Genomic DNA, 1,153,433 nt, shown 5'->3' with positions numbered 1-1,153,433 from the left:
CAGGGGTAAGTTGGAATAGGTCACCAAAGACAATTCAACTTTTTCCTCCAAATAGTACATCATAGTTTGTTCTTAAAACTGGCTGCTTCCTTAAGTGCATAAAAGCAAGCATTATGTTTGATACCATGCTCACTTCATCATTGATGAGAGGAGTCATCTTTTTAAAAACTCTTGAAACTTCATGGCAAGCGTCACCAGATAACTTCTGATATGCCAGTTTATTGTCACGTAAAACAGGTAGCATTAGTTGTCGATGCACAGTAATTCCTTTAATGCTATGAGCAATTAATTCTGTTGGTGCTGTTATCACACATGACAAATTTGTGTCAGTAGTCTTCTGCAGGTAACTAGTGAAAACTTTAATTAGGAAGTGTTTGCCAGTACCAGCTTGGCCACTGATATTATAATATTGATATATATGTAGGACATTACCATTCTTTTTTTCGTGGAGAAATCCGTTGACTATTTTAGTTTTAACTTCACTGTAAATTTCTCTCTGCTCATTGGTCAGTTGTTCCACTAACGTTTCTAAATGCACATTTTCCTCTCATGCCTGTTGCATGGCAATCTCCACTTCATTCATTGCTATAGCCACTTCATTTTGAACTACTGGTTCTCCAAGAGGATCTTGACTTACTGGTGCAGAACTGTGGTTGCTTTGTGAACTCTCCCTGGCTATTTCAGCAACCTGATATTTCAACATCTGTAAGCATGTTGGAAAGACAGAACACTGAATAGTGTATTTTGCAACATAGAATGAATCTTCATAATAGTCACAGTGTTCAAGTAGATGTGATTCACCTCACCATGGTTTGAAAAGTTGCAAAGTGCCAAATAGAAAAGCTCTCTTCTGTCTGGAGTTTGGCAACTAAGGCCCTCATTACAACCCTGGCGGTCCAAGACCGCCAGGGCTGTTGTGGCTGAAGCACCGCCAACAGGCTGGCGGTGCTTCAGAGGGGATTACCCGTGGTCGCACTGCCGGGGCCGGCGGTTTCCCGTCACATTTGCCCCGGCGGTGATAATCTGCCAGGGCAGTGCTGCTTGCAGTGCTGCCCAGGGGATTACGAGTCCCCCTACCGCCAGCTTCCTGGCGATTCAAGCTGGCGGTACGTGGAGTCGCTGGGCCCCTGGGGGCCCCTGCACTGTCCATGCCACTGGCATGGGCAGTGCAGGGGCCCCCTGAAAGGGGCCCCGTGCAGCTTTTCACTGTCTGCATAGCAGACAGTGAAAAGCGTGACAGGTGCAACTGCACCCGTCGCACGCCGCAACACCGCCGGCTCCATTTGGAGCCGGCTCCCATGTTGCGGCCCACATCCCCGCTGGGCCGGCGGGCGGAAACTCTGTTTCCGCCTGCCAGCCCAGCGGGGATGTCATTATGGGCACCGCTGGAGTGCGGCCGCATTGGCGGCCGCACGGTGGTTACAACTTGGCGGGCGGCAACCGCCGGCCAATGTTGTAATGACCCCCTAAGCTTCCTGTGATTAATTGCATTTCCTTTGTTGTGTCTTACCAAACAACCATCACATCCAGTAGCTGCAAATCTTCCTTCTTCAGTGTTTTCAGTGACATTAGTTCTATATGTGTAATGCTGAAGCACTGCACACAAACACGTTTTCAAGATGGCCACTTCATCTGGGTAGTATGTATCCAGGATGTTAGTCTTTAGGATATCTGTATTCTAGGAATCAACTTTTGCAAGATACTCCAGTTCTGGAAAATACTTTAGTGCTCTATTATGACTGTTTGCTCATACGACCCTCTAGCCTTGGAGAACAAACTTACAGAGCTCAACCTATCTGTGCATTCATAAGATACAATTTCCCTGTGTGAAAGCATTTTCAAATTAACTTCAAACTTCAAACTTTCAAACTGTGCAATTTTTTCGTGAGGCTCTTTTCTGCTGAAATCTCTTTGCTCATCTCTTTCATCTCCGTCTTTTCTGCCTTTGTTATGTAACAAGTGGCGTAGGAAGAAACAGCAATGGAATTATCTGCAATAAACCATATATCCATATTTGCATTCCACATCATTAGAATAACAGGGTTGTATTTGTTTACATATTGTTATAGTTCTTTTCTTCTGATGTTATATTTTTTGGTCATTTCTGTGTCAAGGCGTGCCTTACGTTAGACAGAAAGCTATTCAATCTTCCTTCTGAGATAACAGGACATGGAAATCCAACGCGACATTGTGTAAACAATTTTGCTTTTGATCTATATTTTTGATGACCGTATTTACCACACCTGTAAGTTTGAAATCTAAGCACTTGTTGTCTCAATCCCTTGTCAGCAGTATCTTTTGGGATAGCACATGTCACATACTGTTCTATGAAAGACAAGACAGATACATCACTGTCTGTCCCAAACTTTGGTGCGTCTTTTACCCATAACATCATGTGAATATGTGGACCACCTCTAGCTTGGTACTCTTCCAGCAAATAAATCAGTGACTTCTCCAAGAGGAGCATGTGTTTTGTTACAGATGAAGGCCATCATTGCTTGAAATCAGTGGTTAAAATATATGCAAACCTTTGTAGGGGCAAATGATCAGAGTTCTCCTGGTATTTGGAAATAAATATCTTTTATATTAGAGTTTGCTTGTCAAAAAAAATCAAGGCGATCATCCCATGTATACTCGGCACAACTTTTATGAACCAAGTAGGTGAATCTAGATTCCTTAACATGCATTTCAGCTCACCATGACGATGATAAAATATTGATTTATACCACGTTGACATGTCATCAAAGTGATTAAGTTGTATTGTAGTTGTTTGTCTTTTCCATGAACGGTGTCAACAAATCCCCTTGCTGTCAGGTTCAGGAGATTTACTGCTGTTTTACTCCATATGATAACCCTGACAAGTCGCTCTCAAATAGTAAATTAAATAAATAGGGAATACACTGTTGAAATCTAGGGTCCACTGAATATAGTCTAGTCGATCTGTACTCAGCTGCTGGTATTTGTACAGGCCTGTCACCATACCTACCACCTACTCCAGTAGGAAACAGATGTGGAAAACAACAAGCATCTAAGCTTTTTTCCCAATAATCCCTTTAGAATGTAGAGGATGACCCAACTTTTCAATCTGGCCTCTTGATGATCATCATCTCTCTGTGAAATGTCTTGAAAATCATCTACATTTGTATAGTAAATATTATTTTGTGCCAGATATAATATAGCATTCTTAACTTTACTAACATCTACTAACTCTTGCCATATCATTTGACTCTCAGTTGGCACTCCATTAACTAGCATCATAAGTGATTTTTCAATATTTCTTTCCACACCTACAGACTCAAAATTCTGCTTACAATCTAATGGAAAGTACATAACTCTACATTCTAGACCCTCCTGGAGCTCAGTTGGAGGTAGCTTTCCTGTTTTTTGCTCCATACAGACAATCGCTTAAAATAGGTGTATACATTGTATAGGCTCATAAATATCTAAGTCTTGCAGTTCTTGTGGAATAGAAATTAGTTCTAACTTGTTATACACTGCTCTTGCTGGCATTTTAGTATCCTCTAATTTATTATAACAATACTTACATATAATTTATTGTGTACAACAATCACTCTGTATCTCTACAAACACATAAGCTTCACATTCTCCCCACTTATCTCTATTGTCTTTTTCAGTTTTTGAAGACATATTAGCATAACAAGATTGATTTTTGTAAGCAACATATGCAAACACAGTCTGGTTTCTCTGAACAGACTGTTTTAAACTTTCTCATCTCTTTATTAACGTTATCAACAGTAATAGCTATCTCATGTTGTGGTACAGTTTCAAATTCCAACTGTTCATTTACTCTACTCTCCTCTTCTAGTCCAAAAAAGTGAAACTACACATCATCACAAACCATTTCTACCTCTGCAAGTGTTCCATGCAAAAGAACTATATTCAATTCTGGTAAAGATTTTGCAGGAGTTTTGACAAGGCAAAGCCTCCTAACTAAAGTTCACATTTGAGACTGGTGTACAGATAACATTCTAAAATGATGAAAGGTGCTTTGACAGATTTCCTTTGATAAATATGCTAGTGAATGTACCTATAGATTGGTATGTTTTAAAAAAAAATGTTTACTGTGCATGTATCTAATCCTTGCAAACTGGCAAGTTTCTATTTAAGACTTTTGCATGGAAATATATGTAGGTTATTTCTGAGTATGTCAATTAATTTTTGGCCAACACTACAAATACTACTACAGTTCCTCTTAGATACAGAAGCCTGCCTACGCTTTCTCTTCAGCTATGTCTTCCTCCATATTTCTAGGTACCATCACTTCTTCTTCAACCAGAGAACCATCTTTCATCTCATAACACCATCCATATTGATCAACTACATGTACTAGCATGTTCTCTTGTAAATAGCTTTCTTCATTAAAGAAAGGCTCAGTACTAGAAGTATGTCACCATTCCCCACTAAAAACCGTATTAGATCCATTTATAAGTCTTTTCTTTTAGCTTTTCCTCCTCATACTCAGCACTATTTTATCAAGTGTCTTTGTGAGAAAGGCTTCTTCCGACATGGTAGCCCCCCACGTTTTGCCTGGAAAATGATGTGGTTTCAAACTGTAAGTGCCCTGGGCTGCTGCTAAACAGGTTCCCAGTACCAGATCTCTTTCCTCAAAACTGTACTATGTTTGGCACTTCAGATACCCTTGTAGGTCCCTAGTAAATGGAATCCCTGGTACCTAGGCCATGGGTACTGAAGAGGGCCCACCAGCCCTGCAGCATCAATTGTGTCACTATGAGAGGCCCCATACCAGCCTCATGCAGAGTGCAATTACAAGTGCGTGACAAGGTGTATTTTAAAGTTGCAGACTCAACATGGCACTCACCAAGAAAGCCATGTCCACTAACACTGCATGCACATTAGATAAGTCACCCCTCTGGCCGGCCTTACCGCCCTAAGGCAGGATGCACTATCATGCATATAAGGGCATGTGTGTGCACGAGCAAATATGCCCCTGCTGTGTAAAACATTATGACATGGTAAGTGTACTGGGAAGCCATAGCAAGTCCATGTGCTGGACACTGGTTATTACGATTTCCCCAGCTACATGATGGCTTCTCTGAATACTGGGGTATTTGGTATCAAACAAATCAGAATAATAACCCCACATTGATGCCAGTGGTGGGTTTATTATAAAATGCACTCTGAGGGCACTTTAAAAGTGCCCCCTCCAAAACTTAACCCTGCCATGGTTGCTGACAGGTTTCTACCAGTCTGCCACCACCAGACAGAAGTTTGGACTCCTGGGATGAGAGCCTCTGATCTCAGGAGCCAGAACACAAAGGGGCATATTTATGAAAAGTGGTGCTGCGCCTAATGCAGTGCCCCTTTTCTTACACCACTTTACCCCCACCTAACACTACTATGTGTGCACCATTTTTAATATACGGCATACTATTGTGGCAGTTAGGGAACTAGCATCAAAATGTTTGACACTTTGCAGGATTAACACCCAAAAATGTTGACGCTAATCCTGCAAAGCACCCAGAGGTCCATTATAACCAATGGGACCCTCCTTTCAACGCCTGTTCAGAGCAAGAGATTAAAGTGCCAAAACAATTATGTGAAAAAATCTCTTAGATTTCTTTGCACTGTTTCTTTGCCCCTTCTCCCTAACGGGGGAATGCCCCATTGCATGGCACAGGCATAATGTAGCACAAAGGGTTACAAAGTGGCACAATGCATGCATTTCATCACTTTTCAAATGTGGTATGTTTGGCCATCTAACGACACTTTAGCTCCAAGACTTTCAGCTGCTGCCCCCACTTGAACCGGGAACCACCCAAACGTCTCTAGCTGGCCCAAAGGACATCTCAACAACTTCGACCTAGAAGTAGAAGGTGACACATGTGAGATGATTGCCTGATTTTATATACATTTTTAATTTTTTTGCCATTCTTTCCAATGGTTAGCAATTATGCACAAAAAGCCAATGGGCCAGATGTAGCATTCATCACAATAGCGATTACCTAATTGCGATTTTTAGTGAATTGCAATTGAGTAATCGCTATTGGAAGGTATGAAACTCCAGGAGTTTCATACTGAGATTCGCAAGGGGTCGCAAATGGACCTACCTCATTAATATTCATGAGGTAGGTTGCAATTTGTGAGCCATTGCGAATGGCTACAATCACAGGGATGGTGGCCTGCTGTGCTCAGCAGATCACCATGCCTGTGATTGCTTTTTTTTAAATGCAGCCTTTTTCCTAAAAGGAAAACTGGATGTGTTTAAAAATGAAAAATGAAAAGTGGGACCACTGGCTGCTCTTAAAAAACATGTTCGCATGCATTCACAAAGGGGAAGGAGTCTCTTGGGGACCTCTTCCTCTTTGCTAAAGGGTTGCCACCAATTTGAAATTGGTGGTAACTGTGATTGTTTTGCGACCGCATTCACGGTCACAAAACAATCATACATACCTCTGCGATTTGGTATTAGGAAGGGACGCCCTTGACACGCCCCTTCCTAATGCTGAATCAGAATATAGTTGCAAATCCAATTTGCTATTCGGTAACAAGTGACTTGTTACATACCAAAATGCATTTTTGCACAAAAAGTTTTGATACATCTGACACAATATTTCCTAAAATTTGAAAAATCACAACTTTAAAAGTAATTACCCTGGGTTCTTTGGTATGAAACAACTCCGGACGATAAATCCAAACTGGTATTCGATTTATTGCAAAATTTACCCAGGGGCCACCTTAGATGTAACCCCTGCAAATCTAACTAACCCTGGCATAGCTGTTGGCTGGTCACAACCAGCTTGCCTCTACCAGACAAGATTCTGGTACCTTGGGGTGAGAGATCCTGCTCTCTGGGTCCAAGAACAAATCCCTTCCTGGGTGGAGGTGTAACATCTCCCTCCTAAGGAATGTGCACTCCCCAGGTACTGTTCTCTCAAAGTCTAACACCCAGGAGAGTCCCTCCAGACTGAGAATGGACTAGGAGGAAGCTCCAGTCGAAGGACTTCAGGAAACACCAGCATCTCCCTCTAGAGTGCCCCTGCTCACCTGCAAGCGATCTTCAAAGTGAACTTCCTTCTGCTTCCAAGGGCACCTTTGCAAACAGCTCAAGGCTCACTGATTCTCTCTGCACCTTGCCGCCCTGTGACCTGCACCAAAGACCCAGCAGTGTTCTAAGGGTCCCCTACCCCTTGTGACCTCAACACTCCAAGAGGACCCACCGGACTCACCTTGAAGTCCACCTGTGCAGTGCTTTTCCAAGTGGTCCACCACAGTGGCCAAGGACCAGCTTCAATGACGTTCTGCAGCTGTTCCCAGCGAAACTGGGAGCTGTCGAAACCTCTCCAGCTGGTCCACAGGGCGCACTGACAACAGCTTTCCACTTCTCAAAGATTAGCCTAACTGCTCGAACAAGCTACCATAAAAATTAGAGCATTAGGTAGTCTAGTTTTTACCTCTGTAAACCAAAGTGTGGTTGCCCACACACTCTACACAGTATGACTGGTTTTGCACACTACATAGAGGAGCCAGTCCCTTCCAAATACTACCACACACAACCACAAAAACAGTGCATTAGGTGGTCTGCTTTTTACCTCTGGAAACCAAGGAGGGGTTGCTTTGATTCTTTACACAGTTCACATTATTTTGTACACTATATAGAGAGCCAGCCTACTACAGTCTTTATTCTGTTTACAATGCAAATAAATAGCTTCCTTATCAGTGCAAAGGAATTATTAACAATACCTTCAAAACTTTCCTTTTGTCTGACAGTTTTTTTTCCTTCTTTTATACTTCTTCATTGTTTTTATTGGATTATGAATTACTCTGCTACCGAACATTCTAATTCCTATTTCCTTAAATGGGAGCTGTCTTCTGGTAAAAGCCTGTGCTTCATTGAATTTCTTTCTTGTAATGTCATGTGGATTTGCTCCTTTTTTAGCTGGTCTTAAAATTTGTTTTTAGTGTCCTTTATTTTGCTGTCCTTCAAGTTGACCACATAATATTTTAAGGAAAGTCTTTGTTCTCTTACCAGCAGCTCTTTTTTCCTTCAGTACTTTATCTTCAATTTGCCCCTTGTTTCTCAGTTCTGATGACATAATATTGCTGTTTCTGTTTCTCTCTTCTTTGACTTTTTGATGGCATTGCAATTATGTGTAGCCAAGACATATCTTGTACCTGACAGTGAATACAAAACTGTTGGTTTCCAATGTTATTGTTTATTTTCATAATAATTCTTTCAAATACTGAGGGAGAGATATAAACTGTATTATTATTTTCATTCATAGAATACATATAGCATATATTACATATGAGTTATTTGTACTACATGTGTTTGTAACAGTCCTCAGAGCAGTTTAGAGAGTAGCTTGCAACACTAGTGAGACACAACACACAATCCCCACACTAGTAGGCCTCACTCATGCTTAAAAATTATTTATTAAGATAAATGAGAATATCAACACAATACTTGTCTACATATCTAAGAGAATGTAGGACTCCATCTGTACTACTGACATAAAATGGCATATCTACAGCATATCAAAGATGTCAGATATTTACACTAAATTTGGGCTATAAGACTTGAGAAATGGGTTTTACAGACCAAACTAAGGAGTTTGTAACAGAGGACACACAGGTTCTCTGCTCTGCACTAATAGGCCTTACCCAGAGCATGTATATACTCTGTCACTGGCCACTGAAAGTGGCCTTCAGAACCACTTTGTAAGTCTCAAATTCAGGTTTTGGTGCAAATATGTCACCTGTGATATACTTAAGCTATGCAATCAAGCATGATGACATGCCTTCAGCATATCATACAGCATATCACACAGGAAACTTACTTATAAAATTTAAAGTTAAGGCAGCTTACATTTTTTTCTAGCAATTACAGCATGTAATAAAATAACACATTTCGAATTTGTAGTTTGCATGACAACACATTGTAAACCAACTTCTCACACAGCTACTGTGCACTCCAGATAAATGGTGTCTTAGTTTCCTATTAAAACATATATAAAAGTACTACCACAACAACTCATACAGGAACTCAGATAATTTCAATACTTGTTCTAACAATATCACTCCAAAATATATATTTTAAATATATTTTTCCTCAAAACTAAATGTAATTCACATTTCTGAAAAGTACATTTGTTTGTGTATTATTTATTTTTCTTTCTGCTCTTATCAGATAGTGTCAATACTCTCAGGAATTGTTAAAACTAACCATAAGAATGGGTGAGCACTCTTACATATAGCAACCATAAATGGCAAACTTGTCAACTATGATTCTGCACATGTAAGCACATAGGAACATTTATTTCATTTTTTAAAAAAAATTGTAAGCACATTTCTGAATGGTTACTATGTGTTAACCTTTTCATAAAATTTTCTGAAGAAGCTCAATATGGTAGGCTTTTTATCCTTAATCGCAGGATAATTGCAATTATCATGATGAATTTGTGAAAATAATCGGGTGTCCAAGAACATATCTAGCTTGGTAGTTTTATTACATAAAGAGTATACCATACATTATTAGCAGTGCCTCTCTAAGAATATAAACCCTTATCATTCAATAATAAGTACAAACCCTTTCAAGTTTTACAAAGACAGAACTCTCTCTTTAAGACCCTTTAAGACCCTTCCCTTTATAGTCTTAACAGTGTGCATGGCAACCCACTAAAACCAGTAGGTCACAAGTTTGCAGCAGATTCTAGAAGGGACATACTAGCTACAAAACGAGCTGCAGCAGGTGTGGTTTACTGTACAGAATAAACACCATAAATAAGTCTGCACCACAAATTTTATTTTTGCTGCAGCCAATCAAAGAACAACTTACTTATCCTTTCAAGATACCACCTTATTTCACTCACCTGCATATGCACAACACACCCAATCACAAGTATTTTTTTTTTATTTTTTTTTATCCAGGACCACACCTTCATTTTAACTCCATCCCATTTTCAAAACAACCTCATTCATATCCAACCTCCGTCTGACTGCTACTGCTGCTCGATAGAGTGGCATTGACAAAGACTTTGGTTTGGCTAATGTGGACATTAATTGTAATGGCTGGAGAGGGTTAAAGTGGAATCAATTGCTCCCAATGGTTGAAAGTATTAGAGATTTCCAACCCCCGACCTCATGATTGTGCACTGTGGGGGGTAATACCTTTGCACAATTGATGACACCTTTCCCATACATTGCCTTGAATTACTCCAACATATGTTAAAGGCAGAGATGGAAGTGGTCTACTCAAGTCTTTCCACAGATTGACAAAACAGGAAACATGTTATTAAAACAGTTTCTGCACTCCTCAGAGACCATAACATGGGTTGTATATAGAATAACAATCTGTGCTATGAGTTTCCAAGTTTCCAAGTTTATTTATTTCCTGAATTGGAACTCCTAAGAGGTCAACATGCATAGCCCATACATAAAATAACATAGAACATTAACAGTAAAGTTCCTAAATAGGATTAAAATAGTATCAATTATACAATCACAGTAATACCCCTCAAACATTACATATCTAAATGTATCACAAGAACAACCTAAAATTGTTCAAGTATAGCAGGTTAAAAGAGAAAAAAATAACTTCCTATGTGCAACACATTAAGACTCAAGTAAGACCATAAAGTGCATCAAACAGTGCAAAACGGTACCCTAAAGGAAACTACTCATGTTAAAAACCCTAGCGCACCGTAATATTTTATTCAATAAGGACTGTTGTGCAGCTTAAACTTCCAGTCCGAAATAAAACGTGATCAATAAAATCCAAAACAGCCAACCCACAGCACATCAAGGAAGCATTATAGAACAACAATGGGCACTGCCCATACAGTAAGGGGAATAAGAGAGAAACCCCTCTCCTTTAACACATGTAGATAGAAAATCTAATAATAATCCTCAAAGCTGCCTTCAATCATTTTCTTACAATCATCTTGATTACCACCAATACCAGAAGACTCGGAAAAGATTAAAAAATGTCTGAAAAAAATTAAAAATCCTAAAACAAAATAATTAATTGGGAGGATTATAAAAATCTTCCAATGCCTCTCTGTCAGAACGAATATTAAAATATAAATAGAGGGGTTTCAACCATTTATTCCTAACAGTGGCTAGAGCCGGACAGACGAATAATACATGCTTAATGTTCTGTATACCTAATTGAGAAAGATCACAATTATTATCAGAGCCATCCCATTTGGAGGTTAGTTCTCTAAGTGTCAGTCTATCTAATCTCAACAAAATGAACAGATGCCTCACCCCATGCAGGAGATTCCAGGCGAGGTACGGCTGAGACTGTTTAAAAAGTACTGATTTTGTTAGCGAGGCTGATCTCCTCTTCAGACTACAAGACTCTGAGTCTGAAGAGAAGCTTTTGGACCAAGTCGCCTCTTGCAAGATTTTTTTAAAAGTAGTAGGCAGAAACAATTGAATCAGATCTTGATTTATCTCATGCAATTGCATAACTAGATTATAGTTTCTAAAAAACTTACATTTTTCTTTTAATCTGCTAAAAATTTATATATGAGCTAAGTATCTTAGAGTGGGTGTCCTACTATGAGCTAAGCTATAAGCCCTCTGGACCACTGCCGCTAGACCCTCTACAAAAGTGTTCTTAATACCAACTTCCAGCCTTAAAGCTGCCACTGAGGCCGAGTTGTTACAACTGGCTGGTGTCTTATAATCTGCCCTTCCATCCTATCAAGAAAAATTCCATTTAGAGATCTCTATGCACTCCAAAGTGTACAAGAGAGTGGCCTGGATCCTTGTTTGATAAGCAGTAAGTAAATGATGGAAATGATGCCGGCCAACTGTTTTAAAAAAGGCTATTAAACCTTGTGCTTGAGATAGAGGCTCAGTAGCATTATGACACATGTGATCTTGATCATTGAGTGAAGACGATAAAGTTTTCCCCAGGAAGCAATAAGAATTTACCCGCTCTAAATTGTGTTGACCCAGGGACCAAGAAAAGTTAATTTTCTTACCCAGTTTTTTCAGAAGAAAACATACTACTTGCGACTTCAATAGATTAATCTGCAAATGGTGCTGTATGGAGTAGAGTTTTAATACCGCCAAACACTGATTCAGACCTTTCGGAGTAAGGTCAATCAGAACTATATCATCTGCATAAAAGGGCAGGAGAATGAATGTCCTCCAATTTCGGGTACAAGGCCAACAGCATTCTGCAGAGAACGGGGCAGGTCATAGATGTATAGAGAAAATAATAGTGGTGCCAATAAGCAGTCTTGCTTCAAACCAATTTTTGTGGTGAATTTGGATGACAGGCCCTGTTCTCCTCCTACCAAAATTTGCACCAGGTTGAAGAGTGCAAAGCTATTACCAAATGTAACAAGTTTGGAGGTACACCTACCTCATATAATTTTTTCCACACATTTTTCCCATCCACCCTCTCAAAGGCCATAGAGAAGTCTACAAATGTGGCATATACTATTCCACCCCTGATCTGAACATAATTTTCATTTATAATGTGCATCAATATGATATTATCCAATGTACTATGTTCCTTTCTGAAACCTGCTTGTTCCAGAGAGAGTAACTAATTTTCCTCAACCCAGGAAGTTAAATGCATTAATATACTTTTCGCAAATATCTTGCCAGTTGCGTCCAGTAGTGCAATTTGGTGATAATTAATGGGCAGAGATGTATCTTCCTTTTTATATAGTGGGCCGATGACACTCCCGGTCTAGGAGTCAGGAACTATACTTTTTGAATAACAGGAGCAAAAGACCGGATGGAGAATTCTTGCCCAGAGCAACGGTTCCTGTTTAATTAATGACATTGGGACCTCATCAGGACCCATTGCTCCGAGTGTCCTCATTGACCTAATAAACCCCTCAATCTGAGTCACAGAAGGGGGACCCCAACAGTCCACTTCAGTTTGTTGCTTATGTTCAATTTCCGATGGCTCTTTCTCCCCATTTTCAGAGTAAAGGGTATGTACTTTCTCCAATCAGCCTTCGCTATTGGAGGAGCGCTGCAACCCACATCTGCTCAGCCTCTTCTCTACTTTGCTTAGCTTCACATGTGCTCTTCTTCTTTTTAGTAATGATATTCTTCTACTCCTCTCCTTGGTCTCCCATTCATACTGTCTCCTTACCAATTTATTAATTTCTCTGTTCAAAATAGAATGGATTGCCTTACTTTCTTTTGAGGAGGCTTACAGCATTGATACGGATCACTTTGGGTTATGTGTTGAATACATTTGGTAAAGTAATTTAATGGATCCACATTCCATTCATCAATATCTCTCACTGAGCATTTGAGTACCCTTTTAACAGAAGACATTTTGGGAGGGGTCCAAAAAATTCTACCTGTTTTCCCAGAGAAACTAATGAAATTGTCAAAAACATTCCAAGATTCAATGGAGGAGAGCTAGATTTTTTAATCAAAGGATCAGAATCTTATGGTCACTAAAATATGTATCCTTGACTATTACATCCTTCACAGATTGGGCAATAACGTAGGAAGCCAACATGTAATCAATAATGGAACTGCTCTGTGAAGATTTAGGTGTAAAGGCTGCAGGAGAGTCTGAGCGAAAGTGTCCATTTAGGGTAATGCAACGAAGGTCCCTCAGACCTTTCAATAGGATATGGCCCCTTTTGTCCGACCTGATTCTAGGCGGTAATAAAATGGGAGGAATATTTAAAACGGATTCCCTTTCTAAATCACAAAAAAATGGAAAGAGATAAATTAGAAATTTTACATTCTAAATCCCCCATTATCAGTACCTCATCTACACTTTCATGTGGATAAGAGCATTTTGTAGAAATTGAATTAAACATGTGCAATAGAACTCTATCATATTCCTTATCTGGAGGAATATACACATTTACTATTAGCAAGGAGTTTTTTTGCTGCCATTCTCCAATATTGGGTACACTCTCACTATCTGAAAAAGATTTGAGGAGACAGGCAGACTAACATATCCCCATTTGTATTTGTTGCTTAATAGCATGGCAATACTCCCTTTTGCGTGCCATTTCTTGGAGGGCTCTGCCTTTGTACTTAAGACCAAATTCCCAGGACAGGTGAAATCCGATATGCTCCAGGTCTCCTGGATGCAAATTAAATCTACCTATAGAGAACAAATAAGATCAAATTTTTCAGAGTAGTTCCCTATTCCTGCTGCATTCCAGGAGACCATGAAGAGACTCTGGATACAGGCCAGATTGTGAGGACATTCCCTTCGCCCGAGTCCTGTTTAGAATGCTGTTTAGGGTACCTGCCAACCAACTCCAATTTTCCTCATTGGGACCTGATAGATATGTGGGGACATCCTCCACAATCTTCACCACTCTGTCACCATGGGAAAGTGAAACTTTTATGTTTTCCAAGGGGGAAGCAATATATTCGGGCATATTATAAGAGTTGATCCCATTTACACATAGAGCAGGGGGGGCTGCTGCCAATTAAAAGAAACGTCCTTACCCCATACAGGGACCACATCTATACCTCTACACAGTAACTACTCACTATTAACTAGAATCAGGTTTAAAACAGTTTTAGAAAAAAAAAAAGTTTGTCTTTATCGCTCCTATACTCTGTTTGAGATAAAACCCAGAAATATTGCAACTGTCGATAAATTTTAACTCATCAATACCTGTAAAGCAAGAGATTGATAGAGAACGGTCTAAAATTAAATTCAAGTCAAATAAAGCAGAAAACTCCAAACATTCAGGAGTCTCTATATAACCTTGAAGGACTTCCTCCTTACTATGAACATCCCCACCTTTATAAAGAGTTGAAGTATAGTTTGATGCCACTACATTAGCATTCAAATTGCAAGTAGAGATATCATGAGGATTTAAAACAGATAGCATGCTCAGAGAGACTGGTGGAAAAGTATTTTGCACACCCAGAGGAGGTATTGATTCTTGTTCTCCCTGTGGGATAGGTGATCCAACCGATCTCACAAACTTTGGCCTCGTCCTCCTCAGCACCAGTTCATGTTCTTCCTCCTGAGAGGGAGTTCCACTGGGGCTCTTGTCCTCGAATTTAACCCTTCTTGAATTCTTTTTAGAAATTCTCAGTTTTCTCCGTGTATCCCCATTTTTCATTTTTTCCCTATTTTCTGCTCTTTTATAGATTTTAAAGCCAAAATTCCCTTATGCTCTGCTGTTAAAGAGTCATGGTGAACTATGGGCAGAAAAATGGGAAAGGGAGCCACTGGATGGTTTAACTCATTTTTTGGCATTGTAAGTTCAAGAACAATTGGGGCTACATTGCTCTTAGAGGGTGGGCTGGAGAAAGGATTTTCCAAGGAATAGACAGCACTCTCTTGAATAAAAGAATCCTGTGTATTTGATGGATTCCAATGAACTTGTGGCTTTCCCACCTGAATGCCCTGATCAGAATGAGGAGGCAGAGAAAATAGAACCACGGATGCACAGGAGTCTGATGAGAGCAAGAATGGGCAGGAACCGTGAAGCCCCAATTTTAAGGAAGCTACCTTTGATGCCTTAGAAATTTTCCCATCACTGCCTAGTTTAACAGCTTTCATTATGGATAGTAATAAGTCTTGAGCATGATCAGAATTGTTAATTGATTTTTATAGAAGAACCATGATCGAAGATAGAATTCTCTCAAGACATTTAAAGGACTCAGAAAATACTAAATTTTTATCTTGGGGCCCAGTCAGAAGATTCGGAGACCACATATGTTCTTGTGTCAAGGAAGATATTGAGGGGGAAGGAGAGTGGTCTGAAGGCATACTACTAAACAACCTTAGACTTACTTTATATATCCAGTTCAAGTAAATATTGGGAAGGTAAAATCCTCGACTACAACCCCAATTTCCAAGATACCTTCCTCATTTGCCAAGGGACGTATTTGGTTCACCAGATCTCCCCTCGCTGGTGTTAAATCAGCCTTACTCCCCCCCTCAATAACACTACAAGCTACTCCATCAATGGCATCATTGGGAGCTAGTTCTTCAGGTGGCTCCTTTGGAATAAAAGGAAGAATGGAATTTATACTTTTTATGTTCAGGTGGGGGATGCCCCTGTTTCTTATTGGATTGGACTTGGGTGGTCATTATGAACATGGCGGGAAAGACTGCACTGCCAGCAGTGGCGTTAACCACTGCCAACAGGCTGGCGGTCCGGACCGCCAAATAATGAAGCACATGAGTAACAGCCAGCTTGAAAACCACTCACCGCCAGCAGGGGAGTGCCGACATCAACGGAAGAGGCAGCCCACAGGCCGACGGAAAGGCCCTCCACCCAACAAATAATGAAGCACAAGACCGCCGTCAGTGTGTGCCGGGAACCACCGCCACACAAAGCCTGGTGGAAATGAACCAAATAAAAGGAAACACTCACCGTAGGCAGATACTACACGCAAAATGGGGAGATTATTGGAAATCGTGCCAGTGCTGCTCCTTGCCATATGCCTCCACTACCGTAACTTTCGACGAAGACGACAATGGTAAGTACCACAACCTACTAAACAAGGGAAGAAAGGGCACAGTTACACACCCACCAACCCCAACCACTCTGCAACATACCCCCAACCCCTCACACCATCACAAGCCATACACACCAGAACAAGAGGAACTTACCCGACACAAAGGGCAATACAACCTGCCCAAAGCACACACATGTGCACACCACACCCACACAATGAAACGATGAACCACATCTCCAGAGTGTGCCAACAGCAACACTGGACACACAAACTTTAATAAATAAATGAAAAAAGCAATGTCCAAATAAGGCCATTGGCCAGTCCAATTGTAACAGGCTGAAAGGCCCAAATGGCCCGAACTTGACTCCCACATGTGCACATGGTACTCCACCATAAAGGGACACCAATGGGGCAGCCCTGCACCTCAGGGAACAGGGGCAGGGGATGGTGGGGACTTACATCTGGGAGGGGGCTAGGGCTTACATTTGGGAGGTGGAGGGGCTTGGGTTTGCTCTCGGAAAGTGGGGGAGGGGGCTTGGAATGGTGGGTGGCTGATGGACCTTGGCCAGCATGGGTCTTCTTGCTCACTGCGGAAGAGAGATGGGAATGGTAAGGGCGGACTGGGGCGGACGTCGATGTGGAAGGAGTGGACAGGGCAAGGAGGTGGGCAAGTTTAGGGATGAGGCGGGGTGGGCCAGTGGGTTTGAACAGGTCAACACAGGACAGGAAAAGGTTTTTAGGGGCAGTTGGGGTGGATATGGAGGAAGGTGTGGGAGTGGAGGTAGAGGGAGTTCTTGTAACTGGTGTAGGTGTGCTGGATGTGGATGCAGGTGCCTGTACAGTATGCTGAGGTGTGGTGGATGTGTGTTGGGTGCATGTCTGGGAACGTTTGAGTGTTTTGGGAGGAGGGGGGTGGACACAGTGGGACAAGATAGGCTGCCAGTGTACATGGATGTTGTCTGGGTGTCTGCAGGTCTGGTGAGTGTGCTGCATGTGTCAGTCAATGTAGTTGTGATGATTGCAGGTCTGGTGTCTGGGGTGGTTGACTGGATGTCAGCTGTTGTGGTGACTGTAAGAATGGGGCCAGCAGCAGTGACTGAGGGTGTAGTGCTTGTGGGTGTGCATGTTGTAGTAACATACAGGGAGGCGTGAGAGGTTGACACACTAGAAGAAGTGGATGTTGTTGTGTGTACCTTTGTATGTTCGGTATGTGTATGCCTGTGGTGGGAAGTGTGGTGCTTGTGTTTCTCTGTGTGCTTCTTGTGTGTTGAGGTGTGTGCATGGCTCTCTGAATGTGTGCTTTGGATGGGTGAAGGGAGTGGGGTGCTGGAAGGAGTAGAGGTGGTTGTGGTGGGACGGGAAGACCAGGGACAACGGCTGCCGTCAAAGAGGAGGCAGGAGCCTGAAAATATCTCTGTAGGCCAGACATGGCACAGTGAATGCCTTCCAGGTATGCATTGCATTGCTGCATCTGGGATGCTAGCCCCTGGATGGCATGCACAATGGTTGTCTGCCCTACAATGGTGGTCCTCAGGAGGTCAATAGCCTTCTCCGTGAGGGCAGCAGGGCTGACTGGGGCAGGCAATGAGGTGCTTGGGGCGAAGGAGACGCCCACCCTCCTGGGTGAGCGGGCACAGGCAATTGGGTGGGGAGCAACTGGGAGGGTGGAGATGGCATAGGGAGTGGCTGAACATGACAAAGAATGGGTGGGCCCACAAGGGTCCGCCATTACCAGGGAGCTGCCATCAGAGGAGTTATCAGAGTCACTACTGCCAGTGGTAGTTGCCTCCTCCATGGTACTCCCTGTGCCCTCCAACCCACTGGTTCCCTTGTCCTTTGACGACTCTGCCTCCTATCACCATGGGCCGCTTCATCCCCACTTGCCGGTGCCACTGCTCCCTCACTAGATGATGCTGATGTACACAGACAACACAAGAGTACAGGGGTGGGGAGACAAAACATGAGAGACATATGTAAATACCTGAATGGATGTACAAACGTGGTGCACACACACTCAGCTTGCACACCTCCACACAGCACCTACAACAATAGTCATGAGTATGCCCCTGACTAGTGGCCACTACCCCAGCATACAACTCATCTCCCACATGAAACATGGGCCAGATGAACTCTGTAGACTGCACACATGGGGGACCATGCCCAGCAAATCCACCCACTAGTCCATGGGCCCACAAAGCATCCAGAAGTACATGATGATCAACCCCCATGGGCCTATTTGGACCTTTGACACTTGCCGTATCTATGAGGGGCAGGACTGTAGGAACACACCTGTCAGAATGCCTGGCACTAGACAGCATATATACCACAGCACCCAAACATATCCATCAAAGTAGTATCACAACAGCGTTGGTACTCACCCCCTTGTGGCTGCTATGCTGTCTTCAAACGCCCATCCAAATCCGGATAGGCTACCTCCAGAAAGCAGGCCATTAGGGCGGTCAGGGTCCGGCGGGCACCCCTTCCTCATTGGGAGGACTTCCCCAGCTAGGCCTCGCAGGTCTTCCTGGCCCAGCGCCTCAGGCCCACCTACCGCTTCCTGCAGTGGGTGCTCCACCGGTTGTAGACCCCCAGGGTCTGCACTTCCTTGGCGATGGCTTGCCACAGCCCTTTCTTTTGATGGGCGCTGAACTGTATGGGACACAGAGAGAAGAAAAACTGACGTCAGGATATGGGCATCTGATACAGCTGACATGTCATCCCTTATGGGACGGAACTTCACAGAATCATTTTACCTACTCACAAACAGTACATGCCACAGAATCTATGCCTGTGCAGTTACATATTGAGCACACATGCATGCAGGCATCCGCCACCATCACACACATCCAAGCAAGACAACGGGCAACTCACCTGCTCCTCTGGTCGTCCATATAACTTGGCATACAGGGGTAGGACCCCGTCCACCAGCTTCTCGAGCTCCTCCATGGTGAAGGCCGGGTTCTGTTCCCCTGTGACTCGTGCCATTGGACTAACCAGAGTCAGGACACAGTAGCACACTCAGTGGAGTACTTGCATGCACGGGAATCGGGAAGTCAAGTGTAATGGGTCTGACGACATGGCGTACAGTCCGCGAATGCATGCACTGCTACCGCCGGCGGCGATCATGATAGGCCCAGTTTCCCCACTGACAACCATGTAAACCAATGAATGAGTGCACAGCAGTGAACACCGCATTCTGCCATGACAACTACTGCCAGCGGAATGATGTCACTTCCACTTCCTCAGACCGGGATGTCAGGAGGCTGCCATTTTGCTAGCACCATGTACATATATCCTGGTCAGGGGCCCCATTCAATGCCTACAAATCCCAGGCCTTAGTCGCTTGCTCACATGAGTGACTGATCCTCACATGCACCCATCTCATGAAATATATCCACACTGGCATGCCATTAGAACAGAGGTATCTCTGCATACATGTGCCTAACATTGTACATAATACATAACTTGTGTGTGTAACCTACATATTGCACACCAGTTGTTCATTTAAAACCTGTTTTGCGCTTGTATGTGTGCCCCTCATATGTGTTCTTTCCTTCCCCATAGGTTCAGACCCATGTGGCAAGGGAGGGCTCCATCAGTGTACAGACCTCTTGTTGATTTAGAAACCCTGGATGAACATCACATCATTGTGGCCTACAGACTCAGTCATGCAACAATCCATGAGCTATGTGCCTTACTGGATCCTGTACTGAGACGGGCTAATCGGAATGGGCATGCCATTCCTACTGAAGTGCAAGTACTATCTGTACTCCATGTTTTGTCTATGGGCTCATTTCAGGCGACAGTGGGCATGGGTGCAGGGTTCTCACAGCCAATGTTTAGCCTCATCCTGTCCAAAATCCTGCATGCAATTGACCAACACATACAGATACATGTCCAGTTTTCCCAAAGGGCTAAATTCCCTGCCATCAAGTCTGGATTTTATGTCTTCTAACATCGCCCATGTGATAGGTGCCATTGATGGAACCCATATAGCTCTCATCCCCCCATTAGTGAATGAACGGGTGTACAAGAACAGAAAGAACTTCCACTCAATGAATATAAATTGGTGTGTACTGCTGACCAGTACATATCACATGTCAGTGCCAGCTTTCCAGGATCAGTCCATGATTCCTTTGTCCTGAGGAACAGCAGTGTACCACACTTGATGGGACAACTACAAGGGGACAGAGGATGGCTCATAGGTGAGTGTGTATGACACTGGATCTGTACATAGCTGACAACCAACCTGTATGCAAGTTATGTCATTATGTTAAGGTCCACTTTCGCTCATTACTGCAGGTGATTCTGGGTACCCCAACTTGCAATGGCTCCTGACATCTGTGAGAAATCCCAGGACAGATGCAGAGAGGAATTATAATGAGGACCATGGATGTACTAGGAGGGTGATTGAGAGCACTATAGGTCTCCTGAAGGATAGATTATGTTGCCTTCATCTCTCTGGGGGATCCCTATGCTATGGCCCTGAGAAGGTGTGTACATTAGGGGTGGCCTGCTGCATGCTGCACAACTCAGCTGTGAGGAGAACCATTCCCCTTCTAGAGGAGGAGGGTCCTGTACATCCAGACCTGCAAACTCTGAGAGGGAGTGAGAGTAATTTTGAGGATGAAGAGGGGGAAGATGTCAACTTCAGAAATCAGCTGATCCGACTATACTTCCCGTGACTATGAGGTAGTGTTCACTGATGCTGTTGTCTGCACTGCATAATGTTAATCTGACTCATTTGCTTGGGGATGTGCTGTCTGTAGTCATTGACACTGTTACCTGAAGTGGCATGTGCCAGGGAAATTGAAATGGTGTACATTTTGACTTACTTCTGACCTTGTTGTGCATGGGGTACCATTCCTGCAATTAAGGTATGATTATGGAATTGACTGGCTAATGCATACACACTCACAATTTTATACTCATAATGACAGGGGACATACAATTTGGTGTAGATGTGTTTTATTACGTGTCACAAATTCATAGGTGTGCTCTACAGTGATAGGGAGTGGGCTCACCAGCGATTGGTGGCAGTGGGAATTGGTCTATATGTCCCTTGCTAGTTGGTATGTTGGTATTTGTGGGTCAACATAGTAGCACAGTGGCACACTTGGGAGACAGTTCAGGGCAGAGTCACTTCATAGCGGGGGCTTGGTCTTGGCAGGTATTCCTGTGCTATATCTGGGTCTGAGGACACGTTTGAGTGACTGTTGTAGGGCTGCAGCACTAGGGGTGATGGTCTTCTGTGTGTCCTCTGCCAGTGCCACCAGTCCAGTAGCTGCTGCAGATGTGGATGGCAGGTCTGTGTCCTGGGCAGTGGTAGGGGCTTCCATGTGGGTCGAGGTCTCAGGGTGGCTAGAGTAGTGGTGCTGCAGCACCCCTGCAATGGTAGCCATGGTGGCATTGAGCTGCTTCCATTGCTCCATGGCCTCTTGGTGTTGTGCTATCTACATCCTTTAATTCTTCTCCAGGGTGTCCAAGATCTGGCCCATCCTGTCTTGGGTATGGTGGTATGCACCCAGAACTTCAGATATCACCTCCTGGGCTGCAACATCCATCCTTTGGCCTACCCCCTGGGCCACTATTGCCCTCCCACTGGCCTTTGCCCCCTCTGCCTGTGTCCCCTGCACAGATCTGGCAGTCCCACTTGCACTGGGGCCATCATCATCCTGCCTGTTAGTTGGTGGAGACTCTGGCCTCTGTACATGTGGCCCGCCAGTCTGTGGCCTAGAGACACTGGTGTGGGATCATTTGGCCAGAGCTGATGGTGGTGGCTGGGTGGTAGGGATATCAGTGGTATCCTGGGTGGGGCTGCTGGAGGGTGACAGTCCAGGACTGTGTGACGGGCCAGGGTATTCCTCACTGTCCATACATCCCTCTTCTGTCTCCATGTGGGGCACTGGCACTCCTTGTTCATTCCGTCCGGATGGCAAGGTGGTGGTGCCTGTGGGGGGAATGGACATGACTGTTACATGTACTGAATCAAAAATGGATGCACAGCTCTGCCCTATTTTGTGCTGTTTGTTCACTGTCGGGCCATGCAGGGTCATTTTGCGTGGGATATGGAGGTGCATTTTGGGTGCAGTAGTGCCACTGTGAATCCTTGCAGGGGTAGGTGACTGTGCACAGGGGATGGGATGTGGCCCTGTTAGGGGGTTTGTGAGCATGCAGGTTGACTGGATGTGGATGTTGTGGCCTGGGTGGGGATGTGGTCCTGGTGGTAGTTGGAGGGGTGGGGTGGTACATGCATTACAGGTGTGGTGGATATGAAATAATTGTAGTTGACTTACCCAAGTCCAGTCCTCCTGTGAGTCCAGTGAGGCCCTCCGGGTGCAGGATACCCAGTAACTTCTCCTCCCAGTCGGTGTAGTCGGGGGTGTAGGTGGGGGTCCTCTCCCAGTCTTCTGTACTGCAATGTTGTATGTGGTTGCCATAGACCTCACCTTCCCGCTCAGGTCATTCCATGTCTTGCGAATGTCTTCCCTTGTGCGTGGATGGTTTCCCACTGCATTGACCTTGTTGGCAATCATCTGCCATAACTCCATCTTTCTGGCGATAGTTGTCTGCTGCACCTGTGCCCCGAAAAGTTGTGGCTCGACCATCAGTATTTCATCCACCAGGATCCTTAGCTCCCTAACTGTGAAGCGTGGGTGCTTAGGAGGTGCCATGGTGTGTGTTCTGGGGGTGGTGTTTTGGGGGTATCTGTGAGGGTGCTTTTGTGTATATGTGTATGTCACTTTTGTGTGTTATGTGTATGTGTGTATTGTTGTCAGTCTCATTTGTGCTATTGGCGTTGCAAAGGATTGTTGGGGTGTGTATGTGAGTGTTTTATAGTGTTGTGGATGTGTGTCAGGTGTGTGTGTTTCAAATTTGCCAATGTGTGCATTTCTTTCTGTTGGGTCCCATTGCTGTCTGTGGCAGTACGTACCGCCAATGGTCGATCAACATCCACTAACCACCATGCTGGTTTGTGCATCATTATTTGGTGGGTGGAGGATTTGTCTGCTTGGCAGTGGCGGGTGAGATGTACAGCCTTTCTGCCATTGTGCCCCCGGCGGGGCCTGGAGGTTGCAGGATTTTTGGAGGTTTTTGATTTTGGCATCATTAAACGCCACTGGTGGTCTTCTGCTCACAGTTGCCACGACGGTCGGCGGTGATTGCCACCATGTTCATAATGAGGGCCATAATGTGTGCTTCAGGGTCTGTGTAAATCTGTGAATGGGTGTGTGAAGATGTGAGTGGGTCTCCGAATGGGTGCAGCTGAGCGTGAGTGGATCTGTGAATGGGTGCATAAGGGTGTGAATGGATGTACGAGTGGGTGTGAAAGACTGTGAGTGGATCTGTGAATAGGTGTGCCAGGGTGTCAGTGGATCTGTACATGGGTGCATGAGGGTGTGAATGGTTCTGTGAATGGGTGCATCTGGGTGTCAATGGGTCTGTGAATGGGTACATGAGAGTGTGATTGGGTCTGTGAAAACATGCTTGAGGGTGTGACTGGATCTGTGAATGGGCACATTAGTCTGTGAGAGGATCTGTGAATGGGTAGGTGAGAGTATGACTGGGACTCCGAATGGGTGCATCAAGGTATCAATGGGCCTGTAAATGGGTGCTTGATGATGTCACTAGGTCTGTGAATGGGTTTGTCATCATGTGACTGGATCTTGAATAGGTGCATCAGAGCGTGATTGGATCTGCAAATGGGTACGTGAGAGTGTGACTGGGTCTGCGATTGGGTGCATCAGTGTGTGAACAGATACATAAATTGGTGTGTCACGGTCTGAGCGAATCTATGAATGGATGAACATGAGTGTGTCAGTGGGTCTGCAACTGGGTGCGTGATATTCTGAGTGCAACTGAGAATGGGTGCACAAGGTTGTGACTGAGTCTGTGAATATGTCTATGAGTTTCTGAGTTCATCTATAAGTAAATGAATTCCACTATTATTAACTCTGTCAATAGTTTTTCTATTGTTGCTGATATTCACTGATTCGTCACAACATTATACAGTGTCTGAATTTAGTCACACATATTTGAAGTCTTTTAAAAAAAAAAAAAAAAGGTAATATCTTGACCCTCAAACTCACATACATGTCACCCTTGGGGTCAGGATACCTCCACCCTGAACCCTTATATCAACTTTCTTTACAATTATCAGCCCCAGGGACTGTCAAATCTAACATATAGTGGCCGCCTCAACTTTCTACTCAGGTTGCAGCAAGCCAATAACAGCATTCCTGTTGTCATGCGCATTCGCGTATACACTTCAACAAATTTGCAGCCAGAAATATTCAAATTTAAGCAAAAACATAATCTGCATACCGAATGATAACTTTCTGCCAAATTTGGTGTAATTCCGTCTAGTGGTTCAAGTTGTATTCGCGTTCAAATGTCCTATGTGGCGTAAAATAGGAAAATGCTACTTTTTGGACCCTGCCTCCCTTTTTTCTTGGCCCCTGCATGACGGATCACCCTAATTATTTCCGTGTGCACCAAGAATCGCTGCACACTTTTATTGGGAAACTTTCGTAAAGATTCGTCAAACGGTGCTAAAGATATAGGTAAGTAAAAAAATGCTTTTTCTATGGCAAAAATGGTCCCAACTATAACTACCTAGTGGCGACTGCAAGGGTTTTATATTTGTCATGAGTAATGTAATATTTGAGGTCATAATCAGTGAATTACTGGGACGAATTTCACTCATTTTGTACGTGTCAAATGTGAGCCTTATTATAATGTCCTTGTGACGTTTATTTTTTTTCATTGAATTTCTATGTTATTTTAATGTAAAGGAATTTTCATTACTATACATTAATCCATCCACCACCGTGCACGTCATTTGGCCGTTCCGGTAGCAGTTGGTCGCAGGGCCTGGCCAGAGAAAAAGCCCTGCGTCTAACCACTATAACCACCACCCCTGCGTCACGGATGGCCTTCAGCAGTGCACACTGGTGGTTGGCCGCAGAGCCTGGCCTGCACCCACGTCCTGCAGTTAAACCCTATAACCACCCAGCTCCGTGTTGCACACAGCCTTTGGCCATGTGCGGTAGGGGTTGGCCACAGAGCCTCCAGCCAACCCTTATATTCACCCAACACCATGCTGAACATGACTGTCCCCACAACACCTGGCCTGAGGCCAACCCCTATAGCAACCCAACTCAATGCTGCTCATGGCCTTCGGCGGTGCATAGCAGGGGTTGGCCACAAGGCCTGGCCTGAGGCCAGGCCCTGGTACGAACCCCTATTACCACTCATCCCCATGCTGTCCACAGCCTATGGGTGCACAGTGGGGGTTGGATGCCATGCCCGGCCTGTAGCCTTCCTCCCAAACCAATCTCAGCCCAGGGACCCCATTGCCTCTTTCTATCCAAGACAGCCCCATGGAGGTGGTGGCAATTCAAATGGCAGAAAAATGTTCAGATTCTGATTCGTAGATTTTCCCGACGCTTAAAAAAAATGCTTTTAAGCCTTGCTGGGGTCCATCTGTACCACAACTATGGGGTCAGTGTTTCCCTACCTTGGCCCCTTTTCTTTTTTTTACTTTTTTTCTGTGACTCACCTGAAGCCATGTCCCAAGATGGCTGCCAACACTTCCTGCTTGAAGTGTTGGCAGTCAACAAGATATCTGCACAAAGACTGTCGGATCGGCATCCCTATAGTTCTAGGTTTTTCAACTCTAATTTCTCCAAAACTCCTGAACAGATTTACATCAAAAAATTACTTTTGTGACCCGATCTAGCTTTCTGCCAAATTTGTTGCAATTCTGTTCAGCAGTTGGGACTGTAGTTATGTTCAACATTTTGAAAAATCCCATTGATATAGAATGGGAAAAAAGTGTTTTGGGACCCTCCTTTTTCTCAGCCCCGCTTGATGGATTAGCCCAAAACCTTTAAAATAACAGCTGAACTGACCAAAGCATTTGTTTTGTAAATTTCGTGAAGATTCGTCAAATGGTAATAAAGTTATTGGCAAAGCAAGAATTTTCTGTCTATGGTAAAAAAAAAGGTCCTAACCATAACTCTATAGCTATATATATATATCATTGTTTCATTGAAAAAAACAGATGATACAGGGATGCTCACATTTCACTCGTACAAGACCAGTGAAATGCAGCAGCTATACTTATCTTAGCTCTCAATAAATTACGCTCATCAGTGATGACATCGCACATGACATCATTGATGACATCACTGATGACATCATCCATAGAAGCACTCTCACACCCACTCACACCCCATATAACCTATATAACCCATATAACCTCTCATCCACCACTCATGCACTCACACAACCACTCACTCACTCACTCAAACATCTACTCATACAATCAGTCACTTACCCATTCAGCCACTCACAGAGTTACACACTCACCCATACAGCTACATACATACCCACCCAGTGAAATGTGAGCCTAACTATTACATCCCTGTTACCTTTGTTATTTTCGGTCAATTTCTAAGACTTTTTTTAATTCTATCTCCTAACTATAACATCCCCGGAACTTTAGTTTTCTTTCAGTGAATTTTTAAGTTTTTTTCAATGTTCTTTCCAGTCTATAAGATCCCTGTAATCTTTGTTTTTTTAAAGTGAATTGTGAAGTTTTTTTAAATTGTATTTACTAACTTTAACCACTATCCTTTTATAGTGAGTGTGTGAGTGATTGCATAAGTGATTGCATAAGTGTCTCAGTAGGTCTGTGAGTGGGTGTGAGAGTGTCTGAGTGAGTCTGTCATTGGGTGTGTGAGTGTCTGAGTAGGTCTGTGAGTAGTTCCATGAGTTCTAAGTAGAGTGGGTGGGTGAACATGAGTGGGTCTCTCAGTGGGTACGTGAATGTCTGTGAGGGTCTGTCAGTGTGTGCAATAAAGTCTGAGTAAGTCCATGAGTCGATGCATGAGTGCCTGCGTGCATCTGTGATTGGGTGTGTGAGTGTCTGTGTAAGTGTGTCAGTAGCTGTGTGAGGGACTCAGCCACATAGAAACCGTACCTACCCATTTTTCCAATAGGAGTCCACTGTTTTGCACAAAAGTCTATCCAACTGAAGTACTTTCTGCTGGTTAGTTAGTAAGTGTTCCCTCGTTAAGTAATTGCCCATTGTGTATTCTATACTAGAGCTGCATAATGGACCATGATTTGCCAATGTGATTGTTCCAAGTGCGTTCTTCTCCAGAATTCTATGATAACATGAGTCTTCCTATAAGGAGGCCAATGAGACTACAAAGAAGTCAATCTCCAGTAAAGAAAGGTTTTTCCGCTTATCTTAATGACGTAAGTGCTTCTTTGTTTTGTGGAGATGCCCTCATCTTCCTCAGTATCATGAAAGTGCCACTAAAATCACAGTGAAATGCACTGGGGCATCTTAACAAGCTGTACATCATCCTGGCAACAGGCAGTAAGACATATGTATACTACTAGGGTAGGCAGGGTAGCCTTCCCAATTATTAGAAGGGAAGGGGGCAGAGTGGGCCCTCTCACTTGGCCAATTTTGGCCCCAGGGAAGCCATCCACCAGGCCCCAGTCATGATTCCCTGGGCGCCCTCAATCATTCAATCAATCAATCAGGATTTATAAAGTGCGGTTAATCACCTGATAGGGTATCCAGGCACTTGCAGGCCTCAGAGGATTATTCAAACAGCCAGGTCTTGAGGGCCATTCGGGATTCCGGAAGTGAGATGATGGTCCGGATGTGCTTGGGGAGACTGTTCCATGTTTTTGCTGTGATGTGATAGAAGAAGCATCCTCCACTTCTGTTTTGGTAGATGCAGGGAGTATGGGCAAGTGAAAGGGAGGCAGAGCATAGACAGTTAATGGAAGTTAAGACAGAGGTTAATGTACGGGGGTCCTTGGTTGTTTAGAGCCTTGTGTGCACCGGTCAGCAGACTGCTTGCTTGCAGCATTTGAATTGGCATCTCTTCTGTATGGGGAGCCAGTGGAGTAGCCTGAGGTGGGGTATAATATGGGTTTGTCAGGAAGGCCAAGCGTGAGCCTGTCTGTGGCATTCTGTATGGTCTGAGTCTCTCTAGGAGGTGTGTTGTAATTCCTACATAGAGGAGTCCAGTCCGCTAATGATGAGGGCGTGTGCATCTCATGAGTATGGGAGGCCACTTTACGATCTTACAGTGCATGCGCAAAGTGCAGAAACAGGTGGAGGAGATGGTGTTGATCTGGGATTTCATGGTAAGCTTGTTGTCAATGGTGACTCTGAGGTTTCTGGCATGGTCGGAGGGAGTGGGTGCAGGTCCTAGGTCTGATGGCCACCAGGACTCATTCCGTGTGTTGCTGCTGTTGCCAAAGATCACTTGTCTGTGTTCAGCTGCAGGCAGTTGTTTTACATCCAGTCATTGACGCATGTCATGCATCTGCGGAAGCTGGTTCTGGTGGTGGATGGGTTGTCGGTGAGTGAGAGAATGAGTTATGTTGAGACTAGGAGCTGATGATGCTGAACCCAGGTGATCTCCTTGGGGTACGAGGTGAAAGGTCGGAGATCGATCCTCTGGGTTCTTCATGTGAGGAAGGAGGTGATCTATCAAAGCATGTCACCTTGGATGCCAATGTGGTGGCATATCTGTTGAGGAAGTTCAAAGGTGTGGGCTGGGGTTTGAAGATTCTATATATCATTATGAGCATGTTGAGGAAGAAGTGTGTGAGGTTGTCCCACAGCTCCTGCGGAGGTGTGATGTTGTTTTCACTGGCAGCTGGGTTGGAGAATTCCTTAATGATATTGAAATGTTAATTGGTGTTGTTGGTGCTGGTTTTATTGTGTGTTGCAAGGGCTGCTTCTTTGTTGTCCTTAGCAGGTAATGATAGAGGTTAAGGGAGGTCTTGAAAGCTGCTCTGTCGGAGGTGTCCTTTCTGGCGCGCCATCTCCTCTCCAGATGTTCTGAGTTCTTGAGTGTACCTCCTGGCCTTTTTTGAGGATTTTCTCTGGATGTTGCTTTTGATGAGGATGATGTTGTTGGCACAATTGGTGATCCAGGCCAGGGCACCCAGTGTAATATAGGACTGTAGGGGGAACCTCAGGCCCATGTGGTCCCAGCCAGCTTCCTGACTCCTGCAGGAGCCAACATTGCTATTGCACACAAGAAGCTGTTAAACATGCGGCTTTATATGTGAAAAAGCAATGGTTCATGTCTTTACCAGGTAGATGAAACCTCCACTTCAGCAACTAGCATTGTCCCATAGGTGGGCACCATGGGACATAGCTGGAGGTGGCCCGGGGGGTTAGTGGTTCCCATGGCCATGTATCACTCCAGGAGGGGGACCTTTAGTGTAATTTTGGCTAGCGTTTCGGACTGTTCAAAACTCCTATGAGAATTAACTTGGGAAAAGTACTTTTTTGAACCCCTATTTTTCTCAGCCCCCGCTTGGCAGATCACCCTCAAATTGTTCAGGTGCAACAAGAATTACTGGCACACTTGTTTTTGCAAATTTTTATGAAGATATGATAAAACGATGGCAAAATATAGGCAATATATATTTCCTACAGAGACATGGTCCTAACTATGACTACCTATATATATGTGTGTGTGTGTGTTTGCAGCCATGCAGGGACTTGGCTTCAGTCGAGTCCCAGAAAAAAAAGGGGCCAGGGTAGGGATACTCTGTCCCCTCAGACCTGGTGCTGGGGTCCCAGTTGGAACTCCAGAACAAAAAAACATATTTTTAAACTTTTCAGCTGGAGATGCTGGGGATACACCGAAAATGTAAAAAAAAAAAAAGAAGTACAGACTCCCACTCTTGCTTCAGTGAAGCCCCCGGTTTGGTCAGGTCCTGGGGCCATTTAAATTTTGAATACAGCCAAGGGAACTGCCACTGCCCTAGGACTTCAAAGTAAATGAATGAAGTGGGTTGCCCAGTCCCCCTGCAGCCCCAGGGACCATCACCACCCCAGGGCCTTTATCAAAGTAAAGGTGGGGATCCTTCCAGCTCCGTGCACCCCAGTGAACTTCCACCTCCTCAGGACTTTAAACAAACTGAATATGGAGGGGCTGCATGCCCCCCCCGCCCTCAGAACTGCCACCTCCATGGGCTCTGGTCAAATGCGATGCAGTGGGTCACCAGGCCCCTCCCACAGCCCTGGAAACCACCACCTCCTCATGACTCTGATCAAATGTGATGTGGGCAGGTTGGACACCCCAACCACACCCCCAGGGATCACCAGCTCCCCAGAGCTATTTTACATTGGAGAGGCCGTGAGAAGCTATAGATAGCCGTGGGGCGCCAGAACTAGCTCCTGCTCTTTCCCGGGGTGCCCACTCACGGGAGCTAGCTGTTTGATCTGACGTGGCAGGAGCTTTGACAGCTTACGCCAAGTCAGAGCAAACACCTTACTTTCTGTAAGTGAGAGCTGTCAAACAGCTCTCACTTGCAGAAAGTGAAGTTTCATCTATTTCTCTGCATGCAAATATGCGTGCAGGGAAACTAATGAAAATTTGCTCCCACAAGTAGGGAGCTGCTATTTAAAGCAGCTCCCTGCTTATGGGAGCAATTCTGACTCTCGCAGAACATGGGGAGTCAGCTAGGGGCGCTGTGGTCTTCAGGCTCCACCGTGATCTTGTCACATCCTCTCTCTCTTCCATCCTATAAACGGGGGGAAGCGAGAGAGAGAGATTATTATTGCAATGGTCTCTCTATACAATGACTTCAAAGAATCAGACTAGCAAGATGTTTGGTAAGAATATTTTAGTAATATTTGGATGCAGAGCAGAACAGACTCTATTCTGGCCTAATGGTTAATGTCTTGGTTTGTCACTCAGTAGGCTGAATGTTCAAATCTTTGTTTCCGTATGTCTGTTTATTTTCTAGTGTTTTCACTGTAAAACATTCCTAGTGATAGGTTGAATGTCATAGCTAAGTCTGGACACTGCCCAATAAGGACTCACCTCTGGCCTAGTGGTTAAGGTATCAAACAAGCACACTAAACATTAAGGGTTCCAGTCTAGGTGAGCCTGTGGTCATTTCTTGTTTTAGTTTCATTTCAACTTTAAATATTTAAGTTACATACTGCAAGGTGATCTCCCTCTTTGTAATTGACAAAAACTATTTTCTTTTCAATTTGTCCAGAAATACCTAATTTTACGTACATAATTTATCAAAGCCTGAATGTTTCACTCTCTCAATCTCTCACTTTCTCTCTCTGTGTCTCTCTCAGGGTTGGGTGATAAGGAGAGTTGGTCGCAGGTTGGGTGGTAATAGGGGGTAGGCCACAGGGCCTGGCTATGGACAATCACTGCTGTGCATGGCCAAAGGCCAATGCCAGCGGTGATTGTATTAATGTATAGTAATGAAAATTACTTTGTGTTAAAAAAACAGAAATTTGTTTTGTAAAAAACAAAGGCTACAGGTACGTTATTATTAGTAAGTAAAATTTAAAAAAACATAAAAATGCACTTAAAAAATCAAAATTTGCAGGGACATTATAGTCAGGGTTACATTTTAAATGTGCAAAACCCTGCAAATTTACCTGTTACAGTTAAAGCTGTCTCAAGTAACCATAACACGTGTCCTAAGGTAACTATAACTATCACCCTCACCATGCTCTGCAAATTACCCCACAAATTATGACACTCATGCCATTTTTCATAGCATAATTGATAATATCAATGTAATGTTTGCAGCAAAATGAAGTAAAATGTTTAATGAAAAAACTGTGATAGGCGGGGGCTTGAGTTATAGTTACCTTCCTTAGGGCGCAAGTCATAGTTACTTATGATAACTCTAAAAATAACAGGTGAAATTCTATGGTTTTGTACATTTTAAATGTGAGCTTGACTATAGCGTCCCTATAAGCTTTGTTTTTATTAGTTGAATATATATATATATATGTATATATATATATATATATATATATATAAATATATATATATATATATCGATACACAAACACTTATTTCAGCATGGCCTCTCCGCACCTTACCGCCGGCGGTGCGAAACAAATGACACATGCCACCACATCTTTAATATCCACACTCTCTTCCTTCTATACGGAAGAACGGCACTCCACACGCGAGAAAAAATTTGAATAGTATTTTATTGATTAGATGGAACAGGAATGCGTTTCAGCATTGCTGCCTTTGTCAAGCCGATCGGCGCCATATTTTCTTTTCTTTTTACCCCATCACATGATCGCTTTAGCAAAATAACACACATAGAAAAAACATCTATTTCCAACTGCAAGATACAACATTGGATTATATACCATATCTTAAATAGTTTGAATAAAAAGCTAATATTATTTACAATCTTTACTTCATTTGTGGAAAATTATTAGTTGGAGAATATATGAATTTTCTAGGCTTAAATCAAAAAAAACTTTATGTCATTATCTTCACGAATGTGGTTTACAACTGTGAATTATTGAAACATAGTAAAATCCAGAAACAACAGGGTCAATTTTGTAACTATTACCATCATTATGTTTTTTGGCATTTTCACGAACTATAATTTTCCACAAATGAAGTAAAGTTTAATGTTACATTATTTCATTCGTGCAGCAAAAAGTCTGTCCACACCTTGCTTACAGACAACACAAAAAAAAAAGTATATATGTCTCTGTGTGTGTATATATATATATAGTAAATACACATAGTTTTTAAGAAATGAAGGGTAAAAAAATTACTTTATATTTTGGCAGTTGGGCTCGGGAGACTCCTGCGAACCTTCCAGAATAGCACAAAATTAAAAATGGGGCTCTTTAATTGTTTGAGAGGCCCATTTGTCCTGTGAGCCTTTATGCTCTTGCAGGAGTAAGAGGTTCTGATGAGTTGCGTGGGAATGAGCGCTCTAATTTGCTGGCTTCTGAAATGTTAGAAATTAAATGCCCACCATTACTGTTTCCCCCTAGATTTCGAGAATAGGGGCCAGATGTAGGAAACGGTTTGCGAGTCGCAAACGGTGAAAGTCGCAAACCTGAGTTTGCTATGCAGAACTGCATTTTGCGAGTCGGACTGACTCGCAAAATGCATTTCAGAGTCCCAAATAGGAAGGGGTGTTCCCTTCCTATTTGCGAGTCGCAGTGGTATGCAACTCCATTTGCGACCGCGTAGTTACCATCCACTTGAAGTGGATGGTAACCCACTCGCAAACGGGAAGGGGTCCCTATGGGACCCCTTCCCCTTTGTGACTGGACCCCAAATTATTTTTTCAGGGCAGGTAGTGGTCCAAGAGACCACTACCTGCCCTGAAAAAATTCCGAAACAAAAGGTTTCGTTTTTTTTTTAAGTGCAGCTCGTTTTCCTTTAAGGAAAACGGGCTACACTTGAAAAAAAAAAAACTGCTTTATTTAAAAGCAGTCACGGACATGGAGGTCTGCTGACTACAGCAGGCCTCCATATCCGTGAGTGCCCATAGTCGCTATGAGACCGTAATGTGCGACCCACCTCATTAATATTAATGAGGTGGGTCTTTGCGACCCCATAGCGTACTTTTTGAGAGGAAGTATGTAGGAGATAAGTACCGTGATGACTAGATGGTTAATTCCTATATAAGAAAAACTGTTACAATCTCACAAGACTCTTATGGAATCATAAAAAGTAGATGATCTTTGAATAATCTCTGGGATGCAGGGAAGGAGTTTTACTGGAGATGGGGTTTATCAAAATCATCTCTTTATGCCCATCAGCTTAATAAGAGTTATGAGTAGAGTACTGTTCACATCCCCTACTGTGCACACCCTTTATCAGAGATAGAGGTGGGAGCAGGGAGGACAGTCCCTGGACAGAGCATACTAAGCACACCAGTCATATAACAAAGAGGTCTCAGCAGGAAGGCCAATCTCTCTCCACACAGCTTACTACGTACACCTGTCATCTGAGAGAGAGGTGTCAGTGGAGAGGCTAGTCTCTCTGTACATCCTAGTATGCACACCTGTCATCTGAAGGAAAGGTCTCAAAGGAAAGGCAAGTCCATGTACACACCCCCATATGCACACCCACCATCTGAGAGAGAGGACTCAGAAGAAAGGGCAGTCCCTCTATAGTCACTACTGTGGATCCCCATCATCTGAGAGAGATATCTCAACGGAGAGGCCAGACTCTTCTTTCACACCCAACTACTCACACCCATCATCTCAGACAGAGGTCTCAGTGGAGACACCAGTCTCTCACCACACACCTTACTATGCACATCCATCATCTGAGGGAGAGGTCTCTGAGGGGAGGCCAGTTGATGAACACACCATACTACAAACCCCTATCATCTGAGAAAGAAGTTTGTCAGAAAAGGCCATTCCATCTAGACATGCTACTATATGACCACATCAGCTGAGAGAGAGGCCTCAGGAAAGGGTAGTCCCTCTCTACTCACTACTGTGCACACCCATCATCTGAGAGAGATACCTCAACAGAGAGAGCAGTCTCTAATACACAACCACATAATCTGAGAGGTCTCAGAGAAAAGGGTAGTCCCTCTCTACACACACAGAAATCATCTGAGAGAGATGTATCAACAGAGAGGCCAGTCTCCCTTCTAGACCCTATGACTCACACCCATCATCTGAGTAAGAGGTCTCAGTGTAGATGCCAGTCTCGCTCCATACAACCTTTAAAACACATGCATCATCTGAGAGAGAGATCTGAGAGGAGAGGCCAGTTGATATACATACCCTAATGCACACACGTGTCATCCCAGAGAGAGGTCTGAGAGGAAAGGATAGTCCATTTCCACTCACTACGACACACACCCATCACATGAGAGAGAGATCTGAGTAGAGAGGCCTGTCTCTCTCCACATACCCTATGATGCACAGCCATCATCTGAGAGAGAAGTCTAACAGTAGAGGACAGTCCATGTATGCATCCTAATATGCACACCTGCCTTCTGAGAGAGAGGCGTCAGAGGAAGGACAGTCCCTTTCCACTCACTACCACACAGAGCTGTCATTTGAGAGAGATATCTCAGTGGATAGGTCTGTCTCTCTCCACATACCCTACGATGCACAGCCATCATTTGAGAGAGGTCTAACAGTAGAAGACAGACCATGTACAAACCCTAATATGCACACCTGGCTTCTGAGAGAGAGATGTCGGAGGAAAGGACACCCTAATATGTACACTTATCATCTCAGACACAGATCTGGATGGAAAGGCTAGTCTATGTACACACCATAAAAAGCAAACCCATCTGGATGAGAGGTCTGAGAGGAAAGGGCTGTCCCTCTCCACTCACTACTATGCACATCCATCATCTGAGAAAGAGGTTTCAGCAGAGAGGCCGGTCTTTCTTCCCACACCCTACTATGCACACCTGGAATCTGAGACAAAGGCCTCAGTGGAGATACCAGTCTCTCTCCACACACCATACTATGCACACCTATCATCTGAGAGAGATGTCTCAGTGGAGAGGCCAGTCTCTCTTTTCACACCCTACTATGCACACCCATCATCTGGAAGAGAGGTCTCATTGGTGACACCAGGCACCACACACCCTACCATGCACACTAATCATCTGACAGAGAGGTCTGGCAGGAGAGGCTAGTTCATGTACACACTTTATTACACCCACCTGTCTTCTGAGAGAGGTCTGACAGTGGAGGCCAACCCATGTGCACACCCTTATATGCACATCCGTCATCTGAGAGAGAGGTCTCAGAGGAAAGAGCAGTCCCTCTCCACTCACTACAAGGCATACATTTCATCAGGGATGCCAGTATCTCTTTCATACCATTCTACACACACCCATCATCTGAGACAGAGGCCTCAGTGGAGAGGTCAGTCTTTCTCCACACATACTAGACTATGCATACCCATTACCTGAGAGAGTGGTCTGACAGGAGAGACGAGTCCATAAACACACCATAGAATGCTCACCTGTTATCTAAGAGACAGGTCTGACATCAAAGGCCAGTCCTTGTACACACTCAAATATACACGCCCATCATCTCAAAGAGATCTGAGAAGAAATGGCACTGCCTCTCCACTCACTACTAAATGCACCTGTCTCTGCACAGAGGCCATTCTCTCTTCCCATATCTTACTATGTATACCTGTCATCTGAGACAGAGGTCTCATTGGAGAGGCCAGTCTCTCTCCAGCCACTCTACTATGCACACCCTGCATCTGAGAGATATGTCTGGCAGAAGAGGACAGTCTATGTACACACTCTTACACACAAATACCCATCATCTGAGAGAGGTCTGGGAGGAAAGGGCAGTCCCTTTCCACTCACTACTATGCACACATCATCTGAGAGAAATGTCTCAGTGAAGACGCCACATTCTCTTCCAACCCCTAAAACACAAACCCATTATCTGAGAGAGAGGTCTCAGTGGAGAGGCCAGTATCTCTTCACATACCCTAATACGCACACCCATCATCTAAGAGAGATATCTCAGTGAAAAGGCCAATCTCTCTTTTCACACTGTACTATGTAACGCCAATCATCTGAGACAGAGATCTGAGTGGAGAGGCCAGTCTTTCTCCCCACACCATATTAAGCACACCCATCATCTGATAGTGGAAGGAGAGGTTAATCCATGAACACACTGCTGCACACACCCATCATTTGAGAGAGAGAGATCAGACAAAAGAGGCCAGTCTATTTACACACCCTATTATGTACATCCACCATCTGAGAGAGAGGCCTCTGAGGAAAGGGCAGTCCCCCTTCACTCACTACTATGCACACCTTCCATCTGAGAGAGATGTTCAGCAGAGAGGCTATTCTCCTTTTCAACATCCTACTACACACACCGGTCATCTGAGACAGATGTCTCAGTGGAGAGGTCAATGTCTCTCCACACACTCTACTATGCATACATGCTTATCATCTGAGAGAGAGAGAGGTCTGGCAGGAGAGGACTATCTATGTACAGACTATAATATGCACACCTGCTATTTGAGAGACACTTCTGACAGCAGAGGCCATTTCATGTACACACTATAATACACACATCCATTATCTCAGGGAAAGATCTGAGAAGAAAAGGCAGTCCCTATCCACTCACTACTATGTACACCTGTCATCTGATGGAGATGTCTCAGCAGAGAGGCCAGACTCTCTTCCCATACCCTACTATGCACACATGTCATCTAGATAGAGGTCTCAATGGAGAGGCCAGTCCCTCTCCATCCAACCTACTATGCATACCCAACATCTGAATGAAAAGGTCAGGCCATATGCACACCTTAATACACTCACCCCTCATCTGAGAGGTAGGTCTGAGCAGAAGGGCAAGTCCCTTTCCACTAACTAGTATGCAAATTCATCATCTGAGAGAGGTGCCTCAATTGAGAGGCCACTCTCTCTTCCCACACCCTACTGCACACATCGATCATCTGAGACAGAGGTCTCAGTGGACAGGCCAGTCTAAGCACACAATGTTCTAAGCACATCTGTCAACTGAGAGAGCAGTCTAAAAGGAGAAGCCAGTCGATGCACATACCCTACTATGCACACTTGCCATTTGAAACGAGAGGTCTCAAAGAAGAAGCCAGTTGTTCCCCATACACCCTTCGACATACACCCATCATCTCTGAGAGAGGTCTCAAAGGAGAGGCCAGGCCATCCACACTCCCTACTTTGCTTACCTGTCATCTGAGAGGGAGCTGTGAAAGGAGAGGCAGTCCCTCCTCACACAGCAGTATGCACAAACTGGAGAGACCAGGTCATCATTCATTGTTCTACAATTGTGTTGCAATCACACGAGAGACTTATAAGAGTAGAGTGCAAGCTTCAGGGATTAAAGCTTGAGGAATGGTGGTCAAATGATCTCTCAAGCATCTTGCAAGACTCTCATGGAAAATGACTGAGCCAGCCATGAGGTGTTTAACAATCCTGTGAGCCTCTAGTGAGACCTACATGGAAAATTACTGGGCCTGCCAGGAGGTGATTTACGATCCCTCAAGAGTCTTATGAAATTGTATGGGGAGAAGTAAAAAAAGGCCAACAGTCAGCCAATAGTTACCATTCATATTTAATGGTTGAACAAATGCTGTAGTTTCGGAACCAGAGACAGCTTAGATGGTTCTTGGTGCTTTGGAGGAGAAGGACGACTGTTTGAGTTGTGCTCAGCAAGAGTTAATTTATTTGGAGCTGAAAGAGACTAGTGTCTTTATCTAAATATAAGGCAGAACTCCTAGCTCAGTTATTTAACAATATATTTTAGAAAATTTGTTGTGAAGTTTCAGTCAGTGTACTAACATTGGTAAACTTGCTCTACATCATGTTTATAGAGTGAAAAAATGTGTGTTGAAGTGTAGATCTGTTAATATAGCTTTTGAGAGGTATGCATTAGAATGTAGAGAGATGTGAGAAAGATTTGCAGATTGTGTCAAAAACTGAAGTATTTAAACTGTAATGCACGCACACACTTATCCCTGGCATTACTCATGCCTGGAGGTGTGCGCAGTGTAACTGGATGGCGCCTATACCATTAATGGTGGGTAAGCAGAAAATTAAGGGAGCTCGGGGAGCAGGAGGCAACAATTCAGAATACGCTCTGGGTGGAAGCATAAGGGACCTTAGAGCTGTGGGCTCTTTTGCCCTTATTAATGCCAGATCCCCCTCAAACACAAATTTGAAATCAATGAACTTATTTCCACCCTTAATATAGATTGTCTCTTCCTAACAGAAACTTGGGCAAGGCCAGATTCGGACCCTGATTTTATTGAGGCAGCCCCCACCGGCTTCTCTTTTTATAGGGTAGACAGGAATACAGGGAGAGGAGGAGGCCTGGCTATTATCTGCAGGTCTGAGTTCACCTGCATTTGGAATTGCACTAGCCACACGCCAGAGGTCTGTGAAACTATGGCCTTTAAACTTTTCCTTGGCAAATCCCTGGTCTTTGAAGGCTTGCTAATTTACCGGCCCCCTGGCCCCCTCTCTAAATTCCTTTCGATATGGACCTCGCTATTGGAACCCTTACCTAAAGCAATTATCTTAGGAGATTTTAACATTCACTTCGATGATACGAGTGATTCGCTGGTCGTGGATTTCTCAATCTTATAGCGGCTCTGGACTGGGTCCTAAAGGATGAGCTGGCCACTCATAGAGCAGGCCATACCCTTGATGGGATTTTTACCCACCCCGAGGAAGAACTTAGGGGGTCATTCTGACCTCGGCGGTAAAAGGCTCTTACCGCCGGTCAGAAGACCGCCATTCTACCGCCGCGGCCACGGTAAACCGCCACGGTCATTCTGAATCACAACTGCCAAGCCGCCAAAAACCCGACATCCACGGAAGGCCGCCTCATCAGCGGGCAGCGATAAACTGGAGATGACCAAACCTCCACCGCCACGCCAACACAAACACGCCCATGCCATTACGACCCACGAATCCACGCGGCGGTCATTCAACCGCGGTATTCCATTGGCGGTACACACCGCCGCGGTCAAAATACACACCCAGCTCCAAAACACAGCCACATTGGACAATTTGAAATACACACACCTGATACACATACAAACACCACCCCCACACATCCAAGCAACTATAAAACACACACCCACATCACCCACAAACCCCCACTAGTTGGAAATCGAAGAGAAGGCGATAGAGACAGAGAGAGAGAGAGCACAGCAATCGAAAACCCCAACACACACAGGAACCCAACATCATCAACCACACCACATCTACGCACACATCACCACACACCACCACTCACATCACCACAAACACCACCCCACACCTCATCCACACCACCCCATGGCACCCCAAAGACACCCCAGGTTTTCGGACCAAGAACTCAGGGTCATGGTGGAGGAAATTATAAGGGTAGAGCCCCAGCTCTTCGGCACACAGGTGCAACACACCACAATAGCCAGGAAGGCGGAGCTATGGCAGAGGATCGTCGACAGGGTCAACGCTGTGGGACAGCATCCCAGAAACCGGTAAGACATCCGAAAGCGCTGGAACGACCTACGGGGGAAGGTACGGTCGATGGTCTCAAGACACAACATCGCTGTGCAGAAGACTGGCGGCGGACCACCACCCACTCCTCCCGAATTCACAGCATGGGAGCAAGAGGTCTTGAACATCCTGCATCCTGCGGGCCTCGCTGGAGTAGGCGGAGGAATGGACTCTGGTAAGTCTAGTCTCAACTACTCCCCCCCAACCACCAGCATGCCAACCCACACCCCCACCCTCACCCCCAACCCCCCAGCACACATCCTCCCTGCCAATGTCTCACCAGCACAACCCATCCAACCCAAAACCAAACCCTGAATGCCAACACAAACCATGGACACCCATCACCTATGCATGACCACTGCACATACCCATCCCCCCCCACAAACCACCCTCACAACTCCTGCCACAAGGGAATGCCAGCACTGGGGGACAAGGGCACCCACAAATTGCACGCCATGGAACACACAGAAGCAATAACCATACTCTTTCACCCCTGCAGGGCCCGAACGCCAACACACCGGCCAGGAGGGTCCAGATATGTCCATCCCACCCCCAGAACAGGCCCCCAGTGAGGACAGCAGCTCTGTCGACCTAGAACCTGATGACCAGCCCGGACCATCGGGGACCTCTGGACAGTCGGTTCCCCACACACAGACACAGGCCACAGCAGACCTAACCCCCTCTGGGAATATCAGCACAGCTCCCACCCAGCGGGCCCATGCCTCTGTCTCCAGGACAGGTCAATCAGCGGTGTGTCCGCCACTACAGGGCACCCAGGCTGACCCAACACCCCAACAACAACAGGGACCTGGGGGCAGTGGTAGTGGGCACACCGTCCAGGGGACAGAGGCCCGGGGAAACAGGGCAACTGGGAGGGCTGCAGTGCGACAGGGGGGGGAGGACAGGCCCAGGGAACCGACTCTCCAAGAGGCCCTCACCACCATCATGGGAGCATACCACCGCTCCCAGGAGACGATGGCGACGGTACTGGCCAGGTTCCAGGAGATCCAGGCACAGCAGGAGGAACGGTACATGGGGTACAGAGAGGAGCTCAGGAACATCGTCCTGGCCCTGAACCTAATAGTCACCACATTGCGGGACCATGTGGCACCCCAAAGGGCCCCTGTCACCAGCCCGGACCAGGAACAGCCTACCACCTCTGCCGGCGCTAGTGGACAGGAGGCCCCCACACAACGACGGGCCACCAGAACCCCACCTCCTGCTGAAGATCAACCACCCCGCAAGAGGAACCTGAGATCACAAAGGAAGACAGAGTAGGATGCCAAGACCCCCGCCAGCCTAAGATCCCCCCGGATGTCATTCCACTGTCCCACATCGTCACCCTGTCCAACCTTGAACTGCCCCTGCTCCATCCTTCCACAGGCAAATGGACAATGCACCTGTGCGACCGAGAACTGGACTCTGCCATGGACATCACTCCACCCCCACCCATCACCGTTTTACTATCATGGACCTATATGTAGCACTGTAAATAAATCACTAATTGCACTTAACACACTCAGGAGTCTGCTTGTATTCATAACAAATGTATTACACATAACGGTTCAAAAATGTTCAGTTACATTGTGATGACAACATACCAATGTCAATGTGCTTTACTCCATGGGCGAACAAACCAGAAGTCACGCAGTGGGTCATACAGCTCTGAAAAGCCAAGGGAAAGTCACAATTCAGTTGAAAGGAACTGGGGGGAAACACAGAAAGTAGAGATGAAGGAGGCCAGAAGTAAATGTAAAATGGCGTGGGGATTCTTACCTGGGTGCTACTGAAAATACTGTTGTATGACTGTGTCCCTGTTGTCCGTGTCGTCCCCGTCGTCTTCCTCCTCTTCACTCTCCACAGGCTCCACAGCTGCTACAACACCACCATCTGGACCATCCTCCTGCAGAAAAGGCACCTGGCGTCGCAATGCAAGATTGTGAAGCATACAGCAGGCCACGATGATCTGGCACACCTTCTTGGGTGAGTGCATTAGGGATCCCCCTGTCATATGCAGGCACCTAAACCTGGCCTTCAGGAGGCCGAAGGTCCTTTCTATGATCCTCCTAGATCGCCCATGGGCCTCATTGTACCGTTCCTCTGCCCTGGTCCAGGGATTCCTCACTGGGGTCAGTAGCCACGGCAGGTTGGGGTAACCAGAGTCACCTAGTAGCCACACACGGTGTCTCTGTAGCTGTTCCATCACATAAGGGATGCTGCTATTTCGCATAACATACGCGTCATGCACTGACCCAGGGAACTTGGCATTTACATGGGAGATGTACTGGTCAGCCAAACAGACCACCTGGACATTCATCGAATGGTAACTTTTCCTGTTTCTGTACACCTGCTCATCGTCTTTTGGGGGTACTAAGGCCACATGGGTCCCATCAATGGCACCAATGATGTTGGGGATATGTCCAAGGGCATAGAAGTCACCCTTCACAGTGGCCAAATCACCCTCCTCAGGGAAAATAAGGTAGCTCCGCATGTATTTCGTCAGGGCATACAACACTCTGGACAAAATCTTAGAAAACATAGGCTGAGACATCCCTGATGACATGGCCACTGTTGTCTGAAAAGACCCACTTGCCAAAAAATGGAGGACTGACAGAACCTGCACCAGAGGGGGAATTCCTGTGGGTTGGCGGATGGGGGACATCAGTGCTGGCTCCAGCTGGGCACACAGTTCATGTATAGTGGCTCGGTCAAGTCGGTATCGAAGTATTATATGACGTTCCTCCATTGTCGACAGGTCCACCAGCGGTCGGTACACGGGAGGATTCATCCTTCTCCTCGCAAGTCCCAGCGGACGGTGCCTAGGAAGGACAACATGGAGCACAGAGTCAAGCAACCCACAGGTACGTAACTACAGCTTACACAGTACACGATTCTCAATGCATTGAATGGCTTGTATGAGTGGCAATGCAAGGCCTAGGCCTGTGTGACGCAGTAGAAATCAGGCCATGTGGGCCCTTGAAATGGCGGCTGCCTGACCTGAGAAGTGTGACAGTGGGATATGAGGTCAATGCGCTGGCGTGACACACCGTGGCGGTAGGCGGTCGAAGACCACGGCGCCAAGCCGCATTGGTTAACATCGAACCCTATGGGTTTCACAAGCCAATGACTAGGTGCGCCGGCGGTCGCGGAACTCACCGCGGCGGTACGCACCGCCGCGGGCGTGACCGCCATTTTCTATCTGGTTAATCACTCGAGACCTGATCATCCACAGGAGAGGACCTATACTGCAAGTGCTGCTGTGACCTCGGTCTGGGAGATACAATGGCTGCTGCGACTGGGGAAAGGGCCCCTGCCTTCACTACAGAAGAGTTGGAGAAACTTGTGGATGGGGTCCTGCCCCAGTATGCGCGACTCTACGATCCTCCAGACCAACAGGTAAGTACACTGTGTGCACGTTGAATGGGCTATGCCTGGGTTGTGTATGGTGGATGTAAGATGGTGGGGTGGGGAGATAATGACGAGTGCAAGGCACGACAGATGAGAGCATGTGCCACATGGCAAGGTTGGGGAGGGGGGCCAATCGCATCTATCATGCGGAAAATTTATGATATTTCAATTTCCACCCTGTACATGTCAAATAGGTCAGCGCACATCAGAAAGTCGACATTTGGCGTGCCATCGCCAAGGAAGTCCGGAACCTGGGGGTCCACAACAGACGGGGCACCCACTGCCGCAAGAGGTGGGAGGACATCCGCCGCGGGACCAGGAAGACCGCAGAGTCACTGCTGGGGATGGCCTCCCAACCTAGGAGGGGTGCCAGTCGTACCCTGACCCCCCTGATGTCCCGGATCCTGGCAGTGGCCTACCCCGATTTGGATGGGCGCGTGAGGACATCACAGCAGACACAAGGGGGTGAGTACCAGCACATTCAGCTATCTTTACGCGCAGTGGAGGTGCCTGGGTGGGGGAAGAGGGCTGTGGGTGACATTAGGCCAGGGCGCTTTCTGTAGTGTAGTCCTCTCCTTTAGCCATGTCCCTGTGCCCCGTCCCCCCACCTCTGTAGGGTGACAAGTACAGCTATCCATGGTCCTGCATCACCCATGTGCGCGTTTGTTGTCCCTAGACCTGTTGGCCTAGTCACAAGTACTGAGTAGTGTACACCGATTGCGCGGCTTAGTGCATGAGGCTCCTGTGTCTGTCCTCTTCGCCAACGGTGTTGACAATGCATGCACTCAACCTGTTTTTATGTCTCCCCCCACCCTTTTTCTTTATCTTCTTGTGCATGTGTGCATTAGCATCATCAGGCGGAGGAGAATTGGCACCAGAGCACGAGGGAGCTGCAACTCACGAGGCCCCGGTGGGCCATGGCACAGACACCGAGGCCACCAGTGATACGGAGGGCGAGGGGAGCTTCACAACGGGGAGCCGTGGTGACACCAGCGACACCGACACGTCCTCGGATGGGAGCTCCCTAGCGGTGGCGGCAACATCCGTGCCCCCCGCCTCTACAGGTACAGCCGCCACCCAGCGCACCAGCTCCGCCCTCCCAGCAGCCCCTCAGCCTTCGCTCCGTGCCCGCTCGCCCAAGAAGGCGGGCGTCTCCTTCGCCCCAGGCACCTCAGGCCCTGCCCCTGTTACCCCTGCTGCCCTCAGTGAGGAGGTCATTGACCTCCTACAGACCATCATTGTTGGGCAGTCTACCCTTTTGAATGCCATCCAGGGGGTAGAGAGGGAGGTGCATCGTAGCAATGCATACCTGGAGGGCATTCATTCGGGTCAGGCTGCCCATAAACGATCGTTCAATGCTCTGGCCTCAGCACTGACGGCAGCCATTGTCCCTGTTTCCAGCCTCCCTCTTCTAACTGCCTCCAGCCTGTCTCTGTCTCCTGTTCCTCTGCCTATCCCACCCACACCATCAGACCTGCCTGCACACACCTCAACACCCAAGGGCAGCTCATCCAGACATAAGCACCACAGATCACACAAACATACACCCAAGCAACACCCAGATGCAGACATGCCAACAGCCACTACCACCTCTGTGTCCCCCACCTCCTCGTCTCCCTCCTCCCTCCCTGTGACGTCTCTACTCACACCTGCATGCACACCACAAACAGCCAGTACTTCCATCACCAGCACACCCTCCAGTACAGTCCGCACACGTGCAGTCACCACCCCCACTGCCATTTACATGTCCCCTGTGTCCTCTCCCACTGTGTCTGTCACCCCCTCTTCCAAGACACACAAACGCAGGCAGCCACCCACCCAACAGCCAACCACCTCACGACAGCCTCCAGCCCATGCACCTTCACCCAAGGACAACACACCTGACTCTCCTACAACCACCTCCTCTTCCTCCACTCCCATAACCACTACACCTACCCTTTACCCTGGTCCTAAAAAACTTTACCTCTCCACTCTTGACCTCTTTCCCTCACCTGACCCCCCCCTCCATCTGCTAAGAGTCCCAAGAGCGCCTCAGCCACCACCAGCCCGGCTTCAAGGGTCACCGTAGTGCATGGATTTTGGAGTCCCCCCTTTGCCAGCAGTGATACATCGGTCAGCAGCAAGGGGACAGCCAGCCCCCCCCCTGGAAAGAGGACCCGTAAAGTAAGGGGCCGCCGCAGGACGACTGACACGGCTGCCCCCAAGGACCAAAGTTCTGCCACTTCACCTGCCACAACATCCAGGGGAGGCAAGGGCCAGAGAGCCACATCGAAGGAGGGCAAGGGCAGCAGGGCGGAGAAGTCAGCCAGCAGGAGCGCGGACCAGGAGGGCCCCACAAGCCCCATCCCGGGTGTGAGGGAGGACACCCAAGGGCCCAGGACACCGTCACCGAAGGGTCCAGCAACTGCACGGTCGGAGGGTGACTGAGCAGGGAGTCGTGGCCAGGTCTGACTCCCTTGACTTACAGAACAAGCACCGCTGAACAGGGCCCCGCCGTCCAGAAAGGCACCGCTGAACAGGGCCCCGCTGTGCAGAAAGGCACCGCTGAACAGGGCCCCGCCGTCCAGAAAGGCACCGCTGAACAGGGCCCCGCCGTCCAGAAAGGCACCGCTGAACAGGGCCCCGCCGTGCAGAAAGGCACCGCTGAACAGGGCCCCGCCGTGCAGAAAGGCACCGCTGAACAGGGCCCGCCGTCCAGAAAGGCACCGCTGAACAGGGCCCCGCCGTGCAGAAAGGCACCGCTGAACAGGGCCCCGCCGTGCAGAAAGGCACCGCTGAACAGGGCCCCGCCGGGAGGAGCACCGCTGAACAGGGCACCGCCGGGAGGAGCACCGCTGAACAGGGGCCCTTCATCTCAAGCACCGCTCCGCTGGACCCCGCCGTCTCAAGCACCGCTCCGCTGGGCCCCGCCGTCTCAAGCACCGCTCCGCTGGGCCCTTCATCTCAAGCACCGCTCCGCTGGGCCCCGCCGTCTCAAGCACCGCTCCGCTGGGCCCTTCATCTCAAGCACCGCTCCGCTGGGCCCCGCCATCTCAAGCTCCGCTGGGCCCTTCATCTCAAGCACCGCTCCGCTGGGCCCCGCCGTCTCAAGCACCGCTCCGCTGGGCCCTTCCTGTCAAGCACCGCTCCGCTGGGCCTTTCATCTTAAGCACCGCTCCGCTGGGCCCCGCCGTCTCAAGCACCGCTCCGCTGGGCCCTTCATCTCAAGCACCGCTCCGCTGGGCCCCGCCGTCTCAAGCACCGCTCCGCTGGGCCCTTCATCTCAAGCACCGCTCTGCTGGGCCCCGCCGTCTCAAGCACCGCTCCGCTGGGCCCTTCCTGTCAAGCACCGCTCCGCTGGGCCCCGCCGTCTCAAGCACTGCTCCGCTGGGCCCTTCATCTCAAGCACCGCTCCGCTGGGCCCCGCCGTCTCAAGCACCGCTCCGCTGGGCCCCTTCCTGTCAAGCACCGCTCCGCTGGGCCCCGCCGTCTCAAGCACCGCTCCGCTGGGCCCCGCCGTCTCAAGCACCGCTGGCCCAATGACAGTGCTGGTTCTGTTTCGTGCTACTGTTCACGCTGCACTCGGGCCACCCTGCCTCCTCCATTGCCTGTGGAGACTGTTATCCACTTGATGGACTGTGGCTTTGCACTCACCAGGATATGACAGTGGGCAAGCCACCCACTGTAGAGACTTGAGAGACTGTGGCTTTGCACTCCCCAGGATATGACAGTGGGAAAGCCACCCACTTGTGAGACTTGAGAGACTGTGGCTTTGCACTCCCCAGGATATGACAGTGGGCAAGCCACCCACTTGTGATACTTGAGAGACTGTGGCTTTGCACTCCCCAGGATATGACAGTGGCAAGCCACCCACTTGTGAGACTTGAGAGACTGTGGCTTTGCACTCCCCAGGATATGACAGTGGGCAAGCCACCCACTGTAGAGACTTGAGAGACTGAGGCTTTGCACTCCCCAGGATTGAACAGTGGGCATGGTGGCCCCTTCTTGGATCTGGCGTCGTGGACTCATGTGGCTGTGGTGCCCCCCCTTCCCTTCCCCCTGAGGTGCCTGTAGTTTTATCATCTGATGCCCCTGCAGTGTTCTCTCCAACGGACTCAGGTCTCCTGTGTGGGCTTTGCCCATGTGTTGATACACTTTGGCCCACGGACAGTTGAAATTTCAGTGACTGTGCTGGACTTATTGCCTCTATTTATCGGTTACGCAATGTTTACACTTGGATTTTTTTGATTCATTTTCCTATTTTACCATGACTTCAATGAACCTATTTTATACATAAATTTAGTTTCTCACTTTAATTATATCTTTTCGTTATTCCGGGGGGTTTGGGTGGGGTCACTTTGACTTGGTGCTCTGCATTGGTGTGTAGATAGTTGGGGGGTGGGTGTAATGCGTATGTGTGTGCCCGTAACCCCTCCTCCTCCCCCCCTCCCCTGTGTCGTAGGTGCGGTACTCACCGTTGTCATCTGCGCCGGAGTTCGTACTTGTGGTAGATGAGCAGGTAGACGAGAGCAGGTAGGATGTTCAATTCGGGCTCCATGCTGTCCTCCGTCCTCGTGGAGTGTATAGAGGTGAGCGTTTTCCCGTTCGTAGTCTGTTTCCGCCGTGTTTTTATCAGCGGTGCTCCCGCCCCGGAAAAGGTGGCGGGTTGGTGAGTTGTGATAGGGTGGGCGGTACATTGTCTGCAGCCTGCCTGTTGGCGGTGACCGCCGTGCTGTTTGTGTGTCCCGCCGTGGCGGTCGGAGTGTTAAAGTGGCGGGCTCTGTTGGCGGTTCCTGCCAGGGTCGGAATTCCATTTTTTGGACCGCCAGCCTGTTGGCGGGTTGGCCGCCGCTGTATCACCGACCGCCAGGGTCAGAATGACCCCCTTAATCTTTTAACGATCCCGTTAGAGTGGACGGACCACGCGCTCCTGACATTTAAATTTCTGGTCAAGCAACAGCCTTTGACACCCATTCCCCCGAAAAAACTGCTAAGACCCTGGAAAAACATCAAAGCAGAACCGTTGGAAATAGCATTAATACATAACTGGAATGATCTGAAGGCGTCCTCTCTGTCACCGCTTGCCAGGTTCAATCAGGGCATTACGCAGGCAATGGACCCACTAGCACCAGCGAGGGTCTCTGTCCCTCGCATCAGGAAAAAAACCAACCAACCATGGTTCTCTCAAGACCTCAAAATTTTACAGAGGAAATACCGGCAGAAGGAGCGCTGCTGGAAACTAAGTCCCCGGGAAGATGAGAGAGCGGAGCTAAAACTAGCCCTAAACACTTACAAAGAAGCCTGTCTGGTAGCCAAATCGGACTATTTCACACTTAAAATTAGCGAGGCAGCCAACTCTTCTAGAGAGCTATTTAGAACTATTAATGTTCTCACCACTCCCTTAGGTACTCCTAAAGTAGAAAACTCCCAAGACTTTTGCAATAAAATAGCCAAATTCTTTGAATGTAAAATTCTTAACATCTACTCTAGCTTCATGTCGGACAAGGAACAAGTAACCTCCCCTCCCTGGATAGCTGTGCCACTGCGCCCTGTGCTGACACCCAATGGGTTGCCAGATAAGCCATTTTTACTCTCTAGGTTTAAAATGCCATCTCAAGAGGTCATGTACAAGCTGCTTCTGGAATGTAAATCGAGTTCCCCTATGGATCCCTGCCCCCCTGCCATCCTTCAATTAGTACCAGAGCTAGCGGCATCTATGCTGGCCCCTATTGTTCAGGAAGTCCTTATAACCGGTTTGTATCCTAAGGTATGGAAAGAAACCACTATTATTCCCTTAAAAAAGAAGGAAACAGGCAAACCTGATGATCTGACTAATCTACGCCCAATAGCCCTTCTTCCCTATGCGGCCAAAATTCTGGAAAAACACCTTAGTAAAGAATTGGTTGATTTCCTGTCAGCCTCAAAGGGCCTAGACAGCTCGCAACATGGTTTTCGGAAATCCCAATGCACTGAATCAGCTCTCATTGCATCATCCGATACCATATGCAGGTTGGTTGATGAGGGGCAGGGGGGCTTTCTGGTCCTACTGGACCTGTTGGCAGCATTTGACACCATTGCCCCTCACATTCTGCTAGACCGTCTACATCAGGTAGGCATTAGAGATCAGGCTCTCAAGCTGATTGAATCCTTTCTATCAGATAGGTGGGCCACAGTCAGCAGCGGTGATTTTAGATCCCCGGCCTACCTCTTGCCGCGTGGGGTCCCTCAGGGTTCTTCCCTCAGCCCTACGCTATTCAATGTGTACGTGGCACCGCTGGCAGATCTAATCCGCTCTTTCGGCTTTATCCCAACTTCTTAAGCAGACGACACTCAGATTCTCATCCCGATTAACAAAGATATGGAGGAAGTGGCCACCCGCTTCAACGCCTGCATGACAGCAGTGAACAACTGGATGAAGGCCAATTGGCTAAAACTTAACTGCGAAAAAACTGAGATTCTGTGCTTTGGGATCAAGAGGAAACACTGGTCTTCCATCTGGTGGCCTAAAGAGTGTGGCACTCTCCCTGTGCCAGGGTCTACCTCGAGGAATTTAGGATTACTGTTTGACGATCAATTGTCGTTCAAACCTCAGGTCAATCAGATAATCAAGACTTGCATGTGGACTCTGAAGAAATTAAAGAAAGTATTTCCTTTTATTCCACAATCTTGCAGAACTACTGCTACTCTGGCTCTAGTCATTTCCAGATTGGATTACGGGAATGCGCTTCTGCTCAACTTGGATAAAGGATCGCTGAATAAGCTACAGTTGATGCAGAACACTGCTGCTAGGCTTTTACTGAAACTGCCCCACGGGGCCTCTGCTAAGAGGTGCCTCAGAAATTTACACTGGCTTCTGGTAGCCCAGCGGATCTCTTTTAAGGCTCTCTGCATTACTCACAAGGCCGTCCATGGGGTTGGGACTAAGGCACTAACCACCAAGCTGCAATGGTATAGACCTAATAGGCTGTTGCGATTTACCTCTGCCTATCGAATCCAAACTTCCCGCACCAAGAAGGCGAAGTGGGGAGATAGAGCGTTCACCATTGCGGATGCTAAAATTTTGAACTCACTCCCATTGGATCTAAGGCAAGAACACAATCATCTAACATTTAGGAGACTGGTCAAGACTTGGTTCTTCCCGCAATAAGATTTGGAGTCTCCTTGTTAGTAGACCCTGCCTCACCCAGTTAGCACTTCGATGCCCTCGGGCCGAAATGCGCTTTATAAATACCCAATACATACATACATATGTTTGTGACTAAAGGATGCACTGCTCTTAAATCATAAAACAAATAAAACCACAAGCTCTACTGTTGTTATGAACCTCATTTTACACATATGTTTAGCTCTATAAAGTCTATTGTGATTGCTATTTCTAGATGAAACACTGTGGTGAGTGTTAGCAAACGTCTGTCAAGATGATTGTTTTACTTTATAAAGTGTTATGAAAGCAGAGGTCATGGAATTATATAATTTAACTGCAAAAAATTTAAATAGACTGGATGAGGGTGTGAAATTTATCAGGAGAAAGGAATAGCAAGTTACTGCACTAGTTAATGCACTAGATATAAATATCTGATTGTGGGTGACAAATGTAGTTAAGCTCAGACAATATAGTCATGTATCACTGTTATCAATTATTGATTAGTATGGAACTTTTATCTTTTTGGTTATTGTATATTTTTAGGGGGAAAATGCAATTCATCATAGTGCTGCTTAGCAATAACTGCCTCTTCAGGGACAATGTATTCAGCTTGGAGGGACGTGGAAGTAACTCAACAAGTGACATCTGTACAACCTAAGCTTTGTGAACTGTAATCTATAGATATGCTGCTTTGCTGAGACATTATTGCCATCTAGCCTCTATGATATAGCAGGAAACTGAAGACTCTAACTCTTTGGTAGACTAAGGTGGCTAAAAGACTGGAAAAGAAGTGCTATCTATATCAAATTCCAATAGGCAAATAAAGCCAAAACGATGGAGACATTAGCATCTGCTGATGAGCAACACAGAAAATGTGATATATTGCTATATTTGTTTGTTTAACAGGTGTTCATATAGTGTGTTTATATAGCTGTTTTATTTTGCATTGTTAACTTGCTGTAATAAAAAAGTTCAAAGTTACCTTTTATTTCTTTGCTTAATACTTATTTTGCATTTCAATTTTATTACAGTATTGCAATATTCACTTAAACTGGCAGTTCCATCTCAGAGACAGTAAATATTCTGCTGCATATATATGTATCTCTATGGTACTATGCACATCTTTTATCCTACAGAGGCTTGTTAATGGAGAAGCTAATTATTTTGCTATGCAGCTAGGGTGACTCGTTGTGCAACAGTGAGGTGTCAGAAGAGAGATTAGTCTTTGTCTATGCTGTAGTATAGGGACCTCTGATACAAAAGAGGGGTCTTTGCACAGAGGGCAGTGCATCCTCATACTCTAATACATACCCCTATCAGGCGCTGTGCACAGCAAGTTATGTATGGCAGTTGCCATCGGAAGAAATCTGAAAGTGAGGTGACTTTAGGCCAGATGTATGAAAACTGGGGTCTGCGAATCGCAAAATGCGATTTTTAAGAAATCGCTATTTCCGAGTCGCAATTGGCCATGTAACAAAATTGCGATTCGGAATTAGCGATTTCTTATAAATCGCAATTTGTGGTTTGCGAGGCCCATTTACCGAATCGCAATTTGCATTCTCACAATTTGCGATTGTTTTGCGATTCGGTAAAAAATCGCAAAATGCGAGAAAGTTCGAGAATGCACACCTAGAGGAGCCTGATGACATCACCAGCAGGAAATGAGTCATCCAAGCCAGTTACAGGTGCCACACCCAAACCAGCAACCTGAGTGAGAGCAGCCCAGCCACATTGAGCAGCACTCTGAAGGAGCAGCATCACCTGAGCCACAATGGAGCCCCAAGGTCCAGGACTTGAGAAGCAGGAGAGGAAGCGCAAACTGAAGTTCAGTGAGCAGGACCTGGAGGTCTTAACAGAAGAGGTGGTGAGGAGCCATGACCGCCTGTTTGGCAAATCATCCCTCTAGGTGCAAGAGAGTGAGAAGAGAAGACTTTGGCTTGAGATCCAAAGTAAAATCTGCGCAATTGGAGTGGCACAGCGCTCCATTGAGGAAATCAAGAAACGCTGGTATGACCTGCGGTCCCGGGCAAAGGAGAGGGTGGCAAGGCGACTTGCAGAGGCCAGGAGCACAGGAGGAGGACCACCAACCGAGCCACCTGCGACACCACTGGAGGACCTGGTGGAATCGACACTCCTACCGGAAGCAGTGACAGGGTTCACAGATATCGACACCTCCACATAACCAAGTACCAGCCAAGGTAAGTGCAATGTTGTCGTGTGAACCCAATATGTGCATGCATAAAAGCCCCTTAGGAATTAGCATGTAATGTGAAGTAGTGTGTGAAGTAGTCCACTCCACATCTTAGTAGCAGCACAACAATGCATTATGGGAGTCGTGGTCCACAAACTAGTACAGACAGTGGCATGACAATGTAAGCAAGCATAGTGACACCCAAGGTAACACAACACACACTACACCATGTAGAGCAGTACCTATAGCTTTATTGCCATTTCTGGACAGAGAATGTAACATACTGAACTGACATGCTGCATATTGTTGTTGCAGGTGGGCCTAGCACAGCAGCCACAGAAATAGCGTGTGTAGGGGAGACGGACACACAGCTGCCCTCTGACACCGACACCAGTGGGTCCATCAATGTCTCAACTGTGCGCCGCAGGTCCAGGCCATTGCCACTTCCAGACCTCAGTGGTGACTCCGATGTGCAGCAGGAGGGACCAGGCCCACCATCTGCACCCGATAGGCGCAGCCAGATACCAGAGGACAGGGGTCATTCAGCACATCGTAGAAGTGCCACAGTGTCCCAGCAGCAACTGCATGAGGCAGCTGAGGGTACATCCTTGTTTGGTGGACTTGAGGCTGTTATGTTGCAGCAACAGCACCTGCAAAACAGGAGAATACTGAGTCTGGACAGGAACCTTAGAGTCCACAACAGACATATGGTTGGCCTGCATTGGAGAATTGACACCCTGAACAAAAATATCAACCAGCTGCGTGAGGGACAGGTGCAGGCCTCTCAGGACACCAGGGAGCTGACCACTGCAGTGCGTGACCTGTGTGAGGAGCTGCGGCACGAAAGAGTGAGTAGACGCAGACATGATCACCGTTTCCAAACCATGTTTGCGAACTACTGCAGGTCCTCAAATCCAATGGCCAACTCCACCGCCCTCATCGCCCGTCGTGCTGTGGCGGCCCAGGTTGAAGCTGCACACACCAGCAGGGATGTGGTCCAGGGCCTTGTCCAAATCACCAATGTGATTGAACTAGTAATGGGACAGAGGTTGGCCACTCCCAGTGAGGTTGCCTTGGGGGACACGGAGGACAGTTCGAGCCTCAGTAGTGTGCAAGTACCTGCTTCAGACACCAGACGGCGCAGTGCCAGGTGCAGCACTCCCACTGAGGGTGACATTCAGGGTGCCAGTGAGTCAACTGGACACCCCAGTGGTGTGCGAAGGAGGAGGAAGTGACTCTTGCCGCATTGACACTGGTGTCCCCACTATGAAGTAATAGTGTGGGACTCAATTCATTTGTTTATTTTTGTTTCTCTCATTCACCTTTTCACTTCTTTCATCACAATTAATAACCTGACGTAAGGTAATAAATATTTCTGTCACTACAGCTACAGTTGTCAGTGGAGTTTAGTTATACATACTCACGTCTGAAATGGTTGTGTGTGATGTCAGCACGCCTTTGCCATCCCTCTGCTGCACTGGTCCTGTCTGCTGGCTGTAGAGGTGGTATGGGATCTTCATCCTCATCTGATTCTGTGTCACTGATTTCTATAGGTATGCCCCTGGTTGTAGCTATTTTGTGCAAGATTGCACAAGTAGCCACTATTCAACATGTGGTTTCTGGACTGTACTGTAGTGCCCCTCCACTCTTGTGGAGGCAACGGAAGCGACTCTTCAGGAGGCCAAATGTGCGCTCCACCACGTTGCGGGTTGCCCTGTGTGCTGCAATGTATCTCCGTTCTGCCGGTGTGGTGGGATTGAGGTCATCATGTAGGTGCACACTGCATAGGCACTGTCTCCTGGAAGGGACAGAAGGTTTGATGAGTACCTCAGCCATCTGACAAGGGTTTGTTATCTATGCGCCAGTGTAAAGAGTGACATTACCTAGTAGATATCCTTCACCAAACTCCCCAGCTAGCAGTCTTTTGTGAATGCCGCTGTGGTTCTCCCTGAGTACCTGGCCACAAGATCAGTTATGATGTAGGAGGCATTGCATATCACCTGTATATTCATGGAATGATGGTGTTTACGGTTTCGGTACACATACTCTGTGACAGAAGCTGGACATATTGCCACATGTGTGCCATCTATGGCACCTAGGTCTTGGGGAAACTGTGCTATCTGATAAAACTCAATTTTTGTCTGCTGTATTTCCTGTGGGGTGTGGGGGAATCTGATGTACTGTTGGAGTTTGCTTAGCATGGCGTAGATAAATGCATTGAAGAATCTGGAGAGGGTGCTCTGTGACACCCCCCCAGCCGCTGCTATGACCCCTTGATAGCTCCCTGAGGAGAGTAGGTGTAAGGAGCATAATACCTGAACATGGGTGGGGATACTATGGGGGTCATTCTGACCCCGGCGGGCGGCGGGAGCCGCCCGCCTGGAGGGAACCGCCAGAATACCCCTGCGAGGTCAAAAGACCGCCGCGGTTATTCTGGGTTTCCCACTGGGCTGGCGGGCGACCGCCAAAAGGCCGCCCGCCAGCCCAGTGGGAAACACCCCTCCATGAGGATGCCGGCTCCGAATGGAGCCGGCGGAGTGGAGGATGTGCGACGGGTGCAGTAGCACCCGTCGCGAATTTCAGTGTCTGCTGAGCAGACACTGAAATTCAAAGTGGGGCCCTCTTACGGGGGCCCCTGCAGTGCCCATGCCATTGGCATGGGCACTGCAGGGGCCCCCAGGGTCCCCACGACACCCCTCACCGCCATCCTGTTCCTGGCGGGCGGAACCGCCAGGAACAGGATGGCGGTGAGGGGGTCGGAATCCCCATGGCGGCGCAGCAAGCTGCGCCGCCATGGCGGATTCCCATGGGCAGTGGAAAGTCGGCGGTACACCGCCGACTTTCCGTTTCTGGCCGCGGCTGTACCGCCGCGGTCAGAATGCCCGGCGGAGCACCGCCAGCCTGTTGGCGGTGCTACCGCCGACCCCGGCCCCGGCGGTCCTTGACCGCCGGGGTCAGAATGACCCCCTATGTGTCCTTAGTGTTCTGCGCTGCAGTAGGGGTTGTAGCTCAGCTATCAGGTCAAGTATCATGGCTGAGTTCAACCTATACCTCTCAAATATTTCCTCCTCTGTCAGGTCAAAAAGTGTAATGCACACTCTGAAAATGCGCTTCTGTCTCCTCCTCCCTCTCCTCAAACCTGCCAGGATCCTCATCCTCCTTGCCATGACGTAGAGTGCAGCCATTGTGGTAGAGAGTCTGAGGCCTTCTGGGCCTCTTTATATAGGTTACACCTGGTTACCACCTGCTTTCACTTAGTGGTATTTTGCATGTGCAAAATGCCATTCTGCGAAAAATCGCTAATTGCGATTTTTTGATGCATCTCTTTGCGATTTGGATTTTGCGAATCGCATTTTGCACCTCGCAATTTCCTACTGGAAATACTGAATCGCAAAATGCGACTTGCAAAACCCGGTCGCACCGCAAAAAATCGCAATTTTTGCGATTTCTTATTTTTGGTCTGCGAATGCCTTTCATGCATGGCAGACCACGTTTTTGCACTCGCAATCCGCCGATTTTTGCGATTCGCACCGTTTGCGAGTGCAAAAACTTTTCATACATCTGGCCCTATGTTCCCAGATTCAAAAAATATAAACATCATTCCTCCAAGACAGTTCTCAACAGAGAGATTTTATACTCTGGACATTCATGGATATGAAGAGAGCTATGTGCAGAGAGAGCAGTCTATACCCACAGACTAATTTGCACATATATTACTCTGGGGAGATGTCTGACCTAACAGGGCAGTACATTTACACAACACACTCTATAGTTGCTATGTAAGACAGACTTCTCAGCATAGAGGTCATTTCATTCCTGCACCTCACCTGTGTATCTGTTATCCTGAGGAAAGCTGTGACCAGAGAAGCAAGTTCTATATCACAGCCAAATGTGCACAACCATAATGACACCTGAGACAGGTCACTGGAGAGGGGCCAGTCTATGTTGACACTATAATAGGCAGACATATTATACAAGAGAAACAGGTTACATCCTCCCACAGTCTACTCTGCACAACTCTCAGCATACCTCTCAGCATGGGAAGAAGTATGAGCACAGAGATACATTTTTCTCACACCCTAATACAGACACCGCTCACTCTGGTAAGATGTGTTAGTGGACATGTCACTCCCTTTCCAGATCGCAGCAGATCATTGTTGCTTTAGGAAGGGGTGTCAGCACAGAGGGCTCTTCTTCCCCCACCATACTGCACATCCATATTGTCATGGAGAAAAGTGTTAGCGAAGAGAACAATGTTTCCCAACACACTACTGTATATATCTGTCATGATGGATGAGCTGTAACTAGACAAGCAAATCAATTCCAAAACCCAAATATATATGGATATTTCCATAATCCACCCTTTTATGCACACTACTGAGCCAGGGGAAAAGTGTGAGTAGAGAGGCAGTGTCCTTTTACACCCTACTCTACATAATGAATACCTTCATGTAAAATCTCACTAAAGAGGCCAGTATTTCCCCATAGTGTACTATATGCAGATGTTAGGGTTTGGAGAGGTGTCAGTGAGACCCCAGAGTCCCACTACTGTGCACCAATGTTAAACTGTGAAAATGTCTCATTTGAGAGACTACTTTTTCTCCACTCACTACTATTGGGGAGTGTAAGGCATAAGCACTGTGATTAAGGAAAGTCTAAATTGTTCCTCTCAAAAAGGTTTATGATCTCACAAGACCCAGAGGAATCATAAAAACGTAGTGGGGTACACAAAATCTTAATGCAAGTTTTTTCACTGCAGAAACTTAGGCCCTCATTACGACCTTGGCGGCCGGCCCAGCGGGCATCTCGCCCGCAGCACAGGAGCCGGCATTATTGCGGCCGTACGACGGGTGCAGTTGCACCTGTCATGCTTTTCACTGTCTGCATTGCAGACAGTGAAAAGCTGCACGGGGCCCTGTCAGGGGGCCCCGCGACTCCCCGTACCGCCAAGTAAAAGCTGGCGGTAGGGGGACTCGTAATCCCCTGGGCAGCGCTGCAAGCCGCGGTCGTAATGACCTGTGAAGCACCGCCAGCCTGTTGGCGGTGCTTCTGTCAAAACAGCCCTGGTGGTCTTGGACTGCCAGGGTTGTAGTGACCCTCTTTGTCTCCCCGCACCCTACTACACAACCTTATAACCCTGAGGAGAAGTATAAGTGAAGAACTTTGGGCCTGATTTAGATATTTGTGGGTGGGTAACTCCGTCACAATGGTGACAGATATGCCGTCCACCCAAATTTCAATCCCATTATTTCCTATGGGATGTAGATTTCAGTGGATGGGATACCCTTCTCTGTTGTGTCGGAGTAACCAATTTGCCAATACCTAAATCGGGCCCTTAGTCTCTCCTCACACCCTACTATGCATTTCTGTTATACTGTAAAACAGTTCCAGGCGAGAGGTCACTTTCTCCCCTCACACTATTAGTAGAGACTATAAGGCATACGTTCTGTAATAAAGGAAACCATAAATTCTTCCCTAAAAAATATCATGATCTCGCAAGACTGCCACAGGGTTGTATAACAAAAAAATACAAAAAACGTAGTGGAGTATACAAAATCTTCCTCCAGAGGACAGTTAGAGTACAGATGCTTGAGTGTTTGCACAGTCTAATACTCACACCCTATTGTAAAGGAGTATAGTAGTATTATATATTAAATATAGTTTGGATATTTGAACCTGCAAGAGTCTTGCAACAGTTGGAAAAATACACGGGTGGAGGCAGACGTTTGGGTGCTCCTGCTCTCGGTAGACTCTTGTAAGTGTCAGTACACAAAAAAACAAGAAATGTATCCTATGAAACAATCAGATAATGTAGGAATAGGGTGGTTCTGACAAGAGCCTTTGTGTTTATAGTGTGTACTCAGTTACACATAGAACTGGATGCATTACTTGATGTTATTAAGGAAGATCCTGCACCCTCTGCAGTGGACTACACTCAACTCTGTCTATGGACACCTATCATATAACATCTGGGTACTCACAATCCAAAATGCTCTTAACTATTGCTAACTGTTGATATTGATAAAAAACAATGTCAATGTATGCCATGATATGTGCGTGCACAACAACAAACTCACATCACTGTTGTCGATTGTAGCCGATGTGAACTCCTGGTCATCCCTGAGCCACAAATGCATGGTCAAGTAAGTCCTGTGACCTAGGCCTGAAAAAACGTATTGACAGATCACAGATGGGGGTCACACAGCCCACAGATGAACGTGCAAACTAGAAAAACCCTGATCTATCCCTCTGATTGGTAGCAACACCAAAATAGTTGTAGGAGATTGGCCTCAATAAGACACATTTGGTCCTTGAGGGGTGCGCGTTCCCAAAACACCATAAAAATTAGATGCCACATGAAGTTAGCAACACTCACCCAATCAGAACACACACAAAATGCTGTGATCACTTGCTCCCACGCTGGACATGGTACTGTCCCATAACATGTCCACACAAAGTCAAGACCAACCTGAGCACTTAATCAGATTGCCAAAATTACAACTCAGTGGCTAGGACCAGATTCCTTTCTCCAAATAATGCAAAGAATTGTTTTATGATCTTTCAAGAATTGTATATAATGGTGCTCAGAACTCTGCAACTTGAGAGACAGCCATCAGACTTCGACTCTGTACTGTTCTCTTGGCCTCTGCATTTAATTAAACCAACTGTTCTTGTTTTGCCAAATACCTCTTGTCTTTCATTTCTTAAATCCACATTCGAGCAAAATTAAAACTGATGACACTCCTCCATCGCCAATTCTAGTTATGTCTAAGCTTGTAAATCCAAGATTCTTGTCAATACCACAACTAGTGGTATACTCTTTTGCCCACTGGATAAAGCTGTGTCGCAAAATCCAGAGGTGAACCATGGTGGAGAATGGAAATGTCAGTCACAAGAGGTGTGCTCAGCAGAATGAGTAAGTTCCAAGAGTTATTTGACAAGAGAAGAAAATAGGAGGGTGACCAAATTATAAATGTATTTGGTAGATTTCTTGCAAGGCTTGACCAACTGCTGTTTGTATGATGCACAGTTACTTATTCAACAGTATGAGCTTTTCTATTGGCTGATTTTTAAATTTAGGTACAATCCCATGAGAGTCTTGAAAGAATCATTACAAGCTTCTACAGGTGAAGATTGATGATGGGGTTCTCCTACAATCCTGCAAGATTCATGCGAGAGCCACGTGGAAGTTGACTGACTGGCCATGGCATGAGGTCTTTCTTTTGACCTTGCGAGAGTCTCACGAGTAGGGTTGTACAGGGAGAGAAAATATTGCTTATTTTCACAGTACAAGTGCCATTACACGGTTAAAACAACCATAAAGCACTTTAGGTAGAGCACAGGCAGTTAAGATGAATTATAAAGCAAAAATAAAAAGTTACAAAAGCCACTACAGGGGATTATGACACATGTAGTACATGTACTGTGAAACAGATACATTTCTGCTGTGTAGAAACTAAATCTGAGGTTGTATTAGGGTCAACCAATAGTGTCTTTCCCTTTATAAAATTGAAAAACAACTTTGAAGTGACTGGCTGTTAAGCTTGAGGGTTCAGGTAATTATATGTGTTATATAACCTCAGTCACCTAAGAATGTCCTTGGTGGTTTGGAGGAGAAGCAAGTATAATCTTATTGTCTTATGCTGAGCAGAGGTCATTTGACGTTCAATTAAAATTGATCAATGCATTCAGCTACCCTCTAAACACAGGTTCATTTTCAAGTAATTAACACTCTAATGTAATGTAATTATAATGTCCCTGAATAAATATTACATTTTTAAAAAAAATATTAAAATAACATAACACATCTAGAAACAGCTTTTTCTTATAGAGTGGTATACTGTATACCCAGGGCATGTAAATTAAATGCTGCCAGTGAGACTGCGGCATGTATTGTGCCACCTACGTAAGTAGTACTTCTAAAACATGTTCCAGACCTGCCATTGCAGCCTGAATACAGTGTTTAACTGCCATGTGGGCTTGGCATTTACAACCCTTTGCCAAGCCTCAAACTCAACTTTTATTGTATATATGTCACCCTAAGGCAAAACCTATGTAGTCTATGGGGCAGGGTGCTATGCAATTATAAGGTATGACATATGCCTTTAGGATTTACATGCCCTGATAGTGACAGACTCCCAAGTTCATTTTTCACTACTATCAGGCCTACCCCTCTCCTAGAATAATGTTGGAGATTCCATTTTACATTTGAAAATCTGTTCCTTCCTCATTGAAATTCCGAATGGAAATGAGGTAGTTTTGTCATTTTTAGAACCTATGGAATTGTGATAATAAAGTCTCTTTAATGGTAAGGTCAGATTTTCTGATACAGTTTAAGAAATGCCACTTTTAAAAAGTTGTCATTTTCCTTTTCTTTGCCCTGTGTGCCTGCAGTCTCACTGTGATTGCATGTCTGGGTTGGGTGACAGCTGGACTTTGAGTATTCCCTCTAGAAAGCCACACACAATGGGAGTTTAAGTGTGACCTGATGGACCATCCTAGGAGGATGAGAGTGTGGAGCTGGGCACAGATCCATACCTATACCTGAATAGAATGTGTCCTGTCACCACACAAAGGTCTGCATACCCCTTGTAGTGGGTCTGGAGCCAGGATAGGAAGGAAGGGCCTCTGTGCACTTCAAAGACCCTTTTTCAAAGTCTCCCCCTGTTGGAAAATGGGTTATTGGTTAGGGCAGGTAGGTACCTACACTTAGCAATAGGCGACTAACCTCCACTAAGGTCCAGTGAGGTCTCAGTAAATTAAACCCAGCTCAACCCTTGGTAGCTTGGCAATGAGCGTCAAGGCTTAACTTAGGAGACAGAGTGTAAAGCATTCAAATATCACAAAACAGTAATTAAATAAAACACAGGAAACAGTTTAAAAATCCAAAACTAATTTATAAACATAGATTATATTTTTATCTTTAAAATGACACGAAAACGAATAAAATCAGATAAGGGGAACCGGAGATATGAATTTTTAAAGAATCTTTTTTTTTTTAGCGCCTAGAAACAAAAAGCGCCAATCGGGTCATCTGGTTGCACCTCGACCGGGGCAATGTCAAAGTTTCAGGCCGACCTCGATGGAGCCCTGCTCGGCTACAGGCCACGGGAGGCCTCGGTTAAAAGTTTACCTTCACACTTAGGCCCTCATTCTAACCCTGGCGGTGTAACACCGCCAGGGCAGAGGGCAGAGGAAGCACCGGCAACAGGCTGGCGGTGCTTCCAGGGCCGCCGCGGTCAGAAAAGGGGAACCGGCGGTTTCCCGCTGGTTTTCCCCTGGCCCAGGGAATCCCCATGGCGGCGCTGCAAGCAGCGCCGCCATGGGGATTCCGACCCCCTTACCGCCAGCCTGTTCCTGGCGGTTTTCACCGCCAGGAATAGGCTGGCGGTAACGGGTGTCGTGGGGTCCCTGGGGGCCCCTGCACTGCCCATGCTAACAGGGCCCCACCATGATTTTCACTGCCCATGCCACAGGCATGGGAAGTGCAGGGGCCCCCTAACAGGGCCCCACCATGATGAGCAGACAGTGAAAATCGCGACGGGTGCCACTGCACCCGTCGCACCCCTGCAACTCCGCCGGCTCCATTCGGAGCCGGCATCCTCGTTGCAGGGGCATTTCCGCTGGGCCAGCGGGCGCTCTTTTGGAGAGCGCCCGCCGGCCCAGTGGAAATGTAAGAATGGCCGCCGCGGTCTTTTGACCGCGGTGCGGTCATTTGTCGGCGGGACTTTGGCGGGCGGCCTCGGCCGCCCGCCCAAGTCAGAATCAGGCCCTTAGTCTCTTTTTCGAAGATTTTCTTCAGCGGGACAAACCTGCCAGTCCAATCCGACCACCTGGATCCCTTCTCCGGATACGCGATGCTGGAATCCTCGGTGGAGATTTTTACCTTCGGACTTAGTCGTTTTTTCAAGGTGAAAATCCTTCGACCGGGGCAAACCTGGATCTTGATCCGATGTCCATGGAGCCCTCCTCGGATACGCTGGCTGGGAGGTCCCGGTCAACTTTTTACCTTCGAACTTAGTCTCTTTTTTGGAAATTTTCTTTACCGGGACGAACCAGCAAATCAAGCCGGGTCGCGGTTGAGGCTAGCCGGCTAGAGTTGCCGCGGCGAGTCGGTCCCTCTATGGAGTTTTTTTCCAAAAGTTGTCCAAACGGCTCTAAACTTCTGGAGCTTCTCCCAGATGTCCTTTTAAGGTTCTTTTGGGGTCCACAGCTCACCCCAAGGGTCCAGAAGTTCTGAGATGGTCCTTGGGGGGTGCGGACTACAACTCCCAGAATGCACCTGGCGCAAACTCCTTTTTGGCCACTGGACAGTGGTCAGCTGGTCGCTTTCTTCAGGAGTTGGTGCAGGGGACTCTGGTTAGCAATTTTTCACCTGTAGCAAACAGGGAGTCCCTCCTTGAACCAGTTGCAGCCAGGCAAAGTCCTTCTTGTGGTGAAGCCCAGGTGTGCAGCTGGTGCAGTCCTTCTGAGTGCAGCTTCCAGGTGCAGGCCAGGGGTCCAGCAGGGCAGTCCTTATTCTTCTGTAGTTCTTCCTTGTTGGATGTGGTAGGGAACTGAGGTGTGGGTGCAGGTCTGCCAGTTTTATCCTTGCTCCTGGGTGAAAAGCAGGGGGTTCCTGGTTTTCCAATCAGGTGCAGGGTCCTTCCCCCTGTGATGACCACTTCCTGGGAAGTGTGGCAAAAATCAATCCCAGGAGGCAACATCCTCCAAAAATCCATCATGGCCGAATCTGATTTTTGGATGTTACATCAGGCTGAGCCCACCCACTGGTATGTCTAAAAATCATAAACACACCCCTTTCCTGCCCTCTCCTAATCTAATCAAGGGGGTACCTAGTTGTCTGGGGTTGCAGGATGTGGGGGTGTTGCTGGTTGCTCCAAATTTCCTTCTCTGCCTTTGAAGACCAGTTTGGCAGCCCTTCCTGCCTCACCAGCTGCTGAGGGGAGATTCCCTCCCGCAGGCACATTCCTTTGTTTGAAGCCAGGCCACTTCACACCTCATCAAGGTAGCTTGGCCAAGCTGCTAGAGGCTGGCCAATCAGAGCACAACAGCAAAAACAATGCAGGGCTGAAATTGGCAACTTTTCAGGTAAAGTTTAAAACTCTTTACCTGAACAAGTTATATCAAATCCAACAACTGGATATTGTGGGATTTATTACAACAATTAATTTGATACCAAACTCTTGTTATGCATCATTTAAGGAGACTTTAAAAATTAAAATAAAATCTCCCCATTCTAGCCTATGAAGGCCATTTACTACAATGAGGGAAAAACGAATTTGGCTGTTTTTACCTCACCAGGGCTTATAAAACTATTTTTATAAAGTCTCTGCTTATAGTTACATAGCACCCAGCCCTGGGGACACATAGGGCACACCTTAGGGGTGACTTATATGTAAAAATAAGGTAGTTTAAGACCTCGGAACTACTTTTAATTCCAAAGTCGAATTTGCATATAACTTTAATTTAAAAGCAGCCAGCAAGGCAGGCCTGCCTTTAAAATGACACTGGGTACCTCAGCAGTGCCCCTATGGGTGCACCACCTATGCTGTGGTCCCTAAACCTACATGCCCTACCATATACTAGGGACTTATCGGTAGGTTAACTTAGCCAATTATAATTAGCCTAATTTGCATATCCATTTTACACAGAGCACAGGCCCTGGGACTGGTTAGCAGTACCCAGGGCACCACCAGAGTCAGGAAAACACCAGCAAAAAGTGGAAAATGGGGGCAAAAAGTTAGGGGGCCTCTGCAATCAGCCCTGTTTTCTCACACCCCCACTTCTAAGGCACAACTGAGTATAAGAACTTGACCTTAGACCCCACCACTTCTGTACACTTCTGGATCTGTGTTTACCCTGCCAGAAAGAAGGACTGTTGTGCTGCTACAAGGACTGCTACTCTGCTGGACTCATATTTTTCTGTGCTAACCTGCTTCCCTCTTACATGTGAGTGAGAATGACTAAGCCTGCATCTCTCCAATGCAGAACCCTGTGTGACTCCAAGGGCCAGCTGACTGGTCTCCTGATCTGAAGTCTCAGGGATATAAAAGACTTCCTACCAACCTACTTCTGCACCTGCCAGGTGTGATTCTGCCCTGCCAAGTGGTGCTACCCCACTCTTTGACCCTTGGAAGTGGGTGCAAGGTGCTTACTTCAGCACAACCGATGCATCTTCTGTCAACCCAATGCAACACCATCTCTGCACGGATCAGAACTTGCGCATCAACCCTGTTGGGTAGATGTGACCAAGCACATCACCTCTGTAGCATTGATCAATCGAGACTCATTGACGCTATTGCAGAAACAGAATTGACGCATTGCATACAATAGTGTATTCTTTTAAATTCATAACTCAACTTCTACTTATTGGATTTTTGTCATTTTGGTCTGGTTTTACTTATTACATTAAGTTCTAGTTTTCTAACCAGGTATGTTTTTGTGCAGTGTTTACATTGCTTTAATATACGAAATGCTGCATACATACTTTACATATTGCCTCTAAGTTAACACTGAGTACTCTGTGCCAAGCTACCAGAGGGTGAACACCTGTTAATTTAGGGTTTGCCTGACACTTACCATGACTGGCGTTGTGGTTCCTGCTTGGTTAGGGTGTATACCTCTGCCAACCACAAATCCAAATTTTAAAAGTTACTAAACTGTTCAACACTGAGGTTTCACACTGTACAAAGGTGTTTTGTAGAGAGTGTATGTTGAAATTAACCTGATACATTTATTGTCTATGAAGTCTTTATAAAGGGACAGCTTTCTGCCAAAAGTGTTTTACTCCTGATATGTAATATGTGGAGGGGTCTCAGGAGAGAGACCATTTTGTAAGTAATATGTATGACTGGTATTGTTTAACTTGTACAGGAATGTCAGGACAGATGGTGTACTTTACAAAACTGAACCACTCACTCTGTAAGGACTTGTAAAAGAAGGAGCTATTCTTCCATAAAATACTACCACAACCTAAGTGTACCCTGCCTAAATCTGGTAAGATAGGGTCTTGCGCTTGTCTAAAACCTTGCACATTAATACTTTACTCCCTTTAGAAGAATCAGTAAAGATCTTGTGTCTGTAAACCTATCATACACCATATTCTGTCAGTAGAGATGCCTTTGTACGGGGTGAATTACTTACTGAAGTTTTTTTTTGGTCAAATTTTGAGGTTTGCAATAGATTTTGGGTAACAGAGCCTGGTGAGAGCCACACAAGTCACCCCATTGTGGATTCCCCGAGGTGTCTAGTTTTAAAAAAGATGCAGGTTTCCCTAGGTGCCGGGTGAGCTAGAGGACAAAATCCACAGCTAGGCACTTTGCAAAAAACAGGTATGTTTTCTTTGGAAAAATTTGATGCATCCACATTGTGTTTTGGGGCATTTCCTGTAGCGGGCGCTAGGCCTACCCACACAAGTGAGGTGCCATTTTTATCAGGAGACTTCGGGGAACACTGGGTGGAAGGAAATTTGTGGCTCCTCTCAGATTACAGAACTTTCTGTCACCAAAATGTAAGGAAAAAAGTGGGTTTTTTTGGCCAAATTATGAGGTTTGCATAGGATTCTGTGTAACAGAACCAGGTGACAGCCCCACAAGTCACCGCATCTTGGATTCTCCTAGGTGTCTAGTTTTAAAAAATTTGACGGTTTGCTAGGTTTCCCTAGGTGCCAGCTGAGCCAGAGGCTGGAATCCACAGCTAGGCACTTTGCAAAAAACAGCTCTGTTTTGTTATGGAAAATGTGATGTGCCCACGTTGTGTTTTGGGGGCATTTCCTGTGGCGGGTGCTAAGCCTACCCACACAAGTGAGGTACCATTTTTATCGGGAGACTTGGGGAATGCTGGTTGGAAGGAAATTTGTGGCTCCTTTCAGATTCTGGAACTTTCTGTCACCAAAATGTGAGGGGAAAGTATTTTTTTGGCAAACTTTTGAGATATGCTAAGGATTCTGGGTAACAGAACCTGGTGAGAGCACCACAAGTCACCCCATCATGGATTCCCCTAGATGTCTAGTTTTCAAAAATGTGCAGGTTTGCTAGGTTTCCCCAGGTGCCGGCTGAGCTAGAGGTCAAAATCCTCAGCTAGGCACTTTGCAAAAAAAAGCTCTATTTTCTTTGGGAAAATGAGATGTGTCCATGTTGTGTTTTGGGGCATTTCCTGTTGCGGGTGCTAGGTCTACCCACACAAGTGAGGTACCATTTTCATAATGAGACTTTGAGGAACAATGGGTGGAAGGAAATGTGTGGCTCCTCTCAGATTCCGGAACTTTCTGTCACTGAAATGAGAGGAAAAAGTATTTTTTTGGACACATTTTGAGGTTTGGAAAGGATTCTGGGTAACAAAACTCGGTGAGAGCACCACAAGTCACCCCATCTTGGATTCCCCTAGATGTCTAGTATTTAGAAATGTGCAGCTTTGGTAGGTTTCCATGGTGCCAGCTGAGCTAGAGGCCAAAATCCCCACCTAGGCACTTTTCAAAAAACAGTTCTGTTTTTTGGGGGAAAATGTGATGTGTTCATGTTGTGTTTTAGGGCATTTCCTGTCACAGTTGCTAGGCCTACCCACACAAGTGAGGTACCATTAGTATCAGGAGACTTGGGGAAATGCTGGGTGGAAGGAAATTTGTGGTTCCCATCAGATTCGAGAACTTTCTGTCACCAAAATGTGATGGAAAAGTGTTTTTTGGAGAAACTTTTGAGGTTTGCAATGGTTTCTGGGTAACAGAACCTGGTGAAAGCCCCACAAGTCACCCCATCTTGGATTCCCCTAGATTTCTAGTTTTAAAAAATGTGCAGCTTTTCTTGGTTTCCCTAGGTGCCAAATGAGCTAGAGGCCAAAATCCACATCTAGGCACTTTACAAAAAACAGGTCTGTTTTCTTTGGGAAAATTTGATTTGTCACCGTTTTGTTTTGGGGGCATTTCCTTTGGCGGGTGCTAGGCCTACCCACACAAGTGAGGTACCATTTTTATCTGGAGACTTGGGGAATGGTGGGTGGAAGGAAATTTGTGTCTCCTTTCAGATTCTGGAACTTTCTGTCACCAAAATGTGAAGAAAAAGTATTTTTTTGGCCAGATTTTGATATATGCTAAGAATTCTGGGTAATAGAACCTGGTGAGAGCACCACAAGGCACCCCATCATGGATTCCTCTAGGTGTCTATTTTTCAAAAATGTGCAGGTTTGCTAGGTTTCCCCAGGTGCCGGCTGAGCTAGAGGTCAAAATCCTCAGCTAGGCACTTTGCAAAAAACAGCTATGTTTTCTTTGGGAAAATGAGATGTGTCTATGTTTTGTTTTGGGGCATTTCCTGTTGTAGGCGCTAGGTCTACCCACACAAGTGAGATACCATTTTTATAATGAGACTTTGGGGAACAATGGGTGGAAGGAAATGTGTGGCTCCTCTCAGATTCCAGAACTTTCTGTCACAGAAATCAGAGGAAAAAGTGTTTGTTTGGACACATTTTGAGGTTTGGAAAGGATTCTGGGTAACAGAACCTGGTGAGAGCACCTCAAGTCACCCCATCTTGGATTCCCCTAGGAGTCTAGTATTTAAAAGTGTGCAGGTTTGGTAGGTATCCCTAGGTGCCAGCTTAGCTAGAGGCCAAAATCCACACCTAGGCACTTTGCAAAAAACAGTTCTGTTTTTTGGGGGGAAAATGTGATGTGCTCATGTTGTGTTTTGGGGCATGTCCTGTCACAGTTGCTAGGCCTACCCACACAAGTGAGGTACCATTGGTATCAGGAGACTTGGGGAAATGCTGGGTGGAAGGAAATTTGTGGTTCCTATCAGATTCCAGAACTTTCTGTCACCGAAATGTGAGGGAAAAGTGTTTTTTTTTTTTAATTTGAGGTTTGCAACAGATTCTGGGTAACAGAGCCTGGTGAAAGCCCTACAAGTCACCACATCTTGGATTCCCCTAGATTTCTAGTTTTAAAAAATGTGCAGGTTTTCTTGGTTTCCCTAGGTGCCGGCTGAGCTAGAGGCCAAAATCCACAGCTAGGCACTTTACAAAAAACAGGTCTGTTTTCTTTGGGAAAATTTGATTTTTCGCCTTTGTGTTTTGGGGTATTTCCTGTTGCGGGCGCTAGGTCTACCAACACAAGTGAGGTACCATTTTTATAATGAGACATCCGGGAACACTGGGTGGAAGGACATTTATGGCTCTTTTCAGATTCTGGAACTTTCTATCACCAAAATGTGAGGAAAAAGTATTTTTTTGGCCAAATTTTGAGATATGCTAAGGATTCTGGGTAACAGAACCTGTTGAGAGCACCACAAGTCACCCTGTCATGGATTCCCCTAGGTGTCTAGTTTTCAAAAATGTGCAGGTTTGCTAGGTTTCCCCAGCTCACGGCTGAGCTAGAGGTCAAAATCCTCAGCTACTCACTTTGCAAAAATCAGCTCTCTTTTCTTTGGGAAAATGAGATGTGTCCACGTTGTATTTTGGGGCATTTCCTGTTACGGGCGCTAGGTCTACCCACACAAGTGAGGTACCATTTTTATAATGAGACTTTGGGGAACAATGGGTGGAAGGAAATGTGTGACTCCTCTCAGATTCCAGAATTTTCTTTCACCGAAATGAGAGGAAAAAGTGTTTTTTGGACACATTTTGAGGTTTGGAAAGGTTTCTGGGTAACAGAACCTGGTGAGAGCCCCACAAGTCACCCCATCATGGATTCCCCTAGGTGTTTAGTTTTCAAAAATGTGCAGGTTCGGTAGATTTCCCCAGGTGCTGGCTGAGCTAGAGGTCAAAATCCTCAGCTAGGCTCTTTTAAAAAAAACAGCTCTGTTTTCTTTGGGAAAATGAGATGTGTCCCCATTGTGTTTTGGAGCATTTCCTGTTGCGGGCGCTAGGTCTACCCACACAAGTGAGGTACCATTTTTATAATGAGACTTCGGGAAACACTGGGTAAAAGGAAATGTGTGGCTCCTCTCAGATTCCAGAACTTTCTGTCACCGAAATGAGAGGAAAAAGTGTTTTTTTGGACACATTTTGAGGTTTGGAAAGGATTCTGGGTAACAGAACCCAGTGAGAGCCCAAAAGTCATCCCATCTTGGATTCCCCTAGGTGTCTAGTATTTAAAAATGTGCAGGTTTGGTAGGTTTCCCTAGGTACCAGCTGAGCTAGAGGCCAAAATCCCCACCTAGGCACTTTGCAAAAAACAGTTCTGTTTTTTTGGGGAAAATGTGATATGTTCATGTTGTGTTTTAGGGCATTTCCTGTCACAGTTGCTAGGCCTACCCACACAAGGGAGGTACCATTGGTATCAGGAGACTTGGGGAAATGCTGGGTGGAAGGAAATTTGTGGTTCGTATCAGATTCCAGAACTTTCTTTCACCGAAATGTGAGAAAAAGTTTTTTTGGGACAAATGTTTGAGGTTTGCAATGGTTTCTGGGTAACAGAACCTGGTGAAAGCCCCACAAGTCATCCCATCTTGGATTCCCCTAGATTTGTAGTTTTAAAAAATGTGCAGGTTTTCTTGGTTTCCCTAGGTGCCGGCTGAGCCAGAGGCCAAAATCCACAGCTGGGCACTTTGCAAAAAACAGGTCTGTTTTCTTTGGGAAAATTTGATTTGTCGCTGTTGTGTTTTGGGATATTTCCTGTTGCGGGCGCTAGGTCTACCCACACAAGTGAGGTACCATTTTTATAATGAGACGTCGGGGAACACTGGGTGGAAGGAAATTTGTGGCTCCTCTCAGATTCCAGAACTTTTGGACACCAAAATGAGACGAAAAAGTGTTTTTATGGCCAAAGTTTGAGTTTTGAAAAGGATTCTGGGTTACAGAACCTGGTGTGAGTCCCACAAGGCACCCCATCTTGGATTCCCAAAGGTGTCTAGTTTTAAAAAAGTTCTGGTTTACTAGGTTTCCACAGGTGCCGGCTGAGCTAGAGGCCAAAATCAACAGCTAGGCACTTTGCAAAAAACAGGTCTGTTTTCAATGGGAAAATGTGATATCTCCACGTTGTGTTTTGGGGCATTTCCTGTTGTGGGGCCTAGGCCTACCCACACAAGTGAGGTACCATTTGTATCAGGAGACTTTGGGGAAATGCTGGGTGGAAGGAAATTTGTGGCTCCTCTCAGATTCTAAAACTTTCTGTCACTGAAATGAGATGAAAAATGATTTTTTGGGGCCAAATTCTGAGGTTTGCAAAGGATTCTGGGTAACAGAACCTGTTGAGAGCCCCACAATTCACCCCATCTATGATTCCCCTAGATGTCTAGTTTTGAAAAATGTGCAGGTTTGCTAGGTTTCCCTAGGTGCCAGCTGAGCTAGAGGCCGAAATCCACAGCTAGGCACTTTGCAAAAAACAGGTCTGTTTTCTTTTGGAAAATTTGATGTGTCTATGTTGTGTTTTGGGCATTTCCTGTCGCGGGCGATTGGTCTACCCACACAAGTGAGGTACCATTTTTATAAGGAGACTTCGTGGAACACTGGGTGGAAGGAAATTTGTGGCTGCTCTCAGATTCCAGAACTTTCTGTCACCGAAATGAAGGAAAAGGTATTTTTTTTGGCCACATTTTGAGGATGGCTAAGGATTCTGGGTAACAAAACCTGGTGAGAGCCCCACCTGTCACCCCATCTTGGATTCCCCTATGGGTCTAGTTTTAAAAAATGTGAAGGTTTCTAATTCACAGCTAGGCACTTTACAAAAAAAAGGTCTCTTTTCTTTGGGAAAATGTGATGTGTCCACGTTGTGTTTTGGGGCATTTCCTGTTGTGGGCGCTAGGCTTAGCGACACAACTGAGGCACAATTTTTATTGGGATACTTGGGGTAACGCAGGGTGGGAGGAAATTTGAGGCTCCTCTCAGATTCTGGAGCTTTCTGTCACCAAAATATGAGGAAAAAGTGGTTTTTGGGCAGAATTTTGAAGTTTGCTAAGGATTCTGGCTAAGAGAACCTGGTGAGAGCCCCACTAGTCAACCTATCAAGGATTCCCCTAGGTGTCTAGTTTTCAAAAATGTTCAGATTTGCTAGGTTTTCCCAGGTGCCGGCTAAGCTAGAGGCCAAAATCCTCAGCTAGGCACTTTGCAAAAAACAGGTCTGTTTTCTGTGGGAAAATTTGATTTGTCGCCGTTGTGTTTTGGGGTATCTCTTGTTGCAGGCGCTAGGTCTACCCACACAAGTGAGGTACCATTTTTATAATGAGACGTCGGGGAACACTAGGTGGAAGGAAATTTGTGGCTCCTTTCAGATTACAGAACTTTCTGTCACCAAAATGTGAGGAAAAAGTTTTTTTTTGGCCACATTTTGAGATATGCTAAGGATTCTGGGTAACAGAACCTGGTGAGAGCCCCACAAGTCACATCATCCTGGATTCCGCTAGGTGTCTAGTTTTCAAAAATGTGCAGGTTTGCTAGGTTTCCCTAGGTGCCGGCTGAGCTAGAGGTCAAAATCCTCAGCCAGGCACTTTGCAAAAAACAGCTCTGTTTTCTTTGGGAAAATGAGATGTGTCCATGTTGTGTTTTGGGGCATTTCCTGTAGCGGGCGCTAGGTCTACCCAAACAAGTGAGGTACAATTTTTATAATGAGACTTTGGGGAACAATGGGTGGAAGGAAATGTGTGGCTCCTCTCAGATTCCAAAACTTTCTGTCACCAAAATGAGAGGAAAATGTGTTTTTTTGGACACATTTTGAGGTTTGGAAAGGATTCTGGGTAACAGAACCTGGTGAGAGCACCACAAGTCACCCCATCTTGGATTCCCCTAGGTGTCTAGTATTTAAAAATGTGCAGGTTTGGTTGGTTTCCCTAGGTGCCAGCTGAGCTACAGGCCAAAATCCACACCTAGGCACTTTGCAAAAAACAGTTCTGTTTTTTGGGGAAAATGTGATGTGTTCATGTTTTGTTTTGGGGCATTTCCTGTCACAGTTGCTAGGCCTACCCACACAAGTGAGGAACCATTGCTATCAGGAGACTTGTGGAAATGCTGGGTGGAAGGACATTTGTAGTTCCTATCAGATTCCAGGACTTCCTGTCACCGAAATGTGACGGAAAAGTGTTTTTTGGACAACATTTTTAGGTTTGCACTGCATTCTGGGTAATAGAACCTGGTGAAAGCCCCACAAGTCACCCCATCTTGGAATCCCCTAGATTTCTAGTTTTAAAATATTTGCAGGTTTTGTTGGTTTCCCTAGGTGCCGGCTGAGCTAGAGGCCAAAATCCACAGCTAGGCACTTTCCAAAAAACAGGTCTGTTTTCTTTGGGAAAATTTGATTTGTCGCAGTTGTGTTTTGGGGTATCTCCTGTTGCGGGCGCTAGGTCTCCCACACAAGTGAGGTACCATTTTTATAATGAGATATCGTGGAAAACTAGGTGGAAGGAAATGTGTGGCTCCTTTTAGATTCCGGAACTTTCTGTCACCGAAATGAGAGGAAAAAGTGGTTTTTTGGACACATTTTGAGGTTTGGAAAGGAATCTGGGTAACAGAACCTGGTGAGAGACCCACAAGTCACCCCATCTTGGATTCCCCTAGGTGTCTACTATTTAAGAATGTGCAAGCTCTGTAGCTTTCCCTAGGTGCCAGCTGAGCTAGAGGCCAAAATCCACAGCTAGGCACTTTGCAAAAAACAGGTCTGTTTTCTTTGGGAAAATTTGATTTGTCGCAGTTGTGTTTTGGGGTATCTCCTGTTGCAGGCGCTAGGTCTACCCACACAAGTGAGGTACCATTTTTATAATGAGACGTCGGGGAACACTAGGTGGAAGGGAATTTGTGGCTCCTCTCAGATTCCAGAACTTTCTGTCACCGAAATGAGAGGAAAAAGTGTTTTCTTTGGACACATTTCGAGGTTTGGAAAGGATTCTGGGTAACAGAACCTGGTGAGAGCCCTACAAGTCACCGCATCTTGGATTCCCCTAAGTTTGCTAGGTTTCCCTAGGTGCCGGCTGAGCTAGAGGCTAAAATCCACAGCTCGGAACTTTGCAAAAAAAACAGATCTGCTTTCTTTGGGAAGATTTGATGTGTCCACGTTGTGTTTGGGGGCATTTCCTGTCATGAGCGCTGGGCCTACCCACACAAGTGAGGTACCATTTTTATTGGGAGACTTAGGGAACGATTGGGGGAAGGAAATGTGTGGCTGATTTTAGATGGCAGAACTTTTGGACACCGAAATGAGAGGAAAAAGTGTTTTTATGGCCAAAGTTTGAGGTTTGAAAAGGATTCTGGGCAACAGAACTTGGTGTGAGCCCCACAAGTCACCCCATCTTGGATTTCCCTAGGTGTCTAGTTTTAAAAAATGTTCAGGTTTACTAGGTTTCCCCAGGTGCCGGCTGAGCTAGAGGCCAAAATCAACAGCTAGGCACTTTGCAAAAAACAGGTCTGTTTTCTATGGGAACATTTGATGCCTCCACGTTGTGTTTTGGGGCATTTCCTGTTGTCGGGGCTAGGCCGACCCACACAAGTGAGGTTCCATTTATATCAGAAGACTTTGGGGAACACTGGGTGGGAGGAAATTTGTGGCTCCTCTCAGATTCTAAATCTTTCTGTCACCAAAATGAGAGGAAAAAAGTTTTTGGGCCAAATTCTGAGGTTTGCAAAGGATTCTGGGTAACAGAACTGAGTGAGACACCCCACAAGTCACCTCATCCTGGATTCCGCTAGGTGTCTAGTTTTAAAAAATGTGCAGGTTTGCTAGCTTTCCCTAGGTGCCTGCTGAGCTAGAGGTCAAAATCCACAGCTAGGCACTTTGCAAAAAAACAGGTCTGTTTTCTATGGGAAAATTTGATTTGTCCACATTGTGTTTTGAGGGCATTTCCTGTGGGGGTGCTAGGCATACCCACACAAGTGAGGTACCATTTCTATCGGGAGACTTGGTGAAATGCTGGGTGGAAGGACATTTGTGGCTCCTCTCAGATTCTGGAGCTTTCTGTCACCAAAATGTGAGGAAAAAGTGTTTTTTTTTAACACATTTTGAGGTTTGCAAAGGATTTTGGGTAACAGAACCTGGTGAGAGCCCCACAACTCACCCCATCTATGATTCCCCTAGATGTCTAGTTTTGAAAAATGTGTAGGTTTGCTAAGTTTCCCTAGGTGCAGGCTGAGCTAGAGGCCGAAATCCACAGCTAGGCACTTTGCAAAAAACAGGTCTGTTTTCTTTGGGAAAATTTGATGTGTCCACGTTGTGTTTTGGGCATTTCCTGTCGCGGGCGATTGGTCTACCCACACAAGTGAGGTACCACTTTTATAAGGAGACTTCGGGGAACACTGGGTGGAAGGAAATTTGTGGCTGCTCTCAGATTCCAGAGCTTTCTGTCACCGAAATGAAGGAAAAGGTGTCCTTTTGGCCACATTTTGAGGTTGGCTAAGGATTCTGGGTAACAAAACCTGGTGAGAGCGCCACCTGTCACCACATCTTGGATTCCCCTAAGTATCTAGTTTTAAAAAATGTGCAGATTTGCTAGGTTTCCCTAGGTGCCGGCTGAGCTAGAGGCTAAAATACACAGCTCGGCACTTTGGAAAAAACAGAACTGGTTTCTTTGGGAAGATTTGATGTGTCCACGTTGTGTTTGGGGGCATTTCCTGTAATGGGCGCTGGGCCTACCCACACAAGTGAGGTACCATTTTTATCGGGAGACTTGGGGAAATGCTGGGTGGAAGGAAATGTGTGGCTCCTCTCAGATTCTGGAGCTTTCTGTCACCAAAATGTGAGGAAGAAATGTTTGTTTGGACACATTTTGAGGTTTGCAAAGGATTCTGGGTAACAGAACCTGGTGAGAGCCCCACAATTCACCCCATCTATGATTCCCCTAGATGTATAGTTTTGAAAAATGTGCAGGTTTGCTAGGTTTCCCTAGGTGCCGGCTGAGCTAGAGGCTGAAATCCACAGCTAGGCACTTTGCAAAAAACAGGCCTGTTTTCTTTGGGAAAATTTGATGTGTACACATTGTGTTTTGAGGGCATTTCCTGTGGGGGTGCTAGGCATACCCACACAAGTGAGGTACCATTTCTATCGGGAGACTTGGTGAAATGGTGGGTAGAAGGACATTTGTGGCTCCTCACAGATTCTGGAGCTTTCTGTCACCAAAATGTGAGGAAAAAGTGTTTTTTTTAACACATTTTGAGGTTTGCAAAGGATTTTGGGTAACAGAACCTGGTGAGAGCCCCACAATTCACCCCATCTATGATTCCCCTAGATGTCTAGTTTTGAAAAATGTGTAGGTTTGCTAAGTTTCCCTAGGTGCAGGCTGAGCTAGAGGCCGAAATCCACAGCTAGGCACTTTGCAAAAAACAGGTCTGTTTTCTTTGGGAAAATTTGATGTGTCCACGTTGTGTTTTGGGCATTTCCTGTCGCGGGCGATTGGTCTACCCACACAAGTGAGGTACCATTTTTATAAGGAGACTTCGAGGAACACTGGGTGGAAGGAAATTTGTGGCTGCTCTCAGATTCCAGAGCTTTCTGTCACCGAAATGAAGGAAAAGGTGTCCTTTTGGCCACATTTTGAGGTTGGCTAAGGATTCTGGGTAACAAAACCTGGTGAGAGCGCCACCTGTCACCCCATCTACGATTCCCCTATGGGTCTAGTTTTAATAAATGTGAAGGTTTCTAGGTTTCCCTAGGTGCCAGCTGAGCTAGAGGCCAAAATCAACAGCTAGGTACTTTGCAAAAAACAGCTGTGTTTTCTTTGGGAAAATTAGATGTGTCCACGTTGTGTTTTGGGGCTTTTCCTGTTGTGGTTGTTAGGCCTACCCACACAATTGATGTACCATTTTTATCTGGAGACTTGGGGGAACGCTGGGTGGAAGGAAATTTGTGGCTCCTCTCAGATTCCAGAACTTACTGTCACCGAAATGAGAGGATAAAGTTGTTTTTTGGACACATTTTGAGGTTTGGAAAGGATTCTGGGTAACAGAACCTGGTGAGAGCCCCACAAATCACCCCATCTTGGATTCCTCTAGATGTCTAGTTTTAAAAAATGTGAAGGTTTGCTAGGTTTCCCTAGGTGCCGGCTGAGTGAGAGGCCGAAATCCACAGCTAGGCACTTTGCAAAAAACAGCTCTTTTTTCTCTGGGAAAATGTGATGTGTCCACGTTGTGTTTTGGGGCATTTCCTGTGGCGGGTGCTAGGCCTAACAACACACGTGAGTTACCATTTTTATCAGGAGAATTGGGGTAAACACTAGGTGGAAGGAAATTTGTGGCTCCTCTCAGATTCTGGAGCTTTCTGTCACCAAAATGTGAAGGAAAAGTGTTTTTTTAACATATTTTGACGTTTGCAAAGTATTCTGGGTAACAGAACCTGGTGAGAGCCCCACAATTCAACCCATCCATGATTCCCCTAGATGTCTAGTTTTGAAAAATGTGCAGGTTTGCTAGGTTTCCCTAGGTGCCGGCTGAGGTAGAGGCCGAAATCCACAGCTAGGCACTTTGCAAAAAACAGGTCTGTTTTCATTGGGAAAATGTGATGTGTCCACGTTGTGTTTTGGGCATTTCCTTTCGCGGGCGATTGGTCTACCCACACAAGTGAGGTACCATTTTTATAAGGAGACTTCGAGGAACACTGGGTGGAAGGAAATTTGTGGCTGCTCTCAGATTCCAGAAATTTCTGTCACCGAAATGAAGGAAAAGGTGTTTTTTTGGCCACATTTTGAGGTTGGCTAAGGATTCTGTGTAACAAAACCTGGTGAGAGCGCCACCTGTCACCCCATCTACGATTCCCCTATGGGTCTAGTTTTAATAAATGTGAAGGTTTCTAGGTTTCCCTAGGTGCCAGCTGAGCTAGAGGCCAAAATCCACAGCTAGGCACTTTGCAAAAACAGGTCTCTTTTCTTTGGGAAAATGTGATGTGTCCACGTTGTGTTTTGGGGCATTTCCTGTCGTGGTCGCTAGGCCTAGCGACACAACTGAGGCACAATTTTTATTGGGATACTTGGGGTAACGCAGGGTGGGAGGAAATTTGAGGCTCCTCTCAGATTCTGGAGCTTTCTGTCACCAAAATATGAGGAAAAAATGGTTTTTGGGCAGAATTTTGAAGTTTGCTAAGGATTCTGGGTAACAGAACCTGGAGAGAGCCCCACAAGTCACCCCATCATGGATTCCCCTAGGTGTCTAGTTTTAAAAAATGTGCAGGTTTGCTAGGTTTCCCCAGGTGCCGGCTAAGCTAGAGGCCAAAATGCACAGCTAGGCACTTTGCAAAAAACAGCTCTGTTTTCTTTGGGAAAATTAGATGTGTCCACGTTGTGTTTTGGAGCTTTTCCTGTTGTGGTTGTTAGGCCTACCCACACAATTGATGTACCATTTTTATCTGGAGACTTGGGGGAACGCTGGGTGGAAGGAAATTTGTGGCTCCTTTCAGATTCCAGAACTTACTGTCACCGAAATGAGAGTATAAAGTGTTTTTTTTGGACACATTTTGAGGTTTGGAAAGGATTCTGGGTAACAGAACCTGGTGAGAGCCCCACAAATCATCCCATCTTGGATTCCTTTAGATGTCTAGTTTTAAAAAATGTGAAGGTTTGCTAGGTTTCCCGAGGTGCCGGCTGAGTGAGAGGCCGAAATCCACAGCTATGCACTTTGCAATAAACAGCTCTTTTTTCACTGGGAAAATGTGACGTGTCCACGTTGTGTTTTGGGGCATTTCCTGTGGCGGGTGCTAGGCCTAACAACACAAGTGAGTTACCATTTTTATCAAGAGACTTGGGGAAACACTAGGTGGAAGGAAATTTGTGGCTCCTCTCAGATTACAGAACTTTCTGTCACCGTAATGTGAGGAAAAAATGTTTTTTTCGCCAATACTTGAGGTTTGTGAAGGATTCTGAGTAACAGAACCTGGTGAGAGCCCCACAAGTCATCTCATCTTGGATTCCCCTAGGTGTCTAGTTTTAAGAAATGTGCATGTTTGCTAGGTTTCCCTAGGTGCTGGCTGAGATAGAGGCCAGAATCCACAGCTAGGTACTTTGCAAAAAACAGCTCTGTTTTCTTGCGGAAAATGTGGTGTGTCCACGTTGTGCTTTGGGGCATTTCCTGTTGTGGGTGCTAGGCCTAACAACACAAGTGAGTTACCATTTTTATCGGGAGACTTGGGGAAACACTAGGTGGAAGGAAATTTGTGGCTTCTTTCAGATTACAGAACTTTCTGTCAGCGAGATGTGAGGAAAAAAATTTTTGGGGGCCAAATTTTGAGGTTTGCAAAGGATTCGGGGTAACAGAACCTGGTGAGAGCCCCACAAGTCACGCCATCTTGGATTCCCCTAGGTGTCTAGTTTTAAAAAATGTGCATGTTTGCTAAGTTTCCCTAGGTACCAGCTGAGCTAGAGGCCAGAATCCACAGCTAGGCACTTTGCAAGAAACAGCTCTGTTTTCTTAGGGAAAATGTGATGTGTCCACATTGTGTTTTAGGGGCAGTTCCTGTGGCGGGTGCTAGGCCTACCCACACAAGTGAGGTACCATTTGTATCGGGAGACTTAGAGAACGCTGGGTGGAAGGAAATTTGTGGCTCCTCTTAGATTCTGGAGCTTTCTGTCACCAAAATTGGAGGAAAAAGTGTTTTTTGGGATTTTTTTTGAGATATGCTAAGGATTCTGGGTAACAGAACCTAGTGAGAGCCCCACAAGTCACCCCATAATGGATTGTCCTAGGTGTCTAGTTTTCAAAAATGTGCAGGTTTGCTAGGTTTCCCCAGGTGCCGGCTAAGCTAGAGGCCAAAATCCTCAGCTAGGCACTTTGCAAAAAACAGATCTGTTTTCTTTGGGAAAATTAGATGTGTCCACGTTGTGTTTTGGGGCTTTTCCTGTTGCGGTTGTTAGGCCTACCCACACAATTGATGTACCATTTTTATCTGGAGACTTGGGGGAACGAATGGTGGAAGGAAATTTGTGGCTCCTCTCAGATTCCAGAACTTACTGTCACCAAAATGAGAGGATACAGTGTTTTTTTGGACACATTTTGAGGTTTGGAAAGGATTCTGGGTAACAGAACCTGGTGAGAGCCCCACAAATCACCCCATCTTGGATTCCTCTAGATGACTAGATTTAAAAAATGTGAAGGTTTGCTAGGTTTCCCTAGGTGCCGGCTGAGTGAGAGGCCGAAATCCACAGCGAGACACTTTGCAAAAAACAGCTCTTTTTTCTCTGGGAAAATGTCATGTGTCCACGTTGTGTTTTGGGTCATTTCCTGTGGCAGGTGCTAGGCCTAACAACACAAGTGAGTAACCATTTTTATCAGGAGATTTGGGGAAACACTAGGTGGAAGGAAATTTGTGGCTCCTCTCAGATTACAGAACTTTCTGTCACCGTAATGTGAGGAAAAAGTGTTTTATTCGCCAATATTTGAGGTTTGCGAAGGATTCTGGGTAACAGAACCTGGTGAGAGCCCCACAAGTCACCTCATCTTGGATTCCCCTAGGTGTCTAGTTTTAAGAAATGTGCATTTTTGCTAGGTTTCCCTAGGTGCTGGCTGAGCTAGAGGCCAGAATCCACAGCTAGGCACTTTGCAAAAAACAGCTCTGTTTTCTTAGGGAAAATATGGTGTGTCCACGTTGTGCTTTGGGGCATTTCCTGTGGTGGGTGCTAGGCCTAACAACACAAGTGACTTACCATTTTTATTGGGAGACTTGGGGAAACACTAGGTGGAAGGACATTTGTGGCTTCTTTCAGATTACATAACTTTCTGTCACCGAGATGTGAGGAAAAACTGTTTTTTGGCCAAATTGTGAGGTTTGCGAAGGATTCTGGGTAACAGATCCTGGTGAGAGCCCCACAAGTCACGCCATCTTGGATTCCCCTAGGTGTCTAGTTTTAAAAAAATGTGCAGGTTTGCTTGGTTTCCCTAGGTACCAGCTGAGCTAGAGGCCAGAATCCACAGCTAGGCACTTTGCAAAAAACAGATCTGTTTTCTTAGGGAAAATGTTATGTGTCCACGTTGTGTTTTGGGGCATTTCCTGTGGCAGGTGCTAGGCATAACAACACAAGTGAGTAACCATTTTTATCAGGCGATTTGGGGAAACACTGGGTGGAAGGAAATTTGTGGTTCCTCTCAGATTACAGAACTTTCTGTCACCGTAATGTGAGGAAAAAGTGTTTTTTTCGCCAATATTTGAGGTTTGCGAAGGATTCTGGGTAACAGAACCTGGTGAGAACCCCACAAGTCACCTCATCTTGGATTCCCCTAGCTGTCTAGTTTTAAGAAATGTGCATGTTTGCTAGGTTTCCCTAGGTGCTGGCTGAGCTAGAGGCCAGAATCCACAGCTAGGCACATTGCAAAAAATAGCTCTGTTTTCTTAGGGAAAATGTGGTGTGTCCACGTTGTGTTTTGGGGCATTTCCTGTGGCGGGTGCTAGGCCTAACAACACAAGTGAGTTACCATTTTTATCGGGAGACTTGGGGAAACACTAGGTGGAAGGAAATGTGTGGCTTCTTTCAGATTACATAACTTTCTGTCAACGAGATGTGAGGAAAAACTGTTTTTTTGGCCAAATTTTGAGGTTTGCGAAGGATTCTGGGTAACAGAACCTGGTGAGAGCCCCACAAGTCACGCCATCTTGGATTCCCCTAGGTGTCTAGTTTTAAAAAATGTGCAGGTTTGCTAGGTTTCCCTAGGTACCAGCTGAGCTAGAGGCCAGAATCCACAGCTAGGCACTTTGCAAAAAACAGCTCTGTTTTCTTAGGGAAAATGTGATGTGTCCACATTGTGTTTTAGGGGCATTTCCAGTGGCGGGTGCTAGGCCTACCCACACAAGTGAGGTACCATTTTTATCGGGAGACTTAGTGAACGCTGGGTGGAAGGAAATTTGTGGCTCCTTTTAGATTCTGGAGCTTTCTGTCACCAAAATGTGAGGAAAAAGTGTTTTTTTTGGCCAAATCTTGAGGTATGCTAGGGATTCTGGGTAACAGAACCTAGTGAGAGCCCCACAAGTCACCCCATCATGGATTCCCCTAGGTGTCTAGTTTTCAAAAATGTGCAGGTTTGCTAAGTTTCCCCAGGTGCCGGCTAAGCTAGAGGCCAAAATCCTCAACTAGGCACTTTGCAAAAAACAGCTCTGTTTTCTTTGGGAAAATTAGATGTGTCCACGTTGTGTTTTTGGGGCATTTCCTGTGGCGGGTGCTAGGCCTAACAACACACGTGAGTTACCATTTTTATCAGGAGAATTGGGGTAAACACTAGGTGGAAGGAAATTTGTGGCTCCTCTCAGATTCTGGAGCTTTCTGTCACCAAAATGTGAAGGAAAAGTTTTTTTTTAACACATTTTGAGGTTTGCAAAGGATTCTGGGTAACAGAACCTGGTGAGAGCCCCACAATTCAACCCATCCATGATTCCCCTAGATGTCTAGTTTTGAAAAATGTGCAGGTTTGCTAGGTTTCCCTAGGTGCCAGCTGAGGTAGAGGCCGAAATCCACAGCTAGGCACTTTGCAAAAAACAGGTCTGTTTTCTTTGGGAAAATGTGATGTCTCCACGTTGTGTTTTGGGCATTTCCTTTCGCGGGCGATTGGTCTACCCACACAAGTGAGGTACCATTTTTATAAGGAGACTTCGGGGAACACTGGGTGGAAGGAAATTTGTGGCTGCTCTCAGATTCCAGAAATTTCTGTCACCGAAATGAAGGAAAAGGTGTTTTTTTGGCCACATTTTGAGGTTGGCTAAGGATTCTGGGTAACAAAACCTGGTGAGAGCGCAACCTGTCACCCCATCTACGATTCCCCTATGGGTCTAGTTTTAATAAATGTGAAGGTTTCTAGGTTTCCCTAGGTGCCAGCTGAGCTAGAGGCCAAAATCCACAGCTAGGCACTTTGCAAAAACAGGTCTCTTTTCTTTGGGAAAATGTGATGTGTCCACGTTTTGTTTTGGGGCATTTCCTGTTGTGGTCGCTAGGCCTAGCGACACAACTGAGGCACAATTTTTATAGGTATACTTGGGGTAACGCAGGGTGGGAGGAAATTTGAGGCTCCTCTCAGATTCTGGAGCTTTCTGTCACCAAAATGTGAGGAAAAAGTGGTTTTTGGGCAGAATTTTGAAGTTTGCTAAGGATTCTGGGTAACAGAACCTGGTGAGAGCCCCACAAGTCACCCCATCATGGATTCCCCTAGGTGTCTAGTTTCCAAAATGTGCAGGTTTGCTAGGTTTCCCCAGGTGCCGGCTAAGCTAGAGGCCAAAATGCACAGCTAGGCACTTTGCAAAAAACAGCTCTGTTTTCTTTGGGAAAATTAGATGTGTCCACGTTGTGTTTTGGGGCTTTTCCTGTTGTGGTTGTTAGGCCTACCCACACAATTGATGTACCATTTTTATCTGGAGACTTGGGGGAACGCTGGGTGGAAGGAAATTTGTAGCTCCTTTCAGATTCCAGAATTTACTGTCACCGAAATGAGAGTATAAAGTGTTTTTTTGGACACATTTTGAGGTTTGGAAAGGATTCAGGGTAACAGAACCTGGTGAGAGCCCCACAAATCACCCCATCTTGGATTCCTTTAGATGTCTAGTTTTAAAAAATGTGAAGGTTTGCTAGGTTTCCCTAGGTGCCGGCTGAGTGAGAGGCCGAAATCCACAGCTATGCACTTTGCAAAAAACAGCTCTTTTTTCTCTGGGAAAATGTGACGTGTCCACATTGTGTTTTGGGGCATTTCCTGTGGCGGGTGCTAGGCCTAACAACACAAGTGAGTTACCATTTTTATCAGGAGATTTGGGGAAACACTAGGTGGAAGGAAATTTGTGGCTCCTCTCAGATTACAGAACTTTCTGTCACCGTAATGTGAGGAAAAAATGTTTTTTTCGCCAATATTTGAGGTTTGTGAAGGATTCTGAGTAACAGAACCTGGTGAGAGCCCCACAAGTCATCTCATCTTGGATTCCCCTAGGTGTCTAGTTTTAAGAAATGTGCATGTTTGCTAGGTTTCCCTAGGTGCTGGCTGAGCTAGAGGCCTCAATCCACAGCTAGGCACTGTGCAAAAAACAGCTCTGTTTTCTTGCGGATAATGTGGTGTGTCCACGTTGTGCTTTGGGGCATTTCCTGTGGCGGGTGCTAGGCCTAACAACACAAGTGAGTTACCATTTTTATCGGGAGACTTGGGGAAACACTAGGTGGAAGGAAATTTGTGGCTTCTTTCAGATTACAGAACTTTCTGTAACCGAGATGTGAGGAAAAAAATTTTTTTGGGCCAAAATTTGAGGTTTGCAAAGGATTCTGGGTAACAGAACCTGGTGAGAGCCCCACAAGTCACACCATCTTGGATTCCCCTAGGTGTCTAGTTTTAAAAAATGTGCATGTTTGCTAGGTTTCCCTAGGTACCAGCTGAGCTAGAGGCCAGAATCCACAGCTAGGCACTTTGCATGAAACAGCTCTGTTTTCTTAGGGAAAATGTGATGTGTCCACATTGTGTTTTAGGGGCATTTTCTGTGGCGGGTGCTAGGCCTACCCACACAAGTGAGGTACCATTTTTATCGGGAGACTTAGTGAACGCTGGGTGGAAGGAAATTTGTGGCTCCTCTTAGATTCTGGAGCTTTCTGTCACCAAAATTTGAGGAAAAAGTGTTTTTTTTGAAAAAAAATTGAGGTATGCTAAGGATTCTGGGTAACAGAACCTAGTGAGAGCCCCACAAGTCACCCCATCATGGATTCCCTTAGGTGTCTAGTTTTCAAAAATGTGCAGGTTTGCTAGGTTTCCCCAGGTGCCGGCTAAGCTAGAGGCCAAAATCCTCAGCTAGGCACTTTGCAAAAAACAGCTCTGTTTTCTTTGGGAAAATTAGATGTGTCCACGTTGTGTTTTGGGGCTTTTCCTGTTGCGGTTTTTGGGCCTACCCACACAATTGATGTACCATTTTTATCTGGAGACTTGGGGGAACGAATGGTGGAAGGAAATTTGTGGCTCCTCTCAGATTCCAGAACTTACTGTCACCGAAATGAGAGGATACAGTGTTTTTTTGGACACATTTTGAGGTTTGGAAAGGATTCTGGGTAACAGAACCTGGTGAGAGCCCCACAAATCACCCCATCTTGGATTCCTCTAGATGTCTAGATTTAAAAAATGTGAAGGTTTGCTAGGTTTCCCTAGGTGCCGGCTGAGTGAGAGGCCTAAATCCACAGCGAGACAGTTTGCAAAAAACAGCTCTTTTTTCTCTGGGAAAATGTCATGTGTCCACGTTGTGTTTTGGGGCATTTCCTGTGGCAGGTGCTAGGCCTAACAACACAAGTGAGTAACCATTTTTATCAGGAGATTTGGGGAAACACTAGGTGGAAGGAAATTTGTGGCTCCTCTCAGATTACAGAACTTTCTGTCACCGTAATGTGAGGAAAAAGTGTTTTTTTCGCCAATATTTGAGGTTTGTGAAGGATTCTGGGTAACAGAACCTGGTGAGAGCCTCACAAGTCACGCCATCTTGGATTCCCCTAGGTGTCTAGTGTAAAAAAATGTGCAGGTTTGCTAGGTTTCCCTAGGTACCAGCTGAGCTAGAGGCCAGAATCCACAGCTAGGCACTTTGCAAAAAACAGATCTGATTTCTTAGGGAAAATGTTATGTGTCCACATTGTGTTTTGGGGCATTTCCTGTGGCAGGTGCTAGGCCTAACAACACAAGTGAGTAACCATTTTTATCAGGAGATTTGGGGAAACACTAGGTGGAAGGAAATTTGTGGTTCCTCTCAGATTACAGAACTTTCTGTCACCGTAATGTGAGGAAAAAGTGTTTTTTTTGCCAATATTTGAGGTTTGCGAAGGATTCTGGGTAACAGAACCTGGTGAGAGCCCCACAAGTCACCTCATCTTGGATTCCCCTAGGTGTCTAGTTTTAAGAAATGTGCAGGTTTGCTAGGTTTCCCTAGGTGCTGGCTGAGGTAGAGGCCGAAATCCACAGCTAGGCACTTTGCAAAAAACAGGTCTGTTTTCTTTGGGAAAATGTGATGTGTCAACGTTGTGTTTTGGGCATTTCCTGTCGCGGGCGATTGGTCTACCCACACAAGTGAGGTACCATTTTTATAAGGAGACTTCGGGGAACACTGGGTGGAAGGAAATTTGTGGCTGCTCTCAGATTCCAGAAGTTTCTGTCACCGAAATGAAGGAAAAGGTGTTTTTTTGGCCACATTTTGAGGTTGGCTAAGGATTCTGGGTAACAAAACCTGGTGAGAGCGCCACCTGTCACCCCATCTATGATTCCCCTATGGGTCTAGTTTTAATAAATGTGAAGGTTTCTAGGTTTCCCTAGGTGCTAGCTGAGCTAGAGGCTAAAATCCACAGCTAGGCACTTTGCAAAAACAGGTCTCTTTTCTTTGGGAAAATGTGATGTGTCCACGTTGTGTTTTGGGGCATTTCCTGTCGTGGTCGCTAGGCCTAGCGACACAACTTAGGCACAATTTTTATTGGGATACTTGGGGTAACGCAGGGTGGGAGGAAATTTGAGGCTCCTCTCAGATTCTGGAGCTTTCTGTCACCAAAATGTGAGGAAAAAGTGGTTTTTGGGCAGAATTTTGAAGTTTGTTAAGGATTCTGGGTAACAGAACCTGGTGAGAGTCCCACAAGTCACCCCATCATGGATTCTCCTAGGTGTCTAGTTTTCAAAAATGTGCAGGTTTGCTAGGTTTCCCCAGGTGCCGGCTAAGCTAGAGGCCAAAATGCACAGCTAGGCACTTTGCAAAAAACAGCTCTGTTTTCTTTGGGAAAATTAGATGTGTCCATGTTGTGTTTTGGGGCTTTTTCTGTTGTGGTTGTTAGGCCTACCCACACAATTGATGTACCATTTTTATCTGGAGACTTGGGGGAACGCTGGGTGGAAGGAAATTTGTGGCTCCTTTAAGATTCCAGAACTTACTGTCACCGAAATGAGAGTATAAAGTGTTTTTTTGGACACATTTTGAGGTTTGGAAAGGATTCTGGGTAACAGAACCTGGTGAGAGCCCCACAAATCACCCCATCTTGGATTCCTTTAGATGTCTAGTTTTAAAAAATGTGAAGGTTTGCTAGGTTTCCCTAGGTTCCGGCTGTGTGAGAGGCCGAAATCCACAGCTATGCACTTTGCAAAAAACAGCTCTTTTTTCTCTGGGAAAATGTGACGTGTCCACGTTGTATTTTGGGGCATTTCCTGTGGCGGGTGCTAGGCCTAACAACACAAGTGAGTTACCATTTTTATCAGGAGATTTGGGATAACACTAGGTGGAAGGAAATTTGTGGCTCCTCTCAGATTACAGAACTTTCTGTCACCGTAATGTGAGTTAAAAAATGTTTTTTTCGCCAATATTTGAGGTTTGTGAAGGATTCTGAGTAACAGAACCTGGTGAGAGCCCCACAAGTCATCTCATCTTGGATTCCCCTAGGTGTCTAGTTTTAAGAAATGTGCATGTTTGCTAGGTTTCCCTAGGTGCTGGCTGAGCTAGAGGCCAGAATCCACAGCTAGGCACTTTGCAAAAAACAGCTCTGTTTTCTTGCGAAAAATGTGGTGTGTCCACGTTGTGCTTTGGGGCATTTCCTGTGGCGGGTGCTAGGCCTAACAACACAAGTGAGTTACCATTTTTATCGGGAGACTTGGGGAAACACTAGGTGGAAGGAAATTTGGGGCTTCTTTCAGATTACAGAACTTTCTGTCACCGAGATGTGAGGAAAAAATGTTTTTGGGGCCAAATTTTGAGGTTTGCAAAGGATTCTGGGTAACAGAACCTGGTGAGAGCCCCACAAGTCACCCCATCTTGGATTCCCCTAGGTGTCTAGTTTTAAAAAATGTGCATGTTTGCTAAGTTTCCCTAGGTACCAGCTGAGCTAGAGGCCAGAATCCACAGCTAGGCACTTTGCAAGAAACAGCTCTGTTTTCTTAGGGAAAATTTGATGTGTCCACATTGTGTTTTAGGGGCATTTCCTGTGGCGGGTGCTAGGCCTACCCACACAAGTGAGGTACCATTTTTATCGGGAGACTTAGTGAACGCTGGGTGGAAGGAAATTTGTGGCTCCTCTTAGATTCTGGAGCTTTCTGTCACCAAAATTTGAGGAAAAAGTGTTTTTTTGGAAATTATTTGAGGTATGCTAAGGATTCTGGGTAACAGAACCTAGTGAGAGCCCCACAAGTCACCCCATCATGGATTCCCCTAGGTGTCTAGTTTTCAAAAATGTGCAGGTTTGCTAGGTTTCCCCAGGTGCCGGCTAAGCTAGAGGCCAAAATCCTCAGCTAGGCACTTTGCAAAAAACAGCTCTGTTTTCTTTGGGAAAATTAGATGTGTCCACGTTGTGTTTTGAGGCTTTTCCTGTTGCGGTTGTTAGGCCTACCCACACAATTGATGTACCATTTTTATCTGGAGACTTGGGGGAACGAATGGTGGAAGGAAATTTGTGGCTCCTCTCAGATTCCAGAACTTACTGTCACCGAAATGAGAGGATACAGTGTTTTTTTAGACACATTTTGAGGTTTGGAAAGGATTCTGGGTAACAGAACCTGGTGAGAGCCCCACAAATCACCCCATCTTGGATTCCTCTAGATGTCTAGATTTAAAAAATGTGAAGGTTTGCTAGGTTTCCCTAGGTGCCGGCTGAGTGAGAGGCCGAAATCCACAGCGAGGCACTTTGCAAAAAACAGCTCTTTTTTCTCTGGGGAAATGTGATGTGTCCACGTTGTGTTTTGGGGCATTTCCTGTGGCAGGTGCTAGGCCTAACAACACAAGTGAGTAACCATTTTTATCAGGAGATTTGGGGAAACACTAGGTGGAAGGAAATTTGGCTCCTCTCAGATTACAGAACTTTCTGTCACCGTAATGTGAGGAAAAAGTGTTTTTTTCGCCAATATTTGAGGTTTGCGAAGGATTCTGGGTAACAGAACCTGGTGAGAGCCCCACAAGTCACCTCATCTTGGATTCCCCTAGGTGTCTAGTTTTAAGAAATGTGCATGTTTGCTAGGTTTCCCTAGGTGCTGGCTGAGCTAGAGGCCAGAATCCACAGCTAGGCACTTTGCAAAAAACAGCTCTGTTTTCTTAGGGAAAATGTGGTGTGTCCACGTTGTGCTTTGGGGCATTTCCTGTGGCGGGTGCTAGGCCTAACAACACAAGTGAGTTACAATTTTTATTGGGAGACTTGGGGAAACACTAGGTGGAAGGAAATTTGTGGCTTCTTTCAGATTACATAACTTTCTGTCACCGAGATGTGAGGAAAAACTGTTTTTTTGGCCAAATTTTGAGGTTTGCGAAGGATTCTGGGTAACAGAACCTGATGAGAGCCCCATAAGTCACCTCATCTTGGATTCCCCTAGGTGTCTAGTTTTAAGAAATGTGCATGTTTGCTAGGTTTCCCTAGGTGCTGGCTGAGCTAGAGGCCAGAATCCACAGCTAGGCACTTTGCAAAAAACAGCTCTGTTTTCTTAGGGAAAATGTGGTGTGTCCACGTTGTGCTTTGGGGCATTTCCTGTGGCGAGTACTAGGCCTAACAACACAAGTGAGTTACCATTTTTATTGGGAGACTTGGGGAAACACTAGGTGGAAGGAAATTTGTGGCTTCTTTCAGATTACATAACTTTCTGTCACCGAGATGTGAGGAAAAACTGTTTTTTTGGCCAAATTTTGAGGTTTGCAAAGGATTCTGGGTAACAGAACCTGGTGAGAGCCCCACAAGTCACGCCATCTTGGATTCCCCTAGGTGTCTAGTTTAAAAAAATGTGCAGGTTTGCTAGGTTTCCCTAGATACCAGCTGAGCTAGAGGCCAGAATCCACAGCTAGGCACTTTGCAAAAAACAGATCTGTTTTCTTAGGGAAAATGTTATGTGTCCACATTGTGTTTTGGGGCATTTCCTGTGGCAGGTGCTAGGCCTAACAACACAAGTGAGTAACCATTTTTATCAGGAGATTTGGGGAAACACTAGGTGGAAGGAAATTTTTGGTTCCTCTCAGATTACAGAACTTTCTGTCACCGTAATGTGAGGAAAAAGTGTTTTTTTTGCCAATATTTGAGGTTTGCGAAGGATTCTGGGTAACAGAACCTCGTGATAGCCCCACAAGTCACCTCATCTTGGATTCCCCTAGGTGTCTAGTTTTAAGAAATGTGCATGTTTGCTACGTTTCCCCATGTGCTGGCTGAGCTAGAGGCCAGAATCCACAGCTAGGCACTTTGCAAAAAACAGCTCTGTTTTCTTAGGGAAAATGTGGTGTGTCCACGTTGTGTTTTGGGGCATTTCCTGTGGCGGGTGCTAGGCCTAACAACACAAGTGAGTTACCATTTTTATCGGGAGACTTGGGGAAACACTAGGTGGAAGGAAATGTGTGGCTTCTTTCAGATTACATAACTTTCTGTCAACGAGATGTGAGGAAAAACTGTTTTTTTGGCCAAATTTTGAGGTTTGCGAAGGATTCTGGGTAACAGAACCTGGTGAGAGCCCCACAAGTCACGCCATCTTGGATTCCCCTAGATGTCTAGTTTTAAAAAATGTGCAGGTTTGCTAGGTTTCCCTAGGTACCAGCTGAGCTAGAGGCCAGAATCCACAGCTAGGCACTTTGCAAAAAACAGCTCTGTTTTCTTAGGGAAAATGTGATGTGTCCACATTGTGTTTTAGGGGCATTTCCTGTGGCGGGTGCTAGGCCTACCCACACAAATGAGGTACCATTTTTATCGGGAGACTTAGTGAACGCTGGGTGGAAGGAAATGTGTGGCTCCTTTTAGATTCTGGAGCTTTCTGTCACCAAAATGTGAGGAAAAAGTGTTTTTTTCGCCAAATTTTGAGGTATGCTAAGGATTCTGGGTAACAGAACCTAGTGAGAGCCCCACAAGTCACCCCATCATGGATTCCCCTAGGTGTCTAGTTTTAAAAAATGTGCAGGTTTGCTAGGTTTCCCCAGGTGCCGGCTAAGCTAGAGGCCAAAATCCTCAGCTAGGCACTTTGCAAAAAACAGCTCTGTTTTCTTTGGGAAAATTAGATGTGTCCACGTTGTGTTTTTGGGCTTTTCCTGTTGCGGTTGTTAGGCCTACCCACACAATTGATGTACCATTTTTATCTGGAGACTTGGGGGAACGCTGGGTGGAAGGAAATTTGTGGCTCCTCTCAGATTCCAGAACTTACTGTCACCGAAATGAGAGGATATAGTGTTTTTTTGGACACATTTTGAGGTTTGGAAAGGATTCTGGGTAACAGAACCTGGTGAGAGCCCCACAAATCACCCCATCTTGGATTCCTCTAGATGTCTAGTTTTAAAAAATATGAAGGTTTGCTAGGTTTCCCTAGCTGCCGGCTGAGTGAGAGGCCGAAATCCACAGCGAGGCACTTTGCAAAAAACAGATCTTTTTTCTCTGGGGAAATGTGATGTGTTCACGTTGTGTTTTGGGGCATTTCCTGTGGCAGGTGCTAGGCCTAACAACACAAGTGAGTAACCATTTTTATCAGGAGATTTGGGGAAACACTAGGTGGAAGGAAATTTGTGGCTCCTCTCAGATTACAGAACTTTCTGTCACCGTAATGTGAGGAAAAAGTGTTTTTTTCGCCAATATTTGAGGTTTGCGAAGGATTCTGGGTAACAGAACCTGGTGAGAGCCCCACAAGTCACCTCATCGTGGATTCCCCTAGGTGTCTAGTTTTAAGAAATGTGCATGTTTGCTAGGTTTCCCTAGGTGCTGGCTGAGCTAGAGGCCAGAATCCACAGCTAGGCACTTTGCAAAAAACAGCTCTGTTTTCTTAGGGAAAATGTGGTGTGTCCACGTTGTGCTTTGGGGCATTTCCTGTGGTGGGTGCTAGGCCTAACAACACAAGTGAGTTACCATTTTTATCGGGAGACTTGGGGAAACACTAGGTGGAAGGAAATTTGTGGCTTCTTTCAGATTACATAACTTTCTGTCACCGAGATGTGAGGAAAAACTGTTTTTTTGGCCAAATTTTGAGGTTTGCGAAGGATTCTGGGTAACAGAACCTGATGAGAGCCCCACAAGTCACCTCATCTTGGATTCCCCTAGGTGTCTAGTTTAAAGAAATGTGCATGTTTGCTAGGTTTCCCTAGGTGCTGGCTGAGCTAGAGGCCAGAATCCACAGCTAGGCACTTTGCAAAAAACAGCTCTGTTTTCTTAGGGAAAATGTGGTGTGTCCACGTTGTGCTTTGGGGCATTTCCTGTGGCGGGTGCTAGGCCTAACAACACAAGTGAGTTACCATTTTTATTGGGAGACTTGGGGAAACACTAGGTGGAAGGAAATTTGTGGCTTCTTTCAGATTACATAACTTTCTGTCACCGAGATGTGAGGAAAAACTGTTTTTTTGGCCAAATTTTGAGGTTTGCAAAGGATTCTGGGTAACAGAACCTGGTGAGAGCCCCACAAGTCACGCCATCTTGGATTCCCCTAGGTGTCTAGTTTAAAAAAATGTGCAGGTTTGCTAGGTTTCCCTAGATACCAGCTGAGCTAGAGGCCAGAATCCACAGCTAGGCACTTTGCAAAAAACAGATCTGTTTTCTTAGGGAAAATGTTATGTGTCCACATTGTGTTTTGGGGCATTTCCTGTGGCAGGTGCTAGGCCTAACAACACAAGTGAGTAACCATTTTTATCAGGAGATTTGGGGAAACACTAGGTGGAAGGAAATGTTTGGTTCCTCTCAGATTACAGAACTTTCCGTCACCGTAATGTGAGGAAAAAGTGTTTTTTTCGCCAATATTTGAGGTTTGCGAAGGATTCTGGGTAACAGAACCTGGTGAGAGCCCCACAAGTCACCTCATCTTGGATTCCCCTAGGTGTCTAGTTTTAAGAAATGTGCATGTTTGCTAGGTTTCCCCAGGTGCTGGCTGAGCTAGAGGCCAGAATCCACAGCTAGGCACTTTGCAAAAAACAGCTCTGTTTTCTTAGGGAAAATGTGGTGTGTCCACGTTGTGTTTTGGGGCATTTCCTGTGGCGGGTGCTAGGCCTAACAACACAAGTGAGTTACCATTTTTATTGGGAGACTTGGGGAAACACTAGGTGGAAGGAAATTTGTGGCTTCTTTCAGATTACATAACTTTCTGTCACCGAGATGTGAGGAAAAACTGTTTTTTTGGCCAAATTTTGAGGTTTGCGAAGGATTCTGGGTAACAGAACCTCATGAGAGCCCCACAAGTCACCTCATCTTGGATTCCCCTAGGTGTCTAGTTTTAAGAAATGTGCATGTTTGCTAGGTTTCCCTAGGTGCTGGCTGAGCTAGAGGCCAGAATCCACAGCTAGGCACTTTGCAAAAAACAGCTCTGTTTTCTTAGGGAAAATGTGGTGTGTCTACGTTGGGCTTTGGGGCATTTCCTGTGGTGGGTGCTAGGCCTAACAACACAAGTGAGTTACCATTTTTATTGGGAGACTTGGTGAAACACTAGGTGGAAGGAAATTTGTGGCTTCTTTCAGATTACATAACTTTCTGTCACCGAGATGTGAGGAAAAACTGTTTTTTTGGCCAAATTTTGAGGTTTGCAAAGGATTCTGGATAACAGAACCTGGTGAGAGCCCCACAAGTCACGCCATCTTGGATTCCCCTAGGTGTCTAGTTTAAAAAAATGTGCAGGTTTGCTAGGTTTCCCTAGATACCAGCTGAGCTAGAGGCCAGAATCCACAGCTAGGCACTTTGCAAAAAACAGATCTGTTTTCTTAGGGAAAATGTTATGTGTCCACATTGTGTTTTGGGGCATTTCCTGTGGCAGGTGCTAGGCCTAACAACACAAGTGAGTAACCATTTTTATCAGGAGATTTGGGGAAACACTAGGTGGAAGGAAATTTATGGTTCCTCTCAGATTACAGAACTTTCTGTCACCGTAATGTGAGGAAAAAGTGTTTTTTTCGCCAATATTTGAGGTTTGCGAAGGATTCTGGGTAACAGAACCTGGTGAGAGCCCCACAAGTCACCTCATCTTGGATTCCCCTAGGTGTCTAGTTTTAAGAAATGTGCATGTTTGCTAGGTTTCCCCAGGTGCTGGCTGAGCTAGAGGCCAGAATCCACAGCTAGGCACTTTGCAAAAAACAGCTCTGTTTTCTTAGGGAAAATGTGGTGTGTCCACGTTGTGTTTTGGGGCATTTCCTGTGGCGGGTGCTAGGCCTAACAACACAAGTGAGTTACCATTTTTATCGGGAGACTTGGGGAAACACTAGGTGGAAGGAAATGTGTGGCTTCTTTCAGATTACATAACTTTCTGTCAACGAGATGTGAGGATAAACTGTTTTTTTGGCCAAATTTTGAGGTTTGCGAAGGATTCTGGGTAACAGAACCTGGTGAGAGCCCCACAAATCATGCCATCTTGGATTCCCCTAGATGTCTAGTTTTAAAAAATGTGCAGGTTTGCTAGGTTTCCCTAGGTACCAGCTGAGCTAGAGGCCAGAATCCACAGCTAGGCACTTTGCAAAAAACAGCTCTGTTTTCTTAGGGAAAATGTGATGTGTCCACATTGTGTTTTAGGGGCATTTCCTGTGGCGTGTGCTAGGCCTACCCACACAAGTGAGGTACCATTTTTATCGGGAGACTTGGTGAACGCTGGGTGGAAGGAAATTTGTGGCTCCTTTTAGATTCTGGAGCTTTCTGTCACCAAAATGTGAGGAAAAAGTGTTTTTTTGGCCAAATTTTGAGGTATGCTAAGGATTCTGGGTAACAGAACCTAGTGAGAGCCCTACAAGTCACCCCATCATGGATTCCCCTAGGTGTCTAGTTTTAAAAAATGTGCAGGTTTGCTAGGTTTCCCCAGGTGCCGGCTAAGCTAGAGGCCAAAATCCTCAGCTAGGCACTTTGCAAAAAACAGCTCTGTTTTCTTTGGGAAAATTAGATGTGTCCACGTTGTGTTTTTGGGCTTTTCCTGTTGCGGTTGTTAGGCCTACCCACACAATTGATGTACCATTTTTATCTGCAGACTTGGGGGAACGCTGGGTGGAAGGAAATTTGTGGCTCCTCTCAGATTCCAGAACTTACTGTCACCGAAATGAGAGGATACAGTGTTTTTTTGGACACATTTTGAGGTTTGGAAACGATTCTGGGTAACAGAACCTGGTGAGAGCCCCACAAATCACCCCATCTTGGATTCCTCTAGATGTCTAGTTTTAAAAAATATGAAGGTTTGCTAGGTTTCCCTAGGTGCCGGCTGAGTGAGAGGCCGAAATCCACAGCGAGGCACTTTGCAAAAAACTGATTTTTTTTCTCTGGGAAAATGTGATGTGTCCACGTTGTGTTTTGGGGCATTTCCTGTGGCAGGTGCTAGGCCTAACAACACAAGTGAGTAACCATTTTTATCAGGAGATTTGGGGAAACACTAGGTGGAAGGAAAGTTGTGGCTCCTCTCAGATTACAGAACTTTCTGTCACCGTAATGTGATGAAAAAGTGTTTTTTTCGCCAATATTTGAGGTTTGCGAAGGATTCTGGGTAACAGAACCTGGAGAGAGCCCCACAAGTCACCTCATCTTGGATTCCCCTATGTGTCTAGTTTTAAGAAATGTGCATGTTTGCTAGGTTTCCCTAGGTGCTGGCTGAGCTAGAGGCCAGAATCCACAGCTAGGCACTTTTCAAAAAACAGCTCTGTTTTCTTAGGGAAAATGTGGTGTGTCCACGTTGTGCTTTGGGGCATTTCCTGTGGCGGGTGCTAGGCCTAACAACACAAGTGAGTTACCATTTTTATTGGGAGACTTGGGGAAACACTAGGTGGAAGGAAATTGTGGCTTTTTTCAGATTACATAACTTTCTGTCACCGAGATGTGAGGAAAAACTGTTTTTTTGGCCAAATTTTGAGGTTTGTGAAGGATTCTGGGTGACAGAACCTGGTGAGAGCCCCACAAGTCACGCCATCTTGGATTCCCCTAGGTGTCTAGTTTAACAAAATGTGCAGGTTTGCTAGGTTTCCATAGGTACCAGCTGAGCTAGAGGCCAGAATCCACAGCTAGGCACTTTGCAAAAAACAGATCTGTTTTCTTAGGGAAAATTTTATGTGTCCACATTGTGTTTTGGGGCATTTCCTGTGGCAGGTGCTAGGCCTAACAACACAAGTGAGTAACCATTTTTATCAGGAGATTTGGGGAAACACTAGGTGGAAGGAAATTTGTGGTTCCTCTCAGATTACAGAACTTTCTGTCACCGTAATGTGAGGAAAAAGTGTTTTTTTCGCCAATATTTGAGGTTTGAGAAGGATTCTGGGTAACAGAACCTAGTGAGAGCCCCACAAGTCACCTCATCTTGGATTCCCCTAGGTGTCTAGTTTTAAGAAATGTGCATGTTTGCCAGGTTTCCCTAGGTGCTGGCTGAGCTAGAGGCCAGAATCCACAGCTAGGCACTTTGCAAAAAACAGCTCTGTTTTCTTAGGGAAAATGTGGTGTGTCCACGTTGTGCTTTGGGGTATTTCCTGTGGCGGGTGCTGGGCCTAACAACAAAAGTGAGTTACCATTTTTATCGGAAGACGTGGGGAAACACTAGGTGGAAGGAAATTTGTGGCTTCTTTCAGATTACATAACTTTCTGTCACGAGATGTGAGGAAAAACTGTTTTTTTGGCCAAATTTTGAGGTTTGCAAAGGATTCTGGGTAACAGAACCTGGTGAGAGCCCCACAAGTCACGCCATCTTGGATTCCCCTAGGTGTCTAGTTTAAAAAAATCTGCAGGTTTGCTAGGTTTCCCTAGGTATCAGCTGAGCTAGAGGCCAGAATCCACAGCTAGGCACTTTGCAAAAAACAGATCTGTTTTCTTACGGAAAATGTGATGTGTCCACATTGTGTTTTAGGGGCATATCCTGTGGCGGGTGCTAGGCCTACCTACACAAGTGAGGTACCATTTTTATCTGGAGACATAGTGAACGCTGGGTGGAAGGAAATTTGTGGCTCCTCTCAGATTCTGGAGCTTTCTGTCACCAAAATGTCAGGAAAAAAGTGTTTTTATGGCCAAATTTTGAGGTATGCTAAGGATTCTGGCTAACAGAACTTGGTGAGAGCCCTACAAGTCACCCCATCATGGATTTCCCTAGGTGTCTAGTTTTAAAAAATGTGCAGGTTTGCTAGGTTTCCCCAGGTGCCGGCTGAGCTAGATGCCAAAATCCTCAGGTTGGCACTTTGCAAAAAACAGCTCTGTTTTCTTTGGGAAAATGAGATGTGTCCACATGTTCTGGGGCATTTCCTGTTGCGGGCGCTAGTTCTACTCACACAAGTGAGGTACCATTTTTATAATGAGACTTCGGGGAACACTGGGTGGAAGGAAATTTGTGGCTCCTCTCAGATGCCAGAACTTTTTGTCACCGAAAGGAGAGGAAAAAGTATTTTTTTGGACACATTTTGAGGTTTGCAAAGGATTCTGGGTAACAGAACTTGGTGAGAGCCCCACAAACCACCCCATCTATAATTCCCCTAGGTGGCTAGTTTTTAAAAATGTACAGGTTTAGTAGGTTTCCCTAGGTGCCGGCTGAGCTAGAGGCCGGAATCCACAGCTCTGCACTTTACAAAAAAAAGGTCTGTTTTCGTTGGGAAAATTTAATGTGTCCACGTTGTGTTTTGGGGCATTTCCTGTCGTGGACGATAGGTCTACCCACACAAGTGAGGTACCATTTTTATAAGGAGACTTTGGGGAACACTGGGTGGGAGGAAATTTGTGGCTGCTCTCAGATTCCAGAACTTTCTGTCACCGAAATGAAGGAAAAGGTGTTTTTTGGCCACATTTTGAGGTTGGTTAAGCATTCTGGGTAACAAAACGTGGTGAGAGCCCCACCTGTCACCCCATCTTGGATTCCCCAATGGGTCTAGTTTAAAAAAATGTGCAGGTTTCCCTAGGTTCCAGCTGAGCTAGAGGCCAAAATCCACAGCTAGGCACTTTGCAAAAAACAGGTCTCTTTTCATTGGGAAAATGTAATGTGTCCACGTTGTGTTTTGGGGCATTTCCTGTCGTGGCCGATAGACCTAGCAACACAAGTGAGGTACCATTTTTATCGGGATACTTGGGGGAACGGTGGGTGGAATGAAATCTGTGGCTCCTCTCAGATTCCAGAACTTACTGTCACCGAAATGAGACGAAAAAGTGTTTTTTTGGACACATTTTGAGGTTTGAAAAGGATTCTGGGTAACAGAACCTGGTGAGAGCCTCACAAGTCACCCCATCTTGGATTCCCCTAGATGTCTAGTTTTAAAAAATTTGAAGGTTTGCTAGGTTTCCCTAAGTGCTGACTGAGCTAGAGGCCTAAATCAGCAGCTAGGCACTTTGCAAAAAACAGATCTGTTTTCTTTGGGAAAATGTGATGTGTCCATATTATGTTTTGGGGAATTTCCTGTGGCGAGTTCTAGGCCTAACAACACAAGTGAGTTACCATTTTTATCGAGAGACTTGGGGAAACACTAGGTGGAAGGAAATGTGTGGCTCCTGTCAGATTACAGAACTTTCTGTCACCAAAATCTGAGGAAAAAGTGTTTTTTTGGCCAAATTTGGAGGATTGCGAAGGATTCTGGGTAACAGAACCTGATGAGAGCCCCACAAGTCACCTCATCTTGGATTCCCCTAGGTGTCTAGTTTTAAAAAATGTGAAGGTTTGCTAGGTTTCCCTAGGTGCCGGCTGAGCTAGAGGTCAGATTCCACAGCTAGGCACTTTGCAAAAAACAACTCTGTTTTCCTAGGGAAAATGTGACGTGTCCACATTGTGTTTTAGCTGCATTTCCTGTGGCGGGTGCTAGGCCTACCCAGACAAGTGAGGTACCATTTTTATCATGCGACTTGGGGAACGCTGGGTGGAAGAAATTTGTGGCTCCTCTCAGATTCTGGAGCTTTCTGTCACCAAAATGTGACGAAAAAGTATTTTTTTGGCCACATTTTGAGGTATGCTAAGGATTCTGGTTAACAGAACTTGGTGAGAGCCCCACAAGTCACCCCATCATGGATTCCCCTAGGTGTCTAGTTTTAAAAAATTTGCAGGTTTGCTAGGTTTCCCCAGGTGCCGGCTGAGATAGGCCAAAATCCTCAGGTTGGCACTTTTGCAAAAAACAGCTCTGTTTTCTTAGGGAAAATGAGTTGTGTCGCAGTTGTGTTTTGGGGCATTTCCTGTTGCGGCCGTTAGGTCTACCCACACAAGTGAAGTACCATTTTTATGATGAGACTTGGGGAAACACTAGTTGGAACAAAATTTGTGGCTTCTCTCAAATTACAGAACTTTCCGTCACCGAAATGGAAGGAAAAAGTGTTTGTTTGACCAAAGTTTGAGGATTGCAAAGGATTCTGGGTAACAGAACCTGGTGAGAGCCCCACATGTCACCCTCCCTGGATTCCCCTGCGTGTCTAGTATTTAAAAATGTGCAGGTTTGATAGGTTTCCCTAGGTGCCACCTGAGCTAGAGGCCAAAATCCACAGCTAGGCACTTTGCAAAAAAACAGTTCTGTTTTCTTTGTGAAAATGTGATGTGTCCATGTTGTGTTTTGGGGCATTTCGTGTCGCGCTTGCTGGGCCTACCCACACAAGTGAGGCACCATTAGTATCAGGACACTTGGGGAAATGCTGGGTGGAAGGAAATTTGTGGTTCCTATCAGATTCTAGAACTTTGTGTCACCGAAATTTCAGGAAAAAGTATTTTTTGGCATAACTTTGAGGTTTGCAAAGGATTCTGGGTAACAGAACGTGGTGAGAGCCACAAAAGTCACCCCATCTTGGATTCCCCTAGATTTCTAGTTTTAAAAATGTTACAGGTTTTCTTGGTTTCCCTAGGTGTCGGCTGAGCTAGAGGCCAAAATCCACAGATAGGCACTTTGCAAAAAAACAGGTCTGTTTTCTTTGGGAAAATTTGATGTGTTGCCGTTGTGTTTTGGGGCATTTCTAGTTGCAGGTGCTAGGTCTACCCACACAAGTGAGGTATCATTTTTATAATGAGACTTTGGGGAACACTGGGTGGAAGGAAATTCGTGGCTCCTCTCAGATTCCAGAACTTTCTGTCACTGAAATGAGAGGTAAGAGTGTTTTTTGGACACATTTTGAGGTTTGGAAAGGATTCTGGGTAACAGAACCTGGTGAGAGCCCCACAAGTCACCTCATCTTGGATTCCCCTAGGTATCTAGTTTTATAAAATGCAAGGATTTGGTAGGTTTCCCTAGGTGCCAGCTGAGCTAAAGGCCAAAAGCCACAGCTAGGCACTTTGCAAAAAACAGCTCTGTTTTCTTTGGGAATATGTGATGTGTCCACGTTGTGTTTTGGGGCATTTCTTGTCGCGGTTTCTAGGCCTACCCACATAAGTGATGTACCATTTGTATTGGGAGACTTGCGGAAATGCTGGGTGGAATAGAATGTGTGGCTCCTATCAGATTCCAGAACTTTCTGTCACCGAAATGTGAGTAAAAAGTATTTTTTGGGCAAAATGTTGAGGTTTGCAAAGGATTCTGGGAACAGAACCTGATGAGAGCCCCACAAGTCACCCCATCCTGGATTCCCCTACATGTCGAGTTTTATAAAATGTGCAGGTTTTCTAGGTTTCCCTAGGTGCCGGGTGAGCTAGAGGCCAAAATCCTCAGCTAGGCACTTTGCAAAAAACAGGTCTGATTTCTTTGGGAAAAGTTCATGTGTCCACGTTTTGTTTTGGGGCATTTCCTGTTGTGGGCGCTAGGTCTGCCCACACAAGTGAGGTACCATTTTTATAATAAGACTTCGGGGAACACTGGGTGGAACGAAATTCGTGGCTCCTCTCAGATTCCAGAACGTTTTGTCACCGAAATGAGAGGAAAAAGTATTTTTGGGGACACATTTTGAGGTTTGCAAAGGATTCTGGGTAACAGAACTTGGTGAGAGCCCCACAAGTCACCCCATCTATGATTCCCCGAGGTGTCTAGTTTTTAAAAATGTGCAGGTTTGATAGGTTTCCCTAGGTGCCGGGTGAGCTAGAGGCCGGAATCCACAGGTAGGCACTTTGCATAAAACAGGTCTGTTTTCTTTGGGAAAAGTTGATGTGTCCACGTTGTGTTTTGGGGCATTTCCTGTTGCGGGCGCTAGGTCTACCCACACAAGTGAGGTACCATTTTTATAATGAGACTTCGGGGAACACTGGGTGGAACGAAATTCGTGGCTCCTCTCAGATTCCAGAACTTTTTGTCACCGAAATGAGAGGAAAAAGTATTTTTTGGACACTTTATGAGGTTTGCAAAGGATTCTGGGTAACAGAACTTGGTGAGAGCCCCACAAGTCACCCCATCTATGATTCCCCGAGGTGTCTAGTTTTTAAAAATGTGCAGGTTTGGTAGGTTTCCTTAGGTGCCGGCTGAGCTAGAGGCCGAAATCCACAGCTAGGCACTTTGCAAAAAACAGGTCTGTTTTCTTTGGGAAAATTTGATGTGTCCACGTTGTGTTTTGGGGCATTTCCTGTTGAGGGCGATAGGTCTACCCATACAATTGAGGTACTATTTTTATAAGGAGACTTTGGGGAACACTGGGTGGAAGGAAATTTATGGCTGCTCTCAGATTCCAGAACTTTCTGTCACGGAAATGAAGGAAAAGGTGTTTTTTTGGCCAACTTTTGAGGTTGGCTAAGGATTCTGGGTAACAAAACCTGGTGAGAGCCCCGCCTGTCACCCATCTTTGATTCTCCTGTGAATCTAGTTCTAAAAAATTTGCAGGTTTCTAGGTTTCCCTAGGTGCCAGCTGAGCTAGAGGCCAAAATACACAGGTAGGCACTTTGCAAGAAACAGGTCTCTTTTCATTGGGAAAATGTTATGTGTCCACATTGTGTTTTGGGGCATTTCCTGTTGTGGGCGCTAGACCTAGCGACACCAGTGAGCTACCATTTTTATCGGTATACTTGGGGGAACGCTGGGTGGAATTAAATTCATGGCTCCTTTCAGATTCCAGAACTTTCTGTCACCGAAATATGAGGAAAAAGTGTTTTTTTGGCCAAATTGTGAGGATTGTGAAGGATTCTGGGTAGAGAACCTGGTGAGAGCACCCACAAGTCACCCCATCATGGATTCCCTTAGGTGGCTAGTTTTAAAAAATGTGCAGGTTTGCTAGGTTTCCCAAGGTGCCGGCTGAGCTAGAGGCCAAAATCCTTAGGTTGGCACTTTGCAAAAAACAGCTCTGTTTTCTTTGGGAAAATTAGATGTGTTGCCGTTGTGTTTTGGGGCATTTCCTGTTGCGGGCGCTAGGTCTACCCACACAAGTGAGGTCCCATTTTTATAATGAGACTTCAGGGAACACTGGGTGGAAGGAAATTTGTGGCTCCTCTCAGATTCCAGAACTTTCTGTCACTGAAATGAGAGGAAAAAGTGTTTTTTTGGTTATTCTGTTGTTTGAAAGGATTCTGGGTAGCAGAACCTGGTGAGAGCCCCACAAGTCACCCCATCTTGGATTCCCCTAGGTGTCTAGTATTTAAAATTGTGAAGGTTTGGTAGGTTTCCCTAGGTGCCAGCTGAGCTAGAGGCCAGAATCCACAGCTAGGCACTTTGCAAAAAACAGCTATGTTTTCCTAGGGAAAATGTGATGTGTCCACATTGTGTTTTAGGGGCATTTCCTGTGGCGGGTGCTAGGCCTACCCACACAAGTGAGGTACCATTTTTATCAGGAGACTAAGGGGAACGATGGGTGGAAGGAAATTTGTGGCTCCTCTCATATTCTGGAGCTTTCTGTCACCAAAATGTGAGGAAAAACTGTTTTATGACCAAATTTTGAGATATGCTAAGGATTCTGTCTAACAGAACCTGGTGAGAGCCCCACAGGTCACCCCATCATGAATTCCCCTAGGTGTCTAGTTTTAAAAAATGTACAGGTTTGCTAGGTTTCCCCAGGTACCGGCTGAGCTGGAGGCCAAAATCCTCAGGTTGGCACTTTGCAAAAAACAGGTCTGTTTTCTTTGGGAAAATGAGATGTGTCGCCGTTGTGTTTTGGGGCATTTCCTGTTGCGGGCACTAGGTCTACCCACACAAGTGAGGTCCCATTTTTCTAATGAGACTTCAGGGAACACTGGGTGGAAGGAAATTTGTGGCTCCTCTCAGATTCCAGAACTTTCTGTCACTGAAATGAGAGGAAAAAGTGTTTTTTTGGACACATTTTGTTGTTTGAAAGGATTCTGGGTAGCAGAACCTGGTGAGAGCCCCACAAGTCACCCCATCTTGGATTCCCCTAGGTGTCTAGTATTTAAAATTGTGAAGGTTTGGTAGGTTTCCCTAGGTGCCAGCTGAGCTAGAGGCCAAAATCCACAGCTAGGCACTTTGAAAAAAACAGTTCTGTTTTCTTTGGGAAAATGTGATGTGTCCACGTTGTGTTTTGGGGCATTTCCTTTGGCGGGTGCTAGGCCAAGTGAGGTACCATTTTTATCAGGTGACTTGGGGAAACACTAGGTGGAACGGAATGTGTGGCTCCTCTCAGATTACAGAACTTTCCGTCACCAAAATGGAAGGAAAAAGTGTTTTTTTGATCAGATTTTGAGGTTTGCAAAGGATTCTGGGTAACAGAACCTGGTGAGAGCCCCACAAGTCACCCCATCTTAGATTCCCCTAGGTGTCTAGTATTTAAAAATGTGCAGGTTTGGTAGGTTTCCCTGGGTGCCAGCTGAGCTAGAGGCCAAAATCCACAGCTAGGCACTTTGGAAAAAAACAGTTCTGTTTCCTTTGGAAAAATTAGATGTGTCCACGTTGTGTTTTGGGGCATTTCGTGTTGCGGTTGCTAGGCCTACCCACACAAGTGAGGCACCATTGGTATCTGGAGACTTGGGAAAATGCTGGGTGGAATGAAATTTGTGGTTCCTATCAGATTCCAGAACTTTCTGTCACCGAAATGTGAAGAAAAAGTATTTTTGGGCAAAATCTTTAGGTTTGCAAAGGATTCTGAGTAACAGAACCTGGTGAGAGCCCCACAAGTCACCCCATCTTGGATTTCCCTAGGTATCTAGTTTTTAAAAATGCAAGGATTTGGTAGGTTTCCCTGGGTGCCAGCTGAGCTAGAGGACAAAATCCACAGCTAGGCACTTTGCAAAAAACAGCTCTGTTTTCTTTGGGAATATGTGATGTGTCCACGTTGTGTTTTGGTGCATTTCCTTTTATGGTTGCTAGGCCTATCCACACAAGTGAGGTATCATTTTTATTGGGAGACTTGGGGAAATGCTGGGTGGAAGGAAGTTTGTGGCTCCTGTCATATTCCAGAACTTTCTGTCACCAAAATTTGAGGAAAAAGTATTGTTTGGGTAAGATTTTGAGGTTTGCAAAGGATTCTGGGTAACAGAACCATGTGAGAGCCCCACAGGTCACCCCATCTTGGATTCCCCTAGGTGTCTAGTTTTCAAAAATGAACAGATTTGGTAGGTTTCCCTAGGTGCCGGCTGAGCTAGAGGCCAACATCAACACCTAGTCACTTTGCAAAAAGCAACTATGTTTTCTTTGGGAATATGCGATGTGTCCAGGTTGTGTTTTGGGGCATTTCCTGTCGCGCAAGTGAGGAACCATTTTTATCAGGAGACTTGGTGTATGCCAAAATATTTCACCACATGAATTGCTGTATAACTGGTATAGAATGAAAACCCATTACAAGGTGAAGCTCATTTATTGGCTCTGGGTACCTAGGGTTCTTGATGAACCTACAAGCCCTATATATCCCTGCAACCAGAAGAGTCCAGCAGACGTAACGGTATATTGCTTTAAAAAATCTGACATTGCAGGAAAAAGTTACATATTAAAACGTGGAGTAAAATGTCTGTTTTCTTACATCAATTTCAATATTTTTTTTTCATTTCAGGTGTTATTTTCTGTAGGAAACTCTTGTAGGAGCTGCACAAATTACCCCTTGCTGAATTCAGAATGTTGTCTACTTTTCTGAAATGGTTATCTTTCATCGATCCAGCATTGGTATCACACCCATTTCTGTCACTACCTGGACGGAGGTTGAAAGCTCAAAAAATAGTAAAAATGGGGTATGTCCCAATAAAATGCCACAATTGTGATGAAAAATTGAGTTTTCTGATTCAAGTCTGCCTGTTCCTGAAAGCTGGGAAATGGTGATTTTAGCACCAATTTTCAGGGAAAAAAACACAAGCCTTCTTCTGCAAATTTGGCGTGGGTAGCTTATGTGGACAAAATGTTATGAGGGCCTAAGCGTGAACTGCCCCAAATAGCCAAAAAGAAGGCATGGCACCTGAGGGGGAAAAGGCCTGTCAGTGAAGAGGTTAATGAGATATGCAAAAATAAGTCTCATTAATCATTATACATTGAGCTGTTAAATGGGTGAGAAAAGAGAATTATTTTATCTGGCTCTGTTGCAACTTTTTAAACCTTGATGTTCAGAAGCTGAACTGCTAGGTGATTATGACTGCTATGAAGATGCTCTCAATGCAGTCAAGGATAGCATTCAATGTGAAGTGTTTCTCACATGCCAGAAAATTATAAATGATGAAATCCAACATGAGGAAACAATTGCTACAGAAGTTGCAGAAGACACCTCACAAGACAGCTGGAGCTCACAGGCTAATAGTCAAGAGCCCCTTGGCCAGCCTATCATTGAAATTGAGGCATAAATAGCTATGAAAGATGAAGAAAATGATGTTGGTATTCTGAAAGAAATAGAAAATGTTATTGGTCAAGTGAGGAGTGAGAGCATTTATTTAGAATATTTGATGTCACAACTAAATGGAGAACAGCTCATTGTATTTCAACTAATAACAAAATCTGTAGGGCATGGGATGCTACTCGATAAGTCTGAATGTACGTGTAAAACATTCAAGCCCGCACTACTCTATCTTGGTGGCAATGCAAGTACAGGGAAAAGTTTTCTGATTAAAGTGCTCACTGCATTTGTTGCTAGAAAAATCAGCTGCGATCTTATATGCGTTGTGACTGCTCCTTCTGGACTAGCTCCTCACCACATTGAAGGAATCATGTCTGTGGAACATGACAACAAACTAAAATGCCTAAAGGTATCTGGTGGAGCTTTTCATGCAGTGCCTGGGTTTCTCAAGACTCAAGAAATTGAACATTCTGATTATTGATGAGGTTAGCATGGTATCAAATGTTATGCTAGCTTTCATTCAACTGAAGATGCAAGAGGTCCTCAGAACTGACAGTGATGTTTTGTTTGGAGGTAAACACATCATAGTTTTTAGAGACTTTCTGCATTTGACTTCGGTCATAAATCCACACGTTTTTAAAAAAACACGTGCATGAAGAATCTAAAAAGTCATTAGGGAGCATTGGAAATGTTAACATATTTTTAAATATCCAATAGGCTGAGTTGACAGAAAATATGGGACAGCAACATAATTGGATTATAGGAATTTATTAAAAGATATGAGAATAAAAATAATTAGCAAATAAGCTAAAACAAGCTGTTGCTTTTCTCTATTCCCACACAAGAAGTCACCAGATTCCATATTGCACTTATGGAAACTCAGAAACAGATTATGGGGGTTATTCCAACTTTGGAGGAGGTGGTAATCTGTCCCAAATGTGACGGATTTACCACCAGCCGTATTACGAGTTCCATAGGATATAATGGACTCGTAATACGGCTGGTGGTATATCCGTCACTTTACCGTCACTTTTGGGACGGATTACCACTTCCTCCAAAGTTGGAATAACCCCCTATGTACCTAATGCCAACATAGGAAGAGTGCGCAACATTTAACTTAGAAATGTTTTATTTGGAGAAACAGGAAATCATTATTCTTAATAGTAAAGACAAAATTAAACATCAAGGTTTAAAATTACCACTATGTCAATCAGTGGTATAGAAACTAGAATCTTTAGAGAAAACAGTTTCACATGCTACTGATTTAGAGAAGACTCTAATCATCTGTAAAACATTTGCAGAATAAGTGTGTGACAAAATCTGAAAGTGGACAAGGGATTAGTAAATATTGCAATGGGGAATGTGATATACTTCATTGCATATCATAACAGAAAAGAATATGAATATATTCTGATTAAATTTGATCACACTGAGTAAGGAAAAACATAGAAAGATGCATTGCCAGATTTCTCTTGCGAAAAGGTATGCATGTGAAAAGACAACAGTTTCCTTTTTGTTTGGGCTATGCAGTAAACATTCATAATCTGAAGCATTACGTTTAGATGCAGCTATAATAGGTCGCACAGTCATCATCATCATCGATTTCCTTTATTCGGTACAAAAAAGACCATAAAAGACATCCAATAAATAAATAAAACATACAGATTTCTTAATCATAAAATTACTAAAAGCATTATTAATACATGTTTCGAATTCCATAAGCAGCGTACATAAAATTTAACACATCCTGGATTATATCCACATTTCCCAGATTGTGTATATATAAATAAGCAAGCTGATTAGTTCTAATACTTTTAGATAAAAATAGCGGACGTAAAAACCTTTTTCTCGGAACAACATAGAGAGTGCAAAAGAGCATAAAGTGCAATGTACTCTGAGATGTCTTACCATCACAACATCATGGGGGAAGATTCTTGAACCAAGTTCCACGTACTGGGAATGCTACCAAATAATGTAATGTATTTAATCGTAACCTCGTAAGTAGGAACCTTTGTTGCTCAAGATTAATAGTAGTCAGATATAACTTTGGATGCAATAGCTGTGTCTAATTCCTCGCCAATGTTCTATTTGTGCCCGTGGTTGACTCCATGTCCTTGCTTTTCTGCCAATATATTACCTTTTTAATATCGGTCGCACAGTCTTTAGAGAAAGAAAGTCTACTGTTACTTTATGGGTGAGGACATTGTCAGAGTTCTACCTTCCTGATTTTGATGAGAACAGAGTAAACTCACTTATGAGTGATCTATACTCCTCATTTGAGCTAATATCCCATTGTTGACAAGCATTTAACTTACAGAAAGAGAGAAGGTTATGAGATTGTAGATTTTTGGTAGGTTTCAAAATGGAGTAAAGAATATACAAAGACTTCATAAAAGCTAAAAATTAATTAAGTCAGCAATGTAATAGGTTTTCCATTTTCCAGCACTTCTGAAGGTTCATGTTATTGTAATGTAGTAGGTAACATTCTATTCCACCTACAGGCAATTGTTGAAAACATTGTTCAACACAAAAAGAAACCTTTATGTTAAGCGTTGACAAAACTTTTCAATCAGTACATACTGAAAAAGAAAAGTTAAATGTGCCTGCATATATATGTAATATGGATGATCACTGTCATGGTGGTAAACAGTTAACTTGCAACAAGATTCACAGGAAGCTTTAATGGTATTACTAAAAGTGTTAGGAAACAAGTGAATGTCAATTGATTTCTTTCTAACAAACAATTCTTTGAACCATGAATGTTTAAATTGTCACAATTCAGGAAGAACAGAAATAAGAGTGATTTGTGCACCTCACAATACCAGATTGCAAGTCAGTGTCATTTGAAAGATTTATGGACCTCACTACGAGTGTGGCAGTCTTGAAACCACCACACTCGCCGTGGCGGTCTAACCACCTAGGACCTGGCGCTAAAGACAGCCACATTACGAGTCTTGCAGTTTGGCCAAAGCCACACCGCCACAATGCCGCCAGTACGCCCGTCCAGTTTGACTGCTACGACCGGCGGTGAGCTCCCCCAGGCAGGCAGCAGTATTAGGAGGCAGCAAACCGCCACAAGAACCCTGGTGGTAATGCACCCAGCAACAGGAATCCTCATAACGTACCCCTACACGTCCACACATTTGCAAACAGCCCCCACCTGTCCAAACAGTTGCAGACATATACCCCCACCTGACCTCATGCACACATACAAACACCCCCACACGCTCTCACACTAACATACAAACACCCCCACTTGCTCTCACACTGACATACAAACTCCCCCATTTGCTCTCACATATATGCACATCCCTCCGAATTCATGCACACCCCAACCCCCTCCACTTTCATTCACACACTCCCCTCCACACACTCATACATGCACACACTTCCCCTTCATGCATGCATACATGCACACACTACACCTACACACATTCATACATGCACACACCACCCTTCATGCAGAAATACATGCACACACTCCCCCTTCATGCACGCATAGATGCACACACTCTCCCTTCATACACGCATACATGCACACACTCCCCCTTCACGCATGCATATAGTCACACATACATGCACAACCATTCTGACACACACACACATGTTCGTACACATACACGCACACACCAAACACATGCACCTGCCACATACACTCCCTCCCACTTTCGGTAGCTGCACCTACCTGTCTGGGCCACACAGCAGCCCACATCGAGGTGGTCGTCCGGGAGGGGTGGATGTTGGTGCTTCCACCACCATGCAAGGACCGCCGTGCCACATTACTGCTCGTCTTATGGTGGGCGGAGTCCTTGTGGTGTGGTGGTGCAGGGGTGGAACCGTTTCTCTCCAGCCCTGGGCCAGCCTGGTGGTGTAGGGTTTGTGGCTGTAACCTGACGGTCTTCGGTCTCTGATTCGTAATACAGCAGTCGTGAGACAGCCAACACTGACGGTCTTTTGGCAGCCACCAGCATGGCAGTCTTCCAAAAAGACTGGCAGTGTCACAATGAGGAGCTATGTGTGCACGCTGTACAGAACAACTCCTGTTCAGACTGCACATCCTGTTGTCTATATCAGTTGAAAGACACAGTTCAAAATATTTAATTCTTATGCTACAAAGATGTAGAGCTGATGGTAACAAAATCAATACTGATATCAATAACGTTAAAGCTGGTCAGATACCAATTCATAAGAAAACATACAATACTGTTCTCCATCATGGACACTCAATCCACTCTTGTCGCTACACAGTCTACCTTGAAAAGTCATCTGGCTAGACTGAATGTGATGATGTTTCTCTTACAGGAAAGCAGAGGTTTCCCTGGAAACCTCCAAATTTCTATCCTATATTTCTACAACTAAATTTCAAGAAGAAACACAATTTAGAAATATGTATGTCAATATAAATATGCACAAATAAATTAAAGTTCATTTTCATTGTCGTTATGTGGCCTAATATGGATAATGATTATATCATTCTTGAACTTTTTCTAACAATAATAACCAGAATTAAAACAACTACATGAGTGTCAATGTGTTGTATTTACCAATGTCGGTCTCATACATAAAAAGTGTGGGGTTTTTCATAAATATAAGTGATTTTTTCCCACATTTATGTAATGGATTGCATTTCATTAAACTAAACACACTGTTGGTATTCTAGTATACATATATTGCACAAAGTATGATCTTGTGAGAGGCTTGCAAGAGAAAACCAAGAAGCACTGCCCCTTCAGACTAAACACAAGGGATTGAATCCCTGCCTCTTGTGAGTTTGTGCTGTTGAATATGGTAGGCTTTTCCTGTTCTTGTGAATGTCTTGGGAGAGATATTACAAAGGGAAACATAGTGTAACAAACATTTATCATGAAAGTAGAGGCAAGCTCCAAAAAGAGCCATTTTAGCAGTTTTCAACAACTGTGTTTTCAAATATTTTAAATATTTTATTGTGTATTTTATGATTAAACAAACACCAACAGCATCTCCTTAGAATCAAAAGGGAGACAAATTTATAAAAAAAAAAACTATTGAAAAAATACTGCCTAGCATGGCATTTGTGGTTTTGGTCAAGCTTGTCCTGGGCATACCTCCTTGTCTCTGATGAAAAAATGATCTGCCTGCGGAAGAAGAAAAATAGCACTTTACTGAGGTAAGCAGGATTATTGTCCACCTGTGCACTTAGAACATGTGCAGGCACAGTATCTATTGGAGCAAATGATGTTGAAGCTCCTGTGGAGTTGCCTAGCTCTGCAGCACAAGCCAACTCTGCTTGTGCAAGCATTTGTGGGTGCATAGACCTGAGGCGTCTCCACATGTCTGTTGTACTCATGCATATTTTTTATTTTTGCTCCAATGGCTAAACTCTTTGCTTCCAAGTTTACCGGTAATGTGCTTCACACAAACTGTATTGTCACCTGGCCTTATTTCAAAGAATTGCCACACCAAGGATTCCTTAGGTGGATGAGAAACCTGAGTTGGTGCAGAATCCCCTGGCTATTCATCTGAATCTGAATCTGATATCTTTCTACTGAAAGGGAAACAGGATAGGATCAAGCCAAATTTGTCTACCCTCACCAAAGTCCAATACTGAAAAATAGCAACAGGGATGGAATCTTCATCTTCTAAATAAAGACATCCATTTGAATCAATCAGAATTCATTTTTAGGCTGTACCTCCTCTCCTTGACCTCTTGCAAGTGTCTCATGGGCATCTTGAAAGACCATAAAAGAGACACCCTTTTTATCATCTGTAGAATAACACATAATTCATTTTTGTACCTTAAACAACATGTCTAATGTTCTATTGGGTTCAGGTATATTTTAAAACACTGATATTAACCAATTTCAAAATGTATAATCTCGTGAAGGATTCATGAGAACCAAGCAAGAAGTACAGCCCCTTGGAGTTCATGCAGGGAATTGTGCATTCGGCTCCCGCAAGTGTCTCATGAGATCCAGCACTTTAAAAAAAAAAAATATATATATATATATATATATATATATATATATATATATATATATATACAACTATCTTTTATTCAATACTCTATTATAAATTAACATTAAATAATAACATAAAATATGATAAAGAACCATGTAAAATAGATGACAATGACATTTATAATATTATAAATTTGCTAGTGCCTCACGAGCGTCTCACATGTAGCTCTCCAAAGAGTAATGACACCTCAAAAATGATTGCAGATGACATGTCTCAATGTCTGAGTTACAATAACAGAGCAAATCAACAATTTCTATTGAATATGTATCTGTTTAATACACATTTATATTTTAGAAAGAGTTTGCACACTGTGAATTATATCCTGCTATTACAATAAAAATAAATATTTTTCTAAAGTAATGATTGAACATACCATGTATTATAAAGTCATTCTACCATACCTAAACTCACAAAATGTACTGATTTATTTTAAATAAACACTGGAATTTCACTAGCAAAATGAAGGTTAAAGTAACGTTATAGTTATGTGTAATACAAATATCTGTTTTAATTAAAAACAATCCTAGAAATTCAGTGAAAAATACAATGGTTAAATTACCATTACAGTTATGTGAATTTATCTATGACAATGTTAACATTTTTAACTAAACAAACAAAGAAATTCTGCAGTTATAGTTAGCAGCACTAACTATAACTTTTGTCCCCGACATGCACTGCTATGATATCAATCATGATATGTTCTATGACATCCTTTATGACATCCTTGATGAAATCTCAAATGTCATCATTGTTGACATCACTGATGACATCATCCAATATTCACTTTCACACATATTGTTCTATAAATTAGTATGACATTACTGCTGCCACCACACCTACAGCTCACTTAGGTGTTCAATATAAGCATTTTATGCAACAGTCAGCCTATAGCATACACAATACAGGTACTTCAAATCAAATTAATAATTGATCACAGATGTATGAGAAACACTCATTGACTGCAGTGTTGACTATATATACAATTGTTGAAAGAAAGTCAAAACAGTAATTTTTCATGCTAGTTGAAAATGAAATAGCCTACTACATTAAACTTTAATCTGTATCAAACCTGTGACATTCACTGAACCTAAATTTAGAAGTAAACCTAATATGAGTAGCGAAGTGGCTACAGTAAACAGTATTCACCAATCAGAGAGAGTTTTCTCTGTACCACAATGTTTCAAACTAGTAAAACTCTCATGATAAAAACACCACAGAGTATTTAAAAGAATCTGCTAAGAACAGTGGACACTCTATGCAGCAGTAGCCAAAATAAAACACTAGTTGCCAAAAAAAACAAGATCTGGAGGTGCTGAAGATCGTATCATACTACTTGCATCCTTCATACTGTGGTGAAAACTTTACAGATATGTCTTATGAAGATAAACATGGATACATACATAGGTTAGTACCTGGTGAACACAGTCTCTTTTGTTAAGTTTAATTATCGTACTAACATAAATCTCTCCAAAAATTCAAGGCTGCTTACAAAAGTTAACATCTACTTTTGAGGAGCACAATGAATACACCTCAATGGCTGCTTGCAGAAAGAGTTACTGTTGAATGCAAATATTTAAATCATGTTCAACACCTCCACAAAAATATGGTACATTAGGAACACATTAGCTGGACCTAGCCTGTGCAAAATTAGGTAGAAAAGTATTATGGAAGTTACTTGCCATAGTGTAGGCTATATAAAATACTAGCTAACTCATTGTTGATATCATGAGTGATGTCTTCAGTGATGTCATCAGTGATATAATTAATGATGTCATCAGTGATGCCATAAATTATGTCTAAGAACATGTGGAGTGATGCCATATGTGAAGTCGTAAGCAGTGCATGGCAGGGGCCCAAGTCATATTTATTGGTGATACCTATAACTTTTGAATTGATGTGCTTTTTCAGTTCAAAACACTCACATTGTCACTGAGAAATTCATCTAACTATAATGCTACGTTAACTTTTGGTAATTTCAGTGAATTAAATAAACTTTAGAAATTCATTAAAAAACAAAGGTTACAGAGACATTATAGTTAGGTTCAGATTTTAATTACACAAAATCATGTGAATTCAGCTGTTATAGTTAGAGTTCTTGAAGTAACCGTAACTTGTGCCCTCACCATGCACTGCTAGTTACACCAGTTATTGCATTACTCATGACATCTTCTTAGACATTATTTTTAATACCACTGTAACATTTGTAGTAAAATTATTGAGGAGAAAACTGTGCATGGAGAGGGTGCAAGGTATAGTTACCTTAAGACACAAGGGTCAGCCCCTGCTACCTCCCGATGTGCTCATCCTCTAGAGGTAGCTGTCTGCTTTTGCTTTGCAGGAGCTCTGAAAGCTCCAACCAAGCAAAGTCAAACATAACTCCGCTCCAAGCAAGAAAGAGTGTTAAATCTGCTCCCACTTGCTGAGAACAAAGTTAAAATCTCTTTTCCTGCCCGCTGTGATGCCGGCAGGAAAAGAGATGAAAGGGAGCTGCATTCTGAGAAGTTCCCTATGCGCAGAAGCAATGCTGGCTCCTGCCAGAGGAGGGGAGCTGGCTGGGACCAAGGGGCCTTAAAGCCCCCCACAGTCCCCATCAAACAATACTGGGTGACTTGGGTGGGCCAAGGCACCCAGGAGGAGATGGCTTGGTCCTTGACCTAAGGGAGGGATCCACGTGGCCCTCCTTCCATTTTAAAATGTAAAGATAGGCCCAGGAAAGTGGTGGTCCCTGAGGCCTGAGGGGGTCTGCATGCCCCCCTAACTATTTTAAATGTGTTGCCCCAGGGAGGTGGTGGTCCCCAGGGCTGGGTGGAGGGTCGTTGTTGCCTACACAAATGTTTAGTAGGTCCACATGACCCCCATATATTTATTAAATGTAGCCCTGGGGAAGTGGTGGTCTACGGGTGGTCTGTGTGGCCCCCCAAAAAGTTTTAGTAGGTAGTCCCAGGGAGGTGCCGGTCCCTTAGGCCCATGGTATTTTGCTTGGCCTGCCCAAAACATTTTAATAGTTAGCCCCAAAGATATGGGCCCTCGGGGGTCCGCACAGCCCCCCTAACTATTTTTAATTTGTTGCCTCAGGGAGGTGGTGGTCCCTAGGGCAGTCCATGTGTTCCCTCAACAATTGTTTTTAGGTATCCCTGGTAGGTGTGCAGCCTAGGGGAATGGGCTGCACACTGTCATTTAGGGATGGGATCGCCTGGTCCTCTATGAGGCTTGGGAAGGAGGGCGACTCAACTTTTTCATGTAACCCTCAGGGGAATGAATCCCAGGGACCTTTTTAAGCTCAGGAAGGAGGGACATATGCTCCCTTCCCTTTATGAAACCATTGCCCCAGGGGATGTGGTCCCGCAGCATCTTAGAGGCTTGGAGAGGGGGTCCATATGTCTTCTCCCAATAAACAAGGAATGTGTCACCCCCCATTCTGCCACCCCCCCTTGCATAGGGTGTCAGGGTATCACTGATGATATATCCAGTATTTGTTGCTTTTCCTTTCACTGGAGGGTGCATCAAAGTATTTCACCCATTTTCTATACTACTTGGCAGATGACAGATAATGGGATCCATCACTTTATCTCAAATGAAAAAAGACACAAGAGCTGGATGTTTAGGACCATGGTAAGAACATGGCCTGCATCTATTGTCACTTCTGAAGTAGGGCCAGATTTAGATTTTGAGGGATAAGTTACTCTGTCACAACAGTGACAGATATCCCTTCAGCCAAAATCTAAATCCCATAGGCTATAATGGAGTTTAGAAATCTGTCACCGTTGTGATGGAGTAACTTGCCTGCCAATATCTAAATCAGGCCCTAAGTCATGTAACTTTTGAAAGTGCATGATATAGGTGACTCCCCTCATGAAAGACTGATATAAGAAAAGTGATGAGTTTTATTGAATTATAGCACATCAAATCAGCATGCTCAAACAGGAAGTAATTAGGAAAAGATGAGTAATCTTCAGAACAAGCCACCACCAGGGGAAAAAACTGCACTCCTCAGCTATTCACTGAACTTTTTTTTGCAAGAAAGCAGAAGAAAATGTGTTCAAGGTCTTTCCACCTGAATGACACTTTAACCATACAAAAAAATACTAAGGCCATTATTTAGTTATAAGCGGATGGGCTAACTGTGTCAAACCATGGCAAATACCATGTCCAGCTTAACAATGTTACAAAACATGTTGGGGAGAAAACAGTGGACCATGGGATCACTACCTACTCTCACACAAACCCTTACAACGTGTAAGCCTTTTCCTTAAACTCAACCCCGTTTACTGAAAAGAAAATGGCATGCAAAAAAAAGTTGATGACATTTTAAAAGATTGACTCCTCCCCACAAACTCCCATTATCCCTCAGTACCCACGGCTTAACTTTTGCTGCGGGCACCTTTTTCCATACTTATGTTCTTGGTGCACTTGGTGTCCTGATACCTCTGTTTTCAGATGATTGTTGTTAAACAGAAAAATCTAATTAGCAGGATGCAAGCTTCGATTTTGTGCAATGCTAAATTTATAAATAATACATTGCTGTATACTGTGCTTCTTGTCTTGACAGATTTATACTGCGTTCTTTGCAGAGTTTGGCTAAAGCTTAAGAAGGATGAATAAATTATTAGTGTTGTTTGATAAAGACATGTGCAGATAGTTGTAAATCTATTCCCAAGTGAATTAAAGGTGGTTGTTTTATTGAATCTACCTCCATTTGTTTACTGTGCTCTTGAAATTGGTTTGTGGAACTGACATTATTTCCCAATGTTAATGGTCATTTCACTCACATTGAAAGGATCTCTGAAGGCATAAATAATTGATGGCAAGGAGGCATTGTCCTCAGTGCAGAGTAGAATAGACAATTCTGATTTCTTCATATGGCGGCATTTCAAACGTGCTAAAACTCTTTCATTTTCAAGGAAGGGGATTGAAAAAATCAAACATCAGACCTCATTGACAAATAATCAGTCAAACTACATTCAAAACCTAAGAATCATTAATTTGTGTTTATAGATTTGTTATCCTGGTTCACAGAATAAAGATCACAGTTAATCAATTGAAACATTTGCCAATATGGCAAATTTGGAGTGGTGGCAAGCTTAGAATGGGTGAGACAATGGGTATGTCCAGGAAAGGGGAAGGAGGGTGGACATCAAGAAATTATGGAAATCCAAGAAATATAAACATTATGGCCCTCATTTTACATTGGCGGTAAAAAACACCTACTGCCGCCGTGACGGCCACCAACATACCGCCACGGTGGCTACCATCCGTCTGCCAGATTATGAGCACTGCCAGACTTCTGCCACAATAAGGGTGGAAATCCGGCAGTGCTCATGGTGGTGGATGGTGGTAATCTGGCACTGCTACCACCTGCACCGCCCTGCCAGAAGGACTACTCCAGCCGTATTTTACCATTAGTACGTCCTGGCGGTATCCTGCTGGCGGGATGCTGCTGGCAGCAGCAGCGCCCCTTCCCTGCCAGACGACCGTCTTCGCTGGACAAGGTAAGTCAGGCATCTGACTCGGGAGGGGGTTGGGAGAGTGGGGGGGTGTTATGTGTGTGTGTCTGAGTGAGTGAGTGCATCTGTTTGTGTTGTGTCTTTGCGTGGTTGTATGCGTGTGAGTGAATGCATGTAAGAATAGTGAAGTGAGTGCATGTCTGCATGTCAGTGTGAATGTGTAGAAAGAATGTGTGTGAGTATGTCTGGAAGTATGTGTGTTTGAATGCATGTATGGCAGTGTGTCCATGAATGCATGTATGGCAGTGTTAGTGAATGGGTGTATGTGTGGTGTGTGTGGGTGTCTGTGTGCATGTATGCAGAGAGGTTGTGGTGAGGGGAGCTGTGACTGTAGTGGGGGTGATGTGTGCGTGTGTGGCTGTGAGGGGTGGGGGCAGTTGTGTGGTGGGTGCGTGTCTTCGGGTGTGTGCGTGTATGAGGCGAGGGGTTGTATGAATGTATCGGAGGGGGTGGGGGTGTTAGTTTGTGTATCGCAGTGGGTGTTAGTGTGTGTATGAGGGGTTGGTGGGGGGTAAGTTTATTTAATGTCGGGTGGGGGTGTTTGGATGGAGGGGGTAGAGGGTGTCAGGTGAGTGTTGGGGGGTGGGGGAGTCCCTACCAGTGGCAGGGAAGGAATTCCCTGTCACCAGAAGGGCATAGAGCCATTTTTTTGTGGCGTTGTTAACGCCATGGAAAACATGGCAGTAGGCTGGCTCATAATGCCAGGGGCTGTACTCTGTTGGCCGCGGGTCTGAGATTCACATCTCTGGCCCGGCAGCTCATACCACCCTGGCGGTATGAGTGGAGAAGTGGCACGTTGGCTGCAGCCAACCCGCCAATCTCATAATGTAGCTGTATATACTGCCAGCCTGTTAGCAGTACTACTGACACATTCACTCTGGCGGTCAAAGACCACCAGAGTCATGATGAGGGCATATGAGTATTCAAAAGATTTTCGAATTTTTTTGCACTCAATTGAGGCACTTAATAATGGGCACTCAATAATGGTTCAGACAGCATAATTAGTTAAAGTGAACATTGGATGTAAAACATTCATATATTTACAGTGTGCATGGGAGAAAGGAACAATGCTATGGGCATATTTATACTCTGTTTGCACCAAATTAGCGTCTTTTATTTTATTCTAATTTGGTGCAAAACTAACTCCATATTTATACTTTGGTGCTAGACCCGTCTAGCGCCAAATTTATGGAGTTAAAGTAATTTTTTGGAAGTGGAGACCTACCTTACCTTAATGAGATACAAGGTATGCGTTCCCATGCAAAAAATGACTCTATGGCCTTAACGCCATATTTAGGGGCATATTTATACTCTGTTTGCACTGAATTAGCGTCATTTTTTTTTACTCTAATTCGGTGCAAAACCAACTCCATATTTATACTTTGATGCTAGACCCATCTAGCACCAAGGCCCTGATTTATACTTTTTTTGCGCTGCATTAACATCATTTTTTGACCCAAAAGTGGCGCAAACTTACAAAATATCGGCCCTTATATATACTTTTTGGTGCAAAACTGCACTAACTCAGGGGCATATATATACTCCATCTGCGCCGAATGTGCGTCACAAATTTTGACGCACATTCGGCGCAAACCTTGCCCCATATTTATACTTTGATGCCCGAGGCCGCGGACGTCAAAATCCTGCCGTGTGCGTCATTTTCTGGATGCGGGAAACCGCCTTGCATTAATGACATGCAAGGTAGGCGTTCCCGTCCAAAAAATGACACAAACACCCATGCGCCGTATTTATGCTACCGCGCAAAAATTCCGCACGGCTGGGAGGCGGAGTCGAAAATTGACGCACAGGCCGATTTGTGTCAAAAATTAACGCCTGGGTCAGGGCAGGTGTTAAAATGGGGCAAACACACCTGTATTTAATGAAACCACACAGAAGCAACAGCAGAGCAGCAAAAGGAAGACATGGAGGTGCTTCTCATCCAGCATGCACGCAGACGCAGAGCACAGGAACAACAACAGCAGCTTCCACAACACCAGCAGGGACCCCAAAGGCAACGCAGAAGGCAGGAGAGGATATTCCGCACCAGGACAACCCTTCATGGCCTCAGGGAACATGACATCATCCAGAGGTACAGGTTGAACTGGCAAGGCATTCAGCAGCTTCTGTGCAACATTGAGACACAGTTGGCACCCAGCTTGCAGACACCCCGCACCATCCCACCAGAAACCAAGCTGCTAGCTGTACTACACATGTTGGCAAGTGGCTCCTTTCAAACCACTGGCGCCCTGGTTGCTGGGATCTCACAGCAATCATTCTCTGCCTTCCTGCCCAAGGTACTGGATGCCATCATCAGACCCACACCCGCCACATCTGCTTCCCAAACACACAGCAGAAGCAGCAGGAGACTAAACAGGGGTTTTACCTTATTAATGGATTTCCACACGTCCTTGGTGCCATTGACTGCACACATGTACGCCTTGTGCCACCTGCTGCAACTGAAAATCTATACCACAACAGGAAGCACACACACTCTATCAATGTGCAGGCCATTGTGGATCACCAGGGATTGATCACCAACATCGTGGCAAAGTATCCTGGGAGTGTACATGATTCATTCATCTTCCGTCACTGTACCATCAATCAACCCTTCCAGGATGGACGATATGGAAATGGACTACTTGTTGGTAAGTACAGAAACCTACTTATATACACACTGCACAGCAACCCTCTAGGACAAACAACACATACACCATGACAGTGACATGTGAACAGGAACACAATGAGGTTGTGACACCGCTAGGCATGTTTGATATCCTCACCCAATGGGAGACACACCTAAGGACAAAGTACTGTTCCGAATAAAAACTGATGCCACTCCACAGACACAAGGGGAAAATGTAAGACAACACAATGACAAACACATGGTGCTAACTGGCATGACATCTGTGAATAAAAAACTCCAATAACACATCAATAACACCCAAACAAACACCGTTCCAGCCAATACGTACTGTGTAAGGGGTGTGGAATGTAATTTGCTGCAGTTCCAACACCGTGACTCACATAGCATTATGATGACTACAATAAAGGTCACATGCAATCATTGAGGCCATTCCAATATCTCACATCACTCCTGCTCTCACATTGCCCACTACCAAGAGGCAAGTGGACTGTGTGAAGAACATATCTTGATGCTACTATATGGAAGGTGCACATTCCTCTACACCAAGTTAGCCAGCTGTACTAGACCATTGCGCAGTAGTCTAGGTAGACGTTACAACCTGAGTCAACTTGCCAAGGGCAGGGAAATAGGTCTGCAGTGAACTTGTCACACATGTGAAATTAGTATACAGTCAAATGTTAAGACATCAATGATCACAACGTATGGAGAAGTTTGGCTAATTGTCACCTTGCAAAATGTAAGCGTCTCACTGATGTTTAAATTAATTAATTGCATATGTCTAAAGATATGGGATGTCCAGGGTACATAGATGCAAACATGTTACCACCACTGTCAAATTGAATCTGTGTATGGAACTATTATCTCACCCCCAGTTAAGACACGGTATCACAAGTCACAATGCTAGGGAGTACACACTGTACTGCAACTCCCAAAATATACTGCTGACAACCGGTCAGCAGCCAAACACTCGTTCAGCCAAGGAAACAACCCAATGCTGATGGTACATCCTAGAAGCCTAGGAATCAACACAATAACACAAAAGAGTCACAGACAACACAAGGCAACTACTGCCATGCAAGGTGATTTTAATGGGGCAAGCTACATCAACATTATCGCAATCATTTTCTCTTTCAGCTGATCAGGGGTATTTGATCCAGTCATGGTTTATGACACCATTTGGCAACCCAAGCACTGCAGCAGACCGTGCATACAATGAGGCACATAGGATGACATGCACCATAGTCGAGAGGACCTTTGGCATCCTGAAGTCGAGATTCAGGTGCCTCGACATCACTGGTGGCAGCCTCCTATACTCACCAGAAATGGTCTACAAGATCATTTTAACATGTGCCATCCTGCACAACATTTGTGTACGAAGGAACATTCCCCTATTAGAACCAGAGCTACAAATGCCTGAAGAGGAGGATGCTGGCCATCAACATGAGGGGGACCAACCAAACACAGCTGCAAGATTGTCTAGGAGCCAACATATTGTCAACAATTTCTTTTGAATAAACTCACCATCACCACTGTATTAACATATGTAAATAAACACCTATAATAATCACCATATCATGGTCTGGGTAATCATTTTTGCTCACCTTTATCTCTAACTATCAGAATAAGAGTGTAGCCTCATGGAGCATTGCTGATATACCGATCAGGACACAGAAATTTCCAAAGCAATTGCGATGCATATTATTCAACAGTCACAGTCACACACACTGTAAATGACATATATCCTGTACATTTCACCTTTGAAGGGCAATAGCAGAGGACCACACCTATTTCCCACATATTAGTTGGCAACATGATTCATTGCAGCATATGGCACACAACTAAGACACCATCAGTCAATGATGGAACAAAATGCATCATACATGAGGCAGGGGATGTGCAATTGCAAGAGTAACATTAATGTATGGCCACACCCTTGACAGCAGTAACTGTTACATCACCTATCTTTGCAAGGACCATGTGTGACTAGAATTCCATATAAGCAGAACATAGAGAGCACAAGTGCCACACCTATGACAAGCATTGCACACGTGACATTCCATGTACATGTCAGCCCATGTCCTAAGTCCTGACACACCCATGTTCCTGGTCTCACCCCACCCGTCTTAAGAGGTCCCTGGAATGGTAATATGTGTGCCCAGATATTCCCTCCTCTACACACAGACTAACAATATTAATCCAGTGTGCTTCACCCTTTAGTATGGTATGCCATAGTCATTGAACATCTGTCTGCATGGACGTCAGGTTAAATAATGCACTGGCTTGAAGTCTCTAAGCCCTGTTCTCACCTGTAGTTTGCTTCCCATGTGAAAGGTACTGTTGGCCATTTGAACTAAAATCTCACCTACAGGACTTCTGAGAAACTGATGCAGCACACACCTGTGAGCACCTTCATGCAGACCAGCCATTTGAGCATGCACTGCCCTTGCAGATGCTTGGAACAGCATAGAAGCTGCCATTTTTTCGAGTACACTGTTATGCATTGCCAGAAAAATAAGCTGTATAACGCAGCCCTTGGGTTTATGTGTCACCTTCCAAAACACAGGACAAACACAGTTTTCTATGTCAACTGTCTTGTTCTTCCTCCAACCAGTCTTAGTCAGACCACTGAGTATGTACCTTGTGAAATTGCTGGATCCTGATTGACCTTGCATCCTGTCAGCCTGACTGGCACCTGTCTGTGCGTTACCCTAAAGGTTCCTTGTGGCTACATATGTATCATACTTTCTTTCCCAACCCTCACATTCCTCTGGGGGTATTTTGTCAGGTGGTTCTTCAAAGTATACTCAAATAAGTTATTTAGCATAATCTGCTTATTTATCGTAACATAATTGGGAACTTGTCTCCAAATACCCAAATTATGGCCTATCCCTTGTCTGGGTCTCATATATGTATGAGCGACAAAGTGTGACAGTGTACCATGGCCGTATGCAGGGATTGAGTATGGTGCCTCCAGCAGAACCAGCAACGTCAGATAATGTGCATGAAAAGTCCACACATGTTAGGACCCTGACAGTTCACACGCTTTTGCTCACAACATATTGATTGGTCGTGCGTGGTACATAGCTGTGAGATTAATCAACACAGAGGCTATGATGTTCCCAGATGCAGTGGGAACTTTACATGCCAACCTGTGTACAAATGTTGTAATGACACCTGCCGGTACAAGACTCCTGAGATATGATCTTACTCAGCACACCAAGGTTGCCCTGTTGACAGTCTCATAACACGTCTGTAGTGACAGGGTGGGACCATCCCCATGTGGGTTCTCAAATCCTCATTGGCTTTACTTCCATTGATCTCAGAAGGATACTCAGTAGATACAGGAATAGCCGCCACTGACTCATGACTAGACCTGGACGTAACTGTGACAACATAGACCCCTAAAAATATACAGGATGAACATTGGCCCAAACACATGAACCAGACACCTCTGTACAATTGATCACTGGAAATATGTGGCCACGTGCTGCTTGGTCTGCTGTTCCACCATTGCCACAGGAGAGTTGTGGCTCTGTCATATGACCACAACTGTGGCGTGCTATTACAAATGTGGTTCACCTTTGGCTCTCTGTGTCAATAACACAGTACCCACTTAGTCTGTACATGTGTCTGACTCATGGTGGGTTCACCAACAAGTGCCTAGGAAGCAGTATCCAAAACTCCAGGACATGTGATGGGCAGGTTTTGGACCACTGACATGAACAAGAGTCTGCTATCTATCCGGTGCATGCTTTGTCATTTTTGGTATTTACGTTACCCAAAAAACTAGAAAGTGCACACAGCAGTTGCTGCTACATGTATGACTAACACATGTCCTCTCTCATTTCCACACTGACTTTCATCTGAGGGTTTGACACATTGAATCCACATTCATACAAGCATATTTGCAATAATGCATCTTGTGATGCTCACACAGGGGGTCAACAACAATATTAGTAGCCAATGCACACACATTGAGCCATAGGCATTGAGGTATTGTACTTATGTGCGTCACCTTGTTATCCTCTCCTGATGCCAAACATGACCAATTTGTGCAATACATATATGTAGGCCACACGTTTGGCCAGCTATTGTCTCAGTGAAGAGTGAAAATCCTGTACATGAAGTAGCAGATCATGGTCCGCAGTAGTATGATGTGTCACATGTGCCCATACACCGTCATGACCAAAGTGGGTGCAATCAGCCTATCTCAGTATTGTCACAACTGTAATATTACATTAAAATGGTAAAATGACCCAAACCCAAAAAAATGACGCGCAGACTGTATGCGTCAAAATATTTTGACGCATGATGATAAAAATTCCTGCCATTTTAGGCAGGAAGTGATGTAATAGGATATCCTGTTTACAGGATATGTACAGTGGGTGTACTTTCACTTTCACTTTGCAGTTTGTGATAGTTCCTGACTGTGTGGCTGTGTCTCAATTTATCTCTGTATATTTAGTGAATTTGTCTCCTGTGTGGTCTTTTTATTGTCTTTTTGTGATTAAAAACTTGTTGTAGTATCCTGTCTGAGTGGTTTTTGTGCTCATTTGTGTTGTAAAGTATTGTCTTTGTTTTGTTGGGAGTCTGTTGTGGGTAGTGTTAGTTTGGGTATAGTTGGGCTGTGTTAGGTGTTTATTTGAATTTTTCCTGTTCTACTTTCCCCCTATTTTCCTTTGTTCCCCTTTATTCCCTATTTCTCTTGTGCTACGAATATGTTGGGTAGGCCTCGTCTTGGCAGGATGGGAGAGGAGGAGATGGGTGGATTCATATGGCTGGTGTGCCATTTCCTACCCCTAATGATTGAGGCAGGTGGGCGTGTGATACAGTGGTATCACACTGAGGCACGGAGGCTCCGGTGGGCAAAGGTGTTGCATCATCTGCAACGGATTTATAAGACACCCAGAAACGAGCACCAGCTGAAGCACCGCTGGGCTGACCTTGTCTCCAGGGAGCAAGATCTGCTGGACCACCTGGGGACTGTGATTGGTGGCCCTGTTGGTGAGTACAAATCATGTTAATGTGCACGTTTAAATGCTCTGTAGTGACATCAGCTGATTTTTACAATATCTGCCGGCAATGTTGTTGAGTGTGTGGAATGCTACTGAAACATACAGGGTCATGTATCTACTTTGTTAAGGACCACAATTGATAGCTGTTAGGAAGCAAGAGCTCTGCAAACTTACTGAATACATTTGCATTATGTAAGTTAGTGCCGCCTTTGTGTCAAACAGCAACACAAATCAGGAGCCAATTATGTATAGATATGGGTCACAGTTGCCTGTGAGGTATAGAAATTTCCAAATCATTACCATCATTTTTTGACGCAACAGCTAGACTGACTTTCTAAACACAACATGAGGCTGAAAATGAGTGCAGGCTTCACGTCAATTGATGATAGCAATGTGGCCCAAACATATGTCTCATGTGTGTCTGGTGAGTGTGTAAGGAAACCGATCATGGAAATTCCCAAAATCTTAGGAATTATTGTGCCACTCCTTCATTTCGGATACATGTCTGATCTGGATTTGGACACATAGGGAACAAGTTCTAGCTGCGCTCAGCTAACATCTTAGACTGATATTTGGAGTTTGTAGTGCCACATTTCGATTAGGGATGGCTGGCCAAAGGTATGCAAATGGGTTCATATGGTTGGTTCAACTCATCATAGCTGGGCCACATCAAATGAAGAAACTGTAACAACATGAGGGCTAACAACTGTCCCTGCCCCTCTGTACATTGTACCTATGTGTCATAAATTTGTCATGGTCACAATGGCTGGTTGACAGGTAAGCCAGTCCTCACGGAAAGTGGCTTTGGAAGTCTCTCATGGATACACATGATGAGACAAATACACTCCATGATTATGTCTGCTCACTAATGAAGGAGCATGTTTGCCAACACATGATAGTTAGGGCCACTGCATGTGTGCAGATATGTGTGTATCACTCACTGGAGACCCAGGGTATGTACATGTTAGCCGTGCTATATAGGATGCAGTATCATCATGCCTGAGAGGCTTTACTTTCTGATGTAATCTTACACATAGTATTTGTCTTTGGAATTGTTGTACAGTGCACAGACAATGAGCACATTTCTCCCTTCCATGACTTACAGGTGGACCGGCACCCTACACTGTTGGCGAGGTGGCTTGATTCGAGGACCCAGACAACTCCAGTAAGTGTTGATGTGTCTGTTATGTGTTGTGTTTGCTGGTGATGTGTGATGGACTCCTGTGTGTTGGACATATAGCAAGGTGTGATGCGCTGGCCAATCATTTGTTTTGTTCCATGAGTGGAATATCATTTTATCACCATCTGTGAGTTGGCCAATCCTTTTCCTATTGTCTTATTTAGGTAGTCTAGGTCAGTCCTGTAGGCACGGCAATGTGAATAGGGATGACTCATGTGGATAAAACTTGAATCCGAAAGAGTCGCACTGGACCAAATTAGTGAATTAGTCAGCCAGTCAGATCCAAATTCTCCCAGAATGGGGATGCCAAATGCTTACCCACAGATGTCTGCTTCCCTATTCACTAATGTACTTATTAAACTGTAGGTTATACTTCCTAGCAGCATGTAGCTCCACATGTAGTGCTACGAGTATGTGGCACTTGAGTGCAATTGCCTAGGTGTGCATGCAACCCATAGCCAGGAGTGTTCTTGCATCTCTGTGTTTGTTGTAAGTCATGGCTTACTGGTAGTAAATGATGTGGACAAAGGTCTGCATTTCCAAACATGAGTGGCGATGGGATTGGTCAAGGGTTAGCTGTCTCCTATTTGGAGATCCTCCTTACCTGTGGTGTGTGTGCTGAGCCAAACACATGTCTAGCTTTCCTAAGCTTCCTGGGTGTCCTCGTTGTTAGAAATGATTAGTTGTTAGTCCACCCCCCCCAGACACAGGCATCGTTTTTTGAATAGTGTACCTAGGACTGATGATACAAGTTTGGTACACAGACATGTAAATCAGTGAATCACTTGTCTGAACCTAATATACACACACATGTTTAGCACATGCTTACAATACTAGCAAGTCCATTTACAAATCACAGATAATGTGGCCCTAGATTTCCATCCCGCACAATGACATTTGTAGCCCTGGCAGTGGTGGAGGATGTGCAGCATGATTGTTAGCTGACAACTGGCAGAACAATGATGCCAAAATCATGGCTGTTGTTAACCATCTTGTAGGGTTCGGATGTGCTATGTGTGATAGGACCTTTGTAGGCTGGCTTGCCATGTACTTCCTCAGGGACAATCAATGATCTGTATGATGATATGAGCTGTTACAAGTACAATAGATGTATTGTCTGATTTACTTCTTGTGCCATTTCACACAATGCATTACTTCAAGTCGAGTCTGGGTACCGCAACATGGCCCGCAGATTACGCCATGAACGAGCCTCTGGAGCCTGGAGGGCATTTGTACAAGGCGGCCCTTCTTTGCCTACCACAACTACCACCAGCACCACCACCACTACCACCCAGGTGGCACCACCAGCAGCTGGGACCGTTGTGGGACCATCCACAGCAACTGCTCCTGGCCCAAGCACAGCTCCACCTGCAGGGCAGCCCACAGCTATGGACACAACAGGGGCCCATACTTCCTCGGCTGGCACCCAGACCACCCCTGCTGCAGCCATTGACCCTGCTGCTTTTGGACAAATGGAACGGAAATTGGACCGTGTCCTTAGGAAGATGAGCAGACTGCGGCAGGAGGAGCGACAGGTCAAACGGCGGGTGCGTTCCATCAAGAGGACCCTCCGGAGGGCCAACCTGTAGACTATGAGACGGACATGATTCCCTCCCCTCCCTCATCTTTCCTGTTTCTTATACTTTGTGGGTTTAGGGGGCTTAGTGTTAGGTTAGTATAGGCTGTTTGTTTAGTTAGTGTTGTGGGTGGGGGCTGGGGGGTCCTGAATATTTCTCCTGTTCTTTTTAAGTGTGTGGGTGGGTGGGTGGCTGGGCAATGTTGGGGTTCTTGTGTTTTTATTTAAAAAAAAAAATATATATATATATATTTACTAGAGCTGCTCTCCACCTAAACTTGGGAACTACCCAGAGTTCTCTATTCTCTTTTTTTGCATAAATTATGCGGCACTCTAACCCTGAAAGGGATTTGTTTTGACTTATACTGGGTGCTCCCTTGTGTCTGGACAAAGCTAAATCTCTCTGATGAGCTCTAATGAGAGCGAAACACGTGTTAGGGGTTGATTTTACTCATTCCAGGTTGGCTTGGATGGTATTTTACCAGTCCAAAGCTGTAATACTGTGCCTGGAATGGTAAATGGCTTTTGTCATTTTACAGCTTGGCAAGGTTGACACTGTGTCAAACCTATGCTTAAAGACTTTGTCACTATCTAGCTCGGCGTGGATAGCACTGTGCTGATCCAATGCTTAAAAACTTTGCTAGATAAACAGACATTTGAGGTGAGCAAATCTAGAGTGTCGCTGGTGTTGCAGGGTGCTCCTTACTAGAGCTGCTCTCCACCTAAACTTGGGAACTTCCCAGAGTTCTCTATTCTCTTTTTTTGCATAAATTATGCGGCACTTTAACCCTGAAAGGGATTTGTTTTGATATATATATATATATATATATATATATTTGTTTAGTAAATGGATAGTATGTGTTTAGGTTAGTATCTGTCGTCCTCCATGTGTCCTGTCTCACAAGTGGTGGTGGGGGGTTGATGTTTAGAACGTTTTGTTAAATGTGATAAGTAAGTTTAGCTTAGGTTAGTTATGGACAGTTGTGGGTAATGAGTAGTTAGAGTAGATTAGGGTAGGTAAGGCTTTTCCCTGAGTTTTCACTTCTATTTTTACTGTTTAATAAATATGCATGTAACCCTTTACAGTATGTGTCACATGCTTGTAGATCAGGGCCTTGGCATGAGTGTACAGTGTTTCTTTTGTATTACATTTTGTGTCCTATGCTGCAAACAGATCACAACTGAGTTGTAACATTGGCAGCTACCCCAAAGCTACTTAGGTAAGATTCGGCCATTCATTGCAACCAACAATCACAGTTACTATGGATCCCAAAGTGATTTTTTTTCGTAATGTATGTTTTCAATATCACATACTGTGCTTCCAGATTTAGGATTGGGGACACTGTGTTATGTTTGACTGCAGTCTCATGTACAAGGAAACCCTTATAACGTGAGTGGTAGTAAGCTCTTGTAGTATAGTGTACATAACTCACATAGATCACTTGTTACACTGTTCAGCATGATTACTTATTTGAATGTAAACTAATACACCTCTATTTATGCAGTTTGGTGAGTGTTCGCTTATATTTGTGGGCAATGTTACATATGTTAGTTTTGCATTGAAGCAACATTTTGAAGGCACTATTTTCTGGTTTTGACATCCCTTGAGCAAGCATTAATCTGTCCAACACAGCATTATGGTGTATAGTCTCTCTTTTCCTCAGAAATTACCCTCAGGAAGGGCAGAGTATGGTAGAATCCAGGCCACTGTGCATAGTTATCAGCCCACATTATTTCAGGACAGTTGTATTGACAATCTATGATATTTGACAGGAGGCAAAATTCAGTGATCTACTGCACGGTTGATATGTCACCTTACACAAAGAAAAAGTGGTTGTGTAAGTGCTATTTATTGAAAAGTGCTGTAGTGCTATATGTACATTGTCCATGATTGTGAGTCCATTATAATGGCATCTTCCATTGTGATCCTACAAAAGTGCAAAAGTACATGTCATTGGACATGCTGGGGTGAAGTGTCAGATAGTGCAGAGGGACAGGACTTGCCAATGAGTTAGTGAGAGACAATCACAGGGCAGGCTGACAAGATAAACAGTGGATTGCAGAACAGTGCTTGAGTGCAGTTGTTGCAAGACTGGCATGTTATAATGCACAGGACCTTGGTAATAGGTGGCCATGTGGCAGGGACTAGTGCTTCCGGGTACTTTTACGTGTGAAGGTGATCTGTTCCTGGTCTTCATCTTCTGATGTGTGTGTTGCCTCCTCTGCCCTTGGTGGTGGTGGTTGTGAAGGGGCAACACACACTTCAGTGTGTGTGAAGACGTAGAGTCAGACATCCCGGTAGCTGCTACCTGTGGGGGTCTTAAGGGCAGTACTGCTGCAAGGAGGATCTGCTGGTTCTTAAGAATAACAGCCACATCACGATGGTAGGCAGCCAGGTCAGCCCTGAGGAGTTCAATGTTGCATTCGTGCATGCGTTGACAGGATTGCTGTTGTAGGTGTTGGGTCAACTGTATTACAGCTGTGCTGATTTCCTTCAGCCTTTTTTCTACTTCCTGCAAGATAGTTGTTCGCCCTTGCATAGCTGCTGCCTGTTCTTCAGTTGACATCATGCACGAACGCACCCCCTCTAGGCTGACTGCCATAGTTTGCATCCCCACCCGCAACTCCTTGGCCAGCGCCCGCTGTACTATGACTACAGTTCTCTCAAAGCTGGTGCCAGTGTCGTCAGAGTCCTCAGCTGTGTTGGAGCTGGCCGGTCATACAATTGGGGTGGTGGGTGGATCCTCTGCAATGGCTGCTGTATCTGTGCTCCTCCTTGTGACTGAATATGGGGTCTGGAGGGTTCCAAGGACCTCTTGGAGGGTCTGGTGGCTGATGTTTGTCAGCTCGTCATCCATGTCATCAGTGTAGTCCTGGACAGGCATATCCGCAGGATACATTTAGTGTGTCTGTGTTGTGGCATTTGTGATGTGACATGCCTGCCTTGTGATGCTTTTCACATTGTGATCTTGGTTCCTGTTCATTGCTCCAGTCTTTCAGATGGGCATTCTCCCAGGCCTATGCCCCACCTGCACGTCACATGTATTGTGGTCAGTTTGTGGACTTGTCGGTATAATCTCCTCTAGGTGTTGGTTCTGGCCAAATAGTGAATTGCCACCTTCTTGTCCTACTCAACCGTCCCCCTACTTCCATTCTCATGGTGAGGCCTTTCACTGGCTGTGGGTGCTCTGATGGCACTAGCAGCACACTTAACAATCTGGACCTGCCCCAGTCTCTGATCTTTCACATCCACCTATATGTAGTTGAAATGTAGCGTATACTATGTATAGCATTGTTATGGCACGATATGGATGTCAGCATTGGTAATGTGTACTGTTGATGTTGGGGAATGTGTGGTACATTGGATTGCCCTGATAGTCGCAGCAGTGTCCTATTTCCTCCTCTGACTGTGCAGGTGTATTTCAGTGACCAGTTAATTGTGTCCTCCCCCTCAATGCTGTTGTTTGAGCTGTATGACATTTGGGATGTTGCATTGTAACACAGGCACAGGATGGACCCTGACATATGCAGCATGGGTGTGACATTGGTGCTGTGTACCTCCTAATGTTGATGACATTGGATGATGTTTGCGGCAACTATGGGCATTCACATTTGACAGGACTGGAACATTTGTCTTGTTTCAGGGCATTGTTAACATGTCATCCTAAACCCTATAATTTGGGTGTGTATGATCCATGGGGACGTTACTGCCATTGGCTACTTGACCAGCACACACAGCAGAGGTGGTAGTGGCAACTATTGTCAATGTTACATTCCAGTTGTTGGTATGGCTAGAGGTTGTTAATTGGGTCCTAGTTAATGTAGGGAGTATAGTGGCTGACGTGTGACGGGATGTCAGTTTGAAGTTGTGCCCTTCCATCCTGGCGTGGCTTTACCTTTGCAACATCGTTGGCATGGCAGCATACCCCCATGGAAAGGTTGTTGGTGTTGTGTAATGGTGTGCCCCAGGTTTTCTCAGAACGGGCCATGCCCCCGTGCCGTGCCCCTTTACCCATGCCACTCCATGTACATGATGACTTACATGCATTGTGTAGTAGGTATTACCCCCTGGTTGCAGTTAACATTAGTGCATTTTAATTCCCCATGCGACTTACCCTGGATGTGCGTTGTCTCCAGGTAGTCTGCGCTGTCCTGTCCTTGAATCCCTGTGACGATCTCCTCAGGGATGACGACTGTCACCATCTCCTCCATGTGGTCCAGGGCCTCCTGCGGTGCTGGTCTCCCACCTCCAGACTGCAGTGCTGCCTTCCTATTCCTGGCCATCTTTTCCTTGGTCCTGCGCTTGCAGTCATGCCAGCGTTTCTTGCACTTGATGACTGTTCTGCATACTTCTGCCACACTGTTAATCTTGTCAACAATTTGTTGCCATATTGCCTCTCTCCTACTGATTGGCAACTTTGCGGCGACAAACAGTTGGTGTTGGTGTTCCGTCACCTCTTTAACCAGGATTTCCTGATCCTCTGCACTGAAGCAACACTTTATTTTCTTCTTCTCCCTGTCGTGGGTCTTGTGTGGGTCCTCCTGGCTGGTTCCTGCTCTGTTGTCATCTCCCTGGGGTCTGTACAGACATCTGGGATCCATTTTGGCTCTCCTCTGCACAAATGGCTGTGTTTGCGCTGAGTTTTGACGCTATTGTGTCAAAAAACGCCACATATCTGGTATGCGGTGTCGTAAATCGGCTAACAGTCATTTCCACCGCGTTAACGTCGTTTTCCTTTACGACGTGACGCTGTGGTGTGTGTCAAAGAAAATGACTCACACCTGTGGTTTGCGCCGCCATGCGTCAAAGTATAAATTTGACGCCCGCATGACGCACAGAAATGGCATTAGCTGGCGGTAATATTTTTGACACAAAACTGCGTTGACGCAGTTTTGCGTCAAAAAGTATAATTATGGGCCTCAGTTTTGCACCAAAAAGTTTAGCATCGGCTTGCACCATTTTTGTGCACCAGCCGGGCACCATATTTATGGAATGGTGCAAGCCGGTGCAAAGAGTAGGCTAGAGTAAAAAAAAAAAAATGACTATAGTCGGGTGGGGCTGCCGGTATAGAAGAAGGGGGTTTAGCACCAAAAAAAGTGACTTTAGTCGGGTTAGAGTAAAACAAATTACTCTAACCAGCTTAGTGTCATTTTATGGTGCTAAACCTACCATGCCACATGACTCCTGCCTTAGGAAAAGCAGGAGTCATGCCCACCACCCCAGTGGCCAGCACAGGGGACAAGGGTCCCGTGGGCATGGCCATTGAACCCTGTGCCATGTATTGGGGGCCATTTCAGGGCCCCCTATGGCACTTTAAAAAATAAAATACAATACTTACATGTACTTATCTGTACCTACCTGGGATGGGGTCCCCCATCCTCCGCAGTTCCTCTGGTGTGGATAGGGGTGCCCCTGGGGCCTGGGGAGGGCACCAGTGGGTTTATTCCGTGGTGTTCCACCATGGAAATAGGCCCACAGGTCCCCTAACGCCTGCCCTGACCCAGGAGTTAAAAAACAGGGCAAAGCAATCCTTGCACCATTTTTTGACCCCTCCTCCCTCCCGTGCACCATTTTTGCACTGGAGTATAAATATGGCGTTAAGACCATAGAGTCATTTTTTGCACAGGAACGCCTACCTTGCATCTCATTAAGGCAAGGTAGGTTTCCACTTCCAAAAGATGACTTTAACTCCATAAATTTGGCATTAGATGGGTCTAGCACCAAAGTATAAATATGGAGTTAGTTTTGCACCGAATTAGAGTTTTAAAAAAAAAACGCTAATTCGGTGCAAACAGAGTATAAATGTGCCCCTTAGCGTAAAAAAATGACCCTAATCTGGTTCAAGTAATTTATTTTGACTCTAACTTTTGGTGCAAAACCCCCTTCTTCTATACCGCCAGCCCCACCCAGATAACGTCATTTTTTTTTACGCTAGCCTGCCCTTTGCACCGGCTTGCATCATTCCATAAATATGGTGCCCAGTTGGTGCTAAAAAATGGTGCAAGCCGGTGCTAAACTTTTTGGTGCAGAACTGAGTTAGTGCAGTTTTGCACCAAAAAGTATAAATAAGGGCCTTAGTCTTTGGACAATCACCATGAACAAGCATGTGCAGCAGTGATACTGGAGGAAATTTCTTATCTAGTTCCATGAGCACACACTGGAATTTTTGTGAATTCCGAAAAAGTTGTAAATCAACTCCAATCAGAGGAGAAAATCTGCAATATATTTTCAATCTTCAAAAAAAGTTTGCAAATTGGATATTGCTTCATTAAGATCCTAAGCCACCACAGTCTCATCATAGGCAAATGGAGACTTGTCTCAAATCCCAGAATGCTGACAACACCAAGGTAGTAATTAAACCGTCACCTAACCCTTTTCCTCAACTCGTCCAACATAGTTACTCCTTGAAAGCCAACTGCATGTAAAATTGTCTAGGACAAAAATGCAAAGGGACAAAACATTGATGCCTTAACGTCCGTCACCAAAATATTGGGAAGGTAAGAGCATAAATGTAAGTATAGATTTATGGCTCTTAACTCCACACCTACATACCTTGAAAATATATATGCTGCCTAGTCACACACTTAAGAAGTTAAGAATAGTAAGGGGCATATTTATACTCCGTTTGCGCCGGAATTGCGTCTTTTTTTTTGACGCAATTTCGACGCAAAACTAACTCCATATTTATACTTTGGCGTTAGACGCGTCTAGCGCCAAAGTCCATGGAGTTTGCGTCATTTTTTAGCGTGGACACCTACTTTGCGTTAATGAGATGCAAGGTAGGCGTTCCCGTCGACTCCGAGGCATGTGCGTCGGATTTATACTCCCGGGCAAAATTCACGCCCGGGAGTGGGCGGGTCAAAAAAAATGACGTACGGCCGCTTTTGTGCCGTTTTTTAGCGCCTGCAAAAGGCAGGCGTTAAGGGACCTGTGGGCTCTGAAGGAGCCCAGAGGTGCCCTCCCATGCCCCCGGGGACACCCCCTGTCACCCTTGCCCACCCCAGGAGGACACCCAAGGCTGGAGGGACCCATCCCAGGGACATTAAGGTAAGTTTAGGTAAGTCATTTAAAAAAAAAGAAATTGTGGCATAGGGGGGCCTGATTTGTGCCCCCCTACATGCCACTATGCCCAATGACCATGCCCAGGGGACATAAGTCCCCTGGGCATTGCCATTGGGCAAGGGGGCATGACTCCTGTCTTTGCTAAGACAGGAGTCATTTCTATGGGGGTTGGGAGTCGAAGAAAATGGCGCAAATCGGGTTGAGGTGAAAAAATTGCCTCAACCTGACTTGCCCCATTTCTTGACGCCCAAGCCCCATATCCCCCTACGCCGGCGCTGCCTGGTGTACGTCGTTTTTTTACACGCACACCAGGCAGCGCCGGCGGCTAACGCCGGCTAACGTCATTGATTAAATACGGCGCCCGCATGGCGCTTCAGAATGGTGTTAGCCGGCGCTAATTTTTTTGACGCAAAACTGCGTTAGCGCAGTTTTGCGTCAAAAAGTATAAATATGGCCCTAAGTCTATTCTTACATATATATGTACTTTCATGCTATTTTGGGGTTAATATCACCCTGTATCAAGGACTACTTTTCTCAATGATCCAGTAAAGAATCAGTGCTTTTAGAGTGCAAGATCTGGTATGCCAGTGTGTTAAGTCAGAGACTTTTTGTGTGCTATGCAGTCGGCACACTAATATTATAGAACAACCCTCCCGTCCTGTGACCTCTCCCTCCCCAAACATTCATACACCCTTCCCTTTAGCAATAACTCGCTATGCTGCACATTTCCTGAGTTGCGGTGGCTATCCAATGTCCTCCGGTGGCATCCGCCATTCATCACTCCAATGTTGAGCGGCTTCGTCCGGGCCGCCAGCTTCGCCTGATATGTTGGTTTCACAGTATGGTTTCTCTCTGGATCACACCTTGCTTTCTGCATCTTCATACGTCCCGGTTTCCTCCACGCTGCCTTTTTATCCTTTTGTGGAATCCGTTTCTCCTCCAACTCTCCCATATAATTGGTCTTGATTGCTGGAAGCTCCTCCCTGCTGCCTGTAAACATGGTAGTCCTTTGTTAGTTGTGTTGGTCTCTGTGTTTTTCCTGTATTAATCCTTCCTGTCTTTCCATTATAGTTGTTCCTGTGGCATCTGAAGTCCGCAATACAGGCTTGGGGATTGGTGTACAGTAGGAAGGGGGGTTTGGGCCTGTTTCCTCACTTCCCTCTTCCCTTTCTTTCTTACTAGTAAGAAATAATGCCTGGGGATATCTAGACAAAATGTCTGCATATGCTTGTTTAGTTCCTTTCCTATGTAAGGTCTGAAAGCAGAATGGCTATACCGGAGTACACGTTCGTTATTGACTTAGTTGCAGGCCATCCACTCAAGGGGGTCATGATCAGTAAAGAGGGTAAGTTCTCATCCTTCTAGATGGTAACATAGTGTTTTTATGGCCCATTTAATTGCTAATGCTTTTTTTTCCACCACTGCATAGTTTTCCTCCCTGGAGAACAGTTTCCTAAAGATACTTACTATAGGAGGTTCCTCTCCCTGCTCGTCAGCCTGTGACAAGATGAGCTTCTATACCTATCCCTTTTATGACCAGGGTCATACTCTCTGCACCAATGGTGCTCTAGTCATTTACACTTTTTTTTAGAGCTAGCAGGTCCTCATTAAACCCCTTAGCAGAGGGCTGTTGTCTGGAAAGGCCTGGTCTCCACAAGGAACGATCTGATCTAATACTCTGTTAATCTAGTTCTCTACTTATACATCAGCTGTGTTGGTGCAATTATCCAATCTAGGCCGGCTGCCTGCCAGAGCACCACAAAACACCAAAGGGGTGATTTTGGCCCAGAGCCTGGAGCCACCAAGTTTGCTGGGAGATTTTAGGTGCTTTATTGAACGGGATCAGAAACCAGATGGAGAGTGGTCAGACCATACCAGTGTCATGGGCTGCTTGACCATTATGTCAACTATGTTGAAAAGACAGCATCCAAAGTGTGCCCAGACTATTTGTAGGAGAAATTACATGTTGAGAAAGCTGAAGGCCTTCCATATCTGCTGCCACAGTCCTAGCTGCAGTACAAGACACATCATCAAAGTGTAAATTTATAGGAGCTTTTTTGCACCCTTGAGAAAACTCATCTTCAGAAGTAACCCAGAAATGGGATCTGGACAGAGGCTTGTTAAAAGGTGTCTGACTCTGTGAAGGAGGAGCTGTGTACAGCACCAGTCTCAAGACACCCAAATTCAACAAGAAATTTGTGTTGCACCAGATGATTCAGAACATAGCACTGTTGCAGTTCTTTCACAGCTCAATGAAGAGGGCTTGCAACAACCTGTAGCATTCAAAAACAGAAGGCTACATTCAGGGAGCATAGGTAGAGTGCTATTGAAAGAAAGGCATTTGAGTGGTCTTTGTCTCTGAAAAAACTAGCGCCTTAGCTGTTTGGTACTCATTTCCGGGTTCAGGAAGACTACTGAACCATTTGGTGTAAAAGCAGGAAGAGAACCCTAAACTGTTGAGGTGGTCTGTTTTTGTGCAGGGTATGGATTTTACAGTGGAGCACTGCCCTGAGACTGACCACACCAATGCTGATGGTCTTCCTAGGTGTTCTCTGCCATAGTAATGAGAACTCCCAGGGAGATGTGTAGTTCTTCCTGCCTTCTGCTTGGAGGTACTTGTGAACAAAAATTCCATGTTCTGATTGAGGTCCTTCCCCCCTCCAATTTTGCCCTATCAGTTTGCTGGCATTAGACCTCTGCACACTTTACTCCTACTAAACTGAAGAAAAGTGTCTGTTCTTTCCATTTAAACATGACAAAAATAGATTAAACCTGCAGTAAACATCTCTATAAAGTCATAATATATGGTGCAGAAGCACACCTCTGGAATACAAAATGTGTTGCCACTTCTAAGCTGCAGCACTTGTTATACCACTGCTACAGTGGCAGTGAAACATAGCTTCAGACCTATCCTGTGTAGCCTGACAGTGCAAAAACCTGAGTGGCTCTGCTGGATTAGTTAAGAGCATTACACACCTTCAGTAGGAGGTTTCATAACAATCACCCCCTAGTTACATTAATCATACAAAAGAGCCCAAACACATATGTCACAGGAGTTGTTCAATGTACAGAGCATATATTGTTTTACAACTGTCCATATCACTTTATAAATAATATATCTCAATCAAGGTGCTTCACACACAGTGAAGATGTGCTTGGACAATATGTGTATGCACATGAAAAGGGCATGACAAAACTTTGCAGGCAATCAATCTTAAATACGTTAGGCCTGGCAAAAGAGTCTTATATATACATTTCAGTTGGATAGGAACCCCGAACCATCAGTTTCTTTCCAACTCAGTTATGTAGTATAAGCCAGTTCTTATATTCTGTTCAGTTTTGACCCATAAAAGTCATGTGTGATACTAAATCATCAATTCGGCTCTTCCTCAGAGTAGCTTAAAAGAGGCCCTGTTTGAGAAATTGGATTGTTGGTTGACTGGGGTGAAAGCCCTGGTCAAGCGGCAACCACATTTCTTGTGATGGTAAGGCACAAGCAAACTCCAAATTAACCTGTGCTCACCCTCTGGTTTGGCACTGAGCAATCAGGCTTAACTTGAATGCAATGTGAAACGCATTTGTGCAACACTTCAAGATATAAAACAGTCAAAGCACCACACTAAAAAGATCCCACACCATGTTAGAAGAATAGAACTTAGAATGTAATTTAATTTAAAAAAAAGACCAAAACTAAAAAATTCCAATAAGCAGAACTAATCTTAAAAGCCAAAAGCACCAACCCAGTGATATCTGGTCACGCCAGAGCTGGACAAATAAAAAAGTTCAGGCCAACAGTGATGGGGCATAGGCCGGCTACAAGACTACTAACGCGGTCAATGCAATAATATGCATTGACCACGCAGCTGTTACCACGCATATGCGTTTACCACGCTTATGCGTGGTAACAGTAGAGAGAGCAGTCGGGCAGAAGGATGGAAGCAAGCAGAAATGAGCAGCTACCAGAGGAGAGAGGTAAGTGGGGCCTGGGTTGGGGAGTTGAGGGTTGTGGTGGTTTTTAGGACAGGGTGGGGATCGGGTAGGTCTTAGGATAGTGCAGGGTACGGTTTAGGGTAGGGTGGTGGGTTGGGGTAGATTTTAGGACAGGGTGGGGTAGGTTTTAGGACCGGAGTAGGGCAGGTTTTAGGGTGAAGGCGGGTGTCGGGTAGTTTTTAGGACAGGGTGGGGTGGGTTTTAGGACAGGGTAGGTTTTAGGGTTTAGAGCGGGGTTTGGGTAGTTTTTAGGACAGGGCGGGTAGGTTTTAGGACAGGGGAAGGGTAGGTTTTAGAGTTTAGGGTAAAGGCTGGGTAGTTTTTAGAACAGGCTGGGGTAGGTTTTAGGATTCATGGTTGGTCGGGGGGATGAGGTAATTATTAGGACAGGGTGAGGTAGGTTTTAGGACAGGGTAGGTTTTAGGGTTTAGGGTGGGGTCAGTAGTTTTTAGGACAGGGTGGGGTGGGTTTTAGGACAGGGTAGGTTTTAGGGTTTAGAGTGGGGTTGAGTAGTTTTTAGGACAGAGCGGGGTAGGTTTTAGGACAAGGAAAGGGTAGGTTTTAGAGTTTAGGGTGAAGGCGGGGTTCGGGTTAATTTTTAGGACAGGTTGGGGTAGGTTTTAGGATTCAGGGTGGGGTGGGGGATGGGGTAGTTTTAGGACAGGGTGGGGTAGGTTTCAGGACAGTGTAGGTGTAGAGCGGGGTCGGGTAGTTTTTAGGACAGAGAAGGGTAGGTTTTAGGACAGGGCAGGGTAGGTTTTAGGGTGTGGTGTGGGTTGTGTTAGTTTTTAGGGCAGGACAGTGTAGGCTTTAGGGTTTAGGGAAGGGGTCAGTAATTTTTAGGACAGGACGGGGTAGGTTTTAGGACCTGGTAGGTTTTAGGGTTTATGGTGGGGGTCAGGTTTTTTTTAGGACAGAGCAGGGTAGGTTTTAGGACAGGAGTAGGGTAGGTTTAGGATGAAGGTGGGGTCTGGGTAGTTTTTAGGAGAGGGTGGGGTGGGTTTCAGGACAGAGGAGGTTTTAGGGTTTAGAGCAGGGGTCAGGTAGTTTTTAAGACAGTTTGGAGTAGGTGTTAGGACAGGGAAAGGGTAGGTTTTAGGGTTTAGGGTGAAGGTGGGGGGCTGGTAGTTTTTAGGACAGGGTGGGGTAGGTTTTAGGATTCAGGGTGCGGAGGGGGGACAGGGTCGTTTTTAGAACAGGGTGCGGTGGGTTTTAGGACAGGGTAGGTTTTAGGGTTTAGAGCTGGGTTGGGTAGTTTTTAGGACAGAGCGGGGTTGGTTTTAGGACAGGGCAGGGTAGTTTGTATGGTTTAGGGTGGGGGTTGGGGTAGTTTTTAGGACAGGACAGTGTAGGTTTTGGGGTTTAGGGCATGGGGTCGGGTGGTTTTTAGGACAGGGTGGAGTAGGTTTTGGGACAGGGCAAGATAGATTTAGGGCATAGGGCGAGGGCAGGGGATTGGGGTAGTTTTTAGGATAGGGCAGGGTAGGCTTTTGGGTTCAGGATGAGAGCTTGGTTAGTTTTTGGGAAAGGGTGGGGTAGTTTTAGGACAGGGTAGGTTTTAGGGCTTAGGGTGGGAGTCGGATAGTTTTTAGGAATGGGCGGGGTAGGTTTTGGAACAGGTCAAGGTAGCTTTTAGGATTTAGGGCGAAGGCAGGGGATAGGGCTAGTTTTTAGGACAGGGCAGGGTAGTTTTTAGGCTTCAGGATGGAGGCTTGGGTAGTTTTTAGGAAAGAGTGGGGTAGATTTTAGGACAGGGTATGTTTTAGGCCTTAGGGCGGGGGCGGGTAGTTTTTAGGACAGGACAGGGTAGATTTTAGGGTTTAACGCAGGGGGTCAGGGTACTTTTTAGGACAGGGCGGTGTAGGTTTTAGGTTTTGGGGGCGAGGGCAGGATTAGTTTTTAGGGCAGGCAAGGATCGTTTTTAGGCCTGGGTAGGTTTTACGGTTTAGAGCGGGGGTCGGAGCACTTTTTAGGACAGATAGGGTATTTTTTAGTCCAGGGTAGGTTTTAGAGTTTTGGGCAGGGTTGGAGGTCTGGGTAGACAGGGCAGGGTAGGCCAGGAAGGTTAGGGCTCTGGGAAGGGGTTGGAAGGGACAGTTTTAAGGGCTTGGGCAGGTGGAGTATGATGTCAGGTTTAGGGGGCAGGGCGGGGGAGAACTTACCATGCATGTTGTTTTACCAAACATGCTTTTACAGCTAAATTCGTTGTAAAGGTGTGCGTGGTAAAGGCATGCATGGGAAAGACGCGGTCGTTGTAAAGACTGCATTGTAAAGGCGTGTGTTGTAAATACATTCATTGTTCCATCATACATCCCCCACTTACGCCTGGTACCCAGACCCAGACCTTAAATCTCAGATGCGTAGCATTACTTGGTTCCTAAACAAAGATGTGTAGCACATCTGAGGTGATGCATCAGTTGTGAGATGCAGCAAGGCTGAGGAGCAAGAGACTGCTGTGTCTAAGTTGAGGAGCCTGTCGAAGAGGAGTACGAATCAAAGACCTGTGTTGAAGGATGCAGGGTGCAGTCAAGGTGATGTCTTGGTTCCTATCCACACAGTAGATTCAATGCAGAAGTTCAGCATCATCATTGAGGCTGCCATTGATGGGAGATGCATGGTCCTTGCCCTGGAGAAGCATCACGCAGTGACGGTTTGGAAGGTGATGCAAGCTTCTTGTGACTGTTTCAACCCACGCAGTAGATGATGTTGGGTTCTGCTTTGTGCAACAGCAGCGATGTGTCAGTTCTGTGCCCACAGCAGAGGATGCATCGGTTCCTCTGGAGTATACACCTTAGACCCGCTCCCAGGGGTCCAAGACTGTAGTGGCACCAATTGGCAGGACAGACACACAGATAGGAGATTTCAGGTGCAAAAGCAGGGTGGTTGAAAGTCATTTATGTCCCTGAGACTTCAGATCAGGAGGCCAGCCAACTAGCCCTTGGAGTCACGCTGGGTTCTGGGCTAGAGAGATGCAGGTCCAGTCTTTCTCACACTGAAGCAAGAGGGAAGAAGGCACAGGTCAGTACAGCAACGCAGGAGTGAATATCCCCAGGTGCAGATGTGTACTGAAATGGTAGTGTCAGAGGTCTAATACCTAGTTGGGCCTTTTGAAGTAAGGGAGACTTTAAAGATATGTCTTTGAAGTGCACAAAGTCCCTGTCCTTCCTGCCCTGGCTCTAGACTCACTAAAGCGGGTTATGCAACCCTATGTGTGTGGACAGGATACAGCCTATTCAGGAATAAGTGAGGCTATGCCCAGCTCCTCCCTCCCAATCTGCCCAGGACGGCCAATCAAATCTTACCATCAGGTCACACCTAAGCTTGTATTCTGTGTGGCTGTCTAGGAGAAATACACAAAGACCAGCTGTCACCCCATCACAGACATGTGAGCAGAGACAGACAGCAGGCACTAAATAGCTAAAATAGGAAAATGTCAACTTTCTAGAAGCCTGCATTTTCAGAACTGCAATTTAAAATCCAACTTCACTATAAGTTGTGATTTTAAATTGTGACTCCAGAGGAAACAAACTTGGAGGGGGTATCTCTGCCCATTTGGAAATTACACTCATAAAGTATAATAAGGTAACTATAATCTTTACATATGAGAGAGATAGGCCTTGAAGTGGTGAGAAACAAATTTAATTTTTGTTGTGTCACCATGACAAGTAAATGCCCAACTTGTTAAGTACACTGCACCCTGGCCTTGTATCTGCCTAAGTCCTACCCTAGGGATTCTGTATATCTATTAAAAAGGAAGGTTTGGGCCTGGCAAAAGATTTAGGCCCTCATTATGACATTGGCGGTAAATCCCACTTACCTCCACAGTGACAGCCGCAAACATACCGCCGTGGTGGCGAATATCCGTTTGCCATATTATGACACACACACACCAATCCAACAGAATACAACCACATACACAAATCTGCCAGCCCAAAGGTCAGTGGTAAAGTGGTGGTACCAACACCCATACCGTTACACCAACAAAACAATGTCCACCACATTATGACCCACGAATCACCACGGCGGACATTCAATGGCAGTAAAACATTGGTGGTAGATACAGCCCCCTCAGAATGGACACCCACATACAAAACAAAACTACATTGGCCAATACGAAAAACACACACCTGACACTCATACACACACCAAACCCACCCACAGCACTATAAAAACATACACCCACATTACGCACAACCCTTTACAAACAACAATTACTGCCAGGAGATTGACACGAGCAGCACAGAGACAACTAGACACACACACTACCTACACCCATACATCCCTCACGCACCCCACATCACACACCCCACCACATTACTCAACACACTCTCACCAACACACACCACACAACATCCATGTCCCCACAAAGGCACCCCGATTTCACTGATGAGGAGTTAAGGGTCACGGTGGAGGAAATTGTCAGGTTAGAGCCACAGCTGTTTGGAGCACAGGTACAGCAGATATCCATTGCCAGGAAGATGGATCTATGGCGGAGAATCATGGACAGGGTGAATGCCGTGGGACAGCACCCAAGAACAAGGGAGTACATCAGGAAGTGGTGGAACAACCTACGTGGAAGGTATGTTCCGTGGCAGCAAGGCACCAGCTCGCCATACAGAGGACTGGCGGTTGACCCCCACCTCCTCTGCCACAGCTCACAGCATGGAAGGAGCAAGTCTTGGCATTACTGCATCCTGAGGGACTTGCTGGAGTAGCCAGATGACTGGACATTGGTAAGTCAACATTTATCACTTATCACCCCCGATATCTGCATGCCATCACACCCCCTCACCCTCACTCCCATCACTCCACTCCACCCTACACACTGCACCAACGCAGATGAATAACCCCAATGCCAAGCCCTGCATGCCATACCAATGCATGGACAGCCCTCCTAGCCCTGCATGAACACCCATCACCAAAGCATGCACAGAATAGGGAAACTAACAATCACACAATACATCTCCATATATAAACCAAGGTGGCAGGGCGACAGCAATGATAGAGAGGAAGCCAGGGTTGTACAATATATCACAGACATGAAGCATAATATACCACTTACATTTATTTTACATAAAATTAATTACCTGTAACTGGCTGTTGTGATCAAACCAGGAGAATTTGTCAAATCACCAACATCTACAAAGGAATATCCAGAGGAAACAGTAAGTGGGCAAAGAAGTGAGAAATGCAAGCACGCCAATGCCTCACAAAATACAACCAAAATCATAGAAATGTAAAGTTGCACTGTCTCACCTGTGTGACATTGGAAGTACTGACGTATCACCAATGTTCTGTTGTCCACATCCTCATCCTCTGCCTCCTCATCCTCACTGTCCTCAGGGTCCTCTGCTGTCCTCTGCTGCCAAAGGGGCATCTCCAGTCTCCTCCTCCTGCAGAAAAGGTACATGGCATCTGAGGGCCCACTTGAGCAAAATGCAGCATGCCACTACTATATGACAGACCTTCTTGGGTGAGTATCACAGGGATCCACCTGCCAGATGGAGGCACCTGAACCTGGCCTTCAGGAGCCCGAAGGTCCTCTCAGTCATCCTTCTGGTTTGCCCATGTGCCTCATTATGATATTCCTCCGCCCCTGTCCTGGCATTCCTCACAGGGGTCAGCAGCCACGATAGGTTTGGGTAGCTAGAGTCACCTGCAAATATTGAGGGACAACATTTATCCTCACAGAATGATTTGGGGATAACACCTGAAGGCATACACTAACATACAGTGGGTAGGGACCATGGCTCAGCTATTAGCCACACCATGTGCCTCTGTAGTTGAGCCAGCACATTTGGGATGGTGCTATTCCTCAGAACAAAGGCATGATGCACCGACCCAGGATAGTTAGCATTGACATGGGAGATGTACCGGTCCGCCAAGCAAAACATTTGCACATTCATGGAGTGGAAACTCTGGCGGGGGCTAACAAAATATGTGTCCTGTCAATGGCCCCAACAATATTGGGTTTATGTCCCTTTGCATAAAATCTGACCTTCTCAGTGGCCAGATCTTCCACCTGGGGGAAAGATATGTAGCTGCACATGTGTTTCGCCAGGGCAGACAAAACTCTTGCCACCACGATTGAGAACATTGTCTGTGACATTCCTGCTGCCAAACCACTGTCACTTGGAAAGATCCAGTTACCAGGAAATGGAGCACTGATAGCACTTGCACAAGAGGGGGGATCCCAGTCAGATGATGGATAGCAGATATCAGGTCAGGCTCCAATTGGGCAAACAGCTCTGTGATTGTGGCACTGTCCAGTCTATAGGTGAGTATAAAATGCCTGTCCTCCAGTGTAGCCAAGTCTGCAAGGGGTAAGTACTTGGGGGTATTTCTCCTCCTCCTATTTATCCGCAGTGGTATGTATCTAAAGGACATAAGAGTATGTAGCCTGTCACAATTTGAACAATGGGACCCCCAACCTCAGTGTACATAGCTCATTTATGTGATGGGACAGTGGGAATGGGGAGGTATGTGCTAATCTAGGCTGTGACACAGTTAAGGTTGATATGACCGTTGTCTGCCACCATGAAATGGTGACCGCCTGTCCTGTATGTAGGGACAGGTGGAAGTGAGGTAATTCTGCTGACGTTGGGCAATATGGGGCTCCATGGAGTACAGTGGCCAGTGGGGATTTGCGCCAGTGGTGACGGTGTACACTGCCGTGGACTTGAGCGCCATTTGACTTTCAGCAGGAGAAAACCTACACTGCGTGTGTTGCTGTGACCTGTGTCTGGAATCTACCATGGCCCGTGTGACCGGGGAAAGGGTCCCTGCCTTCGCTTCAGAGGAGTTGGAGCGTTTGGTGGATGGGGGTCCTACTCCTGTTTGGACTACTGTATGGGCCACCAGACCAACAGGTGACCAACAGGTGATAGTAAGCAAAACAGATCACAGCACACAATATGCGATAGTAGAACAGAAAAAGTCATAACATTTTAAATGTTTAAGTAAAGGTAGATGAAGAAATCAGGCACATCGGTATTCAGATCTTGTTTTGAGAAGTGAGTTCCCTTATTGTGAGCGAAGTAGTATTCAATAAGCAAAAAGCATCATTCCAAACACAGCCAACACATGTTTCGTCACGCTGGTGACTTTTTCAAGGCCAATCTGACGTATTGGTGACAACAAGGTAAGTCTGAAAGATCTCAGAAATAGTAGTAAGTCCAAAAAACTCTGAGTTGTCTGTAGCTATTAATGCCGGTATAAATGTGCCGTATAGGAAAAGGGTGTCCAAATTGCGTGAGGAATAGCCCATCAGAAGGACCATGGTAAGTCAATTTGTAAATTTCTGACGAGTGCACGTGAGATCACAGCTAGTGAGTACACCTCAGGCACGATGCGTGTGGGAAGGATGGACTGAGATGTGTGTGCAAGCATTGTGTCATTGGGGAATGTCTTATTGTGGTGTACATGGTGTGCGCCAGCTGAAGTGTGTGCCAATGGTGACAGAAATGGGATTGGTGGGCTATATGTGTGACAGGCTGGATTGTATGTGTAATGGTGTCCTCCTGACTGTATTAACTCTGCAAGTCAGCACCCATCAAAAGAAGGGATTATGACGTGCCATCGCCAAGGATGTGTGGACCCTTGGGGTCTATGGCAGGCGGAGCACCCAAAGGAAACGCAGGGAGTACCTGAGACGCTGGGCATGGAAGACCACGGAGGCCCAGCTAAGGATGGCCTCCAAACAAGGAAGGGGTGCCCGTCGGAACCTGACCACCCTGATGGTCCACATACTGGCGGTGGCCTACCCAAAGCTGAAAAGGCGCTTGAGGGCACAACAGCAGCTACAAGGGAGTGAGTACAGTGGGCATTACTACAATAATTGGCAGGTGGCACGGGATCTGGGTGATGAATGTTACTTAGTGGATGTCCCTGAGGCCAGGCCAAACATTTCAGCGTGATCAACCTCAAGGCTAATGGGTGTATGGCAAATGCAGGTAATCTAGCTTGTTAGCATTCCATGTCAGGGCTCTGTGGGTACCAGGAGGTGTGTAGTTGGTGGTGTGTGGCCCTCATCTTACCGTGGCATCTTGCCAAATCACTGGCAGTGCAATGCATAGTGCTCAAGCCTGATCCCTGTGTGTGATGGTGCTGTGTATGCCAACTGTGGTGTTGGTGCAGTAAATGACCCAGTGTCTCCTTTCTCTCCCCCCCACTTTATGCTTCTGTCGTTCTATCCATGTGTGCATTAGCATCATCTGGCAGAGGAGCAGGGGTACCAGCGACAGAGGGAGCTGCATCCCACAGGACCCAGGAGGCAGAGTCCACCGACACCGAGGGAACCAGTGGGATGGAGGGCGAGGGGAGCACCACGGCAAAGACAGAAGGTGACAACACCAACTCAGATACCTCCTCCGGAGGAAGCTCCCTCGTGGTGGCAGATACCTCGGGGACCACCCCAGCTGCAGGTACAGCCACCACCCCCGTACCAGCACCGCCCACGCAGTAGCTTCTCATCGAGTTGCTCGTGCCCGCTCACCAAGGAGGGTGGGCATCTTCTTTACCCCAGGCACCTCAGGCCCTGACCTAATGAGCCCTGCTGCCCTGAATGAGGAGGCTATTGACCTTGTGAGATCCATCTCTGTAGGGCAGTCAACCATAGTGAATGCCATCAAGGGCTGGCTTCCCAGATGCAACAATGCAATGTATTCCAGGAGGGCATTCATCGTGGATTGGCGGCCCAACAGAGATCGATTCAGGCTCTGGCCTCCTTTCTGATGGCAGCCATTGTCCCTGTCCCTTCCGTCCCCCCTCCAACTATCACTTCCCAGTCCCAGTCTCCTCAACCCCAACCCATCCCATGCACACATACAGACGCGCATGCACACAAGACAACACACAAGAGTGGCACAATCAAACAGAGACACCACACTTCATCCCACAAGCACTCACGCAAACGCCAGACAGTTGCAGACACAACCACATCCACTGCCTCCACTGTCTCCCCCTCCTCCTCCTCCACCACCTCCCTCACAATCTCGTCCACACTCACACCAGCATGCACTGCATCAACATCCACCACCAGTATCAACACACTAAACAGAACACACCTCACTAGCAGACACCTCCACAATATCCATGCACGCGTCCCCTGTGACCTCTCCCACCCTGTCTGTCCCCCCTCCTAAAGGACACAAACACAAGCACTCACACACCCAACAGTCACCCACCTCACATCAGCACATTGCTAATGCACCTGCACCCAGATCCAGCAGACATACACCTCCAACAACCACTCCCTCAACCTCCACTCCCATCCTTCCTCCCTCATCCCCCCTCACCGTCCTTAAGAAGCTTTTCCTTGCCCAACTTGACCTCGTCCCTCCCCCTCCTCCTCCAGTCTGTAAGAGCAGGGGCCCAACGACCCAGTCCAGTACCTCAGCCAAACAGTCCACGCGGACAGTGGTGGCAAGTCAGTAAAGGATCCCACTCCACCAGCCAGGTAGGTTAAGGACCCCACACTTGTCATGAAGGGGAAGGAGCCCGCACCACCTGCCATGAAGGGGAAGAAGCCCTCAACTCCTGCCCAGAAGGCTAAGAAACCTGCACATCCTACCATGAAGGGGAAGAAGCCCTCAACCCCTGCCAGGAAGGGTAAGGATCCAACGCCTCCTGCCATGAAGGGGAAGAAGCCCTGGACTCCAGCGGAGGCTGTCAGGGTGACACCACCACCATCAGTGGTCACAGGGCCCCCACCGCCAGCTGAGGAAGTGCATCCTTCACCTCCAGCAGAGGCTGCCTAGGAGGCACCTCCACCTGCCAACATGGTGCATCCCTCACCTCCAGCAGAGGCTGCCTAGGAGGCACCTCCACCTGCCAACAAGATGCATCCCTCACCTCCCGGGAGGCACCTTCACATGCCACAGTTCAGCCCTGTAGGAGGCTGGCCTGGTTTGTAATGGGTACCTTGGGTACTAATACCAGGTCCAGTTATCCCTTATTAGTGAAATGTAGTGTTCTAGCAGCTTAGGCTGATAGAGGTAGCGATAGCAGAGCAGCTTAGGCTGAAATAGGAGACATGCAAAGCTCCTGCAATACCACTTATAGTTACACAGTACTTATACACAAGTAAAGACAATACTCAGTGTTACCAAAAATAAAGGTTTTTATTTGGGTGACACAGTACCAAAAATATCTTAGAGACAATACTCCTTCTGGAGGTAAGTATTATACACAATATATACACTAGACACCAAAATTAGACAAGTAAATAGTCATAGAACAATGCAAACAGTAGGAAATCCTATAGAATGCAATGGGAGAAAATAGGTCTAGGGGCAACACAAACTATATACTAAGAAAGTGGAATGCGAATCACGAATTCCCCCCTAGACAAGTGTAGTGTGTGCAGAATCGCTGGGAGAGTAAGAATACAGTAAAGATAAGTAAATGTCCCCTCCCCAGAGCCCTGAAAAGCAGGAATAAAGTATTGCAAGTTTCCTTAGGAAACACCACACCCGTGATATGGAATATTGCAGTAACCAACCAAGTCTGCAAACAACAACTGCTGGATTCCTGGACCTGAAGACCTGCAAAGAATGGGGACCTAGTCCTGAAGTTGAAAGACGTTCCTGGAAATACAGGAGCCCCTGCCAAGCCAGAAGAGGGTGCAAAAGAAGAGTCCCCGGTTAGTCGAGGACTGCAGGAATGCACCCTAGGAAGATGCCAGTGGGTTCCTGCATGAGACAAAGGATGTCCCACGAGGTGAAGATGGATGTAGATGTGATTTTGTGTTGGAAGTCATCAACAAGCCTTGGTTACGACAAAAGTGTGTTTTGCATCAAAATGTCACTGGCTGGACCTAGGAGGGACCTGGGGGCCTCGACTCTGTGTGAGGAAGAAGAAGGGGCTCTCAGCACTTTATAGAGCCCTCAGGATGACAGACAGCACCCATAGGAGTCCCAGGACACAGGGACAAAGGAGGTGTAAAACGCAGTTGATGCAGCACAACAAAGGAAGGTCCCACGCCGCTGGAGAACAACTCAGCAAGTTGAGCGTCACAGAATGGAGTGCTGGGGACCTGGGCCAGGCTGTGCACAAAGGAATTTTGCAAATAGTGCACAGAGGCCTCAGGAGGTGAAGAAGACGCAGTACACAGGGGTACTATAGCTCTCAGGGAAGGCACGGTCTTACCTCCTGCAAGTTGTGTCAGCAGGACCTCAGTATACTCTTTGTCAATAGGGTCCAACCTCTGTGTCCTTAGGAGCATGCTCATCACTGTGAGAGGAGTCCAAAGGTACTGGTCATCATCTTGGAAGGTGCCTGCTTGAGCAGGGGAGTGACTTCATCACCCCACGGGAGATTTATTTGGTCCTTCTGGTACAGGATGAAGACAGGGAGTCCCCAGAGTGTGCACACCATGGAAACTGTTGCAATTGCTGGCTGGAGCTGAAGTTGCAGAGGAAAAGTATCCATTGTGGATACTTTGTTGCTGCTATAGCGGTTCCTGGAGCAGGCTGCGGTTGATCCGAGGTCAGATGATGAAGTAGTAGTTGCAGAGGATTGCTGAAGGAAACTTGCATGCAGAATCTGAAGAGAACCCACAGGAGAGATGCTAAATATCCCTCTGAGGGGGATTGGCTACCTTATCAGGTATGTGTAGGAGGCTGGCCTGGTTTATAGTGGGTACCTGATGGTACTTACACCTTGTGCCAGGTCCAGTTATCCCTTATTAGTAGAATAGTGGTGTTCTAGCAGTTTAGGCTGATAGAGGTAACTATAGCAGAGCAGATTAGGCTGAACTAGGAGACAGGCAAAGCTCCTACTGTACCACTTATACCATGTAGCACTATATCGTAAGAAACACAATACTCAGAGTTACTAAAAATAAAGGTACTTTATTTTAGTGACAATATGCCAAAAGTATCTCAGAGGATATACTCCCTTAGGAGGTAAGTAATATACAGAAAATATACACACAAACCAAAATCAGGTAAGTAAACAGTTAGAAAAGTAGTGCAAACACTGTAGAATACAATAGGATGCAATAGGCCTAGGGGCAACACAAACCATATACTCCAAAAGTGGAATGCGAACCACAAATGGATCCCAGGCCTAGTGTAGTGTGTAGAGGGTTGCTGGGAGTGTAAGAAAACATTAAGGGGTTCAAGATACCCCACCCTAAGACCCTGAAAAAGTAGGAGTAAAGTTACCCTACTACCCTAGAAAGACAGTAAAGTCGCGATTGGGGATTCTGCAAAGGCAACAACTGTCTGCAAAGCACTGAAGATGGATTCCTGTACCTGAGGACCTGTAAAGGAAGGGGACCAAGTCCAAGAGTCACGCAAGTGTCCACGGGGGCAAGAGCCCACTAAACCCCAGATGAAGGTGCAAAAGGGCTGCCTCTGGGTGGAAGAAGATTCTGCAACAAAGGAAGGTGCCAGGAACTTCTCCATTGGTCAGAAGATGTCCCACGACATACTGGAGGATGCAGAGTTGTTTCCACGCAGAAAGACCGGAAACAAGCCTTGCTATCTGCAAGAGTCGCAGATGAAGATAATGGGTGCTGCCCGGATCCAGGAATGACCAGGAGGTCGTCCCTTGGAGGAGGAGACGGAGGGGTGCTCAGCAACAGAGAGAGCCCATGCAGAAGCAGGCAGCACCCACAGAAGCACTTGAACAGGCGTTCAAGAAATCTGAGCATGGCGGTTGTCTCAACACAACAAAAGAGGGTCCCACGAAGCCGGTGGTCAACTCAGCGAGTTGAGCAATGCAGGACAGAATGCTGGGGACCTGGGCTAGGCTGTGCATGAAGGACTCCTTGCAAAATTGCATAGAACCCCTAGTAGCTGCAGATCATGCATTACACAGGATTACTGTCTGGAGTGGGGAGGCAAGGACTTACCTCCACCAAATTTGAACAGAAGGACCACTGGATTGTCTGGGTCACTTGGATCCAGCTCCTGTGTTCCAGGGACCATGCTTGTCAAGATGAGAGGTGACCCAGGGGAACGGTGATGCAGAAGTTTGGTGCCTGCTTTAGCAGGGGGAAGATTCCGTCGACCCATGGAAGATTTCTTCTTGGCTTCCAGTGCAGGATGAAGGCTGACAGCCCTCAGAGCATGCACCACCAGGAAATAGTCAAGAAAGCCGGCAGAATTAGGTGCTACAATGTTGCTGGTAGTCTTCTTGCTACTTTGTTGTGGTTTTGCAGGTGTCCTGGAGCAGTCAGCAGTCGATCCTTGGCAGAAGTCAAAGAGGGAGATGCAGAGGAACTCTGGTGAGCTCTTGCATTCGTTATCTGATGAGAAACCCACAGGAGAGAGCCTAAATAGCCCTCAGAGGAGGATTGGCTACCTAACCAGGTAAGAGCCTATCAGGAGGGGTCTCTGACATCACCTCCTGGCACTGGCCACTCAGAGGCCTCCATTGTGCCCTCACACCTCTGCATTCAAGATGGCAGAGGTCTGGGGCACACTGGAGGAGCTCTGGGAACCACCCCTGGGGTGGTAATGGAGAGGGGAGTGGTCACTCCCCTTTCCTTTGTCCAGTTTCGCGCGAGAGCAGGGGCTGGGGGATCCCTGAACTGGTGTAGACTGAATTTTGCAAGGAGGGCACCATTCAAAGCGGACACCCCTCCCATGCCTGTAACACCTATTTACAAAGGGAGAGAGTGTAACACCCCTGTCCCAAAGGAAATGCTTTGTCCTGCCTTCCTGGTATTTGGCTGCCTAAGCCCCAGAAGGGCAGAAGCCTGTCTGTGAGGTGGCAGCAGTTGGGGCTGCAATGGAAACCTCAGAGATCTGGTTTGGCAGTACTGGGGGCCCATGTTGGCGTCCCCAGGGTGCATGGAATTGGCCCCCCAATACCAGAATCGTATTGGGGGTATAATTTCTCAATCCTAGACACCTTAAATGGCCATATTCGGGGTTACCATTGTGAAGCTACATATGTGTATTGACCTACATGTAGTGCACACTTAGAATGGTGTCCCTGCACTCATGAAGTCTGGGAAATTGGTCCTGGACAACGTTGGGCAATGCAAGGGTGCCCTCACACTCAGTAACTTTTCATTTAGCCTTCAGGAAATGAAGGTTAGACATACAGGTGACTTATAAGTTACCTGGTGCAGTGAAAAGGGCTGTGAAATAGTGTTCACACTTTTTCACTCAGGCTGCAATGGCAGTCCTGAAGAAGTGTTTTGTATGAGCTACTTATGGGAGGCAAAAGAAATGCTGCAGCCCATAAGGATCTCCTGAAACCCCAAAGCCCTGGGTACCGAGGTACCATATACTAGGGACTTATAAGAGGGTTCCAGTATGCCAATCTGGAATGGAATATGGAATCACTAGACTATAGTGACATGAGCACTGGAGTTCTGATTAGTAGGACTCCAGTGACACAGTCAAGCATACAGACAACACAGTAAAACATACTGACATATAAGCCACAAACTATGAGCACTGGGGCCCTGACTAGAAATATCCCAGTGAAACAGTGAAAACACACTGGCAAACAGGCAGAGATTGGGCGTAACATGCCAAGAAAGATGGTACTTTCCTACAATGCATTAATCATATATGCTACTTTGAGTCAAAACTGGGACTAGACAAAACACAGATCTTTCCAGCAAATGCATTAACCATATGTTAGACTTGGCATCCTTGGTGTGGTCTCCCCTATCTTTTTGCCTCTGCTTCCTATGTTGCTGATGTGTGCTGGATTCTGTTTTTGCTGTTTTTGATACGCTAGGCACTTTCCCACTTCTAACCAGTGCTAGAGTGCAAGTGCTCCTATCTAAAATGTATGTGTAATTGGCTATCAATAATTGGCATATTTGATTTACTAGGACGTCCCTAGTAGAGTGCACTAGAGGTGCCCCTGGGCTTGTAAGTCAAATGCCACTAGTGAGCCTGTAGACCTGGTTGTGCCACCCATATAAGTAGCCCTGTAAACATGGCTCAGACCTGCCACTGCAGTGTCTCTGTGTGCAGTTTTAACCTGCCAGTTTGACTTTGCAAGTGTACCCACTTGCCAAGCCTAAACCTTCCCTTTTCATACCTGTAAGGCACCCCTAAGTTAAGCCCTAGGTACACTCATCAGCATAGTGCAGTGTATGTTAAAGGTGGGACATGTACTGATGTGTGTTACATGTCCTAACAGTGAAATACTGCTAAATCCAGTCTTCACTGTTGCAAGGCCTACCTCTTTCATATGTTAACATGGGGCTGCCTTTAAATTTTATTAAAGTACAGATTTCCTTTGAGAGCAGAAAGAAATATGGAGTTTGGGGGTCTCTGAACTCACAATTTAAAAATACATCTTTTAGTGAAGATGGTTTTTAGATTGTTAGTTTGAAAATGCCACTTTTAGAAAGTAGGCATTTTCTTGCTTAAACCATTCTGTGACTCTGCCTGATTGTGGATTCACTGTCTGGGTCAGTTTAACAGTTGGGCTGTTTGTGAATCCCCTCTAGACAGTGAGTCAAAGGGAGCTGGGGTGTAGCCTGCATATCCTGATGTGTCATCTGTGATAGAGCGGAGGGAGGAGTGGTCACTTACACCTGAATGGGCTCTGCCTGCCTCCTCACAATACAGTCTCCAACCCCCTGGTGTGTGTCTGAGGCCTAGCCTGGGCAAGGCAGGATCTTGTGAACAACAGAGACATTCCTTTGAAGTATGCCTACTTCAAAAGCAGAAAGGGGTGTAAGTATTGGACCCAAAACCCCTGAAAATTAGATCACTTCTGGAACCAAGAGGAACCTCTGTCAAGGAGAAAAGCTAAAGAGCTGCCCCTGCCAGTGACTGTGCTTTGTTGGTATATCCTGCAGTTACTGCTTCTCGCTGTGGAAGGGGACCAAGTCTGGACTTTGTGGTAAATTCCAGCTTGTGAAGAAACTCCAAGGGCTTGAACTGAGCTTGCCTCCTGTTTCGAATTCTCAGGGCCATCACAGACTTCCTCGGCCAGCAACTGGACTCTCTGCTAAGACTCCTGCCCTGCCAAGTGGTGCCCTATCCAGTCCCTGGCCCCTTGAAAGGTGATGTTGACAGAAAAAGAGCTGAAAATCCATGCACAGGCGGGGAGATCCAAGCATCGCGGCTGGAGAAACTACATGCAACACCTGCTTGCGGCTGCTTATAATGATGCAAACCCACACAGTGTGGTTTTCTAACACCATGAGACCGAATTTTCAACGTATTTTCTCTAGACATCAAAGTCATCCTGACTTTGGTCGGATCCGAGGTGCCCCGTCCGGAAATCATATCATTGCTCTCTTGCGAGGGAACAAAACGATGCATTGCTGACCCGACCGGAGAAGAAACAGTGCAGGGCCTTCTTTGTGAGGAAGGAATCGATGCATCGCTGACTTTTCCGATACAACCCTGCGGCTTTATTTTTGATGCTAACCAGGTACTTTGTGAAAAACCATTGTTTTCTATGGAGTAAGACTCTTATGTTTTTTGAAGGTTAATATCTTGACTTGACTATGTTGGATGTTTGTGGTTTTGGTCTTGTTTGATTTAAATAAATATTACCTATGTTTCTAAACTGGTGTGATGTCCATTTATTTTGTAGTGTTTTCACTGCATTACTATGTGTGTTGGTACATATACTTTACACATTGCTGCTGAGTTAAGCCGGCCTGCTCATGCCAAGCTACCAAGAGAGTGAGTGGGGGTTAACTTAGAATGATTCTCCTGTACCCTGACTAGAGTGAGGGATCTTGCTCGGACAGCGGGCAACCTGACTGCCAACCAAACACCCCATTTCTAATATCACCAGAGTTATCTTACATTGTTACTATTCCTTCAGGTTTATTGGGAACACAAAGATCTCTGCAGCTGGTGCCTTACCCCAAAAGATATTTTAAAATTAAGACTTTGCAACCAATTACGTAGAACAGGTTTACTGTCATGTTAGTCCTTGTTGCCTTTTTGTTCATGACAAAGTGTAAAAAATAAATGTACAATGTAAGGCCCAGATTTTGTGTGGAAGTTGCGTAACATTTCTGGCACACGCCTGACACAAAATCTATTTTCAGAGCTACAGTGCTACACAAATCCTGTGTGTGGGCTTGGTTAAAAAAAATAAAAAATCTAACACAAGGCAGCACATTGCCTGGCCTTGCATTACCTTGCATCAGGTTTGTGCTATATAGGTGGTGCTTGAGTGTTCCTGTGCACCCCCACCTCAAAAGTATTTTGACACAAAACCCATATAAACAAAGACTTGAAAACAAAGCTTTACACCATATTGGTGAGTCTACCTGATGCTGGCACAACAAGGAGAAATATATTTTTTTCTCCTTTTTCTATCTGCTTTGCATGTATGCTGAATTCTGCAGCACACATACAAAGAGGAAATACTCTTATAGGATAGTTTTTGCTTGACTTTGGAAAAATAAACTAAATCAAGGCAGCTTGCTGCACTGCCTTGCATTACCATGTGTCAGGTAGGCATTACGTGGATGGTGCATTGGCGTTCCCATACATCACCACTTTTCTTTTGTGTACAAGAAATATGCACAGTCTTCTTAAGGTAGGCACACTTACTTTCCCTGTGTCAGCTCTCAAGTTCCACTTACCTGTCAAAGGATAGTGTTTATTACCCATTTATGTGAGGCAACATTCCAGCTGGGCTCCACTAGTGAGTTCAAGTCTTAGAAACAAGGGCCCTGATTTAAGAAAAGTGATGCTGCACCCTGTGCAGCACCACTTTTCTTGCAATCCTTAGTGCCCCCCTAACACCACCAGGTGTGTGCCATATCTAATGGCAGTAGTTAGGGGAACTAGCGTCAACATTTTTTACGTTAGTTTGGAGCTGTGCAGCATTAGCATAAAAAATGTTGATGATAATCCTACAAAACCCATTGAAAACGATGGCATGCCTCATTTTACCACCTGCTATGAGGGGAACTCCTCCTTTGTACAACTCATGCCTGGTGCATGCATAATGTAGCACAAAGGGTTACAAAATGCATGCATTGTGGCACTTTGTAAATTTTGGTGTGGCGATTTTGGCCTCGGTGTGGCCTCGGTGGGCCACATTAGCACAAAAAAAATGACACTTATGTGGCACAAGGAGGTGTTAGGGGTTCTTGAATCAGCCCCAAAATGTCTTTGAAAGTCAAAGTGCCTCTGCGCCATAGCTTGTCAGTCGGAGCAAGTTTTCCCTAAGGCATGGTGGCCCAGTATTTAGTCTTACCTACACTTGCTCGAGTGGAAGTTCAGAGTGCCCTGACACGCATGTATGGCCCAGCAGTGAGCAAATGTCTGGATGCAACAGTAGAGGCACTCCTCTGCCTATGACTTATCCCTCCCTGAATCCGGTGGCAGGACTCTGGTTCTCCTGGATTGTTGGGTAATTGAATCATTGCTCTTCTTCCATGGGTAATGGCTTGCTTCTCCTTCACAGCTGCACGCTGCTCCAGGGCAACAACCTTCTCACTTCACCATGGACTCCTCAATGCATTTTGAGGTTTATAACAGCTCACACAGGGATGCAGCCCCTTCAGGTCACAGGATAGCCCAGGGCAATGGCCCTCTTGTCGATAGAGCAATGTATCTGGGCAACAGCCCTCAATCATCACCGCAGTTCCACACTATGCATAGGGGGCTCATGGGCAGCACACAGGTTTTCTACATTCACTTTGTGCAATTCAGCCACGAAATGGACATTTCTTTATTTCTCCTATTTCACATTAAAGGTTAATTGTTTTTTTGTAAACACATTTTATTGGATTTCACAGTTACATGACATATATCCCAACAGTCCCTATAGTATCCCCCACCTATAATACTAATCATGGCAGTCATGACAGTTGTTTACATGTCAATCATTCAGTTGATTCAATTTGAAAACCAAGTAAAATGTAGCAGGTATGACTCGTTAATCCCAAAACAACAAAAGAACATATCCCTCTTCCGTAGCCCCATCTGGCATCGAAAGTACCTTCAAAGTGACATTATAGGTGCTCGGTTAGAGTCTCTGGATAGAAACCATGTCTAATCTGGGAAAGCTGTGTAGCAGCTGCCTTCTAAGGGAGGTCGGGTGTTCAGGCCTGATGACACAAAAGAATTGGAAGTGGATGTCAGGCCAAGGCCCGATATGATACATGGTCCTCATGTCTCTTCCTCTTCATCAAGGGCCTGAAGGTCGATATCCAATGCCTCCTAAGCCTGGCCCATCTTCAATGTGCCAATCCCCCTCTGGGCCTCACATAGCAGCACTCGGCACTCACAGGCCACCCACTTTTCAAGCTCTTTTAAACATTTCTGTACAGAGGCCCCCTCATGGATTTCCAGTTTATCATTATTTCCCTCTTTGCCTTGAGGAACGCCAGGTCATGAAATCTACTGTTCAGGAGGCAGTGCCCCGGCATGCATGGAACTTCTTTACATATAACGGCTTCTAGTATCTCCATGAATTCCTCCCAAAAAGGACGCAGATGGGGACACGACCACAACAAGTGAAGGACGTCCACCCCCACTTCACCGCATCCGCGACAGGCTGCATCCACTACCTGTAAGTAGCACTGGATGCATTCTAGGGTCAAATAGGCCCTATGCAGGATGTAAACGTTGATCAATTGAAAGCCAGCATTCCTGGACATGCATGAAATTCTATCTAGAATAGAAGCCCAGGCCGCTTTCGGAATCGGTGTCCCCAGGTCACTCTCCCAACTGTTCTGCAGCCATTCCAGAGGGCATCACAAGTCCATCCAAGTGCTCAATATAGGTAGGTTACGATCTTAATGGTGCAGTGGAAAGAGCTATGTAATGGCAGCTCCCATGAGCTGAGGGTTCTGTGGCACCCATTCACCAACATTTTCCCGGCACCTTAAAGCTGGCTCAGAGTAGTGGCTCCAGATGTCACCCACTGCTCCAGTCTCCCCAGTCCTCACCATGAGGTACTTCTTGTAACATGGTAATCGGTAAGTCCAGGGAGAAAGCATTGATTCCAGCACTTAATCAATATCTGGAATTTCCTAGTGTGCAGGGACAGTACGTGCCTCACCTTCAGCAACGTCTGCACGTGGGCCGAGAGACTGGCACAAACAGCTTAAGAGTTCTGCCAGGTCTTTGGCGGCCCGCCAGCCACTGGATTAACCATTGGAGTTGAGCCACCAGGTAATACATTTCAAATTCTAGCATCGCTAATCCACCCTGCAAGACAGGGTGCTGTAGTGTACTCAATGCCACAAACCAGCGGGCTGACCCCCAAATAAAGGTCACAAGTAGGGAATCAAGCTCTCTAAACACCCCACCGTAAGGGTCTCTAAAAAGTATAGTAAGAGAGGAAGTGCAGTCATCTTCAGAAATGCTATTCTTCCCATCACCAAGAGAGGTAGCATTTTCCCAATTTCCAGGATCGATTTAAGGGACTTGATGGCTTTCCCTATATTTTCTTTTAACAGGTCGTCATGGTCATGGTATATTCTGACCCCTAGGTAAGGTAAACATCTGGGGGCCCACTGCAGGGGATCTAGTGTCTCTGGCGGATCAGTATTTGTGTCAGCTGGAAACAGGCAAGACTTCTGCAAGCTGACCTTGAGACCCAATAAGTCCTCAAAGCCCTCCAACATGGTCTTTGCCCCCACTAAGTCATTGCGTGTATCTCTCAGGAAGATCAATAGGTCATCTGCATACAGGGCAATTCTGTGCCAATGCCCTTCTATTTGCCGGCCCTGATAGTCCACCCCTCATCTTACCCCAACAGCCAGGGGTTCTTTGGCCAGGTCAAGAGTAATTGTGATAGGGGATAGCCCTGCCACATTCCTTGTCCAGCTAAGTAACTTCTCGATATCATTCTACCCATCCAAACTCTTGCGGTTGAGTTGATGTAAATGAATCCCGTCCATTCCAAAAACCCTTCTCCCAACTGCATATTCATCATAACCTCATACAAGTACCCCTATTCCGGTCCATCAAAGGCCTTCCCGTTATCAACAGCAAGAACGGCTGCATCAGCTCGGTGGAGGTCTATATGTTATAAGATCGACAGGAGGCATCTAATATTTGTCTGTATGGACAAGCTAAGTCATGAAGGGGAGCAGTCGCATCACTAGTATCCTACTGACAATCTTGTAATCTATGTTGAGCATTGAGAGAGGCCTATACGACTTGTAGTTACCGGGGAGTTTCCCCTGACTTCAGCAAGGGGACAGTCACTGCTTCCTGAGTGGAAGTAGGTAAACTGTGTAGGAAAGTACCATCTTGCTGGCATGTTACCTCCATATTTCACTGTATATATGTTGTTTTAGTCTATGTGTCACTGGGACCCTGCCAAGCATTGGCCCCAGTGCTCATAAGTATGTGCCCTGTATGTGTTCCCTGTGTAATGCCTAACTGTCTCACTGAGGCTCTGCTAACCAGAACCTCAGTGGTTATGCTCTCTCTGCTTTCCAAATTTGTCACTAAGAGGCTAGTGACTAAATTTACCAATTCACATTGGCATACTGGTACACCCATATCATTCCCTAGTATTGGGTACCCAGGGTATTGGGGTTCCAGGAGATCCCTATGGGCTGCAGCATTTCTTTTGCCACCCATAGGGAGCTCTGACAATTCTTACACAGGCCTGCCAGTGCAGCCTGAGTGAAATAACATCCACGTTATTTCACAGCCATTTACCACTGCACTTAAGTAACTTATAATTCACCTATATGTCTAACCTTCACCTGGTGAAGGTTGGGTGCAAAGTTACTTAGTGTGTGGGCACCCTGGCACTAGCCAAGGTGCCCCCACATCGTTCAGGGCAAATGCCCCGGACTTTGTGAGTGTGGGGACACCATTACACGCGTGCACTACACATAGGTCACTACCTATGTGTAGCATCACAATGGTAACTCCGAACACGGCCATGTAACATGTCTAAGATCATGGAATTGTCACCCCAATACCATTCTGGTATTGGGGGGACAATTCCATGATTCCCCAGGTCTCTAGCACAGTACCCGGATACTGCCAAACTGCCTTTCTGGGGTCTCCACTGCAGCTGCTGCCAACCCCTCAGACAGACTTCTGCCCTCCTGGGGTCCATGCAGCCCTGGGCCAGGAAGGCACCCTCTCTCTTTGGAAATAGGTGTGAAGAGCTGGGGAGGAGTAGCCTCCCCCAGCCTCTGGAAATGCTCTGATGGGCACAGATGGTGCCCATCTCTGCATAAGCCAATCTACACCGGTTCAGGGATCCCCTAGCCCTACTCTGGCGCGAAACTGGACAAAGGAAAGGGGAGTGACCACTCCCCTGACCAGTACCTCCCAGGGGAGGTACCCAGAGCTCCTCCAGTGTGTCCCAGACCTCTGCCATCTTGGAAACAGAGGTGTTGGGGGCACACTGGACTTCTCTGAGTGGCCAGTTCCAGCAGGTGACGTCAGAGGCTCCTTCTGATAGGCTCTTACCTCTCTTGGTAGCCAATCCTCCTAACCTGGTTGCCAAACCTCCTTTTCTGGCTATTTAGGGTCTCTGCTTTGGGGAATGCTTCAGATAACGAATGCAAGAGCTCACCAGAGTTCCACTGCATCTCCCTCTTCACCTTCTACCAAAGGATTGACCGCTGACTGCTCAGGATGCATGCAAAACTGCAACAAAGTAGCCAGACGACTACCAGCAACATTGTAGCGCCTAATCCTGTCAGCTTTTGTTAGGATTCAATATCCACAGAGTCAAGATTTGTATGTCAAGATCCTTATTTATTCAGCATCCACGTCTGTGCCAACTCTTCACTCCTGCTTCCTGCCACCTTCCTCGCAACTCCTTCAGAACCCCCACAGTCCTCTCATTCCGTTCTCTGACATCACTAGCTCCAATGATGTCAGAGACCAGGAAAGCCCACAACACATTTCTCGACTGTTTCCAGGTGGTGCATGCTCTGGGGGTAGCCTGCCTTCACCCTGCACCAGAAGCTCCGATGAAATCTCCTGTGGGTCAGCGGAATCTTCCTCCTGCTAACGCAGGCACCAAAAGACTGCAACACTGGTCCTCTGGGTCCCCTCTCATCCTGACGAGCGTGGTCCCTGGAACTCAGCAACTCTGCCTAAGTGACTCCCAAAGTCCAGTGACTCTTCAGTCCAAGTTTGGTGGAGGTAAGTCCTTGCCTCCCCATGCTAGACTGCATTGCTGGGTACCATGTGATTTGCAGCTGCTCCGGCTCCTGTGCACTTTTCCAGGATTTCCTTTCTGCACAGCCAAGCCTGGGTCCCCGGCACTTCTTCCTGCAGTGCACAACCTTCTGAGTTGTCCTCCTGCGTCGTGGAACTCCCTTTTGTGACTTTGCATGGACTCCCATTCACTTTCCTTCCAAGTGCCTGTTCAGGTACTTTTGTGGGTGCTGCCTGCTTCTGTGAGGGCTCTCTCAGTTGCTGGGCGCCTCTTCTGTCTCCTCCTCCAAGTGGTGACATTCTGGTCCCTCCTGGACTACAGCAGCACCCAAATACCTCTACAGCAACCCTGGCAGCTAGCAAGGCTTGTTTGCAGTCTTTCTGCATGGGAACACCTCTGCAAGCTTCATCGCGACGTGGGAAATCCAGCTTCCAAATGAGAAGTTCCTAGTCCTCTTCTTTCTTGCAGAACTCCAAGCTTCTTCCAACTGGTGGCAGCTTCCTTGCTCCTTCAGCTGGCATTTCCCAGGTTCCTGCCCACTCTCGACACTGTCGCGACTATTGGACTTGGTCCCCTTGTCTTACAGGTACTCAGGTCCGGAAATCCACTGTTGTTGCATTGCTGGTGTTAGTTCTTCCTGCAGAATCCCCCCATCACAACTTCTGTTCTCTCTGGGGGTAGTAGGTGCACTTTACACCTACTTTTCAGGGTCTTGGGGTGAGCTATTTTTCTAACCCTCACTGTTTTCTTACAGTCCCAGCGACCTTCTACAAGTTCACATATGTTTGGGGTCCATTCGTGTTTCGCATTCCACTTTTGGAGTATATGGTTTGTGTTTCCCCTATACCTATGTGCTCCTATTGCAATCTATTGTAATTCTACACTGTTTGCATTACTTTTCTTGCTATTACTTACCTAATTTTTGTTTCTGTACATATATCTTGTGTATATAACTTATCCTCATACTGAGGGTACTCACTGAGATACTTTTGGCATATTGTCATAAAAATAAAGTACCTTTATTTTTAGTAACTCTGTGTATTGTGTTTTCTTATGATATTGTGCATATGACACCAGTGGTATAGTAGGAGCTTTACATGTCTCCTAGTTCAGCCTAAGCTGCTTTGCCATAGCTACCTTCTATCAGTCTAAGCTGCTAGAAACACCTCTTCTACACTAATAAGGTATAACTGGACCTGGCACAAGGTGTAAGTACCTCTGGTACCCACTACAAGCCAGGCCAGCCTCCTACAAGCTGTCTGTCGACTGGGCTTCCTTATACAACTTCTCTAGTTTAAGTGTGAGCTGCTCCAAATAAGTGACATATGGCTCAATTGGGAAACCATCAGTCGCCGGTGTTTGGACCCAAGCCATGGCCTTGATTGCCACCTTTATTTCCCGCTGAGTAATATCACCTCCAATTGAATCAGCTTCTTCCCTGGTGAGTTGGGGAGGTTCAGTGGGGCTATGTAGGCCCTTGCCCTCTTCACATCATAGGAGACTGTACTCTTGTAAAGCTTCATGTAAAAGCGGAAAAGCACTTGTTACTCCCCTTCTGGCTATACTTGTGATTCCCCTTTCCAACTTGATGTCCAAAATAGGGGAGCCCATCTTTGCTACATTAGCCAGTCAGGCCAACAGGTTACCTGCTCGGTCCCTCTCTATGTGAGTATGTTCCATGTTAGAAATGGGGTCTCTAGTTGGCAGAGGTATACACCTTTGTCAAAACAGGGATTTAATATTATTATATTATTAGTCCTAGTCAGGGTAAGTCACAACACAATCCAAGTTATCCCATGGCCACACTCTGGTAGCTTGGCATTGAGCAATCAGGCTGAAATTAGAAGGCAATGTGTAAAGTATTTCTGCAATAAACCATACAGTAACACAGTGAAAACACCACAAAAATAAACCACACTGGTTTAGAAAAATAAATAATATTTATCTGAATAAAATAGGATCAGAACGACAAAGATCCAATAAGCACAAGTTAAAATATAAAGTTTAAAAGGTTTAAAAGAGTCTCCATCCTTAGAAATCAGCAGTTGTTTTTGTGTTTCACACAGTATCGGAGATGCATCAAAAATAACGAGGCACGGGGACCGCAGAGGAGATGTGTGGGAAAATACAGTGCTGCTTTGGATTTTTCAGCACAGCACAGACAATGCATTGTTTCTTTCAGTGCTGCAAGGGGTTTCCTCATTTTTCAGGCCCTGCGATGCGGGGATATTTTTATGCCCAGAGGTGATGCATTGAAAATCCTTGATGTTCTGGTAGAAAGAGCATATGCCCCATCGATCCGGTAGGCGATGTTTTGAATTTTCTGTCGCAACGCAGGAGCTGCATCAAATTCTCCAATGGGAAATCGGAGCTGTGTTGTTCCAGTTGGTGGTGCAGTGATTTCCCAGCCATGATGCAGCCTTTGCGTTGATTTCTGCAGGCGTTGCATAAATTTTTCGCACACAAGGAGTTTCTCTGAAGAGGTTAAGTCTGTCTTGGGCCTAAGACTTCAGAAGCAGGAGGCAAACTCAATACAAGACCTTGGAGAGCACTTCAAGAGTAAGGGAAAGTCATTCCAGCAGGGTCAGAGGCCAGAAGGACAACAAGCAAGACAGCAGTCCTTTTAATCAAAGCAGTCCAGATGAGACCTTTGGGAAACTTTAGCAACACAAAAGGATGATAGACGGAGTGCTAAACAAAGCAAACACTCACCCGCAGTCACAGATCTGGGTTTAATCCATTGTTCTTTTGCTCACCATGCCACCCCCGTTTGGACCCAGCCATATGCACATCAGCCTTGACCCTGCTCCCCATAGGAACAGTCCAGCCTGAACTGCCAGGCTAGGTCCTCCCTGCAACGGAAACAAGCATCCTTGGACTGAATTCAGGGTATCACCCTTCAACAACCAGGCTAGCTTGAATCCAGGGGCACAGTGAGCAAGGGGCCCACGTCTGGGCATACCCTTCCCACTTAGGGCAACTTTAGCAACACAAAAGGATGATGGACGGAGTGTTGAACAATACAAACATGCACCCCCAGTCACAGACTTGGCTTGGCAGTTGGGCTTGACTGTTCCCATGGGGAACAGGGTCAAGAATGATTTGCTTATGGCTGGGTCCAAACTGGGGTGGCATGGTAAGCAAAAGAACGATGGATTAAACCCAGATCTGTCAATGGGGGTGAGTGTTTGAAAAGTTTCAACACTCTGTCCATCATCCTTTTGTGTTGTTAAAGTTGCCCTAAGTGAGAAGGGTATGCCCAGACGTGGGTCCCTTGCTCAGTGTGCCACTGGATTCAAGCTAGCCTGGCTGATGAAGGGTGATACCCTGAAACTGGTCCCAGGATGCTTGTTTCTGGTCCAGGGAGGACCTGGTCTGGCAGTTCGGACTGGACTGTTCCCATGGGGCACACGGTCAAGACTGATTTACATATGGCTGGGTCTGAACTGGGGTGGCATGGTGAGAAAATGACCGCTGGATTAAACCCAGATCCGTCCATCATCCTTTTGTGTTGCTAACGTTGCGCTAAGTGGGAAGGATATTCCCATATGTGGGTCCCTTACTCACTGTGAACCTGGATTCAAGCTAGCCTAGATGATGAAGGTTATAACCTGAAATCAGTCCTAGGATGCTTGTTTCCGGTCCAGGGAGGACTTGGCTTGGAAGTTTGGGCTGGACTGTTCCCATGGGGAACAGGGTCAAGACTGATTTGCATATGACTGGGTCCAAACTGGGGTGGCATGGTGAGCAAAAGAACAATGGATTAAACTCAGATTTATGACTGGGGGTGAGTATTTGAAAAGTTTCAACACTCCGTTCATCATCTTTTTGTGTTGCTAACGTTGCACTAAGTGGGAAGGGTATTCCCATACGTTAGGGGTGACTTATATGTAGAAAAAAGGGAGTCAAGGCTTGGCAAGTAATTTTAAATGTCAAGTCAAAAAGCAGTGAAACTGCACATGCAGTCCTTGCAATGGTGTGCCTGAAACATGGATAGTGGGCTACTTATGTGGGTGGCACAATCAGTGCTGGGGCCCCACTAGTAGCATTTAATTTAAAGGGCCTGGGCACATGTAATGCACTTTACTAGGGACTTATAGGTAAATAAAACATGCCAATTGCGTAAGAACCAATGTTACCAAGTTTAAGGGAGAGAGCACATGCACTTTCGCACTCAACAGCAGTGGTAAAGTGTAGAGAGTCCTAAAACCAGCAATATCGGGGTCAGAAAAATGGAGGGAGGCAGGCAAAAATTTGGGGAATGACCAAGCTAAGGTTGTCAGGTGTAACACTCCATATATCCTTGTAGTCAAAGCAGCAAAGCCGCTCAACTTTAACTGCCACCTCAGAGTCTGCTGAAGTGTCTTGCCTCTTTAGCGTAATAGTTCCAATTGGCAGAGTTCATCTTCCGCTTCTAGGACCTCCCTCAAAGAGTTGTCTTTCAAATCCACTGAAGCGGCTAAGCAGTGCCCTCTCATCACTGCTTTAAAGAAGTCCAACTCCACCTGGAGGCTAACTCTGTCCCCTCATTTGCTGCAAGATATTGCTCTATTTTAAGCATAATTTCTTTGTGGAATACCTGGTCCTTTAAGGATTCCAGTTTCAGGCGCCACGTAGAGATTGAGATCTTGAGACTTGCCCAGTCTAAAGGAAGGAGCAGAGGATTATCATCAGATATTTTCTGGGTCAGGTATTCTGAGTCATAGACCCGGCTGTTTATGTCAGGGAAAAGAGAAATGTGTCAAGGCATACATGAAAGGCATGCAAGCTAGAAAAAAGGTAATAGTCCAGATTATGGGGTGACTGACCCTCCAAGGGTCCACCAATCCCAAGTTCTGTTGCCATTTGGAGAAGGCCCTAGCTGCTCTATGTGAATTTGACTCCGGCAAAGAGGGGTATGATCTGTCTGCAGCGGGGTTGGCTACACAATTAAAATCTCTCCCTATTACAGTAGAGTGGGTAAGGAACTGTGCTAGGGGCCCTGAACGCTGTGATAAGAAGGGGCCTTTATTGATTTATAAATCAATGTTATGTCCCGGCCCTCAAGTCTTCCCCTCACTGCCACATATCGGCCTTCAGGGGCAATTAGATAGGTGACATATCAGAATGACCCCCATAATTTCCCTAGGTCCATACTTGGCTCACTGAGCCACTACTTCCCTAAAAGTACCTGGTTTCCTGTAGAAGAGGCACTCCCTGTGCCTAGAAAGGGGAACATAGGGGGCCCCCCATCGCTCCTGTGCGCTCAACGGGGGGCACGTGGTGCTCCTGGGGGAGAGGGGCTGTTGGCACCTTCTCCTTGTAGTGAACGGGCCCCTCTGGGAGCCCGCGATTTTGATGGGGGCCTGCCTCGGACTCCACACCCTCTCCTTGGGGTGGGGGCCAGGCGAGGCCCAACAAACAGGTATTGGGGTGCGAAGGAAGGGACCTCTGTCGAGGTCTCCCTTCACAGTTTTCTCAAGGGAGAGAAGTGCCCACTTTAAGGAAAAGAAAGGAGTGTCCTGCTCCTAGGGCAGAGATCAGGGCAGAGGGCAATCCCTGCACCTCCCCCCTAGTCCTGCTGGTGCGGCTCTGAAGCTCGGACCCCTCCTGGGGCCCGAGTAGACACTCGCCCGCACCCAATGCAGTGCGCGAGTGTTCTCAAGCAGCTTCCCGGGCCGTGCAGTGAAGTTTTGCTGACAAGTTGGAGGCGGCGGGTGCCTCGGGGGCACCGATAGGAGCAAGCTGGCTCCGCTTGACTTCTGCTTGTGCCCCGGGGGCACTGGAAACAGCGCCGTCCTAATGCAAGAGGCAATTAAAACGCCAGGTTTGCGGCGGTGATTTGGGGCGATTTAAGAGAGTGCTGTTGACAGCACTATGGCTCAAATCTGCAGCCCGGGCTGCGGCGGTGATTTTCTTCTGGCAGTAAAGCGCGCTTCTGGAAAAGCGCTTTAACGGTCACAAAGGAGCGCTCCCAAAGCGCTAGGCAGCAATAGCAGCACTCCTCATGCTGGAAGAAATGTACAGAGGTCAGGGGCCACAGCACCCTGCCTCTGGAGACAACTGATGAGGAAGGGGGCGCAGGGCTGGGGAACCCAGCATCAGGTCAGCACAACAAGGGGGTGCAAGCAGTGGCAGTTCCTCCTTGTGACCAGGCAGGTCACAGGTCAGCACAGCAGCAGCAGTCCAAGGTGGTCCTGGTGAGTCCTGTCAACAGCCTCCTGTCCAGCTCCAGGTAAGGTTCCTGGAGTTCCAAGAATGTCCAAAGATGTCTAAATTGTGGGGAAAATTCCCCTGTACTTTTACTAGGTTTACAGTGTGTTTTACAATGGGCAGGAGAGGGGTTCCAACCAGTTACAACTGGTTCTGGGAGTGCCCTTTCTTTCCTCCAGCACAGGCTCCAACCATCAGTGGGGGGTAAACGACCCTATTGTGTGAGGCGAGGGCACAGCCTTTACAAATGCAGGTGTGCCCCGCCTTTCCCTTCACTCAGCCCAGGGAGGCTTTACAATATGTTTATGCACCTCTGTGGCACCTCCACCCTCCCTCTGTTCAGGCTGTCTGAGAAGTGTGCACGAAGCCCCAACTGTCAGTCTGCCCAGACGTGGATTGGAGGCAAGCTGCAAAACACCAAAGTCATAAGCACAGATAAATGCGCACTTTCTAGAAGTGGCGTTTCTGTGATAGCAATAAAAAATACACCTACACCAGTAAGCAGCATTTATCACCACTATCACAACCATACCAAACATGCCTACGCTACCCCTCATAAATCAGACAATACCCCTTAAACAGAAGGCAGGGCATTTCCAATGCAATCCTACGAGAAGGCAACACTCACAGCAGTGAGACACCAAGTTAGGCTGTTTGTCACTACCAGGACAGGCCACCCAACATGGGACATGTCATGCCTTCTACATACATGGCACCCTGCCCATAGGGCTAGCTGGGGCGTACCTTAGGGGTGAATTGCATGTAGTAAAAGTGGAGTTCTGGGCCTGGCAAGTAAATTTAGATGCCAGGTCCCTGTGGCAGAACATTGCACACACAGGCCCTACGCTAGCAGGCCTGCGATAGGTTTGACAGGCTACTTCAGTGGGTGGCGCAAGCAGCGCTACAGGCCCACTAGTAGCATTTAATTTACAGGCCCTGGGTATAGGGATACAACTTTACAAGGGACTTATAGGACAATTAAATATGTCAAATTTTTTAAGGGAGAGCACATGCACTTTAGCACTGGTTATCAGTGAAAAAGTTCTCAGAGTCAAAACGTATGCCAACAAAGGTCCGAAAAATAGGGAGTCAAAAAGCAAAAAGTCCGGGAAATGACCCTGTAAAAGGGCCAGGTCAAACAACATAGTACAGAATTCAGACGTATTCAATTAAATGGAAAACGGATTTGCCTAGGATCACAAGATTTCGTCAAGCTGGAAAACCAGGATCACACAGGTTTTCTGTTTTCACATTTTTCGTTTCATTATGTGGTCATCTCTTTTTCTCTCCTGTTTTACTTCAAAGGTTAATGCTTTGTATTTTATTCTTGGCACATGAGGTTGGAGCGTGAGATGGCAGGCAGATTCAGCAACTGCATTTTTCACTTCAAATAAGGAATGCCTTGCATTATCCTGATTGCTCCTCCAGAAGTATCTAAATCCATCACACCATAACAAAAAGTGATTCCCAAGCATTTGAAATCAGGAGCTTTATTTACCAGTTCCAATCACTAATGTTGAAGAGCTGTTTTCTTTGTAAGGAAGGCAATTTTGTTGTAGCTCTGGAAATTAAGCAGGACTGGATGTTACATTTTGCCAAGTTGTTACCCTCCCTGGGTATGAGTGTTCTTGTTTATTGCCCTTCTCACTCCTAACTACTGCAGACATGCTGCAAAGTTTGTGATGTGCTAAACTATAACACAATAACACAGGGTAGCTTTGTTCTTATGATGATCTTAATTCTGGGAACCTGATGTAATTGAGAGTTCTGCATAAAATTAAAGATCATGTGTGCTCAATTAGGGCTGGCACTTGTAGGGGAAGTTTACAGTAAATATGCGAGCCCACAGGTCAGTGTTATTGTAAACAAGTAGCTCAAGTCCCGGGGTGTCTAAAATGCACCGTTTGGCAGTATACTATATCTAGGCTATGCCAAATTCTTATTATCAAATGTAGTCTACTGTAGATTCTGATTATTGGTCACAGTTTATGGTGTCCCTCTCTGTTCCTACATTCCTCTCTTGGGTAGTTTTTCTATGCAAAATAGCAATTTCCTTCTGAAGACAAATATTTTCATGAAAGTGTTAGGACTGGAATTGTATGTACCTTTTTGAGTTACCTTTGTCACCAGGTCCTTGATCTGATGTCTCTTCTTGTGATGTCACTTCCTGTAAAGTCATGGTTTGTGATATCCCTTCCTCTGATGTCCCTTCCTGTGATGTCACTTGCATTGTCATGCGTCTGGATGGCACGTGCCGTGATGTCACTTGCATAATCCCTAGCTTGGTTATTCCCCATTTCTTTTTTTTAGGACTTTTGCCCTGTCTGCACATGTATTTGTGAGAAACTGGATTGTTGATTGACTGGGGCATGAGCCCTTGTCAACCAACAGCCACAATCCCTTGCAGGGTGTTCCACAAAAAGTCACTAATTTAACCTGTACTTTACCCTTGGTAGCTTGTCACAAAAATCAGTCTAGCTAAACTTAGAGGGAATATGTTAAGTGTTTGGGCAATACACAATCAGCAACACAGTGAAAACACCACACAATAAAAATCCCAAAACAATTTAGAAGAATCGACAATATCTTAATACATTATTTGACACAAAAAACATCAAAAGCCAAATAGCAGGACCAGAGTTATGATTTTTTTAAAGTTTTAAGTGTAAAATATAACTTAAAAACAAAAAGCACCGACCTGGGACATCTGGTCTGCTAGACTGGGCCAAAGTCAAAAGTTAAGGACGACCGCAATGGTGCACAGGTCCGATACAAAAGTGTATTGGTCCCAGTCAGCGCTTACTTTCGGACTTTGAAAGTTTTATGAAGAAAATGTCTCTGGGAAGGTAGATGTTCAGTGGAGCTGGATGCGGCTGCAGGAGTGTGCAAAGAGGGAGCAAAGTCGTTGGATAGCCATGGAGCAAAACCGCAGTGAGGATTTTTACCTTTGGACTTAGCCGTCGAGATGGAAGTCGAAAATCTCCAGCGGGACGAGGCAGAAGTCTGTAACTCAGGGCAGTTCCACTGGATCAGATACTGTCCTAGGTGAGACTGCTGGTTTAGGGATATCCTACACCAAGTCGCAATTGTCTGTCCAACCCTCTTGGTTCACAAGCAGTACCTCACCAAAAACCCAAACAGTAAAAGATGATTTCTGTCAGCCTTTGCGCATGGCCTCTACAATGGGACATCTCAGGGGAGTCGTGGTAGAACGGAGGTTACCCTTTTCTCACGTTAGTACCAAGGGCCAGATGTACAAAGCATTTTTCTAATCGCAAACGGGCCGATTCTGCTAATCATCCCGTTTGCGACTAGAAAAATGCTCTTGGGATTCACAAAGCCCAATCTGTGAGTCGGTAACTTAAAACCAAATCGCAATTTGGGTTTTGCGATTCGGTATTAGGAAGGGGCGTGTCCAGGGCATCCCTTCCTAATACAAAATCTAAATAGTATGTATGATTGTTTTGTGACCCTGAATGCGGTTGCAAAACAATCTCAGTTAACACCAATTTCAAATTGGTGCTAACCCATTCGCAAAGAGGAAGGGGTCCCCAAGAAACCCCTTACCCTTTGTGAATGCATGCGAAAATGATTTTTAAGAGCAGGCAGTGGCCCCGTGGACTGAAATGTTTCATTTTTTTCTTTTTAAACCCATCCTGTTTTCCTTTAAGGAAAATGGGCTGCATTTAAAAAAAAAAGATTGCTTTATTTAAAAGCAATCACAGACTATAGTGTTCTGCTGACACCAGCAGGCCACCATCCCTCTGACTGTTGCGATTCCTGGTGCATCGCAAATTGTGACCTACCTCATTAATATTAATGATGCAGGTCTATTTGCGACCCACCGGGAATCGCAAAAGAAACTCAATGAAGTTTCTTACATTTGGAATTGGGATTCGCATAGAATTGCAATTAGGGAATCGCAATTCCAAATATTTGTACATGTGGCCCTAAGTCTCAGTCACACACAGGCAATGAAGGAGATGCAGGAAAGTTTTCAATGGGTTTATTAAAAAGACTGCAATCTACGATAAAATGCATGAGGTGCAATGATTAGGATAATGAACAATGCAAGAAGCAGAATGGTAAAGATGAGAGTCATGAATACAAAGATTCCCATCATCTTGTAATAAACATGAAATGTAAAATATCCCTAAAACCCTAGCATGGAGAACCTAATCTTTAACCTAACAAGAGCTAGGTGTGATAAACCTAATCTGGCAGTACCAAGTCCGTGAGAAGCACCCTCCAACCCTTGTTACCTTGGAATGAGGTCTTTAGACAAGACTCCGTGGTGACACTAAGGCTGGATCTGCATCAAGACGACGTACAGCATAGATGGCGTTGGTAGTATCTAGTAGGAATCCCTCTAATAACCTTTTCTGCATAAGAAGTATTTATACAGATCTTGTAGGACCCCTGTCATGAGTATGTTCCCAAACAATGGATAAGGGGGCATGCTTGGGGTGGCAATTATACCCTCCAAAAGTACATTATGTTCCTGTCGTCACATGTCAGACGTAAGTGGGAAAGGGACATGATATGAATACCTATGTATCTGACTTAACTTTGCTGCTGGTAGTGGCGCCTTCACAGATTGGCACTGTGTAGGAAACTGGCTCTATATATATATGCTAGATCAAAGTGAGATGTGGTGTGCACAGAGTCCAGGAGTTCCCCAGAGGCTTAACGGAGGCTAAAGTAGATAATTCTAATGCTCTCTTTTGTGTAGAGTGGTTGAGCTGAGAGGCTTATCAGAGGATAGTGCAAAGCATTTGTTGTACGCACACAAACAAATAGAAGAAGCACACACTCAATGACTGAACTCCAGACCAATTTTTTTATATAGCAAAAATATATGTTCTTAATTTATCTATATAACCACAGGTTTCTAGTTTCAGGTAAGTACTTCAAAAGATTTGTATTTCACACATGTATCAATAGTACTTTGAAATCGATAAGTTACATAGTTTTTCAAATGTTGGCAATAATCTGTTTTAAAAATGGATAATTAGGGCCTGATTACAACTTTGGAGGAGGTGTTAACCTGTCCCAAATGTGACGGATATACCACCACCCATATTACGAGTTCCATAGGATATAATGGACTCGTAATATGGCTGGTGGTAAATCCGTCACTTTACCGTCACTTTTGGGACGGAATAACACCTCCTCCAAAGTTGTAATCAGGCCCTTAGTGTAATGATCGGAAACAGTTCCTGGGGGAAGAAATGTTAGATCGTTTTACAGGTAAGTACAACACTTACAGATTCAGTCTCTGGGTTTTAGGGAGTCCACCGGTTGGGGTTCAAGTTAACCCCAAACACCCACCACCAGCAACACAGGGCACGTCATGTGCAGAGGTCAAAGATGAGCAATTTTAACTTGGGCTCCTATGGAGACAGGGGGTCCTCGGAATCAGGCCTGCCTGCAGGTAAGTACCCACGGCTCGGAGGGCATACCAGGGGAATTACAAGCGCACTGAAAGGGCCACAAGTAGGCACCAAACACACACCCTCATCGGCACAGGGTCAGCCAGGTTCAGGGTGCAAAAAGAGTGTCTGATTATCAATGCTGGTCTAAGAGGAGACCCCGGGGGTCACTCAGAGGCTGCAGGCGAGGTCCGGGGGTGTCTCGGGCACACCACTGGTCAGACAGGGAAGAGGGCCACCTGCTGAACATAAAGGCACCGCGGGTTGGGTTCTCCAAGGCCTGGGGGCTGCGGGTGCAGTGTGTTTTTAGGCGTCGGATATCTTTGTCTGGAGCTCTGCGGTCAGGGGGGCCCTCAGGATTCCCTCTGCTGGTGTCGTCATGGAGGGGTGGAGGGGTCAACCCAGGGTGGGCACTTGCTCACAATCACCTGGGGACCCTCTCTTGCTGGGTGGACCACCTGGACATTGGCCGTGTGTGTCCAGTGCACAGGGGTCAAGACTCACGCATCCTGAGTGAGGTGGGAACCCTTAGTTTTAAGGTTTCTTAGACAGAGCTGTTGTTCTTGGGAGTTTGTGGTCCTTTTGGGTGTAGAGTCTTTTGCAGGTTCTTTGAAGCATAAGACAGGCCGGTAGGGCTGGGGCCAAAGCAGTTGTTGTCTTCTTTCTTCTCTGCTGGGGGTTTCAGCTGAGCAATCCTTCTTCTTCTTGTTAGGTCGCTAAGAATCCGGTGGGCTGGATTCAGAGAGGCCCTTAAATCTTAGATTTAGGGCAGTTTAAGGGGTCAGAGGGCAATAGCCAATGGCTACTGTCCCTGAGGGTGGCCCCACCCTCCTTGTGCCCACTCCCTTTGGAGAGGGGGTACAAATCTAATCCTATTGGTCCCTGTCCTCCAAATCAAGATGGAGGATTCTGCAGGGAGGGGGTCACCTCAGCTCTGGACACCTTACGGGTTGTCCTGGCTGGGGTGGTCACTCCCCCCTGTTATCCCTAATTTTCCCACCGGACTTGTCATCAAAAAAGGGGCTTTGTCCGGAGGGGCGGGCATCTCCACTTGCTGGAGTGCCCTGGGTCACTGTCATCCGAGGCTTGAGCCTTTGAGGCTCACCGCCAGGTGTTACAGTTCCTGTAGGAGGGAGGTGTGAAGAACCTCCACCCAGGACAGGCTTTGTCTCTGACCACAGAGTGCACAAAGGCACTCACCACAGGTGGTCAGAAACTTGTCTGAAAGTGGCAGGCTGGCACGGACCGGTCAGTGCTACACTAGCAGTATGGCTAACATACAGGGGGCATCTAAAAGATGCCCTCTATGTACTTTTGTCAATAAAGCCCACACTGGCATCAGCATTGATTTATTGTGCTGAGAAGTTTGAAACCAAACTTTCCAGTATTCAGTGAGGCTATTACAGAGCTGTGGAGTTCGTAATGAGAAACTCCCAGACCATGTACTCAGTATGGCTACACTGCACTTACAGTGTTTAAGAATGGACTTATACACTGTAGGGGCATATTGCTTATGCAGCTATGCCCGCACCTGTGGTATAGTGCACCCTGGCTTAGGGCTGTAATGTCTGCTAGAGGGGTGACTTACCCGTTCCACAGGAAGTGATTTGTGAGCATGGCATCCTGAGAGGGGTGCCATGTCAACTTTGTCTTTTTCTCCTCACTAGCACACACAAGCTGCAAGGCAGTGTGTATGTGCTTGGTGAGGAGTCCCCTAGTGTGGCATAATACATGCTACAGCTCTTAGAGACCTTCCCTGGCCATAGGTTCCTTGGTACCATGGGTACCTTTTACAAGGTACTTAACTGTGTGTCAGGTTTGTGCCAATTGTGGAAACAAATGTACAGTTTTAGGGAAAGAACACTGGGGCTGGGGCCTGGTTAGCAGGATCCCAGCCCACTTTCACTCAAAGTTGGCATCAACACAAGGCAAAAAGTGGGGGGGATAAGCATGCTAACAGTGGCACTTTCCTACACACTGGTAATGTAAAATCAAAACATTTCATCAACTATAAACATAGCAGCAGTTTTGAAAGAAATAATTAAATAAATAGGCTTAGAAAGAGCAAGCTAAGTAGGTTTAAATTCACTAAGTGACTGGGGCACGGGCCTGCAAGCCAGAAGGCTAAGTTCAACTCTGATTACCATTAAAACTAAATAGAACCCACTCCACCTTCTCCATTGCTGGAACGATATGAGGATAACACCATAGTGACGATGCCATAGAAGGTGTATGAGTCCAAGCTAAAATGCTCTTAGCTAAAAACAAGCTAAAATCTTATAAAAACTAGTTAAAAACAACTAAAAACATACAAAGAAATAAAATGTCAACCATGACAAGCACAGCACGCCAAATGGTGATCAATTCATTAGGACAATTTAGCCTAAACGTTTCAAATGTTGTAATAAAGCCAATGGTCAAATCAGTTAACGATAATCATGATCTTCAAGTATGTCTCCGAAGTCATTGAATGGGAGCGCATCCAGGAACAGCTCCACATCATCAGATGTCAGCTCGATGACAGGGTTGACAGATGAATCCACAGAGTAGAAGTGCGCAGAAGCCTCAAGCACAGGATCACCTGCGAAGGCAGCACCATCCAAAGTTCCTGAAGAAGCCAGATAGTTGACAAGGGGTGGCTCAAAGGTGGCCTTGCGAATCAGCCTCAGTCTCATGGGGGACAACTGTAAATGATCCCTGATCTGGAATACTAGCAGCTCTTGGTCCACAGGATGCACTGGTAGAACAGAAAGGCACACCCAAAGAGGCACCAGGTGCAATGGAAGACTGGTTGCATGCACCATAGGACTGGTCGGAATGACAGTGATCAATCATGCTCCAATTCTTCCAGCAACAGATCACCAAAGTACTGCAACATGAGATCACCGCACAGCTAGGCTGGTGGTAGTAGCTCCATCTCTCTGCTTAGCTGAGAAGGCACAACCACTGTGTATTAGGAACAGCAGCAGCAGTATCCTGACAATCAGTAGCAAAGTCACAGGAAATCCGCCAAACATACTTGAAAAGTGTGACTGGATAGCTGATGGAATGACTCTGAAGACAGTCTGGAAGATGGAAACTAATTCAGAACCAACAGCCTTAAATAAGTGCACAATCCCTGTAGAGCTCGAAGTGTTTAATATTCTGGAAACCAGCTCTTCAAAGTGCTTCAGGAAGTTAGAATTTAAAAGAGATTGTATCTCGGCTGAAGATCTTGCTATCTGGAGAGCATATGTCTCTCTGGCTCATGTCAATGCCACTTGTTTTTGGAACAGTAGCACCTTTAGTCTGCTCAGCTTGTCATAATTTACACTAGTAGTATCAATGTGAAGCCACATTTCTTCTACTCTTATCTCTTGTATGAGGGGGAATAGAACATGTCCACAACAAGTTACAAACTTAGAGACTGAAATTCATGAGGTACTGCTGAAGAGGATTTGCTGCTGCAGAGAAGAATATACTAGTAGAAGCTGCAAAGTCATTCCTCCAAGCTAAGCGCCTCAGGAGGTTAGGCAAGCAGGTTGGTCTTGGTCTCCTCCTAGTTCTCATATGACATTTGAGCCAAAAATGTTTTAAGTACTAACTTTTGAGAATGAGTCATCTGGGTACCATTAACACCACAACCAAGGGTCCAGGAGTGGGTGCATATCCTTTGGGGGGTCAAGACTCACACAGCCTGGGTCCAGGTCCAGGTTTAAGGTGGTGGGAGCCTGTTTTATCCCTGTGGAGCAGAACAGGAGACCACCTGAACTAGCCATTGGAGCCACTTCTGAAGTCCTGGGTGAAGCTGATGATGCAGGGCTCTACAGCAGGGTTAGCCTCTGAAGGTTCCAAGTAGGCTCTATGCAGCAACGCATCCTTCCAGGTACAGCCGCAATCTGGCAGAGTGCACATACAGTCCCAACAACAGGCAGTCCTCTGAGAGTCCTTCTGCAGATCCAGTAGTGAACTGAGGAGCAGGTATGAGAGCCCTATTTTTTACCCTGGTGCCCTACTCCTAGAAGTTGGGAGAAGTTTCCAGAAGACTTTTTGGGATTTCCATGAATTTCCTGCCTCTCCTGCCCTGGCTCCTAGCTGGCTGCACTGACAAAGCAGGGTTGTTAGGCCTAATGTGTGGTAGCAGAGATCAGCCCATTCTGGTGGGAGTGGGACTGTGCTCAGCTCCGCCCCCCCTTCCTGCCAGTGGAAGGGCCTTTCATGCCTTGCTAATCCAACTATTGTGTAACTGGGGTGAATCTACAAAGTCCCAACTGTCAGTTACACCCAGCAATGTGACCTAGGCAAGCTGTAGGCACAGAGGGCTAAGGGCAGGAAAGTGCCAACTTTCTAAAAGTTGCATTTTCAAACTTGTAAAAATAAATCAGAATTTACGATTAAACAGTGCTTATTATTACAAGGTTGTAGATACCAAACATGATATACACACCACTTCTGGTTTAGAAATTACAACTTATTAATTTTTTTATAAGGAATCACCAATGTTACCCTACAGAAGGGGTAGGTATCAAGGCAGTGAGAAAACCTATTTAGGAGTTTTTCACTACTACAACATGTAAAACTAAAAAGTACATGTCCTACCTTTTAATTACACAGCACCTTACCCTATGGGGTACCTAAGGCCTACCTTAGGGGTGATTTATATGTTGTAAAAGGGGAGTTTAAGGCTTGACAATGGGTTTTAAAGGCCAAGTCGGCATGGCAGTGGGACACGTCCTTCAGGCTGCAATGGCAGGGCTAGGACAAGTTTTAAGGTGCTACTTAAGTGGGTGGCACAATGAATATTGCAGGCTCACTGGTAGCATTTAGTTTACAGACCCTGGGTACATGGTATGCCACTCTACAAGGGGCATGCATGCAAATTAAATATGCAAATCATGTATATGTCAAATAAACCATGTTTAGAGGAGTGAGCACATGCACTTTAGCACTGGTTAGCAGTGATAAAGTGCACAGAGTTCTAAGGCCAATGGAGCCAACAGAGACAAAATACAGACAAGATGGAGGCAAACAGACAAAGGGTTTGGGGGAAGATTGCCCTAAGGCTGACAGGTCTAATAATAGTGCACTTTACAAAGGACTTAAACGAAATTAAATATGCCATTTGGGTGTATGACAATCTAATCATGTTTTAAGGAGCGAGTGCAAGCACTGTAATACTGGTTAACTGTGGAAAAGTGCACAGAGTACTAAAGCCAACAAAAATGAGTTCAGCAAAAAAAGAGGAGGAAGAAGACAAAATGTCTGGGGGTTAGCCTGCAAAAAGGGCCATGCCAAACATACTGCATGATAATTATATAATATATCAACCAACCTCATATATTTTTTCTAGAAATGCTCTTATATCCTATCTAATTATTTGTGAGTGTACCTTGTCAGAAAATCATGTGTGTGTGTGTGAGTGTGGACGCACACACATATGGTATGCGTTGTAAGGACTAACATTATATGATATGAGTCTCCTGGATGATATTTATTGAAAGTAATTGTTCCTAAACGTAAAGTTAGAAACTTTCACAAACATGTGGGTGCCCAGACATAAGTTCGATGAGTCACCAAGAAACATGTTGGTTTGATATGTGTACTAAATAAATGGATCAGAATGTTGACTATGTGAAGCAGCATGAGTGACTCTTAACGATACAGTATTGATGTTTGGGCACAGTACGCATCCTGCTGAACTGGACTGCTTCTCGGTGTTCTCATATTAGTTCCTCAAGAAAAATGAGGCACTGTGAAGTAAAAAAAATGCACATGGTCACAAAATGTCGTCATGTGAGGAAAATTATATCTGAGCCCGGGTTCTGTGATTACGCATTTTGCAAACCAGCCTCTGGGTGGATCTCTCCTTCAATCTCCCCTTTAAGTGGCCAGTTGTACCATGTGCTAAATGAGTACAGTGTGTTCACTAAATAGCAGATAAAGCATTACATTGATTTGTATCAAAAAAAGTTTAGATTTTGTTTCTACCGTAAATTGAAATGTGAAGGCAGTGTACGTTATTTTTATGTTAACATTATTGTCTCTCGCTGACTTAGCCTCATCAGACCTACTTCAGATGGGGCTCAAAAATCTCAATGGCGGCCTTTGAAAGATGTATGAAAACAAAGAGACCTCCGGCAAGCCACAAAGGGTGGTCTGCGCTACAGGTCTCCGTGAGACACAAATGAAGTGCGATTGGCTAAGAACAAGTGTTGATTTACATGTTCTACTTTCAGCTCAAACAGAAATGCAGCTTGTATAAATGCTCTCTGCTGCCTTGCGTTTTTAAAAAACTGAATTAGAGAAATAATGTGATAGTGCACGAGGTGCTTGTCCTAGCGCTATTTGACCTGCTGAGCTTTATTTCCACTTCGACATGTGATGTAATACGGCCCTCCTGGGTAAGGTTCTTGTTTTCATTTGCGTGCAAATAGTGTGGAACGGTGATGCTGCTTTGCATGTGTACTTAGGCATTATGGCCCATATTTATACTTTTTGACGCAAAACTGCGCCAGCGCAGTTTTGCGTCAAAAAATTAGCGCCGGCTAACGCCATTCTGAAGCACCATGCGGGCGCCGTATTTATTGAATGACGTTAGCCGGCGTTAGCCGCCGGCACTGTCTGGTGTGCGTTAAAAAAAACGACGTACACCAGGCAGCGCCGGCGTAGGGGGAAAATGGCGTATGGGCGTCCAGAAATGGTGCAAGTCAGGCTGAGGCAGAAAAATCGACACAACCCGATTTGCGCCATTTTTTTACAACGCCCATCCCCCATTGAAATGACTCCTGTCTTAGCAAAGACAGGAGTCATGCCCCCTTGCCCAATGGCCATGCCCAGGGGACTTCTGTCCCCTGGGCATGGTCATTGGGCATAGTGGCATGTAGGGGGGCACAAATCAGGCCCCCCTATGCCACAAAAAAAAAATATATATATACTTACCTGGACTTACCTTAATGTCCCTGGGGTGGGTCCCTCCATCCTTGGGTGTCCTCCTGGGGTGGGCAAGGGTGGCAGGGGGTGTCCCTGGGGGCAGGGGAGGGCACCTCTGGGCTCATTCTGAGCCCACAGGTCCCTTAACGCCTACCCTGACCCAGGCGCTAAAATCCGGCGCAAATGCGGGTTTTTTAGACCCGCCCACTCCCGGGCGTCATTTTTGCCCAGGAGTATAAATCCGACGCAATAGCATCAGAGTCATTTTTTAAGACGGGAACGCCTACCTTGCATATCATTAACGCAAGGAAGGTATTCACGCAAAAAAATGACGCTAACTCCATGAACTTTGGCGCTAGACACGTCTAACGCCAAAGTATAAATTCGGCGCAAACGGAGTATAAATATGCCCCTTGGTTTCATATTATTGTGTGTCTTTCTTCTCAGGGAAAGTTGCACGAGTTGAGCATGAAGGCTCGTTTCTGTTTGTCGGGGCTATTTGAATACATAAGAACCTTCGCGGGCAGTGTTGTTCCTGGTTAAGAGGAAGCCAGTGGTTTCCGTATTTAGGCCCATATTTATACTTTTTGACGCTAAACTGCGCTAACGCAGTTTAGCGGCAAAAAATTTAGCGCCGTCTAACGCCATTCTGAAGCGCCATGCGGGCGCCGTATTTATGGAATGGCGTTAGCCGGCGCTAGCAGAGCGGCGCTGCCTGGTGTGCGTGGAAAAAAACCACGTAGACCAGGCAGCGCCGGCGTAGGGGGAAAATGGCGTTAGGGCGTCTTAAAATGGGGCAAGTCAGGTTGAGGCAAAAAAATCGCCTCAACCCGATTTGCGCCATTTTTTTCGACGCCCAGACGCCATTTAAATGACTCCTGTCTTAGTAAAGACAGGAGTCATGCCCCCTTGCCCAATGGCCATGCCCAGGGGACTTATGTCCCCTGGGCATGGTCATTGGGCATAGTGGCATGTAGGGGGGCACAAATAAGGCCCCCCTATGCCACCAAAAAAAATTAAAAAATATAAAAAATTATACTTACCTGAACTTACCTGAATATCCCTGGGGTGGGTCCCTCCATCCTTGGGTGTCCTCCTGGGGTGGGCAGGGGTGGCAGGGGGGGTCCCTGGGGGCAGGGGAGGGCACCTGTGGGCTCATTTTAAGCCCACAGGCCCCTTAACGCCTACCCTGACCCAGGCGTTAAAAAGTGGCGCAAATGCGGGGTTTTTTGACCCGCCAACTCCCGGGCGTGATTTTTGCCCGGGAGTATAAATACGACGCATTCGGCGCAAACGGAGTATAAATATGCCCCTTGGTTTCATATTATTGTGTGTCTTTCTTCTCAGGGAAAGTTGCACGAGTTGAGCATGAAGGCTCGTTTATGTTTGTCGGGGCTATTTGAATACATAAGAACCTTCGCGGGCAGTGTTGTTCCTGGTTAAGAGGAAGCCAGTGGTTTCCGTATTTAAACTCTAGGGTTTTACTTTCCACCAACAAGGCTGCTCTTGCGATTAATAATTCAACTATTTCAGTCTGCGCTTTAACCACAGAAGGTTGTTAATGCAGTGAGAGATGAAGGCCAGCTTGTGCGAGTATACCAGCAAATTGTTAAGGAAGAGTGATTTGAAAGTCCCCTCCTAGCAGTCCTTTTGCTTCACAAACATAAACAATATGTAGGTAGCACAAACGTGTTACCTGCCCATTCCTCTGAAGGGATGAAAGGTCAACGGAAATAGCAGCGTACCCCGCCAGTTCGTTAGTATGTCCCTAGGTGGAGCTCTTGAGTTACATTTCCCGCTTCCAGCATCCAGTTTCTGCTTGCTTCCGATGAACGAGTTAGATTTATTGTATTTAACCTTGCAGTACAGCGGGACAGTTATTAAAGTGACTATTTTTTATTACAGCCAAGGTGGCTACATTGTTCTCGTAGTCAGAACACACACCACTCTCATGTTTGTCTTTATTGGTCGCCTATGCTAGCAGATCACCGGCATCTCTGTTGTGTGAGAGTGCACTCATTCTACAAAAGCAGGTATTAATCGCCGATTAAATACATCGTTTAACCCGACAGTGTGTGTTCCTCTGCTAGGTTGTTCGGCTTTTGTCTGTAGTCCAAGTGAAGGGTGTCACGGAGGCTTCAAGTTACCATGCGCCGGTGACTGGTGTGAACTGCAGCCTCACCCCTGCTGAATGAAGACTTGACATCTCCAGCAAGGGAGGGTCAAGCATCCATCGACTGCCACGAGTACTTCCATGATGGATAGTTGAAGCCACTCGACACCTCCTCTCTGCCCCAGCCTTTTCTCACAACTGCTTATTCTGTTTCTTCGCTTCCTTTCATTTCTGCCTCCCAATGCCTTGTCTCCCCTGCTCTACCACCTTTGTTCTTGCTTCGTTTCCTCGCATCACAGCTCTGTACTTTCTGTGCTCTCCGTCGGTAGCGTCCCTTGCCTCTCAGTCTGTGCTCTGTACTCGCTCCCTTCAGTGCCCCTTCCCACTCCGACTATGCTCTGTACTCTCTGCCAGTACTATCCATTATCTCTCAGTCGGTGCTCTGTACTCTCTTCCGGTGCTTTCCCTTCTCTCTCAGTCTGTGCTCTGTACTCTCTGCCAGTACTATCCCTTCTCTCTCAGTCTGTGCTCTGAAATCTCTGCCAGTACTATCCTTTCTGTCTCAGTCTGTGCTCTGTACTCTCTGCCAGTACTATCACTCCTCTTTCAGTGTGTGCTCTGTACTCTCTTTCAGTACTATCCCTTCCCTCTTAGTCTGTACTCTGCACTCCCTGCCGGTACTATCACTTCTCTCGCAGCCCGTGCTCTATACCTCCCCCTTCTCTCTCAATCTGATCTCTGTACTCGCTGCCAGTACTATCCCTTCTCTCTCAGTCTGTGCTCTGTACTCGCTGCCAGTACTATCCCTTCTCTCTCAGTCTGTGCTCTGTACTCGCTCCCTTTAGTGCCCCTGCCCTCTCAGTCTATGCTCCGCACTCTCCCCCGGCAGTGCCCCTTCGCTCTCAGTCTGTGCTCTGTACTCTCCCTTCTCTCTCAGCCTGTGCGCTGTACTCTCTTCCGGTACTATCCCTTCTCTCTCAGTCTGTGCTCTGTACTCTCTTCCGGTACTATCCCTTCTCTCTCCGCCTGCAGTCTGTAGTCGATCCCTTCAGTGCGTCTTCCTTCTTAGTCTGTGCTCTGTACTCTCTTCCTGTATTGTCCCTTCTCTTTCAGTCTCTGTCTGTGTTCTGTACTCAGTCCCTGCAGTGTCCCTTCCCTCTCTGCCTTTGGTCTGTACTCTCTCCCGGCAGTGCCCCTTCCCTCTCAATCTGTGTTCTGTACTCTCACACTGCAGTGCCGCTGCCCTCTCGGACTGGGTTCTTGCTTCCTTCAGTGTCCCTTCTCTTTCGGTCTGTGCTCTGTACTCTCCCTTGTCTCTCCGTCTGTGCTCTGTACTCGCTCTCTTCAGTGTCTCTTCCCTTTCGGTCTGTGCTCTGTACTCTCCCTTGTCTCTCAGTCTGTGCTCTGTAGTCGCTCTATTCAGTGTCTCTTCCCTTTAGGTCTGTGCTCTGTACTCTCCCTTGTCTCTCTGTCTGTGCTCTGTAGTCGCTCTATTCAGTGTCTCTTCCCTTTCGGTCTGTGCTCTGTACTCTCTCCGTGCAGTCTGTGTTCTGTACTCTGTCCCCGCAGCCCTCCTTCCCCCTAAGTCTGTGCTCTGTACTGTCTGTCTTCGTTGTCCCTTTTCTCTCCACCTATGTTCTTTACTTTCTCTCTTCAGTGTCACTTCCCTCTCCGCCTACAGTCTGTATTTTCTCCCTGCAGTGCCCCTTCCCTCTGAGTCTGTGCTCTGTACTCTCTCTCTGCAGTGCATTTTCCCTCTCAGTCTGTACTCTCTTCCTGTAGTGTCCCTTCCCTCTCAGACTGTACTCTCCTCCTGTAGTGTCCCTTCCCTCTCAGTCTCTACTCTCTTCCGGTAGTGCCACTTCCCTCTCAGTCTGTACTCTCTTCCTGTATTGTCCCTTCCCTCTCAGTCTGTACTCTCTTCCGGTAGTGTTCTTTTCCTCTCAGTCTGTCCTCTCTTCCAGTAGTGTCCCTTCCCTCTCAGTCTGACTCTCTTCCGGTAGTGTTCTTTTCCTCTCAGTCTGTCCTCTCTTCCAGTAGTGTCCCTTCCCTCTCAGTCTGACTCTCTTCCTGTAGTGTTCTTTTCCTCTCAGTCTGTGCTCTGTGTACTCTGCCTGCAGTGCCCATTCCCTCTGTGTGCGTGCTCTGTACTCTCTCACTGCCCTTTTCTTCTCTGTGCTCTGTACTCTTTTCCGATAGTGCCCCTTCCCTCTCAGTCTGTACTCTCTTCCGGTAGTGTCCCATTCCTCTCAGTCGGTACTGTCTGTACTCTATGCCTGAATTGTTCATTTTCTCTCCGCTTATGGTCTATACCTCTCCCTACTGTGTCACTTCCCCCTCCGACTATGGTCTGTACTCAGCCTATAGTCAGTACTCTCTCCCTGCTGTGTCCTTTCCTTCTCAGTCTATGTTTTGTACTATTTACCTCCAGTGTTTCTTCCCTGTCGGTCCTCGCTCTGTTCTCTCTCCCCTGCAGCTGCTTTCCCCCCTGTCTGTCCCTGCTCCCCCTCGGCCCCCAAACCCCTCTTCTCCTCCGACCGTGGCTGGCGGGAGCTCCTCGAACACACATTGACTCTCGTCCCATCGGGATGCGCCTCACGTCCGTACCATTCCCACGGTCGCCGTGGAGAGGAGAGAGGAACCATCCTCTGTGAAGGGCGGACTCGGATCCGGGAAGACACCGCTCGCGCTTACACGAACAGCAGCAGACCTGCCGCTGCGAGGGCGGTGTTTGTGTGCGAGATAGGGGTGGGGGCTCGCAGACAACACGTCAAGGTGGCAGCGAGTGGACACGTGTCCAGATAGTGACAGGACGGGGACTAGAGGGGGATTAGAGTTGTAGATGGGTGGAGGTTGAATAAGCGTTGCATATGGGTGAGGTCTGCGTGATAAATTGATGGGGAATGGCCGTTTTGAGGGGATGGCGGATGAATTTGGGTTATACATTGGCGGGGGAACTCACCGTAGTAAAAGGGTGGAGGTTGGAAACTGATTAGAAGACAGATAAGGGTTTCCACATGTGCATACGTCTTGGGATGTGTTATTGAAATCAACGTGTGGTGCATAAGAGTGCTGTACTCGTGACAGTCCCCTCCGTCCTTTGCAGCAGACTGCAGCCAGTGGTGCAGGTCTGCTGCCCTCGTGTAGGGGGTGCATTTTGTAAGCTCTGATTATATCAGTGCCCTGCAGGCAGCTTCACCTCCTGTAGGACGTGACAGAATTCTAAGCAATTGGTGTTCTTTAGAAAAAAAATACATAATGGGGATTTTTCTATTAATTCCGTTTAACCCTCTGCCACCGGTGAGTGCATGAGCCCCGCCTCCGCCCGCTTCCTGTACTGCGGTTGTGGGCACTGAGCATGCGCGGCTTAAAGCAGCAGATGCTGCAGATATAAACCACGCGCTTTATCCTCGCGCCGGCACAGTAAGGGGAAAACCGGTGGTGCCGGGCGATAGGCGCGAGCTGGAGCGCGCAGGGCCTTCCCCCTGGCCAGCTGTGGCGAGGTGTGTAGAGCGCCCACACTCCTCACTCTACCCAGTATGTGCAATTGTCAGCAACCTACTCCCCTATCCCTGTAATGAGGTGATAAGGAAGTGAGGGGTGCAACACATCTGTGGAATACACAACATTAGCCTTTTATGTCCAACAGTTGCTTTACATGCTGTCATATTTTGAACTAAAGCGCCTATCTGCAGAGCACGGTCGATTTTAAGGCTTGATGTCCCCCTGGGTGACGCGTACCTCTCCCCTCCCACACACTGACATACCAACACTGCCAAAAGGGCACATCCTGCACCATGCCCCCTTCTTTTTCCCCCGTCTTGCCTAGTCGGGTGCTGTACTGCGCATGCAGTGATGCCCATGTGGCTCCCGCAGTACCTGCTGAACTGGGATGACAAAAGGATATGCAAGTTATGCAGTGAGGGGAAGCCACATGGAGAATGGGACAGCGGCGCTCCTTGTCTGCGGGCAAACTTTGCATCAGCACAGCTGTGAAAGGTTGAGGAGCTAGGGAGAGGGCAGTGGTTCACCTGGCCCATCGCAAAGGATCTTCCCCACACTCCTCGCATCCCGCCACGATCATGTCTCGGTCTGAAATAATAAACAATTCGCCTCGCCCGAGAATATTGTCACGGGCACATTGTAATAGCGAAGCACAGATCGCATGTTGATAAACAGAAATAAAACGCCGCGTTTCCACCGCAAATCAATCGCGTGCAGTGCGTAGTTGTGAAGTGCGCCGCAGCACTCGTGGCAGTGTGGTGCGGCATGCACGGCACGCTTCCTTGGTTTACATCAACAGCTCAGTGAATGAAGCACACCGTAGCAGCCCAGAACCTCCGGAGGAAGAAAATCAATGTTGGGAATGAAATGAAGATGAGACTGGTGTAAGACGGGTCTCGAATAAAATGTTTTGTTTTTTTTATCCTTCACTGTTCATTGAAAATTCAGTGTGTGGTGGGGTGAGGTGCGCTCAAAGCAGAACCTGGGAATTGGGGAAGCACTAGCGAAGCGCCGCCTGCGGGGAGGGGCGCCGAGGAGCCCCCCTGCAGTATGGAGGGCTGGGGAGCCGCTGATGTTTTCAGACTGAGCTCAGCTCTATCCCGCTTCCAGCAGCAGAAAGAGAGTGCGCGCAGGCTGGGAGGAGGGCTCCTGAAGTGAAACGGCTCCCCCACCCCCTGGCAGCTAGTGCAGCGCCAGCAGCAGCACAGCCAGCCTCTGCTGCGTCAGGAAGCGCACGGAGGCAGCAGAACCAGCACAGCCACTTTAGAGGAAACTTGCAGCTCACCGGGCTCCGAGATCGAGGGAAGGCAGTCACAGGGCCCCCACTGTCCCCACAAGAAGCAGCTGCGCTCCTGACACAGGCATGACATCTGTCTGGTGAGGTGTGCTGCAACCTGAGCACTTGACACCACGCCGGAACGGGGGCGTCTTCTTTACGCATCTTGGCAATTCCCCTCGCTTGCTCTTTCTCTGCCCCTGTCGCATGCGGATGTTTGCTGGATGAGTCCTTTCACGTCGGATCCTGTTGCAGCTTGCTCCCCGCTGCCGGAGGTTACATTAACCGGCAGGATAATCACCTAAGACAGCCAGGGGAGCTCCCATCTGCACTGACTGACAGAGCTCGGCGTCAGGGCTCCGGTTACCTACCTGCAGCGTGGGACAGGCTCGGGAGGAGCCGAGCTCAGAGACTGCAATATCAGCTGAGGATCGCTCGCTGTACTGCAGACAGATTACTAACATGCAGTACGAATGCAGGTAGCCGGCACAAACTGCGGTCTGCAGGAAAAACTTGGGAATGCACTGCTCCTCCACTCTGGCCACACGCACACTTCCCCGGGCTTTTCTTATTTGATCCTGGAGTGATTGCACTAAGAGCCATCGCCGAGAAATATCTGAAATGTTTTCCTCGTTTCTCGAGGATGGATTTGGTTACATTGTTCTGAGAACGGAATTAAATCCAAGAGCGGTTTTATGATCCGAAGGGACCTGTACAGATTTGGATTTTGCTTTAATATCACTTTTTGCAAAGCATGATTTTCAGCTGACATTGCTTTTCACGTGAGCCATTGGATGCACGCAAACACCCCGTTTGTGCCTGTGCACAGCCAGAGAGAGCTGCCTTCCGCTTCCACATTATTGAACATGCAGCAGTGAGTGGCTGGTAACCCCAGTGGCGCGCACAAGGCGACCTGTGGTCCAGCTTCATTTTATTGCACACCCCTTAGTGAAGTGCCTAGAGCCCCTGAAAGAAGTGGGGCTTTTAACCAGCGTGACTGGGTGCATCACTGACCGTAGGGCTGTCCCGTGAACTGAGTCCCCGAGGAAAGGAGCCGCCACGCACTGCTTCCCCTGCCCAGAGGATGAAATAAGTTTCCAGACGGCCGCAGAGGAGGTCAGCGGTTCCCGGTCTTCAGCCTTCCCCCGTAAGCACGGGCACTGGGGAAGATGCGGGCTTTCGTGGGCTTTTACACGCTGCTCCTTCGGGTCTCGCTCACCCTGGCCGCCGCCAAGCAGCTGCTGCGCTACCGGCTGGCCGAGGAGGGCCCGTCCGACGTGCGTGTGGGGAACGTGGCCTCGGACCTGGGCATAGTTACGGGGTCCGGGGAGGTGACCTTCAGCTTGGAGTCGGGCTCTGAGTACTTCAAGATCGACAACATGACGGGCGAGCTGAGCACCACGGAGCGCCGCATCGACCGCGAGAAGCTGCCGCAGTGCCAGATGATCTTCGACGAGAACGAGTGTTTCCTGGACTTCGAGGTGTCGGTCATCGGGCCGCTGCAGAGCTGGGTGGACCTCTTCGAGGGCCGGGTGGTGGTGCTGGACATCAACGACAACACACCCACATTCCCCTCGCCCGTGCTGACCCTGACCGTGGAGGAAAGCCGCCCGGTGGGCACCCTCTACCTGCTGCCCACCGCCACCGACCGCGACTTCGGCCGCAACGGCATCGAGCGCTACGAGCTGATCCAGGAACCCAACGAGGGCTCCTTCCTGGCCGGCCGCCGGGGGGTGTCGGAAAGCGGGGGCAAAAGGCGCATGGAGGTCGACCCCGGCCGGAGCAGTGTCTTCGAGCTGCAGGTGGCCGACACTCCTGATGGGGAAAAGCAGCCGCAGTTGATCGTCAAGGGCGCCCTGGACCGGGAGCTGCGGGACTCCTATGAGCTGACCCTGCGGGTGCGGGACGGAGGGGACCCGCCGCGCTCCTCGCAGTCCATCCTCCGAGTGCTCATCACCGACGTGAATGACAACAGTCCGCGCTTCGAGCGCAGCGTCTACGAGGCCGACCTGGCCGAGAACAGCGTGCCAGGGACCCCCATTCTCCAGCTGCGCGCCACCGACTTCGACGTGGGGGTGAATGGGCAGATCGAGTATGTATTCGGGGCTGCAACTGAGTCTGTTCGGCGCCTGCTGCGGCTAGACGAGACCTCGGGATGGCTGAGCGTGCTGCACCGCATCGACCGGGAGGAGGTGAACCAACTGCGCTTCACTGTCACGGCCCGGGACCGGGGCCAGCCCCCCAAGAGCGACAAGGCCACCGTAGTGCTCAACATCAAGGACGAGAACGACAACGTGCCCCTCATCGACATCCGAAAGATCGGCCGAATCCCCGTCAAGGACGGCATGGCCACCGTTGCCGAAGACGTGCTGGTGGACACCCCCATCGCCCTAGTGCAGGTGTCCGACCGGGACCAGGGCGAGAACGGGGTGGTGACCTGCACCGTAGTGGGCGACGTGCCCTTCCAGCTGAAGCCTGCCAGTGAGACCGAGGGCGAGCAGAACAAGAAAAAGTACTTCCTGCACACCTCGGCGCCGCTGGACTACGAGACCACCAAGGAGTACAATGTCATCATCGTGGCCGTGGACTCGGGCAGCCCCAGCCTGTCCAGCAACAACTCTCTGATCGTCAAAGTGGGCGACACCAATGACAACCCACCCATCTTCGGCCAGGCTGTGGTGGAGGTGCCCTTTCCCGAAAACAACGTGCCGGGGGAGAGGGTGGCCACTGTGCTGGCCAGTGATGCGGACAGTGGTAAGAATGCGGAGATCGCCTACTCCTTGGACTCGTCCGTGTCCGGGGTCTTCTCAATAGACCAAGACTCGGGGGACATCACCGTCAACATCGTCCTGGACAGAGAGCAGACTGACAGGTACGAGTTTAAAGTTGTGGCGAAAGATAAAGGGGTGCCTGTGCTGCAGGGGACCGCCTCGGTGGTGGTGCAGGTGGCCGACAAGAACGACAACGAACCAAAGTTCATGCAGGACGTATTCACGTTCTACGTGAAGGAGAACCTGCAGCCCAACAGCGCCGTGGGTATGGTCACCGTGATGGACGCAGACAAGGGTCGCAACGCGGAAATGAGCCTCTTCATTGAGGAAGAAAGCGACATCTTCTCCATCGAGAACGACACCGGCACCATATACTCCACTATGTCCTTCGACCGGGAGCACCAAACCACCTACACCTTCAAAGTGAAGGCCGTGGATGGAGGCGAGCCCCCCAGGTCAGCCACCGCCACGGTGTCCCTGACGGTGATGGACGATAACGACAACGCGCCCACCGTCACCTTCCCTAACAACAACTCCTACACCGTTCTGCCGCCGACCAGCAACATACGCACGGTGGTGGCCACAGTCATAGCCAGCGACAGCGACACCGGCATCAACGCCGACCTCAACTTCAGCATCGTGGGGGGTAACCCCTTCAAACTTTTCGAGATTGACCCCACCAGCGGTGTGGTGTCCCTGGTGGGCAAGCTGGCACAGAATCACTACGGCTTGCACCGGGTGGTGGTGCAAGTGAACGACAGCGGGCAGCCCTCGCAGTCCACCACAGCCCTGGTGCACGTGTTTGTCAACGAGAGTGTGTCCAACGCCACGGTGGTGGAGGCTCAGATCTCCCGAAGCCTGCACACCCCGCTGTCCCAGGACATAGCTGGGGACCCCAGTTATGAGACCATCAAGCAGAGGCTCAGTATTGTCATCGGGGTCGTGGCCGGCATCATGACCGTCATTTTCGTCATCCTCGTCGTGGTAGTGGCCAGGTACTGCCGGTCCAAGAACAAGAACGGGTACGAGGCGGGGAAGAAGGACCACGAGGACTTCTTCACCCCGCAGCAGCACGACAAGTCGAAAAAGCCCAAAAAGGACAAGAAAAACAAAAAGTCCAAACAGCCTCTCTATAGTAGCATTGTGACTGTGGAAGCTTCTAAACCAAACGGGCAGCGGTACGACAGTGTGAACGAGAAGCTGTCGGACAGTCCAAGCATGGGCAGGTACCGGTCAGTGAATGGCGGCCCTGGGAGCCCGGACCTGGCCAGGCACTACAAATCCAGCTCCCCGCTGCCCACGGTCCAGCTGCACCCCCAGTCGCCCACTGCGGGCAAGAAACACCAGGCCGTGCAGGAACTGCCTCCGGCCAACACTTTTGTGGGAGCAGGAGACAATATTTCAATCGGATCAGACCACTGTTCCGAGTATAGTTGTCAAACTAATAACAAGTACAGCAAACAGGTAAGCACGGCTATCTGAATATTACCCCAGCCCCTGCATAAGGTTCTGTTGTCGAAATATGTTTTACTGAGATACTGATTTAGAACAATTCTCACATTGTTCATGTTAATCTCCAGCAGCAAACTAACAGATAACGTCACATTGAGTTGAGAACAATTGTGAGTTTTCAGGCCTGCGAAATAAAAGTTAATGTCATTTGAACAATTTGGTTCTTCTAGCGATACCAGCCGGAACTTGGAAGTTCGCGCCAAAGTGGTGGTGTCCCACAGTCCCCACATCTCCAAAATGTGATTGACGTTTTATGTCGTGCATAGATAGTTATGTGTTGGCTAGCAGACCAACAGAGCACTATACACAGTTAACACCTATGCAGACCCCTTGACTGTTGCTCACAGTATATTTTCATCATCACAGGTGCTCTTTGCACAAGATTCAATTATCCAGTTTGAGTACATAGTTGGAGTTACGATAGCATGTTCGAATCGTTTTTAAGTACATAAAAATGTCAACTTCAGTCCTAAAAGTGCTGCCCTGACAACACTATGTGATTTTCAGTCTATTGGTGAGTTGTAGCAGCACAGCCTTTAACAGTAAACACCCTGCCCCAAAGCATAAGTACATAAGTTACTTTTCAAGGTACATGTTTAAGGAAAGGCCACAGAGTGAGGGCAATTCTAGTTTGAGGTGCACAGAGCTCCCTTTTGTTGCCTGAATGGTAGATATTTTGGTTAAAGTTGCTGGGTGTTTATTCCAGACGTGTCTTCAGGCATGGGCATAGTGGATGATTGCGGCACACATTATTGCCAAGGGCTTCCGATTTCTACCACATGGACAGTGCTTGAAATGGAAAAATAAAAGTGCAAAGAATGGGTATTTAATGCTTGCAAATGCTTATTTAATGCTTGCAAATGCTTAGGCAAAAAAAAAACCTCAATTTTATTCTGAATTTTATTCTGAGGTTCACCATTTTTTAAATGTCATCATTGATCAGTCTCAATGAGCTCCATTTCCTTGGGGCTAACAGGACAGTTGATCTGTTTGGAGAAGTTGGTAATCGTAAATGGGGACATCTTCCTCACTCTGTTGCTTGGATGGTACTTGAATACACCTTAAACCCTTCAAACGTCAAACACTTGTTTGTGAGAAGTACCGCTACTCTCCAATTAAAAGTATTACGTTTTTCTTAAAAGTGCAGGTACTGTCCTTCTCTAAATAAAAAAAGTGCCGGTAAACAGGATCGGACAGTACCGGCCCATTTAAAGCACTGCACCTGGATTAACTTAATCTTCAGTGTGTTCCTGTATCTTAACCTTTAATGTGTAATCAATATTGTTCCATAACAAAGGGCTTGAATTAATAGAAATGGGTGATGAAATTCCAAATTGTTCCAAACAGGAGCCCACAAAAAATTCTGTTACTGGGTTAGCGAAATCCTTAATATGACACTGGCTAAGAATTGTTAGCGCTCAGAACCACAACACAAGCTGTCATGTTTTCGGGGATGTGAGATCCCATGTTCAAAACATCCGCTTGTTAAACCTCTTTTTTAAACACTTATTTTCCTTCGAACCTACTATTATAACACACTACATTTTGTGTGACTTATTCGAAACTTTTCGTAGTATTGTGAATCGCTCCTGCTCACACATTATATCATTTGTGTTTATTTAACACAATCCCGCAGTATCCACTCTGGACTGGACTCTGGTACGCAGGAAGTTAGCAACCAACATGAAAGGCACCTGATCTCAGTTAGGACTGGGCTTTATAAAGTAATAGTGTTCTACTTTGGGTGAGTGTGTCTACAATATGTGTGTGTAGACAGATGGATGGCTGGACAATAAAGGGGGCGTGGTTTAAGTGAAATAATGAATGAATGAATGAATGAATGGATGGACGAATGCACGGATGGATGGCCAGCTGATAGGAGGACGAACCTACAGATAGACTGAAGAATCGATCAGTGGGTTGATGGACTGGGAAGGTGAATATATTGGAGGAGGAGTGGATAGTTCGGTGGAAGCAAGAAAGGTAGCCAGATGGACACTAGAAAAACAATTGTGTAGGGGGTTAATAACCACAGTAGGAAACAATGAAATGTTTCTAGACAGCTCAGTCGTGCACATTGATTTTGTGACTAAGATACAGTAAAGGATAGATGGAGGAATGAGTGGATGAATTAATCAATCATAGAGAGATACATGGCTGATTGGTTGAATGGAGATATGGTCGATGTACAAATGTAAAGATGGCTCCAAGGATATATGTGTGTGTATTAATTAGTGCCTGGTTTATAAGAGATGGGTGGCTGATTGGACTGATGAATAGGTGGATGGTGAGTTAATGGATGTGCGGGTGATCTTGTGTCTGGGTTGGCACATTGAAGGACAGATAGAACAGATGGATAGCCAGGTAGATAAGTAGCTTTACAGACATACAGCCATCATTGTGGCCTGAAACTCAACCACAGGCAAAGCAATCGGACTCGCTCTCTAAGCTTCTGGTCACAGGGTTAGTAGTATGATCTGCTCGCGTATTAATGCTTCCCCACCCAGCTAACGAGTGCGCAAGCCAGATTATTTTACACGTATGGGGTATTTAATGCTTGCAAATGCTTAGTCAAAACACGAAACTCAATTTTATTGTGAGCTTGACCATCTTTTAAATGCCATCATTTATCAGTCCCAATGAGCTCCATTTCCTTGGGGCTAACAGGACAGTTGATCTGTTTGGAGAAGTTGGCAATACTAAATAGAGGCATCTCCCTCTCTCCGTTGCTTGCATGGTTCTTGAAGTACACTTGAAGCACAATGCAGGTGAATTGACCCCTCTCTCGGACTGTAAACGTCTCAGCCTCTCTTAGCAGGGTGTTCTTGGACTGGGCCACAATGGTGGTCACATCGGGCAGTATTCACAATCTTGCCTTAGCTTCATACTTTACACTTCGAAGAAGAGGCCTCTTGAGTCACATGCGTCTTAGTCAGCAGTCTGATCCCACATGAGTCCAAAAGTCCTCATACATGACTTTTGCAACTCAGAGCTGCAACATATGTGAGTCACAGATCTTTATCGCCATAAATTGATTCATGAGAACCAAAGAGAGTGGTTTGATTCATTGATAATTTCTTGATTGGCTGGTCTGCTTAATTATCTATAGGTGCTGTGCAAAACGCTGGAATTGAAGAGAACATACATGCAAAACGTGATAAAATCACATCTGCACTCTCTCTTCCAAATACATACTTCTGTTTAGCGATTTTTTTCTCACTCGGCTTTTGTAATTTGTTCTCAATCTAAGAAATCATTGTCCCATACTGTAAGAGTCAAGACATGGTGTTCATTTCTTATTGCCTCTATGTGGATATAAAATCTCAACAAATGCTAGACGACCACATCACAATTAAAACTATACACATTATAATGTAGCTTGCAATAGTTAAACGTGAACTCAAGACAAACATATTCTTCTTTTAAAAACGTGCACACCTTGCTGCTTGTGAAGGTGCCCTCAGCATTTTTAATGTATGGAATTATGTTACATTGTAACAGTAGTCGAACCAGTAAGATGTTCTTGGGCTAACGACATATAATGCTGACCACTACCAATCCCCCAAGCCATATAAGGCCCAGCCAGAGTGATCTTCTATATGGAAATAACTTTTATTTGCACCTTTGATGGAACATTGGAAGCTGGTAAACCAATGAGAATTCTGCCTATGCAGCCAATAACTACCAAGAAAAACACACTCGGCAAGAAATTTGTAGCTGCACAGCTCTTTATCCCTGGTACTGGTTGTACTGTTTGATTTAAATCAACCACTGCTGCTTTGGAGGGTTTCTCTTTACTCTCTGCCTCTTCAACATTGATCTACTTTAGAACCATTGGCAAAGGGAGGCCGCCTCTAGGACACCATGACTGGAAAGGCAGTCCAGGTTCTATGCATTGCTGTATAACTGCTCTCTCTTTTTGGTTGTGCTGGTAACCATGTAATGGTTTTTCTGTGACTTGCACACTCAGGGAGAGAGAGGACCAGAACTTTGTTGTGGTAGAGAAGACATATTTTCAGTACTGACCATGGTGTGTTGGATTCAACACACTCTTTGGTCCAAGAAGACAGACCACCTCTTCCCACTTTCCACCTTTTTTGGGTCAGAGGTGATAATAGTAGTTTGTATCTACTTACTGAGCTACAGAAAAAGTTAATTACTCCTGCTCCCTACTTAGGGGTTCTCCCCTGCGGCTTGGTGGAAGTGAATTAAAAGCAATTAATGCCGGCAAGTTAGGGCAATGCTTCCTACAAAGTGAGCTGCTCTGTTGAAAGTTTCATCTGCATCACACTCTTTTCCCCCTTTCCTTGCTAGGATTGCCTTTGTGGGCAGGTGGCACTGTAAAAACCAAGGCCGATATTTATCAATATTTTACGCAAAGCAATGCAGCAAGTCATCATGCTGCACTGCGCTGCGTGAAAGGGAGAGGGCAGGAATGCACAGGATTTAACATTATACCGCATATTCCTGCTTTGTGCCTGCATGGGCACACAAACTGCTGCCTAGCCCTAATGCAGGCACTCTTCCACCATGGTGCAAGGATGCCTGGTTGTAGGCAGGATTGTTTTTCTGCAGAAAGTTGCACCTTCCTGCACAAAACCAAGCCTCAGATGCATTATTCTCTGTCTAGAAAGAGGAAACAATGAAGGGAAATAACAATATTTCTCCTTCTTGCACCTCTAATGTGCATTCCTCCGGACCTACCAATCTTGCAAAATCTAGGAATGTGTCAGAATCCATGGGTAGATGTATTGAACACCCACACTCCACCCTTGGCACCCTTCCCTGCCACACAGTAACGCAAGGCAGCGATTTGCACTGCCTTGAGTTATTCTACATTTATCAAGCCACTCGGCCACACAAGGTGGCCTTGCATGGCTTGATGAATCTAATTTGGATTTTGCATCAGCCTTGCATCCGCTTGCATGGGCCTAATAAATTAAAAACATATTCCTGAAATTCAGCTAAATAACTGCATTTTCCTGTAGTCAAATGTAAGAAACTCAGTGAGATCTGTTAAATTAAAGCCTATAAGATAACTTCTTACAGCAAAGGGATACACTCAAACAAAACTATTTACATAATAACCAATGAGTAAATGGTATTCATTCCTCAGCATTTTCACTTAGAATAATATAATCATCAACGTCCTCACAAATCACACAAAGATCAAAATCACAATTGAAGAACACACAGTGTGGGAAACAAGTCAATGTCAAAACATAGAGAACAAAAAAATTGTGCTACAAAAATATCTTATTCAGAATATCGACTACCTGAATGTCATGAAGATAATTGTATATAGACAAGTATATATTTATACTATTCTTAACTCAACATCTATGTAGCTTGAGTTATGTATATCACAAAGATACATGTAGGTGGGGTTAAGAATAGGAAATATAGACTTACCTATATCTACATACCTTAACAATATTTTAGCAGTTGATACTGTGGTTAGGATATTTTTGTACCACAGTATTCAAAACTCAATATTCTGGTACAATACCATGACAAACAAAAGAAATGCTAGAGTTACATATGCTGAGATAACATCTGGAACACTTTAAAACTTCTAATATCAGATCGTCTATCACCACTCAAGGGATGGTCTTACCCTGTTACAAATAGTCTTTACCTCATTATGCACAGTCAATAAACATTTGATTACAAGTTATAGAGGAGGAGAGTACGAAAGCTGCAGGGCTCAGTATAAAAACAAACAAAATGATGGTTTACATGCTTTAACTAATATCAGCCACCGGCAAATACTCAGGGCTGCATGGTTATGTTGTTCTTTTTGTACTAGACTGAGACCTTCTGTATGCAATGTAGCTTTGAATTTGTTCAAGAAGGGATATCCTAACCCCAAATGACAGACCATGTCAATTCCAAATGAGACACAAATAACCTCATACTAGTTTCAGTCGTAGTGGGCTTCATAAGTCAGATGCACTTGAGTCTCACAGTGAGCACTGCATTGCATTTAGTTTTTTTTAATGACATTAACAAAAAAGTGATAGATGTGAGCCATAATACAGCTCATCTTTTTTGCTCAATGCACAATTTCACCATATTGTGAGTATGACTTTTAATGGCCCGGGCCCTGAAATGCTGAGCCACCACCACTGCTTGCAATCCTCAGGAGATGCTTGAATTAAAGAACAAGAAAAATATTAGCAGTGGTGAAAAGCGAAGGACAATCGAGTCAAATTAGATTAAACACTTTTATGCAAATAACAGAAATCAGACCACAAAGATGCCACAATGTGTAGCTTTCAGATTTACAGATTCTTTTAATTAAAAAGATGAGACGATTAAATGCTGCCTTAATGATAAAGTTGTTTCATGTACAAACATCTTTCAGATGAAAAAACAATCTGAGAAGCTGAACTATAAATGAACATTAGCTTAAAGTTAGGGTCTTGTCTCACACCGTATAATACAGAAAAGGACACATCGGGTATGTTGTGACCCAAAATAAGAAAAGAGAGTCTTGTAAACTGTAGGCTGAATAAAAAAAAACACAGGAGTGGGTTCACAATTTCACCCTTCTAAAAAATTAATGTTCTGTATCTGACAGACATTTCAAATGAATATTTTGGTCATGTGGTATAAATCAAACCTTCTACAATAATCTGAATGCATTCTAAAATAGTGTTTCTTCTTATTAATTGTCTGTAACCTAAAGGACTATACTGGGTGGGCAGAGACCCATGTACATATTTCAAATGCAAACTTAAATGAAAATTGAACAAGCATAGTATAGATTAACCAAAAATACTGTAAGTGATGTAGGGCTGCATCTAGCTATTTAACACTCTCTAGTTGCAAGAAATTAAATTATTAGTTGGGATGGATGGTAGTCCACCACAAGGTGGGTTGGATTATAGTCCACTACAACTAATGAAGCCATTGACCTGTTGGGTCTAGTCAAATTGTTTCAATAATTTAAACCAAAGTTCAACCCCTGGTAGCTGTGGCACATAGCAAGCAGGCTTAATTTAGAGTAAATGTGCACATTATTTTGAAGTACCAAAACAATTAAACAAAAATCCAATAAAAATTTAAGTGGAAAAAGCACCAACAAATATGAAGCACCAAATGTAAGTCAATGATAGTGGTAGATTTGGACCAAGGTGTGATTTCGATTTCAGGCTAACCTTGATAGAGTCCAAGTTGGAGACACCAAGTAGACTGGTGTTGGTGAGAGTCTGGAGAATTGAAAACATTTCTAGATCTCACTTCAGAAAGGGACTTTGTTGCTTTAAAAAAAAAAAAAATGGAATTTCTTCTAAGTACAAACTGAGCCGAAAACTGGTTCACTTTTTGAGAAAAACAATCCTCCCAGCACTCGTGCCACTGCAATAGTAGCTGCTGCTATACTACTGAAACCTGGACACCAGAAGCAGATTAGTCCCACTGGAGCTCTAGCGCCTCTTGTAACTTGTTGTGTGCCTTTCGACACAGAAGAGGTCCCTAACTGAAACTTTAAGTCCACTTCTTAGTTCCCGGTACAAGTGGCAGCAGTCCAGCCATTCAGGTCTCCTCACAGGCCTGAAACAGCAGGTGCAGTCCTTCTTATGTTCTTCGACCGGTCCAGAGGGTGTTCTAAAGAGGATGCCTCACGATGCTACATTTATGGTTGACACTAGTTAGTGGGTGGGGGTGACCTTTGGGCACTCCCTAACCAATGTGTATCCAGCAAATTCCCAGGGGGCAACCCTATCAACTTCTCAGTAGTTTCTGTTTGCCTTACTGCAAACAGGCCCAAACTGTCATGTACCAGGGCAATGCCAAGATGGCTGAAGTTTTAAGCTTCAATCTGACCCCAAATGTGTCATAGCCTGTCAATAAACTGAACTTCCCTGTATTATTGAAAGTTCTATCAACTATGGTACTCTACCTCCATCTTCTCATTTCCACAAATATCTACAAAGGCTGGCCGTAGGGGCACATTTTGATTCCTTCACTGCATTTGATAATTGTCTCTGCTCTACATTGATACTCACCATACCTCCAGAATTTATAGCAGCCTACATTCCCCCAAGTTGTATGTCTTGGATATACTTATATATTTATATGTGCTTTCTAAAACTAGCATGCCATGTATGCATTCACAAGCTACACAAACACACATCAACCTTATTAAGCAGCACAGTCCTTTTCTACGTGCCTCACTACTGCTATCATGAGATCCAAAGCACACTAGTGTCAAGAGTTAAGGCCATCGCTGTACCCAGAATGTCTTGCATACTACAAACTAAGTCCACCCTCTTTGGCACACTGTAACATTCTTTTACCTCTCCGAGACCTTTCCATATAAATACATTGTCAAATTTAACAGTATTAGGAAAACAAATATTTTCACTGTCTTAATTACCCCTTCTCAAACTCCCCACACTCCTGGTTAATATTTTAGGGGTACAGACGCTGGGCCTCTGAATTACTGCCTGTACACTTGAGACCACCAGACACATTTCCCATAGGGAAAGATGTCCCACAAAGCTTGCCCTTTGCAAATATGTTGCCGTTCAAACTCAGGAGTTGTAACTAATCAGTGATTTGGAACCACAATTGCAGCCACAAACGATTCAGACATACATTTATGACAAACAGTAAAGGAAACCTCTTGCATGCCAATTTGCATTTGTGATTCTGACAGGATCACGAAAGTCATTTTTCAAGATGCAAGGTTTTTTTACACTATAAACTTGCTATTGTAGATTGTAAGAAAGAACTTTTACTGATCCAGATTCTGTTACTTTGTGAATCGCACAGTTTGCAATCTCAGAAGGACTTTGTATATTAGTCCCTTAGTTTCCTCCCAGGATATCCTTCTAGATGATCCAAGATCCACTCCATACTCACCAGAATTAAAATAGATTTTTAATCACATCTCCTCTAACCAGAAACATGTTTAGTCTGTCACTTGTCATTTCTTAACCCACTACCAATCATGCCCTAAATTATACCACTATGAAGCCCCGCAATACCATAGGAATGTTCTGTGTAATTCATTTAAACTATGTAAAGTTCTAAAATCTGTTGCATTTTAAATTTCTCTTATCACCTCTCAACTTAGTATATAATTTTTACACTCAACAAACTTTAATATTCTTCCTAGTAAACCTGAATTGCTATTATGCACAATGTTTATGGTCAAAATACTCCCATTGTTTTCCAGAGAATTACATAATTAATTTTACAAATGCATTTAGTAACGCACAATTGACTGCATTTTGTACTGCTCCTTATGCCCACTGAAGGTATATTGAGACATCATTACAAGTCAATACCTTACCTGTAATTACATGATAAATGTTCCACCACTTTCCCAGATCTGCTGTGCCCCTTTTCTGCAGAAGAAATAAAAGATTGCACAGAGCTTGTGCATTCAATAGGTTCCAGAAAGGAGTTTTGTCATATTTGTAAAGACACCAATGCTTCTTGTCTTACTGTACAACACAGGCAGTCTTATATATTTTTCAAATCAGAGGTGACAAGAACACAATTGTTCATATTTTATGTAAGACTGGGTTTAGTATATTAATTCTGCCATTTTACAAAAGAAGCTGTGAAGTTCATTTCTCAGTCATCCTTGAAAATACTTGATAATAAACGAGATTTGAATCCTTACATGATACCGCTTAATGTCCAAAGGAGAAGACTGTGTGAATGCAGATGCTTAAAATAGTGACCTAATGTTATCATTTTGCAATCATGAGGATTTTAGTAGTTTTGTTATCCCACTTAGTTTTCCTGAACATTTTCTGTGAATAAGTATTTTGAATTGCATCGTTAACATTGTTCTACTCACTGATAGCATAGCTCACATTCCCAGGTAATTTTTGAAAGATATTTTATTTAGGAGACTTTGAACCAAAGGGTATGTTTTGCTCCTGGAATAAAAAAATATATATAATTTGGATTCCAGGTACTCCGTGATCTAGCTGAGAGGAATTCAAATCACAACAGCTCTGGCCAATATATAGTGTGCTATATGTGTATAAACATGCTTTTTATTTGCAATTCCTATTGCTCAAGTTACACATCTAGGCAGATCTCATAAGTGCTGCTATTATTAGGAACCTTTAAACTGTTTGAGATAGAAACAGATATTGCTTCAAATTATGGAGCAGATGTTTATTTATGTAGAAGTGCCTACTTATACAGAGCACACAGCGGCTTCGATGTTGCTTCATTTCAGTGACCCTGGCTATAGGCTGAACTACCTGTGTGGTTTTGTAAAAGCATATGCTATAATACCATTGGATTATTCCAAAAATTGCTGGGAAAATGTTATACTTAAATAGGAAACGATAGAAGTTACACTTTAGAGTATAGTTGCAGAGAAGTTATACCAGCTATTGTGATTTGTCTGCAGCTTCATTGTCCACAGTGGGCTTTCAACTTTCTAGTCTATAAATCTTTGCTGTAACTTACATATTTCTCATTAATTAGCTATGGTATATAACTGGAAACATCAATATTCACTTATCATAAGGCTATATTTGTTTTCAAGGACTTATTACTGACTAGAGAGTCGTCGTCATGCTAATAAAGCTCAGACTAGTGATCATTAACCTAAAACATTTCCATAGCAGATTACATTATCTATTCATTCATTAGTGTTATGGAGTTTAAATTTTTGATTGTTGCTTGTCCATTTAAAGAAAAATACCACTTTATTCCTAAGAACCCTAGGCATAGAGAAGTAATATTGTGTAGCATTGACGGGACACAACCCCACCTACAAGTTGGATAGCATTAATTGGAGCCATCATCCTATTAAGTTATTCTCTTCTTTATGAAACACATGGGATAATGCAGAAAAATATTTGGAGCATGGCCTACCTGTACTGGGGGCATTGACATTCTCGTTGGGGAAGTAGGCATGTGTGTCTTCGAGCTCTTTGAACAGGCATACAATGCATTAATTAGTTTTCAGGGTTATCCAATGTCGTCTCCTGAAGAAGAGCATAGTTCAATATTCACTGGAAATGTGATGAAATGAAACGGCAATAATCAATTCTTCACTGCAAACAGAATAAGAGCCAGATGTACAAGATTGCGAGTTAGCATTTTCCTAATAGTGAATTCTTGTGATTCACTATTAGGAAATTGCACAATGCGATGTACAACAGTGTGTTTAACAATGTTAGTGATTCGCAGTGGGTCGCAAATGGACCTGCCTCATCAATATTCATGAGGAAGGTCGCACTTTGCGATTTACTATGAATGGCTACAATCACAGGGATGGTGGCCTGCTGCAGTCAGCAGACAACCATGTCTTTGATTGCTTTTAATAAAACAAACTTTTTTTTTTAAATGTAGACTGTTTTTCTTAACGGAAAATGGGCTGTATTTCAAAACAAAAAAATGAAATGTTAAAGTTTCATTTTTTAAGAGTAGGCTGTGGTCCGTGAAACCACTGCCTGTTCTTAAAAAATATTTCCCCCAAAATTCTCAAACTTTGTATTGGTGGTAAACGGTGAATGATTTGCTACCGCATTTTGGTCGCAAACATTCATACATAAATTTACCATTCGGTACTAGGATGGGCGCCCCCAACACACTCCTTCCTCATACAGAATGGCAAAACCCAAACTTGGGCTTTGAAGATCCCAAAAAGCATTTTTCTAGTCGCAAACGGGACAATTCTGCAAATCAGCCATTTGCAACTAGCAAAATGTTTTGTACATGTGGCTCTAAATGATAAAATAAAATATCATTAATAGTAAATAGTATCTTTAAAGATTCTTTAATAAAAGTGGAGTTGGTCTTCAACTACAGATGACCTGATTCTAAGTTTATGTTTGTTTTGGGATTCACAAAACAGCATTTTAATAGTAAGTTTAGGAGCACAGAGACTCCGCAGTCGGGGCAGGGATCTCCATGCATAAAAAGATAGTCGTGTTAAATAATTTTATGGGAAGAGTTATCCACATGACTGTGGAGTCGCTGCACTCATAAACATACTATTAAAATGCTGTTTTGAAAATTCCAAAACAAATGTAAGCTTACACAAAAGTGTAAATTTTGGTTTGTGAATCAGACCCTGTGTGTGTGCAACTCTACTAAGGAAACACCTTAGACTTTGGAGTAGATTGTTTAAAGCCACTGGAATTGTATGGCATTAGTGGTAGCACATGAAAAATATTAAGTAGTGCAAATGCTGATTGCATGTATAAAATAGATGCCCAGTGAGTCCACTTTTGAGCTGCTGCCACATTTAGACGGTGGCAGTTTGAGATATTCTCGATAGTGGAGCTACCGCCAGCTTTGCAACTGGGGACACACTTTCGGTGGCAAGCAGCAGTAATGGTGGCACACCATTTGGATCAGCAGGCCCCGTCTCTTTGACTGATGTTGAAACTATGACAGCGTTAGATAGTAAGTATTCTAAATATCCACAGCGTGCAGTAAAAATGAAACCAGCATGTCTGGGACATTTATTATGTGGTTCCTAGACATGGATCTCCATTTTGGGAGTTCAAAGAACCACATAAGCAACAAAAGTTCCACCATGTGATGATGGCATGCAGACATGCCACCAGAGTCCCTTTTCTCCCTAATGAAGCTGGCACCCTGATTGCAGCCGATATGACGGTGACATTGCCTCCAGAACAATGACAGCTTGGCAACCTGACTGGCGATTTAATGACATGCAACATTGTAAACTGTGTCGCCTTTCGAAGGATGCTGCAAATGATAACCGCTAATCTAAAGTGGGTAAATACAATTTTGATGGAAGAAAAAGCTTGAGCCATCTTCACAGAAACACTGAAAATATACAGTGGACATTTCTCTGGGCAGGATTCCACACCTCACACAGAAGTAGAAATGATCTCCAGATTAATTTCCCCTACTTTGTCCTTATTGGGGAGGCGCACTTTGAGTCCCTAGGCACAGGTATTAAGGGTTTTATGCTTGGACAAGCTCCTTCCACTTAGGTATGCTCAGAAAGATATCAAAAAGATGCTGCAAAGTCATGAGCTCACACGTGTTAACTTCTGAAAATTCCTTTGAGTTAGCACTCATTATATCGTTTTATAGTTCTACCGAGCAGTCACAGAAAGAGCCCTACCACAGGCAAATCAATATTAATTTAGTTTGGGAAATAGAATGTATTTTTAAATATAACCTAAATTGCAAAGTGTTCAGTTTTTCCCCAGTGGCATGTGTGGTTGCCATGATGTTATCCACCTAGTTGATGCTTTTCAGTCATGTTCAAACTGCATTCTGTTTAGTAAGACTGTCATCAAGCTGTGTCGAAGTTGTTGTAAGGACTCCCTTCTAATCAAAATGGTTTGGTTAAAGATTACAATAATATAGCCCTGCTTTATAACATGGTAACGGCTCTTTGTTCTCCTTAGCTGTAAAAGAGAGAGTAAAGTGAGTATTTACGATTAAAGAGAACATGCAGGGGGCACTTGGGTAGTCATCTTCTATCTGTATTGACAGGTGGTTTTGTTGTGGAAGGTAATAGAATATGTTCATGCTGTTTAAATGACAAGCAAATATGCAACTATGAGGTTTCCTGACCTGCAATTCGGCTTCTGAAAGTAATAACATTCACCATTAATATAATTAGACTAGGTAATTGAAATGTCTCAGTTGCCTCGATATGCCAGTCTAGGGATATAGTTTCATCTCACCAGTGGGCGCTGGTCACTTTAGCTCTTTAAATCTCCGCGTTTAAAGGTATTTCATTCCTCAAGTCATTCTTTTCCTTTTTCTGTATATTTCAAATGCAAACAACAAAGGAATATTTATTTAGTGATGTGATTCCTGAGTGCGTGCTTGTCTACCGTGAGGCCTTCTTTGTGTTTAATCATTTTAATGAGCATATTGACGCACTGAAATTGATTTAGAATTTATCTTCAGCTCACAAAAAGACAGTGCTATTTTTCTGGCTTATGCTGCTGCACGAACAATTTGAAAGGCAAGTGTCCCGCTGTACGCAGTAAAGTAAACCATGCTGAGCTTTCATATGTATACCATATTTTGGTCAGTTCATTGCAGGATAAAATTAATTGCCTTTCTGTAAATAAATAACTCTTATTTAACTATAAAAACATTTTGAATGGAAAATATACACAATTCCATTCTCCCAGAATTAATGTTCTGAAATACATTATGATACTAATTCATCGTGTGCCTTTGTTACATTTAGAACAAAGAAGAACATGCCCCGAATTTGATATTGTGTTCATGAGATTTATTAGTTTTTTACTATTTTGGTTTGAGCTTTTTCCAGCCTTCTTAATTCCATTGAATCATAAACTATTTTTGCACCCTTTCCAATTGCTGTATCAGTGCGACTGGAAAATAGTAACGAGAAATAGTAGCATTTCCTCTCGTAGCGCCTATATAATTTTTCAAATTTAACTCCTTCGAGGATTTCAGAGAAATTACAATCATTCATTAACATTCACTTTCAGTAACATTCATATTACCGTTTTTAACAGTTATTAACACTTGAATGTCTATGCATGCTGGGTCGTTTAGAGTTTTACAGTATGTGGACACGAGCTGTAGCAATATTATTCGAACGTATTAAAAAATGAACTTTTAATTGAATTGAAAATAAGGTGCACCGTTTTTCTGCAAGCATTTTAGTGTGTAACATTGCTGCCTTCAAACTCATGTCTAAGATGGCCAATTCATAATCAATAATGTCTCTCATGTCTTCTTTATTGTTAGGTCTGGCATTACCCACGACCTTTTGATTTTACTAAAATTATATGTACAAAATAGTTGATTTTGCTAAATTATATGTATAATATACCTACTAACAGTGGATTTTAGCCAGAACACATCATTAATTGGTCTGTTGTTATGTAAATCACATTTATCTTCTGCCCATTGAGCATGAGTAATGGGTCAGTCAAATTCAGCCATTGGCTAACTTCACTTTAAATACCAGGATGCTACTCTTTCATAAGGAGCACATCCACAATGAAAGTAGTTCCCTTAAGCACTTGGGGTTACTGTGGTAATGTGTGATTTTTGAGACCAATTTTTCTTTGCTTCTAGTCCCTTTAGTTTTAGATTGAAGAGGGTCTTCAACAATAATAAAGTTTTGCAAAAACCATGGCAAACAAAAATAAGCCATGACAAAGCCATAAGACCGTCAGCCAATGGCAGGCACATTGGCTTTGCCAATGCTTGTTTCAGCTTCAGAAAGACTTGCATGCAGAAAGTCACTTCAGGGCTACACCTGGATGCATACATCATATGGTCCCTGTGTTGGAGCTAAATGAGCAAGGTATTTTTCCCTCCTGTAATTAATGTTTAAAATCTGCAGTATGCAGGATCGCCCTCACAGTTGAGGCTCTCTGGTCCTCAAGTATATTATTCCTTATCATTTAATCTGAAAATGTATAAAGTTAAGGGGACATCTGTCTTGTAAGCTCACATAATTTGTTTTAAATATTTTGTATGCACCTTGAAGCGTGAAGCATTCACTGTCTTGCCTTTTTTTGGCCTGCAGTGGACCAGGTAACCTAAAACTTGCCGTGGTTGGCTGGAGCTGGAAAACTCTGCCCACATTTTGTGAAGGAAACATGTTGTGTACTTAAGCCGCTTCACGGGTGAAGTTTAAAAGGTTCCTATGCCTTATTTCACGAATAAGAACTTAAATGCCTATCTAACTCTCACTTTGTGGTAAGAATATATATGCATTGCCACAGCATGAATCTAGGAGGAAATGTAACACTGACCAAGGGCAAGAATCCCACGAGTGATAAAGCTGGAAGGTAGGTAATGGGTTAAAACTAGTGTGCTAGGTGGCAATGATCATTAAAGAGATCTGTCTTTAGCTTCTTCCTGTATTGGGGCTGCTGTTCCATATGTGTGCATAGATGGTGAAGGCCTGCGCCTGGTATTTATTGTCCTTATTGCATCATTTAGTCACTAATCTGAGATGTTGTTTTCTCAAAGTGGTTAACTTCTTTGCCAGATATGTTAGGATATTATTCCTGATGACCTTGTTGGGGATGCAGCTAGTCTTGAAGACGAAACAGGCCAGGAAGGGGGGGGATCCTTCTTTCTTGAAGTGTTATGGTTTCATTCTTGTAGACATTTAATGAGACCAGTCCATGTGCATATAGTGCCTTTCAAGGACTCTGGCATAGAATCTGAACATCTCACCATCAAGCAGTGCTTTGTCTCCACGCAGGTGGGAAAGGGCCAACACCTACCAGCCATTCTCAAGTCATTTTCTTGGATAAGAGGTCTCACTTCCTTGAAGAGAGAGATTTGGGACCAGGCAGTCTTAGTCATCCTGGATGTATTTTCTTTGAGTGTGAGGTGAATTTTACCAGTGCATTAAAGTTATTGTTCCTTTGTCTCTCAGTTGGCAAGTGAAGCTTTCCATGTTCAGGGAGCCAATGCCCACATTACCTAGGCAAAAGTGACAGAACACATGATGGTCAGCAGTAGTGAGCTGTCTTTCAGAATTCACCAATACCTTGAATCCACTGAACTTTGCCACAAGTTACAACACCAAAAGTGTAAGCTGAGTTAATACTCAACAAATGTACACTGGCTGTAAGTCAAGTAGCCGAAAAGTGGAGATTGCGACCCATTAGGGCAAGTCAGAGTATTTGTTCATGGGTGTGTACCAATGACCATCTACCCAGACCATGAAAGAGTATGGATTCCACTGAAATGTTTGATCAAGCCAGAAGAAAGGAAAACATTAGTACCTGTTTCACATACTAAATAAATATGGCAAGTTATCATATCACTTACTAAAGAGTTATGTAAGTAGATAGAATCAGATCAGGACTGTTGAATACAAATATCATATATGCCCACTGGTACAATGGGGGCTCAGATCTTCTGCTATATGTCTTGCTGTGGAGACTGCCCTTTCACCTTGGCTGAACAATTTGTAGCTTAAAGGAACCCCATGAATGTTGTATTTAAATGCACAGAAATTGTTACAACGATTCCTGTAGGAGGGCAAGAAACCAGTAGGCAGCACTTCAACTAGAGTTATAATATTTTCACACAGAAACAGCATGCATCACCCAATGTAACTGACTTCACCCCATCTCACCAACATCTTTAAGCTCTGCTGGTACTCCTGAGACCAAGTATTGCATATTCTTGTGAATGCTCACCTTCCAGTAGATACTATTTTCATCCAAATATGTTTTCCATACTCAATTTGTCTATCCTTCCATTCAAAGAGTAAGTAAATGTTTGTTGGGTTTGTCCATAAATAGATTCTTCCTGTTGTGGCTTCTGAGAATATTTGTTGTATATTAACATTTTTGTGACGAAGTAGATTACACACTCATAAGCCTTTTAGAAACTATTTTCATTATTTTGTCAATTATTACTTTTTTGTGGCATTGCATATTAAATACTTTAATACAGCTTAGTTTGCACATTGAATCCTAACCTTTGTTGCTTTGCTTGCATCAGTACACCACATGACTAACAGAAATACCATACCGTGGATGTTTGTCTTGCTACATATGAGTACTTGCATGAAAGATTAAGCTTATTACATATCAGCAGGATTTTGTACATTTCAAAACCCTTATAAAATTGTTTTGTGTTATAGAAAATCTGATAACGGGTGTTGTTATATCTATGGATGTAAAGGTGAAACCCTACGTTTAACAGCCATATTAAGTTTAGTAAGCTTCTCCTGTATGATATCAAGTATGAAAGCATTCAACATAAGCCCACCTCTGTGTGGGTGTAAGCTCTATTATGCATACCAGCAGATGAGGGTGTGGTCAAGCACAGTTGCAAAATTAATTAATAATTCATACTTTGCAAGCTTAAATTTGAATGAGTCCCCAGATCAAAAGTGCACAGGAGGCAGCACAAATCAGTTAACAATATCAGAAAAACAATATACATTTTCCACAGTCTTCTACTTGATAAAGTTATTATAAATTGTGCTAATGAATATGAATGTCTGGTATCATAGGTCATAGTGAATATTCATCAATGCACCTTATTTATATGGCAACAAAAATGTAATTTATCTAGTCGTTCATCTAGCATGATGTAGATGCAACATTGTGTAGGAATGACCTAGTCTTGGACGAAAGGGATATAAGGCCACCTCAGTTGCCTTTAGGATGAAGTAGCAAATGATCAGACATGTAGAAGTAAAATGTTAATCAGGAGTGTTAGAGTTGTACTGCATTTATAAAATATCTGTTTTTATGATCACCCACATGCAATCTTCATAGCCTAACAAGTATGTGTACATCAGAGTAGCCTTGATCAAAGACATCAATGTCTCATTACATCTGAAATGTTCTTTACTGTCCTTAATGCTGTAAACATCTGATTTACCATGTTATTGTATGCTATTGCATGAACAAAGGATACACTGTATTCATTTTTACACTATGTATACAATTGTATGCCTCTCTCCTAGTCAGCAGAGTAGTTTAATGATACATGAAGGTTTGTCTTTCAAGACTTCAGCTTTAAAGATAGTAATTTACCATTTGTTTTTTGTGTCTTCTTGGTAGTTTGATGTAAGTTACCAATGTTTTGTGCTTCTGCCTTTTATTTTAATGAATAAAGTGTTGATTTATGGCTCTAAAGTTGCTGGGAAAAATGTATTTCTCCACTGGGTTTTGATTATGGTGTGTATGTCTGGCTTGGAGAATATCCACAGCTTAAGCATCCCTCTGTCTGTTTGCATTCAGTGTAATGCAGCACACGTTCTAGCCAGTATGTCATTAATGCCACATTGAATACTCTATTCCAACTAGAGTATGCAACAGTATGTTCTTGGTCCAGCGTGCACTTGTTGAGTAATATTTTGCATGAACAGTTTTTTTGCATGAACAGTGTGGATGGAGAGCAAAGCTCTCTATGTGCCTTTACTCACGTCACATCTTTACTGACAGAGCATATTAAGTATTCTTGGTTGCTTTTTATGCATTTTGACTTGCCATGTTGACCTAATGGTTTTGCTTCATTGAATCCAATGTACAAAACTTCAATAGGCATGGTATTAGGTGTCATTGAAGGAGGTGTGCCATTTCTAACTTGGATATAATGCCAAGTCACCAAAAAAATCACATCTGGAATAGTGCATTTCAGAAACCAATATCACTATTACATGTTATGTTTTTTTGTTCTGCTGTTTTGTTAGGCACTTGAACATCTACAACCATTTAAGGATACAAGTGTTGGGTCATTTTCTTCAGTGACATCTTTGTATTTTATTATGACATGCTGCGTTAAGCCAATTGTAATTCATACAGGCTGTATAATAAATCCGTTTTTATGCTTGACACTCTTGCACCCACAAAAAACAAGGCGACTACATGGCATGTCCACTACCCAGTACTTTACCAGCCAACAGCAGCAAACTACCTATTACCAGCTAAATAGGCATGGAATAACTAAAGAGATTTGGCACATGCCGCTGGCTATCGAAGGACTTTAATTTATTCCACAACTTCAGGGCCCAAAAAGCTGCATATTATGACTGCTTCTCGACATCTCACAATGACAGTTGGATCAGGGATGATTGTAACAGTCCATCCCAGCAGATTTATCTGCCATTTTCCCTTTCCAAACTTTGCTTGCTCAGGACCATAAACATTAAACAAAATATTTAAGAATGGACAACCCACTGCAGTAATGGTTGCAAATGCTGAGTTGCAGCATATGCAATTGTCAAACTGCTTAGTACATCTGGACCTGAGTAACACCACACAGAGGAAAACAGAGGGGCAACGTTAGCCCTTTCGATAAATGTTTCAGCTCATATTTGTACACATAGAAAAGAAGAGAAAAACCTTCTTAACATCTTTTCATTCTTTTCTGCCTTGGATTACTGTGCAGTTTGTACCGTCATAGATAGAAGAGAGGAAAGAGACCCATCATCATCTTTTCATTAATTTCATCCTTGGTTTACTGCACAAATTATATCATCATCTATAGACATCTTATTTATATTGTGAATACAATTGTGCCGCAATTTATTCTAATTTGATAAGTCTTAGAATAACACCCTAAAAGCACACAAATTGGAACCTGTCTGAGTCAGCATTGCTATGCTCCAACATATCAATTTAGGACAGTGCTGGAATAATTTTCTGGCTCTCAATGTCACTGTACTAAAGACACAGGCAGTATGGCAAATGCAATTGCTGCTTAAAAAACAAGTGTACTAAATGTTCTAAACACATTTAGTGCTAATGAGATCACAGTGCAAGGTCATGTTGTACATCATAAATGCAATTTTCCCAAATAAATAGCTAAATGTGGTGTGAAAATGCAATATAATTTACACAGACATCATTCTTATTCAAATTGGCCTCTTTGTGCAATTAACGTAATCAGAAGCAACCACAGGACTGGGAACTTAGGGCCTCATTTATTAGGAAATGGCACAGCGCAGTGCAGCATATTGGTGCACCGAGCTGTGTCATTTCCAAAATGCAGGAATGCACCGTATTTTCAAGAATACGGTGCACACCTGTGTTTACCCCTGCACAGGTGCTAAATCAGCTGCCTAGTGCCAATGTACCATGGTGCAATGATGCCTGTAGCAAACAGGGAGGCCCTCCTTGAACCAGCTGAAGCCAGACAAAGGCTTTCTTTAAAATGACCCTGTGCATCACAGCAGTGCACCTACGGGGGCACCACCGATGCTGGGGTCCCTAAACCTACATGCCCTACCATATACTAGGGACTTATAGGTAGGTTGACATAGCCAATTATAATTAGCCTAATTTGCATAATCATTTTACATCGAGCACAGGCCCTGGGACTGGTTAGCAGTACACAGGACACCATCAGAGTCAGGAAAACACCAGCAAAAAGTAAAAAAGGGGGACAAAAAGTTTTGGGGCCTCTGCAATATGCCCTGTTTTCTCACAGCATGGCACTATCTTTCTAGTGGTTTTCTTTTTCAAATCATTCTTCTCAGGTGTGGTAACTCAAATCACTTGCAATTGTGAATATGTTACAAAGAGTACAGTGTCTTGATAAATGAAAGTAAAGAATTACAAACATGGTACCTGGTTCACAAAAGTAACTTACACTTTTGAGTATGTTTACACTGTAGAATATGTTAGCTACTTTTGTATTCACAAAATCTGCATGTTAACATACTACATAAGTGTAAGTTCCATGTCTCCTTCCCCAGAGTAAAACAAATGGTTTGCTCTTGTATGGATGGGTGACATCTCTTGCTAAACCTTCACATCCCTAACCCCCTCTTTCTACTCCCTAATCCCATCCCTTAAGGATTAAGTCTGCCCCTTTCCTGTCCACTCTCTTGTGCCCTTTCCACATTCACTACTAAAACCTATACTTTATGTATGGGGAGACTCTGCAGTCAGGTTGGTGAACTCTGCACACATATGTCCAGGTAAAACATACTATAAAGTGCAGCTTGTGAATCGGGCCCATGATGTCTTGTCCATGAGAACTGATCTGGCAACCCCATCTTTAAAACAGCCAAATATGGTGAAAGCAGTCTCAGGGTAACATTTTTGCAGGATATCACTGACGGTGAAAAGCACAATTGTTTCTGCTAATGAGAGATGGCACCTTCAAATGTTGGTGTGAGTATATATGGAAGTGCTGATTTGTATGCTTCTAAAGTGAGCTAAACCCAGCCTCATATGTACCAGCTACAGGAAACTGGGTTATGAGTTCCAAAGGATGTGAGTCCTTTACATGTAATTTTAGTCATTTTCTCTTTACTGGAAACTGTGAGAAAATGCCCCTTTTTGCCTGGTCACCCCATTTTGTGCTGAATTTTGCTGTAGGATTTTAGACTTTGCACACTGGGTGTGCTCTGACGCCTAAAGAATATGAAATTGGCTAATCACTATTTTGAGACTTTGCATTTTGGGCCTGTTTGCAATAAGGCTAAAAGGATCTACTGCAAAAGTCGGTAGGTCAGAGCCTGGGAACCTTTACTTCATTGGCAGAGAAGAACTCGAACCCTCACCCAACTTTCCTCATAGCACTGCTGGACTTTTGAAAGGATATCAGATGGACTGAACCTGCTGCACTTAGTATATGTGACCGTGAGAAGGACTTGAGGAGGCTGAACCCCCTTCCACTTGAAATCTGAGGACAGAAAGACCTCCAAAGATCATAACGCTGATCCTTGGGTGAGTCCACGAACATAAAAAAAAAGCTGAAGAAGACATTCCTGTGGCCCTGGAGGCCTAGTAAGTGTACTCATATGATTGGTTGTGACCCAAAAGACGTTTGGGAAGTTTTTCAAAAGTTCAGCTCCAGTTCTTCAAAGAGACTGATGATAAAAAGTATCCAACTGGCAGTTCCATGGTGTCAGACTGAATTTCAGGCTTGTCCCATATGGAGCAGAGGTTTTCTTCAGAAAAACAACAAAGTCCCTTCCCAGACTCGGACATGTTTAACTTCCCTACTTCTAAGCCCTATGGGGCCAAACTACTTGGTATATCTGACTTGTGCTCCATCACAGTCAACCTCAAATCATGTCTAGGTCCCAGTATACAGCAACCATTGACTACCACTGCCACTTTGTTGCACTACTTCCTTGCAGCACCTCCCACAAACTTACTACCAGCTGCACCGGTGGAGCCCACTCACATCCAAAAATGAACAAATCCTAATAACGGCACAGACTACTAACCATAAAGCCCTCAGAGTTACAGACACATTAAGGCATGGGTCAAGGGTATACTATCAAACTAACAACAGATATGTCAGCTACATAAGAATAGAACCTAATGGCTAAGTTAAACCCTAGTTGAAATGTTATGATAACTAACAAGCAAGTCCTGAAAAATAGATGATTGGAACTAAAACTCTGTCTTGGTTGAGAGACAATGTTGTGCACAGAGTGATCAGGCAAGTAGACATAAATGTGATGGAGAGAATCCATAGACATGAATGGGAACCAACCAATGATTGCATCATCATGGGATGTGGTTCCTCAAACCCGCATGCATTCCTTCAGTGACATTTAGTTCTGGGTAGAAAGGACTCCAGCCCTAAACTCAGTCTTAACATGTGTAATGCCCCAACTTCCTATCTCTCTTTAAGTCTAGATGGACAAACTAAAATAATAATGTTTTTCTGATATTTTACAAAAAGCTGCTTCACAAGGAATGACAAGCCTTTATTGCAACCCTTATTTGCCCTGTCTTTCAGCTGTTTTTGTTCATTACTTTTCCCTTTCTGTTTCTTTTTCTCACATTATGTACTTTTTTAATATTATACTCTCTGGCTGTTTATACAATTTATATGTATTTATGAAAGGCTGCAATGCCAACAGTGTCAATAAATTTGAATCCTATAAAGATTCACGGCAAGTAATCAATTCAATACCTTCATATGTAGGTTAATCATTTTAATACTCTCAGAAGGAGACATGAATGCCATGTCAGTTTTTCTCTGTGTCTCTTCAATGCAACCTTATTTATAGTAACTCATGTAAATGAACAACTACAGCTTATAATACAATTAAAGCGCTTGTTTATTCCTAACCTAATTGTCCAAATAGCTCAAGATTTACGTATTATTTTTACTCAGTAAAAGTTTATTTTATGAACTGAAAAATAAGATCCAGCTATACAAAGTTATCATCTGCATAACTTCCAGCACAACAGTGTTTCATATGATAGTGAACCTTCTGAAAATTGTGCTGATTTTTAGCAATCATGATTGACACCAGCAGTCAGGAATTTGGTACAATTTGCAACACCTTTCTTATACCTGTTTTCACTTTCAAGCTTATACGAAATGAATAGTGGCACGTGGTACAACAAATGCAAGGAAATGAATGCGTTATCTACATATTTCCAAGGGACACAGGAAAATGGACATGATCAGTAAATGAGTGTGTAGTTTGCAGGAGAGTTGTCTAAACACATGTATTTATGGGCAAATTATGTGATAAAATATAGCTTTTGGAGATTTTTTTCTCTTCTTTTTTAGAAAATGATGGCAACTTTGTGATGTTCATGAATTCGGCAGTAGGGAAGTACAATTTGAAAAGATACATTAGTTTCATAAAAATATTTTACGTGAAGAAAAACAAAAAAAGATTGTGAATTTTCACATTACCTTAACACTCCACAGAAATAGATTATCAGCAAAATTCTATACTAGGAAAAGAAACATTGTGATTTCCCTTTGCATTGCCTGGGAGGTTTGTGCATTTGGTAAATATGGGCATTTTTCATTTTATTATATTCTTGCAATTCATGTTCATGTTACCTGCAAGATGTTTTTAGAGTAAGCATATAAAAAGTAATTGCTTATTAGTCATACATTAAACTGCTTATGAGATTCCATATTGGTTCTACATTTTACATTAATTGTATCTTGTTTTAATAGAATATGTTTTGTAAAATGTAACCAATTTATATATGGATAGTTTCTACAGCATCTTTTAAATGGGATGCAGAATGTAACCTTGAGTATTAAAAATTGATTGTAATGACCAGAGAACAGTTGAAACGTTTTGATACACCTATCACATGTTCAGTGGATTCAAGAGTTTATCAGGAGTGCACCATAATAAGTAAGGCTGGAAATACTTTGGGCCAGATTTACAAGCACCTCTTTGCACCATATTAGCATTGTTTTTTTATGGTAATGTGGCATTAAGGAGGCCATTCTTCTTTGACATATTTACAATGTAGCGCAATGCTAGCATCGCACCATTTTGTAACCCCTTGTGCCTCATTATACCTGTGCCATGTATAATGTATGCAAAAGGGAGTTCCCATGGATGGAGGGCACAAAAAATGGCACAGTGAAATCTACAAGATTTTGAATGTATGCTCGGGCCAGGCATTAAAGTGAAGGGCTCAGAGTAGCCTATGGGCCTCCCTAGTGCTTTACTGCATGAGCGCCATCATTTATGGGGTAATCCAGCAAAGCGCCACAAATTATGACGCTTCTATGGAAATGAGGGCTATTGTGCGCTGTATTGTAAATACGGTGCAACAATAGTGTCATTAGGAGGGGCGGTGCAAGAAAAGTGGCGTATCAAGACCGTTGCTCCACTTTCTTGTACACTTGTATTTAGTTTAAAATTTACAGAATTTCTTCAAGAGACCTCCTATTAGTGGCTTCGTACAGGCTCATGTAAGTTCCATACACATGAACCTATACCTGGTCTTAGAGTGCTGGATCGCTTAAAATATGTCTTTTGGGTATGATGAAGTTAAAGCTTTCACTTTGTTATCCCATGCATCACTTTATGTAATTGATTGAAGGCCTGATTTATAAGAGCCTCCTCAGTCGGGGAGGAGGCTACGCAGTCATGCAGATTCTCTGCAGTGAGAATCTGCAGTGCTGAGATTATTCCATGAATGCGGAGCCTTTACCACAACTGAGTGGGCTCTGTGTGAATCAGGCCCTGGTTGCATAATACCTAGCATGTAATGGTGTTATTAAAAGAAGAAAAATTATTTGCAACTCATTTTCACTTTAACCTTTCAATCTCATGTCAAACAGTGCTGACAAAAATATCAGTATACAATGTTAACAAAATAATATTAAATTCTTTACTGCCTTTGCTGTAATAAATGCAAATGCATGAAATGTGCTTGTGTGTGTGTGAAAGTATGGTGAGGCAGGAAAGGTACATATCATTAATTTGAATTTGACCTAAAATCCTTGCTTACATTGTGGGGACAAACATATGCTAGGGTAAGTTGATAGTGATAATTTCACTCTCTTTCCTTGCCCAGGATTGTATTCTAAACATTTAGTTCCCTTAAATGGAATACAGGATATGTGGCTGACAACTTTGGTGAATCCTGCAAAAGGGAAACAATGAAACCCTATAACAACATCATATATATTTCATCTGATTACATAAATCATCACAGAGTATACTGTGCAAAGATGACAGAAGTAACTGGTTTCTGTGAGCTAGTTTTAGCAATTCCTTAATGTTTATCCTAATCTTGTTCTCATTTGACTGAGAAACACTTTGCCCCTCCCCAATTGTAAAACAAACTCCCATTCATGATTATAGCTTAGTATCAAGATCAAAGTTACTACCCATCTGTGGTGCTAAGTTTTAAACATATTCCATACAACTTGCAAACCTCAAGGTCTGTAGGCACATGTCTAGTTGCCTTTTTCAGAAGTTGATTTGGCATTTCTCATGTATACATTCATTAGTTTAATTTCCATAACGTCATTGTTATTGGGCATGGTATACCCTACGTTCAGTTCCAATGCATTTCTTGGTTCCTATGGGCCGTATGAAAGCTTTTTCCCATAGACACAGAATCGGAAAAAAATCCTTGCGTACATCTGGCCCTATGTTCCTTACTCAACAAAACACCACATAACTGATTCAATTAATTAGTATTCCAAATATTAACCTTTTACAGAGTAACAAAAACAATTTACTAATACAGGAGCACATGGGAGTACCAAAATGTGGAAGTTGCAGGCAATATGGTGGTGTGTTTGCATTTTATGAGTTCTTTGAGGAATCATGGAACAACATGTCAGATGCTTTTGCTGCTGTTAATCAGATGGGAGATCATCAAGGCTTACAAAGTAGTTCTGAAATCTGCTTTCTGTAAGTTGTGTTCTTTTTTAAGGATAGGTCAGAGTCAAAGACATAACTTTGAGAGTTTTTTGTTTAAGCTTAAACATAAAGAGAAGCCAACAATTTGAGTGTTATTGAATCATTATTTGAATTGGTTGAATTGATGTTTTTTTGTGCAAAATGGCTAAATTCAGAATGTGTTGGTCACAATAGTAGATAGGTAGGACTTTTGAAATGCTCTCTGTATTGGGAAAACCGTATATGCATTTAAGTATCATCATCATATTGGTGAACTTTGATTCCATTGCTGGTAAGGAGAATTTTGAGGCTTTCAATGTACAATGTGCAGGTGACTTTCCAGGGCCTTGGTAAACTATAAGAGAGGGATGTGTTCTTCCAAATCTAAAAGGATCAATCAGTGTGATAGGGTCAGAATAACTGGAGTGCTTCTCAAGAGAATTCAATGGACGATTGATAGTAACCTCTTTTTAAAAATGCCCCAACTTAGTTTTTACCTTGATCCTGACAGAAGTCTTAACCCCCCCAGTGGTATTAAGACTTGCATTTGTTTTCACTTGTGTAGGTTACTGTAAAAACATGCCTTAGCACTTATGCTGTTGGCTATTATCAATACAATTTCTCCCATCCACAAACGTGTAGCCTCTTACTCTACTTAGTTTAATTCAGAAGATGTTCTGTATGGAATGTTATTTCCACTTTAATAAAACCTTTATTCCTTTTCATTTATGATATTAGTTAAAAATGAATGCACTTGCTTAGTAAATGTTTCATTTGGTAACTGGGTGAATTGTGTCAATCTCCTATCAAAATATAAACGCTTACTGTAAAACAAAATTTTCTCTTTTTGAAAAAATGCCTGATTTTATTTGACAGTGTGATTAGGGTCCCTGCATGCTCTTGCTTTTCCTTTCTCAGGATTCAGATAAATAAAATATTTACATAGACTACAAGCAATATGATTCTTCTATAGTTATGAGTATTTGTAGCACTTGCTGTATTAGCTCCTAAATCTATCATTGAGCTCCTTACCGTGTTGAAGGGAAAGACTAAAGTACAAAACATGAGAATTACTTGCATTAAGTAGGGATAATGGTATTGCTGTTGTAAGAGGCTAATAACTTTAAATACTTATGTTTCAAATCCTTCTATTTATCTCACTTATACCTATCTGTAAACTTTAGATTCAGAGAGATGAAGCATCATGTGCACATTTTGAGAGATATATACCATCAATGGCGTACTTGCCTGATCATCTAAAACACTGTTTCAGTGTGCAATCCTCATTGTCTCATGGAGATAACAGTATTTCCATGAACAATGAGCTATCATTTATATGTGGAGTATACATATATTGTCAGCATTTCAGCTATTTAACTCTTCTACATGTATGAAGTATTTCTAAGGAGTGTTCATGTGGTGCCTATATACTGGCAGGAATTGTATTTATTATAATTAAAATAATGTTTTTCCTGTAGGAGTTTTCTTCAAATTAGTGTTGGCCGTCTTTGACTGGCTGATCAATTACTGTTGAATGTGGATCTGTGCAAGTGTTCTTTATTTTTTAGGCTTTCTAGGCATTTTCTCTTGAACCTCAAGGTTCAGTGCCATATCAATCATTGGTTTTAGTTGGTTTGTATTTGAAAGACCTTTCTCAAAGGACTATCTTTTCTTTCTGAATTCTTAACAATGAGTGTAACTGATTATTAACAAATCATAATCTGTCAGTGGGCGTCATGTGTTTCGTGGTGTATTTCTGAATTTTGATTTGTATATAATATTGATCACCTTTATATAGAGGGCTATTGTAACATTGCTTGATGTATATTGCAAAATGTCATGAAATGTTTGACTTCAGTTCATCAAACCATATCTCACCTGGAATAAAGGTTACACATTGCTGAACATAGTAGTACTATGATGCTTAAGTTACTAGCAGTGCATAAACTCACATTTGAAATCTAGGTGTTTTACAAATACTTAAGGCTTATTTTGTTTCTAAAATCATGTTGATATGGATTTTTAGTACTTGGCAGATTCGATTCTTGATTTCATCACTTTGAGAGTGTTTGTGTTAAACCATGTTTCTAAACAATCCCTTGTTAGGGTGAATAACCTGATTGATCAGTGATTTATCTGTAAATGGATGCACTGATTATTGGACTTGACAGATTATTTGGATGTCTTTAATGCCTTGTAATGAAGCATTTTGACACAGGGTTGGAAAATTGGCTTACTGGATTAATTCTGCCTCTCAAACGTTGTTGAAATTCTATGGGGTTGGGAGACTACATCAATTATTAGTCCGGATCTTTGGGTCACAAAAGCCTCCACCAAGTACTGTTCAATCCCTGATGCATACAGAGATTATGGTTCAGGCTCCTGTTAAAGGAGAGGTGTTTTGTAGTAGCATATTGTATTGCAATTAAGAGACATGTTTTTGATAAAATGCAACCATTTTAAAACCAAAAGTAATCAGATTTTTGCTAACTATGCCACCAAGATAAACTAACTATTTCTATCCATGAAGGTGTCATGAACTCAATACTGTGAGGCACAGGAAATCGCTGGAATTTGGAAATAAGTGTGTGATTTGCATAGTGTAGATTTTGTGGAACATGAAAAGTATGTGGATTATGTATGAATTTGACATCCCATCTACAGAAAAGGATGCTCTAGTTGATTTATCTGAGCTTATAAGAGTAACGCCAGAATCATGTATATTATTTATCTTTGCCATATATCCCCCAAAAAACTATATTGCCTTATCTCTGATGAAATTGAATTGTTAAATGATCAATAGGCAAACACAACCATCTCTTTTAAACTCACTACTACTCTCTGCCGCTGCCAGTTGAGCACCAAGCTAAATTAATTTTGATTGTCCTTTCTACATTATGATGATCCTAACATCTGTTTACAGTTCTTATACTAAGTGCAGACTTCTGAAACGTCTTAATATCTTGCACTGTTGCTCTACCCCCTTTCAGACAACTTTGAATCCACTATTTCTCTAAAGATTGCCACATTCTTGTACTTGAGCCATATTGTAGACTCAATTGGATGAACTGTGACAAAACATTTAAACTTGGCTTATAAAACTATCTTAAAGTCACTAATAGATTTGTAAAATATGATCTGGTGCCATTATGTTTTGCTTTTGGTGTTTGCTGTTGTTGCTCCCTGCTGAAAGTAATGATAAAGTAAATTGATATCTGTTCTTTTAGCCATGAAGCAGAGTAAATGTGACCTTGTCTGTCCACCCACAATATCTGGGTCACTTCTTCATTCAACTCTGAACAATTCCACTAGCGACTTAGAGGCAACATTTTGTTTTATTTTTAACTGACATGAAGTGTTTTGATTCATTTTTAAAAAATGTTGTTCTTACTAAAAGGTTTGCATCTTGGAATGCAGATTACATTAATGACAGTGATACAAAATGGAATATCTAAATATGTGAAAAAAGATGCCAAAGGAATTTGAGATGAACAACAAGTTTCTCACAAAAAAACCTATTGATAGGCATAAAAAAATGCTTATCCATGGAGATATTGTGGTTATTCAGACCTGTGCCCTTTTTCTATTTGATAGAATTCTCAAAGACAAGTTTATATTTTTACCTGAAAACAATTCAAAATGTTTGGCCAAATTCTCAAGCACTTGGGTTGATAGAGGGCTAATCATATTATAACACAATCCTTTTACTCATTCTCATTTCTATACCAAAGGGACTCCCAAATCCAGGCTATGGTATCAATGTATTTTCTACCTCAGTGGGGATGTTACTAATGTGTGTCATTTTGCGAAAAGTGTCAACTGTTTGCATCACCTTGCATACTAACAGAATATATAGCAATTACAAAAAGGGCTTTGAGGCCTCTACTGTAATATTGAATGTGGAAGTAGAAAACAGCCACCGGGGAATGGCATTTTCATCATGCAAGATTTAAGGCTCCCAGCATATGTATGAATACTCAATGTGTCCCCAGGAGATGGTTGACACAAACTCTAATTTATACTTTGAAAATGGGTCTAAAGACTTCACATGTCATTATGATTGTCATTGATGGTAGTTCTAATCCCCAGACAAAAGCAGATCTGTTTGCCCTATCAAACAACCAGCATTGTGCTTGCTCTCTTTTGTAGCCATAGACCAGTGCATACTGGCATAAAAGCAGCTGAAACTCCCCATGAGGTTCATAGGAAGAGGCACACACTTAACCATTGTAGAAATTAGTGGAAATTACAAAGGCATGATATGTAAAGGGGCAACTCAGTGGGTCTATTTAAACCCAAAGCAGATGTCGGAGAGACTATCCAGTGCTATTTAAATAATGGATTCCTAAATATTTAAAATGTATATTTCAATGGTTAACCAGAATCAGTTTTCTCCCTTACAAGTGATACTGGTCTCAATGTCGTTTTTGGCTTTGTTGAATGAACAAATCTGTGCGATTTAAAGTGAAGCTCCAATTTGATTATTGTAACCAATTGTATACCTTAACCTGCTGGATGTGCTTCCTGAAAAGAAGATTCATGATTAATGAGCCTCTTAGACACAACTTGATGGAGACACACAAAATAAAGTCCTTGTAAAGACAAAATACTTTTTAATAGTCACACTACCTACATTTGCATTGTTTATTTAAATAAAATTAATACCAGGTATAGCACTGTCTGCAAAATCTAAAGGTAATTAAGATTATCTCTTTCTCTGTACACAGTAAACTGGTTGGTCCTCTGTAACACTATGGTGTACAAAAATGTCCTCTTGCCTCTTTAATCCTGGCTGATTTAATGTTTATTGAAGAGCGCATGAGCCATGTATAAAGCATCATGAGGAACGTGTCTTCTATGTTACAAATAAATGAGGAAGCTATTAATTTAGTGGTTCATAATAACATGTCATTTGTTTTATGAAAGTCCTATTAAGTAAGATGAACAATATTCATGACCAATAAGAATTTGTTAAATATTGGGCACCTGTGGATTCATACAAATAACACAATAACAATTGGTTACTAATTATCTCAGTTCAATCTTATGAAAGCCAGTAGGCCCAATTAATGTAGAATCTGAAGTGCCACATTTCCACCTGAAAGCTTTCAGTAAAATACTTGTCTACAATTTTTTAACAAAAACAATTAAAAGGAATCATTAATGCAGTTTTTCTCTAAATTGTTATCTGTTGTCTTCAATATGTACACCATATGTAAAACCACAGTGCAACAGTACTAAATTAGGACTGAAATCTACACAATAGTCCTATGTTTTTCCAAGAAATGTGTCCGTCTCATGTCAGTATTTGAAGGTGGAAGCAAGTGACTCTAGATCCTAGCAGGTCAGAAAAAAACACAGTGCAGTAGAACTTGTGAAATACAATTACTATTTAAAGATTACTCATTACTGTCCCTCTGATTTTGTCCACTTTTATATTTTATAGTCTCCGATATATGGAAGTGCTCTCCTGGTACAACAAAACCTGTAGATTTAAATATTCATAACATTTGTTTGGTGGCTGATCAAGGTGTTTCAGCTAGTGCATATCAAGGTAAAGAAAACAATCTGTAACTCCTTCCAACAAATGCACACCATTCTACAAGGTCTCTTTGAGGTGAAAGGTCGAGCTAATGTTCTCTGAAGAACCTTGCAGCCAATTACATTACTAGCTAAACTACATTTAGTATTAAGTGAAATATGCACTAGGATTTAACCATGCAGCCAGCTCTGGAGCATGTGTTTGCCATATCCACAAACTATATCTATTTTCACTAGAAATGTGAAATGTTTACTTTCATTAGAATTTTGTGTGACCTATAGGAACACCTACTTTTTCAAAGAAACTTCCCTTCAATGTCTAACGTAATGCCTATTTATTTTTTGCTTAAATTACACTTACGTTATTTTTTTCCGATTGTATCAATTTTATGTACATAATATTTTAAATGTTTTGTGGGCTACCTAGTCCCCTACTGGTATCTTGCAAGACTTTCTAATTTAGGATGTCCTTTTGGGTGAAATAAATGACAAAAAATTCCATAAAGCACTATGGGGGTCATTCTGACCCTGGCGGTAATTACCGCCATGGCGGAGGTCGGCGGTAGCACCGCCAACAAGCTGGCGCTGCACTGCTGGGCATTCTGACCGCGGCGGTTCAGCCGCGGCCAGAAACGGAAAGTCGGCGGTGTACCGCCGACTTCCCGCTGCCCTTGAGAATCCTCCATGGCGGCGGAGCACGCTCCGCCGCCATGGGGATTCTGACACCCCCTACCGCCATCCTGTTCCTGGCGGGTCTCCCGCCAGGAACAGGATGGCGGTAGGGGGTGCCGCGGGGCCCCTGGGGGCCCCGCAGTGCCCATGCCAATGGCATGGGCACTGCGGGGCCCCCGTAAGAGGGCCCCACAAAGAATTTCAGTGTCTGCTTTGCAGACACTGAAATTCGCGACGGGTGCAACTGCACCCGTCGCACCTTCCCACTCCGCCGGCTCCATTCTGAGCCGGCGTCCTCGTGGGAAGGGTGTTTCCCGCTGGGCTGCCTGGCAGACTTTCGGCGGTCGCCCGCCAGCCCAGTGCGAAACCCAGAATGACCGCCGCGGTCTTCTGACCGCGGTACGGTCTTCTGGCGGTTCCCGCTTAGCTTAGAATCACCCCCTATATTTTTATAAATTCACACCATTAAATTTGGGAATTTCACATATTGTTAAGGCTTAATTAAAATGTCTCTTAGCCTCCTAGACATACATAACACATAATCACGGTATAGTATTTCTAAATACTTTAAGTTTTATGTAAATTATTGTAGTTCTTGAGCCCATTTAGCGATGCATAAATATGTTCATAACATTTGGCCTAATTGGAAAATGTGAGTTATAAATTAAGGTAAAGTGCATCTAATCCTAGTCTTTAATAAATATGTATGAGTGAATTAATTGTAATTTAAAAACCTTAAAGAAGGTATAAGACTAAGCAAAAAAAATGTGCAAATCTTGTCATTTTAAAATGCCTTTTTCTTATGATTATCATGTGAATTTAATGTATGTTTTACAGTCCATAATAATGCACCCATCTCTCTTCTTGCTTGTCCAATATTGAATAAAAAAATTCCTCAATCAGACAGCTATCAAACTGATCAACATATCCCCCCCACTTCATTCTTACATTCGGGTGACACTCTTTAAGAATGTGAAGTGGTCTATACACAAAGCATTTGCCATGTTTTCTCTGGAGGCCCCCCAGTCCACATATCTTATAATTAATTGGTTGTAATGTTCTTATTTAGAAAGCCTAAATTCTCAAGCTACCAAGTTTGGACAATTAATGGGTGCCATATCATATGAATTACATCACCCTTATGATTTAGCATACTGTAGCTTCTTGCGAGAGAACAGGGCTGATTGCAGAGGCCCCTAACTTTTTGTCCCCATTTTCCACAGTTTGCTGGTGTTTTCCTGATTCTGATGGTGCCCTGGGTACTGCTAACCAGTCCCAGGGCCTGTGCTTTGTGTAAAATCAGTATGCAAATTACGCTAATTATAATTGGCTAAGTCAAGCTATCTATAAGTCCCTAGTATATAGTAGGGCATTGAGGGTTAGGGGGCCCCGCATAGGTAGTGCCCCCATAGGTGCACTGCTGAGGTGCCCAGTGTCATTTTAAAGGCAGGCCTGGCTTGCTGGGTGCTTTTAAATTAAAGTTACATGCAAATTTGACTTTGGAATTAAAAGTAGTTCCAAAGTCTTAAACGTCCTTATTTTTACATATAAGTCACCCCTAAGGTGTACCCTATGTGCCCCTAGGGCTGGGTGCCATGTAACTATAAACAGGGACCTTATAAAAATAGTTTTAAAAGCCCTGGTGAGGTAAAACAGCCAAATTTGTCTTTCGCTCATTGTACTGAACGGCCTCCACAGGCTAGAATGGGGAGACTTTATTTTAATTTTAAAAATCCCCTTAAGTAACAGATACTACAAGTATCAAATTAATTGTTATAATAATTCCCACAACTTCCAGTTGTTAGATTTAATGTAACTTGTTCAGGTAAAGAGTTTTAAACTTTATCTGAAAAGTTGCCATCTTCAGCCGTGTAGTGTTTTTGCTGCTGTGCTCTAATTGGCCAGCCTCTGGCAGCCTGGCCAGGCTGCCTTGATGAGGTGTGAAGTGGCCTGGCTCAGCACAAAGAGATGTGCCTGGGGGAGGAGATCTCCCCACAGCAGATGGTGAAGCTGGAAGGGGGAGGGCTGCCAAACTGGTCTTCAAAGGCAGAGAAGGACATTTGGAGTAACCCAGCAACAACCTCACATCCTGCAAACCCAGACAATTAGGTGCCCCCAGGATTAGATTAGGAGAGGGCAGGAGAGGGGTGTGTTTAGGATTTTTAGCCACACCAGTGGGTGGGCTCAGCCAGATGTAACCTCCAAAAATCACTTTCGGCCATGATGGATTTTTGAGGAATGTTGCTCCCTGGGATTGATTTTTGCCACACTTCCCAGGAAGTGGTCATCACAGGGGGAAGGACCCTGACCCTGATTGGAGAACCAGGACCCCCCTGTTTTTCACCCAAGAGCAAGTCAAAACTGGCAGACCTGCACCCACACCTGAGTTCCCTACAAGATCCCCATCAGATTCCAGCAAGGAAGAACTACAGGAGAAGAAGGACTGCCCTGCTGGACCCCTGGCCTGCACCTGGACCCTGCACTCTGGAGGACTGCACCAGCTGCACACTTGGGCCTCACCACAAGAAGGATTTTGCCTGGCTTCAACTGGATCAAGGAGAGACTCTCTGTTTGCTACAAGTACAAAGGAGCTGCCCAGATTCCCCTGCATCAAGTCCTGCAAGCAGAGCCCAGCTGACTAGCATCCAGTGGCCATTTGAGGATTCTGACCAGGTGCATTCTGGGAATTGTAGTTCCAACTCCCAAGGAGCATCTCAGAGCTTCTGGAACCTTGGATCAAGTTGTGGACACTTCGAAGACACAAAAAGGACCTCTGGAAGAAGATTCAGAAGTTTGGAGACGTTTGGAGCAACTCGATAAGTTGAAGAGGTGCATTGTCGGAGTTGTAGTCCCAAACCCCAAGAGGCAAACCAGAGCCTCTGAACCCTTGGCTGGTGCTGTGGACTACTTTCCTGAATCAAACACTTCTGAAAGTAAGTGTGACAGTGTTACCTTGTGGGTGGCCTGAACTCTGGACTTTGTTCCTTTCCAGTGTGACCTTTTTTAACCCTTTGAGCGCTAGTTGCTTCTATGAGCTAGAAAGCATTAATTCTTTAAAAATTCATATCTCCGGTTCCCTTTATCCGATTTTATTCATTTTGGTGTCATTTTAAAGATAAAAATATAATCTATTTTTATAAATTGATTTCGGATTTTTAAACTGTTTCCTGTGTTTATTTAATTACTGTTTTGTGATATTTGAATGCTTTACGCTTTGTCTCCTAAGTTAAGCATTGTCGCTCGTTGCCAAGCTACCAAGGGTTGAGCTAGGTTTCATTTACTGAGACCTAACTGGACCTAAGTGGAGGTCGGTGGCCTATTGCTAAGTGTAGGTACTTACCTGCCCTTACCAATAACCCATTTTCCAACACTTCTCAAGTCCAATTGTGTTCCACAGTCTCAGGCCATATACTCATTCGCTCAGTGCATAAGCCATTTTCTAGTATGAGGTTGGCAGATATTTTTCATGCCTGAATATGGCAGACCAAAAACACCAGTTTACTGGTCTTCAATAATAGGGAACCCCAGAACATCCTTTGCTTTGAGGAACTCTTTGAAGAAAGAGGTTGAATTTGTACCGGACCACCATACAGGGTGATAGGTTTTTAATTACCAAACAAAAAACGTAATAAATATTGTGCATTCTTCATTTTTTCTGATTATATCTGAAGATATCCATTCTATTTCCAATTTTACAAGCATAGCCAACTAAACCAACACATATGTTGATTTTGCAAATGTTCTTCTCTTACAACCACAAAATTATTTGAATTTGAATGATCTGAACTGATTTCAAAATCTTTTGTGTAAAATCCTTCCTTTCTGCTCCCAATGTTTTGGTAGTGCTTCTTGAAATTTGTTTGTCTCATTTGGCAGGACTTTCAATTTATTTTGCTTGAATTGTCATCTCTGGTCATGTTGACTGCACACTCTGGCCCTCATTACGAACCTGGTGGTCGAAAGATCACCAGGGCCATGGATCGGTCTCACTGCTGATGGGTCAGTGATGAAGACCAGCAAATTATGAGTTTGGCAGTTTGGCCAAAGCCAAATCGCCGAGACTCCGCCTGTCCCTCTGCTTTTCTGCGGTCTGCTGGGCTGGAGGAGAGCACCTCCAGCACAGTGGATGCTGTAATACCTCTAGTGGTATTACAATGCGGTAAACCACCAGAAGTTTTCTGACAGTGCCAGTAGTGGATCTGCCTCTTCCCCTACAGACTGCCAGCACGACTGTTGTTGGATTTCTGGCAGTCGTAATGCAGCTGTCTTAAGACGGACAGCACGGGCAGTCTTTCTGCACCCGAGGCTTTGGCGGTCTTATAAAAAGACTGTCAAAGTCGTAATGAGGGCCTCATTGTAATATAGTAAAGAGATGCTCAATGATGATTCATTCCTCAGCATTTAACAAGCTAAAGTGATGATATGGCATTGAATTTTTAATGCAGTGTGTCAGTGACATTGTGTCAGGTAGTAGCAAGGCTTCAGTATATATTCTGAGGAGATACTGATACCAAAAATGTGAAGACAATATCAGAAAACAAAAGTCAATTTTGTATTTGTTTGAGTTGTGAGACTAAAGTAGTAACTCCAAAAATTTAATTGAGCAGATGGAAAATTAGGTTTTCGGGTCAGTTGGATTTTTAAACATTCTTGTTTTTGGGAGTACATGATAATAACTGTAGTGCATGCTGGAAATCAAGAGGTACGCGTTATATAAAATAAAAGTGAAAGATCACTGAAAAGGTGAGGGAAAGACATTGTTGACATTTGTACTGTCCGGTACTGTGAGAATTTTCAATTGCAGTAGTTTGAACTCTAGTTGGAGATTGGATTTGTTTAATTTCTTTGCATACAAATGTTTTACAGTATACATAACAACCATAATTATAAGCCAGCATTAATCCTTTGTCAAACTATAGCTTTTATTTTAGTTTCAAAGGTATAAAATATGAACAAAAAAATAAGATGTGGGGCTGTGAACATAGTACTCAGAGCCTCATTTTGCCAAACTCTTTAGGACAGAAAACATCCACTCCGGTTTTCTGTCCTCAGGCCCTATTGTGAATTTTGCGCTGGGCAAGCGGGCGTAAACAGCGTTTCCACCCGCTGACCCAGTGGAAAACTCACCACAACATTGACGCTGGCTCGTAATCAAGCTGGTGGCAATGTTACGGTGCATCGGTTGCAACAGCACCCGTTGTGCTTTTCACTACCCATAATTTGGGGAGTAAAAAACGTGATGGGGATGTCCATGGGAGCCCCTGCACTGCTCATGCCAAGTGCATGGGCAGTGCAGGGTCCTCCATGGTGCCCCTGGCACCCCATCTCCACCAGCCTTTGCATGGGGGTGGGACCGCCATGCAAAAGCCAGCATAGAGGGTACTTGTAATCCCCAGGGATGTTGACTGCGGCAAACTAGCGGTGCCGGCAGTCGGACCTTGTCAGCTCCACCGCTGTTGTAATGTGGAGGCTGCACCACTGCTTTGGCAGCGGTCTGACCTCCACAGTGAGTCTGGTGGTCTCAGGACCACCAGACTTGTAATGAGGGCCTCAGTGTTGATAAAAGTACATCACAGCAGTTTCAACTTTGAGCTTATGCTTTTAGTAAACTTAAGCATTTTCAAACATTTGAAGAAAAAAACATACTTCTTCTTTAACTGGCACCCCAGCATGGTTGTCATGAATGTTCAATTTGATAATCAATACAGCATTCATATCCCTGAAGGCAAAAACATAAAAAAACTGCCTACATTTTTGTAGGGGTGTGCACAATGTTTTATTCTGTCTGCTACATTGGCGTAATTAACAAAAGTAACATTGAGTTCCGGCCCAATTCCACCAATGGATGTGTGGCGGAATAGTTCCCCTTAGGGGTCCAGAAATATGAGCGTGAGCGAGATTTGGCATCCCCTAGTGCCATTTTTTAATGCCGGCAGTTACCGGCCATTATGAGTTATCGCAGTGAGAGGGCTGCTTCTTGAGTAGATTTGCTGCTGCTCAAGTAGATTTTCTATTTGAGCTGTAGAAAAATGAACTAGAATGGCAGCGCGTTCTTGGCACCACATGGTGCAATTCACACGTATTTTTCAGCATTTCTCAAACTACTGGCATTAAACTGCAGTGCGAGAAGAATGACATGCATATTTCCACCCATTAGCCATACTCTGCAGAATCTTGCAGAGTTTTTATATAACACTGCAGAATTTAGTGGAGTAACACTCCACAAGTTCTGCCAACTGCTACATTTTTGTCATATCAGAAAAATCTGAAATTTTGCTTTCCCACCACCTGATGCAAAATAGCTTGTTACAATGTTGACATGGTAACACTGGATAATTCACATTATTTCAAACTGACAGTTATATTTAGGCCCCAAATCCTTTATCATCTAGCAGTACTCATTGCTGCTGACAAACAACAATCTGTATATTATGTATAATTTTAAATTATGGCTATTTAAAGCCTCATTCCCACATCATTTTGAAAAGTCAGTTTCTGACTTGCCCTATCGCAAATTATCTTTTTTTGATCTTTTTTCAACCTACACTAAACTATAAGAACACCGTTCCTTCTCTGGTTATGCAAACTCAGTTGAAGTAGTATATTTTCCTGGTTACCCTCTGTTTTGCTCTAACATATGTGCCATTACCCTTTTAGATGTGTGGCCTCCAAAACGGGAAAAATATTAATTGTGTAGCCTCACCAATATTCCATATTCTGGTTGCCACAGATTACTTTTCTCTTTTTGTGCCCTCTCCAAATACTGCCTTTCCTCAGCTTCTTATGGTAGTTTGACAAACTGGAAATGTTGTGGTGATTTGAAACAATAACATTGTTTTGGATATGCCATATTCGTCAATACCTTTACTTTGCAGCATTTGTCTTACCACAGTAGTGTCTTTGTAACAATCATGCTTGCTTGTTGACCTTGTTTGAGTTTGTTTAAATTCCTTTAATGATACAGTGACACTAGTACAATATTGACTTACAGTCCAATGATACCATCATATCTGATATTCTCTGTATTTTTTTATTTTTTTCTTAATGCCTCAATTCATAATATACTTAAACGTAAGTATTTGTCAATGTTAGTGGAATTTAGTGCTGTGTATTAGACCTTCTGTCAAAATTAAAATGAGTTGGTATCACCTACCAATAAGCTGATTCATAAACGAGGTAAGCACTCTCTTCACACCCATGTTGTTTTGTAAAAATTGTGTTGGTAAAAGTAACTAGGCACCAATTAATTTGTTTTCCTGGATAGGTTATATGTCAGACTTTGCTAAATTCTGCTGTGATTATCCTGCACCTCTTTTACATTAAAATAGCTCTTCAGAAAATAACTTTGCACTTCATATGTATTATGTGTGCATGCCAATGGGACATTATTTGAGATTCAAGACGTGGGCCCATAAAAAGAGATGCAACGTACAAAGTCTGAAGTCTGAGTGCTCTGCAGAAGTAACTGAAGCTATAAGAACAATGGGCCTCATTACGACTTCAGTAGTGTTTTTTTCAGACCGCCGAAGCCGCTGCAGGCAACAGACCACCAGTGCTGCCGGTCTTTTGCCCGCCATATTAGGAGTCATTGGAGGACTTCTGCCCATTTATGGCAGAAGTCTGACGCCGAAGAGGCGGTTGCATCACCAGCACCGCCATGCCATGCCAGCAAGACTCCACTGGCTGTATTACAAGTTGTAAAATGGCTTGGCAGAGTCCTGCTGACATGGTGGTGCTGGTGGTGCAAGCCCACCAGGACCCACCCCCTCCCGGACGATCTCCTCGACAGAGAGTGTGAGTGGTAATCTGAAAGGGGGAAGGTGCGGTGTCTTTGTGTGTTGGTGTGTGTGTGTATGTAGAGGGGGGTGTAGTGTGAGTGCGTGTATGTAGAGGGTGGTGGTGTATGCATGCGTGTATGTGATTGAATATGAATGTTTGTGCGTGTGTATGAGGTGTCTGAGTGTGTGTGAGTGAGTGGGGGTGTGTCTGCATGTTTGCGAGTGAGTGGGAGTGTCTGTGTGGAAGTATGCCGAGGGGTGTGTATGTGAATGCATGCATGCATGAAAGGGTGAGGGGGTGTTTGTAAGTGTGTGGACAGGTGGGGGTGTGTGCGCATGTGTGTGGACATGTGAGTGTGCATGTGCCAGTGACAGGAATGGGGATTCCTGTTGCCGGGTGCATGACCGCCCAGGTTTTCGTGGCAGGGTGACCGCCACAGAAAGCCTGGCAGTCTGTAGCCGCATAATCCATCCAGCAGACTGAGGCCTGCCGTTGGTTTGTAGGGGCTCACAGCCAGCTGCGTCAGTGCGACCGCACCGGCAGGCCAGGTGGCATTGTGGAAGTTTGTCATCTGCCAAACCCCACAACTTGTGATGTGGTGGTCTTCACTGCCAGATCCGCGGTGGTAATACCGCCACATCAAGGCTGGCGGTCTGATGACCGCCAGCTTCTTAATGAGGTCAATGTATGTGTTATGAAAATTAATTTGTGAAAATGGAGGAATTAGGAGATGCTTGATAAAGAATGAATCTTTCTGTTGACCCTGTTTAAATTACATTTAAGTTATTTAAGATCTGTGTTTCCTACTGCAGACAAAAGCCTCTCCAACAGTCCAGCAAATGGAAATATTTGTATTATCAGGGCATACTGGCTTAAATTGATAATTACGTCAATCAACAGCTGAAAGTGATTAGTTAACTTTTGTTAAGTCAGACTTTCATGATGTATGTAGCAGTTTCCAGGTACTAGGGAGCAACGTTAGTAATGTTTGATCCATGGTAAAAAAATGTGGGTAAAATCTGCCAATTATGCTGCATGTAATGGAGCATGTGGTCAGTGCAGCAAATTAATATGTAGTCTGGAAAAAACAGTTGCACAATCATGTTTCCTGGTTATAATCCAACTTTCATGTCATGTTTGTGCCATCCATGTTATTTATATTAATTGTTGATATGTTGAGTTGACCACACAGGGTTAAAGTAATGTGTTGCATTGTTCACCTGAGACATTGAACTTACTGTTCAAATAAAAATTCAAAAAAAGCCTGATATGCATTTTGCAACAATAATAAGCTTTATTTAAAATATCCCAGTTGCATAATAAGCTGCAAAAAGTTGATGGTGAAGGATGAGGGTGTTTGTAAGGAACACAAATGATTATTAATAGTGTAATCTTTGTTTCAATGTTTACACTGATATAGATTGTAGGATTTAGACAGTTGTTAGTATAGGTACAAATACATTTGAAATGGTGTAGGATTCTACTTTTCTACCTCTGACATATGATAGATTTAAATTTTAAATTACCTGTCTGTTAAAAGAAACACTTGCTTTGGCTGATGTGCTCTCCCCAAGAAACCAACTAACGCATTTAACCATGACAGTGATATTTAACGTTTGACTAAGAACTTGCTAGACTAATTGAAGCTAGATCAAGGCTTATCTTTATGACAAATTATATATTTGATAATCTCTTTTGTAGTGAAAATGGACACACGTCACTATGCTTTACCCTATGTATTTTAATTATTAGGTGTTGTTGGCTAGTGCTGTGTTTCTCAAATTGGGCTATTTCCACTAATACAGCAGGCATAACATAGGCAATTAAGAATTTTGAGCAACATAGGACACAAAGTAATAGAAATTATGATTATATAAAGAAAATCTTATGTCTCTAAAAAAAATACATCTTAATAAAATCGCATTTTTTACCTGCTCACAACTTAGCAGGATACTGTATTGTCTGTTAAATTATTCAAGTTAGAATATACTACAGACACAAATGTGCAATCATTCAAAGTAAGAACGAATCAGATTAAGCAAACAAATATTTTGCCATTTTTATGTTTTTCTTAAAAAGTTCAGCAAGCAGCACCGATTTTCTGTTGCCTCAAGGTCCACCTATCTTTTAGTGAGAAATATTAAGGTCCACCTATATTTTAGTGAGAAATGTAAAGATCAGCTATATAACCTACAATAAAGGAAGAAATGTTTTGGCGTTTCAATATCCATGTCACACAGACACACTCTTGTAGCTTTTATTGAATTTAGGTTGGTAAATGCTACTCTTTCTTTTTTAATATATTTGTTTGCATATACGTGTAAAACTGTGATTCTAAAATGATTTTCCATGACTAATTTGAAGATTTGCAAGAATGTCACTTATAGTTAACATTTTACCTTTTACGTTTCACAATTTTAACTCTGATAATTAATTAAATAAACATGGGCACTGTTTAAAGCTGCATTCAGATTGTACAGTGCTTTACTTAATTCAATTAATACAAAGGGCCATACATTTTCAGAGATACTTTAAATGAGATAATATTTACTATTCATTTCCTGACAGGTACGCTACTCACCACTGTTTATGAAACTTTATCTGTCACCAATTGCAAAGTTGGCTCTGCAAATACTGGCCATTGCATCATCACCAAAAATACAGATTTAATATTTACATCATTCTGCTTGAGCTAAATAACAGCATTCAGCATTCATGGCTTAAGAGTATTTTTGCAAATGTAATACTGACGGTCAGAAATGGCAATAATTGATTACGTGACATGTTATAATTCTTATATCAAAATGTGAATCCTCATTTGTTGAGGATGATTACGCTTGAAACTGAAAGACCTCTATTTATTCACAGGTCACTGCACACTCAACCTTTCAACCTCAGCCGTGATCGTGAACGATATCATTCTCACTGAAATAAAAAGTGTACTTTTCGGACAATTTTGCATATGGAGTGACGATAAAATATGGTAGTAGTCGTACACTACTGTCTAAAACTCAGACGAAATCAACAAGTCATTTTCATCTGGAACTCTGGGAAGCCTTGACACCATTCATTTAATAAAACAAAATTTAATAACTTTTGCACAGTGAGATACTTAACAATCACGAGCTGATTAACAGGACTGTGAAGTGGAAGTCAGACCTGGAAAATCAAAAGAAGCAGAAAGACGCTAAAATGTGGTAACACACTATATTCTGTATTTATTACTTATGGGTCTTATTAGATCTACATTCTATGTTAATGTTTGTAAGTGCTATTGCTACTGAACACTTTACTGTATGTTAATGGCAATGTGATTTATTACATATGCCCTCTTGCATACCGGACTTTAAAGGCCACATATTGGAGAGCTTGACTATTTCTCCAGAAATAAGATATATTTTTTACCAAAAGTGCTTGAAAATTTGCAAATCTTTACAAATATATTTACTATATATGTATATTTACTTAACAGAATGGGGCAATTACTGTTTTTGCTTTACTTGGATAAATTACAATAGAAAAGATGTGATCTGAAGACATGCATGTTAAAAGAAATGCATTACTGTCCTTATGAAATGTACTGTATTGCGAAATAGATAATTACTGGTATAGAATAAAAGACAATGGGTTCTGCTGTATTTCCATTGCTGTCCAGAATTTTATTAATAAAGTGGTAATTTATTGCCTAAGTTTCCCATATTGTTTTGAATTTTACAGATACAAAAAGTTTTTTAGGATTTATGATGCCCAAACGAGTTGTATTAAAGACCACTTTGTATTGTAACCATAAATTTAATAATATTGTCGCACATGCATTTTATTCTTTATGTCACTAAACTATGTTCCACATAGTTATTTGTTTAACTTTTTACATTTGTGAAATTGGATGGTCCTCGTTTGGTGCAAAATCTCAAGGACAGATTATAATTTTTCTATTACAATATTAAGGATTTAAAAGCCTTAATGATGTATTCATAGTAACTTCAAATTCATGTTTTGCAAATTGTTTATTGCACAACATTAGAAAGGAGTTCCCTTTGGCTTTCACAATAATGTAGTATCAATCATTAAGGGCCTGATTTAGATCTCAGTGGAGGGGAAATCTCCATCACAAATGTGAAGGATATCCTGCCCACCCTATTATGATCCCGTTATATCCTATATAGACCATAATATGTAGACGAGATATCAGTCACATTTGTGACGGAGTATTCCCTCCGCTGAGATCTAAACCAGGCCCTAAAAGTTATTACAACAATGATAATTTATGATAGGCTCACAGTTTACATCCATACGATCAGCAGTAAATCACATCTAAGTTGATAGTAAATCACAATTAGGAAAACAGGTATGTGATTAGTGAACCAGACTGATAGATTTCTACATTCTAAACACTTTCTTAAAAATGCTTACTTAAGAGGATGTACGCAAACCCTGATAACACAGCTCAGGCAATAGACACAATTTCACCTTTTGCAAAACGAATGCAAAAACTAATGATTAAAAACTATTTGATTTCTTCAGTACACATTATTAGCCTTGAGATCTAACCATAAACATATTCAGTTTTATGAAATTTATCATTCCAAACAAATAAATACAAAACCTATAAAACATTAATTCCACTATGTTACTGCTTCAGTCACATACACATTAATCAAACAAACATGCATTCATGTGTCTATATTTATTTCTCAGATTGAGAACGTCATTTGACAATCCATAAACACTGCCAAAGCTTGCAAAAGAGGGATTATTTTTCAGAAGCATGTCCACTATTAGAAGCATGCAAGAACTTTAGAAAAATGGAGACAAACTTTTCTGCATTTAAGTGAAATTAACATTTTTCTATTAAAAATGATTGCAAATCCTTAAGATATTTGCCAACATGAGACTTAAGAATCTGCTAAAAAGGGAAAAGGAATATGGTGATTTATTGACAATCTATGTTTTGTGATGTATTTTCAACAGGAGCAAACATCATTTTTTTGGATTTAAATTTATTTGGAAAGACATCGAAAATGATGTCACAATATTAAGCAGTTTTGAATTTAACATCCACCAGAGTGGCAAGATTGTTTAAATTTGTTGTCTTGCCACTGAGGTATTGATTAATCTGGATCTTGCCTCTGAAAGACTTCAACAAGTATGGATGCTAATGTTTCAGTAATGTAACATGCACCATACATGCTTTTAGGAAAGTTGTGTTTAGCCTACCTATTACTTGTTTTTTGAACATGAGATAGACCTATTTCTGATGAAATTATAGGTTTTGGTTGTAGGGCTAACACTTTAAATTCAGTTTGGGATTTTTCTTACTTTGATTGGACTGTACTTTGAATTTATGTTGAATGGTAAATTTTTTGTAGAAAATGTATTGAATACTTTTTAAAGGTTTGAAAATGGACCCTTGTGCACCTTAATAAACGCTGCATGACCATCTTGTGTATTGATATTCTTGTAAATGTCTGCATCACCAGAATCTAGTGCTAATAGAGCAAGTATGTTGCTGAAATCCAATGCCATCATGGCGATACCTAAGCTGCTGACACTGTTATGAATTTCCACTTGTCAGCAAGTATGGACCCAACCCTCTAGCATGAACTATATCATTGAACATTCCATCCTGGAGCAAAACACACTGTTCTTCATCTAGTGGTATATCCTCTGTGTTTAGTTTTCCAGCAGCAAACCATGGCTAATTGATCTGATCATGTCATAAATACAATATTTCAATCCATAAAAGGCTTCACAGAATATGGTAGAGACCTTAATCCAACTATGGTTTTCAATTATATTGATATTGGTTTCAGTACCATTTTGTTTAAAAACAACCCCTTTATCAATCCTAAAAGAGTCACCAGATAGGCTCAACATGATGTAATTTCAATAATGAGTGTCACCATCCTAGGTGTGAAAGAAAATACATGGGGCCTCATTACGAGGCTGGCGGTCTTGAGTCCATATGTAGACAGTGAGCATTGCGAGGGTGCTGGTGCACCCTGAGGGTGGCAGCATTGTCACCGGCTCTATTACAAGCAGGCAATAATGCTGCTGCCAGTTTCCTGCTGAGGTGGCAGGTGCAAACCTCAGTTTCTACCCGCCAGCCCAGCGGGAAACTCATAATGGATCCAGCAGGGAGGTAGCCAGTATGACTGACTTAACATCTAATGATGTATTCAATGCACACTCTATTTCGTTCTTAAATTAAAATAGCCTACCATTGGAGGGTTGGTGACAATTAAGAGATTGTTATATCGGCATACATTATAAAAGTAGTTTATAATGCTACTTTTTTAATACCTTATCCTGCAGAGTACTAAAATGCCAAATAATTGTCCTTTCTAAATGTATGCCTCTGAAGTCACAAATATTACAAATCTGAAAACGTATCTGTATCTTAATCTATAATTTAGTGTCATATGTCTTTTGTATCAATTATTGCCACACACCATTTCAAAGGGAAATAGTACCAAAAACTGGATAACCTGTCACAAACCAGAATTGCTGCATTTCTAATGGAAAAATGTGTTCATGCATGCATTTGTTCAATCTTGTGTAAAATATATATTTTTTATCATATCCTCTCATGGTGAAAAATAAGACCAGGAAATTTCAAACAGCATAGCATGTTATCACTCAAAGTAAATGATCTCTTGTTGGAAAGTTTATATATTTATTACAGAAGATAGCATGGTTCTATATTCTATTACTTATGCATTCATTTCATTTGAGTGAACAATAAATTGACTGAACAAAGCAAAATAATTGATCGAACAATTTAAATGTTCATATTTGAGACCACTCTGGCACATGACTAAGTATGAACAGAAACAACATCCCTAAGTTCACTCAAAGTAAATGATCTTTGCTGGAAAGTTTATATATTTATTAAAGAAGATAACATGGTTCTATATTCTACTACTTATGCATTCATTTTACTTGAGTGAACAATAAATTGAGTGAAAAAAGCAAAATAATTGGTAAAACAGTTTATATGTTCATATTTGAAACCACACTGACACATGACTAAATATGAAGAAGAACAACATCCCTAACTTCATTCAGGTAATGGGGGGTTATTCTAACTTTGGAGGAGGTGTTAATCCATCCCAAAAGTGACGGAAAAGTGACGGATTTACCACCAGCCGTATTACGAGTTCATTATATCCTATGGAACTCGTAATACGGCTGGTGGTATATCCGTCCCTTTACCGTCACTTTTGGGACGGATTAACACTCCTCCAAAGTTAGAATAACCCCCATAATCTACATTGTGTCTAGCCCCTCCCCGCCACACACTCCATCCATTATCCACTAACTAGAATTCCACAAAGAATATTGAATTTTAAAGGAATCAGAGAAAGGATGTGAATTAGAGTTCAGTGGACTCCATCACAAACATGATTGTTTTCCTGTTCACAATATTACAAGTACATTACATCCAATAGCACCACTAAAAGTTTTCTGTGAGTATGTTTACTCTTAATTAATTCCCCCTTTATGCTTCAATATTCAAGGTATTATAGAGATGATAAATTGGAAATAATCTTTGCAATTAGCATGATTGTTACATTAAAAATTGTAACCGTGCAACAAAACAAGGAAACCTATCATTGGCCTACAATGGAACAATTTAACTTTTCACCACTGGCACATAAAATAAAATGCCCACATATGTGTAACACATTTAATTGACATTTCTGTTTATAAAACACAATGCTTTTTAAATTAAATATCATAAAAAATGCACAGAAAATGTATTTATAAAACACATAATTTTTTGATAGTTGCAATGATTTTATTGGAGCATTTCCAACATTTATTTGCTTGAAAATATTTTTTCATTGGTCATAAAACTTTGCACCTTAAACATTCACAACATCAATTAGTTTGACCACTTTGGAATCACCTTTTTATTGTTTCGTAACAGGATGAGGTTTGTCACAAATGTGTACAAATACACATGCTATGAAAATCAATCTACAGTTTATAAACTACTATTATCTATTTTTCAGAAAATTAAATGATGAATGTTATAGGTTTCCATTTATGTAGGTGCATTGGCTGAACATTAGGCGAAACTTTGTTTGGTTAATAGAATGCCAAATAAAATATGAAAGATATCCAGCAAATTTATATGTGCATTTTCTTCAAACAGACTTGTGTATTTCCTCAAAATAATACTATATTGTACTCTTTGAGGTTGATTAGTCCTGTTCTAGAAAGAATAAACAACTTTTAATAGTTTGCTTTTTACTGCACACAATACAATACAATCCATCAAATAGCCAACAAGTCAGCAAGTCAATTATGGTTCATTATAATTAAGAAATGAAATACATATATCAAGATCGGGGTCAAATTACATTCCTTTACTGTCAGTATGAAAGATCTCTAAATAGACATGAGTGAAGTGAAAAACTCATACGCCTTAGAATATTTGAAATGTACTCATTATCTGTGCTTTACATTGCAAAATGTATTATGTGCAACAGTGACAGTTGCCTTCAATGTGAAGAAGCTGGCCCACAAGAAAATAACGGATAGGTCAGAGTCTTGAAGATGGCTGCTTCAAAAATAATATGAACTTTAAGTAGCCATCAGAGTCACTTGGCCCAATCCACACAGAAAGTAGTATATATAGATTTTCTCACCTTTGAGATTCCCAAACTCATGCTCACAACATTTACAAATCATCAAATCTTACAGTTTTCACATATATTATGCATGGACATGATCCTTCCTCCCTGGTGTCTTTAGTTTAAAGATTCTGCAGGTGTATGTTAAATTACTTTACATGGAACTTATTTTTTATCATTTGCTTAAATCCCATTCTGTCTAAAAACGTGTTTTGGGCACAATTCTCTTCTAATTGCATACTTATTCCAACACTGAGGTTAGTTTTATGTGGATTTTGTAGATACTCTAATATGTTTTACTTTTTTTATATGTTTCAATCTCTTTCCTATTTTAATTGTGGTGGAAAATGTACCCACTCAGTGACTTTCTACACGTACTTGTGCTATGTGCATCCTTAATTATTTGCAAATTCTATTAATCAAGATGTGTCAAATTGGAACTTTGAGTTTACTATTAATTCAATTAGCTAAGATCACCCTCCCCTTTATCAACACATCTCAATACTTATTTGTTCCCTCAATGACTTTACTCATACCCTCCTACATGCGCCATTCAGCTTTGTAGCGTGCAGAGATGAATGCAATGGTGATAGTCCTGCCGGCTATACAGCAAATGGTGTAGTGTGTTTTTTTCCTTTTTTGAAGCATGTGAAAGTTTTGCATCACTGTTGGAATGTGGTCCTTATTACTGAGTCCCTGATTGGTACCAACCAATGATTCTGGATGGTCGGTGTTATTGAGTCCTAATACATATTTGACCAGTGGTTCTAAGTCCTTTTGGGGCTATGTATTTGTTAGTGAGAGTTCCATCAAGAATACATTAAAAAAATAAGTTGTATTTTAATTTACATAACATCAAAGCATTGTAGAATGTTCATCAATGCGATCTGTGTTCAAGTAGACTCAGGGCCTGATTACAACTTTGGAGGAGGTGTTAATCTGTCCCAAAAGTGACGGTAAAGTGACGGATATACCACCAGCCGTATTACGAGTCCATTATATCCTATGGAACTCGTAATACGGCTGGTGGTATATCCGTCACATTTGGGACGGATTAACACCTCCTCCAAAGTTGTAATCAGGCCCTCTGTCTGCTGAACATTTGTTTGCATTGGCTAGTAAATCTGAAATTGCAAAGGGGCAGTAATTGGTCTATTTTCTGAAATAAAGATTATTCAGATTGAGGATAATTTCTTCCTTCCCAACTTTGATGTCACGTAGGACCCTGTGGATGATTAGCAGCATAAAAGCTGATGAAAGCTTTTTCTCAAAAAATAAGTGTTTGGAAAGTATTCTACTTATAGCTACTTATAGAACTACTCAGACATTTGGGGCCAGCTTGTAATCACCCACTCTGCTATTACAATTCTGCCTATCCTGCACAGCGGTAATGATTCATATAAAATATGGAAAGGCATTTTCACATCTGGAACACTACCATTTGATACAACATTTGGATCAAGAAATACTAATTTCCACAATATTGATACAATGACCTATTAATGGTAAAAGTGGGGCTCCAGTTAAATGGAATGTAGACTTTTTAGGAAGCAATGTAAGGCCTCTTCTACATTTGTATTTGAGAAAAAAAACATGTTTTAGAAAGGGCATTATATAAAAAGCTGGAGTTTTGAAAAAGCTTGAAACACATTTGATTAAAACTTGTGTTAATAAATATTAAATTCAATTTAGGCATTGCAGCTAAATCAGTATCAAGTGAGCGAAAATCATATATATTTTTCTGCTGGTCTCATGAGTTGTACCCAATATCTCTGTGCATTCTGTAATTGAATAATTAACATTTGCAGTTAAAATTTGTATAAAAGGATAATTCAGTTTTAGGATTCAGCACATTCTGAGATAATTATCTGAATTCCAACATACCTTTGGATGTTCGCTACTAAAAATGGAAAAATATATTTTTCATACTCAGCTTTCTTTTGCCTAATATTGTGGGACAAGGAGAGGAACCAAGCACTCTAGCTGAAATTACTTCACTGACGGTACTAGTGACTGTCTATGATAGATAAACAGACAGGCCAAAAGATAGATAGATAGATAGATAGATAGATAGATAGATAGATAGATAGATAGATAGATAGATAGATAGATAGACAGACAGAGTTTGGATAGTACAAAAACTTGTGTGTCCCTTATATATTCATTCATTCTTGTATTTAAGGTATTTATGGATTGAACAGGCAAGGAGATTCATCATTTACTTGTTGAAAATTATTTTGTGAAATATCTTTTACCATTCAGAAAAATATTAAAAAAATTATAAGCAATGCAGCTCTCACCAAACTGTACATCATGCATTGTTTCAGAAAACATGCATATGAAAGTTTGATGATGATTAGATTTACTGTTTTGTCACAGTGCCACTTTGGGGGAGCTAAGTGTGATGTCTTGTAGCGATTGTTAAAGTCCGATGACTGGCATAGACTATGTTCAGGTTTTGTGGTACAAGACACTTGTAAGTCTTGTCTGGGCAGCACTATGCATGACCTAGTTTAAAAGCCATTCACAAACCTTAGTTCAACTTAGATGCACGTGAGACGATTTACAAGTGTCAGTCCAAGGTAGATAGTCCCAAAGCATGGCTCTGCTTGTTGTATGAGTTCATCTGTTCCTGGGGCATGAGAGGGTGTTCCATGTTTGGAATGCCCTGGTACGTTTGCACACATCTACATCATAACATATTTGTTGGTATTTACAAACTCTGCATTGGCTTATTACTATCTTGGACAAGGTCAAATATTTAAGCCCATATTTATACTTTTTGCTGCAAAACTGTGCAATTGCAGTTTTGTGGCAAAAAGTATAGCACCGGCTTGTGCCGTTCCACAGGGCCAGCCGGGCTCCATATTAAAGGAATGGCGCAAGCCAGCACTAAACTTAGACTAGCATCTATAAAAAAAAAACACTAGCCGGGTGATGTTGGCGGTATGGAAGAAGGGGGGTGTGCGTCAAAAAATGATGCTAGCCTGCTTAAAGGCAAAAAAAATACCTCTAATCAGATTAACACCAAAAACATGACTCCTATCTTAGGAAAGACAGGAGTCATGCCCACCAACTCAATAGCCAGCACAGGGGACAAATGTCCCCTGGGCATGGCCATTGCACTGTGTGCAAGTTAGGACCCCTGCATGGCACTTTAAAAATGTTTTCAAACATACTTACCTATACATACCCTACTCACCTTTGGTGTCCCTCTGGTATGGGTGGGGGTGTTCCTAGGGCTTGGGGAGGCACCTGTGGACACATTCCATGGTGTTTAACCTTGGAGATGGATCCACAGGTCCCCTAATGCCTGGTCTGACCCAGGTGTTAAATAATGGTGCAAAGCAAGCTTAGCACAATTATTTAGCCCCTTCTCCCACCAGTGCATCATTTTAGCACAGGGGGGTGATAAATATGGGCTATAGTGATAGCACCATTTTTTAGATGGGAACGCCTCCCTTGCATCTCTTCGACGCAAGGTAGGCACACGCTTCCAAGAAATGGTGCAAATTCCTATATTTTGATGCTAGATGTGTCTGACGTCAAAATATAAATATGGAGTTAGGTTTGCTCTGTATTTGCATAAAAACTATGGTGCACATTCGGTGCAATTGAAGTATAAATATGGGCCTTACTTCGACCAAGGGCACGCCAGACTGGAAACCAAAATTAGCACAGACAAAAGTGTTCTAACCAACTCCAAGCTGTTGGAGACCATGAACAGAATGGGCCCTAGGGACATGGTTGTATCACAGCAGCCCATTCTGCTCTTTAGCCAGCCCCCTAGTATGTAGCATAGTAAAAATGCCAGATTGTCAATATTATCACTGCAGTCCAGTTCCAAGGCAGAAGTAAATCTCTGTTTAGGGTCAAAATGGAAAATTAACATTTGTGAATTTGGTAGGGCATTACACAAACGGTGTCTCCATAGTGAAAAACATTCTCCATGGAAAAAACAAAAAGTGCACTCGGTGTAAAGCACTGCATTTTACACATGAATAAATGTACACTACACTACATAAAGTTCTGCATGCAAAAAAGTGGGAAAAAATGCAGTTCACAAAAAATATCCAAGGATCATATTATGTTATATGGGGCACTGTCCAGGTTTTTTCCAGGCACAATCACATTAGGTATGCCAGGACCATGCACCATCTTTAGAAAAAAGTGTTCTTCACAACTTGTGCATGCACTATAGTGAGCACACCAGTAAAACATGAACTAGAGGTTTCAAACAACTGGTTTGCCTTTCACTTCAAGATGCCCAGCACAAATGTGAGGTTTGAGATATGCCTTCAGTCAGTTGCAGTGGCTGACTTCACCTGCCTACATGGAAGGCATGGGATATCAATGGTAAACCTGGTGTGCCTCTCCAGAGATGACTGCACCTGTACTACTCTGCAAATACATTCCCTCATTCACATGGGACCATGCCCCTAGTTAAAGGATGTAAGGCCTACTTGTCTTCACCTAAGAACACAATGTGCACCTGCATGAATGGTATCACTGCTGGGACCTGACAGGACTCCGCAGATCATTTCTAATGCAGACGTCCTGCAGATGCACTAAATACATAGGCAGTGATGTAATCTTGGAAACACATGCCTGATCCCATTTTCAAGGCATATTTCTGCATCTTTTTTAATGTTAAAAATGTCAGAAGTGTACTAAAAATGTAAGGGGAGTTTTCTTGTGAGTTATGATCAATGTTTAACCAGGTTACCATAGCAATTATATTTGCTCTAACTAAATGTTTATTGTTTATTTTTAGCACCTGTGTTCTCTTGCTTCATGATAGGCACTTACGAGCTAAGGCAAAAAGCAAATGATTAAAGAAAGTATTGAGAAACAGATAAAATACATTGAATACATAAATGTATAATTACACAAAATATAGAATTATATTTTAAAGTAATCACTTTGCACATAGTCTCACGTAAAGAAATCAAAATTCATCAAACTAATACACTAGCCATGCAGGGGGTAGGAAGCAAAGTGTTGTCATCCCAGCAAAGGTTCCCCATTGCATTCTGGTGCATGCAATGCATAATAACATCAGTAACTCACATGTAATAAAGTGTTCACCATCAGTTGGTGATTGCCATTCTTTAGTGGAAATCAGCAGGTCTCTTTAGATGAAGTAAATATTTTAGCCAGGCTTCCTTTACAACTGCACTTACTGCAACTTAATATACATACTTTATTTTCAGGGGTTGTCTACCAGATAGCTTTTGGCTATCTGTAGCAATAACCTTTTATGCATCATATAGAAAACCTACAGTGGCCTTAGAGGGCTGCCTATTGCTTGCCATTGAGTGACTTTATTGTAAAACCCATTTGCCTGGTGCATATTCTAAAGCATGACTTCCTCTCCTGTACTTATTTACCACTGAAGCATAGCTTATTTAATATCCCTTAGATTGGCTGACATATATCCCCCCACTTCTCACATTTAGGGAACTACTTGTTTTGTTTTCTTTCAATACTCAAGTGTGCATCTGACTTTTAGCTCTCTACCTCATGTGCTGCGTCCATTCCCCAAATATCTGCCCCTGGAATCTGTATTGCTCTCTTTCACCAAGCTCATCCCTCGCCCTTAGCTTTTTTATTAGATTTTTGTGGGCCTGCCTCAAGCATCTCCATTGCTCTCTTGCCTACTCCCTGCTCCCCATTGCCCCACCCACCTATTCCTCCATTGCTTCCAGAACCCCACACAGTCTGTAATATATATTTACTACTTTTTTTTTGGAGTGCCAAATCACTGCCATGTGCTGCTGAACTGCTCCTCAGAGCAAAAACTGCTTTTTGTGCTACAAAAAGTAATTTTTTGTTATTTATAGACCCAATGGTGACTGCCAATTCGGATTGTTAAATAAGATATGCCCTAATCTCTTTTCCTAGATATGGGAATGTCTGGTAACACCATCAACAGTAGCAAGATCACTGCATCTTTTTTCCTTGTTTTGCATTATGCTTTTTACACATGCTGCATGGCCTTTGCAAAAATAATAAGTCACACAGGTGAGACCTATTGGCTTTACAAATACTTGTTAGTTCGTGTGTTCCTCATGCTTGGAGACCTCCACTTTTGAGCTGACAAAAAATGCAAATGATGAAAGATCCCATCTGTGGACAGGTAGGACAGGTAGCAAGTGCTGACTAAAGTACATACAATACCGAATTGTATTAGAAACAAATTAACTCATACAAAGATTCAGTGAAGGAAAAAAAATGTTCAACAAATGAGCCAATTAGCTATGATGCTACATATCAAAGAGCAGTCTTGTGTTCCAAGAGGACGTGATTTAAAGGGAAAATAAAAATATTTTGACCATTGGAGTGAATCAGGAATTTCACTGAGCATAAATTGTGACATATCATATAATTACTATACACCTTGCACAATGTCATCTGAAATACTTGCAAATGTCTTCAATGTCAACGCCCTTCATATTAATGAACATAGGATAGGCTTAAGATCTGCTGCCATCTTTACACTTTGCAAGGTTTTATTTGACAGTGATCCTAATTGGCATGTGATGAATGATGTATAGCTCAATGGTCACATGCTTTGTAATAGATGAAGCTGGTATATAAGTGTCCCTCATTCTTGAGGGAGTTCTAAGTATCTGAATTGTGTTTCTTTTAAATTGATGTATTGAAATATCTTGACTTTAATCCTTAATATGAAAGAAAGGCACATACACTGCAAAAAAACAATAATTCAAAAAGATAAATTGTGTCAAGCTCAAGGTATTTTTGTAACTATAAAAAGGAAGGTCAGACAGTAAAACATTACTCAGAAATATGCACAATACTGAAAAAGATTGATAGTTTTGGATATCAGAGGCACCTTTCCAGAAATCGTGTTTATCTAGTGACAATTTCCAATAAATATTTACAGTTATTCTTGCCAAAAACGTATTCATATTTTGCTACGGCTCCCGAAGATTTTTGTGCCCTTACATTTACATGCTTACATTTTGTTTTATGTTTGCCTTCTATTTGACAGGAGAAATTATGCACATTTTTGAATGGCAGAGTATAACATACAGTTGGTTTAGGTCATTGTCTTGGATACAGTTTGAAATGTTCCATATTTAAAGAACAATTTATTTTATTAGTTTGCTAGATTACATAATAAGTTATCATTTGAAGGAAACAAAGTATTAAAGTCTCCCAGCGTAATCATGCCCTCATTGATATACAGCAACCTTCCCCAGTTCTGTTATCACATTATTATTTTTCACTTCAATATAATTATTTATTTGCAGTTTCAAATAGTGAACATTTTCCTGGGGCATCAAAGCTATATAGTATGTACTACATTAACATGTAAATATGCTTAAATATGCTTATTTTGGATGTAGAGCAAAATAAAAAATGCAATACTATTAACATAATTTTGAAATAAATGTAATTTAATTTAAATATATTACATTATTTTAACATCATCTTTCTAAAGATTTAATAAAAAAAATCACACCTAAAGTAGAATGTTTACATTTATTTGTATGCATTATAATGAAATTAATGAATGAATCATGCATGCAATAACTTTCAATTAATTTATCTTATTAAAAAAAGTATTACTTTTTTAATTTACAAATTATATCTAAATATGTCATAATAATATAATAATAATTTTTCATTATCTTTATTTTTTAATAATGTTTAATGGCGGTTGTTTGATGTCCCTGCCTATTGTTTTGTATTGAATGGTATTGCAGTATCAGTAGTTGGCCATGGGTGGTGCTGGACCTTCTAATGCTTCTTTTTTGCTGTAAGAACTAGTGCTAGTACATTTGGTAAAAGCCTCTGTTTCCGGGAGTAGAAACATGTAACTTTACACTTTTGAGTGACAAATGGTAAATATCCAAAAAGTAATAAAGTTCCTCTTCAAACATGTAAGACTAAAGTTACAGATGTAAGTTACCTTTGTGAATAGCCATGTCTGTGTTGATATTTGTGGGGGATTTGTGTGCTTAATATTGATTTCTATAAAAAGTATTTGAATATGTTCTTCAAGAGAAAAATTAATGAGAAAAGATATGTTAGTCTCAAGTGCCCCTAAAATTCAGCATCTTTTATCTGCAACAGGAATTTTCCCAATATATTGATGTCACAGAGGAAAGCATCTTTCCTGTTTGGTTTCGTGATGGTTTAATGTAATTACTGAAATCTAGATGGGAGAGAGATAGCAAGGTAATAATGTAAAAAAATAAGAAAACTCAACTTTTAGAATGCATATCACTAAAAAGGAAATTGGGTGCTGAATAAAATAACTATATGCCATCTGTAGTTTTCTATGTCTTAAGCAGAATTATCCAACTTAAATTCCTTCTTTCGTAAGGTATGTTTAACTGGGCAGGTGAGCCTTAACTGAGTAAAAATAATTATGGTGATTCAACAAAAAAATTTCCTATTAATAAAAAGAAAAACATATATATTTAAAACTACACTTTACAGGCAAAAGAGATTCACACTCTCACACAGAACGTAACTGCAGGAGCAGCAGCAAAAAGTGAAGTTGTATGTTAATTACAATAATTTGCCTTCCTAGGTCACAATGTTTGAATAGCAACATAGTATTCCATAGTGGGCTATATCGTCCATTAAAATTGCTCTCACTTGTTAATGGCATACACACAGGACATGTGCCATAACCACTCAAGTGGGAAATTGATGACAAGACCATTCAACTGTATGTATGTGTGAAATACATTGACAAAGTAACATCTAAATCTACATACAGCCTTCACATTCCTAAGCAATTTCAGAAGACACTATATAGAGTGATTTGTGAAATGTGCTTGATTTCACAAGCTTCTCCCTTCTCTCTTTAAAGGTCCTGCATTCCATATTTCTCAGTTACTTCTGCATGCACTGCCCCAGCAGTAAATGGCAATTATGGACAACAGAAGCGAGGAAAGTGGCAGGAGACATTTTGTCAACTCCAATTCCTCCCACAGCTCTGCCAAAATGCTTTGTTTCATTTAAAAAGGCACTGAGCAAGAATAAAGGGTTGTGCAGGTTTCCCTGGTCTCCCTCCTCTTGCTCTGGCTATTACTTCTTAATTGTAATTATCTTGATGTAGAGCTGTGAGGAGATCTGTCGCTTTGCATCGGCTCTGCCCACAGGATCACAGGTGGGATGGCTGGTAGAGCACCTTCAGGCTCATTTTCAAGGGTCCAGGACTTGGGCGGTACCAGATGCGGGGGGGAGTCTCACAGCAGACATAGTCCAGGTGCTGGGTTTACATAGGAGCCTTTGTTTCCCTTTGAGGCTTCTGATCAATAGACCAGGCAAATAGGCAACTAGCCCTTGGAGTCACACCAGTGGTCCAGAGATCAAGATGCAGGTCCAGTCCTTTCACTCGGGCAGCACAGCAACAGGGCAAACAAGTATCAGTCCTTCTTGCAGAGCAGCACAGTAGTCCTTCTGAGTTTTCCACTGGCCCAGAGGTGTACTGAAGAGTTGGGTCTGAAGGTCCACTATTTATACCTGTTGCTTTCTTTGAGGTGGGAGAAGTTTCTGGAGAATCCCCTTTGAAGTTCTTGAACTTTCCTGCCTTCCGTGCTCTGACTCAAGCTGGCTGCATGGACAATGCAGTGGTGGCAAGTCCTTTGAGTGAAGGCAGGGTACAACCTATTCACTTGCAAGTGGAGCTGTGCCCATACCATCCTCATCCAGTCAGTTGATGGTCCATCCTGCTGCACCTAATCCCTCTATTGTATGGATGACTATTGGGAATAAACAAAGTGCAGCTACCAACTACATCCAGTCATGTGACATAGGAACAGGCACATAATGGTTAGGATAAGAAAATGCCAACTTTCTAAAAGTGGTATTTTCAGAATTGTGCCTTAAAATCTGACTTTATCATTAAGGATGCATTTGAATAAAATTTCTTTAGACACCAAACTCAACCTCTCTAACTGTCCCAATTTAAAGATAGCACTTATTAAATGTAATAAGGCAACTCAATTTTATCCTCTCAGAGAGGTAATTCTTGCAGTAGCAAAAAATAAATGTAAGGTTTTTTCACTACCAGGACATGTAAAGGTGAATTGTACATGTCCAACAATTTAAACTCACTGCATCTTGCCCTATAGGTTGTTTAGAGCCTACACTAGGTAGGACTAAGATGTGTTAAAAGAAAGGTTATAGGTATGGCAGAAGGTTTATTTTGCCTGGCCAAAATGGCAGTTTAAAACTTCACACACAGGCTAATATGACAGGCCTGAGACATGTTTTAAAAAGCTACTTAAGTGGATGGCACAATCTGTGCTTTAGGCCCAGTAGTAGCATTTAATTTATATGCCCTGGGTACATGTAGAACCAATTTACTAGGGACCTACAATTAAATTAAATGTGCCAATTGGGTGTGAGACAATTTCACCATGTTTAATACTTAGAGCACGAGAACTTTAGCACTGGTGGTTAAGTGCACAGACTCTTGAACAGCGAATAGAAACAGGTGTAGAACACAAGAAGTTGAAGGCAAAATGTTTGGCAATAACCCTGTAAGGAAGGCCAAGTCCAACACGACCCCCTTCCAGTCTGATGTCAGGATAGACTAATCAGTACCTTGATGGGCTTCCCTGCTTAGTTGATAGAACATGTATGAAGGCCTTGTTATGCATAGGCACTTGTCAGTTCTACACCCCTTTGAACTCAGATAAATTCCTCTGTCTACACTCTCCTGACCCAAAGGACTAACCCATGGGGAACCCTTCTCTTTACCCCTTCTATGAAGCACTATACCTTATCTTGCTCACAGATGCATCTCAGTAGACAGTGAGTACCACCATGGCCAACAAAGTGATGTGACCCTTTCCATCAGACATCTGTCCTCAACCCAAGGAAAAGTCTGTCCATAAGGACAGAACCCAACACAGATTACTGACATCTGTCAGTGTCAGTAGAAAAGGACAGGACCCTGCAGAAGGAGAAAAAAAACAGGCCCAGGGCCATCTAGGGTCCTCAGAGTAAGGGTGGTAGACCCAGGTGATAGGCAGACCACTTCCACACTACATTCTGTCAGTTAAAAAGGTGGTATCCTGAGACTGGCCTTTCAGCCCAGGGTCTGTACCCTGGGGCTGAACGAGTGACGGAGGTAAGTCCTTCCCCCCAGCCCTCCATCTGGGCCTCTTTACTCTCTGCTTTGAAGTGGTACCCTCATAAAACAGAGCTTTCAGGATGCCCCACCCTGCTCTCCTGACACTGTGGTGCCCCTACCAGTTGATGATCTCCTGATACAGATCAGTACCCCTTGCTTATGCCCTACCCGGGAGCAATTAATGCACCAGGGTTAGAATTGGAATCCTCTGAGCCTCACCCACCAGAACCTCCCATTCTTAAAAGGGGCATGGTAACACTTTCCCCACACTGCAATATGTCCTCTCTGGGTCACTGTGTACCTTCTCCTCACTCTTTGGGGGGAACATAAACCACCCTCCTCAGGATCACCCCTGGGTACCCTCCTGGACACTCTGGTACTGACTAATAGGTCTGTCTTCTTTCAAGATCTCTGGGGTAAGTAGGCTTGCAGTCAATCAGGTGTTGACACACTCTGTGAAACAGTTACTGAGCACCTGCCCTTTCAAAATTAGATCATACAGACCTTCATAACTACTGATTTGGTTGCTCTTCACCCAACCATTCAGTGCCTTACTGGAAAAGCTACCCAAGACTGTCTAGTAAGTCTGTGATTGTCCCTAAGCACACACCACCACAATATTGTACACGCACTCATATCAGTCACACACACACATTCTCTCTCTCTCCCTCCCTTACATACACACACTCGCACACTCACACACACAAACACACACATCTATTACATATATTCCAAACACTGCTTCCATAATAAACTTCGTACTTGTATAGTGCACTACTCACCCGTTAGGGTCTCAAGGCGCTGTACGCATACCGCTGTGGAACCCCTCCTGGCTTTTCCCTGTGAGGTGCCCACTCCTGGGCAACCTCCAAGGTGAAGCCAGGCATCCCAGCGCTTTATACTTTATACTTTATACGCTTTATCCCAACATCTTAATACTATATATATATATATATATATATATATATATATATATATATATATATATACACATATATGTATATATTTATATATATATATATATATATAAAATATATACATGTATGTGTATATATATATATATATATCATAATCAATATACATATATATGTATATATATATATATATATATAGAGAGAGAGAGAGAGAGAGAGAGAGGAGAGTGCTACACTAAATCATATGGAAATATCTCAAAATAAATGCACAGTATAACACTTATTATCAAACATCTTATCCACAAACTCACATACACACACCAATTGTATGTAGAAAATGGCTGTTTCCTAACAATTGCACACAGAAATCAACAGGAAATCATCAATTCATAGCCAATGCAACTAGTAGTGACATGTAAACCACAGTACACATACATTACAGCGTAGGCATTCAACATAGGTCCATGTCTGCAATATATCACATAAGAAAGTTGCATAGTGAATGTAATTAAATAATGACGCTCACTTTGTCACCCTTTTCATAGAAATTGTTTCATAGATCGATCATATTTGTACCTACATTAGATGCCCTACTTAAAACTTAAAAACATCAACAATGTAATGAATACTGTTAATTCATCGACTGCACATAAAATAGACATAACATAGCAAACACTTAGGGCCTGATTACGAGTTTGGCGAGCAGACTGATGGCCTACCAAACCCATGGGGAGGAGACTGGTGAGGAGCTTGTGGCCCCCCCGGCTCAATTAATATGGGCCAAATTAAGGGTTCGGCAGATGGGAAAGCCAAACTCCTGACCGGTTGGCCACCGCATTTGTGGTGACCACCCCGTCAGAGTTATTAAGAGTTACCCACCAGATCGGTGGCTGAAAACCTCAGTTTCTGCCCGCCAACCTAGTGGTAAACAGGCTACTGCATTGTCTCCTGCTTGTAATCGAGCCGGTAGCAATGCTGTACCCCACCTGCAAAACAGACAGTGAATATTGCGACAGTGCTGGGCAGGGGGACCTTTGCACTGCCCATGCCAGTTGCATGGGCAGGGCAAGGGCCCCCCATGTGCACCCCTTCACCTGTTCTCCTCCAGTCTTTTCATGGAGGTGTTACTGCCATAAAAAGGATGGTGGAGAACAAAATCTTCACCACCGCCAGACCTCTGGGATCATGGATCCTGGCGATGCCGGCGGTCTGACCACCAGGGTTTTAATGTGGCCATCCTGACTGCCACTGCAAGTGTGGTGGTCTGATGACCGCCACACTTGTAATGAAGCCCTATGTTTCCACTGGACTAACTGGTGGAAACCTCTGAATTAGAAGGTTTACACTGGTCAGCCCAGTGTAAACAGTATGGTGACATTGGCCTCAGCTCCTCCGGAGGAAGAGGCCAGTGCGGTCACACAGAGGGTGCCCCAGCATCCTCGGAATGCGCACTGTTTACCATAGCAGACAGTGTGCGTTCTGACGGTGCTGGGCAGGGGGACCCCTGCACTGTCCACAACATGGTCGTGGGAAGTGCAGGGGCCACCCTGTGGCACCAGAACTGCCTTTCTGACAGCCTTTTCATGGCGGGTTCCTGCCATGAAAAGGCTGGTGAAAAGTGAAGTTGTGATCTGCCTGACAGTGCTGAACTTAGTGCTGTAGTTGCTGACAGGACTCCAATCACCATCAACCCCTCAGAATCCATGATCCTGGCTGTGGTCCCATGGTGGTCCAAACACCAGGGTTGTAACCTAGCAGTCTGACCATCAGGAGTGCAGCAGTCCAGCCACCAACGTGAGTTTGATGGTCGCAAGACCACAAAACTCGTAATTAGGCCCTTAGCGACCACATAGGCAACATGATCGATACATATACCTCTATCCCTGTATTCCTGATAGAAAGATGAATTAATCTATACACATCAATCATTCACTTTGTAAGTAAATACCAACACACTGCAAACACAACTATATACACACATAGGCACATATGGCAACTTAACTATAGCACACAATCCAACCAAACCATAGTACATCCATCTCAGAAAGAGGACAATTACACTTTAAAGTGCATCACACTGCTCATAGTGCAAACTAACAATACATTACACAAAACAAGTGCCCTGTGCATAGAAAGATCTACATGTGAGGATTAAAATATAAATAAACTAAGTCAAACACATTAAAGAACACACCCACTGCACACATGATGCACACAATGGCATTTCCTCAAAATATACTATACTCTAACTACAATTTGCATTGTCAGTGACTCAGATGATGTGGAACAAAGCTAGCAAAGCACACTAAACACACTAGAAACCTCTCACTCCACATAATCACACACTAGACCAATCTCCACAAGGGGACTTCCAATTGATGAAATAAATATGAATACATGCTAAATATAACAGCAACTTATAACCAAACACGGTCATTTGGATGGAAGTATTGGTATAAAAATGTCTTTAGACCAGTGGCGGCTCCTCCCTGTGTGTGGAGGAGAGTTGCCTCCCTCCTTCAGCGGCAGCTGCAAAACCTTTTAAAGAAGATGAAAATAAACTATGTTTATTATCATTTTCTTTGAAAGGGGCAGGGCCGCAGGGGTGACGTGCACTGAGGGGGAGTGCTCAACACTCTTCCTTCACAGCGCATGTGTGTTTGTCCGGCCATCTCTGACCGGCCAAATACACAAGCCCTGTAGGCTCTCTCCAGCCCAGCCCAACACAGTTGCTGGGTTGGAGAGAGCCTGCACAGGCTCCCACTCTGCCTGGGAGCGCCCTGAGCAGGGTCAGGATTGGTGCAGGGCAAGCTGGGAGCCTGTGTCTGCAGAGGCAGAGGAGCATCGAGGGGCAAGGAGCAGCAGAGGAGGTAAATGTGCACTCTGCCTTCTGCATTGCCTGCAATAGTCAATTCTATTTGAAGGTGTAAATGTTCGCAGATCTTGATTTTATGAGACTGGTTATTGACATTTATGGAATGCAAACTGGACCCACACCACAGTGCTTAAGATGTTTAACTGAAAAAATAGAAATCATATAATGACACAAAATAATTCAGAGTCACAAGTGAAAAAGCTCTTCTGAGCCAGAAATTTCCCACGTCTGGCATTTGAAGGGCATATAGTTGTAGTCAAATATTATTCCTTTTTAAAAAAATGCATTTAGCAGGTAAATTTACAGGCACAACAAGACAGTATTCTTTTTCTTGAAGGGTTGTTCTTCTAGCTTCCATATCGTATTTAATGTTTGCAATTCAAAATTATTGATGAAAAGAGATGCCTAAACAGTAAAAAAAAAGAAATTCAAGGACGGAATTTTGTCCAGGTAAAAAACTCAAACCACCTTAAAACTCTACTTCATTATTGCTCCTTCTGCCTCTATGGGGAGAGTGGGTTTCTAGACCACAGTACTTGATGTAAAACAAATTTGTACCCTGGGACCTAAGCCAAAGCTAATAAAAGCGTTTTGGACACTAAAATATCTGCAAGGATGTCACTGTTGACACATTTATAGTCACAGTGATTTGTCATTTACTGTTTTTGTTTATGGCATAAGATCAGACCACATACTGCATCCCTATGATTTTATTGATTCTGAAGTTTAGTTTGTCTAAATCTTTATATATCTTATGATCCTGTTTACTAGAAATGTTTCAAAGTGTAAGGCCAGATGCTAACTGTTTAAAGGTACTTCGGATTTTTGAAAATACATGCACACCTACCATTTCCACTGCAAAATAATGTGCATTGTGCATGGTTATATGACATAACCATCAATGCCATTACCATGCATGCCTTTACAATGCTTCCATTACAAGCACATATGCCTTTACCACGCATGCCTTTACCACACACATTTTTACCATGTATATAACTTTGCCATGCATGCTTTTACAATGAAAATGTAAGTATTTCACAGATGGGTATAAACCCTTCCATTCATATTTATATATACACACCCACACACAGACATATATATATATACATAAATGTATATGTGTGTATATTTATCTCTCTCTATCTCTCTCTCTCTCTCTATCTATATATGTGTGTATGTATATATAAATATATAGTTATATATAGATATATTACCTTATCTACTCCAACCCTTAGAATCACCACCCCTAATAGCTGAAAATACCCTTGCCATACATGTATATATGTATATGTGTATGTCTCTCCTTCTCTCTCTCCCTATCTCTCTCTCTCTCTCTGTTTCTCTCTGTTTCTCTCTCTCTCTCTCTTTCTCTCTCTCTCTCTCTCTCTCTCTCTCTCTATATATATATATATAGTTAACTGCAAAATGTTTATATTTTTGTTATAAAGGCTTGTGTGGATAAGGTATTTGTGTGGTAGAGACATGAGTAGTAAAGACATGTGGATTACAATAGATGCAATATAAAGGTAATATGTGGTAAAGTCAGCGTTTTTAATGCTGTTTCTCATTGTTAATATATATTAAAAAACAAATGAGTTTCATCAGCTATTAGATGTCCTACATTCCCTTGGATATTACAGATAGTACACCCATCTAATAGCCTCAGACCCTAAGTGAGGAACATAGATATATATATATATATCTCATGTGTAGATATCTGAACTTTGAAATGTTCAAGCGTTTTGCTCATTTTAATCTAATATAAATTGGTGGCTCCAGCCTGCCTAGAATGTTGTAGAATGTCAATAGCATATCCATATTGCCATATGGGCAAGAAGTTAGTGAATGGCTTAAATGAAGGAACAAAGAAAAAATAAATCTATATAGAATGCGAAGAAAAGAAGGGAGATAACATCAAGTGAGTCCGGAACGGTAAACACAGATGGAATTGGTACCAGCATTTCCAAGACCAGCATAATTACTAGCTTCCTGAGATTTAGTGCAGTATTGAATGAGTGGGGTCAGAAGATGCTGCCTGAACAGAGAAGATTCCTCAGGTATGGGGAGTGACTGCAGAGAGGAGTGGTGATGTTGATATTGATACGATCCAGAAGGGGAGAAAAAATATGGATCCCCAACATGGATCAGGAAAGTGGTGACATTTCATGAAATTGAAAGGTATAAATGTAACACCCGACCATTACTGGTGAGTGACGGAAACACTAGAACGATATTTTATATCTTTTCAGAGTATCAGTAATATCGGACACTTTGTTGTAAGTCAATATGGAGGCCAGAACACCGAGGCACATGCAGAAGGCAGATATATTATTTAACAAAGAAAACACAAAAGTAGACAGTGAGAAAAGTATTTCCAGTACTGATCTGAACAGAGGGGAAGCACATTTAAAGCAATTATATATCCAACATTAACCGTTATTAAAGAAAGAAATAACCGAGCTGAGAGATTATCACACTGGAGAAATATATATAAGTTGGGAGACTCCCTAGAGGACTAAGGATCTTTACATTACCTAATCCAGACACAAAATCAGAAATGCTGGAAGAATAGGGGACCAACAGCTTGGAGTGCTACAAAAATATGATGTTCATTATTATCAAATATGCTAAAAAAGACATTGAAGAGACTCATGAATGCTTTAGGAAGTTAGAGGTGAAGATCTTGTCCCTAAAACAAGAAGAGGAAAGTAACAAATTAAGGATAGAAATGGAGGCAAATTTGGATAAACATGAAAAGCAAATGGAAGAACAAGAATAAAGGAAGTTTCAAAGAGATAAAATAGACTATGGAATAGGAAGAATTCTCACATTTGCAAAGAGATTTGTTATATTGAAACAACAACTACAGAGGGTCAAGTTGTCATGGATAAGTCCCTTAATCAAACTTTGAGTGGATCAGATACAGATGTGAGTGAAGGGGAAGGAACAACAGTACCAACTAGAATTATTTTTATTTTTAAACAAAATAAAACTGCTTTACATGCATCAAAGGACATCAAGAGGAAGAGTCAGAGGACAAGGATGGGGACATGGAAGAGGCCGTATACCCAACTGAAAAGATGCCAAAAACAAGAAGGGGGTCTGGAAAGAATGAGAGGCAACCTGTTACGCAACAGACAAAAGAAATAATGGAGCCAGTGGATAGGAGATAGGATGAAAATGTAATCATCAATCTTTCAAAACATCAACTAACTGAAAATGAAAAAGCCTTTTGAACAAGGGCTTAGAATTTTGGTGAGAAACCCCTCAACAATGTCAAACCATGGATTGACCTATATGAACTTACACATAAGATGAAATTAGTTAAATTATTTTCCAGACAAGATTGCAAAGAAAATACACAGGGTAATACCAACCACAGAATTGACTATGGAGCAAAAATCGGACATTAAAGTTGCATTTACTTTGATGCACAATTTGGAAGGTGATGAGTTGTCTGAAACACAGATTCTTGGAGAACTGGAGATAAATACAGAGGTACATAGATACACAGACTTAAAGCCCAGATCCAAATTCTGTCCTTATCTTACTCCTGGAAACAGGATATATATCTTTCATGGTCTAGTAATGATGGACTTTCAAAAATTGGAGAATATCAAACAAAGGAACAAAAAGGAGAATCTTTCACTAAAGGAACCACAGGCTCTCAAAGATTTGATGGTCAAACCTAGTTTGGAGATCAAACTGGCGGACAAGGGGGGAACATAGTTATCATGGAAAAATGGGAGTATTTGGAGGAAGCACTTCGACAATTCAATGTTGCCACTAACTTTCAAATATTTAAAATTAATACCATTAGTGATCGAACTGTGGAGCTCTGTGAAAAACTTAAATAATGGCACACTGAAGGATCATTGAATGCTGATGAGATTTTATACCTAAAGAATGAGAGCCTAATGATTCCCACTGTATGCTTTCTGCTGAAAGCCATAAACCTCTAAAAATGCCCTTAAAAGACGCATAGGGGCTCATTCCGAGTCCGGCGGGTCAAATGACCGCGGGGGTCATTTTGTCTTTCCCGCTGGGCCGGCGGGTGATCTCCAGAAGATCGCCCGCCGGCCCAGCGGGAAAGCCCCTGCAACGAGGAAGCTCTGAATGGAGCCGGTGGAGTTGCAGGGGTGCGACGGGTGCAGTAGCACCCGTCGTAATTCTCACTGTCTGCATAGCAGACAGTGAAAATCATGGTGGGGCCCTGTTAGGGGGCCCCTGCACTGCCCATGCCAGTGGCATGGGCAGTGCAGGGGCCCCCAGGGGCCCCACGACACCCGTTCCCGCCATCCTGTTCCTGGTGGGTTTTACCGCCAGGAACAGGCTGGCGGGAAGGGGGTCGGAATCCCCATGGCGGTGCTGCAAGCAGCGCCGCCATGGAGGATTCCCTGGGCCAGGGGAAAACCGGCGGGAAACCGCCGGTTCCCCTTTTCTGACCGCGGCTTTACCGCCGCGGTCAGAATAGCTCTGGAAGTACCGCCAGCCTGTTGGCGGTGCTTCCGTTGCCCTCCACCCTGGCAGTTTCAAACCGCCAGGGTCGGAATGAGGGCCATAATATCTATCTGTGGTTCCCTATATGAAAACATATCAACAAATGTAGACCGTTTTCTGTCTCTAATTGTAGTTACTCTGAGCTCACATGTGAAGGATATGGTGACTTCCTCAGGATACTAGCAGAGATGGGGAGGCAGTAAGGATTACTGTGAGTCACCATAGAGGTAGTTTCATTAGTCATGAATTGGGCTTAAAAGCTGTCAAATACTATTTGCAACAGAGAAATATCCTAGAACTGAGACACTCGGAAATGTTATCGCAGATGATTGATTTGTGTTTGAAAAACATTTTTCTCTTAAACATCAAATGTATTCTCAGGTATGTGGGACAGCTATGGGAGTTTCCTTCTCTCCAAGCTATACCAATCTTACAATGGATTGATGAGAAAAGCATATAGCTTGGAGAAAAGGGAATGAGGAACAGATGGAGAAAATAGGAATTTTGTTTGGACAACTTGTTTCTCATCTGGAACGGAATGGTAATATAATTCCAAGAATATTTTGAAAAACTGAACAACAATGAGGTTGGATTACAATTAACCTGCAACATAAGTACCACTCAAATCCAGTTTCTGGATGCAACAGTGTATGTAGAGGATAATAAGACACAAGCCACATTACATCGAAAATCAACATCAACAAATAGCATTTTGCATGGATCCAGTTTCCATCCCAATTCATTAAAATGGAGTCCTCCATATGGGGAATTCATCAGGATGAAACAAAATTGCTCAACTAGACAGGAAATGGAGGCAAAATTTGCTGAACCAAAACAGAGATTCCTGCAAAGGTGATATAGATACAGAGACATTGAATGAGGTGAGAAAAGAGCAAGATCTCTGACAAGGGCTCAAATATTGATCAACATTGATCAACACATCAAATCACTGAGATAAAAATGATAATGAACAAAGCAGTATAAGAATGTTAATGACATCTAGTAAGGAGAACCATCTAATTTCCAAATATTTTATGGCTTCATTATGAGGCTGGTGGTCCTAGGACTGCCAGCCCAGCGTTCATGGTCTGACTGACATGAGCAGCGCAAGGGCCCCCCTGCTTTTCAGACAGTGTGCATTCCGAGGGTGCTGGAGTGTTAGTATATTAGCCTTGGCTCACTTAAGGGAGCTCAGGCCAATATCCTAGCACTGTTCCAGATGGTCAGTCCAGCTGGAATGTGTATTGAAATGTCCCAGCTGGTCATCCATGTGAGAACATTGTGATACACTCAGGGGGGAACATCACCACCATGACGGTGGCACCCTCCCATGAGTTTGGCAGTACTGTGGGGGAACCACAAAACGCATAATAAGGCCCTCAGTCTGAAAACTTAGTTGTAACTCTTAACTGAGTTTAAAAACCCAGCACATCAACCCAAATTTTTGCTTAGTTTTTTGTTTTTTCATTTCAGAGGAGATTCCTTTGGGCTGCACACACATAGGCCTGGGGAAGGGTGTGTTCATCCTGCCCTCAAAGTTTGAATTTTAATAATTTTTTCTGAACACAGGGATTGTACCTCATGTCCTATACTGGGAGCCACAAGAGAAATTTCTCTGTTTCCTCCAAGCAATCTGTTCTTTCAATCATACATGTTTTTTGATGTGGTTCTATGACCAGTCCTTTAATCCAGTTTTGTGAATTATTCATAGATTAGTGATCAAGATAACTCCATATTTAAATCTTTCCAAGTCGACCCACCAAATGCTTGTAATGCTAATCTCTCAAACACTACAGATCAGATTGACTCAAAACTAAGCAATGGCACTCTTCTGAATAAAGGTGTAGTTAATTCCATGTTAGCATTTCTTCAGTGGCAAAAACATTTTCCTATTGGAAATAATATTGGAAGAACCATTTTTTACATCACTGTTTTGTTTCCACACTCCCTGGATAAATCTGAACAAAACGTAACATGCTGAAACATGTTAAATCTTGTCATTTAATTGAAATGATTAGTGCAAATCTATCAAATATCGCCAAAGTTACAGGCAACGTCTAGTTGCCTGGATTTGGTAGCTGTAGCACTGCTAAACAATATTGAGGTGCCTATGTTTTTCCTCTAAAGCATGTGCTGTACTATGGAACTTTATTATGATATTTTTTACTTCCATTTACATCAATTTTAAATAGTGCCTTAAGTGCACCTATGGCATGTGACCTTAAACATCACCACCCACATACATGGCAAAAATATATGTCTGCCATGATTCCCTTTGTGCTTTGTTTGGGCTGCAGTTTAAATGCACTTTAGTTACACATGGCAGATAAAAATCCTTTTTGCTGTGTAGGGAAATAGTGTTTTATATTTACATAAGTCATCCTTAAAATGTTCCCTGTGAGCCCACGGGGCACGGCACTAATATATTAAACTAATGCACTACACATCGAGGTTACAGTGCTCTCCAGTGAAATGAAATTTAAAAAAGCTTGTGGAATTTTCCCTAAGTAAGCTAAGAGGAGAGTAAATCTTAATTCCCTATCTCTGTTTAGGAAGATGCTATAAAAGTGTATCATAGCTAATTCCTCCTTAGATATCAATATGGGCTTTAATGATGAAATTCACTTTTTTATATTTTAAGAAGGAAAGTAGCAAAGGGCAACTTTAGCTCTACCTCTTTTGACTAGTGCACAGGATAAATCTTGCACCTCCACCACCAACTCGTCAGAACATTTTTGGATCTGGGAAGACTCCATATGAAGAAGGTGGCCCAGTTGGACTAAGATTCATGACTCCTACTGGAATAAGGGAACTTACACAGTGACTCAAGGGCACCTAGCTCCTGGTAGGACAAGAGAACTGGGACTACTTGCAAAGGACAGGTAGTTGGTATCCTGTTTTCCTGCTTCAGTGACATAAAACGCAAAAGGACTCCCCAAAATGGTTCAGTAGACCACTGAGGACTGAATCCTTAGGAAGACCTGGCTGGAGAAATCTGTCACCTAGAAGATTTCTTTGATGAGCAGTGGGGCTGCAGGAGTGGCTAGGAGAAACTTTACCAGGACTTCAAAAAAGGAGGGACTTACGGACAAGGTTTGAATGTTTTCCCAGGGGAGTTGCACCCAAGGTGGACAAAAAAAAATCAGGATGTCCAACTCAGAGTTTTTTGCCTTACTGCAAACTTGTTCAGTGGAACCTTACAGTTAAATTATATGACCTTTTGAAGCTCTGCCCACCATTGCTTTATTGCCTGAAGGAAGATTTTGACTTCTAAAAGTGACTACGTAGCTTGTCACATAGATGCCAGATATCACATTTTCCTTTTCCCAAGTGCTTAATATTCCAAATCTCTTGCAATAAAGCTGACATAATATCCATTGTGTTTGTGAAGGACTACCCATCTGCCAAAATCTAAATTAAGGCCTCAGTTTGAAGGTTCAGATTGAGGCAGAAAAACCATCTGACCTGTAAAGCAACATCTTTGGCAAGAAAATCCAGGACTATTACACAGAACTTATGGCACCAAAACCAATAGTTTCAGCAGCAGCTTGATGAGCATGAATCTGACGTTGAGGGATTTTCTTAGGCTACGGCATTGGATATTGTCCCACTAGATATTAGTTTCCATAAAGTAAGACTAATTTAAAAGTTCAAACCTTTAACTGGGATGACCAGCTTAGTGTTTTCAAACTGTACTCCATGAGGACGGGCCTGAAATCGTGCCTAGGTCCTGGTCAACCACACACATAGACATTTGACTGGCACTTTACATTTACTAAGCACTGTTTGGCCTAATTCTTTTTTAAAACATCATATTTTGATGTCCCCTTAAATTAATTTGATAATCTTGGTGATCCTGGTGTTTTTTTGCTCTTTAAGATATGATTTGTTATTTTGAAGTTACTTGTGAATTTTATTGCATTGTGATATTTACTTTAAAATTGTTTATACAGCTTGAACTTAGCAAACACTTATCTGGTGACTGCATGATACTTGTGCCATAGCTACAAGGGGATAAGCAGAGATCATCTCAGAACTGTGTTTTGATCTAGCCAGTGTGAGTTTATTGACTGGGTAGACGTACCCTTTGCCATATTAATAATTTTGTTTCTGACAAGTTGAAACTTATACCTAACCATTGACAACTGTGTAAGTTATTGAGCCATTGATGCTATTGCTGACTGTGTAAGTTTTTGAGTCTTATCCTCGCCTCCGATTAAACATCTATCTCTGCGTCACATTTAGTTTAATCCATACCTTTTAGAATTTTGGGAATATGACTGTGTGCTAAAGATGTGTCTTATGAGGCATGACATTACTTCTGCTATAACCCCAGCCATGAAATCTTATTCAGTCACTTTCTAATCATATGAAAAGTTAGTTCACAAAATTTAGAGTGAGATCACATTTGATTTCTAAAGCATGTTTCTTGACTTCCTCTCCCTTTGAAGTGCATCAAAAATCTGAATATCATCTGCACTTTGATCCTCCAGACAACCATTCCCTCTAAGGATCCTATATGAACACATTGGAAATGATGAACCAAGAACTGAATCCTGTGGTGCTTCATTTTATCTTTTTTAATATTTTTAACAAGTTGACCACTGCCTAATCAGACTCACGTTGATTTGTCACAATTTTGACATGGCCTTGTCTAAGTAGGGAGCATAATCCTAGTCAGGGATCAGTCACACACAATCCGAAGTATCCTGTGCCCACTGTCTGTTAGCTTTGCACTGTTGAGTCAGGCTTAACTTAGAAGGCAATGTGTAAAGTATTTGCGCAATACATTATACAGTAACACAGTGAAAACACCACAAAAATACACCACACAGGTTTAGAAAAATAGATAAAATTATAATAAAAGGTAAAAACTAGAAAGATCTAATAAGCACAAGTTGAAATATCACTTTTAAAAGGTTCAAAAGAGTCTTCATGCTTGGAAATAAACAGTTGTCTTTTTGTTACACACAGTACCTGGTATGCATCAATACTAATGACATGCATGGCCCACGGAGGCGGAGATGCATGGAAAAATAGGGTGTGCGTCAGATTTTCCGGTGCGACACAGACGATGAGTCATTTTTTACCATGCTGTGGGGGGCTTGTGTCGTTTTCCGGCATACAATCTTGGTTCCCCACTGTGATGCAGGAATATTTTGATGCCCAGGGAGGATGTGCGAAAAATCCATGAGGCGCAGTAAGAAAGCACCAGCCCTGCGTCGATATGGTAGGTGATTAGTCAAATTTTCCATCACAAGGCAAGAGCTGCATCGAGTTTCCACTCAGGAAGTTGGGCTGTGTCATTGCAGTCAGCTGTGTGGCAATTTCTAGGTCGCATGGCAGTCTTCGTGTCAATTTCAGCAGGCGGTGCATTGATTTTCGATGCACAAGGTTTTTCCTGAAGAGATGAAGTCTTTTTGGCCCAGAGACTTCAGTAAACAGGAGACAAGCTTAATCCCAACCCTTGGAGAACTCTTTTGGGAAAGGCAGATTCCTTCTCAGCAAAGTCAGAGACCAGCAGGGCAGCAGGGCAACAGCAGGGCAGCAGTCTGTCTCATCAAAGCAGTCGAGATGGGTCCTTTGGGCAGCCAGGAAGTTCCTCTTGACAGGATGCAGGTGTAGATCCAGAAGTGTCTGGTTTGGTTGGGTTAGAGACCCAGTTTATATACCCCAAATGCCCTTGAAGTGGGGTAGACTTCAAAGATTGGTTTTGAAGTGCACAAGTTCCCCTTTCAGTTCAATCCTGTCTGCCAGGGTCTCAGTAGGGGGTTTGACAGTCCATGGTGTCAGAGAAGGCCACTGGTCTTTGAAATGTAACTGTCAGGCCCTCTACCGTTCCTGCCCAGGAAGACCCATTCAATATGCAGATGATTGCAGGTGTGACTGAGTGTCCTGTCTTTGTGGTTGTCTGGATGAAATGCACAAGGGAGCTGTCAACCCATCCAGCCCAGACATTGATTGGAGACAGGCTGTAAGGCACAGATGGTTGTTATGTGCAAGGAAATGCTCACTTTCTAAAAGTGGCATTTCTAAAAAAGTAATATAAAATCAAACCTCTCCAATAAGCAGGATTTTCTGTTACCATTCCCAGCCATACTAGATAAGACTTGATTACCCCTTTCAATTCAGAATCTACCTCTCAAAAAGTATAAGAGGGCAGTCCTAATGCTAGTCTATGAACGGAGCAGTCCTCACAGTAGTGGAAAACACATTTAGGAGTTTTTCACTATCAGGACATATAAGACACATAGGTACATGTTCTGCCTTTTACCTACATAGCACCATGCCCTATGGGTTACATAGTGCCTACCGTAGGGGTGACTTAAAGGTAGAAAAAGGGGAATTTAAGGCTTGGCAAGTACTTTTAAATGCCAAGTCGAGTGGCAGTGAAACTGCACACACAGGCCTTGCAATGGCAGGCCTGAGACATGGTTGAGTGGCTACTTATGTGGGTGGCAGCCCCACTAGTTATATTTAATTTACAGGCCCTGGGCACATGTAGTGCACCTTACTAGGGATTTAAAAGGAAATCAAATATGCCAATTGGGGATGAATCAATGTTACCATGTTTAAGGGAGAGAGCATATGCACTTTAGCACTGGTTAGCAGTGGTAAAGTGTGCAGAGCCCTAAAAGCAGCAAAAACAGTGTCCGAAACGTAGAGGGAGGAAGGCAGGCAAAAGCTGCCACCCTAAGGCTGTCAAGTCTAACATTTATGTTGCATCAACAGTCCTTTTTAATGTTTGCAGCAATCTTTATGACATACTGTTGGGAATGGTGACACAAGATCCTGAGCCGGTGTTAGTTATTTGCATTTCATAAACTTTGATTTCTTTCTCTTCAATATATATATATAAATATATATATATATTTTTATGAGATAGCTTCCCCAGTTAACTTTCTCCTTTGGCAGTGTTGTTTAAAAAATTAATTGAGTCTGTTTACCATTTTACAGAACCAATCTGCCTGTGTTCACTCAGAAATGCTTTCACTGTTCACACTGGCTTCATGTGTTATATAATATGGCTGTAGCAGCTGTCTGCTGCTCAGACACTTACTGTTGTAAGAGTTTCGGTGTTATCTGCTACTGTTTTCAGCTTGCTGGTGATTAGCTGCTCCTTTAAGTGGAAGCCTAACTAACTGTTCTTATAGGGTCCTTAGCACAAGGACGAGCGTAGAGTTCACAAAATGTACATTGTTTCCTTGGAGATCAGCATAGTCCACAACACAGGTGATGTTTTGACGGATCCCATGTTCTCCAATGGTGGCTTGGTATTTGTTTTTACAATTTTTGTAAGATCTAAATGCAGTAATTGGGTAGAGAAGTCTTCCTAACATTACTTGAGCAGTAATCCTTTTGTAACATGAGCAAATATATTGATTAGAAGCATTGCATATTTGTAATCCTTGCACAGAAGTTGCACTTTCTTTGACCTCAATAAAAATTATAAATTATAAATTATTTAACATTACAAGTTGAAGGACTTCCTTGTTCCCCAGGAGACTGCCCTATTGCTTGAGACTAGTCGTGTTCTTCTGAGGACTGCCTTACTGCTTGAGTCCTGCCTTAATCTTTCAGAAGGAAAAGTGGACCAGCTTCCTTCATCCCAGCCATCCCAGACTACCCACGTGACTCCAAGTGTCAGTTGGCTGACCTCCTGTTGTGAGCAATAGGGACACAACAAGCTCCAAAGGCTTCCCTTCAACAGCCCAACTGACTTCCTGCATTGGACCTTGCTAGACCTGCAAATAGACCTGGTTGTGACCTGCTGCAGTCTGCTAGAATGAGTCCCTGGTCCCCAAAAGGTGCCTCCCAGGAACCCTTGGCTGGCACCAGAGTGCACTCCTCTACAGAAAAGGTGAAGTTCTGAATTTCTGGACTATTGTGACTACAAATTGGCCTGTTTGCAATGAGACTGTGCCACTCCTGATGACTGCCAATGTGAATCTCTGGTCACCTGGCTCTTCACACTACAGTGACCACTAGCTATGGCATGTGATGCAAGATCTGCACTTAGCACTATAGCAACAACAGCTTGTGGTGACCACCAACGTGAAGCAACAACTGTTTGTGATGCCCGACCTGATCTTTGTGCTACAGCAATGATTGTTTGTAATGCCAGGCATGCTCTTCTCGCTGCAGCAACAATCATCTGCGCTCTCCCTGCTCCTCACGGCCTCCTCCACCACAAACTGGACTTTTTGCACCAGACTTTAAGAAGGTAACCTTTCCAGCAGGGCTAAACTGGTCCATGTATCAGGCCCATGCTCCATCTTGAGGTGCCTAACCTTGTCAGTTTCCCATGTTCTAGCACAACCAGGTGACTGTGAGTGGCGCTTTGTGCTATAAGTCACTATATCTACTGAAAGATGACAAATTGAATATCCCTTGTTCTATTGATTGGATTTTTGTCTTTCTGACATAATTTAATTTATTAAGATTTAATCTATATTTCTAAATTGCTTTGGGATTTTTCTTTTGTTGTGTCTTCACTTTATTACTGGTTGTGTGCTGCATAAATACTTAAAAAATGGATCCTAACTTAAGCCTGACTGCTTTGGTGCCAAGCTACCAGAGGGTTAAACACAGATTAATATAGTGACTTTTGTGGTCTACCCTGACAAGGATTATGGTTGTTGCCTGAGAGGGCTTTTCATCCCCCATCCCCCTTCAACCAATGGTTTCTTAAAATATTGCTCCTTAGCATACATGACATACTTCGCTATTGCCCATCTGAATAAGTTACACAGCAGTACAGAGCTGTCATCTCATTACGCTGCTCAATATCAGATAAAGGTGCAACACTATAAGTCAAAAGAAGGAACTTTCAAGCTTATTCTTACATCATCCAAAAACATTTATCACATAATGATGGTGACGATGAGCCCCTAAGTATTCTGTATCTCTCAAATATCCATAGGCCTTGGGATGAATGCGGGGGCACCCTCAGGGTCTGAGGGACCCTGAAGGGTTTGAGATCTCCGGCTTTGCAGTGTCTGCAGGGGCTTGAGTTGTACCCTGCATTTAAGTGTGGTGATAGTTTATATCTGAGAGCTTTAAACATAATCATAATGTGCTAATAGATATGTCATTTTTGGCCATTGTTTTAAAAGCCTAAAAAACAGTAAGTAATTTATAATTCATGCAATGATGCTTGAAAGGAGGACAAATAATCTTTCACTTCTAAGCCATCCGTTTATATCTAGTCTGTGAAATAAAATAAAAAATCAATATCACCTTTGAGCTGTTCAATTGACTTGTTTAGGTTTCTTAGTCTACTTCCATGCTGACAACTGACCATGTTTCTTAAAATCTCTATAATTAATTAAATTGTCGCACACTCTTAACAGAGACAAGTGTTTCAAAGTGCATAAAAGAAGATTTAGCATCTTATCTTGGACTGTCATTGTATGATCTGTGAATCGGAAGACATCAATACATATTTATCTCTGGCAAACAGGGTAACCGTGATCAATGAAGTCCCAAGTTATGCTAATGTTCTGTGGAACTATAAATTTGTTTATTAAAATATGTCTGGCATTACTACATATGGAGAAATGTTCTGCAAACCATAACTAGTTAGAGGTGTAATGTCTCTTCTGTTTTTATTTAGATTATTGTTAGTTTTTTTAATAAGAATATAATTGATCAATTTGAACAAGAAGGTAATGAATAGCTGCTCGATTAAAACATTTTGACTTTGCATAAAGAGGTAGGAGAAACTGTTAAGGGCGGAATACAATATGGCAAACAATTCTTCGTTTAATGAGTTTAATTGGTGTCTTGCCCATCCAAAAAGAACATCACTATTTTTAAGGATGTAAGTCCTTGCATACATTTGAGCCACCGGACTAGGTTTATTCTATATGGTGATATTTAGCTTAGCTTTGCTATTGTTGATAAGGACAACCAAACCTAAGTCAGTATTTGCAATCCCAAAAATGAAGATTCTGCTCTGACTGCTAACAGCCCGCTTCCCTTCAGAAAGAAAGGATCACAACTTTGAGTGCATTTTGATTTTACTGGGCCTTATACGGGACCTCTGGTCCTATGTCTGGTGACAAGCATCTCTTAGGTTAAATCAGTAAGAAAAAGCACAAAGTTGATGGATTAAAATGTTTGAATTAGACATAAAAGCAGAAGAAGAATATTTGTGCTGTTATTGTCTATAAAGTTAAATATTAATACACACGTTCTCCAAATAATATGACAATTTATTTGTTTTAGGAAGTGAGAAGGCTAGCTGAGGGGATTTAAAAGGCTCTCAGAAAGAAATATACATGTCTCAACTATAATGACATTTGTTTCAAAGATAGTTCCATTATAGAAGCAAAACCAAACTATGTATTGAACTGAACAGACGTATACAGTAAAAGGAGTGAATGCATCTCAAGGAAGAAGGCATTTTTACACTTATTGTAAAATGATAACCATGCATATAATCAGTAAGGTCCTGATGAGTCACTGGAAGGCCACTTTGCATGGAATCGTGGGTGGCATTATTCCCAAATGTTTAAAAAAGCTTCCTAATCATGAAGTGAGAAAGGAGGTTGTTCAGAACAGACACTCACAGGTGGGGGCAGAGGTGTTCTACCTCCGAAACCTTTTAGAAAATTATAAAAATATATTTTCTGAATCACTATATTTCCTTGCAACACCGCTGGAAAGAACCAAAAACGTAACCAACCCCCTGAAAATATAATCATGGGGAACAAAATTATAAACACACTTTGCCACTGTTTCAATAGATCCCTATAAAGAGCAGCAGTACCAATGCAATAGTTAAAAGAAGCTCTGACCTACATCGAAAGAACCATTTTTAAGTGCTGGTGGCTAGATAATATATGCATGTCATAAAGACTGCACACATTCAGCAGACGGTTCTTTAATAAACTATAATAATTAACAATAAATAACAAACAGGAACATATATTGGACATAATGCCCAAAAAGCGTTCACCCTTATGGATGAGAAGGGCATAGGGCTTTTCTTCCCACAGAGAACTGCTTTCCCCATTATTGCTATGTAGGTGATATGCCTGCTAATGATTCAACCTGCCTATGATTCCAAATCTCACATGTTGTCACCCTTAGGAAATCAAGAGCCCCACAATGTCATCATCTGTGCCACGCCCTCATGGACCATACATTTGTGTTCATTGATCATTAAGGTTTTTGCCCTGTAGACTTCTGAAAGTATTGTCTGTCAGTACCTCAACCTTGTGTTCGCCCATGAAAGTCTCAGGCCAGTTAAATTGCAACATTCCCCTAAGCCTGACATCCTGTACCCCAACTGGGCAAGGGAGACGTTAATCCTCTCAGGCAATGTCCCAGTCGGAGTTCATGCCTCTGACATGTGTGTCTTCATTCTGTGTTCATCTGACATGGTAGTTGCTTATGAAGCCAACCGCCCGATATTTTCACAGGCTTGACATTATGAGCCATGGGAAAGGATTAAAATGTATGAATCACTGAGGTGCCTATGTACATCAATGATGGATTGTAGTCATCACGGACCTGCCCTGAAATGGTGAATGCTAGTACCTAACACTTTGATCCAGTAAGATGTTGGTGGAGGGAAAATTGAAAATACATTTATTAAAGCTAACGTGAATGCACTTTGATCATGTCATTCGTACAATGGGTAGGGTGGTGAAATGAAAGGATGTGACGTCACCTTAAGGTTATTCTGATATGCATTCTGGGGGTTGTGATCCTGTATTGACATAAGCAGCTTTTTCTCAATTCTCGTCAATGTGTCCAAGTGAAGTTACAGAGTCATAGTCAGAGGAAGGGATATCAGGAAGGAGCGGATAAGAGGGTAAATTATATTTAGACTGAAGTCTGTGTTTTTAGTGTAGGTGAAGCAGAGCCTTAGGTGCTATATGGGATACCGAGGGCATGCAAATTAAGGCTTATTGATTTTCCAAAAAAAAGACCAAGAAAAAACAACGCGCAGGCGAACACGACAGAATATAGGTTACTACAGGGCACCTTACTGTAAATAAGAGCAAATGAGGCAGGTTCTGAGACAACATTCCGAAAATGTTTAGAGGACGTTATAGAGGGTTTAACATGGAACAAAGATTAGATGGTATGGGGTGTATGAGGAGAGGAGATGCCTTTATTTCCAGACACAGTCTGACCACCAGACATATTTTGAAGTTTGTCCTGAAGACAGAAAATTTAATGAACTAACTATGACAGAACATTTTGAAATGGACATAATGGAAGGAGTTCCTATAAGAGACTTTTTCCGGTGGAAAAGAAAACTAGAAAATTGGTTGAAATGCAATATTGCAACCAAAAGCCTGGCAGAGAGCATTCGTTTCTCTAACATAATTATAAAAGTACATTTGCCTACATTTCCGTGATGGTTTTTAGTGACTTGGAAAATGTTTCTGAATACGGCACACTAATGAATTTTTGGGTGTGCACCACCTTTTGCATTCACAGCCCCAGGCTAATGCCCACCCTGCCACCACAGCCCTTACAGTTATGATTGAAGCCATTTGCTCTACTGGCAACATTTCCATATCAGTCAGTCTGATCAAATGTGCATTGATTCTACTTCTGTGACTAAGGATCAATTTTGCTGTCACGTGGGCATTAAGCATTTAAATTAATGCTTAGATTCCCTTATGTTTAACAAACACATTCATATAACAATGTGGGTGTTCTCATTTGAACAATATATGTTCTAGTTTCATGACACATAAATTGTAATTAATTATTTTTATTAATAATCAAGCACATTGTATATATTCCTTTTGGCTAGTGTACATATTAAACTTTGGTCATATATTTATCATCCAAAAGAGTTTTCAGAAAGCATATGGAATCCATTCTATTTTTTGTCCTTTCTTTCCACCCAAATCCCTTTTGGGCTATTACTGTGGGACTGTTAGACGGATGATCTGCAATCCTTCCAGAATGATGCTGGCAACCAAGGTAGTATTCTACCTGTTTCAGGCAGGTCCTCATTGCTTCCTGCGCAAAGGGACGTAAGCTAATCATTTTCTAGATGATGCATTTTGGCTGTTAGCAAATGACTGTAAACACTGTCAAATAGTCGATGGAAAATCCCACAGTTTTCTGTGCAAAACACATTGTGAGGAAAATGTTTGGAAATTAAGAGAACAATTAACTGATTTGCAGAAGACTTGTGTTTGGGTAGATTCGATGTTTCAGACTGAATAAAAACTGAGAGAAATATTGCTTCCTGGCAAGCAACAATTCAATAATGTGTAACATTCAGATGCAGCTTGCAATGCGGTGTATGATCTTGTATTTTAATCCCCCTGGCATTGGTTATGTTTTAGCGAATCTTTTTAAGAATGTTGCTTACTATGAGTGAAATAATTGATTGAAAGTTATCGGTGGAATAGTTTAACTATTAGGGGCAGTAAATCTGCTAGTAGTCCTCCTATAGTTCATTGTCTGCAAATGCCTTTTAAATTCAGCCGTGCGTAGAGTTTTTATTCTGTACTTTTTTAAACAAGTTATTTCCAATCTTGTGAAACTGCAGCCCAATATCAGTGAGACATTAAATTACAGTTTGCACAGCTGATTGTATACTTGCTGCACCAGAAAGCAAGTGCTGCACTTTACTGTCATTCCTGTCATGCTCCAGTTTCTGTATAGCAATTGTTTCTGGTAGCCTTGAGGCAACCCTCACCTTTCTATTCCTTTATGACGTCTGCAGTTTATGATTAATTATTTATTGGAAAATGCAATAAATTCGAGAGCAGAGGTGTTTCATTTACTCAGTGAAACTCTCCTGCTCCCACGTGTTTTGTTTTTAAATAGGTTTGAGAGTAGCCATCTTAAGCTTATTCGTTTGTGTCAGTATCCTGACAATGCGATATGACGTGGCCTGAGATGTACCACTGATTAATACTCTACATTATATTTTCTTTGATAATTAAAAAACGTTTGTGTATAACATATAGTGTGAGCAGTGCTGGTGATTTAGAAAAATGTTAACACTCTCCAAAACAATCTGCAAGTAAGTGTCTATACACGTCCGCGTTCGTGTTTCTTACGTTATTTAGTTACTGATTACCCCGATTAAATGCATTTTTTTTTTCACCTTTGGGTGAGGTAAAAATGTGAGAAAAGTATGTATCTGATTGTAATGACAATGAGGGTGCTTTGATCTGCTTTTCGTTTTTTTCACTTTGAGAGCATTTTCATTTTCCTCACAGGAACAAACAGGGTTAGACACGTGGATTGCTTGGTGGTGATTTATCTGTAAATCACACACAATGGATATAAGTGACTTGTTACTTGAGCCCTTAACAGTGTTAGATGAGAGTAAATTATGAGGAGAATACAGCCTTACTGAGCTCGCCCAGAACTTCAAGGTGTAGCAGAACGTGGCAATGATATGAACTGGTGTGTGATAGAAAGAAGGTGGCTTATCAGAAACAGCCCACCCTCCCCCCCCATAAATTGAGCAACAAGTTGGACTCTCAGGGTTTCATGTAACCTCAAATGGCACTATTTCTTTAACACAACATCCTGTCTTTGGATATCCCTTACCTATTGACTCCTTTCTTCTGACACATGATGTGATATCCTCCTGTTCGACTATTGTTGTGAGAGTGCTCTTGCAACTTGTGGATTTTATCTGAAGTACTGTTTTTTTTTTTTACATTGCCGGTTAACCAAGAAAGACAAAAAAGAATTGAAAAATATGTTTTTTTAAATTAATGTACGAGAGAATAGAGTTCACTGGGGTAGCAAGGGGGAAAGAGCTATTTTGTACACCTGGCACTGCCCTTTCTACTTTTTTTTTTCAATCAAGGACGGTGGGGGAATGGAAGGTGACTAGGCTCAAAGAGATCTTATTGTCATTTTCTTATCCTCACAGCAACAGGATAGGAGTTTATTGAGGGGATAACTGTGGGACGATTCAACCCAGTGATGTTATTAGGGGTCAAATGGTGTGTAATATCACTTCTGCTACCCAAAAGTGAGCAGATGGCAAGAGTCCACCTATATTTTCTCCACCATAAGCAGGGCTGGCTCTAGAGTTTGTGGCACCCTGTGCGACAATCTCTGTTGGCGCCCCACCCCAACAAACACTGGGACATATTTAAGAGCCCCTAGCGCCACCTTAGCACCGCCATAGTATTTTTTTAATGCTAAGGTGGCGTTAAAGTGTCATTTTCCCCACACAATATTTACAAACTGGAGCAATGCATGCATTGTGGCACTTTGTAAACCTTTGCATCACATTATGCCTGCGCTAGGCACAATGTATGCAAGGGGTGTTCCCCCTTTGGGGGGAGTAAAAAAAAATGGTGCAAGGAAATCTAAGAGATTTCCTTGCACCATTTATTTTGGCACTTTTAACGCCTGCTTAGAGCAGGTGTTAAAAGGGGGCATACCATTATTTATAATGGGCCTATGTGTACTCTGCAGGAATAGTGCCAAAATGTTGGAACTACTCCTGCAGAGTACATCAATAGCGTAAACAAAAATGATGCTATTTCCCCCTACCCTGCGCTGTATTTTAAATACGGCTCACACATGGTGGTGGTAGGAGAGCGCTAAGGGATGCAAGGAAAGTGTTGCTGCACTTTCCTTGTATGCTCACTCAGAGTATATACAATGTATGCTCAAATATCATGTGAATGTGATAACGGTTTTATAGGAAAAAAATATTTAGACATCATGAGTCAAATATAACTTTTTATTGTATAGCCTAAAATAATATGCATATCTTGTTTATGTAATTATTAACATTTTCTAACTGTGTTTATTTCATAAAATACAATTAGCAAAATTCAAGTAAATTTAACTTTAAAGGCTTTTGTTTGAACAAATGTCAAGATAGATGTGGATAAGTCCAGCTGTTGTGCAATATCATTTTCAATGGATAGGATTGCCAAAGATGATAGCCTTTCATCTGTCATTGTGGATCATAAATTTGTTTTAATTAATGTTAGCTTAGAAAAACTTCTCTCTCCACTAGCCACTGTCAGTGAAAGAGTTAAACGTATGCGCAAAGCCACCCAAATATTATGAAAGATATCTTGCATACTCATGTCATGTAGAAACTGCAATGCTTCACGAGGAGTATTTTTACCATCAAGGAGAATACATTGAAAGTGCTATAATTCTTCATTTAGGTCTGACCTGTTAATATCAGAAGATCATCAGTAAGGGCTACATGTAAATCCCTGCAACAAGCAGAAAGACCTTCAGGTAGAGATTTCAAATTATACAAGAATCCCCACAACTTTGTATAATCACATAGTTGCTGGAAACTTTTTTTTAAAGACGTTAGGGCTGCATCGACTGTGATGACAAAGAATTCTTGCTTAAATGTTTCCTCTCGGTTTATAGTCATTTAATCAAAACCTTCATACTCAGACATCCTCTTTTTTATGTCTGCGTGTATCTTTGAAAGTAGTGTTGGCTTCAAGATCTTTGCTTCTTCATATCTATTCTCTCTGTATGAGGATAAAAAGTTTAGAGTGCCCTCTATCAACACTGTTGCAGTTGTAACATCTACTTTTTCACTCTGCAATTGTTTGCTGACAATATTGATTTGATATAAAATGTCATACCAAGCAGAAGGGGCTATCAGAACTTTGAAGTCAATAGGTTGCTCAGTCAGGCAATATACTTTGTGTCAGATACTTGCATCTACTGCATTTGAATTATGTATTTCTTTTAAGGCATCATAAATTTCTTTTATTTGGGTACACAGCGCTTTTACGATTTCGATGCGGCTTTCCCAATGAGTTACACCTAATGGCTTTAGAGTTAGAGTAGGTACATAATTTAGTAACATCCTCCATTGTTGAGTTGAAGCAGAAAACAGAGTGTAAGTTCTTTGCAGTACTCCAAAAAGCTTCTATTGATGCTGCAGCTGCACCCAATATCACTAAATACACAGAATGACAACCGCAGTGAAGAAAAAGCGCTTTTGAATTAATTCGGAGAATGCTGGCCTGGACACCTTTATTTAGACCTTTCATGTTGGCACTGTTATCATAGCCTTGACTTCGTAGATTTTGAAAAGTCAAGTCACGCTCTTTCAGCACTCCTAATAAAAGTTCTGTTAGTCCTTCACCTGTGGAGTCATTCACCTCTTTAAAATCTATAAAATGCTCCTTTACAGAGATGTTCTTTTTTGTGATATTAGTAAAACCATATGATCAATGATAGCTTTTCAGAATAACTTATGTCAGGTGTGCAGTCTAATATAACAGAAAAACATTGTGCTGTCTTTGCTCGAAGTAGAATATCATTAAGCATTGGTTTGCTAAAAGATTGATTAGTTCATTCAGTATGTTTTTTCCAAGATAATGATCGTTTTTCTCCTTAGCACAAACACTTCTCAAATGTTCTCTGGTCCCCACATCAAACCTGTCAAGAAATTGTACTAATCCCAATATATTGCCATTATTTGGAGTAAATAGCTTATCAGACAATCCCCTAAATGCTAGGTTATGATCAGATAAAAAAAAAATTACAGACATAAGCCTTTCTAGAACACCTCTCAAATGAATAGTTTCTTGGTTTATCATTTGCTGATGTGATGCATCCACACCTTTATTTAACCAAAGTCTTACCTCTGTGTCCATCCAAACACAATAGGATGTCATGTGATCCTGTGATTTTTCATGCTCCTTCAAACGAATACTAATGTGTCTCCAGTCACGAAAACCTGTACTTCCTAGAGAAGTTTGTGACTTTACAGATGGAAACAGTTTGCAGGAAAAACAATATGCACAGCCTAGTTTTTTAATAAACCAGCCATCTGTGCTTTATTATTTCACCATTGTCAAGTTTCCTCATCTGAAAGATTTCAGAAAAATGAAGTTTATTTTTAGCTGAAGGGAATGTTATATTGTCTATTTCGGGTTGACCAGAAGTTACAATATTATCCACAAATGTAGAATTTAATTTGTCTGGACCAGCTGTGTCATATATGGAAGTTGACGAGGTGTTGTGCCCATTTGACAGTGTACTAGTTTGATTATTTAGAGCATCAGCTGAGTTATCGTCAATTTCTTTTTCACCTGAAGCCAGAGATGACTCTTATTCAAAATTTGTAGAATCTCAACACTGAAATGATGACCCCGCTTCTTCATCACATTATTTTTCAGATGGTCCACCAAGTCGTAAAAAATTCATAAAGCCTTTTAGCAGATTTCTCTTTTTGTGCTTCACTTTCTGCTTTCCTCTTCCGACTTTGTGCTCCTGATTACTTTTTTAGTCTCATTCTGTCAAATTACAGTTCCTGATGTTAGCCTGAAAAATGTGCAACATTTCTGTGTCAGTTTAATGCGCTAATTGTCATGTGATAGGCTGGGATTGGGGTCTCAGAACTTGAATTTCATTATAACTGCACCAGGCATTGCATCCATATTTGTATTATCCAATCTGCTTTCTGGTTTAGTTGTAGAAGGGTACCTGGTTGAGAAGGGGCACTACAGACTGAGATCATGCAAATGGAGAGAATAATTTCATAATAAAATGTGCTACGTGCGCAAACAGTGCATATTAATTATTGAATAGATAACACATAACTTGTCCCTCTTTATATTCCCACTTACATACTACTTTCAACATACTAACTGCAACAGAGTGAATGGAATAATAGTACAATGTTGACTTATCATCAGTAACACATTGAAATTATTAGGACTATGGGAAGGTTAAAAGTGGCACACTTTTGTTGCAATGAAATAGAATCTCTGTACACACACACATGGCTATAGGCATCTTACAGATCCTCCTGCTTTCTAAATCTCCTGTTTATCCCTTTCCTTTTTAGGTCCAGAGTACATAGATTTCATGGGCTCAGTGCAAATGTATGGCAAGATTTCTAAATTATATGTTTACACTAACATTTTGTAACTGACTTTTGAGTTCAAGCTAGGGTTATCACTGAGGAAATATGACATCACCTCCATTCTGTTGGATCACAATCATCTTCAACACCAGCTGCATCATTTACATAGACATTGAGAACACCATCCACTCTTATCTTGCAGACAAGCAATCTCTGGTGACTTAGCATACCCACAGCCATGACACCATCAAACTGGCACCTAAAAGGACTATAGAAAGAAAAAACAGAGCAGCTAACTTTTCCATCCACTCACGCACAGGATTAGGCACAACATATTATCACATATCCATTAGGACTGCCCACAAATGCTGCTCCAATTGTGGAAAGCATTCAAGACACACGTCTTTAAAGAATCCTACATAACAGCACAATAATAGTACACTTTTGCACCAAGAGCCAAGCTATCCCTACTATCATGTGTTTCCTGTATCAATGTGACTGATCTTGTACAATGTCTTGCAGATGATTTGCAAGGTATGTACTACTCAAATACCACACATACCCAGATACCAACCTTAAAATGCCTATGACTAGAAGGCAAAAGTGGAGGAGTCACTATGAAGCTGAAGGAGTGATAGAGTACATAAGAAAAAAAAGCCCTCTCACCAGGGCTCTTGCTACCTCAAGAAATTAAATGGGTGCATCTTTGTAATCAATACATTAAAGCCTATATTGGCTCCCTATCAGTCTTTAGATTTGCTGAGTCATTTGAAGCTTCATGCTGACAAAGTTCTTCTTTTTGAGAGGTAGAGTAAGGGTTTTACCAGCTGAGTTCTGAAGTGTGTCCTTTTAATGGACAGATACAAAATATTTGTATTAGGTAGAGTCCAATTGTGCATTACTAAAATATACATTTTGGAAGTGCTTATTTCTTATTAAACACTAATTCTGAGATTTACTTGTGTTACTGGGTCCCGGAAGGTAACACTTGGCAACGCAAGGGCTTACGTCAGATTTACCAAGCCACACAAAGCCATCTTGCGTGGTCCTGCATGGCTTGGTAATTCCAGAGAAACGCAAGGCAGCATTTAGTCACTACCTTGTGTTACTCTGTGTTAGGAAGACATTTCATAGGTGGAATGTGGGCTTTCTCACACATCCATCCATGGATTTTGGAGCATTCCCCGTTTTACTGGGAATGCATAATAATGCTATGCCATCCCAATAGATGCGTAACAAGGAGAAATATGTTTATTTCACCTCATTATATTCTCTTTATAAATGTGCTACATTATGCACCACACGTAGAAGAGGAAAATGTCTTTGATGATTGTTTTCACAAAAACAATCCTGTCTGTAACACAGGCACCCTTACACCATGGCGCAAAGGTGCATGCATTGGCGCTAGGTAGGACACAATCCGCCTGCACAGAGATACAGCAGAAATGCACCATATATCAGTAAATATTGTGCATTCTTCCTCTCCCCATTCAACACAGTGCAACAAGGTGTCTTGCTGCATTGAATCAATTGATTTTAAGTCTGGCCCTGAACATTTTTGAACATTTTGCGACAGTCTATTTTATGCTGTGTGTATTACAATTTTGAAATACTTACTTTTTCACAGTGATTTCTGTCACAGACTTGGCTCTCGAAGCACTATAAATACCTAAGTCACTATTCCTTACTGCAGTAACTGCAATTCAGTTTTGTGAGACACTTTAGTTACACACAGAGACTTCACAGTAATCACATTAACCAACTGAGGTTTCATAATGTAAAAGAGTGTATTTTCCACTGATTTGTTTAACTTGCCTTTATTTTTATTTAACCTGCGTGAAATATTTTATATGCAGTTACTTGAAGGTGAATGACCAATAAAACAGTTGCATAATATTTTGTTTTTAGTTATGCCTTTGACCGATCCCCCGCACTCACTATCTGCATACCTATTACACTCAGAATTAGGGACACTCTGATGCTTCTTTTTATGCACTATAACCCTGCTTTATCGCTTGGCTAAGTTAGCCAACCTATTACTCTAATCCTTTGCTTTACCCCTTTCGAGCGGACCCGTTCTCTAATGCTGCTTCCCATTTCTTGGGTCATGGGTCAGAAAATGGAAGCCCCTTATAGAACTGATGAAAATAAGGCAAATAGAGATTGATAGGAATGAATATGTTTTAGTTTGTTGAAAAGAATTGTATGAACACATTCAATGAGCTCAACAATAAAGTAGTTTGTACAGGGAACTATTAAACAGCTCAGTCTTAGAGTTTATCTACTCTCAAATTACAAAACAATCTTGCATTCATGGACTTTATAATATATATGCACCACTTACTCTCACCAGTCTGTAAGTGTACATTATCGAGGTCAGATTACTACTTCATTCATCAAAATACAATATAGAACATGATTGGCATCAGGATTCAACACTCATCTACATTATATTTGTATTAAAACAATGTCCCCCTGGAGTTATACATCATGTGCTCACCACACTGATACAGCCACGGTTTGTGCAGTTTTTTCTACTTGATGGTACCCTCTTCTTATTGCTTTCTTATCCAAGTATTCAAAAATTAACTTATTTAAATCGCCATTCAATCGGTAGTGTAGATAGTGTGTCACAGGCCCGAGAACAAAAAACATATGGGCTACCTGGCCTCCGCTTGAGTGACATAATATAGCAATATTGAGGGTTCAATAGGCCTCTAAGGCCCCTGGGCCCTGGCACCACTGCACCTGTTGCACCAATGGAAGATGCATTCATTTTCCTTAACAAAATCCCAAAGCAGGGGTTAAAGTTGAAAAACAGAAATATAGGAACTAAGGTTGCCAGTTAAAAAAGAGAAAAATTACATTCATTTGTTCACGTTTAAAAAGTTTGCAAAGGCCTGAGCACATATTTTAGATAGAAAGTACTACATTATCATTTGCATTATTTTTTAACAGGCCATTCAGTGTTTGTTTGAAATAAATTGTTGAATCAGCCTGCTCTTTGATATGCTGCAGAAGAGCAGGGCTCGACTTTCTGTATCAAGATCAATTAAATGAAATCACCAAACATTGCAAGACCTTTTCTGCTATTTTCTGACTCTTGATGCCCCATAAGCAAACATTTCACTGAGGCGCGTGCCTGGAAGAATTGTCTCTGTAATGTGCTCCTCATGACCGCTTAAACCTGTTATTGCTCTTCTATTTCTACGAAGACCAATCTCGTAGAAATTAAAGAGGGACAACTGTGATTACGTAGACTTTTGAGTGATGCGACCGGTGCCGATTTCAGAGCAGAAATGGCACCTCCTGACCTTGGCACCCAGTATGGTGGCACCGCTCGCATCGCCCAAAAGCAAGCCCTGACCATAAGAATAGCATTGTGGAAGATAATATAATTGCTCTGAATTGAAGCTTTCTCTAGAAATCGGAGGATTTTGAGTTCAGTCCAAAAGAATGAGGCCATAAGTAATTTGTGCAGAATCACAAGATTTTTGGCCCTGTGCGTAAACCAAGTTTTAATCCCATTTTCATCTCCGCAGAGAAGCAGAAATGGTGCTTGCAGTTGTTTTCCCTAAACTGTTAGTGCGTTAACTTGGAAAATCTCAGAGTTAGTCTATGAGTTATAGCCAACAAAACTTGGAATAAAAAAAGCTACAACTGCCTCTCCTGCTTCCTGGTTGTGCTGTTTTCAGTTCACGCATTAACTTGCAGATTTTCCTAAATTCATGTGTGAGCAATTTCAGAAAAAAAACATGGTCCGTTCTGAGTCTTCCTACCACTAAAAACAGGATTGGGATGTAGCCCCAAATCCAAGATCAGCATTAAATCAACTAAATCACATATCTTTCCTAATTGCATGGTCTTTGATTCAGTGTGGATTTTGATGTATAAATATACCATTCAATTAAGACACACACATAAAAAAGTAGGTTAGTTTCTTGTGAAAGTTAGATCAAGAGGTAGATTGCAATATGACTACTGCTGTGAAAACAAAGTGCATCGTATTTGCTACATATTTACATAATATAAATAGAATGGTTCTGATTCACAAAGTTTCTCCTGCGTGAAAGTCAGGCTTAGTGACGAAAAAGTAGGAATCCATTTCTAAAGCACAACACCAAATTGAAAAGCGGAGTTGTAACTTTGCATGTGAAAATATTCGTTGCCTGTGGGAATCTGCATTTAAAAGATGACACCTGAAGTAATTGATGTAGGCATTCCCAGGGGAGTGTCAAACGGGTGGTAGAGAACATGCAATGCAAATGGGGTGAGCACACATAGAGTTATGACTTTATAGTTATTCACAAACATTTTTAATGAGTTACCACCCTCATCTGCACTACCGAACCTCCATCTGAATGACCGTGTAAATGTGTGAGTATGCATGCGAAACTGCACCGCTGTTCCCCAGTATCCTAAATGTTAAAGAGAAGGAAACACATTTCCTGGAACATCATTTTTCATAAAATGTAAACAAATATTTAGAAAAGGTATTTTTTAAAGTTCTCTAATTTCCTCATCCTCTCAAGTTACAGCCTTGCAAAAAGGTTTGGAAAAAGACACTTATAAGTATGTATATAACAAACATTAATTTCAGCATGTTAATTATGAATAATATTGGGAATTTAATAGCATGAACAGTTCAATAATCTGTGAATCAGAATAACAGTACCCACTTTTCAATTAGGACAATGTTAATTGGTAGATTATATTTTCCTTTTTAAAGAATTAGCAAGACAAATACTGATTCACTTGACTAAGGCATGCAAACCGGTTCTTGTGTAGTGTTATGTTAGGTTTGTGGTCCTTGAGTGAAAACAGAAACGGTAAACATTGATGTGGAATGTGGAATGATGATGGTAAACATCTTGTTCCTGACCTTCAGAGTGGACATGTTTTACTTTCAATATTTAATGTCCTTCTTAAGGTGAAAATATATATTTGGTAATCCGATTATTTTGAAAAATGAGTGATGTCATTATGTCGGGCTGTATCTCTGGAAAAAAGATTTATGGATTACGACCAATCTGTTATAGAAAGCTTTTAATTTATTTCTGCATGTTCTTGCTACTTAGAGTTTATCCTGCGAAATCCTGTGGACCCCACAGTTTAAGAATGCATTTTACTGAATATGTGAGTTCGACTTTCTGACAAAATAACTACTTTATTTAAGGAGCTTTTCTGGGAAGTGACAACCTTAAAAGATTGGATGCAGGGATATCTTGAAGCCTTCCAGTGATCGTCAGACAAAACGAAAATGAAATAGTAATTGTTTAAGAGATAATATATTGCTAAAAATGTATTTTGACTCTTAAATGTAACATGTTATTAAGTCTTTAATTGTTAATTCGCAATTATATAGCGGAAGCTAAAGGGTTATGCAGATTTAGTCCGAAATAAGTAGCATCATTAAAGAGAATCGAAAAAAAAAACATTTTCTGTTGACAACATTGACAAAAAGATCTTTGAAATATATACCGCCTGTTGGACTTTTGCTTATGCAGGGTCATCCCCAGACTTTTTTGCCTCCTGCCTCCTTTATTTTTCTGACATGTTGCTGTTGGCTTTTCAACTCTGAGCACTTTACCACTGCTAACCAGTGCTAAAGTGCATATGCTCTCCTGTTTAAATTGTATGTAAGTGGTTTACCCATGATTGGCATATTTGATTTACTAGTAAGTCCCTAGTAAGGGGCACTAGAGGTGCCAGGGCCTGTAAATCAAATGCTACTAGTGGGCCTGCAGCACTGGTTGTGCCACCCACATAAGTAGCTCTGTAATCATGTCTCAGACCTGCCACTGCAGTGTCTGTGTGTGTATTCTTACACTGTACATTCGACTTGGCAAGTGTACCCACTTGCCAGGCCTAAACCTTCCCTTTTCTTACATGTAAGGCACCCCTAAGGTAGGCCCTAGGTAGCCCCAAGGGCAGGGTGCAGTGTATGGATAAGGTAGGACATATAGTAATGTGGTTTATATGTCCTGACAGTGAAATACTGCCAATTTCGTTTTCACTGTTGCAAGGTCTGTCTCTCTCTCATAGGATAATATGGGGGCTACCTTTAAATATGATTAAAGTGTAGATTCCCCTAGAGAGTAGATGGACAGGTGGAGTTTGGGATCCCTGAACTCACAATTTAAAAATACATCTTTTAGTAAAGTTGATTTTGAGATTGTGAGTTTGGAAATGCCACTTTTAGAAAGTGAGCATTTTCTTGCTTAAACCATTCTGTGACTCTGCCTTGTTTGTGGATTCCCTGTCTGGGTCAGTTTGACAGTTGGGTTGTTTTTCACCTCACACCAGACAGTGACACAAAGGGAGCTGGGGTGTGATCTGCATTTCCTGATTAGCCATCTCTGCTAGGAGGGAGGGGTGGAGTGGTCACTCTCATCTGAAAGGACTGTGCCTGCCTCTGACAATGCTGTCTCCAACCCCCTGGTGTGTGTCTGAGGCCTTGCCTGGGCAAGGCAGGATTTCACAAGAAGGTGTGAGTCCCCTTTGAAGAAAGGTGACTTCAAAGACTAAAATGGGTATAAGAAGGGCACCCAAACTTACAAACTTTAGAAACACTTCTGGAATCAAGGGGAACCTCTGCCTGGAGAAGAGCTGATCGCTGAGGAACAAGTGCTGCCCTGCCTGTGACTGTGCTTTGTGGAGCTTTCCTGCAGTGCTGCTTCTGCCAGAGTAAGAGGGCAAAGACTGGACTTTGTGTGCCTTCCATCTTGAAGAAGAAATCTCCAAGGGCTTGATGTAGAGCTTGCCTCCTGTTGTTGAAGTCTCAGGGATAGCAAAGACTTCTTCCTGCCAGCACCTGGAGTCTCTGGAGAGACCCCTACTCTGCTCTGTGGTGCCCTTCCAGTTCCTGGGACCCTGAAAGGAGAGGCTGGCAGCCTAAGGACAAAAATACACGCACCGAGCACCGTGCGGAGAAAAGATCGACGCGAATCCGATCGCGGCTGAGAAAACGACGCGACGCCGGCTCCGCAGCTGAGAAACGACGCCGCAGGAAACGCGACCGGAGAATCGACGCCCGGAGCAGGAGAAACGACACGCAGCATCGCTGACGAAGGCTGAGAGATCGCAACCAGCGCCGCGGGACTTCGGACCGTCGCGTGGCTGGCTTTTTCGACGCGCCTCGCCGAGCCGAGCTGTTTTCGACGCATATACCCGTGCAGGGTTATTTTCGACGCACACCGCCCGTGCGGGGTTATTTTTGCCGCAAACCAGGTACATTTTCACACTAGCAGCGCTAGTGTGGTGTTACAACTACCTAAAGACTCTTTTTATTTTAAACCTTTAAAAAATCATAACTTGACTTGTGTATGTTGGATTTTTGTCGTTTTGGTCTTGTTTTGTCTAGATAAATATTTCCTATTTTTCTAAACTGGTGTTGTGTCATTTTGTAGTGTTTTCATTAAGTTACTGTGTGTGTTGGTACAAATACTTTACGCCCAGCACTCTGAGGTTAAGCCTACTGCTCTGCCAAGCTACCAAGGGGGTAAGCAGGGGTTAGCTGAGGGTGATTCTCTTTTATCCTAACTAGAGTGAGGGTCCTTGCTTGAACAGGGGGTAACCTGACTGTCAACCAAAGACCCCATTTCTAACATTGGTGACCAGCGGTCGGGATTGGACTTGTATTTGTACTTGACATACAGTAATTAAGTGTACACTACTGTTTTGATCTCAGACCACTACGTGACCACATACTACTTGTCTTGTGATTCTGCTTTTTGTTCTCTGATGTCCTCCTGGAAGTATTGATGATATTTTTGGACTTTGTTTTTTGGTTGTGAAGCCTTTGCAGAAATGGAAGTCAATTTCTGGCACCTATCTATGTATAAAAAGTGGCAGCTTAAAGCATTCTGCATGGAAAGGGGACTGGCTGTGAACAAGGAATCCAGAAGGGAGGATCTTGAGTCAGCCCTGCTTCAGGATGAATTGAAACGTTGTCAGGCAACACCACCAAATGAGTCTGAGGAGGATAACTACTCTGAGGAGGAGGATTACTCCAAAGAGGAGGGCAGTGGCCCTGAGGAGGGAACAGAAAGAGATGATAGGCTCCTAGCTCGAATCCGGAGTCTGGAAGAGTTTAAGAGGGCCGAGGAGAAGAGAGCCTTAGCCCTGGCAGAAAGGAGGAGGGACTTAGAGATTAAAAAAATGATTTATGCTTACGAGCTTAAATTGAAAGAGCTGGAAGTCATGAGGGCTGAGTCCAGCTGGAATGGTGGCAGCAACAATTGTATATCCAGTGATGCTGCAGAAGTACACATGCCCAGAGAGGTGGTGCCCTACTTGAAGGAGGGAGTTAACACACGCCAGGAGGTTCAGGGGTATGAGGTAGCTCCAGTGATGCACAGGGTCCCTGAGGTGGATTGGGGAACTGGCATGGGGAGTCATATTCCTACTGGTGGGAGGGACACTCTACTGACTCTAGTTGAGAGTGACAGGGAGAGGGGTTCCCCCCAGGTAGAAGTCCTGGTTATGGAGTGTGAAAACATCCCAGAAGAGTGTGGGTTGAGTGTCAGGGACAGTCAGGTACTGTCTCACCAGTCTCAGGAGGGTGATGTGGGGTGCTTTGTCAAGGCAGAGTCACTGGATGGTTGGGTGAAGGGTACTTTGGTTAATTCATGTGAGGGGCTGAGTGATGTAATTGCTGGAGAGCATATGTCTAGTCCTTATTTTCCAGAGCTATGCCAACACCAGGTGGAGTGTGAGTTCTCTGACCCCAGGGAGCTTACAATGGAGGCAGACTTCTGGGTGAGTACCAGAGAGTCTGAAGAGGCATTTGGGGGTGCTCCTGAGAGGAGTGGTCTAGGTAGTTCCCAACCAGGTGAGGTAGGGAAGGATTGTAGTGTCCCAGGTAGGTCCCAGTGTAGTGGGATGGGTGAGGGACCCCATGTCCAGTCTCAGAGGAGAGGGAATGGGGATGGGTTGAGGCCCAAGGTGCCCGAGATCCGGTCCCAGGTCCTGGAGGGTTCCCTGCGGGAACCCCAGGAGGGGAGCCTAGCCTGTACCATAGGGCCATCTGTTGAGGGAGACCCCACAGTGTCAGGAGAACTTGGGGGGGCGGCTGTAGCCAGCGTCCCACCAGTTCTGGTGTCTGGCAGTACCACTCCTAGTGAGGGGTTGCAGAAGTCCAGACAGAGGGTTGAGAGGGGGTTGCGGGCCCCAGTGGAGAACCTGGAGGGTCAGGGGTCAGCTCTGAGTGCAGAGCCCCCCAGGAATGACCTTGGTGAGACCATTTCTGGGCTGGGGGGAATCCAGACTCTGTCAGATGGGCAGAGGTCAGGAGACCTGCGCCAGCCAGACTCTTGTATGGCCCTTGGGGAAAGTGTTTCCCTTGTGGGGGGTAGGTGTGCCCCCCAGGAAGTCCTGGTGCGCCAGGCAATGGTTCAACCGCAGGGTGGTGACTCTGGGTTGAATGATCAGGTTCAGGGGGTAAACTCTGACCTGATGGGGAGTACGTGTGCTCCCAAGGAAGTCCTGGTGCGCCAGGCAATGGTTCAACCGCAGGGTGGTGACTCTGGGTTGAATGATCAGGTTCAGGGGGTAAACTCTGACCTGATGGGGAGTACGTGTGCTCCCAAGGAAGTCCTGGTGTGCCAGGCAATGGTTCAACCGCAGGGTGGTGACTCTGGGTTGAATGATCAGGTTCAGGGGGTAAACTCTGACCTGATGGGGAGTACGTGTGCTCCCAAGGAAGTCCTGGTGTGCCAGGCAATGGTTCAACCGCAGGGTGGTGACTCTGGGTTGAATGATCAGGTTCAGGGGGTAAACTCTGACCTGATGGGGGGTAAGTGTGCTCCCAAGGAAGTCCTGGTGTGCCAGGCAGTGGTTCAACCGCAGGGTGGTGACCCTGGGTTGGATGACCAGGTTCAGAGGGTAAACTCTGACCTGGTAGGGGGTAGGTATGCCCCCCAGGAAGTCCTGGGTTGCCAGGCAGTGATCCAGTCTGTGGGTACAGACCCTGGATTGGGAGGCCAGGTTAAGGGTGTCCCCCCTGACCTGGAGGAAGGGGCTACTGCTAACAGTGCCCCTACCATGTTGTCTTCTGGGGGGGCCGCTCCTAGTTGGGTGGTTCAGGACCCCAGAAGAGAGGGCAGGGGGAGGGAAGCCTCACCCCTGGCCCTGGTCCAACCTGAAGGTACAGACCCCAGGTTGGAGGATCAGTTGCAAGTTAACATCCCTGCACTGATGGAAGAATTGTGCAGGACTGCTTCTACAAGCACCCTGACAGTTTTGGACTCTGGGGGTGCCGCTTCTGCAGGGAGGGTACAGAGCCCCAGAGGGGAGGACCAGGGTCAGGTTGTCATCCCTGACCTGGTGGAAGAGAGAGTGGTCAAAGGGTGCCAGGCACCTGGGGCTACCACCCCCCACTCTCCACAGTCACAGTGGTTAGAGAGGCCTGAGGTCGGGCTCTCATCCCTGACAGTTGTCTGGGGCCACTGTGGCTTGCTGTCCTGGTGGACAGAGTTGCCCCTGGGGGGGGGAGGACGAGAGTCACACCCCGGGGGTGGAGTGGGCAACACCACTGTGTTGGCCCTGGTGGTACTATCTGCCCATTGCAATACATCTGTGAGCAAAGTAAAGTTAGGTGTTGCACAGATGGTGTCTGTAGATGTGGAGAAGGGTTCCCCATGGGTTAGCTTAGTGGGCCCTGAGAGTATGGACAGAGGGATCCAACTGGAGTCAGGAAGGCGTAGAACTGGAACATGCCCCTGCTGTTGTGGGCCTGGGTCCCTGTTCTATCGCCCCAATCAGGGAAGTACATCAAGGTATTGATTGTTCTCCCCTGGCTTTAGGCTGGTAGGGGGTCGTGTTGGACTTTTGCTTATGCAGGGTCATCCCCAGACTTTTTTGCCTCCTGCCTCCTATATTTTTCTGACATGTTGCTGTTGGCTTTTCAACTCTGAGCACTTTACCACTGCTAACCAGTGCTAAAGTGCATATGCTCTCCTGTTTAAATTGTATGTAAGTGGTTTACCCATGATTGGCATATTTGATTTACTAGTAAGTCCCTAGTAAGGGGCACTAGAGGTGCCAGGGCCTGTAAATCAAATGCTACTAGTGGGCCTGCAGCACTGGTTGTGCCACCCACATAAGTAGCTCTGTAATCATGTCTCAGACCTGCCACTGCAGTGTCTGTGTGTGTATTCTTACACTGTACATTCGACTTGGCAAGTGTACCCACTTGCCAGGCCTAAACCTTCCCTTTTCTTACATGTAAGGCACCCCTAAGGTAGGCCCTAGGTAGCCCCAAGGGCAGGGTGCAGTGTATGGATAAGGTAGGACATATAGTAATGTGGTTTATATGTCCTGACAGTGAAATACTGCCAATTTCGTTTTCACTGTTGCAAGGTCTGTCTCTCTCTCATAGGATAATATGGGGGCTACCTTTAAATATGATTAAAGTGTAGATTCCCCTAGAGAGTAGATGGACAGGTGGAGTTTGGGATCCCTGAACTCACAATTTAAAAATACATCTTTTAGTAAAGTTGATTTTGAGATTGTGAGTTTGGAAATGCCACTTTTAGAAAGTGAGCATTTTCTTGCTTAAACCATTCTGTGACTCTGCCTTGTTTGTGGATTCCCTGTCTGGGTCAGTTTGACAGTTGGGTTGTTTTTCACCTCACACCAGACAGTGACACAAAGGGAGCTGGGGTGTGATCTGCATTTCCTGATTAGCCATCTCTGCTAGGAGGGAGGGGTGGAGTGGTCACTCTCATCTGAAAGGACTGTGCCTGCCTCTGACAATGCTGTCTCCAACCCCCTGGTGTGTGTCTGAGGCCTTGCCTGGGCAAGGCAGGATTTCACAAGAAGGTGTGAGTCCCCTTTGAAGAAAGGTGACTTCAAAGACTAAAATGGGTATAAGAAGGGCACCCAAACTTACAAACTTTAGAAACACTTCTGGAATCAAGGGGAACCTCTGCCTGGAGAAGAGCTGATCGCTGAGGAACAAGTGCTGCCCTGCCTGTGACTGTGCTTTGTGGAGCTTTCCTGCAGTGCTGCTTCTGCCAGAGTAAGAGGGCAAAGACTGGACTTTGTGTGCCTTCCATCTTGAAGAAGAAATCTCCAAGGGCTTGATGTAGAGCTTGCCTCCTGTTGTTGAAGTCTCAGGGATAGCAAAGACTTCTTCCTGCCAGCACCTGGAGTCTCTGGAGAGACCCCTACTCTGCTCTGTGGTGCCCTTCCAGTTCCTGGGACCCTGAAAGGAGAGGCTGGCAGCCTAAGGACAAAAATACACGCACCGAGCACCGTGCGGAGAAAAGATCGACGCGAATCCGATCGCGGCTGAGAAAACGACGCGACGCCGGCTCCGCAGCTGAGAAACGACGCCGCAGGAAACGCGACCGGAGAATCGACGCCCGGAGCAGGAGAAACGACGCGCAGCATCGCTGACGAAGGCTGAGAGATCGCAACCAGCGCCGCGGGACTTCGGACCGTCGCGTGGCTGGCTTTTTCGACGCGCCTCGCCGAGCCGAGCTGTTTTCGACGCATATACCCGTGCAGGGTTATTTTCGACGCACACCGCCCGTGCGGGGTTATTTTTGCCGCAAACCAGGTACATTTTCACACTAGCAGCGCTAGTGTGGTGTTACAACTACCTAAAGACTCTTTTTATTTTAAACCTTTAAAAAATCATAACTTGACTTGTGTATGTTGGATTTTTGTCGTTTTGGTCTTGTTTTGTCTAGATAAATATTTCCTATTTTTCTAAACTGGTGTTGTGTCATTTTGTAGTGTTTTCATTAAGTTACTGTGTGTGTTGGTACAAATACTTTACGCCCAGCACTCTGAGGTTAAGCCTACTGCTCTGCCAAGCTACCAAGGGGGTAAGCAGGGGTTAGCTGAGGGTGATTCTCTTTTATCCTAACTAGAGTGAGGGTCCTTGCTTGAACAGGGGGTAACCTGACTGTCAACCAAAGACCCCATTTCTAACACCGCCATTTAAATCCTATGTGTTTTTTCTGTTTATTTGTATTCTCTGTAGCACATTCCAATCCCCGCTGATTTCTTTTTTTTATGTATTTGGAGCGTCACTATAACAGAAAAATACGAAGAAATCAAAAGATAATTTCAACTTTACAGTGAAGATTTAGGGCCTGATTTAGATTTTGGTGGAGGAGTTACTCCATCACAACAGTGAGGGATATCCCGTCTACCGAAATCTAAATCCCATTGTTTGCTAGATTTTGACAGACAGGATATATGTCACAGTTGTGATGGAGTAACCCTGCCGCCAAAATCTAAATCAGTCAAAAAAGAACTCGAAGGGGGTGGATCTATAGCAAAAGGTGTCACAAGTACAGAGGGGTGAAACATAAAGTGTACCAAATAACACATGGAGCCAAACATCCCTTGTCGATAATGTTGACATGATATTACCATAGGTGTGACACCAAGGCTATCATAACTGACCAGGTGGTTGGAACTGTTTTTGTTTCTAATGTACGTCGTAGCTATTATTACATTTAGAAAGCTAAAACAGAAGTGAAAATTGCATATAGAGCCACTATGATAAGGAGTCATTCATTGTGCAATTTTACATAAGCTACAAAGACGACAGTGCAGAAAACAAACGATTGCTTGGTGAGCAGATCTACTAAGGTGTCCGGAGCACCTGTAATAAGAAGAACTAGTGATATTATTTTTCATACAGAAGTAGAAATAGATGGCATACTGTTAGAAATTTGGTGTCTGTTTGTCAGAGTATGCACCCTGTGCAAGCAGAAACCACAGTCCTAGTCAGGGTTAGTCTGATATATACTTAGAGATTACCTGTGATCACCCTCAGGTAGCTTGGCACTCAGCAGTCAGGCTCATTTAAAGAGTCAAGTGTGTAAAGTATTTCTGGAAAACACACACACAGTACCACAGTGAAAACACCACAAAAGAATCCAGACAGGTTTTGAAAAATATGTTATTATATTCTGAACAAAACAAGGCCTCACTACACTCGGCCTAAAACAACTCGTCAACATCCGCACTCACAGAGCTGGACAGATGCTCGACCCTGTTTTTTCAGCAGGGGACAACATCACCGTCTCCCGAACCCCCGAACACCATTGGACCAACCACAAGTGCATCCACTTACCTACACGAAGAACATCGCACAACATTATGCCCCCCGTCCTTCCAGCAAACACTGGGGCAAAGTCGTGGAAGCACGACTCACCAACGCTCTCAGCCACTCCCTTCCACTGGATGCAGCAGATGCAAATGAAGCTGCACTCAACCTACATCACTGGCTATTGAACTGCACCATCAACGTAGCCCCCAAAGGAAAACAGCAGGGAAGTGTAAGAGCAAAACACCCAAATGGTTTACGGCAGACCTACAGGAATCCAAGCTCTCCTACAGATGACTGGAGTGAAAATGGAGGATTAGCAAATCAACCAAAGACCACACAGTCTACAAAACTGCATTCACTACGCAACACCAGAACATCATAGCCGCCAAGAAAGCCGCCTTTTAAAGCGTTCCTCAACACCAGCACTCACAACAGCAAAGAGGTCTTCACCATCGTCAAAGAGTTCACTAACCCCAGGTCAGGCACCTCATCCCTCCCTCCCTCCCAAGACCTCTACAATGACCTTGCTACCTTCTTTCACCGTAAAATCCAGGTCATCTACAAAGGCTTCAAGAACCATAACCCACCAGCATCACTCACCACCACGGACCTAGCACCTCACAAGATGCTGAACTCCTGGACACCGAAATACTGATGATCTCCATCCACTCTGGAGCATCCTCAGATCCATGCCCTCATCATATCCTCAACCTGGCCAGTGCCAACATAGCACCGGACCTCTGCTGAACCATCAACTGATCATTTGAGACCGCCACATTCTCCTCAAACTGGAAGCACGCTGAAATCAACCCACTACTGAATAAACCCACTCTTGACCCTAGGGAGCTGAAGAACTACAAACCCATCTCTCTGCTCCCTTTAACAGCCAAGTTAATGGAGAAGGCTGACAACCAGCAACTCACAGAATTCCTTGAGAGACACCATATCCTAGACCCATCCCAGTCTGGATTTAGAAGCAACCACAGCACTGAAACAGAACTTCTAGCAGCCACCGATGACATACGCACCATACTGGACCACAGAGGCATGGCAGCACTGATCCTCCTTGACCTTTCCAATGCATTTGACACCGTTTCCCATTCCACCCTCTGCGACAGATTTTACGATGCCTGCATCCGAGATAAAGCTCTGGAGTGGATCAGGTCCTTCTTCACCAGAAGAACACAGAGTGTCAGACTATCGCCATTCAAGTCAGAACCTCACCCAACGCTTTTCAACATCCACATGGCCCCGCTTGTCAAGATCACCAAACAACACGGAATAAACGTCTCCTATTCAGATGACACCCAACTGATCTTCTCCCTGTCCAAGGACTCTGCTGAAGCCAAGAGGAATTTCCACAACTGGATGAGAGCAGTAGCCACATGGATGGTGATGATTTTCAAGTGGATTCCCTCCAACATGAGGAAGACAGGCACCCATCACTAGCAAACTGGACTATGGCAACACATTCTATGCCGGCATCACTAAGAAACTTCAATCGAGACTTCAGAGTCCAGAATGCAGCGACCAGACACATCCTGGACATCCCCCAACACAGCTGCTTCTAATCCCTCCTCAGAGAACTACACTGGCTCCCAGTCAACAAGAGCACCGCATACAAACTCCTGATCCACACCTACAAGGCACTGCACAACATAGGACCAGCATACCTCAACTACCACCTCATCTTCTATGTATTCAACAGATGTCTCAGTTCTTCCCAGCTTGCCCTTGCAGCCGTCCCCAATATCCAGAAAGCACAGCAGGAGGAAAAGCCTTCTCCTACCAGCAGCCCAGACGTGGAACACACTACCTCTCAAGCTCAGACAGACTGCATCACTGAAGCAATTCAGGAGGGACCTCAAGACCTGGCTCTTTGACTGAGCAGCACACCCACAACAGGGTCTTGAGATCCTAAGGGTGATTAGTGGTGCTCTACAAAGTCTTGATTGATGGAATCCAATAAGTACAATTTGAAATATGAATTTTAGAAGAACAAGTGCAACAATAGTGCTTAGAAGCAAATAGAACTTTAAGAGTTTCTAGAGGGCATGCTAGACCGGGGCAAAGTCAACAGTTCAAGCCGACCGCAATGAAGCACAGGCTGAGTACAACAGCCCCACAGGGCTGGAGAACAGAGTACCTTGATTGTGGTCGTAAACACAAGATGCGGGGTTAATGCATTAGAAGATGCACCTATGTCACTCCCGCAGTTGAGGGATGCGTTGATTTTTTACATGTGTTGATGACGATGCGTTGGTTTTCAAAGATGAGCATCGAAGCTGCGGTGCAGTGAGCCTGCAGCTGATAAGCCAGCTTTCTCCATGCTGTCGGAGGAATGTGTCGATCCTCCTTCAGCGATGGCGGCGATACTCTGGTTTCAGTGCTGCATCGATGCCCATGCATTAAGTGCCACTTCTAGCAGTCAGGGGATTCGTTGGTTGATGCAGTGTTTTGGAGTTGGTGCTCGAGCCCCAAGTGTGATGCACTCATTTTATTCCTGCAAAGGGTTGATGCATCTGTGCTGCTTCCAGCAGGCAGAAGATGCATTCAATTCACTTGTGCAAGTATCTGTGTGCACGTCCAGTGAGCAAGGCATAGGAGCAGTGGCACAAATTTTGATTTTCCTGGGTCTCAGCTACATGAGGCAAGCCAACAAGCCCTTGGAGATCATGTTAGGTTGCAAGAAGGGACAGATGGTAGCAGGCTGCAGACAGCAGAGCAGAAAAGCAGTCCTTCCAAGTCAGCAGTTCAGCAGAGTAACAGTCATTGATGCAGCACAGAAGATCTTCTGACAGAGTCCAGAAGTGTCTTATTTGGTGGGTCAGAGACCCAGTACTTATACCCAGTTGTGCCTGGGGGTGACATCAAAGAGGGTTCTTTAAAGTGCACAGAGGCCCATTCTTCTTAGCCCTGGCTCCAGACTATCAGTACAGGGTAATCAGCCCTTTGTGTGGGGATAGGCACTGCCCATTCACATGTCAACCCCTCCCTCTCTTCCTCTCCACGAAGAGCCATCAGACCAGTGTTTGTGGCTGTCTAGAGGGAATACACAAAGTGTAGTTGTCAACCACACAAGGCGTATATTGGAGAAAGGCTGCAGGTACACCAACTGTACTAGCAATTTAAATGTTCCCTATTTGGTTAATAATGCAATCAATTGGAATAGGGTTCTCCTAAATTGGTAAGTGTTAGCGATGGGGTCTTCGGTTGGCAGTCAGGTTACCCCCTGTTCAAGCAAGGACCCTCACTACAGTCAGGGTAAAAGAGAATCAACCTCAGCTAACCCCTGCTTACCCCCTTGGTAGCTTGGCAGAGCAGTAGGCTTAACTTCGGAGTGCTAGGTGTAAAGTATTTGTACCAACACACATAGTAATTTATTGAAAACACTACAAAATGACAGAACACCAGTTTAAAAAAGTAGGAAATATTTATCCAAACAAAACAAGACCAAAACGACAAAAATCCAATAACAATACAATACACAAGTCAAGTTATCTATAAAAATGCAAAAATAGTTTTTAAGTAGTTTTAAACACACACTAATGCTGTCAGCGTGTAAAAGTACCTTGGGCACGTCAAAAATAACCCCACACGGGTGAAAGCGTGTCAAAAAGGGCTTGCGATGTGTTGATTCCACTCACAAGTGGGACCGTGCGTCGTTTCTCCTTTCACCGGGTCGGGGTGCGTCGTTACTTCTCTCCGCAGGAGAGCGCTGCATCGTTCCGATCAGCACTCTCGGTCTGGGCGGGCCTTGCTTTGCTTTTCCACACACAACGGTACTTGAGTCGGAAATCCAGCTGCACAATGATCCGAAAACCATATAGCGTGGGTGGCGACCTCCAGCCTCCATCAGCGATGCTGCACGTTGTTTCTCCTGCTCCGTGTGTCAATTCTCCATTCACGTTTCCTGCCAGCATCGTTTCTCAGCTGAGGATCCGGCGGAGCATCGTTTCTTCAGCCGCAGATCGGAGTTGCGTCGATATTTTCCCTGCACAGCGCTGTGTGCATGGATTTCCTTGTCTTTAGGCTGCCAGCTTCTCTTTTCAGGGTCCCAGGAATTGGATGGGCACCACAGGGCAGAGTAGGAGTCTCTCCAGAGACTCCAGGTGCTGGCAGAGAGAAGTCTTTGCTGTCCCTGAGACTTCAAACAACGGGAGGCAAGCTCTAAATCAAACCCTTGGAGATTTCTTCTCAAGATGGAAGGCACACAAAGTCCAGTCTTTGCCGTCTTACTCTGGCAGAAGCAGCAACTGCAGGGTAGCTCCACAAAGCACAGTCACAGGCAGGGCAGCTCTCCTTCCTCAGCTCTTCAGCTCTTCTCCAGGCAGAGGTTCCTCTTGTTCCAGAAGGGTTTCTAAAGTCTGTGGTTTTGGGTGCCCTTCTTATACCCAATTTCTCCTTTGAAGTAGGCCTACTTCAAAGTAAAGTCTCTTTTGAATGTGAAATCCTGCCTTGTCCAGGCCAGGCCCCAGACACTCACTAGGGGGTTGGAGACTACATTGTGTGAGGGCAGGCACAGCCCTTTCAGGTGTGAGTGACCACTCCTCCTGTCCCTCCTAGCACAGATGGCTCATCAGGATATGCAAGCTACACCCCAGCTCCCTTTGTGTCACTGTCTAGTGTGAGGTGCAACCAGCCCAACTGTCAAACTGGCCCGGACAGGGAATCCACAAACAGGCAGAGTCACTGAAATGGTATAAGCAAGAAAATGCTCACTTTCTAAAAGTGGCATTTTCAAACACACAATCTTAAAATCAACTTTACTTAAAAAATCTATTTTTAAATTGTGATCTCAGAGACCCCAAACTCCAAATGGCCATCGACTCCCAAAGGGAACCTACACTTTAATCAGATTTAAAGGTAGCCACCATGTTAACCTATGAGAGGGACAGGCCTTGCAACAGTGAAAAAACGAATTTAGCAATATTTCACTGTCAGGACATATAAAACACATTACTATATGTCCTTCCTAAACCATAAACTGCACCCTGCCCTTGGGGCTACCCAGGGCCTACCTTAGGGGTGTCTGACATGTAAGGAAAGGGAAAGTTTAGGCTTGGCACGTGGGTACACTTGCCAAGTAGAATGTACAGTTAAAACTGCACACACAGACACTGCAGTGGCAGGTCTGAGACATGATTACAGAGCTACTTATGTGGGTGGCACAATCAGTGCTGCAGGCCCACTAGCAGCATTTGATTTACAGGTCCTGGGCACCTCTAGTGCACTGTACTAGGAACTTACTAATAAATCAAATATGCCAATCGTGAATAAGCTAATTACATACACATTTTGTACAGGAGCACTTGCACTTTAGCACTGGTTAGCAGTGGTAAAGTGCCCAGAGTAACAAAAACAGTAAAATCAGAGTCCAGCACACATCAACAACCTGTGGAACAGAGGCAAAAAGTTAAGGGAAACCACGCCAAGGATGAAAAGTCTAACAGTAAGATACAAGGGCTCCTCTTCTTATCATACTTTTGTTGGTTTCCTAAATACAGTAGCTGCTATAACATATATTGGTTACTAGCTTGTGTCTGGACTAGCTACACAAGTCAAACACGCAACGGAAAACCTTGTGTGAGGCACTACAGTATCCCAGCAAGGCATGCCTGTGGTTTTTACTAGTCACAATATTGAACATATTTTTCTGGAATAGTGTTTCAGGATAGGCTTTTTTAATTGATTGCTTAAAACCTAGCCCAAAAGCACATCATACCACTTGCAATGCAGTTTGTAAGGTCTACATGTATTTTACATATGTCTCAAGTTACCCAGGTCACTGCGAGAGTAGCTTATGCATTCCACGCTATAGAATTCAGGGATTGTATTCTTGTTGTTGTGATGGGATTAAACATTACTAAAAGACCCCATTATGCTAGGCAAAAACCTGGACCAAATTAACTACTGACAGGTTAACCTTGGAAATTTGAGTGCTTTGAATTAGAAACATTCTAGACTGGCAATGCAGATACATGTTTGCCAACAGTTAGCTTTTGATGACAGTGTATGCACATCATTCTTTGAGTGCTAAAAACATTTATCATGATTCTGTTATTAGTTAACGCTCCACAGCCATGTGGACATTAAGACATCTGACAAGAGACTACACAATATTAGGTATGTATTCCTCGCCTTCACCTGCCAGTTTTGCAATACATGTCTTATCCAAATGTCTTGTTTTAGTTTATGAAAATACATCTTGATCCTTTTCAGTTGACATTTTTTGCTCATATATAAGCCGCGGGGATGATCACAAATTTTATAGACAGACACAATCATCCAACTTGCCTTTGTTCAGAAGCTCTCATGAGAAGCGACATACGAGTTACGAGTAAGCAATGTTGCAAATGTGGTGAAGGATCTGTGCCTCAGGGACACTCAGCTAATCCTGAGATTTTTAGCTCAGTTATTCTCTTTTTCCTCAGATTCCCTTTATTGTTCATACTCACGTCACATTTTATTTAGTTTGACAAGAGCTTTGTTCACCTGCATGTGAACTACCAGTTTTCTTGCATTTTATTTTTCCTTGGAGGCATCTCATATCCTTTACGGAACTTTCTTCTATTACTTCATGTTTTTTTATCTGGCAGCTGAAATATCTTAACGTCGATGACTGAAGTGGCAGTGTTCCTTAAGGACGATGCTTGTTTTTATTTTGTTTTTTTTAACCAGCATGTCAGCATTTAATATTCCCTATGTATCCACTTTACGCCACTCTGTGTGATGGCAATTTAAAGGAGAATGAACAACTGCAGTGAATGCCACACAAAACAGAAAGTGGTATTGTACAGCAGAGTAATTATATACGTTATGAGAGGAGTTATAGTAAATCAGAATTTACCAAATTGTTCATGAACAATAAGAAGGTAAGATTTAGGTGATTACGTGTTTTGTCTGTGCATTAATAGCTGTGTAACGAAAGCCCTTGTTCATTCTCACCTGCCCTGTTCTACCCCTGTCTCTCTCTTTGTCAGCGTCTGAAAAACTTTTATTTGGACTGTGGACTATTTTGCCCATACATTGTTTTGTGCTGTAGCGTAATTGCATTCATATAGCACTTACTTCCCTTGGTGAGGCTTTGAAGCAAGTCATGCTGGGTATCAGGCTTCCTGACCTCAGGGTTAGTGTTTTTTCAGTGTTTATTGTTGCTTACTGGGATAGTCTAAACCTCGTCAGGAAACGATTCCCTACATTTACTCCAGTTTCTAAGAGATAAATACAATTAACAGGAGGTAGCTGAGACGTTTAGTGGGGAGAAGGGTATGTTAATTCACACAAGCGATTTTAGGTAATAATAGAGGAGATCCAGGCGATTGGGTATCGGGAGGTGGCAGGGGTATGACTTTTAAACAAGAGATTGTGATCTTTAAAATGAGTTGTGGGCAATTTGCAGAAACTCAGTAATAGGGATTAAGGCGATCATGCCGTATGGATATCTTATACACCTAACTTTTCTTCTCTAATGGTGTCATACAGACTTCAACCAGCAGTCCAAATCCACATGCTCTTAATTAACTAAAAACGTCTTGCACATGTATGTTGCTTGCACACACGATCGATACTCCTTTGAATGTGTTGCTCTTGTAGCCACTCTCTGCGGAGAGTATCATGGAAGTTGTGCACTGTATCAAAATAATGAAGGAAAATCATTTTACTTCATTTTGCCTCCATTTACAACCTTTTGACACTACCGTTGTCTAGCCAAAACTTTGTGAACTTCACCGTATTACTTAAACATTAAAAGCAATGCAGAAAGTTTAAAATCTGGTTCACAGTATTTCAGTAGTAGCATAAGCCAGCTATACCTTATTCTACTAGGTGGAGAAGTGTAGCTCAGTGGACAAGTGTAGCTCAATGGTTAGAGCGGCAGACCCTGAAGCAGAGATCTGGCTCAAGACCAGGGTTCAAGTCCCGCTTTGGCAGGTCTTGGGCTCAATTCCCCTTGACCAGATAATTCTCACCTCGGTGCCTAATCTAATTCATGGGTCCCACTCTGCAACTCTGGGCAATAGCTTGCTTAATCTCCACAACGGCCCCAACAGCGCTTGGATGCCTGGCTTCACCCTGGGGGTGCTCAGGAGTGGGCGCCTCACAGGGTAAAGCCAGGAGGGGATCCATAGCGGTATGAGTACAGTGCCTTGAGACCCTAACGGGTGAGTAGTGCGCTATACAAGTGCTAATTTACATTTTACTACGTGTTGTTGCATCAACAAGAAAAGTGGCACAAAAGGTTAATTGCTAGATTTCTGCTCCATTCCAATCTTAGTTGTCAGCTGCACTCCTGCACGTCTGGCGCGCTTAACACAACAAGCAGCCAGTGTAATGAGGATTCCTCGGTCTCCCTCAAGGCCATGCATACATAAATAGGAAGATCACATACCTTTTATGAACTCGATGTTCACACACCTCAAGCCTTTTGCAGTAAAAAGCCTTTGTAATGTGAACCAATTCAATTGGCAGATACAGATAACGACAGAGGTTTTGTGATAAAAAAAACGCTCCTATTGCTTCGCCGTTCACAACGACAATGCTGTCATCATGATTAACCATCGTTTTCACATTGCCTTGCTTTCAGTTTACTTATTAGCACAAAGAACTAAAATCTCGCACTTTGGGAACACCTTAAGATAGATAGACTGAAGCTGTTGAAGCAGTCCTAATCAGCTACCAAAAAACGAATATTATCAGGTCAGCTTGAAAATATTACTTTCCGGTTCAGATGGCTTGGCTTAATCCTGTGCAATTTTCCTTTCTACAAAACTTCTCCCACACAAGCATAGATTTGTCCAGGTCTGTTCTGAACAAGCAAACACCCACGTTGCACAAGCGCTTTACAAAATATTAAAAGCAGTTGTCGTGCTGAAATGCTTCAGCACTTGTCATCCTGGAATTCAACGTGTTGTTATGCAATCTTTCAAGAGAAACAGGATCCCTTGTTTTTTGTCTCCTGCTGCTACGACCTTGCTTTTCAAAATGGCAACAAAAAGTAGCGAAAGCTCCTTCATCTGATGTAATGTGTTCTCACATCGAGTGGAGTTGTACACCTTTATGACTTCCAGTGGTGGCCACTGCCAGGAACAGCCAGAGGAGCAGCGCGCAGAGCAGAGGGTGGCGGGGTGGGGGGTAGGTGTTGGGGGATGATAAAGAATTTTTTTTTTTTTTACCTGCATTGATGGATGCCCCCTGGGTGCTTCTGCCACCTCAGTGCTTCTCTGCTCCCCTCCCCACAGAATCTAGATGCGTCTCTCATGCTATTACACAGCACGAGACAAGGGCAGGGATTGGCCTGAGTGGGCTGAAATGCCACTCAGGGAGAGAGTGGGAGCCTGCACTTGATCTCCACTCGGTTGTGAAATACAACTCAGGTGGACAGTTCTAAGTGCACATGCCGGTTTGGATAGTCTCAGACGGACGACCAAACTGACATGCGCACTTAGAGCGCATCTAGCACTTTTCCTCAATGGTGATTCCGCAGAAAAATTAAATGATGATAAAAAACTTTTATTATCATTTTATTTTTCTACTTTTTTCTGCCTTTAGCAGTGGGGCAATCAATCAATCAATCAGGAATTTGTAAAGTGCACTACTCGCCCGTGAGGGTCTCAAGGTGCTGAGGGGGGGGAGAAGAGGGGAGGTGCTGCTACTGCTCGAACAGCCAGGTCGTGAGAAGTTTCCTGAAGGTAAGGAGGTCTTTGGTCTCGCGCAGGTGGGTGGGAAGAGTGTTCCACGTTTTGGTGGTGAGGTGAATGATCTACTGCCGGTTGTAGTTATGCAGATGCATGAGACAGTTGCGAGGGTGAGGTCGGCGGAGCGGAGATGCGGGGTCGGGGTGTACAAGGAGAGCCATCTGTTGGGGTATTCTTGTCCGGTGTTGTGCAGTGCTTTGTGAGCGTGGGTGAGGAGTTTGAAGGTGATTCTCTTGTTGACTGGGAGCCAGTGCAGGTATCTCAGGTGGTCTTTGATGTGGCAGTGGTGGGGGATGTCCAGGATGAGGTATGCGGAGGCATTATGGATGCATTACAGCCTCTTCTGGAGTTTGGCTGTGGTTCCTGCGTAAAGGGCATTGCCGTAGTCCAGTTTGCTGCTAACAAGGGCTTGGGTGACTGTTCTTTTGGTTTCAGTGGGTATCCATTTGTAAATCTTTCAGAGCATGCGGAGGAGATGGCGTTGACTTGCTGGGTCATGGACAATGAGGAGTCCAAGATGAATCCTAGGTTGTGTACGTGGTCGTGGGAGTTGGAGCGGCTCCGAGAGTGGCAGTCCACCAAGAGTCATCCCATGCGGAGGGATTGGAGCTGAAGATGAGGACTTCCATCTTGTTGGAATTGAGTTTATGGCAGCTGCTCTTCATCCATTCAGCAATGGCCTTCATTCCTTCATGGAGGTTGGTCTTGGCGGAGTCCTTGGTGAGGGAAAGGATCATCTGGGTGTCGTTGGCATATGAGATGAAGTTGAGGTATGGGATCGGGCAATTTTAGCAAGCGGGGCCATGAAGATATTGGAGAGGGTCGGGCAGAGTGACGAACCTTGGGGTACGCCGCAGATGATTTTGGTGGCCTCCGAGCGGAATGGGAGGAGACAGACTCTCTGGGTTGTGCCGGAGAGATAGGAAGTGACCCAGTCCATGGCTCTTTTGCGGATTCCTGCATTTCTAAGGCTTGAGCGTAGGGTGTGGTGGCAGACGTGTTGAACGCGGCCGAGAGGTCCAGGAGGATGAGGGACGTGGTTTTGCCATTGTCCAGTATGGTTCAGATGTCGTCCGTGGCAGCGATGAGGGCGGTTTCGGTACTGTGGTTGCTGCGGAATCCAGACTGGGGAGGGTCCAGAGTGCAGTTCTCCTCGAGGAAGTGGGTTAGTTGACTGTTGACAGCCTTCTCAATGAATTTGCCGGGAAGGGGAGCAGGGGGATGGGCTGAAAGTTCTTGAGGTCCTTTGGGTCCGCCTTGAGTTTTTTAAGTAGGTCGTTGATCTTGCCGTGTTTCCAGCTCTCCGGGAAGGTGGCAGACTCAAAGGAGCTGTTGATGATCTTCCGTAGTTGGGGTGCGATGACAGAGCTTGTTTTATTGAGGATGTGGTGAGGGCAGGGGTCAGATGGAAAGCCGGAGTGGATGGTGTTCATGATTTCAATGGTGTTGTTGTCGTTGACGGGGGTCCAGGAGAGCAGGAGGTTGGTCGGAGGTGAATCTGTACTGTTGGTGGTTGCCGGGGGGGTCTGGGTGCTGAAGCTGTCATGGATGTCTGCAATCTTGCGGTGGAAGTAGGAGGCTAGGGAGTGACAGAGGTCTTGGGATGGCGGGATGTTGTTGGAGTTGGAGCTGGTTTTGGAGAGTTCCTTCAAGACGAAGAGCTCCTTGTGGCTGTGTGCGATGCTGTTGATTCGGTCTTTGAAGGCAGTTCTCTTGGTGGCTCGGATGAGTTGGTGGTGTTTGCGGATGGCATTTTTGAAGGCAGTGTGGTTGTATAGAGTCTGATCGTGGCACCACTTTCTTTAAAGTCTTCGGCAGGTTTGCTTAGATTCGTGGAGGTCTGCGGTAAACCAGAAGGCCTTTCAGTCAGTGCGTCTGTTGGAGGAATTATTGATTGGGGCGAGAGTATTGGCACAAGTGTCGACCCATTGCCTGAAGTTGCGGGCAGCTGCATCAATGTCGGTGGTGTTGATGGGTGGGTTCTGGGAGAGGGTCGCAATAAGTTGGTCTTCGGTGACCTTGTTCCAGCTGCGGTAGGGGATCCGTTGTGGGTGGTGGTGTGTTGTGGGTTTCTTGAAGGAGAAGTGGATGCAGCGGTGATGTGTCCAGTGGAGTTCAGTGGTATGGCTGAAGGAGACGTGTTTGCTGGCAGAGAAAATAGGGTCGAGTATGTGTCCTGCCATAGCGGAGGGGCCATCTCGACGACTTCTCTTTTCCTCTCTCGTCAAGTAAACCTCCAGAGGAAAACAAATCACATTCTGAAGCAGAAAATGTGAACTTAGGGAATGACATCTCGGTATATAACATATTATAGCACTCTTACTCACATCAAGTTGCACATGCGGTGAATTTCCTAGAAGATACTATAAATGACGCATTCTGTCATGGAGAAAAAGCATATCATATGAGCATTTTATATTTCTGAAGCATATATTTTAGCGATGAAGGCCTAGCTGTATCTTGGCCTAAAATATCACTGTAAATAGTTGTCTCCTTTACATGTTAAACGCACTTTACCAATCCTAAAATCGAGATGGCTCATTGAATGTGATCATCATCTGGATAGGCACCACTAAGTAGGCTCTCTGCTGGTGAAGTGGTTCATGGGATGACAACAGTGTACAATCACCATGTTCCAACTACGAGAGGTTAGCAAAATACAAATAAAACAAAAAGTATTAGAAATGGAGTTCAGATTAGACTTACATATGTCTCCTGCGGTGGCCCTGATTAAATGAGTATTGGAGAGCTAGCAATTGATAGAGTGCCTGACTCTAACATGACAACTAAAAAGTCACTGACCTTTCAAATGCTGCAGGAATGATGGAGCCTGTCTGCAGTATGCTAATGATGCAGCCCCCAAACCTCGCACATCAGCACGCTGCTCACATTTCCTAGCCAAACGTCAGTGAGAATGTAAAGAAAAAGACATTCCTTTGTCATTCCTGAGCTCTTCTTGTGTATTCCCATTACAGTGATACAAGCCTCATAATAAATAACTGTGTATCCGTTTTGCTAGACTTAAACATGTCCAAAAAGCAGATGCAGTCCTTATAGCTGGCAACGAATACACACAGAAATTGCATATTGTATAAAGACGTCTTTGTGGGCATTTGTATTCGCATGAGACAGTTACTGGCAAAGTACGCAACACAATTATGCAAATGAACTGATTACATCGAAACGTGCAACCTTCACACATCGTTAACAGTCCTCTCAATGTTTGTATAAGATGTTTTACATGAGGTGATAACATCTGTTTCAGAGTCCCTAAGTAAGTGCCTGCAGCACTGCAGCACTTCGTGTCCTACGATCATTTTATGAAGTCCACTAATTCTGACACCACTAATTAAAAGGAGAAAGCCAGGACGGCCATCTCTAAGAGGATAGACTTGCAGTGCAACGCTTCCACGTGCAATACAAGAGGAGCCTATTTTTCACCTCACCAATCAAAGTAATGCGTAATTATTTGCATAGTGAAACATGCCCCCTCTTCCAAAAGGGATTAGGAATTATCTCGCAAAGGCGTGATTAGAGAGCAATTGGGTAGCACATGCAGCAGCAGTGATGTGATAGCCATATGGCTTCTATAATTTGAGGGGAAGGTGGAAATCCTTAGGATCAAGTCTAGCAGGAGGGGTTTAGGATTTATACTGTTTTTACCCAATTATAAAATAGTTGCAGCCATGCAGAGAATCTGAGCTTAATCTCTGCTCATGAGGTAGAAATTGCTCTAGTTTTATGAGCGTTTTTTTCTCAAAAAATGCTTTCAGTTTACAGTTATTGCAAACACCAATCTATTTCTGGCTACCAGATTAAAGTGGATTCCAGTTGGTGCGTACCCTTACACTGGGATGCACACACGTTCATAATCTACATTTTTTAATTCTGGACAATCTCGTGTATTTTATGATTTTGTTTCACTTGCTGTTCTTCTAGACTAACAACTGGCTTTCAGCAGCACGCTTATTTGTCTAAAATTCATGAGAATTAGTAAGAAAGGTGATGAAGATGTCTGACATACTTGAATTTTGTTGACTGTACATTTTCATCAGTAAAATTAATACGAGCACTCATTCCCTGCCATTGCATAAACTGTAAAAGTATTCCTTTTTAAGCCATTTTGGATATTAACAATAACTTTGTGCACTTTCCACCATTATGGGCTGATTTAGCTTCTGTGCATGTATAACATACTCGGTGCAATCTGTTCTGTTGAGACGGCGGAGCAAAACTACTGAATTAAAGTTGCACTTTTACACTACAGCTCTTGCTTACGATGCCAATGAGAACTGCTCTGTCATGTGGGTGTAGTTAATGGTATAGTTATTCTTATTTGGGATTTATATACTACACTCTCATGCCCCCCGTTTGGGTGTTGTGAGAGGAAGATTAATTTCGAAACTATGGGGTGCGGTTCCCAATGTGCTCACGTCCACCTCACGCTGAGAAAGCAGCAGGAGTGAGAAATTCATCTGATCCACGACGCAGACGCCACAAGGAATTTGCTCCCAAAACCTGCCACGTCATTATTGTCCTCCGAGGCTCATTCATAGCTTGATGCAAAACGTTTGTGATTGTGCATTTCAGCATACTTACTGAAGTTGGTCTAGTGATACCATTGCAAATAAAAATTGAAAAATGATTACTAACATGACCCTTTTTTTTTTTTTTTTTTACTGTCACTGATTTAACATGGCTTTTATTTTACCAAATTGAAATCCTGATAACGAGTGATAATGAAACACGTCTGAGGAGAGAGGGACAATATGTTGGGGGCACGAGTTTGTCCTGACATCAGTTCAATACACAATTTACTTTCAGTGCAGTTTCAGGTAATTCATATAAAGACTGATTAGGAACCATCCAACTTAGTAAGCTACCTCTGTTTCCAGAAAAAGTCAAGAACAAGATTCACTTTCAGACTGTATAGGCGTTCACTGATAAAAAATAAAAACACAAGACAGTCTTCAATATAAACCTAAAAAATAACAATCTTGTGTAGCAAAAAAAAGCAGCATAAGAATACAATTAGGCCAGATGTGGGTAGAAAACAATTTGCGAGTTGCAAATTGCGAGTCTTTCCGACTCGCAATTTGCAGCTCGCAAATTAGTATGCAGAAAGGTGTCTCAGACACCTTCTGCGACTCGCTATGAGGTCGCAAAGACCCACCTCATAAATATTTATGAGGTGGGTCGCAGTTTGCGACCCCATAGCGAGTCTAGGCACTCACGGGGATGGTGGCCTGCTGGAGACAGCAGACCACCATGTCCGTGACTGCTTTTAAATAAAGCAGTTTTTTTTTCTCTTTGCAGCACGTTGTCCTTAAAGGAAAACGAGCTGCAAATAGAAAAAAATACCGAAACCTTTTTGTTTCGGTTTTTTTCAGAGAAGGCAGTGGTCCATAGGACCACTGCCTGCTCTGAAAAAACATTATTGTGAGCATTCACAAAGGGGAAGAGGTCCCATGGGGACCCCTTCCCGTTTGCGAATGAGTTACCATCCACTTCAAGTGGATGGTAACTGCGGGTTGATTTGCGACCGCTTTCGTGGTCACAAATCAACCCTACATCACGGTGCGACTCGCAAATAGGTAGGGAACGCCCCTTCCTATTTGCGAGTCTGAAACACATTTTGCGAGTCGGTACCGACTCACAATATGTGTTTCAGCATCACGTGAGGGCACTAGCGCCTCGCAAACGGCGTTTTTCGCTGTTTGCGAGGCGCTAATGCCTTCCTACATCTGGCCCTTAGTCACTAAAATACTCTAAATAACCTAACAATAAACTAATCTTGATGCGGTAATAAAAAAATGATTGACAGGATATATAGTACCACCCTAGCAGAAGGTATAAAGCTAAACAGACGACCCTGTCTATAACTGGAGAATGTGCCTGAAATTCTTGAATCCCAGGATTAGAGTAAGAAACACCCTTAAGGGAAGCCTTAACAGACAAAGGCTCGCTGACTGAATGTCTGTACCTTCTGCTGCTAACTACCTTATATTAACAGGTGGTTAGCACTCTCAAGAATACCTAGATATGAACATATCAATATGACACTGCTATTTGCTTCTCTTTTTGGACCTCATGCAAGATATCAATATGGTGCAAACAAGGTGTAGATCACATTTCTGATCCACCTGCGACTGAAAGGCAGACCCTGCTCTGCCCATAAAAATAGAAATTGTTAAAACTGGGAATACAGGAATGGATGAGCAAGCCCACTCTTTAATCATTGCTTGTTATGTTATTCTCGTTTTTTTAGCTTTAGCCACCTCCGTTACGGAATGTCTCACTTCTGTGCAAATTTGGTAAGCTCTTAATTTGAAAAGGAGGAACCACCATTTGATCATGCCTATTGTTTTGCAGATGTTCCACTTTTTCGATTTCTTTGCTGATACTAGCCAATTAAATATTGAGGGGCATATTTATACTCTGTTTGCGCCGGAATTGCGTCGTTTTTTTTGACGCAATTCCGACGCAAAACTAACTCCATATTTATACTTTGGCGTTAGACGCGTCTAGCGCCAAAGTCCATGGAGTTTGCGTCATTTTTTAGCGTGGACACCTATTTTGCGTTAATGAGATGCAAGGTAGGCGTTCCCGTCTAAAAAATTGACTCCGAGGCATGTGTGCCGTATTTACACTCCCGGGCAAAATTCACGCCCGGGAGTGGGCGGGTCAAAAAAAATGACGTACGGCCGCTTTTGCGCCGTTTTTTAGCGCCTGGAAAAGGCAGGCGTTAAGGGACCTGTGGGCTCGGAAGGAGCCCAGAGGTGCCCTCCCATGCCCCCAGGGACACCCCCTGTCACCCTTGCCCACCCCAGAAGGACACCCAAGGCTGGAGGGACCCATCCCTGGAAACTTGAGGTAAGTTCAGGTAGGTATTTTTTATTTTTTTTGGGTGGCATAGGGGGGCCTGATTTGTGCCCCCCTACATGCCACTATGCCCAATGACCATGCCCAGGGGACATAAGTCCCCTGGGCATGGCCATTGGGCAAGGGGGCATGACTCCTGTCTTTGCTAAGACAGGAGTCATTTCAATGGGGGTTGGGAGTGAAAAAAAAGGACGCAAATCGGGTTGAGGCGAAAAATTTGCCTCAGCCTGACTTGCCCCATTTTTTGGCGCCCAAGCTCCATATCCCCCTACGCCGGCGCTGCCTGGTGTACGTCGTTTTTTTCCACGCACACCAGGCAGCGCCGGCGGCTAACGCCAGCTAACGTCATTGATTAAATACGGCGCCCGCATGGCGCTTCAGAATGGCGTTAGCCGGCGCTAATTTTTTCGACGCAAAACTGCGTTAGAGCAGTTTTGCGTCAAAAAGTATAAATATGGCCCTGATTTTACTAAAGGACGAAAATGGAATAAGCAGGGTGGAACAGGCAGGAAGGTGATTCATGGTGTGCAAATACTAACAATCATAAAGTCAAATGTACAAAGTCATATCTTACAAAGATGCAATATGGAACATTGTCAAATGCTAAAAATATAAAAATAAAGTAGTAGCCCCGCATTCCAGGCACCCCATCCCTGGCACTAAAATGCACTCCTTTTTATGTGGCTATGTGGATGTGATTGAGCAAAATGCCGTCAGTCACAGGACAAAGAGCCAAAGGATGACGTCCCATTGCCACATTCTGTAGAATGTGGTGGGAGGAAGCAAAATGTAAATGTAACTGGAACAGACCTGTAGATGAATAGGGCTGCATTTTTTAGAACACATGAGGTTAACGAGAGAGCTGTGGCTGTCCGTCCGTGGAGCACACTTAAAAGGAAGAAGCCCAGAGGGTGCTTGGCAGTGACCCACTCTATATCCAGTTGAACCACTGACATTTTGAAAATTATACAGACATTTAGGGACAGATTTAAGAGCCCCTCCCGCCGTCTTGCGCCACATTAGCGTCATTGTTTTTTGCGCTACTGTGGACCTACGAGGCCAAAATCGCCATGCCAAATTTACAAAGTGGCGCAATGCATGCATTGTGCCACTTTGTAATCCTTGGCATACATTATGCCTGGGCCAGACATAATGTATGCAAAGGGGGTCATTCCCCCATTAGGTGGAAAAATGGCACAAAGAAATCTGAGAGATTTCTTTGTGTCATGTTTTCCGGTGTTTTTAACGCCTGCTTAGAGTAGGCGTCAAAAGGAGGGTCCCTTTGATTTCAATGGGCCTCTAGGCGCTGTGAGGAGTAGTGTCAAAGTTTTTGACGCTAATCTTGCAAAGCGTTGAACTAGCATCAAAAACTTTGATGCTAGTTCCCTAGCTACAGCCATGGTGTGCCGTATATTAAATATGGCACACACACGGTGGTGTTAGGGGGTGCTAAGGGGCTCAAGAAAAGTGGCGCTGCACTAAGTGCAGCCCCACTTTTCACAAATCTGCCCCTTAAATTTTAGCAGGAAGCACACTCTTCAAATACTCTTTGGATGTAGCTCTACTACCACTTATATTTTCTTTTGAGAAAGTTCATGTGAACAGAAGTATAATTGTATTTAGTGTTACTCCTTGGTCAGTTCTATTAGGTAGAACGTTCTCATTGTGTGTCCCATATGCAGATGTTTTCATTTCTCCTCCAAATACAGTAGCACAGTGTGTCTATTTTAGCCACCAGCACATGCAATTTCTGTGCCAGTGAAGAACAGAAATTAGTTTTCATTACGCCATATTTTTTTCCTAATTTGTGTCACACTCTCCTGCTCTGTACCAGCGTGTCCGAGGGGTTAATGTATGCATACCATTAGGAACTTGCGTAGTATGATTATGTAGTACAGAGATGCTTTTTCATTCGTGGCATTGTGCATTCATTACTTTCTATACTCTATTATGAAACGCACAATGGTGGGTATCTGTGTAACTCTTATGTTCTGCCAAGTTCCTAGCCAGCCAGTGCAAAGAGCACATATGTGAGATCTGCGAGGCTGAGCTTTCTTTAACTTGTCTGTTTCAATATTTAGTATATGGAAAAAAAAGAATAATTAATCTTCAACCATTGATCATACACATTTACATAATATTTTAGTTGTTTTCAATGTCGACTAAAAAAACTTACTTTTGAAAGGCAGGTAGCTTCATAAAGAAGGTCTAACAGAACAGCTGATTATTTATGAGACTGTCAAAAGCCAAACCAAGGGCAGCTAAAATCGATCCAGTGTCATTACAAAACCCATCGTATTGATCGGAAAGGGTGCTTTATGTACAGTATTGCAGGTCTGGCCATTTTTGTCAGCTCATTCATATTTTTTCTTAAGAAACAGTTTTATGTTGTTTCAATAGAAGGCAGATTCTAGAATATGAATTACCGTATATACAACAACATTGAGCGACAGACACAGTACACAGTTTCGCATTGGTCCCTCAGTATGTTTCACATATTCACAGACCCACATATTAAAAGCCTCCTATCAAGTCACACGCATTCTTTACATTTAAATTACTCAGAGGACAAGCAATTCAATCATGTCCAAGATCATCAAATTGCTAGATAAATAATTTTGTTATTCAAAACACTCGTTCTTGAAGTCAAACAGTTGGGATAACCTAAACATTTTAAACATTTGACTTAAGAAACCACGTCATGTTGAGCATTACCACTTGGACAGCATTGAAACTATAAGTATCGCGATTGTTTCATAGCTCCATTGAGTAGGACACCACATATTTGTTACTACAGTTAACTTCTTGTTCTCAATTTAATCAAATCCTGTTCTATCTGTTGTCTTTGCTCACCCTTCTTATCTCAAATTAAAGTCTGCTCGCAGCCAAACAGAGATTAATCGTAAGTGAGCAAATCTCAAAAATATTTTGGGCTTTAGCCTGGAACGAAGTTTTAATGCATGCAGATGTCGAGCTTTCAGAATTTATAAAGGTTTCCAGAAGTATTGAATCTTAGAACAGACGCAGGTATTCAGCCAGGGTTTTGGAAAAAAACATTTATGAATTACATGTTGCATGAGCAAATACAAACAGGTACATTTAACCATGCAGAAATCTGCTTAGTAATTGCCAGTGCAGTCTAACGTTCTGCTTCGTTTTCCCTCTACAAGGAAAACTATTATTCAAGTAGAAACTCCCCTTTGCTATATGCCCAACATTTGTGGAACGGCCCACTCTGAAATGGGTTTCCCTTCTGTCCCTGTCCGGAGTAAATGTCGACACTTTAACCAAGGTCAGAGAGGAATTTGTAAATACCCTCAGTTGTGTGCGTTTGTGAGTTGTCACAAACTTTCCTTGGAGCTAATATGTTTACAACCCATCCCTACGAAATTCTTCATGTGCGTAAATTATTTCCCTGTACAAACGCAGCTTTTCTGCATTACAAAAAATAATAATTTTGCACTCCTAAGTCAATCTCTATATATCTGTATGTAAGTCAAATTTATAACTATATCTCTGTGAGTCGGTCTAATTTAGTCAATAGAAATGCTCTCGTAGGAGTTCTACTTGAAACCTTATTGGTCGTTTATTTTAGATCAAAGGCAAAGCCTAAACCCATATTTTTTCTTAGCAACGAAGCAATCAAAGGATACATGGAGGCAGAGAGCTGCACCCATTATTAATGTGTACTCAATTCTGAAGTGAAGAGGATGGACAAGTGTTGCCACTGTCAAGTTACCGTAGAGTTCTTACTAATGTGGAGTCATTTCTCAGGATTCGATGGCGAAGTTAGCTTTCAAATGACATGAAGCCTTTACTGGGGTAGATAGATACTGGAGCTCTCAGATGTAGAATGGACCTTGGGTCTATTTCTTCATGAAACTGCCATGCATTACATGTGTTGTTGCTGCGAGCCCAGCACAATGGGACAAATATAAGGGAGGTGTGTGTGTCTTTTTCAAGAAGTGGCTGCACTTCTGCAGCAATATTTCTTGAAGGAAAGGCCACACACACGTTTCTTCTATGTGTGTTTCTACACTATATGAAACCTGACTGCCTACCACTAACATGTCAAAAATAGGAGATTACTGACAATGTATGAGTCAGATACCAAATAATTGATCATCAATGACAAATAACGTGACAGCCAATTTCCCAAAGTGAATTACATATAGCACCAAGGTCAAAGTGTCAAGTTGATCGCAAAAGTGACATATGATGACTAGAATTTATCTTTGTTCAGCACACCCAACATGTACCATTACTTTGCATCTATGGTGATTTTCATTCCACCTGACAGCTTTACAGAAGATGGGAGAATGATCAACATTTTTCAACTTGCATATGTCAACTTTCATTAGAGAACTCCCGGTCTGCAAGAGCACTTTAGCAAGATTCATATTCAGACAAAAATCCCCATGCTCATTCTCCCACACCATGAAATCACTCCACTGACCTCTAACCAGTGACCAAATCTTCAAAAGATTTTTTTTTCCAAAGACTGTTATTCCATTTACAGGAAAACTCTGCAATTACCCCAAGAACAAAATGCAACATTTTGCCATTGTAATAAGCAAAGAAAACCTGATCCAGTAAATATGCTGTAATCAATCTAAAGGGGGATATTTTAAAATCCAACAACCCCAGTAAGGTATGCACTCTCTATAATTATGTACACTAAGGCCAAACAGCCATTTATGCATTCATTCATTCAACAATTCACACATTTTATTCATTTTTTATTTGTATGTGAAACATTAAAGACTTCATCCAGCCAGTCTACCATTTTAGGAACCCAGCAAGGCGAGTGAAGGTGAGACTGTCATAGTGATACTCTCACACTTTAACCAGGGATTTTTGCTATTAATTGGCTCTTTTTTTATTTGTCAGAGTTAGTGGGTTACGGGGATGCACTGAAGGGGGCTGTGATTCGAAGGGGCAGTTAGAGTCTGCTTTTCATCTTGTGGTGGCCATTTTAGGCACGCCAATTTTCTCAGGTAGATAGTATTCTAGTTGCCTGTCAGCCGTCAGATAGGCTGCAACAGCAGAGTTAAGCGTGCCAATGTACCACTGATGTTTCTATGCAGGGACACACTGCTGGTGCATCAAAGGCTAGCCCGTCTGCACCTGGATGGCACCTGGATGGCACCAGGGGCCAGAGATGTTCATCTGGATTTAGGTAAAGAGCAGCTGGTTTATGCCAGGCACACCCTACTTAAGCTAGATGTGAAAACCAACATTGACGGGTGTGATGTGATGGACCCCTGGATGATTCAAAGATTGTGCTGCTCTCACTGTGACTGGTGTATCAGGAGTGAGGATTCAACTAGAGAGTCTAGTCCTGAGGTCAGGGAAAAAAGCAAAGAGAGAAGATATTGCAAAGAAGGTTAGGTTAAGAGGCACTTTGAATAATGCTCACTGTTGTACCTGGCTTTTTGACAGGGTCATCCCCAAACTTTTTGCCTCCTTCCTCCTATTTTTTCTGACCTGCTGTTGTTAGCTTTTGACCTCTGGGCACTTTACCACTGCTAACCAGTGCTAAAGTGCATATGCTCTCTGTGTAAATTGTACTATTGATTGGTTTATACATGATTGGCTATTTAATTTACTTATAAGTCCCTAGTAGAGTGCACTATATGTGCCTAGGGCCTGTAGATTAAATGCTGCTAGTGGGCCTGCAGCACTGGTTGTGCCACCCACTTCAGTAGCCCCTTAACCCTGTCTCAGGCCTGCCATTGCAAGGCCTGTGTGTGCAGTTTCACTGCCACTTCGACTTGGCATTTAAAAGTACTTGCCAAGCCTAGAACTCCCCTGTTTCTACATATAAGTCACCCCTAATGTGTGCCCTAGGTAACCCCTAGAGCAGGGTGCTGTGTGGGTAAAAGGCAGGACATGTACCTGTGTAGTTATATGTCTTGGTAGTGCAAAACTCCTAAATTCGTTTTTACACTACTGTGAGGCCTGCTCCCTTCATAGGCTAACATTGGGGCTGCCCTCATACATTGTTGAAGTGGCAGCTGCTGAGCTGAACGGAGCAGGAAGGTCATATTTAGTATGGCCAGAATGGTAATAGAAAATCCTGCTGACTGGTGAAGTCGGATTTAATATTACTATTCTAGAAATGTCACTTTTAGAAAGTGAGCATTTCTTTGCACTTAAATCTTTCTGTGCCCTTCAATCCACGTCTGGCTAGGTTTAGTTGACAGCTCCTTGTGCATTCACTCAGACACACCCCAAACACAGGGTACTCAGCCTCACTTGCATACATCTGCATTTTGAAAGGGTCTTCCTGGGCTGGGAGGGTGGTGGGCCTGCCCTCACACCAAGGACTGCCACACCCCCTACTGGGACTCTGGCAGACAGGATTGAACTGAAAGGGGGCTTGGTGCATTTCTTAGACACTCTTTGAAGTCACCCCCACTTCAAAGGCACAACTTAGTGTAAAACAGGGCCTCTGCCCTACCTCATCAGACACTTGCTGGAGAAGAAACCTGAACCAGAAACTACATCCTGCCAAGAAGAACTGCCTACCTGCTCAAAGGACTCACCTGTCTGCTTTTCTACAAAGGACTGCTGCCTTGCTGTTGGCCTGCTGCCTTGCTGAACTCTTGTCTGGCTGTAAAAGTGCTCTCCAAGGGCTTGGATAGAGCTTGCCTCCTGTTCCCTGAAGTCTCAGGACCAAAAAGACTTCTCTCTTTCACTTGGACGCTTCGTGCGCCGAAATTTTCGACGCACAGCTTGTTCCGCGGCGAGAAAAACGCCGCACACTGACGCTGATCGACGCAACGCCTTCGGGACGACAAGAACTTCGACGCACGGCCTCGCAAGGACAATGCCGCCCGACTTCCAAGGAGAAATCGACATGACGCCTGCCGTGAGAGCGAAATTTCGACGCACAGCCCCGCAGAATGACGCGCAGCCGGAAAACAAGCAGGAGAATCCACGCACAGACCCGGGACATCTGGTAATCCCCGCGAACCATAGAAGGAGACGGTCCGCGTGCCGGAAAACGACGCACGTCTTCCCCGAGTGAAAAATAACGACGCAAGTCCGTGTGTGAAGGGGCGCAACTGACGCACACACCATTTTTCCTCCCGTAGAACGATGCACGTCTCCCCGCGTGAAAAATAATGACGCAAGTCCGTGTGTGAAGGGGCGTAACCGACGCACACACCATTTTTCCACACATCTCCTCTTCTGCGGCCCTCTGCGGAGATTTTCCACCAGAAACCAGGTACTTTGTGCTTGAAAGAGACTTTGTTTGCTTTTTAAAGACTTAAGACACTTTATATCACTTTTCAGTGATATCTTTACAAACATTTCAACAGGATAACATTATCAGGGTCAGAAATTAGAGTAAAATCTCAGGAAGGGAGTTAACCGAGATCTTGATTAAATCTCAAGTTAGTGGTCTCTCTGGCCCTGGATTTCCAGCAGAGAACTTTAATGAGTGGGTGTTGTCAGCTATGGATGATCTAGCCCTGGGTAGATCTAACAACGTGGGAAGGAAGAAAATCTCTGCCCTGTGGTTCTCATCATATCTTAAAGAGATTCAAGGAAAGTGCCAGAGTCAGGAACAGAGGAGGAGAATGGCTCTAAATTTAGAAGAGAAGAAGAAGCATAGGGAGTTAATAAGAAAATATAAAAGGTTCATGAGGCTAAGTCATCTTTTTTCTCACAGAAGATAAAATTAGCTATTAATACTTCCAAAGAATTATTCAAGACTGTTAACCATCTTGCCTCTCCCCTGGCTCAATAGGTGCTGGAGAATCCCCAAGAATTTTGTGATGGGGTGGCCCTGTTCTTCAGGGATAAAATCCTGATAAGTTTTTCATAATTTCAAGAAGTTGAGAACCAGTCTGCCACCACTCCTAGGGAAGGAAACGTTCTCAGGCAGGCCTCCAATGTGGATTTAGTAAAGTTCTCCCCTCCTCCACGGGCCAAGAATAAAACCCTTTTGGCCAAACCACCTCAGGATCGCCAAATGACCCTGGCCCTCCTAGGGTGCTTACACTGGTCCCAGATGTTATTGCAGCTCAGGAAAAAGTCTACTCCCAGGTTCTGGAGTCTAGAGTGTGCCCTCAGTGTTGGAAGGAAGCAATAGTCATTCCCTTGAAGAAAAAGCTTAACGGGGATCCGGTAGACCTAAAGAAAATCTTCAATCTATTTCTTTGGTACCTGCTCCAGCTGAATTTCCAGAGAAGCACATCAATCAGGAACTATCTCAGTTCCTCAGTGAGTACGAACTCCTGGACCCCTCTCAAAATGGGTTTAGGAGTAACTATTACCCCGAATCTGCTTTGCTTATAGCAACTTATTAAGTTCGCCTGCAAGTACATCAAGGTGGAGTGGCTATTCTGGCTATGCTTGACCTATCCGCAGCCTTTGATTCCATTTCTCCATCTCTTTTAGTTCAGAGGCTGCAACAGGCTAGTCTGAGAGATGTAGATTTAAACCTACAGGAGTCCTTCCTAGGGAACAGGATGCATACATTCAACTGTGAGGATTTTAGAGCTAATCCATTTCAGCTTCCCTGTGGAGTGCCTCCGGGTTCCTTCGTCAGTCCTACTTTATTCAACCTGTATGCCACCCCATTTGCACAATTGGTATGCTCCCTGGGTTTTCAAGTCTGTTCTTATGCTGATGATACCCATATACCCATATCATCATCTCAATGTCTGATGACTGGGAAGAGGTGGCAGAAAAAATTACATCCTGTATGGTAGAGGTCAGTGTTTGGATGAGGCAGAACTGGTTGAAAAGGAAGGGGAAGAAGACCAAAATTGTGGTCTTTGATGCAGAGAATTCTATTTGGAATGGATGCTGGTGTTTGAATATTTGTGGCCCGCCCTGGTTAATGCAAAAAATAAATCTGGGGATAATTTTTGATAACGCTCTGATCTTTTAGAGACAGGTGAATAGAACGTTGAGCTCATGTTTTTGTATTATTACGTCTTTGAAGAAAATACTATCTTTCATACCGCAGTAGTTAAGGTAGTCAGTGGTCAATGCGTTTATTACATCTTGCCTTGATTACTGTAATGCCCTTTATTTAAATCTCAAACAGTTTTTATTAAATAATCTCCGAATTATCCCAAATGGAAGCTGTGTTACTTAGATTTGTGTTGCTTTTGATGCAATTAATGAAACAAAAAGTGATTACCCCACGTTTTCCCCAAACTGTGAGGCATCCACATCTTCAGCTATTTTACACAAGGTACTTGTTTATTTTAAATATTGTTTTTTAGCATCCCTTTTACAGTGACCAGTGAGAGTTCCTTTCGTTTTCCTCAAATAAATGTTTGTCTTTCTGTGTATTTAATAGACTCGCAGAGAACTTGATAATCTCTTTGACATCGTTTGAATCCTCGTAACTGCGTTAGAAAATCTTGAAAATAAAAAGGTACTAGTGAGTAATATTCTTCTCAAGTCTCCAATACACTAGTTGAAGTTAGATGCCTATTATCTATTTCTGAGTGGCAAAATAATTTGGTTTTGCACTACGTGGAAGCATTGTACTTATTTTTATAATTAGCATGCGCATAACAGAGGGCCTTCGAAGTTTCTTTAACATCAATAATGGTTCAGTATTATATTTCTTGTGTGAGTGTATTAATAACGCTTTGAACATGATTTATACATAGAAATGGGCAATTTGCTCAGAAGCAGGTTAGAGTGACTCTAAAGACAATACCTTAATCGTGGTAAAAGAGGCTACAGTTTCAGTTTTCTGAATAGATCAAATGACAGTGAGCACTATATGTACAGAGGACAAAAGCGGAACCTCACCTGAATGACGCAAAAACAAGAAAGGTAAATAGGAAATTGGAGAAGCCACATTGGGAGGTAAGAGCCTGATGGCGAGCAGAAGAATCACTCGAATAACACCTTTCATTCACAATTGAATGCATAACAAAAACCTAATCCTCCGCTCCCAATCGCCAGCATTAGGTCTGGAACTTCGACAGCTGAGGACGAGCACTGGACGTGCAAACGTTCTGAAAGAAAGTGCAGGGTTTTTGCAGCCTCATTATTTCTCAGAGCTCAATCGAGAGACATTCTTTCCACACAATGACAAACCCATTTTTAGTTTCTCTTCTGAAAATTACACTACATGTGGATATGACTATTGAGGATTGTAGCTAACACACTGGTTCCCAACCTGTGGTCCAGGGACCCATGGGGGTCTGCAAAGCCTCCTCAGGGCATCAGTGACTGCTTAGAAAATTAAATAATATTAACAGATTAGGTCCCCAGCTTTCAGTAATGACTCAGTGGGGGGGGGTCGCAGAATTTCAATAATGATTCAGTGGGGGTTCCCGGGTTCCAGTAATGATAAAGTGGGGGTCCACAGAAGTCAAAAAGTTGTGAACCACTTAAACACATTCACATTCATTAGATGGAATTCTCTCTATATTAAGCAGTTGTTTTGTTTCCTCATTGAAGTATTAAGCTATATGTATACTATGTCATAAAGTTCACACTCCATTCTTAGCAAGGATAACCACTTACGTATTTAAATAAACTGCACAATAACTACAACCTATACAAATAATTAAAATCATTTCTTAACCTATAAAATATATTTTGCATGCAACAAAACAATGTAAAATCTAACACATGATTGACACAGCTTCTGAAAAACATATCAGCTTGCCTAGGAGTGTTGGTTAGACTTAGAGGCAGATTTAAGAGCCCCTGCGCCACTGGAGTGTCACTTCTTGTGAAACTGGTTGTGCTAACCACTGCTCCATATTTACAAGGAGACGTTAAGCCACTTTTTGTGGTGTTACTCCTCCTTGTAAATATGAGCCCCTCCAACACAGTTTTCTGCATCATAGGGGCGTGCAGTGGGTGTTGCAGTGGGTATTTCAAGTAGAAATGTACAATACAAACATTATCTCATATCATAATGTGTCTGGCAATTACAGTATACAAACCTTACATACCTTTTAGTTATGTGTATTAGTACTTAGCACACCCATCATTGCTACCTGTTGTGTGTAGTATTTTCCTATGTATTGTATGTTTGCACTAACCATGAGTGGCGAATGTACCTAATAAAACATAAAGAGAATAAGGAAACAATGTAACTGATAACAATGAAAGGTGCTCTCAGGCGCGCACGTGTGAGAGGGTGCTTGTATCCTAGTCTACAGGTATCACATTTCTCTGTTTCTTGGGCGAAGGGGGTTGGGGCAGCATTACTTGCGTGCGGGCTCCTGCGTCCTATATCTGTCTAGGTCTACTACTTGTTCAAAGTTTGTTCAACTCCTTCTAGGACTTTTGCCCAATTGGGGGGGTTGGGTGGGAGGTCGCTGTGTGCGCGTGCCGCTTGTATTAGCTGTTGCTCTGAAAGTATTCCTATGCGTTGCAATGTTAGCCAGCCCGTGACTGGTGGTATTGCGCTGGACTTCCAGCACATTGCTATACGATATTTTGCGAGGATCAGAGGTAGGTCTAAGACCTTGTTAGTGGCCCTACGCTGTGAGGATCTCTTTGTTACTTCCAGTATGTAGTGTCACCCATCGAGACATGTTTCCCATCCCGAAATGGCAGTCAGTATCTCGGTTATAGAATCCCAGAACTTGGCTATGTGGGTGCATATCCACACCATGTGGAGGAAGTTGGCGTCCTAGGATTGGCATCTCAGGCACATATCCTCCACTCCCGAATACATTTTCACCAATCTTGCAGGAGTAAGGTAAGTATGATGCAGGTAGTTAAATTGTGTATATTTGTAGGGGGCGTATGTGGAGATAATCTTCGCTAATAGGAGGGCTTGTTCCCATTGTATATCTGTGTATGATGTTTGGAATGCTGCTTCCCAGGGTGCCCTAAGCACCCTAAGAGGCAGTTTGCTATCTAAGCTCAACGTGCTGTATATATTCATTACAGCTTTTTTCTCTCCCCCCTGGATAATAGTGTCTGCAGCAGTGCTGCCATTTTTGGTTCCCCATGTATGGTGTCCCAGTATTGCGAGATGTGACAAGTTAGTGAAGCATATGTGAGGAAAGTGCCCGGTGAGATACCGTAACTGGCGACCAGTCTGTTAAAGGGAATGAGCATGCTGTCTTCAAATATGTCTCCCCATTGCATTATACCTGCACTTTCCCACTTGGATGCTATTGCCTCGTGATGCTTATTCGTGCACCCCGGTAGGACCCAGAGTGATAATTGGGGGGCATATGGGTATTTTTGATTTGTGGTGTGTGTATATTTGGTCCAGCATTTCTTGGCAGTTGTTATTAATGTATTACCCTCATCCGCTGGGGTATCTGGGGCAGACTTTATGATCCAGCTCAGTAGCTTAGTCGGAGTCCCCTACCCATGGGTGGTGCTCAGCTCCTGTAGGTTGTGTGCAGCTAGCCAGTGCATTGGCCATTGGAGCTGGGCAGCTGCATAATAATGCTCGTAATTTGCCGGCCCTAGACCACCACTCGACATGGCTATGTATAACTTATCCATAGAAACCTGACATCTTCCTTTGCCCAATATCAGTGCTACCAGTAAGGACCGCATATCATTGAACCATTTACATAGGAGAAATACCATGCAAAGAAATATAATAATTTGGGAAGCATCAGCATCTTGGATATGGCCAGTCTACTCCATTGGGGAAAGGGAAAGGGATGTCCAGAACTGTGGGGAGGACCTCGCGTCCGACAACGCCCTTCCAATATAAGCGTCTATAAGATCTTTTTCCTCGTGATATATTTTGACCCCCAGATACTTGTTAGTGTTGCAGGACCATGTCAATGGGGTGGAGGGCAGCTGTTCTCACTGAGCTGCAGACAAGGATGTAAGGGAGGATAGACAGGATTTCTCCCAGTTCACTCTGAGGCCTGAAGCCCTACCAAATTGTTGCAGCAGTGCCATTAGATGGGGTAGCACCCCAGTATCGTATACCAGAGCATCGTCCACGTACAGTGAGATACTGTGCCAAGCACCTCCCATATAGGGTCCCCCTTCAGGTGCATGCACCCGAAGGGCGTGCGTCAGGGGTTCCAACGCCAGTGCGAAAAGAAGTGGCGACAGAAGGCATCCCTGTCAGGTCCCATGCTCTATAACAAAAGGGTCGGAGATTAGTTTGCCCGTCCTCACCTGCGCTAACAGCGCTTGATGGAGAAGGGTGATCCATCTAAGGAAATTAGGGCCTAGGCCCATTTTTTTTTACACCGTCATCAAGTAGTCCCACCCCAATGTGTTGAATGCTTTTTCTATGTTGAGTGATTCCACCCACGCTCCCACTCCCCCAGTGTACGCCCAGTACAATATTGAGAACAAAGGCCAGAGGTTCAGAAACGTGCTTCTGCCCGAGATGAATCCATTCTGGTCTGAATGTATTAGCCCTGTAATTATAGGTGAGAGCCTATTCGCCAGTATACGACTGAGTATTTTGTATTCCAAGTTACATAATGACAGAGGTCTGTACGACCCCATCATTAGTGGATCCCTGGCCAGTTTGGGTACGACCACCAATGTCACTTCCCGCATAGAAGTAGTAGGATCCCCTTAGCATATGCAGCATTATAAGTCATTAACAGTCTAGGGGCTAATACTGTCTGGTGGCATAAAGTTTGATTGACCAACCGTCTGTGCCAAGAGTTTTGCCCCACACCGCTTGTTTGATTGCCTCTTCTATTTCCGATAATTCCAGTGGAGTCTGTAGCAGCTCGCTAACTTCTGGAGCCACGCGTGGCATGCACATGGCACCCAGGAAAGTTTCCAGTTCTTCATTCTCAATACCGACTCCGGATTGGTGTCTAATGTGGAGTAATATGCATGGAATGCTACGTTAATATCCACCTGCATGTTCAGCAGCTGCATGTCCCTATCTCTTGTAGCGGTAATCAGCATTTGGGCAGCCTCTAATATTAAAAGCCAGGCCAAGAGCCTGCCCGCTTTGTCCCCTCTGCATGTTTTTGGACCTGGTATTCCCTGTAATTCAGCTGGTCAAGCCTATCCAGTGCTCTTGTATGTGTAATGTATATTCTCGCCAGTGACGCAGCCGCAGTGTCTTCTGTGGGCACGAGTTGCTCATAATATCGCATTTTGGATTCAAGCTCCTGGATCTCCCTGCACAGGACCAGCCTGGCACCGAAATTCGCCTTTATTGCATGTCCACTGAGTACCACCTTAAAGGCGTCTCATTCAATTCTCACATCTAATGCCGTGCCCTCATTTTTCTTAAAATAAGTGTTGATATGCCCTCTGAGGCAATCTCTGAATGCAGCCTCCTGCAAGGCTAATACAGGCATCCTCCATGTGGGTATAGTCGGAGGGGTGCGGTTTCACTGTAACCAGATCCGTTGGTGTGAATGGTCTAAAAATGTGCGACCTAGATACTCTGTGTTAGTAATTTTCAATAGGGCCACCGAATGACAGTATATGAAGTCAATCCTAGTGTGCAGATCATGCAACCGTCAGTAATAGGAGTATCCACGTTCAGTGGGGTGGAGGCCCCGCCATGTATCATGTTATTGGTTGTTTGTTATCCATTGCTGTAAATATTGTGCTATTGTTATAGATTGGGCACCTGGCACCGGGGGTGGGATCGATCAAGCTCTATGTCCGGGATGCTATTATAGTCTCCCCCCCAGTAGCATGGCGCTGCTGGGTTGTGAAGTAAATTTGTAGTGATTGATTACAGGAATGTGGCTTGATTTGCATTGGGGGCGTAGATGGAAATGATGTGCCCCATCCAGATTCCCTTCTAGTGTTACATATCATCCCTCAGGGTCTACTCTGGTATGTAGCACCTCCATAGGCACCACTGGTGTCACACAGATAAGTGTCCCCCTGGCGTACCTAGAGTATGTGGTACCTACTAATGTGCCCGCCAACGTTTGCGTACCCTTTGCAGGTCTAGTGTGGTAAGGTGCGTTTTCCTGCAACAACGCTACATGTATTTTGCACCGTCGTAGAAACTTGTATACCTTATATCTTTTAACATAGCCCGCCAACCCCCTAACATTCCATGTCATAAAAGAATACTGTGCCATATATCCAGTTAGATATCAGTTCACCTATGACCTGTGTGCCGTGAGGCAGACCCACTGGGAAGTCCAATCTCACCTCGACCGCCCCCACCATCTACTGCTCCACCTCCCTCCCATCATGCACCCCGATATGCACAACCATTTGAACCTATTTATAACCAATAAAACAAAACCTCTAGCATAACATAGGTATGAGAGTAAACTCCCCATCCTAGGCTTTGACGCCAACTGGCGATCAGACAATAGCACTAAAATGCTTATATGTAAGAAAACTAACTACTTTTCAACATTGAATACACCGTGGTGTATGTGTGGGGGTTGCGTGGTTGGCCAGACAACGATGAGTGTCATAGTAATGTGTGCAATAGTAATGCTCAGCCCTTGCGATAAAGATAACAACCCTGCCTCTCAAAATGGACAGAATACCACTTGTGTAAATAAATAAAAACAGTGGTTAATGCCTAATATTTGCACATCTGTACATAAGATAAATGATTAGCAAGTCCAAACAACGTTAGAGTTCTCGTGGGTGCAGAGCCCGGTAGTAATACCCAACCACCACGGGTATTCAGTGCACTGATCAAAAATAATTTTTTGAACTGTGCTGGAAAGTATTTTGGAAAATGGTACCGGGGCACTCCAAAAAACAGTCCAAACAAAATGATCCAAAGTGAAAAAAGGAAGAAGTCCAAAGTTCAATGAAGGTTGTTTTCCAAACTGGGTAAGCTTTAATTCCTTGTGGGTAAACATTCCACAAACAGTCATGAGTGTGTGCAGTCCACATACAGCCAACACGTGTTTCGTCCAAAGGACTTTTTCAAGGCTGCAAAATAGAAATCAAACATTGCATGTAGTGGTGCAGAATAGAACGGAGTGATGAATAGTAAGAGATACTCCACAAGTAGAAGAATGAAGCCGTGAGTATTAAAGAAAAATAGTAAGAAAAAGGGAGTGATATGGAAAGGATAATTAAAAAAGAAAAAAAGTGACCAGGGGCAGGTAGAAAAATATCATCTTAGATTCCGTCAGGGGAGCAGAATGTTGAATATTGTGGAAAAAATAGAGAAGTGATGGGAGAACCCTGTAGTTAAAAAAGTGTTCAGAGAAAATTTCCTATATTTACAACAGGTCAGAGTAAGATCACAACCTTGATAAGAAAACTAAAAGAATTGTGAATGCTTAATTAAAAAGTTATTGAGACGGTAAATTAGTGCATACCAGTGTATCAAAGACAAGTTGAAAAAATGAGAGGGGTACTAAGCAAGGCTGCACCCTTTCACCACTTCTATTTGATCTGCATATAGAACCATTTGCTCAACAGGTTAGGTTGGACACCACCATCATTCCATTTAGTGCTCCCGGTCTTTTGGACTTTTTTGGCACTAAAGGCAGATGACATCTTGCTATATACTAGTAACCCAACCCATTCAGTATCTACGGTAGTTGAGTATGTGGGAGGAGTTTGGTAAGATCTTGAGGTACCAAATAAGTAAGGAGGCTATTAAATGAGTTGTGAGATTAAATCAGTCAGAGGAGGGGTAACATACTATTAAGCACATTCAGTTAAAAAAAAACAAGCATGAGACAACATTTAGTTAAGCTCTTAAATACGGATTGAATATACTAGAAATTTCTACTTTCATTACCATTATGGTCAGGTAAGATAATGCCATTTTAATCAATGCCATGAGAGTGACCACAAACGCAATGTCAGTGAAGGCTCCAGCCTTAGGAGCAACTTCTACATGTTCACTTCTAATAAGTCATTTGAACACTGATGCGGGCAGATGGTATATCAGCTAATTTCAGAAAGATGTTGCATTATTGTCCAGCTCTAAATAACGCTCTATTTATTAAGACAGTAGCCTAATACCTTCCACAAATTAATCACAAAAGAGAGCATAGCTATGGTTATAGACCACTTAGATTTATGATACAGTTGACGTGTTTCAGCTGTATATGAAGTGTTTTCCAGATATACACACATACTCATACACATATGCAGTGAGAAAGCAGAGTGTTATTGTTAAAGAAATACAAAGCCACCAAGCAGGGGGCCATATTGCCATATTGCTATTGTTGGGAAGAGAATGGCAGCTGCACAGTGCACAGGTGTGTTAACCCATTCAGATCTGGTATCCTAACTTTTACTTTAGCCCTGGCACCGCACTAACCTAGCATGTGTTCAAAGGCCTACGTATGTCATTGACAATGCAAGGTTCAGGATCTGTTCTATGACATGAAAGGGTGCACCAACTACGCCCCTGTAGTAGGCAGATGAATAGATTCCTTGTCCTGGGTTTGGCATATACAGCAGTGGTGGCAGCATATGTTATTTTTACAATCCTTAGTATGACCCTACCTTTTTATCTGCATCAGTAGAACTGTGGTCTACCGATCACTCTTGTGTAAAGTTCCTCTATTCTGTGCACCCCACACCCTATCCTGGCATATCATGTGTATGTCATGTGAGTGTAATTGTATAGCATGGTAGTAGAACTTGTAGAATATATGTGCTCATGTGAAACCCACTGGTTTTGCTTGACACAAGATGGAGGATGAGGACAGCTTCGACAGACAGTGGCTGTATATCTGTGGCTGGAGAACGGAGAAAGATCCAGACATTGAAGTGAGGAGGATGGAGACAGTGCTACCTTTAGAAATTCCAAAAAGAGTTTGTTCACAAGGGACGTCTCATCAATTCTTCCCTAGCACTGTAATTTGGTAGACAGTAAGGATAAGGGTTGGGACCACATTTTAATTTATTGAAAGCGAAGTCTGGAATGTCCTTTTTTTTGTCCCTGATTACTGCTTTAGAAAGGCTGATGAGAGCCAATGCAAAGAACTCAGTCTAAAGTGTGTCCATGTGGTAGATGCTCCTGTTTAGAGACCTCTGAACCTGACACTGATACATGCTGTGGAAACCATCACTTTACACAAAGGCTTAGTTTAGAGAACAGCTCAAGAAAGACACTTAAAAGAACAGTTGAGATTTCCTGTCCAAAGTACCCTATGGGTAAGGACAAGTGATTGAGTATAGTGTAGGGCCCATGGAGGAAACAGAGATAATCGGCACTTATACCTACATACCTCCCCAGCAGATACAGGAGACTCTAGTCCTAGGATTACGTGGGTGTGTAGAATATGGTAGAGGTACAGGGAGTTGCTCCTTTTATCAAGTTCAATCGGGGTACAACCTGGTATTCGAATACTATTAACTGAACTGTGTAGTATTTATTTCTGTATTGTGATTAAAGTACTTATTTTTTTCTAAATATCAAGCACTGGGTAGGACATTATGGGGGTATTACGAGTCTAGTGGTCACTAGACCGCCATACTTGTGGATGCCAGTAAGACCACCACCAGTGCGGTGGTCCAAGCACCACATTAAAACCCTGGCGATCGGGCTGCCAGGGAACCGCCAGCTCCGGTGGAGGTGGTGGAGGTCCTAATCCAACCCCCTTCTCGCCAGCGGTTTCATGGCGGTACCACTGCCATGAAAATATTGGCAGAGAATGGGTGCGGGCAGTGCTGTGGCCCCCTTGGCCAGCACCCTTGCAATGTTCACTTTGCAGACAGTGAACGTTGCGAGGGTGCTGGTGCACCCTGTAGGCTATAGCCAGAGACAATGCTGTTGCTTGTTTCCCACTAGGCCAGCAGGTGGTAACTGAGGTTTCCGCCCACTGAGCTAATGGGAAACTCTTAATAGGGCCGGCAGAGAGGTAACCTGTGTGGCGGCAACCTCCCTGTCAGAAGTTTGCAGATGGTAAAAACTGTCCCACTAAATCATAATGACCCCCTATGTGTTTCTATCTGTTGGTTAATTGCTGAATTCTGATCTCTTGCATCCATCTTTTCCTTCCTTAGAAGCCTATCAGTGTTCCCACACTTGGAAGTCAAGTGCAGAAAGAGTGGTACTTGGCCCAGTTTGCATTTCGAGACACAGTACTACGATCCGCAACCAGATGAGGTTATTGGGGTCAGAAGCCCCTGTCTGCATTGTGGCCGCCCAAACATGTTCTGACAGCAATGCATCACCCATCCTCGCAAACACTTAATGAAATACATATTTGGCATAATTAAATGAGCTGTACTCCATTTCTGTTTGCAAAGTGTCCTTTAATTAGAACATTACAACAAGGACAGAGAGATAACGTGTCCCATATGTATGCACAACATGTCAAAGCAACGGCTTAATTATGGCACAAAATGCTAGCTGTTTGAAAACAGTACATAATTAGCGATAGGAAATATTGGGCAGCATCACACACATATTTAACGCACTTCTGACGTGAGACGTTGTACAAAACTCATTCTGCTAATCGTGAGTTATATCAGTATAATCAGTTTTGGATTGAGGCGGCAAAATGAAAGTTCAGGCATCATGCAAGTCAGAGAGAAATCCCGACCTAACAGATTAATGGACGTTTTTTTCTCTTAAGGAGTTTGCTTGAAAAGAACTGGAGGGCAACTGAATGAGAACGGTTATCTTACTAGTTGGCATTATGGAGGCAATGTGGGCAGATTGCAGTCTGATTCCCCGTCATGTTCTTTTCTCAATCTCCTCAAAAAGCCCTGCTCTAAAAAGAAACCTTTGCATTTCCATGGTGAAGTTTTGGCTATTTTAATGAACAATTTGCAGCATCCCATTTAAGCATAAATAAAGATTGCGTGTGTGTGCGCGTTTCTTCGTTCCTTGTGTCTGTATGTGGACATCTCGTTCATACTCCACAGGAGAGCCCGGCTCTGAAAGAGTCTGAAATGATTTGTTTTGTTCCGTCCTAATTATGTGACCTGAATAACAAGAAGAAGCCTGGATTGGAAGGTCATTTTGCATTTGTTTTCTGTTTTTCACCATCCCAAGTACTATGTGGGTTATTGATGTGTTTTTTGGACTCACCCTCACTTTGAATGATTTGTAAAGGTCCATTATTAATCCAGAGAAAAATATCAGTATTTATTAGGAAACTGCAATTTCGTACGAAAAAGATACAAGCATTTGCAATGCAATGGGTCTAGCATTTGCTCGAGTTAGAGCGTTGTAAACTCCTAAGCGGACTTTTCTTGCCACATAAATTGAAAATGAAAAGGAATACAGTTTCACATAAGCGAGCCGATTTAAAGTGCCACGGCTTCAGCGTAAAGCAGCACACAAAAGGAAAAAGAAATTTGCTGCATTCAAACGCGTTGCAAAAGTGCAATTAGCCATGGAACAGGGGCAATGTCCAAGGTGGTGACTAAATCACCCCAAGGAGGGACAAACATAAAGCATTTACCAACGAAAACAAAGCATTTTTGAAAGGTAAGCCCATGAACCAGTGATAGTGATGGGTGTGAAGTGGGCGTGGTTAAAAGCCCAAATACATACCAACTCCTCGGAAAAGCAGCGTTTGCACGCTGCTGTGCTCAACCTAATAACCCTGCAAAGAGACAATTCCAATCCCTACCCTTAGGCTACTGAAAGAAGAGAAGTGTGAAAGTAATCTATATTTTACTTTAACCAATTATGGTTAACTTTTTTACAATGTATCATCAATTATTTTATACTCAAATTTATGTGCAGGAATATGTTGGCAGTTTACTGTTGAATAGATTCTCTTGAGGAACGAACTATCCATTGAAGGGTAGATAGGCAGTCACGTTTATGTGTATAGCTGAACATTTACTATAACTTAAAAATGCTACATTATTTTAAACTAGTATAAGATTTTGGGGGTCATTACAACCTCAGCGGTCTTTTTACAAGACCGCCGAGGGACCGCCGTGCTGAAGACCGCCAGTGCAGGCGGTTTTCCGCTCGGCGCATTATGACTGCTGGCAGCCCTGTGTCCTTATCTGGACGGAGAGCCGCCAGCAGCCATACTGGCGGTCGGCGGGGGAGTGGAGGTTGCTCCACCTCCACCGCCCGTCAACAGAACACCGCCCACCGAATCACGTTCCGTGATTCGGCGTGGTGGTGTTCTGATGACGGGGAGCTGGCGGCGGAGCAGCCCCCATGGATCCTGTCCCCTCCCGGAGGATCACCAGAACAGGTAAGGTGATCGTCCAATAGGGGAGGGGGGTGGGGGACGGTGTGTTGTGTGCGTGCATGGGTGTGTGCGTGTGTTGAGGGGGTGTTGAGGGGGTGTTGAGGGGGTGTGTGAGTGCGTGTATGAATGCGGGGGGGTGTTGTGTGGCTGAATATGTGCGCGTGTCTGCCTGTTTGTATGTCTGTGAGTATGTGTGCATGTATGACTGTGTGTGTGTATGTTGGTATGTACGTTGGCATGTGTGCGGGTATGTGTATCAGGTGTGTCTGTATGCGTGTAGGGTGGGGGTGTTGTAATGTTGGGGGGGTGTGAGTGGTGGGGTGCGTGAATGAATGTTGGGTGTGTGTGCGTGTTGGGGTGCGTGAATGGATGTTGGGGGTGGGGGTGGGGAGGGGGTTCCTGCCACCTTTGGGGGTGGGGGGTGTAGGGGGATGACTCGGCGGTGGGGGAGACCCCTAACAGTGCCAGGGAAGGAATTCCCTGGCACTGATAGTGCTTACCGCCATGGATTACATGGCGGTTCCCAACCCCATGAAATCCATGGTGGTCAGCCGGGTCATGATACCGCCGGCGGTCATGTGACGGCTGCCGGGTGGGAGACCCACGTCTCCAGCCCAGCGGTCGTTTCCACCCTGCCGGTCGGATCGGATAAGTGGCGGATGACAATGGCGGTAACCGCCATGGTCATAATTGCAATTTTTTTACCGCCAGCCTTTTGGCGGTAAGACCGCCACTTCTCCGCCAACCGCCAGGGTCGTAATGATGGTCTTTGTGTCCTTTTAATTTCTGAGCAAGTTTCGTCTCCGGAAATTAGTTCCTTTCAGTACCTGGGACTATTATGGCAATGTATGCTTGTTGGGACCAAAACATATTTTTGCTTTTAGCCACCATTTATTTTTGGATTGAAGAGGGTCAGGAAGCTTCCCCAGCATAAAAGGTTTGCAAACAAATCATGAAAAAACAAATCAAGCATTGACAAAGCCAAACGCCTAACAGCCTATACCAGACCTTTTGGCTTTGCAATGCCTATTTTTTTTAAAACAAGTAGTGTATTTTGTACAAGCAATGGCTTGTCTCTGGAAATCCAATGTAACCGTAAATGCCTATGAATAATCAGCGCTGCTACTGCCAAGAAATTCCTCGTCATTAGAGAGGTTTAGTAGAAATCATCCATATCCTTAACAGGGACCTTCCGATGTTGACCACAGTTGTTTTTTCTTGATGGAAAGGCAGCAAGGAGATTTCAGTTCCTCTTCCCTGTGTTCCTTTTCTCTAACAGATCCATGCACAGTTCAAGCCTGGAGTACAGTACCCTATTTTGACAAATTTTCTTGCAGTTAATTTGTAAGTATAGTGGTCCTTTTCCTTGTGAGCCTTTGTGAGGCTTTGTGGATGGCACAAAATGTCTTGGGCATTGCTTTTCTAGCTACAGGTAGTCAGGGACTTGTGTCATGCATTCTCTAAAGAGGGGTGGAGAAGGAATTAGTTGCATTTTGCTTATGATGAATCTGGGGGTGTTGGAGTTACAGTCTGTTTGTATAGTTTACTTTTGAGATTATCAGTATTCGAATAGATTGTATGGCAGGTTACGAATCATGTGGAGTGGAATTACCTCAATGAATTTCTCTCTACCTGAGTTGAAGTGAGTCAGATTTTCCAAACCCAATTCTTCTGTGTGTAGTAGAAACTGACCTTATTTTTTTCCAGCCTGCCCTGAAAAATTATATGAGGTTTTAATTGAAGCTGCAGCCTTGTTAATGTTAGTGGTGGAGTAAGTAATACAACCCTACTACTATTGATGTCTTCCCTTTCCTCCTCTACAGAAGTCACTAAAGGCTTGTCATATTAATGTTTCTGTGTTGTTGCTGTCAGGACTGCGGGTGTAAAATCAGATCCAGTGTGCCCCCTTGCACTTTGCACTTAACTGTAAGTCCATTGGGGCACAGAGGGCACTTTTCAAACAATCTTCCAGCACTAGGCTGATGAGTACAGTCCCGAGACTGGAGAAGAGAGCACTATTTTCTGTCCTGCCACTTTCCAAGTCATTCCCCTTTTCACTCCACCTTTCTGTTCTTACCATTTTATGGGGCAGGGCCAAATGTCTTGCTGATAACACTCCAATGTCTGACCAAGGGAAATGTTTCATTACTGCAGTAATCCTCCATCCTAGATGAGGAGTAGTCTTTACCCTGTATGACAAAGAAGCTTACAGGATATTCCTCCAGTGAAGCATATGCATTCCCTCCTCTTCTTCACCTGGTTCAATGCTTGGTAAGAGTCCACATACCAGAAGAATTTGACAGAATTTGATCTGCTTCACATTGGGTAACATTAAGGAGATAGTACAGGTGCACGGCCCTCTCTGTGCCATCAGGTGGTTCTGATTATACCTTTGGTGCATATTGCTTGTGTAGCATCTGCTCCGTTATTTTCCCTCTAGACACTGAACACAGGCATAGCTCTAGTCTTGCACTAAAGTGGGAATTGAACCAGCAGGACGGAGACCAGCAGCAGGAAACAAAATCATAGGGTCATAAGCGCTGCACTGACAATACTAATAATTGGGCTTGGATTTTTCTAAATTCTCTAATCTTCAAAAAATGGTAGGGGGTCCAATTACACATTTAGAGTAGTGCATCCTCACCAAGTAAATTTTATGAGATAGTCATATATATATTTCACTTATCCAACTTCGTCACATCTTAGACAAATTGTTGCATCTTCTATTTCTTATTTTTGTCTCATCTCATGTTGTAAGAATTAATGTTCATCTTTTTGATCATGCCTTTGATCCTGAGTCCCACATATGGCTATAAAAACTGGTGGGTTGATAAACAGGCAAGAGGTTTAATTAGTGCACCTACCTACTCCCATAATTTTTTCATCTGTTCGAAGAACAATATTGTCAGTCATTTATTGAATATTCTCCCTGTACCCTTGTGGTGTGTAATAATGTAGGTTGTAAAGCTTGCATTCTTTCTACTAAAGAAAGTGATACATTTGCTGAAAGTGACTTCAAAACGTCAGTTCAAGCCCTTGTGGACTTGCATCAAGCTGCTGGCAATGTCCTGATCCAAGGCTACTTAGAAATCATACTGGCTCACATGAAGAGCATCTTACATGTTGCAGCACTGTAGAAATATGCCATCACCCCCATGCTGGTGGCTTTCCACTGGCTACCCTTGCCAATCTGCTCCATCTTCAAATCCAACTGGCCACAAATTCATGACTGGCAATCATGCCTATCTCACTGACATTCGCACTAACCACAGCCAGGACTGGAGATCATAAGGTTAGGAACATGATCTGTTCTGTAATGTTTGTTTTGTGCTATAGCGATATCAATTTATTTTAACAAAAGTTCATGGATGGGTTTGGAATTATTTTGAAAATGAAATATTGCCCAAATCACCTCGCTACCTAAATCAACAAGCTGCCTGGATTTCCGTCCAGTCGTATTGAAAGTTGAAAGTATGCATTTTTCTAGCTATATGGATATAGGGCTGTGGGAAAATACCACTAGCAAACTTGGGGGCAAATGTAAGAGCCTCTTGTGCCACATTAGCACCGCCTTAGCATAATTTTTTTAATGCTAAGGCAGAGCTAAGGTGGCTTTTTACCTGTGCCATATTTACAAAGTAGTGGAATGCATGCGTTGCACCACTCTGTAACCACTTGCGCCACATTATCCCTGCGCCAGGCATAATGTATACAAGGAGGGCGTTTCTCTGCTGGGGGGTGTGGCGGGACAAAAAAATGGCACAAAGAAATCTAAAAGATTTCTTAAAGCCAATTTTAGTGGGCAATTGTAACGCCTGCACAGAGCAGGCATTAAAAAGAGGCACACCATTGTTTTTAAGGGCCTTAATGCGCTTTGCAGGATTAGCTAATCCTGGAAAGCACCAAACTAGCATCAAACATTTTGATGCTAGTTCCTTAACTACCAACATGGTGTGCCGTATATTAAATTCGGCACACACATGGTGGTGTTAGGGGAGCGCTAAGGGGTACAAGAAAAATGGAGCTGCATTGAATGTAGCACCACTCTTCTTAAATCAGGCCCCTGGTTTTACCACTTTCATTCAGTAAAACAGGTACATATTTCTAGGCATGTAGTAGCTTGTAACTGGGATTGAGGTAAGCATGTAAAAATGACCAATAAAGCTTCTGCCAGAATTAAATGTTAATTTCTGAGGTAGTATAGTTTTCTTACAGAACAACAGTCATGTATAATTGTCTGAGTGGTTAGATGCAAACCATGAATAAAGCTTCATATTTCAGAATGAATTTTTGGGATTTAGAACTGCTCTCATTTTGGATAGTACAATTCAACAGTTCTAATCAGCAATTTTTCAGCAACTGAGATTGTCAGTAGTAATTTACAACTGGTGTTAAACCATTTACTGCCTGGTGTAATTTTACCTCCGGCAGCAACACAGCACATCATCATTTCCTGGCAGCAAATATTAAATCCTATTGAAATGAGTGTACTTACTGTATTTTGCAATGACTAATTACTATCAGTGGTGTTGCTATTACCCCTTCTGCAAAGAGTACCGCTGCCTCTAAACATATCTATGCAAAGTGTAAACAGAGAACTAATTCAAAAACATAATAGAGAAGCTACAAGTCAAACTTTTCACTCTTGATTTCTATAAAAAAAAAAAAAAAACTCAAGCCTACTAAGAGAACTTCACTGTTTCTTGATGTAAGAATTAACTTTAAAAGTCCTGCATAACTCATAAAGCACTATATCTGAGAATGTTGTTGTGATAGAAGTTGAATCTCCAGTTGGAAGAGGTATGCACCCTGTCCAAATAGGGACCACAGTCCTGGTCAGGCTAAATCAAAACACAACCTAAATTATCCTGTGCTCACCTTCTAGTAGCTTGGGACAGACCAGACAGGCTTAACTTAGCCTGTAAAGTAAATGTGTAAAGTAGTTGGGCAATAACCCATAGGAGTAACACAGTGGAAACACCACAAAAAGTACTCCACACCAATTTAGGAAAATAGATATTATTTATCTGAATGAAACAAGACCCAAATGACAAAAATCCAATACATACAAGTAAGGACATCACTTTTTAGACATTTAAGTAAGTCTTAATCCATAAGAATCAATGGATGTATCCCTTTACCACAAAGTACATGGGATGAGTCAAAAATAAAGACACTGCAGACCACAGTGGAGGTGAAACGTTGGAAAGTAAGTTGATTCATCCATTTTTCTGGTGTGGTGGAGGTGATGCATTGATTCTTTCCTCGCAGGCAAGGTGATGCATTGATTTCTGGGCATGCAGCTTTGGTTTCTTACTGCGATGTGGGGTTTGATGACAAATTGACACCTGGGGACGATGAGTAGAAAATCCAAATGTGCTGTGATGATGAAATCAGTCCTGTGTCAATTCTGCAGGAGCTGCGTTGGTTTTTCAGCTGCAAGACATGCGCTACATTAGTTTTGCAGGCGTTACTTCAATTTTTCCGGCGTGGTGGATGTTCTCTCTTAGGTGAAGTCTTTGATGGCCCTGAGACTTCGTAACAGGAGCTAAGCAGACAAGCCCTTGGAGATCACTTTTAGGAGGGAGCCAAAGTCCTTACGGTAGAGTAGACCTGGTCAGTGAACTGCTCTACTTTCACATAGCTCCATCTGCAAGTAGAATCACTTCCTGACTTGAACTCTGACCTCTGTCAAAAAATTGGAGGCCCTCCTCCACCTGCAGGCTTCTGCCTGCGCCTCATCCCTGGTGCCTAGTGGGAGAGCTCTGCTCTTCTACTGGGCTGCCCTCTGCCTCTTTCTTTTTTCTCCTCCTTTTCTTTTTGTGTGCTGTTCTTTTGGTACCTTCTGCTCCGGCGCTTTCCTCCTTCTCTGCCTCTTTCCCTTTTTTCTTTAGTGTGATGTTCTGTGCCCTTTTCTCTTTCTGTAGTCTTTTCCTTGTTTTTCCCCTCACTCCTCTCATTCTCTCTCTCTCCTCTCTTGCATACTCCCCGCTGCTGCTGTCCCTGTGGCCCCGCCCCCTCCTCTCTCGCATTCTCCTGATCAACAATCACTCCATCCACAGCACGCCATCGAACTCTGGAACCTCATCAGTACCACATCCCCGGACGTTGCCTTCCTCACAGAAACATGGCTTAATGTCTCCTCGGCTCCAGACATCGCCATCGCCATCCCAGACAGCTACAAGATCATCCACAGAGACCGCATGAACTGCCCCGGGGGAGGCATCATTATCGGCCATAAAGAGTCCATGCACCGATCCACCAGCACCGAAGACTCCGCTACAAACATGGAACTCCTCCACTTCCAGATTGAAACCAACCCTAATATCACTCTGTGGGGCACCATCATCTACAGGCCACAGGGCCCCTGCCCCCCCTCAAGACAACCCACTAAAGAAGCACAACCAAGAAAGCAAACTGGTTCACCCCGCACTCAAAGAATCAAAACAGGTCTGCAGACAGTTGGTGCACCAACAAGACCCCCGCAAATCACGAAAAGATCAAAAACACCGTCAAACATCACCACCAGCTCATTAGGACCTCGCCCTGCAACAACACATCAATAAAAATGCTCACAACATTAAGCAAATTTTCATTGTCATCAAAGAGTTCACCAACCTCAACTCCATCTCCACTGACATCCCCCCATCACAAGAACTCTGTGAAAAGCTTGCTAACTACTTCCATGGCAAGATTGCAGACATCTACGACAGCTTCACTACCCAGGGCACCCCCACAACTATCACCACCAGCCCATCGACCGAAGCGTCACTACACCCCCCCGCCCTCCTCCACTGGAACAACATCACCGACACAGAGACATCGACATCATGGTAACCATCCACTCAGAAGCTCCCACCAACCTCTGCCTTCACCGCATCTTCAAAAAAGCCTGCAACATCATCGCACCCAAACTCCGGCATACCATCAACCGCTCCTTCGAGACTGCCAAGTTCCCAAAGAGTTGGAAACATGCCAAGATCAAACCTCTACTGAAGAAACCCATCGCTGAGCCGACAGACCTCAAGAACTACCGGCCCATCTCCAAGCTCCCCTTTCCAGCCAAAGTCACCCGCCTCCACGACGCCGGCATCCGAGTCTCAGCACTGCAATGGCTTTCCTCGTTCCTCACTGGCAGAAAACAGAGGGTCTGACTCCCCCCCTTTCTCTCGTAAGCCACCAAGATCAGCTGTGGTGTCCACCAAGGAACCTGGCTGAGTCCCACCCTCTTCAGCCTCTACATGACCACACTAGCCGCCATTGTCAGAAGCCACGCACTCAACATCATCTCCTACACTGAAGACACCCAACTGATAGTATCCCTCACCAGCAACCCGACCACCGCCAAAAACAATTTCCATGAAGGAATGAAAGCAGTCCCCGCCTGGATGAAAGATAGTTGCCTCAAACTGAACTCAGACAAAACAGGAGTCCTCATCATCGTCTCCACACCTTCTGCCTGGAATGAGTCTAGGTGTCGCTCCGCCCTCGGGAACGCCCCCACCCCCAATGACCACGCACGCAACCGAGGCGTCATCTTAGACTCATCACTGTCAATGGACCAACAGGTGAGCGCAGTCTCATCGGATTGCTTCCACACCTTGTGCATGCTTCGAAAGATCTACAAGGGGATCCCCACCGAAGCCAGAAGGACAGTCACCCAGGCCCTTGTCAGCAGCCGCCTCGACTACGGCAATGCTTTCTATGCCGGAACCGCTGCCAAGACCCGGAAAAGACTACAACGCATCCAGAACGCCTCCGCCTGTCTCATCAAGAATGCCCCACGACACAGCCACACCTCCGCCCTCCTAAGAGACCTACCTTGGCAGCCTATCAATAAGAGAATCACCTTCAAGCTCCTGTCCCACACCTACAAGGCCCTACACGACACCAGACCAGCCTACCTCAACCACAGACTCTCCTTCTACACTCCCGCCAGACAACTCCGCTCCGCTGACCAGGCCCTCGCCAAGGTCCCCCGCATCCGGAAACTCACAGCCAGAGGAAGATCCTTCTCCCACGTCGCCGTCAAGACCTGGAACACCCTCCCCATCCACCTCAGGCAATCTCCCACCTTGTTTCAGTTCAGGAAGGACCTCAAGACCTGGTGCTTTGAGTGATCCTCATCACCCTCTTTCCTCCCCCAGCACCTTGAGACCCTCACGGGTGAATAGCAGTGCTCTACAAATCGCTGATTGATTGATTAATAGAGCCAGGGAACAGCGAACAGCAGGCTACAAGCAGGAGGGCAGTTCTTCCAGAAAAGCAGACCAGATGTGTCCTTTTTGCAGCACTGTAGTTCTTCTGACAGAGTCAAGTTGCAGGTCAAGAAGTGTCTGATTTTAGGGGGGTCACATACCTAGTATATATACACAAATGTGTAGTTGAAGTTTAGGAGGCTTTAAAGAGTGGTTTTGAAGTGCACCAGTTCCTCTTTCAACCAAGTCCTGTCTGCCAGGAGATCTGTCGGGGGTGGGTATCAGCATTTTGTGTGGGGTCAGGCCACTAGCCTTTAAAGTATAAGTGAGCCCCTCCACTCTTCCTGCCCAGGAAGACCCATCAGTATGCAGATGAATGCAGATTCAGCTGAGGGTCCTGTTTTTATGGCTGCCTGGGGGGAATGCACAAGGGAAGCTGTCAACCAGTATAGACCAGACATGGATTGGACACAGTCTGTAAGGCACAGAGAGCAGTAGGTGCAGAGAAATGCCTACTTTCTAAAACTTACTTTTTAAAAGTTTAACTTCAGATGGGACACAGTATGGCGTACTGAGTTGGAACACGCCACTTTGTGGATCAAGTTTGTGACCCAAATGCACTAAGTAATTGGAGCTACGTCCTTCCAAGTAAGTTTCCCTTTTTGGCTTCTGGCCCTTGTTTTTGTTTACGTTACACTAGTTGCTCCCAGCCCCTGCTTTTTCTTTGTTTTCCACAATTATTCGATCCTCTAAAAACATTTGCTGGCCACCACTTAAACTTAAGGTCCTACCCGGGGCCAGGGCCCCAGAGGACTAATTCCTATAAAGAAGATTAGCCAGCCATGAATTTTTGATCCTCTAGCTACTAGGCGTATAAGTAAGTAACATATGGGTCCCCAATCAATTCTGGGTTTTTATTTCTTTACGCAGGCAGAAAACTGTATACATATTGGTTTTTCATCAGGAGGGCATTCGATCTTTTATATGTCCAACTTCTACCTTGATAACCTTCTCCAGTACAGCCCTTTGGTAAGCAGGTGATTAAGTAGACATTCTTCCTTGGTAGTACTTCACGGAGCATGAGCATATTATTTCTTTCTCTCATGGGTGTTGATTCACCTGGACCTTTATTCTATTAAGCAATGCTTCTGGAATTTGGCTGCTTGTCATTTTCTTTTTTTATTATTTGTATTATGTAAGGAGTCACTTTTGATTCACAACTTCTCACGCCTATCACTGTCTTGTGGGTCTGCTTTATATAAAGTTTTTCTCAAATGTATTCTGTAACTTACCCTCTGCACTCATGTTTTCGGTGTGCATACTTGTGACTATTTTTCTATTTAGCTATTAAAATGATTGCTTTTCTTTGTTTTAAGTTTGGGTGACATTTGTTCCACCATGTCCTGAAGAGGCCATAAAGCACAAGGCCAAAACGCATCGACCTAAATCCTCCAGGATCAACCCCTGATGAGAAAAGCAAACATAGAATTTAAAATGTTTTGATAGACTGATGATATAGTCACAGTTCTGTGCAATTGAGTTGTTTACTTCATAAGCCAGTTTATTGTAATTAGGTGCTCCTACCTGGAGACGGCTGCTATTATTTGGTCACTTACAGTATAGAGATGTTGGTGCATCATTGTAGATACACTGTCTACCTTAACATTATTTTTTGTTACAACATCAGTGCTTTTGTAAAAACATTAGTGTCATCTATAAGTAGAGTGTATACGATTGATTAATGTGTTTATTAGTTGTTGTTTTTTTCCTCTTTTAAATTCAAAATAAGGAAGGTTAATTTAGAATAAGTAAACTTTGTTTTGAACAACAGCTTATTAATGCCAGTTATTTTCTTCATTGTAGTACAGTGATGCCTCTAATCATAATTTAATTGTGAGTATTAGAATAGCATTAATGCAATCTAGATGGTGTTCTTGCATCATTGAGGCAATAAATAATAAGTTGTCACCTTTTTTAATTGTTTTTGATTTATCCTGCTAGAGCTTCCTGTTTTTATTTAATTTTACTTTCTAAAAGTCAGATTTTTAACATGGTAATATTAAATCCAATTTCACCAGTAAGAAGGATTTCTCATTCTCATTCCAGCCATACCAAACATGACAATGTCACTCCATTCAGATCAGAAATTACCTCTTCAAAGTACATAAGGGAGTTCCCAATGCTGGTCAATGAGAGAAGCAGGATTCACAATAGTGTTTTTTACTACTAGGACATGTAAAACTCACAAGTACATGTCCTGCCTTTTACTTACGTAGCACCCTGCCTAAGGGCTACCTAGGGCCTACCTTAGGGGTGACTTATATGTAGTGAAACTGCACACACAGGCCTTGCAATGAAAAGCCTGAGACATGGTTATTGAGCTACTTATGTGGGTGGCACAATCAGTGCTGCTGGCCCACAAGTAGCATTTAACTTTCATGCCCTAGGCACATCTAGTGCACTTTACTAGGGACTTATAGGTAAATTAAATATAATAACTGAGTATGAGTCAATGTTACCATGCATTAGGGAGAGAACACAATCACTTTATCACTGGTCAGCAGTTGTCAATCAATCATAGCATTTGTAAAGTGAAGCGCTATCACCCCTAAGGGTATCTGGGTGCTTAGGGTGCCATGTCTCTGTCACAAAACCACATCTAGAGTCTCTTTCTGAAGTCCACCAGGGAGGGAGTTGTTTGGAGGTGACAGGCAGGCAGTTCCAGGACCTGGCTACTGTGTAGGAGAAGGTGCATCCTCTGCTGTGGCTACAATGGATGCGGGGTGTTGGTGTGAGGTGGAGTATAATTGGCTTGCTGGGATGTAGAAACTCAGCCGATGGTTGATGTAGGATGACCCTAGGTTGTGGAGAGCCTTGTATGCGAGTGTGAGGATTTTGAATTGGCATCTCTTCTGAACAGGTAGCCATGTGGAGGTTCCTGAGGTGTAGGGTGATGGTTGAGCACTTGGAGAGGTTGAGGATGAGTCTGGTTGTGGTGTTCTGTAGAGTCTGGAGTAGTAGCTGGGAAGATACTCCAGCATAGAGATCTTTGCCATAGTCGAGGCTCTGGTGACTAGTGCATGGGTGACTGCCTTTCTGGAGCCTGTAGGGATCCATTTGAAGATTCAGCAGAGCATACGGAAGATGTAAAAGCAGGAGAAGGTGACTGAGTTTACTTGTCAATTCATGGATAGTTGACAGTCAAGGATTATACTGAGGTTTCATGTGTGGTCTGATGGAGAGGGTGTTGTTCCGAGTTCTGCTGCCTACCAGCTGTGGTCCCATATGGAGGTGTTCTTCACAAAGATCAGGACTTCCAGTTTGTTAGTGTTTAGTTTGAGGCAGCTGTTTTTCATTCATGTTTTTACATTAGTTATGGCATTCCGGAAGTTGGCTTTGGCATTGTGGGGGTCTTAGGTGAGTGAGAGGATTAGTTGAGTGTCACTGGCATACTACACTATATTGAGCCCATAGGATCTGGCGATGTCTGCAAGGGGGTCATGTAGATGTTGAACAGGGTTGGGCGAGAGAGGATCTTTAGGGGAAGCAGTAGGTGATGTTCCTGGGTGTAGGAGTAAAGGGAGGAAGGCAGATGCCCTGCTTGCACCCCGAGAGGTAAAAGGCAACCCACTTAAGGGTGTTTTGTTGCATTCCTATGTTGTGGAGTCTGTTGAGAAGAGTGTGATGGGAGACTGTATTGAATGGTGCAGAGGAATCCAGAAGGATCAGAGCTGCCAATTCTCCTCAATCGAGGAGGGTCCTGATGTCGTCCGTGGCGGTGATCATTGCAGTCTCCATGCTGTGGTTGGCCCAGAATCATGACTGTGAGGTGATGAGAAGTTGGTTTTGTTCGGAGTAGTCGATGAGCTGTTGGTTGATGGCTTTCTTGAGCACCTTGCCCGGGAAAGAAAGAAGGGAGATTGGTCTGTAGTTTTTTAAGTCACCCGGGTCAGCAGAGGATTTCTTTAGGAGCGTCTGACCACTGCATGATTCCCGTCATCTGGGAAGGTTACAGTGGAGATAGAGGTGTTGAGGATGTGGGTTAGTTCCATACTAATAGTGTTGACTCCGAGGTTGAAAAGCGGGTGGGGCAGGGATCAATATGTGCCCCAGAGTGGATGAATGACTTGATGGCTGCTGTGATCTGTGTGACAATCAGGGATTAGGAGGTTATTGTGTGACTGATGTTTGCTGCTTGAGTGATGTTATCTAGGCTGGAGGTGGAGGATTGGGGGTTGAAACTGTTGAATATGGTGGTGCTCTTGCTGTGGAAGAAGTCTGAGAGGGTGCTGCAGAGTTCCTGAGATGGGTGGATGACTGCTGCTGTTTTTGCCACCTTGATGTGGTACTGGTAGTTGTTGAGGACTGCCTTGGAGGCAACTCTGTCAGAGGGGTCCTTGGTCAAGCACCATTATTTCTCGAGTTGGTGGCAGTTGCGCTTGGAGTTTCTGGGCTCTGTAAAATGCCATCTCACTTGCTTGGAGGTGTTGTTGGTTTTAGCTGGTTTCAGCGTGGGTGACTCTGTCAGTGAATCGGTGATCCAGGTGGTGAAGTTTTTGATGACCTGGTTGAGGTCAAGGTGTGTCGTAGGCCCGGTTTGTTCAATGCCTAGGGCCTGTGCCCACAGGGTCTTGGGTACCTTGCCCCATCTTCAGTGGGGAGGTGCTCAGGTGCTTGGAGGTGATGTGCTGGGAATTGGGGACCACATGGGTGAAACTGATTCTTTCAATAGAAGTGAAGATGGCCCCAGCCCAGCCACCTCTTCCCTCTACCCAGGATTTTTGCTTCCACCCTCGGTCACTATTATTTTTATCTTTAGGACTATTACTATCATCACCCTTATCAACACTATTCTTTTCTCTATTCACATCCCAACCTTTATCTAGGTTCCTCCTCCCCCTTCCTCCATCCTTCTTTATTCTTATTTTCCTTTCTTCCTCTCCTCCCCTCTATTTTTCCCTCCTCAGCATATTTGTAGCCTCACCCCTCTCCTCTTGCTAGTCTGATCCAAACACCCCCCCTCCATAGGATAATTTCCGCCCCTCGCACCTGATCATTTCATCTCTGCTCTACATAGTGTCACAAATTACCTGTTCTTGTTACCTGCACTATTACTCTAAAGGAATTCCTATATCCCTACGTCTCATACCCCTAGATCCCTAACTCAAGTTCCCCCCTTAAACCTCCTCCCACATACCAAGAGCAGGATACTAACCTCCCCCATATCATGATAGAACAATCCCCTTAATCCTCAACTATTACCCCCTAAACGGAGATTATTCGGAATTACTCTCCCCTCATCATTACCCGCTGAGCTCCTCTAACACCCTTTTGGCATTTATCCTATTCCGCTCATCCAGCTTAATTAGGGAAGGATCATCCCCGGGGGTAAAAAAAAAAGCAACAATCTGACCCCTCCCTCTTGGAGACCTGGAACAGGACAATGAGAGCTTATCAGACTACTATTGAATATTACCACTAGTATAACAATGCTGTAACATAGTTATATCCCAGGGCGGATATACCCTACAACCATGGTTATATTATAATAAGATAAGGTGGGAGAACCGCCTTGAACTATTGTACTCTAACTATTTTTTTTTATGATAACGATGTACTGGTGATAATGGTTAAACATCGCAAACATAAATATTGGTTTAAATTGTTTCCTAATTCGACATGTGTGTATATGATGGATCACATACTGTATGTGTCATGCAAGCCTTGAAGGGTTAAGCTTTGTATTTGTATTTTTCTTTTGTACACCTGTTTAACGATGTGAAAATAATAAAAAAGTACAACACAAAAAAAAGAAGTGAAGATGGCATCCAGTGTGTGTCCGGCTTTGTTCATGAATTTGGTGACAAGTTGGGTGAGGCGGATGTTGCTGAGGTTCTCTGTGAGGGAAGTGGAGTTTGTTCCATTGGGTTTGTTAAAGTGGAAATTGAGATCATTAAGTAGGACATAGTGGAGGGAGTGGATGGCGAGGGGTGCGATAAGGTTGGTGATGGCTTCACAGAAGGCTGGGTGTGGTGTTGGGGGGTCTGTGTGCTAGGGTGTCTCACATCAAGGTGTTGGCATCTGTCTGGAGTCAGAAGATGAGGTGCTCCATGAGGGACGTTTGGTCATCGTTGATGATAGTGCATTGGATGGTTTCCTTGAAGATCGTGGGGATGCCCCCGCCATGTTTGTTGGTGTGGTCTCAGTGTATCATCTTGTAGCCATCAAGGGTTGCAGTGTCAAGGTCGGCGTTTGAGGAGAGGGTTAGCCATGTTTCGATGATGAAGGCGTTGTCTGGGTCGTGATGGTGTCCCAGAATTCTGTGGCATGCTTGCATTACAAGCAAGCATTTAGCAGGATGCACTGGAGTGGTTCTTGGTTGTTCATAGTCTTCTGCGTGCATGCTATGCAGCCGTTAGTGTTCACAGGTGGGCCTGCATTGCAGGAAAAACTGCAGTGTAGGTAGGTGAAAGATCCTTTGGTTGAGCTTGGGGAGGATGTGAAGCAGCTGTTGATGGGGCGTCTGACATTCAGGGTCTGGAGCTCCTTGGTGGTGTAGTGGTGTAGCTGTCACAATCAGGCTCAGAAATGCAGGCGGAGCTGTCACAATCACACTAAGCAATGCAGAGGGGCTGTCAGCAGCTGGGAGGTGGTCCGTGGAGTGGCTGGGGAGCTGTCACTGACCCACTGGGTCAGGAACTTCTCACCCAGACCACACTGTGGCCTCCATTATATATCCTGGGAGGTGGAAGGAGCTGGGGTGGGAGGCAGGAAGATGAGAGAGCGGGAGCGGCAGTGGCACAAAGGAGGTGTCCGCAGGGGCATCAGCAGAAGCAATCAGGCTCAGGAACGCGGGCAGTGCTGCTGCAGTCATGCTCAGGAATGCGGGCAGAGCTGTCAGCGGCAGGCAGGAGGGCTGTGGAGTGGCTGGGGAGTAGTGACTAGCCCAGTGTATGTGCAGAGTCCTAAAACTAGCAAATGCGAGATCAGAATAAAGGAGAGATGCAGGCAGAAGACTGGGGAAACACCACCCTGAGGCTGTGAGGTCTAACATGAGGTATCTGAAAACAAACTGTACACCTTCAGAGGAGAGTGAGAAGCACTAGAAGCAAATCTAACTTCCTACAAGAGATAACACACACCAAAAGACCAAATCACCTAATTATGCATTCTCCAGCAATGCTTAAATATGTAACCTAATATCTACACACCTTGGATAAAACACAAGTCTGTTGGCATTCCAGAAGAACCTAAAACTCACCATTCTAGATTTTACTTAGATATACAAGGCTATTGTTTCTCTGTTATTCTTCACCAATACTATAACCATGTACACTTACTTTTAAATTACTTTGTTGAAATTTGGCTACTTCCACAATATCGAAATAAATAATTTTGATTACTGTTAATAAATTTTACTTTCGCAATCTCCCTATTGAAACAACACATTTCAATGTGTATTAAGTGGAGCTGTGTGGTTCAAGTACAAATGCTGTCATTCCTACTAAGTTGTGCTTATCTTACACATATCCTTCAGCATAAAATAGAAATCATTCACGGTTCAAAGTTCTTATAGTCTCAGGAGTCAGAGAAGAACCTCTTAGGGTGAAAGGTAGAAAAAGCAGAGATGCATCTTTCATGCTGCAATGTTATAAAACCTCTTATGTTCACAGGCCTCTGAGATAGGCTTCACACATCACATCTATCTGCCAGGTTATAGGTTGCTAACACGGTATGTAAAATAAATATCAAGCTAACCAGATCCTGCAGCTTAGAATTTTGCACAGTAATATATAAATTAGGTTACACATCTTATAGACTCTAGAGGCAACTTCTCGGGTAAAGGAAGTCTGATAGGCCTTGGCCTCAGATCTGTCCCTCTGGTTTAAAATAATTTACAGGCTCTGACTTGGGTAGCATAGTTACCCCATATGTTACACAGGCTCCATGCAGGAAATCAATCCTATATAAGATAACAATACTGCAAACTAAGGGCCCGATTCACATAGGTAAATGTGTCCTTTTGGTCTAAACTTAGACCAGAAGTCTAAGTTTATGACTTTCGGTATTCACAAAGGACAGTAGTGCCTTCATGACTGCACTCGGGGCAGAGATTCAACTCGGAGTGTGGAGTGTACTCTCCACACTCAGAGTGTACTCTCCGCACCTGGACTGCACTCCTCGCACCTGGACTTCACTCTCTCTGCATCTCCTTCCAGTGTACGGATAGAACACCAACTTAGTGTACCATATATATGTCACTGGTAATAAAGATTTGCAGCATAGGAGACAGGTTAAAAAACAGGAGCTGATTCACAAAGAAAAGTCATGCATTTTCACCCATATATGTACTCCTATATACAGATGTAGTTACAAATGTTGATAATTCACATACATTTCCAGCCGTATGCCAGAAACTTTAACAGGTGCAGGTTTCAAGGCATACTAATGGGAATGTCGTGCCACATTTCTCCTATGTGGAAATACATATATAGCACAGTTTTTTTCTGTGGAAAAAAAATCTATTTTCCACTGGAGAAACTATTTTAATTACACCTCTTCTTAGAGAAAATCTCTAACCCTTTACAGGATCGAAAGAGTCAGACAGTGGTTTCTAAATGCCCAATTTCTAGTCATTCAACGACTCTAAATGCAAACCTTGCCGTGAGCCTTAATTCTTCATCTCTTGTCTTGGGTTTGTCTCTGCGGAAATGTACTGCACTCCTGGTATACCTTTACGATTAATACAAGCATTTATGCCTGTTTGGTTTCCTTTTGTGGCTATAAAAGCGGTTGGTAATTAGATCTCCACATGGCATATTTGCGGTGTCTGGTGTCTGGGTGCAGCTATGCAGGCTTTCATCTCTCAAACACACACACACACACACACAAAGATGCCGACACGCATGCAGAAGCACACATGAAGAGCAGAACTCTGCAAGGTCTGTTCCTTCATCAAAATGATACTTTATAGTAAGCAGAACAAAGCTGATTACTTTAAAAAGGGGGCCCAGAAAGCATTTCATTCCAAAGAAAAAGAAATTAGTGAAATTCGTGACAATGCTTTAGTTGAAAATCATTGTAAGAACTAGAGATCATAAAACTAATCTGGGATGGGGAAAGAATACTCAGGAGGAATTGAACGCTATTGGCCTAAGAGCTTGGTAGATGGTAATGCTCCCTCACAAATGTGGCGGATGTCCACCATGTTGCAAGCGCATTATAGTATTTGACATGTATAATACCGTAGGCAGTATATCCATTGTGTTTTGACGGAGCATCCCATCTGCCAAAATCTAAATAATGTCCTAATTTTGTATAAAAGGTTAAACATCCATAAATCAAATTCTTAGCGGAAGTGACTGAAAATAGCCAACTCAGTTTTTCTTTAACAGTGGATGGGTCAATTGGATAACACTTGAGTCCATGTAGCCATTGAATGTGATTTTTAGTCAAGAGATTTGGATGAATGGGTGACATTGGGTTTCCACATAGCTAGACTCTACAGTTTAGCTTTAAATCATTAGTATATAGCCTCCAGTATTGATACCAAATATCTTCCTACTGACTAGGATGACTGTACAGGTTCAGATTTACAGATTGGGGCCTTAAATTCATGGAGAAAATCTGTCTCCAGCGGCATATTTTATTAGGTAACATGATGATAACTGTGAAGTGAACGTATTTGCGTCCACTCATTCACAATAAATGCTTGAATTGCTGCAGCTGAAGAGATGGTTAGGAAGTCGAGGAGAGCAGTGCTATGCACTGATTTATCTATGTCCCCCTATCCTCATTCAGTAGTGTTCATGCACAAGATAACATTGTCTCACTGGGAACTCCAGAAATCTCTTAAATTATTCCTGTCACATATCAAGTGAAACCGGGAAGCTTAAGTCTATGGGTACACACAAGGTGCTCTCTTCAATGTTTAGCAATACGTGAACCTAATCAGAAAGACAAATTTCCAAATGTGTGTGTTCAATGGATTTCTTCTCAGTGGATTAAGTATTTAAGTAGCACATGTCACCAGGGGTTAAGCACACAGATTATTCTCAACTGAACTGAGGTAATACGCAAGATTTTGTTATGGGATACACTAAGAAATATGGTCCTTGTTCGCCATGCTTTTTCATGACTAAACCCCTACTGGGCCAGTGGTACAGCACAATTACCCCCTGTGAATCAGGCTTTTAAAATTGTTTACGTTAAGGATGAAAATTGACATATTTACCATGTGCAAGCAAACAGTGATCCAAACAAGACAATAAGCCTTCACCTCTACCCTTTTAGAAGCCGTTTGTTTTACACTTGTAAATAGTACCTGCATGTCATAGATGACTCACTGACCTCTACACATGCAGTGAGTTACTCATCACAAGTTCGAATCCAGGCAAGGTTAAATCCGTATTCTTTGTTACAAGGTCGATAAATCACATACGTGTAGTTTTCGGAAGTGACACACATTTTCTAAAATAGGTATTGTCTTTCATATTGGAAACAACAGTGGATCCATCCCTTGCTAATGACCACATGAGCAGAAATTCGATTTAAAAGTCAAAGTGTTGAGTAGACCAGGGTATAGCTTTGTCTAAAATGTGTGTGACTTGGAGGACAAACAGAAGTGTTTCACTTCCAACAATGGTTATTACTTGCGACCATTTCGGCTACAGTTGCATAACAAATGTATGACATTGCTCGAGTGTCATTACATTTATAACACTCCTTGCGCAACGAGTGATATTAACCCTAAGGTTTGTTTTCAGATTCACATATTCTGTTCTTTGTTTAATATAAATGTGCTCTTATCATACTAAATTTATCGTTTTTAAATGGGTTGTACCTAGAAGAGAGTTTATTTGAAATTAAATTTTGAAGAAACTCAAAAAATTTAAACTATTTATAATAGAAACAAAAGACCATGATTGGGTGAGAGGGTGCATCCACCCATGCACACGTGCGCTGGAGGAATGCAGGGACACTATGGGCCTGATTACAACTTTGGAGGAGGGTGTTAATCCGTCCCAAATGGGACGGATATACCACTCGCCGTGTTATGAGTCCATTATATCCTATGGAACTCGTAATACAGTGGGCAGGATATCCGTCACATTTGGGATGGATTAACACCCTCCTCCAAAGTTGTAATCAGGCCCCATGTGTTCTCCTGGGCATGTCTGCTCCAAATCTTGTAGTTCAGTACAGTGCCCAGAGATACGTGGGCTGGCACGAGAGTTGGGCAGTTCCTTCTTCAGCAGCAGTAGGACCCCCTGGCTACTATTGGCCATTACTGAGAGGACTGGGAAGGATATAGCAGGGTGAGCAGGGCCTGACCCCAACATGTAGATACTTCAGGCAAATGTGCAGGTGAGTGGTCCTATGGCTGCTCAACTAGAGGTTCCGGTCACATCTGGAGAAGCTCTCTGTCCCCAGCATAGAGCCAGAGTCTGAGACATCATCTGCTGCCCCAACTCATCCTTAGAATATGATCAATCAATATTGATGCATCCTTCAAGACAGTGTTTTGACACTGACTGGTGAGGACGTTCCTGCTCGTCCGCAGGAACTTCTGCACTTCAGTGATGTTCAATTCTTTTAAGGACACTAATCACATTTATTGAAGCATCTCTGACACAAGATTTGTTGTAAGTTGCTATTCAATTGATTCCTTGGATTCCCATTACATGAATTGCTCTTTCATCATGTATATGTTGTTTATCCTTATGATGACTCTTCAATGACATAGGGTGCAAACACTATCGGACACTGAAAGCAATGTGGGATAGTTTTCATGTTCAAACTCTTTGCCCAGATAATTGCTCAAACCATTATAGCTCTCGATATTGTTCTATTGTCTGCATGGGAAATACAGAAGAATATGTCCCTCTCCCTGTACACAGGTTACTTTATGAAACAAGGCATGCATGCAGAGAAACAAACCATGCTCATTTTTGTGAGGAACAGATGTATGACTAAGAAACCAAGTAGTCATTGCAGAAAATGATCAAAAGGACAGTTTCTGCTTTTGCATAGATTATTTTGGAGTAAAACCTCCATATGTAGGGGACTGCAGAGGGTTGTGGTAGCTAGATTATCATGACAAATTAATCTAGTCTACTGCAAACAGAATTGTGTTGTTTTTCATGATTTTACTTATAAACATTTAGCCACTTTTATGCAGGCACAAGCGTTCTATTTTGGGTGATTGATAGAGCGCATGGCTACCCAAGGGCTTCCGAGCACTAAACAACTTGAATAGAGGAAATTAGTCTGTGATACCTTCAGTCCGCCTAGTCTAGAACACTATTCATCAGTCATGTTTTAGGTGCTTCCTGAGGCTGTCCTTATTTTGAATTTTTTATGGATCCTAACTGGGAAGGTGTTCCACAGCTGTGGAACAAGATATGACTTTAACCTTTTGCCAGCCCTTGTTTTGGGAATTCTGGGAATTGAGAAATGATTGTGTTGGTTCATCTTGGCACCCTGCAGAGGATGTAAGGCTTTATTAGGAGGAGAAGCAGTTGGGTGCCTATTTTATGGTATATCCTTGGAGCTATGAAGAGGGCCTTGAATTTTATTCTCTGCTCAATTGGAAACCAAGGGAGTGAGGTCAAGGTGCTCATGGCGGACTGATACCAACGGATTTTTAGTAATAGGAGTGCAGCAGTATTTTGTACTGTCTGCAGTCTTTTTATCACATAGTATGAAGAACCTAGGTAAAGGGAATTTCCGTAATCAACTCGCGAGAGGACAAGAGTTTGTACAACCATTCTTCTGGTGGGGAATGGAAGGAAGTCTAAAATGTTCCTCAGAATTCTAATCATGTGGAAACTGTTTGCAGCAACCTTCCTTGCTTGGGTGTCAAATGTGAGGAACCCAGGTCTTTTATGGAAGAAGAATTAGAAGAGGGAACACTTCCTAACGAATCTGGTCAGGTTAATTGAAACCAAGCAATAATATAATTTCCCACCACAATAACTTTAGTTTTCTCCCTGTTACGTTTCAGGCAACAGTGTGCCATCCAGTTGGAGACTTCCTTTATGCAGGGTTCCAATTGTCTTTCTTTAGCCTGTTTATCTGGGGTGAGGGACAGCACCAGTTGTTTAACATCTGCAGAGCTAACAATCGAGAGGCCAAAAGATTGCACTATGTCAGCCAAGGGGCGGACTTAGAGAGTAAACAAGTCACAGACCACAGACACATCTACCAAATTTGAAGTTAGAAGAAAAAACACAGCAAAAGAGGAACTCATTGATTTTAGCAGTTTATGTAAAATATGTACATGAGTATAATGTGCAGGTTTCAAATAATCACCAATAATAATTATTTAGAAAATCTTAATATGGACACACATGCTTTTAGATTAATAAATATGCAATACAGATCTCAATGATTAACTGCAGTTCTCTACAGAGTAAACTTATAAAAGATTATGGGGGGTCATTAAGACCCTGGTAGTCTTAAGACAGCACGGGCCGCGGTGGTGGTGGACCGCCGCCAATGTAGTAGTCTGACCGACATATTACGACTGTGGTGGTAGCACCACGATCTGACTGCCAGCACTGCCAGATTATGAGTTCTCATCAGTGTAGTGGTGCTGGTGGTCCTAATCTGCCAGGGCAGTGCTGCAAGCAGCACTGCCTGAAAGATTACGAGTCCCTTCTCCGCCAGCGATTTCATGGAGGTAGCACTGCCATGAAAAGGCTTGCAGAGACAGGGTGCAGGGGACTCCAGTGGGGCCCCTACACTGCCCATGCACTTGGCATGGGCGGGGCGGGGACCCCCATGGCCAGCCCGGTCATGGAATTCACTGTCTGCTTTGCAGACAGTTAACAACACGACAGGTGCTGGTGCAGCCTATGCACTATAGCATTGCCACCGGCTCTATTATGAGCCAGAGACAATGCTGTAGGCCATTTCCTGCTGGGCCATGCAGTGTAAACACCGTTTCCATCCACTGACCCAGCATGAAACTCATAATAGGGCCCACAGCAACCTGTCCGTCAGGACTTTGGTGGACGGGCTTTTCCATCCACCCAAATCATAATGATCCCCTCTTTCTTTAGAAATATTCATTATAGGACAAATATGATGACAAAATCTTCAAAGTGAAAACTTTTTAATACAGGATAACATCAAATAGCCAATTTATTATATACAGGTTTGAGATAGCTAGAGATTCTGAGAAAAGTCAGAATGTATTTTTCCAAAAGGCAGTGTCATTCAATGTAGAAAGAATACATTGAAGGTTTTTTGTAAACAACACGACCTTCTGTTTTTATCAGAGTATGCTTCATAAAAACACAACTGTTAGGTTGTCTTGCACGAAGTTCACAGCAGATTTAAGATTATATATGTTTGTCATTACATAGAACTCGTGACTTATCTTCAGAAAGAACATATGTAACATTGGATGCAATTCATTTTTTTCAATTTTGCCTTACGTTAACATTGGCTACATCTCAGTTTATGGTATTAATAAAAGAAACAACAATGAACACTGAATATAATTAGGTTTGTAGTATGGTTTATTTTTACTGAACCACATTTTTGTAGTCCTCTTTAGATATTCCTGCTGTTGGAGTAGTTAAAATATGAATTTAATTACCAACTGAGTAAGCTGTGGTTGTTTAAATGTTGGATGCTTAAGTACATTAAATTGACCGTCTTTCCAGTTCCAATGTAAAGATGTACAAATCACTTTTTATGTTATACCTCTGCAATTAAGTAAAATGAACTAGCAAAGATTGAGAGAGATCTAAGTCATTAAATAGCACTGTTGCCCTTGGTCTGTTTAACAGCGACAAATGCATGTAAAATCATAAATGTCCCTTTAGAGCCAAATGTGGTGTCCTTGAGTCCCCTGTGTCTGAAATCAGTGCATTTTAGAATCAAAATGCAATGAGAATGTTTTGATTAACTTGTTCTCATTTCCTTTGTTTTTAATATGATTTCTTTTTTAAGCAGAGCATTCACACAATAAAATATTGTAGCTCATGCAACAGATATAAAAACTCAGGGGCATATTTATACTTTGTTTGCGCCGGAATTGCGTCGTTTTTTTTTACGCAAATCTGACGCAAAGCTAACTCCATATTTATACTTTGGCGTTAGACCCGTCTAGTGCCAAAGATCTTGGAGTTTGCGTCATTTTTTAGCGTGGACACCTACCTTGCGTTAATGATATGCAAGGTAGGCGTTCCCGTCTAAAAAATGACTCCAAGGCATGTGCGCCTTATTTAAACTCCCGTGCAAAAATGACGCACGGGAGTGGGCGGGTCAAAAAAAATGACGTCCCGACGCTTTTGCGTCATTTTTTTAATGCCTGGTCAGGGCAGGCGTTAAGGGACCTGTGGGCTCGGAAGGAGCCCAGAGGTGCCCTCCCATGCCCCCAGGGGACACCCCCTGCCACCCTTGCCCACCCCAGGAGGACGCCCAAGGATGGAGGGACCCATCCCAGGGAACTTAAGGTAAGTTCAGGTAAGTATTTTTTTTTAAAACAAATTGTGGCATAGGGGGACCTGATTTGTGCCCCCCTACATGCCACTATGCCCAATGACCATGCCCAGGGGACATAAGTCCCCTGGGCATGGCCATTGGGCAAGGGGGCATGACTCCTGTCTGTGCTAAGACAAGAGTCATTTCGATGGGGGTTGGGAGTCAAAAAAAATGGCGCAAATCGGGTTGAGGCTAATATTTTGCCTCAGACCTGACTTGCCCCATTTTTTGACGCCCAAGCTCCATTTTCCCCTACGCCGGCGCTGCCTGGTGGGGGTCAATTTTTTTTTACACACACCAGTCAGCTGCGCCGGCTAACGTCATTCCATAAATAAGGCGCCCGCATGGCGCTTTGGAATGGCGTTAGCCGGCGTTAAAAATGTTGACGCACAACTGCATTGGCGCAGTTGTGCGTCAAAAAGTATAAATATGGCCCTCAGTCTATTAATTTGCCAGAATCTAGCTTTAATTATTTAGTAATACTGTAATAAGTGATAGTTTTTACTGATCTACTTCCCAATCCAGAAATTGTGTTTTATTGTATTGAACAGATTGTTTGTACAAGAAAGCAATAAAAACACTTTTCTTAAAAGGTAATAGGTTTGATCATCGGATGTATGCTTTTATAAGGATTGAATTGTGGAAAGACACAAAAGAGCAAACTTTGCAGTACTGTGTGTTCCAAGACAAATGTGTTTTTGACGGGTGTAAATTTGTGAGGTTCTATTTACAAGACGTTTGTTTCCCCAGGACAAACATGACAAGCCTCCAAAGTCCTACAGAATCATTTTAGAATGCAAGTCAATAGCCTCTTCCTATTTACATATGTAAACATGGCCAAGATTCCAATAGACTCTTTTAGCCTTAAGGGAATAAGGTTCATGAGATATTTTTGGGGTACGCTGGGAAGGAATTAGACGTATCTCTACATATATCTTGCATTAAGAGCCACTTAAATGTCCCAATTATTCAACTTTTAAACACCCTTGACTCAACTGCTCATTGACCAAGACCTAAAGCATCTATCTAATTCTCTCTTATCAACCCAGGCATATTGCCATGATTGACTGACTACACTGAATGAATTATATCACTTCCTCAACCACTAGAATCACTGCCCCCATACTGCTATGTGATGTTAACATCCAAAAATACAAACAGTTTTCTGAGACATTAAACAGCCTTTGCAAATAGTTATGTTACAGACTTTCCTAAGAAAGATGTCAATAACACATTAGGTGCTTCAGTGCCTCGTCAGAGGTAGTAATTGCTATAGAAAATGAATTAATATGCATTACATTACAACTAGACTGAATGATTTACAATAAGGACCTGACTATGTGCGTTGTCTATAAAACTATCTTGATCAGATTATAGAACCACGTCCTTCATCTTTGAAAATTCTAATGTACATTTCAGAGTAACAACTGGAACAGCACTGCCCTTCAGATCATCTATTGTAAACGTGACTGGACCTGAAGACTGCCTCAACTTGAGCACTTCACCCTACCTATCAATCCCATGCACAAAAAACTTCATATCCCACTGCAATGTCAGAATCATGACTTTGATAGAAATCTTATCAGGAAGGAATACGAAAGACAAAAGCATATGTGATCATCCCGATCACATATGAAAATGTACGCCTTGATTATAAATATTCCAGTAAATTGTGGTATGTGCTATAACTGCTGTCACCATGTATCTCAGACTTAGAAATTTGTGGCACTCGCCTCATCTGAAAAATGTTTCCCACATGAATATTCACTGTCAAACCAGCTGAAATTTACCAGGGGGATATACCTTGTAAATTTCAGAACAGATGGACTTTAAAGTGGAAAGAACCAAATTCCACGATCTATGCTTAAGTTTTAAGGCAAAACTAATGATTGGAACTATTTAGCACACCCCATAAATTTCAAACCCTACTGTATTGGTTTTGCCTGGTGAGATAAATATCACATCCTGAGCTGGATCATACAAAATTAGGGCTGTAGAGGAGATGCATTGAGCAATTTAATCCAAAAGCGGGATGTCTCTTGATAAAAACCTTATTACCCACTTTTCTTCTAGGCTCTATTCTGACCCCAAATGCACTGTATATAAAATAGATTTAAAACCCACTACTTTAAGCAAAATATCATGGAAACCACAATAAAATACAGCATTTAAATGTATACAACATTAAATACCCAAGCAAAGATATGTCATTTTCATAGGAATTAATCAAATTTGTAATATAGTTGCAATGAAAATTAGCCAAGCTCAGAAGATACCCTTTACCTCCTCTCATGCTTTACCAGTGACATATTTTTTATCCCAAAGATCATTTAGTGTACTATGTTATAAGACACTATTCTTTGGAAAGCATGGTTGCCAGTCACAGTACTCCATTTCACACCATCACCAGGCGAGTATTTCCCTGCTGACTCATGTCCCATTGAGGAAAATACCACTTTTGCAGCTGGTGGTAAAATAGGACAATGAATCAATTTTTACCACACTGTTTGCTTTGATGAACTTGTTTTGGCAGGGACACTGTTCAATGAAAGAGGCATAGAGGCTTGTGATACCCTACTCACCAGGCTGCTGTGCCTTGACCCCAGAAACAATAGTTGTACTGGTGTATGGGGGACAATAATGTTGGTTTGGTTCCACTTGCTATGGTGCAGAAAGTGGAGGTAGGCATGGGGAATTGTGTGCCCATAGACATTACTAATTTTCAGAGGTTACCCCACTAGTGAATTGGTATTGCTCTGTTGAGTCAACACCTCTGTGGTGTTCAAGGCTGTGGAATAGAAACACAGAAATACACTAGGTCAACCTCCACACTATGATCCATATTTATGGAAGGTTAGCGTTGCCTTAGCACCATTTATTTTGGCGCTAAAGCAGAACTAACTTAACTCTCTATATTCTGACGCTAGACCCGTCTAGCGTCAAAATATTGGCATTATTGCCATTTTTAGGATGCGCCAACCCACCATTTGTCAATGAGATGCAAGGTAGGCGTGCTTTTCTTTAAAATGATACTCCCCGCAGTACCATATTTAACTCCCGATACAGACACAACATGCAACTGGGAGGTGGCCTAAATAATGGTGCTAAGCCCGTTTAGCATCATTATTTAAAGCCTGGTCAGACCAGCCATTAAAGTGCAGGTAGGCCCATTTCCATGGGTAAACATCATGGAATGGACACAAAGATGCCTCCCCAATACCTAGCAACACCACCACCTACACCACAGTGACAGTACAGGAGGAGGGAGACCATCCCAGGTACATTGCAGGTAAGTGTTTGTGTATGTGTGTGGTGTGCCATTGGGGGCCTCTTACATGGGGCCCTCTACCTGGCTCTGGTTATGCCCTGTGGTGGGCATTTGGGTAGGGATAATGACTCCTATCTACACTTAGACAGGAGTCATTTTTTGGCTGCTTGTGAGTCAAAAAATGACACTAGGCTGACTAGTGGCAGATATTTTGGTGCTAACCAGCCTAGCGTCATTTCTGACGCCATTTCCCCTAATGCCATCTCTCACCGGCTAGTGTCTTTTTTTTAAAAATGCTAGCCATTCCTTAGCACTATTGTGCGTCATTTTATAAATATGATGCACAGATGGCGTTAGAGAATGGGGTTAGCTGGAGTTATAAAAAATGACACACAACTGCATTAGTGCAGCTGTGCACCATTTTTAATAAATATGGGCCTATATCCATTGAAAGACAGTTTGGCACTATCTGTAGAAGCCCCCTTCCAAATAGAGAACCAGGCCATTTTCCGCCTTAGTAAAGAAAGATATCATTAACTTTCTGCAAAGTGCCATTTGTTCTTCTAATGTGTTTCCACATATTTATTTTGATGGTGTTCTACTGCCCTTTCTAAGGAGCAGGAAGTTGGGTTGGAGCAACGAATTTCATGTTCAAAAAGACTTTTAATTTGCACGGGGCTCTCTGCTACTGCGTTTTCAATGCTCTGGGTAACTTGTACCTCTGTGGTGGGTGATGCCATAAAGAACCAACATGGGATTGCACAACTCCGACACCCACAGTACCCGTACTAAAATGGGTAGTTAGACATTGACAACTGCAGCCACCTACTTCAAGCAATGGGCATCGCCGCTTTCCTACAAAAAAGAACACACTAATATTCACAGATGTCAGTGGTGCCGCCCAAGCGCACTTCTGCACGACTCGACAACGTCAGCCATTGACTTTCAGCGTAGACAGACTTTTATCTCAAAGATGCATCCTTACATCTTCCGGGAAAGACGTCACAAAGCCGGCAGTGCGAACAATAATTAAAAAAATGAATTTTCTCTTCCACAATAACATCTTGAGATATACTTTTCTAAACTGGTGTGAGTTTAGGTCCCTTCGACAAAATATCCTGTGGTGCTAACATACATCATTATACCAAACCAATTGACTAGGCATAAAAAGCAGGCCATTAAATTTTCGCTTTGATTGCCACAGCTAGTAAATCTATGAGGAGAAGGCCTCTCTAGCGGGTACCTAACATTGCATTCTCAGACATACCTTTAAAATTGTATTTTGAGTGGGCTGTCTCTGCTGGAAAGCAGGTCTTCTAATACTAGTTATTATCAAAAAAGCCATTTCACCGAGGAAGTGTCACATTTAAATCGGGGGGATTTTTGTTGTAATCTCAGCAGTATCTGGCTGTCAGCAAAATGATGGCATATGGCATTGTAATCATTTTGCAGAAAGTAGGGATGGGTCTAGCGGCGGCGCCTCATTGCAGGTGATGTTTCCTGCAGAGTCAGGAGCAGCAAAGGGCAGATGCTAATAAGAACGAGGCAGAAAACCGCCGGTGACGTCGTGCTCCTAGGAAAAGGGAACAGCAAGCTCAGCAGATCCGCCGCAGCTAATAGAACCATTTCAGCCACATGTCAAGCTATGAAAAATACCGAAGGACAGGGGCGCTGGAAGAGAGGAAAAACGGTTTATTACACACACATTTTGGCAGAAGTTCCAAACCCCGGATTCAGCCTGGCAAACAATGTCATTATCTTCGCTATATTTGAGCACAATATGACAGCGCACAGCGTAGTCGGTAGAAAATATTCCGCTGCTTTTGCGAATTAGGTAAATATGCTTCTTGCTGTGAGGTGGCTAGTCCATTAATTTTAATAATTTCAATTCGAGGCATACTTTCATCAAGGCATCTGTTAGTTTCTGCTGACAGAGGCAGGTTTTTGCTCATTTTATAGCTGCGCGTAAATCACACAGCAAGGCAAATGAAGACGACTGCGAGGCATGAATCATATCCCTGATGCTATTACAAAGAAAATTAATTTCTAGGTGCGACTCGAGGCAGCCGCGACGGCAGGCAGAGCGGAGAGCGCGTACCTGTCAAAGTTTCATTTCTGCCTAGAAGCCATGGGAGCCAGAAAGCTTTTCCAATAATTGCATTTGCAATTGAATTATTTATCGGTATTTAAGGTAAACACCTCATCGTCTCTATTTCTTACCAAGGAGCGCGCTTTGAAGTGAAAAAGTGAACAGAAATTGTGTAGCTACACTCATACTACACCGAATAATTTAAAACATGCAACGTTTTATTATTAAAATCTCGTCTCCCTTGATAATAGCAAATAGACACGACAGGAGCGCATAGTCTCACGCTACAGCTGCAGCATGACGTAAGGATGACGCATGAGGTTGCGTGCCTGTATCAGTAGCATAGAATACTGCTTTTGGTGCAATGCTGCTGCAATGTTGGCCTTGCATTAATTAGAACTGCGCAGTAAAGCGATTGTAATAGCTCTGAAAGAGCGCGATGTAAGATCTCTGTGGGTGTTTTTGAATGATGAAATAATGTTTTAACAATTCATAAATGAAAGAGCCTACTCCAGTAAATCCATGGACGGGCGCCGAATAGAAATGAAATGCTGGCGTAGGGAGGGGCGAAAGTGCATGAGAACGTTTCTCCACTCGGGTTCCGAAGTGATTAAATGCAGCTACCGATGAAAGCAGAACGGCGACGATTAGCCCGCTCTGCAGCAAGCCTGCAGTAAAAGATCCATTCAGAAAGTGGAGCGACTTGGGACGTGCTGTACATTCAGAGATCCTTGCATCCCCTCCGTACTTCTAAGGGAAGGGAAGGCTGGGGTATGATTTTTGTTGAAATCATCAATTTATCAGCAATTAATAAAAAATGAACACCCTGTAATGTGCAAAAGGGTCTAAATGATGCCTGTGAGCTACGTGTTTCATCTTCCGAGCTGCCCTGCTCGTGTTGCATCAGTATGCGGCAACTCTTTCACTGGGCCTCCCCAGACACTGCAATTTTGAGCCGATGTTTTTTTTCAAGTTGCCTGCACACTAGTACCGAGGCGCTGCACGCAAGCCAACTGCAAATGGATGCGCGTTCATTAAAGCGGGTTTATCATGAATGATTCAAAACACCGCTGATACAGAACCAATAAAGAAAAATAGAAACGGAATGCAGTCCGCCCGTAGGCGCACGCCGCCTTTAATAGCAGCTCTGCATAGTCATCTTGTAGTGTGGAACGCTCTAATTTCAGGCACGAAATACATTTGGAAACCATTCAGATGTTTATTTCCGAAGCACCTACGGAGTGCAAAAGCGCCAGGTGGTTAGGAGAGAAGCAATATTTGACGATACATTGACAGCTGGACAACACCTAGCAGTAAACATTACGGACCTGATTGAAGAAAAAAAAAAAAAACTTCCACAGGACGGTGGGCTCCCCCTCTCCTGCCCTTCTTTTGGAATTCTATGACATTCACAATAATGCGTCCGAAATGTGGTTTTAGAGGTGTTCCACCGAGAAAGAAATCTGACTTTTGTCACAGTTGTTATCCCCACAATTCGAAATACTACTGTTGCGTCCCCAAAATGAAGACATTGGAAGACGCAGTAGTTTTACACTTTGTTGGGTACAAGTGTAAGCGCAGGTCCCTCAAGGACCAGCTTCCAGAGAGCCAACAGACAATTGCCACTCTCTGGAATGTCTCTCTAGGGCCTCGAGCACCACATTCCATCCCGGACAACCATTGAATACAATGACAGATTTATAAGACATAGCAACTATCACAGTAGAATTTCTTGGTGGAGAAAGTTGACCTATGCAAAAAAAAAAAAAAATGTGGATCTGCATGTCTTATTCTTTTTTGCTCCACAAGGAAGTTTCCAGGACAGAATACCCTTCCAAAAATCGCCCAAAAAGTTTGGGGTTAGAAAGAGAGTTACCTCAGCACTTTCCTGGTGGAAATGGCTGCTGACAATTTCTAGGGTGGTAAAGAGTATGAAAGGAGTATCTGAATCGTCACAAAGTCACTAGTTTATCCGCGCTCACAAATTCAAAAGGTATTCGTGCATACTCCACACACAGTTTTAAAGGATTTATTCTTTCCCTGTATCTCTTTGTAAATAACTAGCAGGTGTAAATCCATGGTGCAAATGTACATCTTTAATATGTTGTGGGGAATCAGATCTTAAATAAGCTTGGTTTGCTAGATGAGGAATATGCCAGGGTAATCCATTCACTGATTCACATTGGACTACTCTCTCTCTCGCAGTGCTTGCTTTTCTGTGCAAGCTGCTTATGGCGTATTAGGCACTTCACACCACAGACACATAGCATAAACAAAGATCAAGCATAAGGGGGTGGGTGTATTAACATAAAAACTGCCAATGAAGTTTACTTGAACTCGAACAAGTGCTTGCACTCTCGTCATATTGATTGCAAGGCTAAACCAACCAATACATTTAGTAAAATGCTATGGAAGAACTACATGCCGTTTACAATTGGATCTTAGAATGCTGCCTTTTCCAAAGATCAGCCCCACAAAATATGTATTCAACTGAGTAAAGCTGTAGGGCAGCTGGGGATCACCTGAAATTGGGAAGGAAAAGTGGGAGGGGTCATGGTTTTTCCAGTAATTGGCTGTGAGGGTCTCAGCATAAATATTACCCCCCACCCCCACCTGTTTACACAGAGCACACCTCCTTTCCAATCCAACATGCTTCAGATTTCCAGGTACTACTGCAGATTTCTATCACAGTTTTGGACGTGTCAAGTTATTGTGAGTTACTGGAATGCCATGGCCATAGAACTGACGGTGGTGCTGGGATGAACAGTGGATCTGTCGCCAAAATCGTTCCCCCTGGGTAGCTTTGAGGAAGTGGGATGCACAAGGGCTGATCAAAAGATGTTGGAAGAGGCCACCATGGTAGGAAAAACAGATATAGCTAGTAAGTGGAGTTCTAACCCAACCTCATTGTCTTAATGGCATCGTGGGTGGATTGGTGGGCTCATCAAGAAAAGCCAGTATACGACGCCATAAGTTGACCTAAGAAGCAAACTAAGATCTGGGGTAAATGATGGAATTACTTTGGGTTGTGCACGCTGTAACACCTGCATTGAAAATGTTATTAGATGGGATAATGGGCTGTAATGATGTTGTTGTACTTTTTAATGTAAACTAGCAATAGCTGGATGTGATGGATGTTTTATGATCATGAAACAATAAAGTTGGTTATAAAAAAAAGAATACATGCCCAACAAAATAAATAAATTTAAAAGGAGTGGAGGCTCCAGTGTGCTGTAACCAGTGTGACTTGTGTGGTTAAGGTATACAATTCCATTGAGCTCAAGGATAATAGTGGAATGGAAATATATCTCTTCTCCACCAGTCTAATACAACATTGTGCATTAAGCCTACAACTGTTGGTCATTTCCTTTGAATTGCTATCCAGCACCCTGGAAGGGAATTTTCACATAGTTGGAACAATAGTACCCATTTTCTATTGTCCTACGTTTGTTTGTTAATAGAATTAGTTCAGGTAAAGTATGTTTAATTCTGATATGGGGCAATTAATAGAAACATGAAATATGTGAAGAATTTTGTAGTTATAAAGCTCCATAGTGAGTGAGGAGGTTAGGAGTTATGAACTGTGCTACAAGGGTATTTTATGTTGTCTATGGATTCTATGTGAAAATGTATATTGTAACCATTTTCATTCTATGTTATGATGTCATAATTCTAATAAACTGAACTGGAGGGTACTTGTCGATGTTGACTACGTAACCTCTCATGGAAAATGGGTTGCTATTAAGAGCTGAGAGATTATAGTGTCTATTAATTTGAAACAGGATACATTATCAAAGGATGCTTCAGACTAAAAACTAATTACAGCAATTTTTTAAAATAACACAAGTGCACACTGATAAAAAGTTTGGATGTATCTACATCTATTACCAGGGGTATGCAAAACTCATGGAATTTGACTCCATGGAATTCTGCGGAGTTAGACAAAAACTCAGCAAGATTCAGCAGAGTTTTGCCAATTGGTGGAAATAGGCATGTCGCCCTGCTCGTGCAGTGATTTACTACTAGAAGCACACCCTGCACTGAACAATCATCATCCATTTGGCAATTGGATGACCTCCTGTGTGGCTACAAGGACAAAACAAGGTGCAAAAGACCTTTTTTCCTGGAGTGTCCAGCTCACCAATAGTAACTAGACCTGGATTGGACCATGTTGTTGGCCTCTAACTGTGCCCCTGAGAATCCCTAGGTAGCTCATCCTCTGTCCCATGAGACTTATAAGTGTACTACTGTTTGTTGAGGCACACCGGGACCTGCAAAAGGATCTGATGGTCAGTGCCATGGCATGGATTGGATTTAGGCTTTATCCTGATCAGAGGACCCCACACCTCTGGAAAAAAACAGCTAAGTCTCATTCTGTGTTGGGACATAGAACATTTTTTCAGAGAGAAATCTTAAAAAGCTCCAGAGCGCTAGCAGAACCAATCTGTTTCAAGTGTCCGGCCTTTCGTCCCACGTCGGTAACTACAATTTCAGAGGTTACCCGGCAAGGGAGGATTTTTCTCATCAGAACATGCCAAAGTAGAATTCTGCATTGGGTCTTGAAGAAATGTCAACATTTTACTTCATGAAAGTGCCAACATTCCTTACAGATGTTGGTCATAAGAACGTTTTCTAACATTATTGAATTCAGACTTTCACCAGGACAAATCCACTTAGTTTATCCAACCCATTTTGCATTGCGGTCAGCCTCAAATTGTGCCACAGTTCTGGTCAGTCTAGATCATCAACTACCAATGGAATTTACATCTTTTTTGTAATTTTTCCATAGGCTTTTTAACATTTTATATCTTGGGTTCCCCTTTTTGGCTTTTTGTTTTTTTGATGCCACTTTACTTATGAAATATTTCTATATTTTTAGAAATTGTTATTGGAGTAGGTTTTTGTTAGACCTGACATCCTGGATGTGGTTCTTCCATTACGTTTTACCTTCAATCCTCCTGTTTCACTGCCTTTGTTATTGCTGGCTGTGGATTCCAAACACTTTACCACTGCTAACCATTACTAAAGTGTTTGTGCTCTCTCCTTAAAACATGGTAGAATTGGCTTACACCCAAATGGTCCAATGAATTTACTTCTCAGTCTCTAGTTTAGTGGCAGTACCTGTGCCCAGGGCATGTAAATTAAATGACACTAGTAGGTCTGAGGCAGAGACTGTTCCACCAACTTACGTAGTTTTTTAAACATGTCTCAGGTCTTCCATTACAGTCTGTATGTGTGCACTTTTAAACTGTCATTTTGGCCTGGAAAAACAAACATTTGGCCAGGTCAGACTTTTTTTCTAATGCAAAAGATTACTCTTGGCGTAGGCCCTGAACATCCCAGAGGGCAGGGTGCAATATATTTAAAAAGCAGTACATGTACTTTTAAGCTTTGCATGTCCTTCTAATGAAAGACTCCTAAATTCGTTTTTCCCTACTGAAAGGCCTACCTCACCCATAGGATAACATTGGAGTTATCTTTTTACATTTAATTAAGCTGTAATTTTCAATTGAAAGCAGGAGGACAGGTTGAGTTTGGTGTCTAAAAATTGTAATTAAACATCATCTTTAATGGTAAAGTCGTATTTTAATTCAATTCTTGAACTGTCACTTTTAGAAAGTTGATATTTGCTTGTTCTAACCATTTGGTGTTTGCCGTCTGATCCTGTGTCACATGACTAGGTGTAACCTTGTAATTAGTCTTTGTGTATTGCTCCAAAATAGTGAGACAAAAGGAAGATAGGTGTTGGCAGGATGGACCAATCTGAGTTAACGAGGGGGAAGAGCTGTCAACTACCACACTTGTATATCACAAAGGCCCTGTCTGACCATTCTCACAAAGGGCTGTCACTGGTCTTTCGTGGGTTCAGGGCAGGGGGAAGGGGATGCCTGTAACCTCAGGAGGGAGGAAACCTTTAGAGACATCCTCCACTTCACAGTGGGCACCAGGTATATATGTTGGAGCCTTAAACCCAACTCTTCAGCTTAGCTGTGGGCCTTTGGAGTCATAGGAACACTGCTGTGCTGCTGAAAGGACTGCCACTCTCCTGGACTGCTGCTCTGAAGAGCTGTCAACCTACTGTGCTGACCTAACGTCTGCTGCCCGCTTTCCTGAGTGAGAAAGACTGGATTTGCATCTCTAAACCCAAGACCCCATTGTGACTATAAGGGCTAGATGGCTGATCTCCTGATTAGAAGCCTTAGGGACATAACAAGCTTCTAACAACCTTGAACCTAGCACCTGAACTCTGCCATCTTTGAGTCCAACCCTGTGAAATGGTGCCACCTCAGTCCTCAACCCTTGGAATTCTGCCTGAAGGTGGTCTGTAAACCCATCTGTGGACCGATCAGAACCGACATATCTCCTGAATAGAACTGACGCATCGCCTGACACATCACCTCTGTTGTTTGGACTTTCTGGGCAGAAGGACCTTTCATCTCCCTTATGGCCCACAGCTTCTTGGGAATCAGCAAGTGCACAACACATTTCTAACACAGGTCCTCACATTGTGAAACTCTCATTGACAACAGCCTTTATGACGATGCAGAACTCCATATAGCAAGCCCTACAGCTTCTTCGGGACCAGACAGTGCACAATGCAACATTTGGTGTATAAAATGGAAAAAGTAATACATTCATAGATAAAACCTGTTTTACTTCCAGGAGAAAAACCAAAAGTTTGAAAAATCCAGGAAACAGAAGTGCAAATTAAGAGCAATTAGATCTGATATTAGTTGACCAGTCATTTAATGACGACAATGTACCGAAAGGCTGCCAATAGATTATCCACGAGAAGAACAGTATAAGGATATTTAGTGCAGTATACTGCACTAGTATTACTGCACTGCGTCAAGTCAGAAATACACATAATGTCACCCTAACATGTAGTGACCATCAGATATGTAGCACATATTACCACATTAGATGTGCATAACATTTTGTATGTTTGTGCTCTGTCATGTAGTCTACCCTACAAGATACATGAAAATGGAAATCAGTACTAACCATGTATTTCAACCCGTTTACCTTAAATCTTTAAAAGTTTGTGTGGGCACCCGCAATTTTTGTATATAGCAACCTCCGTTGCTCTACTCCAAACCATATCAGGTAGCCAGTTTTGCTGCATTTGGCCAAAGTGTTAATTTAATCGAGACATTGATTCCTACCCTCTTGATATATATCAAGAGCAACACACCTGCATTTACCTAAACACAAACTTTTGATACTAAAGTCTATTTTACTGTCTGCATTTACCCCTCATGCGCATGAGCAATATACAGTATGTGCAAGCTATGTTTATAGCAGGCAGGTAGGACATGTGCTCTTTGCTGAACAAAATGCAACAGATCCCTCCTACATATTCAAATCAGCCAGCAATGATTAGTCATTTCTAGATATAACTGCAACTAAACTCACAATTCCTTCACTCACGAAGGCACGATTTACAGGTCACACATTCTGTGTCCAGGTCACTTGATTATGGAGCAACATCTCAAATGCAGAAGGGCCACACAAACTGCATATTTTCATCCAAGACATAGGATAGACATAGGTTTCTGCACTGGGCTAACACAAATTACATAACATAGCATAGCCTAATATAACAGCATGACATAACATAACATCACATTACGTCGCATATCATCAGAAAATATAATACAACATAAATTTAAGTTTAAAGTGAAAGTTACATCCACATTGTGACACACCACCTAGATTTCAAGTGAATGTTACATTATTGTGCCAGTATTTACATTTGTCTCCTCAATGTCTATATCCAACATACAACTCCAGGACTACCAACTAGTATAATCCAAAAAATGTATTGTTGGGGTCAATGGTCCCTTAATAGAAAAGTGTTTACTATGTCTTCCCCGTTGGCTGGGACAGATATGTTGGCCACAACACAGTGCACTCAATTGTCAAGCTGGAAAAAACTGGCATGATATCCATCAGCCTTCAGAATGCTATTGGGGACATAGCTGCAGCCATTTCCTACAGTGGAGTAAGATGTCAACTTGTACCCGACTGTTGCTATTTTCTCTTATCTGTTGTTCACAACTGACCGAAACAAGGCCACAGTCACCAGTGTTAGCCTAGGGTACTAAAGCCTAGCTGAAAGTAAATTGTGCCCCACAGTGGCGAAGTTTGGAAAGAAGCTTAACAATACCAGCAGTTGCATGATGCTATCATCAAACACATGACGAGCATAGTTCCTGGTCAGTAGGATAGAGCTGTATGGTTCAATACACTCTTCATTGTGCAAACCTCAGCTTTATGATTGTGAATGTATTTAGCCCCGTGGGTGAAAATCTGGCAATCTGTCCACAAGTTTACATGTGGCAGGCAGACCCCATCTCCCTAGTTTTCAGAACTTAGCTACCCTGGCTTGAAAGTAGCCTATGACTCGTGTTGAATAACAAGTATCTGCTTTTGACTCCAGTGAAACATTTCATGTTGGCTTTTGTCATTTTTGTGCGGTTTCTCAACTATGCAACTGACAAAGAGACCACACAGATATCTGAATGGATTAGGGGGAACATTAACTGCTGTACTTTACTTTGTATCCTATCATTTAAGTTCTGAGAGAAAGCATATGTTTATATTATGGCCTCTCTTTCCTGCGTTCTTAAAGCTTGGTCTGCCAATGCATTGGGTATGGTTCACTCAGTGGCGTGTAATGAGCCGGTTTTGAGTTGTTAGCCCCACTTTAGTCCCCGTTGTGGACAGGTGCTAACATATGCATCTGAATTACCTGCTCTGATTTGCTGGGGCCTGCTCTAGTTACTCATACCATATGGGCATATTTTTTTATAAAGAAGTTCTGCCATCTCAAAAGAGAGAGGTTATATGAATCATTAGATGGACAGAGGTTTAAAGAGGCTTTGTGTCCTCTCTCCTGAAATGAGGCTCTCGAAAATCAATCAAATGCTCACAAGAATTTGCTTTCTTAATGGTAAGGAGCAGTGTCACTATTTTAGCAGGTGGGTAGGGTTTTAGCTTGCGAGACTTTGGCCTGTGTGAGAGAGAAGCTGTGGAATCTCATGCTATCTCGTTGCTAGATTAAAGTACGGGTTGTAAATCAGACATGCGTCGTGGTACTCAGCTAGGATCTGCCGATCAATCACTGTTGTCTTAATGCCTCTCTCAAGTAGGTGTCACTGGCTTGACCTTTCTGATGACAGTATCCATGTTGATGTCAAGCTTGTATGTCGGGGCGGGAGGATTCTGTCTGTAGGCCTGCTTTAGTATTTCAGAAATTATTTTTAAATTTGGGCCATAATATTTTGTTTATAATAAATGCTGTTTATGAAATATACATTTTTGATTGGATTGTTTTTGTTAATTGATACATTGTGTACAATCAACAAGGGACATCCATGCTTTGTGGGTTAACATCTGGCACCTGTCGTGCTCCTTTTTCTCTCACACTGCTTGCTCCCTGTGATTTTTAATTTGCCATTGATCTTGCATGACTGATAACTGTATTTTGACTTTTTAGATCTTCAGCACAATCAGGTTAACCTCTGTTCTTCACACTTGGAATTATCAAACCTGCTGGGGCCCAGGCCTCTAGCATCCAGATGTTATGTTTTCATGGATTGCAGACGAAGATGTATCAAAATGTTGTAGCTCACAGTCGCAATACATCGGCGCCCCTGCCCACAGAAATAATATCCACCCATCTGTTCCACTCACTGTGTAAAATGTGTTTTGAAAATCTTGTGCTAAGAAAACTTTTAATTTCTCTATATATTTCAAGTTCATTAATTCACATACCGTGCATCACAGAGTAGACTATGACCAATATTTTTCGGTTCCTCCATTGAGAAGGTTATTGGATGTTAAGGGAGTGGAGGTGGGGAGTGTTCGGCACCATTTTTCTGAAGGCGAATAAACCATAGTTTCAGGTTTTTATACAGTACTGTTTTAAAAGTATCGATAACTGAACATAAATGATCATTCCATAAAATGATGAAAACTATCTTTTAAACAAATATTTTACAAGTTGGGGCCCCAGTTAATTAAATAAAAAGACACTTAATGATTGCATATTGAAATATGACATAGCCCAATCACATAAATCTTCATTTTTTCTTGTTAGCAAGGTTCTTTGACAAAAGTGAATGCAACATGCAGTTGAATGGAAGAAACAAGAGATGCCTCATTTGAAATCACATTCATTACACATAGGGCCGTATTTACAGTGTTGCAAGACGAGTGATGTACCTCTTTTCTGGCGGCCCCCATGCGTCCCCTAACGGCACCATGGTAGCGCCGTATTTACAATACAGCGCACCACGGCACATGTTGGGGGCAATAACGGAATTCTACTGACACTATCATAACGCTGTATTGGATTTGCGCAAAAAGTTGAATGATGCTAATCCAGTATAGTGCTAAAAGGCCAATTGAAATCAATGGAAGGCTAATTTTAAAGCCTTTTTTAAGCAGGTGATAAAAATGAGGCTAGAAATGGTGCAGTAGCAACACTCTAATGATGGAACGCCCCTTTTCTACACATCATGCATATATTATGCATGATGTGGCGCAAAGGGATTACAATGTGGTGCAAACCTACCATGTGCCACCTTGTAAATATGGCGCTATGGTAGTGGCCCATTAGCGTCACATTTGAGGCAAAATTTTTGCCACAAATGTGGCGCATAGTTCTATAACCATTCTTCCTGATCTTTGTGGGTGCATTTCTTAAGAAAAAGTAGCACAATTCCAATCTTCAGTACCATTGAATCCTCTGTGGCCTTGGGCAGGTCCCAGGCTGTGTTACGTGCTGGCATAGCATGAAAGCCAGTTTGATATTTCCCCTCCATGACTTGAGGAACACAAGTGTCAAGGCGAGCAACCAGGACTGATTATTAAATCGTCGCAGCATTGTTCAACAGTCGACCGTGACATTTTGATTGGTTATTTAAAAGCAACAGGGCTCATCAGAACAGCTTTAGGATAAATTAGAACCCTCTTTGTAGTGCAGACTCAGACAATTCTACACCCTATTTTTGAAGAACTGTAGACTTCATCACTTGTGGTGCATTACAGGTCGGTGCCCTTTTGCTCATCTGGTTAAATCTGTACGTTCAGCCATTTCATATTTAAAGCTCTCTCCTATGCTGATGACAAATAACACCTTGGGAAATTAGATCATCAGTTTTTGGGCAGGTTTGTGTGTCTGCGAGACTGCTTACCGGTCATCCATATTTGGATGTTATCAAACGTTTCAAAGATCAATTGTGATAAAACTGAAATTTTGTTTTTGGGAGGTGATCACTGCCTGGTGCTCCAGATCGCGATCTTATATCTTCGATAGTCTACTGATTCCTGCTTTGAAAGTAAAAAAAAAATAGACGTTACATTTGAACAACAACTGACTGTTGCAGCCAAGGATCAGGAAGGTTCTCTTGTGGTCTAAGATGGACCTACTGATGACGATTCTCCCATGTATCCTCAAAGAGGTGTACCACAATGAATTGGACAATGATTTTCTCTTGCCTCATCTATAGTAACTTGGGCTGCTCTAAACCAGAATGGGAAATAACAGAGGCTTAAAAATATGATGGGGTGTGCTTGCATGTGGTTTCCGCAAATGTGACCTCTTGTCTCCATTGAGTAACACACATCAATATCTGCTAGTTAAGCAAAACATTCCTTCTAATGTGTTTTACTTCTTACAGGGATTCTATTATCAGATAGACTATTTTTTCTCGCCCCATTTTCCATTATGAGATTCAGATCTGTTGTCCTTCATTGTTGGCAAATACTGCAGGTCTTAAGGGCTTGCTGCGCTTGTCAATGCCTTTCAGGTGCTCAGTTTGAAACTCTGGAATTATCTGCCAGTCCAGATTCATTTAATCTCTGATTTTTCCATTTTAAAAAGCCTTAAAGAACATTCTCTTTGCTCCGGGAATTGCTCGACTTGCCTGTTGTTGTTCATAACACCATGATGACCCCCTGCTGAAAGAGTGCTGTGCAAGTAAATAAATAATACGAGCAAACCACGGAAAGGAACATCCTTATTTGACCCAACTTTCCACATGGGTTTGTTTTTAACTGAATGACAAGATGATTTTCATAGGCACTCAAAGATAACAGTCCTTCAATTTGGCTCCATGAAGAACATACATGAACAAAAACAACGGCAAATATTCTAGTCTGGAATCCAAACTATCAAGATAGTGGACAATTGATTTCCGGCATATGATAAGAAGGTACACCATTAGAACATCCAAAAGCCTTTCTTTGGAAAGTTTCAAGTATGGCATATCAATTTCAAGGTCACCGCACTGTCATTTTGAGAGAACAAAAAAATCCAATGAGACTCTATTGCAATCCATTTTATGGCTCTAGAAGCAGATCACTCTCAAAGCACTAAGGCTGTTCTGAAAAGCAATCCTTGGACTTCTCCTTTCCTAATTCATTAGCACCATCCCCCCCAACCTTTTGCTCGTCTCACTGCCTCTTCCTTAAAATACATTTCCCCATACTTAGTCTAGGTTTTGGTATTTTTCACCTCTTTATTGGAATGAGCTAACTCTAAACCTTGTGGTCACCCCCTACATAAATATCTTCAAAACAATTTTCAAAGCCCACCTTCCAAACCCCATACTGCCAAATCTTTGAACCGCAGGGTCCCTAGGTCCATGGCCCAGTACATGCACTATGAAATTCAAAAACACTCAAAGACTACCTTCTCTAAACTGAAGTCACGTTAGCTGAAGAGACTGCAACACCTTGACCCGAAGGCTGTATTGACTTTAACTATACCAACTGAAAATTTTGGCCATATTTGTGTGCATTTTAATACAATGCCCCATATTTATGATGCTGTCTGGTACATGTGTCCTCTAAATCTCATTAGTGATGCAAAACAATATGTGGTCTAGAACGTTCAGCAAACAATTGTATAACATCAATTATATTGTCTATGATTTAATGATGAAATGTAATGCAAATTTGTCCAATAATTAAAATGGAATAGCATTTATCCATAAACACATCTGAAATGGTCTTGGTCGCTTCAATGCTGCTGATGGTCAGAACTTCCTATTTTTTTTTTTTACAGAAGCAATATACAGTTCGGTACTTATTGGTTTGAGGCTGATGCACCTTAGCGGGCATATTTATACAAGCCACTTGTGCCACCCTAGCCTTATTTATTTTTTATGCTAAGGAGACATTAAAGACTACCCCACCATGCGCCATATTTACAAAGTTCACTTTGTAACCCCTTGCATGACATTATACCTGTGCCAAGTATATTGCATGCAAGGGGGGGGTGGGTGTTCCAACTCAGGGAGGTCAAAAAAATTGCACAATCAAATTTACAAGATTTCACTGCTCCATTTTTTCCTTCAATTTTAATGCCTGCTCAGGACAGGTGTTAAACGTACACTCCCATAATAACTTAAGGGCATCGCTGGGCTTTGCTGGACTAGCACCATAATTTATGGCACTAATCCTGCAAAGTGCCACAATAGTGTCATAAATTATGATGCTATTGTGCTAACGTGTACCATGGCGTGCGGTATAGTAAATACAGCGCTACAATGGTGAGGTTAGGGAGAATGCAAGATGACGCAAGAAAAGTGGCACATCAGAGCTGATGCACCACTTTCTTGTAAATAAGCTCCTCAGGGCCTGATTTAGGAAAAGTGAAGCTGCACCCAGTGCAGCACCACATTTCTTGCGGCCCTTAGCAACCCCTAACACCACCATGTGTGTGCCGTATCTAAGATATGGCGCACCATGACAGTAGTTAGGGGAACTAATGTCAACATTTTTGACACTAGTTCGGAGCTTTGCAGGATTGGCGTAAAAAATGTTGACACTAATCCTGCAAAGCACATTGAGGCTCATTGTAATCAATGGTGTGCCTCCTTTTAAAGCCTGCTCTGAGCAGATGTTTAAAGTGCTGGAAAAAATGACTCAAAGAAATCTCTTACATTTCTTAGCGCCATTTTTTTCTGCCCCCCTAATGGGGGAACACCCCCCTTGGAATACATTATGCCTGGCGCAGACAAAATGTAGCGCAAAGGGTTACAAAGTGGCGCAATGCATACATTGCTCCACTTTGTAAATTTTGCGTGGCGATTTTGGCCTCATTGGGCCACATTAGCATAAGTGAAAAGATGCTAATTTGGCACAAGGAGGCACTGGGCCCTCTTAAATCTGCCACTTAGTGTTTAAATGGTTGTAATTAGCAGTGTCTGATTTCAGCGAGAGCTGTTGCATAGCAGAGATGCAGAAGTACAGCCTGCATGTTGCAGATTGCAGTTAACAGTAACAGCCATGCGAAGAAGAATATTTACCGAGACAGAAGCCTTGGTAGAGATGAAAGAATTCACAGATTTTTTGTCACAAATGCTCCAAAACATCATGCATCATAATACACGCTCTGAATTGTATCTGTTAATCATTTACATTTTAAATATAGAATCTACAAAAATAATGAACAAACTAAATAATGAGTACGGAACATGACGTGCGCAGTGAGCAGTTGTCACTTCCTGCGCAGATTCACTATAATTTCTATTCCAGCAAAGATCTTCTGTTTTGAGCAGATGCATGAAATAGATACACATCCACTCTTTCACCATTTGATGTGTGTGGGCCTTTCAATAAATCTTGGAAACACAGTGAGTATGGTGAAAATGTTTTTTGCAGGAGAGGTTCATATCAGGGCGTTCACCATTTGGATCTCAGGAGACCGGTCTTGTTAGTCCTCCACAATGTTTTCACTGTAAGTACCCAGACAACAAAAACAGGACTTTGCAGTACTCCTAATTCAAATTCCACATAAGCTACAGTAGATTTTTTTTTACATTGGTTGGTAAAACAAGCAAGGGCAAAACCAAAAGGGCTGGTTTGGGCGTGGTAAAAAATGCAAACACAGGTATGCACAAATCCACACAATCTATTTGTGCTGTGTCTTGGGCCTTTGTGTGACGTTCCTTTTTTATTTAAATAATACCTTTACATTTATTGAACTTGTTGCGAAGAACGGCTGGCCTCAGTCTGTATTCTATTCAATTGAGCTGGAAGATGATGTATCTAGTGGTAAGATAGTGCTAGCGTTTCTAAGAGGAACCAGATATCCATGGGTACGGAAGAATCAAGTTCAAAATCTTGGTTGAGGGAAGATATGAATGATTTTAGGACTAAAGACCTACAGTTCAGAATAGCACCCTTGATGTGATATGTAGGAGATGTCTCATTTGGTTGAGAGAGGAGGATACTTGGTCAGATTGATCTTTGTGTTTAAGATAGCTAGTTCTTGGGGAAGTCGCAAGATATTTTGTTGTGAGATCTACAATCAGAGGGTTTTTGTGTGCGTGGTATATTAGAGGTAATGTACATTGGTTTGGAATTGATGTGTGTTTTGCGTACTGTAGGAGTCCTTGGGAAGAGAGAGAATGTGTGAGAGGGAAATGACAAGTGGAGTCTGATTTGTAAACCTTGTGTCATCTCCTGTATATGATCCAGACTCACTCTGGTGTCCAGCATTAGTCTCTAGGAGTGGAAAACAGATTTCTGCTCTGTTCAGGAGTATATTTCTGTAACAGGTAAGACATGAGTAGATTCGGTACGTGTGTTGTTGTTTTAGGGAATCTAAAAAGGATCTCTACATTGGTTGAAAGAGGAATGCATAATTCATGGTGGTGAAGGCTAGGAATGGAATTGGTTTTGGTCCTTAAAAATATTTTAGTATGTGCCATTTTAGTGCAGCGTTTTTCCAAGTTATGGTCCAGGCAGGCTTGCTCCTTATGACCATTATGCTACCTGATTTAATTCACAAGGATAAGTTATTAATAACAGAGTGATGGGATAGAGATAGAGAAGGGTGAAGTAGTGATGTCATAGTCAGTAGAGATCGGAGACATGGTTTTAGAGTGGGTGTCACTAATTATGACAGAATACTGTAAGGCCTTTAGAGTATCAAACAATGTATTGAAGTTAGGGAGGCTCATATCGAGAATAGGATCCCGGCCTTCCCATTTACAAACATGGTGGCGCATAGCTCACATTTCTGATTACAGCAGCTTGGGATAATATGTTGTATCCGAAAAGAGACTTTTGTGTTCTTAGTCACTAAGATGAAAAAACATGATGGTACTGTACAGGATAGAATATCCTTAGTCAGTATAAATGGAGTCCAACCTCACAATGTATTATATATTTCTCACTTAATAATATTTCCAGATTGGCGTTAAGAAATCAACATCTGCGCCATTTGGTGGTAGTTTTGGGTAGACTATGTGGCAATAGTATCTCTGGGATAGAGTTATATACATTCAGAAGTCAGATCTGATATGATGGTTTCTTTGTTTATGATTGGTGGTCATAATAGGAGCACGTGAAAAAACACGTAGGCTACTGATCATAAGAAACTGATCATAATTGAGAAAGCTGCAATATGCAGCAATGGGATTCACAGAGACAGAAAACTACCTTTGGTACATGATATCAGGAGTATGGAAACTCAGTTGGAGCACACATCGCAGCTAGGACGAAACACCTTTAAGTACAACATCATATTCAGATCTAAAATCAGCCTGGGGCATCATCAAGCAGAGTATTAAAACACTGGTAGGAGCAAGAATCATAGGAAGATGCAAAAATACTTTTCGTTGTAAAATCATTAATCGATGCACAATCCTATTTCACCCTTAGTGCAAAATAAGATGGAGTGTGTTAACACGTTTAGGAGCTAAATCACATTTAGGTGCAAATACCCGATTGATGCAGCATCAACACATAATAAATACCTTTTTAGAGTCACCAAAGCATGTCCATTGTAGCGCATGAAGGCTTTACATCACTGACAACGCCACCCTCTGTGGGTGTTTTTATTAAAGAATTATGGACTAACGCCCATCTGAAGACCAGTGAAAATGAAACTTTAGTCCAATCCAACATTTTCGTTTTCTTTTTTCAAAGTTCTTGCTGTGAAGTGATTTGTTGACTTAAGGGTGATACACTGCAATTATCTTGTAAAATAAAAACCAATGTGCTGTATTTAAGGCATAATACTACTCAGCACAGAGCTTAACATAAATTCCTAGCTTGCCTGAACAGTGGCAGGGCACAGATAGCTTAATGATGATTAGAACTAGTCATAATGTAACTATAGTGCCAAGAGATGCCATTATTTAATCAAATGTTTCTTCTCCCCCGTGCATACATTATGCCTGGCACAGGTATAATGTGGCACAAGGTGCACAAGTATAATGTGGCGAAAGGTTTACAAAGTGGCGCAAAATGAGCATTGTGCCACTTTGTAAATATGGTGCGGCGTTTTAGCCAACCTAACGGCACACTAGCATCAGACAAATGATGTTAAGGTAGGGCAAGGTGGCGCTAGGGGCTTCTTAAATCTGGTCCTAGGTGACCATGCCTTTTCGGTCATTAGGGCATATGAGTGGAACAATCGCCCTCTCCAATGAAGACTTAGATGTACACCATACCTCCTGCAGCAAATTGCTTAACACTCAACTTTTAGTGACAGTTTAACTCTGCTGTACAGTTCTTTACTTCATTATCAGCACCATGGCAAACAATCACTGTATAACAATGGGATCTATGAATATAAATGAAATCTGTACCATGCACATGCAACTATTTGGTAGTGGATGAGATAATAGAAAAAAGCATATTGTGGAGCCAATAGTTTGAATGCAAAAACATATTTTTGACATGAATTGACAGTATAGGGTATGTTTTTTGTTGTTGTCTGAGACAGTGTACTGCTGAGAATTGCACAGTTGTATGGGCTTAGTTCCTAAACGAGGATTAGAGCCTATATCTCCATTTGGTACTTACCACATGGATGCCACTACATCACTTCTCCTCCCTTATCATGCACTCTCTACTGATTCTGATATGTTAAGTTTTCTATACTGAGACGGAACTCTTGAATATGGTTTGGTGGCTTCTCATTAACCTGTATGTAATGCACGGAAACAGACCAATCAACCAGAAATTACTTCCACTTTTTCTTAAGGTAGCAGTACTGTAAGCTTCACGTACTGGTACTTCGAAGATCATATGTGGCTGTGTGTTACGCTGTGCCAAACCACTGGGTAAAGTCAACATACATATTCCTACTGAAACCAGCCTTGCCTAAATAAAAACTTCAGTCTTTGTACAGGTACCTAATGGCTAACGTGAAAGTGATGTTCCAAATCTGAAGTCTGTATTTCGATTTCCTTATTATCCATTATTGTTTTATTTATTTGTTTTGTTCTTGGACACTATGTGACCAACTTGTGCAACGATCATGTCAGCTATTGATATCGCCATAAGTATATTTCCTCTCTCAGAGAATTATGAATCAGTGCCCATCTGAGGATCAGTGGAAATGAACCTTTAGTTCAATCCAAAATGTTCGTTTTTTTCTTTCTAAGTTCTTGCTGCGAAGTGATTCCTTGCCCTAACGATGAAGCACTGCAATTATTTTGTAAAATTAAAATAAGTGTGCTGCATTTAAGGCCTATTACCACACAGCACAGAACTCAGCATAGATCCCTAACTTGCCTGAACAGTGGCACGTCAATGATGATTAGAACTAGGCATAATGTAAATATACTTCCAATAGATTTCATTATTTAATCAAATTTCCCTTATACTAGAAAAATAGGACATTTATTATTAAAATGTAAATTACAAAAGTAATTCCAACTTTCAGATAAGAGTTTACAAGATGAGAAAGATGTACAGGTCATACCTATCCTCTCAAGATTGCATTCTGCTGAATTCTTAAACCATCAGTGATAGAGTCAAAATGATTAATATAGCCTTTTCATATTGCTGTCTTTAGATAAGCATCAGAGCAGCTCAGTGCCTCAGCACAGTGGGTGAACAGAGTGTTCTGTGAAGTTGATTGCCATGGGCATATCTAAGGCTCACAAAGTGTATCTGTGTGTAATGCACGTTTCATGGCTTGGCAACAACAAGAAACAACAGAGTAAATCAATAATAAACGAATGGTATATTTTAGCAGTACATGACAATTCATTTGAATACACCTTGTACAATTTTGAGATTTATCCTTTTTATTAGATAAACATTAAATACCATTAAGATCGGCAACTTAAGTGATACTGTGACAAGTGAGCTTGAGTTTAGACGTTGGTGTTTCCCTACAGATTGAAGAACACGATCTTTTAAATATGCAATCTTGATCTTGGAGAACACTGTTAAAAGCTCAGATCTCACCGCACTAATAATTTCTTCAATAGCATATTAATTTCAGTTTTGAGTAAAGGGTGGCAGAAATTATTGCCCCTTATATGTACTAAAAATTACATTCGAAGCGCTGCCTAACACATTCTACCATCTGCAGCATCTTCTAAATTTCCTGCCATGAAAGTGCCATTGTATTTGGCACTCATTCTCCAACAACCGAGGAGCAAACTAATATAACAGAGAGATGGTGCGTTCCAACACTTTGACAAGCATAACATCAACATCCTTCATATTGACAAATACAACGGTATCGATGTGCCCACTTTTTGGTTGGCGCCCTCAAGTTTAATGACATTACTCTTTCGTTTAGGCAAATCAACTGGTTAACTGTTCATTTGCAGTGTAAATGCATTTTATGCTATGTAAATTCCACTCATCATTTCCAGTTTTAAGTGTTGGATAAGATGCAGATCTACAGTGGACTCAAGTGTGGAGTGCTGATCAAATTTGGTTGGCTTTGTCTAGGCCAAGGATACAAGAACAGTACAACACACCTTACAGTGCAGATAAGCATGTTTAGGAAGTTAGAACATCATTGGGAATCTAACAGGAGTATTGGACTGTGGGAGTTTGTCTGTAAGTTCTGCTATTTCATGGGCACGCCTTTGATTTTTTTAATGCTATCCATTCACTCTTCTACAATGGAAATCCCATTGCGTACTCTTCTACAATGGAAAACCCACTGTGCACAGTCTCTGGTAATTGTTAGTGGGATCAGGGTACAAATCATGGTGGCCATGCTCAGGGCCTATTACTTAAGACCCTCCACCAACATCTGATCTATGAGAATCTCTGATCAACCCCAGTAGCTTTGGCACAAGCAACAGACAATCCCAGAGAAGTTCAAGCAGTAAAAACAATTTAAAAGTAAAGGACACAGCACAACAAAATCACCATACAATTTAGAAAATTGAACAAAACAAACCATAATCTCTATAAATGTTAAGGGGAAGCACAGATATGCATGTGTAAGGTTTTACGTCAGTCAAAAAACCTACAAATAGTAAATTGCCATTAAAAAACAATAACAGTTTGAAGTTGACCTGGACCAATTTCAGGCTAACTATAATGGAACAGATTAGATAAAGTTATTCTGTCGATGGAGTGCCTGTTGGATCCATCAACAGTATTCTTTCTCCAATTGTCAAACTGACTAGGGGGTTTCTCGAGAAGCACACCAATTGGTCTAATTAGGGTGAATGGTGTAATGCCTTTTTTCCTGCCCTTCACTGCCAGGAAAAACCTGTTGGTGAGTAACAGGAAACAATCAATAATGAAGTATCTTGGAGAGTGCTCCCCAGGTGTGGAGGTCATTTGTTTCTGAAAAATAAAAACAAGTCAAAAGTTTGGTAATGGCCACAAAAACAGACGTTGGCCATACAAAAACTAGAACCTCAATGCTTACAAAGATTTGGCATAGGGCAGGCTGCATGTCTTTTTGCTGCTCTGCCCTACGCTACACCGCAAGGGTAGGTATGCACCATATTTATAAGATACAGTGCATTCCTGTCCTTTTATCCAGCTCTGGTGCACAATTTGGTGCCTAACACTAATGCGGGCATCCTTGCACCATTGTGTCTAGTGCCAGTGCAAGCACCTTTGCACCATGGTTGTTGGCAGGATTGTTTTTGTGCAAGAAGGGACACCTTCCTGCACAAAAACATTCCATGGAAAGAAGAAAAAACAGGGAGAAATGAAATAGTTTCTCCTTGTTATGCCTGCTCTGGGGAGGTGCAAGGTTTTGGTGCTGACCCAGGTTTACATGATTTTGTAAATCAGGGACAGAGTCAAAATTAATGGGTGTTCCATAGGAACACCCTGCACAACACCAATGGAATGCCTCCTTGATGCAGAGTAAGGCAACACAGTGCTTTGTGCTGCCTTGCCTTACTTCATATCTATGAGTCCATGCAAAGCCACGCAGAGTGCACCACCGGCACATCATAAAAAGTGACGCTCCGGTGGCCAAGGCCTCTTGTAAATGAGACCCAAAGTTCATTGAAAAATCCACCCTTAAAGATACAAAGATGATCACTGGACCCATGGTCATCTCTAAATTTGGTGGATGAAGCACCATTGAGATGGTGGAGGTAATGTCTTCCACCATCCTTAGGAACATTCTTCTCTCTGCCAATTTCTAAATCAGGCCTTTAGACTCTGAAGCCCATATTTATACTTTTGTAGCGCCGCATTTGCGTCATTTTTTTATGAGACAAATAGGCGCAAACATACAAAATACAATTGTATTTTGTAAGTTTGCACCGATTTTGCGTAAAAAAAAACGCCGCAAACGTGGCGCTAAAAAAGTATAAATATGGGCCTGAAATTGAAGTAAAACTTTAATAGCAGGGTAGATGTGATTCTGTAGTCTGGTATGTCATTCTTGATCACCAAGCCAGATGAAACCAGATTTTATGGCCACCAAGGGTTCTTTGTCAGGTGGATATAATTGACACCTTGCCCTGGCCAATGTTTTAGTTTCATATTCACTCACTTGTTTGGAAGTCAAAATCCTTGAGTGAGGAAAGACTGGAAGCTGTAGCTGGGCAGGGGGTCAATGAGTCTGGATACCTTTTCTCTATGGTACAGCTGTACTTGTTTTCAGTATGACATAAAAGTTGCCACTCTCTTCCCCTGCACTGGTGCACAAACAAAGTACTGTTCAAGTACAGAATCCTGTGATATGACAAACATTTAAAAAATCATACATTTAATGTATGATATATAGTGCACCACACATGCACTATTTGAAATGTTATGAAGTCAAAATATATTTTTTTACTTAAAACCCATGCCAATTGGGCGTTATTTGTTAATGTATTATTTTATAATTCAAAGCCAAGTTTTACAATCATTCTAGAGCTGGCTTTGTGTTAAAAAGCCATGGGTGGTAAGATGCAAATGCCCAAGTACCACTGATGGAACATCCCCATGATGCAAAGCAGTGCAAAGAAATGAAATAATTTAGAAAACCTTTGCAAGACGTGGCACTGGTGCAAAGTCTTGATAAATCTGCCATCTCTAACTGCAGGGCCCAGTTCTTTGTGATCAGCTTACCCTTCTTGAAGCTGCAAGTCCTTCTGTTTTTGTGTCCCTATTGCAGGTGAACAGGGGACTAATATCTTAACTCTTAGAGAGAAGTTTCAGTTTATGGGTGTCAGCAGGTGCTGGAATTCCTTGAGAGAGACCTCTTCTTCCGGCAACAGTTACAACACAGGAGTCTTCTTTGATCATGGCCTTTGTCTTTAGATGGACTCTTCCTAGGTTCAAGAATATTCTTAAGTGTTGGGTGTGGTGCCAGGTTTATCTTGTGTACCAGCCAAAGACTGAAGAAATTCTGCTATCCAATACTAGATACTTTTTTGCAATCCCCCCACTTACTTCTGCTGCATGTCTTACTGTAAATTACCCATAAGGCCCTATCTCAGCATGGCAGAACCATTCACTCAAACCAGGCAGACTTGTGTTCAGCTCCTTGGCAACTTCTGTATTTAGATGAACTATCTTGCCATCTAATGGGGTCCAAACTGCTTCTCTCCCCCACTGTGACTGGAGTCTGGCTATCTAGGAATGTTCTGGGATTAAAAAAGAGAAGCTTCCTTTGACATATCCAAGACAAAAGAGAGAGTGCTTAGCTGTCTTTTATTCTGCCAACTGTTCTTGTCCACCCAAGATAGCTAATCCATGCTAAGTGGTCATCTATTAATAGAGGCAGCCTATTTTCTTTTGAGATAAAGTTGCTAACTCTCCAAGCCAGGATGTGTACTCCAGCTCTAGAGGTGTGATGAGTGGCAGAACTGGTTTTAGCGCCTTAGCTGCTGGGCCTTTCCCCCTTCCCCCTCCCTGCTGAGCCCTTTTTGGCTATTTGGGGTGCGTTTAGGCCTTCACAACCTTTTGTCCACATAAGCTATCCACGCCAAATTTGCGTCCTTTTTTTCCAACATCCTAGAGCTTCTAAAGGTACCCAGAATTTGTGTGGTTCCCTGAAAGAGGCCAATAAATTAGCCAAAATACAGCTAAAATGTAATTTGTTTCAGGAAAATTGGAAAAAAGGGCAGCTGAAGAAAGCATGTGTTTTTTTCCCCTGAAAGTGGCATCAACAAAGAGTTTGTGGTGCTAAAATCCCCATCTTCCCAGCTTTCAGGAACAGGCAGACTTGAATCAGAAAATCAAATTTTTCAACACAATTTTGACATTTTACTGGGACATACCCTATTTTTATTATTTTTTTAGCTTTCCGCCTCCTTCCAGTTACTGACAGACATGGGTGTGAAACCAATTCTGGATTCTGGACAGCTAAATATTTCTGAAAAGTAGACAACATTCTGAATTCAGCAAGGGGTCATTTGTGTAAATCCTTCAAGGTTTTCCTACAGAAAAATATATATTGAAACTGAGGTGAAAAAAAGAGCCATTTCCGGCCAAGTTTTCTTCTATAACCTTTTCCAGCTATGGCAGATTTTTTAAAGCAATATACTGTTCAATCTGCTTGACTCTCTGGTTTCGAGGATATATAGGGCTTGTAGGTTCATCAAGAACCCTAGGTACCCAGAGCCAGTAAATGAGCTGCTCCTTGCAATGGGTTTTCATTGTGTACCGGGTATAAAGCAATTCATTTGGTAAAATATAAAGACTGAAAAATAGATATCAAGGAAACCTTTGTATTTCCTAAATGAGTACAAGATAAGGTATTGAGAAGCAGTGGTTATTTGCACATCTCTGAATTCCCGGGCCCCCATACTAGCAAGTAAATTACAGGACATTTCTCAAATAGACTTCTTTTTTACACACTGTCTTACATTTGGAATGAAAAAATGTAGAGAAAGACAAGGGACAATAACACTTATTCTGCTATTCTGTGTTTCCACAAGTGTCCCAATAAAAATGGTACCTCACTTGTGTGGGTAGGCCTACTGCCCACGACAGGAAACGCAACATGGACACATCACGTTATTCCATTGAAATTGGACGTGTTTTTTGCAAAGTGCCTAGCTGTGGATTTTGGCCTGTAGCTCAGCCGGCACCTAGGGAAACCTACCAAACTTGTGAATTTTTTAATACTAGACACCTGGGGGAATCCAGAATGGGGTGACTTGTGGGGCTCTCACCATGTTTTGACACCCAGAATCCTTTGCAAACCCCAAAATTTGGCAAATAAAACACTTTTCACCCCACATTTCGGTGCTGCAAAGTTCTGAAATCTAAGAGGAGCCACAAACTTCCTTCCACCCAGCATTCCCCCAAGTCTCCCGATAAAAATGGTACCTCACTTGTGTGGATAGGCCTAGTGCCCGTGTCAGGAATAGATCACACAACGGTCAACGTTGGTCCTTACTTGAGGACAACTGTTGACCCTGGTGTGATCCATTCCTGATGCAGGCACTAGGAACAGGCACTCAAGTGGGGTAGCGTTTTTATCAGGACAGGTAGGGAAACACTGGGTGGTAGGACTTTTGTGAATCCCAGCATATTCGTGTAGTTTGTGTGACAGAAATGCAAGAAAAGTTTTTATTCAACACTTCAGCTTTGCATGGCATTCTGGGTAAGAAAACTTTGGGGAATCCACACAAGTCACCCCAGATGTCTAGTTTCCAGAAATGACTGGGTTTGGTAGGCTTCCCTATATGGCCGCCGAGCCCAGGACCAAAAACGCAGGTGCCTGCCTTACAAAACCAGTTTGTTTTGTGATAGATAATTTTGATGTCTCCACAATACGATTTGGGTGATGGAATTTGGGGCTGAACTAAATTGGGGAGCTCACAAGCCATTGTCCTATCCCTCAGATGCTGTCTCAGTATCTGCTGTCTCAGTCTCTGATCCTACGTCATCTGTCCTCTATAACCAACGTTAGGGCTTGAGCAGCAGTCATCCAATGAGATGCCATCTCTGTTACTGGCTAAACTGTTGCTCTAAGATACTAGCCTACGTTGACAGTCACAAAATTGCTGGTGGGTGTGTGTGTTTGTGTGATACCTGCAACAGTAGAGGTCACTTTACCTTCGCTTCTTTCCTCAATCAGCATGTTCCCTCAAAACACTCAAAAAAGACAAAAAAGACACACCATTACTTCACCTTGTCACATACCAATTGTCACAGTCTTTAGCGCCTCTAGCGCCTAGTCCAACAATCATTATTGGTTCTCCCACTCCTATTACCTCCTCCTCCGATTCCCTCCCTACCACCCAGCAAAAGTGCATTTCATCTCTCCATAGCCCCCCTCGCACATACATTTAATTTGTATTATAACACAGGTAATGGCTGGCTTTACTAATCCACTCAGCTATTCACATATAATACAGTTTTGATCCTTGCAGTAGGCATGTAAACCTTCTGCGCTGCTTTATGGCATCAAAACTGCCACTAGGCAAAAGTCAGATCCTTTTCCAGCAGAAACATAATCACAAGAGTTACTTGACCTTTTTATTGCTACCTAAAAGCTACAGTTGAAACACTTCTGTTGTAGTATGTGCATTGTTTTGAAGATGCAAGCTGCAACTGCAAGAGAACTGGTGGCAAATAAGTAAAAAGATCACTTTCATGTGTGGGTGTGTTTTTCCTGGGGGCCAAACACAGACCCCAGGGAAACCACACATACATTGACAAAAGTGATTGCTATATATATCATTGGCATATCTATATACATATATATATATCTATATCTATATATATATATATATTTTTTTTTTCTTTAAGAGCTGTATGGTTTCCTTGGGGGCCATAGTGGCCCCCAGGGAAACCATACAGCTGTAAAAAAAGTATTGCTCCCACACGGGGTCGCCCTGCTCACGGGCGATCCCCTGTCAATTTCATTTTTTTTCCCCGAATGTGCCCCCCAGGGTTAAACCTTCCTTTCTAAAAAAACGTGCTTGGGGGGCGTTTTCCAAGGGGGATGACCCCCCATGTGAAATCCTTGGTGTCTAGTGGGGGGTTCTTGTCCCTCATTTGCAGCTGTGCTGCGATCGAGGGCAGGAAACCCATTCAGGAAGGCCTTGCAAGGCCTTCCCAAACGCTGGGAAGGCCAGTTTTGGCCTGTTTCACTTACTGGAGAAGGAAGCGGTGGCAAGGCCGCTTCCTGCCCCCCCTGGTGAAAACACTCAGTGATGTCAGCATGCCTTGCGGTGTGCAGACGTCACAAAGGGGCGGATGGAGGGCGGAGGGGAGACACAGATCGTCTGTGTCTCTCGGATTCTTTTTAATTGAAAAAAAAATCCTCCAATGCAACGCATCAGATGATTTTTTAACCCCCTCCCTCGTGTCAGCCACTGGTCATGACCCGCACCAGGGTGGTAGTGTGGGCGTTCGGCCAGTGGCCAGTGGCCGACCCCCACACTGAAACGGTTCAGTCAGTTCTTGCTAAGGTGGCATAAAGCACTTTTTTCAAAAAGTTACTTTTCACTTAATTTGTCATAGATCGACCTTCTTAATTAAATATTTTAATAGGAGCTAGGCTTGGTCTATGGAAAATATAGCTGGACTCAGAAAGGGAAATAGATTTTAGTCCTTCAGAGACTGTGAGGACACACTTTTTAATTATATAGGGTTACACTGTTATATATATTGGGCACCCTGCCTTGTGCGGTTAAAAGGTGCTATTTAGGAGTGACACTAATATATATAATATATATTTTCCTCCTTTTATGACCTCAGCACCTTTAAATTACAGCTCAGTCAGAACCCATGGTGCAATTGACAGAAAAATCTCTTTGGCAATTACAAAGGTGCTGTAAACAACGCCACAAATGGCATGTATCCTTCCATGTTGTAGATACATTTAAGCAAAAAAACATAATTTTTTTGCCTACCACACCACCGCAGTTTAGACCCAGACATATGCAAGTCAATCTTGATCCTGCTCCCCATGGGAACAATTCAGCCCAAACTGCCAAACCAGGTCCTCCCTGGACCAGAAAGAAGCATCCTGAGGCCTGTTTCAGGGTATCAACCCATATCAGCCAGGGTAGCTTGATTCCAGTGATGCAGTGAGCATAGGACCCACATCTGGGCATACCCTTTCCACTTAGTGTGACAAAAGCAAAACGTTCAAGCTGGACTGCATATGGCTGGGTCCAAACTGGGGTGAAGTGGTGGGCAAAAAAATGCTGGATTGAACCCAGAACTTTGTGACTGGAGGTGAATGTTTGCATTGTCCAGCATTCTGTCCATCATCTGTTCTTTTTGCTAAGATGCATTTAAGGCACCATCCACAAAAAGACCCATTGTGAAGTTACTTAGGCTAAAAATATAATTCCGAATTGCACAGCTAATGTTTTTTGAGGGGAGCATGCAATTTACTACTGTCAATAGTAAGGTGCACATAGTTTTAAAGCCAGCAACATCAGTTAGGAAAAATATGAAAACATCATAACACCATTCATTGCAATGTTAACATATGTTCCCCTTCTTTTTCCCAACTCTACAGCAGTCAGGCGTGTTTGAAATACCCAATATTGTGGTCAATGAAGTGTACAAACACTGTGGCCTCAATGTGGCCTGGGGGTATTGGCTATGTGCTTCAGAATGCATGTCCTGCTAATGATGAGCACCCTTATATATTGCTACATCATGAGACTGCCTAGTGCTGAGTATTCATAGGTAAGCCTTCTACTGGCATACTGTGCATACTGCAAAGAACCCCCATGGCCTATGGCCGCAAGACCATGGTCTTTTCTTGGTGAATCCTATTATTATGTTTTTCAATTCTGTCATGTCACTTGGGGCCTGTGACCTGCACCAGTGGTTTTTCTTTGTATCCTGCTTGGAAGAAGGAGCTTCATTGGAAATTCTATTTACCTTTACTTGATGTTAAGGTGTGCCCCCATTTGTCTGTATTGTGCTTAGATATAGGCTTAGTTGCAGATATTGTTGCGTTTGATGTTGAGATTGTCTCTCTTTTTTGCCAAAATTTAGCCCAACTTCACTAGTGACATTACCTCATTATTAAGGAATGGCATCTTACAATGTCCACCTGTCTGACTCTGGTGTGCTCCTTAGATGTAACCACTCAGTGATTACTGCCAGAAAAGCTGGCCTCACTTGTGTCATCTTTTGTGATAATGATTTCTTGAGTTGCATCCTCATAAGCTGTGGGACCAAGGGATTCAGTGTTGTGTAGATCCCCATGTGCTGGTATTTTGGTGTTGTGATATGTTAAGATTTCCAATTGCTTTCTGAATTTGGAATCCCATTGGGAAAGGATATTTCATTGGTGAGGTTTTTAATTTCTCTGATTTCATAAAAGGCCTCTCCATGTCAGGAGATACAGTCCCTAATAACACCCAGAAAATACTTTAGTAGTGCATATCTCTATCACTCTGGCCATGATGGGTCAATTACAAAACTCTTGGACTGATTTTACGCCTGGTGACAGGTTCTAGCCACCATGAGTGTCTTCAACAGGCCTCATTGTCTCTACTAGGGTGCAGCTGGCAAAGAACTGGTTTTACCGGCTCCCTTCAGTAGTCTTCTCACCTCCAGGTGCTCCTCTCCTGCTGGTGGGTGCATCTTGCACAATCCCTCCAGTACAAGCCAGAAGAGCACCCTTTTGCCCATGCTCCCAAGCACCAAACCCTCCTGGCTATTTTGTAGGTGCACTTGGGGTGCAAGTGGAGTCCAGAGTTTCCCCCAAATAGTCCTCAGGGTGTATAAGGGAGCCAGCACAACTAGCCCTGGAGAGGCTAAACCAATCCTGGGGGTCAGTTGAGGCAGGTGGCTTCTCCTTAGTTATCATCCATGATACTGCTGTTGTTGCTGTCCAGGTCCAGGGCTGCGTTTTCTGTATCTCCCTTGTGTAGGATTTCATTAGTGTGGGTGGACATTTCTAGATACCAGACACCCCTGGTTAATTCAAGAATGCCACATTATATATCCAACCCTGTCCATCCCTCACACACAGTGTTCTGGGACAATCCAATATAGCAAAACCCTTCTTAACCTACACCGAGCTCTTGTGCCCACCCAGAGGTGTGGCCATGGAAATGAGCAGCCTCTCCTCTGTGGTCACTCTCAACCAGTCCTGGAGCAGTTCCCACTCCCATTGGGATTGGAGCCAGTCTGAATAGATCTACAATAGAGAGAGCAGACCCAGGAGCTATCTACATCTGCCTGTGACAGGAAAGGCCCATTGGAAGTTATTTCCGCTACTGGGTACAGTCCTTACGCCAACTTGTCAAGAAGGGCATCTCCTTCCCCATACTCAGGACCCTTTGTACACTGTCCACAATACACATCTCAACACATGAGAGCCAACCAGACGCCAGATGACAGTTAAATACAGTACTTACAAGCTCTAGTCAGGAAAATGTTAACTTTTTTAAGGTACTTGTGATTGATACTTATACAAAATTCGATTTTACCATTGAGGAATAACTATTATGAGTGTTTGAATTATTTCTCTAGCTGCTACCAATCTGAATTTAGCATTTATTTAATGTAACAATGCAGCCAATTGATTCTCTATGGAAGCAGCCAGCCTCACTACAGTGCAAATAGGTTTGGTGATAGTTCAATGTAGGGAAATATTCAACATTAACCTTTACATGTTCTTCTCTTAAATACCATGCACCCTGCCTTTTTTGGGCAGTAAGTCATATTTGAGGGTGAGTTAATAATATTTGAAGGAAGGTTTAGGCCTGTTAAAAGGGGTAATATTGACAGGTCAAATTTGCAGGTTTAAACTGCCACATACCTATTACCTGTACATCGGCTACCAGGCTAAGCATGATTGTAGCTTGTGTCATGCAAACACATGTACATATATAACCCACCCAGTGCCCCTTACCCCAACTGTGCTGAAGTGGCATTATTTTAAAAGGGGGAGACTGGTGGTAAACACACTCAGTTCAATTACCATGAAATCCCCAAGAGTGAGACTCAGGTAGTGAGACTCACCCATCTGTGAAGATCCAAAAATAGGATGATCAAAAAAACAAAATGCTGGTGGATTAAATGGGTGGAACTCATTTGCACATGTGTACCACCACTGATTGTTGAATAAAATGAAGCACATAGACTGTCCAGTAATCACTACAGATAAACACTATGAATGCCCACTCACTTTTGAAGGCCTAGACCAGGTCTGCACAAATCCCTAAAAGGTTCCTTTTGCAACTACCTATGCGTATGTACCAGCTCAGCTAGGTTGTTGTCTCACATGCACATACAGCACATGTCCACATGTGTGTCCTCACATGTTCTGTTGTAACTAGCACCAGACCTCATTCCGTAGCGGCACACCAGTGGATTTTATCAGAAAAGGTGGACACAGGTCATTGACGCTCAGTCCATTTACACACAACAGAACTCAGTGAGACTCACCCCCAATAAAGGTCCAAAAACCAGGTTGACAAAAAGCAAAAATTTCAGGGGCATAAAATTGGCAAAAGAAATTGCTACATCTCCATCCACTTTGTGAATGTCCTCTAGCCATAGTTACAGATCTCTGCCAAGCTAGTGAGATCTCACTGCCTTCAGTGAAGCCCTTGATGTAGTGGCTTCTTCAAAACAAGTGAAGCTTTGGCCAAATATGCTACCCGCTCAACTAAGGCATTTTTTAATACTAAATACCCAGAACAGAATGTTATTCTTGAAATAAAAATCAATGACCCCCAGAGAGCATGGATTTTTCTCTTGCATGTAAGGGAAATCAACAGTTTCTGTGCCCAAGAATGAAATACAGACCTGACAGCTTTAAAATCATATACATCATGGGGGTGAATCCTTGGGGCACTCAAATGCATTCTTGGACATGAGATGGGTCAGCACCTAGTGAACGTTGGGTGTAATGCCTGGCTTTGCCACACCATCTCCTCCCCAAGCAACAACAGAGGGCTTTGAAACTTCCTCCCTCATCCTAAGAATGTTTCAAAATCCGTAATTAATTTAATAACTGCAGAATCTCCGTATGTGAGCTGGAAGACTACTTGGTTTAGTGGTTTCCAGCTCACCATATGCTCACTGTGTGATATTGGCATTTTACCGGGTGACTGTGTGAATTATGGTGGTATGGTGTGACACATGGTGGCACTGTGTGAATTGGCAGGACCGAAAAAGGCCTGTGCCCACCTGGCTCGTGCTCTTTCAAACTCTAAATTAAATCCTCAATTAGAATTTTTTGGGGACATATTTCTGGTTAACGAAATTTCTGAAAATTGTGAATTTCATTAGATATTTTTTCAGTACTGATATTGTGTTAAAATGCTTCTTTTGCCATTTTCTCAAATATCATTGTAAAGCCAACTTGAATAACACATTGCATGCTTTCCAATGTGTACAATTTGCTCTGTGTTTTTCAAATTGAAAAAGTAACACAGCGTCCTTTTGAGCAACAAACCTGTCCTAACAAGCACCGCATTCATATGTGAAAATTTCAAGTGCACTTTGAAAACATCAATTGAAGCTTGAACATAATCCAAGGTTGCTTTGTAGCAAAATATTTTTTTTTAAACTCCAGTTTTTCCTGGAACTGTTTCTGTCTCCCTTGATGCTTAGATTGGATTTTTCATTTTGCCATCACCATCTCTTAATAAGGCTGCCCAATTGTTTTTTTTATTTTTTTTTATGCTCAGGCGCTGACAGATGTGCATAGTGATAGGCACCTGTCCAAGAAGAACCTTACTTATTGGAAAATTCATGAATATGAAAAACATACGTTATTGAGTATATGTTGCCAATATGTCTTTATCCTTTAAGTGTATATTGAGTTTGTCAGTGAAGCCCAATTATTGTACAATTAGGTCTTACTTTGCCTCTTTTTTTTAAGACAGGAAAACATACCAGAGCAATAAAAGAGAAATACAACCGTGAATGTTGCTGATGCAATTTGATACATTTGGGAAATGTATCACCTGCATATTGTTGTTCTTAATAAAACGCTGGTGGTCTATCTGGTTTTGTTCATCATCTAGCCTGCCCACCAGCTGTGCAGCTGTCTCTTCACAGAAAATAATAAGAGCATGCCTCTGCTGGGTATGCAATTCACTGATGGAAAGCCCCCATTATATTTACTCAAGGATCCTGTTATCCACTGTACATCTACTGCCATGAAAGGTTCTTAATAACCCGTGAGTGTTGAAAAGGTTGTGGTTATTGTAGTCTATGGAAATCAGAGACAATTATGTCTATTAATTATATACGTATGAATTACTGAACTGACACTCTGATACCAGCGTAAGGTATTAGAGCTTAACATAATGGAATTCTTTAAAACATTAGGTTATTTTGAGGTGTAGCTAATAGTCAAACTTTGTTTAAAATGTCAATTTGTTTGCTGTGTGCGGTCTGTGGTTTATTGTGAAGTTGACCTAATTTTCTGCTTTGCTGAATTTGTGCGGCTGACTTAGGTTTTTGCTCGAGCTTACTTGCCGCAATAGCTTTAGCTCCAGCAAGCCAGTAAGCCCTGAGCAGAATGAAAATGAGTAGAGACGTATTTCATTTTTTCAGGATGGAAAATACAAAGGCGCCTTGTCGATGTAGAAGGGAAGACTGCGTGTATGTAGCAGTGTAGGGCACTCTTAATTCAGCATTTTTATTATTACAACAAGCACAGTCTGTTGCAATGAAATGCACCTACCCTATCCATTTACCAGCACATACGCACATTGCCTCTTTTTCGCTAAATTGTAGAAAATAATTTCTTGATCAGAGTTTTTTTCTGATTTTAACCAAAAACATCAGTGTCGACGAATCATAATCCAGTTGCGAGTAAATAACTTTCACAACTGATGTTCTCTTCATACCTCTAATGTCTGTCCCTAAGGACTAATGCCCAGATTTTCTAAGGTTTTGTGTTCGGTTGTTTGACTTTTAAGGCACAGCACCAATGCAAAAAACAAAATTCTTTTTGGCATTTACTTATTTGTGTAAAATTCAAAATGATCTAATTTGTCTTATCTACTAGGCTTAAAAACATTCCAATCCCATTCCTTATTAAAATAATCCAATATCCCTGGCTCAAAATCTCAGAGCTAGTCTGACATTGAACTAAAATCCTTCACTTTCACCATCTTTGCCTTCTACGTGCTCAATAGCCACAATGTTTGTTTCAGCCTACAAACCACTCTACCACTATCTTCACTAACTCACTAGCCCATTACATGTTGGGCTAATGCAAATAACTGCTCACAGGCCTCCTTCAGACCTGTCAAACCATATGTTGCCACCGGGTGCCACACGATATCGGCCCGCTCGCAGGGTCAGCCAATGAGGAGGTGATATCACAAGGTGTGAGGGAAAACAGCACAAAACCACTGCACAAAAGTGCTTTTCACTTGTTTTTGGAGGTTCACAACAGCCAATGTCACTTAAGGAGTGTAAAACCCCTCCCCAGGACGTCGGTGGCAGCAGCCTCAGTAAGATTTTGTTCTTTTTTTTGTTTTGTTTACTGGATTAGGATACAATCGAGAGTGAAGGGGACAGAAGTGCCTCATACAGAAGCAGTTCTCAGAATGAGGCACTGTCTCTTTTATGGCCAGGATCCTCCTCACAAGGTGAAAAATGTTAGTAAGTTGGCAGGTCTGCTCCTTCAGCACTTGCTCTAAAAAAGTGATGCATTGTGACACAGTGCCATGTTTTAAAATTCTTAGTTCCCAGTTACCAGCTTTCTTTTAAAACTGCATTTGGGTTCCTTCACAATCTACTGGAAGTCTCTACATAAGATCATCATTGAAGTATTACAATGTATCAACAACCATACCACCTCTCATCCCATTGTTGACAATTTCTTTCCAACCCTAATCATCATATAAAACTAAATTAATGATGTATGTAGCAGATGGGTCCCTCCCATTTAATCCACCAGGATTTTTTGTAAATGACTGCCAAGCTTAGGGACATTTACTGTGAGTAGGTTTCACTGCCTGAGTCTCACTCACAATAAATTCACTGTAATTGAACTAAGTGTGTTACCAACAGTGGCTGCCTTTTATGATAAGGCCTCTTCTGTGCAGCTATGGTAAGGGGCACTGGACTGGTTACCTACGAATATGTGAGCACACACAAGTGTGCAATTATGTGGGTTGCAAGAGTGGTACTACCTTTGTGCCCATTCCAGTAACTGCGAGACTGGCAGTTAATCACCAATTGTTGCAGAGTACCTTCAGTTGCCTTATGATTGGGAATTCAGAGTGTAGGTCTGTAGGGCTTAGTGGTTAACATGTACTGCGTTCACTGTATTATGCATGTAGACCAAACCTGCCCTAAAGTACAAATTTGCTCGAATAAAGCCTTCATGGTACAGCCAGGTATCCAACTGGATCAAAAAATGCACTCTGAATGAATTTAACCATATGCTATTGAAACTACAATCCAAGATGAGCCAGGGCCTAGAAGCTGGCACACCTACCTCACTCAGATTGCTCTTAAATGTTGTCCTATTTTGGGGGCTTATAGAATTAAAGGCCCCACAAGAAGCTTAACTCATTTTCAAGGACCCCTGCTTTTTTGCAGGTGTCACATGGTTGGTTTGATTGCTGTATTATGTGGCTTAAAACAGTGAAGAATGACTTTGACACTTTATTTTGAATTGCTGTGCTTTATTAACAACAATGGCAATTGCACACTGAATGTTTGTCATTATAATGAAAGATTTCAATTGATTTCAATGGTGACGCAAAGTTGACTCATGCATGACCTGTGGCGGATTGTATTAATGTGGTGACACCCTATGAAAAGCCAGTGAACTTGCTTTATAATAACATGGGGTATTATTATTATTTGGGTGACTCATTGACAAAGCAAGTGGGGCATTTATTTTATGATGTTGCAGCTGGTATAGGATGGGATATTCTGATAGGAAGGTTCAGGACCCACTAAGGTTGTAAGGTGATATGATGGTGTCACCAAAGATATTTCCATTCAGCTGGTGTACTTATTTGTAATTTATTCCATATTTTTTAATTGTGTGCAAGAACATTGTTTACTTTCCTAACAGCAAAAGCACTGCCCGGACAACAATTTATTGAGCATTTATTGACTATTGTTGTTGTGTGTCAGTGAATAGTGATTACTAGACTGCACCACCTCCTCTGAGTAGGCCGTAGACTGCTCTGCTTGGCTACCCTGAGAGAGTCAAGGATTACAATGATATACTTGATTCCCAGTAATAAGATAATTGGCAATGTGTTACCTGTGAAGGACTCACATCTTGTATGCTAAAATCATGAATTTTATCTTCAGCTCTTCAGGTAAGAGACATTGAACACTCCTTGTTCACCTACTCTGGATCACCCTCATATTGGAGATAAGTCTGCAAAATAACTAAGCAATCTGTAGATAAACTGCTTATATCCGCTCCATTGACAGGAAGTGCCTATTTATTAAATTAACGCCCTACCCCTTGCTGGAATTGTGTACATAGAAAAGTGATGTATTTATGCAGAAAATGGTGAAACAGGACATTCAAGAGAAAGAGGTCATGTAATGAGGTTACAGCTAAAATATATTGTATCCTTAACAACATTTCTCTTTAGAAAACTTCCTCCCCAACAAATACAAGAAATGGGTGCAAATTCACAAGCAATATCATTACGGCCATTACTAGTTTTAATAGCAGCTGAAATTTCCCAATATAGCTTGAATGTTTACACTACTCCCTTACATCTATAGAACGCTTTTCTTTCTATAGATGTAACGTATAGGCACATGGGAGAGGAACACTTTCCCAATTAGCCTCTTTCTAATACCAAGCACTCTGATCCTCTCCATGTTAGTTTAATATGAATTTTACTTATTTTTTCTAATTATAATTGATGTTATTTACAAAAAAGTTAAAATAAAGTAGACAAATGACGCATGGTTCTACCACCTGGTACGGATTTACAGCATGACTCACAATAGAATCTAACGCAACACGTATTCATGGTGGGTTAAAATTACATTTGCAGATGTCTTAAGTTTACTGTCAAACATTCTTCATACATAGTGTGCAGATATCTGTTGTAAATAAAATGTTATTTAAAAAGGCACAACCTTACCTTTCAGCTCACAATGTGATCATGATTGGGCGCGGGCGTTTCAATTAGGGTTATAGTAGAGAGATATGTCCTCTCATAGCTGAGCATCAGCAAGTGATGTGTTTGCATTCGCAGTGAAAATGTGCAAACAGGATTTTCTTGAAATGAATATATCATTTTAACTGTGACCAGGCAAGAGAAGCTTGAGAACCGAAGATGAATGCCTTATAAAAGGATTCCATCAGAGTGGCTTTCTTGTGTTGTTCACAAAAGCAGCACATTCATTTGCATTTCAAAGCTGTAAATGAGGTATATTAAAGTTTGAAAATTACAACCTTTCAAACATTTGTAAAACTTCCTGACACGCAGGCCTACCTCGTGTGGTACTTTTTATGTCAAATGCTTTATGGGGCTATTTAATAGATTACTGATCAAAATGGATTAGTAGATTTACTGACTGGTGCTGTTTTGTGCTAAAAGAACACTACCCTGGTCTGTGACAAGGGGCACCTTTACCAAGAGGCGCCTGGCACAGAATGGGTCAATGTGCCCCATTACCATCAATGTGATGCCTCCTGAAAAGCTGCGAACCTGTGCCTGCCGTGGAGACAAACGTGGAAGACAGAGCGGCTGCTTGAAGCAGCGCCTCTGCCTTCCACTGTGCAGACGCACATGCCACTTGTGCAGCAAAGTGGGGACAGAGATCCCCCTGCAGGTGGAAGCAGTGAGTGACTGCACCCTCTTGTGCAGGGATTTCTGAAGGGGTTGTCTATGAGACCCCTTTAGCTCTTCCAGAGGACTACCTTAAGGAGGTGCACTGTGCCATTTCTTTGTAGCACAGTCAGTGACCCCCAGATGACCTTGGTGCCCACATTCATAATATGGCATGAGTGAAGAGGTTTTCACATCTGGGCCACGTCCCCATTTAAATGAGGGAACATTCTCTTAAGATAGCACTAGTGCTATATGTGCACTAGTCCTATCAATATTTCATAAGGGTGGTACACAAACATCTGCAACCCTTACAGTGCCTTAAGGGAGCAGAAAATGGATGCACACCTCCTTTGCAACCCCGGGGCACCGTCTGTAATGCAGTCCCTGTGGTTGGGTATTTGAACGCCACTGAGCATCAATATATTAAATGCACAATTGTTTCAAAATAACCTTGGAAGGCATTTCCAAACAATTGCCACCATGCCTATGTCTTTCTCTGAAACTGTATTTTTAATACTAAATAATTGATCGCAATAGTGTAGGCATTGGGTTGGCAACACAAACTTACTCTAATGTCACAAGGCAACCACTTAATGGTATTTCGTGCAATGAATGATCTGCCTGTCTTGCTGTCAATCTATATCACAATGGAGCCTCCCCAAAGGTCTGTAAACGCACTGGTGTTACTCCTGACCTGGCCTGTAATAATAATACTACTACTAATAATAATAATAATAATAAGAAGAACACAAATAATAATACTAATAATAATACTACTACTAATAATAATAATAATAATAAGAAGAAGAAGAACACAAATACTAATACTACTACTTCTATTAATAATAATAATAATAATAATAATAATAATAATAATAATAATAATAACAATTATTATTATTATTATTATTAGTAGTAGTAGTACCATCGTTAATAATGCTATTTTTTATCATTGCCATTGCTATTATTATATGTGTATGATGTCTTAAGACACGGAATTTAGCCGTTTAAGTGTATCTGTCTGAGAACATCAATACTGTACAGAAGTAGCATTGGAGTAGTCGGAGAGTGATCTGAATTAATGTAGTGGTGTTAGGGGATCTGTTAACTATTTTTGCTTCTTGAAAAGTGCTCAAAGCAGCAATTAACTTGTACATATTAAGTACTTCTGTCTTGCATCTATTACTACCTGCTTTGAGGAGGACATTAGCATTTCGTAATGAGGTGCAATAGATTTTTTGCACAGTTAAATTCATATATACTATTAAAATAAATTAAGATGTTCAAGAAAGTAAATTTTGTGCATAACCAATTTAAAGCAGTTAGAGCAATGAAGAAAAGGAGGACGATAGAGAATGAGTTGGGCTTAGAGAATGAGGGAAAGAGGGAGCGAGAGAAAGCAATAGAATGATAAGCAAAGTGAGGCAGTAATATAAATACAGAATGAGTGAGAAAGAGAGAGAAAGCGAGAGCGAGAGAGATGATAAATCTGATGCCTACTTTCTTGCAATAGTAACACTGGAGACCACAAATCATGCTGGTATTTTATTTCACAGAAATTTATTTTAAGTGAGACAGTAATATAGACAACGAATGAGTGATGAATAGAGAGAACGCGAGAGTTAGCGAGAGATCTGATACATTCAATACCCAATAAATTGCAGCCGTCATACTGGAGACCACAAATCATGTAGTTTTTTTATTGACAATGAATGTAAAAGTAAATACATATATGTGGTTCCTTGTGTAAGTCATTGATGTGATGTACACTGCTGATTTGAATTGGTTATTATAATCTGTTATTTTGAGGGAGAAGAGGGTTGGTGATTTTATTTTTCATTGTGAATTTTCATAATATTAGGAGATACTCACACCTCCTTTTTCTCAGTCCTGTATTTCGTTTTAATGTTATACATTTCTGTCATATAACCCTCTACCCTTACTGTTTTTGCCCTCCTTGTTCAATTAAAACAGGATTCAGTTCCTACTATACGCATTACCACATTCATTATTCTGCTATTTTACAGACTGTTTGCCGAAGGTTATTTAAAATTATGTTTTGAGTTAAATCTTCGATATTTCAATGTTTTACAGTACATATTTTGTAGTAACAATCTATTTTGTATGGGTTGGTAAGTACATGCATTTAAAGAATGAATTTGACATTGACACATTTTGTTTCCAAAACGGTAATTTCATCTATATTCTTAGACACACTTCTTTGTTTTATGATTCTAAACTTCATTGAAAAGATGTGTTAGTTTCAGACACAGTGGCTTCTAGTTCACTGAGCTGATGAGCTAAGGTTGTGATATAATTAATTTACTTGAATGTTGTAAAAGACGTCATGGACGATAGTCTCAGTACTCATGAGCTAAAAGTTTAACAATATTGCTGCTGTGGGAGATTCTTGTGGAAGTAAATAAAAAGCCTGCTGTGAATCAGTCAGGACAGAATTTATTTTTCAAACTGAGCAGGAGGAGGATTGTGTGCCTCCATCAACTTTATAAATGCAATGAAGGAGGATACTGAGGTGTGTCGCCAAATGCCCATCTGAACACTAGAAGTTCATGCATCACACTCACCAGCTCTTTCTAGAGCATTCTTCTAGTATCTGAGTAGGTGTTTTGTACTTCCATTCCCAAGACCGATGATAAACATAGTGGGTCATGGTTCTTGTGTGTGCCGAGGTGAGCTGAGGGGAGATGGAACCAAGACTATTTCAGGAATCTTTGACAGTGTATAGACTTTTCTAATGGATCTCTAGCAGATGGCTCGACAGGGTGTACTTTTTTAACACGCACATGAAAATAGCTGATTCAAATAAAGAACTGTCCCTTTTTAAGAACACATGCACGTAGTTGTGTCATGTTTGAAGACAGCAGCACCTTTTGACGTTCATGCTTTTGCTAGTTGAGAGCACAGTAACTACCGTTTTGCACACCTCGCATTTGATGTCTTTGAGAACTTTCAGTAGATTAGGGTTTCAAGGGCTCTTGTATGAGATGTCCTAAAGACAGTAAAAGATGAAAATGACAACAAAACAGTAGGCGAGGTATGGTGCGTCTCGCAAACTGCGAGTCTTAGCGACTCACAATTTGTGAGTCGCAAAACCGGATGTACAGCAATGTCAATGACACTGTCTGCGATTCGCAATGGGGTCGCAAATAATCTACCTCATGAATGTTCATGAGGTAGGTCGCAATTTGCGACCCCTTTGGAATGGCCGCCCTCACAGGGTTGGTGGCCTGCTGGAGACAGCAGACCACCATGTCTGTGACTGCTTTCACGTAAATAATTTTTTAAAATGTTTTTTTAAATGCAGCCTGTTTTCCTTAAAGGAAAACGAGATGTATGTTGAAACCAAAAATGAAAAGGTTTCTTTTAATTTTTTCAGAGTAGGTAGTTGTCCGTGGGACCACTGTCTGCTCTGAAAATATATTTTCACTGCCATTCATAAAGGGGGAGGGGTCCCGTGGGGACCCCTTCCCATTTGCAAATGGGTTAGCACCAGTTTGAAACTGGTGCTATCTGCAATTGTTTTGTAACCGCATTTACGGTCACAACACAATGCTACATCGTGCTGCGACTCGCAATTAGGAAGGGAATGCCCATTCCTAATAGTGAGTCACAAACCTATTTTGCAAATTGATAAATTGATTACTGAATCGCAAAATAGGGTCTGTACATACCAAAATTCTTTTTTTCCTGTCGCAAACGGTCCGATTCTGCAAATCGGGCCGTTTGCAATAGGAAAAATGGTACGTACATGTACCCTTAGTTCTCATAGTACCTGGCTGAGCAATATCCAGTGACAGAAATTATTTTTATGTCTTAAACTCAACATTGAAGATGAGTGATCCAGAATATGGACACTTGTTTCCAAAAAAAGCTATAAGCATATTTTATATATAACTCTCTGAGCTCTGTGTTATTCTCATTATGCTAACGTACAATGTAAGGGGAAGTCCGTCTTTGCTTGCTATTGGAGTACTAAGGGCCTCATTTACGAGCAAATGGAGCAGCACCGCACTACACCAAAATTGGCAGCGCCATGCTGCGTCATTTCAGAAATGGAGGGATGCGCCATATTTACAAAAATACGGCGCACCCCTGTTTTACCCTAGCACTGTTGCGAACTTTAGCTGTCTAGCGCCAATGTAGGCACCCTTGCACCATCTGCACATAAACAATTATTCCTGAAGATTAGCTAGTGCTGTGGGGCTCATTAACAAGCCCCTTGCACCACCGTAGCATCATTTTGTTTTACACTACTGTGTTGTGGGTCCATTTTTGTGTGCTTGGGTATATGAGTTTCGCTTGATTTCGGCTTGCAGGCCTGTGCCCTTTTACCAAATTAATATGTGCTGTTTTATTATTAATTTTTATTCATTTTAGCAGTCCTTGCAGTTTTTGCATTTCATAACAAATGTTTTTATTTTATAATCAGTTGCCACACCATGAAAGCATCATTACTAGTAAAGTACGTATTGGATTGTCATCATCGCCCTCATTACAACATTGGCGGTATTGACCACCTACCGCCATGGCGACGGCTGCCAACATACCACAGCGGAGGCTACCAGCCGTCTACGCGTATCATGACCGCTGACGGTATTCCGCCCGAATGCTGGCGGAACACCGCCGACGGTCATGACGGCGGACGGTGGTAAGGTGGCGCTGCTGAAAGCAGCACCGCCACAGCAGCAAAACAGCGCCGACTGTATCATGAGCAATGATACGGCCTGTCAGTGTTTTGCTGGTGGACACTGCTGCTGACAGCAGCGCCGCAGACCGTCTCCAGGCGGAGGACCCCCTGCAAGCAGGTAAGTCAGGTTCTCCGACCGGAGAGTGGGGCAGGGGGTGTTGTGTGTTTGTGGGCGGGGTGTGTGCATGTTTTGGTATGCGTGCATGCGGGTGTGAGTCGCGTAGGATGCATGCGTGAATGAGTGATTGTGTTTTGTGAATGCATGTGTGTGACAAGGTATGTTGGTCTGTGTTGCGGTGTGTGGGTATGTCTGTGTGCATGCGTGGGTGGTGGTGACTATTCGTGTGTGCATGTGTGTATATGGTTGCACGTGTGGGTGTGTATGTGTGCGGGAGCAGGAGTGGGAGGGGGATGGTGGGGGAGGACTCTGGGAAGGGGAGAGTGGGCAGGGGAGACCCCTATCAGTGCCAGGGAAGGCATTTCCTGGCACTGATAGTGCCTACCGCCATGGTTTTTGTGGGAGTAAGTTTTGCACGAAACCATGGCGGTAGGCCAAGTTGTAATCCCGAGGGTGGAATTGTAAGGGCCGCCAGGCTGGGGACCGAAGTCTCCAGCCCAGCAGCCATTACCACCCTTGTGGTCGGTGTTGTAAAGTGGCTGGCTTGGATGGCGGTAACCGCCATGGTCAAAATCCCATTTTTTTCCCGCCGGCCTGTTGGTGGTATTACCGCCGCTTTAACACCAACCGCCAGGGTTGTAATGAGGGCCTATGTCCCTTTGCTTTACATAAGACAAGAACAGAATGTGAAAATGTCAGGCATTTTGTTATGATATTTCAGATCCAACTTTGGACACACAATCTAATGGTTAGGTATATACCCAGGTCAGGATGTCTGCACGAACAATAACATGGGCCTTATAAAAACTCTCTGTGAGACTAAGGTCATTAGAGGGGGTTCCACCGAGGATATTCCATAGATACTGCACGTCACTTTGCAGCAGACTGTAGCCTTTGTGTCTCTACACCACTTGATTTGCAGACTGGAGGCTGACCTTGTTCTAAGATAACAGGGGTTGAGGGACTTGGGCAGGGCTTGGGCAGATTAGGTTTATCATGCCTTCCTCTCTTTAAGGTAGACAATACGCTTTAGGGAGGAATTTGTGGATTCATGTTTATTAGAAAATGTTGGGATTGTTCATATTCATATCACTTATTCTCACAATCCTGATTTTGGCTATCATTATCCTAAACATTGCAGCTCATGTATTCTATTGTAGATTACAGTTTTTTCATAAAAGTATTGAAAACTGTTCTGCATCTTATTTCTTGCCTGTGTGTGTAAGAGAATAATTTCTCATGAGAGAAAAGGACAAGACTTGTTGCACCGCGATTTCCCTACGATGATTTCAGAGTCCATGCACTAGGTTTCTAGAATTCAACTTCACTGTTTATGTTTTGGTGAGGTGCTGATAGAAAGCCGGAAGAGTTGGGAAGACAGCTGCCATTTGCTGTGGGAGTGACTCAGTCACCTAAAATCAGAGATGCTGCCACCCCTCATCCAGCAGCCTTGTAGAGATACACAGGGCCATAAAACAATGGCGGTGCAAAACAGTCCCCCATCCTGTGTTATATATTTCAAACTGGTGCAATGTCAACATTGCACCAGTTTGCAAACCCTTGCACCACATTATAACTGCACCAGATATAGGCGGTCATTCTGACCGCGGCGGTCGGCGGTCGCCGCCCGCCAAGCGGTTCCCGCCGAAAGACCGCACCGCGGTCAAAAGACCGCGGCGGTCATTCCGGCTTTCCCGCTGGGCCGGCGGGCGACCGCCAGAAGACCCCCGGCCAGCCCAGCGGGACATCCCCTTCAACAATGAAGCCGGCTCGGAATGGAGCCGGCGGAGTTGAAGGGGTGCGACGGGTGCAGTGGCACCCGTCGCGATTTTCACTGTCTGCTAAGCATGGGCAGTGCAGGGGCCCCCAGGGGCCCCACGGCACCCGTTCCCGCCATCCTGGTTCCGGCGGTGGACTCCGCCAGAAACAGGCTGGCGGTAAGGGGGTCGGAATCCCCATGGCGGTGCTGCAGGCAGCGCTGCCATGGCGGGTTCCCTGGGCCAGCGGGAAACCGGCGGGAAACCGCTGGCTCCCCTTTTACGACCGCGGCTTTACCGCCGCGGTCAGAATCACCCAGGAAGCACCGCCAGCCTGTTGGCGGTGCTTCCGCTGCACTCCGCCATGGCGGTCATGGACCGCCAAGGTCAGAATGACCCCCATAATGTATGAAAGGGAGGCATTCCCCCACAGGGAGGCCCAAAAAAATGGCAAGTGAAATCTACAAGATCCCAAGAAGCGCTCATGGTACCAACCAGGCTATGAGACTGGGTCTCAGAAATCCTGGGACACAACCCACCCCCACTCCCTTTCCTCTGCGACAAGACAAGGGGACCCAAACCCATCCCATTACACTGGGACCTACCTGGGACACAAACCCCTCCCACCACACCTGATTAGGAAACACCTAGAGCACTCCCTTTAGTAACACCCACTAATGCCACACCAGACCCTCTAGCACTCACCCAGAGGTCTGCCTCCTTTGCAAGCTCCCTGGGGTCAGAGAGCGCACACACTGACAAGTCTTGGTATAATGCTGAAAAACAACAGCAAAGCAGGTGCTCTCTGGCAATCAGATTAAACAGCCCTTCAAAACTGCCTACTGGGCTACCCTTCACCCATCCATCTAGTGCAATGCAGCAATCCTCCACAACCTCCTCCCAAGACAGGGGGGCCGTTTCTTACAGCCCCTGAACCTCTTTCTGTATTCCTCAGGGGAAAAACCATACTTTACAATCAGAGCGTTCTTCATAGTGGAGTACCCCTCCCTGTCTCTCCCTTCCAGAGCCAGAAGGGCATCCTTCCCCTCCTCAGGAATATAGCTCCCTAGGCCAGTCCCCTAATCCTTCTCAGGGATCCTGTGCTCTACGAGAGCCCTCTCAAATTCCTTCAACCACTGACGTATATCACCCCGTCTTGGAACCTAGGTATCAGGTCTGTGGGGCTGCCACGACTGGACTCCACCTGCAGTGCTGATGTGTCCAGAACCTTCAGACTGAGCTCAACAGCGAGTCTCTCTTTGGCAAAGGCTTGCTCTGCTATCCTCTCCTGCACTAAGGTCTTTTCCACCTCAACCCTTCTCTCCTCCACAGCCAGACATGCTATCTGCAACTTCAGGTCCCTTTCTTCCTGCCTATCTCTAAGCTCATCAGACAACAAGGAATGAGAGGTAGCCCTGCTTTTTACACTGGACCCAGCAAGGGACTCCCAATCACTGGGGCCTTCACAGTCAACTGGCGTTCCCGCCGGCCATTCTCACCCTCCTGCTCAGTCTCTCCATCATTCTCTGGGGATGAGGTCTGGGAGCCTTCCCATTGGGAATCCTCACTACAATCAGGATCCTCTGAGTACCCCCAAAAAACACTCTTCCCCTGGGTATATGCCACAAACCTTTCAAAGAAATTCAGAGCTCTCCTGAGGTCCCTGTCCACTGGCAGTCCTCTCTCTCTATAGAACCCCTCTAATGCCTCCTGCGTGTAAAATGGCAGGTCCTCTAGGTTAAAGGCTGGCCCCATTTTGAAAAAGGTAAAGTGAACACAAGGGTGACAACCCTAAAACCCAAGCGTAAGAACTGAAAACAGGACAAATGACCAATGAGGGAAAGTTGGGAGAATCTAACCAACCAATGTTAAAAATTGGGTTTCTGGTTGGCTAGGGTATGCACCTAAGCCAGGCAGAACCCACCCACTCTAGTCAGGGCAAGGGAGTTACATGTCCAAGATAACCCCTGTTCATCCCCTGGGTAGGTTGGCACGAGCAGTCAGGCCTATCCCAGAGGCAATGTGTAAAGCGTTTGCACAACACACTCAACGCACGTGATGCACTATCCCCCCACAAAAGAAACACAACATCAAGTTATATAAAAATAAACTGCATTTTACACCACATTATTAGACCAAACACAACATGTCAGTAATACCCTGCTACTCAAGTAGTTGTCTAAACATTAAACAATTCTGTTACCCTACACAAACCAGCAGTAGTCACACATAACACACGTTACTTATTATTCTGCAACATAAGCAGTAGTCAGGAAAACAGTACTATAGAAATGCACTTGTCATACACAATGTCAGAATTGCCCATACCAGTAACATTAGAAAACGTATGGCAAGTCACAAGAAGATATTAGCATAAAATACCCATAAAAGGAGCATTAACAAATATATGGCACATCATAAAAGAAAACAGGTTAACATACTAGCTCATAATGCCCAGCAAAGGAACATTAGAAAAGTGTGTGTCCCTTTAAAAGTACCTGTTTCTATTGATGAGGGCATCTCCAGTGATAAACAGGGGGTCACCCTTGTGATTTGGGGGGAGGGAGGAAGCACACACACCCTCTGTTTTTATATAGGAGCCCCTCCTGGGGACCCATGATCTCTGGGGCTGGGGAAAGGGAAGCCAAGGAATGACGAGGAAAGAGGGTCTCAGCTGTGCAGGGGGCCTCCAATGAGGCTTCCGCTCTGCCAGTGAGGCCTCGATCAGCCTTGGGGACCCAGCAACCACAAGGGCCTCCTGGCACAACAGAGGGAGGGGCCAGTGGGCTCAAGCCTGCAGGCTCTGAAGGTGAGCTCCCGCCCGGCCACACTACTTCAATTGTGGTCGGTACGGGAGTCAGCAGATGGCCCCGTGAAGACGGGAAGGCCTAATCGCCTCCACTGGCCAGAGGAGGGCGCACAGTGAGCTCTCCTGTGCCCCGTGCCTCACTCCACAGCACATCCGCACCCGATCCAGGTGTGCGAGTGTGCCTCTTGCTCCAGGCTGTGGCGGTGAGACCCGGCAGCAATCTGGTCCAGTTGGTGCCCTGGGGACACTCCTCGGAGCTTGCCTTGCCCCGGGGGCACCGATAGGAGCACGCTCAATCCAGTCCTTAGCACAGTGGTGCCCCAGGGGCACTTTAACAAGTGCGTTTCTGATGCGCTTGTCAATTTCTGAAACACCCGAGTCATGGCAGTGATTTTAGCATGGCAACGCGCTTGCAAGGCACAAAGTAGAAGAAAAAAAACACGGCAACATGCTCCCAAGGCGCAAAGGAGAAAAACACCATGAATCGCTCTCAAGGCACTATCAACCAGTGATCCAAAGCACTTCCCAGGCGCTATACGCAATACAAAGGGGAGTACTCCTCCCGTGCTGCAGCAGATGATGGCAGGGGTCAGAGTCCACAGCACCCAGCCCCTGGGGGACACAATAAGATAGAGCACAGGGCAGCAGGCCCCAGCAGCAGGCCAGCTCAAGATGGAGGCAGGAAGTTGGCAGTTCCTCCTAGTGATTCAGCAGGTCACAGGTCAGTACACAGCAGCAGTCCAAGGCGGTTCCTGGTGAGTCCCTCAAGCAGCATTTTGTGTCCAGTTACAAGTATGTTTCAGTTCCAAAGGGTTCCCAAACTGTGGGGACAAAACCCCTGTATTTATACTCAGTTTTGCAGTGGGTTAACAAAGAAGAGGAGAGGAGGTTTCAGCCAGTTACACCTGATTCTGGGAGTGCCCACTCTATCCTCCAGCACAGACTCCAAACATCAGTTGGGGGTAAACACCCCTTTTGTGTGAGGCCATGGCACAGCATCTACAGATGCATGTGTACCCCACCTCCCTTTTCTCTCAGCCTAGGAAGACCATTCAAAATGCAGTTGCACCACTGTGACACCGCCACCCTCCCTGTGTACAGGCTGTCTGAAAAGTATGTGCAAAAGCCCAACTGTTACTCTGCCCAGAAGTGGATTGGAGTCAAGCTGCAAAGCACCAGAGTCATAAGTACAGAGAAATGCACACTTTCTAGAAGTGGCATTTCTGTAATGATAATAAAAAATCCACCTACACCAGTAAGCAGCATTTCTCACTACCATTAAAACCATACCAGACATGCATTTTATACCCCTCTTAAATCAGAAACCAAATAGGCTGTTTGTCACTACCAGGACAGGCCACGCTAGTAGGCACAGGTCCTGCCTTCTACACACATAGCACCCTGCCCATAGGGCTGGCTAGGGCCTACTTTAGGGGTGACGTACATGTAGAAAAAGTGGAGTTTTGGGCCTGGCAAGTAAATTTACATGCCAGGTCTCTGTGGCAGAAAACTGCATGTGCAGGCCCTGAGCTAGCAGTCCTGAGACAGGTTTGAAAAGCTACTTATGTGGATGGCACACGCAGTGCAGAAGGCCCACTAGTAGGATTTAATTTACAGGCCCTGGGTATAGATATGCCACTGTACAAGGGACTTACAAGTAAATTAAATGTGCCAATTAGGTGTAAGCCAATCATGCCAACTTTTACAAGGGAGAGCACCTGCGCTTTAGCACTGTTCAGCAGTGATAAAGTGCTCAGAGTTCTACAGCCAACAGCAAGAGGTCAGACAAAATAGGAGGAAGGAGGCAAAAAGTCAGGAGATGAACCCGCCAAATTGGCCAGGTCCAACACAGTGGAATGCCCACAGCAACACCCATTGCACGCCACTTCCACATTAAGTGATCTGCATGAAAGGGCCGTACTTAGAGGAGGCATTAAGTCACAAAAATTGACTTAATGCTTCCTTGTAAATATAGCACAAGAGCCTCGTAAATGAGGCCCTAAATCCTTTAAGCAAGGACTTTTACTACAAGGACTTCAGTTTAAATGTACTTATGCTAGACATAAGTGCACAAACATATTTTGGAAAAACTTTCACAAACTTGAATATTTCCTATTAAACCAAAGTTGTCTTTGTGCATCTTTGGAGACACACTTTTACACATATACCAGCATTACCCAGTGTACACAGGTTTCTACAATTTCATATTAAGAGGCAGAAAATATTACTCATTTTACTTTAAGATCAAAGCCATTGTAGTCAAACAAATTCTAAAAGTTAACAATTATCTCTTTCATTCTCATTGAATGAGCAAAATGATCCTCTGAGATTGTTTCCTCATTTTCAGAAGGACCCCGGGGAAAATGCATTGCAGGAAATTAGCCATTCAGAACAAAATGCACAGTGCACATATTAAAAGACTAGATTAATCAAATTCACAAGTAACTACGAAAAAAAGCAATTTAAATCAATATTAAGTTTTTACACTAGAGCCACCATTTAAACACAGGGTTTGGGGAGTGAGGTTGAGTAAGGCTAAAATTCCAATTTTTCTCCTCATTCATAGAAAATCAAATGTTTATAAATCAGTTTTCTAAAATATGCTTTCACATTTCAACTACGTATTTTACGAGTTGTAAAACATTTTTGGAACATAATGTGAGTACAATGTATTTATTTATGTGCTACGGGTATTTATAAATTGCATACTTTTGTGGTGTGATCTAAGAGTATAACTATTACGAGCGCCAGCATAGCATCCTTTATGGGTCAAGCGTAAGCGTTTGATATGTTGTATACTTTTAAGTATACTTATACTGTGGGTTTCATCGATTTCATTTGTTGGTTGCAGTGTCCTTTAAAAATCCTTGCTTGCTAGTGGTCAGTTCTGCCTCTTTGTCCTGCCTTTTTCACTTTGAGAGTAGCACAAACTAGTGTATAAATACGCTATGTCCTGTTTATGTCTTCTGTAGGGGACTTTTTTTTTTTGTATTTACCTGCTCGTCTTTCAATGTGAGTGCGTGTTTCAGAGCAGCCACGCTTCCTCTGGTAAATCCTCCAGCAAGTTTCCCTTCCCACCTTAACTCTCTCTGCAAACATAAAACAACTAGAGTGGGGGGCATTTCCAGGGCCAGCTCACCCTCGCTCTCTTTGTCTTGTTGAGATTGCCTCTGGTCATGTGTTTGGAATGCTGTGTTTTTGGCTTTCTGAGGCCAAAATGCACAGCTGATGTTTTCAAACTCATGGAGAAACACACTGGTTTTACTTTGATTGCATACAGGTTACTTTGATTGCGCTCCCCTGATGGCATTATTTAAATACACACTGTGCACTATGACCTGGGGATCATACTTACAACATTGCTTTGTTTCCTGTGAGATCAAATATCAGACATTCCAAGTGCGCCTATTCATGCACCAAACACCCCCTCTCGCTTGTTTGACCTCTTGCAGCTCATTTTGAACTGGCTTTGTTTTATCTGTTTTCTGCTCGTTTGGCACCAGTCCCTGCTCGTGTCTTCAGTGACTGTTCGGCTTTAGGTTCACCTTTGGGCACGGCACAGGTTCCAGTTTACTTACTCTCCTTGTGCCGTTCCCTACCCCACCACCTTCCATTATATCTTGTTTCACTATTTTTAATTATTATTTACATTAAGCACTTCTTCATAGAAGTACCTGTGCCTTTAAGTCCAGGCTTGCATATAGCTGCTCCCCTTTCACCCCTCCCTCTTCCTCTCTCCCATGCTTGATGTGCCCAGACCCCTGGAAGAAGCATCTCCTCCTCCTCCCTGCGTCTGATAATCATGGAGGGACTAGTATGACCCAGAGCACCAAACTGAGTGAAAATTTTTAACCTGTATCTGTTTCTGTCCTTTCTCCTGCTTTGTTTGCTAACCATCAAAAGTATTGAAAAGTATTTTTTAAAAACAGAATACGCTGTGTTCCTGGCCCCCTCTCAAAATGACATCCATGTGAGTTTTTGGGGGTGGGGGAATCATGTGGATGTTGCATCTGGCTTTCATCCGGCTTGTTTTTATTTATTTTAGTCTAGTTATCCAGAAATCAGCTAATCACCAGTAGATCAGAAATTGTGACGACCATTAACTTTGCTGGTATCGCCAAAAGTTTAACTCAGTTTATGTGTAAGTTAATAGTTCATGAACTAGCAAATAAAGGAAGTCTTAAGATGCTTGCTGAAAGTGAGGTATATAGTACATGAAACCTTTAATGTGAATTGTGCATAAGTGTGTGTTTGGGCGGGGCACCACGCTGGTTGGACAGAGACACAAGTGTGGATCTGATCTTGCACGCTCAGTTTACAGGAGCTTGTGTGTGGATGTGAGTGTGTTGGGGTGTGTGTGTATGTGTGTTTGTGTGCGTGTGTGTTTGCTTGTATGTTTGTGAGTGTGTTGTGTGTGCATGTGCATGTGTCGGACCTTTCATTAGCATAAGTCTGCAGTGGAAGAAGTGTAGGTCAGTAAATCACTTGCAAGTTGCTCGTTCATGGTGGGGGGGCATAATAACAAGTGTATTCTTTGTTCTTGCGCTGATTTGTGCATTTTTTCACCTATACCGTTTTTTGCTTTGAGCTTGATGAAAACAGATCATGATATGGGGTTTCCAGTGGATCTTGTGATTGCCAATCTTGACAGAATTAGTGGGCTTTGCTGAGTTTGTTCTCAAGCAAGTAGGTTCTGGCCTCCTTTCAACAATGTGTAAGAAAGGATGGAAAGAAAGTTTGTTTAGAAAGGGGGCTCCGAATTTGTCTCGGTGGTGGGGTCACACCATGGGAAGTATTCTTTAAGCCCCTTTGAATTTAGATTGAAAATGTACAGTTCGGAAAGTCCTCCTTTGTAACTAAATTCTATTAGCATTATAGTCAGTGGCACTGCAATTATGTGGCAACAGAGGACCAATTAATGTAGAAGGTACACTTAATTATCCAGTAATGAAAAGCGCATGACACAGCAAGGAAAACAATAGTATGGCATACCATACAATTAAAAACAAGCTGTACAATTATTTAAGTGGTACTGTTATATTGCTTTTGTGATATTTTAATAAGACATATAGGGGGTCATTACGACCTCGGCGGTCTTCCTAGAAGACCGCCGAGGCCGCTGGAGACAGAATACCGCCATTGCCAGCGGTATTCCTGCCTCCCTATTTTGACATTTCCGCTGGCCCAGCGGAAATGTCACATCAACATTGCTGCCGGCTCGTCATGGAGCCGGCGGCAATGCTGATGTGCAGCGGATCCAGTAGCACCTGTCGCACATTTCACTGCCCGAAATTCGGGCAGTGAAATGTGCGACGGGGGTATGCCTGGGGGCCCCTGCACTGCCCATGCCAAGTGCATGGGCAGTGTAGGGGCCCCCAGGGGCACCCCAAGTCCCCTTACCGCCAGCCTTTCCATGGCGGTGTTTACCGCCACGGACAGGCTGGCGGTCGGGGACTCATAATCCCCAGGGCAGCGGTGCTTGCACCGCTGCCCTGGGGATTATGACCGCCAGGCGGAGACCTGGCGGTAAAGTGGAGGGGCCGGCGGTATGGCCGTGGCTTTTGCGCCACGGTCATAATAGTTGGCGGGACACCGCCAGCCTGTTGGCGGTGTTCCCGCCACTTTACCGCCGGCCGCCAGGGTCAAAATTACCCCCATAGGGCCTAATTACAATTTTGGAGGAGGTGTTAATCCGTCCCAAAAGTGACGGTAAAGTGACGGATATACCACCAGCCGTATTACGAGTCCATTATATCCTATGGAACTCGTAATACGGCTGGTGGTATATCCGTCACATTTGGGACGGATTAACACCTCCTCCAAAGTTGTAATCAGGCCCATTGACCTACATTATTTTTGAAGAGAAGGAGAGGTGATGTTAGGAATATCAGAGCTGTACTTCCCATATAAATTTACCTTGATTGTATAGTCATTGTCGATAATTGGAATGTGACATAGGTGGATATTTCCACTATAATATTGTGACATTAACCCACTATTTATGTTAGGAAGTAGCCCTTAGAACCGAAGATGCCAAATTTTAAAAAGAGATGGGCCATTTTTGGAATGAAGTCTTGACTTTTCTCCTGCAAAAATGCTACTTTGGGAACAAGTCTGAGATTTAAACATGGATTTTTGTGACTAGTAAAACAGAATATTTTAATGAGAAAGAAGAGATCATCTTTGACTGTAGCACATCATATGAGGATGCTTAAACCATCTGGGATGCTTTTTAACCTCTGGACATAGGTGAATACAGCCGTCAGCAGCAGAAAGGTGAAAGGTTAAGTCTTGCAAACTGGCTGGTGCAGCATGGCAGGCCAGTGGACCCAAATTTCGAAAGATTTTGATTTGTTTTAGCTAGAAATAGTATTAAAGCAAGTGGTGGATGATGCCCCATGTGCAGCAAATTCATATTCATACTAAAAAAAAAGAAAGCTATAGTGGCTGAATAATATTTTCTAGCTTCCCTTGCTATAGAGAAAGAAGGTAAATGGAAGTGCTTTCGTTATACTCAGGGCCACTGAATTATATGGCAGGAAAACATGAAATTATGAGGCAGGGTTGACCTATTTATATGGCAACAAAAGTCCATTTAAGAATTTAAAATGCCAATAGCTCTAGCTCAAGCAAATGCGAGACCTATTGCATAGCAAATGCTTGTTTTCTGAAAGTTTCCAGAACGTAGGATCAATCAACATACTCAGTCTTTCTGTGTATGCACAATACATGAAGATGGGAGGCATTTTACTCTCCAGGAAATTCAAAGAGTCACCGAGCCAGACACTGGGCTTTCTTTAAGGGCTCAGAGGCATGCAACCAAGTCCACTGTGTGACGGAGATGTCAACTCCACCCTTTCCCATCAGAAAAGAATAGCACTGTAAGCCTTTTTATGGATATGGCCTTCCGTCACGATGGAGATAGTGGTCCTACAAGGACAGCCATGAGGCAAAGATGGTTTTCAATTGCGTGGCGTGCCCAATACCTCATACCTCTAAGTGAGCCCTAAAGTCTTATTCAACCCAGTAAGCAGAAGATGAAAGCAAATAGCACACTGGACAAATAAGACCTGGCCCAGAATGCATAGTCTACTTCATAGTAAATGCAGGCTTTATTCTCTTGAAAATAAACAGGGCTGTTTACCAATGGCAATTTAAAAGCAGCAAATAGGCTAAAAACAAAAAACAATTGAAACGAAATATATCATTCAATATAAATGCACATGCAACAAATACACCCAACCTACAACTAAAAAAAACAGAAAAATATGCTGCAATGAAAAGGGGAGTGCAGAAATATGAGGAATAAAAGTAAGCATTCACAGAGGCAAATCTTAAGTGTACATCTAAATGAAAAAACTACATCAATATAACCGTAACTACTGAAGCCACAATTTGATATTTATCTGAATATATACTCCAGTAAACTTAATAAAAGAACAAACAGAAACATGATGAACTATTGCTGAATATCCATCCGAAGGTGAACTCTCTGGGTTACCCCAACACTTTTAACTTACACAATGAGCTCCATACCATTGACTTGTAACTCAAATGGTTATTCATATATGTATCAGATATCATGAGAAAAAAGTCATACTGAGTAGGATTATTTAAAAGATTCTTGTAGACCAAGGACTTCATTATGAATCACTTATGCGCAATAAAGGTCCATGTTAATCCTCAGATAAATACATGGCATGGTACCCCGTAGCTCTAATGCCAATGTTACCTTATTCCTCAGATCTTGCTTACCCACCCTACATTACAGCCAGTAACTTAAAAACTTCCTTGTAGCACTCTCTTACCTCCTTTCATATCCCAACTAGATGGCAGAGGAAACATTTCATCCATACTGTGATATTAAGCTTGACCTCTGCACCATGGATAGAAAAGACACTGCTTGATGAAACAGAGTGAAGTGATGTCTGAGGTAATATGTCAAAGTTAAAATGTTTACAAGGCTAATGACATGCACTGGAATATTGGCAAGTGCCAAGGTAAATTCCACATTTCTGTTAGAAAACTAGTCAAAATTACATTGTTGGAAAATGGGTTATTGGTAAGGGCAGGTAGGTACCTACACCTAGCAACAAGCCACTAACCTCCACTTAGGTCCAGTTAGGTCTCAGTAAATTAACCCCAGCTCAACCCTTGGTAGCTTGGCAACGAGCGTCAAGGCTTAACTTAGGAGACAGTGTGTAAAGCATTCAAATATCACAAAACAGTAATTAAATAAAACACAGGAAGCAGTTTAAAAATCCAAAACCAATTTATAAAAATAGTTTATATTTGTATCTTTAAAATGACACAAAAACGAATAAAATCGGATAAAGGGAACCGGAGATATGAATTTTTAAAGAATTATTATTTTTCTAGTGCTTAGAAACAAAAAGCGCCAATCGGGTCATCTGGTTGCACCTCGACCGGGGCAAAGTCAAAGTTTCAGGCCGACCGCGATGGAGCCCTGCTCGGCTACAGGTCGCGGGAGGCCTCGGTTAAAAGTTTACCTTCACACTTAGGCCCTCATTCTGACCTTGGCGGGCGGCGGAGGCCGCCCGCCAAAGTCCCGCCGTCAGGTTACCGTTCCGCAGTCGAAAGACCGCGGCGGTAATTCTGACTTTCCCGCTGGGCTGGCGGGCGGTCGCCTTCAGGCCGCCCGCCAGCCCAGCGGGAAAGAGGCTTCCACGATGAAGCCGGCTCGGAATCGAGCCGGCGGAGTGGAAGCTGTGCGACGGGTGCAGTTGCACCCGTCGCGTATTTCACTGTCTGCGCAGCAGACAGTGAAATAAATTTAGGGGCCCTCTTACGGTTCCCGGCGGTCTTCTCGGTTGCCATCCGGTTCCCGGCGGTCGGACAGCCGAGATCTGGATGGCGGTAGGGGAGGTCGGAATCCCCTCGGCGGCGCAGCAAGCTGCGCCGCCTTGGAGGATTCAATGGGGCGGCGGTACACTGGCGGGAGACCGCCAGTGGTGCCGGTCCGACCGCGGCTTTACCGCCACGGTCGGAATCCCCATTGGAGCACCGCCGGCCTGTCGGCGGTGCTCCCGCGGTCCTCCGCCCTGGCGGTCTTTGACCGCCAGGGTCAGAATGACCGCCTTAGTCTTTATTTTGAAGATTTTCTTCAGCGGGGCGAACCTACCAGTCCTATCCGACCTCCTGGAGCCCTTCTCCGGATACGCGATGCTGGAATCCTCGGTGGAGATTTTTACCTTCGGACTTAGTCGTTTTTTCGAGGTGAAAATCCTTCGACCGGGGTAAACCTGGATCTTGATCCGACGTCCATGGAGCCCTTCTCGGATAAGATGGCTGGGAGGTCCCGGTCAACTTTTTACCTTCGGACTTAGTCTCTTTTTCGTAGATTTTTCTTTACCGGGACGAACCAGCAAATCAGGCTGGGTCGCGGTTGAGGCCAGCCGGCTTGAGTTGTCGCGGCGGGTCGGTCCCTCTATGGAGCTTTTTTACAAAAATTCTCCAAACTTCTCCAAACTTCTGGGGCTTCACCCAGATGTCCTTTTAAGGTTCTTTTGGGGTCCACAGCTCACCCCAAGGGTCCAGAAGTTCTGAGATGGTCCTTGGGGGGTGCGGACTACAACTCCCAGAGTGCACCTGGCGCAAACTCCTTTTTGGCCACTGGGCAGTGGTCAGCTGGCCGCTTTCTTCAGGACTTGGTGCAGGGGACTCTGGTTAGCAAGTTTTCACCTGTAGCAAACAGGGAGTCCCTCCTTGAACCAGTTGAAGCCAGGCAAAGTCCTTCTTGTGGTGAAGCCCAAGTGTGCAGCTGGTGCAGTCCTTCTGAGTGCAGGTTCCAGGTGCAGGCCAGGGGTCCAGCAGGGCAGTCCTTCTTCTCCTTTAGTTCTTCCTTGTTGGAATCTGATGGGGATCTGAGGTTTGGGTGCAGGTCTGCCAGTTTTATCCTTGCTCCTGGGTGAAAAGCAGGGGGGTCCTGGTTCTCCAATCAGGGGCAGGGTCCTTCCCCCTGCGATGACCACTTCCTGGGAAGTGTGGCAAAAATCCATCCCAGTGGGCAACATTCTCTAAAAATCCATCATGGCTGAATCTGATTTTTGGAGGTTACATCTGGCTGAGCCCACCCACTGGTGTGGCTAAAAATCATAAACACACCCCTCTCCTGCCCTCTCCTAATTTAATCAAGGGGGCACCTAGTTGTCTGGGGTTGCAGGATGTGGGGGTGTTGCTGGTTGCTCCAAATGTCCTTCTCTGCCTTTAAAGACCAGTTTGGCAGCCCTCCCCCTTCCTGCCTCACCATCTGCTGAGGGGAGAGTCTCTCCCACAGGCACATTCCTTTGTGTGAAGCCAGGCCACTTCACACCTCATCAAGGCAGCTTGGCTAAGCTGCTACAGGCTGGCCAATCAGAGCACAGCAGCAAAAACAATGCAGGGCTGAAATTGGCAACTTTTTAGGTAAAGTCTAAAACTCTTTACCTGAACAAGTTATACTAAATCAAACAACTGGAAGTTGTGGGATTTATTACAACAATTAATTTGATATCAAATTCTTGGTATGCATCTTTTAAGGAGACTTTAAAATTTAAAACAAAGTCTCCCCATTCTAGCCTATGAAGGCCATTTACTACAATGAGGGAAAAACGAATTTGGCTGTTTTTACCTCACCAGGGCTTATAAAACTATTTTTATAAAGTCCCTGCTTATAGTTGCATGGCACCCAGCCCTAGGGGCACATAGGGCACACCTTAGGGGTGACTTATATGTAAAAATAAGGTAGTTTAAGACTTTGGAACTACTTTTAATTCCAATGTCGAATTTGCATATAACTTTAATTTAAAAGCAGCCAGCAAGGCAGGCCTGCCTTTAAAATGACACTGGGCACCTCAGCAGTGCACCTATTGGTGCACTACCTATGCTGTGGTCCCTAAACCTACATGCCCTACCATATACTAGGGACTTATAGGTAGGTTAATTTAGCCAATTATAATTAGCCTAATTTGCATATTGATTTTACACAGAGCACAGGCCCTGGGACTGGTTAGCAGTACCCAGGGCACCATCAGAGTCAGGAAAACACCAGCAAAAAGTGGAAAATGGGGGCAAAAAGTTAGGGGGCCTCTGCAATCAGCCCTGTTTTCTCACATACATGTTGATGGAAAGACATGAGGGCCCTTAAGGCTGTAGATGTCCATGTTGTTGAGTTCCCAGAGATTGACAAGACATGGCCAATCTGACTGGCTTCTGACTTTCCTTCACTGACCTGCCAATAACAAGTCTGCAAACGCAGAGAAGTGCCCCAGAAATCTAGAAGACGTTACCATAATTTGTTCATGCATCCCCTCATTTCAACCAACCAATCAGAGTGGTTTCTGCCTTCCTGACTCCTTGAGACTGCTTCTCAAAGAGTAACCCTAAACTGGGCATTCTTAACTAAGAAAAGGTGAAGGCATAGATGTTACCTCTATGGGCTTGGAAAGATCTAGGACTGGTCTGGACCAATCAAAACACAATTGTATCACTTTGTTCAGTACTGAACCAGTGCACCAAGGGCAAGATAAAACAGAACATGAAACCTTTGGATCCATTAGGGATTTATACTGTATCAACTCAAACATGGACACACCAGTCATACTCCCGCTATGTGCAGCATTCAACAATTGTCACCCAGGAAACCTGTCGCTAGCAAACGCTTCTCAGAAGCTCTTAAGAGTCCAGATCCTCCTACCCCTAAAGAAATCCACACTGGACCCTGATGACCATTCTGATTACTGGACAATCACTCATCTACTTTTCAAATGCAAGATTATCAAAAAGGTAGCCTATGCACAACTCCAGTATCACATAAATGCCAAACATCTCCTGCTTTATTACACTTTGGAATCTAATCATGCTAACACAGAAACTGCTATCCTAAAATTCTTACCTGGTGTTCTGTTGACCACAGATAACGGACAGATTTACAATCTGATATTTTTGGACCTCTCATCTGCCTTCCATGCTGTTTACCATCCCACCCACATCCACATTCTGCCTCAAATGTGAATCACTAGTTATATCATCCATTTGTTCTCCTTCTACCTTTTCAACCAACATTGGTTTGAACAGATGCCAAAAGTTCCCCATTATAATCCATCCCATTCCCCATGAGCTTAAACCTCTACATTGAGCCCCTTGGATCTCTACTCATCGTAAACACCATCAAAGTCTTTCAACATGCTGAAACCTCACAAATGTATGTGAAAGTCTTCTATGCTCTAAAATCCTATACCTAACGCACCGTATTCAGATCACTATGCCCCATGTCTAACTGAAAACGTACCCTGCCAATATCATATTCTTACTATTCTACAGCATCAAGTACTAATTCAAACCTGTTTCAATGACATCAACCTGGGCGAATTCAAACCCCATTTTTGACCAAATGCCAAATCACTCTGATTCACAGTCAACAGGAATGTCACTCTAATTGAACACATCACCAATAAAAACCCATGATGGCAAGGTATGAATTATATCTACTAAAGTTCTCCTTCATCATCGTACCTCAGCATACCTTGATAAGAGGTTAAAGAACTGTGACCACATAACTCTTACACTAATGGAACACCACTGGCACCCTATGTCAGCTTGCACTGCAATCAAGATGTGCTGTATCATCTACAAACCTGTGACAACTGGCACCCCTCATATCTGGCTTTCAGGCTTCCCATACACAGTGGCTCTGTACAAACCCACAGACTGAACGCCAAAAGACTGGGGACAAAGACTTTCAAACGAGAAAGATCTAGGTTGCAGTGATCCTCCACCTATATCCACAGTATTTGCAACAACATCCCTGCACCCATCATTACTGCCCCTACCCCTCTTCAAATTATAAAATAGCTGAAGACACTCCTCTTCATAGAATACTACATCATGATTCATTAACGATTCTAATGCTTTATAGAAAAGTACATCATGATGCATTAACAATCCAAATTCTTCCTGCTAACACATCCTCCCAAACATCTTCTGTCTGCCGCTGGTCCTGCACTGAGCTCCCCTTCCTTATATCTAGGTTGTGCTATACAAATAGTACGTAAATGCACCTTTACATCAGGTGGACGACAATAGCATAGTACACAATCTATAACATAATATGATTCAACTAGTATACAACCTTAATGAACTTACATTTCTCTCATGTATCTGCGTGTTGTTCAGAAGTAGCAAGCTCTGATTTGTTGTTCACATTGGTAAAGGACTGAAAGCTAGCAGGAAATGAGTGTGTGCCATTGTGTTGGACATTTCACCATGCTTCACCCTGCTTCCAAGTTCATGCTAAACATACAATTGGTTCACATCTGCTCCCTATGGACACACAAGTGTGCATTCCTTAGTTTGCAAATCACTCCAGCAAGGCAGAAATATGGACTTCAAGGACATTGCATTCTCCAAGTGCACCTACACTTGTGTAATCCTTAAGTAGTCTTTCCTCTGTGCAATGTCTAGGACCCTTCCTCGGACAAAGGTAGTACATGACACTACATTAACACAGAGTTCTGGGAAATGATATTTGGCTGTCAACAATGGTCCTTCATATGTGTGCCACTGAACCATATGAAATGCAGTGCTCCTCACAATGAATAGCATGGAACTGACATGCGGACTCTAAATCCATTTGCACTCCTCACTCCCTAATAATCATATACATTCTATAATGTTAGCAAACTGTGTCACCTATTATAGGTCTCCCTTAGAACTATGAAAGCAACAATATCTTTACTTGATGTCATGTCGCTAGGGTGCTGTGGTCTAGTGCTAATACCCATCGTCCAGACTTTGTGCTAGACATTTATTGATAGTGAAGCTTATTTGAAATTATTTGAGTGTTAGTTGTACCACTATGCAACTGTTTTGTGGTTGGCGACCAAATAGATTGATTATGGCCTTCCTTGGTGCTTTGTAGAGGGTTATAGTCTTTTGGCCTTAATATATATAGAATAATAAAGTAGGTTTCTTCAATTGTACAAAGATAATTATTTTTTCTTTGCTGAATCCGAGCATGTTTCGAAATGCAATATCTTACTCCTGAGTACGTTATGGATGCAGTCACATGGTTGTTACAGCAGACAGCCAAGGTTGTGTTTTACCGTAAAGAGATTGCTGACTACAAGATGCATTTTTATTGATGGAATTTTAAGTCATGAAAACTACTTAAGGAATTTCAATACTGGTGACTTAATTTGTTTACGGCCTCTCAAGTCCGCCATTGTATTTTGACCCGGAGATCACAGCAGCAAGTTTCTAAATCACAGAGTCAATATGCTCCCACATTTCCAATAGCTCACATTTTGCCGTGCAGGCCTGCAATTGCCAGTAGCCCATGCCCTTCTCTGATGTCTCTGTACGCACATGGAGATGTACGGTAATTGGGTTGTAGACGTGGCAGTTAATGTCTTCTAGAGGCATTGTGCAATGTCTTGGCTTTGGATCTGCCCTCTGCTGTAGTCTTTGTGTAAGGTCGGTAGGGTACCACTTTGCAGTTGTGAGCAAGAGGTATGTGACCAAATATAGGCCCTCATTCTGACCTTGGCGGGCGGCGGAGGCCGCCCGCCAAAGTCCCGCCGTCAGATTACCGTTCCGCGGTCGAAAGACCGCGGCGGTAATTCTGACTTTCCCGCTGGGCTGGCGGGCGGTCGCCTTCAGACCGCCCGCCAGCCCAGCGGGAAAGAGGCTTCCACGATGAAGCCGGCTCGGAATCGAGCCGGCGGAGTGGAAGCTGTGCGACGGGTGCAGTTGCACCCGTCGCGTATTTCACTGTCTGCGCAGCAGACAGTGAAATACATGTAGGGGCCCTCTTACGGGGGCCCCTGCAATGCCCATGCCAGTGGCATGGGCACTGCAGGGGCCCCCAGGGGCCCCGCGACCCCCCCTACCGCCATCCGGATCCCGGCGGTCCGACCGCCGGGATCTGGATGGCGGTAGGGGGGGTCGGAATCCCCGCGGCGGTGCAGCAAGCTGCGCCGCCGCGGAGGATTCAATGGGGCGGCGGTACACTGGCGGGACCCCGCCAGTGGTGCCGGTCCGACCGCGGCTTTACCGCCGCGGTCGGAATACCCATTGGAGCACCGCCGGCCTGTCGGCGGTGCTCCCGCGGTCCTCTGACCCCCATAGTTTTGATGGTTTGCAACATAAAGCATGTAACAGTTTGCAAAGATGCTGGTGTGACATACACAACCGTGTTTTCATGGTGTTCTCCGATTTTCTGATACGCACCACTTCATGGTTCACCTCTATTGTGCATGTCTGCAAGTATATATTGGTACAAGTAGCTTCCAATTGTGCAGCAGGTGCAGTGGCTGTGGGGATCAGGGGCTTGCAGTGCCCACTGAGCTCTGGTTATTGTTGTAGTTTTGAATTCAAACAGCAAACAGTGGCTCAGATCCTTCCTTTAATTAGGGCCATTGACACACTGGCAATGCTACTGTTTTGGTAATGGCGGTTCTTATATTGTGTTTCATTTTCTGCCATTACCGGTGGTTCTTTGTGCCCTTAATATCATGACATGTTTTATTATGTTGTGCATACTCGTTGATAGAATGAAAATATCCTCACCTGGGTGTGTGCATATGTTGGACTGCCATGTGACTAGGATTCCTCTTGGGTCACTGTATGGCTGCTGGCTGCTTATATTCTGTTTTCATTTACAAAGTTCACTGCCTGCTGTATCCTACCTGCAGGAAGTCGTGTTGTTTGTCGATGTCCTTATAATGTGTTGTTTTGGATCAGAGTAAAGTTGAGTAGTGTGTTCTTACGTGTGTGCTTCTGTGGACGTGTCATGTTTCTACAGTCTGTTGGACGGTGGTTAGCATTGGTGATCTTCGAACGTCAAGTGCTTGGAATGTGTAACGCGTCTGTCTGCTCCAGTGAACTGGACAGACCTCTCTATTTGGCAAAGTTTGTACTTGCAGTTCACAGCGGGTCGCAGGCAACATTCCAAGGCTTATTCAGTCGGACCCACGAAGCTTGATAGGCCTGCGTAAAGCTGAACTAAACTTTCCTTCAACAAATGTAGCATTTTATAAAGCAGAGAATCTCAGCCTAGTTTAAAGCAGCAATTCCAAAGAAAGTCTTCAGTTGTTGTTTTCTTTTTTCTGATTGTCATTTTTTGTCATACTATGCATCTTCAAAAAAGCTCAAGACGATTTTTTCCCAAACTCACTTTTTTTTCCTTTCTAAAAGATGAGTTCGATGTAATTGTGAATTTTGAAGCTATTATAGAAAGCAACACACGCAGGATGCCCCTGGTTATTTTTTAGCGGTTGAAAGCATGTGCGCTATTGCTGTTCCAGGCCGTGTGTCATGGCTCAGCTTGGAACTATTTATTAATAATATCTTTAATTGTGTGTAATCCTTTAAACGGGATGAGCTAGAACTCCAGAGTGATTATGCTCCGGCGTTTGCTGCAGTGGTTAGAGCTGCAATTCTAGGCCTTAATCCACTCCATTCCTCGTTAGGGGCTGGGAGCAAGTAATCTGATTTTCACATTTACCCCGAATGGGACAGCAGTAGGATATTTCACAACCTTTCGCTTGAAATTGTCAAGACAGTGGGGAGATTAAATCTACATTGTACAGTAATCTGCCGGGCAACCATTGCCATCCGTAAAACGTCTGGCCTGTCAGCATGCTTAATGTTAGCAGCACAGTCCCGGCAATCACTGCCAGAAAACAGCGACAAGTAATTTCACTCGGGTACCGGCGAGGTAGAACTGTAACCTTTTCATCCATGTTTTTTGGACAGATTTCTTAGAAACGGGAATTGTGAGGGAGCCCTGCGTGACTTCATCTCTCCCCTAGATCAAGGCACTTTTTTTTAATCAAGCTTGCACACATATTGATCGGTTCCGTATCTTTTACACCACAGCGGCCCATTCAGAGGCTGACAGATGCTTGACGCCTCGTGAAGCTGGAGGGGCTCTCAGTTAATGAGTGCCCTTATTGGAGCCTTCTATGGAAGATACAACACTTTAATGCTTGGTTATGTACATATCTACACACTCTTTGAACAATAAAAACAGTGATAATATTTATATTTTTTATTCAGCTCTGTGGTTTATCTGGTATTAACAGTTTTTAAAAGTATTGTTACCAAGTGGATAGCTGCTATAATAAATGTGTGCAGTAAACACAGGTTTAACTCGGGGACTACAATGGCTATAAAAAAAAGCTGCAAAAAGGCAACAGATGTAGTTAAAATTATTTAATGGATTTCAAGGACTGAGCACTGCCAAATTTATAATCTCCTTTAAAAACGCGGTTCGCTTCTAAGTGGAAAACACGTCTCTGCCTTGATCGTGTGCTGTTCCGATATTTGTTTTCAGTTCAATTTCCAGGATTTTGCAGTGGGGTCTGCTCGCTGGTCCTTGCAGTGCCAGCAAATCAATGGGCTGTAATGCTCAATTGAGCCTTTTGAAGCAAGGATCCCCTGGTGTAAGCTTTAACATAGACTCATTTAAATATTAATGTTACACAAGTGACTTGTTAGGCACAGTTAATGCCAGCATAATAAATCCCATAGTTGGCGCTACATTTCTCTCCTGCCAAACGAAACGGTCCCTTGGATTCAGTTTTCATGGGATATTTAAGCCCACATGCTAAGCTCCAGCCCTGCACAGTGTCAATAATGTCTATATGGAATGCATGCTCATTTTCTTTGTGACAAAATAGACAATATTAGTCAATGACAGAGTTCATATTACGCAATTGTTCACTGAAAATGGCAAAAGAAACAAAAGTCTAAAACGTGCAGGATTACAGATTTGATGTGCACAGCATTTTGGAATAATTAGATGGACACAGGTTGTGTTGCATTGTAATTGCATTTACACATCACTCCAATAGAGAGGTTAGTGTTTTTTCACAGCCGCTATGCCGTTTAGGCTTGTGGCCCCATAGAGAAACCATTCATTGCATCTACTCCAGTTTCTATGTGATAGATTACATTGCTAGTAGTTAGGTGTCATTTTTAGTGTGGGAATGATAGGAAGGAGGGAACTTATGCTAATCAAAAACAAGAGAATAGTTCAAGTCCTGTTCAAGCAAGCTCTGTCTTGCTTTCATAGTGCATGTCTGGCATAAGATAACATTTTAGGTTCTTTCTGAGGGGATTTTGCTGTGCGAATAAAGATATTTCAAAGTTGTGTCCAGAACTAGATGCTAAAACTACCTAAATCATGGGCCGGGACCCACATCTCCTCACAGCAGTTCTTTGAGAGAGAGAGTACCGAGTGAAGAGGAAACTGACTAGAAATTCCAAAGATCAGGAATCTATCAGGTGGCAGAAAGTCAACCTTGTGTTTTACAGTAAAGAGATTGCTGATTACAAGATATAGTTTTATTGATGTACTTTTAAGTTCTGAAAACTACTTAAGGAATTTCAGTACTGATGTCGTATTTTGTTTATGGCTCAACTCCACCATTGCTTAGGCTCTGACACTCATTGATCCTCATAACAGAACCGATATCACAACAGATAAAGCTGAAAATTGTTGACTGTGATTTGGCAAGTATGTGTATACAGCATTTTTCTGCACATGCTTTTTGTGTAAGACTATTCAGGTTGAGGTCTACACGAAGTGAGCACTGCAGCCTACTTCACGTAGGCTGCATTTGTTCCTAAGCAGGAAATGTATAAGATCCTGGGCCCAATCACAAACAATTTCGATTGATGCTTTTTCATGTTCTTGGTGGTGACTTAAGGAAGTGTTTCCTCGAAACAACTTTTTCTACCCTAATATGAAAATAGTGTTCTGGAAGTGGTAATACTGATAAACAATTTTTCCTTGTTTGCGATATAGAATTTGTTATTGTGGTGGTGATGTGTTCTCTTGTTTTTTTGTGCTGCTGTGTTTTTGGTAGTGAATTATTGTACGTTATTTTGTTGGGTTGTGCTGCAGTTTTTTTTTGTGCAATCTAGTCTGATTATTTTCTTGTGATATTGCCAAGTTAAACTTTGTGTTGTTATGTTACTCTGTGAATGGTATTATGTTATGTTCTGTTACTTTACTTTAGATATGTTAACAAATGCTGCTATAGGTCCAGCCAAAATGAGAATATGACTTGAAAATTCCTGGGACAGGTACCTATTTACCACTATCTAAGTTGGTAAAGTAGCAATGCTCTAGTTCTTCAACTAATTAAGACACCAGTCACCCAAAACTTTGCCAGAAGCCTGTGTTAACTTCTGTGTTTCTGCGCTCACTTTAAGTGACAGGGATCATCCTCTGCTAGCCGTGGAATCTAAAGTCATATGCTAGAGAAGTCTGGGACACTGGAATAATCAACTTAAGTCCCATGTTAAGTCACACCCTATGATGCACAAGGCTAAAGAGTGACTGGTGGAAAGTGGATTATTGGTAAGGGCAGGTAAGTAGCTACACTTAGCAATAGGCCACTAACCGCCATTAGGTCCAGTCAGGTCTCAATAAATTAATCTCAGCTCAACCTTTCGTAGCTTGGCAATGAGAACTAGGCTTAATTTAGGAGACAGGTTCGTAAAGCATTTAAAAATCACAACACAGTGAATAAGTAAAACACAAAATACAATAAAAATCCAACACCAATTTATAAAAATAAATTATATTTATATCTTTAAATTTACTTTAAAATGACAAAAAATCCAATAAAGGGAACCAGAGATATGAATTTTTAAAGAATACATGTTCTTTTAGTGCATAGAAACTAAAAGTGCTAATCTGGAAATCTGGTCGTACTCAATCAGATCCCTCTCCAGATGCGCATCGCAGGAAACCTCAGTGAAGGATTCTACGATCAGAATTAGAGAATTTTTCATGACGGAAATCTTTGTCCGAGACAAACTTGAAATTGAAACTGACCTTTCTGGAGCCCTCTCCAGATACGCTGTGCAGGAATCCTCAGGCAACTCTTTACGTTCAGACTTAGAAACATTTTTTGGAGCTTTTCTCTCCGACGTTGGATGGCCCTCCTCAGAAAGCCGATTTCGAGTTGACATTGTCGGATTGCCTTTCCACTAGCCCCTGGTGAAATCCTGGAAGTCTGGGGCTCCAGCAATTTTCAGCAGGTCAAACCTGCAAGTCAGGCCGGGCCGCAGTTGATGTAACCCAGCTTGACTCACGACGACGGGTCGGTCCACTTATGGAGCTTTTTTAAAAAGTTGCTCCAAACTTCTAGATCTTCTTCCAGAAGGTCTTTGAAGGTCCTTTAGGAGTCCACAACTCAGCCCAAGGTTCCAGAAGCTCCGAGGTGCTCCTTGAGGGTTAGGACTCCAACTCCCAGAATACATCTGGCTCAAATCCAAAAATTACCACTGGTCACTGGTCAGCTGGTCAATTTCTTCAGGGCTTGATGCAGGGGACCCCAGTCAGCTATTTTCTATCTGTAGCAAACAGGGAGCCCCTTCTTGAAGCAGTTGGAGACAGGCAAAGCTTTTTTAGTGGTACAGCCTAGTGTGCAGCTGATGCAGTCTTTCAGAGTGCAGGGTCTAGGTGCAGGTCAGGGGTCCAGTAGGGCAGTCCTTCTTCTTTGTCTTGTTCCTTGTAGGGATCTGAAGTGGGGTGCAGCTCTTCCAGTTTTATCCTTGCTGCTGGGGTGGAAAACAAGGGGCCTCTGTCCAATCACATGCAGGCCACCACCTTCTTGAGAGACCACTTCTTGGGAATAATGGCAAAAATCAGTCCCAGGGAGCACCATTTGCCAAAAATCTAAGATGGCAAAAATTCAAGGTCAGATGTTAGGTCTGGCTGAGCCCACCCACTGGTGTGGCAAAGTCTCCATTATCACCCCCTTTCTAGCCCTCTCCTTATCTAATCGGGGGGCACCTGTCTGTCTGGTTTTGCAGGAAATTGGGGAGGTCCACTTGCTGGCCCAAAGCCAGTTTGGCTGCTCTCCCCCCATCCTGTTTCACCAACTGCTTAGGCAGTTCTCCACCCCCAGGCACTTCCTTTGTGTTCAGTCCAGGCCACTTCACACCTCATCAAGGCAGCCTGGCCAGGCTGCCAGAGGCTGGCCAGTCAGAGAAGGGCACTACAGCGCTGAAACTGGTAACTTTTCGGAGTTCTAAAACGCCTTTTAAGTGCAAGTTATTTTAAATTCAACAGTGGCAAGTTGTTGGATTTATTATACCTTTTAATTTGATACTAGACATGCCATATTTGTATTCTTCTGGAAAATAAAACTGTCTTATTTAAAAATAAAGTGTCCCCTTGTTAGCCTACTGAACCCATTCACTACAATGGGGGGAAATAATATAGCTATTTTTCCCTCACCAGGGCTTATGAAACATCTTTTTTAAGGTCCCTGCTTATAGTTACACTGCACCCAATCCTGGGGGCACCTACGGCATATATTAGGTATCTTATGTACCTTAGGTTTGGTACCTCATGTAAAAATAAGGTGGCTTAAGACTTTGGAAGTACTTTTAATTTCAAAGTTGAATTTGGGGTTAACATTAATTTTAAAGAAGCCAGCAAGGCAGACCTGCCTTTAAAATTACACTTGGTACCTCAGCAGTGCACCTATGGGTGCACTACCTATGCTGGTGTCATTAAACCTACATGCCTACCATATACTAGGGACTTATAGGTAGGTTAATACAGACAATTATAAGAAGCCTAATTTGTATAATCCATTTTACACAGAACACTGGCCCTGGGCCTGATTAGCAGTACCCAGGGCACAGTCAAGAGTCAGTCCCCACCAGTATCTGTCTAACCAGCTTGGAAGTGACCAGGGCAAATAGGAGAACTTTCCTACAGTGACTTACAATTTTTCTGTTCAGGGTTAAAACTAAAAGAAGCAAACTGATCCCATCATTATAACAATGGAATATGGAACACTTTTCTCTTGTGAAAATAAACTGCTTTGAAAGCTCTGGAAAAAGACTGCTCTATACATCAATCTTTTTCAGCTTCATACACAGCATTTGTTGCTGACACATATATACCCCAGAATTCATTAAGCTCTATGAATGGTTTTTACTCTACTGGAAGATAATTCCTTCAAGAGATATCAGTAATACAGCTGTTTGCATTTGATCTAGCTACAGACTTACCTTTTCCTTAAAGCAGTATGACTTGCCAATGATAACTTTGCAGATGCAAATAAAACTGAAAATAATGCATGATGGGTAGTGTAATTGATAGGAGACAATACAGAACTGGATATTAGTGTTAAAGTGGTCATTGAGAAATGTAAATTGTGAGGAATGTGAACCAGAAACAAGCCTCCCCTGCACAGACGTTGATTAAAGTATGTGTTTGGTTTATGAACTACATTTTAATATTGTTGGGCTCGGCCCTTTCTGCAAAGTCATCCCCAAACTGTTTGTCTTCACCCTCCTATTTTCTGAACCCATTTTGGTTGGTTTTTAGAACTCTTTGCACTTAATCATGCCAAACATTGCTATAGTGTTTGTGCTCTATTCTCTAAACATGGTATAATTGGCTTATACCCAACTGGCACATTCATTTACAACTACATGTACCCAAGGCCTGTAAATTAAATGCTACTAGTGGAACTGCAGCACTGATTGTTTCATCCACTTAAGTAGGCCTTCAAACATGGTTCAGGCCTGCCTTTGCAGCCTGTGCTTGCTGTTTTAAAACTGCAATTTCTAACTGGCAAAATAAACCACTTTCAAGGCCCAAAGATCCTTTTTAATACATATAACCCACCCCAAGGTAGGCCCTGAACAGCCCAGAGGACAGGGGGCAATGTAATTAAACTTTGTAAATGGACCCTTAGGTTTTTCATGTCCTGGTAGTGAAAGACTCTTAAATTATTTTTTCATCAATGAAAGGCCTACCTCTCCTATAGGATAACATTGGGTTTCCTTACTACATTTAATAAGTGAGCAGATGGAAAGGTTGAGTTTGGCATCTAGGGAATTGTAATTAAAAGACCTAATAATGGTAATGTCGGATTTATAATCACAGTTCTGAAAATGCCACGTTTAGAAAGTTGGCAATTTCTGAACCAAGCATTTGGTGTCTGCTACCTGTATTCTGGATCACATTACTAGGTGTAGTTGGCAGTTGCTCTTTGTGTATTACTCCTAGACAGTGAGACAAATAGATGGTAGGTGTTGGCAGGATGGGTCACTCTGAGTTAACGAGGGGAAGGAGCTGTCACCTTCCACACTTGCATATCACAAATGCTCTGCTGAGCACTCTCAGAAAGGGGTTGCCACTAGTCTTTTGTGACCACAGACAAGCTGGTGCCAGGACAGGAAGGGTATGCCTGACACCACAGGGTGGCACACACCTCTAGAAGCTACTTTTATTTTAAAGTGGGCATTGAGTACAAATATTGGACCTTATATCCAACTCTTCAGATCACTTCTGGACCTTTGGATTCTGCCGAGAAGAAGGACTGCCTAGCTGAGAAATCTGTCCTGATGACCAGATTTGCTGCTTATCGACTTCCCTGATGCTCAAGGACTGCTGTTACTGCACCAGGACTGTCTTCTTTTGTGAGCTGCCCTGCTGAAACCAGACAGCCTGTGCGTCCCAGGACTCCGAGATTTCCAAGGGTCAGTTGGCTGAACCTCTGTTCTCAAGCCACAGGGACATAAGCTTCTCTGTACACTCCATCATTGATGCAGGACTGCGCATCACCTCAACAGCTCTGGAAGCTTGATCCAGCATGATGCTTCTTGGCAGTGACAACTAGCCCAGTGCCCAGCAGTTCCTCACAGCTCTGACACAGGACTGTGCATCACCTCAGTGGCTCTGCCAGCCCGACCTACCATGATGCACCTCAACAGTGACAACTGGCCCAGCTTTATGCAGCACAGCATATCTTGGGGCAAGTCCTTGAAAGCCCCAGCAGCTTCACCAGCTCTGGCTCAGCGCAACACATCTCAACCTCAGTGCTGTCGCCTGACTACATAAGTCTTTTCAAGTTCCAGCAGCTTCCTTGCAGACAACGCAGGACTTTGCATCGCAAGCTCCCATCAACAGTCACTTAGCTGTGCAATGCATCTTCTTGCAGGATCTTGCATCACAAACTCCACATCAACAGCTTCTTGACACCGGCAGGTGCAACTCAACGCAAAGACTTCAAATCCCTCTGCAACCAGGATTTAAGGCACTCTTGATCAGTGGGCCTAACTGTGTCCCTGTAGCTAGCCAGGGCTCCATCATGGTTGGTCTAAACTTGTGAATCCAATTTCGACACAAACAGATAACTACAGTTAGCACTTTTTGTATTTGTGCTATTTTATTCTTTCAACCTGCCAATCTCTGGTTTTCATTTTTAGACAATTGTTGTTTTGGTCTTGTCTAATCTACGAAAATTAACTCTATCTTTCTAAGTTGGTGTGGAATTCTTCTTGTGTTGTGTTTTCAAGTGCTGCACAAATTATTTACACATTGCCTATAAATTAAGCCTGACTGCTCTGTGCCAAACTACCAGAGGGCTGAGTACAGGTTAATTTGGGGTTTGTTTATGACTTATCCCTGGCAAGAATTGTGGTTGTTTCTTGGTTGGGGTTCACCCCCTCATATAGTAACCCAATTTCTTCCAGCTATAGAGCAAATTAGAGTATTGCTCCTCCAAGAACCAATATTATATCAAGTGAAGTGAGTTGCAGATGGGAGTAGTACAATTATTATTTGCTAAAAAGTTCTGTAGTACAATTAATCATTTTGATAAGAAAGCAATCAGGGTAGAACTAGGGTGATATTGCCTTCTGGGAAAATTGGAAAACAATACAGGTAACTCAAGGAACACTTAAGAAAAATATTTTAAGCAGTAAAGTAATCCAAACTCAGCTTCATGAGAACATCATATTGTGATATTTGAAAACACCACATTATAGAATGTAAAAGCCACATTGCCGAAAGGAGACATTCCTAAATATACCATCTGAAATTCTTTTCAACTTAGCTGTAGTCCCCACTTCAGATTCAAAAGAAAAATGTGCATCAGAATGACATGGTGAAAGATGTAATACAGTCTATAAAAATCTGATTACTGAGAGGCCAGAGACAGATATGGACCACAAGACAAGAAGATCTGGCTGGAAGTTCAATAAAATCAGAATTTGATTAAAGTAGATGCAGAGAAAGAATCTGAGTGTAATGTGAAAAGGAACTTGAGAAAAGTAAGATTCATTTGTAAATGGACTTCTCAGATTAGGGTAATTATAGGACCATTTTTACAGAAAGTATATTGCCCTCTCAGGGTTTATGCTTGCGAAACAATAACATTTTGGTTTCAGGGAACCCAAGTAAAAACACCCAAAAAATATATCAGGCTGAAATGCTACAGCTAACTTTCACAAGCGAGCAGACAAAATGAGATAACAAGGGGCCGATAGACAATCAAGCACACCACAGTGTAAAACTTAATGGAACACTATGCCCTGCCTGAACTGATTGAGATAATGTGAATCTACCAGGCGATTTTGTGTGAAGGCAGAATCACTGTCTCTGTAGAGGGTAACAGAATCTGGGTAGTACATTGAAACCTCTGACTGATGTAACCAACAAGGTTCATGCAGAATGACAGTAAAATGAATGGTTCACTGTTCTTAGGATTGCTCATATATACTGAGTATACAAAAGGAGCAGAGCATCTCCCACTGTTACCTAGAACTTTCAAAGCATAGCCTGTGGCACTACAAGTACTATGCTGCAAGGAGTGTTGTCAGTAATCGTAACAAAATTCTATTAAATGTATATTTTGTGCCATAAAATGTAAATATGGCGTTTTTCAACAAATAGGTATTAATAGATATGCACCTGAAACTGTATTTCATGTGCACATTGGCATACAGTGTATGACTCTAGTGTGAGGCATCTTCATTTAGTTGACCTCTAAAAAGAGTCGTTCATATGAGATTATTTTTTCTACTTCAATGCACTTTCAAAGTGGTTAAGGAAATAATTTTCTAACTTGATTTAAACTCTGAATTTGCATCCAATTTAATCCGTCCAATACAATGAAAACTGGTGTTAGATGTATTACTTTATATAAATTGCATTGGAAAATGCAATACATACACTGAAATCCTGCCAGGTCTAAATCAGACATAGTGGTACATATTCACAAAAGTGAAGAGTTCTCTGTTACATACTCTTACAGGCATTTGTGGCTACGCCCCAAAACATCTAGAATGGGAATAAAATGGGACGATTTAGAGAATATTAATATGCAATTAGTACAAATAGAAAATACAGTGTCCTCTTTGTACTTTTAATTATAGGGAGTTAGACATTTTGAGACCGGTTCCCAAAGGTATGTTTTGGAAATGGCCCTTTTTGCAGGGTTATCCCCAAACTTTCTACCTCTGACCTCTTGTTTTTGACTGTGTGCTGCATTTCATTGTTGCTGACTTTAGGACTCTGGGCACTTTACCATTGCTGACCAGTGATAAAGTGAGAGCGCTCTCTGTCTAAATTGTTTTGGTGATTGGTTTATCCATGATTGGCATATTTGACTTATTCATAAGTCCCTACTATAGTGCACAATGTGTGCCCAGGACCTGTAAATCAAATGCTTCTAGTGGGCATGTAGCACTGATTATGCCACCCACATGATTAGCCCTGTATACATATCTCAGACCTGCCACTGCAGTGCCTGTGTGTGAAGTTTTAAACTGCCAGTTCGACCTGGCAAGTGCTTCCACTTGCCAGGCCCAATCCCTTTTACTATATGTTAGGCAACCCTGAGGTACGCCCAAGGCAGCCCCATGGGAAGGGTACAGTGTATATAAACAATAGGACATGTACTGGTATGTTTACATGTCCTGATAGTGAAATACTGCTAAATACAGTTTTCACTATTGCCATGCCTAGCTCTCCCATAGATTAACATGGGGATTGCCTTGAAATATCTTTTAATATCCCATTGGGAAAATATAGAGATATGGAGCATGGGGTCTCTGAGCTCATAATTAAAAAACACATCTTTTGGTGAGGTTGGTTTTTGAATTGTGAGTTTGAAAATGCAACCTTTAGAAAGTGGGCATTTTCTTTCTTTACCATTGCCTGTCTGCTGAAAACATCTGGGTCAGGATGTCAGTTGTGCTGTTTGTGTATTCACTCTAGACAGTCCCACAAAGGGAGCTAAGGTGTGCCCTGCATATCTTAATGGGCCACCACCAGGCTGATGGGTCTTCCTGGGCTAGAGTGGTTGGACACTTACATCTGAATAGGCTTGTGTCTGTCCTCACACAAAGCAGTCTCCACTCCCCTGGAGTTAGGCGCTAAAAGGGGGCACACAATTATTTACAATGGGCCCCCATGGACTGTTCAGGGTTAGCACCAAAATGGTGGCGCTAATCCTGAACATTACATCAATAGCGCTAGAAATTCTGACGCTATTGCCCCCTAACCTACACCGTATTTTAAATATGGTGCAGACATGGTGTCAGTAGTGGGGACGCAAGGGGACACAATAAAAGTGGCACTACATGTAATATAGCACCATTTTTCATAAATCTGGCCCCGATTGTAACTATATCACCTCTTATTTATTTCTCATTGTTCTTTGGGAAAAAAAAAGTGCTACCTTAAACTTAGGTCAGAAGACTAGCTATAGAAGTCAAGTTTCTCATAATGAGTGGTTAAGTTATAGTCCAATCAGTGGAATAATTCCCCTAAACCGACATGATATCGTGATGAGCATGACAATATTAAAAATGATAAAATATAAATACAAATATATAGGTTGATGAAATTCATTATTTGCGGCTAAAATGATAAAAGAATCAATCTGAGCGACATTCGTCTGCTACTTTCATTGTATATGTTTCCGTTTTGAACCTACCTGCAAAGCTAGCCCTAGAATAAGGCTTTCTATTTGGCATTGCCATCTGTAAATAATTAAAATCACAAACAAAACAAATAATTATGTTGAAACTAAAGCATCGCCGACTTTCATTTATCTCATTTGAGCTTGGACAAAGCTCAAATGCAAATGTTTGTAATGTGAAAGTGGCAAACATTAAGCTGATACAGTGCAAACTAATTTTATTGGCCAGATGGCACATTGGCAGCGATGGATGGAACCAAATGGGAGATCCGCATTTGATTCTATACTTTGCACTACCAGAGCGCCGAGGTTGGGATTGATAGGCTGGTACCGCTCTCTGAGGACATTAACGGGATGCTGCTTTCAGGGGCGCCAGCTGTGCTGCAAAAGAACATTACCTTATGGCTGGCTCAGGCAGCCATCCACACGAGATCCTTTCAGCTTACCTGCTTTGCACAGCCGAATGCAAGCCTCGTGCCTTCAAACTGTCGCTGGTGCTGTAAGCAACCTTTTATTTGAAGCTTTAGCAGCAAAGACCTGGCTGAAAGGATGAGCTGCAGTAAAAGCCAAACCTGCGAAGCAGAGGCCTTTTTGCTCTGAATAATGCTTCCGAGATAGTTCAAATGTTTGCAGGAATCCCATCTACTTCACAAAGACAGCATCAAACAGAACTGTCTCATAGAACAGGTGCTCTCTGTCAGAAAACTTGCACCTCAGTAGTACCTACCACACAAAATTAGAGATGGATATCAATTGTGTTTCCAATATATCTGGAAAATATTTCCGGAATTGTTTATTTACTATGAACCTGGTGTCTTGTTTGATTGATGGAGGAAAGTCGAACCACTGATACCCCATGTACAACCATTTTAGCAGGGAGGCTCAACTTACAAAGTTTGACATAAGATCATTTTGATATACAACTCCGAGGAGAAAATACGTTTTCTGTTTTCTGATAAAGAATGATCAAACTTAACTCTAAGAAAAAATAAGTGGCTGATATGAAGCTAACCACTTTTTCTCAATGTATTTGGAGCTCACTGAAGAAAGTAGTATACTTATATTTGCTTTGCTATAGTGGCTTTTATTTTCAAAGCCCACAGGTCACAAATTCACTCTTTCTCTTCTTCGACTTCTGCTTAACGAGCGCAGTAGCAGCACGTGCAGTTCATGGCCATTTCCACTTAATGAAGTTACGTGGGCACGGATATCGCTGTTATGAGATTGGCTCCCTTGAGTGATTGGGTTCTACTGAGGGTGTCAGACTTCTGCATTCAATTTAGTCACCCTTCAGAGGGTACTGGCATAAATTGGCCTTTAAGGTCCACACATGTAGATTTCCATGTCTAAAATATGAATAAAATGTAAATATGTACTTTATTATCCATTATTTTATGAGCAGTGGAGTGCAGGGTTTGAAAAATAGACACAGGACTGTTGCAGGGAAAATACTGTGTGCCTGGTGCACATTTCAAAACATCCTCAGAGACACTGGAATCTGTGCCTGTCAAATCTCGTGGCACACTCAGAGGACTAAATTAGTACAGTAACAAGAATCCTATGCTCAAGTCAATTTTCAAGCCAATATTCCATTTTACATACATAGGGGCATATTTACAAGAATCTGACGCGTCTGAATCGATGTGTCAGATTACTTTCCCCTGCTGCAAATGCCCTAAAAATGCCATGGATGTGCTGTATTGACTAAAATATTTCACTGATGCATCAGAAATTCTGGCACTAAAATGACACATTGCTTGACATACCTTGTAAAACTGATGCAATTCCAGCAATGCTTCTCTACACAGAGCTGAGTCCCATTTAAAAAAAACCTTCATCTGGTTTGAGGAGACATGAGGATTTTAAAGTCATAGAGTGACACTGTGAAAAGTTGTAAATTTCACTGCATTAGTTCTACGTGGCTTTCTACATCGGAATGCCTAACCTGCATGCATTATACCTGGTGCAGGTATAATGTGATGCAGGCCTCTACAAATGGACACATTGGGCCCAATGCATCAGTTTGTAAATATGGAGCAGAGTGGATCACAGATTGCGATGCCACTGCAGTAACAAAATGACACAGTGATGGTGCAAACTCTTTGTAAATATGCCCAATAGAGTTCTTTAGAAATTGTGCATGCATAATGCTGCCTTTTCCCAATCTGCAGTATTGCAGATCTGAAAAAAACATTTGGGAATAAGGGGAACTAATAGCATATGTAAGCTAATATGGTCATTTGCTTCATGAAAGTATACAGCCTGTAGTGGCAAGAAAAGTTTTTTTGCCTCTTTCTGGACCGTATTTCAGTTACTCTTAGAACTATGTGCACTATTAATCTTGCTAAACTGGAGTACAGTGCCTGTGCTCCAATTTAAACAATGTTAAGTTGACTTATCCCTAATTGACTTCTTTAACTTGCCTTCATGTCCCTGGTACATTTGATAGAAAATGTAGTCAGGAAATGGTCATTAAATGCCACCTGTGGATTGCAGCAACTATTGTGCTATCCATGGAGTGAACCTGGAAAACATGGTGTTGAAAATTGGCTTACTGGTTGAGGGGGTTAAAAACCTACTCAAACAGCAAACACAGTTCTTGTCAGGGTGAAACACAAGTAAACACCAAATTAACGTGTGCTCAACCCTCTGGTAGCTTGGTGCAAATGCAGTAGGGCTTAACTTAGAACAATGTGTAAAGTATTATCACACTTCAAACAGTAATAAAGTGAGAACACAACACAAGAAAAATCCCACACCAATTCAGAAACAAAGTCAAAATGAGTGCATTTTTTAAGCGCAATGCAGCAAATATCCAATTAGTAGAACCAGAGATATGCAATATCAAATGTTTAGGTAAAAACAGTGCATAAAAGCAGCAAGTGCCAACTGTAGGTATTGGGTCACACTAGACCGGGACAAAGTCACAAGTTCAAGCCAACTGCGATGGTCTGGACCAGGTACTGGGACACAGTTGGGCCCACTGAACAAAGTACTGTAAACCTTGGTGCATGGTCTGCACATGATTGGTTTACGAAGCTTCACATTGTCTGGTGTCAGTTCCAAAGAGCTGAGAGGTCTTGCGTCATATGTTGTAGGTTTGGGCAAAGCTGTGCTGCAAGGCTTTCTGAGGCTTTGTGTCAAATCAAATCAGTTCAGATGGGGTGGCAGCTGGGCACCGAGGCTTAATGAGGCTTTGCATCACTCATTGTCAATTCCATTGAGGCTGGCAGCTGTGTGTTGAGGCTCTGCAGGGCTCTGCATCACTTGGTGTTGGTTCCGATGAAGCGTGTAGCTGTACTTCAAGGCTTTGTGGTGCTTCACATTTGTTCATGTCAGATTTGGTGAAAACAGCTGCTGGGCTGTCAAATCACCTCTATGCCCACATCCAAGGTCAAGAATTGCAGGAACACCACTAGGGGTATTAGGACTCACAGCAGGCAGAGCCAGGGTGCATAGTTCAAGGGAGTTGGAGCCTTATCTGTCACTAAGGCTCTAATTAGGAGGCCATCCAACTACCCTTTGAAGTCATTCTGGTGGTCCTGCGTTCAAGATGCAAGACAAGTCCAGTCCTTCTTACTCATGCACTAGGGCAGCAGGGCAGCAGAGTAGCAGTGTATCAGAGTAGCAGTCCTTTGCAGCAAAGCAGCACAGCAGTCTTTCTGAGACTTCCACGGTTCTAGAGGTGTACTGAAGAGATGGATCTGAGGGCCCATTATTTATACCAGGTGTCCACTTTGAAGTAGGAGGAGGTTTCCACCCCAGAGGTTCTTGGAATATCCTACCTCCTTGCCCTGGCCCTAGCTTGTCTGGGGTCAAAAAAGACTAGTGTCCCTAGTGACCCTTTGTGAGTGTCCTCGGGCAGTCTTGGTGATATGTAAGTATCGTAGGTGACAGCTCCTCCCCTCATTAAGTCAGAGATGACCCATCCTGCCAACACATATTCCCCGTTTTTCAGACTGTCTTTGAGCAATACAGAAAGACCAGCAGCACAAAATGGTTAGGTCAAGCGAATGCCAACTTTCTAAAAGTGACATTTTCAGAATTAGGACTTAAAATCCAACGTTGCTGGTTGTCTGAGAGCAACACACAAAGACCGACTGCAAGCTACACCTGGTCATGTGACCCAGGATACAAGTTGCAGCCACCAAATGATTAGGTCAAGATAATGCCAACTTTCTAAAAGTGGCATTTTCAGAATTGTGACTTAAAATCTGGATTTACTAATAAAGATGGTTTTAAATTAAATATTTTTGGACACCAACTTTGATATTCCCACTTACTCCCAATTGAAAGTTAGCACTTATTAAATATCATAAGTTAACTCAATATTATCCCCTGGGAGAGGTAGGTCTTGCAGTAGCAAAAGATGAATTTAAGAGTTTTTCACTAGGACATATAAAAGTTAAAAGTACATGTCCAACTTTTTAAATATACTTCACCCTGTCCTATGGGCTCCTTAGGGCCCACTCAAGGTGTGCATTAAAAGGAAGGTTTAGGACTGGCAAAAAGTTTATTTTGCCAGGTTGAATTGGCAGTTTAAAACTACATACACAGGTTGCAATGGCAGGACTGAGACATGTTTGAAAGGCAACGTAAGTGGTGCCTTGAAGAGCTTCATTGCTTAGACAATAGAGCATACTCAAAGGTCCTGTTATGTAGGGGCACTTGACAGTTCTATGCCTCTCTGAACTCAGTTGGATCCCTCTGTCTACACTCTCCTGAGCCACTAAAATGCCTTTTCTTCACTTGTGGACCCAGTCTTTGCAGCACCTAGCCATAACTTGCTGACATGCATCCCAGTAGGCAGGCAGGACCACCATGTCCAACAAAGTGATTTGGTACATTCCACTCCATGGATCAGACTTCTGTCCACAACCCAAAGTAAGCTCTGCCCATATAGACCTCAACTAACAGAGGCCACTAAACGCTGTTAGTGTCAACAGCCAGGCACCAGGCCATCCAAGGTACTCTTACGTATGTGGGGAGCAACAGCCCCGGATGTTAGACACCCTTCTTCCACTGTCCTTCCCACCATTTCAGGGGTTGTATCCTGAGACTGTCTTGTCAGCCCAAAGTCTCTATCCTGAGACTGGACAAGGGACAAGAGTGAGTCATCTCTCACCCAGCCCCTCCACCTGGGCTCCTGTGCCCTCTGCTTGGGAGTGGTACCGCCCAGAAATCTGAAAAGTCAGGACATCCAGGTGTTGCCCCTTCCAGCTTTCCTGACACCAGGAAAACTCATTTCCCAGAATGCAGTCCTTGGGCATCTAGAGTCTAATTATGACCCTTGTCTGGGTTACCTCCCCAAACCACTCCAGGGATACCAGGGCCATGGGGCTGAAAATGTCCTGCACTTGGGCCTGAATTACCCTCTACATCTGATCAGTATACTGCTCTGGGGAAACCAGTCTTTCCACTACCATGGTCTGGCTGGCCCTGGTGTCAGGTAAATATAGCACATAAAAGCACAAAGTGGCACTCATGGTTATCTGGTCATGCAAGACTGGGTGAAAGTCACATGTTGAGGACAACTGTGATGGAGCATGGGCAGGATACATGGACCAGGTTAGTCCAGCTGAAAGAGTTACCTTCAAAAGTCCAGCATGAAGAGCCGCAGGGAGCAGGAAGAGCATTGCAGATGGTCATCAATGTAGTGAAGAGCAGGCTGGGCATAGCAGACAGTAATTGCTGTAGAGCAAACATCCTATTGGGCGTCATGTATGGTTGTTGCTGGAGCTTCACATTGTCAGTCACCCCAAGCTGTCAATGGTGTAGCACAGAGTACAGATCTTGTATTGTAGGGCGTTGCAGGCGGTCGCTATGATGCAAAGTCAAGTTCACCCTGAGCCTCTTGTTTGCAGGAGGCAAGGACGGCAAGATCTTGGTGCAAATTTTCTTCCTAAAAGTGACAAAATACCTTTCTAAAGTGGGACCAATCCACTTTTTACATTCAACCAGGGCTACATTGTGGTTGGCCCCAGTCTACAGCTTTTATAGGCTATAATTGACATTTACGCCTTTCTGGTGCTATTTCTACTTACAATTTAAAATGTAAAGAAGATTTGGGATTTATATTGCTCAGTGCTTTGACTTTATTATAATTTTTATACTGCAAACATATTTTCCACACTACCTTAAATTAAGCCTATTTGCTTTTACTCATAGCTAATAGAGGATTGAGCTCAGATGAATTTAGTGACTTTGAAGGTTTACCCAGACAAGACATGTTATTATTCCTTAAAGTGTGCCATCACTCATCTCAGATAATTATCCACTTTCAGTCATCCACTTTGTGTTCATTTTCAGTAATTTGAAAGATTATATGGTACCTAAAATTCACATAGATGTCATATTGGAGTTAACTATTTTCCTAAGTTACAACAGCTTTTTCAAAAATACTCCCAAAACACTGTGATAAGTATAATTCTAACATTATGAATCAGTTATTGCTATGTATATATTGCAATGTATTTGATATTAAAGACTCTAGAGGTCAACTAAAATGGTACAGAAAGACATAGGGCCTGATTTAAATCCTGGCGGAGGGGAATACTCTGTCACAAACGTGAGATATATCCCATCAACCTTATTAAAATCCCCTGATATCCTATGGAGATTATAAAAAGACTGACAGGATATCTGCCACATTTGTGATGGAGTATTCCTTCTGCCAAGATCTAAATCAGGCCCATAACAAAGTTGTGAAAGACACTCAGCTTTTTCCATCACATTTCTTTTTCTGATGTGCTCACACTACATTACTTATTCTAAAAAAAGCCACGTTTTAATTTCGTGTAGTGCAGGAATAAAGAGGTTGCCCCGATGTTTAAATGTACACTAACATATTCAGCTCAGTTCATCATCTGTTCAGGGTATTGCATCATTCTCCAACTGAATGTTAGGGAAAGGCCAGTAGTTGTCCAGGAAACAACAAAAGTTTAATCCCTCAGAGGAAAAATGTCTTCTGCTTGAAAAGTGAGCAAGTGGCATCTCTCAATGTGCATGACCTCTGAACCATAGCCTGAGTTGTCCTCTTTTCAAGTTGACCTTTCTTTGAACCATGAGACAGCTAAAGTAATCAAGAATATATTTTTAACTGTAATACCTGCGAAAATATTTTTTTACAAATTTGGTGTATCTCCATCAAGTTCAAGTCATTATGGGACATATCCTATCTTACGAAAACATACCTCTGCAGCTTACCAAATGCTCTTCTCTGAGACACCAAACTGGGAGTTCATCTAGACGGTGTTTTTCTTTCAATGCCGCAGCTAGAAAGCATCCTCAAAAAACTCCCTTTCTCTCGCCTCAAACATACTTCTCCACCACACTGTGTGAAATGGGTTTATTACAAAATAAACCCTACGAACGGCTTGGAGTTCACTGTACGCACCTGCACCTTTTCAATGACAGCTCAAAAGATGTATTTTTTCTCTATGGAGAGCTAGAATGGTGGATTGGTTTGTATAAAAGTTCTCATCTGCATTTAGTTGCACGTACCAGTTACACTGATGAATCGTGAATGTTGCACTTAATAAATGCACACTGTCACTAGCAGATGTATTCTCCTAAGATATAATTGCACATTTTGTACACAGGGGAACATTTCATTTTACCTATAGGTGGGTTGTTGGACCTGTGGGATTCGAGCTTCACAGCATTTCCCCCATCATTATGGATATGCCACATAATCAATTATCAGCAGCATAATGTTTAGATTTCACCAAAAACAATATTTCTAGCTCACACGGATCAAAGGTACTAAACACCCTTTTCTGTGCAATGTCAGATAGTTGTCAATTGTTAACCTTTCAGTTGCTGATTGTTATACAGTAGTCATGTTTTAAAGTTGTACAAATGTGAAGAAACATTGCAGGAGTTTATCAATAATAACTGTCTTAACTCCACGGCATCCTGCCTTAGGTAAATTTAGGTATGAGGGATGATGTAAACCCAAATCCCTGTCCTCATCTCTCCTTTAAAGAGCCCATAGTATACTAGAAGGTGCACACAGCGATAACATAAAATAAGGCTGTTAAAATTACTTACAAACTGTCAGATATTTTTCTAGAAATGTCCTAATCAGATTTTGTAATTGACTATTGTTTAAAGAGTGTCACTTTAGCAGAGACCTTAATAAAAATAATAATATCTAGTAACATTGACCTGTGATTTATAATCCACTTTGACATGCAGTGCTCTCGGATTGTTATGTGCTAAGAAGGTCAGCAGGTTTATGAGGTTCAAAGCAGTTCTGTTCGACAGTGCACATTGTCTACACTGGCTAAAAGCATTCCATCTTCAGGGTGAATGAAAAATATACTCTGTAGAAACTAACAGATTTATTAAAAATTCCTGCTTGTCATGCATGTAGTAATTTCCTCTTACATGTTTAGCCATCTCATAGGTTTAACACAGCCTTGACATTTGCTACTTTGCCACTTACTGCACGTTTAGTTTGTTAAGGATTTTTATTCAACAGCCTTTGTCACACACACACACATATCCCTTAAGCTCACTATCTTCATTTCATAAAGGCATATTCTATGAAAACTGCAAATTACGCAAAGAGGTAACTGAAAAGGATAAAAGCAGTCCATCACAGTGTTTACTCCTTCAAAGGTATTGAATGACTTTACCTCTGGGGCCATATTATGTAAGTGCACTAGTAAACACAATAAACTTTACATTATGTTTGTTGATTAGTCAATAGGAAATGGAAAACAATTCCACCCCAACTCTCCTGGTTTGAAAATGGATGGTAATGAAAAATTTCCCAACTACCGAAGACAAATCGGGAGGAGCATTTCCTGGTTCAATGCCCTTCATCATACAAACTCCATCGTTGAGGAAATTCTGTAGCCATTTAGACTGACCTACGGACACTGAAAGAATATCCAACTCGAACCACTCTAGCTTACAAAACTGAGGATTTGCGAACGCAAAACATGGGGCAATTGTTGGCCATCTGCAGAGCTCAGAGAACAGACAATTCATCCAAAATATTTCACATGTGAAAGATAGAATGAAGGTTAAGAGAAAATCAATTTGTTTAGTTTCCTAACAAAATGTATTCAGGGACCAGACTTCTCTTGATCAATAAAGCACTACTTAGCAACATCTTTTCCTCACGTGCGACTTAGACCATAATAATTTGTCTAATGTTCACTCTTCCGAAGCATAGGTGTCCCGTTTCTTCATTAATGGAGCTACAAAACAACTCTGAAACACAAATAGGCGTGGTGTCGGCAGTTGACCATTTGGCTTTGCCAGTGCTAATTTTGTTTGTGAATGTTGTTTGTATGAACGCATGTGACACATGAGCACACAACAGGGTTAGGAGAGCCACCAACTTAAAATAAGTTCCTATGTCTTGTTCATTGATCTATAAACTAAGCACCTCATTTATCAAGGAAGTAGAAAAACAATTAAAACCAAATACCTTTTACTTTTTCAGATGTTTCAATAAAGAGCAGTTTATCGGCTTGATTTATAAGTCATCCTGACAACTATTGTCAATGATGCCACGAAGGACCATAATGGTGTAAATGTGTTGAGGCTGCATCTGACATGGACTGTTTGTGATAATCTGTGGCTTTATAACTATATTACATAATGCACAAACCAGCTTCTGAAATACCAAATTGATTAAACAATCTCTCTTAGAGGAGAGCTGCAACAGAAGCTCCACCAAAAGGCGCTGCATATTTACCATCCAAACTGGAATGATCCTACTCACTCTATTTAGAGTGTTGCACTAGTGGATGCTCTTTAGCTCCACCATCCATCCCAACCAATATACATAGGCAATTCTACTAGAAAAGCTATCAGGTCAAACCATCCAATCTAGAATACAAAACCGTCCCAATACCTGTTACAATTATTACAAGAAAGTCCCCATACGTTGAGAAGTGAATTCGTACTTGAAAGGAAATGTAACTGTCCTTCAAATGTTGATAACAACCCCCCTCCAAGCTCTGAAGCATGCTACATATGTTGGCACTGACAACATGCCCATAGTTTTTGGTACACTTACATTGTCTGCGTTTATTGCCAAAACTTCTGCCAGCAATGATAACCACTGATATATGTAATGCTTCGCACTCACAATATACCCCTAATGTTGTGTTACATCTGAAGTGCCTACATTTGCTTTCAGAATGTCTTTTAGCTGTGATGATAATTGCTGGATGCTCTGCTAATTTTGATCTCCTCAAAAGTGTCACTACCATTTGCAGATTTTTCACTTTCTTAGAAGACCCTCCTCCATCTTAGCAGAGAACCATGTATTTGAACGTTTTGTTTTCTTCCTCACTTTGGAAAAGGATGGAACACCAACCCAAGGGTTTTTAGTGGGGAGAATTATGCTGTTGAACTCTAACAGATAGGAATGGTCTGCCTTCATATTCATTAAAGATAGTTTTTTAATTTATTATCTGTGGCCCATTGATGGAGATGCACTTTCCTTGCCTGTGGTTCTCCATTAAGCAACACAATTTGTGCAATATGATAAGGATGTTGGCAAAGGAGGACCATGAGAGAAACTCAATTTGCATAGCATCTGAACATTAACCTAAGGACTCAAGTTGCAGTAAAAAATCCAAGAGGTACATAGGGCAGCTCCAGATATGTGGTGGTAGTAATGCTCCTGTCCTTTGTATGGGGTCTAATATCTGCCTTAGTGAGTCATATCTTATGAGTATACACACTGATGGGGCAGTGCTGCAGAAACATTGTAGCAACATGTACCCTCCTTATCAGTGAATTGCTCATTTTATCACAAAGGTCTCTATATTTTAAGGTGTTACGTGCCCAGAAGCTGATGTGCAAGGAAATAGTTTATAGAATTCATATTGTTCTCATTATTTTCATATGTCATTGTTATTGTTGCCAAAGCTGGTACTAAGTCCATCTACTTTGAAAATCAACTGCATATACAGTGAGACAACGTAGGCCTATTAGTCTTTAAACCCCAACATTGTAGGAAAAAAGGACACAATACAGGTGTAGGTAATTCATTAAATTAAAGAACACAGGTTTCTGCAATCCAGTTTAGGGGCTTTGAGGTAAAATAGTCTCAAATAGTCTTTTCCATCTTAAATGGGAAAGAAAATATCACATTTTCCCAAATAATAAATGCTTGATGTTGGACCTGCCCATTTTTTTGCAGGTTCTCCCCAGATTTTTGCCATCTGTTGCTGAACATGATTTTGTTGGCCTTGGGACTTTGAGCACCTTTCCACTGCTAACCACTGATAAAGTGCTTATGTTCTCTCCTAAAACATGGTACAGTTGTCATATACCCAACTGGTACATTTAATGTAATTTACTAGTAAGATCCTGGTATATTGTATTACATGGTCCCGCAGGGCCTGAAAATTAACTGCTACCAGTGGACCTGTAGCACACATTGTGCCACCTACTAAAGTAACCATTTTTATACATGTCTAATGTCTGCCCCTTCAGCCTATAGTGCAGTTTTAAATACGCCATTTCAACCTGGCAAAATTAAACCTTTGTCAGGCATAAACCTTCCTTTTAATCCATATGTCACCCCAATGCAGGCCTCAAAGGTTCATAGGAGAGAATGCATTGTGGTTAAAAAGCAGGCTATGTGCGTTTAAGTTTTATATGTTCTGTTAGGAAGAAAGTTCTAAATTCATTTTTTGCACAACTGCAAGACTATCTCTTCTATTGACTAACACTGGGTAACCTTATTACATTTAATAAGTACTAACTTTGTATTGGGAGCAGGTAGAGATGTCATGTTTAGGATCAAATGAGTTATAATTCAAAATAATCTGTAATGGAAGAATCTGAAATTAAGTCACAATTCAAAGATGTTCATTTTTGGAAAGTTGGCATTTTTCTGTCCTAAACATTTTGTGCCTCTGTCAGTTTCCTGTGCCATATGAGCATGAATGCCTCTGAAACTGGGGTTTGTGCATTCTTCCTAAATAGAGACACAAAGGAGAATCGATTGGGACAGGATATGCAATTCTGCAAGAATGGCTTGGTGCAGAGCTGTGCCCTGCGGCAATTGCATTTCAAAGGGTTTGACCACAGTACACACAAAGTATCCTGACACAAGCCTTTTTTAGCCCAGACTTGCTGGAGCCTTGACAGAGGAAGGGAAGAACTTTCCAGAACCCAATGTGGAGGTAGGATAGAGTGCTGCCCCATCCACAGAGGCTGTCGCCAGGTATAAATGTTGTACACTCAGAACACCAATTAAGTACCCTGCTGAACAAGGACTTTACAGAAGAAGGACTGCCTTGCCCCTATACCACCGGACTACTTCTCTGCTACTACTAGAATACTGCCCTGCTGTTTGAGCACTGTCTTGCTCTCTGAGAAGGAAGACTTGATCTCCTTTTTTAATCCCAGGCTAACTTGAATGACTCCAAGGATCAGTTGTCTGCTACTACTGCACTACTGCAGCTACCAGTTACAGCCAACAACACAAGATCTACACTTCATGTTACAACAACAGCCCGCTGTGACTGCCAACATGAACCCCCAGCAACAACCATCCATGATGCCCAACTGGCACTTCATGCTACAGAGATGATAGCCTGTGCCACCCGACCTGCTCTTAATGCTACAGTGACAACCATTCAAAAAGCTCTCCTTGTTCCTCACAGCCCTCTCCACCACAAACAGAACTCTTTGCACAAGATTTTGAGAAAGTAACATTTTCAGCAGGTCTAGCCTCGTCCCTATATCTGGCCTGCCTTTCTCCATAGTTGGTCTGAATTTTTGACTTTCCCCAGGCTACCACACCCAGATGACTGTGCTTTTAGGGGCTATCTATACCTACAAATTTGAAATTGCATATCTTCAGTTCTACTGATTGGATTATTGTTGTTCTGGTATCATTGTATTTCTTTTTTTTTTTTATTGGTTTGGTTTTTTCATGTGTTGTGTTTTTACCTTTTTACTGTTGGAGTGCTGCATAAACATTTTACACATTGCCCCTGAGTTAAGCCTGACTGCTTTGACTGTTTTCTGCCAAGCTGTCAGATATTTAAGCCCAGGTTAGTTTGGTGAGTTGTTGGTTCCCCCTGGCAAGGATTGTGCTTGTTGCCTGAGTGGGATTACCACCCCCTCAACTAATAACCTAATTTCTTACAGTTCAACATCTAGGATGCTGTGTATTTATTTTTGTGGTCTGTTATTGTGTGGGAAAAACTGGGCTGATTGCAGAAGCCCTTAACTTTCTGCTCAATTTTTTTTTACTAATAATGGTGTTTTTCTGACTCTGGTGGTGGCCTGGGCACTGCAGTCTCAGTGCCTGTGCTCTGATTAAAGTGGTATATGTAAACCAGGTTAATTATAATTGGATGTACCAACTTACCTATAAGTCCCTAGTATATAGTAGGGCATGTAAGTTCAGGGACTACAGCCCAGTGTCATTTTACAGGTAGGCCTGCCTTGCTGGCTGCTTTTAAGTTAAAGTTAACCCCAAATTCATCTTTGGAATTCAAAGTACTTCCAAAGTCCTAAGCTACCTTATTTTTACATATCAGTCACCTCTAACGTCTGCCCTAAGTTTCCTCAGTTTTGGGTGCAGTGTAGCTATAACCAGGAACTTTATAAAATATGTTTTATAAGACCTGGTGACAGAAAAATAGCCACATTTGTTTCCCCTATTGTAGGGAATGGGCTCCATAGGCTAACATGGAGAGACTTTATTTTAAAACAATAAAGTCTTATTTTCCATAGGAATAAGCTAAATATAGCACGTTTAGTATAAAATTTAAAGTTATAATAAATCAACAACTTGCCACTGCTGAATTTCATATAACCTAAACAGGAAAATAGTTTTAGAACTCTTGTTAAAAGTTACCAACTTCAGCCCTCTAGTGTCCTTGTTTGATTGGTCAGCCTCTGGAAGGCTGAGCCAGGATGCCTTGATGAGCTGTGAAGTGGCCTGGGCTGAATCAAAAGAAGTATCTGGTGAGAGGAGATCTACCTCAACACATGGTGGTACAGGATGGGGGGGAGCAGCCAAACTGGATTTCTCAGGAGAGAAGGACATTTTGGGCAGCAACTGGACCTCCCCCATTTCCTGTAGCCCTATACAACCATGTGCCCCCCTGGTTAGATTAAGAGAGTGCTGGAAAGGGGTGTGGTAAGGGAAACTTAGCCACGCCAGTGGGTGGATTCAGCCAGATCTAAGCTCTAAAATTAAATTTTTCACATCTTGGATTTTGGAGGAATGCTGGGCACTGAAAGTAGTTTTTACCACACTTCACAGGAAGTGGTCACTCAATAGGGTGGTGGCCTGCATGTGATTGGACAGGAGCATCCCCTTGCTTGCCCACCCAAGAACAAGGATAAGCATAGCAGAGTAGAACCACACTTCAGATCCCTACTGAAAAAAGGCAAGAAGAAAAAGAACTGCCCTGCTGGACCCTGGCCTGCACCTGGACCCTGCACTCAGAAGGACTGCACCAGCTGCACACTTTGGGCTTCACCAAGAAAAGGGATTTTCCTTACTTCTACAACTCCATGAATTGACTCCCTGTAAGCTACAGGAAGAAAGGAGTTGACCAGACTCCCCTGCACCGAGTCCTGCAGAAATAGCCCAGCTGCCCAATGGCCAGTGGTCATTTTAGGATTTGGATCAGGTGCATTCTGGGAGTTGGAGTCCTAACCCCCAAGGAGCAATGCAGAGCTTCTAGAACCTTGGGGTGAGTTGTGGACACCTGAAGGACCTTAAAATTACTTTTGGAAGAAGATACAGAAGTTTGGAGCAATTTAAAAAAAAAGCTCCATAAGTGGATTAACCCGACATCGTGAGTCAAGCCAGCCAATGTTGACTGTGACCCAGCCTGACTTGCAGGTTCGTCCTGCTGAAAAGCTCCGGAGCCCGAGACTTCCAGGATTTGACTCATGGAAAGGCTATCCGACTACATCAAATTGAAATCAGCTTACTGAGGAGGGTTTCTAAGTCCGAAGGTAAAAGTTTGACCGAGGCCTCCCATGCAGTGTATCTGAGGAGGGCTCCAGCAAGGTCGACTTCAACTTTCAACTTGGTCCTGAATGAACATTTCTGTCCCGATTTTTTTTTTTTAAGTCAGCCTGTAGAACACTTGACCAAGGCCTGCCGAAACGCGTATCCAAGGAGAGCTCCAGCGAGGTCAACCTGAACTTCTGATTTTGCCCCGGTCAGTGAGAAATCTTCAAAAGATTTTCTAAGTGTGAAGGTAAAATTTTGACCGAGGCCCCCGCTCAGTGTAGCCGATCAGGGCTCCATTGCGGTTGACCTCAACGTTTGACTTTTCCCTGGTCGAGTGCGCCCAGATGTCCAGAGTTGCACTTTTGATTTCTAAGCACTAGAAAACATTTAATCTTTAAAAATTCATATCTCCAGTTCCCTTATTGGATTTTTGACATTTGACATTTATTGTCATTTTATAGATAAACTATAGTCATTTCTTATAAATAAGTGTTGGATTTTTATTGTGTTTTGTGTTTTACTTATTTACTGTTTGTTGATATTAAATGCTTTACACACCTGTCTCCTAAATTAAGCATAACTGCTTGTTGCCAAGCTACCAAGGGTTGAGCCAGGATAATTTGTTGAGCCCTTAACTGCACCTAGTGGGAGCTTATGGCCTATTGCTAAGTGTAGGTACTTACCTGCCGTTACCAATAATCCACTTTCCACCTCATAGTGTGAAATAGTCTCCTTAAAAACGACACTATGCAAATATAAAACAGAGTTGCTAAATATTATCCACTTGTGCAGCATATTCAAACTCAAAAGGCTTTTTTTTACAATTGAAATACATAACACACAGTTTTTCAAACGTTCTATATTTCTTTATTTCATATTTACATCAAGTTACATGAATGCATCATTCAAAAGCACATCAATAATGTAAATTGCATGCACATTTATAATAGAACCTAACACATTTGTAAAACGTCTTTATCTCCCAATTCCGATTTAAAAACTCATAAAAGTATTGCATTCCCTGTGAAAAGTTGCTTAAGATCATTAATATATTTCTTAAGGGATCAGTCACAAGATATTAAAAACCTAATCTATGACAATGAGGCAGACTTCTTAGTTTGCAAAGTAATAAGCTCTCCTTTCTCATTGAACATGTTTGTATGTCGGTTTCTTTAGCATGAAATAGGATTTTGTACACACTTACACGTGTATTTTAAGTACTCCATTTTCATTTTCTAAGTGTCTAAGTGATATTGTTCACATATATACATTTATAGAGGCAAAATAAGAACATATTACAAACTTAAAAGGGACATTTAGCTAAAGTAGATGAAAAAATAGGACAGTTTTTTTTTAAATACAGCAAATATTCTTTTTCATGTAGTCATCAAAAGTTCAAAACATTTTTACATCTTCATTGCATTGCCACTGTAGATCACTGTGATCTATTGGTGTGGCATATTCAAAGCTTTTAATCTTTTCTAAGTGATAAAATGTGTGCTCGTTAGTGGAACAATGACTTATTCCATAGGTCATTTCATACTCTTGCTAGTCATTTAGAACATTTTTTAACCAGTTTCCCACAATTCAAATCACATTTTTGCCCTGTGATTGAATATGAGAGACAAATGCAGACACATATAAGGTCATTAGAATTAGCAATTTATTACTGACTAACAAGCATCCAATGTGCAATCTAGCTGCAATTCAGAATAGCAACGTGTAATTGCACCTAAAACCATGGCAAGAGACATACATTCTGGATAAGAAAGATCTTTTCATGTACTGCAGTCAATATTCAGTCTATTCTATTGCATATCACACACACACACACACGCAAAATTCTTACCATTAGTAGAGTGTGGGGATGGAACATCACTCCTGAGAGGCAAGTGTGTTATGATGTATCTCCTTCAATATTAATCAAGAACTTATCATACTCGTTGTCATAGATGATTATAACCATGGTATTATTTCATAGGTATTTGTTTTAAAAAAAGTTTCGAACAAAAACAAGGATTAAATTGTTTAAATTTGAGCAATGAAGTAAACTCACATTGATAAAGTCTCCAGGCTATTAAGATAGTTTTCGCTGCTGTAAATTAATTGTGGCATGCTACGTGCGACGCAAATGTCAGTGTTTTCTTATGTAAAGTTTGTTTTACCATGCTAATACCTGACCTTTGCACTGCAGTGATAAATGTTTGAAAGTGTGCTTATTAGCACATTAGCTCTAATTAATGAGTTATGAGCCACAGGTAAATAGGGAATCTGGGCATATATTGCATTGAGGTGTTCTAGTGACATTTATAAACCATCAGACCGAACCCAGATGTCACCTGAAATATTCAGCAAATTAATTCAGCACTGTGAATTACGGTACTTAATCCGCCGGTAGACGTCTTTTCTGTGATAGATGAGCTTTGAAAAAACGCTAAGTTAATATTGAGAGATAAAGTAGAAGCCAAATGTAAAAACTATTTAATATTTTTTAAATCTATAATTATGTAATCCAACCGTTCAGATTTGCACATGAAAGCTTGGTCACTGTACTCTACAAATTGAATGAGGCTAACAGAAGGCGTTTAGAAAAGATATATCAGAGTATTTACCACAAATAGAAATCCGTGTATTTTTGACACCTCATATTAAGAACCTCTAGCATCTCTCAAACACACCTTTGGATTCTTTGAATATATTTGTAATCCGGACACGGTGTCTGCGTGGCTTTCCGACAGCCTACAGTAAGAATAATGCTAAACATTAAAATAAAAACACATATGACGTTCACCTCTCAGAAGTCATCCTTCAGAGATGGTTACCATACTTCTCCATACTCCTTCTGTCCCACAGCAAAACGGTATATCTTGTATTCTGTAGTCAAGGATATGCAGCAGTAAGCTGTCAACTTGAATTATATGTATAATGTTGTAGTGGAAACTTACTTCACATACAAAATCTAGTTAATGTACAGAACATGCATCAATGTTTCATCTGAAGCATATTCTTTGCATGCAACCCCTCTGTGCACCCTGCCAATACTTTGGGCTACTAAAGTTAGAGATTGTTTTCAGAGGTTCACGCAGTGTGTGTGTGTTTGTAAGTGTGTGTGTGCGCGCACGTGTGTGTGTGTCTGTGTGTGTAAATGACATACATAATTGACAGGGCAGATGGCCTAGTAGAATTTCCTTAAACTAAGCCTTTTATCATAATTAATAATGCCCTAAGCTTCTGGTATTAATTTTCTGCTACAAGATAAAAATCATGTTAGTGTAATGATTTTAACATTGTGTCAGAAAGCACTAACTAATTTTGCTGCCAGTGTATTACGAGGAAAGCCCTGATCCACATTTTTAATTCATATTTTCATATTCATACTGAGTTTAATTAAAATGTACAGTGATATTCAGTGGAAATCTGGCAATACTACTTAACTGAAATGGATAAGGCTCTTGATAAATTAAATGGAATTTTTCTAACACACTAAGTGATATCGCTGTACATAGCTATGTTATTTTAAAGCTATTTGAATGTTATAACGAAGTAACCAAGTAATCAACATCTGCAATATTAAGTGATCAGAGGTAATTGCAGTTACAAGAGGTAGGACTGAGTCACACCTTTAGACCTGCACCGTTTCTTTGTAGGTGATAAATCGTAAAATGAATAGTCTGAACAATGATTCGGATTACAGCCTCTCAAGAAGAGAAGGAAGAAGAATGAAAACATTTTTAAAAAGCTAGCAGTAATGGAAAGGCTCTGTGCGTTTCAGCTTCCAAAGTTTGTCATACGCTTCTGTGGGTTATTGTATCGACTGCAAGCATCTGTATCTAAGTCGAAGTCACATGCTGAAGCACAGATATAAAGCTTTAGTAGATCAATGTAACACAGAGATATGTATGTATTGCAGATTATGATAGGTTTTACGCTAAGTGACAGGTCCCTCGAAGTAGGAAGGGCAATGATTAGTGTGTAATTTGTAGTTTACAGGATGCAACACTTGTCACATAGGTCTCAGAGGTACACTGTCAGTGTGCGTGCCATATAAGAAGGGACCCAGAGCTAATAAGATTAAATAAATGCAGTGAAATATTTGGTGAAATGAAATGGACCAATGTTGAACACAGGGACTCCTCACTATTCGTACAAATTTCTCCTACAAAAGCACCCACACCTGGGTTCCTCTGTTGATGTTGCCTGTTAGAGACTTTGGTCGGGTTACAAGTACGGCATTCCTGGGACCGCCATACCCATGGTGGTGGCCCAACATCTGCATCCTTGGCGGTCCAACTGGAAATTTACGAGGATGTCTGTCAGACCACCACAAGACCACTGCAACTACCAGAATATTGGATCCCATGGCAGCAGTGGTAGGGTAAGCCGTGGTCAGTCGTGGTGGTGCCGATGTTGGCACTGCCATGATGATCAGAACATGTCTTTCCACAGAGCTTTTCATGGCGGGCCCCATAATAAAAATCTTGACAGAAAGGTAGGAAAGGGGCCCCAAACAGGGCGCCAGGGTGATTTTAAGCCCATTGGTTAGTGTGGCTTGGGGCACATGTTGTGCTCCCCTATGCTTTCATTGTTGATGCACACTGTTGGCATGCACAACATTGTGCATGGCAAGAGTGCACCCAAGGTGCATCTGGCGCTGCACCGTGGTGGCACATGCTTCAGGTTCACTTTCTGATATGAAGCATGCCGCTGCAGTGATAAAGCCTCAGACACTACTGCAAGTCCAGGGGTAGTGTCGTAATATGGCGGTGGGGAGGCTGTCGACTTGGCGGCTCCCTCCTGACCACCATATTGTCAGTCCAGCGGTCAGATCATCAAACTCATATTTAGCCCCTATGTCAAACAAAGTGCAGATACCAGGGTTAGTGAGAAAAGTGTAACCAAGGTTAGTGAGAAAAGTGTAGTACAAAGAGAAGGCAAGAGAAAAGAGAAAACTGCACAGTGAAATTGCAAAATGAAGAAAACGTACGGGAAGCAGATTAGATTTAAAAAAACAGCCATAGAGAAACAATGTTGGTAAAAGGGAAACTGATACTGAGAGAAAGAAAAAGTAATAAGAAAACTGTAAAGCATGAAAAAGGAAGTGAAACGAAAATTAGCAGCAGCTTTTTATGGGTACCGAATAAATAGCCATGCATTAAAAGAAATAAAATACTAGGATAAATCCACATGTGCTGTCGTAATTTGGGCAGTTTCGCATTAGAAGTTTTAAACAAAATTCACGTTTAACCATTATGTCAATTCACATACTTAGGAACCATTCACATTAAAAACCTACTGCAAGCAAGCAACTGTTTGCCGTGCTTTAGGCTTATTGCACTAACATTTTAGTGTGAAGTGTGTCATTGTGGCAAAGTTAAAGGAAAGGCACAGTTTGCAAAAAAATAGTGGAAAAAGACAAATGTGCATTTCATGTAATTAAACATAATTTTGAGTAATGTTGGCAAAGTTTTGCATAACTATTCAAGTGTGAATTACATTGATTTCACACATGTCTAAACATTACATTAAAATAATATTGAGGCCACATTTAAGCTCTGTGTCTTGAAAAGGGTACTCGATCTCTAGCCTTATGCCTTAACAAAGTTACAAGCAAAAAGAACAGATGATGGACGGAATGCTGACAATGCAAACATTCACCCGAGTCACAAAGTTCTAGGTTTGCTTAATTGTTTTTTTGCCCACCACGCCACCCCAGTTTGGATTCAGCCATATGGAAATCAGTCTTGACCCTGCTCCCCCTGTGAACAATCCAACCCAAACTGCCAAGCCAGGTCCACCTTGAACCAGAAAAAATAATCCTGGGCTCGATTTCGAGGTATCACCCATCATCAGCCAGGCTAGCTTGAATCCAGTGGTGCAGTGAGCACAGGACCCACTTCTGGGCATACCCTTTAAATTAGAGTGACAAAAGAAAACAGAACAGCAGATGATGGATGGAATGCTGAACAATGCAAACATTCACCTCAGTCACAAAAGTCTGGGTTTAGTCCATTGATTTTTGCCCACCACACCATCCCAGTTTGGACCCAGCCATATGAAAATCAGTCTTGCCCCAGTTCCCCATGAGAACAGTCCAGCCCTAACTGACAAGCAGGTCCTTCCTGGACTGGAAACAAGCATTCAGGGACCAGTTTCGGGGTATCACCCCTCGTCAGCCAGGCTAGCTTGAATCCAGTGGTGCAGTGAGCACGGGACCCACGTATGGGGATACCCTTCCCACTTAGGGTGACAAACGCAAAAAGAACAGAAGATGGTCACAGATCACACCAGTGACTTGCAGTTTCCTTATTATGTACACTTCTAATAACCTTACGGCAAGAAAAATTGTAAAACCACTTGGGTCTCTACCCCCTGCAATAACTTTCTGGACTATTAATCAAGACAATCTTAAAAATGTTTCTGAACTTTGAAATTATGGATTGTTCGGTCTGCCCCTTTTCCGAGTCATATGCTCCTCATGGTGGCTCCCCACATGATTTCTGCATTTTACAATGATGTATTATAACTACCTGCAGCAATCTGTGCAACATGTCGGTCCCCGTTTCAATTTCAAGCTGTTTTGCCCAAGCATCTTAATACGTCAGAGCGTTTTAAAATGAGCACTATTAAAGTGTAATGAAAAATTTAAAAGATGTGGTAGCAAATGATTTGGAAAAAATATAGGATTCCTTAATAGTAACTTCAAAAAAAGGTCTGCAGACTGTAGTCAATTGAATAGAAGCATCAATTGGCTCACATTAAAGTTGACAATATCTGCAATGATGGCATGTTTTTTTTTTTAAAAAGGGGACTGTGGTCTTTATGTTGAGATTTGTTTAAAATTGTGTGTATGCAAGTTAAAGTTCTTAACAATGTTGCAAGCACGGCTCCTCCGCAATGGCAGAGGAGTGTTGCCCCCTTGGCTAAGAACCAAGAGCTTTAAAATGAAACGATATTTCATTATCATTTTATTTTACAGCTGCTGGCTTAGCCAGCAGCAACTGCAGGGAGGGGACGGGACTGGGCCACAGGAGGGAGCGAGGGGAGGGGAGTGGAGTCTGTTCACTTACATGCACACATGTGTTTGGCTGGCCGTCTTAGGCCGGCCAAACACACATGCGCACTTAGGTTTCTCTAACTTGGCTGTGTTACGCTGCCGGAATGGAGAAACTGCACAGGCTCCACTGCGCAGTCTGAACGGCAGAACAAGCCGCTCAGACCAGTCCTGATGCTGCTCTCATGCTGGGTTTAGCATGAGTTTAAAGCAATGAGGCAATCCCTCTAACCCTTTTGACCAGGGCAATAAACAAGATTATTATATGGTCAATGCAAGGGGGAAGTAATCCTAGACTTCCACGGTAAGCTGTCAGTTTGAAAATTACGTATATCCAATCTTTATTGTATTAATTGTACTTTATTCCTTTTTACTTCCTTTAACGAATTTTAACAGCATATATTTCACATTTTCAATGTGTGTGATAGTAGGTGCTCCTATGTTGAAACACAGTGAAAGTGAATATTGTTAATGAGAGTGATAGTGTTATATACAATATGTACAGAAGATGGTTAAGAACAATATGGACTTCTAACGGCTCCGTCAATCCAGTAAGCCCTGAAGTCACAAAGTATTTTTACAGTTACAATCCACATTCAATTCCGTGTCGAAGTTTCGACCCCATTTATAGACATAAATCAATGTAGGGTCATCATCAGGACTGGGGATATTTTGTATTCGGTAGCAACCTAGAAATTCCAGTAATTAATTATAGTCTTCTGGTCAAAGTCGTCTGCTTGCTCAATTATTATTACTGATGTAGTGAAGCCTGGACAATTTCTGTAAACCCAAAGTATGGCATCCTTCGTTTGTTCATGTCAAAGGGCCAGCTGTGCAATAATGGTGGCTGGGGAGGCTCACAGTATTTGTTTATTTAACTTTAACAATTTCCACTCGTGTAGACAGGAATTTTCACTTCAAGCCTATTACATGAACAAAAGAAGGATGCCCTACATTGATTCACTGTGTTTCAACATAGGAGCATCTACTATCACAGATATTTAACATGTGAAATATATGCTGTTAAAATTCGTTAAAGGAAGTAAAAAGGAATAAAGTACAATTAATACAATAAAGATTGCATATACGTAATTGTCAAACTGACAGTTTACTGTGGAAGTCTAGGATTACTTTCCCCATGCATTGACCATATAATAATCTCGGGTTTAGCATGACAGCACTGCTAGGATTGCTGGGAGCCTATGCTTGTGTCCCAGTGAATGCTGGGACACCAGAAACGAAGAGGAGCAACGCGGTAGGCGATGGGAATGGTAAGTTTTATTTTATTTTTTATTATTTCTTTCCCCCGTCCCTGCCGCTGACTCCCATCCCCTTGAGATTTGACGCAGCCGCTGCTGCAATGTTGTAGCTTTTCTTTACTTCTAATGCAATAACCTAAAATGTAGCGTTTATTATAGTCGTGATTGGCAATAACACCAAAGACTATTCTCTAGGTTATCTAGCTAATTGTAAATTTATGTTGGGAATGGAGTGAAAAGTTTCCTTTTCAACATAACTGCTTCTCTTTCTTTACGCACCGGGTCATTTTCATTAGAGCGAGCAGCAATCAATAGTATCAGTCTTATAAGAGGTGCTTAGGTGCTCTGAGTACTGCCTACCAACTTTGAAATGTGGTTGGCACCCATGGTAGGAGGCACCGGACAAGGATTGGTTGATTCTGGGAACTGGGGAAGTAAAAAAAACCATTCGGGATATAAAATGGATCTAATTTGGTCCGCTCCGCCTCTTATAGCACAGGCGGGTCTCCGATCTGCAAGCCTTCCTCTCCTGTGTACATTCCAACTGCATGCAATCTGCCTTCTCAAAACAATCTGAGGTGAAATCAAAACTGCCTCAGGAAATCAGGTGGGCTCTCTCTCAAGAAACAATGCCTAGCCCCAGGCACGCACAAGGGATGGGCCATTTCTGCTGCAGACTGCCAGGAAAGAATCGCAGGCAATCAAATGCTGAGTAATGAAAAACAATGAGTGTTGCTTCTCTCAACAACGGGTACAGCCAGAAATAGTTTCAGTAAGGAACCGCCGACATCACTTCATGTTTGTAACACAACATGTACGTTGTGTTACGGTTTAGTAGAAACTAAACGGCCACGTTTATTTCTACCAACCGTTGTCACAGGGCTGCATTGCTTTGCTGCAAGGCCCAACCTGTATCACATAATGACTTCTTATATATATTAGTAACGCTTTCTCAATTGGAGACACCTTTTAGAATATTCCACAAGTGAATTGTTTTCTTTCAAACATACCAAAAGCATGGCTCCCAAGGAATTTAGTTTCAGGGGGTTGTTCCAATTAAGTTCGATATATAGAACTGAAAGATAAGTGTATACCGCCGTTTAGTACTAATGGCAATTGTGAATGACATGAGTGGGTGAATTTCTAATTTTTCATATTTTTAGTCCTCTTTGTTACTTAGAGAACTAGATGGTTCTAATAAATACGAGATGTTTTGCCTGGTACATGGAAAAAGACTTAGCGAGTTAATGTACATGCTTTAGAGATACTGTTGATGATCATAACTGGAAATACATCAAAATGGCAGTGAAAATAATAACTTTAATAATGTGCTTTTGTGTGGCACTTTTATTTCAACATTGCCTGTTCCCAGGACTTTAAATGATCTGTGCAGAATAGTTGTGAATTGAAAAAAAAAAATCTGCTACAGACCAACATAAAGGAGAATAATATTCAAAACCCTCTAAGCATCCACGTGGCTTCTGTTACCAGTGTCTGTGGATTTTAATATTTTAAAATATCTTAAGTTAAAGGCCACGTTTATTATGAAAACACAAAGATTATGTAGACTACCAGGATTGTCTGTGGCATAAATTATTTTGTGTGCGTGGGCAGTTACACTGCAAGGTATGCCCCATGAATAACAACCACTCAACGTGGAGGTGCAGGGGGCTGGCTGTGTGGACGAGGAGGTGCAGATGCACATCCCTGGGTCACTTGGACAATCACAGCAGTGACAGAATGGTGGCCTAAAGCATTTCCTTCTAATTTTGTCCATGTTGGGCTGTGGGGAGACCTCTAGCCCAGAAAGGACGCACAGGGAACACTCGTTTTTGCCTACTTTCCGCCCAATGCAGGGGTGACTTTCAAAACCAAAGCAGAACGAAACTTGTCTCTGTCCCTTAAAAACCAATAACGTTGTGTCAGCACGCGCGTCAATAATATATATAAAAAAAAATTGTTTGTTTATGTTTTTAAATTATTAACACACGGTACAATAGGCATTTATTTCCCACATGACGTATAAAGACATAATGTAATTATAGAGGTATAATGGATTAGAAGTGGGTGCGTAGATGATGAGAGGTACATGATCCCTAGAGGCAGAGTCCTAGAATGCAGCAGAAAACAGGTGGGAGGAGAGGTTCATCTTTTACACTGTTGCTCTGGATACGCCAAGCGCTTGCGACTTGGCTTTGCAATAAGAGAACAACATAAAGGTTGGACGCAGACATGCCCCCATTAAGGAATATATGGATGTACTTCCTTAGAGACTAGCCCTTCGGGTAGCCATAAGTGTAATAACCACCAGAGTTTAATCTTATGTGGCATGTCTGCCTGGTGTAGTGTAGACGAAACGTTAGCGGGAGGTGGCATTATGTAGCGATCTAGACTGGGTTTTCTCTATAGTGTATGTGCCAAGGTTAATGCAAGATGTCTTGAACAGCCTCAGGGGCCGCAGGATTAGAAGGCCACATTCTCAAATTGTCACTGATGTCTACTTGTAAGTATGTTTGGCAATAAAAGAGGTTATAAGGGCAGGAATGTTCACAAAAAGGACGTTTGAGAGTGTTTCATTCCGTTATAGGATGCTGTATAGCAAGCCTTTCTTTTAAGAGTATTAGAAAAACAAGCCATAGGTACTGCACATAGAATATATTATGATCTGCTTTGAAACAGATCATTTCACCTTCTATGGATCTAGAGGTATGCTGTCATTATATTTAAGCACGATGGTGGGCATCCAAAAAAAGGAAACTATTCTGGCTCAGGGGGCTGTGGTACAAATAAAAAAAGGGGTAAGGTAACCATAGTACATGCACTGTGAAAGAAACACTGTGAATCTTCAGGCCTTCCGAGGTAAGCTGAACAAGGGTTTTGAGAGGTCCTTACACATGAATGTATCACGGTGTGCTTCTTCATTCCAGAATAATGATACATCTTCTACCAGCATATTGGGAGCTCAAGAGTTACATATATATTCAAAACCATAGTAAAAGTGGGTGGAGTTAGGATTACGAATCGAATTAAAGTAAAGAAAACGTTGTAATTTTCAAGTTATGTTTAAGACAGCAATTTCTAGCTCGCACAGCAGACTGGCAATCCATAAGTCACCCAGTGCTCTTTACCAATGCCAATGTGGATGGGGCGCAGAGATGCTCTGATCTAGTGCGGGTCGGACAAGGGCTCCCACTGTCCGCTGAAAAAAAAAACAGCTGAATAAAAAGATTTAGGAGTGTCTATAAGATTGAAACAATGTTCCTCAGAGAAATGGGTAGAAAGCTGCGTGAAGGTTTAATAATTGAAAATAGTTATTCAAGAATTAAATGGCATTCGAGTTTCTTTACACCGCACTGGTAAGCACTGTGGCCACAGAGGGAGGGAGCGATAAAGAGCCCTTGAATGAAGAATGACCATGTCTGCCAGAGCAGTAGCCTTGGAGAGATCCTGTTAATAAATTGGAAACTAGGCTACAGAGGCAGAACGTGATAAAACATTAGATCACGCTGGGCGGACAAACACGGGCCTGGCAGTTTGGCTTTAGGAGACTGTAGGCTTAGAGAGTTGATTTAGTAAGACCATGGGAAATAGAAAAAAATAACTCTCTGATGAATGCCCAAAATATGGCCACTGACCTTTGTAACTTCTGGGTTAAAATACACTTACCATCACTCACAAGGAGCAGACTGAGTTGCATGCAGCTTTTTAAATGGGTGGAAAAGAACATTTAGCTGTTCCACATCACCTTAACTGTTGAAGATTGTTTTATGTGAAGGTTTTTATTTGCTAATTGTTTATTCATGTAATAATCAGCAGCTGCCACCGCACATCTCAAAGGGAGGGGTGGGAGGGTGAGGTGGGTGGGGGGGCTTGAAGGGTCTAAAAAAATGTTTTTTTAAAACTGTACCTCTTTCTGTCACCACTTCTCCCATCTGCCACCTCAATCCTCTTCTGGTGTCCCAACATTCACTGACACCACCACAGGCTCCCGAGCAATCCTGGCGCTGCTTACGTGCTATACGTAGCATGTAAGCAGCTTCAGGATTGGTCTGAGCGGCTTGGACTGCCACTCAGACACGACCCTGGGTTCTTTGCAGTTTCTCCAGCCCAGCTGTGTATTACACATGCACACTTGGCGCACTCTCCCCACCTCCCACCTCCCGTGGCCCAACCCTGCCCCTCCCTGCTTTGCTGTGCCAGAAGCAGAAAAATAAAACAATAGAAAACTATCATTTTATTTTACTGCTTCTGGCACATCCAATGGGGTGACGCTCCTTCTCCATAGCGAAGGAGGCGCCCCTGCTAATAAGAGCATTGCATACTTGTTACTAGCAATGTCAAATGTATTAAATTGAAACACGAAATGTGAAGATATTACAATGCAGACTGACCTAAATATGATTACTAGAGTTAAAGGATATATTCCCAAGATAAATGATTAAGTATCCAGTGAAGTCCAATAGCGTTAGAAAAAATAAAATAGTTGCAGAAATTTGGATCCATTAACACATATATTAACCATCATGTCTTTTATCTGGTATTAGTATTTCAAAATATATACAGGATCTTACTTGGGCATTTTTTATTGAATTAGAACAGATTTAACTTTTAGATTTATGCATCAGTTAACATTACACAGAAATACTACGCAGAAGGTTCACAAAAGAATTTATGAGTATGGAAGCAATTCTACCAAGTATGCTTTTACGTGCTGATATGCCTTTGTGAATCAGCTGCAGAACATCCACCCTCCTCATTAGTAAAACTGCAAAGAAGCCACAGTCCTTTCACTCTGCACTAATTGTACGGTCGTGATCCGATATTTCCATTTTATTCCCATGTTATATATTTTGGAGCCAATTTACAAAGGCATATAATAGTGTACTCTTTTACTTTCTTTTGCATGCTTTTGTGACTTGACTCCAAGTGTATACTGTGCACACTTAAAATATTTCAACTATATAAAAAAAAGGCCAGGGATTTATAATCACTACATTTGCACTTTTGTAAAAGGCCCCACTTTTTTAAAAAAAATGCCTGTGAAATTCCAAAAGATATGCCCCTTCTTTTGACTGGCTCAGCTGTGTCTGCTATGCCAAATAACAGGCGAGGAGGCAGCAGGTGCTTGTTTACTTCTTAGTAGTCTGCTGCACGAAATGCCACCAAGAGGACCACAGAGTAAGTGCGTTGAGGTCCCGTGCACCTGCCTCCCACATTAACAGCCCAAAGCCCCGGCCATCATGGAGGAGAAAAGACTGTTTGGTGAGCAGAAATAACTTAGAAGCAGCTTCTTCTTGGTATTCTGACTCTCTCTCTGACAGCCATTATCCCCATATCCCTATAGGTTCAGGTAACTGGACACCAAAAGGAATACTGTCTGATCTTTGCCCCCCACACCACTGCCCCAACCTCCATGGGCCAACCTGCACTTTTGTACCAAGGACACCCTGCCAAAGCAATGTACCACTGCTGCCACTACATTTAGTTTAGGGTACACTGACAACTGGCCTTTGAGAGGCCAGAAAAAATACTCTCAACCTCACCCACTGACTCAGATATGACTGAGTCTGCCAATATTGGAGTAGCAGGCTCACACTCAACTGGTCCTGCAGCTTGCGGGTATGGTGCCTGTGGCCCCTCGCTACATAATTCTCCCATTGACTCACAGCAGCAGGGCGGCTGCAGACATGCTGTACTTCACCTCCCCACCACTGCATTCACCAGCAGTCCCAGCCCACACCTGAAGGCCTGCAGACATTCGCTCTCCTGCTACCCATAACAGGCAGATATGGAGTCCATGCTGCCTGCTGCCCCAATACTAAGTTTATACCTGGGCCCACGAGCTGCAAGAAACCTGGGGACCTGCAGGCTTGCTGTACTCACCTCCCCACCACTATTCATCTACTGGCCCACTGGCATCTATGGCCATGTTCTCTCTCCCTCACTCTCTCCAGACAAATGTGGGCTCACTGTGCCCGCCGATATGTTCTCATTTCCTCCCAGGGAGTATTGATCCTGCGGTCACGAGGGCACACAACAGGCTCCCAGTCACCTCCTGCTGCCATGAGGGCAATAGGCAGTAGTCCCACGGTCACCTATAACTGCAGCTGTCTGCCCTCAATATCCTTGGACCACGGACAGAGGAATGGGATAACGATCAGTATTATTACTGGTTTTAATAACAAAGCAATGCAGGGTGGATGATCAAGGTATCTTCTGTAAAGGGGTGCTAATTCTGTGCTCCATTTCATAGCAAGAACTAAAAATAATATGCTGAGGGGGACTTCACATACACCAGACGTGCATCCGGAAGAAATTTGTTTGAAGCTATCTGTTTTTCAGCCTGTGTGTTTTGTTGCTATAAGAAGGGGTGAATATGATTGTGAAAGTGCTGGAGTCCTGTTTATTTTTTATTCAAGTAGTTGCATACAAGGCATCATATCAACGTGCGCATGTATGTGATCGTGTGCATGTTCACTTGGACAAGTACATCTCACCCACAAAAGCATAAAACATTAATATCAGACAGAGAAGCTCCGAAATTTCCCTTCAGCCCTCGATATGTTGCGCAAGGAACACAAATTATTTATACCTTACCAGCTAAATATATGCTATTTTATTGCCATGCTTTTATTGATGTAATGCAAACAGACTTATTTTCTGCGATATGGAATTTATGTATTTCCATTAACAGATAAAGAGTAATTTCACTTCCGGTTCCTCGCACTGTGCCTGATTACGTAATTGCTATTGACGTCCTTACTTCTCAGTGACATCCAGAATCTTTTCTTTTGCAGCCCTTTCGTAGAGTGACGTTTTCTGTTGTGAGTCAACCTCAGGACCCACACCAAGGATCGTTGCAGAGCTGCTACGACAGCGGTCTCGAGGAGTCTGAGACGCCAAGCAGTAAGAGCTCGTCGGGCCCACGGCTGGGCGCCCTACCACTCCCAGAGGACAACTATGAGAGGACTACACCGGATGGAAGTGTTGGTGAGGCAGAGCATATGGAAAATGGTAGGGGAAAACGCAGCATTCACACACTCACATGCTCACCTTAGGGATCCAAGACAAAACATCCCCAGGAAAGGTCAGATTGAGTGCATACATTTATTAGGCACCCACACCTGTGAACTGTACATATACGCTTATGGGTCCTGCCCAGAGAAATGTTATATGTGCAACATATACTTTCTACATACAGAGCTCCTTAGGTTTTCATCACTTTTTACTTCTTGACTTGCAGAACACATTAAAATAAACTTTCACAGGCCTAGCTCATAAGTATACCATTTATAGACTCTAAGGTCCAAAGAAATGTACAGTTCAGAGAAACTTCATGCCCTGTAAGTTATCTTTTCAGCCCCTTTGGGGCCCTGCTAGGCAAATCACATGCTTAAATCGCAATAAAGTCAATGAAAAAAATTACATTTACCGGTCAAAGTAATTAACCCATCTCAAATGCCATTTTTCTTGAGTACCCTAAACGTTTAACATTATCTTGCGGTCTATTTATTTTCTCTTTAAATATTTCGCCCTAGCGCAGAATTCATTAGTTAGACTTGAATATTCTGAATATTCTGCCTCTACTATGCAATTAGTTATTTACAACAGATTTCTTCTTTAAAGTGTGTTCTGCCTAACTAATGCTTTCGTTTTCCTTTGCTACAAGTATATGTCGGGTATATCTGCAATCAAAATGCCATGTTTTGTTCTACACTGTAATGTTTAGAAAAAAGCTAACTCTGAGGAATCTATTATGAAAATATGTTGCAACCGTAACTCCACATTATGGGCTCGAATGTTCTATTTTATGTTGTCCCATCGCGGCAAGTATGATATATGCCCCACTGTCAGTTCTTTGAGCACATACAACTACAAACCCCAGAAAAATATATGTTGTGAGCTTTTATAATATAAACAAGTGCACTGCAACAATTTAGCAGAAATAACAATGTGTTTTTCGTGTAGCTGTCTCCTAATCGGCTCATGGTAGCGAAGGTACTAAGTACCTTTACAGTATGAACATACATTCTTCAAGTTCCAACTGTCTTCTAATTACATGAGAAATACATTAAACACCACTGTGGTCTGCTCATTGCACCTTAGTTCCTTTAGCTGTTCAAACTATGTATGATTAAGTAAAGCGTCTCCATCTGGTGTTTAAGACAAAAAGGAAGGAAACAATAGGGATGTGGAAATACTAGTTTACTACTTAAAATAATTCTTTATATTCTGCATATATTACTAATCATATCTAGTTCTTTAAACCTAGATATAATTAAAGGCCATCATTTTCAGAAACCATATGTCTAAAGAACTGCATTAATTTCTTAGCAAAGCATACAGCAGTGACCCCTCCACTATGGCGGAGGAGTGTCACCTAGCTTCCAGCAGCCTCAAAAGTTGAAAAATAAAATTATAATAAAAAGGTTTATTATCTTTTTATTTTTCAAGTTGGGGTGTGCCAAGTCTTGGGGACAAGGCCATGGTGACAAGGGGACAAAGGGGGAGTGGTGGCACTGCTATCAGTGCGCATGTGGGTTTAGCCGGCCATCTCAGGCTGGCCAAACCCACTTTCACACTGAGCTGTCTCCAACCTGAGCTGCGTTGCCAAGTTGCAGACAGCAGGCACAGGTTCCCAGTCTGCCTGGGAGCGTAAATCGTGTGCACTCAGGCCAATCCTGATGGTGTTCTCATTCTGCCAGCAGCATGAGAGCAGCGTCAGGATTGGCTGCAGGGCAGTCTGGGAGCCTGTACCTGCAATGGAGAGGAGCAGAAGAGCATTGATATGGTGGGCGGCAGGTACGTTCTTTTGTGTTTGTTTTGTTTCTCCCAATTGTTTTCTGTTCATGACATCCACACCTCCCCCCGCCCACCCGCTCAGCCCTGACACCAGCCTCTACTGAAAGCATAATTAATTTACATTTGTGGTGGAATGTTGGAAGCTAATCAGCTAATAAGGACCCTCCCTTTTCTGGCTCTCATTTGAAGGTTTCGGTGTATCTATCTATCTATCTATCTATCTATCTATCTATCTATCTATCTATCTATCTATCTGTCTATCTATCTATCTATCTATCTATCTATCTATCTATCTATCTATCTATCTATCTATACATACATATATATATATAAGGATAGATAGATAGATATATATAAGGATAGATAGATAGATAGATAGATAGATATATATAGTAATAGAAATATATATTGTCATTTATATCTTTAGCTCGAAAGTGTTTTATTTATTGTGGTGCATGGTAGTCCACCATAAATAATAAGGTCACTATCTTGTTAGGTCCAGTTAGGGATTTCAGTAATTCTAACCTGAGCTGAACCGCTGTAGCTATGGCACAAAGCACACCGGCTTAAGTTAAAAAAACGTGTAAAGCAGTTAGACATACCAAAACCGTAAAAAAGTCAAAAACACAACACAACCATTGGGAGATTTTACGACTTCATGTCGTCTTTTTTATAGAAATCAAAATCCTTCAGTGGGTCAAGGAGCACTTTATAACGTCAGATAGGCATTAGACTAGGTCCTGGTGAAACTAGTGGATTCGGTAGAAAAAAGTTCTGAGTGGGAAAATTTACATTTCTCACACACATAGGTCCTCTCCCCAGATAGATTTTTTGGCACCTTCGCCCATTCAATATTTTTATCTTCAGACATTGCATCTTTTTGTGGGGTTCAAAATTCTACAGTGGGGGAAGGCCTATCTGAAGAGGGCTACAAACAACAACGGGTAGAGGAAATTGAAGACCAAAAAAGTCCCCACTTATCATTCCAATCAAAACACAACTCTTTTTAGCCCAATCATACAATTAATCATCAAGATAATTAATTCAACACCGCAACAATTTATTTACTACAAATTAATTCATAGATGGGTCATTCTAACATGTATTAAAAAATATCAATTAACACAAAATACAATGCAACACAATCAATTTAGCCTCCAACACTGCAGAAAAAATTAAAACCCCAAAATGTGTACTTACTTAAAAACTAATGCCTCTACTGTAGACACAAAATCCAAACGTCATGGACGCAAGTTGTATATAGTCCTCCTTATATGGCTGACATCTGTAGGCAGTTTAAAAGATGTTGACATATGTTTAGGTGGAACCCCCTGATTTTTACTTCCCCTTTCATCAGGACACAAAACAATAACACATTGATATAAGGAACCCATTGCTTCCACAGCAGAGGCTTTGTTTTTTTAACTAAAAATGTTTGAAATATATTCTTCCCAAGCTGAGCTGAAGTGCTTTCCAAATGGCATACACGTTTCTTTCTGGAGTATCAATCCATCAATCAGTCATTTGTAAAGTGCACACTATCACCCCTAGTCGTGCTGTGATTGCGTCAAAAAGCCAGTTCTTGAGTTTGTTTCTGAAGACTGAAAGGGCTAGTGCCATTTGGAATGGGGGGGGGGTTCAAGGCTTTGGTGGCTATAAGGAAGAAAGCATGGCCCCTGCAGTGGGTGCAATGGATGTGGGGGACTTGTGCGAGGGTAGGTGAAGAAGAGCAAAGGTGTCTCAAGGGAAGATGGAAGGTCAGCCGGTGGTTGATATAGGACGGTCCCAGTTTGTGGAGGACTTTGCAGGCATGTGTGAGTGTCTTGATTCACACCATTGTTTGGCCTTTCCCTCCAACTGCCAGTTCACTAGACTGGTCGAACAATGCACAGGATTTGAAGGAGAAAGGTACTGGTTTTAAATAAAGTGTGAAGTGCTTTTTCAATGCCGATCGTGAGCCTTGTTCTACTGGAGGTGTTGACAAAGTATTAGTAATTGGTAGGCAATGCCTTTTGAAGCTTTGGTGACTCAACTAGGAGAGCCAAATATTGATTTGGAAGGTAAGAGAGAGCTCTACACAACTGAAACAATGTATATATTTCAAATATTATTTATGCCACAATTCATCCAATATGAAAGTAATGTCCCTTGCTTTGTTGCCATACTCTGAGTTTTAAGCCTGCTAATAAATGGTTTACCCTTTAAATGTCCCCTGAGACACACTCCAAGAAGCATCTGAAGAGAAGAGAAGAACTTACTTCGGTCTAGAATTCTGCTGACTGTTTTCTCAGCATTTTTCTTCAGGACTAATAGTAGCTCTCTCCAGCTGGTCAACAGAGTTACGTAGGATGCACAGCCCAACTGTGACACCTGTTTCCCCTAGTGGCTACCCACTGAGGCTAAGCGGTTAAGAATGTCTTGAAACTGAAAAAAACAGATGCCTCATCAATGTATGCAACAGGGACATTTGAACTAGAAATATCTAGGTTGACCTGGTAGTCAGTGAGTGGGCATGCTTCTAGAACTTAAAAATGAAGAGAAAGTGATTTGTGGTATACGGAGCCACCAGTGATGACTTAACAATGTTCTTAGAGGTACCGGAATGTATGGTGAAAACTAGCCACAGCAAAGCAACTTTTATGTATGAACAAAACATCCTGCTATGCATCCCAAAAAATGAAGTGGCTATTGTAGATTCAACTACAAAATTTCACCTCCTTGGAGATTTTTGGCAGAACATTCAGTGTTACACTGACGCAGCTTGTTCAACATTTCTTACCTCAAGAAGCCTTTGTTGCATGATTGCCCCAAGGAAGATTTCCAACATCCAGGAAAGTTTCTAAGTATGAAGGCAACAATTTTCCATGGAACACATTACCAACTTCAATACAACCATGATCACTCATAGGTTGGCCAATAATAGTGTCTAGGTTCTAGTCACCCACATGGAGGACATTGTGTCACCTTTTAATATTTTTGTCTCTTATTTAAGAAGTGCATAATGTTTTGAATCCCTATAGGGAACTTTAATTGGTATTCATAAATTTTGATCTCTACACGTAATTCCCTTCATTTTGTGACTTTCAACGTACTAAATCTGTGTTTTTTCAACTACTTTCATTTAAACATTCGTAGTTTTTTTGTTTTTACCTGTGCTGTTTCATCCTAGTTGTTACATGTGTATAACATACATTTTCTCTTATCAAGGCCTTGCTTTTCTTCCAAGTTACCATAGGCTGAAACAAAAATTCAAGTTTATCTTTCAGGGTCAGACTGGATAGGTCTTATGTGAGCTCATACAAAGTTCACATCAAGACTGTGGATTAACCTCACATTCCAATTCAATTTTTACCACTTTCTCAGTTCCTATTTATGACCAGTTAGCTCCTTTATTAGTAGCCTTGAATAACATTTCTGGGTCAGATTACCTCTTATTCAAATCTATCTGGCTATATCAGGCTGTCAGTATATGTTAGTTTCTTATGTACCTAAAGGCACCTTTTGAGATTAAAATGTAGTACATCACAGACATCTATGAATCACACAATCTTGCAAACAACAAAAGGTTGGCCCTCAGCCAGTTAAATATTAAATGAGGGGAGAGTAGTGACTTCTACTCAAAATATCTCTCTTTGGGAGTCTGGGTCAATTTTATATATATTTAAGCTATTTAGTTATGAAGAGTGTTACCATTTTCCATCTTCACAGAAGAGGAGAGGCCATCAATTATTTGCTTGACTCAGTGTCTCCAGCACTTACTGCTTTGCTTTTGTACTTCCTTTCAAGAAGGCACAAATAAGCATCATAAGGCTGATTCTGATTTAGTAAGGCATATTATATGTTAGATATTTAAGCATTTTCCAATATACATTAAATAGAATGTATAATATGGTCCAGGATAGTTGACATTGGTTTAGAAAATGTGTCCGCTTCATGGGGAAGGATAAAAAAAAATGCCCCCACTTTTACTTTTTGATATAATATCATAGTGACCTCCATCAAAACAGAATATAACCAGATTTTCAACACTTTAGCTTTATGAAAATTGTGCCTGTGTATTTATTTCTATATGCCTTCCTGTAAGTCGTACCATTCACTCAGTCCTAAAGTGACAATAAGCAAAAGTATTTTTCACTTCCTACCTTTTAGGTATTCTATATAGAATATCCTCAATTTAATTCATAGAACTTCTCATCTGTCATGACCCAAGTGGATTATTCAATGGCATATATTGACCTATTTTAATTTTTTAACCAGAATCATTTCAGAATGTTGCTACATCTTGGGCCCATTGTCATCATCATCTTTTTGTTTTTATTTATTTCACATATCCAAAATACTTTTATTAATCTGCTAATGTATTGACTTGTAATGCTTCATATTCTGCTTCAAAACCACAGATAAGAAATGTCTTATGTAAGAACTATTTTTCCATTAATAATTCCATTGGATCAAAGTTTGTTTATTTGCTGGAATTCACATGTAGACGGTATCTAGTATTACCATCATTTCACTGTGTTGGTATTAGAAGTGTTGGCCTATTATTTATATAAACCCTAACTCAATTAAAACATTTACATTTATTTCATCCTCTGCATCTTAGAATCATAGAAACTGTGTTGAAATAGGTTCAGTATTTTCCAATCCTTTGATCATTTAAAATATCAGTAATTGTTTTGTATCATTCTTGGTCCTCTGACCAAAATATCACTACTTTTTATTGGCTTTCTTCCCAAATTAATTCTCTTCAACTTTTTCAAGGGCAGTGGTAGTACAGAGAAATGAGTTTAAAGCTGGGGGAGAGGTGGGGTCTGTATAACTAATATTCACCAATAAATAATATTGATGGAATATGTAATTATGGTCATAGTTCACAGATTGTACATTGCTTGATTTTGAAATATTATGCTTCAATAGTGTTACTAGTCATTTACAAAATGAATGATCATCCTAAATTGCAAAGTGATACATTTGATAAACATACCTGCAAATAGTTAACTTGTTAAATGCAAGAATGATTTTGATCATAGGTTTACACCACTGATGTCTAACATTTAACAAATGATTGTACATCTTTTCATCTTTAGACACCAAGTTGAATATCAATTAATTTTGTCATAAAGTAAACTCTAATTTCTCTTTTTATAATGGAAAAGAGAACCCTTTTGACATGTGTCCTACCTAAGAAGACTATTCTTTTCTCTGATGGTGTTTCAATGGGTTTTCAATGCATTTTAATAATTGATAGCACATATTTGATAATATATTTGGGGATTTGTTTATTTAATAGTTTAAAGTTCTCTTGAGTAAGCATAGAATAAGCAACCATTTATCTGAGATTACTAAATATGTAGGATTAGGGCTAGCATTAGTTCAGGAACAGGCAGAACATTTTCCCAGATTTGAGCATAGAGACACTCTGCAATCCTGCTGGAGAGCTCCAAATGAAACTTAAAAAAGTTTATTGAACTAAAAATATTTGATTTAACTATAGAACTAAATAAAAAAAAATGCAACAGGATTATTAGCATATTTTTAACCAAATATATAACTATTGCAAATATAGAAAATTAAATTAAAAGTATTTTAAAGAAATCATAATTAGAAAAATAAACACCCTCAACCTAAAGTAGAGAAATGTGTTATTAATTAATACAAGAGATAGTAAATAGCCTTAAGAATCTACATTATTCTACTTTCCTATAGCCATCAAACGTGGTACATACTTGAATCGTTGTATATGTCATGCTACTGTTTTAGTTGAACATGTCACTTTTAGAACTTTGTAGGGTTACAACCTGCTGGGGGCATCACATAGGTTAGATTTACACCTGTCTTGGCCAAGATCCATGGTTTAAAGTTTAGAATTTGTATGATGTCTACACTCTTTTACCCAATAAAGTGTTTTTTGACACATGCTACAAGTGCTAGTAGCATAATTCTTGGCATCCTACATCTGTGGTGTACATAGTGTACATTTACTCTCTCTTGGATAAAAATATATTTGGACTACGACTTGGTAGGCAGTTGTGATGGGATAGAAAATGATTATGCTTGTTTTGAATATAACTATAACTAGTACAATATTGTGATTAAATGTATTTTTTTGTGTGCCTTGTCTCATGAGATGTATATGCCATAATGCACTATGGATCTCTGCTTACAGGTGATAAGATCAGCTCAATAAACCTCAATAAGGTATGTGGCATATTGGAGGACTATACATGCTACGGGGTCAGATTTGTAGAAGTCAGACTTTTGTAGCATAGCATGTGTTGCGGAATACAAATCCATGCATGTGGATGAGGCCGACTTTCAGTTTTTTGAGATTGAAGCAGCAAGAAGCATGGATACTTGCTGTAAAAGTCAGATCTGAGAATCACTGTATGATGCAGGACAAAAGCGTTTTCTCTGGGTATGGGTGTCTCAGTGCATATGAAGATTTCTACAATGTGGGAACTACACCACACAGGTGAAGACAGAAAATTTGCAATATGCTGGAAGAAATATATGATACGGGCACAGGAATTTACTTTGCCTCAATTGGGTGAGTAGGTCAGAAACATACATTTAGGGTCTAAAGGTAGCTGAGTGGTGAACAATGCCATGATTCCACAGATTAGGAGATATTTAATTAGAGATTACCATGACTGGCTACTCTCACTATAAGAAATAGTCATGTACTTTGTTAATGTAGATATTGGCCATAGTTAATATTATAGAAAGCAAATAAGATAATCACCTGCACCTTTAAAGAGGAACAAAAAATATCATCACCATGCCTGCCATTTTGTCACCAATTTTTTTTCTATAGAAATGAACAGGAATAGGACATTTCTAGTCATTGGCAGTTAGTTAGAAATATTTTTTTCATGTTTTCTATTTATTAATGTCAGTAACCTAAAATCTGTTCATACTTTGTTTTGAATTAACGGCTAGAAATACTAAGTAATTTAATGACTGTGAAGACTCTAATTGAGCATTTGTAACCATCAAAAAGCTTTTTCCTATGTATTAATTTCAGTTTAGAAGTCTAAATATTTTTTGGGACTCTTAAAATTCTGATTGGATACCAATTCAGTATCTGGAAAGGAGGTGTTTTAAGTCTAATACCAAATTGGTATCTTACAAGTCAATGTTTTCTAACCAAAATCTCGAAACATTTAAAATTTACCAACACCTCGATGGTAATTAGGAGTGGGTGATAAATTCTGCTCTGCCTGCAGATTTAGTGGAATTTTGGCCACTCTCTATTATGCTTGTAATATGGAATTCTGGTCAATTCTCCCAACAGCCATGTGGTAAGTTTGGCGAGTGTGAGCGAGAACTGGCATAGCCTATGGCAATTTCCAGGTGCTAGTGGGGCACCTGGTGAGATTTTATCACCGTGAACAGTAGTGAGCTGCTGCAACTGTTTGTGCACAGAAAGCTGACACTCGAGTAGTAAATCTACTCTGGCTGCAGCAAATTCATCTCGAGCAGCAATGCACCTTGGTGTACACGTAGTGCCGTTTGCGCTGAATTTTCAGGGCAGAATGAGCTCCCAGCACTATACATCAGTGTAAGCAGTGTGATATTGCGATTTTTGTCCATTTGTGAAACTCTGCAGAATCTTGCAGAGTTTTCATGTAACTCTGCTGAATTCCACAAAGTGAAACTATGCAAGTTCCGGCCAACTATAATGGTAATGCATATGCAAAAGGAAAGGGCTCTCGCTGGGCCCCCTTCCCGTTTGTGAATGTTAAAAAAAGTTTTTTAAATCTAGGCACTGTCCATGGGACCACTGACTACTCCTAAACAAATTTTATTTAAAACATTTTTTTTTTTTAAAAGCAGCCCTATTTCCTTTAAGCAATAAGGGCTGCATTTAAAAAAAAAGATTGTTTCACTTAAAAGTAATCACACACATTGTAGTCTGCTGGGTCTAGCAGACCATCCTGTGATGGCTTCAAAGTGCAGTGAGTCACAACTTGATATTCATGAGGTAGGCCATTTTGTGATCCATTACAATTCTGAGGCCGATTTATACTTTTTGCCGCAAAACTGCACAAATGCAAGTTTGCGGCAAAAAGTATAGCACCAGCTTGTGTCATTCCACAGCACCAGTCAGGCGCCAAATTAAAGGAATGGTCCAAGCTGCCATAAACTTTGGCTAGCATCTTAAAAGAAGATGCTATCTGGGTGGGGGTGGTGGTAGGGAAGGAGGGGGTTGTGCATCAAATAATGATGCTAGCCTGGTTAGAGGCAAAAAAATGCCTCTAGCCAGACTAGCTCCATTTTCTGGCACACAACCACCAAAACCATGACTCCTGTATAAGTGAAGACAGGAGTCATGCCCATCACCCAATGGCCAGCACAGGGGACAAGTGTCCCCTGGCCATGGCCATTTCATCCTGTGCCATGCTGCGGGGCCCAGGTTAGGGCCCCCGATGGCAAAAAACAAATACTTACCAAGACTTACCTGGGATGGGGTCCCCCATCCTCCGGTGTCCCTCTGGTGGAGGTAGGGGTGTTCCTGGGGATTGGGGAGGGCACCTGTGGACCCATTCCATGGTGTTTAACCATGGAAATAGGTCCACAGGTCCCCTAATGCCTGGTCTGACCCAGACATTAAATAATGGTGTAAAGCAAGCTTTGGACCATTATCTGGCCCCCTCCTCCCACCCATGCATCACTTTAGCACAGGAGATAGGGAGTACGGGGATAGCACCATTTTTTAGATGGGGACGCCTACCTTGCATCTCATTGACGCAAGGTAGCTGAACACATCCAAAAAATTGTGCAAGCTCCTATATTTTGAGGTGAGATGTGTCTAACATCAAAATATAAATATGAAGTTAGATTTGGGCCAAATTTGCGTTAAAAAATGATGCAAATTTGGTGCAAATAGAGTATAAATTTGTCCCCTGGTGTTTAAGAACCAATCTATTAGTAGATAGGTTGGTTCTTAAAAATGTTTATTAAACACAAACATACTATTTTGCAACCAGATACTCGTGCATCTTGCCCTTAGGTAGCCTCAAATAACTTTGCTACATTAGTAGGTAATGCACATCCCTGTTTTTCCTTGAAATAATTAGAGCATATTGACCCAGTGAGTGCAGCTCATTTACTGTGGTCAGGAAATTGGCAAACTTGATATATATGTATGAGTGACGAAGGATGCAGAGTCAGCTTTAGTTGAAAGGCTACCTTTCAGCAATGCATTAAAAGTTGGCAAGCTGGAATCTTGCAGATTAATTGACTAAATATAAAACGATGGCTGTACTAAAACCATTTTAAATTATTTTGTGTCTAGTTGAGTTTATAATGTATCATCTATTTCATTTAAGCTTACAGAAGACACCCTGGGTGACATCAGTGACTAGTTGTGAATTTGGATGTGAATAATAAAACATATTTCTGCAACACTAAAAAATCAAATCTGAGACATCAGCACAAGTAAGAGTGCATCTCAGTTTAATACTTGGGGAAAAGATTAATAGACATGAGATACAAAGGTCAAAAATGCTCTCTTACTTCCATTAACCATAACAGTTATCATTAAAACAAAAGCGAGCCTCTAACACGTATTTGCCCTTTGTGAACACTTTAATATGCTGTAACATGTAATTTCAAATGTAATAGTTACCTGTACCCACAATTACGTTGACATAATGGTCAATGATTTCTGCAACTGGAGAAGTAAAAACAAAAGCCGTTCAATGATTTCTATAACTGGAGAAGTAAAAACAAGAGCAGTTGTTTGTGTAAGATTGTCGTAAACAGAAAAGCACTACTGTATTATCTCTATTTCCATCACCTCGGCACACCATTCTGTACTGAATTATGCTGTGGGAATATGGCGCCATTTCGCTGCTAGTGACTGATTTGCACATCGGTCTCACTATCCTGACGTATTTTGTCGTACCTGGTGCAGACCAGAATGATGTGTTAAATTATAAAAACAAATGTGCTTTCCCCAGCTGAGGTTCAAATTCACTGCTACTGAGGAACGTGCTACAGTGAAAGAAGGAGCTTGGTTTCAAATTGTCACTGCAGGCATCAGACGAGTCAAAATCCAAAGGAGGCAAGGCACCACTCAAGTGAGTGCAGTGTCTAGCTAAACTTGCTTCAGCTCAGCTCTAGGTGCGGTCCCTGGGACCTGCAGACCTCTTCTGAAAGACGCTGTGATGGGGCGCCACTTTGTAGGGGGTGTACAGTCTGAGAGCCTCCTAACACGAGGTTTTTCCAGAAGCAAAAGCAGAAATGTGGCTTGGGTGCACTATCTTTTTTTTTGCATGTGGCCATACCCCCATACAAATAGCGGGATGCCCCCCAGGAGGATAAGTGCAAAACGTTCACCTGTGTGGTCCATGTAGCAGAATGGGCCGGATAAGTGCACAAAGCAGTGACAGAAATGTGCACAAATTGATGTAATAGGGCTCCAGGAGTTAAAGCTTGTATTGGCTTCCATTATAGAAAAGTACCTCTACATCTTCACTGTACAATGAAACAGGTGATGGCGAGGCAACAAAATAAATAGAATTTGAATTGAGATACATTACGATTTCGTACTTCTCAAACAGAAGTGTTGATGCCGATGACCAATGCAAACTATGACTCTTAAAGTTCAGATCAAGGTAAAATCACTTGGTCATCTTTTTCACCTTCTGGTACTATGCATCTGATTATTAATAAGATTTCTAAGGAAATGTTTTACTTATAATTATCAAACCAGGGCTCATGTCATTTATCAATAGATGTAGATTTCATTTGGCAGTAGAAAACGGGTGTTTACGAGCCATTCATTCTAACATGCAGGGTTTCTTTTCATTAGCATCTTTTACTCTTTTACATGTCTAAATACAGGTCACAGCCACAAAAGTAGATTCCTTTAATACAATATCCACAAGGACAGTACACAGATTATGCTAAGGCTCAAAGCAGATAGAGTCACCAGAGCATTACAGTTTATCACATTTCTTCCTAAAAATAATGAGGTGTTGGCTGCTAATCGTTTAACGTTGAATCCTGGCAAAATAGAACAACTCATACTCTATTTGAAAATGGACCTATTCCACTGATGAACTTATTCCAGCCACATCCCCATCACCATTTGAAATGTACCTATTCCAGCTATCTAATCTCTATGGTTTCCAATGGGCTGCTTGGCTATCACGAATAGATTAAAGGTGCCTGAAAAGTAAAAGGCTTAATATGCTTTAAATCAACTTCTGAGGCTGCGATGTCCTGGAACTTGTTTTGGCGGACACAAGAAGGCATGATACAGGAAGGACTTGCAGTGCCTTCTCTTTGAAAGAACCTTCTAGGATTTTAGGGTGGCTTTGAGGTACTTAACATTGATATGTTCCTCATTTTGTAGAGAGGTAATCTATCAGAGTCCATTAGAATGGTGAAATGTTTAAAAGTGAAAAACCACTGGAATCAAAACCTAAAAAAAGGGAAGTTAGCGGCCAACAACAGGTTATAGGTGCCAGGCCCTCACAAATAAATGCAAGCATTTGCAATGCAACGGGTCTCGCGTTTGCTCATGTTAGAGCAGATAGCGTTGTAAACTCCTAACCCGACTTCTCACCTATCGGCAAAAGTGCATTTATGTACGTAACCCGAAAAAGTGCAATTAACTATGTAAAGCGCTCAACTTCTGCCAAGCGAAATTGCGCTAGTAAATTAGAGAAAATGTAGTCCACGAGCTGGACAGAAAACAGCGAGCCTCACATGTTTTCTGTACTTGGTCGATGCGCTCGATGAGTGCTAGCCACCGTAAAAGGCATGACTTATGCATGCCTTCGACTAATGAAAGCAAGCAGATTTTATTAGGCAAGCCCACGAACCAATGAAAAACACTAACGTGACGTCGACAGGGCTCTGAGCCCTTTTCTAAATACTAAAGCGTCTCGCTGCAATACGCATACGCGAGCGCATGCAATGCAGGCTCGACCCTAAAAAAAACTACAACGCTGAGCAGCATAAGCAAAGGTGCACAGAGTGGGGTAGAGATCATCAGGGAGGCAGGAAGTTAAGAAACAACATGCACTAGGACCGTGAAAAGTTAGGAGCCACAAAAATTCCAACTGAGTGCTCAAAAACAAAGGATACAATGGATACAACACATCCAATCAAAACACTGTGATCTCAAAATGCTCCAGTGGAGGACAAGCAGAGGAATAGGGAAGCAAGCTATAGTATCAACAGCAGACAAAGGCAACAGACAACAAAGCTATCCAAGGAATTGATCCTAATCCCAGTCGAAAAATGTTATGGACTGGAAATAATAGGCCATGCGAAGTGACAGCTGAAGCTGTCCGTAACCGAGACCTAAAATCTTTGGAATATCAGTGGATGGTCTTGACATGGAACTTAGACAATGGGCTGCTTGAGGATGTCCTTGTTATTAAATGGTGAAAGACAATGAAGTTTACAGTATGCGTTTTCTCAGTGTGGAGCATTTACTGGGAAATTAAGACTCAGGATTGCTGCACTTTTGTACATATCATCAGATTGCCGGGCCAAACTACCATATTCTAAGCGGTCTCTTAAATCTTTTCTGTATTTATTCTGCTATGTTAATACCTGGTGTCAATCTGTAATTCATTTAAGGTTCAGTTCGCTGTTAAGAAATGCAGATGGGTAGTTCAACCACTCAAGATTGTACAGGGAGAGTTTGAGGTTTCATACAACAACCTTAGCATCTAGGGCAATATACTTTCAGAGCCTTAAAACCCATGTACTAATTAAATAAGGGCAGTAATGGCGAATTTTCCAAAAATTGTCAGACTCCTCATCTATCCTCCTTTTCTCATTCATGCTTTGTGAAGAAGGCAATACCTTAGTCAGCTTCTCTGTTGGAAACACCTTTGCAGTAGTCCAGTAACTGTCATCTCAAGAACAGAGCATCTAATGCGTTTTGAGTTCCAGAGTGACATGTTTGTCATGGGAGTACCAGGCAGAGAAGAAACATCTTCCCCAGCTGCGTTTTCAGGGAAGCTGCTTCAAACACGTTAGAGGTGGGGCTTTGTGGGGAAACGCAGACCATTAAATGCTATTCGACACACAGGTGTAATGAATGTATTTAGGGCACTTTTATTTGGATACCATCTGAGGGTGTGTCATGCTATGTACAACAAACGAGAAAAATTATCCAATGGAATTGGCACGATACAAAAGGGGAATATTTGAAATAAGAACAGTGTTTCAATTGGCGTGCTCACTGTTGAAGCAATCCACTACCCCTGGAGAAAATGTGTAGCCTTTTTCTTTCAGTGGAATTCTGTCACGAAATGTTATTTTTATCAGCCACGAAATATGAATGTATATCAACAAAGCAATAACGTGTGGCTACATCTTGGCTTAGCTTCTTTAAATTGCTAATAATGAGATGATATAAATCTAATGTAATAAAAGGAGAGCATTACAAACATACTCAAACGTAAGAGATGCAGAATTAAGGCATGAACACAGAGTAATTTGGTCGTGAATTGCTGTTTTCTCCTTTTGTTCGGCAACAAGAATTTACACAAAAGATATACCATTCTAAATAAATGGATTCCAATCAACTTGACTGCAAATCTATAATTTCCCATGAAAGGAAACATTTTATGTTGTTCGACGATGCTTGCACTGCATGCAATTAATTACAAAAGGGCTGCAACTGGGCTCTGAATATAAGTGTTCTGGTTAACGTGGAAACAGTTCTCTTTATCATTAGCTATTATGCACCAACAAGCAGGCCCATCAAGTGTAGAGATGAGTCACAGTAAAATACAACAATTCGTTATCTACGTGTTTTTGTAAACGCTTTTAAAACCATTCCTACTTGTAAGCATTGAATACAGTATTTATATTGCACATCATCACCCACTTTTTTTTAACCTGCACTTACAAATATTCTTTTCAATGTTACTGCAAACGGGCTGACTTATTGAGGAATCAGCAGTCATATGCCCATATGTTTTCAGAAGGTTTTCTTTTTTGTGGGGCTTTTGATGTAGTGTCTGCACGTTTTTCTATAGGTACCCTATGTATTACTAATTCCACGTGCAAAAATACAACTTGAAATTCGATTTGTAGATATGTTTTGATGTAATACTTTACATTACAAGAATTCATTTACTAACTTTTACGCAAACTATTTTTTGTATACTGATATTTATAAAATTACACCCTGATGATTTTACAATGAAGTGACTTACAGAAAATTGCGTCTTTTACTTGCCCTTTGTAAATAGTCAATAATAGAGTGAATCTGAAGCAGATTTATTGTCTATTATTGCATAACATCATTTTAATGTAGATGACTCCCTCTGAGTTGAATAACTTCAAAATGTTTCAAAATGCTGAACTTATTCAAAATTAGAGAAAATGAAGTAGGATACTTTTTCGGGGTCACAAGGTTTGATCTAGTGAAGAAGTTAAAAGTTAGGCAAAGTCTGTAAATAAACTACAGAATTATCATCATGAGTGCCTTTTTTTGTAAACGAACCGGCAATGCATTCTGATATACCTAACCAACAGAGGCAATAAAATAGGTTCACTGAAGGTGGCTTGATTTCCAAATGTAATTAAACCTTTATATTTACTTCTAAACCTAAGTGAATCTCTACACTTTTTGGCTCGTCAGCATTTCCGAGTGTAGATTGAAACCTCCTTGTACACCTAGATGTCTCCAGTCCCTGAAAGTGGGGGGTGAATCTCCGATAACAAGAGTTATGAGTGTAAAGCTTCTATTGGTAACTGTGCACACGTAGGTGGGAATATCTGCTACTGTGATTTCCCATGGTAAAATAAAGAGAAAATTATTAACTTTTATTATTCTTTTCAGAAAACAAAAAATATTTTAATGTATCATCAATGGTAGATTAATAAAAAATATGAAATGATAACCTAGAACTAATAAAATGATACATCAACTCTTCAAATTAAATGTGTAATAAATAGTTAAAAACAATGCCACCTACAGTAATATTTTTACTTATATTTAAAGAGTACTAATTGTGTTGAAAGTTATGAATTGATTTAAACACTGACAGTGATTTTAGTTTTTCATATATATATATATTATCAACACACATCACATGTGTATGCATATATGTTTATATATGTATGCATATGGTTTATATATGTCTATATGTTTATATATATGCATGTAGTTCAAAATTGTAATGTTGTAATTGACTATATATATATATATATATATATATGCATATATATATATATATATATATATATATATATATTTAGGTGTGTTTGTGTTTGAATTGAAATATGAGAAAAAAATAAGTAATGGGAAGAAAATACCTATAGACTTTTTTGACATTTTCTGAAATCCATGGAATCACCTGCAAGGCTTAGCACAGCCCTCGGTGTAGTAAATTCTCAGGTCAATCCACAGATTTCTGAAACTGTCAACCAAATCTGTAGACATTTTCTGCCCATTACGTATTCTTTTCTCAAACCAGGGTACCTCTACCCTGACCCCTTTATGTCCATTTCAGGCCATATTTGAGCCCAAGTGACCATTGTTGATAAAACAAAATGGTGGCCGGAGCAGTCCCTGGGGTTAAAATATGGGATAAATTAGAGATGATGCAGTCAGGGTAGACGTTCCCTGACCCCAAGGGTTAAATAGAATGTTAGAATGCACAAGTTAATGGGCTTTGAATGCCTATAGTTTCTTTTTTGTATGTCTCCCAAGATCTGTGGATCCACCTGTGGGGCTCAGCGTTAACCCCCTCCCGGTGTAGGTCCACAGGTGGATCCACGGATTTTTTTGAAATGCCAAAAAAAATACTCTTGCAAACACTCAGATAGCTATACAGGCACTTTGACCCTGATTGTGACACCCAGGTAACAACTCTTGCACCCACTTCTACACTCAGGCACACAGTATCACAACCACTGACACACAAACAGATCCTCTCACACCCACTTTCACACCCAGACAAACCCTCTCATACCCACTCTCACACCCAGGCAGACCCTCTCACACCCGCTCTCACACCCAGGCAGACACTTTCACACCCACTGTCACACCCAGAGAGACCCTCTCACACCCACTCTCACACACAGAATCGCTCACACTCACTATAACACGCAGACAGGCACTCTCACACCCTGACAGACACTCTCATGCCCACTCGTACAGTCGGTCACACACTTCCACACCCACTCATACACCAAGTCACACACTATCACAACCACTGTCACACCCAGACAGACTCTCTCACACCCACTGTCACAGCCATACAGACCCTCTCACACCCACTCTCACACCCATGCACTGTCACAACCACTGTCACACCAAGACAGACACTCTTACACCCAGTCACACACTCTGACACCCACTCTCACACTTAGACAGAAACTCTCACACCCACTGTCACACTCAGATATACCCTCTCACACCAACTCCCTCTCACACCCGACAGTCACTTCCACACCTCCTCTCACACCCAGACATTTAACACCCAGACTCACACCCAAATTTACATTTTCACACTCACTCTCACACCCAAATATATGTTCTCACACCCACTCTCACACCCAGACATACCCCCTCACACCGACTCTCGCAACCAGGCTTATACTCTCACACCCAGTCTCAAAGGCAGACAAACACTCTCAAGTCCCACACCCAGAGACACACTCACACTCTAACACACCCTCTCACACCTGCTCTCACACCCAGAAACTCTCACACCCAGACAATCTTACACCCACTCTTACACCCAGACACACCATCTCACACCCACTGTCACACTCAGACACACCCTCTCACAACCACTCTCACAGCCACAGCAACACTCTCACACTCACTGTCACACCAGGACACCCACTCTCACCCCCAGACACACCTTCTCACGTTCACACCCAGACAGACACTATCACACCCAATCTCACACCCAAATACACACTCACAGGCTCAGTCTCACACCCATACAAACATACACGGTCTTGGCTGGCCACAACCTGAAAGGGAAAGTTGTGGCTCCCATTTTGTTTTATCTGGAAAAAGGCCCTGTGGCTAAAATGTATGCAGGTTTGCAAACAAAGAAGAGGATTGAGGAGATGTTTCCTGACCCCAGAGACTCAATATAAATGTGAAACAATACTTATTAATGGATATAAATTAGATAAATTTGAGGATTTTTGACATTTTCGAAACAGTCAGGTAGATCTTCAGATCCAAATAAAGTTTTTAAAAAAGGAATTGAAAATAAATAAACATATCTATGGTAAAATAATTGTCTGAAAAGAGCCTTTGTGTTTATTATGTGTAGGTGATCACTACACATGAAACAGGATGAAGTCTCTCAAGTTCTGCAGGAGCATCCTGTTGCCTTTGTCTGTTAGGTGAACTCAATAATTTCTATATATACCATCCATATCAAAGTGGAAATTTTTGTGGTATATGGAGCTCATTTATGGTCTCTGTAGAATGCAGAAACAGTTTTATGACTTTAAACTTAGGAAATAGATTTTTTTTAAACATAGAAATGTGCTAAAGAACCAAAGGTTACAGGGAAAATATAGCTAGGTTCTGGATTTACTTGCACAAAACCATAGTAATTCAACAGTTATAGTTATTGTCAGTGAAACAACTATAACTCATGCTCTAAGGTAACTGTATCTCCCCCAGTTTCTAACAGCTTCCAATGAAAAGTGTTGGGAAAATTATTACATGTTATTGTTCTTAAAAATAGAAATCTTTTTATATATATGTAACTGTAATTTAATTCATAATATTTATTATTAACCTGAAAATTATCAAATAAAATTTTACAAGACATTACTTCTTCAAATTAGCTTTGCATTAAATAATACAATATGTCAAATATTTTAATTCAATTACACATATAAGTTTTTAACAATACTTTAAATAATATTGTTACACCTGACAGTCGTAAGGTGGTTTTCCCTCAAACATTTTGTCTCCACATTTTTTGCTGATCTCATTTGTATTGGCCTTAGGGCCCTGTGCACTTTACCCCTGCTAATCAGTGCTAATGTGTGTGTTCTTTCCTTTATACATGGTAAAATTGGCTTACACCAATTGGCATATTTAATTTACTGGTAAGTTCCTAATAAAGCCGTAATACTTGTACTCTGGGCCTATAAATTAAATGCTACCAATGGACGAGCAACACTCATTATGCCACTCACTTAAGTAGTCATTTAAACATGTCTCAGGACTGCCATTGCAGCCTGTGTGTGCAGTTTAAACTGCCATTTTGACCTGGCAACATAAACCCCTTTCTTGTCAGACCTAAATCCTCCTTTTAAATACATATGAGTCACCCTTACAGTAGGCCCTAAATATCCTACAGGGCACGGTGCAGTGTATTTAAAAAGTTAGGAATGTATTATTAAGTTTTACAGGTCCTTGTAGTGAAAAATGTAATTAGGTTTTCACTACTAGGAGGCCTACCTCTCCCATAGGAAAACATTGGGTTGCCTTATTACATTTATCAAGTGCTATCGTTTCATTGGAAAGAGGAGAACATTTCATGTTTGGTGTCTGAGAAATTGTCATTAAAAATCTTCTTTAATGGTAAAGATTTTATTTTAAAAATTTTAAATTGACGCTTTTAGAATGTTGTCATTTTCCTGTCTTAACTATTTGATTCCTGCAGCCTGTTCCTGGATCACATGACTGGATGCAGTTCACAGCCACACAATAGAGGGATTCCTAGATGGGCCATCAACTGGCTGGGGGGGGGTGCTGGGCAAAGCCCCAATTGCAACTGAATAGGTTATGCCTTGCCTTTATACAAAATAATTATTCCCACTGCATTGTTCTTACAGTCAGCTTGAAGCTAGGGCAAGTGAACCAGAAACCTCTAGGACTTTAAAAGAAAATCTCTAGAAAGGTCTCCTATTTCAAATAAGGCACCAGGTATAAAAACATGACCCTTAGACCCATTCTTCAGTACACTCCTGGACCCATGGATACTACAGAAGATAAACTAATGTGCTACTCTGCTGCCAGGACTGTCACTCTGCCCAGCTACTTGGCTGCTCTGGTGCCCTGCATGCTGAGAAGGAAGACTAGACCTGCAACCTTCTCCCAGGCTCAAATAACTCCAATAGTGAGCTGACTGGCCTCCTGTTTTGAGCAACAGGGAACTAACAAGCTCCTGAGATTCCATGCAACTGTCCAGCTGCCTAGGCTTTCTACTGGACCTAATTGAACCCGGCTGGCCTCTGCTTGAGTGAGTTCCTGAAGCCGGGGGGTGTCCTTCAGTTCCTAGACCCTTGGTGTGACATCAGTTTGAGCTCCTTTCCAAAGAAGAGGAAGTCTTCTCAAATGAGAACAGGCCTGTTTTTGCTAAGGTCTTACCACCTATGCCACCTGCCACCAATAAGTTGGCCAAACCGGCTCTTCACACCACAGTGACCACCCGAGACGTGCTGTAACATGCGACCCACTCACTCTACAGCATCGGCAGCTCACACGGACCCCCAAAGTAAAGCTCCAGCAATGACCGTCCTCAATAACTGACAAGATGTTCACACCACAGCGCCGGCAATCTGTGACACCTGGCATCCTCTTAGCACTATATAATCAACCATATGCGCATGGGTCTGAGACAGAGAGGGAGGAAATTCCAAACACCTCTTTTGGGGCAAATGCCAGAAGCTTCTCCCATTTCAAAGCTAGCACTAGGTATAAAAATAGGACCTCAGACCAACTCTTAAGTACATTCCTGAACCTGTAAAAACTACAGAAGAAGGACTGCCCTGCTCCCAGAGGACTGCCTTGCTGCTTGAGGTCTGCCCTTTTGTCTGATAAGGAAGACTGGACCTGCGCCCTTAATCGCAGGCTACTTGAATGACTTCAACGGCTAGTTAGCTGGCCTCCTGTTCTGAGGTACTGGGACACAACAAGCTCCTCAGGCCTCCCTATAACTGTCCAACTAATCTGCTGCACTGCACCTGCCTGGAACTGCACCTGGACCTGGCTGAGCCCTGCTGGCCTCTGCTCAAGTGAGTTCCTGATCTCCAAGAGGTGCGTCTTAGGCCCTGTATCTTTTATGTGGCATCAGTTGAACGCTCCCTGGGGAAAAAGGAGAGATCCTGAGGTTTTGGGCTCTTCAGGACCACAAATGTGCCAGTTTACACCACGATCTTGCCACCCACTTTTTCAGTTGGACTAACCTGATCCCTCTACCCAGGCTGTGCTTCATTGTGGTTTGCCTGAGCTTGTGCTTTTCATCCGGTCTTTCATGATCAAATGACCACAAGTGACATTTTGTGATTTTTGGTGCTATACATTCCTTAAATCTTTGAAATTGCATCTCTCCAGGTCTACAGTTTGGATATTTGTCATTTTGGTGTCCAATAATTTTATTAACATTTTTCTATTTTTCTAAATTAGAGTGTGTTTTTTTCCTGCATGGTGGTTTCACTTAATCACTGTTTAAATCCTGCATAAAAACCTTTACACATTGCCTCTAATTTAGTCCAGACTTTTTTGTGCAAGCTACCGGAGGGTTAAGCACAGGTTAATTTAGTAATTTTTTGTGGCTCATCCTCACAAGGAATGTGACTGTTGTTTGAGCAGGGTTTTACCTCCCTCAACAAACAACACCATTTTTAAAAGTTCTCTAGACATAGTAGTTTGGAATGTGGAATACAAACTCCATTACCTCTTTAAAAGTTTGTGAGATATTGTCCAAGTATTAGGTTAATCACTCAGTCAATCAATTAGCTATTGCATATAGAACTACAAACAAAGACATGACACCTGAAGACCATTGTTGTCCCTTAGGTCTGTAGAATGTAAAAATCTTCAGGGCCTTCCAAAGATGAGAGCATATCAAAAGATATACAGAAGCTGGATTGGTGAAAATTTGTGTGTTGTGCTCTAGTGCACAGAAAGTCTCGCCAAACATGCAATGTTATATTCAAACAAGCAATACATCTCAGTAAAGCAGACAACATTTCAATACAAGTTTGTGAGGCCCTCCTCACCAGATGCAGCCCTACACCAACTTCCTTCTGTAGCTTTCTCCTCCTTTACAGACCCCAACGAACAATTCAACATTTCCAAACACTTTTCTAGACACAGTCTCAAACCTTATGACATTATATCCAAACCTCTGCATTCTTGGGGGCCTAAACATTTGGCTTGACAAATCTAATGTGCCTTATCCAAAAGCTATCACCACTGGCCTGGTCACATTGAACCTACATCAGATTATACACAATCCCACACACATTGCTGTGCACATCCTAGATGTAATATTTGCAAACCCTGAACTAGTTACTGTTCAAAGCACCATGCCCAATCACATGGGCGGACCACCATTTGGCAACATTCCAACATAAAACACCTCAACTCAACAGATCCCATAGCACCTTACATACATTCATCTATCGACCATGGAGCAAACTCAATTTTGAAGACTAGAAACACAACTAACAGCCAACACATATCTAGACCCATTAAATTATGTTCCAAAACATTATGAGTGGCTACAGGAAGCTTCGATATCCTAATACAACTCAGAAAAACTGAACAGGACAAAAGAAAACCAACACCTTGGAGAAATACAGAACTTAGAAAGATAAAACAACAAACCAGAAGGCTGCAATAGACTTGGCACAAAACAAACTTTCAGGACAAGCTTCATCTGCACAAACATAACAGAATAGACAAATCGTCAATCAAAAAAGCTAAAAGACAGGATTGAAAATGCTAAATCTACAAATAAAGAGTTTTTTAATATTCTCGATAAATTATGAAAAACTAAATGCATGGAAAGAAGTCATCCCACTACTCAAGATTTCACAAACAAACTGTCAAGTCATTACACAACCAAGGCAAACACATTCCTATTTCCTATTTAAAACAGAAGAAAACCATCAGCACCAACCCGTTTCCTAAAATCCCCTCTAAAAGTAAACCAACCTTGCCTCTGCACTCCTTCAAACAAATATCGCAAGATGAATTTATGGATTTGGTCAAAACAAGCAGGCCTTCCGGCTGCCCTTACGACCCAGGTCCATCACACATCTTCAAGAACATTCTTTAATCTACTTCTTCTGCCACACCTGTAAGAAGAATCATCAACAACTCTGTAACTACAGGAACTTTTCCTAAAGATATGAAAAAGGCATACATACGTCCATTATTAAAGAAAACAAACCTAGACCCGCGTGACCCCCAACAACTACAGACCAATTACAAATGGACCTTTCCTGGGAAAACTGATAGAAAGAGCAGCATTCACCCAGATGTCACAATTCATTGAAGATAACTCCATACTTTCAGACTACCAAACTGTATTCCATCCAGGAAGAGTCACTGAATTGGCACCCATTGCAGTCAGGGAGGATCTTAGAAACACAGTCAACCGCAATGGAGTTGGACCTCTCAGCTGCCTTTGATAATTTTGACCATGACACCCTAATTCAAAGACTCCACGAAGCCGACATTGAAGGGACTGCTCTCAACTGGATTACTTCTCACCTTCAAAACAAAACTAATATGATCTATTCTCCCCCCTTCTCGTCCAAACCCTACCTCACAAACGCAGGGGTCCCCCAAGGATCAATCATCTCACCTATACTTTTCAACATCTACATGATGTCATTACCAGGATTGATCAATGATTTTCAACTCACATGCTACAACTATGCAATTGACCCACAAATACTACTTAAATTGGAATGGCCCAAAGAAATTGAAAACTCACAAATCTTCAGTTGCCTGATAGCTATTGATCAGTGGATGACTTGGAGCCATCTCAAACTGAATGCTTCCAAAAGGGAAATACTCACATGTGGCGACTAGATAAGTTATGATCCACTGTGTGCCTAGCCTGACGATCTGGGACCACCTCCTTAAGTATCCAAGGAAGATAAAACCTTGGCATTACCATGGACTACAATTTAACAATGAATGCTCAAGTGGACAAATTAGCACAATCAATCTTAATCACCTTGAAGGCTCTGCAAAGCATCTTCCCCCACCTCGTATTTCCACACAAGGTGCAGGCTACTTTCTCTCTTGTATTATCTAAACTGGATTATGCCAATAGTCTCTACCATGGATCATCTTTATCTATTATGAAAAAACTACAACAAATTCAGAACTCAGCTGCCAGGCTACTATTACATGTAAAGCCACAAACCCACACCTCCCCAGCCTTGAGAGTACTACACTGGTTACCGGTTGCCAGAAGATCCACCTTCAAGCTGCTTTGTATCACCCACAAAGCTATACATGGAACAGAAACAATATCCAAATACATTCAACAAAGAAGCTTCCGCTCAAGATTGGCACCCCACCTTAAAACACCACCATACAAGAAAAAGACAATAGATCATACATCCTTCTCTGTTCAAGCAGCCAAACTATGGATTTCATTACCCCCAAATATAAGATCCAGGGATAACTATCTGATCATCAGAAGACTACTCAAAGGTTGGCTTTTTCCTTTATACCCACCATACCCAAACAGCAATGGACTGTATATGCCTGTGTTGATAAATACATATTTTTTAAGCCTGTTTAACAAATGTATATTTACTCACGGTTAAATATATATATCTATATGTGTGTGTGTGTGTGTATGTGTGGGTGTGCATGGGTGTATATGTGTGTGTATATACATATATATGTGTATATTATTCTATGCTTTACATGTTCAAATGTCATTGAATAACTCCTAGATAAGTTGTTATATTAGATAATAATGAATCCCTGCTTTCTTTTTTATATCATAATGAGCAAATGTTATCTTAACTATTTAACAGCAAGCATTTCACCATTGAAAAATTGAGGAAAGATAAATGAATGTTTGAAAAATACACTTATTACTTAACATCAAATATTACAAATCTTGAAAATCTGTGTCTATACAATAGCACTTTACTTCTCATATTATTATACCCATTATTATATTCCTTGCACATATATTCACTTACTATGTATTTACATATTTATTTATTTGTTAATCTAGCCGTACTGTGCTAGAGAAAAAATAAATCAAAATAAATAAAATGAAATAAATAAAAAATAAAATAACATTTAAGCTTACTATCACCCTATGTATCTATCAATGTGTCCTCCATCCCCACTCATTCCAAACCCATTCTACCACATGGATCTCTAAAATAACCCCGCCTAAGCTCTTCCCTCCTCTACCACTCCTGGCTCACCCCACACCTCAGTTTACTACTATGATTACCCAAACAACCCTACTAAATTTGCTCTCATTTATCTCACCTTTGAATCCTCCAAAATGTCTTCTGCTAGTATGATCTCCCTAACCCCTATCCACAGACTCCTCCCTCCTCCATCTCTTCTTTACTCATCTCAAACCTCATCCTATTACCATAAACTCCCAATTAACACTTCTGGATTCTTCCCTCCTCTATCCCTCCATCACTGTAGTCAATCCAACTAACAAACTCACATAGCCACCACTCAAATTAACTCATACTAATACTGTACTCATATTTCTTATACTAATCCACCACTAATTCCTCTTGGGTTCCGGAGTAGCGTGTTACTCACTGAAAAGTGCTTTGATGCCTTGTCAGGGGTAGTAAGCGCTATATAAATATAATTACAATTACAATTACAATACAAAGCAAAAGCCTTGTTGTTAGACTTTTCATCCTTGGTGTGGTCTCCCTTAACTTTTTGCCTCTGTTTCCCAGGTTGTTGATGTGTGCTGGACTCTGATTTTGCTGTTTTTGTTACTCTAGGCACTTTACCACTGCTAACCAGTGGTGAAGTGCAAGTGCTCCTATACAAAATGTTTATGTAATTGGTTGATCCATGATTGGCATATTTGATTTACTAGTAAGTCCCTGGTAAGGTGCACTAGAGGTGCCCAGAGCCTGTAAACCAAATGCTACTAGTGGGCCTGCAGCACTGGTTGTGCCACCCACCTAAGTAACTCTGTAATCATTTATCAGACCTGCTACTGCAGTGTTTGTGTGTGCAGTTTTAACTGTAAATTTGACTTGCCAAGTGTACCCACTTGCCAGGCCTAAACCTTCCCTTTTCTTACATGTCAGACACCCCTAAGGTAGGCCCTAGGTAGCCCCAAGGGCAGGGTGCAGTGTATGGTTATGGTAGGACATATAGTAATATGTTTTATGTCCTGACAGTGAAATATTGCTAAATTTGTTTTTCACTGTTGCAAGACCTCACCCTCTCATGGGTTAATATGGGGGCTACCTTTAAATATGATTAAAGTGTAGATTCCCTATGGGAGTGGATGGACATGTGGAGTATGGGGTCTGTGAGCTCACAATTTAAAAATACAACTTTTAGTAAAGTTGATTTTAAGATTGTGTGTTTGGAAATTCCACTTTTATAGAAAGTGTGCACTTTCTTGCTTATAACATTTCTATGACTCTGCCTGTTTGTGGATTCCCTGTCTGGGTCAGTTTGACAGTTGGGCTGGTTGCATCTCTCACTAGACAGTGAAACAAAGGGAGCTGGGGTGTAGTCTACATCTCCTGATGAGCCATCTGTGCTTGGAGGGAGGGGAGGAGTGGTCACTTTCACCTGAAAGGGCTGTGCCTGCCCTCACACAATGCACTCTCCAACCCCCTGGTGAGTGTCTGGGGCCTGGCCTGGGCAAGGCAGGATTTTACATTTAAGAGAGACTTTACTTTGAAGTAGGCCTACTTCAAAGGATAAATTGGGTATAAGAAGGGCACCCAGAACCGCAGACTTTAGAACACTTCTGTAAACCAAGAGGATCCTCTGCCTGGAGAAAGCTGAAGAGATGAGGAAGAATAGCTGCCCTGCCTGTGACTGTGCTTTGTGGAGCTATCCTGCAGTTGCTGCTTCTGCCAGAGAAGAGGGCAAAGACTGGACTTTCTGTGCCTTCCATCTTGTGAAGATCTCCAAGGGATTGATTTAGAGCTTGCCTCCTATTGTTTGAAGTCTCAGAGACAGCGAAGACTTCTCTCTGCCAGCACCTGGAGTCTCTGGAGAGACTCCTACTCTGCCAAGTCGTGCCCATCCAGTTCCTGAGACCTGGAAAGGAGAATCTGGTAGCCTAAGAGGAAGAAATCCATGCACAGAACGCCGTGGGGGGAAAAGATCGACACAACTCCGATCTGGGGCTGAAAAATCGACGCGCCGCCGGCTTCGCAGCTAAAAATCGAAGCTCGCCTGCAACACAATCCGAAGATCGGTGCCTGGGGCTGGAAAAACAATGCACAGCATCGCTGATGGAGGCTGGTGAGATCGCAACCCGCAATGCATGATTTTTGGAGCATCGTGAGGCTGGATTTCCAACGCAAGTACCGCTGGGCGTGTAAAAACAACGCAATTGTGGAATTTTGTCGTTTTGGTCTTAGTTTGTTTAGATAAGTAGTCTCTATTTTTCATTAAGTTACTGTGTGTGTTGGTACAAATACTTTACACCTAACGCTATGAAGTTAAGCCTATTGCTCGTGCCAAGCTACCAAGGGGGTAAGCAGGGGTTAGCTGAGGGTGATTCTCTTTTACCCTGACTAGAGTGAGGGTCCTTGCTTGGACAGGGGGTAACCTGACTGCCAACCAAAGACCACATTTCTAACACTTGTGTGCAGCACTGCACTTGTCAAGTTGTGGCTAACAGCAGGAGGTCATTAGTGAAAATTACAAATCCACACAGCTCTCAGAGGAATGTGTGCTATTATGATTGGTTTCTTGAATTTATTAATTAATAAAAACATTTACAATCCTATTTCAAGTTGGACGGCTAATTCCATCCTGTGCGTAAACCCCTATTTACGTAAGGGACAGAATTACAAGTTTTGTTTTATTTAAAGCATCCAATAATTATCAAATGTGTTACATTTTTACCGCATCATGCTGCTTTTTGAACATTAACATTAAACATGGAACATTAAACACCAACATACAAGTGTTATTACCCATAAACTCATAAGAGATGTTAATTATCGCACGTGCCCTGCGGTATCATTATTTATCAGGGGCAATAAATAATGCCTGAATTTGTAATTAGGCCCTCAGACTGCAGCATATCATGGCTGTTTACTCTTATATTGAGAATGTAATCAAGGTGTTACATTTTGAACTATTCTAGATATCTTTTTGACTCCTAAGGGAGATTCATTTGATTTTGCTCCGCTTATGATTCGTCTGCTTGTGATTAAGATGCCTGGCAAGTTATGGTTTTAAAGTTTGTAAGCATTTATTTAGAGAGAGCTCTTTTTGAAGCCATTCAAATCCTTTGTGCGCTTCAGCGTTTTTTTTAGAGTAATTAAATTTAAATTCATGTAATCATTCCAGTAGAAGCTTGTAATATTTTTTTATAGGATATAGATGTAGATTGTCATGAGATTATATTTCAAAATGGTATATTTCGTGTCGACGGTCTAAACTTAAAATAACTTCATGCTGCGTGGAATGGCTGGGCACAGCTCTATTTCACCCTCTAAGGGTGCACTCACAAGGAGAGCCTGTCCGCACTCACTGACACGCCCTGTTTTAGGTCATCATTTTATAAATCAAGGTGAATAAACAATTAATGATTGATGTGCGTCTGGTGGGGTCACACACGAACTTAAAATTCGGAATGCAGTGCATCTGGTGGATGAATGAACAGTTGTTTCAACGATGGCTTCTGGAACCATAATATCAAACAATATAAGATAAAATAATTTAACTCATGAGAAGTACAGTATATGTTAGATACAGATGCATCAATCGTGCCGACTTTGCTAACACATAATGCTTTAGACTAAAGAAATCAGCTGTTCGGGTAACAAGGGTGAAATCAGCGCTCCTATAACCCTGTCAGTGCACAGGCTCAAAAATCAAACACAGAATAATTTTAAAGGTCATGGAAGTCTGGAAAATGTGGTTGTGCAAACTGTTCTTCGTGTCATTTCACACGACTTTATGCTTTAAAAGCTCACTTGATTTTTTGATCATTGTAATTCATCTGTATTTCTATTTGCATGAACATAATATTTAGTAGTTAAAAACGTGAATCTCCAAAAAATGTTAAATGCTGGATTTAATAAGACCACAATATTCCCAAGACACCACCAATTCGAAATGTGTATTGAATACTTGGCTTTTCTTTTGTAATCTTTTGTAATCATCCTATAATGCTTAGAAGTTGCATACCTTTCTATGAGTTAGTGGTCTTGTAGAATTCTATTAACAATTTTTTTTCAGTGTTTTGGAAGTTATTGATTTCTGCCTAGACGTCTGTTCCTTTTACATAAAATATATGTTAATGCTATGAAATATCTCTTTTGTTGGAGGAAACTAGTCTTCAAACAGTAACTAGAATTTAGAGCGAAAACGTACCTCCCCCTACTTCTCAGAAATATGAGCAATTTCTGTAATTATCAATTGTACAGATCTAACAGAGGTTGCTGAAGTGAAGAGAATAGCTCATCATAGCCCTTGACAGAACTGCTATCTGTGAAAAGACAAAAACTCATCAATCTGTTATACAATAGAGTGTAAGTGGTGCCCCTGAAGAAATGTGTCAGTTAACGGAAAACAGAAGGCCATTATTAAATTAATACATTTTGAAACGTTCTTCAAGTTCAATGCATTTTTTGTTTGTATTATTTAATTTTGTTATTGAATGAATACATATTTATTTTCAAAGAAATAGCGCTTTTCAAAAGAGTCAAATCTGTTGGTCTTATCATGAATATTTTGATGTGACTTCAAAATAGCTCAACCGCATTGGAATGCACTAAGGGCTAAAAAAAATTATGCTAATGTGGCGTTAGGTTGGCAAAAACGCCACACCAAATTTACAAAGTGGTGCAATACACACATTGTGACACTTTGTAAACTCTTGCACCACATTATGGCCCTCATTACAACCCTGGCGGTCGGTGTTAAAGCGGCGGTAATACCGCAAACAGGCCGGCGGAAAAAAAAGTGGGATTACGACCGTGGCGGAAACCGCCAACATAGACAGCCACTTTAACACTCCGACCGCCACGGCGGTACAAACAAACAATGCTGCGGACACCGCCAACAGACACACGGAAGACAATGTACCGCCCACCCTATCACAACACAGCTATCCGCCAGCTTTACCGGGGCAGAACCAACGCGAATAAAAACACGGCGGAAACAGTACACAGTAGGGAAAACACTCACCTCTCCACATCCCATGAGGGACCAGGACGCCATGGAGCCCGAACTGCAGATCCTGCCGGCGATGGTCTTCCTGCTCCTGTATCAACTCCAACAACGGCAGCGATGACCAAGGTGAGTACTGCACCTACAACACAGGGGAGGGGGGAGGGAAAAGAGAGTGACACTCACACGCAACACCCCCACCCCCACCCTCACCCACAACACCATACACACAAATACATGCTGCAACATTAAATATACAATTGAATAACGCAAGGACAAAAGGAAATTACTTGAACGATTGTAAAAAAGAAAATCCATAGTCAAAACTCAAAATCCAGTATATACAATTATGTACACCAACTACACAAGTCCGGATAGTGCACCAATCATTGTCCGTGGACCACTGGGTCCAAAATGCATGGGCGAGGCCCACACTAGATACCTGACTCCAAACGGAGAGAACACTGGAGGGACATCACATAGAAAATATACAGGCACCCCAAAGGGAGGCGGGGGGGCACCTCAGCCTGATAAACGCACGACGCCACTGCTCCACGAGGGGGCTCCATGCCCATTGTTGTATCCTGAGGAGTGCAAAGCCACCGTCTCTCAAGTCTGTCCAGTGGGTGTTTTGCCCACTGCATTATCCTGGGGAGTGCAAAGCCACAGTCTCTCAAGTCTCTCCAGTGGGTGGTTTGCCCACTGCATTATCCTGGGGAGTGCAAAGCCACAGTCTCTCACGTCTCTCCAGTGGGTGGTTTGCCCACTGCATTATCCTGGGGAGTGCAAAGCCACAGTCTCTCAAGTCTTTCCAGTGGGTGGTTTGCCCACTGCTGCATCTGTGGGAGTGCAAAGCCACTGTCTCTCAAGTGGATGCCTCTCTCCACTGGTTCTGGAGGGGGCTTCGTGCACAGAGTGCTTCATCCTGCCAAGGACTGAGGTAGTGGATGTATCACTCCACTGGTTCTGGAGGAGGCTTGGTGCCCAGAGTGCTTCATCCTGCCAAGGACTGAGGTAGTGGATGCCTTTCTCCACTGAAAGTGATGCTTCATGGAAGCTGCCCAGGCTCCTGGAACTCACCACCAGCCTCAGACGACTGACCACTGGGGATGGCAGCCATGTCTGGCTCAGGATGTTGCGGGGCTGCTGGCGGTGCTTGCAGCGGTGTCAGTCACGGCGGTGCTTGCGGCGGGCTCTGTGGCGGCGGTGCTGGCGGCAGGATCTGTGGCGGCGGTGCTGGTTGCGGGCTCTGTGGCAGCGGTGCTAGCGGCGGGCTCTGTGACAGCGGTGCTTGCGGTGAGCTCTGTGGTAGTGGTGCTTGCGGTGGCCTCTGTGGCAGCGGTGCTTGCGGCGGGCTCTGTGGCATCGGTGCTTGTGGCGGGGTCTGTGGCAGCGGTGCTGGCGGCGGGCTCTGTGACAGCAGTGCTGGTGGTGAGGTCTGGGGTCTGTGACAGCGGTGCTGGTGGCAGGGTCTGTGACAGCGGTGCTGGCAGCGGGGTCTTTGGCGGTGCAGGTGGCGTTTTTCTCCGCCGTACAGGTTGGCGTTGACGTGGAAAGAAAGTGTGACGCTGGTCCCTCAGTCGGTGCACCATGCTCTCTCCTGACCTGCCCTTCAGTTTCTGGTCCTTCCCCACCTTTGATGATGGCGCAGCTGTCTTGCCAGTATCCCCTTTCGTTATCCCTGACCCCTTGGTGGCAGATGTTTTCTGCTTCTCCCTCTGGGATGTGGGCAACATTTTTAGCTTGGCAGGTGGCGGAATGTCCTTTCCCTTGCTCCGTGGAACACTGGCAACCCTCATGGTTGGCGCACTCCAATCGCAGTTGCTGGCACCACTGTGGCTGGGAATGTGGTGGCTGAGGTGCTAGGTTGGGACCTGGAAAGCCTGGCCCTAGGGGACGGACGGGGGGAGGTGTAGGGAAGAGGTCAATATTAGCCAGGAAAAGTTTTTTAGACACACTGGGACGGGTAGATGGAGGGTGTTTGGGAGTGGAGGTAGAGGTAGTTGTTGTAGGAGGTGTATGTCTGCTGAATTTGGGTGAAGGTGCATGGGCCGGAGGCTGCTGTGAGGTGGATGGCTGTTGGGTGGGTGTGTGCCTGCGGTTGTGTACTTTGGGAGGAGGGCTCACAGACACACTGGGAGAGGACACAGGGGATGTGTGACTGGTAGTGGGGGTGGTGTGTGTAAGTGAGCGGCGTGTGGTGATGGGTGATGGGCGTGCTGGTGATGGAGGTAGTGGCTGAAGATGTAGTGCATGCAGGTGTGAGTGGAGACGAGACTGGGAGGGAGGAGGGAGACGTGGAGGAGGGGATCAGAGTGGGATGCAGCTCCCTCCTGCTCCGGTGCCACTGCTCCTCCGCCTAATGATGCTATTGCACACAAGAACAGGGAGACCACAAAAGGGGGGGGGACAGAAGAAAGACATTTTCAGTGCATGCAACACCACTACCGTTGGCGGACACTACAGACACAGCAGTCCTCTGCCCTACGCCATGCACTTATAGTTCCTAGATTATTCACATGCCCATGGGGTACAAGGATTAAGCCCGATTGCTGCACACATGGAAGTCACAGGAGCCTGACTAGGTGTAGATGGCAATGACCACTAGTGGGGTTGGGGGTCCACTGAACCTGCCTCACAAGGGACCTTGCCTACCAAGTTCGCCCTGGCCTAGGGGAACCCGCTGAAGAGCTCCTCATAATGCGCACAGAGTCAGATAAATGTGACTGTACTCACCCCCTCAGGGTGGTCATGGTGCGACGGGCACCCCTCCCACATTGGGAGGCCATCCCCAGCTGGGCCTCCGCCATCTTCTTGCTCCAGCGGTGAAAGTCCTCCCATCTTTTCCGGCAGTGGGTGCTCCGTCTGTGGTGGACCCCCAAATATCCTTTTTCTGGTGGGCGCTGACCCAGAGGAAAAGTACAGAGGAAAAGGAAAATATTTACCCGTTTGGACCATCATACTCATTGGCCCATGGTCCCACCCTTGCCCTGACGCATATGCACTCACCGTCCGCTCATGCAGGCCTCAGTCCCCCCCCATGTATCTTCCATCCACACCACTCCAAACAGGCATTGCCCTTGCAGCATGCTCACAGTGTACTCACCTGTTTGTCTGGAGGACCGTACAGTTGTGTGTACTGGGGGAGGACCCCATCCACTAGTTTTGCCAACTCCTCCGAAGTGAAAGCAGGGGCCCTTTTCCCAGACACATAAACCATTGTCGCTTCCAGATTGAGGTCACAGAAGTACTTGCAGTGTAGGTCCTCTCCTGTTGAAGGTCAGGTATCAAGTGAGTGAACAGACAGAAAATGGCTGTCACGTCCACGGCGGTGTGTACCGTCACCGCCAGCGTACATCGTCATTGGCTCCTGGGACCCATAGGGTTCAATGTTAACCAATGCAGGATTGCGCCGCGGTCTTCGACCGCCTACTGTGACGGTGTAGCACACCAGTACAGTTACCTCATATCCACTTTTCCCACCTTACAGGTCAGGCAGCCGCCATTTCAGGGGCTACATGGCATTAATAATAACTGCGTCACACCTCTCTAGGCCTTGCATACACACAGTAACAGGCACTTTGCGGATTAATAAATGTGTGCAAATGACATTTTGTGATACCTCAGTGTTGGCTGACTCTCTGCTCGCTGTTCCCCTCCATAGAGCACATCCGCTGGGGCAGGTGATGAGATGGCGGCATCCTCCGGTGTACAGACCACTGGTGGACATGTCGACAATGGAAGTGAGACACGTAATAGTCACCTACAGACTTGATCGTGCAACAATCCATGAACTGTGTGCCCAGTTGGAGCCAGACCTGATGTCAGCTATCAGCCATCCCACAGGGATACCCCCTCTAGTGCAGGTCCTGTCAGTACTCCATTTCCTGGCAAGTGGGTCTTTTCAAACAACAGTGGCCATTGCATCAGGGATGTCCCAGCCAATGTTCTCTAACGTGCTGTCCAGAGTGTTGTCTGCCCTGCTGAAACACATGCACAGCTACATTGTTTTCCCTTGGGTGGAGGATTTGCCTACAGTGAAAGGTGACTTCTATGCCCTGGGACATATCCCCAACATCATAGGTGCCATTGATGGAACACATGTGGCCTTGGTACCCCCGCAGGAGTGTCCAGGTGTACAGAAACGAGAAGAGCTACCATTTGATGAATGTGCAGATGGTGTGTTTGGCCGACCAGTACATCTCCCATGTAAATGCCAAATTTCCTGGCTCAGTGCATGATGCTTTCATTCTGAGGAATAGCAGCATCCCTTATGTGATGGGGCAACTCCAGAGGCACCGTGTGTGGCTAATAGGTGAGGACAAGAACCCTATACAGTGTGAATAGTTGTCTGGGTATGGGGTTGTCCCTATGGGTTAGTGTGTGTCTAACAGTTGTCCCCTGAAATTTTGCGGGTGACTTTGGGTACCCCAACCTGTCATGGCTACTGACCCCAGTGATAAATCCCAGGACAAGGGCAGAGGAACGCTACAATGAGGCACATGGACAAACTAGGTGGGTGATCGAACGGACCTTCGGCCTCCTGAAGGCCAGGTTCTGGTGCCTCCATATGACAGGTGGTTCTCTCTACTACTCACCAAAGAAGGTGTGCCAGATCATCATGGCCTGCTGTATGCTGCACAACCTTGCTTTGCGACGACAGGTGCCTTTTCTGCAGGAGGATGGTCCAGAAGGAGGTCTTGTGGCAGCTGTGGAGCCTGTGGACAGTGAAGAAGAGGAGGCAGAAGAAGAGGATATCGACAACAGAAACAACGTTATCCAGCAATACTTCCAGTAAGACACAGGTAAGAAGATGTCACTGCCTCACACATCTCATACTATTGTTGAGCTATCATAAGTCTGTCATTTTCACTCAGTCTATGGACCCTGACTTGTCACTTTGCCTTTCTATTTAACAGATGTGGGTTCCACTTTGTGACCTCTGCTATATTTCCTCCAGCCCTACAGCTGTGTTTCATCAGTATGTGGACAATTAAATTGTCATTGCTATATTCCATAGTTATTGCAGTTACACATTTGTGAAAGCACAGACTGACTCCAGATTGTTTTGTGATTGATCTGTGTTTATTTCTGTGCAAATAAGTGGAGGTGGTTTGAAAGCGGGCAGGGGTGATGGTGGAGGAATGTCCATGGCAGAGTCCAGTCTATTTGTTTCACAGGTGCATTGTCCAAAGGGGCATAGGAAGTGGAGCAAGGACAGTTGAAGGATGGACAGGGTGACAAAGTGGGACAGAAGGGTGACATTCAGGGTGGTCTCATTTCCTGGCGGGGGTCTTGCCAATGTTCTCTGTCTTGTTCCTGGATCTCAGGGAACGTTTGCGTGCTGGCTCTCCATCTGCAGGGGGTGGGGTGCTGGTGTTGTGGTCCTGTGGCAGTGCCTCCTGTCCACTAGCGCCGGTGGAGGTGGAGGGCAGTTCATCATCCAGGCTAGTGTCAGGGGCCCCTTGTTGTGCCACAGTGTCCCTCCTGGTGTTGACAAGGTCCTGCAACACCCCTACAATGGTGACCAGGGTGGTGTTAATGGAATTCAGTTCCTCCCTGATCCCCAGATAGTGTTCCTCCTGCAGCCGCTGGGTCTCCTGAAAGTTGGCCAGTACCATTGCCATTGTCTCCTGGGAATTATGGTACGCTCCCATGATGTTGGAGAGGGCCTTGTGGAGAGTGGGTTCCCCCTGTCGCACAGCAGTCCTCCCAGTTCCCCTGTTTTCCTGTTCCTCTGTCCTCTGAACCGTGTGCCCACTGCCACTGCCCCCATTCCCCTGATTTTCTTGGGGTTGTGGGTTTGACTGGGTTCCCTGTAGTGGCGGACACACTGCTGCTTGACGTGTCCTGGGGACAGAGGGATGGGCCCGCTGGGTGGGTGCTGTGGTGGTGTTTCCTGAGGGGGGAGGCTCTGTGGGGGCTTGTGCCAGTGTCAGGGGAACTGACTGTCCTGAGGTCCCAGATGGGCCGGGCTGGTCATCTTGATCCAGTTGTGCAGAGCTGCTGTTATCACTGTGGGCCTCTTCTGTGGGGGGACTGGATATGCCTGGAACCTCCTGTCCGTTGAAGTTCGGTAGGGGTCATGCAGGGGTGTAAAGGCATGATTATTGCATCTGTGTGTGCCATCGTGTGCAATGGGTGAGTGACCCTGTACTCCAGTGCTTGCATTCTTGTCTAGGTCCTTGTGTGATATTTGGTTTGGGGTCTGTGTGGGTATCTATAGTGGACATGCTTTGGTGATGGGTGTCCATGCTTTGGTGTTGCATGCAGGGCTTGGTGTTGGGATGGGTGGGTTGTGATAGTGGGACATATGTGAGGTGTTGGAGTGATGGGGGTGAGGGTGAGGATGGGGGTATGTGATGGCATGCAGGTAGGGTGGGGGATATATTAGTTAAGAGTTGACTTACCCGAGTCCATTCCTCCTGCTACTCCTGCTAGGCCCTAAGGATGCAGTATTGTCAAGACTTGCTACTCCCATGTTGTTAGTTGTGGGGGAGGAGGTGGGGGTCCACTGCCAGTCCTCTGTACTGCAATCTGATGTCTGGAGACCACGGAACACACCTTCCCCCATAGGTCGTTCCACCTCTTCCTGATGTCATCCCGTGTTCTTGGATGCTGTCCCACTGTGTTGACCCTGTTGACGATTCTGCGCCATAGCTCCATCTTCCTAGCAATGGAGGTGTGTTGCACCTGTGAACCGAACAGCTGTGCCTCTACCCGGACGATTTCCTCCACCATGACCCTGAGCTCCTCCTCAGAGAACCTGGGGTGTCGTTGAGGTGCCATGATGTGGTGTGGGTGATGTGTGAGGTGGTGTGTGTTGTGATGTGTGAGGGGATGTGTTGTTGTGTGTTGTTTGAGGTGCATGGATGTTGTGTTAGTGATGATGTTGTGTGTCTGTGGATGCTAGTGTTGTTTCTCGTGGTGTCTCTCTCTGGCCTTATTTCGAAATTTTGGTAGTAAGGGTTTGTGGGTGATGTGGGTGTGTGTTTTATATTGGATTGGGTGTGTGGGAGTGGTGTGGGTATGTGTATCAGGTGTGTGTATTTCGAATTGTCCAATGTGATTGTGTTTTGTAAATGTGTGTGTATTTTGAGCACGGCGGTGTGTACCGCCAATTGAATACCGCGTGGATTCGTGGGTCGTGATAGTGTGGGCGTATTCCTGTTGGCGTGACGGTGGAGGTTTTTATTATCACCAGTTTATCACTGACCTTTGGTGTGGTGGACTTGTGTGGGTGTCTGGATTATGGCAGAATCCGAGCTGTGGGTCGTAATAGCTGAAGCGGAATTCCGCAGCCGCAGCGGTGTGTTGGCGGTCTTCTGCACGGCCGTAAGCGGGACTTACCGCCAATGTTGTAATGAGGGCCTATGTCTCCACCAGGTATAATAAATGCAAGGCGGGCGTTCCTCCGTTAAGGGGCCTAGAAATATGGCACATTCCACTGTGCCATTCTTCTCATCATTTTTAACGCCTACTCAGGGCAGGATTAAATTGAGGTACACCATAGTTTATAATGGACCTCTATATGCTTTGCAGGATCAGAGGCAAAACGTTTGTTCTTAATCCTGCAAAGTACCACAACAGCATCATAAATTATGACGGTACTGATCGTAACGTGCGTCATGGTGCGCCGTATCATTAATACAGCACACACATGGTGTCCTTAGAGGGTGCAAGAAAAGTAGCGCTTCACGTAATGAAGCACCTCGTTTTTTAAATCTGGGCCTAAATTACTTTAAAACAAAACTGAGCTGCCTTACTTTGTGTCGGGGAGGCGTTCCATGGGTGTTGTGTGGCTGTTCCCATGTTACACTCATCCATGCAACACCTATGGATTTTGACTCATTCCCAGATGTACAAGGTTTTTAAACTTAGGAATGCAACAAAACCCTACGCCACTCAGAGGATTGGTGTAGAAGTGACACAAAAGGGAGAAATATCTTTATTTCTCCCCGTTTATACCTCTTTCTATGTGTGCTGCATTTTGCAGCACACATACAAAGAGCCAAGCTCCTTTTGGGATTGTTTTTGTGCAGGAAGGTGTGCCTTCCTGCATAAAACAATCATCCCCACAACGCAGGCACCCTTGCAGAATGGTATAAGGATGCCTGCATTGGCACACGGCAGAAGTTGGTGCACCAATGCAGGGGAAAAGGACAGGAATACACAGGTTCTTGTAGATACGGCACATTCCCGCCCTTTTGTTTTGACACAGGACAGCACAGCAAGAAGACTTGCTGCGCTGCCCTACGCCAAAACATTGTAAATCTGGGCCTGAACCTGGTCTTCAGTATAAAACGTACAATGCTTAAACTGTGCCTGTTCCACTTAAAAAGGATGCTGTCGATCTTGTCGCCCTGTAACCTCGTCAAAATTTCTGGCACTTCAAGGGTATTTGCCATGAAGAAAAAATATTTTAGAAAATCAGGCTTTAGGGGTGTAAAACAAAAGAGCCGATGAGAAAAAATGTTAACGAAAAATCCTTAGCATAACACAGTTATTGAGGGATAATGGTGCAACAAATATGGTGCAACAAATCGGCAGGCCTATTAGTCTGGAGGCTTCCTTGACTGTCGGGTCGTTACCCATCAATCCCCAGGTTCCACTTTTCAGCTCATACTTATTAACATGTTTTCTTCCACTGTGGTTTGACCTTAGAGCCCGCATCACCCTTTTAATATGCTATTCATGCAGGTTGAGATAAACTCAGTACCTCCTTCGCAGTTCACTTGATGGCATTCTCCGCTGCCCGTTAGAAGCCCACAAATCTCCTTCTGCTCTGCCAATTGTATTACTTGCATCTTAGCCTGGGCAATTCCGCTTTGAGTATTAATGGATCATTCTGACAGAAATAGAATTGGAATTGAAACCTGTCAGGTATTCATTTGTCACATTTAATTGGAGTCTGGGTAATCTACAGTGTCTTGCTTGGTTAGGTTTTAATCAGGATTGGTATTGGATTTTCATTTGGATTTGCCATGGTGCGGGCACTTTGGAATCTATCCTAGCCTTTAATTGTTATTATGTCTAATATCTACTTCTAAGCGGTAGGATATAATGAAGTTGCGTCTAAATGCGTCGGATTTACTTTCATTTTAAAGTTTGAAAATACAATTATTTGCTTCTGCCAGCCTCTGGCGCAAGTTCAGGCCTGCAAGGCTAATAGTCACAAGATGTCGTCCAGTGTGCTGTACATGAGCAGGCCTGCTTCAACTCAACCATGAGCAAGTACTAGTAGTGTATAGATGGCTTTCCAAAGGCTTTTGGTGTAATGGGCTGCTCCAGACAGTGCAATAGTTTAACACAACATGGACTAGTACAACCGCAGGGTGAGCGGGTTGCTTCCATGTGTAGAAACAGCATATTGCAGTCAATAAAGGTGCAACGGATTACTCCTTTTTTTAACTGAAATCTGTTTTACTGTACATATGATAGACAGCAGTAGGAAGTTGTGATTATTATAAATAGAAAGCAGAAGGTGGCAAAGAAAAAGAAACGTATTAGTTCTATTCTTGCAGATACATCAATAACAAATCGCAAACTAAGACTAAAAGTGATGGCATGAATTAGAGAACTTGCATGACATAAAACCACTCCACCACCATAAAAATAAACTAGCAGAAACATTATTTTCAGCAATTGAAGTGACCTGATCTGATTTAAGCAGCAATTAAGAGTATTGTTTACAAACTGCCACTAAAATGTCTTACTCTTCCAAATCTGGGCTTGGTGAGCAGCAGAAACTATTTTTCTTATTAATGAGGAAATAACAGCAAAGGAGATTGTTAGAAATTTGATCTCTATTTGGCAGAGGTATGCACCCCGTCCAATTAGGGACCACAATCCTAGTAAAGGTAAGTCAGATACACACCCTAAATATACCTGTGCTCACCCCCTGGTAGCAAGGCACTGAGCAGTCAGGCCTAACTTAAGAGGCATTGTGTAAAGTATTTGTGCAACGCTTAAATTACACTAACACTGTGTAAGACATCACAAGAAAGACTCCACTCCAGAAGAAGAGAGAATATTTATCTGAGTAAAACAAGACCCAAATGACAAAAATCCAACCAGTAGAAGTTGAGAAATGAATTTTTAAAGAACAAGCTAAAAATAGCGCCTTGCCGTCACTAGCGGTCACAAGGTTACTTGTGGTCACAAGGGACTGGTGCAAATCTAAAGTACAGGCTGACTGCGGTGGGATGAAGGCTGGCCACAGAACCCACACAGGGTCCACTGAAGCAATATCTTGGATGAAGCAAGTGTCGACGTTAAGGAGCAATTGTGAAGGCTATGTGTTGATATTTTCCATGCAGTCAGGTCACTGCATCATTGTTGAGCCTCGCAGTTGGGTCCGTGTCGACGTTAAACACCATTGAGATGAGTGCGATGCATCATCGTCAAGCTGCACAGACTGTTGTCATTGAGCTGTGCAGGCTGTGGATCCACTATCGTCGAGCAGCCTCTGTGTCAGGGGAGTAATGTGTCAGTCCCAACAGGTGCAGTGGTGACACTGTATCAGTTTTTACAGAAAAACGCCTGCCTGCAGAACCCACTTCTGAGGCCCCCCAGGACTGGAGGGGGGCACCTCAGGCAAGGGTAGGACTCACAGATGGCAGAGTCCAGCAGCAATAGGAGAGTTGCAGGCAGTCTTTGATGTCCCTGAGACTGCAGGAGAACAGAGGGCAAGCCATTGGAGAAACCCGGGTACAAGGATCTGGAGAACAAGTCCAGTCCTCACTCCTAGACAAGAAGCAGCAAGCAACAGGCCAACACAGCAATGCAGGTAGCAAAGTGGCAGTCCCTCCTACAGGACAGCAATCAGCAGGCAACAGGCCAACACAGCAGCGCAAGTAGCAAAGTGCCTGTCCCTCCTGCAGCACAGCAGTCTTCTTCCAGGCAGAATGTCCTATGTTCTGGCAAAGTTCTGATTTGGCGAGGTTTTGAGTCCAATACATATACCCAACCATGACTTTGAAGTGGGGGAGACTGCACACAGGCCTTTGAAGATCACCAGGCCCCTGACCTTCCTTCCATGGTTCAGACACTCTACAGGGGGATATGCAGCCCTTTGTATGGGGAGAGACACAGCCAAATTCAGGTGTAAGTGTCAGCTTCTCCATCCCATCTAGCCCAGGAAGACCCGTCAGCCTGATCGTGGGTCATTGGAATGTAAATGTCACACCCCGTCTCGTTTTTTGTGTGACTGTTTAGAGGGAATGCACAAAGCCCAGCTGTCATCCTCCCTAGACGTGTATTCAGAGACAGGCAAAGGCGCAGAAGAGAAAATGCCAACTTTCTAAAAGTGGCATTTTCAGACTTACTATTTAAAATCAGACTTCATCATAAGTTGTAATATTAAATTGAGAGTCCAGAGACACCAAACTCCACATATCTATCTGTTCCCAATTGGGAATTACCCTTAAAAGTTCCTTCAAGGTAACCCCAATCTTAACCTATGGGAGAGATAGACCTTGCAGTAGTGAAAAATGAATTTAATAGTTTTTCACTTCCTGGACATGTTAAACTTAAAAGTACATGTCCAACTTTTTAAATACACTGCACCCTGCCCTTGAGGCTAACCAAGGTCTACATTAGGTTTGACACATATGTAATAAAAAGGAATAAAAAGGAAGGATTGGGCCTGGCAAGTGGGTGTACTTAGCAGGTCGAAATGGCAGTTTAAAGCTATACACTCAGGCTCTGCAGTGGCAGGCCTGAGAAATGTTTGAAGGGCTACTATAGTGGGTGGCACAATCAGTGCTGCAGGCCCACTAGTAGCATTTAATTTACATGCCCTGGGCATGTACAGTGGACTTTACTAGGAATGTACATGTAAATTAAATATGCCAATTGTGGATAAGCCAATGCTTCCATGTTTGGCAGTGGTCAGAAGTGGTAAAGTGCACTGTTAGAAATGGGGTCTCTAGATGGCAGTTGGTTTGCACCCTGTCCAAGTAGGGAACCTCACTCTAGTCAGGATAAGGGAGATACCCGCTCAGATAACCCCTGCTCACCCCCTTGGTAGCTTGGCACGAGCAGTCAGGCTTATCTCAGAAGCAATGTGTAAAGCATTTGCACAAAACACACAGTAATAAGTGAAAACACTACAAAAGGACACCACACCAGTTTTAGAAAAATAGCCAATACTTATCTATATAAAACAAGACCAAATACGATAGGAATCCAACATACAGTAAGAAAAATATGAATTATGCAAGATTTGCTCAAAACTACAGTTCCTTGAAGTCGATAGCTCCACCTGGGGCTATAACGGCATTGTGATCAACAAAACCAACAGTTCAGTTCAGTTCAGGCGTTGTGGGCCAGCTACGATGTCGGGAAGACCCGCAAACAGTACCTTGGATTTGCAGGGCGTTGTGATCCTCGCAGTGAGCTCCGGAGGGCGGCGTCACTGACGTCGCGGTGTCAGGTCCGGAGTCGGGTCCGGAGTCGTCGGGCCCTTGAGGTCACATGTGTTGCAGATCGAACTCCAGGCTGATAAAGTCAGGTGCGCCAGAGTGGATGGCGTCGGGACTGTGGTGCAGAGTGGGACAGCGTACAGCGGCGTCGGTGAGACCAGGACTGCGGTGTGAAGCGGGGCTGTGCGACGTGCAGTATCCACCGGTCACGGTGCAGGCAGCGGCATCGTCCTTGCTGAAGCGCTGTCATCGGTAGGCCCAAGCCAGCGGTGCAGGACGGGACGGTGCTTCGTGACCCTCACGAGCGGTGTCCACAGGCCACGGTGCAGGCAGGATGCCTGGGGACGACACAGGAGTCGATGGTGCTGGTGTCGGTGGACCGGGGCTCCGGTGTGGGATGGGACGGTGCTTCGTGTACCTCACGAGTGGAGTCCACAGGCCACGGGGCAGGCAGCGGCGCCAGTGTCTGCAGGAGCATCTTCGTCGGGGATGCCCAGGCTGCGGTGTGAGCAGGCGATGCCGAAGTGCGGGGCCCACAGGTTGCGGTGCGAACAGCGGCTCGATGAAGTTGTCCGATGATGGCGACGGTGAGACCAGGGTCGCGGTGCGAAGCGGGGCAATGCGACTCCGTGTGGCGTCGTCAGGTCACGGTGCAGGCCAGTGGCGTCGTTGGCGGTGTCACTGTGGTTTCTCCTCTTGAACAGCACAAAACACACAGTTCCCAGTGCTGCAGGTCGAGGAAACTGAAGTCTTTGGTGTCCCTGAGACGTCCAACAGGAGGCAAGCTCTACTCCAAGCCCTTGGAGAATTTTCTCAAGCAGGACACACAGCAAAGTTCACCCTTTGCACTCTTTTCAGGCAGAAGCAGCAACTGCAGGCCAGTGCAGCAAAGCAACGCAGCAAAGGGACAGTACTCCTCCTTCAGCTCTTCAACTCTTCTCCTGGGAAGATTCTTGATTCCATAAAGATTCTAAAAGTCTTGGGTTTTGGGTCTTATTCTTATACCCAGTTCTGCCTTTGAAGTTTACAAACTTCAAAGCAATGTCTCAAGTGTTTTCAAGATCCTTCCTTGTCGAGGCCAGGCCCCAGAAACTCACCAGGGGGTCGGAGACGGCATTGTGTGAGGGCAGGCACAGTCCTTTCAGGTGTGAGTGACCACTCCTCCACTCCCCTCCAGCACAGACGGCTAATCAAGATATGTAGGCTGCACTCCAGCCCCCTTTGTGTCACTGTCTAGAGGAGAGGTGTGAACAGCCCAACTGTCAAACTGACCAAGACAGGGAATCCACAAACAGGCAGAGTCACAGAATGGATTAAGCAAGAAAATGTCTACTTCCTAAAAGTGGGATTTCCAAACTAACAATCTAAAAACAAACTTCACTAAAAGATGTATTTTCAAATTGTGAGCTCAGAGACCCTAAACTGCAAATTTTTATCTGCTCTCAAAGAGAATCTGCACTTTAAGGATATTTAAAGGCAGCCCCCATGTTAACCTACGAGAGGGATAGGCCTTACACAGTGAAAAGCAAATTTGGCAGTATTTCACCGTTAGGACATATAAAACACACTATTATATGTCCTACCTTAAACATACACTGCACCCTGCCCATGGGGCTACCTAGGGCCTAACTTAGGGGTGCCTTACATGTAGTAAAAGGGAAGGTTGAGGCATGGCAAGTGGGTACACTTGCCAAGTCGAATTGCCAGTTTAAAACTGCCTACACAGACACTGCAATAGCAGGTCTAAGTCATGTATACAGGGCTACTAATATGGGTGGCACAACCAGTGCTGCAGGCCCACTAGTAGCATTTGATTTACACGCCCTGGGCACCTCTAGTGCACTCTACAAGTAAATCAAATATGCCAATCATGGATAGACCAATCAACAGTACAATTTCTATAGGGAGCACTTGCACTTTAGCACTGATTAGCAGTGGTAAAGTGCGCAGAGACAATAAACCAGCAAAAACAGACCTCAAAAAATAGGAGGAAGAAGGCAAAAAGTTTGGGGATAACCCTGCAAAAAGGGCCATTTCTAACATGCACCAAATCCTAAAGCCAGCAATTGTGAAGTTAGAAAACCAGGAGGTCGGTGGGCAATAACCGTGGGTGAAACCACACAGAGGATGCCCAGTCTAACAGATCTATAGGAAAATTCTCAAACGGAGGCTCCCTAGAAAAAGAACATTATTTCTTAAATGTCCAACTCTGCTGGGTCTCAGTCTGGAGTGCTTTGGAGCTTGCACTTTGTGCCATGTGTACCCTTTCATTATGTTTCTTTCCATGCAGTCAGTGATATAATGATTTCAGATGTTAATGAATCAGTAAGTTGTTTACTGATTGTTTTAATGAATTCCGAAATGCATGAATCAATCAATTGTTTACATAGATTTGAAATGTCAGTGAAATGTCAGTCTCCTGTTACTGTGGAGCATTAAATAATTAATTACACCTCTTTCTATGTAGTCAGTGAGAGAATGAATTCAGAAGTGAGTCAATCAATCAGTTGTTTACATAGATTTGAACTGCCAATCTCTTGTTACAATTGGAAATGAAAGAATTTCCATATCGGACTGATATCAAAATATCTTCAAAAGTTTTGAAGAGTTTTTTTAGTAACTTTCATTTAAAGTGGGGGTTCATAAGTATTTAATAATGTTAAAGGCACTGAGTAGAACACTTTTCATGTAAATCGAGGTCTATGTTTACACACTACTAATGGTAGCATAACTAATACTGAGCACATTCTCTATACATAGTGCATTTATCCATGGTAGCTCACGTGGTAATGGGATGCCCCATTGTTTTGACTTGCGTTAATTTACCATTCAGTCAAATTAACCTGTGTAGTTGAAAGGTTAGGCCAACAGTAGAAGAAAGGCAAGCTGAGCACAGCATTAACCAACAGATTCAAGAGAAATAATGTACTTAGTCATATTTATCCAATGCATTTAATGATCTATGCTAGCCAACTTTGGTGCAGACCAGAATAACCGTGCTAATAGCACAGTGTATCAAAAGTACCTGGGTGGATCCAGTTTTCTAGGAGAATGTTCTTTCTTTGCCCATTTCCTAACCTCTACCCTTAGTGTATAAACTGAAGAAGAAGAGAGGGTAAGAACACACCTATGAATATATTTTAGCTAATTGTGAGCAGCAATCCACCAAATGGCTCTTAACCATATTGTCCAGAGTACAAGCTACCTACTATCTGAACTTCTGCAGCAGAAAGCCCTTTTTCATCCCATTAATACAGCTTTAAAATCCAGAAAATATGCATAGATTAAGGTCTTTTTTTGTGGATTTGACTGCAAACTAATAAAGATAAGGCCAATATATTTTCAAGTGCTCAGCATTCATGGTCTCCGACAGAATGTAATTATATTAATGCTAAGTGCCCAAACCTTTATTCCTTCTCAAGGAAAGTGGCTAGGAAATTTGCTTCACCATTATGAAGAGTGACAAATTTATAATTAATTAAATCTCCTGGATCTCCCTTTTTTGTTTTTTTACAAACAGTGAAGAACAAAGCATCAGAGAAACTGGAAAAAGTAGTGTTAATGAAGCTAAACTTGAACTTAGAGTCAGGCCACCATTCCACATATTTAGCATACATTTTCAACAATATGGTTGAAATTTCATTTGGCCACTGAGATCAGGGTAGTCTAGAGCCTTGTATTTAATGCTGCACTTTATTCAAAGAAATATCAATTGTAGATTCTACCCAAGGGTCTGATTTGACCATGAGAAGCAAAGATACCAACTCAGGAGTGGCATGCAGGCTTTTGATCTGACGGACACTGTCACCTCAGGCAATAGTATTAGTTTTTTTTGCACATCCTGGCTACCAGAGGCCATTTTATACATTGTGCTGAGGGAGCGTACTGGAATGTGCCCCTGCTTTGTGTGCCCTGAAGCACAGTGGTATTACAGACGGGGCTGCAGATGTTTGTGCTTCCCATGCTGTAATACTGATAGCGTTTAGCACCAGCGCTATTATGAGAGAGTGTTCCCTTATTTTGCACGGGGGTGCTGCTCCATGCAAGTGAGGAAATCTCTTGGCCTCAGCACCCGCAGTGTACTATGGACCTGGGCACAGAGGCAAACAAGCTCTTTGGAGGCGCACTGAAAGTGTGCAACAAAAAGGCAGCACACTTTCAGTGCACCTTCTAAAAGTAGACCTCTGGAGTGGAGAAAAGAGATCCCATAGACCTCCCCAGACATCCCGCTGCAAGTGGGTGCAGTCTCTTACTGCACCTGCCTTCAAGGGGATATCGCTCAACTCTTTAATGTACAGACAACATTCCATCTGAACTGTAGAACACAGAGCAGCTTTGAAGCAGTTGCTCCGTATTTCACTTGAATGCCCTGCCCCCAGGACAGCACCATTTTGTGGCTGCAATGGGGGCTTCCTATTTTTCATAATATGGAACAATGTGTCTGTTTGCAACTGCCACCCCTTTTGAATACATAATACTGCTCCAGCTGATAGAAAAAGCCCCAAACTTTGCCATGGCCACCTTCTATACAAAAACTATGTAAAACAATGTATTGATTTTCCCTCAAAGACTACTTTCTTAGATTCCAGTTTAAGCCCGCAATTATCAGTTACTATATAATGAGTTACTGAAGGTTGTAATACCTGCATACTGTTCATATTGTATGCTGAGTTGCTGGAGGTTTTCATAAGTGCCTAATGCTGCAATTATTAATAGTCCATTTTGACCCTCAAAAGCTAGAAGTAGCTGCGGAAAGGTCATGAAAGAGAGTGATACATTCAGCTCCATATATGGTCATTTATCATAGTCATTGGTGACATTTGACTGCTCTAAGTTCCTCAACTTAGAGAATGTGCTACACATGAAAGTGAACTTATATCCAAGATTTCTTGCTTCATTTGGGCCATGACCCCATTAACATGATCCTCTCGAAGGCATACGAACTCAGCAGACGAGGCCTTGTGATTGAACTACTTATTGCAATTACTTGCAAGTGATTGCTTTCCAATCTGCAAGCAAAACAGCAATAACTATTACAACAACTTAGGCCCATATTTTTACCGCCAGCTAACGCCATTCCTACGTTCCATGCGGGTGCCATATTTAAGGATTGATGTTAGTCGGAGCTGCGGGCTGGTCAGAGTAAAAAATAATGACTCAAACAAGGCAGCGCCAGCGTAGGGGAAAATAGGGGTTGTGCGTCAAAAAATGGTGCAAGTCAGGTTCGAGTCAAAAATCATGGCTCAAACCTGACTTGTGCCATTTTTTGGCGCACAACCCCCATTGAAATTACTCCTGTCTTAGTAAAGACAGGAATCATGCCCCCTTGCCCAATGGCCATGCCCAGGGGACTTCTGTCCCCTGGGCATGGCCATTGGGCACAGTGGCATGTAGGGGGTCCAAGTTAGGCCCCCCTATGCCACTAAAATAAAAATATGGGTGTCCTTCAGGGGTGGGCGAGGGTGGCAGGGGGTGTCCCTGGGGGCAGGGAAGGACACCTGTGGGCTGCTTCCATTGTCAGAGACCATGGAAGTGAGCCCACATGTCCCTTAACGCCTGCCCTCACCCAGGCATTAAAAAACGGCGCACATCAGGCTGGGCGCCATTTTTTAAGGCCCGCCTCTTCCTGTGCGTCAAAATGACGCAGGAGTATAAATTAGGCACACAGGCCTTAAAGTCATTTTTTGGGCGGGAACGCCTACCTTGCATGTCATTAACGCAAGGCAGTTTCCCCGCATCCAAGAAATGCCGCACACAGAGGAATTTTGACATCTGCAGGGTCGGACGTCATAGTATAAATATGGTGCACGTTTTGTGTTGAATGTGTGTAAACATTTTTGACGCACATTCGACGCAAACAGAGTATAAATATGCCCCTTAGGGTCCTAAAGGAAATCACACATCCTGAGCTCATTTCTCAACTGTATTTTGCCGTGGAGGTGCTAAACCTACAGGCCCCTTCTACTGAGATGTCACCGAAACAGCTGATGAAACTCTCAGAAGAGAGAATCAAAGAAAGTGTTAAGTTACCTTCCACTGCTGTTAATTCAATCTTGTCAAACCTGTAAAAACACACACAGAGAAACATTTTCCAAAACTGAAATTCGACACAAAGTGATCTTAAGAAATGTGTTGATCTCCCATTCATGGCTCTTATAATAATGGTTTCTATTGTACTAAAACATGCTTGCCCATTTTAAAAACCCAGTGTAATGAAGTCTACATTGGATGAATTGTCAATTAGCTATCATACAATTTTATTATGTAATTTGCTGATGACACCCCAGTTAACATCCCATCTGTATGGCTATGTTTGCAAGAGAGAAGCCTCATATATATATTAAATCTCTCCTACTTTTATCGTTTTGCCTATATCTGGGATACGTATAAATAATACCCAGTATCAAGGAGTGTGAATGAGTGCTATGTGATTCCCTTTATAATATCCTCAAATTCAGTGATCTTCACAAGTCTCAAGGCCTTTAGTAGGTAGGATGTTGAGCACAGAAACTAATCCCAAATGCCTAGCAATATTCATTCAACCAAGAGGCAGAGATCGAAAATTAATGTAACTGTTTCAGGAGATAGCGACCTCTACCCAAAAAGCAACAGTTTATAAGTCTGAAAGCGATGACAACATTTTTACTGTTTTTGAACTTTTGGTACTGATATGCGACAGAGAAGGGTTTTCTAAACTCCACATTAGGAATAGAGTACCAGGGCTGTAGCCAGCCATGTCCAGGTCCTAAACTCTTACAAAAATGCCATTTCTTGACAATGTCAACCATTTTATACATCTAATGAATTTATTAAATGGGCTATGGTCCTGTTTCTGTTTCTGGACCTGTAGGCTAATGGCAAACATGTTTCTTCCACTGTCACCTACTGTCTTGGCAGTAGCTTCTAAATAAATTGTTACAATTCTAAATATATTATTGTAAGATGTCTCTTTGCTGAAAATGTAAGTTTTCAGTGTCCATTGAACCTCAGGTGACATAGGTTCATCCAGTTACCAGTTATACCTGCATACAAGGTAAACCCTGCCATCTTTAATCAATCAATCAGGATTTATAAAATGCTGCTAATCCCACAATAGTGTATCCAGGTGCTTGCCGGTCCTCGATGGCTTATTCGAACAGCCAGATCTTGAGGGCCCCTCAGAATTCGGGAAGTGACGTGGTGACCTAGAGCTGCATGGAGAGGCCATTCCAGGTGTTTGCAGTAATGTAAGAGAAGGAGTGTCCTACATTTCTGCTTTGGTGGAGGTGTGGAATGTGGGCCAGTGATAAGGCAGTAGAACGTAGTCTTCCTGACATTAGGTGGAATTTCAGATGGTGGTTGTTATAGATGGGTCCTTGATTGTGCAGAGCCTCGTGTGCGTGGGTCAGCAGCTCAAATTGGCATCTCTTCTGTACGAAGAGCCAGTAGAGTTGCCTGAGGAGTGATGTGGTGTGGGATCATCAGGGGAGGTCTAAGACAAGTCTGGCTGCCGCGTTCTACATGGTTTGCATTCTCTGTTGGAGGTGTTCAGTGATTCTTACATAGGCCTGTGTCATGGTGCGTTTAGTGTGCAGAGGCAGAGGCTTGAAGATCTTTCGTGACATGCATAGAGTGAGGAGTCAGGCATAGAGTGAGGAGATGGCATTGAACTGTAATTTCATGGTGAGCTTGTGATTCTGAAATTTGTAGCGTGATCAGTAGGAGTCATCCCAGGGGTTGCTGTTGTTACCAAAGATTAGTACTTTCATCTTGTTCATGTTCAGTTTCAGGTTAGTTGGTGACGCTTGTCATACATCTGTGGAAGATGTTCCTGGTGGTGACCTGGTCATCGTTGAGGGAGAGGATGAGTTGGGTGTCATCTGCATGAGATATTATGTTGAGACCGTGGGGATTGAGGATGTTGGGTAGTAGGGTCATGTATACGTTGAAGAGCATAGAGCTGAGGGATGAGCCATGGGAAACACCTCAGACAATGTCCTTGGTTTCAGAGGTGGTAGGTGCTCCCTGTGTTCTTTTAGTGTGGAAGGAGGTGATCCATCCAAGTGTGCCTCCTTGGATGCTGATGTGGTGGATTTTTTTATCAGCATGCAGTGAGATAAGGCTGCTGAGAGGTTAAGGAGAATCCGGGCTGATGATTCTCCTCAATCGAGGAAGGTTCGGATGTCATTGATGGCTGGGATCAGGGTGGCGTGCTGTGACTGCTGTGGAATTCTGGTTGGGAGGACTCAAGTAGTTGGCTCTTTGCCATGTATTTCGTAAGTTTCCTGTTGATGGTCTTTTCCAGTACCTTGGCAGGAATGGGAGCAAGACGATAGGCCTGCAGTTTTTGAGTTTCCTGGAGTTGCCGAGGGTTTTCTGAGGATTGGTCTGACTTCGTCATGTTTCCAGCCGTTGGGATATATTGAGGTGTTGATTAAGGTGTTGAGTAGGGTGGTGAGATCTCAACCTAATCTTTGGCTTCCAAAGTTGAGTATGTGGGTTTGTGGGAGCTCTCGAGTGGATGGATTTCATGATGTAGGTGGTGTCCTAGGAGAACAATTGCTTCCAGGTTGTCAATCTGTGGTTCATGTCAGTTGCAGTGAGGGTGTGTTTGTCGATGAATTCCATTGGTGTAGGTTGGGGTTTGAAGTTTCTTATATAGTTATGATATTGTCATGGAAGAAACTAGAGAGGTTGTCGCACAGCACCTGTGAGGGTGTGATGTTGTTTTCACTGGCAGCTGGGATGGAGAACTCCTTAACGATGTTGAAAAGTTTGAAGGTTTCGATGCATGTGGCTAGGGCTGTCTTCTTTGTTGTCCTCAGCAGGAAGTGGTAGAATTTTAGGGCGGTGTTGAAGGCTGCCCTGTCGGCACTGTCCTTGCTTGCGTGCCATCTCCTTCCCAGCCGTTTGCTGTCACGTTTCACTGTTCTGAGTTCTTTGATGTACCAGATAGATTTTTTGAGGATATTTTGTGTTTGTTGTTCCTGTTGGGGATGATGCTGTTGGCACAGTTGGTCATCCATGCATTGAAGTTCTTGATTCCCTGTTCCATGGTGGTGGATGTGTTTGAGGTGTTGAAGGCATTTGTCCAGCTGATCTCTGAACTTTTGCTCCAGTTGCAGTGTTGTGGGGGTGCTCTGCCAGCTTGGATGTGACACTGCTGGGGATGGAAATGCTGAAGTGGATGATCAAGTTGTCGGTCCATGTGAGTTGTGTGACATGGCTGTATATGATGTGTTGCTGGAGATAAAGATGGAGTCCAGGCTGCGTCCTGTAAGTGGATGGGGTCATGTATGATCTGGGTTAGTCCGAGGCTAATCATTCTGTTGAGGACATCAAGGTGGAAGTTGAGGTTGATGAGGAAGATGTAGTCCTTGGAGTGCAAGGCGAGGAGGCGCAATGAAGTCTGTAATGGTCTTGCAAAAGATGGGGTGCTGGCCGGGGGTTCAGTATGTGAGATTGCGGCTGTTGTTTGTTTTGTTGTCCATGTGGAGATTGAAATTGAGGTGTTCCATGGGGGTGGTGGTATTGTTGGTGGTGCACTGTGTGGTCTGTTTGGGGATGATAGCTATTCCTCCTGCCAGTTTGTTGGGCAGTCCTGGTGGGTGATTTTTATATCCAATGGGAATCACTATGGTGATGTCGGGGCAGATGCAGGGTTGAGCCAGGTCTCGGTGAGGAAGATGATATTGGGTGTGAGCGTGATAATGAGGTCCCATAATTCTGTGGAGTGTTTTGAAATGAAGTGCATGTTTAGGAGTATGCAGTGTAGTTGGTGGGTCACTTTTGATGTGGTGTGGTGAGGGATTACGCTGGTGCCACTCAACATGTGGCACAACTAGAAGGTCAGCTTCTTCCAATTTGCGGTTAAGTTCTTGGAAAAATGTCCTTTACCTTTTGAATATATCTCTGCTCTCGCCAATTCCTCATTGGCAATCATTCCACTTGCAATAATTGGAAATTCAGTGTTCACTGAAGCATCAGCAATGTTTTGGCGAGTTAACATCTCTAAGTTCTTTTTGTTCAATGTCGATGACCAAAATGTATCAAGTTATCCAGGTATAGGTGTTGTATTTTTGAAGAAGGCCAGGTCAATTGTTCCACTTGTAGTCATTCTTCTGATTCTCTCATATTCTTTGACAGATAGTTCAAGATAACTGTCAAAGACCATGTGCAGGTCTTGCCAGGCACACATTGACTTTGATAACAGTAAAGTAGTCTGAATGACCTCTCCGAAGTTTTGCATGGATTAAATCTTGACCATTCACAATTGTGACACATAGTTCACAACAACAGCAGACACATTTTCAAATTGAAATTATTCAGCTGAAATGTATTTTGTGAATTCTTGTACGAGTTTGTGCTTCACTAGTTTGGTTGCAGCAGCTCAATCAAATAATGCATTTGTTGGAAGAAGATAATGCAACAGAATGTCCTTGATAAATTCCCCCCTTTCTTTTGCTACGTCCATCTCCCTCTGTGATTGAGAAAGTTGTTTATTTGTAACCTGTTTTGAAGTACTTGGTTGGATGGAACTCTTACAATGGCAATTAAAGAACTGAACTTTAACTTTCGTGGTTATGCCAAACAGCTTCTTCTCATTCAACTCTTGTCCTGCTTCAGTTCTATGTATAGTTTTGATCCATCCATGCTCCAGGACATCTAGTAGATGTGTCTTTATATCACTATCCACATATTTTTTGGTCACAAACTTGTGTAGTCACAAAGGCTCAGTCATTTCAAAGGGGTTTCCTTGTTGTTGCAATAAATGAAAAAGGCAGTCAACATGGTTAATGGACTTTGATCCTCTGCTTGATTTACGTGGAGAGATTGAAATTAGTTTATAATGAAAACATTGTTGTTAACGTCTCTTTTTTACATAAAATCTGGATTATATTCACCAGAATATAATTTCTAATATTTAAAGAGTTTTTGAACCTTGCTATCAAATTTTAATACTTCAGTAATTTCAGTAACTGCCATGTCATTAAAGGTGACATGCAGGTCATATGTTGAAGAACTAATAAGGTGTTCAACCTTCCAAGTCCAAAAAACAGACTAACACCTTTTATAAAAAAAAGTTTTCAGAAACAGCAATACAGTAGTACGAGGCACACATAAAAATGTAGTACTTTGACAAATTATAATATTTCTATTTTTTGTTTATGTGATTTGTAAAATCATATTTTTTATCCTTAGGAATAATTAGTCATCTCAAGAATTTATTCAAATCTGCTAAAAAAGTATATTCAGTTTTTAATACAGTTCAAACCCTTCTCCACCTTCAGCAATTTGCAGTATAAGCTCTAATGACTAATCTAATGGACTTTAACCCCCAGGTGAATGATGTCAATATTTCATAGTTTTAAAAAAGTTGAATCTGGATTAATGGAAAGTTACTGAAAACAATTAAATACAGGATGAATTTTTTTTTTACTAATGTTCTTAGTTTTATTAGTGGTGGTGTAATGTGTCACTAAGTGTAGATTCCATCAACTTTCCTACTAATAGCATGCAACTCTGTTCATACAATTATCCAACAGCTCTAAAAACATAACTTGCCAAAGTATGACTTGGTTTTGTGAAGATAGTCCATTGCAGTTTATCTCACACTATCTTTGAGTCTTTGAGATAAAGTAATATGTCACATTTAAGAGAGTTTGCCTTATATGAAGAAACCATGTAGTATCTATCAACCACATCCCATAAACTAAGGCTATTTTTATTCACATGACTGAGATAAACCACAACACCTGTGAAAGCAGACTTTCTCTAAATGACTAACAAAGTATCAGAGTATAGGTGTGGATAGTCCATTTCAAACTCGAGTTTGAGTGTTACGGAACAATCAGATTCCAAGCAACTCTGCCTTACATCAATTTCATATAGGATTTTATACATGTGTTGATACATTGGCTGACATGGAAAAAGCTGAATCATTTCCAAACACAATATTGTGTGCAAGGCTCAAACAAGCTCTGAATAATGTGTAACAGAAATGATAAAGATAGCAAGGTTAGTTCCACCCAGAGAGCCCATTTCTCAGTTGTGTGTCAGTTGTGCTGAGGAATGTTTATGCAGACAGTTACACAAGCCTATAAGGAAACAATATAAATAATGTATGGTTCATGCTTATCTTATTCAAACATATACAACTCAGGATGTTAATTTAAACTGTTGCTTCAGAGTACACATGGGCTCACAGAAGATAAAGTTTAGAGAGAAAACTCAAAGGCGTGTTTGTGACTTTTAGCATACAGTTCTACAAAATGGAGACAGTGAATAATATGAAATTTAGATATCTGCACCTGCTAACACAGTGTTCATTCTCATACCACTTTCTTTTTCTAAAATTCATCTTTCTTTCTCTGACAACTAACAGTAATCTGTTTCTGTTGTTACTCCACATTCCAAACTCTTTGGAAACTAAGTGAACACTAAGTAGAGGCTCATATGGTCCAATATTCATTCATGGTAATCCCAAAATGTATAGTTCAGATGGTTTCATTCCTGACAGAATATTTGTGGCTTAAATGCACTTACTCCTGGAAGCCATATGTTATGCTGCACTCCTGCAAGCACCAGTGGTTGTTAACACACAAATGGCATTTTATTGAAATAATTTAGACTATCCAAGGCAATTTGTTTGATGTGCTTCACAACAATGGTGAAGTCAAGTAAATATGACCTTTATTGTACCTTTAATAAAAACTATAAAATTATCAATGAAAACATATGTGGTAAAGATAGTCATTCTCTGAAGTGATGTTGTCATATCATCTGCTTGGGATCAATGTAGCTCTGTATATTTTGCCCATTACCCTCTGGAAGCCACACTCCTGATGCATTTGTACATATGCTAGGGATTCTATACCTTTCTTGGTATAATTCCATTTAGTACCCTCCCCCCCATCATGGCGGCCAGAAGTTGGACAGTAGTTCTATGTAAAAGATCTTGGATTCACTGCATAGGTGATTGTTTCTATTTAGTCCTTTATCATAAGAAAATGTTCATTTATTCTTTATGGAGAGTCTGAATGAATTCCTTCATTAATTTTCTTTGCCTCACTTCTTAAAAAAAGAAACCTGTATCGGCTCTCATTCTTACTTATCCATTCTTACACTTTTCTGAACCTATCCCTTATGCCACCTTCAAACATCATTATTTGAGAAGGTCACACACTCAAATTTTGTGTGTCTACCCTTCTATCTCATTGATTTTTACCAAAGGTAAAGTGCATTTGAAATGTAATTGCAGCACATGCATGGCTCACAACTTCAGTGTATTTGTCTCCAATATTTCCCCATGTGGTGCTTAGATTTGGAATATATATGACATCAAACACGTATTTCTTTAATGAATGGCATAAATTCATCTGCTCGCTGTGTCCTAGTGTCCTTAACTTTCTAGATAATTGTCTGGGTTTTAAAACATACGTAAGTGTTCTGATTAAAGAACTTGATGCTGATACTGAAGAAAAAGAGGACATGTGCAGGACCAGGGTTCTATTGTGCTGAATATTATCATGAATAGCATGATGAGTTCACATCAACATGCAAATGATTAAAGAATCTGTCATAGAGTTGTTTCCTCATTTAGTAAAATAATAATGTGCAATTATTTCTGCATAGTGCATTTTAAGCCAAGCAAACATACACATTTCAAAAAGTGTATTCAGACGTTGCAATGCCGACAGATGACAAGTGATTAATTTATAGTGCTAAAAACCTGATGAAAGAACACGTCAAAAAGTATGAAAATGTGCATCATGTTGGTCTTAACAGTTATATCCTTTATCATTCAAAGAATGTAATAGTTTACCAGTTTCTGGTTAGTTTAAGACATATCAAGTGGATATAGCAAAGAGAAACTGTGATCTACAGACAACTAGTGAGACCTCATTTGCATATCAAATGCTGCCTGAAGGTCACACACAGATTTATAACAGGTTGGAGCATGCATGTGCGTTGGATATATAAACAGGTTATGGCTTAGACAACACTTCCCATACATAGATACTTAAGAATCCTAAAATATGTGTTTACTGACAGAAGGAGATAAAGGACGGATTGTGATAGAGAAACTCTGAGTTCTAAAGATAGTGGAAACAGAAAAAGTGCCCATCATAGTTCAGTGCTAAGAGCACTGCTTGAACAAATGGTAACAACACTGAGAAAGGACTCATAAATGAGTCATAAAGTTGACGCAGGGATGTGCCATATTTAAAGGAATACGGGGCACCCCTGTGTTTCCCCCTGCACAGGCGCTGAATTAAGCTGCCTGTGCCAACACAGGCAGCCTTGCACCATGGTGCAAGGATGTCTGCGTTCAGGGGATAGATTGTTTAAGTGCAGGAAGGTGTCCCTTCCTGCATGTAAACAATCATCCATGGCATTTTAATCTTTCTATGTGTGCTGCAGAATGTACTGCATGGGAGAGGCCCATATTTACAAGAAGGCATAACGCCACAAAAAGTGGCATCACACCTCCTTGCAAATATGTAGCAGTTGTTAGCGCCACTGGAGCGTCATGAAAAGTGATGCTCGGGTGGTGCTAGGGGCTCTTAAATCTGCCCCTTTTTTTCTTAGCCAAGTTAATCAATTCATGGGACAACATCTCTTCTGAAATCACCGAAACGGAAAAGGTCAATACATTCAGAATTATTTTAATGGGCAGACGGCATTGCCCTGCTTGTCGGAACCGCTTGAAAATGTTTGGTTTTGTTCTAGGTAATGCATATTGAGATACTAAATCAAGAATTCTAATTTGCATTTTATCAGCTCTAAAGTGGTGAAACATATGATTTTGTTTCCTTTGGTTTCTGAAAGCAACTCTTCAAAATGATTGCAACATTTTAAGAAGGTTAGAAATTATTTTTCTCTGTTATTCCTCCTGCTGTGAAATTTTATTTCAATACCCCATACTCTTATCACAAAGCTGAAATGCGGTTCCCATGCCACATTTATGGAGCTTAGAGCTGTTTCATTAGTTTAACCAGATATATGAGAGTTAAATTGTCTCAATAATTCAGAAATGCTGAATTAATTACGTATCGAAATATGTAATATTTGAGTGTTATTTCTTACTAAAAAAGGCCGACAAAAGTTGTATTTTTAAATTCAGTAACGTATCTTGAAAAAAAGTCACATATAAAGCTCTCTCTCTCTCTCTCTCTTTCTCTCTCTCGCTCTTTTTTTCTTCTCACTCAAGTGATTGTTTCCAAACGGGCAAAAGAGCCTTTAACCCACAACGAGAACTGGTCTTTGCTTATAGCATGGCCTTAATGTAATGTAGCAATTTTTTGAATGTAAGGGGCATATTTCCTAGGAAATGGCGCAGTTCGGTGCCACAAGCTAATTGCTGTGCCGAGCTGCTTCATTTCCAGAATGCATGGATGCTCCGTATTTACGAGAATACGGTGCATCCTTGTGATCTCCCCTTTACGGGCGCTAAATTAGCTGCCTAGCACCACGCAGGCACTTCTAAGAGTGATGCAGCACATATAAAAAAAAAATATTTCTCCTTGTTGTGCCACCCAGTTTTTGGCACTGTCTCAGATTTACGCCTTCTTGTAAATCTGGGGCAGCATCAAAAGCAGTGGGTGTTGCGGTGGAACGCCCACAGCAACACTCACTGCAAGCCCTTTTGCCACTGAAAACTGTATCAGCACAGCCCATATTTACAAGGTGATGTTAAGCCACAAAATGTGGCTTAATGCTGCCTTGTAAATATGTTGCAGGGCATTGCGCCACCGGAGCTTCACAAAAAGTGACTCTCTGGTGGCACAAGGTGCTTGTAAATATGCCCTGAAGTGCTTAAAATCAGGGAAGGTGGTAAAAGAGAATAGGAGAGACCTCTTTTTATCCTTAGGGGTATCATGTTTGAAACCATTTTTCAGAAGAACTTTGCTTTGATGCCACCCCTGTGTGAGAAGTGATCCCTAGATATGCAAGTAAAGTGATACTTTTTAGGTCTAGAGACAATCAAGACCATGTGATTTTTCTAAAATGATTTGAATAATATACTTACTTATGGGGCCTTTGATATCTCAATGACTGTGTCATTCAATTATTTCTTCTGCCTACTGCAACATTCAGCATGGGGCAGGGATTCCGCCCACTTCAGCAATTGTCTAAGTTCACTTAGAGTGTTGTAATTCTTCTCTTTCACAAGATCCCCAAAGACGTTCCCTAAGTGTCTAAGTGCTGTATGGGACCAAAAAAAATATTCTTACTTTTAGCCATTTTTTTAAATTGACGAAGTCTCCAGAGCGTCCCTAAGAGTTTGCAAAGACCATTGCAAAAAAAAATATTGTCAATGCAAAAAGTCTGGCAGCCAACCCCTGGCCTTTTGTCTTTATCAGTGATTGCTTACACTTTCAGACATGTAAGCAGAAAGAAAGACATGACATGTGATCTCTGGCATTGGCTGGATGCTATGTTTTCTTCCATGTTGATGGTCTTAGTAGGGCACAAAACGTCACTGGAAGTAGAATAATACAAGCCCCATATAGTGCTGACCAAGCATAACTAGGGTAGCTAAAACTCCCAAGAGACGTTTGATTCTCCACTGCAAAATGTTTTTGGAAGATATGATGTCAAATGATGCATTTTGCAAAATGGGGAGGCCAGAAATATATAACACCCCGGCTCTGAACCCCGTGGCCCTAAATGGGCAAGCAAAGTGAGCAATACTAACCCTTTCTATGATGGAACACAGAAACTAATCTCATATGAAATGGTGAAAACTTTATGATGCAGAATTATTCATTTGGTAGTATACATTTGCAGAAATATGAAACAAAAATACACGTTTGTGAGTACTGACATTTATTCCATTAATTCTTTACTTCTTTCCATTTTCTCTTTTATTCTTTGTTCTTTCTTTTTTTGTTCCATCTCTCCATCCTTTGTTGTTTTCTTATTTCTTGCATTTTCTTTCATGCTTTCCATTCTTTTTTCCTTCTTACCAATGTCCTTTCATTTCTTATTTCATTTTTATCTCTTCTGCCCAATCTTCTTACAGTCATCTCACCACCTTGCAATCTTTCTGTCCTTCTTTATGTTCTTATTTCACATTATTTCCTTGTTTGTTTATTTCTTCCTCCTTTCATTCTTTTTTCTTCCTTCCTTTTTATTATCCCCCTATTTCTCCTTCTCCCCTACTCTCCATCATTGTTTCTTCATGTATTCCTAATGTTTGTCTCTTTCTCTTCTTATTGCACCATCCTTATTTCCTTTCATCTATTATTCTTCATTTTCATAGTTATTTCCTTCGTTTCAGTATTTCATTAAATTGTATTGCTTTTTGCCCTATTCCACCTTGTTTTCATTTGTATTCCTTCCTACTTTACTTTTTTATGTCTTCATCCAATTCACCATTTATCCTATTATTCGATCCATAGTTCATTCTTTCTCACTCTCATTTTCTTCTCTTTTCTCTTTTCTACCTTTCCTTCAATACTTCTGTGTATTCTTTCTATCATTGTTCATTTATTTCTTTTGTCTTTCTTTTTATCTTTCTTTTAATCTTTGGATTAGTTTTTTCATTCCTTCTTTGCACCCTCTTATTTTTTATTTGCCATTTTGCTCATTTATCTTATTTTTGAGTGTGACTTCTCTGGCACCGCTTGGCCCAATCCCACAACTGTGTTGTGGTATCCCTATTCTTGCATTATTTCTTATCTTCTGTTTTGTTATCAGTGATTTACAGGAAAAGGTCAAAAGTGTCATAAAAGCAATTTAATTTTCTACAGTTGCACACACTGAATGCTATATAGAAAGTGCTTGGCTAAGCCCTTGATTTTGCATTTTACAGCAAATCTTTTCAAACACATATGTTAGACTTTTCATCCTTGGCATGGTATCCCTTAACTTTTTGCCTCTGTTTCCCAGGTTGTTGATGTGTGCTGGACTCTGGTTTTGATGTTTTTGTTACTCTGGGCACTTTACCACTGCTAACCAGTGCTAAAGTGCAAGTGATCCTATACAAAATGTGTACGTAATTGGTTGATCCATGATTGGCATACTTGATTTATTAGTAAGTCCCTAGTAAAATGCACTAGAGATGCCCAGGGACTGTAAATCAAATGCTACTAGTGGGCCTGCAGCAATGGTTGTGCCACCCACATACGTAGCTCTGTAATCATGTCTCAGACCTGCCACTGCAGTGTCTGTGAGTGCATTTTTAACTGTAAATTCGACTTGGCAAGTGTACCCACTTGCCAGGCCTAAACCTTCCCTTTTCTTACATTAAAGGCACCCCTAAGGTAGGCCCTAGGTAGCCCCAAGGGCAGGGTGGAGTGTATGGTTAAGGTAGGACATATAGTAATGTGTTGTATATGACCTAACAGTGAAATATTTCTAAATTTGTTTTTCACTGTTGCAAGACCTGTCCCTCTCATAGGTTAACATGGGGGCTACCTTTAAATCTGATTAAGGTGTAGATTCCCTTTGCGAGCGGATAAACATGTAGAGTTTGGGGTCTCTGAGCTCACAATTTAAAAATACATCTTTTAGTAAAGTTGATTTTAAGAGTGTGTGTTTGAAAATGCCACTTTTAGAAAGTGAGCATTTTCTTGTTTATACCATTTCTGTGACTCTGCCTGTTTGTGGATTCCCTGTCTGGGTCAGTTTGACAGTTGGGCTGGTTGAACCTCACACTAGACAGTGACACAAAGGGAGCTGGGGTGTAGTCTGCATTTCCTGATGAGCCATCTGTGCTAGGAGCGAGGGGAGGAGTGGCCACTCTCACCTGAAAGGGGTGTGGCTGCCCTCACACAATGCAGTCTCCAACCCCCTGGTGAGTGTCTGGGGCACCTAAAACCACAGACTTTAGAACACTTCTGGAAACCAAGAGGAACCTCTGCCTGGAGAAGAGCTGAAGACCTGAGGAAGAAGAGCTGCCCTGCCTGTGACTGCTTTGTGGAGATATCCTGCAGTTGCTGCTTCTGCCAGAGTAAGAGGACAAAGACTGGACTTTCTGTGCCTTCCATCTTGTGAAGATCTCCAAGGGCTTGATGTGCTGCCCCTGAGACTGTTGTTTGAAGTCTCAGGGGCAGCAAAGACTTCTCTCTGTCAGCACATGGAGTCTCTGGAGAGATTCCTACTCTGCTAAGTGGTGTCCATCCAGTTCCTGGGACCCTGAAAGTAAAAGTTGGCAGCCTGAGAGGAAGAAATCCACGTACAGAACCCTTGCGGGGAAAAGATCAATGTGACTCCGATCTGCAGCTAGAAAAGCGACACGCTGCCGGCTTCGCGGCTAAAAATCGATGCTCGTCTGCAAAACGACCTGAAGATCGACGCCGGGGCTGGAGAAACGACGCACAGCATCGCTGACCGAGGCTGGTGAGATCGCAACCAGCGCTGAGTGGTTTTTGGATCATCGTGCAGTTGGATTTCTGATGCAAACACTACTGGGTGTGTAAAAACGACGCACAGCCTGGCTGGACCCGAGAGTGCTGACCGGATCGACACACCGCTCTCCTGCAGAGAGATGAAACTACATGCCCGACCCGACAAAAGGAGAAACTATGCAAGGTCTCACTCATGAGTGAAATCGACGCATCGCAAGCACTTTTTGACACACACTCACCTGTGCGGGGTTATTTTCGATGCACTCAAGGTACATTTTTCACGCTAACAGTGTTAGTGTGTGTTTAACACTACATGAAGACCCTTTTTGCTTTTTAATTGATAACTTGACTTTTGTATTGTGGATTTATGTAGTTTTGGTCTTGTTTTGTTTAGATAGATATTCTTTATTTTTCTAAACCTGTTTTGTGTCATTTTGTAGTGTTTTTATTAAGTTACTGTGTGTGTTGTTACAAATACTTTACACCTAGCCCTCTGAAATTAAGCCTACTGCTCGTGCCAAGCTACCAAAGGGGTAAGGAGGGGTTAGCTGAGGGTGATTCCCTTTTACCCTGACTAGAGTGGGGGTCCTTGCTTGGACAGGGGGTAACCTGACTGCCAACCAAAGACCCAATTTCTAACAATATATATAGTTAAAAATAAAAAATTTGAAAAGTTAATTGTGAAGTGAAACTAACAACCAATCCAAAACTTCAGGTTCTGTCATAGAACCCATAACATTTACGCTAGCTAGAAAGCCCTGATGCTTTACAGCAATTTTTATTACATTATCAGTTCCAGCTAGCAAAATCCTTGAATTAGTTATTCCTCAGATTGTTTTAAAATCCTTTTCTGGGCTGACCCAGAAACTAAGTACGAATTAGGGTGCAACTCCTAGTTAAGTACAAATTATGGCTAATGCTATCCATAGGTTGTTGGGTGTCACGTGCCTTGCAGCCAGATATAATTTATTAATGATTTTTACTGGAGTGAATGTAAGTATTCCTGTAGAATTATGGGCTGTTCGTTGCCCATAATGAGTACATGAAAGGTTCGTTACTACAGTGATCGAATCGTATCCTTTGTGTTCGCACAACACTAGCTCATGTCCCTTCAAATCAGTACCTAGCATTTCAAACCACACAATCCATAGAGACAGATCTAATACTAACTCGGTCATAAGGAAACTGTGAACAAAACTGAAGAGAGACATGATTCATCTTTTACCTTATTGCAACTTGACTAAGAATCAAAGGCGCATGACCTTTTAATCTAGTTATCAACGTGCAGTGCAAGATGTTCTTAATACTACAGTGAGTAGCTTTACGATGGCTGTTGCTTCTTATCAATTAAGACCGCAGTAGCCCTTCATGTGTGGTTGTCTGACTTCTTTAGTGAGGAAAGTAGCAGACAACAAGTACTTCTTGACCGAACTCACCTACTAAGCTCTAGTAGCAGCGCCACCTTACGTGTGAACCATTTATACTGTTACTGATCAATGGATGCAAACACCATACCAATCCAACTCTGGTTAAAAATTGCAAAAATTCTACAGTCATGGTGTTAGGATGTCAATTGAATGCTAGGATAGCTTGGTAGCACCTGCAGCTCTTATTATCTATGATCATGATATTTCCTCTAATTTAACTGTTTTCAAAACTAAAGCAGGAAAACAGAAAATGAAAATGAAGCCTCTTTCTGGCACTCAGTTAAAGCCGCCCACAGTTGTCCACAGCACATGCAAGATAGTGCTAAACATAAAGCAGGAGCAGTATTGACAGAACTACAGATCTATCTATCTATCTATCTATCTATCTATCTATCTATCTATCTATCTATCTATCTATCTATCTATCTGTCTACTGTTATTGCATCTATATTATTATTGTGTACTCATACTGCAGAATCGAGGTTTTTGCATTCATATCATATCATGCATGCATTCTTGCATAGTGCAACAAAAATATGTGGATAAACATGCTGGCCGTGGGATTCCTAATGGTCAATTTGGTCATGTGTCACCCAACCAATTTACCTCCATTTGCTGCCCTGTCTTTTCACGTTTATGAAGTGAAGCCCAAGTAGATAATCACTATAATCAATACACATCTTGCATAGCTATCCTTGTAGCTTCGGAGCCAGCAGGCCAAACCTTGCAAGACGAAGGGTCAAGCAATGCACTGCAGGTGAAAGAAAGCATTATGATACATCATTCAAAGCCCGTAAATGAATTGGGCTGGTCTTATTGTCCAAGAGACTGGTAACTTTAAGAAAATGAATTAGTGCTTCTGGCTAATTCCTTTCTGATTTTGCTGCCTATTCAGGACTTAAAGTATTTTCTGATTTCTACATATGCTGTATATCTCTGCTTTCAAGAGCAGTCATGACATTGACATTGTACCACTTATTTTTAATTTGTTTCACGAAACCCTTTAACTTTTTCATTTATCTAGAACTTAGTTACTGAGTGGGACCAAATTATTATTATATTGGAATCATTTAATTAACTTGTATTTTATTGATTCTGAGGCGTTGGGAGAGCAGGAGCATATTGTGTCCTAATTGAGGTTTAACATTACTTCCGATCCAGTCTAACGTAGGAGAACTGATTAAGGCAAATTTTGAGCTAGTGTTTTGCTCCCACACATACTACTCAGGGAAGTGGCTAATGACTGGCAGATGATGCATCTTCATTAATGCATTTTCCAGATGTGAGTGTCTTCCAATTGCACCTCTGCTTTATACTTGGATTGGTCTGCAGATCAGTAAACTAGGACAACATTTGTGACACAGGCCAGTAGAAGATGACACAGGACAGGAGCAGATGATAACGATGGCTAGCTGGAATAAATTACCTGTACCAATTACTTTGCTGGCAGCTGCACACATGTTGTAGTCAATGGACAGACAGCACATGACACAAGTATACAGTGCAAATGTAGCTAAATCTCCAGGAAGCCTGGGTTTCCCTCACTAGCGGTATAGGGGCAGATTTATAAAAAGTGGCGCTGCACTGAGTGCAGCGCCACTTTCCCTGCTCCCCTAAGCGTCCCCACTACCACCACCATGTGTGCACCGTATTTAAAATACAGCGCACCATGGTGCGGGGTAGGGGGCAATAGCATCATTCTATTTGACGCCATTGATGTACTCTGCAGAAATAGTGCCAAAATGTTGGCGCTACTCCTGCAGAGTAAAAAGGGTCCATTTTAAATAATGGAAGCCCCCTTTTAACATCTTCTCTGAGCAGGCATTAAAAGTGCCTACAAAAATAGTGCAAGGAAATCTCATAGATTTCCTTTCGACATTTTTTCAGCCCCTCCCTGCATACATTATGCATGGCACAGGTATAATGTGGCATAAAAGTCTACAAAGTGTCGTAATGCAAGCATTGCACCACTTTCTAAATATGGCGTGTGGGAAGTGCCACCTTAACGCCACATTTGCGGTGAAATAAATGCTGCAAATGTGGTGCAAGGTGGCGCTAGGGGCTCATAAATATACTCCATAGTGCTTAACATTAATGCATCAAGTCCTCAAATTAGGACAGGATTCATGATTCAGGTGGCATGTGCAACGTGGGATATTCTGCTTAGCCATCTTTAGCAAACTTTAAGCTAGTTTCAGTTGTGGTATGCTAGCCAGAAAAATAGTTTTGAACCTTTGAGGTGGTTATTAGTGACAGAAATTGTTCCAGCTCCTAGAAGAAACATGCTGATGAGCAGTATGTTATCCAGCTGTGTATTGTCATGTTTTTTTAGTGGTTGGTCCAGAAGTTTTTAATTTAACTCTGCGATTAGCTGATTATCTGAAACCTAAACAAGAAAACAAATATTTTTCCCTCTTGGTTTATGCCGAAATGGAGAAGAATGCCCCTTTCTGCTAAGTCACCTATCCTTAATAAAACTGCCGCCAGCTGCTCGCCAGCACACTGTGGTCCTGGGTGCCTATACTTCTCTGCGTCACCCGTTCAGTGTCTGTAGCTTGAGGAACATGGGCATAAATCCACTGTTTAGCACTGGAGTCAAACAGCAAGGTTCCCTCTTGTAGATGGAACACCCACTCTACATTATGTTATGTTAATGAAGGTGCCTGCTCATGGATACAAATACTGCTCAAGAACACGGGGTCATGCCTGTTATGTGATACTACATAATTTCTAAGTTTGTTCCTTTAATGTGAACTTCCCATTAGACAAGTTATCCTTGGCTATGATGCGCGGTACAGCCATTGCTAGTGAGAGTTGTGTGCTTGGTTGCTAATGCTCCTTATTGGAAAGTTGACATTAAAAGAATGAGCTTAGCAACAATGCTGTACTGGCAGTGGTCGCTCGCTCTTAAATTATTCAGGGTGCAGTTTAAATAATTTAAGTACAATCCGACTCTAACCCATGGGGGTTAACACCAGCCTCCAGGCTTTCAGTCCTCCATCTCCCCAAGGCCTTGCGGGCTTCTCAATAGGGCAGCCTTGCCCTGTTCATATTAATGAAAAGAAAACACCGTGTGCTTGAATCGCAGTCAGTGGAAGCATTTCCATGTTCACTTTTACTGAGAGTGTCTACCTTTTCTTTCATTAAAGAAAACAACCACAGCTCCATTAACAAGGTGAGCAAGAGTAATAGAAGTCTTTAAATATTGATACTTAGAAATTTGCGGCATTCATCTTCCAGGGCCTATTTCTGCTAAATTACATGTGGTCATAAACACAGATTTGTTTCATAGCAACTTTTTCTCTGCTGTCGCTTTACTATTTCGCCTTATGTAAGTCCAATATTTTTTGTGATTTTGTCACCGGCGTTTATGCTCTGTCCAGTGTCTCGTAATATTCCAAGCCGTGTCACACGATTTCTTATGCCGAGCCACATCTCCGAGTATACACGATTGTCCCCTATATTTGATGACCTCCGCCACTTAAGCTGTTGGCATCCCTCTTGTTCTGATTATATGTGCGGAACTTGCATCTTCTAGGTCGCTTTTGTGTGCACTTTTGAGGACTGGCACGTGGAATGTGGCAAATGCTACAGGAAAGGCATCTGTACTGCGTGTTTTTAGGCATGAATACTTCATGTTTCTGATACTTCCTTTTCTTTCAATGTGCATCAAGGATCCTATTACATAAAACAGGGCTAACTTCCATGTCTGTCGCCTACAGTCACAGTGTTGTGCGAGGCGAGTTCTGTACTGTGTCATGATGTATAATGAGCACTGGGCCATATGGGCATGCTGATATTGCAGTACTGTGCATGTACATGTTTGAGTACAGATGGCCCTTTCAATAGTGGTGGTCCCTTTTGTGAGTCTCTAATATGCATGTGAAGAGCCCCAGTTACTCGGTACTAGCGGGGTACAAACCCCACAAACGAAACACTCCACAAGCATAGTGCAATTAGGAGTTTATTTCCCCGAAAATGGGAATTAGTGGGTGGCCTAGATTTGCTAGATAGAATTCTGCCTGGCTTTCCATGTTCGGAGGTGGGGGACGTAATTCACAATCAGATTAAGAGGCTTTAAGCAGGTGGTAAATGTGAGCTGGGTGTAGGTGCTGGCCAGCGTGACGCGAGAGGTGTTCGCAGGGAAGTAGAAAAAGTTTCCCTGGCAGGAGAGATCATATTATGCCCCCACCCCTTGCCAAAAAAAACACGCTTGGGGGAGTGGCACAGCAGCTTTGCTGCTATTGCAGTCAAAACCTCAAGAGATTTTATTCGCTGCTTATTCTCAGATGATAAAATCACAACAGGCGTTCCCTCACCCAATAAATACAGGTATTTGATGTGGTGCTGTGGAATTCCATACAGGAATTACTCTCTTCTTGACAGGTAATTGGGCCCTAAGACGGATCTTAATGGTTCTCAGTAAGCTGTACATGGTTCTTAACCACACTCGCACTTGTAGGGGAGCAGGATACCATGCAAGAGAGAACAGCAGCACCGCTTCTTATAGTTTCTGTACTAGAAAATATCCAGTGTGTGGTTAGAAATTGATTATGACCCCTCTGATACTGCTGAACCACATGGTAGCCACCCCAAAAGTACGCCAGATCAGGTCTCAAAATATTGAATATCTGATGGATGTGTTTCATTATACACCCTCCTCTGGAGTTGTGTTGGCATATGTCATGTCGTGTAATGTTGGCATACGATGGGCCAAAATAAATTCCTTAATTTTCTCCTGAAATCAATTTGCAAATAAGGACAATCCGGTCAGTGATCCACTGGTGAATATGTTTGATGGTGCATTACCTATGGGAGCTGCAACCCCAAGACTCTGTCAATACTTTCAAATTTGCACTACATGTCGATTTGGGCAGCTTAATCACTCCAAAGAAGTGAAAGTTATGGAATCTTGACGTTATATAGTTCCAGCCTGAAACTGTTGCTTTAAAAAAAAAAAAAAACAACAGAACATTGCATAATAATACTACTAATAATGAAATAATAATGCTAATAATAAGAATGAGAAGAGGAATAAAAATGATTGATGATAATAGTAACAGTAATAATACTACTGCTCCAACTACTATTAATAATAACAATAACGTTAATAATACTAACTGTAACCTGTTTTTGTTTGAAAAGTGGAAAAGCGATCCTGACACAGTTTTACCTATTAAAAGCATTGAATATTATTCATTAGTAAGTGCAGGTCATAAGATATAACAGCAAAGGTCACTGCACTAGTCCTTGCCCATTCATTTATCTTTTTCTCTCGTACTCAGCCATGATTATTTTTTACATCTGAGACCGAGCCTTCCCATCTCTGATCTTCCTCTGCACGGGACCGCTTGCCCCTCTGCCTTTGTGTGGCTCGCATTGTGTTCGTCGCTGAGAGCAACGCTTCCCCTTATTGTGCTTGGTACCTCTTAAAATGCTACACTCCTAAACGGACCTCAGTCTTTTCTCTTTAATCATGCAGGATTCTCTGAGCCTTACCTTCGATACTACACTTAACTTTGTCAACTATCAAGTGTTTCCAATAGTGGTGTTTGGGGAGAGGTATGATTTTTGTGAGAAGTACTGTTTTTCTCTGGGCTTAACACTGTAAGACGCTGCTCTGATACTGCTTGCTACCATCATGTGCGCGAGCTTTCTCCATAAAGCACGTGCATTTTTTCACTCTTTTAAGTGATGGTGCTCGCAGTCCGTGCTGACTTTGAAGTTTCTTCTTTCAGAGTTGCCTCTTTTCGTCCGTATTTCCTGCAGCAAATCCTATACCACGTACGATTAATATTTTACAACATGGGCCTCTGTCTGCTTTACTACAATGAGTGATAACAACGAAACCCAGAACAATACTATACGTGTCAATAATATAATTTAAAAAATAATTATTTTATATAAACTCCTAAAATATGGGTGGTGACAAAGGTTTATTTAGAAATATTTGTTAATGCTTTTTATGACGGCCCGTGCTTGACATAACAGTAATGTTTGCAATTAATTCAACTTAAAGATTAATTTGACTGATCATTTATTTCCCTGCTGACTAGCTTCGTATTTTGTACAAGCATACCCACTCGTGATCAATGCTATCAGACGGAGATAGAAATATATAGGGGGGAGGGAACCGCCAGAATACCGCTGCGCGGTCAAAAGACCGCCGCGGGTATTCTGGGTTTCCCACTGGGCTGGCGGGCGACCGCCAACAGGTCGCCCGCCAGCCCAGTGGGAAACACCCCTCTATGAGGATGCCGGCTCCGAATGGAGCCGGCGGAGTGGAGGATGTGCGACGGGTGCAGTAGCACCCGTCGCGAATTTCAGTGTCTGCTGAGCAGACACTGAAATTCAGGGTGGGGCCCTCTTACGGGGGCCCTGGCCGCCAGGAACAAGCTGCGCCGCCATGGAGGATTCTACAGGGCAGCGGAAAACCGGCGGGAGACCGCCGGTTTTCCCTTTCTGGCCGTGGGTGAACCGCCGCGGTCAGAATCCCTTTGGAGCACCGCCAGCCTGTTGGCGGTGCTCCCGCCGACCCCGGCGGTCATGACCCCCATAATTTTTTATCACATCCTCCTGTACTCATTCACAATTTCATATACATCTGCACCTCAACACTGATTAAATGCATCTTCTGCACTACGCTACGTATTACATATGTATCCTATACCAAGCCACTTATTGCATGAGCCTCTAGTCCCACACCACTCATTACATTTATCTGCAGCAGTACAAAACTTCCTAGATGTGTTTGTTGTACCAAACATTGTGTTACATGTGCTTCACACCACTCTACATGTGCTTGTTCCATTGTGCCACTCATTACATGCGATGACTGCAGCACAGCATTAATTACATGTGACTGGTTAGCAATACTTTGTAGCAAGTGGCCTTTACCAACAGATAAAATTGTGCATCTGACCATAACCGACCTGCAAAAAGTTACTATTAGAAATTGGGAAAAAATTCACTTAATTTAATAAATAAAACAAGACCAAAACGACAAAAATCCAATAAGTAGCATTTTTGAAGAATATACTGTAGAAAAGCGCTTAGAAGCAGAATGAGCCAATGGGGCTAACTAGTCGTGTAGGACTGTGACAATGTCAACAGTTCAGGCCGACCATGATGAATCATGGACCAGCCTCAGGGACCCATTTGGGCATGCTGAAGCAAAGTACCTTAAATTCTAGTGCAGGAGATTTGTGCTAGTTCCAAACCACGCTGTTGAGGAGGTGCATTGCTGCTCCCCACGCAGTCAAGGAGATTCGTCAAAGTTCCCCATGCAGTGGCGGCAATGTCTCAGAGCTGAAATGCAATGGAGTTTGGGTGTAAGAGGTAGGGGAGTTGCAATTGAGTCAATACGCTGATTCCGATGAATACAGTGGCTGCAATGCGGAGTTTGGCATTTTCGTCGAGACTGTCGTCATCAGGAAGTTGAAGCCTTGCACTGAAGGAAAGGCTTTAGTGCTGGTTCCTAAAGCAATGTGCCAGTTTTATCCATGCAATGGGGGAAATGCCTCAGTTCTGTCCACGCAAATGCAGAAATGCAGTGGTTCTGCTGGAGCAGCACCTGGAGATCTACCTCCAAAGGTTCAGGACTTAGGATGCACCACTTTGCAGGTCTGGCTCAAAGCTGGCAAAGCCTCGTTGGATTGGTTGGAAGCATTTTATGTCCCTGAGAGTTTAAATCAGGAGACCAGTCGTCTGGTTCTTGGAGTCACTTTGGGTTCTGGGTAGAAGAGATGCAAGTGCGGTCCTTCTCACCCGGGTAAGGAGGGCAGCAGGCAGCAGGCAACAGGTCAGCACAGCCAGGCAACAGCTCTTCCAGAGCAGCAGTCCAGTAGATTGACAGTCATTGTAGCAGCACAGCAGTCCTTCTTCCTGAAAGAGTATCCAAAGATTCAGGAGTGTACTGAAGTTATAGGGTCTGAGGTCTAGCCCTTTGTGTGGGGACAGGACACAGCCCAGCTCATCCCTCCATCCTGTCAGAATGGCCCATCAAGTCACACCTAAGCTCCCATTCCATGTGGCTGACTAGAGGGAAAACACAAAGCACAGCTGTCACCCACCCTTGACAAGTGATCTGAGGTAGGCTGCAGACACACAGGGCTAAGAGCAGGAACATGCCAAATGAAGTGGTATTTTCAGAATTATATTATTATAATAAGTCTGCATTTACCATGAAAGAGGATTTATCTTTATAAATCCAGAGGTAGTAAACACGACAGGTCTACCTTCTCCCAATCAGAAATTACAGCTTATTAAATGTAATGAGGAATCCCCAGTGGTATCCTATCAGAGGGGTAGACCTCACAGTAGTGAAAAATTAATTTGGAAGTTTTTCTCTACAAGGACATTAACATTGAAAGGTACATATCCCAACTTTAACTTAATACCACCCTGCCCTATGGGCTACCTCGGCACTACATTATGGATGCCTTACATGTAATTAAAGGGGAGCTTAAGGTGTGGCAAGGTGATTTAAAGGCCAACTTGGCATGGCAGTTTGCCACTGCGCTCAGGCTGCAATGGCAGGCTGGGGAAATGTTTACTGGGCTATTAAAATAGGTGACACAGTCAGTACTGCAGGCCCACAGTAGTATTTAATTTACAGGCTCTGGACAAATGTAGTGCACTTTACTAAGGACATATAAGTAAGCTAAATATGTGATATGTGAATCAGGGATATGCCCATCAAACCATGTTTAGGGGAGTGAGCACAAGCACCTTAGCACTGGTTAGCAGTGGAAAAGTGCACAGAGCCCCAAGGCAAACAATAAAACATTCAGCAAATAGTAGAGGGGAAAAGGCAAAACGTATGAGGGTGGCCATGCACAGAGTGCTATTTCAAACAGTTACATGACCTGGATTACCACTTTATCTCTAAATTGCCTGCCCTCCTCTCTTCAAAGTCGTTCTATATAATCAATTCTACTTGCTGAGACTTCTGCAGACACATATTTCCAGCCTTCAAACAAAATTTGAATTCTAGTCTTAAATTTCAGCTTATCTCAGATGCAGAACACCACCAGTAGAATGCAGATCCCTTTTGCAGGACTAGAAAAAGCACTATTCACAAGCTTTGGAATCTTAAATATGTAATAAGTGGATAATGAAGGAGGCACAGTTTAAAATCTTTCTGCACGAATCTGAGCATAACTGTAGCCCATGAATATTAACAGCCTGCCTTTCGATTTTAACATGATAACATCTAAAATGTAAATGAATATGTCCCAAGTGTTTATTTCTCTTTTAATACCTCCAGACTAAGCATCGAAGTAATTATCCAAAGTTTCACTACCTAGTTGATGTTATTAACTGCTTTCTTCTATTTACTCCATGAGGTGATGAAAAATAAACAATACTAGTTAAATACTTTATTTTTATTCTAAATGTGCAAAGATTAATATTGTGATAAAAAAAAGAAGTGGCCATATACACGGATTTCTCTGTTACACTGAGTAGTCCTAACTTCTTGACCGATCTGTTCAGATGGATTAGCTCTTGATAGAATTGTCCACCGGGAACCAGTTCCTTCATCCTTTACTTCTTCCATATCAACACATTTCAGCAGGTGCTAACTCACTGGTTTGAAACGTGTATATTCCCTCGCCTGAGAATTGCTGTTAACACGGGAATTAGTAATTCTATGCTACAGTATTGCCGCCAAACTATAAATGTTCTCCCATGAAAAGAGCAATAACTATGGAACATTGTGTTTCTGCACAGATTTGTGCAGTTCCAACACAAATATGGGCATTTTCCAAATTCACATTTTGCTTGGTGTTACTTGGTGAAATGTGAATTGGGAAATAGCGGAGTTGGATTGTTCCAACAATAATCAAATTCCCTATTGAGCTGGTAACTCTTCTTTATATGCCACATCAGAATTTCCTTCGTCTTCGTAATGAGGTCCTTAGTGATTCTCATCATGCAGTTGAATTGGCTCACTGATGCAAAGGGCCCTTAGGCAGTTATAGATACATACAAGCTCTATCACTTGTAAAAAGCATTGTACAGTCACGTCAATGTCATAAAACTAGTTGTAACAGTTGTTTGGTGTATGTTGATCACTCTATTTAAATAAAGGCAACAAAACTGTACACGAAAACAAAAACAGTTGATTAGGTTGTGCAGTTGACCATTACAGACTTCAAAGAAAAATGTAGTGCAATGAATAGAGTCTATGCAATGCCAAGCTTTAGCTTCTGTAAATAAAACTTATCTGCAATCTATAGCATCGATGACCTGATGTACGAAGGTGTTTTGTAGTCCCAAAGATTCAAATCTGAAAAATCCAAGACTTCACAACAACAAAATAGCCTTTTAGTATGTGCAAAACCCAAATTATGATTTGGTAAATTACTACCGAATTGCAAATTGGGTTTGCATTTACATACAGAATTGCTAATTGGAATGGGCATGCTTAGAATGTTCCCTTCAAATAGTGATTCACAATGAGATGTATTAATGTTTTTTTACTGAAATCCTGTCACAAAACGTTACTATTTTGCTGACTACATAAGGGTAGTGGTAACCCAAACATAAACAGGAAGGTGTTCCCCTTTGTGAATGTTGACAAAAAATGTTTCAAAACTGAGAAATAGTCCTGAGGACCACTATCGAGTCCTAAAAAAGTATGTAAAGCTTAAAAGTAACAAAAAAACGGATTTATTTAAAAGCAATCACAGACAGTGATATGGTGACCCCAGCAGGCCACCATCCCTGCGTTGCAGTGAATAGTAGTGGGTCGCAATTTGTGACCTAGTTCATTACAGTTATTGAGGTAAAATTGTGACTCACTGCAATTCAGTATTTTGCAACCAGACCTATTGGTACATAGGTCGGTTCACAAAATACCTTCATTAAAAGTTGGTGCACAATTTGCACTTTTAGTGCATCCAATGTTCCTATATCTGGACCCAAGTTTTATTCATCTTTGTTATATGTGTTAAACAAAATGAAAACATAAATAAACTCATGAATTGATAAGGACTTGCGCTTTTAACTGCACTACTAGGAATAGGGAAAAGCCCATGTTTTGCTATTCTTTTTATTTTCAGTCAGATGAACAACTGGTAAAATGGCAGCCTATCCAGGAAATGTGCTGTTGGCTGATTGCAAATAAAGAAGCACATGCCCACGCAACAGTCGCCATAATCAGTTACGAAAGCTGCACAAGATCTTGCTTGTGTCTTTTTGGTGTATTTCGTTTCGTGCTTTAGAATTGAGGTCTTCAGTTATGCAAAAACTTTTTTTTATAGAATAACTTTCTATGACAAGAATTCGATTACTGGTTTTAAATATTTTACTCTAATATATGACTCTCCTTTAAACAGCATTTGGTCTTCAGGCTCCTCACTTGAGGTAATCCTTGATTGCCTTTTGACATTATGTTTCCATCATTTTTACTCGTGACAAAATTCAAAGCCTGAAGCTTTTTACAGTAGGCAAAATATGGTTTTATCACCATTTAAAAAGTTTGAACGGGCATACTTGTTGTACTCTCCCTACAAAACCATTAACATGTGCATAATTGTCACTTAAATAACTACTTGACCAGGACGTTTTTACTAGAGGTTAACGGGATGGGTGTAGAATCAGGATGCTGAAAAAATAGGTAAATTGCCCATGCATCCGGTTTTAAGTGACCCCCCGAGCAGACAACCTGTCGAATCCAAAGGGCATAATGCTTGCGGCATCTTTCCTTATGTTCTTTATGTTAGGTAAATTTATTTTCTTCTATCATTCCAGCTCCTAAAGTATCGTTTTCTCATATATACAAATAATATATGGGGATCAATCACAGGTTGTGGAGAGTTGGTGCTTTGATACAATTAGTACACAATCTAATGTGCGCAGTAGGTGAAAACACTGAATAGAAACACAAGTATAACGTCAAATACTCTGGCAAAATAAATGATTTTTGTATTAACCTGGATGTCATATGTTCCTGTAAAGAGCTGGGATCGAAATGCTTAACTTTTCTATGAAAAATGTTCTTCAACTTAAAATCAGTCTTGAACATAGGATAATAAAAATGTACATCAGTCATTTGTAAAGCTTTTTTAGGATGAGCATAGACTGATGGAGAAGTATAACAAATACATTGCATTTTTATATTAATCATATTTCACAATTCAGCTATTAAGTTTCTAGGGCAGCATCAGAAACATTCACTGTAATGAATTATATCAAATGCCCACAAGAGGGTGCCGAACAGTAGATATTGCATTGTGTTATGGAAACAAAGAATATAATATTTTTAGAAGTGTGACAAACTAACATCTCTTGCCTGTTAGCCTGTGAAGGAAAGGTGATATTTTTCCTAATTATAATTGTAATGTCTAAAAATGTGTATGCGACACGAGTTATCAGAAATCCAACATGATGATGTATCTGACACTGAATCCATGTGTTGATGTGAAGTTCACATTGGTTTAGAGTCAGAGCTCTTGTAAACGACGTGAAAGAAGACAAGAGGTGTGCATACCCTGCAAGATTTTTTCAAAAAGCAAAAGAAATATGTACGGCAATTATGAATATATTACAGTTCTCTTTTGAGCGAAATAATAATGATTAATGAAGAAAAGCATTACCCATGGAATTCTAAGCTGAGAAAATGCACTTGTAAAACAACACATTGGGCAGCTAAGGAAAGCTCATACATAGCACTTTCGATTCTTAAATCAGATGTTTCTAGCAAACGTTGTTCATTATCTCTGAGTTTACTCGAATGTAATCCTATTTCTCATGTGCAAATCAGGAGAAAAATCCTGGGTCTAATTTAATACCAAATTTTCTTCATATCCCTAAACATCTGTAAAAACTCCTAGGATTCTAAATGTCTAACTACATTCTTGAGCTGGAACACAGAATTGAAAAACATAAAACACAGGAGGGGGTACGAATTGAAGAGATTGTCATTTGCTTTTGTGTCTTGAAAAGGTATGTTTTTTTTTCAAGTTTCCTACTAAAATATCGCACTTTATGACAGGGCCTTGGTTTTACATTTGCAGTGGTAACCCATATACAGAAATGCTGTTGATGTATGTTGAATTAGGTAGGTTTAAACGATTAGATAATGAAATGTGCTTCCATGTAATTTCTTCTAATTTATCTTGTAAAAGGAATGCTTCCAAGCCTCTGTTTCACAACTAGAACTGAAGAAAATGATCTAACCTCTAATAAGCTCTTACCTTACTAAGACTTTCAAGAAATGTGTCTGATTTGGAGATGATAGGTAACCCACCCTGCAACTGATAGGTTAGACTATGTGGACTCCTCAAACACAGAATTCTTGAATGATACCCCCCAACAATTCCAACCACACGTAGAACTTGAAAACCCTAGGCAATGTGGACTACTAAAATCTCCGCTGCACTGCCCTCCCCAAAATTTTACCTTAAATGTCAGACGAAATAAAAGCATGCCAAATCTCGTTCATAATAGCCGATCTACACAGATCTACTGTTCAGTAATTCAACACTAAAGTATGCACCATCAGACAGCATCTTCAATGCAAGGCCCATACTTATGGGCATCGTAGCACAGGGCAGCTGCACTGCCCTGTATCGCATTGAAAGGGCAGGAATGCACCATAGTTATCCAATAGGGTGCATTCCTGTCCTTTCCCCCTGCGCTGGTGCCCTTTTGGAAGCCTAGGGCCAACACAAGCACCCTTGCACCCTGGTGCTTCCGTTGCATACAGGATTGTTTTTGTGCAGAAAGGAGCCCCTTCCTGCACAAATACAATCATGGGAGGCTTTTTCCTCTTTCTGTGTGTGCTGAACAATGCAGAACACATAGAGGAAAAAAATGAGAAGAATAAGAAATAAACTTGTTTCTCCTCATTACGCCTCTCCTGGGGAGGGTTGTCTTTTTTGGCACATTCCCAGGTTTACAAGTTCTTGTAAATCTGGAAATGGTCATGATCCATGTATGTTGCATGCGAACACCCACAAAACCCATGGAAACACCAGCCTGGGGCATAGTAATGTAAAGCAGTGATTTACGCTGTGTTGCATTACTCGACATTTATAAAACCTCACGAGTCCAAACAAGGTGGCCTTGCGTGGCTTTATGAATCTCACAAAAGGTTTCTGTCACCCTTGCACCACGTTTTGTGGTGCAAGGGCGGTGCAAACCAGGCAATAAATATAGCCCCCAAGTTGCTTCACGTCAGGGAATCCCTTCTCCTTACGGGAACAAGGCAATTGACAGGCAATGCCTTAAGACGTAAAACCGATGGAAACCCACGTTCACAGATGAAAGGGCAATAATTCTTTAACATACTATCCCAAGCATACTACTGACTAGCAACACTTGCTATTTTATCACATGTATTGGATTATTTCAAACAGTTTACAGTGAAATACATAACAATGCTATACCACATTTAATTCACTATATAAATTAGTATGTTTATAAATCCTATTAAAACAAGCTATAATTAAGAACAGAACACTGCCATGATTACTGCAATACATTATAAGAATAAAAAAATCTGAGATGACTGTGTTGTTGTTTTCCTTTTAGGAGGGATTTATGTCTCCTCCTAATATGAAGACAATTTTTGAATGATTATAACAATGCACCCCTTAACCTTCACTTTAGGGGGTCTCCCTCATCTTTGTCACATTCCTGACCCATAACCAATAAGCATGAAATGTTGTCGTTGAGAAAGGACACACCATCCGTTCATCTCATCTGAACTTCTTAGAAGGCTTCAAAACAGCATGGCAAACCCTGTATTTCAAGAGCATTTAAGCATATGTATAAACACAATGTTCCATTCGTATTCGTCCATAGATGCTGTCGTTAATTTTTCATTAATTTAGGGAGCCTCAAAAGAGGGCAAGCCAAAGTCCCTGATGGCAGTGAATGCACCACAAATATCTGATTTCAGAAGGCAGGCCCAAGTGCTCTGAGGTTTTCATTAATGCACTGGAAAGAGTCTTTGACACAACAATGTATATTTTAAGGTCTTGATTGTGTCTTTGACAGATTCTTGGATGCATGATTCGTTGTTGCCATTGATATATGCAACCATTTCACATTTTCAACACATATGTGTAATTTGTCCTATATACCCAGGAATAATTCTGTCGCTCGGGAAGGAATTTTGTCTATGGCTCATAGGGTTTACACTAATTGCAAAAACTGGTTTGTCATTTTGATTTTTCTGGAACATCCTTTTCAATTGGGATTTGAAACAATTCAGAGGGAGCAAGACATGGCTTTTCCATTAAGAACAATAGGATAATAAAACGATTTAAACAAACAGTAGGAAAAATATTTTGCCTTTAGCTTTTCTCATACTAAACTGTACTCATTCCTCATTATATTGATACAACTTCAAAGTGGTAACACATAAAGTTGTGAACACTCTGCGAAAACCATGAGATATTAACAGAGATTGATGTTTTATTACTAAGAAACATCAGTGAGAGAAGGGTACTATGTCACTTAAGTTTTGGGAGTAAACAGAGAACACACTTAAGATGATTATAAAGTTCTGAACAGAGCTGCTTAATCTTGGTGGTGGTACAGGAGAAGTAAAATAATGGGGACCCCTGTGATGCATTCTGCTGTATTGTAGACACTTAGGGCCGAATTTAAGAAAAGTGGCCCTGCATTCAATACAGCACCACTTTTCTTGCTCCCCCCAGCACCCTATAAAACACCACCATGTGTACGTCACATTTATGATACGGTGCACCATGGTGTTATAAGGAATAATAGCGTCAATATTGCTGACGCTATCGTGGTGCTTTGCTCCCCAATGTTGACGCTAGTGGAGCAAAGTGCAAGGAGGCCTGTTGATTACAATGGGTGCATCCTTTTAATGCCTACTTTCAACAGGCATTAAAAATTATGAGAAAATGGTGCAATGACATCTTGTGGATATCATTGGACCATTTTAGCGGGCCTCTTTGCGCCGGAATGCCCTCTTTCCATACATTATGCATGGCGAATGCATTATGTGGCGCAAAGGTTTACTTTAAAACAAAATACGCTAAGGTGGTGCTAAAGTGGCACAAGGTGCTCTTAAATCTGCCCCTTAGATGTCATAGACTGCTACTGAGGGCTCTAATGGTTGTAATAGGCTCCACACCTTAACTATAGTGCTAATGCACAGGCAAAAGCCTATAAGGAGGGTGAGGGTCTTTAGCAACCCTAATATCCTGAGGCAGAAGGACTATGAGGCTATTAGAGCATTCCTCCCACTGGTGGTAGAATGTTATAAAATAAAAATAGATAGAGCAACTGCAAGACAAATATTTGACTGTTGGAGCAGAAAGTCTGTACTGGCCATCACTGGTTCTGGGTCAGTTCATTGTCTTCAATAGTGCTCTCAAAATTCCAGTGTTATGTTATGGGTTACTAACCTGATGTCATCAAAAGATTTGCTTCTACTGTTTTATGTTTCAAAAAGGGATTCTTACTGTTGGTCCCTGAGGGGATCAGGAGACAACAGTTTTAAGTTTCAAGTGATGCTAAGTGACTGTCATTTGACACATTAGCTTTAAGTGAGTATTGTGGCCATCCTCTTCATGCTTTTTAGCAATATACAGCAAGGATGAGTGTTAGACCTGGCATCCTTGGTGTGGTTTTCACTTACTTATTGCCTTCAGACTTCCTGTTTTACTGACTTAGTTTTTGCTGATCTCAGGATTCTGGACACTTTACCACTGCTAACCAGTGCTAAAGTGTGTGCGGTCTTTCCTTAAAATGTGATAACATTGGCTTATCCCAATTGTCATATTTAATGTACTTATAACTTCCTAGTAGACTGTACTAATAGTGATGAGGGCCCATAAATTAAATGCTACTACTGAGCCTGCAGCACTGATTGTGCCACCCAATTCAGTAGCGCTTCAAGCATGCCATAGGCCTGCCATTGCAGAGCTTATGTGTGCAGTTTCAAACTGTCCTGTCAACCTGGCAAGTTAACCCTCCTGCCAGTCCCAAACCTTCCCTTTTAATACATGTAAGTCACCCCGGAGGCTGGCCCTAGCCAGCCCAAGGGCAGGGTGAAGTGTATGTAAAAAGTAGGACATGTACATTTAAGCTTTACATGTGCTAGTAGTGAAAAAAACTTCAATTCGTTTTTCACTACTTTAAGACCTATCTCTCAAGTTGGATAACATTGTGATTATCTTATTACATTTTATAAGTGTAATTTCCAATCAGGGGGAGATGAGAACCCCTCACAGTTTGGTACCACTGGACTCACAATTTAAAATCACAACTTACGGTGAAGTCAAATTTTAAATTGTAATTCTGAAAATGCCACTTTTAGAGGTATGTTTTGGCCGGCCGTCTTGGGTGCTGTCCTCCACCCCGGCATTCCTAGCGCCCTGGCAGTACCTGCGGAGATGTGGCAGTTTGGCAGAGGCCAAACCGCCACACTCGTAATGTAGCAGTCTTCACCGCCGGCCCCTCGGTGGTGAGACCACCACCGTGGCCCTGGTGGTCTTTGGACCACCAGGGTCGTAATGAGGGCCATAATCTTTGAATATAAAGGCCTTGGCTACTGCATCATTTGTCAATACCTGTAAAAAATAAAAATAAATTTTTTTATGTGTACAAATTGCATAATATGTGCTTGCATGATCTTAGACCATGTTGAATTGCTTATTTGAATTGTTTGAATCTCTCCTCACAATTAGAAATAATACATCTATTAAAATCTAAAAGTCAGGATTATTGATAAAGAAATTGGAATTGGAAGACATGATTTTAGACTAAGGAACTGGTTTCATTGCTTACAGACTCAATAAAAGGGTAGCTAGAGGTGGGATTTTAAGCACATTTTGCATTTGGGCAGCCAAAGAAAGCATACTGTGTGTTAGTCACTTAAGTGACACAGAGTGTTTGATATATTGATACTAGAATTACTACACCCATCAACTAAATTCCCCACCATTTATGTCACTGTGAGGTGAGCATATTGGGCATTTACAAGAACTTGCTGAGCCTGGGTGTGAAGGTGAAATGTCCCATAGACACTATGGTTTGTTATACAAAAAAAATAAGGGAATAGGGTCCTGGCATAATGCCCCATCCCCAAACACATGAAGGACAAGGTGTCTTTCAACTCTTCTGTAAGGATGATTGAGGTATTTTTCCACAATCTGCCCTCCTTATGGGGGTACGGCAGAAAGAACAGTAGAGTCAAGGAACTGTTTTCTTTAATGGATATTTGGTAAGTAACAAAAGGGGTAGGAACAGGCCTGTTGTGGCATCAGGCCACCCTTGACCTCTGAACCCCAAAGCAACTTAATAACCCATAGGGAAGTAGATTGGCAGGTTTACCCCTAATATTTCCTCTGCAGGGGGCAGATACACAATAGAGACCAGATATTTGATTTAAAAATAAACAAAATAATTGGATGATGATTAGCCTGTCTTGGCACTGGTCCACAAATCTAAACCTTGAAGCTCATACAGTCTTTCTACCCCATGTCAAGCCGATTTAGGGATTTTTATTGAATATGGCCACTCCAGGAGGCAGAAAGCAAATTAGACACCCAGTACCATTTTTCTAAAGAATGTGGTCAATGGCCTACCTGACCTGGCATAATCAAGATTGCTTTTTTGATTTGATAAGAAGATAGGATGGGGAAGGTGTGTTGTGGCATCATGCCACTCCTTCTACCTATGAAGCCAAAACAGTATTACTTCTCCCCTTAAAGGGCAGTTTGATGAGTTTATCTCCAATCTGATCTCCAAGCATGGCAGAAAATATACTATACACCAAGATTGTTTTTCTAAACGAAGGGAGAGGGCCAGTCGTGCTGGCATTGGATGACACTTCAATCTCACCTGTAAGATCCAGACGGGTTGGGCCTGATGCCAAGATTGGCTAACCCTGACCCTATACATTTTGGTACATCAATCCCTGGTGTGGAGAGCATATTGAAAATATTACCACTAATCTAACACCCTAGGTGGGGGCTAAAACAACTATGTATTGGATTGCACACATTTGTGTATTGATTAAATCTCTTTGAGATCAATATAAGTATGAATAATGAAAATATAATATGCATGCTTATATTATGACAGGCTATATTTTGCTCCTCCTACAAATATATATATATATATTTTTATATATATATATTCGCACATGACTGAAGATTGCATTGGAAGTATTCAAAATAGCATTCATACTGTCAATCATGCCAAATTAATCAATATATATAGTGATTTACAGTAAAGATTCTAGCGTGCTATTTCCGCTAGGGCTGTTCTGTGGTTCAGTCGCAACATTTTAAGACACTCTATATTTTTTTTGGGCAAAGACACAATCTAAGCTAATGTGAAATATGCGAGTCTGAAAAGGCTCATTTGCTTTTATGGATTGGAGGTTGGTACACAAACCCCAGTCCATAGAACAGCTGAACATCTATAAAAATGCTTAAGTATGATTTCTAGCACCAAAGCAGCAGTTCATCCATTATATGGAGCTGTGTGTGAGATTCAAGAGATTTCTTTGAGCTCCCATTTGATAGACTCTTCACCTGTGATCCACGAGGACAAAGGAGTTCAGTGTGGGAGCAAAGCAGACATCAGACACGGTAGCAGCATATTCTTACCACGTGCTGCCCTGTAGCTCATGTACAGGCAGCTTTAGAAACTGTGATTCACTTTCTAACCTCTTCCCATGCTCATGAAGGACTGTAATCATGATTGCTCAATAAAAAGAACAAGTGCCCCTGCAGGGCGCTTTAGGGTTGATTTGTTTCTTAGACATTGCTACTGTAAAACAGGTTACGACAAGCACGCGGAGGAGGCTCGCACAGACGGCTTTGCTCATCCCATCCCTTTTCTTCTGCACGCGAGGATCATGTCTTTCTGTTGCTCATTAACTCTATGAGTGCTACCTGTTTTTCCGGGAATAAAATTCTGCATCAACACACACTGACAGTTGATCACAAGAACAGATCGGTCATGTGACACAGAATCCATTAAATGTAAAATTATAAAAATGCTCTTTTTTACTTCGAGGGATGAATCAGACTTTGATCATTCAGGATGCCCCTCACCTCTCATTTTGATGTTGATAGTGATAAAACATGTTTGGACCCAACATTCCCTCACATTCTCTGGGGATTAATTACAGCGATTGCTGAAAATAAATATGACATTTAATACTACAATATACTTTAAAACTCTCACAAATTCAGTTATATGGATGTATTTCCTTTTCCTAAAAATACTGTCTTCATAATGATGGTTCGGTTACTCTGATTATCAAAACATATAGGTACTTGTGATCATATAGAACAGGAACTTGGATACACAAACACACTTGCTGACAACAATTTTCCAAATGTGTAAGAGACAGGTAGGCTCCCTGGTGCACAAACCAACAACTGTAGAAGTCAGTGAGCACAAACCAACAATCAGGCACAGACGGCAAGTAGAAGACAAAGGGTGATGTAATTAACTAAACACTCAATGGTGTGCAGCATGGAGCATGTTGTGACGTGCTTATGAAGGTACGAGGTGATGCACATCACTGTGATGTCTGTGATGTGGACAAGGGAAGAAAGGGTTTATGCGTTTCAAGAGAGCACTAGTTAATGAACTTTAGTGGAGCAGTGGGCCTTGACCATCAGAGCAGCACATTTTGGGTCAGATTCGGAAAAAGTGCAACGCAGTACAGCAGCAAACGTTGCTGTATTGCATTGTGTTAACGAGAAAAAGCAGCACAGAGACATATTTGCTAAATATTCCTTATTGCTGTTCTCTTTCCCTGCGCTGGCAATCTTTAAGGCTGCCTGGCAATACACACACACTTTTTCATAATAGTGTATAGGTGTGTGCATACCGTCTAGCGTAGGTTTTGTGCTGAAAGGAGCAGGTACCCGCACAAAATCCTATGCCTAGATATGTTTTTACACATTTCACTCATTGGCTGTGTGTCATACAGTGCAAGGTGTAATTAGTAACTGATGCAAAGCACAGTTTAACAAGTCTAGTAGACAAGCCTTTGTGTCAAAGACCATGGGCAGTTTCCTGGCATGCCCAAGTATCACCCATGGAGTGCCCCATTGGTGCAAAATAGAACAAAGGAGAACAAAGCACTCTTTGTGCTACAAAGGGGCACTTTTTGAGCACAAACAAACTGCTCTGGAAAGTAAATAACATATCAAGACTGTATTGCATTTTGCATTGTTTTGTGTTACTTTGTGGTGGCACAAAGGCTTAATAAACTTGCTGGTTTGTGTCCACTTACTTAGGAGAGCATCTATACTGGGCTTCATGGTGGCAGGACCCACCATGCAAAATGTGATAAAGGGTCTTTGAGTCATGCAAATCTTACAGATATTCCTTGGCCTTGGGTTGAATAGGGCCTGAAGAGTTGGGTCCCCCTTGAAGGTTTGGGTCTACCCTACACTGTGGGAGCTGCAGGGGGCTGTGTTATGCCTCTGCTTCATGGGAGCACTAGGCAAACACATCTTAAGCGCACCAAATGCTTTGCTTCTGGAAAATGCTGGTTGGAGGGTTGTGCATCCAATCAGTGGTGGTTGGTGTCCTGTGCAGAATCACAGGGCTGAGCGCACTATGGGCGCATGATGCGCTGTAGGGAGCACAGGTGATTTACAGCAGGAGGTGAGGAAGATATGCTCCTTTAAATATGAGATTTATACAGTTAAACGCCCGTTGGAGTAACTAGGAACACGCCATAGTTTCAATAAATATACATTTCTCTTTTCAACAACAGTATTTGTAAAAACCAAACGTAAAGTGACCTTAGTCACCCAAGTCTTGTAATTTTGCTAGTACAGCACTATTCTGCTCTTTATATTTTTGGCAAGCAGATGTTTCTATTTATAGGGAACAGAGTGATACAAGTAGGAAAGCCCATAGTTTTTCTCTTCAAAATGCTGGTGAGACGTTAGGGGGAAGGCGTGTGAATAACAATCCCTTACATATGTAATTCATCTTGTAGCCACCTAAACATGGGTTAGAGATGTTACAAGGAGGGGCTCCGGTTCCTGTTTCAGTTATTTTTGTCTTTGGGACTATGCTTTCTCCTGACTTTTTTTAATAGTTTTGAGTGCTTATGACTGTGTATTGAGACCCGGACTAAATACCACATTAGCTGCCCCAGTTTAATAATGGTTCGGTTTTTATGATGTGGATAGTCAGAGCAGTGAGTGTATTTCGGGAATGCATGAATTAAACTGCAGCAGGACGTGAACAAAGTTTCATGTACTGGATATTCTCCTCAAACAGAAAGAAGCCAATTGCAGCAATAGAGGGGGAATTAAGACTTTTAGGGGGAATGAGTGACTGCAGTCAAACATATGGTCGCCAAAAAATCCCTTGTCACTGCCCAAGGAATCTCTGGGATAAATCAGGCCACAGGTCCTGAGCTGGGCTGCCTATGTGCAATCAGTCTCACTTTCTAGCTTTGTATGTCCATGCCTCCCAGACTCAGTGTTTCTCTGGTAATTAATGTAGCAAAGAAATGGTCTTACTTAGCCGGGGTAACAAATTGCTACAAAGGGTATGCATTTGGTCATGTATTTAACACAGTAACTAAATCTTCGCATAGTCCTGGTTCTCCCCTCCCACCTTCTAAAGCTTACTGAGGATTGGTATCAGCGCCCCCCCCCGCTCCCCCCAGTCCTTCTTGTGCAACTTCAGCACGAAATCTGATTCAGCTCCTAGGTTATCTACATTGTGTGTTACTGCACTGAGAAGACCGCATTCTTATGTATTTGTTGTTTAGAATTGCTTGAAATGGAAGATGCACTGTGGTTACTTTGCAGACTCCCACTAGTGCATGTGGATCACACACTGTTTATTTGAACAAAATAATTTTCATCCTCCTGACATGAAAACCTATCCTTGTAACCACTTTCTTTCCACCAATGGCATATGATATCTTTGAGTTAACGTTGGCTGTAGATACTATTTTTTATTATTGCCCAGAGTTTGTGACGACACTGTGTTAAAAAAAATGTCTAAATTGTAACGTGGCGGCATTGCTGTTACAATCTCCACCTCCCCACTTCCTTATACAAGCTGTCTCTACATTCCTTGCGTTTGTATGGCGAACTGCAAGACAAGTATTTTTGGCACCTGGATTGCTAAAAAATTCTATGCTGCTCTCTTATCCTGGTGCTAAGAATCAAAACCAAAAGAGGGAACAAAACACAACTTAGGAAATAACCAAGTCTTCAGATAATTTCTGATGCAAGGTGGCTTATTTCAGTTCTCAGGCAGAAGGGCAGGGCAGTCCATTCCTAGGCGGCCAGAACGAAGAAAGAGAAGCGCCTCGTCTTGCCTTTTCATGTCCCACACCAGTTACAATGTGATCTGTAAAAGGCCGCAGAGACCTTACTGAATGTGGCAGCAGAATCTCAATGGTAAACAATCGGAACCCGCTGTTGAAACGCACGGTGGACTTGCAAAGACTTTTGGACAGTATTCTTTTGTAAATACGGAGCCAATGAAGATCACTTAGGATACGGAAAATATGTGTGTGTCTAGGAGAATACAGCATAGTGCATGCAGCAAACTTCTGTGACAGCTGTAGTTCACACAGCTGGTATTTTGGAAGCCCAATCTATAAAGCGTTGCTGTATTCCAGCCAAGAAAGGAATTCTGTTTTCTGGCAATCTACCCGGAGGACATTTTACACAACAAAGTCATTTACATGAGGAGTTAATATTGTAAATATGTGATCCAAAAATAGTGTAAAAATCATAGTGGACGCCTTTCACATTTTTTGCTATCATTTTTTATGACACAGAAGCTGCAAAATAGTGTGGTAATTATTATGAAAACTAGGATCAGTTGTCAAACTTAAGTCTTGCCTCCAAGCCATCTTTTAGCTGCCAGATTGTGAAAGAGCTTTTATAAGCTATTCCAGGAACTTACAATGGGATTGTGTGTGTGTTTCTCATGTAGAGCATATCTTCTTTACCAGTCTGTTGATTGGCTGGCCAGTATCTTTCCGCCGCTCACTTTTAGGAAACCACTTTTTATTTTTATTAAGCACTCCATGAGAGTACATGTGTTTTCCAGCTGTCTCTCTTGTGTTCCTACCCCCACCAAATACCCGCCACAGCATACTCTTTATTTCATGTGCTGCTATCTCTCTCCTGTGCTTCTCCCTACATCAAACCCCCTGACCACTCTCCATGTTGCTCTTCTCCAGATGCAAATTATCCTTTCCATTATACACTCACCTGGCTTTTTTTGTTTGTTTAATTTAATAACTCCTAGTTGCTCCACCCACATCTTTCTCCTTTGCATGTCCATGCCTCACGGTCCTTTTTTTGTTACTTTGCTTAACATTTCTTGGATGGCATTGGATATCCCAGTTACCGCTAGACCACTCTCCTTAATCAATTGCACTTTTGCACAATTCAGATTTTTTTTTAATTTTTATTTAGTGTACCAAGTGTATAACATCTTTGATTGGTAAACAAGAAAATAAACCAAATAGCTTATGAATCATTTAGTAGACACAAGCTTTATGATGCATGTGCAGGCATATATAATTATGCATGTATGTGCCTGCTGAATGGCACTGGTATCAGTGGTATCAAGATGCATATGTGCTGTGCACATGTCGCATCATGATAGGGTGGGGCCATGCTGTACAACATCAGCAAAAAATATTTTGATTTTAACAATGCTGTACATCATCACCAAAAATAGGTCACAAAGGTGAGACTCGTTGGCTTTGACAGTGCTTGGAACCACTACTTACATCACTTCGATGAACAATTGTTGATTAGAGTTAGGCATTACAACACAACAAGATGATTGACAGGGTGCTGAAACTTTTCAGACACTCAAGCCCAGTGACAGATCTGGGTTAAATCCTTCATTATTTTGCTCACCATGCCACCCCAATTTGGACCCACCTATATGCAAATCAATTTTGACCCTTTTCCCCTTGGGAACAGTCCAGCATGAACTGCCAGGCCAGGTCCTCCGTGGACCAGAAACCAAGCATCCTGGGACTGATTTCAGGGTATCACCCTTCATCAGCCAGGCTATCTTGAATCCAGTGGCACAGTGAACAAGAGATCCACATCTGGGAATACCCTGGCCACTTATGTCGAGCATAGCAAACACAAAAAGTTCATGGACAGTGCTGAAGCTTTTCAAACACTCACCCCCAGTGAGAGATGTGGGTTAAAGCCATCATTCTTTTGCTCACCAGGTACCCCTGTTTGGACCCAGCCATATGCAAATTGATCTTTATCCTGTTCCCCATTGGAACAGTCCAGCCGGAACTGGCAAGAGATTTAGGCATTGCACAATGAAGTCAAAATGTAAAGAGGTCAAGGACCAAATGAATGAAACATGCTGGACACAGTTACATTGAGGACGCAGATTTAATTGATAAAACCAATGATGTAGTCTTGCTCAGTGTCAACAGGTCAAGTTTTCTCAGGGAAGTGACTGAAAGCTGTATTTGGATAGGCTGAAGATGTGTTTTAAGGTAGATGGTAAAATACTCTTTTACAGAGACAGCCATAATAAGAATGAATATTTTATTAAAAATGAATTCTGTTAGGAAATTGCACATATAATGCATGTGGAGGTGTTGGGTGTTATAAAAAGTTTAATTGTTAATGATCCAAGAATTGTAAAAAATGTTTTTCAATGTAGCTGTTACAATACTAGTAAACTGATATAATTGTATTTATATACTTATTGGATATGTAGCACTTTGTACTCAACTTTAGACATAATAAAACACTTTGTAAGTTAAAATGAGTACCTAATAAACGGTCTCTTTACTCATAATAGTGATTACAATAACACCAGTATGATTGGTGATGAATAAATATGATGATTATGGCTGCCAAAAAGACATTTTATGGATTTTGTGTTGTTTTCATTCCTCATTTGTGTCACCATTTAGTAAGTAGTGCATTCTCTTACGATATTGCATTTTAAACTTTGAATAGTATTTTTCGTTGTTTTTATTTAGACGCATTCAAGGATTCTTTGATGGTCAGTTAGAGGTTCTGTAACCTATATGCAAACCCATCTCCTTCTACTCAATAGTACTATTTGAATCATAAAACTGGTATTGAAAAATGATATGTGTTTTACCCATTGAAAAGCAGGCTGAATAAAAATAAATCAAAGGAAAGTAATATTGTCTTCAGAATTGCTAAACAATGGTCTATCTTTAGGAAGGGTTGTGTGGGCATTTGCATGGCACCACACATGTTTGCTCTGTACCCAGGCACTTTTTTAATGTTTAGTAAATCAACACAATGTGTTTTGTTGCTTTGCTCCATACCACCACCCCTGCTAAACCTTAGTAACTAGCTCCCTTACAGTTTGTAAAATGAGTAATCAGCAGTGGCGGCTTCTCCGTATGGGTGGAGGAGCATCGCCCCCGCCAGCAGCAACCACTGCAAACCCATTCACAAGGAAAGGATAATAAACCATGTTTATTATCCTTTCCTTGTGAAAGGGGTGAGGCCTTGTAGGGTGCCTGGATGAGGGGAGTGCACTGTGCACTCCCCTCAGAGCGCATGTGTGTTTGGCCGGCCATCTCGGGCCGGCCAAACGCACATGCGCAATAGGCTGTCTCACAGTTGCCGGGCTGGAGAAGGCCTGCAGAGGCTCTAAGTCTGCCTGGGAGTGCCCTGCTGGGTGCTCCCAGCCAATCCTGACGCTGAACTGAGCAGCGTCAGGATTGGCGCAGGCCAGGCCAGGAGCCTGTGCCTGGAGCCTGCAGGAGAAGAGCAGCGTGATGGCGCAGGTGCAGCATGGGAAGGTAAGTGTGTTATTTTGTTTTTTTTAATTAATTTTCCTCAGGTTCCCCCCTCTGTTCCCCCCCAAGCCCCCTTTATAACATGTGAGCCGCGACTGGGAATCAGAGACCTAAAACATATGGTGACAGAGAGAGAACGTCGGAGGCAGATCCACGGAGAGTGTGATATGGAGAATTATGTGTAAAGGTAATCAAGGTCAAAAGACTACAAGAAATAGGGAGATAACGTCAGAAAAAAGGGTTTGGGAGAGGGTGTTGAGTGAAACATAGGCAAAAATAAATAAATACACAAGGAGATCGACTTGCTTTGCTAATAGCTGCATAAATTTAAAAGAAAGATCAAGCAATAAAGCCATTTAGTTTCCAGAGATAAAAGGTGGAAGTCTTTATAAATTCACTCATTAACGGGAGTGTCTTGTAACAATTGAGGTAGCCCAAAAGCGTCATGTTGGAACTATACTGAAGGAAAATAAATACAAGAAATACACGAGGGGTTGCTTGAAGTATCCTATTGCATTGAAAAGAGGTGTCACCTGTAATACCATGATATGCACTATAGCAAGAGGTTATTCTCATTTGTTCTCTATACTATCAGACATTGAGATGTTTAACTACTTGTAAGGTGAGGTAAACCTCCACCTGGTCGACTAGTGACAGTGCTTGTGGTATGTGCCCTCTTGCTGTAACTTCTGTCCCTGGCGGCACCTAGATTTACATCTTCTGTAGAACTCTCTGGTTGTGGGTTTTGCCCAGGAGGCGTATTCCTGGATTTACTTTGCTCACATTTCTATGACATCACCTTAGAGGGTGTGACCAGGGGGTACCATCATAATTGATGGCCTTTAGGCCCAGAGAGGGTATGGGGCATTCTAGATTTAAAAAAAAGACCATTGTTTACTGCATTTTAAAGTATGGATTGTTATTTCTTGAGGAAGGAAATTGGTTTTGGAACATAAAATAATATACTTATGACGAAAGCAAACTCAATGATCGTTGCAAAAAGTCATTTCTTTTCAGGAAAAGTATTTCATGGTTTTCCTTCTCCTTTATTTTAACTTCTTGACCAGCACAACAAAGATGCTGGCATTCCGAACATATAATTTCCCCCATAAATTAACTGATGAATGGGTGTAAGCAGCAGCCACATATGTATTCAGTATTCCGGAACTAACAAAAAATGAAAAGATATAAATGCTTTAATTAAGCGCCCCCCACCCCCCCTCCGGCTTTTCTCAGGGTGCAATGAATACGAGCTGCCCCCACCCTGAAAAGTGTGTGCGGAATCCCAACTGCAATTAATGAATAATTCTAGAGTGAAATGTCCTTTATTGCAACATATAATTATTCGGCATTTAAGCTGCTTCTTATAAATGAACTTTATCTCTGAAATGCTCAGACCGATATTTATTTCAGGAATTCTAATCTGCTCAGAACTGAAGCTTGTGTTCTGTCATAAATGTGTTCGCCTACTTTTAAATCCTGCCCTTTGACGTTGTAGCATTTTCGCTACAGTTGATGTGAAATGCAGCAGAAGTGATAGGAAAACCCTTGGACCTATTGTCCTTGCATTCTAAGCATTTCGTGTGGTAGTTATTTGCTGTTTCGGTTCAAAGGCATGAATATTCATTGCTTACTCTATTCAAAGTCTCTTCCGAGGGGCCTCCTTGTAATCTGATTTTGAAATAAAAAGAAGTAAATACAGTGCTAGCGTGGTTTTGCATTTCAAATAGGCACTTTAACAAAAGACATGTTTTGCTCATCTGGCTTCTAAAGTCAACAACATTCCATTCCGAGCTCAGGTCCTTAAGGGCGTTTTGGGGCTGGGCCCGACTATGACCTGCAGCCAGCGCAAGCTGCTACAGGTTGCTGACGTCAGGTAATTGCCACTTCCGGTACTCTGCTGAGAGAAAATCGTCCCCCTCATCCCATCGCACTGAGTGCAATAGCACGGGTGGTGCGGGCATGGACATGCTGAAAGACACCTGCACTTACTCGGATATGGCGTCAGAATCTTGCAAGTGGCTGTGCGAGTACTTAGACATGTGTATAGATCGCTTCTTGAGGTACACACCTTTTCGTGCCTCGTAAACTGAAATGTAGTTATTTTCGACAACGTTTTAAAGAAGTGATCCTACCATACCAACATAATAAAACATGACAAAACTGATGCTTGACCTCAAGATCACAATATCGCCTCCCTGTTCATGGATTGCTGTGAATCTCACAACAGAGCTAACGTCCATAAACCATGGTACTTAGAGTAATAAAAGGTTTTATTGTCCTTACTAGGATTCGTTCCTACGTTTTCCAGTTAATACACGACTTGCTGTTGGTGTGGCATTAACCCACCGAGCTAGCTCCGTCGATATAACAACAAATTATTAGTCAGAATGTAATAGTGAAGTGTGAACAAAACAATAATTTAAATGGTTCCCAATAAAATGTCTATTGGACTCTAAGGCAGAATATGATAGAGTTGTTTTCTAAAAGTTTTTTTTTTACTTAGGTATTCCGTTCTGTTGGAATACTGATGACGCGAGTTGAAGTATCATGAAATAGCCCCAGTAATTACCAGTACCCTATCTAGACAGCATTTTAATGTAGGGTATTTATTGATTCCAAATATTTGTATTTATTAAGGTACAAACCAGGTTCTACATTTATGGGAAATTGGAGTAGGGAAGCTCTGCAAGTTTTTTTGCAGTCTTGTGCTATGCCAGTGTGAAGAGGCAGGAATGCACCATATTTAAGGACTATGGAGCATTTATGTCCTTTCTCCCTGCACTGGTGAACAATTGGCTGACTAGCACCAACACAAACACCCTTGCACCATGGTGCAAAAGTGCTTGTGTTGCATGCAGGATTGTTTTTTTTTACAGGGGAGGCACCTTCCTGCACAAAAACAATACTGAGAGGTGTTTTCCTCTTTTCATGTGTGCTGCAGAATGCAGGAAAAGGGTGGGAATGCGCCATATTTAACATGATATGGCACATTCCTATCCTCTCCTTGAGATGACACACTCAGGACTATAAACCATATAGTAGGAGCCAGCTTTATCTGCCGAACCCTTCTCAAGAATCCAAATATCTCTTTCCACAATTCTTGGATGGCAGCGCACTGCCCAATTACAGGAGACCAATTTGCGACCACTCCTGAATTACATCTGAAATAACGACCTGAGCAACTGGGGTTAACTTGGGCAGCTGAGTTGATGATCCGTGCGCTACTTGGAACAATTTCTTGTTTTGATCTTTTGCTCTGTTTTTATATTTTACATGGATATTTTAAACAGCTTGTTTGTGAGGCAAAAAGCAGGTAATAAAAATGCCTTTTGTACTTCCACAGCAAAAAGAAAACTACTCTCATGCAGAATTTGTACTGGAATAAAAAAGAGTGATGGCTTTGATGAATAATTTACGAAAAACAGGTATCACAGGGTGATGGGCCTTCTTTCCATCACTGATGAAGTTAAATATTTGTACCGAGTTCCACACATTTTTCTCACTGGGTAAGGAGCTGTGAAGCAGCGAGGGAAAAACTCATGCTGTGTGAGATCACACCATACAACATATAAAACAATACGAAATAAAATAGAGCGTTCACAGCACATTGGCTAATTGAACAGAATCTGTTTGTTTTGTTGATAGTCTGAAAGATGCTCCGGTTTCAAGGTTTCGACATTCTCTGTTCTTTGTGCCACTAGGAGCGCCAAACAGACATCCCTTTTCAAGGTCTGTAAAGTAGCGCTGTAATTTTGGTGGCTGAAAAAGAGGAAAAACCGAATAGCTGGGCATGCAGCTTTACGCTGTCATTTGCACCAGAATGTTGCCCAAAATGCATTTGTTTATGCATTTATTGGTTTCTTTATTATTGGACTTATTTATAAAGAACAGCCCACTTCACAGCAGGCAGAGGAGCCCTGTGCATAGAAACAGTACATGTGCCCCCCTTCAGAGAGGGACGTGCACATCAACTTATAATGAGTAGCCAAGCAAATAGAAGTGGAAATGTAGATGACTACACAAGAGCAGGGGAAAGTGGATATCATCTGGGATGGTGGGAAGATTGTGAAGAGGACTTCAACCAGTGCAAAATCAAACGTTCACACTAGCCTATTAGTGCAAAATACCATAGTCATCAGGCAAAAATGCCCAGCCCTGGCACTATCTATGTAACCTAGTCTCAGAAGGGTGAAATTTAACTGCCTTGCCATTACTGTTGCCTTATCTTCCCGGCGCTGAAGGACTATCATTTGATGGAAAGAATAACTTAAAAGGTAAATTGTCTTTAATAGCAAAAGCTCATGAGTGCTAAAATGATCCAAGAAAAATGAAAAATAGAGCTTCTTCTCATAACTTGTGACGTAGTTTAAAAGACGGAGAGAATTAAGAGGGGATTCATGGTAGGGATGTGCAAGATTGCATAATTATTTCACATGAAATTTCATGAAACTCCATTCTGGTTTTGTAGAATTACACAAAATTAGACTTTAGTAGTGAAATCCGCTTTGCTGGTATCTCACGTGACCCTTTTAAGCGAGGATGCACCTTGCGTTAAAAAGACTTTCGAGCAGGCAAGTTCAAGCAGGAAATATTTTTTGGTAACGGAAGTTTGCGAATTTTTGCCAAGGTAATTCAAATTTTGCCCTGGCCATATTATGGCCTTTTGTTTTTCATTACATTAAATACAAACATCTCTCCCAAGTCGGGCAAAATGGAGACAAAATACAGACTAGGATCTTGTTATGTGATACCCTATTCAGTAACCCTTTTCTTCCAGATTATGTGTACACTTTGACATTACAGGCCTGTGTCCTGATAACATCTTTAGGGTGAAGATCATGCAAAAGTAGCCCTCGTTCTTTGACGTCAGAGCCATAGAGGGAGCATCACAATGGTGCCCAGTATTACACTTTCCCAGTTGTTGTTGTTATTTTTAACTATGTTTAAAAAAAATCCAGTTAATTTCGACACAACTTGCAATCACCAGAGACAACTAATCAAGGATTTCATCGTGAAAGTATGCAACAGGAAAATTAGTGGGTTGTTTGTGAAGCAAATTTAGGAGCACACACAAGTTCTGGTACTGTACCAATTTTCAGAGTAGGGGGTTCTGGAAAACAGTGTCAGCTCAAGTTAAAATAATAAGGTTTCAAACATTCCTAATGTTAGTGAAAAAAAAATAATGGCCCACTGTCATTGAAACAGATCTACATAAAACATTTATGTAAAAATTGAGGATAGCAGGGGGGCTATGTTGTTAAAATATTTAAAGGTCATCAACAAACATATATTCTGGTAAAACAATCCAGCATAAGGTGCACTGCTATGAACATCACTACCGTCTGTCATTGCTGTTCCATCATAGAAAACATGCTGATTATAATGTCTGCTAATATTAACATGCATTGAATTAAGATCGCTCAAACAACATGTCGAACAGAAAATGTAGCATGCGCTGAAACCAGCACTATATATCTTATACATTTTAAAACTCCCAACTCATCTAAGTACAATAAATAAGCAATGAAAAATATAGAGCACACACATGTAGACCCATAATTATTGGCTACAGCACCCCATTCCAAGCAGTTTTATAGTTTGAAGTGGAAAGAGTGTTCATCTGGTGGTGAACAATAACGATAATGCCACACCAGCAGCAAAACAATGTGTAAAATGTAGCTACCGAAGCCAAAATTGAGTCACAGAAATATGTAAATCTGTCCTCCTAAAACTCTTTAAATAATTAAAAACTGTATATTAAAGTTTGAATCTCATCATTCAGTCTCATCAGATATCAGCCATTTAAAGTGTAAGGGTCATCCTGCAGTAATAAAGTGCTTTTTCATATATTGGTCCCAGATCATACTCATATATAACAGGGCCACAGAACATTCACTAACATTATGAAATATTGTGAGGTGGAACATAGTCTTCAGCATCCTCTCAGAGACCCAGGTAAAATGTTTAGTCTCTGAAATGCTTCTCACTATAAGTGGATAATATGCATGTGAATTGTTTTGGCATATTGTTCTACAACTGATTTATTACACATAGACGTCAATTAGATTCTTTTTGAAGACCCTATTGGACATTTACCTTTGTGATCTAGTAAAGCAATAAAGAAGTACATGAAATGAACATATAACTCTGTTGTCTATGTTAGTTTTATGTTGCCAAGGGAGCACAGGCTTTAAAGTTCTCCCAGGGGTTGCCAATTTTGTTTATGATTTGATGTATTACCCAGGTTCTCAGGGTTACAAGCTGACCCATTATTTTGATTTTAGGCCATTTCAACAACCAAAACTCAACAAATGTACAGGCGCACCTTCTGCTACGTACGTAATGAGACATTAGATTGCCACATATCTCTATACACATTCAGCCCAAGGTACAAGGTCACCCTTTGATACATATGTGAGCATGGTCTTAGAGGCCCAGGTGTGCAACTTTCTCCAGGATCAAGGCTCAACCTCTTAAGCACATTTATGGTGCCCTCTATGGAGGACTGTACCACTTGGGGCACAGTCCTTGCTGCAATATATACCACCACACATCGTACATCAACACTTGTCAATCTTCCGAAGTGTTAAAACAAATTCAAAATGAAAACGGGGTGGCCCAGGACTTGGGGATGAAATTAATGTGTAATTTTGACACAGTCTCCTCAATTATTTTCAGTAACATTAAAGGGGAAGCAGCAGCTGTGTCAATATGCCAGTGGCTCCAGGATGTTTCTCAATGGGATCAGGAACGCGAGCTGCAAAGATTATTTTTAAAACTTGTACTAGTACAGATTGGGTTAGACTGGGGGCCAGACCAACTAAACCCCAATTACAAAGTACTTCTGGTAAGGAAAATACTAAGCAAGCACAAGAGGGCTCTAAAAAAAGCTGGGATAAACAAAAATCTAATAAAGCTAGAAGAAGCCAAAGAGGATAATTCAATCGGAGAACTCAGAAAACCTTACAATCTTAGAACTAGGGAAACTATTAAAACTTCTGACAGACTGACACTCACCCATCTCGTTCCTTCCGGGACCCATCTGATAAATGCAGTAAGAGAAGAGGGTGGTCAGAATACTGAAACAAGTATGTGAAGATGAAAAAGGAAACACAATCCTTTTTCGGAAACCTTCACGAAAAAGGAAGAGAAACTTCCAGAATATAAACCCCAATTCAAAAAGAAAAAGGTTACAACTATTTCAGCTAAACATGCCAAAAATATGAGACCATTACTGAAGAACAGGATGTGGGCAGTGACTCTGCTAGACAGCGCAGCAGAAGTCACAATATATTGCCATAATCTTATAGATCTTCTGGATGTGACACCGACTAACAACATCCTTGAAATTGAAACAGCAGACCGGCGCATCTACCCACCCAATAGGGTTTAGAAAATAAAAATTCAGAATGAGGGAGACATTGAGCACACCATTTAAGTAGTTCTCTGGGGAATATTAACACTAATATATTTATATTATTAACAGAAAAAGTTTGGCCACCTGAATTTGTCCATATGCTCCCATAAAGAAAAGATGTAGTTTTGCCTCCTTTCTTAGTCCTAGCTCCATACACAGTAAAAGAAGCTTACACTGCTGATTGGGCATTGGCGCAATCCTCAGCACTGTACCGCAACTAGGTGGGGTGAGATAAAGATTCCCCCTACCATGTTATTCCAATAGGAGCAACACCACAGATCCAACCTCAGTATCCTATTAAACATGAGGCTAAAGCACCGGTGAGAGTAATTCTCACACAAATTGAGTTCCAGGGAGTAATTGAACCCTGTGTCTCTGCAATGAATAACTCTTTGTTTCCTGGTGCGAAACCAGACCATTCATATAAAATAGTTTTACATTACAGACACTTAAACAGTCACACATGCACATTTCCAATTCAAAGTTCACAAAGCACAGCAATAATAAACAACATCGTGCTCAAAAGATACAAAACAAACTTGGATATTTCCAATGTTTTTTTCTGCTAAAATCTAGCGCCTGGAAGCAGGGACTTAAGCACCTTTGTACTTCTCAGCTCTCAAAGGAAATTTTGCCATTTACACCAGCGATATGAGAGCAGTCCAGGATTGTTCTCTGCCCATGTGACATCAATATCAATTGATATTGTTTCTGAGGCGTATCCATTGTTTATGACATCTATCTTGCAGATGACGACCTCAACACAGATGTAGCAAGGGTGTATTGCATAATTTTGGGATTCACTACCCAAGGCTACAAATTCAACTTCTAGAAAACCAAAATTGTTTTTCTTAGTATCCTATTTCTAGGATGCCAATTGTCAGATGAGGGTAAAAGTCTAGCCCCACAGTTTCTAGAGAAATGTGCATATTTGCAACCTCCCAATACCAACAAGAAACTACAGACACTGCTGAGTTTCTTCACTTTTGGCAGAACATACATTCCATAATATGTTCAACATATAAAACCACTATATGATTAAATACGTCCAGACTTCTCGAGGAAACACTGAACACCACAACACACCCAAATTCTTAGGGCATTACAAATTGACATGCTTGAAGCAAAACACCTACACGCTTGCGACAACAAACAAAATATAATAATCAGGGTAATTCCTAGTGCCATCGGGTTCACCTATATCACATTTAATGAAGGTGACACAGTACCCCTAGCATATAAATCACATTTATACTCCAATGTAGAACAACGTTTTGCACTAACAGAAAAGAAATGACTGCTGTTTAAATGACTGTCATTAAGAAGAGGCCACTTGCTCGGCGGGAAAAGCATTATTGTCATCACCCTGATGCCAGCCCTAGAGGATGTTACAAAAACAAGCATTTCAACTGCAAAAGCATTACATCTGCATTGTATTCAATGTTCAACCTTCCTGACTGGCAATGATGTTGAAATGCTTTTGATCAAAAACTTGAGAGCCAAGAATTCCTTCAATATGAACTAGAGTAACCCCTAGCATCTTGCCTCTTGATCCATACAGAAATATAATTTATACTGATGGTTCAAAACAACCAGCTGTAGTTACCAAACACCTATACTCCATGGCTTGTGCAGCTGACCGTGGAGTAAAGAGGGATGGTGAACACCGCCCTCTACATACCTACACACAGCCCCTAGAGGACGTACAACCCAACTTGCAGAGCTCAAGGCTCTAATTTTGGAACTGGAACACAGGGATCCTGAAATTTCAATTTTGATTGTGTGTGATTAGTACTACTGTGTCCTGTCCTTCAATGAATACTTACATTACTAGTGCCTTAATGGGTTCAGAGATTCCAAGAGTAACACCATTAAACACAAATTCTTGTGGGGAAAGGTAGTTGATCTAAAAGAGAAGCTGTCACAGGCCCATCCAGGCCATATATTGGGTCACCAACATGTAGGAATACATGTTGTAGGAAACACTTTGGCTGATGAAGCTGACAAATCTGCTGTAGCTGTGACTTTTGTTGCTGCAATTACTCATTCTCAAGACAAGACTAGATGATGAAACACTGGCTGCTGTGAAAGCTTTGGCAGACAGCAAGCCCTTACCAAAAACATATTATGCAAAATATTCCTATCATTTAAGTGGCCAAAACATTGCATTTGCAACAATTCCAGGGGTGGATGGTTGTGTGATCCCCATCTAAGACCAGCAATTAGATCTCATAAAAGTAGTACATGAGGGTGTTGCATCTCCCCATGCCAGGGTGGCAGCTATGATCTCACTCTTAGAAAAACGCTACTGGTGGCCCGGTCTTTACAAACAGACCAAGCTATACTTCCTTAGTTGTGACATTTGCCAACAATTGAAAGGGTCCACAAAAGGTCCACCATCAAGTGCCACCGAAGACACCCCTCCTGATTTCTAACAAACCACTACATTGTGTGTACCTAGACCATTGCAGTCCCTTACAACCAGATGGTGCATAAAAATATATTCTAGTCACTGTAGACTCATGCTCTAGACTTCTGTGGATGCAGCCACAACAATATGCTGACAACGGAACTGTTATTAAAAATTTGCAAGTCTTTAGTGGGACATATACAGTAGCAGCATTCCACTCAGACCAGGGCCCTGTTTTGTCTCCAAGGCATTCAGGGGCACCATGGCAACAAAGGGTTTTGGGGTGGATTACAGTGACAGTCTGATTCCCCTGGGGTGCTGCAGAACCTGCCAAATCTCTAGCTCTAGCACAACTGTACATAACCCTTATTCTGGCCATGAAATTACCTTCACAACAAAAACTTGCAAGGTATTTGTTTCCATGTGCATCCCAAAGTAATTGATATATTATTGCTGGTTATACTTACAAAGGTTAAGACCTGCAGAGAAAAATCAAAATCTTACCAAGTTACTCACAATTTATGTTCATGCAAAACTCACAGCAAAGTAAGGTGCTGAGGTCAAAGCCTAAAGTTCTGAGTTTCCTTCAACCTTACCAGTACACTGTGGCAAGTTAATTTAGTCGTATCAGTATTTTCCCAAAGGAGCATAGGTGTACTGTACTAAGACCTACCTCAACATTTCCAGTAAGCAGCAAGGTCATCGACACGCCTAATACAGACTCCAAAGAATGATTGTATATTGTATATGAATGAAAAGGGTCTCAGTGGAGCACTGTTGAAGAACAAATCTTAATCACTCTGCAGGCACTTGAGCCGATATTACCTTGGCTGAACATGCATTATTACCATATGGAAATCTTAAATTTCTAGTACTCAGTGTGCAGTATTCTACAAATGGGATAAAATCACATACCCAATTTATTCTTTTTAAAATTCATTCAATAGTTTATGATGTATGAGGCTTTTTTATAAAAGCATTGATGATAACCGGAAACAGTACCACTGGAGTACTCTATTTACATGCTTTTACATAGCTTTTTTAAACATCCCTGTAACAATGAACTTCCTTCAAGTAAAAGTGCAAAGAAAGCACAGTCCATTCCATTTCTACTAATTTTATATGAACATTCACTGAGTACTTCCATTTTATTCCCATTTTATAGTTTTTATAGCCAAGTTGCATTGGCACGAAGAGCATGTAAAAGAATAATACAGGAGTACTAGTTCACATACTGCTAAATGCTTTTCTGAATAGGCCCCTCTTCACCCCTATTATCTGAATGTTCAATTGAAATGGTGCATTTTTCAAAGGCTGCAATATTTATCAATATTGCAAAACAGTATCTGTGGAAAACAATTGTTACATTAAAAACAATAATTCTGAGCATACCTTGTTTTGCAAAGTAATTATGCTTGTTTCATTTTTTAGGGACTTGTTTCTACAAAACCTATTGCTGTAGCACTATTTTCTCACAATTATTTAAATAAACTTCACACCATCTTAATGGTTGGAAAGATTTGAAACATTTTTACAATATTCCAAATGTAAGTCATCTGAATTCACAACTCTAATTTAAACTAGTTAGACATTTAGGGGGTTATTCCAACTTTGGAGGAGGTGGTAATCCGTCCCAAATGTGACGGATTTACCACCAGCCGTATTACGAGTTCCATAGGATATAATGGACTCGTAATACGGCTGGTGGTATATCCGTCACTTTACAGTCACTTTTGGGACGGATTACCACTTCCTCCAAAGTTGGAATAACCCCCTTAGTGATGTAGTGAGGTTCAAAAGATTTAAAAAGAGTGGCTGGTCTACGTCCACTAGTATTGTTTACTTAGTTGTTAAGAAAACATTTTAATTACTTCAGATGTTTTTTCTCTGTGACATGCCATTCATAGTTTAGTTGAATGTGTCACAAACACATACATGCTTGTATTTCTCTACAAGAACATAATCTACAAATGTTGTCCATCACTGTAAACAATCTCTTGCCTGCCGCCTATTTTCCATGCTATATTACTCGGTAGCCAGTTTTACACTCTAGTAATACACTGTATTGTAAATGTAATTATAATTCAATTATCTGCCGCTAGTTGTGATTAGTGGGGGTTCCTGACACAATTGTATGGGTGGTATAATTAATTGATTGGCTGCAGGAGGTTAGGTATTGCTAGGTTGCAAGTTATCACTTTCAGAGGAAGATAGGTTGTGATCTTGTAAATGGGTTTGGGTAGTTTGAAGAATTAGAATAGTGCTCAAGGCAAACATGCATGTGACAGAGTAGGCTCTGCTCAGAAAGAGGAGGCATGCAGAGGATGGCAGGGAAGGAGATGCCAATTTGAAAGAATAAAGGGAAGGTAACAATACGAAGTTTTAAGTAAAGGTCAATTTTCATATCAGATTTTAAGGGTATAGAAATCGTATTTGGGATAACATGCTTTTAGAGGATGTAAGACTGTAGAGATAACCAACATTATTTGCATGTGAAGATGAAAACTTAGGTACTTTGATAGGCCCTGGAATCAGACAAATGGTCTGTCTACTGCTAGGCTACTGCTAAACGACTGCACCAGCTAACTCAGCTGAGGAGCTTAAGGGTGGAAAGTAAACAGTAATGACTGAACTATAAGTAGCAAAATATAAAAACATTTAGGCTAAGGTCAAAGGAAGCAGTAAACTAAAGATCATTACAGTGTAAGAAAGTATATGGATAATGAATGCAATAAAAATCATGGACCAGATGTCTTCTGATGTTCATCCTCAAGTTTGGCTCAGAATCTTAAATATAAAAGCAGAGGGGGATATATTTCATTGTGTCTGATTTAGCATGGTACAAGATGTAGAAGACAGCTTCACCAGATGGTGAAAGTTTATTACCTGTGTTTCTGTGGCTGGAGTACAAAAATCCAGACATTGAAGTGTGTAAGATTGTAACTATGCTCTTTTTTAGCAAACGGCTAATGATTAATCTTCCTGACGCAGTGTCATTTGGTAAATAGTAGGGAATAGGCATGCTACTGCAGATTTCCTTGTGTAAGGTGAAGAGGATCTTTCGGTGAGGTCTAGCTTTTTGTCTTCTTTAATCACACTTTCAATTGGGCAGACAATTATAGAAAGCTCACAACTCTTTGTGCCTCTGTTGTGGTGTTCCAGGTTTGAAACAACGCTGCAGTGACAGTATCACTACAAAAAAGCTGTGTCTGCAATTCTGTGCACAAAAGCAATGTGCTTAGGAAAGCAGTCTGAGGGAGGGTCTATGAGTATAGAGGGCTGCATGCATAGGTGTAGTGCATTACTAGAAGGAAGGTTTGCACAAGATAAGTGTAGTGCACACCTTGTCCGGTGGATGGGTGGTTCCCGGACAGCTAGGAAGGCTGTGTGTGGTGGATGGACTCTGTAACAAAGTGATGTGTCCACATGGATGATGTGTATACAGCAATATTTGCAGCTGGAATGGATGATGTGCATACAGCAATATTTACAGCTGAATTGTGCAGCTTCCTTCTGTGCTTAACATTGCAACAACAATAGTAGTCATTAATATGCTTTTGTTATTTTAACTTGATAATTGTGTGCTCTGAGCACGATGGGAGATCTGGCATGTAGGTGGAGACCTTGCACCCTGCCATGGAAGAGCCTTGCACTATAGAGAAGTGACCCACAAAACCCAGCACTTGTGATTATATTAATTCACCCTGTTCTGCGCTTCTATGACTGCTAACTTTCTGTGTGTTCTTCAGCTTGCCTGGGGTGTCTCCTGCTCAACTACGTGGCACGAACTGGCCATTTATACTCCATAGCAACTTTAAACAGGATTGATGTACTTGTTTTAAAAAAAAAAACAGGCCCAGGGTCAATGGCCTTTCACAAACACAAAGTGGAGCAGGAATTAGTATGGGTTGCTCCACAGCAGACCATTTGTTAACAATCAACCTGTGCAGGAGAGGGAGCCAGATACCCACTGAAAGAGTCCCTGGAACTAGATCCATTCCTACCTGAGCTTAAAACCTCTAACATAACACCTCTCATCAAAAAGAAAATTCTCAACCCATCCAATCCAGCAAACTACAGGCCCACCTCAAATGACTATTCTTAGGGAAAAAAGTTAGCAAAAGCAGTGTTTACTCAATTCTCTAACTTTACCGAATGTTATGGATTAGTGTCAGATGAAAGGTTTGACTTCAAACCAGGCAGAGGCACAAAGTCAGCTATCATGACCATCTGGGATGATCTAAAACTAACAGTGGAAAAAACAACAAACTTCTGGATTATCAGCTGCATTTGACACTGTCCATCATCACATGTTACTGCAAAGGCTTCAAAATATTGGAAGATGTGAAAATGTTTTAAAATGGATTGCTTCTTATCTCAAAGACAGACAAAGTATAATCTACATACCTCCTTTCACATTGCCTCCACACACACACAACTGTGTTGCATTCTTCAGGAACCATCATATGCCCGAAATTATTCCACATGTACCTAAACCCCTTTCAAAATATGATTAAATTATACAACCTTATCTGTTACAATTATGCAGATGACACCCAAATCATTTCTAAAAATAGATAGCCTGAAGACCTCTACAATTCAAAACACAATATCTGCCTTTGTGTCATAAAAACATAAAAGATGACTAACTATCTAAAGCTCAGTACTGCAAAGACAGAAAACATGGCATGTGGAAAATGGCACACCTACCAGCCTACAGCCATAAGGCCTAAGGAACCTGAAGCCCTTCCCACACACCAAGAGAAATTAGAAACCTAGGAATAACCAGAGATTGAGGCCTATGTTTTATACCTCATACTAACAACTTCACAAAGAATGCCTTCTACATAATGAAAATGCTATCTTGGGTTTTCTCATACCTTGTATACCAACATAAACTGTAAGCCCCCCTCATGCTTTTACTTTCGAAGCTCAATTAGGATAACAGCCTTGGTACACCCGCATCCGTTAAATGCGAAACACAAATCATCTAAAATGCTGCTGCAAGGTTTTTATGCTCCTTCTTATAAGAGGACGCATGACTGCTATCGTGCACTCACTGCACTGCCTATCTATTGCTATAAGGGGAATGTTTAAGGCACTCTGCATTGTTCACAAAGCCTCCTAAGGAAAAGGATTGCCATAGCTATAAGTTGAATTTAAGCAATGCAAACTAAATGGAACACTGCACCCCAAGCTTGAACTGCTCATCATCATACCACCTTTTTATAAGAAATCTGTAACACTACTTTCTCAGTACAAGCTGCCAAGCTCTGGATCTCACTAACAGTCACCATTAGAAATACCCGAGAGCACATACAATTTCAAAGACAGTTGAAACTATGGCAATTTCCTAGATAACTGCGCTGCCTGCAACACATCAACAGACCCCTGAAAAAAGTCAAACCCTCAAGCACAATCCTCAGTTTACAAACCATGAATTCCAACCAACTCAACCAATAAGCTGTTTTCATTATGCAGGCATGCACAAAATAACTGACAAATGGTTGTTGTGCCATTATAGAGTTATGCACTTCCATATGTAACAGGTATGGCCCACAATAGTACTAAAACCTGAATACACAGAGGTCAGCAGCAAATTATAACTTATAGCTATTACATTCACTTTACATATCTGCTACAAAGGTTGTCCATCACAGCACTGTACAGGTAAAACATCACCAAATGAACAGACATTGAATAATTGTAGAGTTTCCACATATTGCTTTACAATTTCAGAGGACGTTAATAAAGTCCGTTCACTGCAGGTCCCAAATATATATATAATTTGACCTCTTATTTACATCTCACATAGACGCTCAGCTATGTAATGATAATAAAAATGTGAACCCCAACAGATCTTTGACATCAACTTCCCTCCAACTATTCCAGCTCATAACCACAACTATACACAGTGGGGTATATTTACTAAGTTTTAGCGCTGTGTTTGCATCACAAAAGTGATGGAAATTGACACTAATTCTTTTTTTTTTACTAATTTACTTTCCAATGCTAAACTTGTTAGTGCTGGGAAATCACTCAAAATTATCACAAAGCAGCATAGCACTGCTTCACATTACTTAGTGCAAAAGGCCAAACCATGGCTGATGCATGGGCGTTCACATGGTACCACCCAAGGTTACTGACACTAACCCCTATTTACTAAAAAAATAAAAGGTAGACAGGGTTTGGCGTCATAAAATAGCGCACACATCAACCAGGCACTCACGGAGAAATGCTTTCATTTCTCCTTTCTTTTCCCACTTAGCATGTGTCCTACACTGTACAACATACATGCAAGGTGGGAAAAGGTTTAAGGCCAGTCTAACCATAGTCTTTTGTACTGGAAGGGCACTCTTCCGGTACAAAACCTATGCTAGTGTCACACAGACACCCTTGCACAATGGTGCAAACGTTTGTGCCTGGCGCTCGACAGCTAATTTCAGCACCGGTGCTAGGGAAAGGGGATGAGAGTGCCACATTTTGGTAAGTATGAGGCTCTCTTGCTCTCTCTTTCTCATGCAATGCAATGCAATATTTTGGTTGCTGCGCTGCATTGGGTGAGATTTTAGTAAATCTGCCTCAAAGTCTCAGCTTGGACAACCGAGTGGAGTAACCAACTAAACACACTATCATATGACATGCCATAAAATGTCCTGCAGAACTGTTCAAAACTACAATCAGTCTGAAAGTCATAAAACTGTGCATCTGTCTCTTACACTTCATCGTCCAACACACTGCTACATACTGCGTCCCATAAAACGATAACCGCAGCTCAGTTGTCATCACCCACGATGTGGGAGCACTTCCCACATAGGATCAAAACAAAAACAACATCCTTCCAACCACATACTCTACATGGTGTAGCATGCTACTCATGTAGGCAACCGCTCCAGTGCCCCAAATAGGAGTAGCAAGAGCTCTATACATGCTGCAATACACTGCAGTATAGTACATAGCAGGCTGAAAATCCAAGGCATGCTATTCTACAGCTGTACTTGCCTTCTCAGACCTCGTGTAGCTCAGATGTGGAGGCAGAATCAAAATAGCAGCTGAATGTGTAAGGCAATAGAATGAATATCTTTATGGCCTAATCAAAGAAAGAGAAGATTGTAAGCTTGCAAGTAAAGGAGGGGCATCTTCAGCTCAAACTAAGCCTCACCCCCAATCCTTCCCCCTAGTTGTGAGGGAGGAGATCATGAAAGGCTATATCTCGTAATATGACATTTTAAGGCAGCAGTGTTGGCACAGCATAAATCTCCATCCCTGCTCCAACCTAAGTACATTTTAGGCCACACAACTGGCTTTTTCTCTTCGTCTTCTTGGCAGTGAACAACCTCTAACCATATTTGTACACGTAAGCTACTTTGTTAAAATTAGAACTGAACTGTTCCAGTCCAAATCATTACGGGAACCCAGCCAACGACAATACACTGGGACTCAAACCCTTTCATGGGAAGGGAAAGCGAAGGGGGGGGTAGGTGTTCAGTATTCGCCAAAATTGAAAGTCTACTCAAAATAAGCAACAAATTGGTCGAACTCAAAGGTGTCACACATCTGATCACTATGTGATTGTGAAATAGCAATCATGAATTGTGCAATGGGATGTGTACAACAGGCCTACCAGCCCACAAAATGCGGCAGTCTAAGCAGCCTATCTCTGTCAGTAGTAAAAGATCAATAAAACTGAAAAATCACAACTGCATCCATGCGCCTGTTAGTAACAAAACGAAAAAAAATATCTGAACAAAAAAAGACATCAACATCCCCTACTCCAAATAAAAAAGAGCATTGTGGAAGAAAAGTGGAAACTGATCTGCACACATATAGTAACTTGGGAAGAGCATCAACCATTAAAATATGCATTTGCCTTCAGGATGGAGAACTGATCAGGGAGGTCAGTGGCTATGTTAATACAGGCCTCAAACCCAAACAAACAGCCCCCGTACAACCGGAGGCACTCAGAACAGGACGAGGTCTAGTAGAGGCAGGCGTAGCAGCCACATGGGTAGTGAGGGGGCCTGCTACAGGCAATTATAATACACCACACCCATATAGCCAAAACACTATATTATCAACACTACAATACCTGGGAGAGAGGCCATAAGAAACAGTTGGAAAGGGAGCACTTGGCCTCTAGAATTAAACATGTGAGTGCTACAGATTGCCTTCCCTCCACTGCACCTTCAAACTCTCTCAGAACATGTGGAAAGTGCAAAAACAATATCCAGTGCCCCAAAGGGGCAATATTGGAGCACTTCACGCCCTCACAACACATGAAGTAAATTGACCTCAACCATAGGACATGTGGAGGTTAAAAGTACCAGGACCTTGGGAGGGTTAGTGCCCAGGACTGCCCCCAGCCCTTCAGCACTTATACCATTGGAAGAAGGATGGGTTTTTGTGCCCAGGACTAGATGGAAACCCCTTAGTACATGTAATGAGATCAAGCTTATAAGCAAACACTACGTTACTAGGCACCTGAATTTACTACACCAACTAGTAAAAAGAAAATGTGTGGGAACCAAGTATTGGCAGTCTCCAGCTTCCCACTGCCTCATGTACAACAGCACCCGCTGGGTGGTAACAGATGGGTCGGGGAACCCCTTCTCCAGCCACATGACCAATACTCAACTATCACCTTCTTGTCTGGAATGATGGTGGTGGGCTCACTGGCTGTGGTCACAATGGTGGCACCAAAGAGGGTCTTGTCCTTTTGTGGGGCTTATGGTACATGGTGTGTGTATGTATAGGCATATGTAAGTATGTTTCTATGCATTCATGCATGCATGTTTGTGTGTATATAATATCTGTATAGCTTAAACCTAGTTAGCAACAGATCATTGCATTTAGTCAATGAATGTTAGGAGAAGTACCTGGCTTCTGGGAGCAGAAGTTAACTTTTACAGTATTGTGATATGGTGTTCTTTAAAAAGGTGCATCTTCATCTTTTTTGTAAACTGGAACAGCATTGAGCTGGTCCTCATTGCAATGGGGCGGTTGTTCCAGATTCTGGATGCATAGATGGAAATGACCTCCTGATGTATTTAATTCTTTTCTACATCTCTAAGTCTCCAGTCTCATAGTGATCTTGCTGCAGATGAGTCATGAGCCAACGGAGATGGTAAACTTGTCTGCAAGATAAGCATGGGTGCTAGTCGTGATGGCTTTGTAAATGATGCTGCTGTTTTTTAAGGCTTTGCTGAGTGATCAGGGAACAATGGAGTCCATCTGGGTGTGGGTAATGTGATCACCTGTATGTGGGATCCCCTCAATGAAGCCAAACTAGAGTCTGGGAAGCCATGGAGAAGGGCAATGCTACTATCCAACTGAAAGAGTATAGGGCTTGAAAAGCAGTTCTGAAGTTGCTTTCTAGAGGAAACAATTTCACTTATTTTGGATGTTAAATCTGGTACCAAGCCATGTTTATGTTTTTAGCAATGCGTCCCTTGTGAGTGAAGTGGGTTTCCATGGTGAATCCAAGTGAGTTAGCATTTTGTGAAAGTTGGGGTTTAAAGCCATCAAGATTCATATAATTGAGACAGGTTTGTACTATTTATTTGTTGTTTTCATAAACAACAGGAATTTAGTCTTGGAATGGTGTACATAGATGCAGGCATGTTCCCTTTATTGCTTCTTGAAATATTTTAAGACTTGTACACAATGCCACGGAATTAACCTCTGGTAGGCCTGTATCGTTGAAACAAATAGTCCTGATTGTTCTGTCTTGAGCTGCTCACTGCTTATGAAGTTAGACCCTAGCACTTAAATTTTCTTCTTCACAGCCCATTTTAGTTTCATTGGAAGTCACTCTTCAAAGGCCAGCCACTATTCTTTTTACCAAGATTCTGTATTTGAATTGCAAATATCTCCTTCTTGATTCCATTCTCTCCGTCTATAGAATTCACTTCTTATAGATCAGTCTTTGAATGCCCTTACAACTCCAGCAAATCCCGAAATAGTTGCAAATAGTAATCGTTATGAAAACACAATGAAATATTGAAAGCTAGGAAAAAAATGTAATTTGACATATTATTCTCGACAAAGCGAGTTAAAACTTAGGAAGTATAGCAAGACAATGAGAATTTCAAGTGTTGCAGAAACATGACCTATAAGAGCTACAATGAGCAGACGGAGGGAAATATAATTTTGGTGGAAATTATGTAGAGAAGTTAGCAGTTTGTTTTACCGACTTAGACGTGTCTTCATTGGCTTTAAAGATGGAGACACACGAAATTTGTAAATAATTGTCTGTTGTCTACGCAGTTTATCTTTAGATGCCCTGGTGTTATGTCAACAGACAAACAGTCATTTACATCTGAAGAGTGCTTCTGCATTAGAAAGGAAGATAAAACCATAATTACAGCAACAGTGTAAAATGGCCTCATTAAAATGGAAAGCAAACCATTAATCAATGAATAATCAGAGACTCAGGTAGCAGAATATAAATTTTCAGCCTAACACTGGGGCGAAGCAGCTGAAAAAGCAAATTTTCTCAGAGGAGACGTGCAGCTGCAAGAACATTAAAATATGTGAGTAAGCATTTCCGTGAAGTGTTATAAAGAGTGCCTGTCGGCGAAGGGAAAGACATCTTTCTTAGCACCAGCATCACTCCTGGCAGAGGGAGAAGAGCGTACTTCTTTCTCAGAAGGGCCATGTACAAGTACTCTGGAGAAACAACATTTTGGATTTAGCCAGCTAGGTATTTCTTTCAGCGTTTGGAGGCTGATTTAATGCATCAAATAAATAAATTATGTGGCACACATAATACTACTCGATAGAAGGAACGATGAAAATTCAGCTGCAGGATTATGTGAAGCATTCAAGATCATGCACATGATGCTTGTTTTTATGCAGCACACAATCACACATTTGTGCACATAGAGCTATTCCAACTCATTAACAAACAAACATTTGCAATGCAACGGGTCTCGCATTTCTCTGAGATAGAGCTATTAGCAGTTGTAAACTCCCAACCGGAATTTTCTTGCCTCATTAAATGGGGGAAAAAAAAAAAACGAGTGCGATCGTGCTGCTAAACAAGCGAGATCGCGTTGCGAAAAAAGAGAAAAAGTAGTCCACATACCTGATGGAAAACAGCAAGCCTCGTATGTTTTCATTACTTTGTCGCTGCGCTCGAGGAGGGCTAACCACCGGAAAAGGCATGACGTATGCATGCCTTCCACTAATGAAAGCAAGCAGATTTTAAAAGGCAAGCCCACTAACCAATGAAAGACACTGATGTGACATCAACAGGGCTCCGAGCCCATTTATAACTACTACAGCGTCTCAAAAAAAACGATACGCATGCGCTAGCACATGCTACGCAGGCTCGACCCTAAAAAGTGTGCTCCACATCGCATGTGATTTAATGTGTGCACCTCATAGAAAGACACAGCAGCTTACTTGCTGCTGTGCGTTTCTGTGTAGGTGAATCGCTGATTCTTGTGGGGTTGGTGCTCTTCAAAACTTCCACCAGGATCATTCCTATCACAGGCTGTGCCAGCATTGCCCAGGCAGCCCTGATGTTATGGAGTAGAGGCCCATGGAGGAACGTCTGAAAGTAAACATGAAACCCCCTCTGCATGGACATTACTGGGGCACGAGGAGCTTTGATGAAGGCCTGGAAGTGATAGTTCGTGACTTTTTCTGTTCTACTTCCTGAATTTGTGTAATAAATTCCAGGTGTTCAAGACGAGTATGGAGAAGTGGACAAAATGTAACGGACTGAGCACTAATGTGCCCCCTTGCAGTCCTGAGTAACACACTGGTTTGCATTCAACCTCTTTCCTTTGTGACCAGGAGACTATCGGCAGAGACCTATGGTGTAAATACCCAGGTAGTCAACTTGTAAGTCACCAAATATTGAAAGATGATCTTGCATAAGAGCTGATTCATACATGGCTTAAACACGTGATTCGCAGATTTAATTCGTAGAAAAGTATAGTTCATATACAGACGTAAATGAGGTTAATCATTAAGGGAAGGAAATAATGCACTTGTCATGCTTTGGTCCACTTTAAGTTGCCGAACTATTTTGTTGAGTATGGAAGCAGAGGGACGTTTTAGATGTCAGAGTAGCTGTTAGGATGATTCAGTGAGCTCAACGATCACCCCTAACCTATACAGTGATCTGGAGGTCACAAGATCAAATTGTGGCAAGGCACACTCAGCCGTTCATCTTTCCGAGGTCGATGCTATTAGGACCATACTCTTGAAAACATTTGTTGTTACAGCTGTTGTTTACAGCATTTTCAAATTATATGTTTGTAAGCAGGGCTGTATAAAAAAAATAAAAAAAAATAAAAACAAGGCAAGTTTTGGGTGAAATGTCTTGCTTTGTTGTGTTTCTTAAAATTGTACTAATTGTGTACTTTATTTAAGTTGCATCCTATAGTTAGAAACCGTGATGAATGCTTACTTTCGTTAATATATGAGAAATGATTGTGAAAAACTGAAGCGCACCAAATCAATTTTTGTAGCATTATATTTGTGTTGCATAATACGAGCAAAAAAATGACTGAGGTATTTGTCAAGGTCATGAATTGTATGGTTTCTTTTACCTGTCATATTTAATGGCTTCACTTATATTGGACATATATTACTTCATGATGTTTTTATATTGTTACATTTGCTATGCATGCCTATTGGCTAATATTCTACAATAATGAAGCTGACATGCTTTTACTGCATAATGGAGGATGACAATAAAAACAAATTGAAAAGATATATCATAAAAATTGCCTCCCATATGCTCAGCTTCTTCTGGTCTCTTTAGTGTGCTCTTACTGTGACTCTGAGACAATTGAAAAATTCAGCTTTGTTATGTGTGTCATTCATAGTTATTCTTGTTGACACTTTCATGTGTTTCCAAAAGAAATGGAAGCATTTAGTCTCGTGGATTAGCAGATGCGAATTTTCAAGGAGACCATATGCTTCATGGGCTGTCTGCAGTAAATAAAGTGATCGCATAGATTCCATCGAAGGTTCCTTTTTTAAGTGTTGTGGTCACGATACACTGTGAAATGTTTGGACAGAGCACAACACAAGCCTTTTCCGCTCTCTTTAGTTTTCTATAAAAAATATAGGTGCAAAACTGCACTAAGGCAGTTTTGCCCCAAAAAGTTTTGCACCAGCTTGCACCATTTTTTAGCACCAGCTGGGCACCATATTTATGGAATGGTGCAAGCCGGTGCAAAGGGTAGGCTAGCTTTAAAAAAAATGACGTTAGGCAGTTTTGAGTCAAAATAAATGAATCTGACCAGATTAGCATCATTTTTTGATGCTAAGGGGCATATTTATACTCTGTTTGCACTGAATTAGCGTCCGTTTTTTTTTACTCTAATTCAGTGCAAAACTAACTCCATATTTATACTTTGGTGCTAGACCCGTCTAGCGCCAAATTTATGGAGTTATAGTCATTTTTTGGAAGTGGAAACCTACCTTGCCTTAATAAGATGCAAGGTAGGCGTTCCTGTGCAAAAAAATGACTCTATGGCCTTAACACCATATTTATACTCCCATGTAAAAATGGTGCAAGGGAGGGAGGAGGGGTCAAAAAATGGGGCAAAGCAAGCTTTGCCCCATTTTTTAAGACCTGGGTCAGGGCAGGGGTTAGGGGACCTGTGGGCCTATTTCCATGGTGGAACACCATGGAATAAGCCCAGAGGTGCCCTCCCCAGGCCCCAGGTGCACCTCCACCCACACCATAGGGACTGAGGAGGATGGGGGACCCTATCCAAGGTAAGTACAGGTAAGATTGTATTTAATTTTTTTTTTTTTGTTTAAGTGCCATAGGGGGCCCTGAAATGGGCATGGTAGGTTTAGCACCATAACATGACGCTAATCTGGTTAGAGTCATTTTTTTTACTCTAACCTGCCTAAAGTCAGTTTTTGGTGCTAAACCCTCTTCTTCTATACTGCCAGCCCCACCCGACTAAAGTCATTTTTTTTTACTCTAGCCTACCCTTTGCACCGACTTGCACCATTCCATAAATATGGTGCCCGGCTGGTGCACAGAAATGGTGCAAGCCGGTGCTAAACATTTTGGTGCAAAACTGAGTTAGTGCAGTTTTGCAGCAAAAAGTATAAATAAGGGCCAATATTTTGTACGTTTGCGCCACTTTTGCGTCATAAAATGACTTTAATGCGGTGCAAAAAAAGTTTAAATCAGGGCCTTGGTGCTAGATGGGTCTAGCACCAAAGTATAAATATGGAGTTAGATTTGCACCGAATTAGAGTAAAAAAAAATGACGCTAATTTGGTGCAAACAGAGTATAAATATGCCGCAGAGTATAAATATGCCCCTAAATATGGCGTTAAGGCCATAGAGTCATTTTTTGCATGGGAACGTCTACCTTGCATCTCATTAAGGCAAAGTAGGTCTCCACTTTCAAAAAATGACTTTAACTCCATAAATTTGGTGCTAGAGGGGTCTAGCACCAAAGTATAAATATGGAGTTAGTTTTGCACCGAATTAGAGTTAAAAAAAATGACACTAATTCGGTGCAAACAGAGTATAAATATGCCCCATAATGTTTTGCATCAATATTGGCGGGAAAGCACTTTTTCATGACTACCAAAACACAAGAATGTACAAAACGTATAAATAGTAGTAGCTTATACATTGAGAAGAATGGATTTCTTAAAGGGACAACAAAATGGAAGTCGTGATTAACAGGCATTGTATTGTTATTTTGCTTTGATTTTGAGAATGCCTCTTTTCAGAAAGCTGCCATGATGTTACACTTGTTTTACAACACGACTGAATGTTTCTTTCTTTTGTTCATGTTACACAGTTGAGTCTTCTCTTTTAATGTTGTTCAACAAATTGCCAACGTTTTGCCAATTTTAGACTTGTTAGGATATCTATTGGGCAGAGCTTTGTTGTATTTTTAAGTAGAACTCCTGAACTCTCCTGTTAGCATCAGCTGCCGATACAGTGATGGATTTGTGTGAATGAGATTGATGGAAGGGGGAAAGACAGTGAGTATACTACCAAAATCTATTTCATTTAAAAATAGCAATTCCAATGAAAAACTGTAAAAAGCAGGTGTAACTTTTCAATTCTGCTAATGTTCTGAATAAGACATAGAATTCGAGAAATCAGATTAATAAAAAATTGGAGAAATAATCCAACCCCGGAAAGATGAAGGAACGAGTCTCCATGGATATATTATGAAAGTCTGCTTTTCAGATTATGTAGGTGGTTGGCAGCTAATCTCCAGCCTATCGGTAGAGCAACTCCACAACTTGAGATAAATAATACTTTACGATGAACAAGAGACCCATAAGTGTTTTAGAATCAATAATAAATTATCACTTCTTTAAAAGCAGAAAACACAAACCCTAACATTCAACCCGGAGATATTCAGAGGACTTCAAATAATAGTTTATTCTCCCACTTACTTACAGCTATTCTGTAAAATGCAGGCTCTGGGATACTTACCAGCTATTGCTCTTCAACATCGCAATGTAGCCGTTTATGGCTATGTTCATCTCACATGTCACTTTCCCGCCTTCTAACATGAACATCTTATTTGCTGGAAACATCTTGTTTATTACCTCCAGCAGGGCCTCCAGCTCAATCAATGTTACTATACCAAATCGTGCACTAGAGGTCAGTTCACACTCAATGGCAACAGTTCTATATGTCTCCTTGTCTGCAGTCCCACACATATCCAAAAGTACAAAATGTGGGGCATTGATAGGAAATAACTGCTGTCTCAAAGCTGTGATGAGTTGCCTCAGAAGTAACTCTTCTCATAGGCGGTTGTATCCCCAAAAGCTAGAATAATCTTTTTTTTAATGAACGCCAAGACTTATTTTGGTATTGTGTGGTTTGTCTATGTACTGGCAGTTTTCAGCTATAATGGGATAGAGGTCTGTTGTCCGATGCTGGCCTCCACTAAAGCATTTACTATTACACACCACGAGGTGCAATGCCGATTCCAGGCACATTAATATTAACTAAGGGGATGGTTTATAACTCATTGCAATGCAAAGGGTGGGGCTAACCGCATTGAAGCTCATTGTGTTTCAAGCCCGTAGTGCTCTGCATTTTCTTTTTTACTTCCTTTTATGAGGATGCTATAATTTAGAGACACATTTTAATATTCTTTGATGATCAGGTATTAAAAAACATACACATTAATGCTATCAAGTGCCACAAATGGTTAATGTTTATTGTTACATTGTGTGCCTCATCAGATGAGAATTTTAGCAATCAATATGGTGATCATAGTGGAAAATACCAAAATGCTATTAAAGATAACTAAATATCCACTGGTAGTGCAGCAGACATGAGTAAATGTGTTTATAATCTAGAAAAGAAACAGAAGAACGCAAATAGAAGAATGTTTGCGGCATTGACTAAAAACATAAAGGGGCATACTTAAGAGCCCCTATTACCTCTTTGCGCCACATCCACGTCATATTTTTTTACTCTAATGTAGCCCAACAAAGCCAAGATCGCCGGGTCATATTTACAAAGCATGCTTGCATTGTGCAACTTTGTAACCCCTTATGCCACATTAGGCCTTCCTGAGCCAGGCATAATGTATGCAAGGGGGGCATTCCTCTCTTAGGGAGGCTGAAAAAATGGTAGAAGAAATCTAAGAGATTTTTTTCGGCATTTTTAACGCTGACACAGAGCAGGCGTTATAATGAGGCTCCTATTGTTTTCAATGGGCTTCTAGGTGCTTTGCAGGGTTAGTGTCAAAAGTTTTTAAGCTAATCCGGCAAAGAACTAAACTAGCGTCAAAAAATTTGATGCTAGTTCCCTAACTATCGCCATGGTGCACATTATGTTAAATACGGCGCACACATGGTGGTGTAAGGGGGGTGCTAAGGGGCTCAAGGAAAGTGGCGCTGCACTAAGTGCAGCGCCACTTTTCTTAAATATGCCCCAAAATGTTTAGACCAGATAAGTTATGTGTGCTGAAATGCACTTCATGTTTCATTTAATCAGTTCCAACTAGGCTTCTGCCAGCTACCACAGCAGGCAGTCCATTTCCCTTAGACATCACCAGCTTTTCTCTTGAGGCCAAATCATTCCTGATATGAGACGAATATTGCTGTCTGCTTGTGGCACTGTTGACTCGCTTAATAAATGCATGTGCGGTGCTACAAATAGTTCACATTTCGTGCAACATTTCTATTTTAATCTATTGACCAAAAATACATCTGTTTTTTGGTAAATAGCTACTACAGGTTGTAAAGTTCAAAGAAACATCACTGGTCATGGTTTTAATACATTTTGAAACATCTCATAAAACAATAGTCCTTGTGCATATTAAAGCAAACTTTATGTCAATAAATAAACACAATCTCTGTGGTTAATTATGTAAATAAGTCTTTGACAACATATAAAACACACTCCTTTTTTATTATAAGTCACAATTAGCTTAGAGGAGTATTCATTTAATGTTTTAGGTACTCTGACATCCAACAACATATCCTCTCACAATAGCATACAGTGCCTCTGCTATCAAGCAATATGTGCAGTTGTCCGGTGCCACATTTGAAACAGCCTTTTGACAGCCCTCTAAGAAGGTCACTCAGACAACACACACTATGCCAGAACCCAGTGTTAAGAAGGGAGAAGCATACGTTTATTTGCAGGACTCCTGGGCCATTTGTGCAACATACAGAAGATTGTGTGTAAATGTAACCCATTTGAATAAACCAGGTACCTGAAGTGGGACTTTCATTGTCCAAATGAATGCAAAATAAGGCCACATGTTGACCTCTTTGTGGTGGTGTTATTCTAGAAAGGCTGGTTGATGGGTCATCAGAATGTATCAGGCGTCTACCTGAAGATTATATATTATATATTTGAAGGGCTGGGATAGTGGTACTTTACTGACTTAAACAGTGGTAAATTGTTCTTTGTCTGAGGAGCTTTACATGTATTTGCTGCTGTTGGAAATGGCCCTTTTTGCAGGGTTATCCCCAAACTTTTTGTGTTCTTCCTCTTGCTTTTTGGATCTGTTTTTGCTGGTTTTAGGACTCTGGGCACTCTACCACAGCTGAGCAGTGCTAAGGTGCAAGTGTTCTATGTCTAAATTGGATTGGTGATTGGTTTATCCATGATTGGTGTATTTGATTTGCTGGTAAGTCCCTGGTAAAGTGCACTGTCGGTGCCCAGGGTCTGTAAATCAAATACTACCAGTGGGCCTGCAGAACTGATTGTGCACCAACTTGCAGTTGGTGTCCTCCCCCCCCGGTTTAAATTTGTTGGAGGATTCAGTTCCCTTGGGAGACACACTTCTTATTGACATAGAGGAGAAACATATCGCAACTCTGGGGAGGCACATCGTTGGATTGGATCTTGAATTTTAGCGGACATGAGGTAAGATGAGGATAAACTTATTGGTGACTGTGAATAGGAGTCAATTTAACTCCTCGGGTGCCCAGGACGTAATGGTTACATCCTGGGCAGCACTGTTCGGGCACCAAGGACGAAACCGTTACATCCAGTTAGGGGCCCATGGGAGAAGCACTAGCGCTCCCCCCGGGGGCCTGATACACCCCTTCCCTGGGCAGGGATGGCAAGGGAATTGCTTACCCTTCCACTCCCCACTTGATCCCCCGTGGCGTCTGATGATGTCAGACCGCGATCGCGCGCTGACCTCATCAGAGGCCTGCCCCTCCGGTTGGAAGCTCAGCTTCCAGTGCCGATCGGAGGAGAAATGCTTTTGCATTTCTCCTCCGATCACTGGAGGGGCTGAGAAAGGCATCAAAGGAAAGGCCTTTGCTTTCCTTTGACGTCTTTCTCAGCATTTCTGAGGGGGCAATTTATTTTTTAGGGCATTTCTGCCCCCCCGGGGGCAGGTCAGCCTAGTAATAATTAGGCCGATCTGCCCCCGGGGGGGCAGAAACCGGTAGACACCAGGGATACTTTTATTTTGTTTCTTTTTTTAATTGTATGTGAGGAGGGACTCCTTAGGCAAGGGTCGCTCCCTTGGGGGCAAATTTATTTTTAGGCCATTTTATTAGGCCAATCTGCACCCAAGGGGGGCAGAAACAACTAGACACCCGGATATATATAGATGGGGAGCGACCCCTTAGGCAAGGGTTGCTCCCCTGGGGGACAAATTGTATTTAGGCAATTTCTTCCCCCCTTGGGGGCAGATCAGCCTATTTTTGTCAGGCCAATCTGCCCCCAAGAGGGGCAGAAACCACCTAGGTTTAGCGTGTTTTATGTGTGTGTTTTGTTTGGGGGGCAGCCCCTTGGGCAAGGGTCACTCCCCATGGGGGCACATTACTGTTGGCAATATCTGCCCCTGTGGGGGCAGATCGGCCTATTTTTGGAAGGCCCATCTGTCCCCAAGGGGGGCAGAAAGCCCACCAGAGACCAGGGAAGATTTTCTTCCAAAAAAAGAGGGTGGGGTATGGCCATACCCACACCCCAAATTAATGGGATCAAAGTTATTCTTCCCACTGCTAGACAGATGTTATAATTACCCCCGATCCACACCCCTGGGGGGCAGAAAGTCTACTAAATGCCAGGGAATTTAAAAAAAACAGTGGGGTGGTGGCTACCAACCAGTATGGGCCTGGTTATGCCCCCACCCCAACTGAAGGGGGTAACAGTCTTTCAGCTCTCCCCCACACACTAAAACATCTTATCCCACAACAAGCAAGAGGACATGTGATTATTTTGAGTTTGGTTTTACATTTGGGCCATGGGAGCTTGACTAACTCTCAAAATCGTCCCACTTGGAATGGTGAGGAATGCATTTTTTGGACTTTGGGACACTGCCATGTAGAAAAATCCACAAGACCTAGACACATCTGAAAACTAAACATCTGGGTGATTCCAGGGTGGTGTGCTTCACACGCACCCTGCACCATTTTCTTACCCACAATGCCCTGCAAACCTCCAACTTTGCTGGAAATCACCCAGTTTTCCCACATTTTTGTGATGGACCATTCCGGAATGTGCAGAAATCAACAAAATTCCTACCACCCAGCATTGTCTCACCTATATCGATGAAAATTCTGTTGCACTTTTCAGCCTAAAAATGTTTTTTTTCCACCTGCCCTTTTGGACCCGCTTTGGTTCCCCCTCAATTTTGACATCTTTTTGGCTCTTCCCTGTCACAGGCACTTGGCCCACCCATACAAGTGAGGTATCATTTTTACTGGCAGACTAAGTGGAACATTGGGTGGTTGGAAATTTGTCCCGGTGTGGTGATCTCACAGAGAAATGTGGGAAAAATTTGATTTTTCAGCTAAATTTGAGGGTTGCTAAGGATTCTGGGTAAGAAAACATTGGGGGATCCACGCAAGTCACACCTCCTTAGACTCCCTCGGGTGTCTAGTTTTCAGAAATATCTGGGTTTGTAGGTTTCCCTAGGTGCCGGCTGAACTAGAGGCCAAAATCGACAGCTAGGCACTTTGCAAAAAACAGGTCTGTTTTCTTTGGGAAAATGTGATGTGTCCAAATTGTGTTTTGGGGCATTTCCTGTTGTGGGCGCTAGGCCTACCCACACAAGTGAGGTACCATTTTTATTGAGAGACTTGGGGGAACGCTGGGTGGAAGGAAATTTGTGGCTCCTCTCAGATTCCTGAACTTTCTGTCACCGAAATGTGAGGGTAAAGTGTTTTTTGTTTGCCAAATTTTGAGGTTTGCAAAGGATTCTGGGTAGCAGAACTTGGTGAGAGCCTTACAAGTCACCCCATCTTGGATTCCCAGAGGTGTCTAGTTTAAAAAATGTGCAGGTGTGGTAGGTTTCCCTAGGTGCCGGCTGAGCTAGAGGCCAAAATCCACAGTTCGCACTTTGCAAAAAACAGACATGTTTCCGTTGGGAGAACGTGATGTGTCCAAATGTGTTTTGGGGTATTTCCTGTTGTGGGCGCTAGGCCTACCACCCAAGTGAGGTACCCTTTTTATCGAGAGACTGGGGGGAATGCTACATGGAAGGGAATTTGTGGCTCCTCTCAGATTCCTGAACTTTCTGTCACGGAAATGTGAAGAAAAAGTGTTTTTGTTTGGCCAAATTTTGAGGTTTGCAAAGGATTCTGGGTAACAGAACCTGGTGAGAGCCCCACAAGTCACCCCATCATGGATTTCCCTGGATGTCTAGTTTTCATAAATGCACAGGTTTGGTAGGTTTCCTTAGGTACGGGCTGAGCGAGAGGCCAAAATACACATCTAGGCACCTTACAAAAAACAGCTCTGTTTCTTTGGGAAAATGTGATGTGTCCACATTATGTTTTGGGGCCTATCCTGTCGCCGGCGCTAGGCCTACCCACACAAGTGAGGTACCATTTTTATCGGGAGAAATTTGTGGCTCCTCTCAGATTCCAGAACTTTCGGTCACCTAAATTTGAGGGAAATGTGTTTTTTGGCACAATTTGAAGTTTGCAAAGGATTCTCTGTAACAGAACCTGGTGAGAGCTCACAAGTCACCCCATCTTGGATTCCCCCTAGGTGTCTAGTTTTCAAAAATGTGCAGATTTGGTAGGTTTCCATAGGTGCCGGCTAAGCTACAGGACAAAATCTACAGATAGGCACTTTGCAAAATACACGTCAGATTTCTATGTAAAAATGTGATGTGTCCATGTTGCGTTTCCTGTTGCGAGCATTAGGCCTACCCACGCAAGTGAGGTACCATTTTTATTGGGAGACGGGGGAATACAGAATAGTAAAACAAGTGTTATTGCCCCTTGTCTTTCTCTACATTTTTTCCTTCCAAATGTAAGACAGTGTGTAAAAAAGAAGTCTATTTGAGAAATGCCCTATAATTCACGTGCTAGTATGGTCACCTCGAAATTCAGAGATGTGCAAATAACCACTACTTCTCAATACCTTATCTTGTGCCCATTTTGGAAATACAAAGGTTTTCTTGATACCTATTTTTCGCTCTTTATATTTCAACAAATGAATTGCTGTATACCTGGTATAGAATGAAAACCCATTGCAAGGTACAGCTCATTTATTGGCTCTGGGTACCTACGGTTCTTGATGAACCTACAAGCCCTATATTTCCCCACAACCATAAGAATCCAGCAGACGTAACAGTATATTGCTATAAAACATCTGACATTGCAGGAAAAAGTTAGAGAGTAAAACGTGGAGAAAAATGGCTGTTTTTTCACCTCAATTTCAATGTGTTTTTATTTCAGCTGTTATTTTCTGTAGGAAACCCTTGTAGGATCTGCACAAATTACCCCTTGCTGAATTCAGAATGTTGTCTACTTTTCAGAAATGTTTATCTTTCTGGGATCCAGCATTGGCTTCACACCCATTTCTGTCCCTAACTGGAAGGAGGCTGAAAGCACACAAAATAGCAAAAATGGGGTATGTCTCAGTAAAATGCCAAAATTGTGTTGAAAAATGAGGTTTACTGATTCAAATATGCCTGTTGCTGAATGCTGGGAAGATGGTGATTTCAGCAGCGCAACCCCTTTGTTGATGCCATTTTCAGGCAAAAAACACAAGCCTTCTTCTGCAGCCCTTTTTTCCAATTTTTTTAAAAAAATAAATAAAATTTTCGCTGCATTTTGGCTAATATCTTGGTCTCCTTCAGGAGAACCCACAAAGTCTGGGTACCTCTAGAATCCCTAAGATGTCGAAAAGAAAGGATGCAAATTTGGCATGGTTAGCTTATGTGGACATAACGTTATGTGGCCCGAAGCGCAAACTCCCCCAAATATTTTTTTTAAAAATGCCTGGCATTTGACAGGAAAATGCCTGGCAGCGAAGGGGTCAAAGGAGATCATAAGATACGCCATTACATTGGTTGTAACTTAGGATGCTACCTCTATAAAGACTTCTGAACTGATGATGACCCTGAAATGATTTATTCTTATATGTGGGGTTGAAACGTCAACATAATTCATTGTGGATTATTGTTTAATATGGATAGTGACTTCTGGACACCTGGATTGAAGGGGTTATTTTGAAGATCACTATTTTTAACCACAATCTTGTATATATTGTACATAACACTATGGCACTTTTGCTTTAACATAATTTACATTCACTGCGCCGTCACTTTAGGAGCAACTAAATATTGTGAAAAATAATTTGAGATATTTCTAATTCTGATGTCATTTCTTCAAAATCTTATTAAAATAAAACTGTTATATTTGATAAACTTGATAAAGTTATAAGGTTCTCTGATCTATTTGCAGTGGAATTTCAGGGCTACACCTACCCCTTGGGGCCACAAAATATTTTTGTTACTTTTAGAAAGTGGGCATTTTCTTCCTTAAAACCATTCTGTGCCTCTGCCTGGTTGCTGAATACATGTCAGGGTCAGACTGACAGTTGGGCTGTTTGTGAATTCACTCTAGACAGTGACACAGATGGAGCTGAGGTGTGTCCTGCATATCCTGATGGGCCTTCCTGGGCTAGAGTGCTGGGAGGCGCTGACACCTGCACCTGAATAGGGCAGTGTCTGTCCTCACACACAGCAGCCTCCATCCCCCTAGAGCAGAGGTCTTCAAACTGGGAGGCGGGCCCCCCTAAGGGGCCCCAAGTGATCCTAAGGGGGGCGCAAGACTCTGGCTAAAAGAAGCATTATACAGATAACATGCCTTTGTTTTAAGCAGAAGCATGTTATTGCATTTTTAAAAAGGTAACAGTACTTAACTGCAATGTTTAATTAGGCCTAGACATATTTAAACATTGCCATCCTTATAAAATAATTGTGAAACATTCTGAGGGGGGCCCAAGGATTTTATTTTCCAATTGGGGGGGCGCGACATTAAAAAGTTTGGAGATCACTGCCCTACAGTGTGTCTGGGGCAAGGACAGGGAGAGGCAGGTTCTTGTGCACAACAAAGACTTTCCTTTGAGGTTTGCCTACTTCAAAGGCAGAAATGAGTATAAGTATTGGACTGCTGACCCCACAACTTCAGAACACTTCTTGACTGAGGACATTCTGCCAGGAAGAAGAGCTGGATGCTTTAGGAGGAATTGTCATTCTGCCTGTTGTTTTGCTGTGCCGGCCTGCTGCTTGCTGCTTCTGTCTTGGGAGTGAAAGGCTTGGACTTGGCTTTCTACATCCTGCTTTCCAAGGTTTTCCAAGGGCTTGAACTGAGCTTGACTCCAGTTGTGAAGTCTCAGGGACATCAAAGACTTCATCTGTCTTGATTTGCCAAGTGGTGCCAAACCCAATCCCTGGGCCCGTGGAAGTGGAAGCTGGTGACCTAAAGTAAAATCCACGTGCCGAGGCTGTTGCAGCAGAAAAATAGACACGTTGCCTGCACCATAGCTGAAAAATCTATGCAGTGTCTATCTTGCGGCTGCAAAACCAACCCATCACCTGCTTCAGCTCAGATCCATTGTTGCAGTGCGTCTGGATCTGGGCATAATTTTCTTCATCGACGTGAACCGCAGTAAGGAATGACGCAATGATTCTATCACTGTAAATATGGCGCTGCATTTTTGGCCTTCTAACTCCATGTTAGCGTTCAAAAAATTATGCCAATGTAGCATTGCAATGGCGCAAGGGGCTCTTAAATATGCTCACATGAGTATGTTGTAAAATTACTTTGATTAACGTTTTTACAAGGGGCACATTGTGGGTACTGCATTGACGCAAATTCTTAAGCTGGTGTTTTCATGAACTTGCAAATTTGACGGTAATCACTATCTGTTGGATAATATGTTTCCACGGTATGAATCAGTGAATAAAAAAATGTTTGTAAAACATGAACAATTACTGAAACGGAGGGCCTCATTATGAGTTTGGTGGGCAGCAAAAATTATGAGTTTGGTGGAACTCTTTGGGTCGGAAGACCGCCACTCTGGGTTTTGCACCTGCAGGCCCTATTATGAGTTTCTCGCTGGGCCAGCGGGCAGAAACAGCGCTTCTGCCCGCTGGCCGTGTGGGAAAGTACCCACAACATTGACGCCCGCTCGTAATCAAGTTGGCAGCAATATTGCGGTGCGTTGAGTGAGTAATTCAGGCAATGAAAAGTGTGATGGGGCTGTCCAGGGTGACCCCTGCACTGCCCATGCCAAGCGCATGGTCAGTGTAGGGGCCCACATGGGGCCCCCGGCATTACGTCCCGGCCAGTCTTTGCAGGGCAGTGGAACCAGCATGCAAATGCTGGCAGACACGAGACTCGTAATCCCCAGGGCAGCGTTGCTTGCAGTGCTGCCCTGGTGCATTAAGACTGCCCACTTTGCCAGGCAGTCTGCCGGTGAAAAAGTGGCAGTGCCGGTCTTCCGACCGTGGAGCTTTCACCACGGTTATGATGTGGAGGTCAGATCGCCACTTTGGCGGCGGTCAGACGACCACCACAATGCTGGCAGTCCTAGGACTGCCTGACTCGTAATTAGGGCCTGAGTGTCCAGATGTTAACCCATCCGTATTTTATGAAAACATAGGAGAGAAAGAGGTTTTTCATTGTCATGATCTGAGAGTTCAAACCAGCATGTAATGAGTAAAAAGTGCCTATAGATATTTAGGGCCAGTGCCGTTTAGTGTTCTGTATGTCACGAAAAGAGTTTTTTGTTTTTTTTTCAGGATAGGAAGCCAATGCAAAACATTTTGTGAAATTGATATAGATTTGTAATAAGGAATATTAAAAACTAGTCTTGCTGATGGATTTTGAAGCAAGTAATACAGAAATTTCAAAATCTAGTCTCATCTATTAAAGTCTAATCTAGTGAGAGATTTGGAAGACCAGGAAAAAAACCGTACCCACCCGCAAAATTGTCCAACGAAAGGAGTTGATGAAGAAATAAATAAAACAGCGAGGGCTAGGAGAATTTCATTTGTGCAGCACAGTTATTTATACATGCATGTATTTACGTATGCTAAACTAACACTAGCCAATATACTTTCTCAAGGGAAATACCTGGGACTCATTCAATAATTGTAGAACTACTTCTGTAAAACAGTAACTGCTGTGGCTACCCGGGAGTACTCAAGGCTTCCTCTGTGAAGACCCTAAAAAGTAAAAAAAATAATTTATGTGGGAGTTAATGTCCGAATTTTGAGAATCTGGCCCTCGGTATTTAAATGTGGCTTTGTAGTACATTAACTCAGGAGCAAAACGAAGCCGTCAGAAGAAAGTTTTCCCCATAGGTTATCTTAAAATGCAAGCGACTATTAATGATATTGGTATGACATCTTTCTCCGTAGAAAATCCCACACAAAGATAAACGGCATTCAGCAAATTTATGGTAGTTATTTTGAATGTATTCCCAGGGGAAGTCAAGGACGCGGTTTCATCCGAAAAGTAAGTGCTGGTTTCTGCCTTTGAAGTTGACATTTTCTTTTGAATGAATTAAATGTTGTTAACTGCAGTGACTGTCAAGACTGTTTTTTTCTTTTATTTTGTCCTCTGAGTCATATTACAGCCGCGTCTCTGTTCTCAAAAATGATCATCCGTGCTTTCTGTTCCAGTCCTGTGGGCCTGTTTATTCTGGTAGTCATTGGCTGATGTTTAGTGTCTGACTCATTCCCATTGAGCTCGTGACAGCGCGGCGGGGGCTCTGGTGATAAAGAGCGGGACTGCATGCCGAGTTTATGGTGGTCAGGCCAGCAATTATTCCCGCTGAGAGTTCCTTTTAATTAGAAGTATGAATTCCTTTTATCACCACCTCCCGTATCCAGTTATGTAAATAGACAGTCTAAAAAAATGATGAATAAAACAAAGTCAACGACTGCATGCGAAGCATTTCCATGTTGGGAAGTAGAGCTTGTTGTGCAGAAGGCGGCGCGCGCTAGTAGGGGGAGAGAGAGAAGGCGGCCAATGAAACAATAATCAGATTGATGCGATTCGAAGTGACTCACTGTTTCCTCTGGCGCGAGGCCTGCATCCAGTCAGGCAGGGGAAGACCACTTGTGAGTGCAGAACATCATGCCAGATGTTGACTAGGGTACGCCCTGTGACTACTCAGACGTGATTAGGAGTTAGCATCCGGCGATTAGGTTGTCATAGTCAGCATTCTTTGTAGAGTGTTAGCTAGAAACACACTTTAACAACAACCAGATAGAGATAATGTTTTCTTGTTTGATAAGTTTTTTTTTTTTTAGTTTCTGAAATGAGATGCATTTATCCTTAACATGCAAATGATTAAACAAGCCCGCCATCTTAAATCTGAAAAATAAGAATGAATTATGATCAGCAAAAAACGCAAAACATGTGGTATAGGGCATTTATTGGACTTCAAAGATTCAATAAGCATCTTGTGCCCCATTAGTAAGCCAAAAATGTTTACACAAGAAGCACAGACAAAATCGACCAAACGTAGAGCCAAAGCCGAAAGCATGTTAAATGTGGCCAAGGGTTGCACGTTGTTAGAAATGGGGTATCTAGTTGACAGTCGGTTTGCACTTCTGCCAAGTAGGGTCCCCCACTCTAGTCAGGATAAGGGAGATACCCACTCAGATAACCCCTGCTCACCCCCTTCGTAGCTTGGCAGGAGCAGTCAGGCTTCTCTCAAAAGTAATGTGTAAAGCATTTGCACATAACACACAGTGATACAGTGAAAACACAAAAAAAGGACATCCCACCAGTTTTAGAAAAATAGCCAATATTTATCTGTGTGAAACAAGACCAAAACAATAAAAATCCAACATACAGTGTTAAAGATATGAATTTTGCAAGGTTTACTAAAAAATACAGTTCCTTGAAGTCGATAGCTCCACCTGGAGCTATCACGGCATAGTGATCAACAAAATCAACAGTTCAGGCCGGCCGCAGTGTTGGGGGCCAGCTACGGTGTCAGGGAGACCGGTAAACAGTACCTTTGGAATTGCAGGGCATCGTGATCCTCGTGGTGAGCTGCGGAGAGCGGCGTCACTGGTGTTGCGGTGTCAGTTCCGGGTCCAGTGCGGGGATTGGTGGACCTTATAAGTCACACTTGTTGCAGATCAAACTATGGGCTGATGAAGTCAGGTGTGCCGGAGTGGATGGCTTTGGGGCTATGGAGTGAAGCAGGACGATGCGACGTGCGGTGCCCACAGGTCACGGTGCAGGCAGCGGCTCGATAACGGCATTCAGCAGCGTCAGTGAGACCAGGCCTGCGGTATGAAGCGGGGTGGTGCGGCATGTGGTGTCCACAGGTCACGGTGCAGGCAGCGGCATCATCGCTGCTGAGGCGCTGTCATCAGTAGGCCCAAGCCAGCGGTGCAGGACAGGATGGTGCTTCATGACCATCACGAGCAGTGTCCACAGGCCACGGTGCAGGCAGGGGTGCCTCGTGTGACACTGCAGTCGATGGTTCTGGCATTGGTGGATCAGGGGTGCGGTGCAGGATGGGACGGTGCTTCGTGCTCCTCACGAGCTGTGTCCACAGACCACAGTGCATGCAGCGGCACCAGTGTCAGCATGAGCGTCGTCGTCGGGGATGCCCAGGCTGCGGTGTGAGCAGGCGATGCCGGAGTGCGTGGCCCACAGGTCGAGGTGTGAGCAGCGGCTCAGTGAAGTTGTCCGATAACGGCATTGATGAGACCAGGGTCACGGTGTGAAGTGGGGCAATGCGACTCCATGCAGCGTTGGCAGGTTACGGGGCAGGCCAGCAGGCTTGTTGGAAGCACCGCAGTGGTTTCTCCTCCTGAGCAGCACAAAACACACAGTTCCCAGTGCAGCAGGTCGAGGAAACTGAAGTATTTGGTGTCCCTGAGACTTCCAACAGGAGGCAAGCTCTACTCCAAGCCCTTGGAGAACTTTTTCAAGTAGGTCACAAAGCAAAGTTCACCCTTTGCACTCTTTATAGGCATAAGCAGCAACTGCAGACCAGTCCAGCAAAGCAACACAGCAAAGGGACAGTACTCCTCCTCCTGCTCTTCAGCTCTTCTCCTGGACAGAGGTTCCTCTTGTTTCCAGAAAGATTCTAAACGTCTGGAATTTGGGGTCTTCTTCTTATACCCTGTTCTGCCTTTGAAGTTGGCAAACTTCAAAGCAAAGTCTCAAGTGTTTGTAAGATCCTTCCTTGTCCAGGCCAGGCCCCAGACACACACCAGGGGGTTGGAGACTGCATTTTGTGAGGGAAGGCACAGCCCTTTCAGGTGCAAGTGACCATTCCTCCCTCCATTCTAGCTCAGATGACTCATCAAGACATGCAGGCTACACCCCGCTCCCTTTGTATCACTGTCAAACTGACACAGAAGGGGAATCCACAAACAAGCAGTCACAGAATAGTTTAAGCAAGAAAATGCCTACTTTCTAAAAGTGTCATTTTCAAATTCTCAGTCTAAAAAACAACTTCCCTAAAAGATGTATTTTTAAATTGCGAGTTCAGAGACCCCAAACTCCAAATTTGTATCTGTCCTCAAAGAGAATCTGCGCTTTAAGGATATTTCATATTTAAAGGTAGCCCCCATGTTAACCTATAAGAGAGATAGGTCTTGCACAGTGAAAACCGAATTTGGCATTATTTCACTGTTAGGACATATAAAACACACTAGTATATGTCCTACCTTAAACATAAACTGAGCCCTGCCCCTGGTGCTACCTAGGGCTTACCTTAGGGATGCCTGACAAGTAGTAAAAGGGAAAGTTTAGGCCTGGCAAGTGGGTACACTTGCCAAGTCGAATTGGCAGTTTAAAATTGCACACAAAGACAGTGGCAGGTCTGAGTCATGTCAATAGGGCTACTAATGTGGGTGGCACAACAAATGCTGCAGGCCCACTAGTAGCATTTGATTTACAGGCCCTGCACACCTCTAGTGCACTTTACTAGGGACTTACCAGTAAATCAAATATGCCAATCATGGATAAACCAATCAACAGTACAATTTACACAGAGAGTACATGCACTTTAGCACTGTTTTAGCAGTGGTAAAGTGCTCAGAGCCCCAAAGCCAATAAAAGCTGATCAGAAAAATTAGGAGGAAGGAGGCAAAAAGACTGGGGATGACCCTGCAAAAAAGGGACAGGTGCAACACACGTCTTTTTTTTCTTACTTTATAAAACTGCAAATTTGAGTTTTGTGGCATACAGTATTGTCTTCTACTTTGCAGCACCCATCTATCAACCTAAGCATTTTGTGTGATATTATCAACTCTCAAAGTTTATGTGTACTTACTGTTTGCAGGTAAATGTGTTTACTTTTCCACAGCTCCATTCTGCTGACCTTATTCAAGCCCACTATAACCAGATGCTACACTTGCAACTTCTTTTGGTACCCATGTGTCAACAGCTATGCTGAGACAGTATGGAGTTAGTTGGAACACATAGAAGAAATTTGAAGGGCTTAGTTGATAAAACATTTCATATTATTGTTGGTGATGAGATGCACACCAGGTGAGAGGTTGAATCATTCGCCAGCAGTGACATAGGAATAGGTTGTTAAATGTATGCACTTGGCCATCCGTATTTGATGATGGTAGTGATAAACACACTGTAAGAAACGTGATTATTATTTTGGTTGCATTGTCAACCCCTTCAAGGAATAATGATGCTAACTTTTCAGTGTTTCTTGAGCTGCTCCTGTGGGTCTATTTTAAAGGTCCAAGGAACTAGGGACGTAATTTCAGTGTCAGAACTTACTGCAGTTGCGGTGACCAACAAGGACTTTTACAGGTCAAGTTGGTATTGGTCATTTGGTAATTTCACAAAAAAGGTCTCTTACAGTATTCTTTTTCCCTTGTCACACAGGAGGTCAGTGAATTAATCATAGGAGTCCACACCTTTGTCCTGTGCAAGAGGGTTCATGTTCAGTCCTTTAGGGTTCTTCTCACATCACAGACAGCAGATGCAGCCTGCTTCTGAGCTTCCTTAGATACAGAATGTGTTATGAGAAGGGATCCTACGGGTGCCACGTTTATTGTTTGCATCAGCCAGTGTTAGTTGGGAATGTTGAACACTCCCTAACCAATGGGGAAAAGTTCTCAGGGGCAACCCTCTCACTTTTTCAGCACATTCTGTTTGCCTTACTGCAAGCTATGTATGTTTGTATGTATATATGTAACTATTTGGTATTTCTTTAAAGTGAACATAGACAAAAGCCAGCTGAGAGCTGGACACTGTCAAAGACCAGTTTAAAGTCAATGAGTAAAGTAAAAGTAGAAGAAGCTGGGATATGGGTAGTTATTGCTTTTTGGCACAGTATTAATGTTGAAGTGATATATGATACTAAGGGATATCCAATATGGTACAGCCTTTCTATCCTTGAAGGAAGCTTGATTGCCAGTCAGAGGTGTGTTTAGGGAAATGTGTAGCCCACTACTTCTCAGCTACCAAAAACTGGGTCGGAGACAAATGCCTCCTCCCGCTGTGTAGGTGTCCTACTGGCTACTTAAAGAAAAAAAGCTGTCCTCTATTTAGGTCTCTCCTTATACTAAACTATCAATCAATCAATCAACCGGGGGCTTCTTGTATAGTGCAACCTTGTCACCCCCGAGGGGGGTCTCCAGGAGCTGAAACAGGAGTAAAGTCCCTGCACTCCCTGTTTAGATTGGCTTACACTTGACGACTATAAGAAGGCAGGCATGTCCTCTGTACCTTTCACATTAATGAAGATCCTTGAAGCACCCCAGCTGCTTTCCTGAGAGGATACATATCTTACTTTCCATCCTAGCTCATCCTGTCACCAGGCCTAAGCCATTGCTCTGCTCTGAAAGCAGTTTCCACACCTCATGGAGGTCTTGCTCTGGTTAAGCAGCTGTTATTGCATAATAGCCTCCAAGAACTCAAAAAAGGGAAAATTTAACTTTCTAACAGTTTCTCCAGCCTAAATATTTATTAAAATCCAAATTTAACAATGAATAGAATGTTTAATAAATATAAAAAAAATGTTTTAATGACTACTTTAACCATTTCCTGTTCAAGTTTACAGATTCGAGTTTATAATCTGTCCTTTGACATTTCCTAAGATCAAACGACAGCCCTGCCAGTATAAATCGTTTTGGGGATTTACTCACTAGAGGAACATGGCAACTTTACTTCACACATGTTGCACTTTTAAATCTCAGACACCCTACCTTGTGGGTGACAAGGTGTACTAAGAGGTGACTTAAATATTTAAAAGTAGGGTTTTCTGCCTGATTAAAAAAAAAGTTTTTTTTGCATTTTTGACAGGGGTATATAGGCTGCTGAAGTCAGGCTACACATGGTAGGCCTGTCACCATGTCTTACAGGCTAATTAACTGTAGGAATGCACAATATGTGTTGCAGTCCGTGGGTGTCATTTGACTTACAGGCCGTGGGTTCACTTTACACCACATACCAGAGTTTTATGGGCAAGGTAAATATGTCAATCAGGTGTAAGCCAATTTAAACAGGAAGTGCAGGCACTTTACTCGTTTAGCAGGAGTAAGATGCACAGTGTTCTAATGCCATTACAGCAGATAAGGCAACATTGGGGGGAAAGGGGGAGAATCACACCAAATATGACTATTTTATACACACAATACTTGGAAGATGCTTTCATAGGGCTTGTTATGAGTTCATTCTTAAAAACATGCACAATATAAAGTACCTGAAAGCAGTATTAAAGAAAGCACTTTGGATACATAGTGAGCAGAAAACAGTATAGAATAATTCTGTGAAGCACTACAGGTGAGGTTTTGCATGGCATTGCTAAGGTGGGAACAATGTGGTGCAGTTTTTGGAGCTAGAACTTTGAGTGAATTCTGAAGAGGTAGAATTGGAAACTGATAATGTGTTACTTGATCACTGGGTACTGTGGATACAGTTTCATGGCCAAAATATTTTTGAGTTAAATTGAGATAGCCAGATTTAATGAGTTAGCACTCCAAGACAGATTTAAGATTACATCACATTATGTATTACAGCATAGTGCTTTAATGTCCATCTGAGGAGATGCAGTAGGAAACGGGGATGCGTGCTCAGGCATCGTTTGACTAATAGATTCTTGGATGTCATTATTGAGAAGAGCAGGTCTGATTGAATGTAGGTTAGAGTATAATGAGTGCGGCAGGGTAAACTGTAGATGATACATTGACTATATTTCAGTTGTGTGTAATAGCTCTATGACTTACAATGCTACACAATGAAAAACAATGAGGTAGAAATGTATATATTAAAATACACATGGAAACACTAACAATATTAACACTAACAATAATACTGCCATGACGTTTTCAATTACTAGTATTACTACTGCTACTACTACTAGTGCTACTAACGATAACAGTAATAAGGATAAGAATTAAATAGTGATAATGCTATTATTAGCATCAAAATAATGCAAATATTTATTATTGTTAGTGGTATTAGTCGGAACCATAATTGTAATAGTGTTACTAGTAACAGGTGTAGTAGTATAGCATCAGTTGAAGTGGTAAAGGAGGTAATAATGTTTGGTTGTAGTGGTAGTAACCAGTTGTAGTGTCACAAAATAGACTTCGGCTGTGAGCATTTGCCATTTGTAACACGTTCACGTTTTGAGTTCTGCAGCATCGTGATGTACCGTTTCTCAAACAACATAAGCCCATTAGTTAGATTTCTGCGTCTCTGCTATCAGGGTACAAATAAAAGGACACAAGGGCTATTGTCTTTGAACTTAAGAGTGTGATCTTGCTAGAAAAACCTCTGCACCCCATGAGAAATTGACATTATTTTTAAGTATAAATGCTGCCTGCAATCTGAGCTGACCTTCACATTAACCTTTAGCGATAATAGGAATAGATTAAAAATAAGTAGCATTCCTAATATTCAACAGTTTACCAATTTATTAGAGTTGAACTTTAATCAAAACTTTAGACCCATAAAAGGTCACCATTATGTATCTACGCTTCAAGAATTTCAGTTCCTTTAAACGATATTTGCTTTTAAGATCCCAGATCCCATGGGTTCTGCCTCACAATGTACGGAGATGTGTCAAAAATATGTTTCTAGACCAATGTCTCTTATATGTAAAATCTGTTGTCAATGTCTCTAGTGGAATTGTTTATTTTATTCTCCTTTTTCCTTCCATTCAATTTAAATAGTTCATTCTACCAGGACACGTGTGTGCCCTTTCCTTGTCTTTTTATCAGCTCGTTTGTGGAGGACAGACGAGGATAGATTATTGCATTTATGCTCCTACCAAATATGTAATTTATAGTGTACTATTTTACATCGATTTAAAACCCAACAAATAACGGTTGATTCAAGGTAATAAGAGTATTTAGGAATACCACGGTCATTGTCTTAATGCTATTGTTTCTGAGGATCCACTAATTATGCGCCTCAATCAGTTGTCTTATGTTAAACAAGGTATGTATTCTCTCAGAACCACTTCAAGTCACTTGCCTCACACGTCTTCTCAGACTTATGGTCTAGCAGACATCCTGTAAAGCCACTGAGGTTTGTGCTCAGGGCTTCCTTCCCTGACAGTCAACTTGCTTGATACCCAGAGTGGTCTAACATCTCCCGCAGATACACTCTGCTGTGTGAACAAAATGCCACAAAATCTGTCTACTACTGTGATGCTTAATAAAGAAGTAATCAGTTCTTCAGCTATAATCACTTATAATTATTCCACTTTATATTAAGATATGAAGAGGGCCCTCACTCGTCTCTTTTTCCAATAATGACAGTCATAACTTGAGTGCAGTGGCGCCCATCAGATCACACCTTAAAAAGTGCCATTTTTGCTCTGAGACCTCCCTAAGCAAATGTTCTGAAGTCAGAGCCCCTCCCCCCAAAACTTTATGGAAAGATTTGGGCAAGTTTGAGAGGCTAGGCTCAGTGCAGGCGGTGGGCTTATGAGATAATTTGACTGGTACTTTTCTGTAGCTCAAAATCTGCATTGTGTGAGAATTCGATTAAAATGTTAAAAAAACAGAAACTGATTAAAAAACACTGTTCCACATAATTGGGGTGTTATGGACCCCTCAAGCTCCTAGTGCTCAATGAGTCTGCCGCATCAATGATAACTGCAGACCTGAGTAGTAAGCTGTCTTTTCTCCCTCTTTCACCCATTCACCACCATGCCTTGCCATTAACCAATCCTGAAACAGATTGTCCGTCACTTTCAGAAAACAACAAGCTGCCACAAGTTGCCCCTACTTTGCAGCAAGGGTTGCTACAGTTCTAATGCTGCAAATCTCATGCCTCTTTTAGATAGTAAAACAGTTATGATCATGATGCAGTGAGCCCCTCATACCACTGGACCCCAGTGCAACTTTACCTGCTTCACTAATGGTAACTACTGCCTTGTTAAGAAGGCAGTCTCCTCTGTTCGTTGGCCTATGAACTTGCTTCAACTACTTCTCTGTCACCTCTCTGAGGCCCAAACTAAGGTGTCTTCTCTGTTTCATTTATTCTACTCCCTCGGCTATTAGTACGAGGCCCATAGCAACACTGGCACAGGCCCAGCAAGAGTGCACTGGGACCTAATGTGACAAGGACCTATAGTACAACAGTCATATTTAGGGTTTAGTTGGCTTTTCACAATGCACCAGTATCACCAATGATACCTGCAGTGTTACAAAGCAGGCTTCCTCCCCTGCCCACTCCACAGGGCCAGGCCTGAAGCCTAAAGTAGGCTCTTTTTTTCTTTTTGTAATAAAAAAGGGAAAACCCCCACATCTTGCACCCCATTGCTTGAGCCAGGTGCAACAAGGGTGTCCAGGGCCCTAATATTAGCAAGGAAATGGGCCCCCATTCCTCTTTTTCCAATAGTAACAGTCATAACTTGAGTGCAGTAGCCCCCATCACATCACAGGTTCCAGTGCCGTTGCACCTGATGTGCTTATGTTATTGATGACCTTTTCTTAAATCAAATTTGAGCCACCATCTCTTGCCTCCTTCTTCAGGGCATCTATCTAAGAAATCTGCTTCTGTCCATCTGGAGATGAAAAAATCTCACTCCATTTCTGTTTCTTCTGGGCCATTACTCTGAGACCGCTGGATTTTGAAAGATCAGGGCATTGGAGTGTGACTCTACTGGCCTCACTGCCAACCCTCAACTCACCTGATAGGACATCTGCATGTCAAAGAGGGAAGGATCTATGGACAATGATGTGTCCATGCATTTTATTAATTTTACAAAACAGTTCCCCTACTTTTTGCTGAAAATCAACTATCCCAGAACCATTAATATGGACTGTGAAGTGCCTCTGGGTGAAAGTCAAAGGGGTCTGGAATGGGGTCACATGTACTTTGAAGCTGATGGTGGTACATAGAGTTGAAGAAGAAATAGTTCTTGTCACCAAGATGCCAGCTACCTAAAGGAAAAGGAAAATGTGTCTAATTGGTTAATCACCAAATGTAAAGGCGTCTTGGGAGCCAGTATAAGCTTAATTTATTAAGTCGTTTGACTTTTCACATGACAAAAATGTATTCTTTCTTAAAGGTGATACAAGAGTGTTGAGTTCTGGAAATTGGTCTTTTAATAGATACTTTATGACATGTTTGCACTAGGTACGGTTTTATTAACTACTACTAAAAATATACTCTAAAACTCTTCTTTTATTTCAAATATTTAATCATTTTGTGGCAGCCTATCTTACATTGTGTAAAAGACAGTTTTGAAATAAAGACTTATTATTCACTGTGCTTTGTGTTACAAGCTGGGCCATGCAGCACTATCAGTACACAAGCCTCTGTTCCCCACTGTGCCAATGAAGATTCAGTTCTATGACACTCTGATCACACACATAAGCATCTGCAGCGATTTGGCTAACGACTGGAGGTTTCATAATGTAAAAGAGTGCATTTCCCACTGATTAGTTTAAAGTGCATTTATTTTTCAAATAATGCGAGTGTTATTTTATTTGCAGTTGCTGGAATGTCAAAAAAACAACACACTATTACAGGGTATTTTGTTCTTTTCAGTCATGTTTTTCAACCCTCCACCAAGATCACAATTCTCACACTTTTTACATGCATTTAATGGCTGCTTTTAAACTAAGACAGCCAGGTAAAGCCAGGAAAAGCACTAAAATACCAAACTTGCTCTTCCAGGCCTTCTTGATTTACAAGTACAGTGTGGTAGGAGTGCATAGTCAGATTTCTTCACGTAGAGGCCAGAGAGGCCACAGACATTTTACCATACTAAAAATGTGGAGTATGTGAAATGGAGCATCTAATCACCTCTGCATGCATGGATTATTCATCAGGATTTGTGTACATTTTGCAAAATTGATCTTGAATTCCCATGATTAGGATTTACCTCCATTTATGGATTTGCCAGAGTGTTAGGAAACTGACAACCCTAGAGTAAATACCACCAGCCCATCAATTATTACCCTGGCGATCCTAACATAGTCACCATCTATTCCACCTAAACAGCCAAGCCCAAACATGATTGGAGTTGCATTAGCATCCTCTATGAACTGCCACTAAGGCTCCTTAAGTCAATGCCCATTCTCACAAGCTTTTCTATCACACCATCTTCCTACTCCTACATCCCACCCACCAAACCAGCCTTTATACTTTCCTCCCCTAGTGACAACCACCTGATACCTCACTACCCGCTGCTGTCATCACCACCACAGTCCTGGACTTGAAACCAGCCAAGTATTGGAGTAAGCTTGTGCATATGTCGTGCTACTCTGTTGTGTCTGCATTAGTTTGTGATTGGAAACCCAGTGGTATTTCAAGCAGTAACTAATGGCAAAACATGTATGATTGTTTTAATCCTATTGCACATCCTATAACAGCTCATTAGCACAGGGGTGGACTCTTGGTCAACCCGAATTGCAATGACAGTTTACAAGCAACTCATTGTCAGTAGAACAATGAGATATAATTTTTAGAGTAAAGGTCATAGGACCCAGCATAATTTTTACACAAAACAGAGTTTAAAGTTTCATTCAGAATTACAGGTAATACATTTTATTTAGTTATTCTTGTAAACTACTGTAATTTAATTGTGTAAAACACTGAGTTATTGTTTGAGAGGGTTGGAAGCCCTACTAAGGAAACTACCAAAACCTTTGTCAGGGTGACCACAAAAGTCACTAAAGAAACCTGTACTTAACCATCTGAGCACAAAGCACTCAGGCTTAACTTGGAGTAAATGTATAAAATATTTATGCAGCACCCAAACTGTAATAAAGTGAACACATAACACAAGAAAAACAATATAAAAAATAGAGTGCATTTTAATAAATAATATATCAGAACAACAAAAATCCAATGGGTGAATGCAGAGATATTCACTTTTAAAGTGTTAACTGAAAATAGCTTCCAAATGCAAAAAGCACCACTTACACTCGTTATTTGGGCACGCTAGACTGGCGGAAGTCAAATGTTTAGGCCAATCATGATGGAGTGCAGGTCAGATACAGGGACCAGGTTAGTCCAGCTGAAAAGTTACCTTCTAATTCTAGCATGAAGAGTTCTGTTTGCATTGGTGGAAGCCATGAAGAGGAGGCTGAGCATCACAGATGGTCATCAGTGTAGCATGAAGAGTAGGTCGGAAGCTGCGGATGGTGATCGCTGTAGCGTGAAGAGCCAGTTGGGCATCATAGACTGTTGTTGCTGTATCTTTCCATTGGCAGTCATTGCAGGCTATCATTAATGTAGTGTAAAGAGCACATCTTGCGTTACCGGTTGTGCATACAGTTGTTGGCATGAAGAGCAGATTTCACCTGAGCCTCATATTGGTGATCATCAGGGGTGGCAGAGTCTTGGCATGAAGAAGCCTATTCACAGTTGTGAGGTTCCAAAACTTCAGGAATTCCACTTTTGTTTCAGGAGGAGCTTCAGCTGATGCCAGACAATTGTCCAGGACCTAGAGGGCATATCTTGGGGATCAGGACTCACTCTAGCAGAAACTAGAAGCAGGGCTCAGGCAGGTCCAGTTGCAGGTCCAAGAATGTTAAATTGCAGCAGGGTAGCTGGGCAGTTGCTGGGATTCCTCTGAAGCTTGCTGTGTCCCTATAGCTCACACAGGAGGTCAGCCAACTGGCCATTGAAGTCACTCTGGGTAGACTCCAATGAAGACAAGCAGGTCCAATCTACCTTCTCATATAGCAAGGCACTCCTTCAAGCAGCAAGGAAGTCCTCTGGCAGCAGGACAGTCTATCTCTTGGAATTTACACAGGTCCAGGAGTGTTCTGATGAGAGACTCTGAAGGTTTAATGTTTATACATGGGAATAGCATTTGTGTGTAGGGAGACTTCATGTCTTACCCCTACATCTGTACATCTGGCTCTAGAAAGTTCTTCCCCTTCCCTGTGAACGCTCCAAACCGTCTGAGAATGAGAAAAGGCATGGCAGGGATCCTGTAAGATTCCTTTGTGTGGCAAACAGGAAAATACCTTTGGATTGTAAGTAGACTGTGTGCAGTCCATCCCCAGTCATTGTGCCAGAATGACCCATCCTATCCACACTTAAGCCCTCTTTGTGTTACTGAATGGAAACAATACACAAACACCCAGAAGCAAAGCCATTTACAGACAAGTGACATAGGACAGTGGCAGAAAGGCACAGTTGATTGGGATAATGCTATGGAAACTTTAAAGTGGAATCTTTTAAAATTGTAACTTAATATTGCCCTTCACCACTAAAGAGTATTTTCAATTACAATTAATTTGAGGGTAAGCATCATATTTCTATCTGTTTCCAATCCAAATCTAGCACTTATTGTATGGAATAAGGTAACCCAGTGTTAGTCTATGAGAGAGAAAGGCCTCATTGCAGTGAAACATGACTTTGGGAGATTTTCACTGCCAAACAGGTGTGGGTGATAAACTCCGCATGCCAGCAGAGTTTGTGGAGATTTGGCCATTCCATCCTACAAATGTAATATGGCTTTGTGGCCAAATTCTTCTGAATGCTGTGTAGTGGAGTTTTTTTCTTGAGGGCAGCTCACCAACGGTAACAGAATTGGCATTCCCTAGAGCAATTTTTGGGCACTAGGAGGGCACCCAGTGAGATTTTCCCAAAGCGAGCATTCTTGGGCGGTCATGGGCATTAGTGTTGGGAAAGCTGCCACTTGAGAAGACAATCTACTCATACAGCAGTAAAACCAAATCAAACAGCAGGGTCCTGTGACACTCCACAAGATGCCGGTTTCTCAGTCCAGAATAAGCTCCTGGCCCTAAAAATCAGTATGACGTACCAATTTACGCCTGCTTGCAGAATTCTGAAGAATCTTGCAAAGTTTTTATGTAACTCTTCAAAATTCTCAGTCAGTTCCACCCACCCCAACTGCCAAGACACGTAAGACTAAAGAGCACATGTACTACTTTTTAAATTCAATGCACTCTGCACTATGAGCTTTTAGGTCCTACTTTAGGGGTGACTTATAAGTAATAAAAATAAAGGGTTAGGCCTGGAAAAGGTATTTTTGCCAGGTTGAACTGGCGGTTCAAAACTGCACTATATGCTGCAGTGTTAGGCCTGAGAAGTGTTTTTAAAGTGCCACATTAGTGAATGCAACAATGATTGCTGCAGGCCCAGAAGAAGAATTTAATTTATAAGCCCAGGTACATGCAGAACCATTTACTAGGGAAGGACATGTAAATTAAATATGACCATTAGGTATTGCCCATTTTTATCATGTTTCAAAGAGAGAGCACAAGCACTTTAGTACTGTTTGGCAGTAGTAACATCCACAGAGTCCTAAAGCCAACAAAAGAAAATTATGCAAAAAGGAGGGGTGAAGGCAAAATGTTTGGGGAATATCACAGCAAGGATGTCAGTTCTAACACTTCAAATCAACCAGCGTAAATGAAAAAGGTCCAAGAGGTTTACCTCTCTGCAAATTTCCCTTAGCAGTATTCTTTTGAAGCTAGTGTGACAGATTGCAACCTAATTCGGAATCTCTTAGTAAACTAAGGTGGGTCTTTACAGTCAAGGAGACATTATCAGTATGTATTATATTTGGAACTGGACATTTAGTCCCTAATTAAGAGTTTAGTGGATGGGAAAGCCCATCTGCCAAATTCCCGGCAGCGTGGCCTCCGCCTTTGTGGCGACCACCCTGCCAGAGTTATTAAGAGTTTCCGGTAGGCCATCAGGTGGAAACCTCAGTTTCTGCCCGCCAACGTAGTGGGAAACAGGCTACAGCATTGTCTCCGGCTCATTATTGAGCCAGCGGCAATGCTGTAGCCCGCAGGGTGCACCTCGCAATGTTCACTGTCTCCAAAGCAGACAAGAGCATGGGCAGTGGAGGTCCCTCCCTGTGGCCCCCTGCACCTGATCTCTGCCAGCCTCTGCATGGTGGTGTTACCGCCAGGCAGCAGGCGGAGAACAAGGTCATAATCTGCTGGGCAGCACTGCATGCAGCGCTGCCCCAGTGGATTACAATCTCTGCCACTGCCATGCCGCTGGGCTCATGGATCCTGGTGGTACTGGTGGAACCCTGGCGGTCTGACCACCAGGATTTTAATGTGCCAGAGGCAACAGAGGTGGTCCTGACTGCCACACTCGTAATAAGGCCCTTAGTGTCATTTTCAGCGACCTAATTTGCATTCTCTAAAGACATGCTCTAATCACATTGCTTGAAAAAAAGACTAATTATATCAAATTAATGCTGCTTTTTTTAAACAAAGGTGTAGTGATTCTGTATTAGCAGTAGTACCAAAACTGTATATTTCCATTTTACTGTGGGTGCAATATATTGCAATATATTGGAATACATTGAAGTTTACCATGTAGTCATCTTAAAAACGAATTGCTTAATTAACTATTCCAAGTATCATTAATCGTCAAACAACCACATTTAAAAACTAAAGTGATAGAGTTATGAATGATTTTTCACACATTCCTTGACAGTATGTGTCCAAATAGGGACCACAATCCTAGTCAGGGTAATTCACACACAATCAAAATAATCCTGTGCCCTCCCTCTGGTATCTTGGCACTGAGCAGTCAGGCTTAACTTAGAAGGCAATGTGTAAAGTATTTGTGCAATAAATCATATAGTAACACAGTGAAAACACCACGATAATACACCACACAAGTTTAGAAAAATATAAGATATTTATCTGATTAAATTAAGGTAAAATAGATTCAATAAGCACAAGTTGAGATATCACTTTTGCAAGATTAAAAAGGGTCTTAAATCTTAGAAATCAACGGTTGTCTCATGTTTGCACAAATATAACACACACAGAGACGGCAGAGGAGGAGATGCGTTGTTTCTTTCCACGCTGCAAAGAACTTTGGGTTGATTTCCAGCATGAAGGCTTGGTTCCTCATTGCGTTGCAGGGATCTTTGTGATGCCCAGGGATGATGCATTGAAATCTTGGATGTGCAGGACGAAGTCACAGGCGTTGCGTTGATCCGGTAGGTGATGCTTCGAATTTTCAGTCGCACGGCCAGCGCTGTGTCGATTCTTCACTCAAGAAGTCGGGCTGCGTCATTCCGGTTCACTGTGTGTCGATCCAGTAGGACTGTGCATCGGATTTCCTGCTGCAATGCAGGCGCTGCGTCAATTCTTCACTCAGGAAGTCAGGCTACATTGTTTTGCTTCAGCTGTGCAGCGATTTCTCATTCGCACCACGGCTGTGCATCGTTTCCAGGAGGCTGGGTGTCGATTTGTGGCGCAAAACGAGTTCCATTTAAGAGAGGAAGTATTTTTGGCCCTGAGACTTCAGAAAACAGGAGACAAGCTCAATCCAACCCCCAGGGGAGCACTTCTCAGCAAAATCAGAGGGTAGCAGGGCAGCAGCAGGGCAGCAGTCCTTCTCTGCAAAGCAGTCCAGATGAGTCCTTTGGGCAGCAAGGCAGTTCCTCTTGACAGGTTGCAGGTTCAAGTCCAGAAGAGGCTGGATTGGTGGGAGCCCGAGACCCAGTTTATATACCCAAAAATGCCTTTGAAGTGGGTGAGACTTCAAAGAGTGGTTTTGAAGTGCACACGTTCTCCTTTCACTACAGGTCTGTCTGCCAGGGTCCCAGTAGGGGGTTTGTCAGTCCATTGTGTGAGGGAAGGCCACTAGCCTTTGAAATGTAAGTGTCAGGCCCTCTACCCTGCAAGCCCAGGAAGACCTATTCAGTATGCAGATGAGTGCAGGTGTGACTGAGTGGCTTGTGTTTATGGCTATCTGGGTGGAATGTACAAGGGAGCTGTCAACCAGCCTAGCTCAGATGTTGATTGGAGACAGGCTGTAAGGTGCAGATGGATTTTAGGTGCAGAGAAATGCTCAGTTTCTAAAAGTGGCATTTCTAAAATAGTAATATAAAATCCAACCTCACCAAAAAGCAGGATTTTCTATTACCACTTTGGCCATACTAAATATGACCTGGTTACCCCTTTCTGATCAGAATCTACCACTCAAACAGTATATGAGGGTAACCCTAATGCTATCCTATGAACGGAGCAGACCTCACGGTAGTGGAAAACAAATTTAGAAGCTTTCCACTACCAGGACATATAAAACATGCAGGTACATGTCCTGCCTTTTACCTACATAGCAGCCCTGCCCTATGGGTTACCTAGGGGATACCTTAGGGTGACTTATATGTAGAAAAAGAGGAGTTTAAGGCTTGGCAAGTACTTTTAAATACCAAGTCGAATTGGCAGTGAAACTGCACACAGAGGTCTTGCAATGGCAGGCCTGATTCAAGGTTAAGGGCCTACTTATGTGGGTGGCACAACTAGTGCTGCAGCCCCGCTAGTAGCATTCAATTTACAGTCCCTGGGCACATGTAGTGCACTTTACTAGGGACTTACAAGTAAATCAAATATGCCAATTGGGAATGAACCAATGTTGCCATGTTTAAGGGAGACAGCATATGCACTTTAGCACTGGTTAGCAGTGGCTAAATGTGCAGAGTCCTAAAACCAGCAAAACCAGTGTCAGAAAAGTGGAGGAAGGCAGGCAAAAAGTTGGTTGAGGGATGGCCACCCTAAGGCTGTCAGATCTAACAGTATGTATTCACCTCTTAATAGTGTCAGGATTAGAAATGAAACCTGAAGAATGTCACTTCTTAAAAGACATTCTGTTTTGTAAAAATGTAGTTTGGAAATGCCTGCTTGAAGGTGGGATGCATTTCTGGCACTGGAATCTGTAGAATTTTCTATTTTAATGGCTTAGGTCTGAAATCTTACTGTCCGACTTGTTCTCAGAGTTTAAAAAGTGTTTTTGCTTAAGTCATCACATAGAGATTTCCAGAACAGATCTTATCTTTCCAGGCTTTTAATGATCATAACTTGGGAATCTGGCATGTTGCACTATGTCCCACCATCAAGCCCATCAACACAGCAAGTTTTCCTGAGGTTTCCTTGTCTTTTATTTGATAAGAACATATGTTTGTATGTGGTATTTCTATAGTGCAAACCTAGCCAGTAGGCAAAAGAGCACTGTACATGGCAAAGACAAGTATTAGGTCAACTAGTAATATGAGAGAAAGCGTGTTTGTGATTCAGCTCTTTCCTAAACTGGAGTATCATTTTGGTGTTACTGATGGATACAGGGATGTTGTTCCAAATCCTAGGCACAGGGATGGAGAAGGTGTGTTGTGTTATTTTTTCTTTTTTTTTTACGTGTATCAGTTTGCAGTCTGATTGTGTCCTGGCTATGTGTGTGCCTAGTACCAACAGAAATTATTAGTTTGTCTGCAATATAAGTGGATTTGCTGGTCGTGATGGCTCTGTAGACGATGCAGATGGTTTTGAAGGTGGAACAGGCCAGTAAGGTGAAACAATGAAGTTCCAACAGGATGGGGTGATGTGATTATATTTCCTTAGGACCTGGATTAAACATGCCGCTTTGTGTAGGTTGCCCTTAAAAGGCTCCAATACTGCATTTGGAAGGATCTGGAGCAGGGTGTTACCACCATCCAGATGTGGGAGAGCTACTGGTTGGTAGCTAGGCTACAACAAGTAGGTAAGATCATTTGTTTAGCCTTTCTGTGTAACAGCTCAATTGGAAAGGTAAGACATAAAGAACATAATGTTTTGCATTACTTTTAGAGAAAACTAAGGAATATCACAGATTGTTCAAGAAATTCTGAAATTAGAATGTAAGAAATATCCCTAAAACAAAGGGAGCAAATATGTTTCCAATTAAGAGACCAAACAAACTATTAAAAAAAAAAAAAAAACTTCTCAGGAAATTCTTAGCATAGGCATCAGCTTAATTTATCCTGTGACCTTTTGTACCTGCCTGCCATTAGAGTGAGATTTCATAGGGGTACATAGGAAAAATGGCATAGTAACCTTATAAGCTAGAAGGAGACAGGCTATTCAAGCTTTCAAGAAAATGCAAGAGCAGCTGTTTCCAGGCAGATCTGTAGTGAGTTTTGTTCACTTTTCAGACCGACAAGTTTGTAGGAACCATTCAGTGCAGTTGCAAGCAGCCAGGTCGCAATTAAGGAGGATTCTCTTCTTGAACTGCGTCAGCCGTGAGTTTCAAGGGTAAGCCAATCAGCTATTTGTGATGTGGCCTATTCAAACCCAGTGAAATGCTACGGCGCCTTATTCCACGTTTTTCAGAAGTATGAAGAATTTAGGGCCAGATGTACGAAAGGATTTTACCCATTCTGTGTCTATGGGAAAAAGCTTTCGTACATATGGCCCTTACTTTCATAAATACAGACTCTTTGACAACAATATTATGCCAGAGATGCAGGTACTTAGATACTAATATAGTGGATCTTTTGTTCAGGTAAATGGTCCTCTCTCTCCCGTAAATAAACCCCTGGTCACCCTGGCCGATTCAGTCCTCCAAGCATCATAAAAATCTGCTATCCTGAGCCTTCAGCCTCCTGTAGTACCTGGTGAGAACAGGACTGAACAACTTTCTATTCTGCATTGAAAATGTGCTACAGAAAGATATGGAAAGCAAAATATCACACATAACATCTGTCTGTGAACCCCTTTATTTTCTCCTGGCTACTTATTGTCCAGTACCTTGCAAAAATGCATGAAGAATGTAAGCTCCTAGACAGAAATGTGAACACTTTTGCAATTTGCATGATGAGCTCAGTCAGAATGTATTTCATATTACCACCTAGCTAGTAAAATGGCTACTAGTAACACAAATCTTATTTTACCATTGGTGTTTTCAGCCTAGATTACCTAGACACTGCAAGTTTGTTTTTATTCAGTTGCCTTTACACTCACGACAATTGGACAACTTAGAGGCTCCCCAGCCTTCTAGGTGCTCTTAGGGTGAATGTCTGCAGCCTTGATTCTGGATCAGTTGTAGGGTCCAATTTATATCGTGGCGGTAAGCATACTTTGTTGCAATGCAGGAGTATACCTACCACCAAGATAATAGTTTGTCGGCCAGGTTTAGGTGTGGGCGGACCATAGATTTGGCTACAGTGGTGACTCCTTCACTGCCATAGTCATACCTCTCTGGCAGCCCGACAGAGTAAGGGCTATCGGAGAAATAGGCACTCACCCAATTAGGGTGAACAGACATATAGCCATTTATTTGCTTTATGTTATTGCTGGTAAACCCTGGTGGTAAGGTACAGTAAAAAAGGAATAATGGCCCCTCGGCATGAGAGACGAAACCCATGGCAAAGGGGCATTTAATTTTGTATTTTCAAAAAAGAAAATCTAGTTTCAGAATTTTCTTTTACAAAATAAAAAAGAAAACTGTTTGGTGCAGGGCTCCATCACGTAGCCGGAGCCCTGCACCAAACAGCGAAGAGCATTGACAGGAACCCCCATTGCTGCAAATGCTTTATAAATGATTGCAAGCTTGAATGGCACTTATACATTTGGCAGTAAATCCCTCTACCAAGAGGGAGGAGTAATTTCTGCCATTCCCCTTGCTGATCAACGGGTCATCCACTGAAATGTAAATCGGGCCCATAGTTTGATATTTCACAAGCAAAAAAATAAAAAATCCAACAGTATGAATAGCAATAAAGGAGTTCCTAGGCAGCATAATTCAACGTGAAAATATGTTGTCCCTTCACTTGAATTATGGTTCATTTGAAAAGCTATCCACCAGCATCTCTACACCACTGCAAAAGGTATTCATCTTGCTTTCTATATTGTTAATTGTGTTTCTTTATCTCAAATATAATACAAATGCCAGTGCACAAATCATCATGCTGCAAAATTCTTTTAGGGCAAGGCTGTTATTTATTACCCTCACAACTAGTTTGCATTTTTTGTTTATACAGCAATGTGTGACAATGTGGTCTACGTAATATTGAATCTGTTTGAATAGACTTAAGGGAGTGTTGACACTCTGTCAACTCATTATTTCAAGTCAGTGTTTTAATCGAGTTGCTATCTATCCATAATGTTGACAAACATTGAAATGAAAGATCGGTTAAGAAGAACCTTTAATATAATTCAAGTAGAGAATATTTAATAATGGCAATAGATTAATTACGAGCTGTAGGAATATTCTATATAATTTTGCAGTGTAAGTATTGATATTCCACACTTTATTTTCTTCTTACTATTGTCCTCTTTACATGTCAGTGTGATCAGTTCAATAAAGTATTTGAAATGTGGTAATATTTGATAGTGTAACATCTTTCTTGAACTTTCATGCAGTTGCCCTGTAACTGATAGCTGTCTCGGCCATGAGTTTTAGTAACACCCAAAGGTTGTACGTGATACATAATAATGATGGAAGGATTCCAACTTGCAACTTATATGGATGCAGGACATACCATAGACTGTTTGAATAAAAGTATACAAATTATTCATACTGAGATAAGTAACAATGGGCAATTGCTACTTACACAAGCATTGACAAAGCAAAAGCGTATGCCTCCTACTTTAACTTATAAGCCAGACCTATTGGCTTTACCAAGGCTTTTGTTTTGAGGTTATTGCAGCAGAGCACACCTGTGAGACAATATTGTTTCACTGTACCACTTAACAGGTTAGGCAAGCAATAGGGTGACATTAAACGATGCATGGACTTTTCTCAAATAAAATTGATCTCGTTGGCATTATGAATGGGTGGGTGGGACAACTCAGGAAAAACAATGCCACAAATCCAGGCCTGTTGTCTTTGCCTATGTTTGGGCACATATATCCAATACAATAGTTTGTATAGCCCGTTCATTTCATTGTTTGGTGAGGGTTAGAGTTCCACTCCCATTGAAGGTCATTTTCCTGACATTTTCATAGCTGATGTCTGCTAGATTATCTCTAGCAGTCGTAGTTGATACAAATATGACTTTAGGCAAGTGTTGATTTGCAGGATGGAAGTCCAGATTATTCTGAAGTAACCCCCAACTGCAAGCTCGTTTTTTGGCATTTGGAGCTGGCCAATAGTGCCATTTGTGGACACGCACGTGTGATTGGGCACACATATTTGGTTGGACCTTGGTGAGAACACCAAGGAGGAACTCCCCTTTGGCTACATTGAAGCTGACAGTCTACATTAATGTGTGATTTTATATGCAAGATGTTCTTTGCTGCTCACTTGTGTATCGAGATGAAGCTAGGTCATGTCAACATACAGATCGTAGCAAGCCTTAGTTTATTGTTCAGTGTTTGCATCAAAATGGCCATGAAAACACTGAAAAATTGGATAATAAAACTAACTCATGGGGTACTTCCTACTTATAGTAACAAGCAGGAAGGATATCAGTTTAAGGTCTCTATCACCTGATTAAGTAATCAACCATATTAAAGGATGTAAGAAGCCAATTGCATCATAACACACCAGCTGTTTGGTAGTGAGCAGTTCTCAGATGTCCACGAGGGAAGCTTTGTGGCAGTGGTTGAGGGTAACGTGTGCCACAGACAAGTGTACATAATAACTTGTTTTTCTGTGTAGCAGTCTTCATCTTAGTTTTGTTGTTCTCTTTTTAACTGCAATTTAACCAATAACTTGGTTGTCAATTCATTGATCTCAAAAGAATATAAGGCTGAATTTTATTTTGTTAAATTTAAATCGTGTTGCCTGCAGATATTATCATATATCAGAAGTAAATGTTTAATAGAATGATACTGGTCTTTTTCAATAAAGTGCTTAGAACCTGTTCATGCCGTTTTTTCTAGGGAAAGCCTAAATCATATTCTATAACATGGAAAAACAAAATAGATTGAAAAAAGGCTATGAGGGAGAGTTGAGGCTCAACGTATGAGCGTAGACATCCATTCAGACATTAAGGTCTAGTTTGCTAAGTTATTAAATCTCTACAACACCTACTCCAGTCCTGTCTACGTATAAACCAAGGAGTTAGATAACCAATTTGTGGCAAACATTCCTTAGATTCCTAAATGCAGCAGGAAAACTATGTCATCAACACTGGGACAGAACCATAGATGGTGACTTTGGAGCACATTTCTAAAGTCCTCGTGTTTATTAAGATGAGAGAAGAAGGAGATCTTCACTGTATTCTGAATGACTCTGACATAGGTAGATTAAAGTTATTTTGATAATTAAAGAGCATGCCTCTTAAAAATGAAAAATGGAAACTCACTAGCACTTAGAAAGATGGGAACAGGTAAAGCGTAGACACTAATCATGAGTAAAAGAAGCACCATTGTAGAGAACATAAAGGAGATCACATATTCAACTACCATCTAGTTGTGAGTTCTGTTTGTATGTTGTCACAGTTCATACACTCAGGCTCATGAGATGGCTAGTGCCCAAAAACAGAGGCCTTGTTTGTTACATTAATGTCATATAGGCACAGCACAACAGTACACTTCCTATATTTTGTTTAAGAACTGTTGTGAAGACTGTGCTTCCTTCCTAAGCACTCTCTTCTTTTTGCAGTTTTAAGAAACAAGGCAATAGGTCTCATAGGTTGTGGGAGTAATGTTACTCTTTTTTGTGGTAACTCCCACATTTGTGCTGGAAGATATTGATAGTTTTTTAACTCTGCACACTGGGACCCTGCTGACCAGGTCCCAGTGTATGTTGTCTGACCTAGAAAACATGGTGCAATTGGGTAATTTCTAATTGGCATATTTAACTTGATAGTGAGGTCATGGTTTAATGTACAGGAAAATACACCAATGACATGGCACAATAATAATCATTGGACCAATTCCAGATAGAACATTTGAATATTTCACACAAGTGTATGTGCTACATAAGACTTAACCTCTATAAAATAATAAGAATGTTTCTTCACTAATTCCTGTGTTTGCTAGCTTAGTTATTTGGTAACTGTTCTTCCGTACTATTCAACAAACGTAAAATAAAATAAAATAAGCACCTTAATAAAAAATAAAAAATAAAAACACTGCTTAAAAATGCATGAGAAATAATCACCAGGAATATAGGTGAAGAATAGGAAATGGTGGACTCGGTAGCTAATGTGATATTTACAGAGCCCTGACTCAATATGCAGGTAAACAGGAGCAGCAGACAATGTGTGCATGAAGCAACAAAGCTTAAAATATAAATATATACATGAACTTGTACATTACCCATGTGGAAAGTAAAGCAAACTACAACCTTCTTTTGATGAAAGAGTAAATAGAACATCAAACTAAATCTTAGAAAAGCAAGAAGAAAACAAACCTAATAATAAGGAAGGACACGGCTCATGGAGTTTCACTCAATGGAATTCTGAGCAGTTATATAAAAACTCCATGAGAGTCGATGGAGTACCGCCAATGGGAGAAAAATATGCAGCTCACGCTGCAATTGAATGCTGGCAGTCCAAGCAGCCCTGAAAAATCAATGCAAATGGCACCATGTGTTGCTTTTGAGTGCATAGTCATTCAAGTTGATTTTTCTGCCACTCAAGAAGAAAATCTACTTGAGTGGCAGCAAATCTACTGAAGAGGCAGCCCTCTGACCACGACTGCTGACGACCAACTGCAACTACTCATGTTAGAAAATTGAGATAGGGGATGCCAAATCTCTCTCATGCTCATCAGCTTGTATTTTCTGGTGCCTCGCAGGAGAATAAATTCTGCAATGCAGTGATTTGTGGAATTCAGAGAGGACTTCACATTAAAGTGTAAGACGAAGTGACCAAAATTCCGTAAATTCCACAGGCAGCCCATTCTTACTTAATAATCATCAGTTTACACAGGAAAATAACTTGACTTAGACAAGACATGTTTACTAGGCACAAAAGTGCTATCTCTAAGGTAATCTGTGTTTCCCCCACACTCCCTAAACTTATTAAAAATACTTAGAATAGGAGTACTTCATATTCGAACAGGCAAACAGTTTTGTGGATAAACAGGCAGCAACTTTGTTCTAGTGCTGTTGCAATCTATCAAAAATATAGATTTTTTAATAAAGCGTTTAGACAGCAGAATTTCAAATTTATACCCCTCACAGTCACATTTCAATTCAGGTATGTAAAGTCATTAAATATCCAGCCTATTAATGACGTGTTTGCAGGACATTTGGTCTTTCAGCATAGTGCCTGAAAAGTATAAGCATAATGCACCGTAAGTTGGATATTACTGCAATTTAGAGTTGTGTGTGAAACAATTGCTATCCATAGATGACAATACATTTCAAGTCATTTGTCCTCAGTTAGGAATGTTCTTGAATTCAAAGCTGTTGATTATCGGTGCCTGCTACCTGGTCTATTTGTTTGTTTACTGCCCAATTATAAAGCAGGTTACAAAAGTGAATAGTTTACCTGGAAATGGATCAGGATGTGCTTTGCATTGAAATGAGAGGAATTTGAGTTTGATAACTGGAATGAATGAGCTGGGAGAAGACTGTGTGAATTTGAAGATTATTTGTGTGTCTGATAGCCAGTGTGCCTAGCAAGCCATCTATCATTCACTCATTGAGATGGTCTGTATCTGCATTTAGGAAATCTTTAGTTGAATACCCGAGAGTTATCCAATGCATATTACTGTGAAACCAAGCATTCAGGAGCATCTCCTTTGTGAGAGCAGAGGAGTGTCTTTCTGCTAAAAAAGTACCTTAGAGCAGCTGAAAAATACAATGGCAACAATGTTTATTTATTACCATTTCATTTTTCAGAAACCTGCCCTGAACCCAGGGTCAGAATATGGCAGGCAATTACTGCTGAGTGGCAGCAGGTAGCTGTGAACTTTTGTTCAAAGTGTGCATATTCCTTTGGTTGGCTATCTTGTGGCAGCCACCCAGGTATGCTCATTTGAAACTTTTCTAGCCTAGTTGTCTTAGACTGTTGGGTTAAAGAAAGCACAGGCTTCCAGCACTGTTAAGGGAGCTGAGAGAGGCCGCGCCCTTCAATTCTGATGCTTCTCTCATGCTGTTTAACAACATGAGAGCAGTTTCAGGCCTGGGTTTTGCAGTTTTCTGGGTCCGAGCTTCGGTGAGAGAAGACACCCGAGGGAGGATGGCATTATGTGGCAAGTCAGAGAGGTAAGTGGCATTTTTTAAATTATTTTAATATCAACCTTACTTTGCCTGTCCCACCACTTTAAATACATGCCAGCCAGCACTGCAATTATTACCCTCATACATCTGTAGAAGATGCCAGAAGGAAGCAATGATCTTCACTGTCTAAAATGAGGGCATAAGAGTTCTTTTTAGAACTCAAGAAGAAGCAATGTACCCTACAGTGTTTTACTGTAGGGTACATTGTTTCTTTCCCTTGGATTGAATTTCCAATTAAATACAAACTTAATGAGGGGTAGTTAAAATTCACCTGCTTAGGGTGAGTAAGAATATCAGATGTTCTTTAGGCTCTACCCTGATTTGTGCATTCCCAACCATATATACTATAATGGCATGTGATCTGAATCACTGTTGTTTTAACTATGTTAGGCCTGGTACCCTGCCACAATACAAAAGCTGGCATGGTAACCTATTTCTAAATACTTGATGATTACTGATCTCCAAATTACACCAATAATGGTCCTGGTCGTCTGTTGCTCAATTTCTTGTTTAGGAAACTAGCTAATCAAAAGATTTGGATGAGTTGTGCTCACTCAAGCAATGTGACATGCTTCATCATAGGCCACCTCATGCCAGCCTGGTAAGATGATACTGCCATGATGGACTCAACCTCAAGTGGACTATTTTATGGGAGTTTTTAGAAATTACTCTGCTGGGTAATTTACTTCAATCCAGTTGATACTGTTAAAAATCCCTTAGGGTAAACCCAAAAAGTGGTTACCTAGTTAGTGACTACAAAATGGGGGGTCAGTGTTTCTTTTTATTTTTATTTACCAGTCGAATATGCATCTGTATATTTTAAAATGGAGTGCAAATGCACTGTTGTACAATGTACAGTGACATCACTTTAAATTATTTTGAAAATTAAAAAGGATGACCAGATTTTGGGAGGAGTTTGTGGTTGGGGGAGGTTATGGGGTGGAAGCAACAAGACATGTGGGGGGGAGTAACATTGCAGGTGCTGGGTGATGCAACATAAGCGAAAACGAAAAACATGGTCCCCGGGGGGAGAATGCAACGGTGAAAGAGCGCAACATGACTGTGGGTGACGGAAGATAGACATGGTTGAGAGACAGAGTACAGTAAAGTGGAGAGGGAAAAATTACTTGAGGTGATAGCTGGAAAACACGCTCTCTCATGGAGTGCTTATGCAAAAAGAAAAAATGCAAGCAGTGAAAGCATAGAAGTTAGCCAGTCTAAGAGACAGTAACGAGGCTATGCTGCATGGGAGGGACTAAATCAAGATTGACAGGTGGGACATGAATAGCAATTAGAAAAAATTGAGTGACAATGGGTGGGATGCAAGACCTTGTATGTGCTTAGTAAGCCTACAGTATGTCTTTCACAACCAGACAGCTTGTGCTGCGAGGTAAGCTCAGGATAAAAATGAAGACAGAAGAATTGAAGTATTGTGGAAAAGCCTTTTAGCAAAGATATATTTTTTATGATTACATGTAAATAGCAAAGTTAAAAAAAGAAAAGATGTTGCATTATCCAGATCTTCTATCTCCCCTGGGATACACTGGTAATGATGTATTGCTTCCAGGTTTGGAAAAAAAGAGTATCAGAAAGGGGCTATCGAATTTTGTATTCACCTGTATCCTATTGTCGCGATATGAGAGAAATACTTGATAAAAAATACATCTATTCTGTTGTTCTGTGAATACTTTGATGATAAACCAACTTAATAAAAGAAAGATTATTCCTAAATCCGCTGTTTGACGTGTTTTATTCTCTGTTTTCGGGTTGTTGGTGCACAGAAGATGTTATTGTCCTGAATAGGACAGCTTGTTGTGTATCGAGCACATCTGGTCTATGTTAGATGGTATCTGAGCCCAACTTTGTGGCTGCACACAAAGAATACAAGGCATCTTTTGTTTGGTTCACTACACAATGACATAAACACACACTTTCACTTTCTATCCATCTATTATATATAGACACCCTCGTTCAAGGTGTAACAATGCGGAGCTACTTTCTGATAGTGAAAGAGGTGCGTATTCTGCATGTTAGTACCGAAGCATCATTGCATCAATTATAACAATTATATTAAATGATGCTAATCAAATAGAGACTCGGTTAAATTGTTCATGTTTCTCTTTGAATGGATTCCTTTCTCTGCTGCTTTGAAATTGAGGTTAATAATATGTCCTCCAGATCATCCAATTTGCATTGTAATGGTATGGAAAATGTTTGTGTTGTGAAACAGTGTTAGGAGGCTGTGCAGACTTACCACCGAAAAGCAGATATCATTCAATCATGTTTTATTGAGAACTGTAGAAATTCCGATTACCAACTAAACTGAGCACTTTCTGTATTTGCATCATTTTGTGAAGGGAGGTCGCAATTTTTTATGCCGAACAAGTTTCATTTATACATTGTGAGCACGTCCCCTTTGAATTATCGGTCCTACAACCTGCAAAGGACAAAGGCTTTTCTTCATGCTACATTAACTTTGTATTGCAGAGCTTTGCTGCATGAGCTCCTGAGAGCCACATTTACATTTTGCGAAGCCTGACCACATCCCCGCTTTAGATAATATGCTATCGAATTCACAGCCTTGCAGCTCACCTCTTCCTGGCACAGGAAACAGACTACTGTTGGCACCATTCACAGACTGTGATTCTACCTCGGAAGGCTGAAGCTAATTGGTGTCTATTAAATGGAAGCTATCGGCGGTTCGATTTCGAGTTATTCAACGGAATTACAGAGCGGTCTATAAACATGAGCCGACTCATGGATTACAAATTAGTTTGTATTCTTTTTATTGGAACATACAGAACACTGGACTACGGGACATAGTGACACGAGTTCCTAAAGTGTAAAAGGCCATTTATTTAGGATAGGATTGCCTTATATACAATAAAATAACTGTTAAACTTTAAACAAATTCGAAACCCCTCACCCCCATCTAATAAAACCTAACCAGTCTTCTTTTCAGTCATCCCTCCAATAGCTTCCGTTCCTCCATCGTTCACTTCAATTTGACCCACACATCCTCCTTTTTTATCCATCCCATGTCTGCTTCAGGCATCCCCCACTCTATCATCCTTCACCTGTTTTCTTTTTCCCCCTGGAAGGGTGGCCAAGCACGCATCTGACGCTCCTGCCTCCCCCATCTACTGTCACACCCCTACCAGTAAACCTGCCCTAACTGGCATCCCCCAGCTCAAACCCATAATACACTCCATGCACACCCACAGCCACCTCTAAAATGCAGGGCGGGTGGGTGGCCACGAACTTCCACACCACGCTGACAGTTGCTGCGGAAGTGGCCGGTCCTCATGCCCCCATAACTTAAGTATCCCACCCATGCCCCACCCCCATGTATTCCCTGACCAATCCTGCCTATCCCCTCGTCACTTCCCTCCCAAAAGTCCCCGTGGAGAGACTAGACTGTGTCTGATCTCCACGGGCCCCCCATAGTTCATGACCTCCCAGTACATGATGGTGACAGTAACCTTAAGACTGGACGGGCAGTGAGACTATGGGTGTCGGTCAGGGTTGAACAACCTTTTGCAGGAGACTTTACAAGCCTGCCAACTTGCGGAAATGTTTCACCGCATGAGGAGGGGGCTGGGCCTTGAAGGGGCGAAACCTTGCGTCAAGCACAGAGAAAGTGATTTTAGCAATTATTGGTCATGTTGTGCGCACAAGAAGCTCTTAATGTTAAGCTAATGTCACACCCAGTAGTTACCACACCCCTCTAGATCAGTAATTCATGTTTGGTCTTACTAGATTGGTTTTCACACAGATCTCCTAGATCTGTGTCTTATTTGTGACTTGCTCATGAATTGCCAATCGTAATTCACACTTACTCCTGGACGTGTTTCCTAAACATTTTTCCCTTGGGTAACCATTTCTGACATCTGAAAATTCATATGTCACATCTATTACTTCTCAGTTTACTTATAAAACAAGCACTTGCAATGCAACGGGTCTCGCATTTCTCCGAGTTAGAGCTAATAGCAGTTGTAAACTTCCAACAGGACTTATCTTGCCACATTAAATGGAAAAAAAGAGCGCAATCGCGCTGCTACAGTTCACTCGTAGTAAAACCTGTTGGCAAAAGTGCAATTATCTACGTAACCGACAAAAGTTCAATTAACTATGTATCAGGGTCGATGTCATGCAAAGCGCTTAACTCCTGCCAAGCGAGATCGCGCTGCGAAAAAAGATTAAAAGTAGTCCACAAACCGGACGGAAAACAGCAAGACTCGTATGTTTTCAGTACTTGGTCGCTGCGCTCGAGGAGGGCTAACCACCAAAAAGGCATGACATATGCATGCCTTCCACTAATGAAAGCAAGCAAACTTTAAAAGGCAATCCCACAAACCAATGAAAGACACTGACGTGACATGGACGGGGCTCTGAGCCCTTTTCTAACTACTAAAGCGTCTCTCAAGCGATACACGTGCCCAAGCGCATGCTAGCGCAGGCTGAACCCTAAAAACAGTAAACCGTTAACCAGCGAAACAAATATATATAGCGCTATATGATTGTCACTTTCTAGGAAAGGATATTTCCTATTGATGGCCATCGTATATTGACTGAAAACGTAGATCAAGATGTGCTCCATATTTTTAATTGTCTAAAATCATCATCGCATTTTTGCGGGACATTCGGTCCTTATGCCCACATGCCTTTAAATCGAAACCGTTAATATAGGTAGTGGGTAAAAAAAAAAAAAAAAGCTGACATTTACTTTTGTTTAATTTGTGTCTCGGGTACACTTCTCGGGGAGCTTTTGCCAATGATTATGTGTTTCTGCCTTGAAACTGGAAAATCCAATTTAAATGCTCGTTTATTTCCAAATTACCAGGGCGTGGAAGACTACGTGGCTCCCGGGAGCCACCCAGCCCTGTTGAGATCTGTCGTAGATTCGTTCACACGACACACCCTTGCGCGCTAGTAAACACTTCAGTGGCAGCTGAAAGAAGCCTCTTATTTCCATTCACGGGGAGGGCGGGCCATGCTCTCTGCACTCAAAGTGCCGGGGGCTCGGGATAATATCAGGGAACAGCTCGCTCCACCAATGATTGTCTCATTTCAACAAAAAGCAGGTTTACCAGTAGGAAACTGGGATATCAGAGCAGCCAGGAGAACGTATTAACTAATTAGATTGTTCTTCTTGCAATTGCCACCTCACGTGTTTTATTCACATATGGTGCCAGGAAGGTGATTTCCCAAAGTAAGCATTCAGTTCTGCAATCTGGCCCGGTTTTCTTTAGCTGAATTTAACATCACAAAAAAGTGGATCGACCCCATCTTTAACTGGTTAACTGCTGCGTGTAGAGGTGTTCTGAGGGTGCAGTGCTAAAGAAATGTGTACTGTTTGTACCTTGACCTTTTCGTCCTGTTATTACCTTGCGTTCGTACTCCCAAGGGAAGCTTCAGGAAGCAGTGCCCTCTGTGGGATCCATAATGTAACTCGCAAGGGGGAGTGGCCATCGAAGCAGGCCTTTGGGCAGAGCAGCCAGTGCAGCTGTACAGGGAGCTGCACTAAAAGGGGGGTTTGGGGGGCACTGACCTCAGGAGGGTGCTGTGTTCCTTGTGTTCCAGCTTTCAGACAGTAAAAAAGATGTGACAATAACCCTCGGCATTAATGTTTCTGCTACAGAGAAAGATCAGAGTTTTCTCTAGTGGCAGTTTTGACGCCATAAGGTGGCTCAGACTGTTAATATACCTGCTGCAAAGAACAGATCTGTATTTTATGTGGCTTACAGAATGAATTAGAAAGCTAGTCTTTGCCAGCGCTTTAAAACAAATTAAATGTATATGAGATAGAAGCTATGGGGAGATGAGGACTACTTTTGCCAGGTGGTAATCAGGAAGATCAAGGAGGAGGTCTGGAGTTGGGGGGGTTTGGGGGGATGATAAAAAAGATTGTTGCACCAGGCACCAGAAGCTCTAAAGCTGTCTCTGCTGAACATGATTACAATAGGGTAGGGATACAAATGATCTGCCCTCTCATTATTTACAGGGCATCCCACAGTTCCGTTTTTTCATGGTATAGCTGCAGTTCTTCAACAGTCTATGTTCTCTTGTTAAACCAAGGCTCACTTGGAAGTGAAGGAACGATTAAGAAGCTGCAATGCCTGCAGATACATGAAGTGCTAGACCTAAATTGTGCATAACACATAATGTACTACAAAGGACCCACTTGCCATCACACTTCAGAATAAATGGCTAGCTCATAGAGGCACTTACTGGGTGGAATGTTATGTTTTAAAACTCAACTGCAGTCCTAACTGCTAGTATCTCACTGGGCTCCTGTTGACACCTTCTGACCTTAAACATGTGTGTTGTTCCGAATTTACATCCACCCAGAAGTGCATAGTAAGTGAAAATGTGCATCTAAGGGGTGAGAAATAAGTCTGAATGAAGCAAACTTGAATTAATTTGAATCAGCCCATCGAACAATCAAAGTTTTTTGAAGGTCAAGTTTCAACTGACTTAGATCTGCATTCCTAAATATTCATCTGCTTGTATCAACTGTCTGCTTAACACAAATGTATAGTTTACCATATTCTTGACGTCAGCTTGCTTATCTGTTTATATTGACCAGTTCACTTACCCAGAGCTTGGCTCCAACTCTCTCCATTACCCTGAACCTAAACCCTTCTTTTGCCTTTCCCATTACTATAACCTAGGCCTATGACCTACCGTAACGCTAACTCTAAATATTTATTTTGCTCTTACCCCTCCCACATCCCAAAACCCATCCATACCCATACTCTTACCCTAACACTAACTCTTACCATAGCACTAACCATAAACCTATCATTTACATTAACACCTACCCTAACCATAGTCCAATCACTCATCCTCACCTCTAACCCTAACCATTTCGTTATCTCTTACCCTCACACTTCCAAAAGCCCTAATCTACACCTCTCCCTTTAGTTACCTCTACACTTTTCTTACCACTAAGCCTAACTGCCTACATTTATTTCAGTTGAGGTAATAGGATTGGCCAGCTTATGGTATTTCAAAGTAATGCAAACAATGAGAAGGTGCTCCCTCTCTCCCCAGTGTGAGTGACTCATGTTGCTAATGAGCAGCACGCCTGCCCAGCTCAATGATGAATTGCTTTGATTCAGAGAGGTGGTCTAGTGGGGAAACTATCTCCAGTCTGTGGAGAAATACAGGGTTATAATAATTGTTCACGCATTACAAAGCAATGTTTGATTTTCACTGAACTTTTTTCATCCATGTTTGCCATCCCAGATTGCCTCCATAAATGGACACAGTGTGAAGGTTTAGAAACTAAATAAAACCTGGTATTAAGTTGTTTATTAGTTGTGGGACAATAACTATAGAACAGGACCCTGCCAATGCAATGCATAGTTAATGATAACCATTGAAATTATTTTGTTTTATTTTTATGGCTCCTTCATTTATTATGCCAACCTCTTCTGTTTTTTTTACAATTAGCCAGCGAATCTGTATTGATTTGTGGTTACACTGCAAGTGCCTCGTACGTTTTATGAAATGGATTCAATAAAATTCTACGCATTTTCCATTCAAAGATAATAGCTTTAGGGTCTATCACTGCTTTCAGGAACAACATGTCTCACTAAGGGAGTCAACAAATCCTCACTCTAATAGCAGACAAAAGAGGATTCGACCTCATGACCTCTGGCTCCATCAGTCATCCTCAGAGGGGCTCGTTAAAACAGACATCCTCAACCTGGTGCTAAGAGTCTGACAATGTCCTAGGAGTGCAGCAGGTCTTTAAGTTGTTACTTCCAGCATCTGATCTCAAACTTCCTCACGAGCACAAAGGGCCCCAGAGTAGAAGTTTGAGAAAGCGTGAATCTCATAGTGTTTCAAAGATACTGAGACGTTGCCAGCAGGCATTAGATGCTCTCATGTAACCTGTAGCCAATAGAGACTTCAACTCTAGAAGCAGGCAATAGATGCTCTCCTGCAGATTACCACATGCTACTCAGCCCCTATCTGTTTTTTTACATTTCCCACGATTTCTAAATCTTTTCATTTCTATGGAGATCTTTCCACATTATCAGCCTGCCTTTACAGGTGCCTAGTGGATTTCATTTTCCCTTCAAACTATTTAAGAGACTGTTATCTCAGGGACTTGTTTTGTAGCAACTCTCTGGCAACTGCTTTGTGTTTGTACATTCTTTAAATGTAGATATTCATTGCTAAGTGATTGCTTCTGCCTTGACTATATTCCACAATTAGTTGTGAAAGTCGGAAATGATAGAAACTTTATTTCATGGGTACTCACAAACAGTTTCTGAGGGACCAAAAACTATGGTTTGTGGTGTACCTGAGAGTGGCATTATTGCCAGCAGTATGGGAGTAGAACTTTGAAGAGGGTGCACGGTGGGCATAGGGGATGGAAAGCATATACAAGGCGTGGGCAGTGAGTCATGGGGTTATTTTGTGGGTTTCATTCCAGGCTGCCCTTTAAATGTAACCTCTAGTCGCTGGAAGAGTCATATATTTAATAATGTTTTGTTAAGCTGTATCTGATTCGCCATCCTGCTACCAAACCTTGGGGTAAGCCTTCTCTGCTTGCTATTGCTACTTTGGGAGAGTCAAACGTAAAAAAAGAAGCAATTCGATTACAGAAAGGGAATGAAACAGAATTGCACAATGTGAAACCAGAAAACCTGGGATTGATCCCGGCATCCTCACTTGACAAAATTGTGTCACCCTAGATAATTGTTTTATTTCACTTTGCCTCCTGTTTCTTCATTATCACATTTAAGAGTGCCTTAAAATACCTGAGTTTACGATGTGTATCATACCAAAGCTTTGCTTTTGTTTTATTCAATACATTATAATGTTGTCCAGGTGTAATAACAGCATAGGCAACCCAGACTGATCTACATGACAAATGACCTGCCTCTTGGTTCTTTATTGCCATTGCTGTCAGGGTGAGAAGAAACATGAACGTTTCTATATTTATTTCTGAAAACAATCACTTTTAAATGATAATTCTCAATGTACTAATATAATCTGATGTACTGAGAGGAAACACTTCTGTGTGTTAATACAATACAATTATTTGGATTTTTTGCAGATACTATCACATTTGTTCATGTTTGTTGCACAATGTCTCTAAAAAATAATGTTTTCCTAAAGGTAAGAGGTGCAGAACTCCTTATTTGCTTCATTTCTTTTAATTCAGTTAGTGAGTAACTGAATACTTGCAGGTTTAGTTAGCATCTTTCCGAATCTTAGTGCTGTCTCAAGTAAACAGTAGCCCAGTATTGCTGTTTACCAGAGGGCCACATGTGAAGGTCAAGAGGGCCCCAAGCAGCCCCCAGTTCATACTTTGATTATCACTGCTTTATTTCATCTACACTTCTTACATAAATAAGGGAGTGGCTTCTTGATTTAATTTTTTTGACAGTGAATATCTGGAGTTTTGTAAACATACGTAAAGTCTAATAATCAGACAGGCTAGCCTTAACGTCATATGCACCACTGTTTTATATGTGTGTCTCTGTGTGTGGTTCTGCGTGGGAATACCTCACTATGTACATCTATGCAGTTAGGTGTCTTTCTCTCTTTCTAGATAGATAGATAGATAGATTGATTGATTGATTGATGTGTATGGGTTGACACACACACATCAACATGCACAAACATGCAACCACACCTTGAAAATAGAATCTCTGTCCCAACTCAGGCATCCCTGAAATGAGATACGAAGTAATTTGCCAGTGGACCCCCTAACACAATGGTGATCTCAACAATCAGCCTGTTGTCCAGTAGACAGAGCTGCCTCTTTATGTTCCCCAGAGGGCACACCTCTGGCAGAATGGCCTCTCACTTGCCTTATCGGGCGCGGTAGCCTTCCAGTAAATGCAGTGAGCCTCCTTTGTCATTCAAAATGCATGCTTTTAGGAGCAGTGCTTCAAAATCCTATTGAACCCTTTCCCCTTTTTGCAAAATTGCTTCAACAACTACAGTTTTGTCTTCGTTTTTGTAAGTATTCAGGTCTCTAATGTGTGCGTTTACGGCGCACAAAAGACCCCCTTGCTCGGCTTCTGCAGACAGATTTATAAGGGGCCTTCGACTCACGAACAATTTGCGGTCCAGACAGTGGGTGGTTTGTCTTTTATTTCCCTTGAATTCCTCAAGTAAAAAGCCCCAGGTGAGTGACGAGCCACGTACGAGATGTGCGTTTACGATAAGGCTTTTTGGTGTCTTGGGTTACACTCAAGTATTTAGTGATGAGCCGCCTTGCCGTCTCTTCCTTCTCGTGTTTACATCACTTGTGATATTGGTTTACAGAAGGCTTCCTCTTCATACGGTTTTTTCCTCAGACGCAGAATTTTCAAGTGCGCAGTGCTTTCAGCAACACGAGTGCGCGCTGTTTCCCCGCGGCACAAAGCTTTTACTGCCAGGCGGAAGCCGAGCGGGTGTGCAGTCCCGCGCCAGGGGCACCACCACGCCGTCGATTGATGGATGTATGTGTACAACGAAAGCCATGATTTAAAATACCTTGGAATATTGTTTTTTTTTTTTTTTTAATCTCCCTAACCAAGGATGCTCAGTTTCGTTATTTTTGACAATTTTCAGTAACTTTTGTGGGGCGTGATCTACACAAAGCGGAATTCATTGGTAAATTTTCCACATGCAACACTTAAACTGAGCAATGTAACGATGCAGGGAAACCTACCCTTTTCTAGACGCTGGCTTAGGGCAGCACAAATAAGGTAGTGGCAGCGAGCCGGTGGCAAGCTCCGGGTGTGTTTTCTGTCCACACTCAGCAGGTGGTCAGTCTCCTGGCATCTCAGAGTCGGCACCACTGCTGCTGGAGAAAGGGGAGATGGTTGAAACAAACTTGCTGGAGGTGGCAAAAGTAGCAGAACGTGTATGCTTTTAAAGCTTATGCTCACCCAAGAGTATCCTGCACTAAACAACAGATCTTTATGCTACCCAACTTACTGGTACTCGTTTTCCCCACACACGTCTGAGTGACTAAGCGGAACCTCGCCGTTCTGATGAGATCACACACAGACTCATGGGGTGCATTAGCCGCCAGACACAATAGAAACGAGTAGAAGATGAAAGGCCAAAAGGATGTGAAAAAAGAGGGAAGAGGAGGGTCACGGAAACAAGATTTTTAACAGAAGTTAAAAGGAGTTGGAAGGATGCGCTCCCTGAATATCAAAGTCAGAATATTGTGGTATGGAAATATTGGGGACACAATAGTGAAACCAAAATATCGAAAGGTAAGTATAGATTTTCTGTACCTAACTTCACATAAATGTACCACGACGATATATATGCCTTCAAGGTGTGTAGATGTGGAGTCAAGAATAGTAAAACTACACTTCCCTATATTCATTTACGATACTTTAGTCCTTGATCTTTTGACCACAATATTCTTATACCGCAATATTTCTATTTTTGGATATTCAGTGGTACAATCATTGGAAGCAGGGGAGTTGTAGGGAAGTGCCAAGAAAAGGATGGATGAATAGCAGGAATGAGGCAAGTGGAAAGATGAAGGAGAAGTGGGAAATGAGGTTGAGCCAGGAGGAATGATGGCATGGAAACGAGAGGAGAGAAATGTACTGGAGAGATTTAGAATAAAAAGTATTGTTATGTGATTTAAAAGTGGAGACAATGCAGGGGACAGAAGAAAGAGGGTATTCTGCCCTGGAGTAGTGAATGGAGGAAATTAGAGCTTTATGTAAAGTAGGATGAGGAGAGTGGATTTGCACTCAGTAAGGGAGATATGAGGCTTTCCAGGGTGTTGGACCTGGACCTTTCTACAAGGTCAATCCCAAAACTTTTTGCCTTTTCCTCCTTATTTTTCTGACCATTTTTGGCTAACGTTAGGACTCTGGGCACTTTACCACTGCTATTCAGTGCTAAAGTGCATGTGCTCTCCCTTGTAATCTTAATCTTGGTATGATTGACTTAAACCTAATTGGCATATTTGATTTACCTGTAAGTCCCTTGTAAAGTGGTATTTCTATGCCCAGGGCCTGTAAATTAAATGCTACTAGTAGGCCTGCAGCGCTGCTTTTGCCACCCACTGAAGTTGCCTTTCAAACATGTCCCTGGCCTGCTAGCGCAGGACCTGCATGCACAGTGGCTGCCACAGGGACCTGGCATCTAAATTTACTTGCCAGGCCCAGAAATCCCCTTTTGCTACATGTAAGTCACCCCTAAGTAGGCCCTAGGTAGCCCAATGGGCAGGGTGCTATGTATGTAGAAGGCAGGACATGTGCCTAGTAGCGTGGCCTGTCCTGGTAGTGACAAACAGCCTATTTGGGTTCTCAGTGCTGTGAGTGCTGCCTTCTCATAGGATTGCATTGGAAATGCCCTGTCTTATGTCTAAGGGGTATTGTCTGTTTTATGAGGAGTAGCATATTTATGTTTGGTTTGGTTGTAATAGTAGTGAGAAATGCTGGTTACTGGTGTAAGTGGATTTTTATTACTATTACAGAATTGCCACTTCTAGGAAGTGAGCATTGCTCTGTGCGCATGACTCTGGTGTTTTGCAGCTTGACTCTAATCCACTTCTGAGCAGAGTGACAGCTGGGCCTTGTGCATACTTCTCAGACAGCCTGTACAAAGGGAGGGTCGAGGTGTCACAGAGGTGCATCTAGATTTTGAATGGTCTTCCTGGGCTGAGAGAACGGGGAGGCAGGGCACATATGTATCTGTAAAGGCTGTGCCCTGGCTTCACACAAAAGGGTTGTTTACCCCCAAATTATATTTGGAGCCTGTGCTGGAGGAGAGAGGGGACACTCCCAGAACCAGTTGTAGCTGGTTGAAACCCCCTCTCCTCCTCATTGGAAATGCTTTGCAAAACTGAGTATAAGAACAGGGGATTTCTCCCCACAATTGGCACAAGAAGCCTACTTGTAAAGGGATACAGAAAGCCGCTGGAGGACTCACCATGGACCAACATGGATCGCTGCTGCTGTGCTGACCCACAGGAGGAACTGCCACTTGTTCCATCCACTTTGTGCTGGCCTGTTGCTGGGCCCTACCGCCCTGTGGTTTATCTTGTGTCCTCCCACAGGGGCAGGGTGCTGTGGCCCCTGACCCTTGCAACTGCCTGAGATGCATGAGAAGCTCTTCCCTGTTCCTGCTAAAGCACCGGGAAGAGTGCTGTTTACCTAATCCAGAGTGCTTCAGGAGCACTTCTCCTTGGTGCCAATTAGCACCCTGGGAGCGCTTCTATTTTTACTTATATCGCCCTCCTCAGGCATGTTGTTGGGTTAAAATTTGCACTCTGGCGATGTAGATGCACATTGCCACCTCCAGAGGTCACCACCACAACCCAGGCTCTCCAAAATCCAAGTGTGTCAGAGACTGGATAAAAGGGGTGACCCTGGGGCACATAAGAGCGACAATGGGAGCTGCTGGGCTCCTTTAAGCGCCCCCAGGTTGAAGCGTGCCGAGAGAGGTGTCCCCGGGGCACAAGCAGGCACCTACTTTGGTGCTGCTTCACTGCTGCGGCCCCGAGAAACGATTGGGCCCCCAGGAGGAGCGCGGCTGGCAGGGAGAGGTGGTTGCCTCTCCCGAATCTTTTCTAGCAGCTCCTCGAAGACGAGGGCAGCTGCCTGCATCATTGCAGGGCAGGGGGGGGCAGAGAGGGAGTTCCTTTTCCCCGGCCACTGCCTAGGGGCGCGGACGCTCCCAGCATCACTAAGCCTCACTTCGTTCCCCCCAGGAGGGTCAGTCACGACCCGTGGGCTGGGCCCCCAGAGTTGTTGGCAACCATTTAGGCTTGGACCCCAGGAGAGGCCCGACACTCCCAGAGTTTGTGGGTCCTCAGGAGTGGCCCGAGATAACTGCCAGAGAAGGTGCGTGCAGTCCCCCTCCCCCTAACATCACCACTAGGCCCCCATTGTGCGCAAGAAGTGGTGGGGGCCCCCTTGTGTGCTTTGTGGCACTGGAAGTGCCTTCTCATCAACAACAGGTACTCTTTTTGTGGAAACACGATGTCTAATGTTCCTGGTATGGACATTATGGACTAGCAAGGTAACCTCTTTTCTAGATGATGTGCAACAAATGTGCTGATGTTCCTTTTATGGGTATTTTAAGTTGATACATTCCTATGACTTGCCATTTGTTTTATAATGTTCCTGGTTTGGGCATTTATGATATTTCTATGATAAGTGTCATTCCTTAGTAATGTGATTCCTGACTACTACTTATGTTGCAGAATGATAAGTAACCTATGTGTTGTATGTGACTACTGCTGGTTCTGAAGTGTAACTAGTGCGTAATGTTCTGAAAACTGCTAAGGTAGCAGGGTATTACTGACATGTTATGTTTGGTCTAATTATGTTTTGTGCAATACAGCTTATTTTTACATAACTTGGGGTTGTACTCCTTTGTGGTGTACCTATTGCATCACATGTGTTGTGTGTGTTGTGCAAACGCTTTACACATAGCCTCCAGGTTAGGCCTGACTGCTTGTGCCAAGCTACCAAGGGGGTGAGCAGGGGTTATCTTGGACGTGTAACTCCCTTGCCCTAACTAGAGTGTGTGGGTTCTGCCTGGCTTAGGTGCATACCCTAGCCAACCAGAAACCCCATTTCTAACACAGGGTATTAAGGGAAAGGGCTACAGGGAAGAGAATAAGGAACATATGTAGAAGATAGGTCAGAGGAAGAAGGGATCGCAGTAGGGATGATATGAGAGGAAGTCGTGAGCCATGCACAAGGAATACTTAGAAGAAGAGAAAGTAATACAGAAAGAGAGGTAACACGGAGAAGAACAGCAAGGAAAGAAGTTATTACTGAGGGGAGAGCTCCTCTGGTGAAATGTGGGAGAAAGGCAGGACGGGGGGCGTAAGAACAGTCAGATGGACTACTAAATGAGAGAAAGAAGATACCCAAGTGAGGTGAAATTGAGGAGGGAAATCTGCAAGGGTTGATGGAGAAGAGAAATTGTAGGTAAAGTGATAGGGAGGAGTGAAAACTTCAGGGAGAATCCTAAAGAAAGGATGGTCAACTGTAGGTGAGAAATCAGAAGGAGGTGTACTGCAAGAGCAGAAGTGAGAGCGAGCTGCAGACCAGATAGAAAAGGAATGAGGTAGGATAAAGGTTAAATGGAGAAATGTAATCTGCATGGGGAGAGGTCACAGGGTAAGGAAGAGCTGCATCGAAAGTGGTGTTGGTGAGGTGAGAGCTACAGAGAGACTGGGATATATAAAGTTATGGTAGCAGTTTCTGCAGTATTGGAGTTACTGTGGAACTGGCAAAATGTAGTTTCACTAACCTGTGTACCAGCTAAGATTACACTACATATACTTAATAAGGAATTGCTTATTAACCCAGCAACAATAAAAAACAATTTATTAGATTAATATTCAATGGAAATGTGGATTTGTTTCTGTCTCCATCTAATCGTCTCTGTTCCTAAAATGTCCAATCAATTAATAATGTCATAGTGCACAGAAGTCTTACTGCAGCTAGAATCTTTCATTGAAATGCAGTAGACAAAGCTGAAAGTGTTGATTCCTGACAACTGTAGGCACTTTTGTTGTCTATCCTGTTACTGGACAAACCCAGACCTGCAATCACTACTCTGGAGAGTGACATAAGGCTCAAGGAATGCCCTTTACAGTAAGTATTCTGGGGCCTATGCTCCAAAATCCAGACATGGCCAATACGTCAGAATATTACTGATATTAGACTCAATGCCACAAGCATAAAAGCACTGTAGACTTGCCTGTTATTAAGTCCTAAGATGCACACAGTATGTCAAAAATGCATCACTCTTAAAAGTGAGGCACACACACAGAAGACCATAAGCCAATTGTTCACAAACTGATGATGTCAGGATCTTTACAAATGAGAACTTTTGCTGTGATACACTTATGGTGAAGCTATGGATATCTGAGATACATCAGTTTTAAAGAAAGCATGGTTCCGACTTGATGCTCATGTTTAGGGACCTCAGTTTTGTTCATTGTGGATTTATGGCTTCAAATAATTCTGGATTCTGACACTGTTGCAATGGATTTTTGGTACCAGCATTCTGCAATCTAAGGTGTTTAGCCTTAATGGCATCAATGGTTTGAACTTCTGCTCATGTCTCTCTGATTTTACTGACAATGGTGCTGTTGCCTGTTGTCAGTCTTGGGACCTCTGTTTTAATTATTGGATGAAGAGTGCTGAGTCAGAGCCCCACCAGGAGATGAGATGTGTTTACATACATGAAGATTAATACATTTGACTTGAAATATTAACTTCTGAGAGGACAAAGATGCACCAACCTTCCTACATGATGTGATAGAATGGTTGACACAACAAAAGAGGTAAATATATCTGTGGACCTTAGATGGAAGAAAATTAACGCACAAGCTTCAAAGATTGAAACTGATTTGTGCCAGAATAAATGTGATATCTCAGTAGAAGAAGTGAACACCACTCACATTCACATTGCTTTAAAGCAATTATTACAGAGGGTGTGTTTATTAGTACGGTGAAAGGGTGATTTGATGGCAAGCACATGTAGTATATGGATATAGGAGGAGTAGACTGTAGGTATTTTGTGTTGCAGGGAAGGAAGATTGTGGCATGATCATGTCATAGCTCCACTTCTGATCTAAATGTGGAAGGAACAACAACATTACCCCATCAGGAATCCCAGAATTTCCACAAACCTCTATTTTTAAAACTGTCATCACATAACGGGTAATTGATTGGTAATGGCAGTCACGTTCCAAATAATCACAATCATTTGTTTATTTTGTACAGATTTTTGCCATGTCTTTGTTTTGTTGCCACAACAGAGCACTTGAGTAACCATCATGTGCATTTGATGAACTTCTTTGCCTAGTCAGAAGTGTATCCTGAAGGGTGAGAGTTGTGTTCAGTTCAAATCTTATCAGGTTAGGCAACAGCTCCTAGCCCTTAGGAAGGGAAACAAGGTTCAACTGTGCATTGTTAGCATTGTTAGCAGCCAAACTGGTTCCCAACGAAGACAGTTTCAGGTCAATAGAACATTCAGTAGAAAGTTTTGTCCTAAGAGACAAAGCTGGGGCTGACGTTTTTCCCAGAATAAGGGCCATTTTCCATAGATGTCCCTCTTTGCTCTGTGTTTTTTTAAGTGACTTTGTTGTTGATGGTCAGAGATATGTATTTTGATCTCAAATGCTTAGTAGGCTTGAACTGTGGTGTTCAACTAAGGTAGGTAGATTCGATGCCACAAAAGAAAAGCAAGTGCATGGTTCAGAATGCTTTAAATGTTGATCGCTGTTTGACCAAAGCCAGTGGAGCGATGTACAGATGTGACTTTTGTGCTTACGTTTCTTCAAATTAAGGCACAATCTTCTGATCTGGATTAGTATTTGCAGCGTTTGAATTTGTTTCTTAGGGGCAGATGTAGGAAAATCCTGCATTGTGACTCGCAAATTGCGAGTCGCAATGCAGGATGCAGGATGGTGTCCCTGACACCATCTGCAAGTCTGTGTGACTCGCAATTTGCGAGTCGCAATGCAGAATGCAGGATGGTGTCCCTGACACCATCTGCGAGTCGCAAGGGGGTCGCAAAGGCCCAGCTCATTAATATTAATGAGGTGGGTCGCAATTTGCGACCCCCTTGCGAGTCGCAGAACTCACAGGGATGGTGGCCTGCTGGAGACAGCAGACCACCATGTCTGTGACTGCTTTTAAATAAAGCAGTTTTTTTTTTTTTTTGTAATGCAGCCCGTTTTCCTTAAAGGAAAACGAGATGCATTACAAAATGAAAAAAATTAAACGTGTCAGTTTCATTTTTTCAGAGCAGGCAGTGGTCCATAGGATTACTGCCTGCTCTGAAAAAATGTTTTCAAGGCCATTCACAAAGGGGAAGGGGTCCCATAGGGACCCCTTCCATTTTGCGAATGGGTTACCACCAGTGTAACTGCGATTGCTTTGCGACCTCGTTCGCGGTAACAAAGCAATCCTACATCGCGCTGCGATTCGTAAATAGGAAGGGGAACACCCCTTCCTATTTGCGACTTGCAATCGCATTTTGCGAGTCGGTAACTAAGTTATGCTTAGCAGGGATTTGAGATGAGGTTAGTGTAGCTAAACCTAAATGTGGGCTTCATGTTACTTTGGGTTTGTTTTATAGGCGTAGCTTCACTTTAATTGTGGTTTTCTTGGTGAATGTGTGAGTTTTAAAACATGTTTTTACACAATGTAAAATCATGTTTTTTCAAAGATATAAGCTAGTGGAGGTTTTGGGGTCCCACAAGCTTTAAAGCGTAGTATCGAAACTTACATACATGTAAGCCGCAAGCTATAATGCCTGTTGTTTTCATAACTAAACTGTTGCTTTTTACTGCCTCAAACAGTACTCTTATTCAAAACCACTACAATGAATTATTGTTTTCCACCTTGGACAGATGAGGGTTGCCTATAACACCTGATTTTGCCCAGGCTGTTTGCTTAACTCACTGTGGTTTCCCAGTTCTTGCTGCACATGGCTTTCAGCCTACAGCGGGTCGCCCCCATTACTTATTGTTTTGGGGTTCGTATCCACAATTTGTTTGTAAACTGAGGTTTAGATGTGTCCCTAGACCGCTTTGAATCTGGGGGTTTGGCCTTTTAACTTCATGTGGTCACCTGTAAAATAGTTTGATAAATTAAGCAAGTTTAGGGTTGACAACTGGTCGTCTTGGTGGTGATGATGGCGTACATTTGTGTGTTTTCTTGCATGGACAGTAATCATTTTTATTTTATTGAAGGATGCTGGTAACCTGGTGGTCCAATTTCCCTCTGTTTCACAATCAGTTTAAGAAGCTGTATGCCATTTTAGAAACAAATTGTAAAATATGTCACGTGTTTCCATTCACGAGGCACTACGAGTTAGGCAACTCCTGGTAAATGCACTGTTAACGAGGCTATTCGATGGGAACTTGCACATAACAGAGGCCGGACAGCAGTTTTTATTTATTTATTTTATTTAATGCGTTTTTATATAGCGCGGACTTTACCCGAAGGTGTCAGAGCGCTTCACAATAGGCAAAGTAAAGATACAAGAGGAGATGAATTACAAGTGAGCCTGTTACAAACGCAAACGTTACATTACATGAGGCAATACGAAAGGAGAAAGTCCCGCGTCACTGGGGGAAACATGCATGTATTTCACCGAAGTGAGTGCTTAATCACGGCCCCAAACCAAACATCATGCATCACAGCCACTGAAAGAGCTTCGGCTCCTCCTCAGAGATGTAAAGTGCTATATAAATACAATTCCTCGACAATAAAAAAAATGCTATGTCTGGCTCAGATTTAGAGCAAGAAATGAAATATGATTCTCATTAATCATTTGTCTTGATACATGAATCCTTTAGTGAACTTTGTGAAAAACAACAATAACGAAATGATGGTAATGAAAAAGTCATGTCTAAACCCGATGCACGGTGTTAACTTTCACACCCTGAGAGGAGAAAACCCCCAGCTGTGCAGTTAGATATGTGCCCTGTAATAAAGTTATCATCAGTTGCTAAGAATATCTCGCATGCTCTATTTCCTTTAAATGTCAGCCTCGCGCGTTTTCGGAGGGAGCTTTGTCTCCAGGTAGCGTGGACCTTTTCTTTTAATCTCGTGCTTCTGGCGGGAAGGGATTTTCAGCTTCCAGAAGCTGTTACTCCAACACTCCGCGCGTTGACAGGAATGAAATGGTCTGTTATAATGGCTGGCCCCAAGTCAGCGTGTACTGCTGTGAAATATCAGGAGAAGACACGGAGATAAATAGACATACCAGCGAGGGACCGATGGCAGATACCAAGGGAGGGGATTCAGTTAAGGACGAGGAGCCGCGCTACATAGATGGCGCTGAGCTCTGCAAACAAATTCCTTCCTAGGAGGCTTCAAACTCGCTCATGTACACACGCCCCGTGTTGTTTTCATCTCGTAATCACATTCGGTTGTAAATAGTAACAATTTGCGTTGCTCTCTATGCGCTCCTCTCTCTCCGAGGCCTTTTTATTAAAATTCTGTCATAATTTCTTTATTAATTTTCTTATTTAGAACTTTTAAGCATATTTTTGGATTGGAGATTGCCGTGGGTGGGTCCACGAGAGCCACAATAAACCCTGAGACAAAAATGGAGAACGGTTGTGTAAAATCCTAGCTGCGGAGCTAAATCTTTCCTTTCTTTAGTGACTGCTATTAATTAAGCCGACATATGTCAGAATCTATGGGCCCGCCTGCCTGGTCGTGTTAGCATTATGTACCCGAATCCAAGTATTGGGTCTGGGATCATATGATGTGTAAGTTTATTGCTTGGTTTTACTGGGGGCGGGTGTTTTTTTTACGGTCGAGCCTGCTTTGCATGCGCTCGTGCATGCGTATAGCAGGGAGACTCTTTAGTATTTAGAAAAGGGCTCCGAGCCCTGTCAACTTCACGTCAGTGCTTTTTATTGGTTCGTGGGCTTCCCTAATTAAATCGGCTTGCTTTCATTAGTCGAAGGCACGCATAGGTCATGCCTTTTCCGGTGGCTAGCCCTCCTCGAGCGCAGCAACCAAGTACAGAAAACATGCGAGGCTCGCTATTTTCCATCGGGCTGGTGGACTTTTTTTTAAAACTAATTTACGAGCCCGATCTCGCTTGGCAGAAGTCGAGCGCTTTACCTACTTGATTTCACTTTTTCGGGTTACGTGCATAAATGCACTTTTGCCCGATAGGTGAAAAGTCGGGTTAGGAGTTTACAACGCGATCAGCTCTAACACGAGCAAACGCGAGACCCGATACATTGTAAATGCTTGTTCTGTATAGTCACAGTAATTGTTGGTGATGTGGACAGAAGAGGATGATATTGGATCACTCCCCAGTCAAGATAAGACTTTTATGGTTAAAAAAACAGCATCATTGTCGATCACCCTAAGGTATCCCCTCTACTCCTACGGATCCTTGCTGCTTGTTCTACTTCAAGGATTGATAAGCAAAATATATTTTTCCTGTGGTGTTTCATTACGCACGTAATGCATTTTGTTTTCTAAACAGTTATCATGCGTTTTGATTCTAAAATGTACACATTGCCTATACACAGCAAATGTCACAGTGCTTGATGAAAGAAAGGTACAGATAAAGGCACACACACATGGGAATTGATGTATCATAGTGGGAAGTATGAGGAGGTTGCACAGCCAAGGTGAATTTCAAACCCCTGGATATAGGCAAGGAACAAAAGTTGCAAAAACACAATATCCCAGGAGGGTGGGATATTGCAGATAGATCTCAACCATGCTCAGAGAGGGCGCACTTTGAATGGCTTTCAGAAGGCATGCCATATCTAAGAATTCATCTCAGCCTGCACATGCAACCATTCAACATAAATGCATGTAAAATGCTGAGTGCTGTTCAGGCTGGTGATATGTTTAAATAGGATTCCTGTGATAGTTCTAATGTAGAGGGTGCTTCTCCATATATGTTATATGAGACACTATTAAAAAAGTGTAACTAAGCTGTTCGTAACCTGGGGCCTGCGATACCTAAACTGTTGTTTCAAATATTAAATAACAGAACAATAACTGATGTATACATAACAAAGAGAAATAGAACATTTGAAAATAGACTGCAAATGTGAAGGAATATGAAACTGGAGGCAAAAAATAAATTGCCATTCTTAGTTGTGGAAGAAGAGTCTGTACAGCAAACAGAATCTACTAAGGCCGATTGGTGGCCTCAATTGAAGCAATGCAGTGTGCTAACAATATAGAGTATGCATTAGGTGCAAAATAGACAAAGTGATATGCCAGGGTTTATCATATTGTTTCGACTTTTAGAGCTAAATTCAAATTTGAAAAGCTTCACATTTTTCTGTAAAATTAACATTTCGATTTATATGTATTTTTTCATGTCTGAATGAAATAATATATTTCATACTTTTGTATTTATTTGATGCATTCTTGTTTCTGTATTTTTGCCTATTGTTTAAAGTTTCAAATAGATGAACTTGCTTGGGTAGGTATCCAAGGCTTCCAGTAGTTATACGGGGACATTGCCAGAATTCAACAGTGTAGCACTGATGTTATAGGTGGTCTGATGTAAGCTTTCTGGTTTACAAAAGAAAAGCTCTGAGAGGAAGCAAACGCGAACCGGAGGTCATTTCAGGACATGTGATTGCTGGATATGCTGAGAGTCTTCCTACATTCAGTATTATTTGTAGTTTACATTATATAGTAGTAATAATATAGTAAATGTTCCACACACAGGTCTAGAAGATACTGGCACCAAATGGAAATTGAGAACTATGTGACACTTTCAGACCTGCAGCAGGATAATAACCCTCAGGGCCTCCATTTTAAACACATATAGGTGCTTTGCTCATGCCCAGATTTTCAGGTCGAAGATGAGAGGTGGCTGAGGAAGCCTACCATGACCAGAAGCCTTGAAGCTGCCTTGTGCAAAAGAGAATGCAATGACCTCTGTTACACCTCTGATTTGTGCTAATCTTTGTCAAAACAGTTTTAGATGTAAATAATGTAAAATTCTTAGCCCTTTTTAAGGCTTCTGATCCAAACTTACTGTTCAACTGTAAAGAAAAACACTACAAAGAACTGTAAAGAAAATAATATTGGATTGACCCATTTCAAGGGTTTGCATGCCTTCTTTCAATGACTTTATCCCCTGCAGTCAACAACACAATTATTTGAGCCATCAAGGTGAATAGTCACCCTTCTTAAGGAGCTGGATTGGTGATCTAGTGGTAGAACTGGATCACCAGGAAGTAGATATTTGCACCTTATCTGTAAATGTGTAGGTCCTTAGGCAAAGAACAAAAAAATATGACTGCAAGTAATAATAGAAGATAATTCACTTTTGACAACACATGAATAAAATACAAAGGTATTATTAAGGCCCCAAACAGAACAAAGGAGATCTGTATGGCGTTTCAATAAAAGTTCTACACTGTAGTGTTGAACAACTCAGTCTGCTCCTCACAGCATCATTCCTTTCCTATAATCCATTGACTTTAAGCTTGTCTTTCACCATGTACAGTGCTCCGCTGCCTATAGAATTACCATTTTCATGCATAGGTATATACTTATTGGCTTTGCAGATGAGTGACCTCTATCAGGATGGGGCACTAACTTCGCTGCTGACACCAGTTGTCCTGTAAGACAACCATGGCACTAGAAAGTACCAGAGGGAGGGTATTCTGCAGGAGGGCTGTGCAGGGACTGTTGAGGAAGACCCCAGATGAAGACAGGTGTCAGGGACACAGATCAGGTCCAGTGTCAGAAGTTAAAGGGCTGGAGGGAATGCCCTGGGCCATCCCTCATCAAAGGGAGAGCAATTAAAAAAAGATCTTGGAAGAGAAATAAATTATAGAAGCCAGGCAACCTGATAAAAATACTGCTGGTGACTAAAGGTTACCAACAGGTTCAAACACCTCCTCCATGAAATTTGTCCAAATAGGTACAAAGATAGCAGTGAAAGGAGCTCTGCAGGAGGACCAGAAGAGAAATAAAGTATGTAGCATTCTACTGTATTTTTTGGAATACCCACAGGATAGGACAGGGCATTGAGGGATCAGCACAATTCTGAAAACAAGAGAGGGTGTGTGTTTGTGAGTGTGTGTGGCCCCCTCCTTGAAGAAGATCTGAGTCCCTGAGGATGACTGTAGAGCCTGCATCAATGACCGGAAACAATAATGAACACATTTGCACTGTGTTCCTCTCCCCTCGGTCATCACGAGCCTTAAGAGTCAGTCGGTGTCTCCTCTATGCCCGTATTTGTATCTAAGGAGGGGGAGAGGGAGTGCACTACACAGCAATAACCCAATGGCTCGGATGAGAGTAGGAAAAAAGAAATGCTGACTCCAGCACTAACAGAATAATGTGAGCAGTGTGGGGAGCCAGCTGGGCTATGTCAGACTAGTCTCACCGTACAGTCATGAATGAAATTATTTGTTGAGTGCCCCATTGAAGGGAAGAGACACCCGACCTCAGAAATAGATGCAGGGTGAGCCAGCTTGTCTCTAGGTAAAACAAAATGATGCTTAATATTCCCCATCTTGGACGATGAAGCACCCCATAAGCTACTGCAAGGGGCAAAAAATTAGCATATTGCTTCTCTGGGTGGCCTAAGAATTTCAAAAGATTTTTGGGTGTTGCAGGAAGTGCAAAAAAAACCTTTAGAAGAATTTGTAGAAGTCGTCACAAGTCTCCTATGGGTTTTATAATTATGACAGCAGGAGAGGCATCTTGAATTTTTAATTACTTCTGGAGCTTGTGCTTTTGCACAAAGGCTCTGGAATGTGGGGATCCATTTGGGGTGGTCCTAAAGCTACTTTTGCAGCACAGTAAAGGCAGAAGAAAAACTCTTCCACACATTGCATTAAAATTAAAATGTTTAATGATAGTGTCAAAGTTTACAATGAAATGTTACATTCTTTAATCAAAGTCATAAAATGGCATCTTTTGACAATCATAAAGTTAATGGTCCATCATGACAGATCTTAATAAAAATAATTGCAATCTTTTAAAATACTTTATTGACAGCCCCAGCGTTAACAGGGACTCATGTAGTACGTAATTAATAATATATTAAAATGGTACCATCCACAATTATTTTAATAGTGTTACATTAATTTGGTATTAGCTATTTCAGCTTTTATTAATGCAATGATAACCTGACAAAAGCCAGCAGGTATTCCCTGAGATAGATGCACCCCCTTTGTATTGTCTGGAACAGTGGGTATTGTGGTCTTAGGGGTCAGGGCTTCCCAGGGGTATGAACTTTTTGGAGTGTGTCATCACAAGTATTTCTATCTGCCTTTTTGTTTATATTTATAATTAATGTGTAGGGTTCAGTAGTTTGACAGTAATGTTATATTTCTCCTATTTATAAGAGAAAACAGTCACTAGACAATGATTTATTGAGTGTTGTTTGTTGCATGCAAGTGAATTGGGATATTAACCCACACCACATCCTCTGAGTAAGCCTTGGACTGCTCTGCTTCGCTACCCTGAGAGAGTTACATGCTATAACAGGGTAGTGGTGTAGTGTCTTGCATGATTTAGAACTCAAACTTTCTGGCTCCCCGAGGACTCTGGATCTATATGACATATTTATTTCAATAAAAAAGACTTAGGGCAGATTTAAGGAAAATGTTGCTGCACCCAGTCAAAGTTTAAATCATTTGGCCATATCTTTTCTGATGGAGGCATGATGCCTGATCCCGCAAAGGTACAGGGTTTGACAAATGCTGGCTCCACAAGATGTTTCAATGGTACGTTCTTTTATTGGAATGGGCAGCTACTGTTTAGGATACATAAATGACTTTGCCGCTGTTAGTGTTCCATTCCAAGAGTTAACAAAGAAAAATGTTTCTTTAAAATAGTCACGAGAATGTGAAAAGAGTTTCAAGAGAATCAAACATGCCATAGAAAATGCTACAGAAATGGTGCATTTCAATCCAAAGCTCCATGCTGAGTTTGTAGTTTATGCTAGATCCATTGGGTTAGGTGCTATATTTGCACAGAGAGTGGACACCCAATTGCAAGACAACAACTTGTGGCCTATGCTAGTAGACGTTTATCTCAAATGGAGCATGTTTACTCACAGCCTACAAAAGAAAGTTTGGCTGCATTATAGGCTTGTGAACATTTCCTTGTATCCTTGTATGGAAAGCCATTTACGCTGGCTACTGATCATCAAGCCTTGCTGACCATCTTCGGCAATCCAAAAGCTAAGATGCCTTCTTGAATTGAATGATGGGGACTATGATTGCAAGAGTATGATTATACAATTGTGTATCACCCTAGAAAGGATCAAAATCCTGCTGACTACTTCTTGAGAATGCCCATTCAAGTTCATGGGGTTCCATCCAAAACAGCTGAGGCCTACATCAGTTTCATTGTGTAGTAAAGTATCCCAGCTGCTGCGTCGATAGCCCAGATTGTAACTGCTACGAGTCATGATAGTGACCTGCTCAAGTTAAAAGACATAATTACTCATCAGTCATGGAACAAACACATTTGACCTCTCAGTAATGATGGTGAGTATCAAAAGTATAAGAATGTCAAAGATGAATTGTCCATAATTCAGTAAAGAGTTATTCTGTGAGGATCCTGATTCCAGAGAGTCTACAACAAAACGTGATAGAAGTGGCTAACAAAGGACATCGTAGAATGCCACAAAGGGAGCTCTCTGAGACCGAGTTTGGTTTCCCTACTTAGATGAAAGAGTTTAAAGGAACTCAAGGCTTGTCACATATGCAATTGTCTGTCAACCAAAGTCCCTCAATATATGCTAAACATGTCAGAACCCCATAAACGTGCCTGGAGTAGCATAATAGCCATCAATTGCTTTGGCCCACTTGACAATAGACATCATTTAATGGTGATTGTAGATAAATATCCACGTTCTTCTTTGGTTGAAGATCTCTCATCCGTGACAGATGAGCCAGTAATTGAAAAACGTGATGGCATATTTGAAGCATAGGGTTTGACAGCCATTGTGACATTGTGAAGTCTGACAATGGTCCACCCTTCAACTGCAAAGAATTTGAATAATTTCTGGAGCATCTGAACATAAATCATCAAAATATCACACCCTTATAGCCCCAAGTGAATTGACTCATTGAGTGATTTATGAGTACACTAGCGAAGCAGTGCAGCATTCAACTCTTGAGAAGCTCAGTCTAAAAACAGTACTGAGTTGAAGTTTACGAGCTTATCACTTGTCATTCCACTCATTCACAGTTAAAAGTCCTGCAACTTTGATGTTCAGAAGAGCAATGCCAACCAAGATACCCCAATGGACCCTCAAAAGAGATAGTAATGAAAGCCTGATTCATGCAAGGGACTTGGTTCAAAAACATGCAAAAGAACTGTCACTCAGAAAAGAATTGATAATCGCTCAACAGTTTCAGAAAAGAAAATCAGGATGCTCCTTATGATGCTGAACATTTTCAAGTGATTTCTACCAAAGGAAACATGGTGACTGCCCACTGACCAGGTTAGTCCCTTAACAGAGACTCTTCTCATGACAGGCGTGTATTTCATTGGTCTTCAACTCCAGATGGTAAAAGAAAGTCTAATTTTGAAAACTCAATGACTTTTGCTGATTTCTTACCATCAATGGCAATTTCCCACATTGAAAACAACTCTTTACAGCCTCCATCAACCAGATCAGGTTGACAGATTGAAGAGCCAAGAAGATTTAGTACTAAAGTTCACAGGTACATGCAGAGGAATAAAGATGTGATTTACAGCTATGTGTGTGGCCTAGCTATTCTGCGGGTGCCAGGCTGGGAAACAAGCTACACTTGGTTCTCATTAAATGTACGATTGTGGACTTAGTACTTCGGAGGGACTCCCAATATTTGCTACTAATTACCCACTTTCTTACAGGCATATTTTATATTTACTATTTAATATTAGTTTGCAAAGCAGTATTGTTGTTTACAATGAAAAACCTAGTTATTGGAGGATTTATTAAGAACATGTTATGCTTCTCTGATTAAAAAAAAGTGACACGTTATTTACAATACCTAACTTGTCTAGAAGTCTATGGAACACACTCCTTCAAGTCTCTACTTGACTAAGCTTGCTATGCATGCTAATTGTAGTAGGGTAGTATTCCTCATTTCTTAGATGATGTTAGCAGTTGAAAATGAGTGAGTGATCCTGGCTATGCCAAATTCGGCCCTTTAACAAAAACAATTGTAATTTCCTACACTCTCATTCTAATGGCTTTAGACATTCCAAAATAACTGATACCCAGGATATTGGCCATTTTACCATCTCCAAATACCATGAATCACGAGTTTTCCCGTATGTATTATAGAATTGCAATAGATATCTTTGTTACTGGACTGATAGCCAAAGTTAATTTCTGAATTATGGGCAGTTTTCTACTGACACGTGAAACAAGGTTTCACCTGGAAAAACGTGTCCTTGAAAAGTCTAGCACGATAATTCCAAATAATACGATATTTCTGCATTATATTTAATGTTCAGTGCGACACAAAATATTTCTTCCGCCCAAATCAGTATAACACTGTAACAGTACAAGAACCACGCTTTTAGCTGAGAAAAGATGCTAGCAAAGGAGAACACTGCCTTTTGGGCGATTGATGTAAGTTTCATGAAAAATATTTCCGTTCTTTGGCGTGATACCTGCATTGCCCGTCAGAAGCCTTCACTATGAAACTACAGGATTGGACTAGACGCTACTTTGTGACTTGTGAATGCTTTCAGATACATAATGCATATTTCATTTCACGAAAGGGGAACAAAATGGAAGCTAACATTGCCCTAATGGATTGAGGAAGACGGGTTTGAACACACGATGGCAGGCCCTTTAATAATTTACCACGCCTTTCACTAAATCAGCACAGTAAAGTAGTCCCTGCTTGGTTTACCCAGTGGTGGGCCTCTGTTTGCAGCCGGCACTACGGAAGTCTTCCTGCCACGTTTAATGCAGCAGCCTTCCTCCAGACTATACAGTGCGCGCCTATACTGCAATGCCCTGCTCCGCACTGCTGCACGTTTATATTAGAGCAAGACGGTTTAATAAGCATTGTTATGATTTAAAGAGTGTTTGCTTCTTCTGCAGAAATGAGTAACGTAATAGGAAAGGCAGCATAACATCGAGAGAAAATGCAGGCTTGCGAGCAGGGAAATAATTAAGAAAAATTGATTTGTTGTGCCCTAATTACTGCCCTGAAATCAATATGATCTTTGACTCCCAGGGGGTCTGTTACTCTAACTTATCATCAAACACACACCAGTGTGGATCAGACAGAGCAGCAGAAAAATGGAAGTGTTTTGACCGGTGCACTAGCGAGCGGACAAGTAATCTTTCCCCATGGTAATACAGGAGACTTTTTCTTTCCTCAAAATGGATACCACAACTTGAATGCATAAGGACATGGAAAGGGAAGGAAGACACAGAAATAGCTGCTTACTATGCAGCGTGTGCATCCAGTATTCGCTGAAATGCGACCTTGCGTCTCACGCCCTATCATGTAGCTTGTGCTGAGCGGGCCAGATGGCAGTTCTCAATGACTATTACTTTGGCGGTTTAATCAGTGGTATGAGCTGCCATTTTCACTTTCAGTGTCGTGTTCTTTGTCCAGTTTGCGTGAACAAAATGAGGTACAAAGTTGGAGGGCAGTAGAGACTGCTAATGAGCCGGTCTAGGTGGAAGGCGGCAGAATGATGAGGTCTGCTGATTCCTTTCAGGGAAAATGGAGCAGCTCATGCTCCCTTTACTCCTTAATGCATCTTCCCAATGAGGCTCTGTCATCTAGATTCACAAGCCAGGCTGCAATTTAATGCATTTCCGTTTAAGGTGACTAAAATTAACCTAAGACGAGGTAACCCTGAAAATTCTCATTCGAGGATTAAATTAATTAGGCTCTGGTACGCTGTCTTCTCCACCTTCCTGCCGACATGCACTAATAAAATGGCTAGCTCCTCAGGAATGCAGGTGTGCGTACTTTGTGAACTAGCTATTAATTGGTGGTGGCTTGTCACCTGTGGTATGTAGACAACTAAATGCAAGTATGTTCAGACATGAGATGTACAACAACAGACTGGTAAATTTGCAAAAAGGGAGAGGAAAAATGAATCTCTTCAAGCTCTTCTCATTAGTTCGTTCAAGTGGAGACAAGTAGCACGCTGACAATCCATCATATATTTATATGCAATTATGAGCATGGGCTTGCAGAGCACATCACCATGTACTATTTGTATATGGGACATATGTTAACTTTATTCGAAGCTTTCATCAAACCCAGTGGTTTTCTCCATGGCCCATTTTATGAATGGTTTATGCCAACGTGAAGGCACCCAACTGTTAAGAATTTATTGTATTCAGTGGCACTTGGTGTCTAATTTTTACATGCAGACTTTGAGCTTTCCAATAACATAAAAAGGGGGGAGAATTCCTATAGCATAAAAGCCGGTGTTATACGAAATATATCCATGCAAACTTGCACATCATAGTCGTGTACCGTGCACAAAGCATTCAATTTGTGCTTGGTGAACTGTCATGAGTAGCCATATATTAATCAGAGGGTATTGAAAACAGACGAGTACGAGCAGTTTAGCCTGAACTGTTGTGAGATGTTCAACTGCACATTTTGTAGGATCTGCTGACCATGGTGAATAGGGTATCAACCCCGTCTCTCACAGGAAGTTGCTGACTGCAGGTTCTTTGGGAAGTAGTTCTCTTCTGTCTGGTTCCCAAACAGTCTCACAAGTATTGGAGGTAAGTGACCCAAGGTAGACTCATCTTGTGGAAGTTATCGCAGCAGCTAGCTAAGTGTCTGTTGGGGTTTCTTCCTGGTCCCCAGCTAATGAGGACGGCAATTTAACAGCATATCCATAGTGTGAGACAGAAAGCATGTTGCCTCAAGGAGGAAAACTTTCAAATATTCTTTAATGCAACATGTGCTAGGGCAAGAAAAAAATCCTCACATTAGATGGCTACCCCTTTTAAAACTAGGGTATGGTACTTCTTAAATGTGCCTTTGTAAGAAGGTGGGTTACTGGTAGAGGGGTGTGAGACTCTACTCAAGCAGAACCCACAATCCTTGCCAGGGTGAAGTCACAAGTAAACCCCAACCTTATTGTACTTTGGCATAGAGCAGTCAGAGGCATTGAGTAAAGAATTCATGCAGCACTTCAAATAGTGACAAAATGAAACACAGCACATGAAAAATCCCACACCAATAGTAAAATAGAGTAAAATTTAATGCATCATTTTAGGCAAAAACAACAAGAATCCAAACAATAGCACCAGATATGTGCATTTTAAAGATGTGAGTGAAAATAGATTCAAAGAGCAGAAAGCTCCAACTGTGGCTATCTGGTCACAATAGACTGAGACAAAGTCACAAGTTAAGGCCCACCATGATGGAACACAGGTGAACTACTGGGATCAAATTAGACCCACTGAACAAGAGTACCTTAAATCCTGGTTGCAAAGGGTTGCGGAGTCCCACTTTAAGAATGCAACCTATTTGATGCGAGGTCCTGGTTGAAGATGCACAGGTTCTGAAGAGCTGAGAGGCTGTGATGCGAGGTCCTGTGCTGCTGTCAAGGAGGCCATTGATAAGGGGGCTTACGATGGGAAGTACTGCATTGAGGATACATTAGACACCGACTGGTTCTGAAGAAGCTGTGTTGATTGCAATGTGGAGTCCTGCCTCATCGTCAAGGCTGTTGTCAATGAGAAGCTTGCAATGCAAGAGCCTGCATAGAGGATCAGGAGGCCAGCCACCTAGCCATTGGAGTCACTCTGAGGTCCTGGGTTTAGAGATGCAGGTCCAGTCCTTCTCACCCAGGTGAGAGGGCAACAGGGCAGCACATCAGGACGTCAGTCCTTCAGAGCAGGAGTCCAGCAAAGTGGCAGTCCTTTCAGCAGCACAGCAGTCCTTTTTCATTCTGAGTTCACAGGTCTAGAAGTGTACTGAAGTGTTGGTATCTAAGGTCCAATATTTATACTTAGTGTCTACTTTGAAGTGGGAAAAAAATTCAAAGGAATCTCCCTCCCTTCTTGGAAATTCTGGCCTCTCTTACTTGGCCCCAGATTGATTGGGGCTACCAGAGACTAGTGTCAGTCCCCTTTGTGAAAGTGCTCAGGCAGCCTTTGTGATTTGCAAGTGTGATAGGTGATACTGTCTCCCTCTCATTAACTCAGAGTGGCCTATCTTTCCAATGCCTAGCTTCCCTTTGTCTCACCACTTGGGATCAATATTCAAAGACGAACTGTCAACTACACCAAGTCCCGTGACCCAGAATACAGGCATCAGAAAGCAAATGGTTGGGACAAGAATATGTAATCCCAACAAACACTTACCTAGCTGCAGCCAGAACTGCTACAGTATGAGGCTATCTTGTGGCACTCACCAACAAGTGGCATTTTCAGAACTGCAATTAAAAATCAGACTTCACCATTAAATAGGGCTTTTAATTACAATTCTTGAGACACCAACTCAATAGGTCTACCTGCTCCAAATTGAAAGTTATCCCTTTTATATGTAATAAGGTAACCCATTGTAATCTTATGGGAGAGATAGGCCTTGCAGTAGTGAAAACATGAATTTAGGAGTTGTCCACTATTAGGACATGAAAAACTTTAAAACATATGCCCAACCTTTTAAATAAAGTTCACCTTGCCTCTGAGTTATGCAGATCTTACCTTACAGGTAACATGACTTATATAATATTAAAAAGGAAGGTTTGACCCTGGCAGGTTGTTTATCTTGCCAGGTCAATATGGTAGTTTAAAACTGCACACAGGATGCAGTGACAGGCCTGAAACATGAGTATAAGGGGTAGCATTTCATTTCCAGGCCCTGGGTGAATGTGGTACAACTCTTCTAGGGACGTATAGGTAAATTTAGGGCATCATTTACAGGGCCAGTGGTGCAGGGGGCACATCAAGGGCCTTACTATGCCACCATGTTTTAAGGAGAGAGCACAAGCACTTTAGAATGGGTTAGCAGGGGTAAAGTGTCCTAAGGCAGCAAAAATATGATCAGCAAAAATAAGAGATGTGAAGGTAAAATGTATGGGGGAAAACCATCCTAGGGGCGACATGTCTAACAGTCATCGCAATTGATTTTTCTGAAATTCTGTGTGACCCCTTACTCAAAGCATGTGAGATTATCTCAAGCGTGAGGCTCTTTATGCAACAGACCCCAATTTGTTTTCCATTTACATCATTTTTTGGACGTACTGATAGTTTCACATAGTACATACCACTGAACAAGCTTTCCTATTGTTGTATATCTTGATTTTTGCATAGATTCTAAAGGGGATAGATTGGGGTTCACACCAGTGCAGACTAGAATCTCCCCTCACAGTCACCCATCATTAGCTATGGAATGAAGCTATCAAAAGGCAATGACACTTGGAACACATTATAGAAACTGCTCGTTACCATCTTGAGATAATGCTCACATTCTCAGAGAGAAGTTCTTTCTGTAAGAGCAAAATGGCAGACTTCGGACACAGCACTTGATAAATTTCCAAGTGTTGCAAAGCATTTTTTTTCATTTTAGTTTTCAATGCTGCTTTTTTTAAAGTCCTTCACAGGTTATGTAGGCTGGAATTACCTAACCATGGATTAGAATTGTTGGGAGCTGGTAATAAAGCAGCCCTGGTAATGTAGAGGTTTATGATGAAGTGCTTTGAAGAATGTAAATATATATTTCTCAGTAAGTAGTGTGGAGTGTTGTTAGAAACCAGGCATCTAGTTGGAAGAGTTATGCACCCTGTCGACGTAGGGACCACAGCTCTAGTCAGGGCAAGTTAATGACACATCATAAATTAGTCTGAGCTCACCCTCTGGTAGCTTGGTGCAGAACAGGAAGGCCTAACTTAGGAGGCAATGTGTAAAGTACTTGTGCTACAAACACACAATGATCATACGGGGTACACCACAAACAGAGACTTTACACAGGTATGTAGAATAATAAAGCATGCACTGCTAGATACTTTTAGGTTCAATACAATACAGAAATATTTAACCTTGAAGGCTGAAGGTAGTACGATAAAGGTGCAAGAAAAGAGCAATAGGTAAAAAGGATGGTGCTGGGGACTCCTCAGCACAAGTGTCCAATGTCCGTGGTTGTGCTCCTACCAGATGGGGATGTGGCTATGCAGGACCAGAGGCACACATATTGAAGTTGATGAGGTGCGAGTGGGGGAGCTGTGCAGGGGCTGCTCGAGTGAGGCTGAAGAAGGGTGAGAGGCAAGTGAGGGACAGAGATCCCTCTGGTGAAGCTAAGGTTGAGAGCGGCGAAGCAGGGTAGAAGCCACACAGCTGAGGTTGCTGCAATGAAAGCTGCAAAGCAAGACAGGAGCCACTCAGGTGAAGGCAATGTGATGATAGTGGCACAGCAGGGCAGGAGCTGCTCAGGTGAGGTTGATGCGACATGAGCGGCTAAGCAGGGAAGAAGCCACTCAGGTGAAAGTTAATGTGATGACAGTGGCAAAAGCAGGGCAGGATCGGCTCGGGTGGGGTTGATGCGATGAGAGCGGCAAAGCAAGGCAGAGGGAGCTTGTGATAAGTTGCTGTGATAAGAGTTGCAAAGCAAGGCAGGGGCTGCTCAGGTGAAGTTGATGAGTTGCAAGGTGAGCGGTGAGGGGAAATCAGGACCACACTGAGTCACTCTGTGCTTGGAGGTCCAGTCTTGGTTTACTTCACAGAGATCAGCAGGCAGCAGGGCGGCACAACCAAGCAGGGCCGCAGTTCCTGAGAGCAGCCAGTCCTGGCACAGTGGCAATCCTGTAACACAGGAGTCCTTACTTCAGCAGCGTGTCTTCAGTCCAGAAGTGTACTGCCTTGAGTGGTCATTAGCCCAATATTTATATCAAAAAGTGCCTTTGATGTATGTATTTACTATAAAGAGTTCTTGTTATGTGCACGGGTCCCCATTTCAGGTCAGTGGGAAGTAATCAGCCCCTTTGTGGGGACTCCAGACACTACCCTTCTGAGGTGTGAGCCATTCTAAATCTCGTCCCCAGGAAGACCCATCAGTATGCAGATACCTGCATACGCAGTTGAGTATTGTGTGTTGTGGATATCAGAAGAGGATGCACAAGTGTAGATGTCATGTAACCCAAGCTAGACGTGTATTGGAGATAGGCTGTGGGCACACAGTGCAGTGAGTGCAGAGAAATGCCTACTTTCTAAAACTGGCGTTTCTAAAATAGTGACAATAAATCTGACCTTACAGGGGGAGATGATTTATTATTACTACTGTTCAATGGTACTAAACATGATGCAGCTACTCCTCTCAGTTCAGGAACTACAGCTAAAGGCAATATAATAACATCCCAATGCTGACCTGTTAGAGGGACAGGCTTTACTGTAATGAAAAACGACTTTAGGGAGTTCTTCATTACCAGGACATGAGAACTTAAAAGCAAATGTCCAGCCTTTTGCTTATATGTCATCCTTCCCTATGGGCTACCTTGTGCCTTCCTTGGGGTGACTTAAAAGTAAGAAAAGAGGTGATTAAGGCTTGTCAGACGTTTTAACTGCAAAGTCAGGGTGAAAATTAGACTATTCACACATGTTGTGCGGTGGCAGGCCTGAGACATGTCTATAGGGCTACTCAAGTGGTTGGCACAATTAGCTTTTCAGGCCCACTACTAGCATTTAATTTACAGGCTCTGTGTATAGGTTATACCACTCTACTAAGGACTTACAGGTAAATTAAATATGCCAATTGTGTATACACCAATGGTACCATGTTTTAAAGGAGAAGCACACACATTTTAGCACTGCTCAGCAGTTGTAAAGAGATCTAAGTCCAACAAAAAGATACTGCAACAAAACAGGATGTAAAGACAAAAAGCCTGGGGATAGACCACCCTAAGAATGCCAGGTCTAACAAGTGCTCTCCTTCCTGAATATAACATAACTATGAGATTCTTCACTGGGGTCTAACAGATTGTAAAACTATACTTAACACAAAATAATTTCCCCTAATCAGCCCTAAAACACCAATTGGCCATACACAAATCTCTCAAGTACCGACACAAAATCTCTTCCATTACACTTCAAGCTATTATTTGAGGACCAGATTGAGCAATGGTCATAAATGTATTAATTTTCTGTCCAGATTACATATTTATTCAAATGTAACTCTGATTGCTTTTCATGGATTGAGAACTGTTGAAAGTGGTTGTTGATAAGGCAAGGCTTGGCTGGACTTGAGATGTTCGACATGAGGCATAGCTCTCATTCACCCCATCACCTTACTGCAGCTACAAAGCTTGCAAGAGGGGCACTGCCAGCCTGCTCACACTTCCTGCCTGGGAAGCATCAGTAACTCCCCCAGGGCCCCCATCATCATTGTTTAGAGGCAGGCGGGAACAGTGAGTGTTGCGTTGCAGCAAGGCCTGTTGAGGCAGATAGAATCCTAGTACACTAGTGGAGTAAAACCCTGGAAATGCAGCAGTGTAAATGGATCTGGGCGTGCTGTGGCAGCAGACCAATCACCCCCGCCATTGCTAAGTCCAAGGTCAGTGTTTGAAACAGTGATGCATAGCTGGGCAATGGCATAAGCTCTACTCAGGAAGGGTGGGCCCAGACCCTTGCACACCAAGAGGCCAATGAAACTATACCGTCTTGCTCTCTGCAGAGTAGTGGTGAACTCCCCTGGTCAAGATACTGTGGTGTCTACAAAGCAGGAACAATAATGCAATGAGAGAAGACATACTAAATTGTGTGTGGCCCACTGGGCTCTTGGGTTTTCACTGTATTACTGTTTGTGTGCTGCATAAATAATTTACACATTGCCTCTAAGTTAAGCCTGACTGCTTTGACCCCAGCTACCAGCAGATTAAGCACAGGTTAGTTTAGTGACTTTTTGTGGTTCACCCTGACAAGGACTGTGGTTGTTGCTTGAGTGGGGCTTCCACCCATCTCATTCAATACACGAGTTGCTTACAAGTATCATCAATCTAACGGATCTGCACCATTCAGCCTCATTACAAAGTCTCAGATGGTGTAACACATTTCTCTTTATGGTCAGTTACCCAACAGAGCTTAAGAGGACCCATATTTTCTCATGCCATGATTTCCATAACATAAACCAAGTAACATGTGGCTCTTGGAAATACAAGGACACTGACATCTCATGTGCACATTGTGCAGTAACCTCTGCTTGCTGGGGCATATGAAAAACAGTGACATGGACACATTTCAAGGCAGAAATTCTCAATGCAACTTCTGTTTTCTGAAGTGGTAAAAGAGATGCCAAAAGAGAAACAAAGCAAAATGGCCAATGTTACCCTTCAGACACTGCTTCAGGAACTTAAATCCATAAAGGTACAATGGGCTCAGTAACGGAATAATCTATACCCACAATGACAGAAGTCATGTCCCTGAGAAATTTCCTTCCCTTCCTTCAATCCAAATAGAACACTACATATAAGAGAGTAGATGAGAGAGAGTTAAGTAGATCATTTAGAAGCCAGCACAGAATTTGGACGAGAAATGCAGCACATGTACTGAAGCTGGAGGGAAGGTAGTGCCAAAGCAGCAGAAACAGAGTGAAATTCAATGGATTGTCACATTACATGGAATCTGGTGATATGTCATCCGACCAGCTTTGCTGCCAGAACTGTTCAAGCAACCTTTCAACACTCTATTGGAATTCCACAAGGCCGACAGGGCGCCTTCCAGGACCAAATTAAAGACTAACACTTGCTTCTTATGAAGTAGCAAAACACACCTAGAATTGGCTCAGTACCAGAAAGGTCCCCTCACCCAACAGATCCTCAAAAGCGACATCTCTGAAGGTTTCTTTAAAGAAACAGACTTAAACTCAAATCGCAAATCCATAGGTTTAACATCAGACACAGCCTTGTGGATCCAGCAGCGATTCGTCTAGTGATTGACCTATATAGACTTGAAGATCTGGAACGATTCTAGGAAAAATTTAAATCATCCGACATGGACATGTCATATCCTCAACCAGTGCAGGGAGAGGGAATAAAGGAATAGCGATCATCTTGAAAGATAATATCATTGACTCCAAATAAATGCCCCAGGATCCGAATGTGATAGACTGGCTGCAGTCAGCAACAAGTGGGTCGAAAGAGATCACCCCAATATGGAACCCCTGGCAAGGGGCAGAGTCCATGTCCCGATTGATGTTACTGTGTGTACTGTCCTTCCTAGGTATATCACGTTTGGCCTTCCTATCAAGAACATTGATTGAGGCAATGCTTAATAATGCCAAGGAGCTTGGAGTCAGCTTACACAGACCAGAAATCACCAGAGAGGTTGTGTTTGCATTTTGTACTGAGTTGTATAAATGAACGTTCATTCTCAAAGGTTTTGATGAGACACACTTAAAGAGATATACTGCTTGATGTTGAAGTAGAGGTGTGTTCACGTAGTTGATTGAGATGGTCGAAAACACTGATACCTTGCTAAATTGCATGAACACACTAAATTCTGGAAAAAGGTTTCTTGGGATCTGGTAAAGACGATCAGCTAGTCCAAGAAGGGGACTGTGTCTGAAAGAAGGGAGCATATGTAATTGCTCGAAATATGTTGAGCATGTGGCCACTCTTTCAACTTCTGGATGGCCTGTATGTTTCAGAATTGCTTGGTGAATGATTGTTGGTGTTTACCTGAAAGATTATTTTATGGAATGTTATGAGTGACCAAATGTAGGGGCTACTTTGACACACTTGTGGGGTTTGACGACCACAGTTTAGCAGTGGATGTGCCAGGTGAAGCTTGAGTTCCTAGTTGTTTCATTTTATCTCAGAAAATAAAGGTCGTTTTTTTTTTTTTTTCAATGAGGCCATATGCACAAAATCCTAATTGCTTAATCACCGGAGACTGATTAGAATGCTGACAGGGGAGCCATGTTAATTTATATGTGCATTGTATGAAGATTTCTTCGTCTATTCAGAAGGAACATCTAGTTTTGTTTTATTTTCAGTTATTCGTCATAGATTTTTCTGCTTTACAATATTGGACGAATAGAATAAAAAAAACTATATGGTAAAACAAAACGCTATCTTTGACTGTCTGGTGTGAGTGGGAATTCAATATTCTCAGCTTGTGAAAAAATATGTACACCAGCTTATGTCAAAAAGAACAATACATTAACGATTTATAAAGAAATGCAGGTGTTTCTATACTATTCACCTTTGGTAGGAATATGTGCAACACAGAAATACAATTATGTGAGAAACTCTGGGAAAAAATGTATTTAATGTCCCTTACCTAAAAAGATACGAACATTTAATTACTTATAAGGTAGGAAGAGTACAAAAATATATCTGAAAGCAGGGATCTTTAAATCTGTATTTATATTTTGAGTTAAGGGAATTTTACTTGTCTTGGAAGCAGCTGAAGAAAATGGCAGCTACTTTACCCTAAAGGCATTTCTTTGTTAATATCTGGTTAGGGCAGCCTTTTGTTTGCACAGTAAAATATTTTCCTGCTTTCAGATTATCTTTAGGGAACAATCTTTTCTGTGCCTCGCAGTTAGAAGGAAAATGTTAATTGATTCTTTGTGAGGCAACGTATTTTTCTCCTATTTCTGCAACACAGAGAAAAGTTAAAAAACGAAAAGAAAAAGCAGAATGTCAGGCAAAGAGTTATGTAAATGAGATCGAGAACATTTAGAAATGTAACATTTTCAGACAAAAGTGGATGGGCAGGAGTAGCATTTGGCTTTCATAAAGAATAACACTTTACATATAAATGTACAAACTGTACTGCAGCCAGTGTACGAAACTTTCCTTGGTGCAGTATTTCGTTTTGCAAATGCAGGAGATTTTTTTTTTTTTCGTGTATGATTGCTACTTTTGTTCCATTCTGAAGCAACTCCCCCCATTAAGCCTGATAAGTGTGATCACGCTTTGCTACTGAGCTCGTACAGCAACATTTTTATGTTATAGTTCTAAAAAAATATGGAGCTGTACAGCTAAAACCTAATTGTATTTTTTTATCAACTGAAGTTTTTGCAAGTGAGGTTAAAACACTTAATGTGTTAAAACGCATCCCACTCACTCTACGCTACATGTTTTTTTTTAGTCATGTGTTAATTTGAAAATAATTCTGAGGGTGACTGCATTCCTGTAATTATCTGAAGTACTCCTCTCCCTGTGTGAGATTTGTAAGTGTCTTCGAACGAACATGTTCACAGCTTTAAAACAGACACAGTGAAGTGCTTTCGAGCATTTGGAAAATTCGAAATATTTGATGTAGTCCGTTCTATGATTCTGAAGTGACTTCATGGCAGAAAACCTGAATCCGCTATTTCCATCAACGTCCATATTTATACACTTGATTGATCTCTATGTCTACTTGTGCTAGGCTTGTTCAGACAGAGATCCTTTCTACAGATTATCAGATGTGGCCACTGTGATTTGGGTGAGAGGGGAGCAGCATGGACCACATAGGCATTTTTGTGTGTAAAAGGCCCCTTTATTGAAACAGGTACATATCACATCAAAAGCCCCTGACCTTTATCTTACAGAACTAAACCTCACTAAACAACATGCAATCTTTATTCTTTATTTCTACCCCTAAAAAGCCTGTCCCCAACATATTTATCTTTCAAATATCTAAATCCTACCTACAATACCATAGAACTGTTGACTGTTCTAAACTTTCCCTAACTCCTTACCTTCATCTATTATCATCTATTTAAACTTCCTCGACATTCTTTAATCTCCTGCCTTCTCCAAGTGTCCTTTTGCTAACACCGTCCCGTTTTCCTGCTTCACCTTTGGCAACAACAATAAACTTTAATTCAAACCATGCCAATTAATAGGCCAACTGCCCCACACCTGCTTCCAATGGCAATGATATAACATAACCCAGCCCTAAGAACCTGTATTCAGTGAAAGCCAGCCCAGAAAAACAGGCACTTTTAATCATCCCATGGTCCCCTCAAACATAATGGGAAGGGAGAGTGGGAAAAGTGCTACCTCTAACCCTACCGGCTATTGTGTCACCTTCCAAATGGTGCTGGTATTTATACCTTGGGCTATTTCCCATTGTAGTATTAGCCCAAAAATGGCCCAGATGTAGCCTGAGTTGCACCACCCCAACCCCCCCGGGGGCACACCTCCCTGTGGTTGGTTGCTCCTATGCCCATTTGGTGAGAGAGGAGCAGCACATTTTAGTGTACAAAAAAGGCCATTTTATTGAAACATGGGCATATCACATCAAAATCCCTTGGCCTTTGCCTTACAAAACTAGACCTCACTAATACAATACAACACACCAAATTTGTAAAGCTAGCCGGAATCTGGCTTCCCAGAGGTAGTGAAGAACAGTGAGAAGCAGGTACAACACATTAAGTGAAGAGATAGGTTTGTAGCTGTTTCCTAAAGTGCAGCAAGTTGTTTTCTCCTCTCAACTGGAGCGGAAGGAAGTTCCACAGCTTAGGGGCATGAGATGAAAATGATCAACCGCCACACCTTTTTATCCTAGGTGTGACTAGAAGATCCAGTGTGCGGGATCTAAGGGCCCTGTTAGGTTGGTAGGGTTTGACCAATTGGTGGAGGATTTTGGGGCCAAACATGTATTTGTCATGATGAACCAAGAAGGGTTCCTTGAACTGGGCAGCCAGTGAATAGTTCTAAGTGCTACCCTTCACGGACTATGATTTTGAAATCCCTAAAACAATTCGAGCTGCAGCATTCTGGATGATTTGAAGTTTCCTCAGTACCACCGTAGGGCTACCTAAATAGAGTGAATTGACATAATCCAGGGATAGTAGGATTAACCCCTGGATCCCAATTCTTCTGGAATCAGTCAGGAGCCACTTCTAGGTTTTTCTGAGTGCTCTCAATAGACCGAAACAGGTTCCAGCAATATTGTCTACATGCAAGGCCACAGAAAGCTGATTATCTAGGATGAAACCAAGCACTTTACCTCTTTTGTGGGTGTTGGACATTACCTTAACACAGTGGGCCAGCTGATTTGTTGCCAGAGGGACGGGTTGTTACCTACCACTATCACCTCCGTTTTCTCTCTGATTAGTTTTAGGCAACTATCTGCCATCTATTTGCACACCTTCTTTAAGCAGCTGTTAAGTTTTGTTGAGGTGGCCTTGGTATCAAGGGACAGAGTGGCTATCAGCTGTCTATCATTAGCATAGAACACAACTGTGAACCCAAAGGCACTAATGATGTCTGATAATGGGCGAACATAGATATTAAAGAGTATGGAGCTCAATGAGGAGTCCTGTGGAACTCCACATCTCAACTGCTGAATGGTGGAACATCACCCCTCACTGACTTGGAAACCTATCTCATTCAAGAAGTAAGCAAGCCATCTTACTGCATTTCCAGTGATCCCCATGCTGCAAAATAATAGTATGGGTTACCATGTCAAAAGCAGCACTCAGGTCAAGGTGCATAAGTGCTGCAGATCCACCCTGATAAAGGACTAGTTTGAGGTCTTCAATTGCCCTCAGAGGCACAGTTTCTGCGCAATGGCCCGTCCCCGTAAACCTGTCTGGGTCAGGTAGAGGATGTTATTAGATTCCAGAAAAGCTGATAAATTCCTATTAATAATTTTCTCCAAGATCTTGCTTGGCCCATGAAGTAAAGATATAGGCCTATAGTTCTCCACTGCTTCGGGATCTAGTGAGAGTTTCTTAAGTAGGGAGCAAATGATTGGATGCTAACATTCAGATGGTACCTGCCTGGTGTTCAGTGATAGGTTATAGAGATCTGTCATTGGGGACAGCATTACATCACCACCCTTCAGTAGTCTATGGGTGTGGATCTAATGGCGAACATGATCTAATCGATCTAGCCACACAGGCCACTTCCTCTTTGTTTAATTGTGGAAACCTTGAAATATGCTAATTTTGATGCCATGCCCCCGCCCCCCAGATTATCCTTCAATCCAATTGCCAGAGAATTATAAATGATGCTCACTTTCCAAGGAAGTGAGTCGCCAATATCTCACAGCACTCTTCTGAGTCGGGTGAACCCACCTTGACGGGGTTTGGTTTAAGGAAAGATTTTACAATATAGTATGTATCCTCTGGAGAGTTTGAGGAGGAGCTGATCCTGCTGGCAAAGCCATTTATCCAGGCTCTATGAATGGCATGCTGCTATTTGTTTACAGAGGATTTATAAATTGGTTTATCGGTCATGTCATAATTACTTCTCCAGTTCCTTCCCTTGACCTTACAGTCTTTTTTAGAGAACCAGTTCAGCTTTTCTGTTGGCCTGTTTTTATTTGCTGATTTTTATTGGCACAACTTCATCTAGTGCCTTGTTGACCCAATTTTTGAACTCAACATAAGACAGAGGAACATCACTCAGCTCCGTTAACTCAGTTACAAAAGGAGCTGAGTTGTATAAAGCTTGTTACCAGTTGGCTGCATCTAATTTGAACCATTTGCAGAATTTAGAAGCAACGTTAACTTTAGAAGTTGCTTCTAATGTTTTTGGAATGGAGAATGGAATAAAATAATGGTCCATCCATAATGATTGCACAGGAGACTCCACTGCCATGTTCTCAAAGTTTGTAAAAATAGGGTCTAAGATATGGCCCTTACTATGTGTAGAAGAGCTAACTAACTAGATTAGTTGAAGTGCTGGCAAGTATTGCAAAAAATTGGAGGTCAGTGGGCAGGTGACATCCTCCAAATGAATGTTAAAGTCCCCCAAGAAAGTAAAATTGTCTGTTTGAAGTCTAAGGGTCAGATATATGTAGCTTTTTTTTGGTCACAAATGGCCCAATTCACAGAATCGCGCCGTTTGCAAACAAAAGAAAACATTTCCCTATTTTGAAACCCTAATTTGCGATTCAGTAATCTATTTACTGATTTGCAAAATGGGTTTGCAAGTCGCTTTTAGAAAAGCGTCTGCCAAGGGCTTCCTTTCCTAATAGCGACTCGCAGTGCTATGAATGATTGTTTTGCGACTGTGGATGCGATTACAAAACAATCGCAGGTACCACTATTTTAAAATTGGTGGTAATCCATTTGCAAACGGAAAGGGGTGTGAAAATATTTTTAAGAGCAGGCAGTGATCCCACAGACCACTGCCTACTCAAAAAATTAAACTGAGGCATTTCATTTTTTGCTGTTTAAATGCATCCCATTTTCCTTTAAGGAAAATGTCCTGCATTTAAAAAAGAAAAAAAAGATTGCAGGTCACCATCCCTGTGAGGTTTGCGATTCTCAGTGGGTCACAAATTGACCTACCTCCTTAATATCAATGAAGTAGTTCTATTTGCGTCCCACTGGGAATCACAAAGGAAACTCAATGGAGTTTCATACATGTGGAATTGCGATTTCCTAATTGCGATCAAATGGAATTGCAATTAGGACATCACAATTCCAAACGTTCGCACACGTGGCCCTAAGTGTCACCGTTAGATCGGATATAGTCCTCACAAATTCTGATGCTAGACCTGGTGGAGGACAGATCAATACTCCAGTAAAAATAAAGGTGTGGTTAAGTTTAATAGAAAATAATAGGCTATCACAGCCTGGAATTATACTAGGACATTTACATTCTGTGGTTTGTTTAGTTATAATTACAAATCCTTCTCCTACTTTCCAATGCGATCACACTTATTGATCTTGTTTCCTGAAGGCAGAGCAATGGCAATACCAGGCTCACTGCCCTCCTTAAGTCATGTTTCTGTGAGGAAAAGTGCATCCGCTTGAGTATCCTCTATCATAGTGAACTTTGATTAGTGCTTATAAAGGGACCTACAGTTAACTAAATATATCTGCCATCTCCTGGTAGGCTTGTTTTGTACGTCCCGTAAGCTGCCTTCAGCTTGGGGGGACGATCTTGCTCTAGATAGCTCTGCATCTGCAATAAATAAATAGTTTCATGAGGGGGACTCAACTAATAGCCTGTCTAGAGTCAAAGGGTGGCAGCAGTTAGTTTTAAATGGGTTATTGAGATTGCATAGCTCTGCTGAGGTGTATACTTGCCTCTGTCAAGAAAGAGGTAGATTAACTGGTCCCTGGCCGTACGCGGTTGGGCACAGATGTGCCTGCCTTTGGTGCCTTCGGCCAAAACAACATGCCATCTACATTATTTACTCCCCTGCCCCTAACAAATCCTGCCCCCAACATATTTATCCTGCAATATCTAAATCCTACCTACAATACTATTGAACTGTTGACCTTTCTGAACTTACCCTACCCCTTAACGTATATCTATTAAGATCTCACTGTGTGAACTTCCTAAGCATATTCTAATCTCCTGCCTCCTTCATGTGCCCCCTGCTGACACCATCCCTTTTTCCTTATTCACGTGGCAACAACAACAAACTTTAATTCAAACCATGCCAATTTAGAGGTCAACCGCCACTCAGAAAAAGAACATGCCCTGCTTCTTCTGTCCCCCACCCACCCGTTTCCTCAACCACGCACGTTCAGTGGTCGGGATAGGACATACTTTCATTGTAGAAAGGACAATTCCATCTTAAAACAAGACAAGGGTACCCCCATCGCCCAAGAAAAAAAATCACGGCATTGTACCTCAGCTCAGTGTGCTCAACCCTGCCCAGACCTTCATTCAACCACATCTTTCTGTTTATTTTCTTCCTCACTTTATCTATGGCCAAAGGCCTCTTTGCCCCCCTCAACATTCTCCTGGGAACAAGTTCCATAGACACTGGTGTGATATCCTGCCCGTAAAGGTTTGATTTCCCACAAATCCCTCATCATCTCTTTCAGTAGGGCCAATCCCTTGCAAATTACCATGTTGTTGTGAGTTAGATGGACAACCCGCACATCAGTGCATCAATGCCTCCTTAATTAAGTATTCAAACAATGTAACAACCCTCCCCAATGCATACCCTCTTTACTACTCCATGTTACTTTAAACAACTGCTGTCAAAACCTATGACAGTGCCATAGCCCCTCTGTACCATGTGCCTCTCAGCCTATTTTACAAACAAATAGCCTACGATCTGGTTGGAAAGACCAGCAAAACATGGGCCCACCACAGCACCTGAAAGAACAACAAATATGAGAAACACAGAATACTACAGTCCATCAACACCGCCCCTCCATACTTACATATCTCTTGAAGCAATCAAAAGACCACCTCCCCAGACCTATGATCTGTCCAACCCGTTATCACTGCCTCTGTGGCCACCATAGTTCAAAATGAGTGAGTTCCATTCTCTGCCAGGGCTTCCCCCACACTCATCAATGCTTTCCACAACACTGCCAGTAGCTGGAATGGAGTCACACTGGCCTGTTTTTATTCACAAAAAACCCTGACTGCTGATGCTCCTTGTATTGTACCATATCCCCCACAGAAACAGGGCACAAATTTACAACCGTGAATCCCTGCATGGCCAACGTCCTACCATTAGGTCTGTGATCTGTCTTAGGCCTTCTCCAGCACATCTCCCATCTTACCTTTTCTCTCTTGGCATCATCCCATGACAAACCCCTTGCTGCCATTTCCCCCAACCAGTTCTGATACCCGAAAGGCCCCAAAGAGCTTCCACAACATCAACATGGGAAACAAAATATAATCCTCCTCTCTGTCACAGATCGCCGGCAAAGCCTCTATTAACGTACCAAACAAAATCCTTAGCAATGCTGTCCTCTTCATACCCCAGCCCTTTCTGTCTAACCCACCCTTTGAGTATCCTCTTTCCCAATTCTCCTGCTGATGGGGCATAGCCCTACTTGAGTTTACCCATGAAGGCAACACCTTCCAGCCTCCCAGTTATCGTAACTCATGATAAGTCACTTTCAATCAGTGCCAGGATAAACTGAACTACTTCTTCACCTTGCTCCAACATGCAGGCCCTGGAACCTCTCCCACTGTGAACGAGACAAGGCATCCGCAATGTCAGTGTCCCTGGGGACATGTTGTATTCTAAACAAGATTTTGCATCTCATGCAACTCATCACGAAAACAAGCAATAGCGAAAGTACCTCAACATCCCTGGTTGACTGTCCATTAACTATGTGAGCCACCACTATCTTATCAACTCTAAACAGCACTTTTGTGAGTTAAATCCTGACCCAAGATTGTCACTGCCGCCACCAGGGGAAAAAAGTTTTAAACTGTGATGCTCCTGCCTCCTTGCAACAAACATTTGGGCCACTTTTGCATGCACCACTTTCTCATAGCATAGCTTACACCCCCAGCTGCATCAGAATGTATTTGGAAACCCCACTCACACTCAATTGGTGTCACATCTGGGATACTATTGAATTTTTCCAGAAATCTTTGCCACATCCTTCCTCGTACCTGCTGCCAATCTTAGATGGTGATGGGGTTGTGCCAGACCCACCCAGAACAATCCCAAAAAGTCCTGCCTGCTCTAACTACCCTGCCTGCAAAGTTAAAGTGCCCCAGCAACACCTGAGTTTCCTCAACAGCCACTTAGTCATTTGCCAATATACTATCTAAAAGTAGTCACATTTGCTTTCTTGTCAGTGGGTAACCGTGCTTCAATGAACACTGAATCCAGTTTGATGTCCAAGAAGAAACCAATGTGCTTGGCTACTGTTCTGTTCCAGTGCTAATTGCACCCTTAGGTCCCTCATGAGCTCTTGAAAACTTGCCAGCTACTGCTGGCAGTCCTCAGAATCAGGTCGACCCACAAAGAAGAACTCATTGAGGCAATGTGTCACTGATGTGTGCCCTATATATTGTGTGGACAGCCACTGTAAGAAAGATACCCTGTAGAAACAACTCTCCCAATAGCATTGCTTCCCCCTTTTTCACGTAATGCCCCAACCATAAATCCAGGCGATCCAATTTAATCTGTGTAGGAATCCTTTCCCATCACTCCAGATGGCCCCTGATCCCCTCCAAATCCTGATGACTGTGCATTGTGGTATGCACTGCCCTCCTCCCTTTGTGGCTGAACCCACTGTCCTATCTGCTGCCCCTGGGAATCCCTGGCTGATCTGTAACAGTACACACAGCACGCTTACCCTCACATTTAACAGTCATCCGCAGAGTATGGTACTTTCCCCAGGGCTCCTAGTCACTCTTGACCACGTCACAACCCCCCTAGAAGTCAAGGTTAAGGCGGGGGACAGGAAAAACAATGGGCAGCAGACAAGCAAGGTGGAGACATTTAGGCTCCAAATAGGAGGTTCACTCAGAGATCTGCAAAACAAAGGAGGAGGGTCACAGGGACCAGCCGACAGACTCAGAGGAGCCCAGCCCCGTCAGACAGTCCAAAGTTGCAAAATTTTAACCAAGTCCATCACCTCTGGAATGGAGAGGTGCTGTTAGTGTGTGTGTCGACCTGCCCTAGATAGTCCAGATTGTATACAACCAGTTACCAGGTCCATGCCAACAGACTGGAGACACCCTGTCTGGTGCCCAGGAATTTCCAAGGGCCCCCTCAGACAGGTTCGATCTGAGGTAGAAAGTGCTGAGTGATGTGCCCCCACAAAAAGAGGACAACAGTCAGGGATATGTTGACATGGGGTTCCCTGAGTGCACAATGTTGCTCCAACCAACTCCTGGTTCTTGTACCCCTCTGGATTGAGGTACTCCATTCAGTACGCTATGACCGTAGCCATACTGGACCCTCACTCCGGATGAACACACTAGAGGAAAGCTCCATCATGCAGTACTAGGACAAATATTGCACTCCTCAGTTTGTACCCACACCTCTGAGGGTTCAAACCTATGAATGGTGACAGCACTCAATGACCTTGCAGCCGAGGGACACACAAGATAAATGCTTCCCAATCAACCTCTGTTAAGCCCCAGCAGGATCCCGCAATAGTGATCTGTTCACTTCACAAGTTATCTTGGCGTTGTCCTCACTTTGAAGGGTCACACACCAGTCATGCTTGTAATACTCTGCTACCCTGCACCTGATGTGACCAGTCTTCCAGACTTGTTCCTTAGGCCACACGTACACTTCTCATGCCAGGAGGAATCCAGCACAGTGTATGCATAACAGAGGCACCACTCTCCAAATATTGGAGATTACAATGTAAGTCCCCCTCTTTAGGTCTTTGATGTCCCCGAGACCTCAGCCAAGAACAAGGGGCAAGCCAACCTGCCCTCGGAGAGTCCCTTCTTGGATGCCACACAGCAGCAGGCAATCAGCCACAGGCCAGTCTCTAATTTGGAAGGGTGTGCAGATCCCCTCCTCAGACAGTTATCCTCCTCAGCACCCAAATTCCTCTGACAGTGTGCTGACACATTACAGCCACACTGGTCCCCTGTATACATAGATGGTACTAGAAGTTGCAGATTTTGGGTACCCCTATTTATACTAGGTAAATACTTTGAAGTCAGGTGGTTAAAGGGATATTCATTTGAAGCACAGATGTTGCCCCTAAATTTCCTCTCTGTCTGCCCTGGGGTCCATGGATGCAGATCTGTATCTTTATGGGTGCCAGGCACTGGCTCCAGGAGGACAAGTTTCACAACCTCTTCCCCCATCTATCTAACAAGGCCCCAAATGGCAGGAATCTGTTGTTCTGGATGACCGAGTGTTATAGAGGTTATCTGTGGAATGTGCAGATGTGCTCTTCCACCCAGGACCGATGGAATGAAGCCTAATTTACGGAGCACAAGAACCATTCCTGACCTAGAAATGTCCACTTCCCCAATCACCACTGCAGGTTTATCATCCTGAGTTCAACGATACCAAACTGTATGTGGCCACTCCCTGCAATCTAATATTGCAACTGGAATTAATAAGCCTTGGCATTCCATATCACTGTATGGGTTGAGCACCTCTCATGGGTAGTGTGAACCTGTGTGGGTGTTCATCACTTCCGGGCATGCATTCCCCTAGTGCATGCACCCCCCTGCCATCACAGGTAACACTTCTTGTTGAACCACCAACATAGTACTGGTGCCTCCTGGGTCAACCTGAGCCCACATGCTCTGTTTGTATTAGTAAATGCATAGGCATAAATATGCGCACTATGGTCACTACTGCCATGCTCCCCTCCTACAGGTGCCACTTCAACCGGCCGTGACCATGTACACCCAGGGTCAGAGAGGTTACTTCCCCACCCACACCTGGATATACTGGGGTACTCTAACCCCACACCTTGGTATAAGTGGCAGTCTCAATCCGTATGAATGGCATGTGCGGTTTCACTCTGCATTGACAGAGGGAAAGGGCTCCAAGTCCTAGTTTCTTGAATTGTATGGTCCCCGATGCAGTGTAGGATTGTGCTGGGCCACTAACCTGGTCCTCCCAACATAGAAAGTCCCAACGTGTAATGAGGCATGGGTGAACACCTTACTGGAGTCTGCCCAGGGCCAAGAGGCCCTGTGCACCATACATGTGATAGCTTGGTCTCCACATTCGGGGAGCACCTGCGCTTGCCCTTCCCCCTGCCCATACAGAGGGTCAGGGCTCATGGTCCACACCCATGGATTAGGGAACCAGTTCCCCACATGGGGTCCCAGAAGGTTTCTCTCCGACAGGGGGCTCTCCTTTCCAGGTGGCCTTCCCAGAGCACATCATTTGGGATGCACTCGTCTGGCTCTACCTCATAAGCTGACCCCTCTACTGAGGCCCTCCAGGGATGGGATAGGGTCCACTGAGGGTGAGCCTCCCTCCAGAGGGTCTCCACCCTGAGGGTAAGTGCCCGCATGCCCTGCAGGCCTACTCAATCAGGCCTTGGATGGGGCTAAGGGAGTGGCAAATCAGAGCAACATAGATGCCCATACATCCACTGGCAATCAGGATCACCCGCTCTCCCCCAGGTACCTAATGCACCCTTCCTACGGGGCTAACCAGATTGCGGTGCCCTCCACATCCTTCCCTAGCCTGTTCCTACTACAGGTAGGGCAAGGAACTCACTTCCCCTTGCCAGCATCTATAATACAGCACCACATCAGTCTTATGTGAGACACAGAGGCATTGAAATTCTCCTCCTCGTTGCCCGTAGTCTTGCAATCAACGGACGATGAAAGAGCTTGTATTCTTTATAGACATTTTGGGGTGCTAAAAGATCCAATCTTATGGAAGGAGATTGTGCTCTACACTCGTCCCCACTCTGGAGTAGCATGTAGTGATATGAGGAGAAGGACCTGCATAATGTTCTTCCCTATAGGTTTGTTTTACCTATACCAAAGCATATAGTCATACGTACAAAGTAATATTTAATAGATGACCCTCATCTGCAGTGTCTGTTTGTTACAAAGTCTAAAACATATACAGAAAAATAAACCCGAATGTCATAAAAGCTATGTATTCAGCTATATATTTAGTGAGTGATGAATTGGAACTTATTCAAAATTGGTGTTAATAATCACAACCACAACTATATGATACAGCTATGAGACTAAGAAGACAGAATCTACAACTTGAGAGATGTATTTTAATAAGGCGACTTGGAGAGTATGAGGTTATTCAAATGTTCGAATATTATATTATGTGGACTGAGTTCCTACAGTGCTTCAAAAACACTCTTTAGTCGCTAATGTTGAATACAAAAAGTAGGGCAAACATCTGCGAAATTACATGTAGAAGAAAAATACGTAGAAGAGCAAACGTACGGGCACTTCTTTAGGCAACTCTCACGTGCTGTTAATATCTTTAAGTTCTCTTGCTGAGTGCTCACACAGGTAGCACTACACGTATGTGTAATAAGTAAATATTTTTTCATTTCGGCAGTTTGTGTTGAAAAGGAGTGTGATAACTGATCCCCTTTTCTTAATAAATCAACAACAATTAAGTCATGGTTGTAATTTTAGGGGCTAGAATGAAGAGAGAGAGAACAAGAGAAAAAAAATGAAATGTGTTGTGTCCTGAGGTTTTGTAAACTTTATGGGCCCTATTAAAAAAGACAGAAAAATATGGGTGGAGTTCTCTGTGCTCACTTGACGTACTTTTCTTACTTTTTGCAATTCATGTGCATTCATAATAGTTACCATAGTTATCGATGAAATGCACAGGTTTAAACAGGTGACTTTTCAGCAGATTCTTATTCCCACTGTACAAAGCTCTCCATAAAAGAGAATCTCTCCATAACAGAAAATTCCACAGAGGAGGAACAGACTCTCCTATGCAACAATACACTCAACCGATCTGGAGATAATCAATTACCTTCCCACCACGGAAGAGGAGTTAGTTACTCCAGTACTGTGCTCTAGTAAATTATACATTAATTATAGTGTAGGAAAGTATCAGAAATAAATTTGTGTATGTCCAGAAACATACATGATTGTGCATGTTTCCAAACTTCCAAGACAAAGGTCACCTTGGAATATTCACTTGTCACCCCTTGATGGGAATTATGGCTGCAGTCGTGGTAAAGACCTTTAACCCCATAAATGGGTGTATAACCCCCCAAGAATAACTTTTTGAATTCTGGGAGGGGCAAAAAAGTGCTTGCATATATATTTTTATGATGTAATTTACATTTGCTTATAGGACCATGAGTTTACTTGTACCCATTACCTGTACTAAGATTCAGGCTGTATATTGTTAATTTTTGTTGTTATTAAGTATTTGTTATGGCTAATTCCACCAATGAAAAGCACTTTGCTGCCTCTTGTGTCGGTTTCACTAATTAAAACCTGGGCTCAACCCCCTGATTGCAATACCAAAAAGCAGCCAGGCTTAACTTAGGAAAATGTGTGATGTATTTAGCGGTAAGAAAACAGTTAACAAGTCAAACACACATAGATCAGTAAAATAGAGAAATCAGCTATTGTGTAAAATGACACATAAATAAAAAAAAAATCCAATAAGAGGAATCAGAGTTATGATGTTTTGAAGATTTAAGGCAAAAGTGTGAAAAAAAGTAAAATGCCAATTAGTAGTCACTGTTTGTGGTTGACAGGGACCTAGGTGCGAATTTAGGATGACTGTGATGGAGGGCTGGTCGGATACACCAAGCAGGCTTCTCACGGTCAAATATTTAACATTCTGTCTCAGTCTTTGAAATGGAAGCTCTGATCCTCCAGTGAGGATAGGTAGCAGGCTGTATTTACTGAAGTCCAATTGAAGCTGGATACACACTGGATGATGCCCGCTGAACCTGCTGATCCAAGTAGGAGAAATTAACACTTTGTAGCCAAAGAAGTCCTCACATCAGGGAAATACTTTTTATGTTTTCATGTAGTCAGTATTTTTGCTTTAAACTTTAGGCTTGATTTAGATCTTGGTGGATGGATTACTCCATCAGAAATGAGACCAATATCATCTCAGCAGTATTACGAACATCATATCACATAATGGGATCGAACTAAGGCAAATGGGATATCCATCATGCTTGTGATGGAGTATTCCATCTGCCAATATCTAAATCAGGCCCTTAGTTTTTTTGTTATAGAACTCAAAATCCTCCAGCAGAATCTGACATGGTTGCTTCAAAACTGGACAAGGTTACTGTGAGGGTCCGCTGAAGCTCCAGAGGCCTTAGAATTCCAAAAATGTTCTAATTTGTAATTTTTCAGAGTTTCTAGAGTAGCTTCTTTTGGTCACTTGTCGGGCTTCCAGGACCTCAAGGACAGCTCTTATGGGCCAGCAGAGGCCACTAGCTGTGTCCAGTCCAGTTGCCACTGATCAGCTGAGTACTTCACGAAAGGTCTCTAGCAGCTTATTATATCACTGTAGCCACACAGGCGGCCAGCCAACTGACACTTTATGTCAACTTTGTAGACTCGTATATAAGTGGGAGCATGCACAACCCCTCTGGTCTCCACACAAATCTCAAACATTCTCTCCTGTTCTTTTACAGGTCCAGAGAGTGTTCTGATGAGCAGGGGTAAGGTGCCAACTTTATAGTTTTCCCTAGCCAGTCATTGATAGTGACTCCTTGATACCCCCTAACCAATGAGGAAAAAAGTTCTGGGGGCAACCTTTCACACTTTCACAGCACATCTGCTTGCACTATTGTAAGGCAAATCCAACAAGCAGAATTTATTTACCCCTAAAAGGAGCTTATGTTCACCTCAGCTACACAAAACTGGTTCTTTGCCAGCTCTTCTTCTCTGGCGCGAGACTAGCTATAAAGAGTCTAAGTAGCACACAGATTTTCTTTGTCAGGTCTCCTTTACATTTAACTCTGAATGGTCATGCCCCATCGTGGTCCCTTTCAAGTTAACAAAGTACCTAGATTCCCACCGTCCCAACAGTCCTTCCTGAGCTGAAATCTGTCACATACCTCACACCCAGGTGTTGCCGGGGAAAGGCTTAAGTCAATGTTTCTGCTCCGGGAACAGTCTTCACACCTCATAAGTGATAAGAAAAGTCAGGGACATCTGCAAAAAGGTTAATCCTACTTATCATAATGGAGGTCGCAGCAGGTAAAGTGTAACGTTTTACGTGCCAATTTTCCTAAAAATGCTTAAAAAATGTGACTTCATTATTGAATTGAAAAGTTAATAAACAATACAAATTAGTAATTGAATTATTCTAGCAGCTTGTCCCAAACCAGATATTGCTAGGTTATCATCTTATTCTGAACTGTACCTTTTCTCATATAATAGCTACATTCCTTTACTGTGAAAATAGCTTCTGTGGGCTAGCCACTGTAGGTACAGTCCAACAATAAATATTTGCATGTACCACTTTTAAATACTAGGCATCCTACTTTGTGGGGTACAAGGTCTACTTAGGGATGACTTATTAAATATTTAAAGGTAGATTTATTTCCTGTCAATATGTATTATTTGTGACCGATTTGCCAACAAGTTTAAAAGCTGCAGAAGTCAGGCTACACATGTAGGCCTGAAACCATGTTTTCTTTGTGAGCCTTCTGTGGTCTGGAGTCCACAGATGACTTTTAGCTTTTCCATAACATTGATGTATGTCCTGCACCTGATACTATGGCCTTACAGGGAAGTTGAATATGTCAATTTGATGTTAGCCAATTTACCCATGTATTACGTGACAAAGTGTACACACTGGGGACTAGACAGCAGTATCTCAAAGTGCAGAGTTAAAAAACCAGCAGCACCACTTACAAAAATAGGCATGACTGTGTAAAAGAGGCACTTTCTCACAAATGATATAAGGAACATACAAGTTCATAGTTGTACACATACCAATTTGACAATGTTATAATTGAGTAAAGCAACAACTGCTCCCACTTCCTCTACCTCTAAAATAACTTAAAGTCAATATGCTAGATAGCAGCTCTCACAATGCACCACTCAAGGACATTAGGCAGATTTTAACAAAACCAATTCTCAATTGTATGTTAAATAACCCAGCTCACAGCTAACCATATCTTATATAGTCAGCAAATTGCAATGTTATTTTGAGCTTTTTATCAGCGAGAGCACTTCTTTCCCGAGTAAATTGAATTTTACACCAAAATTAACACATACAAGTGTGCAATAAATAATGAAAAATGTTGAGTTTTTACTTGTCTGTTATATTGCTGATTGTGTGGATCTTCATATGGGCTACCTCATCGCATAATTTGGTGATTGATACTATTCTCAATAAACACATCGGGGGGCACAGGGTGCATTCCTTTGGTAAGCATGGAGACCTTTCTTCTGTTAAGCAAAATACCATTTGTTCTTACCATGTTTATTCTGATATCTGGACAATTAATATGAGGTCCATTGATATATCCTCAGATAGAAACAGTTGACAATCCATCCTCTTTACAGCAGTGTCCTTCCCTTGGGTATCTGCTGCCTGACTGAGTCCTTTTGGAGAATATATAATGTACTGATAATTGGAGTATTGGGTTGTGGATCTCACTGGGTTTGTGTAGAGGCATTAAGGGGCAGTTTTAGAGTTTGATGGATGGAGTATTCTGTCACACTTGTAGTGCAGCAGATTGGATATCTGTCAAAACTGTGACAAAGTATCCCACCTTTAAACTCAAAAAGCCCAAAATCTTTAAACACAATGGAGTGAAAATTCATATCAACTGGTGCATATAAAATACAGCTATGAATTGAATGTAATCATTTTTTTATCAACTTATAAAATTGTCAACAGACTTGCAGCACTGTTATAGTTACCACAATTTGTTTTTCAGATACAGATTTTTACCCCGATAGAACTGAATCAAGCACACAAGGTATGTAAAAATAATTAGCCAGTATGCTTTCCTTCAGCTCTGTTGCATCAAACTCATATTCAGAGTTAAGATATATATACTTTCTTTCATGGTGTGTTTGATGAATATGAAGCTCTTTTGCACAGTGCTAGCCTTCAAAACTATGTTTTATTTTTTTCCCTAATTTATGATAAATTCCATATATGACTGAAGTCAATCACCAGGAAATCATCATTATCTTAACATGTTGCTAGTTGCTATGATAATTGATTTTTTTGTGCCTAAAAGGGGGATGATATGAATAGTTTAGACCTAACAATACATTCACCCTGTATTTGTAGTAATTTGTGGATCACATCATTTTTTCTCATGAGCTGTAGCAATCAAATAAGATCGTTTTTGACCAAAACAAAAACACTCAAATAGCCCACTGATTTAGAAGAAGAACTGAAAGCAGCTCAATCCATGCACATTCCTTTAATTGTTGTAAGTGTTACTTAAATACATCACTCCAAATCCGACTTCTAACCTGCCACTTTTGAACAAAAATAATATGAGTCTCTTTTCATATTAGTAATATGCAGGTGTTCTCCAAACTGTTCTCTTTTCTTATGTCTGTTCTCTTTTCATATTTGCCTTTAAAGCTGAACAATGTTACAAGAACAGAAATTAGAACACCTGACTTGCTCTTCAGTGATTTTTTATATTAAAGCCTGAATGGTTATAAAAGAAACATAAATCAAGTAAAATGTGGGCAATTCCAGATTTTCACATAAATGGAAACAGAAATTTGTCATTGCTTCTTGGTTGTCAAAGTGTAATGTGGCATGCATTTCAATAAATAATGATCTGCTCAGGATATCACTTTATAAATATAAAAGCAAGTCACAAAAATATGTGGATTTTGTGAGTTGCTCTTATATTTAAATACTCATATCCCGAGCAGAGGATTATTGATGGAAATTCATTACACATTCTTGCTTTCTGTTTGATAGTTTAAAAGAAACATGGTTATTTTATCACAAACTACAGTGTTTTTTTAACTGCAGCACCTCAAATTACCTGTTAGTAGTTCCAAAAAAGAGGAACAAAGGGACAAAGAGAATGTCCAAAAGGAGGCTGGAATTGAAGGAAACATACCTCTGTTTCATATGCCTGTGGGCGGATGACAAGTGGTTAAAAATCCCTCAAAATGGTGGCATTATGTCACACTCCATTACACATATGGAACTTGGTGTATAATACAATAGGATAAGACCAGTGGAGCTAGTCAGATGATGCATTCATTTAGGGGAGTTCCTTCATTTGCATTGTTGCTTGTGCTGTACAAAATATGGAACCACCGTTTCGTCTGGCATATGTCTTATTATAGAAAATTTAAGAAACATAGGCATGACTATGGTCACAATTAATATAAAACATACATTGGTGTACCAATATATGTTTTTTTCACTTTTTGATACATGAGGGATAACATTTTCAGGGTTACAATGACCTTGTTATGGACCTTCAAGGGGTGCAGGACTAAAGTACACCTTGCTGTCATAGTGAGTACTTGTGAATCCAGAATAATAATTTTATTGTGTGGAGCCAGGCAGCTATACTGGGGCTTCTCTGTTTAGCTCTGCAACACAACACCCCACACTTACAGGTATTCTTATGGTTTGGTGAAGTGAGCAAAAATACCAACCACTGTCATGATCTTTATGCTACCTTCAAAGCCTGGGTACTCTTGCATATGTCTATTGCCTCTAGATACATTTACTAAAGTCTATGATACAGAATTGTCCCTAACAAACAGGGCTACTCACTGAGGTAACTCACACCTGTAAGTAAGTTGCACACAAGTTTCCTCTTACACTTTTGAGTAACTTTAGTACTTCTGGCTATTCACTATCTATGAATGTAAATTCACTCAAATGTGTGGCCAAAAAGGAGCAGTGTAATTCCAGCACCACACCTGACCAACTACTGATACTGCAACACTGTCCCATAGAAAATAAAGGAGTCAGGAACTTAAAAAAAAAAAAAAAAAACTTGTAGGACATAATGTTAAATAAATTAACTTATTTCAAATTTATAAACATGTATGCCATTAGTTTCATGATAAAAATATATTTTTATTAAAAATTACTGTTACTTTAAAGTATAAAAAATGACTTTAATTTAAATTAATATTATACATATATTTTTGAAATTTGTAGTACATAATTTTATATTAGGTAGGTACCTTAAGTACATCTCAAAAAGAGCACTGATGTATTTTAATTTATTTAAATTAATTAAAGTTTTTTAATAAAAATTAAGTTAATTATCCTGTAGCGTTTTACTTTGTTCTATATTTAAAAATATATGAACTTCATGTTAGTATTTATGATAAAAATATTTTCACTAATGCTTTCAAGTTTAATAAACTTGTTAAATTTTTCATGTACTTGACCATAGGGAGATCTCCGCACAGTGATACATTGAATTAAGCATTTATAAAGCACAGACTGTCAGTCCCTGAGGAATATCCTGAAGCTAGAGCGGAAAACTGCTGGAGCTTAACTAATGTGTATTTGATATTTTATAGTATCAAAGAACAGGAGAGAGTATCAGAAATTCCAAAAACCCATGTCTTAAGTTGCTTTCTGAAACTGGTTTCTGAGTCAATAAGCCTCATTTGCATGTGTATGTTGCTCCAGGCCTTTGCTCCTAAACCTGTGAAGGATTTACCCCCTCTAGTTCATCGTTTTAGTCTACCAGTTTGAGCAGATGAGCTGAAGACGACCTTAGAGTTCTGCTAGTGGCATAATGGATGAATCTGGATGCTAGAGATTTAGGACCAATTGCATTAAAGACTATGTAAGTCATCAAAATGATTTTGAACAGGGCCCTCTTGTGGCTTGGCAGCTAATGCAAAGTTGTTTAGGCTGCCTGGGCAGATGACCTTCTAGGCAGTCTAAGGACCAGTCTAGCTGCTTCATACAGAACAACTTGCAATTTGTCTACTATTTGTTTTGTAGATCCAGCATACAAACTGTTGCAATAATCCAGCCATGGAGAGATGAGTCCACATGCCACTGTCTTCCTGGCTGTCAAAGGCAGAAAATCAAAAAACTTCTCTATGGCCTTTATCAGATTGAAACAGGTGCCTACTACAGCGAAAGCCTGAGGCCGAAAGGACGATTGGTAGTCATTTTCACCTCCAAATCCCTTACTACTTCCACCGTAGCAGGGGGGACTGAGGCTGATCCCAAACACCAAAGGGTTGGATTGGAGAATTCTTCCTTGCCCAACCGCATAATCACTGATTTTCGTCTGTTGCGTTTCAAGTGAATGTCCTGCATCAACTGGTTGACTGCGGTTAGGCAGTTTTTGAAGTTCAGCTCTGATCCCAGTGATGTTGTAATAGCTATTCATGTAATATACTCTGCCTCTGCTAGACTTGTTTGAGGCATTGTGATGTGTAGCGTTCAAAATGTGAAATCAGCTGGGTATCATCGGCATAAGATATTGTATCGATACCAATCTACATGCTGAGAGAGATTAAAGATGCCGTATATATGTTAAAAAGAATGGGACTCAGTGATGAACGTTGGGGGACTCCTGGCGTTAATGTTACCTTTGGTGAGACACAAGGACCTAACATCACCTTTTGTCAATGATCTGTAAAATACGATTGTATCCAAGAAAGTGTTGACCTGTTGACTCCACACTCTTTAATTTACTAAAGTAGGATGCTGTGCAAGATGGTATTAAATGCATCAGATAGATATAACAAGATCAGTACTCCATTAATGCCTGCATCCAAAGTCAGCTTGAGAGTGTCTGCGACTTCCAATAGAGCAGTCTCAGTGGAGTGCTTGGGCCATATTCCTGACTGCCATGGGTGAAACAGCTTCGCATTATCCAAAAATACATTTAGTTAAGTATTAATCAATTTTTCCATTATTTTACTCATAGCGGGCAATAATGAGATTGGGTGCACATTTGAAAGAGTAGTGGGGTTGGCAAGGGGTTCCTTTTTTAAAGGTTTAAAAGCGCCCAGCTTCAAGAAAGCCAGGGCCATTTATGTGGCTATTGAAGTGTTCATAATCTCATTTAACAGGTGGTTTCGTATGTTCACCACCTTATGGAGGACCCGAGGAGGACAGGGATCATCCAAGGGACCAGATCTTCAGGATAAAATAGTTTGGTAAGATTAAGCTAAGGATATTTTTTGGAAGGCAATTAGAGTTCTACTTGCTTCCATTTTGGGCCCATTATCAATTGGATCATTTGAGAGGGGAGGCAAAGGGTTGAAATCCAGATGTATATCACTTATCTTCTCCTCAAAAAGGAGAAGATTTGGTTGCAGAGAGCTTGAGAGGGTGGAATCTGGCTTTCCAAAGCCCTAGGCTTTAGGAAAGAGTTGGCAATCTTAAAAATACATTTTTTGGCCCCCATGGGCTTCCACAATTTGATCTGAAAATAATTGTAATTCGTTTATGGAATGCTTTTAAGGCAGTTTTGAAGTTCCACAAATCTTCAGGAGCATAAGCCATACTCCATTTCCTTTCCAATTGTTTGCACAGCAGATGTTGTTCTGCTAAGATTTTACTAAATCAGGGAGAGGATGGCAAAGATACATGGAGGCTGGAGTAACTAATTCTCTCTTCCATATCTCTACACGCATCAAACTTGATTTTAATCTTTCCAGCAGGTCTCTCAATGGAGGAAAATATTAGTGGTGTCCACTAAAAAGTTTTAATCTTAGATCCCATCTGCTTATAAATTACTCACTTGACAATAAAGGTAGAGCTTATCCAGGTAGGGAGAGTATTATGAGGACCCAGTGAAGAAGCATGTCACCAAAAGTTCTGGGGGGCGAGAGTCACTTTTAAAACAAAAAATGTCCATCTGAGTAAGTCTAGGGAGACATAAAAATTATTACATTCAGTTGTAACTCTTTTTGATATTTTTATATGTTTTACTAAATGGACTAAATAAAGGATGGCATACTAGACAGTGACACATGATAGCCATGAATAGTGGTATGATTTGCACTTTTCTTGGCTGTGGCAAAGAAGAACAGGATCATTTGTTATCAGTATATATCGATTTTTTGTGATTCCGTTCAGTTGTGCCTCTCCACTAGTCTTATAAAATCTGTCTCTGTCTCAGTGGCTCATTCTCCTTGTTTTTCTAACCTGGTCACAGAGAAGTATAATAAATGTTAATCAGATTATGATTGTGTACAGCCAGAAGGGATACCATAATTGTGTGTCCCATTCCAGAAATACAAATACGTTTCGGTTTGTACTTTTTTCACCAAACTCAAGTATGTGAAGCTAGGGGGGCACAGAGGATTAAACATACAAATGTAGGTAAGACAGTATGTTCCTAAGTTTACACATCTGCCTTTCCCTGTCCTTGAGTTAGGCCTGTGAAACTGGCCTTGTTTCTCACAGTGCCAGTTTCAATGTCTGTTCGTTTCATGAGTATTTGCCACAATACACGCTTCAGTTGTTGGTTTCAGTGAGACTGTCCAAGTCTCCTTGTTCAAGTTTAGTTTTTCTGCCTCTGGGTTTCAGTGTGTTTCTCTGTTTCAGATTAGCTTCTCATTCTGCTGATTATTACTGATTATTTGTTTGGTATATCATCAGGCTGGGTGATTTTTTGATCACCAGTGGAAAGGATCTGCAAAATGTTGTTTCAAATGCTTTATGCAGATGATGCTGTTTTATCCTGCTCCTCCAATGGTTTGAGAAACCTTATTGATAATGTTTTAAGTTCATGAACAACTTGAACCTCAAAACTAACATCTGTAAAACACATTACATTGTCTTCCATAATCAAGGTCAGGCAATTCATTATTAATCGAAAATCTATTACAAGAGTGAATGATTTATCATATCTGAGGTGGCATTTGACGTATGGAGCTCTTGGAGACACAGGTGCCTTCGTTTTAATCAATCTGTGGGGTGGTATTTGACTTAGCCAGGAAGGTAGGAAATAAACCAGTGCTGCCTATTGGAGAAATATATAAACACAAGTGCACCCCAGTTTTACCCTATGGGGTAGCTATTTGGGGCTACTGAAAATGTGCTAAACTGCAACAAGAGGAAAAAAAAAATCTGTAGGCACCTCTTAGGACTTCTACCCTCTAGTCCGTATTTTTATATATGTGAGGAGTTGGGCCATCCTTAAATTCAGGACCCTATCAAGCTAGCACCACTTCTTATCTGGATTTTCATTTAAGTAAATGAGCAGGCTAGCTTTAATTGTATGGTCATTACTGATTGTCCAGCCTGAGAGGGTGTCATAAAAAGGAAAGTCTAAGATATATTAAGAGTGTTACCAAACCAGTGGGCAGACCTGAATTGTTTATCTCCCCTCACCTGATAGTTAAGGGAGATGCAGCATTATTCTGAGTTATTCATTATGTATGTCCTTTTACAGGGAAAATTGTGAGGAGGAGGATTATGAAAAAAACTACTGTTAGGGACTATGTCGTGATCCAAACCTGTCATAGTACAGAGCCCCTTTGAGATGGTTTTAAGTATACCTGGGAAAGGCTGTGGTTAACCAAATATTGGTTAGGCACTTTTAGGAGTCATCTGGGGTTCCCCTTGGTCAACATGACTCAGCATCTATTTTAATTTGACCATGTGATGAGATCTCTGTTTCTGACGCATTGACAAGTATTATGTGTTTCTTAGGCCAAATTTGCCACTCATTTACACATTTTAATGAGTTTTTAGAAAAAGATGCTTGTTAACCAGTGTATTTTATCTATTTTATGAATTAAAAAACACTTGTGATCTATTATGAGATTTTAGATTTGATGATTGTGTGTTATTGAACTGTTTTGTTTTTTTAAGATTGATTGATTGATTGATTGTGGACTCCTTGTACCAGGTTAGCCGCAACACCAAGTCCATCACCTTCAGTACACAGCTGTTATTTAAATCAATTAAAAAGGTGGTGTACAAATGTGATTGTATGACTGAACTTAGAAGATCACATATTGGCTTTGGATTGGTATTAGAATGAAAGTTTTTCCCACCTAAACCTCAACTGGTATTAAACAGAGCAGACTCTGTTTTTTAAACAACTTCTCATAATAGTGGCATGGATGAAATACAAGTATGGATTGGAACGGAAGTCCTTTGTTTTAGTAATAGATTATGGAATAAGCTTCTTCTAATAGTCAGGCCGGAACAGACAATAATATGGCTTGTTTAGGCATTAGTGATAGGTTTGTCTGGCCTTTTCTCTTGTTGGATCTATGTAAATAACTTTCAGTCTGTTTGGAGCGATATAAAAATAAGTAAATGATTAAATACATAAAAAGGCAGTTCTTGATGTACTTGTATGTTACATCATTATACGTTGTTTACCCACAGACGTTTCTCAACCACAGTTAACCTATCTATAATCAGGGTCACCCTGTCAACTATCCTAGGGCAGAAAGGTAGCATTCATTATAAGTCTGTGAGCTGGTCTCTGTAATTTCATGAATGATCTTCAGTGACTCTTCCATATGTTATCAATATCTTCTAAATGAATCATTAAAACAAGAAACTAGTTAGCAACTAGAATGTAAATTATTCCCATTTAAATTTACTTTATATATTTTTATCCTATGTGGATGTTGTAAATATATGACGATTCCTATCCTGGGTACCCATGTCACACGCCAACACATATTTCACTCGAAGTCCATCCTTCTTTGTCCATCTAAATTTGTTTGGGGTTTTTAATGTTTCGAAAGTGTGTAATTTAGCAGTGAGCCACTGCTTACTTCTAACATAAAAGTGGTGGCACGGGAGTGTTTCTGACTTAAAATGGTTTTCATACCATGCATGAGCCACACTGAACTTAACTGAAAGGCTAAAATAAGTGGAAATGCAAAATAGTGTGTACAAATGAATTAACATGATGAAGGTGTGTTTGAAGAGAGCACTTACCTTGGCCTTAGAAAACATGGTTTAGTATGTAGACCACCAATTGCTACGAATTACAGCCGGAGAGAACATAGAGCATAGGGGTGGGGGAGAGAAGAGCACAGGGAAATGAACAACTTGAGAAAGTGAGAAGCATACAAGTGACTGGAACATGGGGAGTGGTTGAGGAACATACAAAGGAAAGGGCACTACAGAGCGCAGTGAGGATGGGGAAGGAATACACAAGGGAGAAATGCATTGTAGGCATTTGGGGGGAGCACACAGGGGAGCGGAGACAAGAGCTAGAAAACACAGGCACTTTCATGGAGTGAGTAAACAAAAAAATATGTTCCCTAAGAGTAAACAGTAAAAGGTAGAAGCCAGCCAATCAGAGAAATGGTAAAAGGGCAATGCACCAGAGGAGGGACAAATGCAAGATAGACATGCTGGTACTAGTAAAGTTATCGAATAAGAAGCAAGCAAATGAGCGTGACAATGAAACTAATGAACTATAATCAAGAGTGGACATTAAGCCCTTTTAAGTGTTTGGTAAGCCCTTGGTACGTCTTTGGGAAATCAGAGAGATTTCAGTGTCTAGTAGTCTCGACCTAACAAATCCTAGCAGCAAGAAAATTAGCAAGTTATCTTGGAGTTTTTTTTGGACATTGTAGTAGGAAGCCTTTGAGGTATTCATGCCCAGCATGTCCACTGAGTTAGTTGTTTTAGGAGGTAATATAGCATGAAGCAACGTGTTTGTACCAAAATGTTACGTGTGACGTATTAGTTAAATTAATTAGCATTTCTTCACAAGGTATATTGGTGATTTTGATTTTAAATGCTGCTTACGTTGTGTACGAATACACCTCAAATTATTGGGTGAATGTATGGACTGAACCATGTAAGTGAGAGTGCTATCTTTAAAATTTTCTTTTATATTTTACAATTCTTAGAGGCTTTTTAAGTTGTGCTAAAGCTGTGATTTATATGTAATAAAGTCTTCCTTTGCGAAGTAAATGTTCCCAGACGCCTGTTTGTGCCTGTGAGTATAAAGTCCTCATTATGAATGTCAATTAATTTGTAGACTAAATTGGAATATTTTGAGGAGGCAGAGCAAAAATGCAATGAAGCGGTAGTCCCTAAGGTTGCAGACATTATCACTAGATAATTACCTGTCGACTGCAGTCAGACTCCCAAAGGCAGGGTTCAAACGTGGAAGGAGGTCAAGGGCAATTATCACAGATAGCTCATATTAAGCGAAAACCCATATTTAAAGCATGGCAAGCTAAAAACAATGCCAAATCCTATGAAGACAAATCTGCAGACACCAACCATTCCAGTACTTAGAAAGTTCTGCGTGCAGTTTAATGTGTCAAGCTCAGCTGTTTTAAATCACATTTTCAATGTTGGCAAATACGGTTTATTTGATTTTTAAAATATTTACTGAACTAATGAGTCCGAAATTAGCTGGGCATTGTACATACTCTCCCTACTACCATTGCACCTTTTATCTATCTGACGAGGTGTAATGACAGTGTGTGGCTCACTATAGATTAAACAACAAGGCTTTATAGCACTACGGACTTTGGCCCATATTTATACTTTTTTGTATACCTTAGGCCCATATTTATACTATTTTTGCGCTGCGTTTGCGCCGCTTTTTGACGCAAAAGCTGCGCAAACGTACAAAATGCAATTGTATTTTTAAAGTTTGCGCCGTTTTTGCGTCAAAAAATGACGCAAATGCGGCGCTAAAAAAGTATAAATATGGGCCTTAATGTTCAAAGTGACGCTCCGAAAGTTCCAAAGTCGTCTGGCTGGTAGTAGGAAGGGCGACCACCAAAGTTGGCCCATTGATACAGCACGACAGGCAGGCATCTCTGCGTTTACAAACAGTGGGAGCTCTCAAGTGAGGGATTGTTTTTTTTTTTTTTTTTTAAATGGTGCGTTTTTCTCAATATAAAAAGCAGTGATTCAGTTATGCACCATAAGTATTACCCATTTGAGCGATAATTCGCCAGATGTGATCTGATCATATTTTCCTAGCCTCTGTAGTGCTGCTGACGTTCTCTACTTATAAAGCTGGTTCACATCTATTTCAAAGTGACTTAGATAATTGATTATGTTACCCACCAAGCCGGACACCCTGCTGCAAATGAAACCTGCAGATACAAATATAGCAGAAGAGAAAAACTCAATATACACTTGTTTCCATAGCTTACAGAATGTTGTGTAGAATGCCATAATTCAAAGAAAAAATGGCAAGGGACTGTTGAGTTTTTGCCAAATGAAAGACAGCAACAGCCCATATTATTTAATCTACAAACTCAGGCCCATATTTATACTTTTTTAGCACCGCATTTGCGCCGCTTTTTTACGCAAAAGCGGCGCAAACTTACAAAATACAATTTGAAGCATGCAGTGGCTGTTTCAGAAAAAATCTGAGCGGTAGCAAATTGCAAGTATTTGACAGACTTTGCTTATGGTATACTGAGTGAGCCCCTTTTAGATTATTTTATTCCTTTTTAGTTTCCATTGTTGCAGTAATAGCAAGATGAACCATAATCAGGGAGTGGAGAAATACAGTGCTGAAAATGTACAAATGGTAGGATTTGGCACAAAAGCTTGAGGTAATAGAAATGTGATAGAAATGGCATGCATTGACTACTGACAGATTGTCATTCTGGCAGCAGTGAGGATTTCCAGGTGTCTCACAGATCTGAGCTGCTTTATTATTTTCCAAAGTAATGATGCCTTATAACTGAGCCTTGTAATGCAATGCTAATATTGTAAGAAGAATGTCCAATTTGGGGAATTCAGTTGTGGATTGCAGGACAACCATCTTCTAACAACCAGCAAATGCAGAGGCTCATTAGTTCTGCAGGATGAAGACTGTTTGAGTGTCACTATGTACATAGGTAATCTGATTGTAAGTGTAGCAAGATCAAAAATGATCTAACACAATAGTTAAAGGTTAGAGGAGAGCTGACTGATCCCTATGTGGCACCACACATTACCCATGTGGGAGGAGAGTCAATGACGGCATCACAGCTTACTTGGAGTGAACCTCAAGAGTGTTGCTTTCGCATTTCATAGATGTTCTCTGGATGCCTACTTCTCATAGATATTTGAGCAGGAGCAGACTGTTCTAACAGTTACAAAATGATAAAAGTGCCGACGCACACAGCCACCATACATCTTCCTCAGGTCAGTGAGCACTTTAATATAGCTCCCATGGTGCTCATACCAAGATTGAAGTTATCCTGAAAATGGTCAAGAACAGTATAGCTTTCCGTGCAATTATGCAGCTTTAATGTTAATGTACCCACTAGTAGTTTTGTAGCAAAAGCAGCAGGCAGATTGCATGAAAATGTGCTTAGTCAAGTGGACAAAGGTAAGGTGTAAAGCAAAAGCAGTACTTAATTTGAGCCAGTGGTGTCCGGTGGGGGTCACAGGTGGAGGCCAGCACGTTTTCTTCTGCATAAGGCATTTACTGCGAGCAAAAGACACATATGAGAAAGACGGAGGAAGAGAAAGACTGAAAAGCGCACAAAGAGCAAAAGCAGAAAGCTGCAAGGGTGACCTAAAGGCTAGGGAGTGGCTGTAAATGGATTAAAGAGGCCTGAGACAGCTTTAGGATCACACTGCCTCAGTATTCTGTGCTGGCACATTTAATTGCAGCAGCCATGTGTTTCAGAGTAGAGTGTTGGGCACCGGCACATTTTCATTTACAAATTAATCACTGGCTGTAGGTCACACACACACCATGGTTTTCCTGGGATGACTGATCTTAACTTAGGAGAAAGATTAGTCTGTTGTTGAAACAGGCAAAAATCGAAAAGTCATGGTGTCCGATAGATGAACTTACTGCAAGGTACAGTGGCCAAAGGTTGATGTTACTCTTTTTGCCATAAAATTTACACCATAGTTGGCAGATTTCACGAAAAGTGTTGCTTACAGTTCGAATAACTCAGAATGATGCTGCAAGAGGTAGCCCAGTCAGGGCTAAAAAAAAAACTGAAAGGACTAAAAAGGCACAGCATCAACCTAGCCAATGCAGCACCAGAGTGATGTGTGCATGTAGACCAAATGGAGTTGGTAATCAGAAAATGCTCAGTAGTCCATATGGCAACATAGGCAAAACAGAGATGTCAAATGATGTATAAAGGCAAAAATAGGAATTGGCGACAAGAACAGTGGCCATGTGCCACTTCTTAAAGACAGTGCTACTGCTGTTCAAAAACAACTTATGAGCAAGGAAGGAAGTGGAAGGTTGGCAACCTAAGAATTTTTTCAAAAAATCTTTTGATGTCCAAATTTCCCTTCTTTCCCTGGTAGTCCAATGATGGCCAAACGTTTTAGAAAAAGTTCACACCCTAAGTCCCTCTCATGCTTCAGAAGGATCCCTAACACTGGCAAACCCTAGCTGCACCATGGCTCAGATGCTAGCCAGATGGCCATTCCGCAAAAACGAGGGTGAGAGATGAAATGATTATTAGGTTGCTTCCTTGGCTGCAAATAATGAATCAGTTCACTCTTGCTCTTCAGTTTACTTGTCCAAGCAATGCGAACTAATACATCCCAGAGGCCCATGCTCTTTCCAGTTTTACACGACGAGGCATCCCCTGCCCTTCTAGAACTTCCTCCCATACAATATCCACTTTCATTATTAGTACGACTGAATTCTGCATGAATTCTATGGCTTGTTTTTACCTTTTTAAAGGCTAAATGTTATTTTCCTTTATCTACCTTATTTAAGAAAGTGTTACCTAAATAATTTCTCCAAATATACCAATAAGAGGTGTTCACTTAAAGATGGAGGGTGAGTTGTAAATACAGATTGGAAAAGGACAACGTGAGATGCTCCAACATTCCAAAAGGTGGTCTTTTAAAGAATAGAACATGCCAGAATCCACTTACTGCGTCCTTATTCACTTTATATTTCATAACTCCCTCCTTTTTATCAGACGTGGGGATAAATAAAGACTAACTGATACACTTGTCTTATTATGTGCAGACGTTTCCCCCATGCTTTCCTTAAAAAAGTCAGTCTCTTTCGTCTTCTTAACATTTACCTAAAATAACTGTTAAACAGGATGCGATTTCCAAGAATGTGTTAAACCTCAGTTGCTTGTCATGCCTCTCCCGTACATTCTGCCTTATCTGTGCATCACTGTCATAGCAAACTGCTTCTGCAATACAGTTTAATGTATGAATGCACAGCTATGTTTTCTATAGTGTGTGGATCAGTTGAGATGATATGTCAAGATTTCTTGTGCTCTATAAATTGGATTTTGCTTTTGCCTATCATAAGATAAATATGAATACTATATGAATAGATGGAAAACAGCAATCACGCGACCATGGTCTCATGGAACACTGCGCAGACGTAGACTTGTGGGAAGTCTGCACGCATGTCTGTGACTGAAGTGCGACTCCACTGGGGGCAAAAATCTACAATGGAAATAGGAACATTCATCAGAAAAGTAATCCTGTGCATCCAGCGCGGGCTTCCTTTGCAGCCAGTCGGCAGTTCTCCTGATCAACAGAGTAACACTCTGGAGTACTGACGATCCATGTCGCATTCGTTCTGCTCTCAAGGAATATTTCACCAGGGAAACTAGATAGAGCTGTGGCCTCCTGCTGCAAAATAATGTACCTAGCCTATGGCACGGATGTCTGCCTCCGACCACGTGGCTGTTTAGAAGAAACAACAGTGATAATTGATTTCTCTTTTCAAAGCAGTTTTAAATAAATCAGAATTAAGCAAGTTAAAGTAGCCAAAGTCAATACTCATTCTGGCCCAAAACCCAAACGTAGCATGCTACTCAGTCACCAAAACTGATTTGTGTCTCGTCGTGGGTACAGAGCGCTACAATTCAAGTTGTTAAATGTACCCTTTTGTGAGAGTACATAGTCATATCCAACATTTGAGATATAATATACAAAACGCGCTTATATAAATAATGGGCATTGCAGGTGGGAGACACAATGTAACATTTAAATCGGTGCATTTATTGATGAAGAATATTTTTATGATAAATTGTCACTATGGTATGTTTGGCCTGAGGTCAGTGCAGAGTTTTGGAAACTGGATTTTCATGTGTACTTGCAAACTTTGCTTACATGTTCAATCTTGATTTATTTTTTTCCCTTGGCAATTGTAGAGAAGTAGTTCTATTGCTATGTAGACCACATGAAACACCACCACCTGATCCGCACTGCCAAAAGGAATTTTTTCACCGACAGACTGGACAAAAACAGCCACAACAGCAGAGAACTCTTCAGCATCGTCAAGGAGTTCTCGAACCCCAGCGCCAACGCCAACGCCGTCACGCCCTCACAGGATCTATGCGAATCCCTCGCCACTTTCTTCCATCGCAAGATCAGCGACCTCCACGACAGCTTCGGACACCAGACCCAACCTAACACCACCGAACCCACATCCCCGACCATCACCCTCAACAACTGGACCCACATCAGCACGGAAGAAACCAAATCCATCATGAACTCTATCCACTCCGGCGCCCCTTCGGACCCCTGCCCGCACTTCATCTTTAACAAAGCCGACAACATCATCGCCCCACACCTCCAGACCGTCATCAACTCTTCTTTTTCTTCTGCTACCTTCCCCGAATGCTGGAAACACGCCGAAGTCAACGCCCTACTAAAGAAACCTACGGCTGACCCGAGCGACCTGAAAAACTTCCGCCCCATCTCCCTTCTGCCTTTCCCAGCCAAAGTAATAGAGAAGACCGTCAACAAACAGCTGACCACCTTCCTGGAAGACAACAACCTGCTCGACCCCTCACAGACCGGATTCCGAACCAACCACAGCACTGAAACCGCCCTCATCTCAGTCACAGACGACATCAGAACCCTGATGGACAACGGTGAAACAGTCGCCCTCATTCTTCTCGACCTCTCGGCTGCCTTTGACACCGTCTGTCACCGCACCCTAATCACCCGCCTCCGCTCCACCGGGATCCAAGACCAGGCCCTGGACTGGATCGCCTCCTTCCTTGTAAACTGCTCCCAAAGAGTCTACCTCCCTCCGTTTCGCTCAGAACCCACTGAGATCATCTGCGGCGTACCTCAAGGCTCATCACTCAGCCCAACACTCTTCAATGTCTACATGAGCCCCCTCGCTAACATCGTACGCAAGCACGACATCATCATCACCTCCTACGCCGACGACACCCAACTTATACTCTCCCTCACCAAGGACCCCGCCAGCGGCAAGACCAACCTACAAGAGGGTATGAAGGACGTCGCAGATTGGATGAGGCTCAGCCGCCTAAAGCTGAACTCTGAAAAAACTGAAGTCCTCATCCTCGGCAACACCTCGTCCGCCTGGGACGACTCCTGGTGGCCCACGGCCCTCGGCACCGCACCGACCCCCGCAGACCACGCCCGCAACCTCGGCTTCATCTTGGACCCCCTTCTCACCATGACCAAGCAAGTCAACGCCGTGTCCTCCGCCTGCTTCCTCACCCTCCGCATGCTCCGCAAGATCTTCCGCTGGATCCCCGCCGACACCAGAAAAACCGTGACCCACGCCCTCGTCACGAGCCGCCTGGACTACGGCAACACCCTCTACGCTGGGACCACCACCAAACTCCAAAATCGCCTGCAACGCATTCAAAACGCCTCAGCCCGCCTCATCCTCGACATACCCCGCAACAGCCTCATCTCCGCACACCTGAGACACCTGCATTGGCTCCCAGTCAGCAAAAGGATCACCTTCCGACTTCTCACCCACGCACACAAAGCCCTCCACGACAAGGGACCGGAATACCTCAACAGACGGCTCAACTTCTACATCCCCACCCGCCCCCTCCGCTCCTCTGGCCTCGCACTCGCCGCCGTCCCTCGCATCCGACGCTCCACGGCGGGTGGGAGATCTTTCTCCTTCCTGGTGGCCAAGACCTGGAACTTCCTCCCCACCAGCCTCAGGACCACCCAGGACCACTCCGCTTTCCGGAGACTCCTAAAGACCTGGCTGTTCGAGCAGCGATAACCACCCCCTTTGTCCCTAGCGCCTTGAGACCCGCACGGGTGAGTAGCGCGCTTTATAAATGCTAATGATTTGATTTGATTTGATTTGATTTGATGAAATGTGGAAGAGGACTATGTTTTTCAGGTAGTGTTCTGCTAATCTCATTTATAAATGGCGACTGGGGAATCATTTGCCTCATTATGACCTTCAAATTAGTCATTCAGAGCATCTGGGGGCAACCAATGGAAACTGCTGTGCACTGTAACTGGACAGTCCCTTCTTGATCACACCAAATAGTTAAATAAAGCATCACCCCCACCGCTAACAGAAAATATATCACCGAGCCAGAGTTTGACAAGAGCTGTAAAAATTAAAGAGCATAACATAGGGAAAAATAATATCTTCTTGTATTCATGCTGCAAAAATATGAAAAACATATGTGATATGACACACTGGGCCCCAGTCACCAAATACTTCACTCTCAGGATTCTAACCTTGTATGTGTGCATATTTCAGACCTTTTGCACTCCAGAAAAGGTTTAAAGAGGGCACCTGGGGGTGCAGTCCGATGTTGACTGCCATTGTTCGGACTTCTGGACTGGTTCCTCTTTTCTCTGCTCACTGAGATATGCATAGAGAGTGAAATTCTTTAGGATTGGTGTTAGCTTGAGTACTGAGTTGTTCTTATGGGGGTTAAACTTTGGTGCCAACCAGGACAGAACCTGGACACCGGGCGGCAAACCTTTGGCTCCAATGAGAGGCTGCACTGCAGTGCACACACTGCAAAGATGGTAGCATACACTACAGCATTCTTCCCAATGAAAGAAAGGCAAGGATTAGCTGAAGCAGCACAGTTTCTGGAGTAGACTGAGGGAAACAGAGGCTTGAAGATCTGAGTGGTTAGCTGGCACATGTGAAGTGATGACAACTCTGGGTAGGAGTGGTTGACAGAGAGGAAGAACCTAGGAGAGAGGTTCTCCCACAGCGACACAGTGAGATGGTCATTGTGCCACCAGACAGGTTCCCTCACACAGCACACTGTTATGGTCCTCAGGGCTGCAGAGGGAAAGGTGTCAGGCGTCCGACCAGAAAGACCACTCAGGTGATAAGTTTGCAGTATGAAGATATGTGACTGAAAGGGCTCAGCAAGATCCCCTTTGAGGACAACATAAGACTGGAGGAGTCTGGGACAAGTTATCATTGGCCGGGCATAAATGGTGGCAAAATAGAAAACGAATGAGTATTTTCCTCAGTATGTCCAAGGCTGTATCCAAAGACAGGTCTTTGAAGACGAGGTCTTCTGATGGTGATGAGGGACTCATGAGTTGCAAAGGGCTATTGTTGAGCTCATTCTCAGACTTGAAATTGGAGCTGCTGGAGAAGACTGGGTCCGTGGAAACTGTGGCTAAATATTTGGAGAAGCAGCTGATTGATCTAAATAAAAGAATGGTAAGGGTGCGACAGAGACCTGGATATGGTTTGGGCAGAATATAGACAGTAGCAAACATCAATGAGATGAAAGACATGTCAAATTTCAAAGTTAATGCAACTGAGTCCTTGGTGAGGTTAGACTAAAATTTAACAGTACTGGATTATGTGCAGAGACAAAAGAATCTCAGATTACTAAAGGGATAACGAGATGGGTTTAGGGAGGAACTGCAATCTTGGTGGTCTTACTACAGAATATGAAAAAACAGATTATTTGCCTAGCTGTTCCGAAGAACTTGCTGAAAGTAAAAGATGCCAGATTAGTGTTTTTTTCTGGATATGAGTGGAATTTCCCTTGTGTGAAAGAAGGTGCTGTTGGAATTAAAAATATTATGGAACAAAGAGGAGAGACAGCATCAGTGTTATCCCTTATCCACTTTCTCAACTATGGCTTTTATGGGTGGACTGCGTCTTGACAGTAGGCCATTTCTGGATAGTGATTATTTTGTTTCATTTGGAAGATGGTCCTTTCGAGGAGCAGGTCAGAGACCAGATCTGGGGCTCTGATGCAGGGGGTACTCGTAGAGGGAGAGGAGAAGGGAGTGGAATAGATTGGTCCTATATATGATTTTTGCTGTTTTATCTCTATTTCCCCTATCTACCCTTTCATCCTTTGCCATTCAGATACAAATAATGAAATGAGAGTTGCCATTTGGAGATAAACGTATTGAGAATATCTGTATTAACAAAGTTATCCTGTTGGTTTCCGTGCCTTAAAACAGTTAGAGTTTGGTGCTTTAAGGGTTTACAGCCTAGTTTGTTGACTTTTATCGCATAGAAAGTGCAGACACATGGTGTACAGTGCTGCTGATTTTTACCTTTCTAGATGGAACAAACGTCTAATATTCATATGCTACTGTCCTTTGGTGCAGATAAAACAGATTGGAATTTAAAATGTAAGCCTGCCAATGATTGAAATCCGCAAATATCCGTATGTACTTCAGGGTTTTACTTATTATGCAATAGTGCATGTGGGAATGCTCTTGTATGTGTGCAGTTTTTTTTCAATTGTATTTCTTACACAGGGAAAGTATTTTTCCTAAGGAGGAATCCTTTCTGCTACGCCATAGGCACATTAGGGGTTCTCCATTCTCACTGCCACTCTGGAAATAACTACAAACTTCCATGTTTGTCGTTGCTCACAAACTTTCAGAGTTTTCCAACCTCAGAATGCTCACTGTCCACTAACTCCAGAATCCTGGCAGTCGATGTTCCTATCTGCAAATATTTGAGTTAAAAGATACTTGAAAAGTGCAACATCAAGGTTATGAATGTCTAAAGGGGTTTTACACTGTCAAAAAATGTTTCTTTTAATGTAATGTAAACTTACATGCAAATAGCTTGCTCGCTGTGCTCGGGCTCGCTGTGTTTCTTTTGAATGTTTCACCTGTTCCCCTGGGGTTTCTGAGTGCGTAGTAGTCAATCAGAACGTTTTCACTATTTTATTCTGCACGCCTCGTACTCCTAACATTAAAATTGAACAATATGTTCAGCATTAGTCAGAGCAAAATACTCAACAATTAGTCACATGAAATACATATTTCATGGAAAAGGAAAAGTTAAACACAGTTACAATCTCAATGACATACCAAATTATTTCTGGGATGGTTTATTGAATCGTTGTTCAAGACAGGCAGGCTTCTAATGAAAAGCTACAGCCCCTTTGTATGAGAATTCATTATAAGCATACATTATTTGCAAAGTTCTTGTGTTCTACAGTGAATGCCTTTGAACTTAAGAGCCACTGGTCAAAAATTACAGAAAAGGAACAAACCATAAAGCTGAGGTCAATAAAACAACAGTGAACGCACAATCTAAACAATAATATATGCAATTCTATTCAATTTCATTGTAGTCAATATTTGGAACGCAAAAACGAGGTCCACATGAAGATGATGAATCACAACGTGAGTGAATTACAATTAATACATATTCAAAATGCTAACTTTTTGACAAATTAGCTCATTGACAGGGCAAAATAGAAGTTGGCGAGCCTCAGCTTCAGTTTGAACATTATATTTTAAAATCAACGGCCTTAAGATGTAACAGCTGTAAAAGTGCAGTGCAGGACAAACAAATAACATCCTGAATGCCAATATTACAAATATTGCAAGACTTGTCTTTAACTAAACAATTAGACCAATTCACAGTTATTACCTTTAAATGAATTAAATTAATGTGTTTTAATGTCCAGAACGAAGAATTCCACGATCGGAATTGCACTTCAAATACTGCTGTGGTTCCAGTAAACAACAAGAGGCAGATATTACGCAAATTTGCTCTTGAATTAACAGTATTTTACAATACTGGAAGAGTGCTTTAATAAACTTTTGCGCTACCCACAAGAAAGAGAATCAAAGAATTCCAGCGTGCATTCAGTCAGATTTATTGCTTAGTGAAAATTAATCAAAAAAATAAATAAAAAACACAACGATTTTCTTTTTTTGATTCGAAAAATGTATGTGCGCATATAGCCTCTTAACGAATTTACCTCCCTTGCCAACAGTTGGAATCCCCAAAGGGCCGCATTGGCCAAACCTTGCTTGTAAATACTTGTTAATCCAAATTCTAATCTTAAAATCTGCACTGGAACTACGGAATAAAAATGACATAATCTACCAAATTTGGCCTTCTCTTGTCTCCAAAATACTCCACCATATGTTGCTGATTGACTCTATAGCACGCAGAAGAGTCAGAGGAATTTTTGCCTAGTATACAGATAGTAAATGTGTGAAATGCCTGCAACCCATTGTCTTATAAAATGCTCTTTGGCAATTAACATGGAGAGGCCTTAGTAGAACTGTGACTAATGTGATCCTTCTCATTCTGGCTGTTAGACATAATTTACCCTAAATAGGGGTAGGATTTCACTACCTCCAACTTCTTTTTACCCATGAACCAACTATAGTTGGGACACTTCCTCCATTTATTACCTTTAAAAATCAGATCTTTGCTTTTAGACACATTGATTTTCAAAAAGTGGCATTTAGAAACTGCTGTAGAGAAGACAACTGGTTACTCAAACCTCAGGGAGTTAAATCAAACATAACAATATCGTCTGATACAAGAGACATGGAAAAGAACGACCTCTTAAGCAAGACCCAACAATGAAGTAATGAATGCCCAAACCATCTGAACTGGCAAAGCACACTCGTGCGCACTGATGGATGTAATTAGTTTGTCCACGATCAACCAGATTAGACATTTTTTTGGTATTGTTCATGCGTTACTTACTTTTTCAAACATCAAATGATTCAATAAAATGATAGTACTTTGATATTCCAAAATAAGCCCTTTTTTCAATATAGGTTTGTGCATTTATTTTCTGTCATAAGGCAAAAAACTATTTGCTCGACTGATCTCACAGCCTCACCAATATCGAAATTTACAAATCTCACAATCAAAAATGAAAATAGAAGTTCACACTGACTTAAACTAGTGCTCGTTATGTAACGTGGACCAAAACCCTCAGTATTTTGGAGTGCATTTCCTATCAAAAACTGAAAATTAATCATGATTTCTGAACGTGAAATAATAACATGCGTTTATTTTCTACTTTGGACCATATTTGCGTCATGTTGAAGCACTGAAACTACCAGGTGTTAGTATATCACCTACTTTAAGAGTGTTCGAAACAGTGGCCCTAGAAGGATAGATGCTAATTTAACCTTGCTGAGACTGCATTTATGATCAGTAGACCAGGAACATGTTATCTCACTAAAACATATTTCCGGCTAAGTGTAAAGAGATGTGATCTATTGCCTTATTCCTGATCTTGAAATATAAAGACCTCTGATTAAATCTTGCCGCTAGTGATATGATTCTTGGCAAACTATTACTTTGTGTTGTGGCTCAGATTGTAAAAATCTGCTAAGTGAACCTGAAAGAAAAGGTTGTTCCAAGTGCTGGCTAGTTCTGTTCTGATTCCAGGCACATGCTTTTCCTGCACATCATGGTTTCTTTGATAAACAGATTATGAGTGAGTAAACAATAGTGGAACGAGTAGAGACTAGCCTTCTGCCCAACTTTACTGTGACCTTCTACACACTCCCTCGTCCTCAGACCCTTGTATCCATCCATTCAATCATTCACCCATTCATCCATCCACCAATAAATTAAGACACATTTCCTTCATAAATTTAGCTTGGCAGCAACTAATGTGTATTTATTGTGCATGTGTAAATGCAGGTATATACACATAAATATGTGTAGATGCTTGTAGTTGGAATTTTAATTGTATTTATATAGTGCTTATTATCTGTGATGAGGCATTGAAACAGTTTTTGGTGAGCATACTACACCAAAACCCCAAAAGGATTAGTGGTGGAATAGTACAGGGAAATATGAGTTCATTTGAGGCGTGGGCATGCAAGTCTGTTAATTGGATTGAACAGGATAATGGAGGGATAGAAGAGGGAAGAGTCTAGAAAGTGTTATTTGGGAGATAATAGCAGTAAAATGAGGTTTGGGATTAGTAGAAAGCGGGGTGAAAGAGGGAAGATTATCTATAAATGGATTAGGGAGATCATAGTAGTAAAATGAGGTTAGGGATGAGTAAAAGGAGAGATACACAAGGGAGGAATTTAGAACAAGTTGTTTTTGCAGATCATAGCATTAAAATGAGGTTTTAGTTGATCTGAAAAAGGATAGATGAGAGAAGAGTCTAGAAAGGGTTATTTTGGAGATCATAGTAGTAGAGTGAGGTTGAGATGAGTGGACGTAGAGGATATATTGAGAGAGGTATATGGTGAGACATAGAGTAGTGAACTGGAGAGAATTCAAGGTATGTTTTACTTCTACAGTAGGAGTACAGTAATAAATAAGTACATAGAGTGTACATTTGTGTATTTTTACAACTAATTATCATTAATTATTTTGTATTCTGTTTTATTTTAATTTTACATATTCTTCAACATTTCAATAGTGAAGTACTCGTAGGTAAAATAATTATGATAATATGTACAAGTTATGATAGATAAAATAGTGCAGAGACTCCTAAGCATCTATTCTAATAACTTACATGAAAAATATGCATATATAAAAGTAATATATACATTTGTTAAGCAGACCTAAAGAATATCCATATATTTAAAAAAAAACATAGTCTATTATATATATATTTGTACAAAGAAATACATATATCTAGATACATACATCCAATCAAATTATAAATGTTTATATTCACAGAGAAATACTTTACATTCGTTTTTTAGCATAGCGGTTATGTAGGAAAGAGGCAACTCTTGAAATTTTGAAAACAAGATAGGTTTCTGTGGATCTTATGTCTGAGGTAATGAATTCCATAGTTTGGCTGTTTGAACAGAGGAAGAAGTACCACCTATGCTTTTTTACTTGTATGGTGGGATTTTGAGGCGCGGTGACAATCTGGAGTGGAGGCTCCTTTGTTGAATGGTTTGGTGATTGTATTCCTGATAAAAAGCAGTTCTTTTCCATGTATTGCTTTGTGGGCATTACAGAACTGGTAACCACTGTATGGCCCTCAAGGCAATGTAGGGCCCTCAAGGCAGGGTAGATGTATGCTTGTGGCTTTATATGTAAGAGTCGTCTGGCAGCAGAGTTTTAATCCTTTGTAGTCTTTTTTTATAGCTGATAACGATGATCCATGATGGAGGCCATCAGCATGATCAAGTTTAGACAGTACAAGAGAGATAATAGCCTGGGCCTTGTGTGGAAATCTCAGATGGGTAAAGATACATCACAGAATTTTCATAGGAATGAAGCATGTGCTTGCTAATTTGTCTGCTTGGGTATTCATTGATAACTTGGAGTCAATGGTAATTCCAAGGTTTCTTACTTTCTTATATACTTTAGGAGGGGTCTCAGATTGTCAGGGCAGGTGCAGAGTTGATTGTAATTTTTCCAATCTCCACATGGGAACATTTTAATTTTAGAAGCAATCAATTTGAAATAGCTCAATGTCATTCAGTGATCACCGGCTCAGAGGCAACTAAATATTTTTTGAATTTCCAAAGTTTTTGGGGCTTTCCAGTTTAAGGAGTATCTGTGTGTCATCTGCATAGCTATAGCATGTGAGCTGTAATTAATTGATCATTGTCAGTAATGGCGTCATTTAGATGTTGAAAAGCATGGTGAGATGATAGAGCCTTGAGGGACCCATGCTACGGCTTGGATGAGAAAGGGCCAGTATAGATCACATTTGCTCGGTTGTGAAGGTAGTATGTGATCCAGTGAAGAACAGTCCCCTCTATTCGAGCTTCGTAGAGTCTTTGCATTAGAGTGTTGTGGTCAATTTGGTCGAAGGAAGCTGAGAGTTCCAAGAGAAGTAGTGCAGTGACCCTGTTTTGGTCTACTGTGTTATTAAGGTAATCGCTGATGGTGATGAGTGCAGATAATGCACCGCTTCCTGTGTGGAATCCTGTTTGGTAGCCTGAAATTATGGAGATATCATCAATGAATTGTGACATGTAGGTGAATGCTGCTCTTTCTTTCAGTTTGCCCGGGGAAGGCCCATTTGTAATCAGTCTGTAATTGTTGGGGTATTGCGGATCCAGGTTTGTTTTCTTTAATAAAGGGCATTTGAATGTCTTTTTTAGGTCTTCTGGAAAGATTGTTTAAAGGAACACAGAGGCTGGGTTAGTCTACTCTTGGAGGGAATTCTTGGAAATGGTTTGGTGCTGCAGGTGTTCCTTTGTTTCAAATATTATCCCAACATGTTTGCTTTTATTGTGTAATAATTTGGCAGTTTGTCATTGATTTCTTGAGTAATGTGCATTTAGGTTTATGAAATTCAATGAGAATTGTATAAAATTCTTTATTTGTACATTTAGCATTTTAAATTGTTTCTGAATAGAACCTTTTTAGTTTTTTTGACTAATGACTTGTATATTCTATTAAATCTCTGTAGGGAAGTTTGAATTGGTTGCAGTTTGTTTTGAGCAAGATTTGTTGTAACTTTCCAGTCTGCTGTTTTATCTTTTTGAATTCTGTATTTTTCTGTAAGGTGCTTGTTTTCTTTTGTCTTGTTTTATGGTTCTTAGTGGTATTAGGACATCAAAAGCTTCCTGTAGCCACTCATAAAGTTTTTGAATGGAATGTTTTGTGCCTAGATCTGTGTTGGATGTTAGTTGTGTTGCTAAGTATTCAAAATTGAATTTGTTCCACGTCTGTAGGTGGATACATGTAAAGCGGTATTAGTTGTGTTGAATTGTGGTATTTTATGTTGGAAAACTACCAAATGATGGTCTGACCATGTGACCAGAGACATTCTTTGAAAGGTAACTAGTTATGGATTTGCAAAAATTACGTCAAGGATGTGTCCAGTGACTTGTGTGAATGTTTATACGATCTGAAGTAGATTCATTGGGACTAGGCCACTAATGATGGTTTTTGGATGGAACATATTGGGTTTGTCAAAACAAATGTTTAAGTCACAAAGAATGCGTAGGTTGTAGCGTAGTGTTATAATGTTTGGAACTGTGTCTAGAAATGTGCCTGAGAATGTTGCATGACTAGGTAGTGGTCTGCAAGGTAGAAAGGATTTACAGGAGAAAGTTGGTGTAGGGTTGCATCTGGTGATGAGGGCCTCACAACCTTGTATGGAAACCGTCAGATTAGGTGAGATTTATTGTTTGCTTGAATATAACAGCTAGTCCACCTCCTCTTTTGCCTACATGATTTTGTGTGATAGTTTGATAGCCTGGAGGAATAGCTTATTGTAATACTGTCATCTCACAACCATGATTTAGTTATGAGGAGTAAGTCAGGTTGTGTATCAGTGAGTAGGTCGCAGATGTGTAGCTTGTTTTTACAGGGTGATCAAGAATTTATTAGGAGGACAGATTAGAGGTTATGTTTCGGTATTGGTGTGACAATATTTGGTAGAAAAGTGTGCAGTATTTTGAATGTGTAGTAGGGGTGTCATTAGTACTGGTAGTAGCTGTCCAGCAGGCTTTGAAGGCATTTAGATGGATCTGGGTCTGTATTTGGTAGAGATGATGGTTGAGAGTGAGTTATTGAGCTATGTTGTTTTTGCATGGAGATGGAAGGTTGTGAAGAAGGTCATGTTGATTATTTTGTTTGTGTCTGTTTAGGGTGGAAGGTGCATGAGCTAGGGGTAGAGCATGTGAGTCATGTTTTAAGGTTCTAAGTTGTGCAATGGATGAGAACTGGGCAAATGAGTGTTGTTGTATTGGCGTATTTGTGTTTGGAATTGGTGAAGAGAGAAGATTTGGGAGTAAAGATCATGTAGGATGTATATTTGTGGAGTCAGGAGGATGGGAGTCGGTGTATGTTTCTAATTTTTCACTGAATGTATTATCAAATTGTGTGTATGAGACTTTGATATGCTGGGCCGTGTGTTATGTTTTGTTATTGTGGAGTAGTGAGAGGAGATATGGATGTAGTTGTTTTCTGAGAAAGACTTGCATGTAAAGTGCTGTTGGTAAGTGGAAATTGAATGATAATGGGAATAGTGATGTGTTTTGGAAAGAGTGTATGTGGTGAGTGAGAGGGGATGGACAAGAGTAATGAGTGCTTGGGTTAGATGTGACAGCTGGAAGAGATAATATGTGTTTGTTAGTGGATGATATATGATGAAGGCTGAGTATAGGTTTGGTGATGATAGAAAGGGGTCTGTTAGTAGTAAGTAGAAGGTAGAGACAGTGTTTTGAATGAACACGGAGTCTGTGTCTGGAAGGATTAAAGTTATGTGTAATCTGTGTGGCATTATTCGTGGTATAGGACAGAGTGGTGTTTTGTGTGAGACTGAAGGTGCCATTGTGTGGTCGTTGCGGTAGAAGAGTGTATAGGTGTGGTCTGTGTGAGTTTTGCAGTAGTCGTGGATAAGGTTAGTTTGTAGGAAATGATTAGAGTGCAGTTGCTTAGAGTGTGTTATTCTGTTTCTGGATGTGGATGGTTAGGGTGCTGGCTTGTAAATGGCAAAAAAGGGCAGCATTTCTTGCCTTAGGCCCAACCCGACTCAAACAGGTCCAAACAGACAGCTGCTATTGTCATCTCCGCTCTTAGCCTCGATGCCTGGATTGAGACTCCCTGAGTCCTATGTTAAAATAGCCATAGGTCAGGTGAAGTTTAGCTAATAGCAGCCTAGCTCTAACCCTAACCAGTCAGAACCCTAGCCCTTAGCCCTAGAGCCAATATGAGACCAGGCTCTTTCAACCTAACCCTAGCAACCAATCAAAAGCTATACCCTAAGCCCTATGTCTAATAGAAACTCTAGCCGTAAGAACCAATTAGAACCCCAGACTTATCAGCCAATCAGAACTCTAACCCTAACCCTAAACCTCATAGAAACACTAGCACTAGGAACCAATCAGAGCACAGATGCAACAACCAGTAAGAAACGTACATAAGGGGCATGTGACCGTAAGCACAGGCTGGTGGGCAGGGAGCGGGGCAGGGAATTACTCCTGAATTCAGAATCTGCTTGGATACAGAGAGGCTCAACCCACACTTTGCAGGTCTTGTCCAACCCTGCTGGTAAGGAAGGACCAAGTGTAAATCTACTTAAAATATTGCTTTTCACACACTTAAGCAAATCACTTTCTCTAGCTGAAAACAAGTGCTATATACATGTTCCAAACACAGTTTACACAATAAAGCAGACTAAGCAGCCTCTTAAACACACTCTGGTTAGCCTATGAGGTGTAGTTTGCCTTTTTACGTTGTAAAAATGGGTGGGAGGTGAATTACCTTCTACAGGCCTTACCATGGTACAGGGGATATCTAGGAGAGAAGTTTAATCAGTCACAGGTACCAAAACAGCAGTTTTAAAAGCACAAATTGCACAGAAATCAAGAGTTCAATTTAAACAGTGTAATGGTCCTGGATATTAAAAAACAGCAGTTTTAAGGTATAAATTGAACAGAAATGAAGAGTTCAATGTAAACAGTCAATGGTGGAGGGAAAAGTAGTTTTAAAGTTTCAGGAATACACAACACATGGTCTGTGCTCTTACCACCTTCTTTGTCTATTGCTCACTGGACTGTTTAGGGCACAGAGAAGCTGGGGCTACAAAATGGAAGTGGCTGTCTTGGGGTTCCCTTCACAAACTTTAAGGGCCTGCTCATGTGTTAGAGGAGGGTTCAGGGCTGCTTAGGAACTAGAGGGACAATCAGGAAAGCACAGGCTGGCGGGCAGGGAGCTGCTCCTGAAGTCAGAGGACCTAATTTAGATTTCACAGGACGGGTGACTGTCACAGATAGCCTGTCCACCAAAATATAAATCCCATAGGATATAATAGGATTTATATTTCGGCAGATAGGCTATCTGTCACCGTTGTGATTAAGTAACCCATCCTCCGAAATCAATATCAGGCCCAAAATCTGTTTGGATACAGACAGGCGCAATCCACGCTTTGCAGGTCCTCTTCAATACTGTAATCTAAAGCCATTAAAAATACTGCTTTTCATGCACTTAAACAAACCATTTTCTATAGCCAAAAAGGAGTGCTACAGACATGTCCCAAACACAGTTTAAACCATAAAGCAGATTAAACAGCCCCTTAAACACACCCTGGTTAGCCTATAAAGTGTAGCCTGCTTTTTTATCTTTCAAAAACGGGGGGGTTGCCGACTACAGGCCTTAGCATAGTACAGGAGAAAACTAAGTGATGCACATTGCCAAATACTCAAATGAACTCAGAAGTGCTTATGGCTTGGCAGGGGCAGACTTCAGCGTTGACTCTGACCTCTTTTGTCCCAACAGAAATTTGCCAGGCTAAATCAGGACAGGTTTTGGACTAAGTTAAAAGGTCACATTGCGTTTTCTCAGTTCCCCACAGGATCTGATTAAATGCCTGTTGATCTATTTGTGGTCCAAGGGGTTCTGACCAGATGAGGTGGTGAAACATGCTTAGAAATACAGAGATCAAGAATCAAAAGGCACTTTGTGTACAAGTGAATGAACGGCTTCCACTTGCACAAAACTTGGTGCAATGGGTATATTTTTTCTTGCACAATCTACACATACACAGACACCTAAAGAGTCAGGCACACACAAATGCATATGCACTTTCCCTTGTTGCACAGTATCACTCACATGATTCTGAATCATTCCATCTGTGCCAGGTCTTTTTCCATGATGTCTTTCAATTTCTTGATCTCTATGGCAGAGAAAGAAGAAAGGGGCATGCCCATCCAACCACACAAACTGCTCAAGAAAGAGTGGGTGTTGGACCTTTCCAGAAACAGAAAAGGCAATGGGGCTGTAGTGTAACGCTTGCACACCATACTGAACTTAAATTCAGGAGGGAGCAAGCACCTTCCCTTGCCCCCCCAGATGTCTATTTTAGGGAGAATTGTTGGCTTTAACAATAGCAAATCTACTGGTGGAAGTCAGCAGTTCTCAGTTTTATGGAAGTAGATGAGCAAGCAGCTCATTGGGAGTGGCTTCTGATTGTAGAAGAGCAGCTCATGTAAAAAACTGGGGGTTCTGGGGAGTGACTGCTGGTGCAAAAGTTTGTGTCCATAAAGTTTGCCTACTTGTCAGTGTATTATTGCTGCCACTTGGTAGATCTGTTTCTGGGTGTGTGTTAATGCATGCTGGATGTGCTAGGGCTTCTGGTTGCTTTGAATGTGCCAATTTTTTAATGGTTCTGTGGCTGGCATGGACTGAAGCCTGGAAATTACAGTCAAACTGAGCACCATAAAACATTAGACTTCCACTGCAATATCAGCCTAACTTTTCCTGATACAAACTCTTCAACTGACCACCACCAGAGTAGATTTCCATTTCTCATCCTGAGTTAACTTCCTATCCTCAATTTGTCAGTGTTTTTCCAAAGGAGAGCAGTCCGATTGGCAGAGTGGGTGAGAGGGTTTCACAGAAAGGCCCAGCAGGGCAATAGGGCTAAGAAAGAATCCTTCACATTTCTGACATCCTGAAGGCTAACAAGCCCATGGACAGTAACCTGTATCCAACACACGTGTAGAGTGTTGTACAAGTATAGGGAAAGAGAAGCTTTTTTAATCTCATTCTAAGACAGTCACCTTTTAGGGGCGAGCACAAAGCACTCCGTCCATCTTCTAATCTCTCTCTAGGGGGATTTTAACCACACCCATGTTACTTCAGTCACTTTCATTGGTTTGTGTTCTTGACTTTTAAAATCTGCTTGTTTGCATTCGTGAAAGGCATTCATACATCTTTCCTTTTCCTGTGTTTAGCCCTCCCCAAGAGCATTGGTAAACTACTGGAAACATACGAGGCTCCATGTTTTCCATGTGCTAATAGCTCTAACTCGACGTAATGCGGGACCCGTTGCGTTGCAAATGCTTGTTTTACTTGTAACCATTGCGAGCTTCAGCATAAGTGATCTACTAGGGTCATCCTACAGCTTTTTGTGGCTGCCGGATGAGCTGTTCGCTTCATACGGATGTGCAGTTAAAAAATATAAATACTGCTGTCAAGAAATGAAAGCAATGCATCATGGCACAAAAAATACCTTATTCAAGAATTTGCCCATTAGCCTTTTGGGGCACGTTCCACCTTAGCAGCCCCCAAGTACTAGGTGAAAATTAATTCTGAATAATATAATGAAACTACTCAACAATTTGCTGGTATGATAGGATTAAGAATTAGAAGAAGTCTTCACATTGAAGCTGACACGATTTTTTTGTGGTGCAAAAGCATCACTGTCTAAAAACAAATTGTTTCTCTAAGTGTTTTTATGCTGACAGTTTCTCTTGCCGAATTATTTTTATAGAAACGCAGCTAGTAACATCAACTTGTGTAGTATTCGAACAAAAATAAGCGTATTTATTTGCAATGTGCTAATTACTCACATGATTCAGTTCTCCAGAAAGCGACACTGACACCAGATGCGATTATAAAAATAAGTGAAATATCGTTGCTGGCAGCGAGGATGTGTCAGGGCCTCCATCTGGAGCACGCACAGTAAGACGCACAGCTCTAAGTGTCCCTGTGAAATAACTGATGCCGCAGGTGACTGATTCGCATTCAGCTTTACCCATTCATTGTACATGTGATGAAGGTTACGTCAGGATTGCACTCCTTTCAGTAATTTCAACTTTGACAGGTGGAGCTGATCCCTAAAAATCCCATATATCTGAAAGCTAAATTATAAGATTTTTTTTTTAACTATCAAGTTGTAAGAATATTGTGTCAAAAAAATCTTCATTAAAAAAAATATTGAGGATTATGAAGGGAACAACAGCTTTTTTATTTAAATAATTTTTAAATTAAATATTTTATCTTAATAATGTTATTTAAATATTTAATTTGTCAATTATTTATTTGATTAATTATTTAAGCATAATTTGTGATTTTTAAAGTGTAATGTTAATTTTCTATTTGTTAATTACCAAGTCAGAAGGTATTAGCAGGTTGTATTTGCAGGGGAATGCAGTAGAAGTTATCTAAATTATTTTTTTATTATTTTGTTTTTTTTCTTTCACTTTTAATGTCTATTAAATATTTAATTAGTTATGCATTGATCATGTAAATTATTTTGTTGATTAATTCGTATTTTATGATACTCAAATGTGCTTTGCAATTTTAATGCGTAATTGTATTTTTTGTAGTTTAATTACTGATTTACTACTGGGTAGCAGGTTGTTAGAGCTGAAGGGGACAAGGTGGGAAGTAATTCATTTATATACGTATTGTTTTTTAATTAACTGTTTAATTGACAATTAATTATGCAAAATATGTAATTGATTATTTGTTCATTACTTTTTATATTTTAATTAATTGTTCAGTGACAAGAGTATTTAATAAAACATTAAAAAAATAATTTCACATTATTTCTTCTTTTATTTCATCTGTCATTTAATTGCCATTCTTTTTATTTATAAGTTATTTTATGTTTACATTTTTAGTTGATTGGTGTTTTTGGGGTAGGGGAGAAGAAAGTATATTTATTTCAAAATTATTTATTTAATTTTATATTTATGAAAGTATTTTTTATCATTTAATTTTAAATTACTTTTAATTTAATGTATTTCATATATATATATATGTATTTTCAAGTTGTACTATGTTTATGTTGTTAAGCCTTTTTAAAGTACAACTCTTTTGCTAGTGTAGTTTACTTTTGATGGATTATTTTTTAATTATTTTTCTTGAATGTTTATATTATTTATAAAAACTTACACAGTTATCACCTCTCCCCAACCCTGCAGCAGCAGTGCACATACGTGTGTGTGAGAACCCGAACAATCTCATAACAATCCCTTTCTCTTTGACAAAAAAGAGATTCACACTTCAAAGTTTCTGGTGTAGCTAATTTAAACTAAATTCAATGTTCAGCCACAACTGGGAAACCTGACGCATTTTGACAAACACCGCCTTGTTCACAGGTTAGGAGTGCAAACCCACTACTAATCAAAAATGTGTTAGAAAGTGACATAAACACTAACGAAGTGCTAAGTGGAAAATTATACAAAACTAGAGCAAGGTAGCGTGGTGGTCATTTTGTAATATGGGCATATTTTAAAAATGTCCGAACAATGTACCGGATAAAGAGAAAAGGATTTGAAAGTCAGTTGGTCAATTCATCTTTAGTCTGCATTTTCCATCAAAGTATATAAAATGTCCATGTTCAACCATACAAATAGTACATATTACCTTTCTACTAGGACAGATGCAACAAATAAAAACATAAATAATGAAAAATAATTATTGGATATAGCATCAACCATAAACAGTATCAGTGATGCCATTCTACAAACTGTTCTTGACCATAACTAAAAAAAATATTTTTATTAATATAATGTTATAGCTTTCCTTTAAAAAAAATTAAAAAAAACAATCTTTAGAGGGTTACCAATTCATAATGTTTTCTAGTTTGTAACAAACTTGTAATGAAATTTAAGGGCCTCATTTTGAGTTTGCCGTTTGCCATACTCCCGACAGGGCGGTCGCAGCCTATGTGGCGACCTCCGTGCCTGAGTCATTATGAGTTTCCTGCTAGGACGGTGGGCTGAAACCTGAGTTTCTGCCCACCTGCCTAGCAGGAAAGAGGCCACAGCATTTTCTCTGCCTCATAATCGAGCTGGCGGCAATGCTATAGCCAGGAGGGTGCACCAGTACCCTTGCAACATTCACTGTCTGCAAAGCACTGTGGGCAGGAGGGCCTCTGCACTGCCCATGCCAAGTGCATGGGCAGTGCAGGCCCCCTGCACCTGTTCTCCACCAGCTTTTTCATGGCAGTGCTACTGCCATGAAAAGGCTGGCAGAGAACGAGGTCATAATCTGCAGGGAAGCACTGCATGCAGTGCTGCCTTGGCGGATTAGGATCTCTGCCACCGCCAGACCCTGGGGGAGCTGACGGTTCCCTGGCAGTTGGCCCACTAGGGTTGTTACATGGCAGTCGTACCGTCACATATGCGATGGCCTAGACAGCCACTGCGAGTGTGGTGGTCGTAAGACCGCCACACCTGCAATGAGGCCCTAAAACTACATGACAGGTCTCTATTGAAGATACTTTTTGTATGAACTCGATTGCTGTCAGGTGTAGCAACGGTGCAAAGAAAGAAATTTTTGGAGCGGAGTATAAAGAGCAAAATAGGGTAAAGTGGCAAGTGCTCTGTTTTGTGATATTATTACAGTGCCATGGGATATTATTACAGTTAATGATGTCAAGCAAATTGAATTGGGAAACTTACTTTCAAATGGATTAGGATCAATCTAAAATTTGTTGAGCAAGATCAATAAATGGGGTTCTCTTTTCACAGCAAATATGATTCAATGTTTTTGGTAGTTGATATTTGTACATAAATCTCTAAGTTCTTCATTTTTAGTGTTCTCTGTGATCTCTTTTTCAGTCATGCCTCCATATAATGATGCTTCACAATCTCCTTGGAATCTGCGTCTAGACTTTGCCGGTGAGAGAAAATTTTAGGCAAACCCAATTATTGAAAAGATGATTTTAAGAATGCCATCCACGGTACTCTATTTGCATTTTCTAAGGATAAGCAATCTGACATCCACACTCTCACCAGGCCTGCTTCTGGATTCTGCCAATTTGTAAACCATAAGATGAGTGAGGCTACTGGTAGCTGGTCCCCTATAAATGGCAGGCCCAACTCTTCATGGCAGACAAAATCAGCAGTATTTTTAGGGATAGTGAGCAACCCGTGTGTGAAACCATTTTCTATTCATTGGAACGCCTCCTCATTTTGATAAACCCATGCCCCTGTCCTATATAGTGATCCTGAGGTGTATTTTGTCTTGTACAGTGCATTATCTCCGCTAATGGTTTGTGTTTTAAAATCCAGTGGCTTCCAACTTCCTTCCCATATGTTGTGATTTAATTAAAATATTTGATATGCATGTTAGGGAGGAACTAAAAATTATCCCTAAGTAACTAAAATTATTCAGCCTTTTAAGGGATTTTCCACCCATTCTAAAGTGCTTACTTCTTTTGCTTCATAGCCCACAGGTCATTGTATAAGATTTTGACTAATTCATCTTTAAGTCCAAACCCTCCATGAAAACCGCAAAAAGATCCAACAACGCCCTGGAGAACATTTGCTGAATGGGAAGTCAGTATTGCATCATCTGAATAGAAAAGTATGGGGACTGATTGCTCTCCCGTCTTTGGCAAGTCCCTAACTACACATAATAAGGGTATGGCTATGCCATTCATGTAGATCAAGAAGAGAAATGTGGCAAATATGCATCCCTGTCTACTCCTCTTAGAGACTTTATTTGTGATGTTACTTCCCTCGGAGGGCTGTATCGTCTTGTGATTTTCAGATCTTAATGCAAGCAATTTAATAAAATAAGGAGTTCTGGTTCAACCCCAAACTTCTCTAAAATTTCCCCTAATTTGGCCCGGTTGACTAAATCAAAAATGCTTGATAGATCAATGAATGCAAAATGAATTCCCCCTTTTTGCTTTTACATATTTCCTAGTGATAAGACTGAGGTTTTATGCTTGATCTACTGTGCCTATGCCGGGTCTAAAGCCAAACTGCACTGTCAATCATATTCTATTCTGCCCATGTCTCCAGACAGGCAAGAATCACTCACTCCAGGATTTTTGCAGTGGAATCAATAAGGGAGATTGGCCTAAAACAAGGTTGCATTAATATATCACCATTTCTAAACATAGTGACAGGAATAACAGAGCTTAACAACCACGACCCGCACCAAAAAGCTATAAATGATAGTGCAGGGTTGTGCATGGGTGCTTGTAGGATAATCTGCGGCAATCGCAGAAACACCTTTCCTTGTCCCCATTGCAGCCAACCAAAGTCCCCCTAGTAAATCCAATCTGCGACATACACACACACACACAGTAATTTAATCATCAGTTAGTAGGAGAAGTACCAGGGAGCATGGGCCAAGAACCAGGAGAGTGGGCCCAGCCTCTGTCTGGCTATGACAGGTCAAGACTGGCCCGTTTTGGCCTGGTCTTCGCTAAGGCAGGTGCCTGGGCACATCCAGTGCTGCAAGACTGCTTGGCGCTTTCTGTAGTGCAATAGCCTCCTTTGCACCTGGGACCCTACTTTGCAGCGAGTAGCCCCACCCAAGACCAACTTAAGTCAGTGAAAAAGTGGACAGTGAACCTCTCTGCAACACCTGTGCTGTGGGGCATGATGCTTTTTTTGTAGCATAATAGCCTCCTTTGAACCCGGGCCCCACCTTGTAGCCTCAGAAGTCTGGGGGACATAGTCCTACCCTAGACCACACCAAAGTCAATGAAAACGTGGGAAGGGAATTACTGTGCAACAAAGGATTTGTGAAACAGAAAATGATTGTTCCAAAAAAGAAAAAGAATATATATATATATATATATAATTACCAAAAAGATTTTTGTTTTGAAGAACAACTGTGGAACCATTCAACTGCTTTGTGTGATTTTACTAGAAAGATTCCAACCGATGTGTTTAGCCTTTGTCACAGGTCTGGTATGGTAAAGTTCAAAACATCATAAATAAACTGTGATAGTCTTCCAATGCCTCTTAGTGAAGTGATGCAAAAAAAGTCAACCATCTTAGAATGGAATATGTAATTGAAAGTTGCATTTCTAACAACATTACTAGTCACAATATGAATGTGCTGTGGTAAAATATGCACATAACAATTAATGATTGCAAAATAACAGCCATATATATATATATGCAATAGTTATAACCATCTTCCAAAATAAGTTATGTGTCAATTAATGCAAAGTAGATATTAACATTATTCCACACCTCAGAAATGTCTTACAAGATTTTATTCTTAAATGGCCAAACTGCTTCAAAATTGAGCTCAAATGGCCAAAATTAACCGGTGTTGAAACCACAACACTATTATGCCTCTGTATAGAATGTAAAAATGTAAAACAGTGACCCTAAAAAATAATGACCATGAAAAATTTAGAAATAATACACGCCCACCACCATGCAATTGTGCCCTAGTGTGCTAAGAAATAGAGGTATGAAAATTTCCCACATGATTGTGTCCAAGTTGGGGAAGGAGTAGAGATAAAACCATTACTCTCAATCAGGGACATATTAGAAAAATACTTTACAAAAATAACACCCAAGTGCAATCCACGCAATACAATTGTAAATCAAAGTGCAGTCAATGTATATATCAATACAAAGCAACTGATCTTAAATGATGCCTATATATATATTTATATATATATATTTATATATATATATATATATATATATATATATATATATATATATATTTATATATATATTTATATATATTAGTATTTTAGTATAATTTCAATTACAACTATTTTTTCGATCCATTTACATTTTTTATTTACTTTTCTGATATGTTTTGCTATACCTATAAGCTTGTTCATTTTTAGTTTTTATTGAATGTTGTTACAACGTTTTTAATTATTTTTATACACTTTTTAATGTAGGAAGTCAGCATCACAGAACATTACCTAACCACCAAGTACAGTAGCGCTGGGCAGATGGTTTCCCAAAAAAATCCTAAATCAACAAAGATGCATTATAGGAAACATCAGCCACACTCTTAATTTGTGACATTATCAATACATGTTTATGAACATTGTTTCCAAAAATATAAACTTTAATTCCACTACATCTTTGGTCCGGGGCCTGCTAGTTTCTGATACCAATGTGTGTGTAGAAATAGGACCAACATGTGTCGGTGCTAAGTTATATTCTAACATAGCAGCCATATTTGCCTTGTAGGAAATGTAATGAACATGAATGTTCATAGTCCATTTTAAGTGGTTTACGAAAGATGCTTCAAAGAGTCTTCATATAAATATATGTCGAATGCATAGCAAATTTAGGGCTGAAATATAAATCCCATTATTTCCTATAGTATTTATATTTTAGCAGACAGGATATCTGTCACCGTTGTGTTGCAGTAACCCGTCAGCCGAAATCTAAATCAGACCCTTAGTCTCTTAATCAATTGAGTCAGATGCAGTCTGAAAAATAACAATAAACCTATTCTATATATAAATCAGAAAAAGATGAAATGCATTCAATGACCAGGATCATTCAATAAGGACCTTTCATGACCAGAGTGTTGCTACTACAGTAGCACTCTGAATATGTCATATTGAACCAATACAGAGTATATGTTAACATTCTTAATACATCCCGTTAAAGTGGGCTTTTTTTTAATAATAGTTACTGTAATGTCCATGGACACTACCATCTGGCAAAATCCTGGTCCGATAATGTTACCAATGAGCTGAAATTTCACTCTGGATCACTGGCCTGTGACAAACAGATTTGGCATTTTTTAGTTTGTTGTGGATGTCACTGTGCTAATACTGTTATAAAAGGTCTGCTAGAAAAACAGACATTAGGGGTACCAGATTTGGTGTGTTGTGGTGTTGGAGAGTGCCCAAAATTAAGGAACTGCTTTACACCTAATTCCTTCTCTTTTATGCATATTTATCTATCTATCTATCTATCTATCTATCTATCTATCTATCTATCTATCTATCTATCTATCTATCTATCTATCTATCTATCTACCTATCTTCACTGAACAAAAACAAAGGTTAAAGAGAGAGACTCTATAGTTAGGTGGAAATGTCAGCTAAACTCACCATTTGAAATCAACATGCACGGTTTTTTTCTCCTATTAATAATTTTATTGCAAATGTTGCAGTAACAATATCAAAGATGCCATACAAGATCTCATCAATTATATAATATGTGGAGTAATTTGTTGTGCATGGCGAAGGCACGAGTTATAGTTACCATAGGGCACGAGTTATAGTTACTTAAAAGAACTCTAATTATAACTGCTGAATTTTTATGGTTTTGTATGATTAACCTTTGTTTTTTTCAGTGAATTTTAAAGTTTATCTATGAATTTCAATGGTTTTGTATGAGTAACCTTTGTTTTTTTCAGTGAATTTAAAAGTTTTTCTAACGTAAAGCAATTTTACATTTGTGTTGTTCTAGGTATTCTGTCATTCAACGATCTGAGTGAAAAAGTGCTGTCCATCCAGCATGTAGAAATTTAGAACCTATAGACACAAATCCTTTCTCCATTTTGTGAAGAAAACAATTAACTATATAGTCAGTGAACTATCGACCTATCACCTACACATCCATCCACACACACACACATGACAAACACAGCCAACAGTTCGGCCAGCCATCTGCTTGATTGCATGTTTTTATCTAAGGAACATATACGCATCGTTGTCCTTTATTCGATGTCTTGTCAACCATTGCTTTACCCTCGTGGTAAGATTCAATTTAGCTATATTCCCAATGCAATAACGAATACACACATTATATGCCAGTTATCAATTAGGTAGTTAGGCCAGATCTCAGATTGCCTCCCTGGCAAAGCCAAAGCTATGACTGAAGAATGGTAACAGGAGAGCTCTAAAGGAACTGATGTGTCAGAAGATTAAGGGCCATATTTATACTTTTTGGCGCACAACTGCGCCAACGCAGTTGTGCGTCAAAAAATGTAACGCCGGCTAACGCCATTCCAAAGCGCCATGCGGGTGCCGTATTTATGGAATGACGTTAGCCGGCGGAGCTGCCTGGTGTGCGTAAAAAAAAATGACTTACACCAGGCAGCGCCGGCGTAGGGGAAAATGGAGCTTGGGTGCCAAAAAATGGGGCAAGTCAGGCTGAGGCAAAATTTTCGCCTCAACCCGATTAGCGCCATTTTTTTTTACTCGCAACCCCCATTGAAATGACTCCTGTCTTAGCAAAGACAGGAGTCATGCCCCCTTGCCCAATGGCCATGCCCAGGGGACTTCCGTCCCCTGGGCATGGTCATTGGGCATAGTGGCATGTAGGGGGGCACAAATCAGGCCCCCCTATGCCACAAAAAAAATATAAAAAAAATACTTACCTGAACTTACCTTAAGTTCCCTGGGATGGGTCCCTCCATCCTTGGGTGTCCTCCTGAGGTGGGCAAGGGTGGCAGGGGGTGTCCCTGGGGGCATGGGAGGGCAACTGTGGGCTCCTTCCGAGCCCACAGGTCCCTTAACGCCTGCCCTGACCAGGCGTTAAAAAATGACACTAAAACGGCTGGACGTCATTTTTTTTGACCCGCCCACTCCCAGGCGTCATTTTTGCCCGGGAGTGTAAATACGACGCACATGCCTCGGAGTCATTTTTTAGACGGGAACGCCTACCTTGCATATCATTAACGCAAGGTAGGTGTCCATGCAAAAAAATTACGCAAACTCCAAGATCTTTGGCGCTAGATGGGTCTAACGCCAAAGTATAAATATGGAGTTAGTTTTGCGTCGGAATTGGGTCAAAAAAAACGACGCAATTCCGGCGCAAACAGAGTATAAATATGCCCCTAAGTATATAGTCGAATCGCTAGTTAAATAAGAGTAAACAAAACCAAAAAAAACTCATTTTGTTTACAAATTTTATAGAAATCAAGCCTTATTAGTTTTTATATTGTTAATAATATTGTGTACCAAATAATATATAGTTTGAACCGCTCCAGTAGAAATCATCAAGGACAGAATACAAAAAGCCCAGATGAAAAGTCGGAAAATTGATACTATATTATCTCCGTATTTGGTGTAAACGTTAAAATGATTCCAGATGTTCACCTGGAAAATCTGCAATAATCTTCAAATGTTAAAAGTACTCAACTGAGTAACTATTCCTGTATATGGAAGTATGTGTACATGTGTGCATTACCACATGAACAAATGTAGCCCAGAATATGCTTGCATTTTGATACTGTATATTTGTACTTCTAGGTGGCAAATTTAATTCATCATGGGATAAATCCCTTTCTATCCAGCCCATTAGTTTTTCTAGTGTCCTTGTCCTTGTACAATAAACTCCTGCCTATGACAAAGGTTGTGAAGCTGCATGCACATTTTGAAGAACAGCCGGAGAAACCCACGAACAGTCAAAAACCTGTTCATGCAGCAATCTTTCTCACATGGAAGTTTCAACCTACTGATGGTATTTTCCATGTGAGCAAATTCCCACAATTGTTAGTTCTGGTAATGAGAAATACTACATTAGCTATGTAAATTAAGCTAATTGAGCACCTAGTTTGCACTTAAGCATGAATGTTGCTTTCGGATTCCGACAACTAATATGGTAGGCCTGCTGAGGATTCTAATAAGAGAAGGTGAGAGTGCTGTCTTTTGGGAATCCAGCGGGGAACAATTCAATGAAAGGATTTGCCTACTGCTCTGGGAGACATGGTATCTCCTCAACGTAGTAGGAGTTCTATTTAATTAAACGTGCCCTTGTCTCTATTGAAATTGATGCAATGGTTGTACTATTTTTAAATGCCAGTATCAAAAAAAGTTCTAATGTTTCAGATGAATATTTGGAGTCTAACAATTGCACAAATAGTGGATCGAGAACACGTTTACATGTGTATTAGAAATAAATAAGGGAAGAAACATAGGAGCATATTTAAGACCCCCTTGCGCCACCTCAGCACCATCATAGCGTCATTTTTTTTACGCTAAGGGGGTGCTAAAGTGGCTTTTTCCCCATGCCATATTTACAAAGGGGTGCAATGCATGCATTGCACCACTTTGTAAAGCCTTGTGCCACATTAAGCCTGCGCCAGACATAACATATGCAAGGAGGGCGTCCCGGCACTAGAAGGCCCGCAAAAATGGTTCAGTGAAATTTAACAGATTTCACTGCACCATTTTTGGCATCATTTTTAACGCCTGTTCAGAGCAGGCATTAAAATTATGCTCCCATAGAAGCCTATGGGTGTCCTTGCACTTTTCTACACTAGCGTCAATATTTTTGAAGCTAGTGTAGCAAAACGCCACAATAGTGTCAACAGATTTGACGGTATTGTGCTAATGACCGCCATGGTGCGCCATAATATAAACATGGCACAACCATGGTGTCGTTAGGTGCCGGTAAGGGTGGGGAATGCAGAAAAAGTGGGGCATCAGCTATAAGGTGCCACTTTTTCTTAAATATGGGCCACAGACCATGGAATAAAATTGAATACACAGTAAGGCATTTCAAAGCCCTTGATTTACACTTTTTAACTATCCCAAAAGTATACTTATATTCAGGGCTGGCTTTAGGTTGGAGGAAATTATGCCACTGACCCAGGCACCACACTCACGGGCCGGGTGAGTGTAGTATTTTGAAATGTCTGATGGTGTTAAAAGCACCTGCCGCAGAGTTCCTGTGAGCCCAACAGTTTTTAGGTAACAATAAAAGCATCAAGATTACTCTAGTAACTAAAGTACCGGCAGAGATCCTTTTGGTGCATGCACTTCATATTTCACAGTTCTAACATAGCACATTGAGCTAAGAACTAGCATCAAACAGCTACATTCAAACTGCAAGACATAGTTTAGAAGCGTATGTTTTTCCCCATTCGTTCATTCTCCTAAGTTTGCTAAAGAGGGTTTATTGGGTAGAAATACATACTTATTAATAAAGCCAACCCCAACCACTATGTTATGTTTTAAGTCTTGAATTTGTGCTTTTCCAGACTAAGAGCTCTTAAAATATGCTTACCAGTATGAATAGCAAGTGACTCCTACACATTGTAGCCCTCTTTGTCTTATACACTGACTCACACATGTATGATTCATTGTGTCTGTATATGCTCTCTGACTCCTTATATTAGTGTGAGTAGCGCTCTGACTCCCTCCAATAATATGAGTAGTGCTTTAAAAGAAATTAAATACATGTGAGAGACGGGCTATGGAGAGAAGAGGGGCACCACTGGAGGGTGGTAGTGAGGGAATCTGTGGAGAAGGAGATCACTGGGGGGGGACAAAGACTGTCCTACTGGGCACCACCAGCATTAAAGCAGGTCCTGGCTATAATGCATAGACTCACATAATACACATATATGATTGGTGTATATAAGAACTGAAAATGACAAAAAAAGTGACATAATTTAGTCAATTCCTTAACACAATACATTGTTCCCCTAAAGCCCAGAATCAATGAATACACGGGACATCTTGTGATCAGCACAAAGAAATGCCAAACCTGCCCATGTGCAGTCACTAGAGAATCACTCTTGAGTGCTTCTGCTAGAGGTGACTTGTACCCTAAATATCTGGTGGGGCAATCAACCAACCACAGACCAGCATGACCTCAACACCAAAGCTGTCAGTCATGGCTTATCATACTCAGCATTTATAACGAACCACAACTGAGAGCTCCAGAGTTGAGGCTGAAGACATGAAGGCAGTGCTTGTCAGTGGGAAAGAAATTGAAAAAATAAAAATGTACTAACCCACTCTGTTGTCTTACCTCGTCTGGTTCTCCTCGTACTTCAGTCCCTCAGTGCTGGTGGTCTCTGCAACAACGAGGTCTCCACACCAATCTAGACACTGTTCTCATGCTGCTTAACATCATCAGCATGAAACCATTGTCTGGACTGGCTGGATCAGGCTACCTCGATCTCCTTCAGGCACTGGGGGCCGGTGCCTGCTCTCCACCCAGCTGGCTAAGAGAGATGGGTGGAGTGGTTTAAAGTGTGCATGTCAGGCTTTCCGTTGCAAGACATGAGTACCACTCTCTTACTGGCAGTCAGCACCAGTGGCCTGCTCCCAAACACAGCTGGCTGGGGAAAGGGAAAAAAAAATGGTAATAAATTCATTTTATTACTATTTTATATTTCACCTTTGCAGCACTGGCAGGAGAGGGGGTGACGCTCTGCCTCTGGCTACTGCGCGATTTTTATCTACATTGTGGTGCAAGAATATTCACAGCTTTGAACATACTGGGCAGTTCAGTCTAATGACACAGGCATAAATATGCATGTCAAAAACGGTATTTACTGGGCATCAGATGGAGGAGGCTATTTTGCGTATGATGGATGTTAGTCGTATAACGCTGTCCCCCTAAGCTGTAAGCTACAATTACGTTCACATTTGTATAAATTCTTGATCTAGATTTAAATGATGGATTTGTATCCGTGTTTGTGTAGTATTTCAGCAGAGATGCGGGCCAGAAAATTAATCACAAACCCCTCTCACAAAGGCACCCCAACTAAGTGGGATTTGAAGCTGCTGTTTTGGACTGTTTATGAGCTTTTTTTGAGCTGATGCTTAAATGTTGGTACATAGGAGAACAAAGCCTTGAATGAATACAATTATGTGTACAGATTTCAAATTTGATTGAAGGAAAAAGAATGGGCGTTGGAGGAGTAACTGAAATTATTTGTCAGTAATCTATAGCTTTCGAATGAACAGGTGTTTACCGCCTAACTGTAGATATTCACACATGGTTGTTGCTGTGTGTTGGTATCATTAACTTTACGTTTAGTACTACAGTCACAGTGCTAAGGTCATGAAACCATGCTGCAACTATTGACTGGCATGCTTTGTCTACCTGACGTTCATCACTGCAACTTCAACAGTTCTACTGGATTGTAATACAGCCAGAGTTTGTGTGCTGGATTGACGGTCACCACACTAACCTGCCTTTTTAAATCAGAAAAACATCTTGGCCGTATTCTTCCTGCTCCAACTTGTGTCAAATTGAAATTGTACTTACTTCATAAAGCAATGCATGGTTAGTTCTGTGGCAACTATTCAGTGGTTAAAAGGGGGCTTCCATTATTTAGAATGGGCCACTATGTACTCTGCAGGAGTAGCGCCAACATTTAGGCGCTACTACTGCAGTGTACATCAATACCGTCACATAGAATGACACTATTGCACCCTAACCTGTGCCTTGGTGCCCCGTATTTTAAAATATGGTGCACAAATGGTGTAGGTCGGGGGGGGCTCTGAGGGGCACAGGGAAAGTGACGCTCCACTCGGTGCAGCTCCAATTTCCATAAATCTGCCCCTAAATTTTTAATGCAACATTAAAAATAAATGTAAACGTATGTAAATAAAAAAAATTAAGCAATTGTGTGCTGTAAACATATGAAAATCCTTCTTGACTTCTATGCGTGTAATTATTACCCATGAACGGTGTGGATTTCAAAATAGGGTCGGACAGGAAAGATTACAGCGTGTCAGCACAAACTTGATTAAAATTAAGATTTCCTACGAAATTAAACTCAATCCACTTTCTGCTGCACAGCCTAGAAACTACTGCTAGTCCTCCAGCTGGGTGCCAGAAACATTCCTTCCATGTCATCGAACTCGAAGACTAATTTGCTGTGATAATCAGAAAAATTCTTTGTAAGCCTTCTTGTTCACTTACGCAAGTAGAGGCCTGTTAATTCCAACTCATTTACTTTATACAGAGTGAAAGGTGAATTCAGGGAAAACATCCAGCAGCCGCGAGCTTTTACAGCTGAGGTTGGTTGCCCATACGGCGCGGTCAAGTCAGTCTGAGCATCCCAGCTGCACACTAAAAGCGATGTCATCCTGCTTATTTAGCCAAGCGAGGACATTACCGCCATGGAGCAGTGGATGGACCGGTGTAGTCATATCCGCACCGCGCGCCTGCCAGGCGAAAGATGGAAGAGAAGCCATCATTTGGAACGCTGTCTCAACAAAGTGGCTTAATTCAGAAGGACAGCCAGCCACTGATACAGAGGAAGGACAAAGGCGTGCATGATAAACGATTTAGATCGATAGGGAACAAACATGAAACGGTAATTTTATGGCATGGGTCAGTATGTATCAGGCCAGTACTGTGTTCAATTGCAAACCTTACAAGATCAATTGAGGCGGAATTTATGAGGAGCTTTCACGAGAGCAGATGAAGGTCGTTGAGGTCATTCACGGAGTGACTAATCTGACCTCTCCATCGAAAACCCATTTTGTCTTCGGAATTCCAAATTGTTTCCGACCTTTGACAGCCTGCTGCCCCTCTTCATACAAGAATGGTCTCATCATGACCTCTATTTTAATGGAGGCTTGAGTATATTAAAACACACCTGGGGAGGAGTAAGGATACAATTAATATTACCTTCTTTGGCCATCTTTGTATGGTTAAGTATTATCTCAACGTTAGCAGTTCTGTTTTGCGAACAATATAAACTGGGTTGTGAATGATTTATGTTTTTTGTTTCAGAAAGATATGAGTTAAGCAAATGCGTAAGGCAGGAAATCCCCTGCGCTAGAGGTAGTGCAAAGTGGTGCAACATGGTGCAAGGTGGTGCAACATGTTGCAAGTGCATATTAAAAACAACTGAAAGGCCTGAGAGGGCAGCCAGTGAGGGAGGAAAGGAACAGCAACATTTGGACAGAAATATATTGATGAGTCAAGGATTGTAGGAAAGGGTGGTATCTGAAACTAGCCAAGTAGCTATTTCCAATTGCGCTCAGCAAGGATGGGGGAGGGAGATCATTTAAAGAGAGGACGGAGCTGAGGCATATATTTTTTGAAAGGTTTACAATGAAAGCCAAGGAAGGAGATTAGGGAGAGAAGCAAAGGGAAAGTAATACCTATAAATGTTTAAGGCAGAAATAGAAGGGTGCTTGAAAGAATCCGTTCAGAAAGATGTTTCTAACTCTGGGAAGAGCAGGGAGGGAATTGTGGGCAGTGGCCTTAGGACATTTCTTTTTTTAAATTTGCCTTTGTAGTGGAGCAGTGTTTCTAGACATGTAAGACAATACAATTGGACTATTATTTTAATATTTTATTTTGCAATTTAGACATTTAGCTTTGATGGGCACTTTTCTATAGCGTTTGCATGCTTCATTAACTTAAGCTACAAGTCTTTGTCCCCAGTGTCCTCCACTATAATGTTTCCTAATAATTGGATTCATTTTGCATTTTAAGTGTCTTGTGGAAAGCATCTATTATGTTTTTCTCATTCCAATAATTACTTCTCTTCAATGAAGCAATGGCATCCCGGGAGTAAAGAAATGTTGCTCAATCTCATTTATTATGTCATAGGTAACATTGAGTTGGTGTGTGTCTTTACCCTGGTAGTTGTTTTCTTTCCCTAATACTCGTCAAACCATTGGTTATTTTCTCTTTCCTCAGTCATGCCAATGTCACTTTAATGTCGCTAAGCATCTTGTTTTTAGATCAGCAATATTCAAAGCTAGAATTACAGATGGTCTGAATTACATCATTGGGTCCTAGTAATATATATAGTTTTGATTTCATATTTCAGCCCACATTTGTTTTTGCTCTAACCACGGGATGCATAATAATAATAAGATGATCTAAAATAGATTAAACTAAAACTAGGTAAGAAAAGGAGAGAATAGTAATTCCAAAATATGTGAGCCTTATGTGAAATAATCTGCTGTAGATGCTCCTAGACACTAATAAACACTCGCAGACACTAATAAAAACAGTCACTGTCAAGAATGTGCAGCTCCTCTTTCCTAGAGGCATTCTTCACAGGTCAATTAAGAGCTTGCAGAACTGTTTCAGCTGAGGCACTGTGTAGGGTTTCAGCTTCTCAATCTTAAACACAACCTCTGCAACTTCAATTGCTGGTTCACCAGACAGAGACATGATTTTTGGATAACTCCAAGAGTTGTCAAAAAAAAGAGAAAAAAATCAAAAAGGAATATGGGGTCACATAATGGTCTTCACTATGCAATGACCCATATGTCAGGTACAAGCACAAGTCCTATCCTCACCGCTGTTCACCATTGTTACAAATAGGGTCTTTAGTTGGCAGTTAGTTTACACCTTGTCCAAGTAGGGGCCCTCACTCTAGTCAGGGTGAGGGAGTCACACTCATAAAATAACCATGCTCACCCTCTTGGTAGCTTGGCATGAGCAGTCAAGCTTATCTCTGAGGCAATGTTTTAAGTATTTGTACTCACACACAGTAACACAGTGAAAATTCTACAAATGAGCACCACATCAGTTTAGAAAAATAGCCAATATTATCTACGTAAAACAAGACCAAAACAACAAAAATACAACTTACACAAGCAAAGATATGAATTTTAAAAGAGTAAATCACAATAAAGCACTTAGAAACACAATAGCTCCAAATGGTGCTATCACGGTGCTGAGTTGTTCCCAACAGTGCAACACCACTCACGAGGGAGTGCTGCACAGGTTACAGAGTCGGCCTCACAGTCCCCAGGTACAGTACATTAGAAATGAAGGCAGAATCAAAGATGTGGCATGGAGTCGGTGCGGCGTCTGTTTTGTACTGCTACTCAAGAGGAGAGGCATTGGTTCCTTACTGCTACGGAGGGAGCGGAGGTGAGGCAGCATTGGTGATGAGGCATTCATTTCTTACAATCCAGCCAGTTTGATTAGTCCACTGGGTCAAGACCCAATGGGACGACTTTGTGGCATCGCGGCCATACCATGGGCCACAGGTGCGTGGTGGAGTCAGGTCTCACTTCAGGACTCATGATGTTGCAGGACGTGGCATCGGGGCCTGCAGTGTCGGTCACTGCGCTTCCGCAGGGACCACAGCTTCGGGTGCAGGCAATGGTGGGGAGTCAAGCAGCAGCACTGATTCTGTATATGCCCCTTTCTTCTTGTTTTATCCAGATTTCACTCCCATGGGCCCAGGAATTGGAGTGGACACTTCTTGCAAGTCAGGGTAATCAGCAAGAGAACCCAGGGGCTGATAGGTGAAGTCTTTGATGTCCCTGAGACTTCTTAACAGGAGGCAAGCAAAGTCCAAACTCTTGGAGAAACTTCACAGGCAGGATACACAGCAACGTCCAGACTTTGTCCACTCAAAAGCAGAAGAAGCAACTGCAGGCCAACCCAGCAAAGCACACACAGCAAAGAGGCAGTACTCCTACTCATAGCTCTTCAGCTCTTCTCCTTGGTAGAGTCTCTTCTTGATCCAGAAGTATTCTAAAAGCCTTGGGTTTTAATCCAATACTTATACTAATTTCTGCCTTTGAAGTAGGTAACCTTTAGAGGAAAGTCTTTGTAGTGCACAAGACATGCCTTCCTGCCCTGGTCCCAGACACACTCTAGGGGGTTGGAGACTCCATTGTGTAAGGACAGACTCAGCCCTTTTCAGGTGCAGGAGTCAGCTCCTCCCACCACTCTAGCCCTGGAAGACCCATTAGGATATCCAGGGCACACCTGAGCTTCCTTTGTGTGACTGTCTAGAGTGATTTAACAACCAGCCCAACTGTCATCCTGACCCAGACATGTATCCTACTGCCAGGCAGAGGCAGAGAATGGTTAAGCAAGAAAATGCCCACTTTCTAAAAATGGCATTTTCAAATACACAATTAAAAAATCACCTTCACTAAAAGATGTATTTTTTAAATTGTGAGTTCAGATACCTCAAACTACATAGCTCTTTCTGCTTCCAATGGGAAATTACATTTAAATGATGTTTCAAGGCAATCCCTATGTTAACCTATGGGAGTGATAGGCCTTGCAATATTAAAAAACAAATTTGGCAGTATTTCACTATCAGGCCATGTAAAATACACCAATACATGTCCTACCTTTTAAGTACACTGCACCCTGCTCATGGGGCTTCCTTGGGCTACCTTAAGGGTGTTTTACATGTACTAAAAGGGAAGATTTGGACAGGTCAACATGGCAGTTAAAAACTGCGCACCAACACTGCAATGGCAGGCCACAGAGCCACTTATGTAGGTGGCACAATCAGTGCTGCAGACCCACTAGTAGCATTTGATTTACAGGCCATTGGCACACAGGGTGCACTACACTAGGGACTTACTAGTGAATCAAATATGCGAATCACAGAAAACCAATCATAATCACAATGTACACAGGAAGCACTTGCACTTTAGCACTGATCAGCAGTGCTAAAGCGCCCAGAGTGCCAAAACCAACAAAAATGAAATCCAGCACTCAGTCAATAATACGGGAAGCAGAGGCAAAAAGACATGGGAAACCACTCCAAGAATGCCAGTTCTAACACAAAGGAAATAGAACTTGCTTTAACTAACAACGTAGTAAGACTATTTGTGCTCTGTCCCCTCTTTCCAACCTATAGCACCACAATCTTGGGAATTAAAAAAGGGCTCGGATATAGAAATGTCTAAAAGAGTTAAGATGCACGGATACAGAGCACAAAGAGTCTGTGTACACATGTGCCTACTGGCCTTTCCTGCACTTTAACACTAGAATTATTATCTTTAGCAGTGCTCATTTGCACAAATAAATGAGGTATTTAACAACTGCACTATAAATATGGGTTAATAACATATTAACTATGGCATATAATCATGTAGGCATATATTATTTTTTTTGTTTGAGGGGGTTAGGGATCGCCAAAGTAGACAATAAAGGAAATTAACAGAGATCGTCCCTCACAGCCGTCTAATCATGTTTCCTTGAATAATATACAGACATTCATATGGCAGGTGAGGGACACCACTAAGTGATATTCTTCCTTAGAAAGTCAATCCTTGTCTCTGTCCCTTCCAGAATGAAGTGGTTTTTCAGAGATTACTTTTAATCTATGTCCTTCCATACACAATCCAGCTAGTGACTGGATAGACCTTATTACCGTTTTGGGGTGCACTAGCAGCACATACCAGTCATGGTACTGCTCCAAAATAGTATAATTTCTGTTCAACATATATCTTTTACTAGAGTTTGATTTCATTGGTCAATTTTTAGTGCACTAATGACAGGTTTGGTCTATGGAACGTTTAACGTATTCATATAAATGTCTGTTTTTGTATTCTTCTCGATGCTAGCCTTTGGCATCACTTCTAAGTGCTCCTATTTCTTGCAAATTTGTGAATGAGATACAGTGGAGTGAAGTTATTTGTACAGGAATATGCAGTTTTTTCAAATGAGGATTTCGGTATTGGCTCCTAGACATCCCAGTCTTTTTACATCTATTTATTGATTTGAGAAAGAAGCAGTCACAAACTTCCAAATTACTTAATCCTTTCTCTCTTTTGAAAGTCGTTGTGGGTATGAACACCACTGGCTATTAGAAGAAGGATGATAAATGTTTATCACACCATGTTCAAAAATATTATGGATTTAATTGTGCTCCCTTTGAGTTTTTTGTGGTAATGTCATTTTTGATTTAATGAGTAAAGCTATTGATCTCTTCAATAAGTGTCAATATGTTTGCCCATACCTAGAGGCAGTATAATGTTTTAGAAATAAACAAAACATGATTTACCAAACGCGAAAAACTAAATAAGAGGTGTGAGAGGGCAAATGTGGAAATTAACAAGCAGGTGAAGTTTGGGAACGTTGGTCTCATGGGTTGTACTGGCGAAGTCAAAGATGTGGCTAGAAATGACACAATATTCTGCAACCACGTTGTTCATCTTTCACCAACATGTAACTTAATAGGAGTACACGCCCGAAATGAAAGATAAATGCAAGTTAAAGTTATTGTTGGGAAATGCATTCTTTTATGTCATGGAATATCAATTGGTTAGTGCAATCACTATAAATGCCTGTGTCAGTGACCAGAGTGGCATAATGGGGACTAGTAACTTGTGTGCACTTTTTTGCTACGATGTCCCATCCTGCATCTGAAAGCACTGTGACTATGCAAATCATTATTTTAAAATTGTATTACACACATTATAAAATAGGCTGCCACAAAATGTGCACAATAATTTAGTGTTTAATAAAGGAACAAGTGCTTTCAAAATACACATATTTGTATGAATACTCTATCAGATTGTATCCAGTGCAATCTTGTTTATAAACATCCATTAAAAGGGCACATTCCACAACACAGCAGGAAATACACTTACATTATTCCTTGAAACGAATAACTCTTTATAACCATGTACCTTCAAGTAGCTCCATCAGATAAAGTCTATCCTGGATTTCAAGCTGCCTTTATGCTTGCTTATTGACCAGATGCATATATTTACATTTCTTTCAGGTAGCATGCACCTTGGTGAGGAAATGGTGTGTTTCTTTTTTAACACTCCGTCTCTTGCTTGGCTTCGCAGCACAGAGACCTCCATCTTGTTATTTTAAGCCAGAGGCACCCGAAGATCAGCTTTAACTGTAATGGGAGGCTTGTTTTTTTAACAAAAAGCATGGGAGCAGTTTTGTATAAAATAAAAAATAAAAAACACGGGGGCATCTTTCCCCACAGATCTCACCCATTTCGACTTCTGAAACTAACCAAGGTTTTCTCCATAGTACATGCAATAATTACATATAGTGGACATTTCTACAAAAACTCTAGAGCGCCCATTCTTATCCCTGATTTTATTACCACATAACTCAATTTTTGCCTACGAATTATGATATTATCAACTGAAATATTGAATTCATCCATGCTTTGAGAAAGTACAGTAAATTCCCAGAGAAATAACAATATGATTTTTTTCCACTCATTGATTATTTTTCTCATTTTTTCACAAACCCCCATGCGCAATCTTTGCACAGGCCTAAGACCCCGCACGTTGATTAGTTTTGAGCCTGCACATGCTGGGCAGATACATTATTGTGTTCCTGGCAGCATAGACGCACGCTCTCTGAAAAATATGCTTCTAATGGGGCACCTTGGGAAATAAAACATGCGTCTGAGTTTTTCTGTTCGATGTTACTGGGCCCTAGTTCAGAAAATGAAGAGCTTTAGTTACTCTGTCATTTTTTTTCCGAACGATTGCAAAAATATGTCTCCTTTGCCTTTATCATTCTGTATTTCAGCTGCAAGTGCTGGGAAAACATGTTTTGAATCGATTTACCATAACTAACAACGTTCTTGTCAAACCACTTGTTACATTTTACATACTTATTGTAGAATTTTGTGGGCATGTTCATCCTATCTGTCTGACAACCATTCATTGAGTAGTTTTCAGCGCTGGCCATATTCCTTGAGAATGTAATATACAGAATTTCATTATTTTTAGAAGTGAGCGCAAAGCGCGCCATCCCTCTTCTAATATCGCTTTAAGGGGATTTTAACCACGCCCATGTTATGTCAGTCACTTTCAGTGGTTTGTGGGCTTGCCTTTTAAAATTCACTCGTTTATATTCGTGAAAGACATGCATACATCATGCCTTTTCCGGTGTTTAGCCCTCCTCAAGAGCACCAGTAAACTACTGGAAACATACAAGGCTCCATTTTTTCCGTATGGTTTCTGGACTAATTTTTTTTTCATTTAATGTGGCAAGAAAAGTCCAGTTAGGAGTTTAGAACACTAATAGCTCTAACTCGACGTAATGTGAGACCCATTGCATTGCACATATTGTTGGATACTGGAACTCCAACTCAGGGCATCTTGAATGTAACATCTTATGTACTCGGATACATTGTGCAGTTTGCACAGATTTGTTAATTTATTTATTTATTTAGTGCTCTTTAGAAAATATTTTATCTCTATGTTCCTACCTGTGTTTAAATTGACCACTCTGATCTTGACTGGGTGCTGCTGAGCGACGGAAGTAAACACAGATTATGATACCTACCCACATTACCCAACAGAGCAGCTCTGAGATTCATGAAACTTAAAAGGAGTAATTTATGTGACTGCTTAGAATTACAACCCTACCAGACAGCAGACAGAAATGTCCCCATCTGTATTACAACTAGTGTAATCAGATGCTCATGAAGTACATGAGCGGTGTAGTGCAACACTCATGAAGTTTTCATTCCTATCCATAATGTAGTGGTAGGGTTGTAATTCTAAGTAGTCACATACATTACTCCTTTTAAGTTTCATAAATCTCAGTGCTGCTCCCTTGCGTAATGTGGGTAGGTGTCCTAATCTGCGTAAACCAGCCGTCCTTTGTCATCATACACGGGTGCCATTTGGGAGCACCTGTGTAAATCGAGCCTCGTGTTACTAACATTCAGGAACAAGACAAGGACCAAGGAAGTGAATGAAATGGGTAAAGTCCACAACGTGTATACTGTCTGCTTTGACCCACTGTGAGTTAAGCACTGATTATTTTAAACCTACACTGGTCAGTTTTGTGTGACTGTGTTGATTCTCTCCAACATGACAACACTATTTTATTAACTTAAAATAAGACTATTTGCCTAGGTGGGTATTGTCATAATGCAATTGTCTTCTAAAGTCAGGATACCGAATGAAACCCACCAATCAGTAAAAAGTAGAACGATCTTACCGCACATACTTAACATGCTTCAGATCTGTCATGTCTGCATCATAAGGTGTAAGATGACATAATCACTTATCACCGGACACCCAAGAGTTCCCTACAATCACATATCATTGGGCTGCCATGAGTACTTTCATCCTAACCTTATTAATTTCCCAAAATATGTTCAATCACACCCATGTTTTATCTTTCAAAACTGAGCCTGCCCATGTCCAGCATATCCCCAAAGCCACACAGTTGGCAATGTGATGTCATTTCAACATCCAGATATCCCTCCCAACACTCAGATACATTATCAAAGTTAGGTTAAACATAGCGCCCATTTACTCGTACACCAGATCATAGTTATGCACCTCACTAGCAATTCCACTCTAGTAAAAAAAGTTGACATGGAAGGAAATGAATAACCAAGGCAGTAAGCTAAACAAAAAATGGCGAAGTCCCTTGGTACGCATATCCTTCTACACATAACACACTACAAAGATATTTATTTGGCTCAAGTTAATTTTACTTTTAAATAAACCTGCAAAAGCCATTAATAAAAATGACAACTGACAAATGTCTAATAACCAAACACAACTAAATGCAAAAATCATATATAACCGAGGGAAACCAAACAAAAAGTGCATCCTGATCAACAATGCTCTTAAGTACTTTACTCTGGAAGAAGGCAACATAGCACAACTTAAGGTAACATAACATGGTATGACATGACACAACACGACATAAAATAACATAACATAGCAGAATTGCCGTGGACTATCATTGTGCCACTAGTGGAATGGGCTGTTAAAGAATATGCTATTACATGGCCTTGGTAGTATCATAAAATAATTTATTGTTACAAATGTTGTATAGTTAGATTGTCCCCCTCACCTATGGAAAACACCTTTATTTTTTAGAACCTTTATATTCCCTCCCTGGAACAAAGCACATTATTTTCTTCTGTCAGACCTAGCACAAGCAACTGGAACGAGCGAAATAACACTGGACCTGACGCGCAAGCTACAAAACATAAATTAAAAAGTATGCGTGCATTGTTAAGCGTTTTGTGAAAGAGCACGAATTCAACACCTTTGTACAGAATGTTGCAATCTGTCGACGTATTAGCTGTGAATACATTCATCCTGACCCTGTTATCGTTTCCAAAGAAACATTCACATTTGCTTCTTTTGTTGCTCTCCCTCGATTACAATACCGGTGCTTTTCATTTGCAGTTCTGGCAAACACGGAGATAGCCATCTATTCACTATTTGCACAACACTAGGGCGTGCCCTTGAGATCAGCAGAGCCGAAGGGCAGGCAGAGAGACTGAGACTGTGCACGTTAGTGCATTGAAGCTCAAACCTGGCATTGTTTCCTTGAAGCCTTGCTTGGCAACAATCTGCCCTTAGGACAGAATATTCACAACGCAGAGAATCGCTTTAAGCCTATGTTGTACTTTATTGAAAAAGAGATAGGATAGACCATTGCTGGGTCGGGTGTGAATTGGGGAAATTTTATTACATCTGCTTTTTAACCAGGAGAAATAATGGTGCTAAATTAAGAATCTTTGCTTATTTGTATGCGATCTTAACTTTCACTAATGAAATAATCGTTATAATCGGTATAATCGTTTTTTATGCAATTATTCTTTTCTATACCGAATTCTTTCTCTTCAGAGAGAAATAGGGTTACAATTGGTTAATATTTGAATCTAGGAAACAAATTCTAGGAAATATTTTAAAATATCTGGTAGAAATTGTATTTTTGGTTGGCAGAAGTATTCACCCTGTCTAAGCAGGAACCACAATCCTTGTCATGGTAATTCAGATAAACACCATAAATTAATGTGTGCTCACCCTCTGGTAGCTTGGCACAGAGCAGGCAAACTGAACTTCGGCAGCAATGCATAAAATATTTGTGCAACACTTAAAACAGTAGAAAAGTGAAAAGACCACACAAAAATAATCCACACCAGGTTAGAAAAGTTGTTCTCAATTCAGTGATCAAACCAAGACCAAATTGACAAAAATTCAATAAGTAGAATTGGAGATATGAATTTTTAGAGAATATCTGTAATTTTAGTGCTTAAAAGCTTAAAGCGCCAACCGGAGCTATCTGGTCGCTCTAGCTCAGGCTAAAGTCAAACATTCAGGCCTTTCAGAATGGAGTGCGAGCCAGCTACAGGAATCAGTCTCGTCCCACTGAAAGAATACCTTCAATGGAAGGTTGTGTTGACATTGAGGATCGGATGCAAGGAGCAGAGAAGATGATGCAAAAGTGATTTGTTGGTTCCTTGGAGCCGGAGATGCATTGGCATTGAGCCGCACAGTTGTGGATCCTCGATAAGTGGTGTGGCATCAAACTTCTTGCAAAAAAGATGATGTGTCGTTGTCAGGCCGCGCAACCGGCGATGTGAAGGTGATGAGTTGGTATGATGGCAATGCATTGATTCGGCTGTTTGTAATCAGTGTAGTGATGCCATCATCCTCAGCAGCATTGCACCGGTGTCAAGGTGAGATGTGGCAGTTCCAATTGGTGTAGTGGCGGCAATATGTGGATTCTTCTGGATCAGCACAGAGAAACCCACCTCCAAGTCCCCATGACTGGATTGGCATCCCTTGGCAGAGCAGGACTTTGCAGAGTCCAGCAGCTGTAGCAGAGGTGAGTGAAGTCATTGATGAACCTGAAACTTCAAAACAGGAGACAAGCCAACAAGCCCTTGGATTCACTTTGGTTCTGGGGATGTAGAAATGTAGGTCCAGTCCTTCTCATTCCCATGCAAGGAAGGCATCAGGCAGGAGGGCAGGCACAGCAAAGTAGGAGTCCGGCAAACACCAGCAGAGTTCCATCACAGTGTCAGTCCCTTTAGCAGCACAGCTGCTCTTCTTCCTGGAAAAATGTCCTCAGATCTAGAAGTGTACACATTTGGTAGGGTCAGAAGTTGAGGTAGGGTCAGAAGGGGTGCCTTTGAAGTGAGGTGGACTTGAAGTGCAGAAAGCCCTTGTCCTTCCTGCCCTTCTGCCCTGGCTCCAGGTACACTACAGTGGGTTATACAGCCCTTTGGGAGAGCTCCGGACCCAACCTGTTCAGGTATAAATGTCAGCTCCTCCCTCCTATACTGCCCAGGATGGGCCATCAACATGCAGATTGCCTATCAGTCAGACTAAGCTCCCTTTGTGTGTGGTTATCTGAATTAATGCATAAGATCCCAGGTATCACCCACCCAGATGTGTAGTGAGAGACAAGCAGGAGGCACTAGATGAGTTAAAGCAAGACAATGCCAACTTTCTAAATGTGGCATTTTCAGAATTACCATTTAAAATCCAACTTCACCATAAGTTGTATTTTTTAATTGTTATTCCAGAGTCACCAAGCTTGGGAGTCCCATTTCTTCCCAATTGGAAATTACACTTAAAAAATGTAATACAGCAATTCAAATATTAACCTGTGGGAGAGATAAGCCTTGCAGTAGTAAAAAATGAATTTAAGAGTTGTTCGCTACCTAGACATCTGAAAATTAAAAGTACATGTCCAACTTTTTAAATACACTTTTTAAATACATGCCCTTAGGGCTGTCCATGGTCTACCTTAGGGGGTGACTTATATGTATTAGAAAGGAAGGCTTTGGCCTGGCAAGAGGGTTAACTTGTCGGGTCAACATGGCAGTATAAAACTGCACACACAGGCTATTCAATGGCAGACCCGAGTCATGTTTAAAGGGCTACAGCAGTGGGTGAACCAATCAGTGTAGCAGACCCACTAGTATCATTTAGTTTACAGGCCCTGGGCGCAGGAACTGCACTTTACTAGGGACTTATAAGTAAATTAATTATACCAATTGTGGATAACCCAGCGGCGTCATATTTTAGAGAAAGAGCACATTCACTTTAGCACTGGTCAGCAGTAGAAAAGTGCACAGAGTCCTAAAGCCAACAAAAACGAAGTCAGAAAACAGGAGGTCAGGAGGCAAAAATCTTAGGGGGAACCATGCCAAGGATGCCAGGTCTAACAATATCCATTGTCTCCAATATATAACATAATATGATCATTACGAAATTATGTGTGAAACTGGTGTATTTTACTCTTGCCAGGAATGTTGAACTTCATGGAAAGAAAAGGGACAGAAATTCACTGAATAGTATTATTTTCCCCTTGATGTAAATATACGTGGCACAAGTCTTATACACACATGACTGAACTCAGAGAGTGTCTTCCTGAGTGAGGAGTGATCATCAATTAATATCATGTCTGCCCTTACGCATCAGCCTTCTGGTCAATAGTTCAGGCATCTCCAACCATTAGCTCGTAAGCTAGTGGTAGCTCCCCACCTACCTGTAAGTAGTGTTGTGCTGTAGTACAGTCCAACTTACTAAAGTAGAAGATTTTACTTGAATGCATTAATCTATGTATCTCACAACTGAAAAGTGTGTATTCAAGACAAATATTTCAGACATTATAATCTGCTGGTGAAAAATGATTGCATTTCCAACTGATATTTGAGTGATAAATCGTGTGGCATTGCGGTTATATCACTGATATTACTAACGTAGTTTCAGTGGCATTGTAGGTTTGGCTCTCCGATGTAAACCATAAAAAGGCATTCCAAACTGGTAAAGCATTTTGCACAACGCTGTTAGATGCACTGATGTGATCATTGCTTGTAGCCTTGCATGGGGGGCGCTAATTTAATGTTATGTGACCTGGTTGCTATAACCACACTCACAATGTTAGTAGCTCAGCATGATTTTCTTTGAAACTCTTACTACAGAATCTAGGAATATGCGTAAAAGCTTTTTAAACCTTAACTGAGATCTTGCTTTATGTTTTAGTTTAGCCAAAATTATGTTAGTTCAATTTTATCCATTACTTCACTTCCCCTGTTATTTGTTTCTTTTATTTGTATTTGCTGCTCACTATTAAAGCCGAAGTTAAATTTGCCAAATTGCTTTCAAATGAAAGACAGTCCTGCAAGCAGGAGCTATGAAGCAGAAATATTTTGTAACTGTAAAACTGTGGGATGCGCATTTGCAGTCCTATTTAATCAGGCTTTGTAATGCCTGCTTGTGCCCATCGATCTCTTTGAGAAGCATTACCTATGTTTCATGGGCAGGTTCTTGCAAAGCCAGGAGACGTATGGCATCTGGCTTATTTGTCCTCACAAATTAAGGCCAGCTTCTCCATCAGGATGTGCAGGTTGGAAAGTACAATTTATGTTGCCAAAGGAGAGATCTAAGTCAGTGTAGTCAGTGACAAACCACCCAAGCAAAATAGCTGGCCACAACTACCACTCGGTGGGGGGCATAGGTTAAGGTGCTACCCATCAGTGAGTACCCTCTCATCCTCCCCTTGACAGGTTGTGTATTTGTTGCAGCAGCAACACATCAGTGATGCAAGAGTATATAAATGAGTCAGTGAAGAACTCCCTTATGCATGGCTTTATGTTGGCTGGGTTATGCCAGATCTCAGACTTGGCTGCATTAAAGGCTTACTTTGAAACAGGTATTATTGAGCCCTGTATTCATGCCCTTAATTTTATGGGTAAAAACACTGATCGAATTCTCAACAATGACTGCAAACACATTTTAGGTAATCCATATCAGAAATATAGTGTTACTTCATCTTGCATTCCCCTCGATTATTTGTGTTTCTGTAGCTTTTTTCATGCATCATATGAGTCTCGTGTAGTGCATTCTGTGAACGTATTGGTGCCTGGGTGAATTCAAGTTGTTAGAAGTGTTTTCTATTGGGCAGTTTTGAGAACTTTGAAGCTGAGGTTGACTGCAGTGTAGGTTTCTCATAGTGCCTCTTAATGGGTCATAAATGTGTGCAGACTATATGCACATCCAATCCTTGGCCGTCTCTGCAGTCTGTGAGACTGTCACATATGTGTGAATTGCAGGTGTAGGGAAATGTTTGAATGGGATTCGCAGCTGTCAAAATATGGACAGCATCATAGAAAAAGAAAAAGCAGTGCTCCTTAGTAATGTTTCATTGACTATGTCACATTTTCAGAATTGAAACATTTTCAATTTTAACTCTTTACAAAATCTAATGTTTTTGCTCACATATTTCACACACAGGCAAAGCCAACAGGTCTGGTTTGTCTTTAAGTGTATTCCTGTTGTGCTGTATGCATGGGTGCAATTACAGAAAATGCACTGCGAGAGATCCAATACTATTCCGGAGGTTACACGTCTTAAGCCATCTTCCTAATTACATAGGTAAGGTCGCTTGAAAATGATTCCTAGCATTTCTTCTTCGGTCACGACCCTTTTTTGAGTTCTCCCATGTACTTTATCACCCTAAAAGCACTAGCCTCATGACTTTCTCATGTGTTGGACATCGCAAACAAAACATGCAGGGGCCGGTTTAGAACACAAAAAGAACATGACACATATCTTAGATACAATCTTATAGGTTTTAATCCAAGATGAACATAGCATCGTTCTCACCGGCGTTCCAAGAGTTAACCGGAAGGAAGCAGCAAAGGCGTTGCAGAATAAAGTATTAGCATGGCTAAGGGACAATTTGGTGTCAGGCTCCATTGGCATCAGTATTTCGACTCACGAAAATGGCACAAATGTAGTCTAGTGTCAGGACCTGGAGAGACTACTTTGAATTCCTTTTTCAAGTTGTTCTGGCAAGGACTGTTGGTCACTGGCTGTGGGTCAGTCAGATTCCCGAGTTTCTGTGGCACACCAGAGATTTAAATCAAAAGCCTAACACAATGAAATGAATTGTTTGCTGTACTCACTGTGCTGTTGTAGTATTAATCAACATAGCCAGCTGTAACAACATTCAAAATTAGTCTCAGTGCCTACATCTCATTTCCCATACATCCCATATGCCCCTATCACACACATTCATCCTATCAGTGAAGATTGTTTTATAAGCCTGGTTATAAAACGGGCTAAGTGCCCTGACCTTCTAAGTGCTTGCTTCCCTTCCTGTAAGGAGGGCTCCCAGGACAATTTCCTAACCAGCTCTCCTTCCACCTGTTTACTTGCTTACTGTCCATTTTTAAGCTTAGAATAAATTAAACATTCATATTTGCTTTTTTGTTGCTTGCCCTCGATTTCAGTAAGGGTGCTTTTCATTTGCAGTACGGATCAGTACGTCCAATGGTAGCGCCAGATTTGAATTTGTTGGTGAAAGGCTAATGCAGCCGAAAGCGTTCACGATAACCTAGGATATTTATTAGTGTTTGTGTTATTTTACTTTACCATAACTAAAAGCAGGCAGGCTCGAGAGGTCCCAATACTTAATCGGAAAATATATTTCATTAAGGTGGACTGTTTGTACAGCCTGCTGAGAATGAACCCAGGAAGAGCTGTCTGTTCTGAGAGGTTGTAAGAAGTTCACCGCTGGCTTTGGTCCCGTAGGTACCAAAGCTCACGGTGCATTTGTGCTCTGATTAAGACTGGCAGACTCACGTTCAGCTATATCAGGACACGAACTTTGCTCGAGCTGCAGCGGGTGCTTTCAAGGGCACCGTGAAGTCAACAGTTCTTTTCAGAATGCAGTGAGCATGTCTGAGTGTGCGTCTGTGCGTACACACCTTGCGTGAAGCGTGACTTCCTCTCACCCAGAACTTCTAGCAACAGTCTGGCATCTGGGTGCATTTATATTGTGGCATTTATGTTGGAAGGATGCAGTCGGACTTGTGGCATGCACCTTGTGATGCTGATTGGAAATGGCCGAGTAGAATAAATAGGAAAAGCGATGCCAACGTCGGTTTGGTAGTGGACGCATTTTTAACTTCGACATTGTAGTAATCTTTTTTATATGGAACATATGTGCGGGTCACCTCGCCCCGCCTTCCAGCGTGTTTGAGGGTAGCCCTCGCAGCAATAGATCCCGACACTACATACATCAGATGCTCTGTCAATCCACTTGTAAACACTTCTGAGGTGAGGCAAAGGTACAGGGTTCAGCAGTCCTGTGTGAAGCAATCCAGCTGGCTCTCGGCCCCTGCTGTCTCTGAGGTGGGAAACTCGCGGCTTCCCCGGATGCAAAGGCCCTCTGCAGTCCGCGCCCTTATTGGCATTTGAGGCCGGCGCTGTCAGGGAGATGAATGAACTCTGACAGAAGCAGAGGTGATTCAGCCTCCATTCTCAGGTAGAACTGGTTCTAACAGATTGCAGGGGAAAAAAATAAAACATTCCTCCTCACTGAGAAAACGACAGAAATGGCCGCGCGTTCCTGGGCTCTGAGGCGGTAATTCACAGTCCGCTGCAGGAACCCACTACATTCTCTGCTGCGGTTTATTAACAGGACGCCCTGGTAGCAGCGGCACTTGAGAATTCTTGCTTGGCTCCTAACAAGAGAACACGCTGGCTTTCCCGTCCGAATTTGCATGGGCCTGATGTAAAATCAATGAAGTCGCAGAGAGCGGGAAAAGAATTTTACAGCAGAAAGTATTATGTTTGCCGATGGCGGTGGATCAGACCTAATGCTCATGCTCGGCGCATCCTTGACAACAGCAGCGCTCCGTAATTACCTTTTAGAGTCACAAAAAGCAGCCATGGGACTACTGCAGACCGGACATGAATCACGGCACAATATGCCTTCAATTGATGGCCAAGCAATCAGTTTATTAGGAAAGAAAATATATGATGCCCCTCCAGAGTAATAGGATTTACTGCAGTTGTCAGGCTGCCCAGTTCATTCAAAGGTCACCGTTAGTCCAATTAATGTACGAACCTTTCCTATAAAATGTCCACCGGAAATAACCCCTCAGTCTATTAACACTAGCACTTTCGGGAAGAGCGTGTTATTTTTTATTTTATTTTTTCATCGGATCGTGGTTCTGCAGACAATTCCCAGCAGTAGTGCTTCTTGGCATCCAAGAATAACACCGTCCAAATGTTCAAATAAGGACCAGAGGGTGTCATTAATGTGTGTGTGTGAAGGGTGTGTGTGTGGGTGGAGAGTGGGGGCAGAGGGTTTGGGCATTTGGGAGCATGCATTCAAAGACATTTCTGACTGCAAAGGGAGTGCACCCTAAAGACTTGCGTAAGTCTGTGGTGCACAGAACAGTTTCTATGGTCTGAATCCTTCCATGTGCTGAAATCTCTAAGGTCTGGTGTAAATTTATTTTACATGAGCTACACCAGTGGTTCTGATCCAGCGTCTGGCACTATTACTAATGTCTTGGGCCCAATGAATCTTTTTCTCAGTTCTGAGAGGTGAATAGAAACACAATAAACCATTCAACATAAAATTACAGTGTAATCCATGTGGCCACACATTGACTCTTGGAGGCAATTAAAGTTTAACAAAGTATTACAAATTCAAAGCCAGACTGATATAAAGGAGTCTCAAAAACATGCTATACAAATATAAGATCACCAAAGGTGAATTAAAGTGTTGAAGAAAGTTGAACTGCACCAACATTAAACAAATCAATACTTCAGTACCAACAAAACAGAAAATAAGGAATAACAGGTGTAACACTTAGTTCTCCATGTTCAAGCTTTGGTTCTCCTGCCTAGCCATTTAACCTATGTTTACCTAATTACTCTAATAAGATACAGGAAGCCCCAAAATGATATAAATTTTAATATGGGAAATAAAGCAAAGTGTCAGCACAGCTGAAACCTTAGTAGGGGTTTCAACAAGAGAGATGTGTATAGTGTAAAGCCACATTAGCCAAGGAATAAGGAAGCAGAGGTCTATATCTCTCTAAGTTTCTTAAGGCTCTGCTCTAATGAAAGGGCAAGAAGAGTCTGAATATCTAGTTATCTAAAACACTCTTGTCCCCTGAAACTTCAGATAGTTGACGTCAGTACCAGTACATTTCCGTTCGCTTGTGCACAGTCGTGAATGGTAGCCTTTAACTAGGCCTCCATCTCTTTAATCAGCCATCGGGATGACCTGGGAATTGTTCTCGTCTTCCGGAATCTGGAGGGTAGTTCTCAGCACAGATCCTCATTTACACTCCTGTCCTTGGCAACCTGTCTCCTCATACCCCTTATCCATGGACGTCATTTAGGGTTGCAGCTGTGACCCCTAGCTTGCCCTTTGCGACCCCTGGCACTGTCTTTACTTCCCCCTGGCCTCAAAGGTGGCAAAGTCAATGCCAGGCACACAGTGGCAGCGCATCTTTGTTGACGTGGGTTGAGGCTCTACTCTGTTTTCTTATTCACTGTTAGTGTAATAGAACTTGAGTGCAATTAACTGGAACATAGCCTTCCATGGCAGCTGAGGTAAGTTTAAAAAAAAGTGTTTTTGAAAAGTATATTGTGTGGGAGTGCTTGCAGGTGTGTGTGTGTTTATGTGAGAGAGTGTATGTGTAATTGTAAAGGTGTGTATGTGTAAGAATGTGTGACTGTGAAATTGAAGGTCAAAGGGTGTGTGATGTCACTTCCGCTACCCCTAGCATTTTGAAGAATTGACGTGCATGCCCTTATCTATAACTAACAACAGACTTTTCATTAAAATAAGGCTTGTTGATGCACTTGCAAGCAAAGAAATACATAGTAAAGCAGACTTTCACATTAAAGGTTAAACACAAGAAAGCATTTTCAGGCCTCTTAATTTGTCCTTACTCTTAATGCACATTCAAATACATGATTATACGTGCATTTCACTTAAACAATATAAATGAGGAACAACTGTGAAAAAGTCGATTAACTAGGAGATCATAATATTAATTCATGAAATAATATTTTATACATGTGATTTGCATATGATCATTCTATTTCTCTACTTATAAATACATTTCAGTTCATGACTTTTCGTTTCTTATTTTACATAAATATATTTAAACACACACTATATATGTTGGATAATGCCTTTTATTTTCTCATTCTGTAATACATAATGGCACAGTCAAGTTATGCTAGCTCAGTTCATAACCTGTGGTCTGAGGACCCTTGGGGGTTTGCAAAGCCTACTCAGGAGGTCCATGACTGCTTAGAATATTAAATAACATTTACAAATTAATAAAGTGTATATAAATAAAGAAGCACAATGTAAAGTTGGAAATGTTAAAATCCTCTGTTAATGTGAAGAAAATAAAAATGTGAGATTAAAAACTAAGATAGTATCCTCAGATTGAGTTGTGGGAGCAGGGCAAGTGAATAAAACAATTTAGTATGGACGATGAGTGGCCTCAATTGAATATAGAAATGCTCCAACCTTACCATGGCAATTACAGTTTTGATGTTTTTAAATAGTTGTTTTCAAATCAAATACAGCATTTCATCATTTGTGTATTTGTTTCATTATTTCTGTTTTTTTGTATATTTTTTGTGCTTCAAATCATCAAAAATGCTTAGGCAGGAAGCCCCTGCTTCAGAAAATGACTCAGTGGGGAGACCAGTATACCAATAATAATTCAGTGGGTGTCCCCAGGTTCTAATAATGATTGAGGGGGGTCCACAGAAGTCAAAAGGTTAAGAATCACCGAGTTGCACTGTTTTCGGTTCAAGTATCGAGGAAATTTTAATCAAGCTTGAAGGTAAGGGACTTAAATTGTGGAGGTGCCAACTGTGTCCTATTACATAAATACTCTGTATTATATTGATTTCATGAAGTGCAAAATTGTAAGCTGTGCTGAGGCCTGTTATCGTGTATATGCAGTATTATAAGGTCTTGCAATTAAAATGACAACTTTAATTTACAAAACAATACAGATTCAGACCATAGTCAATTTGAAAAATTGGTTTGTGCATTATTCCAAAGGGGCATAAAGCAGGCCTCTGCTGTCACTTTGAGGCCTTCCATTCAGCCTAAGGCGTGTGAATATACATGAGATATATGCATTTCAGAGGCCTCTCACTACAGTCTACAAGGACACCCTATATTTTATATCACACCACTGAACAGGGTACCTCTAATGGTAGGATAATGTTGGACTAGCCTAAAACAGCTTACCACATCTAGCAAAAGTGGTGTAGGATTATCTACCCTCTTGTATTCTCCAGTCTCTTTTCTCAAGAGTAGCATCTTCTCTTACATGACAGTTCATGTTCTGTGCCCATTTTACCCCAGGCATTTGAACTTATTATGAATAGGCCACATCACATCTGCTGGAATTCACTTCTATTCATTTATGACCCTTATTGTGAGAAAACATGATGTAATACCTAGACAACTCACCAACCTAATCATAATCATTATCTTAAGTTTTCTTGTCTGCTGTGGCAGATGCTGGTTATCTCTAACATAGTTTTAAAATGTTTAGTAACATGTATACATAACTTTGCAGGCACTGGTGTAAACCCCAAGTACGATTCCCAAGATATGGAGTAGAGAGATTTTGATCAATTAGGGTAGAACCAAGAGGTAGAACCCACTGATCTCAGACTGAAAAACAGAAATGCTGGAAGCATTATATAGATGGAAGGGTAGTTTAGGGATCCATTGGCCTCTGAGACTTCACATGGAAACATGTGGAGTTATCTGAGAAAATAAATCTAATTTGACTTTATAAAAAAGGTGTCTAAACTCTGATTTTGGACATGGAACACAAAACAATCCATCAAAAAATGGTAAGTTGTCAGAGGCAAGCTGTTACGGTAGAGAACTTGGAACTGGAAGGATTGACTCCCATACCTCACTTTAAGGAGACAGGAACCTCCCCTGAGGAGTTAGGGGCTGCAAAACTGACCAGAATGAACTTTCCAACAATTGAAAACTAAGGGCTTGATTTGGATGTTGACGGATAATACTCCATCCTTCTGGGTGGTAGTGGATATTACCTCCTCCATCCCGATGGAGTACCATCTGTTAAATTGAGAGATGAACACTGTCTCAACGGTCATCTCTGCACACTGAAAGGAATCACAATCATGCTGGCTCTTTTCAGTGTACAGGAACCTTGGTTTATGACCCCTGTCAGTTCTGAAGGCCAGTCACCAAACTATAAACTTTTTTGTTGTTTTTCAGAAACAAACTTGCAAAGCCAAAGTTTGTTTTAGAAAAACAATTAACGAATTATCCCTACAACCTGGGAGTATTCTTCGAGAAAGTGGGGTAGTTTTTGTTGTTTTCTATCACTCACTGCCAGGCTTTTCCTAGTAGTAATGGAATGAAAAAAACAGACATTACACAATGCACCCTAAATAACATGGGCAGTGTAATTGTTAATATTGGATGAATCAATGACGATGCACACAATAAAACATTTGTATACATGAACAATACATTTTCATACACAAACAAAGTTGCATCACCAATGTTAGATTCCCCCATCATGAACTCTCCATCAACTCCAGCGCATAAGTACGTGATCTGGCAGACTCTGCAACCCAGGCCTGAAGGTTAATGACTGACAGGTCACAGGTGGGGTAACACTTTGCCAACAGTCAAACACACAAACAGGAAAACTTAGATCAAATCCCACAGATAGGCAGCAACACTACAATGGTTTCCAGAGATTGGCCCCAATAAAGCACACATGTTTAGAAGGATGTGTGCATTCTCAAGACACCATAAAGTTAGAAACAGCATGCAAATGTGTATACTTAGCCAATCAGCACACAGCACACACAGTGAACACACACCCCTCAGGCCTGACATTTGTACATGTACTCACTAGCCCACATTGTGTCCACGACAGTTTGAGGGCCACCAGCATTCCCTATCTGGGATCGTATTTACAACTCCTTACAAACTATTCACATTTTTTACCAAGTTTGGAATTTTGTTTTATGACTTTATTGCACCCAAAGAAATGTATAAAATGTGCTTCAGTTCAATTTACAACAAGAGACAGTCCTCAGACCCTGGTTCTGTAACTGTTGTTCCAGTAGTAATGTTTATTTAAACAAACCTTTCTTGTTTTGCCAGATGCCTCCTGTCTTTTGCTTTTTTAAGGTAGATTCTCATTCAAGCAACCTAATGACTTTCCTTCAACAACCCCTGCTCTGTTAGGCCATCAGAGGACATACTCTGTTGACAGAGCCAATGAGGGCTCTGATGATAGAAAACGTGACGTCTGCTCATCTCTAAATGAGATGGGTGGACCTAGGGTTTGGCAGACAGTATACTTTGTTGCATTTAAGGCAGTGTTCCCTGTCTGCCAAACTTTAAATTGAGCACTAAGTCTAAAGGTGCAATTGACCCCCACTCCACTGTAGTTATCTGAAATTGCACCAAAGACCCAGTTCACCTCAGATTGTCATTTTTCAGTGGAGCTTTAATTTTTCTGGGTTCATTTTGCCCAAAAACTTTTTAAAAAATCATGTATTTGTGTCTCTTTAAACTATTTTAATGATATTGGTGTCTTTGTTGTTCATTTAATTTTTCTCTATTTTCAAAACTGGTTAGGCAATTTTGTCATGTTGTTTTCCTGACTGAAAAATTGTTGAAACCACTTCAAGTTAAAGCACCAATCTCTTTGGACTGCCTGCAGCTTGAGTTATAACTATCACAGATTGATCAAAGATTCTCCAATAAATGTATTTTGACCTAACAAGATTCTGTTTATTAAGTTGGTTGGCATTGCGCCCACCCATAGTGCTAACCCAAATTCTGACACTTACATAGTTCATTGTTTATTGTTATCACTAAATAGCACCTGGATCTGTTATTTTGGTCCAATATTGAGGACAACCAGCTATGCTTATACTTTTCTGTGGTCTATCAAATCAAATGATAACTGGAAGAACACAAAGCAGTAGAATAGCTGTTCCCTTTTCCTGCTTGTAGACTTCTAGGCCACTGACTGAAGACTGAAGACAAGTGTGACCCCTACTTTGCCAAAATGATCCAATCAAGATTCTCCCACTAACTGAACCCGTTTTTATAAGAGTAACAGGACAAATAAATTGGCTAATATATTCCATAGATATTAGGATATTTTAGGCTACCGGATTCATGAAGAGTAGATAACCCTTGCTTAAAGGTTAGTGCTGTTAAAAATGTTTGGATGTGTATATAAAAACACTGTTTTCAATTTTTAAAGTTACTGGCCCAAATTACCTAATAGGAATTTGGATAGTAGTCCATTATATGCACATTTATTAATAGTTATTCAAGTTAATACACTACCAGTTTATTCCAGCTGCAGATGCCAATTTGTCCATTAAAGGTTTTGGAATACAGTAATGAAATAAAATTGCTCAGGAAACAATTCTGATATTGTTATATTGATAGCAACATTAGGGGTTGATATGCGTTCCAGTTTGGGGCTGATGGCTCTCAATCAGAGCAGATTTTGTTTAAAATGTCGTATTGTCACATGGGTATGAATAGTTTGAGATATGTAAAAGTAACAGCTCTTGAAGGCTCAAAAATGGTGAGAGGTCGTCAGAGTATCACACCATTTTCTCCTAGGCTTACATTGTATAGGTGTGCCAGCGACGCGTGATGCATTAATGTTTGAGTCATGGCATCTTGGATTAACAACTCCTGGTCTCTCTTACTGGCCTCCATCTGTGTCCTCTAATAATGTATTGCCACTGCCCTTTTTCCTTAATGACTAGTGGGTGTATGCCTTCTAGCAGGCTTGTCAGTCCACAAATCAAAAAAAAAATGAGAACGGTTCTGCCAATGTACCAGGCAATAGACAATCTCTTGTTTGATGCTCTACACTACATTCAAAGTCATTTGGCAAAATATTTTCATATGTCAAAAATCCCTAATTAGTGGAGCCTTTAAGCCTCTTTAATAAAAAAAGAGTGACATTTCCTCTCTTTTGACATTTTCTATTTAGAGGTGGCCGATAATTAAAAAATGCCTCCCTTTCATTGTAATCCTTCTTGCTCTTTAAAAATAAAATTCAATTTTAAGCTATATGTACTGGCAGGCTTCTAAGCGTCCATTGTCGGTGTGGTGCTGAGAAGTAAGGGGCAGCATCACAAAACCCTTGCACAGGTGCCGTACTGAGATATGAGTTTAGTTTCAAGGATATCGTGCCCTCATGGCACTTGCACTCATTCAGAAACACTGCAGGTAAGTGCAAGAGATACAGGCAGCAGAGTTCAAAGCGAGAAGCGGTGGTTGCTGCTCTATCAACCTTCTAAGCACGAGGGAGGCAGACAGGAACAATACGATCTTGAAAATGAGGATTTTCGGTTCAGAATATTTTCAATACATTGTGTGTCTCGGATTGTCACAACCTACAAGTGATTCGTCCACAGGGTAGTTCCACTGTCTCTCAACATAGGTATGTTTGGACTTTAAATTATCATTGCTCACATGGCGTTATGCAACTGGGCTTAAATGTAACACGGCATAGAAAGGCTGCTATTGCTACAATGCTACATCATGGAAGCTGCCGTCAGCAGATTTGGATGAAACGTCACTTCCTTGCGAGAGCAGGCCAGGAGATGGACATTCCTAGTGGGTGAACGTAAACTGACACTTCAGATCTGTGTACTTTACTTCAAGAGTAGACAAGATAACACATGTAATTGTTATGGCACTTTAAAACACAGCATCTGTCCACGTGAATATCATTCAGAGTTTCCTGCACTTTTTTCTATCAGCCTTGCACTGAAGCAGTCCAGGTTTACATGACGTGAACAAGATTAAAAGGCATGTTTGTTGGGAATTGAGTGTTGAACTTGTGATTCCAGGATGACGAATTCGGCGACTAAACACCGACATTACGTGTCTTTCTTCTTGTAGATCCATCTTCCGTGCCACATATGGTTTTGGATCTCTGATTTATATGCTAATGTATTCCAAGACACTGACCTACTGCTCGTTGGTGACAGGCGTCCTGATCCCGGGGGCATTAATTCATAATGTTTCACAAATGATGAGACCCCAAAGGGGCAGTGTACTGTGATACAGGAGAGAAGCACGTCTCCCTGGAGACATCAGCAAGGCATGATCTCACTCAAGCATCTTGTTCTTTCTCCTCCGTTAATATGGCAGGGAGCGTCTCGCAGCAATTCAAAAAAACCTAGATATAAGAGATAAAACTAAGCGAATTTTCTTATAAAAATGAATGATTTCGTTTTTAATGTTAAATCTAAGTGAATGTAATTGACTGCACACAACGATAGCGTTTTTTTGCTTCTATAGAAAAAGAGACACAGAAATCGAGACTCGGATCTCTGTATGTGATTTTAATGGCTAAACTTAACACTAAGGGCCATATTTATACTTTTTGACGCAAAACTGCGCTAACGCAGTTTTGCGCCAAAAAAATTAGCGCCGGCTAACGCCATTCTGAAGCGCCATGCGGGTGCCGTATTTATTGAATGACGTTAGCCGGCGTTAGCCGCCGGCGCTGTCTGGTGTGCGTTAAAAAAAACGACGTACACCAGGCAGCGCCGGCGTAGGGGGAAAATGGCGTATGGGCGTCCACAAATGGTGCAAGTCAGGCTGAGGCAAAAAAATCGCCTCAACCCGATTTGCGCCATTTTTTACGATGCCCAACCCCCATTGAAATGACTCCTGTCTTAGCAAAGACAGGAGTCATGCCCCCTTGCCCAATGGCCATGCCCAGGGGACTTCTGTCCCCTGGGCATGGTCATTGGGCATAGTGGCATGTAGGGGGGCACAAATCAGGTCCCCCTATGCCACAAAAAAAAATAAAAAAATAAAACTTACCTGAACTTACCTTAATGTCCCTGGGGTGGGTCCCTCCATCCTTGGGTGTCCTCCTGGGGTGGGCAAGGGTGGCAGGGGGTGTCCCTGGGGGCAGGGGAGGGCACCTCTGGGCTCATTCTGAGCCCACAGGTCCCTTAACGCCTGCCCTGACCCAGGCGCTAAAATCCGGCGCAAATGCAGGTTTTTTAGACCCGCCCACTCCTGGGCATCAGTTTTTCCCCGGGAGTATAAATACGAAGCATATGCATCGGAGTCATTTTTTAAGACGGGAACGCCTACCTTGCATATCATTAACGCAAGGAAGGTGTTCACGCAAAAAAATGACGCTAACTCCATGAACTTTGGCGCTAGACGCGTCTAACGCCAAAGTATAAATATGGAGTTAGTTTTGCGTCGAATTCGCGTCGAAAAAAACGACTCAAATTCGGCGCAAACGGAGTATAAATATGCCCCTAAATGCAATTCTTGAGGCCTGATTTAGAGACTCATTTTGATGTTAAAGCCACTAGTCCCAGTAGTATGCGCTAGCCCTGTCATTCATGAGATTACTACCAGTGGAACTATCACTGACACCTATACCATCACCATTACCTCTACTTCCTCGTCCTCGACACAGTCATAAAAACATGAAGTAGTATCAAATCACAGACAGGAAACAAACAGGATACACTACCGTACCCCACTCACCATCCAGCCAATGACTATAACGAAGTAGCCGTACTTCGACACTTCCTGTTTTGTTTCCTGTCTGTGACAGGATATGGGGGACATAGAGGTGACTGCTGGGCTTTTGCCTCCCTCAAAAATACTTTCACATGATTGTTCCAACTGCCAAGCTTAGAGGAGCACCTGTGACCTGCGAGGTAGCGGCAGGTGTCAGGATGTGATTATGTCCTCGCTTGTTGTGCAAGTGAGCCTTGACATGCAGGCTGTCAAGATTTCAGCCAGGTTGGATATCCTTGGCTGCTGAGTGTGTGTCCGGAGTCCTGCTCTGCTATTCATGGCGGAGTCAGGACTTTGATACCATGCTGCATTACATGATTATGGCCTGATAAAGGCTACACATACAGGCCACAGAGAGTACTAATTCCAGCCTGCTGATATACCTCCATAAAAAACTGTTGTCCAAAGAGTTTCATTTTTGATTTGTGTTTTTGTATCATTAGAGAAGCAATTTAGCTTGGGTAGACATTGCTGATCAGGGCCGATTGTTTTCTAGACAGCATTTTGGCGGATGTTTTGCAGTGATGATGTAATATTTCAGGAACCATTAGACTTTTATACTTCATTTCGGTGTAAAAAAAGAATGGGTGTGAAGTAGTCTTATAGAGACAGAAAAGAACTCCCCAGAGTAACCCTTCCACCATTTTTCAAAATGGCAGTTCTATAATGGTGTGTTTTATCCACCATACAGGAAATGTATTTTGATATTGTTTTTGTTTCAGGTTTTACGTTGATTAAAATTCATAAGGATGAGCAAAGCAGGTGGTAGCAGAGGATCTTTGCCTCCTGACAGTGTGCTGCTAACTACTATATCTGAGGACTTCTTCATACAAAGAAAAACATGTCATATGCAAAACTAATCTGGAAGGAAAGTTAACATCAACTGAAGCTGGACAAAAGAGAGTTTAAGATGCTACAGAAATATAGCAAGACGAAGTTCACAAAAGACTAAAACTGATGGGTGAAGAGAATCAAATATTTTATCATTGTAACAACACGTGCTACAAGTCATGTACAATGGAAAAATGTCTGGAAAGAAATAGTCAATAAATAGCTGAAACCCAAGAATCACAACAAGAATCTGAGACTTCAGAGAAAGCGAAAACAACCAAACCCAATGCCCATCCACTTAGAAGATTTATGGCTACCCCTCAACCACCTCCAACAAGTGATCAGAAAGCTGAGGATCTTCAATGTGTTATCCTTGGTTTAGCCAGGACAAGGGAAAAAGGAATTAACTAAAGAACAAAGTACAGAGTATGTAAGTCTCAAAGGGCAAACATGTTTTATCTGCAGCTAGTTTCTTCCAAGATGAAGTTTTCAGCTTGAGTAGTTGATCTAAACAGTGAGGTGAATGTATTTGCAGCAGATTTGTATGCCCACCCAAACTGCATGTGGCATCTGCTCAACACATCAGGAGCATGGACAATGTTGTAGCAAATGCCTTGAACCACAGGTTTCCATCCTCTCAGGATCTGCTCCTTTGCACCAGGGTGTTCTATATGATCTGCTAGAGATTCAGTTGTCCACAGTGGATTTATTAGCTTCAGAGGCCAATGCACTACTGCCAACCTTTTTCTCCAGGGTTCCAGAAAGGGGGACACGGGGAGTGGATGTCTTGGCAATTCCGTGGCCTCCATTGTTTCTGTATGCCTTTCCTCCCTTTCCCCTTGTTCAGTTATTTCTGCTGAAGGTCCAGCGGTGAGATGGAACAGGTGGGGTTGGTTATTCCTTGCTGGCCAAGGAAGTCATGGTTTCCGTTGTTGAACAGCATAGCCAATGTTCCTCCATGGATCTTGCCGCAGAACCCATCCCCTCTGCAGTCTCTCTGTCTGTCGTTTCTGACTCCTTTAACTCTAGCAGTGTGTACGTTGAACGGAGGTCCCTAGAGAGGCAAGGTTTGCCCGCTCACATTACTTTGGTGGTCCAGGGCTCTTGTTATCTTCTTACTCTAAGCATTAGTCTAATTTTGACACCGGGTTTTTTCATTATGATCATTCTCCTACTACTTGTTCAATTTCTTCTGTTCTGCAATTCTTTCTAGATGGTTTTGATAAGGATTATGCACTGTCGACCTTAAAAAGTCAGTGAGCGGCTATCAGAGCATTCAGGAATTCTGTTTCCTTTTCCTTGATTGATGGACCTTTTGGTTTCCAGATTGTGTTATAGTTTTTCTCTCTCTTTGCCTACTGTCAGATCTTCAGTTCCTTCATGGGCTTTTTCTCTGGTTTCTGTGGTTCTCCAGGCCCTTCAATCACCTCCTTTTTAACCTTTATCTTCAGTGGATGTGAAATTCCTTTCTTTTAAAATGACAGTTCTATCACATCAGCCAGACACTCGAGGAAGCTGTCTGTTTTGTGATTTCCCCCTCAGTTTTTGTGGTACATGGAGGATGGGTTGGTGTTGTGATTGGACCCTGGGTTCCTTCCAAAGATTCATTCTAAGTTTGATTTTTCCAGGGACAGGATTTGCCTTTTCTTTGGCCTTCTCCCTCTTCTCCAGAGGAGCAGATGTTGCACACATTGGATGTTAACCATGCATTTTCTGTATATGTTGACAGGTATGCTGCATTTCGGACTTCTGACAGTCTCTTTGTGACTTTTGGTCTTGCAGGGTGCAGGAAGGCAACGTCTAATATTGCTTTGAACCTTCAGATTGAGTACACCATCTCATTGGTATATCAGGGCTCTGATTTGCCTTGTCTTCTGGTGTTCAAGTGCGATCCACTAGGGGAGTGACTGCTTCTGGGCTGCTTTCAGAGGATTGGCCTTGGGTGAAATATGTTGGGCTGGGACCTGGGCTTCTGAACACACTTTTATTAGACAACATTGATTGCATTGTGCGCAAACCAATCACATGAATGTTTCACACAGGCTGTGGAGGTTCCTGCTTCTGTTTGATTATGTTTTGGATATGGCATTAAATTCTCTTGGGTGTGCTTAAATCCTGTGTGGTGCTTTATTTCAGCTGACGGTATTGCAAAGGCCTTCACCTTATGTGGTATATTCTTTGGTATATCTCATGTTTTTTTATAATTGGGTCAAGGCCGAGGGATGTAGAGGTAATGCCCTGATTACTTACTGGTAGTCCTCATTACTCTTAGTCGTACTCAACCCAGTCATACTGACCACTCACCCTCCCGATTTCAGGCCTTGGGATGGCTTGGTATTTCAGGAAGTGCTGAGATAATGGTGATTACCAGTAAGTAAGCTGGGCATTCTACATCATGGCAACAGCATAGCCACAAGTGGAAATCCTCCATGTGGTGCCTTTTCCATGCCTGTAAATTCAGTGTACTTTACATTATACTTCAACTCTGATTTCAAGTTTTTGTCTGCAGACTTTTTTTTTTTTTTTTGTAATGGTGTGTGTGGCCCTCACCCAGTACAGGTGGGCTAGAGCCAAAATTCGACTGTCAATCACAACAATAGAAAAGCCTCTGCCTTTTAAAGTTTTAAAGTGTACAGTGTGTGAAAAGTGCAAATAGTTTGGTTATTCGAAGAATAGAAGGGGAATTGGTTTTCACAATCGATTTGCCATGGTTTACCAAATCCTTCACCTCTTGCTGTTAAGAAATAATTAAAAACCATGGAATTTTAATTTGACTTATTTTATAAGCTAACAGCCAACTTGCACTTCTGCACAGCTGGACAATATTCTAAACTCTGGCTATGCTGTAGTGTGACCAGCCTTTCTCGCCATCATAGGAGTGCAGAGGTTATTAATGATGCTTGCAAGGTTGGATGGTGATCAGTTGTCTCCAATTGTAGACGGTTGTGCTCTCTCAAGAAAATCCTCTATCATCGTGTGACAGCGCAGCAGCTTGTAAAATTGCATATTTGCTTGGGGCATTTTGTTCACTTTTGATTACAGGCTTGGAATCACATGCACACATATCCAATGAGTGCACCATATGATGAAAGGAGGAAAGCTAGAAAGATTAGAGAAGTGTTCAGTTCTGCTCTGTTTTACCCGTGTCAATCAATGATACTTCATAAATGTGCTTCCCTCTTACACTTCTTACCATTCATTACACACACTGACTACAACTTTACTTCACATAGTTTCCATTTTTTTAAAAGTTAATTAGAACATTGGAATGTTGGCAGCTCCATTGAAAACAATGCAGTGCTCCGGGCTTTTACTGGCCGGTAAAAGCCTGCAGCGCCAACATTCCAATGTTCTCTTTTTTCACAGCAAGAGCTGTGAACAAAGCCTCACGGAGCCCAAGGGGATTTTAATCCCCTCGGGCTTCGTGAGGAATTTGTTTTATTTAATAGAACATTCTGCCCTGAGTGGGGGGTAGTGGGGTTTAGTTAGGCTCAATAATCAATACTATCCCCCCAGCACCATAAAAAGATTCATGTCCAGCCCAATGCTTCTCTTTGTAGACAAGACTAGTACTTCATTAGACAGAAAACATAGAAGTCCTCTATATACTCAATAATCAATGACTTCCAGGTTCATGGAGGTGAATCTTAGTCCTCTAGGGACCTCTATCTTGTAGGTCTCCAACTGTCTCTAGTAGGACCCTCCCCTTTCACTGAGTTCCCACTTTCCAGGTTCAGAGTTTGAGGTAGGTTTATTTTTGCAGCTCATGAAACCATCTTAGGGTTTGTATTAGCACTCAGTCTCTCAGGCTGAGGCCCAATCAGTTTCTCACAAAGTTCAAAGCAGCAGCACTGAGGCATGTTGACCCCGCCTGTGGTAGTGGGATCTCACTGGCAGAAAGAAGCCACAAGGCAGCACCCAGCAGTCTTCTCGGGGCTTTGTGGCTGCTGGCTGTGTAGCTCAGTGCTAAATGGGTAACAACTGGAGTGGAGGCTTCTGTTGAGGACCTTCTTCATACTAGCAGGGTACAGATTTTAGCTAATTCCTGCACTCTGGTGGGTACTTCATTGATGGTGTGGCTCACTCCTATACTCTGATAAATACTTGGTGCTGCATTTAATAGTGACTGCCACGCACTCACAGATGACAATTGTTCAGTGTGGAGGAAGCCAGGCATCATCTTCAGCATGCAGTGCCTGCCTTGAGGCAATTCCTTTAAATCTTCACAAAGGCACCCCCCAGTGCACCTACCAGGTCACTTAATTTTCTTGATTGTTCGTGACCCAACAACACACTTGGCAGTGCTACAGTCATGCAGTACACTTGTGGCGCACATGAGCCACCAGAAGATGCTTATCTCAGCTTCAGTCAGGCCTACCACCTGGGCACTCTGCTCCAGGAGCCTGGGAGTTCTGATGGGAATAGCTGACTGAGGCCACATTGTCTGATCCGACAGTTCTACAAGTTCTTCAGTGTACTGGCTTATCAAGTCTCTGTCAGACAGACACTAAGTCAGGGTCGATTATGGCAGTCCCTTCTGTAATCCACTCTTTCTGCAGGGTTGGTGCTTCCTTTGCTCACTTAGAGGCAGGATAATCTGGCATCCTTGATAGTGCAATATTTGCTCCTTCAGTCGAGACTCTGGGTGATGTTCCCTTGCCTTTGGGGAGTTGGCAGCCAGTGCAACACCAACCCTTCCTCACTATAGCATCTGGTGCTTCCCCCTTTCATCTAGGGGATGCCAGCAATACAGATATGTTCCCTGGAGAAATCAACCTCTCCTTAATCTAGTATACTGGTCTAGACTGTGGTTCTCCAAAATTGAACCTGCTGGCCTGTATCATGCATGCACAGTACACTGTTACATTTAAAACACTAGCACATGTACAACTCAAGAGAAGGTACATGCAGGATTCCGTGTTTATCATGAGCAGCAGCACTTTAGATGAATGGTCATGCATTCATGTTTCAGAGGGAAATTCCTGTTACTATAATTTACTAACATGGTAGGCTGCTACTACCGTGCTCCAGGCATGAGACCTGGAAAAGGAATGTTAATCACCTGTCACTATGAGGGTGTGCTTGGTGCCCCCTCCCAGTTCAGGACTAGGTCCAGCACCTTTCATTCTCAAAAGACAGGACCTAGGTCTGTGCAGTTCAGGCATGCATGGCAGGCAACATGACTGTACATCATGCAAGGGATATTCCCAACCCAGCATAAACAATTGCTCCTATATTATCTATTACTGTCAATAAATAGACCCAGGGGACAGTGATCTTCAAACGTAAATGATGATACTGCTAAACTATTCATGTGCTGGGACTGTAAATCACCAAAATGAAAACCATGATTTCCTTCCCTTCCCTAGGCAGTAGTCATGGATAAATGGATAGTAGGGCAGTCACAATTTGCACATTGCATGCATTGCGTAGGAAAGGATGAAGCCCAGCTTTTACATGCCAATGAATGTGGTGTAAACATACATGGGCAACAACAGCAAAACAGTAACATTTAAATGCCTCCTCCTTCTTATATCCTGCTGCACAATTTCTTAGAACTAATAATTGAAGTGGAAATGCATAACATAAAGAAGAAAGCTGTTCTAGAAACAAGGACCTGCATTTCCATAGTGTTTTCTGAGTCTAGGCAGAACCTTAGAGAGTCTATGAACATTGAAGCTAAATGCAACGATGAAACAATAATTTTCAAACATTAAAAGGTAAAATAAAGATAACTACAAACCGATAATTGTTTAGATCAAGCGGGCAGAACAAGGTTTTCCAGGTATTTTCATATTCCCAAAAGATCAGACTTGTGCCTTTGAAAATGGTACCCAAAATGACTGAAGCATTATTTGTTAGACTTATGTCTTCTCATTGTTTTCACACATATAAATTAACTGGTGTTAAAGAGGTGACTAAGGTCCCGACTGAAACAGTATTCCGGGGTGAAATATGGCTTTGCCTAATCATAACTGGTCCATTCTTCCTACACTGAGATTTCCTGGATGTAAAAACATTGAACCCAGTGGCACCAGCCAGAGAATCTGGGTGGTAAAATCACATGAGCCTAGGGCTGCAATTGCAGATTGATCTCATTGCCCGCCCCCACCGGAATCCATTTCATGGAACAGTGACCACAGAATTCTCCCTTGCCCGGCACCCTGTATCCGCTTACCCCCCCTGCTCGGAGGTATTTATCACTGGAATGAGGGAGGATACTGCATGTGGTTAATGTGGATCCACGTTATTTCAGTTGGATTGTATTGATCACATTGCATCATTATTTCCAGTGGCACGGTTTCGGCACACATAAATCCGGCCACGTTGTAATCGAGGCCTAAGTGTTAAATATAAGCAGCACATTCAGAGTCAGAATATTGTACATGAAAAAGAACGTGAAAGAGTAGCTAAGTAACAGCAAGTTAGATACAGACATCAGACATACACAGCCTGGCACTCGAAGTGAGACAGGAAGATTTCTGACAGGCGCACATCTGAACAGGAGCCCCTGAAGGCCATAGTGAGGGACTGGCAAAGTATGATTCCACATTTTTAGAATATCTCATTATAGAACAGTGTGGAAATCATGTCAAGTTAACCATCTGTTTAAGGTGGAGAATGAGGAAAAATGGCACCTGATGCAAATCATAGAGACAGTAGATATCCAGGGAACACAAACGTGAATTACACAAGTACTAGAAAACATGCATAGCATTGAAATATAGCAACCAGTGTTGAATATTATAAAAACATAATATATGTTCTCAACAAAAATGTGCTCCTAATTGTGCCAACATTCAACATGAAATCTTAAACAATGAAACAATCATTAAATAATGATGATTTGCTACTTCTTTGTGTGCTGCAGAATGGGGCACGGAGGAGAGGCCACGTTATGTATGGCTCCTTTATTACTCCTATGCCTCTCCTTAGTAGTTGAATGCAGTGACGGATGATTTTAGGGTGTGGGGGCATACAGAACATAACATTACAGATGGGTAACAAGCAGTGCTTAATTTGTAAGTAAAAACATGCCAGTGCCCAAAGCTCTCTTCTGAAACATGTGGCTGCTGCAATTAAATGTGTGAGTACAGAATGCTGAGGAACTGTAATCCTGAAGCCACATTAGGCCTCTTTAATCCATTTAAAGCCACTGCCTGCCCCTTCATCTCACTCTTGCAGCTTTGTTTTCTCAGTTTGTGACCCTTTTTTTCATTTTTCTCTTCCTCTGTCTTTCCCATATGTGTCTTTTGCTTGCAGTAAATGTTTGAGGCAGCAAAATAAGTGCTGGTGCCAGGCACCAGAAACCACTGGCTCACATTTAGCACTAGTTAAATGTGAATTATAGGGATTGTTTTCACTTTGGGACTCTGAGTAACATCATAGACAAGTCAATCTTCGCTCTCTGTTGGTTTGTTATCACTCAAAATCCCCGGACTAAAAAGAACCCTGTAATTCACTGTTACCCACCTATAATTCTACATTTTAACCTTGGGTGGTTGACAGAAGCCCATATTCACTGCATGACTTGAAACCATGGTTTACAGGTCACAACCCGTTTCTGAAGTCAGTGAATGAAACCATTGAGATTATAGGGTTGTACTGTTGTAAACTACATTTTGTTATTTTGGCTTTGTTTATAAAACGTGACTCCCTTGAAGTTCAATATTAAATGAGATCATTAGTGTATTTTTGCCAAATGAGGCATGCCACCACTTGAACTCAGGCAGTAATAGTCTAAAGAACTTTATAAGAAAATAAGTAACCTGTGAAACAAAAACTGTTAATTTACTGACTCTCACTGGGCTGTCTAAGAATGCATTTTCTTTCTGGAATTTTAAGTTAAAAGTATAGCTTCTTTGGTGTCCAGTGAATAAAAATATAATACATCTGAGACTGTAGCGAAAGAGATATTTAAAGCTGCACTGCCTTGAAGGAATACCTAATTTATTTTCAAGATTTTAGTTGTCTGGAAGGATTACGGACTTCATATAGAATTTGCATTCGTCGGACAAATGAACGCAAGGGGGAAATAAAAAGACAGAGGACAGTTCAGCAGGATTGGCCTCTAAATCGTTTAAACGTTATTCTCCATTTACATAACACTGCCCTCTTACCCAGGGTGATAACATGGGAATGATATAATCAGGGGCATTTTTAGTTCAGGAGTTATAGATTATAAACTAAATATTCTATTCCATCATCATATTTACGATCAACAAAATAGTCTAGAAATGATCGAAATTCAGCAAGTGATATTTTTAAGGATATGTCTAAAATTGCTGTCTTACACATTCAGTTGAATTTTCCAGAAATAATTTTTTAAAAAGTGATCTTAATAGCCAAACATGTTTGTCAAGAGACACATGTAGGTTACCAGTGAAATGTTAGTTAACAGCACAACACGACCGGAATATCTCTCTCTTTATTGAGATCACTCTATACACAAAGTGTTTATGGAAGTATATACATGTCAAAATAAATTTTTTGTTTACCGGTCATGAAATGACGACTACTGAAATGCATACCTTTCAGGTAAAAAAATAGATGCTGACATATGATTTTAATTGTCCATTACTTCAGTCTTAACAGTGACTGAGGTGAATTTCAATATGTAAATCGTGCTTACAGAAAACAAAGTTCAGCAACTAGTTTGAGAGTAGCATACCTTACTCCTGGAAACTCAAACTAAGTCACACCTAAGGCTGTGGGGAGGCACACGCTCACAGGACATGCTCAATGAATTAGGTCTCAGAGCTCTGGAATAATTTTCTATTAACTCAGGAGGAAGGGTAACTAGAGAAAGGCAAATCTCTGTCAATCAGGATTTTTGACTAAACATTATGTAATCTGTTACAAGCAAAAAGGAGCCCTTTCTCTATAATCTGCAAAAAATATATATAATTAAAAGCGGCCATATGTTAACTACCTTTTTTGATAAGCTTGAGATGCAATGTTATATCTATGGTGTCTTGGTATGGTACTATGTAATTACTGCTGCTAACCGAGCCTCATAGTTAGAGTTGAACACCAGTGAAGACCTGTTTCTCACATAGGGTTCATGCAGTCATTGCATTCAATGAAATCCACGTTTTCGCTTAACTGTATTTTTAATAGTATCCAATTTCTCACTTGCATCCCCACACTTTTCATATAGTGCTGTGAAGCACAGTTGAGAACAACTGCAGCAGCTTTTCTACTCAGCCTTGATCGTCTATATGAATTCATAAAGGACAGGTCCCTTTTGACAAAACATCTTTCGAGCTGTAATTTATTGAATCCGAATTGCCCCTTGTTGCCAAATAAGTAATGGCAGGAGACCTTTGCTGAAACACCAAAAAGAGTAGTAATTGATTTTTTTTTTTAGGGTATTCAATGCTTTTCCAAGCACACCTGCACGGCTGTTATTTGCTCTACAAAATAAGGTGTAGACTTTAAAAAGTGTTCTTCCTATAATTACCGTGATATTCTATGCCCTACAATTCTGCTAAATTACTTCTTTGTATAGTCTTTGCTTTATTTGCCGTGTTGTTGCTGTGTTGTTGCTTTATTTTTCTTCCATCTGTGAATGTGTCTTTGTGACTTACACTCTTTCCTTCACCTTCTCATATACATATATGAAAAGGAATATATTTATTTATATATAGATATAGCTATAGATATATAGAAATATATATGTATATAAAGATATATATCTATATGTATATAGAGATATCTATATAGGTACCTATATATAAATATATATAGAGGTAGCTATATAGATACATATACACATGTAGACATAATGTACAAGGTGGCTCCACTAAAATGCCACCAGAAATGTCCCAGAGACAAAACATAAAATAGTAATTGTTAGAAATGGGAGATGCGTGGAAAACGGGGAGGTGTGCGTCGATTTTTTTGGCACACACAGATGATGCATCAATACGTTTTTACGCTGGGCAGGCTTTGGTCGATTTCCGGCTGGGATCCTCTTCGGGTTGCGGGGTTTTCGGACCCCCCGGGGATGATGCAGAGAAATCCTGGGCGTGCAGGACAAAATCACAGGGGCTGCATCAATCCAGTGGGCGATGAGTGGAAATTTCTGTTGCACAGCAGGTGCTGCATCAATTCTTCTAGCAGGAAGTCGGGCTGTGTCATTCCAGCTCAGCTTGCGTCGATCCAGTGGGCCGTGCATCGAAGTACCAGTCACAACGCTGGCGCCTCTTGGGGAGCCGGGCTGCATTGTTCCGGTTCGGCGTGTGGAGATTTTCTCACCGTAATGCAGACTGTGCATTGTGTCTTGCAGGCGGTGCATCAAATTTTGCCGCAGGAGTTCTTTGCAGTATGAAGCCTTTTTGGTCCTGAGACTTCAAGGAACAGGAGGCAAGCTCTATCCATGCCCTTGGAAAGCACTTCTCAGCAGAACCAGAGGGCAGCCAGACAGCAGGGCACCAGCAAGGCAGCAGTCCTTTGCAGAAAAGCAGTCAGGTGAGTCCTTTGGGCAGCCAGGCAGTTCCTCTTGGCAGGTTGCAGGTTCTGGTTCAGAGTTTCTTGTCCAGTTGTGTCTTGTCCAGAAGTGCCTGAGTTGGAAGGGGCAGGGACCCTGCTTAAATACCCAAATGTGACTTTGAAGTGGTGGAGACTTCAAAGAGTGGCTTAGAAGTGCATAAGATCCCCTTTCAGTTCCATCCTGTCTGCCAGGGTCCCAGTAGGGGGTGTGACAGTCCATTGTGAGAGGGCAGGCTACTGTCCTTTGACATGTAAGTGTCAGGCCCTCCACCCTCCCAGCCCAGGAAGACCCATTCAGTATGCAGATGTGTGCAGGTGTGACTTTGTATCATGTGTTTGGGGTTGTCTGAGTGGAATGCACAAGGGAGCTGTCAACTAACCCAGACGTGGATTGTAAGGCACAGAAGGATTTAAGTGCAGAGAAAGGCTCACTTTCTAAATGTGGCATTTCTTAAACAGTAATATTAAATCCAACTTCAGCAGTCAGCAGGATTTTGTATTACCATTCTGGCCATACTAAATATGACTTTGTTACTACTTTCAGATCAGAAGCTACCACTCAAACAGTATATGAGGGTAGCTCTAATGAAAGGAGCAGGCCTCACAACAGTGTAACATGAATTTAGGAGTTTTACACTACCAGGACATATAAACTACACAGGTATATGTCCTACCTTTTACCTACATAGCACCCTGCTCTGGGTTACCTATGGCCTACCTCAGGGGTGACTTATATGTAGAAAAAGGGGAGTTTAAGGCTTGGCAAGTACTTTTAAATGCCAAGTCGAAGTGAAACTGCACACACAAGCCTTGCAATGACAGGCCTGAGGCATGGTTAAAAGGCTACTTAGGTGGGTGGCACAATCAGGACTGAAGACCTACAAGTAGCATTTAATCTATAGGCCCTGGGCACATGTAGTGCACTTTACTGGGGACTTACAAGTAGATTAAATGAGCCAATTGGGTATAAACCAATGTCACCATGTTTTAAGAGAGAGAGCATATACACTTTAGCACTGGTTAGCAGTCCTAAAACCAGCATAAACAGTGTCCAGAAAGTGGAGGGAGGCAGGAAAAGAATTATGGGTGACCACCCTAAGGCTGTCAGGTCTAACAGTAATGAAGTTAATTTATTGCCATTTTATTTTTTGGCAACCTGTCCTGAACCAAGTGGCAGGACGAGGTTGGGCCTGCTCAGTGGCAGCAGTGGTGGGCAGCCTGTGCACTGGTTTATAGTGCGCATGTCATTTTGGGCAGCCATCTTGTGCTGGCCAGCCTGACATCGCATGTGCATTATAAACCTCTCAACCCAGCTGGGTTGAGAGCCTCCAGAAGCATATAGTGCCCTCGGAGCCGCAGAGAGAGGCTACTCCCTCCACTCCTTTGACTTCTCTAATGCTGGTTAACAGCATGAGAGCAGCACCAAGTAAGTTAGCTGGGCCTCTGTACGTGATGTCAGGAAAATATGAGGACTGGATCGAGGAGAACATGTCTGCGCAAGCAGGTAATTGACTTTTTTTTAAAACTATTTATTGTATGCACTGTTAGACCTGGCAGCTTTTTTGCATGTCTCCCCTGTCTTTTTGCTTTCTGACCTCCTGTTTTTACGGTTTACTTGACTCTGTTTTTGCTGTTTACTGTCTCTGCACACTTTACCACTGCTGATCAGGGCTATAGTGCAAGTTCTCCCTAGGTAACTTATACTGTTGATTGGTTTATCCATAATTGGCATAATTGATTTACTAGTAACTCCCTAATAAAGTGCGCCAGAGGTGCCAAGGACCTGTAAATCAAATGCTAGTGGGCCTGCAGCACTGATTGTGCCACCCACATACGTAGCCCTGTAAACATGGCTCAGACCTGCCACTGCATTGTCTTTGTGTGAAGTTTTAAACTGCAGATTCGACCTGGCATGTGTACCCGCTTGCCAGGCCCAAACCTTCCCTTTTGGTATATGTAAGGCACCCCTAAGTTAGGCCTTAGGTAGCCCCATGGGCAGGGTGAAGTGTATTTAAAAGGTAGGACATGTACTGGTGTGTTTTACTTTTCCTAACAGTGAAATACTGCCAAATTTGTGTTTCACTGTTGCAAGGCCTATCTCCCTCATAGGTTAAGGTAGTTCTTAGGTAGCCCCATGTGCAGGGTGCAGTGTACTTAAAAGGTAGGACATGTACTGGTGTGTTTTACATGTCCTAACAGTGAAATACTGCCAAATTCTGGTTTCACTGTTGCAAGGCGTATCTCCCTCATAGGTTAACATGGGGGCTGCCTTTAAATAACTTTAAAGCACAGATTCCATTTAAGGGCAAATAGAAATATGGAGTTTGGGGACACTGAACTCACAATTTAAAATTCATCTTTTAGTAAATTTGGTTTTTAGATTGTGAGTTTAAAAATGCCACTTTTAGAAAGTAGGCATTTTCTTGCTTAAACCATTCTGTGACTCTGCCTGTTTGTGGATTCTCTGCCTGAGTCAGTTTGACAGTTGGGCTGTTCACACCTCTTCTCTAGACAGTGACACAAAGGGAGCTGGGGTGTAGACTGCATATACTAATGAGCCATCATAGCTAGAGTGGAGGAAGGAGTGGTCACTTACACCTGAAAGGACTGTGCCTGCCCTCACACAATGCAGTCTTCAACCCCCTGGTGTGTGTCTGGGGCCTGGCCTTGACAAGGAATGATCTTGCAAACACTTGATACTTTGCTTTGAAGTTTGCCAACTTCAAAGCCAGAAAGGGGTATAAGAGGAGGACCCAAAACCCCAGACTTTTAGAATCTTTCTGGAATCAAGAGTAACCGCTGCCCAGGAGAAAAGCTGAAGAGCTGGAGGTGGAGTATTGACCCTTTGCTGTTTTGCTTTGCTGGACTGGACTGCAGTTGCTGCTTTGTCCTGAAAAGAGTGCAAAGGGAGAACTTTGCTGTGTGTCCTGCTTGAGAATGTTCTCCAAGGGCTTGGAGCAGAGCTTGCCTCCTGTTGGAAGTCTCAGGGATATCAAAGACTTCAGTTTCCTCTTCCTCCAGCAAAGGGAACTGTGTTTTGTGCTGTTCAAGGAGATAAAACACTGTGACGTCATCAATGACGCTGCTGGCCTACACCGTAACCTGCTGACGACGCACGGAGCTGCATTGCCCCGCTTCACACTGTGACCCTGCTCTCACCAACGCCGTCATGAGACGACTTCATGAGCCACTGCTCGCACCTTGAACTGTGGGCCCTGCAATTCGGCTTCGCCTGCTCACATCAGAGCCTGAGCATCCCAGACAATGCCGCTCCTGCTGACACCGGCGCCTCTTCCTGCACTGAGGCCTGTGGACACTGCTCATGAGGTACACAAAGTACCGTCCCGTCCCGCACCTCAGCCCGGTCCACCCACTCCAGCATCATCGACCCCAGTGTTGTCATCAGGCAACCTGCCTGCACCGTGGCCTGTGGACACCGATTTTGAGGTACACAAAGCACCGTCCCATCCCACACCGCTGGCTTGGGCCTACTGACGACAGCGTTTCAGCAACGATGCGCTGCTACTTGCACTGTGACCTGCTGACACCGCACATCGCACAACCCTGCTTCACACTGCAGCCCTGGTCTCACCAACGCTCCGTGACCTGTGGGCACCGCACATCGTCCTGCTTTGCACTGCAGCCCCGACGCCATCCACACCAGCGCTCCTGACCTCATCAGCCTGGAGTTCGAATCTGCAACGCATGTGACTTCAAGGGCCCGATGACCCCCACACCAACTCCGGAACCGACACTGCGACGCCCGCGATGCCATCTCCAGAGCTCACTGCAAGGATCATGATGCCGTGCAATTCAAAAGGTACTGTTTGTGGGTCTCTCCGACACCGTCGGTGGCCCGCGACGCCGCGGCTGGCCTGAACTGTTGGTTTTGTTGATCACGATGCCGTGATAGCCCCATGTGGAGCTATCGACTTCAAGGAACTGTATTTATAAGTAAATCTTGCAGATTCATATTTTTATTATTGTATGTTGGATGTTTATTGCATTTGGTCTTGTTTTATATAGCTAAATGTTGGCTATTTAACTAAAACTGGTGTGGTGTCCTTTTGTAGTGTTTTCATTTATTACTGTGTGTTATGTGCAAATGCTTCACACATTGCTTCTGAGATAAGCCTGACTGCTTGTGCCAAGCTACTAAGGGGATGAGCAGGAGTTATCTGAGTGGGTACCTCTCTCATCCTGATTAGAGTGAGGGTCCCTACTTGGACAGGGTGCAAACTGACTGCCAATTAGAGACCCCATTTCTAACACGCACCTACCCTTCCACTGCCATAGTTGGCAGCCGCCACTGATGATGTATTGATAATATTATCCATCGGCATAATAAAAAAAAAAGAAATTCACAAAAAAAATCTAAGATTAAAGTCACATTATAAGTAGGTCTTGTAATAATATGAAAACTATTGTTTTAAAACGAAAAAACAGCTGAAACTGACTAGCTATAATTTACTGAGCTAACTGTAACTTATGCCCCATCACGCGCTGATTATGACCACACATATGACATTAATCATGGCTATTTTTATTCTATCATCTGTAGGGCTTGTGAGATGATAGTAGATGTATGTTGTGGAGAGGAAGTTATGGAGAAATGCCACTGAGTGGTTTGAGGATGGAAGGCTTTTTGGCATTTCTTTATTTACCAGTTATTGATATCAATAATAAGCATAGTACTCAAACCTGGAAAGAGTTTCTGGTTCTCAGTCTTTTTCCCTACTCCATGTTTTCTTAAATACATTTTCTCAGTAGATGGCATGTGTTTACAACAGCTTGCTTTGATGTTGTTTTCAAAATCTTTGTGGCTGGTGGGCTTGGGTAAGGCCAGATTTCACTGCTGGTTTGATGAATTTCCAAGATTATACACTGCTGTCCATGTGAATTGTTAAGTGTAGTAAAATATGCCAGATTGTGATTTTATGCTTTATTGTTAAAGTGGATGAAAGTAATCATGCTTTTGCAAAAGCAGATATGCTTTCCCAAATGAGAGTGAATAGGATACCTAAGAATTTGTGAGATGACAAAATAAGAACTAATGATAAGTATCAATTGGCTTTGTCTAGTCCTCCTGTCAATTGTCCTTTCCAGGATGCTTGTCAGACACAGGCTTGGTGCAGTGATGCCTCTCCCAGCAAGGCAGTCTATGACCTGAATCACCCACACCAGAGCAACAAAGATGTGTGAGGTTTTGCATTAGCTGACATCATCCCAACTGAAAGTATGATCAAGGAGGTCAAAGGGAGCCAGAAGCGATTCTGCAGTTTCACCCCTACCAGATACCACACGGCACTGCTCCAGGAAGTGGAAACAACAACCCATTGCTAATAAATACTTCTTTGAATTTCTGTGTGCGGATCTTCAGCCTCCAGCCACAGGAATGCAGGCAATACACTTCCACTGTCTGGGGAACATGTACACTTCCCTCCATCTTCTGTCATGTGAAACCAAAAGTATCCAAAATGGATCCCATTTTGTTTGCAAATAATACTGTGACCTAAAAGAGAGAAGTAATCTGCTCGAACATCTTAGAATCTCCTTTCAAGGTTAACCTAAGCCATTATTTTAATAATTTGAAGAAATATTTTAAGCTTCAAACCACTCAGTTGATCTATTGCCCTTTCTGAAGTGGTGGTCTAGAGGGAGCCTACCACTGCACAAGCTGTTTACGCAATTTTAGCACCTATCAAAAGTAGAGAATATATCACAGTCTTCACATGCAATAAAGTTGCTACTGTCAGGCTTGAAACCTCAAAATGCCTGCTGTCTTAAAAAGCATCTTAACATATTTCTGCAAGTTGTGCACAACTAATTACAAAGATTCCAATCTGTCATTTAAAAAAAAAAAAACATACCCCTTCAACCTAACAATACCTAACCTCCTCTAGCGCATCTATTATTCCTGCCATACATCTGTATGAATTTACATATCCCCACACCTTATTAGTGATAATACCAGGCTTCTATTATTTATTCTCCCACAAAGACACTGGTTGGATTGCATGAAATGGTTTACTTGCATGATTATGACACATCCCAACAACATTTTACTAACCACTAACTTTGGGCTTCAGAGCAGAGTGCTTCCTAGCATAAAATGCTTCTGTTAGAAATTGGGTTTCTGGTTGGCAGAGGTATGCAACCTGTCCTAGCAGGACACACAACCTAGGTTAACCTCTGCTCACCATCTGGTAGCTTGGTAGAGCAGTCATACTTAAGTTAAGAGGCAATGTGTAAAGTATTTGTGTAACACTTAAACAGTAAAACAATTAAAACACCACACCAAAAGATGAGTTGTTATAGAAGTGAATTTAATAAATAAAACAAGATCAAAACAACAAAAATCACATAAGTAGAACCTGAGTTATGGATTTTAAAGAATACACTGTCGAAAAGAACTATATCCATGCTGGTACAAAGTCAAGAGTTCAGACCAACTGCGATGGGGAGTGAGCCAGATATATAGCATCCAGCTGGGGCCACTGAGGAAAAGTACCTTGATCCTGGTTGCATCACTGTTGAGGAAGACGCGATGTTCAGCTGAAGTGATGTGTCATTCTTGAGGGAGATGCGCTCATCCTGAATGCAATGTGTTTGTTCTGCTCCTGTAGAAGAGGGTGCATTGATTCCCTGGGCAATGCACTGGTTCTGAAGACTATGCGCCAGGCCTTCTCCATATGATGACAAGGATGGGCCGGTTTCAATCCACACAAAGGCTAAGATGCGCAGATTCCGCTCCCAGAAATGGCAAATATTTGCCAGTTCCGGTAAGAATGCATGGGTTGACTGAAGAAGCATCTTAGGCCTCACTTCCAGAGGTCCAGGACTGGAGTGGCATGCCTTGGCAGCACAGACTCACAGATAGCAGAGTGCAGGTGCAGATGCAAGTAAGTCCAATGTTTTTTTATGTCACTGAGACTTAAAAAAAAAGGACACCAGTTACCTGGCCCTGGGAATCACTCTCGGTTCTGGAGTGGAGAGGTGCAAGTGCGGTTCTTCTCACTCCCAGGCAAGATGCAGCAGGCCAGCACAGTAAAGCAGGAGTCCAGCAGAGTAGCAATCCAGTACAGTGGCAATTATTCTTCCTGGCAGAGTATCTAAAGGTTCAGAAGTGTACTGAAGTGGTGGTGTACTCATACCCAAAGGTGCCTTTGAAGTGAGGAAGACTTCAAAGCGAGGTCTTTGAAGTGAATAGAGGTCATCCTATGCTGCCTTCGATCCAGACTTACTAGAGCAGGGTATGCAACCCTTTGTATGGCCACAGGACTCAGCCTATTCAGATGTAGGTGAGAGGCTGTGCCCAGCTCCTCCCTTCCATCCAGCTCATGACTTCCATCAGGAAGTAGATGGCCCAACAAGTCACTCCTAAGCTCCCTGTGTGTGGCTGTCTATAGAGAATGCACAAAGTCCAGCTGTCACTCACCCCAGACATGTATTCGGAAACAGATAGAAGGCACCAAGGGCCACCTGTACGTATATTTGGAATTGCGATTCCCTGATTGTGATTCCATCTGAATCGCAATTAGGAAATCACAATTCCAAATGAAAGAAGCTGCACTGAGTTTCCTTTGTGATTTCTGGTGGGTTGCAAATAGACCTGTCTCATTATTATTAATGAGGTAGGTCGCAATTTGTGACTCACTGGGAATCGCTAAAATCACAGGGATGGTGGCCTGCTGGTGTCAGCAGACCACCATGTCTCTGATTGCTTTTAATAAAGCTATTTCTTTTTATTTTTTTAACACAGCCCGTTTTCCTTAAAGGAAAACAGGCTGTGTTTAAAAAGAAACCAAATGAAATGTTTCAGTTTCATTTTTGAAGAGTAGGCAGTGGTCCTCTTCAAAAACTTCAAAAACTTTTTCGGATACATTCACAAAGGGGAAGGAGTCCCTTGGGGACCCCTTCCCCTTAGCGAATGGGTTAGCACCAATTTGAAATTGGTGCTAACTGCGATTGTTGTGCAACCGCATTCACGGTCACAAAACAATCATACATACCATTTAGATTTGGTATTAGGAAGTGACGCCCTGAACACTCCCCTTCCTAATACCGAATCACAAAACCCAAATTGCGATTCGGTAAATTGTTACCGAATCGCAGTTTGGGCTTTGTACATCCCAAAATGCATTTTTTTTGTTGCAAATGGGCTGATTCTGCGAAATGACCTGTTTGGGACTAGACAAATGCTTTGTACATGTGGCCCCAAATGCCTAAAGAAAAGAAAATGCCAACTTTCTGTATGCTATGCTATGCCACCAGATTCAAGCTAGCCTGGCTGATGAAGGGTGATACCCTGAAACTGGTCCCAAGATACTTGTTTCTGGTCCAGGGAGGACCTGGCCTGGCAGTTCGAGCTGGACTGTTCCCATGTGGAACAGGGTCAAGATTGATTTGGATATGGCTGGGTCCAAACTGGAATGGCATGGCAGGCAAAAAAACTGATGAATTAAACCCAGATCTGTGAGTGTGGGTGAATGTTCGATTTGTTCTTCATTTCATCCATCAACTGTTTTTACATTTGTCACCCCTAGTAAGAAGATTATGCCCAGACATGGGTCCTGTGCTTGCTATGTCACCAGATTCAAGCTAGCCTGGCTGATGAAGGGTGATACCCTGAAACGGGTCCCAGGATGCTTGTTTCTGGTCCAAGGAGGACCTGGCCTGGCAGTTCGGGCTGGACTGTTCCCATGGGGAACAGGATCAAGACTGATTTGCATATGGCTGGGTCCAAACTGGAATGGCATGAGAGGCAAAAAAAGACTGATGGATGAAACCTAGATCTGTGACCGGGGGTGAATGTATGATTTGTTCTGCATTCTGTCCATCATCTGTTGTTTTTGCAACTTTCTAAATGTGGCATTTTCAGAACTGCTATTATAAAATCCATCTTCACCAAAGGTTGTGATTTTAAATTGAGAGTCCAGAGACACCAAACTCGAAAAACGTATCTTTTCCAGTTTGTGAATTACACTTATAAAATGTAATAAGGTAATCCCAATGTTATCCTATATAATAGATAGGACTTACTGTAGTGAGAAATGACTTTGGGAGTTTTTCACTACCAGGTCATGCAAAACGTAAAAGTTCATGTGCTGCTTTTAAATACATTGCACCATACCTTTTGGGTTGTCCAGGGCCTTATATGTATAAAAAGGGAATGTTTGGGCCTGGCAAAAGGGTTATTTTGCCAGGTGGATATGGTAGTGTAAACCTGCACATACAGGCTTTGCAAAGCATGTTAGGTATAGTAAGTGCTATATAAACACAATTACAATCATTAATGACATCACTGATGACATCTCAAATGGCATCATAACTCACAGCACAAACAAATGGCGACTTCAACATTTCTTATGTTGCTGTTTACAGTCAATCTGAGTGCTTGGTCATAGAGGACTTTACCAGTCCCACTTGACTTTACCAGTCCTGTGGGATTGAAGAACCCAATAGAAAGAAAAGCCCTCTCTGCCAATCATGATGCTTTATATTTTTTTAATTCACGGAACAACAGGAATCCAACTTTTATTATATTAATGACATTAGAATCTTAATTTCTCCTAAAAACTGAATTTGGTGTAATTCCATTAAGCCGTTTAAGCTGTACCACTGTCTAAAATTCCTACGGAAATTGATTGGGGTAATTGTGTTTTGGGACTTCCCCCTTCCCCTTAGCCTCTGCTTTATGGATCACTCCAAAGGTTTCCAGGAATGAGCTGCGGATAATAAACTTTTTATTAATGTTTCCAAATGGTTTGTCAAACGGCACCAAAGTTATTTGCTGCCTGTCAATCAAATCACTTGAACACGGCCTGTTGTCTATACATTTTGAACCTTAATTTCTCAAAAACTACTGAACTGATTCACACCAAAGATGTACTTTGTTTGTGGCATTGTTGTTCAGTTGTCCTATTGAATATTGTATGGGGAAATGCATTATGGTACCGCCCTTATTCTCAGTCCACGCCTGACCGATTTCCCTAAAACGTTCCAGGAAGAAGTTATACTTTTTCTGGAAAGTTTTGTGAAGGTTCCTCAAACAGTGTCAAAGTTATTAGCAAACCAAAAATCGATTTCCTATTCCCTAGCTGCCCTATTTCTGTTGGATTCTCCCATGCTCTGTTTCTCTGTATCGGTCTGTCCATTTCTGCAAATTATTTACTCATTTGTTCTCAGTTCTCTCTTTCTCATTACAATTTTCTTACTATGACTTTCTGTCTACCTTTTTTCTATGTATTTCTTCTACTTTGTTCTCTTTGCATTCTCTTTATCTATTTATTTCTTGTGTTCTACCTTTTTCTTTGATTCTCCCTCATTCCTTGATTCACTGTCTCCATTTGCCATGCTCTCACAACCCATACCTGTTAGCTGTCTATTCTACTTTATTCTACTAACTATTTTTCTTTCTTTGTCATGGTCTGCCTCTTTGGGTTGTGCCTAGCATGGGTTAGCTGTCAGCAGCGGCTTGGTGTGCAGCCTGTATGCAGGAAAGATCTTACAATCAAGGTCTTACTGTGCGAGTTTGCTACCAGTGGTGGATGGGTCCTTGTAGTCAACTACCGCTGCGTACGTCAGAAACTGGGGTTGGTCACCTACAGTGGGTAGACTCAGGCCCTGCCAGCAGACCAGAAACTGCAGTGAACCCCCAATTTCATGATTCTGTCCAATGAGAATTGGCTGGATCGATGGCCTGGCCCTGTAGCCACCCCCCACTGTACATGGCCAAAGTGTGTGTTCAGTGTAGTAAGGTATACAATCATAACAATCTGATACAGAATATGATCAAAAAAAGACAGAAATTCACTTTAAACAAATATGGTTAAATTGAAGTGATGTTTTTCTTTATAAAACATATGTATATATATATCCTCAGATATTCTCAACAATAGTTTTACCAATATATTGTCTGTCTATCTATCTATCTATCTATCTATCTATCTATCTATCTATCTATCTATCTATCTATCTATCTATCTATCTGTTTTTTCAACATATATATACATCGTTCTTTATAGTACTTTATGACCCTGGTTCTCTGAATACAGGGTTTCCCTTTTTGTTTTTACTGCTGGGTGGCACCAGCGCACCCACCTTCAACAACAGAGGGCCCCAGAGGATGGGGTCCCAGGGGTTGAAATTGTGCCAGGGAGGAGGAGCCACATGCACCCTCTCCCTTAAAGTAACACTGGCCCCAGTGCAAGGACAGCAAAGCAGAAAAGGGAGACATGCAAGATGACATGCTGAGCAATCAACGTTGGAATCAACAAATGGTAAGTAAAGGTTAGTGTTGGGTAAGCCCCTTTTAAGACTTTTTTTAATCACAGGAGATTGCACAGGCACAGTGCAAGCGCTGCACAGGCAAAACCTAAAAATGAACACAAAAGTCAATACATATATATATACCAATGAAGCAGTGTCAAGTCGTCTTGGAAAGTGTCTTGGGGCAAAGGATCTTCCCATAAACCCACTGTGCTTAATAAAAATTGTTATACAGTCAATTCCAGAGTCCCAAAACAGTTAGGGGACCACAGAAAGTGTGATATTTGAAACTGTAGTGCACAAAGCAGTAACGGGCACCCACAAGTGCCCCAATAATGTCCTAGAAAAGTTGCACCATAATTCCTTCGACGTAAAGAATTAGTGATAGGGATGGAAGCATTGATTCACATTTAGGCACACCAAAGAATGAACATTTGTGTTTCTGTGGAGTGTTGTTGGACTCTTTGCATTTAGGGATCTGTAGTGATACTAGGTTACTGGGTAACTTAAAGTAATGAATACAATTGGTTAAATTGCTTATATTTGTTACACCTGTGTCATGGTCAACAGTTTTGGCTTTTTGCTAGTGATCAGGTAATGGACTTTTTGTCTAACATGTTACATGAATTTTTCAAGCCCATAGGCCAAGGGTCAATATTATGAACACCCTTTCAGAATTCAGCAGATGTTTTAAAAGTTGCATATCTGAACATCTCTACAGGTATTGTGGTCTTTGTGGCTAAGGCCTTCTGAAGTAGCAACAACCACAAGTGCATCCTACCTGTGGGGTTTATTCTGGACTTAGGAATTTGGCTGATCACTATTCCATTATTTTAGAATACACCCAGAAGTTGTGAGGCTCTTTAGAAAGGGTTCAAATTTGGATTTTCATCTGCCAAGTTGTACATATTTGTAATGTTGTGCACAGTATTTAGGTATGATGTGCATCAAAACACTTTTCCTTTTTAATAGGAAAAATAATAAATTACATTGATTTCTTGAGTGCTATTTATTGAGCTGTTAGTTCTGTGTTTCTAGCCGACAGTACTTTCTTGGATCAGACCCGGACTGCTCTTTCTCAATACCATGACAGTTGAGTGCTAAAAGAAGTATTTGATCCCAAATGTGTGGGTCTGCAGTACAAGGATCACAGGACACCATAAGCAAAAGTCTCAATGTCACTTTATTGAGGCTCAGTAAATTTTGATAGCCCTGGAAACTTATAGACCAGATTTGTTACAGATAGATCGAGAGTTAGCTGGATAATTATATGGATAGATCTGCATCATTCTTGCAATCCCTAGTGCCTTAATTTCAGTGCCTTCAGTTTAGGTCATTGGAAAAATGTGGGTATCCAGTTGGTACAATTATTCTGTGACACAAGAACATGAATTTTACTTTGTCAAGAATTCATTCCAAAAGTGAGATTCTAGATCATTGCTAAGTGAACAAAGATAAATAGTTACAAATGATAGATGAGGTAGTGATCTCATGGATGCAAATGTCAACCTAGAAGAGAAAAGGTGTGATTCGTATTCTTTGAAATAGACATTTGTAAGGGTGTTGTGGGGTAGTTAGTTAATTTAGCATGACACACATTTGAAATGAGATTTCCTTTGTTCACACAGTATTCTGAAAATGGTCAAAGATATGACATTTATTTTTTCTTACCATCCCCAATTCTGCACTAATTTCCAATGTCATACTTTAATGGCCCAGCAGTGGAATAAGATATGGTTAAAATTTCACCTGTACACACTGTTGGTTCCTCAAAGAAAAGCCTTAGCTCATTATACAGGGTTTGTCTTATTGGATCCTTGCATTAATTTATTTATGTGATTCTTTGAACAGCATTGTGTATCACCTTACTTTTAGCATATGCCAAGAGCACAACTGACCAAATGTATATACTTGTGTTTCTTTGTATCAGAATAACAGAGTACGAACACACTTTTCCTGTTTGTATATGCTCTTCTAAATAATTATCAGCTGAAGATTTTAATAGAACTGAGAGGACTAGTGAAGGAGATTAAGGCAGTAACAGTCCTGTAAAATGTTCTTTGGCCTTTTGTGAAATTGTCATTGAAATCAATTTGCCATTTTGCTATTAGTAAGTTAAGTGGCTTAAAAAATATGCCTGTTAAATGCCACACCATTTGTCAGCATCAATTTTACAAATATTTTTGTTCAATAGCCATCTCAGTAAAGAATACTTTCAAATGTCAAGGCACTTTTTTTACAATTTGTCCTTTCAGAATGACATCACTGTAATTACTTAGTTGAATATGCACTTGAAAGACGCTATGTTAATTTGAGCACTTAACTCGTTTTCTTTATCCACATTTTCTCCAAGCGGTTGATCCATCATATTATGTTGGCAAAGTAAATTTTTTACGGACTCGACATCTGAAATGCCATCAATCTAAAAAGCTGATTTCAAAACACCAAGCATACAAACGTCAAATTTGGAGAAATTCAAAAAGAGTAATTCTATGTGTGCCTACGCTATTTGCCTTGATACAATGCATAGTTGAAATATTCTGTTATGCGTTAAATGTTTTTGTGCAAGTAGGTAATACACATTTGCCAAATATTTAGTCAATATCTTTAAATGAAACTATAGTAATATTCTCTTTGTTTTGGTAGAAACGTAATGCCGTGATCCAAGCAGAGAGAGTACCTCCAATTAGTATCAGTAGATAGATATCTTTGTTTACACTTTGTGTGTGTAAATTAGGATTCTGTCTGGTCACCTCTGTCCATCAACACTTGTCAAGATCAAAAGCCAGTGATGGCTTTCATATTACTAACAGCCCTTGCATGATGTGTATTAAGTTGAAACTCTGTTAAAGGAGGAAATAGATTGATTCTGTGTTCATACCTTTAATAATGCATTCCGACTCGAAAGTTATTAATGCCATTAGAGAAAAATCTCATTCATGTAGCATTACTATTGACTGACCTTGTCCTCCATGAGTATTGAATCGCACTTGAAACATCTGTGTTAAATGGGATGCTGGTTTTCGGATATACTGAGAAATCACTGACAAAAGTAATAGAAAAATATTTCTTGGGAATTATCTGTGATCAGGCAGTAAAACAGGTGCTTTTAATGCACAGTAAATGCTAAATTGTTTTCATTCACGCTAAGTATTTTCCTGAATTGCTGTCAAAAAACAATATTATAAATCATTCCCTTGCTAAAAATGCAAATATGCATTTTTTTTAACAGTGATTCAATGTAAAAATAATATACTCTGTAATGTTCATGGCATTTTACTGTAAACTTTTATGGCCTCCTTAGTATTCGATTAATTTGTAAATGAAGGAAGAAAGAAAGAAAGAAAGAAAGAAAGAAAGAAAGAAAGAAAGAAAGAAAGAAAGAAAGAAAGAAAAAAAAAGGAAGAAAGAAAGAAAGAAAGAAAGAAAGAAAGAAAGAAAGAAAGAAAGAAAGAAAGAAAGAAAGAAAGAAAGAAAGGATGTAAGGAAGGAAGGAAGAAAGAAATAAGTGGATAAATCAAATATTTTCTTAAGAGACTTCCACAGCCATTTCTTAATGCCAAGGTTTCTGAAGGCCAATGCTGTCTAGTCTTGATTCCACCTCATGCCTTTCTTTCTTTCCATCATCATTTACTTCTTGTCTATCTCACAGCTACAGGTTCCATTTCATCCCTGGTTTCTTCCTTTCTCACTGTTCACCACCATTTCTCCTTCTTTCTTCCTTTGCTACCATTCTTTTTCATGGTCTGGGTCAAAGACAGATGTTCAAAAAGAAGCTCTGTTCCCTCAAATGGGTTTTGCTGCCTACCAGCTGCACCGACAAGAATAAATTAAGTGCTGATCATTAAGTAAATGGGCCGTTTGCCCAAAATATTATGGTCAGTGACCACAATCGAACTGAAGGATCTGTGGAGTTCCACTTATGGGAATAAAGCATCACTTACTTATGCTTTTTGTGATGGAACAAGAATAACAATTTAAAGAAAATATTTTACCCAAACAGTGTGGAGTGGAAATAGAACACTGTGGTCATCAAGTTTGGAACCCTTTGAAAAAGAGAGATTATTAAACAATTAATTAATATTGTCTGGAGAACTGCAGTGTGAAATTGAATCAAAGACTCAAGCAGGCACAGAGCGAGGGCGCTAAAGTAAATCGAATAATTTTATTTAAAAGGATATGTAAAAACAGAATGGCATATGCATTATGGTGGAAGTAAAAAGACCATTGGGTTTATCTCTTTTGCTTATATACCTGTTGTTGTAACAGCTCAGCATGTAGAATAGGGTATTACTATGGGAGAATAACCTTTGTAATTCTGTTTAGTGTAATCACACCTAATTACCTAAACCTCCAACAAGATTACACAGCATTACATCAGAAGAGTAAATCTGCATTTACCACTATTTCTTAGTGCAAAAATGCCCTTTTCATCCAAAAAAATAAAAAGGATGCATTTTCGGCTTAAAAATACTACAACTGAGCACGAATAGCAACCACAAGCAGCTTCTCATGCTCGCTAATGTGCTCTTGGGGTAGCACTATTTTCTTAGTGCAAAATGCAGCTTTTCAATCAAAATGGATGTGAGGATGCAGTTCGTGCTATGAAATAGCTCTAAAAGCGGCAGGACCCAAAAAGCAGGCGGCCACTCTCTACATATGCAGTTGCAGTATGATTTTCCCTTAAATTACTTTTAATTATGTGGAGCAGGACTAATCTCAGTATTATCAGTAATTCCTCATCAAAGAGAAACATGGAATTACCAAAATTACTCTGATTACATGAAATACAGGACTGGACCAGGTATCAGACCTTCACAAGTAAATCCCACTCAATTGTTTGAGGGTAATAACTAGACTTGGGTGGAATTTACTTGTGTCTGTCTGATACCTAGTCCAATCCTGTATTTCACTTGGCCTCCAATGTACCATTTAGGAGATGCGTTCATGCACTCAACGCATTTTTTCTAAATAAAATATTCTGCAGGCTTTTACTGAGTGGTATCTTATTTATCCCATGGCCAAAATCACTGAACCAAATGCTGCACAACTAATGTAATATATGTTTACATCTGAAGTATTTATATGCTGTTAGACTTGGAATCATTGGCATGGTCTCCCCTAACCTTTTGCCTCTACTTCCCAGGTTGCTTCTGTGTGCTGGAATCTGTTTTTGCTGTTTTGTTTGCTCTGGATACTTTACCACTGTTGACCAGTGCTAAAGTGTAAGTGTTCCCTGTATAAATTGTATGTGTACATTGTCTATCCATGATTGGCAGATTTGATTTACCAGGAAAGACCCTAGTAAAGTGCACTAGAGGTGCCTAGGGCCTGTAAGTCAAATGCTACTAGTGGGCCTGCAGCACTGGTTGTGCCACCCACATTTGTAGCCCTGTAAACAGGGCTCAGACCTGCCACTGCAATGTCTGTGAGTGCAGTTTTAAACTGCCAATTCGACTTGACAAGTGTACCCACTTGCCAGGCCTAAATCTTCCTTTTTTATACAGGTAAGGCACCCCTAAGGTAGGCCCAGGTAACCCCATGGGCAGGGTGCAGCGTATGTTAAAAGTGGGACATGTACTTATGTGTTGTATGTGTCCTGACAGTGAAATACTGCCAAATTTGTTTTTCACTCATACAAGGCCCATCTCTCTCATAGGTTAACATGGGGGTCACCTTTAAATATGATTAAAGCGCACATTCCCTTTGGGAGCAGATAGACATATGGAGTTTGGGGTCTCTGAACTCACAATTTAAAAATACATATTTTAGTGAAGTTAGGTTTTGGGTTGTGTGTTTGAAAACACCACTTTTAGAAAGTAGGCGTTTTCTTTATTAAACCATTCTGTGACTCTGCTTGTTTGTGGATTCCCTGTCTGGGTCAGTTTGACAGTTGGACTGTTTGCACCTCTCCTCTAGAAAGTGACACAAAGGGAGCCGGGGTGTAGCCTGCATATCCTGATAAGCCATCTGAGCTGATGGGAGGAGTGGTCACTTACACCTGAAAGGGCTGTGCCTGCCCTCACACAATGCAGTCTCCAACCCCCTGGTGTGTGTCTGGGGCCTGGCCTGGGCAAGGCAGGATCTTGAAAACAACAGAGACTTCTCTTTGAAGTAGGCCTACCTCAAAGGCAAAAAGGGGTATAAGAAGAGCACCCAAAACCCCTGAAAATCAGATTACTTCTGGAACCAAGAGGAACCTCTGCCAAGGAGAAGAGCTGGAAGCTGGAGAAGGAGTACTGCCTCTTTGCCTGTGACTGTGCTTTGCTGGTTTGGCTTGCAGTAGCTGCATCTGCCTGAAAGAGGACAAAGACTTACTTTTGTGTGACTTCCCACTGGTGAAGAATCTCCAAGGGCTTGAACTGAGCTTGCCTCCTGTTGTTGAAGCCTCAGGGACATTAAAGACTTTCCTCTGCCAGCACCTGGGCTTTCTGCTGAGAGTCCTGCCTGCCAAGTGGTGACCTTCCTGTCTCTGGGCCCTTGAGAGTTGCAGCTGGTGGAAAAGGACAGAAATCCATGCAAAGACCGCTGTGCGGGGAAACTTTTGACGCACCACCCACCTCTCTGCAGAAAAACAATGCGTCACCGGCCTCGCAGCTATCATCGACGCTCCACCTGCATCGCAGCTGGAAGATCGACGCAACGCAGCTGGAGAAATGACGTGCAACACCCGCAGCGGCTGCTGTTAATGAAGCAAGCCCCATGCAGCGCGGACACCATGCGACCGGATTTTAACGCAACATTTGCGGGTGTGACGCACAATTGCCGTGAGGCTTTATTTTGACTCTACCCAGGCACTTTTGTATGGTAACAACGTTCTCACTGTTTTCTAAAGGATTTAAGACTCTTTTGCTTCTAAAGGAGGCTGAGCGGGTGGGTGGGCGTAGGAGAAACCAGAGCTTGTGCGCCGAATAATGGCGCTACACTGTTTAGAGGCAAAAAAATGCCTCAAAGCCGCGTAACGCCATTTCCTGTCGCACAACCCCCATGGACATGGCTTCTGTCTTAGTAAAGACAGGAGCCATGCCACCACCCCAATGGCCATGCCGCCATGCCCAGGGGACAAATGTCCCCTGGGTATGGCCATTGGGGCAGCCCCATGCAGGAGGCCCCATGTCAGGGCCCCCGAGCGGGTGAAAAAAAAATTATACTTACTGGAGCTTACATGGGATGGGTCCCCTATCCAGTGGTGTCCCTCTGGTGTGGGTGGTGGTGTCCCTGGGGTCAGGGAAGGGCACTTGTGCACTTATATATATATGTTATTTAAACTCCAATATCTCAGAAACTACTGAATAGATATACACTAAATAACAAAAATCACGATCTGCATACCAAGATCTAGCTTTCTGCCAAATTTGGTGAAATTCCATTCAGCAGTTCCGGCTGTAGGTGGTTATAAAAATGTAAAAAATATCATTGACTTAAAATGGTAAAAAAAAGTGTTTTGGGACCCCCCTCCTTTTTCTTGGCCCCCACTTGAAGGATCTCCCTAAAATTTTCAAGACAGCAACTGAACTGACCAAAGTATACGTTTTGAGAATTTTTTTAAGATTCATCAAGCGGTGCCAAAGTGATTGGCAAAACAGAAAATGTTCCGTCTATGGTCAAAAAAAGTCCTAACTATAACTACCTAGTGGCATCATTCAGTTCTATATTAAAACATATATTCTTATATTTCAGGCAAAAGACTACACAATGTTGCTCAGTATATAAACCTGTACAAATGTTACCTGCCCATGCTTGTGGTTCTGAGTGACATCATAAACAGCCAAAGCTTCACTCTTATTGTCTATTTGATACCATTCAGAACCCCTGAGTAAAAAACTTCCCCCTGATTCACAATTACCTATCTACAATTCTATATATGAATGAAGTATGTGAACTTCACACTATCAATTACTTAAACTTGATAGGATTTGTTTAAATGTCAAAGTGAGTTTTTCAGACTGATTCATTTGATAATTTCATATGGGATAGCTACATATAATTACATTCAGAGAAGTGATTCTTATATGATAAATATGCACAGGCTGTGGCTGTAGTCAGTACTTACAAGAAAGTGGGTTATTATTTGGGGTAGCTGGACACCCATCTCAAGGCGTAATAACACTAGCTTGTCAATGTGAATCCTAAAGACAATAAGTTGAACTGAGCTCATCCTCTAGTAGCTTAACACACGGCAGACAAGCTTAATTTAGGGCAAGAAGTAAATTACTTATGCATTATAAAAACAGTAATAAAGTCAAAACAGCAATGAATAAAAATTCAGAGGAAATTAGAAAAAAGAGCAAATGTCAATTAACAAAATGACACCAAACTGACAAACACTCAATAGGGGGAACTGGAGAAATTATTTTTTAAAGTTTTAAGTGAAAATAGCATTAAAACTATTTAAGCATCAGATAGTCCGTGGTTGCCAAACACTGGGACCTACGCTTACTTTGAGGCTAACTGCAATGGACTCCAAGATTGCATTTAGCATTCTTTCTTAGCTCATAATCCACTGTGATTGTGCTGGGTATGACCTCACATATTACCTCACTCATGACATGTTCTACGACATCATTGATAACACCACTGTAACATCCGAAATGACATAATTGATAACAACACTGTGCATGGTGGGGGCACAAGTTATAGGTACTTCAGGGTATGAATTATAGTGATCTGAGATAACTATAAGTGGTGAACTTCAGTGGTTTTGTTAATTAAAATGGTATATTCTAACATTTTTACCTAACTCTAACGTCCCTCCTTTAACCATTGTTTTTTTTTACTTCCTTTAACCCTATAAATATGTTTTTTATGGCGGAAAACATATAAATATATATATATATATATATATATATATATATATATATATATATATATATATATATAAAAATTCATTAATCCTTTCTTTTCTGCCCTGCTGTTTTGCTATTATTATGGGAAATCGTGGCTTTTACGACTTCATTCCTTTCATAGACGGGAGATGAACTATGGTTGTTTTAGCTTCTTATGTTACGGCATTAATATGTTTGTAGAGTCACGATCATTAATTTATTTCCTTTCGGATGAAAACAAGTGCCAGCATTTGCTTCGTTATGGAAACACGTGTGCTCCTGAAAGCGATCTAAATACAAACTGACTAGATATTCAATGAATTCTCGCACTTTTTAACAATGTTAGCGCGCATTCTCACCATTCTCATGTGAATAAAAAGTAATTTAAGGGAAAATAGGGAACATTTTACATGTATTATATGCACAGCAGGGAGTGGAACGATGCTGGTCGAACTTTCATGATGTGTTCACAGGTTGAACTATTTTCAGAGTGTCAGTGAAGAATAAATCAACAGCATAAACAGAAAAAATCTTTACATACGTGGTGTTGTCGTCAGACTACAAATGTCATGCTAAATGAACTCACAGTGGATGGCAGCAGAAACGGAATTGTCAGGTTGCTATCCGTCATTGCTTAAATTATCCTGTTCTTGTGTGCATCATTCAGACATGTGGGTGCAAGCCTGAAAGAAAGGGTAAATTGCAGATTGAAGATTGCTCGATTTTTAGGTTTCTTTGGTTTCCCAGTCAATTGGTATTGTAGGAGTAATATAATGATCTAGTGTATTAGTTGCCCAATAAGTACCAATCACAATAAGCATAGCTATTCGGTCTACATGACATTAATGTATTATAAAACACACGACGGAAAAATGCAGTAAAGGGGCAGGAGAACGGGGAAAAACATGTACCACCCGATTAGTTGACTTGTTTTACAAAATATGTTTTAATTTTGGTACTCACGCAATGTAATCTCACAATTGCAAAGTAGTTCATAACGCGTAAAATTAAGTCAACACGATGTCAAATCGAGACCGGGAGACAGGTTATCTTACACTTTCCTGAAAAGGATGCTCCGTGATTTTACTCAGGCATTTCAACCCATATTTGAAGCGAGAACTTCACTGCCTCTTACAATGCTTGGCCGATTCAAGAATGTCAGACATGCCCGGATGCAAGATGTATATATGATGATTTTGAAACTATATGTTGCGAATTGCTAGTTTTATTCTTGGAAACATTTTCAATAAAAATACTTTTCTTTCCATGCATCCCTCCAGCGAAATGATGATGTAAAGGTAAACGTGCGCACGCATACCACTTGCACTTTGTTCATTCAGCTGTGCATCATTTTTCAAACACAAATGCTTCACATCTTACATGTGTGAGATTTACACACATGCAGGGCTTTGTGGACCAAGTGCTGCGTTTTCAATAGGTTATTGCCGTAGGGCAGGGTTCTGCAAAGTCGGTCCTGGAGAGCCAGGTCCATGCCATATTTTCAGCATATCCACATTTAGAAAAATGTAGATTTCTGAAACATCTTTTTTCTAATTGTGGATATGCTAAAAACCTGGCATGGACCCGGCTCTCCAGGACCGACTTTGCAGAACCCTGCCCTAGGGCTGTGTCATATGCACCTACAGTGCCCAACACTTTTGCTGGCGGCACACCATATTGCCAAAAACAGGGCTCACACCAGAAGCCACCTGGATGCTTCATAGTTCACCCTTTCCGTATTCTAGTGCCCCCTTGAAGTGTACTATACTATTAGGCATATCATGTACCTCCCTTCAAAATTCCCTGATCTCTACAAAGACTATACCCCGGCCACCGCCCTCCCCACCTGCATTCCATTGAAAATGTATTCCAACGAGGCCAACTCAGCCAAAATGTCTTTCCTCATGTGACTTGTTGCTCCGGGAGGCTGCAGGCCTATGCACTTTGTGAGATCTGTTTGAGGTTTGTCTACTCCCTGACTTTGAGACCCTGAACAGCCGCATAGAACTCCCTGCAGGGGGAGTTGCCTACATGTAACTGGCACTATGCCAGGCATGGCAGATGACTCGAGAGGAGCCACACACAAATGCGCCCCTAGAAGCATTGCACACAATGGGGCATGGGGTGAGATTAGCGACCTCACTGTACAAATGGATTCGGACACATGCACATACCCACACCACATTTAGGGCAGACTCGGAAGATGAACTTCAAATAATTTTCATTGATAAGGAATGGCAAGCTGCACTCCAATACCCTTCAAGAGACCCCCCTGAAGGCACCTTTTATGTTTATACAGCCATGTCTTCTGCACAGAGCTTTCTTAACTCCCCAGAAATTGCAGGTCCTTTTTCCCCTCAGCCTCTCACAACTGCCCTCGATGCCAACAAGCACAAGCACACTTGACCCATATGATATGGGGCTACACAAAGTTACAGCCTTTTGGTCTTAATTTTTGGTCCTCCATGTTTTGTGTGAACTTGCACAAGAAGGACTAATACATAGGGAAGAGTCTTCCTAAACTAGATTGCATCTGTTCATAAATATTTTTATTTTGGCACGAATCTTTAGACACAGTTTCCAACTTGTTGTTACCTGGACACTTCCTGATAAAAATAAAACACAGTCACAGTCACAGTCATAAATGCAGAACCATTTATGAAAAATTAGCTGCTCGCGTCTGCTAAACTTGTGTGATCACACGTCTGCGGGAACATGAGCAATGGCCTCAAATAATAGTTAAACGGCCAGCTGGAATCACAGCAGTGCTTTTTTTTTGAAAGAACAATATCGAAAAATAAAAAAAGTATTGAAGTTAGAAGAGAAATGGAGAAACAATTGTACAATTATTCTCTGAGAACACTGTAGGTTGAAAATAATGCAGAAATCTTACAACACTTTCAAAGAACACACAACAATTCTCTATCAATCGTTCTTTAGATAAACAGAAAACATCATTTGGTTTGCATTTTCTACTGTGAACTGAGAGAATGAACTCAAATTTAAGTACAATAATTCCCTGACCTAAAAATAGTATAATAGCATAATCTTGTTAAGGGCCTTTAATTAAATTAACACTGAATAATTTCTGTGTTGATGGAGACAAAGAAATAGGTGTGAGATTAAGAATATACAATTGGTAGTGAGAGGTGTGTTTCACTTCAAAAATAGATGGATGAAAATATGCGAAGGGGAAAACAAATAAGACAAAATTCTGAACCAGAATGCAAACCATGACCAAATCAAGCACTCTGCTGAAGGAATCTGAATGATTAAACCCTTGAAAAGACATCTAGCAGGCATATTCTGACTAACAATAACATTGTACATTTATGTCATCTTAATACTCGTTTCTTACCTTCAAGTATACTATGGAAATTCTTTACGGTTAGACCTCAATGCTCAGATAGGCTATGCTGCATACTGCATACTCTGAGAAAGGCCAGGGGAGCTCTAACTTCTTGTTAGATAGACCGAAATCTGTGAAAAATAGAGGCAACGGATTTACTGTCTCTAAATATGGTTGGTGCATGGAAACTGCGTTGTTGTTGCATAGATTTTACATTTCCTAGTGTACATTGCCCTCCCAAACAATTCCTATATTTTTAGGAACTGGTGATTTCTCTTAAAATTTCCCTTCCACTAGTTCATTCATTTGAGAGAGTATAAATAACTGTTTTAATCTCAAACCTACACTGCACAGAGGAATGAAATGGTAGAACTAGATCTTGTTATATGTAAAGGCTCAACACACTTGTGAAGTTTATCAGTGCTTTCCTGTGGATTATTTTAAGGGTGGCATTCAACAGCATGTATGGACAAATATATTACCCTCTTGTCCTTGTCCCTTTCGTTACAAATGAGATAGACTATATCACCAGACAGAAAAAAAGGATAGAGGAATTCTGCGCTATACTACCACACTCCCTCCCATGGGAAGGGCTTAAGCATTACTTACCCAGCATTCCTCCTGTTCTTTTTTCTGTCTGCTGACAGAATGAAGGGACGAGGATCTGGCGTGACTTCTGTGGGGCTGGAGTTGCTATCGGCGTGGAATGATGCCGACCGGCAGGGCTTACTGGGAGACAAGCGGGATGGCAGGCAGTTATTTTTTGGTTGGAGACATTATGGATCTGCTGATCGAGCAGAAGAAGTTCCTTCCTTGGCCAGGCACTTTGGAATGGGTGCCTTTAGTGACATTGAAGTCCAGTAGCCTTCTTGTGCCTGACTTCCTACCTTCTGGGTAAGGTGCATGAGTGCCCTTGTGTCTACTATTTTGTTTTGCATACAGAGAGAAAAGCCTTGATATGCCATCTTCTGGGTGAGTACTTTGTAGCATTTTTTGTACTTCCTTGTTCTACTAGTGATCTCCTTGCATTCTCGGGATTCTTGAGCAGATCTGTGCAATGAATTTCTCTGTCTGTTTCTGTGCTGCCAGGATGGGAAAGCATTTAAAGAGGAGGAGGCATGTGGAATCCTCCTCTTCTTCCTCAGACTCTTCGTCCTCTTTTCCTCTGCCTAAGAGACGCACGGACAGTAATGATGCCAGGATTCAGATGCTAATTAAAGAAGTGTCATTGAAGATCTGCACTGACACAGTAAGGGCTGCCACCTCCCTGCATTTGGGGTCTTCACAGTCATCAGGTTCGGAGAAGGAGGTGCCAGGGCAGTGGAACAAAGGGGCATGTTAAGTTTAAAATGGGTTTTCTGGATGATGAAGTTCTGAATACTTCAGCAGGGCCACTTCTAGGCCAGTTTCAGAGCACAGCCACTTTAGATGTCCCTGTGCATCCGTACATCCATGAGGTCCTTAAAAGGAAGTGGAAGGGCCCAGACAAGATTATGCTCCCTAGGTTCATGGCCAAGTTGTATCCATTGCAAGATATGGAGAAGGACTTTCCAGACTCACCCCTTATTGATTCTCTTGTGGCCAGTATGGTGGGGAAAACATCTTGGGCAGAGGATGTTGTCATTGAGGATTCTTTGGACAAACAAATTGATGCTTCCCTGCGTAAAGTAATTTCAGGCTCGCATCTGGCTCTACGAGCCGAGTTTTATAGTATATATGTGGCCCAGGCTCTGGTCTCAGACATTAAGGCGTTATATAAGTCTAATGATGATACATCTGATTGTTCAGGATTGTTGGAGGAGATAGAACATCAGGTGGAGTACCTAGCAGATGTTTCATTGATGTGATGAGGGCCCCAGTCTTGTCTGGAGGGCCTGCATGGCAGCTTGACAAAACCTGGTCCTAAAAGACTGGCGTACTGACTCTGCCCAGAAGGCATCTGCTCTCAGGCTCCCTTTTCAGGGTAATCAGCTGTTTGGGGCAGAGTTGGCGGACAAGTTTCACAAGTTGTTTAAGGAAACAAAGCATTTCTTCCTTTGAGAAACAGCTTGTGAAGCCTTATGGCCTGATTTAGATGTTGGTGGTAACAGTCCCACTGTCAACTTTTTGACTGAAAACCCATCCGCCACCACAATGGTCAACCCACCGTATTTAGATGTTGGTGGTCCCATAGCCAAAGTCTGCATTCAAACTGCCATCTCCACCAAGAAACACCACTGAGTTGATGATGGGAGAGGGAAAAGTAGATGCCAGCTGGACCTCAGCCACCCTTCCTGCTGTGCAGATTTTGATGTGCCTTACCGCCAAGAAAAAACTGGCTGTCTGACCTCTACTTATTAATGATTGAGGGAAAGGGGTGAAAACTCACCTTTTTACCCAATTCTTCGACTGAACACGATTGCACAACACCTTCCGTCACTGATGCCACAGACCCACCCTCTCGCTGGACTTGAAGGTAGGGATGCTGCATCACTAGGGTATGTTGTGTGGGCACTGCATGGGAGGTGAGGGCCACTGCAGGCATATATATGTCATGGTAATTATTTTAAATCACTGTGACATGCATATGTTGGGAAGACAATTGTGTCACACATGGCTGGGGACACACTGGCACAACATGCATGTCGCACACATACACAACTGTAATTGTGGTGCCATCATTCATTGCAAAATGAATGCTGGCACCACAACGATGGTACACTCACAGTGGACAACAATGTCCATTTGTGTACATTGTAAGGGGACCTGTATATTTTGGCTTGTGCTATCTGTTGTGTATGTGAGTCAATATGTGTATGTTTGTGTGTGTTGATTGGCTGGTTGAGGTGGAGGGAACTGGAGTTGGTGATGTGGTTGTTTCTGTATATGTGTCACTTGCATGTCAGATCAATGCTTTTGTGTATGTTGTGTTGCCATGTGACATTATCAGGTGTGTTTTGTTGTGTGGCGGACGTTGTTATGATGTGTGTAGTTATGTTTATGTGTGTGTTTGTGTTTGTGTATCTAGGTGTGTAGTTGTATTGTTTGTTGTGGTTGTGTTATGTTTGGGTGCAGTGTCAAAGGTATTTGTGTGTTGTGTCATGGATGTATGTCAATGTGAGTTTTCGGCATGTACTGGTTATGTTGTGTTGGAATTGTAATGGATGATGGTGTGTATCTAGTGTTTAGTGTGTAGTGCAGGGCAGCTCATTTGGCTAAGTAACAGTGTGTGTGTCACTTATCTCTATTCCATAGCCACTGCCACTGTACGAAGTCCATTGGGTTCCACCGTTGTCTCCCTCCATCAGCAATCCAGCAGTCAACCGCTTGCAGAGGTGTAACATCTAACTATATCAGGTGGAACACCGTTGAGTTGAAGGTCTTTATGGGTCCACACGGTCTGACACAGCTTGGTGGTAACACCGTCAAGATCTAAACCAGGCCATAAGTCTCCCTTTCAGCAAACCTTCTTTGAGGCAATATCTATGTTCTCAAGGGAGGTTTCAAGCTGAAGAGGTGAAAGAAGAAAGCCCGTTCTCCCCAAAAACCTTTTTCTTCTTTATGTGGTGGAGGGTTAGGGGTCTGTGGTCAGCGGTCGGATCCAGCAGTTTTCCAAGCTTGGGAGGCATCTACTTCAGATGCCTTGGATTTGGACATCCTCAGGAAGCATTTTTAAGGATTCCGTCCAGCTCCGTGGCCTTCCCCAGAGGAGAAGAGTTTGGCTGTGGCGCAGGGCATCTGTTCTTTTTCTGCAGAGGGGAGCAATTCCAGAAGTCCTTCGGGAGGAGAAAGGCAAAGGCTTTCTATTCCATCATATTTGTTTGGGAAAAATTCACAGGAGGTTTAAAGGCACTTAACAAGTTTGTGCAGTCCCTGCCCTTCAAGATGGAAACCTTGCAGAGAGTGATTCGATTAGTGGTGTAGGGCCATCTCTAGGGCCCCCTGATGTGCACCCAGGATCTTCAGGATGCATACTACCATGTTCTGATTCATCCTCACTTCCAGCAGTTTTTGAGGTTTGGTGTTCAGAACACACATTAGTATTTCTGGGTGCTGCTGTTTGGCCTCAAATCAGCACCAAGGGTTTTCACAAAGGTGGGGGCCCCCTTAGTGGCATCAAAGCATCTGCAGGGCATTCATCTGTATCCATAGCTGGATGATTGGCTTCTCCATGCCCCCTCCGAGAAGCAGCTCTTTTACTACCTCGCCTTACTGTGCTCAGTGCTGCAGAGTCATGGGTTTCTGCTCAATCTAGAGATAGGTAAGTAAGTTCTAACCCAGGTTTTAACACTTACTGGGGTCACATTCCATACAGATCTCAACAAAATTTTCTTTCCTGTTCGCAGATCTGTCCTGTTGAGGTCTCTCCGGCTTTGGGGGCGATGGGCTGCCCCTTCTTTCTGGTCCGTCAATGGTTGCAGCTGTGCAGACACATGGTAGCTGTGGTGTTTACGGTTCTTTGGGCCCTGTTTTATCTTTGACCTCTGTGTGTTCATCTTCATTCATTTTGGGATCCCAGATCAGGAGACTTTGACTGTGTCGTACCAGTAACTGCAGGAATCCTCAAGCACCGGGATCGGTGGACTCTGCAGGACAGTTTCTACAAAGGCATTCCATTGAAGTCATATCTGCCATTGATTGTCATGATGGATGCCAGTGCTTTTGGGTGGAGAGACATCATAGGGGACAGGTCTCTGTGGGCTCGTTGGTCTCTGTAGGATGTCTGGCACTCTCCCAACTGGCGGGAACTGCTAGCTGTATACAGAGCTGTAGTGGAGTTCAGTCACTGTCTGGTGGCATACAATCTGGTGGTGTGGTCCGAAAACCAGGTCATGGTTGCCTATCTGAATCATCAAGGGGACATCTGTTCCAGTTCCCTGAATGCTGTGACTGTCTGCTTTTTCGGTGGGGGGAGGGTCATCTGCAGTCTCTGGTAGAAGTCTACATCAGGGGTGTAGACAATGACATGGTGAATTCTCTCAGTTGGTTATTTTCTCTCTTGCAGGAATTGTCTCTAACCAAGGATGTCTTTCTTCAGGTGTGCAAGATGTTTCGTGTTCCTTTTTCTGGACCTGTTTGTTTCCTAGCTCAATGTTCAGAGTTTTTTTTTCATGCAGGAGAGGGCTTGGGGGATAAATGCGCGGACCCTTCCATGGCTGGATCAGCTGTGGTAGGCCTTTCCCCCGATTCCTTTTATCCCCAAGATTCTGGCTCAATTGATGGGAGAATCCCAGGTGATGGTGGTTCAGTTTTGGACCCCAACATTCTGGGTTCTCCATGATCAAATTTCTGGCAATTCAGGGTCCATGGATGATTCCATGCTATTCCTCTCCTCTCCAGTCAGCTTTGTTCCTGTCTCTTCTGAGACTATGTCTCTCTGTTTGGAAATTGAGAGGAGGGGGTTGCAGAGTAAGGGAATTCTCATGCATTTAGCTGTGGCCATTCAGCAAATGCACCATCCTTCCACTTCGAAATCTTACAAGAGATATTGGGGTAGTGTTTAACTGTGACCCTCTTCAACTATCCCCCATGGACTGCAATCTCAATAAGGTTCTGCAGTTTTTGTGGGAAGGGTTTGAGAAGCATTTGGCTGTTCCAACTCTGAGTGCCCAGTATGCTGCTATTAAGGCTTTCCGGTCCACTAGGGGAAATTTCACTGATGTGGAGGATTTGGTGGCTCGGTTGTTGGGTAACTTTTGCATTTCTTGTCCTTTAGTGAAGCCTTTGTTTCCCTTGTGGGAATGTCCTCTCATGTTGAAAGCCCTTGCTGTGGCTCCCTTTGAAACATTGGAGTTGATTGATATCAAGTTCATTACTTTCAGGGTAGTGTCTCTGGTAGCAATCACTTCTGCAAGGCATATTGGGGAATTCAGTGCCTGATGGCTAGGGGACCTTTTCTTACCTTTTCGGGTGATGGCTTTATCCTTCATTTTAGATTTCCCTTTTGTGCCAAAGGTGGTCCCTCAGTCTCATAGTACTTTTATACAGGTGATTCTTTTGGCTTTGAGTCCAGTTCTTCTGTGGGTGACCAGTGGTCATTATTGGATGTAAAAAGAGCATTGTTGGTCTATCTGGAGTTGATGAGGTCCTCCAGGAAGACAGACTCCTTATTTTGTTCTTTTGGTGCTTTCTCCGAGGAGGACAAGGCTTTCTCTTTGCCCATTAGACGGTGGATCAAGCAGTTGATTTCTCTTGCTAACTCTTGGTCAAGGTCTCCTCCTCCTCCTGTGGGAGTTCAGGGGAGGTCCACCAGGGTAGAATTGAAAGGTGTATCCATCTCTGAGTTTTGCAGGAAAGCTACTTAGGTGTTCTGCAATTCGTTTGTCAGGCATTATAAACTACAGAATATTTTATGTGATGATAACAGTTTTGGTTTGGGGTTTTGCATTCTGTAATGTCATAACTCGCCTTGTTGCCTATGTGAATACATCACTTTGGGGTGCTGTCATTATTGTGTTGGTATCCTTGTGTGATGGCTTTCTACATGAATGCCAGATTGCTCAGCTTGGGTATTCTTACTTGTAATGAATGAGACTAGGACAAGGGGGACCAAGGGGTAATGTCCTATTACTTACTACTAATCTTCATTATTACAAGTGTAATTTGTTGTAACTAAATATAGAAAACACATATGCTTTCAGTGGGGAAGGTTTGTCAAAATTGGTATTTGGGGCAATGAAGATGATAGTAACTAAAAGTTATGAATACTAGGAAATAATGATGACTCCCACGCTGAATCAAGTTAAATTCAACAGAAACCTTTGGAAACACAGTCTAAATCACTCCCACAATTGTTGCGGTAGACCTCATATGAAATCCGTGCAGGAAGCTGTTCAAGAAAAACATATTCTAGTTTCCCTTACCACACAAGTGTAGGGGTCCAATTAACCTGCACTGGAGTCTGTGCTGGAAACAAGATTTTGTATTTAATAATGTTGCTTTCCCTGGCTCATCTTATGTGCAAGCTTCATCTTGCCTAACCCAGCAACGTAGCCAACCATGTTTTACTGAAATATGTATTCAATCCCATTAAGAAGACTTTCTTAAGTTGTGTGAATTGGTGAAAGGTGTGTTATCTCATAGAATGACGAGTAAGCTGAACGGTGAAATTGTAATCAAAAGAATGCTCTCTATTTCACTTTCTCAACTTGATCAATCGTTGGAAGATCAATGTAGTGCATAAAAAGGTGATAGCTCAACAAATAAGTAATGCTGCCTAATGGTGGTAGGTTTTTTGGTTGATTGTGAAAGAGCAAACTCACTCAAGGTGAGACCCAATAATGCCAACAGTGTTGAGTGCAGAAAGCCCAAATAGTCTTTCAGCAGCTTGTGTAGGGAGGCTAGGCAACAATTTATGTACTTTATTTCACATTCTGATGTTGTCAAATTAAATTTGGTGGAGCTACTTGGATTCATAGTCAGTGATTCATATAATATACCAGTATAAAGGTCTGTAATGAGACACAGATCACAGTGGGGCAAACTATTATTAGTGCCACCAGGGCAGAGGCACCAAGACCCAGGGGTGTAAAAGGATTGCTGCATCCTAATTATGACTGTTTAGGGCCAAAAGCACCCTAAAAATGCATCTGCAGCCATTCCCCTTTATTTGTACTTCATCCACAAAGCATTCTAAAAGTGCAGCTGCAACTGAGGACATCATGAATCAGAGAGATACTGCACTATTTTTTTCTCCTTCACGAACATAATCAAACTTGATATGGCGCTGCACCCCCTCTGTCTAATGTAACACGCAGCTAGTGCTGCAGATACTAACATTTTCAATACTTAGCCAAAAGAGAAGCAATAGGACTGTTTCTCACAAGAGCATACTCATCACCGATTATAGGCCACCACCGTTAACATATGTGTCACTAGTTGAGGTAAAGAGGATCAGTGGCACTTGTGAAGATGAGCTTTGGTGTGGATCAATGCTTTGCATTTTTCCACGTCCTTATATAACACTGATCGTTTATTGGGAATTTCCATATGGCTTTATGACCCAGAGAATTGGTATCACATGGTAATTTTACATTTGATAAGGTTCAACTCGTAATTGGACTGTACTGGCATTAATTACTGGTAATTAATTGAATGTATGTGAACTAAGGCTTATTGTATATATACATCTTCAAATGTGCTTCTTAGCTTTTGTCCGTGTTGCAAGGAGCACAAGTACAGGGTTTAACTACTGTCTGTAGTGGTGATATAAGTACTTAATTTGTGCTTGTTGTTTCCGGTGCTGAGCACTGGCACTTATGTTTGAGGGCCGGGGCTTATTCTTCTGCCTCAAGCATTTGCTGCTAGCAAAAGACACATATGGGAAAGACGGAGGAAGGTAAAAACGAAAAAGCGTCACAACGGGAGCAAGCTGGAAGCTGCCAGAGTGAGCTGAAGGGGCAGAGAGTGGTTTTACATGGATTGAAGAGGGCCGAGTTGTCTTAAGGATTAAGTTGCCTCAGAGTTCTTTGTTTCCACATTTAATTGCAGCACCCGCGTGTTTAAGAGGCGGGCTTTGGGCACCGGCACGTTTTTATTTACAAATTAACCACTGTATAAGCAGTACAAATAAACCTGATGTTTATAGCAGGTGGCGTACTGTAAAAGTGTAGGTAAGCAATTGTTACAATTAGACAGGAAGAAACATTTTTTATAATGCAATATTAACTTTGTTATCAAAGCAGAAAAGAATAGCAGTCCTTTCGAGTATCCTGCTGTGAGCCCTGCTGTGTTTTGCTGTATATTTCGTTAGCAGGCGATGGGTGGTCACCGAGTATTCTTTCAGTGTCTGCTCTTGTAAGGTCATCACTAGTCTGGTAGATCTAAGAGCGTCTGTCGCTTTGAACTTTTGATGTAATAGTGTGTGCAGTGTGTTTGAATGCTGACTAACAAGGAGCGACATGTCTTGTCTGTGGCTTTAAATGCCAGGTGTTAGTCTTTTCTTTCATGGCTGCTCATCCGAAAAAAATAACTGTTCCCCACCCATTCTTATTTTAGGCGTTGTATTATTTATTTCCCAAATCATTTGCTGTGAAGCTTACGGCTAGTTTTTTTTCTCATTCTTCGACAAAGAATAAAATAAAAGATACTAAAAGAAAAGTATTGTTTTGGTGAAGGATCCAATGAATTCACACTGGCTTGAGGGCATGAATAGAAGTCGTATGTGTTTTTGTGCGAAAATGTAAGAGAAACTTTTTCTGAGGCATCCAGTCTAGTGGTAGAGCTTTTATTATCTTTGGACAATCTTTCACGCGTCGCTATGACATAAATTTAGAGTAATAATAAGTTTGCGAACCAATGACAAACATAGGGCCATATCTAGTCAAGGAAAATGTTTCTAGTGAATACACTCATAGCCTAAAAAAATGCACCGAAGGCTGCCGAAAGATCAGGAAGTGCATTTTTAGATAGTTTGTTTTCCCACAAACGCTAAGCAGAGTGGTGGCAGCGTGTGTGTGGGCATGCTTGTGTGTTTGTGTTGCTGCATGGGGAAGTTTTATATCCTGCTTTTAATAACAGCAGTAGATTTTTGGTACCAGAAACATGAGTTGGCGAAAGTTATAGAGTTCAAGTAAGTGTGCATCTGCTCCGAGAACGAGACAGGGGTGGGTGTTGCAGTGTAGCTGAAGCCTCGATTGTTGGAAACAGAAACAAAAGTTGCTAACAGACAAGAAAATATACAATTACACTCAAACAGAAAACTTCTGCTTTTATGCATGCAGCTGTAGGAACACATTTTGTCTTGCAGTTTTTACCTTGTTTCATTAGTTAAGGGAAATGTGTAGGATTCTAGGCGAGTGCTTTCAGTTAAGAAATACATGTGAAAAACAGTGTTCCGGCGTTTAAATGTTTGAGACACACTAGACTTATGTTGCTGGAGTTGGCGTGTCTATAGTGGACCCTACTACTGTATTCTGTACGGACTTTAGCACTGCACAGCTGCTCCAGGGGGAGTACAGCCTGCAGCAAAGATACGGCATAGATGTACTCAAAGCAGCGATGGCAATAAGACACGAGGATCAGAGACAAGCTAGTTAGGGATCTGGGGAGCCTGAGAGAGCCATAGGTTAATGCAATATTTATGTACAGGTTAGGTTTTATGTATACACTCGGCGCATAACATCCTTCCCGTACCAGAGCATTGCTCACCTTTAGAAGAAGAAGCAGGCATCCGTTTTTTGCTTCTTTTTAAATGGTCAGATGCCACATTTGTGGCAAAACAGTTCTGCAGCGCGACAGTAGAAGAGGGAAAAATGACCTTAATATTAAGCCGTGTGCCATGAAGTCCATATGGTACACACCATTAAGTAGTAATTGGACATTCTTCCTCAAAGTAACATGGATGTAAAATATGTTGTTTTAGAAAATGTATGCTTCATGTGCTGTCAATGCTTCAAATTGTTTTTTAAAGGTCTTTCACTTATGAATAAAATTGACTGCGTTTCCAGTGAATAGCATGCTTGATGTGTGTGCTAGGTAAAGGCATTCACTGTGTTACTGTTGATTGTTAGTACAATAATACAGGCGCATATGCACTGGATGGATCCATCAGCTAACAAGTCCTACAAAGGGCCACAGGGACTTGACAGCTTTTGCAGACAGTAGCAATGATGCCAATCATGGCATTTTTCAGGAATTCTGCCACAGGTCTAGACTCAGCATTCGTATCTTACTTTTACTGGAAATACAGTGTTTTCCAGAGTTTGACATTCAAGTGCATCTGTAGACACACACAAGCGCAGAGCTGCCTCCAATGCAGGATTAACTGGATCATATCAAGGGCTATGGATGAAGTGCAGGAAAATCAATACCACCATCAGTAAGAGGACAGAGTGCCAAGTTGATGTTCAAGGTAGAGGCAACTGCCAATTTTCTGTGCTTTCTGCCATTGATTGTACAGGCTCTATGTGTCCATTCGAGAAGTGTCAAAATTAATTGATTTTTTTTTCTGAGGTGGTGCATTTGTAGATACATATATAAATATTTTTTATAAAATCAGTGCGTGTATGTTCTAAGGGGTATTTATCATATAAAAACTAGATCAGTTCACGATTTGCTAATTTTCCTAGGGATGCAGCATTATGAGATAAAAACTTATTGATGATCCAATTGATATACATGTAAGTTACTGATCACAGTATGGACACGTCCTTAGATAATATCCTGTTAATAAAGACAATTGACTTGATGCCCGCTCGTGGTACAATAAGCATATAATTCAGGCAAATATTATTTTCCTTTATTTACTATTTTTCTGCGTGTACTGCTTTCAGTTTATATGTCTTCTATATTGATTGTAAATACATCCACATTCTCAGACCCTCTTAGCTTCTTTCTCTCGTACCTCTTTACTCTACTGACACAATCCTTCCTTTTCTTGACAGGTTTGCCATGCTCTCCACTCAAGTTCTGCTTCCAGTGTTTCTCACTAAACTCTCCCAACCCATTCTTGGATCCCTGTTACTATCTAACGCTTAACAATATAATTTGTATTAGAACATTGTAAGGTGAGAGCTCCATTGAAGAAAATGGAGCAGCATCAGCCTTTATGAACTGGCATAGACCTGCTGCTCTCAACATGTCAATGTCCTAATACACAGCATCTGCCTTTCTCTTTCCCCTGCATCTCAAAAATCAATTATTTAGGCAGAGGAAAGTGAAAGGCAGGGGCTGTGCAAGAGGACACATGCAACCTCCACCCTTCCCTCTTCTTGTATGTAGCTCAGTCTTACTAGGGTTTTAGATGGAGGGAGGAGTGAATGCTGTTCAGACCCTGGGTCTCCATGGCTTGGCTGAACTACAAAAAGCAGTTCAGCCAAGCCGGGGAGAACCAGGGGCTGACTTTAGCTCCTTTTGCAGCTCTTGCTGCGACTGTTCTACGGCTCAGAACCAAAGCCCTGCACACGCTGTTAGCTGCAGAACATTCTCAGCAAGAGCTGAGAAACAAAGCCTTTGGAGCGCCGAGGGGGATTTCAACCCCCTCGGGCTCCGAGAGGTCTTTGTTTTACTAATTAGAACATTCTGCCGTCATGGAGCAGAATGTTCTAATAGCTGTAAAACCTGCTGTAGCTGGGCTATAGCAGCCATTATAGGCCCTCTCCCTTGTTAAAGGACCTTGCCTTCGTCTAGGGCCTTTAGCACTGGAGCAGGCCTTTAATGGCCAGTATAGCCCGCTAGGGGTGGGCTATAAAGCTATAGTTGAATAAAAGGGAACATTAATTACCATAATATATATGGGAAAATTGCACACAAATGTTAGTTGTTTTGTTTACGTAAAAAGCAAAATTATGAATTTAACTTTCTTTTTCCTCGATTTTGTAAACCCCTGCCAGGTGCTGTACAACAACTTTTAAAAACAGTATCACAGAGAAAGCTTGTGTCTTAATTGCTAGGAAACAGAACAGCGAACTGCAAAGTCGGTTTTTAATGACTTTAACCTGTGACATGTTACATATCTATCCTTTACAGATACTAAGAGTAAAGGAAAAGAGATTTGCATAATTTGAAAGAGGAAGGAGACCATTGAAATGTGAATTGTAAATAAACAATTTTCAGGAACTTTAACCTGCTACCAACCCCAAACATCTTGGAATCAAACACCAAAGGACAAGCATTTAGCCAGCAATAGTAGAAACTCTGCTGGTTTTTCTAGCAGGAAGGGTTATTTTCTGCTTCTTTCTTCTTCCAAGATGTTTCAGGGGTACTTAGAATTGCACATTATTTCAGAAGGAGAAACAAAATGGCATCCGCAGGTGATCCCAATTAAATCATAAAGTATTGCTTACTGTTCCCATTCCACACTTGTTGCAGCAGCTTTTGCAAACTTAAATCCAACAGTTCTAAATAGAGAAATATGGTTGAGCACCTCCTTTCTGCTTCCAGTTCCACCATCCACTAAACACTTTAGCTCGGTTGACTAAAGAGGCATTTCAGTATGTTCCTCTTGCATTATCCCTGTAGATTCCAGAGAGTGAAGAAACAGACTAGGGAAAATACATTTCATTGTAAGTAGTTATGTGTTATCATGCCCCTCAAAGTGTCAAATGTCTAGTTAGTGAGGACATGTTAACATCTCCCCAGCTTCTTCTGTTTGGTGTTTCTTCCTCTTGAAGTGCTTGACCTGTCAGATGGCTTAGGTAGGGCCACTTAGAGATGTGAAAAAGTGTAAAGTGGTGTAAATACACCATTCATGAGTGAAGGTGTTATTCATTCTCATTAAATCTTAGCTTAAGCTTTTTTGGGTGTGAAATATTTTATATCTAATAAGTACCAAAACTGAAATAGGCAGCTCATACCTGCTCTCAGATTTTGTTTCTTTTCTAGTCATTTTACATATTCAAATGTTTCATATAACAATCACTTCAAGAATCCAAATAAATAACTAATATATCATTTTTTGTCATAAGACATGGCTGGCAGCAGTGATGTTAGGGCCAAAAGTGTCTTTCATATCTTTAGGGCATTTATTTTAAAATCTAGATTAAATGATCCTACTCCACACTTATATAAATGACCCAGGTTCAAAGGGAAAGCTGACCCCCACTTTTACTTCTAAATTACAGTGGACATATAATAATGTTTAAGCGTGTCAGTCAGTCGAAGAATCCTGTGTGTGGGTAAGGATGTATTTTATTTAATTAAATATGGGTATATAGCAAGTGTAGTACAGCAAATTCTGAAACAGTATAGTCTCAAAAGAGAAGAAGCAATCCCTTTGTGTTTTAACTGCTCAAAAGCAATCTTGCACTAATTTAGAAACAAGGCTGCCGTTTACATCAAAGGCAAAAGTAAAAGTGAATATATTAATGTATATTACACTTATATCTGACAGCATCCCATATGAAAAAAATGGGATCAACATAAACACTAGCTGCAGAGCTACTTATTAGATACTAAAATGTGCAATGTCCAGTAAAGTTTTTGTTGGAAAGAGAAAAATGTGTTCAATAAAAAACAAAAGGCCCAAATGTAACAAGAAAAAAAGAGATCTTGCAGCTCCTGATCAGCAGCCTCTCCAGAACCAATTCAGCCCAAGGCATTTTGACGTAGGATTTCACATGTCAGACAAATACAAACCCAAGCACACTGACAGTGGACCAAACCCGGCCTGCATCCCATTGTGGTGGACATAAACTTGTCACTTTGTCCTGGTCTTCCATAACCAGATGACCACAGTTGGAGCTTTGTGCTTTTTTGGGGTGCTACTTTTACCGAAAAGATTGACATTGCATGTCTTTTCTTGAGTTGTGTTATTACTGTTTGATGAGAGCTCCATAAATGCTTTGCACATTGCCTCTAAGTTAACTCTGAGTGCTATTGTGCGAAGGTATCAAAGGGTTAAACACAGTTTAATTTAGTAACTTTTTGTGGTTTACCCTGACAATTATTGTCATTGGTGCTTCAATAGGGTTCTCCCCCCACCCCAACTAAAAGTCCAATATCTCACAAATAGTAATAAGTCAACCCAGATGATCTATCACTCAAAAATCAGCTTCAACTATATTTTGGAATTTCAGCCATTTGTCTACAAACAGCATCTTCTGAGTTCTGAAAATGAACACATTATTGTCTTCAAGACACAGTTTTAGTATACACACACTAATTAAATCAAGCAAAAGCTTAAGTTTGACATTTAGTAGGCTGGGCTTCAGATGGGAGAGCCACTTACAAGTAGCTGGCAAGCTACTGCTTCCAGAAGCCTTTGCTATTTCCTCTTGACTCTCAAAACTGCCAAGTCACCATTGAGACATAAATGTACATGAGTATCAGGCAAACTAAGCAAAGCCGAGCAAAGCAGCAGGCATGACTAACTCACTGATCTTAGGAAAAATTAAATAACTAATTAGTCCAATCCTGGTAGCCAGACTTCAGTCGAAGTAGATGTCTGCATAAATATTCAGATCATTTCTTCACTTTAATATGATGTTTTGGAACTTCTGCAACGTTTTATGACTTCTTACGTGTTAAAGTATCTAGTCACAGGTGATCTCTAAACACACTTTATCCCTATTTACCAGCAGAGTGGCTGTGGCAAAGACAAGTCAGTCTTGTAAGCCCAATTAATTATCATGTCTTAGGTTACAGACCATCTCTTTATGTGTGAGTTCATTTTTGACACCTGAGGAGTTTTCGGTGGTTTAGAAGGATAGCATGACGGATCTGTTGCTGGACTTAGAACTAACACGACTGTGCTATTTTCTCCTTGGACAAAGTTTCCTTACCTGCCTAATGTATATCTAATGTGTTTTGGATGGCCCAAACACAAATACCTGACGTCGTCTAATTAAGTCTGTTCAGCTCACTAAATTATGGCTGTACATTTAATAGAAACGTTAGATTTTTCATGAACCTGTCATAACCTCATAGAAAATTCTAATTCAATTCACACGGGTAGAAAATAAATATCAGATTTGTGAGTGCCAAAGCAAGTTAAATGTCCCTTGTAATTTGCACACGACTTACTGCCCTATCTAGAAGCTTCACACTTATGCAATAAATTCTCACTTGCAAACAGTTAAATCCAAAAAATGGGGATTGTAATTACAGAATGTAATTACAAAGCAACATATCTCTGAATTGTGTCTTTAAAATTAGAACACTACTGCATCGGAGCAGGAAGGCGACATTTAACATGGGTGCAAGATATGAAAAAATAATGACCTTCAATATACAGTGATGATAGCCCACAAGAATGTTCCTTATGATTGTCAGTGTGCTGTGTAAATGGTGTGGAGTGTACTGTTTAAAAAGAATCAGATTATCTGTGGGGCAGGTAACTGCCCCACTTTGATATATCAGCTATCAATGTGGTAAGCAAAAATTCTGGGAGCAGATAAAACAAACATGTAGGGTTATAGCAAGGAATAGTGACATACACTGGCTTTCTTGTGGCATTTAGCCAATATATTTTACCATGTCATTATCTTGATTCTTCACGTTATTTTGGACTAAGGATCCCTACATCCTCTAAACCCTCCAAAGCAACACAGCACGGCTCTGATTCCAACATATGCAAGACTCCCACTTGGGTATTGTTGCACCAGGAAGTACCAGTATCATCGGTGCTTCTGAGATGCAGCAATATTGGCCTAGTCCAAGATTCTACCTGAGAAATGGGAACTATAATGGACACTAGTGTTTCCTCACTAATAGTCCCATGTTAATCTTCATTTGCATTGATTCCGACTGAATTGGGCATCTTTTGTAAAGAAGGCCTAAGTATAAATCTGAACAAAACTGCACAGGGGCAAAGACATTCTGTGGCTGCCAAATGTATCCATGACATTTGTGATATCTGCAGTCTGTTCTGGTATTGAATCAACCACTCCTTCCAATCTGGAGCGTAGAAACCCAAGCCTATAATGCAGAAATGAAAAGTTTCCAAATGCAGAGAGATTTTTACTGAAAAGCCAGTACTACCTCAAGGAGCCACTCGTGACCTAGCGTCCATTTGACAGCTATGTCTCCTCATTTAAATGAAAACAACGCCCTGCTCCTCCAATTTTTCTTGCGATTAGGAGCACTGTGAGTGCTTCGAATACATTCAATATTCATTTCTGCCGGTACCTTTTCTGATGTCCTCCAAGCCAGCAAGCAACCAGAATCCTAGCACATGGCCGATTCATGATTAAATTAATTTTAACCAAAATTATGTAAATTGAATGAATCGTGGGGATCGCAAAAATAAATGTGTTCAAGAACGTGTTAATTAATGGAAATATAAAGCGTGATAATTTGACAAAAATAATTTAATTATTTGCATGATACATTTTAAATAGTGTTCCTTTACTGTCTATGAAATTGAGTCATTTCAACCACAAAACAAACATGGACTGGAACTTGCTTCATAAGAAATAAAATCATAACATGTCATTTAAATGACACATTAAGCGTTTCAGCGTTACTTATCGAAATTCCAATTGTATTGTAATTTAATTTATCTAGGGCCAGATGTATAATTCTTAATAGCGATTACCTAATTGCGATGTTTTGCGAATCGCAATTAAGTAATACTATTGGAATGCATGAAACTCCAGGAGTTTTATACTGCGATTCGCAAGGGCTCGCAAATGGACCTACCTCATCAATGTTCATGAGGTACGTCGCAATTTGCGAGCCATTGCGAATGGCTCAATCCCAGGGCTCGTGGCCTGCTGGGCTCAGCAGACCACCATGTTGTCTGTGATTGCTTTTAAACGTTTTTGCATGTATTCACAAAGGGGAAGGGGTTCCTTGGGGACCCCTTCCCCCTGTGCGAATGGGTTACCACCTACTTGAAGTAGGTGGTAACTGCGATTGTTTTGTGACCTCATTCACGGTCAGAAAACAATCATGCATACCTCTGCGATTCAGTATTAGGAAGGGACGCCTTTGACACGTCCCTTCCTAATCCCGAATCGGAATGTAGTCACAAATCCAATTGGCGATTCGGTAACAAGTTACCGAATCACAAATTGGACTTGTTACATACCAAAACGCATTTTTGCAATCGAAAATGGCCCGATCGCAAAAATGTTTGATACATCTGGCCCTTAGTGCTTACTACTGCTCTCGCAGTGCATGAAACTTACATTTTACAAAAACATATGATGCATGATACTTTATACGTGTAGAACAGTTGAGGTTTTTATGCAGACCTATTATGCAATCCGCAAACATATTTTACTTGTAGAAGAATGGATTTGAAATCTTGAGCGTCTTTCTGACAAGCTGGGGCTTTCACACTAGGAGCAGCGATCCGTGAGGTTGGGAAACATACATCTCCAAAAGGGCTGGGGTTTGCACACTATAGAGCATATTTACAAGCCCCTTGTGCCACCTTAGTGCTGCCATAGTCTCATTTTGTTTTCGCTAAGGTGGCGCGAAAGTGGCTTTTCTGCCGCAACATATTTAGAAAGCTATGCTTGCATTGCGCCACTTTCCGACCCCTTGCGCCAAATTATGCCTGCGTCAGGCAACATGTATGCAAGGGGGCATTCCAACGCAGTTAGGCCCGAAAATATGACGCAGTAAAATTTACAACATTTCACTGCACCATTTTTAACGCCTGCTCACAGCAAGCATCAAAACGATGCACCCATTATATTCAGTGGGCCTCCATGTGCTTTGCAGTATTGGCATCAAAATTTTGCACACTAGTGTAACAAAGTACCACAATAGCATCAACAAGTTTGACGTTACTGTGCTAATGACTGCCATGGTGCACCATATTGCAAATATGGGGCAACCATGGTATCTTTATCTGCCATAGGTGGACACCAGAAATGTGGCACATCGTCTATGATGCGCCACCTTCTTGTAAATATGCCACTGGGTGTCTCTGCAGGAGGCTTTCAGAAGAGCGTGTTTTGCGACGGTTTCATTTCCCTTCCTGGCACACCACAGGTCCACACGATCCAGCCATGCATTCACAGAACGTTTCACATCCTAATTAGAAGCGCGCTCGCATCCCAAGAAACTCGAAACTCATCACTTTGGGATTTGGGATTTCCTGGCATGAAGCAAATTGCCACCAGTGGACCGGCTGCTATAGGTTGCCAGCGCCAACGGAGCCGTTGTGCGCAGTTAGCAGCAGTCTAGTCTCAATGAATAGGTTCAGCCATGCATGTCACCGGAATAACACACGGGTTCTCTCCTTCTAGAGGTAATAGTCGCAGGTGCAGCTGTCTTGAAAGATTTACACATTTCACGGAAAAATTATTTACTGGTTGGTAGCCTGTGTGTGTATTTAGGAGAGCGCTGATTTTGTTATTGTGTCTCAGAAAGAGAGCCACTTTTGAACTCTTAATGCACAATACTGCCTCTAATCTAATTGATTTAAAAAATGATTGCACGTTGGAAACCACTAATTCAACTATGTATAGGAAGCTTTCCCACCGTTTTCACACGAACACAGTGGGCCCCTCAAACATCTCATTTTAAAAATAGATGTTGTCAGTGAACAAAGAGGTCCCTGGGATTTGGCCACACGAGGTCAAGTCAAGACCATGCATGTGCTGGAAAGCTGGTTTTCTCGGTCTCAGACAACGTTTTTGGCAAAGAAAATGTGCGACGCGCACAAAAGCAGCTAATCCGTTTTCCGCTCGATCGCCCAACTCATGGTGACGTGCAACTTTACGACCCTGCCCTGTCTCTGCCAACTTAGCTCCAACCTTTTTTAAAGGCGCGTTGTTCCTTTCCAGCAGACGCACACCGCATCTCTAATACCCTATCCTTTTGCAATATGATTGTTCAGAGCTCTAAGTGGGGTGGGAAATGGAGGATCCCTTCCAAGAATCCTTTGCAGGATGTGTGACCTATATCTTTAAGGGCGCGGCTTAAACACGTGAGACATAACACCCGTGATTTACATCCAATCACTTTGCGTTTTCTGTTGTAACATCCAGGCATACCACATAACAACAAACATGCCCCTAAAACAAGCCGGAGCTATTGGCTCTCTCAAAGCTTGTTATTAGTAGCAAATAAATCAGTAAAGACAATGATTTTGTTGCGAACATTTAGAACTAAAATGTGTCAATATTTAAAATAAGAGACTGTGGATGAAAGATTGTCAACATCTTTAGAAGGAGCGGTGGTCTTCAGTGTGTTAATTAGTTCCGTTCTCCCCTCCAGGACACTTTCCTCTCACTCTTTCTCTCACTGGGACCTTTTTCTTTCTAATCATTCAACCCGCATATCACACAAGACACAACTGCCCTTTTCATCATTGTCTCTTCACTGTGTCCTTCTGCATGTACTTCCTTGTGTCACTTCCCTTTCACCATGCGTTTTCTCCTTCTGTGGTGCATACATACATCCACACAAGCACACACACGCACACATTCTTTCTCTTCCCATCTGTAAACAGAACAGTCTTTCCAATTAGAACTGTCAATATTTCGAAAACTGTGTACCTTCTTCATGGACTTTTACACAATATGGTAATTACAGTTGGCACATATGCGACTGTTGCTCCTTGTGCTCCGCAAAGAATAAGATATGTAGCTATAACACCTTTTTAACTTGTTGACAGTTAGTAAGGCATTCCAGTTGCCTTCAGTTACAACTCTAGTGCCCAGTCATGAACACATATTTACACCTGCACTCACTCATACACTTAGATGTGACTCCGTTCACAGTAGGAACTATAACAGAATTAAATGTTGCGCGAGAAATAGTATAGAAGCACAACATCTGGAAATTCAAATGCTCTTGTGAATGCAAGATGTAGTAATGCGACCAAGGACTTCATTACTGTCATGATTTACATTAGGTTTTTAGCAACCAGTGCTCAGCTATTGATCAGTGTTTTCGCCTTGAAAGGTTTGACTATAGTGCCTGGTAAGGATCCATTGCAAAATCAGTTTGAAATTACTGCTGGATCTGAGACTAGGCAGGTAGACATATCTTAAAGTCCTGTGGTTAGCGCTCATGAATACATTGTTCTTTGGTTGTCCTGTGAAATATTAGGAGTTGAATAACATGTCATCAAGGGGGTTTCCTCTCTGCACTGACAACTAGATTATTTGAATATTTGTAGACAATACAATCATGTTAAATAGGTTAGGGATTGAGAAATTCATGACCTCGGTGCCTTAACTGAAGGGGATTGTTAACACCAAAGTCTCAATGAAAACTTGAATTTAAATGTTTCCGGACTGGTGATATTTTGCTGAATATTAATAAATCAACTAGAAATGCAGTCATTAGTAATTTTTCATCACAGACCTTAGCCCTTGGTTTCTTAAACAGCAACCTTCTCTGTGGGTAGAAAGTAAACACTTTATTTCTGTGATGGCTTGCGATTGGTCATGTTGAATGAGCTCTTTATGCACCTCTTTTAGTCAAAGAATTGCTTTGCTTTCACATTTTTTTGGCTCGGTTGTATTCAAAATGCTTAAGTACTCAAATGTCACTAACACTCAGGTCCTGATTTATGAAAAGTTTGCATCACCTTTGTGTCATTTTTGACTCCAAACATCCCCAGCAACAGGGATTTGAAGATCAACTCCTCAAAATGTCTTGCAATTCTTCTACAGAGAGCCAAATGAAGTCTTTCATATATAGCACATAGTACTATCTTGCCAATACTGAAATGGTCTACAAACTCTTCTCAATTAAATACAATAAAAAAATAAAATCTTCATTTGATCACTTTTAGTAGAGTTTGTTTTGATGGTACATTAAAACATATCACTTAATGTTAAAAAGCTGGTTAAAAGTAGAAATGGCCGTTTATTAAAGTGATCCTTAGGTTGAAAACTAGATTATTGGTATTTTAAAGTTGGAGTTAGCAGCAATTGAAAAGGTACCTTTTCATGTTGAAATAGAACTTAATTGTTTTCAAACTATTTGGTGTAAAAAAAAAACCCACAATAAACTCAGAGTCAGATGTCTACTACGACAAAAGCAGAGTCCTTTAGCAACCAGACAGTGGATACACTGGAATTGTTCAGTCATCCTCTTCTCTTCCTTTCAAGTGTGCTAAAATGTTACATATGGCTCAAATCAATCAATCAGGGGGTATCCAGGTGCTTGCAGAGTGCTATGCTCAGTCTAAAAGGAAGGTCTTTAGTATTTTCTGGAAATACATAAGCGATAGGGAGGTGCGGAGCTGAAAGAGTAGGTCATTCCAGGCCATGGTTGAGAGTTATAGTAAAGCGCGTTCTCTGTTGATGCTTTTGTGGATGTGGGAAGTCTGGGCGATCAATATAGAGGTGAGTTCAAGTTGTCTGGCTGTTTGATGGAAATTCAGGCATTGGTTCAAGTAGGCAGGCTTGAGGTTATGAAGGACCTTGTATATGGAGCCTTGTTCCGTGGCCCACCTTAAGAAGATCCAGGATGCAGAGTTTTGCCAAAGAGCAGAACCTCTGTTTAGTTGGTGTTGAGTTTCAGGCAGTTCTGTCCATCCAGCTGGCGTCACTCACTATGGATCTGTCAAATGTGGTGTTCGGGTCCCTGGAGGGGGTAAGTTGAGTGTTGTTTAGGTATGAGATGATGTTGAGTCTGTTGGATTTGACAGTGTTGACCAAGGGTGTTATGTAAGTTTTGAAGAGTGTGGGGCTGAGGGATGAGCCCTGAGGGACCATGCAGGTGATGTCCTTGGGTTCAGAGGTGAATGGAGGGAGGCAGAATTTCTAGGTTCTTCTGATAAGGAAAGAGGTGATCTATCTGAGGGCACTTCCTTGGATACTGATGTTGTGTAGTCAAGTGATCAGCATGTGGTGAGACAACATCTCCAACACTGCTGAGAAGTCAAGGAGGATCAGGGCTGCTGTCTCTCCTTGATCGAGAAAGGCTAGTATGTTGTCTGTGGCTGCAATGAGAGTGGTGCTGGTGCTGTGATTGCTGCAGAATCCGGACTGGGAGAAGTCGAGGTGGAATTGCTCCAGGTGAGTGGTGAGTTGTTTGTTGATGGCCTTTTCCAGAACCTTGGCCAGGAAGGGCAGCAAGGGCATGGAACAGTAGTTTTTGAGTTTGCTGGGGTTGGCTGATGGTTTCTTGAATAAGGCTTTGATCTCAGTGTGCTTCCAGTCTTGTGGGAAACTGCCCATGGTTATGGAGGTGTTGAGCAGAGAGGTGAGTTCTTGACTGTTTCTTTCTGTTTCAAGGTTGAAGATGTGGTGTGGGCAGGGGTCACTTGGTGCTCCTGAACGGATGAAGTTCATGAGGGTGGCATTTTCCTGGGTGGTGAGTGTATTTTAGGCCTTGAGTCGGGGTCCCATGCCTGAAGTGGTTTTGCTGTGTAGGTTGACGAAGTCAGTGGGCTCAGGTTGGGGTTTGAATTTCTTGTAGATGGAGGAGATCTTGTTGTGGGAGTAGATGGTGAGGTTGTTGCAGAGCTCCTTAGAAGGGGTGATGATGTCCTCTGTGGCCATGGGGTCCCTGACGATGTTGAAGAATTCCTTGATGCTATTGGAGCTAAAGTCGTTGCGTGTGGTCAAAGTCTCTCTTTTCTTTCCCTGTAAAAGTCAATGGTAGAAATTAAGGGAGGTCCTGAAGGATGGTCTGTCTATGGGTTCTTGTTGGTGTGCCATCTTCTCTCCTGTTGTTTGTAGTTATGTTTGGTGGTCCTGAGTTGCAGGATCTTCTGTGGTAGTTGCCTTTGATGGGGGCAATGTTGTTGGCACTTTTGGGGATCAATGCATTGAAGTTCTTAAGTCCTTTATTGAGGGAGGTGGTGGGGTCAGGGCTGTGATTGCTGAGAGCATTGGATCATTGGGATTTGGTTATTTTCCCAGGCTGCAGTGGGGGCACTCTCTTGGGTGAGTGCAGTGGTGTGTGGGCAGGTTATGTGGAAGTTTATGATGAAGTGGTCTGTCCAGGTGAGTTCCATGGAACGGCTGTATGTGACTCAATTGCTTAATGTGAATATGGGGTCCAGTGTGTGTCCTGCAATGTTGATGGGGTTGTGGATGTGTTGGGAGAGTCCTATGTTGTTCATGCATTCAGAGAGATTGGTGGTGCTGGCCTCGCTGTGGTTGTTGAGATGGAAATTGAGGTTGCAGAGTAAGATATAGACATTGGAGTTGATGGGAAGGGGTGCAATGAAGTCAGTGAGGGTTTTTCAGAAGATGGGAAAAGATCCCAGACGTCGGTAGACAAGAGTGTATGTGATAGCTGACTCGCTGTTGGGTTATAGTTTAAAATTTAACTGTTCCATGGTTCTCAGGCAGGTTTTGACACTGGTGTCAACAGAGTGCCTGTGGCCCCTACTCATCATATGCTCTTAAGGTCAGAGCAGGCATCTCCATCCGTATATTTAAGCCTATTGTGGGCTCATGAGTGGAATTTCTCACCTCTTTCACACTTTCTTATGGGTTGAGCACTGGGTGGGACCTGGCAGGGACTTATGCTAATTAGCCTTCTGACAGCTCAAACAAGTAAAGGGAAACTTTATAAAACTTACTTTTGCCTAGTATTTACTAAAAATCCAACTTAATCATTGAATTGGTGAAAACAGTGGTTTAATAATATTTCTAGCTGGTCTCATTCTCAAGATACAGTGTTACTACATTTAAAAGTGCTCTGGTTTTCTATGTAGGACAGCTAAGCCTGTCACAGTGAAAATAGCTTTCAAGGCTTGTCACTGTAGGGGTATGCGAATAATAACTTTCTGCATATTAAAATTTTATGTACCATACACCCTCCATTGTGAGCTACAAGGCATAGATATGGGTGACTTACTTATATTTAAAAGGGAAGCGTTTAACTGTTGGAAAGGGCTGTTTTGTACATTGTGGTGCAGGTTTTACACTGCAGCAGTCAGGCAACAATATCAGACCTCAAGTCATGTTTTCCTTTGCCACACTAGTGGTTAGCATAATAAGTGCTGCTGTCCACAAGTGACATTTTATCTTTCTATGCCATAGGTGCATTTGCTGCTCTTTGTACTATGGCCATATACAAAGGTTAAGTAAGCCAATCAAGGGTTAGCTATTTTCCACATGTTTTAGGGGTCAAAACATACACACTAGGCACTTGACAGCAGTGTTCCAGTACGCAGAGTCTAAATATGAGTAATTGAGCCAAAAATGGGGGAAACCCCACAAAAACAGACATTTTCTCACACACAATGACATTTAAGGGGTTACACTGAAGTATCTGAAAAATAGAAGGCTTAAAATAAAGTAAAACTAATGGATCAACATATTTAAAAAAAATCAAGATAGGATATAGCAAAGACAGAAATGTATGAAACAAATAGTGACACTTTAAGGTCACACACTTGACAACATGCAGCCAAGCACCAACTCCTATGGTTGATAATATCAAATGACATCCTGGTTGGCTGCCAAAAGTATATTTTCCACTGAAAAAGTCTGAGGTGGATTTCTGAAGTCTTGAATGAAAAAGAATTGAGCTAAACTATTGCGGGTGGATCTTCACTTTGAATAAAATGAACATGCATACTACTTGCCTCTAGTTTTTATCATTTTAGCAGACGACTGGCCTGGGCACGAAAATTAGTAAAGGTCATATCATGAGGGACATCCTTGGTTTCTTCCAAAGCTGCATGTTTGACAGGGAACAAAGAGACAGATAGAGAAAAGGGGGAGAGTCCTTGCCTAGAATTTTGAAGAAGAGATCAACTGGAATGGAGTCATACCAGGATCTAAAAGAAAAGAAAAAGATAGTCGGAAAAATGTGCTGTGGTTATGAAGGCTCAAATAATGGGATTCAGTTTTCCTTATTCTCCAGCCCCACAGACATCTCTAGGACGCATAATACTATCAAGTTGGCATAATGTAATTACATTGCATTTCAGAAAATGCACTAAAGCTCCTGTTCCTTTATATACATTAGAAAGTAGAACTGCCATCACCTCCCTCACCTAACTCATATGTTAATCTGTAGACCCTTCACAGAAAGATCAGGTGTGCTTTCATCCATTTTGAATACAAAATGTGACTACAGTGGATGGGAAAGTAGTACTAAAATATATTAATATTTTTGAAGAGAATTAGATAGCTTTCACAGCTGATATGGCATTTCAGGGAGTTATGCTGCCCATTCTCCTCTACTATTACAATCTTATGTATAGGGTAGTCACAATCTATGTTATAACGTTGAGACCCTTGAGTTGGCCAAATATTTATCAGTTTACTTTATAGTTTAAGCAAGGCCCAGTCGAGAGTTACCATTAAAGAGATGTTACAGCATTACATGCATACATATTGGGCTCACATTAACTGGCCTGCTTTATGGTCGCATTTAAACAATTTGATGTCTCTTATGTTCGACACACATCAAATTTGGCTAAGACACCAAATGTTGAGCTCTATTACAGTATACGTTATGTTATGTTACGTTACATTATGTTCCCTTACATTTGTTATTTTAGGTAATGCTATGTTACGTCATGTTATGTTATGTGATCAACATATGTATGGCAAGTTGCACCGTTATTATATTTCTACACCACTTTCTTGACCTGGGCGCCTTAGTATTTTTGTTGATTTCCTGTGCATAATTGTTGCATTACATTTTGTTAGCACAGTTTTGTAAACTGTGTAGTTTACTAAGATTGTGGTTCTTAGTAAAATCGTAAAAAGGAGTTTGATTCCGATAAAGATCTTTGTAATGTGATATGTGGGTTTGTGAATCTGCCAAAATATATTTGTGCTGAACTGGGCCTCCAGTTGTCCACTGTCTGGCTGGTGAATATTGGCGTCTAATCTGGAATATAACTTGGAGGTGAGGTTGTATCTCGGTGGTGTGGTTAAGTTGACTTTGTTTGAATAGATCTACTATGTAAATGTAAGGAGGGGAACAGGCCTATGAATTGACATAACCTTGCCAATTGGTGCCCACATTGTACAGATTTGGGGTTTCCACCAAAAAGTTGTTCATTTCTGTTTGGTTGCGTGAGGTTGTGTTTTTCCCTTTTTAATCTTTTCTGAATTCTTGCGCTTTATAGTCTATATTTTTATGGCTATACCTCTTATACAGCAGTTTGTGTAGGAGAAACGCATATGGGATTGTATATAAGCTTTAACGATAACCAGGTTTCCCATTACAGATGCCAAAGTGAAGCAAACGAAGGTTACTGCTTAAGATGTATAAAATAATAAAAAAAGGCAAAGGGGTTATGTCCTGATATCACCGTATAAAAAACCTTTAAATAAACATCTTTCATTTGCATCCTAGAGTGCATACGTTTCCGAAATTGCAGAAAAGACTGGCTGCAGAAGAATTGGTTATTACAAACATGAAAACCACCAGGACTATTCTGTAAAAATGAGTAACACTCGATTTAGTGGAGTACGTTTTAATGAATCACACTTTCTTCTTGCCAAATTCAAGCCTTAAAAGCAAGCGATAAGTGCAGAAACACAAGCGTGCTCCCTCAGGGTGTCATTGTCAGGGTATTGGGTGTCAATAATTCCCGTCTGCACGCCTAGCTTCATTTTTAATTACAGATTGAAATGAAAGTCACAGCTAACCTGCACTGGAAAAATGTTAAGTCAATTATACTCTTGCAAGATTTATAGGAACTAAAGTGACTTTAAATATGAATTGTCAGAGGAAATTTGACATGCATTAACCACTCAGTAAAATCCATCATAGATATTTAATTATGTACTGTGTTTCGAAGCACCCTCTCCAAAGCAGCGTAAGAACATGATTTTTTCTCAAACAAGTTCCTTCACTTATGTTTCTTTGAATTATACATGCATAAGATAGTTATGTGTTTTTCGAAAATGAAATCTTCTAGAAAGCAGACGTGATCTTTCCATTTACCCCTTCAATACATGTATGAATTGGCGACAGGGCCCTTTGATTTTCTAATTTTCAACAAGCTTGGCTATCCTGTTCGGTCTGTAGATGAAGCACACAATGTGCATCCAGAAATAACATTATCTGATGAATAACTATTTTTTATTAATGCTTCTATTAGCTTGGAGCATCACGTTTTACAGAGAAAGAAACAACACATCTGTAAGCAAAAGAAAAACACTCAAGTTACGAAGATCTCTTCCTAGACACAGTATATAAGTATAGGTGAAGTTGGCTGGTTCATCTATAACAATTTTTTATTAGGGAGATTGGGCGTTTCTGAAAAAACAAAATTTAGGGAAACAACAGACAGCGACACCTGCAGGTATTCCAAGAGCAGCAGCCACCCCACACATACCGAACAAGATTCAGATACATTTCAGATACATTTTCTGTTACAACTAGAATAAGAATAAGAAAGAATAAGAATAATGTTTTAGTTTTTTTGTCTTGGTGTTGTCATCATCACTAATATTATTAATGTAAATATAACAACCTCATCTGACAATAAACAGTTAGACATGGTCATCGTAATTGGGAAGTAACAACAGCACCTGATGCACACTGTGGGTGGCAAAAGCAGAAAAAAAGAATAATGTTAACATGCAAACTAAACAACACCCTTGAAAGCCGTACTATAGTCCTAATAAGACGAGTAATAGCAGCAACCCTCCTATTGGAAATCAAGCCTACCTGGGGCAATTAGCCAACATCATGGATAAATTTCAGATCAAGGCATACAAAATGGTCTTCAGTCTGCCATCATTTCTCCAGAGATGCTTAATAAGGCTGGAATTTGGCCTGGAGGGCCAATCACGTGCAGCATGGAGTCCTTTCTAAACTACTACTAGAGGAGTAAAAAAGTCCCACCCAATACTATGAAAGCTGTCCTCCAGAATATCTTTGCCCAAGAAGGGAATCCCCAGTCACTATACGACAAAGATCAATTGCCACTCTTCAAATTGACCGGACAGGATTGAACAGCCTGCAGCATTCATGTGCTGCTATTAAAGAAAGGCTGAAAAAACAATCCAAAACATTGTCAAAGGTAAGTGATATGGAAAAACTCAGTAAATCAAAATTACTATTAGCGGTGCGACAATCATATGCCAAAGCCCATCCAGACTGCCTCAGATCCCGACCTTATCTCAGCTGCCATCATTTATGCCTGCCTCCCTCCTATGCACCATTTTTGCTCTGGAGGATAAATAAGGCGTCTAGGCCTAAGAGTAATTTTTTGCTCGAGAATGCCTACCTTGCATCTCATTGATACAAGGTAGTTTTCTGCTAGCAAAAAATTACTTTAACTCCAAAACTTTGGCACTGGACAGGTCTAGCGCCAAAGTATAAATTTGCAGTTAGGTTAGCGATGAATTAGCTTTAAAAAAAATGACGCTAATTCAGTGCAAAGAAAGTATAAATTTGGGCCTCTGTGACTACAATTATAAGTCATTTATTCATCTATTATGCTGTTGCCCGGCACTTCTGAAACTACACTGCACACTGCTAAAACCGCTTTTTCTCACGGCATACAAACATGTAACAAGGCCACAAACGTGGTGTGCACTCTCATAATGTCAATGAAACTGGCTACATTTGGCAAATACATTAGCTCTACACAGTCACGTATAAAAGAGGCAAATAAGGCATCACACAATTTGCAGTAATCCATAGCCCTGAAATTGGTTGACTAAAGTTATACATGAACAGGTTGGTAAAACATGGACAAACCGAGCACCTAGTACCTTCTGCATGTACTCTAGCACCCTGTTAACCTAACTATCGTTTCACTGTTGCTAGTAGAGTGGAAGGCTGTTGAAGATTACCCAGTTCTTAGTTAGAGAGAGACCATCAGACAAAAGGAATTTTGAACAATATTTTGAGTTGATTTTATGAATTAGAGATATTATTGTCTCTGGTCTGACTTGTGAATCTAGGGCATTGCACAATTTGGCACTGGCCACTACTAGATAACTGCCACATAATTTCTGCAAGTGGAGTTACGAGAAAAGATGAATGGACGCAGCACAGACATTTCAATTAGGGTATAGTATGGATCTGGACTGTTGTTACAATTAGCAGTATGGATAACGAAGATGACGAAGAGCAATAGGAATTTTAATACACTTTCGTAAGTTCACCAACATTTCTTTTTTGCTTGATTTAGAAATCTTTGAAATCTGGGTTTCACAATTTCTTTCCAAACTGAAAATACTGCCTTAAAATGTATTTAAATATATTGTTTTATGATTTGCTTGTTACTTTCCCAACTGCTTATGAAATGTAGTGTTTCAAAGACTTAAAGAAATTCTCAATATTGTCTACTGGTAAAAAGGGTTAGGTTATATTTCTGTCTATGCACCCTACCCTGTTACGCTTTACTACATAATATATTATGCATTCCTGATTATTTATTATTGTTTTGAGTTTATACAATATAACAAATCCAGGAAATATTGCAAACACATGCAGAAGCTACAGGCTGCAGTATAACAGCAACATCACTGTCCGTCCAAATCTTGAAATATGCTTAAAACAATTCGGTAGCTGGCAAAGATGAATAAGGGGAAAGGAGCATAGTAGGGGGGAAAGCAGAGAGCGGTACATCATGGTGGGTAAACAAGGCAGAGAGGAAGAGGTTAGGAAAAAGCTGAGATGAGTCAGTCTCCGGGGTTGTTAAGGGGGAACATTTTGTTCCATCTTGGATTTTATTCCATCGAAAGTCTCACTTTTCAGATTATAGCACTGGTACAAAGCATATTCTACAGAAGTGACAGCATGCACATGCAGCTCAAGTGCATTTGCTTATAACTAAAAAATAAAACAACTCCTTTAGACAGTGCTCAGATTTTTCGGAACCTTGCCTGCAACCTTCACCACAGTGCTTGATCTAAGACTCAATAATATACCTCTATAAAATGCTGAAGCAACCAGTGAAAATGGAGAGTTTAATGTGAATAAAAGTTAGATGATGGATGTTATCAAAAGGATTGTGTCTAATCATTCACCATTGACAATAACAGGGGGATGTCAACAGTGCTGCAGCGCCGAGGAATCCTAGCTATTTCCTCGAATTTAATAGTGGATTTTGCACCTTAGGCCAATGGATCGACACAACATTGATTTGAGAGGATGTCAAGGGTGGATGTCATGATAAACATTAATAAACAAAAAATAAATAATCTAATCACTATGCAATAACCACACCAGTTTATTTAATAAGGACTGCACATTTATTTCCCTATATTAACAATGCTAAAGTCAAAAAAATAATTCTCAAACATAAATGATAAGCATATAGAATCAACAGCTGATTAGAACATCTGATATATCTGAGTTTAATCAAAGCAAGTGAACAAATTAACACAAGTATTATAACACAACTAAATAACACCAATATTTGCAACAGTGAAATGAAATACATTTAAGCAAGAGATCAAAGAACACCAATATAAATCATGAGCATGTAAAGACAAATTCCCTCACTAACCACTAATTAGCATTAACATGTTGGGCTTCATGTAAAAGATTTAGAAACGAAAATTTAGAAAAAATATACTAACTCAGGTTATAACAAAAATAATATCAGTATGCAGCAATTAATTCATGAGTTGCAGCTGCTACCTGTAAAACAAAAGATACACATAACAATACACAATTTATACATTACCCATAGAACATCAACAAGAAGATCACTTCAGCAAGGGGACACCATCAGTAGTATGATCTATAAATACCTCAAGCCTACATGACTGACATATCACTTGAAAATCTTGTAAGGTCTGGTCTGCATCAACAGCTAATCCAACTCTCTCCCAAGAAGAAGAACAACCAGAACCCCCAAGAATAGGTGACAGAACATCATATCAATTTTCACAAAACTCATGATTGGTCAAGACATGGGGTGTACATTCAGCCAATAAAACTAAAGTTAGGTAACTAAAAGTTACACATTCATAATAAACTGAATTTTTATTTGACAACATTTAATTGACGTAATCATTTGCCAGCCTCAATTTATAACAATTTCTTCTTCTTTTCTTCCGTCTCGTCTGTGGATCCATTGTTCCATCTCGTCCGAATCTTAGGTTCAGGGAGAAACATCTAACATAGTTGCCATCTACTTCCACCCTCGAGGAAGAAACCACACGTTAGTGACATTTTTCTGAGCAGTAGGACAGTCAAACTCAAGAAATGACCTAATAAATCGGACGTTGTGAGACAAAACACAAAATCCCACTAGGGGTAGCTGTTTACACGTCTATAAGCTATTAATCACACTCTTTTAAGTAAGTATTGTGCAATGAAAAACAACTGCAAATTTAGCTAAAGTTAGCCTAAGCAGAAAACAAAATGAGTTGTGATGGCCTTTACAGAAGTCACCCATTTTTCACACATTAGTCTATCAATGATCAGTACATTATTAATTAATAAAATCATCAGTAAAATTTCCGCTCCTGCAACAGCAGGAAGTCAAATGTCATCAATATGTTTTATAACTTTTCCTCCACACCCATAACAAATGACATTCATACATTGTTAGCATTATAAGGCAAGTCTTCCCTACCTTGCGAAACGCACTGAGAGACACAGTTCTACCCACAGTTTTCCCAGGTAATTATATCAAGTAGCTCATTGCAACTTAGGTGTCTAGATGATTCAATCCTCGGCATGATTTCTGCCTCTGGCATAATTGCAAAAGCTTCATAGGTTCCCCAGTACAATTTATCCTTTAACTGTATTGCATTTGAGCATTTCTGTAGTGTGCTCACGCTAGGAGCTAGCAATTTCTGAGCACAAGAAGAGAAGAGATTTGAAAATTGAATGAAAGCGTCACGTGAGCAATACAGCAATGTAGGATCAGTAAGAAAACTGGAATAGGGTGTTTTCTAATTCAGGATATATAAAGGTAGCAAACGTTTGCTCGTATGTAATGAATCAGCGATGTGGAGATTTTTAGCAATGGCAAATAAGGAAATTCATTTGAGGATTTATGGACGTTTTCAAAGTGGATTGTTGCAACATTAAATATAATCTATGCCACTCAAGTGTAAGGAGAGAACCTGTTTGCCAGAGAACACCTTTACGAAGGTCACCATGAGGGTAAAGGGGTATTACGTTTCAATTCAATGCCCAGTGGAATCTCAATAGTCTATCATTACCTAACGAATTTCAAAGACAGAGGTTTCTGTTATTGGCTTAGATGAGATGATTGGTAGCATAGATGGTTTGGGATTCGGACAGCAGCTGCGTAAAGGACTTCTAGGCTGCAAACGAATGTGGAGCACCCTTCACTAGGTGTAGAATTGGGGCACTGACCCATTTATCACAAGGTTGAGGGATCATATTTCTCAAGTCTGTATCATTATACGTCAGGCAGACTAAGTTAACACCAGCTTATTTGAGCTGCTGTAATCATGCAGAATATTAGGACAGGCTCAATCAGTTCTCAGAATTCTGACTTGGGTTTGTTTAATAAACTCTGTTCTCGTACATATAAATGTAACAAAATGCCAGAGGCATCATGCACACTTTTTCCTTGAATACCTCACAGGTTGGGTTCTATGTCCGAGCCTTATCACCTATCCAGTCTCCCGATTTTTTTGTGAGAGGCTAGAAAAATATCAAGCAGTGGAAACTCTGGTACTGAAATAGAGCCCATACTGCAATTTACCATTCTTACTTTTTTTAATATATCAGTGATCTCGGAATCAAATTTCATAAGGGCAGTGCCACGGATAGGAAAGATCAAGATAGGGGAAGTAGCTAATACCAAGCAGAATCCTTAATTGCCGATAATGCCAGTGCTGCGTTATAGGATAGAATAATATATGTGAGGGGGAGTATAACAGAGAAAAGCATGGATAGAAGTAGAAAGATGATATAAAATGTCAGGAAAATGAGGAAGAAGTCTTCAGGGAAGTGTAAGGAGGGAAATGGGCTAAGGAGCCCGAACTAAAGAGATGGTTTGAAAGAAGGAGGTAAAAGAAGAGTTTAAGGGAATGTGAAGGAAAGTCAAAAGCTAAGGGAAGTAGAAGGAGGCAGAGGGTTGCACAAGAAAAACAAGATAAAGGGACTGTGGATATTGGGAGAAGAACAATAGCCAAAAGATGGAGGATGAAGAACAGAGAGAAGGAGGAAGAAGAAGTTATATAGTGCAGATAATAAAAGAAGGAAGGTCTGAGTGTTGATGAAATACTGGTTAGCAGTGGCTTGAGGAGATAAAAATAGGTTGTGATGTGACTGAGGATGAGATAAGAAGGTAAGTAGCGAAGGAATAAGTGATGTTTGTGGATCATTAGTCCAAGAAAAATGCCTGAGAGGATTATAAGGTTAGAAAAAAGCCTAAGGGAGAAGGAAAATGAGGAGTAGTGTGCTTGAGAGATAGAGGATAAGGTCAAAATGAGGAACCAGCAGAGAATAATAAAATAGAAGGACTAGCAAGACACTGTATTACTAATCCCATACACTTTAACTCAAAATGATTGTGGCTGCTCAGACCAGGTGACTGAAATGGTGGCTTTGTAGTTTTGATGGACATATGGGATATCTGTGCTATTACCGATGATATGGTGTACCTGTGATATTCCTTATGGTAACTCCCCTCACATAGGTTAAAGCTTGTACGTTGAAGGCATCCTATGCAATTTGAAAACTCGCTGTAAGCTAAGGCCTGCACGTCTTGTGAGAATTTACACCAAAAATATCTGTTGAATGCAAAAATAAAAAAGTGAAGTAATGAGAAGGTGCTCTCTGTTCATTCAGTGCACAGAAATCAATACATTCCAGGAATTATCTAAATGCGTGTTTCTATTTTGGATGATTCCTAGAAGTGTATTTCTTGTCAGATGTCTGTATCATAAGTTTACAGCAGATGGCAATTACACTCTAAAACTTTGAATATTCTGTAGATCACCAAATTTCCTACTCAGCTCTCAGGGCCAGCTGCATCAAATTGAATGCTAGTCATACGGTATAGAAATGTAATATCGTCGTCCAGAAAACAACTTTGTGGGCATGTAGTTGTATTAGGAAATCGTACACGACTATTTCTAGAGAACTGTATGACTTGGAAATTGGAATGACATTGAGCTTGATTACTAAATAATCCTTGTTTTATCCTGTCATTTGCTCTGAAGCAATAGAAACCAAATACTGTCAAGGGACAGAACAAAGAACAGAAACTCACTCCTGATCACATAGCTCCCCATGTAAGAAAAACATACATACACTCTATGCTGCCTAGTGTACCAAGAACACTGGACAACATCTAAATTCGGGCATCTCAAAAAAGGATCATAAAATGTACACCTCTAACAAAATGAAAGATTAATATGATCCCACTTTGGAGGACACTTATTATAAATAAATCCCTCACTTGTAAAAAAAAAAGTATTCCCCCCTGTCAGATTGAAAAAGCCTCATTTATGAAGGTTTGGAAAAAACAAAGACACGGAGATGAAACATTTATGTACATGTAAGTGTGCGCTTACTCTTGTAGTGCTTTTGTCTTACTTATGACTTTCAGGAGTGAGCCATGAGTGCTCCTGACCTACTCCTTGAATTCTGAAGTACTACAAAAGTAAATCACAAGATAATTGTTTGTAAAGTGGGCCCTATATTGTTCCACCTGCTACTGAAGTATAACATCATGTTATATCTATGGACTGAGAGCTACCACTAAATATAAAAATGAATAAATAAATGTCCTCTCTGTGGACTTAATGGTTTATATCATTTCATTGTGTCATTGCAGTTCTGTCCCTAACCGCATTGTAGGTAAAGTACCTAATTTCTTTGAATTAATGTAACAGAATTAGTAGCTCCTTCAAGGAACCTCACTCTAGTTGTATGTAGCACCAAACAAATCACAAGAACAAAAAATGCAATACATGATTACGAGCTCTCTAAAGGCGTTTCATATTTAGCCCATTTTCTTAGCTTATTCATGTGATTCAATCAAAAATCACTTGCATTACACATGTAAGAATTTTAGCATTAATTTCAGTATCCATTGCAGGTGCATTTTTATAAGACAAAGAATATCAATCCAACAGAGAAATAAAGATCGTTCTTATAAAGCAAACACCAGTGTGTATCAGGTTATGCAATTCTTTAACTGAAGGTTGAATAAGAAATAGCGGTGCAAACATTTAAACTACAACTCTGTTTGTGACTCCTAAAAGGCAATAAAAAGGTTTTGAAAAATATGGCAGGAAAAATGTCTCAGTGGATTTTATCATGTAGCTGAATTAACATTACCGCATTTCTATAAAACACTAGACAAGTTCACAGATTTGATTTGTTTGTTTTTTAAATAAATGCTACTATTCTTATGTTTTCAACATTAAAAAGATGAAAAGTTATTATTACTTTACAAGGACAGTGACTGCTGACCTCCAAATCACCAGCAGTACCTTACTTGACTAGACTATCATATCACTAATGTACAAGAAGGTCAATTAGGGATAACCCATGGCAAATGTTTTGTATACCCAGCAAACAATGATAGTTGCGATTTTGTTGCAGCTAACTGACATGTAAGAGTGTAAAATTAGTTATCAATTAGTAGCTTTCTAAACCTTTGAGGTGCGAGATTAGCATGCTCTATTTACATAGATTCACGTTAACTTTATTGATGAGTTAAGCATACATAGCTGACAATTCTTCACCATGTCTCTTTTATTTTTAGACCAAAAATAATGTCACGTCAAGGCTGCGTTGGACTTTAAATTGGGAATGTGTTTACATATCATTTTACATTGGTTCCCACCACTTATCTATGACCGAATCTCCTCACACGACACCACTGTGGCTGACAACTTTTATTGTATATACATATAGGTACACAACAACATATTGCTTATGTTTTACGTCTGATGACAATATACATTTTGTTCATATATTCATATATCCCTGTATTGTACAGAGATGTTTTAGGCTTAGTTTGCTTTCATAGGTATGTTCACAGATAAAATGTCAATAATTCTCATTAGGTTCTTCACATGCTGCATCAGCTATCACAGGAACACCTTTTCACTGTTTCATAACAGGGAGTAGAAATAAGACAACATTTGTTCTCTGAGGTAGAGGGGGACACACCCTCACATCCAGGGAATTTGTTTTTCAAGGGACAGTGGCTGATAACCAATCTAGGCTCCCATAGAGAGGGGCTGGCATCGTAAAGTGAGTACAATTATGTATTCCACCTCTTGTGATAAGACTTTTAGATGCTAATTCACGTTAGCATAGATTCAAAAGGAAGGGCAATTATGATAATGCTGTGTTATTCTTTTCATAATATTTACACTCTGCCTATTCCCTAATTCCATTGAAACTGAGGCATTCGCTACTATATTTTTACATACATTTTGTACTGGCTAGTTTGATGTCTACTAAAAGCCTCTAATAATACTAGAACAGGTGTCTTGTGTATGTGTTGGCCTAGGAAATAAGATGGGGAGAACCCATAAAGTATATGTGTTGTCGCTGTCAGGTTAATCCATTCTAAACCTGGTTTCCAGGTTAGTCTGGGAGACAGTAATGGAACACCTGTTCATTTTACCTACTCCAAATGATAAGATACACGTGCACCACCTGAGGGACAGAGAAATCTCTCATACATGGGCAAGATTGACTTGGGGACATGACAATTTCTAAGCTACAGGATTTAAGTGCCAACACTATTGAGCAGACTAAAAATCATCCAGCAAACTTCTAAGATGTAAAATAGTGAGAATGCTAAGACAATTGCTTGTCGTTAGACAGCCTTAACATTTGCATTTGTTGATCAAAATTTTGAATTCGGCAGGTGGCACTCTATCCATTCAGATTTTGGAGGATATTATCTCTGCAACCCTGACAGACCTCGGCATGCTAAATTTAAGGATGACTAATGGCCCAACAGTCACCTTTGTACCTTGAAGGCAACTGAAGTCGTGGCAGTTGCCTTCGAGCTACAAAACATTTGGTGGATGGTGCTATTGGTTTTGATAGCCATGCACTAAAGTTCTAAAGTTTTATAATATTTTAGTTTTTCAGAAACAAAGCCCGAGTTCTGAAAACCTGAAAAAAAAATCCTCCCTCCCATATGCTGGGAGATATCTCTCATAGTGTTGAGGTCATTATTTATTTATGGCCATCACAGACATGAAATAAGGGCATTGCACCATCCACCCTAAATAGGGCAGGTGGAAATTGTGCAATGGTGTTTATCGAGACCAAAGCTCGGTTGAGCCGAAACGCTTTGTTCTTTTCTTCTGCACTGAAATAAATCTGCCAAACCAAACTGCTGGAGTGCTGATCTCTTTTTGATTTTGAAAGAAACTGAATATATGTGAGGAGTGCTTTAATTAGACTTCAATAGCATTATTTCATCTAAAAGTGATTCATTTAATTACATGGGCGGTCATTCTGACCGCGGCGGGCGGCGGGCGCCGCCCGCCATGCGGTTACCGCCGAATGGCCGCTCCGCGGTCAGGAGACCGCGGCGGCCATTCTGGCTTTCCCGCTGGGCCGGCGGGCGACCGCCAAAAGGCCGCCCGCCGGCCCAGCGGGAAAGCCCCTGCAACGAGGAAGCCGGCTCCGAATGGAACCGGCGGAGTTGCAGGGGTGCGACGGGTGCAGTGGCACCCGTCGCGATTTTCACTGTCTGCAAAGCAGACAGTGAAAATCTGTATGGGGCCCTGTTAGGGGGCCCCTGCACTGCCCATGCCAGTGGCATGGGCAGTGCAGGGGCCCCCAGGGGCCCCACGACACACGTTCCCGCCATCCTGGTTCTGGCGGTGAAAACCGCCAGAAACAGGCTGGCGGGAAGGGGGTCGGAATCCCATGGCGGCGCTGCAAGCAGCGACGCCATGGAGGATTCCCTGGGCCAGGGGAAAACCGGCGGGAAACCGCGGGTTCCCCTTTTCTGACCGCGGCTTTACCGCCGTGGTCAGAATAGCCCTGGAAGCACCGCCAGCCTGTTGGCGGTGCTTCCGCTGCCCTCCGCCCTGGCGGTCAGAGACCGCCAGGGTTTGAATGAGGGCCATGATCATTGTTCTTGTTATACTTATTCTTCTTCTTGTTATTATTATCATCACCATCATCATTTTAATTGTTGCTGCTATTGTTTATTTATTCACCTCGGGCATAGTACATCACTTAAATTAAACACATTAAGCTCATCTTATCAAGTCACTTTGATCATTAAATTACGTTTTCAATTTATATATTTGTTTTAAAAAAAATACATTTGTGTGCCATGTTTCTAATCAGCCAGGCAAATAGGTCTTCATGGTACTGTACTATAATGCCTAATGGATAAGTTGTAAAAAACACTTGGATCATATTTCAAAGCATCGCACAACATAAAAAGCATTGTCACATAACACTATAAAGCTCCAAAGAGTTCCACACTCTTTCAAAACTTGCATGTTATTTTCCCATGGTTTCTGGAGCTAACTGTAGAGCTGAGTAGAATCCATCTGAGTCAGGGAATCGTCCCCTGCTGCTGAGAGAAGGAGAAATGGTAATGTTCTCCAAGCAGCTGGAACACAGGCTCCAGGCCAAAGACGACTGTGTCTTAGATTAGTCTGAAGCATGTCTCCTCTTCCATTACTAACAAATGTCTCATCTTCAGCAGTCTTTCTGGAATGTACTAAACAAACACAATCAGATGACTATTTTAAAGTAATTCAACTCGGGTTATTGTATTCATTTTTCCTTGTAGGTGTCCTGCCTGAATCTTCCCTCTCTCTCTCTCTCTCTCTCTCTCTCTCTATATATATATATATATATATATATATATATATATATATATATATACATACACAAATATATATGTATATATATATATATATATATATATATATATATATATATATATATATATATATATATTCACATATATATACTTGTATGTATGTATGTATATGCCTAAATGTAAGCATGCAAGTACTTAAAGTATTCTAATTGAAGAAAGTCAAGGATTACCAATACATTTTTTAAAGGAATGCAATTCACCCTTAGTGCTAAAGAGAAAGCACTTGAGACATTGCACATTGTTGGAAGTATTCACAATGTTACTTTCTAAGGTACGTTGCAAGGGCTTAATGTGTGGAGTGAGCAACTATTCTGGTTGCAGTCTCCATTACATTCAGCATTTCTAAATTAACCATTGCAAATATTAATATTGCAATAATAACTATAACAACAAACATTGTCTGTTACTAAACTAAAATGAATATCTGAAATAGTTAATGTACTATTATCTCACAACTAAAAATGTATTTATTCTGATAGAAAGCCATTTTAATGCACAGTCTCAATATATAGCAGTTCACCATTTGCACTGATATTTATGTAGCACAAACCAAGGGAGTGCTTTACTTAAAATTACATGAAAAGAAGGCAGTACAAGATTATGTACATCATGGGAAAAATTTACATCTTTAAATTAGCAATATACATTTCACACAATTACACCCACGTTTTACATTTATGTCAATGTTTGGCATGGGGTGATTAAGTGATTTACCCAGAATCACACAGTTCCAAACAAGTATTAGTTAATTACCAGTGCAGGAATTAGAATACAGGACCACGGTTTAAGTAGTCAACAGGTCAACCTAGAAGAAACCTCTTCCTTCAAAGGCATCATAAAGATAGGTACCAACACTTTAGGTATTTTTAATACAATTCCTTTGTCGTTGGTCAAATGTCTCAGGTGTGATTATGGTCCATACTGGATGTGGAGCAAGATGATTTTCAGTGTTAGCTTGAACTTCATGAAGTCTGGTTCTCTGGTGAGAAAGGGGGGGCAGTAGAGGTCCAGAGGGTAAAACCTTATGTATAAAGGTTTCCTTCCCAAACCATTTGCTCATCTTGGGGGATAGGCATTATTTGTATTTGGCAAGTTGGGTATCTGATTGGTTGGTAAGTTGCTCACAGTCTTGTAATATATTATTCTCTTGTGTCATGTCATAAACCTTTAGAGTTCCAATATATAAAGGGTCATGCAAAACTTGTATATTGCTAATGACCTGGGATCCATCAGCATTTTGTGAGGCATTTACACCTGTCCCAGCCCAGGTATATTGCAGGATATTTGAAGCACATCTTTGAGGTGACCATACCACAGTGGTGAATTTGACCGCCCTCCCCCCACAGACTTTACTGACAACAAATAGTAAGTGTGTTAGGGGTAACTACCGCGAGCAAATCCACCTTCTCCTAAATGTGCTGACTTAGTGGGTTATTATGAGTCTGGTGGACACTTGACCGCCAGACCGCCAGACCGCCAGACTTGTGCTGGGTTAATAAACCATTTTCACTCAAATCAGAAAACAATGTATAAGGTTAATTAGTCTACCAAGAAAATCACCATATCACATGTGTCCAAAGTTAGTTCATGAGTTTGAGACCCATGACACAGTTTCAGAATGTCACCATGCGGTACATGCATATTTAATTAACCTAAATTGGAATCAGTTACTTACTCAGTTCTTATAACAAAAGTGTGACATAGACCTGGGAATTCTGTAAAACGGATGGACTCCGTTGTATTGGATTGTTTGTTTAGAATATACATTTAAATTAAATTGCATTATTGGTACCATCTATGAGTAACTCTTTCAAAGAGGCATTCACTTCATTCGTTATTTATCAATGTTACAAGTAAAGTTTAGTCAGCCCACCTACGCCAACTAATATGTAGAACTATTGGGTAAAATAATCTTTGTGTCTTTAGTGTTATTTTGCTTTTCCCTTGTCGTCTTCTACCTGTAAACTTTGTGGACAAAAAATGTGACCACACAGTAGTGTTTAATAGCCATACATTGTGGTGTCATGCACTGCATGGGTAATACTCGCCTTTCTCCAATTTTACAGGTGGAAGACTTCAAAGAAAAACAGTAAGCCACAATGCCAGACTTTGTCTGCAACCTGATATCAACCAAATCCTGGACGCTAAAGGTATGTCATATTTTGTGTTCAAATCAAACTAGTGTTTTTTTTTTACAGGCAACAACCAGGTTTAGGGCCTTATTTAGTCTTTGGTGGATGGGATACTTCATCAGAAATAATGCAGATATCTCGTCCAGCAAAATTCCAGTTTCCCCATTCTATTTAGATAGTCGAAGCTGGCTTTGCTGGTAGAAAATTTTTTTTGGAGGCTGGCCAGATACTGGAATGTTGAAAAAACTACATCAGATCATCCACCCTATTTAGGACAGGCATTCCTACATATTGTTTTCCTGTCCAGGACTGCCACAGACAGCCTGGAAGTCCTGACCAGCAAAAATCAAATGAGCACCCACACACATGGAGAAAACTACTAGAATGCCAGTGATGTTTTTTTTTATTTCAGCAACAAGTGTGTCAAATACATTAAACATGGGGCCTCCTTTGCTAAGATTCGGTGCCTTCAAAGGGCTCGTTTGCATGGGAGTGTCTCTAAATATTGTTGGCGGGCATCCACCTGGAGAACTGAGCGCCTTCCTCTTCTAATTCATCTGGTCACCTGTCTAACCGTAAAAATGCCCTACAGTGACTGTCAATCACAAAAACAACAAACAACAGACTGTTACATGTAAATCACTGTTCTGCTATATCCCTACAAAACTATGATGCTACGTGTTGCCAAACAACCAACTCAATATCAAATAAAGAAACAAAAGCATGAGACATACAGGTACAATTAGAAGGATTAGAGACAAGTGTTGGCTGGTAATGCTATGAATATTATTTGGGCTGTGAGTGCATTTGTAGTGAAGAATGTAATTTCACTGAGATGAATGAAGTACTAATTGACTAACAAGTGTATAAAGTGACAACCAATATCTGATCACAAGACATTTGCTGGAAGTCTCTCCTTTGCATTTAGAAGAAGCATGCATTTTCTAGAAAGAATTCTAGAAAGAAGACACATTTGTGAATAGTCTCTGACCTGCCTGTAGTTTGGGAAAAGAGAGAGAAGGTGGCAGAATAACTGATAATGTTTTATTACCTAACTTCAGCCCTTAGAGTTCCATGGCCTTTGCATATGAAGGAAGGCCAGTTTACACTATCAATATATTATCAACCCTTATCAATATGTATTAAAAAAATGAAGGCTACATTTTATTTATCAAAAATGAGTCTCAATTGTTGCACTACACAATTGTAATATCTTTTTAAATCTGGCAGACTTAATAATAGACAAGAAATATATCTGAAGTTTGCTACAACAGTAACAATGATAATAATAACAATAGGGATATTTATTTTGAACTTGATGAAACTTTACTATTTTACAACACTGTAAATAATGGGTACTAGTATTAACCAACTTAATCATACTAAACTGATAGACTTTATACCTTAAACACTGAGTCATTTCTGTTGGTGTTCAATGCTGCACCTTTCACTTGCCACACAGTTCTCAGCAGCGCATGCTTATGTAACTGAGTTACTCACCTAAGGGCATCAGTAATGAAGATGTATTTGCCCTTAAGAAATGTCAGACACATTAGTAAAATATGTTCAACTTCTTTTGGCCTGAGATACTGCAACCTCTGCTTTATTAGATGATTTAAGGCAGAAATTTCTTCAGGCTATTTTCTGGTTGTTTATCTTCGCAAAGCTTACATTTGGCCATGCTTTATGATTCATTTGTGATTATATGACACACTGCAGAAAATCTGAATGGTAGGTCTGTCATTTTACTATGATGCAAGGATCTTTAGCAGCATTGCTGACCTGATAACAAATATGGCTTGACTTGAAACAATCTGTGAGTGTTATCAAGGAGATGGTGACTAAGGTGAAAGCAGTTATGTACAAGATTGCGTTTAATGCACAGAAATGGTGAGTAGGGTCAGAGAACAGAAAATAATGTTTATAGATCACATTACAAATGAGGGATTTAAGGTAATATGCACTACAGGAAGGATGAAGCAATTGTAAATAAACATGGACATAAGTTTGTAAAGTGAGTTAGAAATATTGTGCTTGGTTAAGAAGAGCTAACATACCAGAAAAAACACAACACTTGTTAGACCTGAATTGGAGTATTGTGTCTGAAAAAACTGTATAGCTCAAAAAAGAAAAAAAAAATCAATAGAAACATTTGAGGGTAGGGATATCAAATAGTGGCATGCATAAACATAAATAATTGTGCACATAGACCTACCTGTGAATGTGCCTGCAAAAGTAAAGATGGAAATATGATGGATAGGTTCCATTTCAAAAGAGGCTAAACCTTGATCATTAGTGTACAATCACTCAGGGTAAACGTATGCATAGACCTTAAAGTTGTTGAGTTGAAATTGAAGGTGATAGGTTAAGGATTTCAAGATATTTTTATTAAAGTTTTAGATCTACAAAGAGGTCAACAGTAAAACATCAACAAAATAATTTTTTTTTAAATAGATTTGAATTCACATATAATAAGGTTTGCAAATTCGACTTCATAAGACACAAATGAATACATGCTTAAAAACCTCTTAAAAATGTCAAATTCTGTAGGACATAGTTTCATTAACCAGGTTATATAGAAACTGGGTGGCTGCACTAGCTGATTTAATACCATATTTCAAAAACAGAGGTGTTAAAAAAGAATATCTAGCAAGCTTTAAAAAGGGGAAACAAATAATACATGATCAACCATTCGTACTGCGCCCTTGCACAAGTTACACCTCATGTCAACCCAACTTATTCGCTGACATGCATCCACAACACAAATACTTCCTGTCCTTTTTATTTACCCCAGCCTTTTTAGTCTCCAGCAGTGGTGACTATCCTGTTGCATAGAAGGATTTTAAGTAGCCTCTAAGGCTGTGTGATCTCATATATTTAAGAACTACTAATTTCAAGCTAAAGTGCTCAAGTGCTTGAATAAGGTTCAACATCAGTGTATTGTCTCCCCTTATCCAGGTAAAACTTTCAATACTAATACATTTCCACAAAGAAGTATCCTTTGAATGCATAAGATGATAGCCCCAACATACTTGAGTTGCCAAACCCCTTAATAATGTGCTGAACAGCTCCATGTCAATGCATAGCGTCTCTATTGGTGCCATGGTGTTTAAATTACAAATTGATAACAAGATTTTCCCTTCTACTCTGTGCATGAATTGCTAGTGCTTAGTTAGTATGGATTCCACTCTGTATAATAGTGTAGGCAGAATTTTCATCTTGTACACAGTCACTGAATGAATAAAGTGCCTTCGGCCTTAAAGGGTCTTAAATGTGTTTGCACAAGATAAACCTTTATTTGTCAGGTGGACAATATGTTCTTTCTTGCTCTGATCACCGGATGACATTTCCCTAAGTATGGGTAAGATTTAACTGTTTCTATCGGCACAGTACCCAAGAGCCATCTGTAGTTCATCCTCAGGTGGCATCCCTTCCTATGGAATTTCATTAATTTTCTTTTATTTATGTTCACTTCTAAGTAATAATACAAAAGAGGCCCAGGTAAAAGAACTACCATGGGATGGACAGGAAAAAGGATTTTCCTGTTAGAAAAACCCTCACCCACCAGGTTTACCCCCTTGGTAGCATGCTTCATCATTGGGTTTCTTCCCGTTCCGCTACAGAGCAGGGTGTGCTACGACCTACGGTATCGTGGGAGCACTACAGCTGACGCATCGCCGTGTGCGGCCCGAGAAATCGGCACACACCTCCTTGTTTTCCACGCATCTCCTCCTCTGCGGTTCTTTGCGGAGATTTTGAACGCAAACCAGGTACTTTGTGCTTGAAAGAGACTAAAGACACTTTATATCACTTTTACAGTGTTATATCAACATATACTTATTGCATTTTAATCGTTTTGACCTGCAGCTTAGCAGATAAATATTATATATTTTTCTAAACACTGTGTGGTGTATTTTTGTGGTGCTATACTGTGTTATTGGATGTTTTATTGTACAAATACTTTACACATTGCCTTCTAAGTTAAGCCTGACTGCTCAGTGCCAAGCTACCATAGGGTGGGCACAGAATAATTTAGATTGTGTGTGACTTACCCTGACTAGAGTGAGGGTCCTTGCTTGGACAGGGGGTAACCTGACTGCCAACCAAATACCCCATTTCTAAAAATGATCCATTAAAAAGTTCTGTAAGCTATTCAAAGCATACAGTGAGGAAATATAATTGCACCACTCTTCACCAAAGATGTTATTCATTTTGGGTTTACATGTGCTACCACTACAATCCCCGATTATATTCCAGAAGGACCTGCAATTTTTTTGTTTGACAGTTTCTGTGATTTCTACCCATCTCCTATCAGCTTCTTTCCTTGGTTGCATCAAAAGCCATCTATTTCTTCTCCTTTTAAGACAGTTTATGACTTTATTACATTCCTTTGAGTGAAAGATAAATTGACGCCTTCAAAGATGGTTTATTGACCTATTGAAATTAAAAGCCTTATTAAACTTTTCTTCTGCATCTTAGATTTATTGCAGGTATTCTCTGAAAGAGTTGATTTAGCCCTTAAGAATTTTTGCATATCTTTTGTAAAAGAACCTTCTGAAATCTAAGCTTTGCGGGAATTGCCTCTTCTACTCTTTTTAGATCACTAGTTAAGGATAAACTATTTACTGAATCCCAAGGTACTCTAACATTAGTAGCCTTTTACTTTACCTGTTCCTCCTCTCCAATCTTTCAATGAAGAATAGCCTCAGGTTTACCCTTAATGGTGAAAGATAGAATGCTGTGATCATTCCAATTATTATCAATTACTGCAACAACCTTTGTAGGGGAGAAGGCCTAATAAGACCTTATGATGCAGTCAATTATCGAAGAACCATTGAGCATTCTAAGGGTCAGGTGAGCTGGTATATCAGTATCTATTCTACCATTTACAATGATAGCGTCAAACTCCGTACATGTCTCACGCAGTAGGGACCGTCTCTTGCTTACTCTGGACCCCAATGGAAAGGAGACCTTCAGAATTATTAAGGCTTCCTCCCTTTCATCATAAGCAAAAAGTCTTATTGAGTGATTGGAGATAGTGACAGTAAGGTCACCAACCACAATTATATTCCTGGTCTCTACCTGCTAAGCAAATGATTTAATAAAATAGAAACTATTTTTTTAAAGTGCGTTACTCTCTTTTTCCAGGCGGTATATACATGTTCGCCAAAATAAACTGGGAGAAGAGTATAGAATAAAGTAGATTCAAAGGATGACATAACACTTTATAGGACCATGAGCAGTTGGTGCTCAGCAATGTGGCTATGGCACCACTAGCATGCCCTTTTCTGGACTTCTTTGCAGGGCTACTAATAACAAGGTATTCTTTCACCGCAAATGTATTGGTTACCCTTGCCTCTTGTATACATATTAAATCTAGATTTAATGGACCAAGATTCAAGATTTTCTCAACACTTTTAGAGCAGCCCACTACGTTCCAAGGCAAAATATTAATTTGATTGCTAGACAGATTGTCTGCATGATGTTGACCTAGAACCCATATCATCATTTAGGGTTCATGCCAACCATTGTCACTGCAAAAAATCATCATCATGTTGCTCTGAGATTAAATTCTGCTTTACAAGGGATACCCTTCTACTCCGCACTTTACAAGAAAGTACAGTAAGCTTTGCATTATCCTCGAGCTCATCAGGCACAATTATGCCATTATCTAAGAGGTTAAACCTATTAGTTTCACTATAGTTATTTGCTATAGGTCTACGAGACCTTAGAGAGTATGGTACTAAATCAACCCCTTTTAAAATAAAAAAAAATCACAGTTATTCATTATTAGATTAGCAATTTTGGGTGAAAGAATGATAACGCTTGATTTTTTCTCCCCACAAAACATTTAGCTATTCTATCAGTTTTATGTCACTAATCTTTAATATATTTAACTAGTCTATTTAAGCCAAAAAAAAACAAATAAAGTATTTTTAAAAAGGAAACATCATCAGCAAATAGCACAAAAAAATCAAGAGACTTCAAGATCGCAGTCACCTCTTTGCCCTCTCGGTAATCAGGTGAACCTCCCTGATTAATCAAAAAAAAGTCTCTATTTCTGGGCCTACTTAATGGAACATACGATGGGGCATACGATTTTACATTCAGATTTAAAACAGAAAATGCACAATCGGTCCCATTTATTCCATTGAGTTCAGAGGCAATATTCCTTGACAGATGAATGTCCCTATTGACTTTCAGACCATCGAGCTCTTTGGCTGTGATTAAGCATCTGTCTCCCTCTGCTTTTGCTACATATGGAAACTCCTGCACCAATCCTTTGGAGCCTATTGGTTGAATTATGTGGCTTTTTACCTGAATTTACAATGGGGACTTTAACTCTTCTAAGCTCTCTTTTATTTATCGTTCTCAGCTTCCTGTTTGCCTTTCTTCTTTCTTTCTTATTGTTTCTTGTCCCAGGTTTCTGGGCATCCTCCTGTGCAACAGGGGCCATATTTTTTTCCCTTTTATCTGTTTTTTTGAAGATTGGATACACTTCCATGCTTTTCCACAAATGAGGAACTTGAATAGAGGACCCCTCCCATTTGCTAGCAGGCTCTGAAATGGATTGATCTCCTTCGAAAAGATCTTCTAGAAGAGTTAAATCAATTGACGAGTCACATCTTTTTACCTTCTCCTGAAACTTAACCCTAGAATCAACCACTTGCATACCAGTCTCTACCATCTGGGGGCAGAAAGCTTCAAGCTATTCAAACCATAATCCCATCAGATTTAATTGGTAGTATCGCCATCAAGATATCAAGAATATGATCAGAACTAGCTGTGTGTTTTTCAAATAAAGCCATGATAGATAACAGAATACACTCCAAGCTTGAATTGAGTTAATGAATGAGTGAATTGTATTCTATAAAGCATGCTAGCACCCAAAGTGAAGCATACTGATGCTGATTGCTGAACTGGGAAAAGAAAATCCAATCATTCTTGTATGATTCTCTGTAATATTGCTTACATGGGCACTGTAATCAAGCTGCACAGAGCACACATATGATAGGGCTCAAGTGCCTTTACTAGAAGTTTCTTGTGTGTTGCTAGGATACAGATCAGTAGGAAGCACGTATAGCAGAGTCTGCTATGTTCAGCGCATCTGCAAATCCTGAGTCTGGTAGCACAGAGAACAAATGTGTCCACTACAGGAGTCTGTGCTTTATCTCATGGTCACATTTTCATACCCTGCTGTGTTCACTCAACTTTTTAGCTTTCTAAGGACAATAAAATGACTACCATTGAGTCGGGTAACAATAAATGTCTGTTATCCAGTACCAAGATACCTCTTGCTATGAACTTTTGAAAGTTGTGGATGATTCTTAAATGTCAATATTTTATGACTGTGGTATATAGGACAGTAATGCTGGTTTGAAGAAAGAAAGGGATTTGTAACCTTTATTTTTAAGAGTTGGTGTAATATAACTGTTATCTTCTGAACGATTCATGATGTAGAAATTATAAGAAAGTATCAAAATTCATACCTATATCTAAAAAAAAGAAAAGATGCATGCATATGTAACTAGGAGAAACCTTTTCTTTCCCACTGCCTTAGAAGTCTTGCAACTGGAATGTGCTTTGTGACAATGTCTGAACATGCCTGATACTAGACACAATTTTAATGGAGTGTTTTTTATTTTACATAGTTTAATACAGAATGTAAAATGGAGTTGAATTGTTGTAACATGCATGACAAGCTAAATTTGATCAGTGGTTAAAATGTATTAAAAAAAGTGCTGGAATTATGATCCTGGGTGAAATATGGGCGGATTGACAGATGTGGCAATAAAGAACAAAAGATTCTTCAACTATTTTGTTGGTCTTTCACATCCAGGTAACAGCATATAAGGGAAACCTCAAATGAAATGTAAATACATGTAAGTTAGACTAATCGGTGTAAAATGAACTCTTTTGAGTTAACCTCAATTGTTAATGCAATCTCAACACACGTGTATGTTTGCAACCAGAGCGACACAGAACTAAATTCTGGTTGGTGAGTGGGGACTAGTGCCTTGTGTATTTCAAGTGCTACAGGGTCTCAGCCTGCGACAGAAAGCATCGTTAATATGTGTCATTTTCTTAATTGTATTACACAGTCATCATAAATTAGTCTACCACAAAATGTGCAACATGATTCAGGGCCTAATCCACAAAGGGAAACTAATATCTTTATACAGGTGTATAATATACTTTGTATATACTCTGTATAATACTACTTCTCGGTATCCACAAACCATGTGTGGAGTTTTATGACCTTGCGCTCTCTATATTTCTGTGTGTGAAGTTCTCCACTCCTGGGGACTTCACCACTGGTGCAGAGAATGCTTTAATATTAGGGAGTTCGGAGTTGTAAATCTCTGCACGTAGCTTGTGAAAACCGAAAACGAGTAAACATACACGAAAATGTAAATTTACCTTTGCAAATCAAGCCCTTAGTGTATAAGGTAGAACCAGTGCACTCGGAATATATATTTTAAGACTACAGAGTCAGACTATACCTAGTGCAAACATTTTTATATATGCAAATTAAAAGGAGTCGCCCTAGAACACAGCTAGTGACATCCTTACATTACTTCGCAAAATAATAAATCTTTGTCACCTTGAAACTACAAATGACTCCAACAAGTAAGACCTATACTGTCTCTCAAGCTGTATTTACATTTGTTGATCAGCCAATAGCATACATGTATACTTCTTTCAGATAGCAGGCACCCTGGTCAGAGGCCTTGTTTCTTGTACAGCTTTCCCTCCTTTCTTCGATTGGAGCACCCCTTCAGCCCTTTCAGCTGTAGTCATCTAAAGGCCGGCATTAACCGGCCAGGGATGATGTTTGTTTTTAATACAAATTATAGGAACTGTTTTTGTGCATTTAAAAAGCATGGGAAACTTGTACCCACAGAAACCGCTCACTTCCCCCTCGCTCACTTCCCCCTATGAATCTGATAGTTTGTGTTCAGGAATCCGAGCTGCAGACGATCAAAATGTTTTCAGTCCCGGTCTCTTGCTGCTTAATTTTTGTTACATTTAGGAGTTACTTGTATTAAAACAAAGAGTTTGCTGTTTTTGCGGAATAAATGGCCCAGAGAACATCCGTATTGGACCCTTACAATTCTAAGACAATGATTACTCTTTACCCTACAATATACCTCAGATATAAAACAAAGATTTGGATCGAGCAAATGACTTCGCATTTTTCTTGGCATAGCATTTTCGGTGTTATATTTTTGAGAGCACTGCTGTGTCGTGCACCGTTGAATGAAACAGAAGTATGACTGAGCAGCCACAGGGTGGTGCTCCTCTCCACAAAGTAAACAGAGCAAGCTGGGAGCCTGAGACAGTCACTGAATTCTGTATCGATAAGGGAATATCAACGATAGGCAATATCAGCGGAAAAAAGAGGCTTTACTCGTGATACATGATAATGTATAGGCACATGCGTTGTGACACTGTCTGCATCGAATTAACTATTTTGCTTTGCCAGCAAAATGTCAAGAAAAACATACGTATGCGCGGACACCTAATGTATATATGGTCATTTTACTGCTATTGTTTTAACAACAACGATGTTAGTGTTATGCAACGATGATGACGGTCTTTGTGTGCAACGAGCGTTTCAAACAGTCTGCCAGATTGCCCCGGAGAAAAGACTGTGGCTTAAAACGTCGTAGTTCTTTAAGTCGTTTTCCTGCTCGTTTTGTTTACCGCGGCAGCATTTTCTTATTGGGAAACACGGCATTGCTTGGCTGTCTGCAATACAATGCGCATGCTGGTAGCGAACGTGGCATAAGTGGCTTTGTTTTATGATTTAATTTAAAGCATTGCTGTGTCTAATAAGCCTCTCTGTTAAAATCTGAGCGCCGAGCTTTCAGAGGGCTACGTGGCCTACATATAAACGCTCTGCAAACAGCTTCTAAATCACAGGCAGAGGGGCGCACATTAGTAGCTGCCAGGATGGTGTTTGTTCCTTCGGCCCCAGTCCTCTTCGCTAGACAGCTGAAGGAGCAACTTATTGATCGACTAATGCCAGCTCAAACACAAGGCCTGCCAGCCCACAGGGCATGCCGATGAATGCAGAGCCCGGGGAGGCGCCACACTCCAGATCAGCTACTTTATAGTCCTAGGACGACATTTTTTTTTTATTATGTGTAAATGTTTAGAAAGTTGTTTATCTAAGACCATCATCGTTGTTTGCATGTCCCACGAAAAATGTTTTCTCTGGGCTTTTAAACGTAGCGGCATACATGAACTTTGGTACCAGGCAATAATGAGAGGTGTCTGTCTTCAGGTTATTTTTAGGCCTGGACAGAACAAACAGAGTTTCACTCCATGGAATTCCAGGAAGTTACATAAAAACACTGCAAGATTCCTGGGGAGTTCTGAGAGTGGGCATAATTTGGGCACGCTGGGCTACTTGTGTTGAATCATAGCACCCGGGAGCCGTACTGTAAAATCAGTGTGAATGGTACTATGCAGCGTGTCAGAGGGTGTTGCTTTTTTCTGCTGCTTGAGTAGATTTTCTACTTGAGCAGAAGCTTTCTCAACGGAAAGAGTCACGACCTATCGTGAACGTCTGCATTACAAAACCACACCGGGGGGGTGTTCTAGCACCCGAAAATTGTGTAAGAAGATGCAAGTCTGCACTCATGCTCACCAACTTGATATTGGCGAGCTGTATGTGAGAAAAAACTCCTCCATTCGGTGGTTGACAGAGTTTTGCCCAAACTCTGTGCTACAAGCGGAATGAGCTCTGTGCTACAAGCGGAATGCGGAGTGGATAAAAATCTGCCAATCTCGCCGGCAGAGTAGAATTTTTCACCCACCCCTAGTTATGTTATTTCATTAGAGCACAGCTTAAATTGGTGTGTTATTTTAATGTGTGTAATGTCAAATACATGTGCTCTTTGCTTTGCCTTCTTAAAACGTTGTTGCATTTCTATCTTTTTCCTGTACATAGTTGTCAGGGCTTATGTGCCATGATGCCACTTTTGAACATTCTGGTGGTGTTCCATCAGCATCAGCTGTTGGCCACGTGTGTCACTAGCTAGGAAATATGACATAGGAGGGTTCTCAAAGGTCATCACATATTTCTGCTCATCTCCTCCAGCTTCTGCATGAATGGATCCTTTTGGAACTATCTGGTGACAACCACCGTAAACCCGTGGTCACTCCCTGTCCACAAATCCATATTCACTTAGACACAGTAGTAAGCTGCAGGTTGGTAGCTTAATGGCAGTTTTAAAGGTTTTTTAAATGTGGATTTTCTCTTTTTTGAAGCTCTGGGCATGTGTATTCAGTAGGAACATCTGTGGCCCACACCTCACTGATAAAGAGCCCTTCTTTTTTTGTCTGTAGCATGCTTTGCAGCATGGCAGGGGATATGTGTTAACAATGGGGTCTGCTCCTGAGCCCATGTTTTGTATTTTTCATCAACCGATTGGTTTTTCCTCTCACCAAAATCAATGGGAGCAGCCTGGACAGTCATGTGAGCCCCACTTATTAAAAAGTGGCAGAGGGAGTTCCACAGGGAAACGTAGCCATGTTTTTTACTCAGTCTTTCAGGTGAGAGGCAGCTCCCATGCAAGTAGCGCTCTTTGTTTGAGTGGGTTAACCGATGGGGGCTAATAGCCTTATTGCCCTTCTCTGTGGGGCAACTACGGCTGTTATTAACTGCCCCTGGAGCCTGGGTTCATAACTGCCGAAGAGAAGTTATCCGTTATTGCCCTCAGGTGGAGTCTTTATTGTGCAATAGGGTGCATTTTGAATTATTTACTCAACTGCAATGCAAACTAGACCTCTCGTTTCTCTAGCTTACATATATTTCATTTCTGTTTATTTCTAAATTTCTTTAGTAACACACCAACTTGTGATTATTGGCACTTCACTGCACGCTGCTCATTACTGAATGATGTCTACACTTGTAACCAGATTTCAACCTAAAACGCACTTCAAAATAAGGTTCAAAATAAGTACAGCACAAAACTGCATTTACCTCATTTATTCTCTCAGTGTGTTTCTGTCATACTCTGAAGAGGACGAGGACAGACGTTTTTCCTGGTTTTGAATCTTGGTTTTGAGTAAATCCATTGACAGGATCAATGTGTAAGTAAAGAAGCAAAGATGATGAAATGTCGAGTTGCCACATTGGCTAGGATAGGCCACCCACCCCTTCTGCATACTGATGACCGCTGTCAGAGGGCACTCCGCCTGAGTGACTATTGATTATATCTCTGAATAATGCTGTAAATTGAACTGCAAGCATGATGGAACTATTTTCATGACTTTCCTATATAAGTCTAGGAAGCTCCGGAACCCTTTAGAACAGTAACTGCTTTACAAAATATCAATATGTATTTACATTAGGCAGAGAAGTAAATCTGTTCAGAACCCATCAGATTGTAGTGCTCAATACCAGTGAATGAATTTATATTTCATGTGCTGCCCACAATGCATCTGCACTCACGTTAAACCTCTTAGTAACGTCTACCCATTGACACATAGCGCTTTGTGTCCCTTGCAATGAAGGGCTGCTAAGAGTGAGATTGGCTGGTAAGTGGGAGATATATGTGTGGTTATTGTGTATTTATTCAGCAGGAGAGAGCCTATTCCTGCACTGAGCTGCACTAGTTTTCAGTTCATGGCTGTGTGGTCTTAACAGAAATACTACCGTGCAGTGTTAGTTGGTTCTTTCTTAGCAATTTCAGATGTTACTGTTTGTTGCGTCCTGCAATGGCTGACGCATCACTGCACTTTGGGAAGTATAAGCAAATCTGAGGCCTAAATCTGTAATTGGAGTTTAGGATAGTACGTCAGAACCAAGATGGCGCCCATAGTGCTGGACATTTAATTTTGACTTATAACTTCCCTCAAGTGGTTTATATTATAGAACAGCAACGATCAAAGGGTAAAAACACTACTCTTTCAGGGTATTGCACTGAAATACTCCCTCCTTCCCTCGCCTTCTCTTCCCTTCCTCCCTACTTTACTCCCTTTCTCCGTCATCTGGATATCTGTGAATGATCAGACACAGGGTAAGCACTTAGCTGTGGTTAAGTCATAGCCCGTGACCAGTGTCTTTCCGGGGCACCGTGTAATGCACTCAGCAAAGTTTACTGCTTCGAGTAAGTAGGCTATACATAACGCATTACTATCTATATGAGAGGAACAGATCCCCGTTTCAATAAGATATGCTTTTAAAATATTGTATAATACGTAAAAAATACGTTTTGTTTTTAATTTGAAGTATTTTCCAATAATATAGCAGCAGGCAAATTGCTAGCAGTTTCATGTCTCGCACAATTTTCACAAAGCATCATTTTTTTTTGCTTAGACAATCTGTTATTCCCTCTGTGTATGTTTGCACTTCGTCCACGTTTTAAGAAGCACGAGTTAAGGAACGCTTTCTGGTAAACAATATGTACCTCAACTGTAGGGATGACTTCATGTCCCTGCTCTAGACGCGTAGGTATTGACTTGCGTTTGTATACTCTGTCGTCTAGGAGAGTGATAGATATAAATGAACTCAGTGAACGGCCCATTAAGAAGCATGCACTGAGCACCGCACTTTAGAAGAGAAACAAAAGCCACATTGGGAGGCTTGGGAAGCACTTCATACAATAACAATGGGCAACGGCAGAATAAAGCATATCTGTGCTGGTCTCAGCCGCTTGCATGACTGTGGGGGGAAAACGTTCATTGTTTTCTCAGAGGAAAATAGGACATTTGTCGCAGGCAGCGATGAGAGATGTCAATAGAATTTCCCCTGGGATACAGCTGCCGTTTCATTTGCAGAGAGTACTTACTGACTTTGTTTCCTAGCTTTTCAGTTCTGAGAACAGTAACGTGTTTACTGTTGAAAACAAAATATTAATGGCCTATATTATTTTCTTAGTTTGCCTCTCTTTGTCTTTCCTTGTTACTTAAATCTTTTAAACCTTCTTTTCACCGCAGTTCCTGCCCCTCCCCCCCACTCCTTCATCTCACCACTTGCGAGATGTCTTCAGCTTGCTCCTTTTCTGTGTCTGGCTATTTTATTCTTTCTTTACCTCTTTGTGATTCTCTCCTGTTAGAAATGGGGTTTTTGGTTGGCATCAGGTTGCCCTCTGTCCAAGCAAGAACCCTCACTCTAGTCAGGGTAAGTCACACACAATCCAAAATCAGCCTGTGCTCACCCTCCGGTAGCTTGGCACGAGCAGTCAGGCTTAACTTAGAAGGCAATGTGTAAAGCATTTGTGCAATAAATCATACAACACCATAGCATAACACCACAAAAATACACCACACAGTATTTAGAAAAATATATAATATTTATCTGGGTATCTTCAGGTCAAAATGATCAAAGTTGCAATACGAATTTGTAAAGATATCACTGAAAAGTGATAGAAAGTGTCTTAAGTCTTTAGAATATAAACAAAGTCTCTTTCAAGCACAAGTACCTGGTTGGGAGTGGAAAAATCTCCTCAGAGGGCCACCAGAGAAGAGGTGCGTGGAAAAAGGGTGTGTGCGTCGATTTCTCCCCAGCACACACGGACTTGCGTCGTTATTTTCCACGCGGGTAGGCCGGCGTCGTTTTCCGGCGCGCGGACTGTCTCTTTCTGTGGATCACGGGGATTACCAGATGTCCCGGGTCTGTGCGTGGATTTTCCTGCTTGTTCTCCGGCTGCGCGTCGGTCTGCGGGGCTGCGCGTCGAAATTACGATCTCACGGCAGGCGTCGCGTCGATTTCTCCTCTGGATGTCGATCTGCGGGGCTGCGCGTTGAAATTACGATCTCACGGCAGGCGTCGCGTCGATTTCTCCTCTAGAGGTCGGGCGGCGTTGTCCTTGCGAGGCCGTGCGTCGGATTTTCGATCGTCCCAAGAGCGTCGTGTCGATCAGCGTCGGTGTGTGGCGTTTTTCTCGCCGCCGAACAAGCTGTGCGTCGAAATTTTCGGCGCACGGAGCGTCCAAGTAAAAGAGAGAAGTCTTTTTGGCCCTGAGACTTCAAGGAACAGGAGGCAAGCTCTATCCAAGCCCTTGGAGAGCACTTTCACAGCCAGACAAGAGTTCAGCCAGGCAGCAGGGCAACAGCAAGGCAGCAGTCCTTTGTAGAAAGCAGACAGGTGAGTCCTTTGAGCAGCCAGGCAGTTCTTCTTGGCAGGATGTAGTTTCTGGTTCAGGATTCTTCTCCAACAAGTGTCTGATGAGGTAGGGCAGAGGCCCTGTTTTATACTAAGTTGTGCCTTTGAAGTGGGGGTGACTTCAAAGAGTCTCTAAGAAATGCACCAAGTTCCCTTTCAGCTCAATCCTGTCTGCCAGAGTCCCAGTAGGGGGTGTGGCAGTCCTTTGTGTGAGGGCAGGCCCTCCACCCTCCCAGCCCAGGAAGACCCATTCAAAATGCAGATGTATGCAAGTGAGGCTGAGTACCCTGTGTTTGGGGTGTGTCTGAGTGAATGCACAAGGAGCTGTCAACTAAACCTAGCCAGACGTGGATTGAAGGGCACAACAAGATTTTAGTGCAAAGAAATGCTCACTTTCTAAAAGTGGCATTTCTAGAATAGTAATATTAAATCCGACTTCACCAGTCAGCAGGATTTTGTATTACCATTCTGGCCATACTAAATATGACCTTCCTGCTCCTTTCAGATCAGCAGCTGCCACTTCAACAGTGTATGAGGGCAGCCCCAATGTTAGCCTATGAAAGGAGCAGGCCTCACAGTAGTGTAAAAACGAATTTAGGAGTTTCACACTACCAGGACATATAACTACACAGGTACATGTCCTGCCTTTTACCTACACAGCACCCTGCTCTAGGGGTTACCTAGGGCACACATTAGGGATGACTTATGTGTAGTAAAAGGGGAGTTCTAGGCTTGGCAAGTACTTGTAAATGCCAAGTCGAAGTGGCAGTGAAACTGCACACACAGGCCTTGCAATGGCAGGCCTGAGACAGGGTTAAGGGGCTACTGAGGTGGGTGGCACAACCAGTGCTGCAGGCCCACTAGTAGCATTTAATCTACCTGCCCTAGGCACATGTAGTGCACTCTACCAGGGACTTACAAGTAAATTAAATAGTCAATCATGGATAAACCAATCAGTAGTACAATTTACCCAGAGAGCATATGCACTTTAGCACTGGTTAGCAGTGGTAAAGTGCCCAGAGGTCAAAAGCCAACAACAACAGGTCAGAAAAAATAGGAGGAAGGAGGCAAAAAGTTTGGGGATGTCCCTGTCAAAAAGCCAGGTCCAACATCTCCTTTCTCTTTCTCCCTCCTTCTTGCTCTCTTGTTCCCTAACATACTTCTCCCTCTCTAAGGCCCATATTTATACTTTTTTAGCGGTGCCTTTGGGTAATTTTTTGACGCAAAAGCAGCGCAAACTTACAAAATGCAATTGTATTTTGTAAGTTTGTGGCGATTTTGTGTCAAAAAACGACGCAAGGGTGGCGCTAAAAAAAGTATAAATATGGGCCTAAATTTCTCTCTTTGCTGTATTAGTACGAGTGCATGCCACTGGCATTAGTATCCCTCCTGTTTCTCTGTACTCATTCCCTCAATGTTCTCTCTCTAATCCCATAGTTTTGAAAAAGTCTGAAACATTGATGAAGGTTGCATGTGAGTCTGCATTAAAATTAGGTCTTTCGCAAGTATTTTAGGGTGTTATTTGGTAAATATAAATGTAGCTCACCAAGGCCATCCACTTGTATGTGAAAAGTTTGCGAGTTACTAGCCCTAATTAGTACTTGCAAGAGAAAACTATGCGAGTGCGTAGGAATAGTGGAGAGGTCTGCAAACTATGAGCAGGCGTGTAATGCAGAACTCCATGGGACTATAAGCACCCTAGTTATAACACAGACTTTACAATTGATTTTACTCTACATTGATACAGAAATAATGGTCCCTGTTGCCTGTACGGAATGTAATGAATCAATGTGTATCTCATAATTCTAATAGCAACAAAGAATGTTTGTCAAAACTCAAATAATCGAGCATTTTAAAAAAGAGACTCAATGCAAATCAAAGGCATGCATCAATTAGTCAGGACATACTGATTTTGAATAACAGCATGAGAGGACCCTAGGTGTGCACAGTGCAAAAAGGGTTACACACATCAATGGAAAATGAAGGAAAAGGATTGGAAAAAACAATGAACCCCAACATAAACTGCAAGTAGTGAAATATTTTACTAAAGGGTTCAACCTAACAAAGTGATGTTGTGGTGTTAGCAGTTCGATGTCAAAGGCATACGCATCCCGTTGATGCACTTATAGTTAGTCGACATTTTAACTTGAACATTGTGCTCCAAGGATTATGTTCAGAACAGTGCATTTGAGAAAGATGTGAAAAAATACCGTACATGCCATGGAAGTGCTTTGAAAACTGTATAGTGATATTCTATATTTTCATAGAAAATTGAGAGACCTAGTTTGATCACTGAGGCCAAAAATCAGGTGCAGAACTCCTCAATAGGGAGTATGAGAGAGACTCATGCATCCAGACAGGAGGGCTTGTATCTGGCTCTCTACGTCTTTCTTTCTATTGAAGAGTAATCGTTCCCTTAGATTTAATAATGAGAGCAATTATATACATTGAACATTTATGAACATATTAATGTTGCATCCAGGGAATACAATAAATCGACACTGAATAGTAAATCAGTCTACTGTAATATGGTCAGTTACGTGTCAGCTCCGCACATGAGCTGTAGAAGTTGGCAACACTGCCAACTGTCACTGTCCATGGCATTTGGGTGATTTCAAATTAACTCATGCTCCGTGCATCTTTGCATTTCACATCACACTGTGGACTAAGTTTTCAAACTGATGCACTCCAGCAATATATAGAAGTTCCATTTTGGAAAATCTGCCTTTTTACTGGCTATTAGATAAAAACAATTTGGAGGTAGACAGCTTGCTGTAGATAGAAGCTCCGAGCTTGACTTGATGTGCATGGTACACCCCAGCCCTACACAATATATCGGCCAAAAAGATGTCAGTCTGCTTGAAGCCACACATTAACTAGATAAGTGTTAATAAACAAATGTGTTTATTCTTACTAGTCGATCGGATCGAGGTGACAATATGGTTTCCATTCTAGTACCAACGGTTATTTGGAGATTAATAGTTTATTGCATCTTATGAACATCACACAATAAGCCCAGTTATTGCGCTGTGTCTGGCTAACCAGGCACGAAGTCATTTACCTAAGGCTTACAACATCAAAATGGACTTTGTGGAAACGATCACAACATTGAAATGGACTTTGTGAAAAAGGTCAAAGGTTCGTTTAGAGAAGTGTTAGCTCGCATTTTGCTAAAAGTGCTCATTTGGAGTAAAGTGACACAAAGCGTTGTATTTATTTACTTACCAATAAAAAGACCTTTGGTGCAGTACACATTTGTCCAGTGTCACCACTGTGACCGCGCAACTCTTAGCAATGTAGGTCACAGAATCAGTACACATGACAGAAATGGGCAACATCCAAGTAGGAAACATTATGCAGTGAGAACGGTGTCTTCAGAGGAACATGAAAGGGTTATTTATTTCATAGAGATGAGGGAGGCCAGGATGGCCAAGACAACGAGTCTTCTTTGTTGAACTAAACACTACATACACAATGGATGCTTGATGCGCCCTTCTGCTTGTGCACCACACAACATCTCTAGTATTCCACAGATAACGCAGGCCATGTTGCAGAGCACACATAGAAAGAAAGATCAAGTAAGAAAAGAAACTGGATTACAAAAGTGTTCAGTGGCCATCATCCTAAGAACACATTTTATATATTAACTATAGAGACCTGTGAATTAATTTTCTTGCATAACTGCTAGATTTAATGCACTGTATGTATGGTTTGCCACTGATGACAAAACAACAAATACATCTGATTTTTCCCCAGATTTAAAGTCATGTTAAAATGTTAAACCAAACGTGGTAAAATGGGTAAAAGGTGTGAAGTCTTCCCCCAGTCACTGTTTGCTAATTGTCTGTACAAATAGGGTTTACAAATGCTGATGTTCCACCAAATCCAGGTTAAAGACATTCTCTGAAAATGTTTGACAAGGCTTATTCCTTCTCGGAGGGTATAAGAGTACAGGTGAGAGCGTAAATCAGGAAACCTCATTTGAAGGAATCTAAGACTGGGATTTTGACAAACATCAACTGAACAGACCAACAAGTGACAACGTTAAAGTGTTTTAATATTTTTGAATAAAAGGAGTAGTTGGTCTGTCAATATTTGCACACTTGTGCTTCTCTTATACTGAGCCGCTAAGCCTGGCATCTGAACTGCATAATTGCTGAGGCTTTACTGTTCTACCGAGGATTAAACAGATCTGAAAATAATAGCTGTAGCCACTGGCATCAAACTTTTGAACCTGGCTTTACACAATATATCTTTCATTTCAGTTGCACAACACCTTCTGTTCAAAAGTGTATATTATTTTTAACTCTCCACTCACTGACATGCGACCAGTTTGATCAGATTGGCATCTGTGTCCGTGAACCCTGCGCCCGAACACCAACTGCGGACTAGAAAGATCAAAGGAAGTCGAAATACATCTCAGTTTATATTTACAAAGAGTTTGCATGCGGTTTGTGTTTTTATTTAATGCAACCTGATGCAAAGTCTTCTGCTGGGATTTAGAGATCAACACAAAACATGATTTGCTTTGGTTTGTTACCCAAATTAATGCTACAAATTGCAATGCACTACTTTGGCATTCCGTGGATGGGGCGGAACGCAACCACCCATGGGTTTTGACCCAGATCCCTAGCTACAAACAACTGTTAACAGCGGTTTACTCCAAAATCCTAGACCTCCATGAGGCAGCCCTAAGGAGGAGAAGTATTTTCATTTTCTCTTTACATATGTGCTACATTTTGCACACAAAGAGGAAAAACTTAACTCAATATTTATAATTTGGCGCTAGACATGTCTAGTTCTAAAATATTGGACTGAAAGTAATTTTTTGCCTGTGGAAAACTACCTTGCGTCAATGAGATGAAAGGTAGGAGTTCCTGGGCAAAAAAAATGACCATATGGCATTAGTGCCATATTTATCCCCTGTGCTAAAATCAAGCACAGGGAGGATGGGGGCCTTAAATAATGGCGATAAGCTTGCTAAGTGCCATTATTTAATGCCTGGGTCAGGCAAGACGTTAGGGGACCTGTGGGCCTTTTTCTATGGTCAGATACCATGGAAAGAGTCCACAGGTGCCCTTCTCTAGCCCCAGGGACACCCCCACCCACAGCAGAGGAACAGTGGAGGATGGGAGACCCCATCCCAGGTAAGTATAGGTAAGTATAGGCAAGTATTATTTTTTATTTACTGTAGTGCAATGGGGGGGACTAACTTGGGCCCCCCTACAGGGCACTGGGCCCAATGGCCATGCCCAGGTGACATATGTCTAATGTCCCCTGGGCACGGCCATTGGGGTGGTGGACATGACTCCTGTCTTAACTAAGACAGCAGTCATGTCCATGGGGTTTAAACGTCAGAAAATGATGCTAGTCTGGTTAGAGGCATTTTTATGCCTCTGCCCGTACTAGCATCATCCTTTGATGTTAAACCCCATATTCCCCCTACGCCTCCTCCACCCGGCTAGAGTCCTTTTTTATGATGCTAGCCGGGCCTTACTGCCGGCTGCCGTCATACCATAAATATGATGCCCGGCTGGCATCTTGGGATGGGGCTAGCCGGCGGTATACTTTTTGACGCTAAACTGCATTATCACAGTTTAGCATCCAAAATTATAAATCAGGGCAATAGTTTTTGTGGAGGAAGGTTTTGTAAATGCAATCATTCTGACTACAACATTGACAACCTTCATCATTGCATTGTGGGGCAAGGTTGCTTGCAATGGAGCAAGGCAACTACAACTGCACCATCATAGAGAGAGAGAGCGAAACTGCACCACTTCTAAGTCAATATGATGCAGTTCTCCTTTTAATGCTGTGCAACACAGTTTAACAACTTTACTTGCTGCATGAACTCTTTGTAAATATATCTCCCTCATGTTCAGATCCAATACAAAGCAGTATTAAAAAGCAGTGACATGTAAAGCTTATTTGCCTGCTTGTGAACACTAAGGGTCTAATTTACAACAAACTGGTGCATCGATCAAGAAGCACCAGTTTTCTTGAGCTGCCCTGTAACCCCTAACAACAATGTGGTAGTGCTGCATTCACGGTACAGCACACCATGGCACTCATTAGCACAGTTGCATCAGAATTAGTGACACAGATGTGGCTCTTTGCTGGACTAGCGTAAAAAATGTTGACTCTAGTCCAGCAAAGTTCAGGGAGGCCCATTCAAAACAAAACAGCCTAGCGTCACTTTAACAACTCCCCTTGAGCAGGCGTTAAAAAATGATGCTAGAATGATGCAGTGAAATCTTGTAGATTTCACAGCTCCTATTGGGGGAATGCCTCCTCTGCATACATTATACCTGGTGCATGTGTAATATGGCACAAGGGTTTACAAACTAGCGCAATGGTACCATTGCACCAGTTTGTTAACATGGCATGGGGTGGAGGACTGTTCCGCTCTGCCATAGTGCAAAAAACATGACACTACTCTGACCCAATGGGCTTGTAAAAGAGCCCCTTAGAGAGGCAGAATCCACATTTCACATTGTTTAAACAGCAGATAATTTTCCATAGCTTTTGGAGGCTTCTTATGCTGCCAGAAAAAGCAATGGGAAGTAAAACTTTAAGTAGCTGTGCATGCAGAGACTGTTGAGGCACAGAAATGGGAACTGGCACATGAGACATAGAGTTGCTGCAGTGTAATCATTGTTTAAAGAAGGGACATTGTTTATAAACTGACCCTACTTATGGAACAAATTAGGTTTTTTACATGGTACCATAGTAAGCAAGATAGATTATCATTTACAATAGGTATGTTTATTTTACCTTAATTCTGCATTTTTCATGTCTCAAAACTTTACAATGTGGAAAAGTGTGATATCCATGTCTCAGAAATACATGACAGAGGGTGCTGTGTGGTCCTTGCAGCCCATTTGTCCTAAGGGCCCCAATAATCATCAGAGTCAACTCAATTAATTGCATTTGTATCAGAGCCTTGCAAGCACAGGTAGCTGATGTACCAAACTGTAGGCGGCAAAAACTCAGGATGGCTTATTACTTACGCTAGAAGTGTGTGTGTTGGGGGGGTAGATCTTTTCATGTTATGTTACTTTGCAGTCATTTCACAAGGTCAAAAGAAATAACTGAATTCGATGTATTGGTTATAATGTTGCCCATGAAAAGAAGCAACACATCCTATTATCATGGCTTTTCCACTAAAACAATTGTGTATGAATATGACTCCATCTCATTACTTCTCTTAACTGTTTAGTTTGAGAGTGCTTAGAAGCTATCTATGAAATCATTAATCTGTACTTCTAACAAGGAGGTAGGCAATGTGTTAGAAATGGGGTCATTAGTTGGCAGTGGTTTGCACCCTGTCCAAGTAAGGACCCTCACTCCAGTCAGGGTACGGGAGCCATACAGCTAAGACAACCCATGCCTACCCCCTTGATAGCCTGGCATGAGCAGTCAGAGGCAATGTTTATATTATTTTTACTCACACACACAGTATTCAGTGAATACTCCACAAAAGTACTCCACTCTAATTTACAAAATTAGCCAATATTTATCTGAGTAAAACAACGTCAAAATGCCAACAGTCCAAAATACACAAGCAAAGATATCATCTTTTAAAGGGTAAATCTTGGTAAAGCAAATAGAAATGCAAAAGTTCCAACTGGGGCTATCACAACGTCATTGACAAAGTCATTCCCAACAGTCTGATGCTACTCGCAAGGGAGTGTGAGCTGGTCACGGTGTCACACAGATCCCAGGCATAGTACCTTTGAAAACAATGAGGAAACAAAGACGTTACATGGAAGTGGGGAGGTGAAGAATTGCTGGAGCTGGTGCGCTTTGGTTCTTACTGCTACCAGGGAGGTAGGGTGTTGGTTCCTTGCTGCGAGGCAGGGAAGGTGAGGTGTTGGTTCCTTACGGTTGCAGGGGAGGTGTCAGTTCCTTATAATTGGGAGGGGGTTGATTAATCCATCAGGTCAAGACGCAAGGTGTCGACTTCGCAGGGTCTCGATCACACCATGGGGCAACAGGTGCAGAGGCGGAGTTGGAGTTGAGTGTCCCAGACGTTGGGGACATGGCACTTAGAACTCACGTTGTGGCAGGACTTTGGAGGCTGGCAGCAGCATAAGGCTGGTGGCAGTGGTCACGGTTGTTGCACTCAACGGTGATTACGGGTCCTGCTGCAGGCAGTGATACAGAGTCAGACAGCAGTAGCTATTCCAAAGTTGCTCTGGAATCGATGTAGTTGGTTTCTTCTTGTTAACACCAGAACTCACTCCCAAAGGCTCAGAAACTGGATTTGGCATCACTCAGCCAGTCAGGACTCTCAGCAAGAGAGCTCAAGCTCTGACAGATGAAGTCTTTGATGCCCCTGAGACTTCTAACAGAAAACAAGCTCATTTCAAGCCCTTGGTGAACCTTGGAAAGCAGGATGCAGAAAGCAAAGTCCAATCCTTTCACTCCCAGGACAGAAACAGCAAGCAGCAGGCCAGCACAGCAAAGCAACAGGCAGAGTGGCAGTCCCTCCTACGGCATCTAGCACTTCCTCCTGGCAGAATGTCCTCAGACCAGAAGTGTTCTGAAGTTGTGGTCTCAGAGGTCCAATAGTTACACTCATTTCTGCCTTTGTAGTAGGCAAACTTCAAAGGAAGGTCTTTGTAGTGCACAAGACCCTGCCTTTCCTGCCCTGGCCCCAGACACACTCCAGCGGGCTGGAGACTGCTTTGTATAAGGACAGGCACAGCCGTATTCTAGTGCAAGTGTCAGCTCCTCCAACCACTCTAGCCCCTGAAGACCCATCGAGATATGCAGGGCACATCTCAGCTCCCTTTGTTTGGCTGTCTAGAGTGAATTCACAAACAGCCTACTGTCATCCTGACCCAGACATGTATTCTTCAGCCAGGCAGAGGCACATAATTGTTAAGCAAGAAAATGCCCTGTTTCAAAAAGTGTCATTTTTAATCTTACAATTTAAAAACCTACTTCACTAAAATACGTATTTTCAAATTGTGAGAGTTCACAGATACCAAACTCTACTCTATCTGGTCCCAATAGAGGAATGCACTTAAAAGATATTTCAAGGTAATCCCTATGTTACCCCATGGGATAGATAGGCCTTGCAATAGTGAAAAACAAACTTAGTAGTATTTCACTATCAGGACATGTACAACACACCAGTATGTGTCTTACCTTTCAAATGCACTGCACCCTGTCCATGGGGCTGCCTTGGGCCTACCTTAGGGATGACTTACATGTAGTAAAAGGAAAGGTTTGGGACTGGCGAGTGGGTGCACTTGTCAGGTCAAATTGACAGTAAAAATTGCAAACACAAACATTGCAGTGGAAGGTCTGAGGCATGTTTACAGGGCTAAACATGTGGGTGGCACAGTCAGTGCTGCAGGCCTACTAGTATCATTTGATTTGCAGGCCCTGGGCTTACACTGTGCACTGTACAAGGGACTTACTTGTAAATCAAATATGCCAATCACGGATAAAGCAATCACCAATACCATTTAGACAGAGAGCACTTGTACTTTAGCACTGGTCAGCAGTGATAAAGTGCTCAGAGTCCCTAAGCCAGCAAAAAACAAATTCAGCACAGCATCAAAAACAGCAGGCCAGAAGCCAAAAATACAGGGGACACCACGCTGAGAGCTGACATTAAGCAAACCTCAAATCAAGTTAAGCATCTTTCACTATGGCTAGCCTTCCCTTTATAGAAGATCACTTGTGTAGGACAGTGAGATACTGATTTGTTGTCGAAGACTAGTAAACAGTATATGGGTCAGAAGGAAATGTGAGGGGGCAGAGGAAACTGTTAAGCACACATTTGAGTCTCTTCCTAAGCGGCTTTCCTGAAATCGTAAAAGAAATGCAATTGATGCAGCTTTGGGGAGGCTCAGCAACACTTACCTCCTTTCTATTTGCATTGCTTCTGCCAAACAACATTAACCGGCCAATCAGGCAGCAAACAGGTTTCGTGCTGCTTCTGTATTGAGTATGGTTCTGACTGGCAGCCCGCATTTGCTCAGTCGCTTTTTCGCCTTGGAAAATCTGCAAGGGTTTCCATTTGTGTGATTACAGAGCCAGCAGGCTTGAAATACAGCTAGAAATAAACTGCTGAGCTTTCTGATCAAGTTGACAGATTTGTAATCAGTTGTCATATCCTATTTACCATAAAGGTCTTTAGAAAATGGAATAGCATTTTTTTTGTCACTGGGTTTTCTTTGGACAGAATGCTGAACTCTAAAGTGCTCATTCTGATAATGACAAATATTGAACTGCTACAGTAGCAGTAGCCAAATGAAAGTTGCATCTTTGATTTGATAAACAGGTCATTTGTTAAAAGTTGCAGTTCACTCATATCAGGAAGAACTTATAAAATGAGCAGTTATTAATTATGTGGTTATATTTGATGTTTAGCTATTTGACAGCTGTGATGATATTTCTCTAAATTTCTATGATGTGAGATTTGTTCATGAGCGTGTTCTGCATGAAGTATCAGAAAAGAAACACGTGTGACTTTCATGTGACTAGATAACGTGTTTGCAGAATACAAGTAGCTTTGTTCCGCATGTAACACATAGCGGAACAGTGTTACTTTCCCAACCTAGTCGCACATCAATTAGACCAGTATACCAACATGTGTTACTCATGAATGTACAGTCTCTCAGTGCGAGAAACTTACAACAGTTTGAAAAAAGTTAGTCAAACCAAAGAAAGGCTTGGCATATGTGCACAGGTTTGTCATCATGCCATTTCCCAGAGAGTCAGCTCCTTAAATTTATAAGCCCCATTTAAATCTTAGTAGATGATGGCATGTTCTGCAGAAATATAGGTCAATATTAACATTAGCCATCAATCATGAGAACGATATTATCATGTACCTATTGTAGATGCTGGATAAAAGTATATCGCCTTAGGTAGTATATATCCTCAGCACTGTTTAGGTAAACATGGCTTCGGCATTGAATGGGCTCATGCTATTAGACTTCATAGAATCTATGATGAGAAGTTTCGAGGTTACCAGATAGTGAACTCTTTAATGTTCTCTTAGTATTGCTTCGCCGGTGCTCTGATACAGGGGTCTCCAACCTTTTCTATGAAGGGAGCAACTTTTGGTCAATGAATATCACCCTGAGCAACTCATGAATATTATCACTGTTAAAATATGACTAGGCCTGGGTGAAATTTAAATTACACAAGCATAATTTTGTGGTATGCTTGTTATATCACTAAAAGTTACAGCATCACGGCATGTCGTTTTTTGTGCTTTTTTGTGAAAACAGTATCCTAGCATCAACCAAGCAGACACATTTTGTGCTAAAATATAGCTCTAAATGATGGATTTGCATTTCATTAATTTTTTGTCCTTTACGTACAAAAGCAAATTAGGCAGATTTCACACACCTGTAAAGATGACCACATCCAATAAGATTCAAGTTGTGAGCTTCCCACATAAGATTACCAATATGGATCAGTCCTTGCAGTCCCCCACTAAAGCAAATCTACTCCCACTCCTTCTGCTAATCTTTCATGACCGAGTGTTAATTTACACACTGTAATTGACAGCATGAGGTACACAACATGACCAATCTCTATTCAACGTTGATGCTTTGCGAGGGAAAGCATGTGGTCGTGTTGCAGACCATCTGACTACAGCGGACTGTCAGTGTGTGATAGTGTGAGTGCAGAGACCTGACATTGTTTTTCTGGTGGGGACTCCAGGGCCTGAAAATATGACTCACTATCTCCTTCAATGTGCCCAGTCCCTCCCTTCGAACTACTGGTATGGGCTTCCAGGAGCTACTTCCAGCGAGCTGGCAAGCTACCAGTAGCTCCCAAGCAACTAGTTGGAGACCCCTGCTCTGATACATTCAGGTATGGGTTCAGTTGCAAAACATGTAACATGCATAAATGTATGTGTACAGCCAACGCTGTGCATTCCAACTTATAGCATGTCTCCAGGCCACCAAATACATGCTGACCATGAATTTCCTTCCACCGAAAGAGAGTTCAGAGGCGCTACGCAAGATCTTTCTGCAGATATCTATGATATAAGTTCTAGCCCAATTAACAAATCATGATGTATGAGCATTAACACCGACCAAACTTTGTATTTAGTCATAAATGTCACTTCCTTATTTCGATTCTGGGATTTCCTGCTAAGGAGAATGTGATCATAGTCGTCCTCCTTGAGTATTTCCAGCAACCAAACACAATGTTATTACAGATTACAGAACATATTTCTCCCCTTATAATAAGGTTACATGTAAGGAGCAGATGTTCGCTTTTTGACAAAGCTTGTCTGGACTTTAGTTGCTAAAAAGATTTAGGATTAAAGCCCATCGTACAGTTTACAAAAGAATCATGGATGTTACCCTGCATTCGGGATTTATTGGAATATAAAAGAATGCTACTACAGACCCATCATTTTAAAATAGGGGCAGATATTTGTGAACCACTATGAGCAGTTGTTTGATGGTGTTATGTAATTCTGTATTAAGGCTGATGTTCTCCGAGTAACCATATTCCTTACTATCTGTCACACTGACTGTCACTGTCCTTCCATCCAGAAAAGACATGATAATGTGCCCGTTCCCTCAATAAATCCACAGAGATTATAAGTGTCTGCCTCGGTATTTTGGGCCAGATTTACTAAAAAGTGGTGCAGCGGCAAAATTGGCAGTGCAGCACTGCGTCACTTTAGAGATGCAGGGCTGTGCCGTATTTATTAGAATGCGCCGCAGCCCTGCATTTCACCATGCGCTGACGCTAAATTTAGCTGTCAGCACCAACGCAGGCATCCTTGCAAGGTAGTGCAAGGATGTCTGCGTTGAGGGGTTTGAATGTTTATGTGCGGGAAGGTGTCCCCTCTTGCTTGCACATAAACAATCACTAATGGCGATTTGGCACTTCTGTGTGTGCTACAAAATGCATCACACACAGAAGTGCCAAAGCGTCATTTTGAAAGATTGGTTATGTGCAGGAAGGGACACCTTCCCACACATAAACAATAGTTTCTAGCATTTTGCTCTTTCAATGCGTGCTGCAGAATGCAGCGCACATAGAAAAAGCAAAAACTGAGACGGAAAAAAAGTATTCCTCCTTGTTGCATCTTGCTAAAGCCACCCCTGGGGTGGCGTAAGATTTTTGCACTGCCCAAGTCTTATGAAAATACATAAATCTGGGGCAGTGTCAAAATGCAATGGGTTTTGCTGTGGCACGCCCACAGCTACACCCATTGCATGCCCCTTCCACACAAAGTGCTGCATGTGAAGGGGCAATATTTACAAGGTGATGGTAAGCCACAAAAAGTGGATTAACACCACCTTGTAAATACAGCGCAGGGCATAGTGCCACCGGAGCGTCATATAAAGTGACGCTCTGGTGGCGCTAGGGGCTCATAACTATGCCCCTTTGTGTTTTTTGTGCTTTGCCATTGCTCACAATGCAGAAATCATAACCCCACCTCTCTCATCTGAGCATATTTGTTCCAGAGGTTTAATCTAACTTGAAGCAATTTCATGGTGGACATTTTGCTAACCAATTTACTGCGGGTTGTATCACACTCCAAAACATGTTTTTCGTTTAATAAAGATTATTCCTGCTTACTTCCGCAGTGTCTGATATGATGCATGTATATCTGAGAAACAAGCAGCCAGAGCTATCTAGATGGGCTGATGCTGAAAGTAACTGAGCTTACTTTTTCGCGGCATCGTAGATTGATTAACTTTTCTGTTATTTAAGACTTCTGAATATGGGGAGTGCATTCAGTAATTGTAATATTTAAACTGTTGAAAAACCCAATGCCCTGATGAAGTAGCCACGAATGACCGGGCTCTGAAATGTCAATCTTTTCATACAACCTGGGAGGCAGACTGGTGCCATTGTTGAAATTTCTAATAAAAGATTCTGAATTACAAAATAACTTAAGTGTTCAATTTTTATATGATCATTATTTGGGCACTGTCGTCCGCAGTGATTAATATGTTTAAGAATTATGCAAATAGGAGTATGAACCGAGGAGGTCACGCATTTATTGTCAAATTTTTTTGTGTACTAAATTAATGCATTTAAAATGTATACCGTTTTAGTATGTTTTGGTAATCTGTAATAGAATGTTAAAATACATTTTCTGTGAGATATTTGTGAGTTACAAATTATGTAAGCAGTTCCATTTGATTTATAGACTGCCCTGCAGCAATGGCATCTCCTGTCTCATCAGTTGCGTTTAAAAAAAAAACAAAACTATACATTTTGTGATAAGTTGAAGATCCCTTGTTTTGGTTTCAGTAAAAGACAAGACTGCCATGGTCGCCACTGAGTGCAAGTTTGTGCTGTTGATGTGCTTGGATAAGAGGCGCTGCAAGCGTAGTGGACTTTCTGAGCCTGGGTGCGTTGTCGTGCTTTTGTTTTGGTGTTCAGCAATGCAGGACGATATGGACAGCAAAAGTCATTGGGAGATATGGGCGCAGACAAAAACACTTTGACTGCTTGTATGTGTAGAAAAGGTTGCTTTAATGAAACAGCATCACAAAGGAAAATACAAACTTAGGCAAACTGCCTTACAAAACTTCCCCCTCACTAACAATCAGTAAACTAACAAATACCGTACCCCCTCCCACTGTCCCACCCGTCATAGCCCTCCCCATCTGTAACTAATGTATGTGCAACTCCTATTGACCTTAACAACTTTATTCTATCCCTCTATCTTAAACTGTAATTATTATCTCTAAACAACCAAGTTTTTTCTTGATCTTAAACTTCTTGTCTACATTCCCAATGACAACACCACTCCAAATTCTGTAAACCTTCTGGAAAACTTTCCAGGCCACTGCCACCCACGCAAAGATATATAATTGACCTTTGCTGCCCTCCCAAGCCCTTCTCAAGGCCCAAAACCTATCTTGTGATATTGAACATGCACGCCACCATTTCCCTCAGTTCCAGCAGGTACAGATCCATACCTATCCTAGACAGATGAATCCCATCCTGCCAGAAAAAGTTCACACTATCATACTGGATGTCCAAATGACAGATGTGACCAAAACCCAATTCCCTGCAAAAATGGCTCAGCTCCCTGTTGATCTTCCTACATGCCCTGTCCACTGCCTCCGGTTTTACAGCTCCTCTCCACTGTCTACAAGGTACACACATGGTCCATAGGACAAAGCAACCTGACCATTGGGCCTTCAACTGCCTCAAATCATGCTTCCCGCCCCTCATCAAAACCATTCCTTTGCACAGAGTTTATTCTGTCCCAAATGAATAATCAGTAAGTCTGGGCACCTGCCCCTAACCATAATGCTATTAAGAAAAGGTATAGGTTCTCTCCAACTCATGCTGCCCTTTCCTCTCCATGAAAAAGAAAACAGTTGTTTATTAAAACCTAAGTTCATTCTGGCTCAACTCTGGGCTGCCTGCTGTCCCACCTATTTGTCAAAAGAATGTCGTACAACCCATATGGACACCTCAAGCACTGACGGTCCTCCCACTGAACCTGGAATAGAAAAAAAATGCAGCAATACAAAAACCAGAGTACACTACATGCATTGATAGCCTGTGACGTGTGCACACACCTCTAGAAGCAGTCCGAGGACCATCTCTCTAGTCACATAGTGTCCTCCCTAGCTCAGCCTCTAGCACCTGCTTTTGTAGCAGCATCGATCTGGAATGAATGTGTTCCCAATTCGAGAGGGGGTGTCCCCAAATCTGAGAGCACCTTGCGCAGAACAGACAGCAGCTGGAAAGCAGAAACCTTAGCCCCTACCCTTCGTTGGAAGACCACTCCTCCCTGGTCAATGCACTGTACCACCTAGCTGTTTTACCCCCACTTCATCTAGCATAAATTGGACCCCAGAATCACTTACAACACTACGTTCTTGACAACTGCCCTCTGGTCAGTTTAGAGCTCTGCAGCATAGCTTCCCTCTTGGAGACTTCCTCAAATCTGACTTTATCCTTGCCCTTTTGCCCCACCAGCTCTGAAATCCTAATGGCTCCGAAGAACATCCATGACATCAAAGTGGAGAAAAAACATACCTCTTCCCTTCCTTAGCATACCTGGTGAAGGTGGCTGATAACTCAGCTAAACGAATCTCAGGTAAGTAGCTGCCTTGGCTGTTGTAAGCATCCCATGTTCTTGGGTCCATCCCTTCCACCTCTTCTGACACATTTTCTCAGCGGAAGGGTCATAGCCCCACAACAACTTACCCGTGAACTCAATGCCTTCCAGTTTCCCTACTATGGTCCCTCTAGACAATTCTTTCTCCATCAGTCCAAGCATGAACTGCACTATGTCCTCTGTCCTGCTCCAATCCCAGAGGCCTACGCTGCACCCCTGTGGGCAGGACATCCAGCCAATCTTGCCTGTATGATCTTCTAGTCAATTCAGCTAAGGAGCCTAAAACCAGCTTTACCAGCCTTTGTTGCCTACTGATCACAACTCCTGTCCTGCATCTGTCCACTTCCTTGGCCAGCCCACAGAATCTCTCACACTGTAAACGAGACAGAGCATTCGCAGTGTCATTCTCCAACCCGCAACATGCAGTACTTTGAAGACAATGTCATGCTGCAAAAAACTCAATAAAAAGACTCTCCACAATTTGAGTACCTGGACGTCCCTGGCAGAATGCCTGTTCCCTATCTGTAATACAGCCATGTTTTCCACCTGAAACAAAATCTTTGTGTGCGCCAACTGCTTCCCCATAGAGATATAGCCACCACTAAGGGAAAGAATTCCAGGAATGCTTTGCTCCTGCCACCTGCCTTCCAATGATCTGGCCACTCCTCTGTGCACCAGTGGCCTTGCCAGTAGAGACCAAAACTCAGACCACTCACTGCATCAGGAAAAATCTGCAAGTCCCAGTCAAAGTCTTCCTGTCTGGCCAGCACGATGCCATTGAAGGAGTTCAAATACAAAGTTCACATCCTCTGGTCTTCTGTAAGACACATGAGGATGCAGTAGTTTGCCCCCCTACAAAAAGTCATCCAGACCTGACTACCCTACAAGCGAAATTGAGGCGGTCCAGCAACTCCTGGATATCCCTCACCTTCACTTTCTCTTTTGACAACATCACCTCTAACAACTCCTGCACGGCCTCTTTTATACCCTGTCACAGCCTCAATTTCCATGCTTTCTGCATCCAGTTCTATCCCCAGGAAAGGAAGTACTGACTAAGGGCCCACTGCCTTCTCCAGGGCCAAAGGGACCCCGTGGTAACCCATGAGGTCCAAAATGCTAGCCAATTCCTGCTGGCAGTCCACTAAGCAGGGTCCCCCACAAATGGGAAGTCACCTTGATAATGTGTCACCTTGACATGGCCTATATGCCAGATGAAAATCCATTGGAGAAAGAACTGAAGCACTTGAAAAGTGCATACGATATGGATCAACCCATGGGCAGGGCTTTGTCCACATACCATTTCCCTTCAAAATGCATACTCAGTAGCTGAAAGTTGTCTGGATGGACAGGGAGCAACTGTAAGACCGACTCAATGTCTCACTTTGCCATCTGTGCCCCTCTCCCTGCTGCCACCACCAAGGGCATGGCCACATCAAGCAGTGAGTATGAAACATACACCATTTCATCTGTATGAAGTCATTCACCGACCCACCCTCAAGCCAAAACAGGTGTTGAATTAACCTAAACTGTCCCTTCTCTTTCTTTGGCACTACACCTACAGGGGATTCAATCAAATGTCCACAGGCCACTTCTCAAATTGGTCCGCCATCCTTCCCTCAGCAAGTTCTTGGTTTCGTTTGTCTCGTAATGCCTGTTTGTGTTCTGTTGCAGACCGCAAATTGTCTACCCATCTCCTCACTGAGACCCATACAACCCACACAAAAGCCTTGTCCGAACCCTTCCTTCAACAAACATTGCCTCTTGATTTCACTTCTAAAATGCCAACCAGTATTCTAATCTGTCCATTCTAATTGGCATATGAGCCTTTAGTGTTAGGTCCTTGTCCCCCACCTCCACTGTTTCTGAACTGATTCTATTTCTGTTGAAATTTCTGACCCGTCCCATGTTGTTACCATTGTCCTGCATTTGCAACCTGATACCCTGATGTTCCTCCAAAACAGTGAATAAGCATGTGTTTTCCTGCACACCTAGAGCACTCGTGCCTAAGTTTGCAGTATTCCCAGGTGCACATACCTTTGTTGAAGTCCCAGCATGCCCCTTTTGTGCCCTATGAATCTTCTTGAGATTGAGCCACCCATCCCTGGGTGGGGCACCCCTGAAAGTGCTTACACACTATTGACAGGCCACTGGCTGTGAAAATTGTTTTCCTAAATGTTGCTGGGCTCATGGTATGCTGGCAAACATCAGTGTCCGGTTCTCCCCATTTTGCCTCCAGGTCCCATGACATCCTTGCCCTAAATTCTTCGTCATATTATGCCCATACATAACCCCAAAAGTCAGCTGTGGATAGTGTCCATGTATTTCAACATGGCCACACACATTTCTGGAAACTTCTCATAATACACTCTGGCATAAATTAAGAATTGCCCCATCCAGTTCTCAATTGTTAGTTCATATTGGCCAGTTCATATTCTTCCTCTTTGAACCCTTCTTTGGAGTGCACTTCCCTATAGAATAGCGTTAGCATGTCCACGTATTCTCCCTTCCGTCTTTTTTCCTTTGCTGTCAGCATCATTTTACATTCAACTCACTACTCTCTGGCCCTTCTTTTTTTGCTACCCCCTTCATCTGTACTTTGTGCACTACTGGTCTCAGACCCTACTGTGCTCTGTCCTGTTTTCCCCCTTTGGCTCGCTCCCTCTGGCTTCGCTGCTGCTGCAGTGTTTTGCTCCGTGTCTGTGCCCACCCCAACACCAGCCACATATTTGCCCTTCCTTTCCCAGCCCCCCTTCTCAGCATCACCCGAATCCACACCTGTGGATACCACCTGAAGGCTCAAGCCCACCGAACTGCTGTTGATTGGTTCTAAGGTCAGTGCTAGTGTGTCTGCAATACACTGGACAGCGCATTAGCAGAGCCCCACCCTGGACCCAATCTCCCCCATATCCCGCACTTTTCCCTCCTCAAGACTGTCCTTGTAGTCCACCATGAGCACACTCTTCGTGTCTCTGTCTCCGATCCTTGTGTTGACTGTGCCAGGATTCTTCATCAGTGTCTGGCGAACCACCCTGAATCCAGCCATCTCTTCCTCTCGGCAACTTTGAGCCGCTCCAAGCTTGGTCAAGTCTGGATAGGTCCACCATTCTTTGACCTGCAAAACAGTGGACAGTGCAGGTGTGCTGGAGCCCCCTTCTCAGTCTTCTGGCATATTGCTTGGCTCTGGTGCCCATTCCCACCTGCTCTGGTCACACCTTTCCTTTCCACTCTCGGGTGCATATTCCCCTTTGGTAGCACTAAGCCCTTGCCCTCCTCCCCCACACTCCATTCCAACCGAGCCGCTTCTATTGACTAAACTGGTGCTTTATGCACCACAGAGCCCTGCGCCCCTCTGACCAGCCCCAAGCTCCCTGCCTCCAATGGGCCCCCGTAAGCCACCATGCGCCCAGTGTTCTTGTAGGGCCAGCGGGGCCCACCTCAACCAGTTCCACTGGCCTAACCAGGGATCCTCATCTGCATCAGTGTCCCATCTTCTGTCATTTGACTCCCCCTTTCGGGTTCCCATTTATTAGCATGGGCCCCATGTGGCTCCTTAAATCTAAGTGCACCCCTTCCCTATCCCCCTGCCTACTGCTGTGCCCCACCCCGTGTCATCATATCCTCTCCTTCAAAGTCTTGGGGCATGCCGGGCTCTGAATTGAACTCCAACCCTTGCAATTGTTGAGGAGCTGCAGCTATTGCCCCTCATCCATTGTTTCCTGCCTTTTGTGGCTATTACATGCACCTGGGACGTGCATGAGCAACCTCATTATTTGATGAAGGAGGCACCTCTGGCCCCACGCGGCCTCCTCCCTCATGTTTTCTACTTTATTATTGCCACCCCTCCCCCACGTGGCATATAAGTTGGCCGTGGGGGTGTACAGGCAGCTCTGGACATCATTAAAGCATTGCCACCCTTCATCACCGATGACATTGCAGGCATTACCTCTGTTGGGGCTATGCACTGAGCAGCAGCGTGGCCCACCGAGTTGTCTGTGGCGATGCCGCCTGCCTTTTTCACAGCAGCTGGTTTACAAGTATTACCGCTACGATGCAGTCCAACAACCTCTGTGTTGGCCACTGATCATTGCCCTCCAATGATGAGGTCCATGCAGCCTGCCTCTTTGAGCAGTCTCATGGTTTCAAACCCCTTCCCTTCTGCTGCCATCCTGGGAAAAAAGACACGGCCTACGTGGGCCCAGCCACCAGGTTCACTGTAAAACCTAAATGTGTCTGGGAGCCCGAGAGAAGCCCAATTTATGAGGAGTGCTGTCAATTTTGACTGCACCCTCTCCCAAAAGTTCCTGGGGGGGGCAGACCTTACCTTGAGGTTGGCTGCCTCCCAAAACCCCACTGACGTAAGCAAGATTTTTTCACAAACACCACAAACTGTTCAGAGAACACATTTCCATCTGTTCACTGAAAGCCATAATAGGCTTGCAATTGATGTTTTGGCTTGTGCCATAAATGGGCAAGACCGTGTTTTCCACTCTGTTTCAACAGCAGGAGTGGCAAGTAGAAGGTGATGAGTGCAGGCCTGCCCGCAAACTGGTGTGTGTATATGTTGGGCCAGCAGCCCCCATGCAAGGCTGGCACCTCTGCTGCCAAGGCAGTTCCTCTGAGCATGGGATAGTGTATGGTCGCAAATGGTATGGCAAAAGGACGATTTTGCATTGCAGTTCTCTGAGGAGTGATTGTGTGTACATTTTACATTTTGGTCTTTATCAATATGTCTTGTATCAAGGGGCTGTGATTCACATTTTCTTCCTCTTCTGAATGGTTTTGGGAGTGGGCCTAAATGAAGGTGAAAAGAGTTGAATTGCTATTTGAAAAATCCATTGCAAACTACTATTAGGGACTACATATGAAGTGAAAGGTGCATTGATGAGGTGAACAGTGAAACACAAGCAGCACTCTTCCCTTCTGCATGGCATTTAGTTAATCCTCCTCATTGTATTCATATTTCATCATATTCAGAGTGTATGGAATCTCAGTTTGACTTTCCCATGTTTCCTAATTTTATGTTCAACACTGAGTTTTGATTAGTAAATTAGAGGAAAGGAATGTCACATTGAGAATTTGTGTCTATTTCTGCAACATTAGGAAATATGCTACATTTCTAAGAGTTTGTAACTGTCTCATGCTGCAGAATCAGTTGTTCTTGGTTCTTTTCAAGCTGTCCTTCTCTGTCTCTCTGTTTTTGTATAGAGTGCTGCTTCTCACAGTTTGCAGCTGTAGAGCTGACTTTAGAGAGGAGTACAAAAAATATGATCCCAGTGGCGTAACATTAGCCCCCTGCAGCCCCTGCAGCCCCTGCAGTGTGTTGAGACCCCGAGCTCCAGAGGCCGCCTCAGAACAATGCACTGGCTGGATCTGAGAGGTGTTAAGTGATGGGCTGTGGGGGAATCCCTCCATGTGCTCCGCAGGGGGGCCACACAAAAGTTTTGTTAAAACACTGCATAAGTCCAATGAAGTGGGAAGTCTTTGCACCTGAGTTGCTTTAACCTTTCTGAAAGCGCAATTGGGGACAGACAAACGGTATGCCTGGCTTAGAAACTTCCTCACATTGAACAGCAGAAACTACAGTTCCACCTTCCACCCCTACAATCGAATAAATTACAGAGATAAAAATGATCTAATCAGCATTCTCTTGCAAAGTTTATGGAAGTGCTAAAAGTAGCCCCATCTACATCTTCCTCACTTGATTGTCTGGGTCGCCATTCTCCAGCCACAGGAATACAGGCAATAGACTGCTGCAGAAGCTATACTCATACCCACAACCAGGGGCATCCAAAATGCATCCCACTTTGCTTTCACAATTAATCCTGTGAGCCAAAGATCGAGTTGACCATCAGAAGATATTTGTTTCAGCATTTGCACAATCTCCTTCTAAATTCTTGCATTATTTATCCTATATACACTCTCACATCTCTATGACCATGAGGTTACAGCTGCCTTTGAGCACAATATTTCCCTATATATGCAACCAAGCATTACTTTTTGCTTCCAGCCTTTGAGTTGATCATCTGTACTTGCTGAAGCAATCGTCTAGCCGTAGCCTTTCAGGGGATAGAGTGGTCACCCAATTCTAGTGCTTATCAAAAGCAGTTAAAATAGCACTATCTTGCATGCAAATGTTGGGTTCTACAGTTTGGCATCCTAATATTGTATGCAATGTCGAAACACCCTCCTGTTTATGCCCCTGAAAATTGTCCTTGGCTTAAAACTTCTGATTATTTATTTTCTTTCATCTGAAGTTCTTCTTACTTTTCTTCATCTGCTTTTCTCCTCTCTGTGAGCACAGCATACCTTAAGTCACATGCATATTCACCTTAATCCTTATTGTATTTCTGCTGTTTGCCCACGCAGTATCTCAAAGATCACTATCTCTCCTTTGAAAATCATAACTCTGCAAGCTAACAATACTTAATCCCTTGCAACGCATCTATTAATATCAACAAATATCTTCACATACACCACCTCATTAAAGATAACACCTAACTCCTATTAATTTAATCCATTACATAGCAACTGGTGTAAATGGATCTTAGAATCCCAATAACCAACATAGCAATTAAAAAAAAAGAAAACTAATTTGCCATTCTCGAGTAGTATGTTGTATGGTGTAAAGTACTTCACCGAGTCATCAGAGATTTCAGGCACTTTAAAAATGAAAGTACAATTCAATATAATTAGGACTCCCTGATTTCCATTTTTAATGATTTTTACAGATAAATACAGAAGAAAAACATGTATTTTTCTGCCTGCATTTAATTTTATAAATATGGATACAAATGGAAATTAGGTTGTTTTTAAGTGATTCTAAGTGTTGTCAGTCATGACTACCAGGCCAATAGCTGAGCGGATTGACAGGTGGTGGAGTTAAAAAAGAAAGTAATTTTATTAATGGGGCTTCAGAAGCAGGAGATGTGCAGAGCACTGATGCAGAAATTTGCAAGTTTTCATGTATATGCATTGATTTAACACATACCTGTGATCATATCATTGAAATCTGTCAGGGATTTAAGTATGAGTGCACATTTATTTGTTAAATAAAAGTGCATATATACCAGTTTACACCTGATTGTTTCCCAAAATCCAAAATAAATATGGATAAATGCAGAAAAAAATGCAAAAAATAAAAATGGATAAATACAGATGGAAATTGAAATAAATAAATACCATAAAAGCAGGAGCCTTAAAAATAATATATAACCATCATGGCCCACTCTAATACCAATACCATAATACTCAGTGATTGGTTACAGGTATAGACTGCATAATGATTTCCTTACATTGCTTGACACTCAACACAAAACTGCTACAGGTCATATCCGTCACTCAGTACTATACCAGTCTACAGTAATAAACCACCCATCAATCATAGAACAGACATGCAGTAATTGAATAGCTCTACCACATTTCTCTGGCCAACAAAGTACGAAATTTAGTCCACCACTGAAAGTTCCAACAATCAACATGCTATTACTGCTTAATAACATCTCACAATGACAGTCATATAAAATATGATATTACTAAAGCAGATCTCAGAACTATAAACAAAATAACTCACAATACTGTCAGTGTAGTAACCAGTTAAGTGGATTACGATCATACTAAATACCTTAAAGGGACCTGCTGAGCTGTTCAAAGTTGCAGGCTTACTAAAAACTAAAAAGTGTGCACCCCTCTCTCTGACTTCCTCACCTATTACACTGATAAGCACTGAATCCCGTAACATGATAACCACACCTCGTTGAGCTTCATGCACGACATGGAAACTCATCCCACAGAATCACAGCTTTCTGCTAACCACATACCCTACATGGTGAATCATCTTATACGCACTTCAAACACCCTACAAAGTGTAGTAAACACTATATAAATATCGCAACACAATACAAAATTTAAATTTAAAACCTCCATGGTATTTAGCTGGTAAAATCTCTGTTTTCTAGTAGTTAGGGCCATTGAAGAATCAGATTTGAATTTAAGTCTAATTTTACCTCCCAACTACATTTTCTACATTTTTTAATCTATGAAGGGTGTGATGCTCTTTTCCAAAGGCAAAATAAAAAGTTTGATTGATACAGTACAAGCTATTTCCATTTTGATAGATAGAATATTTGTCAGCAATGTCACTTGTAGATGGATCAAACCTTTTGTCCTATATAATAATGCATTTTTGTGTCATTAACAGTGTTGGGGGAAAGACAGTTACATGGCTTAGGTGTAGCCAACACGCTTTTTCTTCCCCGTAGCTCGTCGTGGGCTTTACCTATATAGGTAAAAAGCCATCCTATGTCTCCTGACTACTCTTATGACTAGAACACTTTTTTTGTTCATAGAATCTAGATACAGTGGAGCAGATTTATTAAGGGCTTGTGTTGTCCTTGATTGACACAAGGCGAGGCAAGGAAAAACAAGCCCTTAACTGGGATTTACTAAGTCACGCAAAGCTACCTGGGGTGGCTGCGCGCGGTTTATTACTTCAAATGTAATGCAAGGCAGTGCATTTCTCTCCTTTGCATTACCTTGCATGGCCCATGGATAGATTGTGGGCATTCCTGTGCAATCACCATAGTTTTGGACACAATCACAGATTTAAAAAGGTCTGTAAACCTGGGATTTCACAAAATGTTGCATTTCCCCAACCTCAGTATAAAATGGAGAAATATCATAATTACTCCTCATTTCTTACTCTGTATGAGTGCTGCATTCAGCAGCACACATACAAAGAGTAAAATGCCTTCCAGAAAGGTGTCCCTTCCTGCACAAAAACAAACCTTCTCATAACACGGGCACATCATGGTGTAAGGGTGCCTGCATTGACACTAGAGAGCCACACGTCTCGAACGCAACGAGACAGAAGAAATATGCCACATCTTAGTAGATATGCTCTCACCCTTTCACACAACACAGTGCAACAAGTTCTCTTGCTGCATTGCGTGGCATGAAATATTGGTAAATTTGCCCCAGTGTCTCTTAATAGAAGGGATTTTCACTCACAGTTCCACACACTTTACTGGCTGCTATTATTTATCACCCATGTGAAGTAGTCCTGTTTCACTGTTCATGCTATTAGGAAATATTTATTTAGATTTGTGCAGGTATTTGCTTCAGTTTGCTTCCCAGAACTTGACTCGAAATCTGGGCCTTGCATTGTATCTGGTGTCAGACCCTGTTCATTTGGGGCATTTAAGCATCTTAATCAGTTCATTTTACCAAGCATCTTGCCAGGCAATGCGCATTATCACCCCCCACCCCCATTCGCCTTCATGCTTTCTTCATGTGTTCTTCTGTAGGCTGTGCACATCAGTCACTCTTGTTTTGTCCTTTCTACTACACAACCAATAAATCTGAGGAAACTTCGGTCTTAACTATTTTCTTGGTCTGCTTCTTAGCAGGACCATTTTTCACATTTCCATCGATTGAATATGTCAGGCTCTATTTTTCCTCTAATGATTCACAATATGCTCCCACAAGACCAAGTCTTTCCAAAGTTTCAGTTTCTGATTTGAGCCCCTGCAAAAGCCACCTCAACCACCGGCCCTCTTTCCTCACCTAGAGAGCACAGGGTTCCAGGTTTTGAGGTGTTTCGCCTCTAGCTCTTCGGGACCTCTAGCCTCGGCCATTTCTTTCCAATTCTAGGTTTCCAAGCACAGGCATGGCTCAAGGACTGACTGTTCTACTGTGATCTCAGTGTCATTAAATTCAAAGACACTGCGCCTTCGAGCCTTTGGTTTCCTGCTGCTCTGGGTGTCTTGGTTGTTCCTTCATTTATCACGTGATCTTGACATATTTTATGCTACAGTTCTTAACGAGAGAGTTTGTTGAAAAATTCCGTACATTAATTTAGTTTTCCTCTGTATGCTGGTAGGAAAGCGCAGCGGTACAGGCAAGATAGTTTCTCATTAGCATCAGTCTAGGACCTATTACAAATTAAATAACGCCAAATACGCATTGCAAGAACCCACTTAACGAGCATTACAGATAGGGCCACGCGCGCATCTAAGCTTCTTTTCTAACACGAGAGTGTGCCTGTCGGTGCGCAAATGGCCAATGACCCACTAGCACAAGCACCCTGTTTGATTGATCGAACTACAGATTTTTCCTATATGTTTACTGTCTGTTAAAGAGTTTTGGTAAAATAGGAGTAATTTATAGTGCAGCACTATCTGCTCAAAAACGATCTTTACACAGCCTTACATCTCACTTGTACCCCTGCTTTTCAGAGACGGCTGCTTCATCTTTCTGATGAATAAATTGCAATCATACTCTTCACAGCTCCGCAAGAGCCTCCCACTGTTATTTAATTATATATCATAATATCCATAACATAAGGTGTATGGCTCTTTAATTGCTCTTTGTAAAATGCATGAGGTAGTTTCTCTGATTGTTTTTCACATCGCCAGTCTCCCTAACCTCATGATGTGATTATCTACACATGCTCAGTTCCTCTTGTTTTCTCGCAAAACACAGCTGTATGCTTAATTCACACCTGATGCCACGAGCCAAATCCCAAGCCTCAAATTATAGGCGTCTCTAGAGTGAGAAAGACTATGATAATGAAGTGCTATTTGCCTTCTTATGAGTAATAAAGTATTGCTGTTTACCTGACTCAGAAGAAGGAAAAACACATTGTGTCTGCTGCACAATTTCAAGCATTTAAAAATACGAAATTCAAACCCATTTAATTAGGATTTGCAGAGAACTGTTCGTGCTTGTTTAATTGGTTTGCTGAATCTTTCTTTTCATTATTACTTATCGTAGATAACATTAGACTTTGAAAACTGGAAACATTTAAGCATCTTTTCCATCCGTATATTGTAGCAGCAAGATAAATGTAAAATTAATCTGGTGGCAGAAACACTCGCTCTTCATTCATCTTTAAATTATATGAAATACCATTCTATATTGTTGATTAAAATTGTGTAAACTAAAGATTCTGAGGACGATTTGGTCTATGTAAGTTATGAAGCAAAAACAAAACAATGTAAGTATTTGGCGTGTTGCTTATGTTCGTGTTCACGCGAGGCCATGCGAATAAGCGTATAGACTGTGGAAATGGCGCATGGTTGCATTTGTCTTTTTCGGTCCTGATTTGTAATACCAACAAACTGTGCCCGCTTTTGCTGTGACTACCCATTCAAGGGTGAACTTAGGGAGAAGGCACGAAACCTCTGCCCCCCATGGGAGGTCCAGTGACAGGCTGCAAACGGGTGATTATTCAGCGTGCACTCTGGCTCCATGCCAGAGCTGCTGAGTACTCCATGAGGGATGTGCAGACTGGTACTTCATGCACACTTTTATGTGCACGCATTGTCTCGCTCAAAGACATAAGGGGCAGTGTGTAAACAGTGAAAGAGGATATAGCGTCCCACTGGGAAGCTATCCAGGGTCTCTGAGCACCTACAATGGTGATCCCTTATTTTCTTAATGTGGCATATAAAAAGTGCCCTTGCGTGTGTGCATTCGAGGGCTGTGCAGTTAATAAAGGTACATTAAAAAACCTGAAGCATTTTGTTAATCCCATATCCTTCCTAGGCTTGTATACACCGGCAGTTTACGTGCTTGTATCACTGAATGTGGTGATTCCTTGGAAGAGAGAGCAAACCTTCCGTCTTGTAAAACATCATTGTGTGTCATTCATTTAAATATGGCCTTTCTTAGTCGTAGAGTAGGACAAAGACTGGGCGTTAATGTCCTGAACATCTCCATTTGAAGGAAGAGACTGCAACAAGCTGATATATGTCTAGCGGTGAAAGTAAAACACAAACTACAGTCATTCAGAAACGCTATTTCCCTTTCACAGTCATTCCATTCATTAATACACCAAGGTAGCATTGCAACGTAAGCTTACACTCTTCTTCTTTTTATAATTTCCTTAAACGTAGCCAGATAACATTACTGGATGTTCCCCATTTAATGCGGTACCTGATTTTATTTATCATTAATCCATCCAAGCAGAACAATAATGTCGTCCAAGTAAGTGGTCACTGGGGAACCTTTAGCTCATCCCGTGTGCAGAGTAAGGAGCCACCACAGAGTGCTTGATTAGAGAAAAAATATTTCCCATTATTCAAATTAAATGGTCCATGTAGCACGTCCCATATATTTCTAGCACAGGATGGGGAAAGTGTATTTGGTACATTGGAAAAGGTTTGGCCTCACTTCAATTTCTTCATTCAACAGTTAGATTGATTCATCGTGTTTTACATCACTAGATTCATCAGTTTTACTATCTCTTTCCAGTCTGACAACCTGTACACTCTTGGTGTATCCAAGACAGCTTTTAGTTTCTTTTTACTAAATTACCTCTTTCTCCTTTTTTTTCTCGGTAGAAGCAACCTCTTATCTAACTACAACATTGACCAGGTCCTTTAGTGAATATAATTTAGTGTGTTTGATTCCTTGAAGAGTTGTGTTCATAGAAAGACTTCAAGTGAGTCTGTCCATCCCTGCTGCGTGGCACAGCAGGTCTCATGTAGGCCTTGGGAATGGTGCACTGAGAACAACACTAACACACCGTGGCCCATATTTATACTTTTTTAGTGCCACATTTGCGTCATTTTGTGACGCAAAAGTGGCGCAAACTTACAAAATACAATTAGATTTTGTACGTTTGCATCGCTTTTGCATAAAAAAATGACACAAATGCGGTGCTAAAAGAGTATGAATATGGGCCTGTGTATCATGATCAGATTGGAGTTAATGCATTCATTCTCCCTTTTCCCCTTAGGAGACCCTCTTTGAGGCAGTTGGGCACAACCTGTAGCGCTGTCTCTGACATAAATCTATAGCTGACCTCACCCACTCTGTTAACGAGGTGTGAGGTATGGACACTCGGCCATGGGAACTTCAGGGCTTAAATCTGAAGTGACCAGATACAAAGCTTTTACTGACATTCTCCCTCATCACAAGGGGATGGACCTCAAGGACCTTTGCTGATCTGAGTATGTTATGCCCACAGGAGCTGTGACATCCTGAAGCCAGCAAAGGGCAACTCAGGCAGCCTGCACATTTAGCATGTGTGTAGATTCTGGCTGCCTGACCTGAAAATAAAGAGTGTTTGTCAGGCTGACCTGTGCTCAGCCTGTCAGTCTCTCTTCATGTCTAAAAGGTGCAGAACGTGGCCCCATCACCTTTAAGGATGGGCCACTGCTGATCTAGCCTCAGTGTAGGATAGACTGGCAAGTGTCTCTAATGGTTTGTTGGCACCAAAAGATAATCTGCACATTTGATCAGTGCATGCACTTCAAAGGAACAGTTCTGCATTTTACCTCTCAAATCAAAACCATCTTGTGAAAATTACCAATTTCAGCTCTTACATTGTTCCAATATTATGTGGTGTCCCTCAGGGTTCTGACTTACACCTTATCCCATATTTGTAACATATACTTAAAACCACTCAGAATATTCTTCCAAGAGCATAACAATACAATTCATCAGTATAAAGATGCTACTCAATTGAATCTGAAAATATCATAATTTCAGAACATAGGAACCCTGAAATCCTGCCTATCAAAACTTAAAGACTTAAACATGAAAAAACAGAATGTTTTTTCTGTCATAGATCAAACGACTGGTTGTTGGACCTCCACCTAATCAGATTCTGTCCCTCACCAGGAATAGAGGTAAATAACTGGGTATCTAGCTGGAAAACCAGCTTACTGTCGCCTCATGTGGTACACACAGTTTCAGCAGATATATCAACACTTTGCTCTCTCACATAATAGTCTGTAAAAAAGATAGAGCCTTTTTTCTCCAGCCTTTATATTTCTGAAAGGTTGCTTGGACATCTGTGGTTTCTCATATTGATTATGGAAATTCAGCTCTGGTTGCAGTGCCAAATCCAACCTTCAGCCATAAAAACTCTTCTTCACCTAGCAGCCAAGCTGGTCTCCTGCACAAAAAATCATTGGTAGCATCATTTCTGTACTAAGAGACTTACATTTGCTCCCTTGGAAGCGGGGATTGTATTCAAAACTGCCTGCAGTGTGTTCTAATGACACCAAAGGATGATGGATGGAGTGCTGAACAATACAAACACTCACCCCCAGTCACAGATCTGTGTTTAATCCATCGTTCTTTTGCTCACCATGCCACCCCAGTTTGGACCTAGCTAGATGCAAATCAGTCTCGACCCTGTTCCTGCGCTATGGTGCAAGGGTGGATGCGTTGACATGTGGCAGCAAATTTTGCGCAGGGGAAAGCACAGGGCTGCACGGTATTATTGTAAATATGGTGCATCCCTGCATTTTGAAAATTACAATGACAATTTGTAAAATTTGTTGCAGCGACACGCACCATCATTTTCACTTAAATCGGGCCCTAAATGACAGCTTCCTTTTCTAAGATTTATGTCTGCTCTCTCACTTTGTCCATCTTTCCATCATATATTTTTTGCAGTGTCTCCTAAATATGTCTGTTCTCATTGCCTCTCATTTGCTTCTCTTATTTTTTCTCTTCTCCAGTCATTCCGCTCTAACAATTCTGTCTGATTGTTAGACTTCTGGATTCTCCAAGTTCCATGTCTTCCTCCTCTGGGTCTCCTACATATACTCACCTCATTATTCTAGCCTCTCTTCACCTCTATGTTCTTTGCTTCTCCACATTTATTCCGCAGTAAGATTATGAAATCTGTTTAAATTGCATTCCTTTTCTTAGTCTTTATTATACCACTTGTTTCGTATAAGAGCGATAGAGCCCAATTTGTTGGTTAACTGAAAAGTAAATGGTACAACTTCGGTAATGCTGCGCAATAATGTAATGTAAAATAAATCAAATAAATAATTCTTGGGAGCTGCCTTAACATTGCCACATTTTGGGTTATCCTTTTGTTGTTACGCTGTGCTATGAATCTGATGCTATCTTTTGTAACCACCAATACGGACCACGTTCAAAAGGTCTACAGAACTTCATCCCATGATGGCAATCTTGAACCACTGCTTGATCTTCTGTCTTCAGCACTGAGGTCTTTATATGTTGGCTCCAGCTGACAAACTCGTTCATCATTAATTGCTTTCTCTGCTCAGCACCTTCAGGGGTATTGCAATATCTTCAGAGGAACTTAAGAGTCACCCACTAAGTGGCCTGTTGTTGTTTCATTTCGAGGCATAGGGCCTGATTCTAACTTTGGAGGACGGTGTTAAACCGTCCCAAAAGTGGCGGATATACCACCTACCGTATTACGAGTCCATTATATCCTATGGAACTCGTAATACGGTAGGTGGTATATCCGCCACTTTTGGGACGGTTTAACACCGTCCTCCAAAGTTAGAATCAGGCCCATAGTGTCTTTTGTAGGGTTCACATACAATTTTCACCTTCTACGGTCATCTGAGAGAACTGCAGGGTCATTTTTCAACCTTTTATGATACAAGGGACCAGATATAATCTTTGATTTTGCTCCTTTGAAATGGGGGCCATTTGTCAGTCTTCCTACCTAACTTGGAGTAGGAGTCAGTCAGAATTGGAGCATTCTACATATCAGGCGTACAGTTATTGTTGCTGACACTGACCATAGGGCTCCAAAAACTCCTCTATAATGATCGGGATGGGACTGTCCAGCTCTTCAGTAAATTGTCAGAGGTTAGCTGAGTTTGGTGCGAGCTCTATTTGGCCTCATAGGTAAAACTGCAGGATAGGATGCTAGAGTGTAGAAACATTCCCCTGCAGAGTTAAGTGGGCATATATTTAGCTTATTATTTTACTTGTATTCAGTTTTTCTGCTTGTATGCCAATGACACTGTAAGACCACTAACAGATAACACAACAACTTAGGTTTGATCTGCAACCCGTTACGCTTTTAATGGTTTAAAAAATAATGATTAAGTTGAAGAGAAATCGTCTGAAGTCCAGAGTTCCTGGGAATTGTAGCCTGAACACCAAAGGTCAATTTCACAAAACCCGGAAGGGAGAGCGCATAAGAGAGTGAGCATCTGTACTAAAGACACGGGGCAAACTACTTTTCTGATAAAATGTTGGGTACGGTCAATATTAGGTACATAAATCTAGCATGGACTAGCAGACAGGTTTGTAAAGCCATAGATTTTCTCCTGTTGTTTGCTTAAAGGCTTCTGCCTTCTCTATAGACAAACACCGCTGCTGTTCCACGTAGCCTGCTCCTTGTAACATCTGTGGAAGTATTTTCATTGTTTTTGCCATGGTCAGAGAACTATATGATTGCTCTAGAAATTCTCACCTGAATTATTGGGGATTCTTCATCTTTAATTTCTGTGTGTAGGCAGTTGCAAGGCACAGACCCTCCTGGTGATTAGCCCAAGTCTGAACATTTGACATCAGATTGAGGAAATCACTCAGTTGGTTCTTGTTATCTACAAATAAGTAAAACTTGGTATTTAAATAATGGCAGTGCTATGCACATATAACATCGGAAGTTCAAAATTAATTAGTTTCATTAAACTTCGATTTGTTTTATATAAATAGCAGCAAAAGTTTAAATGATTTATAGTATCCCAGAGAGATGCTGAACTCTACATATTCCAATAACAATGCACTGTAAAAAAAAAAAAAAAAAAAAAAAAACATAGCTCCCAGTAAATAATTTGAAAATGTTTGCCAGTGTGGTCAGAGAGCTGAAAAATTGCAAATTCCTATTGAAATTCTTACACAGGCACAAACGCCATTCCTTCTCTGGTCGTCCTATAACACAGAGGACGCATGTTAAGGGATCATTCGAGGCCCATGGGATGTATGGCCAGTTAATTAAAAGGACGTACATTTAAAAAAAATATTGTATCCGGCAGGTAAGGACAGAACATCTGCCTTCCCGAGACCATCTTTTAAAATGGAATTGAGCCATTATCTTAAGAACTGTTTACAATTAGAAGGAGCAGAGAATGAAAACAGCAATGATGCTAGAATTGCAGCGTAGGCGGGTACTTTGAAGAGACTGGCACCTGGTGGAATGCCCTTCAACACCACAAAGTATGTAGTCAGTAGCGTCGCATAGTCATTTTACACACTCTTCTTTTAAGCCGGATTTGCATAAATGGAGAGCATTAGCCTGTCTGCATTCCAGTCTCAAAACAATAGAGAAAGCTTTGCAAGAAGTAGGCAATTATACCATTTAAGAAAATATACAGGTTATTCTGGCTGGGATACTTATTCAAAACACTACTTTTGTTCCTTTCTAATTGCTTTGCTTCTATCAAGAAAGCTGTTGGCATGTTCTACTATTCATTACAATTGTGCTTGATTATACTCAGACTTGTGCTTTACTAGCAGAGATGGTCCTCACCACTGCCATCAGCATGACTTTTTCTCCATTTAAATATTTTCTTTCCAAAAGTTGAACATAAGCCAATGATTGCACGTTTATCATTCAGTTGGACAATGCGCGTTGCAAAGATTTACACGTGTTGCATGGTAACAATGCAGGTCTACTAAGATCAACCCCTGGTTCAGATCCCAAAAATACTTAGGCCCATATTTATTTATTTTTTTAGCGCCGTATTTGCTTAATTTTGTGACGCAAAAGCGGCACAAACTTGCAAAATACAATTGTATTTTGTAAGTTTGCCCGTGTTTGCGTCACAAAGCGTCACAAATGTGGCGCTTTAATGATCATGCATTAAGGAGCATTGGGTTAGTGGCAGAGGCCCTGATTCCAAGTGGCATGCCGCATGTAGAATGCTGTGTGTGTAGCAGTTCCCCAGCATGTGTAAGTGCATCATTGTTTGTTTGTCTGGTGCTACACACACACACAGAAAGGACAGACTATACTACATTTTTGCCCGCATCGCTGCACAAGCCCCTGCCCTTACACCTTGGTCTGCCAACTGGTGTGTCACAGGTCAGCGTAAAATATTTACTGTACATCCTTTTACAGACAAAGTGTGGCGCACATATTAGAACAAGTCCCATGCGTTGTTATTGGACCATAATGGGCCTCAAAACTATACTTGAGGGTCAGAGGTTGCTATCTTTCTGTGCACATCCCTTGAAAGTGCTTTTGTAGGGGATACATAGGCACCAACAGCTCATTTGCTCCTAATTGAAGAATGACAGTTTTCAAGCTTAAAGCAGTGCAGGAAAGCAACACCTATCACAACATGGCCCCACCATCTGCTCTGTAGTGATTAACATTCTGGGAGTGAACAATGGGTGAAATGGCTAAAGACAGGTGCACGACCCTGGGGAATAGACGCTGATCAGTCACACTCCCCTGGCTCCTGTTTCGTGCAGCACAAACTGCAACTGAGGCCAAGTATAAGAGTATTAATATATACAAAAAGTGATGGATGGAATAGTTGATTTAATTTCAGCCACTGATAACTACTCGGTGCCTTATCCCAATCCATCATTATTTTGCACACCATGTCACCTCAGTTTGGACCCAGCTATAAACAATCAGTCTTGGCCCTGCGGCTAAGGGAAAAGTCCAGCCTGAACTGCTAAGCTAGGTCCTTACCTGAAGCAGAACCCAAGCAAACCTGGACCAGTTTAGTCCTTACTATGGGCTAACCAGCCAGGCATAGCTTGGTTCCATCGCCACAGTCCACATCTCGACATACCCATCAGTAGGAAAGTACTCCTTTTTGCCCTGGTCACCTCCAAACTTTTTGGACAGATACTGGTGGTTACTGACTCTTGACTGCCCTGGGTACTGCTTACCAGCCCCAGGGCCAGTACTCTGCGTAAAGTGAATATGCAAATTGAGCTAATTGAAGTTGAAAGTATCAACCTACCTATAAGTCCCTAGTATATGGTAGGGCATGGAGGTTTAGGGACCCCAGCATAGGTAGTGCACCCATAGGCGCCCTGCTGAGGTGCCCAGTGTCATTTTAAAGGCAGGCCTGCCTTGCTGGCTGCTTTTAAACTAAGGTTATATGTAAATTCAACTTTGGAATTAAAAGTACTTCCAAAGTCTTAAACTACCTTATTTTTTACATATAAGTCACCCCTAAGGAATGCCCCAGGTGCCCCTTGGGTTGGGTGCCATGTAACTATAAGCAGGGACCTTATAAAATTGTTTCATAAGTCCTGGTGAGGTAAAATAGCCAAATGTGTTTTTCCTCACTTTAGTGAATGGCCTCCGTAGGCTAAAATGCGGAAACTTTATTTTAATTCATAAAGTCCCCTTAAGTGTCAGATACCTCGAGCTTGGTATCAAATTAATTGTTATAATAAATCCTTCAACTTACAATTGTTGGATTTAATATAACTAGTTCAGGTAAAGAGTTTTACACTCTACCTGAAAAGTTGCCAACGTCAGCTCTGTAGTGCCCTTCTCTGATTGGCCAGCCTCTGGCAGCCTGGCCAAGCTGCCTTGATGAGGTGTGAAGTGGCCTGGGTTGAACACAAAGGATGTACCTGGGGAAATAGATCTGCCTCAGCAAATGGGGAAGCGGGAAAGGGGAGGGCTGCTAAACTGGTCTTTAAAGACAGGGAAGGACATTTGGAGCAACCAAGTACCTCCCTCACATCCTGCAACCTCAGAAAATTAGGTGCCCTCTTGAATAGATTAGAAGAGGGCAAGAGAGGGGTGTGTTTAGGATTTTTAGCCACACCAGTGGGTGGGCTCAACCAGATCTAACCTCCAAAAATCATTTTCAGCCATGTTGGATTTTTGAAGAATGTTGCTCCCTGGGATTGATTTTTGTCACAATTCCCAGGAAGTGGTCATCACAAGGGGAAGAACCTTGCCTCTGAATGGACACCCAGGACCCCTTGTTTTTAGCCCAGGAGCAAGGATAAATATGACAGAGCTGCACCCACACCTCATATCCCCACAAGGGAGAACATCAGAAGAAGAAGGACTACCCTGCTGGACCCCTGACCTGCACCTGGACCCTGCACTCTGAAGGACTGCACTAGCTGCACAATTGGGCTTCACCACAAGAATTACTTTGCCTGGCTTCAACTGGTTCAAGGAGGGACTCCCTGTTTGCTACAAGAGAACAATTGCTTACCAGAGTCTCCTGCGTGAAATGCTGAAGAAACTGACCAGCTGACCACTGTCCAGTGGCCAATTTGGAATTTAAGACAGGTGCATTCTGGTAGATGTAGTCCACACCCTCAAGAAGCAACTCAGAGCTTCTGGAACCTTGGAGTGAGCTGTGGACTCCTAAAGGACCTTAAAAGACCTTCTGGAAGAAGATCCAGAAGTTTGGAGAAGACTGGAGAACGTTTTGGAAAAAGCTCAATAGAGGGGCCGACCAGCCAGGGTGATCCTAGCCGGCTTGCCTCAACCGTGACCTGGCCTGATTTGTAGATTCGTTGTGAAGAAGAAAATCTCAGAAAAAGTGACTAAGTCTGAATGTAGAAAGTTGACCGGGATCTCCTGCACAGTGTATCCAAAGAGGGCTCGAGGGACGTCGGAGCAAGATTCAGGTTTGACTCTGTCGAAGGATTTTCATCTAAAAAAATAGTCTAAGTCCGAACATAGAAATATTTACCGAGGTCTCCTGTGACGTGTATCCGAGGAAGGGCTCCAGTGAGGTCGGATCAGACTTGCGACTTCGTCCCCTGAAGAAAATCTTCAAGAAAACGACAAAGTCCGAAGGTAAACCTTTGATCAAGGCCTCCCGCTTGCTGTAGCCGAGCAGGGCTCCATCGTGGTTGGCCTTAAACTTTGACTTTGCCACGGTCGAGGTGCGACCAAATGACCAGATTGGCGCTACTAGTTTCCAAGCACAAAAATACATAAATTCCTTTAAATGTTATATCGCCCGTTCCCCTTATCTGATTGTATTCATTTTGGTGTCATTTTAAAGATAAAGATATTTCCTATGTTTAAAAAATGGTTTTGGATTTTTAAACTGGTTCCTGTGTTTTATTTAAATACTGTTTTGTGATCCTTGAATGCTTTACACGCTTTGTGTCCTAAGTTAAGCCTTGTCGCTTGTTGCCAAGCTACCAAAGGATGAGCTGGGGCTAATTTATTGAGACCTAACTGAATCTAGTGGGGGTTAGTGGCCTATTGCTAGTTGTAGGTACTTACATGCCCTTAACAATAATCCACTTTCCAATACCATCCCACTTAGGGCAACATATTAAAGCACAGAAAAAGTATAGAAGTATAGAAAAAGTGATGAATGGAATGCTTGAATTAATCTCAGTCACTGGTAATTACTCGGCAACATCCCAATCTATTGTTATTTTGCACACCATGCCATCTAAGTTAGATCCCAGTTAGTTCCCAGCAATGTCCAAATTAGTCTCGACCCTGCCCCAATGGGAACAGTCCAGCCTGAATTGCCAAGCCAGATCCTCCCTGAACAAGAACACAAGCAACCTAGTACCAGTTTTGCCCTGTTTATGGGTTCATCAGCGGGGTATAGCTTGACTCCAGTGACTCCAGTGACACAGTGTTGGACCTGGCCCTTTCTGCTGCCTCAACCCCAAACTTTTTTTTACCTTCATTCCTCCATTTTGGCTGCATTGTTTTTTTTTTTTTTTGGGGGGCTTTCGAACTCTAATCATTTTACCACTGTGAAGCAAGTATGTAATGTCATGTTATAGTCACATTCTATTGCTCATGACTCACTCCCAAAGGTTCATCTCGGGGCCAGGCAGAGCAGGTAGCAGAGCAGTTTTACCAGAGATTTAAAAAAACACTACACAGACAAGGTTTTAGTAGCTTTTTGAATTTTATGTGGTCCTCACATTGTGGGATAGGCAGGGGATGCTTATTCCAATAGGATGGCACCAGGTAGGAAAAAGACCTACCACCAAATTTGGCCATACAAATATGAAGATTTTTTAAGTTGGACATGTTGGATGATTTCAAAATCTGAGATGGCTCATACAGACATAGCCTGGAGTAGGCAGTGCCCTAGTTAAAGATGTCTGTTTCTACTTGATTGGATTTTTGCCATTTTGGTATTGGTTTCTTTATTAAATCCTGCTCTATTTTTCTAATCTGTTGTGGCACCTTCCTGTGTGGTGTTTTCATTGTTTTGCTGTTTGAAGTGGTGGTGTCCAAATACTTTACACGTTGACTGTAAGTTAAGCCTGACTGCTTTGCGCTAACCTCTCAAGGGTTTGAGCACAGATTGATTTGGGGTTTGCTTGTGACTTACCCTGGTGAAGATTGTGTTTGCTGCTTGACCATGGCTCACACCCCAGTCATCCAGCACCCAATTTATATACACAATGTGCCACGGACCCACGTTTTGGCATACCCGTCCCACTTAGGGTGACATACTAAAGTGTACAAAAAGAGTCAGATGGAATGCTTGAATTAATCTCACACACTGGTAACTACTCAGGGACGCATTTCAACTCATCATTATTTTGCAGTGCTACCTCCATTTTGGCCTAACTATATGCAAATCAGTTTTGACCTTGCTGCTATGGGGACAGTCCAGCTTGAACTACTAAGCCAGGTCCTCCCTGAACCAGAACACAAGAACCTAGGACCGATTTCACCCTTGCTATCTTGCTATGGATTCGTCAGCTGGATATAACTTTGTTCCAGTGACTCAGTACCCATGTTTTTGGATACCAGGACAAGATTATGCCACCTCAGACTTTCTGCATTAAGATTAAAGTTTCTGTCATACCAACTCTGAGGGAGGGACTGATAAACAGATGGTCACTTATATAAGGGCAATAAAACTGGCCATCATATCCATCCCTCTCTTTCACTTGGAACACAGTAGTTAGTCATTTAGGGACAGCATCAATACGAAGTGAGAGAGGCCTGCATCCTGCCCCCACCCAATGAGACCTGACATTCCACTACATTGTTCTGTAATTCACTTTTGCAGTGTTCTGTTTGACCTATACTCCTCAGATTTTATACAGTGCACATACTTCAATTATGAAATTATAAATCTGTGCACAAAACACACAGGCGACCAACAGCATATTAATCTCGTATGTGTGTAACTAGATAAAAGCATGGGTGTTCTCATAACAATAATAACATAATTTGGAAAACATATTACAATATGAAAACACAGTGTTAACCCTGCTAGGTTAGCGCCAAGCAGTCAGGCTGAACTTGCAGTCTACCTGTAAAGTATTTGTGCACCACCACTTCGAACAGCAAAACAATGCAAACACCACACAGGAAGGTGCCACAACACATTAGAAAAATAGAGCAGAATTGAATAAAGAAACCAATACCAAAATGTCAAAAATCCAATCAGTAGAACCAGAGTTATGCATTTTTAAAGAATCAACCGTAAAATACCACCTAAAAACACAGTGTTTTCTGCGCAGCAGCTATTAAAAGGGGCTAACACATTTCAGCAGTCAAAGAAAAGTCTAACAAAATGGTGCCAGGCAAATTAGTGAAATCTCGGTGAAGTGCACACTAAATTGATATTAGCTATTTGCTTTCAGACCACTTGCTGTACAATATCCCACACCACGATCGCACAGGCTTTTCTGAAAAAATATAAATGATTAAAATCAATCTTACTGGCCTTTTCACCGGTAAATTACAGGATGAAAAGGCATCCATTCTTGAATGAAAGCTCCCTTTCTCTCTATTCAATTTATTCTGCCTGTGTTTGCTCATTGCATACGAACAGCATTGCTGTCATTATTTTACGAGCAGAAGAAATGCTGATTTATTTTACAGCCGACTGCCTCCCTCTCCCATTTCCTCATCACTGAGCACATTCCAAGAGAGGGAGAAAGCGACCACCTATACATGTTTCTTTACAATCGCCTGGTTAATGTTAATATACAATATGCAGACACACATCGGTATTTCTTTTGTCAGGGCTTAGCACGCACCGATTGTAATAGGCTGTGCAGAAAATGTATGCCTGTATAACCCATATTTACTACTCCAGACTCAAGTAAAATTCAACAATAAATCAGAAGAAAGGTCGAGTGAGGATAGGGCATGAAACATCTTACCAAATAAAACAAAAGAATGCGTTTCGCAGCTGTAGTGACAAGATGAATTTAGCGTTCCTGAACTGTGAATAATTTGTGGCAGTGCTTCGTGAAGATATATATAAATATTTGTTTTAACTAGGCCCTTTTCCAGCATTTCACTAAGCCAGGCGTTCGTGTTCTGTCTTTTAACTAGAACATTTCTCAGCCATTTACTCATGCTCTGTGTGACTATGATGAGACAGCACTGAAACAGGCGGTGTACATCAGATTCAAAAGAGCAGCTAGCTGTGATCTAAAGAAGAATTATTTCCCATTACATGTTTTCATTCTAATGGGATATAAAACATTAATGTTGGTATCCCATCACATTTGTCATCTGGCTTTCCACATTACTGTTCAGATTCTGTGCTTACTTACTCCTTTTATTTAAAAAATGAAATTCAGTGGGCTGTTTAAGTTTGAACAGCGTTTGTTTTGTGGTAAGACACACTTCTCCATTTCTGTCACTGGACCAATAGTTAGTCCATGATATCAGCTTCCCTCAACATGCGATTTTCCGTCTTTTGCAGCTTTTGAATTCCTAGCGCTAAGCTTTATTAATGGGGCATGATATTGTTGGGGAATATTGGGTAGACTAAGCTTTGTCTGTGAATTATTGTGTCTTGCTGCATTCTTAGAAGTGACATACCCGTCAATTTCCAGGTTTATGGCATTCTTACTCATGAACCTGAAAGCATTTGATCATGAGTTAACACTTAAGTTAATATAGAGCTACTCACAGAAACCCACTTATTGGTCATACTGAGTAACCAGTAGACTTTTGGAATGAGGCTGTTAAACTTGGGTATAAATGGGGCTGATTGGCTAACGCAGGGACGCACTGCAAGGGCAGAAAATAATGCAGGCACTTGGATTTTTATCAGACATTGGAGGGAATGCAAAGACTAGTGGAGGGGTTACTTTATTTACCTGACATTCCAGCGTAATGTTTTTTCGTGAGCATGCAGGAAAGAAATAGTTTGTTTTTTCTAGCAATTACGTGGATCAGCTGTTTGATCCACCAATAGTTGTGTCATCGAAAACCATAACTTAATGATCAGCAAAATGTCTCTGTGTACCATTGTTATAACCTAAAAAAAGACCTTTTGTGTAGCTTATTTTTGTGTCAAAATAGTCAATTCAATGCATGCCAGGAGACTCCCAATTTGGATGTTTTTGCTTGATACGCTCTGACATCCTGAGTTATCGACAACTGACTCCATATCTTTGCACCAATTTATCTTTGCAACAGAGCAAATTTGCCCTCAGAGTTCTAGGCTGCATGGTGCATGCGGATACCCTTCTGAGTGTGACATACTTTATTTTATTATTCCTCAAACTCTAGTCAAATTGAGACTTTGTCCCTGCCAGTAAAACGTATACTGGGACTAGCCTCAAAGCCATTTTTATTTTCTTTGTTGATGAAGAGCCTTAATAACCCTTTTGCAATAGCAGATTACCCAAATATTTATCAACATTTGTAGAAATGTTCTTATGGATACACTCAAAAGGAGCTATCGGTGGGAATGTGCTAATAACATTGACATTACTTTGCCCATCAATAAGAACTTTTCAAATGTAAAGTGTAGAAAAAGGTTGTAGACATAAAGGTCTATTCCACACACCACAGCAACAAATTAAAGTTTGAATAGGCAATATGACCTGCATTAACTTGAAGACCAGGAAAGGGTCACCATGTGTAGAGTTTTGATTGACTCAACAACTAGGTGTGTCTGTTTTTGATCATTGGCTTTGCATTGGTGTATGTAGACGGATACAACGGCATACACAAAACGCTGAGCTCGAGTCACAAACTGTAATTTGTAGTACATTTTGTAGTACTACAGTAGTACTGCAAGACCTACTAGAAAGTGTTATTCACAGATTGCACTTTGTTAGTAGCTTACACTTTTGAGTAAGTTTACTACTTTTCAGTATTTACAAGTTGTACTTTTGTAAAAACAAACTTTGGAGCAAATGACATGTTTTTTTAGTATGTAACTTCCTCCATTATTTTCTGTGTGAGAATGTTGTGGAACCAGTGGTTGGCCATGTGTAGTGCTTGATTTACTACAAAAGTGTCAGTGACTACAAAAAGGCAGTTTGTGAATACTAAAAAGTAGTAAACTCACTCAAAATTGTGAACTAACTCAAACATGTAAGTTACCTTTCTGAATTAGGCCCAATTTTTTTGGACATTGTTGAAGGGGTCACAGGTGAATCATGATTTTTGGTGAACTGTTGGAGAAAAGTTTTAGGGTATGCGATTATGCAGTGTAAGCAAAAGTCTTTCTATAACATGAACCTAACTTGAAAGTGACAGAATGATAAACAAGGGTGAAAGTCTTGAGTTAAGGTTTCAGATAACTAACAGTGAAGCAGGATTTTTATTGGTGAAGAATTGTGTTTCTCTCTGTGAACATGGGTCTTCAACCCCTGTCTGAATTGCAGAGTCTGTTCTGATGTTGATCTAAATGTTGTTCCAGAGCCAACCTGTTTTCTCCTTCCTACAGTTTTGCAATTTCCGAAAGCAGTGGCGACTGCAACTGAACGGGGTGGCGGGAATAAAAAAAAAGTAAATAAAAAAAAAGCGCTGATCTGTGCTGAATGGAGACAGGTTTGTCTCCTCCGCCCTCGACCAGAAGCACACAGGCTCCCAGACTCCCCTCAGCCAATCACGACGCTGCTGTCACCAGCATGACAGCAGCGTCTTAATTGGTGTGAGTGGCCGGCTGCGGCGCACACTCCTCCTCCAGCTCCCATCAGCCCGTCCCACCCTAACATAGCTCAGGTAAAAATAAATTGATATTAACACTCCATTATCATTCTATTTTTCCTTCTGGTGCAAGAGGAGGAGCCGCTTCTGTCTGAAAGTAATCCATATCACCTGTAAAATGCACAGAATTGTTTTGTTTTGCAACATTCTGTGAAATGGGAGCAGTGAAATAGACTTTGATGAATACGGGCAATTTCATTCTATTGTCAAAAGGTCTACATTTTTAAAATGTATATGTTTTCAGATTATGACTCACTACCCCTGTTCCTTATTTGTTCCCTCTGAAGGAAACCTTTTTTTACTCGTCTCCTCTTGTAATTTGCACAGAGCGCTCCAGAGCGCTTCGTCATGGGTTATTACTTAGAGTGGGCCAGACTATCCCTGCGCATTCCTCTTCATGCAGTGAATGGATACAAATTGCTTTTAATGCAGGCTGCGGAGGGATCTTGTAATGCATTTTTATTGCACACATGTTGTGTTTCACTCATCCGTTTCTGTGTGGTAAAAAAAGGCATTTTGCTTTACTGAATCCATAAATAATTTATGGCAAGTTTTACTTTCATCTCCACAAAACCTAACCGGGCAGAGGCTGAAATTTACACCTCATTTTAAACCTATTGAATGATGCAAAGTCCCTGTGTACAGGTCTGAGACACACAGCTACATCATGGCTAGATAATTAGGACTTTCTCTGCCGGACAGCATTTCACATAATTAAATGAAGCTTCTTAACACGGCGTAAAAGCTGAACGAATCCCTCAGGTCACTGCTAGTTTCCATACAGCATAGCAACTTTTTCTTGACAGTTACTTAAAAAGACAAGTAGTCTCAAGATATTTATTTGCTCATTCACGTTCCTGCACTTTTGCACTTGAGCCTTGCATTATTTAGAGGATGGTTAGTATGTGCAACGTGAAGAGGTTTCTAAACTGCGCTCTCCTTTATTTGATGGCAATTTAATACTCGTTCACCGGAATGCGATTACATTAAGGGTATTAGCGTTTATGGTGGTGTGTCACATGTTTTTAAAGACAGAGACAATATTAAATTCTAAGGTCGTCATTTAACTCAGTGTCACAAATGAGGAAAAAACACTGTGTCATAAACAGTAAATCCATCCAAGTGTTTAGGATATGAATATTCTAACTATAGGCAGAACGATAAAACAGTCATTTTGTTAGGAGTGCTACATCAAAATGTTTCATGCCACATTCATTGGCGGGGATAACTTGTTCCTAAGCATTCCCAATGTTTTTTTAGAGCTTTTCCTCAAAATGAGGTAATTCACCCAAGATTATATCATACGCAAGCAAAACTGCCGCTTTTTTCTGGAATATATGTTTTTCTTCAAGCATGTATAAGGTGTTTATAAAAATTCAAATCATCAAACAATCATACATTGCCTATATTGATCACAGTTTTGTGCTTTTCCCTAGTCAGTTGTTATAAAATTACACAGAAAATATAAAGTCAATTTTGATTGAATCTGCTTAACCTGATACAGCTAAGGACACTGCAGGGTTAGATGGTGCTCTGTTACAGGTAATAGGCCTTCTAGCTGAAGTACAACAAAAGTAATTCGGATTTGTTTATTTATTATATTTGAAGTTTACACTTTATACAAATGATTCATTGAATGTGATATAAGAAGTGAAAAAACATCGACACTCTTTTTAAACAAATAACTTCATAGATGTTGATTTGTAGAAAAAAATCTGATTGAGTCAGTAGTTCTTAAACAATCGCACTTCGATATAGAGGGGCATATTTACATGCCCCTAGCACCACTGGTCACTTTTAGCGACTCTCCATTGTTCCTGTGCACTGCACCATATTTACAAGCAGGGCTAAGCCACTTTTTGTGCCTTAATGCCGCCTTGTAAATATGGGCCCCATTGACGCAGTTTTCTGAGGCAGAAGGGTGTGCAATGGATGTTGCTTTGAGTGTTCCACTGCGACACCCATTACCTCCCGTCCCTCCCTCACCTTCCTTTGACCAATGAGGCTTCCTGCCTCCCCCTAGACCCTCCCTTCCCCCTTTAACCCCCCCCACCCCCGCCACCTCCTCTTTTTTTCTGTCTAGCCCACACTAGACTTACCTTTCTCTTTTTCCTCCACGGCGGGGCCTGGGGGTCGTCGTTCCTGCACTCCTCGAGGCATGGGGCGCCTCGGGGTGTGCTCTGGCTGGTCGCGTCTCTGAGATCAGGCGGGGCTGCTTGGCAGACGCGTCCTGAGAGTCGGCTGACGAGGTCAGTCGTCTCTTTACGGCTGGTGTGTTCTGTTTCCGGTTTCTCGGCCCGCGGAGCTGCGCGGAGGTGCCGGTGAGCATTTTTTGGCATCAGTGATGGTAGGACGGGCGTTCTGCCCGCATTTTAACGTTATTCCTTAATTGATGGTGTACTTTTATTGGACAATTGATTTTTTGGAGGTGTACCGATGCCTAGTATATTTAGAGGTTGGGTTCAGGGGGATGGTAGGTATTTTTGAATTTACCATGCCGAAGGTTCCTACAAAAAAGCGCAGGATTGTTTCTTCTTCCTCCTCCTCAGGGGAGGAGGGTACTACTGCCATTTCTACACCTGGGGAGCACCAGGTTCCGGGTAGTTCTCTGCAACACTCATGTCAAGAGAGGAAGTATAGGACATGATAGAGGTGGCTGTTTCTAGGGCTCTCCAGGCAGGGAGGGCCATGCTGGTCGGTCTAAAGCTGCCCGTCCTCCTGCGACTGCAGAGAGGTCCTCTTCAGAGGATGAGGAGGAGGATGCTCCATCTACTTCCTCTGGGGGAAATATGTCTCCAGGGAAGAGATGTGGGAGGTGATGTCACATGTGCAGGACAATTTAGGTTTTCCAATGTTTCAGCCTGCGGGATCTGACTCACACTTCTTCCCTCAGTATCAGACGCCTTCTAAGTTTGCCATGCCTTTTCAGGGACCTGTGAAGGATATGGTGTTTCAGGAATGGAAGGATGTGGATAAAGCTCAAGTTCCACGATTTCTTCAGAAGCTTTATTTACTGGAAGGAGAGGATGTGTTACCTCCCTCTGTTCGTCTTGATTCCATTTTGGCAACCCTGATTGGCAAGACGGCAGTCAATCCGGAGGATTGTGTGCCTACTGATGCCACGGACCGTAAGGTGGATTCTGGTCTCAAGAGGGCTTTTGCGGCAGAAAATCTGGCCCTGAGAGCAGGTATATATTCTGCTTATGCGCCCAGTCCTTGGTGCAGGACTTTGATAAGCTGGCGGTTGCTGTACAGGAAGGTGCGGAGTGCTCCGAACTTCTAGCGGTTATGGAGCAGCAGGCTAGGTTTCTGGCGGACGTATCGTCAGATGTGGTCCGTACTTCGGCTCTGGCATCTGGGGCTTTGATTGGGGCTCGTAGGTCCCTCTGGTTAAGATCGTGGAAGGCGGATCGTGGAGAAAAGTCTGCTCTCCTGAGACTGCCTTTTGAAGGACGTAGTTTGTTTGGGGATCAGATGCCTTCCATGCTTTTCAAGGCATTTAAGGAGAGGAAGCATGCTTTGCCTTATAAGGGTGGCTCTTCTTCTGGCAAAGGGTGGAAGAAGCATTCCTGTTCTTCTCCCAAAATGGATGCAAAATCTTTTTCTTTCAGGAAACATCGTTTTCAGCCCCGTTTTTCCCCTAAGACGTCTGCTCCTTCGAACCGGGGTGGGTTCAAGAAGGAGTCCTGACAATCACTGTGGGCCTGGCATAGGACAGGTTGGGGGAAGGCTGAGGCACTTTCTTTCTGCTTGACAGGAGAGTGTCAGCGATCATTGGGTGCTGGACATTGTGGCCAATGGTTACGTCATAGATTTCGATGTGGTGCCTCCAGATTCCGGGGTGCGCCCCACTCCTCTGCCTGTGGTCGGGGCACGGAGAGAGTCGTTGTTGAACGGAGTCCGAAACTTACTTCTCAAAGGGGCTGTAGGAAAGTCCTCCTTTTTTGCCTGATCACCCCCACTCTTTTTGGATAGGTACTGGTGGTTACTGACTCTTGGCTGTGCCCTGGGTACTGCTAACCAGACCCAGGGCCTGTGCTCTGTGTAAAATGGATATGCAAATTAGGCTAATTATAATTGGCTAAGTTAACCTACCTATAAGTCCCTAGTATATGGTAGGGCATGTAGGTTTAGGGACCACAGCATAGGTGGTGCACACCTAGGTGCACTGCTGAGGTGCCCAGTGTCATTTTAAAGGCAAGCCTGCCTTGCTGGCTGCTTTTAAATTAAAGTTATATGCAAATTCGACTTTGGAATTAAAGGTACTTCCAAAGTCTTAAACTACCTTATTTTTACATATAAGTCACCCCTAAGGTGTGCCCTATGTGCCCCTAGGGCTGGGTGCCATGTAACTATAAGCAGGGACTTTATAAAAATAGATTTATAAACCCTGGTGAGGTAAAAACAGCCAAATTCGTTTTTCCCTCATTGAAGTAAATGGCCTTCATAGGCTAGAATGGGCAGACTTTATTTTAAATTTTAAAGTCTCCTTAAATGTTACATACCAAGAATTTGGTATCAAATTAATTGTTGTAATAAATCCCACAACTTCCAGTTGTTGGATTTAATATAACTTGTTCAGGTAAAAAGTTTAGACTTTACCTAAAAAGTTGCCAATTTCAGCTCTGCATTGTTTTTGCTGCTGTGCTCTGATTGGCCAGCCTGCAGCAGCTTCTGCCAGGCTGCCTTGATGAGGTGTGAAGTGGCCTGGCTTCACACAAAGGAATGTGCTTGGGGGAGAGAATCTCCCCTCAGCAGATGGTGAGTCAGGAAGGGGGAGGGCTGCCAAACTGGTCTTCAAAGGCAGAGAAGGACATTTGGAGCACCCAGCAACACCCCCACATCCTGCAACCCCAGACAATTAGGTGCCCCCTTGATTAGATTAGGAGAGGGCAGGAGAGGGGTGTGTTTATGATTTTTAGCCACACCAGTGGGTGGGCTCAGCCAGATGTAACCTCCAAAAATCAGATTCATTCATGTTGGATTTTTAGAGACTGTTGCCTTCTGGGATGGATTTTTGCCACACTTCCCAGGAAGTGGTCATCACAGGGGGACGACCCTGTCCCTGATTGGAGAACCAGGGCCCCCCTGCTTTTCACCCAGGAGCAAGGATAAAACTGGCAGACCTGCACCCACACCTCAGATCCCCACCAAATTTCAAGAAGAAGGAACTAAAGGAGAAGAAGGACTGCCCTGCTGGACCCCTGGCCTGCACCTGGAACCTGCACTCAGAAGGACTGCACCAGCTGCACACTTGGGCTTCACCACAAGAAGGACTTTGCCTGGCTTCAACTGGTTCAAGGAGGGACTCCCTGTTTGCTACAGGTGAAAAATTGCTATCCAGAGTCCCCTGCACCAACTCCTGAAAAAGTGACCAGCTGACCACTGTCCAGTGGCCAAAAAGGAGTTTGCGCCAGGTGCATTCTGGGAGTTGAAGTCCGCACCCCCCAAGGACCATCACAGAACTTCTGGACCCTTGGTGTGAGCTGTGGACCCCAAAAGAACCTTAAAAGAACATCTGGGTGAAGCCCCAGAAGTTTGGAGAAGATTTGAAATTTTTTGTAAAAAAGCTCCAGAGAGGGACCGACCCGCCGCGGAAATTCTAGCCGGCTAGCCTCAACCGCGACCCGGCCTGACTTCGTGGTTCGTACTGGTAAAGAAAAACATCCAAAAAAGAGACTAAGTCCGAAGGTAAAAAGTTGACCGGGACCTCCCAGCCATCGTATCCGAGAAGGGCTCCATGGACGTCGGATCAAGATCCAGGTTTACCCCGGTCGAACGATTTTCATCTCGAAAAAATGACTAAGTCCGATGGTAAAAATCTCCACCGAGGAAACCCACATCGCGTATCCGGACAAGGGCTCCAGGAGGTCGGATTCAACTGGCAGGTTCGTCCCGGTGAAGAAAAACTTCAAAATAAAGACTAAGGCCCTCATTCTAAGTCTGGCGGGCGGCGGAGGCCGCCCGCCAGACTTCCCCCCTCCAAAATACCGCTCCGCGGTCCAGAGACCGCGGAGGGTATTCCAAGTTTTCCCCTGGGCTGGCGGGCGGCCGCCCGCCAGCCCAGGGGAAAACAACCTTCCCACGATGAAGCCGGCTCGTAATCGAACCGGCGGAGTGGGAAGGTGCGACGGGTGCTACTGCACCCGTCGCGTATTTCACTGTCTGCTATGCAGACAGTGAAATACTAGCGGGGCCCTCTTACGGGGGCCCCTGCAGTGCCCATGCCATTGGCATGGGCACTGCAGGGGCCCCCAGGGGCCCCGCGACACCCCCTACCGCCATCCTGTTCCTGGCGGGTCGAACCGCCAGGAACAGGATGGCGGTAGGGGGTGTCAGAATCCCCAAGGCGGCGCAGCATGCTGCGCCGCCTTGGAGGATTCATTTGGGCAGCGGGAAACTGGCGGGAGACCGCCAGTTGTCCCGGTCCGACCGCGGCGTTACCGCCGCGGTCGGAATGCCCAAGGGAGCACCGCCGGCCTGTCGGCGGTGCTCCCGCCCCCGTTGACCCTGGCGGTTCTGTACCGCCAGGGTCATAATGAGGCCCTAAGTCAGAAGGTAACTTTTTAACCGAGGCCTCCCGTGACTTGTAGCCGAGCAGGGCTCCATCGCGGTCGGCCTGAAACTTTGACTTTGCCCCGGTCCTGGTGCAACCAGATGACCCGATTGGCGCTTTTTGTTTCTAAGCGCTAGAAAAATAATAATTCTTTAAAAATTCATATCTCCGGTTCCCCTGAACCGATTTTAATCGTTTTTGTGTCATTTTAAAGATAAAAATATAAACTATTTTTATAAATTGGTTTTGGATTTTTAAACTGTTTCCTGTGTTTTATTTGATTACTGTTTTGTGATATTTGAATGCTTTACACACTGTCTCCTAAGTTAAGCCTTGACGCTCGTTGCCAAGCTACCAAGGGTTGAGCTGGGATTAATTTACTGAGACCTAACTGTACCTAGGTGGAGGTTAGTGGCTTGTTGCTAGGTGTAGGTACCTACCTGCCCTTACCAATAACCCATTTTCCAACAGGGGCCATTTCCTGCATTCCTCTAGAAGAAAGGGGTCGGGGCACTTATTCCGTCTTGTTTCTAGTTCAGAAGGTGTCAGGGGGTTTTCAGCCTGTCCTCAATCTGAAAGGAGTAAATGCTTGGATCAAGACGGTGCATTTCCGCATGCTGTCAATTCAGACTATTTTTCCGATGGTCAGTCAGGTGGATTTTCTGGCATCCCTGGATCTGCAGGATGCATACCTACATGTGCCAGTGGCAAAGGCTTCTCAGCGGTTCCTACGGTTTGCAGTAAGCCTGGAACATTATCAGTTTTGTGTGCTGCCTTTCGGCCTCAAGTCATCTCCCCGGATTTTCACCAAGGTGCTGGCCCCTCTAGTGGCTCTTCTGCATTCGGAAGGGGTGGTTATTCATCTTTATATGGACGTATGTATATCCTAATACATGCACCCTCACAGGTCCAGCAGCGGACGCATGTGGCCCGGGTTCTGGTGGTCCTGCAAAACCACAGGTTTTTGATCAACTGGGGGAAGTCAGATTTGGTCCCTTCCCAAGATCTGGTATTTCTAGGGGCTCAGTTTCTGACTCGAAAAGGTTTGGTGACTGTGTCGGAAAGGAGGTTAGGTGTGATCCAGTCCCTGGTGAGGGCAATTGTGTCACAGTCTGCCCCCCGAGCACTTCTATGGTTACGTCTGCAGGGACATTTGGCGTCAGTGATTTTTCTGGTTCCTTGGGCGCGATTCCATCTTCTTTGCTTGATGAACTGGTTCCTAAGGAGGTGGGCTCCAGGGTCTGGTTCTCTGCTGACGTGGATTCCGGGGTCAGGGTTGATACGCAGGGAGTTGAGATGGTGGTTGGGGACCACTCATCTTCGGGTAGGGGTGTATTTGTTTCCTCTAGTCCCAGTTGTGATAACGACGTATGCCAGCCTCTCAGGTTGGGGTGCTTGGATGGGGTCGGCGCAGATTCAGGGATTTTGGTCTCCGCTAGAGCCCAATCGGTCATCAAATTGGCACGAATTAAAGGCGGTGTTGTTGGCTCTCATTCATTTCCAGGTATCCCTGAAAGGAGTTGCGGTTCTGGTGCGGACAGACAACTTAGTCACCAAGGCTTATGTAAACCGGCAGGGAGGGACCAGGTTGAGGGCTTTATTCAGTCTGGCAAGAAAGATATTTGTGTGGGCTCAGGAATGGGTTCCGTCTCTCCGGGCTACCTACATTCGGGGGGTGGTCAATGTTCGGGCGGATCTACTAAGCAGGGTGATTCCTTCCCCACAACTTTTCTCCCTCCGAAGGTCGCTGTTTCTTCATCTTGTTCGCCTCTGGGGTCTTCCGGTGCTGGATGTGTTTGCATCCCCAGAGAATGCGAAACTCAGTAGCTTCTGCTCCTGGTTTCGTTGTCCTCAGGCTTGGAAGGTGGATGGGATGTCGTGTCCTTGGCCTCGGGGTCTTTTGTATGCTTTCCCACCATTTCAGCAGCTCCGGGCTTTTCTGTTGAGAGTTCGGCATTTGGGAGCCAGGGTTATCTTGATTGCGCCCCATTGGCCGAGGGCGAATTGGTTTCCATTGCTGCAGTTGATGGCGTCGGGTCAGATGTGGCCTCTTCCTCTTTGTCCGTCTCCCCTGGAGTTTCCTTGCCTCTCGAAGGGGTCATTGAGGAGGTTGCACTTGACGGCCTGGAAGTTGAACGATGGGGTTTGATGGGTCTGGGGGTGCCAGTAGCTTTGCGTTCTACGTTACTGGCTTCTAGGCGGCGTTCCACTTTGATTTCTTATGGTAGACAGTGGAAAGTTTTTTCTTCTTGGTGCTTCAGGCATAAATTGGATCCTACATGCACTTCTATATTTGATGTGATGCAATTTTTACAGGATGGTGCACAATTGGGTTTGTCGGTGGCTTCTCTGCGGGTGCAGTGGGCGGCTATTCAGGCATTTAGGGGTCCTTGGCGTAATCTGTCGGATGAGGGTCATTTGATACCTAGATTTTTTCAGGGTCTTCTTAACCTGTTCCCTCGCCCAGTACGTTCTTTTCCTTCCTGGGATCTTTCCTTAGTTTTGGATGCATTGACTGCTGCCCCTTTTGAACCTTTGGGGGATTTTGACTTACGTCATCTTTCTTTGAAGACGTTCTTTTTGGTGGCCATTGCTTCGGCCCGCCGTTTAGGGGAATTGGGGGCCTTGGCCTGTTCTTTTCCTTTTTGTAAGGTTTTTCCGGATCGGGTGGTGCTGGTTCCGGTTCCTTCTTTTATTCCAAAAGTTAATGCTTCGTTTCATGCTCGCCAGGAGGTCATACTTCCTTCATTTTGTCCGAATCCTTCCTCGGATGAGGAGGTTCGGTTACATTCTTTGGATGTGCGCAGGGCATTGTTAGAGTATCTGCATGTGGTGGCTCCTTTCTGGAAAGGGGAATCTCTTTTTGTGAATTTCGGTCCGGCCCGGAAGGGTGAGAAGCCTTCCACGGCTTCGTTGAGTCGGTGGGTGCACTCCTTGATTCTGTTGGCGTATTCATTGGAGGAGGTGGTTCCTCCCCAGGGGATTCAGGGCCGGTCTCCCAGGGGTATGGCGGCTACAGTGGCTGAGCTTCAGGGTGCTTCTGTGGTGGAGATTTGCAGGGCTGCCACTTGGGCCTCTCCTTCGACATTTGTTCGGCATTATAGGCTGGCGGACTTGGGTAGTTTGGAGTAGGTATTGGGTCACTGTGTCTTATCCTCTATGATGTAATAGGGGGATAGGGTCTCGAGGGTCTTTTTGGATTGTAATTAAATTTATTGCAACTCAGTGTCCGTCTCCTGTTTTCTCATGCTATGTCTCATTGGTCAAAGGAAGGCGAGGGAGGGACAGGAGGTAATGCGTCCATTACTTACGATAATGGCATTACTCCTAGTCCTACTCCCTCGCCTTCCTTTCCGTTTCCTCCCGCCCCCCGGTACGGACCACCTGAGTTGCTACTTGGGCTTGTTCTTGTACAGTAGGTGGTGGGGGTGGGGGGCTTAAAAGGGGAAGGGAGGGTCTTGGGGAGGCAGGAAGCCTCATTGGTCAAAGGAAGGCGAGGGAGTAGGACTAGGAGTAATGCCATTATCGTAAGTAATGGACGCATTGCTTTTGACGCTGCCCCAGATTTACAAGGAATCGTAAATCTGAGGCAACCCCAAAAACTAACACCACCTCACGGGTGATGTTAGTGTGGCAGAACAAGGAGAAATACTTTTATTTCTCCTTGCTCTTGCTTTTTCCATGAGTGCTGCATTCTACAAACATAGAAAGAGCAAAAGGCCATTAATGATTGTTTATGCTCAGGAAGTTGCCCCTTCCTGCACAGAAACAATCATTCAATAATGACTATTTGCTAATTCTATGTGTGCTACATTAAGTGCCAAATTGCAATTGTAGATTGTTTATGTGCGGGAAGGAACACCTTCCTGCACATTAATAATCAGTCCCGTCAATGCAGACACCCTTGAACTATGGTACAAGGACGCATGCATTGGTGCTTCCTGCTAAATTTAGCACTAGCGCTAGGGGAAACACAGATTTGCCCCATATTTTTGTAAATACAACACATCCCTGCGTTTCAGTACATACGTAGTGCTGACAATTTTGGCACAGTGCGACGCTACGCAAGTTCTATGTAAATATGCCCCATAAATTCTTATTTTCATGCCAAATTATCATTCGTTTTCCAAATTAAAAATTGAAAAAACTCATCATTCAAATTTTTTGTTTATTACAGTTAAAAAAATAGTCACTCTTTGATGTTCAAGAAAGAAATGCATGCAAAAATGCCACTGATTTCTGAATAGTAAACAGAAACAAATGAACATTGTGAGCTTATCTTATCACTGGCAAATTTTGTTCGCCACATATAGTGAAAATACTTTTCACCACTATAATTAGCGCTTCGTGAAATATTAGCATACCAAGCAGTTTGGCTCTTGGTTGGGATGATGAGGCATGCTTGGGATTTTGTAAGAAGCATAGGGCAGTAACCGTTCATAGGTAGGGCTTGAGATTGTTCCAGAGTCAGTGTGCCTGGAATTAAATCTGATTTTCACCTCTGTCCATTTACTTGGAGTGGAGTTTGGCGAGAAGGAGACTGTTGGCATATTACTGAGGCATTTTTGCAGTGTACCTTTGAGAATTAATGTGGGATCTATCCTGGCATCTGTAAGGCAAGAAGATGCCGCTGAGGTCATCGTAGTGTACAGTGGGATAGTGTTTACAGAGTTGGCTTAAAGTGTTCTTTTCTCTTGATTCTTAGTCTTGTGACAAAGCTATGGAGTTTATAGAGCCAGCCCAGTTTATATTCTGAGATACCAGACCGGAGTGAGACTCCAATATAAACATTGGCATTGATCAGGTAGTTTAGTACTGAGACACTGGACTCTGGTTTAATGTGTAAAATCATGAAGGAAAGAGTGAAACAGATTGGTCTTCAAGAAGTAGATTACTTTAATCTTCTTAAAGTCACTGTACAGTGTGTGTGTGTTTGTGTGTGTGCATGCGTGTGTGTGTGTGTATGTGCTTGCTTGCGCAACAGAGAGACCCTGCAGCAGGACCTGAGAGGCCAGAGTAACACAAATTAGAGGAGAAGGTCTTAAGAGACAGATCCTGAGAAACAGTCTTGGTCATCAGCCAAATGGCTTTCAACGAACCTTGTCCAATTGTAAATCCTATTACAGCATGGCAATGTTTTTGAGATTATGGCAGGTGTAGCCTTAAAATTAAGTTCTGGGTTACTTTAAACTAAAGAGGTAATTATAGTATCTAACAGAATACTAGAGCAACCCCAAGCCTATCATTTGTCCTTGTGCAGCATACCAGCAACTCATTAGAAAGTCCTATTTGGCAAAAAAGGAAAAGGACCCCTAATTTAGGACCCGACTCTTGAAATGCTCTTGAATACAATCACTGAATTATCTCTAAGAAGGTTCAGCATTGGTAAGTTGTAAGGGACTGAAAAGGACTTTACAAATACTACTAAACAATACATTTTACGATCATTTTAACTATTTTGTAAGTACTGGAGGTGATCCAGACTGTGCAGAGTATTAAACTGCTAAAGTGTCGTGAAAATCAGAATTTGAAATAGTATATTTTTTCTCCAAGACATTTTGGTATATTATTCATAACCATCATATCTTTAAGTGGTTTATTTCGAAGTGTGTTTTTTAAATTATGGTGGTCAAAAATAACAAAGGAGGATGTGTAAAGATGAAGGCGGAATCTGCTCTTGATTGTAGAGCTGGCATTTTGGGTTTTCAGGTCATATTACCTGTTTGCGGTTGGCAGTGTGCACCAAGTAACCTGGTACAGTAATTTTACTGTGATTAGCTATAAAATTATGTTGATGTAAGCTCTGATTCATGCTTTCACAAAGACATCTTTGGTAGTGATGACATTTTAATTGTACCATGCACTGTTTCAGCTAAGACTCACTCATCTTGCTCAACATAGATACATCGTACCGGAAAAATAAAAACCTGTGTAATTTGACATTGTGACAGATTAACACTTAATCATTAAACCAGTAGACAACTAGACAGGTTTAATGTCTTCACATCTTCCTGTCTCTGCTACTTTAGGCAGACACGTCAAACCATTCTCCTGAAAGGCCCTTTTCCCTTTGATTGATGGAAATACTCCAGTGGTTTACACCCTGGGATTTAGCAGGATTAGAACAAGACTGCCAACAATTACTTTTAACTTTAGGAAACGAAACCCTCGAAGTTTGCACGTATCTATGTTGCGATCTCGCAAAGTGGATAGTGTGTAGTAGGCCCCGCCTATATTTTCAATTAACTAAATAAACATTGAAGATAAGATTTCAAGTAATTCAAGATAATAATTAAACGTTCACTCCTAGAATACGTTCTGAAGGCAACACTTTAAAACAGAGCCCTTGTAGAGTAATTTAATTCACTTCGTAACGATTTACAGATTGCAGTTACTTTCTAACCTTATGAACAAAACGAACAAATTAAAAAATAAGAATTTCAGAAAATATACAGTTACTCAATGAGAGCGACATTCTGTGATGACCTGCACACATATTTCATAAATTGATGGTATGTGAATAAATGTTTGTTCCTAACACATATATTTCGTAAATCAGAATAGATTTGTCTAAAATGTGTGCTCCAAAGTCCATTCAGGTGCACAGAAAAGGTCACCTGCTTTCACAAGTGTCAGATCCAGATTAATCAACATTTGACATTTAACGAAATGTGCCACAATGGTAAATCAACAAGTGCAACATATTTTCTGTGAATGTTAATTCTGGGCCATGACGGCATTCTGGAGTTAACAATACAAATTAATTATTGTCAGGTTACTTCCTAGGGAGCGCGCAGCCATTCCTTAATTAATAGACACAAGACAGATTCCTGGCCTTAGTACATCTTCTAAGGATGCTACTTCGTGATTTATGTGAATATCTTATGAATTCTAGTGCCCCCAGACATCCAAGTACCTACATAGCACAGCCAGTGGCTCCATAAGGGAGGCTGTACAGATGGGGAATCAGGATCGATACATCGGAGACATGTACCTGAACATAGGTATAAGCTGATGGTTCATACATTTTCCCATATGTTTGAAAACTTAGTTAAAAGGGATGTGCTCAAGTGATTGTATGTGGAATTAGAGGGCATTACATAATAAGAAACATGATGTTCTACTCGAAGGAGTCAAAAAGAAATAAAAACATTAGTACCTTAAATCTAGTCTCTTCCCACCATTAGCTATAAATGGACACGTGGCTTTGAAAATCCAGAGTTATCATCAAACTTACATTATTTCTTCATTGAAATCGAAGGAAAGAAGCATCTTGCAGTCTCCATTTTGCAAGCTCAATGGGCTACTAGCCGTGCTGTGAGGTGCCATTCTGGGAATTTGATGGATTCTGAGGCCCCAGTGGTGCATTTGTTGCTCAGTTTCCTTCTGATCAGGCTTTCGGTGCAGCCTTTGTTTCCCTTTTGGGATTTGCCTTTGGTTTTGAAGGCATTGGACTCTCCCCCTTTTTAGCCTTTAGAGTTGGTGGATGTTAGATTTCTCACATATAAGGTTGTTTTCCCGGTGGCCATTACTTCTGCAAGGCAGCTTGGGCTGCTGAGGGTCTTGATGGCTTCTGAGCCATATCTTTTTTTCACGGAGTATGGTGTGGTTCCCCAATTAGGTCCTTCATTTTTTCCTAAGGTTGCCTCCCAGGGTCATAGGTCTCAGAAGGTGACTATCCCGGCTTTGGGGCATGTTGCTGGTTCAGAGATACAGTGGTCCTTGTTGGATGTGCATTGTGCCCTGTTGGTGTACTAGGACAGGATGAAGTCCTTTCCGAAGACTGATTCTTTGTTTGTTTCTTTTGGTTTCACTTCAAAAATGAACACGTCTTCACCTTTTCTCTCAGCTGGCTCAAGCAGTTAATTGCTTTGGCTTATACTGTATCCAGTGCTCCCCCTCCGGCTGAGGTTCAGGGTCGGTCTGCAAGGGGGGTTGCTGCTTCCTGGGCAGAGTTAAAAGGGGTGTCCATTTCAGATGTGTGTAGAACTGCTACTTGGACTTCCCCTTATACTTTTGTGTGTGAGACATTATAGGTTGCAGATTGTGTTGTGTGATGATACCAATTTTGGGTGGGGGGGTCTGCCATCTGTTGCATCCATATGTTATTATCTTGAATAAATTACTAGAGGTGTTGCATTGTTCTGGTGGCTTCTGGTGTGGTTATTCTCTTTATTCTGCTTTTACTCTGTGGCTTTCTGTGAAGGTCGGATACGTTGCTTCGTTATTCTCCCCAGTGATGAAGGGGACGAGGTTCGGGGGGCCTGGTGGTAATGTTCTATTACTTATTGGCAATCTTCTTTACTCCTGGTTCCAATGCCCTCACGGACTGCCAAGGCTATCTGGGCAGAGCAGAGGGATCTGGTGGGGTGTGGAAGGAGACACGTTGGTTCAGGTAGGCTGGTCCTGCGTTGTGTATGGCCTTGTATTTGTGGGTGAGAAGCTTGAAGGTGATTCTCTTCTCGACCGCTAGCCAGTGGAGGGTCCTCTGGTGTCGGGAGATGTGTTCTCGGTGAGGGAGGTCCAGAAGTAGTCTGGCGGCAGCGTTCTGGATGAGTTGAAGTTTTTGGATGTTTCTAGTTGAGGTGCTGGTGTAGAGGAAGTTGCCATAGTCGAGCTTGATCATGAATAAGGCATGGGTGACTGTCCTGCGACAGTCTGCTGGGATCCATCTGAAGATCTTCCGGAGTTTGCGGAGTGTGTGCCAGCAGGAGGAGGTGACAGAGTTTACCTAGTGGGTCATGGATAAGGAGGAATCCAGGATGATCCCTAAATTGCGGGCATGCTCGGTCGGCGCTGAGGGATGTGGGTCACCATGAGTCGTCCCAATCTGAGGTGGCATTTCTGACGATGATGAGCTCTGCCTTGTCAGATAGATAGTCATCACTGGTGAGATAATATCTCACCAGTGATGAATGGCACAAGGGCATCAGGGCCAGGGGTAATGAAGATTACCAGTGAGTAATAAGACATTAATAGGCGCAAGAAAGATTCATGGTCTTAGTACATCTTTTAAGGATGCTACTTGATGATCATTCTGGATATCTCCTGAATGTCAGTGGCTGCTGACATCGAAGTACCTGCATAGCACAGCCAGTGGCTCCATATCAGAGGCGGAACAGATGGGGAATCCGGATCAATCCTTTGGAGACATGAACCTGAATTTGGGTATAAGCTGATGGTTCATACATTTTCCCATATTTTTGCAAACTGTTAGTTAAGATGGATGTGCTCAAGCCATTCCTTATGTGGAATTATAGGGCATTACATAATTAGATGTATGAGTTCCAACATGAAGGAATCAAAAATAAATAACAACAGTAATACTGGAAATCTAGTCTCTACCCACCACTAGCTATAAATGCACATGTGGCTTAGAAACTCCAAAGTTAACTCCACACCTTACATTATTTCTTCTTTGAAATCGAAGTAGAGCATCCAGATGTTTTCTTGGTGTGTTTTATTTGTACCAGTTTGTCGCAATTTTGAACACCTTTTAGTTACAGGCAAAGAGCAATCATGCCTGCCAGCTCCTACTTCTGTTCCTTCTAAGTATGTCTTGGATAATGATGTTTAATGCTGGGGATTACATCACTAAGAAGAATGTTGACATTGCCCAGTTCATTTGAAAATATTTGTCTGCCCAGTTATGGTGATAATAAAGTTACTGACTTTTCCCATTAAGATTAAATACATATTGTCAATGTTTCAAAACTGGACTGCATTGTGGTTTCTAATCACTGTAAGAGCTTGTTTCTCACAGAGAAAGTCCAGAACTTAATAATGCTGTTGTCGAGTAAACAACCCATCTAGTGGATGGCAGCTGCATGGAGCTATAAGAGCCAATTAATTAGAGAAAAAGGTAGAGATTTGCATAGGTGCATCTAAGTGAGGGGCCATTCATATTTCTTTTTAACAAGCATAATTAAATGAATGGCATGATCATACATGTGTTCTCTGTTGTTGCAAACTTTCAACAAACAGTTGAATATGAAAAAAGCCATAATTATTTCACCCATTCATGTTAACAATATTTACAGCCATATAATTATGAAACTTGTTGCATCCATGTCATTGTAGGAGAAGAAAAAGACCTAGATATTTCTGGCCTCGACGTTTCATGGCCTAGGTGTTTCATGTATTTCCATTTTAGATACAGGAAAGTATCCAGGGATTCTGTAAGTGCTGTTATGTTATGTGTCAGGATTTGAAAAGCGCCACTTATCACCCAAAAGGATCCAGGCACTGGAGCAGGTGTGCTGGTCCAGTATTGTTCAGTACCTCGTATGCGTGTGTGTGGAGTTTAAATTGACAGCATTTGTTTATCAGCAGCCAGTGGAGATCTCTGAGGTGAGGTGTGGGTGCACTGAGGGAGATCCAGGACGAGTCTGGCAGTGGCATTCTGAATGGTCTGAAGTCGATGGAGGAGGTGCTAAGCACGAGAAATTGGATTTTCAATATCTGAAGCACAGAGCATTTGTGATTTAAAGCAATTAAACAATGAATCACTATCGAAATGATGTGTAGGGACCAAAAACATTTCTGTAGCATTTAGAATGTGTACTTCAAATATGAGAAAGATGTCTCTTTAAAAATAAGGCCAGATGTACAGCTGACTGAAAAAAATATATATTGTATTCTATTATTGCTGACATTCTTTTATTATTGACTGCACTGCTTTCTTTTAATCACTTTGAAAAGATCACCTGCAAATGTCAGTTTCTTTAAAAATGTTAGCCAATTGATGTGTGATGGCATTTGATTGAAAACAATTTTAGATTTTTTCTGGCCAGGATGACTTGCAAATTAACTTCCTCAATCCAATTACGTTAACTATAGTTTTTATTGCACTCAAACTTGTACAACTTAGAAAAATAAAGATTGCTTTTCAATCAGACTTACAAAGAAAGGAGACAGCCATATCTACTAATTGATACAACAGGTGAGTCTGAAAAGATAGCTTTGAGACATTTGGGCTCCTGTGCCCTAATTCAGTATAGTGTTTCTGTTTTTAACCCTTTATTACAAGAATAATTGTAAACAATGACATTCATAAATAAATCACACACAAAATCCACTTTAGCAAATACAGTCCGATTTTTTTAACAAAATAATTACACAACATTGTTCTTTTATCGTTTTATTCTGTTTTGATGCTGCATTTGTTGAAACAGCTAATCCAGTAAAAAAAAAAAAAAAATACGGGATAATAAACTCCGCATATCCGTCAATACAGAACGTGGATCACATAACACAGGAAAAGAATTCCAGTGCACATCTGTCTTCACTTGTTTTGAGAATCTTTGGCATTTCACAAAACGTGAATTTCTGAAATATCTACAACACGATAGCTGTAAAAAGTTCCGGCTTTTGAGTAATAGCTTGGCTCCGCAAATGATTGCGAAAGATGACATTCACATTTAATGCACCCCCCGGAAAGTGATTTTATATTAAAAAAACAAAAAATCCTTTTCATCTAGATAATTCTTACACAAAGCGCTGTCCTGATTTCATCTCATGTTGATGAAACATTTTCTAAAGCAACTAAAACGCTTGAAAGAAGATGTTGGATAATGTATTTGGACTTTAGTCTGAACATTCCATGTATTTTTATTGTGGATACAAAAAGTGGGTCATCTAACACAAGCGAAAATGCCAGTGTAAATATGTTTTCGTTTCTTTTGATAATCGTTGGCATCTGAGGACGAAATCCTAAACCCCAACAACATTCAAGTTTAACGGTTTCCGTTTAATGTGTCATGATAACTGTACGAGTTACAATGGTATGCAGGGAAACGTTTTGATCAGTTGCAAAGGGCATCTGCCCATGCAAATGAATGAGCACCACTTCACATTGCAAGGGTGCAAAATATGTATCCACACTCTATTAGAGAAAGGACTGCACAAGCATTTGTGGCCCCCGGCTAAATATGGAGATTGCCCAAAGACAAAGAAAGCAGGCCCAAAAGCGCAATGCTCCCCTGAGACCTCTATGTAATTCAACTTCAGGGGCACACAGCTCAAAAATAGGGGCATATTTATACTTTTTGATGCAAAACTGCACTAACGGAGTTTTGCATCAAAAAGTTTAGCACCGGCTTGTGCCATTCTTGAGCGCAAGCTGGGCGCCACATTTATGGAATGGCGCAAGCTGGTGCATAGGGCGAGCTAGTGTTAAAAGAAATGACATTAGCCAGGTGGGGGTGGCGGTATTGGAGAATGGGGTTTTGCACCAAAAAATGACATTAGGCTGGTTAGAGGCAAAAAATGTCTCTAACCATCCTTGCGTAACTTTCTGACATAAAACCATCCATACCACATGACTCCTGTCTTCGAAAAGACAGGAGTCATGCCCACCACCCCAATGGCCAGTACAGGGAACCAGTGTCCCCTGGGCATGGCCATTGCACCCTGTGCCATGCAGGGGGATCCAAGTTGGGCCCCCGATGGCACTTTAATGGCCTGGGGCTATGCGGCTTTTCCTGGGGCTTGAGGAGAGCACCTGCAGACCCATTTCATGGGGTGTAACCATGAAAATGGGTCCACAGGTCCCCTAACGCCCGGTCCGACCCAGGCAATTAATAGTGCTGCAAAGCAAGCTTTGCACCATTATTTAGCCACTCCTCCCACCTGTGCGTCACTTTAACACGGGGGGATAAATATGGGGCTAGCACCATTTTTTAGATGGGAACCCCTACCTAACATCTCATTGACTCAAGGTACCTAAAAAATGGTGCAAACTTCAACATTTTGATGTTAGATGGGTCTAACGTCAAAATATAAATATGGAGTTAGTTTTGCACCGAATTTGCGTAAAACAAATGACGCAAATTTGGTGCAAAGCAGGCATAAATATGGGCCATAGTTTGCCGAGTTGTGATTTTGCTCCTTATTTCACAGTATGGTAAACCAGTCATGGTCTAACCATTTTTTCTGGACAGATTTGATTGTGTTCCCTAGTTATTGAGCATGTAGTTTTGCTTTCTGTGATTCTCATCACGTCTGAAGTTTAATTGGTGGTGTCACTCTGATACCCAAGAATACCAACTATGATCACAATGAAACCATTATTTTCTCTTTGTACTCTCCTATTAGTGCAACATCACATTAAGGACTCAGGAAAATACTCAGACTTACCTTAGCTTATGTCTTCACACAAAACGAAAAGTGCTTGAGCACAACACAAAGTTGATTAGAATTAAGTGCTAGTAACCTACCACTGTGGAAAATAGGGTAGCTGTTAATGAAAACATGAACAATGATATAGCTCTGAGTTTTATGTTGCATTTCTAGTTTGTAACTTGCTCAAGGAAGGCAGGGATACAGCCTTCTACATACTCTACGTGTCACATAAAAATAAATTTTTGTCATGAGACTGTTATCCTAGTCCTACTCTAGTAACTTGCTTGCAAGAGTGTCATGCAAAGGCAGAGTCATACTGACTAAAAGTTGCAAGAAAATTTAAAGTGACAATCAGAAGTCACTGTGGTTGAATGGAACTGAGGAGGGATTTTAGGCCAACAAAGATGGAGTGGAGGTCATATACATCAGGACTCTCATCAAAGTTATTACCTACTGACTCAGGGCCTGATTACGATCTTGGCAGAGGGGATTACTCCGTCCCAAATGTGACGGATATCCCGCTCACCATATTACAAGTTCCATTATATCCTAAGGAACTTGTAACAGGGCGGAAGGGATATCCGTCACATTTGGGACGGAGTAATCCCCTCTGCCACTGTCGTAATCAGGCCCTTAGTCTTTATTATGTAAGTCGATATTCTTCAGCTTTGCAAGGTTGAAGGATGTGTCTGGCAAAATCCTCTTGAAGTGGGATGGCCATTGGAGGAGGTCCCCCATGAAATGCTGGTATCAGAAAGAAAAGAGTAGAAAATATAAATTTCTCCTAATGTAAATGTCCTGTTGAAGGATTCCAAATTGGGATGTAGTCTCTTTTTTGAGGCTCAAATAATAAGAGTACCTTAAATCTTGGTTTGCAGAGCGTTGACGATATGTCATTCAGCTTGGGAGGTGCCTCAGTTCCGAGGAGCTGCGGAGCTGTGATGTGAGGTCCTACTCGGTTGTGTCGCGCTTTTAAGGTGAAGCATCAGTTCCAAAGAGCTGCAAGTCTGTGAGAAGCTGCATCATTGTCAAAGCTGCAATGCGAGGGCCTGCATCCGTGAAGCTTCGCACAGCAGAAATTCTGATGCGCATTGCAATCTCGATGTGGAGTCATAGTGCAGGGAGAACCTTCGCAGCAGTGACAATGTGTTGGACCCCATTCACCTTGACCTGGTGGAAGTAACAACTGTTGATTTTTAGGGCAGACAGAGTTCCCTTGCTTGTGTCCTAGCTGTGAACAATCAAAGCAGCAGGTTTGGAAATGGGGCAACCGAGGTATCGCCCATCATAACCTCCTCCGTGATTCTCGGAAGGGTCAAGGGAACCCCTTCTTCTACCCTTATTCTGGGACTTGACTGTGTCTTCCTTTATTTCCCCCTCACTCTTGCATGGAGAACCTGAACCACCCTTCTTGTGGTCACTCCTAGGTACCTTCGCATGGGGGCTGGTGCTCAGCCATTGTTCTGGATCCTTAGCAAGCTCCCTGGGACTTGTGAGCTTACTATAAATAAGGTGTTGGTGCAGATCTTCAAAATAAAGACTGAATACATGCTCTCTTGCAATCAAATTATACAGCCGTTGATAATCCACTTCAGTGCCCTTCACCCAACCATCCAGTGCCTTGCAAAAGGAATCCACACTACCCCGCCCCAGGACTGATGGGGCAGCGTCTGGCTGTTGCTAAACGTCTGCCTGTGTTTTACAGGTGTGAGGCCATGTTTCCTTACAAGGGTTTATTTAATGGAAGATATTTTATCCTATCCCCCTTCTCTAAGGCCAGTAGGGAATCCCTCCCCTCACTAGGGATATTCTACCAGAGGCTAACCCGCCACTCCTCCTCAGACATCCTAAGCACATGTCAAGCCACCTCATAAGCTTCAAACCACTAGTCAATGGAATTCCCCACAACAAAGTCTTACACTAGACCATTAGGAATATGGACCCTCTTCTCTCCAGATGGCACTTTACATACACTGCCACCAAAATTGGTAGACTCTGCTTACCTAGCCTTGATGGACAGCTACTTGAGACTCAGTTTGTGAGGCATCAACATTCTTCACTAAGATCAAAAATTATTTTGGATTGTTAGTTTCACAATTGATCCTTAGATTGTTTAGTGTGTGTATAGAGCTGGGGTCCTCCACTGGTCAATTTGGGTTTGCGCCCGCACTCTCATAATCATTTCTTGTGGGAGATGGTCACTATAATCTTTAGCTCCTAGACTGAAGTCTGCTATTTTGCCAATTAGGGGTAGCAATACAGGTTTTTTGCTATCCTGGTTTGCTTTCCCCTCTTACTGATTTCCTGCTGCGGAATGTTCCATGTCAACCAGTGCTCATCCAGGAAGTGATCCTCTTCTGGCAGGTCAGCAAGTGCATACAGAAATCACCCATAAGCACTAAGGTTGGTGTAGCCTCCTCCATCAGTAACTTTGTTAGTTCCCCACTCAGCAGTTTCACTCCATTGACCTTACCGCATGGGTGCAGGTACACATTTATAGGCACCAGCTGTGCCTATTTGTTGCCGCCTATGTCCACTCTAAATGACTGTGTGGCATTTAAAAATGTTGACTTAGTGACCAGCTCCTTGGCTGCACTAATGCTCTTTATTGAGCTATATATTGCAACCGTCTTTTAGATGGGCAAATTTAGCACTTTTTACCGCAGGGAAATGATATGTTTTGAATCCTTGTAAGTGGAGCGGTTGATCTAACCAGGTCTCTTTTAAAAAGATGTGATCAATGGTTAGAAGATATTACAGCAGCTGTGTATCCATAGTTTTGTTATCCAAGCCATTTATGTTCCGAGAGCATAATTGTTAGTGGGCATTGTCCATTGATGATGGTTTTGTTTCAAGTCAGGTTGGTTCGAACATTTATTGTTCTGGTTATCCAGCGCCAATTGTCTGATGCTGAGGTATTTATCTTGGCTTGCCTTGCCCTCCAGCCTTCAATTTCCTCCTTGTGTTCTGGGGATGTGCTCTGTGCCCGTTTCAGTTAAGATTGTATCTTCACCATTGTGTGCACAGGGCGGCAGTCTGGCTGTTCATTACATTTTGGTAGAAGAGGTTGCGGGTAATCTATCCTTTTAATATGAAAACAATTTGATCCTCCAGATATTGAGTTGTGGTTGCTCATTCATAATCCTCTTTGCTATTCCCAGTGATGCTATTCCCAGTGATGCTCGCTGAGAGATTTTTGCAGTCTTTAAACTTAATTGATTCAACATCACAGGGTCTTAAATCCTCCAGTCTAATGATTGATGTTAACAGTCCCTCTGTTGAGGGTGTTCCCCTGACCTCTGGACTTATATTCCGGGATAAACAGGACAGTATGGGTTTCTAGCTGCATCCACATATCTTTTGAGGGATTATGTTGGTATGCCTAATCTCCCAATTTAACAGATCCTACTACCACTGATTGTGCTGATTCCAGGGAATCTTCAGTAGTTAGAATTAGAGATTCCGCCTGTGAGACTGATGCCTCTCCCCCTATTGTGTCGGTGGTTAGATCTTCACAGCTAATACCACCCCTTCTGCTTCAGGGCTCCTCAGCTGCTTCTTTGCTTGTACCAGGCTGATTTGGGTTATTTTGCATGTTCACTGTTATTGGTGCGCTGTTAACTCCCTGAGTTGTGGTTCTGATCACTGAGATGGCAAAGCTGGTTTGGGAAAATCCCATTATGTTGGTTTTCCTTTTACTACCCTTCCTCCTCCGTTTCAGACGTTGCTTTGTGGCAGACTGTGCTGTTACTCCTGCTACATCCCTCTCCAACTGTCCTGACTGAGGAGGATCTGTAATAGCGAACTCTTACAAGGGTGTGGGTGGTTACCCACCATTCACTTGATTTTTAATGTCCACATTTATTTAAGCATGTTCCTTGCTGATTTTGTCCCCTTGTCACTACTCAGTTGTTTGTTACATTGTTATATTATCTAAGATAGGGAGGCTGGCCTGTAATACAATCTGTGTAGTTTTGGTTGCCTCCTTTATATCAGACAGGAGTTCCCCCATTGTGGCTGGTACCGTTGATAGTCTCTTGACTATTTGACACGGGTGCAGCATGATTGAGTCAGTTGCGTTTCAGCCTGAGGCCTTCTAATCAGATTGTTCATGTCAGATAGTTTGGTATCAGTATTTGAGACATGTATGGCCAGGGAGTTTAGGAGAGATAATTGAATGTCCATCATATCGGATTGGTATTGCATCACATTGATTGACAGTTGCATAGTATTTAAAAGGGATGTCCATATATTTTGTCTGTCCTGCTCTGTTTCTCCTCAGTATCCTTGTTTTCAGGCATTTTCCTGCCTTTCTCATGGGATACATGACGCTGCCAGTTCTTCCCACTCTTGTGTTGTGAGATATGATGTCTTGGGAGCATTTCCATCTGCTGCCTCAGTATCTGGCCTCTCTGAACCCTATGGGTGGACATTGTCAAGAGCACTGTTTATAGCCAGCTTTGTGGGTAAAAGTTAGGCCAGGAAAGATTTTTTGTATTTACTTCCATTGCCTTACTTGCCATGGAGTGAGTCCAATTTGACTGTACTTTGTAGACCTTAATTTAAATATGAGTACATTGTAATACTCAGTTCATCCAGTTTGCATCTGCCTGGGAATTCTGTTACGTCTTGTAGTTGTGAGATGGTGCTAGCTTTGGTTGTCAGTGTTTCCTTGGGGTGGGCCTCCATGAGGGTTTGTTGTTTGCTATGGGTAGATCTCTCTGTCTTCACTAGAGGTCTTTCTGTCTTCTCTGGAGATGCTGAAGAGGCACAGGGAATTGATAACAATTGGCTAGTAGTTGTGGTATGTGAATTTGATAAGATGACTGTTAGAAATTGGGTCTTTGATTGGCAGTCAGGTTACCCCCTGTCCAAGAAAGGACCCTCACTCTAGTCAGGGTAAAGGAGAATCACCCTCAGTTAACCCCTGCTCACCCCCTGAGTAGCTTGGCACGAACAGGGAGGCTTAACTTCGGAAGCAAGGTGTAAAGTATTTGTACCAACACACACAGTATCTCAGTGAAAACACTACAAAATGACATAGCACAGGTTTAGACAAATAGATAGTATTTATGTAAACAAAACAAGACCAAAACGACAAAAATCCAACATACACAAGTCAAGTTATAAATTTAAAAAGTCTTAAATCCTTTAGAAAACTGAGAATGCGGTTAGTGTTCAAAAGTACCTGTGTAGCATCAAAATAAAGCCACACGGGCGAGTGTGCATCGGAAAAGGCCAGTGGTGCGTCGATTTCTCACTCTCAAGTGAGAGCATGCGTGGTTCCTCCTCCGGTCCGGTTGGCATGCGTCGTTTCTTCTCTCCTGCAAGAGAGCGATGCGTTGATCGGGACGGGCACCTCGGGGCAGGCTGTGAGTTGATTTTCCGTGCCCAGTGATGTTGCGTCAAAATCCGGTCGTACGCTGTCAAGAAACTGAGCTGCGTGGGGGCCTGCGTCAATAATACCAGCCACTGCGGGTGTTGCGTGTCATTTCTCCAGCCACGTTGCATCAATCTTCCAGCTGCGATGCAGGTGGCGCTTCGATTTTAGCCACGAGGCAGACGGCATGTCGTTTTTCAGCAGCGAAGCAGATGATGTGTCAAAAGTTTCCCCACACGGCAGTCTTTGCATAGATTTCCTGTCCTTTTCCACCAGCTTCACCTTTCAAGGGCACAGAGACAGGTTAGGGCACCACTTGGCAGACAGGACTCTCAGCAGAAAGTCCAAGTGCTGGCAGAGAGAAGTCCTTGCTGTCCATGAGACTTCATCAACAGGAGGCAAGCTCAGTTTCAAGCCCTTGGAGATTTGTCACCAGTGGGAAGTCACACAAAAGTCAGTCTTTGTCCTCTCTCAGGTAGAAGCAGCTACTGCAAGCCAACCCAGTATAGCACAGTCACAGGCAAAGAGGCAGTACTCCTCCTCCAGCTTCTCACGCTCTTCTCCTTGGTAGAGGTTCCTCTTGGTTCCAGAAGTAATCTGATTTTCCGGGGTTTTGGGTGTTCTTCTTATACCCCTTTCTGCCTTTGAAGGAGGCCTACTTCAAAGAGCAGTCTCTTTTGTTTTCAAGATCCTGCCTTGCCCAGGACTGACCCCAGACACACAGCAGGTGGTGGATACTGCATTGTGTGAGGGCAGGCACAGCCCTTTCAGGTGTATTTGCCCACTCCTTCCCTCGCCTCAGCCCAGATTGCCCATCAGGATATGCAGGCTATACCCGAGCTCCCTTTGTGTCACTTTCTAGAGGAGAGGTGAAAACAGCCTAACTGCCAAACTGACCTAGACAGGGAATCCACAAACAAGCAGAGTCACAGAATGGTTTAAGCGAGAAAATGCCCACTTTCTAAGTAACATTTTCAAACTGACAACTTAAAAAACAACTTTACCAAAAATTTATTTTTAAATTGTGAGTTCAGAGACCCCAAACTCCAGATGTCTATCTGGTCCCAAAAGGAATCTGCGCTTTAATAATATTTAAAGGCAGCCCCCAGGTTAACCTATGAGAGAGATAGGCCTTGCAACAGTGAAAAACAAATTTGGCAGTATTTCACTGTTAGGACATGTAAAACACATAAGTACATGTCCGACCTTTAACATACACTGCACCCTGCACATGGGGCTACCTAGGGTCTACCTTGGGGATGCCTTACATGTATAAAATGGGAAGGTTTAGGCCTGGCAAGTGGGTACACTTGCAAGTCGAACTGGCAGTTTAAAACTTCACTCAGACACTGCAGTGGCAGGTCTGAGCCATGTTTGCAGGGCTACTAAGGTGGGTGCACAACCAGTGCTACAGGCCCACTAGTTGCATTTGTTTTGCAGGCCCTGGGCACTTCTAGTGCACTTTACTAGGGACTTACTAGTAAATCAAATATGCCAATCATGGATAAGCCAATGTACACATATAGGGGCATATTTATACTCTGTTTGCACCGAATTAGTGTCATTTTTTTTAACTCTAATTCGGTGCAAAACTAACTCCATATTTATACTTTGGTGCTAGACCCCTCTAGCACCAAATTTATGGAGTTAAAGTCATTTTTTGAAAGTGGAGACCTACTTTGCCTTAATGAGATGCAAAGTAGGCGTTCCCGTGCAAAAAATGACTCTATGGCCTTAACGCCATATTTAGGGGCATATTTATACTCTGCGGCATATTTATACTCTGTTTGCACCGAATTAGTGTCATTTTTTTTTACTCTAGTTCGGTGCAAAACTAACTCCATATTTATACTTTGGTGCTAGACCCATCTAGCACCAAGGCACTGATTTAAACTTTTTTTGCACCGCATTAACGTCATTTTATGACGCAAAAGTGGCGGAAACTTACAAAATATTGGCCCTTATTTATACTTTTTGCTGCAAAACTGCACTAACTCAGTTTTGCACCAAAAAGTTTAGCACCGGCTTGCACCATTTCTGTGCACCAGCCGGGCACCATATTTATGGAATGGTGCAAGCCGGTGCAAAGGGTAGGCTAGAGTTTTAAAAAAAGACTTTAGTCGGGTGGGGCTGGCAGTATAGAAGAAGAGGATTTAGCACCAAAATGGCTTTAGGTAGGTTAGAGTAAAAAAAAATTACTCTAACCAGATTAGCGTCATTTTATGGTGCTAAAACTACCATGCCTCATGACTCCTGCCTTAGAAAAGGCAGGAGTCATGCCCACCACCCGAGTGGCCAGCACAGAGGACAGGGGTCCCCTGGGCATGGCCATTGCACCCTGTGCCATGTATGGGGGCCCATTTCAGGGCCCCCAATGGCACTTTCAAAAATAAAATGCACTTACCTGTACTTACCTGGGATGGGGTCCCCCATCCTCGCAGTCCCTCTAGTGTGGGTGGGGGTGCCCCTAGGGCCTAGGGAGGGCACCTCTGGGCTTATTACATGGTGTTCCACCATGGAAATAGGGCCACAGGTCCCCTAACGCCTGCCCTGACCCAGGTCTTAAAAAATGGGGCAAAGCAAGCTTTGCCCCATTTTTTGACCCCTCCTCCCTCCCTTGCACCATTTTTACATGGGAGTATAAATATGGTGTTAAGGCCATAGAGTCATTTTTTTGCACGGGAACGCCTACCTTGCATCTCATTAAGGAAAGGTAGATTTCCACTTCCAAAAAATGACTTTAACTCCATAAATTTGGCGCTAGACGGGTCTAGCACCAAAGTATAAATATGGAGTTAGTTTTGCACTGAATTAGAGTGAAAAAGAAATGACGCTAATTCAGTGCACACAGAGTATAAATATGCCCCTTAGCGTCAACAAAATGATGCTAATCTGGTCAGAATAATTTATTTTGACTCAAACCTGCCTAATGTCATTTTTTTTTAAGCTAGCCTACCCTTTGCACCGGCTTGCACCATTTCATAAATATGGTGCCCAGCTGGTGCTAAAAAATGGTGCAAGCCGGTGCAAAACTTTTTGGGGCAAAACTGCCTTAGTGCAGTTTTGCACCAAAAAGTATAAATAAGGCCCATAATTTATACAGGGAACACTTGTGCTTTAGCACTGGTCAGCAGTGGTAACATATCCAGAGCAAACAAAACAGCAAAAATAGAGTCCAGCACACAGAAACAACCTGGAAAGTAGAGACAAAAAGTGAGGGGAGACCATGCCAGTGATGCCAAGTCTAACAATGATGATTGTTGGTTCAAGCAGGAACGTTATGGCCCCGCTACTCTCTGGCAATGTGGCATTGTTACAATCGTTTGTCTGCAAAAATGCATGCCTCAGTGGCAGGCTCTGCTGCAGGGGGATTAAGAGTGAGCCAACTTGTCCCTTCCAAATTTGTGTTGGTTCTTTGCCCATTTAGCACCTTTGTCCCTTGGTAGCCACTGATGACCACAGTTTCTATTGCTTTATTTACATTTGCTGGCTTGGCACCTGAGGTGCTAATCTGATCTATTACCACAGGGTGCAGTGTGGATGGAAGATCATTGAGCCCCTCATTGTTTGAGCATAGCACTGCCCCAGCATCATTCACAAAGGAAAGGTTTGTGTAGGTCTTGGAATGAAACCCTATTGTAGCAGTTGTGGTGGATCCTACAGCTACCAAAACTGGGTAAGGAAATGAGGTCAGAGCACTTTCCTTTGCTAGAGTCCATTTTTTATGTACTTAATTTGTCCCTTTACTGTACCTTTTTCTGTTGGCCCCACTTGTCTCTTAATTCCTGACTTCATTGTGACACGATCAGTCTGTCTAAACCACTTCCTGGACACTCCTCCTTTGAGTCAACTTAGAAACTGAATCACTAGTTGAGTTAGTGATGCAAGTAGAGCTGATGAGACAGACAAGTGGGGAGACAAGTTTGAAAAGGTTTGAAGAGGCTGTGGAGTCAGACGAGTTGTTCCTGGTGCAGGTGGGCATGGCTGTGCTCGTTTTGATGTCCATAGGTATCCCTTGGGGTATCAAGACGTCTTGTCCAGCACCTAGGAGTGTTACCCTCCAAGGTGCTTTCCCCACCAGGGTTCAGAGGCAGGGGGGCACAAGCACACTGGGTCGCTGGGTCACTGCTGGGTGACAATAGTTTGTTCCTCTCAGCCTCTCTATAGCTCATTTCCTCTCAGCCTCTCAACCTTCCTGCATTGAGTCATATCACAGCAGTATTAGTGACAGTAGTAGTTTTGATTTTAGTGTTAATTTTGGTAATAAGTTTGGCTAGTTTATTGGTATGTAGACTTGAACACAGGTGGAAGCTTGGGCACCTCAGTGGACGCAAGCCACACAGGCCTAATGACAGCCACTTCCATAAACTGCCAGGTGCCACTGCTGCCTGGAGCTCTGCCTCCTGCACTGCCCTGAACTCCCCGTCCCCCTGTTCTTCTGCCTCTTCTGCCTTTGCCGACATCGGGGGCTAGGGCCAGCACTGGGGCTAGGGCTGGCATTGAGGCTGGAGCCAGGATGGGGATGGGGGATTCGAGTCCAGAGTCCTAAGTCCTGAGCTTTGTTAGCCTAGCCGGCGGGCATAAAGGTGGGCAAGTGGGCAGATGTGCGGATGGGTGAATGAGCGAATGGGAGGACAGCAGGAGTGAGCATGCTGCAGGATGAGGGTCTGCCTTCCTCTTTCCAATAGACTGCCCGCTGCAGCCCTGCTGCAAACCTACAAACCTGCTCGCCCCTGCTGCAGCCTACCTCTGCCCACCAGTCCTCCAGTCCTCCGCACTGCTCTGACTGCTCCTTCGGTGCTTTGCGTCCCCGTGTCCTCTGTTCCAAGTGCTCAGATCAGCGACCAGCGCTCCCGCTCCTGCTTCTCCACAATGACCACGCCTCTCAGTATCATGAGTCAGGGGATGCGTATCTACCCAAGTACTTAAGTAAAAGTTTAGTCACCATGGTAAGATTTTTTATTTGCCTCTGATTTCAGGTTAAGGCAGGTTCATGGGATTAAAACCCTTTTTGATTGAGACTGTATGATGGCTGTGCTTTTATTAAAATCATTCTTCCAACACCCCACCGCAGATCCATAAGAAATAACTAAGGGAACAATTATGAATTTTGAAAATTCTATTTTTTCTTCTTCTCTCCAAACATTGCCCCTTCCTTGAACTCATTTGAATTGGCATGGCCCAACATGCCGATAGTGTGCATGACTTTGCTAACCTGACAGAAGTGCGTTCTTTCATTTATTTAGCTTGGAATGAGTTCTCCCTCTGCATTCCTGCGACTGGTTGGTGCAGGCACAGAAGATTGCTGGGAAGATCTCAAATTAATAATTAGCCACAGACAATGTAGTATAATCCACATTGAAACTTCAACAGATCATTCACAAGTTAATTAAAAACTGTGTTGGGCACAGGTTGTATACAGACAACTAATGTGAAGACATTACTTTATGTTACTTCTTATGTATAAAATAACTCCTTTAAAAGATTTAGTGATGCATTTAGGAAAATGGATTACTTTACTAAGAATTTTTTACAAAGATGCGGTTTTCTTGAAATGTAAAGTCAAACACAGATGACTGTCAAAAAATATAAGGTGTAGCACCAAACATTTCAACAGGTGCAGAAGTAATGTTACACATGAACCAAAGACTGAGCCCACATCCAGGAGGTGGGAGCACAATGGGTCTTATTGGCGGCGACCTTACATATGTGCACCAAAAACGTAGTCTGTGTACTGAAGGTGATTTTATAGGGACAAAGGGTAAGGAACACAGCAGGATGTTAACTTTCTTCTTATTCCTCCTTGAACCTTCTTCCATTATGCTGTCGTCTTGATCCTTGAGCTTATAGTTACCCATTTATGGCCACCAAATATCTTATAGCCGAAGAGCATATTCTTACTTGAGAACCTATAGCATTCTCATGAAAGTAAAAATGTGATTAAAGTTGATCGAGTTAATCCTGTGTGAGCGATAATGTGTCTTACAGCACTGGGGGAAGCTTAACATCATGTACTGCAGCGTTCATCATGTATTCATTTCTAGGTAACTGACACCGAGGACGCGGGAAGTAGAGGTTTTGGGATCAATTTACATTACATCCTCCAGAGACATATTTATTTGTCCGAGGTTGAGGCTATACATGAAGCTATTCATTATCTTTTGGAAAGTTCTGCACCGCTCGTGGGACCTTTGTGGAGCTGAGGGTAAACACAGCACACGTCTCTTCCCATCAGCATTGGCTTTATTTGCCCCCAGCAAATATGGAACCCCTCTGTCTCCATTAACTCTGTCATGTATTTTGTAGTTACAGTGATGGTGGTGGCAGGAGTAACATGCATTGGCAAAGCTAATAGGGCTCGCTTGTGAATCCTAATAGAATGGCAATGCTTTTTGCCTTAGATGTCTGCTGTGTCTGTGCACACATATGCAGCTACCATCTTGAATCTATTTTGTTTAAAACAAAAGAAGAAATATTCACAAATGACCATTTATGCTTGTGCACACTTGCTTGCCTGTGCATTCATGTTAGACACCCTCAAAGGATTTTTCTCCAAGCACATTAAAACATTTCTAATTTTGCATTGCATGTGTGTGTGCAAGCATTGCAAACATATTGAATGATTTTCTCAAAGCAAAACAGAAAACATTAAAAGTTGGCCACCATGTTTGTTACATTTTACTTTGAATGTGCTGCTGAACCCATAAAATAATGTATGCACACAAAATGTTTTAAGCAAGCATCCTGGCAGCAATCAAAATAAGGAAAATAGATGAAATTCATGAGTTGCAAGTGTGAGAAACTCTGCGTGCAGCTGCTGTAACATCACAATTATAAAAGAAAAAGTAGAGAGAGAGGGGGGAAGTGAGAAGGCACATGGAGTTAAAGCAGAACATGTCAGGCCCTCTAAAAAGTTTCATAATTGAAAAATAAATAAAAAAATAAGGTGCCTGAAGAAATCAAGAAAAGCAATCAAAACATGGCAAGACCAGAATACTCCATGGGCTGGACAAGAATAAAGAGGACATCCCCTGAATCAAGACCTGGCATTTGAGTTTGCGTAATGGCATCCAATCATGAGCATGAGGCGGAACCAAAGACCATTTAAGTCTGTAAAGGATACAGTAGATCTCTGCCAACAGACAGTTCCATCACTCTATAGGCAAGACTTAAAAATGATTGTACTAGTAACATCAGTTTTTGTCGCATTGTGGAAGTTTTTTCATATAGACGTGCTGTTCTTTCTAAAGCCAGCTGGCCTCAGTTTGGCTAATAGCTGGAGGGGGAGGACTGAGACAACTGCACTCTTAACAACCCTTTCTCACACTGCACATTACTCTTATTGTACCCCAGTCTCCACACAGGTCTGTTGCATTGTACCTCAGTTAGCACTATGCAAATCCCACATACTTTTGTGCAAAAACTGATTATGGATACTCACTATTTTGAGGACCAATTAAGGGTCTGCAAATTCACATACTTTGCTTTCTCAAAATCTTTAAAGAATCCATAAACATTTTCAGAAATTCCCTTTTTAGAGCAAAATGTGGTTAGCCATTATCTTGTTTTTTTCATATAAGCATGAATGTGGGTAAAAACAGTCCTACAGGTTACTGGCAGGTGACTGGTTCAAGCACAAAATGTATCTTGGTAAGATATTTTCTGCACAAACAAGTCCCTTGCATGCAAGAATTACGCAAACATTGCTTAATGTGAAATTTTAAGCAGTTTCACAATCTTGTATTATTTGAGAATTAGGCACATTACACCAGTGTAATTAAAGGTCTCCCAGAGCTATGCAAATTCAGACTAAGGTATAGGCATAGAGCCTAATTTAGAGTTTGATGGACAGGCTACTCCATCTCAAATGCAACAGAGAACACTGCCAGCAAAACACTCAGTCTATCTGGCATCAACTGAGCCACCATTGTCTATGTTGATAGACTACTTCCTCCAACAGCCTGATTGAGTAGGGACCGTCAGAGGAAGAACACTACACTGTCTGTCCTAATTAAGGTGGCCAGTATAATACCTTTTTTTTCCAGTCCATCAATGAGAAAAAGCCTGTCAACGAGAGACAGGAAAAAAAAACAAATGACCTTTGTACTCTGGTAGAAAACTCCCAGGGTGTAGGTGTCATTAGTTTTTTGTCTTTCAAAACCAAACTCCTATTTTGGGAGTTTGTTTTTTAAACACAAAACACTTGGAAAACTTGACTGCTGGCTCTTATGGCTGACGGTACTGTCTGTCAAATGTTATCTGCACTGACAGAACCCCCATAACAGCTGTTTGTGTCAATGTAGAGAGTCTGTAGGGCTCGGAGACATCTCTAAATTTGGCAGGTGGTGGTCCCACAGGAAGGTGGAGATAATGTCATCAATCTCTAAATCAGCTCCATAGTCTGTCTCAGAGGAGAGATATTACCACACAATATTGTGCACAAAGAACATTTTCTTTCACCCATTTGTAGTTGTCTATTTTTATCTACTCATGCATTGGTATTTGTGGCTTCTGAAGTTGCATCAAAAACAATTGATAGTTGAGACCAATTGTCACAAGAACAACAGCACACATTACCATTAAATTAAGTCAGGCAAGTTTAAAAAGACATACTGTTCACAAATTGTCTGGACTTCTCCTGAAGCACTGAGGTTAAGCACTAGAGATCACGTATAAATTGCATTTTGTCCAGAAGCAAATACTATCTGTGACTAATCCAGGACTACTTCCTTGTCTCAACTCTATGATTTATATTTGAATTTATTCTGCAAGACTGCTTTAGAGATGGCATTCGCTATCTCTGGGGTGCAAGCTCACGCCACATTCGGAATGACAGCGGCACAAGCCTTAGGGCACTATATGCTTCTTGAGATATATTCAACTGCTGTGTAAATCTATTTAGCCCCAGGAGCAAACGAACATTTGCTGATGCTTTCAAACATGTTTAAGGTTTGTAATAGTGTACTGGAATGTCAGATTGTGCCAGTCTGCAGTAATTTAGCAATTGCTACGGTTAATGCATAGCTCGTCATCTTTCCTCCACTTTCCTTAAATGTAGCCTCCTCATTGTGTAACTCTGTCTGGAGTATCTCCTGGGTAGCTTCTGGAATTCATTCTGTTGCCAGGGTCAGCACAAATATTAAATCAAGGAAACACTGAAGTTTCTCTTCAGCTAATCTTCACAAGTGCGTAATTTAAGTAGCTGTTCTTATGATGTTCAATCAGTCGGCTCTTGACTTCCATTTTAAAAGAAAACATTTGTGAAAAACTTCAAGTATCATCTAATGAAATGAAAATACGAAAGGCATTTGGTTTAATGATCTAATTTTCATGCAAAGCGCATGTAATTTCTTTAGCAGGGGAATGCTTCTCGCAGAGAGGAAATAAGGAATCAATTTTATCCAAAATAAACTGCTGCTATGTGGAGTTAAAAGCAATGTCAAGTAAAGCTGGTCAGAGACTTTTCCTCTTTTGTTTATGCTTCATCATTCCACTTTTGTGGTTTCACCGAAATGAATGTTAATTCATGATGGCTGGATATGCTTCTGACATTCAGGAATGCATGCATTAGTATTTTATTTCGGATTTCTTTCAGAACAGGACCTTAGGCAACTTTCTACTGGCCTTCAAATTAACAAATAACAGTAAATAACTCAATTCACACTGGTGTTTGACTTGGTCAAATAATCCCCCTAAAATTGCACACAATAGGTGGTTTGAGTGTCCGATTTTAATAAGGTAAAATCTGATCAGGCAGTCTAGTGGCAAACAGAGGCTATTTGCGCACAACTGAATAGAAAATAGCCTAATTCAAAATAGTCACAAATTGAGCATATTGTAAGTACCAAAACACTCGCTACACAATTTGCAACCAGGAATCTGCCCATTTTATCATAATCCGGCCCAAAGTGGTAGGAATTGGCATTTCCGAAATAATCCCAGATCTGTATCATTAGCTCAGACGTTCACACTCGAAAGGTGAGTGATGTGTTATACTCTATACCACTTTGGTCTTGTCTCTATTGAAAAATCAAATAACCTCTTTTATCGATTAAGAGGTTACTCCTTCAGTTGTAGATTCCAAAAGGAGTTATTGTTCATAATTCTGCAAAATTGCTCTGTTCAAACAAGTGTTGTACTATAAAGACTTTGGTGTTTTATTATACTCTGTTATGCTAGCAAGACTAGCCTAATGCTAAAATACAAACCAATGAAATACAAAACATGTTGTTATTTTTTGTTTTTTGTTATTTTATGTTAAGTAGCCCGTTATGTCATTTTCATGGCCGTATGAACCATCTGGGATGGGGGCATTTATCGAGAGTGTCTTCCCTACTCCCGGTTTTGAAGTGGGGGGCATATTGAACAATCCTCCCCACCAGATCTTGAAGTGTACAAAGAGGAGCATATCTCTTTATAACTATGCTGCTCATCACCTAAGCCTCTATGAAGCACTGTAATCTGAGGAGCCAACTCTGGGGGTCATTCTGACCATGGCGGTCACCGACCGCCAGGGCCAACGACCGCAGAAGCACCGCCAACAGGCTGGCGGTGCTTCCTGGCCCATTCTGACCGCAGCGGTAAAGCCGCGGTCAGAAAAGGGGAACCGGCGGTTTCCCGCCGGTTTACCCCTGGCCCAGGGAATCCTCCATGGCGGCGCTGCTTGCAGCGCCGCCATGGGGATTCCGACCCCCTTCCCGCCATCCTGTTCCTGGCGGTTTTTACCGCCAGGAACAGGATGGTGGGAACGGGTGTCGTGGGGCCCCTTGGGGGCCCCTGCAGTGCCCATGCCACTGGCATGGGCACTGCAGGGGCCCCCTAACAGGGCCCCATAATAATTTTCAGTGTCTGCCTCGCAGACACTGAAAATCGCGAAGGGTGCCACTGCACCCGTCGCACCCCAGCAACTCCGCCGGCTCCATTCGGAGCCGGCTTCATCGTTGCTGGGGCTTTCCCGCTGGGCGGGCGGGCGGCCTTTTGGCGGTCACCCGCCCGCCCAGCGGGAAAGTCAGAATGACCGCCGCGATCATTTGATGCCCGCCGCCCGCCGGGGTCGGAATGACCCCCTCTGTGTCCAATGTGCTGTATTCATTATTTAATTGCAGTCTTTGAGGTTTTGAGCCTGTCCTAAAATTATTCTTTGTCAAGATAGGAGAGCCAGCAGAGTAAGGGAAGACAGGAAATACTATTTTATGTTGATATTTCTGCTGGCTTCGCTCACTTGACATGAAGAACGAGTTTAGAGAGGTTCATCACCTCAATGTCTGCAAGTAAATAATTGGCAAAAGCAAAGCGTTCTTGGAGGCTCCACAGGGTTTACTTATTAGGTTCCAGTTCTTCAACCAGGCACTTATGAAGTGGTACATAATTTTAGACTCGGATTTTGAACATCAGTGCCTGTGAAACATTAAAAAACACACTTTTTGAATCTCATGACTAAGCCCAAATACGTGTATAGTGCCACTTTCATTTAAAATGAAGAACTGAACACAAAGCACTGATCTTTGGTTTTAAAGTGAGGAGAGAAGGATGTTGCCCTACAGTCTATGAACACTGCCATATTCAGTCTTTGATTCAAACCATGTCTTCCCCACTTAACCAAATTGTGTAAACCACAGCCTATCACTATAGTAATATAATTTTCTTTAACCATCCAATTTGAGAGTATATTCAAGGCATTCAGTACAGGACCAGTGCTCTATAAAAGCCTTGGTTGTTTATGGTTAATATAAATTAATTTTGCTTCACATTTACTACGAATAAATGCTATATAAAAATGAAACATGACAAAGAGACAGAATTTGGGCAACATAGGGTAACATTGTCAGGGCTTTTTGGTATGCCTGGATTTGTAATCTTTAAAAAACATATTACACCCAATAAATGTCACTCAATTCAGAAATATAATTAAATGTAATGGAGACACTAAGATATGTTGAAAAATATATCATTTTGCATGTTAGAGTATTTACAATATTTTTACATTACATTTGTTTCCTGTTTTACATCATTCGATCACGCAGCTCATGGTTTAGCTCCTAAAGTCAATCTAGAACCTCAGCATATTTCCCCGCAAGACAGCCGATGATGAGCCCAAGAAATTGGGTGGAATATTTATCAATATATTACACAGAACAGCAACCCACCTTGCTGCTCTGCATGAAATGGAAAGGGCAGGAATGCACTGTATTTAACATGATATGGCACATGCCTGTCCTTTCCTTCCACTGATGCATAATGTGCTGTTTTGCACTGATGCAGACACGCCTGTGCTATGGTGCAAGGGTGCCTGTGTTATGGACAATATTGTTTTGTGCAGGAAGGGGCACCTTTCTGCACAAAACAATCTTCTGAGACATTTACCTCTTTCTATGTGTGCTGCAGAGTGAAGCACGCATATAAAGAGGAAAAAACAAGGAGGAATAAAGATATTTCTTTTTGTTACGCCTCACCTGAGGATACATAGCATTTTAACTGATTCCCAGGTCTACCAGAAACAGTAAATCTGGTAGTGGACCAAAATTAATTGGTGAATGTATTGGAAAACCCACACTTCACCCATGAAATGCTTCCCTGTGGCAGAGTAATGCAACACAGCAATTCATGCTGCGTTGCATTACTCTAGATTTATCAAGCAGTTCATGGCCACTCAAGGGGATAAATATGACTTAAGACTTCTGTCGCTCTTGTGTCCCCTTACATGATGCAAGAGCAATGCAACTCTTTGATAAAGTTGCCTCTTAGTGTCTCCTGCACCCTTTATTAGTATGACATCACGTTGTATTCTGGTAGTTCAGGACATGACTTTCTAAATACTTGTATGACAGACACAGATATATGTGAAAGGATGTGTGTGTTGCTAGGCACTGTATGCTATGTACGGTATATATATATACATATATATATATATATATATATATATATATATATATATATATATATATATATATATATATATATGTCTTTCACTATTCCACCTGAGTCCAAAAATACAGGATTTCACTTAGGCTTAGGAGTGATCTTCTGTGACATTTACTGTGAGATTTCTTCTACAAAGAGTGTTGAACAAATCTGTGTGCAGACATATGACATGACACACCACTCTCTGATAGATTGGATAGTCCTTTGAAGTCTGCCTTTCCAAAAGTGTCATTGTGAATGGTGCAATAGATCATGAACTGCATGCTGTATTCCCAGGGCCGACTGAAAATGAAGAGGGACCCAGGTAAAATTGAGTATGTGACTCGCTTGGCTATACTTGGTAAGAGTGCACTATGAAGATACAGATGCCATAGTATAAATAAAACCAAAATAATTAAAAACAGAAATGGACCTGCTAAACATAGCCTTTGTTACATGCACAGATTGAGCACCTGTGGTGGAGGTCAAGGCGTACTGTGAATTTTGCTAGCCTGCCTGCAGCTGGAGTTGTACACTCCAAGCTCTTTCCATCGTGGAATTCTGGCCCATGTGGGAGCTGGGGCACCTTGTAGCTTAAATGGATGAAATCGTCTAATGCAGTCCTTTTATCTCCCAAGGGAATATTTATTTAAACAATGGTAAGACCATCCATCAGATAGAAGTGGATAAAGAGGAATCTAAGGTCCTAGACAGAGTTATTGACTTGGTTAAAGAAGCAACAGTCAAGCTCAGCGATAATGATAATGTGAATAGTTTTGGAACAATTTTAGAAGTTAATGATCAATTATTTTATGATGTAAGAGGTAGAAGGTGGTGATGAAAGAGCCCATGGGGACTCCTTGATTCAGTAAAGCATGCAGGGCAGCTAAAGCTGATCTTATTGTTGCTGCCAAAATTGGCTGCAGAGATGTACTTGTGAAAATGAGAAAGGTTTATAGGAGGGAACTAACCAGGGCAAAGAGAGAGTGAGAAAGCTCCCTTCAGGACTCCCTGAAGGATTCTCCAGGCAGTAGGGATACTAAAGCCTTCTGGCATTCATTTTTTATCTTTGAGAGGGGACTTAAAAGGAATGTCGAGCCCTGAGTATAACCCCAACAGTGGACCAACCAATTTGGCAATCTCTATAAGTCAGACTTCAACCAGGCTGAGAAAGGTTTGATGCGACCTTCTGAGCCGGTCTACTTAGGTAATAGTAGCTACCCGCTATGACACTGGGGTTGAATGAGAATATTGCAGCCACTTTCTCCAGCTTAGTAGCAAAGGCTCCTGGTCCTGACATGCTGCCTAATGATCTCTATCTGCCTAGCGTAAATATGTGGGGAACTTACATTAATCTTCTTTCAAATGCAAATGCAATTTTAGCAGATATGGAGATCCTGAAATCCTGGAATCTAGCAGAATTAGTTCCGATATACAAAATAGGTGATTGTTTGATGCACTTTGGAAAATCTTTTCCAAACAGATTTGGGTGCTTTTAAATAGGTGGATTGAGGATTATGGCATCCTATCTGACCTTCAGGTGGGCTTTAAGAGTAAAGCTAGTACTGGAGACCAAGTCTTCTGGTTTATCTCAATCTACTGGAAAGCTGCGCTCATAGTCAATTTCAAACTTTGTTGCTTTTGTTGATTTGTGTGCTGCCTTTGACTGACCCAGAGACCAAAACTCTGGGTGGTGCTAGAGGAAATGGGTATTGCAGCTAGCGTTTTGAACATACCTATTCCCATCCATGCTGAAAATCATGCTCAGGTACGGTGGGGTGATAGTGCCCAGCTAAGGAACCCCTTCAGTATTTCCCAAAGGGTCAGGCAGGGGTGTGTCCTTGCTCCCACCTTTTTTATTATATATAAACGGACTGGTGGATTTTGTGAAAAAGGATGGCTCTCCCAAATTGGATGGCAGGAGGGTCCCAGCCTTTCTGTTTGCTGACGATACGCTTTTATTCTCCAAGTCCACTAAGGGTCTGCACAAGCTTTTAGAGCTTTTCTGTATGTTTTTTTTCTGGAAGGGGGATTCAGATAAATAGTGCCAAAGCCATGTTTATGGTACTTGGCTAAGTGAGACAGAAAGGTATATCAAAGACTATCAAAGTTGGTACTAACGTAATTGATCTGGTACACCACTTCGACTATTTGTGTTTGAGCATTTCTAACAATTTAAATTGGGGGTCACAAGTTCAGAAGTCTCATGCATCCCTTGGTTGCTTGCTACCCTGCCATCATAGGAAGAATACATTGGAAAACCTACTTAAGAAGTGTAGCCCCTTCACTGGAAATGTATAAAATGAGGGCCTTAAGTGCTGCACTCTATGGCTGTGAGATTTGGGGATTTGGGTACATTCGGCCACTCTCCCGTGCTGAAAATCATTTCCTCAGGCCACTATTAGGTATCCTGGCAAGTACTCTGTTGCTCCCCCTCTTTTTCGTTCTGGCCCATAAATGTGTTTATAATAAAGTTGAGTGTAGAATCCTCTCCTATTGGCACTGACTATGGACCACAGTGTAGCTAAGACCTTATTGTGCAGGGTTAACCCCTTTGCTATTTGCAAGTTGTGTGTATAAAACACCTTGGTTGAACTCTCTGTACTCGCTTTTAGGAAACTTGAGACTCCTTGGATTCTGGTTTTCTCCTGAAGATTCATATACAATCTGTAAAACCAGTCTTAAGCAAGTCTATTGGGAGCATGTTATCTTGCAAATAAACCATACCAGTAAGGATTCCCTGAAGAGGGGGTTTCTGAATCAAACCGTTGCCCTTGTTTGAAATAACTATTGATGAGATTGTTCCTCCACAGGCAAGGAAATTTTGTACCCAATTCAAACTCAAGGCCCTCCCAACCAAGCAATTTTGTAGTAAATGGTCCAGAGGTTGATCTGGAAAATATATCTGCCCAGTTTTTTACAAGATATCAGAGTCTTCGGAGCAGTTTTTTGCCCGGTGTATTGTTTAAACAGATCGAAATGGATAGTTCCCTTATGCAGGAATCTGGGTTACAGACAGTAAATGGAGGCTCTCAGATAGTTTTTTTGGTACAGATCTAAGTAGAGTGATAGTATTCCCACTCTGCAGATTCCTGCTTGCTATATGGCTAAGGTGGTTGAAGGATATTAAAGCTGCCGAGGCTATCGCTGATATTCGCCCTTCTTCTGCTTAGTGGGCAACTGGTTGTGGTAGCACTCTTGGGGTTTCCTGGATATTGTGCTTAAAGCTGTGTGAGGTGGGTTAGGTTTGCTTATATATTTGTATATTGCTAATTTACTTATTTTTATTATTTGTATGTAGAGTTGTTTGAGTCTACTGCTTATTTGCACTTTCAGAGAATTTACTCCTAATACAAGTATTTACAAACTATTCTGTGAAGCTCCTCCTCTGACACCGTATTATGCACGGGATACTTTTTTATTTGATTTGCATAGAGCGTGGAATTTAGTATACTTTTGTTAATTTTAAAAATTATTTTAATTAATCTCATTGTTACTGATTTGATGCATTTTAGGGAACAGTGTTGAGAACCACCGGTGTTTTACTGTTTCAACTGGTTTGTGATGAATTTGTATTTGCATGCACTTTTATGATCCTGGAGATCGAAATAAAGTATTGGAATCGAAACCAAGGGAAAATGTAAAAGTCATTTTAGTTTCATCACGTAATGGGAGGCAGCATATATGACATTTGTTTTGGAAGATATAAGAGACATAATGCCAACAAAATAAATAATGTAATAAACTTAGATAAAAAACAATCAGGTAATGGTAGTGTAGTGCAGTACATCAATAAACTGTAAAAGTAAAATAACTTCTAAGAATAAAAAAAAAAATATATCAGACATCATATAAACTACACTTTTCATTTAAAACATTGACTTATACAAGTTCTTTCCTCTTACTGTTTCCAATCTTTTTTCTTCATATTTCATGCAACCTGTATCAGTGTTTCACTACTTTATATTTTCCCACCCATGTGTTGTAATGCATCAATTTTAGTATCAGACAGGCCAGTCCACAATCATATTTGTAGCATTTAAAGATGTTTTGACACTATTTGACAGAAAGACAGGCACATCAAAAAGTGACCGTTTTTTATCTGAGAATAAGGGAAATAACCTTGTACAATGCTGCACTACATGACTCACCACTTAGCTCTGTCAGCAGGGCATCCTCTGAATGCCACATCACCCCCAGTTGGAGTCTAAATGGCGCCAGTGCAAAATGCGGCAGCCTACCTAGTATGACGCCCTATGCACGGCTTTTAAATAACCCCCTTCTGGCTACAAATGGTATCTTTGATTGACAGAGCATGACAATGATGTCATCAGTAAACATGTGGATCTGCACTAATTTGTCAAATTTAATGAACCGAAATCGTGAATGCATTTTAGAACAAGCATATGCATTTACACGTCGATACAAATGAGGGACTACTCCTATTAATAATACATTCGTATGATATGTGACTATCTGCAATGGCAAGTTAAGTCCATAAATTGCAAAATACAAAGCTATCACTGAATACACGAGATTATTGTGAAACTAAATAACCTAAAAAAAGAGGTCCTGCTACCATGGAGTCTCATTGAGACAATTCTCTATTTTCTCTCACCGTAGGAAATGGGAATGATCCCCTTTCCCTCCCAGAAAGTACAATATCACACTGGGGTCTAGTTCACTCACAAATCAAATCACTACCTATTCAGCTGTCTCCATCTATTAACTTGTTGTGTTCAATTGATTTTTGACTACTGCAAATGAGCCACGACATCGAGATCACAAGGACCTTGTCATACATTTCTGTAATCTAGAGTTTTCTCATATCTATAAGGTCCCTTACAAAGGTTTAATATCCTTGATTGGACTATATTACGTGCTATCAGTGAAACATCAAATCACTTGTGGACATTCATTTTCGTGAAGATTTGTAGTTGAAGATTTCTAACTTGAATTGGTGAACAATTTCCTCAAGAGTTTTTATGTTTTGCTACCAAAAAGATAATTGGTTGTACCTACCAGTTAGGAAACTAGACAAATGCTACTCAGGGAATTTGAACTATAAATCCTCCTGAAAAGTAAAACTGGATCTTCACAGTGTCAATAAAGGTTGGTGCCATAGTGGTGAATTTTGTGGTTTCAGTGAATTAATTGAATCAATTATGTCTGAGGTGTGAGAAGCATACAGACTATAATATGTAACAGTACAATGACTCAGGTTGACGAAATGTTCTTTCTCACTCAGAAAACGTGTCTGGCTCCCCAAGGAAATGGTAGTGATTTCCCCTAAGTAATAATTCTTAGTGCTGCAAGAGGCAGATATACCAATGTCTCAACAAAGTTGTGGACTTGTAAAAATGTTCTTATCATCAAATCAAATCAAATCTTTAACATTTATAAAGCGCGCTACTCACCCGTGCGGGTCTCAAGGCGCTAGGGGGGAAAGGGGGGGTTATCGCTGCTCGAACAGCCAAGTCTTTAGGAGTCTCCGGAAAGCGGAGTGGTCCTGGGTGGTCCTGAGGCTGGTGGGGAGGGAGTTCCAGGTCTTGGCCGCCAGGAAGGAGAAAGATCTCCCACCCGCCGTGGAGCGGCGGGTGCGAGGGACGGCAGCAAGTGCGAGGCCAGCGGAGCGGAGGGGGCGGGTGGGGACGTAGAAGCTGAGGCGTCTGTTGAGGTATTCCGGTCCCTTGTTGTGGAGGGCTTTGTGTGCGTGGGTGAGAAGACGGAAGGTGATCGTTTTGCTGACTGGGAGCCAATGCAGGTGTCTCAGGTGTGCGGAGATGTGGCTGTTGCGGGGTACGTCGAGGATGAGGCGGGCCGAGGCGTTTTGGATGCGTTGCAGGCGGTTTTGGAGTTTGGCTGTGGTCCCGGCGTAGAGGGTGTTGCCGTAGTCCAGGCGGCTCGTGACGAGGGCGTGGGTCACGGTTTTTCTGGTGTCGGCGGGGATCCAGCGGAAGATCTTACGGAGCATGCGGAGAGTGAGGAAGCAGGCGGAGGACACGGCGTTGACTTGCTTGGTCATGGTGAGAAGAGGGTCCAAGATGAAGCCGAGGTTGCGGGCGTGGTCTGCGGGGGTCGGTGCGGTGCCGAGGGCCGTGGGCCACCAGGAGTCGTCCCAGGCGGACGGGGTGTTGCCGAGGATGAGGACTTCCGTTTTTTCAGAGTTCAGCTTTAGGCGGCTGAGCCTCATCCAATCTGCGACGTCCTTCATACCCTCTTGTAGGTTGGTCTTGGCGCTGGCGGGGTCCTTGGTGAGGGAGAGTACAAGTTGGGTGTCGTCGGCGTAGGAGGTGATGATGATGTCGTGCTTGCGTACGATGTCGGCGAGGGGGCTCATGTAGACATTGAAGAGTGTCGGGCTGAGCGATGAGCCTTGAGGTACGCCGCAGATGATCTTGGTGGGTTCTGAGCGAAACGGAGGGAGGTAAACTCTTTGGGAGCGGTTAGCGAGGAAGGAGGCGATCCAGTCCAGGGCCTGGCCTTGGATCCCGGTGGAGCGTAGGCGGGTGATTAGGGTGCGGTGACAGACGGTGTCAAAGGCAGCCGAGAGGTCGAGGAGAATGAGGGCGACTGTTTCACCGTTGTCCATCAGGGTTCTGATGTCGTCTGTGACTGAGATGAGGGCGGTTTCCGTGCTGTGGTTGGTTCGGAATCCGGTTTGTGAAGGGTCGAGCAGGTTGTTGTCTTCCAGGAAGGTGGTCAGCTGTTTGTTGACGGTCTTTTCTATTACCTTGGCTGGGAAAGGTAGAAGAGAGATGGGGCGGAAGTTTTTCAGGTCGCTTGGGTCAGCCGTAGGTTTCTTTAGTAGGGCGTTGACTTCAGCGTGCTTCCAGCATTCGGGGAAGGTAGCAGAAGAAAAAGAAGAGTTGATGACGGTCTGGAGGTGCGGGGCGATGATGTCGTCGGCTTTGTTAAAGATGAAGTGCGGGCAGGGGTCCGAAGGGGCGCCGGAGTGGATAGAGTTCATGATGGATTTGGTTTCTTCCGTGTTGATGTGGGACCAGTTGTTGAGGGTGATGTCCGGGGAAGCGGGTTCAGTGGTGTATGGTTGGGTCTGGTGTCCGAAGCTGTCGTGGAGGTCGCTGATCTTGCGATGGAAGAAAGTGGCGAGGGATTCGCACAAATCCTGTGAGGGCGTGACGGCGTTGGCGCTGGCGCTGGGGTTGGAGAACTCTTTGACGATGCTGAAGAGTTCTCTGCTGTTGTGGCTGTTTTTGTCTAGTCTGTCGGTGAAAAAGTTCCTTTTGGCAGTGCGGATCAGGTGGTGGTGTTCGCGTGTAGCGTTCTTGAGGGCGGTCATGTTGTCAGCGGTGTGGTCCTTGCGCCAGGCCTTCTCAAGGGCACGACAAGTTTTCTTTGATTCTTTGAGGGTGTCAGAGAACCAGAGAGGTTTTTTGGTGTTGGTCTGTCGATGCGTGCGTTTGAGGGGAGCAAGGTTGTCAGCGCAGTTGGAGATCCAGTTTGTGAGGTTGAGAGCTGCGTCGTTGGGGTCGGTGGTGAGGGTGGGTTGGTTGGCGGCGAGAGCGGAGAAGAGTTGCTCTTCAGGAATCTTGTTCCACTGTCGATGAGGGATGGGTTGAGTGCGGAGGTGGGAGGTCTCGCGTCGGAATGTGAAGTGGACGCAGCTGTGGTCGGTCCAGTGTAGGGCAGAGGTGTGGCTGAAGAAGACGTGTTTGCTGGCGGAGAAGATAGGGTCGAGCGTGTGTCCGGCGATGTGGGTGGCGGTGTTCACCAGTTGTTTGAGGCCGAGGTTGGCGAGGTTGTCGAGCAGGGTGGTGGTGTTGGGGTCGTTGTTTTGTTCCAGATGGAAGTTGAGGTCGCCTAGGAGGATGTAGTCCGGTGAGGCGAGGGCGTGCGGGGAGATGAAGTCGGCGATGGCGTCGCTGAAAGAGGCGCGAGGTCCGGGAGGACGGTAGACGAGGGATCCTCTGAGGGTGGTCCTTGGGTCAGTGCGAATCTGAAAATGCAGGTGTTCAGCGGCGAGGGGGGGGTCTTCGGTGGAGGTGGTGACGCTGATGGAGTCTTTGAAGACGATGGCGACACCTCCTCCTACTTGGTTGGTGCGGTCTTTTCTGGAGATCTTGTAGCCTTCGGGGATGGCGGTAGCGATGTCTGGAGCAGAGGAGGCGTTCATCCATGTCTCCGTGATGAAGGCGACGTCCGGGGCTGTGGAGTCCAGGAGGTCCCAAAGTTCAACGGCGTGCTTGTGGACGGAACGAGTGTTGATCAGGATGCACTTGAGGTGGTTGATGGCGCGTGGGCTTGTGGTCGTGGTAGTTGCGTGGTGGAAGATGCGTTTGCAGGAGTTGCAGGCGAAGGGTCCATGGGTGCGTTTGGGGTGAGCTAGGAAGCAGGTTTTGGAGCGCCCTGGGTTGAGGGCGTGGAGGGTGGTGGGGTCGTAGCGGATCAGCGGGGCTTGGGGGAGCTGGGGACCAGGGGTCGTGGCGCTGGGCGCGGGCCAGGCGCGGACGGGCACAGACGGGCTTGCCTCTGGCGCGCCTCCGGCGCGCCAGCGGCGTGCCCGCTGCGCGCGCCCGCTGCGCAGTCGCGCAGCGGCCGCCATAAGAGGTAGGAGGGGGGGGGGAGGGGTCAGCTGGGGGCGAATGGGAGCTGGGGGGCGGGGGCGTGCAGGAGGTCACGGCGGGAAAGCGCGAGGGAGGGGGGGGGACAGGTAGAGTGAGAGGAGCTGGGGGAGGGGGTTTAGGGTGGAGGAGGGTGAGTGTTAGGAGGTTTGGAGATTAGGGAGAGAGATAGGAGTAGGGTTGTGAAGATAGGGGAGGGGGGGTTGTAGAGGTGGGTGAGGGAGAGAGGTAGAGTGAGAGGATAGGGAGATAGGTAGTAGAGGGGGTGGCGGGAGGGGGGGAGAGATAGAGAAATAGATAGAGAAGTCGATAGATAGGGAAATAGATAGATAGACAGATAGGTAGGTAGGAGGAGGTGGAGAGTGGGGGAGTTAGATAGTGAGATAGGGAGCTAGAGAGATAGGAAGATAGGAGGAGTGAGGGAGGTAGATAGCGAACGGGTTAGCTAGGGGTGAGAGAGGGGGAGGCGAGTGAGGGAGGGGGATGAGGAAGGAGCAGGAGGGCAGGCTCGGGGGAAGAAGACGGAGGAGGTAGAAGAGCCGAAGACAGGAGAACAGAAGACAGAAGAACAGAAGACAGAAGAACAGAAGACCGGAAGAGCAGAAGAATAGAAGAACAGAAGACCGGAAGAGCAGAAGAACAGAAGAACAGAAGAACATCTATTTTGGAAATACAGACATCATATTCTGAAGTCTTGAAGGGTATCAGCTAATATTTTTTATGGTACAATACTTACACCATGTTGATTCAAAGTGTGGGGTGAAATACTGATGTATTTTTATAGATTCCGAAGAAACAGATTAGTGCGGTCTTGATGCCAGTAAGAGTGTTGCTCTCAAAAACGAAAACTCTGAATACTGGAATGCTTGAATTATTCTTAGAAACTGGTAATTACATGGAGCTGCATGCCAGCCCAGCAGGTGTTTTTGCCTTCCATTTCACCTTGGATAGTAAGCAGTAATTTGCAAATAATCCTGGGTACTGCTACAAAAAGAACAGTCCAGCCAGAAATGATCGGTACAGGTCCTCTTAGAACAGGAACAACTTAAATATTGGCCATTTCTTTTCTTCCATCCCCGAACCACAAAAGATATGCTACAGGTTGTTTTCACCTTAACAACTTTTTGTGTGTTTCCAGTTTGAGATGTGCATATTCGGACTACTGTAAACCTACAACTTTGCGGATGTTCATCTTACTTATGCAGCGTGGCATACCAAGAAATGTTGACACACCTCATGAAAACCCACAGGATCCAGAAAAGCCCTGATGTGGTTAATAGAGTGATTCTACAACAGTGCAAAAAAGTTTACCATTAACAACTGCAATATAAAACATAAAATTCTACCAGTCCAAATTATTTTACTCAAAATGAGGAACATACTTTCATAAAGGGGAACTGTGCCTCATAAGATATGCTTAAATACAGTTACAGAGAAATTAGTGAGTTACACATGCTTAAAGGAGGTGCCAAAGTAAATACCTGTGATTTAGTAAAGGTAGAACATCACTGTCACCAGAAGGTAGCAGTCATGAATTTTGGGCCTGATGGTAACGGATATCTTGTCCGTTGAAATCTAAATCTGATTATTTCCTATGGGATTTTTGGCAGAAAGGATATGTGTCCTCATTGTGACAGAGTAACCCGCCCACCAATTCCTAAATCAGGACCTTTGGAAGATTTTTGTCAATGTCTTCCCCTTAGTATCTAAGGCCTTGAACACAGAGGCTATTTGTTATGCTCTGCTATCTAAATTTGTTACATATACCCCACCATGGTCGTGCTATTTGATTGACCATGTTGTTTTGAATTCTTATTCCTCTCGCATTGAAAGTTTGCATTTATAAAATATGAAACGAATTCTCACGATATTTGGTAGCCGAGTGTTTGGACTACTCCCATCTTAAAAATCAAATGCCTACGTGTTTGCAAGGATAATAAATTATTATCTAGGCTTCTTCCCTGTGGAGAAATGAACAGTAATTCTGTGTCTACCGTGATGATGTAGAGCTTCTTTGTTGTAGTTTTTGCCTGCTGCGCACTACTCCCACACCGCAGTGCTTCAGCAATTGATGGGCTGACAAATGTCAATATTTCTCTTATCTAACACTGGAGATGGAATCTCCAGGACCCATTTCGTAGTCTGAATTCAAAGTATTTGGAAAGCTCAGTGAACACTAATGAGTACATACAGCCTTAATACCAAAGGATATATTTTTAAATTAAAACGGAATACCAATTCATATATGCAGACAACGTGTATAGGTATGAATATATGTCGATAATGAGGATGCTCTTTTTATTTAAAGCTGCAACAGAAAGTTGATCATAAATGTACGTTCTTTTCTCCTGGCGCGGGGAAAACTAACTTTAGTTTAGGGTTTTGGTAGAAATAGAGCTTATTTGTGGCAGACTTGCTATTTTAAAAGTTAAAATTAAATGTGTCTTCCCTTTTCTTTGAAACAATGATAGATGATGTTGCACGTTTTTTAATTTATTCACGTGGATGAGTCTTAAAACGTTAATCGAAATTCTGGAAACTGAAGCATTTTAGCTCAATGCTTTTATTCCTTATTATACATTGCACACCAGATAGTTACATGAATGGCAATTGAAAAATCATTACTTTAGATTAATGTGCTGTCAGCATATTCTCAGATTTTAGTACAGTTCCCCAAAGACTGCAAGCTAAAAACCAAAACGTTGTAGGCAGAGTAGAGGTGCAGCATCTAAGCATGCCTTTCCAACTTCTTATTAATAGCAAATGTACATTTGCCTGCTTAAATATGCTGCACACATGCAATTGCTCATGCTATATTTTATTATTTGTCCACTTGGAAAATACTTTTCCCAATACAGAAATGTTTTCCACTTTACCCCCACCAATTTTGAGCGTGTTTCCTCCCTTCTTCTACTATGAAAAAAGACGTAGTCCTGCCCTTGTCAGGAGTAATCTGTACTTATCTAAGTGATGAGAAACGACGCGCAAAAGATAAACACATCTACATTTGTGAATTTGTGTGTGTTTCCTACCTGCTGCTAGTACCGTACCATGAAACTACCTCCACCCTCACCTGTGAGAAGATTTACTTGCATTTAAAGTTAGGTCATACTTCCACAATATTTTGAGGGACTTATTTACAAGAATCTGACGCATCTACATTGATGCGTCAGATTTCTTGCGCTCACCTAGAATCCCCTAATAATGCCATGGATGCCCTACATGTACAATACAGAGGTCCATGGCGCACTTTTTCACAGATGCATCAGAAATTCTGATGCATCTGTTTGTGCTAAACTAAGGCATAGCTGAAGTAGCGTTGTAAAAATAACGCTACTCCAGCAATGTGAGGAGGCTCCCTTTGGCAAAAGCTCTGTGTCAATTTTACTCCTGCTCTAAGCAGGTGGTAAAATTCTGATGCAGTGAAGTTGCAGGGTGATGCATTGAAATGTTATAAATTTCTCTGCATCAGTTCAGTGTGGATTTTTGCCTGGAAATGCCTACCCTGCATACACTATACCTGGTGCAGGTATAATTTGATCCAGGGCTTTACAAACTGACCCATTGGGCCCAACACGTCATTTTGTAAATTTGGAGCAGTGCTACCGCCACCACTACGTCGAAAAGAAATCATGTGGCAGTGGCACAAAAGGCTTGTGAAGGAGGCCATGAGTGTCTACATTAGTTCAGAAGTACTGTAGTCCAATTTCAGTCCAGTTCTGAAGTCCAATTATTACAATTCACGACATCTGTGCTGATTTGCAATGGGTCCACTCCTGGATAGACAATATACAAGTCAGTGTATGATAAAGCTCATAAACAAAGCTTTCCCTCCTGTGCAAAGGTTAAAGCTACCAACTACCAAGAGTTTATACTAGTGATAAATATGATGTGTTGTCCTGGCTCTAAATTATTTTTTCTGCAGAAACATTTTTATCAAGATTAAAGCTGCCATTTGTTTCTCTGCTATCAGAGCTTGGAAACAGCATTCTATAGATGCATTAACTTTCTGGTTGGTATCCTATAAAAGGACTTTACTTTTTCTAATTGTGATAGGGGCTTATCATTTGAGCTATGTTACAGGCATTTCAATTGTGTGACTCTAAGGGGAAGATTTATGAAAAGTGGCATTGCTCCTAGTGCAGCGGCACTTTTCTTGCACCTCTTAGCGCCCCCCAAATGCCACCATGTGTGCGCCGTGTCCGTATTTAGTATTCGGTGCACCAAGGCGGTAGTTAAGGAACTAGTGTCACAATTTTTGTCGCTAGTTCGGCGCTTTGTAGGATTAGCATAAAAAATGTTGACGCTAATCCTGCTAAACATCCAGAGGCCCATTGAAACCAATGGGAGCCTCCTTTTAATGCCTGGTCTGAGCAGGCATTAACAAACCCAGTAAAAATGACACAGAGAAATCTGTTAGATTTCTTTGCACCATTTTTACAGCCCTACTAATGGATAAATGCCCCCTTTGCTTACATTATGCCATATGCAGACATAATGTAGCGCAAAGGGTGACAAAGTGGTGCAATGCATGCTTTGCCCCACTTTGTAAATACAGCACTGTGTTTTTGGCCTTCTTATGCCACATTAGCGCAAAACAAATGATGATAATGTGGCGCTGGAATGGCGCTAGGCCCTCTTAAATCTGGGCCGTAAAGCTCTGAAGCATTGAATTGCGTCAATTTCATTTTAAACCTCAAAAATCTTTTTCATTACAGGGTTTGAAATGTTATCAACATGTGCTTAAGTTTACTTTAAAATGTACATTATCTTACAGTTAAAACACCGAAGAAATGTCTGCAAGTGCAATCTTTTTTGTGAGTTATCTGCTTAAGGTCCCTCAGTTTAGGGCCCGATTCACAGAGGTTTGCCTGTTAGTCACCCTGCAGTACATCTGACTTATTCCTGAATTCCAGAGGCAACTCAAAAGTAAGCTAGGAGCACTCCCGGATTACTCCTGAAAATCTGGAGTAAGCCAAGAGTACGATAAGAGTACGTTGCACCTACCTATGGCAAAATCGTATATATTTTACAGAATCCGTGATCGTATTAAAAAAAATCGTATTTAAAAAAAAAAAAAGAGATTGCATAGTAAATCTATGACCACAAGACTTTTGTGTGCCCATTTCTTGTAGGATGCTCATTTCATGATTTTGCACTTCTAAATGAACACCACCAATCATAACCAAGAAGTACTCTACGCACATATTAACTCACCTACTAAAATTCACACGAATCTGAATGTGTGCATGTTGCTCCACTTGTCAGTTTTGGAAGTTACAAACTTACATGTTCAATTTTTGATGGATGGCCTTCAGGTCTGAAAATAGTGAACCTGTTTGTTCTTTAATAATTATAGGGCTGAGTTGTACATACATCCGATTCTTTCTTATGTTTTTGTTTTTGTAGACTGGTTTATCAATAAGCCGAAAGAAAAAATGGCCGGTAGGACAAATATGATTTTTAGAATTGTGAGACCGTGCAAACGGAAAGAACACAGCACCGTTTAGTAATTGTAAAACACATAATACACACGTAAATGTGCACACACATTACAAGTTGTACATTTTATAAATGCTGTGCATGCCAGGCCCTGAAGTCTTATCAGAATCATTGAAACTTGAAACGTAATCAAGATAAGTGCTGACCTGTCAGGACTTGATTTTGGATTGAGCAGAAATGAAGAAAGGTGTGCTCTGCTGTGAGTCGAGTTTGGGATGGACTGGTCTGGGCTGGAATAGTCTCAACTCCAGGCTGAATCCAGACGTATTAATACTTATGAGCCGGATGTGATCAGTTTACATTGAAAACGCATTAGACCTACGCAGGCGTTTGCCTCTCAGCAGTACATAAGTAAGTTACTGACCAATTGTAAAGATAATTTGACTAAGCAAGTGTAAAGATGAAAGAGTGATTTGGTTAAACAACCGAACTGACCCCTTGTGAGTACTGCTAAACGTTTAAGGAGATTGAGAAAAAGATACTTGGGAAACGGGTCTCTTGGCCGTATGGTGCTCTTAAAATTTTGAGTCATTGGATACGGAGAAAGAATGTGTTGACTTTGTGTTGTGTAAATTAAACTTAGCTGAACGTGTTTCAGAAGCTCAGTTGTTTTCTGAGACAAAGGATCAGGACCGTAGACGGATTACCGTGGTGGAAAGCTGCTGTTTCGAACAAGCTGAACCAGGAGGACGATCAGGGGCTATTACAAACAGGATGCATTATCCCTGTTTGACCCTCAGCGTACTTTCAAAGTGACGTCAGACGCAGATAGGAGCAGTGTGCCCTATTACTGGTAATATGCTGCCCCAGGATAGATGTGAACTTGCAGCTGTCCTGGGGCAGTACATTAGTGAAAGACGGAGTGACTGCTGTTAACAACTGCGCCGTTGTTCCCTAAGCTAAGGCTGCACCTTTCTGTAGCAGAATATCTGGAGGGCTAGCCTCTGAGGTGCACTAACTGTGCACTACCTTTTTGTAGTGCACAGTCAGGGCACTTCTCTACAGCCTCTTGGCTTCTGTGCTGCATCAAAAATACAGTGCAGGGACAGAAGCAAAGTGTCTCCCTCATTTGCAGAGTCTTCCTAATTTGCATAGGAGCATACTGCCATGCACATGAGGAAATGCTACTTTAGGATAGCACTTGTGCTACGTGTCTGCATCTGCAGCCCTTTCTGTAGTACAGCAGTTTTCCTGGGGGTGCACGAAAAGGGAGTACCTGCCCAACAACATGGGGAGGGTGACTCTTCAAAAGAGTTAATGCAGAAACCCTCAGGCGGTCTACCAGGATCCAGTGGATCCAAAGCTGGAGAGAAATCCACAAGTAGTGACTCCATTCCTAGTACTACTGAATTTAATGATTTCGGTATGTGTCCACATTCAACATTGCATGAGGCAGAGCAAGAATATGAAGCTATATCTATTGAGTTGTTGATTATCTCCATGAGTCTGTGTGCAGGGGACCCCAAAAACTTATGGCAACTGCCCTAAACATTTCACCACCTCCTGTACAATGTACTCAGTAACTACTCAGCAGACTGTTTGATCAAACGTTTGCATGGCTTGGGAGGACTGCAGTGCTCCAGAGAAGATACTAGAGGAACAATGGGGTTCATGTTAGACTGAATTTAGGCAAAAAGAGGCAGCTCAGAAAATTCTATTACATCTCATTACCTGCAGAGGTTATGGAAATACTGTATGGAGTAAGGTGGGAGAGATAGATAATCTCGCTATGGATTTTCTATTGTGCAATTACCATGTTGCTTTGCGGTTGCTATAGGCTGCTGCCAAGTGCACCTGCAACTCTCTTTACATGCTCCAATGGCCAAAGGTCAGGATTATAAGGTTTTTATATTAAAATACAGCCTGCTGTGGCAGGAATTACACCTTGAGGATGCACTGACACAGCAGAGTTTGTGCTGGAATAAGAAGTATGACCCACCCATTCAGGTCCCACAAACCACCTTCTAGTGCAGACTGAAAGAGGAGCAGATGGGTATTTGAAGGTGTTGGAAATAATATAACATCAATTTGGAAAACCAGAATTAGATTTACTAAATTATTTGACACCAAAACGTCAAAAATCCAATCATCAGAACCTGAGATATGACATTTTGAATGTTTAAGGGAAAATCGTGCCTTGAATAACAACTGTTTTTATCTGGTTGCACTGGCCCGGGATAAAGTCACATGTTCAAGCTGACTACGACAAAGCGCGGGCCGGACACAGGGACCAAGTTAGGCCAGATGAACAGAGTACCTTAAATCCTGGTTTGCGGAGAGCCTCATGTTTAGCCTTATTAAATTATAGCTTTCCTTTTCCTTTTCATGATGTTAATATTGGTACTGGTTTGCATGGGGCCAGGCAGACCTGCCATGTGTGTCTGTTTCCAATGGCATTTCATGTTACTACATCCAGACCAACTGCACATGGAGGTGCTTTCAAAGATCTCTTTTTCCCTTTTTTCCTCTGGGGTGTCTTAGGTGTGTCTAACTTTTGAATTTCCATGTTTTCGAGTGCATACAAATTAGTTATATATTTTTAATATCAGGAGACTGCTATGTTACTGTTCACATAGTTATTTGATGTACACATTTTAGTACAACGTCCGTCGATTTAAACATGTTGTTATTGACACGTTTTCAACAATGTGCAATATTCAATACATATGCACTTCCTCATAGCATTGCATATATTGTGAATTTTCCCAGGTCCACTAAATTCTGGATTTATTTTCAAAGTAATTGAAGCTATAATTATAAACTGCACCTACTATATAATTTAACCTGTTCAAACTCAAAAAATAAATCGAAAATTGTCCTCTATTATTCATGTGTTTGACAAGTTAGTACAATGACTTTGCCTGAGTTATAAAAATAAATGTAAAGAAAGCAAACTGTGTTATATCGTCGTACAACATCGAATGTTATATTGTTTTAATGCTTAATTCACTGCTTCTATTTCAGTAGACGTAATAAAAACGTTGTGTGTCCCTGTGACAGTCCTCTCCTTTTCTTTGCATTTGCAGATCCAAGGCCTCTACCTGATGTAGCCCTGACAGGAAAGTGCACCAGGGATTGTGGAGAATATGGCCATTCAGATTCCTGCTGGATGCCAGTACACACATCCCCTGAACGGAAGCCGAAGAACCAGCCGAAACTTTCCACCTTTATGCCAGTGGATGAACGAGGTAGCCAGGAAAAGCTGGCTAATGGGGAAGCCTCAATGATGGGTGATCGCAACAGAAACCTTCTTAACAAAAAGGTTACCTCATCATATGAGACCTTCAGTGCAGCTACCTACAGCAAAAATGAGGAAGATAACCCCGAGGATATTCCCCTTACTCAAACAGGGGATTATAAGCCATCTCCTGTCAACACTTTAACTCGAAGGGAGGTTTACCTGTAGGCAAGAACAGGGTTTTCATACAAGACCAGAATACCGCCCCATTCTTTAAAAGGAAACAATGTATTTAAATATAGTAAATGAGGGGGCACCAAAGAGACAAAAGAATGCCTGCAACTTCTGCGATCACATCAGGCCTTTAAATAAAATGGCCTGTTTGAATATTCTGTACAATGTAAACATATTGTTGCAGTATTTGCATGTCTATTTCCCTTTACGGATTTTTCATTTCCCTGATTGATGGTTGCAAGTTTTTTCATGGTCTCAGGGCTGAATATAAGAGCCCTACACATCACTTTTATCACTAAAATGAAGCATGATTTTAAAAAGTATGATTTTCCCTGTTGTTATTTGAACTAGTGCGGATTACTGAGCAGCAATACATCCTCACACCTATGATCAGAATGTTGCTAGTCTTAACCAGTTGTAGTTTTTCAAATTAAATACTAGCAAAAGTAAATCCAGTAAGCACTTTTTGAAGAAAATCAGCTTTAATACCTACTACATATGTCGCTGGCATCAGCAAACTATTAATGCACCCACACTAAAAGTGTGAATGTACTTAAAGTCATAATTTTCAAGTCAAATGCACAGAGAAAATTAGAGATGAAAACTCATTATTTCTGCTCTCAGATTGCTATATATTATTTTATCCAATCGTAACTAATGACTTTAGCAAAATCTTCATCATCGCCTGTCTGGAAAAAAACAAATACTGAAGGCCAAAGATTAGAACATCCCCACATTACAATATTAAGTAACTGATCTTTACCTGGCACAATTGGATAGTCAAAAACAAATAGACATTGTTCATGTTTCTGTTTTGGATTTGTGCTCCACCTTAGTTAATGAAGGTGAATAATGCAAAGCAGTTATCCCCATTATATGTACAGGTGCCCAAAGGATCTAGGGCAAATGTTGACTGGCTTCATCATTCAGCGTAGGTTCTTTCTGTCCTAGAGAGGTATTTTTATAAAGAAAACAATAATCTATGCTGATCAGACATCAGAATATTCATCATTATGGAAAGAAGTTGAAGGGGACGCATATTGAACAATGTCCACTTTGCGAGTACTTAATTCCAGGAAAATTCAAATCTTGGTCCCACAGTTCGTGGATGATGATATCCAATGGCACAAAAGGTGCAAACTGCTCATCACTCTTGTTGAAAGCCTGTTATAGGTTGCCTGAAAAAACATGAATATTTGATTACATCTTGAAAAGTTAGAACAATGCCCCAGTCAGAGTATTTATGTCGCACAGTGCTCATGTGGAGATTCAAAGTAAAAAAGCAGGGCAACCGACTAACCTAAGATGGCAGCTGAGCTGTGAGTGTTGACATTTATTACATTTTTGCATGCACATTGTAAATGGAAAAGGACATGAATAAAATAGCTGCACAATTAAGAAGCAACAGCATTCTGCATGTGCAGAAATTAAGCTGTCACTTACGCAGATGACAGAGGAATGGAATGGACAGCTGAGCTTGCACACTGGCATAACCCTGACAATCGGTCCACCCAATAAGGACAGCTTCTGGAGAAAAGCATATATTCATCTCCCTGGATGTTTAAGTGAACTGTAAGGCATGGCCAGATAGCTCTCTTGTGTATTTTAGCCACTGGTATTGTTTTTTGCTTTGCTGAGTAACATAATTTATACTGTTGAGTATCCTAGCATAAACGGTAGCTCAATAGACCAGTACAACACAAAACTGCTTTTAGCCTACATCTTTCTTTGAGTCCATCTGTCTTTTTGGACTGTCATTTTCACACAGCATTACACAGTGGCATAACAAAACTTGAGGGTCACCCTGCAAAGTGCATGGAGGGGCCCCCTCTGGACTCACTCAGGAGCTCTCAGGCCAAGGTACTGTGCTGATGGGGCCCCCTGGGGCTCAGGGCCCCTCAGCACTGCAGGGGCCTTTCTTATGCCACCGGTGTTATAGGACTCCATTCCATCCATCTTTTTCGGATTGTGAGCTTGTTAAATGGGCACATGTTTATACAAAGAGCAAATATGTTTAATACCAACTGCACATACATTATTTTTGGAATGCAAGAGAGATACTACAACAAGACATTGAAACTGAGACTGTGTAAAGCAGTTCTGCGTTTTAAAATCTATAAGAACATGTTGAAAAGATGCCTCTAAAGATGCTTCTGTAAAGTATACAACGTTTTCTTGCATGTTCCAATGGAATACAGTATCCAACAGTATGGTTGTTCATTAAAATACGTCCATTGATCATAACTTACCTTTTGTAAAAATAATCTTGCAAACACATTAGTTAAATTGTTGGTTGAAAATCCATGGGTCCACAACTAATATGAGTCCAAGAAGACCTTCTGTTTGTGTGGATCAGCAATCTCACAGAAACGTTCTCACTGCATCAGTAGCACCGCTGTCAGTCATCTACAGTACTAGTCTTCATCTACTTACATGCAAAATGAAAGGGAAAGAACACAAGTTCATTGTAAGTATTCACAGAACTTTCATTGGACTGACCAATAGCCATCACGGTAAATTGATTACTATGTGTACCTGGCATGACACAGAAATATATTTTGTGTTTGTATATTTTTTATTTGAAATAGGTCAAAGATGGTACCACTTCATATACAGAGTGCTTTTGTACAAAATCAACAAAATAAATAAAAAATAAACTTTAAAAAAATAATAAAAGAATGAATGCAAAATATACAACCGTGCCTTGTATACCTGTTACTATGGTAAAATGGTGGTTGGGTTGGACTCTACACACTACTTTCACCTTATTTTGAATCTGTAAATTTACGTCCATTTATTTTATGAAACTCTATAAATAATGTAAAAAATAAAATTGCCTTCTGCTGAACCCACAAAAGAGGCCAGGCACAAATATAACACATGACTGAGCAAAGTAGCAAGCCTTTCCAACTTTAAAACAGGGTCTTGTAATCCATTTGCGCTAAGCATTTGACTATTTTCTTTTCTTCCTTTCAGTTTTTCCTTGTGTAATGTGAAAATAATAAAATGACGTTTAAAATCAGAACTGTTTAAAGAACTGAAAGAATTTCACCTTAATATACATCTGTTTATTGACGTCTGGCCTAAACAACTGTTAAACAGACATCTGAATAATTAAAACGATTGCATTATTTATTTACAAAAATATTAATATTTGTGAATGTGTGTAGACACGCATCATTCACATCAACAACCAACACAGCTATCAATCTAAAGGTGTATTGCTGTAACATGCATTTATTCGTTTGTTTGCTTTAATTGATTTCCCTGATTGTCAAACACATTTTGTGGACTAAGTATATTTTAGAACTAATTTTAGAACTTTACAGAGCAGAACTATTCTACGCTTGTGATTTCAGACTGATCTGCTGCCTAGCTTTCAGGAAAATGCTTTATTTTCACAATATGTGAAACATCTAAAATATGTGAACATAGTTTAGTGAAAGGTTCCTTATGATTTTCTCAGTGAGTAAACTGACGGACTTGTGGGAGGAAAACTGTAACATTCCGCATTTTCGCACTTTGGAACGGGGAAATACCTTGTACCCACATTCTGATGTGCAGAATTCAGAATGGGACATTCATAGGACCTAGTAAAAACTGTAGCCTAACATATCAGTATCTCCCCATCGGTAAAAGTCAGCTGTAAGGCCTCACTAAAGTTATGACTGCCTGAAGTAGCATATTCACTTGAATCTCTGTACACAAATCAACACCACATGCTGCTGAATTTGAACACAGAAAGCAGAATCACTGGAAAAGTGGAATAAAGACATTCACGATGGACTTCCTAACACATCTATAAGTTCTGTAAGACCAATCAATGTGTGAGACTGGAAGCTCCTAGATCAGATCCGAGGATACATTTGTTTTGGCAGTGTCTACTGTTACATAAATGTTTTGCAAGGCGACCACGACCTTATTTTGTTCCTGTTGAAGTAACCTAATGCATTGCTAGACAATGTGTTTTTTACTGATATGTGCTGGCTTAAAGACTGTCGTCCATGGATTGCTATTGGGAAGTCAATTCCCAGGAGAAAGGTTGTTCAGTCAAGCTATGTGTCTGTGTTTGAGGCAACATGCAACTCTCAATGAAAGCCAATATTCGCTATTCTTCTAGGGTACTCTTCTTGCAGCTGTAAGAACCTGCCTTCAGTGTGGTACGAAATGTGCGTGTAATATTAATCATTGACTATTGCTCTGCAGCCTGGTTGTTGATAGTGAAGCAGAAGACAATTTATCAGTGTTTATTATTGGTCACTATGCACGCAGTTATGCTGAACATGGCAAAATGTATGGAACGCGATTTCACTTCTATTTATGAAATATTTTACATCATTTAATTTGCTTTTGTACAGATTTCTGTAAATAAATTGCTTGTCGTTATTGTCACTGGAAATTAAACTATAACATGTTCAAAACAAGCTTCTCCATTTAAGTGTGCTTCCTCATCAAACAGAGACAATCTCAAGTAAAGTTCAATAATTCCAAGGACAGTGTGAGTAAAAAAAACCTTTAATTCAATTTTCACATGTTAAAAGATAAACGGCTTCAGGAACTTTACTTTATGTGTCATTTACCCCATTGATGTATCAATAAAAGTAGGGTTTTTGCTTGAGTAAGGCAAGAGTGACAATATCAGTGAAATTCCTGAACCCCTGCACTAATGGGGAACGCCACAAGATGACAGCCAGGTACGAACCACACATTATTTTTGTTTTAGCAGGTTAGACACAATTATCATTCGGTTGCCACTAATATAATGGCACATTCTCTGTTGATTTCCCATAGGATTACCAGAAACCAATTTGCTTTTGTGTCAGACTCTTAAAGATGTGTTATTGAGAGGCCACCATTGACAATAATAATAAAGATGGCAAAGACACTTGAATGTTCATCACTTAGAGTTACTTTTAGGTGTGGTTAGTAACTTGACATCTGCCAAAAATTGAGTGTCACGCTTAGATTTTTCTTTGTTCCCAATGCTTATTTAGAGATCAGCGGAAGATGGCATACATTCCACAGACCCAACACTGGCAAAAAATGGCATCGGACAGGCCTAGGGGTGGTTCTTCAGATGCCATTTCCTCTAATATGTTTCTTGTCCAGGTCCACCAGGTAAATCTTGTTGGCAGTAGCACCCTTCAACATTTTGAAAATGTGCAACATCAAAGAAGGCATTTCACAGCAGCCTGTTGTTTTGCTTTTCACTAATGACCGATCAGAAATACTGATGCACTAGCAAAAAAAAATCTCTGGGATGCACTTCTTAGTCCAATGAAGACATTTATTATTTCACTACACAAGGTTCCTAAACGGAGATTAGCATGTTGAAAGCACACGTTTAAAAATAGTCACAACAATGAAATGAAAACATACACAACTGATTCATGAAATCATGAATTAAAAATGCATCACTGTAGGGCAGGTCAGGTGCTTCATCTTTCTCCTGCCAGCAAGCCGATGACCCCATTCGACTGAGAGACAGAGAGATCTCTACCCTCACAGGAAATCTATATCAGGCATCCGAAGTCTGAATCTTTATTGAGGTCTCTGACTCTGCTACTGTCAATCTGGGTCTCTTTTATATCTTAAAAAAACGAAGAAGGAGCTTTGTGGAAAACCCCCTCAAGTTGCGCAAGAAGTATTAAAAAATGCTACCTAGTTTAGGTATGCTTTAAAAATAACACATTGGGATCTGGCCACAATCCCAAGATGTCAAGTCAAAGCAAGGTAGTTCTCTGCCATCTGAGTACATTCTTATCAGCCAAAGCCCTTGGTGGGAATTAATACAAAAACAAGACAGAATGCACAGTTTACAATGTGGAAAAGTATGGACAGCCTTTAACATGGCAGTGTCTAATGCTACGATAAAGTCAATAGGCAGAATGAAGGTAGGGCTAAACTTAATACAAAATAGAGTCTGTAACTGGGCAACACTGGACAGCTAGGCCAGGTGCAAAGTGGTGCAACACAAAGTCAGTGGTCAAAACACACATTTCACTACACCGGTGCTCTTGCATTCAAATCTTTTTCAAACAGTTTGGCAAGTGTGTGCCCAACTTGACTATGCCCACCTAGGATGCTGCTCCAACTAGCACTGATCCAATAGATTACATTTATTCTACTCCATGTGAAAAACCAAACAAACAACACAATCCACCACAACTTGTAAATGGCCCCAAACTTTCATTTTGTGTTTTTTGACATCTTGAAATCTCCATTGCATTGATTTAAACAAAATCCTCTACAATATTTCCACTTAACATCTCATCAGCAGGGGCTCTAAATCAATACTACAGAACTGTTGAGCACAGTTTTATTTCCACCAGTATAATTTTGAAAAGAAATCATCATTTAACTTTATGAAAGCTACATGAGGGGAAACATCCAACTGTAGACCCAGTGAAGGAATGCACTTATAATGGTGATTAGGGGATCAAAACAGCACCTGCGCTTACTTCCTACGTTGGCCGGTAACCCCAGATTCAGGTGATGACCCAAGGAGCTCCTGTGCTCCTAGCACGGTGACAGTGTAGAGACGGGCGATCTTGTGGCAGCTGCATGTGTCCTCGAGTCAGCGCTCCAAGTGGGAGGTGCTCACCTCCGACACGATGCAGCTGATCGTGAGTCTTTCCGGACAGCTGGATACAAGGACCAGTCTCCCCTCTCCTCCAGGTGGTTGCCTGGCTATGCAGAGCAACAGCTCCTCTTCTGGAGTGGCCCCGGGGACGAGGGGCCCTTGGGGAGCACTGGGAGAGCTGACTTCAAGTGGCAGGCTCTGGTGTCTGCCACACCAGACAAGGGACCTGCGCGGTACGACGTCCTGGGCTGCGGTGGTAGCTTCCATCTAAAAAGCAGTTCCTGATGGTACCCCAGGCGCACCGCTGTAAGCTCTCCTGTGCCCTGGGGGGTACTAACCCCAGAGCGCAATCGTTCTTGCCTTCCTTCGGTCGTGCTCCGGGGGCACCTTACTGGGCACCCCTTGGAGGTACTCCAACGTAACCGCCGGATTGGGTCGCGGCGGAGTTGGTTTCCTCAGGGAGACACTAAGAAAAACACAGCGCTCTCAAAGCACAATCCAGGCAGGTAATAAAGTGCTACTCCACGTGCTCCAGTGGATAAGGGACATCGCTCCTTGTGCACTTTAGAGAATAAAGCAAATAGCTAAGGCTCCAGTGCAGGGGCTTCACCAGCCAGCGCCATCCTCACACTGAGAAGCCAAGGGCTACAGGGAGGCAGAGGCCACTGCACCCACCCCCTGGGGACACGAGTGGCAGATAGGGCCCAGCAGCAGGTCAGCACAAGGGAGGTGCAGTCAGGCAGTTCCTTCTAGTGACCCAGCAGGTCACAGGTCAGCACAGCAGTCCAATGTGGTTCCTGGTGAGTCCCTCCAGCAACATTCTGTGTCCAGTTTCCAGTATGTTTCTTGTGTGTCTTTTTGGGGAAAAATCCCCTGTACTTATACTCAGTTTTGCAAAGCATTTTCAATGAGGGGGAGAGGTTCCGACCAGTTACAACTGGTTCTAGGAGTGTCCTCTCTCTCCTCCAGCACAGGCTCCAGACATCAGTTGGGGGTAAACGAGCCCCCTTGTGTGAAGCCAGGGCACAGACTTTACAAATGCAGGTGTGCCCCGCCTCCCCTTCTCAGCCCAGAAAGACCATTCAATATGAAGATGCACCTCTGTGACATCTTCACCCTCCCTGTGAACAGACTGTCTAAAGAGTATGCCCAAAGCCCAACTGTCACTTTGCCCTAGACATGGATTAGAGCAAAGCTGCAACACACCAGAGTTATAAGCACAGAGAAATGCATTTCTATAATGTGAAGGAGGCTGGCCTGGCTTATAGTGGGTACCTGATGGTACTTACACATTGTGCCAGGTCCAGTTATACCTTATTAGTAGATTAGTAGTGTTCTAGCAGCTTAGGCTGATAGAGGTAGCTGTAGCAGAACTCTTAGGCTGAACTAGGAGGCATGCAAAGCTCCTACTATACCACTTATACCATATAGCACTATATCATAAAAAGCACAATACTCAGAGCTATTAAAAATAAAATACTTTATTTTTGTGACATTATGCCAAAAGTATCTCAGATGATATACTCCCTTAGGAGGTAAGTAGAATACACAAAATATACACACAAACCAAAATCAGGTAAGTAAAACACTTAGAAAAGTAGTGCAAACACTATAGAACACAATAGAATGCAATAGGAGACAATAGGCCTAGCGGCAACACAAACCATATACTCCAAAAGTGGAATGCAAACCACAAGTGGACCCCAGGCCTAGTGTAGTGTGTAGAGGGTCACTGGGAGTGTAAGAAAATACTAAGGGTGTCCAAGATACCCCACCCCAAGACCCTAAAAAGTAGGAGTAAAGTTACCCTACTACCCCAGAAAGACAGTAAAGTCGAGATAGGGGTTTCTGCAAAGGCAACAACTGACTGCAAAGCACTGATAGATTCCTGGACTTGAGGACCTGTAAAGGAAGGGGAACCAAGTCCAAGAGTAACGCAAGTGTCCAGGGGGCGCAGGAGCCCACTAAACCCCAGATGAAGGTACAAAAGGGCTGCCTCTGGGTGGAAGAAGCCAAAGATTCTGCAACAACGGAAGGTGCCAAGAACTTCTCCTTTGGTAAGAAGATGTTCTACGGAGCGTTGGGGGATGCAGAGTTGTTTCCAGGCAGAAATATCACAAACAAGCCTTGCTAGCTGCAAAAGTCGCAGTTGAAGATAATGGGTGCTGCCAGGGCCCAGGAAGGACCAGGAGGTCTCCCCTTGGAGGAGGAAACAGAGGGGGCACACAGCAATGGAGAGAGCCCATGCAGATGCAGGCAGCACCCACAATAGTACTTGAACAGGCATTCAAGATATCTGAGCACGGTGGTTGTCTCAGCACAACAAATGAGCGACCCATGAAGTCAGAGGTCAACTCAGCGTGTTGAGCAATGCAGGACGGAGTGCTGAGGACATGAGCTAGGCTGTGCAACAAGGAAGTCTTGCAAAAGTGCACAGAAGCCCTAGCAGTTGCAGATCACACAGTACACAGGATTACTGTCTGGCGTGGGGAGGCAAGGACTTACCTCCACCAAATTTGGACAGAAGGACCACTGGAATGTCGGGGTCACTTGGATCCAGCTCCTGTGTTCCAGGGACCACACTCATCAAGATTAGAGGGAACCTAGAGGACTGGTGATGCAGAAGTTTGGTGCTTGCATTGGCAGGGGGAAGATTCCGTCGACCCACGGGAGATTTCTTCTTGGCTTCCAGTAAAGGGTGAAGGCAGACAGCCCTCAGAGCATGCACCACCAGGAAACAGTCGAGAAAGCCAACAGGATTAGGCGCTACAATGTTGCTGGTACTCTTCTTGCTACTTTGTTGCGGTTTTGCAGGCGCCCTAGAGCAGTCAGCGGTCGATCCTTGGCAGAAGTTGAAGAGGGAAGTGCAGAGGAACTCTGGTGAGCGCTTGCATTCGTAATCTGATGAGAAACCCACAGGAGAGACCCTAAATAGCCCTCAGAGGAGGATTGGCTACCTAACAAGGTAAGAGCCTATCAGGAGGGGTCTCTGATGTCACCTGCTGGCACTGGCCACTCAGAGATCTCCATTGTGCCCTCACACCTCTGCATCCAAGATGGCAGAGGTCTGGGACACACTGGAGGAGCTCTGGGCACCAACCCTGGGGTGGTGACGGACAGGGGAGTGGTCACTCCCCTTTCCTTTGTCCAGTTTCGCGCCAGAGCTGGGCTGGGGGATCCCTGAATCAGTGTAGACTGGTTTATGCAGGAGGGCACCATCTGTGCCCTTCAAAGCATTTCCAGAGGCCAGGAGAGGCTACTCCTCTCAGGCCCTTAACACCTATTTCCAAAGGGAGAAGGTGTAACACCCTCTCTCAGAGGAAATCCTTTGTTCTGCCTTCCTGGGACTGGGCTTCCCAGGAACCAGGGGGGGCAAAAACCTTTCTGAGGGTTGGCAGCAGCGGTAGCTGCAGAGAAAATCCCAGAGAGCTAGTTTGGCATGCTGGAGCCCCAGGGATGCATGGGATTGGCACCCCAATACCATATTTTGCTTGGAGGGCAATTCTATGATCTTAGACATGTTACATGGCCATGTTCAGAGTTACCATTGTGAAGCTACACAGAGGTATTGACCTATATGTAGTTCACATGTGTAATGGTGTCCCTGCACTCACAAAGTCTGGGGAAATTGCCCTGAACAATGTGGGGGCACCTTGGCTGGTGCCAGGGTGCCCTCACACTTAGTAACTTTGCACCTAACCTTCATTAAGTGAGGGTTAGACATATAGGTGACTTATAATTTACTTAAGTGCAGTGTAAAATGGTTGTGAAATAATGTGAACATTATTTCACTCAGGCTGCAGTGGCAGTCCTGTGTAAGAATTGTCTGAGCTTCCTATTTGTGGCAAAAGAAATGCTGCAGCCCATAGGGATCTCCTGGAACCCAATACCCTGGATACCTAGGTACCGTATACTAGGGAATTATAAGGGTGTTCCAGTGTGCCAATCAGAATTGGTCAAATTAGCCACTAGCCTGCAGTGACAATTTTAAAAGCAGAGAGAGCATAAACACCGAGGTTCTGGTTAGCAGACCCTCAGTGATACAGTTAGGCACCACACAGGGAACACATACAGGGCACAACGTATGAGCACTGGGGTCCTGGCTCGCAGGATCCCAGTGACACAGGAAAAAACAAACATACATAAAAGTAAAAAATGGGGGTAACATGCCAGGCAAGATGGTACTTTCCTACATAATGGCAATAAAAAAATCCACCCACACAAGTAAGCAGCATTTCTCATTACCATTACAACAATACCAACCATGCCTTGTGTTACCCCTCATAAATCAGACAATACCCCCTAGACATAAGGCAGGGCATTTCCAATGCAATCCTATGAGAAGGCAGCACTCACAGCAGTGAGAAACCAAATAGTCTGTTTGTCACTACCAGGACAGGCCACACTACTAGGCACATGTCCTGCCTTCTATAAACATAGCGTCCTGCCCATAGGCATAGCTGGGGCCTACCTTAGGGGTGACTTACATGTAGTACAAGGGGAGTTCTGGGCCAGTCAAGTAGATTTAGATGCCAGGTCCCTATGGCGGTACACTGCACACTCAGGCCTTGCGCTAGCAGGCTTGAGAGGTTTGAAAGGCTACTTCTGTGGGTTATGCAAGCAGCGCTGCAGGCCCACTAGTAGCATTTAATTTACAGGCCCTGGGTATAGGGATACCACTGTACAAGGGACTTACAGGTAAATAAAATGTGCCAATCAGGTATAAGCCAATCATGCCAAGGTTACAAGGGAGAGCACATGCACCTTAGAACTGATTGGCAGTGATAAAGTGACCAGAGTCATAATGTGAGCCAAAAAGGGTCAGAAAAATTAGGAAGAGAAGGCAAAAAAATTGGGGCATGACCCTTTAGAAAGGGCCAGGTCCAACATATGTCATGTGTGACACCTACAGCCAATTCTGGCATTTTAGCTAATATCAAATTACATGCGGGAGCTTTTGAGCCCATAATGATAATGTTAAAAGCAAATCTACAAACTTGTGTAGGCAAAAAAGTGAGGCATGGTTGTTGGTATCATGTTGATTCTGTTAGCAGCGTTGTGAAAAGCAAAATAAAATCACTTTGTTATTTTCAGCTTTGTTTCTGGTAGGCAATCAAGGGTTAAACAATCTATTCGGAATAAAGAAGAGGGGATCTTCCAGGAGCAGATGTGAGTATCCCACTGCTAATGGGCTAACAATAAATCTCCTCAAACTGCAAAAGGATGAGATCAAAAGACCCTACTGCCCAGAACAAAGAGAACAGATGTGGATGAAGTTTTGATACTTAAACACAGGACCACCCATATCCCACACCCTCACATGATTAACAGCAGCTATGTGGGTTTGAAATCAAGAAAATATGTGCATTGCCTTCCCTAATCCAAAAGCAATCCTCTTGCTAAAGCTTGATGAGCTTGAAGCACTTAGGTTGCAATGTATCTGTGAAGCATCAGTCATGCTGTGATCAAGTGAAACGTTTTTCTGTGTTTCAAGTACTGTCCTATCACAGCCACCACTGTTGATGCAAACAAAAATAGGCAAACACCCCTTATCTGCTGAAAGAAAACTCCCATCATATTAGTGTCATAAGGGACAAAGAAATATCATCACTATGTTTTTTGTTTCTAAGGAGATCTTTATGTGACCAGGACATGTCAGATCTGTAGTAACTATTTTTCCTATCCCAAATTCACCTAACATAGAGGCATGTGCCACTTCAGGTGAAAAACACTGCCAACCACACAGCAATCTATGGTTGCAGCATGCCATATTCTTGAAATTTGACATCATCCAAGACCAACAAACATGTAAATAGACACTATCCAGAGTATTAATAACTGTATCCAATCAATGACAAAAATTGCAGCACTTCCTTTTTACCTTACTGTAAAATGTACTACCATTAAATTAGCTTAAAATTAAGTAGAGAAATAACTTTGAAGCACTCTTATAGCATTTCCTCAAGCAGAGATAGGAACTAAAGGTTTTTCTTCCATCTAGGCCTGTTCAGGGTAAAGTCTAGCAAGGTCTAGACAGTGAAATTACTTTTAGGTTATATTTCACTGTGGAAGCATATGTAACATGTCCTATTTTGATACATTTGCACCCTACCCAGTTGGGTTAGAACGCATACCTTACGGGTGATAAAAATATAAAGATAGGCTTTTTAAATATGGCAAAAGCATTTCTCCCTGTCATGTGTCATTTATATAATTAGATGTGTGGGTATGTCTATATACATGTACATATAAATTTTTTTTGTTATTTTAAAAAAACTTCCACCTCTGGCCCTCCACTATCTACCTGCAAAAGAATCCCACATATAATCCCTGCAATAGTTAGATTTTTTTTTTTTTTTGTGTCTATAGCGGCCCCTCATCAGGCTCATAGCTGCAGTATTGCTGTATTTTCGGATACAATACTAATTCCAAATTCCAAAATAGCCTCTTTTCATCTGGTCTACAAACCACGAGGCTCAAACAAGCACTCCCTCAAAGAAATATTCAACCTCAGCACCTCTCTCTCTATCCAATACATCAACTCTATTTACTTGATAAACTCAACCTCCCTGGCAACTCCACACAAAATGCATGAAGGAAGCCTTCTACATACTTTTCCACACACTGTAAATAAAAACAAAAACTCATTAATTACCACTTAGGCATCCCCTTAGGCATCCCCTTCACAATTGCATATACTACACCTTAGCATCAGGGACGGACTATAGAACAAATGGAAAATAACTTTGAAACAATAAAAGGCATGCATCTGAAAAGCATACTAAAAACTAAGCAACCTGCCAAAGTGATTCTAGCCCAACACAGTTGTCAATAATCTCTTATATATCTACAACATCCTATAAGAACTCAGGTCAAACACAATGTTCCACTGAAAACCATTCCTACAAGAGAAAGCCCTCAGCACTCTGGTACACTCAAGATCTTAATAAAAACATCACAAAAAGTTGAAAAGATCAAAACCACTGGTTGATCTGACTCCACTCATCACGCTCTATTCCAATTGCTGACCCCTCATTAATACAGATAAAGGGACTCTTTATAAACACGGCGGTAAACCCTGCCGTGTTCATGCTGGCGGTCTTTTCATAGACCGCCAACCCCCTTGAGACCCGGGCGGATGAATTACAAACATTCTGTTGGACCAGGGCATTGCCAACGGCTCCACACGGAGCCGTCGTCAATGCTTCAGTGCAGCAGGTGCAGCAGCACCCGTTGCACAGATCACTGCCTATAATTCGGGCAGTGACCTACGCTACGGGGCACTGCACGGGGGCCCCTGCACTGCCCATGCGAAGTGCATGGCAGTGCAGGGGCCCCCAGAAGAAAGGCTGAGAAAACCGGGTTAATTATCCGGAGGGTGGCGATGCTTGCAGCACTGCCCTATCGGATAAAGATATCCACCATCGTCAGGCTACCTGGCGGCGGTAGCCTGGCTGTGGTGGAGGGCCGCCACAGGCAGCCCTCCCTGTGTTCATAATATGAAGGTTCAGAACGCCATGAGGTTGGCGGTCTTTTCCGCCGCCGCCGGCATGGCGGTCTGAACCGCCGGGTTCATAATGAGCCCCAAAGTCTCTTACTAGAAGTACACCATTGACGAGGCAAGCAACAGAAACCAAACCCTCCTCAAGGCTGACAAATACTACTCCAATACTTTTCAAAAACCCACAATTCGTACTGCATTTGAAAAATTACCTGTCTTCAATGACTTTTTCATCAAGAAGATCAACAAAATCAATTCCAGTGTCATCACCATTTCCATGGCCCCCACAATACCAGCAATCCCCATTCAAATCATGACCAAATGGACTTCTCTAAATCCAGTCTCATACATGGATCACTTCACTACCCCGAACTTTCTCAAAGCAACCTCTTAAGAAGGTCACACTCTTCCTTCTTCCATCATCAAACCCCTCTAAGGAGTAGCTATCACACCCCTTCTCTACACTGATAATGCCTCTCTAAACCATGGTACATTCCAAGTTGCCATTAAGACAGTTCAGATTCTTCCCTTGCTAAAAATAAACAACCATGGAGCCAGCTGACCTTTCACTCCTAAGGAAAATCATTGAGAACTGATATCATCATCCATATACAAGACCACGTCAGCAGGAATAACCTTAAACAGGAATACTAATCAGGTTTCTAACCATACTCATCACTGAGACAGCCACAAGTAGTCAATAATATCCTTCTCTTCAACAACAGGAAAAACATAGACCTCCTGGTCCTGCTTAACCTTGCTGCAGCTTTCGCCACTTTCAACTATGCACTTCTAATCAACACCCTAAAAACAGACACAGGATTTTCAGATATTACATTGAAGTGCTGCAGATACTACCACACCAATATCTGCCAGCTTGAATTATGGTCTGGAAGAACACAGATGTGCTTCATCTACTGTGGAGCACAGCAAATCTTCATAATCTGTCCCATTATCTTTAACTTATATGTGGAACCTCTTCTTTCCATTTTTGCAGACACTAGCCTTGAAATCCATTGCTGTATAGACAATGCCCAACTCTCCTTAAAAACTATTCTCAACCAATGACATACTGAAATTCACGGTTTTCCTCAAACTCATCAAGTCTTTGATGTGAAATAATTTTCTGAAATAAATCCCACAAAGATTGAAATTCTTCTGTTTGCAAACAGCAGCAAACAACCCCTGCTATAAGCCTAGCTTTCCAACCTAAATATACCAGTATTCAAGCTCAGAAAACAGACCATGCAAAATCTCTGGGATTCACATTCACCACATGCCTCTCATTCAAGCAGCACATCACCAAGAAGTCCAAGGCCCATATTTGTGCTTTTTTAGCGCCTCTTTGTGTCATGTTTTGATGCAAAAGCGGCACAAAGTTACAAAATACAATTGTATTTTGTAAGTTTGCACCACTTTTGCGTCAAAAAGCGGCACACATGCGGTGCTAAAAAAGTATAAATATGGGCCCAAGACTGCTTGACCCAACTCTCCCGTTTGAAGAATGTGATGAAGGCAATGCCCTTCTCAGTGGTGTCATGGCAGTCCTAGGTGGAATGCATTCTTCTCTCCGCATTTAGTTGCAGAGGCAGCATGGACCCCTCAATCCTCTGTGAACATCTGACGGTCAACAGGATTTCAGTTTTAACAATATCAGACCAATGTTCCCAAAGGAAGGGAGTTTGGGAACAAACAATAATCTAACAAAATAACCAAAAGAAGTAAAGATATACAGTTGCACATTCATGCCTGTGGAGAAAACAGACATTGAGGTCACCAGTTTTTACATATAGGTCTTGCATTACACTTCATACTTTGAAGGTTTGGTACTCACTTCTAGAGTTCACCCAGACATAAAGGGCTTGTCATGTGAGGTCCTGCCTGTTAATGGGAAGAATTGAAAGTAATATGCTTTTATCCAGGCATAGCCCTTACAGAAAAAATTGTGTCCAGTTTTTACATGAGGTAAATACAACTTCCCTCGCCTGGGATTCATGAACATTGGTCGCTGGGGAGGGTCAGGGTTTCTGATGTCAACATGCTTCTGTTACTTCAGAATAATAAAAGACACATCACATAAAGACTTTTGAGCAGTGCTGACTTTTTGCATACACAAATAAACAGCACCAATAGTAGTAGTACTCAAAGGGAGTTCACACACTGTTAGCATATGCTTATAAACGAGCAAATGACAGACTTATAGAGCCAGATTTAGGAAAAATGGTGTTGCATTCAATACAGCCACTTTTCTTGACCCCCTTAGCCTCCCTACCACTACCAAGTGTGTGCCGTATTTAATTTACGGCGCACCATGGCGCTGGTTGGGGCAATAGCGTCAACATTTTTGACGTTCTCGATGTACTGTATGGGATTAATGCCAAGATTTTGGTGCTAATCCTGTACAGTACATAGGGGCGCATTGAAAGCAATGGTGTGCCCCCTTTTAACGCCTTTTCTAGGCAGGTATTAAAAGTAGCCACTGAAAATGACGCAGTGGAATCTCTTAGATTGCACTGCACCATTTTTTAGGCCCCTCTAATGGGGGAACGTCCCCCTTGCATACATTATGTTTGGCGCAGGCATAATGTGGCACAACCGGGTAAAAGTGGCGCAATGCATGCATTGCGTCACTTTGTAGATATGGCGTGGCAAATTTGGCCTCGATGGGCCTGATTAGCATGACCAAAAATGCCGCTAATTTGGCGCAAGGAGGCGCCAGGCCCTTTTAAATCTGGGCTATAGTATCTTGATGAACTCACTGCTACATATGTAGATTTAACATGCAAATAACATATAAATGGGACAGAGTCCTGAGTTCCACAATATATCGGGTTAGTTATTGCCCAATTGGCCTATACATTGTGGGCTATGCCACAAATATGTCTCATCTGTGTACTAAGCCATAAAGTAGAAAACGTCCATGTCTCTCAAATTGTTTGTATGGGCAGGAACGGTTCCCAATTGTATATCATGCTGCTGTCACTCACGCTAAGTTTAGAAGACAAGGTTTGCCACTTAGCTTAGGTAGTTGTGGATGATCAACACCTCCTGTGCTCCATGCGAGGGCTTCAATTCCTCAGAGTTGAAGTTGACGCAGACAAGGAACTCCGCCCACCAGGAAAACTCAATGCAAAGCATTGAGTTGCTCCTGAGTTGGGTTTAAATAGTGTCTGCAAACCAAGATAGCCACTAAGACTTGAGGGGCCATCCAGACTTTAGTGAAGCCCCAGCCACATAGGGTTGTCCGAAACATCGGCTACCACCACCTCAGCAGCAAGGAACCACTTGAATCCCAGAAGTTGCACGCCAGCTATAAAGGACCATTCAGGTGGTTGTAGGATGCTGCACCAGCCATAGGAGAGCCCTCCAAAAGATGTTAAGGCTGGAGAACCTCAGTCCCCAGAGCCTGTACTGTAGTGAATCCTAGTTTGTTTTAGCGGGATAACAGGAGTTAGCTTAGCCGTAGGCTTGTAAACTCCTGCCCCCGTCACCCAGTGACTTTTAACCTACTTAGCTTGCTCTGTCTTAGTCCATTTAATTATTTATTTCCTTTAAAATGGTGGCCTTGTTTATAGTTAGGCCACTTGTTATGGGTTCTATTATCAGTGTCATTGCGCCAAGGCGTCAAGATCAAGCACGAAAGACAAACATACAGTAGGCATTCACACTTAGGGATTTTCCCTCTCTATACTTTCGAGGGATTGTTGATATTAATTGCCGTCCCAAGCATGCCTGTTATCTATTGTTATGAATAACACTTATGTCAGGGGACCTTGTAGATCTGTATAAATACAACACACTTTTAGACAGATAATCAGAGGGATTCCGACCAGAGGGCATCGCCACCATCGCTGATACCGATGCTGCAGTCATCTTGACGCTGACCCAGTCTTCGTGTCCCTGCGGAGTCTGAGATAGAAACCTCATTCCAAGGTAACGAGGGTTGGGGGCTCCTCTCATGGACACGGTTTTGGCAGATTAGTTTTAACGAACCCAGCTCTCCTTCTTTAGGTAGGAGGTTAGACCTACTCTCCTTAGGGTAATAGGGCTTATTACATTTTCATACCTATACATATATTCCTGTTATATATTGCATAATGGTAGGGTCTTTATAACAACGACTCTCCTCTTCACAATACTGTTGCTTGGTATATTCATTATCCTAATTATTGCAATTCATGCAACTTATAACAAATTGCAGTTATGTTAAATAAAAAACTATTATAACTTCACTGCATCTGTGTTATTGCCTTTGTTTGTATGAGACATAATAATCTGTGAGAAAAGGGTAATTTCCGTTTAACCACGACAACCCTGAGAAGTCTTATTTTGAGTCCATGCGTAAGCGACTGCTACAAATCACCTCTTTACTATTGTGTTTCTGGTGAAGTACTGCTAGTAAGCCAGTAAGGTTTGGACAACAGTTACAACTAGTTGTAGGAAGAAACTTAGTCACCTACAAACAAAAGTACTGTCATCCTGAGACCAGCAGTCTTGCTCAGAGCAAGAGTCCAAACTACGACATGGCGCCACCAACGATGGTGTTTAGGCACTAATTTACGGTTACCCTGATTATCGCTGTCTCACAGACAACAGGTACCCTCAGTACCATTATACGGAGACGTCCGTGGTCTTTGGGAGAATCCTCCTCGGCCAAACAGGTAACTCCTAAGTGGGCTGTAGGTTGTTCGAGCTCAAACTCACAAAAGGAAAAAACTTCCCCTATTTTGGTGTTCCGTTTCTCTAAACAACTATGGCTAATACCATAGACATTCCTGTGAATGCTAGACATGCACTTAAACAACATTTATTAACACATGGCCTTACAGAAGAGGGCGGGGAAGTTACTTTGATTATAGAAGCAACTGAAGCATACCAAACGGAAACATTTTACTGTTGGGTTGCCTTTCCTGAGGCTGACCAACGAACGCACACATTTCACACTTATGACATTGCGGACGTACCCGTAAGGTACGAAGCATACCAGTATCATGAAATATCGCTCACATATCAGGAGCATCAAAACTGGTTTGAAGGCGCCCTACCACATATACTGCGGCAGGTGAGGCTAGGTCCTTTAAGTAATGAAGGGCCTACGTGGCCTATGTTTGCCACATATACACCTCACCCAGGCATACAGACTATGCCGCTTGTAGATTTAAGGATATTATATAATGAATTAGTGGCATTATATAGACGATTGGTCCAGTTCGTAATGCGAACATTGAACACTACACCAGCGCGTCCAGCACCGCCAGTAGCTGGTGGATATCAATTGGCCACTGGGATTAATCCACAAACGGTGCATACCATTATGGGTAAAGTGCCCACGGATCGAGAAAAAATACCGTTCTGGATTGCTCAGAAAACAAATCAGCTGGAAGCTGTGTTCCCCCATACGGGGCCACAGGAGAAACATAGATTGCTCACTATGTGCTTGCCATTCGGGATGGTTCCCTCGGTGGATGAATGTGCCACTTGGGGTATAGTCTTCGCTGCCGTTTATACAACCACGCATGGTACCCCTACACTGGCCAATTTACCGGAAGTGTTGAAACAAATACAAAATGAGCATGGGGCTGCACCGGCCCTAGATCTGGGGATGAATTGATGCGTAACTTTGACACCGTCTCCTCGATAATATTAAGTAATATTAAAGGGGAAGCAGTAGCACTGGCGATACGCCAGCGTCTCCGGGAAACTCCACACCAGGAACAAAAGAGACAGCTACCGAAAATAATCTCTGATACCTATACTAGTATAGGACGGGATGGGCTGGGAGCCAAACCTAAAAAATTGGACATACCGAGTACCACCCATAAGGAAGGTACAAGGCAGGCACTAGAGGGGTCTAAAAAGCGCTGGGACAAACAAAAGGATTTCAAGGATAGGAGAATTAAAAGAGCTGATTCTCCGCATCTGGAGTACTCCGACAGGAGATATAATTTCAGGAATAGGGATAACATTAGAACTCCAGACAGATATACTGATTCACGTCCTTCTCGTTCCTTTCAGGACGCACCGGATAAACGTAGCGAGAGAGGGGGCCGTCAAGATCGACGTCCGGAATACGTGAAAGAAAAGAAAGACTCGCTGCAGTCTACCATTAAAAATGAAGAAAAGACTCCTCAGCAAAAGCCACAGTTTAAAAAGAAGAAAGTGGCAGCACTGACAGTTAAAAATGCCAGTAGTATTGAGAACACTGTTGAGGAACAAGAGGTGGGCAGTGACTCTGTTGGACAGCGCGCAGAGGTCACGATATGTCGCCAGAGTCTGAAAGATCATCTGGATGCGACAGCAACTAGCGATTATATCGCAGTTGAAACGGCGGATGGCCGCGTCCTCCCACCCGATCGGGTTTATGATTTAACAATTCAGATAGAGGGAGACGTGGAACGCATTATTAGTGTAATATTCTGGGATGAACTTACTAGTGATATCCTTTTGGCCGAGAGAGACTGGCCACCTGAACATGTCCGCAAGCTCCCACATGGGGAAGATGTCATTTTGCCTTCTTTCTCCGATCTTGTTCCGGAGGCAGACAAAAGAGCCTATGCTGCGGATTGGGCTTTAGCGCAGGCATCTGCATTATACCGTAATCATGTAGGTTGGGACAAGGACTCTCCTTGTCATGTTATTCCCGTTAGGTCTACACCACACCCGCAGCTACAGTACCCTGTTAAACATGAAGCAAAAGCTCCAGTGACGGAGATACTGTCACAACTTGAATACCAGGGAGTAATTGAGCACTGTACATCGGCAGTGAATAATCCGCTATTTCCCGTTACAAAACCTGATCATTCATATAGAATAGTGGTTGATTATAGACACTTAAATAGTCATGCACGCACTTATGCTATACAAAATTCACACAGCACAGCGCTGATTAATAATATAGTGCGTAAAAAATACAAAACTACTTTGGATATATCTAATGGATTTTTCTGCCAGAATTTAGCACATGAAAGTAGAGACCTAAGTGCATTTTCCTTTGGCTCTCAGAAACGCTTTTGTCGTTTACCACAAGGCTATAAAAACAGCCCAAGACTGTTTTCGGCCCGTGTCACATCAATCTTACAGGAACTTGATTCCGAGGCATTATCATATGCAGATGATATCTATCTCACTGATGACACCCTTGACATTCATCTTGCAAGGGTCGATCGGATAATTTTGGGATTTGCCGCCTTCGGATATAAATTTAATTTTAAGAAAAGCAAGATAGCCTTTCTTAGTGTATTGTTCCTAGGATATGAACTATCACACGAGGGGAAGAGCCTGGCCCCGCACTTCTTAGAGAAGTGTGCTCAGCTACAGCCTCCAAACACACTTAAGAAATTACAGTCATTACTGGGTTTCTTTAATTTTGGCAGAGCATACATTCCAGATTACGCCGAACGCGTCAAGACACTATATGACTTGATTCAGCCCAATTTTTCTAGCAGGCGATGGACAATTGCACACACACACATCCTTAGGGATATACAACGGGACATGCTGGAGGCTAGACACTTGTACACACGTGACAATAAAACTAATTTGGTCATCAGAATAATAGCTGGTGCCCTTGGGTTTACCTATGTCACCTTTAATGAGGGTGACACGGTGCCGATAGCATACAAATCACATTTGTACTCCAATGCAGAGAAACGTTTTGCTCCTACTGAAAAAATTCTGACAGCAGTTCAGATGGCCGTCATAAAGGAGAGGCCACTTGCCCAAGGGAAGCGCATTATTGTTGTCTCCCCGGTACCGGCCTTAGAGGCTGTCACCAAAGCGAGCGTTCCAAACGCTAAGGCATTACATCCACGCTGGATTCAATGGACAACATCTCTGACCGCCACTGATGTAGATTATGTGTTTGACCCAAGACTTCAGACACAAGAATCTCTCCAGTATGAACAGGAGTACCCCGCTCCCTTACACATATTGCCAATAGACAGTTATGATACCATCATTTACACTGACGGATCGGCACAACCGGCTGTGGGTACTAAACATCAATACTCGGCAGCTTGCGCAGCCGTGTGCGGGGTAATGGAAGACGGAGTTTTCCATCCTCATAATACCTACACCCAGACCTTAGGGGACTGCACAGCCCAGTTGGCCGAGCTTAAGGCTCTTCTTCTAGCGCTCGAACATTCAGAGCCAGGAACACAGACTTTGATCGTCTGTGATTCATATTACTGCGTCCAGTCATACAATGAATACCTCAATCATTGGATACTGAACGGGTTTAGAGATTCTAAAGGGAACACCATTAAACACAAAATATTGTGGGAAAGGGTGGCTGATCTTAAGGATAAGCTGCCATGTGTCCATGTAGTTCATACATTGGGGCACCAACGTGTAGGAATACATGTTGCCGGTAATACATTGGCTGACGAAGCAGCCAAAGCTTCAGTAGCTACGGCTTCTGTGGCTGCAGTGACTCGTTCTCGGACGAGGTTGGATAATGAAATACTGATTGCCGTTAAAGCCTCAGCTGCAGGCAAGCCCCTTCCGAAAGGATACCCTACAAACTATACATATCATATCAGTGCACAGAATGTTGCTTTTGCAACAATTCCTGATGTTGGTGATCGAGTGATCCCAAATGAAGATCAAAGATTGGGGCAGATTACAGCTGCACATGAGGGTGTCGCTTCTGCACATGCTGGTATACAGGCCACTATCACCATTCTACAACAACGGTATTGGTGGCCTGGTCTATGCAGACGGACTAAAACGTATGTCCTTGGCTGTGACATTTGTCAGCAGATTAAGGGCTCAAATATCAGACGCCCTCCGCAGACATCTCTCTTAGTGTCAGACAAGCCACTCCATTGTGTGTACCTGGACCACTGTGGTTTCTGTTTCTGGATTCCTGTGGGTATGGCCACAGTGGTCGGCTGACGCCCGGACTGTTATAAAAGATTTGCTGATCTTTATCGGTACATATGCGGTTGCAGCATTCCATTCGGACCAGGGCCCTGCATTTGCCTCTAAGGCTTTCAGGGACACCATGAGGATGATGGGTGTTGAACTCCATTACTCCTCACCATACCATCCCGAGGGAAATTCGGTCGTGGAGAGGCGGAATCGTGATCTAAAGCAGTCCTTAACAGCTCGAGTATTAGGTTCAGGCCGCAGTTGGTTATATCACCTATATGGGGTCCAGAGAGCACTGAATAATCTGCCAAGATGGTCCTTGGGGGGAAAGTCTCCATATGAGGTTCTCTTTGGGTCGACTATGTATGTCCCCGATCTTGATGCCCCTGGTATGGTGGCAGCAGAAACACCATTTGACATAAAAGAACGTCTCGCTGTTTTGCAGGAGCTTCAACAATTCCGTGATGATAAATCATCTGCAAGTGCTGCCACCTTGGGAATAAGGGACTTGGCGGAAACTTCGACTGGCTGGATTCCTAACATTGGGGATCTGGTTCTTGAGAAGATCGCTGTGAAAAAAGAGTTTGGTCCATCATACAGAGCGCCTGTACCGGTCTTGGGGATAAAAGGCACCAGGACTGTCATCCTTCCACCGTTGTCTGGTTCCAAATCCAACAGATTTATCTCCATTGATGACACCAAATTACACCATGTGGCCGATTCTTCACAGTAGACCAGGAGGTCCCTTTGGTAGTTCCCGATCCCCTCTCACTACCCAACAGGACGTCCCTCTACATGGTAGGATGACCATCGCTACTTCTGACTATGCAACTATGTCAGCTGTTGTTCCGAACACTTCCTCGACAATGGGGAGGGCGGACAATTAACTTTTGTTGGTTCCAGTAACACCTTCGGAGGACTCCCCGCTGCAGGATTTGGCTGTATTTTACACGAACACTTCCACGACTAACAACGTTGTCTATCAAGAACTTCCACGAGCAGTGGATGAGCGTTCCATGGGTCCTGTGTTTGCGGAGACTTCCTCTGGCTATTTTATAGACATAGATGATTTTTCTTCTGATTCATCCTCTACTGAGACTGGAAAATGTTCGAGAGGTGGCCAATTCTATTAATGGCTTAAGCAGAACTATTTGATATATCCATGGAACTATCTCTGGTTTTGTTTGACATTTATTGCATTGTTTTTATGGATTGGGTTTGTGACTGTTTTCTTTTTACTAATTAATGGTCACTATATTGCTGATCGCTCCTCAGTGGAGCCTGTTGATGTAATTTTAACACCACATCGTTCATCACATAAGGTCCGGCGTGATTTGTCCCCTGTCAATATTACGGCTATTCCAATTCCTGATGGGATTGTCTGGGACAAAGTTCTGTTCGATATCTACGGGCCTACAGAGATAATTCAAATGCCATACGTGTTCAAGATTTCTATGTCTGATGTTATTACACCTAATGTTGTCTCTGATGATTGGGATGTCCAAACAGTTGATTCCATGCTAACTGAGATGAAGGACTACTCCGCTTTTGGGAGGGATGATGTATATGATTATACAATGAATTATGGGGAAATGTTCTGCTATAACAATTGGGGACATCACTACCTGCACCGTGCAACTAGATATAGGCCTCTCTTTAACTACACACAATGGGAACACTGTTCAACACCACGGGTGGGGAGTCCAAAGTATTACAGTGACAAATTCACATACTTTTCTGGGCATGATACGAAGAAAGCTGAATCATATTATTTTAAATTACCTACAACACAATTTAGAAAACTCTTGCTAACAGATACAAAACTGATTTATTCAGACCCCTTTGTTTCCCGACTCTCGATTGAAGGATATGAATATTGGAAGAACACTATCGATTTGAAGAGTGTATGGGGAACACAAGATTGGCAAATTCAGGGTAGAGAAGCTTTGTTTCGAGCTTGCTTAATTCCTGTACAAATGATTTTCTTGAATGACACTGTTGAGCAGACATCGTGTCTGGGGTTAGCAAAAATTTAAGATTTAAACACGCCCAATATTCCTACACCGACAACATTTGGATATTGGCAACACTTTCTTAATGTTTCAGAGGACAGGCTAGATGCATTGGTTAGGGCTGGTAATTATAATTCTTCACTTTCCCGTCCCGGGGGATGGTTGGTATGGCCCACCGACACTGATGAGTGTCAGAAGCGGTTTTTAAACTCTTCATGGGGTTTTTCCATTCATAGGCCTGACCCTCGCTTTCTATCAGGTCAACATACTGGTATCATTACAACATACAGTGTGGGTAAGCTGTGTCAGCAATGGGTGCAGACAAACACTTTAACAGCGGTTAAACAACACCTGAACACTCTTCCAGAAAGTATAGATTTACAAGATTTCCTACTGGGTCCTAGGAAGCATCGCTCAAAACGTTTTTTATATGCTATGTATAATGAAATTTGGAAACTTTCTCAAATTGAGGCTGCTGCACGTTTACGGCAACTTGATAAGGAGAATTTGGAAAAAACATTGGCTGTTGTCGATAATGGCATGAACACCCTATCCAACAGGATATACTCACTGTCGAATATAGTGTCATCTGCTATTGATATCACTCAGACTGATTTGTCCCGGTTATATCATGGGCAAACACAGCTACGTTCCATCACGCAGCTGGGTTGGGCATTGCAGACACTGAGAAGTGGCCACATTCCATGGAAATACATTAATGGAAGCGAACTGTTTGCTGCTTTTAATTTTCCCAGGGAACAAGAGACAATGGCTAAAAGGGAGGCTCGTTTTACATTGCTTCAAGTAGAAAAATTAGATAAGTTGCCCTTCACAGTGGCAGAAAGTCCTTCAACTATCTGGCTCCTACACGGCATTATTAATTTACCGTTTTCGACCTTTCGTTTCTCGAACTGCCTGAAACATCTTGCAGTGGGACGCTATGAACAGCTAGGAGATAGCTTTATTAAGGAAGAGTGGGAGTTACCCTTTGAGTATCGATATCTGAACGGCGAACAGGAGGTCTTTCTTAGCAGAAGTGAATGTGAGACAAATGTTCGTCATTCCATGATATGCAAACAGGTGTCTCTTCACGGTCTTTGCAATGCGGGGGTCGCAAATTTGGCCTGTTTTCTGAAGGGTACTACCGTCCCCTTGATTCGTTCAGTGTTTCATGTACTTTCTAATGGGAGTTATGTTCTACTGAGCTATGACAGCTGTTGCGGCTTGCGACCTGGAATTGCCTACGCAATCTCAGTCACAAAGGTCGTTACGTGTTGTGGCCATGTTTTGTTTCCCCCCACACGAGAGATACACGTATCTGAAATGTGGCCCCACATTGATACTATTAATGTGAACTATGACAAGTTGAGTAGACTGAAGGCGCTATTGTTTCAAAAACAGATCGCCTTGACATCCGCAAAAGAGACGTATGCTCTCCAGGTTGCGAGATCATCAGCCGAGATACAATCCCTTTTAAATACCGATTTCCCCATACACTTTGGAGAGTTGGTATCCAGAATATTCAACGCTTCAAGCACCACTGGGATTGTTCATTTCTTTAAGGCTGTCGGGTCTGGTTTCGTGTCCATCTTCCAGACTGTCTTCGGAGTCATCCCATCAGCCATCCATTCTCTCTTTTCCAGTGTGTTTGGTGGCTTACCAATTATTTTGGCTTTAATTGGCGGACTACTACTGCTATTTTTTCTGATTCGCGGTGGTTGTTTTTTTCCAGCGACACAGAGCAATGGAGCCGCTCCCGTCAACCCTGCTGTGCCGTGAACGTATGGTTCGGATCTCCGGTACACCTTTGCTGGTGGAACTAGAGTTTGACTGGTCATTGTCATTCCGGCCTCTACTCTGGTGTGTACAACCGGTGTTCTGCTGCATATGGTGTCTCTTTGAACATCTGCCTATGGTCTGTCTTGCTGTTGCACCATCATCTCCTGTGGACCACGAACTGCTGATGTCCCCGATGAGGGTTCATACACGGTCATGCCCCTTGAGACTGAGGTTGCTCCGCGAGGCCACCTATGAGCCTTCTGTTATACAAACTAACATGGATGAGGACGCTGCAGCGAGTGTCGATACACCAATGAATATGGCTCACTTCTGCTCTGTGGATCCGTTTGTCCGTCCGGCTCTCAATTTCACTTAAGACGATGTTGACTCTTTTTTAAGATCCTTGAATGATGACTTCAATGACATTGTTCAAGATCCTGCATATAGCACATAATTTGGTGAATTCGCTTGCCAGTTCCCGGTTCTAAAAACTAGCAATTTAACTGAAAGTTTGCTATACTTGTCATAGTTGATATTAACATCTCTGAATGTTTTTTTTAAAAGACGTATTTTAACACACAGCATTTATTTTTGTCATTACGTACATTTTTTTTTAGCTTGAGTTTTCATTTTCGTTTTTTGGCTTTTTGGTTCAGTAGCAGCTTTTTTAGCGCTTGGGTTTCCTTACCTTCATCATACCTGTTACGGCAATGGGGAGGGTGTAGTGAATCCTAGTTTGTTTTAGCGGGATAACAGGAGTTAGCTTAGCCGTAGGCTTGTAAACTCGTGCCCCCGTCACCCAGTGACTTTTAACCTACTTAGCTTGCTCTGTCTTAGTCCATTTAATTATTTATTTCCTTTAAAATGGCGGCCTTGTTTATAGTTAGGCCACTTGTTATGGGTTCTATTATCAGTGTCATTGCGCCAAGGCGTCAAGATCAAGCACGAAAGACAAACATACAGTAGGCATTCACACTTAGGGATTTTCCCTCTCTATACTTTCGAGGGATTGTTGATATTAATTGCCGTCCCAAGCATGCCTGTTATCTATTGTTATGAATAAAACTTATGTCAGGGGACCTTGTAGATCTGTATAAATACAACACACTTTTAGACAAATAATCAGAGGGATTCCGAACAGAGGGCATCGCCACCATCGCTGATACCGATGCTGCAGTCATCTTGACGCTGACCCAGTCTTCGTGTCCTTGCGGAGTCTGAGATAGAAACCTCATTCCAAGGTAACGAGGGTTGGGGGCTCCGCTCATGGACACGGTTTTGGCAGATTAGGTTTAACGAACCCAGCTCTCCTTCTTTAGGTAGGAGGTTAGACCTACTCTCCTTAGGGAATTAGGGCTTATTACATTTTCATACCTATACATATATTCCTGTTATATATTGCATAATGGTAGGGGTCTTTATAACAACGAATCTCCTCTTCACAATACTGTTGCTTGGTATATTCATTATCCTAATCATTGCAATTCATGCAACTTATAACAAATTGAAGTTATGTTAAATAAAAAACTATTATAACTTCACTGCATCTGTGTTATTGCCTTTGTTTGTATGAGACATAATAATCTGTGAGAAAAGGGTAATTTCCGTTTAACCACGACAACCCTGAGAGATCTTATTTTGAGTCCATGCGTAAGCGACTGCTACAAATCACCTCTTTACTATTGTGTTTCTGGTGAAGTACTGCTAGTAAGCCGGTAAGGTTTGGACAACAGTTACAACTAGTTGTAGGAAGAAACTTAGTCACCTACAAACAAAAGTACTGTCATCCTGAGACCAGCAGTCTTGCTCAGAGCAAGAGTCCAAACTACGACAGTACAGTCCATGAAGTAAGGAAAACCTCTGAGGTAAGTAGAACTTGTAACAAATAATGTGTAAGAAGTCTTTATGCACCATATCCCTATGCAGTTATTTTTCTCAGATGTTGCCTCCACAGAGTAGATGTGGACTGGTGAGGGCCAACGGGACAAAGAGAGAACATCTCCAGGTTCTACTAGGATACAAGGAGTTCTGGGAATTCTACAGGTGGGATTTGGGTCCCCAAGGGGTCATTTTCAGACAAGCAATCTACTTATTAACACTAGCACATTTGATAGATATACTACATGCAGAGGCATGGCTCATCAAGGGCTTAAAGAATTATGGCCACATCACCCCCTCCTTTAAAAGGTCTACACTGGCTCCCGCTTCCAGCCAAGATCATCTTGAAGACCAGCTACATCACTTATAAAGTCCTTAGCAACAAGACTTCGCGTTACCTATCAAATTAACTGACCATATTGGTCAGACAGTGCCAACCAGGATTATGGATAGCTCAAGAATAGAGACAAAATATTGCAACCCAATACCACCTTTTAACCCCTAAATGATTTTGTTGGTGGTATTGGGTTGCAATATTTTGTCTCTATTCTCTATTCAAGGTAGAACATAAAAATAAATATTGTGAATGGGGGAATTAAAAGGAATAAAGGAAGGGAAGGGAGGGAAGGGGTGGGGAAGAGAAGGCAAGAGAAGGAAAGGGAAGAAAAGAGAAGGGAAGGGAAGGGAAGGGAAGGGAAGGGAGAGGAAGGGAAGGGAACGGAAGGGAAGGGAAGGGAAAGGTAGGGAATACATTCCAAAAGGGAGTTCTTGGACAAAAGAATTGGGAAAAGGGAAGGAGAACAGGGGTTCAGTAAAAGAATTACAGTGCACTGACTCGAGAAATACTACCTAGCAATTAAAAGATATGATGCAAGAGTAGTGCTGTTAGTAAATCAAGGCCCCATGTTTGAAAGCAAAAACGAAGAAAAGGAAGAACAGAACTGCAGTACATAGAAGCACCAATTGTCCTCCAGGATGTAAAATCACAAGCATAGAGAAACTGCTAGTCAGAGCAACAGATAAACAGGAAACTTTATACAGATAGAAAAATGATACTTTTAGAAACTGAACTATTAGTTGGCGTGGATGGTATTCCACCAAAATTAATAAAGTCACAAATCTGTTAAGTGCAGTATAAGGTTTCAGTAATATAAAGCCAAGGTCAACCCCTCATAGCTATGGCGCAAAGCAGACTGGCTTATCATAGAAAATGTGTAAAGCATTTTGGAAGTACCAACACAGTTTGAATCCTGCTTCAATTTACAAAAATAATGAAAAATCTAGCAAACAAAATGACTCTAAAATAGCAAAACTCCAATAAGGGGAAAAGAAGATATGATTTTCTTTTTTTTTATTTAAGGCAGAAAGCATGTTGCAAATTAAGGATCAAATCAGTAGTCACTGTTCGCAAGTTACAGGGACCTCATCCCATTTTCATGCTGCTCACAATGGAGTGCAGGTTAGCTAGGTCGACCAGGTTCATCCTGGCCAAAGATTTTATTTGGTATTGGAAATGGAAGTTGAAATCCTCCAGCTGGACAGAGTTGCAGCCTGTATTTAGAAAAGTTTTCTTGATGCTGGATTGGGATTAGATGAGATCTCGCTCAAGCCACTTGTTTTGGAGAGGAAAGCTCAGAGCAAGAACGTTTTACTTTTACATCAAAGGAGGACCTCTTGTTGGCTGGATATTTTTCACACCTTTGTCCGGTCAAAATATCTATGTTCGGACTTAGGGACAGGATGCCTGGTTCTCCACCAGGTTGAAGGAGTAAATTATTCCATTGCCATGACGGAGTTGCCACCAGCCGAATTTAGAAATTACGATTAAGCTGGCAGTCATTCCAAAACCTTTGTCAGGAACTGCAGTCACTACAGTTCCTGTCAATTTTTTTCTCAGTTTGGTGCAGTGCTCCATAACATAGTGGAGCCTTGCACCAAAATGATTTCTTTTGTAATTTCAAAATGATAATGCCTTCCTCACCATGGGAGCCATCTCCCAGGGTGAGGGAGGATGTTTTGAAATCTTCCTTACTGCCAGGGTTTCCTCGTTTAAGGGACAGTAAAAACAGCTCTGTATCAGACCATTTTTAATTAGGTGGGCAGACATATAGCCAATTCTCCGGTAGCCCTTACTCAACAGGGCCTTTCGAGAAGTTTGACTATGGCGGTGATGCCAAAGATGAGGTCAGTAAGCATATAATTAAGGCAGGCAAACCACTATGTTGGCAGGAAGGGAACTCAATAAAATGTACCCAGTAGTCTCCTTTTTAAGCTCTGTATCCTCCAGCAAGGCAAGGCTACAGGCTGTGTCCAACAAAATGTTCCACAAGGCTGGACATCTTTTCACCAATGGCTCACTGAAATAGATTTGCTGCTGTGGAGAACTTCTAAGAAGAGAAAATCTGTTTCTTCCGCCCATTGTAGTCGCACCTTAACTGGAGCTGCTTGGCCAGTTGGTCCTGGTCCTCTGGTGTCTGGAAGTCAGATATTTGAGGTTTCAGAAATTTGGTGGAGAAGTACAGTTAGAATCAGCAAAGGGTCTCAGGACCTCAAGCACAATACTTAAGGGGTGAGGGCTCATTCCAGCAGAGGCCACTGGCAGTGTTCAATACAGGTCAAGTTGCAATTGGTGAGGTAGGCACTTCAGGAAAAAGGCCTCGTGCAGCTTGTTGTATTCGTTTAGCCACACAGAAGGTCAGCCACCTGACCCTTGGAGTCCACTGCTTTGTCTTGGGTACAAGTGAGAGCAGGTTCAGTCCTTCAGATCTCTTCACAGGTCAAAACCTGAAGGTGCAGTCCTTCCTCTGTTCTTCTACAGTGTCAGAAAGGGATAGGAAAGGAGTACCTTGGGGTGCCACTTTTATGGATGGTCCTAGGTAGTGGCTGGGGGTGATTCCTGGCTCCACCTTAACAAATAGAATAACAGATTTCAGTGGCAACCCTATGCACTTTGGTAGCAGTTCTGGTTTGCTTTACTCTAAATAATCCCATCATGCATCTTACTTCCAAAGTGCAAAATGGGGGAACCACTTCTCCCTTGTGCAGAGCCTGTGTGGCCACCCAGTGGCATAGGCAAGAAAATTATTAGTCCCCTCCTCTGTGGTTTGCATTGTTCAAAGCTCTCATCTACTATTTGCTTGTGAAAGATAGGCTCATTACAAGTTAATGAAATTCCTGGGTCTACTATAACTGTTTTGCAACTGTAAAAAACACCCCCTCATACCCAGTTCCATTGACCTTGTTCTGGGAGTAGATTTCACAGCTTGTTAGGGTCAGGTACTGGCTAGGCAGCCTTTGGAAAGCTATTGCAAACTAGCCTCCATGAGCCTCTGGCAATGCCAGTGGAAATATGTGATTTTGTGGTTGCAGCCTTTTCAGCATAGTTATAAATTTGCTGCATTTGCCACAGAAATCATCTTCTGCTGCATCATCGACATATTTTAACAAAAAAACAAATTTTGTTTCTAGCTCAACCAGATCAAAGGTTATTAAGAATGCTGCAACACTTGCTGCCAGACAGTGGAAGGTCCTTTGCAAAGGTCGATTGGTCTCTTTTCAGTTAGTTAAAGCTGTATTTGGAACTGGTACTAATGAAGTGATACCTTTGTAGTGCAGTGACAGAGCTAATGTGTAAAAATGAATAAAATACTAAAGTGATACTATGACATAAAGCACTCCATTAAGTTGAATAATTTGAATTTTCTTGTAACATAATTTAGTCAACCTTATTGCAAATTTTAGGCCTCCCCTTTCACATAATTTCAGTGGCCTTGTCTGTACCCCAGTGAGATTGTCTCAGAATTGAAAATACTCTCAGTTTGTAGTAAAAAAAAAAAGTAAACAAGATCTCCAGCAATTTTTCAAAAGACAGAGTGTAATATGCAACCTGTCTTGGAATGCACAGCAAATCTAAAAAGATAAAATCAAAATTTAAAGACATATTTATTGCTAATTCCCCTTCGGAACTCATGCTCCTAGGAATACTGTGCCAGCTGCCGCAGTCATTTGGGGAGCCAAAGATAAATATGGTCTGTCTTGGCCTTCAAATGCCTCTCCACCCATGACTACGGCCCTGTCTGAAAGGCATCCAGGAGGTTCTTGTATCTGAGAAATGCAGGTAGGAGGTTGTGCCACAGGCCGGTAGTGGAGGAGCTGGGCAAGATGACCCCACCTGCAGGAGAGCAGCACCAGAAGCTAGGCATTGGAGAAGGATGGCACAGGCAGCTAGCAAATAAAGGTTCCTTCAGAATGTACTTCCTGAGATGCCAGGAGAGCTGTTGGAAATGTCTCTGAGGACTCAACCCCCACTAAAGGAGCAAAACAAGCCCAAAATAGAGATAATTTGCCCAACTGTACAGGAGATGCTCATTCTCAAAGATGTGACCTTTTGCTTGAAAGTGCACACTAATAAAGTAATACGCTTGCGATGCTCCAATTTAACCCCTTCGCAGCCAGGCCTTTCCCCCCTCAGGTGCCAGGTCTTTTTTCGGCTATTTGGGGCAGTTTGCACTTAGGCCCTCATAACCTTTGGTCCACATAAGCTACCCATGCCAAATTTGCATCCTTTTTTCCAACATCCTAGGGTTTCTAGAGGTACCCAGAGTTTGAGGTTCCTTTGGAGGAGACAAATAAATTAGCCAAAATACAGAAAAAGTTTTGTTTTATGTAAAAAATGGGGGACAAGTGCTGCAGAGGAAATCTTGTGCTTTTTTCCCTGAAAATGGCATCAACAAAGGGTTTGCAGTGATAAAATCACAAGCCTCCCAACTTTCAGGAACAGACAGACTTGAATCTGAAAACCACATTTTTCAACACAATTTTGGCATTTTACTGGGACATACCCCATTTTTACTATTGTTTGTGCTTTTAGCCTCCTTCCAGTTAGTGACAGATATGGGTGGTGAAACCAATGCTGGGTCCCAGACAGCCAAACATTTCTGAAAAGTATACAAAATTCTGAATTTAGCAAGGGGTCGTTTGTGTCGATCCTACAAGGTTTTCCTACAGAAAATAACAATTGAAATAAACAAATATTGAAATTGAGGTGAAAAAAACAGCCATTTTTCTCCACATTTTACTCTCTAACTTTGTCCTGCAATGTCAGTGTAGGAAAGTCCTTTTTTTTTTGCCTGATCACCCCCACTCTTTCTGGATAGGTACTGGTGGTTACTGACTCTTGGCTGTGCCCTGGGTACTGCTTACCAGGCCCAGGGCCAGTGCTCTGTGTAAAATGGATATGCAAATTAGGCTAATTATAATTGGCTAAGCTAACCTACCTATAAGTCCCTAGTATATGGTAGGGCATGTAGGTTTAGGGACCACAGCATAGGTGGTGCACACCTAGGTGCATTGCTGAGGTGCCCAGTGTCATTTTAAAAGCAAGCCTGCTTTGCTGGCTGCTTTTAAATTAAAGTTATATGCAAATTCGACTTTGGAATTAAAGGTACTTCCAAAGTCTTAAACTACCTTATTTTTACATATAAGTCACCCCTAAGGTGTGCCCTATGTGCCCCTAGGGCTGGGTGCCATGTAACTATAAGCAGGGACTTTATAAAAATAGATTTATAAGCCCTGGTGAGGTAAAAACAGCCAAATTCGTTTTTCCCTCATTGAAGTAAATGGCCTTCATAGGCTAGAATGGGCAGACTTTATTTTAAATTTTAAAGTCTCCTTAAATGTTATATACCAAGAATTTGGTATCAAATTGATTGTTATAATAAATCCCACAACTTCCAGTTGTGGGATTTAATATAACTTGTCCAGGTAAAAAGTTTAGACTTTACCTAAAAAGTTGCCAATTTCAGCTCTGCATTGTTTTTGCTGCTGTGCTCTGATTGGCCAGCCTGCAGCAGCTTCTGCCAGGCTACTTTAATGAGGTGTGAAGTGGCCTGGCTTCACACAAAGGAATGTGCTTGGGGGAGAGAATCTCCCCTCAGCAGATGGTGAGGCAGGAAGGGGGAGGGCTGCCAAACTGGTCTTCAAAGGCAGAGAAGGACATCTGGAGCACCCAGCAACACCCCCACATCCTGCAACCCCAGACAGCTAGGTGCCCCCTTGATTAGATTAGGAGAGGGCAGGAGAGGGGTGTGTTTATGATTTTTAGCCACACCAGTGGGTGGGCTCAGCCAGATCTCTCCTCCAAAAATCAGATTCATCCATTTTGGATTTTTAGAGACTGTTGCCTTCTGGGATGGATTTTTGCCACACTTCCCCGGAAGTGGTCATCACAGAGGGACGACCCTGTCCCTGATTGGAGAACCAGGGCCCCCCTGCTTTTCACCCAGGAGCAAGGATAAAACTGGCAGACCTGCACCCACGCCTCAGATCCCCACCAAATTTCAAGAAGAAGGAACTACAAGGAGAAGAAGGACTGCCCTGCTGGACCCCTGGCCTGCACCTGGACCCTGCACTCAGAAAGACTGCACCAGCTGCACACTTGGGCTTCACCACAAGAAGGACTTTGCCTGGCTTCCACTGGTTCAAGGAGGGACTCCCTGTTTGCTACAGGTGAAAAATTGCTATCCAGAGTCCCCTGCACCAACTCCTGAAAAAGTGACCAGCTGACCACTGTCCAGTGGCCAAAAAGGAGTTTGCGCCAGGTGCATTCTGGGAGTTGAAGTCCGCACTTCCCAAGGACCATCACAGAACTTCTGGACCCTTGGGGTGAGCTGTGGACCCCAAAAGAACCTTAAAAGAACATCTGGGTGAAGCCCCAGAAGTTTGGAAAAGATTGGAGAATTTTTGAAAAAAAGCTCCATAAAGTGACCGACCCGACGTGGAAATTCTAGCCGGCTTGCCTCAACCGCGACCCGGCCTGACTTCGTGGTTCGTCCCGGTAAAGAAAAACATCCAAAAAAGAGACTAAGTCCGAACGTAAAAAGTTGACCGGGACCTTCCAGCCATCGTATCCGAGAAGGGCTCCTCGGACGTCGGATCAAGATCCAGGTTTACCCCGGTCGAAGGATTTTCATCTCGAAAAAATGACTAAGTCCGAAGGTAAAAATCACCACCGAGGAAACCGACTTCGCGTATCCGGACAAGGGCTCCAGGAGGTCGGATCCAACTGGCAGGTTCGTCCCGGGGAAGAAAAACATCAAAAAAGAGACTAAGTCAGAAGGTAACTTTTTAACCGAGGCCTCCCGCGACTTGTAGCCGAGCAGGGCTCCATCGCGGTCGGCCTGAAAGTTTGACTTTGCCCCGGTCCTGGTGCAACCAGATGACCCGATTGGCGCTTTTTGTTTCTAAGCGCTAGAAAATAATAATACTTTAAAAATTCATATCTCCGGTTCCCCTGAACCGATTTTAATCGTTTTTGTGTCATTTTAAAGATAAAAATATAAGCTATTTTTATAAATTGGTTTTGGATTTTTAAACTGTTTCCTGTGTTTTATTTAATTACTGTTTTGTGATATTTGAATGCTTTACACTTTGTCTCCTAAGTTAAGCCTTGACGCTCGATGCCAAGCTACCAAGGCTAGAGCTGGGATTAATTTACTGAGACCTAACTGTACTTATGTGGAGGTTTGTGGCTTGTTGCTAGGTGTAGGTACCTACCTGCCCTACCAATAACCCATTTTCCAACATAATTGGAAGCAGCGACGGGATCCTGTACTTGTGTTCAATATCACGTTACAGTTTTAGGTAAAACAAATTAAAAATCCTTTAAATTGTCCTAGTGCAAAAATTGTTTTTAATTTTTAATTTTAATTTTTTTTTTATTAATTTGGATTAATTTCAATTATTGAATTTTTGTAATTTTTCTAAATTCTTGTTACCAATTTTTGCAAAAAGTTTTTGTTGACACAAAACTAGGGAACCATGGAGCTTGATCTGGCTAGCCTACCCACACTGACAGTAGTCCAGCTTAGGGGGTTGTGTATTGAAAGAGGGTTGCCTGCAACCACTAATCTCAGGAAGGAAATCCTGATTAAATCCCTGACAGCATGGGCTGAGGCCCAAGAGGTAGAGACAGAGGAAGCTCCAGAGGAGGAAGAAAAAGGGGATGATGCTAACTCTAACCACTCAGGGGAGGGAAGGCATCCGAGCCTAAGTGAGGAAGAGGAAGAACGGTCCTCAGTGGATACAGTCACTAGGGGCAGACCCAAAGCTAGTGGTAGGAAGGGGGTCCTTTCAGGAGGAGAGAACCCATCCATCAGGGAAAGAGAGCTGGAAGCCCAGCTAGCCTACATAGCTTTGGAAGCAGATAAGCTTGCCCTAGAAAAGAAAAAGTGGGCAAGCAAAGAAAAAAAAGATGGAGGCAGCGAGAAAGAAACTGAGGTGTCCCTGGGTGGGGGTTTTGCCCCCAGATTACCCAAAGGGGTGGTTCCTGCCTATGTAGAGGGGGATGACATAGATAAGTGGCTGGGGGCCTTTGAGAGGGCCCTCCAGATGAGGAAAGTCAAGCCTCAGTACTGGGGTTCACTCCTTTGGGAGTTAGTTCCCAACTCTGGGAGGGATAGGCTCCTAACCATGAGTGGGGAGGATGCAGACTCATACCCCAGTATGAAGAGTTGCTTGACTAAAAAGTTTGGTCTAACCCCAGAGCAGTATAGACTTAAGTTTAGGGACACCCAAAAGTTAAGCACCCAGTCCTGGGTGGACTTTGTGGACATTTCAGTAAAAGCACTAGAGGGCTGGATACAGGGCGACAGGGTAAGTACCTTTGAGGGGCTGTACAATTTGATTATGAGGGAGCACCTTCTAACTAATTGTGTCCAAGAGAGGCTCCGCCAGTATCTAGTAGACTCTAGGTTGACCAACCCCAGAGAGCTGGGGGAAGCAGCAGATGACTGGTTAAGAACTAGGGTTAACCAGAAACCCCCAGGGGGTGATCAGAAAAAGGGAGGACATGGTTCTTCTCAGGGGAAGAACCAGGGGAAAGATGACAAAAAACCCAAAGAGTCCTCACAAGAGTCCCCAAAAACTTCTCAGGGAGGGGGAGCCCCGAGCCAATTCACTTTTAAATGGAAAGGGTATCAGGGAAAGAAATATGATCCTGCTAAAGCAGGAAAGTTTCAGGAGCTTGCTAAGGCCGGCAAGTGTTTTGACTGTCATCAGCCAGGACATAAAAGAGGAGATGCTATCTGCACCAAGAAGCCTCCCACTGGTGGGCAATCCCAGGGGATTGCTAGTGTAGGGTTGGGGGTGGAAGTTGGCCCAGGGGTGGAATCAGGGTACACTGAGGTCACCTTAGTATCCGTGGGTGGGGTGGACATTGCAACTATGGCCACCTTACCTCCCATCATGGAGAGGTATAGGCAGAGGCCTAAAGTCAATGGGACTGAAGTGGAAGCTCTGAGAGATACAGGAGCCAGTGTGACAATGGTCGCAGAAAAGCTGGTTTCTCCAGAGCAGGTCTTACCTGGTGTCTTCCACCAGGTGACTTATGCAGATACCAGAACCAAACTCCATCCCATGGCTATGGTGAGTCTGGAATGGGAAGGTGTGACTGGCCCTAAAAAAGTAGCTGTAGCTCCTGCCCTCCCAGTAGAGTGTCTACTGGGGAATGATCTTGAAGCATCTGAGTGGTCAGAAGTGGAAAGAAGGGTCCATGCACAGATGCTGGACCTCCCTGAATGGGTGTGTGCTGTGACCAGGTCACAGGCGGCACAACAGGGGAATGCTGGACACTTGGACCATGGAACAAAGGGCCAAGCCTCCAAGAAAAAGAGAAAAGGCACTGGGTCTGGCTTGCCAGCCCCAACAAGTACAGAGGGTCAGGAAGAATCCAACCCTGAGGGGGAGGATCTGAACTCTGAGGGAGGGACACCTTCCCTGCAAACTCTGCCTGACTTGGCAGAACTGCAAGGGGCAGGTGGGCCCACCAGAGAAGATTTGTGCCAGGGACAAAGAGAGTGTCCCACTCTTGAGGGCCTGAGGCAGACTGCTGCCAGGCAAGAACAAGGGGATACCAGTGGTACCCACAAGGTTTACTGGGAGGATGGAGTTCTCTACACTGAGGCAAGGGCCCTTAAAGAAGGGGCTACTAGGAGAGTAGTGGTCCCCCAAAAGTATAGAGAATTCCTCCTTACCTTAAGCCATGATATCCCCTTAGCTGGTCATTTGGGACAGACCAAGACCTGGAGCAGGCTGGTCAACCATTTTTTTTGGCCCGAAATGTCAGAAAAAGTCAGCGAGTATTGCAGCTCCTGTGTCACCTGTCAAGCCAGTGGCAAGACAGGGGGCAAGCCAAAGGCTCCCTTGATTCCACTGCCAGTGGTTGGGACTCCCTTTGAGAGGGTGGGGATTGACATTGTTGGTCCCCTAGACCCACCCACTGCTTCAGGTAACAGGTACATTGTGGTGGTAGTGGACCATGCCACCAGGTACCCTGAGGCAATACCCCTCCGGACAGTCACTGCTCCCACAGTGGCTAGGGCCCTACTTGGTGTGTTCACCAGAGTGGGATTCCCAAAGGAGGTGGTCTCAGATAGGGGCACAAACTTTATGTCAGCCTATCTGAAAGCCATGTGGGAGGAGTGTGGTGTTACTTATAAGTTCAGCACACCCTACCATCCACAGACCAATGGTCTGGTGGAAAGATTCAATAAGACCCTGAAGGGCATGATCATGGGTTTGTCTGACAAACTCAGGAGGAGATGGGATGTCCTCCTCCCATGCCTGCTGTTTGCCTACAGGGAGGTGCCACAGAAGGGGGTTGGATTCAGCCCCTTTGAGTTACTGTTTGGGCACCCTGTAAGAGGCCCATTGTGCTTGGTGAGAGAGTCTTGGGAAAAGCCTCTCAAAGAATCCAAGGAGAATGTGCTGGATTATGTACTAGGCCTGCGGTCTCGCATGGCTGAGTATATGAAGAAGGCAAGCAGAAACCTGGAGGCCAGTCAGGAGCTCATGAAGCTCTGGCATGATCAAAAGGCTACCATGCCTGAGTATCACCCAGGACAGCTGGTGTGGGTTTTGGAGCCCATGGCTCCTAGGGCACTACAGGCCAAATGGACTGGGCCCTATCCAATCCTAGAGAAAAAAGGTGAGGTCACCTACTTGGTGGACCTTGGCACCCCCAGGAATCCTCACAGGATCCTACATGTAAACAGGATGAAACCCCACCAGGACAGGGCAGACATGACCATGCTGATGGTCACTGATGAAGGGAAGGAGGAGGAGGGTGAACCTCTGCCAGACCTCCTGTCCTCAAAGGAAAAAGATGGGTCAGTGGAGGGAGTGGTACTCTCTCCCAAATTGACAGATCAGCAACAACAAGACTGTAAGCAAGTCTTGGGACAGTTTGCTAGTCTGTTCTCCCTGACCCATGGACTCACCAATTGGTGTGTCCATGATGTTGACACTGGTGACAGCTTGCCTGTCAAGAACAAGCTGTACAGGCTGTCTGACCAGGTCAAGGCCAACATCAAAGCTGAAGTGGCTAAGATGTTGGACCTGAAGGTAATTGAGCCCTCTGATAGTCCTTGGTCCAGTCCAGTGGTACTGGTGCCCAAAGCTAATCCCCAAGGTGGGAAGAAAGAATTAAGATTCTGTGTGGACTACAGAGGTCTAAATGCAGTCACTAGGACTGATGCTCACCCCATACCTAGAGCTGATGAGCTCATTGACAGGTTGGGGGCTGCCAAATTCCTGAGCATATTTGATCTGACCTCAGGATATTGGCAGATTGCCTTAAGTCCAAGAGCTAAGGAGAGGTCAGCATTTTCCACACCAGAGGGCCACTTTCAGTTCAAGGTGATGCCCTTCGGGATGAAAAATGCTCCTGCCACCTTCCAACGGTTGGTGAATAGAGTCCTATCTGGGTTGGAATCTTTTAGTGCAGCTTATCTGGATGATATAGCTGTATTTAGTTCCACCTGGAGGGACCACCTGGTACACCTGAAGGAAGTGCTTCAGGCCCTGCTTCAAGCAGGCCTGACTATCAAGGCAAGCAAGTGCCGGATAGGGCAAAGTTCTGTTGTGTACCTGGGCCACCTTGTTGGTGGAGGCCATGTACAACCTCTCCAGCCCAAGATCCAGACTATCCTGGATTGGGAGGCTCCAAAAACCCAGACTCAGGTCAGGGCCTTTCTTGGCCTGACTGGGTATTACAGGAGGTTTGTTCAGAATTTTGGGACCATAGTGGCCCCTCTGACTGAGCTTACCTCCAAGAAACAACCCAAGAAGGTAATTTGGACCCCAGAGTGTCAGAAAGCTTTTGACACCCTAAAACAGGCTATGTGTTCAGCACCAGTGTTACTGGCCCCTGACTATAGCAAGGAATTTGTAGTGCAAACAGATGCTTCAGAGGAAGGGATTGGGGCAGTGTTAGCACAAGTTAATGAAGAGGGCCATGATCACCCAGTTGCCTTCATCAGCAGGCGACTACTCCCCAGAGAGAAAAAATGGAGTGCCATTGAGAGGGAGGCCTTTGCTGTGGTTTGGTCCCTGAAGAAGTTGAGGCCTTACTTGTTTGGCACTCACTTCCGTGTACAAACTGACCACAGACCTCTCAGATGGTTGATGCAGATGAGGGGGGAGAACCCAAAACTGTTAAGGTGGTCCATTTCCCTACAGGGGATGGACTTCACAGTGGAGCACAGACCTGGGACTGCTCATGCCAATGCAGATGGCCTTTCCAGGTTTTTCCACTTAGCTGATGAGGACTACCAGGGTGTAGGTTAGTACCCATCACCTTTCATCTGGGGGGGGGGGCAGTGTAGGAAAGTCCTTTTTTTTTTGCCTGATCACCCCCACTCTTTCTGGATAGGTACTGGTGGTTATTGACTCTTGGCTGTGCCCTGGGTACTGCTTACCAGTCCCAGGGCCAGTGCTCTGTGTAAAATGGATATGCAAATTAGGCTAATTATAATTGGCTAAGCTAACCTACCTATAAGTCCCTAGTATATGGTAGGGCATGTAGGTTTAGGGACCACAGCATAGGTGGTGCACACCTAGGTGCATTGCTGAGGTGCCCAGTGTCATTTTAAAAGCAAGCCTGCTTTGCTGGCTGCTTTTAAATTAAAGTTATATGCAAATTCGACTTTGGAATTAAAGGTACTTCCCAAGTCTTAAACTACCTTATTTTTACATATAAGTCACCCCTAAGGTGTGCCCTATGTGCCCCTAGTGCTGGGTGCCATGTAACTATAAGCAGGGACTTTATAAAAATAGATTTATAAGCCCTGGTGAGGTAAAAACAGCCAAATTCGTTTTTCCCTCATTGAAGTAAATGGCCTTCATAGGCTAGAATGGGCAGACTTTATTTTAAATTTTAAAGTCTCCTTAAATGTTATATACCAAGAATTTGGTATCAAATTGATTGTTATAATAAATCCCACAACTTCCAGTTGTGGGATTTAATATAACTTGTCCAGGTAAAAAGTTTAGACTTTACCTAAAAAGTTGCCAATTTCAGCTCTGCATTGTTTTTGCTGCTGTGCTCTGATTGGCCAGCCTGCAGCAGCTTCTGCCAGGCTACTTTAATGAGGTGTGAAGTGGCCTGGCTTCACACAAAGGAATGTGCTTGGGGGAGAGAATCTCCCCTCAGCAGATGGTGAGGCAGGAAGGGGGAGGGCTGCCAAACTGGTCTTCAAAGGCAGAGAAGGACATCTGGAGCACCCAGCAACACCCCCACATCCTGCAACCCCAGACAGCTAGGTGCCCCCTTGATTAGATTAGGAGAGGGCAGGAGAGGGGTGTGTTTATGATTTTTAGCCACACCAGTGGGTGGGCTCAGCCAGATCTCTCCTCCAAAAATCAGATTCCTCCATTTTGGATTTTTAGAGACTGTTGCCTTCTGGGATGGATTTTTGCCACACTTCCCCGGAAGTGGTCATCACAGGGGGACGACCCTGTCCCTGATTGGAGAACCAGGGCCCCCCTGCTTTTCACCCAGGAGCAAGGATAAAACTGGCAGACCTGCACCCACGCCTCAGATCCCCACCAAATTTCAAGAAGAAGGAACTACAAGGAGAAGAAGGACTGCCCTGCTGGACCACTGGCCTGCACCTGGACCCTGCACTCAGAAAGGCTGCACCAGCTGCACACTTGGGCTTCACCACAAGAAGGACTTTGCCTGGCTTCCACTGGTTCAAGGAGGGACTCCCTGTTTGCTACAGGTGAAAAATTGCTATCCAGAGTCCCCTGCACCAACTCCTGAAAAAGTGACCAGCTGACCACTGTCCAATGGCCAAAAAGGAGTTTGCGCCAGGTGCATTCTGGGAGTTGAAGTCCGCACTTCCCAAGGACCATCACAGAACTTCTGGACCCTTGTGGTGAGCTGTGGACCCCAAAAGAACCTTAAAAGAACATCTGGGTGAAGCCCCAGAAGTTTGGAAAAGATTGGAGAATTTTTGAAAAAAAGCTCCATAAAGTGACCGACCCGACGCGGAAATTCTAGCCGGCTAGCCTCAACCGCGACCCGGCCTGACTTCGTGGTTCGTCCCGGTAAAGAAAAACATCCAAAAAAGAGACTAAGTCCGAACGTAAAAAGTTGACCGGGACCTTCCAGCCATCGTATCCGAGAAGGGCTCCACGGACGTCGGATCAAGATCCAGGTTTACCCCGGTCGAAGGATTTTCATCTCGAAAAAACGACTAAGTCCGAAGGTAAAAATCACCACAGAGGAAACCGACTTCGCGTATCCAGACAAGGGCTCCAGGAGGTCGGATCCAACTGGCAGGTTCGTCCCGGGGAAGAAAAACATCAAAAAAGAGACTAAGTCAGAAGGTAACTTTTTAACCGAGGCCTCCCGCGACTTGTAGCCGAGCAGGGCTTCATCGCGGTCGGCCTGAAAGTTTGACTTTGCCCCGGTCCTGGTGCAACCAGATGACCCGATTGGCGCTTTTTGTTTCTAAGCGCTAGAAAATAATAATACTTTAAAAATTCATATCTCCGGTTCCCCTGAACCGATTTTAATCGTTTTTGTGTCATTTTAAAGATAAAAATATAAGCTATTTTTATAAATTGGTTTTGGATTTTTAAACTGTTTCCTGTGTTTTATTTAATTACTGTTTTGTGATATTTGAATGCTTTACACTTTGTCTCCTAAGTTAAGCCTTGACGCTCGATGCCAAGCTACCAAGGGTAGAGCTGGGATTAATTTACTGAGACCTAACTGTACTTATGTGGAGGTTTGTGGCTTGTTGCTAGGTGTAGGTACCTACCTGCCCTACCAATAACCCATTTTCCAACAGTCAGATTTTCAAAAGTAATACACCATTACATCTGCTGGACTCTTATGGTTATGGCGATATCTAGGGTTTTTAGGTTCATCAAGAATCCTAGGTACCCACAGCCAATAAAGTTGTACCTTGCAATGGGTTTCATTGTATACCGGGTATACAGCAATTCATTTGGTGGAATATAAAGAGTGACAAGTAGGTATCAAGGAAACCTTTGTATTTCCTAAATGGGCAATAGATAAGGTGTTGAGAAGCAGTGGTTATTTTCACATCTCTGAATTCCGCCGTCCCCATACTAGAATGTGAATTACAGGGCATTTCTCAAATAGACATCTTTTTAGACACTGTCTTACATTTGGAAGGAAAAATGTAGAGAAAGACATGGGGCAATAACACCTGTTCTGATATTCTTTGTTCCCCAAAGTCTCCAGATAAAAATGGTACCTCACTTGTGTGGGTAAGCCTAATGCCCGCGACAGGAAACACAACATCAACACATCACATTTTTACATTGAAATCGGACGTGTTTTTGGGAAAGTGCCTAGCTGTGGATTATGGCCTCTAACTCATCCAGCACCTAGGGAAACCTACCAAACCTGTGCATTTTTCAAAGCTAGACACCTAGGGGAATCCAGGATGGGGTGACTTCTGGGGCTCTCACCATGTTCTGTTACCCAGAAAATTTTGCAAACCTCAAAATTTTGCAAAAAAAAACCCTTTTCCTCACATTTCGGTGATAGAAAGTTCTAGAATCTAAGAGGAGCCACACATTTCCTTCCTAGCATTCCCCCAAGTCTCCCTATAAAAGTGGTACCTCATTTGTGTGGGTAGGCCTAGTGCCCATGGCAGGAAATGTCCCAAACACAACATGGACACTTCACATTTTCCCCAAAGAAAACTGACCTGTTTTTTGCAAAGTGCATAGCTGTGGGTTTTGGCCTCTAGCTCACCCGGCACCTAGGAAATCCTTGAAAACCTATACATTTTTTAAACCTATACACCTAGGGGAATTCAGAATGCGGTGACTCTCACCAGGTTCTGTTACCCAGAATCCTTAGCAAACCTCAAAATTTGGCCAAAAAAACCCACTTTTTCATCACATTACGGTGCTGTAAAGTTCTGGAATCTGAAGCGAGCCACAAACTTCCTCCTATACAGTGTTCCCCCATGTCTCCCGATAAAAATGGTACCTTGCCTGTGTGGGTAGGCAAATGCCTCAAAAAAACGCTATGTGGACACATCTAAATTATCAAATACAAAACAACCTATTTTTGCGGGGGCACTTACGTTTTTGGTCCTGGGCTCAGCAGCCATCTAGGGAAACCTACCAAACCCAAACATTTCTGATACTAGATGCTCAAGTGAGTCCAGGGAGGTGTGACTTGCGTGTGTCCACAAGTGTTTTCTTACCCAGAATCCTCAGCAAACCTCAAATTTAGCTAAAAAAAATCACATTTTTCCCACATTTCTGTGTGGGATCACTGCACCGGCACAAATTTCCTATCATCCAACGTTCCCCTCGGTCTCCCGGTAAAAATGATACTTCACTTGTGTAGGTGGGCCAAGTGCCTGTGACAGGGAATAGCCAAAACATGTCGAAAATGAGGGGGAAACAAAGCAGTCCAAAAAGGTAGTTTGGAAAAAAAACATTTTTAGACTGATAAGTGGGACAGAGTATTTATCGGTATAGATGTGACAATGCTGGGTGGTAGGAATTTTGTGGATTCCTGCAGATTCCGGAAGGTTCCATCAAAACATTTTAGGAAAAATGTGTCATTTCCAGCAAAGTTGGAGGTTTGCAGGGCATTCTGAGTAAGAAAATGGTGCAGGTGTGTGTCAAGCACACCACCCTGGACTCACACAGATGTTTAGTTTTCAAATGTGTCTAGGTTTCGTAGATTTTTCTACATGGCAGTGTCCCAAAGTCTAAAAAGTGCAGCCCTCACCATTCCAAGTGGGACGATTTTGAGAGTTAGACAAGCTCTCATGGATCAAATGTAAAAGCAAACCCAAAATAATCAAATGTCCTCTTGCTTGCCATTAGGATAAGATCTTTTAGTGTGCAAGAGTAGAGATGAAAGACTGTTACCCCCTTCAGTTGGGGTGGGGGAATAACCATGCCCATACTGGTTGGTAGCCACCACCCCACTATTTGTTATTTTTTTTCAGATTCCATGGCATCTAGTAGGGTTTCTGCCACTCCAGGGAGTGGATCAGGAGTAATTGCTCCAACTGCCCACTTGTGGACAGAGCAACTTTGTCCCCATTTATTTGGAGTGGAGGTATGGCCAACCCCCACCCTCTTTTTTAAAAACAAAATCTTCCCTGGCCTCTGGTGGGCTTTCTGCTCCCCTTGGGGGAAGATGGGCCTTACAAAAATAGTTTTTTCTGCCAAGAAATGGCCTAAAATAAATTCCCCCCCCCCTCCTCAGGGAAGCGACCCTTGTCTAAGGAGTTGCTCCCCATCTGTAAAAAACAATGGCGGCAGATCAGCCTAATTAATATAGACCAGGAGCGACCCTCATGTTATTTCAACCCCCAAAAAATCCCTTCTGTCTAGTGGCATTCCTGACCTCCCCTGTACTGAGGACTAATCTGTTTTCCGTCAGATCGCAAGGGAGGTGACCTCTGATGACATCATCAGACTTCACTGGAGGGTGGGGCAGGGGACGGGAGTGGAAGGTGATGCGATTCCCCTTCCAGCCCTGCCCAGGGGGGTGATGGGGGGGGGGTGAGGGGAAGGCCCTTGGGGGAGCGCTAGCTCTTCCTCTGAGGGACTGGTGCAGAATGTAACGGTTAAGTCCTGGGCACCCGAGCAGTGCTGCCTAGGACTTAACCGTTACATCCAGGGCCTCCCAACAAGTTAAGTTAATTATTATACCCTCAGGGTGGGAAAGGGCCTGGAGGTTTACACATCAATTATTTGTTCATTTCTCTGGTTAGGGAGTATGCATGAGGCCTCTACAGTAGGACGTTGGCTCTCTATATAGTACACTAACATTACATGCAGTGTGCAGAGAGTTAACACAACCCCACGTTGGTATCCAAAGGTAAAAATCCAACCACCTAATGCTCTGTTTTTGTGGTAGTGTGTGTAAACAGTTAGGCTAAACTAGGAGATGTGCATTTGTTGTACACACAGTATCAATAAATGTGGACACACACTCTGAAGAATAACTCAATACCAATTTCCAAAAATACTTCAGATTTTTGTACGTTTTTTAAGTCCAAGATTATCAATACAGGGTAAGTTTAGAAAATGTTGCTTTTCCGTGCAAAATTATGCATCATAGGACTCCATGGGATTTTTTTTTTAAATGCGTACAAAATAAGGCAATGCTCTCACAAATGTCAACTTCTATTTTTAGGTCTAGGTCGTTGAATTGTCCAGTTGGTCAGCTGGAGAACCTTGGGTGATTCCCAGTTCAAGTTGGAGCAGCAGCTAACGGTCTTGGAGCTAGCGCCCAAAGGAGAAGGGGACCACTTGGGAACACACTGCAAAGATGGACTTAAAGGTAAGTCTGATGGGTCCCCTTCGAGGGTGGAGGATGCAAGGGGTTAGGGATCCCTAGAGCTCAACTGGTTGGTCAATGCAAGGACCAGGGAGGCCGGGTTCAGCGCAGATAAGTCAGCCAGGAGTTGTGCGTCTTGGAGTACTTGGAGTCAGGACCAGGTCACTTGGAGGGTGGACTGCAAGTCAGCAGGGCCAGTCTGGGGGGGGTTCTTGGGTGTCCTGAATTCCCTTGGTTGGTACTTGCTTCTGGACTTTTGGAAGTCTGGCATGAACTTTGTTTCTGGGTGTCTGATGTTGGGGGTCTTAAGGTATTGTCCTTAAGGGGTGCAGTATAGAATTTGGCTGGGCTGCTGTGTCCAGGTCATTGGTCAGCAGCTGGTCACTTTACTGGGCTTTTTGGGTTCCTTGCCTGTTGGGTGCAGAGAGTGATACCTTCACTCAAAGGGAGGTTCTTGGTGATTTATTAGAAGGCTGGAGGTGCGCTGGGGTTTTGTAGAGTCCTTCAGGTTTTCAGGCAACACATCACCGATGATTGTCGAGTCCTTGGAGCAGCAGGCAGGGTTCAGCACCTGTCTTCTTTCAGCAGAAGGGTTTTAGTTCTCATGCCTGGGTCTTCTTTGTCCTGGTCTTCTTTGTGTCCATCAAATCTAATCTCTTGTTCTCGGAATGCCCTCTAAATACTCCACTTAGGGGGCATTAGGAGGAGTACTTGGCAGTGGCCACTTCCTATAGGAAGGGGGTCACACCCCTAACCATGATTGGCTATTTTTCTACCATCCAAGATGGAGGAAAATGGAATGGAGTGGTCTCCTTGCCTGCCAGACCTGAGGGGTGATGCAGGCTGGGGATGGCCACTTCTCCTGTCCTTGCTAGGTTTCCCGCTGGTATTCCCACCTAAAGTGAGGGCAAAACCATTGCATGGCCGTCTGCTTCTAGCAGCCAGAGAGAGGTCAGATTTTAAGGGTGGCAAAACCGTTGAAGCTGACCACTGCTGCAGGGTGCCTGCTTGGGGGAGGAGGTGTTACACCTCTGCCCTGGAAAGACTTTGTGTTCTGGCTCAAGAGAGCAAAAGACTCTGACCCCAGGAGTCCAAAATTGTCTCTGGTGGTGGCATGCTGGTTAGGACCAGTCAGCAACCATGCCAGGGGTGTTAGATTTTGTTGGGGCAAATCTAAGGTACCCTCTGGGTACATTTTATGATAAATCCACCACCGACATCAGTGTGGGTTTATTATTCTGAGTTGTTTGATATCAAACAACCCAGGGTTCAGAGAGGCCGTCATGTAGCTGGGGAAATTGTAATGACCAGTGTTCAGCACATGCATTTGCTATGGCTTCCCTGTACACTTACTATGTTTAAGAACTAGCAAAGACACAGTAGGGGCATTTTTGCTCATGCACACATATGCCTCACATGCATAATAGTGCACCCTGCCTTAGGGCTGTAAGGCCTGCCAGAGGGGTGACTTACCTATAATACATGCAGTTTTAGTAGTGCCAAGTCATGGTTTGCAACTTTGGATACACCTTGCCATGCACTTGCTATTGTGGTCTCAATGAGGCTGGTGTGGGGCCTCTCAGAGTGACACAATTGGTGCTGCAGCTCTTGGGGCCTTCTTCAGTGCCCATGCCCTGGGTACCAGGGGTATAATATACTTGGGACTTACAAAGGTGGCTAAAGTGCCAAAGATAGTACAGTTTTGGGGAAAGAGATCTGGCCCTGGGAACCTGTTTAGCAGGGGCTCAGGGCACTTTCATTTTGAAACCACAGTATTTTTCAGGCAAAAGGTGGGGGGCTACCATGTCAAAAGAGACCCTTCCTCACATCTGCCCCATGCCAACTTTGGCCCAGAGTCCCAGACCTAATGGGACCCACCATAAAAGAAACTCTTCTGAAAATCCCATTCCCGGGGACAGCAGCATAGAGAGACAGGTGCATTGCCCACCCCTCACGCTTATGGCTGATTAGGGTGGGTTTTGCCATACAATTTTCTCCCTGTCCACAAAGACTGCACATCCTGCCCATGAGCGGTAGCAGAAAAGAATCTTCTCATGCCTGGTGGGAGCTGAAGAAAATGTGTGTCGGCCTAGCTCACAAGCTGCAGGAGGGGAGCTGGTGGAATCATGGTCACTTTAGGCTGGAAACTTTAGAAGTGAAAAATGGAACAGCAGGTGCACTAACTATACAAATGCAAGCGTAATACATAAGGTTTCAGCATGAGCACGTTTTGGGAGAATTTATGTTACTTTAAACTAAAAGTTGTGCACATTAATTTTTGCTAAGGTCTACAACAGGTGTATTAACCATTACAGGATGCCATTGACGAGGAGCTTTTGATCGGAAGTCCTGCATCAAATATGCATCATGCAGCAGTGGTTTCAAGGAATTTGCAAGCCTGTGATGCAGGATCTTCCGTCATTGTCAAGGATTCCGAAAATGAGGGGTATACAGTGAGAAGGTGTGTGCTGAGAATGCATTGCACAGTGTTGGTTCAGAGGAGACTGTGGACTGCAGTGTGAATTCCTACATCAGGGATACATCATAAAATGGTGGATCTGAGCTGGGAGGAGATGCATTCTGTTGCTTTCGGTCTTCCCAGAGGACCATAACTGGATTGGTGGAGTCTCTTCAGACCCACTTTCAAGGGTTCAGCGCTGGGGTGGCTCCACCTGGGGGGCACTCACAGCTACAGAGTCCAAGGTTGTTGGAGCCTTTTCTGTCCCTTGGGCTCCGATCAGGAGGCTTCTACAAAGATACAGTGCCACAATTGCTAGGGGTTTTCAGTGGCAGAGGGCCATAGAAAGTGGTGTAAACAGGAGCAAAAACTATCCCTTACAAAAGTTACTCTGTGCTAAAAAGATTACCTGCTCTCTGTGCAAATAGCATTTTGCTTTGCTTTGCACCAGTTTGTGTCAATGTTGGACCTGGTATCCTTGGCATAGTTTAACCCCAGCATATTGCCTTCCAGCCTCCTGTTTTTGCTGACTTCATTTTTTCTGGCTTTAGGACTCAGCACATGTTACCACTGCTAAATGGTGCTGAATCACTTGTGATCTTTCCTTTAAACATGTTAACATTGGCATACACTCAATTAGCATATTTAATTTACTAGTAAGCGCCTAGTAAAATAGAACTACATGTATCCAGGACCTGTAGATAAAATGCTACTAATGGACCTGCAGCGCACATGGTGCCACCCACTTAAGTAGCCCATTAAACATGTTTCAGGCCTGCCATTGCAGCCTGTTTGTCCAATTTAAAACTGCCATTTCAATCTGGCAAAAGAAACCTTTTGCAATGACTTGCCCTTCCTTTTTAATACATATACCTCACCTCTAGGGCAGGCTCTAAAAAGATATAGGGCAGATTGTAGTGTATTTAAACAGATTGACATGTACATTTATGTATTATATGTTGTGGTAGTGAAAAAACTCTTAATTAGTTTTTCACTACTGCAACATTGGGTTCACTTATTACACTTAATAAGTGATAACTTTTATTTGGGGCAGGTAAGATGCTGTGTTTAGTGTCTAAAGAATTGTAATTGAAAACCCTTTTTAATAGCAGTGTCAGATTTAAGCCATAATTGTGAAAATGCCATCTTTAGAAGATTTACATTTTCTTGTCCTAACTATTTGGTTTCTGCAGCCTGTTTCCTGGGTCACATGACTATGTATAGCTGGCTGTTAGTGTCTGTTTATTGCTTCCGGACAGTGAGACAAAGCAGCATAGGGTTTTGGCAGGATGGTCCATCTCTGACTTGATGAGGGGGAGGAGCTGACAACTACCAGACATGCATATCACAAATGATCTGCCTAAGCCACTCACAAAGGGTTTGGCACTAGCCTATTGTGACCCCAAACAATCTGGGATCATGGCAGGGAGGCAGGAAATTCCAAGCACCACTGGGATGGAAACCTGCAGAACCTTCTTCTTCAAAATGGGCCCCAGGTATAAATAGTGGACCCTCAGATGCAGTTCTTCAGTAAACCTCTGAACCTGTGGAAGACTCAGACTACTGTGCAGCTCTGCAAGAAGGACTGCTACTCTGTTGCCCTGCTGTTCTACTGCCTGCTGTCCTTCTGTCTGAGTGAAGGACTGGAACTGCATCTTGAACCCAGCGCCACCAGAACGACTCCAAGGGCTAGTTGACTGGCATCCTGATCAGAGCCTCAGGGACAGAAAAGGCTCAAACCACTTTGTACCCAACACCTGGACTTGTGAGTCCTTCCCCCCAGGTTGTGCCACCCCAGCTCTGGACCCTTGAAAGTGAGACTGAAGATGCTTTGGAATCACTGCTGTGAGATACATCCCTAACACATGACATTGCATCGAAGCCCACAGACTCTGTGGAACTGTTGTTGTGCGACACATCACCTTTGCATGGCAAAGCCCTCAATGAGAGCATCCTTAACAAGCATCCTTAACAATGATGCAGGACTCTGCATCACAGCCTCACAGCTTTCTCAGAACGGCTGGTGTGTGTTATATCTTCAGTGCAGAACTGTACATCGCAAGCTCCTGGTTGACATCATCTTTGACTACAGTTCAGGGCCTCACAGCTCCTCAAAACATCGATCCAGGATCTCACAGTGCTCAAGATACTTAGGGCCACATGTAGCAACTTTCAGATTTGCGACCTGCAAATTGCGAGTCACAAATCTGAATGTTGCGACCCCCTTGCGAATGGCGGCCCTCACAGGGATGGTGGCCTGCTGCATACAGCAGACCACCATGTCTGTGACTGCTTTTCAATAAAGCTTTTTTTTTTTTTTGTACTGCAGCCCGTTTTCCTTCAAGGAAAACGAAATGCATTACAAAAATGAAAAATTAAACGTTTTCGTTTCATTTTTTCAGAGCAGGCAGTGGTCAGTAGGACCACTGTCTGCTCTGAAAAAATGTTTACAGTGCCATTCACAATGCCCTTTTGCGAACGGGTTACCACCCCTTTGAAATGGGTGCAAAATGCTATTGGTTTGCGACCGCGTTTGCGGTCACAAACCAATCCTACATTGCACTGCGACTCGCAATTAGGAAGGGAACAGCCCTTCCTAATTTCGAGTCGCAAACCCTTTTTACGATTCGGTAACCAGGTTACTGAATCGCAAAACGGGGTTTGTGCATTGCGATGTGCTTTTTGCACGTCGCAAACAGTGAAATTTGCCGTTTGTGACATGCAAAAAGATTGCTACATGTGGCCCTCAGTTCAGTGTGCCTAACCTGATTCCTGTATTAGACCATGCTCCATCATGGTCAGCCTGAACTTGCGAGTTTGTCTCAGTCCGGCACAACCAAATAACCACAGTTGGCAATTTGTGCTTGTAGGCACTATTTTGACTTAGATCTTGAAAACTGCATATCTTTGGTTCTACTGATCGGATTTTTGTAGTTTTGGTCTGAAATAATTTATCAAATTTAACTCTATGTTTCTGAATTAGTGTAGAATTGTTTTCTTGTGCTTTGTTTTATTACTGTTTGAAGTGCTGCATAAATACCTTATACATTACCTTTACGTTAAGCCCAACTGCTTTGTACCAAGCTACTAGAAGATTAAGAACAGGTTTATTTATGGTTTGGTTGTGTTTCTCCCAGACAGTGAATGTGTTTGTTGATTGAGTAGGGTTTCACTCCTTCAACCAATAACCCAATTTCCTATAGTCAAATAGTGTGCAGTGTGGGTTGGCTGCCCTTGGTGTACAGCAGAGGCCAGTGGTCCACCCCTACTGCACATGGCCAAAGGCTTTACACAGCAGTGGCTGGTATGTTCGAATAGTCCTTGCTATCTATTCTCTGTGCATGGCAAGACATTCATGGAGGATAGGGCACAGGATCAGGCCAGAGGTCACAGCCTCTGGCCCACACTCTCTGCACACAGAAGGCCATGTGGGGCTCAGCCACCTGTGAATGTAGAGTAGATAGCCTGTTCAGGCATTAACTACTGAGTAAAGTCATAGGCCTTGTGCTCCAAGGGTTGTATGTCATGGGTTTGGATGTTTTGTCTGGATGAAGATGAGACACGGCAGGCAACCCCCACACACTCACTTGCTTAGTTTCATCGAACCTATTGACTCTCAGATGCAAAATTGCACTCACCCACTTCTCAAAATATATGTCACTTTCACTAACTCGTATTCCTTTATTCATACTCAGAAAGATAGAAAGCAAACAGTATATATTTCTATCTATTTTTGGAACCGTTAACTGTAGTTCTGAAAAGATCAATATTTTTCCACTTTTTTTTTGTATTTTGCGTTTTTACTTTAAAAAAAAATAAAACTAAGATACAACTGAAACAGTAGAACAGGAAAGTGATGTGAAAAAAGATAAAATATTGTTGCAAGTTTTCTGAAATAAAAGGATTTGATTGCCTCATATTTGATTTCTTCATGGTTGCAGACATGGATGTGCAAGCCAATACTGATGACTTAAGTGTCACTCCCATCTCGTTTCTGCTGCAGGGTGTAATGTGGCTATGTGCTGCCATGACCGATGGCATGCTGTGATGTAGAAGTTGTAGATGCTACCTGTACAGAGTGCCCTTTCCTTTTGGTTGCATTAATTTGCATTGAAGCCAAGCATTAAGATGCTTGTGCCTCAATGTTGTTCCAGATTGCAACCTCAGACTCTCTGAAACTATGTCCTGAGGTCCAGTCAGAGCTTTCTTCTCCATCAGAAGTAAATACTGGCAAACTGGTTGCTTGTACGAGGTGGACAGATCTCTTGCACTTGCTTGGGTGAACACCCTATTAATCGAGTGGAAGGCCACAAGCCTTTCTTGTAATCCATACATACAGAGGGGGATGTTTGAGCAAATGTATCTAACCTACTGAAGGCCTGGTTTTGCCTGAAGCTTCACATGAGTCCTTATCAGGTCATACTAGGATGTTCAGTATTCTGAACACTAAATCAGACCCTAATAACATGTTTTTATTAATGTATTTATTTGTTTTACTATTGGCATTGGTGTGAAAAATGTCACAACCACCTGGCCTTGATAAATATCACTCATCCTTATGTTGGTAAATACTTAGAAATATGGCAAAGCTACCAGTAGCTTTGATTGTAGTATGCTCAAACTATTTTATTACACTATTTTGGGGTCAGAAAAATTGACACGTGTATCACATGCAGTCAATTGTCTATCACTGCATAAACATGGTAAGTATGTGATTATTATTATTGTTATTAATATAGTTCTCATACCCACATCATTTACATAATCCTAGTAACTAATATTTGAATCAATACATGTCTTGATGAGGCAGTGGTTACAACTATATAGTGGATGCAATGTCAGCTTTAGGGCCACATGTAGCAAATTTCAGATTTGCGACCCGCAAATTGCGAGTCAGAGTGACTCGCAAATTGTGAGTCGCAAATCCAAATGTAGGATGGTGTCCCTGACACCATCTGTGATTCACAAGGGGGTCGCAAATGCCCACCTCATGAATAATCATGAGGTGGGTCGCAGTTTGCGACCCCCTTGCGAATGGCGGCCCTCACAGGGATGGTGGCCTTTTGCGGACAGCAGACCACCATCTCTGTGACTGCTTTTCAATAAAGCAGTTTTTTTTTTTTTTTTTTTTTTTTTAATGCAGCCGGTTTTCCTTAAAGGAAAACAAGATGCATTAGAAAAACAAAATATGAAACGTTTTCCTTTCATTTTTTCAGAGCAGGCATTGGTCTATAGGACCACTGCCTGCTCTGAAAAAATGTTTACAGTGACATTCACAACGGGGAAGGGTCCCATGGGGACTCCTTCCCTTTTGCGAATGGGTCAGCACCCATTTGAAAAGGGTGCAAAATGCAATTGGTTTGCGACCGCATTCGAGGTCACAAAATAATCCTACATTGCACTGCGAGTCGCAATTAGGAAGGGAACACTCCTTCCTAATTGCGAGTCGCAAACCCGTTTTGCGATTCGGTAACCAGGTTACCGAATCACAAAACGGGGTTTGTGCATCGTGATGTGCTTTGTGAATGTCGCAAACAGTGAAATTCGCTGTTTGCGACGTGCAAAAAGCTACCTACATGTGGCCCAATATAACTATCATGAGATCCTATGCATGTAAGATATTGGGCTGATTTAAGAAGCATTTTAACACTAAACATGTTTTATTAAGAAGGTTTGAAATTCAGAATTCACAAATTATTTAGTGGTATCAGCCTCATGTACTGAAATTCTGTTCGTATTGTCATGTTGACAAAACTAATTAAGGTTGTTTTGATATTGATGTTGGTTAAATTATTTTTCTTTGGTTAGATAATGACCTTCCATTTTTGCTGTTCATATATGTCTTTAGTGTCACCTCCAAAGGTTTTATGTGTATTTTCTAATTTAAGCAAAGTAGAGAACACCATTCTCTAGCTTGCTGTAAGTGCAAATATTTACAACTACCCATAATGCTTTCAATGGTTAAATGAATGCCCACTAATTTATTGAAAAGGAGACCCAGCACATCGAAATCTTAATTTATTGGTGAATAATGCCTCCATTGTACACTTGACATTAAACGCTTGAAAGACTGACAACATAGAACAATTTTTTTTTTAAATGAGCAAGGGATCTAAAGAACACTGCACTGGACAATATATATTAGAGTTTTTTCAACATAATGCCATGTAATTTATGAAGGTTTTAGATTAAGTATTTCCAGTAATATTTCAGCATATTACAGAGGAAGACCATGATATTGTTGGACTTGGCCTTTTATAAAGGGTCATCCCCAAACTTTTTGCCTTGCTCCTCTTACTTTTTGATTAATTAATTTGTGTTGGCCTTAGGACTCTGTGCATTACACTACTGTTAACCAGTGCTAAAGTGATTGTGCTCTCTCCTTAAAATACAGTAGAACTGGCTTATACCCAATTAGCATAGTTAACTTACTTATAAGCTTAGTAAGTGACACTACATGTACCCAGGGCCTAGAAATTATGGTACAAATGGCCTGCAGCACTGATTGTGCCACCCACTTAAGTAGCCCTTTAAACTTGTCTCGGGCCTCATTGTTATTTCAGCTTTAACCTGCCATGTCGACCTGGCAAAACAAACCTGTTGTCAGACCCAACCGGTCCTTATGAATACAAGTCACTCCTAAGGTAGACCCTAGAAAGCCCCAAGGGCAGGGGGCAGGGTATTTAAAAAGGTTGACATGTACTTTTAAGTTTTATATGTTCTGCAAATTCCTAAATTTGCTTTTCTCTACTGCAAAGTATATTTCTCATATAGGATAACATTAGAACTGTCTTATTATATTTCATAAGTGTAATTTCCAAACAAGAAGAGATGAATGTTTCATGTTTGTTGTCTCTGTAATCCCAATGTAAAATTCTAACTTATGGTGAAATTGGATTTTAAATTGTTATTCTAAAATTGCCACTTTTAGAAAGTTGGCATGTTCTTGCCTTAGTCTTTTGGTCCCTGCAGCCAGTCTTTCATCACATGACGGGAGGTAGTTAACTTCTAGGCTTTGTGTATTCCTCCTAGACGGTCACATACATTAGGTGTGACTGGATGGGCCATCACTGGTAGAATGGGAGAGAGCAGCCCGACACAGCCCCACATACAGTTGAATAGGCTGTGTACTTCCTCCACACAAAGGGTTGCATACCAGGGCCAGCAAGGCAGGATATCTCTGCACTTCAAAGGCATGACTTTAGAACCTTCTCCCAAATTCAAAGGCACAAATGTGTGTAAAGTAAGGATCTATGACAACACCACTTCAGTACACTTCTGGACCCATGGATACTCTGTAAGGAAGAAGGACTGCTGTGCTGCTCCAGGGATTGCCATTTTGCTGGAGCTGCTATTTTAAAAGGAACTGCTGCCCTGCTGTGCCTGCTGTGCTGACTTGCTGCTCTCTTGCCTGGGAAAGAATTCCATCTTGAACGCAGGACCACAGTCTGATAGCCTCCTGATCTGGGCTTCAGTGACAAGCTCTCCAACAGAACCTGAAACCACCTTCAATGAGTTCCTGACAGCCAAGTGGTGCTGTCCAGGACCCTTGGTGTGGCTCAGCAGGCTCTTAAGCCAAGCTCTTTGACTCTTTATGACCACAAATGGGTCCATTTACACATGAACTATGCTGCTTACATGACATTTCAGGGCAAGCCACCACTCACCCGTCTCCTCACACAGCAAGCATCAATCACTGTGGAGGACCACCAATGCATATTTCTAGCCTGCCCATCTGCAACACTTTTCCTGCTCTTCGTGCCGTGCGGCTACAAACAGCAACACTCTCTAACGCAAATGGGACTCTTGGCACAAAAGTTGGAAATGTAAACATTCAGCTGAACTAATCTGGCACTATATCAAACCTACCCTATCATGGTCAGCCTGAACTTTTTACTTTAACCCGGTCCAGTGCGAACAGGTAGCCTTGGTTTGCACTTTCTGTCTTTAGATGATTAAGTTTATTCATTAACTTTCATAACTCCCAATCCACTGATTGTATTTTTGTTGCTTTTGTCTTGTTTTATTTATTGGATTAAGCTCTAGGTTTCTAACCTGGTGTGGGATCTTTTTGTGTGTTGTTTTCACTGTTTTGCTGATAAAAGTGTTGCACAGATACTTTATACATTACCCCTAACTAAGACCTGACTGCTATGTGTCAAGCTACCAGGTGTTGAGCACATATTAATTGGGGGTTTGCTTGTCCCTTATCCTGACTAGGATTGTGGCTGTTGCTTGATCAGGGATCACACACCAGTCAACCGGAAACCCAGTTTCTGACCGATATCTGAAGTCATGGTTAATTCATTATTTGTCCATCAAGTAGTGTTTTATTTCAGTTGGTTTTGTGTGGTCTTTCTAGTCATCATGTTGTAAGGATTTCATCACCGTGGCTAGAAATCTCTACGTTTTCATGACTCAGGCCCTCATTACGAGTTTGGCGGTTTTCAGGGAAGACTGTAAAGCAGGATGAAGGAATCATGCACAGGGCCTGGGAACCAGGCCGTCACATGGGAGATGTATTAGTCTGCGAGACACACCAACTGCACATTAACTGAATTAAAGTTTTTGCAGTTCCTAAAGACCTGTTCACTCCTCTTGGGTGGCACCAGGGCAATGTGGGTGCCATCAATAGCCCCAATGACATGAGGTATGTGTGCCACTCCCTAGAACGCAGCCTTGACAGTGGACAATTCTGCACGTTGGGTGAACCGTATGTAGCTACCCAGCTGTTTGAGCAGGGCACATAGTACATCCCTCAGGACTTTGCTAAACATGGGCTGCAACATCCCTGCTGCCAGGCCCACTGTGATCTGGAAGGAGCCTGGCGCAAGGTAGTGACAACACATGCACTGTGGGAGGGATGGCAATGGGATGGTGAATGGCAGGTAACAGATCCGGCTCCAACTGGGCCACCTGTTCAATGATGGTCTCAGGGTTCAGGCACTAGGTCTGGATGATGTGACGCTCCTCTAGGGTGGCAAGGTCGACTAGAGGCCTGTACACCAGTGCATTCCTCATCTTCAACCTTACATCGTACTTGGAAATAGGAGGGAGTCGGTATTATGTTGTGCACCGTAGACTGTGTTAATGGTGTTGATGCAGCCGCAGGGCACCAAATGACACCTATGACAAACTAACATTTCACCCACAACACACACTGGTCATGTAAAATGGCAGCCGCCTGTCCTGCATGCATGGGAAAAGTGGCAGTGAGGTCATCCCAACGGCGGAACACAACATGGCGGTAGGTGGTCACGACTGCAGTGCAACTCACCATTGGTGAACACTGTTGCCTATGGACGGCAGGAGCCAATGGTGATCACCCCTATGGTGACAGTGATGTTTGTGATGGCTGTTACCACCATTTCATGTGCTCCTGGTCACTTGACTCTGAACCTTGTGCATTGAAGACCTCCACTGCGTGTGCTGCTGTGCTCTGACTCTAGTAGCCAAGATGCCACTTCCTGCAGGAGATAGGGCCCCAGCATTCACCCAGAAAGAGTTGGAGTGGCTCGTGGACGGGGTCCTGCCCCTGTATGGACAGTTGTATGGGGCACCAGAGCAGCAGGTGAGCCCAATGTCATTGTATGTGAGTTGCATGCATGGGGATGGGGGCCTTGGTTGTTGGGAGTGTGTCTGGAGCAAGGACATGGGTGAGGGGCCTAGAGCTATGTTGGGTGACAATGTGTGGGTGTGGAAGTGTGATCTGTGCTGGTCACTGCTGTCCCAAGGATGCCACTCTACATGACTGTGTCCTTCTGTCTGTGTCATCCATGCAGGTCAGCACCCATCAGAAAAAGGGGATTTGGCATGCCATCGGCAAGCAAGTGCGGACCCTGGGGGTCCATGCCAAGTGGAGCACCCACTGCAGAAAGTGGTGGGAGGACCTGAGACGCTGGGCCCGGAAGACTTCGGAGGCCCAGCAGGGGACTTCCTCCCAATGAGGAAGGGGTACCCGTCAGAACCTGACCCCCCTAATGGCCTGCATATTGGCAGTGACCTACCCTGTGGTGGATGGGCATTTGAGGGCAGCACAGAAGCCACATGGGGATAAGTATCTACTCTCACTTGCTAAATGTGTTGCCATATGGGCTCTGGGTAGACACCATTGGGTAGTTGTGGTGTGGGTGCTTGGTATAATGATGTCCACTATGGGTATTGTGCATTGTTGTGGTTTCCCCCATGGTGTTCCCTAGTTGTAGGATGTGTGGGGGTGGGCTTAGTGAATCATGGCATGGCATCAAATGCTTATGTTCTACCCTGTGTTACTGTTGTGTCGGCATTGACCGACTGCACCCTGTCTCTCTCTCTCTCCCTCCCTCTCCTCCTCTGTCTTTGTTTGCATCAGCATCATCTGGCGATGGAGAAGAGGCATCGATGAGTGGGGAAACTGCAGCCCACGAGACCCAGGAGGCTGACACCAGTTGAGCCGAGGGGACCAGTGGGATGGAGGGTGAGGGGAGTGCCACGGGGGAGACAGGATTGACCACACCATCTTCTGAATCGTCCTCTGATAGCGGCTCCCTGGCGGTGATGGATCCATCTGGGACAACCTCAGCCCCATCCTTATCCGCCACCTCCCTTACCTGCACTGCCCTCCCTGTAGCTCCCCACCCAGTTGCCCATGCCCGTTCATCCAGGAGGGTGGGCATCTCCTTTGTCGCAGGCACCTCTTCTCCTGCCCCAGTCAGACCTGATGCCCTCAATAAGAATGCTATTGACCTCCTGAGGTCCGTCTCTGTGGGGCAGACAACTATCATGAATGTAATCCAGGGACTGGCATCCCAGATGCAACAGACCAATGCATTCCTGGAATGCATTCATGGTGCCTTGTCTGGCCTACAAAGATTGTTTCAGGCTCTGGCCTCCTCCTTAACAGCAGCCAGTTTCTCTTCTTCTTCCACCCCCCCTCCAGCTACCTGTTCCCATAACAACTTCCCTCTCCCCTCACCCACCCAAGGCACACCTACTGACCCACATGCATCCACATCAACAGACACAGTACGCAAGGAGAGCCGTACGCACCACAAACACCACCACTGGCATGTACAACCACAACAGGCACATGCAGACATGACAACATCCACACCCTGCACCGACTCCCCCTACACCTCCCCCCACAGTCAGTACACCACTCACACCTGCAGTCAGCACCACATCAGTCACTGATCGTGCCACATGTGCCCTCACTGCCACCGTCACCATATTATCTAACCCTCATTCATGCACTCAATACACCACTGGTGCAGACACCATGACTGTCAACATACCCACATGCAGCGCATCCACCTTACCTGCAGACTCCACCCCAACATATACTCACACATCCCCGCCATCTCCCTGCATCTCCTCCCAGTACAATTAAATGCCTGCACTCACTCACCCAACAGTCCCCCCGCACACACATTTCATTCACCCACGCACCTGCACCCAAGGAACCTCCACGTACACACCTCACAACCATACCCACTCCCTCTACTTCCAAACGTCCTTACCTAGACCTTCCTTGTGTCCCCAAAAACGTTTCCTCAAAGAATTTTCCCTGTTCCCCACTACGGCCCAGTCCCTGTTCCCCCCACCATCCTGCTACCCTTCCAAGGCCTCCCGCCTCCCAATCTACCACTGCCCCCCACCACCTGCCACTTCCACCACTGTCACATCCACTGCTCCTCCTGCCAAACCCAAATCCCATGCCCTCCAGTTCCAAGGCCAAGCCCACTCCCTCCACTTCCAAGGCCAAGCCCAAAAAACCCCCAGCTCAACTCCCTCCCCTCTACAGGCAAGCCCAAGGGCCTCCCCTCCAAGCCCAGACCAAAAGACCCCCCTCCAAGCCCAAAGCCCCCTCTGCCCCTACCCCCTCATCCCTGAGGTACCTGTATATCCCATTGATTCCCCTGCCCTGTGGAGGCCTGCACTTTGCAGTCAGGAGTCAAGTTGGGCCGTCACCTTATGTCGAGTGTGCTCGGGGCACTTTGGGACTTTTGGACTGGCGTTTGGGCCTGTGTGTACATAGTTTTATTCCTGATTTTACCATTTATAATATATCTGCACCACAACACCGTTGGTGTCGGTGGTACCTACCTAGTCGTGGATATCCTTCCACATGTATGTGTGGTGGTTGTGGATATTAGCATGTATATGTGTGTATGTGTTGCTATGGGTGTTTGTATGTGTGTGTGGGCATGACTTGTTCTACTGAAAAATTACCTTGGATGGAGGGATGTGTCAACATCAAAGACCTGTTGCTGGGTTCAGAGAAGGTGATGTGTTGGCGTTGATCCCTTCAGATGCAGGCAATGCATCAGTTCTGATCCATGCAGTCTGCAATGCAAAATCATCAAGCCTTGCAAGCCATCGATGCGATATCCTCAAACACTGTTGTGCCGGTGAACCCTTTGTGATGAAGTTGATGCGTTCTTGTCGAGCCGCAAAGCTGGAAATTAGATGGCTTTGTCCTTGAAGGCGTTGGCAATGTGTCAGCATTACGGGGAACGACGCAGATGCATGGGTTTTATGTTTGCAGCACTTTACACCCACTTCCAATGGCCAATGACTGGATTGGCACCACCTTGGTAGGGCAAGATATACAGACAGCAAAGTCCAGGTGCTGTTGCAGGATGACGTTAAGGGGGTCATTATGACATCATCATCTTTGTAAAAGACCACCGATGCCACAGGCGCCAAAATATCGCCTGTGCTGGCGGTATGTGTGGCACCTGATTATGACCTTTCCGCTGGGCCAGCGAACGGAAACAGCATTTCTGCCTGCTGGCCCAGCGGAAAAATCACAACAACATTGAAGCCGGCTCGTAATCGAGCTGGCGGCAATGTTGATGTGCTGTGGGTGCAGCAGCACCCATCGCGCAATGCTCGATGGGGCTGCACCTGGGGGCCCCTGCACTGCCCATGCCAAGTGCATAAGCAGTGCAGGGGCCCCCAGGGACACCCCGAGTCCCCCTTTCCGCCAGCCTTTCCATGGCGGTGTTTACCGCCATGGACAGGCTGGCAAATGGGGACTCATAATCCCCAGGACAGTGCTGCTTGCAGTGCTACCCTGGCGGATTACGAATGCCAGGCTGCTGCCTGGCTGTAGCCTGAAAGTACCAGCGGTATGACAGTGGCGAAGGCACCACGGTGATAATACGGCGGTTCGCATAGCCAGCCTGTTGGCGGTACTACCTCCAACGCCGACGGGGCGGATCGGGACAACCAGGGTCATAATGACCCCCTAAGTCTTTGATGTACCTGAGACTTCAGTACAGTAGGTAAGCCAGCAAGCCCTTGGAGTCAATTTGGTTCTGGGGATTTACAGATGCAGGTCCAATCCTTTTCACTCCCAATCAAGGAGGGCAGCTGGCAGCAGGACAGGCACAGCAGAGCAAGAGTCCAGAAAAATCCAGCAGAGTCCAACAGAGTGACAATCCCTTCAGCAGAAGAGCAGTCCTTCTTCCTGGTAGAATGTCCTCATGTCCAGAAGTGTACTGAATTGATAGAGTCAAAAGTCCAGTTCTTCCAGTGGTGCCTTTGAGGTGGGGGAGACTTCAAAGAAGGGCCCATCAGTCACATCTATGCTCCCTTTATTTATGGCTGTCTGGAGGGAATGCACAAGAGCCTATCTGTTACCCACCCCGACATGTAGTCAGAGACAGGAAGAGGGCACTAGGTGATTTAAAGGAAGAAAATGCCAACTTTCTGAAAGTGCCATTTTCAGAATTACAATTTAAAATCCATCTTCACCATAGTTTGTGATTTTAAATTGTGATTCCAGAGACATATCTCTTCCCAATTGGAATTTGCACTTATGCAATGTTAAAAGCCAATCCCATTGTTAAACTATGAGAGAGATAGGTCTTGCAGTAGTGAAAAATTAATTTAAGAGTTTTTCACTACCTGGACATGGAAAACTTAAAAGTACATGTACAACATTTGAAGCAGCCTACACCCTGCCCTTGGGGCGGTCCAGGGTCTACCCTAGGGGTGACTCATATGTATTAAAAATGAAAGTGTGGGTCTGACAAGAAGGTTAACTTGCCAGGTAGACATGGCAGTTTAACACTGCACACACAGGCTCTGCAATGGCAGGCCTGAGCCAAGTTTGAAGGGCTAATGCAGTGGGTGGCACAATCAGTGCTGAAAACCCACAAGTAGCATTTAACTTACAGGCCATGGGCAGAGGTAGTCCACTTTACTAGGGACATTTAAGTAAATCAAATATGCCAGTTGTCGATTAAGCCAATGTTAGCATGTTTTAGGGAAAGAGCACACGCACTTTTGCACTAGTGAGCAGTGGTAAAGTGCCCAGAGTCCTAAAGCCAGCAAAAGGATGTGAGAAAAAAAGGAGGTCAGAAGGCAAAAAGTCAGGGGGGACCTTACTAAGCATGCCAGTTTTAACACATTGATATGGTTTAAAACGATTTGAGATATTTTCACTATCAGGACATGTCAAACTAAAACAAACAGCAACACATCGAGTGCTTGCACTCAAACAGAGGTCATCATTTTATTTTTCTAGCTGCCTGAGCTAAAATTTCAGGAAGATTCAAATGACAGTGTAATGATATTAAAGTGTCTTAGATAACTAGAAAAATCATGGTGTTTTTCTCTGGCAGCAGCACAGATGGCAGGCGGGCAGTCATTAACCTACATGTAGGTTTAAGTCTCACTTGAAAGTGCAACTGTCACATGACCTTTGAACCTACCCCAAAATGATTCTACATTTGTTTGCTTCCAACACAATTATATATCTATTCCCATGCTATTTTCTTGCAATGCTTCACATTCCCCTAAGACATTCATTTAAAACCATACCCATTGCAATATCAGTGTTAGTTTTTTTCTAGCACAGAGTAATATAGATACAAATGCATAGAGGAATGAAACAGGTACATAACCAGGAAATGAATACCCAAAGAAAATAATAAATGCATATTTCAACTACTTTACTTCTGATCTATTTCATAATGAAATTAAGTTATATTGCTATTCTTATTCATTTAGTGAACAATTGAGCCAGGAAGGTGTTTTTCAAAAGTTTTTCCAGCTCATTGTGTTTGGGACCTCATGCTCACAGATTAAGAGTGTAGGCATAAATTATTGTTTGTCTTTAATGTTGTTGTTTTTTTAGTGTGGAGTTGCAGGCAGAAAAGTTGTACAGTTGGAAAATGTGTTTACAAAATCCTGCTGTTACTTTTTTATTCAGTAGGCAAAGCGATCTAACCAACTAATTTATGAACTTCAGGGAAGTAGAGAACGGGCTGAATACCTAAAAGCCTGTTGCCATTTGGCCTGTGGTTTCTATTCTCCTTTTGTGTACCAAAAATCCCAAATATTTGGGGATTTGTTACATGTGCCTCTAATTAATAGTACAGTTTGTTAAATGCACTTCTCACACATGGATATTGTTTTTCTGTTTTTGTCCCCCAGAAATTACTCTTTCGTGTTGCACATAGGTTAATTATATTTACATCCTTGATTTTCACTAGAAATTGGCATTGGTCTGGTGGTATAATTTATAAATAGAAGCTATTGTAGGGCTGACTGGCTTCTGTGCATTTCGTGGCACAGAATTATTCCAGAATGGATGTGGTTGACTGGTGGTGAGAGCACATTTGGAAATGGTCAATGAAAAATAGTAGAATGAAACAGTGTTAATTGAAGGGCCAAATTGGGCCATGTGCAATACATTTGACCCGACCACAATTGAACTCCTGCCACCTTGATTTTGGTACTTTTTCATGGGTAATTGTAGCCAAGTATATTGCTTAAACCACTGCCAAGGCCCAGCCCACTCCCTCCAGTTCCAAGGCCAAGCCCAAACCCCCCACCCCCAGCTCAACTCCCTCCCCTCTACCGGACCACCCTTCAAGCCCAGACCAAAGGACCCCCCTCCAAGCCTAAAGCCCCCTCTAAACAGTGCTATGTTATCTGCCAATTCCAGGGGTGTTACTTCTACTCTTGGGATGAATATCAGAAGAGTCACATAGGAACCAAACAAAAAGGGTTGCATTAGAGACAACTGAGGGAAAGGTGAGGGAAAACGGTGATGCTTTGCAAACCAAGGGGCATAGTTACAAGCCCTGTGCACCACCAGTGCATCACTTTTTGTGACTCACCAGAAGCGCATAGTGCAGAACCATATCTACAAGGCCATGCAAATTCACTTTGCGTGGCTTTTCATGGCCTTGTAGATATGCTGTAAAGCAACATAGCACAAGTCGCTGCGTTGCCTCACACTACGCCAGGGAAGTGTACCATGGGTGCTGCGGGTCGTGTTCCCACAAGACAGCCATGGGTTTTGACGCTTTCCCAGATTTACAAGAATCTGTAAATCTGGGAGTGCATCAAAAACGAGGAGAAATATCTTTATTTCTCCTTTTTGTTTCTGCTTTAAAGGCATGCTGCATTCTGCAGCACACACAGAAAGAGAATGATGCTTCTCTGGAATGTTTTTGGCAGGAAGGTGTCCCTTAGCAAATGTGACGCTGACCGGCCACTACCATAGCGCCATATTTACAAGGTGGCGCAAACTAGGTTTGCGCCACCTTGTAAGCCCTTTGCACCTCATCATGCATATGCAAATGGGGCGTTCCCTCATTAAAGGGTCGCTAAAAAGGGTGCAATGGAATCTACAAGATTCCTTTGTGCCATTACTAGCGTCATTTGTAATGCCTGCTTGAAGCAGGCGTTCAAATGAGGCTCCCATTGATTTCAATGGGCCTCTTAACATTATACTGGATTAGAGTCATTTTTTTAATCCTAATCCTGTATAGTGTTACAATAGCGTTAAAAAAGTGACACTATTGCCCCTAACATGCGCCATGGTGTGCTGAATTGTAAATACGGTGCTACCTTGGTGGCATTAGGGAATTCAAGGGGGGGCCATAGGTGTCGATAATTTGGTCATTAAAATATGGCCATCAAAGCTGATCTTTATATTTAGGCCATGGAAACAAGCTTCCAGGAAAAAGCTGTCAGAAACAGTGTCCTTTTTGTTGCTTTGTTAATTGGCGTACAAAGTTTTCAAAGTGTTTGCAAACATGGATAGAACAGTTATAGCGAAGTCTACACAGAGACCCTTAGAGGTGAAGCATATCTGATAAGCTCATGTAGGATAGGGCCCCTCTGATTTCTGTTTGTCACTATAAATTCGGTACTATAGCTTGTGGCAAAGTTGCAAGGGAGGTAATGGAAGGAGAAAAGAAAGAAGGTTCAGTGTGATGATACGAGGAGCTTCACGTTTTTCTGATTATCCCCTTTAAACTGTAAAAACAATCTTTTGTTGCTGATGCTGCAGAAGGTGAGAAATAACTGCAGCAAGTTATGGAGGAATGTAAATGTATTTCATTACAACTGATCGAGGCTCAGCTTCTGCTAAAGGATACAGAGATGGGGAAGGCGAAGTGCTTTTAAGTAGGAGCTGATCAATCCATGTAAAAATAAGCTATCTTTGAATATATATTATTGTACATAAAATCGGCTCTATTTGTGTGCCATAGTGCCCATTCATGAAATGTAGGCCACTGCCACCCCACTTTAAATCAGACCCATAGATTGTACAATCGGCTGTCATATAGGCAAGTCGCCAGACCACTATGAAGGCCGTCCAGCAGGGAGAAGATACGCAGACAAACGGATACATTGACTCCATTGGGCAGCTAATCAGATAGACAGAACGCATTGCCAAAGCCCCAATGCAATTGTTTGTTTCAACGGAAAACAAATCAGGATTGCAAGACACCGAATTGCTTTTTTTAGATAAATCCCAGCCATTGAAAATCTTCTCTCTTAACAAGTGCAAGGGAAGTTGAAAAGGGCGTTCTGAAGAATGGGCTCAATCAGAGCACACATTTTTAATGCAGTGCCTTTGGCTTGACTGTTGTATTTATTTGCTTTTATTTTATCTTCCTCCTGCTATGTTAGTTGATTATCAAGAGCTCCAGAGATGGTGATTAGGGAAAGATAAATATACTGGTGGAGTGTAAGTGGTGTTGAGAAATGGGAAGAAACAAGGAGGGAAAGCTTCAGATCTATGTTTCCCTGCAGCCTTGCCTTTATTGTTCCCTGACGCTTTGCAGTAAAACAAATCTTACACTGAGTATGAGCTTCTCCTGTTACTGAAAGCAGTAACTTTTGTGTATTACGCTACTAAACCAGAAGAAAGATACTGACTTCTGCGCGTGAAATTTGCTTCCTCCTTTTATGACAACAGGAGAATACATTCTAAATTAATTTTACAAACGAATGTGTTGATGTTGAATTTTCTCAGCCCTCAAGCCCTCAAGGCAAACTGAAAAGTATCCAAACTAGAAGTCACAGGTAAAACGAGCCTCGATGTAAAGTATTAATTCACAGACTAGGATTACTCTTACGTTTGGAGTAGATATATCACCATTATGGGAATCACAAAGATTCCCAAAGCTACCTTTTAAAACTTGCCTTCACAGATGTCTGGGAGTAGTTAAATGCAAAAAATGTATTTGAATAAATTTGGCCAGGTTGAAATTTTCACACTAGGAAATAATGTGCAAATTTAAAAGTGCTTATGCGTTATTTTTTTTCCACATGGAAATGTGTTTTGCTGTTGAGAAATCCTTCCCCTTTACCTCGATTAAATAAAGATGTGTAATCTACTCCAGTGGTTCCCAACCTTTTGATTTCTGTGGACCCCCACTTTAGCAATAATGGATCCCAGGGACCCCCACTGAATCATCATGGGAATCCGGGGACCCCGCCTGAGTCATTACTGGAAGCTGGGGACCTAATTTGTCAATATTTGTTAATGTTTTTGAATTTTCTAGGCTCTCGCGGACCCCCTGAGAAGGCTTTGCGGACACCCAGGGGTCCCCGGACCACAGGTTGGGAACCACTGATCTACTCTTTTCTAGACCAAAAGGTCACTTGGTCTTTTGGCGCCTAAGGCTCAGTGCCAATATATGGCACCGTTCAAAGTTAAGCAATACAATATAAACTGTTCTGATTTTTACATTAATAAAAATATTTAATAAACTGTAAACAGTAACTCATTCCATGCTGAGGACAGCCTTGAGTAGTATCCAGCCGTGGTGAGGAAACATGGAGGACCTGTTCAGGACGTTCTGGCACAGACTCATGTTGGAAACACTGGCGCTCCCTCCACAGTCATCCTACAACATGCCTCCATCGGGGTGGCAGCAGAAACACTTCTGTTGCCACCCAGCGACCCCTCCCCCAATGGATATCTGATGATGTCAGTGTGCCCACAGTGCACTGGCATCATCAAATACTACTGGGAATGCACTGAAAGCCATTAGCTTCCAGCACATCATTCTTCTCCTGAGGTTTTTGTAGGTGAACAGACACCAGAGAAAGGAAAGAGTTATTCCTTTCCCTCTGTGTCTGTTTGTAATGGATTCCTGCTCTATGATCACGGGCGAGACCATAATCATGGAACAGAAATCTCACCCACTAGACCACCACCAGAGCTTTTTGTTTAGGGAGTGGCCCCTTGGGCATTGGTGGCTCCCCATGGGCCATGATCATAGATCCATGTTCCCCTCCAGGCTAGTTTGGCTGTTTTCTTTGGCTAACCTGCTCCCCAGAGGGGGAGGGTCAAAACACACTAGACACCAGCAATACAGTTTGAGATAAAAATTAGTGGAGTGACCCCTTGGGTAAGGGTCATTCCCCTTGGGAAATATTTTTATTTTTTTATTCCCAACTCCCCGAGGGCAGATTGGCCATTTGTAGGCCAATCTGTCCTTAGGGGAGGGGGCGGAAGCCCACTAGACACCAGGAAATAATGTGTTGAAGAGAAGTGACCCCTTAGGCAAGAGTTGCATCCCTTAGGGGATAATGATTTTGTTTTCTGCCCCCCTCCCCGGATGGCAGACGGTACATTTTATCCAATCTGCCTTCTGGGGGAGGTGAGGGTGGCTGAAGCCCAATAAACATGAGTGAATAATCTTTTGAAGGGGAGCTACCCTTTAGGCAAGGGTTGCTTTCCTTTTGGAGTGCAATATTTTTGGATTCCACCCCCAAGGGCAGATTAGCCTCTAGACACCAGGGATTATGTTTTGAAAGGAAGCAACCCCTTAGGCAAGGGTGGATCTCATTGGGGCAATAATACTTTTGCATTACACATTTCCCCTTGAGGGAAATTTGTTTTGGACTTTGGTCTTTTTAGAGTGGATTGCCCCTAAGGGTGGGTGGGAGTCACCTGGGAATGAGGTTATGCATGCGGTGGGGGATCTAATTCTGGGGTAAGTGGTATTTCCATCTCGTGGTATCTTGTTTACTTTATCACACCTCCTTTCGGGGAATATCAGTGACTTATGATTGTTATTTTTATTTGTGTTTTAATTTTTTAGATTTTTTATTGCAGAGCCAATTTCTTTTCTGTAGTGGTGAATCCTGTTTATGGGTACAGCTTTGATAGCTCTGTGGTTTGTGGAGTTGTGGTTAGTATGCAACTAATTTTGTAATCTTTTCATCTAATACGTATCCTTGTCATGTTTGTATAATTTTATTTGACTGCTGTACTAAAGTATGAATCTTTAACTTTTTGTGTGATTCTCTTTCAAAGTAACATATTGATCAGTGCACGTTGCATACCGTCTTGTGATATGTGTCATTTTATTTTAGTTTTTTTCCTCTCCAGTGAGACTTCTTTGGTGCTCACTATGTCTGTGCAGAGTAAGTGTAGATAATCCTCAATCCTGCTGTCTCTGACATGTGAGTGATATCATTTTTTAGTATATAGGTTTTGGGGTGCTATGTATTGATTGACTTTAACTTCAAGATTACTATATGCCAATAGTTTTACTTTCGGTTTGATAAAGCCACAGTTTATTACTTATTTTACACAGTGTTGGTAACTGTTGACTTATTTGTTGTGTTACTTTTATGTTGTGCTATTTTTATTAGGAAGAATTACACCTGACTGCAGGTTGATTGCCTAGTTGGCTTGCTTTTTTAAACTTCCTCTAATCATGGTTCTGAGATTGGTTCTGCATCTGAAGTAGGCTAAGAAGACCAATATTCTGGCAGTAAATCTTCTGGCCCATATTTATACTTTTTTTAGCGCCACCTTTGCGTCGTCTTTTGAGGCAAAATCACCACAAACTTACAAAATACAATTGAATTTTGTACGTTTGCGCTGCTTTTGCGTCAAAAAATGACCCAAAGGCAGCGCTAAAAAAGTATAAATATGGGCCTCTGTCTCTGCAGAATCATCTACTGATGTATTCACTATCAGAGCAGAGGAAGTGCACTCTTTAGAGGCAGACACTGATATGCCCGTGCTGTAGGAGGAATCTGGATCGCAGCCTGGGGCTGGAAAGCTTTCCATTAGTAGTGCTGAACTCTGGGTTGCCCCAAATTTGGTGCAGCCTGTTTAGCCTGCCTATAGAGTGTGTTTCAGGGTATAGAGTCAATACTGAAAACATTTGTTTATGGACAATGTACTGGATGAGATTGCTGACTGTAGGAGGCTGGCCTGGCTTATAGTGGGTACCTTGTGGTAGTTACACCTTGTGCCAGGTCCAGTTATCAATTAATAGTAGAATAGAGGTGTTTCTAGCAGCTTAGGCTGATAGAGGTAGCTATGGCAAAGCAGCTTAGGCTGAACTAGGAGACATGCAGAGATCCTACTATACCACGTATATCATATAGCACAATATCATAAGAAAACACAATACTCAGTTATTAAAAATAAATGTACTTTATTTTAGTGACAATATGCCAGAAGTATCTCAGAGGATACCCTCACTTAGGAGGTAAGTAATATACACAAACTATATGTACACAAACCCAAAACAGGTAAGTAACAGTAAGAAAAGTAGTGCAAAAAATGTAGAATCACAATAGGTTGCAATAGGTAGACATAGGTCTAGGAGCAACACAAACCATATACTCCAAAACTACGAATGGACCCCAGACCTATGGGAGGTTGTAGAGGGTCACTGGGACTGTGGGAAAACAGTAAGGGTGTCCAAAATACCCCACCCCAAGACCCAGAAAAGCAGGAGTAAAATTACCCTACTACCCCAGAAAGACAGTATAGTCGAGATAGGGGATTCTGCAAGAACCACAACCACCAGCAAAACATTGAAGATGGATTCCTGGACCTGAGGGCCTGTAAAGGAAGGGGACCAAGTCCAAGAGTCACACAAGTGTCTGGGGGGCAGGAGCCCACTAAACCCTAGATGAAGGTGCAAAAGGGCTGCTTCCGAGTAGAAGAAGCCGAAGATTCTGCAACAACGGAAGTTGCCAGGAACTTCTCCTTTGGTCAGAAGATGTCCCACGGCATGCTGGAGGTTGCAGAAGTGTTTCCACTATCCACTTCCAAATACCACAAACAAGCCTTGTTACTGCAAGAGTTGCAGTTGAGGATTTGTGGTGCTGCTGGGGACCAGGAAGGACCAGGATGTCACCCCTGGGAGGAGGAGACAGAGGGGGTGCTCAGCAACTCAGAGAGCCCCAACAGAAGCAGGCAGCACCCACAGAAGTACCGGAACAGGCACTTAAAAGATCTGAGGACATCGGTCGACTCAGAGTCACAAAGGAGGGTCCCACGATGTCGGAGTCCAACTCAGCGAGTTGGGCATTGCAGGACGGTGTGCTGGGGACCCAGGCTAGTCTGTGCGCAAAGGAATCCTTGGAAAAGTGCATAGAAGCCAGAGCAGCTGCAGATCATGCATTACACAGGATTACTGTCCGGCATGAGGAGGCAAGGACTTACCTCTATCAAATTTGGACAGAAGGGCCACTGGACTGTGGGAGACACTTGGACCCAGCTCCTGTGTTCCAGGGACCACGCTCATCAGGATGAGAGGGGTCCCAGAGGACTGGTGATGCAGACGTTTTGTGCCTGCATTGGCAGGGGGAAGATTCCGTCGACCCACGGGAGATTTCTTCTTGGCTTCCAGTGCAGGGTGAAGGCAGACAGCCCTCAGAGCATACACCACCAGGAAACAGTCGAGAAAGCCGGCAGGATGAGGCGCTACAATGTTGCTGGTAGTCATCTTGCTACTTTGTTGCGGTTTTGCAGGCATACAGGAGCAGTCAGCAGTCGATCCTTGGTAGAACTCGAAGAGGGAAGTGCAGTGGAACTCTGGTGAGCTCTTGCATTCGCTATCTGAGGAATAGCCCAGAGGAGAGACCCTAAATAGCCAATAAAGGAAATTTAGCTACTGAGAAAGGAGGTTTGGCTACTGAAAGAGGTAAGCACCTATCAGGAGGGGTCTCTGACGTCACCTGCTAGCACTGGCCACTCAGAGATGTCCATTGTGCCCCAGCACCTCTGAATCCAATATGGCAGATGTCTGGGACACACTGGAGGAGCTCTGGGCACCTCCCCTGGGAGGTGCTGGTCAGGGGAGTGGTCACTCCACTTTCCTTTGTCCAGTTTCATGCCAGAGCAGGGCTGGGGAAATCCCTGAACCAGTGTAGACTGGCATATGCAGAGGTGGGCACCATCTGTACCCATCAAAGCATTTTCAGAGGCTGGGGGAGGCTACTCCCCCCCAGCCCTTCACACCTATTTCCAAAGGGAGAGGGTGTAACACCCTCTCTCAGAGGAAATCCCTTGTTCTGCCTTCCTGGGACCAGGCTGCCCAGGCCCCACAGGGGCAGAAACCTGTCTGAGGGGTTGGCAGCAGCAGTAACTACAGTGGAGACCCTGGTAAGGCATTTTGGCAGTACCCGGCTTCTGTGCTAGAGACCCGGGGATGCATGGAATACTAGAATGGTATTGGGGTGACAATTCCATGATCCTAGACATGTTACATGGCCATGTTCGGAGTTACCATTGTGATGCTACATATAGGTAGTGACCTATATGTAGTGCATGTGTGTAATGGTGTCCCCGCACTCACAAAGTCTGGGAATTTGCCTTGAACAATGTGGGGGCACTTTGGATAGTGCCAGGGTGCCCACACACTAAGTAATGTGACACCTAACCTTCACCAAATGAGGGTTAGACATATAGGTGACTTATAAGTTACTTATGTGCAGGGAAAAATGGCTGTGAAATAATGTGGACGTTATTTCATTCAGGCTGCAGTGGCAGTCCTGTGTAAGAATTGTCTGAGATCCTTATGGGTGGCAAAAGAAATGCTGCAGACCATATGGATCTCCTGGAACCCCAATACCCTGGGTACCTAGTACCATATACAAGGGGATTATAAGGGTGTTCCAGTGTACCAATGAGAATTGGTAACATTAGTCACTAGCCTGCAGTGGCAATTTTAAAAAGCAGAGAGAGCATAAACACTGAGGTTCTGGTTAGCAGAGCCTCAGTGATACAGTTAGGCACCACACAGGGAACACATACAGGGCATATATTATGAGCACTGGGGTCCTGCCTAGCAGGATCCCAGTGACACATGGGCATTATCAAACATACATACAGTGAAAATGGGGGTAACAGGCCAAGCAAGATGGTACTTTCCTACACTGACCAGACTAATTTGTATGCTGAACACAATTAGAAGGACAGACTTAAGCCCCATTCTAGTGCTAGTGGGTGAACTCCCACAAATCTGGATGATGTGAAGTAGTTCTGGGTTTTAACTTTATTGATGAAATTGATAAGGAAGCTGTTGCTGTCTTCATATTGTCCTACTAGTCCCTTGATGACTACTGCTATATTGCCTGCAACCATGAGTCGTGAGTGGGATTTTCTTCTTTTTCAGATGCTGCATTTTGATAATGCTTCAGCATTGCCACGAGATCACCGTCTCTTCAAGGTTCAGCCTGTCGTAGATAATTTTGTAGATCGCTTTTCAGAAGTCTATGCTCCTGGAAAAGAAATAGTAGTGTGTTAGTCTTTGGACCTGTAAAAGGGCTGTTTGGTTTTTAAGCAGTACATTTCTACCAACAAGGCATGTTATGGAATTAAGATGTATATGCTGACAAAGAGTAATACTTGATAGGTTTATAATGTCTTGGTGTACACTGATAGGGATTTCTCTATTGACCTTCCTAGTTTTCCGTCCACTTTTTAAGTCAGTGAGAAAACTGTGTGGGAACTTGGTTGAGGACATTTTACCAAAGGACATCATTCATATGTAGATACCTTCTAAACTTGTGCGTAATTGGTCAATGAAATACTGTTGCATGTGGCACAAGCCACTCTAACCATAAAGGTTACCCTAAAGAGCTTGTATGTGAAATAACCTCAGTGGGGAGAGTGCAGGGCCTTGCGTAGTGATTAACTTCTAGATGTTGAATTTTCAAACAGGAGAGATGTCAACATGCTGACAACCATTCATGATGAAAGTACTTCACTTGTGGCTGTTTAGGGTCAGGTTGCTTAAGTATGTAAACCTTTGTGCATTTTAGACTAAAATAAGCACCTGGGTGGGTTAGATAGATTAGATCAGAGGTTAGAGACTTACAGTGCTGTTTGTATGTCAATCAGTCAATTTCAAGAGCTCTGCTTATCACCGTGAGTGTTTCCAGACACTTTTTGGGTCCAGAGGTTCAGTCGAAGAGCCAGGCCTTCAATGATTTCCAGAACTTTTGTAGTAAGGCAGAGGTGAGGAGGTGAAGAGGGAGATCGTTCACATGTTTTCTGCGATGTAGAAGGACCGTTCACTGCTTCTGGTAGTGTGAAGGTGTCTGGTGGGCTGGTAGAAGTTCAGGCAGTGGTTGACAAAGACTGAGCCGCAGCTGTGGAGGGCATTGCATGAGCAGGTAAGTAGTTTGAACTGGTATCTCTTCTGCACTGGGAACCAGTGGAGTTTCTTGAGGTGAGGGGTAATGTGGGTTTGACGAGTAAGGTCGAGGAAAAGTCTGGTAATGGCATTATGTATGACTTGGAGTCTGTGGAGGAGGTGAGCTGTGATTCCTGATTAGAGAGCGTTGCCGTAGTTCAATCTGGTGATGAGGGCTTAAGTGATGGTGCATCTGGAACTCTGTGGAACCCATTTGAAGATCCTGCACAGCATGCATAGGCTGAAGAAGCAGGAGGAGGACATGGTGTTGATCTGGGAAGTCATGGTTAGCTTGTTGTGCAGGATCATGCTGAGATATGTTTGTGTGGTTCGCCAGGGTTGGTGCTGGGTCCAGTTCCATGGGCCAGCAGGAATCATCACGGGGGAGTGGTCATTTCCAAAGATCAGTACCTCAGTTTTATCTGTGTTGAGTTTCAGACAGTTCCTCACCCAGTAGTTGTTGCTGATGGAGGCGATACAGTTTTTGCTGTTCTTGATCCAGTCATTGAGGTATCTGATGTTTTGGTCTAGGGTGATGAAGGAGTTGGGGGGTAGTGTTGAGAGCATCGGTCAACAAGGTTTCTGAGATTTTGCTCCATCTGTGACATGGGGCACTGGGTAGTTTCTGATTGGAGGACTGGGGGCTCGTGGTGTAAAAGTAGACAATGAAGTGGTCAGACCAGTTCAGTTCAGTGGTGTGGCTGTATTTCTTGCTGTTGCTGAGATGAAAAATAGGGTCCAGTGTGTGACTTATAGTGGGCATGGGGTTGCAGATGAGTTGGGGGATGCTGATGTTGATCATGTTGTTGAGGAGGGTAGAAGTGCCAAGGAGAACATATTCATTGGAGTCTATGGCAAGGGGGACAATAGGTTCAGCAGCCACATAGGAAAACCTACCAAATACAGGCATTGCTGAAAACTAGACGCCAAGGGGAGTACAGGTTGGTGTGCGCTCATGGATCCCATAACGTTTTCTTACTGACAATGCCCTGCAGACCTCAAAAAGAGACTAAAAGTTAATATTTTCCCTGCATTTCTGTGACATATTCTTCCAGAATCAAAAGGAATCCACAAAATCCCTACCACCCAGCATTTCCCACTTGTTCTAATAAACAAATACTGCCCCACTTGTGTGGCTTGGCCTAGTGCCTGCAACAGAACAGATCAAACTAACATCAATATGAGTCCTCCTAAAGGGACATTCATTGACCTTGGTCTGATCTGTCCCTGTGGCAGGCACTAGGCTCACCCACACAACTGGAAAAGAGCAGATGATGGATGGAAATACAAAACAAATCAAACATTCACCCTCAGTCACAGATCTGGGTTTATCTATTATTTTTATCCTTATCACACCACCCCAGTTTGGACGAAGCCATATGCAAATCAGTCTTGACCCTGATCCTCATGGGAACATTCCAGCCTGACCTGCCAGGCCAGGTCCCCCTTGGACCAGAAACAAGCATCCTGGGACCGGTTAGGAGGCATCACCCCTCATTAGCCAGGCTGGCTTGAATCCAGTGGCACAGTGAGCACGGGACTCACATCTGGGCATACCCTTCCCTCTTAGGGTGACAAAAGCAAAAGAACAGATGATGGGCAAATCAAGCATTCACCCCCAGTCACAAACCTGGCTTGGCAGTTTGGGCTGGACTGTTCCCATGAGGAATAGGGTCAAGACTGATTTACATATGACTGGGTCCAAACTGGGGTGGCATAGTGAGCAAAAGAATGATGGATTAAACCCAGATCTGTGACTGGGGGTGAGTGTTTGCATTGTTCAGCACTCCATCCATCATCCTTTTGTGTTGCTAGAGAAAATATAGAGCATCAGGTATTGTTTCTCAAAAGTGCACCCGTACAGGCTTTTTTAGTCAAATCACTTCCCTGACATTGGGGGGATCATTTACTTATCATCTGCCCCTGTCTGCATGCTGTGCAATAGACTGTCTACTTTCACGGTAATGTCTTTTGACTCACTGCAGCACAACCCTCACAAATATCTTCTGCCTCTATGTAACATAGTCCATCATCTCTTCAAAAATATTGTATTTAAAACAAAGCCTGGTCTACCACATGCTCAATGAATGCAGTATTTACTGATAATCAGGTTTCATACATAGTGTACCCTCACACAAACTGTTGAATTCAGGTCATTTCCCAGTAAATGGCATTTCAAAATGAGTGACGTAATCCTGGCTAATCATTGGATTTTATAGTTTTATAGTTTTACAGTCAAAATGATCAGCAATGTATGAGATATTAAATTTATACAAGTTCATCCAATATAGTAATGTATTGTTTTGTGCAGATGTTTGTTAAAAACGTGTAGCTAGACCATGTCTCTCCTCTCCCATGTGGAATCAGTGTGTGCATGATGATTTACATATGAATACATTCAACATTATCTTTCAACCCTTCTACATTTGTGTTCTGCCTGAACACCCACTCTTGTTCTTTTCTATGGGATATAATTTTAGCGGAATATGCATTTCTAATTGATGTTACCTAATCTATTACTTTGTACAAAAATCTAGTATGTGTCCTTATTGATTGATGGTGATACAATTACGTCCATTATCATTTATTGTACAACTCATATTTGAAGTTTTAATTGCCTTTGTTTGTTGTGAAACAGAGCAGTCCTCAAAAGGAAAGTCTATTTTCACTTCAGGGGTTGCGTTTCACTAGATTTTGGTATAATAGACCTTACAATCATCATTTGTTTTTAACCCCTTCTATAAAATTAAAGAGAGTTAATTTGAGTGTCTTTGTGACACAATTGAATATATGCCAATGTCTATTTATAGTTTCTTTAAAGCTAGCGAGAGGAATGAATGTGATGTTATTAATTTCTTGCTTTTCAAACCTGTCTACAATTGTTTTCCTATTGTTTTATGCACTTCTCCCTGTCCTCTTTAGTATTTTACTTGGGTAGCCTCTTGCAAAGAGTGATTTTGTCAGCAAATCTGATTGTTCTTCAAATGTCTTACATTTAGAGCAATTGTAGTTGTATCCTAAGGTATTGTCTATGTGGTAAATCTTCTGTCAGTTTGTTGGGATGGAAATTGTCATATTTTAATAAAGATCTTGTCAATATCTTGGTACTAAATGTCCTGTTCAAGCTGCCATGGCCATTCTCTACTGTTATTGATAAGTAGAAGCATATTATCCATGTCTTATGCTGTTGCAGTGAATCCATGGTGTTTATTTTGCAAATTACTTGTCAACTCCTTCTAATTTTACAGGGCTATCCTCCATATAGAACCACATTAATGTGATGGTTGTATCATGGTGGTTGTGAGATAGTGCCCCAATTTTCTCACAACCACAGAGAAGATCAGTTGGGATGGAATTGGAATCTTAATTAATATTAAGTGGGACTTCCTGCCACAAGTAAATGTGAGGTGACACCTGGAAAAGCCCAACCTTTGCTCTCTTAGTGAGCCACTAAACCCAGTGGGAGCGGAGGTGCCACCCACAACCATTTTTGAGTGATGATGAGGAGGGGCCTGCTCAGTATACTGGCTCCACGTCCAGGTGGGCACATAGGCTCTGCACAAGGGGAGAAGGGCTCTCTAGCTTTAAATAAGGTGTACTGATGGATTGTTTGCACTAGAGTAAACAGGAACTGCTCTAAAGGTGGGTAGGATAGCCCATGTGAGCTTTTACCCCATGTGTTAGGGAGAAGACAGGAGTCACCCTTCCTATTAGCTGGTGCCAGGAATCAAGGTGGCACTCTAATGGACAATCCTCAGAACACTTTCTAGACCTGTGTAAAAACAGACAAAAGATTGTGCCTGCTGTTTAAGATGTGCAAACAGACCTGAAGGGCTAGACTTGCTCCTACCTGTACTCTTGACAAATATATGGAAAGTGTCAGTTAGCTGCCCATCAGTCTGGGTAGAGGGACACAACAAGCCACAAGAGGGCTTTTCCCTAATGTTCCCAGATGACCAGTTGCAACTGAATGTGGTGAGCCGCCTGCTGTTGGCCTCTTCCTGACACCCTAAGAGTCACTAAGTGACTTCTCTGAAGGACCGGGGGCCTTAAAATTGTACTCATGTAGTTGTTTGGGCACCAGAAAAAAGTTTAGAATTATTTGAAAACTTTTCCAGAAGAGCTGCAGAACTTCAGTGGAACCCATTGGAAAAAGTATTAGTTTGTCAGTTCCACGGCGCCGGATTGGATTTTAGCTTTGTCCATCTCAAAGTTCCCCATACCTCCGAAAAAAACAAAAAGTCAGTTCTGTGGTGGAACCTAAAACATTATAAGCAAGATGCTCCAAAGCTCCAGAGCTTCAGTGAGACCTCCGTACATCAGGTGCGTTGCCTTTGGTTCCATGGGGATGGCTGCATTTTCAGAAGCGATCCACAATGGGAGGATTTTAATTTTCAAAAAGTGACAAAGTCCCTTTTCTGCATTGGGATTTTAAAAAAATGCCAAGGTTTTACTTTCCCAAAAGTGAAAGACTTTTTGACTTCCAGACTTTCACATGGGCAAATTCACTTGGAGTATTGACCTGGACTCCAAGGTGGTCAGCCTGAAATTGCAGCATGATCTCTGTTTACTGCAACCATTGACTTACTTTGGTGCTTTCATTTTTTTCTTTGTATTTTCTCTGTTTCATATATAAAAAATCATCTCTAAGATTCCCCTTATAAAATGTTGTTATTATGGTGTCATTTGGCTGATTACATTTTTCTCTAGTTTCATAAATTGGATTGCTTTTTTATTTTATTTTGTGATGTCTTACTTTTTTACTGCTTTTTCACATTTTTTAAAAGTAAGTCTGTTTGCTCTGTGCCCTAGCTACCAAGGCTGACCTCAGGTTTTAATTACTGAAAACTGTACCTGGCCCTAATAGGTTAGTAACTTTATTTATTATGGTCAACTACTATCCATCCCAACTAATGGATGATTTACTTTCTTACAATGATTTTGTTAATTAAATACTGTTCACTGTTCTAAGTTGTGTATGTAGAGTAGCCAGGTTTGGTGGAAATATGAAACTCATCAAAGCTCTGTTCACTTGACAATAAATATCACTGTCATATTGAGAACAATTCATGATTTGTTTCTAACCCTCTTTATTACACATTTAAAAGAAACTGATGTTATGCATAGTCACTCTGAGTTCCTCAATTGTGTCTATTTTGTATCTCTGTGGCATGTTAGTATTGATTGATTCCAGCTCTAGGCTCATCATGATTTGGGGGTTATCGTCAACCTCTGTGCCCTTCCTAATACTTCAGTTAGGACATCTTCACTATTTTTCAGAATTATCATTTTCTGCATGTTAGGTTGCAGGAATAAGTGAAACAATTGGCACAATGGTTCAACAATGGTTTTTCAGATACCATGAGTCTCCCTGGTGTGGTGATCTCCCATTTTGTTTTTGAGGTGAAATGGGAAAATTAAGGGGCATATTTATACTCTATTTGCACCAAATTAGTGTCATTTTTTTTACTCTAATTCAGTGCAAAACTTACTCCATATTTATACTTTGGTGCTAGACCCCTCTAGCGCCAAATTTATGGAGTTAAAGTCATTTTTTGAAAGTGGAGACCTACCGTGCCTTAATGAGATGCAAGGTAGGCGTTCCCGTGCAAAAAATGACTCTATGGTCTTAATGCCATATTTAGGGGCATATTTATACTCTGTGGCATATTTATACTCTGTTTGCACCGAATTAGCGTCATTTTTTTACTTTAATTCGGTGCAAATCTAACTCCATATTTATAATTTGGTGATAGACCCGTCTAGCACCAGGGCCCTGATTTATACTTTTTTTGCACCACATTAACATCATTTTTTGACGCAAAAGTGGCGCAAAATACAAAATATTGGCCCTTATTTATACTTTTTGCTGCAAAACTACACTAACTCAGTTTTGCACCAAAAATTTTAGGAGCGGCTTGCACCATTTCTGTGCACCAGCCGGGCACCATATTTATGGAATGGTGCAAGCCGGTGTAAAGGGTAGGCTAGAGTAAAAAAAAATGACTTTAGTCGGGTGGGGCTGGCAATATAGAAGAAGAGGGTTTAGCACCCAAAAATTAGTTTAGGCACATTAGAGTAAAAAAAAAAATGACTCTAACCAGATTAGCGTCATTTTATGGTGCTAAACCTACCATGCCACATGACTCCTGCCTTAGAAAAGGCAGGAGCCATGCACACCACCCCAATGGCCAGCACAGAGGACAGGGATCCCCTGGGCATGGCCATTGCACCCTGTGCCATGTATGGGGGCCCATTTCAGGGCCCCCATGGCACTTTCAAAAATAAAATGCAATGTTACCTATACTTACCTGGGATGGGGTCCCCCATCCTCTGCAGTCCCTCTGGTGTGGGTTGGGTTGCCCCTTGGGCCTGGGGAGGGCACCTGTGCGCTTATTCCATGGTGTTCCACCATGGAAATAGGCCCACAGGCCCCCTAACACCTGCCCTGACCCACGCTTTAATAAATGGGGCAAAGCAAGCTTTGCCCCATTTTTTGAACCCTCCTTCCTCCCTTCCACCATTTTTGCATGGGAGTATAAATATGACGTTAAGGCCATAGAGTCTTTTTTTACACTGGAACACCTACTTTGCATCTCATTAAGGCAAGGTAGGTTTCCACTTCCAAAAAATGACTTTAACTCCATAAATTTGGTGCTAAATGGGTATAGCACCAAAGTATAAATATGGAGTTCGTTTGCACTGAATTAGAGTTTAAAAAAAAAATGACACTAATTCGGTGCAAACAGAGTATAAATATGCCCCTTAGCGTCAAAACATGATGCTAATCTGGTTAGAGTCATTTATTTTGACTCAAACCTGCCTAATGTCATTTTTTTTAAGCTAGCCTACTCTTTGCACCGGCTAGCACCATTTGATAAATATTGTGCCCAGCTGGTGCTAAAAAATGGTGCAAGCCGGTGCAAAACTTTTTGGTGCAAAACTGCGTTTAGGTGTAGCCTGCACATGCTGATGACCCATCTGTGCTAGGAGGGAGGGGAGGAGTGGTCACTCACACCTGAAAGGGCTGTGCCTGCCCTCACACAATGCAGCCTCCAACCCCCTGGTGAGTGTCTGGGGCCTGGCCTGGGCAAGACAGGATTTCACATTCAAAAGAGACTTTGCTTTGAAGTAGGCCTACTTCAAAGGAGAAAAGGGGTCTCTGACGTCACCTGCTGACACTGGCCACTCAGAGGTCTCCAGAGTGCCCCCACCTCTGAAAACAAGATGGCAGAGGTCTGAGACACACTGGAGGAGCTCTGGGCACCACCCCTGGGGTGGAGATGGACAGGGGAGTGGTCACTCCCCTTTCCTTTGTGCAGGTTCGTGCCAGAGCAGGGACCAGGGGTTCCCTAAACCGGTGTAGACCGGCTTATGCAAGGAGGGCACCATCTGTGCCCTTCAAAGCATTTCCAGAGGCTGGGAGAGGCTACCCCTCCCCAGCCTTTAGCACCTATTTCCAAAGGGAGAGGGTGTAACACCCTGTTCTCAGAGGAAATGCTTTGTTCTGCCTTCCTGGGTCTGGGCTGCCCTGACCCCAGGAGGGCAGAACCCTGTCTGTGGGGTGGCTTCTACTGTAGCTGCAGAGAAAACCACAGAGAGCTGGTTTGGCAGTACCCGGGGTCCATAGTGGAGCCCCCAGGATGCATAGAATTGGCTCCCCAATACCAGATTTGGAATGGGGGAACAATTCCATGATCTTAAACTTGTTACATGGCCATATTTGGAGTTACCATTGTGAAGCTACATATAGGTATTGACCTATATGTAGTGCATGCTTGTAGTGGTGTCCCGCACTCACAAAGTCCAGGGAAATGGCCCTGAACTATGTGGGGGCACCTTTGCTAGTGCAAGGGTGCCCTCACACTTAGTAACTTTGCACCTAACCTTCAGCAAGTGAAGATTAGACATATAGGTGACTTATAAGTTACTTAAATGCAGTGAAAAATGTCTGTGAAATAACGTTTGCGTTATTTCACGCAGGCTGCAATGGCAGTCCTGTGTAAGGGTTTGTCTGAGCTCCCTATGGGTGGCAAAAGAAATGTGCGTTGTGGAGCTGTCCTGCAGTTGCTGCTTCTGACAGAGTAAGAGGGCAAAGACTGGACTTTGTGTGCCTTCCATCCTGTGAAGATCTTCAAGGGCTTGACTTAGAGCTTGCCTCCTGTTGTTTGAAGTGTCAGGGACAGCAAAGACTTCTCCCTTCCAGCACCTGGAGTCTCTGGAGAGACTGCTACTCTGCCCTGTGGTGCCCATCCAGTTCCTGGGACCCTGAAAGGAGAAGCTGTCAGCCTAAGAGGAAGAAATCCACACACAGAACATCGTGCAGGGAAAAGATTAGCGCAACTCCTATCGGCGGCTGTAAGATCGGCGCACTGCCCGCTTCGCTGCTGAAAATCAACGGTCGCCTGTACTGCGACTGAAGAATCGATGCACGGAGCTGGAGAAGCGATGCGCAGCATCGCTGACGGAGGCTGGTGAGATCGCAACCTGCGCTGCGTGGTTTATGGATTATCGTGCGGCTGGATTTCCGACGCAAGTACCGCTGGGCGTGTAAAAACAACGCAAGGCCTGCCTGGACCTGAGAGTGCTGACCGGATCGATGCATCGCTCTCCTGCAGAGAGAAGAAACGACGCGCCCGACCCGACGAAAGGAGAAACGACACAAGGTGTCGCTCATGAGTGAAACTGACATATCGCAAGCCCTTTTTGACACACACTCACCCATGCAGGGTTATTTTTGACGCACCCAAGGTACATTCTCAAGCTAACACTGTTAGTGTGTGTTTAAAACTACATGAAGACTTTTTTTGCGTTTTAATTGATAACGTGACTTGTGTATTGTTGATTTTCGTTGTTTTGGTCTTGTTTTGTTTAGAGACATATTTTCTTTTTTTCTAAACCTTTGTTATGTCATTTTGTAGTGTTTTCATTAAGTCACAAATAATTTACACCTAGCACTCTGAAGTTAAGCCTACTGCTTGTGCCAAGCTACCAGCGGAGTGACCAGGGGTTAGCTGAGGGTGATTCTCTTTTACCCTGACTAGAGTCCTTGCTTGGACAGGGGGTAACCTGACTGCCAATCGAAGACACCATTTCTAACAGACGTTCTATGGGAATGTAGTATGCCCTCCTTGTACTGTAAATAAATTGAATATACCTAGGCCTGGGCAAAAATTTTATTACGCAGGAGTAATTAGAGTAATTTTGTGTTACTTTCGTGACACATAATTACCGAAAATTACGTGATTGTGCCATTTGGTGTAATGTGGAGTCATTTAAAGCAAAAATACCTACTAAGGCACACAGGAAATGAGCACGGCGGCTGTTGGCACATACCCCTGTTTTTCATAATTCATCCGGTGGTTCGTTTGGCACATGAGAATGCATTTTGCAATAAGAAAATGGTTCTTAATGGGCGGGTTATGCTTTTGCATAATTCCGTGTAATCTTGCATAATTGTGCTGTAATTTAGTGTAAACCTGCTGCAGCAATTTATGGGAATTACCCCGACCCCTAAACTTACTTCTAGCACAATATACGTATATGCCAAGGATTCGTTTAGGGTTAATCTGTGAGAAGGTCATATGTTGTTATACGATTAACCCTCACATGTGACATCTGACACACTTCATATAGTAGCATTGGAAACATTCTGTCTTCTATGTGTCCGCTGGAGCTGGAACTTTAAAACCAGAACCCATTCAGGACCACATAAGTAATGTCATCAATGTGCTAAATGTTTTTCCTTAGCATGTGGGTTACAATAATAATAGGATTGCTTTCACTGGGACAAACATGGTTTCAGTGGTTTCAATGGCAGCCCCAAAAAGCCCTGTTGGCAGAAATTATGTTTGAGCATCTCATTCTTAATTGAGTCTCTTCTCCAATTTCATTTCTATGTACAACATTACAATCCTGAAGAACATACCAGTAGCGGCACTGAGTTATCATCATGGCCTGTATTGGACATTATGACGATGAACACAGAGATGGCTGAATAGGACACCTTTCGATTTTCGGCATATGTTCTGTCACTACCCATCTATAAATGAGAACCGTAATGTGGCAATAACGTATCCTTAGTCTTGAAATGATAATCATTTATTCTGCAGTATCTTGAAGATGGTCTGTTTTCCTGAAAACAGTGTAGGTCTGCCAGTTGAATTAGTGAGTTTTATTTGCTTAGGAATTGTAATACTGTTATCCAAGATGGGTAACCATCACTTGGAACTGAGAGAGCATCACTTTAACATGAACATACTATGATGCTTATGACAATCAGCTACACCGACAGGTATCCTCAGTTGAATATATAAAATATCTACATTTTACCTAAAGGAAAATGGATGCGCTATTCTAGGCAAAAAAGAAGAGTAAATAACATCTGAGGTCACTTTCGTTAACTGATATAATGGGGTTCATTCTCTTCTGGACCTTTTCCCCTGAATATTTGGGATCACTCTAGACCTGCAATTTTGACTGGATCTTTGTTGAAAAAGTACTTCTAAAGTCAATGGTTGCCTTAATTTATCATTACATTCTAGCACAACATTAAGTACACTTTCAGTTTTGGAAAAGTAGTGTGATTCGATAGACTTTCGATAGACTTAAAAAGTTGTTTCAGGTAAAATCTACCCACTTTATCTTTCATTATTTCAAAGTTACCATAACTCCATTTTCAAGATTAAAACCTTACATTAGCCTTCTACTTCTTCCGGCAGCAAATTGTACTGTATTTTGTGTTTTTGTAAACTTTCGTTTTTTCTTCTTCACTCCGATCACCAAGCTAGCCTATTTTTCTCACAACTTCTTGCCAGATAATATATTTTGACTCATTTTCCTGGTAATGGTCTTGATCAAGAAACGAACCTTGGGCCCCAAATACATTTCGATGGAGGAGTACCTTCATAAAAAACTACGGTGTGAACCCAACCAAAGTCGCCGTTTTACTCAGCTCCTTTAGAGGTGAGTGAAGCACAGGGTTTTAATCAGAGATTCTGATGGCTTTCTGGCTAACCCTTTTCACCAGGCAACCTGTCTGGGCTGTCAGGTTATAATAAAGGTGGCTTTGTCGTCTTCAATGTTGGGCGACCATCACTAGATTTCCCTGTTTGAGACCACCGTGTAAAGCATGGCAATCTTGAGCAGAAAAATTAATAAATTGCCCCAATATCAGGGATACAAGCTTACAGTTTGGATGTTTATACTTAAAAATAAAAATAAAAAAATAAAAAACATTTGTCAGGAAAGTGCAGGAAACATTGCATCCAGGAAAGTGGGGTTCCCCAAATAGGTTGGCTGACTTCCAACCAGAGATTGGAGGCCATAGCCTTTACTGACATAGAGGGCTAGTGGCTATGATCTAAATGTCCTACGCTAGGAGAGTTGTTTAAGGTATGGTTTTTGGGGAATCCCCAAAAATGATAGATTTCTCCATCAGCCAAACTTGCATTTCCCTGAACTCATTTAGGGTGGGAGGAACCAGAGAGAGTATGACAGAGTATTATCAGTTGGGTCTGCAGTCTGAAGCCTTTGACTTGATAGTCCATCTGCTACTGACCCATCAGGTCGCAGTAAAGTTATCATGGCATATTTTGAGAAACAACATCTTTGCTTAGTGGTGCTACAAATATGGCACTTGCCGCACAATGTTCTCTGCTGTGAGTGTAACTGCTGCACAAGCGGCTGCCCTGAAGGTAGAGAGATATGTGCCAGTTACATATGTCTAAATTAGACATGCAGGCCTCCGCATAGGGAACCCCCTATGTTTGTTCACTGGGTACAACCCAATATTTTTATCTTGTCATGTGGACTCACAAGTCCATTTATTCTACTTTTAATTTACCCACTGTTTTTAATGAGTTTCCCAGGGCCTCCATTAAAGGGAGCTCACTTTAGCCTCTATTAAAATAGTTAAGGACAACTTCTCCTCTCACTCATTATTGATCTGTTTTAATTTGTTGGGGCAACTGGTAACTGCATTTTTCTTTATTTTGAATTTGTTCAAGACACATCTAGTTATTGTTTTAGCTTTTTGTCTATTTCTATTATCTATTCTTCCACCTCTCAGAGCTCAGTAATTAATATTCATGGTTAAAACAAGGATATTTTAAACAGTCTTTAATTTGTCATTGGAGGTTCCCCATCACTGGATGGTGTAATGTAATTAAGTTGCAGCAAAAGGGATGAGAATCAAAGAAGATTGTTGACAGTGAATCCAATATGTATCAACAAGATTAACTTGAGTGTCTTAGAGATTGTGCAGACAAAGGCATCGGAATGCAGAAGGAGCCAGGGCTTCCCAAACCCTGCAATGAAAGGGGTGTCATATATGATTTGAGGCATCTCTGTGCTGCAGTGTGTTCTGATGTTTTATTGCTAGTCAATTAGAAAATTATTTCCATTCAATCTAAGCTTGTACTTGAATTGGGCAGCTTTTCCTAATTTCTTTCTCAAGAATGACAGATGGGCGAAGGTTGGCAGTTAACTCAATAATTGGGAAAAGGATGATTTACTTTAGCATTGCGAAGGTCTTTGCTGTTTTTTAGAAGAAAGATTGTGTGACAGGCGTTTTTACTATTTTGTAATGTGTCAGGAGTGCTTCTGTGGCAATGTATATCAGATTTTGCTGAAGGGAAATCTGCATATATGGTTGTTTTGACTAAATTATGGATGCCAATGACATCTGCATTTGAGTGTACTACTAAGTTAAATCATTTTGGTTTACTCTGTATTGTCAAAGGGGTAGTGGTTTGCTTAGATTTGTTATTGTGTTATTGAATCTTGTTGATTTTCTCTCATGTTGTCTGCAGGCAGTCTGGAAGAAAGCTTTGAACTCCATTATCTCATCTCTGATATATATTTTCTATCATTACTTTATTTATGGGCGATAAGATTTTGGATGTCTTTGATTAAAGGGCACATTTTATTTGGTCAATCATATTTTTAGTGAGGAGTTGAGAGAATCCAGTTGCATCTAACTTTGGATGTCAGTTTGTGTTGAAGTGAGAGTATATCGTGGCCTAATCCTGCCAATTATTCACCAGTGATTACTTTGGCTGGTTTTGTGGAATTTCATGCGTAATAATTATGTTGTGGATGCAGAAGGGCCTGGCGAAAGTAGTTTACGTAATAAATATTTTGTTAGTAGATTGCATGTAAATTACGTTTTGCAGATTATATTTATGCAGTATTTTCCATGAAATGTGTGCTGGTTCTATTATTCTGTTTATAAAAAAAAAACCAGAGCATTCTCTCAAATTGTATTTATGATTGCCAATTAGTTACTTAAAGAAACATATTGACATATTCACATGTGCTGAAACAAACTGAAATGTGTTTGTGCATCAATAATTGCAGATCAAGGGCCTCATTGCGATTAATTCTAATCTTCAATTGGACCGACAGCAGGAGTTACCATACCAACTGGTATAACAAGTGATGAGGAAACACTGCAGGCACCGTTTCTCCTGGTATTCCGGCTTGTCGAAGCAGAATAAATCTCAGTTTGAAAATCTGGGCAGGAATGAGGATCAACGAAGGGAAGTAGTGGGTCATCCCAGAAAAAAGTAGTCTGAGCAAAACCCATTTGGTTCCTTTTCATAACCTGCCAAGCTCCTGCAAGGACTACGTAGGGGCATTGAAGACCTGAAAACAGATACCAACTAGGCTTATATTAAACACAAACACAATCCATCTTCACCCAGTGAACACACTTGCTTTCAAAACACGTATCTATGACATGACAGAGGCAAAAAGAAACCAGAAAAAGAAACCAGGTAACAGAGGCTGCACAGACTTTAGCAGGAGTGAGCTAATAGCCAACCATTCCTTCCTGGTGCAGGTGCATATTAATCAATTAGATGATAAAAATTGTGAACTATTTAAATAAGTTAATACTTATATTTAAATATCTTCCCACTGTACTCCCATATAAATCCAACAACTCACCAATAATGTAGAAAAAGTAAAATTAACTCAAAAACAAACCAACAAGTTAACAATATTGCCACCACAATAAAAAAAACTACAAAAATGGATACAACTAAAAGTAACACATTTATAATTCAAAACACACAAAATCACACAACTATTCAAAATAATACAAAATCAATATTATAAACAATTATATAAAAAGACACTAAAACACTTAAAAAAAGACATTCTTACCTGTGATATTCTGTACTATAATATTCCTGTAAACATGATATACTGTGATGATGTTTGTGTATCACAATATTTTTGAGATAATGTAAAAGATGTGCATCCTTTGTTCAATATTGTTTTCTACAAGGCATTAAGCTTGCAAGGGTCATCTCTCCAAAGAGTGAAAAACATTATCTTGTGCCTGGAAAGTGTAATTATTGAAAAATGCTAATCGGTGTATTCCAAACAAATATGTCCAGGACTCATTGTAAATACTTTGGGCCAGATTTAGATCTGGGCAGTTGCACCGCCAAGCCGCATCTGCTGCAGACCCGAGAAGACAGTCAAGTTGACACTCTTTCGTCCGTTGTATTTAGATGTTACATATCTGCATGTAGAGTGAATGACGATGGAATGATGATGGAGGGAGATATCAGCGGTACCCAGTGGACTTCATACAATGGCAGGGGTAATGAAAGAGAAGTAAGTGACACACAGACTCTACCATAGCCATATGTGAACCACTGCCTTACATACTACATAACACATCAATTATCTATTGCCATTCTGACACAACACACCCTGAACATGCCGAAAACACACTTTGGCATACATCCATGACACAACATACACACAGTAGGAGGCTGGCCTGTTTCGTAGTGGATACCTAAAGTACTTACACCTTATACCAGGTCCAGTTATCCCTTATTAGTGAAATGTGGGCAGTGGTATAGCAGCTTAGGCTGTCTAGAGGTAGCTGTAGCAGAGCAGCTTAGACTAAACTAGGAGACATGCAAAGCTCCTGCAATACCACTATAGTTGCACAGTATGTATACACAATAAAAGACAATACTCAGTGTTACCAAAAATAAAGGTACTTTATTTTAGTGACACAAGGCTGTAGCAGAGCAGCTTAGACTAAACTAGGAGACATGCAAAGCTCCTGCAGCCTAGTTGCACAGCCTTTAACACCTATTTCCAAAGAGAGAGGGTGTAACACCCTGCCCTCGGAGGAAATGCTTTGTTCTGCCTTCCTGGTTTTGAGCTACTCAGTCCCCAGGAGGGCAGAAACCTGTCTGTGAGGTGGCAGCAGCTGGGGCTGCAGTGGAAACCTCAGAGAGCTGGTTTATCAGTACTGGGGGTCCATGGTGGAGCCCCCAGGGTGTATGGGATTGGCCCCCAAATACCAAATTTGGAATGGGGGGACAATGTCATGATCTTAGACACCTCACATGGTCATATTTGGTGTTACCATTGTGAAGCTACATATATGTATTGATATATATGTAGCGCACGCGTATAATTGTATCTCCACACTCATAACGTCTGGGGAATTGGCCCTGGACAACGTGGGGGCACCTTTGCTAGTGGAAGGGTGTCCTCACACACAGTAACTATGCACCTAGCCTTCAGTAAATGAAGGTTAGACATATAGGTGAATTATACGTTACTTAAGTACAGTGAAAATGGCTGTGAAATAGTGTGTGCACTATTTCACTCAGGCTGCCGTGGCAGTCCTGAAGAAAGGTTTGTCTGAGCTCCTTATAGGTGGCAAAAGAAATGCTGCAGCCCATAAAATCTCCTGGAACCCCACTGCCCTGGGTACCTAGGTACCATATACTAGGGACTTATAAGGGGGGTCCAGTGTGCCAATCAGAATTGGAATATGGAGTCACTAAACTATAGTGACAAATTTGGTAAGTAAAGAGACCATAAGCACTGGAGTTCTGGTTAGCAGAACTTCAGTGACACAGTTAAGCATACTGACAACACACACATAGGCCACAAACTATGAGCACTGGGGTCTTGGCTAGCAGGATCCCAGTGAGACAGGCAAAACACACTGACAGACAGGCAGAAATTGGGGGTAACATGTCAAGAAATATCGTTCTTTCCTACACACACACCATTGACACTGCACAACCACAACAAACCACACACTCAGGTACACAAACACATTCACATATACACAAACAACTACATACATCATGACAACATCTGCCACACAACAACCTCAGTCACCTGAATGTGTCACACAGCAGCACAGCATACACAACAACATTGGTATCACATGCAAGTGACACACATACAGACACAAGTAGATCACAAACTCCAGTTCCCTCCACCTCAACCAGTCAATCGCATCGCATACACACATACACCTATTGACTCACACAACTCGCAGAAGCAGCTACCAGGGTGTTGAGCACAGATTAATTTGGAGTTTACTTGTGCCTTACTGTTGGAAAAAGCCCTCTCTACAGGGTTACCCCCAAAATTTGTGCCATCCTCTTCCTATTCTTTTCTGATTTTTTTTTCAAATTAGCCCTCGGACTCTGCAACTTACCACTGCTAACCAGTGTTAAAGTGCTTGTGCTCACTCCCTGAAGTATGATTTGATTGGCATATACCTGATTGGCATATTTAATTTACATGTAAGATCATTGTAGAGTGGTATGCCATATAACCAGGGCCTGTAAATTAAATGCTAGCAGTGGGGCTGCAGCACTTATTGTGCCACCCACTTAAGTAGCACTTTAGAACATGCCCCAAGCCTGATATTGCAGCCCAAAGGCAATGTCCCACTGCCTAGTTGACTTGGCATTTAAAACCCCTTGCAAAAGCCTTAAACTCTCCTTTTGTTACATACACGTCACCCGTAAGTTAGGCCCTGGGTAGCCCACAATGCAGGGTGCTGTGTAATCAAAGGGTAGGACATACGTGTTTTAGTTTTACATGTCCTACTGGTGAAAAACTCCTAAATTCATTTTTAACCACTGTTAGGCCTACCCTTCCCATAATATAACATTAGGGATTTGTTATTATATTTAATAAGCTGTAATTCCTACACCAGCAGTAGAGGATATGTCATGTTTTGTATCTATGAACTTGTAATGGTAAACCCTCTTTAATAGTAAAGTTGGATTTATAATTACAAGTTTGAAAATGCCACTTTCCTGCCCTTCGCCCCCTGTGCCTGCAGTCTTCTTTAGGTCACATGACTGAGTGTAACTGACAGCAGTTGAGAATTTATGAATTCACCCCGTACATTCACACAATAGTGGGATTAACAGAGCCTGAATAGGTCATTAACTGACTTGAAGGATGGGAATGTGATTGGTCAATTTACCCCTGCTGCACCTGGGCTTAATTTTTATCATGTAGTCTAGCAATAAGGTTAATCAGGTTACTGGGGACCCCTCTTTCTATTAGCACTCTCTAGAGATTCTCATGTGGAACTAGGTTGAAGACTGCACACAGACCTACAAAGGTTGTGTATAATCTTTGGTTCTTGAGCAATGCATATTTCGGGTATAAAAGAGAAAATCTGAAAACTTGGGTGGAGATGTTTGTTTTGCACTGAACCTGCTTGGAGTGGGGGACAGGATCTGCTAGCCTGTCTTGCAAAAGCTTTCTGCAAGTTATCAATTAGGCTAGTTGGCCTGTAGGTGGATGGATTACAGGCGTCACCCTACTTAAAAGCAGTATTTGTGCCCCCCTTCTCCCCCCCCAAGTCTTTGGGATTTCTCACCCAGCAGCATTCGTATTTGATAGAAGATTAACGTAGCTAGCCCATACTTGGCATTCGGATTTGTACATATCACCCAGTATTCGATCTGGTCTGGTGCTTTCACCAATTTAAGCCAGCTAAAAGCAGAAAGAGTATCCTCTAGGCTAAAGGATACCCAAGTTGTCTTCTTAGGGACTGGATTTAATTTATCCTCCTTGCAGGTTCCAAGTCTCACACGAGAGGACTGCGTGTCAAAGGTTTCTTGGGCCTACAGTGTAGAGAAGTGGTCCACCCGCTTCTTGGGCTGTATGTGATGCCGGTGAGTATTCACACTTTTTATGCTCGCATGTGAAATTATGTGCCAAAAGGGTCTGTTTTCTGTTTTGTCAGCCTGCTGCAGATCTGCCAGTTACGTTTGTCCCAGTCATTAATGGCTCTAACAAGTGCCGCTTTGTACTTAGAGCGTGCCTCAATAATATCTGCACATATGCATTCTTGAACATTTTTTTAGTTGATTTACATTCTGAGTTAAACCATTTTGGTTCCCTACCAAGGGTTGACTGTTTATATTCAGGTATTTTGTCAAAACTACACCTTAGTTTATGAAACAAACATTCATGTCTAAGATCTGGACTGCAGAGACAGGAGTTTCTTCATATTCAGACATAAAGAACACAAACCAGGAGTAGATCTCTGGGTTTGACTTGTAAATTGACATAACTGGTCCAGGAAACTCTCATGTAGATATTAGCTTAAAAAAACAGGGTCTGGAACCACAGTTTCACAAGTGGTTAAAGCCCTGGTAAGAGCTTTACCAGTTAGCGATGTAATCGGGCGCTGTGGTTGATGTCTACGAGATTGACAGCTTGTATGTTGGCAAGCAATGCCAAAGTCTTACATCAAGTAAAACATAATCAAGAACACTTGATTGAGACCCCAATGTGAATGTAAATGATCTTCCACGGCCAGCGCATGTTCGTTCATTGCAAGCCCTAAGGTTCCCACCCACCTCTACAGATGCTAATTGAAGAGCAACTTTTGGAAAAGGATGTTGAAATTTACCAGATAGACATGGTATTTCCCATTGTTTGTCTTCATGTTCGTTTCACACACTCATAAATAGTGAAGGCTTGAAAGATACATTTAAAACCCTGGCAATTATTACCTTCCCTTATTGCTGGTACAAGTCAATTAATTTGTGAAGCACGGCCAGGACAGGTGAATCATTACTGGCAGAAACTGACCATGCATAAACGTTAAATACTACCATATTCTATCCTCAGGGAAATTTAGGCAAAAGCCCCACTAAATCGGGTGTATTTGTGAGAATGAAATAATATTTTTCACCAAGTTTAGTCCCGCCCCCCAACCGCCCGCCCAAATTTCTCTGGAGGCATTGCATCCCCATTATATGAGACAAAGTCATTGAAAAACACTTTTTCCACTGTCCATGTTCCTAGAAATAAACAAACATTGTGGGTCCCTATAAAGAAAGCCCGTTCAGAGCCATTACGTTTGGGCTTAATCCTGGCCAGATTCCTTGAAATTATGGAACACCCTTCTTGCTAATAGACGTGACTTGTCACTGACGATTTTCAGCCATTTGCTCGTGCAATATCAGACTGACATCTGAAATTAAGGGCATTCTTTCCCATTTGCATCTCCTCATGCTCACACTCATTTTTGCCAGTATAACCCACTATAATTGTAGTAGGTAGCCTAGTTTGACTGACCATTGTGTCGGGGATATACAGTATATATATATATATATATATATTATTTTTTTCACTGAACAAAACAAAGGTGATAGCTGCTGAATTTCCATTGTTTTGTACAAGTAAATTCAGAACCTAACTATAACGTCCCTGTAACCTTTGTTGTTTTCAGAGAAATTCTATAGTTTTTTTACTGTAAAGTAATTTCAATTGCTATACACTATACATTCTTCCAACCACAGCCAAGCCTTACAGCCAAGCCCTTATAACCACCAAACCCCGTGCCACGCACGGCCAAAGGCTGAGCATAGTGCATGTTGGCCACAGGTCCTGTCTCTCTCAATGGATCTGTGAGTGGGTGCGTGAGTGTCTGACTGGGTCTGAAAGTGGGTGTGTGAATCTATCAGTGGGTCTGAGTAGGTGCATGAGTGTCTGAGTGGGTATGTGAGTGGGTTCATGAGTCTCTGACTGCATGTATGGGTGAAATAGTGCATGAATGAGTCTGTGGTTTTCCTTTCAATTTCTTTTCACATTCACAAATTTTTTGCAAATATTTTGTGAAAATTCATGAAAATGTGTGCATTTTTGTGAATACCATGGATTGTGATGCAGAATTATTTTAAACCCATAATTTCCTCCTAAAACACACCTATGTCACACTCCTGGGGTCAGGAAGCCTTTATCCCGACCCTTTATGCCACTTTCAATTAGGATTTTCACCCCAGGGGACTGTGTCCTGTGAAATAAAATGGCAGGCGCAACTTTATAGTCAGGTTTCGGTCAGCCAATTACAGAGCTACTTTTTGCATGTGCATTCATGAATATTTGTGAATTTCTGCAAAATAATTGCATAGAAGCCACGGCCAGAGATATACATATTTAGAGTTCCCTAAATTTTTCAAAAACTACTGAATGGATTTACACCAAATAAGCAACAGCGCAATCTGCGTACCAAAATCTATCTTTCTGCCAAATTCCATCCAGCGGTTCAGGCTTTAGTTGTCTTCAAATGTCCTGTGGGAATTAACATGGAAAGGAAATTAAACTTTTTTGGTATGCCCTTTTTCTCAGCCCTTGCTTGATGGATCACCCCAAAACATTCAGTTTCCAACAAGAATCACCAGCACACTCTGTTTAGAAACTTTTGTGAAGATTTGTCAAACAGCGGCAAAGATATAGGCAAGTCAAATAAATACCTAGTGGTTTCTGTCACTATGTTATATATATATATATATATATATATATATATATATTCACTTTAAAAGCCAAAGGTTATAGGGAAGTTATAGTTAGGCTACATTTTAAACTTATCCAGCCATAGAAATTCACCAGCTATAGTTTGAGTTATCCCAAGTAACTATAACTCATGCCCTAAGGTAACTATAACTTGTGCCTCCGCCATGCACTGCTAATTACCCCATAAAACTAGAAGTAGGTCTTAACAAAGTAAATATTTAAGAACTGATTGCAGAGAATACCCTACAGTTAAAAAAAAATACCCCAAATTAGAGAAAAAAGTTATCATTTTTAATAGCAGAAGTAAATTAAATACTGGGTATAAGTGAATGTTACCATGTTTATAGGCAAGAGCACACACACCTTAGCACTGGTTAGCAGTAGTAAAGTGCACAGAATACTAAGGTCAGCAAAAATGGAGGTGTAAGGCAAATCTTTGGGGGGAAGACCATCCTAAGGCTGACAGATCTAACATGAAGCATCATGTAATGAAAACAATCATGGGTACAGGATGCTCCAACCTCGTGAGTGGCACATGTAGGTACCACTTGATTTTCAGGCACCTACTCTTTGTATTAAGGGACTTTTGAGTTTATGTTTGCAATGGTTTCAAGAGAAACAGCAGAATACAATGACATTTTGGATACAAAGGCCACTTTCAATGGGGACACCTGCAATTCAAGAATCCACACAATTGCAGAACCAATCTGTGTTGGTATAAGAAGAGTTTTTAAAAGCAGCAGAGCAGCATGCTGAAAAATAAGGAGTTCCACATTATGCCAGCTTGTGGACAGGGCTGATCATACCTCCAAATTATCATGTTATTTATAAGGGAAAGAAGAAAGGCCTTCAACTTTGTGGAGGTGTTGATTTCTTAAACAATATTTGAAAAGAAGAAAAGTGTGAACATTTACAATTCATTAAATCAAATAATATCCAAAGTTATTGAGAGAGTACCATATAATGCACAGATGTGTGTGTGTGTGTGAGAGAGCGAGAGAAAGGGAGGTGTGTAACAGAGTTCAACAGGGTGATGTAGCTAGATCCACAATAAACCTAAAAAAGACTGCAATGAACATTACCTACCAGAATTCAATTGCTCACAGTGACAAATTGGAATTTAATTTAAATGTTAAAAAAGCAATATCATTTTATAAGCACCGGAAAAATACATTGATTTAAGTGAATATTGACTTTGTGAAGAAATACCACTGAAATGTGCTTATTCTGGGATTGCCAGAAAATACTGATTTGTATGCAAAGAGGAGTATTATCATCATTCAGAATTCCACATTTTGCAGTAAACGCAGCACAGGCATTACATTTACAAACCCATTTCTCAATGCCAAAATAGCTTTGTGCTAACCTCCATTTAATTTATGCAACGGGGGCTATATCTGTTGCAAGGCAGCACAAAAAAGCCAGATCTATTAAAGTAGCATGAATTTCTTTACCGCTTTTCCCGCTCCATAGTATAGATCTGTGCGAAGACACAAACAGATCATGAGAAGGCACTCCCACAGTGCACCACCAAAAGGTGGTGCACTGTTAATGCAACACCTGTGGGCTGCCCTCTCAGCGGTAACAAACATTTGCAATGCAATGGGTCTCACATTCGCTCGAGTTAGAGCTATTGGCACTGTAAATTCCTAGCAGGACTTTTTTTGCCAAATGAATTGAAAATGAAAAGTAAAGCAGTTGACATAAGCAAGCCAATTCAAAGCGTCACGGCCACCGTGAGCATGAGCGAGAAGGGGAGACACAAAAAGAAAAAGATGTTTACTTGCAGTCAAACTTATTGTCAATTTTGCAATTATCCATAACAGGGCAGTCTGCAAGGCAGTAACAAAACCGCCTCAAGGAAGGACAAACGGAAGGAATATACTATTGATAACATAGGATTTTTGAAAGGCAAGCCCACAAACGAGTGGAAGTGATGGGTGTGTGGTGGGCGTGTTTAAAAACCCACAATGCTTACAACAGGTCAAAGCGTTTGTGTGCTTGACCTAAGAAAGGTAGATGTATTCAAGTCATTTTGAAGACATCATTCTAAAGGCAAAGCACATTTACAAATGGTGACGCTCTAGGTTAAAATGATTTTACAAAGAAATCCACCTGGTTGTGCACATACCACAATATTTAATAAATAAAATGCAGATGGTTTATAATTATTTTTCAGAAAAAAACAATTGAGTACTATTGCATTTAAAGACCGATTCTGTGGCTCTCAAAGTAGATCCTGTACGCCCATTTTTTGTTTTGCTTTTCAGGCTAGTATTTCATGTAGTGCAGAAGTATATTGCTCATCTGCCACAGAGTGGTGGAGACGATTGTTGGTGAAACAAAACCAGGGAAGGTGTATGAGGGGCTCTGCACATGTCACAAGATGGTCAAACTCCTGCAAAAAAGTGAGAGACTAAGGTTTAAGATATTTGGGTGAGCATCCCGTGATCCTGAGGAGGCTATGTGGCAGCAAGTCCCAGAAGGAAAGATACTGCCCCCAAAATTTTAAATATGTATTTTTCTTGCAGGACTTGTGGATCCAAATGTAGATTATTCGATCTACAAATTTGTGGGTGGATCTAGGATGGTCTTGAAAAATATATATCCTTGTTTATTTTTGTTTTTTTTCAAATCCTGAAAAGTTAAAACTACAAAAAACTCACTGTGAAACTATGCATAACTGAGGCCATGCACAGAATCACTGTGGACACCAGTGCAAAAGGCTGTGTGCAGTGTGTTCTGGGATGGTCATATGTGGTGTGTTGAGCACAGGGTCTGGCTATATCAGACCCTACAACCAACTTCGTTGCACAGGGCTGATGGTCATGTGCAAGAAACAGTGATTGTCCATGGCAGTTGGGGCTCAGTCCTGATCGAATGCCAGGCCCTGCGACCAACCCTTTCAGTGCAGTGGAAGCTGGCCACCCACAATAGGTTGGGCAAAGAGAGACAGTGGTAGAGAAAGTTTTGCAAGAGATGAATCACCTTGTTGCTTTCCATTTTACCACAAGTAATGGCAATTAAAAAAAAACAGCATGAAAACTTAATATATCTAAAGCATCATTCAAAGCAAGCCCAGCAGATAGGGAAAGTGAAAGTGAAAGAATCAAAGATCTGCAAGGCTGTGAGGGCAACTCCGTTTTATCTACTAAAATCCTTACTGTGGGCAACAAAGCTTCCTTCATAGGACATCGACAAGGGCACCCTTTTCTAAACAATGTGTGATAAGACTACATCTTATTTGGAATCTTTTGCATGATACACATTATTTAGTGGGCCTGTTATCATTTGAAGTAATGGCTTTATGTTTAGGACTCTGGACTCTTACCCACATTTATGTGGCATGCTTCATTCTGGAGTCCACTCCTAGCCTAGTGCTCTTTCCCAGGGCGACCTCCTATATAACGTTTTAGAGCAATGGTAAAGTATGGGAATGTTCCACATTGTAAGTTAAAATTGTGTAGTGGAGAAATGCGTTTTCATTTTATTAACTACTAATTTCCTATCACAAGATTTTAAAAATGACTTAGGCTGGGATTTTAGCCCCCTCCACGGTCGTTATAAGGAAGTCAAACGTTTCTGTCTTCTGATAGAAACAATTGTCTGGGGCATTCTTCAGAACTAAGTAGAACACATGCCATAAAATCTACAGTCACTGCCTAAAGTAACATACCTGTCGGATTATTAATTTTCGTCTCTCGACCAGTTATTTGAAAACAGAATATTACATTGCATTGTTAAAAATGGAACCTGAAAATGGCATCTTTCTGTACTTTAAAATAAATATTCCTCGTATGCTAGTTTCACTATTTTCCATTTAGCCATCTAGCACAGACACGCACACACGTGTTTTCACCTCACTTAATGAATGCTGTTGTAGTCAGTCTTTGTCCTTCAAATAAAAGGCTTCAGTGGCATGTAAGCAATGGGAAATATCGCTTACCCAAAGTCACTGGGCTAATTGTTTTACAGGTGCGACAGAAGAGAGTTTTTTCAGTGTTCTCTTATGCAGCGAAAGTCCCATGCGATTTTATCCGTCAAGAGTTGCTACCCGGTAAAATTGAGTCTAGTGTTTAAACACCCAGGACCACCGACCCCACTCATTTAGGACCTGGATCATGATGGGTAGTACAGAAACTGGGGGAATCTTCTCAAACTACCTTGCAGGCTCTCGGTGGCATTGCGTTTCGCCACTGCCAAGATCGTGTCTTTTGTTGCTGATCTCGCAAGACCTCGGGTGCAAAGGGACATGTCTTTGGTGGTGGCCAAGTCTAGTTCAGACTGGATTTGTGTATAAAATGCATATGTAGATAAAGGGCTCAATAGGATGAAAAGTGAAGACTGAGTGGACGTTTGAGATGCCCAATTGTCCCTCATCCACTGCCGATAAAGTACTCCGTAATAGAATGATGCAACGACCAGCCAGCAGCATGAGATGAGAGAGAAATGCTCCTGGGCAAAACCAAATCCCTATGCGTACATGATTTAAATAATTGGTAACAAAGGGTCTTGCAGATATCCCAGCAATCGAGTCATCGTAAAAAAAAGAAAAATAATTATATCGGATTTGTTCTCAGTCAGCCCTGTTCTCGTGTATAGTACACGCTTGTTCCAGCTGGACTTATGTGGCTCGCATCTTGGGGTTTTGAGTCTATTTCCCAAAGCATTAAATCACAAATCACCCCCTGCCATTCACACAGCTTCCACTTACCACAATAAGGTGAATACATACCATACTAGCTCCAAACTGGCATGCATCAGTCCTGGTAAATTTTCGGTGACTATGCCAGTTGGGAAATTCAACTGAAATCTATATGTGGATGCAGCTGCCTCTGCATCTTTTGAGCTTTAAACTAAATCATTAATAGGCTGCCTTTAAATGCTGTAGATTTCATGGGTTGCCTATATGAATAGAGGGGAAATGTACTAGAGTGGCCCTTCTCAATGGAAGAGATGGTATCACCAAAGTGAAGACTATAGACATTTAGGTAGTTCTGGCGATGAGGTACTTTCTCACATCTGTGGCCTATGTGTGTGCAGGAGAGTAGCTTCTATTGGTGCCGCGCGTGCAGTGGCACCGGGGCCCAGAGGCATGCAGGACCAACTGACCCTGCTGTATTTCACAGTTCAGAGAGCAGCCCGAGGGACATTTCCTTTCTTACACTAGGGCCCTTGACACATTGGCCACTGTGTATCAAGTTATTTTGAGTAGCTTTGGTTAATAAAAATGTTCATACTTATAATGTGTTCACCTAATTAAATAAGTGTACAGATAGTTTTCAATGTCTTTCCTGTTTTGCATTTTGCTCTAAGGGGAAACTATATTTAAAACGATAGAATAAAAAGAGGATGCGCATCGCACGGATTCTGACAAGGAACTGAAAATGAAAAAATTGACCCAATGAAGCGATTAAACTAACAGCCAGAACATCAACAAAAAATCCATGAACGAGATCAAACCAACAGCCCAACCAATGGCAGGAGTGTTTGTCCTGAATCTGCGGCGAGTTTGTCTGACAACAACATAAAAAGTTAAACAGCAGGTTTTCAGTAGTCATTATTGTTTGGAAGAGATCTCGTGCATGGTGCTCTGGATAACGAAATCAGTAATAACAAATAAAATACATTCCCTATTGTTACCAGTCAACACGCACTGGCAAAGCCAACAGGTTTTGCAATGGACCTCTTAGCCTCCCAGTGCTTTTTGCCAATGCCATGCAGCATCGGCAAACTGAAAACCCTTTTTTCTGCTGTTCTTAGCATCAGTTAAAAAAAAAGAAAAGTAAAACAGGTGAAAGAACGCAAGTCGATTCAAGAGCCATGGCTGCCATGAGCATGAGCGTGAAGGAGACACATAAAAGGAAAAATTAAAAGTAAAACAGTTGACATAAGCGAGCAGATTCAAAGCACTGCAGCCACCATGAGTGTGAGCACAAAAGAGATACATAACAGGAAAAAGAAGTTCGCTTGAAGTCAAACCTATCGGCCTAGGTGCAATTATCCATATAACAAGGTCGATGACCAAGGCAGTAACAAAACTGCACCAAGGAGGGACAAATGTAAAGCATTTACCAATGATAACAAAGGATTTTTGAAAGGCACACCCATGAATGAGTGATAGTGATGCGCATGCAGTGGGCGACGTTAAAATCCCACATACATACCAAGATGTCGGAAAATCAGTGTTTGTGGGCTGCTATGCTCGACCTAAAAAGGGGCCCCGTGGATCCCTCAGACATCCAACTGCAGGCTAGAGCGGTACTCCAAGGCGGGGTCTCAAGCCCATCTCTAAAGTTCATGCAGGCTGCTGCCTGCCCTGTTAACCACAGAGCAGCTTTAAAGCAGCTGTTTCAAGCACACTGTACCTGTTTGCCCTTTTTGCCCTAGTGCACCTTCTTAAATGTCCACCAAGGCAAACAAGGACAGTGCGCCCTATATGTAATACGGCTCCAGATATTGTTAGTGTAAGCATGGCCAATGGTGTCATCAGCAGGAGATTCTATCTAAATCTGGTACTGCCCTATTTTTTGTCCTTCATACAATGCATTACTTAAATTTGTAACTGGGTTTCATTGCTAAAGGACACTAAAACGGGAATTAACTGCTATTTTTTTAATGTAGTATTATTTTTATGCATTAACCCTGCCGTTAAACAACTATCCATATGCTACAAATATAATTATAATTTTTTAACAGATATAAAATTGGCAAACTAAATGCGACTGCTTCCACCATGAGAGCTGAAATCACAACAGTAACACCCACGCAGATTCCATTGTGTATTGGTGCACACAGGACATGGAAGACAAAATACTTGAAATAAGAGCACCTCTTTCTGTGTTTTCCAAAAACTGCAATTGCATCCACGGAAGAGCAGGACATGAGTGTACATTGTGACTGCTAAATGGAGTGTTGCAAATCATAATATGAAAAGCCTTAAACGCAAGAACAGAGACAGAAGAGGAGAAAATAGACAATTTATTGTGAACTGTAAATGGATGGAATTACAGTTGTAAAGTGCCTTCAGTCCCAAATTCAGCATGAAGTGGTTTTGAGATGTGAAACGGTTTCTATTGGCAGAATAAAATAGAGGAAAATGCACGTATTTTAGCATTCTCGTTGCTTTTACTGGAAAAGTTGAATAACCATGCGTGGGAGACACACATTTTATTTGTTTTGCCATGCTATTCCCTAGAAGTGCTTACATCAATCTCTCAAAATTCCATACTTCATAAAACTTGATTTAAGCAGTGCATTCCCCTCGTCTGTTTGCCTGCAAAACTCTTAATGACGTCGGCTGTATCTCTCCTGAAGTCCCACGGCAGTGATGCTCACCAGAGGCACGTAGGAGGAACAGGATCTCGTGCTTATCATGATGGTAAATACTTTATGAAAAATAATGCTGGATGTCTTAAATATGTACAGCATGAACAATGCATTTTTAGCCCTTATTTATGAGCATACATTAACGCGAATTTAAGCTTTGCTATTTGGGACGGCAATGCCTGTACGGTTCCATTCATTGTGTTTTGTCTGTCCTGTCCATATTGAGAAAGCCCATTTGCTGGTTCAAGCCTCCTCACCATGCTTCAGGGACTTTTTTCTAGTAGCCATGCTCCAACAAAAGCTATCCTTAGCTAAATAAATGTAATCTTTAATTTCTAACTTTTGATGATCAAACTCAGTCACTGGCAATTTTGCAGTGGTTAGACACCATCACGGATAAATTTAGATTTGAGTTGTTGCGTATATCAAGGTCATTCAGAATATTAGCTAACTCTATATAGTCAATAGTGCACTGAAATAGCATACAAATGTAAGTCTTTGTTTCCACTATTTCACGTTTTTCACATATGATAGTTACAGTTCTCGCCAGTCAAAGCCTGAAAGAGTTCTCACATACAGCAAAGGAAGAAAGGTATTTTCTGACCTGGGCCTTTCATAATTGCATTGTTTTCTAAAAATGTCAGATAATTTCCTACTCTTTTTGGGGTGCGGATTATGCTAGACTTTGAAGATAGCCTGCCATACAGTATATGAGGCTTGGAATAATTTCGAAATGGGGGAATGGTTTACATTTCCAAAGCAGGCTGATAAGTTGCAGTGGTAATGATTGGTTTTGAGAGTTAGAACAGAGCTGATCTTAGGTAGGTCAGCATCCTGTCATGATTAACTGTGAGTGCAAAGGAAAATAGGAAATATTATATGCCACATGATATGTTTCTATACCAAGAGATATTTCATATTTTCACAATGAAGAGCGGGGAATCCTACCTCATGGTTTTAAACCTATGATTTAGCCCCTGTTAGAGAAGCCCCAGGATAAAACAAGCATTTACAATGCAATGGGTCTCGCATTTGCTCATGTTAGAGCTGATCGCGTTGTAAACTCCTAACCCGACTTTTCACCTATCGGGCAAAAGTGCATTTGTGTACACAACCCGAAAAAGTGAAATTAACTATGTAAAGCGCTCGACTTCTGCCAAGCGAGATCGCGCTCGTAAATTAGAGAAAAAGAAGTCCACGAGCCGGACAGAAAACAGCGAGCCTCGCGTGTTTTCTGTACTTGGTCGCTGCGCTCGAGGAGGGCTAGCCACCGGAAAAGGAATGACATATGCTTGCCTTCAACTAATGAAAGCAAGCAGATTTTATTAGGCAAGCCCACGAACCAATAAAAAACACTGAAGTGAAGTTGACAGGGCTCCAAGCCCTTTTCTAAATACAAAAGCGTCTCGCTGCGATACGCATGCGCGAGTGCATGCAACGCAGGCTCGACCCTAAAAAGGCAGTTTCTCTCCTTTGCAGAAGTAGAAGAATGAATATTTAGCTGATTGAAATCTAGAATCTTTTCGGAAGTATTATGCTCTGTTCTGTTCTGTTCTGGTCGGCCTGGTCTGAGCTTCTGCCACTTGCTAACATTTGTTTAATAGGAGAGCAAAATTTCTGCCTGAGATCAACGGGCCTTTGAGTTCTAATGTCCTGCAAAGAGTCTGCCATCTGGTGGATGCTGCTCAAGAAGTATGATGCTCATTAATGGGATTATATTACCTGCAGGAATAAGTCTGTGTACTGGTGGACATTGTATCAAGAAATTTGAGAACCTTGGGAATGAGAACAGTCTGAAGAAGAAGACATGGTTATGTGGAACAAGCCGTGAAGGATTTGGGATTTTATGCATATTATCCATCATTCTGCATGTTTGAATCCTATAGACTCTTCATTTGCAGTCAACAAATGAATTAACTTGGATCATTCAGCAACACGTTTTGAGCTTTCTCACCACTCAAGATTGCTTCATTCGAGCTTCAATATCTTGGGACACTTAAAGCCACAGCTCCAACAACCCTAAACTGTTTTTTTTTTTTTTTTATCCTACCAAGTTATTCAACACCAACAATTCAGGCACGGAGGTGAAACTTCAGTACTAGAGCATATAACTTCAAGTCATCAAGCTAACTCACTGTCATTTCACACCACATCTGATGGGACAGTAAGACCCAGCTCATGATTTTAAGTGAACTGAACATTGAGGCAACTGTGGGAATTTTGTCTACATTTGGTCCCGTTATGTCATTGGCATTTTAATTTAATACCTCTACAATGTTAAAAATGTATGCTCATCTCTTCCTCATGTGTGAACTATTTTATTGAATTATAATTGAACCTCTTTAATTATCTTTGTTTGGAACTTTAACCCCTTTGGTGCGGGCGTCGGCCACTGGCCGACGCCCACACACCCTCCCTGGTGCGGGTCACGACCAGTGGCCGACACCAGGGAGGGGGTTAAAAATCCTCCGGTGCGATGCACCGGAGGATTTTTTTTTTTTTTTTTTTTTTACGGTAGGAGACGCGGAAGAGCTTCCGCGTCTCCATCCCACCCCCCTCCCGCCCCCTTATGACGTCAGCGCGCCTCGCACAGTTTTTCCCCACCGGAGAAGGAGAGAAGCAGGTAAGCGTTCTCTCCTTTTCCGGTGGGGAAAAGAAGGCCAAAACGGCCTCCCCAGATGCCAGGGAGGCATCGATGGAAAGGGGAGGCTCTCCCCTTTCCATCGATGCCTCCCTGGCACCGTTTCCTGGCCGTGGATCGCAGCGCGGCTGCGATCCACGGCCAGGAAACGCCACTAGGCACCAGGGATCTTCTTTGGGGGGGTCGGCCCCCTCATAAACGGGCCACCCCCCCCCCGGGGGCAATATATAATATATTACACAGTTTTGGGGGGCGATCACGCCCCCCACAATAAAAAAAAAAAACGGGAAAAAATAAAACAATGGCGGGGTCGGCCCTTGGAACACGGGCCGACCCCAGGGGGCAAAAACAAACGTGTAGTTTTGCCTGGGGGGGGCGATCGCCCTTAGGGTGACCATCAATGGGGCCATTTTTTTTTTATACATGTGTGCTTTTCCAAGGGCAAGCACACATGTATAAAAAAAAAAAAAAATTGTGACTTCAGTGTCTTGTTTTCTTTCTCTCTCTCTCATATATATGTGTATATATGTATATACATATATATATATAAATATATATAGATATATATATAAGTAGACATATATTTTTTTTTTTTTCAGGACAAGCATTGCAGCGTCCATGTGCAGTTTTTCCCCACGGAGAAGGAGAGAAGCAGGTAAGCGTTCTCTCTTTCTCCGGTGGGGGAAAAAAGGCCAAAACGGCCTCCCCAGATGCCAGGGAGGCATCGATGGAAAGGGGAGGCTCTCCCCTTTCCATCGATGCCTCCCTGGCACCGTTTCCTGGCCGTGGATCGCAGCGCGGCTGCGATCCACGGCCAGGAAACGCCCCTAGGCACCAGGGATCTTCTTTGGGGGGGTCGGCCCCCTCGTAAACGGGCCGCCCCCCCCCGGGGGCAATAATTAATAATTTACACAGTTTTGGGGGGCGATCGTGCCCCCCACAATAAAAAACAAAAACTAAATAAAAAAAAAATGGCGGGGTCGGCCCTTGGAACACGGGCCGACCCAAGGGGGGAAAAAAAAACCATGTAGTTTTGCCTGGGGGGGCCAATCGCCCCCCCAGGGTAAAAAAGAAAAAAAAAATTTTGTTGGTCAGCCCTTAGGGTGACCATCAATGGGGCCAATTTTTTTTTATACATGTGTGCTTTGGCAAGGGCAAGCACACATGTATAAAAAAAAGGTTTGTGACATGAGTGTCGTGTTTTCTTTCTCTCTCTCTCTCTCATATATATGTGTATATATGTATACACATATATATATAGATATATATATATATATATATATATATATATATATATATATATATATATATATATATATATATATATATATTTTTTTTTTTTTTTTTTTTTTTCAGGACAAGCATTGCAGCATCCATGTGCTGCTTTTCTGACTTGTTGGTGTGTATCTGGGCTTCTAACAACGCCCACCTCACGCCCATCACTACCACTCGTTCATGGGCTTGCCCTTCAAAAATCCTTTGATGACATTGGAAAATGATTTACCTTTGTCCCTCCTTGGGGAGGTTTTGTTACCGCCTTGGCCATCGCCCCTGGTACAAGGCTAAGTGCACTTTTGCAGTTATGTTTAACTGCGAGCGAACTTCTTTTCCTTTTGTGTAACTCTTCACATGATGCTCATTGTGGCCGTGGCTCTGTGAATCGGCTCTCTTATGTGAAAGAGTTTAACTTTCAAGTATCAATTTATGTGGCAAGAAAAGTTGGGTTAGGAGTTTATAACGCTAATAGCTCTAACTCGAGCAGATGCGAGACCCATTACATTGTAAATGCTTGTTATTCTTGTGTGTGTTGTTTTATAATGGTGAACAATTTCACCGCACTCCACGAGGACCATGATCAAGACTCCTTGGTGAGTTGAAACACGTTGGTGGTTATTGACTGCAATAAAATACACTTTTATTTGTACTTCGTGGAGTGCGGTGACATTTTTCGGCATTAGATAATTTCTAGATTGGTCTTTTCTGTCACTGGGCACCGGCAGTGGAGTGTGCCGCCCAGCAACCCTTCAACCACTTTGTTTCTAAACATATATATATATATATATATATGCAACACAAATTGGTTAAAAAGACTGTTGCGCAGTGCACTCCACTGCCGGTGCTCAGTGATGGAGGAGAGCAACCTCGAAAATATTTTGTGAACAAGAATCTCACCGCACTCCACGAGGTTAAAATTGACATGTTTTATCGCAAGTATAAACAATGAAAAGAAAAGAGGGACTCATTTACTGTGATCAAGAATCCTTGAGAGTCGAAACGCGTACGTGGCTGTTGCCTGCAATAAAAGATGTCAATTTGAACCTCGTGTAGTGGGGTGAGAATCTTGTTCACACAATATGTATATATATATATATATATATATATATGCATGCATGCATGTCTTTTCTGTAGTGGCAGTTGCATAAAGTAGCTGAGTGGATTAGTAAAGGCAAGCGTTACCTGCGCTTTAAAACAAATGTAATGCCAGGGGGACTATGGAGATATGAGTGGCACTTTTGCTGGGTAGTACTGAGGGAATTAGAAGAGGAGGTAATGGGAGGCAGAGCACCAAAAATGACTGTTGCACAGGGTGTGTGGTAAGGTGAAGTAATACATTCTTTTTTTGTTTTTTTCAGTGTTTTCAGAAAATCTTCAGAATTGGAGAAGAAGCGAAGGTAAGGTGACGACATTTCCTGTTGTACACAACAAACATACGCACACGCAATTTTGTGACTATCTGCCTTCTACGTAGGCTAGTAATTTAGAGGGACAGTTTAGCCAGTTGCAGAGATGGCGTCTCGTTGGATGACTGCTGATCAAGCCCTAGCTCGGGTTATGGAGGACAGTTCTGATGTAGGCTCAGAGACTGAGACAGCAGACACTGAGACAGCATCTGAGGGAGAGGACAATGGGGCAGATTCTGGGAGTGATTTTTCAGTTGGCGGAGTCCCATCTGACGACACCTCTTCCAGTGAGTCTGAAGGAGACAATGACGACATCCGTGCTGTCCCTTCGCAAGCACATTCGGGGCAGCGGGACCACATTGGGTTAGCCGAACCCAGAGAGCACGTGCTTGCTACCGCAAGCACAGAGAGAGTGCTCTCTTGGCAGCCCCCCTGTTTGGTTCAGCCCCAAATTCCACCTTTTACTGGTGACGCTGGATGTAAAGTCGATACAGCTAACTTTTTGCCAGTCGACTACATCTATCTGTTTTTGGATGTAGACTTTCTTCAGAAAGTTGTGCAGCAAACAAATTTGCGTGCAGACCAATTTCTGAGGGAGCGCGGAGGCACTCTAGGGCCCCGTTCTAGGGCACGCCAGTGGACTCCCACTTCGCTGGCGGAGTTGAAGATATTTTTGGGCCTTACGCTCAAAATGGGGTTAGTACAGAAACCCACCTTGCAGTCCTACTGGACGACTCGCACGGTTTGGGTAACTCCCATCTTCGCACCATACATGAGCAGAGATCGTTTTTTGCTACTGCAGCGCATGCTGCATTTCAATGACAATTCTGCTGCATTGCCCCGGGACCATCCAGATCATGACAGGTTGTTCAAAATTCGGCCTGTCGTGGAACATTTGTCTGCCAGGTTTCCAGAGATATATACTCCTGGAAAGAATATAGCAGTTGATGAGTCCTTGATCCTGTACAAAGGACGGCTGCTTTTCAGACAGTACATTGCGAGCAAAAGAGCTCGCTATGGCATAAAGCTGTACATGCTGTGTGAGAGCTCTACTGGCTATGTGTACAGCCTGAGAGTGTATACAGGGAAGGATTCTACCCTAAACCCTGTAGGTTGCCCTCCTGTGTTAGGGGTCACAGGTAAGATTGTATGGGAACTTGTACAGCCACTTCTTCACAAAGGTTATAACCTTTATGTGGACAATTTCTATACAGGAGTAGAGCTGTTCAGTGAGCTCTACAAAGCTGGCACTGTGGCCTGCGGTACAGTTCGTTGTAACCGCAAAGGATTCCCGCGGGAGCTTGTTTGCAAGAAGCTCCAGAAATCACAGAGTACTGCATTGCGTTCTAACGAACTGTTCGCAGTCAAGTTCCTAGATAGACGTGATGTATACGTGCTCACTACAATTCATGATGAGAGCACTTCTCCCATCACGGTTTGGGGTCAGATGGCCGAAGTCCACAAGCCCATCTGTATACTCGATTACAATAAGTACATGGGTGGAGTGGACAAGAACAACCAGGTTCTTCAACCATACAATGCGTGTCGTAAAACTCGCACTTGGTACAAGAAACTGTTTACCCACCTGATTCAGATGGCAACATATAATGCGTATGTTGTTTACCGTCAGACAACAACAGGAAGACTCATGACTTTCCTTGACTTCCAGTTGTCTGTAATTGAAAGCCTCACTGCTGTTACAGAAGAAGCAGCAGCCTCCACCTCATATGTTCTGGAGGATGTGGCAAGGCTGCAGGAGCGACACTTTGCTGATCGCATACCTAAAACACCCAAAAAGGATCGTCCATGTCGTCGCTGTAAAGTGTGCTCAAAGCATGGAAAGCGGCAGGAGAGTCGGTATTACTGTCCCCAGTGTCCATCACAACCAGGCCTCTGTATCCCTACTTGCTTTACGTTGTATCATACTAAAGCAAAGTTCTGGGAAATCGACTGAGGTTGAGCTGCTGTTGGGTAATCCTTTCAGTGGCAGTGAATGGATACCGAACGTCCATGGGCCACTGCTTCGTTAGGCAAGGAGCCACAGAATTTTACTTCATCATGGACTTCCTTTTGGCGTGGTCGGTGTTCTGTTCAATTAACATGCATTTTCTTCTCCCTACTGCATATACTAGTGGACAGAACATATGCCACATTGCCATGGAGTACCCTTTCTTCACCTGCATGTCTACCTTACTTTCAACAGTAGATATGCTCTCTCAGTTCAAGGAATCACTTTGTAGGGCATACTTGGAAGCCCCCAACTTGCTTCCACAAACTAGTATAGGTTCACTTGGCTATTATACAGGATTAGCCAGGACTCTGATGAGAACAGAGACATGGATGGGTAAGGAAAGCTTATGTTAGGAGTGCCTTCACAGGGTTATTGCACAGGTAGAAGGCAGATAGTAAAGGTAGTACAGATGTACATCATCTACACCTATGGATTCAAACCCATTGGTGCCATCCCAGCACTGAAGGAGAATGACTTGTATAGGCCAGTGTTTGACCTGCTTTTCATGTTCATCCTCCATCAGAACTTAGTAGATGTTCAGTTTGCTGTATAAGTGCATTATAGTCACATCACTGCACATAATGTTGGCTGGGACATATGCTACGTTCTCATGGACTCCCCTATGTACCAAACACTACCCTTTTCCATAGCCTATGACCTTCTCTTTAGGGAACATCATGAGAAATCCCCAGCATGTCTCCCTTAGTTTCAAAGGTAGATATGCTCACTCAGTTCGAGGAATCGCTTTGTACGGCATACTCGGACACCCCCAACTTGCATCCACAAACTGGAAGGAGTTGGATTTAGCACAGAGAGTGCGTTAAAGGCACATGAAAATGATGTCTTCCTGAGCCTCCGGTGGCTGTCACAGGAGTCATTAGTAAAGGTTTGTTACGCATGCATTTGGGAATGTTAAGGAAGAAGGAGGCAGGTAGCCTATGACCTTCTCTTTAGGTAACAGCATGAGAAATCCCCAGCATGTCTCCCTTAGTTTCAAAGGTAGATATGCACACTCAGTTCGAGGAATCGCTTTGTACGGCATACTCGGACACCCCCAACTTGCATCCACAAACTGGAAGGAGTTGGATTTAGCGCAGAGAGTGCGTTAAAGGCGCATCAAAAACATGTCTTCCTGAGCCTCAGGTGGCTGTCACAGGAGTCATTAGTAAAGGTTTGTTACGCATGCATTTTTTTTAATGTTAAGGAAGAAGGAGGCAGTTACTTGACAGGTGGTAAAATGTAGTCAAACTTATTCCGTTCTGTGGCGTGTGAATGTGATGGGCCCTTGTCTGGCAGCGGTAAGTTAATGTGAGTGGAGTGATTGATTGGATTGGGCCCGTGGCTGGCGATATGAAAGGGTTGTTTGTTGTGCGTGAATGGCGTGTGAATGGACCATAAAGAGGTTGGTGCCTGGACGCGGCTTTATGGCCCACCTTCAGAAGGCTTGGTTTCAATATTCAGATACTTTGATAAGTAATCATGCTTTGAAACCATAATTTCTGGTGGTGCTAAAACCAACCAGTGTGAGTGGTGGGTTAACTTTAACAAACTAGTACCAGGGGAGTCCAAGGGTGCAGGACTTGCATGGCTCTCACCAGTTTTCCTTCACCCAGAATCCCCTTGAAATTACATTATGTGCTTAAAAAACACATTTCCTTGCATTTCAATGAGCAGAAGTCCAGGGATCTGCAGGGATCCTCAAAATTCCTACCACCCAGTGTTTCCCCACTTGTCCTGATAAAAACACAACCCCGCTTGTGTGCCTGCGCCTAGTGCATGCTTCAGGAATTAATCACTCCAGGGTTAACAGTAGACCTCAAGCAATGACTACCATTGACCCTTGTGTGATCCATTCCTGTTGCGGGCGCTAGGCCTACCCACACAAGTGAGGTATCATTTTTATCGGGAGACTTGGGGGAACGCTGGGTGGAAGGAAATTTGTGGCTCCTCTCAGATTCCAGAACTTTCTGTCACCGAAATGTGAGGAAAACTTGTTTTTTTAGCCACTTTTTGAGGTTTGCAAAGGATTCTGGGTAACAGAACCTGGTCCGAGCCCCGCAAGTCACCCCTCCTTGGAATCCCCTAGGTCTCTAGTTTTCAGAAATGCACAGGTTTGGTAGGTTTCCCTAGGTGCCGGCTGAGCTAGAGGCCAAAATCTACAGGTAGGCACTTCGCAAAAAACACCTCTGTTTTCTTCCAAAAATTTGTATGTGTCCACGTTGCGCTTTGGGGCGTTTCCTGTCGCGGGCGCTAGGCCTACCCACACAAGTGAGGTATCATTTTTATCGGGAGACTTGGGGGAACGCTGGGTGGAAGGAAGTTTGTGGCTCCTCTCAGATTCCAGAACTTTCTGTCACCGAAATGTGAGGAAAACTAGTTTTTTTAGCCACTTTTTGAGGTTTGCAAAGGATGCTGGGTAACAGAACCTGGTCCGAGCCCCGCAAGTCACCCCTCCTTGGAATCCCCTAGGTCTCTAGTTTTCAGAAATGCACAGGTTTGGTAGGTTTCCCTAGGTGCCGGCTGAGCTATAGGCCAAAATCTACAGGTAGGCACTTCGCAAAAAACACCTCTGTTTTCTTCCAAAAATTTGTATGTGTCCACGTTGCGCTTTGGGGCGTTTCCTGTCGCGGGCGCTAGGCCTACCCACACAAGTGAGGTATCATTTTTATCGGGAGACTTGGGGGAACGCTGGGTGGAAGGAAGTTTGTGGTTCCTCTCAGATTCCAGAACTTTCTGTCACCGAAATGTGAGGAAAACTTGTTTTTTTAGCCACTTTTTGAGGTTTGCAAAGGATTCTGGGTAACAGAACCTGGTCCGAGCCCCGCAAGTCACCCCTCCTTGGAATCCCCTAGGTCTCTAGTTTTCAGAAATGCACAGGTTTGGTAGGTTTGCCTAGGTTCCGGCTGAGCTAGAGGCCAAAATCTACAGGTAGGCACTTCGCAAAAAACACCTCTGTTTTCTTCCAAAAATTTGTATGTGTCCACGTTGCGCTTTGGGGCGTTTCCTGTCGCGGGCGCTAGGCCTACCCACACAAGTGAGGTATCATTTTTATCGGGAGACTTGGGGGAACGCTGGGTGGAAGGAAGTTTGTGGCTCCTCTCAGATTCCAGAACTTTCTGTCACCGGAATGTGAGGAAAACCTGTTTTTTTAGCCTCTTTTTGAGGTTTGCAAAGGATTCTGGGTAACAGAACCTGGTCCGAGCCCCGCAAGTCACCCCTCCTTGGAATCCCCTAGGTCTCTAGTTTTCAGAACTGCACAGGTTTGGTAGGTTTCCCTAGGTGCCGGCTGAGTTAGAGGCCAAAATCTACAGGTAGGCAGTTCGCAAAAAACACCTCTGTTTTCTTCCACAAATTTGTGTGTGTCCACGTTGCGCTTTGGGGCGTTTCCTGTCGCGGGCGCTAGGCCTACCCACACAAGTGAGGTATCATTTCTATAGGGAGACGTGGGGGAACGCTGGGTGGAAGGAAATTTGTGGCTCCTCTCAGATTCCAGAACTTTCTGTCACCGAAATGTGAGGAAAACTTGTTTTTTTAGCCACTTTTTGAGGTTTGCAAAGGATTCTGGGTAACAGAACCTGGTCTGAGCCCCGCAAGTCACCCCTCCTTGGAATCCCCTAGGTCTCTAGTTTTCAGAAATGCACAGGTTTGGTAGGTTTCCCTAGGTGCCGGCTGAGCTAGAGGACAAAATCTACAGGTAGGCACTTCGCAAAAAACACCTCTGTTTTCTTCCACAAATTTGTGTGTGTCCACGTTGCGCTTTGGGGCGTTTCCTGTCGCGGGCGCTAGGCCTACCCACACAAGTGAGGTATCATTTTTATCGGGAGACTTGGGGGAACGCTGGGTGAAAGGAAATTTGTGGCTCCTCTCAGATTCCAGAACTTTCTGTCACCGAAATGTGAGGAAAACTTGTTTTTTTAGCCACTTTTTGAGGTTTGCAAAGGATTCTGGGTAACAGAACCTGGTCCGAGCCCCGCAAGTCACCCCTCCTTGGAATCCCCTAGGTCTCTAGTTTTCAGAAATGCACAGGTTTGGTAGGTTTCCCTAGGTGCCGGCTGAGCTAGAGGACAAAATCTACAGGTAGGCACTTCGCAAAAAACACCTCTGTTTTCTTCCAAAAATTTGTATGTGTCCACGTTGCGCTTTGGGGCGTTTCCTGTCGCGGGCGCTAGGCCTACCCACACAAGTGAGGTATCATTTTTATCGGGAAACTTGGGGGAACGCTGGGTGGATGGAAGTTTGTGGCTCCTCTCAGATTCCAGAACTTTCTGTCACCGAAATGTGAGGAAAACTTGTTTTTTTAGCCACGTTTTGAGGTTTGCAAAGGATTCTGGGTAACAGAACCTGGTCCGAGCCCCGCAAGTCACCCCTCCTTGGAATCCCCTAGGTCTCTAGTTTTCAGAAATGCACAGGTTTGGTAGGTTTCCCTAGGTGCCGGCTGAGCTAGAGGCCAAAATCTACAGGTAGGCACTTCGCAAAAAACACCTCTGTTTTCTTCCAAAAATTTGTATGTGTCCACGTTGCGCTTTGGGGCGTTTCCTGTCGCGGGCGCTAGGCCTACCCACACAAGTGAGGTATCATTTTTATCGGGAGACTTGGGGGAACGCTGGGTGGAAGGAAGTTTGTGGCTCCTCTCAGATTCCAGAACTTTCTGTCACCGGAATGTGAGGAAAACCTGTTTTTTTAGCCTCTTTTTGAGGTTTGCAAAGGATTCTGGGTAACAGAACCTGGTCCGAGCCCCGCAAGTCACCCCTCCTTGGAATCCCCTAGGTCTCTAGTTTTCAGAAATGCACAGGTTTGGTAGGTTTCCCTAGGTGCCGGCTGAGTTAGAGGCCAAAATCTACAGGTAGGCAGTTCGCAAAAAACACCTCTGTTTTCTTCCACAAATTTGTGTGTGTCCACGTTGCGCTTTGGGGCGTTTCCTGTCGCGGGCGCTAGGCCTACCCACACAAGTGAGGTATCATTTCTATAGGGAGACTTGGGGGAACGCTGGGTGGAAGGAAATTTGTGGCTCCTCTCAGATTCCAGAACTTTCTGTCACCGAAATGTGAGGAAAACTTGTTTTTTTAGCCACTTTTTGAGGTTTGCAAAGGATTCTGGGTAACAGAACCTGGTCTGAGCCCCGCAAGTCACCCCTCCTTGGAATCCCCTAGGTCTCTAGTTTTCAGAAATGCACAGGTTTGGTAGGTTTCCCTAGGTGCCGGCTGAGCTAGAGGCCAAAATCTACAGGTAGGCACTTCGCAAAAAACACCTCTGTTTTCTTCCACAAATTTGTGTGTGTCCACGTTGCGCTTTGGGGCGTTTCCTGTCGCGGGCGCTAGGCCTACCCACACAAGTGAGGTATCATTTTTATCGGGAGACTTGGGGGAACGCTGGGTGAAAGGAAATTTGTGGCTCCTCTCAGATTCCAGAACTTTCTGTCACCGAAATGTGAGGAAAACTTGTTTTTTTTGCCACTTTTTGAGGTTTGCAAAGGATTCTGGGTAACAGAACCTGGTCCGAGCCCCGCAAGTCACCCCTCCTTGGAATCCCCTAGGTCTCTAGTTTTCAGAAATGCACAGGTTTGGTAGGTTTCCCTAGGTGCCGGCTGAGCTAGAGGACAAAATCTACAGGTAGGCACTTCGCAAAAAACACCTCTGTTTTCTTCCAAAAATTTGTATGTGTCCACGTTGCGCTTTGGGGCGTTTCCTGTCGCGGGCGCTAGGCCTACCCACACAAGTGAGGTATCATTTTTATCGGGAAACTTGGGGGAACGCTGGGTGGATGGAAGTTTGTGGCTCCTCTCAGATTCCAGAACTTTCTGTCACCGAAATGTGAGGAAAACTTGTTTTTTTAGCCACGTTTTGAGGTTTGCAAAGGATTCTGGGTAACAGAACCTGGTCCGAGCCCCGCAAGTCACCCCTCCTTGGAATCCCCTAGGTCTCTAGTTTTCAGAAATGCACAGGTTTGGTAGGTTTCCCTAGGTGCCGGCTGAGCTAGAGGCCAAAATCTACAGGTAGGCAGTTCGCAAAAAACACCTCTGTTTTCTTCCACAAATTTGTGTGTGTCCACGTTGCGCTTTGGGGCGTTTCCTGTCGCGGGCGCTAGGCCTACCCACACAAGTGAGGTATCATTTTTATCGGGAGACTTGGGGGAACGCTGGGTGGAAGGAAATTTGTGGCTCCTCTCAGATTCCAGAACTTTCTGTCACCGAAATGTGAGGAAAACTTGTTTTTTTAGCCACTTTTTGAGGTTTGCAAAGGATTCTGGGTAACAGAACCTAGTCCGAGCCCCGCAAGTCACCCCTCCTTGGAATCCCCTAGGTCTCTAGTTTTCAGAAATGCACAGGTTTGGTAGGTTTCCCTAGGTGCCGGCTGAGCTAGAGGACAAAATCTACAGGTAGGCACTTCGCAAAAAACACCTCTGTTTTCTTCCACAAATTTGTGTGTGTCCACGTTGCGCTTTGGGGCGTTTCCTGTTGCGGGCGCTAGGCCTACCCACACAAGTGAGGTATCATTTTTATCGGGAGACTTGGGGGAACGCTGGGTGGAAGGAAATTTGTGGCTCCTCTCAGATTCCAGAACTTTCTGTCACCGAAATGTGAGGAAAACTTGTTTTTTTAGCCACTTTTTGAGGTTTGCAAAGGATTCTGGGTAACAGAACCTGGTCCGAGCCCCGCAAGTCACCCCTCCTTGGAATCCCCTAGGTCTCTAGTTTTCAGAAATGCACAGGTTTGGTAGGTTTCCCTAGGTGCCGGCTGAGCTAGAGGACAAAATCTACAGGTAGGCACTTCGCAAAAAACACCTCTGTTTTCTTCCAAAAATTTGTATGTGTCCACGTTGCGCTTTGGGGCGTTTCCTGTCGCGGGCGCTAGGCCTACCCACACAAGTGAGGTATCATTTTTATCGGGAGACTTGGGGGAACGCTGGGTGGAAGGAAGTTTGTGGCTCCTCTCAGATTCCAGAACTTTTTCTCACCGAAATGTGAGGAAAACTTGTTTTTTTAGCCTCTTTTTGAGGATTGCAAAGGATTCTGGGTAACAGAACCTGTTCCGAGCCCCGCAAGTCACCCCTCCTTGGAATCCCCTAGGTCTCTAGTTTTCAGAAATGAACAGGTTTGGTAGGTTTCCCTAGGTGCCGGCTGAGCTAGAGGCCAAAATCTACAGGTAGGCACTTCGCAAAAAACACCTCTGTTTTCTTCCAAAAATTTGTATGTGTCCACGTTGCGCTTTGGGGAGTTTCCTGTCGCGGGCGCTAGGCCTACCCACACAAGTGAGGTATCATTTTTATCGGGAGACTTGGGGGAACGCTGGGTGGAAGGAAGTTCGTGGCTCCTCTCAGATTCCAGAACTTTCTGTCACCGAAATGTGAGGAAAACTTGTTTTTTTAGCCTCTTTTTGAGGTTTGCAAAGGATTCTGGGTAACAGAACCTGGTCCGAGCCCCGCAAGTCACCCCTCCTTGGAATCCCCTAGGTCTCTAGTTTTCAGAAATGCACAGGTTTGGTAGGTTTCCCTAGGTGCCGGCTGAGCTAGAGGACAAAATCTACAGGTAGGCACTTCGCAAAAAACACCTCTGTTTTCTTCCAAAAATTTGTATGTGTCCACGTTGCGCTTTGGGGCGTTTCCTGTCGCGGGCGCTAGGCCTACCCACACAAGTGAGGTATCATTTTTATCGGGAAACTTGGGGGAACGCTGGGTGGATGGAAGTTTGTGGCTCCTCTCAGATTCCAGAACTTTCTGTCACCGAAATGTGAGGAAAACTTGTTTTTTTAGCCACGTTTTGAGGTTTGCAAAGGATTCTGGGTAACAGAACCTGTTCCGAGCCCCGCAAGTCACCCCTCCTTGGAATCCCCTAGGTCTCTAGTTTTCAGAAATGAACAGGTTTGGTAGGTTTCCCTAGGTGCCGGCTGAGCTAGAGGCCAAAATCTACAGGTAGGCACTTCGCAAAAAACACCTCTGTTTTCTTCCAAAAATTTGTATGTGTCCACGTTGCGCTTTGGGGCGTTTCCTGTCGCGGGCGCTAGGCCTACCCACACAAGTGAGGTATCATTTTTATCGGGAGACTTGGGGGAACGCTGGGTGGAAGGAAGTTCGTGGCTCCTCTCAGATTCCAGAACTTTCTGTCACCGAAATGTGAGGAAAACTTGTTTTTTTAGCCTCTTTTTGAGGTTTGCAAAGGATTCTGGGTAACAGAACCTGGTCCGAGCCCCGCAAGTCACCCCTCCTTGGAATCCCCTAGGTCTCTAGTTTTCAGAAATGCACAGGTTTGGTAGGTTTCCCTAGGTGCCGGCTGAGCTAGAGGACAAAATCTACAGGTAGGCACTTCGCAAAAAACACCTCTGTTTTCTTCCAAAAATTTGTATGTGTCCACGTTGCGCTTTGGGGCGTTTCCTGTCGCGGGCGCTAGGCCTACCCACACAAGTGAGGTATCATTTTTATCGGGAAACTTGGGGGAACGCTGGGTGGATGGAAGTTTGTGGCTCCTCTCAGATTCCAGAACTTTCTGTCACCGAAATGTGAGGAAAACTTGTTTTTTTAGCCACGTTTTGAGGTTTGCAAAGGATTCTGGGTAACAGAACCTGGTCCGAGCCCCGCAAGTCACCCCTCCTTGGAATCCCCTAGGTCTCTAGTTTTCAGAAATGCACAGGTTTGGTAGGTTTCCCTAGGTGCCGGCTGAGCTAGAGGCCAAAATCTACAGGTAGGCAGTTCGCAAAAAACACCTCTGTTTTCTTCCACAAATTTGTGTGTGTCCACGTTGCGCTTTGGGGCGTTTCCTGTCGCGGGCGCTAGGCCTACCCACACAAGTGAGGTATCATTTTTATCGGGAGACTTGGGGGAACGCTGGGTGGAAGGAAATTTGTGGCTCCTCTCAGATTCCAGAACTTTCTGTCACCGAAATGTGAGGAAAACTTGTTTTTTTAGCCACTTTTTGAGGTTTGCAAAGGATTCTGGGTAACAGAACCTAGTCCGAGCCCCGCAAGTCACCCCTCCTTGGAATCCCCTAGGTCTCTAGTTTTCAGAAATGCACAGGTTTGGTAGGTTTCCCTAGGTGCCGGCTGAGCTAGAGGACAAAATCTACAGGTAGGCACTTCGCAAAAAACACCTCTGTTTTCTTCCACAAATTTGTGTGTGTCCACGTTGCGCTTTGGGGCGTTTCCTGTCGCGGGCGCTAGGCCTACCCACACAAGTGAGGTATCATTTTTATCGGGAGACTTGGGGGAACGCTGGGTGGAAGGAAATTTGTGGCTCCTCTCAGATTCCAGAACTTTCTGTCACCGAAATGTGAGGAAAACTTGTTTTTTTAGCCACTTTTTGAGGTTTGCAAAGAATTCTGGGTAACAGAACCTGGTCCGAACCCCGCAAGTCACCCCTCCTTGGAATCCCCTAAGTCTCTAGTTTTCAGAAATGCACAGGTTTGGTAGGTTTCCCTAGGTGCCGGCTGAGCTAGAGGCCAAAATCTACAGGTAGGCACTTCGCAAAAAACACCTCTGTTTTCTTCCACAAATTTGTGTGTGTCCACGTTGCGCTTTGGGGCATTTCCTGTCGCGGGCACTAGGCCTACCCACACAAGTGAGGTATCATTTTTATCGGGAGACTTGGGGGAACATAGAATAGTAAAACAAGTGTTATTGCCCCTTATCTTTCTCTACATTTTTTCCTTCCAAATATAGAGAGTGTGTAAAAAAGACGTCTATTTGAGAAATGCCCTGCAATTCACATGCTAGTATGGGCACCTCGGAATTCAGCGATGTGCAAATAACCACTGCTCCTCAAAACCTTATCTTGATCCCATTTTGGAAATGCAAAGGTTTTCTTGATACCTCTTTTTCACTCTTCATATTTCAGCAAATGAATTGCTGTATACCCAGTATAGAATGAAAACCAACTGCAGGGTGCATCTCATTTATTGGCTCTGGGTACCTAGGGTTCTTGATGAACCTACAAGCCCTTTATATCCCCGCAACCAGAAGAGTCCAGCACACAAAACGGTATATTGCTTTCAGAAATCTGACATCGCAGGAAAAAGTTACAGAGTAAAACATAAAGAAAAATGGCTGTTGTTTTCAGCTCAATTTCAATATTTTTTTATTTCAGCTGTTGTTTTCTGTAGGAAAACCTTGTAGGATCTACACAAATGACCCCTTTCTGAATTCAGAATTTCGTCTAGTTTACAGAAATGTTTAGCATTCCGGGATCCAGCATTGGTTTCGCACCCATTCCTGTCACTAACTGGAAGGAGGCTGAAAGCACCAAATATAGTAAAAATGGGGTATGTCCCAGTAAAATGCCAAATTTGTGTTGAAAAATGTGGTTTTCTGATTCAAGTCTGCCCGTTCCTGAAAGGTGGGAAGCTAGTGATTTCAGCACCAGAAACCCTTTGTTGATGGCATTTTCAGGGAAAAAACCACATGCCGTCTTCGGCAGCCCTTTTTTCCCATTTTTTTGGAAAAAACAAAATTTTCACTGTATTTTGGCTATTTTCTTGGTCTCCTCCATGGGAAACCACAAACTCTGGGTACCATTAGAATCCCTAGGATGTTGGAAAAAAAGGACGCAAATTTGGCGTGGTTAGCTTATGTGGACAAAAAGTTATGAAGCCCTAAGCGCGAACTACCCCAAATAGCCAAAAAAGGGCTCAGCACTGGGGGGGAAAAGGCCCAGCAGCTAAGGGGTTAAGGTATTTGTATCATAATAATATTGTTTTGATCAAACTATTGTAGTCATAACAGGCATACTTTTTCCAAGAACGCCTTTAGCTAAGGTATGCTTTCTAGAAACTAATTTACCTGTATAGTACAGATTGTGTAAGACTTTTTAGAAACTTATTTGAAGTTTAATTCAGTGATCTCTCCCTTTATAGCTGAGCACTCTGATGGATCACAATGAGTCTGAATGGTGCAGTTGCAGCTTGAATGAATAATGTAGCTTCTCAATATCTTCTTTAGGGACATTGGTCCTCTGTTATTATTTATAGAGTGTTTACAGGTGTGTTATAGCACATTCTAACTGATGGCTAACGATAGCAAAGAAACCTCAATGTGTAGCAGAAATCACAAAGAACAATTGGTGGCCTTGTAACAACAATTCCAATATTGATATTAACTTACATTAAAGAACCTCTTCAGCATGCAAATTTTCACACACAAAAGTAAAGATACTGACACTGAATAGTGAGAAAATGGGATTTAGGCAGGTTTCCTTGCACATTGTAGAACAATTTGTATTTGTGTGCTTTATTGGTTACTACTCTACTTAATGAGTTTTGAATGCACAGTAATGCAATGGGTCAAATCATATCTAAGAAAGAGAAACAAATGAGTTACTATAGATCAAGTCCATCTCAGTCTATTGAAAAACCCACCAACTGCTCCATCTTATCAAGTGTGTTTCTGTACATGATTACTTCGGATGTCCTGATGACTGGCAATTATGTAAGAGTGAAGATAATGTAGGCATTTCATAAAAAATGTTATTTTCATTAAAAATTGAAATCCGAATGTATTGCCTTGCTATGTGGTCCAAACCTGCATGTGAGCCATACTAAATTTGAATTTGTTCTCATTAAAACTCACTGCAAACAATATGATGTAAAGGATTAATCTCCGAGATGAACCTTGATTGCTGAACTTTTCAAATCCTGTGGTTCTCAAGGAAATCAACTGCCCTTGGGGATGATGACTGTTTGAACTCTCCTGTCCCCGCTGGGCAAAATAAAGCCTAACTTATGAGGTTTCAGCCTTTAAAATCTCATTGGAGGCAATTCCGTGATTACCAGCATCGTGGGAAATGATCATGCTTCTACTGATGAATATACTCAATTCAAAAACTGCCTCCTAAAAGGCATTTGAAAATCTGACCTGATTGTAATGATCTCAAAGGAGTCCACTGGCTTCAACTGACGTCTGCTCACATAACCTGATCTCGGGCTCACATTTACCTTTATGCCTTTAATTAACATTGAAGCTTGATACTCCAAACTGCTTCCATGCATTCAGAAACATGACACTCTGGCGTATATGTGGAGTGTTGGCTTCATTTGGACTTGATACACAAGAACCCTGAGTACAATCAAGCGAATTGCATGCCCCATGAAGCCACAGAACTCTCCTGAGGTTTTCACACATTAGCAGTATTTTGAAGTGACAGATTATTGTTGTTCGGAGCATATTCTCTTGCCAACAAAAATATATATTTTCTGATGCAAGAACCTTGATGTCAGAGTGAGATAGACTGTGAAGACTGTAAGCAGTACGATGTCAACGCCCTTCCAGCTGAAGGCAGTGTCTCTTGGACATAGCCCTCTAAAAGTTCACTCCCAAACCTTTTACCTTCACCCCTCCTATTTTAGATGGATACATTTTTGTTGGCCTTAGGACTGTCTGCACTTTATCACTGCTAAAGTGCTTGTGCCTTCTCCCCGGTAAAATTGTCTTACACCTGATCGGCATATTTAATTTACTTATTAGTCCCTCATATAGTGGTATATCATATATGAAGGTCTTATAAGTTAAATGCTACTAGTGGGCCTTCAGCACTTACTATGTCACCCACTGAAGTAACAACTTAAAACATGTCCCAGGTCTGCCATACCAACCTGAATGCAGTTTTAAACTGCCAGTTTGACTTGGCAATATAACTCTCTTGCCAATCTTTAAACTCCCTTTTTACTGCATATGAATCATGCCTAAGGTACGCTTAAGCTAGCTCATAAGGAGGCTGCATTGTAATTATAGTTTTACATGTCCTGATATTGAAAAACAGCTACATTTGTTTTTCACTATTGTGAGGCCTGTCTCATAGGATAACATTGGGTTGCCTTATTATATTTAATAAGTGCTATGTTTTTATTGAGAACAGGTAAGCCTTTCATGTGTAATGTCTATGAATGTACATTTAGACAACCTATTTAATGGTAAAGTCAGATTTTAAATTTTAACTTTGAAAATGACACTTTTTACAAAGTTCACATTTTCCTGCCCTAACACCTCTGGTGCCTGTAGCTTCCTCTGGGTCACACGACTGGGTGTAGTAGGCAGTTTGGTTTTGTTTATTCCTCCCAAACAGCCACATAATAGAGGGATTAGGTGTGCCTGAAATGGCAATCTGCTGGCAAGATGGGAGGGGGGGGCAAGCTGGGCACACCCCAATTTGCAACTGAATATTGTGTGCTGTGCCTTACAACAAGGGACTTGTGACCACTGCATTGACCCTGCAGTCAGCTTCGAGCCAGGTCAGGGAAGTCAGGAAATTCCAAGCACTTCAAAGTACAACTTCTAGAAACTTATCCTATTTCAAAGAAGGCACAAGGTATAAAAAAGGAAACATCAGGCCCACTCTTCAGTTCACTTTCTAAATCTGTGGTAGGACTCTCAGCAAACTGCTGTTTTCTGCTGTGTTTTCCACATGACTAATTTTCTGCATGTGATAGAACTGCTTTGCTGCCTTGTTCCTGCCTTCGCACACAGGCCCGTCCTCCTGTTTGAGCCCTGCTTCTATCTGAACTCAGGACTACCAGAGTGACTCCAAGGGCTAGTTTGCTGGCCTCTTGTTCAGAGCCTCAGCGAAAGGCTCCCACCATCTTGAACCCACACCTGGACTAAGCCTAAGTGAGTCCTGATCCTTTAAGTGGTCTACTCCTGGATCCTTGGTCAAATTCCAAAACTTGGGACTTAGAACATTTTTGACTAAAGACTGCTCTGAGAATTGAGGGAAGACCAGGACCAACCTGCTCCTCTGTCCACTCAGGGTGCACCGCTGGTCAGCCTGACTTTGTGGCAGCTCCTGCAATGGTCAACGTGCTGCAGCAACTTCTGTTCAGTGGTACCCCAGTGAAAGGGTATCCGGCCTCCTGCAACTCTCATCAGCTACAGCCTCCAAATTCATCCCCCTGAACATGTTCAACTTCCAAAAAAGAGACTAAGGGCCTGATTTAGAGTTTGGTGGAATTGTTACTCTGTCACAAACGTGACGGATATCCCATCCACCATATTGCGACCTCCATAAGCTATAATTGGATTGTAATATGGCAGACAGGATATCCGTCACGTTTGTAATAGGGTAACTCCCTCGTTCACCCCTAAATCAGGCCTTAAATTCGAAAGTAGAAATCTTCACTGCAACTTTGTCCACCGGTTTCCCAACAATGATGCTCCCTCCTCCAACACCACCGTTATGTTCTCAGAACATTTTTTTCTAGAATATCTTCTAAGTCCAAAGGTAAGGGTTGAACTGGTCTCATGCAACAACATGTCAGTGGTTGGTGTTTTGATCTTTTGGATGCTAAAGTTTACTAAAAATGTTAAAAAAATATCACTCTGGTGTTACAGATTGAATGCTGGTAGCTTTGATGTCAAGTAATTTATTACATTTTACTCTAAGTTTCTAAATTATTGTGTGGGGTTTCTTGTGTTGTGTTTTCACTTTACTACTGTTTGTGTGCTTCATAAATATTGCCTCTAATTTAAGCCGGTCTGCTTTTTGTGCCAAGATACAAAGGGTTAAGCACAATTCAATTGATTTACTTTTGTGGTTTCCCATAACAGGGATTGAGGCCGTTGCTTGAACAGGGGTCTCTCCCCATTCAACCAACAACCCAATTTTTCACACAAAGCCTTACATATCTCAACAGCTGTATTAAATTCTCCAAACCTACCAGACACCTCAGCTCAGCCTGACTCCTACTTACACACAACCCCTGCTTACACAAATCCAGACCTGGCGGTCATTCATTTTCCTAGTTTGAATCTAAATCCTGTAGTAACCTTCTCCCGCACATTTGAGCTGAATCCTCAGTTCCTGAATTAAACAAGAAACTGGAGACCTGACTCTTCACCTCACCACTGCCCAGGCTCAGCCCGTGTAGCTCCTGCTTCAGCATCAGGATACCCACCGGGTTGAGTCATGTGCTATACAAATACACATCATATAGAATAACATAACATAACACAACAAACATAAAATAACATATCAGAATAGAATAAAATATAAAAATCAAGTAACTAGCATGCTTTTGCTGAAAGGGAAGGGATTATTTTCTAGGCGTGCCACATGTGAATAAACCATTCTGGGATGCTTAGCATCTCTAAAACAGTGCATGTACAGGGGCAAATATGTTCCCTCATTTGCAAGAGGCTGTGCCACCCTTTCAAAAGGAAGATGCACCATTGTGATCATACAGAGACCAAAAGTGTCAAGTGTGCCAGCATGATGCTTATATAAATATATGCAATACTAAAGTGCCCAGGCAAAACAAAAAATGGGCAGAAATATCAGTTGTGCATATGAGGCAGCATGTGTAAGTGGCCACATATGCTTTTGAATTTACCTTACAGTTTGTGCTCTTGAACCTTTGGGTGGCATATCACATCAACCTTCCTTTGTTCAGTAAGCTCTCAGATAAAACTCATTTGGTCTTCAGTTATCTTCCTGTGCTTCATGGCACACCTTCACAAAGCATATTTATGGAGCACTCTAAGGTCATGATTGTCACTTTTTATGCTGCCAGATGGATAAGTTGCAATCAGCACTCTGTCCATTCATCTGCATCTCACAGCGGTAGCACACATTCCTCCAGCAGCAAAGTTTTAGGATCAGCTGCACTCTGCATGTTTCCTTTTTTCAGCAGCTCCTGGTTTAAGAGGTTTCTCACACACATCTGAAATCCTGAATGTGATGTGTTATCTCATTAGCTTTCCAATCTGCTTTTGTCCTTGACTAGTTGCAGCTTTTTAAACAGCATGTATGTAAGCTGCGAGCAAAACCCCCACTAGAATTTGTTTTCACTATGGATGATGTTTTGTTTGTTTGATCCCAACGATTCCACTGAACAATAATTTTGTTTTTGCATTTAGAAATGTCTCAGTGTCCAGAACTGATATAGACAAACATGGCATTTTCAACTTTATATTCAAAATGTTTTAGGGGCTTGGTGAATTAATCGAGCTTCAAATGAAGAGAAAAAAAACATTTGGGGATCAAAATATACTATATTCAATTCCAAAAACATGTAATGAAATTGTAGAGAGTGATAAACAAGTGGTTTAAACTTTATTTCAAATTTTATAGGAGAAATGTATTACATTACAAAGTAACATACTACCCATAATTAAGTGTGTTTTGTATTGTGTCACTAAAAGTCTTCAAAAATGTTGATAAATCTTTGAACTTTTGTTTGGTAAAATGGCAACTTTTTATGAAATATTTTGAAAGCTAGGGTGAGTGACATCAGTTGTAAATACCTATAGTCTTACATGCATGATAAATCGTGTATGTACCACTTGCCAGGAAGCGTACTAAAATCAGACAACAACAAAAAATTCACACATTGAAAAATTAGCAATCCCACCTTTAAGTGTACATTTTATCTAAATGTGACTTCAATCAAGCAGCGAAAATATCCCTATAGTAGTGTTGAAGCTTTTATTAATCTGGCTGGTTGTGCTAAAAAGTTTAGATAAAAAGCAAAAGTTTGATTTGAAAGGGGTCATTTTCAGTTTGGTGAAACAGACTATCGGCTATAAAACAGTAAATGCACCAGTTTGCTAAACTTGTAGTTCCTCTGCCACATTTAGAAGTGGAGATCCACTAGATTTCTATCAGCAAAGCCTCAGCCAGTTTTGCCACTGGAAACTCATGACACAGCAGTCCATCTGCCACAGGACCACCAGATCATAGCAAAGGGGTGACAATCATTCATGCAATACTGTCTTAAAGCATACAACCTTAGATGTCCGGGTTGGAGATATCACTTAGTGTTGCCACACATAGGGATGCATAGTCCTTGCCCATTAGGTCCATTGACATTTGACATTTTGATATTTTGTTCTGCAAGAACAAATTCCAGCATAAAGTGTTTGTTCTTGCAGAATGAAATACTTTCCTGTATGGGCACATGAAACGTGACACACACTTGGCAAAATAAATCAATCAATTTCAATGTAACTACACAGAGGAATACATATCTGAAGAATCTGTGAGTCTTCATTGACCAGCTAGGCCAGCGAGCCACCCATCAGACTTTTAATGAATTCCTATGTCTTATTTAAGAATCAATACATGGACACAGTTCGAGGAGATTAAGATGTTGTGAAAAATTGGAACATTTTTGGTGTGTGAAGGTTGGGAATAACTTACTATGAGTAAACTCTCATACGCTAATGAATAGTGAAATGCAAGACATGAAATTCTCCAAAAGAAGCTGATAAAATCCTTCAAGGGATTACAAAGCATAATTTCAAAAATATTTGAGAGTCGTTTTATACCTCTTACATTAATGGACAAAATGTAAGTGAAATTCAACAGGAAATAAATATTTTACCCTGTCATTGGAAATAACACATACACTACATAGAGTTTTTGGAAATCAATATTCAAAATTGTTGTTGCCATGACAGCAGACTTCTCTTTGTAGATTTGTAATTTGCAAGATGTACTGGGCTTTGGCTACCACAAACTTCAAGCTGGTATCTCCAGAAAATAACAGGCTTTCCCTTTGAAAATGAATGCAAGTAACTTTGGGCCACAAGTTGTACGGATTTGATATGTCCAAATCTTAGGTGCAGAAGTATTGAGTAGAGATTATTGGCTTTGAACATTGAGACATGGGAGAAACGTGCAACAAAAAACAAAAATAATGCCATACTTATTTTTGTGTGTGATCGTGTCTCATGGCTTTCTTAATGTAGCAACATATTAGTAGACATTGGAAAGTGTTTGCGAAAACAAGTATGGCAGAGTATTTGCAAGTACTTACAGGCATTTGCAATGAGTTGGGTCTCACGTTGGCTCGAGTTAGAGCTATTAGCACTGTAAACTCCTAACCACATAAATTGAAAATGAAAAGTAAAACAGTTTCACATAACTAACCGGACTTTTCTTGCCATATTAACTGAAAAGTGAACGTTTCACACAAGTGAGCCGACAGCCACCATCAGCCCTAAGTAGACACACAAAAGGAAATAAAAGTTTGCTCGCAGTTAAACCTATCGGCAAAAGTGCAATTATCCATGTAACCGGCAAAAGTTCAATTACTTATGTAACAGGATCATTGTCATGCAAAGCGCTTGACTACTTCCCAGCGAGATCGTACTGGGAAATAAAGATAAAAGGTAGACTAGAAACCAGATGGAAAACATCAAGCCTTATATGTTTTCAGCAGTTGGTCGTTGCACTAGAGGAGGGCTAATCACCAGAAAAGGCATGATGTATGCATGCCTTTCACTAATGAAAGCAAGCGTTTTTTAAAAGGCAAGCCCACGAACCAATGAAAGTGACTGACATGACATGGGCACAGTTAGAAGCCCAAAGAGAAATTACAATACGGGACGGAGCACTTTGCTCTCACCCCTAAAAAAGTGGCTAAAAAAATTAGATGTACTTTTAGAAAGAAACAATCATTTTGTAAGGACTAGTGTTCACTTCACTACTGTGACATTCAAGTAGGCCCAGGCACTATTCTAAATCTATTCTCTTGATTATAAATTGATTATCTGACTACAGATGCCCAGAATTCTGGCTATAGTGTACAAACAAACAGGTTCTTCTCCAATATGAAGCAACTGTATTTCCTGAAAGACATATTTTAACAACATTTTTACTGATCCTGAAAACCTTGCCCAGCAAAGGTGATTTCTTCTTTGGAAAAAATTGGATCCACACTTGAATTTTAAAAACGTTGGAAATTAGGTTTGGGTGGTTCTTTCCTTTAGCAAAGTATGACTTGGTGTAAGTACATTTTTATGGCACCTGATAGTCTTTGAATACTCCAGCAAAAGAGATTTGCGTCACAAAGAACAATTTTCACTTAAAATTAAAATTAGAATCTGGGCCTTTGTTTATTTCCCATGAAGCCCTATAGAAACTTGATTTACTGGCATGTTCCTAGAGTGAGAATGTCACTTATGTCTTTTTTTAGAGCAATTTAGATATTTCTTAATATATAATTGCTCCATTGACATTCTCCAATTTGTAAAATTTCTCAAAATGATTTTATATTTTTTTAAGTATTTCTATTGAAAACATTTATCTGATTGTGAAACGAGGTATTCACATTTAATGCTGACAAAATGTAGGAGGCTGGCCCTCTATGAAGTGTACAGAGTAGGCACACTGTGTAGAGGGTCCAGGCAACCACACATTGGCTTCCAGAGGCAAAAACCAGATCACCTAATGCTCTAATTTTTGAGGTAGCTTAGACGAGCAGTTATGCTAATCTTTGAGAAGTGCAAAGCACTAGCTCCACTCACAGTATCAAACATGCGACTCACACACTCAAAGGAATAACTAGAGAGCAATTTATAAAAATACTTAAGATTTTTATATAATTGTTACCACCAAGGTTATCAAAATTGGTTCAGTGCTTTTCCAGATATCATTTTTTTAAGTTTTATTAAATGCAGTCCTTATGTGCAGAATTACGCATCACAGGAATCAATAGGCAGTCACTTTTAAAAATTGCATATAAAATCGTACATTCACTTTACCAAGTTCAGCTTCAATAAGTTGGTCACAGTCATCGGAAGGCACGCTGTGCCAGCAGGAGAAGTTTGGGCAGCTCCCGGTTCTGGTGGGAGAAGCTTTGGTAAGACTCTTGGAGGTGGCACAGGGCCACTGCAAGGGACCTATTGGAAAAGGTAGGTTTAAAGGTGGTGCCTTGGGGTCCCCTTGTGGTGTCAAGGTCGCAAGGAGTGAGGGACCCTTGGGGCAGAGCTGGTTGTCCGTTGCAGGGCACAGGGTGGCTGGGTACAGTGAGTTGTTGATCCAAGGGCTGTGCGCAAAGATGCTTCTCCGGTGCAGATGGAGGTCGCGTTCAGGGTCTCTTGCAGGACAACGGGGACACTCTGGTGGGAGGTCTAAGGTGTTCCTGAAGTCTCTTAACTGGGGCATTCTTATAGTCCAGTTGCAGCTCAGGGGGAGTTGTTTGACTTGGTTTCCGACATTCAATGACCAGTAGTGGCTTGTTGCTTCTTGGTTTGTTGCAGAGTGGTGCCTTCACCCAGAAGGAAGATCTTGGGTGATTTGTGAAAATTGAAGGTCCCCTGGGTTTCTTGGGGTCAGTCCAGTGTCCAGCTCCTTTGCAGCAGTGTTTTTCGGGTCCTGGGTGCAGCAGGCAATGTTTGGAGTCTTTTCTTGATGCAGCAGGTCCACGGTTCTCTTGCTTTGGTTTTTCTTTGGTGCTGGTCTTCTTTGTACTTTCACATCTGAAATCGTGGTCTAGGGTGTCCACTAAGTACTGCATTTAGTGGACATTTTAGGGGGAACCTGATAGTGTTCAATTGGATACTTACCCTTGGGTGGTTACACCCACTATAGTGACCACTTCCTGTGGGAAGGGTCATTACCCTAAATTTCATTGGCTATTTTCTCTCCATTTAAGATGGAGGAAAATAAAAAAAAGAGGGTCCACCTCGCAGGCAACACTGTAGGGGTGCTGCATGCCATGTGAGGCCCTCCTCCTACCCAGTGTTAGGGTTTCTGACTTTGCTATCGCCAAAAGTGGGGGTTTGCAAGGGTGGATGCTGGCTGTTTCTAGAGTGGGATGACCTTTGAAGCTCCTCATCAGGACAGGGCACATTCCTAGGGAGGGGCTGTTTGCTCCTCCACCCAGGAAGGACTTGTCTTACAAACTGAAGAGGCAGGGCTCTCCCCCAAGGTTTGTTTATTGGCTGCCTGGAGGTGGTAGCCGGACAAGACTAGTCAGCAACCATGCTAGGATAGTTAGCTTTTGCGGGGGGCTCCACTATGGTGGCCCCTTGGTACATTTAGGGATAAATCCAAGACTGGCACCAGTTTGGACTTATCATTTTGAGTTGTTTGATACCAAACAACCCAGGGTTTATAGTGGCCATCATGTAGTTGGGAAACTGACCAGTGTCCAGCACTTGTATTAAAATGGCTTCTCTGTTCACTCACTATGTCCCAGGTTGGCAAGGACACTGTGGGGGCATATTGCTCATGCAGCTATGCCCTCACATATAATATGGAGCACCCAGCATTAGGGCTATAGTGCCTTCCAGAGGGGTGTCTTACCCATAGTAAATGCAGTGTATGGTGGACAGGCACACAGTCAGTGTGCCATGCTGAGTTTGAGTTTTAGGTTTTCACCAGAACGCTCAGCCTGCGATAGCAGTGCTGGGTACATCTGGATGCATGGCCCTAGAGGGTGGCACAATCAGTGCTGCTGCCCTCAGGGGCCTACCCCTAGTACCCCATGCCCTGGGCACATAGCTACCCACTTACTAGAGACTGATGGTTGTAGCTAATACTGTATCCAATTGTGCCAATGCATCACAACAGATTTAGGGAAAGAGCTCTGGGGCAGGGAACCTGGTTAGCAGGGGCCCTGGGCACTACAATTTCTAGGACACATCAACATGAGGCAAAAAAGTGTAGGGATAACCATGTCAAATGGAGACCCTCTCTCACACAAAAGAAACATAAAAAAGCACTCTGAGTTAAATCAAAATAGGCTTTCTGGGTTTTTAGCAGGTAATCTTACTTCAATTGTGTAAAAATTAAGCTATTGTGTTCTGAGAAACGTTTATATATGCATATGTTCTTTTTAATGATAATGTTAGAACTTCAGGGCTAAGGTTAAAAAATATTTACAAATATCACCACATTTTGAACTTATTTTCTTTAGCAATCTGAGACAGCCTTGGGGCATAGCATGGTAAAATAAAAGTGTCATAGAAGCAGCTGTTTTAAAATAAGAGCCATATCTGTCCCCTTACAGATCTTAAAGCAATTTGCATTGAATTTCAAAAGTTGCAACAAGAAATACAACAAAGAAATGCAAGTTCTATATTCTTTACAGATATTTGCATCAACCATCTAGTGCAAAATATAATTTTGCACTAGCATCTTGGCCCACATTTTGCTTAAGTACTGGATCTCTGAACACGTGTGTGTTTACATGATATGTGTACTGCAGAAATCTAGCCAAAGACAGCTGAGCCCTGTAACAATTCAGAACCAAATATACATTCAGTATGTGATTTGAGATTTATCTGGTTTGTGAACTATTACTGCACCATGAAATAGTCTTATTTAAAAACAAGTGCCTTAACCTCGTTCCTAAATAAGAGCAAGGTTGGGGTGGTCCTGATGGATAGAGAAATGCACTTCTAGATCCTGGGTGCATAGTTGAAAATGGCCTGGGCTCTTTTTTTTTACTTTTTGCGCATTTTTGTCTACGTTTGGTGCCCTGTCTGCAGGTATACTGGGCGCTACCAGAGATGGTGAACTTATTAATCAGATAGGCAGGGTGTAGGGTGGGATGACCTTTAAATGTTACAGCTGTTTTTCGAAGATGTCAGTGAAGAATTTTAATGGACTTGTGGAAGACTGCCATAATTGTTACTATTTCTATAATCTTCCCCCCTATTTGCTACATATCAATCAGTAAAGAATTAAAATAAGCATACCTTAATATGTGTATTTCTGATTCTCAGTGATGCACCTCATTACACTTGAAACAATAGCCCAATCTAGCTATACACTGCAGTTGCCCAAGGATAAACTTAAGAATATTTGGAATTGCATACTGCAAAAATCAGGGATAGTTTTCTGTTAAGTATCAAAGAAGGAAAAAAAAAAGCCACAATCGTGACAGAGTAACTGCACTACCTAAAACCTCAAAGAGCGTCCAAACCAAAATAACTTATATGGAACACCAATCTGAGACACTACTGTGCCCACATTGGAGAAAGTGATTGGTGATCCACACCCACAGAAGATTAATTAATAATTGCTTCGGTCAGCTGTGCATTTAAAACACACTCTCCTCTTGAATGATGCCAAATCAGGGATCAGAACTGAAAATCCACCTGACCTTGCAGCAAAAACATTGACCAGCCACAGACTGAAGTGGAAGGCAGAACACAAATCTGGTCATCATGCACCTATTTTATGAAGAGATCCTACTGATCGCCACAGAGCAATTTTCACTGAATAGAAGGAATCACAACAGGCCCATGTCGGTGGAATATACAGACCAAGTCCTTGTACACAAGTTTCCTGAAATATATGCACCAGCCACTCTAGACCATCCTGGAGTTCTATAAAAAATACCTAAAATGTCTTCAGGAGGGAGTGAGATGTTTTAGTAGATTAGGGTGCAGTATATAAGGCCAATCTAAGGATAGTCGAAGGACTCTTCAAACTTTGTCAACTTGTCATGAAAATAAAAGCTTACTTTGAAGAAATATTTCCTTGTCAGTCCAAAACCAAAATGTACAAATCCAGAACCTCCACAATAAGGGATTTGTTCTCTTACCTATTATTGAGGTTATAAACTGGGAAACGAAACTGGGAAACGTCAAATGGTGCAGCCACAATTACCACCATTGTGCATGATTGGAGGAGAATCCCTGATGAGGTGCAATGATAATATTGATGAACGAAGTTTCAGGTGCAGAGGGCACTTCTGTACCTTGAACCACCACATTACAACATGTATATATCAGTTTAGCTCATCCATAGTATTATTTTAAAGGGTCTTGCTAAAAGCCACATCATTCTAAGGTGATCTATTAGACGCCTAAAGCTTCAGCCTGAAAGAAGAAGGAAAGCTATGCTTGTGTCTGGATCACAAGCAAGTTGAAACTCTCATTCAGAGCATTCAGTGCAACCTCCCAAACCATGAACGACATTCTCATCAGCAGGGCCAGGTGCCACAGGCAGGGGCAGAGCTTGGTAAGTATGATTGGGAGAATGTGAGCTTCAGATTTCCCAACAAACACACTGGCATATAATATTAAATACATTACATGACAAACAGACAGGGGTTTAAGAGGTGGTGTAAAGGGAGAAGAATGCTGATTGGTAGAGTACTGAGAGAAACAATATTTTGTAAAAATAATTGACCCTTTTTAGTGGTTTGAGAAAAAGATGAGTGTGTGTTTTTGTCAGTGTGTGCATGCAAAATTCCCAGGTGGAATCTGACAGACACCTCACCATACCTGATTTACAGCACCTGTACCCAACTACTCATCAGAAAATACATTTATTATGGGAGTGTAACGCCTCAACCACCCCCTCCCCGAAACTACGCCCCTGACCACGTTAAAGGAAGCCCACCTCGACACATATGTGTCTGTTCATTGAGAAACCAACAGAACGCACTGACGAAAGTAAGTCTAATTATCTATTTTATTTGGCCGCCGGTGTCCTGCCTGGTGTGTTAGCAATGTACTGTATTAGCAAGGGCTGGGACATGGAAGAACACCAAACGTAATGATACCTGATTAAAAGCGCCAGAGGTTGCGAAGTAATATCGTACGAATGTGAACTTCTTTAGAACAAACGAAAATATGATATATCGTAGTATGCGCCCGTAATTTCTCTGCGCTTGCTGCAATTATATTAATAAAAACGGTGTACAGGTTAATATAATTCGAACCATCAACTACGAAAGTAAGTACGTTAGCTCATGGAAGATTAGGGGAAGGACGCGTTTGTTTATTTTATTTTCCCGTAAATTAAAGAAACAACATTTAAGAGAAGGAATTAATTTCGTAAAGATTGGATCATCCAGGTTAATCTGTAGATTGCACAGCCTTCTTGAGGATAAAGCCGTTTAATTATCAGGAGATGCCTGAGTGCCAGCAATGCTTGTAGTTTAATTATCATCTCCTTCTGAAGTCCCAATGCCCTAACCCTTGAGCGTTCGCATCGAACTCAACTCGCCTTGAAATGAAGCGGCAATCTGTGAGAAATATGAAATGTATGCATGGAGAAACCAGAATGGGAAATGTTTCCAAATTACCATACCATATTTACGGAAGGGACTAGAAATTGCATGGGGTTAGCACGGTCGAATGTAGGCGCACCTCTCATCTCTGTCTGCCTATCACAAAACTAGAATTAACATGTCTGCCTGTATTTTTGTGTTTTGCTTTTTGTTTTGCCATGGTGCACTTAAATCGGGCATTACGTCACTAATTTTAGAAAAGTAAGTGGCCGAATTACCATCTCCTGAAGCAACATCTCTTCGAGCGGTTGAAAACGAGTGACAGCGCTTTCATCAGCGAGTGCAATTGTCTGTCTTCTGTTGTAGCACCGAGGTCATTTGCCAATTTTCATCTATTCTCTATTAAGAAAAGAATTAAAACATGTAGTTTCTCTAACAATTGGGATCACACGTCATATAGTGTCGAATTCTCAAAGCGTGTTTACAGCTTTGAAAGAATTTGCTAAGAAGACCGTTTCATTATTTTCTCACTGTGGAAATGTCCGGAAATCTGCTGGATTTTTGACCATTTGCAATCAGAGTCCACATAGTTTCTTCAACCCATCTGTCACCCCAGGGTTTCATTGATTTTCTTTTACTGAATACTGTTCAAAACAACTACGCAAGACTCACCAATTGTGAAATCAATCACCTTGTGTCACAAAATGAAACTATTTTGGGATATATTTTAATTTTCTCCTACTATAAGTGCCAATGTCGACTTCACGTATGTGGAAAAAAGTTTGTTGACTGATACTATTTGGCGATATTATTTTAGGAGTTTTTGTACAGTGTTAGGGCCTCATTTAAAATTCCCTAGAGCAGAGGTCTTCAAACCTTTTGATACCGGGACCCCCTCTCAAATCTTTTTAGGCATAAGGACCCCCTCCTGGCAAAAAAATTCTAGAACCTGGGGGCATATTTATACTCCGTTTGCGCCGAATTTGCGTCGTTTTTTTCGACGCAAATTCGACGCAAAACTAACTCCATATTTATACTTTGGCGTTAGACGCGTCTAGCGCCAAAGTTCATGGAGTTAGCGTAATTTTTTGGCGTGAACACCTTCCTTGCGTTAATGAGATGCAAGGTAGGCGTTCCCGTCTTAAAAAATGACTGCGATGCATATGCGTCGTATTTATACTCCCGGGCAAAAATGACGCCCGGGAGTGGGCGGGTCTAAAAAACACGCATTTGCGCCGGATTTTAGCGCCTGGGTCAGGGCAGGCGTTAAGGGACCTGTGGGCTCAGAATGAGCCCAGAGGTGCCCTCCCAAGCCCCCAGGGACACCCCCTGCCACCCTTGCCCACCCCAGGAGGACACCCAAGGATGGAGGGACCCATCCCAGGGAAGAAAAGGTAAGTTGTGGTAAGTATTTTTTGTAATTTTATTTTTGGCATAGGGGGGCCTGATTTGTGCCCCCCTACATGCCACTATGCCCAATGACCATGCCCAGGGGACAGAAGTCCCCTGGGCATGGCCATTGGGCAAGGGGGCATGACTCCTGTCTTTGCTAAGACAGGAGTCATGTTAATGGCGTCTGGGCGCCCAAAAAAAATGGCGCAAATCGGGTTAAGACGATTTTTTTGCCTCAGCCTGACTTGCCCCATTTTTGGACGCCCAAACGCCATTTTTCCCTACGCCGGCGCTGCCTGGTGTACGTGGTTTTTTTTCACGCACACCAGGCAGCGCCGGTCGGCTAACGCCGGCTAACGCCATTCAATAAATACGGCGCCCGCATGGCGCTTCAGAATGGCGTTAGCCGGCGCTAATTTTTTTGGCGCAAAACTGCGTTAGCGCAGTTTTGCGTCAAAAAGTATAAATATGGGCCCTGGTACTCCTCATCATCCACAATCATAAACATCCCCAATTCTTACTGCAAATCATTTTTACAGTGAGGAAATATTAAACAGTGTTTAGCAAACCAAAGGTCAGTGATTGTTGGGACGTGGTCAAAGGTGTGGCTAAAAACAAAGGCCGTCATTTATGAGGAATTGGCGTGGGACAGCGCCACAACCCTTCTTGCTACACTGCCCTACACCAACATAAAAGGTCAGGAATGCACCGTATTTATGAAATACAGTGCATTCGCGTCCTTTCCCCCTGCGCTGGCACACAAATTGCTGCCTAGCGCAAACATAGGCAAGATTGTTTTTGTGCAATAAGGGGCAGCTTCTTGAACAAAACATCCTGAGAGGTATTTTCCTCTTTCCATGTGTGCAGCAGAATGCAACACACATGGAAAGAGGAAAAAATGAGGAGAAATTTAAATATTTCTCTTCATTATGCCTGTGAAAGGTTTTGTCACTGCTCCAGTTTAGGTGATTTTGTAAATCCAGGGCAGCGTCAAAATCCATGGGTGTTGCATGGGAACACCCACTGCAACGCCCATGGAACACCTCCTTGACACATGCTAAGGTGATGCAGCGGCTTGCTCTGCTTTGACTTACTCCATTTCTATGAGGCCATGCAAAGCCGCCTAGGGATGCTGTGCATTGCCTCATAGGTATGCCGGAGAGGCTTGTGCCACTGGAGCATCAATAAAAGGGACGCTCTGGTGGTGCAAGCCTCTCATAAATATGCCCTAAAATATTCTATAAGTTTTTTTTAGGTCTTTCACTATCAGGCAGCTACATATAAAATAACAGGCAACTTGAAAGATAAATAAATAAAAGAAAGTGGTTACTCATTGGGAAATGCACTGTAGTGCATTATGAAACCTCTATTAGTTAATGCACTGCAGAGATCTGTGTATAACTAGACAGCCACAGAATTAAAGCTTGGTTGGTACAGTGGAGAATAGTGATGTGTATTTTTAGTGCCACAGGTCACAGCCTGTGACAGAAAACCCGGTGAATATGTAAGTAATTATTTAAGATGTGCATTACACACTGTATAAGATAGGCCACTACACAATTCACAAAAATGTTTAAGATAAAATGGTGTTTTCAAAATGTAGATTGAAGTAATACCAGACCATATGTAATACATTGTTTTAATAGGTGTCCCTTCAACTCCTCCTCAGGAGTAGTAAGCACTATGTGTATACAATTACAATTAAAAGCACACACTTCACAGTCCAGTAGTTAACTCTTTGCACTACCACTAAAAAAAAAAAAAAATCTTTGTCATCAAAAAGCTTTGAGTGATTTGATCAATTAAAGCCAGAACCGGCTCCAAAGCATCCTTTACATTTGTATATTTTATAATTTGCAGATCAACTTGTACCTCACACTTGCATTTCATTCAGGAAGCAGGCCCCCTGGCACAAAGGATTCTTTAGCTGTCTGTGCAGCTTCATTTCACAGCACAAGAGACTATCAATAACAGTTCAGATAAAGCATTTTAACAATCAGCTGGGGGAATGCACGACTCCCTTTCCAAGACTCCACAGCCCTCCTGGGGGTCACAACCCACAGATTGAAGACCTCTGCCCTAGGGGCACACTGCACCACCAGAGCGTAATTTTATTTTTACGGTCCAGTGGTGCAGTGTGCCAACCGATATTTACAAGGCCACTCAAAGCCACCTTGTGTGGCTTTTTATGGCTTTGTAAATATGGCCCCCTTTCACTCATAACTGCATGAAAGGGGTATTCCATTGGTGTTGTTGTGGGTGTTCCCACACAACACCAATGGAACCTGATGGAAACTGACGCATTCCCAGATTTACTAGCCTGGGAATGCGTCAGAGTCGCTCAATGGGGAGGAAAACAAAATGATGCTCCGGTGGCACAGTGTGCAGTTAGGGCGTTCTAAATGAACCCTACAGTGTTTTTTTTTTTTATGTGGGGACATTATCTGGTGACAAATTCCCAACAAAAGTATTATTTGTCAAGCTATGTGACATGGGCTAATTCTGAGATAAGGAAACATTATGGGGGTCATTCCAACCCTGGCGGTAAATACCGCCAGGGCCGGGGTCGGCGGTAGCACCGCCAACAGGCTGGCGGTGCTCCGCCGGGCATTCTGACCGCGGCGGTACAGCCGCGGCCAGAAGCGGAAAGCCGGCGGTGTACCGCCGACTTTCCGCTGCCCATGGGAATCCGCCATGGCGGCGCAGCTTGCTGCGCCGCCATGGGGATTCTGACACCCCATACCGCCATCCTGTTCCTGGCGGGCGAGTCGTGGGGCCCCTGGGGGCCCCTGCAGTGCCCATGCCAATGGGATGGGTACTGCAGGGGCCCCCGTAAGAGGGCCCCACAAAGAATTTCAGTGTCTGCTTTGCAACTGCACCCGTCGCACCTTCCCACTCCGCCGGCTCCATTCGGAGCCGGCTTCCTCGTGGGAAGGGTGTTTCCCACTGGGCTGGCGGGCGGACTTTTGGCGGTTGCCCGCCAGCCCAGTGGGAAACCCAGAATGACCGCTGCGGTCTTTTGACCGCGGTACGGTCTTCTGGCGGTTCCTGCTTGGCGGGCGGCTCCCGCCGCCCGCCAAGCTTAGAATCAGTAATCATTGGTAATTCAAGATTGCCCGTTCAAACAACTATGGTACCATTGCCAAATGATGGGTAACTAATTCTCATCAACATCATTTGAGCTTTATTTCGTCAACAAGCACCATAAAAGCAATACAAATACAAACATAAGACCAAATTCACAAAAGCATACAATACAATCAAACAGTAAATAATCACAGTAAAAATGGTGAGATCTTCAAGGTAAGAAATATTTTAACATTATCAATGTTCAGGGTGTGAGAATCACACCCCAAAAGTCTCTGTTGAGAATATGTATGGCTTATTCCCTTGTAATTGTGAGAGCTTATGCTAAGTGATTGTCCAAAATTTGATTCTCAGACAAACAACACAAAATAAGACTTGAGCGAATATATTTACATTTCTCAGAACCTATGAATTTCCTCCCTATGTTAACAAAAGGTTTAATATAATAAAAACATATATTCAAAATCTAAAATTTAGAATAGTAGGCAATTGAAAACACATTTGCTACCCTTAAATGCATGTTGTATCAATTTATAAAACCTGCTCTATACCGCCAAATAGCTGCTAAAACTTTGTCACAGCTTCTCATTTCACATACAGTAGCACAGCACCATGTAATAATTAGACCTCTACCTGAACTTGTGTTATAAAATCTATTTGCATACAATATTCATACTTATATTAATTTGGCTTTTATATGACATTGAATACACATTTAGACATTTAAATTATTGTAAATAACATGTAAATATTACAAAATTAATAGGCCACTGAAGGATGAAGGGTATATTGGCAATGCTGGGGCTTAATTTGCTGCCTGCAGCTCATACCAGAAGAGGGTTGATGAGTTGACTGAAATCTAAAATCTGCCAATTCAACACAGTGGGGTTCAGAACAAATGTTTTGAGGCCTTTGAAACCAAAACAAAACATGATTTGGAAAATTCTACCTCTGTGCTGAGTCTTACAACTATAAGCTCACATGAACTTAAAATATATAATACTATAGAATTCTGGAGTAGCGGCGGTGTAGAAGAATCTGGATTATAGATGGAGTGCTTCAAATGTGTACATTCAAAAGTCTGGAAATGCATAATGGTATCATAAGTTTACTCTCAATATAAAATATTACTGTTTCAAAGTTCCTATCCGCATTTTAAGAAATGTTGGAAAGCTGTATTTTTATTTTCACTGAGATCAGCCCTGTTCTGACAATTAAACTCCCTTTGTTTCAATTGTCCCATCTCTCTGCCTTTGTGTACAAATAATATTATTTTCTCCACTTTATGCTTCTATTTTTGAACCAGGAAAACAGCAGGACCTCTGTTTTTTAGGTAAACCTAATGTAAAGAACTCACAGTTTCAAAATCCCAGTGGTTTCAAAATGGCTGATAGTATTTTCACAAACCTTTAGAGTACAGTGAAATTATGTTCCTGACTTTTCCAGACTTCTGTGAAATCTAAATGGATTTACAGTGTTCAATCTTCCTTAGAATTCTCTGTGTTTGCTGCAGGCGGCGCATGGTGGACCTGAGTCTTTGCATCCACTTTTCAATAAAATCATTCTTGTGGCACTATGTACAGACTCCCAAAAGACATGGGGCAAGATGTCTTGCAGTATTTTGCATTCACAAATGGTGTGAATTGCAAAATTCCGCAGTTTGCAATGCAAAATAACCTTGGTGAATGTATGAAAGGCATTGGCAGGCCCATTTAAGGGAATCGCAATTTGCGATTCTCTAAATATGAAATGGCAAGTAGGGATTACCTATTTGCGATGTCATAAGCACATGTATCAAGCATTTCCTAAGTGTGAAATGGGCATTTACGAAATTCTATTATCATCAACTCCAAGTTGATGGGAAACATGCAATTTAAAAAAATGCATTCTTAAACGTGCCATGTAGCGGGGCATGTGTGCACTTCATATGTGCATAATTCATTTTTGGAGTGCCTCAAAGGGGGCCCTACGTCCTCCGCACCCTTGGTTTTGCATTTCCTAACTTGTGATTAACTAATCAGAAATTCTAAATTAGGAAATGCAAGACCATTCGGGCCTATGGACCTGAAGGCCCATCGAAACAAATGAAGTTGCATCTCTTAATGGCGATTCCCTAATAGCAATTGCCACTCTGTTGAAATTGATAATATAATCGTTATTTTGTTACATTCCAGAGTCTAAATCCAACTGAACATGGTTTACTCGTTGGTGTTATGACTGTTTGTAGTGGGACCAATTGATAGAGAACCAAGCATTGTTTGCATGTTTGATACTCATTTAGGGCTTGTAAGAGAGACTAATGTTTTCTGAGCATTATACAAATTAAAGTGGCAGATGAGGCTAATTTTTACCAACAATAATACTAAGCATAGGCTGAAGGAACCGCTGATGCTATACGACTTCCTAAGATGTCTAAGTGGGTAGGCAAGAGACAAAGACATAATCCATGACTTTATGAGACTAAAAATAGGTAATGTTATTATGCTCATGATTGTTATATAAAATGTAATTGTAGTGTTGCTAAGAGCAGATCATAAGAAAAGAACCTATACAAAATAACCAGCGAAACAGCAGCTCTAATAGTGAGAGGCAGATTGCATAATGCCATAGATGAGAATCAGCACGTAAATGGTGGCTGTTACAAATGGGGTTTTTGATTGGCAAGCAAGGACCCTCACTCTAGTCAGGGTAAAGGAGAATCACCCTCAGTTAACCCCCGCGAACCCTGTTTGTAGATTGCCACAGCAGGTAAGCTTAACTTCAGAAGCAACTTGTAAAGTATTTGTATCAACACACACAGTAACTCAATGAAAACACTACAAAATGTCACAGCACAGGTTCACAAAAATAAGGAATACTTATCTAAACAAAACAAGACCAAAACAACAAAAATCCAACATACAGAAGTCACGTTATGAATTTTAAAAAGAATAAAAGTCTTAGGCCCTCATTCTGACCCTGGCGGTCAGTGTTAAAGCGGCGGCCAACCCGCCAACAGGCTGGCGGCCGAAAAACATAAATTCTGACCCTGGTGGGAACCGCCAACACAGGCCGCCGCTTTAACACTCCGACCGCCACGGCGGTACAAACAAACAGCGCGGCGGTCACCGCCAACAGGCAGGCGGCAGACAATGTACCACCCACCCTATCACGACCCACCAATCTGCCACCTTTTCCGGGGCGGGAGCCCCGCCGATAAAAACACGGCGGAAACAGACATCTCCAACGGAAAACGCTTACCTCGACACACTCCACGCGGAATCGGAACAGCATGGAACCCGAACTCCACATCCTTCCAGCCATTGCCTTCCTGCTCTTCTTCCAGGATCACGAACCTCGCCGCAGACGACAACGGTGAGTACTGCACCTACGACACAGGGAAGGGGGGAGGAGGAAAGGTTACGGACACACACATACGCCACACACCCACCCCCACCCTCACCCCCACCGAAATACCTACACACCTATGCAGATAAAAAAGTCAGAGTGACACCCCCAACCCCCCCCCAAAACAAAGACAAAAGCCAATGAATGTAAAAGTAGAACCATATTATTGCAACAATAAAGTATAGCGACCTTAGCAATATATGAAGAATGAATACACATCTAGAACTCTATCCATACAAGCAGCAAAAGTCCGGCCCAGTCAATCAAAGTCCAAAGGTCCGTGGGCCAATGTGCAGCAACACATGGGCAAAGCCCACACACGAGATCCAGTCCATTGGAGAGAACACTGCTGGGGCGTCACTAAATTAAAAAGACAGGCACCTCAGGGGGAAGGGAAGGGGGGGCACCTCAGCCACATGAGTCCTTGACGCCAGATCCACGAAGGGCCTCCATGCGCACTGTGCCATCCTGGGGAGTGCAAAGCCACAGTCTCACAAGTCTCTACAGTGGGTGGATTGCCCACTGTGCCATCCTGGGGAGTGCAAAGCCACAGTCTCACAAGCCTCTACAGTGGGTGGATTGCCCACTGTGCCATCCTGGGGAGTGCAAAGCCACAGTCCATCAGGTGGATTGCAGAGACCACTGGTCATGGAGGAGGCATGGTGGGCAGAGTGCGTCGTGAAGGCCTGCCCGACACAGAACCGGGACTGCCAATGGGCCAGCGGTGCTTGACAGGAAGGGCCCAGCGGAGCGGTGCTTGAGATGAAGGGCCCAGTGGAGCGGTGCTTGAGATAAGGGCCCAGCGGAGCGGTGCTTGACAGGAAGGGCCCAGCGGAGCGGTGCTTGAGATGAAGGGCCCAGCGGAGCGGTGCTTGACAGGAAGGGCCCAGCGGAGCGGTGCTTGAGATGAAGGGCCCAGCGGAGCGGTGCTTGAGATGAAGGGCCCAGCGGAGCGGTGCTTGACAGGAAGGGCCCAGCGGAGCGGTGCTTGACAGGAAGGGCCCTGTTCAGCGGTTCTGGTCACGGCGGGACCCTGTTCAGCGGTGCTTCTCACGGCGGGGCCCTGTTCAGCGGTGCTCCTCACGGCGGGACCCTGTTCAGCGGTGCTCCTCACGGCGGGACCCTGTTCAGCGGTGCTTCTCACGGCGGGCCCTGTTCAGCGGTGCTCCTCACGGCGGGGCCCTGTTCAGCGGTGCTCCTCATGGCGGGCCCTGTTCAGCGGTGCTTCTCACGGCGGGGCCCTGTTCAGCGGTGCTTCTCACTACGGGGCCCTGTTCAGCGGTTCTGGTCACGGCGGGACCCTGTTCAGCGGTGCTCCTCACAGCGGGACCCTGTTCAGCGGTTCTGGTCACGGCGGGGCCCTGTTCAGCGGTGCTTCTCACGGCGGAGCCCTGTTCAGCGGTGCTCCTCACGGCGGGACCCTGTTCAGCGGTTCTGGTCACGGCGGGGCCCTGTTCAGCGGTGCTTCTCACGGCGGGGCCCTGTTCAGCGGTGCTCCTCACGGCGGGACCCTGTTCAGCGGTTCTGGTCACGACGGGCCCTGTTCAGCGGTGCTTCTCACGGCGGGGCCCTGTTCAGCGGTGCTCCTCACGGCGGGACCCTGTTCAGCGGTTCCGGTGCTTCTCACGGCGGGCCCTGTTCAACGGTGCTCCTCACGGCGGGGCCCTGTTCAGCGGTGCTCCTCACGGCGGGGTCCTGTTCAGCGGTGCTCCTCACGGCGCGGCCCTGTTCAGTGGTGCCTGTCATGTGTTTCCAGTGAACCACACCTGGCCAATACTTGCCGCTCACTCTGCATCGGACCTTTCCGTTGCGGGGCCCTCCTGTGATGGAGTCCTGGGGCCCTGGCTCTCCTTCGATACCCCCGGAATGGGGCTGGTGGGGCCCTCATGGCCAGGTCGGCTGCTCCCTGCCTTTTGCTCCTTGCTGCCCTTGCCCTCCTTGGCAGACTGTCCGTGGCCCTTGGCTCCCTTACCCGATGTGGCAGGTGACGGTGCAAGGCTACCCTCCTTGGGGGCAGGCGTATCAGGCCTGTCGCGCCTGCCCTTCAGTTTTTTGGTCCTCTTCCCAGGGGGGGGGGCTGGCTGTGCCTTTGCTGCTGGACGATGTCCCAGCCCAAGGAAAGGGCGGACTCCAAAAACCAGGCACGACGTTCTTTGGAGTTGCTGGGCTGGTGGTGGCTGAGGTGTTTGTGGAACTCTTACGGGATGGAGGGGGTGGGTCAGGTGAGGAAAAGAGGTCCACTTTAGAGAGGAAAATTTTCTTTGGAGCCATGGGAAGGGTGGCTGGAGTGGGTATGGGAGTGGAGGAAGAGGATGTGGTTGTAGGAGAGTCAAGTGTGCTGTCTTTGGGTGAAGGTGCTTGGGCAGGAGGCTGACGTGAGGTGGATGGCTGTTGTTTGGGTGCCTGCCTGCGTTTGTGTGGTTGGGAAGCGGGGGTGACAGACACACTGGGAGAGGACACAGGGGACGTGTACATGGCAGTGGGGGTGGTGACTGCACTTGTGCGGACTGGTGTGGAGGGTGTGCTGGTGATGGGTGCAATGGCTGATGGTGGTGTGCTTGCAGGTGTGTGTGGAGACGTCACAGGGAGGGAGGAGGGAGACGAGGAGGTGGGGGACACAGAGGAGGTAGTGTCTGTTGGCATGTCTGCATCTGGATGTTGCTTGGGTGAATGCTTGTGTCTCCTGTGGTGCTTATGTCTGGATGAGCTGCCCTTGGGTGTTGAGGTGTGTGCAGGCTGGTCTGTAGGTGTGGATGGGATAGGCAGAGGAACAGGGAAGTGGGACTGGGTGGAGGGAGTCAGAAGAGGGAGGCTGGAGACAGGGACAATCACTGCCGTCAGTGCTGAGGCCAGAGCGTTGAACGATTGTTGATGGGCAGCCTGACCCGAATGAAGGCCCTCCAGGTATGCATTGCTTTGATGCACCTCCCTCTCCACACCCTGGATGGCATTCAAAAGGGTAGACTGCCCAACAATGATGGTCCTCAGGAGGTCAATGACCTCCTCACTGAGGGCAGCAGGGGTGACTGGGGCAGGGCCTGAGGTGCCTGGGGCGAAGGAGATGGCTGGCTTCCTGGCCTTGCGGGCACGGGACGAAGGCCGAGGGGCTGCTGGGAGGGCGGAGCTGGTGCGCTGGGTGGCGGCTGTACCTGTAGGATCGGTGGGCACGGATGTTGCCGCCACCGCAAGGGAGCTCCCTTCCGAGGACGTGTTGGTGTCGCTGCCGTCTCCACGGGTCCCCGTGGTGGAGCCCCCCTCGCCCTCCGTCTCACTGGTCATGTCGGAGTCCGTTGCATGGCCCTCCGGGGCATGTGAGATGCAGCTCCCTCTTGCGCCGATGCCACTTCTCCTCCGCCTGATGATGCTAATGCACACATTCACAGAAAAACAAAGACAATTGGGGGGGGGTGGAAAACATAAAGACAAGTTGAGTGCATGCATTGGGGACACCGTTGGCGGAGAGGACAGACACAGTAGCCCCCTGCACTACGCTGCGCACTTGGGGTACACTACTCATTCAATGGGACATGCCCTACAAGCCTATGGGCGACAACTGCCCACACAGTAGACACTGGTCCATGAATCGCGTTACTAGGCACCCTACAGAGGTGGGGGGCGGGGGCACAGGACCATACTTCACGGACGGGCCTATCCTACAGAAATCGCCTTGGCCTAGGGATACCCACAGCCCTCCTCCCCCACCCAGGCACCTCCACTGCGCGCAAAATAGCTGAATGTGCTGGTACTCACCCCCTTGTGTCTGCTGTGATGTCCTCAAGCGCCCATCTAAATCGGGGTAGGCCACCGCCAGGATCCGGGACATCAGGGGGATCAAGGTACGACTGGCACCCCTCCTAGGTTGGGAGGCCATCCCCAGCAGAGCCTCCGCGGGCTTCCTGCTCCCGCGGCGGATGTCCTCCCACCTCTTGCGGCAGTGGGTGCCCCTTCTGGTGTGGACCCCCAGGGCCCGGACGTCCTTGGCGATGGCACGCCACATGTCAATCTTCTGATGGGCGCTGACCTATGTGACATGTACAGGGGGGGAAGGGAAACATCATCACTTTTCTGCATGCTCGATGTGAGTGGCCCCCCCTCCCCAACCTTGCCATGTGGCACATGGTCTTATCTGTCGTGCCATGCATTCGTCATTCGCTGCCCTCCCCTCCATCGTACATCCTCCCCACTCAGCCCAGGCATTGGGCACTATGCATTGCCCCCCGTGTACTCACCTGTTGGTCTAGAGGCCCGTAGAGTAGCGCATACTGGGGGAGGACCCCGTCCACAAGCTTCTCCAACTCCTCGGAACTGAAGGTGGGGGCCCTTTCCCCAGTCGCAGCAGCCATTGTCACTTCCAGACCGAGGTCACAGCAGCACTTGCAGTATAGGTCCTCTCCTGTGGATGCTCAGGTCTCGTGTGATCAAGCAGAGAGAAAATGGCGGTTACGGCCGCGGCGGTGCGTGCCGCGGCGGTGTGTACCGCGGCAGTGCATACCGCGACCGCCGGCGCTCACCGCCATTGGCTCCTGAAACCCATAGGGTTCAATGTTGTCCACTGCGGCTTTGCGCCGCGGACTGCGACCACCTACCACCACGGTGTGCCACGCTTGCGCAATGACCTCACTTCACATTGTCACACTTCACAGGTCAGGCAGCCGCCATTTCAAGGGCCCACATGGCTTCATTCCTACTGCGTCACACATGGCTAGGCCTTGCACCGACAATCATACTAGCCATTCAATCCCGAGAGATTCATGTACTGGGCATGCTGTGGGCACTTACCTGTGGGTTGCTTGACTCTGTGCTCCATGTTGTCCTTCCTAGGCATCGTCCGCTGGGACTTGCGAGGAGACGGAGGAATGTTCCCGTGTACAGACCGCTGGTGGACCTGTCGACAATGGAAGAAAGACACGTCATACTCACCTACAGACTCAACCGTGCCACTATACAGGAACTGTGTGCCCAGCTGGAGCCAGACCTGATGTCACCCATCCGGCAACCCACAGGGATTCCGCCTCTAGTGCAGGTGCTGTCAGTACTGCATTATTTGGCAAGTGGATCATTTCAAACTACCGTGGCCATTTCATCTGGGATGTCTCAGCCTATGTTTTAAAAGGTGTTGTCCAGAGTGTTGTCTGCCCTGATGAAATACATGCGGAGCTACATCATTTTCCCTGAGGTGGGTGACTTGCCTACAGTGAAGGGTGATTTCTATGCCCTTGGACACATTCCCAATATCATTGGTGCCATTGATGGTACCCATGTGGCTTTGGTTCCCCCAAAAGACGATGAGCAGGTGTACAGGAACCGTAAGAATTTTCATTCGATGAATGTCCAGGTGGTCTGTTTGGCTGACCAGTACATCTCCCATTTAAATGCCAAGTTCCCAGGGTCAGTGCATGACGCGTACATCATGCGAAATAGCAGCATCCCTTATGTGATGGAACAGCTACAGAGACACCGTGTGTGGCAAATTGGTGACTCTGGTTACCCAAACCTGCCTTGGCTATTGACCCCAGTGAGGAATCCCAGGACCAGGGCAGAGGAACGGTACAATGACGCTCATGGGCGGACTAGGAGGGTGATTGAGCCGGACCTTCGGCCTCCTGAAGGCCAGGTTTAGGTGCCTGCATATGACTGGTGGATCCCTAATGTACTCACCAAGGAAGGTGTGTCATATCATCGTGGCCTGCTGCATGCTTCACAACCTGGCTTTGCGACGCCAGGTGCCTTTCCTGCAGGAGGATGGTCCAGATGGTGGTGTTGTGGCCGCTGTGGAGCCTGCGGAGAGTGAAGAGGAGGAAGACGAAGAGGACGACACAGACAACAGGGACAGAGTGATACTGCAGTATTTCCAGTGACACACAGGTAATAATCTACTCCAGCATTGTATTATATCTGTAGTGGCTCTCTACTGTCTGACCTTTCACCCCAATGTATGGTAACTTAGTTGTGTATATCACTTCCTATTTCAGTGATCTGATCCCCACGGAGTGCCCTCTGGTTTTTTTCCCCATGGACTACCGCTGTGTGACACTGGTATGTTGTCACCACAATGTAACTAGAAATGTTTTGTTGGTTATATCGAATACATTTGGTATAAATAAATAGATAGCAGAATCCAGTTGGTTGATGTGCAATAATTGTGTTTATTGAAGTTTAAAAATAGGTGTATAGTTCAAACAGGGTGATGGTGGAGGCATGTCCATGGCAGTGTCCAGACTGTCGTTCCTACAGGTCCATTGTCCATATGCCTGTGGAAGGTGGAGCAGGGGCAGTTCAAGGTTGGACAGGGCAAACAAGTGGGACAGTGGGATGACATCCGGGGGTTTCCGTGCATGGCGGGGGTCTTGACATCCTACTCTGTCTTCATCCTCGATCTCAGGCCTTTCTTGCGGGGTGGTTCTTGTTCTGCAGGGGCTGGGGTCCGGGAGGGCCGTTGCTGTTGTGTCGGGGCCTCCTGACCACTAGCGCCGGCGGAGGTGGTGGGCTGTTCTTCCTCCATGCTAGTGGCAGGGGCCCTTTGGGGGGCCACATGGTCCCGCAATGTGGTGACAATCTGGTTGAGTGCCACCACGATTGTACCCATTGCGGAACTGATGGTGCGCAGTTCTTCCCGGAACCCCATGTACTGGCCCTCCTGCATGGCCTGGATCTCCTGGAACCTGGCCAGGACCGTCGCCATCGTCTCTTGGGAGTGGTGGTACGCTCCCATGATGGTGGTGAGGGCCTCTTGGACAGTGGGTTCCCTATTCCTGTCCTCCCTCTGTCGCACAGCAGCCCTCCCAGTTCCTCTTTGTTCCTGGGCCTCTGTCCCCTGGAAGGTGTGCCCACTACCAGTGCCCCCAGGTCCCTGTTGTTGTTGGGGTTATGGGTTACCCTGGGTGCCCTGTACTGGTAGACACACCGCCGCTTGACCTGTCCTGGAGACAGAAGCATGGGCCCGCTGGGTGTGTGCTGTGCTGGTGTTTCCTGAGGGGGGTAAGTCTGCTGTGGCCTGGGGCTGCCTGAGGGTAACCGACTGTCCAGAGGTCCCCGATGGTCAGGGCTGGTCATCAGGTTCTAGGTCGACAGAGCTGCTGTCATCACTGGGGGCCTGTTCTGTGGGGTGGGATGGACAAATCTGGACCCTCCTGGCTGGTGTGTTGGCGTTCGGGCCCTGCAGGGGTAAAAGAATATGGTTATTGATTTTGTGTGTGCCGTGGCGTGCGATTTGTGGGTGCCCTTGTCCCCCAGTGCTGGCAGTCCCATGTGGGAGGAGTTGTGAGGGTGGTTTGTGGGGGGGGATGGGTATGTGCAGTGGTCATGCTTAGGTGATGGGTGTCCATGGTTTGTGTTGGCATTCAGGGGTTTGGCTTGGGTTGGGTGGGTTGTGCTGGTGAGACATTAACAGGGAGTATGTGTGCTGGGGGGTTAGGGGTGAGGGTGGGGGTGTGGGTTGGCATGCTGGTGGTTGGGGGGGTGAAGTAGTTGAGATTAGACTTACCAGAGTCCATTCCTCCGCCTACTCCAGCGAGGCCCTCAGGATGCAGGATGTTCAAGACCTCTTGCTCCCATGCTGTGAATTCGGGTGGAGTGGGTGGGGGTCCGCCGCCAGTCTTCTGCACAGCGATGTTGTATCTTGACACCATTGACCGCACCTTCCCCCGTAGGTCGTTCCAGCGCTTTCGGATGTCTTCCCGATTTCTGGGATGCTGTCCCACAGCGTTGACCCTGTCGACGATCCATTGCCATAGCTCCGCCTTTCTGGCTATTGTGGTGTGCTGCACCTGTGTGCTGAAGAGCTGGGGCTCTACCCTGATTATTTCCTCCACCATGACCCTGAGTTCTTGGTCCGTGAACCTGGGGTGTCTTTGGGGTGCCATGGGGTGGTGTGGATGAGGTGTGGGGTGGTGTTTGTGATGATGAGTGTAGTGGTGTGTGGTGTTATGTGCGTAGATGTGGTGTGGGTGATGATGTTGGGTTCCTGTGTGTGTTGTGGTTTGCGTTCCCTGTGCTCTCTCTCTGTGTATTGCGCCTTGTCTCAGAATTTCGCTTTGTGGGGGTTTGTGGGTGATGTGGGTGTGTGTTTTATATGGTGATGGGTGTGTGGGAGTGGTGTTTGTATGTGTATCAGGTGTGTGTATTTCGAATTGTCCAATGTGGCTGTGTTTTGTAAAGGTGTGTCTATTTTGAGCGCGGCGGTGTGTACCGCCAATGAAATACCGCGGTTGAAAGACCGCCGCGTGGATTCGTGGGTCGTAATGGCATGCATGTGTTTGTGTTGGCGTGACGGTGGAGGTTTGGTCATCTCCAGTTTATCGCTGACCGCTGATGAGGCGGGCTTCAGTGGATGTCGGGTTTTTGGCGGTTTGGCAGTTGTGGGTCAGAATGACCGTGGTGGTTTACCGCGGCCGCGGCATTATTATGGCGGTCTTCTGACCGGCGGTAAGTGCCTTTTACCGCCAGGGTCAGAATGACCCCCTTAATCTTCAAAAACAGTGAGAACACTGTTATTTCACAAAAGTACCTGGGTAGCATCAAAATAAATCTGCACGGACAAGTGTGCATCAAAAAAGGCCAGTGATGTGTCGATTTAATAGTTGCAAGCGGTACTATGCATCGTTCCCCGTCTGGTCGGATCAGCATGCTTTGATTCTTCTCTCCCGCAAGAGAGCGATGCATCAATGTGGAGGGGCACCTCGGGTCCCGGCAGGATTTGCGTTGATTTTCTGTGCCTAGTGATGTTTTGTTGAAATCCGGTTGCACAGTGTCAAGAAACCACGTTGCGTGGGGGCTTGCACCATTAACAGCAGCTGCTACGGTTATTGCACATCGTTTCTCCAGCCGTATTGCATTGATCTTCCAGCCCGATGCAGGTAGAGCGTCAATTTTAGCCACGAGGCCGGTGGTATGTCGTCTATCAGCAGCGTTGCAGATGGTGCATCGAAAATTTCCCCACACTGCATTCTGTACGTGGATTTCAGCTCTTATTCTGCCAACTTCACCTTTCAAGGGCCCAGGGACTAGATAGGCCACCACTTGCCAGGGCAGGAGTCTCAGCAGAGAGTCCAGGGGCTGGCAGTGGAAGTCTTTGATGTCCCTGAGTCTTCAACAACTGGTGGCAAGCACAGTTCAAGCCCTTGGAGAGTCTTCTCAAGCAGGAATGCACAACAAAGTCCAGTCTTTGTCCCCTTTCACAGGCAGAAGCAGTAAATGTAGGATAGTCCAACCAAGCACAGTCACTGGCAGGGACCGCACTTCCCAGCTCTTCAGCTCTTCTCCTTGGCAGAGGTTCCTTCTGATTCCAGAAGTGAGCTCATTTTCAGTTTTGGGTGCTCTTCTTATAACCCTTTCTGCCTTTGAAGTAGGCCTACTTCAAAGAGAAGTCTCTGTTGTTTTCAAGATCCCACCTTGCCCAGGCCAGGCCCAAGACACACACCAGGCGGTTGGAGACTGCATTGTGTGAGGGCAGGCACAGCCTTTTCAGGTATAAGTGACCACTCCTCCCCTCAGTCCAGATGGTCCATCAGGATATGCAGGCTACACTCCAGCTCCCTGTGTGTCACACGCTAGAGGAGAGGTGCAACAAGCCCAACACTGTCAAACTGACCCAGACAGGGAATCCACAAGCAAGCAGAGTCACAGAATGATGATGAAAACAATACTTTATTAGTTAATAAAAACCATAAAAAATATAGAAAAAACAGACCAGATTAACAATACAGAGGGTATTCTTACCCACTCGCCCATAAACCTCTTCTGTCACAGAATGGTTTAAGCAAGAAAATGCCTACTTTCTAAAAGTGGCATTTTCAAACAAACAATCTAAAAACAAACATTAATAAAAGATGTGTATTTAAATTGTGAGTCCAGAGACCCTAAACCCCACATTTCTATCTGCTCCCAAAGGGAAACTGCACTTTAATAATATTTAAAGGCAGCCCCTATGTTAACCTATGAGAGAGATAGGCCTTGCAACAGTGAACACCAAATTTAGCAGTATTTCACTGTTAAGACATGTAAAACACATAAGTACATGTCCCACCTTTAACATACACTGCACCCTGCTAATGGGGCTACCTAGGGCCTACCTTAGGGGTGCCTTGCATGTATAAAAAGGGAAGGTTTAGGCCTGGCAAGTGGGTACATTTGCCAAGTCGAATTGGTAGTTTAAAACTGCACAAACTGACACTGCAGTGGCAGGTCTGAGCCATGTTTACAGGGCTACTAATGTGGGTGGCACAACCAGTGCTGCACGCCCACTACAGGCATTTAGTTTGCAGGCCCTGGGCACCTCTAGTGCACTTTACTAGGAACGTACTACTAAATCAAATATGTCAATCATGGATAATTAAGAATACAATTTACACAGAGAACATATGCACTTTAGCACTGTTTAGCAGACTCCTAAAGCCAAAGAAAACAGGTCAGAACAAATAGGAGGAAGGATGCAGAAATATTGGGGATGACCCTGCAAAAAGGGCCAGGTCCAATAGTGGCTTTTATGTACACCCAGGATTTTTTGTACTAAAGAGAGCTGGAAGTTATGAAAAAATTGGGGCCTATAGAACTGGTAAGCATTAAAGAAGCATGTCCCTTTCTTGTCACAAGACCTTCAAATCACAACGCAAGGATGAGTTGATGAGCCTCTGGCCAGAAAAGTGCATGTGCACATACATGCGGAAAGTGTGCACTATACAAGTAAAAAGCTACTTCATATACCGCACACAACACTCGTAAAAGCAACTACCCATACCAGATAGCACTAAGGTAAGCTCTACACATGACATTTGTGTTTCAGCAAATTCAAGAAATTTGCTGGAACATGGAAACCACAAGTATTTCATCATAGAGCTTTGAAATGGCTAAGAACATTCAATTAAATGTGTGCTTTGGTTGTATTTTGTATCTATGGCTTAATTTGTTCTGCAACATACCTTGAAAAACCAGCATTGGCAAAGCCAATCGGTCTGGGATGGCAAGCTGCTGCAACAGTTAATATTTTTTTTTTTTTTTTTTACTACAAGCATAAGTCACAAGAAGAATAAGAAGAGAAAAATAAATGGCCACATGATCTTGGTGGGCACATGCTTGGAATAACAACGGGAAAAAAAATAATCATTTGTGTAGGTATGTTAAGTATGGTTGGCAAGGCAGGTGTAAATGGAAGATATGTACATTGAGTAGGTATTATAGCTAGGTAAGGAAGGTAGATATGGTAGGCAAATTTACTAGGTATGTGTGTTACATGTGCTATTACAGGCGTGTAAGGTAGGTTAGTTATGATAGATTAGGTATAGTACGTGTTGGAAATTTGCCCTTTCGGCAGGCTTACCCATTTTTGTTGCCTTTCCTCTGAAACATATGTTTGCTGGCTATAGAACCCTCCTAACCATTGGTAATGTGATTGTGCTCCCCTTTTAACAAGTTAAAATTGGTATACTACTTTTTAGACCTGGTATTCTTGGTGTGGTTTCCTCCAACTTTTTGCATTCAGATCTTCTGTTTTTGGTGACTTAATTTTTGCTGGCTTTGGGATTCTGCACACTTTACTACTGCTAACAAGTGCTAAAGGTTATGTGCGCCTTCCCTAAAACATGGTAACTTTGACCTATACACCACTGTCATTTTTTATATACTTTTTAATATACGTATAAGACCCTAGTAAAGTGCACTACATATGCCCATGGCCTGTACATTAAATGCTAATAGTTGGCCTGCAGCACTGATTGCGCCATCCACTTAAGTAGCCCTCTAGTCATGTCTCAGGCATGTCGTTGCAGCGTCTGTTTGTGAAGTTTTAAACTGCCTTGTTACCTGGCAAAATAAACCTTTTGCCAGCCAAACTTTCCTTTTTGACACGTATGTCACCCCTAAGTTAGACCCTTGAAAGCCACAATGGCAGGGTGCAGTCTATTTAAAACATTGGATATGTACCGTTGAAATTACATGTCCTGTTAGTGAAACACTCATTAATTTGTTTTCCACTACTGCAAGGCTTATATCTTCCATAGGATAATATTGGAGCAGTCTTAGTGGATTTTATAAGCTTAATTTCCAAATGGGAAGAGATAGCCCATTCAAACTGGTTTCTCTGGAATTCTAATTGAAAATCATGACTTATGATGAAGTCAGATCTAAAATTATGTTTCTGAAAATACCACTTTTATTGCTGTCCATGCACTTCCAGTTTGGATCCAGCCATATGCAAATCAGTCTTGACCTTGCTCCCCATGGGAACAGTCAAGCCCTAGCTGCCAGGCCAGGCACTCTCTGGACCAGAAACAAGCATCCTGGAAACAGTTTTGAGGTATCACCCCTGATCAGCTAGGCTAGCTTGAATCCGGTGACATAGTGAGCACAGGACCCACGTCTTGAAATACCCTTCCCACTTAGGGTGACAAATGCAAAAATAACAGATGATGGACGGAATGCACAACTAATCAAACATTCACCCCCAGTCACAGATCTGTGTATAATCCATTGATTTTCTGCCTGCTGTGGTATTCCAGTTTGGACCCAGCCATATGCAAATCAGTCTTGACCCTGCTCCCCATGGGAACAGTCTAGCCGAACTGCAAAGCCAGGTCCTCCATAGACCAGAAACAAGCATCCTGGACCCATTTTGGGGTATCACCCCACAGAACTACTGTGCTGCTATAAGGACTGCCACTCTGCTGGGCTGCTGCTCTGAAGGAACTGCTGCCTTGCCGTGCTAACCTGCTGCCTTCATGCCTGAGTGAGAAGGACTGGACCTGCTTCTCCTGTTAGAAATGGGGTCTTTGGTTGGCAGTCAGGTTACCCCCTGTCCAAGCAAGGACCCTCACTCTAGTCAGGGTAAGTCACACACAATCCAAATTATCCAGTGCTCATCCTCTGGTAGCTTGGCACTGAGCAGTCAGGCTTAACTTAAAAGGCAATGTGTAAAGTATTTGTGCAATAAATCATACAATAACACAATATAGCACCACAAAAATACACCACACAGTGTTTAGAAAAATATATAATATTTATCTGGATATTTGCAGGTCAAAACGATAAAAGATGCAATAAGAAAATGTAAATATATCACTGAAAAGTGATATAAAGTGTCTTAAGTCTTTTAAAAGCAAACAAAGTCTCTTTCAAGCACAAAGTACCTGGTTTGCGTGAAAAATCTCCGCAAAGGGCCGCAGAGGAGGAGAAGAAGGAAACAAAGGGGTGTGCGTCGATTTATTGGGCCTCACACGGTCGATGCGCCGTTTAGTTTCCACGCAGGGACGGCTGTGCGTCGATTTCTGGCGCTCGGTCGTGGATCCTCTTCAGGTTGCGGGGTTTTCAGACGCCCCGGGGTCTGTGTGTGGAATCCTGGGCTTGTGACACACTCTGCGTCGTTCCGGTGGGCGGCACGGGGAAATTTCTCCCGCACGGCAGGCGCCACGTCGATTTCTCCTCTAGAGGTCGGGCTGCATCGTCCCAGGTCGGATGTGCATCTATCTGGTGGGCCGTGCATCCCAGTTCCAGTCGCGCCGCAGGCGCTGCGTTGATCTTTTCCTTGCGAAGTCGAGCGGCGTTGATCCGGTTCAGCGTGCGGTGAATTTTTCACAGCAGGACAGGCTGTGCATCGTTTTTGGCAAGCTGTGCGTCGAATTGTCACTGCACGATGAGTCCAGTTGCAAAAGAGAAGTCTTTTTGGTCCTGACACTTCAGGGAACAGGAGGCAAGCTCTATCCAAGCCCTTGGAGAGCACTTCTTCACCACAGCCAGGGAGCAGCAAGGCAGCAGGGAAACAGCAAGGCAGCAGTCCTTCAGAGAAAGCAGTCAGGTGAGTCCTTTGGGCAGCCAGGCAGTTCTTCTTGGCAGGATGCAGGTTCTGGTTATAAGTTTCTTCTCCAGGAAGTGTCTGAGATGGTAGGGCAGAGGCCCTGATTTTATACCCAAATGTGCCTTTGAAGTTGGGGAGACTTCAAAGAGTGGCTTACAAGTGCACCAGGTCCCCTTTCAGTTCAATCCTGTCTGCCAGGGTCCAGTAGGGGGTGTTGCAGTCCTTTGTGTGAGATCAGGCCCTCCACCCTTCCAGCCCAGGAAGACCCATTCAAAATGCAGATGTATGCAAGTGAGGCTGAGTATCCTGTGTTTGGGGTGTGTCTGAGTGAATGCAAAAGGAGCTGTCAACTAAACCCAGCCAGACGTGGATTGTAAGGCACAGAAAAAGTTAAGTGCAGAGAAATGCTCACTTTCTAAAAGTGGCATTTCTAAAATAGTAATATTAAATCAAACTTCACCAGTCAGCAGGATTTTGCATCACCATTCTGGCCATACTAAATATGTCCTTCCTACTCCTTTCAGATCAGCAGCTACCACTCCAACAGTGTATGAGGGCAGCCCCAATGTTAGCCTATGAAGGAAGCAGGCCTCACAGTAGTGTACAAATGCATTTAGGAGTTTTACACTACCAGGGCATGTAAACTACACAGGTACATGTCCTGCCTTTTACCCCCACAGCACCCTGCACTAGGGGTTACCTAGAGCACACCTTAGGGGTGACTTATATGTAGAAAAAGGGGAGTTTTAGGCTTGGCAAGTACTTTTAAATGCCAAGTCGAATTGACAGTGAAACTACACACACAGGCCTTGCAATGGCAGGCCTGAGACAAGGTTAAGGGGCTACTTAAGTGGGTGGCACAATCAGTGCTGCAGGCCCCCTAGTAGCATTTAATCTAAACGCCCTGGGCACATATAGTGCCTTCTACTAGGGACTTATAAGTAAATTAAATAGTCCAATTGGGTATGATCCAATGTTACCATGTTTAAAGGGAGAGAGCATATGCACTTTAGCACTGCTTAGCAGTGGTAAAGTGCGCAGAATCAAACAACCAGCAAAAACAGTGTCCAAAAAGTGGAGGGAGGCTGGCAAAAAGTTAGGGGTGACCAACCTAAGGCTGTCAGGTCTAACATCTCCTGAACCCAGAACCAAGAGTTACTCGAAAAGCTAGTTAATTGGCCTCCTGATCTGAAGCCTCAGGGACATAACCAGCTTCCAACAACCTTTCACCTGGACTCTGCCATCTGTCAGTTCACTCTGCCAAGTGGTGCCACCTCAGTCCCGGACCCTTGTAAGTGGACCTATGGTACTAGCCAGCGGAACCAATGCACTGCCTCTTTTGAGTGGCGCACACCAGAGCAGAACAACACATCTCCTCCTAGGAACGGGGCATTTTCAAGCAGAACAGACACATTGCCACTGCTGCATGAAGTGGGCCCGACTGAAAGACCCACAATGCCTCCATAGTCCTCAGAACCAACGCATCACCCAAAGGCATAGTGCATCCACTGCCCTGGTCCTTGCATTCCTCGTCAATGGCACCCTCAAAGACAACACTGGACTCTGCAGCATAGCCTCGCAGCTCCTTTGAACTGATGCATCATCAGCTGCATGCCTCATCCCCAACATTAGACTTTGCATCGCAAATCTGTCAATGGGATCCTCAACAACACAACAGGACCTCGCACCGCAGCCTTGCCACACCTCAGAACTGATGTGTCAGTTCAGCTGCACAGCGCATTTTTGACGCAGCTTCACACAAGGCTCTACAACCAAGATTTAAGGTACTTTATTCAGCAGATCTAACAGGGTCCCTGGAGCCGGCCTGTGGTCCATTGTTGTCGGCCAGAACTTATAATTTTGTCCATGTTGGGGGCAACCAGAGATCCCCGCTTTCCTCTTTATTCTTTAGGTGCTATCCTACAGTTTATTCTTTAAAGATTAATAACTGAATAGCTACTGATTGTTTTTTTTGGTCATTTTGGTTTTGTTTTATTTATTAAATTAAGCTTTTCGAACATGATGTGTGATCATTTTTGTGTGGTGTTTTCATTGTTTTACTGTTTGAAGTGTTGCACAGAAACTTTACACATTGTCTTTAAGTCAAGCCTAACTGCTATCTGCCAAGTTACCAGGGAGTGATCACAGTTTAATTTGGGGTTTGCTTATGCCTTACCATGACAAGAATTGTGATTGCTGCTTGACCAGGGTTCACACCCCAGTCAGCCAACAACCCAATTTCACATACTCCTGATTAGCATATTTAGCTTACCTATAAGTCCCTAGTATATAGTACTGAGATATAACTAGAACCTGAAGGTTAAATGGCACAAGTCAACTTCAACACCCAATGTGCAATCCACCACTGTAACGATGAAAACATGAATGTAGACCTGTCACTGGTAGACTGGCTGTGTACGTTTTACCTGCAATTTGAACCTGTCGAAATAACCCTATTTGACAAGACTAAGGCCCTCATTACAACCTTGGCGGGCGGCGGAGGCCACCTTCCAAGGTTGAACCGCCAAGCGGCCGTCTATGTGGCCGCAAACCCACCGGCCACATTTCAACATCCCCGCTGGGCCGGCGGGTGGAAACAGAGTTTCCACCTGCCGGCCCAGCGCGGATGTCGGCCGTAACTTTGCAACCGGCTCCTAATGGAGCCGGCGGTGTTGCGGATGTGCGACCGGTGCAGCTGTACCCATCGCACTTTTTACTGTCTGCTGTGCAGACAGTGAAAAGCAGGGTAGAGCTGTGCCTGGGGGCCCCTGCACTGCCCATGCCCAGTGCATGGGCAGTGCAGGGACCCCCAGGGGCCCTGCAACTCCACTTCCCACCAGCCTTTCCATGGCGGTCTCTACCGCCATGGACAGGCTGGCGGGAAGGGGAGTCATAATCCCCAGGGCAGCGCTGCAAGCAGCGCTGCCCTGCTGGATTAAAACCGCTGGGACAACAATGGTGGAAAACCGCCGGTCCCGGCGGTGTGACCAAGGCGCTACCGCCACAGTCAAAATATGCCGAATTGTACAGCCAGCCTGTTGGCGGTACGATCGCCAATTCAACCCTGGCAGTCTTTGACCGCCAGGGTTGAAATGAGGGCCTAAAACTTCTGTTGATATATTTATGAGGCAGTGCTAAGTAGACCTCACAGACAGGGTGCATAGTATTTAACCCCTTCGGTGCTCATGATGGTATGGTTCCGTCATGAGCACTAATAGTCGTGTGTTGAGGATGGAACCATTTGGTCCTCTGTACACAATCATCAAATCCCTCCGTTGTTTACAGCAGTGGGATTTGATTTTTTTTAAACAGCCTTGGGAGCTCCCAACTCCTGAGGGTACTTTTAATTTTTACCGAAATGAAGGGCAGCAAGTATGGTGAACTGACATCATTTTCAGTGAAAACAAAAATGAAATAAGCTGATCTCTGTCTCAGTGCTCAGGGGCTATCTCAACCCCCAGAGCACCGAGGCAGATGAAAAATAAATCATCGAAAAAGGGAGAATCTCCCCTTTCCAATGATACCTGTACTGGTGTTGATTTCTGCTTGGAGATCACCGCAGGAGGGCGATCCCCAAGCAGGGACCAATCAACTAGACATTAGGGAGGGGAAAGCGTTCCCTTGGGTGTGGGTTTTTGCTCCCCCCTTAATTTAATGACCATAGTCAGTTTTTTTGCCCCCACCCCCACATTGGGCAGATTGGGTTAATGGTTCTGACCTAGCACTCCGGGGGGCAGAAGCTCACTAGGCACCATGGATTATTTTTATTTTGGTTAGGAAAAGGTGAGGGCTACCTAGAATGTGCACAACAATGACCCCACTCCCCCCAAAATAGGCACAGTCTGACTGTCCCCAAATGAGGGGCAGATGGGGTTATTAACCCATTCTTCCCCACAGGTGGGACAGGAAGCCCAGAAAACACCAGGGAGCATTGTCTTTAGCCAAAGTAGGGGTGGGGGCTGGCCAGAATGGGCTTGGCAATGTCCCCACCCTTCCTAAAAATGAGCACATTCTTTCTGCCCCCCAGAAGGCAGATGGGAGCAATAGCCCCTGATCTGCAGAAAGTCCACTAGACATCAGGGAGTATTTGCTTCAGCCAGAGTAGGAGGTCGGAGCTGCCCAGAATGGGCCTGGCAATGTCCCTACCCCCTCAAAAAATCAGTACGTTCTTTCTGCTCCCTGTGGGGGGCAGCTGGGGACAGTGGCCCATGATCTGTCCCCCCGGGGAGCAGAAGGGCCACTACACACCAGGGAGTATTTTCTTTTCACCAGATAAAATGGTCACAGCCTTTCTGCCCCCCCGGGGGGCAGATATGAGCAAGAACCCTCAATCTTCCCCCTTAGGGGGAGGGGGGTGGAAAGGCCACTAGGCTACCAGGGACTATTTTCTTCTTTGTGTAGGTGTGGAGGCTCCCCAGAATGGATGTTTTGGGCACTCCCAAACAAAAATGGACACAGTCTTTCTGTCCACCCCGGGGATCAGATGGTGGTTATTAGTCCCAATCTGTCCCCCAAGAAAGGTCAGAAAGCCCACTAGGCACCAGGGAAATGTTTATGGGTATGTCAGGGAGTGGTCCCAGAGGCAAGGGTCACTCCTCTTTGTTTGGGCACATATTTTCGCCATTTCTGCCCCCTTTGGGCACCTGCCTGGTAATGTGTGTGGATGGCACTTGGCCAGCAGTGCGCCTAGATGGTGCTTGCCTGGCAGTGTGTGTGGATGGTGCTTGGTTGGCGGTGTGTACAGACTGGTGATTAGCTGGCGGTGTGACTTGCATTGATCCACCAGCATTTTTTACACACAATCCCCTGCAAACCTCAAATTCAGCTAAAAAGTGACATGTTCCTAACATTTCTGTGTGGAAAGTTGTACAGTCACAGTGTCAGTATGAATTTCCTACTACCCAGGGTTCCCCTTGGTCTCTGGATAAAAATGATACCTCACTTGTATGGGTACCCAAAGCAGAGTCAGCCTAATAATGTCTAAACTTAAAAACTAAGGGGAAACCAAAGTGGGTCCAAAAAGGCAACCTACACGTTTTTGGCCCTTCCCTGTCATATGCACTTGGTCCACCACAGAGGTAAGGTTTCCTTTTTATTGGGAGGCTGAGGAGAACGCTAGGTGGTAGCAAAATTATGCCAGCATGGTTATCCCACACAGAAATGTGAGGGAAATGTGATTTGTTAGCTAAATTTGAGGTTTGCAGGTGATTCTGGGTAAGAAAACATTAGAGGATCTATGTAGGCCACACCTCCTAGAGTCCCCCTGGTGCTTAGCTTTCAGAAATGTCTGGTTTTGGTTGGCTTCCCTACATGGCTGCAGAGCCCAGGACCAAAAATGCAGATTAGCCCCTTGCAAAACCAGGTTGTTTTGTGATAGATAATTTTGACAACTCGAAAATACGAATTTGTGGCTCCCTGCAGATTCCAGAACTTTCCAACACAGAAATGTGAGGAAAATGTGTTTTTATAGTGGACTTTTGAGGTTTGAAAGGGATTCTGGGTAAAAAGATGTGCTGTGAGCCATGCCAGTCAGCCAACCCTTGATACCTAGTTTTAAAAAATGTGGAGGTTGGCTAGGTTTCCTTAGGTGTCGGCTGAGCTAGGGTCCAAAATTTTAAGCTACCACTATTGAAAAAAAGGGTAATTTGTGGGTAGAAACCTGAGTGGCATACATTTTTGATTTTGGGCCATTTCCTGTCATGGATACTGTGCCTACCCACACAAATTAGATGCTATTTCTATCGAGAGAACTAGAGGAATGATGAGTGGAAGGGAGTTTGTTGCTCCCTGCAGATTCCAGAACTTTCCATCACTGAAATGTGAAGAAAATTTATTTTTGTTGTCAAAGTTTGAGGTTGGTAAAATGTAGTGATAGCCAGGCAAGTCAGCACACTGTGGATACCTCTAGGTGTCTAGCTTTAAAAAATGTACAGGTTTTTGTAGGTTTCCCTCGGAGCCGGTTGAACAAGGGCCCAAAAGACACAGCTAGGCACATCACAAAAAAGGGTCAATTTTCAGTGGGAAAATGTTGTGTGCTGATATTGTGTTTTGTGCTGTTTCTTGTCATGGGCACTAGACCTATCCACACAAGTGAGGAACCACAAGGAGACTTGGGAAAATCCTGGGTGGAAGGAAGTTTGTGGCTTCTCTTTGAAACCAGAACATTATGTCACAGAAATGTGATGAAATTGTGTGTTTTTAGACAGATTTTGATGTTTGCAAGGGACTATGAGTAGCATAAGCTGGTAAGAGTAAAACATCACCCCATACTGGATTTCCCTGGGTGTCTAGTTTTTAAAAATGTACAGGTTTGCTAAGTTTCCCTCGGTGCCAGCTTAGGTAGGTACCAAGGGGCATGTTTATACTCTGTTTGCGTCGAATATGCATCAATCGTTTTGACGCACATTCAGCGCAAACCTTACCCCATATTTAAACTTTGACGCCCGAGCCCGCGGATGTCAAAATTCCTCCGTGTGAGTCATTTTTGGGATGCGGGAAACTGCCTTGCGTAAATGACATGCAAGCTAGGCGTTCCCGCCTCAAAAATAACTTTAAGGCCTGTGCGCCTTATTTATACTCCCACGTCATTTTGACGCACAGGAGTGGGCAGGCCTTAAAAAATGGCGCACAGCCTGATGTGCGCCGTTTTTTAACGCCTGGTTCAGGGCAGGCGTTAAGGGATCTGTGGGCTCACTTTCATGGTCTCTGACCATGGAAGGAGTCCAGAGGTGCCCTTCCCTGCCCCCAGGGACACCCCATGCCATCCTCTCCCACCCCTGGAGGACACCCATGGATGGGGGGACCCATCCCAGGTAAGTACAGGCAAGCTGAGGTAAGTATATTTTTTAAAACTTTTTTAAAGTGGCATAGGGGGGCCTATTTTGGGCCCCCCTACATGCCACTGTGCCCAATGGCCATGCTCAGGGGACAGAAGTCCCATGGGCATGGCCATTGGGCAAGGGGGCTTGACTCCTGTCTTTTACTAAGACAGGAGTAATTTCAATGGGGTTTGTGCGTCAAAAAATGGCGCAAGTCCGGTTTGAGGCATGATTTTTGCCTCAAACTTGACTTGCACCATTTTTTGACACAAAACCCCCATTTTCCCCTAAGCCGGCGCTGCCTGGTTTGAGTAATTCTTTTTTACTCTGACCAGTCCGCAGTGACAGCTAACGTCATTCCTTAAATAAGGCAACCGCATGGCGCGTAGGAATGGCGTTGGCAGGCGGTAACATTTTTGGCGCAAACATGCGCCTGCGCTGGTTTGCGTAAAGAAGTAAAATATGGGTCCAAAATCCACAGCTATGCACATTGCAAATAAATGGTCAGTTTTCATTGGAAAACTTTGATGTGTCCACATTGAGTTTTGGGCCATTTCCTGTCACGGGCACTAGGCCTACACAAACACCTTAGAATCCCCAGGATGTTGGAAAAAAGGATGGAAATTTAGCATGGCTAGCTTATGTGGACAAAGAGTTATAGTGGCCTAAGCGCAAACTACCCCACATAGCCCAAAAAAGGCTGAGCACTAGGGTGCAGGCCCAGCAGTGAAAAAAACTTGCAAAGTATTTTCACTATAGCAAGGCTGGGTGTTTTGACAGGAGAGCACTGGTATGCCTAAATCTTCCTTTTAAATATTTATAAGGCACTGTTAAGTAGGCCTCACAGGCAGGGCGCATTGGCCCTCATTACAAACCTGGCCGGTGATAAAGCGGCAGTAATATGGCCAACAGGCCGGAGGTAACAAAAATGGAATTATGACCACGGTGGAAACCGCTCAGACAGTGTTGGACTTTTTTTTGCTTATGCAGGGTCATCCCCAGTCTTTTTGCCTCCTGCCTGCTATTTTTTCTGACCTGTTGCTGTTGGCTTTTGAACTCTGAGCATTTTACCACTGCTAACCCGTGCTTAAGTGCATATGTTCTCTGTGTAAATTGTATGGATTGGTTTATCCATGATTGGCATATTTGATTTACTAGTAAGTCCCTAGTAAGGTGCACTAGAGGTGCTGTGGCCTGTAAATCAAAAGCTACTATTGGGCCTGCAGCACTGGTTGTGCCACCCACATAAGTAGCTCTGTAATCATGTCTCAGAACTGCCACTGCAGTGTCTGTGTGTGCAGTTTTAACTGTAAATTTGACTTGGCAAGTGTACCCACTTGCCAGGCCTAAACCTTCCCTTTTTGTACATGTCAGACCCCTAAGGTAGGCCCTAGGTAGGCCCAAGGGCAGGGTGCAGTGTATGGTTGAGGTAGAACATATAGTGATGTGTTTAATATGTCCTGGCAGTGAAATATTGCTAAATTCGTTTTTCACTGTTGCAAGGCCTGTCCCTCTCATAGGTTAATATGGAGGATACCTTTAAATCTGATTAAAGTGTAGATTCCCTTTGGGAGCGGATGGACATGTGGAGTTTGGGGTCTCTGAGCTCACAATTTAAAAATACATCTTTTAGTAAAGTTGATTTTAAGATTGTGTGTTTGAAAATGCCACTTTTAGAAAGTGAGCATTTTCTTGCTTATACTATTTCTGTGACTCTGCCTGTTTGTGTATTCCCTGTCTGGGTCAGTATGACAGTTGGGCTGGTTGCACTTCACACTAGACAGTGATACAAAGGGAGCTGGGGTGTAGTCTGCATTTCCTGATGAGCCATCTGTGCTAGGAGGGTGAGGAGGGGTGGTCACTTACACCTGAAAGGGCTGTGCCTGTCCTCACACAATGCAGTTTCGGACCCCCTGGTGAGTGTCTGGAGCCTGGCCTGGGCAAGGCAGGATTTCACATTCAAGAGAGACTTTACTTTGAAGTAGGCCTACTTCAAAGGATAAATTGGGTATAAGAAGGGCACCCAAAACCACTGACTTTAGATCACTTCTGGACATCAAGAAGAACCTCTGCCTGGAGAAGAGCTGAAGATCTGAGAAGTACTGCCATGCGTGTGACTGTGCTTTGTGGATCTATCCTGCAGTTGCTGCTTCTGCCAGAGTAAGAGGGCAAAGACTGGACTTTGTGTGGCTTCCATCTTGTGAAGAAATCTGCAAGGGCTTGATTTAGAACTTGCCTCCTGTTGTTTGAAGTCTCAGGGACCACAAAGACTTCTCTCTGCCAGCACCTGGAGTCTCTGGAGAGGCTCCTGCTCTGACAAGTAGTGCCCTATCCAGTCCCTGGGACCTTGAAAGGAAAGCTGGTGGAAATCCAAGGAAATCGACTTCGGACGACTTCTGACCGATGCCGCTGCTGAATCCGGTAACAGCCTGCAACCGACTCCGTGATCTTCGCTGTAGCTCGATGACCTTCGCCGGCCCAACGCCACTGCAGCCCTGCTGAAGTCTGCAACTCCGTGGACGTCACCACACCAGGTTGTGACCGACGCCACTCGAAGTGCACGGATTCAATGTTTCATACAGATGCCGCGATTCATGACTTTGCTCATCGACTTGTTTTCACTTTTCACCAAAGGTACTCTACTTGGAAGTCTACGTGACTCCGTATCCAGCGCCGCTGGTGTCGGCTTGTTGGGAACGTCATGACACCGTGTTAACACCTCATCGAAGCATTTTGTGTTTTTAAAGGCTATTTTTTGGTTTAATCTTAAAAAATTCACAACTTGACTTATGTATGTCGAAGTTTTGTCATTTTGGTCTTGTTTTGTTTAGATAAGTATGTCCTATTTTCTAAACTGGTGTTGTGTCATTTTGTAGTGCTTTCATTAGGTTACTGTATGTGTTGGTACAAATACTTTACACCTAGCACTCTGAAGTTAAGTCTACTGCTCTGCCAAGCTCCCAAGGGGGTAAGCAGGGGTTAGCTGAGGGTCATTCTCTTTTACCCTGATTAGAGTGAGGGTCCTTGCTTGAACAGGGGGTAACCTGACTGTCAACCAAAGACCCCATTTCTAACAGTCCCTAGTAAGGTGCACTAGAGGTGCCAGGGCCTGTAAATCAAATGCTACTAGTGGGCCTGCAGCACTGGTTGTGCCACCCACATGAGTAGCTCTGTAATCATGTCTCAGACCTGCCACTGCAGTGTCTGTGTGTGCAGTTTTAACTGTAATTTCGACATGGCAAGTGTACCCACTTGCCAGGCCTAAACCTTCCCTTTTCTGATATGTCAGACACCCCTAAGGTAGGCCCTAGGTAGCCCCAAGGGCATGGTGCAGTGTATGGTTAAGGTAGGACTTATATTGATGTGTTTTATATGCCCTGACATTGAAATATTGCTAAATTCTGGTGGTGGTGCTGGTGGCGGTGCTGGTGGCAGTGTTGGCAGTGGGGAGGGGAGTCTCCAGCCCATCCCCTGAAGCCTCGGATGGCTGCCCACTGGGGCTGCTGCTGCTGGCAGTGGTGTTGGCAGTGGTGCTGGTGGTGGTGCTGGCAGTGGTGGGGGGAGTCTCTAGCCCATCCCCTGCAGCCTCGGATGGCTGCCAACTGGGTCTGCTGCTGCTGGCAGTGGTGTTGGCAGTGGTGCTGGTGGCGGTGGTGGTGGTGGGTGCTGGTGGCGGTGCTGGCAGCTGTGGGGGGAGACTCTAGCCTATCCCCTGCAGCCTGAGGAGGAGGGGAACTGTAAAGAACACCCTTTCACGTCTTCATTTGGTATCCACTTTTATTGAGAATAAGCAGTACCATGCCATCTTCACCACAGCTCCCTCTTCCAGACTTCTCTCCTTCAGAGTCTCCACATTCCGTATGACATCACCACATACATCATTACATTCCAGCCTTCACTAAACACATCTTTTCAGGATATCTCCACACATCTCCCCCTTACACCACATAAATAACATAATAAGCATAATAAAACATTTTCTTTTTTTTTCCTTCCTAGATCCTAAAAAGATACATTATATATCAATAGTAACCAACAATAAATCCAAAATGTTTCACACAAACATGGAACAAGATTTGTTAATTTAACAATTAATTTTACACACACTTCCCATACTGTTAGGGTTTGTACACAGCAAAGAGCATGTCCCCTCTCACTGCACTAGTGGGTTCTGTAATAGCTCCCTTTTAAACTTACTATTGAAAGCCTTTCTTGTTATCTCACCTCCCCCCCCCCCTAGGCTTCTGTGTATGTTGTTTAATGTGCTGTTTTGTTTACACATTGGGCCTTGCTTTTACCAAGGCTTCTTTAAAACACTCCTCCCTAGGCCATGTGTTAATCCAACTCATTTGCATAATAACTGAAACTCTGCACACCTTTCAAGAACATGTGCAGCATGTGAGGACCACACCCAGCTCTTCAAACCACACCCAGCTCTGCACACCTTCCAAGAACATGTGCAGCATGTGAGGACCACACCCAGCCCTTCAAACCACACCCAGCTCTTCGAACCACACCCAGCCCTGTCTATAAAAGGCATCCCCCGAGCCTCACCCAGTGCTTGTGCTCGTCTACCTCCCGCTTACCTGAGAACAGATCCCTCGGCGCTGGCACTCCTGCTCTTTACAGACTTTCTTTGACTTCAATGGGCGCAGCTGCTGGCTCTTCCTTCTTCTGGTTTCCGGTTCCTCCTTGCCTCAGCCTCTCTCCTACGAGTAACCTGCAAAAGAGAAAGAAGACAAGGTTAGACTGATCAGTATCTCTTGCCAGCAACAAGTAAGTGCAAAACTTTTTATTACCTGAGGGAGCTTTGACGGCAATTTCTGGATTCGTGTATAGACAGTTTGAGGCGAAGTGCCTTCCACGAGCATTGTGATTCAGGCTCTTTGTTGCAGGAGTATTTTGCAGGACTTTGTGAAGCGGACATTGTTTTTTTTCATGGAACTTTTGGGAATCGAACAGTGGAAACCATTGACAGCAAGGCAAACAGTAAATCAAGGACTTGCACAAATTACATGCTGTATTTTGATGTAAAAGTACAGTATTTGTTTTATAAAAGATTCTGGAAATATGCGAAAAGTGAGTCTGCTATTGGGAATTTAGGCTTTAGTTATATTATGATGAATGTTTGATATTGGTAATTCTGATAATGGTATTTGTTTAATGTTTTAGAAGCTTTACAGTAATAGAAAACACATCCCAGAGCAGTAACACATTCCAAACCTGGAAACTAGAGACCAGGATCCAAGAGGTACTTTTAGAAGAGAATTTCTAATAAATAAAGGGATAGTTAGGAACCCATTTAGGAATAGGTTGCACTTATCTGTTCTTTGTTTATGTTTCATTAGGCACCAGTTTCTACAGAAGTCAGAAAGGGCCGCAGATTTGTGCAGCACTTCAACAGTGGAAAAGCAAGAACGGTGTTGTCTCTTTTTTTTTTATTTTATCCACTTTCCCCCTTCCCTTGAGCTTCTGTTCTTAGTGCACTGTTTTAAAAAACTAGTGTGCTGGAACAAGCAGTTTCAGGGTGGGGTCGGATTGTCTTCAACCTCCATCAGAACTGAACAAGAACTCAGGTGAGCTGGGCTTTGACACATACTCCATGACGAGCCATTCTCCAAGATTACTACATTTCGTTTAATTTCCTTCACTAACTGAGGAGCGGAATATCTGCTATCCCCTTCTAAGACAATTCCACCTTTATTTGTCACCACCCAATCACCCTTTTCTATGTGACAGCGTTTCACACCCATTCTCTTGTTATAATGTTGGGTGTTCTTCCTTTGCATTTTTTTTACTTATCCTCTTACCGTTTCTCTGTCCACTACTACTGTTTCTTTTGTTTTTAACCACACAGGACACTCTTTCACACTAGGCTCTCTCCTTTTTAAAGCTACAAATGGTGACACTCCGGTTATCGAATGTGGAGTTGTACGGAATGTCCACATCATTTTGTTGAACTCCCTTCTCCAAGGAAGATGATTGGCCAATGATAATTGAATATTCTCCATCACTACACGATTTACCCTTTCTACCAAACCATTGGCCTGTGGATGGAACAGAACAACTCTTTCATGGATGATTCCCATTTTCCTCAAATAATCAGTCATCTCTAATGACACAAATTGTATGCCATTATCCGATAAAATAGTTTTGGGAATCCCTTCTTCCATGAAAGTTTCTTCAAAGAATTCTATAACTTTTGAAGTACTTACCTAATCGACTATTTTGATAACGAACCATTTTGTGTGATAATCCGCTAACAACATCCTATACCTACTCCTCGTGCCCAGCCTGGAAACCGGACCAATAAAGTCTACAGCCAGCTTTTCCCAAGGCCTATCCAGACATTTCATGGATGCTAATGGAGTTTGCCTTAGTACTTTAGTTTTATCGCTATTGGCACATGCAACACAATTCTTCACTGTTTCCTCTACTTGCTTATCCACCCCTGGCCACCAAAATGACTATCTTACCTTTCGCTTCATCATTCCTCGACATAAATGTCCTTGATATGTGATATCAATAATGTGTTTTCACACACCTTCTGGAGGAACAATTTGATCTCTTCTCAACAATCTCCCATTCTGTATGCTTAACTGATCTCTAACTTTGAAATAGCTAGACACATCACTACCTTGTTCATCTTCACTCCTCCACCCACTGACCACTTTATCCTCCACCTTCTTCATAATAGGATTGTTTGCTTTCGCACTCTCCCGCTCATGTTCACTTACAGCCAGCTCTCCCAAAACCGTTTCTATGATACTTTCAATTCGTCTTTCCATAACCTCATCCACACTTATTGGCATCCTTGAAAGATAATCTGCCACCTCATTTCTGTTCCCTTTCATAAACTCAATATCAAAGTTGTAATCCATCACAGACAACAACCAACTTGAAACACGTGATGTCACGTTACCTTCTAATCCACGTCCACCTTTAAAAATATACGTTAACGGATTATGATCCGTCCTTAGTCTGAAAATGATTGATTCCCCAGCAACAAACCAAGGCCTCCCTTTCTATCACAGAGTATGAATCCTCTGCACACTGCAATCTTCTTGAAGCAAATCTAACTACATATTCTTCTTCTCCTTTAACCTGCATCAATATTGCCCCAATGCCTACATTACTGGCATCCGTGATTATGTAAGTTTTTGCGGTCACATCAAACACCCCCAAAGTAGGAGCTTCCAAGATACACCTCTTTATTTCTTTAAAAGCACGCTTACACTCTTCATTCCAATCATACACCACGCTTTTTTCCTAAGCTTTCTCAAGAGTTCAACTATTTCCGTGAAGTTCTTTATGAACTTTGCACAGTATTCTGCAAGTCCTAAGAATGATCTCAACTCATCTTTGCAGCCAGGTTCAGGAGCATGTTCAATCGCAGCCACTATACTTTTCTTAGGTCTAATACCACAACTACTTATAGTGTTTCATAAGTATGTCACTTCAGGTTTCCGAATCTGACATTTTTCTACCTTCATAGTTAAACCTTTTTTTTCTAATTTACACATCACTTCTTCAAACAAAATATCATGTTCAGACTCACTGCTCCCTACAATTAATATATCATCCTGAAAGCACAACACCTTATCCATATCCCCAAAAATCTCTCCCATTATCCTCTGGAATACAGCAGAAGCAGAGGCTAGACCAAAAGGCATCCTCTTATAACGAAACCCCCCTAAAGGCGTTACAAAAGATGTCAGGTGTCTAGAACTCTCATGCAGATTCACTTGATGATAGGCAGATGACATGTCCAGAACACTAAATATTCATCCTTTTCCTTCTACAGATAACATTTCTGAAATGTTCGGCAGAGGTTGCCTATCAACCCACATATTTTTGTTTAGGTCTCTAAGATCAATGCACAGACGAATCTTTCCAGATTGGGATCCAGAACTATGCCCAAGTCTATTTGGTGACACAAACCCAATAAATTTGTTCCATTGTGTGTGATATATACTTTTCCTTTAACAGCTCTACCCTTATAGAAGATCGTCATCAATCGCATTCCAATCATTTTGTTCCTCTTCCCAGCATAACCTACAGCCTTTATGTCCGGTTCCATCAAGTCCTCATTCCTTGAATTTGTCCATTCAGCTTCATATACTTTCCTTGAGATAAGTGTGAACAAGCTTCCAGAATTCACTAGTAATTTGATCGGCACTTTGTTCAATAATACTTGAGCATGAGGTCTCTCAAACAAGTCAGTGTTCTCCATCTTAACTTGCTCATTTGACAGTTCCATATGTGAAGTTCCACTTCCAACATTACAGTCATTAAGATCTCCATATACGGTTAAAATTATTTCTTCAACACTTTCACACACATCCTTAATTTCCTGAACTGTCCTGCCACCACCACTATTAAACTTGAATTTACAAACTTTAGCAAAATGTCCTCTTTTGCCGCAGTTGCGACAAATCGCATTTCTGGCTGCACATATTTTGATAGATGGGATGTGTCCTGGAGCACCACACAGATAACTTCTCTCCCCCCAAACTTCCTCTGCTTTTCTCCTTCCATTCCTTCGCATTTTTCCGTAGATTTTTTTCTTTCTGTATTAATTTGTAAGTCACTTTTATTCCTAATTTCACCAACAATGCTTTGTTTTCCTTCTTTATTAGGCTCAACCATCTCTTGCAGCCAAATAGCAGTGTGTTCCATCCTCTTGGCTATCTGTATTGCTTCCTCCAAATTGGGATCTTTCATTAATAATTTCTCTTTTATTTTTTTGTCATACGTGCACCTTACAATCTGATCCTTTATGCAGCTCCCTCCGTCACCAGTGCCTCTGCTCCTCTGCCAGATGATGCTAATGCACATAAGGACAGGGTGACAAAACTAAAATGGGGGGGAGAGACAAAGGATCCCCTTGGTCAATGGTGGCAACAACACCACCATTGACGTACACAACACACACACAGGGAACAGCCCTAGGCAATGCACTAACAGTCACAATGCTAGTAACCAGCCCATAGACAGGGATACCTAATGCCAGTTGCAGCATAGCTGAGGCCCACAGACTCCTGCCCAGTGGTGAATGCCTACTAGCTTGGTTGGAGGAGGTGTACATCAGACCCTGCCCAACATGGGTCCTACCCTGCAATGTTCGACCTGGCCTAGGGGCACCTACAGGCCCACATCCCCCACCTGGATGCCACCCCACCACGCGCACGTAGTATACTGGGGCACTGTACTCACCCTCTTGTGGCTGCTGTGATGCCCCCAAGCTCCCATCCAGCTCCGGATAGGCCACCGCCAGTATGCGGGCCATCGGGGGTTCAGGGTTCGATGGGCACCCCTTCCTCGTTGGGAGGCCATCCCCAGCTGGGCCTCCGCTGTCTTCCGTGCCCAGTGTCTCAGGTCCTCCCACCATTTCCAACAGTGTGTGCTCTGCCTGCTGTAGACCCCCAGGTTCCGCACTTCCTTGGTGATGGCACGCTATATGGCCTTTTTTTGATGTGCACTGACCTGCAGAGAAATACACATAGGAAAAGGTATCAGTCAGACCGTCCTGCCTGTTACACTCATGGCCCACCATAGCCCTCACATCCCCTTATGCACAGACATTGCCCACCATACATGCAGCACGCTGCCCAGGGCCCTTCCACCAACCCCCCACACAAGGCCCTCACACACAGCACTCCATGCATTCATGCTCCAAGCATTGTGCTCACAGTGTACTCTCCTGTTGATCTGGAGGCCCGTACAGCATCCGGTACTGGGGTAGGACCCCATCCACCAGACTCGCCAACTCCGCAGCGGTGAAGGCAGGGGCCCTTTTTCCAGTGACACGAGCCATGGTCAGTTCCACACACAGGTCACAGCAGCACTTGCAGTGTAGGTCCTCTCTTGTTGAAGGGCAGGTAGCAAGTGAATAAACAAATAGAAAATGGTGGACACGTCCGCAGTAGTGCATACCGTCACCACCGGCGTTCATCACCATTGGCCATTGTAACCCATAGAGTCCAATGGTTTCCAATGAGGATTTGCACAGCGGTTCTCGACCGCCTCCCTCAATGGCGCACAACGTCAGTGGAATTATCTCATTTTTGCCTTTCCCTCCATACAGGACAGGCAGATGCCATTTCGGGGGGGAGGGGCAGGCTATGGCACTTAACTGTGTCACAGTACACATAGGCACCATTTGGGCCTATCCAACAATATACTGTTAAAGTCACAACATGCAATGCAGTGTAGTGTTTGAGAAAATGAAATACTGACCATCTGCTCACCGTTTGCCCCCTAGATTGCAACTGCTGAGGATGAATAGGAGATGGAGACATCCCCCGTGTACAGGCCCCTGGTGGACTTGGCAACAATGGAGGACAGGCACATTATCCTCACCTATAGACTGGACAGGGCCACAATCACAGAGCTGTGTGCCCAATTGGAACCTGACCTGATATCTGATATCTGTCAGCCCACCGGGATCCCCCCTCTTGTGCAAGTGCTATCAGTGCTCCATTTCCTGGTAAATGGCTCATTCCAAGTGACAGTGGGCTTGGCAGCAGGAATGTCTCAGCCAATGTTCTCAATAGTGCTGACCAGAGTGTTGTCTGCCCTGATTAAACACATGGGGCCTCATTACAACCCTGGCGGTCAAAGACCGCCAGGGCTGTTCTGGAGGTTGCACCGCCAACAGGCTGGCGGTGCAAACTCGCACATTATGACCGCAGCGGAAGTGCTGCGGTCGCACCGCCGGGACCAGCGGTTTTCCACCACATTGGCCCAGGCGGATTCAATCCTCCAGGGCAGCGCTACCTGCAGCGCTGCAGAGGGGATTACGAGTCCCCGTCCCGCCAGCCTTTTGGCTGGCGGAAAGGGGAGTAATATGGCCCCTGGGGGCCCCTGCATTGCCCATGCCTCAGGCAGTGAAGATGAGGACAACAGAAGTTCCATAATAGGACAATACTTCCAATGAGACACAGGTAAGACACTGTAATTTCACTTTGTGTGTGACATTGTCACTGGCAGGCTGATTTTCCCACCTCTATGGCCACTTACTGTACCCTTTGGCATCTCTATTTGCATATATTTGTGCCCCACTATCGCTCCTGGTGTGTTGACTGTAGCTAACTACAAGTCATTCCTATGTATACATTACTGTACAGTTGTATTGCAGTGTTGAAAGCTTGTTAAACAAATACATAGTTCATTCCTTTGACAGACTCCATACTTGTATTTATTCAAATGGTGTTTATTTAAATGCTAATAAGTAGAGGGGGATGTGCAATGGGCTGGGGTGATGGTGGAGGAAAGTCCAGGTTAGAGTCCAGTGTATTTGTATCACAGGTGCATTGTCCAAGTGGGCATAGGAAGTGGAGCAATGGCAGTTCAATGTGGACAGGGTGATAGAGGGGGACACAAGGGTGACAATCAGGAGAGTCTTATTTCCTGGCAGGGGTCTTGGCACCCTGCAATGGTGACCACGGTGGTGTAGATGTCCTTCAAGTCCTCCCTGATCCCCAGGTACTGTCCCTCCTGCAGTCCCTGGGTCTCCTGCAACTTGTCCAGTACCTGGCCCCTTGTCTCCTGGGAATGGTGGTATGTTCCCCAGATGTTGGCGAGTGCCTCCTGGAGAGTCGGTTCCCTGGGCCTGTCTCCCCATCGCACAGCAGTCCTCCCAGCTTCCCTGTTGTCCTGTGCCTCTGTCCCCTGAACCGTGTGCCCACTGCCACTGACCCCAGGTCCCTCATCGTCCTGTGTTTGTGGGACTGGCCTGGGGTCCCTGTAGTGGTGGACACACTGCTGATTGATGTGTTCTGGGGGCAGAGGTATGGGGTGCTGGATGGACTATGCTGGAGTTTCCTGAAGGGGGAGGGTCTGTGGTGGTATGGGACTGTGCCTGGGTAATTGACTCTCCGGAGATCCATGATGGGCTAGGTTGGTCATCCTGATCCAGGCATCAAGAGCTGCTGTCATCACTGTGGGCCTCGTCTGAGGGGGGGAACTGGATGTGCTGGCACCTCCTCTCCGGTGACGCTGGGTGGGGGACCTGTGGGGATGTAAATGCAGTGTTATTGTATCTGTGTGTTATCGTGTGTCTGGGTGTGTTGCCATCTATGGTTGTTATTGTCCTGTCAGCTTTGCCTTGCATGAGTAGTTATTTTGTGGGCTAGGTGATTTTCTCTATTGTGCATGCTTTAGTGATGGGTGTCCATGCAGTTCCTGTGATGGAGGTCCGTGCATTGGTGTTAGATGCAGGGCTTGGTATTGGGATGGGTGGGTTGTTATGGTGGGGTGTGTGTGAAGTGGTGGAGTGATGGGAGTGAGGGTAAGGTTGGGGTTTTGTGGTGGCATGCAGGTAGGGGGGGTGATAATGATAGAGATTTGACTTACCAGGGTCCAGTCCTCCTCCTACTCCTGCCAGGCCCTCAGGATGCATAATTTCCAAGACTTGTTCCTCCCATGTTATTAGTTGTGGGGGAGGAGGTAGGGGTCCACCGCCAGTCCTCTGTACAGCTAGTTGGTGTCTTGCTGCTGTGGAACGCACCTTCTCCTGTAGGTCGTTCCAACTCTTCCTGATGTCATGCCTTTTTCTGGGGTGCTGTCCCATGGCGTTGACCCTGTCCACGATTCTCCACCATAGCTCCATCTTCCTTGCAATGGATATCTGCTGTACCTGTGATCCGAAGAGCTGTGGCTCTACCCGGATGATTTCCTCCACAATGATCCTTAGCTCCTTGAAGTAATAATCCTCAGGAAGAGAAATAAATAGAGACTCCAAGATCCAAGAAAATATTCTTCCAGGAACTTTAATTCAGATAAGTATCATGGATAACAAAAACACCAACCACACCAGTACCAAGGATGCTCCTGTCTAACTGCCCCAGTAGAACACGGAGAGCATTCCAGGCAGCTGCACAGAGAATACGCCCAGGGAGGTGAGAAGGAACATACCTAGTGGAAATAAAACATAGAAGAAACAATATCAAAACCAATAATACAAATATATATAACAACAATACAATACTACACTATCCCCCTTCCCTGAATGAAAGAAAAAACAAAAATAAAAAAAATAAAAAAACATAAGTATCACTAATTACAGTTTAACAACTCTATTAAGATTCCAAATACGGCCATCATCAAGCTTAACTGCCCCCTTGAACACTTCAATAACTTGGTGCACTCTACTAAAGTGTGAAACTCCAGATTTATTTTTTCTCAGGCAGTTTGACCTTGACCTTATCATCTACTTGCAAATTTATTTCTTTTACTGATTTGCGAATATCATAAATATCTTTTATCTTTCTCTGAAAATACTTGTCTTTCTCTATGGCAATTCTCTTCTGGGTTTCCTGATCAAATTAAACTTTACCATACTTTTTCACCCATTTCCTGAATAAAACAAAAGGAGACTGACTTGTACTTGAATGTGAGGTAAATCTGTAATCTTCCACCTTGGATTTAACCAACACTTCCCAACTAACACCAACCTGTTTAGCTAACTGAATAGTCTTGTTTAAAGTCCTGTTAAAATGTTCCACCATTCCATTTGACTCCGGATGATACAATGCACATTTTTTGTGAACTATGCCCCTAGCAGAAATAAAATCACGCATAAGCTTAGAGGTAAATTGAACTCCATTGTCTGATAGAATTAATCTAGAATTTATTTTCCTGCTAAATACAGTGGTAAGAAAATCCACAACTGTCCTAGAAGTAACCTCAGCTGTCATTAAAACTTCAGGCCAACAAGACAACACATCCAGAAGCACAATGATATATTTGGAAATATCCCCACAGGATATGGGCCCCATAATGTCAATGGAAGCTTCCTCCCAGACATTCTTAGGAATATCCTTAAGCACTAAAGTTTGAGTCCTAAGCTTCAAACTTTTATCAGCCACCCTGCACTCAACGTACTCTCTATCTCTTCTTTCCAAAACCATGTCCTTACCAGGCCACCAATATGTACCTCTCATCCTTTCCTTAGTTTTACAAATCCCATGATGACCAGAATGAGCAAGATTAATGAGGCTTTCACGTTAACAAGAAGGAGGTATTAACCTACATCCTCTCAACAACAATCCATTTTGCACTGATAGCTCAGTCCATACTTTTTAAAATGGCAACACTTCATTATCACAGCTGTGTCCTAACTTCCCAGACAACAGCAGATTCGTAATCTTCAATAATTCCTCATCCTTAGTAATTTCTTGTAGCCACTCCTTCTCTGAAATGCAGCCATCCGTCACAACACAGACTTTAACCTCATCATCAACCCACCACGAAGTATCATTAGTATCATCCGCCACACTCTCAGAACTCATTCTAGACAAACAATTAGCTGTCTTGTTATCACATCTTGGAACATACTTAACAACAAACTGAAAATCCTGTAATGCTACGACTCATTTACAAATACTAGACGAAACATTGTCTAGACCTTTCTTCTCAAATATTTCTTGCAAAGGCTTATGGTCCGAATGCACTTCAGAGTGTACACCCCAAAGAAACTGCTTGAATTTTCTAACAGCTCAATATATAGCTAAAGCTTCTTTTTCTATTGTAGAATACCTGAACTCTGCTCCACGCAAAGTACGTGAGGCAAACGCTATATTATTAGTCTGGCTGTCCTTCACCTGTTTCAAAACACAACCTAAACCCTTTTCTGAAGCATCAGTTATAAGACAACAGGGCAATCCATGCTGAAAACTACTAAGAGATTGGGCAGGTGACAAAGCATTCTTCAAATCTTGGAATTCTTCCTCACATTCACTTGTCCACAGAAATGCAATTTTTTTTTTAGTGCATATCTGATGGAACTGAATCTTTTCGCAAAATTGGGGATATACATGGGGTAAAATTCAGCCATCCCTAAGAAAACTTGAATGTCACTTTTCTTTTCTGGGGTAGACAGATTCACAATAGACTGTACCAATTCAGCTTTTTGTTTAACTCCACTGCTCGAAATACCATGACCTAAGTACACAATTTCTGACTTTAAAAATGTGCCCTTTTCTTTTTTCAAGGTTATATCTTTCAATCTAAACATATGGAGTACATCCCTGATTTTCTTCTCATGTTGCTCACGTGTCTCTGTGAATACTAGAACATCATCCTGAAAAAAACAGACACCATCGATACCACCCAGTATTTCATTCATTAATCTTTGAAACACTGCAGCTGCTGAACAAAGACCAAATGGCATCCTGTCGAATTTGTAAACACCAAACTGTGTGATGAAGGAAGTCAGCAATTTAGATTCCTCAGTTAATTGTACCTGATGGTAAGCAGAAGTTAGATCAAGGATTGAAAATAACTTATTATTACCCAATGAACTAACCATTTCAGTAATGTTAGGTAACGGAAGTTTATCCTCAATAAATTCCTCACTGAGGTTGTGAAGATCAACACAAAGTCTTACCTCACCAGACCGTTTAGTGGCAACCACAATGGGAGGAATCCATTGTGCTGCCTCCACTTCCTCAATGATGCCTTCCACTTGCAATCTCTAAAGTTCAGACTTCACTTTGTCTCGTAGGCTAATAGGAACATTTCTTAATTTGCAGGCAACAGGCTGAGCATCACTCTTCAACACAATACGATGCTTATACCCTTTGATACACCCCACATTGGAGCTGAAGACATCAGGAACTTTGACCAATAAATCATGTTCGAGAGACTGAAACTTTCTGTAATTGAACTTCTGGGAACCACATTAGGATTCAAAATAATACCCAATTGTTTTTGAGGCCAACTCAAAATAGTGTCCCCTACAACTGGAACATACATTTTGTCAAAAATCATATTACCTTTAAATTGTATAAATGCATCAAAATAAACTTTCAATTCTATAGCTTTACCCCCATAGGAGTAGGGAATTACATCAGGGTTATGAAGTGTGACCATCCCATCAAAATACCTCTTGTAATCCTCCTCAGACACAAGAGATAATTTTGCACCTGAGTCCATCATCATAGAAACCAATGTTCCATTGATGTCAACCAGATCTGTGGGATAGTCACAACGAATTACAGAAACACAATTAACAGATTAACAGACACAGATGTGCAGGTAACAACACATATGCACCAAGCTGCAGTACAGCACAATTAGTGCACACCACAAACACATTCACCCACATGTACGTTATACACCACAACTTGACAAGCACACCGCGTGAAGGACACGTGCAGATATGTACCCTTTGCCAGTGGAAGTACTACGCAAACCACTACAAGTGCCCACAGGTTGTCTATTACGCACACTTCATACACAGTACACCAATCAAAGAATAGCATAATGGCATATACCATGCTCATGTCACGTAAGTCTCACCTAGGCACAGATCCCTCAAATCATGCCGTGCAAGTCACTGCCAGAACAAACATCAAATGCCAGACAACTGGTGCCAATACCAAATACATCTTGTCACGTAGGCTCTCATTATTCTAATGAGACTATTGAATTTTAAGCTGCAGAATCGCCCGTGGCGTGGGATACTAAGTTTGACCCACTGCAGGTGACACCTGTTTCTCCAATTCGGGTTTTGCTTAAGCCAACTAGCAGTGCCTCATCTCTACCACAGGGCCGGGATGACTGGGCAGCCAAGCGCATGACATAATTGGTTTCTCAGGGAAGCCATGGTCACTCAGGTCTTATCCGTTTCTCTCAGTTACCTTAGTCTCATATATAAAATGACAAACCAGGAAGTATATGTTTTAATAATGATTTTAATAAAAGGACTGCATCTTAGATAGAAAAGCATGAGCTGCAATAACCAGGATGACACAGCATGACAGTATTAAAATGGTGACGAGGAGAGTGAAGCATAAAAATAACGCTATCATGTTGTCACTATGGTCAATAGACTAACTCCTACCGAGGCTCTGATAGAGCACAGCCTGTTAAGCTCTAATTCTGCCCTTCAGGTTCCCCTGGGAAGACATCATCCCCCATACCTGAGATAAGGCCTGAAGTCTGCATTAGCATCTGTAGCGAAGAATTCGGCAATCAGCATACAGTCGTGGTTCTCTGGCTGGAATCTCCATCTAACGTGTAGGGGACAGGGAAGTGTTTTTATAATAACACAGCTGATATTCTGAGAAAATGTCCCTACGTAAGGATGTGTGTTTTCTATGAATGTTGGAGACCAAACTTATACCACGTTCACCTGCAATGTACTGTGCTGTAGCCTTGGAAAAAGCACAGAATGAGCAAGAATGTCTTGTTTGAGACCATAGTGCTGACCTAGGCAAAAACAGTTAGATAAACAGAAAATAAAACGAGACCGTAGAAGTGGCTATTGTAACAATAACAAAATAAAGCCAAATAAAATATGTCTAGGTTAGAGTGCACAGCGGCTCTAGTGTGTTAAAATTACATGCATGGAACTATAGCTAAAATGGCTACACAACAATCTCATCAACACATACCTGACTTAGCTGTGGTGTGCATGTACATCTGTCTGACGCATTGGGTCACACACATAGGATTACAAAATTAATGCCCATCACATACCATCTGCCAGATTTGTGAGAAGTGGCACCACACCTATGGTAGTGCCACCTCATATGCACCATTTACTGACCCACAACACCATCATGTCACTACCATTAAATATAAGTGGGCCACCATGGGGCAGAGTCACTGTTAGACAGTGCAGATCATGGATGCCACAGTGGGACCCAGTAGGAGTATTTAGGACATTACTGACCTTACATGCACTGTGCCAAGGGACACATTTGTTCGATAGCTGAGCTCCATCCCATAGCCTGCACTGTGCATTTGTTGACAGTATAAATGCTGGAACATGTTTTTGAAGATAGGAGAGATACTGGTAGTAATGTTGATCATCTTGAAACAATGGGATACACACCCTTGGACACCTGATGACTGACACAAACATCAGCTGCCACTCAGGATCACTAAGGGACCTATGCAAGAGCCCCCAGTGCCATTGCCATGGCCAGCAATGAATTTACAAGTTTGCGGATGACAACTCTTTTGTGACTTGAAGCCTCATTTGAAATTGGCCACCCTCCCATGCAGCACTTAGCATAGAAGGGGCGTGCAATGTGTGTTGCTGTAGGGCTTTCACCACAAGATAGATAGCATGATGATGCTGAATCAGATGAATATGTCACCTAAAACCTGAGGCAGTGCCAACATCAAACACCACTCCAGGGGTGCCGTTTGAAGGTTTCAATAAGGAAATAGACTGTGATTTGGACTCATAAAAATGTGTCATCCAATGCATGCTGCATACTGCTGAACACACAGAAAGATCCAATTGTGCATCACAACAGCCTATGTATAGGGAGGTGTCCCTTCCTTCACAGATACATTCACCTCCACAGTGCAGCTAGCCAAGCACCCTGGTGCAAGGTTGGTACTGTCAGTGCAAGGCTGCATATAAGCGACTGGCGCAGTGTTGCACTTCATCTGTAATGACACATGTCAAAATGGCTAGGATGTCCTGGCTCTGTAGTGCTACCATGTTGCCACCACATCTGACCCCGTTCTGTTGTGAGGATGTGTAATGTCCTCACTAGTGATAACACACTGACACAAAGGTGCACTACACAGCACATGTTACATACATAATGACCAGTTAGGATTCCAAATCATATGTTACATGTCCTTAAGCCAATACTCAAGATAGTCATGTCCAAAAACCCTTTGCTAAGAAAACTTTGCCTAAAGCCAGGAACTCACAACTTATCACAAAAACATATGAGTCACAACCAGCTCAAAATAACAACTGCCATGCTACATGAGGAACCTGTTGCAAGCCTTGCTCTTATTGTCTTTTGCAGCAGATCAGGGTTATGGCATACAGCCATGGATTATGACCCCATTTGCAAATCCAAGCACAACAGCAGAGCGTGCATACAATGAGGGACATCATAACACACAGAATATAGTGGAGAGGACATTTGGCATACTGAAGTCAAGATTCAGGTGCATGGACCTCACAGGAGGCAGCCTCCTATATGCCACACACATTGTCTGCAAAATCATCATGACATATGCTATCTTGCACAACATATGTGTGTGGATGAACATTCCCATGTTACCCAGGTTGATGACCTACCTGAGGAGGAGGAGGATGGTTGTGTAGAAATGGAGTGGGAACAGCACAACTCAGCTGCTGGGATACGCCACAGACAGCACGTAGTTGAAAACTTTTTGACTTAAGAACCACTTAAATCACCTTGTCAATTTTGTAAATAAGCACTTCCCTTACACAACCATTCCTGCTTTGGTCTCTTCAATCTCCACTACATATACCTTAGGATTCTAACCTCAGGGAGCACGTCACAAATATAAATCTGACAATTACTGTTGCAACATCATATGTGCAACTGAAGGTCACAATCTATGGACCATAACATATATTGTACAACCACATTGCCAACTTCTTCATCAATAGCTCATCACACACAACTACATTATGTCCAAATAGGAAGTATGTGAGGGGGCCACACATGATGCATTGTGAGAGTTGCTACAGCTGCATGGAACATGTGTGACAAGGGGGGCATAATTTGTAACAATGGCATCATGATTTGCCCAGGTATTAAAAGCCATGGAAGAAGTTGGGCCTGCACAGTACATCCATGGTAATCTGTACTGCCACTGCCATGGGGCCCGATCCTGACACAGGTTACACATGACCTTACACATTGCACGGACACATCTGTGGAATGCACTTCAGTGTGGATGAGAACATATACAGCTAGGGCTGCAGGTCCACCACACAAAACCAACAACCATTGGTAAATGCAATAAGTTTAATTAAACATTGTTGGTCAAAACATAATCTGGGTGGAATGTAGGTAGACTGTGTCATACACAGACCAAAGATGTACGCATGTCAGACATATATGTAGGCCACACACAAGTCTCCATGAACTCAAAATCTGCATACGAAGACAGTTGTCGGGAAAAATTTCCTAGGTAGCATTGGTTCAGCCATCACCAACAATGCTTGAGGTGTGTCTATAGTTTTAAGTATTATGCTCTGTATCATCACAAATCACATACAAAAACACAATACACAATCAGAAATTGGAACTATTGCATTGTACTGACTGCCAAACATATGTGGATACACTGTTGTCACACATGCATATATATGCACGATGTGCAACTATTTGCATGCTGTTGACTCTGTAATATAAGCCAGTCACATCCTCATAACATTGTTGCATGGACTACCACATGTGGCCATATTCAATATGCCACACTGCAGCACAGCCCATGTCACTTGTAGGGTGCATCTAAGGACAGTGGAACAAAAACACGCAATCAGGAATTGAGTAAAAAAATGACGCAAATGCATCTAAAACAGCCACAAACGCAAAGAATATGACACATGGGCCCTTAGCTTGAATTCCACCTCTGGACTCCTCTCAATGATGATTTTCAGTGAAATTGAGGCATAATGTAATATGTCAATATAAAAGCACCCTATGCATCTAAAATACCCATGAAAATGTCAAGTGCATCATATAAATACACGCATTACTGAAAATATGAAGCACAGGGACAGGAAGTGAAGTAATAACAAATCCTGTCTACAAACATGGAACAGTGGGTTTGGTTTCACTTTCTCTTTATAGTCTGTGCCTTGTTGACTGTGTGGTTGTGTTCTAGAGCTGGTGGTTGTGTCTTGCTTGCATAATGTATCTTGTGGAGTCCTTCCTATCGTGTTGTGTTAAATATTGTATGTATTTTGTCCCACTTGTTGCCATTTTGTGTGTTTTTTGTGTATATTTGTATTTGTACTATGGGGTGTCTGTCCAGGCTAGTTAATCATTTTGTATAGTTGCAATTAGTTAGTGGGCTTAATTTTCCTTTAATTTAATTTATTTCTACTTATTTAGGGTCAACCTTTCCATTAATAACATGTCTGGTGATGTTAGAGATGAGGGGAGGGGGTCATCCAGGGCTACCGGAGTGAGGCAAGGCGGCTGCGGTGGGGCAAGGTGCTCCACCACCTAAAAAGGGTCTACAAGAGTGCCAGGAAAGAGCACCAACTCAAGCATCGCTGGGCTGATCTGGTGGCTAGGGAGCAGGCTTGATCATCTTGGTGTTGAGATCGGTGGACCTGTTGGTTAGTCTCCCATTGGCATACTATTTACTATACACTGCTGCTGAATGACAGTAGCAGATGTGTTGGAGTGCTGCATGCAGTGCTTGTGGACAGGTTGCATGCAACCAGAATGAATTGTAACTGCACCAGTTACACTAGACATGGAGTTCACATATCCTACCATTATACCAATGCAGATCAGATGCCTGGTGAGTCAAGCACAACCATCACAAAGTCACACATTTCAGGGGCCATGGCCACACCTGTACCCCGGCATAGTGTCATGTATGATACGCCACAGCACTGCCAGCCTACCATATGTCACTTGAATGTGTCAACAAAGTTGGGCAATGCATGTATAATGCAACTTTGTCATCATTTCACTCACACGATCCCTGCCATTATGTCAGTGTTAGACTTTTCATCCTTGGCGTGGTCTCCCTTAACTTTTTGCCTCTGTTCCCAGGTTGTTGATGTATGCTGGACTCTGTTTTTGCTGTTTTTGTTACTCTGGGCACTTTACCACTGCTAAATTGCAAGTGCTCCTATACAAAATGTGTATGTAATTGTTTCATCCCTGATTGGCATAGTTAATTTACTGGTAAGTCCCTAGTAGAGTGCACTAGAGGTGCCCAGGGCCTGTAAATCAAATGCTACTAGTGGGCCTGCAGCACTGGTAGTGCCACCCACATTTGTAGCTCTGTAAACATGGCTCAGACCTGCCACTGCAGTGTCTGTGTGTGCAGTTTTAAACTGCCAATTGAACTGGGCAAGTGTACCCACCTGCCAGACCTAAACCTTCCCTTTTATTACTTATAAGACACCCCTAAGGTAGGCCCTAGGTAGCCCTATGGGCAGGGTGCATTGTATGTTTAAGCTAGGACATATACCAATGTGTTTTATATGTCCTAAGAGTGAAATACTGGCAAATTAGTTTTTCACTGTTACAAGGCCTATCCCTCTGATAGGTTAACATGGGGGCTGTCTTTAAACATGATTAAAGCATAGATTCCCTTTGGGAGCGTCTAGACATGCGGAGTTTGGGGTCTCTGAGCTCACAGTTTAAAAATACATCTTTTAGTAAAGTTGATTTTAAGATTGTGTGTTTGAAAATGCCACTTTTAGAAAGTGGGCATTTTCTTCCTTAAACCATTGTGTGACTCTGCCTGTTTGTGGATACCCTGTCTGGATCAGTTTGACAGTTGGGCTGTTTGCACCTCTCTCTAGACAGTGACACAAAGGGAGCTGGGATGTAGCCTGCATATCCTGATGAGCCATCTGTGCTAGGAGGGAGGGTAGGAGTGGTCACTCACACCGGAAAGGGCTGTGTCTGTCCTGAAACAATGCAGTCTCCGACCCTCTGGTGTGTTTCTGGGGCCTGGCCTGGGCAAGGCAGGATTTCACAAAAAAGAGAGACTTTACTTTGAAGTAAGAGTACTTCAAAGACCAAAATAGGTATAAGAAGGGCACCCAAAACCCCAGACTTTAGATCACTTCAGGAAACCAAGAGGAACCTCTGCCTGGAGAAGAGCTGAAGAGCTGAGGAAGAAGAGCTGCCCTGCCTGTGACTGTGCTTTGTGGAACGTTCCTGCAGTTGCTGCTTCTGCCTATGCTAGAAGACAAAGACTGGACTTTGTGTGCCTTCCTGCTTGTGAAGAACTCTCCAAGGGCAAAAAACTGAGCTGGCCTCCTGTTGTTGAAGTCTCAGGGACAGCAAAGACTTCTCTCTACCAGCACCTGGAGCCTCTGCTGAGACTCCTGCCCTGACAAGTGGTTCCCTATCCAGTTCCTGGGGCCTTGACAGGTGAAGGTGATGGACCAAGGTTGGAAATCCATACACAGATCGCAGTGTGGGAAAATTACTGACGCAACCTCTGAGAGTGGCTAAAGAAATGATGCATCACCGGCTTTGCAGCTGAAATCAGTACAGCGCTTGCTGTGCGGCTAGGAAATCGACGCACACGGCAGGAGAAATGACACTCGGTATCACTGACGGAGGCTGCAGTGATGCAACATCGCTGGGCGTGGAAAAACAACGCAAGCCTGCCTGGACCCGAGGTGTTTTGTCCGGATCACTGAATCTCTCTCCTGCGGAGAAAGAAATGACGCACGACCTCGCTGTGGGTGAGAAATTGACGCACCACTTACATTTTTTTACGCACCCTTACCCGTGCTGGTTCTTTTGAGGGGACTCAGGTACATTCTCAGGCTAACAGCGTTAGCATTGTGTTTAAAAGAACATGAAGTCTCTTTTTGCATTTTAATTATTATCTTGGATTGTGTATGGTGGATTTTTGTCGTTTTGGTCTTGTTTTGTTTAGATAAATATTTGCTATTTTTCTAAACCTGTGTTGTGTCATTTTGTAGTGTTCTCATTAAGTTACTGTGTTTGTTAGTACAAATGCTTTACATCTAGCACTCTGAAGTTAAGCCTGCCTGCTCGTGCCAAGCTACCAAGGGGTTGAGCGGGGTTAGCTGAGGGTGATTCTCCTTTACCCTGACTAGAGTGAGGGTCTTTGCTTGGACAGGGGGTTACCTGACTGCCAACCAAGACCCAATTTCTAATAATCAGGAAAGGGGGCATACCTGCCTTACGGGACAATGTAGATGGGCATTTGATACCATTAGACATATTTTCCACATCAGTCATTGATTACTCAATGCATGATCATTGCAGACTTATAATTGAGCCGCATGTCTATCATAAAGTGCCTCTGGGTGCCTTGCAGGACAAGCTTGAGTATCTGAGTCAAATGTCTTGCAAAGCACCCAGGTAGTGTCATGTATTTGTTACAGAACTCCTCCTTATACCATGGAGTTCCATCTCCTAAAGATTGCCCAGACATGGTTGTTGCAGGGTGTAGCACTACTCAAGTCTCTGGCCAAGTGTAAGTGTACAGATGTGTGTCTCTCCCTCACCTGAGTGTGTGTGTCATTGTGTGATCGTAGTGGTGTGTTTGTTGCACTGTTTTACACTAGGATAACTAACTCACTCCTCTAAAATAGTACACACTGAATTTGTTGTCCACTAGTAGTTTCTGTGATTTGACACTAAGCATGGTTTTCCATTCATATCTTACAGGTGGACCTACCCACTGCACAATCGGGAAAGTAGCATGATTTGAAGACCCAGATGTATCCAGTAAGTGTGATAATGTGTGTCCTGTGAAGTAATCCAGGGTTTGGTGTAAGCGAGTCATGTGTGTTGCATACAATGCTAGATGTGATAAGCTGTCAAATGATCAGATATCAAAGTAGGCTGGATGGTGACATTGTGTCCCATTGAATGGATCCCCCAGTACCACCAGAGGGTCACATCTTGTGAGGCTTATGGTGCTCAATGGCCAGCATCGTGGAAACAAGGTGATGACAAGCCACGTGTAGGGCCATATGTGACTAAGAAGTGCAACGCTGTGCGACTATTGGCAGTGGGGCACTCCATCATTCTCACAACACAGGATGCACCATTTTGAACCCAGTTTGGTGCATCCCTGTACTGTCATGAATATGGAGGACTGGGCTGGCAATTGTCCCCCAGCATGGTGCTCCATATTTTTCACTCTATGTATGTAACACTTAGATGGAATGTAATTGGCACGCATACAGGTCAAGGCCAATCGTGTGCTGGCATGGAAATGGGTGTGTAAGGAATAGTATTGGCAGATCAGGTATTGATGAGTGTCTATACCTGGACACATGAATGTAGATGTGATAGACCAGTGGATACCAGCATTCTAGTTGTCAGCCCTCCTAACATATGGTCCACTCCCTGACTCCATATATGAGTGTGCATGCCTTGGTGGATTACCAGGACAGTTGAGATGATGGATTGCATGGCCATCCCCCCTTAGACCCAGGGAGAGAGGAATACCAAATGTGTAGGTAGATGTGATGCTCACAGTGTAGGTGATAGTCATATTGATTGGACTTGCATGTGTACCTATCAGCACTGACCCCTTATGGTTATCAACAGCATCCCATCCTCCAAATAACATGTTCACTGGTGATGTATGGTTGAAATTGACACAGACGATGAGGAAGTTTGGGCCTGAGCTATGTGATGTTTACGCTGCCTTTGCATTAGTACATATTACGCAAAAGCAATGCACATTTCTGTGTGTTTGGTTCATAATCTTGGTTTGCATCGCTTTGCTGTCAATGAAATGATGCTAAGACAGTGTTGTTGTTAAGATTATCAGGGCCATTGTCTTTTCTTGAGTGTGAGTTGGAGTGTACATGTAGTTAGATGTAGAAGTGCACACTAATATTCTGTACAAACTCCACACAATGCTGACACTGATGGCTGCCTGTCTCCATTTAACAGCTGACAACATGACCAAAGAGGAACTGCGTGCCTTTCAAAAGAGGGCAGTCCTCTACTGCCATATCCTGGCATTGGAATCTGGGTTCCGGAGAATGGCACACCACTATCATGCTGAGAAATCAACAGGGGAATGGCGAGCATTCACACAAGGGGGCCCCACACTGGCAGTGGCCACATAGAAGAGACACAGCTGCCACCACGCCAACAACCACAACTGCCACAGCTTCGACCTCAGTAAAACAGCCCACACCACCTGCTGCAATGGACCCAAAAATGCTGCAGGATCTACAGAGGGACGTTTCCCTTGTGTTGCAACGGTTGAACAGTTTGGAGAAGGAGGTGGCTGCCAACACAAAGAGACTCAAATACATAAAAAAACTCAAGAAGGCCAAACTTTAACTGACATCGGTACTGTCACCTCCAAGTTCTGTCCCCTCCCTCCTCATTTTCATTCATGTTTTAAAGTGGGTTTTAGTGGGTTAGTGTTAGGTTAGTGTAGGTATGTAGTTTAGATAGGGTAAGTGGTTTTAGGGTGGGTGTTTTACTTATATTTACGTGCTAATTGGTGGGTCGATGGGTAGTGGGTCATGTTGGGTATATATGTGTTAAAAAAATACAAAAAAATATATATTTGTTTAGATTTAGTTAGTATATGTGTAGTACAGGTATATATTGTCTTGCATGTGTCTTGTAACTTGAGGGTGGTGTTAAATGTGTTAGGTAAGTTTAGCTAAGGGTAGTTAGCAGTAGTTGTTGGTTAAATATAGTTAGAATAGGTTAGTTTAGGTTGGGAAAGGTTTTCTTGAGTTATTTAGTTTAGTTACATATTTAATAAATATTTTTGGGTACTCCTTTACTTTTTGTGTCATATGCTTGTGTCTCAGGGTCTTTCCATAAGTGCACAGTAGAAAATTGTGTGTTGGCCTAGGGATTCCATCCTGCATCTTAATTCCCTCTCTTGAGATGTTCATCACCTGTTTCCAATTGAACTGTCACATTGGCAGCAACAACATGTCTACTTTTGCATGCATCCGCCATCCAGTGTGCCCACCACTCATGGTGACTATATTTTCTTTGAATTGGACAGGTAGGTGTAGTAATTCTGTAGTCAGTGCTAGGGTCCTGTATAGGAACGTTGGACACTGTGGCACATGTGACAAGAGCCTACATTTGAAAACTAACCTGCTTAACTGACCATTGGTAATTACAGATGAGGCTATGTACCTCTGTATCACATTAATGTGTTCTACTGGTACTCCGAGCTGATGATATTGCCCAAGAACTGTTTCACAGCCATTCCTGCTGTATGTAGTGAATAAAGCATACATGTGTTCTACATGTTTTACATACTCAGTGAATTGCTTGTAGGGGATAAGACAAGCATTGACATTTATCATGTAGGAACCTTGTGTGTAGATATGTGCCCCATTATTCCTGCACTCTTGTACTGACACTCTGTGACTAATGGCATGGGTACACACATCACCATTCCTAAGCATAGTATATGTGTCACAATACACAATGACATGCAATTTGTGTAGGAGGTGCTTATTTACAAGTGTTGTAGTGCAATATTTACAATTTCCAGGTCAGTGACCCCATTACTAAAATCCATACAAATGTGACACAACACAAGTCCAGGGTTGAGGATCATGTCATAGGACATGCATTGGTAAATTGTCATTAAGTGCAGAGGAACATGATTTGGCAACTTAAAGGTGAGAAACAATGACAGTCCATAGCAGACAGGTCAACAGTGTGTCTTTGAGGAGTGCACATATCCAACTGTGCTAACACTGGCATGATTCAAAGCACAGGACAAAAGAAAACACTGCCCATGTGGCATGGGTTGGTGCTACTGGGAACTCTTACGGGTGAAGATGATCTGTTTTACATCTTCATCCTCCAATGTGTGTGGTGTCTCCTCTGCCCTGGATGGTGGGGAGGTAGAGGGGCCACACATGCTTCAGTGGTTGCAGATGTGGAGTACGAATTCCCGGCAGCTGCCATCTGTGACACTACATATGGCATCATTGTAGCAAGGAGGAACTGTTGGTTTTTTAGTATAGTGGCAACATCCCGTGGTAGGCAGCCATGCCTGCCTGCGGGAGACCAGTTCCCGCTGCATGGCGTCCATCTTGTTTTCAAGCACACTGCTGCCAGTTCGGGAGGGCAGTTGTTGTGGCCTCTCCCTCATGGGCAGCACCTATGTCCCTCAGACACTGCTGGACTCCATGCAGTGGGGAGTGTGTGCCTTGTTTGGCTGCAGTCTGTTCATTGGCCATGATGAGGCACGTGCGCATACCCTCTAGGCTGGCTGCCACAATCTCCATCCCCACCCGCACCTCCTTGGACAACTCCTGTTGGACTCCTACCACTGTCCTCTTAAAGCTGGTCCCTGGGTCCTCGGAGTCCTCAGCTGTGTTTGTGCTGGCAGGTCATACTATTGGGGTGTTGGGTGGGGCATCTGGGATGGCTACTACATCTTTTGTCCTCCTTGCAACCGAAGGTGGTGTCTGGAGGGATACGAGGACTTCTTGGAGGGTCTCTTGGCTGATGGTTGTCAGCTGGTCATCCAGGTCAACCGGGAACACCAGGACAGGCAGATCATTAGGAGAGCCATCATCCTCTGCAGTGTGATGGGGTAAAATCAAACAAATTCTGTATAGTGGAAGTTAACATGTCACGTCACTGACTTGCTTTTGGTGGCTCATTGTCATCTTCCCTCCTGTACATCATGGTTGCAGTCTATCAGCCCTTTGCCCCCCTGAGTGTCACATGAGGGGCAGCTCAATTGGCGCAATTGGCTGCGTCATATCTACTAGGTCTGATGTATATCCTTTTTGTGGCTTGACACAATCTTGTTATTATCAACCCTCCCTATGCATCCATTGCATGGTAGGGCCTTGCAATGGGTTTGGCAGTGGTCAAGCCACAGCACCACACATGGCAATAGGCCCTTGTCCCAGTCTTACATGTTTCACATACACCGGTGCGGTACTGAAACCAGGACACTATGCTTGTATTTCCTTTGATAGCTCCTCATGTTGATGTGTCTGTGTGTGTTCTACATTGCACAGCACACATGGACCTAGCATATTTCCTTTTCATCTTCTGTCTGTGCTAGAAGATGTACCTTCCTACACAACTATGATCTCCCCCTCAATGCAGCCATCCTTGCAGTGTGCTGCAAGAGATGCAGAATAGTGGCACTGCAGCTAAATTGACACAGGGGTAGATCAATGGACAGGCAGAATGGGTATCATTTTTGGCTGTGTACATCATTTTGTATATGGCAGTGCCTGATGGCAACTTAGTTCATGGACATAGCCAGTTAACTGGAGCTGAACTTATGTCAGGGCCTTAGTCATACTGATCACTCATTACAAGCGTGGCAGTCCGATGACCACCTAACTGCCATTGTCTAAATGACCACCCCCAACAGCACAAGTGGTAGTGGCACATGTTGTCAATGGGAAATGCCTCATGGGCCAATGGCCTGGCACTGGCAGGTTTCCAGAAGCTTACAGACTGGCAATGCCACCTGTCTTGTGACACCAGACCAGTATTACGATCAACGCTCCCCTCCAGGTCTGTTACCGCTTTTCCACCAGCCTTTGCTTGGTGGTGAAACCCGGGGGCATCCTCACTGCAATATGGCTGCCTTAGGTGGATGTGTTGTCAATGTGCGTGGTGGTGGTGCTACCGGCAAATGTCTGGGTACTGTTGGAACGGTTGCAATGACTTGTGTGCTGTGAGGTGCAGCACACATGTGTTTGGGCAATGAGGCAAGGCAGTTGCAAGGTGTTACTGCAAGGGACACCACCATAACGTAACCCCAGGAATGGTACTGACTGACTACCTAGTATCGGAAGTCTTGGATGTGTTTGTAGGGTTAATATCACTATATGAAAGGGATGTTGTGATGATACAACCAGAGGCAAAGTCATTACACATGCCATCCATCCCATATGCTACATGTGTACATGTAGGTATTTAGGCCTGGTGATTGATATATGTCCAGGAAGTGTACATGTTGTGGTGCATGGCACAACCAAGGCCTAGGTACATGTTTAGCTTACGTCAGCATGGTGCAACTTGCTTCATGTGCAATGTGTCCCTCTGCGCTCCTTTGTTATGCATTGTGTGAGTCTTATGTGCCTCCCCCTTTTTGCACTTGACAATTTAGCATTAATTTCCCACATGCAACTTACCCTGCATTCGTGATACTTCCTGGTAGTCTACACTGTCCTGTCCTGCGATTCCAGTTCTTCCGGGATGAATGCTGCAACCATTTCCTCCATCTCGTCCGAGTCCTCTTGTTGTGCTGAACTACCCTCGCCAGTCTGCATTGATACCTTCCTGTTCCTTGTAATTTTTGCCTTTGTCCTTCGCTTACAATCATGCCAGCGTTTCCAGCACTCTGTTACGGTTCTCCTCACCTCTGCCACACTGGTCACCTTGTCTACTATCTGCTGCCAGATTCCCGCTCTTTGCCAATTGGCAATTGGAGGTGATAAAGAGTTGATGATGCTCTATCACCTCTCTCACCAGTATTCTGTGCTCCTCCGCACTGAAACTACTATTTCTCTTTTACTTCTCCCTCCCGTGGGTCTTCCTGACTGATTCCTGGTTGATTGGGTTCATCCTGGTGTCTCTCTTGGCTTTCTAGCTCAATTTTGCCACTTCTTTGCACTGTTTTCTCAGTTACCGTCTGTATTTGATGCTAATGCGGGTAAAAGTTGTGCAGTTCTGTTTTGCAACATGTTTACGTGTTGTGAAACGGGTTAGAGTAATTTTTCCGGCGTCAACATCATTTTGCCTAACAAGAAGTCGCAATGGTTAACGTCAAAAAAATTTACTCTAACCTATTTTTTGGCGCTAGACACACTAAAACATTTTGATGCAAAACTGTGTTAGCGTAGTTTTGTGTCAAAAAGTTTAAATTGGGCCCTCAAATCAGAAGATACAGGGGGTCATTACAACATTGGCGGTAAAAGCCGGTTACCGCCGTGCAGAAGACCGCCAATACACCGCCGGCGCCACAGAACTCCGCCACAGCTATTATGACCCACATCTCGGAATCAGCTGAAATTCATACACCCACACAAGTCCGCCACACTAAAGGTCAGTGTTAAAGTAACGAAAACAAAACCTCCACCTCCACGCCAACAGAAACACGCCCATGCTATTACGACTCACGAATCCACGCGGCGGTCTTTCAACCGCGGTATTCCATTGGCGGTACACACCGCCGTGCTCAAAATACACACACATCTCCAAAACACCGCCACATTGGACAATTCCAAATACACACACCTGATACACATACAAACACCACTCCCACACACCCAACACTATATAAAACACACACCCACATCACCGACAAACACCTACGACCAAAAATTAGTCACGAAGGCCAGAGAGACAGCACAGAATAGACAACCCCACCACACAGAGGCACACAACACCATCACCCACACAACATCCACGCACAAAACACCACATACCATTACACATCACCACACACATCAACACTGACACCGCCCCACACATCACACACACCACCCCATGTCACGCCAAAGACACCCCCGCTTTTCCGAGGAGGAGCTTCAGGTCATGGTGGAGGAAATCCTACGTGTAGAGCCACAGCTATTTGGCTCACAGGTGCAGCACACATCCATAGCCAGGAAGGTGGAGCTATGGCGCAGAATAGTCGACAGGGTCAACGCTGTGGGACAGCATCCAAGAAATCGGGAGGACATCAGGAAGAGGTGGAACGACCTACGGGGGAAGGTGCGTTCAGCGGTCTCCAGGCACAACATTGTGGTTCAGCGGACTGGCGGCGGACCCCCACCTCCTCCCCCACAACTAACAACATGGGAGGAGCAAGTCTTGACCATCATGCATCCAGAGGGCCTCGGAGGAGTCGGTGGACGAATGGACACTGGTAATTAAATTCTTAACTTTCATATCCCCCACACCTACCTGCATGCTATCACCCCCCCCGCCCTCACCCCCTCCCCTATCACTCCAACTCCTCACTAATGTACTCATAACACAAACCACCCATCCCAACACCAAGCCCTGCATGAAACAGCTAAGCATGGACAACCATCACTAAAGCATGCCCACTGCACATACCCATACACCCCCCTAAACCATCATCACACAAGCCTCCACGCAGGAATGCTTGCACTGGGGTACACGGTGAGCCACCAATTGCACACCATGACACACACATGCAATAATCATGCACTTATGCCCCTGGAGGAACACGAAGGACCGTCACCACCCCGGAGGGTCCAGACAACTCCACTCCACCCACAGAAGAGGCCCACAGTGACGATAGCAGCTCTGCCCTACTGGATCCTGATGACCAGCCCGGACCATCGTGGGCCTCGGTTCAGTCGGTTCCCCTTGCACAGGCACAGCCCAACACTGACCTTCCACCCTCTGGTAACACCAGCACAGCACCCACCCAGCGGGCCCAAACCTCCGTACCCAGGACAGGTCAATCAGCGGTGTGTCCACCACTACAGGGAACCCAGGATAACCCGCCACCCCAACAACAACAGGGACCTGGGGGCAGTGGTAGTGGGCACATGGTCCAGGGGACGGAGACACAGGAACACAGGGGAACTGGGAGGGCTGCTGTGCGACAGGGGGCGGACAAGCCAAGGGAACCCACTCTCCACGAGGCCCTCTCCTCCATCATGGGAGCATACCACCACTCCCAGGAGACGATGGCCACGGTCCTGGTCAAGTTTCAGGAGACCCAGCGCCTGCAGGAGGACCAGTATTTGGGGTTCAGGGAGGAGCTCAGGACCATCAGCTCTGCCTTGGGCACCATCGTAGGGGTGCTGAAGGACATACAGCAGACCTTGAGGGACACCGTGGCAGTCCAAGGGGCCCCTGACACTAGCCAGGACGATGAACTGCCCACCACCTCCGCCGGCACAAGTGGACAGGACGCCCCGCCACAGGACCACCACACCAGCACCCCACCCCCTGCAGACGGACAAACACCACGCAAGCAGGCCCTGAGATCCAGGAACAGGACAGAGCAAGATGGCAAGACCCCCGCCAGGAAATGAGACCACTCTGATTGTCCTCCCACTGTCCCACTTTGTTACCCTGTCCATACTGAAACTGCCCCAGCTCCACTTCCTATGCCCATATGGGCAGTGCACCTGTGTGACCAATAGACTGGACTATACCATGGACATTCCTCCACCGTCCCCATCACCATTTTACAAGCCCCCTCCATTTTTGAGCACTTAAATAAACACCCTTGAACCACAAAACAATCTGGAGACAGTCTATGATTTGGTAAAATGTATTATCAATGACAGTGTCAAAATGCGTTTCTAGTTGTAAAGGCAACATACCTATGTCACACATCACAAGTCCATGAAGGATGCATGCAGATGACACACGTTGGTAACCACACCTGTGAAACCGTAATGGAAAGGTACAACTCAGTTACCAAATAATGCTATGAAATTACACACAGGATAGAGGAAGACGTGTGACAGTGAATGTAATGGTAAAAATGAAAATGTTCTCACCTGTGTGTCACTGGAAACATTGCTGTATGACTGACTCCCTGTTGTCGTTGTCTTCTTCCTCAGCTTCCTCCTCATCACTGTCCACAGGCTCCACAGGCTCCACAGCTGCCACAACACCGTCATCCGGACCATCCTCCTGCAGAAAAGGCACCTGGCGTCGCAATGCAAGATTGTAAAGCATCGAGCAGGCGATGATGATCTGGCACACCTTCTTCAGTGAGTAGAATAGAGAACCACCTGTCATATGGAGGCACCTGAACCTGGCCTTCCGGAGGCCGAAGGTGCGTTCGATCACCCTCCTAGTCCGCCCATGGGTCTCATTGTACCGTTCCTCTGCCCTGGTCCTGGGATTCCTCACTGCGGTCAATTGCCAGGACTGGTTGGGGTAACAAGAGTCTCCTAATAGCCACACACGGTGCCTCTGGAGTTGACCCATCATATCAGGGATGCTGCTATTCCGCAGGATGTAGGCGTCATGCACTGAGCCAGGAAACATAGCATTTACCTGAGAGATGTACTGGTCTGCCAAACATACCATCTGTACATTCATCGAATGATAACTCTTCCGGTTCCTGTACACCTGTTCACTCCTGTGGGGGGACACCAGAGCTACATGGGTCCCAATCAATAGCACCTATAATGTTGGGGATATGTCCAAGGGCATAGAACTCACCTTTCACTGTAGCCAAATCTTCCACCTCAGGGAAAATGATGTATCTCCTTACGTGTTTCAGCAGGGCAGCCAACACACTGGACAGCACGTTGGAAAACATAGGCTGGGACATCCCTGATGCCATGGCCACTGTTGTCTGAAAAGACCCACTTGCAAGGAAATGGAGCACTGACAGCACCTGCACGTCAGGGGGGATTCCAGTGGGATGGCGGATTGGTGACATCAGGTCTGGCTCCTACTGGGTACATAGTTCCTGGATAGTGGCACGGTCAAACCTGTAGGTGACGATTAAATGTCGCTCCTCCATTGTCAACAGGTCCACCAGCGGTCGGTACACCGGAGGATTCCGCCATCTTCTCAATTGTCCCAACTGACGGTGCCTAGGAAGGACAATAGAGACCACAGAGTCAATTTTTTTCCAGGTATGTACCCACAGTTACACAGAACACGACACCAAACACAAAACCCTTCCTGTATGTGTGTTGAGTGTAGGCCTAGCTATGTGTGATGCAGAAGTAAATGAAGCCATGTGGCCCCCTGAAATGGCGGCTGCCTGACCTCTAAACTGGGACAATGGGATTGTGGGGTAACTGCGTTGCCGCTGCACACCGTCGCCGTAGGCGGTCGTAGACCGCGGCGCAATGCTGCATTGGTTAACATTGGACCCTATGGGACCCAGGAGCCAATGAACGAGTGCGCCACCGGTGATGATACGCACCGCCGCGGACATCACCGCCACGGACGTCACTGCCATTTTCTATCTGTTCAATCACTAAATACCTGATCTTCGACAGGAGAGGACATACACTGCAAGTGCTGCTGTGACTTCGTTCTGGAAGCGACAATGGCTGCTGCGTCTGGGGAAAGGGCCCCTGCCTTCACTGCTCAGGAGTTGGAGAAACTAGTAGACGGGGTCCTCCCCCAGTAAACGCTACTCTACGATCCTCCAGACCAACAGGTTAGTACACAGTTAGCATGTTGTATGGGCTAGGCCTGGGTGGAGAGGACTGGTTGTAAGAGGGAAGGGGGCAGAGTTCAGGGAACATTAATGCATGTGAATGCATGTGCCACATGGCTAGTGTAGGGAGGGGGGACACTCACATCGACGGTGCAGTTGGTAATGACTTCTCTTCTTCCCTTGTCATTGTCATGTAGGTCAGCGCCTACCAGAAGAAGGACATTTGGCGTGCCATCGCCAAGGACGTCCGGACCCTGGGGGTCCACCAGAGACGGGGCACCCACTGCCGGAAAAGATGGGAGGACATCTGCCGCTGTAGCAAGAAGACGGTGGAGGGTCAGCTGGGGGGGGGGCTCTCAACGTGGGAGGGGTGCCCGTCGCACCATGACCCCCCTGATGTTCGGGATCCTGGCGGTGGCCTACCCGGAGTTGGATGGGCGCTTGAGGGCATCACAGCAGACACAAGGGGGTGAGTACAAACTCATTCTGGGTACTTGGCACGCAGTGGAGGGTCTGGCTGAGGGAGGAGGGCTGTGGGTGTACCTAGGCCAGGCAGAAATACGTAGGCTAGGCCCCTCCGTAATGCAGGCCATGTGGCACTCTACCCCACCGCAGTAGAGTGCCAAGTACAGGTATACATGCCCCTGTGGCATCCATGTGTGCAGATGTCCACCATACCCATGTAGGCCAGATACCTGAAATTGCATCTGTAGAGGCAAGGAGCACGGCATAGTGCAGGGGGCTGCTGTGTCTGTATTGTCCGCCAACGGTAGCAGTATGCCATGCACTCAACCTGTCTTTCTTCTGTCTTCCCCCCCCCCTTCTGCTCTCCCTGTTTTTTTGTGCATCAGCATCATCAGGCGGAGGTACAGTGGCACTGGAGCACGAGGGAGCTGCATCCCACATGGCCATGGAGGGCCACACCACGGACTCAGGAATGCACCAGTGGGACGGAGGGCGAGGGGAGCTTCACGTCGGCCACCAGATCACCAACCAGCGACACGGACTCGTCCGCCGATGGGAGCTCCCTTGTGGTGGCGGCACCATCTGTGCGCCCCACTTCTACAGGTACAGCCGCCACCTCCCCTACCAGCACCGCCCTCCCAGCAGCCCCTCAGCGTTCGCCCCGTGCCTGCTCACCCAGGAGGGTGGGCATCACCTTCGCCCCAGGCACCTCAGGCCCTGCCCCAGTCACCCCTGCTGCCCTCAGTGAGGAGGCCATTGACCTCATCAGGTCACTCCCTGTTGGGCAGTCTACCATTGTGAATGCCATCCAGGGTGTAGAAAGGGAGTTGCAACACGGTAATGCATTCCTGGAGGGCATTCATTCTGGTCAGGCTGCCCTTCATCGAACCCTGCAATCTCTGGCCTCAGCACTGATGGCAGCCATTGTCCCTGTGTCTAGCCTCCCCCCTCCAACTTCCTCCACCCAGATCCAATCCCCTGTACCCCAGCCTATCACAACCACACCATCAGACAAGCATGCACACACCTCAACACACAAAAGTAGCTCTGGCAAACATAGGCACCACACAACCCACAAGCACACACACAAGCATCACCCACATGCAGACACAGCATCATCCACTGCCACCACTGTGTCCCCCTCCTCGCCGTCTGCCTCCTCCCTCCCAGTATCGTCTACACTCTCACCTGCATGCACTACATCTACAGGCACCAGGACTCGCACCAGAACACCCTGCACCACACCCCGCTCACCTGCACTCGCCACCCCCACTACCATTTACACGTCCCCTGTGTCCTCTCCCAGTGTGTGTGTGACGTCCCCTCCCAAAGTACACAAACGCGGGCACCCACACAACCAACATCCATCCACCTCACGACAGCCTCCAGTACCTGCACCTGCACCTGCACCCAAAACACCTAAAGTGACACCTCCTACAACCACCTCCTCTTCCTCCACTCCCAGACCCCCTCCAGCTACCCATCCCAGTGTTCGTCAGAAACTGTCCCTCTGCAAAGTTGACCTTTTTGCCCCCACCCCTCCAATTCATCAGTCCCGTCGTAGCACCTCAGCCAAAAAGCCTCCAGTACCAGTGGTGCTTGTTCAAGATGTGTGGAGTGCACCGGCCACCAGGGTAGGCAGTGTGACACGGAGCCAAGGCACTGCCAGTCCACCCCCTGTAAAGGCTCTGAAGTTGGAAAGTGGCAGACGGGACCGTGTGAAGACTCCTGGAGGCAAAACAACTCACAGGGGTCCCAGGGGGATTGCAGAGTCAGCTGTGACTCCTCCAAAGGTGGGGAAGGGCCAGAAGAAGTCTGCACAGCCTGGTGTGAGCATCACTGTTGAGAAGGGCGGCATCCTTCCCGGCGGCTGGGACGCCACTGCCAGCACCGTTGTCACTGGTCAGGAGACCACCGCCGGAGTCATTGCCCAGGAGGGCCCAAGTATCGTCACTGGTCAGGAGACCACCGCCATCGCCGGAGTCAGTGCCCAGGAGGGCCCAAGTATCGTCACTGGTCAGGAGACCACCGCCGGAGTCATTGCCCAGGAGGGCCCAAGTATCGTCACTGGTCAGGAGACCACCGCCACGCGGGAGTCAGTGCCCAGGAGGGCCCAAGTATCGTCACTGGTCAGGAGACCACCGCCGGAGTCAGTGCCCAGGAGGGCCCAAGTATCGTCACTGGTCAGGAGACCACTGCCGGAGTCAGTGCCCAGGAGGGCCCAAGTATCATCACTGGTCAGGAGACTACCGCCACCACCAGAGTCAGTGCCCAGGATGGCCCCAGCAGCCACAACCCCGCTGGGCAATGAGGGAATGTCATGCCACACACCAATGCCTAGTCCAGAGTACGTCATGCCACACACCAATGCCCAGTCCAGAGAACATCATGACACACACCAATGCTCAGTCCAGAGTACGTCATGCCACACACCAATGCCCAGTCCAGAGAACGTCATGCCACACACCAATGCCCAGTCCAGAGACCGCCATGGCAAAGCACCGCTGAACAGTCCAGAGACCGCCATGGCAAAGCACCGCTGAACAGTCCAGAACCGCCATGGCAAAGCACCGCTGAACAGTCCAGAACCGCCATGGCAAAGCACCTCTGAACAGTCCAGAGAACGCCATGGCAAAGCACCGCTGAACAGTCCAGGACCGCCGTGGCAAAGCACCGCTGAACAGTCCAGAGACCGCCATGGCAAAGCACCGCTGAACAGTCCAGAACCGCCATGGCAAAGCACAGCTGAACAGTCCAGAGACCGCCATGGCAAAGCACCGCTGAACTGGGCATGCACCGCTGAAGAAGGAAAAGAGCGCCACATCAAGCATCGTTGTCCCATGTGCAGCTGACGGGACAGGAACTGTCACGGGGAGACTAATCCAGTCTGGGCACGATTCCCCCTCCAGAACCAGTGGAGAGATCCATCCACTCTGTCTGTCCTTCACAGGATGAAGCACTCTGGGCACCAGTCCCCCTCCAAAACCAGTGGAGGCTGTTATCTACTTGAGAGACTGTGGCTTTGCACGCCCCAGGATGGGCCAGTGGGCAACCCACCCACTGTAGAGACTTGAGAGACTGTGGCTTTGCACTCCCCAGGATATGGCAGTGGGCAACCCACCCACTGTAGAGACTTGAGAGACTGTGGCTTTGCACTCCCCAGGATATGGCAGTGGGCAACCCACCCACTGTAGAGACTTGAGAGACTGTGGCTTTGCACTCCCCAGGATGGAACAGTGGGCAAGCCACCCACTGTAGAGACTTGAGAGACTGTGGCTTTGCACTCCCCAGGATACATCAATGGGCATGGAGCCCCGTCGTGGATCTGGCTTTGCATTCATCCGGCTGAGGTGCCCCCCCTTCCCTTCCCCCTGAGGTGCCTGTTGTATTTCTCTCTGATGCCCCTGCAGTGTTCTCTCCGTTTGTGTACAGGTATCTTGTGTGGGCCTCGCCCATGCATTTTTGGACTAGTGGTGCACGGACATTGATATGTGCATATCTGCACTACTTCTCGTAATGTATATACTTTTGACTGATTTTATAATATATCTGTATATATTTGAGACATGTATATTGATACATTACAATGTTTGAACTGATTTCGTTTTGTCTTTGCATTCTTCCGGGGGGGGTTGTGGGTTGTTACTGTGATGTTTCTAAATGCATTGGTGTGTGTGTTGTAATATGCGAGGGTGGGGGTGGGGGTGTTGCATGTGTGTCCCCCTGACTTTTGCCTCCCCCCTCCCCTATGTCGTAGTTGCAGTACTCACCGTTGTCTTCGCCGGCGCCGGCGTTGGTCTTCGTAGATGAGTAGGAATACAAGGGCCGGTAGGATTTGTAATTCCGTCCTCCTTCCTCGTGGGATGTGTTCAGGTGAGCGTATTCCCATTGCAGAAACTGTTTCGCCGTGTTTTTATCCACAGTGAAACCGCCCCGGAAAAGGTGGCGGATTGGCGGGTTGTGATACTATGGGCGGTACATTGTCTTCCGCCTGTCTGTTGGCGGTGACCGCCGCGCTGCTTGTCTGTACCGCCGTGGCGGGCGGTGTGTTAAAGTGGCTGTCTTTGTTGGCGGTTTCCGCCAGGGTCATGATTCCCTTTTTTTGTCCGCTGGCCTGTTTGCGGTCTTACCGCCGCTTTAACACCGTCCGCCACAGTCTTTAACCAGGATGAACCTGGTTAGTGGATTTGACCCATGCTCCATTGTGGTCAGAGTCAAATTATATCTAGGGATTGTTCTACCATGACTATTGAATATCATTGGCACTTTAATTGTAATTGTAATTGTATTTATATAGCACTTACTACCCCTGACGAGGCATTGAATTGCTCTTCGGTGAGTAGCACGCTACTCTGGAACCCAAAAGGATTAGTGGTGGATTAATATAGACAAATATGGGTACAGTATTAGTATTAGCATGAGTTGATTTGAGCAGAGGATATGTGAATTTGTTAGTAGATTTGTATACAGTAATGGAGGAATAGATGAGGGAAGAATACAGAAGTGTTAATTTGGAGTTTATAGTGTTAGGATGAGGCTTGGGTTGAGTAAAGGAGAAATGGAGGAGGGAAGACTCTGTTGAAAGGGGTTAGGGAGATCATAGTAGTAAATGTGGTTTTGGATTAGTCAAAGATGAGATAAGTGAGGGAGAAGTTAGTAAGGTTGTTTTGGAAATCATAGTAGTAAACTAAGATTTGGGGTGGGCCAGTAGCGGTAGAGGAGGGAAGAGCTTAGGCAGGGTTATTTTGGAGATCATAGTGGTAGAACGGGTTTGGGATGAATCAGAGAACAGGGATGGTGTATGGATTGCTAGAGATATAGGGTGATGGAGAGACAGAGTAAAGCTTACTCTAGAGATTTTTATTTTCTTTTTCTTTTTCATTTATTTTGTTTTTCCCCCTCTTGTACAGTAAAACTAAAGTAATAAATAAATAGATATATAAATACATAGTAATGTAAAATATGTTCAAGGAATATAACCATGGATGTAATATTTTGAGATTTAAAGTTGTGTTGTATAAACATAGACTTTCAAGATTGTCAATATTTGAGGTTAATTTATGTGTGTACATTTCTAACATTATTTTATCTTTCCTCAATTTTCAATAGCAAAATGCTTGCTGATAAAATAGTAAGGATAGCATTTGCTCATTGTGATATCTAAAATGAAAGCAGGAATTTATAAATATCTGATCTAACAAATTATCTAGGAAATATGCAATAACCTATGAACATGTTAAGCATAGAATAATATACACATATATATGTGTACATGCACATATACAAATACATTGTATTGTATATATATTATATATATATATATATATATATATATATATATATATATATATATATATATATATATATATATATACATTTATTTATATATATATATATACACACACACATATATATATACACATACACACATATATACATTTATCCGTGAGTAAATATACATTTGTCAAACAGGCTTATAGAGTATGTACATATCTTACTATTATGAAATAATAATTATACATATTTCATAATGAAATGCCCATATCTATATATATATACACATAGTCAGATTACAAATGTTGTTCAACACAGGCATATGCAGTCTATTTCTGTTTCGATATGGTGGTTCTGAAGGAAATAGCCAACTCTTGAGTAGTCTTCTGAAGACAAGATAGTTATCTTTGGATCTTATATTTGGGAGTAATGAATTCTATAGGGTTGCACTTGAACTGAGAACGATGTACCACCTATAGTCATTTTCATTTATGGTGGTGTTTTAAGTCGGGGTGCCAATATTTGACAGAGATTTCCTTGCTAAATGTATTTGTTAATTTTATTTCTGATAAAAAAAGTGGTCCTGTTCCATGTATTGCTTTGTGGGTGAAACAAAGCAGCTTGAATGTGGATTTTCTGGCAACAGGTAACCAATGTAGTGCCTTTAAGGCAGGGGGGAATGTTGGCTTGTTGCTTTACATGTAGTAGTAGTCGGGCAGCTGAGTTCCGAATACGTGGTAGTTTTTCATAGTAGATAGAGATAATCCATGGTAGGGACCATTGGTGTAATCTAGCTTAGATAGTGCAAGAGAGATAGTTTCTTGGACCTTGTGTGGAAATCCTAGGTGGGGGAAGATGCGTTGCAGAGTTTTCAAAGTGATGAAGTTTGATTGTGCTAATTTGTCCACTTGGGCATTCATTGCTAACTTGGAGTCCATTGTAATTCCAAGGTTTTTAACTTCCGTAGATACTTGAGGAGGTGGTCCCAGATCACATACGCATAGTGGGTCATAATTTTTCCAGTCGCCACATGTGAGATTTTCCGTTTTGGAAGCATTCAGTTTGAGATGGCTCCAAATCATCCACTGATAAATGACTCTGAGGCAACTGAAGATTTGTGAGTTTCCAATATTTTTGGGGCATTCCAACTTAAGCAGTATTTGTGTGTCATAGTTGTAGCATGTGAGTTTAAATTAATTGATCAATTCTGTTAATGACATCATGTAGATGTTGAAAAGCATATGTGAGATGACTGATACCTGAGAGTCACCTGCTATTGTGAAGTAGGGTTTGGACGAGAAAGGGGAGAATAGATTACATTTGTTCTGTTTTGAAGGTAAGATGTGATCCACTCAAGAGCAGTTCCTTCTATCCCGGCTTTGTGGAATCTTTGAAATTCGGGTGTCATGGTCATCAGCAACTCCATTGCGGTCGACTGTGTTTTTAAGATCATCCCAGAGTGCAGTCAGTGCCTCTTCCTACGTAGAATCCAGTTTGGTAGTCTCAAAGAATAGAGTTAATTTTAATTAATTGTGACATATGGGTGAATGCTGCTCTTTCTATCAGTTTGTCCAGGAAAGGTCAATTTGTAATCGGTTTGTAGTTGGTGTCCTGTGGGTCCAGGTTTGTTTTCCAAGTTTCCAGGCACATGTCCTCCTTTTTAAGGTCTTCAGGAAAGGTTCCTGTAGTTAAAGAACTATTGAAGATTCATTTTATAGGTGTGACAACAGAACTAAATAAAATGTGTGCTGGACAAAGGTTAGAAGGGCTGGCGGAAGACCTGCTTGCTTTGAGCAAATCCATAACTTCACTTTGTGATATTTGTTTGAAGGAGTGTAGATGCTGAGTTGGCTTACTCTTGGAGGAGATTTTAGGAAATGGGTTGGTGCTGGTGGTTTTCCATTGATTTAAATAGGAGTCCAATGTGTCTGTCTTAGTTGTGAAATGATTTGCCAGTATGTCTGTGAATTCGTGAGCAATGGGATGAGTTCCTTCCATGCTTTTAGATTTTCAGAATTCCTTGAGAATTGTATAACATTCTTTATTAGCAGATTTAGCATTTTGAATTCTCCCTGAGTAGTACCTTTTTTATCTTTTTTGATTAATGATTTGTATATTCTGTTAAGATTATGTAGATGTACTTTGTCTTGAATTTTGTTTGCTTTGAGCCAGGTTCATTGCAGCCTTCTGATTTGTTGTTTTTTCTTTTTAAGTTCTGTATTTCTCCAAGGTGTTGGTCTTCTTTTGTCCTGTTTAGATTTTTTGTGTGGGATTTGGATATCGAAAGCTTCCTGTAGCCACTCATACAGTTTTGGAACTGAATGTAATGTGTCTAGATCTGTGTTGGGTACTAGTTATGTTTCTATGTTTTCAAAATTGAGTTTGTTCCATGGTTGATAGATGTATGTATGTAAGGTGGTCTTGGGTGTGTTGGTTTGTAGTGTTTTATTTTAGGAAGTTACTAAATGGTGTTCTGACCATGTGACTGGTGTGATACTTTGAATGGTGACTACTTCTGGGTTTGCAAAAATGACATCTATGATGTGGCTAGCGATGTGGTTGGGATTGTGTACAAACAGATGTAGGTTCAATGTGACTAGGCCTGTGGTGATAGCTTTGGATATGTCATATTGGGTTTGTCAAACCAAATGTTTAGGTCACCAAGAATGCAGAGGTTGGAGTATAGTATTATAAGGTTTGAAACTGTGTCTAGGAATGTGCCTGGGAATGTTGAATTATTAGCAACAAGAAGCACGTTGTGCTTCTTGGTACTATTTCTATTTCAAAGATTAAAACTCTGTCTTCCTGTATTAGATTTTTTCGTTTTGGTGTCATTTTACTCTATTTTTCTGATTTGTTTTGAGAGTTTTCCTCTCAACTAATAACTCAAATTCTTATAGGAGATATAGGGTGGCATTAAGACTTAGTTAAGGTTGATATGGTAGCTGAGGTAAAATAGGTTAGGTATAGTAGGTAGATATGACAGGTGTGTTACATAAGAATGTAAATTTGGTTAGGTATGGTAGTATGGTAAGTTGGCAAGGTAAGTTACGTTTTTACAGTAGATATGGGAGGTTACATATGGTAAAAAAGGTAATTTGTGACAGCAGGAAAATGCCTTTTTGTGCACGATCATCCCCATTGTCTTGACTGAGGTGTTCTGAACTAGGACTCTGCAAACAAGGTCCCATTGCATGTCTTCTGACCTCTAAAAAGTTGAAATTGATGATACTCCAAATTTCAATTTTAATAAATACATTCGTCCTAGGTATATAATAGAAAGTGTACCCAGGGTCTTTACGTTAAACATTGCTAGTGGCCAGCACCACCTATTGTGCGATTCACTACAGTGATAGTGCAAACCTGACTGCAGACCCCACACTGAAGCTTGTCAGAGCAGTTTTGAAACTGCAAATTCAACCTGTCCAAATATCCCTTTTTGATACACTTAAGCCTTCTGTTTAAATATGAATAATCCAACCCTAACTAGATGTTAATGCTCATCTCATAAGGAAAGATGCAGGGTATTTAAGAGTAGGTCATGTAAAAGTATAATGGTAAACATGACTTTAGAGTGACAAGGCCTGAAATGCTATTTTCACTGTAGCATGGTTAGGTGTTCCATATAAAAGCATTGGATACAATATTAAAATGAATAATGTTTCTCCACCTAGGAAACAACTACAAGGTTAGTTTTTAGGACCTTTTTAAATATTTATTACAACCCCATTATACTGTTACAGTTAGATTTGCAATACATGTTTCATAATAGGTACTTTTATATGAATACCGTTTCCCTGCATAAAAGCTGTAAAAACCCATTTGCATGAGCTTCCAACTATACCCAAGGAATTAAACAGACTCTTTGATGAGGTGTGAATTTGCTCCCAGAGCTGAGACAAAGGCCCTGGGTGTGGAGAGGTGCTCTGTTCCTTTTGCAGGATGATCATTTGGGCTGTGCCCAGGAATTTGATTACCTGCACAGAGCCCCACCCTGTAACAGTCAAATTAAGTTAATACATGAGCATGTCCCTTTAATCAACCATTAGCATAGTATATTTATGACCCATTGCACACATTCTCCATGCAGGGATCCACAGCATCTGTCTATTAAGAAGGACAAAAACTAAAAACCCATGAAGAATTAATTGCAACAAATGTAATGCTGTTTTAGAAATTCACATGAATGTGCTATTTTTTTGCTGCATGGTCCGAGTACAAAAATATCCACAGAGAATGAAAAAATAATCATATTGGGATGAACCATTTTTAGGTTTTAATCCCATATTAATCGAGATCACAGATAAAGGACGTTGCCCCATGGGTATGGCATGACGTTCTGTAGTGTGCCATGTACCCTTAGTCTGAGACTGCAAGGAAATCTTGCAGCTTTCAGACAAGTTAACTGTTTCCGTCACCAATCAGATGAACCTTCCTCAGCATAGGAGCCATCTGACTAGTTGTCAGTTTACTCAAACCTGTTGATACATACCTTTAATTTCAATAATTGCATTGGTCACCCTGGGTCCAAAGTCCAAAGCAGAGCAGGCACACCCTACCCCCATCTAATCTTAATAATTCAAGAATTTTGCAGTTTGGTTAAATGCAGACTTCGATGAGGAAACAATCCTGCATGTTACATGATGGCATATTCTTGGATTATTACTCTATGCCATTCTTTAACAATGAAGAGGAGGCTCTATACCTCCTTGAGGACTGCAATAAGGCCACGTTATCCAGTGGGAACATGGAGGGACATGATGGATTTACTTTTAAGGCTATGTATCACATAAACAAGCGAAAACGAGTAGGAACTTCCATTTTGAACATCCTTCCTGAAAACAGTAGTGAATCTGAAACTGAAGCTTCCATTTGAAAGTCTACATGTTCCTTCTGAGCTTTAAGCCAATGTACATAACTCTTTAGAATAGGAACTATAGTTTTGAGGACACTTCTGACTGCCTATACTAAACATAGCTCTAGATCCTGAATCATTTTCCCAAGTAAAATTGTGCAGAAGATCTATCGTCCTGTAATAAGTCCAGTTAATTTCTGTTATGCTAGTCATTTGTATGTCCTAAACTACTGTCTCGTGGAGACTCATAGATCTGCTCTGTGTGGATTTCACAACAAAAAATTGTCCTTTCTTGTGGTAAGTTGACATGGAAAAGGGTCTGTTGGCATTTAAAAATTAAAACATAGTTTCACAAGTGTTTGTTTAGTTTTGTATTTGATAATTGGGTTAATATTGACAGTCATCTGATGTGAGAAAGGTTATAAGAACATTTTATATACTGTGAGTGATGTAGGCGGTAATTATAGGTTTGTTAGCAGGGGTACCAGTCCTGTGTATCTCTCCTTGCAATCCATTTGTAATTATATCCAGTGGTTGCGCATTCACTCTGTAGCACTAAATCCACTATCTCAGACATCTTCACTGAAGAACTAATTATAGGCAGGGATGTGAAATAACAGTGCTGCAATGCATTGGTGATATATTCTGTGTGACTCTTTTGCAAGCCCCACTGAAAGATGCCCTGTGATTATATGTAAATCGTGCAGGAGTTTGGTAAATTTAATTTCTACCTGTGTGATAGGTTCTGACCTATAGGCAGGAATGGTGGACTCTCTCCAAACCATGTATATGTTCTCTGTTGCACTCATATGTGTAATCCTGGAACTCAGTCATCCACCCCAAGTTAACCAATTAAATTAACAATCCTATTTGAATGCATGTGTTTGAAAAATAAATATGGGCCTTATTTAGAGTTTGCAGAATGGATACTCCACCAAAAACTTGGTGGAGTACCCTGTCTGCCATACACGTGGTGCCCTGCTCTAGATTTCTGGTAACAGCTATGTTTCCAGCAGGGGAGCCTACACTGGCTCTACTGATGGAAACCTTTGATCAATGAACTGACTGACATTGGGCTGTCAGTTAAGAGATGTCATCATTGTTTTTCAACAACTAACTCCATCTTTGTGACTTTGTTTTTGAAAGACATACATCTTTTATGTGTGGGTGCATTGGACCTGTTGCCTACAATGCAAACCGTTGGTGCTTTCTGCATAACTACCATGGCATTAGTTGTGATGAAGGTATAGAGATTTCTACCAGCCAAGCAGAGATTCCTTAATGTGGGAGTTGTAATTCACCAGTGTAGGGAAGGGTATCCCTCACTAACAGAAAAAAGGAGGGGAGCACAGCCTGCCACTCTTTAAAGCACTATGATTTAAAATATACCCTTTAGTTTTGGGTGATATGTTGTAAGTCCTCTTCATTGAAAGCATTTTTCATTTATGTGCATGAAATGCTGAGCTATTTTAGACATAGAAGGCCTGTCTCACAAATATAAACATATACTTTTTACAGGTTTTTGATAGTTTGCTATTCACAAGGATATTTTACTAATGGTATCTTTAAGACTTAAGAGTCTTTGCACATATAAAGATAGCACTGTTGTTGAAACGTGTCCCTTTTTGGATGATCCCCCCACCTTTTTCTGCTGGGTGCTGTCATTGTTTATCTGGAAGCACACTGAGGCCTGTAATTCAGACCCCAGTGATAGTGTTCATTCTCTTAAACTGCTCTGTAATTGGCATTCCGAATTTGCAAGGACATTACAACCCCTGTAAGTCCCTAGTAAATGGTACCAGTTGAACCCAGGACAGGGCTGATAGAAGGGTCACCTAGGCTGCCGGACTGATTGTGCCACTCTGCTTGACCTGAGAAAAAGCAGTGCTTGCAGAGCTGTTGTGTCAGTCTGCAGGTGTAGCTCGCCTGTTCTGGTTCGAAACTGACCACAGTAGGTGAAGGCAGAGTTCCCTCATTGCTCACAGCACAGGTGAGTTAAGCCCTAAGGAAGGTCTCCAATGGCCCAGGAGGCAGGGTGCATTGTGTTATGAGTGTGGACATATATGTGCAAGCATATATATGCTGTGGTAGCATTTAAAACATAATACTGAGGGTCCATAGGATAACATGGGCTGGCACCCGGGCAATCCCCAGATATCCAGCTCCATGATACCCTGACCAAATCCCCTTGTATTTGGTGTCAAACACTGTCCTTTTTAACCCTGAACACCACTATTGTGCCCAGGTTTGCCCAGCATGTACCCAAGGGCCATCCTCAGAGGTTGGCCACTGAGTTGCCAGCTTTTCCCTGCTTTGGCGGGCGTTCCCAAGTGTTTGCCACCAAGACAGAGTTCTGACCAGATGCTGGGGAGTGTGTGCTGATCCCAGAGGTCAGAACAAAGACCTGGGCAGGAAGGAGGTTACACTTCCGTCCTTCCAGAATAGCTGGTAATTAGACCCATCACGGTGGTGAGCTTCGAAGGCTACACCGCTGCTGCTGGACAATGGAATTTGTCTCCCACTCGATGTCAAAGCCTCCAAGTGCCACAGGCACATTCAAAGGTGGACAGGTGGAAAAATTAGCTAGTCAGAAGGTGGACATGCATCTAAAACTTACCTCACCTATAGGGTAGGCCAGATGGAGTGTACTGTAGCAGATGGTCCGTGCCATCTTGAAAAGATTTAAAAATAGTGGGTTCTGGGTAGTTTACTGACAAATTCTCACTGTATATGGTCACTTCAGGGGCAGGATAGCCTCAAAACTAAGTGTCCATTGGCAAATGGTCCTCACACCTCTTCGCATCCCTAAATCTAGGATTTAAGAGGCAGTCCTGGCACCAGAACCTCAGATCTGCTTTGAAACAAAAAGAGATTCAACTCCTTGAAAAGACAGGACTCTCCAAAGAAGAGGAACATTATCTGCACCTGTGGTAGCCCCTCCACATACCGCTGGATTTCGACTCACGCTGGACCAGTGGCTGGTTCCAAAAGGAAGGCAAATCCCTCTGCAATTGAACCCCTTCACCAGAACTTCCTAGAACTAGAGGAACTAGTACCCCGATGATGGCAGGACCATACTGCACTTCCATGACCACTGAAGTACTGTCCACTGGGACCGAAGCATGGCCGCCTGAAAGTAACTGGTTAGGAGCCTTCAGGGAACTGCAACGCTGGCCTTCAGTGAGGTTTAACTTTCTGCATCGTTCCCTTGGTCCTCTGGAAGAAGATTCCCTAAATACCTGTGCTTGCTGGCACTAAGGTTTGTTGTTGATCAGCCTGACTGCTACCCGCTTTATTCGATGTTCCTGGCCCAAGGAACCATCATCACCAGCTAACAACCCACCTCAGTGGCTCCATTGTCCAGACTTTGCATTTAATTTCAGCCTGTGTTGGAATGCCTGGTAAAGCCAGCTCCACATTTGCCATTCAGCACTCCAGACAGCCAGGACCACCTCTGCACCCAAGTCACCCGAGTGTCACCAAGCTGCTCTGCCTGAAGATTTCTAATCTGAATTCAAGTTTCAACTCGAGAGCGAAAGGGATTCAGTGAACTTGACCTGAAAGGTACCTTTTGCTAAGGTGTCACCCCTAGGACTGCAAGTCCTGTTCAGCACCAAGGACAGCCCCACCACTCTGCATCCCAGCCCCCTTAGCCAGGTAAAATTGTACTGACTGTTGTTGCTTGGTATGTGGGTCCGCAAGACCTTAACCCCAGGTGGGTTACATGGAACTCACCCCAGAGGTGACCAATTGCATATTGTATTTTCTCCCATGGACGACAATGATAGAGATTTGACTGCTCTGCAAACTACTGATTTATTTAATATTCTGAAGTTGATAACTCTGGTTATGTGTAATGTATCGACTTAGTTTTTGTAGCTAAATTAATATAAACATTTGCTTTATTTTTATAAATTGGTTTCTGATTTATTTTTAGTCATTTCAAATACTTATTGCTCATGCTGATGTTGTTTACATGCTTAACACATGTTCCTCTAAGAAGCCTTATAGCTCTTTGCCACTCTACCAGGACTGAGCTAAGGTTTACTGGTGTGAATCCAAGGTCCACATCTGAGTAACATGCTAGTATTACATGGCAAGACCCCTAATCACACCACATAATACTGGCAACTTGCTACAATTGCCTTTTCCTTTTGTGTGCTGGGACTCTGCAGTTGTAAACTAGTAGAATATCTTTCTGACTAGCAAACAATCATAAAGTTATACAAAAGGGTACATTTTCTTTTGTGAATCAGGCTTAATGTGTTTGAAATGGTGAGTGTAAAGATACAGTGGTTCCTTGAAAAATGCATGCCAGTAGGTCTATCTACATCTGCCAAGTTGCATACTTTTCACTATCCTTTAACTAAATGGCCCTGAAACCTTTCATCTGTGTTCTGAATATGTAGGCAGGCATGTTGGATGATAACTGTGTACAAATTTGATGAGTGTGTGTATGAACTTGTAGTTATTTGGCACGGTCACATAATAATACAAATTCTGTACATACTGAACCTCGGGTCAATGCCAGTTTTGGCTACTACATTTCAAGGTATTAGTGATAGCATGATGCATGATGATGAATGATGAGTTAGGTGGACATGCAGGAACACAACAACACACACATATGGAGATGTATACAGTAGTGTTATATGGAAGTTATTACTTTTGTTGAGCATGGGCCATGACTTACTACAGGCGAAGTTTTTGGGGAGTCCTGATGACCCTCCACTCCCTCAACAATGGCAATAAAATGCATATTATGTTGTAAGCATTTGCATGTATGATTTATGACATGACATGTTTCACATGTACTTGGTTTACCAAATGTACTTAACCAAATTCACAATGCAAGGGGTTACATTTTTGCAGCAAACTAAACTAATTAACGTATTATTGGGATACATTTGTTTTCACTGTGATGGATGGCGTTATGCCATTGCTTTAATAACTGTGCATTCAAATTACATACCTCATTCTCTGTCAGTATTGTTTATTAATTTCAACCATTTTTGCTAGAAGTAGTATTATATTTAAATCTGCATGTCGCAAACCATGTGGCAAAAGCAGAACATCCATAATTATGCAGTAAACAGTACAGCTTCAAAATCACACCAGTACACTGGCCCTCAGCATTCTCCATTGTTTAAGCAACAATTTCCTCGTGAAAGTTAAAAAACCTAAACATTCTATTTCCAATCAGTGCCCAATGTTAGCTGCACTTTGACAAAAACAGCTTGTTCAATCTAACTGTATTCCTGTCTCAGAGTTCTCTGGATATTTCCAAATTACTCCCTTCTTTCATGGAATCAGGATGTCATTGACGGAAAAGTTGAAATTAAATAATCGGGCGTAGTTAATGTAGAGAAAAACATAACTGCCTTTTTTAGGAGCTGAGAATCAGTGAGTTTTAAGCCATCCAAAGACAGATTGCAATTCAACTGTGAAAACATTGCTTCTCTTAGAAGAGGTAGAATGAGGTTATTGATAAAGATTTGTGTGTGTCATCCTGGTAAAGATGAATGCAAAAAAATGGTGAAGCAGAAATCTTAAAGACATGTTCAAAATCATTCAAGTGAAGAATATGTATTGGTGAGAGAACAGAGATTTGTTAACAGATGTCATGATCTAAATAAAACAACTGGTAGATCAGCTAGAACAACGTTACAATGTTGGTAGTTGTGGTCTGCCGAGGTGCTAAATAGGACACATGATTGGACCACCTCAGTACAGTGAGGTTGTGGAATGATATTGTGAGAGGGTAAGAAGCGTTGCTGTAAGTAGACACTTTGCTAGCCAAGCAAGTAAAAAATACTCAAGGGGTTTATAAATGAATAGAAGATGAGAGCAGTGGCTGAACAGCTGTAAATGCACCTATTTATTTAGATGTAGGTTGTTGTTCAGTGATCTTCAACCCTATGGCACCATGGTGCTTAGACTGCTGAAGAGTCAGAAATATAATATACATTTTCATAAAATACTGTTTCAGTGGATGAAGCAGATTCTTTAATGCTCTAAGAAATGTCAATAATAAGGGGCTCTGCCAGTGGTGTTCTAGACCCAGCATGCAAGGTTTTATGCACTAAACAGATAGTCTTGAATACTAACCTCTATTTAAAAGAAATCCAACTTAGCAAGACAGTAGTGGGCATGAGCATGTTTTGTCAGGTCTTTAAACATTTTGGCACCTGTATTTTGTTGCAGTGGACAACTTAGTCCAGCAGCGAGGAGATACATTTTTTTCATTTTCAGACGATCATGAGAGAAAGAGAAACGGTTCAGAATCCTTTTCAAAATCTGTAGATGGTCAAAAACATGAGTTAACCGCTGGTCTAATTTAGTGTGTGGAGCTCAGCTGTTCATCAAATTTGACCCCAAGATTTGTATCACAAAACATTGGTTTTTTTTTGCAGTCAGAGAGTGCTTTTTGCCGAAAGAGGGATTGGTAAAGGGATGGTAAGACATAATTAAGCAGAATCTTTGTATTTTTGTCAATTCAGCTGCAAGTGGTTGTAGCATATCCACTCCTCAACTGTAGTCAAACATTGATAAAGAATTGCAGCATTATCCTTCATATGTTTCATATCATTCATAATTTTTAGGATTTCACCCACATATAGTACAAAGTGCAACCAAATAATTGTGTTAAGAAAGCAAATGGTAGAAACTTTAAGTTACCTAATAACAGAGATAGACTAGAACACAATCTATCCAAGTGCTACTGCCATATACCCCAAAACTGCTTGCAATAGCATTGGTTTGACTAAATGTATAAAGTTGGTTATAGTCTGAGCTTTGCTATAGGACGATAGATACTTTGCCAACATGTCAGGGTAAATGGATGGCTTCTTCAAAATGTGTGCAATAATTGCTCACTTCCAATCAGCTGGAACCAAATTCTTGTTCAAGTTAGAGTTCATAATTCTCAAAACATCTCCCTCCATCAATAATATGCTCATGTCTGCAAGCTGGAAGAGGTGTATCAGGCTTACTATGGGATAGACAGTTCTAAAGTATCTGAGCAAAATCCTCACCAGCAAGAAGCTGTATGCTGGTTAGATTGACACCGGAAGTAAGGATAAAAGGTTCAATCCCTGCGATATTTTTTTTTCCTGACATTTATCACGATCACAATGTAATCAATCTTATTGGTAAAGTGATTTGCAAATTGATGGCATCTCTCAGTCGAACTAAATATGTCAGTGACATAAGCAGGCTCACCAACCCCCATTTTGAAATAATTATGGCTGATTGGGAACCCTAACCCTAAATATGTGTTTTGCATAGTGCGCTGCTTATCAGTCGATGATTTCCTATTTATGTTTGTTGTTGCTTCTTTGCCAGTGATGTTTGAGCTTCGATTTGTAATTGCTATGTTTGACAGTTAATTTATTGAAGTGACTGGATTGAATGCAAAATGCTTTAGAAAGCCCCATCAAGTTGTTAGGAAGTAATATATAAGTGAAGGGGTAGGTGTGTGTATTAGTTGGTGATAGAGTCTAAGCACACAGAAGAGGGTGAAGTGGAGTAATGGAGAAGGTGGTCCTGATTGTAGGGGTATTATATAAATAGAAAGCAATGTTAGAGGCAGTAAGGCACAAACGCATTACGGCATAACATTCTTGACCTATCATGATGAGAATTCAGTGAAGCAAAGCAATCTAGACAATAGGATGATTTACCAATGTGGACAGCTGGCATTAGGTTGGTGTTGCACTGTTCCCCATAATACAGGCATTCATGGGGCATGGCCTGATCGGCAGCGATGGCAGACGTGTAATTGTTCCGCTCCACTCGGGCCTGATAATTATCCTTCCCACATAGCCCTGGCGGGGGTCGGTGACAGCTAATTAGCTGCAGAGAGCGGCAGGGCGAACCAGTGGAGTCTCTGACATCGACCGGAGCCACAAACGGTGGACCGCTGTTGCGTTGGAGAGTGTAGCGGAGGTTGGTTCAGCATTGCGGCCTGTGGCAGGTCTGCGAAAAGGAGTTCCTGGACCTCATGGATCGGTGCGGCCCTGGGTCTAGGTGACACCATCTGTGACTAAAGTGGGGAGCCGGGGGCTGCAGCGCTACTGTGGATGGTGGGGCCGCTTGGGGTGGCGCCACTGCGGCGCTGAAGTTCCGGGGGTTCGGTGGACTTGGAGGCGGGCGGACAGCTGGCCAACGAGGAGGATGCACTGATATGAGCACCCCCACACACGGCCTGGGTGAGTGCCACAGTAAGACAGAAGCAGACGGGACCAGAAACGTGCCCTGCAGGACGCGGAGTTTGGACACGAACATACCTAGAAAGTGACCACAATTGTTGAGTTGTTGGAGACTGCCCCCTGGTGGTGCATACCCCCATAATGTTATTGACTACAGTGGGCATGATTCTTCAACTTGAGAGGCCACACTGGAGAGGGGAGGGTGGTGACCAGCAGTGGATCTCTGCCAGTGGTGGACTACCACTTGAAATTGGGCCTTTCGGCAACCACACCCGTTCCAGGGAGCGGCTGAGTTCCCTGAGACCAGTTACCGCAGCCAGTGCTGACCCCCATTTGAGGTTGCCTCCGGCCCGGCCGCATGACTACTAAGAATCGTAAAAGGGAAAGTCACAGAGGAGGAGCCGCAACCGCGACCAGACCCAGATAGACATGGCTGAACCAGTGCCACACTCCTTACAGGTCACACTGGACAAGATCTCAGGAGCTATTGAGGAGTCTAAAACTACACTCCAGCAAGAAATCGGCCAGGTATCAGTGGAGCTGGGCATATTGCGGGCAGATCACCAGAAGCTAGCAAATAGGGTCCGATGCATTGAGATAACGCTTACAGATCTGCCCCAGCACAACAAGAGACTCAGGCCCCCATAGCGCAGCTGACAGACAACGTCTAGTGACTGGAACGCTGGGCCAAAGATGCTAAATGCCGGAACCGGAGGAACAATGTGCGCATAATTGGATTGCCAGAAAGAGCCAAAGGTTCTGACGTGGTGACCTTTCTTGAAAAATGGCTGCGGCAGGAGGTTGCCCCGGGACTACTCACCCCTTTCTTTGCCTTGGAGAGGGCCCATCAGTCGCCCCGGGATCGTCCACATGAACTGTGGTGGCTAAACTGCTTCACTACAGAGATAGGGACATCCTTCTGCAGTGAGCCAGAGAAGGTGGGCCCTTCCAAGTGGACAATTGAACAGGGACCCTCTTCCCAGACTTCACTGTGGAGGTACAATCCAGGCGGGCCTTCTACACGGTGGTGAAGAGGGCTATGAGGGATGCGGGCATCCAATACTCGCTTTTATTCCCAGGCAGGATGAGAGTGATCCTGGAGGGCCACACTACCTTCCTTCAAACACCTGAGGAGGCCTGGGAATGGCTGAAGGTGCACAAGGCAGGAAGGGACTCAGGTGCCCCCATGGGAACGTCGCATCATCAGGGACAGATGAGAACGAGGAGACAGTGGAACAGATCCCGCCCAAGCACAAGGCCAACTCCAGCACAGAAAGAACTGGATAGGCAGGTTGCCTTGGAAGCGGTAGCGTCACTAAAACAGGTGGTCTCAGCTGATGACTCCAGTGGAGGAGAATCGGATCATCAAACCCACTCCATGGACTCAGAATCCCACCACACTGACAAGGCTCCAAAAATGACTCCCCAAACGGCGGATGATTTGTGATTCGACTCAACTGAGGGTGCAGGCTCTTCAACTGGGGCTTTTTTCTGACTTTGGGTCGCAGCGGCAACGATCCCCCACCCAGATTCTCAACCACTGTTTACTGAATGGCGAGAACTCTATATGACTCAGCGTTATTGTTCTGTTTGCTTTGCACATGCTGGACAGCCGCCTGTTGCGGTGTTGCCCTGGGAAGTGGGAGTTGGGAATTGATGTTTCCTTTTTTTAGAATGTGCAGGAGATTAGATATTTTGGAAATAACACTGATAGCCGTACTTGGGGGCCACAGGGTAGTGGTAAGGAAGGGTCGTTACCAGGAGAGGTGGACGCTCCTTCCCGAACTGGATTCCATCCAGCGATGGACTACAAGCTGATAATGTGGAACATCCAGGGGATAGGGTCACTTGCTAAATGCCACAAGATCTTGACATACCTAAAGAGAAGGGGGGTACATATATCAATGCTCCAAAAAACGCACCTCACCGCTGGAGAGTTGGACAAGTTAAGACGCAGATGGAGGGAGCAGATTTTCGCCAACACACTCAGCATTTGCAAGGGGCACTCTGGTATGGGTGAGGGCTGGATTCCCATTTGAGCCCCTCTTCATAGATTTGGATCATGACGGCAGTTACGACATAGTGGAGGGCAGACTGCAAGCTAGACTGATAGTGCTGAGTAGTGTATATGTCCCTAACCAGGAGCAGACCCCCTTTTGGCAGGCTTTATCCGGACGCTTGGCCAGGTCCTCGAGTGGGCGGTTCTTGATTGGGGGGACTTTAACTGCATACTGGACACTGGGATGGATCGCTCCCTCCCTCCCCGACGCGGAGCGACAGCACACAAGATGGCATAATATCTAAAGGACTGGATGAGGCACTGGGGGTTAGAGGACATCTGGCGAGTCCAACACCCACGGGATAGGGATTACTCCTTCTATTCAGGGCTCCACCAGCTACACACCAGAATAGAAGGGGTGCTATGCACCGGCACCATTTCCCACAAAATAGTCTGTTCTGAATACCTGGGCCGTACTTTATCGGACCACAGCCCATTGCTTATAACCTGGCAGGACGTAGGAGCGAAAGCACCTACTCCGTCATGGAGGCTTGGAATAAGGACCCTGGAGGACCTGGTGTATAGTGAGGGACTCAGATCTCACGTCTCCGAGCACATTAGTATCAATAAGGGATCCACCGAATCGCGCTGTATAGAGTGGGAGACTTTAAAGGGGGTGACACAAGTTCACTGTCTGGGACAATCAGTACGGATGAGACGTACCCTTGAGCGTGTATTAAACCAACTGGAAAAGGAACTACATGTCAGGGAAAATGAGCAGGGCACAGATTGACGGCGAAGCATAGACTCCTTAAAACGAGGGAATCATTTATTCAAACACTGGAAAGGCTATGGTGCCATGATTACCGGAAGCACATGACGTCCATACAAGAGGAGGAGGGTAGATCAGCCAGGCTGCTTGCCTGGTTGGTGTGACCCAAGGGGGGGCACTCCAATCATGAGTGTACGGGAGATGGATGGGGAACACGTCTATGTCCCATTCGAGATAAATGATGCCTTTGAATTGTACCACATGTCCGTCTATAGGTAACCCGAGGGCGACCTGCCGCAGTCGCTAGACCACCACTTAGGGTCCCTCCCACTAGGGACCTCAAAACCAGAGGACAGGGACCCCCTGGGGCAACCCCTCACCCTGGAAGAGGCGAAAACTGCTAGTGCACAATTAGCCACAGGCAAAACACTGGGCTCAGATGGACTCTCCATGGAGTTCTACAAGACATATGTGGATCTCCTTGCTCCTGCGCTGGTTGATCTTTACACTGAGGCTTACGACAAAGGTACATTACCTGAGACTCTGCTGGAAGCATTGGTGGTTCCTCTGCCCAAGACCAAGGCAACTGAAGCGTCAGTGACAGATTTCAGACACCTATCCATGTTGAACTGTGACTTCAAAAATTCTTAGCAAAGCCCTGGCTAATAGGCTGTTACACCATGTCCCCCACCTCATTCATGAGAACCAGAATGGTTTTATACCTGAATGTAATACCTTCCTGAACTTGAGACGGCTATTCACACATCTACACCTGCCACTTGAGGAGCGGCACACTGGGGCTGTGCTTCTCTCACTGGACCTCGAGAAGGTATTTGATTCTTTAAGGTGGGATTATCTGCAGGCAGTGATGACTCGAATGGGGCTGGGAGAGAATTGATACAATGGGTTGAGCTGCTGTACTGTCTCCCAGTGGCGAGAGTGCGGGAGGGCAGGGTGGTGTCGGCCACTTATCCCATATTCCATGGCACCGGACAGGGTTGCCCTCTTTCACCTTCGCTGTTTGCACTGGCTATCGAGCCCCTTCAGCACAGTTCCGAGTGGAGGGGCATGGCAGAGGAGGGCGATGGGGTCATGTGGGGCACATCATATTGATTACAACCTACTGATTTACCTTCAGGATGGCATATTGGGGGTTCCTTGGGCACTCACTCTACTTGAGGGATTCAGTGGCCAGTCCGGGCTCCGGGTGAACAGGAGCAAGACGTACGTTTTTCCGTTGACTGAGGGCACGGAGCGTTCCTCCTCTTGTCTTGTTGATATTCCTTGGTCCCCCCATACTTTCAAATATTTGGGCATACAGGTCTTTCACGATCTACGTGATCTACGCGACGGGAACCTTAGTACAGCACTCTTATTCCTACAATCCTGTGTGGTGTTTTGGCGCTCCCTTAAACTCTCAAGGATGGCCCGAGTGGCATTGTCCAAAGTGATTATGTTACCAAGCCTACTATATTACTTTGCCAACCTTCCGGTGGCCATACCGACGACCTGGTTTAGGGTCCTGAACGCACTCCTTAGAGAGCTCCTGTGGGATGGGTGTTGTCAAGGGACATCCCTCTCCACCCTTTG

The 1,153,433-nt window shown here is 42.9% G+C and overlaps 1 protein-coding gene across 4 annotated transcripts; it reads left to right on the top strand.

Moving 5' to 3' along the window:
- The first annotated feature begins 186,507 nt into the window (after window positions 1–186,507).
- PCDH7 (protocadherin 7) lies at window positions 186,508–936,274 on the top strand. 4 transcript variants are annotated; one of them, XM_069202134.1, is made up of 5 exons: window positions 186,508–190,938; window positions 463,281–463,497; window positions 671,643–671,684; window positions 818,480–818,563; window positions 931,472–936,274. In XM_069202134.1, exons 1-5 carry the CDS (start codon window positions 187,873–187,875, stop codon window positions 931,849–931,851), a joined length of 3,789 nt encoding a protein of 1,262 aa, XP_069058235.1. In that variant the 5' UTR covers window positions 186,508–187,872; the 3' UTR covers window positions 931,852–936,274. The 4 variants fall into 4 exon arrangements, with proteins under 4 accessions (XP_069058235.1, XP_069058236.1, XP_069058237.1 ...); XM_069202135.1 differs by lacking the exon at window positions 671,643–671,684; XM_069202136.1 differs by lacking the exon at window positions 818,480–818,563 and having other exon boundaries at window positions 931,472–936,268.
- The last annotated feature ends 217,159 nt before the right edge of the window (window positions 936,275–1,153,433 follow it).

Source organism: Pleurodeles waltl, chromosome 1_2 (genome assembly GCF_031143425.1).
Source record: "Pleurodeles waltl isolate 20211129_DDA chromosome 1_2, aPleWal1.hap1.20221129, whole genome shotgun sequence".
NCBI lineage: Eukaryota > Metazoa > Chordata > Amphibia > Caudata > Salamandridae > Pleurodeles > Pleurodeles waltl.
This window is presented reverse-complemented; position numbering and strand designations above follow the sequence as displayed.

What these genes read in the sequence shown, in the direction of transcription:
- PCDH7 (XM_069202134.1), top strand. Translation starts at nt 187,873, where the DNA reads ATGCGGGCTTTCGTGGGCTTTTACACGCTGCTCCTTCGGGTCTCGCTC. An exon ending in GGCAGAGCATATGGAAAATG is followed by an intron (nt 463,498 to 671,642) that starts GTAGGGGAAAAC and finishes TTTGTTTTTCAG; the next exon opens with ATACAGATTTTTACCCCGAT. An exon ending in CCAAATCCTGGACGCTAAAG is followed by an intron (nt 818,564 to 931,471) that starts GTATGTCATATT and finishes TTGCATTTGCAG; the next exon opens with ATCCAAGGCCTCTACCTGAT.